The following is an 887,410-nucleotide window of genomic DNA, read 5'->3' as shown; positions in this document are numbered from 1 at the left end:
CAATCTGGAAAACTATCCAGGTATGTCTTCTGTATAAAATTGCAGCAGGTGGTGAGACTAATTCAAATGTAAATGTCAAGCAAGTCTAGTCAGCAAAATAGACTGTTCTATTTATTATAAATTACTATGATTGCACATTGCACATTGCACATTTAGAGAGAGGCGTAACATAAAGATTTTTGCTCCTCATGAAGGATGTAAGAAATAAAGCCAGTTCAATTCAATTCAATAGATAGAGACAAGTTAGGGAATGTGGGAGAAGTATGGCTCCATAACTTTCAAAGTAGAATGTCGCAAGTTAATAGATCTGAGGAAGGCTGATCTCAATAGGGTAAGAGATGATCTGGATAAAGGGAGCTTCAAGAACATTTGTCCACTGTATGTGGCCTATCAGTGGCTATAACCAGAACACCAAGTGTGAGTTAGATAGCAGGGAAGGTTCAGGCATAAAAGAGAGACACTGCCTAGTGGAGCAGTCATCAAAGAAGTGGTCATCGACAGAGTGATCTGAGACAGAGTGGTAGGGCTTTGGCAAGGTAAGTGGGTGAGTGGACTTCATTTTTTTTCTTTCCATTTTTTTCTTAGAAGAATAAAAAGCATGTCAAGGGTTAGTACTTAGCAGAAGAATAAAAAGCATGTCAAGGGTTAGTACTTAGCTCTTGGTGTCAGATGTGGAAATTCTGGGAATCTTCCAGTCTCCCAGATGGCCATATCTGTGGCAGGTACACTGAGGTGCAGTGTCTGAGAGACCGTGTTAGGGATCTGGAGCTGTGGTTTGATGACCTACAGCTTATTAAGGAAAGTGTGCAAAGGACAGATGGGAGCCACAAGGAGTTAGTCACCCCCAGGCTGCAGGAGTTGGATAAGTGGGTAACTGTCAGGGAAGGGATGGGAAGAGCTCAGATAGTAGAGAGCACCCCTGTGGCCATCCCCCTCAGTAATCATTATCTTGTTTTGGATGCTGTTGAGGGGAGTGACTTGACAGAAGACAACCACGGCGATCGGATCTCTAGCACTGAACTTGATTCTGTGGTGCAGAATGGAGAGAAGAAGATGAGGAATGCGGTAGGCATTGTTGCAATCAACGGCTGGAACGGACCCAAGTGCAGGACACAGGCATGGAGAGAGGGTTAGGATTCTTACGCGGACTTGAATGTTGACTTAAGCACCGAGCCAGGACTTGGATTTGACTGGAACACAGAGCCACAAAACCAAACAACGACAGACAATTCTTATCGTGGCTCAGAGCAGTGGCAAACAGCCTGCAATACTCAGCTGGACACAAGACGACAAAAAACAACAACAGTCCATTCGTATCTCAACTCCACGCAGCATGTGAAGTGGCAAATGGTTGGCAAAACTCAGCTGGATGGCAGGCTCTCAACTTGACCCAGGAACTGCAGACGGCAAGCTCTAGACTGGACCCAGGAACTGCAGACAGCAGGCTCTAGACTGGACACAGGGACTGCGGACAACAGGCTCTCGACTCAACCTAGGAACTGCAGATGACAGGCTCTAGACTCGACCCAGGAACTGCGAACGGCAGGTTCTCGACTCGACTCATTCTTGGCGGCACTCTATAGCCGCACTGCTGAGGTGACGAACCAGCAGTGAGAAGGTGTGAGCTAGAAATTTTATGCTGCCAGTTTGAATGAGGATCAGGTGCCCTAATCAAGGAGCCCAGTGGAACATGGGGAACAGGAAATTAACTGAAATGAGGAGACAATGGACCAGACTGTGACAATACCACCCCCCTCAATGGAAGCCTCCAGGCGAATTAACAGGCTTGCCCGGATTATCGACAACCCGGTCAGGTGGGGGGGGGGGGGTGGTTTGGCAGGAGAGTACTCTAGTTAGCGAGAGTTTGTAAGATAGTGTCTGTGTCCGCTGGGTCCGTGTTTGGCTGGTCCGTTCTGTTGCAATCAACGGCTGGAGTGGACCCAAGTGCAGGACACAGGCATGGAGAGAGGGTTAGGATTCTTACACTGGCTTGAACGTTGACTTGGACACGGAGCCTGGACTTGGACTTGACTGGAGCACAGAGCCACAAAACCAAACAATGAATGTCCAAGGATATATGGTGTATCAGAAAGGTAGGTTAGTAGGCAGAGGGGGTGGTGTGGCCCTGTGTATAAGAAATAATATTAAATCATTAGAAAGGGATGACATAGGATCGGAAGGTGTAGGGTGTCTATGGGTTAAGTTAAGAAATGGCAAAGGTAAAAGGACCCTAATGGCAGTTGTATACAGGCCTCCAAACAGCAGCTGGGATGTGGATTACAAATTACAGCAGGAGATCGAAAAGGCATGTCAGAAGGGCAATGTCATGATAATCGTTGAGGATTTTAACATGAAAGTGGATTGGGATAACCAGCCAAATACTGGACCTCAAGAGAGAGAATTTTTAGACTGTCTAAGGGATGGCTTTTTAGAACAGTTTGTTGTTGAGGGGATTGGCTGTGTTAGATTGGGTGTTGTGCAATGATCCGGAGGTGATAAGAGAGCTTAAGGTTAAGGAACCGTTAAGGAACAGTGATCAAAATATGATTTGAGTTCACTTTGAAATTTGAGAAGGAGAAACTAAGTTCCAATGTGTCGGTATTTCAGTAGAATAAAAGAAATTATAATGGCATGAGAGGGGAACTGGCCAAGGTAGACTGGAAAGGTACTAGCAGGAAGGACAACAGAGCAGCAATGGCTGGAGTTTCTGCCAAAAATGAAACTGCAAGACAGATATATTCCAAATAAGAAGAAATTTTCAAATGGAAGGACGCTACCATGGCTGGCAGATGAAGTCAGAGCCAAAGTAAAAGCAAAAGAGAGGGCATACAAGGAAGCCAAAGCTAGTGGGAAGATAGAGGATTGGGAAGCTTTTAAAAACTTGCAGAAGGAAACTAAGAAGGTCATTAGGAAGGAAAAGATGAATTATGGAAGGAAGCTGGTGATTAATATCAAAGAAGATACTAAAAGCCTTTTAAGTATATAAAGGGTAAAAGAGAGTTGAGGGTAGATATAGGACCAATAGAAAATGACGCTGGAGATATTGTAATGAGAAATGTCTAGATGGCAGAGGAACTGAATGCATATTTTGCATCAGTTTTCACAGTGGAAGAATTCTGCAGTATACCGGACATTCAAGAGTTACAGGGAAATAAAGTATGTGTTGTGAAAATTATGACTGAGGACGTGCTCAGGAAGCTTAATGATCTGAGGGTGGATAAACCTCGTGGGCCTGAAGGAATGCACTCTTGTGTTCTGAAGGAAGTAGCTGGAGAGATTGTGGAGGTATTAACAATGATCTTTCAAGAATCAATAGATTCTGGCATTGTACTGGATGACTGGAAAATTGCAAATGTTACTCCATTATGTAAGAAGGGTGGGAGGCAGCAGAAAGGAAACTATAGACCTATTAGCCTGATATCAGTGGTTGGAAAGTCGTTGGAATCGATTGTTAGGGATGAGATTATGGAATACCTGGAGGCATATGACAAGATAGGCCAAAGCCAGCATGATTTCCTGAAAAGAAAATCCTGCCTGACAAACCTACTGCAATTTTTTGAAGAAATTACAAGCAGCGTAAACAAAGGAGATGTAGTAGATGTGGTGTACTTAGATTTTCAGAAGGCCTTTGACAAGGTGCCACACATGAGGCTGCTTAGCAAGATAAGAGCCCATGGAATTACAGGAAAGTTACTAGCATGGGTGGAGCATTGGCTGATCGGCAGAAAACAGAGAGTGGGAATAAAGGGATCTTATTCTGGCTGGCTGCCGGTTACCAGTAGAGTTCCACAGGGGTCAGTGTTGGGACCACTGTTTTTATGATATATGTCTAGGATTTGGACTATGGGATTAATGGATTTGTGGCTAAATTTGATACAAAGATAAGTGGAGGAATGGGTAGTGTTGAGGAAACAGAGAGCCTGCTGAGAGACTTGGATAGTTTAGGGGAATGGGCAAAGAAGTGGCAAATGAAATACAATGTTGGAAAGTGTATGGTCATGCACTTTGGTGGAAGAAATAAACGGGCAGACTATTATTTAGATGTAGAGATGCAAAGGCACTTGGGAGTCTTTGTGCAGGATACCCGAAAGGTTAACCTCCAGGTTGAGTTGGTGGTGAAGAAGGTGAATGCGATGTTGGCATTCGTTTCTAGAGGTATAGAATATAAGAGCAGGGGTGTGATGTTAAGGCTGTATAAGGCACTTGTGAGCCCACACTTGGAGTATAGTGTGCAGTTTTGGGCTCCTTATTTTAGAAAGGATATATTGACATTGGAGAGGGTTCAGAGAAGATTCACGAGAATGATTCCAGGAATGAAAGGGTTACTGTATGAGGAACATCTGGCAGCTCTTGCGTTGTATTCCCTGGAGTTCAGGAGAATGAGGGGGGATCTCATAGAAAGATCTTAAATGTTAAAAGGCCTGAACAGATTATATACGGCTAAGTTATTTCCCATGGTAGGGCAGTCTGGGACAGGAGAACATGACTTCAGGATTGAAGGACGTCCACCTAGAGAAATTACTTTGTCACAGTCCAGTCTATGAAGTCTGCATTCCGGTTCATGGTCTGGTCCGTGGATTACGTACTCCGGTTATTCCATTTTTCCCTTGTTCCGTTGGGTGCCTTAACTGAGGCTCCTGATTCTCGTTTTGGGCTGGCAACATAAATAGCTCTGGGGTCCAGTGATTCCTTGCTGAACCACCCTTATCAGTAGCCTTGTCAGTAACCTCGCCAGAATCCTCGCTGGAATGGGTCCATCAAGTTAATCCGCCGCAGTGAGTCAAGAACCGCTGTCTGTAGTTCTGGGGCCTAGTCGAGAGCTTGCCGCTACTTGGAGCCACTTCATGCTAAGATAAAAGAACCGTCTATCACTGTGTGGTTTTGTCTCATCGTGCCCTCGTCTCCGCTGGGTAGGTCCGGCCATTTTCCGCTACCCTGAGGGGGGAACAGTCTCAGTGTTCTGTGCCCTGTGACTAAGAAGACCCCCAGCTCTATGTCCTGTGTCCAAGGAGGAGCCCCGGCTCAGTGTTCTGTGTCCTGTGTCTAAGTCAATTCTGAGCCTAGTCCAAGTCAAGAGTCAAGTTCCGAGTCCAAGTCAAGAGTCAAGTTCCAAGTCCAAGGTGTGAGCCAAGTTCCAAGTCTCATTCGAGGGTCAATTTCCAATCCAAGATGAGAGTCAAGTTCCAAGTCCAAGGCGTGAGCAAGTTCCAAGTCTCAGTCGAGAGTCAAGTTCCAAGTCCAAGTCGAGAGTCAAGTCTAAGCCAAGCCCGAGTCCAGTCCAAGCCAAGTCTAGACTCAGGTACCGAATCCCGGCCAAGACCCAAGTCCCAAGTCATGACCTGAGATCCCTGTCAAGTTCAAGTCTCAAGTCCAAGTCCAGGTTTTCCGGTTTGTCACTCTTCATCTACCTTTGTGTTATCATTTTGTCCTCGCTCCTTGGCTTCCCTAGCATTCTTAATAAACATAGTCCAGATCCTAGTGCTTCAGTGTCTGTGTCTTGCATTTGGGTCCGCTTCTTTAGTCAGAGGGTGGTAAATCTGTGGAATTTGTTGCCACGAGAGGCTGTGGAGGCCATCATTGGGTGCATTTAAGGTAGAGATAGATAGGTTCTTGATTAGCCAGGTCATCAAAGGGTATGGGGAGAAGGCAGAGGACTGGGGATGACTGGAAGAATTGGATTGAATGGTGGAACAGACTCATTGAGCTGAATGACCTACTTCTGCTCCTATATCTTATGATCTTATGTCTTATGGAACAGATGCTGCAGGTAAAATTACGTCAGACAAGTGAGAGTCTTTAAAAGGTAATTCATAAGAGTTCAGGGCTAGCATGATGGCAAGATTAGGGATCCATGTATGGTAAAGGATATTGAACATTTGATCTAGTGTAAGAAGAGACCATATGGGACTTGAAATAGAGTGAGTCTCCTAAAAAAAATGGAGGCTATAGAAGAAAACTTAGGAAAGAAATTGGGAGGGCAAGAAGAGGACCTGAAATATTCTTGGCAAGTAAGACTTAGGCATTCTCTAAGTACATGCTGCCTGGCCTGCTGCGTTTCCTAGAGATGCTGCCTGGCCTGCTGTGTTCACCAGCAATTTTTATGTGTGTAGCCAGGGAAAGAGTGGGTTTCCTCAGAAATCAGAGGTGTGAGGTATGTGTGGAGGCACAAGGGTCAGTCAGTAAGTGTACTCGGGAGTACCAGCTGTGTGGTACTGTCATCAGCTATTCCAGGGACAGATATCAAAAATCTCTGCCAAATCCCCTGAAGTTTCTGCACAGGGTCTGAAAAACATTTTGTCAGGCCCTGGGGATTTATCCACCTTAATGTGCCTCGACAGCAAACACCTTCTCCTCTGTAGTCTGTATAGGGTCCATAAACTCGATACCTGCTCTACCTCACTTCCATCTCCCAAGTAAATACAGATGCAAAAAATTCATTTAAGATTTCCCCAGTCTCTTCTAGTTCCATGCATGGATTACCACTCTGTTTTTCCAGAGGACCAAATTTTGTCCCTTGTAATACTTTTGCTCTTAACATGTCTGTAGAATCCCTTAGGATTCTCCCTCACCTTGTCTGCTAGTTCAACCTTATGCCTTCTTTTAGCCCTCCTGATTTCTTTCTTAAGCATTCTTTTGCATTCCTTATACTCCATAAGCATCTCCTTTGTTCCTACTTGCCTATAGTGCTATGCACCTTTTTTTTCTTAATCAGGGCCTCAATATTTCTTGAAAACCAAGGTTCCCAAAGCCTGTTATCTTTACCTTTTATTCTGACAGGCACATACAAGCTTTATACTCTCAAAATTTCACTTTTGAAGGCCTCCTACTTACCAAGTACACTTTTGCCAGAAAACAGCCTGTCCCAATCCACACTTGCCAGATACTTTCTGATACCATCAAAATTGGCCTTTCTCTAATTTAGAATCTCAACCTGCAGATCAGACCCATCTTTCTGCATATTTACTTTGAAACTAATGGCAATATGATCACAGCTTCTTGCACTTTGGCTATCATCGCTGTGATATTTCCTCAAGGAGCTTTAGCCTTCACTGGTATTTTAGTATGAATTCAATTGCATATGAAGTCTTGGCTGTTGTGTTACCTCCTTGACACTCCAGCTATCACTAGTTTATACATTTAAACTATGGTGTATCACCTCTTGGATTTCCTTTTTCATATAGCTCTCAGCCTTGCAAGTGCACTGCAGGGCCGTCAGCTGCTGTTCAAAGATTTGATTACATCTGCAGAAAGGAGACAAGGCAAATATTAAACACAGAAAATTGTAATGAAGAGCCATGCACGACGTGGAAGATGGTGTGTGAGAAAGTAAGAGTTAACACTAACTTGCAATTGGATATATGCTTGAGAATTTTATGCCAGCAGCTCACCATCAGCAGGTGTAATCTGAATAATGCTGTCCACTGCAGTTCAAGAGAAGAATCATGTAACACAGAGTGGGCGCGGAAGATGCATTGCTGGCAATGAGCAGCCTCTGTTGAGGAGAGGTTGGGAAAGGTCAGATTGTTCTCTCTACAAGGAGGATCAAGATAATGTTGACAGAGAAAAAGTACTCCCGCTGGAAGTGGGCCAATTGCGAAAGGCCCTGGATTCTTTCCAATATTTTTATTAATTTATATATAAAAATACAGAGTACAGGAAATATATGTATGTCAATACATTAAACTAAATCACATATAAAGACTCCTTACCCTATATTTGTACAAATCAATTAGTTCGTAACATGGAGAAATAATAATTTTTTAATTTAAAAAATGTAACCCATTACCACGACCGAAGCTGCTTAGTAGAAAAAAAGAAAAAAGATTGTTAGTCATCATCTGTGCTTTAACAGCAAATCAAAGGTTTTGAAAATAATTCAGAAAGGGTCCCCACAATGTTTGAAAGTCTTGATTAGATTCAAAGATCGAACATTGAATCTTCTCTAAATTTAAACATGATGTCACATCACGTAACCATTGGGCGTGAATAGGAGGGGCCACATCTTTCCATTTAAGCAAAAGTGTCCTTCTGGACTGCAACTAGAGGGGCACTATCTACGCCACCCCAAGCTACCTGCCAGCCTAGTCATCATACGGGAGCCCAAGCACGCGAGGATGAACCCTGGGCGCCCTCCCAAGACTATGGTCAACACGCTCCTAAAAGACAGCAGTGCAGCTAATTAGATGAACTGAACACACTGATGAGGGAGAGGGAGAAGTGGAGAGTCTGTCATCGTGCCCAATGCCTGCCCCCTAGGCCTGAGTCGATGTAGTAGTAGTAGTAGTAGTAGTAGTAGTCCTTCTGGCCATAAGAGACATAAAAGCCAAAATGTGCAAATCAGATGGCTCCAAAATAATATCCTTTCCTCCAACAATACCAAATAAAGCAGTCAAAGGATCAGGCTTGAAATTTACTTTAAAATGTATTGAAAAGGTTTGAAATACTTCTTTCCAATATTTTCCAAGACTTGGACATGTCCAATACAAGTGAATCTTCCCCATTATTACATTTATCACAATACGGAGATATATCGAAATAAAAACGGGACAACTTACCCTTAGTCATATGGGCCCTATGGGCCACTTTAAATAGGCCTTGGATTCAAAATTATTAGTAATATAACTTAAGGGGAGATTAGAAGATTTCCTTTCACAGTTGGAATTGTTGAGATCTGGAAAAATCCTACCTGAAGAGGTAGTGGAAAATTATTCTTTTAGGTTTTGCCAGGAGCATGGATTGATTCTGTAATGTAAGTTACGTATGTTAAAATTACAGGGGTTGACCAAGAGAATCCTCATCCTGTTAAAGCAGAATGACTTTTGCCAATGCTGTATGATTTTATTATTCCAAAAAGTTTTTAATAAATCAACAATCTTGTTTAAACCTCAGACTTTGCTGAAGTTGCAAGAAAGGACACTCTTATCCACCAGATGGTGATATTGCCTTTTATTGACTCCATCTCTCAACTGGCACCAAATCATAACCACATGATAAGAAACAGGAAAGTTAGGATTTTAACAATGTTTGTCATTTTTCTGCCATGTATGAATCAACGAACAGGAATTTTTTAAAAATCTCATGCAAAACCCAAGCTACTGGCTCATCTGTCTGGCAGTTTCAGTGAAAGGAGCAAAGTCTGGCAAAACAAAATAGAATGCCTTCAGCAGCCTCAGCCCTGAACTCTGGACTTCTCTCTTTTAAAACTTCTCTCCTTAAAGAAGCTCATTAAAATCCACCATCTGTCCGAATACATCTCCGTGCGGCACTCTGAGTTGATTTGATAACATTCCTGCAGAGTGCCTTGGGATGTTAGAAGCTGTTTATAAATAGAGGTTGCTGTTGTGTGTTCTCGTTACAACATTAGAGTACTTTCAAAAGCTGTGGGAAGTTTGTTTGCATTGTTAGTTTCAACACAATGTGCTCTTACTTTCATTGGTGATCGCATTTCTTCGTAAACAGGCAGCATCATTTTCAAACAGAATTTGTCTGTAATTAGTTTGCTCCAGTGGTGACCTGGATATTGAGTGAGAAAAAATTAAAAAGGTTCACATTTGTCTGGTGTCTTCAGTGTGTTGAGTTCATTGAAAAAGCCTTGAAGCCTTTGAACTGTAACTTGAGCAACCTGATTCAGACCATGGAATTTTTTTGTAAATGAGTGTCTTATTTATGAAAACACAAGAGAGGACCCTTCAAAAGCAGTTTTTAAAAGAAATATTTTGGGCATCTATATTCATGCCATCTTGAAAGTACGATAGTCTTAATTTTGCAACAATTAAGGAGAAAATGTTCATTGAGCATAGTGACTAATGTTAATTGAGTTAATGATAGCAATGCATTTGTTGTTTAGTGCATAGTAATGTATGGACATGTGTCTGATTTTACTTCTGTGAGTATTTGTATCTATTCATATAATTGGTCCTTTGTGTTCAATAAGTGTCTGTTTTTATATCTTTAGGTGTTTTCTATTTTTGCCTAACTGAATATTTTTTGCTGTGGTTATACATGTGCTCAAGTTACAGTCCAAAATCAAACTGCTGGAGCAACTCAGCAAGTCAACCAGAACCTGTGAATGGTGGGGGGTGGGGGTGGTGGGGGAGATGGATAGAAAATGTCAAAGTTTTGAGTGGAGGCCCTGCATCAGGATTTGAGATTCTGGAAGGGGAAGGAAGTTGATATAAAGAGAAGAGAAGGAATGAGACAGGGGTTGAAGGGAGGACCATGGAGGAGTTGGGAATGATAGGCAGTCTTCATTCTCAACCTCCACACCAATCTCACACCCAAACCAAAGGTCATTTCACCAGCACAATGGAAAAGCCCATACCTGTTACTCACAATTTCTGAGCTTGCAGGTTCTACTGATTGTCACCACACTATCAGTTATTTCGTTAATTTACTTTACTGTCATATACACTGAGATGTAATGAAATTCCTTGATCAAATGAAACTTACAGAGTAACAGCATACATGATAATAATAAATACAATAATGTGTGTAAAATAAAAGAATGGTACAAATTATAGTGTTGTATTATAGCAGCAAACTGAAATAGGGCATAAGGAAACGTTAAACGAAAGAGGTAGAATCAAGGGTTCAAGAATGTGGCTGCACAGCAGGAAAGGGAATGTGAAACGGGTGATTGGTTCAGAAGTCTGATGGCATTGAGAAAGAAGTTCTTGAGTCTGGTCATCCAGGCTTTCAAGCTCCTCTATCTTCTCCTAGAAGGAAGAAGATAAAAATGGGAATGGCCAGGGTGGTAAGCATCCTTAACTACACTGTTAGCCTTATTGATGTAACACACCATGCACTGGATGGAAGGAAGTGATGAGTCCTTGACAGATTGGGCAAGGTTTACTTCTCTCTTCAGGTTCCAATGAGACAGCAGAGCAGTTGTCAGTCCAAGCCATGATGCAATCCATCAGGATACTCTCTATAGTGCATCTAGAAAGTCCAGATAATCCCTGTGGATGATCTAAATCTTATTATCCCCTTAACAAAGTGTATACCTGATGCACTTCCTTGATCATTCGTTAATATGGTGAGGCCACATCAGGTTTCTGGTGACAAGTATGCCAAGGAAATTGAAGCGGTTAACCATCTCCACAACAGTCCTTTGATGAGAACAGAGTAGGGTTCACCACTCCCAGCTCCCTGCTTCCTTAGGCCAGGAGCCAGCTCAGGTGTGTTGATGACATTAAAGGTTAGGTACCATTTCACAAGATCAAGTTGGCGCTGAATTTGAACCTCTGAGGGAGTAGAACAGAGGAATGAGCATGGCAGCCCTTGGGAGCACCAGTACTGTGAATTAGGATGGATGAAATGTTACCACCATTCCGACCAGCTGAGGCCTGTCGGTCAGAAGGTCAAGAAGCCAGTCGCAGATGGGGTCCCAAGGTCTAGGTTCAAGAGTTTACAATGAGATCATGTATTATGGTGTTGAAAGTTGAGCTGTAATCAATGAATAATATCTTAAGATGTGTATTCTTATTGTCAAGGTGATCCAAAGTTGAATGTAGTGCAAGGGAAATGAATCCTCTGTTGATTTTTTTTTTGCCTGTATGTAAAATTACCTCCAGAAGGATGCAGGTTTGAAAATGATGGAAAAGACCAGATGATCATTCAAACTAGACTCAACCCTAATGTTGGCAGCCACAGTCTATCTCCAAACTGTGCTCTCTGAATCCTTCCATGCACTGTGTAATTGAGAACTGGATTTGTGTGTACACTTAAATTAATTAGGTCAATTAATTAAAATGAATCTCAAGGTTGTATATGGTGACATTTGTGTACTTTGATAATAAATTTACTTTGAAATTCATTGAAGGTTCATTGTTATAGACCTCCACCTCTCACAGTTTTTACTTACTGGTCAAATTACAAGCAAAAAAGAAAAGATACATCTCCTTAATGGTTTGAAACAGCTGTGCATGGAACCTTGAGACAAGCACCCACCCAACCCCATCCCCATCCTCATCTTCCCTCAAGTACTGACACTTCAACAATATAGTAGATATTTGGCATATTTACTACAAGGAGAGCAAATAACAGTATCCCTGCAGGTGCTCAAAGTGCTACACCTGCCTACTTACCTCCTCCCTAACCTCCATTCAGGGCCCCAGGTGAGGCAACACCTCACTTATGAATCTGCTGGGGTCGTCTATTGTGTCCCGGTGCTCTTTTGTGGCCTCCTCTACATCGGTTAGACCAGTCGTAAATTGGGGTACTGCTTCGTTGAGCACCTCTGTCCATTCACCATAAGTGGAACTTCCTGGTGGCCAAACATTTAATTCTGATTCCTGTTCCTGTTCCAATATGTCAATCCATGGTCTCCTCTTGTGCCATGATGAGGCCATACTCAGAGTGGAGAAGCAACATCTGGGTAGCCTCTAACCTGATGGCATAAATATCTATTTCTTCTTCCAGTAAAAAAATTCCCTTCTCCTCTCCTCTTCTATTCCCCACTCTGACCATTCACCTCTTTTCACCTGCCTACCACTTACCCCTGGGTCCCCTCCTCCTTCCCTTTCTCCTATGGTCCGCTCTCCTCTCCTATCAGATTTCTTTCTCTCCAGCACTTTACTTTTCCTACCCACCCTGCAGCAAGAGGCTGCATCACAGGCACTGCCCTCTCCACCATTGAAAGCATCTTCAGATGCTGATTGAAGAAGGTGGCATCCCTCATCAAGGTTTCCCATCACCCAGATTGTGCAGTTTTCTCACTGCTACCTTCAGACAGGAGGTACAGAAACCTGAAATCCCAGAGCACCCGCTTCAGTTACAGTTACAGCACATCCCTACAACGAACCTGCACAATCCCAACTCTACCACAGCAATGGATCACTATGAATCACATTTTCCACTGTAGAATGTCTCTGATTATGACTTTATTTTTGCACTTGGTTTTTACACTGTCTTTTTTTCCTCTCTTAGCTGTCTTGTAGAATTCATGAACAATTCATGTATGATATTTATTTTGCCGGTTGTGTGTTTTCTGTACCTATGTGCCTGTGATGTTTTATTTTGTTCCTGTGCCGTACTTGTACACGTAGCAATAAACTCACTGTGTTTCATCCTTAATCACCTAATCCAGTTCTTTGTGACCACTCTCTCTAAATGAGTACTCTCCTTAGATCTCTCTTTATTCCTCAATAATCCTCACTCATTACCGAATTCTTCCCTCAATTGGGGTGAGAAACTCAAATGTCTCCTATCTTTCCTCTTAATTCAGGTACTTTGCCACAAAGTATCTACCTTATGTATACTTCCTTCCTTGCAGCTGAATAGCTCCATTGTATTCCAGTGACCAAACTCAACACAGTGCTCAAGGTAGAGACACAAGAGACTACAGATGCTGGAACTTGGAGAAGACACAAAACGCTGGAGGAACTCAACGGATTGGGCACCTGTGCAGCATCTAGGGAGGGAAATGGACAGTTGACATTTCGGGTTGAGAACCTTCGTCTGGACCTGAAACATCAACTGTCCATTTCCCTCCATAGATGCTGATTAACAGTGCTCAAGCTGCAGTGTGCACAGAGCTTTGGACAATATTAGCATGACAGCTGTCTTGGTCACAGGAGTTCAACAGTTCATTGGGTTTGTAGACTGTTTTGTGCATCAATCAGATATTTGAGCCTAAACTCTGCAAGGTTTCCTGAATCTTTTTCAGATTCATCTTTGGCTATTTTAGTTGACTCATAGGGTTAAGTAATGCTTAGTTTTCCTTCTTACATGCTTAGTGTCCATTAAATTTAATCTTCCATTGATCTCTACCCTGCATTCAAATTTTGTTCAGTTACTCTGTAATTTCTCAGCTGTATCATTTGATTCCATTGATCATTCCAGTAGATCATCAAAAATCTGAGTTATTTACATAGAGTGCAAGTCATTAATATTAATGAGAAACAGATGTTCTCAGCTCAAAGAGCTGGTGCCTCTCTCGCCTTCTCTCTCAACAGGACTCTTGTAGAAAGTCATAGACACCACTGCCTGTGGGTTCCTCTCCAAGTTGCACACTATTCTTAATCAGAATCAGAATCAGGTTTCATATCACTGGCATATGTCATGAAATTTGTTAACTTTTACCACAACAGCACTGTGCCGGTAATTCATTAACTTTTACCACAACAGCACTGTGCCGGTAATCTCACCAGAAGTACTGCACCAGCACTGTGCCGGTAACCTCACCAGAAGCACTGCAGCAGCACTGTGCCGGTAACCTCACCAGAAGCACTGCAGCAGCACTGTGCCGGTAACTTCACCAGAAGCACTGCAGCAGCACTGTGCCGGTAACCTCACCAGAAGCACTGCAGCAGCACTGTGCCGGTAACCTCACCAGAAGCACTGCAGCAGCACTGTGCCGGTAACCTCACCAGAAGCACTGCAGCAGCACTGTGCCGGTAACTTCACCAGAAGCACTGCAGCAGCACTGTGCCGGTAACCTCACCAGAAGCACTGCAGCAGCAAACAGTTGAGAGATGGACAATAAAGACTGACCTTACCAGCAATGTCCAGATGCTGACAATTAGATTTTAAAACCTACCATTCTATCACTTCACTTTCTCATCCATTCCTTTTCTTCCGAATTGTCACAACTGGAACATATTTACACAGATTCTCTAGCTTAACTTTCTCATCATCCAGATAAACTCTTTGCCCATGTATCGCACCTGAATGAATTGATCTGCTGTTCATCTCTGGTTCACATTGAATCCTCTTTGTGTCATGATGCTGCAAGTTCACCTTTAATTGAAACCTAATAAGCCATAAAGTTAATGCCAAGAAGATGAACAATTGAATGTCTCCCAAAAGAACATTAGGACAAGAATGAAACTGCATTAAATCTCTGCAGATACTGAGTTCAGGTCACACCAGAACAATTCTCTTTTCGCCCATTGTTTCTATCCTGCCCCCAACCACTGACTGATACATACCAAACGGATTTTGCAACTATCATTAAATTTGAGACACTAGAGTCTGCAGATGCTGGAATCCGCAGTGCCAGAAAATCCCAGCCTATTGGAGACACTCTGCAGATCATACAACAACTGTGGGGGAGAAAAGATTATCAGCATTTCTGGTCAACAATACCCTTCTCCCCACAGATGCTGAGTTCCTCCATCAGTTTAAGTTTTCCTCCATCATTCAATCTGATTTTGAACAGAGGCTGCTTCCCCTTACATTTCCATGTCCAAAACGCCTTTGTCACCGCTCTAATACATCCATGTTCCCCATACTTCATCTTGTCAGATGTTGAAACACAATTTTTTTAAACTTTTGATCTGTCTTTCAGGTGTCCCCCTGCCAGCCTAAATCCATGCATTCTGAAAAATTCAGCTCATCTAAAAACCTGCAGTCAATATTAGGTCCTGTTCATTTATCTCCTCTGTGCTCACCAATCCATAGACTGACTCTTGTTTGAACAGGGAGTACCTTGGTTATCAAATTTTCGCAATTTTCAAAATCCTTCATGGCTTCACCCCTCTTGTTCTTGCAATTATCCCCAGCCTATCACAATCTAAGACGTCAGTGTACTTTCCCAATTTTAACTTTTACACCAGTGGCGGCTGTGCCTGAAGCATTTGCAGCCTAAATCTCTGGGATTCCCTCCCAGAATCTCCACACTTCCCAAGTTCTTGCTTTGTGCTTCGCATTATCTGTTTCTTTACCATGTTTTGGTTACCTGTTCAAGAATTTGCCTGTTGGCTGAATATCAGTTCTTGGATGTTTACACTCCTGTGACTTGCCTTTTTATTTAATCAAAAGTGTTAGTTAAATGCAATTTATGCATATGTTTGTGAAAGAGAGAGGGAGAGAGAAAGAGTGTCTCTCTTGTGCAGGCATGTGATGAGTGTGTGTGGCATGTGTTCTACACACAGGCATACGTGCAGGGCATTTCTGTATGTGTGTGTATATTTCTATTATATGCATGCAAGTCTCTCTTTATTCTTTTTATAGCCACACACCCAAATGGGACAGAATCCAACTCCTGAGCAAGAAAACAAGTGCTGCATTGTTCAAATTGAGTAAATAATTTCTCAGTTCAGAAGTTTTACTATGGACTCCCACATACTTATCAAGAATAAAGAGGGAGGAACAGTATCAACACTCAAGACTCCAACACAACAAAGGCCCCTTCATGAATTATTTATTTATTTCATTTATTACTCATCTTCCTGTGAGTAGCAAGCACAGCCCCAGGGCAGGGAGATGTAATTAGCTGCTAAATTTACCTGGAGATGTTGAAAAGAGGGAAGACTGAAGCCAAAAATTCCCCAAACACAGCACACCACAGCAACTTACAGAAAATACATTTCTTTAATTCAGTCTGTGAAAACTGTTCAATTTTGTCATTAGCACAAAGGAAAGGCAAGGTCAATGTCAATTTTCCATCCTCAACTATCGTGGTCTGTCAATTGACAGATCATCTTGAGTGAACTGCAGAGCTGTCTGGAGTCAGGTGTTGACAAGACAGGGAATGGGTGGTAGATTTCCTTCTCAAAAAGGCACACGTGAATCTGATTATTTTAAAAAAGAAAATCAAGTTATTTCATGATCAGCTTTCAGCCTTCACAATTCAGCTTTAATTAATTAATTCTCATGCACCCCACCCCGTGTCTTTGAAGGGATTAGGGCATATTTAAGGTATCATTTTTGAACAATGATTTTCCTAGTTCTAAGAACAAAACTCTCCTATCAGGCTCCATAAAGTCTGAACTGAATCAAGATAAACTCTTATTTATGCATATTTTCAAAAGAAGGCAAGTTACCACATGACAATTAATAACGACACTTGCAGCTCGTAAAGAAAGTCATAATTAACTTATTTCTGTTTATACCTTCTCAGATTTGGCCTAACACAATAAAGAGTACTGCCAAATGTTGTATGTGCAACTTCTGCATTCTTGACTGCTGCATTTGGTACACATTTTTCCCCAAAGTAAAGAATTGCTTTACAGTTTTTTTGCGGCTTGAATTGGAAGAGGGATGGGAGCAGCTACATAGCATGTTGGTGAGTTCACACTTGTAGTACTGCTTCTAGTTTGCTCCTTAAGGAGGAGTGTATACTAGCATTGGAGATCATTTGGAGAAGGTTCACAGGGTTGATTTTTGAGATGAAGGAGATGCTTTATGAGGAAAGGTCGAATAGATTTTTTTCTGTGTTCATCAGAAGAATTGTAAAGGCATTCTCTTGAATATATTCAAAGCCGAGATGGACTGAATTTGGACAACAGAGATGTCCTGCGTTTTGGATACCTGGCAGGATTTGGTTGCATCACAGCCTGGTGCAGAGGCTCTAAAGCTCAAGGTTGCAAAATTAGCCAGCGCCATCACACGCACAACTCTCCCCATCATCAAGGGCATCTTCACAAGGTGATGCCACAGTAAGGTGGCATCCACCATTAGTGACCCTCACCATCTGGGACTTGCTCTCTTCTTGCTACTACCATCAGAGAGGAGCTACAGGAGCTTGAACTCCCATACTCAATGACTTAGAAGCTCCCTCTTCCCCTGCACCAACAGATTTCTGAACAGACCAAGGATGAACCGGAATGCGGACTTCACAGACCAGACCATGACAGTATCACCCCCCCCCTCCCCCATGGGAGTCTCCTGGTGACCCAAAAGGCTTTGCCATACTATGGACTACATGGGTGGGTGGGGGGGGTGCATTCAACAGGAGGGAACCCAGGATGGTGAGAGTAAAGCAACAGTATCTGTGTCGCTGGGTCCATGCTTGACTGGACTGTTCTGTCATAAGGGCGCACTGAAGGCGGACCCAAATGCAAGACACAGACACTGAAGTACTAGGAACAGGACTAGGTTTGTCAAGAAATCAAGGGAAGAATCAACGCTGGACATCGACACAGGCCCTGGATGAGACAAGGACACCGGGCCTGGGCCAGGACTAAGACTAGGAAAGCGGGACCAGGACAAGGAACTTGGAACTAGGAGCCTGGGCTAGAACTCCGGGCCAGAGACTGGACAGGGACCCGGAACCTGGGTCTTGACTCGGTCTTGGACCCTGGATCTAGGTGAGGATGAGACATGGCTACAGGACTGGACGTGGAACTCCTGCACAGGACAAGGCACATGGACAGGATGAGAACACAAAGCCATGACTTAGACAGGACGAGGTTCTTGGACGTGGCTTGGACAGGACGAGAGACTCTAGCACAGGAAGAGGGAACTCCAGCACAGGATGAGGTACTCCCAAGTTGGGCGAGGTACTCCTGGGCTAAGCAAGGAATCTCCAGCACAGAACATGGCTCTTGAATTGGGTTTGGCCCAGCTCTTGGACTCGACTTGGTTAGGCTCTTGGGTACGGAGCTGGGATTCCTCCTTGGAGCGCAGAGCAGGGACCCTTTCTAGGACGCAGGGCCAGGACCCTTTCTTGGACGCAGGGCCAGGATGACTGCTGAGGTAAACTGTCAAGGTAAACTGCCAAGGATTCAGATGGGGACAATCCAGCACAGGATGAGGAATTTCCAGCACCAGGCTGGGCAAGGTACTCCTGGGCTGGGCGAGGACATGAAGCTCAGATTTGGACAGGGCTGGAACATGGCGCCTGGACTTGGTCTTGGAACACAGGAACACAGAGCACAGAGCCGGGACCCCTCCTTGGGGAGCACAGGACATAGGGCCGGGACTCGTACACAGAACACAGACACTAAACACAGGGACATAAAGAGACAGTTCCAAACTCAACGATAGATAGTTCCTTCTCTTGGCGTGGTAGGGCTTCGGTCTCACTCCGGCTGTTGAACTTGATGGGGATACTGATGAGGTTGCAGGCGGAGGTGCAGAAGGGAAGGGAACAATCCCTGGTTTGCAGAGGTATTTATGTACCAGACTGAAATGAGAATCAGGTGCCTCAATTAAGGCACCCAACCGAACAAGGGAGAAAACAGGAAAACCCAGAGCAAGGATCCATTGACCAGAGCGTGAACCGGAATGTGGACTTCACGGACCGGACCATGACGACTACTTTGTTTTTGTTTACCTTATTTATTTACTTCTATTATTTATAGATTTTTGTTTTTGCCCTGTACTATTGGCACAAAATAACAAGTTTCATGTCATTGGACAGTGATAATCGATCTGATCGATTCTGAAGTTGGAGGTGAAGTTGATGATCATGATGAATAGTTCAATGGGCTGCTTGAGCTCCGGTTTCCTTTGTGCTCATGACAAAGTTAAACAGTTTTTATAGGCTTCATGTGGCCCTTTTATTTTACTACACATTTTCATTTTCAAGAAAGTATTGTGCAAAGAACTTGCTGATTTTAGAGATATGCATGGCTTATGTTAACCATGTACACTTTGTACATTGATATGAGTAGAAAGCGCCTTACATTCAAACACACAACATAAGTAGATATATTGAGCATGTGTTTCTTTATTTAGAAATAGTTTCATTTGATAACCAATACATTCTTAGAACTATCAAAAACAGAGAGACTGTTTATTTAAATGAAAATTGATTATTTCCAGATTAAAAGTTATTTTAAGTCACTCTGGAACTTTGTCCAGACACATCCCATCAGGAATCATGCATTCACTGGTGATGTGTTTTTGGCATCAGAAATACCTCAGTCAATGCTGTTCTTTCAGCAACACAATTTTAAGAATTTCCGTTGAATTTGGGTCACAGTCTTCTGAAGCAAGGCAGTCATTGGATGCTCCCGAGACACTTTGTTTCTTTGTTGGGGGTTGGGGTTTGTCTGCACGCCATTAATTGAAGGGACATTTCAACTTTGATCTACAGTATCAACAGTCTGTTGAACACTCTGGAAGCTAATGACTTAATCTGAATCCTACTTCCATTGACCTCGGAGGTTACATTCACATTTCAACACTTCAAATGCAATGGGCCATACACTGGTACTGCTGCTGGTTTCCTCAGAGCTATCAGACGGTCCACAAGCAAGGTCAGAAAACCTGAGGGAGGCGGGATATATACGCTCATTCTCACATACAGCATCCATAAAGAATCTATGAATCTATTCTGATTCTAATTCTGATAAAACCATACACCCACATTCAAGGAAGAGCCATCACAGCCTCAGGTTTATTGAACCAAGCAGATCCAATGATGTGACCTTCTGCAGACCTCCAGGCTCACTCCGGTGCCTGAACTGCTTTGTCAGTCAAGACTGAGGTCATGTTCAGACTTAAATGTTCTTGTTTTTTGTGATTACAGCATTAGGAAGAACACCTGATTTATCTACACAGATCACTCCTAAATACAGAACCTCAGACCTCTCAAAGACTAAAGGCTGGTGAAGGCATCATGGGCAGCATAGTGGTGCAGCAAGCAATGTTGCTTTCTATCAGCTCCAGTGACCCGAGTTATGTTGGGTTCTTGGGTGCTGTGTCTGTGGAGCTTACACATTTTTCTTATCACCATGTGGATTGATGCCAGATGCATCCTAAAGACAAATTGGCCACTGTAAATTACCCCATAGTCCAAATCAATGACAAATTAAAGGATAGGTGATAGACATCTGTGAAAGGATAAACTGCAGCTCTACATGAGAAATGAAGAGGAGGCTGGAAATACGATTCCTCTGCTGGGACACCTAATGGTGTGAATGACCTCCTTCTGTGTCATGGTTTGTAAATTGGGGAATGACTATTAATCAGCAAAGTCAGACTTAAGGTTTCTTTCTCCTTCCTCAATTATAGCTATTTCAATGAATGGTTCTCTCAGATGTTCTCCTGAGATGATGCTTGTACCCTACCCATCTGTGCACTCTGCTCCTTAGACTGTTATCAACAGGGTGATGTATTTAGCGACAGCAGAACTTGCTTTTTCTGCCTTCATCTACCATGGCCCATGACCCCAATAGGCAACACATCACGGTAATCAGATTTCATTTGACCCTCTCGCTGAAAAAGTGGAAAAATATACTTACGTTTAACTACAACATAATTAGGTCATGGGCTGTAAGAGCTTTAATGCATTCATAATACATTTATCTATCATTTGGATGTTTTGTATACACTGACCACATTACTCACTTCAACAGATTTTCTTTGATTCAGGACCCTTCCCCAATGTTCCCTCCAAAGTGTGCTTGTGTGCGTGCAGACACATCTTTTGCTGTTAATACACAAAGGAATTTAAACTGCACAAAAGGTCACCCTCTACCTCATTGGCATGTTAAGTATATTTCACGATAGTGTGCCAGCACATTTCCTTTTCTGGTTTCTGATGCAGACGGTGTTGACGACATGGAGTTTGTGATTTTTTTTCTGCAGGTTTTAGAATTGGCTTATTTATACTGCTTTTATCAAAGAGATTATTGATTCACTATGTCAAATTCCAAAGAAGCAAAGGGTGTGAAGCACAAATGAAATGCTAGTTCATTTAAAATGGAGTGGCTTAATGAAACAGTAGAAACTACTACACTGCAAGCTCATGAGGTCAGGAACATATAGCTACAAGAAATATTTATATGCAATACAAAAATTGGTGTTATCTGCATGTATTGTCATGGTGTAAAAGTTGCTGGAGTATTTACAAGCGGGAAGAAGTGCAGTGATACTTGGAAACTTAACTTTTCAAAGTGTCATTTAGCAAGTAAATCACATATGTACAGTGTGCAAAAGCTCCGGCAAGAAAATCCTTCATTATTCACTACAGCCCTGCTATGTACGTTTTGTGAGAGTGCAAATGAACGAGAGCGAAATCGATCAAACCCACAAGAGATCAAAGTTCTTATTGACAGTGTTTTGCTAGCTGTTAAAATGAATACTACTCTATATAAAATTCAGTGCACACATATTGTTGTCACCGGGCAAAAAATTGCACAGCACAAGATTTTTGCACACATTGGTAATTAAAAATTAGAGGGATCACTGTTTTCCCCTTTCTTTCAGAAATCAACAAACTCATCCGTAAGGCCAGTGATGTTGTGGGGATGGAACTGGACTCTCTCACAGTGGTGTCTGAAAAGAGGATGCTGTCCAAGTTGCATGCCATCTTGGACAATGTCTCCCATCCACTACATAACGTACTGGTTGGGCACAGGAGTACATTCAGACAGAAACTCATTCCACTGAGATGCAGCACAGAGTGTCATAGGAAGTCATTCCTGCCTGTGGCCATCCAACTTTACAACTCCTCCCTTGGAGGGTCAGACACCCTGAGCCAATAGGCTGGTCCTGGACTTATTTCATAATTTACTGGCATAATTTACATATTACTATTTAACTATTTATGGTTCTATTACTATTTATTATTTATGATGCAACTGTAACAAAAAACAATTTCCCCCGGGATCAATAAAGTATGACTATGACTATGACTTTCAGTGTTACCAAGGTTGGTAAAGTGAAAGAATTGCAATGAGAAACAGCAATGTGCAGTAATTACTGCAGTAATTTCTCAAGGACCTAATGATAGAGATGCAATTCATGTGTGTATGCATGCTCAAAGGTCTTTTAGTGTACGTACAATGTAAATTGTGAAATCAAAGGAACTTCTTTTTTGAGACGGTGCTTCACATTTAACACAAGAGATTCTGCAGATTCTGGAAGTCCTGAGTAGGACACACAAAATACTGGAGGAACATATCCATTCAGGCAGCATCTATGGTGAGGAATAAACAGTTGATGTTTATTCAGCCTTGCAGTTCACCACCCTGATCCCCACTGTGCTCACTTTCCATTTGGCTTTATTTGTTCACTACTCTATAATTGTACGCTTCTCATTCCTCCACCCCTGCTACCTTTGCTAGATCTTCATCTCTACCTGCAAGGAGGTTGCTTCCTTTACATTGGTGTGGACAGTGACTGTCCATTGCGGATGCCTAAGCTTTGTTGTGTCTGCACAGTGCCAGGGTGGGTGGGGGCATTTTGGGATAGCTGGTTCTGGATTAGCTGAGAGCTGGTCCTGAATGACGCCACAAAGGAGGACAGCAGTCTCATGCTGGCAATGATGTTGTAATTCTCACATAAGTGAGCAACAGGGTGAGGATCTGGTGTGGCCCAAATCACACAGCTGTGATGGAAAAACCTCCAGATACATACCAATCCTGGCCACCAACTACCACCACAGCTGCGTTTTGACACAGGGTCATTGAGCACCATCGTGGGCATAAGCCTCCCCACTATCAGAACATCTTTAAAAGCCGATGCCTAAAAAAGCTGGCACCCTCACTGCCTGGAACATGCCCACTTCTCATTACTACCATCATGGAGGAAGTACAGGAGCCTGAAGACCCACACTCAAGGTTTTATGAACAGCTACGTCCTTTCTGGCATCAGATTTCTGAATGGTCCATGAAACTATGAACACTAGCTTACTATTCCTCTTTTGCACTATTTATTCATGTGTTTGTTTGTTTATTATTGTAACTTACAGTGATTTTTGTCTTGCACTGTATTTCTGCCAGAAAACATTAAATTTCATGACATGTGTTGGTGATAATACAGTAAAGCTGATTCTGATTCTGATATGAAATATTCACCTTGTTGCTCTTTCCACATGAAACCCCCAGGTTTCCTTGGCTGTGCAAGTCTAGAGAAGACATTCTCAAGTCCCGCCAAACTCATGAGATTGAGACCACTCGATCCCACCCCAAACCCAGGTTTGTGTGGATGCTGTGTCATTTGCTACCCGGTTACAAATTAGTGCACGAAATAACAGGCAGTATATCACATACAATTAAAGGAATTATATTTATGAATCTTAATTAAAGGGTTCATAAAGAATAACAAAAAGAATAGGGCCCATTCTAATTAACCAGTCAAATGTGCACAAGTTGGAGCTCATCTTGAACTTCCCTGTCGCTCAGGCGCTGGGCCCTTGGTCAACGTGAAAGCCCACACCTCCATCCGAACATCACTCGCAATCCATCTCAAACAGACGGGTCTCCCACCGCGTTGTATCCCTCGACCAGTTCTCCCCAGTGTCTTCTCTCTTCATCTCCTCTCAAACAAAAGCTCCAAGCCCAACCCTAGTGTCCCTCACCAGGGAAACCTCCTCTTAATCTGACCATCCGAATTGGATGGCACACATTTCTCCTCATCTCTTATCTTCAACAATAACCCAAACAAGCTGCTCTTCCAGAACTGCCCAAAATGAAATACATACAGCATAACAGTAAAAATATGAACCAGGGCAATACACACAGATGCTGCCTGGCCTGCTGAGTGTTTCCAGTATTTTCTGTTGTTATTCATCTACTATATAGCTCTCCGCCCCCTGATAGTTCTTGTGTTTTATCAGGAAGCTGCTCCCTGATCACAAATTAACATCAACTTGATCCTAGTGGACAGTAAAATGTTCTTGAGTGACAGTTAGTATCATCTGGTAAGATCAGCCTGAGTCCAGAGAGAGGCAAAAAAAATGGTCTGGAAGGTACCTTCATGGAAGTTGAATGATGATATATCAGCTGCAGTGTGGAAGCATTAATGGTGTCCGGCACAGGAATACAGACTGTCCTCCAGTGTGAAGGTGTTGCTGCTTTCTGACTCTGCGTGGCCTTGTACAGAGTTGGAGATGAACAGTTCCCAATTCCTTGCCGTCTGATATATTTGACCTAGCTTGCTCTTCTTTCCAGAGGCAGTTTTGAGGATGAGAGCACAGTAGTCCTGTCTGCTACTACAGCTGTGTGTATGCATGAATCTGACTTGTCAAGGCCAGTACCTATAGCTCAACCTTAAATGCTGCTAAAAAGTCCTGGCAAGCTGTCTCTGTGAACTGCAGCATTCCCTCTAGAGGTGGGAACACCACAATGCTGTTGAGCAGGGAGATACAGAATTTAGACTTGGCAATTATGAAGGAACAGCAAGATTTTCACAAGTCAAAAGTGTGTCTAACTTGACAGGGATCTGCAGGTGGCAGCGATTTTGTCCTTTCTCGTTTTGATGGTAGAGATAATGGATTTGGAACGAGTTACGGCAGTACACTTTGTAGATGACACATATTGCAGCCAAGGTGGTGGAGAGAGAGAGAGAATATTTAATGTGGTAGATGGAATCCAGTTGAGATGTTGAGCTTTCTCAGTGAGTTTGAAGCAGCTTTCATCCAGACATGTGGGGAGAGTATTCAACTACACTCCTGTCTTGTTCAGTGTATATGGTGGAAGGAATTTGGGCTGATAGAATGTGACTGACATGTAGCAGGATTCCCATCCCTGGCAGGCTTCTGTAGCCATATTATTCACTTGGCTGGTCAGAGCTTGAAGTTCAAAGTAAATTTATTATCAAAGTACATGAATATCGTCACATACAACCCTGAGATTTATTTTCTTGTGGATATACTCAATAAGTCCAATAACCATAATACAATCAATTAAAGACAGCACCAACAGACAACAAACTGTACAAATACAGAAAGAAAGAGAAAGAAAGAAATAATAATGAATAAACAATAAATATCAAGAACATGAGATGAAGAGTCCTTGAAAATGAGTGCATAGTGTCACATGACTGGCAACAATGAATATAGAAACGAGTCAGGTTTTATAAACAAATAAAGATTTATTAAATTCTGCTCAAAATTAGTAAAAAGATAAACAAACGAAAACCTTAACTGGAAGTAAACTGCTATGTGGCCATTTAACAAACCACCAAACTCAGTACTAGTTCTTAAAGCGATAAATGCGAACATGGTCTTAAAGTGGTAAATTAGAACACAGTTCTTAGAATGGTAAATTTGTAAATCCAAGAGATTTATACAGTCAATTAGGAGAGACTTTCCTGAAGTAAAGAATTCCTCGAAGACTCGACGTTACTGCCGATCCCAGCCAGAACCTGCCTTGTTCGCAGGACTCACGACGATGGAAATAAAACGGTTTAAAGGCACTGACCTTTTTCCTCCATAGAGTAGATACTGCACAACTTTTTCTGCTGATTTTAGCAGAGGTTATCTCATGCAGATCACTCTTACTTGAACAAATTCAATAATGGCCGATCCTCTCCAAAACTGCTGAACGATCCCTTCAGGTTCCCGTCCTCACTCTCCAATACTACTGAAAAGATACATCAACAAACCTGGCAGCGATTGGTGAAGTTACCGGCCCAACACTTCTGTACCTTACAACAGAAAGTAAAACTCCGTTTTAAAACGAAACTGCATCATAAAAAAATATGCAGCAATACGGAGTAATGGACAAACTAAACTTAAAACTCAACTGGGAAAAACTAACTGCGTCACCAGGGGTTTACCCTTATATATACCTGTTGAGAACAGGTCATCACATGACTTCACATCGGTGTGAAAATTTACACCATGTGACCTCCGCAAGACCATTACATCATCCTCATAAGACAGTCACAAGATATCCATGAGGTATGTAACATTAGGTTATGGGAACAGTTCAGTGATAAGGTAAATGAAGGTGAGTGAAGTTATCCCCACTGATTCAAGAGCCTAATGGTTGAGGGGTAATAACTGTTCCTGAACCTGGTGCTGTGAGTCCTGAGGCTCCTCAGCGAGGAGAGGGCATTACCTGGGTGGTGGGGGCTCCTGATGAAGGATGCTGCTTTCCCTGCAACAGTTCTCCATGTAGATGTGCTGAAAGTGGGAAGAGTTTTACCCATGATAGACTGGGCCACATCCACTACTTTATAAAGGATTTTCCATTCAGGGGCATTGATGTTTCCATACCAGGTTGTGATGCAGCCAGTCACCCATCTATAGAAGCTTGTCAAGGTTTTAGATGTCATGCCAAACCTTAGCAAACTTCTAAGGGAGTTTTTGGTCATTGTTAATTGAAACAGAGCAGTATAAATGTACCTTGCTACAGAGCCTTAATTCTTATTCACACACTTGGTTTTTCATCATTTTAGCAACAATTGCTAAATGACTATAAGTCTTATATCTTGTGGATGAATGTTTACCAACTGAAACACAAGCACGCACATCTGAATTCCCAATTAGTTGCACATGACTGATGAGAAGACTGTGTGAGGCACTAAATGTATTAATGAGGGAGGTGGGTAGAGACAGTACACTCTAATTCTGAATTGTTTTGTTGGTCACCAGGGTCCAGGGAGTTTTTTTTATCTGGAACTCACAAGGAGTCTGACAAGAGTATTTCAAGATAGCATTTCGTTTCTCCCTTCAAAAGGAAACACTTAGGTTCCAGGCAGGAACTCTCTTCAAATCTCTGAATAAAATCAGGAACACTGTCTGGAGACAGATGGCCACAAGTTCTATCGCTTGATCTGTTGTTTAGCGTGGTGGAGACCACTTGTGCAGCACCCCGCAAGTAGGTTTACTCTCAATGAAAGGAAATCAACTAAACAATACACTTAGTGGCTGCCAAAACTCTTAAATGTTACGGTCAAGGCAGTACCTTTTGGAAGCAGTACAATCCATCGCTATTATTGATTCTACTTCTTCCATTTAAATTTCCTCAGGGGTGAAGTTCTAACAAAAAAAGTCACAGATTTAATCATTTAATTGAGCAACATTCCAGAATACTCAGTGACCTTTCTGCCTGCATATTTTACTTATCTTCCATGTTCCCAGCATTAGAACCGCTATGTTCCACACAGCATTAGCCTTTGCATAGCTTTTTGTTGTTTTATTAAAGAGTTATTAATTACCACTTTAACTCTGAGGTTTTCTTGTTTGCTTTTCAGCCCACCCATGATCAAGGACTTACATTGCACAGATCACAAGGAGATAGTGGAGGTGTTAGCCAAGACCAAAACAAAGTAATATCCCAAATATAATAATGTGAAAGTGAGATCTACGTCTATGTTATATTGGGAACATTATTCTTAGAAATGAAGGAACCTCTAATTGAGTAACAACTTGAACTTTTGACATGAACATATGAAGGTTATGCGAAATGCTACCTGCTGAATTGTGATTAAACATCCCCTTAAGCATGGAGAGGTGAGCTGAACAGTTAAAATCCTAAGGCCGATTGAGAGGAAAAATCTTGTACAATTTCTCATTCATGTGAACAAAATTAGTCCTGATCACCAATCTTTCATGAAGAATATAATTGATTCACACAAATTTTCTTGATGTGTTTAATGGCTGGCTTTGCACAGTTTTCCTTTCTAGTTAATTTGTTTCTCCCTTTATAGATTGGTCAAAGTTCCAACAGAAATATTTGGCAAATGATTTGGTTTGTGTCCAGGTCCTGTTTCATAATCTTACAAAGAAGGTCTTTGTGATCCAAATGCATCTTTTGCCTCTAACACTTCAATGGATTATCAAAGAAAAAATCCTTTGACATTAATGAACTAAGAGATAAAACAGGGTCAATTGTTTTAAAAAGAAATGCAGTAAGCTATCAAATAAGACAGTGAGGATGTCGAGATCTCCCATAGAATCACAGAAAGAAACAAAACAGCAGAAGACCATTTGGTTCACTGTGTCTATTCCAACTCTTTGAAATTGTTGTCCAATTTATCCCTTTTTTCCCATTTTGCTGAAAACCCCACTAATGTTTTGAACATTAAAACAATTCTGCTTTGATAATTACTAATTGTTTCCACCTCTCTTAAGGCAGGATATTCCACACCATAATAAAATAATGTGCTATAATCCCTTCATCCATCCTATGCTCCTTTTGGTTAATACAATACACTACCACAGAAATCAGTTTCTCCTTTACCACATTTCAGAAGAACTTCATAATTTTGAACACCTCTATTGAATTTCCTCTCGATTTCCTCTGATGAAAGGAGAACTACTTCTATATCTGATACAAATTAAGGTTTTCAACTGTTGGAAAAATCTCCGATGCACCATCACCAACACCTTGACATCTCTTTGAAATTGTGTTGCCCACTATTGAATTCCACCATTTGTTTGTTTTTAGAATGGCAGCAAGAGAGTCCTTCAGTGACCACTGGCAAAGAATGGAACACAAGATCAAGGAAGATGGAAAAGTAACTCTTAAAGAGGGAAAAAAGATAAGGATATTATTCAGAGGAGTATGTGGAAATATGTCAAATGGAGAAAGATTGCTCTTTCTTTCTAAATTTGTTTATTTTATATAATGAAAAAAGGGAGCCACAAAACTTACTTCCGGTGTGCTCTGTTCACTCTACAGGATGAGGAAAGAACTCAATCATTCATGCACCCTCGACATCAAATTGTAATCTACATGAGCGTTGGTACGGATGAAGAATAACACATGGGAAAATCAACTGAATGGAAGTGCCCATAAGTTGGAAGATGAACAGAAAATCGTAACTTTCCAAGTGTTTCAAGCTCTTAACATTTGGCTCTGATGACAAAGTTGCTGTCAACAATTTCCTGAATTAGGAGAGAAATAAATCTGGCAGAAAGTGTTCTCTTCAAAGACAGCTCTTCATTTAGGGGGAGAGAATGGGAAAGTGACAATGGAAAGATGAAGGAATCAAATTTGTTCTCAGATGGACAGATTTTCCTCCTCACAGGTAGGGCTGCACTCATGATCCTGAGAATTGTAGTTGGTAGTCATGGTTACTTGAGCCTTCTCAGTAAAACAAACATTGAGGAAGAAGACATGAGGTGCAAGCAGCATGGGAACAACTATTATGCCTTAAAAAAGTCATGTAAGCAGCAGCCTTCACTAAGCACCAATCACCCCACACTAACGTCCACATCAAAACTGAGGCAATAAAATCCCAAGATTTCTGAACAACAAATACCACACTTTTAGAGTTTTATTGTATGGTGTGTGCAATTGGCTTTAATTCCTTCTTCATTCAAGCATAATCAAAGGACAATATGTTCATTTATTATCAAAGTATGTATGCATAGTACAAGAGATCTGTCTTCTCCAGATAGCCATAAAACAAAGGAAGTCAGTTCAGAAGGAAACAGCAAACCCACACCTTACCATACTGAAAGGAATGGCAGCACAACTGTCAACCCCCACCACCAAACTCCCTCCTCCAGCATCAAGCACACTAGAATATTGACCTCCAAATATCTCTCTTCCCACACAAAAAACTAACAAAAACGCAACAACAACATTGAACCCCCTGACCCTCTCCCCATGCACAAAACAATCCCGAGAAAGAACGGGCAAAAACACTGAATATAAAAACCATAAAAATGAAAAAGTCCATTGTCCATGATCCAAATGCATAAATGGTAACATCCTCCAACATCATCGAAAGAGAGACAGAGAGGCCTTCTCTCTGGGCACAGCAATAGGCCACACAGGCTCCTTGTTAAAATGGATATCCCTTTCAAAAGGTGTTCTATCCAATCCTCGGGAATTCCTTACAGTGAGGTAGCTTAAAATATGCCTCCTCCATGTCTGAAGTGGTGAAGCTTTTGAAGGCAACTTTTTAAATGCAGTGTTGTTTGTCCCTCAAAATCACATTTGTGGAATTTTGTGTCCTGGTCAATATATTGAGGAGGTCCCTGAAGGGCTTTATCAGAAATGGATGCTTGGAGATGATTTTGGCTTCAGTCATTTTTGCACAACTACTTAGATTTCATTCCACATGATGTACTGTCATTTGAAGGAGGAAGTACCTCACAACCAAAGTTTAAAAGGTAGCACCTAAATCCCACAGTTTGGACTTCCCACTGTTTTAAGTGGAACCTCATTTTTTTCAATCTGCATTGTCCTTCCCCATTTCCCTCCACCTCATTCCCAGTTACACAGCCTCCATCACTGACTCAGGCAGTGCATTCCATGCACCAACCACGCTCTGAGTGAAAAACCTTCCTCTAATATCTCCTTTGAACTTCCCACCCCTTACCTTAAAACCATGTCCACTTGTACTGAGCAGTGGTGCCCTGGGGAAGAGGCGCTGGCTGTCCACTCTATCTATTCCTCTTAATATCTTGTATACTTCTATCATGTCTCCTCTCATCCTCCTTCTCTCCAAAGAGTAAAGCCCTAGCTCCCTTAATCTCTGATCATAATGCCTACTCTCTAAACCAGGCAGCATCATGATAAATCTCCTCTGTACCCTTTCCAATACTTCCACATCCTTCCCATTGTAAAGTGACCGGAACTGAACACAGTACTCCAAGTGTGGCCTAACCAGAGTTTTATAGAGCTGCATCATTACATCGTGACTCTTAAACACTATCCCTCGACTTCTGAAGGCTAACACTCCATAAGCTTTCTTAACTACCATATCTACCTATGAGGCAACTTTCAGGGATCTGTGGACATGTATCCTCAGACCCCTCTGCTCCTCCACACTACCAAGTATCCTGCCATTTACTTTGTACTCTGCCTTGGAGTTTGTCCTTCCAAAGTGTTTCACCTCACACTTCTCCGGATTGAACTCCATCTGCCACTTCTCAGCCCACTTATGCATCCTATCAATGTCTCTCTGCAATCTTTGACAATCCTCTACACTATTCACAACACCACCAACCTTTGTGTCGTCTGCAAACTTGCCAACCCACCCTTCTACCCCCACATCCAGGTCGTTAATAAAAATCACGAAAAATAGAGGTCCCAGAACCGAACATGAGGAAAGCTGGAATTTCAAGCAACACACATAAAAGTTGTTGGTGAGCACAGCAGGCCAGGCAGCATCTCGAGGAAGAGGTACAATCGACATTTCAGACTGAGACCCTTCATCAGGACTAACTGAAAAAAGAGCTAGTAAGAGATTTGAAAGTGGGAGGAGGAGGGGGAGATCCGAAATGATAGGAGAAGACAGGAAGAGGAAGGATGGAGCCAAGAGCTGGACAGTTGATTGGCAAAACGGATATGAGAGGATCATGAGACAGGAGGCCTAGGGAGAAAGAAAAGGGGCGGGGGCCCATAACGTCAACCGATCTTTTCCACAGATGCTGCCCGACCTGCTGAGTTCCTCCAGCATGCTGTGAGTGTTCCAATTCTGAATCCACCTGGCCAAACTTCCCTGGATCCCATGCCTTCTGACTTTCTGAATAAGCCTACTGTGTGTCAAATGCCTTACTAAAATCCATGTAGATCACATCCAGAGCACTACCCTCATCTATATGCCTGGACACCTCCTCAAAGAACTCTATCAGGCTTGTTAGACACAATCTGCCCTTCACAAAGACATGCTGACTGTCCCTGATCAGACCATGATTCTCTAAATGTCCAGAGATCCTTGCTCTAAGAATCTTTTCCAACAGCTTTCCCACCACAGACGTAAGGCTCACTGGTCTATAATTACACGGACTATCCCTACTACCTTTTTTGAACAAGAGGACAACATTCGTCTCCCTCCAATCCTCCGGTACCATTCCTGTGGACAACGAGGACATAAGGGTCCTAGCCAGAGGCTCAGCAATCTCTTCCCTCACCTCGTGGAGCAGCCTGGGGAGTATTCCGTCAGGCCCCGGGGACTTAATCACCCTAGTGTATTTTAACAACTCCAACACCTCATCTCCCTTAATATCAACATGCTCCAGAACATCAACCTCACTCATATTGTCCTCACCATCATCAAGTTCCCTCTCATTGGTGAATACCGAAGAGAAGTATTCATTGAGGACCTCGCTCACTTCCACAGCCTCCAGGCACATCTTCCCACCTTTATCTCTAATCAGTCCTACCTTCACTCCTGTCATCCTTTTTTCCTTCACATAATTGAAGAATGCCTTGGAGTTTTCCTTTACGCTACTCGCCAAGGCCTTCTCATGCCCCCTTCTTCCGCCCTTTCTTGCTTCCCTATATTCCTCAATAGACCCATCTGATCCTTGCTTCCTAAACCTCATGTAAGCTGCCTTCTTCCACCTGACTAGATTCTCCACCTCACTTGTCACCCATGGTTCCTTCACCCTACCATTCTTTATCTTCCTCACTGGGACAAATTTATCCCTAACATCCTGTAAGAGATCCCTGAACATCGACCACATGTCCATAGTACATTTCCCTGCAGAAACATCATCCCAATTCACACCCGCAAGTTCTAGCCTTATAGCCTCATAATTTGCCCTTCCCCAATTAAACATTTTTCTGTCCTCTGATTCTATCCTTTTCCATGATAATGCTGAAGGCCAGGGAGCGATGGTCACTGTCCCCCAGATGCTCACCCACTGAGAGATCTGTGACCTGACCCGGTTCATTACCTAGTACTAGATCTAGTATGGCATTCCCCCTAGTCGGTCTGTCAACATACTCTGACAGGAATCCGTCCTGGACACACTTAACAAACTCTGCCTCATCTAAACCATTGGAACTAATCAGGTGCCAATCAATACTAGGGAAGTTAAAGTCACCCATGATAACAGCCCTGTTATTTTTGCACCTTTCCAAAATCTGCCTCCCAATCTGCTCCTCTGTGTCTCTGCTGCTACCAGGGGTCCTATAGATGATGATGATGTCGACTCTGACCTGAGAGGCCAGCGTCGGGCATTTTCATGCCTTACAAGGCACAGTTTGAAAGGCTGTGTGGGGCGCCACTCCTCGCATAGACATTTCGCAGTATTATTTTTACGAGGCTGATTTGCGAGCTCGACATCTACCCGGTGCGGATGGAGAGCGTGCTCGGGGGTGGTCTGTCACTGGATCGAACTCGGGAACCTCCGTTCTCGAGCCTGGCACTGATCTCACTGTGCCACCAGGATACTCTCAATAGAGTAACTGCTCCCTTCCTGTTCCTGACTTCCACCCATACTGACTCAAAAGAGGATCCTGCAACATTACCCACCCTTTCTGTAGCTGTAATAGTATCCCTGACCAGTAATGCCACCCCTCCTCCCCTTCCCCCCCTCTCTATCCCTTATCATACAGCTTCTTAACTGCCCTAACAGCTTGCACGGCAACTTTGACAGATGTATGGGCTTGGATCCCAAGACCCCTCTGTTCACCCACACTTATACGAATCCAGATTGTCTCACTTCATATCTTTTTTTGGATTGAGCTCCATCTGCCATTTCTCTGCCCAGTTCTGCATCCTGTTGTAACCTTTCTGCAAATTAATTAACCCATCCTTCCAATTCCTCATCTAAGCAAGTTATAAAAAAAACGAGCAGAGTAGGGTATAACAGAACATGTCCCCAAGGGACACCACAGGTTTATTCACGTGGGGAGAGGCCAATATGCCCATTTGATTTATGCTGGCTCTCAGAGCAATTCCATCCATTCTATTTCACTATTTTTAATTTTTCTGTCACCTAATTTCTCGCACGTACATATCAACTCTTGATGTCTTGAAGTGGGAAGGAGAACAGCCAGAAGTTGTGGCTGGTATTGGTACCAACGACATAGGTAGGAAAAGGGAGGAGGTCCTGAAAACAGTTGCGAAGCAGGACCTCAAAGGTAGTAATCTCGGGATGACCGCCTGTGCCATGTGACAGTGAGTAGAGGAATAGAACGAGGTGGAAGATAAATGCATGGCTAAAGGATTGGAGCAGGGGGCAGGGATTCAGATTTCTGGATCATTGGGACCTCCTCTGGGGCAGGTGTGACCTGTACAAAAAGGATGGGTTGCACTTGAATCTGAGAGGGACCAATATCCCGGTGGTGAGGTTTGCAAAAGCAATTGGGGAGAGTTTAAACTAGAATTGTTGGGGGGTGGGAACTGAACTGAAGTGATGGAGGAAAGGGAAGTTGGCTCACAAATAGAGAAAGCTTGGAGACAGTGCGAAAGGGAGGATAGGCAGGTGATAGAGAAGGGGCACATTCAGACCGATGGTTAGAGAGTTGCCTATTTTAATGTGAGGAGTATTATGAATAAAGCAGATGAGCTTAGATCATGGATCAGCACTTGGAGCTATGATGTTGTGGCCATTACAGAGACTTGGATGGTGCAGGAGCAGGAATGGTTACTTCAAGTGCCAGACTTTAGATGTTCCAGAAAGGTCAGGGAGGGAGGCAAAAGAGGTGGGGGCGTGGAACTGTTGATCAGAGATAGTGTCATGGCTGCAAAAAAGGAGGAAGCCATGGAAGGGTTGTCTACAGAGTCTCAGTGGGTGGAAGTTGGGAATAGGAAGGGGTCAATAACTCCACTGGGTGTTTTTTATAGACCACCCAATAGTAACAGGGACATCAAGGAGCAGATTGGGAGACAGATTCTGGAAAGGAGTAATAATAACAGGGTTGTTGTGGTGGGAGATTTTAATTTCCCAAATATTTATTGGCACCTCTGTAGAGTGAGGGGTTTAGATGGGGCAGAGTTTGCTAGGTGTGTTCAGGAAGGTTTCTTGACACAATATGTAGATCAGCCTACAAGAGGAGAGGCTGTACTTGATCTAGTATTGAAAATGAACCTGCTCAGGTGTCAGATCTCTCAATGGGAGAGCATTTTGGAGATAGTGATCACAATTCTATCTCCTTTACCATAGCATTGGAGAGGGATAGGATAGGAACAGACAAGTTATGGAAATGTTTAATTGGAGTAAAGGGAAATACATTCTCAGGGAAACATACAGAAGAAATGTAGCAAATGTTCAAGGGATATTTGTGTGGGGTTCTGCGTAGGTACGTTCCAATGAGACAGGGAATGGATGGTAGGGTACAGGAACCGTGGTGTACAAAGGCTGTTGAAAATCTAGTCAAGAAGAAAAGAAAGACTGACAAAAGGTTCAAAAAACTAGGTAATGATAGGAATCTAGAAGATTATAAGGGAAGTAGGAAGGAGTTTAAGAATGAAATTAGGAGAGCCAGAACGGGCCATGAGAAGGCCTTGGCGGACAGGATTAAGGAAAACCCCAAGGCATTCTACAAGTGTGTGAAGAGTAAGAGGATAAGACGTGAGAGAATAGCACCAATCAAGTGTGACAGTGGAAAAGTGTGTATGGAACCGGAGAAGATGGCAGAGGTGCTTAATGTATACTTTGCTTCAGCATTCACTATGGAAAAGGATCTTGGTGATTGTAGTGATGACTTGCAGTGGACTGAAAAGCTTGTGCATTTAGATATTAAGAAAGAGGAATTGCTGGAGATTTTGGAAAGCATCAAGCTGGATAAGTCACCGAGACCGGACAGGATGTACCCCAGGCTACTGTGGAAAGCGAGGGAGGAGATTGCTGAGCCTCGTGCGATGATCTTTGCATCATCAATGAGGACAGGAGAGGTTCCGGAGGATTGGAGGGTTGTGGATGTTGTTCCCTTATTTGAGAAAGGGAGTAGGGATAGCCCAGGAAATTATAGACCAGTGAGTCTTACTTCAGTGGTTGGTAAATTGATGGAGAAGACCCTGAGAGGCAGGATTTATGAATATTTGGAGAGGCATAATATGATTAGGCATAGTCCACAAGGCTTATTGAGAAAGTAAGGAGGCATGGGATCCAAGGGGACATTGCTTTGTGGATCCAGAACTGGCTTGCACACAGAAGGCAAAGAGTGGTTGTAGACAGGTCATATTCTGCATGGAAGCTGGTGACCAGTGGTGTGCCTCAGGGATCTGTTCTGGGACCCCTACTCTTTGTGATTTTTATAAATGACCTGTAGCAAATTTGCTGATGACACAAAGGTTGTGGGTGTTGTGGATAGTGTGGAGGGCTGTCAGAGGTTACAGCGGGACGTTGATAGGATACAAAACTGGGCCGAGAAGTGGCAGATGTAGTTCAACCCAGGTAAGTGTGAGGTAGTTCATTTTGGTAGGTCAAATATGATGACAGAATGTAGTATTACTATTAAGACTCTTGGCAGTGCGGAGGATCAGAGGGATCTTGGGGTCCAAGTCCATAATCAAAGCTGCTACGCAGGTTGACTCTGTGATTGAGAAGGCATACGGAGCATTGGCCTTCCTCAATCATGGGATTGAGTTTAAGAGTCGAGTGGTAATGTTGTAGCTATATAGGACCCTGGTCAGACCCACTTGGAGTACTGTGCTCAATTCTGGTCACCTCACTACAGAAAGGACGTGGAAACCATAGAAAGGGTGGAGAGGAGATTTACAAGGATGTTGCCTGGATTGGGGAGCATGCCTTATAAGAACAGGTTGAGTGAACTCAGCCTTTTCTCCTTGGAGTGATGGAGGATGAGAGGTGACCTGATAGAGGTGTACTAGATCATGAAAGGCATTGATCATGTGGATCGTCAGAGGTTTTTTCCCAGGGCTGAAATGGCTAGCAAGAGAGGGCAGAGTAGGTACAGAGGAGATGTCAGGGGTAAGGTTTTTTACACAAAGAGTGGTGAGTGCGTGGAATGGGCTGCCAGCGGTGGTGGTGGAGGCAGAAACAATAGGGTCTTTTAAGAGACTCCTGGATGGATACATGGAGCTTAGAAAAATAGAGGGCTATGGGTAAGCCTAGGTAGTTCTAAGGTAAGGACATGTTCGGCAGAGCTTTGTGAGCCGAACGGCTTGTATTGTGCTGCAGGTTTTCTATATTTCTATGTTTCTAACTCCCCTGACTCTCCTGCCACCCACCTACAGTAGGGGTAATTTTCAGTGGCCAGTCAACCTTCCTCCCAACCAGAATGTCTGGGATGTTGGAGGAAAGGTGTGCATTTGGAGGAAAAACATGGTCTAACACAGAACATGCAAACTTCACACGGATAACATCTGGGGACATCTCTGGTTTCTGGAGCTGTGAAAGAGCAGCATTACCCCCTGGGCCAGTGTGTCGCCATTGTTACTATGGAAATCCTGGCTTGGTCTTCAAACCCTCAACGGAGGGTAAGGATGTGACCGCAGATGAACTTCTTCTGCAGCCATGGAATGTAGTGGATAGAAGATAAAAAATATTTTGGAGACAGCAGGTTGTAAACCACGCAAATAAGATTGTAAATTGTCAAAATCAGTGTTAGGATTAAAGAAGAGTTGCATGTACATGATTGACTCTGGATTACCTTTGGGCAGATTGACCAGTCTGCAGTTGAAACAGTCTTCCTTGTGTAACCTTGCTGAGCTCTGAAGTGCAGTGCCAGTAACACTGCTCACTGTTAGGTGACTGGTGCTTCTGTGGCAGGATAACTTTAGGCATGGGTATTGGATGACATCTGAGAGAGGTTTCTAGGTGGTTGCTGTAGTCAGAGACTTCATGAGGGTGAATCAACTGCAGCTCACTCTCAGTCATCAACGTCATGTGGGATGGGTATTGCTTCTAACATATACTGTACCAGCTTCTTTAGGACACTGACCAGCCAAGTAAGCAGTACAGAAGAAAAAAGGCCATTGTTGCCTTTTCATTGGAGTCGCAACAGCTTTGAATATGGTTGTGAGGTTGTACTATTAAGATCATTTTGACGGGTCGAAGGACAGATAATGGCAGCATGCCAGGGCATTGTCAGCAGCTCCTGCACTGGCTGAAGCAGGTGTTCAATGAGGTGTTCAGGGGAGACCAGAGCCGTGGAGTGGTGCTGACAGGTATGCACCTGCTCGGGCTAATCCAGGTGCATGGTCTTCAAGTAGATCTGCTACCAAAATGTAACCTGGTGCAGACGATGCACATGTAGTGATGCTCTAGCCCTTGGTTGAGTTCTTGCGATGGATATGCTGTTCCTCTCCATTAGCTGTATTTATGCATTACCCATAGAAGGACATCCTTCTATTCTGTCAGATAATCGAAAGTGCACTCCAGTAACCTGAGGATGTCAAAAACTGTTCTGCAGCCAATTAAATACTTTTAAAGTGCAATTACTTTGAAGTAAAGCAGGAAGCATGGCTGTCAGCTTGTGTACAACAGGCTTCCACAAACAGCAGTGCGACAGTTACTGGATAACCCCTTTTCTGTGGTGTCAAATTGAAACTGCAATGACACCAGGGATCACTCCTCTGCTTTTCTTTTAAATAATTTAATGAGCTCTTTTATGCCTGTGACAATCTAAATGGAATCTTGGTTTGAAGTCTCATTTCTACCATGTCAGACCAGATTTTGCTTAAATTAATGCAGGAGGACTTGAACCAAAAAGCTTCTGGTTCAGAGGTAAGGGCACTAACAAATGATGCACAATTGACACTAAAACAACATGAAGATATCTACGGCAAAAATATAACTGAGATCAAATACACAGCAAACGATTGTCGGATTTTGCTTACGCTCCTATTGGTTGTAGCTGAAAGGGACAAGCAGTAATGGGCTCAAACAGGTCAGGTGCTGGGCCTGACTGTTCTGAGTATGATTGGACAGTATACTGCGAGTGGCTTGAGTTTAATCTGTTTAGGTCGGAATTAGAATCTATAGGCTCAATATATTTCAATAGGTACATCTTATAGGCATCCGTTAGTTTCATGAGACCATGGATTTGCGCCTTGGAAAGTTTGCAGGGCGCAGATCTGGGCAAGGTTGTATGGAAGACCAGCTGTTGCCCATGCTGCAAGTCTCCCCTCTCCACGCCACTAATGTTGTCCAAGGGAAGGGCATTAGGACCCATACAGCTTGGCACCTGTGTCGTCACAGAGCAATGTGTGGTTAAGTGCCTTGCCCAAGGACACACACGCTGCCTCAGCCAGGGCTCAAACTAGCAACCTTCAAATCAGTAGATGAACGCCTTAACCACTTGGCCACGCACCAACACATTTAATATCAGAGAAATGTAAACAATATACACCCTGAAATTCTTTTTCTTCGCAAACATCCATGAAAACAGAGTACCCCAAAGAATGAATGACAGTTAAACATTAGAACCCCAAAGTTTCCCCCCTACTCCCCCCTCATACACACAAGCAGCAGCAAGGCAATGGCCCCCCAACTCCCACCAGCAAAAAAAAAATCAGCACCCTCCACTGAACACTTAAGCATGCAGCAATCATCAGTAAAGGCACAAACTAGCAGTACCCCAAAGACTATTTGTTCACCCGGTAATTTGACATACCACAGGCTCTCTCTATCTCCCTAATTAAGAAAAAAAAGAGGGGAGACATAACAAACAACTTGCTTAGTTATGATGCTAGAAGTCTGTTGTGTTGCTTTTTCCAAGCTCTGCACCCAAAGAGTCGGCCCCAGAAAGGCGTGGCTCTTCGGACACACAACCCACGGTAGCCAACCCACTGCCCCTGATGTTCCGTGTTCTCCCACAATGCTTCAGTCAGGGGTACTGGCCTGGAATCAGCATGTCTCCAGAGCCATGAAAATCCAGAAACCAAAGGCACGCTCATCTTCCAGGCTGCGCCCTTAGCATATCAAAAAGCAGCCAGTCATGAGTGTTATGTTCTTTATATTAATACGTACTGTGGGTTAACAATAAAGAATCATATTCTGGAAGAATTAGAACTTTTATTTACAGCAATAAAACCAAACCACGTGTATGGGGTGTCTCTTTTTGTTAGAGTTAAAATGGCGACTTTGTTATGTTAATCTGGGGAATGCGGCTTTGTTGTGTTAAACGCTGAAGAGAGTTTGCGCTAGTAGCTTGTTTTACTTTAAAGTGAGATAGCGGGGTTCTATTAGCCAATGGGTGGTTATGTATCGTTTTGTTTTCGAATACCATGCTGTATGATATGACTGTGGACTGAGTTTTGGTGGGGAGTCGGAGAAGAGACGAGGAGGATGGTGGACAGGGTTTTTGGGGGGGAGTCGGAGGAGAGACGGGGAGTCGGAGGAGAGACGGGGGGACGGTGGACGGGGTTTTGGCGGGGAGTCAGAGGAGAGATGAGAAGTCGGAGGAGAGACGGGGAGTCGGAGGAGAGACGGGGAGGACAGTGGAGAGACGGGGAGTCGGAGGAGAGACGAGGAGGACGGCAGACGTGCGGGGGTTTTTGACGGGGAGTCAGAGGAGAGACGGGGAGGATGGTGGACGGGGTTTTTGACGAGGAGTCGGAGGAGAGACGGGGAGTCAGAGGAGAGATGGGGGGTCGGAGAAGAGACGGGGAGTTGGAGGAGAGACGAGAAGTCGGAGGAGAGACGGGGAGGACGGTGGACGGGGGTTTTTGGCGGAGAGTTGGAGGAGAGATGGGGAGTCGGAGGAGAGACGGGGAGTTGGAGGAGAGACGGGGAGGTCGGAGGAGAGACGGGGAAGATGGTGGAGAGACAGGGAGTCGGAGGAGAGACGGGGAGTCGGAGGGGAGATGGGGAGGCGGAGGAGAGATGGGGAGGATGGAGGAGAGACGGGGAGTCGGTGGAGAGACGGGGAGGACGGCGGACTTGCGGAGAGGCTCCGGTCGATCACTCCGGGTGGTCCCGAGCTGTGAGTCGACAGGATCCAGGTGGTCGTCAGGAATCGATTGAGCTCCAACGGTAGAGCGCGAAGAACTTGGACTTTGATAAGTGTTGGTGCTTTTTTTTTCATTACTTTCCTCTCGGTATCAAATTCATATTGATGTCATAGAATTAGTAATATCTATAAAGTGTATTTGTTAAAATTTACCGGGTGTGCTGGCTGATGATTGATGTTTGGGATTGACTTGGGCTGCGACTGACCCTGAAGGGAGTGTTGAAGCAGGTGCTGGGCGGGATTTCCCCTAGACATACACGAGTCAATATAACGGATCGTTACAAGTGGGGGCTCGTCCGGGATTTGGACTTTTTGGGAAAGTTATACTAGTCGTTGCCTTAAGTGGTGTGAAGATGGATCGAGATAAGATTGTAAGTTGGTGTGAAATGGAGGAGGTGCCGGTGAATCATGCGTGTGTGGTAAGCCGGGTCGAATATCGCATTCCGGCAGAGGTACTGGTGCGAGGGTTGAGTTTGATTAAAGGTATCGGGCAGGTAGAACTTGTAGCTAGAAGGTGTGGGAAAGAACTGGAGTCCAGCTGGATGTTGGTGCGGACGAGTGCTGACGTCATGACTTTAGAACTACCAGCGACAGTCCATGCCCCGGGGGAGGCGGGGCCGTGGGGTCTCCACACCCTCCCCGAGGACGCAAGTGAGGAGGTGCCGGAGGAGGAGCTAGATGAGGCCCCCGGGGGGGTGCCAGTAGCAAGGGGTGGAGGTGTGGAGTGGGAAGGTTTGGCCAGGCCCTGCCCCCATGGGCGTGATGAGACTGCCGAGTTAACTGATTTCCCCTAGACATACACGAGTCAATATAACGGATCGTTATACACTTTTTACCAAGTCATGTCCAGATCATTCTAACATTTCTGCGCATGCTCAGAACTCTCTCCAATCACATTCTTACACGTCATATCACCACATCTTCCCTTCCTTAGAAAGAAAAACAATTAGCAACATAGACTATAACAAATGCATAATTTAACATGTCTCTATCAGTCTCTCTGGGGGTTTACAAACACGAGTAGTCTTTCTAAGTGGTTCACACAGTTCTTGTGTTTCATTGTTATTTCCATGTTTTGTCTGGTCTGCATCAGTTAACTGAAACTCTGAAGTTGGCTCTTTCTTAAGGTCTTTGCAATTTCTTCTTAACACTGCTCCTTCTTCTGTTTGGACCATGTATAATCTGGGTTGTACCTCTTCAATACTGTAGCTTTCTTAATCCCTTCCACTTCCATTTGTAATGAAATACAAATCTTCTTTTCTTCATATAATTCATTCATTAACTGCGTAATCTCTTTTTTATGCTGAGACTTCATTATTTCAATAAAACTTCTCAATTCTTTCACTTGTGCTTTCACTTCTTCAATTGGATCCTGGTTCTTGTCACTCTTTGGCTTCATATCAGTATTGTACTGTACCGGCAAGTTTGGCCTCTGTCCTCCTGCAGAGGTGAGATTGTGATGGAATGCATGGCCCGTTGATGCATGTGCGTTACTTCCAGAGGGCAAAATTGCAACTCTTGGTTTTGGTAGTAATGCTTTGTCAGATGCTGGTAACAAAGGGATGGGTCTGGGAGCTTGCTTTATGACTTCTAGCCGTTCCATTCTGTCACTGTGTCCTGACTCTGTGTCACTGTCCAGGACGAAAGCTCTTTTCACCACATTCAGTCTCTTACATGCAGATAAACCCAGTATTGGCTGTACATTCTTTGGCACTACCACATATGAAAGCGTGTGCACAATATTTTTGTGTGATACTTCTGCCACACATGTTTCTTTAACTGGAATGTCTGCACCTGAATACCCAGTCACTTTTATATTTGTCTTATGTAACTTTGGTCTTGGCTTTAATGCATTAAACTCAGATTCTGCAAGAGCATTTACTTGTGCTCCAGTATCAAGTTAAAACAGAATATTGTTTTGGTTCACTCGCAATGGAATAGTCCAGTCATTCTTACTTTGTTTGTTTTCACAAATTACATCTATATAAAATTCCTCAAGTTCATTTTCAAGCACTACCTTTACTTGTTTTATTTTCTTTCAACATCTGCAACAGCATGAGAAATGATTACTCTTACCGCAGTCATTGCACATTTTCCCATACGCCGGACACTGTTTAGGCTGATGCTGCTGCCCACAGCGATCACATAGTTTAATTCTCTCAGATGACATCTTGCTCTCTGTTGGTTTTGTTGTCGTTTTATTATTTTTTCTAATATGTTTGCGCTTTTCCACAGATTCTACGTTGTAGTTTTTAATGAAAAGTTCACTAGCCTGTGACATCACCCTAACCCTAATCCTAACCCTAATGCGAAGCTTTGCAAAGCTCAAAGCTTTTTCCAAATCTAAATCTTGTTCTCGTAACAGTCTTCCTCTCAGACCATTATCCTGAAAGCCACAAACAATTCTGCCTTTAACGAGAGAGTTAGTCAATTCTGCAAATTCGCATGTTTTGCACCGGTGCCTCAATTCAGTAACATATTGATCAATTGTTTTAGCGGCTCTCCGCGCACATGTAAAAAATCTGTGCCTTTCATACGTCAAATTACACTTCAGTATACAAAATGCTTCAAATCTGTCCATTATTCGATTCCAATTTTAAATTATCTCCATCTTCAAAAATAAAATGATTATACAGGTGTCCCCCGCTTTTCGAACGTTCGCTTTACGAAACCTCACTGTTACGAAAGACCTACATTAGTATCCTATTCTCACTTTCAAAAGGTGTTTTCACTGTTACGAAAAAAAATCAGCACGCGATAAAAGGCAGCACGCACCCCCGAGCAGCCGCTCTCCCCGGATTCGGAACTGCATTCTCGCCAGCACTGCTTAAGCACGTCTCTGTGAGCAGCCGTTTGCAAGATGAGTTCTATGGTATCGGAAAAGCCTAAAAAAGCTCGTAAGGGTGTTACACTTAGCGTAAAACTAGACATAATTAAGCTTAGGCGGAAACGGGCGAGGAAGTTTTGGCATTCATTTTCTGTTGTTATTTGAGGAGAGGGGCAGTATGAGTGTGAGGGCAGTTTGCTGTTCTCGGTGTCGGATGTGGGAGGCCCTGGAGTCTCCAAGCCTCCCGGACGTCTACATCTGCGCCAAGTGCATCGAGATGCAGCTCCTAAGGGACGGCGTTACGGAACTGGAGCTGCAGTTCGATGACCTTCGTCTGGTCAGGGAGAGTGAGGAGGTGATAGAGAGGAGTTGCAGGCAGGTGGTCACGCCGGGGCCACGGGAGGCAGACAAGTGGGTCACGGTTAGGAGGGGGAAGGGGAAAGGTCAGGTAATAGGGAGTACCCCGGTGGCTGTGCCCCTTAACAACAGGTACTCCTGTTTGAGTACTGTTGGGGGGGACAGCTTACCCGGGGGAAGCGACAGTGGCCGTGCCTCCGGCACAGAGTCCGGCCCTGTAGCTCAGAAGGGTAGGGCAAGGAAGAGGAGGGCAGTTGTGATAGGGGACTCGATAGTAAGGGGGTCAGATAGGCGATTCTGTGGACGCAGTCCAGAGACCCGGATGGTAGTTTGCCTCCCTGGTGCCAGGGTCCGGGATATTTCTGATCGTGTCCAAGATATCCTGAAGTGGGAGGGTGAGGAGCCAGAGGTCGTGGTACATATAGGTACCAATGAGATAGGTAGGAAAAGGGATGAGGTCCTGAAAGGAGAATATAGGGAGCTAGGAAGGGAGTTGAGAAAAAGGACCGCAAAGGTAGTATTCTCCGGATTACTGCCTGTGCCACGCGACAGTGAGAGTAGGAATGCGATGAGGTGGAGGATAAATGCGTGGCTGAGGGATTGGAGCAGGGGGCAGGGATTCCAGTTTTTGGATCATTGGGACCTCTTTTGTCGCAGGCGTGACCTGTACAAAAAGGACGGGTTGCACTTGAATCCTAGGGGGACCAATATCCTGGCAGGGAGATTAGCGGGGGCTACTGAGGTGACTTTAAACTAGAATGGCTGGGGGGTGGGAATCAAATTAAAGAGGCTAGGCGTGAGGAGGTTAGTTCACTACAGGGGGATGGGAACCAGTGCAGAAAGACAGAGGGGTGTAAAGTGAGGGTAGAAACTAAAAGTACTATGGAGAAAAGTAAAAGTGGCAGGCCGACAAATCCAGGGCAAGCATTAAAAAGGGCCACTTTTCAGCATAATTGTATAAGGGCTAAGAGAGTTGTAAAAGAGCGCCTGAAGGCTTTGTGTGTCAATGCAAGGAGCATTCGTAATAAGGTGGATGAATTGAAAGTGCAGATTGTTATTAATGATTATGATATAGTTGGGATCACAGAGACATGGCTCCAGGGTGACCAGGGATGGGAGCTCAACGTTCAGGGATATTCAATATTCAGGAGGGATAGACATGAAGGAAGGGGAGGTGGGGTGGCGTTGCTGGTTAAAGAAGAGATTAACGCAATAGAAAGGAAGGACATAAGCCGGGAAGATGTGGAATCGATATGGGTAGAGCTGTGTAACACTAAGGGGCAGAAGACGCTGGTGGGAGTTGTGTACAGGCCACCTAACAGTAGTAGTGAGGTCGGAGATGGTATTAAACAGGAAATTAGAAATGTGTGCAATAAAGGAACAGCAGTTATAATGGGTGACTTCAATCTACATGTAGATTGGGTGAACCAAATTGGTAAAGGTGCTGAGGAAGAGGATTTCTTGGAATGTATGCGGGATGGTTTTTTGAACCAACATGTCGAGGAACCAACTAGAGAGCAGGCTATTCTGGACTGGGTTTTGAGCAATGAGGAAGGGTTAATTAGCAATCTTGTCGTGAGAGGCCCCTTGGGTAAGAGTGACCATAATATGGTGGAATTCTTCATTAAGATGGAGAGTGACATAGTTAATTCAGAAACAAAGGTTCTGAACTTAAAGAGGGGTAACTTTGAAGGTATGAGACGTGAATTAGCTAAGATAGACTGGCAAATGACACTTAAAGGATTGACAGTGGATATGCAATGGCAAGCATTTAAAGGTTGCATGGATGAACTACAACAATTGTTCATCTCAGTTTGGCAAAAGAATAAATCAAGGAAGGTAGTGCACCCGTGGCTGACAAGAGAAATTAGGGATAGTATCAATTCCAAAGAAGAAGCATACAAATTAGCCAGAGAAAGTGGCTCACATGAGGACTGGGAGAAATTCAGAGTTCAGCAGAGGAGGGCAAAGGGCTTAATTAGGAAGGGGAAAAAAGATTATGAGAGAAAACTGGCAGGGAACATAAAAACGGACTGTAAAAGCTTTTATAGATATGTAAAAAGGAAAAGACTGGTAAAGACAAATGTAGGTCCCCTGCAGACAGAAACAGGTGAATTGATTATGGGGAGCAAGGACATGGCAGACCAATTGAATAATTACTTTGGTTCTGTCTTCACTAAGGAGGACATAAATAATCTTCCAGAAATAGTAGGGGACAGAGGGTGCAGTGAGATGGAGGAACTGAGCGAAATACATGTTAGTAGGGAAGTGGTGTTAGGTAAATTGAAGGGATTGAAGGCAGATAAATCCCCAGGGCCAGATGGTCTGCATCCCAGGGTGCTTAAGGAAGTAGCCCAAGAAATAGTGGATGCATTAGTGATAATTTTTCAAAACTCGTTAGATTCTGGACTAGTTCCTGAGGATTGGAGGGTGGCTAATGTAACCCCACTTTTTAAAAAAGGAGGGAGAGAGAAACCGGGGAATTATAGACCGGTTAGCCTAACGTCGGTGGTGGGGAAACTGCTGGAGTCAGTTATCAAGGATGTGATAATAGCACATTTGGAAAGCGGTGAAATGATCGGACAAAGTCAGCATGGATTTGTGAAAGGAAAATCATGTCTGACGAATCTCATAGAATTTTTTGAGGATGTAACTAGTAGAGTGGATAGGGGAGAACCAGTGGATGTGGTATATTTGGATTTTCAGAAGGCTTTTGACAAGGTCCCACACAGGAGATTAGTGTGCAAACTTAAAGCACACGGTATTGGGAGTAAGGTATTGGTGTGGGTGGAGAGTTGGTTTGCAGACAGGAAGCAAAGAGTGGGAATAAACGGGACCTTTTCAGAATGGCAGGTGGTGACTACTGGGGTACCGCAAGGCTCAGTGCTGGGACCCCAGTTGTTTACAATATATATTAATGACTTGGATGAGGGAATTAAATGCAGCATCTCCAAGTTTGCGGATGACACGAAGCTGGGTGGCAGTGTTAGCTGTGAGGAGGATGCTAAGAGGATGCAGGGTGACTTGGATAGGTTGGGTGAGTGGGCAAATTCATGGCAGATGCAATTTAATGTGGATAAATGTGAAGTTATCCACTTTGGTGGCAAAAATAGGAAAACGGATTATTATCTGAATGGTGGCCGATTAGGAAAAGGGGAGGTGCAACGAGACCTGGGTGTCATTATACACCAGTCATTGAAAGTGGGCATGCAGGTACAGCAGGCGGTGAAAAAGGCGAATGGTATGCTGGCATTTATAGCGAGAGGATTCAAGTACAGGAGCAGGGAGGTACTACTGCAGTTGTACAAGGCCTTGGTGAGACCACACCTGGAGTATTGTGTGCAGTTTTGGTCCCCTAATCTGAGGAAAGACATCCTTGCCATAGAGGGAGTACAAAGAAGGTTCACCAGTTTGATTCCTGGGATGGCAGGACTTTCATATGAAGAAAGACTGGATGAACTGGGCTTGTACTCGTTGGAATTTAGAAGATTGAGGGGGGATCTGATTGAAACGTATAAGATCCTGAAGGGATTGGACAGGCTAGATGCAGGAAGATTGTTCCCGATGTTGGGGAAGTCCAGAACGAGGGGTCACAGTTTGAGGATAGAGGGGAAGCCTTTTAGGACTGAGATTAGGAAAAACTTCTTCACACAGAGAGTGGTGAATCTGTGGAATTCTCTGCCACAGGAAACAGTTGAGGCCAGTTCATTGGCTATATTTAAGAGGGAGTTAGATATGGCCCTTGTGGCTACGGAGGTCAGGGGGTATGGAGGGAAGGCTGGGGCGAGGTTCTGAGTTGGATGATCAGCCATGATCATAATAAATGGCGGTGCAGGCTTGAAGGGCCGAATGGCCTACTCCTGCACCTATTTTCTATGTTTCTATGTTTTGATCATGGTGAACGAAGCAAGGACAAAGTGAGTTTGGCTTGTGGAAGCTGACGAAGATGATGTTGAAGAGGTTTTGGCATCCTATGACCAAGATCTGATAGATGAAGAGCTGATGCAATTGGAAGAAAAAAGGATAACAATGAAAACCGAATGCAATAGCCAACTGAACATGACGTAACTGCGTGAGATTTTCGCTGCAATGATAAAGTACGACTTTAATTTTGAAAGGGTACGTAGGTTCAAGGGATATTTACAAGATGGCTTGAGTCCTTACAAAGAATTGTGTGATGGAAAAATGCGCGAGGCTCAGCAGTCAAGCAAGACTTCTACATCAGCCACAGCAGACAACGAACCTTGACATTCGACATCGAGGTGGGCAGAGATAGAAGATGACCTGCCTACCCTAATGGAAACAGACGATGATGAGATGACACCCCAGTGTCCCACCTCCCCAACCCCCAGGCCACGGACAGATACTGATTCGTGGAGAATGCAGCGGTAGCCGGGAGGCACACAGCACATCTTTGAGAAAAAAGCCGAAATAAATGTGCTAATTAATTAGGTGCCGCCCGACACGTAATTGTCGGCCCAGATCAGAGACGACGTAATCAGAAATTGGCACTGATCTGGGCCGACAATTACGTGCCGGGCGGCACCTAATTAATTAGCATGCTTGTTTCGGCTTTTTTCTTAAAGATGTGCTGTATGCCTCCTGGCTACCGCTGCACCCCTGTATGCTTCGCGGCAATATATTGCTCGGCGGCCTGGAGGGTGGGGGGCCACTGCATCACCCAACCTGCAACTACTCAGTCTAACACACCATCATCAGTGTGCTCGGCGCTGAACCAATTCTGGTAAGCGATACTACACTGTACATACATTATTTCTACTTTATATAGGCTGTGTATTTTTACGTGTTATTTGGTATGATTTGGCAGCTTCATAGCTTAAAGGCTACCGGAGAGTGCTTGTGCCGCGTTTTTGCCAACAGCGCTTGCGTGAGATTTTCTGCTGATGGCGCTTGCATGAGATTTTCCGCGGACGGCACTTGCATGAGATTTTCGGTACAGAGAACAGTGCAGCAATGATTGTGAAAAAGTATTTCTACTTTATATAGGCTGTGTAGTTATCATATCATTCCTGCTTTTACTATATGTTACTGTTGTTTTAGGTTTTATGTGTTATTTGGCATGATTTGGTAGGTTATTTTTGGGTCTGCGAACGCTCACAAAATTTTCCCATATAAATAAATGGTAATTGCTTCTTCGCTTTACGACATTTTGGCTTACGAACCGTTTCATAGGAACGCTCTACCTTCAGATGGCGGGGGAAACCTGTATACCTCAATTGCGTCATCACCTATTACGTGGAGTAGAAGCGCAGCTTTCGTTTTTTTCCCGTTTTTTATCTGCTCCGATCGCCGATAAATATATTTCAAAATGCTGCTTGAATTTTCTCCAGTTCTCAGTTACGTTCCCAGTCAGCTGAAGCGTCGGTGGAGGTTGCAAACCTTCCATCTGTAAAACTGTTAGCAAACACCAAAACAGTTCAAACTATTTTTTCTTCAATTATCTTCGCTTCTCCCGTGTTAGTGAACGTATTATTCTTCCAGACCGACTTCTGATACCAGGTTGTGTTCTTATTATATTTATACATACTGTGGGTTAACAATAAAGAATCATATTCTGGAAGAATTAGAACTTTTATTTACAGCAACAAGAACAAACCACATTTTACCAAGCCATGTTCTAGATCATTCTAACATTTCTGTGCAAGCTCAGAACTCTCTCCAGTCATGCTCACGTGATATACCCACAATGAGGCCCTGACAGTGGGTCACATTCTGGCGAAGAACTTTAACTCCAGGTCTGGGTTTACCTGAAGTGTAACTCCAGGTCAGGGTCTTCAAAAGAACCTTGAAAAGAAAAAAAAGAGATATCAAAGATAGAAACAGAGCTGTTTCCGAAGATCCAAGTAAAGGAGTTGCTGTTTAGCGCCATCATGGCTTTGCTCTGCCCCTCCGATAGACTCTGACAGAATCAGTTTATTATCACTGACATATCACATGAAATTTGTTGTTTTGCAGCAGCAGTTCAAATTTCTAAGTTTTGAAGTAAATTTATTATCAAAGTACATATATGTCACTATATACAATCCTGAGCTTCATTTTCTTGCAGGAAATCACAGTAAATACGAGAAACAAAACAGAATCAATGAAAGACTGGACCCAACAGGACAGACAAATAACTAATGTGCAAAAGATAACAAACTGTGCAAATACAAAAAGAAAGAGAAAAAAAGATAACAATAATAAATAAACAATAAGTATTGAGAACATGAGATAAAGAGTCCTTGAAAGTGAGTTCATAGGCTGTGGGAACAGTTCAGTGATGGGGCGAGTGAAGTTGAGTGAAGTTATCCCCTCTGGTTCAAGAGCCTGATGGTTGAGGGGTAATAATTGTTCCTGAATTTGGTGATATGGGTCTTTAGGCTCCTATACCTTTTACCTGATGGTAGCAGCAAGAAGAGAGCATGGCCAGGATGTTGAGGGTCCTTGATAATGGATCCTGCTTTTTTGTGACAGCGCTCTGTGTAGATGTTCTAATAGTGGCAAGACAAAAAAATTACCATAAGTTACAAAAATAAAAAAGTCTTTGGTCTTATCGACTTATGGTAATAAAAGAATTCAAGGTATTGTTCGTGGATTTTCAGAAATCTGATGGCAGAGGATTGTTCTAAAGTTTACCGTAAACATGGTTGCATCACAGCCCAGAAGAAACATTGTAAAGGCATTAAATCTAGTTTTAAAATTTCCTTTTCGTGCTTTATTTACTTGTCCTGGAGGAAATGAAGTTACTCAACTGTGAGTCAAAAACCAACTGTGATTAGATAGCTGTGCTTAGAATGATGACTCTAAATCTTCTTCTTGCCTCCATCCACCAAAGTAATGGATGGACAAGAGATGGACTGGGACTAGCAATCAGCCCTGGCCACTGAAAGGTGAGCCATGATATGATAGAACAATATAGTGGCATCATAAAGAAAGCATACAGAAAGTGAATAAAGATTAAGACCAGGTAGTGGACTCAGTTGTCCATATCTGCTGTTGCGTTCAAGATTTTTTCTTGAAGACCATCCACCGACTCTTATGTTGACCATTTTCTGGCGTTTACCAGATGTCTCGCTTGGGCTTGAATGGTCACAATGCAAAGCTTGAGGGTTGTCCTTCACAAGATCCTCAAGCGGCGTATGGCCCATCTTTGGACAATGCGCAAACCAACAAGTGCCTGAGATGTAAATCTCAGGAGTGCAGCCGAGCCTTTCTCGACCAGGTGGGTTACTGACCAGCCAAGTTGGCTACAGAGGCAATTCAGGATCTTCTGGGTGGTGTCCCTACAGGAAATTGCCCAGTTGGCTTCCTGTCCATTCTGGTCCCACTATCAAGATCTGTGTCCTTCCTGGCACACCTGCTTACACACAGTTGCAGCAGTAATGTGTCATGTATAGGGTAGCTGGCATTGTTCTGTTTGCTTGCTCCTCAGCTTCGGATGGTAGGTGGTACTATTCCAGTGAGGAGTGAGGATATACAAGCAACACACACAAAATGCTGAAGGAACTCAGTAGGCCAGGCAGCATCTATGGAAAAGAATACAGTCAACATTTTGGGCTGAGACCCTTCATCATCACTGAAAAGGAAGGGGAAAAGTCAGAGAAAGATGGGAGGGAGGGAAGGAAGTAGTGCAAGGTGGCAGGTGATAGGTGAAACTGGGAGAGGGGACGGGTGAACTAAAGAGCTGGGAAGTTGATTGGTGAAAGAGATAAGGGCTGGAGAAGGGGGAGTCTAATAGGAAAGGACAGAAAATTGTGGAAGAAAGGGCAGGGGGAGGAGCACCAGAGGGAGGTGATAGGCAGGTAAGAAGATAAGGTAAGAGAGGAAAACAGGAATGGGGAATGGTGGGGGGGGGGGGTTGCAAGACAAAGGAGCAGAAGTCGGCCATTCGGCCCGTCAAGTCTGCTCCGCCATTTTATCACGAGCTGATCCATTCTCCCATTTAGTCCCACTCCCCTGCCTTCTCACCATAACCTTTGATGCCCTGGCTACTCAGATACCTATCAATCTCTGCCTTAAATACACCCAATGACTTGGCCTCCACTGCTGCCCATGGCAACAAATTCCATAGATTCACCACCCTCTGACTAAAAAAATTTCTTTGCATTTCTGTTCTGAATGGGCGCCCTTCAATCCTTAAGTCATGTCCTCTCGTACTAGACTCCCCCATCATGGGAAACAACTTTGCCACATCCACTCTGTCCATGCTTTTCAACATTTGAATGTTTCTATGAGGTCTCCCCTCATTCTTCTAAACCTCAAGGAATACAGTCCAAGAGTGGACAAACGTTCCTCATATGTTAATCCTCTCATTCCCGGAATCATTCCAGTGAATCTTCTCCGTACCCTCTCCAACTCAGCACATCCTTTCTTAAATAAGGAGACCAAAACTGTCCACAGTACTCCAAGTGAGGTCTCACCAGCGCCTTATAGAGCTTCAACATCACATCCCTGCTCCTATACTCTATTCTTCTAGAAATGAACGCCAACATTGCATTCGCCTTCTTCACCATCGACTCAACCTGGAGGTTAACCTTAAGGGTATCCTGTACGAGGACTCCCAAGTCCCGTTGCATCTCAACTTCAACTGGAAGTTCGAAAAATTGCTGTTCATGCCGTCAGGTTGGAGGCCACCTAGACGGAGTATAAGGTGTGATTCCTGCAACATGTGTGGCCTCATTGTGGCAGCAGAGGAGGGCATGGATTGACATGTCAGAATGGGAATGTTAAGGCACCGGGAAACCTCGCTTTTTGTAGTGGAGGTGCTCTGTGAAGCAGTCTCCCAATCTACGCCAGGTCTCACTAATATACAGGAGGCCACACCAGGAGCACTGGATACAGAAGATGACCCAACAAGTTCACAGGAGAAGTGTTGCCTCATCTGGAAGGACTGTTTGGTAGCCAAGGAGGAGGTGTCAGGGCAGGTGTGGCACTTGTTTGACTTGCAAGGGTAAGTACCAGAAGGGAGATCAGTGCAGAGGGACGAGTGGAAAAGAGTTGTGCAAGGAGTGATTCCTGCGGAAAGTGGAAAGGTGGGGCGAGGGAAAGATGTGCTTGGTGCAGGAATCCTGTTGGAAATGGTGGAAGTTATGGAGAATTATGTGTTGGATGCGGAGGCTACTAGGGTGGTAGGTGAGGACAAGAGGAACCCTATCCCTGGTGTGGTGGAATGAGGGCAGATGTGCATGAAATAGAAGAGATGTAGGTGAGGGCAACATTGATGGTGGAGAAAGGAAATCCCCTTTCTATGAAGAAGGAGGACATCTCAGTTGTCTGGAATGAAAAGCCTCATCCTGAGAATAAATGCGGTGGAGACAGAGAAACTGAGAGAAGGAGAAGGCACTTTATAAGTAACAGGGTGGGAAGAGGTATAGTCCAGATATCTGTGAGAGTCTGTGGTTTTAGAAACAATGTCAGTAGATATCCTGTCTCCAGAGATGCAGAAAGAGAGAATGAGAAAGGGGAGAGAGGTGTTGGAAATGGACCAAGTAGATTTGAGGGCAGGGTGGAAGTTGGAGGCAAATTTGATTAAATCGATGAGCTCAGCACGGGTGCAGGAAGTAGCACCAATGCAGTCATCGATGCAGCATAGCAAAAGTTGGGGAGTGATACCAGCGTAGGTTTGGAACACGGACTGTTCCACATAGCTGATGAAAAGGCAGGCATATCTCGGACCCATGTGAGCACCCATGGCTACGCCTTTGGTTTGAAGTCAGTGCAAGAGCTGAAGGTGAGGGCTAGTTCTATCAGATGGAGGAGAGTGGTGGTGTAGGGATATTGGTTGGGTCTGTTGTCCAGAAAGAAGCGGAAAGCTTTGCAGAGAAGCAGATGCAGAGGCTGTTGACTTTCATTGGCTTAAGGGTGCCAGTGTTTTTGCCGTATAAATACACTGCCGTTGATTGTAGGTTGTAGTCATAATGGGCAGAACAGTTAGGAGAGCTGCTGCCTCATGTCTCCAGTGATCCAGGCTCAATACTGATCTCCGGTGCTGTCTGTGAGAAATTTGTGCATTCTCCCTGTGACCACACGGGGTTTTCTTGGGTGCTCCTGTTTCCACCCATAGACATTCAAGTTGGTATGTTAGTTGGCCAAAGAAAATTGTTCCTCATGTGTTGACGTGCTGCAGTTGTTGATGGGAATGTGTGAATGTAACAGGGCTCAATGGTCCGAAGTGACTCGCCAGGAAACATGGAAACCTAAATGAGACTATGTGTGTGGGGAAGGATTGTTTTCAGGTGGGTAAAGGAATAGCGTAATCTTACTGGGATACCATCTGTAAGCTGGAATCAAAGATTGAAGAGGTACATTCCTTGGAATTTACTGCACATTGATTGACAATTGAAGAAACCATGATCAGTTTGCACATAGATACTGTTGGAAGCTCATTGTTGTTGGGCAAATGAAAATCAAAAAGATGCAGGTGGTGGAAATCTCAAATAAAATACAAAATTGTAGATTATGTTGGAGACACTCAGCAGGTCAGGAAGAATCAGTGGAAAGAAAAACAGAGTTAAGTTTTCAACTCAAAGACCCTTTCTTAGAACACTTGAGCACTTTTTATTGGGACAGAGTAAACTGACGATAAACAACAATGCAGGAGGGACTCCAGTTTATTGAGGAGAAAGACTGGTGGGTTGTAGGTGAGACAGAAGGGGAGGGTGGTGGATTCAGTTACCCACCATGATGATGGGACAGGGAACTATTCATATAATTATAGGCATCAATTGAGTTAAGTTATTTGAGATGAGGAAGTTTGTGTATCTTTTTTTGAGCAGTAATGAAATCTTGGAGACACGCAAATTAAGGGCTGCACTAACCTCCACCCAAAAACACCACTGGCCTGAAAAGTACCAATAAATCCAGAACATTAAGTATCGCATTGTGGTATGTGCAAGGTGCAATCTGATTGTAGGAGGTTTGCTTTGGTACAATGATTCTGGTGGTGATGGTGTCCCGAGAGAGTGCAGATGCTAGAATCTGAATCAGCACACACAGCACAAGCAAAACTCAGAAAGTCAGACAGCAAATATGGAGGGTAGTGGACAGTAGACATTTTGGGTTGGTTCTTTATCTGGACTGGGTGTGGTTGTGGGTTCTGTGGTCTGGGAGTGAGTGAAGGTTCCGTAAAGGGTAATTCAAACAGGCACAACACACACCCATCAACTTATTCATTATGCATATTGTGCATCCTTATTTAAGATGACGTAGGCTGTAACCGGCAACAATATACCAATTCAACTCAATTATTAACTGAAAATTTTAAAAACTGCTGGTGCTGGAATTCCAAAATAAAAACAGAAAATGCTGGAAATATTTAAGCAGCGTTTTGGTGGAAGGAAAAATAGAGTTAAGGTTTCAGTTTAAAGAACTTGGAAATGAAGAAAACAATTTGGTTTCAAGATGTAGCGAGGTTGCGGGAGGGAGGAAATATGAGGTCAGGTTCAGATGAGTTTATTGTCAAACGTACCAGGGTGTAATGAAATTCCTTGTTTGTGTGACTCACATTGTAAACAGTGTAATAATAAATACAACAATAAATTTAGCAATGGGGCCAAAACAACAAAATGGCACGAAGTATCATGGTGCAAACTAAAGTAGTTCAGAAAAAATGCTAAAGTGACAAAAAGAAAGAGGTGAAGGTAAGGGTTAGGGGAGGAAATTTGAAAGAGGTAATTGGTTTGGAAGTCTGATAACAATGGGGGAAATTGTTTGTGAGTCTGGTCATCTGAGTTTTAAGCTCATGCATCTTTAAGAAGGTGGAAGAGAGACAAGGGAATGACTGGGGCAGGCATTTTTGATATTACAGTTAGCCTTCCTTTGGTGATGCACCACAAAGATGGACTGGGTGGGAGGAAGTAATGAACCCCTGATGGACTACAGTTTTTGCTACGTCTGTGAATTGTGCTGGAATATTAAACAATCAAAGGCTGAATTGCTTCACAGGACAACTCCCTCCCCACTGATGGTAAAGGCCAGCACATGAGGACGAAAGATGAAGCGTTAACAATGAGATAATCCATCTAAGCCTCCACTTGGAGTTCCCCACCACCACAGTCATTGGCAGTTCAATTTACCCTGGACCACAGAAGGAAACAGTTGATGCTCCAAAGCTGACTACATCTTTAGTTGAGAGGTCTTGGCAATGGAAAGCATGGGTATCAACTTGAAAGTGTGAAAAATAGCTTATATTATATATATCCCATCTTCAACAAGTAGAACAAACCCATTTTGACTATTTACCACGTGCTCCTGGTACTCACAGTTGACAGAAAACTGATGATAAATGCCACAAATAAATGGATGTTATTGACCCAAAAAATGACTCACCTTGGGCTTCACCAGAATCACTCATCTTCAGGCATTATTACAGCTCATTCCAAACATGGTCAAGTGAGGTGAGACTGAGTGCTTTTCATGTCAAGCCAGCATTTGATTGAGGCTGGTATGTTTCGGATCAATGGCAATTTGAAGAAATCTCCATCAACAAAGGATTGCTCTTGCAAAGGTAAATGGTTATTGCTGTAGGAAACTGGTCACTTCAACCTCAAGGTTTATATCAGTTTTGTATCCTAGTTTGGACTATCTTCTGTTATTCATTGATGATCTGTCCTCTATCACAAAGTTGGGCAGGCACTTGTTCCATAATAATTGCATTCAATGTTTAATTCCATTCACCCCCTCAGATAATAAAACAAATGAAGCCAGTAAGTAGCCACTTTCAAGAGTAAGTTTACCAATTTCTCATTATAATTCAACAGCATAGTTCTATATCATCAATGCTTTATACGCCACCTTTGGCCAATAGTTTAATCTAGCCATCTATATAAATCATGTGGCTATAAGCACTGCTCAAAGGAGGTTTATCCTGCAGCAGGCCATTCATTTCTGGAAATTGTTCCATCATGTGTAAGGAAGAAATCAGAAATATGTTGGGAATATTTTCCTAGATGGGTCTGGCTCCAGCAAAATGTGGGAAACTTAACAGTGATATGAACAAAGTGGCCTACTCTCCCACCAAATGACCCTGCTGTTAGGGATGGGAACATTTACTCAATAGATTATTAGAGAATTACCAGAGTTATGGTTTCTTGCCTTTGATGAGACTTCCATTTGTTGCAATTGGTTGAAGATTTTCTGCGCAAAAATCTAAATTAGGTTAATATATAACACTGGTGCTGGAGTTTTAGGAGAAAAATCAATAATTGGGAAGTTGTCCTGGAGAGGTGATTGAGGCACAATCTGACCTTTAGAGGAAGGAGTAGCTGTAGCAGTAGTGTGTGGTGAGATCTGGTGGGTGAGAGCATGGGAGATGATATAAGAAGAGGAGAGAATAGATGGAGGGAGATAAGAGGTGGTGATGGAAAGGTGGCTGATGAAGGAGGAAACTGAATTTGAGGGATCAGCAGCAAAGGGAGTAGGGTTGAGTGATGAAGGGGCTGGAGCTGTGAGAAGGTGGTTAATGACGGGAAGGAAGCTGAGGAGGAAAATATTTGAAGGGAGGAAGGAAGATTGAGGAAGACAGGAAAAGGGACCGATTGAGGGATGGGATTGCGTTGGAAGGGTGAAGGAAGGGCCAAGTGAAGAGTTGTGTGGATCTGTTAAGCCCAAGTACAATGTTGGGAAATGTGGCTGGGGTCTCCGAACTCTGGGCGTGACCGTGGCATCCCTGCTTGGGGACGGGGTCGATGGCTCTGGATATGATTGTAGGGCTGTTGCTTTGTGCGATGGCTCTGGGGGCGATTGCGGAGCCTGTTGCCATGGCTCACTGTGTGCAGTAGTTCTGGCGCCGGTATCGGCAGCAGTTCATGTCCTGATCCTGGGTCGATCCGATTGATTTGTTTCCCGTTTGCTCTCTTTTCCCTGCTGCTTTGCCTTGCTTGATAGAAGCGGAAGCTGGGAGCGTCTGCCGAGGCCCCGGGCACTGGTGTGGAAGTGGCCCGGAGCTGGGCTTTCTGTTCGGACGAGCCGGCGCCGGCAGGATTGCAGCCGGCATGGAAGCGCAGGATGGAGCCGGGAGGCTGGACCTGCTGCCGGCTGCCGGGGTGGAGGAGTCCGCGCTGGACCCGGTGGAACGGATTTTACTGGAGTCTGTATGTCAGCAGCAGGGATGGATCAGGGTGTACGGTAAGAGGGGGAGCAGTGCCTGAGGAGTGAGTAGGGGGGCAGTGGACAGTGGATGGGGTGAAGGTTCTTGGCAGGACGATGGATGGGAGTGGCGGGGACAAAGGTCGGGGTAGGGGTTACAGCTAAGTACTGGAGGCACTAGGTATTGGATAGGGTTGGTCGTACAAGTTGCTGGAGATTATAGGGAAAGGTCAGTATTTTGGGTGAAGAACGAGGGCCATTGATCAGGCGGGACTGTGGAGAGGGACGTAGGCCGTTGACTTTATGCCTGATAACTCGTGAGTGATGGTGGGAACCGGACGCTGATGGGCGCCTTTCACAGACGAGCGAGCTGGCAAGACTCAAACTGAGAGACGGTCACTGTGATTGAGGAATGAGTTCGGAAAATACCGCGAAACAGGAGGGGGGAGACGACCACATGAAAGGGATGCGAAGCAATGGGAAGCAAGAACAGGAAATGAACGAGCTAACTTTATAATATTCTATTGAATTCACTTTTTTTTTATGTTTTGCGAAGTGTATTCTGAACGTTAGGATGTCTGAGTGCTGCTTGAGAGAGTGCCTTTCTCACTTGGAGCATACTTCTAGTCAAATTGGCACATCTGAACGTATTAGCAGCAATATTATGTGGGTAAAGTTTTATAAGCTACAAGGCTACAAACTGTGATATTGTTTTTCTGCTGTAATTAGTGACAAGATACCTTTGGTTAACTTGTTTTGTAGATTAAAATTGTTCTTTTATTTAGTGTTCTTTTTACAAAACTAATAAACAATTTTTGATTACAAGAAACAGCAGTGTGTATAAACAAAATATTAATTTTAATCATGGTTATTTCAACTTTGTCTGCAGTCAAGTGTATGAGTAAAAGGACTTTGTATTTCATTTTTCCAATCTGACAATTAATACTTTTGGAATGTAACAAATGAACCTGATTAAAAATGAGCAGTTGCTCAACTCCATTGATGTTTGATCTTATGTTCAAATTGTGCTCATTGTTTCTGTTTCAGCAATTGTATGTTGTATGTTGGATGAAGTATTCCATTTTGTCAATGAAAAAGATGTTTGCTTCATGACGCACCAGTTACAGTTTTGTGTTAAAATTATTTTGTTCATCTTTATATTTAAGGTATAAAGAGTATGAAAAGTGTTCATGTTAGTGAAGGTAATGGAAAAGGGAATCGGGTGCCAGAATGTAAGGTGAATTATGAAGGAAGAATCTTGGAACTGGAGAATTATTTAGCTTCGGATTTGTCCGTGCAGGAACATTGTGCAAGTAGGACATTCAACAAATAGGAATTATTTTCTGATGAGTAGTCGGAACTTATAGCCTTAAATTAAGACTTGTGGAGAGAAAAAGAAATGGCATTGATCAGTTGTCATTTTATGGCCTGGAGTTTTGAGGGGCTTCCCAGTGGTTTTATTAAATGTGTCATTAAGAAGCTGAATTTGTGTATTTAGTAGAAATGTGGACACCAATTAACTATAATGACAGTGGATGAGGGAGAAGAAACTTTGTTAGAAAAACAGTTTTGCATTGCATAGAGAGATCTGCTGTACATGTGAATCGGTAAATGTACCAAGTGAAGCACACACAAAATGCTGGCAGAACTCAACAGGTCAGGCAGCATTTAATAAAATGAATAAATAGTTGATGTTTTGGGCCAAGACTCCTCATCAGGACTGGAAAGGAAAGGGGAAGAAGTGAGAATAAGGAGGAGGGTGAGGGGAAGGAGGACAAGCTAGGCGATTGGTTAAGCCAGGTGGGTGGGGGAGAGGGTATGAAGTGAGAAGCTGGGAGGTAATAAATAGAAAAGGAAAGTGCTGGAGAAGAAGGAATCTGATAGGAGAGTGGATAATGGAAGAAAGGGAAGGAGGAATGGCAATTGGAGGTGAGGAAGAGGGGTAAGAGGGGTGCCAGAGTGGGGAAATGAAGAGGGAAGGGTTGAGGGGGAAAAACTTGCTGTAAGTTGGAGAAATTGATGATTATACCATCTGGTTGGAGGCTACCCAGACGGAATATGAGGTGTTACTTCTCCAACTCATCATGGCAGTAGAAGAGGCCATGGGCTGATATGTCGGAATGGAAATGGGGATTGGAATTAAAATGGTTGGCTACAGACAAATTCCGCTTTTTATCAAGGCATTCAACAAAGTATAACTTTGTGGTTTTTGTAGTTGAATATCTTGCTGATGTACAATGTGTTCTAGCACAAACCAAGGGAGTAAGGCAGTTTGGGAATAAAGTTTGTGTAGAGTGCCAGGGTTCTATCACACCACTGTCCTATGAGGAACCACTCCCTTCAGGAAAAGAATGGGGGAGGGTGAATTAGACATGGGTAGGGCTGGAGTTAGCTGTCCTGTTGAAATTCATCTGAGTAACACTAATGAATGCAGTGTGATTTCATCTTCTGGCAGAATAGTAAATTTGAAGTCATGCTGACTCAATCCCAGCTGACTAAGTTTGACACTTTTTCAACATGTTGTACGTTCCTTAGTTGGCTAGTCCAGGAACAAAAGACTAAAACTGCCTTTTTTGAATTCTTTGTTATTGATTTTTTTCCCCCTTCTGGGTAGCCACTGAGAAACAGAGGGGAACTGAAGTAACCATCCTCATCTGCTTGTCTCTAATAGGCACAAAGGAGTGCTTGCTGGATAAATGCAGACTTATTATTAACTCTGCTTAAGGCGGCACTGTGAAACATCCATATTATTTTGCACAGACTCATGCTGGTTTGCTAGATGCTATCAGAGTAGTAACTTCAGTGAGCAACAGAACCTCTTTGGGATTTATTTACATCATAGTTATTTTGTGTTAACTCTTAAGAGTCTTGCATGTGACTTATTGTTAGTTTGCACTTATAAGTGCAGTCCAATTCTAATCCAGGCAGGTGCCCCCTTACTAGCTGGTCTGTTGTTAAGGGAACAGACTAAAACAGAATAGTTTGTACTAAAAACACAAACAACAGGAATTCTGCAGATGCTGGAAATTCAAGCAACACACATAAAAGTTGCTGGTGAACGCAGCAGGCCGGGCAGCATCTCTAGGAAGAGGTGCAGTCGACGTTTCAGGCCGAGACCCTTCGTCCTGATGAAGGGTCTCGGCCTGAAACGTCGACTGCACCTCTTCCTAGAGATGCTGCCCGGCCTGCTGCGTTCACCAGCAACTTTTATGTGTGTTGCTTGATAGCTGTGCTATCCTATTTGTGTGGAATAAATGAAATTATTCCTCAATTGAATTTGCTAAGTTTAAATCAGCATTGTAACACATTTCAGTGGTGTCACCTTCTGAAGTTGTATATAGTATGCTATATTTCAAGCATTTCAGTTTGTGGGCAGTGTTAGGTGCAAGTAGAAGTGTTTAAGGTCAAGCTTATCTTTTGCTTCACTATCCATGAATTGCTTTTTGTTTAGGTGTGCTGTATTTAACCAAGATTAATGTCTTCAACGGCAAGGAATAGTTAACCAGGCATGCCATACTAATGCTCTGAAGTGCCTCAACTTGCTTGAAATATTGATTTCCTAAATCAGCCATAGAATTGTAACCATCAGTAACTTTTAATCCCAGTCAAAATATTAGAGTCTGAAATTTTTGGGCGTTTTCAGTACTGATGTGAGCCTGCAAGGGATAATCACCTTTATGAATGAAGGACTGCCTTGATATTTTGCAGGACCTGTATGATTCAGCTATTCGTTATATTCATCATATCGATCAACTAGTAGCATTCTACTTTGCTGTTTAAAGTGTAAATATTAAATACTCTTTAAAAACTGGATTATGGACCTAATCTGAATTGAAATGCTGTTTTCATGAATCACTCAGGTTTGCCTGAGGATGTTTGGCACTGGTAGGGAGTGAATATTATTATTTTTTCCCCTCCAACAAGAATGCAGATAGCCCCCAGGAAACGTCATTTAGCACTGGTTTTGCTCAAATGTTATTATTGGAAGATTGTTATAACAAAGGCTTGAATGTAGTGGCTGGAACTATAGTGAATGGGATGAAGTAAAAGGTGAAAATTGAAATTGAAAGATTAGCATAAAATACTGGAAATGATGTGAAAATCTGGGTGTTGCTTGCATGACCTGTGAAATTATAAAAAGATTTTTTTTTAAAAAGAGATTTATTAGAAGTATTGTCATCTGCCACAAAGGCAGATTATCCAAAAGTGTTTATGGGCACAATGATTGCAAGCGGAGTGTTGAGAGTGAAGAAAACTTGTTCAGTACAGTATATGTTACTTAATGAAGCATTTTGAACTTTGGTCCGGAGAGTAGCTTCATCAGAATGTATGGTGAAGTGCTTAATCTTGAGGTTATGCTCATTCGACTGTCCCAGAAATCACATTTTAATTTTATCCTTTGTGCATTATCATTGTGTTATTTTTCAAGAAATTGCCCCATATTCCCTTTAATACACTTAAGCATCATGGTAGGAAGCTGAGAGAATATTGTGAAATGTCTATATTCAGTACATGTAGGGATTTAGGAATCAGGGGTGATTGAACATATATTTTAGAAATCATAGTTCATATTACTTTTTTTCCCTCTTTGGTAGACTACATATGTTATTGATGCTATTTATGTATGTCATTGATTCTGTTTCTATAGAAATGGTTACAAATTCTGATGAGAACTTGAAGTTAGGATGCAGCCAAGTAAGCTGGATGATCTTCTGAAACTTATTTCAGGGCTTGGTAAGGATGGGAATTCATGAGGTCAGAAGGGTGAATCTGTATGCTTGCCTGTCTTTCATAGTTTTCCTCATAGCCGAGAGGCATTTAGTGAAAAGTGCAATGTCCTGCTTGGTATCTTACATAGCTAGTAGAAATTGCAGACATTGAATATCTGACAGACTGAATAAGGCATCAATATTTCTAGATTTGCAAGTTTCTCTGTGGAAATTAGATTTGATGCCCTATTTGTTGCTATACTCATGAGTATTTTTGTTGTTTGTTGTTGAATGCCCATAAAAGGATAACAGGTTCTGTATCAAAGAAGTATGGTAAGAATCAATTGATCGAACCAAAGATTTGATAAAAACAGTAATACACACAAAATTATTTCCAGCATCTGCAGATTTTCTCTTGTTTGTGATTTGATCAAGAAAGTTGGATTTGAGCAGTCATAGAGCTGCAGATGCACAACGATTTGGAAGAATAGAGGTTGCTGAAACAAACTTTCAGTGATTCCAGTGAAAGCAAAAATCCATAGCTATAAAACGAATTGTTTTTGGGACAGTGTGCTTGAAGACTAAGTGATTACTGACTTGTGGGATGTGGCCTTGTGGAGGAATTTGAACAGTAAAATTACATTTTTGTAAATGGATTTTGGAGGATAAATTAATATTAGACTAATGGACAAAAATTATGTAGATTGGATAAGGTAATACAGAAAGCTGATGAGGAGGGCATTGGAATAATTTAGTCTCAAGCTGATGTGGGAGTGAAAGGTTCAGTGAGAGAAGGGGTGATGTTAAATGTACAAAACAAAATGGCAGAGGTAGGCAGTATTCCTGAGGTGAAATATTTTTTTCTGCATTAGTTGGGATTTTTAATTTGAAGTCTGCTGAATCCTGGTCAAAAGTTTGTTAAAGGATAGCATTCATTGCACATGGAGTTAAAATTAATGAAAAAGCTTTATCGTAATGAATTCAGAAGTGCTGGGTGTCTGGTTAGGTTGAAGTAGTTACTGAATTTGTATGTGTTGTGGTCATAGAGTCACTGCTTCCAGTTTGTCAATGACTGTATCAGGAAATGGTTTGGCTGTGTGAACCTCAGCTCAGGCTGACTCTTCAATGATGCTTTTGTTCAGCTAGTTCAATCATTACTTTGGTGTGGCTGGAATTAGTCTTTATGTTGAAAGAAAATGAAGTAGGAATGTCCTGTACAATGAAAGAAATGGACCATTTGAGTACTCTGGGATAGGAATAGGATTCAAATGAATTGAATTTGCCATAGTATGGGGAAGTCAATGGCAGTATGGCAGCAATTAGTGATTGATGTACTTTGGTCTATTTCAAAGCATCATTACAATAGAGCAATTGCAATTGTTATATAGAATTGTTCATCAGATACCCTCCTTGTGAACATATGAACACCCAGAAACATTGAAAACTAACAAGATCTTTCCTGGATATTTTCAGTTCCTGTTTCTCAGGTTTAGTGGATTATTCTGCAAATATAGAATGAAGCGGTTTATATTGAACTGAATCATTGAATTATTTTGGAAATATATGTCTGTATTATGTAAGAACTAATTTTAATCAGAACATGCTTTAATTGTAAAATCATGAGTCTACAAAAGTATAAAATAATTATACTAACTTTGTTTTAACTTTTGTTTATCAGTTTCCATATTCCTAAAGTTCTGTCCCATAAGATCTGCATTAGGTACATCAGATACTTGGTATGTGAAATATATATTCCATTGGTAATTTAAAGGTCTTCATTCTGGGCAGATGGGGGATAATACATGATGGGCGATTTCTCTGAGCAGTTCCAGTATTTTCAAATTTTAATACTGTTTCTTTTGTGTCATGTGTCAGAAATCACTCTTTCAATTTGCTACTTAGTGAATTGTAATTTGGATGAAATGGTAACTGACTTAAGGTCGAGTGCTAAGTTTGTTCCTGTATTTCTCTTAATAGTTTTAATGAGCTTATCATTTAATAAGGTACTATCACAGTGACAATCTACAGAATCATAATCAGCTTTAATATCACTGGCATATGTCGCAAAATTTGTTGTTTTGCAGCAGCAGTACCTTGCAATGCATAATAATAAAAACTATGAATTATATACAGTGCCTTGAAAATCTATTCAGCCCTCACAACTATTTTCACAATTTTACTGTCTCAATTTCTAAATTTAAAATATATTGAAGTAGGATTTTTTGAGCTAATCTACAAAACATTGTGCATTGTGTCAAATCAAAAGAAAAATTCCTAAACCTGCAAAGGGTTTACCAAAAATTAAAAACCAAAATTTTGAGACTGTAAAAGTATTCAGCCCCATTGTAATTACTAACTTTCCTCAGGTGCAATTGGAGGAACACTTACTTTAAATGAGTTAATAAGACTAAATACCTCCTTTCTCTGTAAGGTCTAACAGTATGGTTGATTTTCACCAGACAAAACCAAAATGAAGACAAAAGAGCATTCAAGACAAGTCAGGAAAATAATAATAGAGAAGCTTAACTCTGGGGAAGGGTACAAGACCATCCTAAAGTCACTGAACATACCTCGGAGCTGAGTGCAGTCCATCATGATAAAGTGGAAAAATATGAAACCATAGCCATACTGTCTAGGTCAGGCCACCCTGTTAAACTTAGTCACCAGAGAAGTATGACACTTGTAAGAGAGGCTATTATGATGCCAACAGTCATTCTGAGTGAGTTACAGGAGTCAGTGGCTGCAACTGGAGATGAAGTTCGTGGCTCCACAATCTCTAAGGCCTTGCACAGAAAGGGTACTTATGGAAGAGTGGAAAAGAAGAAGCCCTGGCTTAAAAAAAGGACTATCCTTGCCCATAAACACTTTGCAAAGCTTCATTTAGAAGATACTATAAAGATGTGAAAAATGGTCTCGTGGTTGGATGAAACTAAAATGGAATGGTACGTATGGTGTAAATCTAATACTACGCATCAGTCAGGTAACACCAACCCTACTGTAAAGTATGTTGGAGGTAACATCATGCTACGGAGATGCTTTTCAGCAGCAGGGACTAGAAATTAGTCAGGATTGATGGGGAGATGAATGCTGCTAAACACAGTGAGATCGTGGATAAAAACATGCTAGCTTCTGCCAGAAAGCTTAAACTGGGGAAGAAGTTTGTCTTTCAACAGGACAACGACCAAAAACACACGACCAAAGCAACCATGGAATGGCTTCAAATGAAGAAAATTGACGTCCTTGAGTGCTGAGCCAAAGTACTGACCTTAACCTGATCAAACATCTCTGGCAAGACCTGAAGATTGTCGTCCACTGCTAACTTGGTGCACTTTGAGAAATTTTGCAAAGAGGAATGGGCAAGTCTTGGTCCATCACATTGTGTAAAGCTAATAGAATTTTATCCAAAAAGGCCACTGGTTGTAATAGCTCTGAGAGGTGGTGCAACTAGGTAGTGAGCAAAGGTGGATGAATACTTCTGAATTGTTAACATTTCAGTTTTTGAAGTTTCAGTTTTTCATGCTTTACAATTTTCTCTTTTTGGGTTCTACTGTGAAAAAAGGAGCAAATGATTCACAAATAAAAATGCTCAGTAAAATTGTTAAATAACACTCATTGTAATACATTTGTGAACGAAGGGTTGGTGTCTGAATACTTTTTCAAGGCACAGTATAAAAAATCAAATTAAATAAGTAGTGCAAAAATAGAGAAAAAATAGTGAGGCCCTGTTCATTGATTTATTGTTTATTTGGAAATCTGATGTTGGAGGGCAAGAAGCTCTTTGTGAAACATTGTGTGTGTGTGTATCTTCAGACTCCTTTACCACCTCCTTGATGGTAGCAATAAGAAGATGGCATGTCCTGGATGATGGAGTCCTTAATGATGGCTGCTAGTTTTTTGAGGCATCACCTTTGAAAATGTCCTCAATGCGTGATAGAGCTGGGATAGTTTACAACCTTCTGCAGTTTTTTCTGATCTAGTGCAACGGCTCCTCTATACCAGTCAGTGATGCAACCAGTTAAAATGCTCTCCATGGTACATCTGTAGAAATTTGCAAGTGTTTTTGGTGATACACCAATTCTTCTCAAACTCCTTAAAAAAAATATATATATATAGCTACTGTCATGCCTTCTTTGTAATTGTGTCAATATGTTGGTCCCAGGATAGATCTTCACAGATGTTGACACCCAGGAATTTGAACCTGCCAACCCTTACCGGTGCTTATAATCTTGATGAGGACTAGTGTGTGTTTCCTCAACTTCCCCTTGAAGTCCACAATCAATTCTTTGGTCTTACTGATGTTGAGTGCAAGGTGGTTGTTATTGTTGCGACACCACTCAATGTGCTGATCTACCTTGCTCCTCATCACCATCTGAAATTCTTCCAACAACAGTTGTGTCATCAACAAATTTATAGATGGTGTTTGAGCTGTGCCTAGCCTTACAGTCGTGGGTGTAGAGAGAGTAGAGCAGTAGGATTAGCAAGCATCCTTGAGGTGCACCTGTGTTGATTATCGAGGAAATGTTATTTCTGATCCGCTCATACTTAGGTCTCCTGGTGAGGAAGTCAAGGATCCAGTGACCCAGGATAATGACCCAAGTTTTGGAGCTTGTTGATTAGAACTGAGAGTATGATTGTGTTGAATGCTGAGTTGTAATACATAGACAGCAGTCTAACATACTGTAGATATTGCTATTGTACAGGTATCCAAGTCCGAGTGAAGAGACAGTAAGATTGCATCCATTGACCTATTGTGGCGATAGGCAAATTGCAGTCCATCCAAAGTCCTTGCTTAGGCAAGAGTTGATTCTAGCCATGACCAACCTCTCAAAGCATTTCATCATAGTAGATGTAAGTGCCACTGGATGATAGTCATTGAGCCAGCTCACCCTACTCTTCTTGGGCACTGATATGGTTGTCAGTCTTTTGAAGCATGTTGGAAATTCTGACTGCAGCAAAAGAGATTGAAGATGTCATGAACAGTCCCACCAAGGGTTTGGCACAGGTTTTCAAAACCCTCCGAGGTAAACCATCAGGGTCTGATGCCTTGTGAGGGTTCACCCTCTTGAAAGATATTCTGAGACAGATCACAGAGTTGCTAGAACCTGCAGGGATTCACACAGGTGTAGTTTTATTCTCCCTCTCAAAGTGTGCATAAAAGGCATTGAGTTCATCTTAGAATGAGTGTTTAAAAATAAAATTAAACCTGTGCAATACACATAATAAATCATGCAATACACTATTTATACATTTCTTGATATAATTTAAAAGATCAACAAATTTCTTCAGTAGTGTTTCGTAATTTTAAAAAAAGTTTTTAGTATGTACATTCTGTTGGGAATTGATCAAGCAATGAAAGATTGAAGGTTATAGTGATCAGTTCGTTCTGCCCACCCCTGAATGAGTTTTCTGTCTCTTCTCTTGTAGTAGGAGATAGAAATTTGAGCATCCTCACACCTTGGTAGGGAATGAACATCTCTGTGACTTGTGTTAATACCAAGTTCTTATAATTTAAATACAAGCCCCATTTCCAGAAAAGTTGGGATATTTTCCAAAATGCAATAAAAACAAAAACCTGTGATATGTTAATTCACGTGTGCCTTTATTTAACTGACAAAAGTACGAAGAAAAGATTTTCACTAGTTTTACTGACCAATTTAATTGTATTTTGTAAACAGACACAAATTTAGAATTTGACGGCTGCAACACACTCAACAAAAGTTGGGACAGAGGCATGTTTACCATTGTGTTACATCACCCTTCCTTTTAATAACACTTTTTAATCATTTTGGAACTGAGGATACTAATTGTAGTAGATTTGCAATTGGAAATTTTGTCCATTCTTGCTTGATATAAGACTTCAGCTGCTCAACAGTCCGTGGTCTCCGTTGTCTGATTCTCCTCTTCATGATGCGCCATACATTTTCAATAGGAGGTAGATCTGGACTGGCAGCAGGCCAGTCAAGCACACGCACTCTGTGTCTACAAAGCCATGCTGTTGTAGCCCGTGCAGAATGTGGTCTGGCATTGTCCTGCTGAAATAAGCATGGACGTCCCGGGAAGAGACGTTGCCTTGATGGCAACATATGTCTCTCTAAAATCCTAATATATGGTACCTTCACATACATGCAATCACCCATGCTGTGGGCACTGATGCACCCCCATACCATCACAGATGCTGGCTTTGTGCACCTTTCGCTGATAACAATCTGGATGGTCGTTTTCATCTTTGGCATGGAGAACTCGACGCCTTGTTTTTTCTGAAAGCTAGCTGAAATGTGGACCCATCTGACCACAGCACACGGTTCCACAGTCTTTCGGTCCATCTGAGATGAGCTCGGGCCCAGAGAACTCACCGGCGTTTCTGCATAGAGTTGATGTATGGCTTCCTCCTTGTGTAATACAGTTTCAAGTTGCATTTCTGGATGTAGCGATGGACTGTGTTGAGTGACAATGGTTTTCCGAAATACTCCCGAGCCCAGGTGGCTATAATTGTCACAGTAGCATGACTTTTCTGTGCACTTTTCAATCTTATTTTAACTCTGTCCCAACTTTTGTTGAATGTGTTGCAGCCATCAAAGTCTAAATTTGTGTATATTTGTAAAATACAATTAAGTTGGTCAGTAAAACTAAAATCTTTTCTTTGTACTTTTGTCGGTTAAATAAAGGTTCACGTGAATTAACATATCACAGATTTTTGTTTTTATTGCATTTTGGAAAATATCCCAACTTTTCTGGAAAAGGGGTTTGTAGGTGATTGTGGTAAAACACCTGGAAGTAAATCACAGGTATTATTTTGCTGCTCTGTGGTTAACAATGAATTGAGATATTTGAAAACTAATATTGCATAAATAGTAGAAGATGACAATCAGACCTTTTAGAAGTGATTTTTGAATTGCCACTGTTATACACTTGGCTCATTTTTGTTGTCACTTCATGACTGGAAATTCAGCTATGAATTTCAGCTTGGCAGTTTAAATTTTTCTCATGCCAGACCTTCTATTTGATTTTTCTCAACCTTCACAGGTGTTTTGTACCTTTGACAGCACCATTTGCAGAACAGACTAACGTGGTGCCAAGATCGATAGAGCCCACTGAAACTTCAAGGATACTCTGTATTTGGGCAGGTGGCATTTGAGAAATCTAATATGTAGAGCAATGCAGTTGGTGTCTATAACGGCAGTGTGGTGTTTTCATTACTCATGCTGTGTTGCCTAAATTAACAACTCAGTGGTGTTGGTGTCACTTCAAGAATTTGTTGCCCAAGCATGTTATGCATGTCTCATTATAGATAGTAGATTCAGATTTATGAATTACTTTAATTTTGTAGATATTTGGACATAAATTGGTAAAAAAAAATTAGACCACCTGGTGTTGATAATTCTAATTAGAAGGCTTGTGTTCTTCTGGAATGTGCCTGACCTGGTCTCTTCTACTCCCAACACCCCATTGTTCCCTCTTTCGGAGGAGCATAGAAAAACTCAGCACAGGTATAAAATACAAATCTGATCCAAATCTAAAGATTTCAAAATTTTTTTTTGATATTGGACTCAAACTTGAAATATAGTCGGGTTGTGTCATGTAGTCAGGCTCTTGAACCATGGTTTCAGCTTTTTAGCTGAATTTTAATTCCTTTGCAGACACGAGGAAATCTGCAAATGCTGGAAATTCAAGCAACACACAAAAGATGCTGGTGAACGCAGCAGGTGAGGCAGCATCTGTAGGAAGAGGTACAGTCAACGTTTCAGGCTGGGACCCTTCGTCAGGACTAACTGAAAGAAGAGGATGTGGTAAAAGCATCAATTCCTTTGATGCTTTTACCACATTGTTCAATCATGTTCAACATTGTTTTAAGGTGCTGCTGTTAACACTGGTATTGAAAATAGTTTGGTATGTTCGTGTGTTTGAATACTTGTTACCTGGAAACCACAAGTCACAAATATTTACTTGCTGTTGTGAATGATGTCAGTGTTGCTTTTTAACAGCCACAGATGAGACTTCACTGAACTTGGTGCTCCCATTGAAAGATGAAATTTTCCCTTATATATGTGTTTTTTTGCTATTAATTACAGTGAGAAGCTTTAATTTTCAGAAAGCATCAACAAACTAGATGGGGAAATTATTTATTTTTTTTGGAATTCCCTTTGTTTTGGATGTATTCTATGTAGGGGCTGGGCAATTACTTGGTGTCACTGAGGAAAATGGCAACTTAATGCCCTAGCCAGCTTAATATCAATTTTTTAGGGGGCTGAAAGTGAGTAACTTGGATTCAGTGACAGTTTTAAGCTTGAAAAAATCAAGCATGAAGGAAGTAGCAGTTAATGTTGAAAGAAAAATTTTCCGTATCACATGTTTTCAAGCATAGCAGTTATATTTTTCAAGCAGCTGACCCTCAGCAACAAGGCTGTTGTGTGTATATCCTCAAATGAAGCCTCATTTGAATCATGCTCTGTTACTGCAGTGAGGCATCACTTGTCATTATTTCACAAACTTAGAAAATCCCTGAATGTTCTTGATGAATTGGCTTCATTCTTTGGAAGATCGGAAGATCTGTAAAGGTGGTAGCTTTTAACTATTTCTTATTCCTAATTCTCTGATGCAAAAAAAAACTTTTGACTTACCATTTGCAAAACTTCTGAATTGATTTGATTTCCTTGTGCATGAATTAGCAAACAGTAAATTTGTGATAACTTGCAAACAGTAAATGTGGAGGAAAAAAGTTTAAAAAGAGCACAACCTTTTTGGTCAACAATGCCCCTGTTAATTTACTGTGAGTCTTTAAGCACATGTACTTTTAGATCTATTTTGACTGAGGTACCATTCTTAGATATCACGTTTTATAAGGGTAAAGAATGTTTATGTGCTGTTATTCTTTTGCACCAAAAATTTCATTATTTAGCTTCATAAGCCAACTGCAATGATAATGAAACATTAAAATTAAGCACCAATCCTCATATTTAAGAAGGGGAATAAATCAAACCAAAATTGGTAGACGTTCTGTAAGGTAAATTTTAGATGATGTTCCCCGGAGCACAGGAGAATGAGGGGTGACCTAGATTGTATAAGGATTTATGCATTTCACTTAGGAAAAATTGGCAAGATTTTTGTTTAGAGTTGTAACAATGCTGTCAGAATCTGAGATCTTGCCTCAAATCTGCTTAAATTCTTAGTGAATGGTAACAGCGTTATTAGATGATGTTTGGCAGTTAATGTTGTGTGCTGTCATCAAATTTTTGATCAACTGTGAAACAGGGCTAGTTTAGATTTAATTGTGCAGATTTGTGACTAATGTCCTATGTACTGTGAAAGTTGTCTGATGTTTTATTGGCAGAAAGTTGTCATGAGGAAGAAGGATCTGCTTTGATTCATTGCTGCTTGATTCATTGCTTAATAATTTATTTAGTTTCATTTGTCTGACTATGAAAAAAGCTTGGGGAATGGTTTTGGCTGTGGCAGTTGTCTCTTATTGTGGGGAAAATGCTGTTTTTATACTTGGGTCCAAAAACTCAAGGCCCTTGATCAAAAGAGCGCAAATAACCAGGGGTTTATGGGTGGTATCTTTTCATCTTTGCACACCCACAAGAGCTATCCTGAGAGAATTGTCAAACAAAAAGAAAGTTTTGTACTCCTTGGAGAGACTAATTCATTATTAAGATCACTTATTTGTGTAGTATAGGCTCTCAACTGATGCATTTCTATCCTGATTTGTTCAGTATTTAGGTTCTCTATTGGGTATAAAGGAGAACAGCTGGAAGTTTTGACTCTTTGAACAAGTTTGGTCTGAGTGGTGATTATCAAGTGCATTGGAATACACAAAGACGAAATGCCAAGTATAGAAATGTAGTTGTTGGAAATGTAATGGGTTGCACTTCATTTGGGTTGGGACTGATGTCCTTATGGAAAGGTTGACCATTGTAGCTGAAGATAGTTTAAGCTAAACTGACAAGAGGATTGGCACCAGAATATAAAAAAAGAGGAATAAAGTCAATTAAGAAGTGAGACTGTTGACTAGCACAAGACAGAATGTGGTACCATATTATACCAAGTTTTTGACGCGGGATATAAAGATAGGCCCACAGTCAGATTTATCGTAAACAGGAGAAAATCTGCAGATGCTGGAAATCCAAGCAGCTCACACAAAATGCTGGAGGAACTCAACAAGCCAGGTAGCATCTATGGAAAAGAGTACAGTTGACCTTTCAGGCCGAGATCCTTTAGCAGGATTTCTGAAGATTCTCGGCTAGAAACATCGACTGTACCCTTTTCTATAGATGCTTCTTGGCCTACTGAGTTCCTTGTGCATTTTGTTGTATTGATCAGATTTATTATCACTGTTATTCGGCATGACGTCTAAAGCTTTGGCAAATTTTTATGGATGTGTAGTGGAAAGTGTATTGACTGGTTGCATCACAGCCTGGTATAGAAACACCAATGTCTTTGAACAGAATGTCCTACAAAAGGTAGAGCATATGGCCCAGTCCTTTGTGGGTAAAGCCCTCCCAAACTTTGAGCACATCTATGTGAAATGCTGTTGCAGGAAAGCAGCATCCATGATCAGGGACCCCCAGCACCCAGGACATGCTCTTTTTTTAACTGCTGCCATCAGAAAGAAGGTAGAGGAGCCTCAGTACTTACACCACCAGGCTGAAGAACAGTAGTTACCCCTCAGTCATCAGGCTCTTGAACCTGATAACTTCAGGGGATAACTTCACTCATTTTCACTTGACCTATCATTGCAGTGTTCCACGGTCTAATGGACTCATTTTCAAGTACCCTACATCTCATCTTCTTGATATTTATTGCTGCTTTATTTATTATTATTATTATTATTATTTGCACAGTGCTGTCTTCTGCATTCTGGTTAAACACCCTAGCTGGGTAGTCTTTCATTGATTCTGTTGTGGTTATTATTCTATAGATTTATTGAGTATGCCCAGAAGAAAATGAATCTCAGGGGTGTATATGGTGGCATATAAACAACAGGAATTCTGCAGGTGCTGGAAATTCAAGCAACGCACATCAAAGTTGCTGGTGAACGCAGCAGGCCAGGCAGCATCTCTAGGAAGAGGTACAGTCGACGTTTCAGGCCGAAACCCTTCGTCAGGGCTAACTGAAGGAAGAGTTAGTAAGAGATCCAAATCTCTTCCTAAATCTTCGTTCAGTTAGTCCTGACGAAGGGTCTGGCAACCATTAGGATTTGAGGAGTGCCGGATTAGTGAAAGTGCCGAATTACAGAAGGATCACATTAAACAATAGCTAACCTTCACTAATTCGGCACCATTGGGACCTGAGGAGTGCCGGATTAGTGAAAATGCCGAATTACAGAAGGATCACATTAAGCATAATCAGTGCCGGATTTTCAAAGGAACAAGATTACAGGTAGTTAGATTAGTGAAGGTCGACCTGTATCTGGAAGAATTGGCAAGAGTCTTTGGTGACGTAATAAATCTTGTCAGATTCCTAATGAAGTATAGCCTTCTTCATGATTGCATTAATATATTGGGCCCAGCATATATCTTCCGAGATGTTCATGACCAGGAATTTGAAGCTGCTCACCCTTCCCACCACTGAACCCTTAATGACTGAAAGTTTCTTGATTTTCCTGTCATGAGTTCCACAATCAATTCCTTGATCTTGATGACTTTGAGTGAGGTTGTTGATCTTATTCAAATGATCTGTCTCACTTCTGTACACTACCTCATTGCCAGCTGAGATTCTGGCAACAACAGTGGTGTTATTGGTGAATTTATCATTGGTGTTTCATCAGTGCTTAGCCACACAGTCATGAGTGTAGAGATGTATCCTGTGTTGATTGTCATTAAGGAGGAGATGTTGTTACTGATCAGCACTGATTGCGGTTTCCTGATAAGGAAGTCGAGAATCCAGTTACAGTGGCCTGGGTTTTGAAGTTTGGTGATTAGTACTGAGGGGGATGATGGTGTTAAACACTAGATTTAGGTAAGTTTGTATAATTGCACAGAATATGGTGTTTGTTAGTTATCTGCAAGCACAAATAGCTCTGTGGGAGTATAATGTCCTGCCAATAAAAGAAAAATGATGGTGAGTTGGCACTTAATAGGTACAAACTATAATTTTATTTCTCAATATGGAATTGAATATATTTTAAGTGCACTTAGTTTCAGGGTTATAGGAAAAGGGTGGGGAAATCGAGCTGACTGGATGGGTTGATGAAGATTTGTCGCAGACTCTTGTTTTCTCATCTTGGATGTATTTTTAGGTTCCAGGATTTGGCTCCAATTCAGTACAAGTGTCAGTAGCTGAGAAGATGTGTCTGGGGGTTTGAAAATGAAGAGAATTATTTTTGTCACAGAGTATAATTTACTTGAACTAGATCAGTGGTAGGACAATTTAGGAGTTTAAATTAATCCACATTAATTCAGGGTCAAGTTAGCTGTTGCGAGTTATCATTTCCAGATCATTGTCTTTGGGCAGATGTGAACACTGTAGTTATGATTTTTTTTTCTGTTTTGCTTCAGCTGGGAACTGGATAAGTTCTTGAGAGGGTATGGATTTTTCTGGAACTATGAATATCTGTAGTTTAAAAGAATAATATAAAAATCCTGAAAATAATCATCAGGTCAGGTTACATCTGTGGGACAAGATAAATAAGCTAATGTTTAACATCCAAGACCTTTCTTTTGAACTGTCTGATGAACAGTCTTCAACCTGAAATGTTAACTCTTTTGAGGTCAGGTAAACTGGCTTATAATTTCCTTTCTTCTGCCTCCCTTCCTTCTTGAAGGCCGGAGAACCATTTGCAATTTTCCATTCCTCTGGAATCATGCCAGAATCTAGTGATTCTTGAAAGATTATTACTAATGCCTCCACAATCTCTTCAGCTACCTCTTTCAGAACCCTTGGGTGCAGTTCATCTGGTCCGGGTGACTATCTACCTTCAGACCTTTCAGCTTCTCAAGTAATAACAATTGAGCTTACTTCTGCCCCCCGACACTCTCAAACTTCCGGCAAACTGCTAGTATCTTCAACAGTGTAGATGGATGCAAAATACTTATTTATTTCATCCACCATTTCCTTGGGCCTCATTACTACCTCTGCAGCATCATTTTCCAGTGGTGTGATATCTACTCTTGCCTCTTTACTCTATATAAATATGAAAAAAACTTTCGGCATCCACTTTGATATTACTGGTCATCTTTATGTTTCATCTTTCCTTTCTTTATGACTTTTTCTTACTAGCTCTTCCTTCAGTTAGTCCTGACGAAGGGTCTCAGCCCGAAACGTTGACTGTACCTCTTCCTAGAGATCCTGCCTGGCCTGCTGCATTCACCAGCAACTTTGATGTGTGTTGCTTATGACTTTTTTAGTTGCCTTCTGTTGGTTTTCCCAATCTTGTAACTTCCCACTAATTTTTGTTGTATTATATGCCTTCTCTTTTGTTTTATTGTTTTTGACTTCCCTTGTCAGCTACAGTTGTGTCGTCCCGCCTTTAGAATACTACTTTGGTTTGTATCTATATTGCACATGCTGACTGCCCCTCCGCCCCCAAGAATCTCTAGCCATTACTGTTCTGCCATCATCCCTGTCATCCCTGGTAGTGTCCTCTTGCAGTCAACTTTTGCCAGCTCTTCTCTAACGCCTGTAATTCCCTTTACTCCACTGTAATACTGATACATCTGATTTTATCTTCCCCCTCTCAAGCTGTATGGTGAAGCCTATTGTATTATCACTGCTCCTAAGGGTTCCTTTACCTTAAGTCCCTAATCAAATCTGGTTCATTGCACTACACCTAATCCAGAATTGCCTTTTCCCGAGTGTGCTCAATTACAAGCTACTCTAAAAACCCATCTTACGGGTATTCTACAAATTCTCTGACTTGGAATCCAACACCAACCTGGATTTTCCCAATTTACCAGTATATTGAAGTCCCCCCTATCTATCATAACTTTGCCCTTTGACATGCATTTTCTATCTCCCGTTGTAATATGTACCTTACAGCCTGGGTACTGTTCAGAACCCTGTATATAACTCCTATCAGGGTCTTTCTACCCTTGCAGTTTCTTAACTCTATCCACAAGGATTCTACATTTTCTGATAATATGTCGCCTCTTTCTGAGGATTTGATTACATTTTTTTACTAACAGCCACCCACCCCTTCTGCTGACCTGTCTATCCTTTCGATACAATTTGTATCCTTTGATGTTAAGCTCCCTACTATGATCTTCTTTCAGCCTCAATTCAGTGATGCCCACAATGTCATACCGACCAATCTCTTAAATGCGCTAGAAAGTCATCTACTTTATTTTGTATACTGTATGCATTCAATATAAGATCTTCTGTCCTTATTTGTCACCCTTCTTGATGGATTTTCTAAAACAAATTTTAAAAGATTCAGTGACTCATAATAGAATGACACCAAACTGAAAATGTTATTCTTTCTTTAATCAAGAAAAGGATTTCGCAGTGAATTTACAGCCTGAATAGCTATGCTTAAATTCCAACTGAGGAGTTCAGAGTTTACTGATTGCATAAAATAAATCTGTTTTAGCTGGTCACAGTGTACCTGCAATATAAATGGAAAATTCATTAGAATTTCTTCACTGTGGATTTATCCTATGTTGAAAATGCCCATGTGTTCATGTTAGGCAAGGAGTAAAGAGATATATCGCTGTATCTTCTGTCACTGGTCAGTATAACAGTTAATTTTTAATAATGTCTACTTCAAATGATGTGTCCTGCATCGTCTTACACAAAGCAAATGACAAAACAGGTGTCATTACTTGGTATAGTGCACCATAGTATTAGTGGATACATGTAAGCTTTCATCTTATACACCACATTTGGGGTATTGTTAATCATAGCAAATTGTAAACTTGTTTGGGACTACAAAAAGTTTAAAATTAAAAAAAAAGGCAAATGAGTTATTTAGGAGCACCGATGCTACAAACAGTGAATAAGTACCAGCAGCAGTCCTCAGAACATACTTCACATACTGAAAACAATTTTCTCATTTCAGTAAATACAACATTGTATTTGGTTCTTTTGCATTATACAATTGAATTCCCAATTCCCAGAAGGCATGAATAAGCCTTCTATTTTGTTGCAACAAAAATGCTTATTCTTTATTTTTTTGAGGTTCATTCAAAGCGTTGGCTTTTCGTATCTACAGTTTCTATTCAACAACCATAGGGTGACATCGTTACTATCTCCTCTTGAGGCAAAATTTGCGATTAATTTTGGGAAACTCCTTGTGGCCTCCACATTCCATACCCACTATTTTACATCATATTAAAAGCGATTTATATGTTTCAGAAGAAGACTGAAATTTCACAATTGATGATAAGCCCCATGGTCTGCTCAGATAATCAACTAAGCTGTCCATGGTTAAATTCTTATTGGCTAGAGCCCAGTATTCCAACATTTGGTTTTATCAGCATATTATTAAAGCCATTTCCTCATAAATTCACTTTGACCTGTTAAAGATTAAACATTTACACAAACAAAACATGAAGCATGACTTCACAAATACTTCAGCATTTAATTTAGGGAGGACATCCTGTTTTGTGCCACCAGACATAGTCCATTGCATGAGAATCAGTGCTTGACTTGGTGACAGCGCTTACTTTAATAATAAAAATTTCAAAGGAAAAGAAATAAATGGGAAATGAAAAACAGAACCACAAAAGTAAAATGTCTGTTTCCATGAAGAAATGTGAACTAAAAACTGAAAATGCTTGAAGTATTCAGCAGGCCAGACAATTTCTATGTAGAGTGAAACACTGTTTAGCTGTCATTAGGCAAAAGGAAGATATGCAATTAGAAGGAAGGGAAAACAGATTAAGTAACAAGAAGTGTGATTAATGAAAGGTTATGGAACTGTACTAGATGTAAATGCAAACTAACCATCCAAAGGAAAATGATGGGAATGCCATAACTGTAAAATAAAATTGCCAGAAATTATTTTTACTGGAATTTGCAAAACAAATGCTAGGTCAGGGTTCAGGGGTTTTTCTATCAAAAATTAACAACTGGAGATTTTGGAATAATCAAATGACTTATGACTGTCCTCATGATTCTGTGATGGATCCTGCACACAACAGCCATTAGCAAATATGCTTTATTCTGGAAGCAACACACAAAGCTAATCAGGATTTTAAAAAAATCCAAACTTAGAACAATACCTGACTATAATTCAATTGAGAAATGAACTGACCCTCCTTGCTAATTTCAACACAAAAGTGAAATTGACATAAGATTTCCAAGAAGGTACAACAGGCACGTAAAGGAAAAGGCAAGCAAGCTCTAAGGAAGTCCTCCGTGTTATAACTCTTTAAAACAAGCAACACTTAGTTTCATCAGTGAGCTAAGTCCAAGATCTCATGGCACCAACTCTTGATTCAGTCAGAGGCATGTGTTTGATTACCTCATTGCTGCAAAAGTGTCTACGTCTTCTATGCCTTAATAGGAGATGATGACACCCTAATTCCAGGATGTTAAATCACATGGGATCAAGGGCAAACTAGCCAAATGAATACAAATTAGCTTGTAATAATGTGAGTCAGAGGGTTGTAGAGGAGTCCAGTTTTTCCTGACTGGAAGCCTGTGACCAAATGTGTACCACAGAGACAGGTGCTGTTTATCATTTATATTGAGATTGTAGATACCATGGTAAGTTTGCAGATGACACTAACATTGGTGGTAGAATGAACAGTAAAGGTGGTTATCAAGGACAGGATCTTGATCAATTGGCCTATTTGGTCAAGGAATGGCAGACAGAGTTTTATTAACATAAACGCAATGTGTTTCATTCTGGTCAGTCAAGCCAGAACAGGATGTACCTATTGAATAGTAGGGCGTTGGGAAATGTAGAACAGAGAAATCTGAGGGTGCAGTGACATAGTTCTTTGAAAGTGGTGATACAGGTAGATAGGATGATGGAGTTCTGCATGGAGTTCTGAACAGTCTACTCTACAAAGTTTACTATTTGATTAGGAGAGCCTGCACCAAGGAGGCCTGCATTCTCTGGAGCTTAAGAGAATGGAATTTGATCTCAATGAAAAGTTTTCCCTGTCTGAGAAGTCTAAGACTAGTGGTCACTGTCTCAGAATAAGAGGTAAACCGTTTGGGTTGAAATGAAAATAAATTTCTTCAAGCAGAGAGCACGAATCTTTGGACACCACTTACATAAAGGTCTATGGTCATTAAATTGATTCAAAACTCAGATTGAATAATTTCGAGATATGAAAGAGAAGTTATGCTTCTGGGATGGTGTAGGAAAATAGAACTGTGGTTTGAAGATTCATGATATTGATAAATGACAAAATAGGCTCCAATTGGTTGACTACTGCTCCTTGTTCCTGGGTCATGTCAGGCCATGCCATTCTAGGATAAAGCCAGGTTAGAATGATTTGTTTAGTATTACTGCAAGGGTCCTCTCTTCTTGATCAATATTAGGCAGATCATCCTCACAGATCAATACAAAATCGGAGACATATTTTGTTGGTTGATTTTTGTCATGGGGAATATAATTTCAAACATTTTGGCTCAGGTTGACTTTAGATTGTTTGCTAGTGTATCAGGTTTAAACTTCATATCTGATCAAACTTCCATAACATAAACCAAGATTGTTCTTATCACCACCCCACCCGCCACCATTCCTCTTGCTTCAATGCCTATAGTTATTAATTCTGAAGAGCTTTTGGTTTGTAGTGATTACCATAAATTATGGTGAATAATCAGAGGTACTTGATGTGGGTTAAGTATTTCTCAGTTTCTCTTATCTACAGTATTCACCCTAAATGACTCAAGTGCTTGGAGGGAACCAAAGGATTAGTTACTTGGTTATCACTAAAATATCCAACAGCTTCTAATGATTTTGGAAGGGACAGCTTTCCTGTGAAAACAAATGTATTCTTTTATCATTTATGGGAAATAAACCTTCTGTCTCTAAATAAATAAACAAACCCACAGATCAGGCTTCAATTTTGCATCTGTATGCAAGTATTCATTCGTCAAAAGCAATTAGAAACATAGAAAACCTACACCATCGGATAGAACCATCATTTCAACTTGGCGAAACAACCCTGGAAAACATGGACCACTTTCCGTATCTTGGAAGTCACCTCTTCTCCAGTGTCGACCTTAATGACGAGATCCAACATCGTCTTAAATACGATGGAACAGCTTTTGGATGTCTCCGAACAAGAGCCTTTCATGATCGTGACATCCGAACAGATACCAAAATGTTAGTGTACAAAGCAGTGGTAATCCCACCGCTCCTGTATGCATCAGAAACCTGGACTACATACCGACGACATCTGAAGGCACTTGAAAGGTTCCATCAATGCTGTCTCCGAGACATCTTAAATATCAGCTGGGAAGATAGAAGAACCAACGTCAGTGTGCTAAATGAAGCAAAACCAACAAGCATTGAAGCCTACGTCATCAAGAACCAACTAAGATGGAGCGGTCATGTTGTTCGGATGAAAGACGAACGTCAGCTGAAACAAATCTTCTACTCCCAGCTTAAAGAAGGCAAACGTAAAAGAGGCGGACAACAGAAGGGATTCAAAGACGTCTTAAAGCCAACATGAAGAAATGTAACATTGACATCAACAATTGGGAAACCAATGCCAAGGACAGGAAACTCTGGCAAGCCATCATCCGAGAAGGAACAGCAACTTTTGAAGCCAACGGATGTGCAGAATTAGAAGATAAGAGAAGAAAATGGAAAGAGAGGCAGCAACAACCAAAGCCCGATCTGCCATCTGGAACTACCTGTCCTAAATGCGAAAGAACTTTCAAAGCCAGGATTGGACTCATAAGCCACTTGAGAGCCCATAAGTAGATCAACAGAATCAAGACCATCATCCTCGACCTCGAGGGATAGCCACGACAATGACGACGACACCACTATACAGGCCCTTCGGCCCACAAAGTTGTTCTGAACATGCCCCTCCCTTAGAAATTACTAGGCTTACCCATAGCCCTCTGTTTTTCTAAGCTCCATGTACCTATCCAAAACTCTCTTAAAATACCCTATCGTATCCACCTCCGCCACCGTTGCCAGCAGCCCATTCCACGCACTCACCGCTCTCTGCGTCTTAAAAAAAAACTTACCCCTTGCATCTCCTCTGTACCTACTCCCCAGCACCTCAAACCTGTGTACTCTTGTGGCAACCATTTCAGCCCAGGGAAAAAGCCCCTGGCTATCCACATGATCAATGCTTCTCGTCATCTTATACACCTCAATCAGGTCACCTCTCATCCTCCATTGCTCCAAGGAGAAAAGGTCGAGTTCACTCAACCTGCTTTCATAAGGCATGCTCCCCAATCCAGGCAACATCCTTGTAAATCTCCTCTGCACCCTTTCTATGGTTTCCACATCCTTCCTGTAGTGAGGCAACCAGAACTGAGTACAGTACTCCAAGTGGGGTCTGAGCAGGGTCCTATATAGCTGCAACATTACCTCTCGGCTCCTAAATTCAATTCCACGATTGATGAAGGACAATACACTGTTAGTCTTCTTAACCACTGAGTCAACCTGCGCAGCTGCTTTGAGCTTCCTCTATATAGGGACTCAGACCCCAAGATCCCTTTGATCCTCGACTCTGCCAAGAGTCTTACCATTAATATTATATTCTGCGATCATATTTGACCTACCAAAATGAACCACTTCACACTTATCTGTGTTGAACACCATCTGCCACTTCTCAGCCCAGTTTTGCATCCTATCAATGTCCCGCTGTAACCTTTGACAGCCCTCCACACTATCCGCAACATCTTCAACCTTTGTGTCATCAAATTTCGGTTAAAAATTGTGGAATTCCTTTAATGAACCTGTAAAGCATCTACAATGTTGTGTATTTTTCCCAATTTAGCCACAAAACTCAGTCCGCATTTTCAGCCAACAAAATGTAATCTTCTCAGGATATTGATTACAGATAGGAATGTTTAGGGAAAGGATTGGTACACTAACTACTTTGATCTTAAAGCCTTCTTGCAGATTCAATTCTAGGTTGCATGCTTCAAGAACTTTCTTATCTGCCAGCATTCAATCATATGCAATAAAATATAATTTAAGAATAAAAATTAATGGCCCAATTGCGCTTTGATCAGACTAAACCCCCATCAACCCCTCAATCTGAAGGAAGCAATTCAAAAACCATACTTGAAAGCATGAAGGATGATTACTGAGATTTCATTTCTCCGTGACAAGTAGGACTAGCCACTGCTAAAATACAATGAAGTTCTGTTAATCTGGCACACTTAGTAGTGGTGCCAGACTGGCAAATTTTTCATACTATTTGATGTTATTCCAAATTGCAGAATTTGGAGAATTATTGGTCATAATGTTTCAATGAATTGCCTACAATCTCATGGGGGGAAAAAACTGAGAAACTGCAGCAGTGTTAAATTTCAAGTCTTGCAGATGTTGACCAGCATATTATTTCTTCTTCATTATGTTAAGGATAATCTTAACTGGACCCAGAAACTATAGTATTAACAATTGCCACTATTGGCTTTGTTTCCTGTCAGTCCTGCTCCCCCTGTCTGGAACAGATCTGTGGAATTCATTGCCACATGCATATGTGGGGACCAAGAGCTAGATAGGTTCTTGATTAATCAAGAGCTAGATAGGTTTTTGATTAATCAGGATGTGAAAGGTTTTGAGGAGTGGCAGGAGAATAGAGTTGAGAGGGAAATGGATCAGCCATGATAAATGGTTTAGCATACTAGATGGGCCTAATGGCCTGATTCTGGTCCTATCTCTTATGATCCTATAAAACATCTTTTACTGGATCCTGCTGCTTTTCACAGAAAACTATGAGCTTTTGATCATAAATACATGTGTCAATTGTAATTTCTTATGTAATTTAATTTCATAAGTAAGAAATTACTGTTTACTGTTTGGTGTGATTAAGTGGGATTAATTCTCTGAGTGCAATTATTTAGATTAGATGCAATGTTTCTCTCTGCTTTCTGAGCAACTGTTTGGAAACTTGGCTAAGGTCTGCTGACATTTCCAAACTAATAAAAATGACTCATTTTGCACTTATTATAGGTAATCATTCTCAGAACAGTCATTTGATTTTGCATTGCATTTCTGAGAGACAAATGTGATTAGTATATTTGTGGATGACATAAACTTGATTGTATTGTGATTAGCTAGGTTGTCAAAGGCTACCTCAGGATATGGATGCGATGGAAAGTTGGACAGTGTGTTTGCAGATGGAATTTAATTCCAACAAGTGCAAGGTAATGCGTTTTGTTCAGTCAAATAAGGGTAAGAGGCATTGAGAGAATGGTAAGGTGCTAAGAAAGATTGATAAACAAAGGGAACTTGGGATTCAAGTTCATACTTCTCAGAAAGCGACAGCACAGTAGATAGTGTGGTGAAGAAGGTATATGGCAAGCTTGCTTTCATTGATCAAGTCACAGAATATAAAAGTTGATATTTAATATTGCCACTTTACAAACCATTAATTAGACTGCAGGCAGAGAAGTGTATGCCGTTCTGGCACCATAGTATACAAAGAATGTGGGTTGTGATGGAGAGGATAGAGTCGGATGTTGCCAAGATTGGAGGGCTTTAATTAAAGGAAGCGATTGGATAGGCTAAGCTTGTTTTTGTTGGAGGAAACGAGCTAAGGGGTAAACTGATTGAAGTTTATAAAGTTGTCAGAATAAGGTAGATAATTTTTTTCCATGGTTGGAGTATCATAAACAAGAGGGTACAGATTTATGGTTAGAGGAAGGAGATTCGAAGGGGAATTTTTTAATGTAGTGAGCGGTAGATATTAGAACATGCCACCAGAGTCGGTGGTTAAATCAAATACAATCACTACATTTAAGAGATATTTAGACAGATGGTTGGGTTGAGTTATTTTCTGATCTTGGCAATTTCCTTGCAAATGTTTTGTCACCATGCGAGGAGACGACATCAGTGCATTGTGATGCTCTTCATATGGTGACAAAACGTTTGCAAGTAAATTGCCGAGATCAGAGAGCAACACAACCCAACCATCGACACTTGAGCTACACATTTTCTGAATTTTTTTCCATTTTGGCAGGTATTTGAATTGGCAGTGCAAGGAAGGACATGGACCTAATGTGGGGAACTGGGATTAGTATAGCTGGGCAAAAAGGTTGGCATGAATGTGGTGGAATGAACTACCTATTTCTGTGCTCTTTGATTTGTTGTCTCTGCATGATTTATTTTCTGGATTTTTGAGTGAATGACGCTTGGATGGGTCAGAATTTGTGTGGTGCAAACAAAACAATCTCCTTTTGCTATATACAGAGGAACCAACTGGGGTAGGAATACTGGACCTCTTAGAAATGAGGCAGACTAAGTAATTGAACTGGCAATTGAGGAGCACTTTGGGTTCACAATTCTCTCAATCTTATAATAGGCAACAAAAAAAAGATAGAGCAGGTCCACGTGTTAAAGTCCTGAACTGGAGCAGGCCCAACTTTGATGACACTAAGCAGGATCTTGCTGGGGCCGATTGGTATCTCTATCTAAAGGCAAAGGAACAATTGGCAAGCAGGAGGTTTTTGAAAGGGTCATATCAGAGGTCCAAGGGCAGCATGTATCTTTTAGTGTGAAGGGTAGGAATATGAAGCTCAGGGAGCCCTGGCTGATGAGAGATTTTGAGGCTCTGGTAAGGAAAAAGCAGAAAATGTGGTTCTTCAGTCACATTAACAGTAAACAGGTGATTTGGTCTTCTATAGATTACCAGGGTTGCTTATGTGTAGAGCCATAAGAAATGGCTGAGGTTTTTGTATCTCTATTTCTCTTTGGCATTTACTAAGGAGAACATTATGGATGCCAAAAAAAATGAGGGTAATAAGTAGTGACATCTTGGATCATTGGTATATTAAGATGGAAGAGGTATTTGCTGCCTTGAAGTGCATTGAGATGGTCACATCTTCAGGGCCTGACCAAGTGCATCCCCAGACCTTAAGGGAGACCAAGGAGGAAGTCAGAGGCCCTTGTAGAGATACTTGCTTTGTTGTTAGCCACTGGTGAAGTTCTAGAAGACTGGAGGGTGGCTAATATTGTTTCATTGTTCAAGAAGGGTAGCAAGGACAGGTCAGGGAATTAAAGGCCAGTGAGCCTGACCTGACTTCAGCTGAAGGAAAATTATTGGAGAGAATTCTGTCGGACAAGATCTACCATCAGTGTGTGGGAGGCCTGTCAAATCTTTTGGAGTTTTTCAAAGAGGTAGGTAAGGGGATTGCTGGAGGTAGGACAGTAGATGTCTATTTGGACTTCAGTCAGGCCTTTGACAAAGTCCCACATAGCAAGCTGATTTTAAAGGTCAGATTGTATGGGATTCGGGCGGGTGGGAGCAACTGAGGTAGATTCGGAACTTGCTCTATGTTTGGAATTAGAGGGTGATGGTTGAAGGCTCATTCTCTGAATGGAGGCCAGTGACTAGTGGAGTGCCCCAGGGGTTGATGTTCGGACTTCTGTTATTCATTACTTATGTAAATTGCATGGTAGCATAGTGGTTCGTGTAATGCTTTACAGCACCAGAGAACAAGGTTCAACTTCCATCACTGTAAGGAGTTTAAAAGTTCTCCCTGTGACTGGGTGGGTTTCTTCCATGTGCGCCGGTTTCCTCCCATATTCCAAAGACATACAGGTTAGCATTAGGAGTGGCATGCTATGTTGGCCCCAGAAGCAGTCTACTTGCAGTCCGACCACAGCATATCCTCAATTCTGTTGGTCCTTGATGCAAACAATGCATTTCACTACATGTTTTGATGTAAACAAATAAAACTAATCTTCTAAATCAGTTGGATATGGATGTACATGGCATGAATAGCAAGTTTACTGGATGTGTTGTTGATAGTGAAACAGTTTACAATAACTTACAAACAGATTTTGATCAGTTAGGGCTGAAGAATGACAAATCGATTTCAACTTATCTAAGGGTAAGGTGATGTATTTTGGATAGTCAAAGCAATGGGAGACCTATTCTGTGAATGGCAGGGCACTGACAAATGTTATCTTGCAGAACAGAGGGACCTGGGAGTGCAAATGACACAGTTTACTGAAAGTGACCATACAGGTTGGTAAGATGGTGAAGAAGGCATTTAGCATGCTGGCTTTAATTCAGTCAGACCATAAATTTAGGAGTTAGGACTTTATGATGCAGTTATACAACTTGGAGTATAGTGCTCAGTTTTGGTCACCCTGTTACAGGAAAGACAAGATACAGTAGAGATTTCTGAAGATGCTGCGGGGACAAGAGGGCCTGACATATAGGGAGAAGTTAGCCATGCTGTATTTTTATTCCCTGGAGCGCAGGAGAATGAGGGGTGACCTAGAAGTTTATAAAATTATGAGGAGTAAGGCTTGCAGAGTAATGGGCTGAATGCGGGCAACTTGGACTTGTAGGGAGGGTGCTGTGGTTGCCATGGACTAGCTGGTTTGAAGGGCCCATTTCCCTTCTGGATTATTCCAGAGTAGACTGGGATTCTATGTCAGGATGAAATCTTTTTTTTCATATTGACAGACAGTGAAGCCACTTTTGTAGCTTTCAATGTTGTTAGAATTCATTTGTACCAGGAAGTTGTAATTTTGAAATTTGTCTGAAATTTCTTTCTGCTATTTTGCCTGTTTTATCCATTTATATCTCTTCCCTAAAATTATGCATTGCCTTATCCAGGTCACCACTTAAAATGTGTGACCTTGACCTGACTCCAACAAGGAAAGGAGTTGGGATAGGGAATGCCAATATTGTACCTGGAAACTTCACATCAAATAGCTGTTGTTAGAGGGCAGTTGGTGGAGCTTGACAGCCTGTTTACCTTTTTGAAAGCATAGTGAAACTGGCTCTAGTTTTGTGACTAAAGTTAGTAAAATCAGGACAAATTGTGATTTGAACTTTTGTCCAAGCAATTGATCATTATTGAAACCCATCAAGTCTTTGTCTCCTCTAGTGGCAGTCTTATTCAATGAGTGGCTGAGCCACATGCATCTGAAAGTTGTTGACATCAATTTTTATTTATATTTAAAGGAGAATAAAATTGATCATGTCCCTGACTTGGTGGATGTATAGCTAAAATTCTGGGTGCTCTCATCAGGATTGGACAACATTAGATTGATTTGTGAATTATTATGTGGTTTCATATTATGATATCATCAAGAGGTACAATATGAATAATAACTGTGTGCATGAAACAGGCCTCATAAGAGACTCCAGATCCTGCAATCTGCAAAAAAATTAACAGAATGCTAAAATATCTCTGAGGTAGAAGTGGACGTTTTAGTTGGGACCCTGCATCAGAGTGGAGAGGGAAGATGGAAGATGACCAGTAAACATTTATCTCCAGGTTATGAACACCCAACTTGCCGACATCCATGCATATTAACAAACTCTCATATTTTTAATAAATTTGATAGTTCAATGTACATACGTAGAACTGATTTCCTCTTTCCCTATTTACTTTTAGTAATTGTTCTTTATCAGTTGTTTGTTCTTTGATGCCTTTTCTTGCAATACTCCAGATGCATGGTTATGACATTGAATGGTATTCATATATTTTCTGACTTGGGGACTAAATTGACCCAAGGGTGTCTGTAAAGCGAGAAGGTACTTGTTACCCAGGAACTGTCAATATAACATTATGGGTGGGTTAGAATAGTGGCTGATAGGTTAAAGGTGGAAGCAGATGGAGTGGGGATGTGAGATGAAATTATGTGCAGGAGGGGGTGGAACTAAATGAGGTGATAGGCAGATGGTATCAAGTAGAGGAAAGGGAGAGAAAAAAACACGACAAATGGAATGGAATATAAGGTATTCTTCCAATTTGCATTTGGCCACTCTGCAGCAATGGAGAAAGCCAAGAGCAGACAGGCTAGTGTGGGAGAGAAGGAAAAGTTAGAATAATATATAAGCAGAAGCTTGATCTGGCCATTGCAGACAGACTACATGTTCTGCACAAAACATTTTTCTTGTCTGTTCTTGTCTTCATCCCTTCCTCCACAGTCGGAACAGCAATAGAGTTCCTCATCTTTCACTCCATGAGCCTCTGCATCCAACACATCATTCATTCTCCACCATTTCCACCAGCTCGAACATAATCCTACTACCAGTGATACTTTCTCTTTGTTCCCCTGCGTGCCATGGTAGCATAGAGGTTAGTACGACGTGATTACAACTCAGGGCTTCGGAGTTCAATTGCTGGGTGGTGTGGCTAGAAGGGCCTACACTGCACTGTATCTCAATTTATAAATAAATCTCACTCCCCACCCCCTTTCTGCCAGGACAGCTCTTCTGAGGACTGCTTATCCCACCCTGCCCACCCCTCCCCAACCTCTGACACTTTCACCTATGAAGGTATAACACCTGTCCTCCTGTCCCCTCATCATCTCCCTTACCACCATCCAGGAATCTTAACACCTCCCCAAGATGGACAGACGCTCCCTTGCATATCTCCCAATCTGTCAACTTGCTAGACAGCCTCTTCTACTTTACCCATCCTTTACAGATATAGATTCAGGAATGACTGAGATATCTATCGACTCTTTTAGCCCAGCAGTTTTGAGCACAGTTAGTGCTGTCTGCTCATTGGGCCAATTGAGGGCATAAATGTGTCAATTCAAAATACTTGAAAAAACAAAGACTGGAAATTCTCAATAGCTTTGGTAGTACAAAGAAATAATGTTAATTTTCTCAGCCAGTGATGCTTTCGTAGTTCAGCTGCATTGATCCCTGTTGCCTCTTCCCAGTGGTTTCTGTTTGTATTTCAGATTTTCAGTAACTGAGGATATTTTAGTTTTGAATCTTTGGTGGAAATTGCTATAACTTTTATTAACATCTCCAGAACCACAGTCAATTTTTGTTAAGTATTGGTATTGTGTTGATGAACACTTGAGGTGAATGATTATTCATTGTTAAGTTTGCTTCAATTTATTTAATAATGTAGCTATTTATGACTAAAATAGGTAATTATTTAACTGCTTTTTTTAGTGGCTTTGTGGGCAATATTTTGTACGTGAAATATGCGGAATTAATTTTCTGGAAAGTGGCATGGGTAGAAGATTACAGAGAAAAATTGTGGGCTGTACTATTGTTAATGATCCATGGGGCAGATGAAAGGGTCTGGAAAGAAGTATTTCTTTGGCTTGCTTGAGTCTCTTACCCTTCGGGTGTCTTATGATTATAACTACTTTTACATTGTTGTTTGTGATATTTTATGTGATAACAGGAGATTTACAATCCATGTAAGCATATGGTTCATCAGTATCTTTAACACTACCAAAACACTTTGCTGTTTCTATGGATTTTCACCGAGTATTGTTCATGATTTTTCAAAGAACAGTTGTTGGCCATTTTAGAGTAAAGGATAATTAAATATTTCACTCAGACAGATTTCATGTTGAAACTTGCCACTTGCACTGTTCAATTTCATGTGTCTGCCTTCAACAGGTTCTGAAAACAGCTAGAGCTGCTGATGCAGTTTCCTGCACTGTAGCAACTTTGTTCAAATTGTGCAAGTGCCATTACAAGGCTTTAACACGAGTGCTTAAGATCTTGAGGTATTGGAAGACTGATGTTCAGTCCAGAACTCTCTTAGTTGCTTCATCAACATGCAAGTTTTCCTTTTGGCTTCTTTTTCAAGCGTATTTGGGGTTCAGGCTGCATATCTCACCATCCTCAGTGGCAATTCTTGAGCTCAACCGGAAGTGTAGGTCTGGAAATCAAAGATGTCTATCTCTGAATTAATCAGTGGAAAAACATTATGCAAGTATGCAGGAGGTCCTAAGCCCTGTTTTGTCCCTCTATTACTGGCAGCCAAGCCTTTGGGTGTTTTAGTCCCTGGATTTGGAATTCCCTTTCTTCTCTCAACCTTACTATTTTTTCCATTAAGATTCTGTTTCAGATACACCATGGACCAAATGTTTGATTACTCTTTTCATAATGCTTGCATTTGTTTGATAATATGCCTGTTAATATTTTATTGCACCAAATATGCTAAATTAATGTGTTGTTTTTGTGTACTTTTGTGGTGTTAATTTTATACCCCCAGTGTAACACTTTTCCTATTGTTATTGTCTTTAGTCGTGAAAAGTCTCTGATGTTTAAGTAGATAACTCTTTTGTGTGCTGACTTTGGTGAAAATTTTAAATTAATAAAGGATGTTGATGGCATTGTCAAACGAAAGAAAATCAGCAGATGCTGGAAATCCAAGCAATACACACAAAATGCTGGAGAAACTCAACAGGTCAGGCAGCATCTATGGAAACCAGTACAGTCAACGTTTTGACCCTAGACTTTTCAGCTGCTTAGATGCTTAAGTGCTGCCTGGGAGGAAACTGGAGCACTTGGAGGAAACAGGCGTGGTCACGGAGACAATGTTTAAACTCCTTTCAGATAGCAGTGGAAGTAAACTCTGGTCACTGGCACTGTAAAGTTAAGCTAATTTTTAAGCTACCATGTTGCCCAAGTTAGTGCATAATATTGATAGAGTATTACAGTACAATTAGATGCAGTAAGAGCTGTTTCATTATGGTGGTTTCTGCTGATATGGTGCGTATGATAGTTGGAGCAGAAAATACTGCAGAAACTAGAAACACAAAACCAATGAAGAGAATGGAAAATGCCACTGTTGATGTGTTTGGTCTAAATGCTGTTCTGAGCTATTCGTGGAAGCATCATTAACGGAAGAGCTGGCAAGGTATTGCCAAACAAGACCTAACCTACACTTGTTCATGGGTCCTAGGGTAGTGTTTTCCCCATTGTTGGTTTACCTGGACAATTTCTCAATTGAAAGAGCACTTTTGCACACAAGAAATATGTCACCTCAGGTTGCCCGATTGATGCAACCTATAGTGAATGCAAGGGTATACCATGTTTTGATTTGATATGTAATCTTATTTTCACACCAAGGTTCATTACTTCTACATTTATTGACCATCTCTAAAGTAACCCCTACAAGGCTGATGAACTTCTTGCAATGATCACCTCTGACCCAATGATGGAAGAAAAGTAATGGATGAAAAAGCTGAAGCTAGCTGATCAGGGAAACTGCCCTGAACAACATTTGCAGCAGTATACTTTATACTTTATTGTCACCAAACAATTGATACTAGAACGTACAATCATCACAGCGATATTTGATTCTGCGCTTCCCACTCCCTGGATTACAAATATTAAATATTAAAAATAGTAAAAATCAGTAAATATTAAAAATTTAAATTATAAATCATAAATAGAAAATAGAAAAATGGAAAGTAAGGTATTGCAAAAAAACCGAGAGGCAGGTCCGGATATTTGGAGGGTACGGCCCAGATCTGGGTCAGGATCCATTCAGCAGTCTTATCACAGTTGGAAAGAAGCTGTTCCAAAATCTGACCGTACGAGTCTTCAAGCTCCTGAGCCTTCTCCCGGAGGGAAGAGGGATGAAAAGTGTGTTGGCTGGGTGGGTCGTGTCCTTGATTATCCTGGCAGCACTGCTCGGACAGCATGCGGTGTAAGGTGAGTTCAAGGACGGAAGATTGGTTTGTGTGATGTGCTGTGCCATGTTCACGATCTTCTGCAGCTTCTTTCGGTCTTGGACAGGACAACTTCCATGCCAGGTTGTGATGCACCCTAGAAGAATGCTTTCTACGGTGCATCTATAAAAATTAGTGAGGGTTTTAGGGGACAGGCCAAATTTCTTTAGTTTTCTTAGGAAGTAAAGGCACTGGTGGGCCTTCTTGGCAGTGGACTCTGCTTGGTTGGACCAAGTCAGGTCATTTGTGATGTTGACCCCGAGGAACTTAAGGCTTTTGACCTGTTCCACTTGCGCACCACCGATGTAAATTGGTATTTACATTGGTATTTTGGGATGTTTGCCTCTTAAGTGACAAGTTGTAACTCTAATCATTGAAGTATTTTTCTTTCCCTCTTCATGCCATGCACTGCACTTATCAGATACCTTCTTCTCCAGCCCTTTGCCTTTCACCTCCCAGCTTCTTACTTCATCCCCCCTCCACCACCCACCTGGGTTCACTCATCACCTTCTTGCTAGTCCTCTTTCCTCCCCCCCCCCCCCCCCCCACTGCCCCATGCCTTCCTTTTTAGTCCTGAAGAGTCTTGGCCTGAAACTTCAAATCTTTATTCGTTTCCATAGATGCCTGACCTGCTGAATTCCTCCTCCAGCATTATTTGTGTGTTGCTTAAGATTTTTTGGGTTTATTAGTTGCATATTTGACCATATATTGTGAGGGGCAGTCTCTTTTAACTTCCCTCTAGAATTGAGCTGTTTGATCTTGTTTCAAACAAGGTTGTGATAAGGTCTGGAGCCAGGTGGTCCTGATGAAAACAAACTGTGAATAATTAAGCAGTTTATTGGTATGTCCACATGATAGCACGCTCAATAACGCATTCCATTGCTTTGTGATGGTTGAGAGTAGACTGCAATAGTTAGCAATATCGGATCAATCCCTTCTTTTTGAACAAAACATTGTGCAGTTTTCTACATTATTGGCTAGATGCCAGTGCTTTAACTGTACTGGAGCAGCTTGACAGGAGGTACAATTCCCAAGTACAGCTCATCATTACTCCATCCAGGATGCTGTCTGATCCCATGACATCTGTCAAATGCAGTGTTGTGCAGCCATTTATAAACATGTGAATTAGGAATGGGAATAAGCTACTCAGTTTTTTGAGTTGCTTTGCCATTCAATATGATTTGAGTCTGATCTGATTGCATTCTCAACTCTACATTCCAGTCTGTCTTTCACCCACTTCTTAAAAATAATTTCTTGATGCCATATGAATGAATCAAATTGGCTTCTACGATTATGAGAATTTTGTGAACTGGCTGAGATCATCAATTGGCACATCTGGTTTAACATGGTTGCAAACTCTTCACTGCTGTCTTTTATACATGTATGTTAGGACTTGCCATCACTGAGGGTGAGGATGATTTTGGAGCTACCCCTTTGCCAAGGTATTTAATATCCACGATTTATGATAAGCTATGGCAGGACTACAGAACTTTGTGATCTTCACTCATGATTGTGGGATTGCTTAAATCGGTTCCATTTTGCATTTGCTGCTTAGCACATGTCACCTTGTCTTGCAATATTACCAGGTTGGCCCCTTATTTTTAGGTGTGCCTCGTACTGTTCTGCTCATTGAACCAGGGTTTTCACGGTTGTTCTCCAGGCCTGATTGTGACGATGGAGTGGGTGAGATATGCTGAGCATTGTAGCTAGGGATTGTAATGGTGTAGACTTCTGCTGCTGTTGATACTTCATTGTTGTTCCTCATCACATGTTATGGCACATTGGGCAGCAACCTTGCTGTTTCTTTAATGTTTGTCTGTTTTCTAAGAGGCTAAATTGCTGGCTCAGTGCGCAGTCCTGCACAGATGGAAAGCGTGCAAGGATCTGGCCTGATTTGAACCCGGACCCACTTTCCACGAAGTCCATTGCGGATGCGACTACACCACCAGGTGGCTAGGTTGATATTCCATTGCTTTTTAAACCAATAGCATCTGTTCATCCATCCAGTTTTCATGCACGATGAAATGTTTCCTCATTGAAACGATGGGGCTCTGCAAGTAGGATATGATGGCTGCACCTACTGTGTCTGTTCTGAACAGGTGTATTTGCAGCTGCTGGACTTGTGAGGTGGTGATCAAGTCCTCCTCTAGATCAGGGGCCCTGATGTGTACATGGTATTCAAGATGCAGCCTCACAATGAAATTACAGTTACTTTAAAATGACTTAACAATTATTCTCATCCTCTTGCTACTATTCCAACTTATTGCTTGCTGTATATCTATTAACTGTGCGTAAGGGCATCCAGGTCTCTCTACTTCAGTAGTTTTCAGTTTCTTTGCCTGAATTTCCAAGTGTTGCTCAAGACAGAAGAGCGTTGATTAAAGGAGGTGTAATTGGGAGGTTTCAGTGCCTATTGGTGATTTGATGTCATGAAACTTAACGGTAAAAGCGAGGTGCAACAGTCAGCACCAAGAGGCTGTTGATCTAGTCGGTTAATAGAAGTTCTTTTTAAATGCAAATTTGTTAATGAAGAATCCTCTGGACTGGGATGAAATATGTCACTGATATCCTTAAGGGGATGAAAATTGCCATTTTTACCTGGTCTGGCCATATGTAACTCCAGGTGTTTAGACAAAATGGGAAAACTCAATGGCCATTGGAAAGTTGCTGTGTTAACACAGAAAGACAGTGCAGTCTGCATGTTGAAGGGTAAAATCTTACAGCTGTTTTTTCTAGTGTGGTTCCAAGCATACTGTTTCACAGGGAGGCCAGGTGTGAGCATTTCAGCATAGCAGAATGCAGTACAGAGCTCTCTAAGTGCAGACAGCCAGCTGCACTTAGAGAACTGCTTTGACAGCTGGTGAAGCTCCGCCCCAGTATCTACAGCTGTCGTGGTTATTGCATTTTTGTGCATCTTTGACAGTAAAAAATTCACTAACACTTAGGATCTGCTAAAAGAAAGCAAATTGTTATTTTTGAATCTACTCGATAAAACCAGCCAGAACACTGAAACTAAAATCATAAGTATATCTCTATTTCATCTTTCTCCTTGAAGGCATTATCCTCCATTTATTTTAATAGGGTCAGTTGTGCCTGCATCAGTTTTCATCCCATTCCCCACAATTGATAGAAGTTAATGACGAGACCACTTCTCCGATATTTTGTAATATTCACCATTGTATTCTGTGCAACAGCATAAGCAATGACTGTTTAAAGGAAGAAGTATTTGAAAACCAAGAGCTCTAGGTAGCATTGGTGCCTGTCCTTATCTACACTATGAGATGTGGACTATAGAAAGAGTCACTTTAAGTATATTCCCTGCAGGGAGGCCCAAATTATACTCGCTGTGCTCCACTGGGAAGGACATGATGTATGTTTGCCCTCCACCAGATTCCTAAAATGGCCATTCTGATCTGAGCAGGCAGGAAATGATTCCTGCTATTCAGTGTTGTCTATAATCTTTAGGAGCAGAAATAATTGTAAAATCTTTGCAAATAGGTTAAACTAAATTTGATCTCTTGTATTATTTATTTATTTTGTGGGCGGGGAAACAGATTTGGGAGTTGAACTACAAATGTAAAAAGAAGTGGGATTACAATTAAAAAGTGAATTTTTAAAATTTTTTTTGTGGTTTTGTCACTAGTATGAAACAAAAATGTAGTTTTATCTCATACTCACGTTAAAAAGAAAGATGTTTAACACAAATTTAGTATTCCATCCTCCTAAAATAGAGGGCCTTTCATGGAGTTGTGCGGGGCTGGGGTGACGGTGTAAATTGGTGGTGGTGGTTCATGTAAAAGTTAAAAACCCTTAATCTAGACTTAAAAAAAGTTCATGTATATTATCTGTGTTTTATGGGATAGAATGGGGCAAAAACAATAAGAACCTGAAAAGTCTGAAACAAAACCTGTGTCCTGTTTTATAGTGGTAAATGCTGCTTTGTGCCAGAAGTATCACTTAATCATCAGCTGCTTCACTCCCATTAAAACACTGAGTTTATTATAAAATTATTTAAATTAGTATTATGAATTGATCAGTAAGTACAATACTTTCAGCTGCTATTATTAATTGCACAATTAACTGAACTACACATTATTTCAAAAATCACCTTGAGAAGAGTAGTCAAACCAGTTACATGTTCCACTCGTTTACCATTTTAATTAGCAGACAGGGATCCACATTGCTTTTAATTAGGCGATTGTTTAATATAGATACACACTTCCTTACCATTCCTGGATTTCAAACAAAGCATGACATCCTTTCCCCTCCCTCATTGTGTTTTGAAGAGGCAGAGTTGTCTACCACACGGAAACTCCACTGCATCCCAGAGCTTAGGTTTAATTATGGCCTGCAACCTCTTATTCCGTATCTCAGTCACACTGATTGTTTCCGGAGTCCCACTCTGCTAGTCACTTCAATCATTCCTGCTTCACCCTCATCAGCAGAGGGCTGTCAGCTTATACAGGGGTTAGGAGATACTGCTCAGGTTTGGCTTCAGAGGGCTTGCCGGATCACTACGAATTTGACTGTAAATGTGGCAAATGTATTTGGTTGCCTGTTGCTCATCTCGCAATATAAGAAGCGGTTGCTGAAGTAAGGCATTGGAAGTTGATCTCCAAGAATAAGTCAGTGGTGGGAACGAAGGAAGAACTTTTCCTCCTGTGCCAGAAATCCAAGTTCCTTCACCTGGACTTAATTCTGCAGGAACTGTTTGATTACTTGGCCAAGTTGCCACTTTATGTTTTCGATCAAAGTAACTAACATCAGTAACTTATTTGGCATTAAGCCACAACACTTAGTATCTATAATAACACAGTTCCAATTAGGATAGCTAGATGGGGCTGTGAGTTTCTCCTTCAGCCCCTCTGTCATGATAATATTATTTAAAATAATGATCAGGAACATGCCTGATAAATTATAACAATGATTCATCAAAGCTCTGAAGATGAATTGAACATGAAGCTACAGTACTGCTCTGTGTAGCACAATTTATTAGTGCTGTTGCCAAGCACTGTACTCTGTATCTCAATGTTGATCTTTCATCTCAAGAACCATGTATTGAAAGCATAAAACTGTTCATTTGCATACTAATAATACATGTGGCATTACAGGCAACGAGTACAATGTGGTCTACTCCAAAATAAGATGTCATTAAAGTAATTGGCATATTCTGAAACTCTGAAATAAAAAGAGTGCTGGGGATACACAGCAAGACAGTCAGCATCTGTTGAGAAACAGTTAATATTTTGATTGATGATCTTCAGTAAGATTCTGATGAGTAATCAACTTGAAATGTTGATTGTTTTTTTTCTTTCGAATGATGCTACCTGATCAGCTGAGTATTTACAACAAGCTGCTATAATTAGCACAAAATATTGCTTAAAAAAGAAATCTTCTCCATAGCAGAAAATTCCCTTTGATTTTTAAATGAACACCAAATGACCATGCCAGCAAGAATTCCCTGTCATAAAGATGTGCACAAGCTTTTGTCTGATCATTTCAGTTAAAAATTATATTTAAAATTTTCAAGTTCTTAATTATAGCTTGGTTTATATACCTGTTTTTTGTGCTTGGGTGACTAGTAGTTAGAATGCAGAGATATAGACATATAGAAAATTCTATACAGTAGCTGATTGAGCATCATTTCCCAATGGAACTGAATCCCAGTTTTTAAACGTATTGCTGTTCTGGTATACAGATACTCTTAATGGGGGCTTCATGTCTGTTCCCCATCAGTAGCCAAAGATGGTGCATCTAAATCTGTCATCTCCTTGAGCTATCAACAATGTATTCTGCTCAACAAAATACTCTTTCATTCTAAATATAACATATTCTCAAGCCCATTAGTGATATCATTTCCAGCCCTTTTTGTAACTCACAACGCCACCTTTATGCAGGATGTTAACCTTCCCTTTCCTGTTATCCAGTCAGTTAGTTGTAATACCTATAGGAAATTCCTCGAAACTCTTTTTCCAAACAGGAAAACCACTTCCAGGCTTTGTAAAATAAAACAGAAATAAAGCTCCACAAGATTTGCTTAAAATTAAGAGATTTCAAGTCATTAGCCGTACACTGACAAGAAGGGAATGCCATCACCTTTATACTCCTGTTTATCGTTAACCCAGAACTTAGAAATACAACTATATTTTCATCATAGATTGGCCAGAACCTTGGGATTTCTAATCAAACACTGGAAGTACTTTCACCGCCAATCGTTGAAGACAGCAGTTCACAATCACCTTTATGAGCATTCTCAATTATACTCATATTTCAGGAGTAAATAGAAACATAGAAAACCTACAGCACAATACAGGCCCTTTGGCCCACAATGTTGTGCCGAACATGTCCCTACCTTAGAAATTACTAGGCTTACCTATAGCCCTCTGTTTTTCTGAGCTCCATGTACCTATCCAAAAGTCTCTTAAAAGACCCTATCGTATCCGCCTCCACCACTGTTGCCGGCAGTCCATTCCACGCACTCACCACTCTCTGAGTAAAAAACTTACCCTTGACATCTCCTCTGTACCTACTCCCCAGCACCCTAAACCTGCGTCCTCTTGTGGCAACCATTTCAGCCCTGGGAAAATGCCTCTGACTATCCACACGATCAATGCCTCTCATCATCTTATACACTATCTTATAATAGATCATTTCATTTTCTAAAGAAATTTTGTTTTTTAACCATTTATGTACCCAGGGATATTCTCTGCCATTCATTTGCTTTGGGTAAAGCCAGCTAATGGAATAATTTTGATGCTTTTCTTCTCGCTGGGTCTTTTCTGTCTTTACCTGAAAGTTATTGTAATTAGGAACAGGAATGGCCAAGTTTAATTTTGAACTGTTGTTTTAAGTTGCTGCCCCCCAGTAATCTCCTTATAAGGCAGTGAAATCTCATCATACTAAGCTATCGAAAATTTAAGATAGTTCCTAGAGGTGCACAGAATCTTCATGTCAAAACTTAAGACTATTTTCCCAGCCAAATTGAGAGAGAAGCTCAAAATCACAATGAACTAATAAATTCCATTCCAGGCTGTTGCCAAGTGAAGGAGGTGTCTCTTGTCACATTTGAATCCGTTTGCATGAATATATGGTACCAATGTGCACAAGCCTGTCACCTGCAAGTTAATTAATTCGTATTTTAGCAGTGTACTTACCATATGTACAATTGAAGGAGGAGCAACATACCTTCAACAAGTAGTAAGTAAAACACTTTAGAAGAGAAGGGAAACAAGCAAGGAGAAGTTGGTTGAACAACACAAGGAGTGAAGCTATTTTAGGCTGATGGAAACGTACAGGAATATAAAGGAAAAGCTTATGTCAGCCTATTTAATTGTGCAGTTGCTTAATGATGGGTGATCTGTCTCATCTTTTTTCTGTCCAGATGAACTTATCCTTCTTCTGTTGCTGGGCCAAATCCTGCTAATTGAATCAAATGAGCCCTCCTGCAAGCTATTGTTGCAAATTGTGATTTTTGCTTCTGAAACATCTTGGAAAGTGCTCTAACTAAGTAAGAGATGTTGTTTAGGACACTATCACACCTGCCTTTGCCTTTAGTCAGAAAATCTCACATTTCTACGACAGATTCCCATCCTCACTTTACCACCAACTTCACTGGCAACCCCTTCGTTTTTGCTGCCATCTTGCACAACCCTTGATTTATTGATTTACTTGATGCTTGACTGTGGGAAGATTGAAGACAGTTTTCTCAAAACCTGCCAAATTCATAGCGTCGCTTTGAACTTGAGTTAAATTTTCAAACATGTAGATGTTCCATTGACAGGAGTATTTGCTTCTGGAACTCCACATGCCTGCCCAAGCCTAATTCCATTCCAATACTTCTGAACCCTCACCCAGGCTATTTTTAATATCAATAAGACTCCTGGCCAAATTTCTAACTTCCATTTTGTGTACATTTGAACATCTAAAATTTTTACTACTAATTCTCAAACAGACTGTTTCCCCAGCTTCTATTCATTGTTTTCGTATTCCTCCAAGATTTTGTTCATCCTTTTCTCTGCAACCATTTTTGTAGCCCTGTAACATGTGCAGATCTCTGCTATCTTTCACTTCCTTTTGTTTTGGCATTTCTTGTATTTTCACAGATTACTATTTTAATTGATTCCTTCAGGAATTTTGTTATCCCTGTAAAGATTCCTGACAAACACTTCTACCTCTCTGCCTTGATATATCCCTTAAAATTCACTTCCCTTAATATGTCCCATTTACCTATCAACCTTTGCTACTTTACTTGCACCAGTAGATGAATTGTAAGCCAATGAAGAAGGCACATGCAAATTCCTCTTGGATTCAAACTTATGTAAAATTTCTGAAAAATAAAGATATTTTCTATTAGAATGGCTGAGGTTAACGAATATTAAAGAGGAATTTAAAAAATAGGAAAGAACAGTTTTCAGCACAGCACGGTGAAGAGTACAGGATATAGTTATGCCATTAAGTAAGAGTTATGACAGAGCAGCAGAAATCTGTTTTACGGAAGAGGCTGAGAGAGGCAGCATGTAATTAAACATGTCATGATTTGAGAAGTGGTCATAAAGGAAATTGAAGGTTATGGGATGGGAAACTGGGTGTTGAGTTCTGTTCATTTGGACTATGTAACTATTTATTACATATGCGCACTCTCCCTGTAATGCGTGTGCGTGTGGACGGGGGGGGTGGGGAATGGTGGGATGTAAAGGTGGTGGCCCTTGGGTATTGAACAGAGACATTGAAGGTAAAGTTGTTTAAACAAAAGGAGAACTTGTCCTTGTTTGGGTGTTGATGCTGGGAACAGGGGTAACATCTACATAGAGGTTGAACACTGGTTTGTACCTCTCTTATTTCCTCTCCTTTCGAGATGTTTGAGTGGATAAGCTTTTGGTTATCTTTATTATTCAACTCTGCCCTTAGTGCTGTGGATCAATTACATTCAAGTCTGCAATGGAAGTTTGGACTCTGAGATAAGAGTCTTAATTTTAGTGAATTGCAAAACAGACTGGGGAGCCACTGTTTTGCTCCTATTAAATATTTGTTATATGTCTTTATACAAGCTCTTTTTGTGGTTCAATATATTTTACTTTTTGGATAACACTCAGGTCAAGCACATTTGTGTGTTTCGCTGATCTCCCTGTGTATCGATCGAGGTCATTGGCCATATTGTGATACTGGTTTAATTGGTGACTGTAAGATCAGCATTCATAAAGACATGTAGGGATACCATGTGGACGCTCTATGTGGTCCTTTCGTTGTGTTAAAGTTATCATATAAATGAAAGCTGTTCATTTGATGTGTTGTTCAAACCAGTGCAGCAATTGTTTCAGATTGCTGTTAATCTACAGCTTCATCTCAGCATTAAGAGATCTGAAATCCTTGACACTTGCTGACCTTGAACTCCTAGGCAATGGATTTTGAAGCATTGTTGCAACCATGTGCCAACATATTGTAGAACAATAGTATGTTAAATAACAGAGATGCAAATTTTGAGATACTGTCATTGTTTTAAAAATATAAACAAATCTGCATTCAAGACTATGGGCAGGATCATTTCCTGCTCTCTTGGGAAGTACTAATTTTAAATAAATGGCTTTTGTATATTTTTCCCCTCTATGTCAATATTTAGATATAATGGAGAAAGGAAGAATGCCTATTTTAATAGATGTACATATGTTGATGGAGGATTTTAAAATGATATTTCAAATTTAACTACTTGGTTTTATTTTTCAAAGTTAATCTTACATCCATTTAATTGTCTTTTCCATTATCTTTTAAACTCATTAGAAAGAACCAACAAGAACTCCAATAGTATGTTTCTAGTTGATTTGTGAACTGCAGTTAGCAGAACAAATGAAATTGCAGCTTACGACTTGCAGCTGAAACTCTCAGTTTTATACCTTTGAAATTATCGAATAAATTAGTCAGCTGATTTGCAGTTCTGTTTACCAAGAGAGTTCTCCATGATCCTGACTGCAGTTCACATACCACCATTGGCCAACTGTAATCATCACTTGAGACATCAGCAAACAAGAAACAGTCTACCCTGACGCATTTTAAATCAATCAGGGCCTTCAACCAGGCTTGTCTGAAGAAATCTCTGCCCAATTACCAGAGGTTCCGACGCACTAGACTACTACTATACTACGATAAGGATTGCCTACCATTCCATGTTCAGACTGCATTCTGGGAAATCTAATCACTTGGCTGCCCTACCTGCAGATAGGCAGAGGCTGAAGAGCGAAGCTCCAGAGACAGGGACAATGTGGGAGGCAGAGGTGTGGCTATGGGATTGCTTTGAGTCAGGTCACTAGGCCATGATCAAAGACTCATCAGTGGATCTAATGAATACATCATGGTTGTCACTGACTTAATAAAAACAGTGTGTCCCCACAAAATCATTCAGAATATTCACCAACCAGAAGCCCTGGATGAATCATGGGATTCACGATCTGCTAAGGGCCAGATCAGAGGCCTTTAGGTCTGGCGATCAAAGATGCAAGAGGTCCAGGTACAATCTCTGGAAATTCACCTCATGGGCGAAGTGCAATTCTGGATTAAGCTTGAATCAATGAAGGATGCTCAACAGCTGTGGTATTATCTTGAATGCTAATACCTCTTACAAAGTGAAATCAAGCGACATAGGTGACAACAGGGCTTCACTTCCAGATGAGCTCAGTGCCTTCTACGCTTGCTTTGACCATCAAAACATGGAGGAGCCTTCATAAATTCCCACAGGCCCCGATAACCCTGTCATTTTAGATTCTGGGGATGATGTGAGAACATCTTTCAGAAGGGTGAACTTGCAAAAAGCATCCTGGCTGAGTTCTAAAGTTCTATGCTGATCAGTTGGCTGGAGTATATCATTAACTACTCACTTAGGCAGCCTGAGGTACCCACCTGCTTTAAGCAGGCCTCGATCATACTGGTGCCTAATAAGAATGTGGTAACCTGCCTCAACGACTATCATCTAGTAACACTTATATCAGCAGTGATGAAGTACTTTGAGAGGTTGGTGATGAAGCACACAACTGCCTGAGTAGCAACTTAGATCTGCTCCATTTTGCCTGCCGGCACAACAGGTCCACAACAGATGCTATTTCATTGACTCCTTATTCAATCCTGCAACATCTGGACAGCAACAATGCATACATCAGGATGTTCTTTATCAACTACAGCTCAGCATTCAATACCATCATCCCCTCAGAACTAATAAATAAGCTTCAAGACCTTGGCCACAATACGTCCTTGTGCAATTGAATCCTCAATTTCCTCACTTGCAGATCCCAGTCAGTTCAGATTGGCAACAATATTTTCTCCATGGTCTCCATCAGCACAGGTGCACCACAAGGCTGTGTGCTTAGCCCGCTGCTCTACTCATTTCACACTTATGACTATGTGGCTAAGTACAGCGCTGATGCTATATGCTAATTAGCTGATGATACTCCTGTTCTTGGCCAAATCAAAGGCGGTGATGAATTGCCATATAGATGAGAGGTTGAAAATCTGGTTGAATGGTGCCACAACAATCACCTCTCTCTCAATGTCAGCAAAGTCAATTGATTATTGACTACAAGAGGAGGAGGTTGGAAGTCATTGAGCCAGTACTCATCAGAGGATCAGGATTTGGAGGTGGAGAGGGTCAGTAGCTTTAAATTCCTTGCCATTATTATATCAGAGGATCTGTACTGATACCAGCATGTAAGTGCCATCACAAAGACGGCACGGCAGCACCTCATCTTTCTTAGAAGTCTACACAAATTCGGCAAGTCATCTGAAACTTTGAGAAACTTCTGTAGATGCAAAGTGGAGAGTATCCTGACTACTTGCATCACAGCCTGGTATGGAAACAATGATGCCATGGAATGGAAAACCTTACATGGAGTGGTGGATACAGTCCATTCCACACAGGCAAAACCCTCCCCTTAACTGAGCACATCTGCAAGGAGCACTGCCACAAAAAGCCAGCATTCATCATGAAGAACTCCCACCATCTAAGCCACATTCTCTTCAGTCAAAGCTGGTGACAAGGCAGTATGTAGGCGGTAGATTGAAAATTTGGCTGATTGGTGCCCCAATTACAATCTCTCACTCAGTATCAGCAAGACCAAGGAGCTGATTATTGACTTCAGGAGGAGGAAATCGGATGTCCATGAGTCAGTCCTCGTCAGGTGATCAAAGGTGGACGGGGAAGCAATTTTAAATTCTTCAGTGTAATCATTTCAGAGGACCAGTCTTGGGCTCAGCACATAACTGCAATTATGAAGTGAATACGGCAGCACCTCTACTTCCTTAGTTTGCAGATTTGGCATAGCATTTAAAACTTTGACGTGTCAAGTCACGTTTGTTGTCATTTAACTATATACATGTATGCTGTCAAATGAGACGTTTCTCCAAACCATATAACACAATAACTTATGAAAGTAAGGATAAAATCTACAGATGAATTACTCATAAATTACTCATAAATAGACAAACTAAAGTGCATAAATTAAATATTGTAGGGTACAGAATGTATTAGGCAACGATACTTCGAATGTGATATGACAGGGAGTTCAGAAGCCTAATGGCCTGAGGGAAGAAACAGTTTCCCATCCTGAGCATTCTTGTTTTTATGCATTGGCATCTCCTGCCTAATGGTAGAAAGTCAAAGATGGTGTTGGATAGGTGGGTGGGATCCTTAGTAATACTAAGGGCCCTGCATACACAGTGTGCCTGATAAATGTCCCCGATGGATGTTAGGGAGACCCCTATGATCATCTAGGCTGTTCTCACAGTCCTTTGTAAGGATTTCTGGTCTGATGCTCTGCTGCTCTCATATGAGATGGAGATGAAACTTGTCATGATGCTCTCAGTGGCATTCCTATAAAATTCAGTTAAGATGAGGTGGTGACAGGGGACTGTCAGTTGTCTCAATCTCCTTAGGAAGTGGAGGTGCTGCTGTGCCCTTCTGTTCAAGAAGGTGATATTAAGGGACTAGGTAAGGTCATCCGTGATGTGAACTCCCAGGAATTTAGTGCACTTAACTCTCTATGGAGGAACCATGTTTTCTTAGAGGGGGATGGCTCCTCGGTACCTTCCTGAAGTTCACAATCATTTCCTTGGTCTTCTCCACATTCAAACTTGGGTTGTTCTTCTCACACTAGCCCACCTGCTTTTCCACTTCCTCTCTGTACTCTTTCTCATCATCATTGTTGATGAGGCCAACCACTGATGTGTCATCCACAAACTGATGACACGGTTGAGCTGAATCCTGTGACACAGTCACGTGTCAGCAGTGTGAACAGAAGTGGGCCGAGTACACAGCCCTGGGGAGCGCCGGTGCTCAGTGTAATAGGACTAGAGATGTTGCTGCTCACGTGGACTGACTATGGCCTTTCTGTTAAGAAGTCCAGGATACAGTTGCAGAGGGAGGTGTTGTGACCCAGTAAGGGAAGTTTTCCCACCAGTTTCTGGGGTATGATGATGTTAAATACCAATCTGAAGTCTATAAATAGCAGCCTGGCATACGGGACCCCATTTTCCAGGTGGGACAGGAGAGGGTGGAGGGCAGAGGCTATTGCATCATCAGTGCATTAATTTGAGCAATAAGAAAACTGTAAAGGATCCAACCACAAACACAAGAAAATCTGCAGATGCTGGAAATCCAAAGCAACGCACGGTATGATGGAGGAACTCAGCAGGTCAGGCTGATGTTTCAGCTGAGTCCTTTCATCATGACTGATTAAGGGTCTTGGCCCAAAATGTCAACTATTTACTCTTTTTCATAGATGCTGCCTGACCTGCTGAGTTCCTCCAGCATATTGTGTCTGTTACTTTGAACAGGTTCCAATGTAGTTGAGAGTAAAGCTTTAATGTACTCCATGACCAGCCACTCAAAGCATTTCATAATGGTTGATGATTAATGCCACCAGGTGACAGGTTCCTATAACCTCCTTTGGCACTGGAATGATGGCTGCTGCCTTGAAAAGCAAGGGGATACTAGACTATTCCAGAGAGATGTTGACAAATTTCTGTAGATATGTGGTGAGAATATATTGACTGACGGCATCACAGCCTGATATGGAATCACCAATGCCCTTGAGTGGAAAATCCCAGTCCACCACGGGTAAAGCTTCTCCCACTATTGAGCACATCTATATGAAGCAATGTCACAGGAAAGCAGCATCCCTCATTAGGGACCTCCTACCACCCAGAAGGTGCCTTCTTTTTACTGCCACCGTCAGGAAGAAGGTACAGGAGCCTCAGGACTCTCAGCACCAGGTTCAGGAACAGTTATTACCCCTCAATCACAAGGCTATTGAACCAAAGGGGATAGTTCCACTCAATTTCACTTGTTCCATCATTGAAATATTCCCATGACCTATGACTCACTTTCAAGGACTCTTCATCTATGTTCTTGGTAGTTATTGCTTATTTACTGTATTTATCATTTCTTAACTTCTGTATTTGCAGTTTGTTGTCTTTTGCACATTGGTTGTTTGTCCACATCATTGATCCTCTTATGGTTCTTGGATTTACTGAGTATGCCTGCAAGAAAACAAATCTCAGGGTTGTATGTGGTGACATACATGTACTTTGACAATAAATTTACTTTGAATTTTGAATTAATTAATACAGGTCAACCTTCACTAATCCGACTACCTGTAATCCGGTTCCTTCGATAAACCAGCACTGATTATGCTTAATGTAATCCTTCTGTAATTCAGCATTTTCACTAATCCGGCACTCCTCAGGTCCCAATGGTGCTGGATTAGTGAAGGTCGACCTGTATTATCTATATTGCTTGGACTGTAGTTCAAGCAAAAGTGTTTAAATATTAAGATGTTATAGTTCCATTTCTCATTTGAGTCTTGTGATTAAATCTAGCATTTAAAAATCATGCACAGTTCTGTTTTGAATGAGGAATATAACTGATAATGTCTGCTATTCAATCATGTGCTGCATTGGTTTTGGAGAGAATTTTAATCATGACAGATGGTAAAAGACACGTCTGTCTGACCATGAAATGTGATGGTTAGAATTAACGTGGTTGCTAAAGATGCAGTGAGTATTTTACATCAAATATATATTAGAAGAGGATAAAGGAAGAAGGATAAGTGTGTTCCTGTTGCTGTATTTTGGAAATCCATTTTGAATAAACAGCTGTGTTCACTGATCTTGGTCCATCTGTTCAGTTTGCTACAGAGCATCCATTTGTCCTTCACTTGAAGAAAGGTTTTGGCTGAGGTTTCAAGTGGTATTTTGTTTTTAGTGTACTTGCCTATTTATGAAGCATTAATTATCTCCACTTCCTTTAAACACCACATGGTTTGAAGAATTTTGGTAAGTGTCTTGTGTCCGTTGATTTCAATGGGATATCCTGTTAAGTTGAGGTTATTTGATTAATTTTGTATCATGTATATCACACATTACTCATCTGGTCAGTACTGAAGATTAGTTTGCTGTAAAGTCCGCTACTGATGATTTTTCGCTATCCACAGTTAAATATTTTAATTCTACCCTCTTTTTCTATAATAGTAGTATTTCATTTGCTGTTTTCAATTGATTGGGTTTGTGAAAAATGTCTCAATTTTTGGAAGTGCCTGTTTCTGTCTATAGGTGAAGGCCAGCTTGTCCGGGCCATAACAGCAAGATTGTATTTTTCCAAGGTTTAAATCTGGAGAAGTATGCAGCCTTCAAGACACTGCAGTTTTCAAAACTATGACTCAGTATTTGGACCAAAAGTCAATACCCCAGTATGAGTTTGTTGCTATTTTGCAACAATCTAGTCGTGTAAATCAGATATTAATACATTAAACCATAAGATATAGGAGCAAAATTAGGCCATTTGGTGCATTGAGTCTGCTTTGCCATTTCATCAAAGCTGGATCCATTTCCCTCTCAGCCCCAGTCTCTTGCCTTCTCCCCATATTCCTTCATGCCCAGACTAACGAAGAATCTATCAACCTCTGCCTTAAATATAACCAATGACTTGGCCTCCACAGCTCCCTGTGGCAGTGAATTCTGCAGATTCACCACTGTCTGGCTAAAGAAATTCCTCATCTCCGTACTTTGATGTCCCTGTATTCTGACACTGTTCTTTGGTCTTAGACTCCCCCACCATAGGAAACATCCTCTCCACTCTATTGAGGCCTTTCTTGACATGCCAAGAAGGTTTGCGTGCTCCTCTTTGAAAACTACATTGAAGTTACTTACTTGGTTTGCTTTAGAAAAAGAATTTTATCTTAAGGAAGGCTTATCAGCTGATAAGCTAACAACAGTACGAGTTTTTCACTAATCAGAAACATTCAGTACATGATGGCATACAAATGAGAAGATACTGCAAAAGTGCTTAACTAGGTCTGCCTGCTATGTTCTGAAAATTAAATCTGAAATGCTCCATGTACAGTAGTTTCCATGCAAGTATGTTGTGTGAGTATGTGATAGATTTGAAGATCTATGCGGAGCATTATTCTAGTTCTAAAGAGAAATCAATCTGTTTGCTTAAATTTTATGCTTGGGCTTGCAAAGATTTTGATTGGTGGGAAAATAAACCCGCAGTTGAGGTAGTATGAGGAGTGTGTATAGTAGGACCATGACTTGGTTTCTTGCTCTTAGGATGGTTCTAAATATCACTTTTTGTTGTGTGAGTCATTTGCCAGTGTGAGCTGTTACCTAATGCCAAAACCTATATTTGCTCCAATAAGTGACCAAATGTTGCATCTTTCATCTCTGCTTAATAAAAGTCTGCGTCTGATGACAAAAGGACACTGTTAGTTGTAAGTAATAAATTAAACTTTGTTACCACTGTGCTGCATATGTCTTGGATTTGTACAAATTCATTTGCAACTTTCCTCCTTTTCTCATGAAATACCCTAATTCTTACAGAGAGAAGTTGCTGTGGCTTGTTTTTTTTCCTTGCTGTTTAAATAGATGGTTTACCGAATAAACTAACCTGACTGGACAGGAATTTAAAAGGAGAGATAATTATTGAATGCTTGCACGGTCTATATACTTTTGATTTTACTGTGTAATATTGTGTTTCACACAACTTATTCGTTTTGAGCTCCCTCCTGCTTAGGTTATTCTGTAGTTTCCCATGGCAACTGTTGTCAACATGATTAACAGGCACCTCTTGATGCAGCATTTGTTGACCTGTATAAGAAACTTCGACATGGTTAGTAGGAATGGTATCCACAAGGTCTGTTGACAAATGGCTCTCTGCCAAAGGAGCTCTTAAGTGTTAATTTAGCCTTAATGCAAATGGTGCAGAAATCAGCAAAGCTTCTGTTGACTTTAGCAAGCATATCTCACGCATAGTTCACACAAATATAATTGGATACAGGCAGTCTTCTCTGGCTGATATACAAGAAGTGCGTGCCTCAAGCTCAGATAATGAGGGCTACATTCTTTGACCAACCCAAAAATAGCTATGTTCTGTGAAGGCCAAATCTCTGATATAGTGACAAGGTCAAGCAAAGTCTTAAAAGATCAGAGACAACTTTAAGAGCCTTGTCCACATTTGCACATGCTGGTGAAGTCAGGTCAAAGGTGTTATCACCGTAGAGACCCACCAGTGTACGAGCTGAAGCCCCAGAAAAAGTGGACTTTTGTACCTCCATGTGGTAAGTGTTCTGAAAGTTTGCCATTCATGCATCGGATTCTTCTTCTAAAACATTGTCAACCACATTTGATTAACTATCAAGTCTCATAATTTTTTTTAAGATGTTGGATGACTTTTGGAATATATTTATTCCATAATTATTAATGTTTTTTAATTAATTCTGTTTTATGTTCATTTTACTTATTTTGTTTATATTTAGGTTTGTTTTTTGCAAATAAATCTTTCAAGTTGAACAATCACCACTTTCCTGGTTTTTAAGCCTGTGGGTTCTTGATAGCTCAAAGCATTTGCTTCTTTCCTAGAGATTTTGCTTTCATTTCTTTAGGTCTGCTCTGCAAGGACATCATGTCATTCTGATTGGGTGATTGGTGTAAATGTTTTCTGTCCCAGTATTGTGTCTGATGAAAAGGAACTTATTCCATCATCAATCCTTTAATGCTGTGTTTATTCTTGTGACTTGTTTGTTTCTGTGTCAATTTGGGTAGTGATGGTATTAATCCAGTCCTTTTTATGTCATTTTCAGAGCATTTCAAAGAAATTAATTACCAGTGAAGTAATTATAAGTGCTGATACTCCTTCCTCAGGATCTCAAATAGAAATGTCATACGGTTTGAACAGGGGTTTGTTCTGACGTGGTTCACTGACAGGTTGATTTTCCACTTGAATTTCCCCAATGCTGCTGAGCTGCTTTTGTTACCCTCACGCATTATATTTTCATTATATTAATGGTATGCAATAGCTTTTGCTGTTAAGTACACATGTGTGATGAACGAGTGTATAACAAAGACTGCTTACTGGTAGCACATACATTCAGAGTTGGAAATGATAGCAATCCCAATCTATCTCATTGTATATTCCAAACTCCAAAATGCAAAACTCTTCTGGCCCCAAGTATTTCATATAAAGGATACTCAACCTGTATTGGTAATAAAGTCCAATAAACTATAAGTTTTGTAGAATTTTATTCATGAATCTTTACTTGGTTGAAATTGCATGAATCCAGATTAACAATAGTATAGTTACCTAGAAAGTCACTCAGTTTAAAATTAGTTATGCCTCTTCCTGATTATGCCAGTGATGTCCATATTTGATGAGCGAACAGTAAAAAAAAATGAACTGCATGACAACAGGGTTGGGGGTCATTGACAATTCTGGCTATTGAATAATAATAATTAAAGTTAACTCAACTGCAGGAGTTTCTGAGGGGTTAAAGATAATGAATGAGGAAGGATAGGAGTAAGTGAAAACATGAACATAAAGAAATGGGGCAGAAATAACAGGTGGTGGTTCACAAGGGATAAGAACAGGAGGGTCCTTGAATGGCAAATGCGACAGACAGTTAGTTGAAAGGCATTAGTGGGAATTTGCCTCAGTGCCAGCATGATTTTGTTGTGGTATTCTGTGTTAAAAGTCCTTGTATGAAGTAGGAGGGGGAAAACAATGCTAAATTCAATCCATAGCAGGTGAATGTAATTTAAAAAATTTTAAAATCCTAGCAAGCAATTGCTGGATTTTATATTATTATCTCAAACCGGAGAGACAGAGCAAGCATGTGCTTAATACTTTTATGAACAGCTTTTTGTGTTCAAATTTAAAGTAAATTTATGATCAAAGTATGTGCAGTATATGCCACCATATGTTCTCCTGAAATTGATTTTCTTGCAGACATTCATAGTAGAATGAAAAAATACAATAGAATCAATGAAAAACTAAACACAAAGACTAACAAACAGCCATTGTACAAAATAAGACAAACTGCAAATCAAAAAAAATCACAAATAAATAATTAATGTTGAGAACATGAGTTGTTGAGCCATTGCAAGTGAGTCCGTAGGTTGTGGAATCAGTTCACTGTTGAGGTGAGTGAAATATCCATGCTGGTTCAGGAGCTTGAGGTTGAGGGGTGAACCTGCTGATGTTGGGGCCAAAGGCTTCTGAGCCTCCTGCCCAATGGCAACAGTGAGAAGAGAGCATGGCTTAGGTGATGGAGATTCTTAATGATGGATACTGTTTTCTTGTGGCAGTGCTCCTTCCAGATGTGTTCAATTATGGGGAGGGCTTTGCCCTCCCCATAATTATCTATCACTTTTTGTAGGCTTTTCCGTTCCATGTCATCGGTGTTTCCATACCAAGCCGTGATGCAAGCAGTCAGGATACTCTCTACTTTGCATCTATAGAAATTTGTCAAATTTTCAGATGGCTTGCCAAATTTGTGTAGACTTCTAAGAAAGATGAGGTGCTGCCGTGCCGTCTTCGTGATGGCACTTACATGCTGGTATCAGTACAGATCCTCTGATAAAATGATGTCATTGTGTTGCATTTGTGCTGATGGAGATTGTAGAGGAGATGTTGCCAATCCAAACTGACTGGGTCTGCAAGTGAAGAAGTCGAGTATTTGCACATGGAAGTATCAAGACCAACATTGATGTGAGAGTTGATAGCTTCATATACATTTTGCCTTAAAATTATTTATAAAATATGAAAACAATTGAAATTAAGAGCATTTAGAAGTCATTTTTACTTCTGTTGTGGGTAGAGAAATGTTTATGCTGCATCTGCTAGTTAAACAGATTGTTTGGATGTCTTGAACTTACTGTGGTGTTAGTTTTTTAAAGTTGTTAGAACATTTGTAGAACTCATGATTTAGCTGTTTTTATAGTTTTGCGAGTAATGACATTAACAACAAACTTTGTCGATCTTATTTCATAGCAGTGGCAAGCAGTTTAAAAAGTATTTCGTAATATTGCATGCATATTTTAGCAATCTAAAATTTGAGTTTTTCTGATCCATGTATAAAGTATGATTGGTGTGTAACTAACAGGAATTCTGCAGATGCTGGAAATTCAAGCAACACACATAAAAGTTGCTGGTGAACGCAGCAGGCCAGGCAGCATCTCTAGGAAGAGGTGCAGTCGACGTTTCAGGCCGAGACCCTTCGTCAGGACTAACTGAAGGAAGAGTGAGTAAGGGATTTGAAAGTTGGAGGGGGAGGGGGAGATCCAAAATGATAGGAGAAGACAGGAGGGGGAGGGATGGAGCCAAGAGCTGGACAGGTGATAGGCAAAAGGGATATGAGAGGATCATGGGACAGGAGGTCCGGGAAGAAAGACAAGGCGGGGGGGGGACCCAGAGAATGGGCAAGGGGTATATTCAGAGGGACAGAGGGAGAAAAAGGAGAGTGAGAGAAAGAATGTGTGTATAAAAATAAGTTACAGATGGGGTACGAGGGGGAGGTGGGGCATTAGCGGAAGTTAGAGAAGTCAATGTTCATGTCATCAGGTTGGAGGCTACCCAGACGGAATATAAGGTGTTGTTCCTCCAACCTGAGTGTGGCTTCATCTTTACAGTAGAGGAGGCCGTGGATAGACATGTCAGAATGGGATGTGGAATTAAAATGTGTGGCCACTGGGAGATCCTGCTTTCTCTGGCGGACAGAGCGTAGGTGTTCAGCAGGGCGGTCTCCCAGTCTGTGTCGGGTCTCGCCAATATATAAAAGGCCACATCAGGAGCACCGGACGCAGTATATCACCCCAGTCGACTCACAGGTGAAGTGTTGCCTCACCTGAAAGGACTGTTTGGGGCCCTGAATGGTGGTAAGGGAGGAAGTGTAAGGGCATGTGTAGCACTTGTTCCGCTTACACGGATAAGTGCCAGGAGGGAGATCAGTGGGGAGGGATGGGGGGGACGAATGGACAAGGGAGTTGCGTAGGGAGCGATCCCTGCGGAATGCAGAGAGAGGGGCGGAGGGAAAGATGTGCTTAGTGGTGGGATCCCGTTGGAGGTGGCGGAAGTTACGGAGAATAATATGTTGGACCCGGAGGCTGGTGGGATGGTAGGTGAGGACCAGGGGAACCCTATTCCTAGTGGGGTGGCGGGAGGATGGAGTGAGAGCAGATGTACGTGAAATGGGGGAGATGCGTTTAAGAGCAGAGTTGATAGTGGAGGAAGGGAAGCCTCTTTCTTTAAAAAAGGAAGACATCTCCCTCGTCCTAGAATGAAAAGCCTCATCCTGAGAGCAGATGTGGCGGAGACGGAGGAATTGCGAGAAGGGGATGGCGTTTTTGCAAGAGACAGGGTGAGAAGTCCAGATAGCTGTGAGAGTCAGTAGGCTTATAGTAGACATCAGTGGATAAGCTGTCTCTAGAGACAGAGACAGAAAGATCTAGAAAGGGGATGGAGGTGTCGGAAATGGACCAGGTAAACTTGAGGGCCGGGTGAAAGTTGGAGGCAAAGTTAATAAAGTTAACGAGCTCTGCATGCGTGCAGGAAGCAGCGCCAATGCAGTCGTCGATGTAGCGAAGGAAAAGTGGGGGACAGATACCAGAATAGGCATGGAACATGGATTGTTCCACAAAGCCAACAAAAAGGCAGGCATAGCTAGGGCCCATATGGGTGCCCATAGCTACACCTTTAGTTTGGAGGAAGTGGGAGGAGCCAAAGGAGAAATTATTAAGAGTAAGGACTAATTCCGTTAGACGGAGCAGAGTGGTGGTAGAGGGGAACTGATTAGGTCTGGAATCCACAAAGAAGCGTTGAGCTTTGAGCTTTGGTGTGTAACTATTAAGACATACAAAATGCTGCCTAGACTTCCTCTTGTAGCTGTGTAAATTTGTAATTGGCCCCAATATTTCTGTTTTTCTTTCCAACATGTTCATTGGCAATGAAAGTGTTCTAGGTTCATATCCTGTTATTCTGAACATTTTGGGGATGAAGCTAATCACAGTGGAAGTTGGATTATGTGGATTACGTGTTGATTGGTGGCTGGTAGAATCCTGCATGTTTTAGGTGTGTTTCTTGAGTCAGACAGGCATTCCCTAAGCAATTCTGAAGAAGTGTCTTGGCCTGAAATGTTGACTGTTTACTCTTTTCCATAAATGCTGCCTGACCTGCTGAGTTCCTCCAGCATTTTGTGTGTGTTGCTTTGCCTGACTCAAAGCCAGGAAAAAAACTGTTTTAAGTTGCTAAATATTTGCTTCTCTTCAAACTTCCTCAGGAATTTGCTGGCAAGTTCAGGCCTTACCGAATTGACTCTTGAATCTTATGAAATATTGTGTTTGGATCAGGATTGTGGTTGACTAAGAATCTAATATAAATGTGGTATAAATTTTTGCTCTTGGAAAAGTGTTTGTCATTACTTAATGCAGCAATTCAGACTGAACACAAAACAACAAGTACAGTTTTGCAAAGCTGATGTTCCAGATTTTTTAAGGTTTGGCATAGAAGTGACAATGTTACAATTATTCATTCAGCCAGGGAAGTGACGGGTAGGTAATTGGAAAATTTTTACTCTAAACATGATTTTTGTGGACTGTTCTCCTCAAAGCTCATGTTGTTATTTCATGTAATTCTGTGCTCCAGTTATGATTGAGTGAGGATCAAAATTGTGGTTACATTTCTCATGTCTCAGAGCTGTATATTTTTGACAGTTGATGAACTCCTGTTTATCGTGGGATTGAAATCAGGAGAATTGTTTTATGAGCTGGTCTTTCTTCTATTATTTATCATACTAGTTGGGAACCTTTTTCAGCTCTCTTTAGGCGTAACAATGCAACCTCTCAGAAAACATGCTGGTGTACTGTGGTGTCAGATGAATCAATTTGTTTTGGATTGAAGTACAAGGCTAGCAATCAGGGGGCGTGGTGTAATATGCTAGAGTTCACATTCCATTACATGAGCTGGGTCGTTTACATTCAATTAAATAAATTGTGGAATTAAAAAATTCTCTCCAATAGTTTACCCATCACTGATGTAAGACTCACTGGTCTATAATTCCCAGGGTTATCCCTATTACACTTCTTGAACAAAGGAATAACATTTGCCACCTCCAATCATCTGGATGAGTTCTATGGCTAAAGCCCCAACAACCTCTTCCCTCAGTTCCTGTAGTGTGTAGACAAGTGGAAGAAAATGGTGGGAGTTCATGTGAATATGAGGAGAATGGATACTTGGTGGTTGTTGTGGGCTCACTGGACCCAAGTGTCTGTTTTAGCACCCTATGGATCTATGGATTTCTTACTCAGCACAATCACTAACAAGATATCGAGCCCATCACCACTCCTGATCCAGCATAGTGACGCCGAAACTGCACTTAATGTGAGTTTTTAACTTTTGGGGAAGTGCAGAGAAAGAAGAAAAAATAACAGAGGGGTTTTTGAATGACATTTAGTTTGGTGTGTTGTGAAAGGGTGTGTACACTTTAATTGAAACACTCCTTTCTAAAAGTTGCACTGCTTCTAGTTATGTCACTCATGAAATTTCTGGGGATCTCCAGGTTGGAGTGAGCCTGACATTAATCAAGGTTTTTCTTCCTGTAAATGTATACTTTGGTAATAAATTAATTAAAATGTTTGAATTGACGTACATTAAGCAGTTCTCTGCAAGCAAATTTAAAATTAACCAGCAATTAACTTCTAGCAATTTTGTCTTATTTCTCCTGTTTTCTCATTACCTTTACTTTTTTTTGTAATTTCTATTCAAAATTATAAACTGACTTAAAGCTGCTTGAGTCTCAAATCCAGTTCAGTGGAACTGATTTTGGATCAGTGGTCTCTGAAGGCCCTTTTGTATCAACAATTTGAGGTTGTAAAACCATCAAGACAAGATCCAGATTTTTCCTAGACTAGCTGACTAGGCTTGAAGTGCCTGGAGAGTCAGTGCAGTCCTGAAAAGGTTAAGCAGCGAGCATGAGCTGGATGAACTTGATTTTCACAAGAAACATTCACATTTTTTTCTTAGTCTATGTTCTAATGGTGTGATTTTCCACACTGATGCTTTTAATATATTTCTTAAAGATGACTTTACAGAATGGTTGATTGAACCCTGGTCCATGTCTGTTCTTTTTCCAACACTTTTGCTCTCTGTCTTCCCTCTTCTTAGAACCATAAATGGATTCCTTTTATCCTTCAGTTGAATTTTTCCATCCTCTGCATTCTAAAGATCATTCTCTGTTATTCCCACAACCTTTACGATGATGCTACCTTCAAATACATCTTCTCCCTCTCATTGTTCTAAAGGAAGTATTGCCTTAATGATCTGTTGTTAATTTGTTCCTAATAACTAGTCTGTATCCCATGGAGCAACACCTCAACTTTCAGTTATGCAGATTTTGCACCCGGATGAACTTCAGACTGAGTTCACCAATTTTATGTTACAAGTGTTTTATTGATTGCAGTGATTGAAGTTGTCAGTTATAGGTACTTGTACATCGTATTTTGTTTCTCCTTTTAACCATTAACACCACTTTTTGGTTTGCATCTCTCTTATGTCAATTAATCATTCATATTTGTAATCCTGTTAATAACCTTACTTCAAATTTTTACCTCCCACACATTTTGCAATCACATTATCTATGTATTTGCTTAAAACCAAATGTATTTTAAATTTTGGCAATTGCAGAAAAATAGTCCAAACTGAAAGCTTCACTGATTTCCCTCTACCGACAGTGAACATTTCCAACAGTTTCTGTTTTATATAGACTGCTTTTTTTTAGATTTGTCAAGAAAAAGTGAATCCATACTGATCTGTGATGTGGGCAACTATTTCCTCAAGTGTTGAAAATGTAGTTCAAAACAGATGGAGGATAAATGCCTTTTCAGGGATGTACAGGGAGTTACTTTTCTATGAGTGGAGTTCAGGGAAGTACTAAAAGGAAGTGGTGTGCTGGGGCCACTATGAACAACAAACCTGCATGTGTAGCCACTGAAACTCCCTGTTTCACAACATATGGAGACTGACAATTGGAGAGTTTGTGTTCTCAGTTGGAATCTTCAGTTAAATTCTGCGGTGTCTCGTGATTTCTAAATTCAGACACAGTGGGGATTGAGATTTAATTTAGGACAACATGGCTGTAAAATGTTCCATGTTATTTGAAGCACTTCCTGTATGTGTTTCATGTTTTCACATAACTCCTGTAGCAGGTGTATTTTTAGTAGCTGCTTTATCGGACTGGCTACTGTCACAGGAAATGTTTGAATTGGGAAACAGATGGCAATTGTGATACTGAAGTAAATGATTAAGGCATGTGCTGTCTCTGTTCATCTTTCCCTCGGCATCAATTTATCTATTAATAATTTAAACTTTGTGTTTACTACGACTGTAGTAACATTTGTGTGCACGTAGAAGCTTGAGTCAATGTTTCTGGAAGTTCGGTTCGTGAGTTCGGGCAAATGCAGATGGGCAGACGATGGCTGATCTGACGAGTGGGCAGGTAGGTAGTTTATTGTGTAGTGTATTCTTCCTGCTTTTACACAGGGTTTCATTATGATGCCAGTGCATTCACCCAAGGTTTTTAATACGGTTTGAATGCTCCTTCACTAGACTGTGCAGGCGTGGGTCACAGATCGCTAAGAGTTAGTGGGGAAGGTATATTTTAAAGTTCATGAGTGCTTGCTCAACAGAATTGACTGAGTGTAATTAGAACCTCGATGCTGGGGATGTTGAACTTGGACGCTGTTGTGGGTTTGCTGTGATGTGGCTCCTCAGATAAGAGAAGCAGCTTACATTTTCCATTAGCTTTTATTTTTAGAGGGCAGCAAGGAAAAGTTGGTCAAAGCTGGAGGAAGGCCATTATCTCAGTGGATTAGCTTTATTTATTTGTCACATGTAAGTTGAAACGTACTGTGAAATGTGTCGTTTTTGTCAAATCAAATCAGCGAGGGTTGTGCTTAGTAACCAGCAAGTGTGCCATGCTTCCGGCTCCAACGTAGTATGCCCACAATTCACTAACCCTAAATGTATGCCTTTGGAATGTGGGAGGAAACCGGAGCACCCAGAGGAAACCTATACAGTCACAGGAAGAATGTTCAAGCTCTTTACAAACAGCACGTGGAATCAAATCCTGATCTTGCAGTTGGCGCTGTAAGGCGTTGCACTGAGTGCCTGCCTGCTGGTCAGATCTGGCATCTGCTGCCTATCTATATTTGTGTATGCTCAGAGATCGAGCCAAGCTGCTTTACCTTACAAGTGTTGAGTGTAAAACCCATCCTATCATATGCTTCAAAAAACGAATCAGAAATGGCTTAGACCTTGGGTTCTGAGTGCACAGCAGTGCAGGCATCTCATCTTTCTACATTGGCTTTGCAACTCACAAAACTGGAATGGAAACAAGTGAGGGACTGCTGAAGAAAAAGAGTGCAGCAGGGGAAAGCTCAATTTGAGATTGCAGACCTTAACCTGCAAATTTTTATTAAGGTCACAATTAGCCAGTTATTTGTGTGTGTTAACTGAAGACCTTAAATTCCAAATTCACCCTTTATTGTACCAATGGAGGCAAAAGTGTTTCTTTAAAAAAATCACAATATTACAGCTCAAAAATATTTCTACATGTCAGCAACATAGTTCAATCAAGTTCTTAATTCTACTGTTGGAGGTGTTTAAAGCAGGTGAATTCCACTCAATAGCATCAGGACCTCCTTTTGGAGTTGAGGGGAAAGAGGGTAGAAGAAAAAATATCTAGTGAACATAAAACAACATTAGCATTTTTCCCAAAGGATACCAGTATTCTGTTCCCTTCAGAGTAATTGCATTGTTTGAAAATATTTTCACTCAGTTTCTGAATAGAAATTTGAAGATGCTGTGCCTTAGAAGTCAGATATGGATTTATATTTTGAGTTGCTTGTCATAGTAAACGCGAAGAGTACATGGGAAAGAACAATCAGCTAATGTGATAAGAGTGTAGATAAACAAATTGGTTCCTGCACTGACACATTTACATACTACTAATATAGTTGTTACTTTTGAATGGGAATAAATCTATTAGCTGTGCATTGGGAGAAGTTTCTTGGATATTGTAGTGACTTAAAGTTTAATGACCACTTAGATCAATGTGGCTAGAAAATAAAAATGCCAACATTATTAATCAGCAGTATTGTATTCTAAACATTATCACTATGGCACTGGAGGCAGCTGGCAAAACACAGTTGCAAATTCTGTGGTAATGAGTGCAAGTCTTCCAGGGTTGTGTAAAATGCTTTGTTGCAACATATGTAGAGCATTATATTTTGCACTGTATTTTTAAAATTGATTAGCCTTTTTGGGGTTTAACATTTCTTGCAGAACCAGATTTGTACTAGTTCCGTCAAATTAGTGAGGAATCGGACAGTACTTGAACATTTCTTGCAACATTTACTATGTAGCAAGAAAATCATTTTTCAAGCTGATACATAGGTATCATGGAAGTTCAGTTAAACTGCACGTTTTGATTTCAGCCAGACTCCATAAAGAATTCTGATCTGAAAAACCGAAAGTTGGAACTGTAACAAAATAAATGCAAGTTACATGCTATAGCTGATCTCTTTGAAGTCTTCAAAGTAAATTTGTTATCAAAGTACATATATACAACCCTGAGATTCATTTACTTGCGGACACACTCAGAAAATCCAAGAAGCACAACAGGATCAATGAAGGACCACCCCCAACAGGACGGACAAACAAGCAATATGAAAAAGGCAACAAACTGTGGAAGTACAAAAAGAAATAATAATAATAATAAATAAATAAGCAATAAACACCAAAAACATGAGATGAAAAGTCCTTGAAAGTGAGTCCATAGTTTGTGGAATCAGTTCAGATTTGAGGTAAGCGATGTTATCCATGTTGGGTTCATGAGCCTGATAGCAGCATTGAGAGGAGAGCATGGCCTGGATGGTGGGTGTCCTTCATGTTGGATGCTGCTTTTGTTTCGTTATGCTGCTTGTAAAAGTGCTCAGTGGTAGGGAGGGCTTTGCCTGGATGTTCTGGGCTCCATCCAGCACGTTTGTAGCCTTTTCCATTCCTGGCCATTGGTGTTTTGCATAGTTGATGCAACCAGTTAGGTTACTTTCCACTGTGCATCTATAGAAAGGTTTTATGGGGCATGCTAAATCTGTGTAAACCTCTCCGAAAGTAGAGGTGCAGTCATGCCTTCTTTGTGAATCAGAGCAGCAACCATCTGTATACTGTATCTACAAAAATCACAACCTTTATGACTGAGAGCAAAAGACAATGATTACAAGCATTAAATGACAATGTGAGAAGTTTTGTCTGGACCACTGTTGCTATTATCACTATAAGGGATAAGCTGCATTGGAGCATAAATAAGTTCTTTTCGGCCCAATAATTTGACCTCTTCTATATCTGTTTGCAGCCTTTGTACTTATTTTGCTTGTTTCAATAAATCTGTACAGTTCTTTCTTCTTCAGCCACTTTCTCAAATCACTTTTGGGCTCACTTGCTTCAATTCTGAACTGATTCCACAACCTACAGACTGACTACTCATGTTCTTGGTATTATTTATTTGTCTTTTCATTTATGCAGTTTGTTTTCTTTAGCACATTTGTCCATATTTAGTTATACAGTTTTGTCATAAACTCTATTGTATCTCTTTGATTATGATGTCGGCTGGTGGTGCAGTGAGATCAGCGCCGGGCTCGAGAACGGAGGTTCCCAAGTTCAATCCAGTGACAGACCGCCTCCAAGCGTCCTCTCCAGTCGCGCCGGGTTGATGTCAAGCTCACAATTCGGCCTCGTAAAATAATACAGTGAAATGTCTGTGCGAGGAGTGGCGCCCCACACAGCCTTTTGAACTGTGCCATGAAAATGCCTGATGCTGGCCTCTCAGGTCTGAGTCGAAGTCATCATCATCATATATCTCTTTATTTTTCTGTAAATATCTACAGTAAAATGAATCTTAATGTAGTATATGGTGAAATATGTGTGCTTTGATAGTAAATTTATGTTGACTTTGAGATCATGATTTCTAGTGTATTATGCTTGGACAAGGGAGACTACAACAGGATGAGGGAGGAGTTGACTAAGGTTGATTGGGAGCACAGGCTATTTGGTAGGACAGTTGAGGAACAGTGGAATGCATTTAAAGACATTTTTCACAGTGCTCAACCAAAGTATATTCCAGTCAAAGGTAAGGACAGTAAGTGTGGGGAGAGCCAGCATTGGATAACGAAGGAAATAAAAGATAATATCAAATTAAAAGCTCGTGTACCAATTCGCAAAGAGTAGTGGGAGACTGGAGGATTGGGAAAACTTTAAAAAGCAACAAAGGACAATTAAACAAGAAATAAGAAAAGGGAAGATAGAGTATGAAAGTAAATTAGCACAAAATGTACAAACGGATAGCAAAAGTTTTTATAAATATATAAAGCGGTGGAGAGTGGCTAAAGTCAACGTAGGCCCCTTGGAAGACGAGAAGGAGAAATTGATATTGGGTGATAAAGAAATGGCTGAGGCATTGAATGACTATTTTGTGTCAGTCTTCACGGTGGAGGACACATCTAGTATGCCAAAGAATGATGTTATGGATGAAATGGGAGGTGAGGACCTCGATAAAATCACTGTCACTGAAGAGATAGTGATGAGCAAACTAGAGGGCCTGAAGGTAGATAAGTCCCCTGGTCTTGATGGGGTAAATCCCAGGGTGCTGAGAGAATTGGCAGAGGTTATAGTAGACACGTTGGTAATCATTCATCAAAACTCTCTAGACTCTGGGCAGGTCCCAGCGGATTGGAAGACGGCAAATGTCACACCACTTTTTAAAAAAAGGATATAGGCAAAAGACGTGCAACTATAGGCCAGTTAGCTTAACATCTGTAGTCGGGAAAATGCTTGAAGCTATCATTAAGGAAGAAGTAGCGAAACTTTTAGAAAGGAGGGGTTTCGTTAGATAGATGCTGCATAGATTCAGAAAGGGCAGGTCCTGTTGGACAAACTTAGTGGAGTTCTTTGAGGACATAATGAGTGCAGTGGATAGAGGGGAACAGGTGGATGTTGTATACTTGGATTACCAGAAGGCGTTCGATAAGGTGCTGCACAAGAGACTGATAAATAAGATATGGATTTATGGAGTCAGGGGAAGTGTATTGGTATGGAGAGTGGACTGGTTAACCAATAGAAGACAGAGAGTTGGTATAAATGGGTGTTTCTCTGGTTGGCAGTCAGTGGTGAGTGGGGTGCAGCAGGGGTTGGTGCTGGGCCCGCAGCTGTTTACCATTTACATTGATGATTTGGAAGGGGGGACTGGTGACACTAAAGTGAGTGGAAAAGCAAATTGTACAGAGGATGTGGAGAATCTGCAGAGGGATATAGATAGGTTAAGTGAGTGGGCCAAGGTCTGGAAGATGGAATACAATGTTGGCAAATGCGAGATCATCCACTTTGGAAGGAATAATAGAAGAGCAGATTATTATTTAAATAGTGAAAGATTGCAACATGCTGTTGTGCAGAGGGACTTGGGAGTGCTTGTTCATGAATCGCAAAATGTTGGCTTGCAGATACAACAGGTTATTAAGAAGGCAAATGGAATGTTGGCCTTCATTGCTAGAGGGATTGAATTCAAGAGCAGGGAGGTCATGCTGCAACTATACAGGGTACTGGTGAGGCCACACCTGGAGTACTGTGTGCAATTCTGGTCTCCATACTTGAGGAAGGATATACTGGCTTTGGAGGCAGTGCAGAGGAGGCTCACCAGGTTGATTCCAGAGATGAAGGGGTTAACCTATGAGGAGAGATTGAGTCGCCTGGGACTATACTCTCTGGAATTCAGAAGAATGAGAGGGGATTTTATAGAAGCATACAAAATTTTGAAAGGGATAGATAAGATAGAAGTAGAAAAGTTGTTTCTATTGGTAGGCGAGACTAGAACATTGCCTCAAGATTCAGGGGAGAAGATTTAGGATGGAGATGAGGAGAAACTGTTTTTCTCAGAGAATGGTGAATCTGTGGAATTCTCTGCCTAGGGAAGCAATTGAGACTTCTTCACTAAATATATTTAAGATACAGTTAGATAGATTTTTACATAGTAGGGGAATTAAGGGTTATGGGGAAAAGGCAGGTAGACGGAGCTGAGTTTACGGACAGATCAGCCATGATGTTGTTGAATGGCGGGGCAGGCTCGATGGGCCGGATGGCCTTCTCCTGCTCCTATTCCTTATGTTCTTAAGTTCTTATGACAACCATGACAGCACTTGACATCCAGTAGAGCTGCAGTTTATTCATAAGAATTTCTGAATGACTCTGATGTTAATAGCCCTGTTAAAGATGACAAAATTTAACTGCATTATTAATACAGCTTGAAAATTAAACTTAACTAAAATATCAGTCCTTCTAAGTAATCAAGACCAATAAAACAAAATAATATTTAAAAAGCAACCTTTCCATCCTAATATTTTGCCTTACACTCCCCATTACATCCAAGGTGTGTTGGATCTTTTATCAAGTCTGACTGGCACAACATCTAAGAAATGATTTCACCAGACCTGGGTGAAGGGTACTTCTAGCAGAGTAAGGATCCTCTGTTGGACTTCACATAGAGTCTCGTGATCAAATGACTGGCAGATTTGACCTTCCAAATTTGAAATAAAACACTTATCTTTCAGATTTTGTTTATAAATTACACAAGTGTCAAGTATTTAGTGTTTGTGCAGTTTAATTTCTTGTTTCAATCTGTTATTTCTGATTCTTTTGTGCAAAGCTGAGACGATAATTTGCCACAATTTTATTTTAAGAATACTTTTTTTTTCCCTCATCCTTTGAATAGGTGCAGGACATCCAGAATCTTATAACTACTGAAATATACGTACTTTCTTTTGCTCTCAGAATGCCTTTAGCTGTAGGGTGTTGGGGATAGAAGACCTGTTTCTTAAAAAGTTTCCATTCCCTCAGTTTTCTTCTTCATTCTTTGATTAGATACCAACTGGAATATCACTGTAACTTCGCATACACTTGGGCCACCTGTTCTGCATGACAAACTGCAGCACCAGCCATTACCCATATTCAGTATGTGCAGGTAAAGGGAAAAGTCTTCATAAGCAATACAGTTGAACTATTGCAGCAGATTTCTTCAACAGCAAGAAGATATGTTGAAATAGATCTTATTAGAAATAAAATCTATAAAGTTCCTGCATGCAATCTGTAGCCATTCAATTGGTAGTACTTGAGTACAATGATTGATTAATGCAAAATTTTATTTTTGAACTTATTCAAATATACTCTCTTCTATTAAAAGCACTAGATCCTTTTTCATGCACTCCTAACAGTTTCATGATGTGCATAATTTGGCACTTTTCAGAATATATCTTGTCACAGTATTTGTCTAAAAAATACAGGAGAAATGTTATTTTAAATTTTATGAGATATCTTTCTGTTCTGAAAGTGCTTATTAATTCTCTGGACCACTGATTTTTAGGTCTGAATATGTGATTGATTGTGAAAAATCCAACTTCTGTTCTTTTAAAGAATGCAGCTAAAAAAAAGTTTGATGGGAAGTAGTTGTGACATCTCATTGCAGTCTGCATCTTCACTGACAAATTTTGAAACTGCTATAGTGTGCACTATTGGCTTTCAAATTTGGTGCTCAACATGAAGTGCATAGGTTCAAAATCGGAGAAATGAGATTTTGTGTATTTAGAAGATGAATATGTGAAAACAAAACACATTAAAAACACATTTCCTTTTGGGACAAATTCAGATGATCATTCTAAGAACCAGTTCACAGTGAAAGGAATACAACCAATCTGAATACTGACCAGTTGTGCTGAAAAGGTAAAACAAAATCAAGAATCTTTCAGAATCTGATAAATCAATGAATGCTTACAAGTAACCTACTCTTGAACGCAAACACGAGAAAATCTACAGATGCTGGAATTTCAAGCAGCACGCACAAAATGCTGGTAGAACAGAGCAGGCCAGGCAGCATCTATAGGAGGAGGTACAGTCAATGTTTCAGGCCGAGACCCTTCGTCAGGACTAACTGAAAGAAGAGATAGTAAGAGATTTGAAAGAGGGAGGGGGGAGGGGAAAATGATAAGAAATGATAGAAGAAGACAGGTGGGGGAAGGATGAAGCTAAGAGCTGGGAATTTGATTGGCTAAAGGGAAACAAAGCTGGAGACACAGGAGAAAGAAAGGGGAGGGAAGCACCAGAGGAAGATGGAGAGCAGGCAAGGAGTGATTGTGAGAGGGAAAGAGAGAGAGAGAAAAAAAGGAGGAGGGGAATAATGAATGAATAAAGAAATAAAATAGGGGATGGGGTAAGAAGGGGAGGAGGAGCATTAGCGGAAGTTGGAGAAATCAATGTTCATGCGATCAGGTTGGAGGCTACCCAGACGGAATATAAGGTGTTGTTCCTCCAACCTGAGTGTGGCTTCATCTTGACAGTAGAGGAGGCCATAGATTGACATATCAGAATGGGAATGGGACGTGGAATTACAATGTGTGGCCACTGGGAGATCCTGCTGTATATTGGTGAGAGTGCTCCCGGTGCGGCCTTCTATGTATAGGTGAGACCCGACACAGACTGGGAGTCTGTTTCGCTGAACTTCTACGCTCTGTCCGCCAGAGGAAACAGGATCTCCCAGTGGCCACACATTTTAATTCCATGTCCCATTCTGATTCTGACATGTCTATCCATGGCCTCCTCTGCTGTCGATATGAAGCCACACGAAGGTTGGAGGAACAACACCTTATATTCCATCTGGGTAGCCTCCAACCTGATGGCATGAACATTGATTTCTCCAACTTCTGCTAATGCCCCACCTCCCCTTCTTACCCCATCCTTTATTTATTTTTTTCATTTATTATTCCCCCCTTTTTTTCTCTCTCTCTTTCCCTCTCAAAATCATCCCTTGCCTGCTCTCCATCTTCCTCTGGTGCTCCCCTCCCCATTTCTTTCTTCCATGTCTCCAGCTCTGTATCCCTTTTGCCAATCAACTTCCCAGCTCTTAGCTTCATCCCTCCCCCACCTGTCTTCTCCTATCATTTCTTATCATTTTCCCCTCCTCCTCCCTCTTTCAAATCTCTTACTATCTGTTCTTTCAGTTAGTCCTGACAAAGGGTCTCAGCCCAAAACATTGACTGTACCTCTTCCTATAGGTGTTGCCTGGCCTGCTGTGTTCTACCAGCATTTTGTGTGTGTTGCTTAACCTACTCTTGAAGTTTTGAAAGAAAAATAATTGGAGTATGTTTTTGAACATGGGCCTCAGTGACTCGGATGAGGCACATTTAGCTAAGGACTATCTAAAATGTACCGTGTTTGATATTTTGGAGCAGCATTCAGTTCATGTCTCACAAACCAGTATCAACTGGCTACAGTGCCACACCACCAATCCAACCTTCCATTTGTTTCGTCTTCAGACATTTGTTTTTGTCTTCACTCAATTTTGATCAGATTGGTTTTCAAGCCAGTTGAATCATAAAGAAGAGCCAGATGTGAAATCTGTGTGAGAAAGTAATACCTAGATGATGTGTGGCTGCTTAGCACTTTTATAGGGCCTTGACAGGCACTTGTGCAAGTGAGGTGTTCATGTGGATGGGGAGCTTGCTGAATCTAGATATATCCATGATATAAAGCATTTGGAGAAAGAAAAAATCAGGCTGTTCTGATGCATAGATCTCTCAAAGTAGTTGTATGAGAAAAGTGCATCCTTTTGCTCTTTTGCTTTGTGTTACTTTTTTGGTACCAGGGTTAAAACTTGCACTCAACATTTGTAGAATATTACGTGGGTATGTTCTTTTTAATTCACTTTAAGTGATGTTGTTTCACTGCCAAGGCCAGCATTAATTGTTCATTATTTGATAAGGTGGTGGCGAGGCTCCACCAAGAAGAGCTGCAGAGCATCAGTTGAATGAATTCCTATAGTGTTATTGGACAGAGTGTTTCAGGATTCATGTTCTCTCATAAGAAACTTGGGTCGTGTAATTACTACTCATCTGCCTTAATGAAGGAAGTTGTGGGTTTGAGAGGTACTATCAAAATAGCCTTGGTGAATAATGGCTTTGGACTTTGTGTGGCACACTGCAGACTTAGTGCATCAAAGTGGAGGAGGGGAATATTTTGTGGAGGTGTATGGAGTACCAATCAAGAATATCACTTTGTCGTGGATGGTGTAGGATCCAACTGTTTGCCATTTTCTTTGCAGTTTAACCATTAATTATCTGCTTGCATTTTATAATTTTAAGAATGCTTTTTTTCCCCTCATCCTTTGAATAGGTGCAGGACATCCAGAATCTTATAACTACTGAAATATACGTACTGTTTTATATTTTCTTTTTTTGGAACACTCTGCCACTCTGACTTTGGAATTTTGGAAAGCTTCTTTGTCTTTCATTAAGTAGCTAGTATTTTCTTATTGGTTAACTTTTTAATACAGTATTGGTTAAGTGTGTTGGCGCGTGGCCAAGTGGTTAAGGCGTTCGTCTAGTGATTTGAAGGTCGCTAGTTCGAGCCTTGGCTGAGGCAGCGTGTGTGTCCTTGAGCAAAGCACTTAACCACACATTGTTCTGTGACGACACCGGTGCCAAGCTGTATGGGTCCTAATGCCCTTCCCTTGGAAAACCAGTGGCGTGGAGAGGGGAGACTTGCAGCATGAGCAACTGCTGGTCTTCCATACAACCTTGCCCAGGTCTGCGCCCTGGAAACCTTCCAAGGTGCAAATCCATGGTCTCATGAGACTAACAGATGCCTATAAATTGGTTAAGTATATTCTAATTGTATTATTATCTATAGAATTGAATTTTCCATGATGGTATAAAAGTAGCTGTTTTGTGCTAGGCCCCATCTTTTTCTTCTTTAGATCCTTTCTTCAAGTAATAAGACCCCCCCCCCCAATCATTGTTCCGTTCTTGTTCTCTTTGTTCTATCAACTCCTATTAAAATGATCATGAAGCAACAGATTTTATGCCTCATTCCTGACTTCTAAAAGAACCTTAGATTTAAACACTAGAATCCCAACAAACTGGAGTACTTAGTGATGATATTCCAAAGCTTAAAATTTGTTACACTTGAAGACAAATAGAGAGATTTTTTAGTGTACAACAAAAGGGGTAAACACTTCCTCTGTTCCTCTGCTGTCTGAGAGAAAAGTTCTGGCTTCAAATATCAGATGGATATCAGGATTGAGAACTTCTGTGCTGCTATTTAAAAGAGAAACAGCTGTCGAAGTATTGGTTGCAATCTATTTGGTCCTAACCTATTTGGTTACAATCTATTTTGGTCGCATGACAATCTATTTTGGTATCTGGTGAAAATTGTGGTTGCACAATCTACTTGGTTGTAATCTATTTGGTCATGATCTATTTGCTGGATCTATCTGGTTGTTGGATCAATTTATAGCGACAAAGTGGATTTCTTACAGCTGTAGAAACCTCTGTCAAGAATGAGCAACTACTAAAAGAACTTATGGATGTCATACAGCTGCCATCAGAAGTTGCTGTATTAAAATGTAAAAGCTACTACCGTACAAACAGCAAAAACTTTGATCAAGGGCTATATTCTCAGATTGGGAATGGCCATGTCATATCGATGCTGACCAAGGAGCACATTTCACTGCGAGTGTTCGTCAGGAATTGTGTCAACTGTTGAACATTGAATGGTCTTTTCATTGTCCACATCATCCAGACTCATCCAGATAAGTTGAACGAATGAATGAGACCATTGAGAGATTGACCAAGTATCATAAGGAAAGTATACCATGGCCTATGGTCTTGTGTACCAAGAAAACAAAACTATGTCCATTTGAAGTCGTTACTGGGTGTCCTATGTCACTGCTGGGAGCCCTCAATCTGAGAGAGGCAGACAATTTAGTTAACAATTGTGTGAAATTAATCCAAGCTGTACAGTCAGCTCTCAAAGGGTTTCTGCTGCTTGGGAAGACCTAACAGAAGGAGGACACACCCTGATTCCTGATGAGTGGGTTCTCATTAAGAAACCTCATAAGGAAGTACAGGGAGTTTGATGGAAAGGTCCTTATCAAGGGCTGTAATTACCAACAGTGAAAGTAGAAGATAAAAGTAAGTGGATACATGCCAATCACTGCAAGTGAACGGAAGTGCTGTCTGGCAAAGACAATAAATGCTATGGTTAATGTACTGGTAACCTCTGTCACTGTGGCTATGCTGCTGGGTTACAGTGAGCAAATCACTAACCAGCTGGAAGACTTCAAGCAAGTCACCAACCACTGGATATCGTAAAGTTTATTCCAGTATTATTTGTTGTTGTTATATTTTTGCCAATTTTTCCCTAAAGATGTGCTAGTTTAGATGATTATACAGGTTTCCCCTGCCGTCTGAAGGTAGAGTGTTCCTATGAAATGGTTTGTAAGCGGAAATGTAAAGTGAAGAAGCAATTACCATTTATTTATATAGGAAAAATTTGTGAGCGTTTGCAGACCCAAAGATAACCTACCAAATCATGCCAAATAACACACAAAACCTAAAATAACAGCAACATATAGTAAAAGCAGGAATGATATGATAAATACACAGCCTATATAAAGTAGAAATACAAACGTTTGTACTTTCCCACAATCATTGCCTGCAGTGTTCTCTGTAGCGAAAATCTCATGCAAGCACTCGCGGCAGAAACACAGCACAAGCGCTTTCGACAAAAACAGCGCAAGCGCTTTCGGCAGAAAACCTCATGCAAGTGCTCTCGGTAAAAACACTCTCTCCAGTAACCTTTAAGCTATGAAGCTGCCAAATCACACCAAATAGCACGTAAAAATACACAGCCTATATAAAGTAGAAATAATGTATGTACAGTGTAGTATCACTTTATGGGAATTGGGAAGACAGCGCAGAGCACACTGATGATGATGTGTTAGGCTGAGTCGTTGGAGGCTGGGCTGGTGCAGTGTTTAAGCAATGCTGGATAGAGTGCCGTTCCGAATCCGGGGGAGAGCGGCTGCTCGGGGCGTGCGCTGCTTTTTTTGTTGCACGCTGCCTTTTTTTGCGCATTGCTTTTTTCCATGCGCTGCCTTTTTTCGTAACAGTGAAAACACCTTCTGTTGGCAAAAACAGGGAACTAATGTGGGTCTTTCGTAACAGTGAAGTTTCGTAAAGCGAACGTTCGAAAAGCGGGGGACACCTGTAATGTATACTTGTGTTATTGACAATCAGAAATATTACAATTCTGCAAATCTCTTGTCAAGTCGTAAGAAATGGTCTAAGTTCATGGACCAAGGTGTAGTGTATGTGAGCCCACATCTCACTTCCATGTAATTGGTTAGAATCTTATTTCGGGTATGCTTTAGTCATAGTCATACTTTATTGATCCCGGAGGAAATTGGTTTTCGTTACAGTTGCACCATAAATAATTAAATAGTAATAAAACCATAAATAGTTAAATAGTAATATGTAAATTATGCCAGTAAATTATAAAATAAGTCCAGAACCAGCCTATTGGCTCAGGGTGTCTGACCCTCCAAGGGATGAGTTGTAAAGTTTGATGGCCACAGGCAGGAATGACTTCCTATGACGCTCTGTGTTGCATCTCGGTGGAATGAGTCTCTGGCTGAATGTACTCCTGTGCCCAACCAGTACATTATGTAGTGGATGGGAGACATTGTCCAAGATGGCATGCAACTTGGACAGCATCCTCTTTTCAGACACTGCCGTCAGAGAGTCCAGTTCCATCCCCACATCACTGGCCTTACGAATGAGTTTGTTGATTCTGTTGGTGTCTGCTACCCTCAGCCTGCTGCCCCAGCACACAACAGCAAACATGATCGCACTGGCCACCACAGACTCGTAGAACATCCTCAGCATTATCTGGCAGATGTTAAAGGACCTCAGTCTCCTCAGGAAATAGAGACAGCTCTGGCCCTTCTTGTAGACAGCCTCAGTGTTCTTTGACCAGTCCAGTTTATTGTCAGTTCGTATCCCCAAGTATTTGTAATCCTCCACCATGTCCACACTGACCCCCTGGATGGAAACAGGGGTCACCGGTACCTTAGCTCTCCTCAGGTCTACCACCAGCTCCTTAGTCTTTTTCACATTAAGCTGCAGATAATTCTGCTCACACCACGTGATAAAGTTTTCTACTGTAGCCCTGTACTCAGCTTCCTCTCCCTTGCTGATGCATCCAACTATGGCAGAGTCATCAGAAAACTTTTGAAGATGACAAGACTCTGTGCAGTAATTGAAGTCCGAGGTGTAAATGGTGAAGAGAAAGGGAGACAAGACAGTTCCCTGTGGAGCCCCAGTGCTGCTGATCACTCTATCGGATACAGTGTTGCAAGCACACATGCTGTGGTCTGCCAGTCAGGTAATCAAGAATCCATGACACCAGGAAAGCATCCACCTGCATCACTGTCAGCTTCTCCCCCAGCGGAGCAGGGCGGATGGTGTTGAACACACTGGAGAAGTCAAAAAACATGACCCTCACAGTGCTCACTGGCCTTTTCTGCCATGAGACTTGCACACACCTTATCTTTACCTCCCAAGTCTAGAAGTAAATGTGGCATTTCAGAAAAGATAGTTATGCATTAATTTTATTCCTGTTTTATGGTTTGCAAGGAATATAAAATAGATTAAAAATGTTCCTGCATCCTTGGAAAGAGTAAGCGAAGACACTGCTGAAGCCTTGGGAAAAGTAACAACAGAAATGGTTGCCATGCGTAAGATGGTTCTTCAAAATAGTATGGCATTAGATTTCAGCAGTTAAGGGGGGAATATGTGCAGTTATAGGCAAGGAGCATTTTACTTGTATCTTTGGATTCATCAGGTGTATGACTAATTTGGCATGATCATATTTTTAAAGAAGCATCTAAAATACATTGATGTGATGGATGGGATTTCTTTGATTGGATTCATTAAAGCCTTGGAAGCTGGGGTTACTCAATATTATGAGTCATATTATTCATACTAATATACCTTATCATAACTTACATCTTTTTTACTTGCTTAAAGGCGAACATAAGCAGAATAGTTCAAACTTGCATAATCTGCCTAACCATGATATGATCTTATGAATACTTCAAAGAATATATAGTTTGATACTTTATAACCTAAGTATGTCTTCGATTATTCTACATGTAACATATATAGCACAAGTGTTTTTGCCTCTGAATTTTTAGATGTAATGAGTCTAAACATGTGATTTAGAATCAAAGGGGGAATTGTTGAATCTGACTGTTTAATTGCTATTTTCTTTGCAGTTGAACAATTAATTATCTGCTTGTATTTTAAGTAGCTGTTATACACTTAACAGTTTAATATGCCGCTAGTTTGTATTTCATTAAGTGGCTAGTATTTTCTCTGGTTAACTTTTTACTGCAGTATTGATTAAGTATTTTCTATTGTTATTTATAGCTTAGAATGGAATTTTCTTATCGCTATGGTATAAAAGTAGCTGTTTTGTGCTAAGTGCCATCTTTCTCTTCTTTAGATCCTCTTGTCCTCAAGTAATGAGACCCCTCTGTCACTGTTCTGTTCCTGTTCTTTTTGTTCTATCAACTCTTAATAAAACGATTGTGAAGCAACAAGTTTAATGCCTCATTCCTGACTTCTAAAAGAATCTTGGATTTAAACAGCAATGATGTTGAGTTTATTGAGTTTTGATGGACCTGTATTCATCCAGGGAAATGGGAAATATGCCATCAGACTTGAGTTTTGTGGACAAGAAAAAATCTGCAGATGCTGGAAATCCAAGCAACACCCGTAAAATGCTGGAGGAACTCAGCAGGCCAGGAAGCATGGAAAAGAGTAAACAGTTGACGTTTTGGGCTAAGATCCTTCAAGAAGGGTTTTGTGGAAAAACTTTACTAGCTATGTTTGAAGGCAAGTGGTTTTTTGCTTGAAGAATTTTCAAGTGAAAAGGGTTTCGTGAAAGAGGAAGTGTAAAATTCAGCTTTAGATTAAATTTCCACATTCCAAGGTCTTGCTTCTCAATCTACCTACTTCAAGTCAAGTCAAGTCACTTTTTATTGTCAATTCCACCATAACTGCTGGTACAGTACACAGTAAAAATGAGACAACATTTTTCAGGACCATGGTGCTACATGAACAATACAAAAACTACACTGAACTATGTAAAACAACACAAAACTACACTACAGACATCCCACCCTGAAAAAACTTATTTCAGGGAGGTAGCACCATCAATTTGCGGGAGATTCCCAGAACTTCCGGGAGAGGTGGGATGTCTGCAATAGTTTAGCTCCTTAGCAGCTAGCCAGCTAGTTTAAATAATGTTAGCTATGCTAATGAACGAATGACACCTGTTAAACTCATCTCAACATGTCTTTTACAGTCTTAACCCACCATGGGCAATAGAAAAGTCACTGTTGCAAACAGTGCAGCGAGCAACACTGTCATTATTTTTGACCCCTATTAGGCAGGGGTACACTTTAGTGTAGTTTGGGGTGACGTATGTTTTATATTTTCTTTTTTTGGAACAGTCTGCCACTCTGACTTTTTTTTTGGAACTCTCTTGCTCTTGCTCTCTCTCTCTCGCTCTCTGACGCGTGCTTGCTTTGTCGCTCTTGCTCTCGCTCTCTCTCTTGAGCTCTCTCACCCGTGGTTGCTCTCACTCACGCTCGCTGTCTCGCGCTTGCTTTCTTGCTCTTGCGCTCTCTCTCTCGCTCTTTCTCATGCATTCTCTCACGCTCGCTCTCAAAAAAATCAATTTCCGGGACATTGTATATAATTTGCGGGCATCAGGGAGCCACCATCAATATGCGGGAGACTCCCGGAACTTCCGGGAGAGGTGGGATGTCTGACACAAGACTACAGACCTACCCAGGACTGTATAAAGTGCACAAAACAGTGCAGGCATTACAATAAATAATAAACAAGACAAGTAATTAATCTGTATATGTTGGATGTTGAAAAGTGCAAAGAACTAATGGTGTGATTTAAAAACTAAAATGACAGTGATAAAGAACGCAACATCTGTCTGCTATACCAAATTACATCTTGGTAGGTTTTCAGCCATAAACCAAAACTGTTTTAAATTGTCAAAAGGAAAGGTCTTTACTGTCTACTTCCCTCCAGCAGTCTCTTTGGGAACAAAATAAGCGATGTTGGCAGAAAGTCCACCTTTGTGCACTTTTTTGCAAAGTAGTCAGGATCTAGGAATATGTTCATAATGCATTGCACATTGCTTTTGTAAAATTTAACAATGTGTATCTCTCTTGTATTTTTTAAAAAGCTAAGTTCTTGGAAGAACCTGAATATCTCCCTTTGAATGGAGTGAAGTTCTAGAACAAAAATTTCCATTGCATGTTAAATATGTGAAAAAGCTAATACAGTTGGAATAATAACAGAATTGTGTTTGCTGTGGTGTTGTTACCTTGCTGTGATGCTGCTTCAAAGTGTGTTTTGCTGACAAAGCAACCCGAAAAGCTAAAACCTGCATTTGAAATCTGTTTTTGTTTCTCAAAAGGATTACTAACATCTATCAGTGGTGTGGATCTTAGGTGTATTGTTGCTGAATAGAGCTTTCATCATTAGAGGTGGTGTTGTTATTGAACTAAGGATTCACACAAATTATGGCCTTTTCTAGGATTTTGTTTTTGTTTGGAATTGTAGGTTTTGGAAGGTGACCTCTGATTTTTGTTCCAGGTCAGCAAAGACCTGCACTGGTTTATTTAGACTGATTACTCCCTTTGAACACATCATCTTTTCTTGGAGATACATAAGATCACAGACATTGGAACCTGGAGCAACATGCAATCTACTGGAGGAATTCAGCCGTCATGTGGCATCTTTGGGAGGAAAGAAATTACGAACGTTTCAGGTTGAGATCCAGCATCAGGACTTGGTGTTTAGAGCACTGTAATTTACTGCCAAAGTGGTGACACTGAAATTCTAAATTTTCTTAAGTACTTGGAAGTATTAGAAAGCCACGTAGAGGGAAAGCATATTTGATAGTTGATTCGAGCAACACACACAGAATGCTGGAGGAACACAGCAGGCAGGTGATAGTTGATTTCTAAGTGAAATACAGATAATAAAATATTTGGGTGTATGCTGACTTAACTTTGCCAATCACACCACAAAGCCATTGGTTTATCAAAATTTGTTGGCTGACCTGATGAGGTGAAGCAAGATGTCTGATGAAGGTTCCTGTTTATCTTATAAAAGGTCAAATAAGTTTTTCATGTTGATTTGTTCATGGAAGATCAATGAAGACAACTTAATAAAATTTTTGTATTGATTTCATAGTAAAGCAGGAGATAGATTTTTCATCAATTAAAAAAACTGTTGGTAAGATCCAAGGTGTTACGTTCAGTACATCGCCAAGATTTCAAAGAAAGGAGAAAAGGTAATAAATCTGAGCATGGGTCTTAGTTGAAGTTAAGCTACACTTTTCAATAAAGAATTCTTGCATTTTTTAGAGGAATTTAATTGAAATAATTTAACATCATTGTGCCATTTGCTTGAAATAGTGTTTACTTCTGAGCCATAAATAAAATGTCATTATTCTTTTAACTATATCTCAAATTTATAGTTGGTATGTATAACTGCAGATTTCAAGGATGAGATAACTCTCAGAGGATTATAAAAAAAAACTGACCTACATTGCAATCTGCTAAACGTCAATCTGGAAAGCAGAATTTTTAATTTGGTCACTCTTACGAGTTCATTACTGATCTATTAATGTGCAAACTATATGGGCATTTGTAAATGTTATTCATAAAACTTTGGGCTCAGTTTTTGACAGGATTTGAAATTGAATTTCTGCAGTTTGATATGTGTACATAGCATTTATTTATCACAGAACAAGTTAGTATTCAGAGCTCATCAGGTCCACAATAAAATGAACATTAAATCATGTCAGACTTCAAGCTAATTGTAGCCTTGAGATCACTGAGCCAATAAACAAAGTAGGAGATGGGGGCACTGTCAAATTTAAGTTGAAAGGAATCTGTTTTTATTGCAGTTTAACATAGGGCCAAATAACCGACTTGGTGAAAGTCATAAAGAATTGGATCTACTGGAAATCTGAAATAAAAACAAAAAATGCCAGAATTTCTAGTATTTTCTTTTCTTACTTCTTGCATCTGCATCTCTGACAATTTTCATGTTTGTCTTCTGTGGCCTCGTGACTCTCAATAACTCTTCCGTGTTTTTCATCGTAAATTAATTACAAAAATTGTTTGTTTGATATTCTTGTTATCATAATTTCCTTTAAAATCAAAGAAAGTTATTATTGAGGTCTTTGTATGTCACTATATACTACCTAAGGCTCCTGTATCTTCTGTCTGATGGTAGTAGCAAGAAGAGAGCATGGCCTTGATAGTGGCCATGCTTGATAATGGATGCTGCTTTCTTGTGGCAGTGCTTCTTAGGATTGTGCTCAATAATGGGGAGGGTTTTTCCTGTAATACACTGGGCTGTATCCACCTCTCTCTGGAGACTTTTCCATTCTTGGGCATTGGTAATTCCATACCAGGCTGTGATGCAAGCAGTTAGGCTCCTCTGCACTGTCCATCTCCAGAAGTTTGTCAATTTACGTAAACTTCTCAGAAAGTAGAGAGTAGATTATCACATGTACATTGTTCTTTCCCAGAATTCAATTAATGGTTTGAGCAAAATTTGAGAATAGGAAAACTGGTTGTTAATTACTTCAAGGTTCAAATTTGCAATTAGCAGCAAAGTATTATAACTTGTAAGGAAATGACACTGATGGAAAGGTAAAACTGATCAGGTTTGTGAATCCACTTCAGATTTGAAAGTGCACATTTTCTGTTGCAGTTGTCCAAAAATGAGAATGTTAAGGCAATTCATCTCTGCTACTGTTAGCTAGCTTGGACTCCACTGCTGCTCTCAATTGCTTCCCATTTAATGCTTTTATGGTCAGCCATGTCACATGTCCTGCTGGCTTCTCCTGTAGCTTGCTTACAGTGTTTATCTAATCACACTAATACAGAGTGGGAATAAGGAGTTATTGCTGATTGGAATTCTTGGCAAATTAAAATATGAAATGTGAGCAGAGGATTTTACTTGATGGTTTCAAAGCATGTACTTTGAACTGCGCTGGCCACTCCTTTTCTAAGTCATGATGGCCCATCAGCTGTTGCATATCTCTTGAAATAGATACTTAGTCTGTTTTATGACCTTAACACTTGATGCTTTGAATGTCAAAGCTTCCCTATGAATTGGACTGATGGCATTTCTGTATGCTGGTGCAGCTATATGCATTGCATTCATCGCTCTGGAAAAGACTTTGGAAAGTTCATCAGTGTGAACTCAAGTGAAATTCAATAATTTAACTTTGGTTTGGTGATCAAGTATTATTTAACAGGGACAACAAAATAGGTATAATATAGTGAAGGCCTGAAACAAATTAGATCTTGTTGCAGAACAAATTAGTATACTGTCAGTACTACTACAGTACTGTAAAACTGTATTAGTTCCTAGTAGTTATCGACAGAGGAATTCATCCAGCTTACATTGCCATACTGTTTTGATTGACTGTAAATGAACAAGACCTGCACAGACATCTGGTGCAGATAATGGACTACCTTTATACAATGCTTTCAACAATTGCAACCTCCAAATCTGAATTTTCATTGTAACATTCAAGATTATTATCGATACCTTTGTAGTTCCTAACTTGTTGAAATAGTGAAATTGTTTCATTTTCACTCTTGGCTGTTTGTGGCATCTTCACGCGACTGACTCTAGTCAGAAACTGTTTGGCAACAGTTTCCTGTCCCAATTAAGCAGCATAGTGTCCCAAATAAATGAAGGGAATCCCTGCAATTTTCTTGATTAATTTTTGTTCTTTTTAAGAGTTGTCCCAAATAAGTGGCTGCTCTGATTAACCGATGGTCCATTTAAACGGAATCCACTGTATTTATTTTTCTTATCGACTCAAGGATTTTAGAAACGATCTATCCCTCTGTTTCAGTTCCTTGGAATGATTTTGGTAAATATATTCTGCAGGCTCCCCAAAACCTTTACACCTTTACAAAAATAAGGCACCTAGAACTATGATCAGTCCTCCAGTACTCCAGCTGAGGCCAAGCCTGTGCATTATGAATGTTCATCATGACTTCTTGTATTTTATGCTTCTATTTATAAATTAAAGCTCAGGATACCATATGCTTTATTAACTTCTTTGTTACCCTCTGTAACAGAAATATGATAGCAGAGGGGAAGAAGCTGTTCCTAAAATGTTAAATGTGGGCCTTCAGGCTGCTATTTTATCTACCATTGATACATTCATTTCACCTGCCTGTCCCTGTCTCTGTCTCTGTCTCCTTGAAATATATTGCCCTCGTTCTCACAGGTTACTGGGCTTCCAAGTTTTGTATCATCTGCACATTTGGAAATGGTGCTTTTTATAGCCAAGTCCAAATCATTCATACTGACACCTGGAGTTTCCCCACTGGACACTTCCCTCCAGTTAGTACTGCCCTCTGTGTCTGTTACTCAGTCAATTTCTGTCAATGCTGTCATCTTACACAACATGACTTTCAGTCTAATGGAAAGAATGTTATGTTCCCCCTTCTCAGTGTCTTTTGGAAGTGCATGTAAACCATATTGGCCACATCAACCTTTTTCACCACTTCATCAAAAACTTTGACCAAACTAGTTGAGTATGTTATCTCTTGAACAAACCAATGCTAGTTTTCTCTAATCTATCAACACTTTTTCAAGTGACCACAGATTCTGTTCCTGATTATTGATTCTGAAGCTTGCCCCATTACAATAAAACTGATGAGTCTGTAATTAACTGGAGTTATCCCTGCATCCTCTTTCTTCAAACAGTTGTAACATCCTGACCCTGAGGTACTTCTTGAATGAGTAGATGTTTGGTAGTTTAAACCAGAGCTGTGCTTCCCTCAGCAATTTGGCATGCAGACCATGTAGCCAGATGATTTATTGATGTGAAGCATAACTAGTCCTTATAGTTCCAAATTTTTATCAATATTTTGGACATTCAGAATCTCAATTACATCTTTCTTTGCTGGTGAACACTAACATAAAGTTTCTCATGTCCTCTGCCCTGATGAGTAAATTTATTTTTGCTCTGGTCAGCCCCACCTCCTTTAGTCATTTTCTGTTCACATGGTTATAGTATCCTTTTATGTTTGTTACTAGTCCATTCTCATTTCATTTTTCACTTGCCCTCTGAACCTGATTAACATGTATTAAAATTCAGCATCTGTCAAATGCTTTACTTTGCACCTCCTTTTTTTTTAAACTGTGCTTTTTGCTATCCTGGAGCTCTGGCATTGATATTTTTATCTGCCTCAGGAGAACTTGCCTCAGCTATGGCTGAAACATGCACACTTTAAAACCTCCCTGTTGCTCAATTACGGTATTACCTGCCAAGCCTTTATTTCACTTCACATGGACCAGATGTGTTATTATTCATTAAATCACACCCTTCCCCAACCGACTGCTTTAATCTTGGGGTGGTCTATATCCTACTATTTAACAATTCTATTATTACCATTTCCTATATGTTCCCTCACTGATATTTGCTGACTTGGCGTGGCTCATTTCCCAGGATATCATTCTTTACTGAGATTCTCGCAGTAACATTGTTCTTAATGTTAAAACTTCTCAACACTCAAAAACTTCTATAGTTGTACCGTGGAGAGCATTCTGACAGGCTGCATCACTGTCTGATATGGAGGGGCTACTGCATAGGACTGCAAGAAGCTGCAGAAGGTTGTAAACCTAATCAGCTCCATCTTGGGCACTAGCCTACAAAGTACCCAGGACATCTTTAGAGAAACACACATCAAAGTTGCTGGTGAACGCAGCAGGCCAGGCAGCATCTCTAGGAAGAGGTGCAGTCGACGTTTCAGGCCGAGACCCTTCGTCAGGACTAACTGAAGGAAGAGTGAGTAAGGGATTTGAAAGTTGGAGGGGGAGGGGGAGATCCAAAATGATAGGAGAAGACAGGAGGGGGAGGGATAGAGCCAAGAGCTGGACAGATGATAGGCAAAAGGTGTTGTTCCTTACTTATGTTCCGTCTGGGTAGCCTCCAACCTGATGGCATGAACATCGACTTCTCTAACTTCTGCTAATGCCCCACCTCCCCCTCGTACCCCATCCGTTATTTATTTTTATACACACATTCTTTCTCTCACTCTCCTTTTTCTCCCTCTGTCCCTCTGACTATACCCCTTGCTCATCCTCTGGGTTCCTCCCCCTCCTTGTCTTTCTCCCTGGACCTTCTCCCATGATCCTCTCATATCCCCTTTGCCAATCACCTGTCCAGCTCTTGGCTCCATCCCTCCCCCTCCTGTCTTCTCCTATCATTTTGGATCTCCCCCTCCCCCTCCCACTTTTAAATCCCTTACTCACTCTTCCTTCAGTTAGTCCTGACGAAGGGTCTCAGCCTGAAACATCGACTGCACCTCTTCCTACAGATGCTGCCTGGCCTGCTGCGTTCACCAGCAACTTTGATGTGTGTTAATTAATTTACTTGTTTATTTTTTTTTCCTCTGGTAGATTATGTATTGCATTGAACTGCTGCTGCTAAGTTAACAAATTTCACGTCACATGCCCGTGATAATAAACCTGATTCTGATTCTGAAGACTGATGTGCAGAACCCTAGTACCTCATTTTATTATTTGAGATGTGTTGTAAGGAACAATAACAGTAATGGAAGTCGTCCTAGAAGGGATCATTATTGGAATGTATGCATTTCTAATCATATATGTGTTCAGTAACTGGTGTGAATTTCTTCAACAAAACAACAATTTCACATCATATGTCAGTAATATTAAATCTGATTCTGACAATTTGTTAACAATAGCAATAATCTATGTCAGACGTGTCTTATTTGTTACTTTGATCTATTGCAAAGTTTTAAAGCTTAAGTAGACACTTCATGAAACATTTTGAGAAATTAACAACATAGTATTCAGTTCTATTGAAGTGCAATACAGGTTCCCCCGCCATCCAAAGGAAGAGCGTTCCTATGAAACGGTTCGTAAGCCGAAATGTCGTAAAGCGAAGAAACAATTACCATTTATTTATATGGGAAAATTTTGTGAGCGTTTGCAGACCCAAAAATAACCTACTAAATCATGCCAAATAACACATAAAACCTAAAATAACAGTAACGTATAGTAAAAGCAGTAATGATATGATAAATACACAGCCTAGATAAAGTAGAAATACTTTTCCACAATCATTATTGCACTGTTCTCCGTAGCGAAAATCTCATGCAAGTGCTCTCAGCAAAAACACGGCGCAAGCGCGCTCTGCAGTAACCTTTAAGCTATGAAGCTGCCAAATCATACCAAATAACACGTAAAAATACACAGCCGATATAAAGTAGAAATAATGTATGTACAGTGTAGTATCACTTACCAGAATTGGTTCAGCGCCGAGCATACTGATGATGGTGTGTTAGACTGAGTTGGAGGTTGGTGTGGTGCAGTGGCCCCCACCCTCCAGGCCACCGACCAATATATTGCTGCGAAGCATGCAGGGGTGCAGCGGTAGCCGGGAGGCACACAGCACATCTTTAAGAAAAAAGTCGAAATAAGCATGCTAATAAATTAGGTGCTGGCCTGCACGTAATTGTCGGCCCAGATCAGTGCCGATTTCCGATTGCGTCGTCTCTGATCTGGGCTGACAATTACGCGTCGGGCGGCACCTAATTAATTAGCATGTTTATTTTGGCTTTTTTCTTAAAGATGTGCTGTGTGTCTCCTGGCTACTGCTGCATTCTCCGCGAATCGATACTGTATCTGTCCGCAGCCTGGGATTTGGGGTGGTGGGACACTGGGGTGTTATCTCGTCGTCTATTTCCATTAGAGCAGGCAGCTCATCTTCTCCTATGACTGCCCGCCTCGATGTCAAACGTCGAGGTTCATCGTCTGCTGTGGCTGATGTGGAAGGCTTGCTTGACTGCTGAGCCTCGCGCATTTTTCTATCATACAGTTTTTGTAAGCACTCAAGTCATCCTGCAAATATCCCCTAAACCTATGTATCCTTTCAAAATTAAAGTCGTACTTTATCATTACTCATTCGGTTTCGATTGTTATCCTTTCCTCTTCCAATTGCATCAGCTCTTCATCTATCAGTTCTTGGTCATGGGATGCCAAAACCTCTTCAACATCATCTTCGTCAGCTTCCACAAGCCAAGCTCACTTAGTCCTTGCTTCGTTCACCACGATCGAAATGCTTAATTATGTCTAGTTTTATGCTAAGTGCGACACCCTTACGAGCTCTTTCAGGCTTTTCCGATGCCATAGAACTCATCTCGCTAATGGCTGCTCACAGACACGTATTTAAGCAATGCCAGCGAGAATGCAGTTCCGAATCCGGGGGAGAGCGGCTGCTCGGGGCACGCGCTGCCTTTTATCGCGCTGCTTTTTTTCTGTAACAGTGAAAACACCTTCTGAAAGCGAAAACAGGGAATTAATGTAGTAGGTCTTTCGTAACAGTGAGGTTTCGTAAAGCGAGCGTTCGAAAAGCGGGGGACACCTGTATTTATTTCATGTTCTTCATTCTTTGCATAAGTTGAAGGTTTGTCTGGGCTTTTTAATTCCTGATATCTTGTCAGTAATACCTGAACATTGATCAAAAGAGATTGCTGCCCTCCAATTTGAGCAATGTGGGAAAAAAAAGTGTCTTTTGTGGAGGTTAGCTTTGAATTAGAATGAGGCTGTGTTTTTTTTAAGGAAACCACCAAAACAAATTTTAGGAGATGGCTGTTTAATTAAACAGATGGGGATAAATAAATTTGTATTTGAGTTTACATTGCTGGCAATCAGCTAGAGCTCAAGAAAAGCAGCTATAATCTGCACAAAGCTAACGAGGCTGCGAAACGACAATACAGGGACGAGATTGAGTCAAGATTCACAACAAATAGCACACGTGACTTGTGGCGAGGGCTGCATACCATCGCAGACTTCAAAGCCAAATGGTGCCACCAACATCGTGGCCTCTCTTCCAGATGAGCTCAATCGCTTTTACACTCAGCTCGATGTTGCTAACTCTGAGCCTCCGAGGAAAGCCAGCGCTACAACCTGCAACCTGGTCATCTTTGAGGCTGAGGTATGCAGATGTTTTCAACGAGGGGACAGTCACAAGGCTGAGAGACCGGACGGCATCCCAGGGCGGGTACTCAGGATATGCACAGCTCAACTGATAGGTGTGTTTGCAGACATTTTTAATCTCTCCCTCTCCCAGTGTAGAGTGTCCTCCTGCTTCAAATTATCCACCATTGTCTCTGTACCGAAAAGACCGAGGTAACATGCCTGAATGACTGGTGTCCTGTCACACTTACCTCAATAATAAGTAAATGCTTTGAGAGGCTAGTCAAGGATTACACCTTCAGCTTGCTACCACCCAAACTGGACCCCCTACAATTCGCCTACCGACACAACCGATCGACAGACGACGCAATAGCCACTGCTCTATATACTGTCCTTACACATCTGATGAAGGATGCTTATGTGAGAATGCTGTTTTTGGACCACAGTTTAACATTCAACACTATAGTTCCATCCAGGCTCGACAGGAAGCTCTGAGACCTCGGCCTTGACCCTGCCTTGTGCAGCTGGATCCTGTCAGATCGCCGGCAGTGGTAAGAGTGGGCTCCCTCACCTCTACCCCTCTGACTCTCAATACAGGAGCCCCTCAGGACTGTGTACTGTCCCCTCCTTTACTGCCTGTATACCCATGACTGTGTCGCCACCCACAGCTCTAATCTGCTCATTAAATTTTCCAACGACACTACATTGATTGACCTTATCTCAAACAATAACGAGGTGGCCTGCAGGGAAGAGGTCATCTGTCTGACACAGTGGTATCAAGAAAACAACCCCTCCCTCAATGTCGCAAAAACAAAGGAGCTGGTTGTGGATTACCGGAGGAATGGAAACGAGCTAACCCCTATTGACATCAATGGATCTGGGGTTGAGAGGATGAACAGCTTTAAGTTCCTCGGCATCCACATCACTGAGGACCTCACATGGTCTGTACACACCAGTTGTGCGGTGAAAAGAGCACAACAGCACCCATTTCATCTCAGATAGTTGAGGAAGTTTGGTATGGGCCCCCAAATCCTAAAAACCTTCTTTAGGGGCACAATTGAGAGCACCCTGACTGGCTGCATCACTGCTTGGTATAGGAACTGTACTTTCCTTAATCGCAGGACTCTGCAGAGAGTGGTGCTGATGGCTCAGCGCATCTGTAGTTGTGGACTTCCCATGATTCAGGACATTTACAAAGACAGGTGTGTAAAAAGCACCCGTAGGATCATTGGGGACCCGAGTCACCCTAGCCACAATCTATTCTAGCTGCTACCATCTGGGAAACGGTGCCACAGCATAAAAGCCAGGACCAACAGGCTCCGGGACAGCCTCTTCCACCAGACCATAAGACTGATTAACTCACGTTGATTTGAGTGTATTCTATGTTACATTTACTGTTCTATTTATTATAAATTATTATAGATTATTTGGTGAATGAGATTTGTTGTATTATCTGATGGAATGTGATCATCCAATTCTTATGAAAACGCAAGCAAAACAGCAAGAAAATCAGACTCTATTTTAGTGTTGTGCATGTTGAGTGATGTCTTTGTGCGCTAAATCTCCATCACTACCGGATCAAATGCAACTAGAGCAGGGTAATTCATGTAACCTTGCAAGTAATATCCATATTGTTGCATGAATGAAGTCACTGGAGAAACGTACTGGTAGATACAAAGCAGCTTCTTTATTTGACAAAACAAGGTACATCAGGGCATCATATGGGAGATGCTTTCACTCAAAGGTCTGGCTGGGCCAACGTGGGGCTTATGTGCCAAATATCAAAGGACAATTCCAAATTTACAGTGTATGGACAATGCTTTCTTTGTAACTACATACAACCTTCACAGCTTGTGATTCGCATCCATATCACAGACATCCAAATAAATTTTAATCAGCATTGTCTGGTTTGGAAACTATTGTTCAGAGCTGCGCTCCAAATTAAATCCACAATACATTTTAAGATGTGAAGTCTGGTAAATGTATGTGTTTAGGACACCTACATTGCTAAATGTATGTGTTTAGGACACCTACATTGCTAAATGTATGTGTCTTAAACCCCAAAAATTGCTCTAACAATCCAGTATCTGAGAATTAATATTTATTTCTTAAAAAAAGCTCTGACATGTAATCTCTTAATGCAGTGGTAAGAGATTATCTTACCCATTGAGTCTTTAATGACTTTGTCTCTGATTGATCCCATTCCTCTGTTCTTTTCTTGTAGTTCTAGAAATGATTTACAAATAGTATTCAATTCCCCTTTGAAAGCTGCCTTTGACATTTTCCTTACCACTGGCTTAGACGGTGGATTCCAGTTCATAACTACGTTCGACACAAGTTTTTTTTTGCAGTATTCACCACATCCGTATCTTTTGCTCATCAGTTCCCTTATTTTAAAACCATTTGCCATTAAGCAATATCTTTGTGTTTACTCATAGCAGTTATGATATGCATATATTTTGTGTCTTGGCCCAACTTCCTTCTTTGCTTCAAAGAAATCAAACTCATTTTCTGCAGCTGAAATCAAGTCATTCCAAGAAATATTGTAGGGAAACTTTCCTCCACCACGTCTGTGTACTACTTGTATTTTCATGACTGTCTTTAGAATCAATACTTGAATTGTTGCTAAACCAATGTATTATAGCATTCCAGCTTTTGTGTTCTACTTTTTAAATTGATTGTAAATTACTCTTACAAATGCTGCCACTTTCAAATGTTTCTCAATATATGCATTCAAATTTTCTTTTCTTATAAGCCATTTGTATCTCTGCCATTTGGTTTATGTTGACTCTTGTTCTTTTGTCAAAAATATCACACCTCACTCCATTAAAATTCATTGTTCCTATCTATCAATGACTTGGTGTAGTTTGGTAGTATTCTCTTTGAAGTTTTGTCAAAATGCTGTGCTAACTGCACAAACATTTGCCTTTCCTGCTGCTGTGATATAGACTTGGTTGTGGTTCAGTCCTCCATTAGCATTCCTTCAGCAATGAAACAATTAAAATTATTTCTTTGCTACTTGTCAGTGTGGAGTGAGCCATGTGTAATGGCAGCCTGTGAGGTCTGGGTTTGGGTGGGCTGGAGTACTTAGCATGGCCTCTTAGATTGAAATTCCTCTGTCTGGCTGCACAGCTCTCAACCCAGAGATTTCTGCAACCAGTGTAAGGGTGGTTGCTTGCCAATGTACGCTAATACTATTCACATACTTATAGAAAACCTCTGGATCTCCTTTAATATGAATTGCAATTTAAAAAAAAAATTCCCTTCCTATTTCCCTTCCATGATCTCTTTCGGTCAGGTTCTTACTTGAACTATTCCCCTGATGTGCCTCATAAATCTTGTTTTATTTCATCTTATTCCTTATTTCCTTTATTGTTAAAATTCAAGTTTTGATTCCCTATATTTCCCCTTTTATAAGTGTATATAAATGTGTGTGTGTGTATGTGTGTACGTGTATGTGTGTATATATATATATATATACACACACACACACACACACACACACACACAGGTGTATACCTATATATATAGGTGTCCCCTACTTTTCGAACGTTCGCTTTACAAAACCTGACTGTTACGAAAGACCTACATTAGTTCCCTGTTTTCGCTAACAGAAGGTGTTTTCACTGTTACGAAGAAAAGCAGCAGCGAGAAAAAGGCAGCGCGGGATAAAAGGTAGCGCGCGCCCCAAGCAGCCGCTCTTCCCCGGATTCGGAACTGCATTCTAGCCGGCATTGCTTTAACACATACCTGTGAGCAGCCGTTTACAAAATGGGTTCTAAGGTATCAGAAAAGCCTAAAAGAGCTCGTAAGGGTGTTACACTTAGCATAAAACTAGACATAATTAAGCACTTCGATCGTGGTGAATGAAGTAAGGACAACGTGAGTTTGGCTTGTGGAAGTTGACGAAGGTGATGTTGAAGAGGTTTTGGCATCCCATGACCAAGAACTGATAGATGAAGAGCTGATGCAATTGGAAGAGGAAAGGATAACAATCGAAACCAAATAATTAAAGTACGACTTTAATTTTGAAAGGGTACTTGGGTTTAGAGCGTATTTGCAAGATGGTTTGAGTCCTTACAAAGAACTGTATGATCTAAAAATACGCGAGGCTCAGCAGTCAAGCAAGCCTTCCACATCAGCCACAGCAGACGATGAACCTCGACCTTCGACAACGAGGCAGGCAGAGATAGGAGAAGGTGACCTCCCTGCCCTGATCGATGATGAGATGACACCCCAGTGTCCCACCTCCCCAACCCCTGGGCCGCGGACAGATACCGATTCACGGAGAATGCAGCAGTAGCTGGGAGGCACGCAACGCATCTTTAAGAAAAAAGCCGAAATAAACATGCTAATTAATTAGGTGCCAACCGGCACATAATTGTTGGCCCAGATCAGAGACGATTGCGGATTGCATCGCCTCTGATCTGGGCCGTCATTTATGTGCCGGGCGGCACCTAATTAATTAGCATGTTTGTTTTGGCTTTTTTCTTAAAGATGTGCTGTGTGCCTCCCGGCTACCGCTGTACCCCTGCATGCTTCGCGGATCGGTATCGGTTCGCTGCCTAGAGGGTGGGGGCCACTGCACCACCCAAACTCCGACGACTCAGCCTAACACACCATCATCAGTGTGCTCAGCGCTGTCTTCCTGATTCCCGTAAGTGATACTACACTGTACATACATTATTTCTACTTTATATAGGCTATGTATTTTTACGTGTTATTTGGTATGATTTGGCAGCTTCATAGCTTAAAGGTTACTGCAGAGCGCTTGTGCCATGTTTTTGCCGAGAGCGCTTGCGTGAGATTTTCGCTATGGAGAACAGTGCCGGCAATGATTGCGGAAAAGTATTTCTACTTTATATAGGCTGTGTATTTATCATATCATTTCTGGCTTTACTAAATGTTACTGTTATTTTAGGTTTTGTGTGTTATTTGACATGATTTGGTAGGTTATTTTTGGGTCTGCGAACGCTCACAAGATTTTCCCATATAAATAAATGATAATTGTTTCTTCGCTTTACGACATTTCAGCTTACGAACCGTTTCATAGGAACACTCTACCTTCGGATGGCGGGGCAAACCTGTATTCTACATCTAAAATGTTACTATTTTAATGTGTCACCCATTATCCTCTTTCAATTTTTGTACATGTATTTGGTTCTACTGCATCTTGTCTATATTTTTTCTCCAGTTCAAGGTTTTGCATTACCTGTCATGCTTCTCTCTTACACTGTCCTCTAATGAAGCATTATTTCCAATTCTACTGCTGGTTAACCCTCCCTTATCCCTCCCTGATGATTGTACGTTCTAGTATCAATTGTTCGGCGACAATAAAGTATAAAGTATTCCTTGTTTTTACTGTTATATATATTTGCTTACCCCAATGCCATTTTAGTTCAAACCCTTCCAACTACATGAGTGAACCTTTTCAAAAACTGATTCTTGTCCTGTCAAAATGCAATACACCCATATGGAACTAGTCCCAGTTCCCCATGAAATTAAAGCATCATCTTGAGACAAATGTTAGTCTGCCTTCTAATCCTAATCTCAGAATGTAAAACATAGAACTGGACATTATCCCTTGACCATTTACTTTCAAAATTCTTCAATAGCTCCTGAGAATCTGACTGTAGGATCTTAATCCTATTTCTCCTTATTTGTGTGTGTGTTTGTGTTATGATCAAAGAATGTCGTTTATCCTGGGTCTTCCCCAAACATTGGCAACCTGCTTCTGTTTGAACACTTTACTATATGATCAATTTTTCATTGATTTAGAAATTTGATGAAGACATTTCATGAGAGATTGGATAGGTGGAGAGAAAAAAGAACACCTTTTCATATGATTAACTGTGATTATTGTCAAATTATAGCCAACTTGTGACAGTAATCGATCAGGTAATGAAAACAAAAGGTTATGATTTGGTTGGGTGATGCATGGCTCTTGACTCCACAGTGTATCAATTATATGTGAAGAAATGAAAGTTTGTTGGATTTCTAATTACATGCAGTTTAACATGTAACCACGCTGATTTTTTTGTGTTATGTTCAACACTTCTATACTATTTTTTGCTTTTCCTTGCTAGGTTGGTTTAATGCTTGTAATTCTTTCAAAATAAAATGTATTTACATGCTTCAATGTAATTTCAACAAAAATTGGTGTGTGTGAGTCAAAAATATGAGCAGAATGATGGAAAATAAATTGAAGCAAGCTTGCAATAATGTCATTCACTGTCAAAAGGTAAATATGTAAATTATTTGTGCCTATATTTCACATGCACCCAATCAAAAATATCATTCAAGGTTGACTTACTTTAAGCAGTGGTTCAAACCTTCAAATACTAAAAGCCTACTATATGAGCATTTATTGTTAATATAGTACTGTGCTACCGTTGGCAGACAACCTTTTAAATTGATTAAGGTGTGAATCAAGTTCACAGAAATTGTCTAAGTTGATATAGTTGCCCATTAAACTGATGTTCAGAGCTGTCGGTATAGCTGTCATTTGTGATGAAATGGAAGAATCTTTATAGGGAATAGTTTGGGGTTGGAGTAGTGTGCTTTTGTAGACTCAATGGACAAAATTATCAAAAGTTTCTACACATCTGGTAGCCATATTGTATAATTCTACTTGGCTGATCTTACTTTGCATCTCTTTTCTAAAGCTTCACTGGTTCTGGCATTTAAAGTGCTTATCCAAGTGGTACAAATGTCCAGGATTTTTAAATTATGGCTTTGTTGTGTATTGAGGGTTTCTGCTTAATAGGAAATGGACTCTAGATCCCCACCATTTATTTAAGATAAAGATGGTTTTGATTTAAGATGGTGCTGGTGAAAAACAACAGTGATTTGCTGGTAGCAAACAAAGCTATTACCTACTTTATTAATCACAATTTTTCTTGGAAATGATCACTGCACTCAATATCCCGTAACTTTAGAGTTGAGTTTTTGAACCCGGCATTTTTGCAGTGTGAAGTTTCGAAGGTGTTAGATGGTTGCGGCCTGGTGGGTATGGTCTGAATTGAGCCAATGGAACCCAAGAGCAAGGATTGGTTTGCTGTTTGGCCAATTTAAGCACCAAGCCAGATTGGAAAGGTTGGGTATGGGCTGAATTCAGGCGGTTGGGCCTGGGCCTGGGCCTGAGAGCATATTGATGTGGCAGGACCTGGGTCTGAGAGCGAGGAACGGACCTGAGTTATGGCTGATTTAAGCGTTGAGCCAGATTGAAAAGGTTAAGTTGTCAGGGCCGGAGGAGTGGGATGGGCTGGTGTTCATCTTGCTTCTCCGCAAGGTTTTCTCATTTGTGCGCTGAACTGAGCCGTGGCCTGTAGAGGCTGTAGTGATGACTTGCTTTGTGGCTGTGAACTCCCTTTAGTGAACTTCAGTTCCGAATGTTATTTGTTTTTATTGTTTGCACGATTTGTTTTTTCCCTGAAACGTTGGGTGTTTGATGGTCTTTTTTAATGGAAAAAAAGGAATAAGACCATTCTTTTTTTTTCTATTAGGTTTTGTAGCTGCCTATAAGGAGACGAATCTCTAGGTTGGATACAGTATACATACTTTGATAATAAATGTACTTTTAACTTTAAAAAATTTATCCTCAACTCCCTTCTTATCACTGTCCAAATTCAATTAACTTAAATCTATTGATCTCTCTGCTAAAGTAAACATGTTGTTTTCTGTTTGCCTCTCACAAATTTATATAGTTCAATTAAATCTTGCCTCTTTCTTTCTCAGAAAATTACCCAAGTCTTGATGTCTAATTTTAAAGCTATAATGCCAAAGCTCTAGCAACATCCTCTTAAATCTACTCTGTTATCTTGTGCAATTATCTTTCTCCATGCAGTGCTGCGTAGTCAGAAAAGTATACAGTACAAGGCGGTGGCCCAGTTTCCGTTTACTTGTTGTCTGTTCGTTATATACTACTAAAACTCTTATGCTCTGTTTGTGACCTCCAATTAGCGCAAATGGTGCATTACGGTGGCACTTTTTCTGGCTAAATCGAATTAAAATGCGCTAACTTACAGAATTCAGGCAAAGTTCAGGGTTATATATTCATATAAAATTGCTCATTCGCCAAAAATCAACAGGCTCACTTTCACCCAAGACCCGATTGGCCATCATGGAAATCGGGACGCGACAGCCCGACGCATGCGCATGGCCAGCCTCAGCAGCAACATCTACCGGAGCAAAAGGGCAGGGCAGCTCTATTTCGAGGGGTCATATTCTGCTAATCACCATCAGCATGTGCAGGATTGGGTCAGATCTAACGGCCACCCATCAATAAGAGATAATTAAATTTTATTGTAATGACGTACTTCGAGACACCCATAAAACCCTTTGCTGCATTCAAAGGACAGTAGTGACTATATCCCGTCCATTAAGGAGAGCACCAACCACATCATCAAGAATAATCAACATCCTTTGGTGTTAGTGCTTCATATCTTCTATCCAGCATTAGAGTAAAAAAAATGGTCAGCCTAATTATGCTGTGTGGAAGGGGAAGGGGGACATTATGGTCAAGAAATGACGCCAAACGTCATCGGGAAGCGGCAAGGAAAGGGAGAGAACAAGATCGGATGAGGCCAGGGATGCACGACTCCAGGATCAAAGAGTCAGGACAAAGAAAGATGAAAGAAGAAGAGACAGAGGAGGAGAGGCATGCATGTCTCCAGGATCAGAGCCAAACAACAAACAGCAGAAGAGCTGAAAAGACAATAGACAATAGGTGCAGGAGTAAGCCATTCGGCCCTTCGGGCCAGCACCACCATTCACTGTGATCATGGCTGATTATCTACAATCAGTACCTTATTCCTGCCTTCTCTCCATATCCCTTGACTCCACTATCTTTAAGAGCTCTATCTAACTCTTTCTTGAAAGAATCCAGAGAATGACAAAAACAGGCACAGGAGGAGGAGAGAGGAAGAGACAAAGGATCTGAGAAATGCATGTCTCCAGGATCAGAGACAAAGAGCATACAGCAGAAGAGATGAAGAGACCGGAGGATGAAAGGACTGCACGTCTCCAGAATGACAACGAGAAGCACGAGGGTGGCAGATAAACCAGAAATGATGCCATCAAAAATGTCCTTCGTTAAATGAGAAGGAGCTATATTTGCTTTGCTATGCGTCACTCTTCTTTAATAAACTGAGGTTTTCTACTTCAGTTTCCAAAGCAAAGGGATACCAATAGCATTCAGGAAAATTTAATGTTCATTCTGGTCACATCAGACTGCACTACCCTTCTTAAAGGGTGCCTCAACGGGTCACCCCGTTGTCTAGTGTATTTTATACTTTGGCAAATGAAGATTTTGGAAATAAAGTTTTCAGTATGCCTTTTTGATCTCCACACTTACCTGTCCTGGTATCTTAATGGATTTGTGGACAGAATCCAAGATCGATCTGTTCCTTGACCTTTCTCAGTATCCTACCGTTTATCACGTATGGCTTTGCCTTGTTTGCCCTTCACACTTGTACAGATTGAATTCCACTTGGGCATTTGTGCTATCCTGAACAATCCATTGATATCTTCCCATATTCTTGAGCATACTTCCTCACCATCTGGTACACTGCTACTTTTAAGTGTGCCAGGTGCCTTAATATATTATATTTTGTCATTTCCATTACTTTACATTCTTCAGTGTAAATGCTTATGTCAACTTCCACTTAATACAGATGGATGCAATGTCTTCCTTGAGGATGTTCACAGTTTGTCATTTCAGTCTTTAGTGTGCAGAAGAGCATCTCTAAACATACAGCACGTTGAACTTCGAAGTGGATGGCAACAGCAGCAGAAGGTTCCACTCCTATACCTAATAAAGTGGCTACCGAGTGCCTTCATGAATCCCTGGCGTGTTTTCAAGGTTTTGTCATTGTGTTAAATTGCTTCATTTCATCCTCCTTTCTTCAGAGTCTAGTTGCTGACTTTCTTGTTGCTTCCTGAGAGTGGTGTCCCTTGGGAATTCTCTTTCCTGGAGGGCTGTGGAGTCATAATGATTGATTGCTAGAATTCTGGATACTCGAGGCACCGAGGGGTATGGGGACATAGCAGGCTAATTGTGTTGAAGTAGAAAGTTAGCCAAACTTTCATGGAATGGAGGAGTATATTTGAAGGGCCAAGTGGTCTACTCATGCTTCCATTTCTTATGTTCTTAAGTGCATTGCTGTTTTATCTTGAATGTAGAAATCATTTACATCTGTGTTTTACTGTGGGAAATGAAAATAGATGCAGCTTATTCAATGTTCATGGGTTAACGCCTGGCACTGCAAGAAGAAAATACTGTAAGTATATTTTGAAAATCTAGTGGTTTGAACTCTGGGTGGGAAAACCTAGAGTAAAACTAATTAGAGCATTTATATTTATCATCTCAATTAACCAAATTGATGTGCTTAGGAATATTTTCAGCTCTGTTTTAATCAAGCTTATTGTGTCAATGAGCTGCAAATCAATCAGGCTCATTATTTGAATCAATGAACTTTATTTGTCCAAAGGAAATTGTGTGCAGATGTAACTGAATGTCTATGTGACTATCAAGAGCAAACGTAATTGAACAAAAGCATAATACAGTAGATGCTGAATACAGAAATCCAAAATAAAATTCATAAATTTGGGATTCGGTTGATCAGAGCAGAATTTAAAGCTCATAATAAGGTGAAGCAGCAATATAGGTCCACAAAGCATACAGAGCTGAAATTCTGTGGATGATGGAGAGTCTTTGAACCAAAACATTAATTGTCTTAGCTCTTCCCACAGATTCCCAACAGCTACACATTTTTGATCTTTCTCTGCATTTCATATACAAGCCACTAAAATTCCTCGGTAAACCAACAAATTTTTGTACACAAAAAGGTTTTTTTCCTCCAAGTTCCTCTCATTTTCGTACTTCATGCCCCTTTTGCCATCTTTATATTAATTCTTGTAACTCATCTGCATTCCTTTCCAACTCTGTCGTTCTCGCAGTTTATTTTTCCTTTAAGCTTTTTATCAGCAAGTTTGTATCTTGTATTCCATATTTTCATCAAAATCATTAATACAGATTGTAAATACCCGAATGCTCCATACTAATTCTTGCCAAAAATAACACCTAGCCACCATGAAAGAAAGTTTTGTTGACTTTTCATGTAGTTTGAAAAATTTTCCTGTTGATTGTTTTATTTAAATTGAGCCAAAGGAAGTGTGATGATTGTGGGAATGTGTCTTAAATAATTGATTTATAATGTGTTTTCTCTATTTCCCAAACAAGTTAACTGGAAAAATGAACCAGTTAATAGCATTATATCATAGATTAGCTGATTTCTAATTGTATATTCTGAAGGGTTCTATGCTAATTTAATTTATATGTGCTTGAAGAGAAAGGCAGGTTAATATTTCTTGCTCCATTTGACAGTTCTAATGATCTGCACCCAGTGCTCATGTCAGCACTTCTCTGATAAATATGAAGAACATTTTGATTGAATAATTCTCACTTTTGTGTTAGTGCAAGTCAGTTAGAATAATTAAGCCGCCAGAAACAGTTGTGTTTTCAGTCGTGCCAGCTGATGGGTAATTTGTTATATTTGTTTGACCTTGATTGGATTACTTGCAAAGGTCTGGTATATGAGCTTCAAACTACAGTTGTGTGGTCACAATGTTTTTTTCCCCCCAGCTTCAGTGGCATTTGTGCAGTTGCACTCAGAATCTGAAGTCACCCTTGATTCTGGGGAACTGATGAGAAAGAGTTGTTTGGCCCAGTAAAGAATTATATGTGTATGTATTTTGTCATTGCATTACAATACGGAAAAGTTTACCGCTCAGTTATAGTTGAAATAATTCAGAAACAGTTGGCTGTATGTTTGCAAGGTGCTAACGTGATGGTGGGAAAGGTCTTGTGGGAATGTTGGGGGAGGATGTCTAATGGAGCATTGGTTGTAGCTCTTATTTCTGAATAATTGTCCCTCTTAACCTTTGCTCAACTTCCTGTCAAGAGGCTTTTTCCCAATCTATTCTTATGTGCTTGAATGCATTTAATTTAATTGCATTACTTTTTCATTGGGGACCACATTTTTGAAAATAAAAGAAGAGTATCTAAGCTGCTTAGTGTCACTTGATTCTTAAATTTCCTTCTACTTCCTTAACCAACACTTAACATACAAATACACACAAAACAGGAACTCAGCAAGCCAGGTAGGAGGGAAATGAACGGTCGACATTTGGGCAAAGACCCTTCTTCAGGATTGGAAAGGAAGATATTAGGCTTGTGGTACTGGGCAGCCTGGTGATCGTGAATAACACATGAGAGACAGAGAGGTGAGGAACAAGTGTGCTGCTGTTTATTTTACTTGTAAGTCATCTACCCAGAATGTCCTCTCACATTGCGTTCAATATGTAACTTACAGGAAAGCTTGACGGTAACCCGTTAGGTTCAAGAAATCCATGAATACATAACAGAAGAGGGCAGAAGCCAGAATAAAAAGATAGGGGGAGAGGGAAGAGGACAAGCTGGCAGATAATAGGTGAGTCCAAGTGAGAAGGTCCTGCCAAAGGGTTTCAGTCTGAAATGTCGACTGTACTTTTTTCCCATAGATGCTGCCTGGCCTGTTGTGGGGGTGGAGTGGGTAGGTGAGTTGGAGAGGGGGAATGAAAAGGAATGATAGATGTAAGGAGATGATAGGTGGAAGAGGCAAAGGGCTGAAGAAGGAATCTGATAAGAGAGGACAGTAATTCCATCCGTGGGTGCTACCTGACTGGGGTTCCCAACCTAGGGTTCACGGACCCCTTGATTAGTGGTATTGGACCATGGCATAAAAAGAGGTTGGAAACTTCTACTCAATAGAGACATGAAGTAATAATGCTCTACTTGATGTTGCAATAATGACTGGTGACCAGATGAAGTATCATGTAGTTGGAGAATCTCCTGGCATTTGCTTTCACAACACAACATTTCATCATTGAGGTTGTGCTCCCACTTTGGATTTAGTTTCAGAAAAGTTAAGTTTTACAGAATATTCATTGTATCTGATTTGCTTGTTTTAAATGCATGTTTTTTTGCGTTGCCAGCAAGAGTTGGATTAACTGATCCTTGCTTGAGTCATATTATTGCACTTGATGAGATCATTGACTACTACAGCACTGTGATTAAGTCTTAAGTCCGTATAGAATGAAGGAGCGTGTATTCTCGCAATTACTTTTTATTATAGTTCTTTTGAGACTGATCTTTCGAATGTCATTTGGTATCTCAATTTGGAAACTATATTTATATAGCAACTTTAATGGATGGCACAGTAGCATAGTGGTTAGCACAACACTTCTCAGAACTGGCGACCCAGTTCAATTCCTGCTACTGCCCGTAAGGAGTTTGTACGTTCTTTTTGTGACAGTGTGGGCTTCCTCCCAGTGCTCCAGTTTCCTCATGCAATCTAAAGGCATACTGATTAGTAGCTTAATTGGTTATTGTAAATTGTCCTGTGATTAGGCTTGGAGTAAATCGGGAGATTACCGGGCGGTGTGGCTCATAAGGCCAGAAAGGCTTATTCCACACTGTATCTCAATAAATAAAATGACTCCAGCAGTTTCACATCTATGTTATCAAAGCCATTATGATGCTGATGGAATGAGAATCAGGTAGAGGTAAACAAATGTTGAAGTTCTTTTTCAGGAGAAGATCAGAGTGGGGAGGGAGGTTGATGTAGGGAATTTTGGAGCTGTAAGGCTTTGATGTCTCAATATAAAACAGCCACTTGCTGGAAGAACTAAATATGGGAAGTCAAAATTGGATTTCAGTATGGCCCTCAAAGGGTTTGTGGAGATGATACAGATGGGGAGGGAGGAAACCATAGAAGAGTTTGGAGGCGGGGGATGTGAGTGTCTTGAAGCTGGAACATTTCTGATTAATATGGACTGTTGGCTAAGCATGCCCAAGAATGATAGATTAACAGAATTCGGTGTAAGTCAGAATCGAGCTTCCAGTAAGACTCCGGCATGCTTAGATTCAGCGGCCACTCCGGGTCAAATTAAAGGTGTTTTTGTCTGTTTTGGTCTTTTTATACAATCGCAAGTCACTGCTGGATACTAAGACCATCATGTACTGCATGACTATCCCATCATTGAGTTGTTTGTTAGTAATGAAGCTGGCCATTGCAAGCCATTGTTGTGGTATTGCCTGGATTGTTGTGTACTGTTGTGTTGTGACGGTGTATGATCCAACAAACGGACTGTGTGGTTGTCTTGGACATTTTTATTGTGTTCGCAAGGCCCTGTTGGACGTTGGTAATGCTGCAAGTCTGGTTCTCTGGTGAGTCCGATGGCGGGGGAGCTGCGTTGCCTTGGTTGTGTTGAGGGCTATGTTGAGGCCACAGTATGATTTGTTGCAGGTGCCCAGGGGATAAGAGCCGAGACTGTGTAGGAGAGAGTATGGGCTTCTGTTGGGCATCCTGGAACCTGTCCTGGGTTGGGGGCTGGTGCCTTCAGTTGGTGCTGCTCTTTAGTGTTCACTCAGTGCTGCTCTCCTGCTTGGAACTGGACAAGGACAATCTACAATAATGCCTCTTAGGAACTTGGGCTATAATTATTTTTTCTTTGTGACTGCATGTTTTTCTGAAATTGGAAACCATATGTGTTATTTGTGCTATGTGCAGTGTTCTGTGTGCTATTGGTAATGGGTTTGCACCTTGGCCCTGGAGCAACACTGTTTCATTTGACTATATTCATGTGTGGTTGAATGATAATTGAACTTGAAGTTGAAGCTTGAATGGGTGACTTTTATCCACGGGATTTAAGAGTATAATGAAGGAAGCTAACCTGGCATAGTCAAGACTTGAGTATAAAGCATAGGCTGAGATTTTGGCAGCTTGTTAGTGGAGATGGATGATGTTATGGGGATAGTAATTTCCATAATTCATGGCTGGAATAGATTTTCTGAACCTCATTGCAGTGTCTTGTGACGTCAAAGTTTATGCAGTCTTGTTCAGTTGCAGATATGCCAGAAGAAGAAAAGGATGTAGTTGGGGAAGAAGGTTGTTGATAGCAGGAGAAGGTCATGGCTTTTGCTCTTTTATTTTAAATTAAGAGGGAATATCTATTTATTCAGTGCTGCATTTCAAAAAGGTGTTTGACAACTTAATGACAGCAGGAGATCTCGAAAGGTGGAGTTATCTGTCAGCAGCGTGATGGTGTGTTTTGTTGAACACTGATGTGCCCATATGGAATAGACAAAGATGAGGTTTAAATGCATGAACAATATCAGATGGTGCGAGAAGCATAAAGTCATTCATGATTTTTATTTTATTTTGAGATACAGCACAGAACAGGCCCTTTCAGCTCAATGAACCTTGCCACCCAGCAATTGGCCTATTTAACCCTAGCATAATCACAGGACAATTGACAATGACCAATTAACCTACCAAGGGTACATCTTTTGGACTGTGGTAGGAAACTGGAGCACTGGAATGAGCAGAAGAACATCTAATAAGTTAGGGGTGTTTACAGTGGAGATGCTGGCAGCGTTGGTTGCGTTGCAATGGGTGCAGAAAGCCAGACAAGCCAAAGCATTGATATGTTCAGATTCATCCTCAGTTCTAGCAAGTTTAAGGTCTTTTCACACAAACAGTCGGCAAGATGTACTTTATGAAGTCCTTCAGTTAGTTACAAGAATTGCAAATCAGGGAGGTCAGGTAAAATTTCTATGGGTTCCAGCACATGTGGGGGTGAAGGGGAATGAGAGGGTGGATGAGTTGGCAAAGAGGGCGTTAAAGAAAGAAAATGTGGAAATGCACATTAGTATCAGTAAAGCAGAGGTTAAGTGTGTAATCTGGGAAAAAGTCAACTGAATGTGGCAAGAAAGATGGGACAGGGAGGGGAAAGGGAGGCATTTATATCAAATACAAAAGAGTGTTGCAGTTACTAGGGTAGGTAATGGAAACAGAAGAGAGGAAATTGTGTGGACTAGGTTAAGGCTGGGGCATTGTGCATTAAACAAAACATTGAAAATGATAGGGAAACACCAGACAGGATTGTGTGAGGAATGTCAAGAAGAGGAGTCAGTAGAACATGTAGTTCTGAGTTGCAGGAAGTATGGGATACAGAGAGAGATGATGAGAAATAAATTAAGGGAGTTGGGGATGCAGGAATTCACATTAAAAGAGTTGCTGGGCATGGGTGAGAGAGCACAAGTCCGGGTATTTTTAGCGTTTTGAAGGGATACAGGGGTTTTTTATAGAATATGACGAATAAACAGGAATAGGATGCTAGGATGGTCAAAGATGGGAGGGTGAAGTGTAGGTTTGTATATATATAATATGTGTGTGTGTGTGCGCGTGCGCGCGATTGGGTGAAGGGATTTAGAATGTATGTCTAGTGCACATTCTGGAGCAGAGGGTGGCAGTAATGCACCATTAAGCTGGATGCCAACCGCCGTAAAACAAGATACAGACAGACAGACAGACACTGGAGCACCCAGAGGAAACCCACACATTCACGGGGCAAGTGTACAAACTCCTTACAGATGGTGCCAGAATTGAGCTCCAAAATCTGACACTGAGAGCTGTAATAGTGTTGCGCTAACCAATACGCTACTGCGGTGCCTATCGCCTGTGATTGAGTAGATTATTTGTGGACCATGTAGTGAGGTCCAGCCCTCCAACGTTCCCTAGATCGGAAATTGTAAATATAACACTGCATCTTAAGAAAGGAGGATAAAAGAAAGTAGACCAATTAGCCTACAATTTATTGTTAACAAAACGCTGAATTCCTTGTGCTGGAAGCAATTAGGACACCTAGAAGGTTATAATATGATCAGCTGAGTACAAAACATTTTTATGCAGGGGAGTTGTGTTTCACAAATTTTGCTAAGTTATTTGAGCAAGATGACCTAGGATGGAGGATATTTGGCTGTCTTGTGGAAGGTACAAAAGAACTTATTCATTGAGTTGAGGGCAATGTATTAGCATGGATGAAAGAGGGAAAAACTAAGAATGGAGTCATTTTCAGATTGGCAAATGTATTTGTAAGATATCTTCGATAAATTTGGCATAGCAAGTTGGACATGACCAGTCTGTTCTCTTGATTGCAGAATTTTAATAGAGCTAATAGAAAAGCATTCAAATGTCAGCATTTTCAAAGCCAAGTAATTTGGAGCCCTCATTGATGACAACTGAAACAGTCAGTTGAAGGTGAGAAGCACCAGTGAGTCAGCAATCTTGTAACCAAAATACTGCAATTGTTGGATGTTTAAATGTGTTCAAAGTACAAGATAATATTTAAACTGTGGTATTTTGTCGGACTTACCAGTGTAAATATGGCAGCAGGGTCTACTGCTGAACTGCACAGATTTTTTATTCTGTTGTTGAATATTGCTTGAGTGCTTATAATTTTATTTTGCCACAGTGAGCTTTACCAATTCAGATAGATGCAGTTGTGCATATGCTTGATCACAGAAAGTACTTGCTTACACTTTCAATTTTAGGAGACATGTTCTTTAATTTTATCAGTCATTTTCATGTGATCACCATTCTGTCTCCTGCTGAAAAGCATCTATTTATTGTTACTGCAGAAGTTGGATACATAAAAACCAATGAACACTGAGCAATGAATGTCTTGGCTTTTGCAAACTGCTATTTTCTTTTGTTAAGTATTGTATGCTCCTTCAGAATATGATTAAAGTTATTTTAATATGAAGATTATATATAAGTAGGGATTGAGCAGAAAATGATTTGCTGGCATTGATGGATGAAATTTCAATGTTACTGTGTATTTGCCATTACCAAATAGTTCTTCCCTTTCAAATGCTTTTGGAAATTGTCTTCAGATCAAAATGTTGAAAATAGTTTAAATTTAAAACTGAGGTAAATGTGATTATTTGAAACAGGAATTTTAGAAAGACGGATTTAATTTTCAGCTGAGTGTGTAGGGAACGACATGGAGACGAAAAAGCTGTAAAGATAAATTAAATTAATGGCACAATTTCAAAGCAGATCTTCTTCCATTTTCAAATAAAGTCACTTCATCTTATTTTTTTTCACTGTTGTGTAATCTTGCTCAGGCCACAGTATTGGATGAATTTAGAGGCTATCAAATGCTCCTGATTGAAGGTTTTTGTCCTGATTATGATTGTGTTAGCTGCTTTTTGATTTAGATGTTCTTAATTTCTTGTTCAGGCTTTCATTACAGGGTATTTGACCTGTGCTCAAATTTGCACGTACTGAACAGGGAAAAAGGTACTCTTGAACCTGGACACGATTGTTAATCAGTATGCAGAAGAGTAATCATGAGATAGAACACTGTGTACTATGGTATACTAGTTCTCCATTGTGCTTAATATCCTATTCAAGATATACAGAAGATTGTGAGTAACTGTTCAGTTACATCTGTGATGAGCAGATGGTAGCTGTGTTTGCACTAGAGGGGTATTTTGGCCACAGATTAGCATTTTTCACATGTTGAAGTATCTGAAGCATGAAATTGATCTGTTGAAACTGCATTTGTTGGATAACAAACTGGAAAATGCTCTTCACACACTTGCTAACAAAGGATCAGTGATTAGATATTATTTGAAATCATGATGTTCTCCACAATATTGTGCTGCTAGGGAACTTAAGGTGTTCTTGGTTGATAAGCCAGTTGCATTTACATTGCAGGACTTTTTGCATTATATAACTGATATTTAAGTTTAAATTGTCTGAATGAATTTCCATTATCAGACAAATAGTCATTGCACCTGTCAGCTGCCAATTTAAAACTGAAAATGGGAGGGGACTTTCCTTGGGATGGCATGTGATAATTAATATGGTGGGGTCTGGATACATAATTGCACAGGATTTATTATAGAAATAGAGGTTTAAGTTGACAGCTTTTTTGAAAAGTGTGTATAATCTAAAGTTGATTTTGCTTTAAAAAATGAAACTAGCTTGAGCACTTTGTTTTATTTAGGAGGGAATGCATCAGATTACCATAAATGTGTTTCTTAAGACTATGAATGTTTTTACGCTTGGGTCAAATCATCTGATCTGCTTTTCCTGTCCTGACGAAGGGTCTCGGCCTGAAATGTCGACTGTACCTCTTCCTAGAGATGGGTCCTGACGAAGGGTCTCGGCCTGAAACATCGACTGTACCTCTTCCTAGAGATGCTACCTGGCCTGCTGCGTTCACTGGCAACTTTGATGTGTGCTGCTTTTCCTGTGCTGTTTTCTTGGAAACAAGGGTTTTGCCCTTTGTTGTCCCTGTCCACCTCTAATGCAGGCATCATCAGGTGCTGAAATCTTTGTAACAAACAACACACACAAAATGCTGGAGGAATTCAACAGGCCAGGCAGCATCTATGGAAAGGAGTATACAGTCGATGTTCTGGACTAAGACCCTTCATCAGGACTGGAAAAAAAGGTGTCACAGTAAGAAGTACAAGGTGTTAGGTGAAACAGGAGAGGGGGAGGGGTGAAGTAAAGAACTGGGAAGTTGAATGGTGAAAGAGATGAGGGGGTGGAGAAGGGGGAAGCTGCTAGGAGAGAACAGAATGCCATGGAAGAAAGGGAAGGGGGAGGAGCACCAGAGGGAGGTAATGAGCAGGCAAGGAGATAGCATGATAGAGGGAAATGGCAATGGGGAATGGAAAGGGGGGTGGCAATTACCAGAAGTTCAAGAAATTGATATTCATGCCATGAGGTTGGAGGCTACCCAGATGAATTATAATGCGCCTCCAACCCAAGTGTGGCTTCATTGCAGCAGTAGAGGAGGCTGTGGACTGACATATAGGAATAGGAAGTAGTATTGAAATGGGTGGCCACCGGGAGATCCCGCTGTTTTTTGGTGGATGGCAATGTGGTCTCCCAATCTACGTTAGGTCTCGCCCATATACAGAAAGCCACACCGGGAGCACCGAGTACAGTGGATGACCCCAACAGACTCACAGGTGAAGTGTCACCTCACCTGGAAGGACTGTTCGGAGCCCTGAATGGTAGTGAGGGAGGAGGTGTGGCACTTGTTCCTCTTGCAAGAGTGAGTACCAGGAGGGATGAATGAGCAAGGGAATCGCATAGCGACCGATCTCTGTGGAAAGTCAAAAGTGGAGGGAGAGAAAGATGTTTGGTGGTGCGATCCCGTTAGAGATGGCGGAAGTTACATAGAATTTCGTGCTGGACGTGGAGGCTAATGGGGTGGTGGGCAAGGACAAGAAGATCCAGTTCAAACCTTGCTCCTTCCGAATGTAGTGCCCTCCACTCCCTCCACACCAATCCTAACATCACCATCAATCCTGCAGATAAGGGGGAAACTGTAGCAGTCTGGCGGATTGACCTCTACCTTGCTGAGGCCAGGCGACAACTCTCAGACACCTCCTCTTACTTACCCCTCGAACAGGACTCCACTAAAGAGCACTAGGCCATTTCACCTGCACCATCACTGACTGTATTAACTCTGGGGAATCTCCCATCCACTCCCACGAACCTTATGGTTCCCTTACTCCAAACCTCCCATTTCTATCTCCTTCCAAGATCCACAAATCCATTGTTTCTACTTGTTTTTACCTCACCAAACGTTTATTAACTCTGTTTTATCCCTTTTGATTCAGTCCCTTCCTACCTGTATCTCTGACACTTCACACGCTCTGGATCTTTTCAATGACTTTAAGTTACCTGGCCCTGATCGTTTTATTTTTACCATGGATGTCCAGTCCCTTCTACACCTCCATCCTGCATCAGGAGAGCCTGAAAGCTCTCTGCTTTCTAGACAACAGATCCAACCTGTTCCCCTACACCACCACTCTCCTCTGTCTGGCGGAACTGGTCCTCACTCTCAATAATTTCTCTTTCGACTTCTCCCACTTCCTTCAAATGAAAGGTGTAGCCATGGGAAGACGCATGGGTCCCAGCTATGCCTGCCTTTTGGCCGGCTACGTGAAACAATCAAATTTATCTGGTCCATTTCCGACACCTCCCTCCCCTTTCTCAATCTCTGTATCTCTACCTCTGGAGACAGTTTATCCACTGATATCTTTTATAAACCACTGATTCTCATAGCTACCTGGACTACACCTCTTCCCACACTGTTACTTGTCAAAATGTTATCCCCTTCTCTCAATTCCTTTATCTCTGCTGCATCTGCTCTCAGGATGAGGCTTTTCATTCTAGAATTAATGAGATGCCCTCCTCCTTCAAAGAAAGGGGGTTTTCTTCATCCATCATCAACACCGCCCTCATCTGCATCTCTTCCATTTCACGCACGTCTACTCTCACCCCATCCACCCACCACGTCATCAGGGATAGGGTTATTCTTGTCTTCACCTACCATCCTACTAGTCTCTACATCCAGCGCATAATTCTCCCATGGAATCCCACATCTTGCCCTCCCCCACACACTTTTCACAGGAATTGCTCCCTATGCGACTCCTTTGTCCATTCGTTCCTCCACCACTGATCTCCCTCCTGGTACTTACCCTTGCAAGTGGAACAAGTGCCACACGTGCTCTGACACCTCTTCCCTCACTACCATTCAGGGCCCCAAACAGTCTTTCCAGGTAAGGTGATACTTCAGTAGATGTTGGCCATCTACTGTATCTGGTGCTCCCATTGTGGCTTCCTGTATATCGGTGAGACCTGATGCAGATTGGGAGACCGCTTTGCTGAGTACCTATGCTCCATCCGCCAGAAAGAGCAGGATCTTTCGGTGGCCACCCACTTTAATTCTACTTCTCATTCTCAGTACAATAAGGCATCCATGCCCTCCTCTACTGCTGCGATGAGGCCACACTCAGGTTGGAGGAGCAACACCTTATATTCTGTCTGGGTAGCTTCTAACCTGACGGCATGAATATGGATTTCTTGAACTTCCAGTAATAGCCTCCCCCTCCCCATTCCCCATTCCTGGTTCCCTCTCTTGCCTTATCTCCTTACCTGCCTGTTACCTCCCTGTGATGCTCCTCCCCTTCCCTTTCTTCTATGGTCTTCTACCCTCTCCTGGCATACTCTCCCTTCTCCAGTCCTTTATCTCTTTCACCACTTAACTTCCCAGCTCTTTACTTCATCCCCCCCCCCAGTTTCACCTATCACTTACTACCTTGTACTCCTTCCTCCACTATTCCCACCCTCTTACTCTGACTTCTCATCTTTTTTTCCAGTCCTGATGAAGGGTCCCAGCCTGAAACGCTGACAGTTTACTCTTTTCCATAGATGCAGCCTGGCCTGCTGAGTTCCTCCAGCATTTGGTGTGTGCAGCATCTGCAGATTTTCTCATGTATGCCGAAATATTTATGATATGTCTACAAATAAAGTCAAAGTGTTTTTGTGAGCCCTCATAATTTTACATGCAATGCTGAATCAAGTATTACATATGGAATTACGAGAACTCACACATTTGTTAATAGGAATCATTTTCAAAGTGGTGTTGTGCAGAGCAAAACTGTACTTGTTTCATTTGAGATTTATTTATGTAGATCCCTTCATTAATGGCTTTGTTTGTTTGTTCAATAAAAGCTTAAGACTTTAAAAAGTTTTAAATATGATTTTTAGGTGACCACATGCTATGTGGTTTCTGCTTTGATTGCAGCTGTTCTTGGAGTTCTAAGTCCCAAATGTATCAGTAGCCCTACCTAAATTGTTCTTGGAAATCTGAATGGTCATCGGAATTTTTGAACATAAATCCATACCGAAACCAAGGAAACGTTTATACTGTATAAACAGTCTTTAGTTCTGCAGCTGTAATTCAGGTTGCATCCAGACAAAACCACATTCACACTGACTGGCTTAGATTAACAGTTGCCCAAGGGAGCTATGTGCATAACTTGGTACAAATGAGACCATATCCCTCTGTGAATAAGTTAAATATATTACGCTTTGAGAAGGCAAAATAAGATTCTATGAAATAGGACAAAGCAGATTTACATTGTACCTTTAAGGTTAAATGAGTCCATTGAATACTTTGAAGGCTGCAAGTCGTGTATCATGTCAAGAGAAAATGATGTGAGGCTTCCCCCTCCACGCAGTCATGATGCATTTCAGCTGAAGTCATTGATTTCTGGTTTTGAGTTTAAAAAGAACTCGACATCTGTAAGAAGTCAAAACAATATGCAATAAATGCAGTATTTTTAATATAAATTCATTGTCAGCCAAAACTGGGCAAGTTAATTAGGCTGGCTTTGTATTACTTTCATCTTTTTGATCATTGGTAAATTTACATAACACAGTATTTCAGTAATAATTTCACCTTTTCAGCCCTCTAGATGTTTAACTTTTCTCTAGCTGGCGAAATAATTTGCATTCTCCATAAGGACTTTTTTGTGAGCAAGATTTAGCTCCAATTTGTGACTTTCTGAAAATTAGATCTCTCTGATGCCATGACATTTTTATGGAACACTGTCTACACAATCCATAGAGAAACAACAAAACCACATAGGAATGAATCTCCAAACCCTATTAAAATAGATGTAATGCTGTGCTAATTGGAATAGGCATCTGCTCTTTAAATAATACTTATTTTGTCTTTCAGCAGACTTTACCATGTCTGAAGTTAGGTGGGGAGGAATTAGGGAGCTACCACCCTGTTGGCTGACATTGACAGCTGGGAATATGTTGCATAACAAGATTGGTTGATCACTATATAAAAGAATATGATTGAGCAAAGTCAGTATGGATTAATAAAAAAGGCATCCTGTTTGACTGCTGTTTTAGTTCTTTGAGGTTGTGCATAAAAAAGGTAGAGAAAGGGACCTGTATGTGTCACGTAATTTTCAGGAGGATTTCAATAAGGTTTCATGCAGGAGATTGAGTTAGGAAAATGTGAAATTGTTGTTATATTTTCTCTCTGGATTGATAATTGGTAACACAGAAAACAATGAATAGGAATAAATAGGTCCTCCTCACCTTTGAAGGTTGTGATCTGTAGAGCAATGCAAGAGTCAGAGCTTGTGCTCCAAATATTTACAATCTACGTTAATAATTTGGCTGAGGTGACCATATTTCCAAGTTTGCTGGGAATAGAGTCACAAAGAGATTTTGACAAGATGAGTGAGGAAACAATACCTTGACAGATGGACTACAAAGTGGAAAAACGTGAGATTGTCCATTTTGTTACAAAAATGGAAAAGCAGAATACTTTGTGAATGCAAAGAAATTGGGAAATGTTGATGTTCAAAGAAACCTGAGTGTCTTTGTACATGGGTCACTGAAATCAAAAATGCAGTTGCAGCAGTAATATAGAAAGCAAATGGTAAATTGATATTTATTGCAAGAATATTTAAGTACAAGAAGGATGATTTCTTACCCTGATTTTATAGGGCATTGTTGAGACAGCACCTGGATTATTTTGTCCAATATTGATCTCATTGTTGGAGATGAGTACAGCAGAATAATCACCAGACTGGGAAGGCAGGTTTTGTTTTATGATGAAAGTTGAAGTAGGCTAGGCCACCATTACCAGAGTTTGTAAGAATGAGAGGTGCTTCATTAAAGTGTACAGAATCCTTGGGAGTGATTGGTGGTATTGATGAATGATTAATGTTTTCCCAGAATGAGGAGTCTCAGTCACAAATTAGGCATTGACCATTTAGGATTAAAATGGGGAGAAATGTCTTTTAATGAGAGCATGATGAATCTTTGGAATTTGCCACACTGCAGAGCAATTGAGACATTAATTGCATTTAAAATGTAATTAATCGATAGATTTTTGGATATTGGAAAAATCAGGAATATGGTCAGAAAATGGTGTTGAAATTGAAGCATTGAGATTCAGTGCTTCTTCAGAGTGTTGTAAAGTATGGAGATGTACAGATGCATCAGCATGAGGGAAGAAAGTAGGTAGAAATCAGTAGGATTCTTGCCTACATTTAATCTGATGCTGAGACCTCACAAAATTTGTCAGGTTCATTCCACCTACCTGTATCCCTGTCCGTGGAACAGGAGGTATCCAAGGATTGGCAGAGTCTGCCGTATTCTGTCAAAGATATGATTCTAAGTATAAATGTAATAATCCAGTAGTTTCACAATTGTTTTTATGTTTCGTTTTTAAATTCCAGGTTATTTTTAACTAAATTTAAGTTCCGCAGCTGCCGTTGTGGGATTTGAGCTCATGTCTCTGGATTGTTAATGCTGGCCCCCCCAGTCCAGAAACTTAACCATCATGCCAGCGCTGTTCCTTTCTTTAATTTTTGTGGTCCATTTATGATTAAGGAAGATGATACAGCAATCCATATATATTCCATGTAATCACAGCTGTCAGAAGTATCTTAAAGGGCCACATATAAAATACTTGAGGTTCTCTGAGATGTATTTCTTTAACAAACATAAATTATGCAAGTGGTAAGAGCTCTCAAATGTGAATGAGTTTTTTATTGCATCCTTTACATTTGAATGCTGTCACATTATCGGTCATTTTAGAAGGTAGCTAGACAACATGATAAGTTGTTCCCATCTTCACATACATTTCTTTGTTTTTATTAGATGTTTGGTCAACTTTTTTGCAATGCAAGCAAATTTAAAAATTTCATACAATATTTACAAACATCAACTAAATTGTGTGTGTCTGTGGTGATTTTTCTCCTGCTAGCAAAGATGTAGGTACTTTTTTTATTACATTTAAAAAATTTCCTTCAAGTAAGAGTAAAGTGCTATGCTGCCAAAGAGCAATTTAAATTCAAAATTGGATTTGGACTAGATGTATTAGTGAACAGTTTTCTCTTCAAGGAGTGATTATGTTCTTTAATGTTGGCAGCAGACATATTAAAACTATGATTCATTTACTGAAGCACTGTGAAATGTTTGTATTTGGAAATAGTTTGGAAGCATCTTCAGTTTGTTATTTTTTACTTTCATTTGATAAATCTATCTCATTATATGGTACTTTTACTGTTAAATGGAAGTATGAAACAGCATGGGGACAACTGATTAGCCTTTGCATTCTTAGCCAGTCTATCTTGGGCGACTTTTGTTTATGACATCTCTCTAAGTACGGTGAAATGTGGATTTTAAAGAAGTTTCTTTGAGGAAAAATACTTCGCTAGCTACTAAGTAACTTAAACAACTTCTCAACATTGTTGCTGTCTGGTTATTAGTCAGAACAGCGTCATGTTACAAATAATGTTTTCACAGTGATGTAGTTACTTGCATTGAAGTGAGTTAGACCTCAATTATGTTCCTTATCAGATCTTTTTACCACTCAAACTATAGACATTAAACAAAACAACTTTAAAAGAGGAACAATTCATATGCATGAGAAAGTCTGCAGATATGGAAATCCAATGCAACGCACACAAAGTGGCAGAGGAAGTCATCAGGTCAGGTAGCATCTATGGAAATGAACAAGCAGTCAATGTTGCCGACCGAGACCCTTCTTCAGGACTGTATGGGAAAGTTGAAGGGCCGGAGAGGAAAGAATCTGATAGGAGAGGAGGGTGGACCATAGGAGAAAGGGAAAGAGGAGGGGACCCAAGGGGGGTGTGATAGGCAGGAGAGAAGAGGTAAAAATCCTGATTGGGGGAAAAGAAGTGGGGAGAGGGTGGGATTTTTTTCTACCAGAAGGAGAAATCAATATTCATACCATCAGGTTGGAGGCCACCCAGATGGAATATAAGGTGTTGCTCCTCCACTCTGAGGATGGCCTCATCTCAGCACAAGAGGAGGCTATGGACCATCATATCAGAACAGGAATGAGAACTAAAATATTTGGCCACCAGAAAGTTCCACATTTGGCGGATTGAGCGGGGATGCTCAATGAAGTGGTCCCCCAATTTTTGATGGATCTCACCAATGTAGAGGAGGCCGTGAGGAAAAGAGGCAAATGTTCTTTGAGAGGTGAAATATGAAAGACCTTTCTGGTTTCATGTTACCATCGACTTGCCAAATCAAGTTTAAGTATGAGCTGGAAGTCATTGTCCTTGCTCAGTAATTAAGACGAAATGTTACGTAACACAATCCCAGAAAAATAACTATACCATTGATCATGCCATCTTAATAAAAGTGTTAAATAAAAGATAGGTTGCAAATATTTTAAACACTTGTATAATGGCGATATGCACAGATGAAAAGCTTTGTCATTCTGCAATGAACAATCAATGTAATGCAACGAAGTGGCATTTCAGAACATTTGCATAAATATTTTTAGTTATGGACATCAACTTTTCTGTTAGCATTACGTGCTTGTGTGGAATTTTAATAGTTATGCAATGAGGAAGATGGTAGTTATTGAATCAGCTAGTATATAATGAATTGGTATAATTTCATAGTGAAACTTCTAACAGGATTTCAAGAACATTATTCATTTTTTTCTGCTTGAATCCACAGATTTTGACTTATAGGGGCTAGATACAGTTGAGCTATTTTACTCTGGTTGTGGATGAATGGGTTTTCTGAAATGGGAAAATCTGCTGCATTGAAGCCTGGTACTTGATGTACATTATTTGGATATGGCCTGTTTGACTTGTTTTGTTGGTCAGAAGTGACTTGTAAGGCTGGGCCAAGTAGGTTACAGTGGGATGAAATCAAGCACTCAGTTGTGGTCGGGCAGGCCTTTGAAGTTATCTTTTCAGTGGGTGTTGACTGCCTCCTTATCTTTGTTCATCTTCCCATTGGGTCCTCAAGGTAATTCGGGTCATGGGTGGCATTGACAGTGCCAAAAAACCACACCGAACGTGGCTCTTGGTGAGTTGCTGAGCCTCTGTCCATCAATTGTTAGGTTGAGGATTTTCTTCAGGACTTCATCTTTCAGGTGCTTATATTAATGTTCCTTTTCTCTTGATGAATGGTGGAGCTAACTGGTGGATCTAAAATGGTGGATCTAGATGCACTTTGTTTGTGGTTTACTAGATTCTTGGTCTTATGGTCACTCTCATTGGACCATTCCTTGTACTTCCTCATAGAAGAGGCCAAGAGACTCTACATCAGGGGTTTCCAACCTTTTTTATGCTATGGACCTTTGCATAGGGTTCTGTGGACCCCGGGTTGGAAACCGCTGCTTTACAGTTACTGATTATAGTGAGCTATTTTTTGTGGTTCCAACTCAAATTGTTTCCACAAATACCACATAAGTTGACGAGTTTTCCAGCATTTGTTGCTCTTAGCATCTACAGATATATCTTTGATTTTGATAAGTTGCCTTTGAAACACTGCCTCAGATGAGCTACCTTTTGAGGAGTGCTTGAGAGCTTCAACATTGATTTTCTTGTGCAACACTTCTGTTGGTGTTCATGGTTGAGGACATGGTTGATGGAGATGATAGAGCAGATTAGATTATAAACGGTCTAACTGTTACTGGTTCCTGTCATGGTGCGTGTGATGTCTGGCAGTCCCTCATGTATTGTAATCACTGCCTGTGTCATGATTCTGGTTGTTGCTATGTGGCTTTGCTTTTGTCCCTTCAATGGAATAGAATGTTCATTATGACTGGATTGTTCTTCAAGCAATTTCTCATCCTTAAAAGAAAGGAGACAATTTCCCAAAACAAAAGCAATAAGGAAGTTGAAGTTGACCAGGAGGATCAGTATGTCTTTCTTTTCGATGCTGACCATGTTCCTCTTCAAGTTTGAGGTGAAATTCTGCCTGCCAGGATCAGAGAACAACTCAGCCCAACCATCGACCATCGGAATTACACACTTTCCAAATTATTTCCTACAAATTATATTCTTTGAAACATTTTATTTTAATCATCAGGCTTGATAGATAGGATATTATAAAATCAGGTCAAACAGTATCAGTGGAAAGGGAGACGATAGAGCTTCATGCTGGTGATCTTTCATTGAGTGTTTTCAGGGAGTTCTGTTTTAATTTACATTTCAAGCCACAATGTTATTTTGTTTTTGACTGACCCAATCATCATGAGTGAGAACAGCATTATCACTGAATGCAGTTTTTGTTTGTAAAGGTATGTACCATATGTTAGTCTCTTGATCCACACTTAAGGTGGAACTTACACTCTGATGCTGCTATAGTGATGTTACTCGTTTTTTATATTATATTCATTAAAGGGGTGTGGGCTGAGCCAGCATTTAATGGCGATACAAGAGAGTACATCTTGCAAGGATGGGAGCTGCAATCAGTGTACTGGAGGAACTCAGTGGGTCAAGAACGAGTCCGAATTTAGCCTTATTGCTGGTGGATATATCAGCTCTGGGAAGTTAGGAGATAAGATACTTGCCAAAAAGTTTATATCTGAATGTACTTGACACTTGTTATTTCATGGGGAATCAAACTAGGGATAATTTATATTGTTGCAGGAGAACACCATTCAATTGCTCTCAACTATTCCACCATTTCACTAAATTATACCTGAACTATGGTTTAATCACATATACCAACATTGGTTTCATTTTTCATCTGAATCTTGAAATACGCAATCAAACCAGCTGAAAATTTCATTGGGATAGAGTTTACGATTTCCACTTTGTGTGGAGAAGTGCTTCATGACCCCTGTATTGAACATCCCTTCTCCCATTTCAAGATTATGTCCCTTGTTCTGGACAGCTCAGTTATAAAATCAAACACGGCAATTGTTATAGTAGGTTGCATGGCCCAGAGAATCTTTTGCTGACTCTTTGTGCAGTAATTGAGTTAAGTCCTGTTTCTCTGATGCTTATCTGTAAATATCTAATTCTTTTTCAAAAGGTAGTAATTGAACCACCATCCACCGCACTTTCAGATTGCACCTTTCTGCTTATTCAGCAAGTGTGCATGCACAAATTGAATAAATCTGGAAAATGGATGTTGTTCAACCCCATGCATCATGATTGCTGAATATCTTCAAGCATCCTTTTAAATGTGAAAGGAGCAATTCATAACAATTTTAATTTTGATGTTTTCCTTCATGTAAGATTTGTATCTTTTGCTGATCACTCTAAATCCTTTGGTCCTTGATCGTTTGCTGAATGCTTTAAGTCCAGAGAAACTAAGAACGATATCATCTGAACACCTACAACACATTACTTAGATTCCTCTGCTCCTAGGATAACAATCCATGTTCTCACATCTATCATAAATGAAATCCCTTATCCCAGGAAATATACTTGTAACTCCCCCATAGGGCCTCTTTATCCTCAAGAGTGTTGAGGTGAGCGAATTTGGATGGAATGACTTTAAGGGTGATTTATTTCTTTTCTCCTCATTATATCTGCCAGATATTTTAATCATCTAAAACGGGTCCCTAACCTTTGGCGCACCGCGAACCGGTTTAATATTGCCGATAATCTTGCAGACCGGCCAACGGGGAGGAGGGGGAGGTGTTCAAGTTCAACAGTGTGTGACAGGGAATGAGGAAATGTGCAACTGACTCATATTGTTTCATATCGCCAAATCATATTGTTTCCTCGCGGTCCGGTAGTTGGGGACCACTGATCTAAAACATAATTATGTTAACCCTTATTTATTGTTGCATACTCAGTAGGATGTATACCTATCCTATATAAATTCCATTCACAGTTAACACTTTTAGCCCATGTATTATTGAGAATTTTGTGATTACACACTTTCCAAGATTATGATCCCTTTTCTCAATGAGTGGTATGCAAATAGCCTCTGACAATCAAGTTCAGCTCCTGGCCTTCACGTGTGAACCCAGTGGAGCTATTTCTACTGACAGGCAAAAGGGTGAAGGCGGGTTACCGGCACCTTAAAACCAGTTGCTTTGGGCAGTTGGAGCTCCTCAGCTGTGGGAGGCAGCTCATCTAGGAGAAGAAAGAGTCTGATCTCAAACGCCTGCTGCCTTGTGGCTATGTCCACTGACGATGAAGGCTATGGGAGTAAACCCCGCGGGGAAATAATCCGGAGCTGGAGTCCATATGACAGTCCTGTGTTGAGTTCAACAATGACTGGCAACTCCTGTGACGCCACTGGTTCCAAACTGTGTCGGTCTCTGCAGCTCCTTTGGATTCATCAGCTGCGTGAAGAGGGGAACCTGCTACATGGGCAATAGTTTGCTTTCCATATCGTATTGCTCTGGCTTGCGTGTCATGTTGACAGCTGGGATGCAATATCCATGATTGATCCTGACCAACAAGAGTCTCAATGATGTGCAATATCTCATCCAGGGGGTCAGTGTGGACATGATGGAGGATTACAAATACCTGGGGATATGAATTGACAGTAAACTGGACTGGTCAAAGAACACTGAGGCTGTCTACAAGAAGGGTCAGAGCCATCTCTATTTCCTGAGGAGACTGAGGTCCTTTAACAACTGCTGGACGATGCTGAGGAAGTTCTACGAGTTTGTGGTGGCCAGTGCTATCTTGTTTGCTGTTATGTGCTGGGGCAGCAGGCTGAGGGTAGCAGACACCAACAGAATCAACAAACTCATTGGTAAGGCCAATGATGTTGTGGGGATGGAACTGGACTCTCTGATGTTTGTGTCTGAAAAGAGGATGCTGTCCAAGTTGCATGCCATCTCGGTCAATGTCTCCCATCCACTACATAATGTACTGGGTGGGCACAGGAGTACATTCAGCCAGAGACTCATTCCACCGAGATGCAACGCAGAGCGTCATAGGAAGTCATTCCTGCCTGTGGCCATCAAACTTTACAACTCCTGTCTTGGAGGGTCAGATACCCTGAGCCAATAGGCTGGTCCTGGACTTATTTCCTGGCATAATTTACATATTACTATTTATGGTTCTATTACTATTTATTATTTATGGTGCAACTGTAACGAAAACCAATTTCCCCTGGGATCAATAAAGTATGACTATCACTATGAATGATGTGATAATGCACAATTTAAATTTATTTAGCCTTCAGTATGTAAGTGTGATGATTTAATGTTTCTCTCCATATAGAATTTTCAAAATTAAACTTGTAAACATGATTAATAATAGTGAAAGTGCTAAGTAAATATAGGTTTTGTTTTGCACATTCAAACCAGTGAAGTAATATTAAATTTCTATAACGAAATGGCAGATTCTTAACAGTGTGGAGGAACAGAGGGATCTTGGGGTTTACACCTATAGATCCCTCAAAATTGCAGTGCAAGCGATCGGGAGGTTAAGAAGGTGTATGGTATGTTGGCCTTCATTAGCCAGGGGATTGAGTTCAACAGCCACAAAGTAATGTTGCAGCTGTATAAAACGCTGGTTAGACCCCATTCCGAGTATTGTAATCAGTTCTGGTCTGATTAGTGGGGATTGCACTTCAAATGTGCTCAGAAATCTGTACATCTGCAGCATTTATTCATCTCTTTGCCTTCTAGGTTTCATGGGGAAACATGATACTATATGCCAGTTTTTTTGGCTACCAGTTCAGCTTTTGCCAGTTTCTTTGTTCTTTTATAATTTTCAATTTTGCACTGTTTAGAAGATATTTAAATGGATCTTTTTGAGGTTCAAAATAGATGTGGTTGCATTTTTTCTGCATTGACTTCTCCCATCAATCAACTTGCTTTTGCAGCTTTCTGCGTGCTTCCAAGCAATTTGCAGTACCCCTTAAGTGTTAACAACTTATTTGGATATAGAAGCAGAGTATTCTACCTGAATTATAAAGAAGGCAAGACAGCGGCTATACTTTGAGTTTGAAGAGATTTGGTATGTCAACAAATACACTCAGAAACTTCTATAGATATACCATGGAGAGCATTCTGACAGGCTGCATCACTGTCTGATATTGGGGGGGGGGGGATACTGCACAGGACTGTAAGAAGCTGCAGAGGATTGTAAATTTAGTCAACTCCATCTTGGGTATTAGCCTACGAAGTACCCAGGACATCTTCAAGGAGTGGTGTCTCAGAAAGGCAGCATCCATTATTAAGAACCTCCAGCACCCAGGGCATGCCCTTTTCTCACTGTTACCATCAGATAGGGGGTACAGAAGCCTGAAGGCACACACTCATCGGTTCAGGAACAGCTTCTTCCCCTCTGCCATCTGATTCCTAATGAACATTGAACCTTTGGACACTACCTCACTTTTTTAAAATATATAGTATTTCTGTTTTTGCATGATTTTTAATCTATTCAATATACATATACTGTATAAAGTATACTAAATAAGATTTATTTATTATTATTATTATTTTTCTTCTATATTATGTATTGCATTGAACTGCTGCTACTAAGTTAACAAATTTCCCATCACACGCCAGTGATAATAAACCTGATTCTGATTCTGAGTCTCATGTGAGTTTACCATGCATTGGGATGAAGTCTCTTTGAAAAGTGATCATTGCATTCTTAGCCTCTGATCATTCATTTCTTCATAACTATAATTTTAAAAAATCACTGATTAATTAGCTGGGTTACAGTATGTGCATAATATCCCCATGCAAACATCTCAGAGTGACAGGACGTGCCAGCAAGCCAGGAATTGATGGGCAGAAGCAGTGGCTCAGTTACAGGAGTTGCTGAAGACAACCCCTCAGCGAAGCCCACTGAAGCTGTTGGATTTGATGGGTCCTGAACTGGAGCACTTACTAGCATAACTCATCTACTGTTGGCAAGGCTGTAGTTGCGTATCCAAAAAACTATATTTCCTTGTATTCTCTCTGTGTTCAATTTTGCCATTTTTAGATTGAATATTAGTTTTACATCCTGGTTCCTAAGGCTGGCGAAGTTGGTTGGGGGGGGGGGAGGGGGGGATGGGTGGAGCATGGGGATGAGCTTCCTCTATCTGTTAAATGCTCCTAATGGCGTACACCTCCTGGACAACAGAGTCCATCTCTTGGCTTTCTTTTGTGGCTAAGCCTGGTGGAACTGTTTCTACTGACCGGAGAAGAGGCAAGGCAGGCAACTGGCACCTTAAGCCAGTCACTTTAGGCTGATGGGGCTCCTCAGCTGTGGTGCAGGAGGAAGAAAACTCTAATCTCAAACCTTCACTGCGTTGCGGCTATACCTGCTCATGGGGAAGGCTTCGGAAGTAAAACCCAAGGAAAAATTTGGAGCAGAAGATCCTAAGGCAGTCCTACATTGAGTTCAGCACTGACTGGCAACTTCTGTGATGTCGCTTCTGCCAAACTGTATCGGCCTCTGCCATTCTTTTGGATTCATCAGCTGCTTGGAAAGAAGGAGCCTACTGCATGGGCAACAGTTTTCTTTCCATATTTTACTGCCCTGGCTTGCATATTGATTAGTGTATTGATTTCGAAGCAGTTGGCTAGGATGTAACATTCTTGGTCGACCCTGACCAATGGAGGACCATTTTATATCCTTATAGAGTTCCATGACCTTGCTCTATCTGTGTCATTGTTAAATCTGGTGAAGCGTTGGATCCTTGGGATAGACTTGGATTACTTGGAATGCCACAAATGATATCTTTCCAAATGTCATACACTGTATATATCTGTACTTTAATTTTTTCTACAGTTCTTTAAAGTTACATGTGCTGTGGATAAAGGGGAATTGATGGATGCAATGAACCTAGATTTCCAGAAGACATTCTATAAATATGTTTTCATCAGAGATTGTTCGGAAAGCCAAAGTTCATGCTGTGGGAGGTAAAATATCTATCTGGATAATGAGTAATTGGCAACAGAAAGTTGGTATTTATGGATCTTATTCAGTTGGTGAGCTGCAATGTGACAGATTGATGCCGAGTTGTCAACTTTCAGCAAATTATAATAAAGACTTGGATTAAGCCACTGAAGATATGGTTTCTAAATTTGCTGATGGCACAGAAATAGGAAAGTAATTGTAAAGAAGGCATGAGGAATCTTGAAAGGAGTTTAGATAGATTGAGTGCATGGGCAAAGATTTGACAAATGGAGGATAATGTGGATAAATATAAGATTATTCAGTTTGGCAGTAAAAGGAAAAGTACAAGAAATTCTGCAGATGCTGGAAATTCAAAGCAATACACACAAAATGTTGGAGGAACTCGGTAGGGCAGGCAGCATCTGTAGCAATGAATAAACCATCAACGTTTCAGTTGAGACCTGAAGAAGGTCTCGGCCCGAAATGTCAATTGTTGGTTCATTTCCATAGATGTTGCCTAAGCTACTGAGTTGCTCCAGCATTTGTGAAAATAAAAATGAACATGTTATCTGAATGGTCGTAGATTGTAGAGCTCTGAAATACAGGCATATCTGAATACCCTGGTATATGATTGGCAAACATAAAGTGATTAGGAAAGCTAACAAAATGTTATTGTTTATTGCAGGGGGATTTCATTGCAAAATTTGTGTGTTTATGATGCAGTTATGGGCAATGGTGCAATTCATTCTGGAGTACTGTCAATAGTGTTTCCCTCTTAACCGAAGAATGTCAATGAATTGGAAGCAGAACAAAGAAAGTTTACTGGGCCTCCAGTGGGTGGATTACCTGATCAGATGAGGTTGAATGGGTTAGGCTTGTACTGCTGAATGTTAGTAAAATGAAAGAAAAGAATTGAAGCTCAAAAATCTATGATGGATATGGAGATGATACTTCTTGTGGAAAATTCTTGACCTATTGTGCTTAAAATTAAGGGGTCACGTATTTAAGATGGACAAGGTGAAATCTTTTTTCTCTTTGAGGATCCTGCGTCTTTGAAAAATTCTTCCTCAAAGGGTCGGTGGAAGCAGAGACTTTGAATATTTTTAAGACAGAATTAGATTGATTCATGCTAAGTAAGGGAGTGAATGGGTATTAAGGGTAGGGGGATATGGAGTTGCGATTGCAGCCAGATCAACTGTGGTCTATTGAACGATGGAGCGGTTTGAATGAGCTGAGTGACCATCTCCTATATACTGAAGAATTTCCTATTTACTTGTGTTGAATACTGCATTTGAATTTTTCTTGTTATTTTCCTGTTTGTAGCTTTTTGAAGTATCTTTTGTATGTTTATCTTGGCATCATCTATTGACAACCTTGTACTCGTAAATAGACAGTTTGGTGTGATGTATAAATTTCTGCCATTTTCAATGAAGTGACACCATAAGTTTATTGTGGAAGTCGAATCCTGATAAAGTCACTCATACGGCATAAGTACAAACTCTGTATTCAAAGCATCCGGGGCACTTCAGTTAGTCGCTCAAACAGGAGCAGTCAGTTCCTGCTCGGTCCGCCGACTAACTGGCAGTTTCTCTTGCTGGAGAGATATAGATGTTCAGATACCCCCACACAAGACAGGCTGGAACCAGACTTATCTATGTGCATGACAGTACCAAGGACCTTGAAATACTGTCTAACTCCAAGAAGAAATGTGGCTCAGCATGGCTTAGCACATCTGTTGATCATCAGCAGGTTCTTACAGAAAAACAGGCTGCTATTCTTTAACTGACCGTGTTAACCCTTTACATACTTTATCATTATGGTCCCCTTCTAGTATCCTTAAGAGACTGTTTTTTCCTCAACATATATGCTTATAGGCTTATTTTGTCCAACATCTTGTTGTCTGCCTGCAGGACATACCCATGCAACTGTAGGAGATACAGCACACTAACATGCTGGAGAAACACAGCAGGTCAAGCAGAATCTATGGAGGGTGATAGGAAATGAACAGTCATTGTTTCAGGCCAAGACCCTTCATCGGGAATAGAATAAAAGAACGCAGAAAGAATAAAAGGTTGGGGTGGTGGGAAGCTCCCTAGTGAGGTGGGAGGGTGCAGAAGTGGGAATGATGTCAGAAACTGGGAAATGATGGGTGGAAGAGACAAATGGCTGAACAAAATGGAATCTGATAGGAGAGGACTGCAGACTATGGAATAAAGGGAAGGAGATGGGGAAACAGTGAGAGGAATGTGTGGGTGATGGGCAGGTTGGAAAGGTGGGGGAGGGAAAAGAGAAGGGATTAAAGAGCCAGTGGGATAAGAGAAAACAAAGGGGAAGGTGGAGACAGAGAGGAATGATTATTGTATGTTAGAGAAGTTGGTGTTGATGCCAATAGGTTGGAGACTATGAAGGATGAATATGAGATGTTGTTCTTCTCTCTATGTCTGGCTTTAACTTAACAGTAGAGGAGTTTGTGGACAGACATGTCCGTGTAGGAATGGGAAGTGGAATTAAAATGGTGGGCTAGAGGAAGATTATGGGTGTTAAGATGGGTGGAGCAAAGAAAGCTGAGCATGGTCTACTTTGGGTCTCAATGACGTGGATGGAGGCTGGACTTGGGAGTACTGGAGGGAATAAATGACACTGATATGCAAGAGATGCAACACTAGTTTTTTTTTACCTCTTCCCTTCCCATTGTCCAGGGGTCCAAATAGTTTTCTTTGATAAAATAATGACCAATTTGTACCTCTTCCATTTTGGTAAACTACATTCAGTGCAGTTGTCTCTGTGATAGAGAAATTGGACACTGATAGAGTGACTACTTTGACAAATCATAAATATAAGATTCTGCAGATGCTGGAGATCCAGAGCCACACACACACGCAATACTGTGAAGGAACTCAGCAGGTCAGGCAGCACTTATGGCAAGGAATACACAGTCAATGTTTTGGGCCAAGATCTTAATCAGAAGTGGAAATGAAGGGGGAAGAAATCAGAATGAGCAGTTGGGGAGAGGACAAGGAGTACAAGCTGGAAGGTGATAGGTGGGAAAGGACTGAAAAAGAAGGAATCTGGTAGCAGGGGAGAGTGCACCATGGGGAAAAGAGAAGGAGGAGGCGCACCAGAAAGAGGTGATAGGCATGTAAAGAGTAGGTAAGGGTAAGATGGGTATTAGAATGGGGAATGGAAAAAGAGAGAAAGGAAAAGGGGAGAATAGACTGGCATTTAGAGAAATCAGTGTTAATGCCATCAGGTTGGAGGCTACCATACGGAATATGAGGTGTTGGTCCTCCACCTTAGAGTGGCCTCATTGTGGCAGTAGAGGAGGCCATGGACTGACATGTTGGAATGGAAATAGCAAGTAAAAATAAAATGGGTGGCCATTGGGAAATCCTGCACCTTGTAGCAAATGGAGCGACGGTGTTTGATGAAGTGGACACTCAATCAGGTGTCACTGCAATATAGGAGGCCAGACTGGGAGCACTGGATACAGTAGACTTGCAGGGGGCCTGTTGCCTCACGTGGAAGGACCATTTGGGACCCTGAATAATGGTGAGGGAGGAGGTGAAAGGGTAGGTATAGCACTTATCCGACTGCCAGAAGCAAGATCAGTAGAGAGGAATGAGTGGATAAGGGAGTCACAGAGAGGGTGATCCCTGTGGAAAGCAGAGATGGGGAGAGAAGGAAAGGTATGCTTCGTGGTAGGATCCCATTGAAGATAGTTCACAAGGCGCAAAATAGATATGTCCCACAGAGGAACTAGTTCTCAGTTGGAAGGGGTAGGCAACCGTGGATGACAATGGAAGTCAAGGACTGCATAAAAGCCAAGGAAAGGGTATATAAGGTAGCAAAAGTGAGTGGGAAGTTGAACGATTGGGAAGCTTTTAAAATCCATCAAAAGGCTTCTGAAAAAGCTATAAGAAGGGAAAAGATGAAAGGCAGTCTAGTCAATAATATAAAGCAGGATTCCAGAAGTTTTTTCTGTTATATAAAGGGTAAAAGGGAGGTGAGAGTTGATATTGAACCACTGGTCAGGTTGTAATGGGGACAAAGAAATAGCAGATGAACTTAATGAGTACTTTGCACCTGTCTTCACTGTGGAAGACATTAGCAGTGTGTCAGAGGAATGTGAGTGTCAGGGAGCAGGAGTGAGTGCCTTTGCTATTACAAAGGGGAAAAGTGCCAGGCAAACCGGAAGGTCTTAAGATGGATAAGTCACCTGGGCCAGATGGACTACATCCTAGAGTTCTGACAGAGGTTGCTGAAGAGATAACAGAGGCATTAACCATAATCTTTCAAGAATCACTTGATCCTGGCATAGTGTCAGAGGCTGGTAGATTGCAAATGTCACTCCACTCTAAGAAGAGAGGAAGGCAAAAGAAACGAAGTTATAGGCCAAGCAACACACACATAAATATTGGAGGAACTCAGCAGGCCAAACAGCATTTATGGGAAAAAGTACAGTCGATGTTTCAGCCCAAAATGTCAATTGCACAGTCCTGCCGAAGGTTTCGGCCTGAAACGTTGACTGTACTTTTTCCCATTGATGCTGCCTGGCCTGCTGAGTTACTCCAGCATTTTGTGTGTGTGGCTCAGATTTCCAGCATCTCCAGATTTTCTCTTGAGTGTGAGAGGGGGGAGGTAGGTGGGTAGGAGAGGGGGAATGAAAAGAAATGATATGAGAAGTTAGGAGATGATAAGTGGAAGAGGCAAAGGGCTGTTGTGGAATTATAGGCTAGTTAGTCTAACCTCAGTGGTTGGGAAAGTATTGAAATCTATTACTAAGGATGAGGTTTTGAGGTACTTGGAGACTAACGATGAAGTAAGTCAGCATGGTTTCTGTAAAGGGAAATCTTGCCTGACAAATCTGTTAGAATTATTCAAGGAAGTGACAAGCAGGGTGGACAAAGGAGAGGCAGTGGATGTTACTTGGATTTTCAGAAGATGTCTGTGATAAGATGCCACACTTGAGGCTGCTTAACAAGATAAAATCCTATGGTGTTACAGGAAAGATACTGACATGGATAGAGGAGTGGCTGACAGGCAGGAGAGAGTGAGTGGGAATAAAAGGGGCCTTTTCTGGTTGACTTTTGGTGTTCCTCAGGGTTTGTATTAGGATTGCTGCTTTTCACATTGTTTGTCAGTGATTTAGATAATTGAATTGATGGCTTTGTGGCAAAGTTTGTGAATGACACAGATAGGTGGAGGAGTAGGTAGTGCTAAGGAAGCAATGCGATTGCAGCAGGACTTAGACAAATTGGAAGAATAGGCTTAAAAAGTGGCAGATGGAATACAGTGTTGGGAAATGTATGAGAATACATTTTGATAAAAGGAACAATAGTGCGGACTGTTAGCTCAATCGGGAGAAGGTTCAAACATCAGAGGAGGAAAGGGACTTAGGAGTCCTCATGCAAGACTCCCAGAAGGTTAATTTACAGGTTGAGTCTGAGGTAAAAAAGACAAATGCAATGTTGTCATTTATTTCCAGTGGAATAGAATATAAGATCAAAGAGGTATTGCTGAGCCTTTATAAGACACTAGTCAGGCCGCACTGAAGAGTATTATCAACAGTTTTCGGCCCCATATCAGAAGGAATGTGTTGTCATTGGAGAGAGTCCAGAGGAGGTACATGAGGATGATTCCAGGAATGAAGGGGTTAACATATGAGGAGCGTTTGGCAGCTTTGGGCCTGTATTCACTGGAATTTAGAAGAATGGGTGGGGATCTCATTGAAACCTACCAAATGTTGAAAGGGCTAGGTAGGGTGAATGTGGAGAGGATGTTTCATATGGTGGGGATATTCAGAAATAGAGGCCACATCCTCAAGATTGAGGGGTGACCCTTTGGAACAGAGATAAAGAGGAATCTCTTTAGCCAGAGAGTAGTAAATTTGTGGAATACTCTGCCACAGACTGCAGTGGAGGCCAGGTCCGGCGGAAGTTGATCATTTCCTGATCGGCCAGGGCATCAAAGGATGTGGCGAGAAGGTAGGTGTATGGTGTTGAGTGGGATACAGGATCAGCTGTGATCGAATGGTAGAGCAGACTGAACGGGCTGAATGGTCCTAATTCTGCTCCTGTGTGTTACGGTTTTGTGGTCTTAAGAAGGCAGAAGATACAGAGAATGGTGTGTTCGATGTAAATGCCTCTGGGAGCGATAAGTAAGGACAAGGGAAATCCTGTCTTGTTTTGCACCTGGAAGATGGCGTCAGGGTAGATGTCTGGGAAGTAGAGGAGATGCAGGTGAGGCAGCACCGATGATAGAGGAAGGGAACCTGAGGAATTGAGGATATAAGAAAATCATTTTGAACCTATGTAACCTCTGGCGAAAAGAATAATTGGGACTGAAAAGAAATTTTTGAACTGAAGTAAACTCTGTCTTCAGCAGTTAGCTAAAACCGGCTTATACTAGTTCTCCCTTGGTTTGCAGAGAGACATTGAGAGTTTGATAGCATTGTACATTGTACAGTCGGCGCTCCTTATCCACGAGTTCTGCATGCGCGAATTCAACCAACCGCGAATCGAGAAAACCCAGAAGTGCTTTTCCAACACTTGTTGTTCGAACATGTACAGACTTCTTTTCTTGTCATTATTTCCTAAACAATGCAGTATAACAACTATTTACATAGCATTTACATTGTATTAGGTATTATAAGTAATCTAGAGATGATTTAAAGTATACGGGAGGATGTAAGTAGGTTATCGTGGATCGGGATCGAAAAAAAACCGAAAGTTCTCTTACTAAGTAAGTCAGAACAGGTACATCCAATATTATTTAGTGTCAGTTAGTTAAACGTTTGTCTTAGTATATAGTATATATTTTACCTTTCTTTGCATATAAAACACTTAAGAAACATATGTTTCAGCGGCGGGCTCGGGAACGGAAATTCCCAAGTTCAGGCCAGTGACAGACTGCTTCCGAGCGCGCTCTCCGTCCCTGCCGGGTTGACCTGGAGGATCAAAAACCCAAAATCCCAAAACCCAATAATTAAACCACTGCGTTGCTTAGTAATAATTGTAGCTTTCATCGGGGCAGGGTTTTTCTCACTTTATCCTTTAAAATCGTTCCGACTGTAGCCTAACGCTTTTCCAATGACTGATGGCGTTTCACCTCTTTCCGATCGCTTTATTATTTCCACTTTATTTTAAATTGCAATCGTGATTATTTTCGTGAACAGAAATACTGCGGATTCAGAGCTCCGCCGCTGGGCCCTAATGTCCACCGCACTGAGACGGGTTAAATAAGGTCCGGGGTTCCGCTGGGTCCTAAGGTCCACTGCATTGAGACAGGTTGAATAAGGGACTTGAGCGTTCGCGTTTTTTGGTATCCGCGAGGGGTCCCGGAACCATTCCCTCGCGGATAAGGAGGGCCGACTGTACCCTCGTTTGAGTAGGGGAAGGAGGACTCACCGATAAGGACAGGAATGAACATTCATCTGTTATTAAGTCAGGGCCTAGCAAAGGGAATAACTGATAAGGACTGGACAACACATCCATCTGTAGTTAAGCCTTGATCTAGCAGACTCTCTTATCTGTTACTAAGTTTCTCACCCACGGACTTGGTGGGCGTACCAGTTCAAATGACATCTTGCAATAGTAATGTGTGGGGCTTACTATGTATAAATATAAGGCTGTAACCGGGGAGAGTGGGCCCACTTGTCGGATGGTGGCAGTACTTACTTGCCTTCCCTCTGACAACTGGGTCTGAAACTCTTGAAGGAGGGTGTGCAATAAACTATTGTAACTATAAGAAGTTGGTCTCCCGAGTTTTATTCAGATTCAACTTTAACAAACTCTGTTCTTCGAAGAAAGAGGATGTCTCCAATATTGAAAAAAAGAAATTTGAGGAAAAAGATTTGTTAATGTTGAAGAGGGAAAAAGAGTATTTTCTCTATTTTGGATTCTTTTATTTCATATAGTTGTGTACTTCCAATAATTTATTGTACTTATTTGTTGTTGAGAAATTGATTGCATTCTTTTCCCATGCCACCCCCACCAAAGAAATCTCCTTTATCAGAGGAATTAAGTTGATACTTCTGTTGAAGTTGTCAGTATGAACAGGGGTTGGTAGATTACAAGTAAAGCAAAGTAAAAATTAAAACTTCAGATTTAGCTGAGCTTAAATCTATGAAGTAGAAGACTTCACTAAAGTCCTAAGCATAATTATATTACCCATATTTACTATTAGAAAATGAGAAGAAACATGGTGCATACACGGATATCTACGAATGGGAAGATCATATTTGGTAGTCAACACCACGCGCCAATTACGTACTGCAGTTTCTGGGATGTATTTGATCAGAATATTTATTGTTGCTATCAGGCTGAAGACAGTTTGACTTGTATTTGCAGGGCAAGGATGTTGCAGACTGCAGTTTGTGCATTCCTGTCACACACAAAGTTGGGCGTCTTGTGATTCTGTGATGTAGTGCTTTTAAAAAGAGGAGGGGGTGGTCGCTTTGCTCAGTTCAATGCCAGTAACTGTACTGCAGTATTTCTGATTGCAGAGAAGGGAATGTGTTCACCTAAGCTGAGAAGATATAGAATTTTGTAAAACAAGACTTATGTGATGTGCAAACTGATTTGGTAGCTGTGCATTACATGGAGCAGGGCATTAGTTAGTGTGCTCATCTCTGCAGCAGAGTTGTTCCTTTTTAGAATGAATAAGGACTTCTACTGCTGCAAGTGTCGAACATAGTGACGAATTGGATGCAGCAGTTGGCAATTCCTGATGGATCGAATGGGTCTGAAAAGAAGGTTGTTGTACTTCTGTTCGAAATCGTGTGCATCTGAGATTTCAGGTATAGTGGGTCAGGTTATTGTGCTGGTGTTGCAGCCCTGCTAGCTGGCCTTTTTAAACATCTGATACACAATGAATATACAAAACTAAGAAATTCTAACCTCAGTATTTTGATGGGATAGCACCCATGCAAGCTAAAGTATAAGAGGTGTAGCATGCAAAAGAAAATGTATAGGCTGATAACCACTACAGGAGATTGGCAATGCTGGAACTGGTTTGTTTCACCCAGTTTAGAGAACCAATTAACTTATGAAGTATAAATTAGTTTTTTTTGTATGAGCTGTTGTTATAATGTGGTATATTTGGAGCTTGAATACCAATTTTTGTGATTAGATCTTCAATATTTCCTTTAATCTTTGTTCTGTTAGTGACTGGTTATTCACTTATTATATTTTTGATCAATACCTTTGGTAAGATTGACGAACCTGGGTTCCTTTAATAGATCTCAGTTGAATTGATAATCACATTGACAATAAAGCATGCACATTCTAGGTTACACTGGACTTATTGCACCTCTGTTTTCTTTGACAACTGCTTCATCTGTCTGTATCTTCCTTTTCAATGGATTTCTGAGGTCTGTTGGAACACTTGTTCAACAGTGAAAGCCAGTAACTTAATAGTAGAGCACATGAAGATACATATCAGGTCGTAAAGGGCTCATTGGTCAAGTGCTTATTGTTTTCTATCAGATTTATTTAAAAGATAGAAAACATAGGTGTATCAATTAGTTACGAGCTTTGATGTTTTGTGTTCGAATTTCACTCAGACTTCGTTATTTTTGCTCTTAATATAAGTTTATTCTTAAAAAATTTATTGTGTTGGAAGAAAGTATATCGCAAACTGCTTGACGCCAGTGGCCATAGCGTTGCAGGTATGTCACTGTACTACCAGTTTGCATAGTGTGAGTGAAAACCATATTAGCTTTGGTGCACCTTTCCAACATTGATTTAACTGCACATTGAATCACATTGTATCACATTATATCTTCACAGAGTTTTAAGTGGTGAATGTGAAGACATGCTCATTCACAATGGTCTTTTATCATCATAGTCAATGAAGGAGTAGCAGTCTCAGCTCTCACAGTCTGGGTTGAGCAGGGTTTGAACTTTGTTGATGTTGTAAAATTGTGTTGGTACTGTCAGTGAAAGGAATGGTTCATGAGTGTGGCTCACATGACGTTCACAAAAGTAATTAATAATGAACATTAAAGGAGGGTTTTGCCAGCTGTTCACATAACCCATGGATAAACAATAAAAACTGCAAAGTTTGCCAACTTGTTCTAAACCCCTCCTTCAAGCAGCTTGATTTTATAACTCCTTTCTGCAAGTGTGAATTATTGACTATGATTCTGATATCCTAATCATCATATAGTTTGGTATTAACTTAATAGATAAAAAAGGCTTGGGACAATGGACTTGAGATCTACATTGCCAAGAAGTAGAATTAATCTGGGTGGATAATAAGACATAGCAAAGGCAAAAAACAGTTGTGGAAATGATATATTGGCCCCCAAACAGTAATGGTTCTGTTTTCCCCTTGTGTACAGTGTATCAGGAAATGAGAGGAGCAGATAACAAGGGTAATGCAATAACCATATGGGACTTTGGTCTACATGTAGATTGGTCAAACCAAGCTAACAGCGATGCTGTTGAAGATGAATTTTTATAACTGTATAAGAGATAATTTTAATGATCAGTATGTTAAGTAAGTAATGCAGGTGCTATCTGTCTTTGATCTAATATTCTGTCTTGAGAATGGATAGGTTGAAAATCTGCTTGTTAAGAGCCTTTTGTTCAAAAGAACTTGCAATTTGAAATGGGTCTTTCAAATCAGACTGAAGCAAAATTTGGGGAAACGGGTTGGTTATGGTAGATTGAGAAGCTACATCAAAAGGTCTGATGGTAAACAAGTAATAGTTGACTTTTAAAGAATTGAGATTACATGATTGCTCTTCTGTTTCAAGCATAAAATACATTTGGAAAAGAAGTACAGCTGTTGCTATTGAAGAATGGCAGATAGTATAAAGATTTGGTCTCAGCTGATTATATCTGACAGGGACCACCTGTTTACTACCAGATCCTCAATATCATTCCTCAACCAGGCTCCCCTTGTCCTTTACTCTTACGCTGTCTCACTTCAAAAACCATGCACTTGTCAGAGATTCCTTTTCTCACTGACAACTTTTTCCAATCAACCTTTGTAAGTCCAGTCAAAATCCTGCCATCAAATTAGCCTTCTCCCAATTTTAGACTTCAATTTGTGGATCGTCCATCTCTATTTTGAAACATAAGTCATGGTCACTAGTCCCCAAATGCATCCCCACAGACATGTCTGTCATTTGCTCAGCTGATTTTTGTGCTGGGAGGTTGATTGCTTGCCCCTCTGTCGTTGGACCAACCACAAAATGATTAAGGAAAACTTTCCTGCGCGTACTTAACAATTTCTTTTAGCATATCAATATTAAAATCACCAAGTCATTTTTCGAAAGCTGTCTGTAATCTCCCTATATATTTGCTCCTCTAATTCCTGCTGACTTTTGGAAGGTCTATTATGCAAACACAACAAAGTGATCATTCCCTTCTCATTTATGTTTTAAATTTTATTTAGAGATACAGCATGGAACAATCCTTCTAGCTTAATGAGCCGCACTGCCCAGAAACCCACCTATTTAACAGGACAATTTCCAATGACCAATTAACCTACTAACTGGTATATCTTTGGACTGTGGGAGGAAACTAGAGCGCCCAGAGTCATTGGTAAAACGTACAAACTCCTTACAATGGTGCCAGAATTGAACTCCAAACTCCGGAATGCCCAAGCTGTAATAGCATCGTGCTAACCGCTACATTACTGTGGAGCCCTCTGCATTCCACCTGTGTAGTCTAACTAAAGCTTCTGTCATTCTTAGCAGTGCAAATGTCCCTGAGTAAGTTCAGCTGCTTGTTGCAGTGAGGTAGGAGCCACAGCTGGGTACTCTAATAATTAGAGACAATGGAGGTTTCTGTGATTTTTTCCCATTCATCTGTAGAACACCAGGACTACAGAGGAAAGTAAAAGATCTCACTTTATCTTCCCTTTCCACATGCAGCCTCCTTGACAAAGCCTCTGAAAACAAAGCTCCAGCACTTGCGTCTCAAGTACAACACTTCAGCCTCACTGCAGCCGCTCTCACAATGCAACATTGAAGCTAATGATATAATGGGTGGAGTTCATATGGATTTACGATTGTGATTTACAAACTTATTAGATATTTGTTGAGGTTGGAACAAGCAGACTGCTTGTTGATTTTGGACTTTCAGATGGCCTTCAGTAAGATGTCTTACAATGCCTCTGAACAGAATCAGAGCATATACTTTTGAGGATTTAAGAACTCAAACTGAGGTTTGATTAATCAAAACAAAACAGCTTGGAAATAAGTGGCTCCTGCTCAGCATGGAAGCTCTTCACAAAAATTTTTGTGCTGAAATTTTCATTTGTTGAGAAGTATAAAGAGATCTTCATATCCTTGTAATACATTTCTGGAAATTAAAATGCAGGTTGAGAAAGCTGTTAAGAAGGCAGTCAGTATGTTGCAAAAGTCGACCACAGTAACAGAAATGTGATGCTCCCATTATAATAAAGCTCTAGAGTGTTGTTATAGATCGAATTTTCCAACTTGAGAAAGGATTCCCTGTGATTTTGGGAGTTCTGCAATGTTCATCAATTGATTTCATGGATAACAGACTTGTATGAAAAGAGGAAAGGGCATGGTATATTGGCACTACAATGTGTGGTGACACTTGCAGGCTGCTCCCAGCACATCTTTGCGTGTGCTGGTTGTTAATGCAAATGACTCAATTCACTGCGTTTTGATGTATGTGTGGCAGATAAATCTGAATCTGAGAGCGAGTGAGCTAGTTCTTTCCATATTTTTGAAAATTATGGAACAATCTTAATGAATATGAATCTCTAAGGAGCTGACAGCGTGGATGTGGAATTAACGTTTCTCTTGGCAATATTGTCCAGAAATTGGGATCACAGTTTCAAAGTGATGAGAAGGCGTTCACGTACTGCACTGAATCTTTGGAATTCTCAACCTAAAGCAGTTGTGGAAGCTCACTTGATGAGTCAATTCACAAGAAATTATTTTTGATATTAAAGAGGTGAAGGGATGTAGGGTTGGAATAGGGGAGTAGTACTGTTGCTGAAAATCAGCCGCAATCTTACTAAATGATCATGTACACACAACTGGTGGAATGCCCTACTCTTGTTTCAATCTATTAATGTTCTTTTACTTTGTACTTCTTGACCTCCTACTTTAACAATAGAACTTGACTTCCTCTCAATTCTCATGGGAGTTGTCCATGAATTGTTGAAGGTTGACATTCTGAAGCTCAAACAGAAATGCTTTCAACTGGTGAACAACAGAAGGGAAATAGTTTCCCTAAGTTAGATGCTGGAAATGTAGATTTTGTTTTGACATCTTTTGAAGTTTATAGAGAAAGACATTTAATCTGTTTTGTGTCTCTTTATTTGCAGATGTGAAAGGTCCTCCAACACACAGACTGTCTTGTGGCCAGTCCCCATATGCAGAAACAGCCTGGGATCAGAAATATTGTATGCTAACTGACAGCCAGATGATCCTTCTGAACAGGGAAGAAGAGGTAAAAATCATAATGCCTGTATTGCTAATCAGCAAAATGACCAACATCTATGTGCAATTCTTCCCCAGGTTATGATAGGATTCTGTTGCAATTCTGTGAATTGTTTGTCACCCAGAAGATGGCTGCAGCCCTGCACAACCACAATTCCATCTCGCTGGTCTCCCTAATGCTCATTTGTATGTACAGGGAGTACCTCAGTCAGGCTTTCATAAGCTGCTGAGGTTTGCATGAATAGACTCTATAGCTTTTGACGCTTCTCAGTAGAGACAGAGTATTCCAGAACATGGTCAAATAATTTTTAAATGAATTAAAAGAAATGTTTTGCATCATTTGATCTCCTTGATCACTTTGCTTTTCTAAACCCTTTTTTAAAAAAACAAAAGGCTGAAATGAAAGAGATGGGGGAGATTTTATGCGATTTTTGGGATTATCATGCTTTTTGGCACAAGGAAATCTTATCTGACACTGAAATCACTAGAAAAATAGCATGTCCTGAACCCTACCTGGACAGTTTTCTTCATTGTCAAGTAAATACCAGTTTTGTAATTATATTGGGACAGCTTGTCTTGGGGATATGATTAGTTCTGTAGTACAAGTCTTCAGCACCACACCCGAGATATTGTCTGGTAGATACCCAAGTTGGAATTATACTGGAAAAAATAACTGGAGGTGTGACTAGTACTTTAGCACAAGTCTTGAGTACTATACCTGGTGTGTCGTTGTGTTCCTTTACTTTGTTGCATCAGTACTTTTTACCATTTCTTGATACCATGTACAGTGAATGGACATAGCTGAAGATTGGCTTCTGTGATTTTGTGGATCTCTAGAGGAAGCTAAGGTGGATCATCCTCTCAGTCCCTCTGGCTAAACATGCTTATGAATCCTTAAACCTGCAAGAGTGCACATGCAGGGGCTCTGCCATCATTAAGGTCTTTAGATTGTCCTTTCATAAACTGTTGAATTGTCCATCACAATTTATACTAAGATGTGATTGCAGTTTGGAGTTTTGATCTAATTTACTAGATGTATGTCCCTGTCCATTTCATGCTGTTTTTGTTGTTCACCACTTCTGTCATCCTGTGGTGCTTCAGGTGACCACCATGTTTAATTTGTCTGATCCAGTTCCTTTACTGCACTCCTCACTGTTGATTGCCTCCCCATAATTGATCATCTTATTTTGAATGTAATGGTAGAATGAAGCTTATGTGGTTACACCTTGTGGCTGTATCCTGATCTGTCTATTTATCATCCATGAATTTTCAGATATGAACTGCAGGTTCATTTAGTTTATTTAGTCAGTTATATGGCATCCTCAGACAAAATCAGAGATGGAGGAATCTGCACTCCTCGCGGTGCTCAGACGTGGCAGTTCTGAATAACTCTTGCTCACTCAGTTTTGAATATCTTAACGGTGAAGTGTCACCCATACTACCTGACAAGGGCATTCACTTTAGCTATCCTGATGGCAGTCTCCACCCCACCTCAAACTGACATGCAGCCTGCATTGAGTGATCTATACTCTGTGGTCAGCAGCTTTGAAAAGGGATACCCAGAGGCCTTTTTCATCATTGCCGGTGACTTTAACCAGAACAACTTCAAGAGCATGTCTCCTGACCCATCAGAGGATCAAGCACCCTTGACATTGGTATACACCATCAAAGGTGCCTACTAAGCCATCCTTCATCCATATTTTGGTAAATCAGACCACTAGGCTGTGCTCCTACTTCCTGCATACAAATTGAATCTAGTACAGAAAGTCATACAATGCTGGTCTGGGAAAACAGATGAGATTTTATGCAACTGCTTGAGTCAGTAGACTGGTCCCTGTTCAAAGATTCAGCTGCCAGCCAAGATGAGTATGACAACACCATCAGGGACCTTATCAGCAAGTATGTTGAGGATTTGTACCAAAGAGGACAGTCTGGGTTTTCCCAAACCAGAAACCGTGGATGAACTGAGAGATCAACTCTCTTCTCAAGTTTAGGTCTGCAGCATTCAAATCAGGTGATCCTGAGTTTTATAAGAAAACAAGATATGTACTCTCTAAAGCTATCAGAGATGTTAAGAGACAGTACCAGTCTAAAACTGAGTCCCAGTCCAGCCATCAATTGTGGCAGGGCTTGCATACCTAATGGGCTACCAAAGTTGCATAGCATCGCTGACAGCAGCACAATTCCTTCGTAATGAGCTTCACAATTCTCTGTATGTTTTGAGCAGAAGGGGAATGAGTATGAAACGAGACCATCTACAGTCACTGTCATGGATGTAAAATCAGTCTCTGGAGGGTGATCCTATGGAAAGCATGAGGCCTGAATGGTGTCCCTGCTGCGTCTGTTTACCCTGTACTGATCAGCTCTCAGAGGTAATTCAAGCATTTTTAACCTCTCCCTGCTTCAAGTTGAGGTTCCTCCTGCTTTTAAGGAGAGCACTATCATCCCGGCACCCAAGAAAACCAAGGTAATGTGTCATAATGATTACCACCCAGTGATTCTGACATCCACCATCATAAAGTACTTTGAGAAGCTGGTCATAGTATGTATCAACTCTAACTTCCCAGATAACCTTGACCCAATGCAATTTGCCTACCATTGGAGAAATGGGTCTACACCAAATGGGAGCTCCCTGGCTACGATCATCTCTGGAGCATCTGGACAATAAAGCCACCTACATCAGATTAGTGTTTATTAATTACAGTTCCACCTTCATTACTATTAATCAAAGCAAATTCATCACTGAGCTCTAGATCCTGGGAGTCAATTCCACCCCCTGCAACTAGATCCTTGACTTTGTGATCAACAGACTACAAATCAGGAAGGACAGGAAGCAACACCTCTACCACGATTATTCTAAACAGTGGTGCTTCACAAAGTTGTGTCCTTAGTCTCCTTCTCTACACCTGTACACTCATGACTTGGTCAGGTTCTGTTCTTAACTCCTGCAAGTTTGCAGATGGTACCACTGTTGTGGGCTGTATCTCAAATAACATTGATTTGGAGTACTGGAAGTGATAGTGAGCATGGTGACATGGTGTCATAACAATAACCTTTTCCTCAATGTCAAGAAAACGAGAGCTTATCATTGACTTCAGAAGGGGAGCAGTGCACATGCTCTCGTCTACATCAATAGTGTTGAAGTTCTAGTTCTCGGGTGTGTACATCACCAATAGATGGACCTGGTCCAACCACTTTGATGCCACAGCAAAGAAAGCACACGAACATCTCTACTTCCTCAGGAGGCTATATAAATTCGGCATTTCATTGTTGACCTTTACCAATTTTTATTGATGAATTGCAGAAAGCATGCTGTGAGAATGTTTAGTGGTTTGGTATAGCAAGTGCAAGAAACTGCAGAGAGTTGTGGACTGATTCTGATTCTGACATATACTATACTTCCTGCTGCCTTAGTAAAGCAGCCAGCATAATTAAAGACCTCGCCCTCCCTAGACATTCTCTCCCCGCCCCCCCCCAGCTTTGGGAAGAAGATACAAAAGCCTGAAAGCATGTACTACCAGACTCAAGGACAGTTTCTATCCCGCGGTTATCAGATTCTTGAACGGACCTTGTTAGATAAAAAAAAATTCACAATTTACCTTGATATGATCTTGCACTTTATTGTTTCCCTGCATTGCACTTTCTCTTTAGCTTTTACACTTTATTGTTTTACTTTGTTCTAGCTCATTGCACTGTGTAATGATTTAAATCTGTATGAACAGTATGCAAGACCAGCTTTCACTGTGTCTTGGTGCATCTCACAATAGTAAACCAATACCAATGCATTTAACATAATTATTGTGCCACGCAACACAATGCATGGGTAATATTTTTGGTGTACATGGAATTTAGTCTGCCCATGTTTCTTACAGGCTCACTATTACCAAAAATGTTATGGATGATTGCATCGGCATATTGTGGCTACAGGATTATCCCTCATATGGAAAAGGAGAAACTGCAGATGTTGGAAATCTGAAATAAAAACACAAAATACTGAGAACAGCAGGTTAGACAGAATCCTGGAGAGAGGAATGGTGTTAATATTTCAGGTCCTTGACCTCTATCAGAATAGTTCTTCAACATGAAGGAACGATAATGATTCATGAGCTGAAGAAGGATGGCAGGTGTATTCAAGAGGAGGTTTCCTTGCCTAAGTTTATTTGGTGCCGTGAGGTCTGAGGTCTCCCTTCTGCTACTGCCATCTCTCGCAGATATGTCCTGTTAGTAGAATGATCTGCCAGGGATTGTGATTGAGGACTCTGGCACATCAAGACCATCAAATATAGGCGCACAATTAAGCTATTCAGCCAATCGGATTTACTCCACCATTATGGCTGATTTTTTTGAAAACCCTATTCTCCTACCTTCTTCTCATGATCCTTAACCTCCCTTGCCAATTAGGAACCATCAGTCTCTATCTTGAATGCTCCCTATGACTTGACCTCCACAGCCATCTGTAACAATTAATTCCTCTGGTTCACTTCCCTATGACTGAAGAAAGTCCACTTTATCTTAGTTTTAAAGAGAGGTCTGCATATTCAGAATCTGTGCATCCTCTCCACATCCACTCTTCACTGAGATAAACTATGTCAGCCTCCACTTTGACTCAACTTTGAAACTATTTTTCCAATTTAGATAACATTCCCACACAGGTATTTGTGAGGAGGATATTGGATGGTTGACTGACCTGGCAGTGATATTGCATTGTCTGAAATCAGTGAGTGGGTTATGCTTGGTAGTCCATGTAGTTCATTCTTTTCCTGTTTTCATGTTGCAGTTGGATAAAACAGAGAAGTTTGCTAGTTTATTTAAATAGATAGTTAATGGATAACCTCATTCTTGTATTGGCCAGGCAAAGTTTCTTCCCTAAAGGGGTATTAGTGAAATAGGTTGTTTTTCATTTTACAATCCATTTTTGTTATCATTGTAACAAATGATTTTTTTGTTTTAAAGTTCCAAGTTATTAACTGAGGTTAACTTGTACAACTTCCATGTTGGTTTATTGATTTGTCTGTAGTCTTCTGGTAACTTAACAGCCACTGCCCACCACTGCACCTCTTATGATGGTGATTTACTTTGGTCATCTTCAAGTGGAGGTTTGTATCCATTAATCTCCATTCATGGTGTAAGAAGTTTGTTGATAATTAAAAGGAAACTTAATTGGAATCGTTACAGACTTTATGATGAAATAGACAGGTCATATGTATGGCAGGTGGAGCTCAATACCCTGAAAATATGCAGTTTGGGAGGGCTTGCATGGAAAGGGTACATGATACATTGGATGATCTTTGAGTATAGCTAAGCACTAAGGGATGTCCTTTTACAAAATTCCTTGTAGGTGACAAAAGAAGTGTATGACGATCAAATTTCATAGGCTACTCAGGTTCAAATTCAAATTTATTAAATGAAAGACATCTTTCTGGGACTTTATAAATGATTGTTTCAATCTCAGATCATGTACAATGGACACTTTGTTATGCTATTGTATTTTGCATTTACCTGTACTACACTTTTCAGTAGCTTTTACACTTTGTTCCAGCTCAGTGCACCGTGTAATGATTTGATCTGTATAAACAAGTATACAATACAATCTTTTCGCTATATCTTGGTACATGTGACAATAATAAACCAAACAAGGAATTTCTGGTAGCTACATTTTAACTAGCATGGACCTGATGGACTGAATGGCCTTCCTTGCCATAATGATTGTGTGTAATGAATTAAAGCCTTGGAGTGATAGCATTAATTGTAGCCCTGGATATTATTAAAGATCATTATGGAAAGGACATTGTTAAGATAGAAAGAGTGCAACAAAGATTTCGAAGAATGAAAAGGGACCTGAGGGACATTTTCAGACAGAGGATGATACCTATATGGAAAGAGTTGTCAGGGAAATAGTTGAGACAGATACAATAATAATAATAGCCAAAAGACATTTGGTGAGGTACATGGGTAGGAAAAGTTTAGAGAGATCTGTGCTAAACATTGGCAAATGGGATCAGTTTAGGTGGGAATCCTGGTAGGCATGGACAAATTGGGCTGAAGGGCTTGTTCTGTTACTCTGTTACTATCAGGGACTTTGGCTTTGATAAAGGATTGAAAAAGTTAGAAACATTTCCCTCTGGAACGTGGAAGTTCAAGAGATGACCTGGAGACTTCCAAGATGATAAGTTTGAATGGAATAGAATGCCTTACTGTCTTGCTTGCTTTTCACTTTCTCTGCAACTGTTAACAGTTTACCATTTATCTCCTCCCTCACCTCCATTTGAAGTACCAAACAGTTCTTCCAGGTGAGGCAACTAGGATGAATTTGCTAGGGTTATCCAGTGCTTCTAATGTGGCCTCGTCTACATTTATGGGATGCTTTGTTGAGCACCTCCGCTCCATCTGCCACAAGTAGTAATTCCCGATGGCCAAACATTTGAATTCCATTTCCCCTTCCTGTTCCGACATGTCGGTCCATGGCCTACTCTTTTGCCACGTTGAGGCCGCCTCAGGGTGGAGGAACAACACCTTATATTCCGTCTGGGTGTTCTCCAACCTGATAGCATGAATATCAATTTCAACCATCTGGTAAGGAAAAAATTCCCTCCTCCTCTCCTCTTCTTCCATTCCCCACTCTGGCTTCTTACCTTTTCTCATCTATCTGTCACCTCCCACTGGGTCCCCTCCTCTCCTTCCCTTTCTCCTGTTGTCCAATGTCCTCTTCTGCCAGATTCCTTCCTCGCCAGCCCTTGACCTTTCCTACTCTTCTAGCTTCACCTATCACCCTGCTAGCCTCTTTCTCTTCCCCTCACCTTTTTAATCTGGCATCTTCCTCCTTCCTTTCCAGTTCTGAGGAAGAGTCTCGACCCGAAATGTCAACTGTTTATTCATTTCCATAGATGCTGCCTGATCTGCTGAGTTCATTCAGCATTTTACATGTATTGCTTTAGATTTCAAGCATCTTGTTTATGAACTATCAACAGTTCAGTCTCCATTTGTTACTATTTTTCCCCAAGTACTGTCTCAGTGGCCTGCTGTGATAAATGGCTTGCATGCAGAACAAAAGTTTTCATACTTTCTCAGTATATGTGAATAATAAATCAATTTACCAGTTTAGGTGAAGGAAAGCTATTTCTGGTGCAACATACAGCAACAAGGGTCATAAATTAATAATCAGTAGAGAGGATCATTTGAGGGTGACAGGCTAAAGGGAGAATACGAATCGACCATTCTTTCAAAGGGGCACCAAAATCAAGTTCCTTTGATATATCTTGGCCAATTTCTCTATTTAGCTGCAGAAGTGATTGGACTTCACTGCTGGATGATTCTGACGCCCACTCCTGCTCTGTGCAATAAAATTGAAGACAAGCTTGAAAATTAGAAAGAGCAGCTGCACATGCTGAATGGTTCATTTCTATGTTGGTAAACATTTGACATTGTAGCATGTCCAGGTTAAATTAAACGGAGGTTTGAAAGTTATTTGAGAAACTGCAATTCATTCAGCACATGGTACTGTAACTTGAGACTGAGCTCGATGCGAGTTCAGACAAAGCTAGCATTCTGCGCTCTATGGGATGGTGAGACCAAACGTGAAAGAGTTTAGCACTGTAATTGACCTGGGAGTGCTTGATGTTTCCTGGGTGAAAATGAAAGCTTTATTTGTTCAGCAGTAGTGCATGCTGTTTTAGCAGGATAGGAGAGTTCAAAACTGGAGGGCATGGGTTTAAAATGAGGTTTAAAAGAGACTTGCGGAGCATCTTTTTCAAACAAGCTGCCAGAGAAGTGGTAGAGTTGGGTACAATTATGAATTTTAAAAAAGTTGGACATGCGCATAGATAGAAAAGCTTTAGAGGGAAATGGGATTAGCTTGGTGGGCAAATTAGTTAGCATGGGCAAGTTCTTGGCACCTTTATTGTCAAGGTATGTACACAGATAACAGGCCGTGTCTTCACAGGCTGCCGCTGGAACCCCTGTCTTCCCTTCCCTGACCACCACTCCGCAATCTCATCTCTCTCAGGTCCCACTGCCTGCTCTTGGGCCATCGGAGACTCCATCTTCCTCTAACACCACCACCCCTGAACACTCCAAACCTCCCTTCCCCTCAGTCACACCAATCCCCTTCCTCCACTCCGATCCCAGCTCTCATCCATGCCAGGTTTTCACCATTCCCTCAGACCTTCCCCTCTCTGAGGCAGAATGTTCTGTCCTCAGCAGGGCCTCACTTTTGTTCCCCTGTGCCCACGCACTGAGTTCCGTGCCTGCCACAATGCTGAGCTCTTCTTTGGCCGCCTCTGTTTCTAAGCCTATTTCTTTGGCAAGGACCCCACCCCCCGCACTGATGACCCCCTTCTCCCGTCTTCAACCCTCTTCCGCTTTCTCTTCCTGAACACCCCGCCCTAGTCTTCTGCCTGTTCTGGACCCTTTCATTGCCAACTGCCAATGGGACATTAACAGTCAATAATTTAACACTCCTCTCTCCTATTCCAACCTCATTCCTTCCGAGTGCTCGGCTCGCCACTAGTCCTAACCTCATCTTCAAACCTGCAGATAAGGGAGGTGCCGTAGTAGTCTGGTGAACTGACCTCTACCTTGCTGATGCCCGACACCAACTCTCAGACACTTCCTCTTACTTACCCCTCAAACAGGACTTAAGGAACACCAGGCCATTGTCTCCCACACCATCATCAACCTTATTGACTCTGAGGATCTCACATCCATAGCCACCAACCTTATAGTTTCCGCGCCCCACACCTCATGTTTCTACTTCCTAACCAAAATCCACAAACCCACTTGTCCAGGTAGTACTATTGTTTCAGCTTGTTCCTGCCCCACTGAACACGTCTGCATACCTTGACTCTGTTTTATCCCCCCCGGATCAGTTCCTTCCTACTTACATCTGTGACACACCATGCGCTATTGATCTTTTCAAGGATTTCAGGTTCCCTAGCCCCCATCATCTTATTTTTGCTATGGATGTCCAGTCTCTATATACCTCCATCCCCCACCAGGAAGGCCTCAAAGTTCATCGTTTCTTTCTGGACACCAGACCCAACTAGTTGCCCTCCAGCACCACTTTCCTCCGCCTAGTGGAACTTGTCATCACTATAAATAATTTCTCCTTTGGGTCCTCCTACTTCCTTCAAACAAAAGGGGTAGCCATGGGCACTCGTATGGGTCCCAGCTATGGCTGCCTGTTTTTAGTCTACATAGAAACCATCGAAAAACTACAGCACAGAAACAGGCCTTTTGGCCCTTCTTGTCTGTGTCAAACCATTTTCTGCTTAGTCCCACTGACTTGCACACTGACCATATCCCTCCATTCACCTCCCATCCATGTATCTGTCCAATTTATTCTTAAATGTTAAAAAAGAACCCGCATTTACCACCTCGTCTGGCAGCTCATTCCACGCTCCCACCACTCTCTGTGTGAAGAAGCCCCCCCAATGTTCCCTTTAAACTTTTCCCCCTTCACCCTTAACCCATGTCCTCTGGTTTTTTTCTTCCCTTGCCTCAGTGGAAAAAGCCTGCTTGCATTCACTCTATCTATACCCATCATAATTTTATATACCTCTATCAGATCTCCCCTCATTCTTATAACCATATAACAATTACAGCACGGAAACAGGCCATCTCAGCCCTTCTAGTCCGTGCCGAACTCTTACTCTCACCTAGTCCCACCAACCTGCACTCAGCCCATAACCTTCCATTCCTTTCCTGTCCATATATCTATCCAATTTAACTTTAAACGACAACATTGAACCTGCCTCAGCCTCTTCTGCTGGAAGCTCGTTCCACACAGCTACCACCCTCTGAGTAAAGAAGTTCCCCCTCATGTTACCCCTAAACTTTTGTCCTTTAACTCTCAACTCATGTCCTCTTGTTTGAATCTTTCCCACTCTCAATGGAAAAAGCCTATCCACGTCAACGCTATCAATCCCCTTCATAATTTTAAACACCTCTATCAAGTTCCCCCTCAACCTTCTACGCTCCAAAGAATAAAGATCTAACTTGTTCAACCTTTCTCTGTAACTTAGGAGATGAAACCCAGGCAACATTTTAGTAAACCTTCTCTGTACTCTCTCAATTTTATTGACATCTTTCTCATAATTCGGTGACCAGAACTGTACACAATATTCCAAATTTGGCCTTACCAATGCTCTATACAATTTCAACATTACATCCCAACTCCTATACTCAATGCTCTGATTAATAAAGGCCAGCATACCAAGAGTTTTCTTCACCAACCTATCCACATGAGATTCCACCTTCAGGGAACTATGCACCATTATTCCTTGATCCCTCTGTTCTACAGCATTCTTCAATGCACTACCATTTACCAGGTATGTCCTATTTTGATTAGTCCTACCAAAATGTAGCACCTCACATTTTTCAGCATTAAACTCCATCTGCCATCTTTCAGCCCACTCTTCTAACTGTCTTAAATCTCTCTTCAAGCTTTGGAAACCTACATCATCATCCACAACGCCACCTATCTTAGTATCATCTGCATACTTACTAATCCAACTTACCACCCCATCATCCAGATCATTAATATATATGACAAACAACATTGGTCCCAGTACAGATCCCTGAGACACTCCACTACACACCGTCCTCCAATCTGACACACAGTTATCCACCACTACTCTCTGGCGTCTCCCATCTAGCCACTGCTGAATCCATTTTACTACTTCCATATTAATGCCCAATGGTTGAACCTTCCTAACTAACCTTCCGTGTGAAACCTTGTCAAAGGCCTTACTGAAGTCCATATAGACAACATCCACCACTTTATCCTCGTCAACTTTCTTAGTAACCTCATCAAAAAATTCAGTAAGATTTGTCAAACATGACCTTCCACGCACAAATCCATGTTGACTGTTTCTAATCAGACTCTGTCTATCCAGATAATTACAGTGTATATATACCATCTCTAAGAATACTTTCCATCAATTTACCCACCACTCATGTCAAACTCACAGGCCGATAATTGCCAGGTTTACTCTTAGAACCCTTTTTAAACAATGGAACCACATGAGCAATACGCCAATCCTCCGACACCATCCCCATTTCTAATGACATTTGAAATATTTTTGTCAGAGCCCCTGCTATTTCTACACTAACTTCCCTCAAGGTCCTAGAGAATATCTTGTCCAGACCTGGAGACTTATCCACTTTTATATTCCTTAGAAGCGCCAGTACTTCCTCTTCTTTAATTGTCATACTTTCCATAACTACCCTTCTTGTTTCCTTTGCCTTACACAATTCAATATCCTTCTCCTTAGTGAATACCGAAGTAAAGAAATTGTTCAAAATCTCCCCCATCTCTTTTGGCTCCCCACATAGCTGTCCACTCTGATTCTCCAAAGGACCAATTTTATCCCTCACTATCCTTTTGCCACTAACATAGCTGTAGAAACCCTTTGGGTTGATTTTCACCTTACTTGCCAAAGCAGCCTCGTATCTTCTTTTAGCTTTTCTAATTTCTTTCGTAAGATTCTTTTTACATTATATTCCTCGAGTACCTCATTAACTCCAAGCTGCCTAAATTTATTGAAGATCCCTCTCTTTTTCTGAACCCAGTTTCCAATATCCCTTGAAAACCATGGCTCTCAAACTTTTAACCTTTCCTTTCAACCTAACAGGAACATAAAGATTCTGAACCCCCAAAATTTCACCTTTAAATGACCTCCATTTCTCTATTACATCCTTCCCATAAAACAAATTGTCCCAATCCACTCCTTCTAAATCCTTTCGCATCCAGGGAATAAAGTCCTAACCTATTCAACCTTTCTCTGTAACTGAGTTTCTCAAGTCCCGGCAACATCCTTGTAAACATTTTCTGCACTCTTTCAGCCTTATTAGTATCCTTCCTGTAATTTGGTGACCAAAACTGAACACAATACTCCAGATTCGGCCTCACCAATTCCTTATACAACTTCATCATAACATTCCAGCTCTTATACTCAATACTTTGATTAATAAAGGCCAATGTACCAAAAGCTCTCTTTACAACCCTATCTGCCTGTGATGCCGCTTTTAGGGAATTTTGTATCTGTATTCCCAGACTCCTCTGTTCTACTGCACTCCTCAGTGCCTTACCATTTACCCTGTATGTTCTACCTTGGTTTGTCCTTCCAACGTGCAATACCTCACAGTTGTCTGTATTAAACTCCATCTGCCATTTTTCATCCCATTTTTCCAGCTGATCCAAATCCCTCTGCAAGCTTTGAAAACCTTCCTCACTGTCCCCTACACCTCCAATCTTTGTATCATCAGCAAATTTGCTGATCCAGTTTACCATATTATCATCCAGATCACTGATATAGATGACAAATAACAATGGACCCAGCACTGATCCCTGTGGCATACCACATGGAACAGTCTATGTTCCAAGCCTACACTGGTGATCACCCCGCACTTTTCCTGCGCTACGTCAACAATTGCATTGGTGCTGCTTCCTGCACCCGTGCTGAGCTCGTCAATTTCATCCACTTTGCCTCCAACTTCCACCCTGTCCTCAAGTTCACCTGGTCCATTTCCGACACTTCCCGTCCCTTTCTCGATCTCACTCTCTCTCTCTCTCTCTCTCTCTCTCTCTCTCTGGAGACTGCTTATCTATTGATGTCTATTATAAACTAATGGACTCTCACAGCTACCTGGACTATACTTTGTCCCATCCTGCTATTTGTAGAAATGCCATCCCATTCTCTCAATTCCTCCCTCTGTGCTACATCTGCTCTCAGGTTGAGGCTTTTCATTCTACAATGAAGGAAATGCCCTCCTTTTTTCAAAGAAAGAGGCTTCCTGTCCTCCGCCATCAACGCTGCCCTCAACCGCATCTCTTCCATTTCACGCACATTTGTTCTTACCCCATCCTCCCGCTACGCTATAAGGGATAGGGTTCCTCCTGTCCTCACCTACCACCCCACCACATAATTCTCCGAAACTTCTGCCACCTCCAACTGGATCACACAACCAAACACATCTTTCCCTTCCCCCCCACTTTCTGCTTTCCACAGGGGTCACTCCCTACACGACCCCCTTGTCCATTCATCCTTCCCCACCTGATCTCCCTCCTGGCACTTATCCTTGCAAGCGGAACAAGTGCTATATCTGTCCCTACACCTCCTCCCTCACTACTATTCCGGGCTCTAAAGAGCCCGTCCAGTTGAGGTGACACTTCACCTGTCAGTCTGTTGGGGTAATATACTGTGTTCGGTGCTCTTGGTGTCTCCTGTATATCAGTGACCCAACATAGATTGGGAGATTGCTTCATCAAGCATGTACGTCCCGTCTGCCAGAACAAGCAGGATCTCCCAGTGGCCACCCATTTTAATTCCACTTCCTATTCCCATTCCAATATGACCATCGATGGCTTCCTCCACTGTCGTGATAAGGCCACGTTTAGCTAGGAGGAACAACACCTTGTATTCCGTTTGGGTAGCCTCCAACCTGATGGCATGAACATCAGTTTCTCAAACTTCCAGTAATGCCCCCCTCCTTCACTATTTCCCATCTCCATTTTCCTCTCATGTTATCTCCTTGCCCATCCATCTGGTGCTCCTCCCCCTCCCCCCTCACTTTTTCTTTCTTCCGTGGCCTTCCGTCTCTTTCACCAATCAACTTCCTAGCTCTTTGCTTCATTCGTCCCCAACCAAGTTTTACCTATTGCCTGGCATTTCTCTCTCCCCTCTCCCCACCTTTCAAATCTACTCCTCAGCTTTTTTTTTGTCCAGTCCTGCCGAAGAGTTTCAGCCCAAAACGTCGACTGTACTTTTTTTCCCTAGATGCTGCCTGGCCTGCTGAATTCCTGCAGTATTTTGTATGCATTGCTCGAATTTCCAGCATCTGCAGATTTTCTCTTGTTTGTGCCACAGATTACAACTGTGACCAAGAAGGTTTTAAATGGTCCAAGTACCATCTCCAGAAAGCCAGCTCATGGGTGAAGTGCCAATTCAGGACTAAACTTGGAAATAGCAAAGGATGCTTGACAGTTATAGCAGGGCTCAAATACTATCATCTCTTATAAAGTGAAATCAAGCAACATATATGACGACAAGGCTTGGCTTCCCGATGAGCTTAATGCCTTCTATGCTCACTTTGACTGTCAAAACATGGAGGAACCATCACGGACACCCACAGCCCCTGATAATTCTGTGGTTTTAGTTGCTGAGGCCGATATACGAGCAGCCTTCAGGAGGGTGAACCCATGAAAAGCATCTGGCCCAGACAGGATACCTGGCCAAGTACTAAAAACCTATGCTGATCAACTGGCTGGAGTGTTCACTGAGATCTTTAACCTCTCGCTTTGCCTGACTGAGGTACCCACCTACTTTAAGCAGACTTCAATTATACCAATGCTAAGAAGAACATAGTAATCTGCCTCAATAACTATCGTCCATAACCACTTGCACTCGCAGTGATTAAGTGTTTTGAGAGGTTGGTGATGAAACGTATCAACTCCTGGCTGGGAAGTGATTTAGATCTGCTCCAATTTGCCTGCAAGTTCACAGCCGATGTTATCTCATTGGCTTTTTACTCAACCCTGGAACATCTGCATACATCATGATGCTCTTTCTTGACTACAGCTCAGTATTCAATTCCATCATTCCCTCCGAACTAATCAATAAGCTCCAAGACTTCAATACCTCTTTAGGCAGTTGGATCCTTGATTTCCTCACTTGCAGACCCCAGTCAGTTCAGATTGGCAACAACATCTCCTCCACGGTCTCCATCAGCACAGGTGCACCACAATGCTGTGTGCTTAATCCCCTGCTCTACTTGCTTTATGCCTATGACTGTGTGGCTAAGCACAGCTCCAGTGTCCTGTTCAGTTTGCTGATGACACCCCTGTCAGGCCAAATCGAAGGTGGTGACGAATCATCATATAGGAGGGAGATTGAAAATCTGGCTGAGTGGTGCCATAGCGACAACCTCTTACTCAATGTCTGCATGAGATTATTGGGAGGAGGAGGAAGCCAGTCCTCATCAGAGGATCAGAGGTGGAGAGGGTCAGCAACTTTAAATTCCTCGGTGTTATTATTTTGGAGGACCTTTCCCGCGTCCATCACGAGTGCAATTACAAAAAAAGCATGGCAGCACCTCTACTTCCTTAGGAGTTTGTGAAGATTTGGCACGACTTCTATAACTTTAACTAACTTCTATAGATATGTAATGGTAAGTGTATTGACTGGCTACATCACAGCCTGATATGGAAACACCAATGCCCTTGAATGGAAAATCCTGCAAAAAGTAGTGAATACAGCCCAGTCCAGCATGGGTAAACCCCCTCCCCACCATTGAGCACATCTACATGAAATGCTGTCACTGGAAAGAAGCATCCACCCTCAGGGGCTACCACCACCCTGGACATGCTCTCTTCTTACTGCTTTCATCAGTAAGACAGTGCAGGAGACCCACACCACCAAGTTCAATAATTATTATTATTTCTTTCTTCTACTTGCACAGTGTTTTGTTTATTTCACACTGGATGAATGCCCAAGTTGATGCGTTCTTTCATTGATTCTGTTACGGTTATTATTCTGTTACGGATTTATTAAGGATGTCTCCAAGAAAACGAATCTCAGGGTTGTATATGGTGACGTATGTACTTTGATAATAAATTGACTTTGACTGACTTTGAGATTCATCCTCCCACAGGGAGCCAAAAACAAAGAAGTACCATGGAACACATTCAAGAAAACATCAAATACCCAACGTGTGAGAAAAGAAGGAATTGCACAAATGGCAATGCACAGGCAAACACACATAGAATTTCGAACATCACACCAGAAGTCCAGTAGTAGTTGGGCCTAACTGCCTTTTTTGTGTTGTATAGCTAGGACAATATGACCATAGACAGTGAATTGGATGCATTTGTTTTGATGTGAGCCCCAGAACTACATGGAAGTCACTAGGGATGTCAGTCCATCATTGTTTTGCCCTTTAATGACTTGCTTAAAGTGGAGTTGGTGGAAGATGAGGATTGTGTATATAGCATACTCTCATACACTGTACATTTGACAGTGTGGGCTTGTGTCTTTGTTGTGTTTGGAGGAAAAAATATATAATTCCATTCTATGTAATTCTCCAGGAAACCAAGATAAATTATTTTACAATTTAATAAGCATGCATCTGCTTCAGATTTTATCCCTCGCTGAAACCCCCTTTATGCACTCTCATGACAAACTTTTCCAGCCCTTTTGCTTTTCTAAGCTGTGTTACTTTTTTAATGGCCTCTTGTTCATCTCTAAAGTTAATGAAACCATTTGTAGTTATGGCGATATTACAGCAATGTAGACCTTGAAATCGTGAATTCCTTCTCTTAACCTCTCTGCACTCTTTCCTTCTGTAAGATTCTTCAGGCTTTTATCTCCTCCAATGTGACTTAGAATGTTTGCCGTATGTTGGACACTTACAAAGGAAGGAAACTAGGGAGCCTGAATCTTTCTGTGCTAATGTGGAAATATTGCAGAAGAATTTTGAATGAAGTAAAAAAAAATGTATTATGACAAATACATGTTCCGTACACTTTTGAATATGTGAACATAACATGCCTTTGTTTGTTGGCATTATTATTTGTGGAACCTGTACAGTTAAGTAAGTAACAAATAGGCAAACTTATTGAAGGTAAGCAAACACAGCAGAAAAGACGTTGACGCAATAATAACCAGGTTCTTGTAGGTCTGGATGCATCTTGAATATAGCGCACCCATACCCCTTAAAAAAAACAACCTTAAAAAAAAAATCAAAATTTGTTCATTAGTTGCTTACATTGAATAGAAGTTCAACAGGCAGCTAATTATTTATAAGTACTTAGTCAATAACAAATTAAACATTTATTGTATTGTTATTTCATGTTTCTGACTCAGTGAAAGTTTTTTTTGTTGTTCTCTCTCTGATGTTCCCTTTAGAATGGCAGCAGGTGATTCTGGTGTGACGGTGACTTGAGTTTACTTTGCTTCGAACAAAATTGGTTGAGATATTTTTGATACATGAAACAGATTAATTTGCTGCAGTATCGATGCAGATGTTGATATTTTCAGTCAGTAAGAAAGCTGTTCTCAATAATCTTTCCTGATGACGAACAGTAAATTAATTTGTCATGTAGGACTCCACCTGTTTGTTCTTTAATTCTGTCCCATGGATAGTACCTCAAACTTGCTATTCTGTACATTGTACTTCTGCAGATGAGGTGAACAGGACTCATTTTGCTGATCCCCCTTATGAACCCGTGCACTATGTTCTATTTGGTGGCAGTTAAAATGTAGATGTTCTGAAGCCAGGTGACTTGTATAAAAGCAGAAATGAGACTTCTTGTTTCCAATTTTCTTGGCTGACTTTCCATCTCTGGCAGGACTGTCGTCCATTGTTTTTCATCAATCCAAGTTGCTTGTGCCATCAGTGGGACTCAGCTGACAGTAAGTGCATGATGCCTTTACCAACTTGGGGTTAGCTGCTATCCAATACCTCTTAGTCGTGTCAAGAATGAAATTCAGTGCACTATCCATGCACTTAGCAGTCTTGTGTAATTCCTCTTGTGTCAGATCCATTGCTTGGATTTTCTCATTTGTCAGCCCGCATGCTAAAAGATCCTAAAACACACAATCTAGTAAGGTCTGAAGGGGCAGCATATAATTATTCTCTTCAATCTGACAAATATTCATCAATCATCTCATTAATTTCTAGGTTGTACGAACCAAATGTGTAACTCTTTAAGTTTCTGGGGGTGCTTGATTAAAATGTCACTTCAGGGTTTTAACTATATCTTCAAGAGAGATCTTGGCCGTGGTGTGCGGCACTACTACACTCACTACCAATTTGTATTTTTCAACTGGTGATGATATCACCACCATTTTCACACGTATGTTTGCATTGATCAATTTTGCATCATCTTGGAGACCTCAGCAATATAGACCTCAGCATAATGGAGCATTGACCAGCAGTCAATGCAGATATCAGAAGATTGAGAGGAGTGGATTTCAATCAGGTCCACTGCCCAGGTAGAAAAGGCAGCAGCAAGTGGGATATGGCAGTGTAATAGAGCATTGTAATATTAATGAGGCAGCTTACAGAGAAGAAGTCATCACCCTGACACAGTGGTGTCAAGAAAACAACCTCTCCCTCAACGTCACAAAATCAAAGGAGCTGGTTATGGACTACTGGAGGAATGGAGACAAGCTAGCCCCTATTGACATCAATCACGGGACTCTGTAGAGAGTGGTGTGGACAGCCCAGTGCATCGGTAGATGTAAACTTCCCACTACGGGTGTCCCCTGCTTTTCGAACGTTCGCTTTACGAAACCTCACTGTTACGAAAGACCTACATTAGTTCCCTGTTTTCAGTTACAGAAGGTGTTTTCACTGTTACAAAAAAAGGCAGCGCACGGGAAAAGCAGCGCGCAAAAAAAATCAGCATGCGCCCGAGCAGCCGCTCTCCCCCGGATTCGGAACGGCATTCTAGCCGGCATTGCTTAAACACGTGCCTGTGAATAGCCGTTAGCAAGATGAGCTCTAAGGTATTGGAAAAGCCTGAAAGAGCTCGTAAGGGTGTTGCACTTAGCATAAAACTAGACATAATTAAGTGTTTTGATTGTGGTGAACGAAGTAAAGACAAGGCGAGTTTGGCTTGTGGAAGTTGATGAAGATGATGTTGAAGAGGCTTTGACATCCCATGACCAACAACTGATAGTTGAAGAGCTACTGCAATTGGAAGAGGAAAGGATAACAATCGAAACCGAATGCTGCAGCGAACTGGCCGCGGACAGAGACCGATTCGCGGAGAATGCAGCGGTAGCAGGAATGCACTCAGCATGTCTTTAAGAAAAAGCCGAAATAAACATGCTAATTAATTAGGTGCCGCTCGGCATGTAATTGTCGGCCCAGATCAGAGGCGACGCTTCGTTCACCACAATCAAAACACCATCATCAGTGTGCTCAACAAACCGTCTTCCGGATTCTAGTAAGTGATACTACACTGTACATACATTATTTCTACTTTATATCGGCTGTGTGTTTTTACGTGTTATTTGGTTTGATTTGGCAGCTTCATAGCTTAAAGGTTACTGGAGAGCGCTTGCGCGAGATTTTCGCTACGGTGGACAGTGCAGCAATGATTGTGGAAAAGTATTTCTACTTTATATAGGCTGTGTATTTATCATATCATTCCTGCTTTTGCTATATGTTACTGTTATTTTAGGTTTTATGTGTTATTTGGCATGATTTGGTAGGTTATTTTTGGGTCTGCGAATGCTCACAAATTTTTCCCATATAAGTAAATGGTAATTGCTTCTTCGCTTTACGACATTCCGGCTTACGAACCGTTTCATAGGAACACTCTACCTTTGGATGGCGGGGGAAACCTGTATTCAGGACATTTACAAAGACAGGTGTGTAAAAAGGGCCCGAAGGATCATGGGGGGCCCAAGTCATCCGAACCACAAACTGTTCCAGCTGCTACCATCTGGGAAATAGTACCGCAGCATAAAAACCAGGACCAACAGGCCTCAGGACAGCTTCTTCCACCAGGCCATCAGACTGCTTAACTCATGCTGTAATTCATGCTTAATTCAACTATATTTCTATGTTATATTGACTCCTGTTGTACATAATATTTATTATAAATTGCACATTGCACATTTAGACAGAGATGGAACGTAAAGATTTTTATTCCTCATATATACGAAGGATGTATGTAATAAAATCAATTCAATTCAATTCACTGATTGTGATTGATTAACAAGAGCAAATTAAAGGAAGGCAGGTCAAACGCAGCAGCCGTTGTCTGAGTGGACAGTGTGGTGATCTTGAGGCTTTAGCTCTTCGAGACTTTAGAGAAACAGCAAAAAAAAAAGCACTAGGTTAAGTTTTTTTTTCCTTCCCTTCTTTATATCTGCGTTGTTAGGACAGTAGGGATGCCAGACAGCACAGTGGAATGCTCCTCTTGCAGGCTGTAGAAAGGCAGGGAGACCTCCAGTATTCCTGACAACTGCAAATGCTGTGAGAAAGGCATCCAGCTGTAGCATCTGACAATTTGTGTTAAGGAGTTGGAACTGGAACTGGAACTGGAACTGGATGAACTCTGGATCATTCAGGTGGCTGAAAGGGAGATAGGTAAGACATATGGAGCGGTAGTTACATCCAAGGTGCAGGACACAGGGGTCCAGAAGCGGAAAGGGGTTAAGGAGTACCCCTGAACAAAAGGTATATCACTTTAGGTACTGTTAGGGGAGAGGGAGTGGATGACCAAATGTAGAAAAGACACAGTGGTCAGGTCTCTGGCATTGAGTTTACCTCTGTGACTTAGAAGGGAGTGGGGAGAGGTGGAACGCTGTGGGGATAAGGGATTCATTAGTTTGGGGAATGGACAGGAGATTTTCTGTAAGCGAGAACAATAGTATGTTGCCTCCCAGGTGCTAGGGCCTGGGACATCTTGTAATGAAGTCTTCAGCATTCTTAAGTGGGAGGGTGAACAGCCAGAGCTCATGGTCCACATAGGTACCAACGACCTGGGTAGGATGAGTGACTAGGTTCTGCATTGGAAGTTCAGGGAGTTAGGTGCTAAGTTGAAGGGCAGGACCTCCAGGGTTGTGATCTCAGGATTTCTACCAATGTCACTTGCTAGTGATGCCAGAACTAGGAAGATTATACAGTTGAGCATGTGGCTAAGGCGTTGGTATATTAGGGAGGACATAAGATTTTTGGATCATTGATCTATCTTCCATGGAAGGTGGGACCTGTATAGAACAGAATGTTTGTGCCTGAACTGGAGCGGGACGAGTGGGAAGGTTTGTTAATGCTGCATGGTGGGGTTTAAACTAGGAGTTGCAGGGGAATGGGAAAAGGTTGAGCGTGGTGGGACTAGTAACCTGAGCTGCTTATATTTCAACGCAAGGAGTATATAGGAAAGGCTGCTGAAGATGAGGGAGCTGGTTTACAAACAGGAAATGTGTAGTGAGGAGAGGCTGTTGATGGGGCAAAATTGCAGTCAGCAGGATGAGTTGCAACTTAAAAGACATATAAAATTGAATAAGGTGAATGCAGGACTAAAGGTGTTATATTTGAATGCTCGCAGTATACAGAATAAGGTAGATGAACTTGTAGCACAGTTACAGATTGGCATGTATGATGTAAGCATCACTGAATCATGACTGAAAGAAGATTATAGCTGGGAGCTCAATGTCCAAGGATACACATTGTATCGAATGGGTAGGCAGGAAGGCAGGAACGTTGCTCTTGGTAAAAAATGAAATCAAATCTTTAGCAACAGGTGACAAAGGGTCAGAAGGTGATGAATCATTGTGGATAGAGCTAAGGAACTGCAAGGGTAAAAAGACCCTGATGGGAGTTGTATACAAACCTCCAAACAGTAGTAAGGATGTGGTCTACAAATTACAGTGGGAGATAGAAAATGCGTGCCAAAAGGATAGTGTTAAAATAGTCATGGGGGATTTCAACATGTAAGTAGATTGGAAAAATCAAGTTGGTGCTGGATTCCAAGAGGGGGTATTTCGAGAATGCCTATAAGATGGCTTTTTAGAGCAGCTTGTGGTTGAGCCCACTTAGGGGTTCAGCTATTCTGGATAGGGAGTTGTGCAATGAACTGGAATTGATCAGAGAACTTAAGGTAAAAGAACCCTTAGGGACAAGTGATCATAATATGATCAAATTCACCCTGAAATCTAAGGAGAAGCTAAAGTCAGATGTATCAATATTACAGTGGAGTAAAGGGAATTACAGAGGACATGAGAGAGGAATTGTTTGGAAAAGAACACTGGTAGGGAAGATGGCAGAGCAGCAATGGCTGGAATTTCTGGAAGCAGTTAGAAGGCACAGAATATTTACATCCCATAGAGGGAGAAGTGTTCTAAAGGCAAGAAGACACAACCATGGCTAACAAGGGAAGTCAAAGCCAACATAAATCCAAAAGCGGACATATAATAGGGCAAAAATTAGTGGGAAGTTAGAGGATTGGGAAGCTTTTAAAAACCAATAAAAGGCCACTAAGAAAGTCATTAAGAAAGTAAAAATAGAATGCGAAAATAAGCTAGTCAATAATATTGGAGAGGATACCAAAGGTTTCTTCAGATGCATGAAGTGTAAAAGAGAAGTGAGATTGGATATCAAACTGCTGGAAAATGATCCTGGAGATGGGGGACAAGGTAATGATAGATGAACTGAATAAGTATTTTGCATCAGGCACAAGTAGCATGGTGGAAGTTCCAGTGCTAGGGGTCATGAAGCGTTTGAAATTACCATTTCTTGAGAGTAGGTTCTTGGGAAACTAAAAGATCTGAAAGTAGATAAGTCACCTGGACCAGATGGTGTACACCCCAAGGTTCTGTAAGAGATAGCTGAAGAGATTGTGGAGGCTTTAGTAATAATCTTTCAAGAATCACTAGATTCTGGAATGATTTTAGAAGATTGGGAAATTACAAATGTCACTCCATTCTTCTAGAAGTGAGAAAGGCAGAAGAAAGGAAACTGTAAGCCAGTTAGTCTTACCTCTGTGGTCGGGAAGGTGTTGGTGTTGATTATCACCAAAGTGATTGACATAGCCTTTTCCAAACAAATATTCTTTCTTGAAGAAGAATAACACTCAGCTAAGAGGGTCTGAGGTAATCAAAGCCAAACCAATAGATTCACGGAATTCGTAAACTTTCAAAGTTCAAAGTAAATTTATATTCAGAGTACATATATATACTGAGATTCTTTTTTTTTGTGGGCAATCACAGTCAGTAGAAGAAACAGAATAGAATCAATGGAAGACCACACCCACTATGATGGACGAACAATCAATGTGCTAAAGACAACAAATAGTACAAGTACAAAAAGAAGGAAAACTAATAATAAATAATCAATAATAAGAGAATAATAATAAATAAAAGAAAATTAGATGAAGAGTCCTTGAAAGTGAGTCCATATGTGATGGGGCAAATGAGTGAAGTTGAGTGAAGTTATCCCCTTTGATTCAAGAGCCTGATAGTCGAGGGGTAATAAGTGTTCCTGAACCTGGTAATGTGGGTCCTGAGGCTCCTGTGCCTTCTTTCTTTTGGCAGCGATGAGAAGAGAGCATAACCTTGATGATGAATGCTTTCCTGCGTCAGTGCACCGTGTAGTTGTGCTTAACAGTGGGGAGGCCTTTACCCGTGATGGTATAGCACAAAGGAGCAGATTGCTCAGTTTTGGGGAGTTCTCCATTTTCCCTTCATCAAAATTTGAATGGAAATTTCATTGGTTGCATCTACTGAGCCCATTTGTGTAAGAATGCAGTTCTGGCAAGTTCATGGTAACCAGATTGTTGTAGTTAAAACACTGCTTTAATCTTCATGTCACATGTTTCAGCATAGCAATGTGTCTTGCAATTTGAATAATCCTGCAGTTGGTGCAGTCTTTTGGCAGGCTTGAAGTTGTGGGGTTGACCAATGTCATTCTTGCACAGGTAAACGTCGATATGCTACAAGATCAACAGGTGGAGTTCTCAAAAGGACGAATGCTGCGGCGGACAGTTAGCGTTCCATCCGAGGGACAGTTCCCAGACTATCAACAGGATGGCAACACTAAACTGGGTGAGTTCAGCTGGGCTGCAGTACTGAGTAATGCTTGTTGATTGAATCTCTGGTTTTCACATCTTGATTGCACATTGTCTCTAAGGATGCCCTCTAATGGACAAAATGTGAAATCTAATTTGCAAAGGGAAACTATCTTTCCAGCTCAACAGGTAATGTCGCCATCTCCTGGCTGTTGTGTTAACTACCTACCCAAGTTCAATACAGCTAGCTAGGGTCACTTGTATATTTTTATTCTGCCCCTTTTCTCCCTAAAGCTCTTGTGTCCTGCTTCGTAAAATAAAAAGATTTAAAAATAGATATGTGATATAATGTATTCCCGAATGAGTAGCTTGCATCAGCAGAATCAGTTCTCTGCACTGTTCAAAGATTTCCTTTTTGGGAAATTTGGTGTTTTTTGGAAATGTGATTTTGGAGATACAAAATCAGTTGTGAGGAATGGGATTTGTTTGTCTAAGACACAAACCCTTTCATGAAACAACATTTTGTTTAAAAATGTTCAACATTTTGTTTGTTTTCAATCAAAATATTTTGTCTGATTTTGGTAGAATTTCTAATCAGGCTGGAGAAGTTTCAATGAGTTTTGAAAAGCCTGGAACAAAATTAAAACAAAGCTGCCAATGAATTTCAGTTCTATGAGGTATGATGTGAGAGATTCCAATGAATTTGAGAAGTAGCCTCATGGTAGAGCTTGAACCATTACTGCTCAAAATGTTATTGATCTTGTTTGAGAAGTATGAGATATTGCTGCTTTGACTCAGTTCCTTTTCCCAGTAAGGGAATAAATGCATTCTTTTTATATGCCATCTTTCCAGTAGCATGGTGAAGATTGAGATCATTAAATTGTGACTATTAATAGGTTATGTTTTACGTCACTGTACAAAGCTGCTCGAAAACCTAAGTCATAATTATTTCTGTTTTGTTGGGAAAATTCTCCCTTTTTTTTTCAATTTATCTCTGTAATTTAAGCAGTGTTACTTTTCGACTGGGATCATGCCTCATTTTCTGTCACTTTCATTTGGGAAAAGAAAATTGAACATATCTCTTTGTAGAACTTGTGAACATAAAACACAAAAAATCCAGGAACTATTTTATGTTGACCTTTGTTAATTGTTGGAACTTGTTCAAATTTCACTCCCAGTACTGAATAATGCTGTGTTTTATTTGACATGATATGCAGAAATAAGTTATACCCTAAGATGGCCATTACTGCTGTATTATATTGTTATTCCAAAATTTTCATAACTTCAGAGCAAAAAAACAAATGACTGGAGGAAGTCAACAGGTCAGGCAGTATATGTGGAGGTGAAGGGTAAGTGAACATTCTGGGTTGAGATCTGGGCCATGAACCAATTTTATGTATCTTTCTTCACAATGGAATAATTTTAACGTGCCCAGGCAAATTTGGGGGTTGGGGCTACTTAAGTCTTAACAAGGGTAGAATTGATTTTATGAAATGATAGGACTGAAGGCTGACAAGACTGCAAGTCTAATTGGCTACAGAAATGAGTTCTGTGATATAGCAAAATTCCTTAATTCCATCGAGGCAATGATTTCATGTCCTACATAAGGATGAAGCAAGACAGCAAATGGGAAACTACAAGCCAGTTAGCTTGACCTCTGCTATTAGGAGACTGTTGGAATTCATTATGAATGAAGTAGCTGCAGGATACCCAGAAAATTACAGTATCACCAAACCAAGGTGAACTTAAGGGCAACCATTATGATGAATCAAAGTTTGTTGAGGATGTCCTTGGCACTGTGGGTAAGAGGAATGTCTTTGGATTTTCCAATGGTTGCTGATAAGGCACCACATAAAAGGTAATTTCCCAAGGCAAAAGTCTGTTGAAGTAGGTGTAACATAGTAAGAAGAATAGTTGGATGGGTACCAGAGCAGACAAGATTGTTGAAATAAATGAGTCATTTTCAGGTGATGAAACTGTACTTTCTGGGGTTCCAGAGGGATCACTGTTAATGATTCAACTGTTTACAATCAATGACATGGACCCCAAGAATATAAACAAGAAAGTTCCAAGTAAATTTATTATCAAAGTTCATATAAGTTGCCATATGCTTGAGGTTTACTAATAGGCTCAGGAATAGTCCATTTGAATGCTCATGCCTAGTCTGCTAATCATTCACTTCTTGGGTGATATCATGCAAACACAAGAAAATCTGCATGTGTTGGAATTTCAAGCAACACACACAAAATGCTGGTGGAATGCAGCAGGCCAGGGAGCATCTATAGGAAGAAGTACAGTCAACATTTTGGGTCGAGACCCTTCGTCAGGACTAACTGAAAGATGAGATAGTAAAAGGTTTGCAAGTGGGAGGGGGAGGGGGAGATCTGAAACGATAGGAGAAGACAGGAGGGGGAGGGATGGAGCTAAGAGCTGGGAAGTTGATTGGCAAAAGGGATACAGAGGTGGAGAAAGGGGAGTATCATGGGACGGAAGGCCTTGGAAGAAAGAAAGGGGGAGGGGAGCACCAGAGGAAGATGGAGAACAGCAAGGAGTTATTGTGAGAGAGAAAGAGAGAGAAAATAAATTAAATAGGGATGGGGGTAAGAAGAGGAGGAGGGGCATTAACGGAAGTTAGAGAAATCAATGTTCATGCTATCAGGTTGGAGGCTACCCTGATGGAATATAAGGTGTTATTCCTCCAACCTGAGTGTGGCTTCATCTCGGCAGTAGAGGAGGCCATGGATTGACATATTGGAATGGGAATGGGACGTGGAATTAAAATGTGTGGCCACTGGGAGATCCTTCTTCCTCTGGTGGACAGAGTGTAGGTGTTCAGGGAAGCGGTCTCCCAGTCTGCGTCGGGTCTCACCAATATACAGAAGGCCACACCGGGAGCACCGGACACAATATATCACACCAGCAGACTCACAGGTGAAGTGTCACCTCACCTGGAAGGACTGTCTGGGGCCCTGAATGGTGGTGTGGGAGGAAGTGTAGAGGCATGTGTAGCACTTGTTCTGCTTACAAGGATAAGTGCCAGGAGGGAGATCGGTGGGAAGGGAGGAGGGAGACGACTGGACAGGGAGTCACGTAGGGGTGATCCCTGCGGAAAGCAGGAAGTGGGGGGGGGGAGGGAAAGATGTGCTTAGTGGTGGGATCCCGTTAGAGATGGCGGAAGTTACGGAGTATTATATGTTGGACACGGAGGCTGGTGGGGTGGTAGGTGAGGACAAGGGGAACCCTATCCCTGGTGGGGTGGCGGGAGGATGGGGTGAGAGCAGATGTGTGTGAAATGGGAGAGATACGTTTGAGGGCAGAGTTGATGGTGGAGGAAGGGAAGCCCCGTTCTTTAAAAAAGGAAGAGATCTCCTTCGTCCTGGAATGAAAAGCCTCATTCTGAGAGCAGATGCGGCAGAGACGGAGGAATTGCGAGAAGGGGATGGCATTTTTACAAGTAACAGGGCAGGAAGAGGGATAGTCCAGGTAGCTGTGATTTAGCAATAAAAAGATCCAGAGCAGGCAGGAAACTAGAGCGGGGTGTTCATGAAGAGGAGGAGGGTTGAAGACGGGAGAAGGGGTCATCGGTGGGGGTAGGAGAGTCCTTGCTGAAGAAGTAAGCTCGAAGATGGAGCCGGCAGAAGAAGAGTTCAGCGTCATGGCACACATGCTACACCTGCCCTTACACTTCCTCCCTCACCACCATTCAGGGCCCCAGACAGTCCTTCTAGGTGAGGCGACGGTTCACCTGTGAGTCTGCTGAACACCTACGCTTTGTCCGCCAGAGGAAGCAGGATCTCCCAGTGGCCACACATTTTAATTCCACGTCCCATTCCCATTCTGATATGTCTATCCACGGCCTCCTCTACTGTCAAGATGAAGCCACACACAGGTTAGAGGAACAACACCTTATATTCCGTCAGGGTAGCCTCCAACCTGATGGCATGAATATTGATTTCTCTAACTTCTGTTAATGCCCTTCCTCCCCTTCTTGCCCCACCCCTATTTATTTATTTATTTATTTATTCATTCATTCATTCATTCTCTCTTTTCCTCTCACAATCACTCCTTGCCTGTTCTCCATCTTCCTCTGGTGCTCCTCTCCCCCCTTCTTTCTTCCAAGGCCTTTCGTCTCACAATACTCCCCCTTCTCCAGCCTTGTACCCCTTTTGCCAATCAACTTCCTAACTCTTGGCTTCACCCCTCGCCCTCCTGTCTTCTATCATTCTGGCTCTCCCCTTCCCCCTCCCACTTTCAAATCCCTTACTATCTTGTTTTCTTGTTAGTCCTGATGAAGGGTCTCGACTCGAGACATTGACTGTACTTCTTCCTGTAGATGCTGTCTGGCCTGCTGCGTTCCACCAGCACTTTTTGTGTGTTGCATGATATCATTCCCACTTTCCTGGGCTTCTGTAAATCCCTCTGCAGCTGTATCTTTGACTTCCTTATCAGGAGACCACAATCAGTGTGGATCAGTAAAAACATCTCCTTCTTGTTGATATTCAACAAAGATACACCTCAAGGATGTGTGCTTATCCCACTGTTCCACTTCCTATGTTCGTGACTGTGTGGTGGAGCGCAGTTCAGGCACCATCTATAAGTTCACCATTAAAACCAGTGTTGTTGGTCGAATCTCAACTGCCAACAAAGAGGGAAAGGAATGAGATAAATCAGCTAGTTGAGCAGTGTCACAACAACACTCTTGCACTGTGTCAGCAAGACTAAGGAATTGATTGTAGATTTCAGGAAGAGGAAGTTAGGAAAACATGCAGAGTCTTCATTGAGGTCTCAGCAGTGGAAAGGGTGAGGATGTGTTAATGTCTATCCTGGACCCAACACGTTGATGTAATCAAGAAAAAAGCATGCCAGTGCCTCTATGTTAGGGTTTGAAGAGGTTTGGCATGTCACCAAATACTTAGAAACTTCTATAGATGCACACTGTCCAGTGCGCAAGCTCCAATGCACAGGGTTGCAAAAGGTTGCAGAGTCATCAAGTACATCTTCAAAAGGCGGTGCCTCAGGAAGGCGGCGTCCATCAGTAAGGACCCTCACCACATGGAATATGCTCTCTTCCCTTTAGTGGGGCATTAGGGAAGAGATACAGGAAGCTGAGGACCCACACTTAATGACTCAGAAATGGCTTCTATTCCTCTGCCATCAGATTTCTGATCGATCCATGAGCCTATGAACACCACTTGATTATTCTCTTATCTTAGCAGTATTTATTTTGTAAGTTATAGCAGTTTTATATCTTTGCGCCTCACTTACTTAACAGAAACGTCATTCAAAGGAACACAGACAACAGAAAAAGATCAATTTAAAGAGCATGTGGGAACTGAGCAGTTGAAAGGGAATGGGGGAATAGAGGCCTTGGTAAGTGGAAGGGAGCCAGGCAAGCATTGATTGGGAATAATAGGTCATCTATGTTACCTGTTTGGAAGCATTACTTTGGGTAGCCTCTGTCCATTTGCCTCATTCTTTGTTCTCCCTGGAGCCAAGTGGGGCATCATTAAGATTTCAGATGATGGGCCAGATTTTAAAGAGTGAATTATCAGAGTTTGACCAGTGTTTTCAGTGATTCGTGTCATGAAATTGCTCATGTGCCTCTGAAACCAACATTTTTCAATATCTCACCTTTATTTTCAAAACAGAAAAAGATTTTTACTTTGACGTGGATGATCTTGCAGTTTTTCTCCCATGTATTCCATCTGCCTTATCCTTCCCCATCCTTTTAATTTGTTATTAACTCTTGAACATCCTCTTGTTAACCATTGATACAGTTTTGTATCATTAGCAATATTGCATGTATTACACTTAATACCAAAATCTTGATACAGATTGTCAACACCTAGGGCCCCAGCACCGTTTTGTCTGTCATCCTGCTGTCACAAACTCACAATCTAAAAATGGCCTAGATATTTCTACTCTGTGTTTTCCATTTTGTTGCTAATCCACAATCCATGCATCAGTCATCTGCAAAATGTGTGTTCCAGTCTTTTTTGCTTCTGTCTTGTGTGGCACCTTATTGAAAGCTTTTCCACAGCTCCAATACACTGTCAAATTATGCTCTTATCTGTTCTACTGGTTGCAGTCTCAAAGAAGGGATTGAGGTCTCTAATGTACAGAAGGCAGAATTTAAAAATGGGAAATTCTTGCTGTCACATTTGAAGTGCTCCATACAGTTCTGATCTCCATATTTCGAAGTATATGCTTGGCACTGGGGGCAGTTTATTAGATTTTGTGGGAAGAAAGGTTTGTCTATGCGAAATGATTGAGTATACTGGGAATTTGGAAGAGTGAAAGATAAAACAAGTGAGGTTGCAAGAAAGCTTGATAAAGGAGATATTTTCTTCTTGTGGGAATGTCCTAAACCAGGGAGAATAGTTTGAGAGGACGTTGGTGCTAAGGCAGAATTTCTCCTGAGTGTTATGAACTTCTGCAATTCTGTACCACACAGAGTTGTGCAATCTGAATCACTGAATCTATTCATCACTAAATTGGTCAGGTTTTCAGACTATAATGAAGTTAATAGTTTTTGGGAACTAGCAAAGAAGTAGGGGACGCAACTAAGACTGGATCAGCTAGAACATTATGGATTGGTGAATCTTGTGGGGACTATTCCTTTTGTTCTGGAGTGACGATTTCAACTTTCCAGAGATGCTGCTTATTTGGTTAAGTTCTTCCAGCAGTTCTGTTGTTTGTTTCATATTACAGCATCTGCAGGTGTATTTGCTTTATATCTATGAAATGGGTCTGACTTAACCGACATAATTTCTGAAGAAATTACTTATTGGTTACAAGAAATTAGTGCCATTATTTCCTTCAAAACTGGTATTGTTTCATTTTTCATCTGGAATGACTCCATTAGCAAATATATTTGCATTTGTAGTTTGCTTATGTGTCCTCTCAAGAGAGTAGAGCTGAGACATATAGTTGCTGTGTTTCTTTGTATGATTTAAGTGTAAGCCTAAAACAAAAATTGGCAAGAGTCATTACTGTTCCATTCCTGATTATGCAAATGCAGAGAAAAGTAGCTTTTGTGGTTGCCCAGGTCAGTCATATCATGATGCGTTCTGCCTTTCATATCATCTTGTTATTGTAGATACAGTCTTTCTGCTAATGATGGAGACCATTTTGATTTATTGGGCAACATTTAGTTTTTCCCAAAAACACTTATTGAGAATCTTGGGGTTTGAAGCTGTAGGTATGCTTGGCCTTTGTACAAACTGGTGATAGACAATGTTTGAAACTGAAGAACCAACAATTCTTTTGCTTAAACCCGGAAAAATGGATGCTGTGCAGCTGAAAAAAGTGTAATTTGAGGTAGAGCAATGTGTACCCATTCCCTAATCTCTTTGTACCTGGTGATAAATTTGACCTCTGATTTTCTGGCAAGTATTTCATCTGCTCTGAAAATAAATTCTAATGTTGATCTTCTTAAAGTGACACCAACAATAGTGTAATACTCAACATTCTTTTGTGGTGTGATTTTCAGATGTATAGTCCTGAACATTAAAACTCATTTGATGATTGAATAGTCAGCTTTAACTGATGGCATTTTCTGTGAATTCATACGATTTGAAGTTTTAGTAGTCATGTTGGACTCTCCATCCTCACAGAGTTTGGTAATCACCTCACAGATCAATTATAGTTTCACCAAAATGCTTGGGTTGCTTTGCAGTTGGATGGTAATGTCTCACTTTCTTATCTTCAGGTTTATTCCAGGACGCTGCTGAGATTTCTACCACATCTCATAATTTGCTATTTACCCGCAGTGGCCATTTTATTAGATATCCCCTGTACTTGATAAGGTGTCCACTGGGTTTATATCTGTGGTTTTCTTCTGCTGTATCTCGTTCACGTCAAGGTTCAAAATGTTATGCATTCAGAGATGCTCTTTAACATGTGGTTATTTGAGTTACTGTCTTCCTGTCAACTTGAACCAGTCTGGTCATTCTTCTCTTAACTCTCTCATTAACAAGGCATTTTCGTCTACAGAACTGCTGCTCACTGGATGTTTTTTTGTTTTGTTGCACTATTCTCTGTAAAGAGACTGTTGTGCATGAAAATCCCAAGAGATCAGCAGTTTCTGAGATGCTCAAACCACCCCATCTGGCACTGACAATCATTCTATGGTCAAGGTCACTGAGATCACATTTCCTCCCCCTTCTGATGTTTGGTCTGAACAACAGTTGGACCTCTTGACCATGTTGGCATGCTTTTATGTATTTTGCTGCCACGTGATTGGATTGGCAGATTAGACATTTGCATTCATGAGCAGGTGTACAGATATATCTAATAAAGTGGCCACAGGGGTTGTTGAGGGGAGGTAGAATCACCCAAGCTCCACATAGACACAAGCAGAGAAAGCTTCGTCTACTGTTTTTTCAATATTCTTGAGCAAACATGGGAATTTGTTGGCATTGCCAACTTTCCCAAAACTCATTGATTCTGGTTTTACGTTTATGTTGTATTACTTACAGCAAAGATTTTCCTGAAAGTTTGTTGTCAGGAGTGCTTGGCTGTAGCCTTAGAGGACCTTTGCAGCCCCTTTGCACTAAGAACACGCTTCTTACAAACACTGTCCCTCACCTGTTTTCCTGACCATCTGAGAACACTCTTATGCTTTTCAGCAAAGAGACTCTGAGGCTGCAAATGCTACTGTGTGATTTTATATATAGCATTGATTCTGCCCTCCTCTATTCTTCTGAGACCTGAACTACCTTTATCATCCGTTATCCCCAGACGCTGGAAAAATAACACTCATGTTGTGTCTGTAAAATTGTTCAAATTCACTGGCAGGTTAAACGAACCAATGTTCTCTCTCAGGCCAGTGTCTGCAACATCAAGGCCTTAACTACTCTCCACTGGCTAGGCTGAGCTAGTTAAGTCATTTATATCCCAGACACCAAACTCCAGAAACTATCAATTTTTTCCCTAACTCTCACAGGAGATTACCAGGCAGATAGGAAAAAAAGATCTAAGGTTACGCTTAAAATTTACTGAAAGAGATGTAACATCCCTGTTGATAGCTAGTAACCTGTGGACCATGATTTGGGATGGTATTGAGAACCTCAAGGCAATGCATTGGGAGCTCACAACAGCTCTGGGATGAAAGGATGTTGCTCCCTCACAAAACTAACCAGTTCCCCATAGCAGTTTCCTGTTTCTTATGTGGAAGAGAGAATCACCCACTTTGACTTGGAGGCTATTTCAGAATCCAGAGTGGAAGCAAGTCATTTTATTCCCAAAGGACTGCCCAAGAAGAGGATTTGTATGGTAATATGACCTGGTAAGGGTTGTTGCTGAAGTTGCAAGCTGTGATCTTTCCCGGCAACTTGCATTATCTTGAAATAGATCAGTAGTGGAACTTGCAGTGAAATCAACACAGGAATATCCATTAACACCGTTCTGGGAGACCCATAATTAAAGATCAAGATGTTTGAGACATTTAAAAACAGTGTGCAACAGGCACGCTCACTGTTTTAATAGATAGATGATTGGGTATCTTTTCATGCAACTGAGCAATGCTGCTAGGTGACTAAAACACCCAAGTGGTTTGAACCTGAACTGGTCAGATTTTTTAAAAAGCTATCAGTTGTACTGAAGGATCTTTCAGTTAGCAAGAAAGGCAAATTATCTCAGATACCCAGTCCTTACCATGTGGGCTTTTCTGACACCAAACATTCTTTTGATTGCTGTTTCTTGGCAAATGTGTACTGTTCATGCTGCAAGTAGTTGAGGTTTAATTAAAATTGAAAACTGAGGGGTTATAATTGTGTTCATGATATTGGTGCCATAACAGTTACTCAGAACCTTGAGTAGATAGCAGTAACACAGTTGCATACAATTCTGTACTTGTTTCCTAATGCAAAAACAAGATGTTGGGTTATCATCGAGCAGACTTCAATTTAAAAGCAAAAGTTTTGGATCAGGTTTCTGCTCAACAAAAGGATGCATTGCATGGGATCAGCTTTCTATTGTATATTGAAACTTTGGGATAAATAAGCCCTTTGCAAGTGTGTCTCACAGTAACGAAATAACTGAACAAGTGGGTGACTGGAATTATTGTAAACAGGGCACTATTATTTATGAAATGACCTTTGAAGAATGGAGTTGAAGAATGGAGTGGGTTTTAATTACATTCAACCAAATGTGTGTAGTCGGGACAGCTTGCTGAGGCTGCCGCGAGAGCACAGAATCCAATGATTTTTCTTAAGACAAATCTGAAGTATATTCTTGGCAACCTGACTGGCCACAGAAGGGTCACAACTCCTGCTGGTGTCATGAAAGTTGCAGTTTCCTTCAGTTCTTGATTTATTTGACTGTACAACTTCTGAAGATATCATTGGCCAGCTGTATTAGGATACACTGCTTTCTTTTTGTACACCAACTCACCAGGAGCATCCAAGGAAGATATTATTTACCTTCAGTGGTATTCAGTTTATTGGGGCAAAATGGAGCAGTTAGTTAGGATCATCAATTCTGGTAAGCGTTTTCTGTGCACATTTGTTAAGTCATTTCAGAACATTGCTTTGCTTAAGTACTAACAATGATTCTTTTGCATTTTTGAAGTGAATTCTTGAACCATACCTGTCCTTCCCAAAACACCTCAATCTGTGTCATTTTATGTTTACCAGAAGGGAGGAAGGAAAGTTACACAACATTGGTTTGTAACATCTGCTCAGCAAGAATTTGTGCCATATTGCCATACTTTTCCTTCGCAGGTAATGATCCAAGTTAAGTCTATAAGTTGTTATTACATTGGTTTTCTTCACCTTTTCAGATTCTGCTTTCCAGTTCCTAACCTGCAGCATTAAATAGGTCTTCAGCTCTACCGATTCCCCTACTCCTACCCTTCTTCTCTTTTGCCAGAAGTTTTTACTTATATGAGAAAGGCCTGAAGTTAACAGGTTTATATCTCTTTTGAATAAAGTTGTTTGTAACATTTACAACCCTATAGTTCACTGTTGCTACTCCTGTGTTCAAGATAATTGAAAAATTGCAGCCATAAGTATCGTTATTTTCCTCATTAGCGTGGATACATATGAAGTGAGCCAAATAATATTTCATCTTGAGCAGTACAGGTATGTAAGAACTTCATCTTTATCTCTCCAGCTATTTTCTCTACAACTTCCTCTATTGTGACATTTCCAACAATCTTTGTAAAGATTAAAGCAAAACATTCAATTTGTGCTTTTCAGTATTCTTTGCCTGCATAACAATATTTTTTTGTTTCCACTCTTCGTTTTTATATGTTTAGTGTTAGCTCTTTTTTCATACATTCATTGCCCCTTAATTCTGTTGCCAGGTATATTTTATATTATGCTTCTCTATTATAGACCTGATATGTAATAGATTTTCTGTTTCCATTGTGTCTTAAGATTAATTACTTTTGTCAAAGTGTAGATTCAGTTCTCATTTTTGGTATCCATCAGACCTTACTGCAGAGTTCTTGTAAATCCCGCGCAAAAAAGGCACTATTGAACCAAATGTAAAATCAAAAAGCAATAAGAAAAATTGAAGCTGATAATTGACAGCTAGATATGATTTGTGTGAGGAAGAGAAAAGTGATTTAAAAGTAGCTGGGCAATTCGGGAAAAACAAATCTAGGAAACTCAGACCACCTTGCATAACTGGAATTCAGGATATCACTCTGGTCTGAATAATTCTGTGCAGTACCTATTTTGGGATCACTGTGTAGAAGCAGATTCAAAATTGCTTGAAGTAAAGATGAAACCTTCCTGCAGTCTCATTTCTCTGGGAAATGAACCACTTCTGACATCTAACCTAAAGTTGGCTTTGATAATCTTAAAATTGTCAAAATTGGGTTTATTATCACTGATATATGTCAGTGGCAGTAGTGCAGTGCAAGACAAAAAAATTACTATGTTACAAAAAAAGTAATAGCTAACCAAAGTACTGCAAAAGAGGAATAATGAGGTAGTCTTCATGGACTTTTCAGGAATGATATTGCAGAGGAGAAGAAACTGTTCCTAAAATGTTGAACATAGGTCTTCAGATTCTTGTACTTCCTCCCTGATGGTAGTAATGAAAAGAGAGCATGTCCCAAATGCTGAAGATCCTTAATGATGGGTGCTGCCTTCTCGAGGCACTGCCTTTTGAAGATCAATGGCTTGTATACAGAAAGGTGCCAGAAAAAGGCCAGTGATATTATGAAGGATCCCACCCATCGTTTTCATGGACTGTTTGCCACACTCCTGTCAGTGGGGAGGCAACATAATGTCCATGACAGGACCACTGAAAAGTCACTTTCCTTGAGCCGTAAGGTAGATCAACACCTCCACCCACTAACCTCCCCAAAACTCCCACCATGACTGCTTTATCATTTCCTGTCAGTCACCTTCTGTTCAGACACTTCTGTGCTAAGTGTCACTTTATGTACATTCAATCAGTCTGTACATATTAAACGTCTGTATTAATATTTATTGTCTTTTTTGTTGTTCTCTTTATCTTTTTTTTTGTGCTGCATTGGATCTAGGGTAACAATTATTTCATTCTCCTTTACACTTGTGTCTTAGAAATGACATTAAACAATCTTGAATAACTTGAATGGTGGAGAAATTAGTGTCTGTGATGGAGCTGGCTGAGTCTACAACACTCTACAGCCCCTTTCAATCCTTTAAATTGGAGCCTCTAGATCAGGCGATGGTGTAGCCAGTCAGAATGCATCTAGTCCACCATGCATCTAGAGAAATTTGTTAGAGCTTTTGTGGCATACCAAATCCCTTCAGACTCCTAATGAAGTATAGCTTTCTTTATGGTTTATTAATACATTGTACCCAGGATAGATCACCTGAGGTGTTAGCACTCAGGAACTTGAAGCTGCTCATCCTTTCCACCACTGACTCCTCCATGAGGACTGGTCTGTATTCTCCCCACTTTCCCTTCCTGTAGTCTACAATAAATTTCTTGGTCTTGCTGATGTTGAGTACAGGGTTGGTGCGCACCACTCAAGCAGCCAATCTATCTCACTCTTCTACGTTTCCTCATTGCCTTCTGAGATTTTGCCAACAACAGTGGTGTCATTGGTGAATTTATAGATGGTGTCTGAGCTGTGTCTAGCCACAGAGTCATGAGTGTTGAGAGAGTAGAACAGTGGATTAAGTATGCATCCTTGAGGTGTTCCAGTGTGATTGTCGGCAAGAGGAGTTGCTGTTTCTGATTCACATTGACTGTCAAGAATCTCAGTTGTATGGAGAGGTACATAGGCCCAGGTTTTGAAGTTTGTTGATTAGTGCTGTGGGGATGATGGCATTGAATACTGATAAATGGCAACATGACCTGTACATTGAGGTTCTCCACTTGTTTGTTTGCTTGAATTAAATTTTCCACTCAGAAATAATATTTTCCCTTGATTAATCTTGACAAAATTTAGAAAATACATTCCTTGTCCATTTATCTCTTGAATGAGGAATGCCAGCTTTTATAATCAATCTTCATGAAACATTTAAAACTGAGAATCATCTTGCAACTCTTCTCTTCACCTACTCAATATCATCTTTTTGAACAGATCCAGGTTGGAATCCTTTTTCTAGCTGAGACTTAAAGAATTTATTGTGAAAGGACTGGATAAATAGGATCATCCTTGTGCACCTTTATATTATGTCTCTCGGTTTTTATGTATTCTAAGTGTGGTTTATCCAAAGTTGAATTTATGTTTAACATACTTCCTTGGCTTTTGTAGAAGTTAGCTTTTATACTTCCTGTGTCATTTTTCTAGTTGTGCTACTACTTTTAATGTTTTATGGATCTACAGAATGTCACTTAGTGTCTTGGATTCCAAATGTGGTACTAATGATTGAAGGTGTCAGTGCTGAATTTGAAAACCTTTGGGCAAATTGCAAATGTAAATGTGTTGATTCTAAAGTAGCTTGTTTTAGTAAATGCTTAAATGATTATTCTTACTCTCTGTTGTTTCTGCCTTTCACATTATTGCATATACAGTAATATGCCAAAGTCTTAGGCACATGTATGTAGATGGGATGCCTAAGACTCTTTGCACAGGATTGTAGTAATTTTATGTATTGCACTGTACTGCTGCAGCAAATAGGAAAAACAATTTCATGATATATAAGAACATAGACCATAAGACATAGGAGCAGAATTAGACCACCTGGCCCATCGAGTCTGGTCCACCATTCAATCATAGCTGATCCTTCTTTTCTATCTCCTCCTCAACCCTAGTTTCCGGCCTTCTGTCGTAACCTTTGACGTTGTGTTAATCTCTGCCTGAAGTACACCCAATGACCTGGCCTCCACAGCTGCCCGTGGCAGCAAATCCCACAAATTCACCACCCTTTGGCTAAGAAATTTCTCTGCATCTCTGTTTTGAAAGGGCATCCCTCTATCCTGAAGCTATGCCCTCTTGTCCTAGACTCTCCCACCATGGGAAACATCCTTTCTACATCTACTCTGTCTAGGCCTTTCAACATTCAAAAAATTTAAATGAGATTCCCCCCCGCCCGCAATCCTTCTGAATCCCAGCAAGTACGGACCCAGAGCCACCAAACATTCCTCGTATGACAATCCTTTCATTCCTGAAATCATCCTTGACAAGGTTCCACACAGTACGCTTATTCAGAAAGTCAGAAGGCATGGGATCCAGGGAAGTTTGGCCAGGTGGATTCAGAATTGGCTTGCCTGCAGAAAGCAGAGGGTCGTGGTGGAGGGAGTACATTCAGATTGGAGGATTGTGACTAGTGGTGTCCCACAAGGATCGGTTCTGGGACCTCTACTTTTTGTGATTTTTATTAACAACCTGGATGTGGGAGTAGAAGGGTGGGTTGGCAAGTTTGCAGACGACACAAAGGTTGGTGGTGTTGTGGATAGTGTAGAGGGTTGTCGAAGATTGCAGAGAGACATTAATAAGGTGCAGAAGTGGGCTGAGAAGTGGCAGATGGAGTTCAACACGGAGAAGTGTGAGGTGGTACACTTTGGAAGGACAAACTCCAAGGCAGAGTACAAAGTAAATGGCAGGTTACTTAGAAGTGTGGAGGAGCAGAGGGATCTGAGGGTACATGTCCACAGATCCCTGAAAGTTGCCTCACAAGTAGATAGGGTAGTTAAGAAAGCTTATGGGGTGTTAGCTTTCATAAGTCGAGGGATAGAGTTTAAGAGTTGCGGGGTAATGATGCAGCTCTATAAAACTGGTTAGGCCACACTTGGAGTACTGTGTCCAGTTCTGGTTGCCTCGCTATAGGAAGGATGTGGAAGCACTGGATAGGGTACAGAGGAGATTTACCAGGATGCTGCCTGGTTCAGAGAGTATGGATTATGATCAGAGATTAAGGGAGCTCGGGCTTTACTCTTTGGAGAGAAGGAGGATGAGAGGAGACATGATAGAGGTATACAAGATATTAAGAGGAATAGATAGAGTGGACAGCCAGCGTCTCTCCCCCAGGGCACCACTGCTCAATACAAGAGGACATGACTTTAAGGTAAGGGATGGGAAGTTCAAGGGGGATATTAGAGGAAGATGTTTTACTCAGAGAGTGGTTGGTGCGTGGAATGCACTGCCTGAGTCAGTGGTGGAGGCAGATACACTAGTGAAATTTAAGAGACTACTGGACAGGTATATTGAGGAATTTAAGGTGGGGGGTTATATGGGAGGCAGGGTTTAAGGGTCGGCACAACATTGTGGGCCAAAGGGCCTGTATTGTGCTGTACTGTTCTATGTTCTAACCTCCTCTGGACCCTCTCCAATGCCAGCACGTCTTTTCTAAGATGAGGGGCCCAAAACTGTTCACAATACTAAAGTTGAAACCTCACCAGTGCCTTATAAAGCCTCAGCATCACATCCTTGCTCTTGTATTCTAGACTTCTTGAAATGAATGCTAACATGACATTTGTCTTCCTCACGACCGACTCAAACTGCAAGTTAACCTTCAGGGTGTTCTGCACAAGGACTCACAAGTCCCTCTGCATCTCAGATTGCTGGATTTTCTCCCCAAAGAGAAAATAGACCGCACATTTATTTCTACTACCAAAGTGCATGACCATGCATTTTCCAACATTGTATTTCATTTGCCACTTTATTGCCCATTCTCCTAATCTGTCTAAATCCTTTTCCAGCCTGCCTGTTTCCTGTACACTTCCTGCCCCTCCACCAATCTTCGTATCATCTGCAAACTTGGCAACAAAGCCATCTATTCCATCATCTAAGTCATTTATATACAGCATAAAAAGAAGTGATTCCAACACCGACCCCTGCGGAACACCACTAGTCACTGGCAGCCAACCAGAAAAGGATCCTTTTATTCCAACTCGCTGCCTCCTACCAATCAGCCAATGGCCTAACCATGTTAGCAACTTTCCAGTAATACCATGTGGCCCTTAACTTGGTAAGCAGCCTCATGTGTGACACCCTTGTCAAAGGCCTTCTGAATGTCCGACTATATAACATCCACTGCATCCCCTTTATCTATCGTACTTGTAATCTCGTCAAAGAATTCTAACAAGTTCATCAGGCAGGACTTTCCATGAAGGAAACCATGCTGACTTTGTACTATCTTGTCCTGTGTCACCAAATACTCCATCACCTCATCCTTAACAATTGACTCCAATATCTTCCCAACCATTGCTAACTAGTCTATAATTTCCTTTCTGCTGCCTTCCTCCTTTCTTCAAGAGTGGAGTAAGATTTGCAATTTTCCAGTCCTGTGGCACCATGCTAGAGTTCAATGATCTTTGAAAGATCATTTCTAATGCCACCACAATCTCTAATGCTATCTCTTTCAGAACCCTAGGATGCAGTTCCTCTGGTCTGGGTGACTTGTGTACCTTTAGGTCTTTCAGCTTTTTGAGCACCTTCTGTCTTGTAATAGTAACCACACCCACTTCTCTTCCTTCACACACTACAGCATCAAGCATACTGCTAGTGTCTTCCACAGTGAAGACTGACACCAAATACTTATTTAGTTTATCAGCCATCTCCTTGTCCCCCGTTATTATTTCTCCTGCCTCATTTTCTAGCGGTCATATGTGAGTGATGATAAACCTGATTCTGATATGAGTCTGTATTGTGGACTGAGAGTGGGAAGGGGGCAGGAAGAGGAGAATCATGGTTGGGGAAAGGGGGAGGGAGTGGGAAGCGCCAGAGAGACATTCTGTTATGATCAATAAACTAATTGTTTAGAATCAAATGTTTTGGGGCTGGATGTGTCTGCACCCGCGCCACCCCCTGCTCCTGACACTTCAGGGCCACCTGCCCTACACCGCCCCCACAGCACTCCACCCTCACCATTCCCAATATCCTTTGCCTCTGCCAGATTTACAAACTCGCTCTGCGCTCCATGTTGACAAATACAGTACTGTGCAAAAGTTTTATGCACCCTAGCTATATATATTTGTGCCTAAGGCTTTTTGCACAGTGCATTATTCACATTTTAATACATTATTAGTCCCCTTTTGTGTTGTACTCTCAACTGTAAAACAACTGAAAATGGCAACAACTGAAGAACTTATATTTATGTTTGACCTTAGCAATTTGTCCAGACTGCTTCACTTAATAAATTGCAATGAAATATCAAGGCTCCTCCTGCAACACTAATCGGCTTGTGATGTTTGTTAACGAGGAAATAAGAACTTCTGTATCTTCACTGTGATGGGAATTTGTCTCATATGAACATGATTCAGGCCTGTAGGTGTTACTGATCCAAGCAGACAATGCCAAGTGTTTAAATAAGTTGTGATTGTAAAATTTTGATACCATAATCAACTGAAACTTAAGATTTTGTTAAATGATGAATTGCATGAATTAACTTTTGTTGATTTCAGCACAGAGTATCGGTGAGAAAGGTATCAAGCTCTTGACCAGGATTGAAAATACAGATTTTAGTATTTAGAGACAAGGTCACTTACACTGATGCAAACAACACATATTGCCTAATTATTGAAATATGATGCCAAGCATCTAAGAGTATTTGTTCAGATTAAACATTTAAAATCAGGAAACATTTCTCATTGTCCTCAGATATGACATTCAGAATCAGAATCAGGTTTATTATCACTGGCATATGATGTGAAATTTGTTAACTTAGCAGCAGCAGTTCAATGCAATACATAATCTAGCAGAGAGAAAAAAGTAAAATAAAAAATAATAATAAATAAACAAGTAAATCAATTACGTATATTGAATAGATTAAAAAAATGTGCAAAAACAGAAATACTGTATATTATAAAATAAGTGAGGTAGTGTCCAAAGCTTCAATATCCATTTAGGAATTGGATGGCAGAGGGGAAGAAGCTGTTCCTGAATCACTGAGTGTGTGCTTTCGACTTCTGTATCTCCTACCTGACGGTAAGAGTGAGAAAAGGGCATGCCCTGGGTGCTGGAGGTCCTTAATAATGGATGCTGCCTTGCTGAGACACCACTCCCTAAGGATGTCCTGGGTACTTTGTAGGCTAGTGCCCAAGATGGAGCTGACTAGATTTACAACCTTCTGCAGCTTCTTTTGGTCCTGTGGTCCTGTGCAGTAGCCCCTCCATACCAGACAGTGATGCAGCCTGTCAGAATGCTCTCCACGGTACAAGTATAGAAGTTTTTGAGTTTATTTGTTGACATGCCAAATCTCTTCAAACTTCTAATAAAGTATAGCCACTGTCTTGCCTTCTTTATAACTACATCGATATGCTGGAACCAGGTTAGATCCTCAGAGATCTTGACACCTAGGAACATGAAGCTGCTTACTCTCTCCACTTCTGATCCCTCTGTGAGGATTGGTATGTGACCATTCCACTTGTTGGCATATCTCACTCCTGTACGTCCTCTTGTCACCACCTGAGATTCTGCCTTCTGATGGAGATCTGGGCATTTGTGCTTTTTGCAGATGGCAGAAATGCTACAGCCATAGTGTGTAGTGTCATGGGAATGGTCGGTTGATAAAACAAGTGAAGAGTATTCAATTACACAAAACCTGCTGGTTACATTTTGCAGGTCAGGCAGAATCTGTGAGAAATTGAGCTATAGTCATAGTCATACTTTATTGATCCCGGGGGAAATAGGTTTTCGTTACAGTTGCACCATAAATAATTAAATAGTAATATAACCATAAATAATTAAATAGTAATATGTAAATTATGCCAGGAAATAAGTCCAGGACCAGCCTATTGGCTCAGGGTGTCTGACCCTCCAAGGGAGGAGTTGTAAAGTTTGATGGCCACAGGCAGGAATGACTTCCTATGATGCTCTGTGTTGCATCTCGGTGGAATGAGTCTCTGGCTGAATGTACTCCTGTGCCCAACCAGTACATTATGTAGTGGATGGGAGACATTGTCCAAGATGGCATGCAACTTAGACAGCATCCTCTTTTCAGACACCACCGTGAGAGAGTCCAGTTCCATCCCCACAACATCACTGGCCTTACGAATGAGTTTGTTGATTCTATTGGTGTCTGCTACCCTCAACCTGCTGCCCCAGCACACAACAGCAAACATGATCGCAGTGGCCACCACAGACTCGTAGAACATCCTCAGCGTCATCCGACAGATGTTAAAGGACCTCAGTCTCCTCAGGAAATAGGGACGGCTCTGACCCTTCTTGTAGACAGCCTCAGTGTTCTTTGGCCAGTCCAGTTTATTGTCAGTTTGTATCTCCAAGTATTTGTAATCCTCCACATGTCCACACTGACCCCCTGGATGGAAACAGGGGTCACCGGTGCCTTAGCTCTCCTCAGGTCCACCACCAGCTCCTTAGTCTTTTTCACATTAAGCTGCAGATGATTCTGCTGACAGCATGTGACAAAGTTTCCTACCGTATCCCTGTACTCAGCCTCATCTCCCTTGCTGATGCATCCAACTATGGCAGTCATCGGAAAACTTCTGAAGATGACAAGACTCTGTGCAGTAGTTGAAGTCCGATGTGTAAATGGTGAAGAGAAAGGGGGACAAGACAGTCCCCTGCGGAGCCCCAGTGCTGCTGATCACTCTGTTGGACACACAGTGTTGCAAGCACACATACTGTGGTCTGCCAGTCAGGTAATCAAGAATCCATGACACCAGGAAAGCATCCACTTGCATCGCTGTCAGCTTCTCCCCCAGCAGAGCAGGGCGGATGGTGTTGAACGCACTGGAGAAGTCAAAAAACATGACCCTCACAGTGCTCGCTGGTTTGTCCAGGTGGGTGTAGACATGATTCAGCAGGTAGACGACGGCATCCTCAACTCCTAGTCAGGGCTGGTAGGTGAACTGGAGGGGATCTAAGTGTGGCCTAACCATAGGCTGGAGCAGCTCTAGAACAAGTCAATTTCCAGAACAAGAAAATGTTAATTTAATGTTGCAGACCATAAGGTTTTCTTATCTCTTCTACTGACCTCCCAAGAATTCTCTGGCTCTTTAGCTCTCTCGTGGTACATATCCTGTGGTTTAATCACTTCACCAATGATAGTTGTACCTTTAGCTACCAAAATAATTGCTGTTCTAGTGGCATATAGATAGACCACTGAGTCAATTCCTAGTTGTCATCCTCATTTCTTTGCTCCTTACTCAGCCATACAAATATTTTATCTTAAGTGCCTATGTAATTGTATTTTGAAAAACAACAGATTTCAGTTAATTGAAACACATTGGGACCATTTTGGCCCAACTAACCAGCTGTCACAATTAGCTGAAGTTTCATGGAAATGGTTAAAAAGGTATAAAAAAGACAAATTACTGTTGAACTGAGCAATAAATTATATATTTAAATGAAATACAGAACAAACTGGAACACAAAACCAATGTTACTGCAATACCATAAAACTGTGTATTAGTTCCTAATATTTACTGACAGAGGAATTCATTAAGTATACATTGCTGTGTGTGGAGTGTCCAGGGAAGGGTAGCACCTCTGGTGAAGGGGCTTGTCATGTCCATTCTGGGGTAGCTCCCTTGCCTTTGGTCCCCATCGGACTCTGGGCTCTCACTTATGTTCCAAGTAGCAGTTTGCATGTGACAGAGGCGACACCCCTGTACACCGCTTTGACAGGTGGGTTAAACCAGTTGACGGTGGCTGGTGGGCCTCATACCTCAGTGAAATAGGGAAATGCCCTTTCCTAGCACTTGAAGTCAGTTTGACGGACTGGGCTGGTGAGATCCAATGGCCAAGATGGCGGTTCTGTAGCACTTCATGGAGAGCAAAGAGCATGATAAGGCACAGAAGAAATCATGGTTATCCGCTGAAAACAAGGAAGACCCCAGGTTTAGATGACTACTCAAACCACTGGACCCAGACTTCCAAGGTCAAGAGAGTGGAACTGTCCCAGTGCAATGGCTTTTCCACTTTTAAAACTCTCCCACACAGGTTTCACCGTTACCATTCGGTGTGATGGACAGCCAACACACTGCCGTATTGTTTGATTGACTGAAAGTGAACAAATTTTGAACAGTCACCTAATGCAGATAATGGTCTGCCTACATACAATGCTGTTAATGATTGCATCTTCCAAATCTTAATTTCCATTGGAATATTCAAGATGATTGTCAATAACTTAAAAATTTTTATAATTCCTAACTTGTTGAAGTAGTGAAATCGATTCATTTTCATTCCTGGCCACTTCTGGCATCTCCAAGCCTGAATGCTTGAAACCACAGTGAGCAAAACAATTCCAAATTGTCTTGCGGCTTACTTTGCACCAATTGTCAGTGAGAAAAATCACTGCTTTTTGAACACAAACACGTGCATCTGGTGTGATTTAAAATAACTTCACTCTAAGCACTGTGTGGTGTCCAACAGCCATACGTGTCTGCGACTGATTCTAGTGAGAAGCTGTTCAGCAACAGTGTCCTGTCCCAGTTAAGTGGCATAGTGTCCCAAATAAATGGATGAAGTTGTGGCTATTTTCTTGATTAGTTTTTGTACTTTAAGAATTTTTTCACATAAATATCTGATTTTATACTCAATATCACCTTAATTATGAATTCTTTGTGCTGTGTGAAGCACTCCCTCAAAATAACCTGCAATTTTCAAGAATTTTCAGTGATCTATGTACATATACAGCAAGACCCTATGCGCACTTTATTTGGAACTGTGTTCCTTAGTCTTCATTGTCTCTCCGTTCTTTCTGCTGAATTGTAGCATTTCACACTTTTCTGTTCTGCATGTTTTCAATCACTAGTCTGCCCAGTCTAACCATTCTGTCAACGTCACCTTGAATTTTTTTTGTTCTCCTTCTCACTGTATGCTACATTTCCAAACTCTGTTATCTGTAAATCTGGTCATTTTACCTTACATTGCCTGTGATGGGTATTCACTATCCAGGGTCAGAGGCTTTTTGTTGATCTCTGCTTTTTAGCAGAAGTAACTGTTTAAGTATCAAGATGTTTGTTGTTTTTTTAAAACTTTTATTGTTTAGCAATTCTCTGAAGAAGCAATGCTGTCCAGGCTCAAGACTCTATTTTTGACTGACTGAGATTGCAACCTAATCAGAAGAAACAACATTGTCTGTTAACCTAAACTCCTGCCGTCTGACCTGATCAATGCAGTTGTGAACACATTAACATGCAGATGAGATCATCACAAGATGACTGCGAAAAGATGTAAATACTAGAAGGCAGTTAAGATGCGAGGTGACAGAGGGATCTGGGAATACAGATCCATAATTCATTGAAAGTGGTGTCACGGGTATATAAGGTTGTAAAGAAAGCTTCTATTACATTGGCCTTCGTAAATCAATGTATTGCCTACAGGAGTTGGGATATTATGTTGAAATTCTATAAGGCGTTGGTGAGGCCTAATTTGAAATATTGAGTGCAGTTTCGGTGACCTACCTACAGGAAAGATGTAAATAAGGTTGAAAGAGTGCAGATAAAATTTACAAGGATGTCGCTGGGACTTGAGGACCTGAGTTATAGGGGAATGCTGAATAGATTATTCTTTAGAATGTAGAAGATTGAGGGGAGATTTGATTGAGGTATACAAAGTTATGAAGGGTATAAGTAGGGTTAACGCAAGTAGGCACAGAGGTTGGGTGAGACTAGAACTAGAGGTCATGAGCTGAGGGTGAAAGATGAAATATTTAAAGGGAACATGCGGGGTGGGGGAACTTTATCACTCAGAGAGTACTGAGAGTGTGGAATGATTTGCCAGTGCAAGTGGTGGATGCATTGTCAATTTCAACATTTAAGAGAAATATGTATAGGTACATGGATGGAAGGGATACAGAAGGCTGTGGTGCAGGTGCAGGTGCAGGTCGATGGAACGGGCAGATTAATAGTTTGGCATGGACCAGGTGGGCCGAAGGGCTTGTTTCTGTGTTGTAGTGTTCTGTGACTACGTGAGGTTACTGATAGACATCTATAACAATAAGAATTAAAGTCTTGGCTTAATTTTTACAACTGTAGATATTGATGCACTTAATAACAAGCCATGTCTAAGTCACTGACTTATATCGAATGGAAGCAGTAAGTACCATTGCTGACCCTTTGGGAACAAAACATTCTGGTGTCCTCCATTCTGGGAAAATAACCGTTTCCAGCTTCCCTGATTTCCAACTTTAATATGAAATTCTATCTTTGCTGCTGATGATCCTTTAATGGTACAGTCGGCAAAACTGATGACTAATCTTCTGTGTTGCACTATCAGGATCTGAACCTCTTGTAATTCCTCTTAAATCCTCTCCTCCACACTTTCCAATTCACTCCTTAAATCATACTTTTATGACTCATCCTTGGGCTTTTGGTTTCCTATTAACTTATGTGGTTCAAATTGTGTTAGGACATTGTCGTTCCTGAATAAATTGAACTTGTTCTGAGGTATTGGCTCTGAATTTGAGGTCAGCAATGAATCTCAAATGAAAAATCATTTGTCATAAGGTTCTAACTTTCTTTAAGCAGGCTGGTGGCGTAGTGGCATCAGCGTTGGACTTCGGAGTGAAGGTTCCCGAGTTCGAATCCAGCCGGTTCCCTTGCACGCTTTCCATCCATGCTGGGTTGAGCATCGAGCTAGCAACTCAACCTCATAAAAATAAGAAAGCCTGCTAAAAAAACGCCGTCATGACGGCGTCCCGATGACTCCACTTGGAGTTAAGGGCCTTCTTCTTCTTCTTTTCTTCGTCTTCTTCGTCTTCTTCTTCTTCTTCTTCCAGCTATCTTTGTAACTAAAAACTCCCCTTGACTGAAGCCTGTTTCTTTCAGGCATGAATTCAGGAAACTCATTGAAAGTTGTGATGATGCATCAAGTTGGCTAATATTAAATAGATCTAATTTGGAAACCATGCATCAAACGTTATTAAAATTGCTTTTTAAGTGTCTGCTGGGAATGAAAATGACCAAGGGACTGCACAACAGCACCTTTCTCCATTTAACCAGTGAACCCATTGAACCCATGAACACTATCTCACTACTTCTTAAAAATTTCTGTTTTTGCACTATTTATCTTAATTCAGCTAGTTAATATACACATATATACTTACTGCAATTCAGTTTTTTTCTGTATTTATCATGTATTGCATTGTACTGCTGCCGCTAAGTTCATACATTCCATGACATATGCCGGTGATATTAAACCTGATTCTGATTCAGATTATTTTGATATTTTACAACTAATTTGAAGTTACAGCAGATTTCTTCTGAAGTGCTCATTTTGTCTCCCTTGCTGCCCGTTGTTAGTGCACTAATTTAAATCTAAATCAAATGACTTTAGAAGCATGCAAATGCACGGTATATCAGGGTTCAAATTAAGTTTACAAATGGGAAGGGCTGAGAAGCCTTTGGGCATTCTGCAAATCAAAATGAAACTTGTAAGTATGCAGCTGTCATTGGGTGAAGTGGCAAAGAATCATTGTTGTCTATGTAACGTGCTAATGCTGTTAAGTCTGTGTAATGCTGTACAGTCCGGGGGATATACCCCAGCAGAGTAGAGTACACAAATGAAAGAAAAAGGGTTGGTGGCCTTTATTTATGGACAGGAGCTATAATTCAAACAGAAGCTTGTCTTACACTGGAGAAATTGATACCGAGTTTGAAGGCTCCACTGTGCCCAGATGAACGGTAGTGTTGTTCCTTGAAACCATGTTGAATGTCATTTCGATAGTGAAAGAGGCCACATTCAGAGATGTTGGAGTGGAAATGTGATGGGCAATTGAAGTGGCAGATATCTGGAAGTTCAGGGTTATGCTTGCAGACTGAGCAGTGATTTTCTGTAAAGTGATCACCTAACTTTCTGTATATTTGTTTTTTTCCAACGTGGAGGAGACCATATTGTTGACATTGAATATAATATATGAGATTCGAAATAATTCAAGTGAATTGCTGCATTATGTGGAACGAATGATTGAGTCCCAAGATACTGGGAAGGGAAGAGTTCAAAGGACAGCCATTATATCTCCTGCAGTTGCATGGGAGAGTACCTTTGCATTTGAAGTTGCTTGAGACATTAGTGAGGCTTAATTTAGAGTATTGTGTGTGTGTGCAGTTCTGGTCACCTACCTACAGGAAAGATCTTAATTAAATTGAAACAGTGTGGAGAAAATTGCACAAGGATGTTGCCAGGACTTGAGGACATAAGTTATAGGGAAAGGTTGAATAGATTAAGACCTATTTCTCGTGCAGATTTACCTAGTGCAGTAGAATGAGGGGTAGAGATAAGATGAATGGAAAGAGGTTTTTCTCTCTGAGGTTGGGTGAGGCAACAAGTCATGGGTTAAGGATGAAAGGTGAAATGCTTAAGGGGAACATGAGGAGGGACTACGTCATTCTGAGGGTGGTGAGAATATGGAACGAGCAGAAGTGATGAATGCAGGTAAGAATTCAACATTTAAAATATTTGGATAGGTTCATGAATGGGAGGGCTAAGGTCTAAGTGCAGGTTGATAAGATTAGCCAGATTAATATTTTGGCACAGACTAGATGGGCCAAAGGGCCTGTTTCTGTGCTGTAGTGTTCTATGACTCTATGACAAGTCATTGTTGGTGGGGATGGAACAGGTGACTGAAAGGAGTGGTCCCTTGGAAATGCTAAAATGGGAGGGGAATACACTTGAGTACCTAATAAGGAGATAGTCCTGTGCACCAGATTGTAATGTGTGGTTATTTAAATTACTGTTATGTTACTGACGAAGGGTTGCGGCCCAAAACATTGACTGTTCGTTTCCACGGATGCTGCCCGACCTGCTGAGTTCCTCCAGCGTGTTGTGAGTGTTGCTTTGACCCCAGCATCTGCAGAGTATTTTGTGTTTATTATTCTTCTTTGGCACTGGTAGAATTGTTGCCTTTTTGAAGCAAGTGAGAACTTCTGCCTGTAGCAGTGAGGGGTTGAAAATGTCCTTGAATACTCCTGCTAGCTGGTTGGCACAGGTTTTCAGAGCCTTACCAGGTACTCCATCAGGACCTTCCGCCTTGCAAGGGTTCACCCTCTTTAAAGACAACCTAACATCGGCCTCTGAGACGGAGATCACAGGGTCATCAGGTACAGCAGGGATCTTCACAGCTGTAGTTGTGTTCTCCCTTTCAAAGTGGGCATAGAAGGCGTTGGGTTCATCTGGTCATGAAGTATTGCTGCCATTCATGCTATTGGGTTTTGCTTTGTAGGAAGTAATGTCTTGCAGACCCTGCCAGAAATGCCATGGATCCAATGTCGCCTCCAACCTCATTCGAAATTGTGTCTTCACCCTTGAAATTGCCCTCCGCAAATCATACCTGGTTTTCTGGTACATTCGTGAGCTATTCTGAGCTATTTCGTTTATTTTCTGAAAGCCTTTCAAAGTTCACTGTCATTTCTATACAAATTCTCAGGGAGTGGAGGGAGAGGGTGGAGTCAAACTATTTGTCCCTGATGTTACCAGTATTGTGCTCAGTAAGAACAAGATTATTTTTGAGCTGAGTGTTGGAGACTGACTTTGGTTTGTTACTTTAGAGATATTGTCTGTGAAATCAAAAAAAGGAAGAAATGATTCTGAAACAGGCTTTCCTGCATGCTTTTGTGCATTCCTTTGGGCTGATTGAAAACGAGTAGTTCTTTCTTAGTTTGTTCAGTGCTGAAGAAGCTTGAAAAAGGAGAACTCTGACCATGCAGTCCACAGGTGAGTATCGCAGTGAGTAAATTTTGAGACTTGGATACATTAAACAGGTGATATTTTGATGGCCTGCCTAGTACTTTATCCACAGCTGCAGCTGACAGTATTACTGTTTTGAGTAAAGCAGGCAAAGCTTAGTTTTTATTTCCCCATAAACTATGTTGTCACTATTTTTGTTCAGTGCATTTCAGAATCACTTTGACTTAAGGCTCTTCTTGTAAAAGATCATCAATAATCAATGAAGCTATACTGAATGTGCATGTTATTCTAGTCTGTATGTTGGGAATTCACAATTTAAATAGCAGTAGTTTTATAGAATGAAGTATCTGATGCACGGCTTTGGCAATTTACAGGAGATGGGATGTATTGATATGTGAAAGATGAGAGAGTTGAGGGTCATTAGAAAGGCCAGGAAAAAGTGGCACTGTCTTCCTTTTCTAACAAAAGGAACTCTAATGTGATTGAGACATCACTCAGCTTGGAGCTGAATTATAGGCTGAGCTAAAAATAGTGAACCTTTCAACATGGATCATATCACTGAACTGCGACTACTGGTGATTTTAACTCTCAAGGACAAAGAAGGAATTAGCTCCTTATTGCTGTGTAAATAGATGGAACTGTTGTTCTAATCAGTTCAATTAATTGTAAGCAAAACTTGTTTAAAGTTTTCAAACTTTGGTAAAAAACTTACTCACTTTTTTTTCTCCAACATGCTGATGTTGTTAGTAGTCTATATCAGCCGCTTCTCTCTCCTACCCTCCCTTCTACCCTCCCTTCCACCCTCCCTTCCTTATATATGTGTGTGTGTGTGTGTGTGTGTGTGTGTGTGTATACACATACATACATACATACATATATATATACAAACATATGTGTGTGTGTATATATAAATTAAGATAGGTAGTGCAAAAACAGAAATTTTAGAAAAAGCAGTGAGGTAGTGTTAATGAGTTCAATGTCCATTTAGAAATCGGATGCGGAGGGGAGTCTTCTGTATCTCCTTCCTGATGGTAACAATGAGAAGAGGGTATGTCCTGGGTGGTTGGGGTGCTTGATGATGGAAGCTGCTTTTCTGAGACCCCACTCCTTGAAGATGTCTTGGATACAATGGAGGCTAGTACCCGTGATGGAGCTGACTAATTTTATAACTCCCTGCAGCTGACTTCAATCCTGTGCTGCAGCCACCATCACCCCCGAATCCAGAGAGTGATGCAGCCAGTCTGAATGCTCTCCATCTGTAGAAGTTTTCGAATGTTTTGGGTGACAAACCAAATCTCCTCAAACTCCTGATGAAATATAGCCACTATTTTTTTCTTCATAGCTGCATCGATATATTGGGACCAAGTTAGATCCCCAGAGATATTAATACCTAGAAATGTGAAATTGCTCACTCTTTCCACTTCTGATCCCTCTCTGAGGACTGGTGTGTGTTCCCTTGTCTTACCCTTTCTGAAATCTACAATTATTTGTTTGGCTTTACTGACGTTGAGTGCAAAGTTGTTGTTGTGAGACCACTCAACTACCTGCTATATCTCACTCCTGTATGCCCTCTCGTCACCAGTTTCATATACCTCAATTTAATCTCCCTTCTGCTTCATTTATAGCTAGGTTAACAACCTCAGCTGAACTCAATTCATATGCCATTTTAGTGATTTCCTTGTGAATGTCCTTTGATTCTAAATAATGCTCTTAATGTATCCTTCAACTTGCTGTGTTTACAGTGCCTTATTTGTCCTTCTCAAAAATATTTCAGACTGAACTTCATTTATCACATACCTATCTGAATGTATTGATAATTCCAGAAGGCTAATGCCTTCTTTGTGATTGGGCACACTGCCATTTTTTTGTGTATTGGACATGGTTTGGCTATTTCAATACAAATCATTAATGCAGATTTATCATGCAAATCAACAAATCCTATACTGTTCCCTGAAGAATACCTTTGCCTGTATCCTTTCGTTCATTTAAACTCTTACCCACCCATATTGTGACCTTTTGCAGTCTTGTCACTAAGCAAGTTTTACGTCCATTGGCTTTGATTTTGCTAAATTGCTTCTTTATGTGTCAGATGTGCTGCCCTCCACATCCCTTCATGTTATCTCTTCAAAAATTTGCATCACCCGTGCAAACTTGAATGAAGGCTTGGCAAGACAAAAATATAATTGAACTTGGGAGGAGTTTGAAGTGTAGATGTTCCAGCCATGGTCAAGGTATGCTCCCCTGACAGAAAAGTGTGGAGAAACTAAAACCAGAGTTCTATTGATCTTAATAAAAAAATACTGAAAAGAAGATCAGTTGCCATGTGTTAACACATGAAAGCTAGGCTGATAACAGTAAATTCAGAGGGTAAGCAAAACAAAAACAAAATGAGTAAGGCAAAGAAAACACGAGGAAACCTGGCAATAAAAATATGCCATAGCCAATGAATAGGAAAATGGAAACATAAGACACCGAAGATGCTGGAATCTGGGGCACAAAACAAATTGCTGGAAGAACTTAACTGGTCATCTATGGAGGCAAATGAATGGTTGCCATTTTGGGTCAAGACCCTGCATCAGATGCTAAAAACCCACTGAGTTCCTCCAGCAGTGTTATTTTTTAAACAGGAAAAGGACTGTAAGAGGTGGAATTGACCAATTGATGAAAGCAATGGTCATAGCACAGGTATTAACTGACTATTTTGTATCAGTTTTCAACAAGGAAGAAGAAGCTGCTAAAATATCAACAAAGAAAGATAAAACTGATATTGTTGATAGGATTAAAGTAGGTAAAAAGAGGAGGTACTTCAATCACAAACAAGAGAGAAATCCAAGTAACACACGCAAAATGCTGGAAGAACTCAGCAGGCTCTTACAAGCAGAACAAGTGCTACACCTGCTCCTACACTTCCTCCCTCACTACCATTCAGGGCCACTTGAAGGTGAGGCAACACTTCACCTGTGAGTCTGTTGGGGTCAACGACTGTATCCGGTGCTCCTTGGTGTGATCTCCTGTATATCAGTGAGACCTGACATAGATTGGGAGACTGCTTCGGCAGGCACCTGTTCTCCGTCCACCAGAAAAAGCAGGATCTCCCAGTGGCTACCCATTTTAATTCTACTTTGCATTCCCATTCTGACACGTCAGTGCTTGCCTCTTCTACTGCTGCGATGAAACCACACTCAGGCTGGAGGAGCAACACCTTGTATTTAGTCTGGGTAGCCTCCAAACTGATGGGATGAACATTGATTTCTCAAGTTTCCAATAATGCATCCCCCCACACCTCAACATACCCCATTCCTGTTTCCCATTCTCACCTTATCTCCTTACCTGTCCATCACCCCCCTCCGGTGCTCCTCCCCCTTCCCTTTCTTCCATGTCCTTCGGTCCTCTCCGCTCAGGTTCCCTCTTCTCCAGCCCTTTATCTCTTTCACCAATCGACTTCTCAGCTCTTCACTTCAACCCCTCCCCTTCTCCCAGTTTCACCTATCACCTACTAGGTTATGTGTTTTCTTCCCCCATCCCCACCTTCTTACTCTGACTTCTCATCTTTTTTCTCCAGTCCTGATGAAGCGTCTGGCTTGTAATGTCGACTGTTTATTCTTTTCCATAGATGCTGCCTGGTCTGCTGAGTCCCTCCAGCATTTTGTGTGTGTTGAAGAGGAGGTACTTAATGGTTTAACTCTATTGAGATGATAAAACACATGGTCTAGTCGGTCTGTATCCTAGGTTGTTGAAGGAAGTGAGAGGAGTTAGACATGTTCTGTACATAATCGAATTCAGGGGGTGTGCTTGGGTACTGGAGAATTATTAATGGTACACTTTTATTCAAAACCAGATGTTGGGATGGACCTAGTTATAACAGACCAGTCAGTTTAATTTCAGTGACGCTGAGGCTCTGGAAAGTATCATCAGAAACTGAAATTTACTGTCACTTTAGTGGATTGAATATAGGGAGGCTGCACTGATTTGTTAAAAACAAAACATCTAACTCACTGGGTAATACTTCCTGATCAGTTACTGGAGAGAATTAATGGGGAAGTGTGGTTGATATGCCAGTTATAAACATCCAAATGACATTGGATAAGATGGCATATCATAGGTATTCTATCAAAACTGAAGAAAATAGAATATAGCCACTATTGGTGGAAGGGTCAAGAACCCGGGAACATAAAATAAAAGTAATTGACAAGAGCAAAAAATTAGATGAGGAAATTTAATTTTTGCAACATAGGTTGGAGTATGGAATGCACTGTCAAGGATATTACTGGAGGCAGATTCATATGTAGCATTTGAAAGGGAGTTGGATAAGTATGTAAAATGAAAGATTTTCTCGGGGCCAATAGGGAAAGGGGTAGTGAGTGACATCAGCTGCATTGCTCGTGCATACATTCAGTGTTACTGATGGGCCAAATTGTCTCTTCCTGTGCTGCAATCACTTAGTAGTTTTATAAGTATCAATGATAGACTGTCAGGCTTGGTAATTTGTCAGTGTCTTCTTTTTCTCTCTTTTTAAGAACCTGTACCACCTGACAATTTTATAGTACTTTAGCTCCATGATAATTATCTATAGACAATTAGAAAATGAAAGTCAGTGCATCCACCTTTTCCAAACTGTATCAGATATGAGTTATTTGGACCTGATGATTTATTCACACTTTTGAGCACTGGAACAATCATAGGTATCCTCTCTCTTTTTTTATGCTCATTATTTCTCATATCTTCTTGACTTCATTGTTCAGATCGCCTCCTTTGAGTATAAATTAATAATGGGAGTTTTCAAGGATTATGCTACAGTTGGAAAAGCTCATGCTTTTGGGTATTAAATAGCCATTTTTAATTGGTGAATAACCTCCAGAGAACATGGTGACTTCAGTGAAATGATTAAAACTTGTGAGGGTTCTTGAGGCTTAGCTTAATTACACTGTAGACCAGCATCCTAGAGCGCCATGCTGAACTCTAAATATATCTTCAATGGTCAAGAGCAAATGTGTGGTCTCGACCATTGAAAAGACTTTGGAGACTGTGAGAAGTTGGGAAAAAATATTCAGTAGAAAATGGAACTGATTAACAGAAGGATTATGATTTTTTAAAAAAAGAACAAGACAGTGCCAATTTCTTATACAACTACCTCTTTTTTGAATAGTTATCTATGAGCACATCAGCAAAAAAGTCATCATGTGCTTTTGTGCAGAGCACTGCTGGAGTTATTAAACTTGCAGAGATGGTTAGCTGTACTAGAGTCTGAATTTAATTGTGTTATACAGGCCATTTTTTAATTTCACAATCTGGGAATGAAAAATATTATCCCTTTCCTGGATGGCTAGGTGGTTTAAAGAAAATGACATAACTGTAAGTGCAGAAGAACAAACAAGCTGGCTGTTGCTAGCCTATGTGAGGAATTCAGAATTCAGAATCAGGTTTATTATCACTGGCATGTGACGTGAAATTTGTTAACTTAGCATCAGCAGCAGTACAATGCAGTACATAATATAGAAGGAAAAAACCAAAATAAAATAATAATAAATAAATAAATAAATCAATTACAGTATACGTATATGGAATGGATAAAAAATTATGCAAAATCAGAAATACTATATATTCGAAAAAGTAAGGTAGTTTACAAGGGTTCAATGTCCATTTAGGAATCGGGTGGCAGAGGGGAAGAAGCTGTTCCTGAATTGCTGAGTGTGTGCCTTCAGGCTTCTGTACCTCCTACCCGATGACACCATTGAGAAAAGGGCATGTCCTGGGTGATGAAGGTCCTTAATAATGAATGCTGCCTTTCTGAGACACTGCTCCCTAAAGATGTCCTGGGTACTTTGTAGGCTAGTACCCAAGATGGAGCTGACTAAATTTACAATCCTCTGCAGCTTCTTTCAGTCCTGTGCAGTAACTCCCCCCCATACCATACAGCGATGCAGCCTGTCAGAATGCTCTCCATGGTACATCTATAGAAGTTTTTGAGTGTATTTGTTGACATACCAAATCTCTTCAAGCTCCTAATGAAGTATAGCCGCTGTCTTGCCTTCCTTATAACTGCATCAATATGTTAGGGCCAGGTTAGATCCTCAAAGATCTTGACACCCAGGAACTTGAAACTGTTCACTCTCTCCACTTCTGATCCCTCTATGAGGATTGGTATGTGTTCACAGCATTCACAGCATTCATTAAAGGAGGTTTGCAACAAGAACATTACAATGCAGGTTAAATGGGACTATATCACAAATGCATATGGATATGTGCCTTGCTATTTAAGACAGAAAAATATGCTGTGGCCCACTGTTGTAGTTATCATGTGCTATACAAACACAATTGACTTGTATAAACCTAAACTTTGTGTGGTTGACAAAGAAAATTTTAAAAAGCTTTTTTATTTTTAGTCATAAAAATCTCTTAAATACAGTGGATTGTTTTTCAGCCAGAAGTCACTGTGGTATTTTTAAAGAGTCGGTTGGCATGATTGTTCCTCACATCTGAATGTATGTGCAATGAAAGACACTGCTGGAAAATGTTCGCTTGCTGGTGGATGATGTTTGTCTTGTCAAGTGCCACATCAAAATCATAACAGCAGCTAGGCTCTCTGTTCGAAGTTCAAAGTAAATTTATTATCAACGTACATATATGTCACCATATACAACCCTGAGATTCATCTTCTTGCAGGCATTCACAGCAGATACTTGAAACACAATAGAAGCAATGGAAAGACTACACCCAACAGGACAGACAAATAACCAATGTGCAAAAGAGAATAAAATGTGCAAATACAAAAAGAAAGAAAAGAAGTGTGATGATAATAATAACAAATAAATAGACAATAAATATTGAGAACATAAAATGTAGAGTCTTTGAAAGTGAGTCCTTAGGTTGTGGGAACAGTTTAGTGATGGGGTGAATGAAGTTGAGTGAGTTAGTCTCTCTTGTTCAAGAGCCTGATGGTTGAGGGATTATGACTGTTTTTGAACCTGATGGTGTGAGTCCAGAGGTTCCTCTACCTTTTTCCTGACAGCAGCAGTGAGAAGAGAGCATGACCAGGGTGGAGGAGTACTTAATGTTGGATGCTGCTTTTCTGCACGCACTCCATATAGATGTGCTCAATAGTGGTGAGGGATTTACCCAAGATGCGATCCAGTCTTTGGATCAGGGAAAGATTGCTTGCATTAAAAGGATTATTAATCAAGCCAATCATGCTGTGACACTGATTTATTTTTATGTATCTGCTTCCTGTCCCGTGTTCTCCATATCATATTGAAGGAAAGGATTTTAAAGGTGGTTTCATATGGGCATATTGGCACTGCCACTGTCTGTTCAGATACCCGTGCATTCTTGGGAGTATAGTATTGGGTAGGGAAGAAATCCTGGAAAGGTGGCAGAAAACAAAATGGATACTTTGCATTGTTTCTCCTCTTCCCCATTTGATTATCAAGCCTGATTCTCTTGATGCATGTAACTCAACCACATATCTGCCTCTCTACTCAAGCATGGAAGCTGAGAGTTATTTTAAAGAAAGATTAGTTTTGAAATAAAAAAAAACTGTTGACGGTTCCAAAGAAAGTGGCTTTGGAGTAAGTCCCATTTATATTTATTGATTCAGAATTTTAAAATATATTTAATCATTGTGATCCTGCAATTCCCTTCAAGTCACAGTCCAATTAATCTTCACCAATTCTTTCCATTAAACTTTGATTATTTTCTTCAGCTTTACTTCTGTACTTCATATTTGAAAGCTATTGTTAAATTTGCTCTACCATCCATCCAGATGCGGCTTTCCAGATCAAAGCTCGTTGTGTTTCAGAAAGACTTCACTCCTTTTCCCAGTTCTTTTGCCAGTAACATTCAAAGTGTTCACTTGCCTACCACTCCCCACCTCATTGCCCCAGTCATACAGTGCAAGTGTTTTCTATTACTAATGTTTTAAAATCTATTGTTATTTTTTATTTATATTAATAATCAAATAAGGAGCAATATACCAGATTTTCTAGCTTCTATCATTATGTATTTGCACATGGGCACTTTTGCAGATTGGACTGCATATGGATACCTTAACTGATGGCCAGATAAAATCTGTAATTTAACCAGATGAGCTGAGATCTGATAATCCATTAAAATTGTTTGCAGTTATGTAGCAGCTGTGTGAAACTTCCTTTTTCATAGAACTCATACTTTGGCAGTTACACTGAGATAAAGCAGTATATTTGTGTTCCAATTTTTTTGGTCCTATTTATCTTTATTTTTGTATTACTTTCTTATTATTCTTGAATGCTCTTGCAGTTATGGTAACAGGTTATGCCATTTTTATTCCAGTATTTTGACACCCCCCTATTTCAAATCACCTTATTTGAAAGACCTATTTTTCCTTGGGCAGTCAAACTAAAAACTCAACTTTCTCTATAGAGTTGTGATGTTATTTTTAAAAAAAATGACAGTAGTTTCCCAATTACCCTTCCCTATCAAGACATTATATAATTTATCATGTTACAGGACAGGAATAGGTGTTTTACTCTTCATGCCTGTGCCAATCATGATGCCATATTAAATTAGTCTCATCTGCCCAGAATGATCCTATATCCCTCCATCTTCTGCCTGTTCCTGCACCTGTCCACCTGACTCTTTAACATTGCAGTTGTATCTGCTTTTTTCTGCTCCTCCTTCTGTGCATAGCATGCAACTACTTCTCTCTGTGTAGAAAGAGCTCTAATATTTCAAATATGTCCCCTACCTCTGCTTCTCATAATTTTCCACACTGCACCTCAGCCTCCAAAGCTCCAGAGAAAACAACCTCTTGGAAATGTTGCTGCATGTAATTATTCAAAGATGTGTATGTGCCTTGATAATGCTTTCCAGCTCAGTGGCGGCAAGACATTACGCAGGTCAGCGTAATTGCATGCCCAAAATAAAAATGAGGAAATCTGCAGAATGTGGGAAATGTGAAAAAATGACCAAAAGAAATGCTGGAAGCCCTCAGCAAGTCATTCTAAAGGATTGTTGACCTGAAGCTTTAACTCAGTTTCTCTTTCTGCAGCAGCTGCTTGACTTTGTGTAATCACATACTCTTTATGCTTGGGTTAATCTTCTAGGTCTGAACTGATTTTGGACAATGGTGAAGTTTTGTTCAACCAATACTCTGGCAGGGGTTCCCAACCTAGGATCCACAGAGCCCTTGGTTAATGGTGGAGGTCCATGGCAGTTAAAAAGGTTGGGAGCCCCTGCTTTAGAACATGACTTTTAACTGTTTCCAGGACATGCTGTGTGTAATTGCTTTCAGGGAGAACTGTTAAAAAGATTACTTACGGTAGAGTGAAAGCTTTTGGGATAAATAAATGTGAAGGGTTTCACCTGATATTTTGATTACCTGAATAATAGAACCCATATAATTCCTCTGCTTTTAAGGATTAATCCTCATAATTTGAACCTCTTGATTTGTTATAAGTCATGAATGGAGGATGTTTGAACTGGAAGCACCTTTGTTTTGAGCTGTATTAAATCAGCATAGTCTGGGCCAGACAGCAGATGATTCAGTTAGGCTGAAAAAGAAACCCAATTTCTTCAACCTACCTAATTTTAACACTTCACTCCAGGTTTTATTAACATGAGTTGGAGTAAATATGCCATCTTCCTTGTATGGTTTAGGTGGCTGACGTTCAGTCACTTTGCATGAAATGCAGCCCTACGTGGCCAGATTTTGGTTAGTTATGCCAGGGCAGGACTTGCACAGGGACCTGGACAGTACTGTAGAACAGAGAGACCTAAACATGCAGGTACATTGTTCCCTGGAAGTGTTGACATAGGTAGACAGGTTTTTGAAGGTGGTGTATGACATGTTTGCCTTCATCATAAAGGGCATTGAGTGTAGGTGTTGGGATGTCATGTTACAATTCTATGAGTCATTGGTAAGACCACACTTGAAGTACTGTGTTCAGTACTGCTTGCCAAGCTCAGGGAAGGAGGTCATTAAATTGGAAAGGTTGCAGACAAGCTTGACAATTAATGTTACTAGGACTGGAAGTCTTAAGTTTTTAAGAAGAGACTCACCAGGTTGTGTCACCTTTCTCTGGAGGAATCTGAGGAGTGACCTTGTAGAGATATATAAAAATTGTGAGGGGAGTAGATAAGGTGGTTGATCGCAGCCTGTTTACCAGGACGAGGGAGTCTAAAATTGCAGGGCAGAGATTTAAGGTGAGAGGGGAAAATTTAGAAGAGACCTGAGGAGCAACTTTTTTCACACAATGATTGTGGATATATTGCTAGGGAAAGCTGTAAGGGCAGGTATAATTAAAAAGTTTAAAAGGCATTTGGATGGGTAATGGATAGAAAAGACCAAGCTGGATATGGGCCAAGTGGAGGCAAATGGAACTTTCTCAGATAAGCATCTTGGTCAGCATAGATGTGTTGGGTTGAAGGGGTTGTTTCTGTGCTGTATAACTCAATAACTCATTGCTGCCAGTGAGGGAGTGGGAGCTGAGCAGATAAGGAGCCATTTAAAAGCAGGAAGTATCATTGGGAGTGAGTTTTATTTGAGCCAATAAAAAGAAGTAAGTTAAAAGCAGGGCAGCCAGGGTTAGAGTGGTCAGGCTTTGGTGTAAACCGGGGGAGGCCCTAAGTAAGTAGTGAATTTTTTTTTCTTTCTTTGCCCATTAGTACATAGTTAGTGGGGGGGGGGGGTGAGAATTAGACCAGGTTTAATGATATGTTTTTCGTGTGAAATGTGGGAACTCTGGGAAACTTTCAGTCCCTCTGATAACTATATCTGCATGGAGTGTATCAAGCTATACTCCTCAGAGACTGTGTTCAGAAATTAGAGTTGCAGCTCAGTGATCTTTGTCTCATATGGGAGAGTGAAGATGTGATAGATAGGAGCTACGAGGAGGTATCTGGATGATTGTTAGGAGAGGGAAAGGGAATAGGCAGCCTGTGCAGAGTAGCCAGTGGCCATTCCCCTCAATAATAAGTATACTGTTCTGGATAAGGCTGGGTTGGGTTGACCAACAGGGGGAAGCCACAGCGACTGGTTCTCTGCAACTGAGTCTGACTCTGTTGCTCAATAAGGAAGGGGAGGGGGAAGAGGAATAGAGTCAGGAGCAGGCAGGAGATTCTATGGATATGGAAAAAGACACGTAGATGGTATGTTGCCTCCCAGGTGCAAAGGTCAGGGATGTTTTGGATCCACAGCATTCTAAAGGGGGAAGGTGAACAGCTAGAAGTTGTTGTACATATTGGTACCAACAACATAAGTAGGAAAAGGGATGAGGCCCTGAAGAGAGAATATAGAGAGTTGGGTAGAAAACTGAAAAGCAGGACCTCAAGGGCGGTAATCTCTGGATTGCTGCCTGTGCCATGCACTAATGAGCGTAAAAATAGAATGACTTGGCATATGAATGTGTCGCTGGGGATTGGTGCATGAGGCAGAATTTCAGATCTCTGGATCATTGGGATCTCTTCTGGGGAAGATATGATCTGTACAAAAAGGATGGGTTACACCTAAACCGGGGGTGGGGGGGGTACACGGTGGAACTAATACCTCTGTGGGCAGGTTTGCTAGAGCCATAGGGGAGGGTTTAAACTTATTTGGCAGGTGAATGGGATCTTAAGTGAAAGGGATAAGAATAGGGCAGTTAGTATGCAAGTAGGTGCAGCATGTAGTGAGACTGAGGAAGGACAGGTAGATGATAGGGCTAAATTGCAGTCAGTGGGATGGGTTGAAATGTAAAATGGGGGAAAAATCTAGAAAGATGATTAATATAGAACTGAAAGTGTAATATTTGAATGCACATAGTATACATAATAAGGTAGATGATCTTGTAGGATAGAGAGATTGGCAGCTGTGATGTTGTAGACATCACTGAGTTGTGGCTGAAAGATCATAGTTGGGAGCTTAGCATCCAAGGATACACATTGTATTGAATGGTCAGGCAAGTAGGCGGAGGGGGTGGATGGCTCTGTTGGTAAAAAATGAAATCAAACCATTAGACGTGACATAGAAACATAGAAACATAGGAACATAGAAAATAGGTGCAGGAGTAGGCCATTTGGCCCTTCGAGCCTGCACCGCCATTTATTATGATCATGGCTGATCATCCAACTCAGAACCCTGCCCCAGCCCTCCCTCCATACCCCCTGATCCCCGTAGCCACAAGGGCCATATCTAACTCCCTCTTAAATATAGCCAATGTACTGGCCTCAACTGCTTCCTGTGGCAGAGAATTCCACAGATTCACCACTCTCTGAGTGAAGAAGTTTTTCCTAATCTCGGTCCTAAAAGGCTTCCCCTTTATCCTCAAACTGTGACCCCTTGTTCTGGACTTCCCCAACATCGGGAACAATCTTCCTGCATCTAGCCTGTCCAATCCCTTTAGGATTTTATATGTTTCAATCAGATCACCCCTCAATCTTCTAAATTCCAACGAGTACAAGCCCAGTTCATCTAGTCTTTCTTCATATGAAGGTCCTGCCATCCCAGGAATCAATCTGGTGAACCTTCTTTGTACTCCCTCTATGGCAAGGATGTCTTTCCTCAGATTAGGGGACCAAAACTGCACACAATACTCCAGGTGTGGTCTCACCAAGGCCTTGTACAACTGCAGTAGTACCTCCCTGCTCCTGTACTCCAATCCTCTCGCTATAAATGCCAGCATACCATTCGCCTTTTTCACCGCCCGCTGTACCTGCATGCCCACTTTCAATGACTGGTGTATAATGACACCCAGGTCTCGTTGCACCTCCCCTTTTCCTAATCGGCCACCATTCAGATAATAATCGGTTTTCCTATTTTTGCTACCAAAGTGGATAACTTCACATTTATCCACATTAAATTGCATCTGCCATGAATTTGCCCACTCACCCAACCTATCCAAGTCACTCTGCATCCTCTTAGCATCCTCCTCACAGCTAACACTGCCACCCAGCTTCGTGTCATCCGCAAACTTGGAGATGCTGCATTTAATTCCCTCATCCAAGTCATTAATATATATTGTAAACAACTGGGGTCCCAGCACTGAGCCTTGCGGTACCCCACTAGTCACCGCCTGCCATTCTGAAAAAGTCCTGTTTATTCCGACTCTTTGCTTCCTGTCTGCTAACCAATTCTCTATCCACATCAATACCTTACCCCCAATACCATGTGCTTTAAGTTTGCACACTAATCTCCTGTGTGGGACCTTGTCAAAAGCCTTTTGAAAATCCAAATATACCACATCCACTGGTTCTCCCCTATCCACTCTACTAGTTACATCCTCAAAAAATTCAATGAGATTCGTCAGACATGATTTTCCCTTCACAAATCCATGTTGACTTTGTCCGATGATTTCACCACTTTCCAAGTGTGCTGTTATCACATCTTTGATAACTGACTCCAGCAGTTTCCCCACCACTGACGTTAGGCTAACCGGTCTATAATTCCCCGGTTTCTCTCTCCCTCCTTTTTTAAAAAGTGGAGTTACATTAGCCACCCTCCAATCCTCAGGAACTAGTCCAGAATCTAACGAGTTTTGAAAAATTATCACTAATGCATCGACTATTTCTTGGGCTACTTCCTTAAGCACTCTAGGATGCAGACCATCTGGCCCTGGGGATTTATCTGCCTTCAATCCCTTCAATTTACCTAACACCACTTCCCTACTAACAAGTATTTCGCTCAGTTCCTCCATCTCACTGGACCCTCTGTCCCCTACTATTTCTGGAAGATTATTTATGTCCTCCTCAGTGAAGACAGAACCAAAGTAATTATTCAATTGGTCTGCCATGTCCTTGCTCCCCATAATCAATTCACCTGTTTCTGTCTGTAGGGGACCTACATTTGTCTTTACCAGTCTTTTCCTTTTTACATACCTATAAAAGCTTTTACAGTCACTTTTTATGTTCCCTGCCAGTTTTCTCTCATAATCTTTTTTCCCCTTCCTAATTAAGCCCTTTGTCCTCCTCTGCTGAACTCTGAATTTCTCCCAGTCCTCAGGTGAGCCACTTTCTCTGGCTAATTTGTATGCTGCTTCTTTGGAATTGATACTATCCCTAATTTCTCTTGTCAGCCACAGGTGCACTACCTTCCTTGATTTATTCTTTTGCCAAACTGGGATGAACAATCGTTGCAGTTCATCCATGCAACTTTTAAATGCTTGCCATTGCATGTCCACTGTCAATCCTTTAAGTGTCATTTGCCAGTCTATCTTAGCTAATTCACGTCTCATACCTTCAAAGTTACCCCTCTTTAAGTTCAGAACCTTTGTTTCTGAATTAACTATGTCACTCTCCATCTTAATGAAGAATTCTACCATATTATGGTCACTCTTACCCAAAGGGCCTCTCACGACAAGATTGCTAATTAACCCTTCCTCATTGCTCAAAACCCAGTCCAGAATAGCCTGCTCTCTAGTTGGTTCCTCGACATGTTGGCTCAAAAAACCATCCCGTATACATTCCAAGAAATCCTCTTCCTCAGCACCCTTACCAATTTGGTTCACCCAATCTACATGTAGATTGAAGTCACCCATTATAACTGCTGTTCCTTTATTGCACACATTTCTAATTTCCTGTTTAATACCATCTCCGACCTCACTACTACTGTTAGGTGGCCTGTACACAACTCCCACCAGCGTCTTCTGCCCCTTAGTGTTACGCAGCTCTACCCATATTGATTCCACATCTTCCCGGCTTATGTCCTTCCTTTCTATTGCGTTAATCTCTTCTTTAGCCAGCAACGCCACCTCACCTCCCCTCCCTTCATGTCTATCCCTCCTGAATATTGACTATGCCTGAACATTGAGCTCCCATCCTTGGTCACCCTGGAGCCATGTCTCTGTGATCCCAACTATATCATAATCATTAATAACAATCTGCACTTTCAATTCATCCACCTTATTACGAATGCTCCTTGCATTGACACACAAAGCCTTCAGGCGCTCTTTTACAACTCTCTTAGCCCTTATACAATTATGTTGAAAAGTGGCCTAGAATTGGAAGATGTAGAATCCTTGTGGGTAAAGTTAAGAACTTGTAAGTGTAAAAAGACTGTGATGGGAATTATTTACAGGCTTCTGAACAGTACCTAGGATATGGAGTACATATTACAATGGGAGATAGCTGAGGCATGTAAAAAGGGCAATGTTACGATAGTCATTTGGAGATTTCAATATACAGTTAGATGCGGAAAATCAGGTTGACGTTGGATCCCAAGGGAAGGAATTTGTTGATGGCTTTTTAGAACAGCAAGTGGTTGACCCCACCAGGGGAAAGCAATACTGGATTGGATGTTGTGCAAAGAAACAGATTCAATTAAGGAGATTAAGGTAAATGCACCCTTCGGAAGCAGTGATCATAATATGATATAATTCACCCTGCAGTTTGAGAGGGAGAAGCTAAAGTCAGATGTATCAGTGTTACAATGGAATTAAGGGAATTACAGAAGCACAAGAGGGAGCTGGCTAAAGTTAATTGGAAGGGATGATGGTAGAACAGCATTGGCTCAATTCTCTGGGAGCAATTCAGAAGGTGCAGGATAGACATATCCCAAAGGATTATTCTAAGGGCAGGATGACACAACTGGGCTGACAAAGGAAGTCAAAGACAGCATAAAAGCAAAAGTGAGGGGATATAATATAGCAAAAACTGGTGTGGTTAGAGGATTAGAAGCTTTTTTAAAAAAACAAAAGAAGACAACTAAAAAAGCCATAAGGACAGAAAAGATTAAATATTGAGGTAAGTTAGCCAATAATATAAAAAGGATGCAAAACATTTTTTTCTGATATATAAAGAGTAAAAGAGAGGCAAGAGTGGATATTAGACCACCGGAAACTGACACTGGAGAGAGCAATTGGGGGGACAAAGTAATGCTGCATTGAACTTAATAAGTATTTTGTGTCAGTCTTCACTGTGAAAGTCTCTCACAGTATGCCAGAAAATTGAGTGGGGGCAGAAGTAAATATAGTTGCTATTACAAAGGAGAAGGTGCTTGCAAAGCTGAAAGGTCTGAAGGTAGATAAGCCATGTGGACCCGATGGACTACACCTCAGTGTTCTGAATGAGATAGATGAGGAGATTGTAGAGGCATTAGATAGATAGATAGATACTTCATTGATCCCAAAGGAAATTACAGTGCATTAGTTGCATTACAAGTACACATGTATACATGTATCAGAAGAGAAATAAGAAAGAATAAAACATAAACTACCTCAAACAGTATAACAGGAAGGAGATCATCATTTCTCCAACTACAAGTTGACTCATTATAGAGCCTAATGGCTGAGGGTAAGAATGACCTCATATAGCGCTCTTTGGAGCAGTGCAGTTACCTTAGTCTATTACTAAAAGTGCTTCTCTGTTCAGCCAAGTTGGCATGCAGAGGGTGAGAAACATTGTCCAGAATTGCCAGGATCTTCTGTAGGGTCCTTTGTTCTACCACAGCCTCCAGTGTGTCGAGTTTGACTCCTATAACAGCCTTTCTAATCAGTTTAATAAGCCTGTTGACATCACCCATGTTGAAGCCATTGCCCAAGCACACCACAGCATAAAAGATTGTACTGGTGACAACAGAGTGGTAGAGGATGTGAAGGAGAGGCCTGCATACTCCAAGGACTTCAGTCATCTCAGGAAGTAGGGGCAACCCTGGCCCCTCTTGTACATAGCCTCTGTGTTGGTGCTCCACTCAAGTCTGTCATCTAGGTGCACTGCCAGGTACTTGTAGGTCCTGACCACATCCACATCCTCACCATCAATAGTAACCGGGAGCAGTGCAGGCTTAGTCTTCCTAAAGTCCATCACCATCTCCTTTGCCTTACTCGAACTGCAAATGATTCAGCTTGCACCTTTGACCAAGTCCTCCACCAGGGCCCTGTATTCGTCCTCCTGTCCTCCCTATATACACCCAATTATTGCTGAGTTAATCAGAAAATTTCTGCAGATGAATCAGTGTTGTATCTACAGTCTGAGGTATACAGAGTAAATGGGAAGGGAGCCAATACAGTCCCCATGGGGCTCCAGTGCTGCTTATAGCCATCTCCATCACACAGCTCTGAAGCCATACAAACTGTGGTCTGCATTTTCCAGGATGCAATGGAAGTGCCACCCTGCAATGGATGGAGCTGTTCTCCCAGCAACGAGGGCTGTATGGTATTTGAAGGCAGTTGGGAAATCAAAAAACGTGATTGTCTCAGTGCTGTCCTACTTATCCAAGTGGGAGTGAGCTGTGTTCAGCAGGTGCATGACAGCATCATCAACTCCAATGAGCTGGTAGGCAAACTGCAGGGGATCAAGGGCTGATTTGACCTAGGGTCAGAGGTGAGCGAGGACGAGCCTCTCTAGGGTCTTCAGTAGTGATCTTTCAAGAGTCATTAGATTCTGGAGTGATTCAGAGGATTAGAAAATTGCAGGTGTGACTGCACTCTTTAAGAAGGGAGGGAAGCAGAAGAAAGGAAATTATAGGGACCGCTTCTTTTCACCTTGTATGCCCATGTTTGGATGACAGAATTGATGGCTTTGTGGCCAAGTTTGTGGGCAATATGAATGTAGGTGGAGGGGCAGGAAGTGTTGAAGAAGCAGTGAGTCTGCAGAAGGACTTGGACAGATGAAGAGAATGGGCAAAAAAGTGGCAGATAAAATATAGTTTAGGAAAATGTATGGTCATGCACTTTGGTAGAAGGAATAAAGTTGTTGACTATTTTCTGAACAGGGGGAGAAAACTCAAAAATCAGATGTTTAAATGGACTTGAAAGGCTTTGGTAGAGTTCCCTAAAGATTAACTTGCAGTTTGAATTAGTGGTGATGGAGGCAGATGTAACATTGGCATTTATTTTGAGGGGTTTAGAATATAAAAGCTGGGATGTAATACTAAGGCTTTATAAGGCATTGGTCAGTCCACACTTGCAGAATTGTGAGCAATTTTGGGCCCAATTATCAAAGAAAAGAGTGCTGGCATTGGAGAGAATCCAGAGAAAGTTCATGAGAAAGATTCCTGGAATGTATGATCAGAGTTTGATTACCTTTGGCCTGTACTCACTGGAGTTTAGACGAATGGGAGGGGGGGGGGGAGATCTCATTGAAACTTATTGAATATTGAAAGGCCTAGATAGAGTGGATGTGGAGAGGATGTTTCCTATAGTGGAGGAGTCTATAGAGGGCAAAGGCTCAGAATACAGGGATGCCCATTTCGAACAGTGAGGAGGAATTTCTTTAGGTATAAGGTCGTGAATCTCTGGAATTTATTGCCAGACAGCTAGAAGAGGCCAAGTCATTGGGTATGTTTAAATTGAAGGTTGATAGGTTCTTGATCAGTCAGGTGTTAAGGGTTATGGGGAGAAGGTGGGAGAATCGACTTGAGAGGAATAATAAATCAGTCACGGTGGAATGGTGGAGAAAACACCTCAGGCTGAATGGGCTAATTCTGCTCCTATGTCTTATGGACTCCATAACTTTCTGGCTGCCTTCTCAATTTTCAATGATCCATGCAGTCTCATCTAGGGACTGAAATATTGTTTTCATGTAGCCAAATGGGAGAAATGAATTCAAAATTTACATCGTTTTCTCAAAGCTGGCATTTGAATACATTACAGCATCTTAGTTGAAGGATTATTTATTTTGTTTGATTGCGTGGTGATGGTGTGAATGGAGATGTGCCCAGTAGATATGAGACAAATGGTGATGATATTGATAGTATCAAGTGACCACAGTGCAGCAAATTGAAGCACTTCCTACTGGAGCGTCCAAATTATTATTAAAGAAATGAGAAAGGAGTAATGATCTAAAAAGGAGAAAGTTACTTGGTCACGAGGCAAGGACATTTGTGGTATTGTGTCTGTGTAAACAATTGGTGGTCAAGGCAATATTGGTTGGTGACTTGATTAACCTAGATCTAATGATACGATTAGCTTATTTTCTGCAGTGTGAGTTCAATTGCTACTTTGAAAGAGAATAACATTTTCATCTGTAACAAAAATGACAGGTGCCATGGTAGTATAGTGGTTTGCATAATGTTATTAATCTCAAGCGTCAGAGCTCACTACTGGTAGTATCTGTAAGAAGTTTGTACATCCTCTCTGTGAATGTGTGTGTTTCAGGGTGTCAGTTTCCACCCACATTCCAAGGATGTTCCGATTAGTCATTGTAAATTGTCCTCTGATTAGGCTAAGGTTAAGTAGGTGGGTTGCTGGGTAGTGTGGCTATTTTGGCCAGAAGGGCCTGTTCTACATTGTATCTGTGACAAGAACACACATAGATTAAGATGTTAGCTGTCCTGTGCTGGCACCAGTGGGATCAGCAGTTGGTCTGCCACCTGTCTTCAGGAGAAAGAGAGATAAGGAAAACAATGGAGCAGCATTTGGAGATGTTAATGAAGGGACAGGAGAGTTTAACAGAAGGAAAGCTGTCAAGATCAGCTCCCCCTTTGAACCCTGAACTGTTTGAAGTGATGGACAGGCGATACCCCAGCAGGGGGATAAAAAGGGACAGGTTCGCTAAGGCAAGACACACACGACACCCCGAGGTAACGAGACCCTGGAAGCGGTGTGTCTTCCACAAGTCGGTGGGAAGTTTTGGAGGGCTGGTCGCGGGACCAAGCCATAGACGCACAGGGTGGAAAGGTACGATCGGCGGGAACCTGGTGTGTGTCTACCCTTGCCTGGGTGCCAGGTTCACCGCAAAGAAACGATCGTATCTGGAAACGGAGGGGTCACGGTCGGTGACCTCAGAAGACATCACAAAGGGCTCGCCCGAAAGCTGACTGCGAAGAATATCGAAGGTCTGTGTGGAAGCCATTTGAATATTCATTCGTTTTTGCTCTCTCTCTCCTACCCCCACTGTCCATCTCCCACGGCAGTGATTACTGCGAACTGAACTGAACTAAATTGAACTGAACTTTGCGTCACTTTGAAACTGGTCATTTACCCCTAGACGACGATAGAGCTTGATTGATCCTGTTATCCTAATTCTGTGTACATGTGTGTTTATCATTGCTGAACTGTTGCATTTATTATCCTTTTGTTTAGAGTACTGTGTTGCTTGTTTCTTTAATAAAACTTTCTTAGTTCTAGTAATCCAGACTCCAACTGAGTGACCCATTTCTGCTGGTTTGGCAACCCAGTTACGGGGTACGTAACATATCTCTAATTAAATAAATTATAGTCATGTTGCTTGAGCATGATATACTGGCCGAACAAGAATTAGCAGTGTTCTCAACATTGTGTTCAGCAATAAATTTATTGACCTTGTGTCAAGATGAGTTTTGCTTGCTACTGGTTTACTTTCAATTGAAGTTGCCAAGGACCCAGTTATATGAATTGAGTGTAAAATATCTAAAATTATAATTGCTTTACATCAATCCTAGGCACTAGATTCAAGCAACCCAATCCAATGAACTTTGCAAGAACCTCTTTGTTAATATCTGAGGGCTAGAAAGTTGTGACGGTTGACCACAGATTATTCAATAAAAAGACTGATGTAATTACTGTCTTGGGGCTACTTGAATATTTCAATCATGGTTCAACACCTTTCTATTAGCTTCCTAAAATGTGCCTTGCTTTGTAGCAATAGAGACCCAAAGGTTGTTGAGTGACACTTGACCTTATGTTTTCTTATGGCATTTGCTCACACATAGGGGTAGGAAAACTCTTGCTAATTATCAGCATTCCTCAGTTGATTGTTATCCTGCTCCCTATTGAGCATGACGTTGTAATCCCTGAGGGCAGTATTTATCAGCAATTTTGGCTTGATAGTGTCACTCTGGACGAATCTGGTAAAATATCAGACTAGCCTGTAAAGGCGAGACAACCAAAACCCAATTGACTTCAGCTTTTGCAAACTATCACTTCCTGATGTATCCATTCACAACATTATTAGGATGAAGAACCACCACCATGTCTGCATTTGATGCACTCAAAGTCCCATCTTCACATAGGGGGTATTCTCCTGTGTAGTACAACTATTTTGCAATATGAAATAGAGATAACAAAAATACAAGCAGCCATGAGGTAGTATGGGGCATAATCAGAATTGAATTCCAGCATTTAATGAAGAGTCTAAAACAGCATTCCAGAAACATAGAATATGAAACAGTATAACACAGGAAAAGCCTTTCAGTCCACCATGTTTACACTGACTATTGACAGGTAGTTATGAGGAAGTAGAGAGGCTACAGAACAACTTAGACAGATGAGGAAAATGGGCAAAGAAGTGGCTGATGGAATACAGTGTCGGGAAGTGTATGGTCATGCACTTAGGTAGAAGAAATGTAAGAGCTGACTATTTTCTAAATGTAAAGAAAATACAAAAATCTAAGGCGCAAGGGGACTTGGGAGAGCTTGTGCAAGATTCCCTAAAGGTTAATTTGCAGGTTGAGTCTGTCGTGAAGAAGGCAAATGCGATGTTAGTATTCATTTCAAGACGTCTAGAATATAAAAGCAAGGATAATTGTGAGCAGTTTTGGGCCCCTTATCTTAGAAAAGATGTGCAGAAACTGGAGAGGGTTCAAAAGAGATTCACGAAAACGATTCCTGGATAAACAGCTTGTCATATGAAGGGTGTTTGTTAGCTGCGGGCATGTATTCACAGGAATTCAGAAGAATGAGGGGTGACCTCATTGAGACCTATCGAATGGTGAAAGTTCTTGATAGAGTGGATGTGGAGAGGATGTTTCCAATTGTGGGAGCCTTTAAAACCAGAATACACGCCTCAGAACAGAGGGGTATCCTTTTAGAACAGAGTTGAGGAGGAATTTCTTTAGCTAGAAAGTGATGAACCTGTGGAATTCATTGCCACAGGCAGCTGTAGAGGCTAAGTCTTTATGTATATTTAAAGCAGAGGTTGATAAATTCTTGATTGGTCAAGGCAGGAAGGGATACGAGGGGTGGGGTGGGGAAGGCAGGATATTGGGGCTGAGAGGAAAAATGGATCAGCCATGATGAAATGGTGGAGCAGACTTGATGGGCCAAATGGCCTAATTCTGCTCCTGTATCTTATGGTCATGGTCTACTGAAGGTTTATTTATCTGCCTGCATGTGATCCATATCACTCTATTGCTTACCATATGTCTAAATGACTCATAAACCTTACTATCATTTTGCAACACCCAATTGTTTTGCCTTTTCTCATGAAAGTGGGCAAGGTGCATTTTTTCATAGTGACATGGTTTAATTCAATTATAAGCATGTCAAACAACCTCATCTGATTTAGCTTGTCCCAATGATGACCTTATTTGAATTACTTAGCATAAATCATTCATCTTTGCCACATGAAACAAGATTTATTTGTATTACCAATACTAAAATGTTCCTTAAGGTTGTGTACTGATCCACCCTTTCCTAATTCCCATACATTTTCAACTCTGCACAATTATAAGTGAAACAGACTTTTTCCCCCTACCACTGTACTGAGCAGTATCACATTAACTCTTCCTGAATATCATAAAATACAAGAACATCTGCTATGAATTCACAGTGACAGCAGTGGAAATGCCTGATCAAGTCCATAATTCATTTTAAGAGGAATTCCAAAAATATTTTAATTTTCAGTGCCAATCTTCAATTATATTTGTCAGGACTTATCCTTCAATAAATTTAATTGCAAATCTATAGAACTCCAATGAGAGCAGGTTCTCACTGGGGAGAAAATGACCATATTCTTCCTAATCTCTTAATCCATCTCAGATCTCACACCCCTTTAAGAATTCTGAATTCCTTCAAGTGAGGTCAGACCTGGAGATACCACTTAAGCCACTTTCAGATAGTTGTTAAAATCTACCTATTAAACCAAACTTCTGATTATATATCCTAACATCATTTTTGCCATGAGTCCTTGGGACATTTTCTCTGTTTGATGCCCTATTCTGCACACAAAATTACTCCTTCCACTTCACTGAAACATAATACTGCATTTGCTTTCTTTATTTAGCTGTTTACCAGTAGTTAACTTCTTGCATAATGAACATTTTTAAAACTTGCATGTAATCATGTCTTGGTATTGGCTTACTTGTGTCAGTGCCTGAGGGTTTCTGTGCTTTGCATTGTGTTGTGTTACAAGGAAACATTTTTTACAGTGGAAAAATTCTGTTAAAATAGTTTTGTGTGTAGTAAATACTTCTGTAAAGATGTACATGAATTGTTTTAATTCTTGGCATTGGTGGAAAGTGCAAGTTCAGCATGGATGATTGGAAATTTTTATAGGTTCAAAGTAAGTTCACTTTGTTGTAATTAGTGCCATACTAGCAAGTAGCAGCGTATCTATCTCCAACTTAGTAAAATACTACAAGCAAATGGCGATGGTATACAGCCTAGTAAAATACTACAAGCAAATGGCGATGGTATACAGCGGGGACGTAATGTTTCACTTCTCTGTTTGATTTCTCTCCTGAAGGTAGTTGGTGATGGATAGACCGTTTAGATGTGTCAATAAGGTAGTATGATTGAATTTTTACATCTTGTGAGTTGGAAGTATTTGATTTTCGTATGCAATGAAATGGAGGTCCCCTTTCTCTTCGGTGGACAGTAACTGCAATTACTTGAGGCACTTTTAGAAGATTCAGGAAATTTTTATACTTCTCTGAAGCTGAAGCCTCTTCAGATGTGGTTCATAAATGTGTGTTTTATCTGTTGAAGACTCTAGTTTTTATTATTATTACATCAGACCAACCAATGGAACTCCTAATTCATTATTTACAGTGAGCTACAATGATTGAATAGGAACTTAATGTAAGATAAATCAAAGCAGGTGTTGCCTTGCTCTGCCATCCAGTCTGACCCATTCTGATCTTTTGCATCAGTGTCAGTTCCTTTGATTTCCGTAATATCTGAAAATTGGTTAGATTTCCATTTTGACCTGTACTTTGTGACCGGGTGTTCACAACTTTTTTTGGATTGAGATTTCCTTAGGTTTAGTATAGTCTGGCTGAAGAAATTTAATTTATCTCTATCTTGAATTGTTATTCCTTACTTTGAAATTAAGCCCTTGTTCTAGACATCCAAGCCAGTGAAAATGTAAACTCTACTACACTGCTTAGTCCTTTACAAATTTTATGCAATTGTGAATGCAACTCATTCTTCCAAATTCGAGACTAAACACACTGTGTCTCCTTCATCTCTTGTGCAATGTAACAAAGCCCCATCCCAGGAAACAACCTGGTTATTCTTCTTATGCACAATATTCGTCAACCGCTTTCCCTAGTATTCTATTGCATTAGAGCAAAACCATGTCTGCTGTTGTACTTAAATCCTCTGGCAATTAAGGTGATCAATCTGCTTAATTCCCAGTTGTCTGCTAAACCTATATATTTTATATACAAGGACTGTTCTTCTGGAAACCATCACATTTCAATCTTTCTTGTTGAAAACATCATTGTCTTGCTACATTGTTGATCAAAAGAGATAACTTCATATCTTTTCACGTTCTATCCAACTTGGAGAGTCGTCATCTGTCTACAGTCCCCTGATGTTTCTTTGCATTTTGCTATGTTTCATAAGAAATCTGGATATAATACACTTGATACTACTTCACTGAACTCATTGATACAGATAGTAAATAACTGGAACTCTCATACAGATTTCTGGCACATTTGACTGGTCAAAGCCTCCTTTCCTTAGATGACCTGTTTATTCCTACTCTTTCAGCTATTAGCAAGTCTATTATCCTTAATAATGTGCATCCTTATTTTGTTGGATAATCTCTTTTGTGACATTTTATTCTGAAAGTCAAAATACATCACATCAACTGGCTCATCTGTTTCTTAAAACGTCAATAAATTCCAGTGGATTTGTCAGACACAAATTCATGTTTACTCCAAAACTGTTTTATTTTCCTAATGCTTTATTACCACTTCATTCATAATAGAATCTGGCCATTTACTTTCTGATGATGTCACTCTAACTGGTCTTTAGTTCCTTGATTACACTCTCCCTTCATCCTGAAAGTGTAGTGTTATATTTGCTCTTACAATTCAAAGATTCAAAGTACATTTGTTATCAAAGTATGTATACGGAATACAATTCTAGTATCGATGGAACTTTGGAGGTTATAGAGTCATAGAGTCACAGCCCTTTCACTCACCCATCAAATATCCAATAACCCTAATCCACACTAATCCCATTTTCTTTATTCTCCCCACTAATTCCATTTTTTAAATTCTCCCCATATTCTCATCAACTCTAACCTTTTCACGAGGGAGTAGCTTATGGTGGCAATTAACTACTAAGCAGCACATCTTTGGGACGTGGGAGGAAACTGGAGCACCTGGAGGAAACCTGTTTGATCAGATTGAAGAAAGTGCAAACCACACAGATTGTGCCTGAGATCAGGATTGAACCCAGGTCCCTGGCACAGTGCAGTGTCATCACCTTCAAATTCCTATGATGCATTGTTCAGGTCCTGAAGATCTCTTGGTCCTATTTATTACATGGTTATACATTCTTGAATTGACTGCTCATAATTTGCTGCCATATAAGGTTTTAGGAAATTAATTTGTACATTCTCCTAGTTGTCCAGCAGTTCAATGAGGTGATTCTGCAGTCATTTAATTTGGGAACTTGGCCTTGGAACGCAATCTGCTCTAATGAAAATTATCCACAGTCATTTTTATTTTGGCAGAACAATCTGAAATACTTTAGAAGTGATGAGTTTGAGCTCTGATCCCATTCATGTCTCTACCCATTACTTAAATGCCTGTAATGCAGAATTGTTCTGAGTGGGTATTTTTTAGATTGTCTCAGACATATTCCACATGTTTAATTCCTTGTTTATAGTAAAGTGGAGAAACGAGGAGAAAAGAAGCATTTTAAAGTAAAAAACCAAAAATTAACGATTGAATCATTCAAAAGGGCAGAAGGCAGAATGAAAATTTTGAAGCAGTAATTTTATTATGACTTGTATTGTTAGTCCATGATTTTGACAATCATTTTATGGTTCACCCTGAATTTAATGTTTTAAAGTCTGGGCTGTCTCCAGCTAACAAATAGGTTTCATTTTCATAGAAGTCTAAAAGTCAGTTTTGTCCATAACTCAGAAAATACATGTTTTAAAAAAGTCTCTTGATAGGGTAACTGCACTTCTATAGTATTACAATGAATGAATCAAAGATAATTAAGACTGATAAGAAGTGGAAAGGAGCAAGAGATCTTCAGGACCTGAACAATTACAAGAAATGGAAAGAGAGGAATGAAAGTTTGTATGTAATTTGTACCTTTGAAATTAATAATGCAGGTTCTCATTTGGGGTGTCCATAGTTGGGTGTATGTAACTCTGAGACCACCTGCAATGTGTTTCCACCACTATGATCTTTTGTTTTCAATCTAGATGAGGAGACAATAGGTGTCTTAACATATATTTTTGGGATATATACGTTGATCTGGAAATTTATATTGTCCCTCTTGTGGAGCAGAGAATGGTGCAGAAAAGATTCTGTTAAATATTACACCCCTTCCTAAACCATTGTGCAATTATTGGTACATCTTTTTATTATTTCTTTCAAGTTCAAGTTTAATTCTCATTCAATCATACATGAATACCCATGAATTCAGCCAAACAAAACAGCGTTCCTCCGGGGCCAAGATGCAAAACACGATACCATCAGTCATACACAGCACAAGACACTTAACAGATAGCAGTAAAAGTAGAGTCACACACAAAAATATCATATAGCCCAAATCCCTGAGTCCATGGATGATGTTGGCAAAAACAAGCCTACAGCAGCATGTAATTATAGCGAACCAATATAGTGCTCGTCAGATTCTAACTAAGTTTCTTAGAGAAACTTCAGGTTGTACTTTTGCAAAGCAGATAACATGCTGCCACCCACAGCCAGCACTGCCAAGCAGAAAAGTTGGTCCTATTTTAATAACTGTTGAATATTGAGCAAATATATGCAATGTGAGTTAATTTGTTCCCAGCATTGTCTAGTTTCTGATTGTTGCCTTCATTTTTGTTCACTAAACTGGTTTGTTAAATAGTCTCGATGTTCTAAGTCATATTTAAGGCATGAAACCCAGTGAAAAGTGGGAATCTCATTCCAAGTGAAATTGCAACATGTGCTGTCAAGAGGACATGTAAATAAACAGCTTTGTTTTATTCAATTGATAGCAGCTGGCAAATTGGACCATAAAACCATAAGAAAAATTAAAGTGAAAAGGATTTTATTTTGCACTATGGTTGTCCTTAATAAATACTAGAAAAATTATGATGTAATACCACAAAAATCATAGGACAGTCACCCCTGAACAGCTGAACTGACAAGAGTAGAGGGTTATTTATCTTAAGGACCTTAACTGCAGCGAAGCAGGTGTTTGAGTGATGTCTGAAAAATTTGGGGCCATGTCTTTCAATCACTAGTAGCCAGACCCTTTTATTGTCCATGTTGTGACTAATGCTTATGGCATGCAGAAAGCATACAGGCAGTGTGAGTGACTTCAGGCATCCAGGAACACAGAACAATACAATGGAGCATCTATCTTCTGTCAGTGAGGTACGTGAAGATCTTCAACAGCCCAGTCACTTTCCTTCAATGCACTCTCTATATGATCTGAGAAAAGAAATTGCAAAGCATGGTGAAACCGGTAATGTTCAAGCAGTCATGATAAATTAATTTTGTCAATGCTACAGAGTCCTTCCTACAGAAATGCATATCAGCCACACATTTTAATTCCACACCTCATTCACATTCTGACATGTCTATCCACGGCCTCCTCTACTGTAAAGATGAAGCCACACTCAGGTTATATTCCGTCTGGGTAGCCTCCAACCTGATGGCATGAACATTGACTTCTCTAACTTCTGCTAATGCCCCTCCTCCCCCACCTACCCCATTCCGTTATTTATTTATATACACACATTCTTTTTCTCTCTCTCTCCTTTTTCTCCCTCTGTCCCTCTGACTATACCCCCTGCCCATCCTCTGGGTTTCCCCCCCTCCCCCTTTTCCTTCTCCCTGGGCCTCCTGTCCCATGATCCTCTCATATCGCTTTTGCCAATCACCTGTCCAGCTCTTGGCTCCATCCCTCCCCCTCCTGTCTTCTCCTATCACTTTCGATCTCCCCCTCCCCCTCCCACATTCAAATCTCTTACTCACTCTTCCTTGAGTTAGTCCTGACGAAAGGTCTCGGCCTGAAACATCGACTGCACCTCTTCCTAGAGATGCTGCCTGGCCTGCTGCGTTCACCAGCAACTTTGATGTGTGTTGCATATCAGTACACTGACTTCATGCTGTGAGCAAAGAGAATTGAAGTGAAGCAGTCAAAGATTGCTCATAATGAGAGATAGACAGATGCCTTCTCTATATCTGCCTTCTATTCCAGTCTGTGAGAGCCATGGAATGTCAAGTACATGGCAAAGAAAATGCCCTTTTAGAGATTTTGTAACTCCTTTAAGACTAGTATCCTTCTAACCTTACTGAAGTCAAATAAAATGTGGGGTCTGAAGCAATGTACAGAAAATAGCTTTTGATCAATTTTGAAACACAAGAGACTCTGTAGATGCTGGAAATCCAGAGTAAAGCATAGAAAATGCTGGAAGAACGCAGCAGGTTAGGCAGCATTTATAGAGAGAAATAAACAGTTGACTGTTTATCAGGACTCATTTGTGTATGTTTTGCTCAGTTTCATTTTGTTCTCTTGTGGATTAGACAGCTGATCTGGAATTTACTGATTACAATACAGAAGGTGGTCTTTTGGTTCATTGTGTCCACTCCGAGTCCCAGCAGAGCAGTGTCATCGGTTCCACTCCTGCTCTTATTCCCCTGTTTCTTTTTAAGAGATACAGCGCAGAACAAGCCCTTCCAGCCCAATGAGTTGTAATGCCCAGCAACTCATTAGATTGTCGGAGGCAACTGGAACACCAGAGGAAACCCATGTGGTCACGGGAGGATGTACACATTCCTTATAGAGGACGCTGGACTTAAACTCCAATCTCTGATGCTCCGAGCTATAAGAGCTTTATGTTAACCACTGTGCACAAATCCATCAGTTCCATTTTGATTCTTTTGCAACTCATCGCCTCTGAGGAATATTTAGCCACAGTCAGTTAACTAACCAGCATATCTCTGCCTTGGAAAAGGAAGTTGCGGTACCCATGCTGTGCAAACTCTACATAGCTTGCAAGGTCAGAATCCAGTCCAGATGGCAGGGGAAGTAACGCAGCAGCATTACCTGCTGCAACAAAGCACTCCATTTAGACGCCAGCATTCAAGCACAGTCAGGAATTCACTAGTGGAGCTGTCTGAATTTGTTGAGATCAAGGAGGTGATAGGGATGAAGGATTATTGGTGAAGGTGAGGCAGTTTGGTGTGGTGTGGAAGAGTTGTCACTTCATTACAGAGTTAGAGTTAAGTTGTTCTGGGGTTGGATCGAGGCATATGTTGAGACTGTCTCCATTGGCCTGGCTTTCAGAGGTAGTGAAGTAATCACAACCTGACTGCTGTTCTGTTTACTTTCCAGTCCTTGATGAAGAATGATGTTTGCGGAGGACCTGAAACTGTTTCACCACAGGATCCATAAGATAACCAATTTATATATTTTAAAAATGTGGTTTGAACGCCACAAGTGAAAGTGACTACCAATTTTGGCACATTTCTCTTATCAAAAAACAGTATTACTTTTTCACACTTTTGCTGGTAACATTTACAATTCTTTTGAAAATCATCCACAGTTTGGTTAGACTTCAGTCATCCATGTGCCACAAAAAGAGATGAGGAAGAGAACAGAGTATTTTTTTCATTGGGTTTCATTCTGTCGTCAATTCTATGCTAGTTTGCCGATCAATCCCATTTCCCCTGTTTGTTTCCCTGTATTTTCTCTTATGTAACTATCAACCGCACCTTTATTCTCCTCCCACCCAGAAAATTAGGGATAATTTACAGCAGTCAGTTGAAGTAGCATATTTTTAGAATGTGGGTACAAGCGTGGAGTACAGTGGGGAATCAGCATGTCCACTGGGAGACACTATAAATACCACATGAGCATCACCAGAAGCCAAGATGGAATATTGGGTTTTGGAGCTCTGAGGCAGTAGCACTACCTGCTGCATCCGTTCCTCCCCTAGGATTGGAAAAACAATATTCCATATATCATCAGAAAAGACTGCTGTAGAAATAATCACTTTGGAGGTACAGTACATGTAACGCCGCCTTTTTCACTTTTGTTGTCATAATGCAGTAATTGAGCTACTACTGTACAGCTATGGAAATTTGCAACAGTCTTTGATGATATGCCAGTTCTCCTCAAACCCCTAACAAAGTAGAGCCATTGGTGTGCATTCTTCATTATTGCATCAATATGTTAGTCCCAGTGCACATCCTCTGAGATATCGCCATCCAGGAACTTAAAACTGCTCACTTTTCCACTGCTAATCCCTCAGTGAGGACTGGTGTGTGTTCTTCACAATCAATTTCTTGATCTTGCTAGTGTTGCATGCAAGGTTGTTGTTGCAAACCACTCAACTAGCTGATCAGCCTCACCTCAGTGCACCTTGTCATCATCTGAGATTTTACCAACAGCAGTCTGGTATGGAGGCTCCAATGTACAGGCCTGCAAGAGGCTGTAGAGGGTTGCAGGCTCAGCCAGCTCCATCAGGGGCGCACCCCTCCTTGCCATGGAAGCCATCTTCAAGAGGCTTTTCCTCAGGAAGGTGGCATATATCAGAAAGAACCTTCACCATCAGGGACATACCCTCTTCTCGTTACTACCATCAGGGAGGAGGTGTAGAAGTCTGAAGCCTCATGTTCAATGATTCTTCCATTCTTCCATTAGATTTCTGAACGGTCCATGAATGTTACCTAATTATTTCCATTTTCTTTTATTTATTATAGAATAGAGTAGAACTTGATTGTCATTGCCCTAGACAATAAGATTGCAGTGCTACTCCAGTCTGTGCAAAAACATATTTACAATGCATGTGGTGCAGCTTAATTTTAAAAAAATCCCTTATTTACATGCAACAAGTGACTTTGATAATCCGTAACACTCAAAGACCATTGGCATTATTCAGGTGTAGCATTATTCAGGCTGTAGCATTATTCAGGTGCACAACAGCCCTCAGGAAGAAGCTATTTTTCAGTCTTGCTGTCCTGGCTAAGATGTTTCTGTATCTCCTTCCAAATGGCAGAAAATTGAACAAGCAGTGTCTGGGATAGGACGGGTCTTTAATGATGTTACGAGCGTGCCATAGGCATCGAGAGTTGTAGATTATCTCCAGGTCCGGTAGTTGAGTCCCAATGATGTGCTGAGCTGTCCTACTCTAGCTGTCGTTGGAGTGCTTTGTGATCTGTCTTGCTGCAGCTAGAGCACCACACTGTTATTCCATATGTCAGTATGCTCTCTATCCCACATTGTTAAAAGTTGGCCAGCAATTTTTGGGGCAGATTAGCTCTCCTTAAGCACCCTGGGTAGTATTTTGTAATTTATACTAATTTTATGTTTTTGCTTTGTACTACTCACAAAACCACAAATTTCATGTCAATAAACCAGATTCTGGTTCTAAACTACCAAGGAGCAGTTGTAAGTAATGCTAATTTGGTGAACAGCCAGTAGTAGTGAAAATGCCAGTTATCTCAACCTGTACTGTATTGACAATATACACCAGCTGTCATCAACAGATAATTGCATTTCAACTTGTGATTTATCAATGCTCCAGGGTAGCTTGTATAAGAAAGGATACCTCAAAGAGCTGACTATCCCATGTTGTGATTTTGATGCATTATTATACCAGTCACTGGTGTTTATGTGGGAGCTTGCTGCCCTTAGTGGAGGGTGTCTTATTATTTTTCTTCAGAAGCTGCAGCATTGAAGAGCATTCATGGAGTAATCTACTATTTTGGTAAAGGTTGTTTATTTAAAGAAAACTACTTTTGCACTTGATTTTCAGAGCTTGTTAAAGAAACAGAGAAGCTAGCTCATGGTTGGCTTGAAACTATTGATATTGCCCAGTGCTTTTGATCGATTTTCCTGTTTCTTTCTCCTCTTTTGCTATAAGCCTACAAAATGTGTCAGAAAGCCCAGGCAGTAAAATGCTGCTGTCCATCTTTCACCTGTGTTTCTGTGATGTGATGTCATGTCTGTAAGTGCATGACATCTTTGTACTTGTGTCCAGAGTTGTTCTTTTGGATTCAGTTTGAATTCTTTTTTTGTTTTATCACAGCAGACAAAGCTAGAATCTTCAAAATTTGGTAACGTGGGTGAATAAACTCATTTCCTTACACACTAAGCACCACTTAAATTATAACTTGCCACATTAACTTATTCGTATCTTGGATTGGTTATAGCACCTTGTCAGGCTTTATAGACAAGTGCCAGTAAACCCTGTACTGAAATGTTTTCTAGTTAGTTTCCCCAGTGCTGTTTCTCTATTACGGCTTTTTCATTATTTTTCTGTGGTGATTACATTTATACTTGGACAAATATTCTCTCCATAATTCCTTTGTGATGTCTGCACAGTAATGCAAGTTATAGACTGAGATTCAATTCTATTCGTAGTGCTTAGTAGACTAGGAATTGATTTATGTGCTGCATTGCTGAAAATTGACTACTGAGTAATTTATGCCCTTTTTTTTCACTCCCTGACTCCATCCATGCTTCAACCCAAGAGAAGAGTCATCATATGGGACAAGTGCACAATTTGAGGCTCAGATATTTGTTACATCTCAGAGTATCTTTGTGTGCACTTCAGGACATACCAAGTCTATGTATGTCAGTTGTTATGTATGAATTCTACAGGTAATTCCACTTCTGCATGAAAAAATGAGAAACCTTCACTCTCTGTCTCTTTAGCTCTTTCTACCTTTCTCTTTGGGTTTCTTTTCACCCCTAAATCAAAGTCAAGTTTGTTGTCACTTTATTGGGTAACACTTTACTCAGGATGTGATTTTTAGCATGATTCAGATATAATTTGCAGAGAGGCCAGAATGAGATTGGATAATTCCCTTAAAGATGTGAAAATATTGTTTGGGATAGTTTATGCCTAGGAGTGCTGTGTCCTGTTATAGTATACTTCTCGAGAATTTCCTGCTTTCCTGAATAATAATGGGACACCACGACAACTCAGGGCATTGGAGTTTGGCGTTCAATCCCAGCATCTTCCGTAAGGAGTCTCTGTACGTCCTCCCTGTGGACTGTGTGGGTTTTCTCCAGGTTCTCCCGTTTCCTCCCTTAGTGCAAAGACGTACCAGGTAGGTTAATTGGTCATTGTAAATTGTCCTCTGATTAGGTTAGGGTAAATCGGGGTTGTCAGGGATTGCTGGGCGGGAAGGGCCTACTCTGCACAGCATCTCTAAGTAAATAAATAATGTGGAAATGGGAACTTCTTGTGTTTCTTGAAAATAAAGGCTACGTTAGAAAACAAATTTATTTGCTTTGGTTGTGATAAAAGGACTTCAAAAAGTACTTGGTTTGCTAGATAAAATCAGCTGGTAATCGTTAATGCTGCTGACTGCAGATGCACAGGCACAGAAAATCTTATCCAGGAAATGCACTAAAAGCTTTAATATCTCTCTTGGCAGCTTTTATGCAATCCATTAAAATCCATCAATATGAACCGTGTTGTGCTCCAATGAGAGAGGCCAGTGATCAATAAAACACTTTGCATATCCATTTATTGGCTGGCTGTCTTGTTGTAATATATGAGAAAGGATAACAGAGCTGTATGAAAGGTGTTGGTATATTTTGTGCAGCCTTTGTGGCCAGAGTCCAGATTCTGTGGACAGACAATGAGTTCATTCCTCCATGGTAGAGCAGAGTGGTCAAACTGCGTGGAAGATGAGGAACAGCTTCTTTTGTTGCTCGGTAGAAAGCAGATTTTACCTGACCCCTAAACCCTTGGAAAGGTCTTTTGTCTTGTGTGTATTTGATCAAAGTGCCAGTCGCTAGTGGGTGATGCAAGGCTAATTGGGATGTTGAAGCTTGTTAGGGTGAGATGCGCTGTATCGAGTTGGTGTTTGAGAAGTATACAGAGATTCTGGTGCTGGTGGTAATTGTGAACCTTTGATCTCATGCTTAGCTGATTTGTTCTCTGAAATGCTGCTGCTGGGTGTGTATGTTTGCTTCAAAGGGTTTCTCTTGAAACACAGATAAAGGAATTGAAAATAAAGTTTTGTGATTGCTTGTTGAAAGTGCTAAGTTTCTGCTCAAAAAATGGTGATGTAAAACAGTTGAGAGATTTTGTGCAGTGTCAATGGACTGCAGACAAAGGAATTTCTGATTTTTTAAAATATTCTCTTGAAGTACAGATAAAGGAATTGAAAATAAAAATTTTGTGATTGCCTGTTGAAAGTGCTAAGTTTCTGCTCAAAAACAGTGATGTAGAACAGTTGAGAGTTTTTGTGTAGTGTCAATGGACTGCAGACAAAGGAGTTTCATATTCAAAAAAATTTAAGCATTCTGAATAATTGTGTTTATAACACAAAGGGAGCATTTTAATATTTCCAATTTGCAGCAAGAAAGCTGTAGATGTCAGCACTGGAGTTTATTTCTACAAAGCAGGACTATTAACTTGTAAATTGGAACCCTGCCGGACATCAGTATAGGTTTATTTACTTGATAACTAGAGAATATAAAAACAAAGACATGTTTGTAGAAGTGTTTTGCCTATATGCTGCAGCGGAGTGCATTGTTGCTTACTTTAAGAGGACTTGGGATGGGAGGTGAACACCTGCTATGTTTTCATTTTTATTCATCCTAATGATCACACACTGGAATGCTCACTTTTAATTTGATAATATCAGCTGGGGTATTAGTTCATGGCACGGTATTGTTGTACAGTGATCCTAGGTCTACTATTCTGATCCATTTATAGAGAAAATCTTGAGTAAAAGAGATTTTTATTGGGCCAATCAATTTAAAAAAGAAGCTCTATATAAATATGTGGGTGGATTTTCTGTGTTTCTTTGAAGCTCTGGAAGAAATAGCATCATTTGTTGGAAAAATCAGAGTATATTGCAAATAGTCAATTTTCTAATTAGTTTAACTGATGATGGTCATAATGTTAGTGCAGTTTATTTCTGACTGCACAGGGAGTGGCGTGTAGCTCATGCAGTACTTCGATGAATTTAAATACTTTTTCCACTTAGCTGTAGGTTGATTATGTTTTCCATTTGAAAGACTCTTGCTTCCCATTTTATGTTTTTTTACTATTTGTTCTTCTTTGCAGAGGAGTTTGGGCTATTATTTTCATGTTCACCGCAGTTGATGTTATAAAGTGTTAGAATTACAGCTGCTGCTTCTGCATTGAAACCTATCTCATATTTGTGGATTTTTTCTGTTGAGACAGGAATCCAACACCACCTTCATGTACTTCACTAAACAAGATATTGCAGGAAATGCTCCATTAGGCAGCCAGATCTATTGGGTGAGAGCAAGTGTTTCAGGTAGATGACTAGAGGATGTCTGTCGTGAAAGAATCTTCAAAAGCATGTTGATATTCTTGAATGTTAGATGGTGGTGGCAAAGTGTGTTTTTAAATTTGGTTGTGTAGGAATGGCAAAAAAATTATTCATATTTTGTCTTGGCAAATTGTCACAATTAAGGAAGAGTAATTACTGGCTGTGGGCCTTGAACTTTCATTGATGGTGCCTGTCTTTGATCTTTTAGTGTGTCACAAATTAGGCTGGTAGATGCAATGCCTGGTAGGATAATGAGGCTGTTACTGGAAAATGAAGCAGTGTGAATGTATACCGCATGAGGTCAAGAAGGGGCACTGCAAGATTGAATCGTCTGGCTCACTCTTTAAGCTTTCTGATGGAAAAAATGCTGTTTGGACGAGTTAAAAGGAGCCTTAGCCTTGTGATTAAAATTTGTGTTTTGTTTGAGGCTGTAGTTGTTCGCTTAAAAGAGAGTAGGCAGATCCCCAACTGTCAAAACACCCTGATAGATATTGTGACTAAAGTATGAGGCTAGAAATTTGTTTCTGTCCATCTTTGACTGTGCAGGATCACAAGCGAGTTATCACAGCCTGAAGCAAGAGTCAGCATCTTCAGAAGAGGAGGTATATAAAGAGGAGCAAATGAAAGATTTTTGTTTCACATGTTGTTTTGGACCACCTTCTGTTTTGATTATTCAAATTGTTTGTTTATTAGGCAAGGTGGCTGGTTTAGCTTTGTATTTTCAATGTAGATTTCACACAATCTAAATATTATAATCAGACCTGAGAAGTGGAATGAGTGAGATAGTCTAATTTTTTTCTGTTTCTATGTAATATTTTGAAAGACAATGTATTGTTAACAAAATTTTCAGATCTGCTTAGTATGCATTAGAGTTAGGGTACTGTTCTCAAGGGAACAGATTTTCCGTAATAACAGTTTGGTATTATATGTGTTAAATCATGAATAAGATGATTCATCATCACTTGGAAGAGGAATCTGAATATCACTTGCTTAACACTCTACCACATACTGTACTTCCTTACATCAAGTGGTTTATAACTTGGATTTATTTGCATCACCAGCCACTCTTTCCATCGGCGGGCCAGCCTCATCTTGGTGCCAGCTCGGTGCCAATGCAGTCATGCTCGATAACAACTCCCTTGTCAACGCTGGTGTTTTCATTTTGTCACCACTGTACAGTGCAGGCCTCCGGCGAATATGGCTGTCTCGGAGATCAGCCAAGTCCCAGCTCTCCTTTCAGTGCATGTGGTAAGTTGGTGGAGTTACACGAGTTTTTTTTAAAAGCTTATATGTTCAGTGTACCAAACACATTGCTTGATTAGCAAGATTGGAGCAGTATTACATTTGCTTGCACTGCAGTTTCTCATACATTCAGAAGTGTTTCCTTGCTAGAAAACGCTGGTCATGAAAGATGTTTTGATCACAGCAGGTAATGTGATTATGTAACTAACAATCAGTGAGGAAGTTGATGCTTGTAGAGTGCCAGTTATTTACCTCAGGTAGCATGATAGCAATTGATGGCACAAGCATGTGAAAAGAATTGAGTTGAATTATTGATTGGTCTAATTTTGATGAAAATTTGTTTGAAACGTTAGTTTCACTAATTTTTACACCAAAGCATAGCATCCTAAACCATTTGTGGGGCAATACTAACCTTTGTTTGAACATCTGCATTTATTCCATTTGTATCTGTAGTGCCAATTCAGAAAATTATATTCCCCATATACAACTGAATTATTCTTGGAATTTGTGATGGCTTCTATAAAATGTCCAGAATTCACTCAGAAGTGTGAGTAATGTGTAAATGCCATCACTGAGTCACAGCTTGAGATTGCTTTTAAATCTGTTGATGCTTAATTCCCAGCACAAACCTCCATCCCCATCTCTTCCCCACCAATTCTTGTTCCATTCAGTTTGTACTTTCTCACGGCACATACGGATTATGAGTTGCCCATGTTGTAGTCCATTTAATACAACTTAGTCAGATCCAGTATACCCTGAGGGTAGGTATAAATTTCAGATTTGAAAAATATGTAAAATAGCCATAGTCATAGTCATACTTTATTGATCCCAGGGGGAAATTGGTTTTCGTTACAGTTGCACTATAAATAATAAATAGTCATAGAACCATAAATAGTTAAATAGTAATATGTAAATTATGCCAGTAAATTATGAAATACGTCCAGGACCAGCCTATCGGCACAAGGTGTCTGACCCTCCAAGGGAGGAGTTGTAAAGTTTGATGGCCACAGGCAGGAATGACATCCTATGACACTCTGTGCTGCATGTCGGTGGAATGAGTCTCTGGCTGAATGTACTCCTGTGCCCACCCAGTACATTATGTAGTGCACAGCCATGTGTCCATGGAGAGGTAAAGCCAAACAAATATCAATGGAAGAAGTTCTGCTAATCTAACCATGATCCAAGCATCTTGATTACAATTGACTGTATTGGTTTCTTCCATTTAAAGCCATACAGTATGTTGGACGGTTATTGTCTCACTGCTGGCTAAAGAATGACTGAGAACATGCACTTTTATAAGAGTCTGAATTATAAAAGCTATGAATTTCCAAGCAGAATGCCAAATAATAATTTGAGATCTGCAGCTTGAGCTGCTTACAGATGAATAGAATTGTTGATTTCACCTATTTCTGATATTAGTTGGGTCTTGCTGAATTATAGCTTTTTCTATATTTGTTGCAAAAACACCAGAGCCTGTTTGTGATTCTAATCAAAAAATAATGCAGGACAATGAAATATTTCCTGTAAAATACCTAATATATAATTACTTAAGTCTGCCCATTTCCTGTGATGGTCACTGAACTGTACCAGCAGAGTATGGTGAGGCAGGGAAGGTAATGTTGCTTACTAGTTATAAAAGCACATTTATTAGTTATTTTTGCTTAATGACTTCACGATAACTAAACCTGGTGAAGAGGTTGACCTGAAATATTAATTCTGTTTCTTTCTGCACAAATTTTGCCTGCCTTGTTGAATATTTCTGGCATTTTCTGTTTTTATTTCAGATTTCCAGTATCTGCAATATGATTTTCTCTCGGAGATTGCTTTGATTTGGATTAAAACTATATTAGGTTATTAATTGCAACTGCATTGGTAGTGAGATCTGATTAATCTAATTAACAGTTTCATATGCAAACTATTAATTTTTATGTTGACGGTTACATTAGCTATGTTGTGTTCGTATGCTCAGGCTATAGATGCTCAACGGGGTCAAGAGTGTAACAGAGTTACATGAAATATCCGGGACAGCTGGGTCTGAAGCTGGAATAAACCTAGTGTATTGTGGGCTGCAAGACTAGACTTTGACATACAACTTTCATGCTCAGTATGCCAGCAACTGAACAGTAGAGCTATAATGCAGTAACAGTAAGCCGATCTGGAAACTTAACAGTATGGATTTATTTGTTGATTTGATTTCCATGGATTACTTTTCTTGCGATGAGGTTTGAAAGGGTGGTAATTATCTTGTTTTCTGCTCTATCTCTGAGTTTCCTGTAATTTGTGTCCAGGAAATGAGCGTGTTTTTTTGTTCCACATATAGACCTGTACAGCACAGGAATGGGCCCATTGGCCTTGGATATCTCTGCTGACTGTGATGCAGAATTTAATTGCACATCTGCCTGCATGTGGTCCATATCCCTCAGTTCCTCACCTGTTTGTACACCTATCTAAATGCCTCTTAAATGTTGCTGTTGTATTGGCTTCCACCCCTTCAACATGCAATGGATGTATTTTTGAACATAACCTTGATATGCTGTAAGAGCAACGGTTTTAAAACTTATTCAGAGGATAAAGTTTGCTGTACCAGTCTTCATAAATTAGATATTTGTAAGATACAAAATATAAGAAATACCAGTATTTACAGTGCTGTAGTGGGAGCCCCAGCCAGTTTTGTTTTTATAGCAATCCAGTACCTTGTTCAGTCTCTCAAACATATTGTGGTCATAATCTACATTGAAGCATGGTGTACATAATGCTTAAGGTTTATTTGTAAAGCGTAGTAATTTCTTTCATTGCACCAAATTGATAGAAGGATTTGTTTGAGTCATAGAAAGTGATAAATAACTTAGTGTATTAAGTCTTAATGTATTAAGTGATGTATTAAGTCTTGGCTGGAAAAATATTTCAGTCAGCACTTGTTCCTGAGCCATTTGTCTGACCCATCGACTGCAGGGAATAGTAAGTAATTAATCATTAGTAATCAGCTTTGAATAATGGGGTTCTGTGGGGGAAATGGATCCATTAATTGAATAAACTGGATTCATACATCTCATTCCTCTGGAATTGGTAGCAATAAGCCACTAAACAGAGGAAGCAGTAACACTGATGACTCAGATATTGTTGTTGTCCAGATTTTTTGTTATGCATTTCTGAAACTTGCAGTTATAATGTTGATAACACAACCGACTTTCACTGTATTATGATCAACTGCTAAGACTCTACATCAGTAAAGACTAACGAGTAAATTACAGATAAGATTTTATGTAGATTCATCAAAGCACTTTAAAGAAATGTGATGTGTTCAGTATAATCTAAGTTGTAAAGAGATTAACTCCTTTTTCTGGTGCATAAAACAAAACTGCTGTATGAACTCAATGGGTCGTAATTTATACTAGACTCCAGATGATAGCATCTGCATCTTAAGTGACTGTATTTTTGCAAGTCTATTGGTTTCTTAACCATCTCAGTGTATTCTCTGTTTTGGTGTCTGATGCTAAACCTGAATGTAACACCCTGGGAAAGGTTTCACTGCTAATGTAATGCTTTTTCTGTAGCAGCAGTGTTTGGGTTATGACTAGAGATAATGGGGGCTTTGGAATGTGTGCCATCCAATGAAGGGAGTGTTTTTTCTTGTTGTGTGCCTGAGACCCAGGTGATCTGGGTTCCTTTGTTTGGCGAGAGACGAACAGAGAAGACGCGAGAAAGGAGAGGTCATAGACAGCAGGACAGAGTGGACTTGGAGTGGGGCTGGGAATCAACGAAGCCCGGGGAAATCGATGAAGGACCAACGAAAGGGAAACCATGAGCTCCAACATGCACATTAGACTGTTTCATTAAAATGGGCCCTCTCCTTTTCGTTTTCCTTTCGTTGAATTAAGAATTATAAAGCTAAATCGTTTAGTTGCACATGGTGTACTGTCTGTTACTTCGTGGTACTGATTTGTAACGGGGGAACAGATCACACAGCATCCACACAAACAAGAGATATTGCACCTCAGATTTCACAAGTTTGGCAAGTTTCCCTAGACTAACGCCATCGAACTGGAGGGTTACGTGCAATATAGAGCCATTTACGAAAATAACTCAATGACAGTTGTGACCTCTCAGATTTTATAGTAAGCAGGGGTGACTTTTTTTTTACAGAAGGCCCAGGTAATGTGATGTAAATCCTAATGACTGTGACAGCGTGATCTGGGTAAAGCCCTTTATTTCCCTCTAGCTTCAATCCAAGGAGGCTGTTGCATTGGTTCAAGTTTGCCAATGCTAGACATATGTACTAGACATACATAGATAGACATTGGCATGTGGTATATTAGTAATAATTCAGCACTCAGGTCATTGGGAGTGACAGACTACCAAATTTTCTGGACTGTTGGATATTACTCCTATTAATGTCCAACTATTTTTACATTTTATGCAAAATAAATTTTCAAAATATTAGTGAGTTTAAAGGGAAAAGGATATGTAAAGACCCCGGCTCTTGCTGCAAATCTACCCATGTTTCCGGCCCTAACTCTAGCTCTGGCTGCATACCTTGTCCCTTTGATTCATGTTCCAAGAAGTGGGCGAGAGATGCTATATGTAGGATTTCTGAGTAATCAGAAGTGTTACTATATTTTCTGAATTTGATGTGGAGATGAATACAGCTGTAATTTATGAAGTGTAAACAGGGTATAAAACTTCACAACAATTTTTCAACAAGTATTAGATCCTCACATTTCAAAAGTAATATCAGGGTTGTTGGTTTCTCAACTAATCAAATCTGGTAATCAGTTCATGCAACAGATGGAGATGCAGCTTCGGTTGCTATTCATGAGGCAATAGGAAAGGTATATTGCATCCTTTTTAGTTGACAAAAGGCATCTAATGAAATTCTTCCTGATATTTAATATTGTTATTTTGTCAGAAATGGCAATCAATTGGTGATAAAGAGACATTTCTGTCATTAATGAATATTTTATTGACATCTTTGTATGTTCTATATCCTGAAGGAGTCGTTTATCGTGTAACTCCAGACTTTATCTTCTCTTCTTACCCTGTTTCATTTCAGTAATGCTCGTACCTTTCTTCACTCCCAATTGGACAGATAGTGTTATTCTGAAAGAGTTAATGGCAGCTGTTACATATTCACAGGATAGCACAAACAACTGCTTGACTGATCTGGCCACAATAACTACAGTTAATTTACAGCTATTATACACTTTCCTCATTCTATCCATACTCACAGAACCCCCCCCCCCCCCCCCACACACACACACACACATGTGCACAAGAATATGCTTATAGAGCCATGGACTTGCATACAGGTATGAACACACGGTATCCCCCCCCCCACCCCTTGGGTGCATGCTCTATATGTATGGACCCTCTCCATTTTATTTTCATGGAATGTGGACAATGTGACTGTCCATTTTTATTGCCCTTTTCAAGTTGTCCCTGGGAAGGTGGGAAGCTGCTATCTTGAATTGCTGCTGCCCTTGTGGTCTTGTTAAGAAATTTATTCCAAGATCTTGATGCAATGTTGATGAAGGAAGGGCTAAATAGTTCTCAGTGAGAGATGGTGTCTTGACAGGAAGGGAAAATTTTCCCCATTCATCCACTCTGCTGGCCCATTTTAGAATTTACGGTTCCTGCAATGTGAGTGTTGTCTAAAAGACATCAGTCAGTGGCTACACTGCATCTTGCAGATTGCACATGGCTGAGAGATTATTCTCCACACTCTGATCTTTTCTTAACTACCATCAATTTTCACCGATTGCTGCTTGGTTTTCTTTTTTTTCTCTTTTTTCTGTTTCTTCTTCTCTCTTCCAGGCTGGTCACCAAAGAGAGAACAGAAGCATTGGCGGATTTGACTCATTTTCATTCATCCTTTACTGACCCCAGTTCAGTTGCTTTGACATTTAAAACCAGTGTTCTGGGGCTGTGCTTCAGTATAAAGTTAAGACCTGACCCAACCGCAGGCAAACTTAATCCAGACCAAGTTAGTGAATTTAGATTAATTTTTTTGATACCCAATCCAAATAGAAACATAGAACATAGAAAACCTACAGCAAAATACAGGCCCTTCAGCCCACAATGCTGTGCCAAACATATACTTACTTTAGAAATTACCTAGGGTTACCCATAGCCCTCTATTTTTCTCAGCTCCATGTACCTAGCCAGGAGTCTCTTAAAATTCCCTATTGTATCCAAATCTGGCACACTGACAAGTCGTGGCTGACTTGGGTCAGGTAATCAACCTCTACAGAGTCCTGCTTATCTCCCTCTGGCAGTTGTATCCCACCTTCACACAACCCTCCCACAACCTTGCTCCAACTGTTGATTTTTCGCTTTTGCCTCTATTTCCATTGATCATTCACCTCCCACTGTCTTCGAGTGCCACCCCGCTCACCACCTGTACATGACACTATATGCTTGTCATCATACAACCCTTCTCAGTTCTCCAATTGCCTCTGAATCCTTTCTTGCCCCTCCCCTTCTCCTCTCAATGCCAGCCATCTCACCCTCACCTCTCCACTCTCAGTGCTGACGTATGGTTTCAACCTGAAACTCAACAATTTACTTGCTCCCACCAATGCTGCTTGACCCACTGAGTTCCTCCAGCAGATTGTTTGTTGCTCTTCTGTTCCCCATCAGATGCTGTGATGGTGGCCCATCAATTCAGACTAAATATCCAGGTTTCAGAGGAAAGACAGCAGATCTAGTGTGTCTTCACCTATTTGGCAGCTTTCAATGGCTTCATTGGTACCCAAACAGCAATGGAGTAGCACTCAAAGGAGCTGGAGGAACTCAGTGAGACAGACAATATCTATGGGGAGGTGGGAGTAGAAATTAACAATCGATGTTTTGGGTTAAGACCCTTCATCAGGACCTGAAATGTCAGCTTTTAATTTCACTCTATAGGTGTGGTCTGACTTGCTGAGTTCCTCCAGCTGCTTCAGATTTCCAGCATCTGCAGTTCTTATGTCTCGGGATAGTACTGTATTTTGGATTCCTTTGAATTTCAGACAGTGTGCACATATTTCTTTTCGATAATATGCTTATTTATGAACTATGCTTCCTTTTTGCAGTGCTTCCCATGTTGGCCATTTCGATGTGTTGCCAAAAAAGGTGCAGGATATCACAATGGTGTTAAGGTTTAGGTGGTTCTGGCCGGGTAGGGTAGAATAGAGAGCCAACTTAGAGCCTGGCATCTACACCAAAGCAGTACTATAAGCAAGTGGTGAAACTGATAATTAGCCTGGTCTACTGCCAAGCATTAGCAGCTGACAAAATTGCCCTTGTTTTGGGACAAAAACTTTGTAATATTTTTGGCAGATTTGGATAGCTTGACCTGCCAGACAACTGCATGTGTTGGAAATCTAAAATTAAAAAACAACATTCTGAAACTACTCAGCAGGTCAGCAGCATCTGTGGATAGAGAAAAATAGGTAATACTTCTGATGAAGAGTCTTTGACCTGAATGCTAACTGACTGATATTCAATTTCTACTCATGTTACTTGACCTTCAGGGTGTTTCCAACACTTCCTGTTTGCATTTAAAACGAACTGCCTAGCTTGATCCAATATGAGTCTGAGGACATAAGAAACCAACCCAATTTAATCCAATTTATGCATTCATGTTCCGTCAAGCCGAACACTATACTGTCATCAAATGAGAATGAAGTTGTTCAAAATTTTAATGTGAAGTTTTATTAAATAAATGATTACTACATTATCAACAATTAATTCTGCAAAAAGTTATTTTGGCTGCATTTCCAGCCATTCATTATACATGTATTTATTGAAAGTGGAATTGATTAAAGCTTGCGGATACAATCTTGGTTTAATATAATTAGTAATGTCCTTGCCAAGCACTTTTTAAAATATTGCTTCTGGAGTCTTGGCAATTTCCCCTGTGTTATAGAAATGAAGAAACAATGAGAGTGGCCTCAGTGAAGGATTTTGCTGGAGAGACATTTTTAAAAGCTTAAAACCATCAATTATGAACTAAGAGAATCAGCTGGGTGACCCTGGATGAGAAGATGATCAAAGAAAGGAAGATGTTTCACCAAAAAGTGGAAAAGAATGAAGAAAATGCTGCAGAAGCTGAAATTTAAAACACTTGTAATGGAATTCTCACAAATGCTTCTACTTTCTGGGAACTGTTGGTGATACGATTATTATCTACATGCGTGTAGAAACAATCAAAATTATCTCCAAAAAAATTTATCATTTGGCAGGCTATTTCAACATTGCTGTAATAAGAATAACAGTCAGACAGTTTGAAGTTGAGCGTTTACACTTCCTTTGATTTGATGGGCCTTGCATTTGTGTTGCCCCTTACTATCTGTTCCACATTGCAAATTACTGTCATGGTCTGGTCCATGAAGTCCGCATTCTGGTTCATGGTCCGGTCCATCGACCCTTGCTCCAGGTTTTCCTGTCTACCCTGTTTCTGTTCCTGTTGAGCACTAATTGAGGCAGCTGATTCTCATTGAGGCTGGCTGCATAAATACCTCAAGAGACCAGGGCATGGCTGCTGGATTGTTCTTGTCCTTACTCCTTGTATCCCTTCCCCTGCCTTCTGTTTCCTCGCCTGAAGCCTTGCCTTGCCTTGTCTTGCTGGTAACTCTCGCCTCGTCTCGCCTGAGGTCTTGTCTTGGAGCCACCCTGTACCTAGCCCCCTTCCTGTCCCTTGCCTCTGCCAGGTAAGTCAGGCTGTCTTGCCGTTACCCTGCGGTGGGTTCTGTCCCTTCCTGTCCCTTGCCTCTGTTGGGTAAGCCAGGCCGTCTTGCCGTTACCTACGGTTGGTTCTGTCCCTTCCTGTCCCTTGCCTCTGCCAGGTAAGCCAGGCCATCTTGCTGTTACCTACAGTTGGTTCTGTCCCTTCCTGTCCTTTGCCTCCATCTGGTAAGCCAGGCCGTATTGCCGTTACCCTGCAGTGGGTTCTGTCCCTTCCTGTCCCTTGCCACTGTCAGGTGGAGTACTGCGCCCTGCCCAGGAAGAGCTTCAAGACCCCAAGCCTCTAGCCAAGCCTCGCCTCAAGTCTCTAGCCGACCCTCGCCCCAAGCCAAGCTTCAAGACCCCAAGCCTCAAGCCTCTAGTCTCAAGCCTCGCCTCAAGTCTCTAGTCTCAAGTCTCTGGTCCCCAGCCTCACCTCAAGTCTCTGGTCCCCAGCCTCACCTCAAGTCTCTTGTCCCCAGCCTCGCCTCAAGTCTGAAGACTCCAGCCTCGTCCTGCCTGCTAGCCAAGTCATGTCCTTGCCTAGTTCTGGGGTCCGAGCCAGAGGCAAGACCCAGGTTCTGGGTCTTTGTCCAGTCTCTGGCTCGGAGTCCAAGCCCGGGCTCCTAGCTCTCTTGTCCAGTATTGTTCCAGGTTCCCGGTTTTCATGTCCGTGTCCTAGCTCTCACCCTGTATCCTAGTCCTGTCCCTAGTACTTCAGTGTCTGTGTCTTGCACTTGGGTCTGTTCCCAGCCACCACCTTATGACAATTACATATTCTCTGTCTCCAAGATTACAATGACATCACCCTTCAGCATAGGTCACATTCCAGGTATTTATCAGGAACAGTAAATAATTGTCCATATTACATCCTATCTCTTGTGGAGATCATAAAAGTACAGTTAAATTTTGTTTAAGTCCCTATTATGATAATCTGCAACATGGTAAAATTCCTGATGTTCATAAGGAATATTAAAATAATTTTGTCATCTGACTTAAAATTAGTCTTCTATGGGGGCATCAAAACACAAAAGCTTACCAAATATTGTAAAACTAAACCAATTAAGTTTAAACTCCACATCGTGACTAGATAATGGTCAAGGATAGAACAACATTCTTAGTATCATCTGAGGGGTTTTTTTGGTGGTGTAGAAGGTAGAACAAATAACTTGATTTTCTACTTTCTTTTAGTGATTAAACAGAGAAGTGAAGTGTAAAATTTTTTGTATGGATTATCCTATATTTCCTACCATTATACTGTGATTATGCTTGTGTAATTTGAATTTGGCAGGAGAGAAAGTTGTGAACAGAGTCTGACATATTTTTCACTAAGCAGGTTACATCTATGGTGGAGATCTATGAAGACTTGAGATGCTGAGGTGGTGCTAAATTAACAGATCAGTTCCAATGTAGACTAGATTATGTAGCTAAGGTGTAAAGTCTAGAGTGTCATAAACTCCATTGAAGAAAGAAAGACTGTTCACTGAAAAAAATGTGAGCATATTTATTTATAATGTCAAATTTTGTTAAGTTATGAATTATAGGGAGTAAGAAATTCCGCATGTTTTTCCCTGTGGACTCTCTAGCCTTAGCTGAAAAGGTTTTTGACAGTGGGTATAACAAGAGGGACCATCCTAGCTCCCAAGTTGCGGACTATGACAACTCATTACCCAGTAGCAGCAGAGTACTGTGAAGGCTGCTTTACAATTGTCTTTCTTGGGCAAGTTTGAGAATTCTTAGTCTCCAGTTATTCCATGGCTCATGTCCCTGCCCTTGTCTTGCTGCAATGTAGTCTCATTTACGAAATGAATTTCAAATCATTGAGACTTTTGGTACAAAGAGTTTGATTTACCTGCTGTGTGTGGTACTGTTCATTTCCAGTGAGTATTTGGAGACTTTATTCTGATGAATATTAAGGTTTCAGCAAAAGCAATCCTAAGTCATTTTGTTTCTTCAACAGTACTGTGCTTAAATGAATCAAAAGCTGACTTTAGACATATATATGTTGCAGAGCCACCTGGAGACCGCTCCCCACGTCGTAGGAGTATATCAGGGCCAGGATCATCTGAGAAAGCAAATGGGATGGAGGACTCCACATCCCCATTCAAGGTGGCGTATCCTCAATTGGAATATACATGTTTCTTTTTGTCCCAGTATGTGCTACAATAAACACACAAATTTTTAAGCTATAAGTGATATCTTAATAGATCTATTTAACATGATCAGTTTCAATTATGTCACTAACAGTTCATCAAGTGCAAAATAGTTAAATACTAATTCACGTCGACCAACAATATAACTACATAGTCCCAGAAGGCAGTTGTGGATTTCAATTGCATCAGATGAGCAAACTGTTCTAATATTTCATAATCATCTCTCAGTTTAGCTGACCCTAAGCAGGTGAACTGATCACTGATTGGTCACATAGCAAATCTATGTACTCAAAGTTATCTTAAAGAGATAGATCTTAAAATGTGTCATTCATGAAAGTAGAAGATTAATATTGAAATAATTCAGCTATGATGTTTCAGTCTTGAATATTAGAATTGCTTGTTTCTTTGTCCAGGCAGGAAACGAAACCACTTTGTCATTATTTAGAAGCTGTGATCTTTAAATGTGGTGTACAGAGAAGTACCACTTGAATTCCATGTGTCTTGGCAGGGATATTACAGTGCAGATTATAAAATATTGCAGTGTCATTCAGCATTTATTTCTTATTAAATCACCAACTCTTACTTGACATTTATCTTCTGCAATTCCTTGCTTGATTTTTTGGCAACCAAAACTTGAAAGAATGTTGCTATACATTGATAGCCAATGTTTTCCATGGAACCATCACACTGAGTGACTGTATTGATTTCTTTCTCAGGAGTCACACTTAAAATGTCTGGTCAGAACATACTATGAATTTTTCGACTGTCATGTCCCAAACTTTCTAGCCTAAAACAGAACATTGCATTGGCCACAACTGTGCTTTCTTTTGAAGGGGTTCAAACAAGCTATAGTGTAACACCACATGGAGTTCCAATTTAGTATTGGAAATTGAGTCTATATTTGACTTCAGGGATTCAGAGAACCAAGCAGTAACATTTTTCCCAGCTCCCTTCCCACCCAAATAAGCTTCCACATTACAATTCCAATTGTAAGACAGAATATTGATTTGGGTTCTTTTGAGAGTATCGTTAAGATGACTCATTGACTTCCATAAAGGAATAGAGTAAGGAAATGCCACTCAAAGTTCCTAAGATGATTTGGTGTGCTTGCAAATATTGGTGTTGTTAAGCATGGGTTAAAGAATAGATGGGGAAGCCTGAGAAGCAGGAGTTAACTTTACTGAGTATTTAGTTAACTTTTCATTTTTAATTTTGTGTTGCTCCCCTTGGAGTCAAAGATGCTTGCAGGTTCAATTGTTTAGCCATTGTTTAGCACTAAAATCATTTGTTCTGTAGCTATATTCTCAACCAAATATTAACATGCTATGTGGGAATCCATTGCAACCAAACATAGTAGGCTGGTTGTTACGAGTGTGAAAACATAAGATTCTGATCAGTCACTGAAAATGTGGATGTTTTGTTTATTTCCCTTCATCAAATTGCTAATAATTTTTGAGTGAGATCAACTAAAACAAAGCAGACCAAGACTTATCACTGAATTGTGTTCAGAAGTTATATCTTAAAGCCAGCAGTTAAATATTACATCAGAAATATATAGTGGACTCTATTGTCTGTAATAATCCTCACTTCCCTAAAATAATCAATGTAATGTATTGACAGAATTTCATGCATGACATTGCTAAGGATTTTGTGAAAAAACAAGTTGTGGTTTCAATGGAAAGTCTTTGCATTTGCTCACACTGCTGAAGATCCCTCGCCATTTGTCCTCCACTACCACAAAAATATTCCATGTTTCTGCATTGCATCCACTAATTCCATTCAAAATATTTTGAGTTCTTCAAAATCTCCAGGAATATACAGTACATGTACCTACAACTGATACTCCCTGATTCATGTCAGTGTATTATTTCAATTCAACCTTGTGTCATTCAAAGGAGAGATCAGATTTCATACAATTGTCCTTGGGATATATGATACTTCTACACTTCAATGAAAGCATATCATCTAAATTCTCATGAACTACTTTACAGGTGCTGATGTTTAGTCTGATTGTACCTTACCATTTAATTCCTTTTATGATGCTGAGAAACAATCAGTAAGGATACAGTTATTTTCTGGAGTTTTAGACAAATTAATATCTATATAAAATTGCTGTACCACATATCACAAACTAGTGCAATTAATCTGCTTTATTACATGCAACATGCTGATTTTAAATGCTCTCTATGCTGAATTGCAAATCTAATCTGGGTTATTTGCATCAAACTGGTAATTACTGTTGAACGTTCATGTGTAACCATGTTTTTAATAGGTGAACATTACTTACTGAGCAGTAAAGGTAACAATTGCTGTAAGCTAGTATTGTCAGTTAATGCGATCAATTTAACAGGATTGCAAAGTAACCATTTCCTTGATATTTTATCATAATTCAAACTAGCAGGCTTGTGGATTTACCACAATCCCACACAGCCCTCCTTCCCCACTGTCCCCCTTGATTCCCCCTGCCAAAAAAAAGCATAGAGTGATTGTATGGCTGCAAGCTGAGCTTACATGCCAGGCACTTAATGCCCCTTCATGCTAGACAGTGATGCAACCAGTTAGAATGGTCTTCACTGTACATGTGTAGAAATTTGCGAGTATCTTTGGTTACATACCAAATCTCCTCAAACTCCTAATGAAATAAAGCCGCTTCGTGCCTCCTTCATTATTGCATCAATATTCTGAGCCCAGGATAGATCTTCAGAGATGTTGACACCCAGGAACCTGAAATTGCTCACCCTTTCCTCTACTGATTTCTCGATGAGGACTGGTGGTAAGTGATGTATTGGGAGAAATGGCAGAATTTAATTGTTTATTGCAAACCATATTACATTTTTGAGTCAAAAGGACCCAAGTTGTTGTTATGTAAACTGAGATGTGACCCAGGGTGATTGTTACATGGACAGATGAGTCTTTAAACAAAAGGGATCCTGACTGAAAACAGTAGAAGATAATTAATCCTGGTTATGATTGCTCAGGCACAGCAATGCACACTCCTGCGATCAGTAGAGAACATCATGCACTTCCTTGATAGCTCCTCTCAAAGGTCAGTGGGAATAGCAGATATTGATTTCATCTCTACACTTTTTGGCTGCAAAAATTATTGAAGACCATCCTCAGTCTCAAACATCCAAAGCCTCTTTTGATTTACTGCAACTGGTTGAATTGCTGATATAGTTACAACAAAACATATCATTGTAAATTATGGACTTGAAGAAAAGTTAAGTTCCTTTAAAATTAATTTATTTTCTATGTTTAAAAAATTTAAGAACATAGCAAATAAACTTTGCTTTGGAGCACCCAGAAAACAGCAAACATATGTCTGGCTGCAGTTTATCAATTACAGCTTGGTGTTAAACACCATCTTCCCATCTACTCTCTCTTGACATGACTGTGTGGCTTAGCAGAGCACACCTATAATGCCACCTATAAATTCACCAATGATACCACTGTTGTTGACAGAATTTCGGATGGTGACTGGAGGCATGCAGGAGTGAATTAGGTCAGCTGATTGAGTGGTGTTGCAACAAATAATCTCATACTCAATGTCATCAAGACAAAGGAATTGATTGTGGACTTCAGGAAGGGGAAATCAGGAGAAAGCACACCAGTTCTCATTGAAGGGTCAGCAGTAGAAAGGGTGAACAGCTTCACGTTCCTGGGCATCAACATCTGGGGCTGACATGTTGATGCAGTCATGAAGAAGGCACCCAGGTGGCTTTACTTCATTAGGAGTTTCAGGAAATTTGTTACATCACAAAAACCTCTTGCAAATTTCTCTTGATACTTGGTGGAGAGCATTCTGACTGGTTGCATTGACAACTTGTAAGAAGTCTTCAGTGTGCAGGATTGAAAAAGACTCTGCCAGCTCCAATGGGGCATGGTCCTTCTCACACTGAGAACATCTTCAAGAGGGAGTGCCTCAAGAGGACCCTCACCAACTGAGACATGGCCTATTCTCATTACTAATATTGGAGAGGAGGTAAAGGAGCCTGAAGATCCATATTTATTTCTTTAGGAACAGCTTCTCCCCCTCTAGCTTCACCTCATTTTTACTTTGATTTTGCCAGTTTCAATAGTTTTGTCATAACTTTTCTCATAAGACAAAGTAAAACAGTGCTTGTGAGATGCCTTACCATGTCCCCCCTCTACATTGTTACTATGAGTTCTACTTACCAGACTTCAGATTCAGTCTCTTCTCCTTCCACTTAGCACAAGCAGAGCATTCCCTGGTCCTTGTTGTCTACACTACAACCTTCCATGCTCAATGCATCTTCTGTAATTCCTGCCACCTTCAGTGGGAAACCATTGCCAAGTATAGTGTCACTTTCCCTCTTGGTATTCTCCCATGCTCCCTGTGACTTTCCAGTCCACTCTATCTTTTGCTACACCCACTCTTCTTTTTACTTTTCCAACTATAAGGGATGCCTTGCTGGCTTTCTTTTTACCTCTTCTCTTCCCATCATCCAGGAACTCAAACACTCCTTTCAAGTGAGACAGCAATTTATTTACAATTGCTGGATATTCCCTGCATTTTCTGTTTTATTTCAGTTTCCAGCTTCTGCAGCTTTTTGATTGTTTTTCAGCATTTTATATGTTTCAATAAGATCATCTGTAGAAAATGTAGGACCAGTTCTGTTGAGTATCTTCTCACAGGATATTTTCCCCACAAGATTTGCTGGTGACACTTTATTGTAATCCCTGCATTCATAGCAGGAGTGATACCAGATTTGTACATGTTTTCAGTAAATGAATTTCTAATTCCTGATGATAGGTATTCTTGTCCTTTTTTTAAAAAAAAAATTGGAAGATGTGTCTCTTGAAATTACACAATTAAAATAAACACTTCCATTTGTCTGATGTTCTTTACATTTACAATATTAAATCCTATATCCAGTAGATTGGAGAAGAATCCAAATTATATTTATTATTACTGACACATGTGACATTTTGAGTGAAATTTGTTGTTTTGCAACAGCAGTACAGTGCAAAGGTAAAAAAATTCTGTAAATTACATACAGTAAATAATGAATGCAAAAAAAAACAATGAGGTAGTATTTTTTTTAAAAACGCAAACAACAGGAATTCTGCAGATGCTGGAAATTCAAGCAACACACATCAGAGTTGCTGGTGAACGCAGCAGGCCAGGCAGCATCTCTAGGAAGAGGTACAGTCGACGTTTCAGGCCGAGACCCTTCGTCAGGACTAACTGAAGGAAGAGTTAGTAAGAGATTTGAAAGTGGGAGGGGGAGGGGGAGATCCAAAATGATAGGAGAAGACAGGAGGGGGAGGAATGGAGCCAAGAGCTGGACAGATGATTGGCAAAGGGGATATGAGAGGATCATGGGACAGGAGGTCCGGGGAGAAAGACAAGGGGGGGGACCCAGAGGATGGGCAAGGGGTATAGTCAGCGGGACAGAGGGAGAAAAAGGAGAGTGAGAGAAAGAATGTGTGTATAAAAATAAGTAACGGATGGGGTACGAGGGGGAGGTGGGGCATTAGCGGAAGTTAGAGAAGTCGATGTTCATGCCATCAGGTTGGAGGCTACCCAGACAGAATATAAGGTGTTGTATCAGGTTGGAGGAACAACACCTTATATTCTGTCTGGGTAGCCTCCAACCTGATGGCATGAACATCGACTTCTCTAACTTCCGCTAATGCCCCACCTCCCCTTCGCACCCCATCCATTGTTTATTTTTATACACACATTCTTTCTCTCACTCTCCTTTTTCTCCCTCTGTCCCTCTGACTATACCCCTTGCCCATCCTCTGGGTTCCCCCCCCCCCCTTGTCTTTCTCCCCGGACCTCCTGTCCCATGATCCTCTCATATCCCCTTTGCCAATCACCTGTCCAGCTCTTGGCTCCATCCCTCCCCCTCCTGTCTTCTCCTATCATTTTGGATCTCCCCCTCCCCCTCCCACTTTCAAATCTCTTACTCACTCTTCCTTCAGTTAGTCCTGACGAAGGGTCTCGGCCTGAAACGTCAACTGTACCTCTTCCTAGAAATGAGGTAATATTCATGGATTATTCATATATCTGATGTGGAGGGGAAGAATTATTGAGCTTTGGGTTTTCAGGCTCCTCTACCTCCTCCCTGATGGCAATTACAAGAAGAGGGCATATCTTGGATGGAGAGTTTTATTGTTTGCTGTATTCCTTTCTCTGTCTAATAAATAACACTGAGTACCTCTGGCACTTTGTTTGTGTTGCCCTTATTTGTATATGAAACTTGTTGATTTGTGACAAATACTCAATCTTGGATATTGCGGGAGAGCCCAAACCCATACTCTCCAGGCACTTAGTTGAATGTGTTTGCTGCTGGGATATTGATAAGGGTTTGGAACTTATCTTAATCTTTCAACTCGTGAGTACCATTGGTATTCTGTTAAAGGCAGGCTTGGAAGAGAAATCTGAAGTTTTCATTGTCTTTTAGGTTCACGATTTAATTTTGCCTTATAGTTGTTGCTACCAAAACTAACACATTTATTGGGTTATAGAATGTTGTATTCTTCAAAATTTGAAGTAAATTTATTAACAAAATATGTATACCTTACCATCTAGGCCATGCCCTCTGTTTGCTACTACCATCAGGCAGAAGGTTCAGAAGCTTTAAATCCCACACCACTAGGTTCAGGAACAGTTATTATCCTACAACCATCAGGTTCCTGAACCTGTATGGATTACCAGTGTTGATAACACTAAGCCTAGTGTTCAGGGTCTTGATCATCAGAGAATTTGTTGATCGAGGTCGAATATTTTAGGTCTCAGTCATTGGCGAGACCAGTATTTTGAGGTCTAGTGTTTGGGATCCTCATCCAGGGTCTTCATACATCATCATCAGTTAGTCCTGGGGTTGATACTGAAGATCGAAGCCTGAAAGGTCGATCAGATATCCAGAAGCTGAGGCCCAATGGTCAAAGCTGGGGTCTGCAAGTTTCTGTGAGGCCATTAGGAAAGTTGAAGCCTAATGTATGTAAATCTACGAGTCTGCTGAAAGCCTAAGATGGCCTGTCCTGAGGTTGGGGGGTTGTGTATGTGTCTGTGGGTAGGTGAGAGCATTGGGGCTTATTTTCTGTTGTTCTTTATTGTGTTCTGTGTCATTCTGTTGAACACTGTGAGCATGCAATACTGGCACCGGAATGTGTGGCAACACTTGCAGGCTGCCCCATCATATCGTTAGATTATATTGGTTGTTAACGTAAATGATGCATTTCACTGTATGTTTTGATGTACACATGATACATAAATGAATCTCAAAATCAGGTTGAATATCATTGGCATATGTCGTGAGATTTGTATTTGCAGCAGTAATACATAATAAGAAAACTATAAATTACAATAAGAAAGATATTTAAAAATTTTTAATTAAATAAATAGTGCGTAAAGAGAGCAAAACAGAAAAACTGGTGAGGTAGTGTACTTGGGTTCATTGTCTTCAGAAATCTGATGGCAGAGGGGGAAGAAGTTGTTCCTAAAGCATTGACTTTGTGTCTTCAGCCTCCTGTACCATCTCCTTGATGATAACAGTAAGGAGAGGGCATTCCTGGGTGATAGAGGTCCTTTATGGCAGATCCTTTTGAAGATGGCTTGATGCTGGAGTGGCTAGTGCCCATGATGGAGCTGGCTGAGTTTACACCATTTTGCAGCTTTTTCTGGTCCTATACAGTGGCCCCTCCATACCAGATGTTGATGTAACTGGCTCGAATGCTCTCCACAGTACATTCAAAGAAACTTGTGAGAGTCTTAGGTGACATACCAAGTCTCCTCAAACTCTTAATGAATTATAGCCACTGTTCTGCCATCTTTGTAATTACATCAATATGTTCGACCTAGGATAGACCTTCAGAGACGTTGACATGCAGGAATTTGAAACTGCTGATCCCTCAATGAGGACACTTGTATGTTCCCTGACTTCCCCTTCCAGAAGTCCACAATCAATTCCTTGATCTTACTGACGTTGAATGCAACGTTGTTGTTGTGACACCACTCAAACAGCTGATCTATCTCACCCCTGTACGCCTCCTTGTCACCATCTGAAACTCTGCCAATAATAGTTGTGTCATTGGCAAATTTACAGATGGCATCTGAGATGAGTCTATCCACATAGTCATGGGTGAAGAGAGTAGAGCAGTGGGCGAAGCATGCATCCTTGAGGTACACCAATGCTGATTGTCAGTGAGGAGGAGATTCTGTTAATTATTAATTAATTTTTATTATTTATTTAAAATACAGTGCAGAATAGGACCTTCTGGCCCTTCAAGCTCTGCTGCCGCAGCAACCCCGATTTAACTCTAACCTAATTACAGGACAATTTACAATGACTAGTTAACCTACCCAGTCTGTCTCTGGACTGTGGGAGGAAACCGGAGCACCCAGAGAAAATCCACTCATCTCACAGGGAGGATGCACAGAAACTCCACTGACGTAGATTTCCCAATGAGGAAGTCAAGGATTCTTTTGCAGAAGGAGGTACAGAGGCCCAAGACTTAGATCTTGTTGATTAGCACTGAGGGTTGATGGTACTGAACGCTGAACTGTAATCAACAAATCGCAGCCTAACCTTGGTGTTGCTATTATCCAGGTGATCCAAGGCCAAATGGAGAGCCATTGAGATTATGGCCGCTGTAGACCTATTGTAGCGATAGACAAATTGCAGCAGGTCCAGGTCCCTGCTTAGTCAAGAGTTGATTCTGGTCATAATTCACCTCTCAAAGCTCTTCATCACAGTGGATGTGAGTGCAACTAGGTGATAGTCATTGAGGCAGCTCACCCTGCTCTTGTTGGGCATTGGTATGATTGGTGCCCTTCTGAAGCAGGTGGGAACCCTGCTAGAGCTGTCGTGCATCTGATTCAGTCTCTAACTTAGATCAAAATTGTTCTTAAAAGAGCCTTCCATATGTTGTGTCTGGACTTCAAGGTCACCAGTTTTGAAGGCCACAGATCTAGTCCTCAACAGATTACTAATCTCCTTGTTCATCCACTGTTTTTGGTTTGGGTATGTCTAAATTGTTCTCAAAAGCACACACTCATCCACACAGGTCTTGACAAAATGGATGACAACTGGCATATTAATTTAGTTTCGAGGACGAATTCCTGAATATTGTAGTCCGCCAACTCAATGCAGTCTTGCAATCTGAATCTGAATTTAAATTACAACTACTCTGAACTGATTCTATGACCTACAAATACACTTTGAAGGCTCATGTTCTCATTGCTGTGTAGTCGCGTGCTTCACTTTACTTACTCATGGTGCTGAACCCACATTCTGCGTGAAAAGGACCTGCTATGATTTGAACTTTCCTCGGTCTGTTATGAACTAACTGGTTAACTCAGAAGTATTGGCACTTCCTCCGTGGAACCATTTGTCTGCACAAAAAATTTCTTACAATGGTGTTTGTCATTCGAGCAGGGTTCCACAAGTATTTTTCATTGTGCTCCTCACCTCTCCCTCAACTCAGGCAAAAGAGGACCCCCCTCCCAACAACAACCCACATTCTCCTAGAAATTGGATGCAGCTAATCTCTGTTGAATGTTCTATGGCATTCCATTGGACAGAATGTTATCAAGACAAACCTGATTGGCTGATACAACATTCCTAAACTAATACACTGCCTGGAGGCAGATACACTAGTGAAATTAGGAGAGTACTAGACAGGTATATGGAGGAATTCAAGGTGGGGGGTTATATTGGAAGCAGGGTTTGAGGATCGGCACAACAATGTTGTACAAGAAGGGCCTGTACTGTACTGTACTATTCTATAATCAAATGACTCATTATCTTAACAGAAAACAAAATTCTGAACTGTAAGATTTGATTAAAAGAACCCACAGTGTTTTTCAAAACATCTGTAGAAAATAAAATACCCAATAGCATAACTGTAGTAATACAATGTAGCAAGTACATGTAAGATATCAGTGAAATACAGCCACATAAAATAAGTAGTCCAGATCCTGAGTCCATGATTGCTGCAGAAATCTGCATTCAACCACAATGCAGTTTGTCCTCAGCAGAGCAAACACTGGGGTCGGGGCAAAACCAACGCCAGCCTGGACAGTAGGTCACACCACTCGCGGTGGAGTCCACTGGCTTTGACATCTCTCTCACAGCAACTGTAAACAGGCAACTCCACAGCTTGAGGCCATGTCATCGCTATGACCGAGGTCATGCAGCTCCCCCACTGTCTGCCATTATATCAGTGAATTGGACTTGCAGCATTCCACATTAGCAATTTCCAAAAGGGTCTTGTGATTACAAGGAAATGACTAAGATGGTCACCCGCTGTAAGACTGCATGCCTCCTTCGCACATGGACTCCACCAAAGCCTCTCTGATGCAAGTGCAGCATGATCTGCACCAAGTCCAGCTCCTTCAGCTTCTCTGCCATTGAGCAACTCACTGATGGGGTAGTCCTGCGGTACTTTAAGTTCTTAATCTCCAGCAAGATCTTGCAATCATAAAGAGTGTTCTAAAAGGATATTAGCACCCTCTATTTAAGGAAACAAATTTATGAATAGGGTCTTGTACAATGCATTGTCAAGGGTTGTAAATTAAGGATAATTTCAGGCATTTGAACACTTGGGTGCCACACTAGCATAGCAGTTAGAGCAAATGTATTACAGCTTGGTGTGTTCTTGCATTTGGCATTCATTTCCGGCGCCTTCTATATATCCTCCTGTAGAATGAGTAGGTTTTTTCCTGGCGCTCCAGTTTCCTCCCACAGTCCAAAGATATATTGGGTAGGATGCCTGATCATTAATTAAGGTTAATCGGATTTGTTGTGGTTTGCTGGGTGGCATAGCTCGACGGGTTGGAAAGACCAACTCTGTGCTGTATTGCTAAATAAGTAAATAATTTAGTGACTTTGTACATGGACACAGTGGATTCTGGTTAACTGGATAGTTGGTTAATCGGGGCGGCCACTTATTTGGGACAGCTTTTAAAGAACAAAAACTAAATTGATGAAATAGTCGAGATTCCAGTTGTTTATTTGGGACACTATATCACTTAATTAAGGCAAGAAACTGTTGCCGAGCAGTTTCTAACTAGTGTTAGTCTCATGCATTTGAGTGGATGTTAGACACTACACTGTCCTTAGGGGGAGCAGTTTTTAAATAGTGTCAATTAGGTGTGTTTGTGTTCAAAAAGCAGTGATTTTGTCGCTGATAGTTCGTGCAAAATAGGCTGCAAGATGATTTAGAATTGATTTGCTCAGTGTGGTTTTAAGCATTCAGGTTTGGAGAAGATGCCAGAAATGGCCGGAGTGTAAATGAAACTTCAAGTTAGGAATTATGAAGGTATTGACAATCATCTTGAATGTTACAATGAAAATTAAGATTTGGTTGATGCAATCATCAGTAGCATTGTACGATGGCAGTCCATTATCTGCACTGATTTTGTTCATTTACCATTAATCAAATGAACACAGCAGATGAATTCCTCTGTCAATATACGTTAGGAACTAATACACGGTTTTATAGTACTGTAAAGGTATTGTCAGTGTTACAGTTTATTCGGTATTTCATTTAAGTACATAAATTGTTACTCAGTTAAGCGGTGGTTTGTCTTTCTTATACCATTCTACTATTTCCTTGAAACTTAGGCTAATTGGGGCAGCTGCTTAATTGGGCCAAAATGTACTGATCCTAATGTGTCCCAATTAACCAGAATCCACTGCATGGTGATCCCAAGAGGTTGTCAAGAATTGGTTGTACAATACATCATTTTAAGAACTTTTTTCAAAGTGCCCTGGTATCTCCTTACCAGATTAAATAAATGAGCATCCTGACAATAATTTGGTTTTTTTCATAATGATGTATGAAAATTTAATATGTTGCACTAATAATGCTACATATTTATAAAGTTCAGAGCCAAAAAGATCAAATTGTCTCCTAAAGTTGATTGAAGCTTTTGTAAAGAAGGGAAGGTTTTCCTCAAACGAATATAGTTTTAACTTTTCAGTGCATTCCAGAATACTACAGATGTGAGGGAATTGCAATTCAAGGATGACCAAATTCAAAACAGCCTGCTAATTTCATGTATTTCAATAAGTTGAAAATGAATGAATATTCTTTTTTTGGAAAGCAAATTGTGAGACAACTGCAAGACCAATGCAAAGAAGAGAGATTAATATTTATATAATGCAGTTTATAACATTGGGCATTTTGCAAACAAAGCAGTAATTTGAAAGTGCTGGTATGATTATTATCAAGGATTACAACATCCCTATTTGGTTGGGACAGCCTGGATGATTTAAAAATAAAGAAGATCCCTTGTTCTGATGTTATTGCTATTTCCATTACTGGAGGTGGATGCAATGTGGGAAACAGATTTTGTGTGTGCTGTTGGGTCCCAAAGACAGCAGGAAGAAGAGGACCCTACAGGTATCAGTAGAGATGTCTGTGTTTTTTGTGACTGGAGTCAAATCTCGGAGAGAATAGATCAGCAGTGATACAGGGGCAATGGGGTGAGAGTGGTAGCATATTGTAGGATATGAGCAGTGAGGGGAGAATGATATTAGACTAGACAAGATTGTATTTCTGAGAGTCCCAAAAAGTCTTGGAGGACATTCTCATTTTTGGCAGTCCCCATTTTACAAACTCCTGACTTACGGACATCCCATCTAAACAAACTTCAAGTCACAGGTATTGACATATGTTTGTTTTTACCAATGGCAGAACTCTTTCTTTCTTCTCCCCTCTCCCCCCTCCCCCTCCCCCTCTCCCTCCCCCCTCCCCTTCCCTCTCTCTACCCATCTTCCCTCTCCCCCTCCCCCTCCCCCCATAGTATTTTCTTTCTTATTCGTCTTATGTGCTTTTGATGCTGTTCATAATAAAACAGCAGAGGCATAGTTACCATATCAAGTGATTTTTGTGCATTTTTCAACTAATGGACAATATTGATTTGTGGACAAAATCAGAACCCATTCATTACACAGAAACAACTTGTATTTGCTCAATATTTAGGATGTGGTATGATGCAACTGCATTGGTGCTGCTTCATACACTCATGCTGAGCTTGACAATTTCAGCAACTTTGCCTCCAACTTCTACCCTGCCCTTAAGTTCACTTGGTCCATTTCTGACACTTCTCCCTTGATCTATCTGACTCCATCTCTGGAGACAGGCTGTCTGCTGATATTGTTTATAAATCTACTGACTCTCACAGCTATCTTGACTATACTTCTCACTTATAAAAATGCTGTTCCTTTTTCTTAGTTCCTCCGTCTACGCTGTTTCTGTTCCCAGGATGGGACTTTCCTATTCAGTACACCAGAGATATCCTGCTTCTTCAGAGAATGGGTTTTCTCTTATTCTACCATTTATGCTGTCCTTACCTGTGTCTTCCTCCATTTCCTGGACATCCATGCTCTCCCCATCTTCCCACCACCTTAACAGGGATAGAGTTCCTCTTATCCTTACCTACCACCCCACGAGCCTCCGCGTTCAGCATATCATTCTCTGCAACTTTCACCATCTTCAATGGAATCCTGTGACCAAGCATATCTTAGCTCCACCCCACCCCACACACACCACACTGTTTGCTTTCTGCAAAGATGGCTCTGTCCTTGCTTCCCTTATCTATTCGTGCCTCCCCACTAACCTTGCTGCTGACACTTATCCCTGCAAGTGGAAGAAGTGCTACAGAAGCCTATTCACCTCCTTCCTCACCCCTGAACAGTCCTTCCAGGTGAGGCAACATTTCTCTTGAGTCTCTTTCGAGGTAATCTACTGCATCCGGTGCAGCTTCCCCTATATTGTTGATACCCAAAATTGATTGGGGACCTCTTTGTTAAGCACCTTCGCTCCATCTGCAACAAGTGGGATTTTAATTCCACTGCCTATTCCCATTCCAACATATCAGTCCATGACCTCCTCTACTGCCACGATGAGGCCAGTCTCAGGTTGGAGGAAAACCTCATATTCTGTCTGGATAGCTTCCGATATGATGGGATGAACATTAATTTCTCTAATTTCCAGTAATAGCTCCCCATCCCCTTCCTCTATTTCTCCATTCTGGCTCCCCTTACCCCTTTTTTCTCCTCACATGCCTCTCACCTCCCTCTGGTGCTCCTGCTCTTTCTTTCTGTGCCATGATCACTCTCCTGTCAGCTTCTTTCTTCTTCAGTCCTTTACCTTTTCTACCTCTCACCTCCCAGCTTCTCACTTCATCCCTCCTCCCCATCCACCTATCTTCCTCCTCACCTGGTTTCACCTATCATCCTTTAGCTTCTAGCCCTTCCCCTACCCCCACCTTACTCTGGCATCTTCCCCCTTTCCAGTCCTAGTGGAAATGTCGCTCTTTACTCTTGTGAGCTCCTCCTTTTGTTTTTCGTTTGTTCTCTGTGGATGGTTATGGACTTCATTCTCAACCTAAATACTTGTTTAAGTACACCAAGCAAACTTTTTCATGATTGCTTTCTATTTTCTTGAGGAATGGCATTATGGCTGCTTTGCAATTTAATAGTTGTACTGGATTTGTTTTCATGAGTCACTGCAGAAACTGGTACTGGCTTTATTTTAAAATAGAAGGATACTGGGGTAAATGGTTAACTTGTAATTCAACACTGGTTTTACATGACTGAACTGCTACAGGCTTAAGGTGGATTGCAGTAATTGTATGGTTCACTCCTGTCCTCTTTGATCTCCACAATAATCATTGAAAACGATTGTATTTTTACCAGTGTGTTATTTTATCCAGCTGCCAAGTGTTGAAATAGCAGCTTCTTTGGATTTGGCAAGGGTTGTAAACTGGTTTGAATTTTTTTGAACAAAGAAAATTATTCCTTTCTCCTAATTATGCAATCTGTTGCCATTTACGCCGGGAGTCATTCAGGAGGAACTGAGTACCTGATTCCGCCTTAAAAGAATGCACTGATAGGCTACAGGAGGAAAGTGCCTGTTGCTAGGGAGAGGTCTCCAACCATGGCGACTTCTGGGAAAGAATTTCAGTGTTTCAGTGAGCAGAGTTGTAGACTTGAGTTTAAACTGGGAGTGGCAGAGTGAGGAGATATTTGAGTTGAACTCTGACCTTCCCAAGTGGACACAGTGGAATTCTTGAAGGTGTGGGGTTTTCATTTGGAATGTTCAGCTACTGGCGTGAGTTTGTTAAATATATAATATGGCGGGAAATGGATGCATTTACATGCTGCATTGTTACTGCTAAGCCAAAGACAGTGTTAAATTGTGAATTGCTTAATTGAATGAATCCATACAATATGGATTGGCCGGACTGTTTATCCACTGCAGGTAATGATATACTGATTCCTACCTTTAGCAGATGTAAGCATATATTGTTTCATATTGTTTGTAGCCGACTTTGATGGTGTTTTTTTATTACAGTTTTTCTGGGATGTCATTTGGATCTGTTGAATTTGTTTATTAAAATTGTTTTTGTTGGAGGAAATTTTGAAATATCAGCCTTGTGAACAGGTGGGTGAACTATATTTCTTAGGGTAAAGATTTGATATTGTGAGGTGTCGAGTTATAATTGGGGCAGAAGCAAATGAGAAGGTAAGCTACAGATGAATGTTTAATTTCATTGAGTGGACTATACAACAAAGATAATCAAAGGAAATAGCTTGTTGAGATGAGTAAAATTATTCAGGAACATGGGGCTTTACCATCAATGTTTGCAGCATAAACTGGATGAGCAAACCTGGGCAAGTCAGTCCAGGCAGTCTCTCAAGTTTAAACTGACATATTTGCAGTGCCATTTCAAATTTTGTCATCCCACCTCCTGTGTTTAAATAAACACAAAAAGTTTATTAAAATATGCAAACTGTTCGTTGACCTTCTGGATATCCATATGGGTGTGTTTTCTTGGTCAAATTGGTCCATTGATTACCATTGTATTGGCATGTGGCCAAGTGGTCTAGTAGTCTGAAGGTTGCTAGTTTGAGTTTCAGCTGAGGTAGCGTGTTGTGTCCTTGAGCAAGGCACTTAACCACACATTGCTCTGTAATGACACCTGTACCAAGCTGTATCGGCCCTAGTGCCGTTCCCTTGGACAACATCGGTAGCGTGGAGAGGGGAGACTTGCAGCATGGGCAACTGTCGGTCTTCCATACAACCTTGCCCAGGCCTGCGCTCTGGACATCTTCCAAGGTGCAAATCCATGGTCTCACGAGACTAATGGTGCCTTTTTTTTCACCATTTGTATGTCAACGGCACCTCCACTAAATAGAGTGTTGTTTTCTCTTCTTTTCCCACCCCCTCACCTTCTCCCCCCTTGCACCCCTCTCCCCCACCCCTAACCCTCACACCCCTCATCCCCAGCTCTCTAGCCCCCTACCCCCCCCACTCTCTCCCCCCTCCCATCCAGAAAAGTGAAAATGGCCGCCATGTTATTTCTGATCTCTCTTGTTGGTCCTCCAACATTTTACATCTGTGTACGTGCAGAAAATTAATGTATTTATGAATAATCTCTGTCGACATGGAAATGTATGTGCAGGCTGTGTTTTTAGCTACTGCAGGCCCTTAATGTGTTGGAGCTTTGGGTTAAGTATTCTGTTGTCTCCTTGTTCCACGTGTAGCACTCACAAACATTATCGCTTTAACTCTTTGTTGTGCTTTGCAGTAGAGTGGCTCATACAGAAGGAATTTGAATGCATCATACTTCATTATTTTCATAAGTTCTATTTCCACGACTGTGATTGTTCTTGGTAAATTTTTCTACAGAAGTAATTTGCATTTGCCTTCTTCTTGGCAATGTCTTTACAAGACGAGTGACCCCAGCCATTATCAATTCTCTTCAAGATTGTCTGCCTTCCGTCTGTAGTCACATAACCAGGACATGTGATTTGCACCAGCTGCTCATATGACCATCCACTGCCTCCTCCCTGATCGGGGGGGGGGGGGGCGGTGCTAAGCAAGTGCTGCACCTTGCCCAATTGTGACCCACAGGCTCGTGGAGGGAAGGAGAGCCTTACATCTCCTTTGGTAGAGGTGTATCTCCACCCTGCCATCCAAGGATTAAGGAGGCAAAAAACAAGAGGACATGGTTTTGTCAGAGGTGAAATGCTGGAATAGAACCTGGGAGGCAACTTCCTTACACAGTGGATGGGAGGTATATGGAACTGCTGACAAGATGTGGTTGAGGCAGGTACATTAGATATATTAAAGAAGTATTTAGGCAGATATATTGATGCCAAGAGTTTAGAGCAGGTGTTCTCAACCTGGGTTCCACAGACCCCTCAGTTAATAGTAGGAATCCATGGCATAAAAATGGTTGGGAACCCCTAGTTTAAAGGGACATGGACCAAATTCTGTGAATGACGGTTTCCCATGGTAGTCTCATTCAGAAAATCAGGAGGCATGGGATCCAGGGAAACTTGGCTGTGTAGATTTAGAATTGCCTTGTCCACAGGAGGCAGATGGTGGTAGAGGGTTGTCTGTAATGAATACTTTCAGTATTCACCAGTGAGAGGGGCCTTGACAAATATGAGGACAGCAGAGAACAGGCTGATTGACTGGAACCTGCTGATGTGCTGGTATATTTTCTGCCAGGTGGTCAGTGGCCGATGGTGTTCCACAAGGATCTGTTTTGGGACCTTTGCTTTTTGTGATTTTTGTATGTGACTTGGATGAGGAGTTGGAAGGTGAGTTAGTAAATTTGTCGATAACTCGAAGGTAAGTGGTGTTGTGAATAGTGTAGAAGGTTGTAGGTTACAACGGGACATTGATAGGATGCAGAGCTGGGTTGAAAAGTGACAGTTGGAGTTCAGTCTGGAAAAGTATGTAGTAATATGCTTTCGAAGATCGAACTTGAAGGTGGAGTACAGGGTTAATGGGAAGGTTCTTGGCAGTTTGGACAAACAGAAAGATCTTGTGATCCCTCAAAGTTGGTGCACAAATTGAAAGGGTTGTTAAGAAGGCATATGGTGTGCTGGTCTTCATTAGTCGAGGGGTTGTGGAGGATGACTAGAGTGAGGGCAGGATCGATCAGAGATAAAAGGAAAAGATGTGCTTGGAGTTGGAGGAGGATAGGCATTGTCTGTAATGAATACTCTCAGTATTCACCAGTGAGAGGGACCTTGACAAATGTGAAGACAGCAGAGAGAACAGCGTGTTATACTGGAAGATGTTGTGTTTTGGAACTTTTGAAAAACGTTAGGATAGATAAGGCCCAGGGCCATATGAGATATACCACATGTTACTACAAAAATGGAGGATAGAGATTGCTGCATCTTTAGCAATGACCTTTGCATCCTCACTGACCACAGGAATAGTACCAGAAGACTGGAGGGTGGCAAATGTTAATCCTTTGTTCAAGAAAGGTAATAGTGATAGCCTTGGGAATTATACACCAGTGAGCCTTATGTCAGTGGCAGACAAACTAGTGGAGAGAATTCCTAGAGATACTAGTTATGAACATTTGGAGATGCATAGTCTGATTAGCGATGGTCAGCATGGGCCTTGTAAGAAGCAGGCCATGCCTCACGAGCTTGATTGCATTCTTTGAGTTGGGAGTGAAAACAGGTAGAGCAGTGGATGTGGTGTATCTGGATTTAAGTAAGATGCTTGATAAGGTTCCCTATGGTAGGCTCATTCAGAAAGTCAGGAAGCATGGGATCTGTGTATGCTGAATTGGATTGCCCACAGAAGGCAGAGAATGGTAGTAAATGGAGCGTATTCTTTCTGGAAGTAGGTAACCAGTGGTGTTGTGCAGAGCTCTGTTCTAGGACCCCTGCTCTTTGTGATTTTCATAAATGCTTTGGATAAGGAAGTGGAAGGGTGGGTTAGTAAGTTCATACAGATGACACAAAGATTGGTGGTGGTGTGGATAGTGTAGGTTGTTGTTGTACAGTGGCACATTGACAGAGTGCAGAGCTGGGTTGAGTAGCAGCAGATGGAGTTCAATCCATTAAAGTGAGAAGTGATGCACTTTAGAAGGTTGAACTTGAAAGCAGAGTACAGGGTTTATGATAGAATTCTTGGTGTGGAGGAACAGAGGATCTTGGGGTCCATGTCCATAAATCCATCAAAGTTGCCATGCAAATTGACAGGATTGTTAAGAAGGTGTATGATGTGTTGGCTTTCATTAATCGGGGATTGAGTTCAACAACTATTCAGTAATGTTGCCACTCTATAAAACTGGTTAGAACACAGTTAGAATATTTCTGTTCTGTCTTCCTCATTATAGGGAGGATGTGGAAGCTTTAGAGTGGATGCAGAGGAGATTTACCAGGGAACTGCCCAAATTAGAGAGCATATTTTATGAGGAAAGATTGAACGAGCTCGGGATATCGCTTGAAGTGAAAGAGGATGAGAGGTGACTTGATTGATGTGTACAAGATGGTAAGAGGTCAAGATAGCGTAGAGAACCTGAGACTCTTTCCCAGGGTGGAAATGGCTATATGACAGGCATAACTTTAAGGAGGTTGGAGTAATATATAGGGGGATGTCAGAGGTAAGGTTTTCACACAGTCTGGTTGTTGCGTGGAAAGTGTGGTGGAATTACGGTGGAGGCAGCTACGTTAGGGACATTTAAGAGACTTTTAGATGGGTGCATGGACGAAAGAAAATAGAGGTCTATAGGGGAAGAAAGAGTTACATTGATCTTAGAGTAGATTAGAAGATTGACATAACCTTCAGTGTTGCTCTGCCAAACATTGTTAGAATGCTACAGTATTGAGCAAATGGCTTAGGCCATGTAAAAAGAAAATCTGTAAAGCAAAGATGCTTTCAAAAATAATAAACATAGAAAACCTACAGCACAATACAGGCCCTTCGGCCCACAGAGTTGTGCCGAGCATGTCCCTACCTTAGAAATTACTAGACTTACCTATAGCCTTCTATTTTACTAAGCTCCATGTACCTATCTAAAAGTCTCTTAAAAGACCCTATGGTATCCGCCTCCACCACCGTTGCCGGCAGCCCATTCCATGCACTCACCGCTCTCTGAGTAAAAAACTTACCCCTGACATCTCCTCTGTACCTACTCCCCAGCAACTTAAACCTGTGTCCTCTTGTGGCAACCATTTCAGCCCTGCGAAAAAGTCTCTGACTATCCACACAATCAATGCCTCTCATCATCTTATACACCTCTATCAGGTCACCTCTCATCCTCCATCGCTCCAAGGAGAAAAGGCCGAGTTCACTCAACCTATTCTCATAAGGTAAGCTCCCCAATCCAGGCAACATCCTTGTAAGTCTCCTCTGCACCCTTTCTATGGCTTCCACATCCTTCCTGTAGTGAGGCGACCAGAACTGAGCACAGTACTCCAAGTGGTCTGACTAGGGTCCTATATAGCTGCAACATTACCTCTCGGCTCCTAAATTCAACTCCACGATTGATGAAGGCCAATACACTGTACGCCTTCTTAACCACAGAGTCAACCTGTGCAGCTGCTTTGAGTGTCCTATGGACTCGGACCCCAAGATCCCTCTGATCCTCCACACTGCCAAGAGTCTTACCATTAATACTACATTCTGCCATCATATTTGACCTACCAAAATGAACCACTTCACACTTATCTGGGTTGAACTCCATCTGCCATTTCTCAGCCCAGTTTTGCATCCTATCAATGTCCCGCTGTAACCTCTGACAGCCCTCCACACTATCCACAACACCTCCAACCTTTGTGTTATCAACAAACTTACTAACCCATCCCTCCACTTCCTCATCCAGGTCATTTATAAAAATCACAAAGAGTAGGGGTCCCAGAACAGATCCCTGAGGCACTCCACTGGTGACTGACCTCCATGCAGAATATGACCCATCTACAACCACTCTTTGCCTTCTGTGGGCAAGCCAGTTCTGGATCCACAAAGCAATATCCCCTTGGATTCCATGCCTCCCATGCCTCCTTACTTTCTCAATAAGCCTTGCATGAGGTATCTTATCAAATGCCTTGCTGAAATCCATATACACTACATCTACTGCTCTTCCTTCATCAATGTGTTTAGTCACATCCTCAAAAAATTCAATCAGGCTCATAAGGCATGACCTGCCCTTGACAAAGCCATGCTGTCATAATCATATTATACCTCTCCAAACGCTCATAAATCCTGCCTCTCAGGATCATCTCCATCAACTTACCAACCACTGAGGTAAGACTCACTGGTCTATAATTTCCTAGGCTGTCTCTACTCCCTTTCTTGAATAAAGGAACAACATCCACAACCCTTCAATCCTCCAGAACCTTTTCTGTCCCCATTGGTGATGCAAAGATCATCGCCAGAGGCTCGGCAATCTCCTCCCTTGCCTCGCACAGTAGCCTGGGGTACATCTCATCCGGTCCCAGCGACTTATCCAACTTGGTGCTTTCCAAAAGCTCCAGCATATCCTCTTTCTTAATATCTACATGCTCAAGCTTTTCAGTCTGCTGCAAATCATCACTACAATCACCAAGATATAAATATACAATCACCAAGATGAAATAAAACATTTCTAAATATCAAAAAATATATTAAAGAGCAGTATTCAGTAAAAAAAACAAAATCAAAGCAATATTTGGTGTGACCACCTTTTGCCTTTAAAACTGCATCAATTCTCTTGGGTGCAGTAATGCTGCAGTTTTATAAGAAAATCGGATAGTCGATTGTTCCAAGTATCTTGGAGAACCTGCCACCATTCTGCAAACTTCGACTGTCTCTCTAGGTAATCCCAGAGAGCCGTGATGATGTTGAGATCAGAGTTCTGTGAAGGCCATACCATCTGAATCCATATAAAAGCCCAAGACTTTTGCACAGTTCTGTATGTTAGTGCTGGAATGTAAAGTGACACTTCAAGGCTGCCCCCAGCTCACCCTTTGGTGTGTTGATTGTTGATGCAAATGGCACATTTCACTGTATATTACAATATGCACATGACGAATAAACTTGAATCTTTGATCTTGTACTTTTCTATATTTTATTATCCTTGTAAATGTTCTTTTTGCTCTCTCCAATATCTCGATTTTTTTTTTAAATAATCTAGCAAACTCGTACTGCATTCTGAGTGGCCTAATGGAGGCTCAATAGAGATTCAGCAGAACTTCCCTACTTTTCTATCTGTCCAGAAATAAATCCAAGTGCTTTTTTTTTAAGACCTTGCTGCAGTGATAGGTATGTTACCATTCAATTAGTATTTCAACCATTTGATAATGTGTGGCTTCCCTGTTCTTCCTTCCTTGAGTTTGTCTGTGTTGACCTTTTAGTATGCATTAATTGCCAAGAAAAATTTTATTATTGACCACCTACAATTTGTTACAGTATCATTAGTTATTAATTAAAAAAAAAATCATGTTTTATAATTTTTATTTTATCCATTTGTGCCATTCTCTTTTGAAGAAGCCAACGCAAAGGAAAAGTGGAAATCTGGGCGACTGCCTTTATCTTACTTCTTCCCTGGGTGGCTCTTCTTGTGTCAGTCAGGGCAATGGGATGGAAGCTCTGTTTGATTTATGTGGTGATTCCACTCAAATGCAATTACATATGTTTGTAAAAACACAAATACAGATATAAAAGCAAAATGCAAACATGAGAAAGTCTGCAGGTGCCTGAAATCCAAATCAACACAAAGTGCTGGAGGAATTCGGCAGGTCAGGCAGCATCAAAGGAAATGAGTAAACAGTCAACGTTTTGGGCTGAGGCCCTTCTTTATGACTGAGAAGTAAGGGGAAAATGCAGAATAAAAAGCGGGGAGGGGAAGGAGGCTAGCTGGAAGAGGATAGCTGAAGCTAGGTGGATGGGAAAGGTCAAGGGCTGGAGAAGAAAGAATTTGATACGAGAAGAGAGCGGACATAGGAAAGGAGGGGCGGACCCAGGGGGAAGTAATAGGCAGCTGAGAGGATCTGAACAGTCAAAGTGGGGGATAGGGGAGGGGGGAATTTTTGTTCACCGGAAGGAGAAATCTATATTCATGCCATCAGGTTGGAGGTTACCCAAATGGAATGTAAGGCGTTACTCCTCCACCCTGAGGGTGGCCTCATCTTGGCTGAAGATGAGGCCATAGATAACACGTCAGGACAGGAATGGGAATCGGAATTAAAATGTTTGGCCACCAGGAAGTTCTGCTTGTGGATGGTGTAGAGGTGCTCAATGAAGTGATCCCCCAATTTACGTCGGGTCTTACTAATGTAGAGAAAGCTGTACTGGGAGCACTAGACACAATAGATGACCCCAGCAGATTCACAGGTGAAATGTTGCCTCACTTGGAAGGATTGTTTGGGGCCCTCAATGGAGGTGAGGGAGGAGGTTTATGGGCAGGTGCTTCTGCTTGCAGGAATAAGTGCCTGGAGGGAGATTAGTAGGGAGGGACAAATGGATAAAAGAATCGCAGAGGGAATAAATCCTTGCAGAGAGTTGGGAGGGGTTGGGGGGAAGAGGTAAAGATGTGCTTAGTGGTAGAATCCCTTTGAAGATGGTGGAAGTTAATGTGTTGGATGCAGAGGCTGATGGGGTGGTAGGTAAGGACAAGAGAGGCTGTTGCTATTATGGCAGCGGGATGGGTGAGCGCGGATGTACCGGAAATGGAGGAGATGCAGGTGAGGGCAGTGTCAATAGTAGAGGGAAGGAGCTCCTCCCTTTAAAGAAGGAGGGCAACTGTGATGTTCTGGAATGGAAATCTGTGTCCTGGTAACAGTTGCAGTGGAGGCAAAGAAGCTGAGAAAAGGGAATTGTATTTTTACAGGAGATGGGTGAAGCAAAGTATAATCAGATAACCGTGGGAATCAGTAGGTTTATGAAAGATGTTGGTTGACAGTTTGTCTTCAAAGATGGAGACACAGAGAACATGAAAGGGGAGAGGGGTGTCAGAGATGGACCAAGTGAATTTAAGGGCAGGGTAGAAGTTAAAGGGAAAGTTGATAAAAATTGGTGAGCTCTGCATGGGTGCATGAAGCAGCGTTAATGCAATTGTCAATGTAGCAGAAGAAGAGGGGAAGTATTAAGGGGAAACCTCGAACATAGACTGTTCTATGTAGCCAACGAAGAGACAGGCATTGCTGGGGCCCAGACAAATGCTCTAGGCTATCCCTCGTTTGGAGAAAGTGAGAGGAGCTGAAGGAAGAATTGTTCGGGGTGAAGTCCAGTTCTGACAAACGGAGAGGGATGGTGGTAGAGTGGGATTGCTTGGTTCTTTTGTCAAGAAAGAAGCAGAGAGCTTTGAGGCATTCTTGATGGGAGATAGAATAGAAACGTTTTGAACATCCTTGGTGAAGATGAAGCCGATAGGGACAAGGAATTGAAAGTTACTGAGGAGATTGAGGGCATGAGAAGTCTCACTGATGTAGTTGGGAACAAACTGAACCAAGGGGATAGTTTGGATCTTTGGGTTGTAGAAATTACGAATTAAGTAAAAAATATTGGGAATGTACATCTGTTAAGTCAACATTTATGGAAATTCTGATTTAACATGCCAAGTTAGGTGCTTACAGAAAGCTGCAATTAGTTTGTCATCAAGAGATACAGCATGGAAACCAAGCATCAACCATCTATTTATATAGATCCTGCATTAATCCGGTTGTTTTTAATTCTAGAGATACCTTTACTTCCCAAAAATCTTTGCACATTTTACGATTAAAAGACAAATCAATGATCAGTTGCTTGAACTGCTGAAAATTTGCATCATTTTCTGATGTTATTTTGTGTCTGCACAAATTTGCCTGCATAGTTTCCACTAATGCAGTGGTTCCCTTTGATGTGGGGTGTTGAACCCATTACAGGTTGTACTTGGTCTCTGCTTGGACTACTTGTAAATGCGTCATAAATAAAAGAGTGCAAAGCTAGTTTCAGGATGCTCAAGGTCAGTGGGAACATAAGTGGTAAACAAAACAGAGTTGACATTTCAAATTAGGCACTTGTAATCAGGACTGGAAAAGAAGACAATAAATGTTATTTTTCAACTGCAGTAAAGGAGGTGAGTGGTGAGAACAAAGGGAGCATCTGTGATAGACTGCAGACCAGTTTTTTAAAACGAGGCAGATGGAGATATAAAAGAAAAGTGAAAGAAATTGGACCAGAACATGAAGAGAGAGAAATGATTTTGAACTTAGAATTAGGATCACCTTCAACTTCATGCCTATTTCTGGCGGGAAGTTTTCAACCCTGACTGGCAACACCTCTTTCTTGCAATAAGCAATGGCTGTCAAGAAATCATGCATTGCCTCCCAAGCAGTTCTGATCTCCTTCCTTGAGACACTTCTCTTTATTGACTCTAGCTTGGTGGTGCTGCAATTTCCAAGATCCTACCTTGACTCTGCTTCTTTGTTTTTAGTGTATTGTATTCAGTGCTCACAATATCCTTTGGAGATTGGATAAACCAAATACACATTGTGTGTCCACTTTGCAGAACATCCATCTAATCTACAAGAGTTTCCCTGAGATTTCATCCTCTTGTTATTTCATCTCTCTGGTCCAGTTTCTCCCTGCTCTCTCTACTTCCAGTCTTCTACATTGCTCCAATATTGTCTACCAAAATCTCAAATAAGTTGCACTTCATTTTTTTGTCTGGATATGTTGAAGTTTCTGAATCTACATTGAATTTAACAATTTTGGGTAACATGCTCTTGATATGGCTGTACCTTTAATGTTTCTTCCCATCGCGCCATCCAGTGGTCCAAAGATGTTGCTGACCTGAGTTACAGGGAAATATTGAATAGGTTACGATTTTATTCCTTGGAGCATAGAAGAATGAAGGGAAATTTTATAAGTGGTATACATAGTTATGAATGGAATAGATAGGGTAAATGAAAACAGTTTTTTTCCCCCCACTAGGAATGGGTGAGACTCAAACTAGAGGTCTTGGATTTAGGGTGAAAGATAAAATACTTAAGGGAAGCATGAGGAGGATCTTCTTCACTGAGAGGGTGGTAAGTGTGTGGAACAAGCTGCCAGTGGAAGTGAAGAAAATAGCTTAATTTAGGAAACGGGACCTTTCCATTTCTGCGAGATTATCTCAATAAGTAGCCTTCAATTTTGATGTGAATTAAAATTCTGTGTGATGCTTATTGTAGCTCATGTTATTTTCTAAATTGGTATCAATTGTTTGGTGTTGTCAGCATAGATTCCAATCTGATGTTTTAGTGTAGTACTGAAAGATTGCTGTTCTTCTAGCATTGCCATACTTAGAATGTGATGTTAAGAATTGGTTTTCCATCTCAGCTGGATGTAAATAACACTGCAGTTGTGTTGGAATGCCAGGGAACGTGTTTCCTTTCACCAGAAAAATATTCTTCCCTCAACCAACATAAGATTACGTGATCATTGTCACATAGCTATTACTGGGGTCTTCCTTTTTGCAAACAACTTTTTTCTTTAAGACAATCCACCCAGCTGCAAAAGTTGTTATAGAAGGGCTTCTTTTATTTTTGTTCTATCTTTAACTATTACTTATTCAGTTATGATGTCGCAATGTCCTCTTGAATTAATGGTTGACATACACAGCTCCATTTCTCAATCTCAAACTATTTGCAGTTGCAGCACATTTTGCAATATTATATTCTTGCCCATCAATAATGGAAGACTTATGAATTAATAAGCAGTCCCACTTTGGTCACAGGATGATAGCTGAGATAGGACATGATATTTCTGTAAATCAATAGTTGGATAGTTGGGATATGTATACTCTTGATAAATCTACAGTTGCTAGGATCTGGTGATGTCATTGAGAAAGGCTCTTTTAATTGTATTATATACAGGTGTCCCCAGCTTTTCGAACATTCGCTTTATGACACCTCGCTGTTACGAAAGACCTACATTAGTTAGCTGTTTTCGCTAACAGAAGGTGTTTTCAGTGTTACGAGAAAAGGCAGCGCATGCCCTGAGCAGCCAAGCACCTCCCCCGGAACTGCATTCTAGCCGGCATTCCTTAAACACGTGCCTGTGAGCATCTGTGCTTTATGTCCATTTATTTTGAGCATCCGTTAGCAAGATGAGTTCTAAGGTATCGGAAAAAGCCTAAAAGAGCTCGTAAGGGTGTTACACTTAGCGTAAAACTAGACATAATTAAGCGTTTCAATCGTGGATAACAATCGAAACCGAATGCAGTAGCGAAATGAACGTGAAGCAACTGCGTGAGATTTTTGCTGCAATGATAAAGTACGACTTTAATTTTGAAAGGGTACGTAGCTTTAGGGCATATTTGCAGGATGGTTTGAGTGCTTACAAAGAACTGTATGATAGAAAAATGCACGAGGCTAAACAGTCAAGCATACTGTCGATTTTCAAGCCTTCCACATCAGCCACGGCAGATGATGAACCTCGACCTTCGACATCGAGGCAGGCAGACATAGAAGATGACCTGCCTGCCCTGATGGAAACAGATGACGAAGAGATGACACCCCAGTTTCCCACCACCCCAATCTCCAGGCTGCAGACCGATACATTGCCACAAAGAATGCAGGGGTGCAGCAGTAGCCGGAACGCACGCAGCACATCTTTAAGAAATGTCGTAAAGCGAAGAAGCAATTATCATTTACTTATATGGGAAAATTTTGTGAGCGTTCGCAGACCCAAAAATAACCTACCAAATCATGCCAAGTAACACACAAAACCTAAAATAACAGTAACATATAGTGAAAGCAGGAATGACAAGATAAGTACACAGCCAATATAAAGCAGAAATACTTCTCTACACCGACTGCCTGCACAGATCTCCGTAGCGAAAATCTCATGCAAGCGCTCTCGGCAGAAAATCTCACACAAGTGCTGTTGGCATAAACGCGCTCTCCAGTAACCTTTAAATTATGAAGCTGCCAAATCTACCAAATAACACGTAAAAACGCACAGCTTATATAAAGTAGAAATAATGAATGTACAGTATAGTATCACTTACCGGAATTGGGAAAACAGCGCCGAGCACACTGATGATGGTGTGTTAGACTGAGTCGTCACAGGCTGGGTGGTGCAGTGGCCCCCAACCTCCGGGCCGCTGACTGGGTACGTTGCCGCGAAGAACGCAGCGGTAGCCGGGAGGCACACAGCACATCTTTAAGATAAAAGCCGAAATAAACATGCTAATTAATTAGGTGCTGCCTGGCACGTAAATGTCGGCGCAGATCAGAGGCGATCACCGATTGCATCGCCTCTGATCTGGGCTGACAATTGCGTGCTAGGCGGCACCTAATTAATTAGCATGTTTATTTCGGCTTTTTTCTTAAAGATGTGCTGTGTGCCTCCCGGCTACTGCTGCGTTCTTTGCGAATTGGTACTGTATCTGTCCGGGGCCAGGGTGTTGGGGTGGTGGGACACGGGGGTGTCATCTCATCGTTGATCAGGGCAGGCAGCTCATCTTCTCCAATACTGCCCGCCTCGATGTCGAAGGTCGAGGTTCATCGTCTGCTGTGGCTGATGTGGAAGGCTTGCTTGGCTGCTGATCCTCGTGCATTTTTCTATCATACAGTCGTTTGTAAGCACTCAAACCATCCTGCAAATATCCCCTAAACCTACATACCCTTTCAAAATTAAAGTCGTACTTTATCATTGCAGCGAAAATCTCACGCAGTTGCTTCACTTTCTGCATTCAGTTGCATTTGGTTTCGATTATTATCCTTTCCTCTTCCAATTGCATCAGCTCTTCATCTATCACTTCTTGGTCATGGGATGCCAAAACCTCTTCAACATCATCTTCGTCAACTTCCACAAGCCAAACTCACTTTGTCCTTGCTTTGTTCACCACGATCGAAATGCTTAATTATGTCTAGTTTTACGCTAAGTGTAACACCCTTACTCTTTCAGGCTTTTCCGACACCTTAGAACTCACCTTGCTAACGGCTGCTCAATGCAACGTTTTTAAGCAATGCCGTTCTGAATCCAGGGCAGAGCGGCTGCTCGGGGCGCACGCTGCCTTTTATCGCGCACTGATTTTTTATCGCGTGCTGCCTTTCTTCGTAACAGTGAAAACACCTGCTGAAAGTGAAAACAGGGTACTAATGTAGGTCTTTCGTAACAGTGAGGTTTCGTAAAGCGAATGTTCGAAAAGCGGGGGACACCTGTACAACATTGTATCACAGTGGTTTTAATTTGACTCTTTTGACACTGATCAACAGAAAAAGACTCTTTAGTGAAAACAGATCTCCACAAAGTGATCTAAATTAATTACAAGTATAAAACACAAAATAATTGATCGCATAAGTATACACCTTCTTCAAGTCAGTATTTAGTAGATGCACCTTTGGCAGCAAGTACAGTCTTGAGTCTGTGTGGATAGGTCTCTAACAGCTTTGCACATCTGGACACTGCAATTTTTCCCATTCTCCTTTACAAAACTGCTCAAGCTCTGTCAAATTGCGTGGGGATCGTGAGTGAACAGCTCTTTTCAAGTACAGCCACAAATTCTCAATGGGATTGAGGTCTGGACTCTGGTCTCCAGGACATTAAATTTGTTTTTTTTTAAAAGCCATTCCTGTGTAGCTTTGGCTTTATGCTTGGGGTCATTGTCTTGCTGGAAAACAAATCTTCTCCCAAGCTGCAGTTCTTTTGCAGACTGCATCAGGTTTTCCTCCAGGGTTTCCCTATATTTTGCTGCATTTATTTTACCCTCTACCTTCACAAGCCTTCCAGGGCCTGCTGCAGTGAAGCATCCCCACAGTATGATGCAGCCACCACCGTACTTCATGGTAGGGATGCTGTGTTTTTAATGACGTGCAGTGTTTGGCTTACACCAAACATAGCATTGAGTGATGGCCAAAAAGCTCAATTTTGGTTTCCTCAGACTGCAGAACCTTTTTCCAGCTGACTTCAGACTTTCTCACATACCTTTTGACAAACTCTGGCTGAGATTTCATGTGAGTTTTTTTTTCAACAGTCTTTCTCTTTGCCATAAAGCTGTGACTGGTGAAGCACCTAAGCAACAGTTGCATGCACAGTCTCGCCCATCTCAGCCGTTGTAGCTTGTGACTCCTTGATAGGTCTCTTGGTGGTCTCCCTCACTAGTCTCCTTCTTGCATGGCTGCTCAGTTTTTGAGGACAGCCTGCTCTAGGCAGATTTACAGCTGTGCCATATTCTTTTCATTTCTTGACAATTGAGTTAACTGTACACCAAAGGATATCTGATGACTTGGAAATTTTCTTGTCTCCATCTCCTAACTTGTGCTTTTCAATAACCTTTTCATGGAGTGGCTTGGAATGTTCTCTTGTCTTCATGGTGTAGCTTTTGCCAGGACACTGACTCACCAGCAGTTGGACCTTCCAGATACAGTTATATTTTTACTTAAATCAATTGAAACATCTTGACTGCACACAGGTCTCCAAAAACAAATGTCTATTTAACTAAGTATGAGACTTTTAAAACCAATTGGCTGTGCTAGTGATGATCTGATGTGTCATATTAAGGGGGGGGGGGGTGAATACTTATGTAATTAATTATTTTGTGTTTTATGTTTGTGATTAATTTAGATCACTTTGTAGAGATCTGTTTCTCCTTTGACAATAGCCAATAGGTGCAGGAGTAGGCCATTCGGCAGGTCGAGCCAGCACCACCATTCACTGTGAACATGGCTTTTATTCCACAATCAGTATCCAGTTCCTGCCTTATCCCCATAACCTTTGATTCTGCTATCTTTAAGAGCTCTATCCATCTCTATCTTGAAAGCATCCAGAGACTTGGCCTCCACAGCCTTCTGGGGCAGAGCATTCCATATATCCACCACTCTCTGGGTGAAAAAGTTTTTCCTCAACTCCATTCTAAATGGCCTACCCCTTATTCTTAAACTGTGGCCTCTGGTTCTGGACTCACCCATCAGCGGGAACATGTTTCCTGCCTACAGCGTGTCCAATCCCTTAATAACCTAATATGTTTCAATAAGATCCCTTCTTAGCCTTCTAAATTCCAGAGCATACAAGCCCAGTCGCTCCAATCTTTCAACGTATGACAGTCCCGCCATCCCGGGAATTAACCTTGTGAACCTGAGCTGCACTCCCTCAATAGCAAGAATGTCCTTCCTCAACTTTGGAGACCAAAACTGCACACAGTACTCCAGGTGTGGTCTCACCAGGGCCCTGTACAGCTGCAGAAGGACCTCTTTGCTCTTATACTCAATTCCCCTTGTTATGAAGGCCAGCATGCCATTAGCTTTCTTCACTGCCTGCTGTACTTGCATGCTTGCTTACAGTGACTGATGTACAAGAACACCTAGAACTCGTTGTACTTCCCCTTTTCCTAATTTGACTCCACTTAGATAATAATCTGCCTTCCCGTTCTTACCACCAAAGTGGATAACCGCACATTTATCCACATTAAACTGCATCTGCCATGCATCTGCCCACTCAGCCAGCCTGTCTGGTGTTGGATAGGCTGTTGGGTCTGAAGGCTGATAAGTCCCTGGGACCTGATGGTCTGCATCCCAAAGTACTTAAGGAGGTGGCTTTAGAAATTGTGGACACATTGGTAATCATTTTCCGATGTTCTATAGAGTCAGGATCAGTTCCTGTGGATTGGAGGGTGGCTAATGTTGTCCCTCTCTTCAAGAAGGGAGGAAGAGAGAAAACAGGGAATTATAGACCGGTTAGCCTGACGTCAGTGGTGGGAAAGATGCTGGAGTCAATTATAAAAGATGAAATTACCACACATCTGGATAGTAGTAACAGGATGGTCCGAGTCAGCATGGATTTACGAAGGGGAAATCGTGCTTGACTAATCTTTTGGAATTTTTTGAGGATGTAACTATGAAAATGGATAAGGGAGATCCAGTGGATGTAGTGTACCTGGGCTTTCAGAAAGCCTTTGATAAAGTCCCACATAGGAGATTAGTGGGCAAAATTAGGGCACATGGTATTGGGGGCAGAGTACTGACATGGATTGAAAATTGGCTGGCTGACAGAAAACAAAGAGTAGCGATTAATGGGTCCCTTTCGGAATGGCAGGCGGTGACCAGTGCTGGGACTGCAGCTGTTTACAATATATATTAATGATTTAGATGAGGAAATTAAAAGTAACATTAGCAAATTTGCTGATGACACAAAGCTGGGAGGCAGTGTGAAATGTGAGGAGGATGTTATGAGAATGCAGGGTGACTTGGACAAGCTGGGTAAGTGGGCAGATGCATGGCATATGCAGTTTAATGTGGATAAATGTGAGGTTATCCAATTTGGTGGTAAGAACGGGAAGGCAGATTATTATCTAAATGGAATCAAGTTAGGAAAAGGGGAAGTACAACGAGATCTAGGTGTTCTTGTACATCAGTCACTGAAAGCAAGCATGCAAGTACAGCAGGCAGTGAAGAAAGCTAATGGTATGCTGGCCTTCATAACAAGGGGAATTGAGTATAAGAGCAAGGAGGTCCTTCTGCAGCTGTACAGGGCCCTGGTGAGACCACACCTGGAGTACTGTGTGCAGTTTTGGTCTCCAAAGTTGAGGAAGGACATTCTTGCTATTGAGGGAGTGCAGCGCAGGTTCACAAGGTTAATTCCCGGGATGGTGGGACTGTCATATGTCGAAAGATTGGAGCGACTGGGCTTGTATACTCTGGAATTTAGAAGGCTAAGAGGGGATCTTATTGAAACATATAAGATTATTAAGGGATTGGACACGCTGCAGGCAGGAAGCATGTTCCCGCTGATGGGTGAGTCCAGAACCAGAGGCCACAGTTTAAGAATAAGGGGTAGGCCATTTAGAATGGAGTTGAGGAAAAACTTTTTCACCCAGAGAGTGGTGGATATATGGAATGCTCTGCCCCAGGAGGCTGTGGAGGCCAAGTCTCTGGATGCTTTCAAGAAAGAGATGGATAGAGCTCTTAAAGATAGCAGAATCAAAGGTTATGGGGATAAGGCAGGAACTGGATACTGATAGTGGATGATCAGCCATGATCACAGTGAATGGCGGTGCTGGCTCAAAGGGCCGAATGGCCTACTCCTGCACCTATTGTCTATTGTCTATTGTCCAAGTCACCTTGCATTCTCATAACATCCTCCTCACATTTCACACTGCCATCCAGCTTTGTGTCATCGGCAAATTTGCTAATGTTACTTTTAATTCCCTCATCTAAATCATTAATATGTATTGTAAACAACTGCAGTCCCAGCACTGAACCCTGCGGTACCCCACTGGTCACCGCCTGCCATTCCAAAAGGGACCCGTTAATCACTACTCTTTGTTTTCTGTCAGCCAGCCAATTTTCAATCCATGTCAGTACTCTGCCCCCAATAAAGAGCCTTTTTCTGTTGATCAGCGTCAGAAAAGCCAAATTAAATCCACTGTGATTCAGTGTTGTAGATAGCATGTGTGCTAAGACTTTTGCATAGTACTATATTTGTCAAAGTGGAGTGGAGAGCAAGTTTGTAAATCTGGTGGGAGGAAAGAATGTTGGGAATGGCGAGGGTGGCAGAGGCCACAGGAGGGGAGTGGGATAGGTAGCAGAAAAAGAGTACGAGGCTGGTGTAGCTGCAGACATACTCAGCCCTGAGACACCAGGCAAGGTCATTTGATTCCAAACTATTGGTTTATTGATCATTACAGAATGTCTCCCTTCTCCTTTTCCCAACTATAATTCCCTTCTCTCTACCCCTCCCAGTCTCAGTCCACAAAAGAGACCCATATCAGAATCAGATTTATCATCACTCATTATTATCAGCAGTACATAAGACATAACTACTACAGTACTGTACAAAAGTTTTAGGCACGCTAGTTATATAAATGTGCCCAGTCTTTTGCACAGTACTTACACACACACTATCTCTCTCTTTTATTTATATATACATATATAATATCTGTGAAAGGGTGCAAATGTGCTCTCGTAAGTAATGTAAAGTAAGTAAAGTAGTGATGTAACTTAACAGTCTTGAATCAAATGCAGTCCAATATTGTTTTGCCTTGTTTGCCAGAATGATTGAACATCCACTGACAGCACTTTAGGAGTAACACAATGATTTCAACGTAATAGTGAAATTAATTTAAATTTGGTGTTTAAATTAATATACTTTACCTGTACCCCTATAAGTTTTCTACTTCTGTAGTTTTTTACTTCTGTGTCCACTGAGTGCACAGAAGAGAAGGTCAAAGATAATGCAAAGTAATGGATGTGTAGAACAGTACTTGAAGCACAGCACATCCGCAGGGAAAGGTTCAAGTAAATTGAAGTGCAATGTCTACAGTATGTAAATATTTTTTCTCTCTTTGAACATTTTCATCTTTATGCCATTTCATTTTTCCCACTTTGTCTGTGTATGTTCCCAGCATTAACTTTTTGTCCTTTATCTTATTACCTCATCTGAGACAAACCAAGAAGATTGGATCATCAATCAGTTTGGGGCAGATTATTCATTTAATTGTGGCTCATTAAAAGGGTTGGAAGCAAGTCATAAATAAGATATTTTACACTATTTTCTCATTTATTTCTCTGCTATTCCACCTCTTGCAAGATTTGACTGATACTTGACCCATTTATCCTTCTCTGTTTCAATGCCATGAGTCTGCTTTGCTTTCTGTTGCTGCCATCACATTAGACTGAGGATTTGGATTTAATGCTTTGTCTGTGTATATCTTTGTACCGTATCATAAAGTCTGTGCCTATTCTGCTGGGCTTTCAAGTAAAAAGGAATTTCTCACAGAGAAATAATGGATGAAAACTCACTGTCATGTGTTTTTATTGTGTGTTTTTTTAAATAATAGATTAAATGAAGAGGGCAGTGTTGTATAGAAAGAGTCAATCTTCTAGATAATATATGCTGAAATTACGAAAAGCATATTGTTAACTGTATTGTAAATAGCAATTCATCGGTGTCATCAATAGCAATGGGTATGTTCTCTTCAGCATTGAAAATAACTGGATGGGTAGCAGCCCTATCTCTGTTATTGGGTTCTGAGTGAATTAGGTTATCAATAGCATTATGCTGTTAATTGTCCTTTTTGTCGAGGAAGATAGGTAGTTGTTTCTTTTAGCCTTGTACATTGTCCTTTTATCATGTGAAGTGTTTTACTGTTATTAATGATCTGCCGTTTTGAGCAATGATCCACAATTGTTGATGGTCCACGGTTCTGCACCTCTCCCAAAATGTTCAAGTCAGAGAATAAGGTTCAACTGAATGGAAACAAACACTTTTAGCCCACTGAATCCAAGCACCCATCTACATGAATTCCATTTTTGTTCTCCTCTCGTTTCTATCCACTAACCTACACAAATGGGATCAATTTGCAGTGGCAAATTGCATGTCTTTGGGATATGAGAGGAAACACATAATGTTCACAGGGAGAATGTGCAAACTCCACACAGTCAACACTGAAGATCAGTCATACGTAGGTTGCTAGAACTGTGAGGCAGCAGCTCTACCAGCTATGGCAATATGGGAGGAAACTCAGAACGTTATCGCTAGAATGTACAAATTCTATGCAGACAGCACTGGGGTTCACGATTGCAGGAACAGTGAAGCAACAATTGTGCCACTGCACTTGTAACTTGCTGTTGACTTTACCTACAAATAAATTAGCCAGCCATATCTATCTTAAACGTATAGCCTCAGTATATTTTTTTCTGAACTGCAACTTGAAGTAAGTGACCAACAGATTTAATGCCCATGTCACTGGATGTTATAAAATCTGTTTTTTAACCTCTCAGGTTCAGATCCAGTGATAAACTTGAAAAATTTTTCTGCGCTGCTGAACCTGAAATGAAATGAGTTCAGAACAGTAAGTGTAGTTCATAATGGAAAAACAGAAAAGTAAAGTAAAGCTACCTCGTTACTTAAGAAACACCCAAGGGCTTTGAGAGCTAGTAAAGCACTGTCTTGAATTTGTCCAATTCTCAAAGCTGTAGGAATTCAATTATCTCTGAAATTCTCTGCCACTCACAGGATTTTTTAGAAGTTCTAAGTTCAAAATAAGTTTATTATCAAAGTTTATACATGTCACCATGTACAACCCGAGATTCATTTTCTTGTGGGCATGCTCAATAAATTCATAATAAAATACTAACAGTAATAGAATCAATGAAAGGCTGTACTAACTGGGCATTCAACCAGTATACAAAAGACACAGATCTGTGCAAATACAAAAAGAAAGAAATAATAATAATAAATTAAATAAACAATAAATATTGAGAACATGAAATGAAGAGTCTGTGAAAGTGAGTTCATAGGTTGTGGGAACACTTCAATGGGGCGTGAAGTTTATCCCCTTTGGTTCAGGAGCCTGATGGTTGAGGGGTAATGACTGTTAGGCTCCTGGTGAACCTGGTGGTGTGAGTCCTGAGGCTCTTGTACCACCTTCCTGATGACAGTAGTGAGAAGAGGGCATGTCCTGGTTGGTGGGGGTCCCTGATAATGGATGCTGCTTTCCCGTGACAACATTTCATGTAGATGTGCTCAATGATGGGAAGTGCTTTACCCATGATGGACTGGGCTGAATCCAGTACTTTTTGTCGGATTTTCTGTTCAAGGGCATCAGTGTTTCCATACCAGGCTGTGATGCAGCCAGTTAATATACTGTCCACTACACATCTACAGAAGTTTGTCCAAGCTTTAGATGTCATGCCAAACCTTTGTAAACTCCGAAAGAAATAGGGGTGCTGCCATGCTTAAATACTAAAAGTAAGTAAACAGTTCAAACAATTTGAATTAAGATGAGCTGGAGCACATAGAAATGAAAATAATTTTTAAAACAACTGAAATAGTTTTAGAAAACGATAATTGCCTTCTCCCATTGCTATTGTCTTCCTTTTGTCTATCTACTATGTGGCATGGGTGGGGGGGAGGCCACATGGAGTTCTAATGTGGTGCTAGATATAAATGATAATTTCCTAAGCATAAAACATGGTGAATTTTGGCTGGATTGAGCTCCTCCAGCGAAGTAGCAGGATAAACTAACAGGTTCAGCATTCCAAATATTCATGTAATTTCTGGACTTCTACATTTGAAAACCAATATGTTGAAATCTAGGTTTGTTTCCATTTAAATGGCTAAATGCAGGTGGCCCTAAAAATCTGGGCCAATATCCGTTCTGATAGTTCTTGCCTTCAGGAGTTCTTGAAAATGCATAAGCCTTTCTCCCCTGGGACTGCCTATTGTGATTTGGAGGTATTGAGTATTATTACAGAAATAATTATTTTTAAACATTATTGGCAGCCCAGGAGTCTGAAAGTAATAGAGTTGAGTTTTGAGGCCCAACATTAATTGATGAGGGTCTGAAATTATGCCATCTCTGATAATAGGCCTTGTGGTTCCTGGAACTTGATGGAAGTTCTGTGACTGATGAGATGGCTGTCATTGTCACATCTTTAATTTTAGTTTTTTTCTTTTTGTTCAGGCCTTATTTTGTACGGAAGTTCCAAAAGTTGGTGTGAAAAACCATAATAAATTGGAGCACATTTGTTGCCAAGTGGAGTGGCAGATAGAGCTTGTTTTAAAAACACGTTCTGTATTGGATTTATGTTTAAGGTTCATTAACTTTGATTTAGTCTGCTTTGATTCTTGGGAGAAGTCCTTGCCTTCTGTTTTATCAGAATTGGTTAGTTAAAGATTTGCTTAAATACACAGACTTATATATAGATAAAGCAACGCTAGGTACAGGAATGTCTGCATATAAGGTGATTCCGACCGGAAATGATGAAGTAGTGGTGATGAGGAGTGTGGTGGAGTGGGTTAGTGGGTGGAGGTGTTGATCAGCCTGACAACTTGGGGAAGTAACTTTTTGAGTCTGGTGGTCCAAGCATGGATGCTGCATAGCCTCTTCCATGATCGGAGTGGGACAAACACTTGATCAGCAGAGTGGGTGAGATCCTTCATGATATTGCTGGCCCTTTTCTGCTACCTTTCTGTATATATGTCTTTGATGGTGAGTAGGCTGGTGCACTGGGCAGTTTTAACTATCCGTTGTAGAGCCCTTCTGTCTGTCGCAATGGAGTTTCCATATGGTGCCACTTGTTAAGATGCTCTCAGCTGTCCATTTGTAGGTCATGAGTATTAGCATGCATAGTCCAGCTCTCTTCAGCCACTTCAGAAAGCTGAAGTGTTGGAGACAAAGGAATCTCAGAAAACTACGGCACTGTAGTGTGGTGGTTAGCACAACACTCTATAGTACCAAACGATCCAGGTTCAATTCCTGCCGCTGCCTGTAAGGAGCTTGTATGTTCATCCCATGACCCTACAGGTTTCCTCTGGGTGCTCTGGTTTCCTTTCACAGTCCAAAGATGTACCGGCTGGTAGGTACATTGCAAATTGTCCCATATTTAGGCTAGGATTAAATCAGGCAGCACGGCTCAAAGGGCTGGAAGGGCCTATTCTGTGTTGTATCTCAACAAAAAAAGGGCCACGTTAAATGTTAATGTGGAAATACATTTCTGGCTATTTTAATTTAAATAGTATTATGGGTTTCATATAAAACTCTTAACAATTTGAATGTAGGTTTTAAACAAAATATTCTTCTTGGCAGTGACACAAAAGTTCAATTTTTCCACCGTCTCTGCTAGGTTTGTAGATGAAATATGTGCTTTCTTTTGTTCTTTGAATATATTGTGTGTCACCAATCTGAAAACAAAGGAGCTGCCACTTCATCAGATCTGTCTATTTGTACAACACACATAAAAGTTGCTGGTGAACACAGCTGGCCAGGCAGCACCTCTAGGAAGAGGTACAGTCGACGTTTCGGGCCGAGACCTTTCATCAGGACTAACTGAAAGAAGAGCTAGTAAGAGATTTGAAAGTGGGAGGGGGAGGGGGAGATCCGAAATGATAGGAGAAGACAGGAGGGAGAGGGATGGAGCCAAGAGCTGGACAGTTGATTGTCAAAAGGGATATGAGAGGATCATGGGACAGGAGACCCAGGGAGAAAGAAAAGGAGGAGGGGGTGAAAAGCCCAGAAGATGGGCAAGGGGTATAGTGAGAAGGACAGAGGGAGAAAAAGGAGAGAGAGAGAAAAAGAATGTGTGTATATAAATAAATAAATAACGGATGGGGTACGAGGGGGAGGTGGGGCATTAGCGGAAGTTTGAGAAGTCAGTGTTCATGCCATCAGGTTGGAGGCTATCCAGACGGAATATGTGTTGTTCTTCCAATCTGAGTGTGGCTTCATCTTTACAGTAGAGGAGGCCGTGGATAGACATATCAGAATGGGAATGGGGCGTGGAATTAAAACGTGTGGCCACTGGGAGATCCTGCTTTCTCTGGCGGACAGAACGTAGGTGTTCAGCGAAACAATCTCCCAGTCTGCGTCGGGTCTCGCCAATATATAGAAGGCCGCATCGGGAGCACCGGATGCAATATATCGCCCCAGCCCACTCACAGGTGAAGTGTCACCTCACCTGGAAGGACTGTCTGGGGCCCTGAATGGTAGTGAGGGAGGAAGTGTAAGGGCATGTGTAGCACTTGTTCCACTTCCAAGGATGTGCCAGAAGGGAGATCGGTGGAGAGGGATGGGGGGGACGAATGGACAAGGGAGTCGCGTAGGGAGCGATCCCTGCGGAAAGCAGAGAAGAGGGGAGGGAAAGATGGGCTTAGTGGTGGGATCCCTTTGGAGGTGGTGGAAGTTACAGAGAATTACATGTTGGACCTGGAGGCTGGTGGTGTGGTAGGTGAGGACAAGGGGAACCCTATTCCTAGTTGGGCGGCGGGAGGGTGGAGTGAGAGCAGATGTGCGTGAAATGGGGGAGATGCGTTTGAGAGCAGAGTTGATAGTGGAGGAAGGGAAGCCCCTTTCTTTTTGCTTCGCTGAACACCTACGCTCTGTCCGCCAGAGAAAGCAGGATCTCCCAGTAGCCACACATTTTAATTCCACGTCCCATTCCCATTCTGATATGTCTAGCCATGGCCTCCTCTACTGTAAAGATGAAGCTGCACTCAGGTTGGAGGAACAACACTTTATATTCCGTCTGGGTGGCCTTCAACCTGATGGCATGAACATTGACTTCTCAAACTTCCACTAATGCCCCACCTCCCCCTCGTACCCTATCTGTTATCTATATACACACATTCTTTTTCTCTTTCTTCTTTTTCTCCCTCTGTCCCTCTCACTATACCCCCTGCCCATCCTCTGGGCTTCCCCCCCTCCTTGTCTTTCTCCCTGGGCCTCCTGTCCCATGATCCTCTCATATCCCTTTTGCCAATCAACTGTCCAGCTCTTGGCTCCATCCCTCCCCCTCCTGTCGTCTCCTATCATTTTGGATCTCCCCCTCCCCCTCCCACTTTCAAATCTCTTACTAGCTCTTCCTTCAGCTAGTCCTGACAGAGGGTCTCGGCCCGAAACGTTGACTGTACCTCTTCCTAGAGATGCTGCCTGGCCTGCTGTGTTTACCAGCAACTTTTATGTTTGTTGCTTGAAATTTCAGCATCTGCAGATTTCCTGGTGTTTGCGTGTCTGTTTGTACAAGTTGTTTACGGTGTGACAGAGAATGCCTTAGCTTTCTAATGTCTGCAGAGTATTGCTCTCCCCTAGAGAAATGATGGAATTTCCGATGCAAGAGTACTTTGAATTTATGATTAATTAGAATATGCTATATTTTCTTCTGGATCTCCCGGTTTCCATTGAACTGGTTCTGCAATTTTCCGGAGGAGAAACAGAATTCCTTAACAGCTTATGGAAGAATTTCAGGGCAATCCAACTACAATGACATTTTTCATCTTCTGTTGTTTAGGAGTCATCAGATGGGTTGTGAGCAATGTACTAGAAACACTTTCTTTGTGGGAACCTTGAAACCTAAAACATTAATTTTCTGGAAGTATAGTTTCTGTTCCATCATTTTATTTCGGGCAAAGCTGATAGGGATATAGTGCATGAAGAATGGTTAGTCCAGTAATTAATGATAATTGTCATGATATGGCTATCACCTTCTTCATTGCTGTTTTAGTAGAGTGCCAAGATCGAGGACTTATCACAGATAGTGACACAGTTAATGCCCACTTGAACAGCACTTTGAAGAACTTATTGTCCAAGAGTCTATCTTGGTGCAAGTGCCCTTGACCCTTAATCACTGCACATTTTTCAACACAGTCTAGCTGCCATTCCAGTCAGGTAGTCCAAAGCAGGTAGTATCCCAGCTGAAGTTTTAAAGGTTGATGGAAAAGAACTTCATACATTCATTAATTGACTCATCTCCTGTACCAGTGAAGAGGCATCTCAGCATGGACAAATTGGGCCAATAGGCTGTATTACTCCATGACTCAGACATACGTTGGGAGACTTCAGAAATGTCGTGACTATCTTCAGAAGGGAAGCAAATCAGAATTTAGCAATTACCAAGGGATTACTCTTTTGTCTGCCACCAGGAAGTTCATTGCAAGGGTCTTCTCCACTGCTTGCTTCCAGAAACTAAAAAGTTGCTCCCTGAATACAGTGTGGATTCCATCCACTGCGAGCACAATGAATGCGATCTTCAACATGTGACAACTCCAGGAAAACTGCAAGGAACAATATCAATCAATCTTGATTGGCTCTGATCGTATTAAGTTTTTGATTCTTTCAATCAAGAGGATTGCCAGATAATCCTTTAGTTGCGCTCAGAAACTTGCAGCTTCTGCTTACTACATGATGGCTTCCAAGCTCTGATTCGATTCAAGTCATGTCACGTCACGTCTTATTGTCATTTCAACCAGAACTGCTGGTACAGAACATAGTAAAAATGAGACAACGTTTTCCAGGACCATGGTGCTACATGAAACAATACAAAAACTACACTGAACTACGTAAGAAAAAAACACAAAAACTGCACTAGACTACAGACCTATCCAGGACTGCATAAAGTGCACAAAGCAGTGCAGGCACTACAATAAATAATAATGAATAATAAATAAGACAGTAGGCACAGTAGAGGGTATAGTAGGTTGGTGTCAAGCAAGGCTCTGGGTATTGAGGAGTCTGATGGCTTAGGGAAAGAAACTGTTACATAGTCTGGTCGTGAGAGCCTGAATGCTTTGGTGCCTTTTTCCAGATGGCAGGAGGGAGAAGAGTTTATATGAGGGGTGCGTGGGGTCCTTCATAATGTTGTTTGCTTTGCGGATGCAGTGTGTGGTGTAAATGTCTGTGATGGCGGGAAGAGAGACCCCGATGATCTTCTCAGCTGACCTCACTATCCGCTGCAGGGTCTTGTGATCCGAGATGGTACAATTTCCGAACCAGGCCGTGATGCAGCTGCTCAGGATTCTCTCAATACAACCTCTGTAGAATGTGGTGAGGATGGGAGGTGGGAGATGGACTTTTCTCAGCCTTTGCAGAAAGTAGAGACGCTGCTGGGAGCTTTGACTTTGCTATGGAGCTGGTGTTGAGGGACAAGGTGAGATTCTCTGCCAGGTGAACACCAAGAAATTTGGTGCTCTTAATGATCCACTGGTCCACAAGGTTCCCAATCCCAGTGCAGACTCTGGTCAAGTGAGGCAGTGTCATCATTCTAAATCTTATTTATTTCAAGCTTTCTTGATGCAATATTACTCTGATAAACTTGCTGCTGGTGGTGATTGGGTCACTGTGAACGTACATACTGATCATCAGTAAGACCACGGCTATTCTTGTATTCCATGTTCACGTTACTCAACTAACATAAAATTCCCTCTATTTCCTTTGTATCTAAAAATCTACTTCTGATTGCAGAGATTTCGGAACTGAGTCTCCTCAATCTTCTTAGGTACACCGTTCCAATGATGTATCATGCTTTTGGTGAAGAAAATGCTGTTTGTGTGTGTTTCAAATGGCAAGTCACTTATTTTAGTGCAGTGTCCCTTAGTTTCAGATCCCCACTGGAGGGAAATATCCTTCCTGTATCCATCATGTCAAGCCCTTAAGAGTTTTGTTTTTGGTATTGTCATTCTTTTAAAGTCTGGAGTATTTACCCCATTTTGCCTGATCTCTCCTCACAGGACGCCATCAACCAGCTGATGAAATGTTTGCTGCACTGCCTCTATTGCAGGTGTATCCTTCCTTAGTGATCACATTGTTTCTTGTGCAGTCTCACCACACCCCTTTCAAATTGTCTTCGTACCCACATTATGATACTCTGAGTTTCTATATTTTGTATAAAAATGGATGACCTCACATTTTTCTATATTTAATTTGCTTTGGCCTCACAAATTTGCTTTTGCCTTGTGCACCAATATCTCCTGAGACCTCTCTGCATTCTCTTCACAACACACACAGCTTTAGATCGTCACCCCACATCAAATCATTGATGCAGATTCAGAACAACTGGGATCCAGCATCTATCAGACCCCACAAACCAGCTATTCCCACCTTGAAAATGAGGTTCTGCAAATGCTGGAAGTCCAAAGAAACACATAACTGAAGGCTGGAGGAACTTGGTAGGTCAGGTAGCAACCATGAAAGTGAATAAACATGTTTTGGGCCGGGACCATTTTTCTGGGATGGAACGGAAGGGGGAGGATGACATAATAAAAAGGTTGGTGGGGGAAAGCAGGATTAGCTAGACTGTGATATGTGAAGTCAGGTGGGGGTGGGAAAGGTAGAGGTTTGAGAGGAAGGAATCCGATAGGAGAGAAGAGTTGATCTATGGAAAAAGGGAAGGAGGAGGAGTACTGGGGGGAGGTGAGGAGAATAGGTAAGAGGCTAGAGTTGGAGGGGGGGAGGGGGCAAAATTACCAGAAGGAGAAATCGATGTTTATGCCATCAGGTTTAAGGCTACCAAGGCAGAAAATGAGATATTACTCCTCCACCTGAGAGTGGCCTCATCATGGCAAAAGAAGAGGCCATGGACTGATATGTTGGAACAGGAATGGGGATAGTAGTTAAAATGGTTAGCCATCGGGAAATTCTACTTTTTGTCAATTGCTGGGATATATGCCAGGAGGTACAAATGAACAAGGGAATCACAGAGGGTGCAATCTTTGTGGAAAGTGGAGGAGTTGGGGGGGGGGGATGTTAAAGAGGAGTTTTGTGATAAGATCCAGTTGAAGATGGTGGAAGCTGCAGAGAATGATGTGTTGGATGCAGAGGCTGATGCGGTGCTAGGTGAGGACAAAAGGCAGTAGGAAGATGGGGTGAGCATGAATGTCCGAGAAATGGAGGAGATGCGGGTGAGGGCAACATCAATGATCGAAGAAAGGGGTCTTTGAAGAAGGACAACATCTCTGATGTCTTTGAAAGGAAAATCTTATCCTGGAAATAGATGTGGCAGAGGTAAAAGAACTGAGAAAAGGGAATAGCATTTTTACAGGAGACAGGGTGGGAGGAGATATAATCAAGATAACTGTGGGAAACATTAGGTGTATAAAAGATGTCTAGAAATAGAGGCAGAGAGATCGAGAAAGGGGAAGAGAGATGTCAGAAATGGACCGAGTGAATTTAAGGGTAAGGTGAAAGTTGAAGGCAAAGTTGATGAAATTTTTGAATTTAGCGTGGGTGCATGAAGCAGCACCAATACAGTAGTCAATATAGCACAGGAAGAGTTAGGTAGCATTACCAAGGAAGGCTTGGAACATGAACTTTTCTATGTAGCCAATGAAAAGGCAGGCATAGCTGGGGTCCATTCAGGTGCCTACGGCTACCCCTTGAGTTCCTATGCCTACCTTATTGTTTGTCTATTAACCAATCCTCAATCTATGCCAGTACATTACCACAATCCATTGTGCTTTAAGTTTATTTTGTAACTGCATTGTGTAGGAATTTATTATGGGCTATCTGAAAGGCCAAATACATGGTATCCACTGGGTTCCTTCTGTCTGTTCTGCTTGCTACAATTACAAAAACAGGTTTGTAAAACATGATTTCCCTTTCGTAAATCCCTCCTGGCACTATCCAGTCTGATTATTATTTTCAAAGTGTCCTTTTACCACCTCCTTAATAATAGATTCTAAAATATTCCCTAATTCTTGCATTGAGTGTACGGGGACCTGGTCAGTTTGCATGTGGCTACAATATTATCCACAGGTCTTGTCTCCCTACCTATAGAAATATATACCTGCAGTAGAGGGAGCAAGCAAAGGTTCCCCAGATTGATTCATGGAATATACGGTTTGTCATATGAGGATAGGATAAGTGGGCTAGAGGAGTCAGAGATGATTTCATTGAAATGCACATAGCTCTTCAGGCTGCAAAAAAAAAAGCAGATATATTTACCCTGCTTCACATTGGTGTTCAGGATCAATTTGTTTTAAACGCAGAGAGTGCTGACTGTTAAAGTTCATTGCAACTTTTACTCTCATTTTCCTATATTACACTAATAGTCTTAAGTTCAGAGAGATCAGATTGCATAAAATCTTGAGTGATTTTTAATAAGACATATTATTTAGATTTGACAACTGCTTCACTTCAGTTGGAAGAATTTATACTCCTATTACAAGGATGACGTGATTCTTTTATGAACAAATTAGTTATTTTTGAAACAAGCTTTCTGGTTTTGTGATTAATTAGCCTGCCTATATTCAAACAGAATTTTTGGAGCTCTCAGCAGGTATATGTGAACAAACCTGTTTTGCAGTGTATGGGAAAACACTTAAAATTATGCTTCAAAGATTCCTGTTGATGTTTCTGAGAAAGCGAGTGGTATTAGGGATAAGGTACTACACTACTGTGTTTCAATTCTGAATTACCATTTTGTTTCTTGCTATCATCCATTCCTGCTGGATGAAAGCAGTTGCAGGAGTCTCATATTGTTCTGTAGCTAGCTGTAACTGACATTGGGTTAATAAATCTAATTGGAATTAGAGATTGAATAATCTCTAACTCTGGAAGCATTCAGTCTCTCCTGCATGTGATATGCTCAACAGATAAGCAGTTACTGCAAAAGATTGCAGGTGGTGGAAATCCACAAGAAAATACAGAATACTGGAAACACTTTTCCAGCAGCAGGACAAAAACTATCGGTGGGCAGACAAACAAGAGTCAACTTTTCAGGCCATGAACTCTCCATCAGAACTAAAGAAAGTTTTAAATTGCTTAAGTAGGTGGGCGGTGTAGGGTGTGTGAGATGGTATGGCAGAGGTGAGGGAAAGAACAAAGAGGTGAGAGATGGAGAATGAGGTGGTTCAGGTGCTTTGACAGGCCAGGTGTAAGAATGACGTTTCCTTTGGCTGGCTTGATATGAATCACGTTACAATCTCAAAATAATGAATTGACCATTCATGACTGGGAAGAAATTTCCGCATCTGAAGCATGTTAAATTTTTAAAACTCTCAACCCAAAAGGGCTGTGCCACTCAGTACAGAGTCTCTTCAAGGCAGACGGATGGATAGGATTTTGGGAATGTGGAAAATTGGAGGATATAGGATTTATACAGCAGAGTGGTGCTGAAATGGAATGTTAACCATGATGTCATTGAATGGTGGACAGGTAGAAGAGGTCAAATGTTGACTCCTGCATCTGTTCCTTATGTTATGTAATAGAAGATGATGATTTGAAGTTAAATTTAAGATTTGTCTTATTTCTTCAGTTGGTTATACTTTACTGAAGTTCTGTGGGTTCAGAAGTGACTGAGGAGGGTGCCGTGTGCCATAGGAGGGACTAGGAAGTTTGTGGCAGAATTGGTGGTTGAGCAGTTTGGGAGGTAGTGTGCTGTGTCCCTCATACACTGGGCTGCTGCATGGAATAGTTATTTTGGTGCCATTCTGAATGATTACTCTGTATTTTGAGCAGCTATGTGCCATTGATTCTCAGGTGTTGTTGGGGATGTTGCATTTTGAGAACATCCACAAATCCTCTTTTTTTCTGCCCACTGGTAATCTGACAAGGAGGGTGGATGGTGTTGAAGGTTATGCATACGTATGGAAAGAGGATTGTCAAATAGGCAGGAATCAGGAAATTGGGATAAGAGAGGTGTCCTTAGGTTCACAACCTGTAACCAGTGGAGCAACGTGTGGATTGATACTGGGAACACAGCTATTTACTATATATATTAATGACTTGGAAGAAAGGGGCAAATGTATACTAACTATATTTGCAGACAGATAAAAATACATCCTAACCTGGTTGGTCCTTCCAAAGTGCAACACCTCACACTTGTATGCATTGAATTCCATCTGCCAGTTTTCGGCTCATTTTTCCACCTGGTCTAGATATGCATAGTCTTTGATAGTGTTCTTCGCTGTCTACTACATCTCAGTCTTGGTGCCATCAGTAAATTTGCTGATCTAGTAAACCACATTATCATTCAGATTGTTGATGTAGACGACAAACAACAACAGACTCCACAATGATCCCTGCAGCACACCACTAGTCACAGGCCTCCAGTCTGAGAGACGACCATCTCCTACCACACTCTAACTTTTCCAGTGAAGCCATTGTCTTATTCAGTTTACTCCATCATCTTTAATGCCATACGACTGAACGTCCCATGCGAGGCCTTGTCAAAGGCTGTGCTAAAGACCATGTTAAGAAACATTCACTGCTTTTACCTTCATCCCTTCCTGGTAACTTCCTCAAAAAACTCCATGAGTTTGGCTCAAAATGACCCACCATACAAAAGACCATGTTGACTATTGCTAATTAGTTGCTATCTATCCAAATACTTACAGCACGTAAATAAGAGAAAATCTGTAGATGCTGGAAATCCAAGCAATGCACACAAAATGCTGGAGGAACTCAGCAGGCCAGGCAGCATCTATGGAAAAGCGTACAGTCGACATTTTGGGCTGAGACCTTTCAGTATATATCTTGTTCCTTAGAATGCCTATCAGTGACCTTCCCACTCCTGATGTCAGGCTCACAGGCCTATAATTTCCTGGCTTATTCTTAGAGCCTTTCTTAAACAACAGAACAACATTAGCTGCCTGCCAATCTTCTGGCACCTCACACGTGGCTAAGGACATTTCAAATATCTCTGCTGGGACACTTGCAGTTTCTGCACAAACCTCACACAGGGTCCAAAGGAACACCTTGTCAGGCCCTGGGGATTTATCCACCCTAGTTTTCCTCAAGACAGGAAAACACTTCCTCCTCTGTAATCTGTGCAGTCCATGACCTCACTGCTGTTTTGACTCACTTCTATAGACTGTGTCCATCTCCCAAGTAAATACAGATGCAAAAAAAATTCAATTTAAGATCTCCCCCAGTTCTTTTTACTCCACTCTTGGTTATCCAGAGGACCAATTTTATCCCTTGCTATCCTTTTACTCTTAATATATTTCTAGAGCAACTTCATGCCTTTTTCCAGCTCTCCTGATTTACTGTTTAAGTTATCTTGCACTTATATTTCCTTAAATACCTCATTTGTTCCTTGCTGCCTATACCTGCTATTCACTTCCTCCTTCTTCTTAACCAGGGCCTCAATATCTCTCGAAAACCAAGGTTCCCTAAAAGTGTTATCCATGCCTTCGACAGGATCATACAAACAGTGTGCTCTCAAACTTTCACTTTTGAATACCTCCCAATTACCAAGCACACCTTTGCCAGAAAACAACTTATCCCAATCCATACTTGCCAGATACTATTGTCTGATACTATTAAAATTGGTCTTTCTGCAGTTCTCCAGAGGACCTGACCTATCTTTCTCCATAATTATCTTGAATTATCCTGTTTCATTCTCTAATCGGAGATTAGTATTTCACTCTCTCTTGTGGGAACCTCTACATACTGATAAGGAAACTTTCCTGAACACATTTGGTCTATCCCATCCAGCTGTTACACGGTATGGGAGTCCCAGTCAATAGGTGTAATGGTAAAATCACTTGCTATCACAACCTTGTTTCTTCTAAGCATCTGCAATCTCTCTACGAATTTGCTCCTCCAAATCCCTTGGACTGTTGTGGACTCTATAACATAATCCCATTAATATGGTCATCCCTTTCTTATTCCTCAATTCCACCCATACGACCTCAGTTTACGAGCTTTCAGCCTGTCCCATCTGAGCACTGCCATGACATTTTCCCTGACTAGTAATGCCACCTCTCCCTCTTTAATCCCTCCCACTTTACTGCATCTAATGTAATGAATCTCTGGAACCTTGAGCTGCAGTCCTGCCCCTCCTGCAACCAAGTGTCACTAATGGCTACAGTGTCATAATTCCACATGCTGATCCATGGCCTAAGCTTATCCGCCTTTCCTACAATGCTTCTTGCATTGAAAGGGATGCAACTCAGAACATCGTTTACACCATGCTTAACCTTTTGATTCCTGTTTCTGTATGTGGGCTTAACAACATCTTTCTCCACAACAGCTACACTACTGCACTGGCTCGCTGGCTCCCATCCCCTTGCAACTCTAGTTTAAACCGCCATGCAGCACTAGCAAACCTTCCTGCAAGGATATTCTTCCCCCTCCAGTTCAGATGCAAACATTTTGCCAGTACAGATCCCACCTATCCTGGAAGAGAGCCCAATGATCCAAAAATCTGAAGCCCTCTCTCTTCTGCATTATCTCCGTAACCACGTGTTAAACTGTATGATCTTCCTACCTCTGGCCTCACTAGCATGTGGCATGGGTAGCAATCTTGAGATCACAACCCTGGAGGTTCTGTCCTTTAACTTAGCACCTAAGTCCCTGAACTCACTTTGCAGGACCTTTTCGCCCTTCGTACCCATGTCATTAGTCAACGTGTACCACAAACATTGCTGCTCACCCTGACATTAAGAATGCAGTGGGCGCCACCTGAGATGTCCCTGATGCTGACACCCAGGTGGCAACATATCATCCAGGAATCTCATTCTTGTCCGCAGAACCTCCTTTCTGTGCCCCTCACTTAAGGAATCCCATATCACCAGAGCTCGCCTCTTCAACCCCCTTCACTTCTGAGCCACAGATCTAGACTCAGTGCCTGAAATCCAACTGCTGTGACTTTACTCTGCTTGGTCATCCTCCCTAACTGTGGCAATCCTCCTGTTGTTGAGGGGAACAGCCCTAGGGGTACTCTGCATTGGCTGTCTATCTCCTTACCCCTCTTGATGATCACCCAGTTACCAGGGTCCTGCACCTTGAGTGTAACTACATCCTTGTAAATCCTATCAATCAACCCCCTCAGCCTCCCAAATGATCTGGAGTTCATTCAGCTCCAGTTCCAATTCCTTAACAAGGTCTGAAAGAAGCTACAGCTAGATGCACTTTTTGCAGGTGTTGTTATCAGGGGCACTGGAGGCCTCCTGCCTTATTACACTCCGCAAGAGGAGAATTCCACTGTCCTGCCAGGCATCCCCACTGCTCTAACTATGCAATAAGAAAGAAAGAAAAACAAACACAAAAATATATAAAAATATATATATTAAAAATATACTTCTACCTCTATGAGCCAAAGTATGAACTCACCACTCTAACTCTGGCCTACTCACACAATGGTCACTCCGCTTAAACCTAACTTCTTTTTATTGGCCCTTGCCAGTTGCCTAATTATGCACACTCCAATGTCTTCTTGGGAATCATGGCACACAGAATGTATTGATTGTCCCACTTGTTTCTTTTGAAATCTCTGTTACTTTTTAAAATAGAGTAATTGGTTTATTATTGTCAGGTGTATCGTGATACTGTGAAAAGCTTTCATTTGCATGCCATTGAGACGGATCATTCCATACACATGTCAGGGTAATACGAAAAATTTTTAAAAATGCAAAATATGGTGCTACAGTTACAGAAAATATGCAGGGCAGGTAAACAAGTGCAAGGTCCATGACCAAATAGATTGACAGATTAAGGCATTTATATTTAACATAGAAGAAGGCTGTTCAAAAATTTGATAAACAGCAGGATAGAAGCTGAGCAACACACACAAAACGCTGGAGGAACTCAGCAGGCCAGGCAGCACCTATGGAAGAAAGTACAGTCGGCATTTTGAGCTGAAACCCTTGGCAGCTCTCCCAAAGCAGTGGGAAATGTAGACAGAGTCAATGAAATTGCTGCTTTGCATGAAGGACCGGGCTTATGTTTACAACTCTCTGCAATTTCTTGTTGTCTTGGGCAAAGTAGTTGCCATATCAAGTTGAGATAGATCAAGATGGGTTGCTTTCTGTTGTACATCTGTAAGCATTGGTAAGAATCGTCGATACCATATCGAATTTCCTTAAGTCCATGACTGGCTCTTTTGTTTGACTGACACGGGTAGAAAGTTTGTTCTTTTGACACCACATCAGCGGGCTCTCTATTTCCTTCCTGTACTCCATCTTGTCGTTGTTTGAGATACAGCTTCCTACAGTGGTATCTGCAAGCATGTAGATGGAATTAGAGTTGTATTTGGCCACGCAGTTGTGAGTGCATAACAAGTAGAGTAGGGGGCAAAGAATGCTGTCTTGTGGGGCACTAGGTTGATCGTGTTAAAGTTGTGGTTGTCCGTCCTTACCAACTGTGGTCTATTGGTCAGGAAGTCAAGGATACGTTTGCGGAGGGCAGTATTTATTATGTTCGGGCTTTAATGCAAGTATTATTAATAATTTTTAATTGGAAATATCATGGAATTTTAATTCAGCAGACATAAATTTTTATCATTTGTGGTTTGAATTTGAAAGGGTTGAATGGAGAATGTACTATGTGGAGAACAGAATCAGTATAGTTTGTTTTCATATTTTAACAACTATCCAGCAAGTACATTGCTAGCTTTATTTGTCTTTCATAGATCAACTTAAATGTGACTTACTTGAAATGTTAATTATTTTTTCTTCTCCCTTTGTTGCAGGGATTTTTCAGTAAAAGATTAAAGGGGTCTATCAAACGAACCAAGAGCCAGCCAAAACTTGACCGCAACACCAGCTTCCGTCAGATACTACCATCACTGAGGAACTCTGATAGTGACCGGTAAAACATTATCGTTTTACTCATCTGCATTTTAGAGTATTGAAGGTGGCTAGTTGTAGAAAACTGTACATGTGTTTAAAACTCTGACTCCTTTTTCCTGTTGATGTGAAATATGTCTGTATATCAGTTTGAGGGCTAAACCTGCAGAGATTTTCTGTGTGTGTGTGTGTGTGTGTGTGTGTGTGTGTGTGTGTGTGTGTGTGTGAGAGAGAGAGAGAGAGAACATGCTTTTAGGTGGAGTGGGATTATGTAGAAGTCTGGCCTTTCAGTTGAGCAGAAGTCAGAAGCACAGGATGAAAGGAATGGAGACTGTTATGTCAATCCATGGCCTCCTCTACTGTCAAGATGAAGCCACACTCAGGCTGGAGGAACAACACCTTATATTTTGTCTGGGTAGCCTCCAACCTGATGGCATGAACATTGATTTCTCTAACTTCCGTTAATGCCCCTCCTCCCCTTCTTACCCCATCCCTTATTTTTATTCCCCCTTTTTTTCCTTCTCTCTCTGTCCCTCTCACAATCACTCCTTGCCTGCTCTCCATCTTCCCCTGGGCTGCCCTCCCCCTTTCTTTCTCCCTAGGCCTCCTGTCCCATGATCCTCCCCCTTCTCCAGCTCTGTATCCCTTTTGCCAATCAACTTTCCAGCTGTTAGCTTCATCCCTCCCCCTCCTGTCTTCTCCTATCATTTTGGATCTCTCCCTCCCCCTCCCACTTTCAAATCTCTTACTTTCTCTTCTTTTAAGTTTGTCCTAACAAAGGGTCTCGGCCTGAAACGTCGACTGTACTTCTTCCTGTAGATGCTACTTGGCCTGCTGCGTTCCACCAGCATTTTGTGTGTGAGGCTGTTGATGATTCTTTTATGTTTGATTTAATGATACATCCTGACATGCCCTCATCTGATCCATATACAAAATTTTGTAGGGAATTCTTAATTGCTGTGCATTTAAAGATACAATTCTCTTAAAATACACAACTTGATCTCATCAAATTTGAACAGATGTTAAGCCAACAACAAGAAACTTGGTGAAGAATTTGGAATTTTTTGGCGAATAATGGAATGCAGAATACCAGGGCTTTTTCACTATATTCCACAGAAAAGGCACAGCTTTTTTTTAAGATTTGAGGTGATAAAGCATCTGCTAATCACGAAGCAGCAGAAAAAAATAATTGATGCGTTTAACCAAGATAGTCGCTGAGGAAAATCTAACATGCAGAACAGCAGTATCAGTACATACACGTGATGAGCAAGTGTTAAGACAAAGCCTGAAGTGAGTCAAAAATGATGGCGATCCCAAGCAACCTCATTATAGATTCCAAAATCCGAAAAAAATATCTGAATATCTTCCAGCCCCAACCATTTCGGATAAGGGTATTCAAACTGTACATGATGTGTTTTTATGTAATTGTGTCTGTGGATTATTTAAGGAAGGGCAGTCATCTGTATTACATTATTGTCTTGAATTATGTAAAGGCAGAAATATAATGGCTGTTAATGTATATCTGTCTTCCCCTTTATCCTCTTATAGTTTATTGCTTCTTGTCTAAGTGCCTCCCTGTCTCTGAGAATGTTAATTAGTTCTTCAAATCATTAGCATGCCAAAGAATTAAGTGGAATTCTGGTGGAGGAGTACAGCATTTTCTGCAGTGTTTTATTGAGAAAAAGAAATTGTGAAATTTCATTTCTTTATCACAACTTAGGAGCAAATTTCTAGAAGCACCAATAAAAATTTAGGTTTTGGGCTGTTCCCAGATTTCAACATTCAAAGCATATTTGTTATCAAAATATGGTATATTAACATGTCCATCTTGAGATTAATTTTTTGCAGGCATTTATAGGAAAAGTAAAGAAATACAATAGAATATTTGACAAGCCATACATAAACAACCAAGGTGCAAAAGAAGGCAAACAGCAACTTAAAAAAATACTAAAACCTTAAGTTGTAAGAGTCCTTGAAAGTGAGTCTGTAAGTCACAGAATCAGTTCAGAGTTTTAGTGATTGCAGTTATCCACGCTGGTTCAGGAGCCTGATGGTTGTAGGGTAATAACTATGGTAGTGTGGTAGTGCGCAGCTACAGCAACACTATTACAGCTTGGAGAGTTCCAGAGTTTGGAATTCAATTCAGCGCCGTCTGTAAGGAGTTTGTATATTCTCCTCATGACCATGTGGTTTTCCTCCGTGCGCTCCAATTCCCTCCCACAGTCTGAAGAAGTACTGTTTAGAAGGTCATTGTAAATTGTCCAGTGATTATGCTACTGTTAAATTGGTGGGTTGCTGAGCTGTGCAGCTTGTTGGACTGGAAGGGCCTGTTCCATGCTGCATCTCTAAATAAAACAAAATAAAAACCTATTGGTGTAGAACCTAAGGTTTTTGTACCTCCTACCCAATGGAGTAGCAAGAAGAGAGCATGGCCTATTTGATGATGGATTCTTTTCTCTTGTGTCAGTGCTCATTATAAATGTACTTAGAGTGTTGCCTATGACGCACTGGGCTCTCTCTGCCACTTTCTGTGGCCTTTTCCTTTCCTGGACATTGGTGTTTCCATACCAGGCCATGATGCAGCCAGTTAGGGTACTCTCCATGGTGCACCTATGGAAGTTTGTCAAAGTTTGTGGTGACATGGTGAAGCAACACAAACTTCTAAGAAAGCAGACGTGCTGTGATGATATTTCTGTGCTGGTCTCAAGACAGATCCTCTGATATGTTATTGGCAAGGAATTTAAAGCTACTGGCCCTCTCCACCTCTGATCCCCTAGTGGGTACTCACTCTCTCATGGACCTCCAGTTTCTTTCTCCTATAGTCAATAATCAGCTCTTTGGTTTTGCTGTTATTGAGTGAGAGGTTGTTGTGGTACCACTTGATCAGATTTTCAAATTTCTTTGTTGATTTGCCACTACCTATGATTCAGCCAAAAACAGTGGTTCATCAGCAAATTTAAATACGGCATTGGAGCTGTATTTAGTCGCACAATCATAGGCATGGTGAAAAAATAAGCTCACAGTCTTGTGGTGCACTTGGTTTGATGGTGATTGTGGAGCAGATGTTGCCAATCTGTACCAACAGGGTCTGCCAGTGGGACAATCAGGGATCCAAGTGCACAGGTAGGAACCAAAGCCCAGGTCTTGGAGCTTAATGATGATTTTGAAGGGAATGATAGTGTTGAATGCTGAGCTGCAGTCATCCTGATATATGCATCTTCATTGTCTAGGTGTTCCAGAGCTGAGTGAACAGCGAATGGAATGGCATTTGCTGTTGACCTGTTATGATGGGAAGCAAATTGGAATGAACCCAGTTCGCTCCTCCAGCAGGAGTTGATATGCTTCATGACCAACCTCTTGAAGCACGTCATCACTATGGATGCAAGTGCTACTGGATGATAGTCAATGAGGCAGGTTACCACATTCTTCTTGGGCAATGATTGAAGCCTGCTTGAAGCAGATGGGTACCTCAGACTGTTGAAGCAAGAGGTTGAAGATGTCTGTAAAAATACTCCAGCTGGTTGATTAGCACAGGTCTGGGCCAGATGCTTTCCATGGATTCAATCTCCTGAAGAATGTTCTCATGTCAGCCTCAGAGACTGAACTCACAGGATGGTCAGGAGCTATGGGGATTCTTGAGAATGCCTCCATGCTCTCTCAGTCAAGTGAGCATAAAAGGTGTTGAGCTCATTTGGGAATGAAGCCTTGTTGTCATTTACATATGTTGCTTGGTTTTGCTTGTAGGAGGTGATGGGTTTCAAACTCTGCCACAGTTGTTGAGTTGTTATTCAGTGACAAAAGAGTAGTTGAGAGAAAGGCTTTCCTTCAAAGTTATGTCAAAATTTGGATGACTGCAATTCACCGACACTGATGGAATTGAACTTTTTTATATTCTTTAAGGAATTAAAGCAGAGTTTTCATTGAAGAGAAAAACACAGTGATAGTGAGTAAATCTGAGTGAAGCTGATGACAATTCTATAAACCCTTTACAGTTTTCCAATTCTTGAAGTTCAAGCTTTCTGATATCACGATTCACCAAAAATTTACATGTTATAAAAAAAACTACTATCAACAATTACATCTTATAAAATAACAGTTGAGAAATATGCAAGTGCACCTTTGATTTCTCCAGATTGTAGTACAAGATACAGAATTTGATGGAGTTTAGATGAAGTTATCAATAGGCTTCCACAGCAGATAACAGCTGCTGGAGATACTTTTTGATGCAACACACAATTTATTGGAAGAATTTAGTGGGTTGAGCAGCATTTGTGGAAGGAAAGGAACTGATGATGTTCAACTTAAAAAGAAGGCTAATGGTGCGATAAGAGTCTGAGGTAATTGGTGGACTGGGGTGGGATGAAAGATGATGGGCAAATTGAGCCAGGGAAGGAAAAGGAGGGGAAATTATTTTGGAGGCAATGGCAGATGGGGGTCAACAGAGAGAAAAAATGAGAAACCAATGGAGTGAGGTACAGGGAAGGGAAAGCAGAGATTGGAGACAGCTGCTGGAGAGAGATAAGCAAGAAAATAAGGGGCTACGAATGCTGGAACATGATGAATTAATAAGGTCATAGTGAGAACCATAGGCAGAGAGGTGACTGGTCAATGGGACAGGAACCACACAGGAGATTAGTGTGCAAACTTAAAGCACACGGTATTGGGGGTAAGGTATTGGTGTGGGTGGAGAATTGGTTAGCAGACAGGAGTGGGAATAAACGGAACCTTTTCAGAATGGCAGGCGGTGACTAGTGGGGTACCGCAAGGCTCAGTGCTGGGACCCCAGTTGTTTACAATATATATTAATGACTTGGATGAGGGAATTAAATGCAGCATCTCCAAGCTTGCGGATGACACGAAGCTGAGTGGCAGTGTTAGCTGTGAGGAGGATGCTAAGAGGATTCAGGGTGACTTGGATAGGTTGGGTGAGTGGGCAAATTCATGGTAGATGCAATTTAATGTGGATAAATGTGAAGTTATCCACTTTGGTGGCAAAAATAAGAAAACAGATTATTATCTGAATGGTGGCCGATTAGGAAAAAGGGAGGTGCAACGAGACCTGGGTGTCATTATACACCAGTCATTGAAAGTGGGCATGCAGGTACAGCAGGCGGTGAAAAAGGCGAATGGTATGCTGGCATTTATAGCGAGAGGATTGGAGTACAGGAGCAGGGAGGCACTACTGCAGTTGTACAAGGCCTTGGTGAGACCACACCTGGAGTATTGTGTGCAGTTTTGGTCCCCTAATCTGAGGAAAGACATCCTTGCCATAGAGAGAGTACAAAGAAGGTTCACCAGATTGACTCCTGGGATGGCAGGACTTTCATATGAAGAAAGACTGGATGAACTGGGCTTGTACTCGTTGGAATTTAGAAGATTGAGGGGGGATCTGATTGAAACGTATAAAATCCTAAAGGGATTGGACAGGCTAGACGCAGGAAGATTGTTCCCGATGTTGGGGAAGTCCAGAACGAGGGGCCACAGTTTGAGGATAGAGGGGAAGCCTTTTAGGACCGAGATTAGGAAAAACTTCTTCACACAGAGAGTGGTGAATCTGTGGAATTCTCTGCCACAGGAAACAGTTGAGGCCAGTACATTGGCTATATTTAAGAGGGAGTTAGATATGGCCCTTGTGGCTACGGGGATCAGGGGATATGGAGGGAAGGCTGGGGCGGGGTTCTGAGTTGGATGATCAGCCATGATCATAATAAATGGTGGTGCAGGCTCGAAGGGCCGAATGGCCTACTCCTGCACCTATTTTCTATGTTTCTATGAACCAGATAGGGAGAGGTGGAAACCAGTGGTGAACTGTATATGGTAATTGGTTGGGACCAGGAAGGGAACAAAGATGGCAACGACTCCCATTATGCTCTACTTGAGATTTTATGCAACTTTGTAATAGCATGTCTAACGCTTTAACCTCGAGAACTTTATTTTTACAGTTCACTACTGTCATTTTAATTACGAGATGGTGAGGAGGCCTCTTCTCTGAGGCACCAACTGTTATTTGCAGTTTGTGCAGCTTCAACCAAAATAATAAAGAATCCAACGATCTTGACTTTTTTCACTTTGATTTGTAACCAATACAATAAACAAGCTGTCTGTTGCTAGGCACTACTCATTATTTCCTCCAGTATTTGCTAAGTCAACATGGCAAATTATAGCAACACACACAAAATGCTGGTGAAACTCAGCAGGCCAGGCAGCATTAGGAAAAGAGTAAACAGTTGATGTTTTGGGCTGAAACCCTTAATCAGGACTAGAGAAAAAAGAATGAGGTCAGAGTAAGAAGGTGGGGGGGGGGGAGGGGAGGGAGAAACACAAGGTGATAGATGAAACTAGGAGAGGAGTGACGTGAAGAGCAGGAAGTTGATTGGTGAAAGAGATAAAGGGCTGGAGAAGGGGGAAATCTGATAGAAGAGGACAGAAGGCCATGGAAGAAAGGGGGAGGAGCACTAGAAGGAGGTGATAAGCAGGTAAGGGGATAAGATGAGAGGGAGAAATGGGAATGGGAAATGGTGAAGGGGGAGCAGTTACCAAAAGTTCGTGAAATTGCTGTTTATGCCATGAGGTTGGAGGCAACCCAGACGGAATATAAGCTGTTACTCCAACAACCTGACTGTGGCCTCATCGCGGCAGTAGAGGAGGCCATGGACTGGCATATAGGAAAGGGAATGGGAAATAGAATTAAAGTGGGTGGCCACTGGGAGATCCCTCTTTTTCTGGCGGACAGGGTGGTGGTCTTCCAATCTATGTCGGAGGCCACACTGGGAGCACTGGATACAGTAGATGACTTCAACAGACTCACAGGTGAAGTGTCAGCTCACCTGGAAGGACTGTTTGGAGCCCTGAATGGTAGTGAGAGAGGAGGTGTAGGGGCAGGTGTGGCACTTGTTCCATTTGCAAGGATAAGTGCCAGGAGGGAGATCAGTGGGGAGGAATGAATGGACAAGGGAGTTGTGTAGGGAGCGATCCTTGTGGAAAGTGAGGGAGGGGAGGGAATGATGTGCTTGGAGATGGCAGATGCTTGGTGGTGGAATCCCGTTTGAGGTAGCGGAAGTGACGGAGAATTATGTTCTGGACATAGAGGCTGGTGGAGTAGTAGGTGAGGAGGAGAAAAGGAACCCTATCCCTGATGGGGTGACAGATGGATGGGGTGAGGCAGACATGCGCAAAATGGAAAAATGTGGGTGAGGGCAGCGCTAATGTTGGAGGGAGGGAGGGAAGCCCCTTTCTTTAAAAAAAGAGGGCATCTCCTTAGTTCTGGAATAAAAGGCCTTATCATGAGAGCAGATGCAGTGGAGGAGGAGGAATTGAGTGAAGGGGTGGCATTTTTACAAGTAACAGGGTGGAGAGAGGTATAGTCCAAGTAGTTGAAGAGTCGGTGGGTTGTAACGTCTCTTTTCTTTTTGAATGTATAACTCTTTTGTTCTTGATGACAGATCTCCTTCACTTAGAGTCATGATTCATGTTTGGCTAGGTTAGCAAACTCAAAAGTAGGTTATTATGGACAACTGGAGCACAAATTAAAAACCAGATTAAAAAAAAGTTTTGGTCTCTTGGTTTAGCAGCTGATCCATCTCATGAAAGAATTGTGGAAAATTTGTGATTCGACGCAAGAAGACTTTATAGTATAAGATGAGACTGAATTAGACTGAGCAAGGAGACTGACTTCTGTCAGCATGAAGGAGTTCTAACTATGTGATCAGTATGTTTTGTTAAACAAATTCTGGTCACATCTTTTACCAGCACTGAATACTTTATATGCAGCCAGTATTGACGAATGCAAGATCATATCAGCTTTCTTTTTGAGTGATGTTACATTCAAAATAAAAATATTTTCCTTGTTTCTGGAAAGTGTGGTTGTCTGTTTAGTTCATGTTATGATGTGTTTCTGGGTTCTGGTTGCTCAATTTTTTTGTTGCTATTTTGGGTAATTTTGAATTTGGGCAGGCTGCAGATAAACACTGAGCTGAATTGTATATGCCTTGACTCTTTTGATTTTGTGTTTTATCTTCTGTGTTTTTCACCTGTTTATCTTTTGTTGGCATTTGGGCGACTTGTGCATACTTTGTGCATGTGGGGAGAGGGTGTTTGATGTTTTTCTTTGAAACGGTTCCATGGTTTTTCTTTGTTTTGTGGCTGTCTGTGGGGCAGATGAATCTCAGGGTTGTTTACCGCTTACGTACTTTGATAATAAATGTACTTTGAATCTTTGAGTCTTTAATAAAAAGGACACCATTTATTTTACTTCATTTGACATTGCTTCTCCATTTGCATGGAAGACAGCCTCAGGATTAAAAAAAGTCATGTGGTCAGATGTTGTTTGGTGTTGTTTGATGAAAAAGATAATCTGTATGAGCAGCAGCCATTCAAAGTACACTGCCTTCACTTATCATACAGGAACCATAGTGAAGGTATGTTAACACTGGGGTCTTCCTTTGAGCAGTTTTACTCCCGAAGAAAACATTAGCTCTAATGGATGCCTTCATTAAATAGTCTTATCTATTATAAGCCATCTGCACAAAGCTTCTGGCTTTCTATCTCCAGTGAAGTTGTTTACTTTCACTGAGCTGCAGGCAAGTGACCTATTTCACATTTTGTTCTTGATTCTTCCTAAATAAAATATAATTACAGATTGTTTTTGGAACAGCAGAGTATTAGAATGCCTGTTGTCTCATTCTGTGGTGGTGACAGGAATGCTAGTATTTGTAATTGTTATTGTAATTGTTATTGAAGGTGCCTTATAATTATGATGTGTGAAATTACAATTAGTCTGGATAAAGTGATTGAGAATTACAGTTTCCTATTAGCTTGAGAGATTACTAATGTGGAATTTGAACTTGGTGTGTTGAATGATTATAGTCAAATTTTAAGTAATTTTTTTAATCAGAGCATAAGGGGAGTCTGAAATTCAATATTTAAGTGATGTGCAGAAGTTGAAAACTTCATGTTGAAAAAATGCTTCAATTACAGGTTTCCCCCGCCATCCGAAGGTAGAGCATTCCTATGAAACGGTTCGTAAGCCGAGATGTCGTAAAGCAGAGGCAATTACCATTTATTTATATGGAAAAATTTTATGAGTGTTCACAGACCCAAAAATTACCTACCAAATAATGCTAAATAACACATAAAACCTAAAATAACAGTAACATATAGTAAAAGCAGGAATAATATTATAAATACACAGCCTATATAAAGTAGAAATACTTTTCCACAATCATTGCCGGCACTGTTCACCAAAGTGAAAATCTCACGCAAGTGCTGTTGGCAAAAACACTCTCTCCAGTAACCTTTAAGCTATGAAGCTGCCAAATCATACCAAATAACATGTAAAAATACACAGGCTATATAAAGTAGAAATAATGTATGTACAGTGTAATATCACTTACCGGAATTGGTTCAGCGCAGAGCATACTGATGATGGTGTGTTAGACTGAGTCGTCACAGGCTGGGGTGGTGCAGTGGCCCCCACCCTCCAGGCCACCGACCGATACATTGCTGTGAAGCATGCAGGGGTCCAGCGGTAGCCAGAAGGCACACAGCACATCTGTAAGAAAAGAAGCCGAAATAAACATGCTAATTAATTAGGTGCCGCCCAGCACATAATTGTCGGCCCAGGTCAGTGCCGATTGCAGCGCCTCCGATCTGAGCCGACATTTATGTGTCGGGTGGCACCTAACTAATTAGCATGTTTATTTCGGCTTTTTTCTTAAAGATGTGCTGTGTGCCTCCCGGCTACCGCTGCATTCTCCGCGAATCGGTATCTGTCCGTGGCCCGGGGGTTGGGGTGGTGGGACACTGGGGTGTCATCTCATCGTCTGTATCCATTAGAGCAGGCAGCTCATCTTCTCCTATGGCTTCCCGCCTTGATGTCGAAGGTCGAGGTTCGTCGTCTGCTATGGCTGATGTGGAAGGCTTGCTTACTGCTGAGCCTTGCGCATTTTCCTATCATACAGTTCTTTGTAAGCACTCAAACCATCCTGCAAATATCCCCTAAACCTGCGTACCCTTTCAAAATTAAAGTCGTACTTTATCATTGCAGCAAAAATCTCATGCAGTTGCTTCACGTTCATTTTGCTACTGCATTCGGTTTCGATTGTTATCCTTTCCTCTTGCAATTGCATCTGCTCTTCATCTAGCAGTTCTTGGTCATGGGATGCCAAAACCTCTTCAACATCATCTTCGTCAGCTTCCACAAGCCAAACTCACTTTGTCCTTACTTTATTCACCTCAATCAAAACGCTTAATTATGTCTAGTTTTACGCTAAGTGTAACACCCTTACGAGCACTTTCAGGCTTTTCCAATACCTCAGAACTCATCTTGCTAACGTCTGCTCACAGGCACGTGTGAAAGCAATGCAGCTCCGAATCCGACGCAAAGCGGCTGCTCGGGGCACGCACTGCCTTTTATCGCGTGCTGATTTTTTTCGTAACAGTGAAAACACCTTCTGTTAGCGAAAACAGGGTACTAATGTAGGTCTTTCATAACAGTGAGGTTTCGTAAAGTGAATGTTTGAAAAGTGGGGGACACCTGTATACAGAACTGCTGAAACCTGCTAAACTTAGAAAGCTTACTAGAAATACTGATCTGCCCAGATAACTTTTATCTCGGCAAGTGATCACATTGGGCTAAACGATCACATCCGATGTAGTTTTTTAAAAAACTATCATTCCATGCTATTGACATAAACTACAGAGATAGTTTTCTAGATCAGACTACAGATCATAATTGAATTCAGAATAAGATTGAGTTTTATTATTGCTGACATATGTCATGTTATTTGTTGTTTTGCAGCAGCGGTACATTGCAATACGTTAAAAAGTATTGTAAGTTATGGTAAGAAATATGAAAGATAAGTAGTGCAAAAAGAGAACAAAGTAGTGAGGTAGTGTTCATGTATTCAAGGACCATTCAAAAATCTGATGGTGGAGAGCAAAAAGCAGTTCCCAAAATGTTGAGTCTTGAAACATGGAATCATAGTGTTTTTAGGCTCTTGTACCTCCTCCCTCTTGGTAGTAATGAGGAAAGGGCATTTTCTGGGTAGAGAGGGGGCTTAATGATCGATGCTGCCTTTCAGAGGCATTACCTTTGAAGAGGTCCTTCATGATGGGTAGGCTAGTATTCATATGGAGCTGGCTGAGTTTGCAACCGTCTGCAGCTCCTTTCCAGTCCTTTGCAATGGTGCCTCTATGATGCAACCAGTCAGAATGCTCTCCCAAGTGCATCTGGAGAAGTTTTCCAGAGTTTCCAGAGTTTTTGGTGACATAGCAAATTTCATCAAACTTCTAATGAAATATGATTTAACTGCTTCATAATTGCATCAATATGTTATAATATATTGCAGTTGATATTATAAAGGAAGTTTGTGATGGCTGTTATTGCTCCAGTTAGGATTTCACAACAGGAAGTTTTGTAATGGTATAGCAGTACTGATCAGATATTTTGATATATATCAGTAGGCATTATGAATGGAAAACAATTCTTTCATTGGTAATCAGAGAACGCAATCAGCATACAGTTAAATGTTTTGTTTAAAGGGGGTAAATTGAAGATAATGCAGTAGATAAGGTATAAACTATGTCATTTCAAAGAGCACTTATGATAGGAAATACTTTTATGTGGAAAATAGCTAAAGGGAGCTTCTGCAAGTCATACTTCACTAAAACTATACCAAATAAAGGAACACACATCAAAGTTGCTGGTGAGCGTAGCAGGCCAGGCAGCATCTCTAGGAAGAGGTACAGTCGACGTTTCAGGCCGAGACCCTTCGTCAGGACTAACTGAAGGAAGAGCTAGTAAGAGATTTGAAAGGGGGAGGGGGAGATCCAAAATGATAGGAGAAGACAGGAGGGGGAGGGATGGAGCCAAGAGCTGGACAGGTGATTGGCAAAAGGGATATGAGAGGATCATGGGACAGGAGGCCCAGGGAGAAGGAAAAGGGGGAGGGGGTGATTAAACGCAGAGGATGGGCAAGAGGTATAGTCAGAGGGACAGAGGGAGAAAAAGGAGAGAGAGAGAAAGAAAGAATGTGTGTATATAAATAAATAACGGATGGGGTACGAGGGGGAGGTGGGGCATTAGCGGAAGTTTGAGAAGTCAATGTTCATGCCATCAGGTTGGAGGCTACCCAGACGGAATATAAGGTGTTGCTCCTCCAACCTGAGTGTGGCTTCATCTTGACAGTAGAGGAGGCCGTGGATAGACATATCAGAATGGGACGTGGAATTAAAATGTGTGGCCACTGGGAGATCCTGCTTTCTCTGGCGGACAGAGGGTAGGTGTTCAGCAAAACGATCTCCCAGTCTGCGTCGGGTCTAGCAAATATATAGAAGGCCACATCAGGAGCACCGGACGCAGTATATCACCCCAGCTGACTCACAGGTGAAGTGTCGCCTCACCTGGAAGGACTGTCTGGGGCCCTGAATGGTGATAAGGGAGGAAGTGCAAGGGCATGTGTAGCACATGTTCCGCTTACAAGGATAAGTGCCAAGAGGGAGATCAGTGGGGAGGGATGGGGGGGGGAATGAATGGACAAGGGAGCCACGTAAGGAGCGATCCCTGTGGAAAGCAGAGAGAGAGGGGAGAGGGAAAGATGTGCTTAGTGGTGGGATCCCGTTGGAGGTGGCGGAAGTTACGGAGAATAATATGTTGGACCTGGAGGCTGGTGGGGTGGAAGGTGAGGACCAGGTGAACCCTATACCTAGTGGGATGGCGGGAGGATGGAGTGAGAGCAGATGTGCGTGAAATGGGGGAGATGTGTTTGAGAACAGAGTTGATGGTGGAGGAAGGGAAGCCCGTTTCTTTAAAAAAGGAGGACATCTCCCTCGTCCTGGAATGAAAAGCCTCATCCTGAGAGCAGATGCGGCAGAGACGGAGGAATTGCGAGAAGGGGATGGCATTTTTGCAAGAGACAGGGTGAGAAGAGGAATAGTCCAGATAGCTGTGAGAGTCAGTAGGCTTATAGTAGACATCAGTGGATAAGCTGCCTCCAGAGATAGAGACAGAAAGATCTAGAAAGGGGACAGAGGTGTCGGAAATGGACCAGATAAACTTGAGGGCAGGGTGAAAGTTGGAGGCAAAGCTAATGAAGTCAACGAGCTCAGCATGCGTGCAGGAAGCAGCGTAAATACAGTTGTCGATGTAGCGAGGGAAAAGTGGTGGACAGATACCAGAATAGGTTTGTGACATAGATTTTTCCACAAAGCCAACAAAAAGGCAGGCATAGCTAGGACCCATACGGGTGCCCATAGCTACACCTTTAGTTTGGAGGAAGTGGGAGGAGCCAAAGGAGAAATCATTAAGAGTAAGGACTAATTCCGCTAGACGGATCAGAGTGGTGGTAGAGGGGAACTGATTAGGTCTGGAATCCAAAAAGAAGCGGAGAGCTTTGAGACCTTCCTGATGGGGGATGGAAGTATATCGGGACTGGACATCCATGGTGAAAATAAAGCAGTGGGGGCCAGGGAACTTAAAATCATCGAAAAATTTAAGAGCGTGAGAAGTGTCACGAACATAGGTAGGAAGGGATTGAACAAGGGGGGATAAAACCGTGTCGAGGTATGCAGAAACAAGTTAAGTGGGGACCTCCCTCCCTCCCCTTTCTCGATCTTTCTGTCTCTATCTCTGGAGGCAGCTTATCTACTGATGTCTACTATAAGCCTACTGACTCTCACAGCTATCTGGACTATTCGCCTTCTCACCGTCTCTTCCAAAAATGCCATCCCCTTCTCGCAATTCCTCCGTCTCTGCCGCATCTGCTCTCAGGATGAGGCTTTTCATTCCAGGACGAGGGAGATGTCCTCCTTTTTTAAAGAAAGAGGCTTCCCTTCCTCCACCATCAACTCTGCTCTCAAACACATCCCCCCCATTTCACGCACATCTGCTCTCACTCCATCCTCCCGCCATCCCACTAGGAATAGGGTTCCCCTGGTCCTCACCTACCACCCCACCAGCCTCCGGGTCCAACATATTATTCTCCGTAACTTCTGCCACCTCCAACGGGATCCCACCACTAAGCACATCTTTCCCTCTCCCCCCCCCCCCCGCTTTCCGCAGGGATCGCTCCCTACGCGACTCCCTTGTCCATTCGTCCCCCCCATCCCTCCCCACTGATCTCTCTCCTGGCACTTATCCTTGTAAGCGGAACAAGTGCTACACATGCCCTTATACTTCCTCTCTTATCACCATTCAGGGCCCCAGACAGTCCTTCCAGGTGAGGCGACACTTCACCTGTGAGTCAGCTGGGGTGATATACTGCGTCCGGTGCTCCTGATGTGGCCTTCTATATATTTGCTAGACCCGACGCAGACTGGGAGATCGTTTTGCTGAACACCTACCCTCTGTCCGCCAGAGAAAGCAGGATCTCCCAGTGGCCACACATTTTAATTCCACGTCCCATTCTGATATGTCTATCCACGGCCTCCTCTACTGTCAAGATGAAGCCACACTCAGGTTGGAGGAGCAACATCTTATATTCCGTCTGGGTAGCCTCCAAACTGATGGCATGAACATTGACTTCTCTAACTTCCGCTAATGCCCCACCTCCCCCTCGTACCCCATCCGTTATTTATTTATATACACACATTCTTTCTCTCTCTCTCCTTTTTCTCCCTCTGTCCCTCTGACTATACCCCTTGCCTGTCCTCTGGGTTTAATCTCCCCTCCCCCTTTTCCTTCTCCCTGGGCCTCCTGTCCCATGATCCTCTCATATCCCTTTTGCCAATCATCTGTCCAGCTCTTGGCTCCATCCCTCCCCCTCCTGTCTTCTCCTATCATTTTGGATCTCCCCCTCCCACTTTCAAATCTCTTACTAGCTCTTCCTTCAGTTAGTCCTGATGAAGGGTCTCGGCCCGAAACGTCGACGGTACCTCTTCCTACAGATGCTGCCTGGCCTGCTGCGTTCACCAGCAACTTTGATGTGTGTTGCTTGAATTTCCAGCATCTGCAGAATTCCTCGTGTTTGCCAAAATAACGGAACATTTGCTCTTGTATTATAAATCTGAAATGTGGTTAAAGCTATAATATTGACACTCAGTGGACACTTTATTAGGTACACTTGTACAACTGTTTGTTAGTGCAACTATCTAATCAGCCAATCATGTGGCAGCAACTCAATGCATAAAAGCATGCAAACATAGTCAAGAGGTTAAATTGTTGTTCAGACCAAATATCAGAATGGAGAAGAAATGTGATCAAAGTGACTTTGACAGTGGAATGATTGTTGATGCCAGGCAGGCTGGTTTGACTATCTCAGAAACTGCTGATCTCCTGGGATTTTCACACAGAACACTCTATAGTTCACAGAGAATGGTGCAAAAAAAACCCTGAAAATATCAAGTGAGCAGCAGTTCTGTGGGCAAAAGTGAATTGCTAATGCCAGAGGTCAGAGGAAAATGGCTAGACTAGTTCAAGCTGACAGGAAGGCGACAGTAACTCAATTAACCACCCATTTCAACAGTGGTGTGCATCTCTGATCGCACAACACATCACATCTTGAAGTGGATGGACTGCAGCAGCAAAAGAGCAGGAACATTCAGAAATACACTCAGTAGCTGCTTTACTTGGTACTTCCTGATATCAGTGGTGTGGAAGTTACTGGAGGGGAATCTGAGAGTCAGGGTCCACCTGCATCTTGAAAGGTAATAATGGATAAGTGATTAACATGGCTTTGTGCATGAGAACTCATCTCACACATATTTGCTTGAATTATTTGGAGATGTGACCAAGAGGAATGACAAGGGCAGGGTGGTAATGTTGTCTATATGGAGTTTAGCAAGACCTCTGACAAACTACCAATCTGATAGGCTAGTTCAGAAAGTTAGAGCACATGGGATCCAGGGTGAGTTTGCAAATTGGACATAAAAATTGGCTTAATGGTAGGAGTCAGAAGTAGGTAATGAAACGTCAGGATTGAAGGCCTGTGACCAGCAGTATACCACTGGGATCAGTGCTAGTCCCCTCTTGTTTGTCATCTACTGTGCATCAATAATTTGGAAGAGAGTACCATTGGCATGGTTAATAAAGTTGTGGATGATACCAAAACTTATAGTGAATAAATATTTAACGATGATAGTGTACAGTGAAGAAGGCTACTTAAGATAATAACACAATCTAGAATAACTGAAAAAGTGGGCCAAGGAATGGCAGGTGGAATTTAATTCAGACATGCATTTTGATTTTGTTTAGTTAAATCACGGCAGGACTTGCACAGTAAATTTCAGGGCTGTGGAGTTACTGGAGGGAATCTCCAGTAACAGAGACTAAAGGGTAGTTCATAGTTTCTTGATGGAGGCATTTGGCACATTTGCCTTCATCAGTCTGGACTTTTGAGTAGAAGAGTTGGGACATTGGACTGCAGATGCTGGAACATTTTGTTACAACTGTACCAGTTGTTGATGAGTCCACATTTGGAATATTCTGTACATTTCTGGTCAGTGAATGATAGGAATAATGACATTAAAATGGAAAGGACAAAGAAAAGATTTCTTAAGGATGCTATTGGGATTGAACAGCTTGAGTATAAGGAGAGAATGGATAAGCTGGGGCTTGCTTCCCTCAAATGTAAGAGGCTGAGGGGAAACCTTGTAAAGGTATATGTAACCATGAGGTGCATAGATAAGGTGAAAGGTCACAGTATTTTTGGAGTCTAAAACTGGACGGCATAGATTTAAGATGAGAGGGGAAAGAATTAAAAGGATCCTGAGGCTCAAGGTTTTCCACACACAGGTTAGGTATATGGAATGAGCTGCTGTGTGAAAGCTGTATAGTCATATACAATTACAACTTTTAGAAGGTATTTAAGCTGGTATATGGATTGAAAAAGTTTGGAGGATAATGGCCAAAAACAGGCAATTGAGAGTAGCTCATGTAAGCAACTTGGTCTGCGTTGACGAGTTGGAGCAAAGGACCTGTTTCCATGCTATAGAACTCTATGGCTCAAAATTATCTTCAAATATTTTAATAAGGTTGATAAGTTTTGACCCTAGTTGTTTATAATGTTGTTAACTGTTAACCTTATTCTGTCACATCCAGATGAGACAAAAGTGAAAGGTTACCTTCCTGGATGAGATTAGGGCAATATTTGGTCCTCAATGAGATTCTCTCAAGTTTCATTGTAGCGTGGGTTGTTACTAACCATGCTATTACCAGATTTATTGAATTCAGTTTTCCAACTTACCTTGATGTGATTTCAACTCTCAGCTTTATCCAGGTAACCATTACAATCACTGGACTGCTTTAATGGAATTTGAAATCTCATTTAAGTTCAATAGGATGGTAGCTATGAGAAAATTAGACTAGTCCAGAGCAATTGAAGCTGGCTGATGGAATAAAGCTAAACACAGCTTTTCATTGCCAAAGAGAGCTAGATACAGACATTAGCCTGCAAAAATATATTTTGTTGATATCTTTGATCAACATTGCCTATTTTAATCTCTAGATAAATAATGACAAAAATTTAATTGAATTTTGCTGTCAAAGCGAATAAAATGGAATGGCCTTTGAGGGATCAAAAGGCATTTTAGAATAGAGTTACATTCCTTCTCGAAAGTAGAACAATAACTAGGCAAATTAAATGGCAAAAGGAAGAATAATTCCATGTTACAAAATGCAGCAGTTGGCAAAATTGAACAAAAGCTTTTTTCTGCAATTAGTTTGTATCCTGGGAGACCAGATCATTTCAGGTGCCCCTTACAGGCCTGAATTAAAATAAATGTTTTCTGGAGAGAGCGCTTTAATGGACTTGAGCAAGTTTGTCTAATTAATTATTGTTTGTATTTCTGAATAGGTAGATGATGCCTTAGATGTCTATTAGATCAGATGGCTGGGAATAAAAACTGTATTTATGGTGTCATGCTGGGGGCTTTGCAGCAGTCAAGCATTGCCTATCAAGTCCATATTGTGTTATTCCTCTGAAAAGGAGTACAAAATAGTTCCTTGCAGAAAGTATATCCTCAGTAGTTGATTTGATACCTGCATTGTTGCGTGCAGTTTATAGCTTTTGTGACAAGAATACACATAGATTAAGATGTAGCTGGCCTGGGCTGGCACCAGTGGAATCAGCAGTTGGTCTGCCACCTGTCTTCAGGAGAGAGAGAGATAAGGAAAACAATGGAGCAGCATTTGGAGATGTTAATGAAGGAAGGAGAGCTGTAAAGATCGGCTCCCCCTTTGAACCCTGAACTGTTTGAAGTGATGGACAGGCGATACCCCAGCAGGGGGATAAAAAGAGACAGGTTCGTTAAGGCAGGACACACGCGACACCCGAGGTAACAAGACCCTGGAAGCGGTGCGTCTCTCACAAGTCGGTGGGAAGTACCGGGCCATAAACGCACAGGGTGGAAAGGCACGATCGGCGGGAACCTGGTGTGTGTCCACCCTTGCCTGGGTGCTGGGTTCACCGCAGGGAAGCGATCGTATCTGGAAACGGAGGGGTCACGGTCGGTGACCTCAGATGACATCACAAAGGACTCGCCCGAAAGCTGACTGCGAAGGTCTGTGTGTGGAAGCCGTTTTTGAATATTCATTCATTTTGCCCTCTCTCTCTCCTCCCCCCCACTGTCCATCGCCACGGCAGCGATTACTGCAAACTGAACTGAACTAAATTGAACTGAACTTTGCGTCACTTTGAAACTGGTCATTTACCCCTAGACAACGATAGAGCTTGGTTGATCCTGTTATCTGCATTCTATGTACATGTATGTTTATCATTGCTGAACTGTTGCATTCATTATCCTTTTGATTAGTTTCTTGTTTCTTGTTTGCTTGTTTCTTTAATAAAACTTTCTTAGTTCTAGTAATCCAGACTCCAACTGAGTGATCCATTTCTGCTAGTTTGGCAACCCAGTTACGGGGTACGTAACACTTTCAATGAGCATAGGTGAGACTGCCAATGAATCTGGAGGTTGAAACTGATAAAGTGCTGGGTCTTAGAACTGATGCTAAATGAGCCAAGTATCTATTTTTGTTCCAGTGGAACTTTGAGCTGTGTTTACCATAAGGATCCCAAGTCTGATCCCTGACCTTTGCTGAATTCACCTTGATTGGACAGCGGTGAACTCAGCAGCCTCATAACTAACAAGAGGAAATTATGACAGCTTAATAAGGAAAAGTTCTGGTACCCCTGATTAGTTAGTGATGTTAGAAAGTGTGTTTGTGAACGTGGATTAGCAGTTGAAACCTTTGGGATGCAAAGTGTAACCCAATCGTGATTGTTATTTATCAATTCATGCTAGAAATTGGACAAATAGATTCAACTTAGTTCTTTTGACCTTGAGAGAAATTTTCTGATCTTACTGCACCTACTCTTGTATATCTGGTGGGTCTTCACAAAAGGAGTGTTTCAGTACTAAACAAATTGTCCTCAGTTAAAACAATTGGAGTCATCATATTTGATCATCACCAGTTTTAATTTGCATTTGTTTATCTTGTAATTAAGCTGATTAATTCTGCATGAGGATCAGAGATAGAGCTTCCTTCAGATATTACTGATACCATCTGCTGTCAGTCAGGCTGCTACATTCATTCTTCTCAAATGTATGAGCATAGGGAAGGGTTGAAATATTTAGTATTTAAAGAAATTGATTTAATTGGGCAGTGAAAATGCTGCCATAAAATATGATTTATCTGGCATCAAAGCTGAGAATTTTCTGTGTTGTGGACCCCAATGTGAGCTGTTTTCCTTGCAACTTGTAAACTGCTTTAGCACAGCCACAGCAAGGTGTCCTATGCTGATTTCTTGGTGCTCATTTGTTGTTTTTTTTTGTTGTAGTAAATATCTATAATTTCTCATCCTTGTCTCTGGTGTGTGGATTTCTTTTTGAGCATATCACATCTACAGGATACAAAATAAATATCTTTGACTCCAAGAAGGTTTGCATGATAAAGTTTTCTTTACTATATAGTGATAAATGGCTCCTGGGGTTTCTGCAGGAAATATACATTTTATTAAAATAGGCCAGTGTTTCTGATTTAAACTTTAGATTGAGCATAATTCCATTCGTTCTGGTTATTCCCTGACTGTTCACCCAAGCAACTGCTTTGCTAATAGAACTTTTGAGGTTTTTAACATAATGTTCATCGTGATCTTTTTGCCATGTTTTACTGAAACCAATCAAAAGCAGCACATTTTTTTCTCATGTTCCAGGTCACTGTCATGTAGGTTAATTGTAGATCTTTTATACCACCCTGTGCAGGCCAGAGAACAGAACTGAACCCACATTGGTTTTTATTCCATATTGTGGAATTTCCTGACCAACTTCTGTGTGAATTTAAAAAGCTTACATCCTGTTCAATGTTGTATCACTCCAAAGGAACTCCTTCACAGAATGTTGATAGTCAACAATGCATATTAAGGCCTACCATATATACATGAGTAGTGGACCCATGTGTCAGTACAAAAGACAATTCTGCAGGTATTTCCAGTTGCCTTCAGCCAGAAACACCTTATAGATTATCCACCCAAAGAAGTGTCTCCTTCAAAGATCTAATTTGATTTCCTCCAATTTGACTCAACGTCATTCAGTGCATAGTTACGTGACCTATCATGAACAGATCTAAGTTAGTCAATTCCCTACACAACTTCAAATTAATTCAAAGCTTGTATTTTATTGTCTTTACACAAATATGTTGATCCCAGCTAACAACTTATGTTATGGATCCTACTGTTCCCTGTGTGCCAATACTCACAGACCACTTCTCCAATTTATAACACTGAAATAGGGGAACTCCCATTAGCCAAACAATTGATCCTTCTTCTCCCAGCCCTTGGCATTAGGGTCTTCCTTGCAATAGTTAGCCTCTGGAATTGCATCTGATGCCCCTCATTCTTATTTATTTTCCCTATCAGTTCAATATGCTGTGTTTTGATCTTATTGGCTCTGGCCTGCCTTACTGACGTGTGTCAGCTTTTCATTAGTCCAAGGCAGTGTCATTTTTTGCCCCTCTTACAAGTATCAACTTGTAATTGATATCTCTTTTGTTCTGAATCAGAGCAGATCAGCCAGTTCTAGGCTCAAGTTACTCAGGTCAGACATAAACTACCCTATTGATAAATCTATTCATAAACCTGCAAGTTCCATCTTACCAAAACAAATCTCACAAGTAACTTTTTATTTGGAAATAATCTTTAGTTCAGCAGGTTATCAAGAGCTTTACTGTATCCAATTTTAAGTGCTTTGATACAGCTGTTCTTGAGTATAACCAGTTCACAAAATGGAGATTGCAGAGCAGTTTCATGGAATGGAGACCTCTATTCCTTCAACCACATGGCAAGAACAAAGACATTTGGTTTGCCTACCTCCACTATCTTTGACTCTTTCCAGTTAGATGTTTCCTTCCGTATTTTACATGACTGTACCGTGGCTGAAGACTTGTGTTTCAGAGCCAGCTACAACATGCAATTTTGTCCAGATACAAACTGCCCACAAGAAGCAGAAAACTAACATTTCCCAGACCTTTCCCCTCAGTGCCTTTGCCTCACATACTTTTATCTCCTTTTATCTCTCAGCTGCTCATCAACTCTCCTGCTACTCACACAAACCACAGGCAACTACATGTCAATTAATCTACCAGCACATCTTTAGAATGTGGGAGGAAATCTGAGCACTTGGAAAAATCCCTCACAAAATTCCGCACAAACATGCTAATTCATACAGGAGCTGCTGGAGGTCAGGATCAAGCTATGCAGATGAATCCAATCATATCAATGACAGTCTTTTCTCAATCATCCGTAACAAGTGGAAGGCTATTTTGGTGTTATACACCAAGGCAGCTCTTGTTAAAATCAAGTTAATGAGAATTGAGGGAAAATTCTTTACAATAATTGGATTCATACCAAGAACCAAAGATTGTGGTTGTTGCAGGTCATTCAATGTGGCCACAGGATTTTTTCCTGCAGGAGCTCCTCAGTTCATTGTCCTTTGTTCAGCTATCTCTGTTGGTTTGTCTGAAGTAGGGCACGTTCACATTTTGCAGTTCATTTCCAATACAGAGCAGTCCCTGTTTACATACAGTACGTCAAAGCTTCACCTGTCTGCTAATAAACATCAAATAATTTTGGTGTCAACAAAGCGCTGGGCAATAATCAACTTTGACAAGATCCTTTGAGCTTCACTAGGGTTACTATCATTGTCTTCCTCATCAACATGCTGATGGTCATTGTTGACAGAAGCTTAATTATGCTTGCCACATAATTGCTACAATAATAAGCAAGTCATATGATACAATTGGTAGTAAATGACTTGCCTCTGGATTCCCAAAGGCCAGTCCACTTATGTAATTGAACATTTTTTCATAAGTACAACTGCTTTATTACATCCAAGGCTCAACAAAAGTTAGGAGAGAGCAGTCTGTATGATTGGCTAACTATTTGAACATTCACTCGCATTACTGCTAGATTATTATGTCTACAGTGTGCACAAGTTACAAGCCATACTGCAGCAATTCACAAAGGTTCCTTTGACAACACTGCCCAAATCTGAAACCTATTTCAGTCTGAAGAACAGCAGATGTATAAAAACACCACCACCTGTAACTCCTCCATATCAAACACATTTTGAAATGCAGATCCATTTAACATTGCTGGGTTTAAATCTTGTGTTATTTCATAAAATCATTCAATTCATCATTCTTGCTTAATGCCATTACCCACCTTTGCAAATATAATGTTGATGCTTTAAGGCATTATAATCAGATTTTTTTCCTGCTCAGAGACACAGCTATATTAAATAGAGCAATAATGACTGCAGCTAAGTCTGCTACAATGCACATTACTATAATGAAAATTGGTTATAACAAGATTAGTGGTTTAGGAACATTATTTGCATTACACAGGTTGTATTAGTTATAGTGTGATCACATACAGGAAACATGTTTAAACCTGAGCTTTGTAGGCAACTGTAGCCTGTTCTTCTATGTCAAGACTTTCAATGAGGTTTATGAGGTTTGTAAGAATGTAACCATTGTGTTAAAGCAGAAATACCTGTCTTTCACTTGCTCTGTGAATTTGCGAGTAGTCTGCCCTTAAAATTAATGTAGCTTCTTGAAACCGTATGCATTTGAAAAGGATTGAAATAGTTTGGCTGTTCTTCCTTCCATAAGTTGCAGTTGGAAGGGTTTTAAGGACAATAGACAATAGGTACAGGAGTAGGCCATTCTGCCCCTTGAGCCTGCACTGCCATTCACTGTGATCATGGCTGATCATCCACTATCAGTATCCAGTTCCTGCCTTATCCCCATAACCTTTGATTCTGCTATCTTTAAGAGCTCTGTCCATCTCTTTCTTGAAAGCATCCAGAGACTTGGCCTCCACAGCCTTCTGGGGCAGAGCATTTCATATATCCACCACTCTCTGGGTGAAAAAGTTTTTCCTCAACTCCGTTCTAAATGGCCTAGCCCTAATTCTTAAGCTGTGGCCTCTGGTTCTGGACTCACCCATCAGTGGGAACATTCCTGCCTCCAGCGTGTCCAATCCCTTAATAATCTTATATGTTTCAATAAGATCCCTCTCAGCCTTCTAAATTCCAGAGTATACAAGCCCAGTCGCTCCAATCTTTCAACATATGACAGTCCCGCCATCCTTGGGATCAACGTTGTGAACCTACGCTGCAGTCTCTCAATAGCAAGAATGTCTTTCCTCAAATTTGGAGACCAAAACTGCACACAGTACTCCAGGTGTGGTCTCACCAGGGCCCTGTACAGCTGCAGAAGGACCTCTTTGCTCTTATACTTAATTCCCCTTGTTATGAAGGCCAGCATACCATTAGCTTTCTTCACTGCCTGCTATACTTGCATGCTTACTTTCAGTGACTGATGTACAAGAACACCTAGATCTCATTGTACTTCCCCTTTTCCTAATGACTCCATTTAGCTAATAATCTGCCTTCCTGTTCTTACCACCAAAGTGGATAACCGCACATTTATCCATATTTATCTGCATCTGCCATGCACCTGCCCACTCACTCAGCCTGTCCAAGTCACCCCGCATTCTCATAACATCCTCCTCACATTTCACACTGCCACCCAGCTTTGTGTCATCGGCAAATTTGCTAATGTTACTTTTAATTCCCTCATCTAAATCATTAATATATATTGTAAACAGCTGCAGTCCCAGCACTGAACCTTGCGGTACCCCACTGGTCACCGCCTGCCATTCCGAAAGGGACCCGTTAATCACTACTCTTTGTTTTCTATCAGCCAGCCAATTTTCAATCCATGTCAGTACTCTGCCCCCAATACCATGTGCCCTAATTTTGCCCACTAATCTCCTCTGTGGGACTTTATCAAAGGCTTTCTGAAAGTCCAGGAACACTACATCCACTGGCTCTCCCTTGTCCATTTTCATAGTTACATCCTCAAGAAATTCCAGAAGATCAGTCAAGCACGATTTCCCCTTCGTAAATCCATGCTGACTCGGACCAATCCTGTTACTGCTATCCAGATGTGTCATAATTTCATCTTTTATAATGGACTCCAGCATCTTTCCCACCACCGACGTCAGGCTAACCAGTCTATAGTTCCCTGTTTTCTCTCTTCCTCCCTTCTTGAAAAGAGGGACAATGTTAGCCACCCTCCAATCCACAGGAACTGATCCTGAATCTATAGAACATTGGAAAATGATTACCAATGCACCTACGATTTCTAAAGCCACCTCCTTAAGTATCCTGGGATACAGACCATTAGGTCCCGGGGACTTATCAGCCTTCAGACCCAACAGCCTATCCAACACCACTTCCTGCCTAATATAAATTTCCTTTGATTCATCCATTGCCCTAGTTCCTTTGGCCACTATTATATCTGGAATATTGTTTGTGTCTTCCCTAGTGAAGACAGATCCAAAGTACCTGTTCAACTCGTCTGCCATTTCCTTGTTCCCCATAATAAATTCACCCGTTTCTGTCTTCAAGGACCCAATTTTGGTCTTAACTATTTTTTTTTTCCTTTTCACATACCTAAAGAAGCTTTTACTATCCTCCTTTATATTCTTGGCTAGTTTACCTTCGTACCTCATTTTTTCTCCACATATTGCCTTTTTAGTTACCTTCTGTTGCTCTTTAAAAATTTCCCAATCCTCTGGCTTCCTACTCGTCTTTGCTATGTTATACTTCTTCTCTTTTACTTTTATACTGTCCATTACTTCCCTTGTCAGCCACGGCCTCCCCTTACTCCCCTTAGGATCTCTTTTCCTCTTTGGAATGAACTGATCCTGCACCTTTCGCATTATTCCCAGAAACACTTGCCATTGCTGTTCCACTGTCATCCCTGCTAGGGTATTGTTCCATTGAACTTTGGCCAGCTCCTCCCTCATAGCACCATAGTTCCCTTTGTTCAACTGTAATACTGACACTTCAGAGTTTCCCTTCTCCCTCTCAAATTGTAGATTAAAACTTATCATATTATGGTCACTACCTCCTAATGGCTCCTTTACCTCGAGGTCCCTGATCAAATCCGGTTCATTGCACAGCACTAAATCTAGAATTGCGTTCTCTGTGGTAGGCTCCAGTACAAGCTGTTCTAAGAATCCATCTCGGAGGAACTCCACAAACGCCCTTTCTTGGGGTCCAGTACCAACCTGATTCCTCCAGTCTACCTGCATGTTGAAATCCCCCATAACAACTGTAGCATTACCTTTGCGACATGCCAATTTTAACTCTTGATTCAACTTACACCCTACATCCAGACTACTGTTTGGGGGCCTGTAGATAACTCCCATTAGGGTCTTTCTACCCTTAGAATTTCTCAGTTCTATCCATACTGACTCTACGTCTCCTGATTCTGTGTTCCCCCTCGCAAGGGACTGAATATCATTCCTCAACAACAGAGCCACCCCACCCCCTCTGCCCATCAGTCTGTCCTTTCGATAGGACGTATTACCTTGAATATTCATTTCCCAGGCCCTGTCCACTTGAAGCCATGTCTCTGTTATTCCCACAACATCATAATTACCAATTTCCAACTGTGCCTCAAGCTCATCCACTTTATTTCTTATACTCCGTGCACTCATATACAATACTTTTAATTCATTACTCCCCTCACCTCCCATATCAATTCCTATTTCACTTGGCCATACTGTACGATCCCCTCTTGAGCTTTCTGCTCTGTTGATTCTGCTGTCATTCTTAACTTTTCTTATTCTCACTTTTCGTTTATCTCCATCCTTATATTTCCAGTTCATCCCCTCCCCCCACTACTTAGTCTAAACACACCCATGTTGCAGAGACTGATTGTAGTCAGTAAATCATCATAAACACTCTGGACTGTAATGATATCCCAGCTGAAGCAGAAGTTCTAACTATCAAGGCCTAGTGTTCCAGTAGCTTGAAATGGATGTGCAGAATGGGTGTCGCAATGACCACTTTGATTGAGGCGTCCAATCACTGAAATACCACCAGACATCCCACCTCTCCCGGAAGTTCCGGGAGTCTCCCGCATATTAATAGTGGCTCCCTGATGCCCGCAAATTATATACAATGTCCGGGAAACCAATTTTTTTGAGAGAGAGCGCGGGAGAGCGACCACGAGAGGGGGGGAGGAGAGGGAGAGGGGAGAGGGAGTGTGTGCCATGGCAGAGTGTTCCAAAAAAAAAGAAAATATAAAACATACATCACCCCAGGCTACACTAAAGTGTACCCCTGCCTAATAGGGGTCAAAATTAATGACAGTGTTGCTCGCTGCACTGTTTGCAACAGTGACTTTTCTATTGCCCATGGTGGGTTAAGACTGTAAAGGACATGCTGAGGTGAGTTTAACAGGTGTCATTCATTCATTAGCATAACTAACGTTATTTAAACTAGCTGGCTAGCTGCTAAGGAGCTACTCTATGCAGACATCCCACCTCTCCCGGAAGTTCCGGGAGTTTCCTGCAAATTGATGGTGCTACCTCCCTGAAATGAGTTTTTGCAGGGTGGGATGTTTGTACTACTGATATGCTCAAGTCTTCGGGGATGACTGAATGGTAGCTAAAGGTATTTGCAAGTCAAGAACACAGTGCCTTGTAAAAGTATTCAGCCTTCAACCCTTTGTTCACATAAATGAGTATTACAATTAAGGATTTTGAACAGTTTAACTGAGATATTTATTTGTGAATCACGTGGCCCTTTCTTCACATCAGAGCCCAAAAACAAGAAAAATTGTAAAGCATGAAAAACAAAAAAAATTCAAAAACTGAAATGTCATCAGTTCAAGAAGATTCAACCCTGCCCCCCCCCACCCCACCCCGGGCTTGGTACTTAGTTCAACCACTTTTCGCAGCTATTACAGCCAGTAGTCTTTTTTGATAGGTCTTAGTTAATTTTGCACAACATGATGGAACAAGATTTGCCCAATCAAGCTGTGCCAGTTGAGCTGGGGAGTGGCAGTGGACAATAATCTGAAACTCTTTCCAGAGATAATCGACTGGGTTAAGGTCTGGACACTGACTAGGCCACTCAAGGACATCAATTTTCTTCATTTGAAACCACTCTATGGTTGCTCTGGCACTATGCTTTGGGTCATTGTTCTGCTGAAAGACGAACTTCCTTCCCAGTTTAAGCTTTTTGGCAGAAGCTGGCATGCTTTTATCAAGGATCTCTCTGTATATCTCTTTCCATCAATCCTGATCAGATTTCCATTCCCTGCTGCTGAAAAGCAATCCCATAGCATGATGCTACCTCCACCATACTTTACAGTAGGGAAGGTGTTAACTGGCTGATGCGTAGTATTAGATTTATGCCACACATCCATTCAGTGTTGAGGCCAAAAAATTCAACTTTAGTCTCATCTGACCACAAAACTTTCTTCCACATCTTTACAGTCTCTTTTAAGTGATGTTTTTCAAACCCTTACAGGCAAGAATGTGCTTTTTTGTTTTAGCCAGGGCTTCTTCTTTGCCACTATTTCATAAATACCCTTTTTGTACAAGGCCTTAGAAATTGTGAAATCATGAAATTCATCTCCATTTGCAGCCACAGACATCACAGTACCCTTCCTTTCAAGTGTCATTCTTCTCTGGCGATTAAGTCTAGAGAGGTGGTCTGACCTAGGTAGTGTAGCTGTAGTTTCATATTTTTTCTCCTTTTTTCACAATGGTCTACACTGAGCTCCAAAGGATGTTCATTGTCTTTGAGATGGTCTTGTACCCTTCCCCCTTATCTCTATTATCAATCCCTGACTTGTCTTGAGTGCTCTTTTTTCTTCATTTGATTTAGTCTGTTGAAAATCTACCATGCTATTGGACCTTTCAAAGAGAGGGGTACTTACTCTTATGAATTCATTGAAATTTTTTACATGAACACATTTGGTGAGTTGGTACGACAATACTATATATTGCACCTGAGGAAAGTTGACATAGTAATTACAAAGGGGATGTATACTTTTTCAGCCTCACATTTGACATGATGTTTTGTAGATTCACTCAAAATTCTCCTTCAATATATTTTAAATTTTAGAAAATGAGACAGTAAAATATGAAAGTAGTTGTTGGGGCTGAATACTTTTTCAAAGTTCTGTATAAACAAAATGATGGACAAACTAATGATGGATAGACAAAACAGATCAGGCAGCATCTATGGAGAGAGAATTGCTTTAATATTTCAGATCTGGGATACTTCATCAGAAAGTAGCCTTTAAGGTTCAGAATCAAAACTAAATAACCCTTTTTCTCTGTCTCTATCAGTACCGGCCATTTCTTGCTGTCATCATATTTGCATAGTTTTTCTTTAGTAGCGTCTGGTCTGCTGGGGGTGACCCAGAACCTTACCATTAGCAGCACGTTACATGGACAAAGAAGTTCAATCTGGTTTTAACTGTTCCCTTTGTCCTCCCTACCCTTCCCCCATCTTTTCTACTAACTTGTTTTCTTTGTTCTGATGATGAATCCTGGATCTAAAACGTTAGCCATTTCTTTTTCCATGGATGCTGACTGCCTGTTGAGTGTTTGTGGCATTTTCTGTCTTTATTTCAGACTTTCAGTATCTGCATTTTAAAAAATTCTTAATGAAAATATGATACATATATTCATACATACTGTGTTCACTTTCAATTTTGGATGCCTGTCTTCGTACAAAATTGCTGAATTTTAGTTTGCTAATGAATAACAGCAAGGAATTATCTTAAAATTGAAAATAGCTGTTGTGCAACGAATATTCTTCAAAACAAGGTTGCATGGAGTTTGCAATCTTTGGCATTTTTAAAATTAAATTGTCCAAGGCAATTTAATTAAACAAATGAGTCATTGTGAGGTTTTCATCCTTATTCAAAGGATCTGAGTTCTAGGACAAGCACAAACCAAGGCAAACACTTTGTTAAGTACCATGGGAGTGCTGCTGTTCAACGTGCAGAATGTAATTTTACATGATTTAGAGTATCATTGTGGCCCATGTAACATGAGAGTTTAACTGCATGTGTCAGTTTTACCTCTTCATTTGAATGTAGATGCTAGGCAGTGAAGTGAGATTATATGTTACCTTAATTCTGTTGTAGCTCATCTGTTTCAAAGAATGTTTTTTTATGAATATGCTCATTTCCTTTCCTTAACTGTTCATGTTTTCTTTCATAACCTTACTCTCTGTGAAAGACTTAATGGCCCACAATCCTATATATCTTGTTTGGCATAATACAATTGTGCCTGCTAAATTTGAGATTTATTGATGGAAGGCATTTTCCTTTCTGGGATTGCTTCATGCAGCCGTTATTCTGCCATCCTGTGTGGTTCTAATTAGCATTTATTTTGTTCAGTCGATATTTTACTTTTGCTTTCATCATTCAGTTTCCTGATTTGTTGCATTTAATTAAAACTGTGTGGCTACCTATGCAAGAAATTCATACTTGCTAAATGTCAGCTTTCATATTAATAGAAGGTAAACCAGTTTAAAATATTTTTAAATTTTTTTTTCTCGTTGTTTTAAGGATAAATTATGATGGTGTACATTTTATCCCTTGTTCCTGGCTTTGTACAATTAATAAGCTGTGTTCTGGCTAGTAGGTATCTTTTATTGTACTTCTGACCATCCATCATTCTATATTTAATCCCTGTCACTACAGTTTAACTTGGCCTGAATCCAGATGAAAGCATCTGTATGAGAGCATTTTACGCAGTGGGCTGCTGCACTCGAGCTCATTGCTCAGCTGGAGTTTGCTCAGAGAGGCTGAAGATGTCATGTGATGGACAGTACATCTCGAGGTGAAATTACTATTGTTCATTTTGAGGGTCACATTGATTTCTTCTGCTGTGTTTGTTGTGCTATTAAGCGAGTGCTGCAGTGAAGAAGCAGGATTCAAGTGACTGTGGTGCTCATGGCCCCTGCTGGCTTCAGGCACTAATCTTCTCATAGGTGCATTGCCATAACAACTGCCCCAGGTGGGTCAAAACAATATACGTCAGGCCCATGTTTTGCTGTTTCAGAGGCAGTGATGAATTGTTAGATTTGTTTAAGAAACACTAACAGCCCTTTGAACAGTGTGCTTCCTTGTGTTGAGCAGAGTACTGAAATATGCAAAGAACGAATCACTGCTTCTTGTGCCTGGAAGTGAAGAAAATCATTCGAATCCCATTGTATTCCAGGAAGAAATGAGAGTGCTTTGACCTGGACTATCTGTGTGTTTGAAAGGAGAATTTGAAGACTGGCTGTTTTAATGCCTCTGATGGGTAGAACTTGGAAGAATCTTGCCTTCTTCTGCACAAGGATTGCCGACAAGTGAAGATAATTCACATATTCAGCCAAGTAATTTAACCAAGGGGGGAAAATGCCCCAGCCCTCAAGTGATCAGAAAATGGTGGATACTTGGCTCTGCTCTTTCAGGAGAAAAACTAGTATGTTTCACGGCTTTGACTAAAATGATGAGGACTGCTTTTTTTTTGTCTTATGGGAGAAGGAGTAATAACTGGAGATGACCTGATAACTGGCCTGTAATGGAATACTTCAATTGTTAAAATTGGAGTCTCTTCTGAAAAAGCTTTATTTTGAAACTTTTTTTCCCATGGAGTTTTAAAAGTGTGTAAGCCTGCAATGTGGAGATGACCAGGGTAGTTTGTTTTAACAGACATAATGTTTTCAGGAGCAAAACTATCATTGATGGAATTAACCTCTGAAGATTTGAAGGCCACTTGAGGTCTTGAAAATACTGGAGAACCATCATACTCAAGGTGTGTTTTGAAGATTGTTGTGAGAATTGGCTTTACCTTTGGTCTTGGGAGAAGGGGGAAGGTGAAGTCACTTTTTCCCATAACTGGTAGCACCATCATCATGATCTGGGGATGTTCTGTTAAGTGGCTTCGTTGCTGTCTAATGTAAGTATAATATTATGTCAGTTTGTTTGAGCACTTTCCAGGCTTGACAACAGAATTTTGAAAAATACTATGTGTGCTTGATGCCATTGATGTTTTGACATCGAGATTACATTTTTGGATGCTTTCTTCTGCGCCTCAGTGTCTAGCCTGTGTGTTTCTTATTGCCTGCACGTGTGTGGCCCACTGACTTGTTATCATGTCTTCAGCTGTAGTGTGGCAACCTACCACAAAATGATGAATAGCATGAGTTAATCATTGCTATTGTTTCATTTTTCTTCGAACCTCCTTGCCCAGCTCCAGCTGATTACAAAAGCATGTTCTCCAGGCCTATAATGAAGAGTTGATGATACGAATTTGCAACTATAATTTCCACATGAAGAAAAGTGATTATAGGTGTTACTGCAGTTGCAAGCATTCATGCTATGTTGAAGTCTTTGTAAATTTACTCACTGACTCCCACTAAGTTTCCTTTGCACATGAGAATGTGTTATTGCTATAAAGGCAAATTAGAAGTGACTATTAGCTAAATTTATCTGTGCATAGGAACCCCAAGATATCAGAAGCTAGCCTAAATGTGGTGCATTGAAATGACACTTGGGTCAGCGCTTCTATGATGAGGAATTCAATAGGGTCGGAGATTAACTGATTTCACTACATTTCTTAGAATAAAGATACAGAATAAGATTGTGTACGGTATGCCTTGCCTTGGGTTATATTTCTGAATCGGTCAACTTGTTCCACTGAAACAGTGGAACATTTTTCTGAGCAATTCTATGTGTTTAATGAAAATACCGTACAAGCTTATAAATGTACTTTTTCACTTTACGGATGCAGATTTGCTTTTTAAAGAAAACTGTGACTGGTATGGTTGTTTTGCCCCTGCATGCAGGTTTCTTTGAATTATGGGAAGAGATAAAGTTCTAGAATTCTTTCAAAGAATTTAAGTTGCAAGCATAGAGGTTATGAGACTGCACATGGAGATTTAACCCCCATCAATGTGAGAACATGAAAGAATTACCTTTTGCAGGCTGGTTTGTGGACTATAGTGAAAGGAGGGGGTTTGCTAGTGAGCAAGGAAGTCATCAAGTCACCCTTCCTACCCCTCCGCCTGCAGAGAGCATTAAGATATATCCATTATTGTGCATACATTGTTCTTCTGGGAGGACTTAGTGAGCTATTTTTTTTTATTCATGCTGTCTTTATTCTTAAGTTCTGAATGTTTTTCAAAATAAAAACGGTACAAAAGCAGAACAGCAGTATCCATTCCTACCTCTGAGTCAAATCTATTTTTGGAATCCATGGAAAACCACAATTGTTCCAGACTTTAAATGGAGGATGCTTTAAATGTGCCTTCTTAAATCTAAGCTTGTTTGTTGTTCAGTGCTTTTTCACGCCCCCAAAGCGTTTGTTAATGTACTGGTTGAATTGAATTGTTTAATGGCTTTGCAGTATTTGACATTGCACACAAGCTGCGGTTCCATTTTTTGTTTTGCATATGTGCTGACTTGTCAGTTTCCCAACTAAACTGAAGCATGGCCCTGGCACTCATGGAACCTTACTTTTTCAAGCTTTGTATGTTTTTGAAGATCTGTACTCCGCATCTCTCTCACTGGAGCAGCAATGTTAGGAGGGTTAGGGTAAACATCTATGTTTTTCCTGTTAATCAGAGAACAGACCTTGGAGCTGTACAGGGAACAAATTTCTATTTTCAAATTTGTATTAAGGTGTCCATATTACCTGCAGTGAATGCTGGTAAGTTCCTGGTCTTTGTCTTATTAGAAATTTCCAGGCAAGGTCCAGGCATTTCTCTCTTCATTTGGAAAAAAAATAGAGAGCAGATTTTTGCTCTTGCAGTTCCTTCAAAGTATCCAGCTCATTAGCATTGGTCTGATAGGCATGCATGGCATGGTGCCTGCAGGCTTGTAAAGAGGAAGAACAAACTATAGAAGGTGATTTTTTAAATGTCTTTCTAATTACTAAAATATAAGCAAGTAATTTTAATTGTTCAAGGTTACTATGTTTTAAATATCTTCCGCATTACTTGCCTGAGGTTATAAACCATTGAGTAAGTTTTTCATGGGAGAATGTATTTTTCTATTTAGGAACTGAGAGAATAGTTATGACAGCTAATGACACACCCATCCCCTCAGTAAAATGCAAATATATTCCTCTTCAAAAAAAAATAGCAGATTGTGTGCTGTTGAGCCAAAATAGTTTGGAGCATCCCGAGGTTTAATCACTACTCTTGTGTGGATTTGAGTGATAAAAGAATGAATCCTGGTTTTTGCCAATGATGCCAGTCTAAATTGAAATTACGCTGTGTACATTTTCCAGCAAATATTGAATGTATTGGCTGTGATTTCCCTGCCCTGCCCTTAATGTGAATAACTACCTACATCTTTAGTCAAAGCTGACATACAGTATTACCAGTGGAATGAGGCATTGTGGAGCTCCTGATATCACGTTTGGGTTGGTGCCACTTAAAAAAGGGAGAAAAAAATAAATGGGAGCAAAGCAGTCTGTGATTCCATTTTGTAATTTTTTTTATTTGTCAGCCATTGCTATTAAGTACTTTGTTTGGGGAACTAGTTAATATGTGAAGAGGAGATCAGAGACGTTCATATCTTGATGGAGAATTAGCTTCATATTTTCCTTAACAACTTCATGTTTTCAGTTAACTCTTGGCTGTGTGCAAATTTTTTGCAGAGAGAACTTCAAGGGTATAGTGGTGTCACTGTGAAAAGGCAGGTGCTTTAAGAAGGCAAATACTTTCTGATTCCTAAAAGGATTTACTCTGCAAAGTAAATTAGAATATTGCATTCTAATCAAATTTGAACAAAATGAAAATAAGCTTCTGATTTTTTTCCCATTGTCATTTTGCTGTGTAATCTTGATGTGTGATATTGCATTGTCATTTTGCAATTTTTTTCAATACCTGAGGGTTTCAGCAATGATATGCTGATAAACTATGGACATTGGTCCAGTATAATCACTCATTTGCTGCAAGGTACCACTTTTTTTAGTTTCTATATAAAGAAAGATATATTTATGTTGTGTGTTTTTTTTCTGTGAATTTACCCCTTCCCGCTATTATATTCATGTACAGTGGATTTCAGTTAATTAGGCCAAATGGCCCGTTGAGTCTGACTGCCATTCATCATGGCTGATTTATTTTCCCTCACAACCCTATCCTCTTGTCTTCTCCCCATAACCTTAGATGCCCTGACTAACCAAGAATCTGCTTTAAATATACCCAATGACTTGGCCTCCACAGCGGTATGTGGCAATGAATTCCATAGATTCACCACAATCTGGCTAAAGAAATTCCTTCTCATCTCTGTTCTAAATGGAGATCCCTCTTTTCTGAGGTTCTGTTCTCTGGTCCCAGGCTCACTCACTATAGGAAGCATCCTCTCCACCTCCACTCAGTCTTGCCCTTTCATTATTCAACAGGTTTCAATAAGATCTCTCCTCATGCTTTTAAACTCTAGCAAGTACAGGTACAAAGCCGTCAAATGCTCCTCATTTGTTAACCTTTTCATATCAAGAGTCATTGTTGTGAATCTCCTCTGGGCCCTCTCCAGTACCAGCATATTTTTTCTTTGAAAGGGTCCCAAGATTGCTCACAATGCTCCAAATGTGGTCTGACCAGTGCCTTATAAAGCCTCATATTGCATCTATGTTTTTATATTCTAATCCTCTTGAAATAAATGCGAACAATACATTTCATTTCCTTACTACTGACTTAACCTTGCAAGTTAATCTTTAGAAAATTCTACACAGACTCCCAAGTCCCTATACACCTCTGATTTTTGAATTTCCTCCCTGTTTAGCCTTTATTCCTTCTACCAAAGTACATGACCATACACTTCTCTACATTCTATTCCATCTGCTCTTTCTTTGCCCATTCTCCCAATTTGTTTAAGACCTTCTACATATTCCATGCTTCCTCAACATTACCTGCCCTTCCACCTGCCTTTGTATAGTCCACAAACTTGGCCACAAAGCCATCAATTCTGTCATCCAAATCATTGATATATAACATGAAAAGTGGTCCCAGTACCGACTTCTGTGGAACACCACTTGTCACCAGCAGCAAACGAAAATAGGCCCCCTTTCAGGTCATTGTTTAATTGGGGCAGCCGCTTAATTAGAACAACTCTTAAAATATAAAAACTAATTGAAAAAATAGCTGGGATTTCCTTCATTTATTTGGGACAATATGCTGCTTAATTGGGACAGCAGATTTGCTGAACAATTCCTAACTATCGTCAGTTGCCTGCACATGAGTGGCCATTAGATACTACACTGTGATTAGAGCAAATAATTTGTAACTTCCATTAGTAGCGTGTGTTTGTGTTCAAAAAGCAGTGATTTTTGTCACTGATAGTTGGCAAAGAATAAGCAGTAAGACAATTCAGAACTGTTTAGCTCACTGCAGTTTCAAGCTTCATGCCTGAAAATGCTAGAAATGGCTGTGAGTGAAGTTAACAAGTTAGGAACTACCTAAGCTGGGAAGAATTTGAAGGTACCATCGATCATCTTGAATGTTAGAATAAAGTTGAAGATTTGGAAGATGCAATTGTCAGAAGCATTGTATGAAGGTAGTCCATTATCTGCTAAGTGTTTGCGCTGATTTTGTTCATTTACAGCCTATTCTCCTTTGATAACTAATACACAGCTTTATAGTACAGTAGTAGTATTGGTAACGTTCTAATTTGTTCTGTATTACATTTAAATACATAATTTGTTGCTCAGTTAAATGTAGTTTGTCTTTTTTAATGCATTTTTAACTAATTCAATGTAACTTAGGCTAACTGGGGCAGCCACTTAATTGGACCAAAATGTGCTGGTCTGATGTGTCCTGGTTAACTGGAATCCACTGTATTATTTTCTAACAGACAAGTACAATCATTAATGGTTCTACTCTTCATTATCTCTTAAATCTCTTGTGTTTGTTTATAGAATAGGATTGGTAAAACTGAAGTTTTTATTTGTTCTATGTGATGCATTTTACCATGAATTATTTATTGTTCTTTGCAGGTCTCGTGCTTTACCAAAATTGAAAGAATCTCATTCGCATGAATCCCTGCTGAGCCCTAGCAGTGCAATCGAGACATTGGAATTAAGCATGGAGCAGGATGTCTTTATTAAACCTTTGCACAGTAGTATCCTGGGGCAAGACTTCTGCTTTGAGGTACAGTTTTATCATCTAACTAGGTTTTATCTGGGATCAGAAGTATGGTGCATTTTATAAGGCTACGAATGACTCAGAATTAATTGTGATACAACAGAAGTTAAATGCCTGTTTGTGTCATAGGTGATTTACAAAACACATTATTCACCAGCATAGTTGAGCAGGTAAATTTTGTAGCTCTCATAATTTATGAATTTAATTTAACTTGAATTCTGCAAGTAGTCTTTAAGTATAGATGAAATAACTGAGAATTTCAGTCATCTAGTTCTTTAGTCCCCGTGGTGGAATGGAATGTAATGTGTGACTATCTCTGGGTCAAATTGCATCAATCTGGAAATTTGAGCTGCATTTTCTGAACATGTAGCACCTTTGTTCACCTGGCACACTTTTCATTTCACTTGTGCAAGGAATGACTTAATTTGGAGTGTATCCCAAGAAATTAGGTCACTTTCCCCAGAGTGCCCATTGCTGGCCATTCTGAGAATAATTATGTTTTCAGAGCACTACTGCCTAAGGGGGGTCTCCTGGAGCAGATCCTAGGCAAGTTTCCTCTTGTTTGAAATTTAATTGCTGTCTGAGGCAGTGAGGAACAGCCAGCTGTAGCATTGCTGTCCCTTCCCACATCCTTCATTGTACCAAATACCTCCTCCCCATAAACATGCGTTTCTAATATGCCAGCCTTCTCCCTTACCAAACAATGCACTGTTCCCACACCAATATTTGATATCAAACCTTACCCCCCACCCTTAAACAAGCTCTAACTTCCACCCTCCATTTTCTAACCACTGCCAATTTCTCTCTTTCCCTCTCTTCCCCTCCTGCAATGAATGACCACCAGCAGAGAGACATCCCAAAGAGAGCATGCTCCTGTGTACCACATATGAGATAGATGCTGACTGTGGCATGGCTATGATTTGGGAATTTGCAAACCTTTTATTAAAGCACTTAAGGAGCTTGTGGTTTCCTGTTTCTCAGTCGCAGGCTCCACCATGAGCTGGATAGATTTTTAAGATTTTTCTCCACAATCTGTAATCACTTACCTATTTGGTAGGTATAAGGAACATTTTCTGTGAGCAGGAATCTGTCCCGGAATTTACTGTTGCATACTATTTGGATATACAATGGCTGCACTTTTGGTGCCACTTATAACTATACTTAGGTTATAAACACAAGAGAATCTGCAGATGCTGGAAATCCAGAGCAACAAACTCAAAATGTTGGAGGAACTCAACAGGTCAGGCAGCACCTATAGAGAGGAATAAACTGTTCTGTTGAAATGTCTCGACCGAAACATTGACCGTTTATTCCTCTCCACGGATGCTGCCTTACCTGTTAAGTTCCTTTAACAAGGTAGTTACATTTCAGCTGATGATTCATGTCAAGCAACACAAGCTCATCTATAAATCACTGCCAGTCCTTTATGTTTATTAAAAACAATATTTAAGTTCCTAGTTTTAACATTTGATTTTTCGTGGCATTAAACAGTCATTGAGAATGATGTTAATGATTCATGTTCATTAATTCTGAAATATCTACAATGTTCCTGACTTGGTCACAAGCCTGATAGCTTTCATTGTAAAAGTCTGATGTTTTGAAACTCTGATGAATTGACCAACTTTTAATCTATGGCTGCATTATGAAATGAGATGACATTTTTTGCTGATTATGCATCAAGTGGTGTTACTAATTGTTTTTGAAAGGACAAGGCTTCCCCTCAAGAGAGGGGAAATCTTACTGCCTTTAATTGAAGCCTGGAAACTCAGATGGAGTTATTTGTCCTGAGGAGACCAAAATCAGGTAACTTTTTAAATCAAGTGTGTTAAGTATACAGCTGTCAAGAAGGAAGCACTGTAAATTTTTTGGATAAATATGAACAATTTTAGTTTAACATATTGTCTAGGTCAACTGAAAGACAGACAGGAAGCAGCTACCGGTAAGCAGGAATTAAGTTTTCCTTTTGAGTAAATTCAATTTGATGGGAACAAATTAAATCTGATGAGAAAGAATTGGGTCATTGCCTTCTTTGGAAGTGATCCCTGCTTTAGGAGCTTGTGCCATGTCCTGAAACATGTTAAATCCAAATATTATTGTTGATTGTGTTTAAAATTTCAGTAAAGTTATATATATTACCCAATATTTAAAGGAGATTTGAACTTGGTGAATGATTTCTGAGATTTTTTTTAAGTAGCTATGACTACAATTTCAATATACAAGGAATCTCCGAAATTTTCTTATAGACTAATTGTCATGTCTGCCTCGAGAGACTGGATTTGCAGTATAACTCACAGCATATAACTATTTCAAGCTGTAAGTACAGTCAGTGAGAGTAGGAGCGCACAGAATTCATATGCAATATGTTGGTGGAGCAGGTGATTTTATTAATTTGCAGTTTTACCTCAAAGCCTTTTCCTTTTTAACGTTAATACAATCACCGGCTCCTTACTCCCAATACTTATCTGCAACTAAGCAAGTTGTGGTTATCTGCTAGAGAGTGCAAGCTTTTGGTGAGCTCTCAAGGCAGGTTGTTACCAGACTAACCTACCAGCCTGGTGACCCTGAGTGATGCATTTCTAATCTCTCACAATTGAAATCCCTTATGTATCAAAGGCACAAACTTCAATTCCATTCTTCATTTTGCGGCACCAGATGTCCTGTATCCCCTTTCACTTCTGGTTGGAACTCCACTGTCACATAGAAACTTGGATTTACAAATCGTTTTCAGAGATCATTACAAATGATAATGCAGAAACTGAATTGCATCCTGTGATCCCATGTATCTCAAACTCATAATCTACAGCAGCACGAGTAACTCTATAGCCCCAAATTCTGGTTCAAGATGATGGAGTTTGCTGCTGACCTTAAGGAGGATTGCCAACAGATGAAATCATCTTTTTGATGTGCCATTCCTCCTTCCAACTGGATCTCTGCCATCTAGAACAGTCATATCAACAAGCAGTTTTACTAAAGAATTCCTTATATAAAGCTAACAAGTGAAGAGGACCAAATATTTTACATTTTACAGAAAGAAAGAAAGAATTGGAGACTAGAAATTTCTTAATACCACTGCATAAGGAAAGAGATTGTATAACTGAAAGGAGACATAATCTGGAGGAGAGCAACGTTATGTCTGGGTGGGATTTCTGTTACAGTGAGGTGATCAGTGTTAACTCGAGATCTTTAAAAAAATCAAGGTCTTCATGCAAAGACAAAAGGTTCAAGACAATTGAAAACTAGGGACTGCTACAAGAGTTTAGGACATATTCACACAAGGTGTGCTAATCTACAGTATGTGCAAGGCTTTGATGTTGGTATCCTCTTTCTCAAACCATTCCGTAATCACCCCTCTCTCCTCAGCTGTTCTCCCCCTAACCCACTGGCAGCTGAAGAGTTGGAGAGTAATAGAAGATGGTGGGGTGTGGTGGGAGAGGAAAGATCTACAGTCTGAGATTCATAACCTTCTTATCACTCATGTTATTGCTACTAAATCTCACAGTTCACTGCTGAATGTTGTAATTGGAAGCTTACCCATGTTGCATGCTCAGTGAGGGAAGAATATATGTGCATTTCCTTCAGACCACAAGATTAGGAAGAGAGGATGGGTGGGTTGGAAGGTGGTTGGTGCTTGCAATGTGAATATTCATTGATTTTGCCCCCACTCACCTACCCCAATCGTTGTACTATTCAGTCATTAAGTAGAAGCACACCTCTGAAGCTGGAAGAATGTTGGTTGTAATTTGGTATGTTCCTTAAGAGTAGCTTGCAAAATTGCAGCTGTTCTGCTAGCTATCTGCAGCAGTGAGAATTGTTAATAGATCAATAGAGTAATGCCCACTGAAATGAACACACTACAGTGTTACACTGAGAAACCTGATAATCTTTGCAAGACTTCCACAAATAGTGCTGGAAGGCATGATAGCAATTTCTAGGCTGAAGATTAAAGTCAAAGCTGAAAAAGATATATTAAATTATTTTTAAATATAATTTTGAGAGGATAAACCTGAAAGAATAAGTACTGAACTACAAGACACAGGTTTTTGTTTGACTTGAAGGATAACAGCACAATATGCTGTTTAACAAAGAATGTTTTCAGTATTCATACACAGTTGAAGTTCTTGTCAATACATTGATTCTGCTTATTGTAGAAGATTTCAACTGAGCAATTTCTGGATTCCTGAATTTACTGCTTCACTGTGCATATTTTTTTTCACAATTTCTTCTACTGTTGACTTCACTGTTATTCTCAACACAGATTTTGTGCCCCTTTTTATTCCTGCAGTTTTTGTTTAGTTACCTTTTTGAAGACACTGAATTCTGGGAGAGTGTAATATGGGTGCTTTTTGAAGTTTCTGCTCTTTTTTGTGTGAATTTTTAAATGAAGTTTTAATGCAGTGAAGCTTACAATAGGATCCACTAAATGTACAAGCACTCACTGGACATTAGGGATTCATTTTTTAATTGATCATCAGACTCTGGTACCTCTACTAACAACTTTATGTGAAACGTCAGTCATACTGACTGGACTTGGAGTTCCATATTTATACAAATATTGCATTCACACAGATTAGTGAGATATGAACTTGTATTTCAATGACTTTTGCTCATACGAAGACCATAGAACAGTACAGCACAGAAACAAGGCCTTTGGACCACAGTGCTTTGCTGAACTAATTAATCTAGTAATTATATTAATCCCTTCTACCTAAATGAGGTCCATATCCCTCCATTGCTGCACACACATCGGCCTATCTAAGAGCCTCTTGAGCACCTCTGTCATATTTGCTTCCACTACCACTTCTGGCGACATGTTCCAGGTACCCATCACTCTGTTTAAAAAAACTTTCCCACACATCTTTGAACTTACCCCATCTCACCTTAAATACATGACCTCAGGTATTTAGACATTTTGGCTCTGGGGAAAAAGATACCAGCTGTCTATCTCTACCTCTGATAATCTTATAAACTTCTGTCAGATCTCCCCTCAGCCTGCACTGCTCCAGAGAGAGTAAAGAAGAATCTCTCCTTATGGCATATGCCCTCTAATCCAGGTAGTTCCCTGGTAAAATACTGCATTTATACCATTATTATGTGAGAGAAAATATATTTGATGTTGATAAGCCTGACATCAGCAAGGATCAATATTCAATTTCTAAGTCAGCTGACCTCTTGTGGAAATCCAGTTGAAGTACTTGAATACTTTTTTAAAATCGACTTTTCTGTGCAAAGGAAGAACTGCATTGTTTGAGGTGTGAATCATTGATTGAGACATTCAGTGAAAGCTCCTAGTCAAAGATCCTCATGTAAAAATTCAAAGAACTGGAATGCTGTTCTGGCCACATATACCTTTTGTTCATGCCACTCAAGAAACTACGAAACTGAGTGGTCTGGTTTTTATGGGATTCTGATTGGAAGACATGAGTTGCTATACTGAACATTAAAGGCTAGTAGTAACTTCAAATGTAGAAGTGGCTTGCACTTTGTACTTTGAGAAGCCTCGTTGATATGAAAGCTGTTGCCGACAACAGCCTATATAAATAACTGATCTTTCATGCTAATTGTCCCCATCCCAAATTGTTCAATCTTGTGTGCTATGACTTTACAACCACTGGCTGCTTTTCAGATTGTATGCATATAACCATGGAACATTTGGGGACTTTTTCATCCACTGATTGCAAAAGAACAAATGGAAGTAAACATCTGTGAGCTAATTACCTTTGTAGAAACAAGGCTGCATTGTAACCAAAGCTGGGAACTATATATTTGAATCCAAATATTCTACATTGAAGAAAAGGAGACAAAAAGGAATAGGGATAGTGTAGCATTATTTGTAAGGGAGGAGATCAGTGCACTGACAGAAAATAATCTTAGCTTGACGGATCATGATGTAAAACTGAATCAATTTGCTGTAGGCTAAGACATCCCAAAGGGAGAAAACATGGTAGGACTTATTTAGCAACCACTAAACCTTCATAGAATCATAAAGTTGAGGTTATTGTTAGATGCACATACTTGAATGTACAGGTGCAATGAAAAACTTACAGCAGTATCACAGGCACATAGCATCATATAGGTGGCATTCGCAAGAAAAATATGAATTAAACATAAATTATATACAATTTTTACAAGAAAAAGTACAATTAGGACAAAAGGAAAAAAAACACCCCAGAGTGACTAGAATGCCCATGGTGTTGCTAAACTGTAGTGGTGATTAGCGTTTTTCTAGTTGGATCAAGAACCGAATGATTAAAGGGAAGTAGCTGTTCTTGAACCTGGTACTTCAGACTTCTATACCTTCTACTCAATGGTAGCTGGATAAGATTATAGAGTCATAGAGCAATAAAACATGAATACAGGCCCTTTAGCCAACTATTCCATCTGAGCATGGAATTAATCCTAATTTCCTATGCTCAGCCTGTATCTCTTTAAACCCATCTCTGTGTATACCTATCCAAGTGCTTGTTGAATGATACTTCTTTGGGCAGCTCATTCCACATGCTATAACCTTCTGTGTGAGACGGTTGCCCCTCCATCCCTTTTAAATCTCCCCTCTACCTTATTTTATGCCTTTATAATTTTATAAACCTCTAATAAGATCACCCATCGTTCTACATTCCAACGTTGGCCAACCTCTTCCTACAGCTGAGGCCTTCTAGTCCTGGCAGTGTCCTTGTAAATCTTTAGTGCACCCTTTCCAGTTTAACCATGTTTTTCCTCTAACAAGGTGACCAAAACTGAACATAGTACTGAAAATGTGCCCTCACCCAACAACTTGTACAACTGCAAAATCATGTCTTAACTCCGATACAAAATGCCTTGACTGTTGAAGGCCAGCATGCTAAACTCCTTTTCCACACCCTCTAAATCAAAATTGCTATGATTATGTCAAAGATGAATTCATGGAGTGTATTCACTTTTCCTAATTAATATGTTGAGGAATGACTGAGAGGGAAAAATGTTGGTTTGAATCGTGTTTTGTGCAAGAAGAAATTGATTACAGAATAATTCTGTTGACAAGAGCCTTTGGGGAATTGATAGTAATGGAAAAGAATTGATAATAAATTTGAAAGTTAAACTTGTGCAATTTCAGTGTGAAGCTATGGCAAACTAATGAAGCTTTGAAGGCATAATAGGAGAGTTGGCTGTGGTTGATTGAGAGAATACATTGAATGTTGTGATATCAACTCGGTAGCTCTGGGCATTTAGTTCAAAAATTGCCCAAGAATTGGATGCATTAAGAACTGTGCTGAGGAGGACAATTGGACAAGTGTGAGAAAATAGGTTATAGGAAGTAAATGAGGGAAAGACATTGGTGGAATTGAATTGGGAGATGGCAGAGGCACAATTTGCTGAATAGCCTGCAGGCCATCCCTGGATTAAGATCACTTGATTTAGGGACACCTGACAAACAAACAAACTCCCATAATATTATTAAATTCAGACGCCCAATGTATATGCTCATTCCAACAAATAGCAGAAACAGAAACACTTTCTCTCTCCACTCATAGTTACTGTTCTTTCTTATCAGTCTTTGTGCTTTTGATGCTGTTTATTACTGTACCATGGAGTTCTGGTTACCATATTGAATGACTTTTGTGTACTTTCTTATTTATGGACAAAATTGACTTATTTTGAACAATATTGTAGAAACAGAACCTATTTATTATGTGAAGCCAGCTGTTTTCTCTTCAGATATTGGACTGTTGGAAAATAAGGCTTGAGAGATAGTAATTGGGGGGGGGGACAAAGAAATGGCAGAAGAACTTTAGAAATACTTTGCGTCTGCCTTCTCCATGGAAGACATTCAAGAGTTTCGGGGCAGAAGTAAGTATAGTTGCTACCATTAAAGCGAAGGCGCTTGGAAGCTGAAAGGTGTGAAGTCACCTGGACCAGATAGCCTACATCCCCGAGTTCTGAAAGAGGTAGCTGAAGACATTTTAGATACATTAGTAGTGGTCTTTCAAGCAGCACTAGATCCTGGAATAGTTCCAAAAGACTGGAAAATTGGAAACATCACACCACTCTTCAAGAAGAGAGCAAGGCAGAAGAAAGGAAATTATAGGTAAGTTAGCCTGTGATTGGGAAGATGTTGGAGTCCTTTATTAAGGAAAAGATTTCTGGGTACTTGGAGGCACATGATAAAATAATTAGGTCAAAGTCAGTTTGATTTCCTTCAGGGGAACTTTATATAGTGCAGGGAAGTGTATAGTCATGCACATTGGTAAAAGAGATAAAGGTGTAGACTATTTTCTAAATGAGGAGAAAATTTATAAATCAGAGGTACAAAGGGACTTTGAAGTCGTCGTGCAGGATTGCCTGAAGGTTAACTTGTAGGTTGAATTGCTGGAAAGAAAGGCAAATGCAATGTTAGCATTCATTTCAAGAAGGCTGGAATATAAAAGCAAGAATGTTATGCTGAGGCTTTATAAGGCACTAGCCAGACCACACTTGGAGTGTAGTGAGCAATCTTGACCTCTTATCTAAGAAAATATGTGCTGGTGTTAGAGAGACTCCGGAGGAGGTTCATGAGGATGATTTAGGTGCTGAAAGGGTTAACATATGAGGAGTGCTTGATGGCTCTGCCTTAACTCGCTGGAGTTGAGAAGAATGGGGAGGGGGGAAATCTCACTGAAACCTATCGAATATTGAAAACCCTAGATAGGATGGATATGGAGAGGATGTTTCCTGTAGTGGGGGAACCTGGGAGAAGAGGGCACAACTTTGGAATAGAGGTATGTCCACTTAGATCACGAGGAATTTCTTCAGCCAGAGTGTGGTGAATCTGGGGAATTCATTGCCACAGACAGCTGTGGAGGCCAAGTCATTGGGTATTTTTAAAGTGGAAACGGATAGGTTCTTGATTAATCAGGGCACCAAATGTTACGTGGAGAAGGCAGGAGAATGAGGTTTAGAGGGATAATGGAATGGTGGAGTGGATGCAAATGGCTAAATTCTGCTCCTATGTCTTATGGTCTGATATTCTCATGTCATAAGGAAATATAGAACGTAGATGCAGGCTGGTGAAGAACATTAAAACAACTTTTAAAAACTTCTGTGGGGAAATAGAAAGGAATGCAATCATGCAGGCAAACAAAGCTCCTTTCAGACAAACAAAACCTATAATGAGGAGTAAAGGCAGAGAAATTAAACACTTCCTTTTAGGGAAGTAAATACACAAACCCTGCCAAATACTTTGGACAATGAAGAAGTGAAGGAACAAAGATTTACTCACAAAAAATAGTACTGATGAAGGAGGCATGTTTAAAAACTGATAAATCCCATTGATGTGTATCCCAAAGTTTTAATGGTGATGGCTTTTGATGATGTGAGTGCTCTGGTTATCAGGTCCTGAAGATTCTGTAATTGTCCCAAGGATCAGTGGCTAGCAAATCTGACCCCACATTTTAAGAGAGGAGGGAAAGAGAAAATAGGGAAATCTGGCTTGTTGGACTGACATCGTGGTTAATTAAAATCTGGTATCTGCATTTAAGAATATCAGATGTCCAAAAGTAACCAGCCGAGTATAAACATAAGAAATTCTACAGATGTTGGAACTCTGGAGCAACACACAAAATGCTTGAGTAACTCAGCAGCATCTGTGGATTGGAATGAACAGTTGACATTTAGGGCTGAGGCACATCATCAGGACCATTTTATCAGGTACTTCCTGTACCTAATAAAGTTCATTGGATGTTTTTTGATTTTCGTACTATCCTCTGTAAAGTCCCCAGAAATCAGCAGTTTCTGAAATACTTAAACCACCCCATCTGGCAGCAACCATCATTCCATGGTCAAAGTCACTTAGATCACATTTCTTCCCCATTCTGATGATTGGGCTGAACAACAGCTGAACCTCTTGACCTTGTCTGCATGATTTTATGCACTGAGTTGCTGCCACATGATTGGCTGATGAGATATTTGCATTAACAAGCAGTTAGGTGTACAGAAGTAGCTGATGATGTGGTCTCTGAGTATACATAGGTGTCCATAAATTCAGTGTTCATAACATGGAGATGGCCTATACCTTGTAAAGAATAAGATTTAGCAAAGTCCATGTGGTTAAGCAAGGAACATCCTATTCGACTAATTCTTTCAGGATGTGATAAGTAGAATACATAATAAGCTATATTGGATGAAATATAATTGGAATTTTGGAAGACATTTGATAAGGTCCTACATTGAAAGTTGGTCAACAAGGTTGTAAGGGATGAAGTTGCAGTTCATTTACTAACATGAGCTGATGTGAACTGATAGAAGGAAGACGCTGGAATTAAGAACATTTCAGATTGACAAACTGCCAAGCATGCAAGGTTTGGTTCTTGTTCCCTAGCCTTTCACTGTCCATATCAACAATTTAGCTAAGATTCTTGTTGAGACAAAGCTAATAGAATTGGGAGTACAAAGAAGGTTGTAAAATGCTTGAAGGGGGTGTGGATGAGCTGAGTGAATGAGTACGTTCACTGCAGATGGAATATAATGTGGAGAAACGAGGTCATTCACTTTTGTGCATATAACAGAAAAGCAGAGTACTTGTTAAGTGATGAGAGATTTGATACTCAAATGGATCTGGTGTGCTATTGAAGGCTACCATACAGTGCAGAAAGCAATTAAGAGGCAAATGATAACCTTTAAAATGAGATGGTTTGATTACAGGGGTAAATAGATCTTGTTAATGTTCTTTTGAACTTGGGTCTGAGCTTCCAGGAAACTAAGATTCTAATGCCTTTCACTGAATCCTTAGATATTTAGTAGTCTGGAGGGCGGAGCTGTAGAGGCTCAGATGTTGCGTTCATTCAAATCAGAGGTCAGTCAATATCTGACTAGTAAAGAAATCAAGAGATATGGGAATTGTGATGGTCATGACTCTGAGGCAGGAGGCAAGCCTTGATCTTGATGAATGGTGGAGCAGTCTTCAGGGGCCAGAGGTCTATTCCTGCTTCTATCCTTGTGTTCTTAACTGAGTATCAGGCAAGTGCTGTTGTGAATTCCAAAGCAGGAGCGCTTTCTGAGCCTTGTGTGAAAAGTGCATCAATATACCAAAGAACTGCACAGCTCTGCGCAGTCCTTTTGAATGACCTTGAACAATAAGTGATTAATTATTCTACTCTGCCAGAAATGATTGTGCTACTTGCGCATTGTCTTTCTTGAATGAACTTTCATGCCCTTGTTACCAAGCAGTCTGTAGAGAATACTATGAGTGACAGTGACATGAAACAGCTGCAGATCAAGCCACACTTAGCATATTGAGTCTGTACACCTGTAGTGCATTCTTGCTGGCCTGGTCAAATCAGCAAGGTTGCTAAAAAATTGCATCATCAACCTCCAGAAAACTAACATTCCAACACAGTACTCTGTTTTCCAAAATGCTTAAAATTTGCTAAAATGTGTAGTACATTTAAAGATCAGATTTGAGAAGGAAAACACTTTAGTAATCACTCCCTGTTGCTTTCCCTCATTGGTAGTTGCCATTGGTGCTACTATCCATTGTGAGCTGACAAATACTGCAGCATCTCCTAAGATCCATGAAAGAAATGCATCCTGGCTATCAACGTGAGATATATTGACACATTTATGTTGCTAACTGCAGCACTGGTGATTATACTTTACAAATGGCCCTCTTGTTTCAGAGCAATACTGCCTTTTAGCAATGAATACAAAATATTACTGCTGTGTTGTTTACCCTTATCTCATTCCCTATGCTCTTCAAATGTTTATTTTCTAATTTTCTTTCGCCTTGATTTCATAGGGAAATGGTAAGTTCGATGAATAATACTTCAGTCCTTACAGTAAAAGAAAAGATTAATATACCTGCCATTCTGGGTAAACCAATAATAAATAAAAGGCATAATAAAGGTAAAGGGGACACACAAAAAGCTTAAAGGAAAAATAAAGTGTCTGTGAAGACTTACAGAACCCATGTCCTCTTGGTTTTCATCCCAGCATTTTAAGGAAGATGGTGAAGGATTTACAGATTCTATTGCTTTACGGCTCCAAGCTCTGTCAGTTCTGAAATTGTTCTTTGGCTTGAGGATTTACAGTGAAACAGAAACCATGCAATAATGCTCTGTTAATTAACATTCATCATTTGGGGAGGGGGGGGAACAAGGAATTTATAATGGAGGACAGAATGACAGGGCAGCAGAGCAGAGTTTTGAAGGTGATTAGAGAGAAGCAACGTGCATTTGTTATGGGATGGGCTGTTGAATTTTATTTAAAGAACTAACTAAAATTACAGTGGATTATTTTTCACACACTACTAGAAGATATTGAGGAACTTTCCAAATAAGATACAGTTATCTGCAATTAAAGCTTGAGGGGATCCCAGCAGAAGTTAAAGGATAATGAATAATTTTATTGAAATGCTTGAGGAAGATAGATGCCTTTTAAGGAAATCCTTAATCAGAACCAGGCTGTTTTAGAACAAAGTCAGCAATCAGTTTTAAATACTTGTGCAATGCCTTCCTATAAAGAACAAGCTATACTAGTTCAGTTAATAAATATAAATCTGAGATTTTTGCTGAGCCAAAGCATGTGGGTGAATTCAGAATAGAGATTGGCTATGTTCTCACTGAATAGTGGAGCTGCCTTGAGAGCTGAATGACCAAATCCTGGACATGTAATGTCCACAGTCTTGTTCTTGACTTCTGCCTCAATCTATTTACAATGCAATTGGCCAAATCCTGCATGCAATCTTACAATGCCATAAATTGTAAACACGAAAAAATCTGCAGATGCTGGAAATCCAAGCAACACACACAAAATGCTGGAGGAATTCAGCAGGCCAGGAAGCATCTATGGAAAAAAGTCAACATTTGGGCCCGAGACCCTACATACGAAGGGTGATTGATAAATTCGTGGCCTAAGGTAGAAGGATATGAGTTATTAACTTCAAACTTTCTGCATAATCACTCAAAGTTGAATTGCTTGTGCATTTAATGAGAGCTGTATAACTCACCTCCTTCTATTGTAGGCCACGAACTTATCAATCACCCCTGCTGTGGGCACTTTCTGGAGGTCCAAGATCCATATGCTCCACGGCTGCTGGACTAAGCGCGTAAATGTAGGAGGCGACTATGTTGAAAAATAAATGTGCTAGGTTTTCTAAAATTGACTCCTTCTACCTTAGGCCGCAAACTTATCGATCACCCCTGGTATATATAGTTTTCCAATATTGTCTCCCTTTGCCCAGCAGATAAAATTTAAAATTATTATTCTCCACACACATCATTTCACCCCATCTCTGGAACTTCTCCACTCTTTCTGTACCTTCCCAAATCTTTTTCAGTTTCCCCACCATCCTTCAGCCCAGTGTTGGCTTGAGTCTGTTTATCTCACTTGAGTTCTTTCAATTCAACACTTGAACTAGTGCTGGGTTTTCCTTGTGTTGCTTTGAGACTGAATTAATAATTATACACAGTGGCCACTTTATTAGGTATACCTGTACAACTGCTTGTTAATGCAAATATCTAAACAGCCAATCATGTGGCAGCAATTCAATGCATAAAAGCATGCAGACATGGTCAAAGAGATTCAGTTATTGTTCAGACCAAACATCAGAATGAAGAAGAAATGTGATCAAAGTGACTTTGACTGTGGAATGATTGTGTGTGCCAGACGGACTGGCTTGAATATCTCAGAAACTGCTGATCTCCTGAGATTTGGACTCTCAACAGTCTCTAGAGTTTACAGAGAATGATGTGAAAAACAGAAAAAAACATCTAGTGAGCTGCAGTTCTGTGGGCAAAATTGCCTTGTTAATGACAGGTCAGAGGAGAATGGCCAGATTGGTTCAAACTGACAATAACCACAGATTACAACAGTGATGTGCAGAACAGCATCCTTGAAAGCACGACACGTCAAACCTTGAAGCAGATGAGCTACGGCAGCGGAAGACCACCAACATACACGCCTCCTTTACAGGAGGTGTCTAATAAAGTGACCATTGAATGTATAATTAAATGGCAACAGTGGAAACTGGTATTTCACTAAGTGGTGAAGTAACCTGGCGCGTTCTCTCCTTCCAGTGAGTATAATAATGGAAATAATAAACTCTAATGGTGAAGAGGAGACCATTGTAGAATTAGAGAAATAAAGGATATAGACTCAGATACATGACAAAGTTCAAGCATTAAGTGAGAGAAAGAGAGAGGAATCCTCAAGAAGATGTTGGAAAGGGTGGTATAAGTGATGGACAGACTGCAGCCCGAAAGATTAGCTTAAGTTTAAAATTTGTGCAACGGTGGTATCATCAAAGGTTCATTGAGGACGTCCAGTGGTTTGAAGGCAGAGCCTCCTCATTCATGTGTGAATGAATAATGATATTTAAAGGGACAGTGCATTTGTAATTTCACTTATTAAAACAGCATTTTGTAATAAGAGCTCACAGAACTTTGAGATTTCTCCTTTTCAGTATTTTTACTGGATCTGCTTATTTTAATGTAACGTTATTATCCTCTGTCAATAAGTTCCGTCAATGGCCTTCTTAATAGGAAATGCTCTCCTCAGAAATACCAGATTCACCATGGTAACAGAAGGCTGCAGGCAAAATTTCTTCCAAATTTTAGCACGTGACTATTTCCTCGAATACTCCATATGTAGTTCTATGGACACCTAGGTTGCTAACTTCAGACAGCAAACATTATTTGAATTTGGATCCTGGCACTGACCTCCCATTGCTGGTAAAGGAAATGCCAATGTGCCTCTACTGGCACAGAGATGACTCCTTAACCACAAAGGATATGGTTTCCCAGGTGCTGCTGCTCTAATGCTACCTCTGGGTTAAACAGATACCACTCAATGTTACAGGATGTCCTTTTGTCCTGCCTGAAAGGAGTTTCAAACACTTAGCTAAGAGATGTAAATGGTATTTGAACTTTCCTGACATTGCAGAATGTGAGTGGTGTAGAGCTCCAGTCGTTTTTATTGCACTTTGGCATACTGTGGTAAAGATTAGTGGTTTAAACAAAAGTTTTTTGCAAGTAATAAATGTATAATTCCTGGAAAGGTAGTTCCGCACTGACCTTCCTTGTGAAGGGATGGAGTTAAATGCTGTCAGTCTTATTTGTATTCCTTTGGCTTTGACTGGTGCTACTGTGCTCTGTTTTGTCAGCCTGATAAATTCTTCCTTCTTGACTGGGTTACAGCAAAGTGCAAATGGAACTGAAACATCCATTCTTCTGAGGGATACTTACACAATTTATATGAAACAGTTTTATCTTAGTACACAATACATGACTCCAGCATTCCTGTAAAACCATAAAGTGTCTTCAAGCTGGCTTTTAAGATCCATGATCCAATGGTGCACTCAAATGTTTGATATCAGCATTGAACTGGTATTTTTTTCAATGTTTCATTACATAAGGCCATAAGACACAGGAACAGAATTAGGCCATTCAGCCCATTGAGTCTGTTCAGCCATTCCATCATGGCTGATCCCGGATCCCACTCAACCCCATACATCTGCTTTCCTGCCATATTGTTTGACGCCCTGACCAATCAGGAAATTATCAACTCCCACTTTAAATATACCCATGGACTTGGCCTCCACTGCAGTTTGTGGCAGATCCCACAGATTCACTACTCTCTGGCTAAAAAAATTCCTCCTTACCTCTGTTCTAAAAGGTTGCCCCTCAATTATGAGGCTGTTTCCACCATAGGAAACATCCACTCCACATCCACCTTATCTAGTCCTTTCAACATTTGGTAGATTTCAATGAGATTCCCCCCGCAGTCTTCTAAATTCCAGTGAGTACAGGCCCAAAGCTGCCAAACGCTCCTCATATGTTAAGGCCTTCATTCCTGGAATCATCCAGGTGAACCTCCTTTGGATTCGCATCCTTTCTGAGATATGGAGCCCAAAACTGTTGATAATACTCCATGCGGCCTGACTAGCGTCTTGTAAAGCCTCAGCATTATTTCCTTGCTTTTATATTCTATTCCCCTTGAAATAAATGCCAACATTGAATTTGCCTTCCTTACCACAGACTCAAGCAGTAAATTAACCTTCTGGAAGTCTTGCATGAAGACTCCTAAGTCCCACTGCGCCTCTGATGTTTGAATCTTCTCCCCATTTAGTTAAAAGCCTGCACTATTGTTCCTTTTACTAAAATGCATTATCATACATTTCCAAACACTGTATTCCATCTGCCACTGTTTTGCCCATTCTTCCAATTTGTCTGTCCTGCTGCAATTGCATTGCTTCCTCAGCACAACCTACCCCTCCACCTATCTTTGAGGGCCACAAAGCCATCATTTCCATTATCTAAATCATTGACAATGTGAAAAGCAGTGGTCCCAACTGACCCCTGAGGAACACCACTAGTCATCAGCAGCCAACCAGAAAAGGCCTCCTTTATTCCTACTCGCTCTTTCCTGCCTGTCAGCCATTTCTCTATCCATGCCAGTATCTTTCCGGTAACGCCATAGGATTTTATTTTGTTAAACAGCCTCATGTGTGGCACCTTATCAAATGCCTTCTGAAAATCCAAGTAAATGATACCCACTGCCTCTCCTTTGTCCACCCTGCTTGTTACTTACTCAAAGAACTCTAACAGATTTGTGAAGCAAGATCTCCCTTTACAGAAAACATGCTGACTTTGACTTATTTTAACATTAGTCTCCAAGTACCCTGAAACCTCGGCTTTAATAATAGACTCCAGCACTTTCACAACCACTGAGGTTAGGCTAACTGGCCTACAATTTCCTTCCTTTTTGCCTTCCTCCCTTCTTAAAGACAGGAGTGACATTTGCAATTTTCCAGTCCTTCGGGACCATGCTAGAAACAAGTGATTCTTGAATAAATTATGACTGATGAATCTGTTATCTCTTTGCAACCTCTCTCTGGACTCTGGGATGTAGCCTATCTGGTCTAGATGACCTGTCTACCTTCAGACCTTTCAGTTTGCCTAACACTTTTTCCTTTGTAATAGCAATGGCACTCATTCCTGCTCCCCTACACTCATGGACCTCTGACACACTGCTAGTGTCTTCCACAGTCAGACTGATGCATAGTACCCATTAAGTTCATCTGTCATTTCTTTGTCCCCCATTACTTCCTCACCAGCATCATTTTCCAGTGGTCCAATATCAACTCTCACCTCCCTTTTACTCTTTATATAACTGAGAAAACTTTTAGTATCCTGCTTTATATTATTGGTTTGTTTGCCCTCATATTTAATCTTTTCCCTTCTTATAGCTTTTTTAGTTGCATTTTGTTGGATTTTAAAAGCTTTCCAATCATCCAACTTCCCACTCTCTTTTGCTACTTTATATACCCTTTCCCTGGCTTTCACGCTGTCCTTAACTCCCCTTGTTAGCCATGCCATTGCCTAGCCCTGCCATTTGAGAGCAACTTCTTCTGTGGGACATACCTATCCTGCACCTTGTGAACTACTCCCAGAAACATCAGGCATCTCTGCTCTGTCGTCATCCCCGCCAGTATCCTCTGCCAATTCATCTTGGCAAGCTCCTGTCTTATGCCTCTGTAATTCCTTTTATTCCATTGTGATACTAATACATTTGACTTATGCTTCTACGTCTCAAATTGTAGAATGAATTCAATCATATTATGATCACTGCCTCCTAAGGGATCCTTTGCATTAAACTGCCCAATGAGATCTGGGCTATAACACAACACTCAATCTAAGATAGCCTTTCCCCAAGTAGGCTCAGGCACAAGCTGCTCTAAAAAGCCATCTCACAGGAATTCAACAGATTCCCTCTCTTGCAATCCAATTCCAACCTGATTTTCCCAGACTCTTTGCATATTGAAGTCCCCCATTACAATTGTGTCATTACCCTTATTACATGTCTTTTCCAGCTCCCTTTGCAATCTTGACCCCACATCTTGGCTACTATTTGAAGGCCTATATATGATTTCATAATGGTTTTTTCACCCTTGCAGTTTCTTAACTTCACACACAAAGATTTAACATTCTCTGACTCTGTGTCACCTCTTTCTAAAGATGTAATTCCATCTCTTACCAACAGAGCCACACCACTGCCTATGCCTTCCTATCTGTCCTTTTGATACAAAACATATCCTTTGATGCTAAGCTCCCAACTATGACCTTCTTTCAGCTATGACTCAGTGATGCCCACAACGTCATACCAACCAGTTGCTAACTGTGTCACAAATTCGTCCGCCTTATTCCAAATACTACGCGCATTTAAATACAGCATCTTCAGTCCTGCATTCTTCGCTCTTTTGAATCTTGTCTCTGTGGTACAATTGAATTCTTTGCTTTGTCTCGATACGTAAAGAAGCAGCACTGACTCGGTTTTCACCTTGCACTTGTAGCATGCCCAGGTATAACCTGACATATTTTGTGTTGCAGGTGTCATACACAGGAGGAAGTAAGTGCTTTAGCTGCTCATCTGTGGCAGAGAGAGATAAGTGGATGGAGAACCTTCGGAGAACTGTGCAACCAAACAAGGTAGTTATGTTTTAGTAAAAATGTGTTACTAAATATATTAAAATTGTTTGTTGTACTTTCAAAGTAAAGAAATTTGGCAGCTGGATTATCAAACCTAGCTGATAAAAATGTGTGCTTTAAGCAATCCAATAGACAGTATTAAGATTATTACCAAGAGCAAGTGAATGTCAGGACAGTTTGCTCTTATCTAGTCTTGTTATCTGTAAATGACAATGACATGCTTTTAAATCATTCTGCATTAATGAGGAACTAACTCCGAGGGTGGGATGGATATCCTGCAAAGCCGTGATCCTTTCTTAAATCAAGGGATCCCTTCTTGTCCCTTCATCAAGGGTCTCTCGGGAAAAAGAAAACAAGAGTTATTGAGGTAATTAATACTGTACATGGGTAGTACAGTGGCGTAGCAGTTAACATCATGCTATGACAGCACCAGTGATCCAGGTTCAATACCGTACTGCTGCTGTCTGTAAGGAGCTTGTACGTTCTCCCCTTGACCTTTGGGTTTCCTTTGGGTGCTCCTGGTTTTCTGCCCCATTCCAAAGACATACGGGTTAGAGTTAGTCAATTGTGGGCATGCTGTGCTGGTGTGGAAGCATGGCAACACTTGCAGTCTACTCCCAGCACATCCTCAGTCAGTGTTGGTCATTGACGCAGACAGCACATTTCACTGTATGTTTCAATGTTTGGATGCATATGTGATATATAGCTACTCTTTTAATCTTTTACTCCCGGAATTGCTCAAATCAGATCAATGTCATGATTTTATTGAGCAACGTGTGAGTAATCTACTTGTTTACACACTCATCAGGGTCCAGTAGCTCACCTCTGAAGTTTGTTCCTTGAAGCACACATGCTGCAGGGTGCCTTTCATGTGTGTGCCATTCATCTTAACTTAGCAGTGGGATAAGAGATCCCACTGTTCATTGCAAACGTCAAAGTAAATTTGTTATCAAAGTACATATATGTCACATTTCAGTCACTTTCCACTACCCTGAGATTCTTGTCCTCAAGCAAGCTGACCATTCCAAAACTATTATTTGAACTAAACTTTGCACCAAGTGTTCGTCTTGTGCTTTATTTCAGCTTCCCAGATTTTCAATCTGTTTCCTGCAGCATATAACATTCTTTTTTCTCAGATTCAGTATCCTTTTGGCCTGCAATGACACAATATCATACAAAATTTAACATGCAAGAGGATGTTTTGTATTTCAGAGGTTTGAGGATACGTCATTTTCAATTGATAGCATCCATGGGTGATTCCTTCTCTAAAGAAGAGATCAGATGTTGCAGAGTAGAGGAGTTGGCTTAATAAAGTGACCTCAGGAGTGGAGTCCAATGTGGTCTTTTGCTGCTGCAGCCCATCCACTTCAGTGTTCGATGTGTTGTGCATTCAAAGATGCTCGCCTACACACTATTGTTGTGACACGTGGTTATTTAAGTTACTCTCACCTTTTGTCATCTTGAACCAATCTGGTGATTCTCCTCGAGGTGTTTTCACCTACAGAACTGCCACTCACTGGGTGTTTTGGGGGGGGGGGTTGCACCATTTTTTGTAAGCTCTAAAGATTGTTGTGTGTGAAAGTCCCAGGAGATCATAGTTTCTGAGAAATTCAAACCACTCCATCGGGAACCAACAATTGTTCTACCGTCCAAATCAGTTAGATCACACTTCTTTCCCATTCTGATATTTGCTTGACCATGTCTGCATACTTTTATGCACTGAGTTGCTGCCACATGATTGGCTGATTAAATATTTGTGTTAACGAGCCGGTGTACAGATGTACCTAATGAAGTGGCCACTGAGTGTAGATGCGTGTTCATCCAGCATTTACTACTTCGTGACACTGGTGTCCAGCCAAATTGGATGCGTTTTTCAATTGAGTCAATACATTGCATATAAAGTAATGAAGTAATGCTGACTCTAGCAGTAAGTCACTTTGAATTATCACTTGAAACCTGCCCTAAACCTCATTGATTCATTGGGTCAGTTTTATTCTGCATTGCAGTTAGGTAATAAGGCTTATCTCATCTTGTTTTTGGATTCAGATTACAATAAGGGTGCTGTAAAAGACTCTTCTGAATATCGTTACTTGCTGCATTACTAACGTGGTTCATCAGATGCAGTGGTCAATGATACTTATGCTGTCATACTTAGGAAGTCGTGGCAGATTCAGTGTTCTCAAGGATGTTAATGTTATGCTGATCTTTCTGAACAGAATTAAGCATTTGGAGGGGCCATTATTATTGAACTGCAATGCTCATAACTTCAACTAACCACGTTTACAAAGTTCTGTGTATATTCATCATGATGTGGAAGATGCAGAATGTAATGATGTGCATGCTCATAAGGTCTGAATAATCACGTCTGTCTTGCTGATTTAATCTGCAACTTTCTGCTCCTAACAGTAATGCTGTTATTCACCTCTCAGCCTTATATAATGCTGTTAGGACTCTGCCTTCTGTCTCCAAGGACTGTAAAACCTGGAAACGGTGGGTGCACTCCAATTTTGACAGTGTTCATATCTGTGTCTGACTCTGTGCTTTTATATTTGTGCGCAGTTCACCGTCACATTCTGTTCTTCTTTCAGGTCTTTTCATTGCTGCTTGCCGGCAGCTCAAATGCTGTTGTTTTCTTCAGATAAATAGTAATATGATGTACAGCTTGTGTGGTGTTGTGGGACTGCATGAGGCAAGCATTGCTTTCACGTGAGCAGGGCTTTTTCCAAAACTGCAGCACATTACAGTGTGCTCACCCGTGTGTACGTGACATTGCTCTATCCACAACCTTGTTCATACTGTCAGTCTTGTGAGTAAACTGAATCGGCCCACAAGTCACTCACGTGGCAATGTATGTGAACTATTCGCCCAGTGTAATGTTTCATTCAATTTACCACTTGAACCAATAGTCTGCCCTGCATTAGCCAGCTGCTTTCAAGTGCGCCTGCTGCAAACTTCCACCTAATCAGAATTTGTGTCAATATTATCAATGGGGTGTGCTCAACCTGGTCTGGTTGCATTCTGGGATTGATTATGTCTCTCCTCACGCGTGTGTACTTAGTACTTTCTCGATCACATTTTTCCGTTTTCCATTAGTGTTGATTAATTACTACACTCTTCCACCTGTGACTATTAATTTTCCTCCGTTTCCATCTGCAGCTTTTTATGTTATCTCTAAGTGTATATTAATTTATGCATAGGATGCTTTCAGTACACGGGTCATCAGATCTTTAAATGTTCTCCTTTGCATTGATATTCTTTTTGAAAGCAGGCTAAATTACAGATTGCATTAATAACATGCCGACGAATGTTTTTTGCCTGCCTTCTGTTCAACTTCATGAAAGATAATAATTTGTTGTGATTACAGTTTGAACATTTCAAAAGTATTTTGGAAATATAACAAAACATAACACCAAACGAAATCACACAAGAAGTTCTGATTATGGGGTTTACTGGTGCTCTGTGTTATATATTTTCAAATGTTCTATTCTCAATTGGACATCCTTGAAGCAATGGTAAATTACTTTTGTAAGTGCAAAATCCTCGATTCAACCTCTCCAATCAATTATGTGAGCATACCAAAGAGGGCCAGTGGTTGTCATGCTCTAATGACTGTGCTCAGGAACGTGTACAGGATTGACCCTCATTCAGTTTGGTTCTGCAAATTGTGGGGCTTCCCCTCAGTTTAGCTACAGCCCTACATCTGCTACTGTATCACAGCATCTGAAGAGGGAAATGGGTTTCTCCTCATCATATGCTGGAAGTCAAGTCAAGTCAAGTCAAGTTTATTGTCATTTCGACCATAAGCTGCTGGTACGGCACACAGTAAAAACGAAACAACATTCCTCCAGGACCATGGTGCTACATGAAACAACACAAAACTACACTAGACTATGTGAGATAGCACTAGACTACGTAAAACAACATAAAAACTGCACTGGACTATATAAAGGGCACAAAACAGTGCAGGGCAGTACAATAATTAATAAACAAGACAGTAGGCACAGTAGAGGACAAATTACAACATAATAATAAATGATGTAGATGTTAGTCTAGACTCTGAGTATTGAGGAGCCTGATGGCTTGGGGGAAGAAACTGTTGCATAGTCTGGTAGTGAGAGCCAGAATGTTTCGGTACCTGAGTGGGGGATGCGTGAGGTCCTTCACAATACTGTTAGCTTTGCGGGTGCAGCGTGTGGTGTAAATGCCTGTAATAGCGGGAAGAGAGATGATCTTCTCAACTGACCTCACTATCTGCTGCAGGGTCTTGCGATCCGAGACGGTGCAATTTCCAAACCAGGCAGTGATGCAGCTGCTCAGGATGCTCTCAATACATCCTCTGTAGAACGTGGTGAGGATGGGGGTGTGGGAGATGGACTTTTCTCAGCCTTTGCAGAAAGTAGAGACGCTGCTGGGCTTTCTTGGCTATGGAGCTGGTGTTGAGGGACCAGGTGAGATTCTGCGCCGGGTGAACACCAAGAAATTTGGTGCTTTTAACGATCTCAACAGAGGAGCCGTCAATGTTCAGCGGAGAGTGGTCACTCCGTGCTCTCCTGAAGTCAACAACCATCTCTTGTTCACATTCAGAGGCAGGTTGTTGGCTCTGCACCAGTCTGTTAGCCGCTGCACCTCCTCTCTGTATACTGACTCATTGTTCTTGCTGATGAGACCCACCACGGTCGTGTCATCAGGAAACTTGATGCGTGATTTGAGCTGTGTATTGCTGCACAGGCGTGGGTCAGCAGAGTGAACAGCAGTGGACTGAGCACACAGCCCTGGGGGGCCCCCGTGCTCAGTGTGATGGTGTTGGAGACGCTGCTTCCAATCCGGACGGACTGAGGTCTCCCAGTCAGGAACTCTAGGATCCAGTTGCAGAGGGAGGTGTTCAGGCCCAGCAGTTTCAGCTTTCCAATCAGGTGCCGAGGAATGATTGTGTTGAATGCTGAACTGAAGTCTATGAACAGCATTTTGTCCAGGTGGGTGAGGGCCAGGTGGAAGGTGTTGGCGATGGTGTCGTCTCTTGAGCAGTTGGGATGATACGAGAACTGCAGGGGGTCCAGTGAGGGGGACAGCAGGGTCTTGATGTGCCTCATGACGAGCCTACTAGTCAACCACACAGTGCAGTAGCTCTAGCTCCGTGGCTTATAAGCTCATGTCTCATCAGAAGATTTTTATTTAAGACTATCTATAAACCAATTGAAAAACAATTGCTCATAAAATTTTGCAAATGAGCAAGAAATGTTTGAATCCTTGCCACCAGCCCCCTTCCAATTTCACTGTTACTGAAACTCCATTTCCTCCCAATTTTATTCTTGGTAATCAGTGATTTTAATCAGTTAATGATTCAGACAACAGAGCATCAAGTGAACCCTTATTAAAAGTGCATTTTGACTATTGGAAGTACCCAAAAATTCATGCTGTTAATCCCCAGTTGTCACTTCTCAAGATTTTTTATCAGAAGGCAACTTGATTTGATAATTCCAGATAAGCCATATAAAGTACTGGTAAAGTTAATCATTACAGTTTTATAAATTTACCAGAGGTTGACAGGATGGTCTACTTTGATGGTCAGTTTCCAGCTGTATTATTGGGAATTATTGTTATTGTCACTGTTTACTCTTTAACTTCTGCTGCAAATGCACCTTGTTAATTTATTTGTGGTAATATTACTTTATGTGTTGTGTGCGTGAGTTATATGTACTATGTTGTGCACCTTGGTCCGGAGGAATGTTGTTTCGTTTGGTGATATACATGTGAATGGATGAATGACAGTAAACTTAGCTTCAATTTGGAGTTGACTTGAAAAGCCTTCAAACAAGTCCTAGTCTATCACATATTATAAAAATGTATTATTAGGAAATTAGAGGGGAATGTAACTCATGCTGGGATCAAATATCCAGCCTTTCAGTTCTGCCTATCATCATCATTATTATCAATTACAAAAAACGGCATGCTTTGGACTCAGTAACCTGGGTGGGTTTTTGTGCATATGAAAAATAATCAAGAAGTGATTGGACTAAGAAATACTGATAGATGAACTGTTTTATGTTTGCAGGACAACTGTCGCCGTGCAGAAAATGTACTCCGGCTCTGGATTATTGAAGCAAAAGATTTAGCCCCTAAAAAGAGGTACTTCTGTGAACTGTGCCTGGATGACACACTTTATGCACGAACTACCAGTAAAATGAAAGCAGATAACCTTTTTTGGGGTGAGCACTTTGAATTTTACACTTTGCCAATGGTCAGGAATATTACTGTGCATATTTACAAGGATATGGACAAGAAGAAAAAGAAAGATAAGAATAATTATGTGGGATTAATCAATATTCCAATCACTAGTGTCACTGGACGACAGTTCATAGAGAAATGGTACCCTGTCAGCACACCAAACTCAAACAAGGGCAAAGGAGGAAGCCCTTGTATCCGCATTAAATGCCGCTATCAGACAATTGCCATTCTGCCTATGGAACTATATAAGGAGTTTGCAGAGTTTGTCACCAATAACTATACCATGTTGTGCTCTGTTCTGGAGCCAGTTATCAGTGTGAAGAACAAAGAAGAGATGGCCTGTGCACTTGTTCATATCCTGCAAAGTACTGGTCGTGCAAAGGTAGGCAAAACAATTACTACAGTAATATTGGGACTGCCTTCTATCTTTTGTTGTGATAATAAGCTGAACCAGATAAAAATATTGACACCTTATCAGCAAATTTGAACAATGAAATTCTTCTGTGTTTTATTTTAATGTTTCAACTGTTTATTTCAGTCAATTTAAACTGCTGGGTCTTTCAGCGGCATCTTGTTCTATTCAGACCCCATGAAGTAATTGATATTTTCTAGGTGGTTGTTAATCTGTGTGCATATTTGTCATTTGAAACTCTAAGTTTGGATGTTAAAAACCAGTAGAGTCGTGGATTTTCCTGAGAGATGAACATATTGGTACAAATTTAGCTGATCTCCTGCGACCTGTCTCAGTTGATGGCACTTTTTTATTTGGTCTAGAACTCTGATGCAGTGAGACAACACAATGTGAAAACATATTGGCCTTCTACCATGATACCAGGCAAGGAAACAAACCATTCAGTGATTGCTGCCCAGTCAGCTGACGGTAACTGTTGCGGCTCATTGATGAAGGACAGCTGGGGAGAATGGGGAGAATTCTTACACCATCACCGGTTTGCTCTTCTGGGATTACATTGGAACCATTTCACTGGGGTTTCCACTGAGAACCCACACACATTCAAATCTTTATCAGTCTGCCTAAAGCAGAAAATATTCTATCATTCTATATCTTTCCAAATAGTAATTCTCACATTTCTTGCTGTTGAACATGATATAATTTAGATTAAATTATTAAATATAATCTTTGATGTGGTTTGAATCCATTATAGCTGAAGCCCTTTTATCGATGCTATTTTTGACCCACCAGTAAAATACAGTCATTGATATTGCCTATATCTATTGCAGCAGTGTGTAAATCACAGATCTTGCAATATCAAGCCTTTATCAAAATGGACTGAATTGTCCGCCCTGTCAGTTGTGTATATCCTGTTTCCCTCTCTTACCTTATCTCCATACCTGCCCATCACCTCCCTCTGGCGCTCCTCCATCTTCCCTTTCTTCCATGGTCTTCTATCCTCTTCTGTCAGATTGCCCCTTCTCCATGTATCTCTTTCACCAACCAACTTCCCAGCTCTTTACTTCACCCCCTTCTCTCCTGGTTTCAACTATAACCCACCACCTTGTATTTCTTCCTCCCCTCCCCACACCTTCTCCTATCCTTTCCGGTCCTGAAGAAGGGTCTCAGCCCGAAACATCAACTGTTTATTCTTTTCCATAGATACGGCCTGACCTCCTGAGTCCCTCAGCATTTTGTGTGTCTTACTTCGGATTTCCAGCATCTGCAGATTTTCTTGCAGCTGTGTGTGTCGTTGGCATTCCTACTCCCTGGGTCTTTGAACTTCCCATCTCTGGGTTTTTGCAAATTGATGTCATCAAATGAAAATAAATATTACTTCTCTGCAGCTGTGTCTTGTCTGTAGTTCAGTCACAGTCTTTTGAAGCTTAAACATTTGAAATAATCCCCACTGTGGCAATTTAATCTGTTTTTGTGTTATGTTCTCTGTTTTATATTGGAGTGGTTTATTGTTTATTTGTTTTTTTGGGATATTTATCACTAAGGCTGAGATTTCCGATATTTTCTTGTTCAGTTTTAAATCTCTTCCGTTTCTGTCTCCACTTGCGAGAGAAAGGCATGCCAATCATTCATAATTGTTGCTACAGCTGTCTGCAGGAGAAAATTCTCATTAAAGCTCAGAAGATAAAGAACCTTTGCTAGAATAAGGTCACAGCTACTGTGTTCGTCATTATATTGAATGAGCAATTACAGTGGAAACTCTGTTGCAGCTCGTGTTTCAAAACTGTGCCCCAGGTCAGGTAACTGTCAGGAGGCAATAATGGACCATGTGAACTCGGGCTATATCTCTGATTATTTAGTAACCTTTGTCTGCAAGAGCAACCTTCTGAGCTGCTGCATTGGCTCAGTGGGTTAATGATATTCTGTCTGATAAAAGAGTCCTGAGACCGGGGTGGCGGGGTTGGGGGGGGCTGATCTACACCCTGGAACGTTGTACAAGGCCCTTTCTATCACTAATGTGGATGTAAAACGTACCATGTCACAGTTTACAAGACCTGGGATTCCCCATTCCCTCACTGCAGCTGTCCTTCAACATCATAAAAACAAGTTATCTGACCATTTTCAGATTAATTTATTTGCCACATGTATATCAAACTGTACAGTGAAGGGTCTCGGCCTGAAACGTCGACTGTACCTCTTCCTAGAGACATGAAGGGTCTTGGCCTGAAACGTCGACTGTACCTTTTCCTAGAGATGCTGCCTGGCCTGCTGCGTTCACCAGCAACTTTGACGTGTGTTGCTTCAATTTCCAGCATCTGCAGAATTCCTGTTATATACAGTGAAATGTGTCATTTCCCTTAACAACCAACATTCAGGCGCCGGCATAGTATGCTCACACTGCTTAGCAGAACACAACACAGCAGCAAACAAGCCCCTTTCCTCTCTTCACCCACACACTCCTCCAACCCCAGGATAGACCGCTGAGCCTCCAGCAGAGTTGGGGACAGTAGCCCTCCATCTTTCCCCAGCGCACTTCACATTGATGTTCATGCGGTGTGCTAAAGCTGGCTTCTGCATTTCTCATATCACAGTGTTATGACACTTCAAAGAAGATACTCCTTTAGATCTGCAATTCTTTCAAATTTCTTAGGATTGTGATAGGTACCATAAATATGCAAGTTCAGTATTGACGGAACAGTGTTGGAGAATCCTAAGTTTGACTTTTGTCTCTTTGAGTGTGACAATGAATGAAAGAGATCTTAAATGATTAGCTGGAATGTTATACTTGGCTGTTTTTAAAATTTAGGACATAGAACATAGAGCAGTACAGCACAGTACAGGCCCTTCAGCCCATATTTAATCTTCATACCTCCCCTTGAAAGCAATTTACAGACTTTTAAAACCAAGGTACTCTTGTTTACCGGTGTTATAACAGAAAACAGCGTCCTGAAGAAGGCTTTTGGCCTGGAACGTTGACTGTTTATTCATTTCCATAGATGCTGTTGATCCTGACCTGTTGAGTTCCTCCAGCATTTTATGTGCGTTACTCTAGATTTCCAGCATCTGCAAAGTCTCGTGTTTATAAAACAGTGTAATTTTATGTTTCCTGAAAATTTCACAAACTTGTTTTTGTTTGCTTTATTGTGTGTTGAATTATCTGACCAAAGGGGAACAAGGATGAGATATGTGGGGAGGGGGAATAATTTGCCAACTGGAAACTGCTTGGCTTAGAGTCATTGTCTTTGCCAGTTCACTAATTGTGGCACATTGATTTCGCTAAAACATCATTGTCTGAAATTACAGCATCCCAGGGTTGCATATGGTGGCATATATGTACCTTGATACTTTGAACTTTGTACAAAATTACTGCATTTTCTGCAAATCTGCAGAAAAAATGCTTCTTTTCTTGAATTGTAGAACCTTTAAGATGGAACTGTTGGAAAACGAAGTGCTGTTTCTTTTTCCTAAAGTTCTATGCACTGCACTTGACAGGGCTTTTGATTTGACCATTCCATTTCACTTACTTTGGGTTCTCACCCATTTCCTCATGGGATTACTCCTGAATCCATCTTTTGGCAAACCAGAAGTTCAGTGAGTTGTCATCTGCCATTTCCAACATTCAAACTCACAGCCATCCTCACACCCATCTTTCACTCTCCTTTCTGCATTCATAAAGAAACATTTCCGTCCCAAACCATCTTGCTTTCCAGCCACATAAGATACCATACTTGTTCTTTTGCATCCTTCTGTTCCCACCAACAAAACATCTTTTACAGGTAAAACAACAAAATACTTCTAAAGTGATAAAATGCTTTGAGAGGTTGATCATGACTAGACTGAATTCCTGCCTCAACATGGACCTGGACCCATTGCAATTTGCCTGTCACCACAATAGGTCAACGGCAGATGCAATCTCAATGGCTCTTCACATGGTTTTAGACCACCTGGATGACACAAACACCTATGTCAGGAGGCTGTGCATTGACTATAGGTCAGCATTTACTATCATCATTCCCACAATCCTGATTGAAAAGTTGCAGAACGTGGGTCTCTGCAACCCCCCCTGCAATTGGATCCTTGACTTCCTAACTAGAAGACCACAATCTGTACAGATTGGTGATAACATATCCTCTCGCTCACAATCAATACTGGTGCACCTCAGTGCTGTGTGCTTAACCCACTGCTCTACTCTCTATGTACCCATGACTGTGTGGCTAGGCAAGGCTTAAACACTAAATATGCTGATGATACAACCATTGATGGTAGCATCTCAGATGGTGACGAGAGGGCATACAGGAGTAAGATATGCCAACTAGTAGAGTGGTATCGCCGCAACAACCTGGCACTAAAACATCAGTAAGCCAAAAGAGCTGATTGTGGTCTTCGGGAAGGGTAAGACGAAGGGCCACATAGCAATCCTCAGAGGGATCCAAAGTGGAGAGAGTGAGCAGTTTCAAGTTCCTGGGTGTCAAGACCTCCTGAGGATCTAACCTGGTTCCAACATATTGATGTAGTTATAAAGAAGGCAAGACAGCGGCTATACTTTATTAGGAGTTTGAAGAGATTTGGTATGTCAGGCTGTGTACATACATCTATTGATGCTTCTGGACACATCTTCAGTGATGTTCCTGGAATCATCGGGTGTTTTGGGTCTTTCGACATCATACATCCTCCTCCAGGTGACCCAGCTGGAGCTGATCAGATCTCAGCTTGTGTCCAGATGGCTAGCTACTTATGACTCCATGGCTCCCCTCTTTTGAGCCACAGCCATCTTGAGGCCCCCTCTGCCACATCGGTGGTACTGCGGATGGCTCTCCTCTTCAACAAATATACTCAAAAACTTCTATAGGTGTAACGTGGAGAGCATTCTGACAGGCTGCATCACTGTCTGGTATGTGGGGGGGGGGGGGGCTACACACAGGACCGAAAGAGACTGCAGAGGGTTGTAAATTTAGTCGGCTCCATCTTGGGTGCTAGCATACAAAATACTCAGGACACCTTCAAGGAGCGGTGTCTCAGAAAGGCAGCGTCCATTATTAAGGACCCCCAGCACCCAGAGCATGCTCTTTTCTCACTGATACCATCATGTAGGAGGTACAGAAGCCTGAAGTCAACCAATTTCACGAGTCATGCCGGTGATAGTGGTCGGTAGGACTAGGTGAGAGTAAGAGTTAGGCATGGACTTGAAGGGCTGAGATAGCCTGTTTCTGTGCTGTAATTGTTATATGGTTATGAATATGTATACAACATTAGTTTCTTGTTGGAACTATTACCAACCTGTTGATGAAACTAATAATTGTCACAGTGCTGTAGCTGGTAGAGCTGTTGCCTCGCTGTTCCAGTGACATCTGATTAGTCCTTACCTTGGGTGCTGTGTGTGTGTGGAATCTGCACTTTCTCTCTATGTTTGCATGGGTTTCTTCTGGTTTCCTCCACAGATAGGTTAATTGACCACTGTAGATTGCCTCTTATGTGTAAATATGTGGTAATTGGAGAAAATTGATAAGAATACAAGGAGAATACAGTGGCTTAGAATAAAACTGGTGTCAACATGAGTGCTTGGTGGTCTGCGTTATCTCATTTAGCTGAAGAACCTATTTCCATGCAGAATCTCTTCATGATAATGTGACTGTAACCTATCTAACCCTGCTCCAATGCAACTGAATGGTTTGAAAACTGATTCCACCGAACAGTATTGCATTCAGTTTTGCTTAAATTCTCTCTTGCTAACATTTTGTCTTTTTGTTTAATTAATGCTTTTGAGAAATGTGTGAATCACCACTCATAATTGACGTGTTATTTATAGCACAGCATTCTCAGGTTAACAACTGAATTGCTGTTAATTTGACTGCACCACATTATAAAACTCGGTCAAAGTGGTGCCTGCTATGACACTATCTGCATTGGTTCAAATTATCCTGGACGGTCTGAAAGATAAGGGAGATGTATGTTGATTGTAATTGCTTGGAACCACTTGATTTTTTTTTATTCAGTAAGCGCTTCATGCTGCTGCTCAATCTTTATTATGCTTTTACAGTCTTCAGTATTGTCTGTTTTATGCTCAGCTGCTTTAGAAACAGGTATCATGTCATTTCTTCTTAACAGTCAAATTTTTGGATAATTTTGTGTTGGAATGCCTACATAAGAGGATTTCAATATCAAATGTTCTTTCTTCATTGGCATAAACGTCAAGATCTCAATGTCTCAGAAACAGAAGTTTTTATATTGCTTCTCTTTTCCAATAACTACATTTAAAGAATTAACCTGAAGCTACACCATCTATAAAACAGAGTCACATATTGAATGCCCCGTGTTTGGCTCAGTGCCAGCTCCTGTACACAGTAGGTAATGGGGAATGATCCACTCCCCTGATCCACTCACCTAGATAGGCCTCATTTCCAGTCTCTGTGCTTCCACAAATTGGTCTTAATCTCTTTAGATTGAAACTCTGTGAGTGAGTGCTCATGTTAGTGAAGGTGAAAATTTCATTTTCTCAACACTTTATAGAACATCAGCTGTTGCCCACCATTGAGGCTTTTAATTCATTCTGCATTCAGGATTTCCTGACGGACTTGGTGATGTCTGAGGTGGATCGATGTGGGGAACATGATGTTCTCCTCTTCAGGGAAAATACCTTAGCAACAAAAGCCATAGAAGAATATCTGAAGCTTGTTGGCCAGAAGTACCTCCATGATGCCTTAGGTAAGATACAATGATATATGAATATTCTGGTCTGTCTTCGGTTCACTGATGCTACTGCTATCACACAGGTGCCCTGGAGCAGTTTGGTATAGGAAAATACATGCAACTATATGAGGGAGGATGACAAACATTGTATTTCCCCCCTCCTCTAAATGTAAATAATAATGACCCAAATTTGACTGGATTTACCTGGGATATTATTCGATCTTTTTGCAGTATTGGGAAACTCTGTCCTCTTTCACATTAGTGACAAAATCATGCCATAAGAAAAGTTTACACTTGCTGTAGAAATCAGACTCAGAAGCAAGTGCTGGCCATTGTTGTCCCCAAGGTCAATTGTTGACTTCAAATCTAGAGTTGATTTACACAAAATCATTGAAAGCATAAGAGTATAGGCCAAGACATATTCACCACAGTAGGTGCACGACTGGTTCTGACGCTGCAGTATTGATACCCTGTGACAGTGTGCAGAATGATATTTGCTTCCGAAACTGGTTTCCAGTGGAGAGAGCCAACCAGGGACCTTTCCTGCAATCTGCTGCAGTGCTTACAACACAAACTAGTGGATGCTTTCCTCTCATGAGAATATATATTCAAATAGGGAATGAAGGATATACCATACTCTTTATTTTTATATAATAGCTTCTCACCACCTGCCCTGTGAAACCCTTAAGACCACCTCTAATTCTGCTGATTTCCAGAGAACACTAGCACAGTCTATTGCCTTATTTCAAAGGGCAACTTTACATCCCAGAGTCTGTTGAATATCCTTCTGAAGCAAATAAATCCTTCTTTGGTGAAGGAAACCAAAATTGTGACCTGGGTAGTCTCCCCAAGCCCTGTGTGCATACAGCACCTCCTTACATTTTAACTCCTACCCTCTCGCAATGTACCCTAGAGTAAAAAGTACTTTCCAAATGATTGTTATTCTGAAAGAAGCATTCCCAAGGTTCTCAAATGTCGACATTTACTAAGTTCTCTTTGCATTTGTACCCTTGTAAATAAGTTCACTATACTTCAGTTCAAGTATTATCTCAATGCCCAATCACTTAAATGTAATTTTCCAACTTCCACCCTGCCCTCAAATTCACCTGGTCTATTTCCAACACCTGGCTTCTCTTTCTCAACCTCTCTATTTCAATCTCTGGAGAATGCTCATCCAGCGATGTCTAGTACAAACCAACGGACTTTCACAACTACCTAGACTATACCTTATCCCACCCTACTAGTGAAAACCATATAACTATATAACAATTGCAGCACGGAAACAGGCCATCTCGGCCCTTCTAGTCCATGCCAAACTCTTACTCTCACCTAGTCCCACCAACCTGCACTCAGCCCATAACCCTCTATTCCTTTGCTGTCCATATATCTATCCAATTTAACTTTAAACGACAATATCAAACCTGCCTCATCCACTTCTGCTGAAAGCTCATTCCACACAGCTGCCACTCTCTGAGTAAAGAAGTTCCCCCTCATGTTACCCCTAAACTTTTGCCCTTTAACTCTCAACTCATGTCCAGTTGTTTGAATCTCCCCCATTCTCAATGGGAAAAGCCTATCCATGTTAACTCTTTCAATCCCCCTCATAATTTTAAACACCTCTATCAAGTCCCCCCTCAACCTTCTACGCTCCAAAGAATAAAGACCTAACTTGTTCAACCTTTCTCTGTAACTTAGGAGATGAAACACAGACAACATTTTAGTAAATCTCTTCTGTACTCTCTCAATTTTATTGACATCTTTCCTATAATTCGGTGACCAGAACTGTACCCAATACTCCAAATTTGGCCTTACCAATGCCTTATACAATTTCAACATTACATCCCAACTCCTATACTCAATGCTCTGATTAATAAAGGCCAGCATACCAAAAGCTTTCTTCACCATCTTATCCACATGAGATTCCATCTTCAGGGAACAATGCACCATTATTCCTAGATCCCTCTGTTCTACAGCATTCTTCAATGCCCTACCATTTACCATGTATGTCCTATTTTGATTAGTCCTACCAAAATGTAGCACCTTACATTTTTCAACATTAAACTCCATCTGCCATCTTTCAGCCCACTCTTCTAACTGGCCTAAATCTCTCTGCAAGCTTTGAAAACCTACTTCATTATCCACAACTCCACCTATCTTAGTATCATCTGCATAAAATGCCATCCCCTTTTCTCAATTTTTCTGTCTCTGCCACATATCCTCTCAGGAGGTGGCTTTTCATTCTAGAGCAAAGGAGATGTCCTCCTTTTTCAAAGAAAGGGGCTTCCCTTCCTCCATCGTCAATGCTGCCCTCAACCGCATCTCTTCCGTTTTACACACATCTGCTATTAACCATTCTCCCACTACCCTGCCAGGGATAGGGTTCCTCTTGTCTTCACTTAGCACCCCACTAACCTCATCATTCTCCGAAACTTCTGCCACCTCCAACGGGATACCCCCACCAAGCTCATCTTTCCCTCCTCCCCCCGCCCCACCAAATTTCGGCTTTCCGCAGGGATTACTCCCTACAGGATTCCCTTGTCCATTCATCCCTCCTGGCACTTATCCTTATAAAGGGAATAAGTGCCACGCCTGCCCCTACACCTCCTCCCTCACTACCATCCAGGGCCCTAAACAGTCCTTTCAGGTGAGGCGATACTTCACCTGTGAGTCTGTTGGGGTTATTTACTGTGTCTGGTGTTCCTGGTGTGGTCTCCTGTATATCGGTGAGACCCAATGTAGATTAGGAGACTGCTTCGCCGAGCATCTATGCTCCATCCACCAGAACAAGTGGGATCTCCAGTGTCCACCCATTTAAATTCTACTTTCCATTCCCATTCCTATTCCGATATGTCCATCCATGGCCCCCTGCACTATTGTGATGAGGCCACACTTAGGCTGGAGGAACAAGACCTTATATTACATTTGGGTAGCCTCCAACCTGGTGGCATGAACATCAATTTCTCAAACTTCTGGTAATGCCCCCCAACACCCCCCCCACTTCTCCATTTCCCATCCCCTTTTCCCTCTCTCACCTCATCTCACCAATCAACTTCCCAGCTCTTTACTTCATCCCTCCCCCTCCAGATTTTACCTATCATCTGGTGTTTCTCTGTCCCCTCCCTCCATGTGTTGGGTACGTGGCCAAGTGGTTAAGGTGTCCGTCTAGTTACCTCAAGGTTGCTTGTTCGAGCCTCAGCTGTGACAGCGTGTCTGTGCCCTTGAGCAAGGCACTTAATCACACATTGCTTGAGTCCGTGCGAGGAGTGGCACGCCACACAGACTCCCAATCTGCGCCTTGTAAGGCATGAAAATGCCCGACGCAGGCCTCTCATGGTCTGAGTCAACGTTCCCTCCCTCCCTACCCTCCCCCCACCTTTTACATTTACTCCTAGGCTTCTTTTCTCCAGTCCTGCTGAAGAGTTTTGGCCAAAAATGTCGACTGTACTTTTTTCCATAGATGCTGCCTGGCCTGCTGAGTTCCCCCAGCCTTCTGTGTGTGTTGCTCGGATTTCTAGCATCTGCAGATTTTCTCTTGTTTGTGATGTAATTTTCTGTGTTTACTTGCTACCTGATTTTACAGTGTATCTTAGGAACACTGAGCCCACTGATCAAAGTCGTTAGGTTCCTGAGACTCAAGCACTGATTCTTGTGGAAGGCCACCGGTTACATCTAAAAATGACATCTTTATTCTTGTAACACACACAAAATGCTGGAGGAACTTATCAGGTCAGGCAGCATCTATGGAGGGGAATAAACAATTTTGGACCAAGTCCCTCAGAAGGAAAAAATAATTCATCAGAAGCAACACAGAGAAAGTGTGGCAGGAGCTGAGCAGGTCAGATAGCATTTATGGAAATGAATAAACAGTCGACATTTCAGACTGAGAGCCTTCTTCAGGGCTGGAAAGGAAGGGGTAAAATGCTGGAATAAAAAGTGGGGGAAGGGGAAGGAGGCAAGCTGGAAGGTGAAAGGTGAAACTATATGGGTGGGAAAGGTAAAGGGCTGGAAAAATAAGGAATTTGATGAGAGAGGAGAGTGGACCAAAGGAGAAAGAGAAGAGAGGAGGGGACCCAGCGTGAAGTAATAGGCAGGTGAGAAGAGGTAAACTGTCAGAGTGGGGTATGGGGGGGTGGATTTTTTGTCGGAAGGAGAAATCAATATTCATGCCATCAAGTCGGAGGCTACCAAGATGGAATATAAGGTGTTGCTCCTCCACCCGAGGTGGTCTCATCGTTGCACAAGAGGAGGCCATGGACCGACATGTTGGAATCCAGATTTAAAATGCTTGGCCACTGGGAAGTTCTGCTTGTGCTGAATGGAGCAGTGGTAATCAACCACCCTCAAACCACTTGGGTGCCCTCTCCTTTCTCTTTCTTCAGTGGCTCACTCTCTTCTCCTATCAAATTCCTTGCACTCTAGCCCTTGACCTTTCCCACATCACCTTCCAGCTAGTTTCCTTCTCCTCCCTCAGCTTTTTTATTCTGGCATCTTCCCCTTTCCCTCTCAGTCCTGAAGAAAGGTCTCGGTCCGAAATGCCGACGGTTTATTCATTTCAATAGATGCTGCCCGACCTGCGAGTTTCTCCAGCATTTTGTGTGTGTTTGGATTTCCAGCATCTGCAGACTTTCTCGTGTTCAAGATTCATCAAAAACAACTCTCTTTGAAACCAAATGTGTTGATTTTGATGCTGGACTTGTTTGCTAAATAAAAAGAGCTTTTGTTGCTGCAAATTATCTGTGTACTTTTCCATTTCTTAAGATTGTGCTTAATGATGATCAGTGAGCACAGAGGCAAGAATTTGATCTTTGTTGAACCAATGAGGTGTCACTGTTCTTATGGTTTAGAATGTAGTGGTCCTATTGTTCCAGTAAACAATAATACTAACCTAATTTTACCTGCTTGTATCCTGTTTCAGGAGAGTTCATAAAGGCACTTTATGAATCAGATGAAAATTGTGAGGTGGACCCAAGTAAGTGTTCGTCGAGTGAACTGCCAGAACATCAGAGTAACCTCAAAATGTGTTGTGAATTGGCTTTCTGCAAGATTATCAACTCCTACTGGTAAGGAACTGTCATTTGGGAAGGAAGTGAAGGGAAACTGAATTTAAATCTTTTTTTTCAAAGAAGATGTCAGATTTCTGAATTATCTGGTCTGTTAATAGTACCAGTTAAATTCCAATAATCCACTATTCATCAATTTGAAAATCTACATAGTCTGGCATCTGCTTCACCCAGTGATGTTTTGCACTCCCTTTTACACTCCAGGAGGTCCCTGTTTCTGTAATCTCCATCATTGGGACCCAGGTTTGCATTCTTCTTTTTCCACTCATGGGGCTCTGGTTCCCGTACTCATCAATGCTCATTGAGGCCCCACTTCCCATTTCCCCATTTTACTCTGTAGGGCCCTGGTTTTAAGCCTCCCTTTTACACTCATTGGGACTCCTGTTCCTGTATTTCCTTTGAACCTTTCTGGTTCCCTGAGAAAACTATTGTCACACTGTGTAACATTGAGAAAAATGAATTAATAGGCTGTTGGCATATTATAGAAATAACATCGAACAATCCAGAAAGCCTGCCAGTCTAGCACCACCAAAGTACAAAGTGTGCCAGCTTATCAGTCTTATTGATTTATCTATGCTACAAATTAATGGGACAATAGGGAGGCTATTCAGCAATCCTTGTTCATTCATGTACCTGTCTCTTGAGCTTCCTGTGGCCCTTAATTATTTCTGCCAAATTCAGTCATCTAGAAATCCATTGCACATCTTGTGTGACAAAATCTTCCTTTTTTTCTCTTTAGCAGTTTGAATTTTTATCTGTTATGTTTATGTTTCTACATTCCGTTTTTCCATCAGTGCTGAATTTGTATTTATCTTTCTCTTTCTTGCACCTACTCCGACAGAAATATTTTGTTAGTTAATTATTTTATGGAGAATTTTGGAATGTGAAGGTAGCCAGAAGATAATCTCAAACCCAGTATGAATAAATATAAGCACTATAATTCTGATATAGCATCCGGAAAATTAGGAATATCCATGATGGATGAGAGGAAGCTAAAGTCTGTGCAGGCCAAATACCAGTTCGTCTGCCACATGACTCATCTATTTTTCTTAACTTTGTTTTTTTTTCAGTGTGTTTCCACGGGAACTTAAAGAAGTCTTTGCCTCGTGGAAGCAGCAATGTTTAATCCGTGGGAAGCACGAAACCAGCGAGCGCCTAATCAGTGCCTCACTCTTCCTACGTTTCCTCTGTCCTGCAATCATGTCACCCAGCCTCTTTGGCCTGATGCAGGAGTATCCAGATGATCGAACTTCTCGCACCCTCACCCTCATTGCCAAAGTCATCCAGAATCTTGCCAATTTTACCAAGTATGTTATGCAGTGCCATGTGTGCTGAATTGATCTCATTGCTTGAGTTGTTATGTGAGTCAAGGTTAATTATTTGTTTTGTATTGAAATTTCATCTGTATTATGAGTTCTGATAGCCCTAATTTGTATTTTGTAATTCTTGAAAGTCTAAATTAATATCTGAGAGTGAATAATTTAATCATGGGGATCAGCAGTTTATAGTGAGCTTTAGAGAAAGTAATTCTAAAGACAAGTAAAGAAGTGTGTTGACTATGGTCACGAATCCATTCAGCATTCTGAGTTGCTGAATATGAGGGTGCAGGATGCTAAATCTACAACTTCATGTTTGTCCGGTAGCTAGAGATAGTCTGTTAAGAACTAATTTTAGTTGGAGACAATGTTCTGCAGGCTACACTGATAACAAGTGTTTAACCCATACATCATTTCCCACTGTGACAGTCAGCACTTCATCTTTCAATCACTTCCACTGATTTCCATAGGTTTGGGAACAAAGAAGAATACATGGCGTTTATGAATGATTTTTTGGAACATGAATGGAGTGGGATGAAACGTTTTCTGGTGGAAATCTCAAACCTAGACACAATATCTAACACGCCAGGCTTTGAAGGATATATTGACCTTGGTCGTGAGCTCTCTGTCCTGCACTCATTGCTCTGGGAAGTGGTGTCACAACTTGATAAGGTATTTGAATTGACTATTTAGTATTGTAGTTGAGGCACAATATTAAGCATTTTAATAGTCTGATATTTTTAATCTTATGCATGTTTTATTTTTGCACATTTTAATACTTTACTGCTTTAACATTTTAAACTTCACTTTTCTGATTAATGCTGAAATAATGAGGCTAGCATTTTTATTTCAGAAGGCCAGAAAACATTCTTCATTGATGTTTCTATTTGAGAGACTTGTGTTGTATGGAATAGTGAGGTATAGTTGGAGAAGTGATGCTGTGGAGCTAATATGAGCTGTGATGACTTAGGGGGGCAAACATGAGATGCATCCCAGAGAAATAATGCAAGCTAAGGAGTTTTTCTCTCAACAGGATCTATAAAATCGAGGAGTTGGCATAATGGTTGTTAATTTAGAAGAGAAGTTAGTAATCTTGTAGTTACTGAAAATGGATTATGCTTTTTGTTGGTTAGGAATGATAATGTATTTGGTAATTAAATTGAAACAAATTTTTTTGGTCTGGCTGAACTTCTCTCAAGTTACTTCAGTAAAATTTTAGAAGAAGAATGGTTTTAAAAACTAGCTCTACAATTGATTGAAGGTGCAAAAGACTCCAGGTGCTGTGCCCTAAAGAACAGACCACTGGAGGAGCACAGCAGATCAGGAAGCAATTGATTGTCATCATTGCAGATCAAGACCTTGCATTAGGATTGAGGGTGTAGAGTGGATATAGCCAAGGTAAAGAAGTGAAAGGGAGGAGCTAGGCATGGGCTTATTGATGTAGCTGGATCCAGGTAGGGAGGGGGACAATGGAAAGATAGAGCTAGGTAGGGGAGGAGAAGGGAGGAGTTGGGAGACACTGACTGGTGGTGATAGGCAGAGATAAAGAAAATCGGGCAAGGGAGAACAAAGAGCTGATGGAGCCAGGTGAGAAGAGAGGATGATGGTAGAGACAGAGTTTGGAAGGTAATACACATATACAAGAAACTGTATGTGCTGAGATATGATGGAATCAGTTGAGATTCAATAGATAAAGTGTGTGGGTGACAAGTAGATAGAACCAAATGGGAGAGGAAATCAAAACTGTATGACCAGGAAGGTCACTGGAGAATGTGTGTGGATCAGAAGCAGAGAGAAAGGAGGAGATGGAATGTGGACTTTCTGAAACTGGAAAATTCAATGTACAGTTGAAGTCAGAAGTTTTACATACACCTTAGCCAAATACATTTAAACTCAGTTTTTCACAATTCCTGACACTTAATCCTAGAAAACATTCCCTGTCTTAGGTCAGTTAGGATCACTATTTTAAGAATATGAAATGTCAGAATAATAGTAGAGAGAATGATTTATTTCAGCTTTTATTTCTTTCATCACTTTCCCAGTGGGTCAGAAGTTTACATACACTTTGTTAGTATTTGGTAACATTGCCTTTAAATTGTTTAACTTGGGTCAAATGTATTGGGTAGCCTTCCAAAAGCTTCTCACAATAAGTTGCTGGAAGTTTGTTTCATTCCTCCAGACAGAACTGGTGTAACTGAGTCAGATTTGTAGGCCTCCTCGCTCGTACACGCTTTTTCAGTTCTGCCCACAGATTTTCTATCGGATTGAAGTCAGAAAATGATGTCAAGTCTGGTTCATCCTTGGGAGCAATTTCCAAATGCCTGAAGGTACCACGTTCATCTGTACAAGCAATAGTACACAAGTATAAATGCCATGGGACCACGCAGTCATCATACCGCTCAGGAAGGAGATGTATTCTGTCTCCTAGAGATGAACATTCTTTGGCACGAAAGGTGCAAATCAATCCCAGAACAACAGAAAGGACCTTGTGAAGATGCTGGAGGAAACAGGTAGACAGGTATCTATATCCACAGTAAAACGAGTCCTATATCAACATAACCCGAAATGCTGCTCAGCAAGGAAGCAGCCACTGCTCCAAAACCGCCATAAAAAAGCCAGACTACAGTTTGCAAATTTACATGGGGACAAAGATCTTACTTTTTGGAGAAATGTCCTCTGGTCTGATGAAACAAAAATTAAACTGTTTGGCCAAAATGACCATCGTTATGTTTGGAGGAAAAAGGGTGAGGCTTGCAAGCCGAAGAACACCATTCCAACCGTGAAGCATGGGGTTGGCAGCATCATGTTGTGGGGGTGCTTTGCTGCAGGAGGGACTGGTGCACTTCATAAAATAGATGGCATCATGAGGAAGGAAAATTATGTGGATATATTGAAGCTACATCTCAAGACTTCAGCCAGGAAGTTAAAGCTCAGTCGCAAATGGGTCTTCTAAATGGACAATGACCCCAAGCATACCTCCAAAGTTGTGGCAAAATTGCTTAAGGACAACAAAGTCAAGGTATTGGAGTAGCTTCACAAAGCCCTGACCTCAATCCGATAGAAAATTTGTGGGCAGAACTGAAAAAGCGTGTGCGAGCAAGGAGGCCTACGAACCTGACTCAGTTACACCAGTTCTGTCTGGAGAAATTCCAGCAACTTATTGTGAGAAGTTTGTGGAAGGCTACCCAATACATTTGACCCAAGTTAAACAATTTAAAGGCAATGCTACCAAATACTAACAAAGTGTATGTAAACTTCTGACCCACTGGGAAAGTGATGAAAGAAATAAAAGCTGAAATAAATCATTCTCTCCACTATTATTCTGACATTTCACATTCTTAAAATAAAGTAGTGATCCATACTGACCTAAGACAGGGAATGTTTTCCAGGATTAAATGTCAGGAATTGTGAAAAACTGAGTTTAAATATATCTGGCTAAGGTGTATGTAAACTTCTGACTTTAACTATACGTGCCATTGGGATGCAGACTCCAAGTTGAGTTAGAAACTGCAATTGATTTCCAGTTTTAAGAAGGCCACAGGATAGGACATTTGGTCATTCATCTGTTGTACAGATGCAGTGTCAATTTTATTGCTCCTCATTCTCCTCTCCCACTTCCTTTCCAATTCACTGCTCCTCCCATTAGAGAATTGAAATCCAGTGTTGATGGTGCTCGTGAAACATGCTGCCGGAATTTGAGTCTCATTTTGCAATCACTGATTCCCCTTCGTTGGCTCAAATCAACGTCTGTTTATTTTATCTCTAATGTTTGCAATAAGAATCAGAACTCTTAACCTAGTGTGTGTAATAGATATTAGAGCATCTAGAATCATGTATTGCCATGACAGATTGCTTTTCAATAATAATAATGACTAAGATTGGACTTCAAGTATGACTTATTAGTTGCTGATTAATGTCCAGTTATTGATGTTGCTAGGATCCTTTGACATTATTAATCAGATGTGTGTCATTATCTAAAACAGCTGAATTCAAAATGATCTTCAGGATACCACTTCTGTTAGTGAGCAGAATTGTATAGTGCTTCAGAATACAGGTCTGGAATACATAAGGTGACATTTCACTGTGAGCTCCCAAGACATTACTGAACAGCCCAGAGAATGGCCATCAATCACTGTCGCCGTAAGTGGCCAGTGCACTCTTCTGTGTGAAGGGCAAAATGGAATCAAATAATGTTTGAGCCACAAATAAAATCATGTTGTGCACAGCAGGGGCTCAGAGAAACATGGTTTTTGAGTGAGGGACATGTGTCACGATTATTTGTAATTTCTAATGGTTCTTAATGTGTGGACATTCATAGAGTAATGCATATACAACATGGGAACAGACCCTTCAGCCCAATGCATCCATCCGAACAGTAGTCTTCACCAAATTAGTTAGATTCACCATATCCTCTAAACCCCTCTTCTCCATGTGAAGGTGTTTGGAATTTTGTTATTGTAATTACTTCAACCACTTTCTGTGGAAGCTCATTCCATATATTCACCACCTTCTGTGTGAAGAAATTTCCCCTCAGATCCCTTTTAAATCTTTCACTCTTCACCTTAAACCTATGCACTCTTTAATTCCTCTTCCCAGGTGAAAGACTGTGTGTGTCACCTTATCAATACCCCTTGTGATTTTATACATTACTTTGTTTCTGCAGTGGTCACTGTTACATACCCCGTAACTGGGTTGCCAAACCAGCAGAAATGGATACTTAGTTGGAGTCTGGTTTAACAGAAGCTAATAAAGTTTTATTAAAGAAATAAGTAACACAGTACTCTAATCGTAAGGATATAAATGCAACAGGTTAGCAATGATAAAACACACATGGACACAGAACTAGGGTAATAGGGAACAACCAAGCTCTGTCGCAGTCTAGGGGTAAAATGATCAGACTCAAGTGACGCAGAGTTCAGTTCAGCTTAGTACAGTTCGCAGTAATCGCTGTTGTGCCGTTGGAGAGAGAGAGAGAGAATGCAAATTTTGATTCAGACAGACCTTAGATGTTCTTCGCAGTTAGCTTTCGGGCGGACCCTTTTTTCTGTCTTCTGTGGTCACCGACTGTGACCCCTCCGTTCCGGATACGACTGATCTTCCGCGGCACCCAGGCAAGGGCAGACACACACACCAGGTTCCCGCTGATCGTGCCTTTTCACCCTGTGTGTCAATGGTCGGTTCCCGCGACCAGACCTCCAAACTCCCACCAACTTGTGGGGGCACACCGCTCTTCCAGGGTCTCATTATCTCGTGATCTCGTAGTGTGTGTCGTGCCTTAGCGAACCTGTTCTTTTTATCCCCCTGCTGGGGTATTGCCTGTCCATCAAACTTCAAACAGCTCAGGTTCAAAGCAACTGGTCTGTCAATATTCTGAAATGTGTTTCTTTCTCGTTAATCTCTCTCTTCTCTCTTATTAGCATTTTGAATGTTTCTCCATTGTCTCACTTATCTCTTCTCATCAGCATCAACCTTCTGATAACTTGGTTTGTCGTCACATCACTCACACCAATACTGTTATGACTGATATATTTGCAACAGGAAAATGGGTGGGGATGATGTCCCATCCCTCACATTAAATTGCTTACCATAATCTCTTGCCTGCGTTTGATTTTAACATCCTCATCTATATTTTAAATCTCTCTTTGATTTCACCTCTACCCAACTTGGTAATTTCTGTCATAAGAACACAAGAAAATGGAGGAAGGAGCAGATCTGACCCTTCAAGCCTGCCTTATCATAGGATTGTAAAGCACAGAAATGGGCCCTTCAACCCATCATATTCTTGCCTTTGGCCCCTACATTACTTTTACGTGGCCTTGTTAGGTCTGTATCCTGTCTATCTTGCCTGTTTAAGTGCCTATCTTAATGTCTATTAAACAGAGTGGTTATATCTGATTCTACACCTCCTCTTGCAATGAGTTCCAAATGTCAACCACTCTTTGTGTAAAAAAAGAAACATTCTCACAGATCTCCTCTAAAACCCCTTTCTCTTACCTTAATACATCTACCTTCTTGTTTTTGATACCCCTACCATGGGAAAAAGATTCTGATTATCGACCCGCTCTATTCCTCTTATAATTGTATATATAGAGTCATAGAGAAGCACAGCACAAAAGCAGGCCCTTCCGTCTATCTAGTCCATGCTAAGCAATTATTCTGCCTGGTCTCATCAACTTGCTCCTGGACCATAGCCCTCCATACCCCTCCCTTCCATGTTTTTATCCAGACTTCTCTTCAACTTGAAATCAAACTCGAATCCACCACTTCCACTGGTAGCTCATTCCACACTCTTACCACCTTGAACAAAGACGTTCCATGTCATGTTTCCCTTAAACATTTAAGATTTCATCCTTGGCTCATGACCTCTAGTTTTGGTCTCACCTAACTTCAGTAGAAAAAGCCTGCTTGCATTTACCCTACCTGGACTCAAAAGAAGTTTATACATTCTCCCCATGACTGTGTGGGTTTCCTCCAGGTACTCCAGTTTCCTTGAATGGTCCGGGGACATACTGGTTAAATTGGTCATTGTAAATTGGCCTGTGATAACACCCGCTGATAACAACCAGGACATCTCAGTTCTCAACTCTGCCACAATCTCTTCTACCACTCCTCGGGGCAGGCTACCTGTAGTCACCTCACCGCAGGGGACCACTGCTAAGGACTGTACCCTGCTGACAGGGATCTCCAATGCCTCTGACGCATTCTTCTCCTCTCGTACTTCTCTGATCAGCTCAACAAATGAGGGAGGGGGCGAGTCTTACAAGACAGTCGGAGACCCCAAGCAATCAGATTCTGGGACTGGGCACCTTTCGCTATTTGGTCCAGTCTTAACTGATCAACCTCAGCAGTCTGAATGGCGCCTCTACGCCGCAAGCAATTTAGCTGCCTCTCTAGCCGAAAGATGTAGGCTGAAAGCTTCTACCCCCTTCTCCTGACACGTGTTCTGAAACCCCATCATGAGTTCCATTGGGCTTCCCTTCGCACAAAACACCTTCTCTAGTGCTTGCATGTAGGTCGCAGAAGTGGCAAGGGGGTTCTGTGCCTTTACAGCTCTCACTAAGTCAGCAGCCCGCTCACTCAAACTCTCAACCAGTCGCTGTTGCTTCATGTCATCAGAGCACTGGCGCTCATCTAACAACTGAGAGGTCTGATCCACCCAAGTCTCATTCTCCTCTTCCCTTTTAGGGGTTGGCTTCGTTCCTGAGAATAGGCGGAGCCTATGATAGGTGGGACTTTGAACCTGGCCATTTTCCCATTTATTCGCCAGAGAAGTAAGGGCAGATACTAAATCAGAATTCTCACTCTTCCCTGGAGGAGGGGGACTCATTAGACATTCCAAATCAGACCACTCCTTCCTTTTGCTAAGCAGAAATGAGAGAACCCTGTCTTCGAAGCTCTGCACCCCGCTACAGGAGACTCGACTTGCGATTCGGCCCGCTCACCTACACTCTCCTCCTCCTGGAAAGTATAGACAGTCCATGGCCCCCCCTCTCCTGGAGCCCCAATAGTACCAGGCATTTCCACTGCTGTTACGTCAGTGCTAGTGTGAACTAAAACAAGTTTTTGCCCGTCATTTTATCAATTCTCCATTCCACAATTATAACTTTGCCTACAGCTTTAATGGTACTTAAAACTCGAATTTGCAATTCATCCAGAGTACAAATGTCCACCCCACTCAACACGTATGCATTTGTTACTGACAACCGGGTAGATGCACACCACCACTCAAACCTGGCAGCATCCATACCTACATATTGTAATCGCTTTACCAGACAATAGTTTAGCACAGACTTAAAGACTTAAATGCTCGGGGCAATCACACAGCATCCAATGAAATCACCCCCCATAATTGTAACCCTCAGGTTCAGCTGGCAGCGTTAGTCTAGGGAAGACAGTCTCTGGCCCCATCAAACATGTGAAATCTGAGGTGCAATATCTCTTGTTTGTGTGGATGCTGTGTGATCTGTTCCCCCGTTACAAATCAGTACCACAAAGTAACAGACAGTACGCCATGTACAGCTAAACAATTTAGCTTTATAATTCCTGATTTGACCAAAAGGTTAGTAAAGTAAAACAAAAGAAAAAGGACCCATTTTAATGAAACAGTCTAATGTGCATAAGTTCGAGTTCACGGTTTTCCTTCTGTTGGTCCTCCATCAATTTTCCTGGGCTTTGTCAACTCCCAGCTCCACTCCAAGTCCACTCCTTCCTGGTGTTTGTGGCATCTTGTCTACCCATCTTCCGCAGAACAAAAGACCCGGATCACCTCAGTCTCAGGCACACAAGAAAAAAAAAACACTCCCTTCATTCGACGGCGCACATGCCAAACCCCTGTTATCTCTAGCCATAACCCAAACACTGCTGCTACAGAAAAACCATTACGTTACCAGTGAAACCTTTCCCAGGGTGTACTCATATTTTATGCCCTTTTAACTACCTGCTGCACCTGTCTGCTAACTTTATGTAATTGTTGCATAAGAATGTTTGTGCCTCCATCCATTTGTAATCCCTTGCCATTTTAATTACAACCAACTTTTAGTTCTTCCTAACAAAGTGTGTGGCCACATTGAATTACACTTTATAAGTTTTTGCCCATTCAATCAATCTATTTCTACCCTACACCTGGGTCACAATATTCTCATATTGTTAGAACTCCCTCTTTTGGCAAAATTATGCTTTACCCCCACTACCACGACCCATCCTCACCTTCCAGATTATTCATATAAGTAAATAATCGAAGGCTAAGAACTAATCCCTGGGGTACTCCATTCTCCTACCCCTGAAAAAGCACTAATTCTGTTTTCTCTGTATACTGCTCATTCTAGCACATGTCCTCCAGTGCCATGAGCCCTCAATTTATGTATCAGCCTCTATTAGTGTTTCTATTCAAAGCCTTTTGGAAATCTAAATACTGTAAACCATATCTAAAGGCTCCCCTCTGTCTCCATCAAGACATGTAATTTTCTAAAGATATCTGCATGTTTCCACATGACCTGCTAATTGTCTGTGATTATAGTTGATACACTATTGTTGCTGTGTCCTTAACTGTCCGGGTCATTTGTTCTGAATTCCCTTTGTAAATCTCTGGTTTTGTAACTCTTTTGTCTCCTTTAAGGCATTTCTTAAAATCTTTTGTGAACAAATCTTACAAGCTACTTTCCATTTCTGATTGATAGCACTACTATGAAATGCCTTGGGGAGCTTTTGCTAAGATATAGGAATTACATACATGACTCTGGCTGTTTTAACTGTTGAAGGGGTTTGGTTGGACGGCCAGTTCATTCACTGATGTTCCTGTTCAGAAATTAATTTCTTGTCTCTGCATGTTTCAGCAAAATAAAAGGAGGGCATAAAATACGTTTTAATTTTAATCGTTTTAATTTCACTTTAAGCTTCCATATGAAGATAAATAGCTTTATTTATTTTTGGAATGGCATTAAAGTAGGATTTACTCATTTAGAGTGTTGGTGTATTGTTTTTCTCCACATTTAGGACTTAATTTGCTCCTTGGTTTGTAGTTAGTATTGGTCAAAATTTGGAAAAAGATTGCAAGGGGATTTAGACTCTTTGGGTGAAAGAAGTAAAGATCCTGCTTGATGAGGACAAGAAAATTGAGATGATGGAATCATACCATTGTAGAAGCTAATGGCAGGAAATGGACAGGATTCCCTTGTATCATGCCTGTGAAGGTGGATGACTTTAGTGTGAGAGAAATGGTGAGACAAAGAGTAGTATTTTTGTAGAAAGTCCAATGCAGACTACTTTCTTTCATCACTTGTTTTAAGACTGAATTTATTCTGTATTATTGTACTGTATTTTTTTTGTCTTTCTAATTAGAAGTAACAATTAACATTGTGAACATCAAACTGGCATTTTAATTGTTTGCATGTTTATATAGTTTAGTTTACTCTTTTTGTTATTATCTGTTCTTTTGCCTGACCTTCACTCTGTCTGGATGGATGGAATGTTTTCTTTTAAGTTGCTTCTTTTTTAGTCATTTAAGATATTTATTTTGCATGTTTTCAATGAATGAATGCTGCAAAGTTGTGGAGCAGTTTGAAGCCACATTAAGTAACATTAGTTTTGTTTCTAATTTCTTTATGTCCCCTTTCTCTCTTCTTCCCTTCCATTCATCCCTGCATCATTTTGTTCCCTCCCTCCTTCCCTCAATCATCATGGTTATGTTGTTCGGAACATCTGCATTCTGGTCTGTTCACATCAATCGCCATCCTCCACCAAATAAATTGTGGGCTTTTCCGTGGTACTGTCCAACCAGGGTGAAAATTCATTTCTACAGGCAACAGTAGCGAAGCTCGGTCCTCTCCCACGCATACTCAGCGATATCACCAAATCACTAGCTAGCCCCACACCAATTCAGCAGCAGGTGCGGCGATTTGGGGAGAACCTCAGCTCATCCCCAAATGTGAGTGGCAGTGTATCATCTGGGCTGCAGCGGATATTCGAGGATCCAGCTGACAGGTAGGATATTTTTGCCAAATTTTCTCACATTCACCTCTATGTTGTCTGTTGTGTGGCTGCCCTGGTTGAAAAAGGGTCTTTTATAAACTCTTCATTTCTCTCCTTCCCTTGGACTAGTCCGTGAGTGAACTCATTACTGCTGAAATGGACTGTAGAAGTCTGCTTGCCCTAATTCTGAACACTATTTCAAACTGTGTCAAAATTCAATTGGAGGTTGAGGACCAGAAGCAAGGGGATTTTTAGAATGAAGTTTAGGATTAGTTGTCTAAATCAAGGTATTTTGTCTTCAAAGAAAGGGATTGGAGAGACAGAGAATTTTGGACCTTTTTCTATTTTTTCCTCTCACACCAAAGCTGAGCTGCTGTTAATGAATGTAAATTCACCAGTATGTTGCTTTCAATGGAGGAGAGATTGGGAAGGCTGTGTTTCTCCTCATTGAAACATAAGAAGTTGAGGGTGACCCCATTAAGATTTATAAAATTATGGTGGGCATTGATAGGATAGTTAGTATGAGTCGCTTGAGGTTATATGTTCTAGGTGAAAGGGAAGAAGTTTAAAAGAAATCTCAGAGGCTTTGTAGAATGAGGATGTGATCGAGATGGATACAATTATGGTCTTTAAAAGGCATTAGGATGGAGATGTCGATAGGAAGAGTCGAGAGATATGGGCCTAATGGGAGCAAGTAGGATTAGCATGGATAGGCACTGCAGTCAGCATGGATGAATTGGGCCTAAGGGCCCATTTCTGTACTGAACAACTCAATGATTCCAAATTACTACTTGTTTCTGCTACCTGCTGCAATTGTTGCGCCCAGGTTTGCACAAAGTTTCAACATACTTATATGTTAACATTGCAATTCTCTCTGTGCTGATACATTGCAGCATTTTCTGTTGATGCTTATAGTGAGGTCAGAGCTTTTCAGTCATGAATTTCAGCTCCATGCTACCCTTTGGTTTAAAGAAATCTTCAACATCCTGGTAAGCATTCAATCTGTTGAATTAAATCTCTGGCTCCCAGTGATGGAATATTCTCCTGAGGGTGATGGGTCCTTTCCACAGTGTCCTGGCCCAGGGTACATGGGGGAATGACATTGATAGGATTGCTCTGAGAGCCAGCATACTCCCAGTGAGCCAAATGACCTCTTTCCTTTGTCACAAGGGAAATGAAATATGAAACCTTTCATGAGGGAATCTGTTGTCATCCTCCCCTTTTCCACTTTGACTCATACCTCCTCCTAAATGTGCATTCCTTCAATAGCTGGGATTATGTGTAGGTTGAACATTGTCCTTCTCATATTCTGTGCCTCATCCAATAAAGGCAAATGCAACCTGCGCCATTTTAACCATCTTGCCAAAACTCAGTGGCTATGTTATTAGGAACACCTGTATACCTGTTCATTAATGCAAATATCTAATCAGCCAATCATTTGGCAATAATTCAGTGTATAAAAGCATGCAGGCACAGTCAAGAGGTTCAGCTGTTATTCAGTGATCTGTGATTTTGACCATGGAGTGCTGGTGCCAGATGGGGTGGTTTGGTTATCTCAGAAACTGGTGATCACCTGGGATTTTCACACACAACAGTCTTTAGATTTTACAGAGAATGGTGTGAAAACAAAAAAGAAATCCAGTGAGTGGCAGTTCTGTGAGCAAAAATGCCTTGTTAATGAGAGAGATCGGAGGAGAATGGCTAGACTGGTTCAAGCTGTCAAGCAGGTGACAGTGACTCAGATGACCATCCATTACAACAATGGTCTGCAGAAGAGCATCTCTGAATACATAACACATTGAACCTTGAAATGGAAATGGATGGGCTACAGGAGCAGGAGATCACTCCGGGTTCCACTACTGTACCTAATGAATTGGTCACTGAATATACCTCCATTGGGATCTTTAGTGAGTTTTATTGAGAAGCTGGATAGCTGCAGGAAAGAAACTTCGGAGGTGACGTGTGGTCCTGGTAGTGATGGAATTGTAGCATTGCCCTGATGGCAATTTGGTGAATAGATGACTGCTAGGATGAGTGGAGTCAGCAGTAATTTTACCAGCTCTTTTCTTCATTCTGGCAATGAACAGGTCTTTTAATGTTGGTCGCTGACAGCCAACGAGCTAACCCAGCGAGCTGACAGTATCTGTCAGCAGATTATGAACTTCCTGACAGGAAGGCTGGGCTCCTACTTGTCTGAGTCAATGTCTGTAAGCACTTTATTTCACTTTATACAAATGACTGCCTCCACAGACAAATCCAGATGACATGACTGTAATTGGTCTCATCTCTAATAGTGATGTGACTTGCTATCAAAGAGAGGTAGACCGTCTTGCAGCATGGTGTACTTGTAACAACTTGGAGCTTAATGCTATCAAGACAGTGGAAAAATGGATTGACTTCCGTTGACAACCCTCTACCTGCACCCCCTTCAGAAATTAATGGTTAGGCTGTGTCTGTGGTCGGGTCATTCAAATTCATGTGAAGTACCATTACCAATACATTGAAATGGAACAAGTACATTATGCTCTTCCTACACCACCTTAGAAACTTAACCTCAGGGAATTTTTACTCAGCCATTATGTATTCCTGAAACCAATATTGCCAACCCTCCCTTTTTAAGTCAATAGCTAGCGACATCACACTGCTATCCTGCCTGCTGTAAGGTTCTTTTCAGTGATTGTGGTATCATTATACATTGATTTTGCACGGGGTACTTAGCATCCTGTTTCACTTGTCCTAATTCCTTGAAATACAGAATTGTGAAGCACTCATCTGTTACATTGTTTTCCATTGTTTATTTCCTTTGCAAACTTCTTTTGCTAATTTCTTGTTTTCACAATCAGCTTTGCCTTTTTCGCTCCTGTTTCTCTGTCCACAAGCACCTCCCTCCATGCCAAACTATTTAAATTCTCTCCAATTAGACTCTCAAATCTTCTTGCACTGATGTCAAACCTTCTGGCTAGCACTGGTCGCACCTCCCAGTAAGTTAAACTCCAGGCTTCCCTCCTGCACTATTTATTTGCACACTCTTCATCACATCTCCTTAACAGTTATCTGAGATTCATCTTTTTATGATCTTCCATAATTCTTTATGCTCTGTGAAAGTAGCAGAGCTCAGCAAACTGGTCAACTAGCATGGCACCCTGATCAGTGAATAACCAACACTATATAGTATAAGAGAATTGAAGAGCTGGGAAGAGAATAAATATATTAATAAATGTTAATAAATGTTTGGAGAGAGATTTTTTTAAAGAAGTGTAAATATGCAAGCAACAATACATTTTTATTTCAGTGATGTGCAGCAATTGCAATCTCCAACTCAAGAAAACGTTGAAGTGTTTTTACAGAGCAAGCAGCACTTTCCAGGTCAGCCAGCCTCCACACACAGTATGACGTACTCTGACAGGGATGAAGAAGAGTCCACTCTACATAATGGCAGGAGTGTATCACTCGTGGATCTGCAGAGCACAGCTGTAACTCAAGGGACAAATAGTGTTCCTGTTGTTTCCAGTGTACAGGTCCGGCAACTTGGCAGCCAGGCTTCAATTACACATACAGCAAACATCAAGCAGCTGCGAGAGTTGCAGAGTGGGGCGCAGAGTGCTCCTCAAATCCGTAGGCCTTTGCATCCAGCTCTGAACCAACAGAGCAGCCTTCAACCTCTGTCTTTCCAAAACCCTGTTTACCAACTGAACAACCCTCCAGCAGGAAGCAGTAAAACTGGCATGGACTCCAGTTCTGAAAACCTGAGTTCCACAAGCTCCCGGAGCCATACCAACAGCGAGGAGCTGATCAGCAAACTGAGTGGCCCCAGTAATAGCAGCATCGAGGATTTTGCCAAACGCAGCGCATACAGTGAAGACTACTCCAAACGACACACCATGCCAGACAGGAACAATCTTCCCGTAGCATTGCCACGGCAGAACAGCATTGGGCATTCACAGCTCCGCAGGACAGATTTGTCAGGTTCCAGCAGTCGAGCAAAAGCATCACATTTGTTACCTCTTAGTTTGTCACAGAGAAGCACTGGGAGCATAACAGGATTAGCATCTACATCACCCGAGCCACCACACAATGAAAACCGCTCACGACAACCATCAACTTCTTCAAAAGGAGAAAGTCCGGTGCCCAAAGTCCGGGCAGTACATAGGCAGCAGCAGGCACACCAGGTGAGAAAGCCTCTAAGCTAGGGGTTGCCAACCTAGTGCCCATGGACCCCTTGCTTAATGATATTGGTCCATGGCATAAAAAAGGTTGGGAGCCCCTGCTCTAAGCTATTGACACTGTGTAGCACCTGTTTTTTTTATCAGCTGTTTTGTTTATCGACTTTACTGAGAGCTCCATCCTGATGAATATGTTGGTTTCTGCTGGGGTGCTGTTCTACAGATGCTTCACTTAAACTGCTAGTGTGAAAACTATCAGGCTAGTTCTCAGAAGCAGCTGGTGCTGCACTCAGCACCAGTTGCTTTTGTGTGGTTAAAGTTGATTAGCAGCAGCAAGAAGAAGGAACTTTTGATGGTTTTCATTTCGTATATTTCCTGGTTCTGCTGTTCTCTCATTGATGTGCATCCTCATTCTCTAAAGAAGTGGCATAGTGCCTGGTCTGGGTCTGGAAATTTGACCCAGGTGCAGCAGTGCTGAGCTAAAAATGAAGTTACAGCACTGCTTCTTGTACTTAATTCCCATTACACCTGGTTTGAGAATAGGAAGAGGTTATTCATGCCAAAAACAGCCCTCCAGTATTAGCATTCTTCAGTTGGATGACCATAACAGATTCCCTCTCCTTCACAAACTTCACAATGCATTGAGAAAATTTAATGTTAATATAAATATATAAATCTGGACTTGTAATTTTGTCAACAATAAGCTCCATATTCTAAGGAGAACATTAGCTGTTTCCACGAGAATATTCTGCTTCATTCTTGTGAACATCAATTACCTGAGACAGTGATAATTACAAAATATTTCCTACATTTCTTTGGCATTGGTTTCTTCATTTGCAGCCAGTGTGTAGTCCTGTTACTTGGAGTAACACAGTGAGGACAAGAGCATAACTGCAAGACAATGTCTGATGCTTGAGCCTGTAGATTGTGATTGTGACACTGACAGTGTGCAAGTTTGAGTTAGTCCTCTGACTTTATTTATTGAAGGCTCAGTCACCGGTTGAGACTGCCACAATGTCACCAGTGGAAAGGACCGCTGCCTGGGTTCTAAATAATGGACAGTACTTAGAGGATGACGAGACAGACCAAACTCAGGAGGAGAGCAAACACGCAGAAAAGGTATGATAAAATTTGCTTGCTCAACAAATTAACATTATGGAACAAGGAATCTTGATAAAAATGACTTTTTTTTGCAAATTAGTAGTAGCAAAGGTCACATGAAGAAAGAAAAAAATCAGGCTGTTTCCAGGACACAATATTATGCAGCTTTCAGCTTAAGAAGGAAATTAGGAGAGCCAGAAGGGGCCATGAGAAGGCTTTGGCGGGCAGGATTAAAGGCATTCTACAAGTATGTGTAGAGCAAGAGGATAAGACATGAAAGAATAGGACCTATCAAGTGTGTCAGTGGGAAAGTGTGTATGGAACTGGAGGAAATAGCAGAGGTACTTAATGAATACTTTACTTCAGTATTCGCTGTGGAAAAAGATCTTGGTGATTGTAGTGATGACTTGTAGCAGACTGAAAAGCTTGAGCATGTAGATATTAAGAAAGAGGATGTGCTGAAGCTTTTGGAAAGCATCAAGTTGAATAGGTCGCCGAGACCAGATGAGATGTACCCCAGGCTACTGAGGGAGGAGATTGCTGAGCCTCTGGCGATGATCTTTGCATCATCAATGGGGAGGGGAGAGGTTCCGGAGGATTGGAGGGTTCGGGATGTTGTTCCTTTATTCAAGAAAGGGAGTAGAGATAGCCCAGGAAATTATAGACCAGTGAATCTTACCTCAGTGGTTGGTAAGTTGATGGAGAAGATCCTGAGAGGCAGGGTCTATGAACATTTGGAGAGGTATAATATGATTAGGAATAGTCAGCATGGCTTTGTCGGTAGTAGGTAAGTTATTGGAGGGAGTACTAAGAGACAGAATCAACAAGCATTTGGATAGACAGGGACTTATTAGGGAGAGTCAACATGGCTTTGTGCGTGGTAGGTCATGTTTGACCAATCTATTGGAGTTTTTCGAGGAGGTTACCAGGAAAGTGGATGAAGGGAAGGCAGTGGATATTGTCTACATTGACTTCAGTAAGGCCTTTGACAAGGTCCCACATGGGAGGTTAGTTAGGAAAATTCAGTCGCTAGGTATACATGGAGAGGTGGTAAATTGGATTAGACATTGGCTCAATGGAAGAAGCCAAAGAGTGGTAGTAGAGAATTGCTTCTCCGAGTGGAGGCCTGTGACTAGTGGTGTGCCACAGGGATCAGTGCTGGGTCCATTGTTATTTGTCATCTATATCAATGATCTGGATGATAATGTGGTAAATTGGATCAGCAAGTTTGCTGATGATACAAAGATTGGAGGTGTAGTAGACAGTGAGGAAGGTTTTCAGAGCCTGCAGAGGGACTTGGACCAGCTGTAAAAATGGGCTGAAAAATGGCAGTTGGAGTTTAATACAGACAAGTGTGAGGTATTGCACGTTGGAAGGACAAACCAAGGTAGAACATACAGGGTTAATGGTAAGGCACTGAGGAGTGCAGTGGAACAGAGGGATCTGGGAATACAGATACAAAATTCCCTAAAAGTGTCGTCACAGGTAGATAGGGTCGTAAAGAGAGCTTTTGGTACATTGGCCTTTATTAATCAAAGTATTGAGTATAAGAGCTGGAATGTTATGATGAGGTTGTATAAGGCATTGGTGAGGCCAAATCTGGAGTATTGTGTTCAGTTTTGGTCACCAAATTACAGGAAGGATATAAATAAGGTTGAAAGAGTGCAGAGAAGGTTTACAAGGATGTTGCCGGGACTTGAGAAACTCAGTTACAGAGAAAGGTTGAAAAGGTTAGGACTTTATTCCCTGGAGCGTAGAAGAATGAGGGGAGATTTGATAGAGGTATATAAAATTATGATGGGTATAGATAGAGTGAATGCAAGCAGGTTTTTTCCACCGAGGCAAGGGGAGAAAAATACCAGAGGACATGGGTTAAGGGTGAGGAGGGAAAAGTTTAAAGGGAATATTAGGTGGGGCTTCTTCACACAGAGAGTGGTGGGAGTATGGAATGAGCTGCCAGACGAGGTGGTAAATGCGGGTTCTTTTTTAACATTTAAGAATAAATTGGACAGGTACATGGATGGGAGGTGTATGGAGGGATATGGTCCGTGTGCAGGTCAGTGGGACTAGGCAGAAAATGGTTCGGCACAGCCAAGAAGGGCCAAAAGGCCTGTTTCTATGCTGTAGTTTCTATAGTTTCTATGGAAGGTCATGCCTTATGAGCCTGATTGAACTTTTTGAGGATGTGACTAAACACATCAATGAAGGAAGAGCAGTAGATGTAGAGCATACGGACTTCAGCAAGGCATTTAATAAGGTACCCCATGCAAGGCTTATTGAGAAAGTAAGGAGGCATGGGATCCAAGGGGACATTGCTTTGTGGATCCAGAACTGGCTTGCCCACAGAAGACAAAGAGTGGTTGTAGACGGGTCATATTCTGCATGGAGGTCAGTCATTAGTGGAGTGCCTCAGGGATCTGTTCTGGGACCCTTACTCTTCATGATTTTTATAAATAACCTGGATGAGGAGGTGAAGGGATGGGTTTGTAAGTTTGCTGATGACACAAAGATTGGAGGTGTGGATAATGTGGAGGGCTGTCAGAGTTTACAGCGGGACATTGATAGGACGCAAAACTGGGCTGAGAAGTGGCAGATGGAGTTCAACCTAGATAAGTGTGAAGTGGTTCACTTTGGTAGGTCATATATGATGGCAGAATATAGTATTAATGGTAAGACTCTTGGCAGTGTGGAGGATCAGAGGGGTCTTGGGGTCTGAGTCCATAGGACGCTCAAAGCAGCTATGGTTGACAGAATCAAAGGTTGACTCTGTGGTTAAGAAGGCATACGGTGTACTGGCCTTCATTAATCATGGAATTGAATTTAGGAGCCGAGAGGTAATGTTGCAGCTATATAGGACCCTGATCAGACCCCACTTGGAGTATTGTGCTCAGTTCTGGTCGCCTCACTACAGGAATGATATGGAAGCTATAGAAAGGGTGCAGAGGAGATATACAAGGATGTTTCCTGGATTGGGGAGCATACCTTATGAGAATAGGTTGAGTGAACTCAGCCTTTTCTCCTTGGAGTGATGGAGGATGAGAGGCGACCTGAAAGAGATGTATAAAATGATGAGAGGCATTGATCGTGTGGATCGTCAGAGGCTTTTTCCCAGGGCTGAAATGGTTGCCACAAGAGGATACAGGTTTAAGGTGCTGGGGAGTAGGTACAGAGGAGATGTCAGGGGTAAGTTTTTTACTCAGAGAGTGGTGAGTGCGTGGAATAGGCTGCCGGCTGCGGATATGATAGAGTCTTTTAAAAGACTTTTGGATAGGTATATTTGAAGTCAGAAGTTTACATACACCTTAGCCAAATACATTTAAACTCAGTTTTTCACAATTCCTGACATTTAATCCTAGAAAACATTCCCTGTCTTAGGTCAGTTAGGATCACCTTTTTAAGAATGTGAAATGTCAGAATAATAGTTGCAAGAATGATTTATTTCAGCTTTTATTTCTTCCATCACTTTCCTAGTGGGTCAGAAGTTTACATACACTTTGTTAGTATTTGGTAGCATTGCCTTTAAATTGTTTAACTTGGGTCAAACATTCTGGGTAGCCTTCCACAAGCTTCTCACAATAAGTTGCTGGAATTTTGTTTCATTCCTCCAGACAGAACGGTGTAACTGAGTCAGATTTGTAGGCCTCCTTGCTCACACACGCTTTTTCAGTTCTGCCCACAAATTTTCTTTAGCCAGAGAGTGGTGAATCTCCGAAATTCTTTGCCACAGGCAGCTGTGGAGGCCAAGTCTTTATGTATATTTAAGGCAGAATTTGATAGATTCTTGATTGGTCATGGCTTGAAGGGATGCAGGAGACTGGGAAGGAAAATTGTGTCACCCATGATGTGGAGCAAACGACCAAATGGCCAAATTCTGCTCCTATATTTATGGCCGTATGGTCGTATGATAAGGTGGACTCTTAACTTCACAATACCATGTCATTGCTTTGTACCTTATTGTCTGCCTGCAATGCACCTTCTCTGTAACTAAAGCACTATGTTCTACGTTGTTATTGTTTTTCTCTTGTACTACCTCAATGTACTTGCGTAATGAAATTTTTATGGATAGCATGCAAAACAAAGTTTTTCTTTGTACCTTGGTACTTATGACAATAATCAACCAATTTATTTACTTAAGTGCTGAACTTGAAACCTTTTAGATTTTGTGATCCTAGGAAGTTCATTCATCTTTCTCAGGGGACCATTTCCCCTGCACCCGTGACAAAGCCATAAAAAGCTAACAAACTCCACTGAGTATCACTCTTTAATCATGTCTTATGTTCAAGTTTAATTGTCGTTCAACCATACATGAACTCCATGGATACAGCCAAACGGGACAGCAGTACTCCAGAGACAGGGTTCAAAACGCAGTATCAACAGTCACACACACAACAAGGCACATAAAGCACATATAAAATAGCAAGCCGTATTCGCTATCAGTAAAATACAGTCACAGAAAAAAAAGTCCATGCTCCTGAGACCATGAACATCGGGGCACTCTGTAATCGAACACAATATGGGTGTCTTCTGCTGAGCAAACAATGGGGGCCACATCAACTCCAGCTTGGCTGGCCATCGTGCTGCAGTGACTCTGGCGCTTCTCTCCTGGGCAACTGCAAATAGGCAATATCACACATCCTCACTACGACCTAAGCCATGCAGCTCCCCTCCCATGCCAATAAATCAGTGAATTGAACTTGCAGCATTCCGTATTAACAATGTCCAATGGGGTCTTGCGGCCACAAGAAAAGCGCCTAAGGTGATCATTCATTGTTGACTGCACACTGCCTTCATTCACCGACTGCTTCGATGCCTCTCTGACGCAGGCAGCAGCACAGTCCGTACCATGTGTAATTCTTTCAGTTGCTTTGCCAATGAGCAACTCCTTGAAGGGGTAGACCTGCAGTACTTTAAGTTCTTGATGACCAGCTGGATCTTGAGATCATAAAAAATACATTTAAAAAGGACAGCAACACACACAAAACACTGGAGGAACTTAGCAGCCCAGACAATAACATCTTTTAATTCTCACTGAAAGATTTACCCAAGGAGTCACTGTTCTGATGTCAATGATAGCAGTGGCATTTCCCTTCTTAAAAATGTTGTCGCAAGTCCATCTTTGTCCATCTTAATCAACAAACCAAGAGCTTTTAAAATGAATAGATCGACATATCTAAACTTTAGTTGGACCTCTGACCAGGGCTTTTTTATTGCAGGGTAGCATCTGGAAAGGTTTGTTTAACCCTGCACCCCCAAATTTCTACGGTCTTATCCGTGATTTAACTTGCAGCAGCAAGACTATATTTCTGGGGGTATGTATCAGATCTAGTTAAAATGCATTTAATAACATTTGACTTGGTGAAAGGACTGAAATCTTTAATCCAATCATTGGAGTTAATGTCTTCTTTAAAATAGTTTACCCCAACCCCTTGCTGAGGCAAACACACCCAGTACACAAACTCTTTATCTGTCAGTTAAGTTCCTCGAAACAATGACATTACTCTGAGGTTCCCCAACTTAAACACTCTCTGAATTTGTACCATTATTATCAAGTTGCTTGAATCCCAAGTTCTGTCTAATTTAATCTGATAAATCAGTCCCTGTAAACTTAAACAAAGTTTATGAGTGGCTTTAGTAAATCTTTTCAATATTCTTATTATAGTTCTGGGTATTGGGATTTTCAATTTTAGAATTTCTAGAACAATCCCCTTCATCCCAAACATCACATACTTTTGTTCAGAAGTCCAAAAGTTCCTTATACTGTCAGAGAATGTATACAATATACAACCTAAAATTCTTGTTCTTCGCAGACATCCATGAAATCAGAAGAGTGCTCTAAAGAACGAGTGTCAATAAAAACGTTAGAACCCCAAAGTCCCCCACTTCAGCAAAAAAAAAAGCATCAGCACCCTCCACCAGCCAAGCAAATAATAGTAAAGCCCCTAAGAAAGACCGTGATCTCTAATACAACAAAAACTAATCATTGTTCACCAGACAGTCCAACATACCACAGGCTCATTCTCCCCTTTCATAGTGAGAGAGGAGACAAACAACTTGCTGATTACAGTGTAAAAGTCTACTGCGTCACTTCTTTTTCCCTGAGTTCTCTGACTTGAGAAACTCTCCTCCACCAACAAGAGAAAGGGAGACTGTGCGTGATTCACCAAGTTATATCTCCTGTTTTCTCACACAATGCTTTAGTCGGTGGCATGGGCATAGAATCAGCTCGTCCCTAGGGCCACAAAGCCTTGGAACCCCGAATACCTGCTTGTCTTCTAGGCCACGTCCTTGGGATATCAAAAAATGGCCAATCATGAGTCCCCAGGAGCAGGTCCCCAAAAGCTTATTGTTAACACAGGAAGGTTGATGTGAAAAATAAAATGATGCTCTTCATGTTTCATCTTCCATTTCTTGCTATTGTTTTAAATAAAACTCATATTTTGGACCATCACAGGAAACACTTCTTAGTATTGGCTCTAAGCTTGTCCTACTGCAAACCATTTCCACAATTTTTAAGCTTTATAGCCATGCCCTTAGAATATCCTGTTGCTAATTAATGCACCATTATGAGCAAAGACAAGTGCTGCACATGACATGTCAAAACCATTGAGATAAAAACCATTCCCATTTTGCTGTAACAAGCAATAAAATGTCCATTATGGAATTAAATAAAATGGTTGAAAGCCGATTGTCCTGCTTAATTCCACTTTGATTAAAGTGGGAGCGCTCTCATCGGTCCTTCCTTTGGGAAAAAGAGTGGAACATATGGAATAAAGATCTAAAACTAACCCTATAAAATCCTTGCAGACCCCTAACAGGCATAATGTCTTGCTAATTAGTTTGTGTTAAACCAAGTCAAAGGCTTTTGCCAAGTCAATTAAAAAAAATTAGGATGAGAGGAAACATGATAGAGGTACACAAAATATTAAGAGGAATAGATAGAGTGGACAGCCAACGCCTCTTCCCCAGGGCACCACTGCTCAGTACAAGAGGACGTGGTTTTAAGGTAAGGGGTGGGAAGTTCAAGGGGGATATTAGAGGAGGGTTTTTTTACTCCGAGAGTGGTTGGTGCATGGAATGCACTGCCTGAGTCAGTGGTGGAGGCAGATACACTCGTGAAGTTTAAGAGACTACTAGACAGGCAAATGGAGGAATTTAAGGTGGGGGATTATATGGGAAGCAGGGTTTAAGGGTCGGCACAACATTGTGGGCTGAAGGGCCTGTACTGTGCTGTACTATTCTATGTTTTAAACTGTGGTAATTTTTAAAATTCTTTTTAGACCCGGTTAAAAAATTATTTAAAATAGCAATATCCTGATTGCTGCCAGGGGTTGCCATAAAGAAACTATTTTTGCCGTTCATTAGTTAAGATGATCTTGTCTTCATGTGAGAATTTCAGCCAAAGTTTTCAATGCATTGGACCTAATTGTTATTCAGTAACTCCAAGCAGGAATTTCAGCTTTTAGTATCCCATCTATCCACAAGGTACCTAGTCTTGTTTACTAACTACAACAGACAAATACTAGAAATAGAACCTTAATGTAGTTGAGGTTCTGGTTCCAGTTCTCTGTGTGACTCAACAGTTATTTATCAAACCCGTATGCCTCCTATTAATGTTGGCTATGTGCCTTTTACCTGTAGATTTAGGCTACGTCCACACTACGCTGGATAATTTTGAAAACGAAGCTTTTTCTCTTCGTTTTGACCCTCCATCCACACTAAAGCGGCGTTTTCATTCCCCGAAAACAGAGATTTTCAGAAACGGTCTCCAGAGTGACTAAATCTGAAAACACCTAATATCCGTTGTAGTGTACAGGGTAAACGGAGAGATTTAAAAACACTGTCATGACAACACCACAACAACACTTTTTCTGCTTCTGCTTGGTACTGCGCAAGCACTGCCGTACAGCTGTTATAACACACAGCTGGTGTGAATGGAGTGAGAGTTAAATTGTAAAGTGAGCTTTTTTGACTATTTAAAAACGCTGTCATGACGCGCCGGAACAGATAACGGCAGCGCGGCATTTCATTGTTTTCTTGAACGCAACCCCCCACACAACCTAACAATTTCAGAACAGACGGCAACGAGACTGAAGCCAGAAGAGTTAGAAATGTACTCACCAAATACTTTGACCCATAGCTTACTGAATAAATAAGTATACTCACTTTGCCCTGTTTTCTGTCCTTGCTTGTATGAAGGTGGTTTACCTATTTATGCAAGTACTTCTCTGACAATAGATGTGTAACAGCCTAATGTAACATTGTATGGAAATACAAGATAACACTGATGCAGACATGTTTTATACATTTAACAAAGTGCTTTATTAATGCAACAGAGTTAGTCAGTTTTTCAATGTTCGTCATCAGCCGGGTCATACTGTCCATGAACTCCCTGTTGGTTGCCTCCATACGCACCAGTATTTGTTTTTTTTTTAGTTTTAAATCCTCCTGCGCGAGAGCCAAGAGCAATTCCTTTGAAGTTTTTCTACTCTGTAACTGGACAAATGCGCACTAAGTATACCGTTTCCTCTTCGCTTGTTTTCTGTGGGTCCTGCGTGTGCCCAGTAGAGGAGATTCGCCCAAATATCCATGTTAGTGTGGACAGAGATATTTTGAAAAACGCTTAGTGTGTATGCTTGTCGTTTTTACTCAAAACCGGCGTTTTCAAAATTATCAGGCGTAGTGTGGTCGTAGCCTTAGCTGGCATCTCTCTGGCTACTAACACATTAATATCTTTCCACTTTGCATACTATCCTATTCAGTTCTAATAACTTAACAATTTTCTCTTTAATCCAGACTGACATCAACCAACCATTTTTCTATTAGCTCCATTCTTACTGTCATTCTCACTCAGTGCCTTATCTTCCAGTACTCTTGATAGTACACCACTGGGTGTCTCGTGACGACTGAGACCTCTCAAGAGATGAAAAAAAAACATTACATGTTGCACATTTAAACTCTCCTTAGCTATCTTATCAACAGCAGCCTGCATCAACATGACATTTCATGGAATGACAGACTGTAGTGGAATATTTATCAGACTTCTTTCATCCACTACACTGCATCCACTCTAATATCTGTATTGGGATGATGTTTTTCATTATGCTCACAATAACCACTAAATGCCAAAAATTCTTTTGTTAGAACTTACAGAAGAGTGGGATATTATACTACAATGCTGTCACAGCATTGCCATCTTGCTATCATTGCTCCCATTGTCACCATCACTAGGACAACTAATAGTATTCAAACCCCTTGCATCACTCAGACCAGCGGTCCCCAACCACCAGGCCGCGGACCGGTACTGGTCCACAAAGCATGCGCTACCAGGCCGTGAGGAAATGATATGAGTCAGCTGCACCTTTCCTCATTCCCGTCACCCATGTCAGCGCGGGAAGGAGATCAACTCCTCGAACTTGCAAATGACAGCGGGCTGAAAAATATGTTTGACATAACATCTCTGCCGGCATTCTGGATCAAAGTCAAGGCTAAATATCCTGAGATAGCCATGAAAGCACTTAAAATGTTGCTTCCATTTCCAACATATCTCTGCAATGAATGCAACGAAAACTAAATTGTGGAATAGACTGGACATAAGGAACCCCCTTCGAGTATCGCTGTCTCCCGTCACTCCTCGATGGGACGGTCTTGTTGCATGGAATCAAGCCCAGGGCTCCCACTGATTCAGCGATATTGGTGTGTTGCAATGATTTTATACGTTCATACGGGGAAAATATGTGCTGTGTGTTTAATATCCAAATGTTACTTAAAATGTTATGATGCTATTGACTTCTAAGTGACTTATATAACTATATAACAATTACAGCACGGAAACAGGCGATCTCGGCCCTTCTAGTCTGTGCCAAACGCTACTCTCACCTAGTCCCACTGACCTGCACTCTGCCCATAACCCTCCATTCCTTTCCTGTCCATATACCTATCCAATTTTTCTTTAAATGATAATATCGAACCTGCCTCTACCACTTCTACTGGAAGTTCGTTCAACACTTACTTCAAGCTCCCCTGTCCTCCCCTGATAATTGTCTTATCACTATATTCATGCGAGAAAAATATGCGCTGTGTGTTTAATATTAAATTCGTTAGATAAGCCCTTTTAGAAATGAAATTGAGTGTATTAACCACTTAACCCCTATATTCCGGTCGTGATTAACATAGAACATAGAATAGTACAGCACAGTACAGGCCCTTCGGCCCACAATGTTGTGCCGACCCTCAAACCCTGCCTCTCATATAAGCCCCCACCTTAGATTCCTCCATATACCTGTCTAGTAGTCTCTTAAATTTCACTAGTGTATCTGCCTCCACCACTGACTCAGGCAGTGCATTCCACGCACCAACCACTCTCTGAGTAAGAAACCTTCCTCTAATATCCCCCTTGAACTTCCCACCCCTTACCTTAAACCCATGTCCTCTTGTATTGAGCAGTGGTGCCCTGGGGAAGAGGCGCTGGCTATCCACTCTATCTATTCCTCTTATTATCTTGTACACCTCTATCATGTCTCCTCTCATCCTCCTTCTCTCCAAAGAGTAAAGCCCTAGCTCCCTTAATCTCTGATCATAATACATACTTTCTAAACCAGGCAGCATCCTGGTAAATCTCCTCTGTACCCTTTCCAATGCTTCCACATCCTTCCTATAGTGAGGTGACCAGAACTGGACACAATACTCCAAGTGTGGCCTAACCAGAGTTTTATAGAGGTGCATCATTACATCACGACTCTTAAACTCTATCCCTCGACTTATGAAAGCTAACACCCCATAAGCTTTCTTAACTACCCTATCCACCTGTGAGGCAACTTTCAGGGATTTGTGGACATGTACCCCCAGATCCCTCTGCTCCTCCACACTACCAAGTATCCTGCCATTTACTTTGTACTCTGCCTTGGAGTTTGTCCTTCCAAAGTGTACCACCTCACACTTCTCCGGGTTGAACTCCATCTGCCACTTCTCAGCCAACTTCTGCATCCTATCAATTTCTCTCTGCAATCTTTGACAATTCTCTACACTATCGACAACACCACCAACCTTTGTGTCATCTACAAACTTGCCAACCCACCCTTCTACCCCCCCCCCCACATCCAGGTTGTTAATAAAAATCACGAAAAGTAGAGGTCCCAGAACAGATCCTTGTGGGACACCACTAGTCACAATCCTCCAATCTGAATGTACTCCCTCCACCACCACCCTCTGCCTTTTACAGGCAAGCCAATTCTGAATCCACCTGGCCAAACTTCCCTGGATCCCATGCCTTCTAACTTTCTGAATAAGCCTACCGTGTGAACCTTGTCAAATGCCTTACTAAAATCCATATAGATCACATCCACTGCACTACCCTCATCTATATGCCTGGTCACCTCCTCAAAGAACTCTGTCAGGCTTGTTAGACACGATCTGCCCTTCGCAAAGCCATGCTGACTGTCCCTGATCAGACCATGATTCTCTAAATGCCTATAGGTCCTATCTCTAAGAATCTTTTCCAACAGCTTTCCCACCACAGACATAAGGCTCACTGGTCTATAATTACCCGGACTATCCCTACTACCTTTTTTGAACAGGGGAACAACATTTGCCTCCCTCCAATCCTCCGGTACCATTCCCGTGGACAACGAGGACATAAAGATCCTAGCCAGAGGCTCAGCAATCTCTTCTCTCGCCTTGTGGAGCAGCCTGGGGAATATTCCGTCAGGCCCCGGGGACTTATCTGTCCTAATGTATTTTAGCAACTCCAACACCTCCTCTCCCTTAATATCAGCATGCTCAAGAACATCAACCTGACTCATATTGTCCTCACCATCATCAAGTTCCCTCTCGTTGGTGAATACCGAAGGGAAGTATTCATTGAGGACCTCGCTCACTTCCACAGCCTCCAGGCACATCTTCCCACCTTTATCTCTAATCGGTCCTACCTTCACTCCTGTCATCCTTTTTTTCTTCACATAATTGAAGAATGCCTTGGGGTTTTCCTTTACCCTACTCGCCAAGGCCTTCTCATGCCCCCTTCTTGCTCTTCTCAGCCCTTCTTAAGCTCCTTTCTTGCTTCCCTATATTCCTCAATAGACCCATCTGATCCTTGCTTCCTAAACCTCATGTATGCTGCCTTCTTCCACCTGACTAGATTTTCCACCTCACTTGTCACCCATGGTTCCTTCACCCTACCATTCTTTATCTTCCTCACTGGGACAAATTTATCCCTTACATCCTGCAAGAGATCTCTAAACATCGACCACATGTCCGTAGTACATTTCCCTGCAAAAACATCATCCCAATTCACACCCGCAAGTTCTAGCCTTATAGCCTCATAATTTGCCTTTCCCCAATTAAAAAATTTTCCTGTCCTCTTTGATTCTATCCTTTTCCATGATAATTATAAAGGCCAGGGAGCGGTGGTCACTGTCCCCCAGATGCTCACCCACTGAGAGATCTGTGACCTGACCCGGTTCATTACCTAGTACTAGATCTCGTATGGCATTCCCCCTGGTCTGCCTGTCCACATACTGTGACAGGAATCCATCCTGGACACACATAACAAATTCTGCCCCATCTAAACCCTTGGAACTAATCAGGTGCCAATCAATATTAGGGAAGTTAAAGTCACCCATGATAACAACCGTTATTTTTGCACTTTTCCAAAATCTGCCTCCCAATCTGCTCCTCTGTATCTCTGCTGCTACCAGGGGGCCTATAGAATACCCCCAGTAGAGTAACTGCTCCCTTCCTGTTCCTGACTTCCACCCATATTGACTCAAAAGAGGATCCTGCTACATTACCCACCCTTTCTGTAGCTGTAATAGTATCCCTGACCAGTAATGCCACCCCTCCTCCCCTTTTTCTGCCCTCTCTATCCCTTTTAAAGCACTGAAATCCAGGAATATTGAGAATCCATTCCTGCCCTGGTGCCAGCCAAGTCTCTGTAATGGCCACTACATCATAATTCCATGTATGTATCCAAGCTCTCAGTTCATCATCTTTGTTCCTGATGCTTCTTGCATTGAGGTACACACATTTCAGCCCTTCTACCTTACTGTCTTTACACCGTTTATTCTGCTTCTCTTTCCTCAAAGCCTCTCTATATGTTAGATCTGGCTTTACTCCATGCACTTCTTTCACTGCTCTATCGCTCTGGGTCCCATCCCCCTCGCAAATTAGTTTAAACCCTCCCGAACCATGCTAGCAAACCTACCTGCAAGGATATTGCTCCCCCTCGAGTTCAGGTGCAACCCATCCAATCTGTACAGGTCCCACCTTCCCCAGAAGAAATCTCAATGATCTAAAAATCTAAAACCCTGCTCTCTGCACCAACTCCTCAGCCACGCATTCAACTGCTATCTCCTCCAATTCTTACCATCACTGTCACGTAGCACTGGCAGCAATCCTGAGAACGTCACCCTTGAGGTCCTGTTCTTCAACCTTCTGCCTAATTACGGAAACTCACACTTCAGGACCTCATCCCTCTTCCTGCCTATGTCGTTGGTCCCAACATGTATCACGACTTCTGGTTGCTTTCCCTCTCGTACCAGGATGTCGTGCACCCGGTCAGAGACATCCCGGACCCTGGCACCCGGGAGGCAACAAACCATGTGGGTGTCCTTCTCACGTCCACAAAATCTCCTTTCTGCTCCCCTGACTATAGAGTCTCCAATGATGACAGCTCTCCTCTTCTCCGTCCCACCCTTCTGCACCACAGGTTCAGACTCAGTGCCGAAGGCCCTGCCACCGTGGCTCACACCTGGTCAGTCGTCCCCGCCAACAGTATCCAGGACGTTAAACTTATTATTCAGGGGAATGGCTACAGGGGTGCTCTGCACTACCTGTCTGCTCACCTTCGCTTTCCCCCTTCTGACTGTCACCCAGCAACCTGCTTCCGACAGCCTAGGTGTGACGACCTCCCTGTAGCTCTCATCTATGACTGCCTCATTCTCCCTTATGAGTCGAAGGTCATCCAGCTGCTGCTCCAGATTCCTTACACGGTCTTCCAGATCACCCAGCCGTATGCACTTCTGGCAGATGTGACTCTGCGGGAGAGGGGCATTCCCCCAAGACTGCCACATCTCACATGAGAGGCACATCACCGTCTCAGGGGACATTGTAAAACCTAACTGCGAGCTAGCTTGTCCTCCGCCTCTTCTCGTCGAAGCCTTTCGAGTCAAAGCCTCAAAGCTCCACTCCTTCACTGGCTCACTCACGCTCTGGCCGCTTCGCTTGAGCTATCCCTCTATTTATCTGTTTGAGCTTTTCAAAATGTTTGGTCACCTGACCTCAACTGCCCAATCAGCTGCTTTCTGCTGAGTCTGAGCTTATTCAAATCTTGATTGTCTAATTAATGGCTTACTGCTGATCTATTCAAATCTTGATTGACTTGATTGCACAGACCAACTGCCAAAACTGCCAGAATCTCTCGAGTCAAAGCCTCAAAGCTCCACTTCTTCACTGGCCCACTCACGCTCTGGCCGCTTCCCCTCCCCCCCCGAACAGAATCGTCAAAAACGATTTGTAGATAAAAATCGGCACGTATACTCATGCGCACTGGTGCCCGCGCAAGGCTTCATGGTCATCGTAGTCTTTCTCAGGGTAAACACAAGGTATTTGACTGCTACTCTTGTCCGTTGGCAACCCTACACACTCCCCCCCCCCCAGCCGGGTCGGCCAGTCCGCAAGAATATTGTCAATAATAAACCGGTCCGCAGTGCAAAACAGGTTGGGGACCCCTGACTCAGACCACTGAAACCATCTGAGATCTTAATATTCTCCTCTAAAAGTAAACTTAATCATTGAAACTATCTTTAGGCTGTTTCTCCAAAATATTGTCATTCAAATTCAGAATCAAAACTTAATTCTCAATCTAAAAGCAGTTTTAGTCTTATCTTCAACATAATTATTTCCCTACCACTATCCTTGGTGTTCTTTACAAGGAGAGATAAGTAGTTAGCAGTACCCCACCATTGAGGACATCTTCAAAAGCTGGTGTCTCAAGGAGAGGACAGCCATCATTATTTACCTCACTATCCGAGACATGCCTTCTCATCAGGGAGGAGGTACAAGAGCCTGAAGATCCATAGTTAACATTTTAGGAACAGTTTCTTCCCCTCTACAAGCAGATTTCTGAACAGTCTGTAAACCCAATCACAATATCTCGCTCTTTCTCTTTTGCAGTATTGATTTTAGTTGTGATTTATTTTAATTTAGTATGCCTTCACTGTACTGCTGCCACAAAACAACAAATTTCACGACCAATGTCAGTGACAATAAACCTGATTTTGATTATGATTCTAAAATTCTGTGGGTGAAAACAATGTGATCTTCAGTAGTGTCTGAGGTTCAAATCAGTCCGACATGGGTCTGTCTACAGTTGATACATTTTTTTACATAAATTCTCTATGGAGACTACAACAGGAAAATTGTCTATTTGAAAACATAAACCAGAAATGACTGTCCCACCTAGGGAAACAAAAAGATTTTTTTTTAACATTTTGATCATTCCATGCCCAGCTGCTTTTAAGGTACGTTTCCTTAGCTGACCAGAAGGCTTATGAATGAAGTCTTTTTGGTATGTTAAAAAAAATCTCATCTTGGCTTTGCTGCCAGTGTAGAATATGCAGTAGAGACAAGGAGATTCTCTGGAGAGAAGCAGCCACTTTTACACTGTGTACAGGGACAAGGTCATCCTCTATTTCCCCCAAATCCTACTGCATTTCTGTTGGCTGAGTTAGGATCATTTTGTGCAATTATTAAATATCTTTGCTTTACAGTGGACTAGACCATTCATACAGCTTCATCTTTGTTGACCTGCAACAAATGGGAAAGCAAGCAAACCTCACCTTTGGTGCTTTCTGTTTGGTTGTGTAACACCACCTGATTTCTCTTCCAGTATGAGCAGGAGATCACGAAGCTGAAGGATCGGTTGAAGGTGTCGAGTCGCAGGCTCGAGGAGTATGAGCGGCGCCTGCTTGCCCAGGAGCAACAGATGCAGAAGCTCTTGCTTGAGTACAAGTCTAGGTTGGAGGACAGTGAGGAGAGACTGCGTCGGCAGCAGGAAGAGAAGGACAGCCAGATGAAAACAATCATCAGCAGGTCAGCTACACTGCAGGTTGTCGGAGTAGTGAGTACTTACATCGAACATAGCACAGGGCAATGATATCTATATCAAACACAACGTTAAGTTGAACTAAATCTCTGAAGCATATTTAAAGCTCTTAATTCCCTATCACCTATATTGATCTGCTGTAAGTTAAGGTGCCAGATCAACAGAGAGTATTGTGTAAACAACAAACATCCCACTTTTTTTCATAGGGAAGCACAATAGGATAGCTAGAGGAGCTGCTGCCTCCCAAAATGAGAGGCATAGACTCAATCCTGGCCTTGGGTGCTGTCTGTGGCATTTGTACATTCTCCTTGTGACTGCTCCAGTTTCCTCCCACATCCCAAAGACTTACAGGTTGGTCAGCTAATTGGCCACTCTAGGTTGCCCCTCCCTTGTGGTTGAGTGATAAAATCTAAGGGAGTTCATGGAAATATGGAGAGAATAAAATAGGATTAGTGCAGATGGGAACTTGCTTGATGCCGCAGACTCGGTGGGTTGGAGGACCTATACATAACAAGATTGTTATGTTTTAACAAGAGCACAGCAACTACCAGCAAAATATTAACAATAAGCAAATTGTCTGAAAGTTTAGGAGTTCAGTTATTAGGTCTGTCAGTGCTTGTGTTTGAGTGGCATAATTTCATTCTGAGAGATCCATTCATTACGCTTTCTCACCATTTTCAAGTGAATATTGCCGCAAGTGAAGTTGGAACCTGTTTAAACCATACCAGAATAGGTTACATTTGTGAGCCATATCCTTGGATTGCTAGTAACTTTGGGAAAACTCACCAATCTCTGTTATATATAAGTACACATAAGGATACAAGAAACAGCAGGAATGGGCGTCAGCAATAGATTTTGGCCACTTAGAACCACTTTCCTTCACTAACCTGATATCTTTGATTTCCTTAATATCAAAATCTGTTTTTCTATTTTGAATACGATCAACTACTGAGCCCAACAGACCACTCGGGTAAAAAATTCCAGATTCATATTTTTCTGGGTGGAATATTTTTGTAATCATGTTAGTCCTGAAGAGCCATCTCCCTAAGTTTCCACTGTTACTCTAATTTTAGACACACCAGCAAGTGAAGCACCATCGCTATATCTACACTGTCAAGCCATGTAAGAATGAGATCACCTCTTATTTCCCTAAACTCCGGAGTGTATAAGCCAAATTTTCTTAAGAGCAGTAACATTCAATTTAAGTCTTTAACTGCCACTATGGATTTTAAGAACATAACATAAGAAATAGGAGCAGGAGTAGATCAGGCGGCCCATCGAGCCTGCCCTGCCATTCAATAAGATCATGGCTGATCTGTCTGTAAACTCAGCTCAATCTACTTGCCTTTTCCCCATAACCCTTAATTCCCTTACGATGTAAAAACCTATCTAACTGTTTTTTAAATATATCTAGTGAGGAAGCCTCAACTGCTTCCCTGGGCTAAGAATTCCACAGATTCACCACTCCCTTGGAAAAACATTTTCCCCTCATCTCCACCTAAATCTTCTCCCCTGAAGCTTGAGGCAATGTCCCCTAGTTCTAGTCTCACCTACCAATGGAAAGAACTTTCCTACTTCTATCTTATCTATCCCTTTCAAAATTTTGCATGTTTCTATAAGATCTCTTCTCACTCTTCTGAACTCCAGAGACTATAGTACCAGGCGACGCAATCGCTCCTCATAGGTTAACCCCTTCATCCCTGGAATCAACCTGGTGAACCTCCTCTGCACTGCCTCCAAAGCCAGTATATCCTTCCTCAAGTATGGAGACCAGAACTGCACACAGTACTCCAGGTGCAGCCTCACCAGTATAATTGCAGCATGACCTCCCTGCTCTTGAATTCAATCCCTCTAGCATGAAGGCCAACATTCATTCTTAATAACCTGTTGTACCTGCAAGCCAACTTTTCACGATTCATGAACAAGCACTCCCAAGTCCCTCTGAACAACAGCATGCTGCAATCTTTCACCATTTAAATAATAATTTGCTCTTCTATTATTCCTTCCAAAGTGGATGATCTTGCATTTACCAGCGTTGTATTCCATCTGCCAGACCTTGGCCCACTCACTTAACCTATCTATATACCTCTGCAGACTCTCCACATCCTCTGTACAATTTGCTTTTCCACGCAGTTTAGTATCATCAGCAAATTTTGCTATGCTGCACTCAGTCTCCTCTTCCAAATCATCAATGTAAATGGTAAACAGCTGCGGGCCCAGCACCGACCCCTACAGCACCCCACTCACCACTGACTGCCAACCAGAGAAACACCCATTTATACCAACTCTCTGCCTTCTATTGGTTAACCAGTCCACTATCCATGCCAATACACTTCCTCCGACTCCATGCATCTGTATCTTATTTATAGTCTCTTGTCGAACGCCTTCTGGAAATCCAAGTATACGACATCCATCTGTTCCCCTCTATCCACTGCACTCATTATGTCCTCATTGAACTCCAATAAGTTTGTCAAACAGGACCTGCCCTTTTTGAATCCATGCTGCGTCTGTCTAATGGAACCACTCCTTTCTAAATGTTTCGCTATTTCTTCCTTAATGACAGCTTCAAGCATTTTCCCGACTACAGACGTTAAGCTAACTGGCCTATAGTTGCCCATCTTTTGCCTACAACCTTTTTTAAAAAGTGGCATGACATTTGCTGTCTTCCAATCCGCCGGGACCTGCCCAGAGTCTAGAGAATTTTGAAAAATAATTACCAACGCATCTACTGTAACCTCCGCCAATTCCTTCAGCACCCGGGGATGCATCCCATCGGGACCAGGGGACTTATCTACCTTCGGGCCCTCTAGTTTGCTCATCACTATCTCTTTCATGACAGTGATTCATTCGAGGTCCTCACCTCCCATTTCGTCCATAACATCCTTCTTTGGCATATTAGACGTGTCCTCCACCGTGAAGACCGACACAAAATATTTGTTCAATGCCTCAGCCATTTCCTTATCACCCAATATCAATTTCTTCTTCCTGCCTTCCAAGGGACCTACGTTGACTTTAGCCACCCTCTTCCACTTTACATAAAAGCCTTTGCTATCTGTTTTTATATCTTGTGCTAATTTACTTTCATTCTCTATCTTCCTTTTCTTTATTTCTTGTTTAGTTCTCTGTTGCTTTTTAAGGTTTTCCCAATCCTCCAGTCTCCCACTATTCTTTGCAACTTTGTACACATGAGCTTTTAATTTGATACTATCTTTTATTTCCTTAGTTATCCAAGGCTGGCTCTCCCCACACTTACTGTCCTTACTTTTGACTGGAATATACTTTTGTTGAGCACTGTGAAAAATCTCTTTGAAAGTATTCCACTGTTCCTCAGCTGTTCTACCAAATAGCCTGTGCTCCCAATCCACATTTGCCAACTCCTCCCTCATCCCGTTGTAGTCTCCCTTGTTCATGCATAATACATTAGTTTTACAAATGTAGATCTAACTATTTCATTCTCCATCTGAATGTGAAATTTGATCATACTATGATCACTCCTTCCAAGAGGATCCCTGACTACAAGATCATTAATCTTACCTGTCTCATTGCACAGGACTAGATCTAAAATAGTATTTTCCCTTGTAGGTTCACTGACATGCTGCTCAAGAAAGCCATCACGAATGCATTCTATGAAGTCCTCCTCAAGACTTCCTTGACCAACTTGATTCACCCAATATATGTGGAAGTTAAAATCCCCCATGACAACTGCCGTTCCGCTCTTACAAGCCTCAGTAATTTCTTGGTTAATCGCCACTGCAATATTTTTATTAGGTGGCCTATAGACAACACCCACCAGTGATTTTGTTCCTTTACTATTCTTAACTTCTACCCAGATGGACTCAACATTCTGCTCCGTAGATCTTATATCATCTCTCACAATTGCCCTGATCTCCTCTCTAGTCAAGAGCACCACCCCACCTCCTCTGCCTTCCTGCCTATCTTTCCGTATTACCTGATACCCTTGGATATTTAATTCCCAGTCACCTCCACCTTGCAACCAGGTTTCTGTGTTTACATTTTTCACATTTAAAAATGTGTTTCTATGTCAACAGTCTAGGACTTCAATTACTATACTGTCATAGCCATAAGAGGAAAGGCCGTTCTTATTAGATTACCAGATTTTATTTTGTGTGGTCATAGTGAGGAAAAGACTATGAAATTCTTAAATGCAACTTGGATATGACAATGAGAGCTTTCAAAACCACATAGGTATGTTCCTGCATCTTCTTAAATTCATGGCCCCAGGAGGCTTCAAGGAATGTAAACCAGAAATAGCATCAGAACTATTATAGGTATCCGTGGTTGTGTGAAATGTCCTGATGCCATAAATTTTAAGACTTAAGAAACAACCAGGCTTGAACCAAAGTGGTAACTAATTAATGCATTGTTCTCCCAAACCACAAGAAAGTACCCCTTGATCATTCCAACCCCCATCTACAGGCTCTTAAAATGTCTTTTTTGTCATCTCCCTCGAAATCTTAGCAACTTTTCCTGTTGTAGGCAATCCATGCTCTTCAAGTCCTGCAAAACTTTCTGAATCTGGTCTCTTCTGCATACCAAACCATCCTATATTCGATCCACACAATGACATCATAATTGGTGACATATTTTCTGCTGTAAGCCCCCTTTCTCTGAAATACTGTCATATGGACTGTCTTGGGTCATTTGTTCTACACTTAAAGACATAACATAAATACAAGTTTTGTGAGCATCACTAGATCTAAGGTATACACCAGACTGACCAATTAATTTTGTAATTATTCCTGCTTTATCACTACATGTTTAGGCTGATTGTTGCTGCATGGTAGGTTGTGAAATATTTCTGTTTAGTGTGAAAACTATATAGTGTCCAGTCAGTGCAAAAATGTCGCCCATTGACGTCAGTACCTTGAAAGTTAGAAACTAGCAGCATTATTGATCATAGAGTCATAGAAAAGTACAGCACGGAATCAGCCCTTCGACATACGCTGGTGATATTAAACCTGATTCTGATTGTGACCTGCACTGGGACCACAACCCACAGAGCATAAGCAATAAGCAATAAACTGAAAAATGTGTCAATTAGAAGGACATCAAGTACCTATTCTGCACAGCATTCATTTGCCGCTATTAAATTGTCTTGTGACTGAATGGGAAATAGCACAACAGCTGCATACAACATGGTGTACAAATGTGAATTCCAAATTTTTCATGGGTTAGCCTATCAGTTTAGGCTATTAGATGTTGAAACTAATTTCCAAAATTCAACTACGCTAGATACGAAGTCTGAACCATTACAGTACAGGGAGAAGGAATTAGAGCAATAAATCAATGCTGGGCATCGCACCAACTGCCAGATCAGAGCAGCAGGAATAAGAACTGATGAATGGTGTTTGGTTGCTGGATCTGGATAACCTGCATGAATGAAGGAGCTTAAGGGTAAATTTAAAAAAAAAGATGAACTTGGACTGAAAGAGATTCAGATGTCATCCCTGGTGAAACATAAACTGCTCTTGGTGTCTTATGTGCACTTCTAACAATTATAACACATTGCTTATCTTCTCTGATTTGTAGACTCATGGCAGTGGAAGAAGAACTGAGGAAAGATCACTCAGAAATGCAGGCGGTAATTGATGCCAAACAGAAGATTATTGAAGCCCAAGTGAGTATACTTCAGTGTTCAGTCAAATGCTTTTTATTGTGAACATTGCAATGATCACATTTCATTTTGATTCACGATGTCTACAATATGACCGCTGAATGTACTTATTTTTTTATCAGTTGTGGGAATAATGAGAAGTCTAAAGGGAATGTAGAACGCTTGTTCCTGAAAGTTAATGAATAAGGAATAAAAAGACTACCATGTGAGGGGTAATGCTATGTAGTGCAGAGAGAATCCTAGGGGTGAGATTAAGTTAATTACACAGAGAAGAAAAGTGCTTAATTGAGAATTATAATGAAACCCATGATAACCACACAAGCTTGGAAGCTGCTGGGAGTTGCTGCTGTGAAGTCAGCAGAAGTTGACTACAGGAAGAAACAAAGTACAATTGGGGATAAATTTATCTTGAGTCATTTACACAAAACACGTACTCAATTCTGCAAATTCAGTTCCTTCAGCTGGTATAATATCCCAAGTTACTGATGGCACAAATATGTGGGTGGATGCTCATCTCAAAGTCAGGTATGACACTGAATTAATGAAGTGTCTCTTTCAGCCTCTGTTACTAGGAAGAAAAAATGGAGTTGTAACCTGGATCAATGTCAGTATCCTCAGTCTTCCTTAGGTTTAACCAGATGTCATCATTAAACTTCGACCAGGCAAACCGCAATGTACAATTGCTATCTATGGCTTGTTCTTGGAATGCAGGAGTCCTTCGTTATATTTTGAAAATAAAATAGCCTATAATGAAAGGGGCTCAGAAGATGAGCATTACGAGTAATTCAGAGGTTTACATAAATATACCAGGACAAGAAAAGGCTATGACTTGGTTTCAGCTTAGCTGTTGGACACTGCAGCTCACACCCTCCACACTCCTCATATCAACTAGTTCTGAAATTACTGTGAGATTCTTTTCCAAGCACTTGCAGTAGCTGGCACCGATTATTACTGCTATCTGTCTAGTCATCTTCATCATATAGTCACTTTTCTTTAAGACATTTAGGAGTATTATTTATAACTTTCTTAATTTGTTCTAGTGTTACCTCATTGCAAGATTTTTGTGATTTATTAGTGTCTCAATTTTTGAATGGATTCTCATTTCAATAAGAAGTGTTCAGTGTTAAGCTTGTGCATGTTGATTTTTAGTCAGTATCGTGGTTAAATTGATCTTCATGTGTGTTTTTAATGTGTTTTTTCATTGTTTTGAGAATTGAGTATCACTGGCGAAAGCTAACTTTATTGCTCATTTGTTACATTTTTCAACAACTAGTTTCATATTCATGCTGTGGAAAGAACAAAAAATAACTATAATCCAGGGACACCAGCACCATCTACAAAACAAAAAGAATAGACAAATGGTAACATAGCAACAAATCCAAATTAAACCAAGAACTTCCTTTTCATTGCTTATTTAACTATTCAGTGAAATATTGATTAAGTAAGTCTAATAATTACTGAAATATTTTGCATGTGTTGAACGGTGGATGAGAGCAAAGGAAGGAATATTTTGTGCCATTCACAAACTTTTCCTTCACTGGAAATCGATCTGAGCAGTTGAAATTTCCACATTATTGATTAATGGTTAGCCTTGAATAATATTCCATGATAGCAAGGCAAGAAAGAGGACGATAGTCCAATTGAATGCATGGTTAAGGAACTGCTGCAGAGGAGAGGACTTCAGCTATATGGAATATTGGTTTCTTTTTCGGAGCAGGTGGGACAACAATATCCTTACATGGGGGTTTGTAAATGCTACCCAGAATGGGTTAAACAAGTGTGAAAGAGGTATAGGAACCAGAATCGTAGGTCTGTAGTGGAATGTAGAGGTTAAGTCAAGTAAGTCTGATAGGAAGTACAGGCAGAGCCAGGTTTATGAACTGTGGGGCTGATAGAGCCTAACTGTATTTGTATTAATGCAAGGCAGAGCCAGGATTAATGCATGGAACTACAATGTCGTAGCTATTATAGAGACTTGGCTAAGAGAAAGGCAGGATTGTCAGCACATGATCCAAAGTTGATTCAGATGAGATGTAAATGGATGTATCAGAGGGGGGAGGTTGCAATACTGATCAGGGAGATTGTCATTGGTAGTTAAAGGTATCTGGGAGGGCTCATCCAGTGAGGCTACATGGATAGCGTTTAGGAATAAGAAAGGTGTAATCATCCTGAAGGATTATACTATAGCTCTCCCAGTATTCAGCAGGAGATAGAACAGATATGTAGGCAGATTATGGTAGGAGATTTATTGGAGAAAATTCTTAGGGGATAGGTTTTACTTGCATTTGGAAAGATACAGTCTTAATGGGGACAGTCAGCATGGCTCTGTGCAGGGACGATCATGTCTTAGAAACTTGATTATCAAGTTTTATGAGGAGGTTAGGGCAGTGGATATTCTCTGTCTGGACTTTAGTAAAGCCTTTGACAAGCAGTGAGATCAAGAAGATTATGGCATATGGAATTCATGGTGACTTGGTAGATTGGATTCAAAATTGGGTTGACCATAGAAATCAGAGGATAGTGATGAAGGGTGTTATTCTGACTGAAGGTCTATGACCAGTGATGTTCTGAAGGGATTAGTGCTGGGAACTCTGTTATTTGTGATACAAGTGATTGGGATTAAAATGTAGGTAGGCTATTTGTAGAGGACACAGACATTGATGGGATTGTGGGTTGTGAGGAAGGTTGTCCAAGGACACAAAAAATATCAATCATTAGGAAATGTGGGTGAAGAAATAGCAGATGGAGTTTAATCTGGCCAAGTATGGAATGTTAGAGAAAAGTGTACGAGAAACAACAGGACTTCAGATGCATTGACGTGCAGAGGTTTCTTGGAATGCAAAACATTGCTCCCTAAAGGTGGTGACACAAGTAGCAAGGGTGGTAAAGAAGGTGCTTGTCTTCATCAGTTGGGGCATTGAGTATTACAGTAGGGAAGACACGTTGCAATTGTATAAAACTTGGATTAGGCTATATTTGGCATATTATGTACAGTTCTGGTCACCCCATCACAAAAATGATGTAGGAGGTTTGGCGAGGGTGCAAAAGAGGTTCACTAGGATGTTGCCTGTTTGAGAGTATTAGTAATAAGGACAAGGTGGACAAATTTTTATTGCTTTCACTGGAGCATCAGAGGCTGAGGGGTGACCTGATAAAAATATAGAAGACAGAACTGTGTTTTCCCCAGGATGAAATGGTCAAATATCAGGGAGCATAGCTTTAAGGTGAGACAGAGAAAGTTTACAGGAGATTACAAGGCAAGTTGTTGTTGTTTTTTTTTTTTACACAGAGAGGGGTAGATGCTGGGAATATACCGCCAGGGGAGGTAATGGAAACAGATATGAGAACAATGTTTAAGAAGCATTTAGATAGGCACGTGAACATTCAGGGAATGGGAGTTTAATGGAATGAGTTTAATTTGGCATCATGTCAGCACAGACATCATTTATGTTCTAATTGGATTGGCAAGCTTGTATCTTTCTGCTGTTTTCTTTTATAATAGTCTTTCCTCTGACTACAAGAATACTAGAAAATAGGAGCAAGAGTGGACAATCAGGCCCTTTAAGTGTGTCCCATCATTTAAAATGATCAGGGTTGATCAATGGTGGCCTTCACTCCTCATCTGTATCATTTCTCCACTGCATATATACCTCAACCTATCAAATATTTATTCACTCCCAATTTAAATTTGTCTGATGATTCAACTTCTGCCACCCACCAGGGCAAAGAATTCCAGAAATTAACCACCATCTGAAAGAAGGAATTTCTGTGAACCTCAGTTCTTAATGAGCAACCTTTTATCTTGTAGCTAATTCAAGACTCTCCCGCTAGTGGAAATGTCCCAACATCTGCTCCGTCAAGCCTTCTTAGGATCGTCATATTATATGTTTGAGTCAGGTCATCCCTTATTGTTATGAACTCCAAGGAATACAGACACAATTATTGAGTTTTTCTTGGTAGAACAACCCCCTCATCCCGGTAATTAGCCTTGTGAATCACATTCATATTGTCTCCGATGTTTCTATGTCCTTTTTCAGGTTAGGGGAACAAAACAGTGCACAGTATTCTAGATGATGCCTCACCAACACTGTACAATTACAATACAACCTCACTGTTCTTAAATTCCAACGTCTTTACAACGAAGGACAAAATACCTCCTGCCTTCTTAAACATTGTTGAATCTGTCTAATAGTTTTTTGTGATTCATTTAATATAATATCCAGATCCCTCTGTACTTCACTCACTTTCACCTTCTCTACCTTTAGCTAATAATCTGTGTTGATTTCTCTTACTGAAGTTACTAGTAACCTTAAACTTACCCACATTAAACTCCATTTGCCAGTCATTGGCCAATCACTCCAACTATCTGTTTCTGCTTCTGTCCTGTCTTCGCTCTTGTCATTTTCAGCCCTTATTTATTTATTTTTATTGATCTACAGCGTGGAATAGGCCCTTTCGGCCCTTCAAGCCACACCACCCAGCAACCCCCAATTTAAACCTTTCTAAGTGCAGGACAATTTACAATGACTAATTAACCTACCAACCAGTGTGTCTTTGGACTGTGGGAGAAAACTGGAGCATCTGGAGGAAACCCACACATTCCACAGGGAGGACATGTAGGCTCCTTACAGACAGCGGTGCAAATCGAACCCAGGTCACTGGCACTGTAAAGTGCTGTGCTATCCACAGCGCTAACATAATTATTCCCTGTCCCCTCTAATTTCTCTTACCATTCTATCTTATATTTTGCTTTTGTTCTCTGCTCTTCCACAAATTTTCTTTCTCCCAAAATCTCTTCCAGTTGCTCACCATCCCAATAGATGTTCTTCCCAGTGGCCCAGCTGAGAACTGCAATGTCACTTTTGGTGAGGTCACTGGCTGGGAGGTAATTCGATCAACATTGAAACACTTCCACATTCATCCTGCTTTAATTTTTTGAATAATTATATCTAACTTGACATGACCTTTGGCTAACATCATTGATTGTTTGGTCACCTTGTGTGTAATAATGTGCTTTATTCCCTCATTTGTGTAATCATCACAAAGATGCTGTTTCTTCAGAAAGTAGCTACGCTTGCCAAATATTGCCCATGACATGTTCACTGTATTGATTACAGGTCAATTGTGAGGATGGGATGAGCATAACAGGCAAGTAAGATTCTGTTTTCTAGCAAAGAAGTTCACAGAGATGAGAAAACCCCACTGGTCCTTTCCTTCTCCAGCTACCATTGTATGGACTTGTCATTGCACGTTCTGCCTGTGTATATTATTTTCCTCACTGCATATATCAACACCATATATTCTTTGTTGAAAAAGAGCAATGGCAAGATCAGAGAAATTTCGAAGATGTAAATGAAGCATCACAATGCAAGTATGTGGTTTACTCATGACTACCAAACATGGTGTAACTCCATACAATTATGGTGAACACACAAAGGATATGAAAGGAACACATCCAAATTTTCCATTCTCTTTAACCTGTTTTCCCTCCATCTACAGATACCCTTGGCATTGATAACTCTTTGGTCAAATGGCCATTTGACATGCAGAGCTTGAAATGTGATTGCCACACAGTTCAGTTGTGGGAGATCATGAATGCCAAGGATAATTCTTTCAAGTAGACTCTCTTAATAGCCATGGGAAATGGGCCATGGGTGAGATCAATCAACAAAGGATTAGGCACCAAAGCCAGAATCCTTACAGCCTATATAAATTATTAACAGATAATGAAATGTACTGGGCCACCACACCAGTCAGGAGTCCTCCTAATTTCCAAGAGAATGTTCAAGTTCATAATCGGTTCAACAAAGCATCGTCTAAAAGATTATCATCAGAAAGCTCTAAGTTTCAAACTTTAAGTTGGTTCTTGGTTGATCTCAACTAGAGTGAAGTTAAAACACCATATTCCTCTTTTGTGCCCTTGGTTTGTGGATGTTATAATCAGCCATTGCACTAGCTCCCAGTGGCTATCCAGTGAGAGATACTGGAAATAATTAGCTCTCATTTTCCTTGATCAAATAGCTCATCAGCATTGTCTGCACAATACCTAAAGAGATGAATAATGAAGCTTCAAGTTTACAAGTTGATGTTCTGTCAAATGCATAATTTTATTGGAATGCCAGATATTTCGATGAATTATCTGAAACTCTGACTCTTTTCTAAAAAATATGTAGAGAAGTTCATCATTTGACATAGTGATACCAGCCAAGAACATTTTTTTTCCTCTAGGAAGTGAAAGGAGCACATACTGTATAATGGAGATGAAATATTGAACTAATAGCATGCAATTTACACTCCTCAAGGAGAGCATCACTTTTGTTTTTTTACAACTTTTGCTTCATTCTACTCATCTTCACTTACTGCCTTCGAAATTTGCATCATCTCACTTTCCCTGCCACCCAGTCATCAGAATGCTTGTGAAATCGTAACACCTTCTGTATAAATTCAACTGGTCCCAGAAGTGGAAATTCAGTTCTTCAACGTGCTCCAATGCAAGTAAAAATCTCTGTTAATATAGCCAGATGAATTCAGAGCATAAGAAAAGCACTCACCTTTATTGTGTTTGAGAATTGTGCAACATGTGCATGTTATGGAGGTGATATGTGAAACATCTGTAGGTGACAAAGCCAATGCCTTTACAGTAGATGGTGCTTATGCTGGGGTCTGCATTGCATCTTGTAATAAAGAACTTAAGCAATGGAAGAAAAAATGCCTGAGCCATTGCAGTAGTCTGTACTTTGGAGGGAGTTGGATCAGAGGATTTTCTTCAGGTCTTTGTCCACTTCCTTTCTCCTTTATCTATGTTGTGTCTTTTCTTTGCTGATAATCTCAATGAATGGTATGGATATTTGTTTCATTTTTATACTATTAAAAATCACCCAAACACTGCTGCCAGAGAAATTCAGCTCATTCCCAGCTCTCAGTACTTGACCTGCTTTCGCTTTTCTCTCAGGAGAAACGAATCGTCACCCTGGATTCTGCCAACTCTCGGCTGATGAATGCTCTAACACAGGTCAAGGAACGTTACAGCATGCAAACTCGCAATGGGATCTCTCCCACCAACCCCACCAAGCTGTCAATAACAGAGAACGGGGAGTTCAAGAACAGCAGCTGCTGAGGGAGAATCTAGATGTTTCTCGGCAGACTCACATGGATTTAGCTTTCTGAATTCACTCCTGGTTTATTCACAGGTGCTGCTAAGACTGTTTTATAATGCTTTGGATTGTAAAAGATTATCCATGGGGACAATGCCTAATATCATCATGTGCAGTCTGCGGAAGTCTTACTCCACTGTGGAAACTGTATGAAACCTGTACAGAAATGAAATGTAAGACTGTATTGGGGTAAATAATTTTAGAATTTAAAGTAACTTTTTTTCTAATTATTTCTGTCAGACTTCCTACTCTGCAAGAAGTTCCAAAGAAACAGTAGAGAATGGAACAATTATTTCACAAGCAGTGGAATTTTCAAGTGTTGTGTATTTTCAAGTTTAAATATTCTGGCTTAGAGAGTGTACATATCTAACTAAGAAGCACATAGAAAGAATTTAGTCTGTTTAAAAAAAGAGAGAGATTACAGTATGTGAAGTGTCTGCTTCTTTAATTAACACACTACATTGGTTACTTGCAGGGTAAAATACCCCATGTTAAATATGTTAAAACTAAGATATTTTACGAGTTTTTTGGCAGGAAAATCTGTCATGAACAAAGACAAATTGTATATCACAATACCTTAGAAATAATTCTGTTTTTGAAATCAGACTTTATCACATTGAAAAGTGTTCAAGAATGCAACCATAGGAAGAAATACTTCAAAATTACTTCTTTTAGAAAACTGTATAAAGTAAAATGCTGCCATGTGTGTGCGTATGTGTGTGTGTGTGTGTGTGTGTGTGGAGAGAGAGAGAGATACATGATGATGATAATGACCATTTTCTGTGGTTCTACAAAACAAAGTGATTTGGGGAATGATGGTTCTGCCATAATGGATAAAGGGAACGGTAATAATGCAGAGCATGATTTGCAAGCACGCTTTACTTTCTAAAATCAATTCATTTTCCAAATGAATCTCCTTAGTTTTTTAAACTCAATGCATCTAACTTTATTAGAATAATGTTTTGCCAAATTTGTATCTAACTAACCAATTTGAATGTCTCGTGGAGCTGTTCTGCAAGAATGTTGAAGCTAGAAAGTTTTCCCTTCCCTCCAATCAACTGCTGGTAGATTTCTGGCAGTTACTGCTGCTGTTTTTGTTTATTGAAGATGTGAAGAGTGTGAGTTTAATCTTAAATTGTTGGCTCACTTTTGATGAGAACTGTTGCAATGAGACAAAGAAAATAAAATATTGTTCAAATTTTTTTTCTTTTAATATCTGTAGCTTTTCTACATACAACCTTGCATGCTGATTTGAAAGGAAACAGCATTAAAAGATATGGCAGGGCATCTTTTTATCAGGAAAATTAAACAAAAGCTGGATGAGATCCAAAACACTGATCAGATTATCTTTAACTCAACTTTGATTCTGTCACAGCCAGTCAGTACAAGTATCTCCTGCAACTGTTCTGTGGGTAATGTTTAAGTTGAAATGTTGCACTTGACTACTGGTAGACTTCTTGTAGTTCCTGGGGCTTATTTTAAAGAGTCTAAAAGTACTTGAACTTTGTAGTCACTTTTTAAAATTGGATCTCCCTCCCTCCCTTATGATGGTAAAAGACTCTAGGGAAAAAGAGGGTCCAAGCATAACTGATAAAGAAGTTAATGATGGTGTTAGGGTAAAAAGAAGTCTTTTGTTGTGAAGAATTAGGGGAACTTTAGAGACAAAATATGGCCAAAAAATTGATAAAAAGAGAAAAAGGCTGAGAGTCAATTACCAAGCAATGGACTGTGAGAGCTTTAAATATGTCAAGAAGAAAGGAATAACAGAAGTAAATGTTGGTTCCACTGAAGATGAGACAGGGAAATTATCGAAATGCAAACAGTTTGTATCTGTCTTCACAACTGGAAGAAATTAAAAATAGCAGGAACAAGGGAGGCAAGAACTCGGGATTATTACTATAACAATATATACTCAGTAAATAGATGAGAATAAGTACTTCCGTATCTCCTGAAAAGATGATAATGGATTGGAAACAAAATGTAGCAAGGGAGAGAAGCTTGAGAGCAACAGGCCAAGACAGCTAAATATCTTTTTTAGAAAATGCTCAATTTCCTTATGAAAGGTAGATCACATGATACATTTGGGAATTCTGTAAGTATTTGGATTTTCAGAATGTGTTTGACAAGGTGCCACACAACCAGTTGGTACACAAGATAAACTGCTGATGGTGTTAAGGGAAGTGGATCAGGATGGACTGAAGAATGATTATTGTATAGAAAATAGAGAGGTGGAATAAACAGGTCTTTTTCATCCAGAAATTTGTAACTCGTGGAATATCTCAAGGATCAGTTCTTGGTCCTCAGTGATATATGATTTATTTCAGAGACCTGGATGGAAGAGATGGCAGAGTGCAAAGTGTCCAAGTTTGCTGGACATGGATGGAGGGCATGTTTTATACTCTGCAACTGGACATACTGTAGGTAGGTTAAGTGAGTGATCAATATTGTAGCAAATGGAGTTTAACATAGGAAAATGTGAGATCATGCATTGTGTTAAGAGATATCAAAAGGTAAAGTATTACATACATAGATTTCTACCAGTGGAAGAATGTCAAATGAAGAGACAGTTACAAGATTAGAGGCTGGTCATTTCAAACTGAGGTGTATTGGAACTACTACTCATAGGTGGGAAATGGCCTGAATTCTCTACCCTGGAGGGTTTTGGAAGCTGGATCACTGAAGGTACTTGAAGAGGAGATAGGTATGCTTTTGAAAGATTGGTGAATTGAGGACTGAACTAGCACAGAAGACAAGATGAAGCCATGATCATGTAGAGTGGCGGGAGGACTTTGAGGACCTACTCCTGACCATCCATATAAAATGGTAGGGACATACACCCGCCCTGTTGCCTTATGCACAGAGTTAATATGCAGGTGAAGCAAATAATTTGGCATGTTGACTTTTATTGAAAGAAGAATGGAGTATGAATGAATACTCTTACATCTGCAGGGCTTTGTTGAGACTACATGTAAAGTGCTGGAGTCTTGGTCTTATTTAAGAATATATTTGCTTAAGAAGCAGTGCAGAAAAGGATCACTACATTAATTACTGGGATGAAGAATTCATCTTAATAGGATTAATTAAACCCATCTGCATTGGATTTAGTGGATTAAGAGGTGATTTTATTGATTCCGATGAGGATGTTGGCAGTGGTTGCTGTGTGGCTGCTTCTCCCCTCTCCCTCCCGCCCCATATGGGAGAATGCAGAACTCATGGGCATAGCTTCAGGATATACATACTCAAGACTGAGATGAGAGGGATTTTCTTTTCTCTCTGATGGATATAGATTCTTGAAATGCTCTTCCCCAGGGAACTCTGGATGCTGAGTCATCTGCTGTATTGAAGGATCAGAGGGAGTTTTGGATAGCATCAAATCAAGCATTGTTTGGATTATGGAGAGGAAAGTGAAGTTCACGTGAAGAGATCAATTATGTTTTTGTTTGGGAGAGTAGATTTGAGGGACAATATAGTATATTCTTGTTCCATTTCTTATTTATCAACTACCAGCTGATGCAGGGTTTCAACCTGAAATGTTAGTAATTTATCCCCCCACCCCACCACTAACACCACTTCTCAACTTCTGGACCCACTGAGTTCTTTCAGGAGACTGTTAGTTGCTAGTTGACTCAAATCTGTCATTTGTAATAGCTCAGGAAACCAACTCATTTAGATGCATTTAAGGATGGGTAAAAAATGCTGGCTTGGTAACATGAATGAATTGAAAAATTGGATGCAAGCAATCAGAGATGTTAAAGAGATATCCCAAAGGAACACCTAATTAAAGGCCCATTACAGGAGCTACCTGGCCTCGACTAGCACAGAAGGTAATTTGCATAAACTGCATATGTAGTTAACCACTTGACAAATGTAAAATGAAAGAATTACTCAACCATGAGTGTGCTTTGAACCTGGCAACTGTTGAACAGGAAATACCAGCATCGTCCACCTCACAACAGTCCATGTCAAATTGATTGCCAGTCTCAATGTTCAGTTTAGAACATTTGGTCAGTTGCTTTGCATATGCCATTTGATTAAAGGTCTGCTTTGAGATGATATGATTCTGCTGCTCAGCTGAAGCAGTATTTAAATCAACTGTATCACAGAACAACTTGAGAATTATTGTTCATTTTTTGTCTCTTGAGGAATTCTTGAATGGCAGGAGCTGATGAAATTTTTGGCTATTGTTCGGAAAACACATTAAATTTGTTTGTTTTGTAACATGACACGAAGGTTCAAAGACATTCTCAAATGATTTTGTATCAGTGGAAATTGCATTGTATTGCAATCTGCGTCTTTAACACTCTAACAGAAAAGCACTATTGTTTATGTAGTCAGAGTAAAACACTGAAATAAAGCCTTCAATGCTGGTAATGCAATATTACCTATATTTGTAAAATGTGGCTTAAGTGTTTGCTGTCTGATCTTATGTTTGTTACCCTATTTTTAATAATAAGCTTTTTTTCAGAAAGAGAAGGATGACAAAACGGTTCACATCCTGTTCAGTAAAGTGCATTCAAACAATGCTACTAAGATCAGCACAGCACATAAACCTCAGATTGTAGCAGGTGAAAGACCTTTTGTTTTCAGGATAACATGGCTACTTTCTGAGTCACCAGAGTGAAATTACTTTTGTCTTCATTCTTGTTGCATTGCAGAGCAATAGAATAGTCAGATTTTGTTGAAAGGAGCAGATTGGTAACAACAGGGAGCTCTGCTTGTTGGCTTTCTCTGAACTGAATTGAAGACCAAAGCAACAAAATGAATTTTAACCTAAATGCTAGATCATTGAGGTTATTGGGTTTTTGTAAAACTAAAATTTTCCAAACAAAATAGAAATGAATGTTCCTCACCTTATTCTGCAAAAATATAATTACAAGCCTCTTGATGAAAGAAAAGTAATGTAGGAAGGATATTTCAATAAAAGATAAACCAACTCATTTTCAGAAACATTCTTGAGAATTTTTGTGAAATCTGATCAAACACAATAGTGAAATCCGAAACTGTGCCATGTACATGTAGAATGTAAAAAGAGAAACTGCTGGAAATACTCGATAGGTTAGACTGCATCTGAGAGAAGAAAAATGGAGCTAATGTTTTTTCAGCATTTGCTGTATTTTTAAAATCTAAGAATGAAACAAGTTTCTGTGGGGAGAAATTAATGATCTTGAGGCTGCATAAAATTAGCACAAAGTAAATTTCTGATTATGGCTATTGAATCATATACAAATCAATATTCACCAATCTTCAAAACCTGGGCCTCTGTACCTCCCTCTGCAACTGGATCCTCAACTTCTTTTTCAGGAGACCACAATCAGTGTGGATTGGTAATGATATCTTCTCCTCACTGACTATCAACACAAGAATGGGTGCTTAACCCACTCTCCCTACACTCGTGACTGTATGGCTAAGGGACAGCTGAAACACCATTTATAAATTTACAGATGACACTACTCAAATCTCAGATGGCAATTGGGCAAGTGCACGAGTGAGAGAGTTCTGCTAGTAGAGGGGTGTTGCAACCACAGTTTAGTATCAGCATCAGCAAAACCGAGAAACTTTGGACTTCAAGAAGGGGAATTTGAGACAATGTGCACCAATCTTCACTGCTGGGGTCCTAATGTGAGGCACGATCTACTGTTTGAACAATTTAAATGCCGGCCCAGATAGACTGGAAAGGTATGGTGTCAGGACCGGAGATGAGGGTCGGGCTGATTTTGCTTGCTTTCCTGTGATGTTCACTCCTCTCTCCTTGACACTGAGGATGTGAGACTGGCTGGCTGCTGTGCTTGGTGTCTGCGAGCTTTGCAGCGACTTGCCCTACTAATATGATGAACTGAGACCGAGGTTTGGGCCTACTCCGGGGATTCAGATCTAAGGACTCAGTTTGGTTCAGAATGCTGTTGCTCGCTTCTATTGATTGCATGATTTGTGTTTTTTCACTTTCTGTGCATCAGATGTTGCTCTTTATTTTGTTTTAATTGGGTTCTTTAGAGTTTCTTGCTTTGTGGTTGCTTGTCAGCAGAGAAATCTTAAGGTTGTATAATCTATAGTCTTTGATAATAAACGTACTTTGAATCTTTGAAGCGTCAATGCTGGAAAGGGTGAGCTACCTCAAGTTCCTGGGCCTGGGCACCAACATCTCAGAGGAGCTGTTCTGGCCCCAGCACATCCATGCAATCATAAAGAAGGCATACCACCAGCTTTATTTCACTGGGAGTGTGAGGAGATTGTTATCTCACCAAAGATTCTTGCAAATTTCTAGAGCTGTATGGTGGAGAGCACTCTGATCATCTGGTGTGGAGGCTCCAATGCAGAGGATCACAAGAGGCTGCAGTGGGTTGGAGACTCAGACAGCTCCATTATGGGCACAACCCTCCCCACCATCCAGGACTTGCCTTAAGAGGGAACATCCATTATCAAGGGCCTTCACCATTTGGAACATGTCCTCTTCTCGTTACTACCATTGGAGAGAAGGTATAGGAACCTGAAGATCCACACTCAACACACATTTAGGAAAAGCTTCTTCCTCTCTGCCATCAGATTTCTGAAGTCCACAAATTCATGAACATTATTGTTCCTTTTCTGCCTATTTTTTAAAATGTTGTAATTTATAATTTTTTTTATATCTTCGCACTGTACTGCTGGTGCTAAACAACAAATTTCAAGTCAATGATAATAAACCTGATTCTGATTCTGATTCTGGTCTACTCCAGAGGGAAATGTGAATGTAAATTCTGCACCTATTTGTGCGCAGGAGTAAGCTCACCTGGAGTAATGGCCCATCTGCTAGTGTTCACATGGGAAATGGAAAGAAAGAAAAATAATTAATATTTTAAAAATCTCAAATTCTATGCTGAAATCCCCAACCTGGTGAATTACAGTGAATCAGATCTTTGAAACACTGTACGATTCTGACAATTGGAGATCAATGTGTGAAGCCGTACACTTCCAACCTAAGAAAATGGATAAGTTCACTTTCTAAATGCCAAGAAACTAGGGACAACAAGAAAGCAGTAAGATTCAGAAGTCCACATTATAAAACCCCAAATAAAGCAAGACAGGAACAAATGTCAGCAGAAAAGCTAATGCTAAGTTAGCCTTTATCTCAACAGGCAGAATATGGCTAACTAATGGCATAGAAATTGAAATGCTCTGCCAATGTGTGGCACAATCGCACAACTGGCAGAGCTGCTGCCTCTCAGCTCCAGAGACCTGGCTCAATCGAGTCTATGGAGTCTGCATGTTCTCCCTGTAACCGTATCTGTTTCCTCTGGGTGCTCCAGTTTCTGCCTAGTTGCTGGATTAATAGGCTACTGTAAATTGCCCCAAGTGTGCAGGTAAGTCATAGAATCTGATGGAAATACAGGGATAGATTAGTGTAAATGTGTGTCTGAGGCTTGGCACGGACTTGGTGGTCTAACAGACTTGTTTTCACACTGTATTTGTTCAGTTCTATGCAATGCACTTCAGAAACAATGTACTTTGGAGGTGCTGCACCCCAGATTCAGCAAAATCATTTGAGGATTTAGAGGGTTATTAATAGAAGCAATTGTATTCGCTTAACCTGATTAAGGTGTTTCAGATGGTTAGAAATTTTGCCAGAATAAATGGAAATAATCCCTCTTTAATGATAGACAAAAAACAAGGGGAGATCAATTTCAAGCACCTGCAAGTTTGCAGATGATGCCGGTGTAGTGGACTGTATCACAAAAAATGATGGATCTGAGTACAGGAAGGAGATAGGGCGCTAGTGCTATGCAGAACACCTTTCCCTCAATGTCAATGAAACAAAAGGGCTGATTGTTGACTTCACAAAGGGGGTATTCATTGCACATACTCTTGCTTACATCAATGTTGCTGAGGTTGAGAGAGTTGAAAGTTCGTATGAGTGAACTGCACCAATGGCCTGTACTGGTCCAACTATGTAAATTCCATGGTCAAGAAACCTCACCAGCTGTACTGCTTCTGCAGAAGGCGAAATCAATTTGGCATATCACAATTGACACCCCTAGTTTTTATCAATGCACCACAGAAAGCAACCTTTCTAGATGTATTATGGCTTGGTAGGGCAACTTGTCTGCCATGACCACAAGGAACTGCAGAAGTTGTGTTCATAACTCAGCAGTTCAGAGAAACCAGCCTCCCTCCATGGACTCAATCTACACCTCTTGCTGCCTCAGTAAAGCAGCCACCACAATCAAAGCCCCCACCCATCTTGGACATTCTCTCTTCTATCCCTTGCATCAAGTAGAAGATACAGAAGTCTGAAAGCACATATCACCAAGCTCAAGGACAGATTCTACCCTGCTAGGAGACTACTCAGTGGTTATCTTATACGATAAGACGGACATGACTTCACAAGCTACTTCTTTATGACTTTGTTCTTCATTGTCCTACCTGTGCTGCGCTTTCTCTAGCTGTTACACTTTATTCTGCATTCTGTTATTGTTTTACCTTGTTCAAGGTAAATATATTATCAAAGTACATATATGTCACCATGTATAACTCTGAGATTTATTTTCTTGTGGGCATTCTCAAATCAATAATAGAATAATAACCATAATAGAATTAATGGGCATTCAAGCAAAGTGCAAAAGACAACAACTGCAAATACAAAAAGAAAGGCTTAAGAATAATAATAAATAAACAATAAATACTGAGAAAACATGAGATGAAGAGTCCTTGAAAGTGAGTCCATAGGTTGGGAAGCATTTCAATGATGGGGTAAGTGAAGTTAAACTCCTTTGTTCCTGGATCTTGTGGTGTGAGAATTTCTAACCAACTTCAGTCAATGTATAGCTCTAAAATCACAATCAAAAGTTTTCATGTGGAAGTCTCAATACTTTTCAACTGGGGAGTTAGGCTAGACTGAAGTTACAAACTGTAAACTTCCTTTTATGAGCTACTCTTAAAAAGAAATTCATCAGAAACTCCATTATTATTTTGCCCAAAGGGTTGAAAAGGTTATACTTTGTACAGTTCACATCTGGTTTATGTGGATAAAACCTCTTGTTGACCCAAAACATACTTGCATCTCATTGAAGAGTATAGTGTACATCCCATTTGACATGGAACAGAAGGACTACAAGTTAATATGTTCAACTCTAATGACTGCAGTACAGAGTTAAATCTGTAAAGATCTCTTTATACTGTCATCAAGTTTTCAAAAGACTTTATACACAAAATGCACATTCTGGATCACCCAGGCAGATGTAGTTAGTAATATTGAATCCCTGGAAACTAGTTTACAAATCCAAAAAATGTGGCAGAAGATATATTGAAAGTGCTTTGGAAAAGTATACAAATTCCATCTTGGGTCATTTTACTTGGATGCCTCATAGTCTTGGGAATCCTTTCCATGGACCACAGCCAAATAACAGACAGTTCACAGCTTCAACTCTCTGGACATCGAAGCCCGATAGTCAAAACCCTGAGTCAACAAACTCTTGAGAGTCCACTGGGGGAGTCAGAGGCCCATTGTCTGCAAGTACACTGAAGGCCAAAGGCCTCGAGGCTGTCTTGTGGTTGGAGAACTGTGTATGTGTGTGGGTATATGAATGGATGGGTTTTGCTGGTGGTGTGTTGATTTGTTCTGCCGGCCATTGTGGGCATGTGTTGTTGGTTCAAAGTTTGAAGTACATTTATTATGGAAGTATGTATACTATATACAACCTTGAGATTCATCTCCTTACAGGCAGACAAAAAATTAAAAAACCCAATGGAGCCCATTTTAAAAAAAGACCATCAAACACCCAAAGTGCAGAGAGAAAAAAAATCATGTAAACAACAAAAGCAAGCAAATTTAACTCAGAACTGAAGTTCCTGAAAGTGAGTTCACAGCCATGGAGCCAGTCATCACTGCAGCCGATTCAGGAGTTCATTAGTTGTAGGCCACAGCCTCAGTTCATCGCAGAGACAAATCAGCCCATCCCTCGTCACGCTGACCTTTTCGATTTGGCCCAGTGCTAAGATCGGCCAAATCTTAGTCCATTCCTTGCTCCCGGACCTGGGTCCTGACACCAATACGCTCAGGTACCAGAATGTGTGGCCAAACTTGTGGGCTACCCACAGTATATCCCTAGGTTGCTTACGTTGCAAACGACACATTTGACTGTATGTTTCAATGTACATGTGATAAATAAATGAATCTTCATAATCAGAGAAACAGCAACACAGGGACAAAATCTGGTCACATCTCTCCAACAATGACACACAGCATATGAGAAGGACCGCACACCAGCACAGACTTCCAGAGGAAACGCAACAGTACAGAAAACATTGCCGCCTCACTCCTGGACGAGCTAAGTGTTTTTTATGCTCGATTTCAGGTTGATAGGACTGAACCCCCGAGAACAGCCGCTGACGAGACCTGCACCTTGGTCATCTCTGAGGGTGAGCTACATAGAACATTCCAACATGTTGACAGCCGCAAGGCATCGGAGTCAGATGGCATCCCAGGGCGGGTCCTCAAAGTGTGTGCTGAACAGCTGGCTGGCGTGTTTACGGACATATTTGGTATCTTCCTCTCCCAGTATGTAGTACCCTCCTGTTTGAAATCATCCATCATTGTCCCTGTACCTAAGAAAACCAAGGTAGCATGCCTGCGCGATTGGCGCCCTGTCGCACTCACCTCAATTATAAGCAAATGCTTTGAGAGGCTGGTTAAAGACTACATCTGGAGCATGCTACCACTCACACTGGATCCCCTACAATTTGCCTACTGACGGAACCAGTCTACTGATAATTCCATAGCCACAGCACTACATACTGTCCTCATTCACCTGGAGAAGAAGGATGCATATGTTAGAATGCTGTTCCTAGACTACATTTCGGCATTCAACACCATAATTCCCTCCAGATTTGACAGGAAGCTCAGAGACCTCAGCCTGCACCCCACCTTGTGCAGCTGGATCCTGGACTTCCTATCGGATCGCTGACAGGTGGTAAGGATGGGCTCTCTCACCTCTGACCCTCAACACAGGTGCCCCCCAGGGTTGTGTCCCGAGTCCCCTTCTCTAATCCCTTCACACCCATGAATGTGCTGCCACACATAGATCCAATATGCTGACCAAATTCAGCATTTGATCAGCCTTATTTCTAGCGGTAATGAGACAGACTACAGAGGAGAGGATGACACTCTGACACAGTGGTGCCAGGACAACAACCTCTTCCTCAATATCCAAAAAACAAAAGAGCTGATTGTGGACTACAGGAGGAATGGAGACAAGCTCGGTCCAATCAACATCAATGGCTCCGCTGTTGAGAAGGTAAGTAGTTTCAAGTTCCTTGGTATACACACCACTGATGACCTCACCTGGACTGTACACCAAGGCTTTGTAGCAAACAAAAAAGCACAACAGCATTTCCTCCACCTCAGGAGACTGAAGAAGTTCAGCATAGGCCCCCAAATCCTCAAGACCTTCTACAGGGGCACCATTGAGAACATACTGACTGACTTGTATCACCGCCTGGTACGGGAACTGCACCAACCTCGATCGCTGGGCACTGCAGAGAGTGGTATGGACAGCCTAGCACATCTGTGGATGTGAACTTCTTTCCACTGAGGACATTTATAGCAGCAGGTGTAGAAAGAAGGCCTGGAAGATTATCAAAGACACCAGTCACCCCAACTATAAACTGTTTCAGCTGCTTCCATCTGGCAAATGCTACCACACCATGAAAGCCAGGACCAACAGGCTACAGGACAGCTTCTTTCTACAAGCCATTAGACTTAAATTCACATCTGTACATTTGACTCCCTCACGTTGTGAGATGGATGTAAGTTTAAATAAATTCTGAATTCTAAATTCTAGCACACACAAAATGCTGGAGGAACTCAGCAGGTCAGGCAGCATCTATGGAGAGGAACTAGCAGTCGATGTTTTGAGGTGAGACCCTTCAACAGGCCTGTAAAGGAAGGGAGAAGAAGCCAGAATAAAAAGGTGGTGTACAAGCTGATAGGTGAAGCCAGGTGAGGGGGAAAATAGATGGGTGGGTGGATGAATTGAGAAACTGAGAGTTGATAGGTGGTAAAAGTAAAGGGCCGGAGAAGATAGAATCTGATAGGAAAGGACAGTGGACCATGAGAGAAAGGGAAGGAGAAGGGGTGCTAGAGAGAGATGATAAGCAGGTAAAGTGTAGAGAAAAGTTAAAAGGGGAGCCAGAATGGGGGAAAAGAGAAGGGAGAGGGGGGATGAACTGGTGACCTGCCAGCTTGTACTCCACACCCCTACACCTTCTTATTGTAGCTTCTTCCTTCCTTCCTTTCCAGACTGATGAAGGATCTCAGCCCAAAACCTCTCTACATATGCTTCCTAACCTGCATTTTGTGATCAGCATGGACAAGGTGGGCGAGAAGTGTCTGCTTCTGTGCTATAGTACTCCCAGGCACCTAGGTTCCTCCTGATAACCAACCCTCAGGATCATACATGTTTCAATAAGATCACTGCTCTTTCTTCTGCAGTTTGTAGGTGTTACACATTTCAGCCCCAGCACACTAGGAATTAACCTTACAATACTTGTGAGATTTCCAGAAAAACGGAGAAAGCATTTCTGAAGCCTCCTTGAAAAAGTGGAACATAAAAACTACCTGGCTGGTTGGTGTCCCTACTCCAAAAGACACTCAGTCTGGAGAAGTAAATGGAAAAATGCTGAATGCCTTCAATTTCTCCAAGGAGAGCCTACAGAAACCAGCTTCAAACAACAGAATAAGCAGAAGGTGTGTTCAGCTCAAATTACTGGTCCTGTTTGATACCACTTGTCCCACATTTCGCACAGTCTGCAGATCTGGTACAGAGCTCCCTGATGTCAGTGGACAGCAAAAGCCTGGCTGTGCTGGTATGTTGGAGCTACCCTGGGTGGGAAGGGGGTTGGTTATGGGACATAGAGGGTCAAGATAGAGTTGTGAAATCTTAGATGGGCTTCAGGAGGTACAGTGGGGAGGTGCAAGGGTTGGTGGTACATTTAACCCATCAAGGAGCAAAGTCAAGTGATACTGGGACCCAGTGACTGCAAGGTCAAGTGATACTGGGACCCAGTTGTCAATGCATGAAGTCTTGAGGGATGTCTCAAAAAAAAAACCTAGATGGAGTGGATGTGGAGGAAATATTTCCTATGGTGCGGGAGCCTAGGGCCAGAAGACATAGCCTCAGAATAGAGGGACATATACTTAGAACAGAAATGAGAAGGGATTTTTTTAGCTAGAGGGTGCTGAATCTGTGGAACTCATTGCCACTGGTGACTGTGGAGGCCAGATCGTTGGGTGTGTTTAAAGCAGATTAAATAGGGTGTGAAAGGTTACAGAGAGAAAGCAGAAGAATGGGGGGGGGGCGGGGGAATGAATTAGCCATAATGAATTGGAGAAGTAGATTTGATGGGCCAAAATGGCCTAATTCTGCTGCTATCACTTTTGGTCTTATGGTCTCAGTGGAGGAGAGGTTGTGGGAGGGAAGTTCAGATGGAGGCTAGTGATGGCAGTGTGGTGATCTCGAAGGTGGTCACAGAGACCTTGAGTTATGCAGGGTAAGGGAGCAGGAGGAGGCCAAAGAGGTGGGAAAGTGGAGGGACTGAAGATGGAGAGAGTGAGAGAGCTCTTGAGGTGGGGAAATAACTTGATTTCCCTGTGGCTGGGCAGACTAAAACAAAAGGACATTAGTTAAAATTGAAAGGTTTAGAGATAATCTGCGAGGAATTTTTCCTCACAGAGAACGATTGGAGCCCAAAGTACTCTGTCTGAGGTGGTGGAGGCAGATACTCTCACAACATTTAAGAGGCAACTAAAGAGACACTTGAATTGCTAAATCTCAAGAAAGCACCAATACAGACAAACTGGCAGGCCTCAATTATCTCCAGTAACATTTGGTTGGTTAACTAAACAGGTTTGTAGGTTGGTGCTTAGGATGCACCCGTCTCACAGCCACCCACCCCACCTCTCGTCGATGCAAGATGGATGCTGCACGGAGAAAGGCTCTTTTCTTTCTTTTTCAATCTTTTTATTAATTTCGAAGTATAGAAACAAAACATAGCAATAATACAAATAGTAGGAGAAATATTGTTACACTTAGGAAAAGTAATTGTAAAATCAAATAGTGTAAGTTAACAAAGCTCCCAATCATGTAGAACTGACAACGGATAATACAAATCAAAAAAAAACTGAAAAAAAAATCATGAAAAAGAAAAAAAACAAAACCAAAAAAAAACCCCAGCCCCAAAGAAAAACAGAATTAATCAACTAAACTAAAAGACTTGGGCAAAACTAACAACTTAAAAATGGAAAAGAAGAAAACCTCAGCGTCGACGACTCCAACAACAGTACAGAGAGATAAAACAAGTTTGGAAATGATCAAATTACATCAAGTGAAAATGCTGAATGAATGGCCTCCAAGTTTTTTCAAACTTAATGGAGGGGTCATAAACTGCACTTCTAATTTTCTCCAAATTCAAACACAACATAGTTTGTGAAAACCAATGAAATACCTTAGGAGGGTTAATCTCTTTCCAATTCAACAAAATGGGCCTTCTAGCCATTAAAGTAAGAAATGCAATCATCCTTCGTGATGAAGAGGTTAAATTATTTAAGTCTATCATTGGTAGTCCAAAGATAGCAGTAATTGGATGAGGTTGTAAGTCTATGTTTAGGACCGTTGAAATAATATCAAAAATATCTTTCCAATATTTCTCCAACAAGGGACATGACCAAAACATGTGGGTTAAAGAAGCAATCTCAGACTGGCATCTGTCACATATTGGATGAATATAAGAGTAATAACGAGATAGTTTATCTTTCGACATATGAGCCCTGTGCACTACTTTAAACTGTATCAACCTATGCTTAGCACATACAGAGGATGAATTCACCAACTGAAGAATTTTTTCCCATTTTTCAGTTGGTATATTAATCTCAAATTCTCTTTTCCAGTCAGCTTTAATTTTATTAGAAGCATCAGGACATAAATTCACAATTATATTATATATAATTGCTACTACACTTTTCTGAGAGAGATTTAAATCTAAGATTTTTTCCAAAATGTCCATTGGATGTGGGTGTGGAAAATTAGGGGAAACAGTAATTAAAAAGTTTCTAATCTGTAAATATCTAAAAAAGTGAGATCTGGGTAAATTATATTTATTAGAGAGTTGATCAAAAGACATAAAACAATTATCCAAAAATAAATCACGAAAAGATATTATACCTTTGGTTTACCAATCAAAGTAAGCTTGATCCATCGTGGAAGGTTGAAAAAGAAAATTTAATATAATGGGACTTGCTAGAATAAATTGATTAAACCCAAAAAATCTTCAGAATTGAAACCATATACGTAAAGTATGCTTAACTATTGGGTTATTCATTTGTTTATATAATTTAAAAGAAGTAAAAGGAAGTGAAGTTCCTAAAACCGAACCCAAGGAAAACCCTTGTAATGAATTAGATTCAAGATTTACCCAATGAGGGTTTAAAGATACGTCCAAATCTCATAACCAAAATTTTAAATATCGAATATTAATTGCCCAGTAATAAAATCTAAAATTCGGGAGGGCAAGCCCCCCCTCCTTTTTAGATTTCTGTAGATACCTTTTTCCTAACCTGGGATTTTTATTCTGCCAAATATATGAGGAAAATTTTGAATGTACGTTATCAAAAATAGATTTTGGGATGAAAATTGGAACCGATTGGAATATATACAAAAATTTGGGCAAAATGATCATCTTAATAGCATTAATCCGACCAATCAAAGACAAAGAGATTGGTGACCATTTGGTAAATAAAAGTTTAATCTGATCAATTAAAGGTAAAAAATTAGCTTTAAATAAATCTTTATATTTTTTCGTAATTGTTATCCCTAAATATATAAATGAATCAGTAACCAATTTAAATGGTAAACGTCCATAAGTAGGTACATGCTTATTTAAAGGGAATAATTCACTCTTATTAAGATTCAATTTGTAACCAGAGAAGTTACTAAATTGAGCTAACAGATCTAAGATAGCAGGAATTGACTTCTCCGGGTTAGAGGTGTATAACAACAAATCATCTGCATATAATGATAATTTATGTATTTCGTTTCCACGGGTAATCCCAACAATATTTGGTGAGTCACGAATAGCAATTGCTAAAGGTTCAAGAGCAATATTGAATAGTAAAGGACTAAGAGGGCAACCTTGCCTAGTGCCACGAAAAAGACGAAAAAAAGGAGAACTATAATTATTTGTACAAACCGAGGCTACCAGGGAGTAATATAACAATTTAATCCAAGATATAAATGTCAAATTAAAATTAAATTTCTCAAGAACATTAAATAAATAAGGCCATTCAACTCTGTCAAAGGCTTTCTCAGCATCTAAAGAGATAATACATTCCGGGGTAGTAAATGAGGGGGTATAAACAATATTCATTAACCTCCTAATATTAAAGGATGAATAGCGATTTTTAATAAATCCGGTTTGATCCATAGAAATAATTTGAGGTAACACCTTCTCCAATCTAGTTGCTAGAATTTTTGAAAAAATTTTAGAGTCTACATTCAGAAGAGATATCAGTCTGTATGATGCACCATCAGTAGAATCTTTATTCTTTTTAAGAATTAAGGAAATAGAGGCTTCATAAAACGATTGTGGTAATTTACCTAAACTGATTGCTTCCTTGAATATTCTAGACAACTTAGAAGAAAGAATGGAGGAAAAAAATTTTAAAAATTCCACTGTAAACCCATCCGGACCGGGTGCTTTACCGGAATTCAATGATGAGATTGCAGTTATTATTTCTTCCTCTGAAATGGAAGTTTCTAATGATAGGGACTCTTCGGTTGATAATTTCGGAAAACTCAATTTACCTAAAAAATCATGCATGAAATTAGAATCATGAGGAAAATCAGAGTGATATAGAGAGGTATAAAATTCTTGAAAGGTTTGATTTATCCCAACATGATCAACTGTGAAAGTATCATCCTGTTTGCGAATCTTAGTAATTTGACGTTTAACCGAATCAAATTTCAATTGGTTGGCCAGTAATTTACCCGATTTATCGCTATGAATATAAAAATCACTTCTAGTTCTCATTAATTGATTTTCGTTCGAGGATGTTAATAATAAGCTATGTTCCAATTGGAGTTCAACTATGTGTTTGTACGGCTCCTTACTGAGCGAAATAGCATATTTTTTATTGACTTCTTTAATTTTATCAACCAACAAAAGTATTTCATTGTTAACACGTCTTTTCAAACCGGCTGAATAAGAAATAATCTGACCACGGATATAAGCTTTAAAGGCGTCCCAAACAGTTCCATTGGAAACTTCTTCCGTAGTATTAGTTGAAAAGAAGAAATCAATCTGCTCCTTTATAAATTTGACAAAGTCCTGATCTTGAAGCAAAATAGGGTTAAATCACCATTGTCTGCTAGTACAAGAGGTGTCCATTAACTTGATGGAAAGTTTCATTGGAGCATGTTCTGAAATAACAATACTGTCATAATTACAATCAACTACATATGGAATCAAACGAGAGTCAATCAAGAAATAATCAATTTGAGAAAAAGAACGATGAACATGTGAAAAAAAGGAGAATTCCTTATCATTTGGATGTAGAAATCTCCAAATTTCTGAAATCCCAGAATCCAACATAAAAGAGTTAATAATAGTAGCCGACTTATTCGGTAAAGCCGGACTAGCTATGGATCTGTCCAACATGGGATTCAAACATAAATTAAAATCACCGCCCATTATCAACATATACTCGTTTAAGTTAGGAAAGGAAGTGAATAAGTGTTTAAAAAATTCAGGATAATCCACATTCGGAGCGTAAACATTAACCATAGCGACCTTTTTATTTAAAAAGTACCCCAGTAATTAACAGAAATCTGCCATTAGGATCTGAAATAATGTCTTGATGAATAAATGTAATTGAAGGATCAATAAAAATTGAAACGCCTTTAATTTTGGCCTGAGCATTTGAGTGGTATTGTTGTTCCTTCCAAAACTTAAAGAAGTGTTGATTGTCCTCTTTCCTTACATGAGTCTCTTGTGCAAAAATATATGAGCATTCAGTCTTTGGAACACTTTGAAAACCTTTTTCCATTTTATTGAATGATTTAAACCATTTGTATTCCAAGAGACAAAATTAATAGTATGAGCCATAATTGAAAATTAACCCTTTGGTGAGTAAGGGGTTAACCATAATGTGAGCTCATGAAATCGGAAGAGGAATACATAATTAGAGAGGAACCGGAAATCTCGACACTGCGGACATCTTTGTAGTTCTGAATCAGCCCAATAGAAAAAATTAGAAAAGAAGAAGACTATCCCCTCCCCCAACCCCAAGAACCCCAAACTAAGCCAAAAAAGGCTGAAGAAAGCTCTAACTAAAACTAATTCTAACCCCATTTCTGCAGGGGGCAACTCCAAAAATATATGTTAAATAGGTGACCTCCCAAAGACTAATATATATAAAAAAAACCAGTATAATAATTAGTCTACATAGTAAAAATTACTAAAATATATAAAATAAAAAACTTAGTCAATACGTATAATTAGTTAAAGACGAGTAAATAAAAAATCACTTCCAAAAGGAAAAAAAGGATTATGGGAAGAAGAAGCATAAGAACACGGCATCTCGAAAAAAAACAAAGGAGGTTATACAACAAGTCGCCATTTTAATTATGCAAGAACCAAAAATAGGAAACATATAACTAAAAATGATCGTCAGATCAGATCATTAATGATAACGAAAAAGGAAAAGTAAAAACAAAAGGTTAACTAAAGGAGAATGATGTTATTCACAGGAGATAAGTATTCTATATAAGTTATAGAATAACAACTATAGTAATAAACAAAGAAACAAAATCTTGGGCTTATAAAAAACCTTCATCACATGGTAGTAAAAGGTTTATTTTAAAGAAACACCAGAAAGGAAAAAAAAAATTGGTGCTGGAAGCACCCGACACAGATCAAGAGAGGGTGTCTGTATCCGATGGGAAATTATCATCCAAAAAGCTCCGAGCGGCAGTTGTAGAGTGGAAGACACGACGATTTCCATCGGAAGAGAGATTCTGAGATGTGCAGGATACAATAGTGCCAGTTTGAGATTTTTTTGATAGCATTCCGACATTAGAGGTTTAAAAGTCAGTCGTTCCTTCATCACTTCAGGACTGTAGTCTTGAACTATCCTGAAGGAATGCTGGCGATACTTGATCATCCCTTGTCGACGAGCAGCCTGGAGAAGTTGTTCTTTAACATTGACATAATGGAAACGCAGAATAACTGGTCTGGGTTTGGAAACAGCCGCTGCCGACTTTATCCATGGTATACAATGGGCGCGGTTGAGTAATGGAGAATCGTTGGGAAAAACTGAACCGAACGAATCCTTTAAAAGTTGAGCAAAGAATATTGTGGGGTCTCCAGCCTCAACATCCTCGGGTAAGCCAATTAAACGTAAGTTTTGTCTTCTCGATCGATTCTCAAGATCAATAACTTTGGATTTAAGTTGTTGGAGTTGTTTAGTAGTCAAAGCTAGATTCTTCTCTAAAATCTCAACTTTTGTGTCCGTCTTCTGAGATTTAGTATCCAGTTCAGAAATTTTTGCATCGTGTTTTTAAACATCAGAATCCAGGGATTTCAAAGAATCCATGATTGATTTTAAATCTTCATTGAGGCTTTGACGATGTTGTTCAAATTGAGCAGTTAAACTTTCAGATAGTTTTATCTGATGCTGCTCAAACATTTCCTCCATAACTTCGTAAGTTAATTCCGTTTGTTTGGAATCGCCTTTCTTCTTTCCTCTGTTCCCATTGGCGTCTTTCCCATCTTTAGTTCTAGATCTCGTACTCATTTCTCTAAGCTCGAAAGTTACAGTTGACAAAAGGAAATCAGTTAATCAGTAAATCAAGAAGATAAAGTAAATCTTCTGGTGTACTTAAAGTTGATTAGATCAAGGAGATCATAGGTTAAAAAAAGGATAACGGGAGTGGAGCGAAGCCAAAGAGACAACCTCACTCCATGAGCGCTCCCTGCAGAATCCATGGAGAAAGGCTCTTGTCGTCTCTACTTCCCTTTTGAATGGTGTCGCCGGAACCATTTTAAACGTGGTTATAAATCTGCAGACTTGTTGCTGAACTGCCCCTTTGGCCTATGAAAGTAAACACAAGAAATTCTGCAGATGCTGCACATCCAAAGGAAGTCTTCAGGTCAGGCAGCATCTATGGAAATGAACCACTAGTCGACATTTTGGGCCGAGACCTTTCTTCAGGCCTCGAAAGGAAGGGGGAAGGCGCTGGGATTAAAAGGTGGGCAGAGGACGGGGGGGGGGGGGGTTGCTAGAAACTGAAGCCGGGTGGGTGGGAAAGGTAAAGGGCTGGAGAGGAAGCAATCTGATAGGTGAGGAGAGTGGACCATAGGAGAAAAGGAAGGAGCAGAGAGCCCAGGGCGAGGTGATAGGCAGATGAGAAGTAAGAGGTCAGAGTGGGGAATAGAAGAGGGAAGGGAAAAAAATTACCCAAAGGAGAAATCGATATTCGTGCCATCAGGGTGGAGGTACCCTGGTGGAATATAGGATTTTGCTCGTCCACCCTGAGGGTGGCTTCAGCTTGGCGCAAGAGGATGGCATGGACCGACTGTCGGAATGGGTTACACACACAAAATGCTGGAGGAACTCAGCAGGCCAGGCAGCATTTATTAAAAAGAGTACAGTCGACGTTTCGGGATGAGACCCTTCAGCAGGAACGGGAATCGGAATTAAGTATTCAACCTCCAGGAAGTTCCGCTTTTGGCAGGTGGATGAAAGTTTTGTTTTTCCTTTACATGTTTGTAAGAGTTGTGCAAATCCATGAAACTAGCCCAGTGTAATAGACATTGCACCTGAGGCCAGGGTTTGTTTGCCCCACAGTGCGGTTCACAGGAAGTGCTCTTTGCCCCGCAGTTCGCCTCAACACTAGTCCCTGCAGCGTTCCTACTGGCAAAGTCGTCGGGTTGGCAATTGGCGGTGAATGTCCTCCCATTGCGGTTGTTTGCAGGCGGCTCCAGGCTCGGGAAAAGCGGAGATGAAATGAGTGATTTCTGGAAGGGTTGAGGAAGCTCCTGTTGAAAAATGGACGAATGGAATAGAAGTGAAGGCCGGCAGACGCGAGGTGAGGTGATCTGTGAGTGTTGTGCTGCTTTGAGTGAGTTGTCCAGGAGAAGACAAGTTGGGTTAAGGGAGTTCCCAAGTGTTGGGGAGTTAGTATTGTTAAAATAAATTATGTAGTTATGTTGGAAACCCTGCGGGACGAATTTTTGCATGGGTGTTATTTCAGGTGTGACGGTGAAGGGAAATGAAGTGATCCCCTGTCGGGACCCATAAGTTTCTCAAGAGTTTATAAAGCTCTCAGAGTTGAACAAGTGCCCTCACCGCCCGCTCTACATACCGGCCAAGGTGCCTCCCCGTTACAATGTCCGCAATTTATCGATCGTTACGACTAGTGAAAGTAAAGCGACCTATAATATAAGAAACTGGTAACATTTGTTTTGTACAGTTGGCCTGATTGAATGTGGAAAATAGATGTTTATTGCGGAATTAATGCTTCTGAATGCAGTGGGCTGATTAACTAGTCAGCACAAGCATTTGGTTTGCACATTCCTGTTTTTTTCCTGAATTACGTGGCATGGATGATACATAGTATCCAGTATTAGCTGCCTTATGTAGAAGAGCTACTGCTCTTTTAGCTAAACGTAAACTTATAAATACATACAACATAGAAGAATGCCAGTCACCCATGAGTTTGTTAAAAAAAGTCATGCTCCCACACTATTTATGTTAGTCTGTAAATTCCTCGACCAGAACTACCATTTAATTCACATATTAAATTGACCAATGGATTATTAATCATCACTTTTAAAGGTGGGATGTTCCTGATTATAAGAAACTTGGAGGAGGTGTTTGCAGAAAATCTCTTCATTTACCCTTTTTGACAATGATTTGAAGTTATTGGTTTGCCACAGTTCCCCTGGAGAAATAATTTTTCTCTGTTGGAAAATCTCATAAACTTCTGCCTCAGGACTCTTTTCCATAGATGCTGCCTGGCCTGCTGAGTTCCTCCAGTATTTTGTGTGTGTTGCTTGGATTTACAGCATTGCAGATTTTCTCTCATTGCAGATTTTTTCTGTTTGCCTCAGGACTAGTTGTTCTTACTTTTTAAACTCCTTGTAACAGATGTTCTTCATTCCCAGTGAACTGGCTTTCCAAGTCTGAAGCGTCTTTCTTGGTGTGCTGTCCAGAGGGATTTACAAAGTTCTGACCTGATTGTTGTGTCTTTTATAGTTTATTCCTACATCTATAAATTCAAATTTTCAATTTGTTTTATCACCTTTAAGGATAGATTAATGTACACAATAGGGAAGATCTGAAGTGAGGTGACTGTAAGGACTTGGGTGTCTGACTGAAGCAAATCGGGTAGGCAATACAGTATAAGGTGTATGTACAGAGCCACAACACGTTACTGCAGATTATCAGCAAAATTAGCACAATTTCTACTTCTGTTGTCTCCATTCACCAACAGTTTCTCAGAATTATGTCATTTATAATATACTAACTTTCCATTACTAATTCTCCCAAAGTGCATCGTGCCGCATTACTCTGCATTGAATTGCATCTTTTTTAACTCAGCACCTTGGTGTTGTCAGTATTGCCAGCATTTATATGTCCTTTTCTAATATTTTTAAGAAGCCAGTTGTAGCTGTCTCTTGAAATGCATTAACTTTCCTGGTTAAGACGTGCTCACAGTGTTGGGGAGGAAGTTCTGGGCATTATGCGCAGTGACAAAGAAGGATATTTTAAAGTCAGGGTGGTGAGTGAAATGGAATGGAGCCTGTACGTCATTGAGGAAGCGGCACAAAATGATTTTGGGTTGTGCCCGGGTTACTGCCTTGGAGATCCGTAGCAGTGTTGTCCTCGGACAAGAGTGGCAAGTTTGAGAGCAAATGCCCGAACTGACAATATGCTTTTAAAAATTCTCCTACGTACTTTGATTCTACGTATGTAAATTCTCCTGGTAACTTTGACCAGGGTTATCATTAATTAATGAATTAGTAACAATAATTATGTAACTTTTTAAGAAGAAAGGATGATCCCTGTTACTTATTTGCCTGTATTCATTGTTTTACTATTAATAAAATGTAACAGAGACAGATTAAGTAAATGAAACATTTTAGAAAACCTGTTCAAAGATGAATATCTAGTGTGCACTCACGAACAACAGAAGAAAAAATATAAGCAGAGCGAAGCCAACACCAAGAGGCCCAACCATTTACTGTCCAAATCTTGATGTGTACACCAGGTGTGCAAGGGTTTCAAAGCATATTATCCAATGTCATGTGTTCTCAAGACTGTCTAGCTTGCCTGAGACATTTCCTGTAAAAATTGATTTGTTAGTAAAGATTATTATTATGTATCTTTTTATTCTGGGTGCAGTTATTGAATCAAGGGGTGGCACTGTAAGCCGTGCGCCAACATAATTTTTGTGTGCGCCAGGGGTTCATGGTCCTTAGATGTGATAGTTAAGCTCTAGCAATCACAACCAGCTTCCTCTGTGCAAACATTTGCTCATTTTCTCCTTAAGCCAATAAGAAACTTCTTCTTAATTTCTACCTCTTTGCTAATTTTTCGTATATCATCTGCAATTATTGCACCCACACCAGCTCATTTTTAACAGTTGAAAATACTTACCAAAAATTGACCCTGTGGAAAGCCACTGCCAGTTATGCTCTGGTCTAAACAGAAATCCATCCACAACCATACTATCGCCCGGTAGCACTCACATCGATGGTCATGAGATGCTTTGGGAGGTTGGTCATGACTACAATGAACTCCTGCCTTCGCAAGGACCTTGACCCATTGCAATTTGCCTATTGCCACAATAGGTCTATAGCAGACATAATCTCAATGGCCCTTCATATGGCCTTAGGTCACCTGGACAATACAAACACCTGTGTCAGGATGCTGTTCATTAACTGTAGCTCAGTGTTTAACATCATCATTCCTACAGTCCTGATTGATAAGCTTATAGGACCTGGGCCTCTTGTGCCTCCCTCTGCAATTGGATTCTCAACTTCCTAACCATATGACCACAGTTTGTGCAGATTGATGATGATATCTCTTCCTTGCTGACGATCAACACTGGCGCGCCTCAGGGGTGAGGGCTTAGCCCACTGCTCTACTCTCTCTATACCCATGACTGTGTGGCTCGGTATAGCTCAAATACCATCTATAAATTTGCTGACAATACAATCATTGTTGGTAGATTCTCAGATGGAGACGAGAGGGCGTACAGGAGCGAGATATACCAGCTCGTTGAGTGGTGTCACAGCAACAACCTTGCACTCAGCATCAGTAAGACCAAAGAGATGATTGTGGACCTCTGAAAGACGAAGGAACACATACCAATCTTCATAGTGATCAGAAACGGAGAGAGTGAGCAATTTCAAATTCCTGGGTGTCAGTATCACTGAGGATCTAACCTGGTCCCAACATAGTGATGCAGCTGTAAAGAAGGCAAGATAGCAGTGTGAGGAGATTTGGTTTGTCACCTAAAACACTGAAAAACTTCTATAGATGTACTGTGGAGAGCATTCTGACAGGCTGCATCACTGTCTGGTATGGATGGGTGCTACTGCACAGGACCGAAGGAAGCTACAGAAAGTTATAAAATTAGTCTGCTCCATCTTGGGTAGTAGTATCCAAGACATGGCCAAGGAGTGGTGCCTCAAAAAGGCAAAGTCTATTATTAAGGACCCCCATCACCCAGGGCATGCCCTCTTGTGGTTACAGTCAGGAAGGAGGTACAGAAGCCTGAAGGCACACACTCAGCGGTTCAGGAGCAGCTTCTTCCCCTCTGCCATCCGATTCCTAAATAAACATTGAACCCGTGAACACTACCTGACTTTTGTATAATATATATTACTTCTGTTTTTGCACTATTTAATATACATATATATACTTACTGTAATTTGATTTACTTTTTCTTTCTATATTATCATATATTGCATTGCACTGCTACTGCTACTTTCTATATGTATGTATATATATATATATGTCTGTGTGTGTGTGTGTGTGTGTGTGTGTGTGTGTGTGTGTGTGTGTGTGTGTGTGTATATAGCTAGGGTGCCTGTACTGTATTTGTCAACATGGAATGGATAGCGAGTTTGAGAGTCTGGCGAATGTTGGGAATGCTGAGGGTGGAGTGCCATGGGAAGGGTGTGGAACAGGTGGAAGAGAGGAAGTGCCAGGGGTAGGGGGTGGTGTGGGTGCAGACACACCCAGCCCTAAGACACCAGGCAAAGTCAATTGATTACAGACAATTAGTTTACTGATCATTGCAGAATGTCTCTCTGGTATTTTCCTGCTCTCTCCCCTCTCCCTTCCCCCTTTCCCAACCATGTTTCCCCTCTCCCTGCCCCCTTCCCATTCTCAGACCACAATAAAGACCCACATCAGAATCACGTTTATCATCACTCACATTGGTCATGAAGTTTTTTTTTTGTGGCAGCAGTACAGTGCAATATATAAAATCACTATAGTACCATGCAGCAGTCTCAGGCACCCTGTCTATACATAATGTGTTTTAAGATTTTGGACAGTACTGTATGCTTTTTTTGAAGTGGATGCATATATCCACTGCCTTTTCTTTTCAGTTGCTTCATCATAGAGTTACGTCTCTTGTCAGAAATAGTTTACCTTTGACAAATATTTTCCTAATAACTCATGCTTTTCCAACTACAAAGGTGATTGGCGAAACAAAAAAATAAAGAAGAATGTTCTTACAGTGAATAGTTAAGTCTGCGATTCACTACATGGTGGTAGTGAAGCTGGATTCAATTGTGGTATATTGATAGGAAATATGATGTGGAGCCAAGGGCACTGGGTGGGAGAGTGTGTTAAGATGACTTGTTTTTTGCAAAGAGCTGGTGAGACTCAACAGGCTGAATGGAATCATAGAGAAGTACAGCACAGAAACAGACCCTTCTGCCCATCCAATCCATACTGAACCATTTAAACTGCCTCCTCCCATTGACTTGCACCAGGACCACAGCCCTCCATACCCCTACCATCCATGTACCTACCCAAACTTCCCTTAAGTTTTGAAATCGAGCTCACATGCACCACCTGCATGGCAGCTCGTCCCACACGCTCATGGTCCTTGAGTGAAGAAGTTTGCCCTCATGTGCCCCTTAAACTTTTCACTGTTCACCTTTAACCCATGACTTCTAGTTGTCTTCCCACCCAACATGGAAAAAGCCTGCTTGCATTTACCCTAACTATACCCCACATCATGGGCTAACATTAGCACTTCAATTTTTTAATAGAACAATTGAAGATTTTTGACTCTGAGCCTGCATCGTAGCTATTATAATTCTCTCCTGTACTTTGCTTTCCTGGTCAACAGAACCTTACTTCTGCTATTTATCATAAGATACACTTCACTCATCTACTTATTCCTTGTGTAAGCCAATACTTTTGCTTCTACTTTTATTATTTTTCTTTTACTGTTTTGCCCTTTTCTAAATGACCAAGTCAGCTCCTTTTTCGGTCACCGTGATGAGCTGCTCCTCGGCCGTGTAATTTATCCACCAGTGATTTGGTTCTGATTCCAAAATTAGTTCAAACTGAACATCTATCTTTAGTTTGGGCTTTGCTATTCGTAGGAGGAAATCCCTTCCCAATAATGATTTTATCAATTTGAACTTTGCTTTTTGTCTCACGTATGCTGAACTTGTGATCGGTATTTATTGTAGCTGCCCTCCATTGACTGCTTCCCTTTGAGATTACAGCAACAAGTTTGTCCAGACTGCTCTTGTGGCGTGTAGCAGCCTTGTGACCAAGACTTGAATTTTTGGTCCAAGACCCTTCTTCAGTACTCCGAAGTAAGGGGGAAAGAAACAGATAAAATGGTGGGGGAGGGGAAGGAGGACTAGCCAGAAGGTGATTGGCAAAGCTGGGTGGGTGGGAAAGGTAAAGGGCTGCAGAGGAAGGAATCTGATAGGAGAGGAGAGTGGACCATAGGAGGAAGGAGGGGTACCAGGGGGAGCTGATAGGCAGGTGAAGAGAAGAGATAAGAGGGAATAGAAGAACTGGAAAAGGTGGAGGGAAAAATTACTGGAAGGAGAAATGGATGTTCCTGCCATCAGGATGGAGGCTACCTAGACAGAATCTGAAGAGTTGCTGCTCTACCCCAAGAGTGGCCTCATCATGACAGAAGAGGAGACAATGGACCAACACTTTCAAAACAGGAATTGGAATAGGGATTAAAATAGTTGGCCATCAGAAAATTCGGCTTTTGGCAGACGGAGCTGAGGCGCTGGACAAAGGCATCGCCCAATTATGTTGGGTCTCACCAATGTAGAGGGAGCCACATTGGGAGCACTGGACACAATAGGCGACCCCAGCAGATTCACAGGAGAAGTGTTGCCTCACCTGGAAGGACTGTTTGGGGCCCTGAATAGAGGTGAGGGAGGAGGTGAATGGGCAGGTATAGTATTTCTCTTGCTTTCCATGTCAGGACAGAGATTAGTGGGGAGGGATGAATGACAAAGGAATCACAGAGGGAGCAATACCTGCAGAAAGCAGAGAGTGGAGGGGAGGTTTGATGGTAGCAACCTGCTAAAGATGGCAGGGGTTGCGGAGAATGATGTGTTGGATGCGGAGCCTCACAAAGTAGGTAAGGATGAGAGGAACTGTTAAGGTGGTGGGAAGATGTGGTGAGCGCAGATGTCTGGGAAATGGAGGAGATGCGGGTGAGAGCAGCGTCAACGTGGAGGGAGGTAAACCCCGTTCTTTGAAGAAGGAGGACATCTCTGATGTCCTGGGAGGGAAAGCCCCATCCTGGGAACAGATGCAGCAGAGAAAAAGGAACTGAGAAAAGGGAATAGGATTTTTACAGGAGACAGGGTGGAAAAAGGTATAGTCAAGATAGCTGTGGGAATCGTTAGGGTTATAGAAGATGTCAGTAGACATTTTGTCTCCAGAGATGGAGATGGAGTGATCGAAGAAAGGAGGTGTCAGAAATGGACCAAGTGAATTTCAGGGCAGGGTGGGTGAGAGGCAAAGTTGATGAAATTGATGAGCTCAGCATGGGTGCATGAAGCAGCACCAATGCAGTCATCAACGTCATGGAGTGGGAGGAGCCAAAGGAGAAATTATTGAGCATGAGGACCAGCTGTGGCAGACGGAGGAAGGTGGTGGTGAAGGGGAACTGGTTGGATTCTTTGTTGAGAAAGAAGTGGAGGACTTTAAGGCCTTCCTGATGGGGATTAGAAGTGTATGGGGACTGGATGTCCATGGTGAAAATGAGGCGGTCATGGCCAGGGAATTGAACGTTGTTGAGGAGATTGAGAGTTTGTGAAGTGTTGCGGATGTAGGTGAGATAGAATGAAGTTGGTGCAATTCCAGTGGAGCAGGAGTAGGCAGAGACAATGGGCCTACCTGGTCAGTCAGGCTGTGGATCTTGGGTAGGAGGTAGAAACGAGCAGTGCCGGATAAGGGAATGAGAAGTTTGATGGTAATGGATGGGAGTTCTCCAGAGTTGATGAGCTTAGTGATGGTATTGGAGACAATTTTCTGATGAAAATTGGGGTGGGTCCTTTTCAAGGGGTAAGCAAGAGGAGGTGTCTGAGAGTTACTGCCTGGCCTCAGCAAGGTAGAGGTCAGTCTGCCAGACTACAACGGCACCCCCTTTGTCTGCAGGTTTGATGGAGGGCAGTGTGTTCTGATGGGGAGAGAGGAGTGCTGAAGTCCAGTCGGTTGATGTCGGCAATTCGAGATGAAAAGATCCAGAACAGGGTGTCCAAGAAGGGAAGGAGAATTGAAGATGGGGGAAGGGGTCATCGGTGTGGGGTGGTGAATCCTTGTCAAAGATGTGGGCTCGGAGACAGAGATCGCGGAAGAAGAGCTCGGTGTCGTGGCAGGTGTGGTACTCACTGAGGTGTGGGCGAAGGAGGATGAAGGTAAGACTCTTGCTGAGAACAGAACATTCCACCTCAGAAAGGGGAGGGTCAGAGGGAATGGTGAAGACACGGCAGGTATTAGAGCTGGGATTAAAGGGAGGAGGAGAGTTGGTGGCTTCAGAGGAGGGGGAGGGTTGGGGTGTCCGAGGAAGATGGAGGCTCTGAGAATCTAAGAGGTGACAGGGGAGCCTGAGAGACCCGGGGTTGGAGATTGGTAGTGGGGGAAGGGAAGCCTGGGGCCCAGCAGCAGCAAGGAAGTTCTTGGCCTTGAGCTGGTGGTGGCCGAGGTCCAGACTGGAGCCAGAGGCTAGAGGCCATGTAATTTGTGGTGTGAAGGCATCCAGGGTCGTTGGAACCAGAGCTGACCCATGCAGTCATGGGAAGAATGTGCAAGCTCCACCCAGACAGCAGTGAGCTGCGAGGTTGTGTGTGTGTGTGTCTGTCTGTCTGTCTCTCCCTCCCTCCCTTCCCCCCCAATCATTCGGTCTTGCTCTTGCTGCTTTCACACTGTTTATCATAACAAAGTGTAAAATATCCTCTTAGAGCCAATCAATGAGGCAACATGATCACAAACATCTCATGCATGTAATATTTTTCTGTTAAGAAAACTAGTGTCATTAATTTGGAGTCACTTTTCCAACAGAAGCACATCTTCCCTATTGGAGAGTGTGGAAAAATATATTTTTCCAAGGTCAAAATCAATCCAATTTCAAAAGAGTCCTTCCTCATTCCCAACCTTTACCACCTAAAAGACGAGGTTTGCAATTGCATGGGAGAACCAAATGACAAATTGCTCCAACTTGGAAATAAATCTTAGTTATACCCACTGCAGCGGTTAAAGAAAGGCAGCCCATATCCTGTGAGTAAAACAACATTTAAAGGTACATTGTCCTATCGTAATGAAGAGAATTATTTTGCTTAGTAACTTTTTGTATGAATTAAAGTTAATTAATATTGTCTTTATTTCAGAAAGCCCAAATGAAGAGTGTGGATACAACCAGAGGCCAGGGGAAATCTCGCAGGTGGAGCCCACTTCTGAGAATGGTAAAGTGGTGAGATGTGTGTTTGTGAGGAACACGGTCACAGTTGAACAGAATGGATGTTGGACCTGTCGTGTTTCAAGCTGTAAAGCAAAACTAAACACAAGTACAAAGGCAGTAGTAACTGAAACATTAGAACATGCAGTGATATAAGTGGAGTAGAAGGAATTAAGTAGATTTGAATTGCTAGATAATGGCGTGTATGAATTGTATGTATTATTTTATATACAGTGCCTTGAAAAACTGGTCAGCCCCCAACCCTTTGTTCATGCCATTTTTAAAATTTTATTTTATTTTATTGAGATGCAGCGTGAAGTCAGCCCTTCCGGCCCTTCGAGGCGCACCGCCCAGCAACTCCCAATTTAACCCTCATCTCATCTCGGGACAGTTTACAATCACCAATTCATCGACTAACCTGTTGGCCATGGTGGATTTCTGTGTACATACGTCTATTGATGCTTCTGGACACATCTTCAGTGATGTTCCTGGAATCATCGGGTGTTTCGGGTCTTTCAACATCATACAACCTCCTCCAGGTGACCCAGCCGGGGCTGATCAGACCCCAGCTTGTGTCCAGATGGCTAGCTACTTATGACTCCATGGCTCTCCTCTTTTGAGCCACAGCCATCTTGAGGCCCTCTCTGCCGCATCAGTGGTACTGCGGATGGCTCTCCTCTTCCCCGCTCCCTCGATGCCCAAAATGCTGAAGGCTCTAACTAAAGAACGGGCCACGAATCCCCTACAACCAACCTCCACTGGGAGACACCTCGCTCTCCATCCAGCCTGCTGACAGTTGCTGACCTGTCCTGCATACTTGGAGAGCTTCCTTTCAAAGGCCTCTTCCAAGCTATCTTTCCATGGGACTATCAGCTCCAGCAGCACCACTTGCTTAGTCGACTCAGACACTAGGGCAATGTCTGGTCACAGGGTGGTGGCTGCGATATGGTGGGGGAACTTCAGCTGCTCTTCGAGGTCCACCAACAGCTGCCAGTCCCTTGCAGAGGTCAGAATGCCTGCAGATGTTCTTTTGGCAGGTATTGGCTGCTCCCCAGCTCTGACAAAGACAATGGTCTGCTTGCAGGGTGGGGACCGCTTTGCCCACTCAACGCCTACACTGACGGCTTCAGCGATGGTCTTCAGGACCTGATCATGCCTCCACCTGTACCGTCCCTCACCAAGTGCCCTTGCACAGCCGCTGAGGATGTGCTCCCGGGTTCCTCGCTTGGAGCACAGTGGGCACGCAGATGACTCTGCCTTGCCCCATGTGTGCAGGTTTGATGGGCTTGGAAGCACATTGTACACTACCTGGATGAGGAATTGGATGCGGTGTGGTTCGGCTTTCCAAAGATCAGCCCAGGTCACTTTCCTCTCAACTGCATTCTCCCATCTTCTCCAAGCTCCCTGTTGCTTCATTCCCAACGCCTTGCAGGCTCTCGTCTTCTCTACTACTGCTCTCACCTCCTCCTGATCTAGACGACGCCTTTCCTTCCCTCTGATGTCCATTTGGGGAGTTGGAAAGGATCCTAGCCCAGCTCGGCCTTGTGTGACCACTCCCACCAGCCTCCTGTGACGCAGCCTCGCCTCTGCCTCCTGAACAGCTTCCTCTGCCCTCCACTTCCTGCCAGTAATTACTTGGATCCCTGCTCTAGCCACCTTCGGGTCACTTGAGTCCCTATACTGTAACGCTTCTCTGGCTCTTGTTACCTTGAATTCTTCCTCCAAGGATTTGAAGGGCAGTTGCAGTTTGTTGTGGTGTCCATAGAGTGCGATGCTGCTCAGGCTCTTTGGCAGCCCCAGCCATCTCCTGAGGTGGTTGCTAGCCCTCCTCTCTAAGGTTTCGACTGTCGAGATCGGAACTGCATAGACGAGGAGGGGCCACAGGATTCTGGGAAGAATGCCATGCTGATACACCCAGGCTTTAAACTTCCCAGGTAGGCCAGACTTGTCCACAGATTTCAGCCAGCCATCCAACTCGGTGCAGGTTGCCTGAATGGATAATGTGTCCCTTAAAGAGCTGTCAAAAACTTTGCCTAAGCTCTTGACTGGCTTTTCTGTGATGGTTGGGATGGCTGTGCCTGCGATGCTAAACCGGAACTTGATTTAAAATAGGGAAGACGAATGAAGGACAGTGAAGCAGACAGACCAATTGCCTTTGTTCTTGCCATGAGGGAGAAGATGGAGGCTGCCATTTTATGAAGATACTGTACACCCCATTTTGTGAATCATTCGCTTGGCTTGATCGGTGTTTTAAAGTTGACACAATGGTGCCTCAAGTAATCTGCTGAACGAGGGATCATTTCCAAATAAGAAGTTACTTGTGATGTGTTCTTTGGTTGGATATAACATGCAAGTTTTTGACTGTTAGGGTCTGAACCTGTTTTGTGTGATTCAAGCTGGTTGCTGAGTGAGAACAGAGAGCCATACGTTACCGATTGTCACTTGCTGGGAAGAGGGCAATAGGTGGATGTAGGCTGGGAACAAGAGGCAATAAAAAGGTGTTAAAGGTCAGACATGTGACTTATAGCCAATGACATTGGAATATAACATTTGAATTGGTAAGGAATAATATAGAAGTGGACACTTTGATTGTGCTATCAGCGATAACTCTCTCCAGAGACCCACAATCGTAAGGAAGAACCCCCACGCCAGGGGCTGGGAGAAGAAGGATCGGTCATCTCCTAGTTCTGTGTTGTAAATTGGAGAAGTGCTCTGAGTGAGTATTGGTACAAAGGGCACAGTAGAAGTCATAATCTCAGTTGTGGCCTGGGCTCAACATAGTTACGTTGTTGTTTGTGCAGAGACAATAAAGTGCGAGTTTTGATTAATTACGAGTTATGTAGTGAGTTTCTTAATCTAGTTCTGTCGATGAACAGTCAGCAAACTGGTATGTCTTTGGACTGTGGGAGGAGATCCACGCGGTCATGGGGAGAACGTACGTTCCTTACGGGCAGCGGCGGGAAAGCGTTGTGCTGGCGTCCCACTTGTGTACATACATCTATTGATGCTTCTGGACACTTCTTCAGTGATGTTCCTGGAATCATCGGGAGTTTCGGGTCTTTCAACATCATACAACTTCCTCCAGGTGACCCAGTTGGGGCTGATCAGACCCCAGCTTGTGTCCAGATGGCTAGCTACTTATGACTCCATGGCTCCCCTCTTTTGAGCCACAGCCATCTTGAGGCCCTCTCTGTCACATCAGTGGTACTGCGGATGGCTCTCCTCTTCCTCTCTTCCGCGATGCCCAAAATGCTGAAGGCTCTAACTAAGGAACGGGCTACAAATCCCCTACAACCAACCTCCACTGGGAGACACCTCGCTCTCCATCCAGCCTGCTGACAGTTGCTGACCAGTCCTGCGTACTTGGAGAGCTTCTTTTCAAAGGCCTCCTCCAAGCTATCTTCCCATGGGACTAGGAGTATTTCACCCAAGGATTTTGATCAATTTCACTGTGAATTTTTAACTGTGCATCACATGCTCTTTTTTTCCACAGCAGAGCCCAAAAAATTGGAGAATTGTACAACATGAAAACTAAAAATTCAAAAACTGAAATATTGGCAGTTCAAAGGTATTCACCCCCCTTTGCTCAGTATTTAGTTGAACCACCTCTCACTGCTGTTACAGCCCGTAGTCTTTTGGATCAGTCTCTACCAACTTTGTACAGCGTAATGGAGCAAGATTTGCCCATACCTTCTTCTACCAACTTTGTACAGCGTGATGGAGCAAGATTTGCCCATACCTTCTTGAAAAACTGCCCAGGCTGTGCCAGGTTAGTTAGGGAGTGGCAGTGGACAGCAGTCTTGCGGTCTTGCCAGAGATATTCAATTGGGTTAAAGTCAGGACTCTGACTGGGCCACTCAAGGACATCAATTTTTTTCATTTGAAGCCCTCCATGGTCGCTCTGGCAGTGTGCTTTGGGTCATTGTCCTGCTGAAAGACCAACTTCCTCCCCAGTTTAAGCTTTCTGGCAGCGTTCACCTTCCCATGAATCTTGACCAGATTTCCAATTCCTGCTGCTGTAAAGCATACTTTACAGTAGGGATGGTGTTACCTGGCTGATGCATACTGTTAATTTATGCCACATGTACTGCTTAGTGTTGAGGCCAAAAAATTCCGCTTCGGTCTCATCTGACTACAAGATCTGTTTCCACATCTTTACAGTGTCTTCTAAGTGACACTTTGCAAAGTCTTTAAGGACAAGGATCTGCTCTTTGTTTTTTTTTAAACCAAGGCTTCTTCCTTGCCACTCTTTCATAAATCCCCTTTTTGTGCAAGAGCTTAAAGATTGTGGATCCGTAAACTTCATCTCGAGTTGCCGCTGCTGACTTCCGCAGTTCACTCAGAGTTGGCATCACAGTGGCCCCTGTTCCAGAATCGCTGAGTGTGTGCACCCACCTAGCGCGTGCCCTCTTCTCATTGTTACTGTCAGGAAGGAGGTACAGAAGCCTGAAGGCACACACTCAGCAATTCAGGAACAGCTTCTTCCCCTCTGCCATATGATTCCCAAATGGGTATTGAACCCATTAACACCACATCACTTCTTTATTATTTCTGTTTTGCACTATTTTTAATCTAACTATTTAATATACATACATATTTACATTTATTTTGTTTCTTTCTACATTATCATGCATTGCATTGTCCTGCTGCTGCAATATTAACACATTTCATGACACATGCTGGTGATAATAAACCTGCCTCTGATTCTTTCTTTCCCCCATTAGAACCTATCAATGAGAATGGGAGATTTAACAGTTTGCCAGTGAGGGATGCACAAGACGCGGAGTGTTCCAAACATCCAAAAGAGCTTCAAGTCGGAGCAGATAATGAAGGTAAAATGGAGAGGAGTTGCACGGCATTCCCTGTGTTGGGTCTCTTGTCTATTCAGTTCTCATTTAATCAAAAATACTGCAGTATGGAGTATGTGCTTTCCGATTCCTCACCAGATGCCATGCAGAATTCTCAGCAGAAGAATGGTGCCCTATGTTTAATTCTGAAGTTCATGTCAATCTCATTTGAAACCCAAAGTTTGGGAGAGCAGGGAGAACATTCTCATCCCTTTTTACGTCACCAAGCACAATTCTTTGCAGTATTTATACTTACAGATGCCTGCCTTTACAGTATTACCTCGATAGAAGCACTCAACAATAAAGTTGTAGACCTCATACTTGCTTTAGTGCGATTCTCTGATCCTAGCTGCAAACTGCATCTGCTAAACCATCATAAGTCTAGCCAGCAATTCTGCAAGTGAGATAATGCACATCCTGTTTAATCACTTAATATACAAACTCCAGTCAACATTAAATGACTTTATGATTGTAGATGGTGAAAGCGAGCTTGCTGCTTGTCTGCCTGCCGTCTTTGATTCATTTATCTTTCTGGTTAATCAAATATGAACATCACAGATGCCTGACCCCAGGCAATTTGATTCACTGCATGTGATATCAAGAATCAGCAAGGAGCATGAAGGATAGGGGTTCAGACATCACTCCAGTCTTACCTGTGAAGACCTGTGCCTCTAGAAAGCTGTTCCGGTACGGTTGCAACACTGTCATTGTGGAAAATTGTCTGGTATGTCCTGTTCACAAAGTGCTGGATTTACTCAACTCAGCTAATTACCATTCCTTCGGTCTGTTCTCAAACCCCAGCAGTCTGATGGAAGGTGGTGTTGACAGTGTTTCAAGAGCCAGCTACTCACTAGTAACCTGTTGTAAACCAGGCCTCATCACAGCTTTACCAAGAACACTGTCTTTTTTTTTTAACAAAGATTTCAACTTTCACTAAGCTTTTTCATCATTGCAAGTGTTTTTTTTTCCATCTTTTGAATAAGCCTTCTCTCTATTTGGAATGATCACTGATGATTCTTATCTATATTCCACCAGTTTCCTCAGAACCTCTAAATGGTAAAGAGAGATCTGATGAGAAGCCATTGGTTGATGAACAAGACTCAGAAAGTTCCGAGAATCCAAAGGAATTTGAAGTTGACGAGGATAATGAAGGTAAGATGGAGAGGAGCTGCAGGGCCAGTCTTTGAGCTTTATTCCCTGTGCTCACATCTCCCGTACCCCCATCTCTCGCATACTCAGAAATACACTGGTATGCTTTCTCATTGCTCACCAGGAGTTCCACTTAGAAGAATGTAGACATGTTTGATGCTGAGATCTCTGTCAATCTCATTTTAAGACTGTGGATGGGAAGAGCAGGGAGGATATTCTCACCTTTTTTTTCGCCGCCTTGCATTACCAAGCAATCTGCACACTGCTATCTGGTTGAAAGTTACCTTTGATTAAAGTAATCATAACGTATTACAGATGGGGAAATAATGAGAAAGCTTTAGCTGAAGATGATAGAAATTTTGGTCACGCCCCTGAATGTAAGTAAAGCCAGTTAATTGGTTGATATCTGGTTCAGGACTGTGCTCTGTTATTTTCCATGAAGTTCAGCAATTTGGTAGAACATTTAATTGGCTTCAGAGTAGCATCAATACTCTTTATAGACACTGCTTTTCTGCTGAGTTTTTACAAGATTAACATACAAATTAGTGAAACAGTTTTGAACAGAGGTGGGAACTAATTCATGTTGCTGCTCTTTCTCTCGGTGGATTCCTGTGCTCGAGTTACTACTGTCCAGCTGGTTGCATCTTCCCTATTATACAAGTCAAGCCCTGTTTTGTGTTTATGTCTAGTTGCCAATAAATCTCCAGACAACTTTCTTCTCCATTCCCCATTCTGGCTCCTCTCCTACCCCTTCCTTTCCAGCTGCTCATCACCTCCCCCCCGGTGACACCACTCCTTCCGTTTCTCCCATGGCTTACCCTCCCCTCCTATCACTTTCCATCTTCAGCCCTTCACCTTTCCCACCTCTCACCTCCCAGCTTTTCACTTAACCCACCCACTTTCCCCCTTGGCTGGCTTCACCTATCACCTTCTAGCTTGTACTCCTTTCTCTTCCCCCACCTTCTTATTCTGGCTTCTGTCCCCTTCCTTTCCAGTCCTGATGCAAGGTCTCGGCCGAAACGCCGAATGGTTATTTCCCTCCATGAGTTCTTCCATTATTTTGTGTGGGTTGCTCTGGATTTCCAGCATCTGCAGAATCTTTTGAGTTCTTGAAAGGATCTTGATTAGAGTTCAGTCAGCAATCATGTTTATGCAAAGATTTTATATTTTCAGAGAATGTTCATTGTTATGAGTTGGCACCATTTTGATTAATAACATGTCTGTATTTGGAACTGTGCTAATCATTCTTAGTTTTATTTCTGTTTCCCTAGAACCCATGAATGAAAAATGGAGACAAGATGAGATACCGACAAACGCGCAAGACGTGAATTGCTCCAAGGATCCAAAAGAAATTGACATTGAAGAAGAGAATAAAGGTAAAATGGAAAGAGCAGGATTGCTTAATTGCCTGTGTTGGGCCTGATACACTGCTCCCACCCCACGCACATGCCTATCTGTTGTATAATCAAAAATACTCTATTATGGAGTTTGTACTTTGTCATTCCTTACCAGATGCCTGTTCAGTTCTCAACAAAACCCTGCAGAGACACATTAAACATTGAGAACTCTTTCAATTTAATTTGAAACCCGAGGTTTTGGAGAATAGGAAGGAAATTTTCTCCCTACGCTTTGCCTTCCTACATGACCAAGTATACTTCAAGTTCTGTCTGTTTTTATCCGTGACCAGATTCTATACCATGTTCCCAATATAAATTCCCAATGTGGACACACAGTTTACTGTTAAATCTCTAAAGTACTCATAGTATAGTAAAGAACGGCAAATATTAAATGTGTTTGAGCAGGATAGTGAAAGCCTTTTGTCACTTTGACCTATCTATGGGCTCTAATATTGATTATCGTGCAGTTCTGTGATTAAGAGCAAGTTTCAGAAAGGCATCAGTATTGTTTATGGGATTATATCATCACTGATAAGTGACAGATTTATCATACTCAACTATTTAAAGTATGTTGAATGGAATTCGGATTGATTTCCAATCACCTGCTCTTATTCCAGATAGGTTCCTGGGCCTCTTTCATCAATCTGCTGACAAATTGCATCATCGAAGTTTAAATTTTGCTTCCATGTCCAGGGAACCACAGAACTGTAGACTGCTTTCGATTCAGCTGATAGTTCTGTTTATTTGATAACCAATCAGCTTCAAGATTCCTTCTGTGGTTTCATAGAAAAATGTTCAGGAGCTAAGATCATTCAACGTGTCGTATGTGAATTGGCCACTAGATTCTGTCCCTTTTGTTTAAGACAGTTTTACAGTGAATGCCTCGTAGATGTTGTAATAAGTTGCCAACCAATCTTTTTGTCCTTGCTTCCCAATGTTCCCTCTGTGGATTGTCACAAATTGTGCACGAAAGGAAATGATACAAAAAGACTTTTAACAGCAAAAATAGTGAGAAGATGCAGATTTGTTTTTCATTTACATGTATTTCAGTAACATTCTCTGTGTTCTCTGTTTTGTGATTGGGGGCCTTGCAACATTCCAAATTCAAAAATGTAACTTGGTAAATTTTTTAAAAGTTTCATCAGGATGTGAAAACCTTCAGTTACTTTGCCTGACCTAATCAAAACCTCCTACCCACTGAAATCCTACACGCACATACTACCTTATAGATTACCTCGTAGTTCCAGTTTGGAGAAGAATTCCAATGGCTTGAGAATCGCATTGGTGGGGACCACTGGATGGCTGATCAGTGAAAAAGAAACATGGACAACTACATCAAGTTTTAGTCTATTCTGGATCAATACCAATTCCAGTGCATCAACAGATAATGTCCCTCTTGTGTATTGGTTTGCTGAATACCTTTAAGTTCCAGTCAGCCTTTCAAAGAAATATGAAAGTGAAAGTAAGATTATTATCACACATTAAAGTGAGCTTGCTGTTTGTCTTAGTGCGAGCTAATCTCCCTATTTTATAGACCTTCAACAAGCAAGCCTTCAACCAGGATTCTTCACTGGGCTTCGATTGTATCCTGAAGAGCAGTCTCACTGAACAGGATCATGTTGCATCAGCGTAGACATTGTCATAAATGTCTCTGAAACATTGTGGACACAAATTCCAGTCTAGGCAGTGTACTTTGCATCATTGCTGAATCAATTGCTAAGATGGAGCAACAGAGACAATTACGAAATGACTCCCAAAAGATATGTGTAGCTTGGCAACTTAAACATTATTGTTCTTTTTGGCATTGGCAGGTATGCACTTGAATATTGCCAATTTGTAAGTCAGCAATGACATCACATTCAGAATAATTTATGACTTGTAATAGCAAATTGCATAAATCTTGCCACACTTAGAAGTGCAACGGTTCATATAGCCTTACAAACAAAAAAATCATCCTTTCTGCCTTTAGACCAGGAATTTGAAGCTGCAGACTCTTTGTTTTATTGAAAAATCATGATCATAATCATAAAACTTCTCAATATTTGGAATATTCACTGATTTTTCTTGCCTTTATTTATTCTGGTTCTCTCAGAAGCCACTCCTGAAGACCACAGTGACAAGAAGCCAGTAAGAGATGTGGAAAGTTCACAATGTGCTAAGAAGCCAGACCAAACACAGGATGAAAGGGCAAATACAGGTAAAATAGAGAGAAGTTGCAGAGGCATTCTTCTGTTGAGCCTGTTGTATTCACAACAATTCATTTCTCATTGAATTAAAAATGCTCCATTTTAGATTACACACCATTTGGTAAGCACAGTTCTCACTGGAAGAACTAGACACACATTTGCCATCCCGTGTGAATAAGTAATTAAGGTCAACATATTCTGTTCTTAATCAGATGTCTTTCAGTTTTAACAATGCAAGAATGTGGTATAGAATTTACTGAGAAATCTCCGAGGTCTTTAGAATGATAGGCAAGTTTCAGCAGATAAGAATGAGTCTTCAGTCACAAATTCTAATGCTATCTATGACCTGTTAACCTGTCAATACAAGTGCTGTACACTTGGCTTCAGTTGTCCTTTTGTTTAAGCCAGTCTAAAATTAATACCTTGCAGCAAATACATTCTAAACAATATTAAAGTTTCTCAGCTATCTGCTGCTTTGCTTCTCCAATGTCCTCTGAATGGATTATCACAAATACTGTCAAATTGCCCCAGCTCTGAGCAATGCAGCCTTCTTAAAATTGGAAGAGATCCTCAGAGAAAATCATATCAGTAAAGAGTCAAACAATCTCCCTAAAATCGTAGCACTTATTTGGCAATGAATTAGAACTATCCTAAACAGTCCTGAGGAACAATGCTATCAAGCCACACAAATTCTTTGAATAAAATTAGTGAGCAAGGGTCATAAAATGTGTCCTGGACTTCGTGATTTGATCTACAAGGCTCATACAGCCTCAGAAACTTATCTTTTCAAGTGGCAAGAAGTACGAAGAGTTCAATAATGAAGGATGCTAATTAAAGATGAATAAATAAAGGATAAGTACAAAGGGTGATATAGTGGATGATGGTGGAGGAGGAGGACTGAAAAAAATTGGATGCCAAATGGAGGCAGATTTGTATATTGAAGGTTTGAGTTAGATTGATCTGTGCTGCTATGAAATATCCGGAGCACTTGGAGATTTGTTATAAAAAGAGAACACCACTGTCTCCAAATTATTCCCTCGTCTGCATTGTATATATTGAGTGTGGCCCTGATTGTTACGGAGCAACACCCTAATAAAGCACTAGAGAACTTGTGCTGTATTGATTCTAGTGGTTTCCTATCTCTTCCATGTGGACAATTAGGAACAGACAATAAATGCAAGTTCATGTGAATGTCTAAACAGAAAAATGTGTAACTTATCTGAAAGTAGTTGATCAGATTGCAGCATCAGTTTTTTTATTGTGTGCAGATCTGTACACGAGTTGAGGACCGGAAAACTGCATGGTTAGAATTAACAAGAATTGGGCATTGATTTCTTGAACTTCCAGAAATCGACCCCCCCCAACTCTCCTTCTCTATTCCCCATTCCCATTTCCCTCCCTCAACTTATCCTTTTACCATCCTATCACCTCCCTCTGGTGCCTCTCCTCCCTCGCTTTCTTCCATGGTATTCTGTCCTCTGATATCAGATTCCCCCTTCTCCAGCCCTTTATCTCTTTCACCAGTCGAATTCCAAGCTCTTTATTCCACCCTTCCCCCTCTCCCGGTTTCATCTATCACCCACTACCTTGTACTTCCTCCCTTCCCCCCAACCTCTTACTCTGACTTCTCACCTCTCTTTTTACTAATCACCATGAAGGGTGTTGGCCCAAAAGCTTGACTATTTAGTCTTTTCCATAGATGTTGCCTGGCCTGCTGAGTTCCTCTCGCATTTTGTGTGTATTACTTTGATTAGAATTAACCTTGCCTGGTAATTTTGTTCTTTTCATTCAGAATGGAAACATGCCAAGAGTTCAATAGAAAGTGTGCCAAAGTCACATCTTACTGAAGAAACCAACAAACATCAAAGTGTTGCAGGTAAAAACAATATGGAAATACATCTGTTCTTAAGGATTATTTGGAATTTAGAGAGATTTGATGTCTGATTTACCAAGTTCCAATTAGGAAAAAGTAGCAAAAGCTAAAAGAGAGGGGAGCTGAATCTATCTTCTTAGATCTTTGGCTGGCTTCTGAAATAACTCAGCAATGAGGGATGGGTAATATCTAGATAGAAATGGTTCAATCAGGAGTACTCCCAGAACACACAGTGCAGTAATTCAAGGAGAATGTAATGCCACTTTCTCAAGTAGAGGTGGGATGCCTAATTAATGCTGCCTTGGCCATCACCCTCACTTCCCAAGAACCATGTAGCTCGTCCTTCCTTCTTCCTGTGGTGCACTGTGGCTGTTCTGCACACTATCTACTAAATACACTGTCGTTTCTGTGATACCGCTTCCAAAATTCCCAACCTGGAAAGACGAGCAAAGGCTGCATGGGAATGGCACCGGTCAAAGTCACACGGATTCCAGAATTGAGGAATATATGACTCTTCCTTCATCAGTGGGTCTAAATATCACTATGTGGACTTCGGCCGTAACAGAGAAAGCTTACCGCCATATTTATGAATGCAATTAGAAACGCTAAATAAATTCCAGCCTTGTCCAGAATACCTACATAAAGGATGAGTTTGAATGGCAAATAGAGGGAAAGAACCAACAAGGATTTAAAGGAGAAAGCTATCTACTGCAGTAAGGTGTAATTACTTGCCTAGAATGCTGGAGGTGAATGGGCTGTTTTTAATTTCAGTATTTTTGTAATTGCCTACAGCCTAAATAGACTTTGAAGCCTTGGACACTACCTCATTTCTTTTTAATATACAGTATTTAATTTTTGCATGTTTTTAATCGATTCAATATATGTATACTGTAATTGGTTTATTTATTATTATTTTATTTTAATTATTATTTTTTCTCTCTTCTATATTATGTATTGCATTGAACTGCTACTGCCAAGTTAACAAATTTCATGTCACGTGTCGGTGATAAGAAATAACCATATAACAATTACAGCACGAAACAGGCCATCTCGGCCCTTGTAGTCCGTGCCGAACGCTTACTCTCACCTATTCTCATCTATCTGCACTCAGCCCATAACCCTCCATTCCTTTCCTGTCCATATACTTGTCCAATGTTTTTTTAAATGACAAAATTGAACCTGCCTCTGATTCTGATTCATTAGATGTTACACTCTGGGAATAGTCTTCCAACATACAAATACCCCAATTAAACTCTGCAATATGTTTGCATCTATTGTGTAATGTAGACCTTCTGAACACCTTGATACAATAAAATATTTATTAGTGTTGTTTTTATGTTTGAAATATTTTTGTGCTTGACTATTTAACTTACTGTATATGACAGAACTAGCTCTGTTTTTTTTAGTTTGCAACTTCGCACTACATTTTGAGTTGTTGCTATTGTGTTAATATTATCCCAGGTACCTGCATATCTTCACAATTTCCATCTTTTTAAAGGGAAACAATCCGATTTTGGTTTTGTCTGGATAGGAGTCCTCGTGGTGCCTCTTTTCGCCTACTTTCTGATGAATTTTCAAAGCAGTCAGGAACCTGCAGATGATAAACTACTCCATGTGTTCTTGAATAATTTTGAGCAAGTTCAGAGGGGTTTTCCCAATCAGGAAGAACAGTTATGGAACAGAAGCAGGATAATGTTGCAGAAACAAGTTATCAAGACCGTGCACTCTGAACCATCCATCTTAATGTTTGCAGCTGCCTGGGATGCAGAGGAAACCATGCGGTGCCTCACAAGTCGGATAGCTGGAGCTTACGCCTTGTCCTTCAGTTCCAGGATTCTGGAAATTGATGGAACTGATAAAAAATTTCTAAACAGTGACCAAGCGAAGTTGGATCTTGACAATCAGTTGTCATCGGGCTTCAGAGAAGGCAGAAAGTCAGCCATTATTCATCACTTCCAGGAGCTCCCGCCTGCTTCTACACTTCTGTTTTACAAGTACTGTGATCATGAAAATGCAGCCTTCAAGGATGTCTCGTTACTGATCACAGTTTTAGTCGATAAGCCCAGACTAGATCCACACTTGAGCCTTGATGCTCTTCAAGAGACAGTTCATGATTTCCTCATAATGAAATTCAACGTCTCGAGTGAAAGTGGACAATACGATGTCCTGGATGTTGACAAGTTCAGTGGGTTGTGGAGTCGTATAGCTCACGCCATTTTGCCTGTTCGGCCCGAAAGGGAAATTGAAGAAAACGGCTGTAAGCAAGAATAAAAATGACTTCCAAAAATTTAAATGTTGACTGGGTTTGTGAGAAACTATGTGCACAGGGAACTAATAAGTAAGAAGTTCAGTTTGTATATGAAATATTCAACTTCTGATTTAATGAATTTTGATCAAGTATTTCACCTGAAATTGGTGTATTTTTGCTTAATAAATTGGCTGGATTGCTACATGTTTTAGTAGGCTTTGTGCATAGTTCTCTTTATTTATCATTAATGAACCAATCAACCGCTGAAGAATATTTTTGCAACTGCATGAATGTTTTATGGAATTTTATGACAATTTACATTTTTTTCAAATACCAATTTCCTATGACATTGAGTTAAATCAGAATAAGTTTTTAAAAAATGGAATTAGTGAGTTGTGGCCAAGAAAGGTTCCCTGAGTCGATCTATGGAAGTTCCTACACAGGAGGATGCAATTCTGGATCTCCTCTTGGGGACCGAGTCCGGGCAAGCAACTGTGGTGGCAGTCAGGGAACTTCCTGGCTCCAGTGACCTCGATTCTATTAGTTTTAAGATAGTAATGAAAAAGGACAGGGAAGTTCCACTAGTTAGGGCCCTAAACTGGAGCAGGACAAATTTTGGGAGAAACTAGATAGGATCTAGCATTTTAGATTGGGTGAGCCTATTTGAAGGGAAAGGAATGAATGGCAAGTGAAAAGTGTGATAGCGAGAGTCCAGGAACAGCATTTTCCTGTTAGGGTGAAGGGTAAACCTGGCAAGTTTAGGGAATCCTGGCTGATGAAAGGCATTGAGGCACTGGTCAAGATAAAGGAAGTATACTTTGGGTTTCGGAGTTTGGGATTGAGCAGATCCATGAGACCATAAAAAAAGACGAGCAGTATTAGGCCAATTTGGCCCATTGAGTCTGCTCTGCCATTCCATCAAGGCTGATTTATTATCCCCTTCAATCCCATTCTCCTGCCTTCCCCCCCATAACTTTTGACACCCATAATAATTAAAAACTTATCAACCTCTGCTTTAAATATACCCAATGATTTATCCTCCACAGCTGTATTTGGTAATAAATTCCACAGATTCACCACCCTCTAGCTAAAGAAATTCCTCCTCATCTCTGTTCTAAATAGATGTTGTTCTATTCCAAGGCTGTGTCCCATGGTCCTGGATTTCCCCCACTATAGGAAACACCCTCTCCACGTCCACTCTATCTGAGTCTTTCAATATTCAATAGGTTTCAATGAGATCCACCCTCTTTCTTTTAAACTCATTTCCAAGATTATTCTGGTGGACTGTTTCTAATGCCAGCACATCCTTCCACAGATAAGTGGCATAAAGCTACTCACAATACTCCTAGTGTGATCTGACCAATGCCTTAAAGCACCCTTGCTTTTGAAATCCAACTCCTTCAAAATGAAAGCTAACATTGCATTTTCCTTCCTTACCACCAACTCAACATGCAAGTTAACTTTTAGGGAATCCTGCACAAGGATTCCCAAGTCCTTATGCACCTCTGATTTCTAAATTTTCTTCACGTTTAGAAAATAGTCTACACTTTATTCTTATCACCAAATTGCATGACCATACATTTCCCTGCACGATATTACATCTGCCATTTCTTTGCCCATTCTCCGAAGCTGTCATTCTGCAGGCTCTCTGCTTCCTCAACACTATCTGCCCCTACAGCTGTCTTTGCATCATCCACAACTTGGCCACAGAGCCATCAATTCCATCATCCAAATCATTGACAGATAATGTAAATAGAAGCAGTCCCAACACTGAGCCCTGCGAAATCACTAGTCAACAGCAGCCAACCAAAAAAGCCCCCTTTATTCCTACTTTCTGCCTTCTGCCAGTCAGTCAATCTTCTAACCATGGTAGTATCTTCCTGTAATACCATGGGTTCTAATTTTGTTAAGCAACCCCATGTGCAGCACTTGTCAAAGGCCTTCCTAAACTCCAAGAAAACAACATTCACTGACTCCCTTTCGTCTGGTCTAGGTGTTATTTCCTCAAAACCTTCCAACAGATTTGTCAGGTAAGATTTCCTCTTAAGGAAACCATGCTGAATTTGGCCTATTTTATCGTGTGCCTCCAAATACCTCAAAACTTCATTCTTAATAATGGAATCCAACATCTTCCCACCCACTGAAGTTAGGTTAACTGGCTTATAATTTCCTGCATTTTGCCTCCCTCTCTTCTTAAAGAGTGGAGTGACAATTGCAATTTTCCAGTCTTTTGGAAAACATTCCAGAATCTATTGATTCTTGAAAGATCACCGCTAATGCCTCCATAATCTCTTTAGCTACCTCTTTGTAGCCCATCTGGTCCAGGTGACCAATCAACCTTCAAACCTTTCAGTTTCCCAAGCTCCTTCTCCTTCGTAATAGTGATTACACTCACTTCTGGTATAGAGCTGGTATTTTCCATGGTGAACTTTATCTGCCATTTCTTTGTCCTCTAGTAGCCTGATATCCACTCTTGTCCTTTTTCTTTGTGTATCTCTATATTATGAAGGGTTAACTTACTGGCCAATCAAAAGCTGCTTCCACTGTGCCAGTCGCTGTTAGGCCCATTGGAAGGATGGGCCACCTCTCTGCCATTTGCGGGTCACAGCCCCGGCTTCTGGTTTTGAGCATCCCAGGGGTATGCGAATAGCGTGCACAAGACAGTCTGTCTCTTAGCTAGGGACTCCCTTCAGTCTGGGTCATGACCAGGGTTGAAGAACCATTGGGAAGGTGTGCTACAGATAGGAGGGCTGTGCACACATTTAGCTAAGTACCTCTTTGTTGAAAGTTTAGTGTCATAGGTTTGTAACTTGGGACTTAACAAAGTACCGGTTTGAGTTAGAAGTGTTATTGAATGTTTAGAGTCATAGTTTTCTAACCTTGGGAGGAGGGTGCTTAGATAAGGACTTGTTTCACTTAGGTGCTTGGTTGATGGGGAATTTGGGTGTCTCACCAACCTACTGCTGGACTACAGGACGCCCATAGAGTGGTGAGATAAATGGAACTCGTGTGGGGTGAAAATGGGACACCACATCATGTCTGTACTTGATAAGGCAGGGCTCCCCAAGAGGAAGGGGAGCCAGAGGGATGTTTTCTGACTGCTGGCTGCAGGAGTGAAGCAGCAGCTGGAGATAATCTCAAAAAAGGAGAAAGAGATACATAGTTTGAAGAATAAGATGGAATCGATAAACATAGAAAACCTGCAGCATAACCAGGATCAGATGGATATACGGCAGAGTGGTATAAAGAGTTTAGAAGTGAGTTAATTCCTGTTTTACTCCCCACACTGAACTGGGCTCTAAGAAAGGCGCAAATGCCACCCAGCTGGAAGGAGGCGATAATCTCAGCTATACCGAAAGAAGGCAAGGAAAAAATGGAATGTGGATCATTTAGACCAATATCTGTTCTTAATGTGGATTATAGAATATTTACCTCCATCATGGCCAAACGATTAGAAGAGTTTCTACCCACACTGATACATAATGATGAGACAGGTTTTATACAACAACACCAAACACAAGGCAATATACGAAGGACACTTCACATTATCGATCATATAAAACAAATGAAATTGAAGCAATAATGATAAGCGTGGACGCTGAAAAGGCATTTGATTTGGTTAATTGGAATTTTCTTTACAGAGTTTTACATAGATTTGGTCTACATGACACAATTATTAAAACTATACAGGCACTATATGTCAATCCTACTGCCAGGATTAAAATCAATGGATATTTATCTAATAGTTTTATCCTAGAAAGGGGCACAAGACAGGGTAGTGCATGGTTACCGCTACTCTTCGCATTATATCTGGAACCGTTAGCTCAATACATCAGACAAAATGAAGATATCAGAGGAATTACTATTAAAGGGACAGCATAAATTGGCCTGTTACGCGGATGACATTTTGATCTATCTAGGGCAACCAACATACTCTACCTAAGTTGATGCAATCCTTTGAACAATATGGCCAATTATCAGGACGCAAGATCAACATAGATAAAACACAACTACTTTCATATAACTAGTCCACCAAGAGAAATTGAAAGTAGATATCCCTGGGCATGGCAAACAGAGTCCGTCAAATATTTGGGCATCATTATGCCAAAAGATTTGGCAAAATTATCAGAATGCAATTTTCAGCCTATATATAAAAAAAAAGGAAGATATAACAAGATGGAACCTAATTCCTTTTCTTGGTCTCAGTTCAAGGATTGAATCTATTAAAATGAATATACTGCCCAGACTACTATATCTCTGTTAGACACTACCAATAGAGATTAACCAAAATCAATTCAATGAATGGAACAAGATGCTATCAAGATATATATGGCAAGGTAAAAGGCCTAGGGTTCATCTCAAAACTTTGCAATTAGCCAAAGAAAAGGGGGGATGGGGCCTACCTTCTCTTAGAGATTACTATTTTTCAGCACAGTTGAGAGCCGTGATATGCTGGTGCAACCCATCATATGACGCTCAATGGAAAAACATTGAGGAGAGGATACTTTCCATCCCCATACAGGCAATTTTGGCTGATAATAACCTACAAAGTTACATAAATAATATTGACAGCCCGTGGGTGAAATGGACTCTTAAAACATGGAAACTATTATAAAAGAATATAAACTAGAGAGAGACATCGCAATTCTTAAATGGTGTACATATGACTCAGATTTTACGCCGAATAAACTGGATGCTAGATTTAAGGACTGGACAACTAAAGGAATAACAGTTATTTGCAATATAACGAAAGGAACACTGTTCAGTTTTGAAATGCTCAAAGAGAAACACTTATTAGAAAAAGAAGACTTTTACCAGTATTTACAGATGGGACAGTATGTTAATAGGACTGTTAAAAATGTAACGAAGGCAAGTACATGTCTGATAGAGCTATTTAGAAAAGCATATAATTTAGACAACGGTAGTAGAATAATTTCAAAGATTCAAAGATTCAAAAAACTTTATTGTTATTCTAACCATACATCAGCTCTGCAGGGCAGAATGAGACAGCATTTCTAAGGAGCAGTGCAATCATAACATAACAAAGGCAACACTGAATAATAAACATAACAATAAATAGTAAAACACAACAGCCACATGTCAGTTAAAATCAAGTTATTAGTGTCCAGTGCAAGTTAAAAGTGTCCAAAGCAGAGTCAGGTGGAGCAGCTATTTAGCAGTCTGACTGCCTATGGGAGGAAGCTGTTTAGTAGCCTTGTGGTTTTAGTTTTGATGCTCCTGTAATGCTTGCCTGATGACAGAAGAACAACAGTTCATGGAGAGGGTGTGAGGGCTCTTTAATGATGTACCGTGTCTTCTGGAGGCATCGACTCTGAAAGAGATCTTGGATAGAAGGCAGGGAGACCCTAATAACCTTCTCTGCTCCCCTAACCACCCTCTGCAAGGCTTTTTTGTCGACAGCACTGCAGCTGGAGTACCAGGTTGTGATGCAAAAGGTCAGCACACTCTCAACCATGCCTCTGTAGAATGTAGTTAAGATGTTAGTGGGGAGTGATGCTTGTTTAAGCTTCCTCAGAAAGTGCAATCTCTGCTGGGCCCGTTTCACAATCCCAGTGGTGTTCCTGGACCAGGTGAGATTGTCCGACATCTGCAAGGAACTTGGTGTTTTCCACTCTCTCCACTGTGGAGCCGCTGATGCTGAGGGGTGTGTGCTCAGGCTGAGACCGTCTGAAATCAACGATCATCTCCTTGGTTTTGGTGACATTAAGCATCAAGTTGTTATCCCTGCACCAGCTCTCTAGGTGTTTGACCTCCTCCCTGTACATTGTCTCATCATTTTTGCTGATGAGCCCCACCACTGTGGTATCATCTGCAAATTTAATGATCACGTTCTCCTTGAATCTGGCTGCACAGTCATGTGTTAGCAGTGTAAACAGCAATGGGCTAAGCACACAGCCTTGTGGGGATCCAGTGCTCAGTGTGATGGAGTCAGAGATGTTCTTGCCAACACGGACTGACTGTGGTCTCTCTGTCAAGAAGTCAAGAAATCCAGAATCCAGCGACACATGGCAGTGCTAAGGCCAAGCAGCGACAGTTTCTCCACTAGTCTCTGCAGGATGATGGTATTGAACTCTGAACTGAAATCAATGTACAGGATTCTGGCATAAGTGCCTTTGTTGTCCAAGTGAGAGAGGACTGTGTGCAGTGTGGTGGATATTGCCTCCTCCGTAGAGAGATTTGGACGATAAGCAAACTGCAGAGGACCCAGTGAGGAGGGGAAGCTGGCTGTGATCTGAGGCTCGACAAGCCGTTCAAAACATTTCATCACTATGGGGGTCAGGGCCACGGGACGGTAATCATTCACAGGCTACAACTGATTTCTTTGCTACAGGGATGATTGTGGAGGTTTTGAAGCATCTGGGGACAATAGCTTGACTAGGGGAGATGTTGAAAGTGTCTGTCAGGACATTTGCTAATACATCAGCACATTCCTTGAGCACACCTCCAGGGATGTTGTCGGGACTTCCGGCTTTTCGTGGGTTGACCCTGGCAAGGGTGCTCCGTGTTTGCTCTGGATCAATGATTGGAGCCGGCTGGTCAGGTGGTAAAAAGGACTGGCTCTCCCCCTTGCTGTAGTGTTTGATGCTTCGAAATGGGCAAAGAAATTATTAAGCCTGTCTGGTAGAGAGGCGTTGCTGTCATCAGTTTTCTGCCTGATCTTGTAGTCTGCAGAGCTTTAATTCCCTGCCACATCCGTCTGGTGTCACTTGTGTCACAGAAGTGTCCATGTATTTTGCCCGCGTAGGCCCTTTTCGCTTTCCTGATCCCTAGTGAAAGCGCAGACCTGGCTGAGCGAAGCGCACTCCTGTCCCCCGATCTGTAGGCTGTGTCACGGGCCTTCAGTAGTGAACGCACCGCTGTTGTCAGCCATGGCTTTTTATAACCACGTGCGGTGAAGGTTTTCATCACAGTGACATCCTCCGTGCATTTGGCTATGCAGCTGATTACTGCCTCCGCATACTCCTCAATGTCTGTATGGTCATCATAGGAGGCTGCTGGTTTGAATATGTCCCAGTCTGTGTGCAGAAAACAGTCTTGTAGTGCTGAGGCTGCTCCTTTTGGCCAGACCCTTATCTCTCTTTTCTCTGCTCTCACACGTTTAAGCAGTGGTTTATATGCTGGTGTTAACATGACAGATATGTGGTCAGAGTGGCTAAGATGGGGGCGGGGGGCTGCTTTGTATGTCTGTGGTGTGTTGGTATAAACCAAGTGCACTGTGTTGTCTCCCCTGGTTTTGAAATCCACATATTGCCAGAATTTGGGGAACACAGTCTTTAAGCTGGTGTGGTTAAAGTCCCCAGCAATCACCACAAAGCTGTCAGGATGTGTAGTCAGTAGCTCACTGATGGTTTCATGTAGGCCTCCCAGTGCTTCGTTAGCATTAGCCTTAGCATTGGCACTGGGAGCTACGTAAACAGCTGTCACAAGCATGATGGTGAATTCCCTCGGCAGATAGAATGGCCGGCATTTCACAATGAGAAATTCAGCTAGTGGTGGGCAGTGTTTAGCAGCTACTGTAGCGTTCACACACCAGTCTTTGTTTATATAAATACACAGACCTCCTCCTCGGCTCTTAACGGAGCTAGCTGCCTCTGTTTCTGCATGAAACGATGTCATTCCCTCTAGCTGTATCGCCGCGTCCGGTATGTTGTCATGGAGCCAGGATTCCATTAAGACATACACACAGCAGTCTCTAAATTCCTTGCGTGTTTCTCTCAGCAGACGCAGCTCATCCAACTTGTTGTCGATGGAGCGGACATTTGAGAGCAGGAGGGACAGTACCGCTGGCCTGGTGGGGTTAGCTTTTAGCCGAGCATGGATGCCGGCCCTCTTACCCCTCCTCTGTCTTCTCTCACAGCACTTTCGCTTCCTCCTGCCTTGGGAAGCAGCCGGCTTGGTAGCGGATAGTAGTCCATAGCAGCGTAAACTGTCCATGTCACACCAGAACTCGTCAGTTTTTCCAACATAGTATGCCCTGATGTTAACGAGCATATTCCGACTGTATGTTATGCGTCCAGGACAAACAGAACAAACACTAGATAGCATGTATAAGGGTTTGTCAAATCTTAAAACATATTTGACTTCATACATTAAAACAAAATGGAAGAAGGAAGGAGGGATAATTATATCTGAGGAAGACTGGACAATAATATGGAGGTATCAATGTAAGTATACCAGTTCACAGAAATGGAGGGAGTTCAGGTGGAAAACCTTGATAAAATATTTTTATTACACCCTCCCAGAAATCCCATTATGATAGTAACCCCCCTGTTTGCTGGAGAAATTGTGGAAATCAAAATGCAAACCATTATCATATTTTCTGGGAATGCCCCATTATCAAAGACTATTGGAGTGGGATACATAATGCCCTACAAGACATCTTTAAATGTGAAATACCCTTAGGGAGTAAGACTATATATTTTGGGTATATACCTCAAGAACGGTTAAAAAGAGATAAATATTTAATGAATGTACTGCTGGTGGCTGGTAAAAAGACCCTTACCAGGAAATGGTTATCACAGGGGAGCCCAACTTTAAATGTATGGATGGAAATTACAACGGAGATTTACAAAATGGAGAAGATAACAGCATCTGTTAATCATAAGTTGGAACAATTTTATTCATACTGGAAAAAAATGGTTTAACTACATAACACCTCATAGGCCTGATTTTATTCTCACAAGTCAATGAATATGTTGTAAAAAAAAATCACTCCCTACTTTGTACATAGTTTTCTTCTTTCGATTGTCCTTCCTTTCCTCTCCTTTCTATAAGTGTGTACCTCAGATAAATATTATGTGGAGATTTGTGACAATATATGTACAGTATCTGAAATACATCTTATGGAAATGTTCGATGATGAAATTCAATTAAAAAAAATAAATTACAAAAAAAAAGAAAACCTGCAGCATAATACAGGCCCTTGGGCCACAAATCTGTGCCGAACATGTCTTTACCTTAGAAATCACCTAGGCTTACCTATAGCCCTCTATTTTTCTAAGCTCCATGTACCTATCTAGGGGTCTCTTAAAAGACCCTATTGTATCTGCCTCTACCACTGCCGCCAGCAATCCATTCCATGCATTCACCTCACTCTGCGTGAAAAAACTTACCTGACATCTCCTCTGTTCCTGCTTCCAAGCACTTAAAACTGAGCCCTCTTGCGCTACCCCCTTTCAGCCCTGGGGAAAAAGCCTCTGACTATCCACACTATCAATGCCTCTCATCATCTTATACACCTCTATCAGGTCACCTCTCATCCTCTGTCACTCCAAGGAGAAAAGGCCGAGTTCACTCAACCTATTCTCATAAACCAGCTGCATCTTACCATGGCAGAGGTTGCACAGACAGCACAGACCTGGGCCAGAGAGTTAGAGGATAAGATCTCAGAGATAGCCTGTTGTTTAGTGAGGTGCAGGGCTGACTGCAGGGCTAATTGGCCACTGGACCTCATTTAAGTCTGAGCCCTGATGTTGTGGGGCGGTGACCCCGACACGTGGAGTGGGATGGGGAACTTTGGTTCAATAGTAAGGCTGGGGGAAGAGAAGTTAGAAGAGAGCCTTGGGGTTTCCCCTCTGAGTGAGTGCCTTTCCCCCTCTGCAGCTGCACCACAACAGGCCAGAATGGTGGCCAGGCGGTCCCAGACCCGGCAAGGGGGCTGTCTGCCCATTGCCCCTCCAGCCTCCATGGAATGGCAGAAGCTAGGGGAGCCTCTGCCCATGTGGTTGCTGAGGATCTGGGACGCTGGGTTGCTGGAGTGAATCTATCCAACAGGGAGATGGGTGTCCCAGGGAGCCCGTCACTCTAACACCACACCCTTAGGCAGTGCGCTCTGGTCATAGGGACCTATCATGGCAGCGACAAACCACCAGAGGGCAGTAAGTTAACCTCGACCCTGGTGGGGTGGTTAAGGCAGCAGCTCCAGGTTTAATGGGGGTGGTGCTGTCCTTATGTGGACAGAGATAGGAGGCACCATAGACGCTGCATCAGATTATTGGTGGGATTAGAGTACACTGGGGGGAGTCTCCCTGTAGCTGAGTGTGCAAATTAGACAAGCGGCCTGGGGGGAATGGTGAATGGTGTGAGTTATTAAAAATGTTGCATGAGGTGAGGTCACACGAGTTCGCTTGTGTGCGAGTGCAAACTCTCTCGTGTTTGATATCTGTATCGATAGGGTGTCTGAATAATCCTGTGCTTCAACGGAAAATGTAACGGACTGAAGTATTTCACTTCTCAGTGAAGTGAATTTGTAGGAGCTGTTTACCCTTCAAGAGGGCGGTGCCTTTAAACTGCTGTGTCAGTGTGTCGGGGGCGCCCACCCAATCGTTCTTTTTCTTTCCCTTTGTTCTTTGGAAAATGCATTAAAGTTTTCCACTGTGGAAATTGATTGTTTGTTCTAAATTTTGCAGTTACTTAGGACGGATTAAATTTGTTTTGGGGGGGAGACGAGTCCGGCATTATGTGGGACTAAAGTTCTTTAGGACGGATTAAATTTGTTTTGGGGGGGAGACGAGTCCGGCATTATGTGGGTGTTCCACATCACCTGGTACCCACAGGCGGCTGGGCAAATCGAGTGCATGAACTGGCTGTTGAAACAGCAGATGAAGTTATTGCCCCCCCCACCCACAGCTTTCCAGGGTGGCTGAGTGTGCAGCAGCAGGTAGGGGACAACCCTGAACTCCCGGCCATAGGGAGTCCTCGATGTCCCTGCACTTGGCAGCGTTGGACCATCCCAATGTGGAAGAAGTGGAACTGGAGGAGAAGCTCGGGAAAGGTTTGGGTGCAGCACCCACAGGAGCCACCGTGGCGCGTGGGTACAGGATGGGTGGTGTTACCGAGGCAACACGGAATGGTCTATCTAAATACCCAGTGACTAACCAGGATAGAGTGAGTTCATCTCTCCCTACATTACAGATGGCAAAGTAGTGGATGGTGATAGCAGTGGCGATGATGGTGGTCGGTGTGAGATCCAACGATGGTGTACGAATCTGCGAACCACGCCAACGCTTTACATTGTCGGGTCTGCATAAAGGTGCCATCATATGCTGCCGCTGATGTCAAACCCCTTTAAAGATGAAGAACAAGACTGTTGGAGGAACTTGTCCAGCTTCTCGGGTTTCGCCATTCTGGGAGGGAGTAGTTGATTCCAGCCAAACTCACCCCACAGTATGGGAATGGCCTTATAGAAGTTCAGTAACCCCCGGTGGAGTGAGCATTTTAAGGGCTGGTACAATTTGTCTGATCCTAAGGTCCTGACTTGGAGAGTAATTCCTCTGCCAAGAGGGTAGGGGAAGGAGTGTTGCTGCAGGCAGTACCATGAGCACAGGTCCAGCCAGTCAGTGAGGCACAGCGAGTTTGAGCGGGCATGCTCTGGGAAGCTAAATGGTACATACTGGATATTCGGCGCCTGGGCCTACCTGTGGCTTCCCACAGGCTGTTGTTACCTGAGTACGTGGTACCGTACATATACCGCCTGGTTGGCGTAGTAAGAGGTGTATCACAGAAGCATAGCCTTTCCCCTGTATGGCCCTCAGACTACCTGCTCACCTCACAGAGGCATAGCCTTTCCCCTGTATGGCCCTCGGACTACCTGCTCACCTCACAGAGAAAGCTGCTACTGTGCTTGTGCTGCGATCATCAATATTGCTACGCCTACATTCTTGACGATTCGGGGATCATCACCCATCTGGCTGATCAATCCGACAGGTGGAGGATAAGATTAAGAAAGTGGAGGGGGGGTGTGACATTTCCATAGCTATTACACTCCAAGGGGAAGCTGGTGGCCTTTTGGGGTGCTAGGAGGTTGGTGGACAACCATAGCACATTGGGTAGTGACTCTTAGTCTTGTAGTACTGGGTATTGTAGTCTTGCATTCTATATGTAGTTTACAGGGGTTACACTAGCCCGAGGGTGGAATTATCATGAAATCTTGACTTTCGAGGGGTGGCTGTAAAGTGAACGGTTAACTTACCTGCTGGTCTAAAGCTGCTTCCTCTGTGCCAGTCACTGACTGTGCAATTCGAAGGATAGTTCTCCACCACTGGTGAGTTTTCACACCATGGCACCAACTTCCGGTTTTGGGCACCCCAGGGTATAAGAATAGTGTATGCGAGATGGTCTGTTTCTTAGCTCGGGGCTCTCTTCAGAGTGGCTTGAACCCAGGGCATCGGGAAAGGGTGCTACACGTTGGAGGGCCCACACACATGCTTCGATAACTACCTGTTTGTTCAATGCTTGGTGTTGTAGTTGTGTAACTTGGGACTTAAGGTACCTGTTTGAATTATAAGTGTTATTAAATGTTTAGTTTCATAGTTTTGTAACTTAGGGGGCTTAGGTAAGGACATTTGACTTAGATGCGTGGCTGAACGTTTCATTATTTTAAATAGTTAACATGCTTACTGGCAATCAGTGTCTTCTATCCCACTTACTGAATCCGTGAATCTGCTTCCGCAAAACAGTAACTGAAAAAATCTTTTGATATCCTTTTATGTTATTGGCTACCTTACCTTCATATTTCATCTTTCTCACATTGTTTTTTTAGAGTTGTTTCTATGTATTTAAAGTAAAAGGATAGCTAGGGGAGAATAGGTCCACAAGACCACAAGCCCATAAGATATCAGAGCAGAATTAGGCCATTCAGCCCATCGAGTCTGCTCTACCATTCCATCATGGCTAATCCTGGATCCCACTCAACCCCATACACCTGCCATCTCACCATATCCTTTGATGCCCTGACCGATCAGGAAATGATCAGCTTCCACCTTAAATATGTCCACGGACTTGGCCTCTACTGCAGAGCATCCCACAGATTGTCCGCTCTCTGGCTAAAAAAGTTCCTCCTTACCTCTGTACTAAAGGGTCACCGCTCAACTTTGAGGCTGTGCCCTCTAGATCTGGATACCCCCACCATAGGAAACACTCTCTCTTCGTCCTCCCTATCCAGTCCTTTCAACATTCGGTGGGTTTGAATGAGATCCCCGTGCATTCTTCTAAATTCCAGTGAGTACAGACCAAAGCTGTCAAACACTAACACCATAACCCCTTCATTCCCACAATCGTCCTCGTGTACTTCCCCGACTCTTTCCAATGACAACACATCCCTTCTGATACGGGGCCAAAAACGGTTGATAATACTCTTCAGTGCGGTCTGACTAGTGTCTTATAAAGGCTCAGCAATACCTCCTTGATTTTATATTCTATTCCACTGGAAATAAATGCCAACATTACATTTGCCTTTTTTACCTCAGACTCAACCTGTAAATTAACCTTCTGGGAGTTTTGCACGAGGACACCTAAGCCCCTCTCCTCCTCTGATGATTATATCTTTTCTCCACTTAGATAATAGTCCACACTATTGTTCCTTTTACCAAAATGCATTATCATACATTTCCCAACACTATATTCCATCTGCCACTTTCTTGCCCATTCTTCCAATTTGTGTAAGTCCTGTTGCAAATGTACTGCTTCCTCACCACTACCTACCCCTGCACCTATCTTCCACAAACTTTGCCACAAAGCCATCAATTTCATTATCGAAATCATTGACCAACAATGCAAAAAAACAGAGGTCCCAACTGACTCCTGAGGAACACCACTAGTCACCGGCAGCCAATCAGAAAAGGCCCCCTTTATTCCCACATGCTGCCTCCTGCCTGTCAGCCATTCTGCAATCCATGCCAGTATCTTTCCAGTAACGCCATAGGGTTTGATCTTGTTAAGCAGCCTCATGTGTGGCACCTTATCAAATGTCTTTTGAAAATCCAGGGAAATGACATTCACTGCCTCTCCTTTGTCCATCTGGCTTGTCACTTCCTCGAAGACCTCTAATAGATTTGTCAGGTAAGATTTCCCTTTACAGAAACCACACTGACTTTGACTTATTTTATCATTAGTCTCCAGGTACCTTGAAACCTCATCCTTAATAGACTCCAACATTTTCCCAACCACTGAGGTTGGGCTATCTGGCCTATAATTTCTTTTCTTTTGCCTTCCTCCCTTTCTCAAAGAGTGGAGAGACATTTGCAATCTTCCAGTCCTCCGGGACCATGCCAGCATCAAGTGATTCTTGAAAGATCGTGACTAATGCATCCGTTATCTCTTCTGCAATCTCTCCCAGGACTCCGGGATGTAATCCATCTGGCCCAGGTGACTTATCCAGGTCAAGACCTTTCAGTTTGCCTCGCAGTTTTTCCTTTGCAATAGCAATGGCACTCACTCCTGCTCCCTGATGCTCACAAACCTCTGGCACACTGCTAGTGTTATCCACAGTGAACACTGATACAAAGTACCCATTAAGTTCATCTGCCATTTCTTTGTCCCCCATTACTACCTCACCAGCGTCGTTTTCCAGTGGTCCAATATCAACTATCACCTCCCTTTTACCCTTTACATAACTGAAAAACTTTTGGTATCCTGCTTTATATAATTGGCTAGTCTGTTCACATACTTAATCTTTTCCATTCTTATAGCTTTTTTAGTTGCCTTTTGTTGGATTTTAAAACCTTCCCAATCATCCAACTTCTCACTCACTTTTGCTACATTATATGCCCTTTCCAGTCCTTAACTTTCTTTGTCAGCCACGGTTGTCTACCCCTGCCATTTGAGAACAACTATGGGACATATTTATCCTGCACCTTATGAACTATTCCCAGAAACTTTAGCCATCTCTGCTCTGCCGTCATCCCCGCCAGTATCCTCCTCTAATCCACCTGGGCAAACCCCTCTCTTATGTCTCTGTAATTCCCTTTATTCCATTGTGATACTGACACGTGCTTCCCCCTCTTAAATTACAGCATGAATTCAATCATATTATGATCATTGCCTCCTAAGGGTTCCTTTACATTAAGTTCCTTAATAAGATCTGGGTTATAACACAAAACCCAATCTAAGATGGCCTTTCCCTGAGTAGGATCAAGCACAAGCTGCTCTAAAAAGCCATCTCAGAGGCATTCAACAAATTCCCTCTCTTGTGATCTGACAGCAACCTGATTTTCCCAATCCCCTTGCATATTTAAGTCCCCCATTACAATTGTGTCATAACCCTTATTACATGCCTTTTCCAGCTCCCTTTGCAATCTCAACCCCACATCTTGGCTATGATTTGGAGGCCTATATATGACTCCCATGATTTTTTTACCCTTGCACTTTCTTAACTCCACCCACAAAAAATTAACATTCTCTGACCTTATACCACCTCTTTCTAAAGGTGTAATTCCATCTCTTACCAGCAAAGACACACCACCGCCTATGCCTTCTTTCTTTCAACCATGACTCAGTGATGCCCACAATGTCATACCGACCGATCTCTAATTACACGATGAGTTTGTCCACCTTATTCCGAATGCTGCACACATTTAAATACAGCACTTTCAGTCCTGCGTTCTTTGCCTTTTTGAATTTTGTCTCTGTGGTACAATTTAACTCTTTGTTCTATCTGCATTTGTACCCAATCATTGGCTTGTCCTTCCTTACATTCATGTTACACCAATCGTCTACTCGTCCCTTTGGTGGAGAATAGCAGGGTTGCCTACGTCTTGAGCTGCAAGAGATGGTGGGATTTTTAATGAATTTTGTTCCTCCGAGTTTACTGTGGAGAGTATCATAATTGCTCAAAATGTAATGAATATTCACTTTCCAGATTCTGAGAAGCTTATTGCTAAACCCAGCTTTCTCGCACAGCGGTAAGACTTTTCCAAAGGGTCAGATTTCTTTGTTGAACTTTTAACAAATATTCTTTGCTCAGTGTTTTTGTTGTATACAAGAACCAATCTCCAGATCTTAATGTAAATTGCAAGCAGCAATCGGTTAGAAGTTGGAGATACAGCTTTTCAAAGTGAAGTGACTTCTCATCTGCATTAGCCAATGCAATATGGGTTATATCACTTTGCAGATCAAACATAGTTATAGGTTAGGATGTTTGTGTACTCAGTAGCGTTAATTATGGATGTTTGGGATCTCTGTCACCAGAAGCTTTTAAGGCCGTCCCAGCAAAGGCATATGGAAAACATCACATGCAGATGATGTGATCTAGTAGAAAACAGAATAAATATCAGAAGCATTGGGTTGTTAGGAATGACAAGGCGAATGACAGAAAGATGGGGTTACAGAAAAGAACTAGAATTCATTCCTCAACCATTGGTTTCTGTGACGGATGACTGGTTTGTCTGCAACTCATTCGTATATTTTCCTAGTTTGTAAAGATTGTACCTGTGTTGGGAAATACTTTGTAGTTTGTAAAGCTTTAATAAATTTGAAGTCTCCTGTGAGTGTTCAATGTGTGTTAAGAACTATTAAGTTTAATTGTGCGTCATTAAAAATAAAATAAACTGTTTAAACTACTTTGTTAGCTGGATATATCTCCTCTTTGGTAGAGAGAGGAACCTACCACTCAAGCAGTGGGCATTGGCAGCTAGACCTTGCCCCAGAGACTAGACAGGGTAGTATGTTAGTTCTCAAGAGCAGGTTGATACAGTATAACCTCTCTACAGTAAGGGTATCCATAGATACTGTCTGCATATTGGATAGGGCTTAAAGTCTTTGTTTAATTTTAGGGCTTTGTGACAGGGAACCAATACCATCACAATGGGATAAAGGAAACAACTGGAGATATTCATATTACCAGGGAGGAGGGAGAAGCCCAACGGCATATTAGGGTGGACTAACCCCCAGGGTCTGACAAAGTGCATACTCTGAATTTGTGGGAGGCCAGAAAGGAAATTGAGGAGGCCCTTGCAGGTATTTTCGTTATTGTTACTCACTGGTACAGTTGTAGAACAGTGAAAGGTGGCCAAGTTGTTCTATTGTTTAAAATGTCTAGCAAGGACAAGCCAGGGAACGACAAGTAGGTCAACCTGACATGAACAATGGTGAAGTTAATGGAGGCTGATTCTGGGGGACAGGATCTACCAGCATTTGGATAGATAAACCATGCTGAGAGCTCCTGGTCAGAGTCTATGTGTGGGAAGTCATACCAGATGAACCTTAGAGCTTCTGAAGAGGTAACCAGAAAGGTGGTTGAAGGTAGAATAATGAATGTCATCTAGACTTGAGAAAGGCCTTCGACAAGATCCCCTCACGTTGGCTGGTCTGGAAGGTTACATCCCATGGAAATCCAGGAAGTGTTAGCTAGGTGGATTTAAAATTGGCTTGGAGGTGGAAGGCAGAGGGTGGTGGTTGGACATTGTTTCTCAAATTGGAGGCCAGTGGCTAGTGGCGTGCCGCAGGGATCAGTGTATGGAACCTTGTTATTCATTATTTATGTAATAATTTGGATGTGAATGCACAAGGCTTGATCAGTAAGTTTGTGGGTGACATGAATTTACAAGGCATTGTGAAGGATGTTATTGTAGATTACTTTTTTTTTATTAATTCAAAGGAATTTTTATTTGATTGTGACTTCTTACAGTTAGAAAGCAGCTTTGTGTGTGATTTATCTGGTTGCCTTCAATTGCTCACACCTCAACCTTACTTCCAATAAAGTAACATTATGTCCTCCCCATAGAACATATGAAAAATATAATTTAGAGCGCACTTTACAGACTTGACGATACAATTTGCTATACACAACAAAGTAACCCCATCAATATATGTTTCTTAATACTGCCACAAGGTAGAAGTAAATACTTGTAGAAAGTAATTATTGGAATTATTAAGCAAGAATTTACATGCATTGATGACAAGTTTATGAGTATTTTGACATCCAAAATGCTGTTTCCATTTTTATTTGAGCAGTACCAAGAAGGTCACACACTATTATGATCTCCTGTCAATAAGCCAACGAGACTAGAAAGGTCCAAATTTTATCCTTGCTCTGTGAGCCAAACACTTCACCATCTGTAAGGCTGGAAAGGTATTGTAGATTACAAGGGGATCCGGATCAGTTAGAGAAGTGGGCTGAGGAGCAGCAAATGGATTTCAACTCAGCTATGTGTGAGGGCTTCCATTCTGGAAGGTCAAACCAGCATAAGTCATACTATATAATAAAAATTGCTGGTGAACGCAGCAGGCCAGGCACTCTTATAGATGCTGCCTGGCCTACTGTGTTCACCAGCAACTTTTATGTGTGTTGCTTGAAATTCCAGTATCTGTAGAATTCCTCGTGTTTAAGTCATACTATGAATGGTAGTAATCCAGGGAGTGCAATAGAACAGAGGGGAATTAGGGATACAAGTGCACAGTTTATTCAAAGTGGCATCACAGGTAGGCAATGTGGTGAAAAGGAATTTAGCAGTCTGTCAAGGCACTGAGTTTAGTGTTGCAGATGTATAAGTCGTTGGTGATGCTGCATTTGGAGTACCATGGTCACACTGTTAGTGGAAAGATGTGGTAAGCTGGAAAGAGTGCAGGAAAAAAATTATCAGGATGTCGCCAGGATTAGAGGGCCTGAGTCATAGGGTAAGACTGGCCAGGCTAAGTATTCCTGAGAACATAGGAGGATGAGGGGTGACCTTATAAAAGTTAAAATTATGAGAGCAATTGAGGTCCTAAACTGGAAAAAAGGCCAAATTTGAAGAAATGAGAAAGGATCTAAAAAACATGGATTGGAACAGGTTGTTCTCTGGTAAGGATGTGATTGGTAAGTGGGAGGCCTTCAAAGGAGAAATTTTGAGAGTGCAGAGTTTGTGTGTTCCTGTCAGGATTAAAGGCAAAGTGAATAAGAATAAGGAACCTTGGTTCTCAAGGGATATTGGAACTCTGATAAAGAAGAAGAGAGAGATGTATAACATGTATAGGAAACAGGGAGCAAATAAGGTGCTTGAGGAGTATAAAAAGTGCAAAAAAAACTTAAGAAAGAAATCAGGAGGGCTAAGAGAAGACATGAGGTTGCTTTGGCAGTCAAGGTGAAGGATAATCCAAAGAGCTTCTACAGGTATATTAAGAGCAAAAGGATAGTAAGGGATAAATTTGGTCCTCTTGAATTTCAGAGTGGTTGGCTATGTATGGAACCAAAAGAAATGAGGGAGATCTTAAATGGGTTTTTTGCATCTGTATTTACTAAGGAAGCTGGCATGGAGTTTATGGAAATAAGGCAAACAAGTAGTGAGGTCATGGAACCTATACAGATTGAGTAGGAGGAGGTGCTTGCTATCTTGAGGCAAATCAGAGAAGATAAATCCCCAGGACCTGAAAGGATATTCCATCGGACCTTGAAGGAGACTAGTGTTGAAATTGCAGGGGCCCTGGCAGATATATTTAAAATGCCGATATCTACGGGTGAGGTGCCGGAGGATTGGAGAGTGGCTCATGTTGTTCCGTTATTTAAAAAAGGCTCTAAAAGTAATCCGGGAAATTATAGGCTGGTAAATTTGACGTCGGTAGTAGGTCAATTATTGGAAGGAGTATGAAGAGATGGGATCTACAAGCATTTGGATATACAGGGACTTATTAGGGAGAGTCAACATGGCTTTGTGCGTAGTAGGTCATGTTTAACCAATCTATTAGAGTTTTTCGAGGAGGTTACCAGAAAAGTGGATGAAGGGAAGGCAGTGGATGTTGTCTACATGGACTTCAGTAAGGCTTTTGACAAGGTCCCACTTGGGAGGTTAGTTAGGAAGATTCAGTCGCTAGGTATACGTGGAGAGGTAGTAAATTGGATTAGACATTGGCTCAATGGAAGAAGCCAGAGAGTGGTAATGGAGGATTGCTTCTCTGAGTGGAGGCCTGTGACTAGTGGTGTGCCACAGGGATCAGTGCTGGGTCCATTGTTATTTGTCATCTATATCAATGATCTGGATGATAATGTGGTAAATTGGATCAGAAAATTTGCTGATCATACAAAGATTGGAGGTGTAGTGGACAGTGAGGAAGGTTTTCAAAGCTTGCAGAGGGATTTGGACCATCTGGAAAAATGGGCTAAAAAATGGCAGATGGAGTTTAATACAGACAAGTGTGAGGTATTGCACTTTGGAAGGACAAACCAAGGTAGAACATATAAGGTAAATGGTAGGGCACTGAGGAGTGCAGTGGAACAGAAGGATCTGGGAATACAGATACAAAATTCCCTAAAAGTGGCGTCACAGGTAGATCGGGTCATTGGTACATTGGCCTTTATTAATCAAGGTATTGTGTATAAGAGCTGGAATGTTATGATGAGGTTTTATAAGGCATTGGTGAGGCCGAATCTGGAGTATTGTGTTCAGTTTTGGTCACCAAATTACAAGAAGGATATAAATAAGGTTGAAAGAGTGCAGAGAAGGTTTACAAGGATGTTGCTGGGACTTGAGAAACTGAGTTACAGAGAAAGGTTGAATAGGTTAGGACTTTATTCCCTGGAGCGTAGAAGAATGAGGGGAGAGTTGATAGAGATATATTAAATTATGGTGGGTATAGATAGAGTGAATGCAAGCAGGCTTTTTCCACTGAGGCTAGGGGAAAAAAAAACAGAGAATATGGGTTAAGGGTGAAGGGGGAAAAGTTTAAAGGGAACATTAGTGGGGGCTTCTTCACACAGAGAGTGGTGGGAGTGTGGAATGAGCTGCCAGACGAGGTGGTAAATGTGGGCTCACTTTTAACATTTAAGAAAAACTTGGACAGGTACATGGATGAGAGGTGTATGGAGGGATATGGTCCAGGTGCAGGTCAGTGGGACTAGGCAGAAAAATGGTTCGGCACAGCCAAGAAGGGCCAAAAGGCCTGTTTCTGTGCTGTAATGTTCTATGAATGGATAAGATGGATGGTAACAGTCTTTTCTCCAAGGCTGGGGAATCCAAAACTAGGGTCATTAATTCAGGGTGAGTGGGGAAAGATTTAAAAGGGACTTTAGGGGCTACTTTACATGCTGAGGGTGATGATGATATGGAATGAACTGCCAGAGGAAGTGGGTGAGTCAGGTACAATAGAATCATTCAAGAAGGAATTGGATAGCTACATGGAGGGGTAGGGTAAACTGCAGGAGATTGGGATTAGCTGTGTCACATGGACTCACTGGGCTAAAGTGCCTTTATCCAGAATTAGAATCGGGTTTATTATCACCGGCATGTGACATGATATTTATTAACTTAGCAGCAGCAGTTTAGCATCAATACATAATATAGAAGGGAAAAAAATAAATAAAATAAAAATAACAATAAATTAGTAAATCAATTACACTATATGTATATTGAATAGATTTAAAACATGCAAAAAACAGAAATAGTGTATATTAATAAAAGTGAGGTAGTGTCCAAGGATTCAATGTCCATTTAGGATTCGGATGGCAGAAGGGAAGAAACTTCCTGAATCGCTGAGTGTGTGCCTTCAGGCTTCTGTACCTCCTACCTGTTGGTAACAGTGACAAAAGGGCATGGCCTGGGTGCTGGATGTCCTTAATAACAGATGCTGCCTTTCTGAGACACCACTCCCTGAAGATATCCTTGGTACTTTGTAGGCTAGTACCCAAGATGGAGCTGCCGAGATTTACAACCCTCTGCAGTAGCACCCCCGCCCCCCCACCAACCATACCAGACAGTGACGCAGCCTATCAGAATGCTCTCCACGGTACATCTATAGAAGTTTTTGAGTGTACTTGTTGACAGGCCAAATCTCTTCAAACTCTAAATGAAGTATAGTGGCTGTCTTGCCTTCCTTATAACTGCATCGATATGTTGGGACCAGGTCAGATCCTCAGAGATCTTGACACCCAGGAACTTGAAACTGCTCACTCTCTCCACTTCTGATCCCTCTATGAGGATTGGTATGTGTTCCTTTGACTTGCCCTTCCTGAAGTCCACAATCAGCTCTTTCGTCTTACTGACGTTGAGTGCCAGGTTGTTGCTGTGGCACCACTCCACTGGTTGGCATATCTCACTCCTGTACACCCTCTTGTCACTACCTGAGATTCTACCAACAATGGTTGTATCGTCCGCAGATTTATAGATGGTGTTTGAGCTATGCCTAGCCACCTAGTTATGTGCATATAGAGAGTAGAGCAGTGGGCTAAGCACACACCCCTGGGATGTGCCAGTGTTGATCATCAGCGAGGAGGCTACGTTATCACCAATCCTCAGAGATTGTGGTCTTCCGGTTAGGAAGTCGAAGATCCATTTGCTGAGGGAGGTACAGAGGCCCAGGTTCTGAAACTTCTCAATCAGGATTGTGGGAATGATGGTATTAAATGCTGAGCTATAGTGGATGAACAGCATCCTGATGTAGGTGTTTGTGTTGTCCAGGTGGTCTAAAACCATGTAGAGAGCCGTTGAGGTTGTTTCTGCCGTTGACCTATTGTGGCAATAGGCAAATTGCAATGGGTCCAGGTCCTTGCTGAGGCAGGAGTTCAGTCTAGTCATAACCAACCTCTCAAAGCATTTCATTACTGTAGATGTGAATGCTACTGGGCGATAGTCATTAAAGCAGCTCTACTGAAGAAGAATTATTCTTCTTAGGCACTGGTATAATTGTTACCTTTTTGAAGCAAGTGGGAACTTCTGCCTGTAGCAGTGAGAGGTTGAAAATATTGTTGAATACTCCAGCTAGTTGTGGCACAGGTTTTCAGAGCCTTATCAGGTACTCCATCTGGACCTTCTGCCTTGCGAGGGTTCACTCTCTTTAAATACAACTGAACAATGACCTCTGAGACGGAGATCACAGGGTTATCAGGAGCAGCAGGGATCTTCACAGCTGTAGTTGTGTTCTCCCTTTCAAAGTGGGCATAGAAGGCGTTGGGTTCATCTGGTAGTGCTGCCATTCATACTATTGGGTTTTGCTTTGTAGGAAGTGCATTGCTCTATGACTCAAGAGGACTTGAGTTATAAGGAGAAACTCAATAAAGTGGGACTCTTTTCCTTACTGTGTAGGAGGTATAGATATTTAAAATTCTTATAAACTGTTATATTTTTCCACAAAACCTTATGGAGTTTTATAAAATTGTTAGGTATGTCCATGAAGGATTCCTGACACAATATGTAACAGCCCATTCTGGATCTGGTAGTAGACAATGAGCCTAGTCAGGTGACATATCTCTCTGTGATTGAGAATTTGAACCACAATTCCCCGATCTTTACCATAACCTTGGACAGGGATAGGAACAGATGGTATGGGAAAGTATATTTAATTGGGAGGAGGGCAAATTATGATGCTGTAACACAGGAATTTGGGTGTGTAAACTGGGAACAGATGTACTCCAGGATATGCACAATAGAATTAAGGAGATTGTTTCAGCAGATTCAGGAAGTCAGGAGGTGTGTAATTCGGGAAAACCTGGCTGCGTAGATTCAGAATTGGCTTGCCCACAGAAGTCAGAGGGTGGTATTAGATGGGTGGAGTGTATTCTGCCTGGAGTTCGGTGACCAGTGATGTTCCACATGCATTCCTGCTCTTTGAAATTTTTATAAATGATTTGGAAGAGGAAGTAGAAGGGTGGATTAGTAAGTTTTCGGATGACACCAAGGTTGGTGGTGCTGTGGATAGTGTAGGAAGTTGTCACAGGTTACAATGGGACATTGATAGGATGCGGAGCTGGGCTGAGAGTTCAATCCAGGAAAGTGTCAAGTGATTCTCTTTGGAAGGTCGTACTTGGAGGCAGAATCCAGGGTTGATGGCTGGATTCTTAATTGTGTGGGGGAACAGAAGGATCTTGGGGTCCATGTCCGTAGATCCCTCAAAGTTACAGCACAAGTTGATAGGGTGGTTAAGGAGGCTAATGGTGTGTAGGCCCTCAATAGTCAGGGGATTAAGTTCAAGAGCCGCAGGCTAATGTTACATCTCTAACTACTGCACCTGGGAGTATTGTATTCAGTTCTGATCAACTCATTATAGGAAGGATTTGGAACCTCTAGAGTGAAGAGGAAATTTACCAGGATGCTGCCTGGATTAGAGACAGTATTTTATGAGTATAGTTGAGTGTGCTAGAGCTTTTCTCTTTGGAGCAAAGGAGGATCAGAGGTGACTTGATAGAGATGTACAAGATTAGTGGAGGCATAGATTAAGTGGATAGTCAGAGATTTTCTCCCAGGGTGGAAATGGCTAATAGGAGGGGGCATAACTCTAAGATGTTGGGAGGAAAACATAAGGGGGATGTCAGAAGTAGGTTTTTTACATAAAGTGCAATAGTTGCATGGAACATGCCGCAAGGGGCGGAGGTAGAGGCAGAAATATTGGGGGCATTTAAGAGTCTTATATAGCCACATAGATGAGTGAAAAATGGAGGGCTATGTGGGAGGGAAGGATTAAATTGATCTTACAGTAATTTAAAGAGAGGCACAATGTCCTGAGCCAAAGTACTGTTCCATGATCTACTGTAAGTCTTGAGAGGTGTAGGAAATGTGGAAGTTCATGGTCTTTTTTTTTCCATAGAGGATGATGAGTATTTGGAATAAGCTGCCAGGGAAAAGGTATAAGTGTGTATATGTACAATGCTTAAAAGACATTTGGACTGTTACTTGGGTAGAAAAGATATAGAGGATATAGGTCAAATGCAAAGTAATAGGATTAGCTCACTTACGCATCTTGGTTGGCGAGGACAAGATGGACCAAACGGTCTGATCCAGTTCTCTAAACTCTAAGAGATCAAGGAAAACTAGTGGAAGTGTTGCAAGGATTACCCCTTAGTAATAATAATGGGTCAGGCACGGAGAGAATCTGCATTTACTGACCCTTTATTGGCTCAGTTGACAAGTGCGTGAATTTACACAACCTGTGTGCACACTACTAAGTCCCTGACCCTCGTGAACAGTAAAAGAATAGAATATGTAATGCCTGGGAAAGGAGTCTGCATGACCCTCATGGTTCCGATCTAATCTCCACATGTCCAACATGGGCTCCTCCATATCTGCGATGGTTGGTCTCCAGAAAGTTATTGCTGCTTGAGGCCCCAAAGTAATCTATTTTTATACTTTTTCTTATCAGGTAAATCTATGATAATAGATTTGACTGCCTGATTCCTGCCAGATCTAGCCCAGGGCTACAGACAGTATTGTTCAATGGCCTTCACCTTCAAATTTGTGCCTTAGGTGACTTCCTTTGTCCTATTCAACTCTAACTGGTTCAAACCAATCAAACCAGCTCACCCCGACAATGGGCCCAGATGTCAAAGTTACTTTGAAAATCCGCCATCTTACTCAATAAACAGCTGCTGAATTAGAATAGTCTCAGGTTTACCAGATTATTAGCAGAAACTTTTGTGCCCACGTTCAATTGCTCTGATTACGTTATCCCAGAGCAAGAATCAGTTAAATAGTTCACAAAATGGCAACTGCAAGGACAGTGTCACAAAATGGCTGCCTCCATTCCTGTTCACTGATTGCCATTGTTTCTGGCCAATGTCTCCCTCCTCCTTGATCCAAAGATAATTATATTAGGATCATTATCCTTCTCTTATTCTGTTGACTGCCCATAGAACTGTCATGGTCCCCAATAGGCCCCAATTATATAAAGATAGTGGTAACATTTACCAACAAGAGAAAATCAGCAGATGCTGGAAATTCAAGCACACACACAAAATGCTGGAGGAACTCAGCAGGCCAGGCAGCATCTATGGAAAAGCTTTGGCTGAGACCCTTCAGCAGGACTGGAGGAAAAAAGATGAGGAGTAGAGTTAAAAGGTGGGGGGTGGGGAGAGAGAAACAAGGTGATGTGAAACCAGGAGAGGGGGAGGAGTGAAGTAAAGAGCTGGGAAGTTGATTGGTGAAAGAGATACAGGGCTGGAGAAGGGGGAGTCTGATAGCAGAGGACAGAAGGCCATGGAAGAAAGAAAAGGAGGGAGGCGCACCAGAGGGAGGTGATGGCGGGCAAGTAGATAAAGTTGAGAGAGGAAAAAAGAGGATAGGGAATTCTGAAGGGGGGGCATTACCAGGAGTTCGAGAAATCATTCATGCCATCAGGTTGGAGGTTACTCAGATAGAATATAAGGTGTCATTCCTCCAACCTGTGTGTGGCCTCATCATGACAGTGGGGGAGGCCATGGATAGACATATCAGAATGGGAATGGGAGGTGGAATTAAAATGGGTGGCCACTGGGAGATCCTGCTTTTTCCAGCAGATGGAGCATAGGTGCTCGGCGAAGTGGTCTCCCAATCTACATCGGGTCTCACCGATATACAGGAGGCTGCACTAGGCACAGTATATAACCCCAACAGACTCACAAGTGAAGTGTCGCCTCATCTGGAAGGGCTGCTTGGGGCCTTGAATAGTAGTGAGGGAGAAGGTATAAGGGCAGGTGTAGCACTTGTCCCGTTTGTAAGGATAAGTGCCGGCAGGGAGATCAATGGGGAAGGACAAATGGAGAAGAGAGTTGTGTAGGGAGCGATCCCTGCAGAACTTACTTACAAGATATTTTTTTCCTTTATCGTGGGTTAAGTGAACTATTGTGTTTAAAGGTTTACATTTTGTTTATCCTCTCCCAGAGCATTTTCAGCTACCTGGTAACTCCATAGGTCATGGAACTAGTGGGTCATTTGGTTTCATTCCCTCCTAGAGCAGCAAATTTCACATAAGAATGCTCAGTCTTTAGTAAGCACTCCATTGTGCTCCTTGTACTGTTCTGAGCCTATTTCTTCTATCAGTCATTGTAATTTCACCTTTCTCCTCGTAAATCCATAACCTTAACCTGTAGCTCAATTCCACGTTATCACAGCTGAAACACAAATTTGAGCACTGTACCGGGATGTTTGCCCCCAACAACAGCTTCACTTGATTGGGTGAAGGTGCACTCCAGTGCTGTGTTACTTCTCTGCAATCTCTCTGCTGGCTTTGACCCTGGCCTGCATTTCTCCACACAATCCCCATGTAGTTACATGAGAGGAAATTACTTCAGCTGCCTCTGAAGTATTTCTAAAGTTAAAATCTAGCTCCTGCACTTCCTCTCCCATGATTTAATCATTTTCCTAAGCACCCATGCCTCAGTATGTATAGGGTCACTGGGATCAAACAGTTTTAACATCTTTCTAGATTTCTTGGTGCTACAAGATACTAATCATCTCTTTGCAGGTTCTGGTTCTAAATGATCTTGATCTAATGTTAATCCATATACCCCTTGAAACACCATCCATAGATGGGATACAAATGTAGGAAGATGTTCTCCTTTCCTCTGGTGACATTTACTTAACTCATTTATTGGATCGCTGCTGTTACAGTATTACATGTAACAGTATCACATTCCTTAACTCCTCATTTGTGCCCCAGCACATCTCTGTGCTTCTGTCAAAGTGGAGTGCATGTTCAGATGCAAGCACTTTATAATCAGTCTCCTTTCCTCGGCATCATCCAGATCGTGTATTGCTCTCTGGTAATTAATTGCCTGGTACAGCTCCCTATGATTAATCCCAGGCAGATGTACTGTATCCCAATATCTTTAGCAATATCCCTCAGCTACTGTACCCTGAACAGGATAGTGGATGTTATATTTTGGTTTTGATTACTTGCCCTGGCTCCTCCCTCTCTGATAATTGTGTGTGTGTGTGTGTGTGTGTGTGTGTGTGTGTGTATGGGGGGGGAGCGGTGAGATTGTGCAGGCATTGACACGGGCTCCTTTTGGTTTTGCATCAGTGGGGGCATCAGCAGTGAGCTGCAACTGGAAATATGTCCATGGCTCCACAATCTCTAAGGCTTTGCACAGAAAGGGTATTTATGGAGAATGGCAAGGAAGAAGCCCTGGCTAAAAAAAAAATGCTAACCTTGTCCATTAAGACTTTGCAAAGTGTTACTTAGAAGATATTGTAAAGATGTGGAAGGGATCGTGGTTAGATGAGACTAAAGTGCAACTTTTTGGTGTCAACAGTAATGCAGTATGTGTGGCATAAATTTAATACTGCGCATCAGTCAGGTAATACCATCCCTACTATAAAGTATGGTGGAGGTAGCATCATGCTATGGCCATATTTTTCAGCAGCAGGGACAGGAAATCTGATCAGGATTGATGTCAAGTCGAATGCTGCTAAATCCTGGATAAAAACCTGTTAGTCTCTGCCAGAGAAACCATGGGGTGGCTTCAAGTGAAGAAAATTGACGTCCTTGAGTGGCCCAGTCAGAGTCCTGCCATTAAATCGATCGAACATCCCTAGCAAGACCTCAAGATTGCTGTCAACCACCACTCCCCAGCTAACCTGGCATGGCTTGAGCAATTTTGCAAGGAGGAATGGGCAAATCTTGCTCCATCATGTTGTACAAAGCTAATAGAGACTTATTCAAAAAGACTACTGGCTGCAATAGCTGCGAGAGATGGTTCAACTAAGTACTAGGCAAAGGGGGATGAATACCTTGAACTGCTAACATTTCGTTATGGGGACCCTTTGAGTTATTTTCATAATCTCTGAACTGTGATTAAAGTATGGATCTGAGCCATTATTATAATAATATTATATGCTAAGGCATTTTTCTTCTTTTTTTTTTAACCAATCAGCTCATTTTGGTAGTGGGGGTAGATTTTTTTTAATAAGATAAAATTATTTTATTTCATTTCATAATTCAATTTTTTTCCCTACATGATTGATTTGGAATATGGGATACTGTGATTTAAATGTAATGTAATTCGTATTTCTTACTTGTATCCTTATGAATTTTGTATTTGTATTCATGCAATTTATATAATAATAAAAATATTGAAAGAGAACTGCTAACATTTCAGTTTTTGAATTCTTAATTTTTCACGCTTTCCTGTTTTTTTGGGCTCTACTGTGAAGCAGGTGATTCATAAATAAAAACTTTGAGTTAAATTATCAAAATTCCCAGTTAGGTGGCTGAATACCAGTACAAGGTGCTGTAATTCTCCAATTGTAGCCTGAAAAATTAAATTATTTTAAAATTTGTTCCTTGTTCTTTCCTGATTCAGCAGCAAGAAGTATTTGCAAACAAAGAGGTCACTATACATGTATTGAAAATTTTAAATCTACTTTATTAGGATTAAATAAAGATTGCTTATTAACCAGTCAATTAAAATACATAAAAAATTACTTATCAACCAATCAATGAATGAACGGATACAGCGTTGGAGGGAGCCCCAGGTGTCCAAAAGCATCTTTTCAGTTTTCTCTCCCTTCCTCTCTCTGCTCGATGACAGTCTGGTATGACTCCAGCCTAAAGTGAGATTCCGATTTGCACACAGAAGTAGCCCCTTTTTAAACTCAACATTACAATGAGCAGTGTAAAGCAGATTCTAAAAATACCAGGTCCTTGGCTTTCTAGATCACCACATCTGGTAACGTATGGGACCTCTGATTAACATCACTCAACAGTTAACCTGAAGCTTAAAGGCCCCAAGTTCCGGAATTCTGCTCTGAACCTTTCTGGACTCATCTTGTTTTCAATAAAAACAAAGTGTTGGGAGATATTCCACATGTTCAACGCAAAGGGAAACAAACAATGTGTCGGGTGTGAAATTCCAACGCAACCTCTTCCTTCCTTTAGGAACATTCTTTGAAACTTACTTTGTTGATGGCTGGTGCATATTTATCAATGGCTCGGGAACCGGCTCACGGCAGTCATGCCACTTATCAACCAGGGCACACATTTCATTCACAGCCATGCAAGGCTCACCGTTCTCTAATCGATCGGGGCGAGTGGCCGGGTGCACAATTCATTAATGGATCGGGAACAAGGAGTGGGTGAGCACAGGATGCATTAACAGTCCATGAAGCATGAGTGCCCCAGCATTTGCTTTGTTAACTGTCCGGACACACGTTAACAGTTCAGGAACCACCAGCCATCAGGAACATTGTTCAGTAACGGCACAGCAACTGGGATCACACAGACACAGCTTATTATAAACAATTCTGTTGTGACTGATCACAACATGGTTAGTAAGTTTGGGAATGATACTAAAATAGAGCAACACACACAAAATGCTGGAGGAGCACAGCGGGCCAGGCATCTGTAGAAATTAATATACTGTACAGTCAACCTTTCAGGACAAAACCCTTTTACAGGACAGGAAAGGGAGGGGAAAGACACCAGAATAAAATGGTGGGGAGGACAGGAAGGAACACTAGCTAGAAGGTGATAGGTGGGAAAAGTAAATAAATTACAATACCCATATATTGAATAGATTAAATATCGTGGAAAAACAGAAATATATACTTAAAAAGTGAGGTAGTGTTCATGTGAGGTAGTATCCATTTAGGAATCAGATGGCAGAGGGGAAAAATCTGGTCCTTAATCACTGAGTGTGTGTCTTCAGGCTTCTGTACCACCTACCTGATGGTAACAGTGAGAAAAGGGCATGCCCTGGGTGCTGGTAGTCCCTAATAATGGATGCTGCCTTTCTGAGACACCGCTCCCTGAAGATCGAGTCATAGTCAGAGTAATACAACACAGAAACAGGCCATTCATCCCAACCCGTCCATGCCAACCCAAGCTAATCCTACTTGCCCATATCCCTCTATCCATACACTTACCTTTCCTATCCATACACTATCCAAATGTTCAAAGTTCAAAGTAAATTTATTATGAAAGATTCAAGATTTAAAGCACATATATTATCAAAAATTTATAAATCATAGACTTTGAGATTTGTCTGCTTACAGGCAGCCAGAAAGCAAGAAACCCGAACAATCCAATTTAAAAAAAAGACCAAACACCACTGCACAGAGAAAGAGGGGAAAGAAAAACACGAATCACACAAACAATAGAAGCAAGCCAACAGCATTCTGAACCAGACTGAGCCCCCAGATCTGCTCCTGGGGTAGCCAGAGTAGGCTCAAGCCTCAGTCCCAGTTCATCACAGTACTTTGTAGGCTAGTACCCAAGATGGAGCTGACTAGATTTACAACCCTCTGCAGCTTCTTTCAGTCCTGTGCAGTAGCCTCACCACCCCCCCCCCCCCACCCCTGCCATACCAGCATACCAGACAGTGATGCAGCCTGTCAGAATGCTCTCCACGGTACATCTATAGAAGTTTTTGAGTGTATTTGTTGACATGCCAAATCTCTTCAAACTCCATTGAAGAGTATATTCAAAGTATAGCCGCTGTCTTGCCTTCTTTATAACAATATCAATGTGTTGGGACCAGGTTAGCTCCTCACAGATCTTGACACCCAGGAACTTGAAACTGCTCACTCTCTCCACTTCTGATCCCTCTATATGTTCCTTCGTTTTACCTTTTCTGAAGTCCACCATCAGCTCTTCCGTCTTACTGACGCTGAGTTCAAGGTTGTTGCTGTGACACCACTCCACTAGTTGGTATATCTCGCTTCTATATGCCCTCTCATCTCCATCAGAGATTCTACTAACAATGGCTGTATCATCAGCAAATTGGGCAAGAGGTAATGTGCAACACACATCAAAGTTGCTGGTGAACGCAGCAGGCCAAGCAGCATCTGTAGGAAGAGGTGCAGTCGACGTTTCAGGCCGAGACCCTTCGTCAGGACTAACTGAAGGAAGAGTGAGCAAGGGATTCGAAAGTTGGAGGAGGAGGGGGAGATCCAAAATGATAGGAGAAGACAGGAGGGGGAGGGATGGAGCCAAGAGCTGGACAGGTGATAGGCAAAAGGGATACGAGAGGATCATGGGACAGGAGGTCTGGGAAGAAAGACAGGGGGGGGGGACCCAGAAGATGGGCAAGAGGTATATTCAGAGGGACAGAGGGAGAAAAAGGAGAGTGAGAGAAAGAATGTGTGCATAAAAATAAGTAACAGATGGGGTACGAGGGGAAGGTGGGGCCTAGCGGAAGTTAGAGAAGTTGATGTTCATGCCATCAGGTTGAAGGCTACCCAGACGGAATATAAGGTGTTGTTCCTCCAACCTGAGTGTGGCTTCATCTTTACAGTAGAGGAGGCCGTGGATAGACATGTCAGAATGGGAATGGGATGTGGAATTAAAATGTGTGGCCACTGGGAGATCCTGCTTTCTCTGGCGGACAGAGCGTAGATGTTCAGCAAAGCGGTCTCCCAGTCTGCGTCGGGTCTTGCCAATATATAAAAGGCCACATTGGGAGCACCGGACGCAGTATATCACCCCAGTCGACTCACAGGTGAAGTGTTGCTTCACCTGGAAGGACTGTTTGGGGCCCTGAATGGTGGTAAGGGAGGAAGTGTAAGGGCATGTGTAGCACTTGTTCCGCTTACACGGATAAGTGCCAGGAGGGAGATCAGTGGGGAGGGATGGGGGGGACGAATGGACAAGGGAGTTGTGTAGGGAGCAATCCCTGCGGAATGCAGAGGGGGGGAGGGAAAGATGTGCTTAGTGGTGGGATCCCGTTGGAGGTGGCGGAAGTTACGGAGAATAATATGTTGGACCCGGAGGCTGGTGGGGTGGTAGGTGAGGACCAGGGGAACCCTATTCCTAGTGGGGTGGCGGGAGGATGGAGTGAGAGCAGATGTACGTGAAATGGGGGAGATGCGTTTAAGAGCAGAGTTGATAGTGGAGGAAGGGAAGCCCCTTTCTTTAAAAAATGAAGTCATCTCCCTCGTCCTAGAATGAAAAGCCTCATCCTGAGAGCAGATGCGGCGGAGACGGAGGAATTGCCAGAAGGGGATGGCGTTTTTGCAAGAGACAGAGTGAGAAGAGGAATAGTCCAGATAGCTGTGAGAGTCAGTAGGCTTATAGTAGACATCAGTGGATAAGCTGTCTCCAGAGACAGAGACAGAAAGATCTAGAAAGGGGAGGGAGGTGTCGGAAATGGACCAGGTAAACTTGAGGGCAGGGTGAAAGTTGGACCCCACTAGGAATAGGGTTCCCCTGGTCCTCACCTACCACCCCACCAGCCTCCGGGTCCAACATATTATTCTCCGTAACTTCCGCCACCTCCAACGGGATCCCACCACGAAACACATCTTTCCCTCCCCCCCTCTCTCTGCATTCCGCAGGGATCGCTCCCTACACAACTCCCTTGTCCATTCGTCCCCCCCATCCCTCCCCACTGATCTCCCTCCTGGCACTTATCCGTGTTAAGCGGAACAAGTGCTACACATGCCCTTACACTTCCTCCCTTACCACCATTCAGGGCCCCAAACAGTCCTTCCAGGTGAGGCAACACTTCAACTGTGAGTCGGCTGGGGTGATATACTGTGTCCGGTGCTCCCGATGTGGCCTTTTATATATTGGCGAGACCCGACGCAGACTGGGAGACCGCTTTGCTGAACATCTACGCTCTGTCCGCCAGAGAAAGCAGGATCTCCCAGTGGCCACACATTTTAATTCCACATCCCATTCCCATTCTGACATGTCTATCCACGGCCTCCTCTACTGTAAAGATGAAGCCACACTCAGGTTGGAGGAACAACACCTTATATTCCGTCTGGGTAGCCTTCAACCTGATGGCATGAACATCGACTTCTCTAACTTCCGCTAGGCCCCACCTCCCCCTCGTACTCCATCTGTTACTTATTTTTATACACACATTCTTTCTCTCACTCTCCTTTGCCCCTCTGAATATACCTCTTGTCCATCTTCTGGGTCCCCCCCCCCCGTCTTTCTTCCCAGACCTCCTGTCCCATGATCCTCTCGTATCCCTTTTGCCTATCACCTGTCCAGCTCTTGGCTCCATCCCTCCCCCTCCTGTCTTCTCCTGTCATTTTGGATCTCCCCCTCCCCCTCCAACTTTCCAATCCCTTGCTCACTCTTCCTTCAGTTAGTCCTGACGAAGGGTCTCGGCCTGAAACGTCGAGTGCACCTCTTCCTACAGATGCTGCCTGGCCTGCTGCGTTCACCAGCAACTTTGATGTGTGTTGCTTGAATTTCCAGCATCTGCAGAATTCCTGTTGTTTGCGTTTAAAGAGGTAATGTGCACCTGCTTAGCCCCCCATTAGCTTCACGGGAATCCATGGGAGCAGGTAGTGGATGGTCGTGTGAGCAGCTGGTGCATATCACAAGTCCTGGTTATTCAACTACTGGCGCAAGGCAGACAATTTCTGAAGAGTATTGATAATGGCTGGGGTCACCCATCTTGTAAAGACACTGCCCAGCCGAAGAGAATGGCAAACCACTTCTGTAGAAAAACTTGCCAAAAGACAATCTTTATCATTGTAAGACCATGATCGCCCACGTCATATGACATGCACATAATGAATTAATTGTGCAGCACTTTATTAAAGGCTATTTGAAATTCTAAATCCATGGCATCCACTGGTTCCCTCTGTTCTGTTAGCTACTAGAAAAAGTTCAAACAAATCGTTAAGCATGATTTCCCTTTCATAAATACCTCTAGACACTATCCAGACGATTATAATTTATAATAAGAACATGACAGTGTGTTGTAGAAAGTGTAGACGGTTGTGGAACAAGTGCAGGGGAAATTTGATCAGCTACGCCAGTGGGCTGAGGACCGGCATACGGCTTTAGATTCAGATAAATGCGAAATATTATATTTCGGAAAATCACCTCAGGTAGGACATACAATGAATGGTCGGGCCCTGAGGAGTGTTATGGAACAGAGGGACCTTGGAGGGCGAGTGCACAGTTCGTTCAAAGCGGTATCTCGGTGATCAAGCAGCTATGTGGCATCAGCCTTCATCAGTCACTGAGTATAAGGGCAATAAACAATCCACAGAAGGGTCTGTGGGTAAAAATGCCGAAGAGAGAGACTGCCCCGGCGTTCGGTGGTGTCTGGGCAGAAAACAGCGGCCGCGATCCTAAAGGGTGTCCTTCACTGGTACAAAGTACGTCCTGCCACCCTCCCAGATTCCTGACCTGTTCATGCTGTCTGTTCCCACTCGGCACGGAAAAATGACCCACAAACGTGCCAGGAAGCGGAAGTTGCAGCAAGCTGTTCCACCGCCCCGTCCGGAGGGAAACCGGGGCCTATCAGAGAGTCCGTGGGGATACGTTCCATCGGGGGAAGGGAGGAAAGCGGACCGGCGACAAGATGAAGCGGAGGTCAAATAGAAATAAAAGTGCGTAACCAAGATCAGATTAACAAAAGTATTCCTATTATGTAGTTCGGGTTTTAAGAGAAAATGAACGATTTTAATTGTTTATTTGTTTACGGTGCGATTCGAAACTGAATTCTCTCCCATGAGGATGCGAACTGGAGCGGTTTTCCTTTTGTGCAGACTACATGCTGAGGGATTTATTGTCTTATCGACAGACTAGGAAAAATTGCAGCTAGTTTTCTCCGTGTGAACTGAGATCGCTGTGGAAGTGACATTGTACTTCCTATTTTATCTCATCGTGCAATTCTCGGCTCCCTGTTGAGAGTCTGTCGTTACATGAACTGCTCTGACGTTTATTTTAGAGAAACTGGCTGCAGTGTTGTGGATTATGTTGCTAACGAGTAGTATCTGTGCAGAACAGTCATGGCATAGAGATCAGAGCACACAATTGTCTCCAATAGAGCACACAACTCATGGCATGGGCATCAGAACACACAATTTAACGTTTCCGAAATGCGCTAATCATCTGAACCTTTAGTTAAAATCGCTGTTTTGCCTTAACTAATTAAACATTGAAAGCTCGTTCGACACCTTTTTATAATCCTGGACAGAGTACAAGAATAAGATGTAACTATTTTGTTTCTCTTTGTCTTCCATCTTCCTTCCCCGTTGCGGTTTTTTTTAGCTGCATTATACTAATATTTTTATGACTCATTTTCGCTCCATATGTGCCTTCACGTTCTATGCAACTATTTTTTAAATTAAAATGTTGCTGTTTGTCAAACTTTGGATCTAGAACCTTCCAATTACCTGTTAGAAGTTTATAAAATTATCAGAGGCGGAATCTTATTTGTTTACTTTTATTGTTCGCTCGATTTATTCCCCCTCCCCCTCACTTTGGGTATTTTTGATGGTCTTTTTTAATGGGTTCGATTGGGTTTCTTTGTTCTGTGGCTGCCCATAAGGAAACGAATCTCAAGGTTATATATAGTATACAAATTTTGATAATAAATGTACTTTGACTCTTTTCGGGCAGAGAATGTCAAATTCAAGGGAAATACTTTTAAGATGAGATGGGGAAAGTGATAGGCTGCTGCGGGAGTGATGAAAGCAGATACGTGAGTGGGGTTTTAAAGACTTAGACACATGGATATGCAGGTAATGAAGAGAATATGGTTTATATGTCGGCAAAAAATATTTACAAAACGCTAGAGGAACTCAGTAGGTCAGGCAGCATCCAGTAAACAGTGTGTGTGTTGGACCAAGACCCTTCATCAGGACTGGAAAGAAAGAGGAGAAGTCAGAGTAGGAAGGTGGAGGGAGGGAGGAGGAAGTACAAGGTAGCAGGTGATAGGTGTAACGGGGGGGGTGAAGTAAAGAGCTGGGAAGTTGATTGGTGAAGGGGATAAAGGGTAGAGAAAGGAGAATCTGATAGACCATGGAAGAAAGGGGAGGAGCAGCACTAGAGGGAGGTGACTGGCAAGTAAGGAGATATGGTGAGAGGGGGAAACAGGAATGGAGAATGGTGAAGGAGTCAGTTGGGGGGGCAGTTACTGGAAGTTGGAGAAATTGATGTTCATGCCTTCAGGTTGGAGGCTGCCCAGACAACATATAAGGTGTTGCTCTTCCAACCTGAGTGTGGCCTCATCGTGGCAGTAGAGGAAGCCATGATCCTTTCAATTACTTCAAACTCCCTGGCCCCAATCATCGCATTTTCACTATGGATGTCCAGACCCTATACACCCTCATCACTGATAGGAGGGCCTTACAGCTCTCTGCTTCCTTCTGGACCACAGAGCTAACCAGTACCCCTCCACCACCACCACTCTCCTCTGCCCTCTGCCTGGCAAATCTGGTCGTCACCCTCAATAAATTCTCCTTTAGCTCCTCCCATTTCCTTCAAGCAAAAGGTGTGGCCATGGGCACTCGCATGGGTCCCAGCTAAGCCTGCCTGATTGTCGACTATGTGGAACAGTCTATGTTCTAAGCCTACACTGATATCGTTTCCCAACTCTTCCTACATTATATTGATGACTGCATTGGTGCTGCTTCCTGCACCCGTGCGGAACTCATTGACTTCATCCAGTTTGCCTCCAACTTCCACCCTGTCCTCAAATTTACCTGATCCATTCCTGACACCTCCCTCCCCTTTCTCGATCTCTCTGTCTCTGTCTCTGAAGACAGCTTATCTACTGATGTCTTTTATAAACCGACTGATTCTCACCGCTACCTGGACTATACCTCTCCCCACCCTGTTACTTGTAAAAATCCCATCCCCTTCTCTCAGTCCCTCCATCTCTGCCGCATCTGCTCTCAGGATGAGGCTTTTCATTCTAGAACTACTGAGATGTCCTCCTTCTTCAAAGAAAGGGGCTTCCCTTCCTCCACTATCAGCACTGTTCTCAACTGCATCTCTTCCATTTTGCACTCACTCCATCCACCTGCCACCCACTAGGGATAGGGTTCCTCTTGTCCTATCTACCACCCCACCGGCCTCTGCATCCAGCACAAAATCCTCCATAACTTCCACCATCTCCAAAGAGATCCCACTTCCCCCAACCCCCCTGCTTTCTACAGGGATCGCTCCCTATGTGACTCCCTTTTTCACTCGTCCCTCCTCACTGATCTCCATACCTGCCCCATATGTCCTCCCTCAGTACCATTCAGAGCCCCAAACAGTTCTCCCAGGTGAGGGGACACTTCACCTGTGAGTCTGTTGGGGTCATCTACTCAATCTGGTGCTCCCGGTGTGTCTTCCGTTATATCGGTGAGACCCGACATAGATCGGGAAACCACTTTACCGAGCACCTACACTCCATCTGCCAGAAAAGGGTGGGATCTCTTGGTAGCCACCCATTTCAATTCTACTTCCCATTCCCATTACGACATGTCAATCCATGGCCTCCTCTACTGTCGTGATGAGGCCGCATTCAGGTTGGAGGAACAACACCTATTTTCTGTCTGAGTAGCCTCCAACCTGATGGTATGTACATTGATTTTTCAAACTTTCAGTAATGGTACCCCCCCTCCCCAACTTCACCATTCCCCATTCTCATTTCCCTGTCTCACCGTATCTCCTTTCCTGCCCATCACCTCCCTCTGGTATTCCTCCCCCTTTTTCTTCCATGGTCTTCTGCCCTCTCCTGTCAGTTTCCCCCTTCCCCAGCCCTTTATCTCTTTCACCAATCAACTGCCCAGCTCTTTACTTCACCCCTCCCCCTCTCCTGGTTTCACCTATCACCTGCCACCTTGTACTTCTTCCACCCTCCCCCCACCCTCTACTCTAACTCCTTTCCTTCCAGTCACGATGAAGGGTCTCGTCCTGAAACGTCGACTGTTACTCTCTTCCATAGATGCTGCCTGGCCTGCTGCATTCCTCGAGCAGTTTGTGTGTATTTCATTGGATTTCCAGCACCTGCAGATATTCTCATATCTCAAAAAATATTTAGTTTAATTCGCCATCAATTTCATTGTTTGAGAATATTTTGTTTTTCAGTTGTTTTGATATATAAATTAGTTTTACAGTGTTGGAAGGCTTTTGAAGACATACGAAATCCCTGACAGCTGATGAAGCCAGTGAGCGTGGCTTAATTGGCCCTGAGTTTTCACTCAGGTGGATTTGTGGGCATTTTTCATTTTGGCTACCCCACAATATGACATTTATACCTGAAGGCCCTGCTGCCAGGTAGAGCCACATGGAAACTGGATGAAGTGCTCTTTGTGTACTGCCGTAGATGTTTCTACTGTTATGTAATTCCGTGTTTAAGCTTCACCAGTGTGTACCTTATTTTTTGGTATTCTGTGCAATCTTCGGCACTCATCGTTGGAGCTACACTTGTTAGCAGTTGATTTCCCATATAAACTGATGTGGAAGTTAGTCATTTATCTGCTGGCTCTTAATCACTTCCATTCTTGACACCTTTACATGTTTACTTTGTCCAGTGCAGTTGTGTTTTTCTCAGAGTCATTAATACTACTGAAACAGCTCCATTGACCCATCCAGTCAGATTTCAAAGTGAAGTTATCATCAACGTACATATATAACCGTGAGGCTCATTTTCTTGCGGGCATACTCAATAGTCCATCATAGAATCAATGAAAGGCTGCTCAACGTTGCACATTCAACCAGTGTGCAAAAAAACCAGAATGTGCAAATACCAAAAGAAATAAATAATGATATAAATAAATAAGCAATAAATATCAAGAACATGAGATGAAGTCGTTGAAAGTGAGTCCATAGGTTGTGAGAACCCTTCACTGATGGGCAGGGGAAGCTGAGTGAAGTCTATGCCAAACTATTATCCTGCCTAGTCTCATCGACCTTCACCCGGACCTTGGCCCTTCTTCCTCCTCCCATCCAAGTACTTATCCAATTTTCTCTTACGTGTGGAAAATGAACCTGCATCGACCACTTCTGCTGTCAGCTTGTTCCATATTGTCACCACCCTCTGAGTGAAGAAATTCCCCCTAAACATTTCACCTTTTACCCTTAACCCATGACCTCTAGTTCTAATCTTACCCAACCTCAGTGGAAAATCCTGTTTGCATTTACCCTATCAATACCCCTCATAATTTTGTATACCTCTATCAAATCTCCTTGTGGGATGTTAAAGAATTTCTTTTATTATTACTTTATTTCTGTTGTCTACAACTTTTCCTCATTTCTATCAAGTTTCTTCTAATCTCTGCCTGCTGTTTACCTCTGCCTCTTATTGCTTTAAGACTGCTGCTGGACTGTCTGTGTTTCTCACAGGTACAAGGAAGGGTAATGCAGGTGAAAATTCAATTATTTGAAAGTCAGTTTTGCTGTGTTTATAATTCTTCTCATTTCTTTCTTAGATCAAGAACATTCAAGTTCCTCGGAAAACCCTAAGAAGTCTCACAAAGGTACCTTTTTTGTCTTTTGCTGATTATGGCATGGAAACCATATGAGCATTGACCAAGCTAAAAAAACTTACAGTTGATGGCATTCCTTCCTCCAAGAAGACCACAACCCTGTTGTAGTTTGGGGTCTTGCGTGTTTTAATGACCTGGAGGGCTATGTTGGCTTGTGTCAGGTCTTTATGCTTTGGCTCTTCATAGGGTTACCATGCCAAACAGCCAGAGGAGAGAGGCCAGACTAAGAGTGGTCCACTGGTCCTCCAGATTCAGGGGTTCAGCTCAGGCCCAGTCAACTACCCTAACAGATAAAACAAAATTGTGACAGAAACAGCAATGAAGAATTCTACACCTAAGTTTGACGGTATCCCTGAGTCTCCACCCAGGATTCGCAGGACTAACAGTGGTGAAAATCAAGAGGAAGCCACTGGTACGATGAAGGAAGCTCTGAACACCACGGAAGGTGGAGGACCTTCATTGCTGCCCTAAACGTCAGTTGCATAACAGGCAAAAGAGAAAGAAAGAGTGGCATTCCTCAGTTCGTGACCCACCTAATTCCCTTAAAACCGAATTTCAACTATTTTTGATGTACCAATTGGATACCACAATTGCCCCTCCCACATGTAAAACCTGGATCACCAAATATTGTGACATATTCTCTTTAAGAAATCACTTTTGTGGTTCACTGCTCTTAAGGAAAGTGGAAATCCAACACATTTTGAGCCTGTAGTTGCAATTTTGTTTACCTACCACCCTCTAGGAAACAGACAGTGCTGCTGTTGGAATTTTTTCTTCATGGTCACATGAGGAGGAAAAAAACTGGGCCAGTGATTGATGAGGATCCCGAGGTGTGGAGCAGATCTACCTGGTTCCATTGTGGCACTCTGTCCGATCCAGATCAACCACGACGAGCACAGTGCTACTTTGCTGCAAAAGAGAGATCGAGGGAGGAAGTAGAGTTGGAGGGACGAGGAAGTGTCAGCACATGGGTCTCCAGATGGAAAAGGCCCACCTTTAATTCCCCCCATCCCATCCTCGCCCATGACAGCACCCGAACTCACCAACTGCACCTGTGCTGAGGCTGACCTCAGACCAATGAGGGCAACAGTTGTGTTGTGACTATAGATTAAGATCTGAAGATAATGGAGGGTTGCTTGTGTGATTTCCTTTTTTAATACACTATAAAATCTACAGTGGTATGCAAAAGTTTGGGCACCCCGGTCAAAATTTCTGTTACTGTGAATAACTGAGTAAAAGATGAACTGATTTCCAAAAGGCATAAAGTTAAAGATGACACATTTCTTTAATATTTTAAGCAAGAAAACTTATTTATTTCTATCTTTTACAGTTTCAAAATAACAAAAAAGGAAAAGGGCCTGAAGCAAAAGTTTGGGCACCCTGCATGGCAGTACTTAGTAACACCCCCTTTGGCAAGTATCACATACCTTTGCTCATTGCGGCCAAAATGTTCTATTCAAAAGGTTCAAAGGAACATCTAAACAAGCCTGATGCATTTTGGAAATAAGTCCTGTGGACTGATAAAGTTAAAATAGAACTTTTGGCCGCAATGAGCAAAGGTATGTTTGGAGAAGAAAGGGTGCAGAATTTCATGAAAACAACACCTCTCCAACTGTTAAGCACAAGGGTGGAACAATCATGCTTTGGGCTTGTGTTGCAGCCAGTGGCATGGGGAACACTTACTGGTAGAGGGAAGAATGAATTCAATTATATACCAGCAAATTCTGGAAGCAAACTGTCTGTAGAAAAGCTGAAGATGAAAAGAGGATGGCTTCTATAACAGGATAATGAACCTAAACACACCTCAAAATCCACAATGGACTACCTCAAGAGGCGCAAGCTGTAGGTTTTGCCATGGCCCTCACAGTCCCCTGACCTAAACATCATCAAAAATCTGTGGATAGATCTCAAAAGAGCAGTGCATGCAAGATGGCCGAAGAATCTCACAGAACTAGAAGCCTTTTGCAAGGAGGAATGGGTGAAAATCCCCCAAACAAGAATTGAAAGACTCTTAGCTGGCTACAAAAATCATTTACGAGCTGTGATACTTTCCAAAGGGGGTGTTACTAAGTACTGCCATGCTGGGTGCCCAATCTTTTGCTTCGGGCCCTTTTTAGTCATAGTCATAGTCGTACTTTATGAATCCCGGGGGAAATTGGTTTTCGTTACAGTTGCTCCATAAATAATAAATAGTAATAGAACCATAAATAGTTAAATAGTAATATGTAAATTATGAAATAAGTCCAAGACTATTGGACCAGCCTATTGGCTCAGGATGTCTGACCCTCCAAGGGAGGAGTTGTAATGTTTGATGGCCACAGGCAGGAATGACTTCCTGTGACGCTCAGTGCTGCATCTCGGTGGAATGAGTCTCTGGCTGAATGTACTCCTGTGCCCACCCAGTACATTATGGAGTGGATGGGAGACATTGACCAAGATGGCATGCAACTTAGACAGCATCCTCTTTTCAGACACCAACGTCAGAGAGTCCAGTTCCATCCCCACAACATCACTGGCCTTACGAATGAGTTTGTTGATTCTGTTGGTGTCTGCCACCCTCAGCCTGCTGCCCCAGCACACAACAGCAAACATGATAGCACTGGCCACCACAGACTCGTAGAACATCCTCAGCATCGTCCGGCAGATGTTAAAGGACCTCAGTCTCCTCAGGAAATAGAGACGGCTCTGACCCTTCTTGTAGACAGCCTCAGTGTTCTTTGACCAGTCCAGTTTATTGTCAATTGGTATCCCCAGGTATTTGTAATCCTCCACCATGTCCACACTGACCCCCTGGATGGAAACAGGGGTCACCGGTACCTTAGCTCTCCTCAGGTCTACCACCAGCTCCTTAGTCTTTTTCACATTAAGCTGCAGATAATTCTACTCACACCATGTGACAGAGTTGCCTACTTTTCTTTTTTGTTATTTTGAAATTGTAAAAGATGGGAATAAAGAAAAGTTTTCTTGCTTAAAATATTAAAGAAATGTGTCATCTTTACCTTTATGCCTTTTGGAAATCAGTTCATCTTTTACTCGCTTAGCTATTCACTAACAGAAATTTTGACCGGGGTGCCCAAACTTTTGCATGCCACTGTATGTCCCACTGAGTACATTTTAACTGATTGTCAGCATGAACTGAACAATTGTGTACATTGCAAACTTCAGTCTGACTTCTGCTTGGTGGCCAAACTATTTCACCGTCAAGAGAAATTTCTTATTTTTCCAGCCACTGCTCTCCCCCACCACCCCCACCCAGCTACTTCTGCTAATTTGTTTTTCTTTCTAGAATCATAGAGAAGTACAGCACAGAATCAGGCCCTTTGGCCCATCTAAGTCCGTGCTGAACCTTTTAAACTGACTACTCCCATTGGACTGCACTGAGACTATAGCCCTTAATATCCCTACCATCCATGTACCTATCCAAACTTCGATTAAACATTGAAATAGAGTTTGAATGCACCACTTTTCTCGGTTCTGATGAAGGGTTTCGTTTTTCTTTCCACAAGCATTGCCTAACCTTCTGAGTTTTCTAGCATTTTCTGTTTTTATTGAAGGTTTCCAGCATCTGCATTAAAAAGTATATATATTTAGAGCTCTGAAACATTTTTCATTCTCCTTCTTCCCCATTTGTTCCCCTACATGGCGGGAAAGCAACTTCCAAATTGCAGTTCTGTCAGGCTAAAGAACTAGATCAATGCCTCTTCCACTAATCTTATGTTTTTAACTTGTTAGTCCTACAGAACAATATCTTTGTATCTAAGAAAATATTATGTTAGCAAAGCAACTTAATTGATTAAGATATATAAAGTTAATTAAAAAAAAGTTCATTTTTCCTACAGAAATGAGTCAAAGCTCATCAAGAAGGGCTAGGTCCACTGAAGGCCAAAGCACTGACCAGCTCAGGATACCGACAATCATTAGTAAGTGACAATGAGTCGCCTTAAGGTTTAGTATTTCTTGCTGCAAGTTTCTAATTTGTAGAATGAGGTTGTGATGTGTCCCATGGATTTCTATTTTCAGAGTGGTAGATAATTAAATTAAGTTTGTTTCCTCTGAGGGAGTGTAGGGCAGATGCAAGCACATTATCCACAGGGTAACGATGGCACTGGATGCAATGTTCTCTCAAACCACTGTCTCTCCTGAATCTTCCTCTTTGATCCTACCTCTTTCAATGCTTTTCCCACTCGTGTCGAGGAGTTGTCTGCTGGCACTTCTTTGAAAATACTTAAACCTGTCAATATTAGAAACTAAGTATATTTGGAGCCTCACAACCCAAATCAGGCTAAAATAATATTGCAGCTTTATTACCTGATTAATAATTAAACAAAATGAAATGAAGCAAAAAAGGTGACAATATAATTATTGGGTACTTGAGAGGGAACATTGAAATAACTTTTGTACACCTCATGTGCTATAGTTTCCTCAAGTCCAAATTAAGTGTCTATTATTTTGATTTACAAATGACCCTTCACGGTGTCTGCTGACTTTATATTTAGAGCTATTTTCCAGCTGTTATTTCTAACCTTTAGTCACAAGTTTTGCCAGTGAAATTGCAGAATATCTTACAATTCTTATCCTTGGGGAAATTATAGGTATCATCAAAAATACATGATCTATGACTTCTAAATCAGGCATTTACCCCAAGCCATTTGAGAACAGTAAAGTACTTTAGAAAACTTGCTTTCTTGATAGATAGCCCTTGGCATTATCACTGTGGGACCAGCTAGTTGCTCTCAACGATTCTGGAGAGCCATGGTAAACAGCAAGAAGGAGAGATTAATTCATTAGTCTTGACAACAATGGATCTAACGTAAGCCTCTTTACCAATGTGACACAGTACATTTTTTAAATTCCCTTACTCCTAAGACTACCTTACCTCCCACTTTTGCCATCTGTGCCACCCAGGTCTTTCGTCTAATAGCTTCCAAACTGCTTGAATTGTATTTTAGTGTTTAACATTTCCAAAAGATCTCCACTTCTTAGCTTACCCACACCTTCTTCACACCTCCATAAAGTGTAATTGTTTCAGTTACCTGTACTGTTCAAAATTCAAACACATATCTGCCAAGTGTGATGCACCATTGAAGCCTGGTAGCTCTCTTGGGCATCTGTATTCCAGGATGTTTCTTTATATGTCGAGGCTGAGAAATTTCTGTTACAAAAATTGATTATCCTAGAGTCGAGTAATATTTTCTATTTGTTGGGAAATTCACCTCTTGATTTTGCAGAAATTTTTGTTTCAGAAGTGAAACATACACAGGTTCTTTGCCATGTGAATTGCCCTGCCAAATAGTGACATATCTTGTTTATTCATCGACCCAGGTCCTTTCTCCTGATAGTTTCAGATTGTTTCTCCTGAAACACTGCATTTCAAAGAGTCTGCTTACTGTATTTCTTGTCTACCTCCGGCATCGGCCCCCACCTTGAGCCTCACTAATGTCCTTGGATTGTTTCGTGCAGGGAGGTCATGGTACTAGAGGTTCACAGCTTTGAGATTGTTCTGTATTTTTGCATACTGTAGTATTTAGGAGGTCACTCAGCTTCATTACTCAAAGGATTGAGAACACTTCATGTAGCGCATACACAATACATGGGCAGGGAGAGGGCTCGTCTGCTGTCATTCATGGATTGCAATTGTTTAGTAATACTTTATGGAGTAACTCCCAACACCACTTGTTTGTACCCCTGGAGGATCTCTGTAATCTGTGCACAAAGAACGTGCTTTTGTTTGTGCTCTATTCTCGTCAGTCTGCCCAGATCCTTCCAACACTCTGGCAGCACTCTGCTCTCAACTTCTTGTCTCTATTGCAAATGTTCTTTAAATAGCCTAAATGCAAGCAGCTGTGAGGAGTTGCAAATGAGAAGTAGAATAGACAGCTGGAAATGACACAATATAACTTTACCCAGCATTGCTGTCCTACGAATCTCAAGTTCAAGTTTATTGTCATTCAACCCCACACGTATACCACCAAACGAAACAATGTTCCTCTGGGCCAAGGTGCACAACACAGTACATAGACTTGCACACAACATATAAAGTAATATTACCACAAGATGCATTTAGGACACAAGTGAAAATGTAAACAGTGTGATGCAACTGGCAGTTCATACACGATGAGACCTGGGAGGTGGCAGGGAGTTCAGCAGTCTCACCGCCTGGGGTAGCAAGATGTTTCGCTTCCTTGTCCTTGTCCTAATGCTATGGTAGTTCATGCCTGATGGTAGGGGGTCAAAGAGATTGTTGGACGGTTGGGAGGGATGGTAAATAATACCAAGAGCACTGTGTATGCAGCACTCCTGATAAATATCTCTGATGGGTGGAAAACAGACCTCAGTGATCCTCTCAACAGTCCTTGCAATCATTTGTAGGGCCTTGTGGTCATATGCCTTGTGATTCCCACACCAGATAGTGATGCAGCTGGTCAGGACGCTCCTAGTGGTGCTCCTGCAAAAAATAATTGAAATGAGGGGTTGGGGGAACCTCGCTCGCCTCAATCCCCTCTGGAAGTGGAGATGCTGCTGTGTTTTCTTGACCAAAGAGGTGGTGTAGGGGACCAGGTGAGATTGTCTATTATGTGATCACAAACAAGAGAAAACCTGCAGATGCTGCAAATTGAAGCAACACACACAAAATGCTCAAGGAACTCAGCAGACCAGGCAGCATCTATGGAAAAGAGTACAGTCGACATTTTGGGCAGAAAAATAAGTTCCTCCAGTATATTGTGTGTGTTGTCCGTTATGTACACTCTCAGAAACTTGGTACTCCTAACTCTCTCCCCAAAGGAGCCGATATATGCACTGAGGAGTAATGAACCTGCACTTTCCTAAAGTCCACAAGCATCTCTTTGGTCTTGTCCACTATGAGATTCAAGTTGTTATGCTCGCACCATGCTACAAGCCGCTCAAACTCCCTTCTGTGTAGTCGTCATTGCTGATGAGACCAACCATTGTTGTGTCATCAGCAAACATGATGATTGGGTTTGAACTGGATCGAGCAGTACAGTCACGTGTCAGCAATGTGAACAGCAGCGGGTTGAGCACACAACCTCAGAGGTGCCGGTGCTCAGTGTGACAGAGCTGAAGATGTTACTGCCAACATGGACTGACTGTGGCCTTTCTCTCAAGAAGTCCAAGATCCAGTTACAGAGAGAAGTGTTGAGACCCAACGAGGACAGCTTACTCCTCAGCTTTTAAGGGGTGATTGTATTAAACACCAAGCTAAAATCGATAACCAGCAGCCTGGCATATGAGGCACCATTTTCCACGTGGAATAGGATGAGTGGAGTACAGAGTGCTTGGCATTATCAGTGGACTTACTTGAGCGATAGAGGAGATTGAAAGTGTCCAATGTAGCAGGAAGATAGGATTTACTATGATCCATAAACAGCCATTCAAAGCTCTTCATTACTGTTGAGGTCAGTGCCACTGGCCAGTAGTCATTGAGGGAGGTTACTGTCACCCTCTTGGGCACTGGGATGATGGTGGCCACCTTGAAGCCTGCGGGGACAGTGGACTGTTCCAGAGAGACCTGAAGATGTCTGTTAGAGCCTCTGTCAACTAGGCTGCACAATCCCTCAGCACTCGGCCAGGTACGTTATCAGGCCCCACAGCTCTATGTGGGTTGACCCTGGCTAGGGTCTTCCTCACATCAGCTGCAGCCACACAGAGTGCCTGCTCCTCGGGGAGCAATTCAATTTGAATCTTTAATTTGCAGTAAAAGGTTGTGATTGTTATGGGATTTTTCCCAAGGTGATTGACAATGCTGTTTCATTGCCATAAAAATAAAATGTATCTATTTTCTGAGCTTATGTATGAAGTATGTTGTGTCCAAAGTTGTTTGGTGGAATGATTATATGATTCGTAACAACAGGTCTGGATGTAAAAAGGTAAAAAGCTAATATACAACATCATAATTTCTAGCTTCAATTCTCTAGTTCACACTAAAAATCCAAGGGAAAAGAGAACTCGAGTCTTTAATGTCTGTGTTGAAGCAATCTGTTTCATTGATATCATTGGAGACATATGGTGTCCCCTGGTCTGTCTCCTTTGTCCATCCTGCTAAGGATTGTATCAGGATGCAAAGTAAATGTCCGATTCAAATAACTTCAGAGTAAACTGGTTTATGGTCTAGTCTTTTCGTAATTTGATGTTTTTGTTCAAAAATTTCTTTCTACTATTTTCTTCCTTTAAGACGTTGAAACCAATGTCACTAGTGGACCTCATGTTGCACTAAATCTTGAGAAATGCAAGTCACATCAAGCTGGACATAGTACTTATTAATGTAAAGTGAATGTTCGTAATTTATTGTCTTTTAGTCATAGACATACCTTATTGATCCCGGGGGAAATTAGTTTTCGTTACAGTTGCACCATAAATAATAAATAGTAATAAAACCATAAATAGTTAAATAGTAATATGTAAATTATGCCAGGAAGTAAGTCCAGGATCAGCCTATTGGCTCAGGGTGTCTGACCCTCCAAGGGAGGAGTTGTAAAGTTTGATGGCCACAGGCAGGAATGACTTCCTATGACGCTCTGTGTTGCATCTCGGTGGAATGAGTCTCTGGCTGAATGTACTCCTGTGCATTTGCCACTGACAGTAATAATTAAAGTTAAAATGGCACTATATTTTGGATTCAGCATTTCAGAGCAGTGGCTCTGTATGCTGAAATGCAAATGTCTAGCTGATGAAGAAACTGATTGCTCTCAGAGGTCATAATTGGTAACTCCGGCTGTTTTTGTCTTTAACAACCATAACTTTTCTCACTGAACTTGTGACTTTTACCTTGTGTATCATGGTGCTGTCCTTGCCCTCTGGCCCTGGAACTTCAGAACAATTCTGGAATTATTTCACAATTAAAATACTTATTTCTAACTGTTTTTAATGGAAATTTTAATGAGCTGGTTACTGCACTGAATGGAAAAAAATGGAAGTTTTATTTTTTAATCCTGTCCACACAAAGTTAGTCACTGTAATTATGCAACCTACACTGCTGGTATTAATCTGAAGTCCAGTGCAGGCAATTCATATTAGAACTTGTTCCAGTCTTTAAACAACAAAGAATGTCATGTATAATTAAAAAAGTGGCTCTGTCACTGTTGCACCCATGGCAATTGTGCAGTTATTAATGGATACTCTGGTACACACAGGTTCCTTCATAACAAATGAGACTGACAAGATAGTAACACCACGTCCTTCGATAAGGAATGCAAGGAAAAGAAATGCTGGTAAGCTGTGCTAATCACCTCATTCTGTTGACACTTCAAAGCAGTTTATGAACTAGTCTGCAAGACATTTGATCTTAATACTTTAGGACTGGATGTGCTTTTTCAAAGGGTTCAAAGGTACATTTAATGTCAAAGATATGTATACAATATACATCCTGAAATGTTTTTTCTTCGCAACCATCCACGAAAACAGAGGAGCCCCCCCCAAAGAATGAATGACAGTTAAATGTTAGAACCCCAAAGCCCCCCCCAGTTCCCCCCTTCCCGCGCATAGGCAGCAGCAAAGCAACAATCACAACCTCCCACCACCAGCAAAAATAAAAAGCATTGGCACCCGCCACCGAGTACTCAAGCGTGCAGCAAAGCAACAGCAAAGACACAGACTTGCAGTACCCCAAAGGCTACTGGTTCACCCAGTATTCGACATACCACAGGCTCCCTAATAAGGGAGAAAGAGGTGTCTCCATTTCACAGTGAGAGGGGAGACGTAACAAACAACCTGCTGGTTTACGATGTTAGAAGTCCATTGCGTTGCTTTTTCTGAGCTCTGTATCCAAAGAGCTCGGGTCTCTGGGCACATAGCCAGAGATCTTCCGTCTCCCAATATATCGATTTTCTGCTGGGACACCGACCTTCAGTATGCCGTCTCCAGAGCCACAAGATCCCCAAACTCCGAGGGCAAGCTAATCTCTTAGGCCACATCCTTGGCATATTGAATAACAGCCAGTCACGAAACCCCGACTGTGGTTCCCATTCCCGCAAAGAATGGAAGTCAGCGTGTAACTCCAGGTCAGGGTCTTCAAAAGAACCCTGAAAGGGAAAACTAGAGATATTAAAGATGGAGATAGAGCTGTTTCCGAAGATGCAAGCAAAGGAGTCGCCGTTAGGCGCCATTGTCCTCCTAAGCTCCTCCTCCTTGTATTCATCCTTCAATTGTTCATTTCATTGTGTGCAAAAGTTCTTTGTAGAAAAAAGTGAGAAGGTTTCACTGCTTTCTGTGTGAGAGAAACTGGGAAATTTAAGAATTGGAACTGTTTTAAATTCATTAATCTGGAACATTATGGAAGATAATAAATTTCTGAATTTATTCTGGCTGAACTCAAAGAGGGTTCCATGTTAATAGTATTAGAAAGTTGTCTCTTCAGTAAAATTGAAACCGTTAAGGTGAAAATGTCAGGTATTTAAAAGGGCTTTTAAAAAATCTTCATTTTAATTCATGCAGGGGATTTTTTTTTGTTTTTGACATATTTGTGTATTTACACTTATTTGGAAAACATGAGTCATCCATTGTATTATTAACTTCCACTACATGAGAGGTAACATAACCATCTGGAGGTATTGAAGAAATCATGTAAACAACAAGCGAACAACAATTCAAATTAAGTTTACCATCAGTAGCATGTCATCACTATAATGTGTACTTAACAAAGCAATTGATCAGCAGTTTGTATGGGCATTTGATTATTTGCAACATGTTATTTTGTTTCTCAGATCATGGACCTGGTTCAGAATCTTCAGAGCCTCAAAAGAAGTCTTGTAAAGGTACATTCTTACCATTTGCTGTTAAATTCATTTCTAACTACAGAGGTTTGTTCATGAAGTGCAAACAAGTGAACAGTGATTCAAGCTCAAAAAGTAATGCAGTTGGTGCCCACTCAGATAATTGGTTGGTGAGAAACAGATCCGCACAGTTAAAGTGACCTTTCACGGCATCTCCTCAGGTTGTCATGGAGGTGAGGAGAACTGGGATAGGGGTTATCAGGAGCCCCCGTGTCACCTTGCAGTCTGAGTAGGTTATATCACAGAATTATCAAAAATCCATAAAAATAATTTAATTCACAACACTGCAGGGGAGTAAGGGAGTAGATAAGTGGGAGAGTGAGAGAGGTAAACGTGTATGAGCTCCAAATAGAAAATCTCCAAAATGTGTTACTGCCAATTGCATTGTTTTGCATGACTGCCCTAAACGAGAAAGGTGGTGGTGCAGTGAAGGCTGTAGCCTGAAACATTTATGTGACAGTGCAGACATGCTTTAATCTGTGTAATTTTTTAAATAAAATTGCATTACAAATACAAAGTTCCATCAGGACCACTTTAATTCAGACATGATTCACAACTTTCAGCATCTGACCTTGCTGAACTGACTTTATAACAAATTTCATCATCTTTGTCAATGAGCCAAACACTGCACAACATTAAAAACACTCCATCCCTATCATGAAGCATGGTGGTGGCTGCATCATGTTGTGGGGATGCTTCACTGCAACAGGCCCTGGAAGGCTTGTGAAGGTAGAGGGTAAGATGAATGCGGCAAAATACAGGGAAATCCTGGAGGAACACCTGATGCAGTCTACAAGAGAACTGCAACTTGGGAGAAGATCTGTTTTCCAGCAAGACAATGACCCCAAGCGTAAAGCCAAATCTACACAGGAATGGCTTAATGACAACAAAGTTAATGTCCTGGAGTGGCCAAGTCGGAGTCCAGACCTCAATCCAATTGAGAATTTGTGGCTACACTTGAAAAAGACTGTTCACTCATGATCCCCATGCAATCTGACAGAGCTTGAGCAGTTTTGTAAAGAAGAAAGAAGAAATATTGCAGTGTCCAGATGTGCAAATCTGATAGAGACCTATCCACACAGACTCAAGCTGTAATTGCTACCAAAGCTGCATCTACTAAATACTGACTTGAAGGGGGTAAATACTTATGCAATCAATTATTTTGTGTTTTATTTTTGTAACTAATTTAGATCACTTTATAGAGAGTTATTTTCACTTTGACACGAAAGAGTCTCTTCTGTTGATCAGTGTCAAAAAAGCCAAATTAAAGCCACTGGGATTCAATGTTGTAAAACAATAAGACATGAAAACTTCCATGGGGGGGGTGAATAGTTTTTATAGGCACTATACGTTCCTATTATGGGTATGAACAAGTGAAAATGAAGGAGAATGAAGTGTATTTGAGGACTGGACTCTCAAACGAGTCCCCACTCTGTAGAGTGCTGTACTACACCAATGTGTGCCTTTGTTCTCAACTTAGAAGCCATATATAGCTCACGTACAATGTGGTCTGCAGTGCCTCCAAGGACATAGTAGTAATGTAGAAATAGCTTTATGGTGTGGCAAGAATTTGGAAGGTGAGCTACCCTTGTGATAGTGAAAAATTTGACTGTCACAGATGTTTCTGCATGACATGTTGGGTATTTTGCATGAAACATGATGCAACTATGGTTCTTTTTGCTATCAGGATGTTCGTGAGTATTTTATTCAGAAGTTACCTTCCCTTTGACAAGGACACATTGTCTGTCTTGAATGCTATTTGAAGCATGAATGCTGTATTCCACTTATTTGACAATGCCTGAATGTCATCCATGTATTGCTCGAGGCAGGCATGGATTACACCATTAACTGATGAGTTTTCAAATGCATCTGGGAACTATGAATGCACAGGATCGCAAGAGGCTACAGAGTTGTAGGCTCAGCTGGCTGTAACAAGGGCACTTCCCTGTCCCACCGTTGAGAACATCTTCAGGAGATGGTGCCTCAAGGAGGGAGTAGCATTCCTAAGGACCCTCTTCCTTTCTCATTACCATCAGGGAAGAGGTACGGGAGCCTGAAGATGCACACTCAATGTTTTAGGAACAGCTTCTTCCCTTCTGCCATTCTGAAAGGTCCATGAACCCGTGAGCACTACCTTGTTACTCCTTTCTCGTACTAGTCATAGTCATACTTTATTGATCCCGGGGAAAATTGGTTACTATGTTATTTATTTATGTAATTTGTAGTAACTTTATGTGTTTGCATTGTATTACTGCCACAGAACAACAAATTTCATGTCATATATGCCAGTGATAGTAAACCTGATTCTGACCACGTGCTGGAAAGTGGGTCATTAGCAGAACAATTGAAGCTTGATGGCTCCAGGATACTGGGTTGAACTTGTGCAGCAAAGTCCTAGAATAGCTATGAACTTTATCTATTATTCTGAGCCAATTGACTATGAATGAGAAATGACAGGAAATGTAATTTTCCTGTTGATTCTCATTTGCTTCAATTTTACGAGGCCCTTGAATTCACAAAGCTGCCTAGAGATGAAAGATAGTAGCTTTCATCTAACCTCAGTAATTAAGCATTTTTGTGCGGGTAAATTCTGGAGCATAGGCTTTCAGTCCTGTGGATTTTGTTCTGTGCTGGGGATTTCTTAATGTCAAGTTGAATCAAAGCAGTTAAATTATAATTCACCCAAGCTTGGTGAATTAATCATGTTTCTTAATGCTTCAGGTTTACCCTTTGAATTTTTGTGTTGAAATCTATCATCTTTAAGAAGAGGGATGCTGGTGGGTTCTGGTTCATTATGAAATCACTAATTGGTCTGTATCATGCTGACTTTAACTGCATTCTGCAAACTTGTATTTTAACTTCACCATTCTCGTCTTTTAAATTAGTTATGTCTGAAGTTGCTCCTATCACGGCCTATCCAATCCTCATTAAATCTCCATTCTAACAGTTAACATTCACACTAATTATTTACATAGAACATAGAATAGTACAGCACAGTACAGGCCCTTCGGCCCACAATGTTGTGCTGGCCCTTAAACCCTGCCTCCCATATAATCTCCCAATTTAAATTCCTCCATATATTCCTGTCTAGTAGTCTCTTAAATTTCACTAGTGTATTTGCCTCCACCACTGGCTCAGGCAGTGCATTCCACGCACCAACCACTCTCTGAGTAAAAAACCTTCCTCTAATATCCCCTTTGAACTTCCCACCCCTTACCTTAAATCCATGTCCTTTTGTATTGAGCAGTGGTGCCCTAGGGAAGAGGCGCTGGCTGTCCACTCTATCTATTCCTCTTAATATCTTGTTTACCTCTATAATGTCTCCTCTCATCCTCCTTCTCTCCAAAGAGTAAAGCCCTAGCTCCCTTAATCTCTGATCATAATGCATACTCTCTAAACCAGGCAACATGCTGGCAAATCTCCTCTGTACCCTTTCCAATGCTTCCACATCCTTCCTATAGTGAGGTGACCAGAACTGGACACAGTACTCCAAGTGTGGCCTCACCGTAGTTTTATAGAGCTGCATCATTACCTCACGACTCTTAAACTCTATCCCTTGACTTATGAAAGCTGACACCCCATAAGCTTTCTTAACTACCCTATCTAGCTGTGAGGCAACTTTCAGGGATCTGTGGACATGTACCCCCAGGTCCCTCTACTCCTCCACACTACCAAGAATCCTGCCATTTACTTTGTACTCTGCCTTGGAGTTTGTTCTTCCAAAGTGTACGGCCTCACACTTCTCCGGGTTGAACTCCATCTGTCACTTCTCAGCCCACTTCTGCATCCTATCAATGTCTCTCTGCAATCTTCGACAATCCTCTGCACTATCCACAACACCACCAACCTTTGTGTCGTCTGCAAGCTTGCCAACCCACCCTTCTACCCCCACATCCAGGTTGTTAATAAAAATCACGAAAAGTAGGGGTCCCAGAACCGATCCTTGCGGGACAACACTAGACACAACCCTCCAATCTGAATGTACTCGCTCCACCACGACCCTCTGCCTTCTGCAGGCAAGCCAATTCTGAATCCACCTGGTCAAACTTCCCTGGTTCCCATGCTTTCTGACTTTCTGAATAAGCCTACCATGTGGAACCTTGTCAAATGCCTTACTAAAATCCATGTAGATCACATCTACTGCACTACCCTCATCTATATGCCTGGTCACCTCCTCAAAGAACTCTATCAGGCTTGTTAGACACGATCTGCCCTTCACAAAGCCATGCTGACTGTCCCTGATCAGGCCATGATTCTCTAAATGCCCATAGATCCTATCTCTAAGAATCTTTTCCAACAGCTTTCCCACCACAGACGTAAGGCTCACTGGTCTATAATTACCCAGACTATCCCTACTACCTTTTTTGAACAAGGGGACAACATTCGCCTCCCTCCAATCCTCTGGTACCATTCCCGTGGACAACGAGGACATAAAGATCCTAGCCAGAGGCTCGGCAATCCCTTACCTCGCCTTGTGGAGCAGCCTGGGGAATACTCTGTCTGGCCCCGGGGAATTATCCGTCCTAATGTATTTTAACAACTCCCAACACCTCCTCTCCCTTAATATCAACATGCTCCAGAACATCAACCTCACTCATATTGTTCTCACAGTCATTACGTTCCCTCTCATTGGTGAATACCGAAGAGAAGTATTTGTTGAGGACCTTGCTCACTTCCACAGCCTCCAGGCACATCTTCCCACCTTTATCTCTAATTGGTCCTACCTTCACTCCTGTCATCCTTTTGTTCTTCACATAATTAAAGAATGCCTTGGGGTTTTCCTTTACCCTATTCACTAAGGCCTTCTCATGCCCCCTTCTTTCTCTTCTCAGCCCTTCTTAAGCTCCTTTCTTGCTTCCCTATATTCCTCAATGGACCGATCTGATCCTTGCTTCCTAAACCTCATGTATGCTGCCTTCTTCCACCTGACTAGATTTTCCACCTCACTTGTCACCCATGGTTCCTTCACCCTACCATTCTTTATCTTCCTCACCGGGACAACTTTATCCCTAACATCCTGTAAGAGATCCCTAAGCATTGACCGCATGTCCATAGTACATTTCCCTGCAAAAACATCATCCCAATTCACACCTGCAAGTTCTAGCCTTATAGCCTCATAATTTTTCCTTCCCCAATTAAAAATTTTCCTGTCCTCTCTGATTCTGTTCTTTTCCATGATAATGTTAAAGGCCAGGGAGCGGTGGTCACTGTCCCCCAGATGCTCACCCACCGAGAGATCTGTGACCTGACCCAGTTCGTTACCTAATACTAGATCTAGTATGGCATTCCCCCTAGTCGACCTGTCAACATACTGTGACAGGAATCCATCCTGGACGCACTTAACAAACTCTGCTCCATCTGAACCCTTGGAACTAATCAGATGCCAATCAATATTAGGGAAGTTAAAATCACCCATGATAACAACCTTGTTATTTTTGCACCTTTCCAAAATCTGCCTCCCAATCTGCTCCTCTGTATCTCTGCTGCTACAGGGGGCCTATAGAATACACCCAACAGAGTAACTGCTCCGTTCCTGTTTCTGACTTCTATCCATACTGACTCAAGAGAGGATCCTGCTATATTACCCACCCTTTCTGTAGCTGTAATAGTATCCCTGACCAGTAATGCCACCCTTTTTCCCCCCTCTCTATCTCTTTTAAAACACTTGGTTGGTGCAACTGTAACGAAACCCAATTTCCCTCGGGATCAATAAAGTATGTCTGTCTATCTATGAAATCCAGGAATATTGAGAATCCATTTCTGCCCTGGTGCCAGCCAAGTCTCTGTAATGGCCACTACATCATAATTCCATGTATGTATCCAAGCTCTCAGTTCATCACCTTTGTTCCTGATGCTTCTTGCATTGAAGTACATGCACTTAAGCCCTTCTACCTTACTACCTTTACACCCTTTATTCTGCTTCTCTTTCCTCAAAGCCTCTTTATATGTTAGATCTAGCTTTACTCCATGCACTATACTTGGCAGTTGTCGCATGATCTTTGTCCTCCTCCACCTCACTATCTGCTCTAACACTCTGGTTCTCCTCCCCCTGCAAATCTAGTTTAAACCCCCTGGAGCAGCACTAGCAAACCTTCCCGCAAGGATGTTAGTCCCCTTCCAGTTCAGGTGCAACCTGTCCCGTCGAAACAGATCCCACCTTCCCTGGAACAAGGCCCAATTGTCCAGAAACATGAAGCCCTCCCTCCTGCACCAACTCCTTAGCCATGTATTTAGCTGCAGTATCTTCCTATTTCTAGCCTTACTAGCACGTGGCATGGATAGCAATCCTGAGATTGCAACCCTGAAGGTTCTGTCCTTCAACTTTGCACCTAACTCCCTAAACTCTCTTTGCAGGACCTCCTCCTCCTTCCTATCCTCGTCATTGGTCCCTACATGGACCACAACATCTGGCTGTTATCTGGTTGATATTATTAGACCAATAGTTTCTAAATTATCTGCTTAACTTTTGTCTCTTGAATTCTTTCCATCTTCCTTTCACTCTTGTGTTTGCTTTTTCCCCTGTGCTTTTTGTACATTCACATCAAAAACACAGGGAGATGAGAAATAGAATTAGGAATCAGTCTTTTGTGCCTACTCTGCCATTCAGTAAGATCAAAAATGAACTTTTACTGCACTATCCTGTATCCTTCGATTCTGAATCCTTTATATCCAAAAGTCTATTTTTCTTGGCTGTGAATGTACTTGGTGACTTTAAGGCAGAGGATTCCAAGGATTTGCTGAAGTTTCCCTTTATCACAGTCCTGTGTGGCTGATTCCTTCTTCTGAGACTTCCCCCTGATTCTTAACACCCCACCAAGAGCAACATGTCTACATTTGCACTATTAGACATTCTCAGAAATCTGTTTTGATGAACTGGTTTTCTAAACTAAAGAGAGTTTGGGGCCAGTCTGTTGAATCTCTCCATGGGGCAATTCCCTCACACAATAAATCATTTTATTTGCCAGCTGTTGAAAGATTTTCTTTGATCATTGCTATTACTGATTATCTGGACCTTGCTCCCTTTTCCACTGGGATTCTCCTTTCTCAGCCTGTTATCTGTCTTCTGTTCCTTGTCTTTGATTGTTATTCCTGCTCTTGTACACACTTATATCTGTATCTTTATCCCCTTTTAAAAGATGGAGCTGCAACTGAGATGTATCTCCATATCAGCATGGAACAACATCCTCCCACTATTCCTGAAGGTCTGGAATCACAAGGTATTCGTATATCCAACTTCCAGTGAAACATTAATTTTCAATTATTTGCACACTTATGGCAAGTTGAAAATTGTGAATGTTTGTATGTTCTGACCCGGTGTCTACCCCATGTCCTAGTTCTTTTTGCCAGTTGAAAAAGCGCTATTGACATCTTCAGCTTGTCAGCTACCGTACCTGAACAATGTCCATAGAACATAGTACAGTATAGCCAATACAGGCCCTTCCACCCACAATGTTGTGCCGACCCATAAACCCTGCCTCCCATATAAACCCCCACCTTAGATTCCTCCATATACCTGTCTAGTAGTCTCTTAAATTTCACTAGTGTATCTGCCTCCACCACTGACTCAGGAAGTGCATTCCATGCGCCAACCACTCTCTGAGTAAAAAACCTTCCTCTAATATCCCCCTTGAACTTCCCACCCCTTACCTTAAAGACGTGTCCTCTTGTACTAAGCAGTGGTGCCCTGGGGAAGAGGCGCTGGCTGTCCACTCTATCTATTCCTTTTAATATCTTGTATACCTCTATCATGTCTCCTCTCATCCTCCTTCTCTCCAAAGAGTAAAGCCCTAGCTCCCTTAATCTCTGATCATAATGCATACTCTCTAAACCAGGCAGCATCCTGGTAAATCCCCTCTGTACCCTTTCCAATGCTTCCACATCCTTCCTATAGTGAGCCGACCAGAACTGGACACAGTACTCCATGTGTGGCCTCACCGTAGTTTTATAGAGCTGCATCATTACCTCACGACTCTTAAACTCTATCCCTCGACTTATGAAAGCTGACACCCCATAAGCTTTCTAAACTACCCTATCTACCTGTAAGGCAATTTTCAGGGATCTGTGGACATGTACCCCCAGATCCCTCTGCTCCTCCACACTACCAAGTATCCTGCCATTTACTTTGTGCACTGCCTTGGAGTTTGTCTTTCCAAAGTGTACCACCTCACACTTCTCCAGGTTGAACTCCATCTGCCACTTCTCAGCCCACTTCTTCATCCTATCAATGTTTCACTGCAATCTTCGACAATCCTCTATACTATCCACAACACCACCAATCTTTGTGTCGTCTGCAAGCTTGCCAACCCATCCTTCTACCCCCACATCCAGGTCATTAATAAAAATCACGAAAAGTAGGGGTCCCAGAACCGATCCTTGTGGTACACCACTAGTCACAATCCTCCAATCTGAATGTACTCCCTCCACCATGACCCTCTGCTTTCTGCAGGCAAGCCAATTCTGAATCCACCTGGCCAAACTTCCCTGGATCCCATGCCTTCTGACTTTCTGAATAAGCCTACCATGTGGAACCTTGTCAAATGCCTTGCTAAAATCCATGTAGATCACAGCTACTGCACTACCCTCATCTATATGCCTGGTCACCTCCTCAAAGAACTCTATCAGGCTTGTTAGGCACAATCTGCCCTTCACAAAGCCATGCTGACTGTCCCTGATCAGACCATGATTCTCTAAATGCCCATAGATCCTATCTCTAAGAATCCATGATGCCACATGCCTGGAATTGAGTGAAGTAACTATCTTGATGTTCTTTATGTGTGCTTAGATTGCCTTCTAGTAGAAGTCGCAAAAGTATTACAATGAACTTAGATTTTTTTCCTTGAGGAGAAGCGAGATCCAACCAGGATCCCTTCATGGGGTATTGCTGAAAGAATGGCTATAGCGGGTTTGAAAAAAAAGAAGAAAAGAAAAAAGACAAAGAAGGAGATCAATTTTTTCCCTAACTTTAAATAAAATTAATTCTGATAGTGTGTGCAGAGCAGCTGGGATAGACTTCATTCATTTGGGCAATGGAAGTTGAAGGTGGTTTGCAAAAGGAACAGAAAGCTTTGGCAAGCAGAGTTTTGAAGAAGCAATCTGATCCTACACATGACCTACGGATTCCCTTAAAAGCTGTGTCTCTGCTGTGGGTGGGGGCAAATGGATCACAAGGAGAAGTGGAACCCTAAAACCCAGCATATAATGTAACCAAATGACAGAAAGCAGAACACTCACAACAGATGTCATACCATTTAGTAAGTATGGAAATTAACTAACAAAACCACAGTACTGTGCAAAAGTCTTTGGCACATATATATAGATAGGTTGCGTAAGACTTTTCCACAGTACTGCAGTAGTTTTATGTATTGCACTGTACTGCTACCACAAAAAGAAAGAAATTTTATGACACATGTGAGTGATGATAAACCTGATTCTCATATTTTCTCTATTGTGAGTGAGAGTGGGAAGTGGGCAGGAAAGGGAAACGGGAGGGGAGGGAAGCACCAGAGAGACATTCTGTAATGATCAATAAACCAATTGTTTTGAATTAAATGACCTTGCCTGGTGTCTCAGGGTTGGGCATGGCTACACCCCCACCACCCCCTGACCCTGGCACGCCTTCTCTGCCACCTGTCCCCCACCCCTCCCGTGACAATTTGCCCTTGTTATTCCCAATGTCCTTTGTTCCCGCCTGATTTACAAACTCATTATCTGCTCCAAGTTGAAAATACAGTCCTGTGCAAAACTTGTAGGCGCCCTAGCTATATATATGTGCCTCAGGATTTTGCACAGTACTGTAAAAAGAACATTTGTTTGTTGTGTTTGAATTAGTTAACTCACTTGGGCAACCCAGTAGCATAGCAGATAGTGTGATGCTATTTCAGCTCAGTATATTCTGAAGTTCAGAGTTCTATTCCGGCGCCATTCTGTAAGGAGTCTCTGTACGTCCTCCCTGTGGAATGTGTAGGTTTTCCCCAGCTGCTTCAGTTTCCTCCCACAGTCCAAAGACATACTGGTAGGTTAATGGTCATTGTAAACTGTCCTGTTGGGGTCACTGGGGTTGTGGGCTTGCTGAGGCAACATGGCTCAAAGGGCCATAAGGCCGACTCCTCATTGTATCACCAAATTAATCTCACCTAATAATATTTGATAAGAGTTTTCTACCGCCAGGTGTACACATAATTTTACTCTGAGTGGATGTCAAATGCATCCTTTTCTTAGTGTGTTCTTGTTCTGCTTTTATTGTTTTAAGTTTTTTAAAGAAAATTTGGCTTAAGTAAATTACTCTGTTTGAAACCTGCACCTCTCATTATATCATCCATGTTTTCACCCAGAGACATATCATCTCTAACAAGACATTTCACTTTAAATGTGTGTACGGTTGATAACTGGGAAAGCAAACATTCAGTAGTCGGGCAGCTTCTGATATCTTTCACATAAAGCACTAACTTTCTATTTTTCCCACAGTTGCTGCCCAACGTGGTGAATGTTAGTATGGTTCACTAATATATCAGTGGCATCATCACAAGCAATGTCCCAAAGATTTACTAGTGCACTTGTGTATTGTATCCATTAATTAACATATAGTTTCTTCAATATTCGGAAAAACTTTCATATTTCCTCACAGATCAATGCTTTATGGAAGCTCAACAATTCCATTCCCACCCCTAATTCATTTCCTTGTCGTCAGTTCTCTTTCACATACGCGGCTGCTGTGCCATGTATTTGGGTTTTAATAATAATACAAATATACAGTACAGGTGTATTGTACTGGACAATTCAAAGAATGAGGGATAAAAATTAGATGAAAACAGGCATCAGCTAAACCCTCAGCCCAGAAATCGGCCCTTTCAGCCCACCTCATCCACACTGACTGAGATGCTTATCTACAGTAATTCCATTTGCACATCATTGGCTGGTCCCCCTGTACAGGCTTGCTTTCCAAGTATCTGTCCATATGCTTTCTAAATGTTGTAATTTTATCTGATTCCACTGCCTTTTTGTTGTATGTCATTGGTCTGTCTTCACTTGTGTAACTTGATCTAATGGGTACATCTTGTAACCTGGCAATTCCCAGATTTTATGTGCTTTGGGAGTGCTTTCATTCTTTAACTGTCTCATTTCATTGTTTTCCTTCTTATTTTTCTCTTTCATCCTCACGGCCCCAGTGAACCATTTGGCCTGATCACCTCTACAATTTATCACCATTGCAACCCTGGCCTATCAGCGATATTCCCTCTGTCCTGTCCTCCTTGTCACACATTTTCTGCAACTTAAAATTAACCTATTCCCTCTCTTCACACAGTTCTGACACATAAACTCTTTTTCTCTTTCCACAGGTGCTGCCTGAACTGCTGTGTATTTTCTATTTATAGATTGGGTCCCAGGCAGCTGAAAGCTTGACTAATGAATGTAGGACAACTGTGGAGGGAATCCATAAAAGAACAAAACATCAAGGAATATAGGATTCCCAGAGTGATGCAAGGCTGGAGGAGGTTACAGGGAGAGGAAAGTGCGAGGCTCACGGGATAGATTTAAAATAAAAATAAGATTTTTAGGGTAACACTTCAATATAGCCATAACCTTGGTGCTTACACTGGAAGATGGCTTGCAAGACTGCTTGGGTAACCTGTTTCTTGAGTAGCTGCATTGATTTGGCTTGTTGGTTAAAGTGTGGATAATGTACCAATCATTCACAACACACTGGAAATTTCCATGCAGTTTTGTATGAGTTTGCAAATGTATCAGTATATTTAAAGGTTCTATTTCCTTTTCTTGCAGAACCAGAGAAGACAGACTGTTCAGATGATGTTGGCTTTGATACAGTGCTCACTGCAGGTTTACTATTTCTGAATTATCAGTATTCTGAAGCTTGTTCACTTTACATTTCTGTATCAGTAACCTAGCTCTTGCAACTTTAAAGGTGTACCTTTGGCATGAAGATCAGGCAAACTGATTCATACGGCTAGGATTCAGTGCCCAACTGATGTTGGACAGAGTAGTCTATAAAAAAAATCCCTCTCTTGAGTTAACTTTCATCTTTCTTTGGGTTAACTATTAAGATACATATTGCTATTACACTTTATTATTGTGAAGATGTGTCCAAAGCTCCCTTGAGTGGGAAAATTAAATGTCCCCACTGATTCTTGGGAATTCCTGGCCTATGACTTTTCAAAATGGAGGAGGAACACTTGGGATGACATTATCCATGCATCAAGCGTATACAGAGCTTCTGTGTAAAAGCTGGAAGAAGTGCAACCACCTCAAAATGTACTCATACACCACTCAGGAGATGCTAATTGGGCAGCTGTAGGGTAGCCATGAGTAGAGTCTGTGGAAGAGTCAGCAATTCCCACAGTGGCCTCATCAGTCACCTCAGAAACCACAAATCAGGAGTCAAGCAAATCATCCTTGATCTTAAAGGTCTGCCTTTAAAAACATAAATTATTGATAAACTAGCAGTTGAATATTTCTGTATTATTGGCATTAACTGATATGATTTGTCTTAACTTGGTTATTAAGTAACTCCTCATCCAATAAATCATACAGCTAGTAGTTTCATGAAAATGAGTTTTTCTGAAAAGGTGAGTGACTCTTGTGACATAGTTCATGTTCAGGAACTAAAGAGGTTTCAGATAAATGGTTCTTCATGAGAACAACTTCTGGAATTATATGTTTGCAATCTGCTTTCAGATGGGAACCAGGCTGAGGATGACAAAGAACTTGTGGCATCACTTGAGAGTCCTGCAGACGAAGGTAGTATTCCTAAAAGTTAACCTGTACACAACATCCCAGTTGACCATTACCAAGATTTGCCCCACCATCCCAAGGACAAAGGACAAAGCACAGCCATTGTTGTGACTTCTAGTTTTTCTCAAACTATTTCAGGTCTTCCAATGTAAGCATTTTTTTTTTGTTTCCCTATTTCTCTCAATAAAATTCTGTGAATGAGTGCAACCAGTTCAAGAAGGTGCCATGTCCTCAATCACTTTTAATGTCAAAAATAACCATTGTTGTGTACAGATCGACTTGAATTAATAAATTGTGGTGTCATTCTTTCTAATCCAGTTGCAGAGAAATTAAGATAGTGTAAACCAAGATTTGTGAATACTTTATTGTTGATCCTCTGCTAGTTAAGCTCCCTTATGTTGTATAACCTATGTCTTCTTAATAAAGCCTGTGCTTTGTCCTTTCTCCTTTGGGATGGTGGGGTGGTGGTGGGAGATTAAATCTGAGATCCTGGAAAACATTGCAGATCAAAGGTTTGAGAAGGTGTTGCCAGACAAATGTGTGGTATAGTGGATCCCCTATTTTTTTTGATAACTACCCATGTGTTCTTTTTCCATCAACACATGTAATTAATGCATTAAGAATAGTCGGATTCATTTGTAATTAGATTTCCTTTGGAAGTTTAAACTGATTAGTTGACAGGTCTAGTTTCCATGCACTTTCCAGATCTGTGGTCCAGTTATCTACCTGATCCTGAGCCGAGAAAGTAGCATCTGAATGGTTCTCCACTTACGGTTAATAAATACTTTTCCTGAGAGGGTTAATGAGTTTAATTCAAAGGTAAATCTATACTACCTGGCAACACACATGAAATGCTGGGGGAGCTCAGCAGGCCAGACAGCATCTGTAGAAGAAAGTACAGTCAATGTTTCAGGCCAAGACCCTTTGGTAGGACTGGAGAAAAAAAGCTGAGGAGTAGATTTAAAAGGTGGGGAGAGGGGAGAGAGAAACACCAGGTGATAGGTGAAACCTGAAGGGGGAGGGCTGAAGTAAAGAGCTGGGAAGATGATTGGTGAAAGAGGTACAGGGCTGGAGAAGGGGGAGTCGGATAGGAGAGGACAGAAGGCCATGGAAGAAAGAAAAGGGGGGAGCAGCACTAGAGGGAGGTGGAAGGAGATAAGGTAAGAGAGGGAAAATGGGATGGGAAATGGAGAAGGGGGGGGTTGGGGGAATTACCAGAAGTTCGAGAAATCGATGTTCATACCAGGTTGGAGGCTACCCAGACAGAATATAAGGTGTTGTTCCTTTAACCTGAGTGTGGCCTCATCACGACAGTGGAGGAGACCATGGATAGACATATCGGAATGGGAATGTGAAGTGGAATTAAAATGGGTGGCTGCTGGGAGATCCTGCTTTTTCTGGTGGATGGAGCATAGGAGTTTGGTGAGGTGGTCTTCCTAAACTTGTTGGGTCTTACCGATATACAGGAGGCCACACTGGGAGCACCGGACACAGTCGATGTCCCCAACAGACTCACAGGTGAAGTGTAACTTCACCTAGAAAGTCTGTTTGGGGCCCTGAATGGTAGTGAGGGAGGAGGTGTAGGGGCAGGTGTTGCATTTGTTCCGCTTGCAAGAATAAGTGCCATGAGGGAGATCAGTGGGGAGGGACAAATGGGGAGGGAGTCGCGTAGGGAGCGATCCCTGTGGAAAGCAGAAAGTGGGGGGGAGGGAAGGATGTGCTTGGTGGTGGGATTCCATTGGAGGTGGCGGAAGTTGCGGAGAATTATGTGCTGGATGTGGAGGCTGGTAGGGTGGTAGGTTCCTGTTAGAAATGGTGGAAGTTGCGGAGAATTATGTGCTGGATGTGGAGGCTGGTAGGGTGGTAGGTTCCTGTTAGAAATGGCGGAAGTCGCGGAGAATTATGTGCTGGATGTGGAGGCTGTTTCCCCATTGGGAACTATACTACTTGGATTACTTTTTAAGAGCTTTTTAAAATTTAAGCTGGTTATAGTAGGGGAGCTCAGTGCCAGGTGTTGTTCAGCCTGCAGTAATGTGGGAATTAAAAGATACTGCTGATAGTATCTTTGCGGGGGGCTTTATTAGAACATTAGCGTGTGTTTAAACTAATTTAACAGGGAAACGAGACATAAAAGAGAGGTACAGTAGCAGATGAGAAATATACAACTACAGAAGGAAAATGATGTCTATAGACATATGGAAGAAATGCAGGATTGGGTTGGATCTATTTTCAGTCAAAGGAGTCTGTTGAGTATGGCTGGAGAATGAAGTAGTGATTAACATCTGAAAATATGGTATTGCTGTCAGACATGATTGAAAGAAGGACAGGTCAGGCAACACAACGTTCCACAACTAGAAACTTTAGGTCTGACATAGGGATGGCAAATGAGGGAGTGAAATTGCATTATTAATCAACCATTCAATATTGTTGTAAAGAGGGAAGATATCCAAGTTTAGAAATGAAAAGTAGGTGATCACTTTACTGTGAGTGTAAAACAATCTCCAAATCGTCAACAGGAAAAGGAAGTATAGGCAAATTATATAGAAGTGGAAAACTAATAACGTAATAGGAATAGATAGTTTCAACTTTCTGCAGTAGTGATTTGAGGTGCTTTAATGTGAAATGCTTAAAGAAGCAGTAATTTTTACAATACAGCCAGGAGAACCTTTTGAGCCAGTACGTGGATACTCCAATGAGAAAAGGGGCAAAAATAGATTTAAAAAATCTTAGGGAATGTAGCAGAGCATATGGAGGGAGTGAAAATAGTTTTTTTTAAAACTGTAGGTACTGGAAATATAAACCATAAAGAAAATGGTGGAAATATTCTGCGGGTCAGCCTGCATCTTTGGCAAGAGTAACAGAATAAATGTTTGGGGTCAGACTCTTTGTTAGAACTGAAAAAAGGAGACAAAAGCAGCTGAGAGAGGGGTTGGAGCGTGTTGGGGAGTGAACAGGAGCCGTTAAAGAATGAGAACAGAGACAAAAGAACATAGACTCTTGCGGGAGTTATGGAATGCAGAGGAGGAGGACAGGACAGGCAGATCAGGCTGGGCATGTCCTCTATTCTGAGAAAGCAAGGGAGGGGCAAAAATAAACCAGAGTGATAAAATATCACAGTTGTGGTAAGGGTAGAGAATGGATAGTGGTGATCCCTGTAATGCAGGCCTTCACAACTGGGGTCTGCAGACCCTTCGGTCATGGCATAAAAAAACTTTGGGAACCCCTGCTGTAATGAGAAGTGAAGTACTTAATTTAATTTAGAAGTCAAAAGCGGGGACACAACATGGTAATGGCATGTACAATTAAAGATTCTAAGAGCACGAGGGTATCCTGAGAAATTAAAAGGGTAATTAGGGAGAAAAGAGGCAAATTGTGATTGAAGCCTGAAGCAATGGTTAACATCTTAAGTAGTGTTAATCTGTGTTCAATCTAGAGAATGACATTGTAGTTGGAGATTCAGGAAGAGTGGTGAATTTTTTTTACTCTGAATTTTGTTGATAAAGATGATGTTTTAGCTCACTTAAAAGTGATAAATTCTTGGGGCCTAGCATGGGGTGACAAGGGAGGAAAAATGCCAAATGATTGGAAGATAGTGAATATGATACCTTTATTCGAGCAGGGCATTAGGGAAAAGCCAGCTGGCTCTGGCCTGTAAATCTAACGTTGGTAATGAAATTATAGGAAGAATTCTGAGGGGCTGGTTTATTCTGCACTAGGAATCAGTAATTGATCTGGGATAGTCAGCATGGCTTTTAGGGGAGATGCTGTGTGATTAGTTTGATTGATGCACTTAGTCACTTCCTTGAAAAATTCACAGAAGATAGTGAGGTTGATGAAGTTTACATGGAACTCAACAAGGCCTTTGAGAAAGTCCCACGTAGCATACTGGTCCAAAAGGTAAGAGTCAATGGGACACAGGGCACTTTGATAAAACGGATCTAAAATTGGTTTGGCAAGGAGAGACCAGAGGTAATGGTAGAGGTTTACTTTTGCAATTGTAAGTTTGTGATCCTTAATGTTTGATCTATATACTAATGATCTAGATATACAGGAGATATGATCAACTTGTTCACAGGTGAAATTGGTGATGATGTGATGATGGATACGGTGGTCTTCAGTCACAGAATGATATTCATGAGTTGGTTAGATGGGTAAAGAAATGGCAGGTGGAATTTAATTTTGAAAAGTGTATGATAGGCATTTGGGAGGATTAGTTATCTCGAAAATGATCCTTGAAATGCTAAGGGACAGTTTATTTATTTATTTATTTTTATTTATTGAGATAGAGCGTGGAATAGGCCATTCCAGCCTTTGAGCTGCACTGCCCAGCAATCCTGGGGTTTAATCTTCGCCTAATCACGGGACAATCTTCAGTGACCAATTAACCTACCACAGTCTTTGGACTGTGGGGGGAAACCTGAGCACCAGAAGAAACTCACGCATTCACGGGGAGAATATACAGATTCCATGGGAATTGCCCTGGGTCTCTGGTACTGTAAAGCGCTGTGCTAACTACTACGCCACCATGCTGCTGACCATAGGATCACTGAATGCAGCAGCACAGATAAGATAGTTATAAAGTAACATGGGTTGGCGCGTGGCCAAGTGGTTAAGGCGTTGGTCTAGTGATCTGAAGGTCGCTAGTTCGAGCCTCTGCTGAGGCAGCATGTTGTGTCCTTGAGCAAGGCACTTAACCACACATTGCTCTGCAACGATACCGGTGCCAAGCTGTATCGGCCCTAGTGCCCTTCCCTTGGACAACATTGGTGGTGTGGAGAGGGGAGACTTGCAGCATGGGCAACTGCCGGTCTTCCATACAACCTTGCCCAGGTCTGTGCCCTGGAAACCTTCCAAGGCGCAAATCCATGGTCTCACAAGACTAACGGATGCCTATAAAAGTAACATGGGACATTCGTCTTCATTAGGCAAGGCATGGAATACAGGAGTGGGAAGCTTATGGTCCAGTTATATAAAACATTATTTTGGGCATAACCAGTCAGTATGTTGTAGGGAGCATGTGATTGACCATTGTTGCCTGGAATAGAATGTTTTAATTACGAGGAGACATTGGATATTCTGGGTTTGTTTTCCCTGGCATTGAGAAGGTTAAAGGAGCTGATTGAGACGCACAAAATTATGAATGGCATTGATAAGCTTGATGGTCAGAAACTTTGCCCCTTAGCTGTGGTATTTATAACCAGCGCGCAACGGTTTAGGGTCGGGGATAGGAGATTCAGATGGAAATTGACAAAGAATTTTGTTTTTACCCAGGGGATCATTGAAACCAAGAATTAATTAATGGAGGCAGGTTCCTTCACAACATTTAAGAAATGTCAAGTCATGCACTTGAAATGTCTATGCACAGAAGGGGACCGAGTGCTGAGAAATGGGTTATACGATAGATCCTTTGATTCACGATGTCTGTATCTGTTTCAATGCTTTATGACTATGATTCTAATTGTGGTCCCTTTCCAGATGCTGTTGCAGAATCTGAGATGGAGTTTGACAGAGTACAGGATTTTTCCGGGCCAACTATGTTTTCTGGTATTAAATGCTTTACTTTTTTTGTGTGAGATAACAATGTTCTATTTTACTGTTACTAGGTCGATGCGTAAAGTCAGATAGTTGGGAACGGACATCAGATAATTGCTGCACAGTCTTGGGAGTTATTTATTTTCAAATGTGCATATTGAAAGTGGTCCAAGTCTATGATCTTTTTGGTTGGTGGTGGGGGAATGTGGTGGAGAAATGGGTGAAAAGGACTTTTTATGTTTGTGTGAGAGAGAAGGATTTCCTCGCACTCAACTCAAGTATGAGTTCTGTCTCAGTTCTGTGCTGAAGCATACAACCTTGTTCTGTTCTATATTCGGCCTAAAATAGTACTGATTATCATTAATCTACAGCATGGGTTGTGCCATCAATTTAGTTAGAATATTTCTCATTTTATTCTGTCTTTATATTCAAGGGATTTCTTGCTCTTGTCCTTCAGCTCTCATGCCAAGGTTACTTGCATTCAGGATCTGTCGAATTATGTGTAGAATGATTTAACAAGCGTGGAGCAATTCAAAAAACCCTACAATTAGCAGGAAAGATGTTATTACTCGAATACTTCCATAATCCATATGTTATTTTGTCCCTAAGAATGAGGGGAAGCTGTGTGAGAGGCTACACAAGTTGATGATTTAATTGTGTAGGTTGCCTGATCAGATGGGTTTTGTCATTTACTTCTAATAAATTAATAAAAAAATACTTGTACTGTACTTTGGGAAATGTAGAAGCTGCTGATTAATTTGTTGGGAAATAATATATTAAACCAGAGAGCTTCAATTGTGTGTCACCTTCTCTATGGTAATATGCTAGAAATATATTTGTTTCATAGAAATGCTTCTCTTTTTCTGTGTTCAGATACTGCTACAGTGAGGAGTCTATGTTAGCTACACAGCAGTTTGAGAATTTAGCACAATGTACACCATAATACACTAGGTACACTGCGCTGCTCCATTCACTGACTGAGTGCAGATATCATTTAATATTCTCTAAAATAGAAACAAAGGAATGTAACATTTTGTGCATCGTGGAGATGTGGCTGATGGATGACATAGCAGATCACGCCATCGAGCCCTCTGGATTCTCCCTGTTCCAGATGGACACATCAAAAAACCTCTCTGAGAAGAGTAAAGGAGGTGGGGGTATGCTTCATGATCAATAATGCCTGGTGCGACCCCTGGAATGTGCATGCTCTCAAATCCTTTTGTTCCCTGGGTCTGGAGTACCTGGTGCTGCTGTCTAGACCTTTCTGGCTGCCTAGGGAGTTCACAGCTGTCATTATCACAGTTGTGTATATTCTGCTGCAGGCTGATACTGACCTGGCCCTCAAGGAACTGTATGAGACCATCAGCACCCTGGAATCTGCACACCCAGAGGCTGCCTTCATCGTTTCCAGTGACTTTAATAGAGCATTGCTGACTAAAGTCTCTCTGAAGTTTTGTCAACACATTCAGGTGAGCACATGGGGAGACAGCATACTCGACCACTGCTACTCTCCCTTCTGCAACACTTACAAAGCGCTCCTTCACCCCATTTGGAAAATCAGATCACGCCTCCATTTTGCGGCCAAAGTACAGGCGGAAACGGAAACGAAGCAGCCATAGTTAAAGCCATCCACTGTTGGTCCAACCAATCGGCCTCTATGCTACAGGACTGCTTTGATGACATCGACTGGAATGTCTTCCATAATGAGGATGTCTCAGAATTCATGGATGGGGTCACGCGTTTCATCCAGAAGTGCATTGGGGATGTTGTCCCCCAGAAATTGGTCAGGGTCTATTCAAACCAGGAACCCTGGATCAACAGTTCTGTGTGAGCAGCACTTACCGTGCGACAGAGAGCTTACATTGCCGGTAATCAGCAGGAACTCAAGAAATGCAGCTACAATCTGTGCAAAGTCATCAAGGCAGCAAAACAGCGATACAAAGATAAGATTCAGACTCAACTCTCTATCAACAACACATGTAGTTTATGGCAAGGCCTGCAAACCATCACAGACTTCAAAGCTAAATGCAGTGGAGTTTCCAACATCGCTGCCTCTCTCTGAAGCAAGCTAAATCTTTTTTACGCTCGATTCGATGTTGCCAATTGTGAGCCCTTGAGAAGACTTATAGCTGATGTGACCTGCACCTCGGTCATCTCTGAGGCTGAAGTATGCAGGTGTTTTTAACAAGTGGACAGTCGCATGGTTGTGGGACCAGACGGCATCCCAGGGCGAGTACTCAGGATGTGTGCGGTACAACTTGCAGGTGTGTTTACAGAAATTTTTAATCTCTCCCTCTCCCAGTGCCCTCCTGCTTGAAAACATTCACCATTGTACCTGTACCTAAAAAGACCAAGGTAACATGTCTGAATGACTGGTGTCCTGTCACACTTACCTCAATAATAAGTAAATGCTTTGAGAGGCTAGTCAAGGACTACATCTGCAGCATGCTGCCACCCACACTGGACCCCCTACAATTTGCCTACTGACACAACCGATCGACAGATGATGCAATAGCCACAGCTCTTCAAACCCCGCCTTGCACGTCTAGAGAAGAGGGATGCTTATGTGAGAATGCTGTTCTTGGACTACAGTTCAGCATTCAACACCGTAATTCCCTCCAGGCTTGACAAGAAGGCTTTGACCCCGCCTTGTGTTGCTGGATCCTGGACTTCCTGTCAGATCGCTGGCATGTGGTAAGAGTGGGCTCCCTCACCTCTGACCCTCAACACAGGTGCCCCTCAGGGTTGTGTACTAAGCCCCCACCTTTACGCTCTGTATACCCATGACTGCGGTCGCCACCCACAGCTCCAATTTGCTGATGACACTATACTGATTGGCCTAATCTCAAATAATAATGAGGCAGCCTACAGAGAAGAAGTCATCACCCTGACACAGTGGTATCAAAAAAACAACCTTTCCCTCAATGTCGCGAAAATGAGCTGATTGTGGACTACAGGAGGAACGGAGACAGGCTAGCTCCGATTGACATCAATGATCTAGGGTTGAGAGGGTGAACAACTGTAAATTCCTCAGCATAAACATCGAGGATTTCACATGGTTTGTACATACTGGCTGTTTGGTGAAAAAGGTGCAACAGCGCCTCTTTCACCTCAGACTGTTGAGGAAGTTTGGTATGGGCCCTCAAATCCTTAAGAACTTTCTACAGGGGCACAGTTGAGAGCATCCTATTTGGCTGCATCACTGCCTGGTATGGGAACTGTACTTCTTTCATTTTCAGGACTCTACAGAGTGGTGCGGACAGCCCAGCGCATCTGTAGATGTGAACTTTGCACTATTCAGGACCTTTACAGAGACAGGTGCGTAAAAAGGGCCCGAAGGATCATTGGGGACCTGAGTCACCCCAACCACAAACTGTTCCAGCTGCTACCATCCAGGAAACAGTACCGCAGCATAAAAGCCAGGACCAATAGGCTCCGGGACAGCTTCTTCCACCAGGCCATCAGACTGATTAATTCACGCTGATACAATTGTATTTCTATGTTATATTGACTATCCTGTTGTACATACTATTTATTATAAATTACTATAAATTGCACATAGCACATTTAGACAGAGATATAACGTAAAGATTTTTAATCCTCATGTATATGAAGGATGTAAGCAAGAAAATCAATTCAATTCAATTGTTCCATGCATTAGCTACACTAAAACAAGTGTATTTAATATTGTTTAGAATCAGATTTATTGTCATTGTCTTTGATGATGTGATATTTCTAGTCTTGTGAGAACACTACATGCAAGGACATAAAATTACTGTAAATTGCAAAACAAATAGTGCAAAAAAAAGGAACAACAAGGTAATATTCATGTTTTGCTGTGCTCTAACTTCTATTTCTGTTTATTTTTTCCTTGTAGATGCTGATTGCCATCACTTGAACAAAAGAGAGACACAAGACTATGTTGATGCAAAACAAGGTTCACAGTTTAGTGGGCTAAATACTTTTGGTAAGTTTGACAAGTTAAAATTAGTTTGCACGCCTATACTTTGCACCTTTCAGATGTTTTGAGATCATTGCTGTATTTATTATTACCATGGGTGTAATTTTATCTATGAGCTTCACTTATGCATGGAATTTTATTGCAACCTGGTGTATATGACAATAAACTAATCTGAGTTTGACTTGAACTTACAATTTTGAGAGTTGTACAATTTGTTACTATCTTGTACTTGGATTCTTATTTGATTTAGCAATGTTACTTGTAGATTTGGTTTGCAAAATACACTACAGTTCTCAAGCGTCTGAAGACGTCATCTTTGATATTGCCAGACTGGAATTAATGGAGAGAGGGGACCCCTTACTGATCACCCTTTGACAACTCACTGAGTAGCAAGAGCATACAGGCCATTGCTGTGGCTTCTGCTCACTCACATTGGGGTCAAAACACGTGCTGGCACTTGCTATCAAGGCTGCCTTGTAAGTTACCACACTGGAGGTAAATTTTTTAAGGAAAATCATTTACAAGTTTGTGCTGCTGCCGAAAAGCAATGTGGATTTGATCCTGGCATCTTGTGTAGTTTGCCTACTTCCACGTGTCTGTATGGTTTCCACCTGGAGCTCTGGTTTTCTACTACACATCAAAGATGTGTTCCTAGATTAACTGGCTCCTGTAAATTACTCCCAGTATAGGAAGGTGAAAGAAAAATCAGGTGCATCGATGAGTATGTGAGGATAGGTGGAAGGGAATAAATGGAGGAATGGCACTGACGGGTGTGCTCTCGGAGCTGGCATTAACTCAGTGGACCAAATGGTGTCTGAGTCATGAGTAGTTGTGAGAAAGTTGATCTTGCAAGAGCTAACTCATCTGGTTTAGGGTAGCTACAAGGAGATTAGTCTCAGCGTCCCTGGTTATTAAAGTTCAGGGTCATACAGGGAGTATTGTGAATATCAGGTGTGTATATGATTCGATGCATCCTCGATCTGTGGAGTCAAAAGAGCATATTGGTACTTTAAGATTATCTTGCAAAGATAACTGGAGGTGTTGAAAGTGAGCCATCGGAATATACTCTATTAAAGACAGCTGCAGGAAAAAGGATTCCATCCGATGTTAATAACAACCTGCAAATGAGCTCATTTTGGCCAAATTAAGAATAATTCTGTGCTTCAGTTATTCCAAAAACAGGGAGATGATATTACAGTCACAGACTGTAATAGTTATCAGTCTTCCAGATGGTCGCCTTTTAAGAGCACAGAGTGATTTCAAAAGCCAAATGGAATTTTTAGGTTGTTGAATATTTGAAGAAGTCCCTTTAAAATTCAATGTGTTGCAGTCTTTAATTTCTTCTTTCTATTTTTTCCCTTGTGTAGCTGATGCTCTCCCACACTCAAGCAAAAGGGAGCCCTGGGGTTTCACTGATGCAAAGCATAGTTCACAGTTAACTAGGCCAAATGCTTCTGGTAAGTGGTTGAAGCAAATACAATTGCATTGTGTTTAACAGTTACAGGAGCAGGCTGGGAATGGAGGGAAATAGAACATACGCCAGCATGTGATTAGTTAGATTGGCATTGTGGTCAGCAGAGACATTATGGGACAAAGGGCCTGTTCCTGAGCTGTAATGTTCTTGGAGCAGTTGTGATCCGCTGTGTTACAGGTTGCCAGACGACTCGGACACTATAATATTATTAAATATATTGGGAAATTTCCATGTTTCGCAGTACCCCCCAATCTAATTTTCTGTTTATTTTTTCCATTTTTGTAGTTGGTGCCCACCAGCGCACAAGATACAGGGAGCACTGGAGTTTCACTGATACTAAACAAAGTTCACAGTTTAACAGGCCGAATGCTACTGGTAAGTTATAAGTATCTATTAAGCAGTGGTGCATTTGCATGGATTCTTCAGTGCTGGTATTCAAATTCTGGCTTGGTTACTTTTTGCTTTTGTATTTGGATTGCGAAATACTTCACAGTGCACAAGTATCTGGTGAATGCTATCTTTGGGCGGAGTGTAGTCAGTCAAAATCAGAGTTGATTGTTTTCAATGGACACAGTTTGGATTCTCTCACACACTGACATTTCCCAGAGTGTTTTTAGCACAACGGTAAGAAGAAACATGCTCTAGCCTTGACTTCTGGTCTGTCTCTCGACTTCAAAGTTGACAGTGGTCAACTAGCACTTAAATTCCCTGCGTTGTCCAGACTTATGTCCTCTGGAGTTTCAGCAGGTTGTGGAAGCTTAAATGAGTTTGGAATTGCTGTGTCACCTGCTGTTCCAGCAGAGGTTCAACGTACCATAAGACATAGGAACAGAATTAGACCATTTGCCCCACCAGGTCTGTCCCACTGTTCAATCATGGCTGATTTATTTTCCCATTGTACATGGTCTGACAACACATGAAAAGTTTCAAGAGGGACAATCATACAACATAGTACCTGTCCTGTCCTTTTTGGAAACTATTCATTGTAGAATTTTCCAACCTTGTTTCAGTTAAACATGACAAATTAACTTTCTCAAATGCCCCTGCAAACCACCAAACCTGTATCTACTGACAATTCAATAACCAATTACACATCACCCGCAAATGGAAAAGTTGTTCAAACCTGGCAAAGTAAATCCACAATTTAATTGTTTGGAATTCTCAAGTGGCTTGGCATCTAGATCATGGTCTCTTACAATTCATTGGATTCAGTGGAAAATTATACTCTTGTAACATCACAGTCTCAGGTAATCTGGGAGTAATATCCAAGTCTAGAAAATCTGCCAACCTAGCAAAGTCCTCAGTATGCTGGATTACTGGACTTTTACTGAGTGTCCCCTTAAAATTGTTCAGTGGACTGAGACAGGAGGGTGAAACAATGGTGCAGCCAGCAGAGCTGCTGCCTTACAGCTCCAGTGACCACACTCAGTCCTGATCTCCTGTGCTGTCTGAATCTGTGGTTCCCTTCAGCATTCTGAAGATTGGTTCATTCATTAGATGATAAGGATAAATTTCTTTTCTCTGCTGCTACTTCATTAATCATTTGTTTTCCTTTTGATATTGGGTTTTATATAACTCTGATAAAGTGATTTCTTTGTCATTTAACTTGAGAATAGTGACTCCTTTGTTTCCCAATACATATGTGAATACCCTTAGTTGAATCAGAATGGAACTCAGAATGGATTTTAAAATATTTTTTGTTACAGAAGGCTCATTAGGATGTTATAGGATATGACTGGATATCCTCTGAGGAAATGTTGTGAAGGTTATAACTCTTTGGAATTGACAAGAATGTGGGAATGTCTTCTGCTGGTTTCTTAAGGGGCAAAATGAGGGAGACGCTGAAAGGATGTTTCCCACATGGGAAAGTCCAAAACCAGCATTTGGGCTCTCAGAATAAAGAGGATCCCTATTAAAGGCAGAGATCAGGAAGAATTCCTACTTTGAGGATTGAGAGTCTTTGGAACAACTTGCACAAGAGAGTCACAGAGCCAGAATGTGTGTACGGTATATTCAAAGCTGTGATAGACAGATTTCTTGTGATTCAGGGAATTGGTGGTCACAGGAAAAGAGACAAGGCATGAAGAGTTTCCAGTTAGCTATGACCAGGTGGATGACAAGTTGGACCTCTTGGCCTCACAGTCTTATCCCGGCCTTGCACTGTATTTTGTCTTTAATTGTAACACTCGTTTTTGGGATTCTGTTATTGTATATTTTCTTGTACTGCCCTGATGCCCCAATGTGATGAAATGATCTACATGGGATAGCATGCAGAACAAAAGTTTTCACTGCTTTTTGGTACATGTGAGGATAATAAACCAATTGCCAAATTCATATAGGTGGCAGAGCAGGTTCAACAGGCTGAATGGCCTACTCCCGTTTTCACTTCTTGTGTCTTATAGATAGTGAGTTATTTGTGGAGGATGCTTTGCTATCCCTTAATTACTTTACCGTTTCCTTTTTGAAGTGGTTAGTCATCAACGCTTCAGTTACACGAAGCCCCAGATTTACACTGACAGAAAGCAAAGTTCACAGTCTATCGGACCAAATGTTTCAGGTAAGTAACAAACTGTGAAAGTGCCAAGGTTGCATTGCTAATTCACAAAGGCTTTTAAAATCTGAATTTATTAGATCTTCCTGAGTTTCCATTCACTTAGAAAAATGGATTACAAACACTATCTGCTGATGGAATGCAGCCTTGAATGGGCAGTGTTGGTCTCCTTCATACACTTCAGTTACAACAGAAAGACATTTCACAGATTTCACATATTCCCTCCACTCCATAGTGAGAGTTTGAAGGTTGTTGTTGTGCAGGGGATATGTGTATTCCTGTCAACAAACACTAAAAATTAATATGAAGATACAGCAAGGAAATGATGTCTTAGCCTGTTCTGCAAGAGGAGTTGAATATGACTGACAACTTGCTCGAGTTATTTTGGGTCCTATATATGACACTGCATCTGGAATATTGTCTACCGGTCTGGTCTCCTAACAGGAGATAATATTTGCAGTGTTGGGAGCACAAGAGTTCATGAAACTGATTTCTGAGATGGCAGATTTTTTGTGTGAGAAGGGATTAAATAGACTGTATCTAAACTTATAACAATATAAAAAAATAGGAACAGGAGACTAAAATCAGGAAGATCCTCTTCCTCCAAACACTTTTTATTTCCCTTCCCTATCCCCTGACAAGTAGATCCTCTCCCAAGTCAAGAATCTGTTCAAAAAGGCAGCACTTGAGCAAGTAATAGCACTGTATTGTTATGGTGAGGTGTAATGCACATTAGGCTCATATACTGTATCTTAGCGATGTCACATTATCACATTAGCTATTTAATCTTTGAAGAAATGCCTTTGTGATATATTTAATGTTTGTCCTTAAATCTGTAATCCCTTCTCTCTTATAGATGAGGGAGTCAAACATTCAGCACACAAGAATAAACTGAGTTAGAGTTCCATTATAACAGAAAATACTAATGCATTAATAAAAGGCAGTGTGTTTTTCTCATGATTCAATTATATTTTAATTTCTTTTTCTTTGAGATGTGTGGATTTTTTTTCTTTTATGATGCATGAGGAACTATGGGCTTAAAGGAAGCTGTTTCTGCTAAGTGAGGATTCGCAATGTGAATATACCAGATACCAGTGAGCAAATATAGTCTCAGTTCTACATTTTACTTGGAGGAGTTGCAGTGCAATTGATAAGTTAACACAAGAGATTCTACAGATGCTGAAAGAGCATAAAAGTGGGGGATGATGCACAGATGGAACCAGGTGAGGGAGGGGATAGAAAGGTGAAACAAGAGAGAAGAAAGAAGAAACCCAGAGGAATAGGAATGTTGGTGTCGAACAGATGGAAACCAGGTTTGAGGAAGGTGAAGAGAAAGTGAGACTTCAAAATGCTCTGCCTGTTAGATAGACAGATAAAAAGTTTGTTTAAAGAGAACTACTGTGCATGTAATTTAGGCCAACCTTAACATATTTGGGGATCTAGACATCACTGAGAAAGTCCATCCCTAATTACCCTTTAGAAGGAGTTGATGAGTCATCTCCTGTAACTATTCTTCCAGTGAATGTGATACCATAATGTTTCTGGGTGAGAGTTCCTGGATTTAGACCCATCAATGGTGAAGGAATTTCAGTACAATTCCATGTTGCATTGAGAAGGCAGCTTAGATGGTTGTCCTACTGTTGTTGATCTACTCAAGCCACCCACAGGTTTGGGAAATGCTCTTTGAATAGATGAGGGAAACAATTAGAGTTCATGATGAAGATGGTACATATTGGACCCATTGCATTGGCAGTGGAGGGAATGAATGTTTTGGATCATGATAGGGTATTAATTCAACAGGATGTTTTGTCCTGGATGATCTTACGCTTCTTAAATGTTGTTAGAAAAGTAATTTATCATGCTCCTGACTTGCGCATTATAAATGGTGGAAAGGCATTGAGGTATGAGAAAGTGACCTTGGAAAACATACATATTTTCAGAATTATATTTGCACATGGAAAATTAAATTCTGAGATGAGATTACATTGACTAGACTTGCATTTATTAAATATAGAAGATTAATTGATGATTTACCTGAGTTTGCTTAAGATACCTCATGTACTTCATCCTCCTACGTTGTGGGCAGTCCCTCAGAATCAAAAATAATGTGTGTTCACTCAGATTTTGAAGGTTTTGAGGTGGCTTATGAGGCCCATATGGAAACAGCAGATAGTAAATAGGATGGGGCAGTTGATAGCCAACCGCGTTAGGGAAAAGGTAGTTTGCAAGTTGGTGCACTCCTTCTGCACATACACACAACTTGATTATTCTCATAGTATATGATGTCGAGATTAAGACCATAAGAGATAGAAGCAGAATTAAGCTATTTGGCCCATCGAGTCTGCTCTGCCATTCCATTATGGCTGATCTATAATCCCTTTCAACCCCATTCTCCTGCCTTCTCCCCGTATCCTTTCACACCCTGACATCAAAAACTTATCAGCCTCTGCCTTAAATGTACTCAATGATTTGGCCTCCACAGCCACCGATGGCAATGAATTCCACAGATTCACCACCCTCCGGCTAAGGAAATTCCTCTTAATCTCTGTTCTAAATGGATGTTCCTCTATTCTGAGGCTATGCCCTCTGGTCTTAAGCTTCTCTCAATATAGGAAACATCTTCTCCACATCCACTCTATCTAGGCCTTTCAACATTTGATAGATATCAATGAAATCCTCACTCATTCTTCTAAATTCCGGTACTCACTGGTCGAGAGCCATCAAACGCTCCTCATATGATATCCTTTCATTCCCAGAACCATTCTCATGAACCTGCTCTGAAATCTCTCTAATGTCAGCACATCCTTTCTTAGATAAGGGTCCAGAGCTGCTCACAATACTCCAAGTGAGGCCTCACCAGTGCCTTATAACACCTTAACATTATGTCCTTGCTTTTATATTCTAGTCCTCTTGAAATGAATGCTAGCATTGCATTTGTCCTTCTCAGCACTGACTCAACCTGAAATTAACCTTTAGGGAATCCTGCATGAGGACTCCCAAGTCCCCTTGTACCTCTGATTTCTGAATTTTTCCCGTTTAGACAATAGTCTATGCCTTTATTCTTTTTACCAAAGTGCGTGACCATACAGTCCTTACACTACATTCCATTTCCACTTCTTTGCCCATTCTCCTAATCTGTCTAAGTCCTTCTGCAGGCTCTCTGCGTCCTCAGCACTACCTGCCCCTCTACCTATCTTTGTATCATCCACAAACTTAGCCACAAAGCCATTAATTCCATCATCCAGATCATTGAAATATAACGTAAAAAGCAGTCCCAACACTGACCCCTTTGGAGCACCATTAATCACTGGCAGCCAACAAGAAAAAGCTCCCTTTGTTCTCATTCTTTGCCTCCTGCCAGTCAGCCAAGCTTCTATCCATGCTAGTATCTTTCCTGTAATACCATGGGCTCTTATCTTGTTTAGCTGTCTTACATGGGGCACCTTGTCAAAGGCCTTCTGAAAATCCAAGTACCTAGCATCCACTGATTCTATCTGCTCATTATTTCCTCAAAGATTTGTCAGGGAAGACTTTCCCTTAATTAAACCATGTTGACTTTGGCCTATTTTATTATGTGCCTTCAAGTATCTTGAGACCTCATCTTTAACAATCAGTTCTGACATCTTCCTAATCACTGAGGTCAGGCTAACTTCCCTATAATTTCCTTCCTTCTGCCTCTCTCCCTTCTTGAAGAGTGGAGTGACATTTTCAATTTTCTCGTCCTCTGGAACCATGCCAGAATCTAGTGATTCTTGAACGATCATTAGTAATGCCTTCACAATCTCTTCAGCTACCTCTTTCAGAATCCTGGATGTAGTCCATTTGATCCAGGTGATTTAACTGCCTTCAGACCTTTCAGCTTCCCAAACACTTTCTCCCTAGCAATTTCACTCAATTCTGCACCCTGACACTATCAAACTCCAGCATACTGTTAGTGTCTTCTAACAGTGAAAACTGGCACAAAATACTTATTTAGGTTGTCCACTGTTTCCTTGCCCCCATTACTACCTCCATGGTGTATTTTTCCAGCAGTCTGATATATACTCTCTCTCTCTCTCTTTTACTCTTTATTTATCTGGAAAAAAGTATTTCTTCTTTGATAGTATTGGCTAGCTTACCTTCATGTTTCATCTTTTCTCTCCATATGGCTTTTTCAGTGGAGTTACAAGAATCACCCCTTGTTATAATGATTAGTGAGGCACAGTGAATCTGTATTTACCGACAAGTAACTTTTATTGTCTCAACTAAAAAGCATGTGGGTTCACAAACTGGATCCCATTGGAATTCCCTGACCCTCCATGAGCAGTTAATGAAGAGAAAAGGTATTACCCAGGAAAGGAGTCTATGCTGACCAGGCGTTCCTCGTGGTACCGATCTCCATGAGTTCATGGGGTCCTCTTTATCCACGATGGTTGGTCTCTAGTTGCTGGAGAGTTATTGCCCCTATGTATTTGGAGCTCCTGACTCTTCTCGTGTTCCTTAGCAGTTGAACTGGTGGATCTCCATCCCATTGGCTCAAGGTCACCTGACCTACTTGGGTTACCCTCTTACTGGTTCTTGTCCAGGGCTACAACTGACATTGTTCCATTGTCCTGTCCACCCCAGCCTTGTGTATTTGCATCATCCAACTCTGACTGCTTCAAACCAGTTAGGCTATGTCCACACTAGACCGGATAATTTTGAAAACAAAGCTTTTTCTTTTCGTTTGGACCCTCCGTCCACATTGAAACGGTGTTTTCATCCCCCAAAAACGGAGCTTTTCTAAAACACTCTCCAGAGTGTGTAAATTTGAAAACGATTGTTGCACATTGTAGTGTGGACGGGGTAAACGGAGATATTTTAAAACATTGTCATGACAACACCACAACAACAATGCTTTTTCTGCTTCTGCTTGGTACTGCGCAAGCACTGCGGGACAGCTGTTATATCGCGCAGTCGGTGTGAACGGCATGAGAGTTAAATTGTAAAGTGAGCTTATTTGACTAGATACCCTAAATTGATTTGATTGAGTCTATCTTTAAAAATACTAATGTCAGAAATACTGTGCAGGTCTGGCGGCAGAAGATTCCACTCTCTTGTTGATCTTGGGTAGAGGACGGCTTCATGCGTGTGTTGTTTACTTTATTGTCTACGTTAATAGCTTGTTTGGAGTTAAACATCTCCACTTTCTCCACTGTTTTGCTTGACTTCATTGTCTGTCTAAACGAAGAAGTCCAGTCTGCTTCTTCCAGCTGAGGTTTTCGTTGTATTCCTCGAAGACATTGTTGAAAACTTTCTTTCGCTGTTGTTGTTGGTACTCTAGTTTTTGACCAATAGAAATAGCACAACGCTGCCACAGAAACGTAAATAGTATACCGTTTCCTCTCCGCTTGTTTTCTGTAGATGTGTCTGCGCATGCCCAGTAGGAGTAGATTTGCCCAAATATCCGTTTTTATATGGACAGAGATATTTTGAAAAATGCCTAGTGTGGACGCCTGTCGTTTTTACTCGAAACCGGCGTTTTCAAAATTATCCGGTCTAATGTAGACGTAGCCTTAAATGAAGTGGCCCCGACAGAGACTAACGAGATTACAGACTGCTTCTTTGGTAGGTCTGGAACTTTACATAATAAATAGCTACTCATCTGAGAATGGTCTCAGGTTTAGCTGGCCGTTACCTGAAGCTCCTTGTGTCCACATTCAATTGCTCTGTTTAGATTATCCAAGAGCAAGAGTCAGTTCAGAGCCCACAAAATGGGAGTGGGGGGCCGTGGGGGAACAAAGACAACTGGTTTGTCTGCTTCCCTTGTCCTTGATTCATCAAATCCACTCATTGTAAAGTGTAGTTTCTTCTGGCCAGCAGTTGCCTTCTGTTAGTTTTTCAAAACAACCCAAATCTCTAATTACCCACTAATTTTTGCTATATTAGATGCTTTTATGGTTTTTTTGACTTCCCTTTTCAGGCATGGCTGTGTCATCCTGCCTGTATATCAGTGAGGCCCGACGTAGCTTGAGAGACCTCTTCACTAAGCAGCTATGCTCCACCCTCAGAAAAAGTGGGATCTCCCAGTGGTCACACATTTTAATTCCACTTCTTATTCTCACTCTGATATGTCTATCCATGACCTCCTTCTCTGCCATGACAAGACCACACTCAGGTTGGAGGAATAACACTTTGTATTCTGTTTGGGTAACCTCTAACATTGATTTCTCGACCTTCTGGTAATGTTCCCCCCCCCCCCCCACCTTATCTCCTTGTCTGCCCATCGCTTTCCTCTGGTGCTCCTGCCCCCTTTTCTTCCATGGGCTTCTGTCCTCTCCTATTAGTCTCCTCCTTTTTCAGCCCTGTGTCTCATACCAATCAGCTTCCCAGCTCTTTACTTCACCCTTCCCCCTCCCAGTTTCACCTAACACCTTGTGTTTCTCCCTCCCCACCCCCCACCTTTAACTCTACTCCTCATCTTTTTTCCTCCAGTTCTGCTGAAGGTTCTTGGCCCAAAACGTCGACTTTATTCTTTTCCATAGATGCTGCCTGGCCTGCTGAGTTCCTCCAGCATTTGTGTGTGTTGTTTAGAATACTTCTTCTTCTTTGGGATGTATCTATCCTGCACCTTTTCAATTTCTCCCAGAAATTCCAGCTTTTGCTACTCTGCCATCAACCCTGCTAGTGTCCCCTTCCAATCAATTTTGGCTAGCTCATCTCTCATGTCTGTGTAATTCCCTTTACTCCACTGTAGTACTAATAGATCTGACTTTAGCTTTTCCCTCTCAAATTTCAGGGTGCAATCTATCATATTATGATCACTGCTTCCAAAGAGTTCTTTTACCTTAAGTTCCCTAATCAAATCCAGATCATAAAACAACACCCAATCCAGAACAGCCTTTCCCCTAGTGGGCACAACCACAAGCTGTTCTAAATAGCATCTCATGGGCATTCTACAAATTCTGTCTCTCAAGATCCAACAACAATCTGATTTTCCCAAACTACCTGCATATTGAAATCCTCCATGATTAACATAACATTGCCCTTTTGACATGTGTTTTCTATCTCCCATTGTAATATGTAGTCCACGTCCAGTCTACCTGTTCTGATGACTCTGTACAACTCCCATCAAGGTCTTTCTACCCTTGCAGTTTCTTAACTCTACCCAAAAGGATTCTATATCTTCCAGTCCCGTGTCACCTCTTTCTAAGGATTTCAATTCATTTTTTTACCAACAGTGGCACCCCACCCCATCTGTCTACCTGTCTGCCCTTTTGATACAATATGGATCCTTGGTTGATCTTCTTTCAACCACGACTCAGTGATGCCCACAATGTCAAACCTACTGTACCAATATCTAACTGTGCTACAAGATCATCTACCTTATTTTGTATACTGTGTGCTTTTAAATATAACACCTTCAATCCTGTATTAATCACCCTTTTTGATTTTTGTCCCCATGTTACACTGCAACTCATCCCACTGACTGCAATTTTATCCCATCATCTGCCTGTACTTCCTGACGAGTCTCACTGCTCACTGCACGTAGTTATATACCAACTGCCAAATTAGTTTAAACCTTCCCCAATAGTTCTAGCAAACCAGCCCACAAGGATATTGGTCTCCCTTCAGTTCAGGTGTAGCCCGTCCCTTTTGTACAGGTCATGCCTTCCCTAGAAGAATTCCCAATGATCCAGAGATCTGAAGCCCTCCCCCGGCACCAGTTCCTCAGCCACGCATTCATCTGCCAAATTATCCTGTTCTTACCTTCACTGGCACATGGCACAGGCAGCAGTCTAGGAGGTTCTGTTTTTCAGCTTTCTACCTTGCTTCCTAAATTCTCTGTTCAGGACCTCCTCCCTTTTCCTACGTATGCCATCGGTGCCAATATGTACCAAGACTTCTGGCTGGTCACCCTCCCCTTTTAGAAATTTTCATATCATATATCAGTGAAAATCTAATTCTGATATGATTGAATGGTGATACTCAGCAACTTTCAGTGAACTGTGGACTTGGACAAGACTTCGCAGTACCTCAGTGTTATTAAGGAGTATACAATGAATTACATATTTTTTCTTTCATTCGATTTCCAAAGTGCAACACTTTACACTTAGCTAGATTAAGCATCATGTGCCATGTGTGTCCACATTTGCAATAATTGATCCGTAGCTTTTTGTATTCTTTGATAATCCTTTACAATGTCTACATATCCACCAATATTTGTTTCATCTGTAAACTTGCTGATTCATCCATCTATATTTTCCTCCAGATCACTGATGTGTATTACTAACAAGGGTCCCAGCACGGATCCTTACAGACCACCACCAATCACGGACGTCCATTGGAATAACAGCCACCTGCCCGTACACTATTTCTCTTCTGCAGACAAGGACATTTTGAATCCAAATTTTGCAATTCACCTTGTATTCCATGCAGCTTTATCTTGGAATCAAACTACCAAGAGGGAATTTATCAAGTGGCTTACTGAAGTCCATTAAGATAATATCCACTGCCTTACCCTCATCAAGTGCCTTTGTCACTCCTCAAAATCTGGATCAAGTTTGTAGGAAATGACTTTGGCTGCGCAAAGCCATGCTGACTTCCCGAAGTAGGTCATGCCTTACAAAGTGTGCATTAATCCTATCCTTCAGTATTCTCTCCAAGGGCTTCCCTACCACTGCTATGAGGCTCACTGGCCTATAATTACCCCTATTTCCCTTCTTGAACAAGGGCACAGCACTTCCTACACTGCAGTCTCCCGAGTTCTCACTTGCTGCTAGTGAAGTCACAAAGATCCTTGTCAAAACCCCTGCAATCTCCTCACTTGCTTCTTTCGATATTCTGTAATGTATTGGAATCATTAAGGCATAAATTTTCGAGCAACATAAACAAGATTTTTTTACACAGTGAGTGGTAGATGCTTGGAATGGGTTACCAGGGTAATAGTGGAATAGGCACTTTAAGGAGCTTTTAGATACATGAACATGAAGGGAATGGATGAATATGGATGATAAACAGCAGGAGAGTATGCAGTATAAATCAGCATTAAGATCAGCACGACACCAGTCTTAAATGGCCTGTCAATATTGTACTGCTGTATCTTCTTTGAATTCCAGAGGTGAGAGCCTAGACTGCTGAAGTTCCTAGAATATCATAAGTGTGAAGACATGTACAGGACCAAGAACTCCAAAGTGCCATAAAACAGCTTTGCGTAGAAGTAATTCTAATTGTTTTCTTTTAAATATGTTATTTAATTTTGCCTATTGTATCCAAGACTGAGAATCTTCACTGCTGATCTATAAAAACATGTTTTGATGTGGTGTGAGGCATTGCAATCTATTTTTCCAGGAAGTACACACAAAGGGACTTATTTCACTCCTATCTTTCCTCAGGATCCAGGCTGCTTTTCTGGAAGTTTGCAATTACGCTAATTGGACTGATTGTAATTTTGAGCATCTTTGCATACTGGCATTGGACATCTGAAAGTACTGCTCATCAGTTGATAAAAGAGAGAGAGGTTTGCTTCCTCAAGAATTGGAACAAGATCCAGAACAGGTTCCCAAATCAACGTGAGGAACTATGGATACGCAGTGAGATTTTATTGAAGAATCATGCAGCCAAAGCAACACCCACTGGGCCTGCTGTACTAATGTTTGCTGCCACTCAGGATGCACAGAAAACCTTGCATTGTCTTGCACGTGAGATCGCGGGGGCCTATGCCTCAGCCTTCAACTCTGGTGTGGTAGAAATTGATGGATCTGTACAGTACCTCAACAGCGATGAAATGAAGTTGGCCATGGACAGCCAGTTAATGTCTGAGTTTAATAAGGGAAGAAAGGCAGCAGTTATTTATCACTTTCAGGATCTGCCACTAGATTCTTCCCTTCTGTTCTACAAATACTGTGACCATGAAAATGCAGCCTTCAAGGACATCTCCATGTTGATCACAGTGACACTGGATAATTCAACACTGAAACCAGATTTGTCTCTTAAAACCATAGAAGAAATAGTGCACAACTTCCTCAAGAAGAAAGTTTGCTCTGACACCCAGGCTGCACACCGTGAGGTGGCTGTAGACAAACTGAGTGGCCTGTGGAGCCGCATTGCCCATGTGGTGCTCCCAGTCAGGCCCGAAAATGAAATTGAAGCTAAGGGCTGTCCAGAGATTTAAAGAAATACACTTTTAGCACTGCATTGCTAAAAATGTCTGGTTAGGTCAATTGTGGAGAATATTTTATAAATATTATCATAGTTAGAATCTGGATCTTGTATTTTCTAGGGGTGGTGCAGAAAAATAATATATTTTGAAGCTCTGCTTATAAGAATTTGTATTATTATTACTACTGGTTTTTCTGTGTCCTCTTCAGCATATTGTTGTCACCTTTAACCCGAACTTGCGCAGCCAGTTTATAGTGGCATGCAAAAGTTTGGGCACCCCGGTCAAAATTTCTGTTACTGTGAATAGTTAAGTGAGTAGAAGATGAACTGATCTCCAAAAGTCATAAAGTTAAAGATGAAACATTCTTTTCAACATTTTAAGCAAGATTAATGTATTATTTTTGTTCTGTACAATTTTAGAGTGAGAAAAAGGAAAGGAGCACCATGCAAAAGTTTGGGCACCCCAAGAGATTTGAGCTCTCAGATAACTTTTACCAAGGTCTCAGACCTTAAGTAGCTTGTTAGGGCTATGGCTTGTTCACAATCATCATTAGGAAAGGCCAGGTAATGCAAATTTCAAAGCTTTATAAATACCCTGATTCCTCTAACCTTGTCCCAACAATCGGCAGCCATGGGCTCCTCTAAGCAGCTCCCTAGCAGTCTGAAAATTAAAATAAATGATGCCCACAAAGCAGGAGAAGGCTATAAGAAGATAGCAAAGCGTTTTCGGGTAGCCGTTTCCTCAGTTCATAATGTAATTAAGAAATGGCAGTTAACAGGAACGGTGGAGGTCTGGAAGACCAAGAAAACTTTCCGAGAGAACTGCTTGAAAGAGAGCTGCTAGAAAGGCAAATCAAAACCCCTGTTTGACTGCAAAAGACCTTCAGGAAGATTTAGCAGACTCTGGAGTGGCGGTGCACTTTCTACTGTGCAGCGACACCTGCACAAATATGACCTTCATGGAGGAGTCATCAGAAGAAAAAGTTCCTGCGTCCTCACCACAAGATCTAGCGTCAGAAGTTTGCAAAGGAACGTCTAAACAAGCCTGATGCATTTTGGAAACAAGTCCTGTGGACTGATGAAGTTAAAATAAAACTTTTTGGCCGCAATGAGCAAAGGTATGTTTGGAGAAAAAAGGGTGTAGAATTTCATGAAAAGAACACCTCTCCAACTGTTAAGCACGGGGGTGAATCGATCATGCTTTGGGCTTGTGTTGCAGCCAGTGGCATGGGGAACATTTCACTGGTAGAGGGAAGAATGAATTCAATTAAATACCAGCAAATTCTGGAAGCAAACATCACACTGTCTGTAAAAAAGCTGAAGATGAAAAAAGGATGGCTTCTACAACAGGATAATGATCCTAAACACACCTCAAAATCCACAATGGACTACCTCAAGAGGCGCAAGCTGAAGGTTTTGCCATGGGCCTCACAGTACCCCGACCTAAACATCATTGAAAATCTGTGGATAGACCTCAAAAGAGCAGTGCATGCAAGACAGCCCAAGAATCTCACAGAACTAGAAGCCTTTTGCAAGGAAGAATGGGCAAATATCCCCCAAACAAGAATTGAAAGACTCTTAGCCAACTACAGAAAGCATTTACAAGCTGTGATACTTGCCAAAGGGGGTGTTACTAAGTACTGACCATGCAGGGTGCCCAAACTTTTGCTTCGGGCCCTTTTCCTTTTTTGCTATTTTGAAACTGTACAAGTTGGAAATAAAAAAGTAACCTAGCTTAAAATATTAAAGGATTGTGTCATCTTTAACTTCATGCCTTTTGGAAATCAGTTCATCTTTTACTCGCTTAGCTATTCACAGTAACAGAAATTTTGACCAGGGGTGCCCAAACTTTTGCATGCCACTGTATATGAAAGATGCAATTTGAATGGTGGCCATTGCACAACACTGTGTTATGCTGTGCGTTGCATAAAAGGAGAATCTGGCTGGATGGATTCCTGGAGCTTTCATTACTCTCACTGTTTGCTCCAACTGCCTCACCTCCAGCTATCGAACCATTAAAGTGTCTATTGTTACCGGTGGGAAAGTGAATTTTCATTCAGAGATGCATTTTCTTCAGAGCTTCAACATCTTTGTAATGAATAAACGAGTGTTTTGAGAGAATACTTTTAAAACCCTTTAGCTTTCTTTCTCTTTCATTCTAAGTGGTTAATAACTCACCAGAGATCAGTTATTAATCCAAACTATGCGCATAGCACCACTAATGTCCATACTTTAGTGAGAATAATCTGGGAGTGGAGGGTTGAGTTAATCAGCACCATAGTAGTATCCTGGACAAGACTGAAAAGCAAACCTATTTGTGTAACCTCTTCACTGTAGTAATTCCATGTTCCACGGTAAAATTGGAGAGAAGATACCAGAAGAAGCTTGTTCACAGATAAATATTTGTGGGTTTGCTGGACCCAAATCTAATAAAAATCCAATTCAATTATTCCTGGTGCTATCTTGCATACTTCGATATTGTCATTGATAACCCATTCCATCAAAAGCAGCATCAACATTTTCTCAGCAAGCCGTTGATGCTTTTATTCTGAAACCTATAACAATGCTTTGAGTTGGGATTGTATATATTTTTATAAAGCTATTTTATGTATTTGTTACCCTGAGGAAGGTCCAAGATTTTCATCAAGTTGCATTTGATTAGAATTCATAATAAAAGCTTGTAGGAAACTTATGATTGACATTTTGTTCCTCTTTTGAAAATAAGTTTGTTGAAAACACTACTTTTTTCCAATTTTTGTAGTGGAAATTTAAGTTCACACAGTGCCCTTGATTGAAGGCTGGGAAATGAAAGGAAGTTGTAGCAGCATGGAGATAAAGTTGGCTAAGCAGCAAGAAACAGTGAATGGTTGTATATTAGATGGCGGAGAATTTGTACAGTGCAATTCTCTGCTCTCGCTCTCTCTTTCCATCTACTTATCTATATGTATCTATATCTCCAATAGGACTAGTGGATTAGCAAATTTCTGCACAACTGTATATTATTTGAATAATGCTAAACAAATTTTAGTTTTCTTTTTAAGCTGTTGCACAGTATTATAATAAATTTCCTCGATAAGTTTAAAGGGAATATGGGAAATGGGATGCTGGTCAGTTTAAAGACAGACACAAGCAAGACCCCTTAAAAGTTGGAAGGAGCATGGGGACTTGGGCCCCTGTGAGCTGGAAAAGGACACATCAATCATTAACTAAGCCAGATACAGAACCATCAGGTTTTCTGAATTGTTGGATCAAGGACACCCATACACCTGCGCATTAATGCAAATATATAATCGGCCAATCAAGTGGCAGCAACTCAATGAATAAAAACATACAAACATGATCAAGAGGTTCAGTTGTTGTTCACACCAAACATCAGAAAGACCATGGAATGATCGTTGGTGCCAGATGGGGTGGTTTCTCAGAAACCTCTGATCTCCTAAGATTTTCTCTAGAGTTTACAGAGACTGGAGCGAATAACCAAAAAAAAAAATCCAGTGAATGGAGTTATGCTGGAAAAAATGCCTTGTTAACGAGTGAGGTCAGAGAATGACCAGACTGGTTCAAGCTGACAGGAAGGTGATGTTAACCAAAATAACCACACATTACAACAGTGGTAAGCAAGCAGTAGAGCATCTCTGAATGCACCTTGAAGTGAGCTACAACAGCAGAAGGCTACAAACATAACCACTTTATTAGGTACGGGAGGTATTTCCTCTAATGAAAGATCTTTCTGCACCTTTCTCATTTTTCAAGGTTTAGCTTTAGTGTATGATTATTTCTGGAAAACCCTAAAATGTGTGAAGAGTGTCTGCAATATTCACATCCCAACCAATGTATACACTTGGAACACAACTTCTAAAGGTAGGTTGTCATTTCTTTTCTAAATTATCTGGCTCTATGTATCAACCTGCTTTGCCATGTACTAGTTTTGATCTCTACTTGTCTCGGTCAGCTACAATGTAACATGATGAAGTTGTTAGCTATTGAATGCAGATTTCAATCTGACTAATAGCTACTATTCAATTTACTTCTGTAAATGAAACATTGGAGTTATTACTAAATTGACATTCAAACAATTATTAGCCCACTCTTTTAAGTTGAAATTCTCACTTTTACTGTTTTTTTTCTATATGAGGACTGTCTTTATTAATTGTTGGGAATATTGTTTTCCATTCAGGTGCAAAAGAGAATTAGGATCAGGTTTATTACCATTGTCTTATATGAAGTGAAACTTGTTTTTGGCAGTGGTACAAAGCAAGTACAAAATTAAAATAAACTACTAAATAAATAGTGCAAAAAATGAATGAGCTAGTGTTTATGTGTTCATGGACTGTTTGGAAATCTGATGACAGAGGGGAGGAAGATGTTTCTGAATTGTTGGGTGGGGTCTTCAGGCTCCCCTACCTCCTCACTGGTAGTAATGAGGAGAGGACACGTCCCAGATGGTGAAGGTCCTTAGTCATGGTGTCACCTTCTTGAGGCACCACTTCTTGAAGGTATCCGTGATAGTAGTGAGGGTTGTAGCTGTGATGGATCTTGCTAAGTTTCTGACCCTTTGCAACCAGTTAGAAAGCTCACCACTGTACACATGCATAAAATTGGAAAGAATCTCCTATCAGCATTATTGTTATCCTTGTTGAACTATCTTCTCGTTTAATATTCTGATCACCTAAATCTTTAGTCACGTTCATTTTTAAAAACTATTCTTAATTTTTTTTAATATATGTATCTGGTTTGAAGTGGCAGCTCCCTATACGATAATTTTAGCTGTTGGGATCTGAGGGTGGAACAGAAGGCAGAAATCAGAGATAGGATTCAGGCGAGGCAGTATTTAGGAAAGCATTTAAGGGTGCAAGTCTAAAACCAGTGTCCTAATCTTAAATAATGGGAAAGACGATAGGGGGACAAAGCAGGCAAAAATGGACTTGCGAAACTAATTTACAGGAGTAAAGCAGAGGACTTCTATTGCAATATTTCTTGGATCTATGCATAGGTATATTCCAATGAGAAAGAAGGGAGAAATCTGAAATGACCTTTACACTAAGGATTAAAAAAACAGTCCCAGGCAAAATAAAATGGTGAAAGAGGGCCAGGCCCTGGACTCTTAATAGATTGTATTCAATCCTGCAGATATACTAAATAGAATGGTTGTAGTTCACCAACAGTCCCCCTTCTGGAAAAGTCCTGGAGGATAGGAAATCAACGAATATAACTTGTGTAACAAAGAGAAGGGAGATAGAAAGCGGGATATTTTCACCTACCACCCCACTAGCCTCTGTGTCCAGCACATAATTCTCCATAACCTGCCATCTCCAAAGGGATCCCACCATGAAGCACGTCTTTTCAATGCCCCTCCACTTTCTGCTTTCCACAGGGATCAGTTCCAATGCAACTCCCTCGTCCATTCGTCCCTCCCCACTGATCTCCCTCCTGGTACTTACCCTTGCAAGCAGAACAAGTGTCACACCTGCCCCTACACCTCCTCCTTCACTACCATTCAGGGCCTGAAACAGTCCTTCCAGGTGAGGTGACACCTTCACCTGTGAATCCATTGGGGTCATCAACTGTATCCAGGGATCCTGGTGTGGCCTCCATATATCCGTGAGACCCGATGTAGATTGGGAGATCGCTTCGTCGACCACCTACACTCTGTTGCCAGAAAAAGTGGGATCTCCCAGTGGCCACTCATTTCAATTCTACTTCCCATTCCCATTCCAACATGTCAGCCGATGACTACCGTGATGAGGCCCCAGTCAGGTTGGAAGAGTATCACCTTATATTCCATCTGGGTAGCCTCCAACCTGATGGCATGAACAGTGGTTTCTCGAACTTCTGGTAATTGCATCACCCTCCTCTCCTTCACCATTCCCATTTCCCTCTCTGATCTCATCTCCTTACCTGCCCATCACCTCTCTCTGGTACTCCTCCCCCTTCCCTTTCTTCCATGGTTATCTCCCCTCTCTATTAGATTCCCTTTCTCCACCTCTTTCAACTTCCCAGCTCTTTCCTTCCCCACCCCTCCCCCTTTCTCAGCTTCACCTATCACTTGCCACCTTCTAACACTATTGTGCCAGAAATCCCAAACTTCTGTTGGCACTCTTCATTAGTCCCTTGTGCTGTACACTTATTTTGTAATTTATACAGTAGTAATATTATGTCTTTGTATTGTTTCTACCAAACAACACACTTCATGTCATATAAGATAATGATAATAAACCTGATTGTGATTGCTCATGGAGTAGCACATACAGTTTGCACTTCTTATTTAAAATGTCCTGCCATTGAGGGTGTACAGAAGAAGTTCACAAGGCTGATACCGAGAATGCAGGGGTTAAGACTATAAGACATAGGAGCAAAATTAGGCCATTTGGCCCATTTCATCATGGCTGATTCGTTTCCCTCACAACCCCATTCTCCTGTCTTACACCCATAACCTTTCATGTACTGACTAATCAAGAACCTATCAACCTCTGCCTTAAATACACTCAATGACTAGGCCTCCATAACAGCCTGTGGCAACAAATTCCACTGATTTACCACCCTCTGGTGAAAGAATTACCTCAACTCTGTTGTAAATGGGCATCCCTCTATTTTGAGGCTGTGGCCCTCTGTCCTAGGCTTCGCCATCAACGAAATAATCCTATTCACATCCACTCTAGGCCTTTCAAGATCCGATAGGTTTCAATGAGATTCCCCCTCATTCTTCTAAATTCTAGTGAGTACAGGCCCAAAGCCATCAATAGCTGCTCATATAATAACCCTTTCATTTCTGTGAATTATTCTTATGTACCTCCTCTGAACCTTCTCCAATATCAGCACATCCTTTCTTAAATAGGGTTCCCAAAACTGCTCACGATACTCCAAGTGAGGGCTCACCAGTGCCTTGCACAGCTTCAGCATTACATCTTTGCTTTTATATTCTAGTCCTCTTGAAATGAATGCTAACATAGCATTCGCCTTCCTCACCACCAATTCAACCTGCTAACTAACTTTTAGGGAATCCTGCACAAGGGCCCCAAAATCCCTTTGCACTTCGGAATTTTGAATTTTCTCCCAATTTAGAAAATAGTCTATGCTTTTCTTTCTTCTGTCAAAGTGCATGCCCATACACTTCCCAAGACTATATTCCATCTGCTACCTCTAGCCATTCTCCTGCTCCATCTAATTCCTTCTGCAGATTCCCTGCTTCCTTAACCTTATCTGCCCCCCACCTAGTTTTGTATCATTTGCAATCTTGGCCACAAAGCCATCAAATCCATCATCCAAATTGTTAACATACAACGACAAAGAAGCGGTCCCAACACAAACCCCTGATGGAATGCAACCCAGGGTACTGAAAGAAATAGCAGAGGTTATAGTCGGGGCTTTGGTGATAATTTACCAAAATTTTCTGGACCCTAGGCAGGTCCTGGCAGATTGGATGATGGTGAATGTCACGCCACTGTTCAAAAAATGATGTAGGCAAAAGGCAGGTTACTATAGGCCAGTTAGTTTAACATCTGTAGTTGGGAAACTGCTTGAAGCTATCATTAAAGAACTAGCAAGGCATCTAGAAAGAAATGGATCCACCAGGCAGACGCAGCATGGATTCAACAAAGGCAGGTCCTGTTTGACAAACTTACTGGAGTTCTTTGAGGATGTAACAAGTGCAGTGGATGGAGGGGAACAGATGGATGTCATTTACTTGGATTTGCAGAAGGCTATTGATAAGATGCCACATAAAAGACTTATCCATAAGTTGGGCATAGAGTTGGGGGTGATCTACTAATGTTGATAAAGAATTGGTTAACTAATAGAAAGCAGAGTTGGGATACATGGGTGTTACTCTGGTTGGCAATCAGTGGTGAGCGATATGCCACAGGGGTCGGTGCTGGACCTGCAACTGTTCACGATATACATTAACGATCTGGAAGAGGAGACCGAGTGTAGTGCATCTAAGTTTGCTGATGATACTAAATTGAGTGGAAAAGCAAATTGTGTAGAGGATACAGAGAGTCTGCAGAGAGATATAGATAGGTTAAGTGAGTGGGCAAGGGTCTGGCAGATGGAGTACAATGATAGTAAATGCGAGGTCATCCATTTTGGAAGGAAAAATGGAAGAGCAGATTATTATTTAAATGGTAAAAGATTGCAGCATGCTGCTGTGCAGAAGGACTTGGGAGTGTTCGCTCATGAATTGCAAAAGGTTGGTTTGCAGGTGCAGCAGGCCATCAAGAAGGTAAATGGAATGTTGGCCTTCAGTGCTAGAAGGATTGAGCAGGAAGATTATGCTACAACTGTATAGGGTACTGGTGAGGCCACATATGGAGTACTGCATGCACTTTTAGTCTCCTTATTTGAGGAAGGATATACTGGCTTTGGAGGCAGTGCAGAGGAGGTTAACTAGGTTGATTCCAGAGCTGAGGGGGTTAGACTATGAGGAGAGATTCAGTCACCTGGGACCATACTCAGTGGAATTCAGAAGGATGAGAGGAGATCTTATAGAAGCATATAAAATTATGAATGGGATAGATAAGATAGAGGCAAGAAAGTTGTTTGCACTGCTAGGTGAGACTAGAATGAGGGGACATAGCCTCAAGATTTGGGGGAGTAAATTTAGGATGGAGATGAGGAGAAACTGCTTTTCCCAAAGAGTGGTGAATCTGTGGAATTCTCTGCCCAATGAAGCAGTGGAGGCTACCTCAGTAAATATATTTAAGACAAGGTTGGGTAGATTTTTGCACAGTAGGGGAATTAATGGTGGAGATGAGTCTATTGTCAGATCAGCTACGATCTTATTGAATGGTGGAGCAGGCTCGACAGGCCAGATGGCCTACTCCTGCTCCTATTTTAATGTTCCTATGGAACACCACTAGTTACTGGCAGCTAATCCAAAAAGGATCCCTTTACTCCCACTCTTTGCCTGCTACCAATCAGTCAATCCTCTATCCATGCTAGTATCGTTCCTGTAATGCCCTGAGCTCTTGTTTAGAAGCCTCATGTGGCACCTTGTCAAAAGCTTTCTGAAAATCCAAGTATACAACATCCATTGATTCTCCTTTGTCTGTCATAGAAACATAGAAAACCTACAGCACAATACAGGCCCTTCGGCTCACAAAGTTGTGCCAAACATGTCCCTACCCTAGAAATTACTAGGCTTACCCATAGCCCTCTATTTTTCTAAGCTCCATGTACCTATCCAAAAGTCTCTTAAAAGACCCTATCATGTCCGCCTCTGCCACCGTTGCCGGCAGCCCATTCCACGCACTAACCACTGAGTAAAAAACTTACCCCTGACATCTCCTCTGTACCTACTCCCCAGCACCTTAAACCCATGTCCTCTTATGGCAACCATTTCAGCCCAGGGAAAAAGCCTCTGACTATTCACATAATCAATGCCTCTCATCATCTTATACACCTCTCATCCTCCGTCACTCCAAGGAGAAAAGACCGAGTTCACTCAACCTATTCTCATAAGGCATGCTCCCCAATCCAGGCAACATCCTTGTAAATCTCCTCTGCACCCTTTCTATGGCTTCCACATTCTTTCTGTGGTGAGGCAACCAGAACTGAGCACAGTACTCCAAATGGGGTCTGACCAGGGTCCTATATAGCTGCAACATCACCTCTCGGGTCCTAAATTCAATTCCACGATTGATGAAGGCCAACACACAGTACGGCTTCTTAACCACAGAGTGAACCTGTGCAGCTGCTTTGAGCATCCTATGGACTTGGACCCCAAGATCCCTCTGATCCTCAACACTGCCAAGAGTCTTACCATTAATACTATATTCTGCCATCATATTTGATCTACCAAAATGAACCACTTCACACTTATCTGGGTTGAACTCCATCTGCCACTTCTCAGCCCAGTTTTGCATCCTATCAATGTCCCGCTGTAACCTCTGACAGCCCTCCACACTATCTACAACACCTCCAACCTTTGTGTCATCAGCAAACTTACTAACCCATCCCTCCACTTCCTCGTACAGGTCATTTATAAAAATCACGAAGAATAAGGGTCCCAGAACAGATCCCTGATGCACTCCACTGGTGACCAACCTCCATGCAGAATATGACCCGTCTACAACCACTCTTTGCCTTCTGTGGGCAAGCCAGTTCTGGATTCACAAAGCATTGTCCCTTGGATACCATGCCTCCTTACTTTCTCAATAAGCCTTGCATGGGGTACCTTATCAAATGCCTTGCTGAAATCCATATACACTACATCTGCTCTTCCTTCATCAACGTGTTTAGTCACATCCTCAAAAAATTCAATCAAGCTCGTAAAGCATGACCTGCCCTTGACAAAACCATGCTGACTATTCCTAATCATATTATACCTCTCCAAATGTTCATAAATCCTGCCTCTCAGGATCTTCTCCATCAACTTACCAACCACTCCCACTTGTTACTTCTTCACAGGATTCCAACAGATTTGTCAGTCAAGGTTTTCCCTGAAGGAAACCATGCAGACTTCCACCTATTTTGTCATGTACCTCCAAGTACCCCAAAACCACATACTTTGCAATCAACTCCAACATCATTCCAACCAGTGAGGTCAGGCTAACTGGCTTATAATTTTGTTTTTTTTTCCCTGCCTCCGTTGTTAAAGTCGAATCTGAATAAAACTCAGGAGACCAGCTTCTTATAGTTACAACAGTTTATTGCTCACCCTCTTGCAGGAGTTTGAGACCCAGTTGTCAAAGGGAAGGCAAGTAAGTACTGCCACCATCCGACAAGTGGGCCCGTTCCCTCAGGTTAAAGCCATATATTCATATATAGTAGGCCCCATACATTACTGTTGCAAGATGTTATTTGAACTGGTACACCCACCAAGTCCGTTGGTGCAAAACTTAGTTACAGATAAGACAGTCTGCTAGATCAAGGCTTAATTACAAATGTATGTGCTGTCCAGTCCTTATCAATTATTCCCTTTGCTAGGCCCTGACTTAGCTATAGATGGATGTTCCTTCCTGTCCTTACTGGTGAGCCCTCCTTCCCCTACTCAAACGAGGGTACAATGTACAATGTTATCAAACTCTCAATGTCTCACTGCAAACCAGGGAGAACTATAATGTGTCTGTCTTAGCTGGCTGCTGAAGACAGAATTTACTTCAGTTCAAAAGTTCCTATTCAGTCCCAATTATTCTTTTAGCCAGAGATTACATAGGTTCAAAATAATTTTTATCTATCCTCAATTCCTCACCCTCCCTTTTTGAAGAGTGGAGTAACACTGCATTTTCCCGTCTTCTGGACCCATGGCAGAATCTATTGATTCTTTAAAAAATCATTACTAATGCCTCTACAATCCCTTTAGCTAACTCTTTTAGAACCCTGGGGTATAGTTCATCAGGTCGTAACTACTTTCCGACATTTCAGTTTCCCAAGCACTATCTCCCTAGTAATAGCAAACTTCTGGCGTATTACTAGTGCATTCCACAGTGAAGACTGATGCAAAATACTTATTCAGTTCATCTGCCATTTCTGTGTCCCCTGTTACTACTCTCTAGTGTCATGTACCCCGAGATGGGTTAAAGAACCAGCAGAAATGGAAAACACTGTGGAGTCCGGTATTGCTATTAACTAATAATATTTATTAGTAACTACACAATACAGTAATATAAATGTAGATAAATCAAATGATTTATATAAGTAAGCAATGATTATATATAAGTAAGTGTGGAATATATATGAAAACCAAGCTTCTTCAACTCTAGGGGTAAATAGATGGTCTTATGACAATGAGTAAAGTTCAGTTCAATTCATGATAATGTGGTGGAATCATCAACCCAGGCAAAGGTGGACACATGGACAACTCCCCATCGGTCAATCCCTTTTCTCACTGCAAGAGCCACTGATCAATCCTCCAAAAACCCACTTTTTCTGCGGGCACAACAAAGCTCATTCAGTGTCCAAAAACATGTGCCTGAGGTCTATTATCTGACCTCCTATTTATCTCACCGTACTGGGTATCAACTGACTCTCAAATAACTCCTCCTATCTCTGTCTGTGTAAGAATGTACTAGCAGGCAAATGTCCTTGGAGAAGGTATAAACACGCTCCACCAGAGAAACTATAACATCGATTGTCCATCAAATAACACCGCCCTCGGTCACCATAGCGACTTACGAACTGCTCGGTGCTCTCTCTCTCCAACTCAGCAAAAAAGTTAGTCTCAGTTTCTCCTCGTGCCTTAAAGTGACAATCCAAAAGTTATTCGTCTCTCTCTTTTCAAAACAAGATGTCGGTGTCAAATACCTCTCTCTCTCTCTTTTCAAAAGCACAGTTCATTGGGGTAATTCAGGACCCCGTCACACTAGTGTCATTTTCCAGTGGTCCAATATCTGCTCTCACTTCTTTTACCCTCTATATAAGACCATAAGACAAAGGAGCCTCATGTGTGGATATATATCCAAATATATCTGAAAAAAACTTTTCATATCTTTTTTGATATTATTGGCTAACTTGCTTTCATATCTCATCTTTTACCCCCTTATGGTTTTTTAAAATTTCCTAATCCTCTAACTTCCCACCAACTTTTGCTCAATTATATGCCTTCTCTTTTGCTTTTATGCTTGCTTTCACTTACCTTGTTGGCCACAGTTATGTCATCCTGCCTTCAGAGTACTTTCTCTTTCTTTGGGATATAACTATCCTGCGCCATCTGAATTGCTCCCAGAGACCCCAGCCATTGCTGCTGTGCCGTCATCCCTGTTAGTGTACCCTGACAATCAACTTTGGCCAGCTCCTCTCTCATGCCTCTGTAATTTCCTTTCCTCCACTGCAATACTGAATCTTCTGACTTTGGCTTCTCCCCCTAAAATTGCAAGGTGAATTCTATCATATTATGATCACTGCTTCCAAAGAGTTCCTTTACCTTAAGCTCCCTCATCCAATCCGATTCATTACACAACACCCAATCCACAATTGATGATCTCCTAGTGGGCTCAACCACAAGCAGTTCCAAAAAAGCTATCTTGGAGGTATTACACAAATTCTCTCTCTTGGAATCTAGCATCAACTCAGTTTTCCCAATCTATCTACATACTGAAATCCCCCATGACTAATGTAACATTGCCTTTTTGACTGCTTTCTCTATCTCCCACTGTAATTTGTAGACAACACCCTGGCTACTGTTCAGAGGTCTGTAAATAATTCCACCAGGGTCTTCTTGTCCTTGCAGTTTGTTAACTCTACTCACAAGGATTCACCTTCCAATCCAATGTCACCTCTTACTTGGGATTTGATTTCATTTTTTACTGGCAGAGCTACTCCACCTTCTGTACCTACCTGCCTGTCCTTTCAATAGATTGTGTATCCTTGAATATTAATTTCCCAACTACAATTGTATTTCAGCCATGGCTCCATGATACTATAACATCATACCTGCCAATCTCCAAGTGCACTACAAGATCATCTACCTTATTTCATATACTGCATGCAGTCAAATGTAGACCTTCAGGTGGAGGCGGAGTTATGATGGCACTCAATGGCGACTTCTTGGAGTTCAAATGCAAAAATAGCTTAATTTCTTCCTCTGATATCTCTCCTTTTCCTGTTCAGGATGGATGGGGTTCTGTTGAAGACCCTGACTTGTTACACCCAGACTTCGGCTCTTTGGACCAACCGCTTTTTGAAATCCCAAGGACGCGGCCGAGAAGACAAGCGCACCTTCCGTATTCCGAGGCTTCACAGCCCCGTGGACAGGCTGGTGCCGTTGACTGAAGTGACACGGGAGAAAACGGAACATTGGATCAGCTGTTGGGGGCTCTGTACTTGGTGAATTATGCTCTCTCTCTGGTGGGGAAGTTTGCTGTTGATTCTCTAGTCGGAGAAAAAAAGCCAGCACGACAGACTTTATCATCGTAAGTCAGTGAGTTGTTTTGTTAGATCTCCCTTATCGCTGTGAAAGGTGTCGGGTGAAGATTAGTTTGTTGTACTACAGATTATGGTCTGTCTTCGGGGCTTTGCTATTGCTTGCTTGGTGGGGTGGAGGGTACTGATGTTTTTTACGTATGTGGGTGGGGGTGGGGGAAGGTCATTGCTTTGCTGCTGCTTGTACATGGGAGGGGGGAGCAGGAGGGCTTTGGGTTCTAAAGTTTTTACCCTCACTCATTCTTTAGGGCACTCTTCTGTTTTCGTGGATGTCTGCAAAGAATAAGGATTTCAGGTTATATATTGTATACATTTCTCTGATAGTAAATGAAATTATTGAAACTTCAGTCCCATATTTGTTACCCTTTTCAATTTTGTCCCCCTTTTACACAATAAGAAAGTTTGTGTAGTTGGGAAGATTCTCCTTTAATTCTAGAAGAATAAGAGGTGATCTTATTGATTCTCAGGGCATTGAGTCATACAGCGCCACAGCACAGAATGGGAGGATGGATTCCAAAAAGGTACATTGGGGTTGGCAGGATGGATGACGAGAGTAAATATGTTTTATTATTGCCCCAATTTTTCAAACATCTCAATAAGAGCTACTTCAATGCCTTTGAATTATCAGATCCCAGTTTTGTAAGGTAAAGGACAGTAGTCTAAACCATGCTGTGCTTCTTGCTGAAATAACAAATGACAACAATATTATCAAAACTAGTGCACTAATTTTGCATGTGGGTCATCAGTAATCTTGTTATGATTTCAGTACATTTTCTGCAATGTAGCATAAAATCTGATGATAACTTTGAGGTAAATACTTTCCGATAGAGAAACAGCAGTACACCATGATGTATCAGGTAAAAGAGAACAAGCTGGGCTATTGCACAATATTATAATGTGAGTGTAATTATATTAGGAAATGCTATGAATGTGCCACGGAAGCATAGAGGTTAGCGCAACGCTATTACAGCTCAGGCCATTGGAATGCAGAGTTCAATTCCGGCGTCCTGTGTAAAGAGTCACTGTGCATCCCTCTTGAGGGATGTGGGGGTTTTCCTTGGGTGCTCCAGTTTCCTCCCACAGTCCAACGATGTACCTAGTATGTTGACTGGTCATTGTAAATTGTCCTTGGATTTGGTTGGAGTTAAGTTGGGGTTGTCGGTGGTTGCTGTGGTGCCGCAGCTCAAAGAGCTGGGAGGGCCTACTCCCCACTATATCTCTAAATATAAAAAAATTATTAGGATGCCACGGTAGCGAGTTGTTAGTGCAGCGCTAATACAGCTTAAAGTGTCAGAGCTTGGAGTTCAATTCCAGTATCTGCTGTAGGTAAGTTTGGACATTCCTTCCTGTATACATGTGGGTTTCCTCCTGGAGTCCAAAGACATCATTGGTTAATTGGCCCGAAACGTCAACTGTACCTCTTCCTAGAGATGCTGCCTGGCCTGCTGCGTTCACCAGCAACTTTGATGTGTGTTGCTTGAAATTCCAGCACCTGCAGAATTCCTCGTGTTTAGGTATCTCATTTGCTTCTTTGTCTATCACTCCTTATTTATACTTGTCTTGTTATAAATTGAATTAAGGATAGACATTGAGCACTGTCTAGCAAATGTTAGACAGATAGGAGTTGGGGTAGAATTGCGACGCATGATAAGAGTTCATTGGTAGTGTACTAAGAGCCTTGGCAACTTTTTTTCATCTAAAAAATCTATCTTATCACAGAGAGCTGTGAATCTCTTTCCTAGTGGTTATGGAGGTAAGATTACTACAGCTGCTTCAGAAACAATTTTCAAAGAATTACAGTATCAGGAAATTGAGGGCCATGGGAAACTGGTACAGAAGTTGAGGCCAGCATAGATCAGCCATGATCACATTGAATGGTGGGGCAGGCTTAGGAGCTAAGTCGCCTAGTTTTGCTGTTGCTCCAGGTTCCAGTATCTGCAGTCTCTTATAGCTCGAGATTTACCCTTAGTCTTTAAGATAAAAGAAAACCTGTGGTTAACCGAACCTTAAAGGAAGATTATGCTGGTAACAGTCAGTCAGTTGAAAGAGACACAGAATTGTATCTCTCGCCACAGATGCTGCCTGAGCATTGTTACATTTTCTGTATTGTTATTGCCGGGGGCTCATCTATTCCATCCTCGCACTACCCTTTCCATGGCCCGAGAAAGGCGCACAGAACGCGTGAGGGGGCTGTCCAGGCTGAGTTACCCTGGCCATTCGGTTCGCACTGGGAGAGCCAGAACACCATGGGTGCCGTTGAAGTAAAGCGGACAGGAACCGAAGCAAGCGGCACCACCACGCCGGCCTCCCCGGTTGACTGAGCGACACTTCCGGTCGCTGGCGTCACTACCGGAAAGGGTTTCTCTTTCCCTCCGGCTGTTCGGTCCCTGCAACTGGCTGAGCCGGCAAGATGAAGCCCGGCTCCCCGACCCAGGCGCGCAGAGGTGAGGACGGGCTGGAGGGTCACCGTCGGTGCCCGGGGCTGCCGTGACGTGACGTTAAGTGGAGGTGGATATGGAGTGGGTCGTGGGGGGAGAATGCAAATCAAACGCGGAAGTGGGCCTGCCGGCGAGACAGAGGGAGGGAGGGAGTGAGAGAAAAAGTAACTTGTTCGGTTGTTCCAGTGTACGTACATTGGATTAAGAGAGTTTGGTCTTATGCTCAAGTAGGGAGCTCCTAAAGTGGGGACAGCCAGAATGCTGAAATCTGTTTGTGGGAAAGCAAGCCCGTGTACTTTGTTCCATTCCACTCATCTCCTGACTCCCAACTTTTAAGATTACAAGCCCAATATGGGGACTTTTGCTCACTACCTGAGCTTAATGGTTGTGCTTGAACTGCACGAACAAAATCTCATTGCACAGTTAAGGAATACAACAGATGGATGGCGCAAAAACAAAATAGACAAGGATATAAGGAAGAGAGATGAGGCTATGCAGTCTCTTCAGAAGTGTTATTCAATAAAATGGTAGCTAATGTGATCTTAGCTCAACACGTTCCTGCCTGGTTCACCTAACCTTCGACAGTTGTGTTGTTCAAGCAACTTTTTATCTCATGCTTGAATATATTTAGAGATTTAGCTCTCTGGGTAGAAAATCCCAACGGTTAATGATTATCTGAGAAAAAGGTCCTTCTCATCCTTGTTTCACAGCCTGATAGCAAAACACCAATGCTCTTAAATGGAAAATCCTCCAAAAAGTAGTTACGGCCCAGTCTATCATGGGTAAAGCCCTCCCCACTGTTGCTCACATCTACACAAAGTGTTATCGCGAGAAAGCAGTATCCATCATCAGGGACCATCACCACCCAGGACAAGTTCTCATTGCATATAAATTCCCTTTCCTTGGAGCCTAAACCGATGTATTATCAGAAAATCTAGTATCAGTCTGTTCTACAGCTAGAGAGATTCAGTGTACAAGTAATGCGGGGGATCATCAGGAGTACAAGAGGTTTCTCTTTTAATGTTAACCTTTTGAAACTAATCAGCAAAACAAGATTTAAATCAGAACTGTGGCATTGGGACCAAGTCCAAGCCTTTGAAGTTTACAACAAGGTATTCTGTCATCCACGGTATCTGGAGATATTTATTTGGTGCAGTAATGTTACAACCACACCTCAACAGATCAGCAAAACAGTGTCAATACATTTTTACATAGGAAGAGGAATCTATGTCCAAAGTCCTTGAGCTAAAGTTATAACTGCTGCAGCAGGAATTGATTTAAAAACCAGAATTAAAAGAAAAAAAACTGGAAAGAGAGAAAGAATTTGTGTTTGTGGCAAAGCTAGTTTTTAGAAGGAAGTAGCAATGGTGAGCTGTGTACTTTTTGTGTGAGTGCCTTTCTATAAAACAGCTTGAAAGCCACCTTTCAGAGCTGAATGTCGACTATTTTACTGAAAAGCAAAACCTCCAGATTCAGGAAACCTGAAATAAAACAGAACATGCTGGGTGTACTCAACTGGCCAGATGGCATCTGCACTTCCACACTGGTATGGAAACACCAATGCCCTTGAACGGAAAATTTTACAAGAAGTAGTAAATAGAGCCTGGTCCTTCACGGGTAAAGCACTCCCCACCACTGTACATCTACACAGAGCGTCGTTGCATGAAAGCAGCATTCATCATCGGCGACCCCCACCACCCAGGTCATGCTCTCTTCTCACTGCTGCCATCAGGAAGAAGGTACAGGAGACTCAGAACTCAGCCACCAGGCTCTTGAACCAAAGTTGAACTCAACTTTACTTGTCCCATCATTGAAATGTTCTCACAACCTATGGACTTACTTTTAAGGACTGTTCATCTCATATTTTCAATATTTATTGGTTATTTATTTATTCTTTCTTTCTTTTTGTATTTGCACCGTTTGTTACCTTTTGGTTGAACAGCCAAGTTGGTGCGGTCTGTCATTGATGCTTTTATGGTTATTATTCTATTATGAGTTTATTGAGTATGCCCACAAGAAAATGAACCTCAGGGTTGTATCTGGTGACGTATATGTACTTTGATAATACATTTTCAGTGAAGTGTGTCGCTTGTGGCTATGGCAAACACAGTCCAAGGATGTGCTAGGGGCAGCCTAAAAGTGTCACTATGTTTCCAGTGCCAACATGGCGTGTCCACAATTTGCTAACCCTAATCTGTGCATTTTTTGGAATGTAGGAAGAAACTGGAGTGCCCAGAAGAAAGCCACAGGGAGAGTGTACAAATTCCTTACAGACAGTGGCTGGAATTACCGGGTCTTCACTATTCCCTCTGACCTGCCCCTCTCTGAGGCAGAATGTTCTGCCCTCAGTAAGACCTCACCTTTGTACCCCTGCACCCACAAAAAAGGCCTCCCCCCCCCAGCTTGCTCTAACTTGTCATCTTTTTTTCCGGTCCTGATGAAGGGTCTCGGCCCAAAACGTCGACTGTTTACTCTTTTCCATTGATGCTGCCTGGCCTGCTGAGTTCATCCAGCATTTTGTGTGTGAGGCTTGGAATCCCAGCATCTGCAGATCTTCTTGTTTTATTCGCACAATGTGGTTAGCCAGGAGGTCTCTGCCTGTTGCAAAATAGATCATGTTGTTGGTTTAAGTATTAATATTGGCCAGTGCAGAGAGTAGCCTTGTTTCTCTTCACATTAGTGGTGCTGATCATTTACAACACTATCCAGAATGCATGCTGTTGCTGTTTTTCTCATTCTTCCTGGAAACGGCTATTATGTGTCAATGTGAAGGCTTTTGCAAAAAGAATTTGGTTCGGTATACTTCTGAGTTGTGAGATTAAGAACTTAACTCCCGCTGAGATTTGAACAAATAGTGAAGTATAATATAATGGAGGTCGTACAGAGGTGGAGGTGGTACTTCTCAGATCAGAAATTGGACTGTCCATCAACTCCCACAAGAACCCGATAGATACTATAACAATTTGTCACGGGTAGATACTATACAATTTTAGGAATTCTGGGTTTGTAAGTGGAGGCATAGAATACAAAAAAACTAGGAATTTACAACCAGTTATGATCACAGTTGGGAAAAAAAGTGTGAAGACAGTGGAGAGGGCTCAGTAAAGGTTTCCTTGAAATTTCCTAAGGAAGAGAGAATTCAGTTAAAACTTTATACTAGCCTAGAGGTTTATAAAAATGTGAGGTGCATAGACGGTCTTTTTCTCAGGGTTCGGACAGTCTAAAAGTAGGGTGAAAAGGGAAAGGCTGAAGGGGATCTGAGGAGCAAGTTTTCCACACAGAGGATGTGAATGGAATGATCTATCACAGGAGGTAGTAGAAACAGCTACAGTTTGGGCAGGTGTAAGGATAGGAAGGGTTTTGAGGGCAAAACACAGGCAAGTGGGACTAGTTTAATTAGCATGGCAAGTTGAGCTGAAGGGCCTGTTTTTGTGCTGTAGAACTTCGACAGTACAACTCCAAAAGTATAGATCAGAGAATAGGAGGTTTTGGTTTATGAAGCAGAGAGGACTTAGAAGAAATTTATACTGGTGTGCAAATTTTTACCAATATTTCATTTTACATTATTGACATTAGCAGAGGAGTAAAACACCAGAAAACACATTTGAAATCAAGGGAAAATAAGCCCTGGTTATTATGAATGTGAAGTTTAGTGTGAAGAAATGTGGTGTCTTGTTTAGATAGAAAGCTAAAGCAAAATAATGTAGAATAAAAGGTACCTCTTAAAAGAAGAACTGAAAAAAATGTAGGGACTTTGAAAGCTCAATGTAAATTTATTATCAAAATACATATATATCACCATATACAACCCTGAGATTCATTTTCTTGTGGGCATACTCAGTAGATCCAAGAAACATAGTAAAATCAATGAAGGACTGTACCAACAAGGCAGATAAACAACCAATGTCCAGAAGACAACAAACTAAAGAAAATAATAATAAATAAGCAATAATTATTGAACTGTCCATAAATCAATTTCTCAGTAAGTCAGAAACTTGCACCTTCTATTTCTCCCTATATCGTATCATTTTACATTTGCGAACTATCATTTTTTTTTTAGTTCCAATGAACCTTAACTATCCATAATTAAAGTAATGAAATGTCTGCTGTATCCAGTCATAAATGAAAACCTTGAAACATGTTCGTTCATTCATAATCTGGATTCCCCTTATATATTTATTTTTGTTAACAGTTTAATCTGCTCATTTTGTTCAACTTTATTTTGTTGTTGTGGGTCGGAGGAGAAATTCAGTTCTCTATGACTCCATTTCTCTGCAGGCTATTAACAGCCTTTAGATTTTAATGAATTTGTGTTTGTTCCCATGCTCTCTGTCAAAAGAAAGGTAATTTCTGAGCACTTCCTATGTCTTTCAGTAGTAATGTCTCCTTGAAGTCAGTTACAGCCATATCATTCCCTAGGGGGAAAAGATTCCCCCAAGTCTCTTGCCGTAGCACCTTCAGTCTCCAAAATATCAAATGATTGGCCTTCCATTCCTCATAGCACTTTTGGAGCTACCAAATTGTTTGATGATACACTTCAGACTGTCTTTGATGTTCATGGCTCCAGTAAAACTTTTCTTAATTTGGTCATTCTTCCTTCAGTTCAAGGAATATAGATTTGAATGATGGTGCCAAGAAGCTTGTTGGATTACAGAAATCTACCCCAGTTCTCCCCTATTTCCTCTGTCTCTGTTTCTAAGCCATAGAAAGACTTTGAGGACATATTCATCATTGAAATTGAAACCACATGTTCAGTTGTCTCTTTTGCTCAACTCCCTGATCTTGTATACAAAGCCAAGTGTGGCCAAAGGTTCTTATTGCTCTCATCTGACTATAGCTTTAAGTTATCTCTTATCTGCCTTCATGCCCTCAACTGATTGTCCTTCCTTGTTAGGTTAATTTTCTGCTCTCTCAACCAACTTGTCATTAAATGTCCTTCTGTTACCATCACCAACCTCACTTCTACCCAATAAAACACCCTTTATTTCAGATGTTATTCACTCAACTCAAATACGTGGTCCTTATTCTTGCAAACCTTTGTCACGTTACCCATTCATGTTTTTTCTCATTGGCAAAGAAATGGGCTGTTCAGCCCACTGAATTCCAACTGACCATCAGCTACCTATTTATCTGAAATTTATATTAATCACATTTTCTATTCTCCCCACATTCTCCTCGACCCCGCTCGGGTTCTTGTTCTCACCAACTCACATGGAGTCACAGAATACTACAGCACAGAAGTAAGCCCTCCAGTCCACCTAGAGTGTGCCGAACTATTTGTCTGCCTAGTCCTGTTGTCCTGCACATGGTCCATAGCCCTCTCATCCATCTACTTATCCAAATTTGTCTTAACTGTTGAAATTGACCCCACATCCACCACTTCCTCTGGCAGCTGGTTCCACACTCTCACCACCTTCTAAGTAAAGAAGTTCCCTCTCATGTTTCCTTAAAACATTTCACCTTTCACCTTTAACCCATGACTTCTTGTTGTAGTCCCATTCAACCGCAGTGGAAAAAGCCTGGTTGTATTTATCTTATCTATACCCCTCATCATTTTGTATATGTTTTTCAAATCTCCCCTCAATCAGAATCAGGTTTATTATCACCGGCTTGTGTCGTGAAATTTGTTAACTTAGCAGCAGCAGTTCAATGCAATATATAATATAGAAGAAGAAGAAAAGAAAATAAATTTATTACAGTATACATTGAATAGATTAAAAATCATAAAAAGCAGAAAGAATATGTATTTTAAAAAAGTGAGGTAGTGTTCACTGGTTCAATGTTCATTTAGGAATCGGATGGCAGAGGGAAAGAAGTTGTTCCTGAATTGCTGAGTGTGTGCTTTCAGGCTTCTGTGCCTCCTACCTGATGATAACAGTGAGAAAAGAGTATGCCCTGGTTGCTGGGAGTCCTTAATAATGGACGCTGCCTTCCTGAGACATCTCTACTTGAAGATGTCCTGGGTACTTTGTAGGCTAGTACCCAAGATGGAGCCGACTAAGTTTACAACTCACTGTAGCTTTCAGTCCTGTGCAGTAGCCCCCCCCCCCCCCCAATTCCAGACAGTGATGCAGCCTGTCCAAATGCTCTCCACGGTACAGTACATCTATAGAAGTTTTTGAGTGTACTTGTTGACATGCCAAATCTCTTCAAATTCCTAACGAAGTATAGATGCTGTCTTGCCTTCTTTATAACCGCATTGATATGTTGGGACCAGGTTAGGTCCTCAGAGACCTTGACACCCAGGAACTTGAAACTGCTCACTCTCTCCAATTCTGATCCCTTTATGAGGATTGGTTCATGTTCCTTCGTCTTACCCTTCCTGAAGTCCACAATCAGCTCTTTTGTCTTACTGACGTTGAGTGCCAGGTTGTTACTGTGGCACCACTCCACTAGTTGGCATATCTCACTCCTCTATGCCCTCTCATCACCACCTGAGATTCAACCAACAATGGTTGTACCATCCCCAAATTTATAGATGGTATTTGAGCTATGCTTAGCCACACAGTTATGGGTATATAGAGAGTAGAGCAGTGGGCTAAGCACACACCGCTGAGGTGCACCAGTGTTGGTCATCAGTGAGGAGGAGATGTTATCACCAGTCTGCACAGATTGTGGTCTTCCCATTTGGAAGTCGAGGATCCAATTGCAGAGGGAGGTACAGAGGTCCAAGTTCTTCAAACTCTCAATCAGGATTGTGGGTTAGCTGGTGTTAAATGCTGAGCTATAGTTGATGAGCAGCTTCCTGACATAGGTGTTTGTATTGTCCAGGTGATCTAAGGCTGTGTGAAAAGCCTTTGAGATTACATCTGCCATTGACCTATTGTGGCGATAGGCAAATTGCATTGGGTCGAGGTTCTGTGTTCTATGTTCCAATGAATAAAGTCCAAACTTGTTCAACCTTTTGCTATAACTCAAGTCATCAAGTCCTGGCAACATACTTGTAAATTTTCTGTGCACTCCTTCAATCTTACATTTCTCCTGTAGGTCAGTGACCAAAACTGCACACAATACTCCAGATTAGGCCTCACCAGTGTCTTATACAATTTCAACATAACATCCCAACTCCTGACTTCAATACTTTGATTTATGAAGGCCAATATGCCAGTAGCTTTCTGAAATTGAAATGAACCCGCATAGTAAATGATATTTTAAAAAACATCCAAAGAACAGAAAATGATGTTCATACAAAGTGAATTGTGCCTTGAGAGACAGAACACTCCCTACCTGACATCCATCAGATGTCAAACATAACTAGTGAAACTAAGTCAAGTTATCATTTCGTTACGTCTTTGGCAAAAAAAAAGGACAGTCTTAGAGACATGTCTTGAAATAGTTTTACTGCACAGTCTTTAACCACTCTTGCTTCAAAAATGTCAGCCTTGATGATATACTTGCTTGTGCTAATGTCTGATAAGCAGAGTGGTGACACAGTGCTCACCCAGATTGACGATTGGGTGAGTTGCTTCTGAAGTGAGTTTGCTCTCTTAATACATCCTCCAACTCGCAGCAGTTCATCAGAGTCAAGAAAGGGACAGAGTTTAGTAGGGTAACGTTAGATTGTGAGAGGCTCCTGCTTGGTGCTGCCATGTACTTCCTCTGCATATACCTGCCTTTGAACAACGAGGATTCTAACCTTTGCCTGATTCAGTCGCTCCGCTCTGAGAGGTTGCTTACCTCCTTGTTGTTTCGGTCCCTGAATGTTGGTTAGAGAGGAATTGTTGGGGCAGGTGCAACACTTGTCACACTTGCAGGAATTGATTTAACAAGCAAGTCACACAGAGTGCGATCCCTACAGAAAGGAGAATGGGAGAGGAGAGGTAAGATGTGATCGGATCTTATTAGACATGGCAAAAGTTACAGAGAAAGATGTGTTCGATACAAAGGCTCATGGGGTGGTAGGTACGGGCAAGGGGAACACTGTTATGTTGGTGGGTGATTGTGTAAGGGCAGATGTGGGAAATGAAGGATATGCGGACAAGGGCTGTGCTGAGGGCAGAAACCCCTATTCTTTCAAAAAGAGGAGATTTTAGATAGAGCATGGAACATAGCGCAGTACAGGCCCTTCGGCCCATAATTTTGTGATGAAATTTGGACCTATTCTAAGATCCATTGTAGCTTTCCCTCAGTCCTAGCCCTCCATTTTTCTTTCATCCATGTGCCTTTCTCAAAGTCTTTTAAATATCCCTAATGTATCTCCCTTTACCACCAGCCCTGCAGCGCATTCCACCCACCACCACTCTTCATGTAAAAAGAAAAGCTACTTCTGACATCCCTTCTCCCTTATATATTTCTATAATCACTTTAAAATTATGCCTCTCTCGGATTAGCCATTTCTTCCCTGGGAAAAGTCTCTGGCTATCCACTCGATCTATGCCTCATATCATCTTGTATACCTCTATCAAGTTAACTCTCATCCTGCTCCACTCCAAAGAGGAAAGCCATAGCTCACTCAGTCTGCCCTCGTAAGATATAGTCATAGTCATATTTTATTAATCCCGGGGGAAATTGGTTTTCGTTACAGTTGCTCCATAAATAATAAATAGTAGTAGAACCTTAAATAGTTAAATAGTAATATGTAAATTATGCCAGTAAATTATGAAATAAGTCCAGGACCAGCCTTTGGCTCAGGATGTCTGACCCTCCAAGGGAGGAGTTGTAACGTTTGATGGCCACAGGCAGGAATGACTTCCTATGATGCTCTGTGTTGCATCTCGGTGGAATGAGTCTCTGGCTGAATGTACTCCTGTGCCCACCCAGTACATTATGTAGTGGATGGGAGACATTGACCAAGATGACATGCAACTTAGACAGCATCCTCTTTTCAGACACCACCATGAGAGAGTCCAGTTCCATCCCCACAACATCACTGGCCTTACGAATGGGTCTGTTGATTCTGTTGGTGTCTGCTACCCTCAACCTGCTGCCCCAGCACACAACAGCAAACATGATCGCACTGGCCACCACAGACTCGTAGAACATCCTTAGCATCGTCTGGCAGATGATAAAGGACCTCAGTCTCCTCAGGAAATAGAGACAGCTCTGGCCCTTCTTGTAGACAGCCTCAGTGTTCTTTGACCAGTCCAGTTTATTGTCAATTCGTATCCCCAGGTATTTGTAATCCTCCACCATGTCCACACTGACCCCCTGGATGGAAACAGGGGTCACCGGTACCTTAGCTCTCCTCAGGGCTACCACCAGCTCCTTAGTCTTTTTCACAGTAAGCTGCAGATAATTCTGCTCACACCATGTGACAAAGTTTCCTACTGTAGCCCTGTACTCAGCCTCATCTCCCTTGCTGATGCATCCAACTATGGCAGAGTCATCAGAAAACTTCTGAAGATGACAAGACTCTGTGCAGTAGTTGAAGTCCGAAGTGTAAATGGTGAAGAGAAAGGGAGACCAGACAGTCCCCTGTGGAGCCCCAGTGCTGCTGATCACTCTGTTGGACACACAGTGTTGCAAGCACACATGCTGTGGTCTGCCAGTCAGGTAATCAAGAATCCATGATACCAGGGAAGCATCCACCTGCATCGCTGTCAGCTTCTCCCCCAGCAGAGCAGGGCGGATGGTGTTGAACGCACTGGAGAAGTCAAAAAAACATGACCCTCAGTGCTCGCTGGCTTGTCCAGGTGGGCATAGACACGGTTCAGCAGGAAGACGATGGCATCCTCAACTCCTGGTCGGGGCTGGTAGGCGAACTGGAGGGGATCTAAGTGTGGCCTGACCATAGGCCGGAGCAGCTCCAGAACAAGTCTCTCCAGGGTCTTCATGATGTGGGAGATCAATGCCACTGGTCTGTAGTCATTGAGGCCGCTGGGGCGCGGCGTCTTCGGCACAGGGACGGGGCAGGACATCTTCCACAGTACAGGAACCCTCCGGAGTCTCAGGCTCAGGTTGAATACATGGTGAAGTACTCCACATATGCTGTGTAGTCCAGGCAGCATCCTGGTCAATTCCCTTTGCACCCTCTCTAAAGCTTCCAAATCTCCTTCCTATAATAAGATGACCAGAACTAAACACAATATTCCAAGTGTGGTCAAACTACAGTTTGATAGAGCTGCAACATTAGCTGGCAGCTATTGAATTCAGTGTCCCAACTCATAAAGGCTAACATACCGTATGCCTTCTTAACCACCCTATCAACTTGTGCAGTAACTTTGAGAGATCTATGGACATGGACCCCAAGATCCCTCTCTTCATCCAAACTGCTAAGAATTCTCCCAATAATGAGCTACTCTGCCTTCAAGTTCAAACTTTTCAAAGTGTATCACCTCACACTTCTCCAGACTGAACTCCATCTACCACTTCTCAGAGTTTAGCGTCACTAGCATATGTCGTGAAATTTGTAGTTTTGCAACAGCAATGCATTGCAATACACAATAAAAGTGAAAATGAAATTAGCTCTGGTGCCACCTCCTTGATGGTAGCAATGGGAAAAGCCCATGTCCTGGGTGATATAAGTCCTTAATGATGGGTGCCCCCCTTTTGAGGTACCACCGCCTTGAAGGTGTCCTTGATGTTGGTGCAAGTGCCCATGGTGGAGCTAGTTGAGTTTACAACTTTCTGCAGTGGCCCCTCCATACCAGACATTGATGCAACCAGTTAGAATGCTCTCCACGCTACATCTGCAGAAATTTGGAAGTGTCTTCAGAGATTAAGGGAGCTAGGGCTTTACTCTTTGGAGAGGAGGAGGATGAGAGGAGACATGATAGAGGTGTACAAGATAATAAGAGGAATAGATAGAGTGGATAGCCAGCACGTCTTCCCCGGGGCACCACTGCTCAATACAAGAGGACATGGCTTTAAGGTAAGGGGTGGGAAGTTCAAGGGGGATATTAGAGGAAGGTTTTTTACTCAGAGAGTGGTTGGTGCATGGAATGCACTGCCTGAGTCAGTGGTGGAGGCAGATACACTAGTGAAGTTTAAGAGACTACTAGATAGGTATATGGAGGAATCTAAGGTGGGGGCTTATATGGGAGGCAGGGTTTGAGGGTCGGCACAACATTGTGGGCCGAAGGGCCTGTACTGTGCTGTACTATTCTATGTTCTATGTATCTATTCCCCTCAAACTCCTAATGAAATATAGCAGCTGTCATGCCTTCTTTGTAGTTGCATCAATATGTTCAGCCCAGGATAGGTCCTCAGACATGTTGACACCTAGGAACTTGAAACTGCTCACCCTTTCCACTTCTGATCTCTCGATTAGCACTTGTATGTGTTCCCTCAGATTCCCCTTCCTGAAGTCTACAATCAATTCCTTTGTCTTACTGATGTTGAGTGCAATGTTATTGTTGTGACACCACTCAACCAGCTCATCTATCCTGCTACTGCACACCACCTGAAGCTCAGCTCAGCTCTGCATCCTGTGAATGCTGATATATTCTACAACAACCTTCTACACTATCCACAGCACCACCAATCTTTGTGTTATTACAACTTACTAAGCGACTTCTTCATCCAAATCATTTATAAAAAACACAGTGTAGAGGTCTCAGCACATATCCCTGTGGAACATCATTGGTCACTGATCTCCAGGCAAGATATGCTCTGTCTACAACCATGCTCTGCCTTTTGTGGGCAAGCCAATTCTGAATCCATGCAGCCAAGTTTCCCTGGATCCCATGCCTCCTAACTTTCTGAAAAAACCTATTCTAGGAAACCTTGTTACTTGCTTTACTAAAATCCATATACACTACATCCACTGCTCTATCTGAATCAATTTGTTTGATGACTTCTCAAAGAACTCAGGCTCATGAGGAACAACCTACCCCTCAAAAAGCCATGCTGACGATTCCTAATCAAGTTATGCTTTTCCAAATGCTCCTAAATCCTGTCTTCAAAAATTCTCTCCAATAGTTTGCCCACTACTCACTGGTCTATAATTCCCAGGATTATCCCTAAAACCTTACTTGAAGAAAGGAGTAACATTTTCCATCATCAATCTTTTGGTAATACTCATATGGCCACCAAGGATACAAAGATTATCACCATTGTTACAGCAATCTGTTCACTTGCTTCCCATAGTAACCTTTTGGTATATCATGTCCAACCGTGGGACTTGTATATTGTAATGATTTTCGGAGTTTCAGCATATCCTCCTTTTTTCACATCGAAGTGTTCCAGCGTATCATTCTGTTTTATGATTTTATCACATTTAACGAGTTTCTCTCACTAGTGAATACTGAAGCAAATGTCATTAAGGACCTCCTCTAACTTAAGGCACATTTCCTCTTTTATCCCTGATTGGTCCTACACTCACTCTAGTTATCCTTGTACTCTTCACGACTTGTGGAACACCTTAAGGTTTTCCTTAATCCTATTTGCCTTCTCATGTCCCCTTGAAGCTCTCCCTAAGTCCTCTCTTAAGCTTCTTCCTGGCTACTTTGTAATTCTCAAGAACCTTGTCTGATCCTTGCTTCTTAAACTTTAAGTAAGATTCTTTCTTCCTCTTGACAAGATGTTCCATCTTTCTTGTCAACCATGGTTCCTTCACCCTGCCATCCTTTCCCTGCCTCAATGAGTCAAACCTTTGCAGAACTCCATGCAAGTGCTTCCTAAGCATATTTCCTTTGTATATTTCCCTGAGTATATCTGTTCTCAATTTATGCTCCCAAATTCATTATAATTCCCTCTATTCCAATTAAATACTTTACCATACCATCTGCTCCTGACCCTTCCCAAGTCTATGGTAAAGATCAGGGAGTTGTGATTACTATCTCTGAAATGCTCACCCATCAAGAGATCTATTAATTGACCAGGTTCATTGCTTAGTACCAGATCCAGTATAGCTCTGCATTAATCGGCCTGTCTGCATATTGTATAAGGAATCCTTTCTGGGCACAGCAAACAAATTCTGTCCCATCTAAACCTTTTGCATCAAGTAGGTGCCAATCAATATCAGGGAACGTGAAGTCACTGAATACAACAACCCTGTAATTTTTTTGCACCTTTCCGAAAATTTGCCTCCTGATCTGTTCCTCAGTGACTCTGTTTCTGTTGAGGTATCTATAGATACTCCCAGTAGAGTGATTACACCTTTCCTGTTCCTGACTTTCACCCACATTGGATCAGTAGACAGCCCTTTCATATTGTCCTCCCTTCCTGCAGTTGTGATACCACCCCCTGGTAATCAATGCTGCCTCCCCAGATCTTTTAAGACCATAAGACAGTGGGGCAGAAGTAGGCCATTCGACAATTGATTCTGTTCTGACATTTGATTGTAGCTGATCCATTTCCCGCTCAACTATAATCTTCTGCCTTCTCCCCCTACCTTTCACGCCCTGAATAATCAGGAACCTATCAATCTCTGTGGTAAATTATCACAATGACCTGGCCACAGCTGCCTAAGGCAACAAATTCCACGGATTCACGGCCCTCTGGATAAAGAAATTCCTCTTCATCTCCATTCTGAATGGATGTTCCCCCTATTCCGAAGTTTGCCCTCTGGTCCTGGATGCCCCCACTAATGGAAACACCCTCTCCACATCCACTCTATCTAGGTCCTTCAATATTTGATAGGTTTCAATGAGATTCCCCCTCCCCCCCATTCTTCTAAATTCTGACGAGTACAGGCGCAGAACCAAAAACGTTCGTCATTGGGTAAACCTTTCAATCCCAGAATCATTTTTGTGAACCTCCTTTGAACCCTTTCCAATGTCAGCACATCCTGTACCATTTGACCTTTTTTGTTTCCAAGGCCGAGTAACTAGCTCAATGGTCAACCCAGCACAATAGAGAGCATGCAAGGAGCCAGCCAGATTCAACCTTGGGACCATTTGTCTCAAAGTCCATTGCTGATGCCACTACACAACCAGCCGGCTATAGTAATTCTCTTTACTCAACTGTAAACTGACACATCTGACTTTATCTTCGCCTCTCAAATTGCAGGGTGAATTTTATCATATTACAATCATGCTTCCAAAGGGCTCTTAATCAAATCTGGTTCATTATGCAACATCCAATCCAGAATAGCTCATCTTCTAGTGAGCTCAACCATAACTGCTCTAAAAAGCTATTTTATAGGCATTCTACAAATTCGCTCTCTTGGGATCCAAAATCAGCACAAACCTGATTTTTCCAATCTACTGAAATATCCCATGACTGTTGTAACATTGCCCTTTTGACATCACTTTTCTGCTTTCTATTGTAATTTGTAGCCCACATCCTGGCTACTGTATGGAGGCCTATATAACCATATAACAATTACAGCACAGAAACAGGCCATCTCGGCCCTTCTAGTCCGTGCCAAACTCTTACTCTCACCTAATCCCACCGACCTGCACTCAGCCCATAACCCTCCATTCCTTTCCTATCCATATATCTATCCAATTTAATTTTAAACAACAACATCGAACCTGCCCCAACCACTTCTGCTGGAAGCTTGTTCCACACAGCTACCACTCTCTGAGTAAAGAAGTTCCCCCTCATGTTACCCCTAAACTTTTGCCCTTTAACTCTCAACTCATGTCCTCTTGTTTGAATCTCCCCCATTCTCAATGGAAAAAGCCTATACACGTCAACTCTGTCAATCCCCTTCATAATTTTAAACACCTTTATCAAGTCCCCCCTCAACCTTCTACGCTCCAAAGAATAAAGACCTAACTTATTCAACGTTTCTCTGTAACTTAGAAGATGAAACCCAGGCAACATTTTAGTAAATCTCCTCTGTACTCTCTCAATTTTATTGACATCTTTCCTGTAATTCGGTGACCAGAACTATACACAATACTCCAAGTTTGGCCTTACCAATGCCTTATACAATTTCAACATTACATCCCAACTCCTATACTCAATGCTCTGATTAATAAAGGCCAGCATACCAAAAGCTTTCTTCACCACCCTATCCACATGAGATTCCACCTTCAGAGAACTATGCACCATTATTCCTAGATCCCTGTGTTCTACTGCATTCTTCAATGCCCTACCATTTACCATGTATGTCCTATTTTGATTAGTCCTATCAAAATGTAGCATCTCACATTTTTCAGCATTAAACTCCATCTGCCATCTTTCAGCCCACTCTTCTAACTGGCCTAAATCTCTCTGCAAGCTTTGAAAACCTACTTCATTATCCACAACTCCACCTATCTTAGTATCATCTGCATACTTACTACTCCAATTTATCACCCCATCATCCAGATCATTAATATATATGACAAACAACATTAGACCCAGTACAGATCCCTGAGGCACACCGCTACACACCGTCCTCCAATCTGACACACTGTTATCCACCACTACTCTCTGGCATCTCCCATCCAGCCACTGCTGAATCCATTTTACTACTTCGATATTAATGCCTAATGATTGAACCTTCCTAACTAACCTTCCGTGTGGGACCTTGTCAGAGGCCTTACTGAAGTCCATATAGACAACATCCACCACTTTATCCTCGTCAACTTTCCTAATAACCTCATCAAAAAATTCATTAAGATTTGTCAAACATGACCTTCCACGCACAAATCCATGTTGACTGTTCCTAATCAGACCCTGTCTATCCAGATAATTATATATACCATCACTAAGAATACTTTCCATCAATTTACCCACCACTGACATCAAACTCACAAGCCGGTAATTGCTAGGTTTACTCTTAGAACCCTTTTTAAACAACGGAACCACGTGAGCAATACGCCAGTCCTCCGGCACCATCCCCGTTTCTAATGACATTTGAAATATTCCACACTAACTTTCCTCAAGGTCCTAGGGAATATCTTGTCCGGACCCGGAGACTTACCCACTTTTATATTCCTTAAAAGTGCCAGTACTTCCTCTTCTTTAATAATCATACTTATATAACTCCAATGATGATCTTTTCACCTTTGTAGTTCCTTAACTCTGCCCACAATCATCCCACATTTTCTGAGCCTATGTCAGTTCTTTATAAGGATTTCATTTTTTACCAACAGAGCCACACCATCCCCTCTGCCTACCTGCCTGTGTTTTTGATACAATATGTAACATTGGATGTTAAGCTCCCAACTATAATCTTCTTTTAGCATGACTAAGTGTTGTCCACAACATTGTACCTGTGCTACAAGATTATCTACCTTATTTTGTACAGTATGTGTATTCGGATATACACCTTCAGCCTTGTATTTGTCACCCTTTTCAATTTTGACCCCTATTACACTGCATTTCATCCCACCCACTGCAATTTTGCTCTGTCATCTGCCTGTCCTCCCTGACCGTCTCACTACAGACGGACTCTGCTTGTATACCAACTATCCCATCCTTAGTCCTATCACTCTGGTTCCCATCCCCCACCAAATCAGTTTAAACTCTCTAGTAAACTCCCTCTCGGGTTCAAGTATAACCTGTCCCTTTTGTACAAGTCATTCCTTCCCCAGAAGATATCCCAATGATCCAGGAATCTGAAACCTTGCCCCTACAATAGTTCCTCAGCCACGCATTCATCTGCCAAATCAAGATTGCTACCATGAGGTCCTGCTTTTCAGCTTTCTACCTTGCTTCATAAATTTGCTCTCCTCCCTTTTCCTACCTATGTCATTGGTGCCAATATGTATTAAGACTTCTAGCTGCTCGCCCTCCCCCTTTAGAATGCTGTGGACCCTGGCACCTGGGAGGCAACATGCCATCCAGGTGTCTCTAGCACATCCATAGAAGGTTATGTCTACTCCTTTAACTATGGAATCTCCTATCACTACTGCTGTCATCTTCTCCCCCCTTCCTTTCTGAGCCACAGCACCAGACTTTGTGCCTCCCTCCTTCCCTGTCCCTTTTGAAACATCTAAACCCTGGAACATCCAGCACCATTCCTGCCCTTGTGACAGACAAGTCTCTGTAATGGTCACAACATCATAATTCCATGCTCTAAAATCATCACCCTTGTTCCTAATACTTCTTGCATCAGAATTGACACATTTCAACCCATCCAACAATTTGTGCCCAGTCTACTGCCTCACAGTCAGTCTACAAGCTGCATCTACCTTTCAACTAACAGCACCATTGCTCTGGCTCCCATCTCCTTTCCCAAAAAAAGCCTCATCCTTTGAACAGATGAGGTAGGAACTGCTAGAAAGCAATAGCATTTTCACAAGTGACAGGGTAGGAAGAAGTATGGTCAAGGTAACTGAGAATCAATACTTTGGTAAAAGATGTCAGTGGATAGTCTGCCTCCAGAGATGGAGACAGAGACTAGCAAATAGGTGGTTTAATATGTCACTTGTTGAAGCATGGTAGAAGATACAAAATTATTCTGTCTGTAGTGTGACCTTTAATGCTGAAATCAAATTTGTTGCGCTTAATACTTTTACAGAGATGCGCAGATGTTCGCCAAACACAAAAGTGACAGATGAAGTTGATTGTAATCCAGTGAAGAGTATGTATTGAACATTTCAATTTGTTATACACTGTAAAGTTTATAAATTATACATGTTTTAATTGCTTGTTAATGCATTATGATCCTGTTATTTGGCTAGGTTGAAACATGTAGAGTAAATGTAAAATGCTATTGATAATTTTGATATACCAAAAGCATAAGACAGGTAACGAAGGACTGCTGTGATGTGTAATGAAGGACTGCATTTGCTGTGATGTGGAAATGTGGCAGTCATTTGGGGAAAGGACAAGCTCTGGAAAATTATGAAAGATTTGATTTGTTAAGTTTAATTAATTGGACTCTGGGTGCTTCTAGCAACGCTGGCATTTACTGCTCCATCCTAATGGCCTTTGAGCTGACTGCCTTTTTGATGAAGGGAAACATTTACATTGCGTTGGTTATTGAGTTAGATTTGGAATCAGCAATGTCAGAGGATTGGTGGGTAGTACTGGCCTCCTCATCAATAGTTGTGCTCCCACTGCTATTTTAAAGATGTGTGTCTGTAAAAGCACGTTTTGGGTTTTCTTAGAAACTGGTATTTTTGCACAAACTGACAAACCTACAACTTCTTTTAACCCACAGTTTTTCACCATTCTCACATTTCTGATGTGGCTAGTTTTCTCCATCAATTTCTTCAGATTTTACCATCTCATGGTTGCAAAATGTGATTGGAATTGATTTGTTATTGTGACATGCACTGACATAAAGTGAAAAGCTTGCTTTGCATTCAATGCACAGTATGCTGAAGTAGTAACTGTTAAAACAATAGCAATATAAGTTACACAGAAAGTGTAATGCAGGTAAACTATTAAGTGCAAGATCATAGCAAGGTAGATTGTGAGGTCAAGGATCCAACTTATGATATTCTATAACCATTTAGTAGACATATTAACAGGGTAGAAGGTCTCCTTGAGCCGGGTGGTATGAGTTTTCTGGCTTTTGTGTCATTTGCCTGACGACAGAGATGTGGGTGAGGTCTTTGATTACGCTGGCTGCTTTACTGGGGCAGCAAGAAATACAGGCAGGATCCATGGAAGGGAGACTTGTCTCAGTGATGTACTAAGCTGTGTCCACAGTTCTTTTCAATTTCTGATGATCCCAAGCAGCGTCATTGTCAAATCAAAGACAGATAGGATGCTTTTTATGGTGCACCTGGAAGGGGACACACCAAAATTCTTTATCTTCCTGATGAAATATAGATGTTGGTGGGTTTTCTGGGCTGTGGCATTAATGTTATATGACCAGGAAAGGCTATTGGTGATGTTCACCCCCAGGAACTTGGAAGTTCTCAACTCTTTCGGCCGCAACTGTGGGTTGAGTAATTTGTGATGATCGGATGGAGAGAAAAATATGTAGAACAAATGATTGGTCAATTATTGAGTATTTTGCATAATCATTAAAATTAACATAAGGTACAGTTTGATACTTAAGGTACATTGGTAAATTAATGAGTGGATTAGATTATCTCTTTTTCACTAGAGTTGGTTCTTCTGAGCTCACAAAATTAAATCTGACATGGAGAAACCTTAAAGAGAGAACAAAGGTTTGGCAGCTCTGACGTTCATGGTGGGATTCTATCATAAAGTCACAGATTTAAATTTGTCTCTTTTTATGTGAGTTTTGGTATATCATTCGCTCACTGCACAGCAGAATAACTCCTGACATCTGGAACAAAACATTGGTAAGATGTCAAGACTAAGAGAGTTATAATTGGCCTGCAATTTGTTTTTTTTGTTTGGAGCTTAGGAATTTTGTGTGTGGTGAAAAGGATACTTAAAAGATTCTTAGTTCTAGTGATTTGAATCAGTTTCCTCAAGATGGACCTTGGCCAATTAACAATAGCAGTTGGAGTTGATAGATTCTGCAGACTGCCTGTAAATCTGCTATTCAAACTGGGATATTGATTTAGTTTTTTTTGTTAAAAAGGTAGACATCAACACGAGCTAAAAATGAATCATTAATGGTGGTTAAGATGGAATGTTCTACAGTACTATTAATAAGTGTGTGTATGTCACACACACAAAATGCTGGAAGAACTCAGGCGGTCAGGCAGCATCCACGGAAATGAACAGTTAATCTTTTCAGCAAAGGCCTTTCTTCATGACTGAAAAAGAAGGGGGAAGATACCAGAATACCTTTCTATTCTGTTCATCTCCATGGTTGCTGCCTGACCTGCTGATTTCCTTCATCATTTTCTGTATGTTGCTTTAAATTTCCAGCATCAGCAGAATTTCTTATGTTTATTTTGTGTGTGTGTGTGTTTGTTTTTATATATTAAAATAATGACACTTGTTGAAGCATGGTAGAAGATATGAAGTCATTCTATCTGTAGTGTGACCTTTTGTGCTGTGATCGAATTGTTGCTCTTAACACTAATAAATATATATTTGTTTGCTAGTTAAGGATCAGTGTTGGAGCTGTTATTTGTCTTGCATATTAACAATGTGAATATGAATGTAGTGAGTACAGTTAGTAATTTCATAGTTGACATGAAAATTATGGGTATTGTGCAGGGGATATTCTAAGGTACAGGATGATATTCTTCAGTTGATGAAATGGGTGAGGAATATGAGGTTTGGAGGGTATTTGAAGGTTTTTTTTATCCACAGGACAGACGGAATATCACATGTGCCTGGGGGGATGGTGAAAGTAGAGACGCATGGATGACTAGAATTGCAAGCCATTAGAGGTTATGGACTAAGTGCTGGAAATTGAGATTAGTATTGATTGAGTGTTTCAAGACTAGCATGGACAAGATGGCTGAGGTGCCAGTTTCTGTGTTGTATGAATCTGACTTTGACTCAAACTCCCAGAGGGATGAAGGAATAACATCTGATAAACAGAATGACTATGTTTGGAGTTGTGTTCAGTAATATTCTAGATTTTAAAAAATGCAGGAGGAAATTTTGCAGATGATCGATTGTATACTCTTCAAGTTACTGATGCTGAACCAAGTAGTAGAATCGTGAGCTTCTTCCAAAAGTGATCTTTTATAGATCAAAGTATCAACAATAAATGGTAACTACATTAAAGACAGTTATGTTCTGATCTGTTTCCTCTTCTCCCCTTTTGCAATTCTATCTCAAATTAAGTAGTTGCCTTGTTTGGAAAGTTAGGTGAATTCTTCTACATCATCTTGTCATTGGGTAAAAGTTTTATATATGTATAATTCTGTATTTCTGATGATTCCTTGGTATGTGCTTCAGCATCTGAAGTATGTTTCTTTTCTTTTAGACATGAGTCCTGAAAGTGAACCTGACTCTAACCAGTCAGATGAAGGTAAGCGCATGTGCATAAAATGTTTGTCTTTTTTAATCTGATGTTCACCTTTAGTTATTGGCAAAATCTGGCTTTGAGGAAGTCAGTGGCTTTCTAATTTCCAGTAGAGATCCATCAATACTGATGCTTTTGATTTTTTTTTCTCTTTTTGTAGAAACCACTGACTCACCTTTGGATCTGGGAGCAGCTGGGGATTCACCAATATTTAGCAGGACTCGCTCTCGCACTTCAGGGATAGAATTCTCAGAGAGTGAGCACACTTAGCCTCACTCCAGAAAATTGGGTTTTTCATTTCAAGTGTCGATGCTAGCATGTATATAGTAGAATTATTGGTGATTGTGTGGTAACTTATCATTGGCTCAATACATTAGTGATTTTCCTCCCTAATCAGATTGATGGACAATCAGCTTCACTGCTTGAGGAATGTGCAGCTGATTTTGGACTTTTTTATCCATTCCATCCCTCTAATTCCTATTTCCCCTCCCTTACTCTTTCGGGTAGATGGAGCTCGTCAGCCTGGGAAGGCAGTCCATCTAAGAGAGGGAAAACTTAGATTTCAAAGCTCCGCTGCCTTGCAGCCATACCCGCTAATGGGAAATGCTTCGGGAGTAAACTCTGAGGACAAATCCGGAGCTGGAGTCCCTAAGGCAGTCTGACGTTACCTTCAACCTCGTTCTGGCAACTCCTGCGATGACACTGGTGCCAAGCTGTATCGGCCCTTGCCTTTCCCTTGGACAACATCGGTGTCGTGGAGAGGGGAGACTTGCAGCATGGGCAACTGCCAGTCTTCCATACAACCTTGCCCAGGCCTGTGCCTGGAGAGGACACTCCAGCGTCGCCTCACCGCGACAGCACAACATGGAAAAGACTTTCCAGGCGCAGATCCTGGCGAGTGGACAAGATGCCACCACTCTTGTCCAATTTTTCGTAACAGATGACCACAGAGTTAGATTTTCTAAAAGGAGCTGCCAGATAGCTATTGGGTATTAGATTCTTGACCAATGTTTTTCTTTTTCTTTTTTGACTTTTTGAAGGCTAATATTAGATCATGAGGACACGCAGTCCTCTTTTATTGTCATTTAGTAATGCATGCATTAAGAAATGATACAATGTTCCTCCAGAATGATATCACAGAAACACAAGACAAACCAAGATTTAAAAAAACTGGAAAAAACCACATAATTATAACACATAGTTACAACAGTGCAAAGCAATACCGTAATTTGATGAAGAACAGACCATGGGCACAGTAAAAAAAAAAAGTATCAAAGTCTCTCGAAAGTCCTATCATCTCACGCAGACGGTAGAAGGGAGAAACTTTCCCTGCCATGAGCTTCCAGCGCCGCAAACTTGCCGATGCAGCACCCTGGAAGCACCCGGCCATAGCCGACTCTTGAGTCCATCTGAAAACTTTCAGCCTCCAACCAGCCCTCCGACACCGAGCACCGAGCACCACCTCTGCCGAGTGCTTCGACCCGGGCCCCGGCAACCGGCAACAGGCAATAGGCAAAGCCGAGGATTTGGGGCCTTCCCCTCCAGAGATTCTCGATCGCACAGTAGCAGCGGCAGTGAAGCAGGCATTTCAGAAGTTTCTCCAGATGTTCCTCTGTGCTTCTCACGTCTGTCTTCATCAAATCAGGATTGTGCACAGCCCCTATTTAACAAATACAATATCATTTCGGAGCGGCCACGCACGCTGTGTCGCGCTGCCATTTTCTCTTCCCTTCCCCGGTTCTATCAGTTTTAATGTCCTTGAAGGCAGATCTCGAAATATGCTTTTATTCAGTTTTCTGTGGATTGCTATTGAGAAAACTCAGTAACAAATGCCTGTGTACATGTACAGGAATTTGAATTAAACAGTTGAGCTTAACTTGCTGATGAACTTGTATCCATATATTTGCAGATCAAAATCTCCAACAGCCTAACTTAAGCAGAAGACCGCTTCGTTCAACTCGAGGTTGGTGTCTTGTTATTTGAGTGTGGTAAAGTGATAGTTGTATAGAGAGGATGTCACTGAGTGTTGAAATGGCCGAGCAAATCTCATTCAAGTGCTCTTTACTTATCAGATTACTAACCACTGTTTAACCTGTTCAGTTTGCAAAGTTATAAAATCATATAGAACAAGAGAGAGAGAGGTATTTGACATACTATGCACATGCTGGCCCTTTGAGAGATCTATTCAGATCGCAAATATTACTGAACTTACCAATCAAATTGGGGCCTAGAATTGGAAGAACACAGAATTCTTGGAGGGTTGAAGTAGGGCCAGAGAAAAAAGAAGGTATAAGTATCTCCATGTGATTTCATTTTCATCTTCTTATCCAAGCGAATTGTCACATTTCCCAATTCTAGTGTATGGAGCCTTGTGCCAGATTTTATCAGCTAAATTGACAATGATGTGCCTTGGAATATCATAAAACTTTAAAGGCTCTCTCTCAATAATTTATATAGTAAGTTTTTGTAGGGAAAGAGTCTGAAAGCCAAATATGGAAACTAGAATGTTTAAGTTGCAGAAGTGTATTTGCAGAGTTGTGTTAAGTGTCATTATAATGAATGCACTGTCAAGGGCGAGTTAAATTTCTGCGATCAGGCAAAGGTAGGTGAACTAAATAGGAAAGTACTATCTTTGTTTGTGATTGGCAATAATGCCTTTCCATATTCTATAAAATAAATTCTGTTGAAATTTGTCAATATTGAGTTTTGAAATCTGGGTAAAATTGTGTTTGAGAATATTTTCAAGCAGGAATGATTGAATGAATGATGTATGCAGTGGATTGTGTTCCTGAGATGCTGGAACTTTGGCTATTTCATGGTAACCAGATTGATGAACTCTAAATTGCAAGCATCAGAATAACTTTCATTTGCCTTTGGAATACGAAGGGGAGGGAGGGGGATCTTTTATCTTTTTTCAATGAAAGATGGCATAGTTGGATAGAATTGGGCTCTTCATCTTAAGCATAAAATTGCACATAAAATAAGTTAAGATAATGCTGAAGTCCCACATTCACATGTTAAGACAAAAAACCCTTGATCTGTTTCAAGAGTCAAAATGCTTTCTTTTCTAGGAACATTTCTGGCTGTCTTTTAGTTTAATCTTTCAAACGTTTGAACACATTGCAAATGAGAATGAGCACAGCGGTGAAGAAGCAGCAGGGATGTCCTGTCCGAAACGTCTATGCTTTTTTCTTCCCTCAGATGTGGCCTGACTTGCTGACCATTTCCAGCATTTTCTGTTTTAGATTTCCAGCATCGGCACTTCTTTAAATTTTCAGTTGAGTTAGCTTGTGACTAGTTTTAAAAATTAAGCTAATCTATAATGTGTAATAAATTGAATCTAGCTTTCTGCTTGAAATTGCCCAGGAGGAGTTTTGGTACTCAAAGTTTAAAATCTTTGAACTATCTCAATCACTTCATTATATACATGTACTTGCAAATATTGTTAACCCATTTAATTTTTTCCTGTAGGTCAAAAGGATGATGTAACTCCATCAAACAAAGTTAATACTAAGCGTGTACCTCCAGGTAAAGCAAAACAGTATTTTGTTGTGATTTTTTTCTTCTATTTTGTTCATGTTGAGTTTTGAGGAGAATTTTTTTAAAGTACAGGACACTGCACAGGTTAGTGAGTGTTTTGTTTCTGAGAACTGTCAGTTATCTGAAGTTTTAGGAAGTTGGAAAGCTGTTGTCTGAGATTCCTAAAGTTACACTCATGAATTAATTAGGAACAGATTAGTTTAGATCATTATTATATCTTAGTTAGAATTAGTTTAATTAGTACAGATCTGTACTGCAGATTTATTGTATGCTGGACCAGAGAGTTCCAACCAATATTAAGTGATTAAAATAAGTAATTTGGGTTTACATTCTAATTTTAGAATTGTACTCCATTGGGTGTTTAGCATTTGGGGTATCATAAAAATCTGAGAGTTGCTCTACAGTTTCATGTTCTTCTTTAATTGTCTATCTCTGTCTCCTATTGTGATAAGTTTACTATTCAGCACTCCAACGGGTTAAAGGAGTTCTTATTACAACAAGAGGAAATCATGCCAGGTTTATTTCATCATAGAGCATTTCCTGATTTTCAAGACATTCGGCAAATGATTTACACTTGTCTAATATATGTTGTGTTTTTGACTTTTAAGTGCGACTGAGAATTATTGCAGACAAGGGAATAATTGATTTGGTGATCTGGGTTTATCTTGCATTATAATTGGGTTTACTGTCTGGATGTATGCCTGTGTTGATGTTGTAATGGTATTTGTGATATCACAGAGAATGCAGTGGTTTGTTGCTTTCAGCAGCCTCATGTTTACTTTTGGTTGTTTATTTCTACAGTACTGCCTTGCACTGAGCCTTCCCCAAAGAACGATGAAAGAAGCAGAGGACTTGCACAGGAAGGTATTGGATTAATCAAATTATTCGATATTGAGTTTATGCCAGGAGTAGAAGATATGTAAAAAGTTTCCTGGGCTTCACTGACAAGAATTTAAAGTCTGGATTGGAGTGTTTAAAATTTAGGGTAATAATGCAGTTTGTAAGTAATTGTTGAAAGAAGCAGCCAATAGTTAATGTGAAATTTTGCAGCTGTAGAAAGTTCACCAACTGACTGATCTGTTTGTTTATGTCAAGTCACTTATGCTCCTTTTTAAAACCCAGAATAACGTGATCATATGTGAATGTTGTAAATTGTAAAACTTTTAATATTTTGCCTCCTTCAAATGTTGATTCGACCCAAACAAATTTTTGGAAATAATAGCAGGAAACTGTTTGCATTGACAATCAAGCAGCATCAGTGTGGAGTGAAACAGTCAACATTTTAGGTCAAAAGCTCTTCATCAGATGTAGAAAAATGAAGAGAGTGAGTTGTAGAGAGAAGGAGGGATGGTGGGAAGTTCTGAGGTGGAGTGCAGACCAAAGATGGCAAGCCATCAAACATTTTAAATGCTGGCACTGTCTTCAGGTTAAAACTTTGTCCATTTCTCTTTGTACAGCCGCTGCCTGACCTGCATCTGCAGATTCTTGATCTGGGGTGGGGAATAAGCAATTGAAAACGGGAAAATTAAGAAATTAAATTGTGAAATTCAAGATTTGATCCCCAGGGCTGCATTGCATCCTCTTGTGAACCTGTTGTGCTTTCCCTCATGCCTATATTCAGTAATGCAAGATAAAATATACATGGGACAGAAAATTAAAGTGGCAGGCAGTGGAAGCTCAGGTTTGTAAAATAGTTACCCGAATCTGTGGTTAGAGTTTCTGATGTGGACATGATCACATTATGAGGACTTGATCTAATACAGTGAATTGGAAAAAGTGCATGTGAATTGCTACTTCATCTGGAAGCTCAGTTTGGGTCTGCAAGAGGTAGGCAGGGAAGACATAAAAGATCAATGTTGAACGTCCTTAAGTTGTGTGGAAAAGTGCTTTGAGCAGGAGATGACTTAGTAGGGATGGAGGAGTTAAATGGAGAGTTGTGGATAGAAAGGTCCCTTTGTAACACTGAGCGGTCTCACTTGCACATTGGCTCTGTGTGTACTATGACCTAATCACTTGGATAAGGTGAAAATAGTCCATTCATAATATGAAAGTTATTTGTCAAGGCACAGGGTTTTCTGTTTTTCAAAGCTGTCAATTTCTTTTTCATGTTTTTGAATGTCCTTGTTAAGTATTTGAAACCTACTACAGGTTAATAATGCATAGTTAAACTGGGACAGATAGGTTGGGTTTCAACTTGAAACATCAACAATACCTTTCCTCCCTGCAGATGATGCTTGACTCACTAAGTTCTTCAAGCAGATTGTATGTTAGTCCAGATTCCAGCATTTGCCTTCTCTTTGTCTGCACTTAAGTTGGCAGCTGCTGGCTGAGCTGACAGAATCCTGCAGAATTTGGCTGCCAGTTTGAGTCTATGGCAACTAACATCAAATTCAAGTTTATTGTTGTCATTGGCATACATGCAGCAACAGCACAGGATGAGGACAAACATGAGTTAACATAAACTTAAACTAATATAAGTTATGCATGTGTGGAAAATAAACAACAAAATAAATAATGACACCAGTGCAAAATTGAGAGACAGAAAAGTAATAGTCCAAGATAGTGTTAAGGTTTCTCAGACTATTCAAGAACCTGATGGCAGTGGGGAAGCTGTAGAAACTTGGACTGAGTCTCTAGGCTCTTGCACCTACCTACTGGTAGTATTGAGAAGATGGCATGGCCTGGATGATGAGGGTCCCTGAAGATGGATGTTGCCTGTTATAGATGTCCTCAGTGGTTGACAAGCCCACTGTTCTCTAGCCTTTTACATTCCTGTGCAGTTAAGTTTCCATACCAGACAGTGATGCAACCAAAGTTCCTTCACAGTACATTTGAGTGTAATATCTTGTCTTATCCTTAAATATTTACATGTAGGGAGTGCATCAGTCCAAGATGGTCGTAGTAACTGCCACACATTGCTTGTGGCCCCTTCTTAATGTTGACCAGCATTACCCCAATGCTAAACTGAAAAGATGGAGAGCAGACCGAGCAATTCAAAACAAACATCTCCGAACTGTTGTGGTCCATTAGTAGTGTATTTGTTTATCAACAGTGTGTAACCTCATTCCCCAGCATAGCTGTTACTCTCAAGAGAGGGGACCGATGCAGGTTTAATAAAAAAGTTAATAAATGTTAGTAGATGGATCATAAGTCATACTGTAGGACCAGAAATAGGCCACTTGACCCATTGAGTCTGCTCCACCAATCAACCATGGCTGATTCATTTTCACTCTTGTCCTTCCTTTTCCCAATACCACTGGTGCTCTTAGCAATCAAGAACCTCCACTTTAAATACTGTATACCCAGTAACCTGGCCTCCACAACCATCTGTGGCAATGAATTCCGCAGATTCACTACCCTCTGGCAAAAGAAATTCTTCCTCGTAACCAGGTAAGTTTAAACTTGAAACAACAGCTGAATGCTACAGTTTAGAATTATGTCTATGCTAAACAGTGAATTCCTTCACAATGACTACAGTAATGTAAAAATCAGCTCACTGAAGGTGATTATGGATCTCAGTGATGCCCATGTACCTGAATGAGGAAAAAGTAAACTGATACAGAGTGGGAATATCTTTGAGGAGGTTAGGAACTCATACTGCATTTACTCTATGTGTGGTCTCTGGCTGAGTATTGGGAGTAAGTCTCATCTTGCATTGAGAGGTACCGGTTTTGTCTCAGTATTCTAACATCCCATATAGTCTGGTACAGATGTCCTAGTGGCCACATGCGTTCAGGCAGGTATAATCTTAGTATGCTAACATACACAGTTTCAGTTGCCAGTGTGGTACTATTAACTGTGAGGTCCTGTGCAGTAAGGTGCAGGTGACTGGCTATTTAAACATTCATTGATTTTTCTGTCTCTTTCATTCCTCTTTAGGGAGTGCCGATACCTCAAACAGGAATGTGATCTTCATTCTAATGATTGTAGTGGTGGTTTTCTCTGTGTTGTTCCTGATGAGTAAGCCCCAGTCTGTTACTTTGGTGAAAAGAACAAAGCTAACTGTATTTTTAGACAAGTTTGAGCAGGTTCAGGCCCTGTTCTACGGGCAGCAGTCAGCACTGTGGAAGAGAAGCAGGATCACACTGTGCAACCACATTAATCTGACCCGGCATGAGAAACCTGCCATCCTGATGTTTGTAGCTGCATCAGATGGGCAGAAGACCATGAGGTGCCTCACTCGTCGGATTGCAGATGCTTACTCCGCAGCCCTCAATGCTACTGCAGCGGTGGAAGTCAACGCAACTGTTAGTAGTGGCCAAAACAGTGATGGTGTGAAACTGGAGGTGGATACCCAGCTGTCATCTGGGTTTGACAAAGGCAGCAAGGTAGCAGTCATTCACCACTTCCAGGATCTTCCCCCATTGTCCACCCTGATCTTCTACAAGTACTGTGACCATGAGAACGCAGCCTATAAGGCAGTTGCCCTGCTGATCACTATTCTCCTGGATGAGGAGAAATTGGCACCAGACATTAGCCTGAAAGTCTTGGAAATGAAGGTCCGTGACTTTCTGATAAGGAGGTTTTCTGCTTCTGAAGGTAGTCAAGGCATGGACACTGACAAACTGAGCGGCCTGTGGAGTCGCATTGCCCATGTCGTGCTTCCAGTGGCACCAGTTCGTGAGATAGAGGAAGGAGGTTGTGTTTTGAAAGGGCACTGAAAGTGATCCATGGGAAGTGAAGTCAAAGGGAAGTTTAAACACTTGCATTTGGTTGCCTTTTCCTCATCCGTAATCTCCCTCCTCCTGGTTCCTCTCCACCTGTTTCTGTCAGGTGTACAAGTACAGAAATCTCAAATGATGAGTCATGGGTGAGGGAGGCTGATCCCAGTCAGAAATGTATCACTTAACAGGAATGCAGACACCGAAGTAGAAACCTCTCGCCAACAAGAATAGATATCGCCTTCTGTTTTTACTGGAAAGGACAGTTTACAAATCTTAAGTTAGAAACAAATTAAAATTGTGACATTATGTGTTAAGATATTAATTGGCTACTTTGTGTTGTAACAAAAAAGGAGGTTCTATATGCACAGACCCTCCCACTTTCCTAATTCCTAATGCACTATTTCACCCGATGTACCATGAGCTGAGTCTTGCATTAGACAGTTTGATTGGGGCCCTCATGCCGGTGATGAGCATCCATTTAATGCCAAGTTTTACTTGTGCGGTGATGTATCACAGCGTTAAAGACCATCTCAACTAATATGCAGTGATTTAAAATAGAAATATGGATATAGGTGATATTGGACACACTAGCAGCTGATGTGAATGATTTTGGTGGGTCAGATAGCTTTTCATTCGGGTTGGATGCATGAAATAGATTAAGGAACAGATTTAAAAAAAAGGGCAAGATGGATAGACCTTTCCCCCACTTTGATCCCAGAAATAACCATTGGCAGGAAGTAGATCAACAGAGTTACTAGTTGTCAGTCATACTAACATATGCAAAAAGAGTTATCTCACTGATTGAATACAATACTCAATCAACCACTTCCAATTCTTCTTGAACTGGAGTTGAGCAGAGTGGAGTGCAGATCAAACAGACTGTAATAAGTAGACCACTGTTCATTGATAAGTCTTAATTCTACTTAGAGAATTAGGAATCCTCCTAAAGCCTCAACTTCATGTTGTGACTTACGAACTCTGCCAATAATTATATAATCCAGAGGTAATGTGTGAACTGTTAGTTCCCATCTCCTTTCCCACCACACCAACCACTCTCCTCTCCCACTTCTAAACCCCCAGGAAAAGTCAATAGCTTAATGGTTTTATTTTTGCAGCACTATGAATGTAACCCTTTGCTTGATCATGTTTTATGTCATGTCTGCACGTGCCTTAAGTTGAATGGGAATTGGTGGCAATGGTTGGTTAGACAGGGTGGAGTTGCCAGCAATATTGAACTACATGTTAATTTTTCATACAAGCTAAATATTTTGAATCACATTCATGCTGTTTTATTGAATCCTGTTTAAACTTTCTCTACTACATGGTAGTATGATTTCTGTAACAGCCTCTACAAAATTAAGAGTAATTTGTATTTTTTTTAAAAATCCAAAAGCTGGAATTTTAATTGCAAATATTACTAATCTGTTTAACTTGAGCGGGCTTAATTTTCTTTCCCCAAGAAAAAAACAGAAAAAAGATTTAAAGCAAATGTAGTAAAATAACACTCAAAGGAACAGTCCTATTTAGGCACTGGCTGCTTTGTTAAACCCAGCAAATGTATGGAGCAAAATATTGACCTGAAGACCATCGCTATAAATCTTTTGTTCGTGGAAGTTCCCTGTCTTTCAATTTCTTAGGACTTCTCAAAATGCCTTGTACTAGATTCATTGTTGAAAGACAGTCAATAAATACACTAGAAAGTTTCACAGCATGTGATTTTGCTCCTTTTTATTCAAACGTAGAAATAAGAATTCTAGTCTTATGATACCTTACCTCTAAATGTGACATCTACTTTTACAATGGCTGCATTTTTGTGTAGTAAGAATTTGTGTTAACAAAAATAAAAGTTGTATTTTTTAAAAATTATGTTTATCTTAGTCTATGAGCATGAGTCCATCTGCTGGTTTCTAAAGTGTTGGTTCCTTCATGTTGAATTGCACAGCTTTCATCAGTTTCAGATGCATTGTAGCCAGCTGCAGTAGCAGGAGCTTCATACTGATTTTAAGGGGGATCTTGAGAGACTGGAGGAGAAATGGAACAATCATGTGATATCAGAGGAATCAATGAAAAACATTGCTTCCAAGACCTATGTTATCCTGACTTGAGATCCTGCTGTTCCGCTGTTGTCACTGTGCCACATTCTTGGAATTACAGTACTTAAAAGCTTTGCAGGAATACCTTGGCCGTATGAGCTACGTTGCCTTAAAGATACTCACTACCACCACCTCAAGAGCAGCTGAGTTATGGCCAATAGATGGTGACCTTTGCCAGTGATATTTGTCTCAGTGACTGAGGTTTAAAGGTGATTTGAACAGAAAGTCCTTCAATTGAGCAAGGGGATATTCAGGAGGATGTCTTTGAGTTCCCAGCCAGGAATCATTCCTTCTATGTTTGCTGTCTAAAGTTGAACAAGTCCAGTTCAGAATCTGCATCCTAATGACTATCAACACAATTTTGGATAGAGGAAACATGATGAGCTGGATGTTTAATGGCCTAAACAAACAAATGGGTTTCACCTTGTGATTATTACTGAGATGTGGTGGCAGTGTGATCATTGCTTTAATTTATATATTCCATGGTTCTTGACTTCGACATTTACAGATAATCAAGAATAACATGGAATTGACTTCCTTGCTGTGTGTAAGAAGTTGGATTATTCTGCTTTCCCATTCTGTTTCCCCGGAATATAATGGTTAAATAAATTAGTATCTTCTCAGCCATACAATATGCACTCCTGCACTCCATACCCATTTTCCCTCAAATCTAAATGTATTTGCTCTGCAACTGGTCAAAACCTTTTGCACCTGACTTCCTCCTTTAAGTCACTCCTTAAAAAGTATCTCTATTCAAGCATTTGGTTACCTGTTTTAATATTTCCTGCTGACATCGCCATCAATTTTTAAACAATAGTATTTCTGTATGATTTTGCTGCATTAAAGGGCTGTGTAAATCGTTTCTGATGCAGCATGATCTGGTACTGGTGATATACATGAAAACAACCACAAGGGGGCACAATTGAGTTATGTGAGGAAGACCCCAGATTCCAGCATCCACTCATACTTTGCTTCAGAATGGCATGTTGCCTTACTTTGAATCTTCTGTTAGTACACTATCAAATTGAATGTTTATTTAGTCCTGCCACTTAGTTAGACAGACTTGCGTATGAACTTCGTGGTCCATGCAAACACTTGGTGTTTGAAGAATAAGCCTATTTTATCAAACTTCCAGATTTTTATTTTTATATATATATATACACATACACATTATATAGCTGACACATTTAAAGTTAGTTTGAATTCAAGATGAACAGTAATTCAGAATGAAAAACTAATACCCATGATGTGCTTTATTTAATATGCAGAATGATTATTGCTTCCCCAGCTGAAAAATGATGGCTTCGACTTAACACAAGATATACTGTTATTGGATGATATGTGTGTGTGCTGATATACACATATTATGCAAGTGACAACAGTTTGTCACTCTCTCTGTCACTAAAGATGAACAATTGTGAAGCCAATTTCATATGAGCTGCAGTATAGTAGCTTGTATCTCATATACTGCAAATAGTCCAATTTACCAAAACTAATCTGATCTGGTGTTTATATTCTTACTTTCAGTATCTGATCTTAAACTTGCAACATACTTCTTTACTCCTCATCTGCAGTCGCTTCACTTCCTTTGAAAAGCAGTGCCATGAAAATGTATTCAGCTTCCACAACTATTTTCATGTTAATGTCTCAATTTCTAAATGTAAAGTATATTGAAGTAGGATTTTTGAGGTAACCTACAAAACATTGTGCATCATATCAAATCAAAAGAAAGATTACAAAACCAAAATTGTGAGGCTAAAAAAAGTTTGTCCCTTTTGGAATTACTATGCTAACTTTCCTCAGGTGCAGTACTGTGTACTTCCTTACCAACTCACCTAATTTGTTGATTTAGAAAATCAGAGGATCACCTAAATAAATACCCTCTCTCTAAGGTCCAACTGCATGGTAGATTTTCAACAACCAAACCAAAATGAAGACAAAATCAAGGCAAGCCAGAGAAGTAGTAATGGAGGAGCAGAAATCTGGGAAGAGTACAAGACCAGTTCAAGGGCACAGAGCATACCTCACAGCTCATCGTAGTCCATTGTGAAAAAGGTGGGAAAAGTAAGAACCACGGCCACACTGCCAAGATCAGCTGTCCCTCTAAATTTGGTGACCAAAGAAGAATAGCTGTTCCTCTAAGTTTAGTGACCAGAGAGGCTACTGTGATGGAAACAGTCACTCTGAGTGACCTGTAGAGGTCAGTGGCTGCAACTGGAGATGAACTTCACAGCTCCACAATCTCTAAAGCCTTGCACAAAAAGGGTATTTATGGAAGAATGGCAAGGAAGAAGACCTGGCTGAAAAAAAAGCATAACCTTGCCCATAAAGACTTTGGAAAGCATCATTTGAGAGGTTGTTCATGACTAGACTGAGCTCCTGCCTCAGCAAGGACCTGGACCCATTGCAATTTGCCTATTGCCACAATAGGTCAACGGCAGATGCAATCTCAATGGCTCTTCATATGACTTTAGACCACCTGGACAACACAAACACCTATGCTGTTCATCGACTATAGCTCAGCATTTAGTGCCAACATTCCCACACGATCCCGATTGAGAAGTTGCAGAACCTAGGCCTCTGTACCTCGCTCTGCAATTGGATCCTTGACTTCCTAACCGGAAGACCACAATCTGTGCGGATTGGTGATAATATATCCTCACTGACGATCAACACTGGCGCACCTCAGGGGTGTGTGCTTAACCCACTGCTCTACTCTCTATATACCTATGACTGTGTGGCTAGGCATAGCTCAAATACTGTCTCTAATTTGTTGGCAATACAGCCATTGTTGGTAGAATCTCAGGTGGTGACGAGAGGGCGTACAGGAGTGAGATGACAAACAGTGGAGTGGTGTCGCAGAAGCAACTTGGCACTCAATGTCAGTAAGACAAAAGAGCTGATTGTGGACTTCAGGAAAGGTAAGATGAAGGAACACATACCAATCCTCATAGAGGGATCAGAAGTGGAGAGATTGAGCAGTTTCCAGTTCCTGGGTGTCAAGGTCTCTGAGGATCTAATCTGGTCCCAATATATCGATGCAGTTATAAAGAAGGCAAGACAGCAGCTATACTTCATTAGGAGTTTGAAGAGATTTGGCATGTCAACAAATACACTCATAAACTTCTGTAGATATAATGTGGAGAGCATTCTGACAGGCTGCATCACTGGTGGGCGGGGGGGGGGGGGGTGCTACTGCACAGGACCGAAAGAAGCTACAGAAGGTTGTAAATTTAGTCAGCTCCTTCTTGGTGTTAGCCTACAAAGTACCCAGGACATCTTCAAGGAGTGGTGTCTCAGAAAGGCAGTATCCGTTATTAAGGCCGTCCAGCACCCAGGGCATGCCCTTTTCTCACTGTTACCATCAGGTAGGAGGTACAGAAGCCTGAAGGCATACATTCAGCGATTCAAGAACAGCTTCTTCCCCTCTGCCATCCAATTCCTAAATAGATACTGAACCCTTGGACATTACCTCACTTTTTAAATATATAATATTTCTGTTTTTGCACGATTTTTAATTTATTCAACTGTAATTGATTTACTTATTAATTAGTATTATTTTATTTTGTTTTCTTCTATATTATGTATTGCATTGAAATGCTGCTGCTAAGTTAACAAATTTCACGTCACATGCTGGTGATAATAAACCTGATTCTGATCCTGACTTACAAGATCTGGAAGGAAGTCTTGTGGTCTTGGATGAGACTGAAGTGGAACTTTTTGACCCCAACACTAAGCAGTATGTGTGGCATAAATCTAATACTGTGCATCAGCCAGATAACTTCGTCCCTGTTAAGTATCATGCTATGGAGATGCTTTTCAGCAGCAGGGGCTGGAAATCTGGTCCAGATTGATGTGTTGGGCATTGAATACCTTACAAGGCACTGTATATAAACCACTTGCCTCAGTTGTTGCATTTGACCTGTCTTTTCAAAGGGCAGTCAAACTTCTTCAGTATGGCGTTATTTGCGAGCTGCCCCAGCACATCTTCAGACATCTTCAGTTGTTCACGCAAACTTCATATTTCACTGTATGTTTTGATGTACATGTGACTATTAAGTCTAATCTTGACTCCTTCATTTCCAGAAACATCTTTGTAAAGATCCCTACATGTTCATGACATGAGTTTATATTGGATGTATTTTTGGACATCATGTTCAACTGGGATTACCTAACGTAATTTGTTGCTCTGAAGTGGTTATATTCTGATTTCCTTATAGCACCAAGTGAACCACTAGATGATGTGATCTTGACACAGATATGTGACATACGGAGATGTGGATCAGACCCAGAATGATTATGAATGTTGCCCTCTTGAGGCAGCACTGGATGTAGATACTACGAATGGTGAGGAGAGACGTGCCTGTGATGTGTTGATCTGTGAACTTTGCTAGTCCATTCAATGATGCAGTTTAAAATTTTAGTCATTTAAAAAAGCATTCACTGAAAATGCAGAAAAGAGTAACTTTTCAAAAAGTGTGACTAACATGGTAGTGTTAAAGATGTCAGAAGCAGAAGACACTGAGAGCAGTCCCTGTTACCATTTTACATTTGAAACCTGCTTTGCTGTGGCTGGTGACCTATCATAGCAGTTCCTTTGGACAAAATCCAAAGGAAAGAGAAGCAGAATAAAGATAGAAGGTGTACTTCAATGCAAGAGGCATCAGGAACAAAGGTGATTAACTGAGAGCTTGGATACATACATGGAATTATGATGTAGTGGCCATTACAGAGACTTGGCTGGCACCAGGGCAGGAATGGATTCTCAATATTCCTGGATTTCAGTGCTTTAAAAGGGGTGGTGGGGCGGAAGGGGAGGAGGGGTGGCATTACTGGTCAGGGATACTATTACAGCTACAGAAAGGGTGGGTAATGTAGCAGGATCCTCTTTTGAGTCAGCATGGGTGGAAGTCAGGAACAGGAAGGGAGCAGTTACTCTACTGGGGGTATTCTATAGGCCCCCAGTAGCAGCAGAGATACAGAGGAGCAGATTGGGAGGCAGATTTTGGAAAGATGCAAAAATAACAGGGTTGTTATCATGGGTGACTTTAACTTCCCTGATATTGATTGGCACCTGTGTAAGGGGTTTCCTTTTTTTACGTCGCTGTGTAGTCTAATTAAAACGGCTTCTTTGTTATGTTATAATTGAAAGGGCTTCTTTGTTATGTTAACTGCTGAGAAAGTCCTTCCTGCTAGCAGTTTGTTTGAATCACATTACTGATAAGAAGATGTTATGAACCAATTGCAATAGTTATTATGTTTTTGGTGTATCTGTAAGATATTGTATGCATGGGGTTTTGGGGCAGAAGGCGGGAGAGAGAGAGACAGAGGATACACCAGGTGCTGTGAGTCCGCTAACAGGGTCGGACCCCGAGCGGGGTGTTTGGCAAGGAGAGGAGACGGAGCGTCTGGTCGACCATCGTTGTTGGTCCCAGGTGGCCGGTCGAGGTGGTCTGAGGGGTCGCAGGGTGAAGAGGAACGGTCCTGAGCTCCAATTGTTTGTGCATGAAGAGATTGAACTTTGATAAGTGTGGCACCTTTGATTTTCCTTTTATATTTTATTCTCTATTAATTATATAGTTCCAGTAATAGCTATAAACTGTAAATCATTTAATCATATCTGGTGTATTGTCTGTTATTTGGGTGGGATGGGGTACATCACACAGCATCCACACAAACTGATTACCCAGTTTGGCAGGGCTGAGGGCTGTTTCCCTAGACGACAGCGAGCCGAGTGACCCTGAGGCTGGCCGGGGGGGCTACACCTGATTAGTTCCAAGAGTTTGGATGGGGCAGAGTTTGTTAAGTGTGTCCAGGACGGATTCCTGTCACAGTATGTTGACAAGCCGACTAGGGGGAATGCCATACTAGATCCAGTATTAGGTAACAAACTGGGTCAGGTCACAGATCTCTCAGTGGGTGAGCATCTGGGGGACAGTGACGACTGCTCCCTGGCCTTTAGTATTATCATGGAAAAGAATAGAATCAGAGAGGACAGGAAAAATTTTAATTAGGGAAGGGCAAATTATGAGACTACAAGGCTAGAACTTACAGGTGTGAATTGGGATGATGTTTTTGCAGGAAAATGTACTATGGATATGTGGTGGATGTTTAGGGATCTCTTGCAGGATGTTAGGGATAAATTTGTCCCAGTGAGGAAGATAAAGAATGGTAGGGTGAAGGAACCATGGGTGATGAGTGAGGTGGAAAATCTAGTCAGGTGGAAGAAGGCAGCATACATGAGGTTTAGGAAGCAAGGATCAGATGGGTCTATTGAGGAATATAGGGAAGCAAGAAAGGACCTTAAGAAGGGGCTGAGAAGATCAAGAAGGGGGCATGAGAAGGCCTTGGTGAGTAGTGTAAAGGAAAACCCTAAGGCATTCTTCAATTATGTGAAGAACAAAAGTATGACCGGAGTGAAGGTAGGACCGATTAGAGGTAAAAGTGGGAAGATGTGCCTGGAGGCTGTGGAAGTGACCGAGGTCCTCAATGAATACTCCTCTTCGGTATTCTCCGAGAGGGAACTTGATGACGGTGGGGACAATATGAGTGAGGTTGATATTTTGGAGCATGTTGATATTAAGGGAGAGGAGTTGTTGGAGTTGTTAAAATATATTAGGACTGATAAGTCCCCGGGGCCTGACGGAATATTCCCCAGGATGCTCCACGAGGCAAGGAAAGAGATTGCTGAGCCTCTGGCTAGGATCTTTATGTCCTCGTTGTCCACGGGAATGGTACCGGAGGATTGGAGGGAGGTGAATGTTGTCCCCTTGTTCAAAGAAGGTAGTAGGAATCGTCTGGGTAATTATAGACCAGTGAGCCTTACATACGTGGTGGGAAAGCTGTTGGAAAAGATTCTTAGAGATAGGATCTATGGGCATTTAGAGAATCATGGCCTGATCAGGGACAGTCAGCATGGCTTTGTGAAGGGCAGGTCGTGTCTAACAAGCCTGATAGAGTTCTTTGAGGAGGTGACCAGGCATTTAGATGAGGGTAGTGCAGTGGATGTGATCTATATGGATTTTTGTAAGGCATTTGACAAGGTTCCACATGGTAGGCTTATTCAGAAAGTCAGAAGGCATGGGATCCAGGTAAATTTGGCCAGGTGGATTCAGAATTGGCTTGCCTACAGAAAGCAGAGGGTCGTGGTGGAGGGAGTACATTCAGATTGGAGGGTTGTGACTAGTGGTGTCCCATAAGGAACTGTTCTGGGACCTCTACTTTTCGTGATTTTTATTAACGACCTGGATGTGGGGGTAGAAGGGTGGATTGGCAAGTTTGCAGATGACACAAAGTTTGGTGGTGTTGTGGATAGTGTAGAGCATTGTCGAAGATTGCAGAGGGACATTGATAGGATGCAGAAGTGGCAGATGGAGTTCAACCTGGAGAAGTGTGAGGTGGTACACTTTGGAAGGACAAACTCCAAGGCAGAGTACAAAGTGAATGGCAGGATACTTGGTAGTGTGGAGGAACAGAGAGATCTGGGGGTACATGTCCACAGATCCCTGAAAGTTGCCTCAGAAGTAGATAGGGTAGTTAAGAAAGCTTATGGGGTGTTAGCTTTCATAAGTCGAGGGATAGAGTTTAAGAGTCGCGAGGTAATGATGCAGCTCTATAAAACTCCGGTTAGGCCACACTTGGAGTACTGTGTCCAGTTCTGGTCGCCTCACTATAGGAAGGATGTGGAAGCATTGGAAAGGGTACAGAGGAGATTTGCCAGGATGCTGCCTGGTTTAGAGAATATGGATTATGATCAGCAATTAAGGGAGCTAGGGCTTTACTAAGAGGAATAGATAGAGTAGACAGCCAGCGCCTCTTCCCCAGGGCACCACTGCTCAATTCAAGAGGACATGGTTTTAAGGTAAGGGGTGGGAAGTTTAAGGGGGATATTAGAGGAAGGTTTTTTACTCAGAGAGTGGTTGGTGCGTGGAATGCACTGCCTGAGTCGGTGGTGGAGGCAGATACACCAGTGAAATTTAAGAGACTACTAGACTACTATGGAGGAATTTAAGGTGGGGGCTTATATGGGAGGCAGGGTTTGAGGGTCAGCACAACCTTGTGGGCCGAAGGGCCTGTATTGTGCTGTACTATTCTATGTTCTATGTTCTATTGTGCTGGGAGGAAATTGGTGATAGTGTCAAACAGGTGGCAGAGCAAACAATTTCATAAGCTTGCTGGTGACTGAGGGATAACATGATTGGTAGTTCCATTCTCTGGAGTTCACATTGACTTCAAATGAGCAATAGTGATTGTCTGTTTCTAGCTTGTTGGCCCTTCTTCAGCCACATGGACTCATAAAAAAATACAACCAGATGGTTCTTTCAGGTCTTTTGAGATTCTGGATGAACGTCATTGGCACTTAAAAGACATTTGGCTTTTGGTCTCCAATAGTATAACATTGGCCTTTTTAGATGATGTAGAGGAGAGTGGAGATTCCTCTTTCCTTTCCTTTCCTGTAGTTTCAGAAGAGTTCCTGCTCAACCTGTTGGGGAATGTTATCCGTAAGGCCTTTCTACTGGACAGAAGATGAGAGATGACTGCATTGTGCTCACCTTCGCCCGTGGATCATTTAGCATGCAGGGTCTGCCTGGGGCTGACGCTATGCAGGTGGATTGTGTGAAATCAATGTTTTCAAATGTTTGTTTCCACTTTTCTAAACTGAATATTTCGTGTTCTCAAGTCCTTGAAACTTATTGCTTATTTATTTATTGTTATTGTTTCTTTTTTCTTTGGTATTTGTTCACTGTCTTTGGCTCTATACACTGGTTGGTTGCTCCTTTGGTGCAGTCTTTCACTGATTCTATTAGGTTGTTGTTCTTTCGTTTTGCACCTCGTGGTGCATCAAGTGCCAACCTTGCCAATTCTTTAGCAGTCTTGTCTTTGTTTTTTTACGAGGCTGAGTTGCTAGCTCGACGCTCAACCCGGCATGGATGGAAAGCGTGCAGTTGGTGGCCGGATTCGAACCCAGGACACTCGCCTTGAAGTCCAGTGCGGATACCACTATTCCGCTGGCCTGCTGATTCTATTGTGGTTGTTGGATTTATTGAGTATGCCCACAAGAAAATGAATCTCAGGGTTGTATATGATGACATATATGTACTTTGAACAAGAGAAAATCTGCAGATGCTGGAAATCCAAGCAACACACTCAAAATGCTGGAGGAACTCAGCAGGCCAGGCAGCATCTGTGGTTAAAAGCACAGTTGATGTTATGGGCCAAAACCCTTTGGCAGGACTGGGGGAAAAAAGCCGAGGAGTAGATTTAAAAGGTGTGGAGGGAGGGGAGAGAGAACCGCCAGGTGATTGGTGAAACCTGGAGGGGACGGAGTGAAGTAAAGAGCTGAGAAGTTGATTGGTGAGGTGAGGGAGGGAAGGGGGCGGAGGGAAATGGAGAAGGGAGAGAGGGGTTGGGGGCATTACCGGAAGTTTGAGAAATCGAATGTTCCTGCCATCAGGTTGAAGGCTACCCAAAGGGAATACATGGTATTGTTCCTTCAACTTAAGTGTGGCCTCATCAGGACAGTGGAGGAGGCCATGGGTGGACGTATTGAAATGGGAAAGGGAAGTGGAATTAAAATTGGAGGCCACTGGGAGATCCCGATTGTTCTGGTGAAGTGGTCTCCCAATCTATGTCACGTCTCACCGATATACAGGAGACCACACCAGGAGCACCGGACACGGTAAATGACCCCAAAAGACTCACAGGTGAAGTGTCGCCTCACCTGAAAGGACTGTTTAGAGCCCTGGATGGTAGCGAGGGAGGAGGTATATAACGTGTAGCACAGAGTGGTGGGTGCCAGGGGAGGTGGCAGAAGCAGATATGGTAACAATGTTTAAGATGTTTAATTGGATGTGTGAGCAGCCCAGGAATGTAGGGATATGAGTGGTGTATAGGCAGATAGAATTAGTTTAAATTGACAGCATGTTTGTATTTTTATTAAAGATTCAGTACAAACAGGTCTTTCCAGCTCAATTAGCTGTGCCACGCAGCAACCCTAGCCTAATAGGACAATGTACAATGACCAATCAACCTGCTATCTTCTATCAGTTAAAAGTTCTGACAAGCTTCTGTCGATGTGTGGTGGAAAGTATATTGACTGGCTGCATCATAGCCTGGTGTGGAATGCCCTTGAATGGAAAATCCCACAAAAGTAGTGGATGTGGCCCAGTCCATCACAGATAAAGCCTTCCCAACCAATGAGCACACCGACACAGAGTGTTGGTGCAGGAAAGCAGCATCCTTCATTAGAGACCCCTACCACCCAGGTCACACACATTAAAAATGCTGGTGAACGCAGCAGGCCAGGCAGCATCGATAGGAAGAGGTACAGTCGACATTTCGGGCTAAGCCCCTTCATCAGGACTAACTGAAAGAAGAGCTAGTAAGAGATTTGAAAGTGGGAGGGGGAGGGGGAGATCTGAAATGATAGGAGAAGACAGGAGGGGGAGGAATGAAGCCAAGAGCTGGACAGGTGATTGGCAAAAGGGATACGAGAGGATCATGGGACGGGAGGCCTAGGGAGAAAGAAAGGGGGAGGGAAGCCCAGAGGATGGGCAAGGAGTATAGTGAGAGGGACAGAGGGAGAAAAAAGAGAGAGAAAAAAAATAATTTAAAAAAATTAATAATAAAAAGATAAATAACGGATGGGGTACGAGGGGGAGGTGGGGCCTAGCGGAAGTTTGAGAAGTCAATGTTCATACCATCAGGTTGGAGGCTACCCAGACGGAACATAAGGTGTTGTTCCTCCAACCTGAGTGTGGCTTCATCTTTACAGTAGAGGAGGCCGTGGATAGACATGTCAGAATGGGAATGGGATGTGGAATTAAAATGTCTGGCCACTGGGAGATCCCGCTTTCTCTGGCGGACAGAGCGTAGATGTTCAGCAAAGCGGTCTCCCAGTCTGCGTCGAGTCTCGCCAATATATAAAAGGCCACATCGGGAGCACCGGGCGCAGTATATCACCCCAGCCGACTCACAGGTGAAGTGTTGCCTCACCTGGAAGGACTGTCTGTGGCCCTGAATGGTGGTGAGGGAGGAAGTGTAAGGGCATGTGTAACACTTGTTCTGCTTACAAGGATAAGTGCCAGGAGGGAGATCGGTGGGAAGGGATGGGGGGGACGAATGGACAAGGGAGTTGCGTAGGGAGCGATCCCTGTGGAAAGTTGGGGGGGGAGATGTGCTTAGTGGTGAGATCCCGTTGGAGGTGGCAGAAGTTATGGAGAATTATGTGTTGGAACCTGAGGCTGGTGGGGTGGTAGGTGAGGACAAGGGGAACCCTATTCCTAGTGGAGTGGCGGGAGGATGGGATGAGAGCAGATGTGCATGAAATGGGAGAGATGCGCTTGAGAGCAGAGTTGATGGTGGAGGAAGGGAAGTCCCTTTCTTTAAAAATGGAAGACATCTCCCTTGTCCTGGAATTAAAAGCCTCATCCTGAGAGCAGATGCGGCGGAGACAGAGGAATTGCGAGAAGGGGATAGCGTTTTTGCAAGAGACAGGGTGAGAAGAGGAGTAGTCCAGATAGCTGTGAGAGTCAGTAGGCTTATAGTAGACATCAGTAGATAAGCTGTCTCCAGAGACAGAGACAGAAAGATCAAGAAAGGGGAGGGAGGTGTCGGAAATGGACCAGGTAAACTTGAGGGCAGGGTGGAAGTTGGAGGCAAAGTTAATAAAGTCAACGAGCTCAGCATGCGTGCAGGAAGCAGCGCCAATGCAGTCGTCGATGTAGCGAAGGAAAAAGGGGGACAGATACCAGTATAGTCCTGGAACATAGATTGTTCCACAAAGCCTTTTGCTTTTTTATCTCTCCTCCAGTGGTGAAGCACGCATGGAATAGTGGTGTCATGTTTTACAGGATAGAAATTCAGAGACATCTGTCATGGTGGAAGATTTAGTATCCATGCCTTTGATTGGTTTAGCAACACCACTACATGCTTAGCTATCTGCTTCCTGAAGGGTACAGCGGATCTCCTGGTTCGCATTCGATGGTGACTGGGCAGATATGAACAATAAACACATTGCACATTGTCCTCAAAAATCCATTTGCTGCAGATAGTACTATCCAGTGAGTACCTCTGGGCAGTCAACACGGAGATAAACGTTTACTTTCACAACAAGATCTCCCGCTGTGGTGATGTGTGGCCCTACCATAGCACTGAATCAAGTAACTTCTGTACAGGTATGATGTCTCAAACTGAGCTTCCATGGAATGTTGTGATCTATCAGCAGGAGAATCACAATGCACTGTCTACTGGCTAGGATATAAACTCCAAACCTCTCTTTACTCGTCCTTTACTGTCACATTAATTGATCGATCCTGATTCAATGTGAAGTGCAAAAGGATCTGAGGAAGGTGATGTTCGGCAATCATAAACTTCATGCCAGTCTGACAAAAGTGGCAGCTTAGCAGTATACAAATGTCTCATCGAGAGCGGATCAGATCAAAGCTCTGCAGCCTTGTCACACCTAGTTGTAAATGTTTGGAGAACCTAGAGAGCAACTGAGAGTAAAAAGCTTCATGAATATTCTCAACCCATACATCCCCCTATTTCTTCACTACCACACAGTCTAAATTGTTTTATGTGAATAAGATAACTGCTGCACAAGAATAGTGGCCCTACTTCTAGACATTAACTTAATTCGTTTTTTTATTGGCCTTTGGACAGCTCCAGTTTAGACTATCTCATCACAAACCTTTGTAATCACCAGCCTCCTGTTATTTAAGACATTGAACCAGAGTCAGAATCAGGTTTAATTTCATTGGCATATGTCGTGAAATTTGTTGTTTTGCGGCAACAGTATATTGCAATATATACAAACGTAGTAATAAAAATGATAGATCAATACATTACAATGAGAAGAATATATACTTAATTAATTAAGTTGTGCAAAATGAGAGGGGAGAATATAGAATACTGCGGAAGGTTTTGTGGGTTCATTGTCCATTCAGAAATCTGATGGCGGAAGGGAAGAAGCTGTTCCTGAAATGTTGAGTCTGTGTCTTCAGGCTCCACTACCACCAACTTGATGGCAGCAATAGTCCTGGTTGTTAGGGTCCTTAATGATGGATACCAGCTTTCTGAGCCATTGCCTTTTAAGGGTGTCCTGGACACTGGGGAGGCTGTGCTCATGATGGAGCTGGCTGAGTATCCAGCTTTCTGCATCTCTTTTAGATCCTGTGAGATGGCATTTCCATACCAGGCGGTGATGCAACCAGTTAGAATGCTCTCCACGGTACACCTGTAGAAATTTGAGAGTGTTTTTGGTGACGTGCCAATTCTCCTCAAACTCCTGAAATATAGCCACCATTGTGCCCTTTTTGTAATTGTATTAATATTTTTGGCCGAGGATAGATCTTCAGGGATGTTGACATCCAGTAAGTTGGAACTGCTCACTCTTTCCACTTCTGATCCCTCAATGAGGACTGGCGTGTGTTCCTTCAGCTTCCCTTCCTGAAGTCCACAATCAGTTCTTCGGTCTTATTGAACATTGAGTGCACGAACGTTGCTGCAACACCACTCAACCAGCTGATCTATCTGGCTCCTGTATGCCTTCTCATCACCATCTGAAATTATGCCAACAATCGTTACGTCATCAGCAAAATTTATACATGCTGCTTGAGATGTACCTAGCCACGCATTTGTGGGTGTAGAGAGTAGAACAGTGGGCTAAGCAGGCACCCTTGAGGTGCACGAGTATAGACTATCAGCAAGGAGATGTTATTTCTGATCTACACGGACTGTGATCTTCTGGTGAGGAAGGTAAGGATCCAGTTCCAGAGGGAGGTACAGATGCCCAAGTCTTGGAGCTTTTTGATTAGAACTGAGGGTATGATTGTGTTGAATGCTGTAGCTGTACCTAAGTTTCTATATTTATTTCAAGCATTGCCAATTTTTATTCCAAAATCCTTTTTTGATAATGTTGATTCAAAAATTTCCTCATACCTATGGCAGAATAAAAATCCTAGATTAGGTAAAAGACACTTACAGAAGCCCAAAAAGGAGGGTGGCTTAGCATTGCCGAACTTTAGATTCTACTATTGGGCGATTAATATTCATTATTTAAAATTTTGGACATGGAATTGGGATACAGTTTCAAGTCCACTATGGGTTAATCTTGAATGTAATTCTGTTTCAGGATTTTTATTGGGTTCTATTTTAGGGACCCCACTTCCTTTTGACTTTTCTAAACTGGACAAACAAATGGATAACCCAATAGTTAAATATACTCTTCAAATATGGTTTCAGTTTTGAAAATTTTTTGGACTGAATTAATTCATTTTAACTAGCCCTATTATATCTAATTTTCTTTTTCAACCTTCCTTTTTGGATCAAGCATATTTGGTTTGAAAAACAAAGGGTATAATACGTTTTTCTGATTTATTTTCAGATAATTGTTTTCTGTCTTTTGAACAATTATCTAATAAATATAATTTACCTAGATCACCTTTTTTTTTAGCTATCTACAGATCAGAAACTTTTTAAATACTGTTCTTACTACCTTTCCGATTTCATATTCTCTTGATATATTGGAAAAAATATTGGATTTAAACCTTTTTCAGAAAGGTTCAATAGCAATTATTTATAATATGATAAGGAAAATAAATCCAGATGTTTCCAATACAATTAAGAATGACAGGGAAAGGGAACTTAAGCTTACCTTACCTACTGAGAAATGGCAAAAAATTTTTCAATTAGTTAATTCTTCCTCTATTTGTGCTAAACATGCATTGGTACCGTTTAAAGTTGTACATGGGACTTATATGTCTAAGGATAAATTAGCTTGTTCTTACTCTCATATAAACCCTGTATGTGATAGATGTCATTCAGAGATAGCCTCATTAACTCATATGTTTTGGTCTTGTCCTTTATTGAAGAAATATTGGGACGATATTTTTGATATTATTTCCACTGTTTTGAACATTGATTTACAACCTCATCCTTTTACTGCTGTTTTTGGTTTACCAATGATTGAAAAACATCTCTTGACCCCTTCAGTTTGTCAGATGATCGCTTTTGTTACTTTAATGGCTAGAAGATCTATACTATTGAATTGAAAAGAGATTAATCCTCCTACAACATTTCATTGGTTTTCTCAAGCTATATCTTGTTTAAATCTAGAAAAACTTAGAAGTGTTATTTTTGACCCATCTATTAAATTTGATGAGACTTGGAGACCATTTATTCAATACTTCCACATGATGTAATCTGTCCCTTGCCAATCTATCTTGTGATTTCAATATATGGGGAGAGGAGCAGAAGTGGTGACACTATTGGTTCTATCTGAGATATCATAATAGCCCTTTCTTTTCTTTTTTTCCATAGTTTTTTTTAGTTTGGGTATTTTTTTAGGGGTTTTTTTCCTCTTTTTCTTTTTTTACGATATTTTATATTTTATGTATACTCTTTCTATTTTTTTGTTAATCTGTCTGATTTTGGGATGTTTCTAACTATTTGCTACCTGACTGTAAACTTTAATAATTATTATCAATTAACACAATCCCAGTTATTATGTACTTTTTTGTAACGTGTTTGTTCTTGAAACTAATAAAAAGATTGAAAAAGAAAAGAATGCTGTAGCTGTATTCAATGAACAGCAGCCTGACATGAGCATTACTACTGTTCAGGTGATCCAAGGTCAAGTGAAGAGCCAGTGATACTGCAATGCTATAGAGCACTGTAGCATTAAGCAAACTGCAGTGGGTCCAGTTCCTTGCTTCTGGCCATTGTTCAGGCATCTTCGGGAGTTAAGGTATACAGCAAATATTAATTTCACCAGCAACCAATCTTCAGATTTCAATGTGGATTGCAGATTAGATTCAAAACACAGCTCAGAACAATTAGACCTCAAACGCCTGCACATGCGGCCCGGTGTCAGTGGAGGTTAACAGTCACTTTGGGTGTCTGGAGTGTGGGTGCAAAGAAGGTGGTGTGTGATATCCATATGTAATTCAAAGGAAGCATTGCAGATACATTGTAACCAGAGAATTATCCTGCTGTTACTTTTGATCTTTAACATATAAGAATATCACGTAATATTGGGTTGAGAGGCCTCTCCTTATGATTCTGTGGTTGTGTTGGAAGCTCTGTGGAGTGGGTGATTACAGTGGCAATTCCACGTGCTGCAGGTGATGAAGGAGCAAAATTTCTCATTAAGCCATATTTAAGCCTCATGCTAATGGTACATATGCAAACCAAATCTCATTCATCCACACAAGGCAGTTTTGCATACAATCTACCTCAATGTTTTATACCCACATCTATTTATTCTTTTCCCTGTCCCATATATTTTAGATTTCTGCATCTTTATGCCAGCACTCTGCTTCTCTCTCTTGCTATCTACTCAAAAAGACACAAAAATATATGCAACACACACACACACACACAATGCTGGTGGACGCAGCAGGCCAGGCAGCATCTATAGGAAGAGGTACAGTCGACGTTTCGGGCCGAGAACTTTTATCAGGACTAACTGAGAGAAGAGATGGTAAGAGATTTGAAAGTGGGAGGGGGAGGGGGAGATCCAAAATGATTGCCAGTTTTATAGTAAGGTTAGGATTGGTGCGGAGGGAGTGGAGAACAGAGCGTTTGGAAGGAGTGAGGTTGGAATTGGAACAAGGTGTGGTGAAGTTGAGACGTTTGATGTCCTGTCGGCAGTTAGCAATAAACAGATCCAGAGCAGGCAGAAGACCAGAGTGGGGTGTCCTTGAAGGTGGGAGAAGGGGTCATCGGTGGGGGTGGAAGAGTCCTTGCCGAAGAAGTAGGCTCGAAGACGGAGCCGGCGGAAGAAGAGTTCAGTGTCATGGCGTACGCGGAACTCACTGAGATGTGGGCGAAGGGGGACAAAAGTAAGGCCCTTACTGAGGACAGAGCATTCTGCCCCAGAGAGTGGAAGGTTGGAGAGGATGGTAAAGACCCAGCACGGATGAGAGCTGGGATCAGAGGGGGGATGCGGAGGGAGGCTGGTGGTGTCAGTGGAGAGGGGAGAGGAAGATGGAGCCTCTGAGGGCCCAGGAGCTGACGGTGGGATCTGAGGGAGACAGGGTTGCAGAGTAGTGGTGGGGGAAGGGGAGACGGGAGTCACAGTAGCAGCACATAAAGACCCGGCCTGGAGTTCAAGGCTGGAGTCGCAGTTGGTGGTTGCGCAATGGCTTTGGAGGTGTCCATGGTTGTTGCTGGAGTCCGGGTTTTGAATATGCCCTGAGGTGTTGGAGCCACTGAGATTGATTTCATCAGAGCTGGCAGGCTCTGGGGCCTGTGGATGTAAGATCTTGCGATCCTTGCCTAACATGACAAAAATATATGTACAGAATATGTAAATGCTGTACAGTAAAGAGCTTTTGTACTTTATATTCAGGCATTTGTATATTGTTCCCATTGAGTCGTTAGTTAGTGAGTTATCCAGCTTAGAATGAGGCCATTTGGCCTGTTTGGCTTATGCCAGCTATTTGAATGTGTTATTCGATTAGTCTCATTCCCCTCTGTTTCCCCGTATCCTTGTAGAATTCTCCATTATTTGTGTAATTCTGCTTTGAAAGTTGGTATTAAATCTGCTTTTGCCCATCTTTAAGGCCCTGGAGAGGATGCAAAGAAAATCTGCAAATCTGATTTTAAAAGTGTGAATTGATATATCACAGGTCTGGTTTAAGTAGGGAACAGCAAAACAACAAAAATTGTGTCCTGACGAAGTGTCTCGGCCTGAAACGTCGACTGCACCGCTTCCTAGAGATGCTGCCTGGCCTGCTGCGTTCACCAGCAACTTTGATGTGTGTTGCTTGAATTTCCAGCATCTGCAGAATTCCGGTTGTTTGCGAACAAAAATTGTAGTTACCTTAAATCTGAATTTGAATTTAAATCTGTGGTTCTATTTGTGTCAGATAGTGTCTGTGGAGAGAAGCACAGAGTTAATGAGATCAGTAACCCTTTGTCAGAAGTGCACTCAGTGGCCACTTTATTAGATACCTCTTGTACCTTTTGCTTCTATAGCCCGGGGTCCCCAACCTTTTTTGCACTGCGGACTGGTTTCATATTGACAATATTCTTGCGGACCGGCCGACCGGTGGGGGGAGGTGGTGGTGGAGGGTAGGGTTGCCAACGGACAAGAGTAGCAGTCAAATACGTTGGGTTTACCCAGAGAAAGACTACAATGACCATGAAGCCTTGCGCGGGCACAAGTGCGCATGCGTGACTTGTACATTCGTGTACGTGCTGATCTTTTTCTACAAATCGCTTTTGCCGATTCTGTTCGGGGGGGGGGTGTTAATCACGACCGGAATATAGGTGATAAGTGGCTAATACACTCACTTTCGTTTCTAAAAGGGTTTATCTAACAAATTTAATATTAAACACACAGCGCATATTTTCCTCGCATGAATATAGTGATAAGTCAATTACCAGAGGAGGACAGGGGAGCTTGAAGTAAGTGTTAAAAGAACTTCCAGTAGAAGTGGTAGAGGCAGGTTCGATATTATCACTTAAAGAAAAATTGGATAGGTATATGGACAGGAAAGGAATGGAGGGTAATGGGCTGAATGCAGATGGGTGGGACTAGGTGAGAGTAGCGTTCAGCACAGACTAGAAGGGCAGAGATCGCCTGTTTCCGTGCTGTAATTGTTATATGGTGATATGGTTATATAAGTCAATAGCATCATAACATTTTAAGTAATGTTTGGATATTAAACACATAGCACGTATTTTCCCCGTATGAAAATATAAAATCATTGCAACACACCAGTATCGCTGAATCAGTGCGAGCGCTGGGCTTGTTTCCCTGCAACAAGGCGGTGCCATCGAGGGGTGACGGGAGACAGCGATACTCGAAGGAGGTTCCTTATGTCCGGTCTATTCCGCAATTTAGTTTTCGTTGCATTCATGGCAGAGATATGTTGGAAATGGAAGCAACGTTTTCAGTGCTTTTGTGGCTATCTCAGGATATTTAGCCTTGACTTTGATACAGAATGCCGGAAGAGATGTTATGTCAAACATACTTTTCAGCCCGCCGTCATTTGCAAGCTCGAGGAGTTGATCTCCTTCCCGCGCTGAAGTGGATGATGCGCAGGTAATGATCTCGCGTGTGTTCAAGCTCAACAGTGGGCGTGACAGGGAATGAGGAAAGGTGCAGCTGACTCATATCGTCAAATCATATCGTTTCCTCACGGCCCGGTAGCACATGCTCTGCGGCCCGGTGGTTGGGGACCGCTGCTATAGCCCATAAACTTCAACGACCGACGTGTGTGTTCAGAGATGCTCTTCTGCACACCACTGTTGTTACGCATGGTTACTTGATCTACTGTTGCCTTCCTGTTAGCTTGAACTAGTCTGGCCATTGACCTCTGTCATTAACAAGGCACTTTCACACACACTGCTCACTAGATGTTTTTTTATTTGTTTCTCTTACCATTCTTTGGAGACTGTTGTGCGTGAAAATTACATGAGATTGGTAGTTTCTGAGATACTCAAACCACCCCATCTGGCACCAACAATCATTCCAATGTCAAAGTCACTTAGATCATATTTCTTCCCCATTCTGATGCTTGGTTTGAACAACAACTGAACCTCTTGGCCATGTCTACATGCTTTTAAGCATTGAGTTGCTGCCACATGATTAGCTGATTAAATATTTGCATTAACAAGCAGATGTACTGGAGTGCCTAATAAACCTCACTCATATCTCCTCCATTTCCTACACATCTGCCATTACCCCATCCTCCCATGATCATAACAGGGATAGGGTTCCCTTTATCCTTAGCAACCACCCCCCAAGTCTCTGTATGCAGTGCATCATATACAGTGAGGAGGAGGAGATGACGGCGCAATGGCAGTGTGCGCGGCCACTTCGGTGATGAATATCTGTTATCTGTCAAGTAGGGGACTGTGCACAATTCTGATTTGATGGAGACAGATGTGAGAGTACAGAGGAACATCTGGAAAACTTCTGAAATGCCCGCTTCGCTGCCACTGCTATTGTGTGGTAACCGGAATCTCCAGAGTAGAAGGCCTTGAATCCTCGGCTTTGGGTGTTTCAGTGGCCGGGCTAGGTCGAAGGCGCTCGGCAGAGGATGGCGCTCGGGAGGCTGTATCGGAGAGGCTGGTCGGAGGCTCTAAGTTTTCGGACAGATGGACTCAGCGTCGGCTGTGGTCGGCTGCTTCCAAGGCATCGGCAAGTTGACGGTGCTTGGAGGTTTATGGCAGGGAGTTTCTCTCTTTTGCTGCCTGCTATCGGGGACTCGGGAGACGATCGACTTGGGGACTTTTGAGACTTTTTTTTACTGTGTCCATGGTTCGTTCTGCATCAAATTATGGAATTCCTTTGCACTGCTGTAACTATATGTTATAATTATGTGGTTCTGTCAGTGTTAGTCTTTGGTTTGTCCTGTTTTCTGTGATATCACTCCAGAGAAACATTGTATCATTTCTTAATGCATGTATGCATTTCTAAATGACAATAAAAGAGGACTGAGTGTTCTCATAATCTAATCTAATCATTCTCCATAACTCCTGTCATCCCCAACGGGATCCTATCACTAAACATATCTTTCCCCCTCCTTGCCCCTCCTCCTGCTTTCAGTCGGGATTGCTCTCTATGTGACTCCCTTGTGCACCAGTTCCTTTCCTCTGATCTCCCTCTTGGCACTTATCCCTGCAAGTGGGACAGATGCTACATGTTCTCCTACCCTCCTCCCTCACCACCATTCAGAGCCGCAAACAGTTCTTCCAGGTAAGGTGACACTTCACCTGGATGTCTGTTGGGGACATCGGTTGTATCCATTGTTCCCAGTGTCGCCTCCTCTATAGACCCGACATAGATCAGGGGACTACTTTGTCAAGCAACTTTGCTCTGTCCATCGCCAAGAGCAGGATATATTGGTGGCTACTGATTTCAATTCGATTTCTCATTCCCTTTCTGATATGTCTACCCATGGCCTCCTCTACTGACGTAATGAGGCCTCTCTCAGGCTGGAGAAGCAACACCTCACATTCTGTTCTGGGCAGCCTCCAACTTGGATGGCATGAACATCGCTTTCTCCAACTTCTGTTAATTTCTTCTCCCCTCCTCCCTTCTCTCTTTTTGCCATTCCCCATTCTGGTTACCCTCTCTATCCCTTCTCTTCTCCTCAGCTTCGTATCACCTCCCTCTGGTTCCCCTCCTCCCCTTTCTTCCACAATGCACTGTGCTCTCCTTTAGCCCTTTATCTCTTCCATTTATCAGCCCCCTCCCCAGCTCCTTACTTCATCACTTTTCCCCACACACCCACCTTTCTCCTCACCTGGTCTGGTACATCACCTGCCAGCTTCTACTCTTCCTCTCCCTCCCCCCCTCAGCTTCGTATTCTGGTTTCCAGTCCCGATGAAGGGCCTCAGCTCGAAACATCGCCTGTTTATTCCCCTCCGTAGATGCTGCCTGACGTACTGAGTTCCTCCAGCATTTTATATGTGTGTTTGATTTCCAGAAAGAGGAATGGTTGAGATACCGAAGGGGATGTGTACAATGTAGCTGAGACTGAGAGGGAATGGAAATTCAGATGGTGGGGGTTCCGCCTGAGCAAGGTGGTGAAGGCTTGTCAACTGTTGTCGATGAGCCTAGAGGAAGTTCTAAGAGAATGGGATGAATGAAGACAGAGAGAAGTTAAAATAAAGAAAGCTAGAACAATGCAGGACTAAACACAGTTTCTGGAAATCTAAATGAAAGAGAACGTTAAGAGGAAGGCAGGTAGCATTTCTGCATAGAAAATCTGATTGATATTGGTGACTTTTCATCAGTGTTGGGGTGCATGCCGGAGTTAGGGTATCTAACAAGTATTAATTTCACCAGCAACCAATCTTCAAATTTGGATGTGGATTGCAGACTGGATTTAAAACACAGCTCAGATTAATTAGACCTCAGACGCTAGGCTATATGTGAAGATTATCCATGCCATGTTAATCAGTGGAGATTAACATTCGTATTGGGTGTCTGGAGTGTGGGAGCGAAGAAGGAGGTGTGAAAACGATATGTAATTCAAAGGAAGCATTGTACGTAGATACGTTGTAATGACAGAATTTCCCTGCATTAGGGCGTTAGCCTTTGATCTCAAGCATATAAAAATGTCATGTAATACTGAGCTGGAAGGCCTTTGCTTACAAAAGATTCTCAAGTAGCTGCCTGTTGTGCTGAATAAACTTCTAAATCCACTACCTTCAGTGTCTGACCAGTGACTTTGTTCACAATACAATAATCAGAACAGACCAGTTTTCACAAGAACAAATTGGAAAGGCTGGCTACCTGTCTTGCTGTTCCAGGATTTGACCAGGCAGCAAGATGGAACTGGACTCTCTGACGGTGGTGTCTGAAAAGAGGATGCTGTCCAAGTTGCATGCCATCTTGGACAATGTCTCCCATCCACTACATAATGTACTGGGTGGGCACAGGAGTACATTCAGCCAGAGACTCATTCTACCGAGATGCAGCACTGAGCGTCAGAGGAAGTCATTCCTGCCTGTGGCCATCAAACTTTACAACTCCTCCCCTGGAGGGTCAGACACCCTGAGCCAACAGGCTGGTCCTGGACTTATTTCCTGACATAATTTACATATTACTATTTAACTATTTACGGTTTTATTACTATTTAATTATTTATGGTGCAACTGTAACGAAAACCAATTTCCCCCGGGATCAATAAAGTATGACTCAAAGGCGAGGTTTGATTTCGAGGTGATGTTGGTAGAGAACCAATGTAATTGCTGCAAAATTATCAGGTGTGTGAAGTTGGTGACAATGGGGTATGAAACATCATTGAATTCCCAGTTAACGTTCCTGACTTCATCATCCCTGAGGCCTGACATGATCATTCTGTCAGAAACCTTGAAGCAACTGACAGTGCCTTGGGAAGACCAGATTGAGGAGGCGTTTGAGTATAAGAAAGCCAAATCCCAGGAGCAGGTAGGGCAGTGCCAGAGACCGGGGTGGAGGGCATGATGTGAGCATGTAGAGGTGGGGTGGGGTGTAGATGTTTTGCTGGCTGCTCGCTCTGGAATTATGGGGTTGCAAAGAAAGGAACCTTCAGGACCGTCACAGGGGCTGCTGAACGAGCCTCCAGATGGCCATGGATCAAGAGGTGTGACCCATGGACCAATGCTGCTGGGGTCTGATCAACCTGGGCGAAGGTATCTGATGTTGAAACACCCAATGACCCCAGGTCACATCGGTAATGATGTGTCCCAGAGTATCCTAGGATGTAGCTCAGTGTCGTTAATTCCCATAATGCTAGCACACAGGCACAAGCATTTAAGTGCTCTGGTAAACTAATTTACATTTCATACAAAGAGAATTTCATTGGCATAAAGAAAGCTGCATTCCTTTGTATTTTGGATACTGTTCATGACAGTGTGCATGTAAAGAGTAAGTAAACTATCACAGGTGAGAGGAATAACAGATTTCTCTTGAATTATTACAGGGATGAAACTTAAAGCTGCAATTTTTACCAGTAATTCATCAGAGGAAGCTTGATTCTCTTTGGATGGACCCTTAAGTATTAATGGCCTTGGCTGTAAAAATTGCAAACATCTGGCGCACTAATGAATTCATCACTCACTGCAAGAACCTCCGTGAAGAAAATTTTCTTATTCTCTTTCTGTACATGGTGAAGGAGCTGCCTGCCGGGGCGAGAGAGGCCGAAACATTCCTTTCAAACCCGTCTGAATAAAGCCAAGGAATTCTTGGGGAAAGTCAAGTTTAGGGGAGGCAGGATGGTGGAAATGTGATGCTTTGGCTCCGGTAAACTAAATCTTACAGGCCAGACATATTTGGTATCATAGTATGCGCCGGACTACAGGGGCTCAGTATTTTTGCCTTGTCACTATTCAGACGAGGTCAGTATTTGAGATGAGATTCAATCCTTTCAGGGGGCTGTAATGCGAGGGGTTAGCTTACTTGCCAGTCAAAAGCCACTTTTCCTGTGGTGGGTGCCGATTGACCTGTTCTGCTGTATGCAGCTGCTGTCTCCCTTTGGCTGGCTTTTGCACCACTGCATCAGCTTCTGGTTTCGGGCATGCCAGGGGTATTAGAGCAGTGTGCACAAGACAGTCTGTCTCTTAGCTAGGGGCTCCCTTCAGGCTGGGCCTGAAGAACCATTGGGAAAGTGTGTTGTCGAAGGAGGGCCCATGTACACACTTAGCTGAGTACCTGTTTGTTGAAAGTTTAGCGTCGTAGGTTTGTAACTTGGCACTTAAGGAAGTACCTTTTTGAGTTAGAAATGTTATTGAATGTTTAGTGCTATAGTTTTGTGACCTGGAGGGTGGGCCTAGATAAGAACTTGTTTGACTTGGCTGCTCGGTTGTGTTTCACAGTTTGCCTGTAAGTGAACAGTTAATGTGCTTACTCACAGTAGGTGTCTTCTCTTCCGCTTACCTAATCTGTGAATATGCTTTTGCATAACATATGGCATAGTTGACAGGGTTCGGTGAGTGTAACAGGAATTTAAAATGTTCAGGGGTAAGAGCGAATGAGGTACCCCCTTGTATGAGGAGTGCCAAGTCCTGGGCTTGGCGGTCTCAACAATCTACTGGCAAGTCACGGCACGCCGGTACTGGGATTGGACGACAAGTTGGACTCCCACGGGGAGAAGATCAGACACCATATTGTGTCTGTGTTAAATGAAGTAGGGGTCACAGACAAGAAGGGGAGCTAGAGGGGTGCCTTTAGGCTGCTGGCAGCCATCATAAAGCACTAACACCAGGTGACCACACAGAGAGAGCTGGAAATAGCAGGGTGGGAGATGGGGATATCTGGCTGCATGGTGAGGATGGGGAGGAAAGAGTAGAGCAGGTTCCTATGAACCTCCCTCAAAATGATCGACCTACCCCCGCCCCCCCACGCACCCGAGGAAATAAAGGCCAGAACGGTGACCACGTGGTCCCATACCTGGCGTGAGAGGCTTCAGCCCATGACCTCTCTTGACCCTCATGGGACAGGAGGTGAATGAGGAATGTGGGGGGGTAGTACAACGGACCCCTCCGATACGACAGAGATCAAGGAATTCTCCGCCAAAGAACTGGCAGGATTCGGAGGAGTAAATACTGGCAGAAGCTGAGAGAACCTCCGGCCATATGGTTGTTGAGGATATGGGATGGAGTGGTACTGGAGTGAGTTTATCAAATAGAGAGATGGCACCCTATCATGGCTGTCAGCCCAACAAGCGGTCAATAGCGCCCTGAGGGTGCTGCCCGCTGCCATGAGGGGAATAAATTCTTCTGGGATCGGGTGGCAGTGGTGGTCAAGGCCGGGTACTCTTCCGTTCTTGTGGGATAAAGCCCCAGGCAGAGTAAAGCACAGTAGAGGAAGGGACCAGAGACCTTGCCAGTGGGCTCCAATTACAGGTGTATACAGTGATAGACCACCAGAGGATTCTGAACTAACCCCTGCCATGGTAGGGCACTTGGTTAATACAGCAGCTCCCCACTTGAAAGGGGTAGTGCTGCCTTTGATGGGGCTGGCATTCAGGGGTACTGTAAGTGCACCGATTTGGTTGGAGTACATGGGAGAAGGCATGCCCATCTGGGTCTAGAAGCCGGATAAACAGATCAGGAGCATGGGATGCTGTGTGACTGCTTTGGGCAGGTCGATGGGATTCCCACTCTTATCCTCTATGTGATATGGAGAGAGCAGTGTGAGGAGACATTTGGCAAGGGAGGGAGCTGTTAAGTGGGGGGTTGGGTGGTGGGATCATCTTCTAAGCCCTACCTGAATGAGGGTTTGTTTTATCCCTCGCTAAATTCCTTGTCTTGGAATTAGGGTTCCCTATATCCCTCACTGGAGGCCCTACGAGGGGCAATGGTGGCCCTCCAGTGGCTGCAGGGGTCCAACGTTGGGTGGCACCTTCCCAACCCCCTCACCTAGCGGTGAGGTTGAGGGTCCCTACGGATATGCTTGGTAACTGGGGGAGCCAGAGGCTTTGTGTACACATTGAGGTACATTGGAGGAAAGGAAAGGTACAGCGATGAATGAACACCGTGAGCGAGCATAAAATCATTCCAGGTAACTCCGATATGGTGGGGTCCTGGCTTACAATTGGGGATTTAGGGGGTTCCCTTCTTCCCAGCTGGGAGGTTACCCTGCAGGTGACCATTGGACTAGGCCAGCCAGTACCCATGAATGTCTTGGTGGCGGCATCCCCTGTGCACTCTGGGTATGAATATGCTGAGGAGTAGATCCTGCAAACAAGTAAAGTTTTTTTTTAACCTTTGGGGTAGGCCAGGCGAAGGTACTGGTGGGTTTGGCCAAATGTGAGCGTTTGGTGTTTCCACTCCCCTCGAGGCTGGTCAGCACTGAACAGTACTGCACCACAGAGACTGGGGAGATTGTAGATGCCCTTTTGTGGGAGGGAGTAACTTGCCCTGCCACCTCCTTCTCTAGCTAGTGCGGAAGGGGGATGGAACATGGTGCATGATGGTCAATTATTGACGGATCCACGGCCTCTCACAGCTGTGTCTCAGATGTGGTGACCATTATTGAGGAACTAGGGAGGATGGAGGAGGAAGCATTGGCATGTGATAGTGCACCTTGGCAGTGTCTTTTTCTCCGTTCTCTGAGTCCAGTTCACCTTCATGTGGGACAGTCGGTGAGGAGGTACTGTAGCCTTTCTGGGAATCGGCGGGCTACAATCCTGGTGGGGCAATGTGAGGTTTAAAAAGAGCTTGGGGCGTTTTGGAACTTTTTGATGGGCTGCAATCATAATGATCTTTTAGGCACTCAGCAGGGGCAGATAAAAAGTGAGGTGTAAGCTGAGAGGCCATTGTTGGAGTGAACAGTGTTAGAGTGGCCAGGCTTTGGTTCAACAGGCTTGGGTGAGAACAGGCACAGGCTCGAACTTAAGCTTGAGAAGTTAGAGATATAACAAGTGTAGGCAGAATGATGGTTAGGTCAGTGGAATGTTCCTCCTGTGAGATGTGGGATTTCAGGGTACCTTACAATCTCCCTGATGACTACATCTGAAGGAAATACATCCAACTGCAGCTCCTGACTGACGAGGTCAAGGAACCTGGGCTGGAGCTGGGTGCACTCACGATCATCTGGGAGCTGAAAACCTCATAGATGAGACTTCTACTGAGGTGGTCACACCCAGATCGCAGGCTACAGATAGTGGATGTGTAACCACCAGGGAACGTAAGGGGAGTAAGCAGTCAGTGCAGGGTCCCCCTGTGGATATTGCAAACGGCAACGGGTATCCCCTTTGGGTACAGTTGGGGGGAGGGAAATGGCCTCTCAGGGCTCAGGGCACAGCAGCAGCAGCCAGGCCAGTGGCATCATGGTTGGCACTGAGGCTCAGCAGGGAAGGGTAAAGTCAGGCAGAGCAGTATTGATAGGAGACTCAATCGTTAGGGTGAGGTACAGGAGACTCTGGCTGGGAAAGAGAAGCCAGGTTGATGTGTTGCCTCCCAGCTGTAGTGTCCAGGATGTCTCAGAGCAGCTGCAGAACCTTCTCAAAAGGAAGGGTGAGCAGCCAGAGGCCATGGTGCACATTGGCACCAATGTCACAGGAGGGGGGAACAGGTTCTGAGTAGTTTGTACAGGGAGCTAGGGAAGAGGCTGAAGAGCTGGACTTCCAAGGCAGTGATCTCTGGATTACTCCCAGTGTCACAAGCTAGTCAGGCCAGGAACAGAATGATAGTACAGGTGAATGAGAAGCTAAGGAAGTGGTGCAAAGGACAGAGTTTCAGTTTCCTGGATCATTGGGATCACTTCAGGGGAGATATAACCTGTAGAAAAAGAATGGGTTACATCGAAACCGAGGGGGACCAACATCCTTGTGGGCAGGTTTGCTCGAGCTTTTGGGGAGGATTTAATCTAATTTGACAGTGGGATGGGGCAGATGGTATACAACTCGATACAGTGTGTAGTGAGACTGTGAGGAAGGACAGGCAGATGATAGGGCAAAATTGCAGTCAGTGGGATGAGTTGAGGTGTAACATGGGGGCAAAATCAAAAGGATGATGAATACAGGATTGAAGATGTTATATTTAAACACGCACAGTATACAGAATAAGGTCGATGATTAAAAATGATTAGAGAAATTAGAGATTGGCAGATATTACACTGTGAGCATCACTGAGTTGTGGCTGAAAGAAGGTCATATTTGGGAGCTTAATGTCCAAGGATACACACTGTATCAAAAGATCAGGCGGGTCAGCAGAGGGGTTGAAGTGACTATGTTGGTAAAAATAATGAAATCAACTCCTTACAAAGAGGTGACATAGGTTTGGAAGCTGTAGAATCCTTGTGGGTAGAGTTAAGAAAATGCAAGGGTAAAAAGACCCTGATGGGAATTATATACAGGTCTCCAAACAGTAGTCAGGATGTTGGATATAAATTACATTGGGAGGTAGAAGAGGCATGTAAAAAGGGCAATGTTACAATAGTCATGGGGGATTTCAATATGCAGGGAGATTTGTGAAAATTAGGTTAGTGATGGATCCCAAGAGAGGAAATTTGTAAAGTGCCTGCAAGATGGATTTTTAGAGCAGCTTGTGGTTGATCCCACTAGGGGAGAGGGAATTCTGGATTGGGAGTTGTGTAATGAACCAGATTTGATTAAGGAGTTTAAGGTAAAGGAACCCTTAGGAGACAGTGATCATAATATTAAAGAATTCACCCAGTTTGAGAAGGAAAAGATAAAATCAGATTAACAATGTCAGTATTATAGTGGAGTAAAGGGAATTACAGAGGCATGAGAGAGAGCTGGCCAAAGTTGTTTGGAAAGGGACACCAGCAGGAATGACAGCAGAGGAGCAATGGCTGGAGTTTGTGTGGGCAATTCAGAAGGCACAGGCTAGATTCATCCAAAAGATGAAGAAATATTCTAAAGGAAGGATGAGGCAACCAGGATGATAAGAGAAGTCAAAGACAGCATAAAAGCAAAGAAGAGGGCATACAATATAGCAAACATTAGTGGGGAGTTAGAGGATTGGGAAGCTTTTAAAAACCAACAGAAGACAACTAAGAAAAGCTACAAGGAGAGAAAGAATGAAATATGAAGGTAAGTTGGCCAATAATATAAAAGAGGATACCAAAAGATTTTTTAGATATGCAGTATAAAGAGTAAAAGAGAGGTGTAAGTGGATATTGGACCACTGGAAAACGACTTGGGAGTCCTTGTGTAGGATTCCCTGAAGGTTAACTTGCAGGTTGAGTCAGTGGTATGGAAGGCATTCATTTTGAGAGGACTAGAATGTAAAAGCATGTAATACAAAGGCTTTGTAAGGCATTGGTCAGACCACACTTGGGAGTATTTTGAGCAGTTTTGGGCCTATTATCTAAGAAAAGATGTGCAGGCATTGGAGAGGGTCCAGAGGATGTTCATGAGAATGATTCTGGGAGTTAAGTGCTCAGTGAATGAAAAGCATTTGATTGCTCTGGGCCTGCACTCGCTGGAGTTTAGAGGAACGAGTGGAGATTTCATTGGAACCTGTCAACTATTGAAAGACTTAGATTGAGTGGATGTGGAAAGGATGTTTGCTGTAGTGGGTAGTCTAGACACAGCCTCAAAATAGAGGGATGTCCATTTAGAACAAAGATAAGGAGGAATTTCTTTAGGCAGAGAGTGGTGAATCTGTGGAATTCAATGCCACAGACGGCTGTGGAGGCCAAGCCATTGAAAATATTTAAAGTGGAGGTTGATAGGTTCTTGATTAGTCAGGGTTACAGGGAGAAGGTAGGAGAATAGGGTTGTGAAAGATAATAAATCAGCTATGATGGAATGGTGGCACAGACTCAATGGGCCAAATGGCCTAATTCTGCTCCTATCCATGTCTTGAGGTCTAAAAACAGTATGTAAGAATGACATCCTTGGAGGATTGTCCAGTGAGGCCATATGGGTTGAACTTGGAGTTTATAGTTTATACTGATGAATATGAGACCAAGTATAGTTCCAATGCTATATTTAAGTTTGCTGATGACACCACTGTTGTTGGCAGAATCGAAGGTGGTGATAAATCAACATATAGGAGGGAGATTGAAAACCTGGTTGAATGGTGCCACAGCAAGAGCTTCTAACTCAACGTCAGCAAAACCAAAGGGCTGACTATTGACTTTAGGAAGAGGAAACCAGAAGTCCATAAGCCAGTCCTCATAAGGGGATTGGAGGTGTGGAGAGTGTCAGTAACTTTAAAATCCTTGGCGTTATCATTTTAGAGGATCTGTCTTGGGAAATGCATGGAATTGCCTTTACAAACAAAGCACGGCAGAACCTTTAATGTTCATAGAAATTTGTGCAGATTTAACATGTCATCTAAAACTTTGACAAACTTCTATAGATGCACAATGGAGAGTATACAGCTTGCATCATGGCCTGGTATGGAAACACCAATCCTCATGAATGGAAAAGCCTACAAAAAGTGGTGGACTTAGCCCAGTCCATCGCAGCAAAGCCCTCCCCGATATTAAGCACATCTACAAGGAGCACTGCCCAGAACAGCAGCATCCATCATCAAGGACCCCACCATCAAGATCATGCTCCTTTCTCACTGCTGCCATTGGGAAGGAGGTGCAGGAGCCTTAGGTCCCACACCATGAGGTTCAGGAACACTTATTAATCTTTAACTTTCAAGCTCCTGAGCCAACACGCATAATTTCACTCACCTCAATACTAAAGTGATTCCACAACCTATACACTCAGTTTCAAGAAATCTGCTACTCATGTTTTCAATATTTATTTATTTATTTATTTATTATTTGTTTCTTTTTCTATTTGCACAAATTGTCTTCTTTTGCACATTGGTTGTTTGTCTGTTTTAATTTGTGTGTCACTTTTCATTGATTCCATTATATTTCTTTGTATCTACAGTGAATGCCCACAAGAAAATAAATCTCAGGGTAGTATATGCTGATGCATACGTACTTTGAAAATAATTTTACTTTGAATTTTGAACTTTGAAGTCCGATTTGAATTTGAGGAGCAGGTGTGTAGCGAAATTGTTCATAGTGGTAAGACTTGTATTAGTGGGAGATTTCAATTTCCCTCGCATTGACTGGGACACGGTGTGTTAAGGGATTGAGTGGAAATGAATTTGTGAAATGTGTAAGAGATCAATTCCTGAGTCAATCTATTGAGGCTTTCCTCAGGGCAAGTAAATGAGGTGGTAGTCAGGGAGCACTTAGGTCTAGTGACCACAATTCTGTTGGTTTTAAGACAGTGATGAAAAACAGTAGAACAGGTCCACAGCTTAGGGTCCTAAACTCTAGCCGGGGTAATTTTTGGGGAGTTAGCCAGGATCTGGCAGAGGTTAAGAAATTGGAGCTGGAACCAGATGAACTCCAGATCAATTTGGAGGCGGGGGGGCGGTGGGTGGTGATAAATAGGACATATTGAGAAGGAGTTACACCCAAGGTGCAGGACACAGGAAACTGGGTGACTGTCAGGAAGTGGAAAGGGGTTCAGGAGCCAGTGCAGAGTTACCCCTGTGTCCATCCCCCTCAACAACAGGCATATCACTTTGGATACTGTTGGGGGGAGTGGTGGGGAAGGAATGACCTAGCAGAGGAAAGTCACAGCGGCAGGTCTCTGGCACTGAGTCTGGCTCTATAACTCAGGAGGGAAGAGGGGAGAAAGGAGAGCTATGGTGATAGGGAATTCATTAGTTAGGGGAACAGAAAGGAGGTTCTGTGGATGAGAACGAGATTCCCAGATGGTATGTTGCTTCCTGGGCGCCGGGGTCTGGGATATCCCAAAATGAGTCCTCAGCATTCTTAAGTGGGAGGAGAGCAGTGAGAGCTCATGGTCCATGTAGGTACCAATGACATAAGTAGGAAGAGTAATGAAGTTCTGCAAAGTGAGTTCAGGGAGTTGGGTGCTAAGTTAAAGGGCAGGACCTCCAGGGTTGTGATCTCAGGATTGCTACACCTGCCATTTGCTAGTGAGGCCAGAAATAGGAAGATCATCCAGTTTAACATGTGGCTAAGGAGTTGGTGTAGGAGACTTTTGGATAATTGTGCTCTCTTCCAGGGAAGGTGGTACCTGTACAGAAGAGATGGTTTGCATCTGAACTGGAAGGCAACTAATATCCAAATGGGAAAGTTTGCTAGTGCTGCACAGTGGGGTTTAAACTGGTGTCGCAGGATCCCAGAGCTGTGGCCTCCATCACACCACTCCCACAGAACAATGACTGAAACTGTGAGCACACACATGCACACACAAGGATTCAAATACTTGCACTAATGGCACTTTGTGCATTACTGTGACATTCTGGTCTGGTGCTGCTGCAACCTATTTTCTGCTACTTATCTATTTCATACTGTTTTTCAATTACTGTCTTGTTTTTATCTACCGGTTTAGTTAATTGCCTGAGAGGAAGCCAAACAGAATTTCATTGTACCTATGTATAATGACAATAAAGATCATTCAATTCAATTCAATGGGAACCAGAGTGCCAGAACAGATAGTGGAGAGATTGTAGAGACAGATGTTGTTAAGACCTCAGACAAAATCAGGAATCAAAAGTTGAGCATGGATAGACTAATGTTCTGAGCTGTGTATATTTCAACGCATGAAATGTCGTAGGAAAAGCACATGAGCTCAGGGCATGGATCCGCACATGGAAGTATGATATTGTAGCCATTAGTGAGACTTGGTTGCAGGAGGGCCAGGACTGGCAGCTCAGTATCCTGGCGTTCCATTTAGACACGACAGAGTGAGAGGGATTAAAGGAGGAGGAGTGGCTTTACTAGCCAGGGAAAATATCATGGCAGAGTCCACTCAGGACCAACTGGAGAACTCATTTAGTGAGGCATTATGGGTGGAACCGAAGAATGAGAAAGGTAATGGGGCTATATCACACACCGCCAAACACTCCGTGGGATTGACAGGAACAAATTTGCAGAGATCGCAGACTGTTGCAAGAAACATAAGGTTGTTATAGTAGGTGATTTTAACTTTCCGCATATTGACTGGGACTCCCATACTGCAAAAAGGATTAGATGGGATAGAGTTTGTCAAATCTGTTCAGGAAAGTTTCCTTAATCAGTACATCAAATTCCCAACAAGAGAGTGTGTGATACTGGATCTGCTATTAAGGAATGAGGCAGGGTAGGTGACAGAAGTTTCTGTAGGAGAACACTTTATATCTAGCAATCATAATTCCATTAGTTTCAAAGTAAATGTGCAAAAAAAAATAGGTCTGGCCTGTGGCTCAGATTCTAAATTTGAGAAAGGCTAATTTTGAGGGTACCAGAAAGGGTCTGGCAAGTGTGGATTGGAACAGGCTGTTTTTGGTGTACTTGGTCAGTGGGACGCCTTCAAAAGTGAAAAATGTAAGAGTACAGAGCCTGTATTAGCCTGTCAGAATAAAAGGTAAAGATAACAGGTGTAGGGAGCCATGGTTTTCAAGAGATATTGAGGCCCTGATTGAGAAACAAAGGAGATGCATGTATAGATGCAGGTATAGGCAGGCCAGAATAAAGGAGATGTTTATGGACTATAAGAAATGCAAGAGAACACTTAAGAAAGAAATCATAAGGGCTAAAAGAAGAGATCAGGTTGCCCTAGCAGACAAGGGGAAGGAGAATCCTTATACATCCGACAGATCTGTTAAGAGAGAAAGGATTGCAAAGGACAAAATTGGTCCTCTGGAAGATCAGAATGGTAACTCATGCGTGGAGCAAAAAGAGATGTGGGAGATCTTAAATGAAATTTTTGCATCTGTATTTACCCAGGAAATGGACAAAAAGTTTATAGAAGTGAGGCAGAGTGGCATCAACTTCATGGACCCTATACAGAGGAGGAGGTGTTTGTTGTTTTGAGGCAAGTTAAATACCCAGGGCTTGACAAGGTGTTCCCTCAGACCCTGTGGGAGGCAAGTGCAGAAGCTGCAGGGGCGCTAACAGAGGTATTTAAATCATCCTTAGCAACTGGTGAGGTACCAGAGGATTGGAGGATGGCCAGTGTTGCTGTTTAAGAAAGGCTCTAAAAATAAACCAGGAAATTATAGGCCGGTGAGCCTGACATCAACAGTGGGAAGATTATTGGAAAGTATTTTAAAGGACTGCATATATGAGTTTTTGGATAGACATAGACTGATTAGAGATTGTCAGCATGGTTTCGTGCATGGTAGGTCATATCTAACCAATCATGTAGAGTTTTTCGAGGAATTTTCAAGGAAAGTTGATGAAAGCAAGACAGTGGGTGTTGTCTACGTGGGCTTTAGCAAGACATTTGAAGGTCCTGCATGGGAGGTTGGTCAAGAAAGTTCAGTCACTCAGCATTCAAGATAAGGTAGTAAATTGGATTAGCACTGGCTTTGTGGGAGAAGCCAGAAGGTGTTAGTAGATGGTTGTCTCTCTGTGGAGGCCTGTCACTAGTGGAGTGCTGCAGGAATCGGTGCTGGCTTTATTGTTGTTTGTCATCAATGTCAATGATATGGATGATAGTGTGGTTAACTAGATCCAAGATTGGGTGTGTAGTGGACAGCGAGAAAGATGATCATGGCTTATAGCGGGATCTGGACCAGTTGGAAAAACGGTCTGAAAAACGGCAGAGGGGAATTTAATGCAGACAAGTGTGAGGTGTTGTACCTTGGTAGGACCAACCAGGATAGGTCTTACACAGTGAATGTAAGGGCACTGAGAAGTGCTGTCGAACAAAGGGATCTGGGAATACTGGTCTATAGCGTATTGAAAGTGCTGTCACAGGTAGATAGGGTCTTAAAGAAAGCTTTTGGTGCATTGGCCTTCATAAATGAAAGTATTGACTACAGGAGATGGGATGTTATGTTGAAATTGCTTAAGACGTTGGTGAGGGTTAATTTGAATGCATGCAGTTTTGGGCATCTACCTACAGGAAAGATGTAAACAAAAATGAAAGAGTACAGAGGAAATTTACAAGGATGTTGCCAGGACTGTAGGATCTGAGGTATAAAGAAAGATGGAATAGGTTAGAACTTTATTTCCTAGAATGTAGAAGATTAAGAGGAGATTTAATTGAGGTATACAAAATTAACAGAGTTATGGATAGGGTAAGTGCAGGCAGGCTGTTTCCACTGAGAATGGGTGGAACTACAACTAGAGGTCATGGGTTAAGGGAGAAAGGTGAAAAGTTTAAGGGGAACATGAGGGGAAACTTCACTCAGATGGTGGTGAGAGTGTGAAATGAGCTTTTAGCACAAGTGGTGATTGCGAGCTCAATTTCAATGTTTGAGAGAAGTTTCGATAGGTAAATGGATGGTAGGGTTATGGAGAGCTATGGTCCTGGTGCAGGTTGATGGGAGTAGGGAGTTTAAATTGTTGTCACGGACTAGATGGGCCAAAGGGCCTGTTTCTCTGCTGTACTTTTCTATGACTCTATGACTGAGTGAGCCCATGTGAAAGATTGGAATGAATAGCATGTGGGAAGCTTTTGAGAGTGTGATATCAAGTGTCCAGGAGCAGCATGTTCCTGTTAGGGTGAAGGGTAAACCTGGCAAGTTTAGGGAGCCTTAACTGATGAGAAATATTGAAGTTCTAGTCAAGAAAAAGAAGAAAGCACACATTGGATTTAGGAGGTCAGAATCAAGTCAATTCCTTGACAGCAAAATCAAGATTAAGAAAATTCTTAATTGGAAAATTAGGTGAGCCAAGGGATGCTATGAGATGGATATGGCAGGTAAGGTTACGGAAAATCCCGAGGTCATATTGCTGTATTTAAAATAAAAGGGTTCCTAGCAAGAGAGCAGGTCCCCTTAGAGATCAGCAGAGCTGGTTCTGCCTCGAGCCAGGGTGGGGGTGGGGGCAAAATTTTAACATATTTCTCCCCGCCCTTTACTGATAAGAAAATTATGGTTGCTCAAGATATAAAGAAAACAAGTGGAGATATTTTGAGGAACATTCATATCATCTGGAAGGAGGTATTTTCAGTCTGACAGCATGGGTAGTGGTCCAGGGCCTGACAGAAGTCCTTGTGGGAAACTAGAGAGGAAATTGTGGACGCATAAAAATTGCTGGTGAACGCAGCAATTTTTATGTGTGTTGCTTGAAATTCCAGCATCTGCAGATTTCCTCGTGTTTGAGGAAATTGTGGAGGCCTTTGCAGAGACATTTGTTTCATCATTAACTACTGGTGAAGTTCCTGAAGACTGGAGGTGGCGAGTTTTGTTCTGTTGGTTCAGAAGGGTAGCAAGGATTGGCCAGGGAACTATAGTCCAACTATAGTCCAATGGGTAATGGTGGAGCTACTGAAGGGAGTTCTGAGGGGTAGAATATACAAGCAATTGTTAGACAGAGTCTGACTAGAATAAGTTTGAAAGATTATAGAGAAAAATTGGCCTGAGTTATAAGAAAAGATTAAGCATGTTAAGACTTTATTCCTTGCAATGTCGAAGATTGAGAAGAGATTTGATAGAGCTATGAGATGTATAGATAGGGTAAATGCAAGAATGCTTTTTCCACTGAAGTTGGGTAGGACTATAACCAGGGTTCATGGGTTAAGGGAGAAAGGTGAAAAGTTTAAGGGGAACATGAGGGGAAACTTCTTCACTCAGAGGATGGTGACAGTACAGAACGAGCTGCCTGTGCAAGTGGTGCATGCAAGCACAATTTCGTATCTAAGAGAAGTTTGGTTAGATACCTGGATGGTAGAGTTATGGAGGGCTGTGGTCCTGGTGCAGATCGATGGGAGGAGGCAGTTTAATGGTTCGGCATGGATTAGATGGGCCAAAGGGTTTGTTTCTGTGCTGTAGTTTTCTATGACTCTATGACTCTAAGTGTTTAAAATGATGAGAGGCATAGATAAGCTGGGTGTTAACAGTCTACCCTCTGGGTAGAGGAGCCCAAAACTGTGAGGCATGGAATTAGGGTGAGAGGGAAAATATTTAAAAGGGATCTAAGGGGAAACCTTTTAACGCAGAGGGTAGTGAGGGTATGGAACAAGCTGCCAGAAGAAGTGGTTGAGGCATATACAATAGTATCATTTATAAGTATGTGGAGGGGCAGGACGTAGAGGGATATGGGCCGAATGCAGGAAACTGGGACGAGCTGGAGAGCCTGTACCAGTGCTGTACTACCATCTTGGGATTTGTACACTGTCAATTCTGACAGGTGACAATCAATTTCCTTGTTCATCAATTTCTAGGCGAGCATGTAAACTGCAAGGTAAGTAATAATGAACGTAATGCAAGAAGATTTCTCTTGATTAATGGCCCTCCCACCTCCATTGTTGTTAATGCCCTTGGACATTCTGTATTCAATCCTTTCCCTTAAGATTAAGATTTGGCAAGCATTTGAACCAAGACATTAAGTCACTCTGGTTGTTGTCTCTAAAATTTGTAAATTAGTTTATTATTGTCACATGTACCAAGATACAGGATAAAACTTTGTTTTACATGCCACCCACACAGATCATTTCATTACAACAGTGAATTAAGTTAGTGTAAGTGAAACAATGATACAATGCAGAGTAAAGTGTTACACTTACAGAGAAATGCATTGCAGGCAGATAATAAGGTGCAAAGCCACACTGAGGTATATTGTGCAGTTAAGAGTCCATCTTATTTTACCAGGGAACTATTCAGTAGTCTTACGACAGTGGAATAGAAGCTGACCTTGACCATGATGGCACGTTTTCAGGCTGTTGCATCTTCTGCCTGATGGAATGGGGAAGAAGAGGAAATGTCTGGAGAGAATGTGGTCTTTGATTACATTGGCTGCTTTACCCAGGCAACAAAATGTAGACAGCGTCTTTGGAGGGGAGGCGAGTTTCCATGATGTCCTCAGAAAGTTTTATTGGCTGTGATGTCAATGTGGTTGGACCAGTCAGGTTATTGGCATACATCCCTCTGCATTAAATCTCTGAGAAATTTTGCTCAGTTTGACAGATGAAGCAGAACATTTTTTTGAGTCTTAAGGAAATCCAAACAACCATTGAGTTCCTGTAACATCAATTAAGATCTGCATCTCTAAAGTGCTTTACCTCTGTTGGTAGCTAAGTCAAGTCCAATTTTTCCATTCCAAAGACTCCACCAAATTTGATGTTTTATTTTGAAATTTAATTTTGTCAGTGCTGTATGGGCAAAAGAAGGCTTGTTAGTAATAATTCTGGTCTTGGATGGTTACTTTAAATGTTTCTTCAAAGCAAATAAAAAATGTCTCCTCTCTTCCTTGTTCTCACCAGCTTAAGTTGGAAAACATATAACAGCAAACTGATCACGAATGAGATGCTTCCAAAAAGATCCACCTAAAAGCTATATGAAGTACTGTAACATGCTGTACAACAAGTGTGATCAAGACCCCTTTTGTATACCGAGGTACATGAAGACTTAAACCCTATTCATCCATGGTTAGCATTTTCATTTGTAAGTCTTTGGGACTGAAGAAGCCATGTTCTGTTTTGGCATGACTATCATTCAGCTGATAGATTGAGTCAGCCTGGTTGTTGAGAAGATGTGTTTCACATCATTCAGAGTTTCCTTCAGATTATTCACCAAAGCAACTGGTGTGGCAATATGGGCATGTTAGACCAGATCTATTGTAATGTTGGACTCTGGAGTCCTTCTGAGATTCCTACTATCACAGAACCCAATCTTCAGTTAATTCAATTCACAAGAAATGGCTGAGAGAATTAGACACGGGGGAAATGGCAGCACCAGGCAATATCCCAGCTGTAATACTGAACACCTGCACTATAAAACTTGTTGCACCATTCAGCCAAATCTTTTCTGTGTTTATCTGACAACTTGGGCAACTGCTTGGCTATGTTCTGTTTGCCAACGAACAGGAAATATCCAATCCAGTATTTACCACCCAATCACCCTACTCATCTTGCTTGTGACAATGTGACCGAAGCGTCATCCTAGTGCTATCAAGTGACACCAATAACCTACTCACTGACGTCAGTTTTTCTGTCTCAGGTCCTGTCCTCATTATTGACCTGGTTGAAATATGGACCAAAGAGCTGACTGTCAGTGGTAAAGTGAGGGTGACTTCCCATGATACAAAATGACTTCAGGAATCATTGTAAAACCGATGGTTAGAGTCATGCCTTACACAAAGCACCATCATGATGGTTGCCAGAGATTGGTCATCTCATCCCCTTGACACCTAATGCAGGAGTTCTTCCGGGAGGAATCCTAATCCTAACTGCCATCAGTAGTTATTTCAATGCCATCACAAGCGGAAATGTTCGCAGATGGTTTCAGAAAGTTCATTTCTATTTACAACTCTTGAGCAAATGAAACAGTCTTTGCTGGCACCAGCTGGCTCTAATCAGCATTAAGGGATGGACTAAAAGTGGCAAAAAGAGTACTCACTCTACAAAAATGCCAGACACTGACCACCTCCAACAAGCAAGAATCTAATCATTCGTCCTTGTCATCATCAGGTTCCCTGGGGATGATGGGGAGTGGGGATTCATCTGAACCAACTCCGGAAATACAAGAGCAGATCAGAGTAAGTGACTCTGTTACTGATGTCCAAAGCTTTATCACCGTCTACAAGGTGTGGAATGCTCTCTACTTGCCGGGCTGGGTGCAGATCCAACAACATTGAACAAGCTCAATGCCATCTAGCATAAAATAGTTTGCTTGGTTGGCATCCCATCAACCACACTAAATATTAGTTCTCTCTACCACCGACTCTCAGTGATAGTAGTGAGCACCATTTACAACATGCACTGCTATATTCACCAAGGCTACTCTGACAGCTCCTCCCAAACTCATAAGTTCTAGGACAAAGGACGAGGATAGCAGAACACCTTCACCTGCAAGTTCCTTTCCAAGTTGTACACCATCCTGATTTAGAAATATATTGCTTGTCTTTCATCATTATTGGGTCTTAATTCTGGAACTTCTAACCCACCCAAGCTGGTGGCCTACCACCATGTATTCAAGGGTATTTAGGGTCAGGCGGTAAAAGCTGGCAATTCTGTGATGTCCCCATTCTAAACAAAGAATCTATCAAGCAAACCTATATACTGATTACATATCTCATTCTTGAAAATTTCTGTTCATCCACGTATCTCTGGATAGTGATCAGGAGAGACTGTTTTACTCTTACCCAGTCACCATTAAAAGGGTCACTTGTACTATTATGATATCCCTCCTTTCCTCCCCTTTGTGTGTCCTGTATGAAACTGGGACTTTAGCATATATGTGATTTGTATATTGCCATTCAAGTTCAGGTTCAAGTTTATTGTCATCTAACCGTACTTATATATTGTAGAACTGAACAAAACAATGTTCCTCTGGACGATGGTGCACCCACATGACATACATCGTACACAGCACATAATCCAAAAATATCATACTATCAATAAGTTAATAAAAATAATTCTAAATGCATGTAGTAAAGCGCAGCACAAGTAAACAGAAAACAGCTTGCTCTACTAGTGGCGAGACCTCGATGGTGCTGGGGTATTCATTAATCTCACTGCCTAAGGGAAGAAGATACTAGCCAGTCCGGCACTCCTAGTCCTAATGCTTCCATACCTCCTTCCTGATGGTAGTGGGTCAAAGAGATTGTGGAATGGATGATGGGGATCTTCAATAATGCTTTCAGCCCTTCATCTGCAACGCTCCTGATAAATGTCACAAATAACGGGGAAGGAGACCCCATTGATTCTTTTGGCAGCTGTAGGGTTTTTCAGTCTGACGCCCTTAGTACCACACCATGATGCAGCTAAACAGGACACTGTCCTTAGTGCTCCTGTAGAAAGTTGTTAGAATGGGACAGAGAGCCTTGCACACCCTCATTGTCTCCTCAGAAAGTGTAGATGCTGCTGTGCCTTCTTACTAGTGAGGAAGTGGTGTGAGTCTAGGTTAGATCAACTGTTATGTGCACACCAAAGAACTTTGTGCTCTTGACTCTCACCGTGGCAAAGATGTTGATGTGCAATGGAGAGAAGTTGACGCATGCCAATCGTCTCTTTTGTCTTTTTCATGTTGAGACCCAGGTTGTTGTTCTTGCACCATTTTGATAAGCCTCTCTACTTCCTCTCTGTATCCTGACTCATTGTTGTTGATGAGGCTAACCTTTGTTGCATCATCAGTGAACTTGATGATGTGGTTTGAGCTGGATCTGGCTGTGCAGTCATAAGTCAGCAGCGTGAAAGGCAGTGGACTGAGAACACAACCCTGGAGGACATCAGTGCTCAGCATGACGCTGGCTGCCAACTTGGACTGACTGGGGTCTTTCCACTGTAGACAAACTGGAAGGAGTCCAATGTAGCTGGAAGATTGGAATTTATGCAATCCATCTACCAGACGTTCAAAGCACTTTATGATTGTTGAAGTCAGTGCCACTGGCTGATAATCATTTAGGCCATTTAATGTTGCCCTCTTGGGCACTGGAATGATGGTGGCTGCCTTGAAGCCTGCAGGGACATTGGACTTTTTTAGAGAGATATTAAAGATGTCTGTAAAGCCTTCTGTTAGCTGGGCTGCACTGCCCCTCAGCACCTGACCAGGTATGTTGTCTAGCCCTGTAGCTTTACATAGGTTTACCCTGGCTGCGGTCCCCCTCAACTTGGCTGCAGCTAAACAGGCTGCCTGTTCCTCAGGAAGAGAAGGGGCTTTCCTCAAAGTCACACTATTTAGTTAGTCAAATTGTGTATAGAAAGCATTCAGCCTATCAGGAAGGGAGACATTACTGTCATTGACATGCGGGTGGACGTATACCTTACCACGTGCGCTGTGTCCCTGGTGTTACAAAGGTGACTGTGGGTTTTTTTGTGCATACTAATGTTTTGCCTTCCTGATGGCATGGGAGACCATGGCTCTTGCTGATCTTAGAGCTGTCCTGTCCCCTGATCTGAAAACAGCGTTCTGATCTCTAAACAGTGCGCATTCCTCTGCAGTCAGCCATGGTTTGCCCTGACAGTGAAGTGCTCAATCACAGTAATGTCCTCAATGTACTTTCTAATATAGCCAGTCACTGATCCCAATGGTCATCAATATTGATGTGATAATCATAGGTAGCTGCCTCCCTGAATATGCCCCAGTCTGTGTTTTCGAAGCAGTCCTGCCACGCTGATGTGGCACCTTCTGGCCAGATCATGATCTCCTTGTGAATTGGTTTGACTTGTTTAACCGATGCTCTGTGTGCAGGAATCAGCAAAATGGATATTTGGTCTAAGTATTCGAGTTGAGTGTGGGTGATAGTCTTGTAGGCTCCATGAAAGTTGGTATGAACTCTGTCTAATATAGTTTCCCCTCCGGTTGAGAAGTTGACATGTTGGTAGAACTTTGGCAGGACTGATTTTAAGTTGGCATGATTGAAGTCACCAGTAACAATGAAGAAACTGTCAGGGTGAGCAGCTTTGAGGTTGCAGATTGTGCCATCGAGTTCCTGCCGTGCCTCCCCAGCACTAGCATGTGGGGTACGTGAACAGCAATAATCACAATGCTAGTGAACTCCCTCGGTACGTCGGTGGGCCTGCACTTCACCATTAAAAACTCTATCTGCGGGGAGCAGTGGGCGGTTATTACCTAGCCATTCACCGCACCAGTTCTTATTGATGTAGACGCACAGACCTCCTCCACGGGTCTTGCCGGGTTGCAGCAATCCTGCCCCCCTGAAAGGAGGTTAGCCCATCTAGTTGGATGGCCAAGTCTGGAATGGCGTCTTGAAACCAGGTTTCTGTCAGGATGAGTAGGCAACAGCCCCTCCTCTCGCACTGGTTCAGACACAGACAAAAGCAAAGCAATGTGTTTTGCTTGTTGACAAACTACTAGATGATGCCATCTCCTTTTTCAATTAAAAACAACAATGGGCTTCACGATCTGGAATTTCACTTCCTCCTGTGTTCTCTTGGGTGTTTAGAATTGGCTCTCCAGCCTTGGGACTGTTACTCTGGGTTACCTGACATGAAACAGGGGCTCGACACAAGTGTTTTGGAGGCCGCTTAAACAGGCCAGTCTTTGACCTTGTGGCCAAATTTCAGCTTCCTCCTGACTACTTGGATGTAGCTATGTAGTTAGGCAGGAGTTTTGCAGGAAAAGAGAACACATTCCAGATGCTTTTGCACTATAAAACAGCACAGCACTTAATAAACCTTGTTTCAATTATAATCTTTGGCTGGACTAAATGGGGGCATGATATACACTTGAAAAATGGGTCAGACTTCAGCAGGGTATGGAACCCTTTTGAGGAGTGTTTGGATTAACCCGGTACTCTGCTTGTTAAACAAATCAAGTGTGACTGAGTATAGATTTTATTGTTCTTTAATCACTCATTAATGGTTGATTCCTTACAGCTATATAAAATTCAAAAGATCTTAAATTTAAATTAATTTTTTTAGCATTATTCAATCTCAAATAGAAAGGCTTGTATTTCTATAACACGTCCGTGTTAGTGACATATACCAAAAGCTTTACAGCTAATTAAGTACTTTGAAATGAAATCTCAATTGTAATGTGAGGGAAATGAGGTCATTTTGAACAGAGCAATGTTCACAAATAGTGAAGTGGTAAATATCCCAAGACTCTACTTTGGGAATGTTGGTTGAGAGTTAAATATTACCTTGGGTTCTGGGGATAACTATTTCGGTAGACCTCCGTAGTATCTTAGACATCTTCAAGGAGTGGTGCCTCAAAAAGGTGGCCTCCATCATTAAGGACCCCCACCACCCAGGACGTGCCCTCTTCTCACTGTCACCACCCTAAAGGAGATACAAAAGCCGAAGGCAGACATTCAGTGATTCAGGAACAGCTTCTTTCTCTCTGTCATCTGATTTCTGAATGGACTTTTGAAACCATGAACACTAACTCACCTACCTTTTGTTTAATTTCTATTTTTGCACTTCTTATTTAATTTAACAATTTGATATACATATACTATATATACTTACTGTAATTCAGTTTTTTTTCTCATTAACACATTGCATTTGTACTGCTGTTGCAAAGTTAGCAAATCTCACAACATATGCAGGTGATATTAAAAAGATCTCTGAAATGCACCCAAGAGAGCAGATTGTTGAAAATTGAAATTCAATTTAATTGAATTTGAAACCAATTTCAAATTGGTTTAACATTCCATTTTGAAAGAAGGCACTTTCAGTCAGTGCAGTACTCCCTCAGTGCTGCACAAAACTATCACTAAGATTTTGGTGTTGATGACTTTGGAGCGGGGCTTAAATCCACACCTTTTTGACTCAGAGCTGGAAGAGCTACCCACTGACCTGGAAGTGGTTCAGTGCCTGACTCACATTTGATTTTGAGGCATTTCTGGTCTTTGTTCACGTCAACTGGCGAGGCAATGTCATTGGTTGACACACTGCTCTGTTACTGCACTGCCCTAGAGCCTTTTGCATGCATTTCAAAAGCTGCTCATATTTGCAACACATTCATGAATCCTCATGAATTTATTAACCAACGAAATGCCAATGAGGAGAACAAGGAATGGGAATAACCTATCATGTTGCATTAGGTTTTGCATACAAAAGTGGGATCAAGGGACTGCTGGAGTAAGTTAAGATACGAAAGACCATCTGCTAGAAATAGTCCTAGAGTAATGCATGCTTTTTGTTTCTTAGAAGCTCCTTATCTGCTCAAATTTCTTGCTGCCTGCTTTTAGCTTCTTAGAAGCTCCTTATCTGCTCAAATTTCTTGCTACACAATGTCTTTGTCATGTTTGAGCAGAATAATCAAAATTTTCAGCTTGTAACAGAGCATGACAAAAAGTGATGGCCAGTTCACCTTGTACACCACCGGCTGCCTTATGTGGTATTTGATATCACGGTTTTGGATATAGTCTTGTGTGCCATGTCATGTTGCTATTCCTGCTTATTACAATACACTTTGCCACCTTCAGGGAAGGCAAGAAAATTGTCATAGACAGGCTACTGCCTTGCCTACTTTGCTTGTATTGCTGATTTCATGCAAATCCATTGCTCCTGGGTGATCTTAGGTTATTTTCTCAAATCTATTAGACAATAGACAATAGGTGCAGGAGTAGGCCATTCGGCCCTTCGAGCCAGCACCGCTATTCACTGTGATCATGGCTGATCATCCACAATCAGTATCCAGTTCCTGCCTTATCCCCATAACCTTTGATTCTGCTATCTTTAAGAGCTCTATCCATCTCTTTCTTGAAAGCTTCCAGAGACTTGGCCTCCATAGCCTTCTGGGGCAGAGCATTCCATACATCCACCACTCTCTGGGTGAAAAAGTTTTTCCTCAACTCCGTTCTAAATGGCCTACCCCTTATTCTTAAACTCTGGCCAGAACAGGGTCCTGTTCTGGACTCACCCATCAGCGGGAACATGCTTCCTGCCTCCAGCGTGTCCAATCCCTTAATAACCTTATATGTTTCAATAAGATCCCCTCTCAGCCTTCTAAATTCCAGAGTATACAAGCCCAGTCGCTCCAATCTTTTGACATATGACAGTCCCGCCATCCCAGGAATTAACCTTGTGAACCTACGCTGCACTCCCTCAATAGCAAGAATGTCCTTCCTCAAATTTGGAGACCAAAACTGCACATAGTACTCCGGGTGTGGTCTCACCAGGGTCCTGTACAGCTGCAGAAGGACCTCTTTGCTCCTATACTCAATTCCCCTTGTTATGAAGGCCAGCATGCCATTAGTTTTCTTCACTGCCTGCTGTACTTGCATGCTTGCTTTCAGTGACTGATGTACAAGAACACCTAGATCTCGTTGTACTTCCCCTTTTCCTAACTTGACTCCATTTAGATAATAATCTGCCTTCCTGTTCTTGCCACCAAATTGGATAACCTCACATTTATCCACATTAAACTGCATCTGCCATGCATCTGCCCACTCACCCAGCCTGTCCAAGTCACCCTGCATTCTCATAACATCCTCCTCACATTTCACACTGCCACCCAGCTTTGTGTCATTGGCAAATTTGCTAATGTTACCTTTAATTCCCTCATCTAAATCATTAATATATATTGTAAACAGCTGCGGTCCCAGCACTGAACCCTGCGATACCCCACTGGTCACTGCCTGCCATTCCGAAAGGGACCCATTAATCGCTACTCTTTGTTTTCTGTCTGCCAGCCAATTTTCAATCCATGTCAGTACTCTGCCCCCAACACCATGTGCCCTAATTTTGCCCACTAATCTCCTATGTGGGACTTTATCAAAGGCTTTCTGAAAGTCCAGGTACACTACATCCACTGGATCTCCCTTGTCCATTTTCATAGTTACATCCTCAAAAAATTCCAGAAGATTAGTCAAGCACGATTTCCCCTTCGTAAATCCATGCTGACTCGGACCACTGCTATCCAGATGTGTCATAATTTCATCTTTTATAATTGACTCCAGCATCTTTCCCACCACTGACATCAGGCTAACCGGTCTATAATTCCCTGTTTTCTCTCTTCCTCCCTTCTTGAAGAGAGGGACAACATTAGCCACCCTCCAATCCACAGGAACTGATCCTGAATCTATAGAACATTGGAAAATGATTACCAATGCGTCCACGATTTCTAAAGCCACCTCCTTAAGTACCCTGGGATGCAGACCATCAAGTCCCGGGGACTTATCAGCCTTCAGACCCAACAGTCTATCCAATACCATTTTCTGCCTAATATAAATTTCCTTCAGTTCATCCATTACCCTAGGTCCTTTGGCCACCATTATATCTGGGAGATTGTTTGTGTCTTCCCTAGTGAAGACAGGTCCAAGGTACCTGTTCAACTCATCTGCCATTTCCTTGTTCCCCATAATAAATTCACCTGTTTCTGTCTTCAAGGGCCCAATTTTGGTCTTAACTATTTTTTTCCTTTTCACATACCTAAAGAAGCTCTTACAATCCTCCTTTATATTCTTCACTAGTTTCCTTCGTACCTCATTTTTTCTCAGCGTATTGCCTTTTTAGTTACCTTCTGTTGCTCTTTAAAAGTTTCCCAATCCTCTGGCTTCCCATTCGTCTTTGCTATGTTATACTTCTTCTCTTTTATTTTTATACTATCCATTACTTCCTTTGTCAGCCACGGCCTCCCCTTACTCCCCTTAGGATCTTTCTTCCTCTTTGGAATGAACTGATCCTGCACCTTCTGCATTATTCCCAGAAACACTTGCCATTAGTGTATTTGATCTAAGTTGAAAATTGAACATTTTGAGGGTAAAGTTCATCTGACAGTGTTTGGCTTTTCTTATCCTTGTCAAACCCAGAGGGTGTTTATATCCTCATTTTATTTGTAGTAAAATGTGAGTTCTTAGTTTTCCTTTGACCAACTGTCAAAATAATTAAGTTGTTGATGCTTCAAGATGAAACCCTACATTATTTTAATCTGAAATATTGACAATTCCTGTCTTCCCACAGATGCTGCATGACTCAATGAGTTCTTCCAGCAAATAATTTGTTGCCACACATATCAAAGTTGCTGATGAATGCAGCAGCTATGCAGCATCTCTAGGAAGAGGTACAGTCGACGTTTCGGGCTGAGACCCTTCATCAGGACTAACTGAAAGAAGAGCTAGTAAGAGATTTGAAAGTGGGAGGGGGAGGGGGAGATCCAAAATGATAGGAGAAGACAGGAGGGGGAGGGATGGAGCCAAGAGCTGGACAGGTGATTGGCAAAAGGGATATGAGAGGATCATGGGACAGGAGGCCTAGGGAGAAAGAAAAGGGGGAGGGGGAAAACCCGGAGGATGAGCAAGGGGTATAGTGAGAGGGACAGAGGGAGAAAAAGGAGAGAGAGAAAAAGAATGTGTGTATATAAATAAATAACAGATAGGATACGAGGGGGAGGTGGGGCATTAGCGGAAGTTTGATAAGTCAATATTCATGCCATCGGGTTGGAGGTTACCCAGACGGAATATAAGGTGTTGTTCTTCCAACCTGAGTGTGGCTTCATCTTTACAGTACAGGAGACCGTGGATAGACATATCAGAATGGGAATGGGACTTGGAATTAAAATGTGTGGCCAGTGGGAGATCCTGCTTTCTCTGGCGGACAAAGCCGCACATTTTAATTCCATGTCCCATTCCCATTCTGATATGTCTATCCACGGCGTCCTCTAACGTAAAGATGAAGCCACACTCAGGTTGGAGGAACAACACCTTATATTCCGTCTGGGTAGCCTCCAACCTGATGGCATGAACATCGACTTCTCAAACTTCCGCTAATGCCCCACCTCCCCCTCGTACCCCATCCGTTATTTATTTATATACACACATTCTTTTTCTCTCTTTCCTTTTTCTCCCTCTGTCCCTCTCACTATACCCCTTTCCCATCCTCTGGGTTTTCTCCCCTCCCCCCTTTCTTTCTCCCTGGGTCTCCTGTCCCATGATCCTCTCATATCCCTTTTGCCAATCAACTGTCCAGCTCTTGGCTCCATCCCTCCCCCTCCTGTCTTCTCCTGTCATTTTGGATCTCCCCCTCCCCCTCCCACTTTCAAATCTCTTATTAGCTCTTCTTTCTGTTAGTCCTGATGAAGGGTCTTGGCCCAAAACGTCGACTGTACCTCTTCCTAGAGATGCTGCCTGGCCTACTACGTTCACCAGCAACTTTGATGTGTGTGGCTTGAATTTCCAGCATCTGCAGATTTCCTCGTGTTTGCGTTTTTAAATAATTTGTTGCCCCAGATTCCAGCAGATATAGTCTCTTGCCTCTCAGCAAGTATTTGTATTTCTTAAATGCCTTTTAAATTGGAAGGTATGCCAATCAAATTCACAGGGCCCTTACCAAACAATGTTTGATAAATAGTACCAAGATATTGGGACAGGAACCAAAAGAAGGTGGGAGGAGAGGGTTGGTGGGGATGGGGAAGCATCTTCAGAGGAAAGGCTAATAGCACCAGCACTTGCCTTAGAGTTGACAGAGGTTGTAAGGTTGAAGGCCGTCCAGAAAGTTATTGAGGAAAGTAGATTCGAGACATTGGAAAGCCGTGCGATAACACTGGGCTACAATCTTAGGGTTTAGGAGAGAGCCTACAGCAAGGGTTTCCAACTTGGGGTCCACAGATCCCTCGGTCAATGGTAGGGGTCCATGGCGTAAACAACGTTGGGAATCCCTAGTCTCCAGGGTGAAGTTACAAAGCACTTAGTGAAAGAAAAGTTTGCAGAAATTTGGAACTCTTTCCTTAAAACTAGGGGATGCTGACTTACTTAAAACTTTCAGTGACATGTTATTTCTATGCAAATTTATAAAATGGATAGAATGAACTGCACCATAAATTTAGATTAGTTAATAGAATGGTAGATAATGTTTGGGCAGGGGGTGGGAGTTAGTGAGGAGGATAGTGAATGCTTTCTTCCTGTATAACTCCTCCTGTAACTCTTCCGATTTCTGTACCATCCCTCTATCTTCAATAATGGATGACTCAGGCATCCAAACTCATTGCAGTGGAGCTACTTCATTATAGTAAAATCTAACTGAAAAATGTACGGAAATATGACTTCCTGAGAGGGGAAATGAATCACTGAACTAACCCCAGAAGTATTGAGAGAAGTACCAAAGAAATCCCAGGCATCCATATGGAACTGAAGCTGGAAGAAAAATATAGAAAATCCAAGATGGGAAGAATTCTGGGAAGTAGGTGGTGAAAAGCTGTTGGAGGTGAAAAGAAAGCATGCTGTAGTGTTAATTATATAATCATGAACTTAGTTTTACAAAGTAAATTGTACCTTCAGGTCGAGAGGTAAGAAAGGCTGTTGAATTTCCTGTTTCACAGTTGACGTGTGGTACCCTCAGATGAAGAACAGCACAGAGGGAGACCCAACAATAGGCCTTAGCCCCAACTTCAAAGCATGTGCTACAGGACCACTGTCAAAGCAGCTAGCTTGTGACCTCCCGGGGTGAACCAAGGATGACACTCTCTTTCCATGGATTTCTTCCCCAAATGGGAAGTGGATTCGGTCTTCACAGACTACTTAGAGCAAGTAGGTATTATTCCAGCAATTAGTATTTCTACCACCATTGGCGGAGTAACTCACTGACAAATTTCACTCTCAGAGCATCCCCAGTTTGTCTCCAGTCAAAGTTTAAGATGAAAATGAACTGCAGACCTGTGAGGAACCAGGACAAATGCAGTGATTTCCACTAATATGAACAAGATGCAAAACAAAAGAGTTGCAAGGTACAACATTATTATAGTTTGACCACCTGGGACTTAACTATTTCAGTAGGAGCAAAGAAAGAAAGTTAGAATTGCACTTATACTGTATAGTTTATCTTTCACACCCCTAGAACACCCTGAAGAGGCGGAGGGCAATGAATTATTTTTGAAATGTAGCCTTAATCATACTGAAGATGTGCTAAGGACCAAACCAACTAGTAGAGTTGACTAAGAGATAATCATTGTTTGGGATTTCAAGAGAGCTCCCCATTCCTTGAAATGGTGAATAGTACTATTTGGTAAATAGTACTATTTACTATATGGTCTATGGGGCAGCATAATGGTTAATGCTGCTACCTCACAGCTTCAGAGATCCTGACCTTGGCTGCTATGAGGAGTTTGCATGTTTTCTCTGTGACCTCATGAGTTTCCTCTTGGTGCTCATGTGCCAAGGACACACCGATTAGCTTGTTAATTGGCAGGTGCAGATCATCCCTTTGCTGAGTGGGAAGTTGCTGTGGATTAATGGGTACAATGAAATTAGTGGAGTCAAGTCTTTGATGGTCAGCATGGATGAGGTGAGCTGAAGGACTTGTCTCTGTGTTGTGAAAATCAAAGAAAACTGCAGACGCTGAAAATCTAAAACAAAAACGGAACATGCTGGCAACACTCAGCGGGGCAGGCTTCAGCTGCGGGAATAGCAAGAGTCGACGTTTCAGTTAAAAGACCCTTTGAGAGACTGAAAAGGAGACAAGAGAAGCTGGTAAAGCTGCAGGGAGGGTGAGTGAGAGCGTATGTCCTATTGTCTATGTCTGACTCTGTAACAGCTCCCATTCACTCATTGACCAGATAACTTTGCTTATCCCTGTGGCCACCTTGGTTTTACACGATCCCACCCTCTACCCTTCCTATGGTTAGCACAACGCTTTACAGTAACAGCAACCCAGGTTCAATTCCCGTTGCTGCCTGTAAGGAATTTGTACGTACTCTCCATGACCCCATGGAGTTTCCTCCGGATGCTTCAGTTTCCTCCCACAGTCCAAAGATATACTGGTTAGTAGGTTAATTGGTCATTTGTAAATTGTCCCATGATTAGGCTGGGAATAGGTTGGAGGAATGCTGGGTGACCTGGCTCAAAGGGCTGGAAGAGCCTATTCTGTGTTGTATCTCAATAGATAAGTAACTTCATTTGCCTCATTTTGAAAAAGGATCTCTAACCTGAAAAGTTAACCCTGTTCCTCTTCCCACAGATGTAGACTGACCTGCTGGTATTTCCAGTGTTTTTTTTCGGCTTTAGTTTTTGCTTTTGTGTTCTCTGGCTCTGTGACTGTAACTCGTTGGTTTGGTTTAACACTTCATCTGACCCACCGCACCCTCAATGCAATACTCCCCACACACTGAATTAGATGCCTGCCCCAAGAACACTCTCCGGTCTCTGGAATGATTTTCAGGCACCTGATCTCCTGATTAACAACTGGACAATGGTGTATTACCTCCTCTTATTGGAACTCTAATCTGGTTTGAGCAAAATCATTCCCTGTTGGGATCCTGGAACCTCTGCTGGAAAGTTGTATGGGTGGATACATATTGGAAATAGCACTGGGATTGGACTGCCATTTCCAGTTTGTGCAAGGCTCAGGACTGAACACTGGTTACTTACAGAGACAGCAGTAATCACCCTATCAGGCTTAGCTTGGAATTGTTGGGGGCAGGGGAGGAAGGGTGGGGTGGGTGTCACCTGCTTTAGAATATTTCTGCTTGTGGAGACTTCCATTTAAAAAAAAAAGAAAATAAAATGGGTAACATCATTGGAATTACAACCAACCGGGAGAGTCTGCACCGGGTTCACTTACCACATGCTTAGAGGATTGACAGGAAAGTGTAATAAGGGAATGATTGTGTGGTTTTAAAGCAAGACCATTGAGGGCCTGGTATGGTTTATATTAAATAGCTGTTATCACACAGTCTGCTGTCCAGACATGTTGTACAAAACCTACTCCAGCAGGAAACATGTCTGAGTGGCTGTTACTGCTGGGAATGCAGCCAATCCCTGTCCAATCAGTAACCCATTCACCACAGTACTTCTCCACTTCAGGAGTTTAACACATCAAGTCTCTTACTGCTGCAGTCCTGTTGTATCATTTTAATTTGGATTGTCAATGTTATGAATGCAGACATAGGTATTATATGCTTTTTTATGGTGTCTGGGGAAGATGGTGTTCAACCATAAGTGGTCAGCTGTGGGTCAGTAAGTATTACTTTTATCTCTGCGTGATTCCTGCCTTACTACAGTACAAAAGGTAGGCTGAGATCGCAATGCAGAATCCAGGGATTCCTCTGTTACTGACAGATAGGATACTCAATTGACCTCTCATGAAGCACAAAAGATAACTCAAGCTGTGGAGTATTCCATGATGTTACGGCCAATATTTATCCACCATCAACATTACTTTGGGCAAGAGATTTAAGGGGAATCTGAGAGAGATCACACAGAGTATTGAGTACCTGGAACATGCTTCAGGAGAGAGTGGTGGAAGCAGAGGTGATGACAGTATTTAAGAAACTTCTAGACGGGCATTTATATCACCTAGGCATAGAAGCCTGAAGACCAAATGCTGGAATGTGGGATTAATATGGACAGATGCGCGTGATGGGCCAAATGGCTTGTTTCCATTCTGTAGAGTGATCAGTTGAGTCGAGTATGATGTTCTCCTAAGGGGCTGTCTCTTCAGGTGGCTGTAGAGTCCAGTCTGGGATCCACATATTCTAAACCCTGCCCCTTCCCAATTGCTGATTGCCATGGGACCTACCCAGGACATTGTTGTGGATTCCATGAATGGAGAACGCCTGTGTGTGACTTTGCCTAACGAGGGGAGGCTGGTGCACAGGCAACCACCACGTGCTCCTTGACAGGTCGTGGTCGGGGTGCAGAGGAAGTCTGGGGACTGGAGACCCTTCACTGCTGTAGCCTTCCTCTGCCTTCGCTGTTGTGATGTGTCATTATCATCTGCCAGCTCCACTGTTGAGGTCTTTGTCTGGAACTTTTTCCATGACCTTAACTGCCTTGGTGCCAGGGGTTTTTGTGGACTTGGGTGACTTCTTCAAGCTCATCCGTGAAATGGTTTAAATCTGTTCCCATGTCTTTTTTTTTCCTTTTCAAGGTGGCTGGGGTCCTGTTGGAGTCCATGATCTACAGATTTACATTCTTCATGGATGGTGGGTACTTGCTGTTCAGAACTCACCAAGCGGCCTGCATTTTGGATCTCAGGAGCAGCTTGAAAGACAAGTGCCTTCGGGGTGTGGCCTCGTAGATGACCCGATTCCTCACTGATGTTGCTGACTGAAGCATCGCAGTCAGCAAAACATCAAAACAGCAGATGTGGCTGCTGGAGGCCTTTATACTCAAGTGATTTTTTATTTTTATTTTTTTATTTTCTCTTTTTCTCTCTCTCTCTCTCTCTCATCTTCTGATTCTTGTGTTGGGGGAGCTCGAAATAAGCGACACCGTAACATTGAAACAGCGAGCTGCTGCCACCCCTCTCGCTGTGGCAGGAGCGATATTTCACTCTCCCTCGTTAGTGAGAGAGGGGGCCTGTTGAGACGTTGAAGAGTGGGATGGACAGTAGTTTGTGATGGTCCCCAGATCGTGGTCTCTGGGGGCTTGCTATTGCTTGGCGGGTGGTGGGGAGGTACTGATGCTTTTTGCTGGAACAAGTGGGGGGAGGATTGATGTTTTGCAGCTGTTTGTGCATGGGAGGGGGCAGAGACTTTGGGGTTCTAACATTTTTCTGTCATTCATTCTTTGGAGTTTTTTTCTCTCTGTTTCGTGGATGTCTGCGAAGAGTAAGGATTTCAGGTTATCTACTGTGCTATTAAATTGAACCATTGAACCATTTGGTGACCCTACCAGGAACTAAGTGCCGGATGGCTAAACTCCAGATGGCATCACTCTGGGGATCTCAGACACTCACAAGGCTCTCCACCATGATGATAAGGTGGCAATCTTCAGAGAAGCCATGTGGCATGACCGAAACGTAACTTGGCATTCTCTTCTTGCGATGCTTGACAGCTTGCTGCTTTTGTGATGTTACAACCATGAGTTCACATCAAAACGACATCATTGAGAATTTTAATAAAAACCCACCTGTGGAAGATGCCAAAAAGTTCGGGCTTCGCTTTGATGATCATGATTGTGCGCTCACTGGGTGCAGAAGGCTGAGACATTTTTCTGTAGGAACACACAAAAATGCTGGCGGAACCTAGCAAGTCAGGCAGCATCTATGGAAATGACTAAACAGTCGACGTTTCAGGTTGAGATCCTTCATCAGCACTGAGAAGGAAGGGGAGGACACTAGAATAGAAAGGTTGCGGGAGGGGAGAGGGGAAGGAGGCTAGCTGGAAAGTGAAAGGTGAAGCCAGGTGGGTGGGAAAGGTGAAAGGCTAGAGAAGAAGGAATCTGATCGGAGAGAAGAGTGGACTGTGGGAGAAAAGCAAGGAGGAGGGGACCCAGGCGGAAGTGATAGGCAGGTGAGATGAGGTAGAGTGGGGAATAGTAGAAGATGAGGGGAAGGGGAGGAAAACAATTTTTTTTTTACCCTGAAGAAGAAATTGATATTCATGCCATCAGGTTGGAGGCTACCCAGACGGAATATAAGGTGTTGCTCCTCCACTCCGCGGGTGGCCTTTTCTCGGCACAAGAGGAGGCCATGGACTGACACGTGAATGAGAATTGGAATTAAAATGCTTAGCCACCAGGAAGTTACACTTGTGGCGGATGGAGCAGAGGTGCTCGATAAAGTGGTCCCCTAATCTATGACAAGCCTCACCAATGTAGAGGAGGCCGCATCGGGAGCACTGGACACGATAGACGGCCCCAGCAGATTTGCAGGTGAAGTTTTGCCTCACATGAAAGAACTGTCTGGGGCCCTGAATGGAGGTGAGGGAGGATGTGAATGGGCAGGTGTAACACATAGGCCACTTGCAGGGATAAGTGCTGGCAGGGAGATTAGAGGGAGACTATCTGTCTTTATGGTAGACAGAATAAAAAGCATTCCAACTTGTGCAGGGGACCAAAGAGCTTATCAGAGTGAAGAATGTAGAGTACTTAATTTTAGTATAAAAAGTACTTAGGAAACTAATTAGATTAAAAGTTGGCAAATGCCCTGTTGGCTACATAGCGTTTTAAAAGAGCTTGTTTCAGATATAATGGAGGGATTGATGTAAGATCATAAAATTCCTGATGAATTTGGAAGTAGCAAATGGAACACTACTATTCAAGGAAGGAAAAACCTGAAAATACAGGCCTGTTCGTCTCATGTCTGTTGCCAGAAAGTTCTGGAATCTATTACCTGAATAAATAGGTCAACAGGAAACGTTTAGAAGAGGGATATGGATGAAATGTGAGCAAGTGGGATTAGCTCATTTGACAAGCTGGCCCTGTTGCCCTGCTGTATTATTCTAGGACGCTATGACCATAAGGCAGATGAGCAGAATTGGGCCATTGGGCCTATTGAGTTGCTCCACCATTTCATCATGGCTGATCCATTTCCGTCTCAGCCCCAATCTCCCTGTAACCTTTCACACCCTGAAAGGTGAAGAATCTATCAGCCTCTGCCTTAAATACACCTAATGACCTGGACTGCGCAGCTGCCTAAGGCAACGAATTCCACAGATTCACCATCTTTTGGTTAAAGAAATTCCTCCTCAACTCTGTTCTAAATGGATGTGCCTATATTTAGAGGCTCTGCTATGGTCCCCACCATAGGAAGTATCTTCTTAATTCCAGCAAGTACAGGCCCAGAGCCTTTAATCACTGCTTTTATGATAATTCTTCATTCCTGGAATCATTCTCATGAATCTCCTCTGAAATCTCTCCAATGTCAGCACATCCTTTCTTAGATAAGAGGCCCAAACTGCTCACAATACTCCAAGTGAGGTCTTATCAGTGCCTTACAAAGCCTCAGCATTACCTCCTTGTTTTTTATTCTTGTCCCCTCAAAATGAATGCTAACATCACATTTGCCTTCCTTACCACTGACTCAATCTGCAAACTAACCTTTAGGGAATCCTTAAACAACAGGAATTCTGCAAATGCTGGAAATTCAAGCAACACACATCAAAGTTGCTGGTGAACGCAGCAGGCCAGGCTGCATCTCTAGGAAGAGGTACAGTCGACGTTTCAGGCCGAGACCCTTCGTCAGGACTAACTGAAGGAAGAGTGAGTAAGGGATTTGAAAGTTGGAGGGGGGGGGGAGATCCAAAATGATAGGAGAAGACAGGAGGGGGAGAGATGGAGCCAAGAGCTGGACAGGTGATTGGCAAAAGGGGATACGAGAGGATCATGGGACAGGAGGTCCGGGAAGAAAGACAAGGGGGGTGGACCCAGAGAATGGGCAAGAGGTATATTCAGAGGGACAGAGGGAGAAAAAGGAGAGTGAGAGAAAGAATGTGTGCATAAAAATAAGTAACAGATGGGGTACAAGGGGGAGGTGGGGCCTAGTGGAAGTTAGAGAAGTCGATGTTCATGCCATCAGGTTGGAGGCTACCCAGACGGAATATAAGGTGTTGTTCCTCCAACCTGAGTGTGGCTTCATCTTTACAGTAGAGGAGGCCATGGATAGACATGTCAGAATGGGAATGGGATGTGGAATTAAAATGTGTGGCCACTGGGAGATCCTGTTTCTCTGGCGGACAGAGCGTAGATGTTCAGCAAAGCGGTCTCCCAGGATCCTTCATGAGGACTCCCAGGTCCATTTGCAGCTTGGACTTTTGAATTTTCTCTCCATTTAGAGAATAGTCCATCCTTTTATTCCTTCTACCAAAATGCATGACCACACACTTCCCAACACTGTATTCCATTTGCCACTTCTTTTCCTATTCTCCCAATTTGTCCAAGTCCTCCTGCAGCCTTCCTGCTTCCTCAACACTACCTGTCCTTCCACTCATCTTCATATCACCTGCAAACTTCCCCACAAAGCCATCAATTCCATCATCCAAATCATTGACATATGATGTAAAAAGAAGCAGTCCCAACACTGACACCTGTGGAACATCTCAAATCACCAGTAGTCAACCAGAGAAGGTTACCTTCATTCCCTTGAACACTTGAGGTAAGCAGAGTACCATTATTCATCAGAAAAAAATATATTTGATAAAGCTATAAGAAGTTTGTAAGGATGAGTCTTGAAACTCTATAAATGAATGCCTGTGAACATGATATATTTAGATTTTCAAAGGCTTTTTGACAAGTTGTCACATAAAACGTTACTCAAGATAAAGACTCATGGTATGGAGGGTAATGAATGAGTGTGAAAAGAGGTTGATTCACTAAGAAAACAGAATAATGCATCAATTTTAAATTAGGCACTTACAATGGAATGTTTCAAGAATTAGTGCATGGATCCCATCTATTTCTGAACTACGTAGGGTCATAGAGAAGTACAGCACAGAAACAGGCCCTTTGGCCCACCTCCCATTGACCTGCACCGGAAGTAACCCTCCATACCCTTTCCATCCATGTACCTATTCCAACTCCTCTTAGATGTTGAACCAAGCTCACATGCACCACTTCTGTTGGTAGCTCATTCCACACTCTTATGATCCTTTGAGTGAAGAAGCTTCCCCTCATGTTCCACTCAAACTTTTCACCTTTCACCCTTAACCCACGACCTCTGATTGTAGTCCCTCCCGACCTCAGTGGAAAAAGCCTGCTTGCATTACCCTATCTATGATTTTGTATAGCTCTATCAAATCTTTTCTCAGTCTACTATGTTATAAGGAATACAGTCCAAACCTATTCAATCTTTCCTCGTAACCTAAGTCCTCCAGACCTGGCAACGTCCTTGTAAATTTTCTCTTCACTCTTTCAACCTTATTTACATCATTTCTGTAGACATGTGACCAAAACTGTACACAATACTGCAAATTAGGCCTTACCAATGTCTTGTACAACTTCAAGATAACATCCCATCTTCTGCACTCAATACATTGATACATTGATTTACAAAGGCCAGTGTGCCAAAAGCTTTCTTTACAAATTACCTGTGACACCACTTTCAACAAACTATGGGCCTGTATTCCCAGGTCCCTTTGTTCTACTGCACTCCTCAGTGCCCTGCTATTCACTGTGTAAGTCCTACCTATAACTTAAAGTGAAGAGACTGATTATACGGCATTTTAACTTGGGATTGATATTGTGTTCCTGTGCTGTTTTGTTTTCTGTCTAAGTATCTGATATTTCAAAGCATGGGAATTGAGCCAGTTAGTAAAATCAATGTAAGGTGGGGGATATGCAGCATGCTTGAAAAGGAAAGAAGCTTTGAAGGTTGTATAGCTAAAATAGGCAATGGAGATGAGGGGAGGGGAGCTGAAGGCAATGGGGAGCATTTTAAATGGGAGCAGATCAACAAATACATTGTAAGTCCATCAGATATTGGATCACTGGGTAGGTCACTCAGTTCTGGCTCTCCTCTTCTTCCTAAGTGCCACCATTAAACCACTGACCTCTCCTTATCTCCCTGGTAACCCCAGTTTCACCCTACCGCAGATACTCCCTTTATTCCACCTACTCCTCTCCCCAACTCCGCAATTTAAAGATGACTTTCTTCTTTCTCTCTTTTCCAGTTCTGAATGTGTGCCTGAAATATTAACCCACTTTCTCTTTCCACACATGCATTCTGACCTGCTGCATTTTTCAAGCAGTTTTAATTTTCATTTATGATTTCCAGCATCTGCAGTAACAATGAAATAGGAAGGCCAGTGGTCACAAAAAATTAACACAATTACTGTGATCGGCTTGGGAGAGGGATTGCATGAATTTGTGTAGAATGGGACAATATTTTCTCAAGTTTAATTGAATGAATGCTGATTATTGAAGTGTACACAATAACCTGGTAGTGTGATCTTCTCTGTGGATTGTCACCTTGTCATGGTGGAGAAGCTTGTGTGGTCCTGTGATCCCGAGAGCAATGCCGTCTGGAGCTATGCTCCAGGTAGGGTTACCCATGGCGATAAGGTCAAGGGTGAGGTCCCTGACAAAGAACAATCCAACCGAGACCTCAGCAGTGGAATAGGTGGATGAAATTACTTTGAACTCAACGGCTGTGAAGGCAGATGAAGGCTGCAACAAATCCATCAGCTTCAATCGTCGTGGTTTCCATGCCATTGGAATCAGTTGGTTGATTTGTGAAGTATTGCGTGCTTCTTGGAGTGCAACATCAAGTACATGTTAAACAAATACATGCACAGGCGTCTTCACTGTGTGGGCCACTTCTTCAGATCGAAGACCATCATCCTCAACCTCGAGGGATAGCTACGATGACGATGGTAGGGTGATGTTAACAAATAGGTTCACAAACAAGAGAAAATCTGCAGATGCTGGAAATCCAAAGCAACACACACAAAATGCCGGAAGAACTCAGCAGGTCAGGCAGCATATGAAAAAGAGTAAATAACCGACTTTTTGGGCTGAGACCCTTCATCAGGACGTTTTGTGTGTGTATTGTTAACAAATAGGTTCACTTAGGTGAAATGTCTTGAACTCTGGTTGTGTTGTCTAATGATCAGCAGTTACACATTTAGTTTTAGATACAAGGAAACTCTTAACACTTCAGAGGTTTCTACTGCAGAAGGCTGTGAGGCTTAGATGTTGATAATATTCAAGACCGAGAGCAATAGAGTTTTGGAATGAAAGCATGTGGGGATTGAGCAATGAAGTGGAATGGAGGTAGTTCTGAACTTCTTGAATAATGGAGCAGACTTCATAGCCTATTGCACCTACATTTTAATGTTCACTGTTTTTCTCAAAAGTTTACTGAAGAAATTTACTGCTGGAAATTGGACTACATGATCAACTGTCTCATTGATTGGATTTGCTGGTCATCCTTGGATTTATACCTGTAACCATTTGGGTTTCTTCCACGTGCACTGAATGCCTCTCACACTTGAAAGGTGTCTGAGCTGGGGTCAGTGAATTGCAGGTCTGCTACGTTGGCTCTGGAAGTGTGGTGACACTTGCTGGCAGCCCCAGTACTCACTTGGACTGCGTTGGTCATTGAGCCAAATGATGCTTTCACAGTATGTTTCAATGTGACAAATAAAACTTCCCACTCCCAAATCTTTACATCTTGATATTCAGATGTTGTCCTTTGGCAATGTCCTGTGGAGCAGAGTAGCTACACAACACACATCTATGACATCTCCCCTGGCCCCTCTGATGTCATGATATTGTCACAATTCAGACACCCAAGTCAGGATAAATAGAAATTTGGGCCAAAAAAACGAGAAAGCCAAAGCCACAAATTCTGTTCCCTAGTCACCTACTCTGCCTGTCTCCTTGGCAACGGTCTGAGACTGTTTGCAACCTCGCACTATACTTGACTCTGAGGTGTGTTTACATCTGTATATCCACAATGTCAATAAAATTGTTTACTTCCACCTCTGTGGTATTATCCAACTCTACAATGACTTAGCTCAACTGTCAGTGAAACCCTCATTCAGGTTGTTCTTAATTCCAGACCTGCCTGTTCCAGTAAACTGAAGGCTGTGATCCCATCTTCCACGCTCCAAAAATATAAGACTATTCACAACTCTCTTGTGCATGTCCTAGCTTGTAATATACCGTCATGATTTCTGAACAGTTGGATAATGAATGTTCACTGTACCTCAGCATGTAACAAACTAGTTTACCAATTTATTAGAATCTTATTGTAGTTAGCATTGGAAGTCAACTTAAGTGAAAGTGTTATTTTTGGATTAGATTAACTATTATCCAATCATGTTGATCCTATGGCTCCCACGTCAATTGTCAAAGTCAAAGTCATACTGTCATATGCACAAGTGCATATACAAAAAGGTGTAATGAAGTAATTAACTTGCTGCAGCATCACAAAGTATCATATAAGCAGTATTCACACAAAAACATAAATTATACAGAATTTTTACAAGAAAGAACAAAATTAGACCAAAAGAAAGCATAGCCCATTGCAGTGCAAGGAGATTCAAGTGGTCATAGTGTTGTTATACTGGGGCAGTGACCAGGGTTGTGCTGGTTGGTTCAAGAGCTGAATGGTTCTTGGAGATTCATACTGTTAGAAATCCAGAAGTATCACACAGAGGTAGACTTCCATGACCGATGCTGCCTGGAATTAGAGCACAGCATTAACACACTGCAGTGATTCCCCATCAATGCTCCATGATGTTGAGTCAAAGTAAGATTACAACTAAGAAGTGCTTAGATATTATGTTTATAATTTGATATATCTTGCATTGCATCAGGGAAAACAAAATAGCAGCTGACTCCTCACCTCCTGCCACTGCACGTATAGTAGTGGTTAGTTTGGATGTGGCATTTTGACGAATGAATTATTAGCATTGCAACAGGGTAGAGGGCTAGAGGTAAGGGTAGGCCCTGGCTGGGATAGCCTGTTACGTACCCCGTAACTGGGTTGCCAAACCAGCAGAAATGGATCACTCAGTTGGAGTCTGGATTACTAGAACTAAGGAAGTTTTATTAAAGAAACAAGCAACACAGTACTCTAATCAAAAGGATAATGAATGCAACAGTTCAGCAATGATAAACATACATGTACACAGAATTAAGATAACAGGATCAATCAAGGTCTATCGTTGTCTAGGAGTAAATGACCAGTTTCAAAGTAACGCAAAGTTCAGTTCAGTTCGCAGTAATTGCTGCTGTGGCAATGGACAGTGGGGGGGAGGAGGAGAGAGAGAGCAAAAACGAATGAATATTCAAGGCTTCCACACACAGACCTTCGCAGTCAGCTTTCGGGCAAGTCCTTTGTGATGTCATCTGAGGTCACCGACCGTGACCCCTCCGTTTCCAGACACGATCGTTTCCGAACCTGGCACCCAGGCAAGGGTGGACACACACCAGGTTCCCGCCGATCGTACCTTTCCACCCTGTGCGTTTATGGCCCGGTACTTCCCACCGACTTGTGAGAGACGCACCGCTTCCAGGGTCTTGTTACCTCGGGTGCTGTGTGTGTCCTGCCTTAGTGAACCTGTCCCTTTTTATCCCCCTGCTGGGGTATCGCCTGTCCATCACTTCAAACAGTTCATGGTTCAAAGGGGGAGCCGCTCTAGACAGCTCTCTCTCCCGTCCCTTCATTACACATCTGCAAATGCTGCTCCATTGTTTTCCTTATCTCTCTCTCTCTCCTGAAGACAGGTGGCAGACCAACTGCTGATTCCACAGGACAGCTAACATCTTAATCTATGTGTATTCCTGTCACACTTCCCCCCTTTAAGGATTTTTACTGGGGGGTAAAAATTACAAACATGAATACATTATTTGATACACACACAAATATACATCGTTATCAGCTATTTGGCTAATACAGCGAATTTGAAGTTGTCAACACCTGACAGACAGTCAGCCATCACATTTTCTGTTCCTTTTATATGTGTTGTTAATAATCCCTTAGACCAGGCTCCAATTTAGCAAACTTCATAGTGGCCAGAAACATTGATGAATTGCGATCAATGTAACCTCTCATTTGGTTTTTGTCCCGGACCACAATAACAAGGGTCGTCCCATTCCGACTTAGTTTTCTCTCGCAAGGGCTTAGTAGGAGGGGGAGGGGTAGTGACCGCAGAGTTATTGCAAAACTTCCTACAGTACCCCACCATCTCCAAGAGCCTTCTGAGGGCCCGCTTGTCTGTCGGGGTTGGGAGGTCAGCGATAGCCTGCACTGTAGCTTGCATTGCTGCCAGCTGCCCCTGTGTCACCACAATTCCCAAGTAAGTGACCTTCGCATGGCCGAACTCATTTTTTTCAAGGTTCACTATCAAGCTGGCTTCAGACAGCCGTATTAAATTGCCAATACACACCTCTGTGTTCGTCAGCCCTTTAGTCACTGAATTACTCATTCTATATGGATGTTGCTTGCTAGGCTGACCTATTGAGATGACACCACCCAGCGTCCCAGTTCTTTGCATCACCTCGGGACAATCAAACACATGGGTGCGAGTCGTTTAATTACTTCTCCTAAAGAGTTGCTTTGTTCGGGGATTAAGGGAGAGACCTTATCAGCAGACCTGGCCAAAACAATAGCCTTCTCCCATCTGATCGATACCATACTAATCTTTTCAAAATGTTTTTTTTCTCTTATCAGGGGGCCTCTAGCTTCATTGATTTCCGTGCTAACCCCGACTAGGTTTGTTAGCATATCAAAAGCCTGTGACCATCCCAGTTCGCGTCGGCCATAATCAATAACATCCTTCCCCTTGGGCAGCCGGTAAACCTCTTTCATGATTCCACCAACTGTTTCCTCCAGCACTGCAAAATGTCCACCAGGGGGTACCTTGTGGGCCAGGTAAAAAACCTCATCCCTATAACTCTTTTGCACCACCCCCCATTCCTCATCTGCGGGTACTGTACTGGGTTTCCCTTTCTTCCTTAGCCCTTCCTCCTCCACACAATAGCCTACTAGCTCCGTTGTCAAGTCTGTGTCAGAGAGAGCTGTCTCTGCCAAAACCATCAGCCCCTCGTCTTGCTCCTGCGTCTGCACAAATTCTTTCCTGGCTACTGCTAAGTCTGTCTCAGCTCCCTCACTACCTCTTGTCTCACTACACTCCTCCTTTTCATTTTCTACCCCCGTCTCGTACAAGGTTGGCAGAAACGTTTCAGCTAAATTCACTACCGCAGCCCCATGATGAACCTGTGAGTCCATGGGCGGGGCCTCAATGGTGGCAGGCTGACCTGTCAATCTCACGACTGGGAACACGATTCCCCCGGCGATGTCATTACCGAGCAAGACTTCCACGCCTTTCATTGGTAATTCGGACCTCACCCCGATCGTGACTAGTCCAGAGACCAGGTTGCTTTGTAAGTGTATCTGGTGCAAAGGGACTGACTCTGTCCCTTCCCCAACACCTTTGACTTTTACCTCCCCAGTTTGGGTCTCTGAGCTAAACTCTAATACACTCTTCAGTATTAGTGACTGACACGCTCCCATGTCTCTCCAGATCCGCACTGAAACTGGTTTTAACCCCTCCTTCACTGACACCAATCCGGCCGAGATAAACCTCTCGCGCCCTTCCTGAACTTTGGCAGACCTGTCCTTCCCTAGCGGTTCGCTTAACAGCTCGATACAGCCAGTCAAAATCACTGTTTTCCCTTTTCCCGTCTCCTTCTTTGGGGCAAAGCACCTGGACGCAAAGTGTCCGACTTTCCCACAATTATAACAGACGACCCCAGGACACTTCCTACCAGACTGCTCCCGGTCTACCTTATCCTTCTCACTAGTCCCCGGCTTACTTCCTGACTTTTCCGGCGGACTCTCCCTGCCATCCTGACTACCCTTCTGGTAGCCTTTACTCGGGGCAAACTTCATTTTATGCGTCAACGCATACTCATCCGCTAACTTAGCAGTTGTGGCTAACGTGGCTGCCTCTTTCTCATCGAGGTAGGGTCTCATACCCTCAGGGACACAACCTTTAAACTGCTCAATCAGGATCAGCTGTAGCAGTCTGTCATAATCCCCCTCTACCCCCTTCGAGGCGCACCAACGCTCACAATATGTCTGCATCTCACGGGCAAACTCTAAATACGTGCGGTCCCACTGCTTCCTCGCATTCCGGAACCTCTGCCGGTATGCCTCCGGGACCAACTCATAAATCCTGAGGATGGCCTCTTTCACCACCTCTGGGCATCTTCCGCGGACAAAGCGGAGTAAGCTTCTTGGGCTTTCCCTTTCAGTACACTCTGAAGTAACACAGCCCACTTATCCCTCGGCCAGTCCTGACTTATAGCCACTTTTTCGAAATGGAGAAAGTACCGATCCACGTCGGTATCGTCAAATGGGGGAACCAGCCTAACCTCCTGGGTCGCCCGGAACCCTCCACCTTGGTTCGGCACGAGCCCCTGCTCTGCCCTTATCTTTAACTTCTCAAGCTCGAATTCCCTTTCCCTCCGTTTCTCCTCTCGCTCCAGCTGTCTCTCTCTCTCTCTCTCCTGCCTTTCTAACTCTCTCTCCTGCCTTTCTAACTCTCTCTCTTTCTCCCGCCTTTCTAACTCTCTCTCCTGCCTTTCTAACTGCTTCTCTTCGTGTTCTAACTGCCGTACCCGGAACTCGTGCTCGAGTCTCAGTTTTTCAAGCTGTACCTGTACCGTGTCTCCAGCAGGTTTTTCAATAGACACCACCCCCAGCTCACCTTGGGGAAACACACCTTTAGATGCATAGTGCTCTACGATAGCTCTGTGTATCTCCTCTCTCCTCATTGTCGACTTCCCCTTAGCAAGATTCAACAGTTTGGCCACAGCTACCAATTCCGATTTCCTGGCATCCTCTAATGCCTCCAAGGTCGGTGCCTTTATAAATTCCTCAGCCTCCATTTCTGCTGTTTGTCTTTTCTTTCTTTCGGGAATTTTGACCCAATCAATTTACTCCGTCCCAAATTTAGCGTTCAAAATCGCGGACGAGAACCCCACTTATGTTACGTACCCCATAACTGGATTGCCAAACCAGCAGAAATGGATCACTCAGTTGGAGTCTGGATTACTAGAACTAAGTAAGTTTTATTAAAGAAACAAGCAACACAGTACTCTAATCAAAAGGATAATGAATGCAACAGTTCAGCAATGATAAACATACATGTACACAGAATTAAGATAGCAGGATCAATCAAGGTCTATCGTTGTCTAGGGGTAAATGACCAGTTTCAAAATGACGCAACGTTCAGTTCAGTTCGCAGTAATCGCTGCCGTGGCGATGGACAGTGGGGGGGGGGAGGAGAGAGAGAGCAAAAACGAATGAATATTCAAGGCTTCCACACACAGACCTTCGCAGTCAGCTTTCGGGCGAGTCCTTTGTGATGTCATCTGAGGTCACTGACCGTGACCCCTCCGTTTCCAGATACGATCGTTTCCCTGTGCTGAACCTGGCACCCAGGCAAGGGTGGACACACACCAGGTTCCCGCCGATCGTACCTTTCCACCCTGTGCGTTTATGGCCTGGTACTTCCCACCGACTTGTGAGAGATGCACCGCTTCCAGGGTCTTGTTACCTCGGGTGTCATGTGTGTCCTGCCTTAACGAACCTGTCTCTTTTTATCCCCCTGCTGGGGTATCGCCTGTCCATCACTTCAAACAGTTCAGGGTTCAAAGGGGGAGCCGATCTTGACAGCTCTCCTTCCTTCATTAACATCTCCAAATGCTGCTTCATTGTTTTCCTTATCTCTCTCTCTCTCCTGAAGACAGGTGGCAGACCAACTGCTGATTCCACAGGACAGCTAACATCTTAATCTATGTGTATTCCTGTCACAAGCCATACACAGTTTCAGCTCCAGACAATTCAGAAAAGCACTATGATAGGACAAAGGTGGTTTGGCATAAACAACAAACTGTGTAGGTCCTCCCCTAATGGTCTGAGCAAAGAAGTTAGGAGACAAAGAAGCTCATAGAGTTGTAGCATTGGATAGCATGGAATTAGGCCCTTCAGCCAACTATATCTTTGCTGATCATTATGACTATCTACAGTATATTAATCCTACTGGCATTCATTCTCTATTTCCTCTAGGCCCTATCCATTCAAGTTCCTATCAAGATGTCTCTTATGGTGGTCCTGGTCCTATCTCCACCACTTCCACTGGCTGCTCATTCCAGATGCCAAATGCTTTTCATGTGAAAGATTTCCCTCTTGGATCCCCTTTCAACCTCCTCCTTAAAATGATGTCTGAGTTTTAGACATGCCTGACATAGGAAACAGACTCTTTCTGCCTTTCTATGTCTCTCAAAATGTTATATAACTTCCTTCATTCGGTGGTGGGGGACGAAAAGGGCAAGCCTTATCCAATTCTCAGCTCTTCAGTCTTACACGCATCAGCAGAGAGCCTAGCTTGTAAGTGATGGGAATTACATTTATAGACCCAGTCTAATGGACAATTTCTCATTTTTTATTGCAACCAAGTCAAAAACTATCCATGGTAAACATGGAAACAAAGTGGAAATTCAGACTTATGGCATGCAAGTTTAGGTCATGATGTTGAGTACCACAGTTCAAAGCATTATTCAAAGTTATTCCAACAATTTACAAGGATTAATGCCCTGGGGGAATAATAGTGGCTCCTCAGAACAGGATTGCCTATCTTTGCTGAAAATGATGGCTTTCTGATCACATCACTGGTACTCTTCTAGTCTCATTGCCTGTCAGTCAAATCATCCAAATGACTGACACAATCATGTGTTCTGAGGCTAGGCCACATGAGCTCACAGGTCTGTGACTTTTTTCAATCCTTCAATAAGCTTTAGTGCAGCTATTACAGAACCTTGTAGGTGTCGGAGAGGGATATCTAAACTAGAGGTAGGAAATAATAGTATGTGGAGCTGACAGTCATATTTTATGGCCTGGTGTATATGATTTGGAAAGATAATTTGATTTTCCATTGAAAATGAAGATCAGTAGTAGAATGAGAAACATGGTGAAGGGTGCCACAGTAGCACAACGGTTAGCAAAATGCTTCACAGCACCAGGGATGCAGGTTCAATTCCCATCACTGTCTGTAATTCCCACAGTAAGTTGTGAGCCTGGTATGCTGGTGCCAGAAACGTGGCTCCACCCGCAGGCTGCTCCCAGCATGCCCTCAGACAGCACGTTTCACTATCTTTCAATGCCTCAATGGACATGTGACAAACAAAGGTAATCTTTATGGAATTAGGAGAAATTTATTTATTTTTATTTGCTAATCATATGTGGACCATTGCAGGTCAACATTCAATGATAATCCCAAGGAGGTGACAGTGAGCCACCTCCTAGTCTGACTCTTTGTCTGTTGCAGTGAAGGTTCTCTCATGATTCTGTAAAGCAGAGATTTTGGAATTTGACCTGGGGAACAGAGAGATAGGTGTAAAATTCATTTCCAAGTCAGGCTGGCATTTCCCTTGGAGGTGAACTTGTGGATGCTGGTGTGCCGACACAACTGTTCCCTTTATCCTTTAGGGGTGTGAATCTTGCCGTCATAGAATGATAGAGGGTTTATGACACAGAAGGATTGATTATCTTCTCTGAAACATCAGAGATAAAGTGGAAACCTAATAGAAGTTTATAAAATTATGAAGACATTGATAAGGGAGACGGTCAGAATCTTTATTCCAGGACTGAAATATCTAATACTAGATGGCATAGAGTTAAGGCAAGAGAGGGAAGCTCTTTTACACAGAGAGTGGTGGGTTTCTGGAACACACTGCCGGGGTGGTGGTGGAGAAAGAGACAATAGTGGCTTTTAGATAGGTGCAGAAGCACGAGGGAATGGAGGAAAATCGATCATGTGCAGTGTTCCATACCTCGTGGGTATCTTGTGACTGTCTTATGAGCATGATGTAATGGTCTTGTGGAGGTCACATGATGTAATTTTCCCACCAGTGTGAGGTCACATGATGACCTGTTCTCAACAGGTATATAAAGGGAAACCCTGTTGTGATGCAGTTAGTTTGTTTAGTTTTGTGTTAGTTTGTCAGTTACTCCATTATGCTGCGTATTTGTCTCAAGACGCAGTTTCGTTTTAAAACGGAGTTTTCTTTTCTATTTTAAGATGCAAAGATTGGTGCTGGCAGTTTTGCCAATTGCTGCCAGTTTTGTGTGTCGCATCTATAATTTTTACTTTACAGTCCAGGATTGGAGAGTGAAGAAAGAAGTTAATAAAGTTGGAGTCGTTTGGAGGTTTTATAGAGGATCGACCTTATTGAGTCTTCGTTCAGAAATAGTGACATGTATCTGAGATAACTCCTGCAAGAGCAGGGAAGTTTGTGCAGTGTTCACTCACCAGAAAAAAGGTCAGTTCCTTTAAGCCGTTTTATTTCCTTGGTCGTGAATCCTTTGGAGAATCAGCAGTAACGTCATGTCTTCAAAGAAATCCGTTTTCAGAGAAGTCTCTCCGTATTGACGGTGTAAATCACTTGGACTTTCAAATTTACCACTTTAAGAACTGTTCCAGAGCTGCCGTGTAGCTGTTAACTTCTGGTTAAGCTAGTCCTTTAAATATTTTTCTGCTATTGTTGAGCAGAGTTTATTAAATGTTCATTTGTTTATAAAACCTGACTCAATTATATATTCACTGTTGCTGATTATGTAACAGCAGGCAGAAGGGACTAGCTTAAGTTGGCATCAGACTTTCTACCTGTAACATGGGTGGGAGTGTCTGTTCTAGTGCTGTACAACTTTATGTTCTAAAGAGAACATACCACCCATGAGGTCTGTGTGCCCCTTGAGAAAGAGCTAGTCAGCATAATGCCCCTTACAGTGTAAGTACTTTGGCCTGCAGGGCATGGCTCTTCAGTAACGCCTGTTGGAGATTCTCTGACAGCTAATAACTGTTGATTGGTCTAACTGCACAGGATGGTGGAGGGAGCGAAGGTTTATGGTGGTTGACCAGATGTGAGCTAATTTGTTCTGCATAGTGTGGGGCTTCTTGAGTTTTGTTAAATCTGAATTTATCCAGGAAAATGAAGATCACAGTTTTAGACTATGGGAGTAGGTCTCATGGAAAGTTAAAAGAATCTGAAAGGGTTGGATGCAGAAAGGATATTTCCCCTATATAGACCAATTATAGCTGCCTCTTTGGGGGTCCCAACCTAGGATCCACGGACCTCTCAGTTAATAGTAAGGGCCTATGGGATTAAAAAGTTTAGAAACCCCTGTTCTAGGTAATAGACTAAGCTTCATTCTGTCATGGTCTGGTCTGTGAAATCCGCATTCCAGTTCACAGTCCATTCCCTGGACTCAGGACTCCGGGTCTTCCAGCTGTCCCTTGTTTTGATGGAGTTAAGCATAGGCACCTGATTCTCATCTTGGGGCTTGGAATATAAGTAGCCTTGGGGTTGAGTGTGAGCTGCTGGTTTGTCTTGTCAGTCCTCCTTGGAGCAACCTGCTGATGGAAGGCTAGTGAAACCATTTGTGATCTCCAGGACTGATTGGAGGTCCACTGCTTCATGGAGCCTTGTTGCCACTCGTCAGTGGTATAGATTCGGCTGTTTCTGTAGCCAGCCAAGGTTGCTGGCTGCCCCGAGACTCAGAGCCACCCTGGATTGAGCTCCTTTCCTGTCCCTTGCATCCATTGGGTAAGCCAGGCTGATTGCTGTTACCCTGTGGTTGGTTCTGTCCTTTCCTGTCCCTTGCCTCCATCAGGTAAGCAGGGCTGTTTGCAGTTACCCTGCTGTTGGGTCCGTCCCTCCCCGTCCTTGCTTCCATGGGGTGAAGTTCTGCGTCCTGCCCAGGAGCTCTGCATGCTGCCCAGGAGAAGCTCCAAGAACCCAAACCTCGAAGATCCCAAGCCAATCTCCAAGAACACAAACCTCGAAGATCCCAAGCCAAGCTCCAAGAGCACAAGCCTTGAAGATCCCAAGCCAAGCTCCAAGAGCACAAGCCTCGAAGATCCCAAGCCAAGCTCCAAGAGCACAAGCCTCGAAGATCCCAAGCCAAGCTCCAAGAGCACAAGCCTCGAAGATCCCAAGCCAAGGTCTAAGAACACAAGCCTGAAGTCCCCAGCCTGTAGCCAAGCTCAGGCCTCTAGACCCCAGCCATGTCCTGTCTGAAGCCATGTCATGTCTTTGCCTGGTTCTGGGGTCCAAGCCCATGGCAAGACCCAGGTTCTGGGTCCTTGTCCAGTCTTGGGCTTGGGCTCGGAGTTGAAGCCTTGTTTCCTAGTCCATGGTTTCTTGTCCTGGTCCCACCTTCCCTAGCCCAAGCCTGCGTTCTTGTCCCTGCTCCTTGCCTGTATCCTGTCACATCCCTACTCTGGTCAAGTCCTGTTCCTTGTACTTCAGTGTCTGTGTCTCGCATTTGGGTCTGTTCCCAGCACCTCATTGTGACACATTCTTGAGCATTCATGAACAGGATCATACTCCACACATCTTATATTTCCCCACAGAACTTCAAGTTACTAAATCTTCCCTTTCCTGGTATAGTTGGAATGAATCCCTATTGCCACCATCTTCCATTCTCTCCCTCACCCTCTACTTATTCTGCAGCTGCAGAGGAGGGCAAGGTTCAATGTGGCCAAAGATTTTGAAGCAATATATTCACAGGTCTGCCCTGTACTAGAGTGCACCTCCAGGGTGGTTCAGAAAGCAGAATTGTGTGTGCTAACTTTGTATGTGAAAATGTTCTGCTTTTACATGCTGAATCAATATGCAAATCAGCAACTTGCTGTAAAAGGAGACACTGGTGACTGTAGACCTTGGGATCTGGAGTAAAACCCAAACTGCAGTGGGGTCAGCATCTATGGAGACAACAGGATAGACAATGTTTCAGAAGGAGATTCTGCATTAGAGTCAACTCTGCATCTTGACCTCACTATTGACTGTCCATTTGATCCTAATCCTTTGACCATTACCATATAACAATTACAGCAAGGAAACAGGCCATCTCTGCCCTTCTAGTCTGTGCCAAACACTTACCCTATCCTAGTCCCATTGACCTGCACTCAGCCTATAACCCTCCATTCCTTTCCTGTCCATATGTCTATCCAATTTAACCTTAAATGACAACATAGAACCTGCCTCAACCACTTCTGCTGGAAGCTCATTCCACACAGCTACCACTCTCTGAGTAAAGAAGTTCCCCCTCATGTTACCCCTAAATTTATGTCCTCTAACTCTCAACCCATGTCCTCTTGTTTGAATCTTCCCCACTCTCAATGGAAAAAGTCTAACCACGTCAATTCTATCAATCCTCCTCATAATTTTAAACGCCTCTATCAAGTCCCCCCTCAACCTTCTACGCTCCAAAGAATAAAGACCTAACTTGTTCAACTCCGTAAATTAGGAGATGAAACCCAGGCAACATTTTAGTAAACCTCCTCTGTACTCTCTCAATTTTATTGACATCTTTCTCATAATTCGGTGACCAGAACTGTACACAATACTCCAGATTTGGCCTTACCAATGCCTTATACAAATTCAACATTACATCCCAATTCCTATACTTAATGCTCTGATTAATAAAGACCAGCAAACTAAAAGCTTTCTTCACCACCCTATCCACATGAGATACCACCTTCAGGGAACTATGCACAATTATTCCTAGATCCCTCTGTTCTACAGCACTCTTCAATGCCCTACCATTTACCATGTATGTCCTATTTTGATTAGTTCTACCAAAATGTAGCACCTCACATTTTTCAGCATTAAACTCCATCTGCCATCTTTCAGCCCACTCTTCTAACTGGCCTAAATCTCTCTGCAACCTTTGAAAACCTACCTCATCATCCACAACACCACCTATCTTAGTATCATCTGCATACTTACTACTCCAATTTACTACCCCATCATCCAGATCATTAATATATATGACAAACAACATTGGACGCAGTACAGATCCCTGAGGCACACCGCTAGTCACTGGCCTCCAATCTGACACACAGTTATCCACCACTACTCTCTGGCGTCTCCCATCTAGCCACTGCTGAATCCATTTTACTACTTCAATATTAATGCCTAATGATTGAACCTTCCTAACTAACCTTCCGTGTGGAACCTTGTCAGAGGCCTTACTGAAGTCCATATAGACAACATCCACCGTTTTACCCTTGTCAACTTTCTTAGTAACCTCATCAAAAAATTCAATAAGATTTGTCAAACATGACCTTCCACGCACAAATCCATGTTGACTGTTCCTAATCAGACCCTGTCTATCCAGATAATTAAAGTGTATATATACCATCTCTAAGAATACTTTCCATCAATTTACCCACCACTGACGTCAAACTCACAGGCCGATAATTGTTGGGTTTACTCTTAGAACCCTTTTTATACGATGGAACCACATGAGCAATACGCCAATCCTCCGGCACCATCCCCGTTTCTAATGACATTTGAAATATTTCTGTCAGAGCCCCTGCTATTTCCACACTAACTTCCCTCAAGGTCCTAGGGAATATCTTGTCCGGACCTGGAGAATTATCCACTTTTACATTCCTTAAAAGCACCAGTACTTCCTCTTCTTTAATTGTCATACTTTCCATAACTACCCTTCTTGTTTCCTTTACCTTACACAATTCAATATCCTTCTCCTTAGTGAATACTGAAGAAAAGAAATTGTTCAAAATCTCCCCCATCTCTTTTGGCTCCGCACATAGCCATCCACTCTGATTCTCCAAGGGACAAATTTTATCCCTCACTATCCTTTTGGCACTAACATAACTGTAGAAACCCTTTGGATTTATTTTCACCTTACTTGCCAAAGCAGCCTCATATCTTCATTTAGCTTTTCTAATTTCTTTCTTAAGATTCTTTTTACATTCTTTATATTCCTCGAGTACCTCGTTAACTCCAAGCTGCCTATATTTATTAAAGATCCCTCTCTTTTTCTGAATCAAGTTTCTAATATCTCTTGAAAACCATGGCTCTCTCAAACTTTTAACCTTTCCTTTCAACCTAACAGGAACATAAAGATTCTGAACCCTGAAAATTTTATCTTTAAATGACCTCCATTTCTCTGTAACATCCTTCCCATAAAACAAATTTTCCCAATCCACTCCTTCTAAATCCTTTCACATCTCCTCAAAGTTAGCCTTTCTCCAATCAAAAATCTCAATCCTAGGTCCAGTCCTATCCTTCTCTATAATTACACTGAAACTATTTGTATTGTGATCACTGGACCCGAAGTGCTCCCCAACAAATACCTCCGTCACCTGCCCTGTCTCATTTCCTAACAGGAGATCCAACACTGCCCCTTCTCTAGTTGGTACCTCTATGTATTGCTGCAAAAAACTATCCTGCACACATTTTAAAAACTCCAAACCATCCAGCCCTTTTACAGAATGGGCTTCCCAGTCTATGTGTGGAAAATTAAAATCTCCCACAATCACAACCTTGTGCTTACTACAAATATCTGCTATCTCCTTACAAATTTGCTCCTCCAGTTCTCGATCCCCATTAGGTGGTCTATAATACACCCCTATAAGCGTCACAACACCTTTCTTATTCCTCAATTCCACCCAAATAGCCTCCCTAGACGAGTCCACTACTCTATCCTGCCAGAGCACCGCTGTTATATAATCTCTGACAAGCAATGCAACACCTCCCCCTCTTACCCCTCCTATTCTATCACATCTGAAGCAATGAAATCCTGGAATATTTACTTGCCAATCACACCCCTCCTGCAACCACGATTCACTAATAGCTGCAACGTCATCTTTCCAGGTATCAATCCATGCTTTAAGCTCATCCACTTTCTTACAATGCTCCTAGCATTAAAATAAATGCATTTAAGAAACTCTCCACCTCCCACTCTCTGTTTATCCTTAATTGAGCAAAAACCTTGTTATCTTTTTCTTATTTTTCCCCTACACCAACCTCCTCTCTCTTAGTCTCCTTAATTTGATTCCCTCACCCCAACCATTCTAGTTTAAAGTCACCCCAGTAGCCCTCGCAAATCTCCCCGCCAGGATACTGGACACCCCAGGATTCAAGTGCAACCCGTCCCCCCGTACAGGTCACACCTGCACCAATAGTGGTCCCAATCACCCAAAAACCCGAATCCCTTCCCCTTGCTCCAATCTCTCAGCCATGCATCTATCCTACATCTCATTGCATTCCTACTCTCACTGTCGCGTAGCACAGGCAGTAACCCCGAGATTACTACCTTTGTTGTCCTTTTTCTCAACTCCCTATATTCTTCTTTCAAGACCTCTCCCCTTTTCCAACCTATGTCATTGGTACCTATATGTACCACGACCTCTGGCTCCTCTCCCTCCCACTTCAGGATCTCTTGGACGCGATCAGAAACATCCTGGACCCTGGTACCAGGGAGGCAAACTACCATCCGGGTCTCTGGACTTCGTCCACAGAATCGTCTATCTGACTCCCTAACTATTGAGTCCCCTCCTCTTCCGTTCCCTATCCTTCTTAGCTACAGGGCCGGACTCTGTGCCAGAGGCACGGCCGGTGTTGCTTCCCCCGGGTATGCTTTCCCCCCCAACAGTACTCGAACAGGAGTACTTATTGTCAAGGGGCACAGCCACAGGGGTACTCTGTATTACCTGATTCTTCCTATACCCCCTCCTAACCTTGACCCACTTGTCTGCCTCCCATGGCCCCAGTGTGACCACCTGCCTGTAACTTCTCTCTATCAACTCCTCACTCTCCCTGATAAGACGAAGGTCATCGAGCTGCAGCTCCAGTTTCCTAACATGGTCTCTTAGGAGCTGCATCTCTACACACCTGGTGCAGATGTGGATGTCCGGGAGGCTGAGAGACTCCATGACCTCCCACATCCGGCACTGAGAACAACAAGCTGCCCTCACACTCATACTTCCCCCTCTCCTCAAATAACAGTGAAAAAAAAATGAAAAACCAAACCCTCTTCGCCTCGCCCGTTTCCGCCTAAGCCCGTTTAGCCGAAGCCCTTAAGCCTTCACTCTGCTCCTGGCTCACTCCGCAGCCCACAAACTACGCTGCCCGCTATATAAGGCTGTGTTCCTTTCACTTTTCCTTTAACCTTCACTAATGCTGCCTTAACTTCTGAGTTCCTTCAGTAGGAACTCAGCAGGTCAGGCAGCATCTATGGAAAGGCAGACATCCCACCCTGCAAAAAACTGATTTCAGGGAGACTTCTGGGAGAGGTGGGATGTCTGCAATAGAGTGGCTCCTTAGCAGCTAGCCAGCTAGTTTAAATAACGTTAGTTATGCTAATGAACGAATAACACTTGTTAAACTCACCTCTACATGTCTTTTACAGTCTTAACCCACCATGGCCAATAGAAAAGTCACTGTTGCAAACAGCACAGCGAGAAACACTGTCATTATTTTTGACCCCTATTAGGCAGGGGTACACTTTAGTGTAGTCTGGGGTGATGTACATTTTATATTTTTTTTTTGGAACACTACTGCCATGGCGCGCTCTTGCTCTCTCTCTCTCGCGCTCACTCTCGTGGTTGCTCTCACGCTCTCGCTTGCTTTCTGTCTCGCTTGCTTGCTCTTGCGCTCTCACTTGCTTTCTCAAGCTCGTTCGCTCTCAAAAAAATTGATTTCCGTGGTATTGTATATAATTTGCGGGCATCAGGGAGCCACTATTAATATGCGGGAGATTCCCGGAACTTCCGGGAGAGGTGGGATGTCTGGAAAGGAATGAAGAGTTGATGTTTTGGGCCAAGACCCTTCATATGGAAAGGAATAAAGGAATGATGTTTCAGGCCGAAATTTTTCAACAGTACTTATGAAGAATCTCAGCCAGAACCATCGATTCTTTATTCCTCTCCACAGATGTTGCCTGACCTGCTGAATTCCTGTAGCATTTTGTGTGTTTCTCTGGATTTCCAGCATCTGTAGAATCTCTTATGTTTGAGTTCCTCCAGCATCATCTTCTTTCATTAGTGATATGAGGGTGGGCTTTTAATCTGTCTTGGTGGCTGCAAGATCAGATACATCACTATTGTGCATGAGGTGTTTGACAGTGTGTTGTCCTTAAGGCATTTATTTGACTTTGTTGAGTCTGTGCTTTAAATAATTTGTTTGTAACTATTTTCGAGTTAAAGTTAAAAGTTGATAATTATGTTACAGTTTAACGAAGGTAAATTCATAGTCTATGGTATATGGCGGCATGTGATGACGTCACCTCCGGTTTCGCCGCGTCTTGCGTGTAACTGCGGTTCGGAGAAGGTGTGAAGGTGGGTGCCACGCGTGTAGCGTGAGCGTGAAGAGCTCCGTTTCTGCCCACAAAGAAACATTATAGAGGCAACGCCGTAAGTTCATAAGAATGTATTTGAAGTAAAAATATTAACGCGGTTCTGTTAAGGATGCGGCTGTTGGGGCGGCTTTTCAATTTCAGAGGCGGGGTTTGACGCGACCCCCTCGCCCGCTACTCGGAGCGGCTGGAGACTCTCGCTAAAAGCAGAGAGCGCGCCTGGTTTCCAGAATGAAACAGACGCTGCATATGTTTGTATTTTTTTATCAACAGTTTTCACCATACGATGTTAATGTGGAAGAGTGCACAGTAAATGGTTAACCTTACTACGACTCTGCCTTCATTGGCTCCTGTTTAACTTGGTGTTTAGTCAGAGTTTCAACACACTGCATGAGAACACTACTGACAGTGTTAATGAAGATTTTCTGCTTGTGGTTGCAGATACTTGGACGTATTGAACGAACGTTCACCAGCAACTTTGATGTGTGTTGCTTGAATTTCCAGCATCTGCAGAATTCCTGGTGTTTGAATGAAACCCCTTGCTCTGGTGGGGCAGGCTCTTATGATGATGTGAATGTGGTCAATCATCTCCTGAACCATTAGTGACCCTGCAGCACTTGTAAGTGCCCATGGCTACCTGATACTCTCTACCTATGAAGGGTGAGTTCCCTGATGCATTGGTGAAGAGCGTACTGGCAAATATTGCTGAGAGTCTCAGTCCCATTGTGGAATAACTCTAGAGTGAAAAGACCTTCTATCTAAGGGTGGATCAGGCCATGCTCAGCTATGGGAAGTCAGTCACCATTATCGGAAGTTTGAGAAATTGCTTCTCACCTCCCCCTTTCACCTTTTCCCACCCCCTTTTCTCTCCCTCACCGTATTTCCTTGCCCGCCCATCACCTCCCTCTGGTGTTCCCCCTGTCCCCACCCCTCCCAATTTTATTTCTTCCATGGCCTTCTGTCTCTTTCACCAATCAACTTCCCAGCTCTTTTCTATCCCTCCCCTTCCAAGCTTCACCTATCACCTGGTGTTTCCCTCTCCCTTCCCCCCCACCTTTTAAATTTACTCAACTTTATTTTCTCCAGCCCTGCTGAAGAGTGGGCCCGAAACGTTGACTGTACTCTTTTCCGTAGATGCTGCCTGGCCTGCTGAGTCCCTGCAGCATTTTGTGTGTGTTGCTCAGATTTCCAGCATCTGCAGATTTTCTCTTGTTTTTTTTAAACTTAAGTAAACATTTTTTTCACTGTCCCTGTTCTGATGAAAGGTCACCATCTAGAAACATCTGTTTCTTTTCGCAGATGCTGCCCAACACACTAAGTATTTGCAGTATTTTCTGTTTTGATTTTAGATTACCGGTGCCTACAATTTTTTTGATCTTCTATTGCAGTTGAAGGCTCCAATAATCTGCACACCAACATACTCAGCAATCCATTTCAAAGAGATAATATTAACTTGATCAAGCCCAAGGAGCCAACTGCTGCATTGTTGACATGATTGACGTTATTTCCCCAGTAGCACCTACAATGTAGGTGATGACTGAAATTTCAAAGAAAAAGTCTTTTGGATGCTTCTGCCAACCAGCCAGTGGGGTTTAAAGAAGTAAATGTTAAGTGTGTTTCCAAACAGTTGCCTTTAATGGAAATGCATCCTATATATGATTTGGTAAATTATAATGCTGCATTGTCAGTGCTGTTGTCCAAAAGAATAATAACACAAGACAGTAATCCGAGCCCACCCTTTTATATGGAAGTGAAAGATCCCAAAACATTATTCTATGAGAACCCTGGGGCTATCCTTCAAACAGCGAATAGACTGGACATGTATTTATCTGTATTTTTTTAGTATTGCACTGAGTGAAAATGGCCTGTAGAATTTTTAATATTATGACATTTCTTAAATTATCTCAGCCATTGTGGGAGCATCGTGTGAGTGGGCTAGTGGAGGAGCCTGAGGTCTAAGGGTTTGGCTGAAGAGGCTGCAGCAAGGAGGACAGGTGAATGGCAAATAGAAGGGTAAGTTTTTTAAAAGTAATTTAAAATATATCAAATTATATCTAATTAAACAAAGCCAAGATGCAGGATCAGTTGATATGTTGTAGCTGCATGATGTGGGAGCAGGTGGACCCCATTGTGGTTCCTGGTGAGCATGTCTGCTGCATGTTTAGTGGCTTGAGGAACTCAGACTGGAATCTGAGCTTTGAACTTTGTGATGCATCAGGGAGGGGAAGAGATACATGGACACTGTGTTTCAGGGAGCTGGGCAGTCACACCCATTAGATTAACTACTTTAAATTTGGTTTTCTGGCCCGGGACATGAGGGTGTGACTGCAAGTGAGGCGGGTAAGGGGTTCCAACAGGTAGTGCTGGAGGAGCCTCAGCCCTTAAACTTGCCCGAAAGATCTGAAATTGTCACTCCCTGTGAGGGTAAGAGTGGGCTGTATGAAATAAGAGGAATTGAATTGTGACGCCGTGATTCAGGGAGCTGTTCTAGAAGGGGAGAGAAGAGAAATGTAGTTGTAATCGGGGATAGTATAGTCAGGGGAATAGACACAATTCTTTTTTGCAGGGATTGAGAATCCTGAAGGCTGTGCTATTTGCCTGATGCCCATCCATCTGCATATTGAAAATGCTAGGACTATCACCTCAACTGACCTGCAGAGGAATTTAGAATGGGAGGGGAAAGATCCAGTTGATCTGTCCATGTGAATAACAATGTAGAAAGCACAAGGCAAGAGATTCCGCTGAGGGAATTTGAGCAGCTAGGGATTAAGTTAAAGTGCAGAATCAAAAAGAAAATAATCTCTGGTTGGGAGCTCAATATCCAAGGATATACTTTGTATCAAAAGGACAGGCGGATAGGCAGAGGAAGTTGAGTGGCTCTGTTGGTAAAAAATGAAATCCTTAGAAAGAGATGACATGGGATCAGAAGGTGTAGAATCCTTGTGGGTAGCGTTAAGAAACTGAAGACTGATGAAAGTTATATGTGGGCCTCTGGACAATATCCAGGATGTGGTTTACAAATAACAACAGGAGATTAAAAAAAAGCATGTAAAATGGGCAATGTTATGATAGCCCTAGCATTTTCAATATGCAGATGGATTGGGAAAATCAGGTTGGTGCCAGATCTCAAGGGAAGAAATTTGTAGTATGCCTACAAGATGCTTTTTCGCACAGCTTGTAGTTGACCCCATTGGGGAAAAGCCAATTTTTGATTGTGTGTTATGTAATGAACCAGATTTGATGAGGGAGTGGGTGTTTTAAACCAGATTTGATGAGGGAGCTTAAGGTAAAGGAAACCTTAGGAGACAGTGATCATAATATGGTAGAAATTACCCTGCAGTTTGAGAGAGGGAAGCTAAAATCAGGCATATTGGTATTACTGTTGAATAAACCTAGCTACAGAGGCATGAGGGAGGAGCTGGCCAAGGTTGATTGGAAGAGGGCGCTAGCAGAGAAGATGGTAAAGCAGCAACAGCTGGAATTTCTGGGAGTAACTTGGAAGATGCTGGATTGATTAATTCTAAAGAAGAAGAAGCATTCTGAAGTGAATATACAGCAACTGAGACCGATAGAGAAGTCAAAGACAGCGTAGAAGTCCACACGGAAGGCAAAGCAGCATAAAAGCAAAAGTGGGGGTGTACAATCTAGCAAAATTAGTAGGAAGCTAGAGGATTGGTAAGTTTTTAAACACCAACAGAAGGTAACTAAAAAGGCAATAAGGAGAGAAAAGATGTAATGTGCATGTAAGGTAGTCCAAACAGGGAAATCAAAATTTCTTTCAGATATATAAAGTGTAAAGAGAGACAAGAATGGACATTGGTCTGCAGGAAAAGGACACTGGAAAGGTAGTAATGGGGAGAAGAACTGAAAAATAGCGTATGAACTGAATAAGTATTTTATGTCAGTCTTCACAGTAGAACACACCAGGAGTATGACAGACTTTTGAAAGTGTCTGGGGCCAGAAGTGATTGTAGTTGCTAAAGATGAGGAGAACGTGCTTGGAGTCATCTGGACCAGGTGGACTAGACCCCAGAGTTCTGAAAGAGGTAGCTGAAGAAACTGTGAAGTCATTGGTAATGATCTTTCAAGAATCACTAGACACTGAATGGTCCCGAGGACTGGAAGATTGCCAATGTCACTCCTCCCTTTAAGAAGGGAAGGAGGCAAAAGACCAGAAATTATAGGTCAGTTAGTCTGACTTCAGTGGTTGGCACATGTTAATGTCCTTTATTAAGGATGAGATTTTGGGGTACTTGGACGCACATGATAAAATAGGCCAAAGTCATCATGGTTTCTTTAAGGGAAAATCATGCCTGACAAATCTGTTGGATCCATTGACGAAATAACAGGCTGAATAGACAGAGGAGAGCTAGTGGGTGTTGTTTACTTGGATTTTCAGAAGGCCCTTGACAAGTTGCTGGAAGCTGTTGAACATGATAAGAGGCAGTGATATTACAGGAAAGGTACTAGCATGGACTGAAGATTGGATGACTGGCAGAAGGTGAAAATGGTAATAAAAGAGGCCTTTTCTGGTCGGCTGCTGGTGACTAGTGCTGTTCCGCAGGGGCAGTGCTGTGTCCGCTACTTTCCACGACATGTGTGAATGATCCAGATGATGGAATTGATTGTTTTGTGGCCAAGTTTGCGGATAAGTGGAGGGACAGGTAGTGTTGAGGAAGCAGGATCGCTGAAAGATTTGGACAGATTAGGAGAATGGGCAAAGAAGTGGCATATAGAGTATAGTGTAGGGAAGTTTATTGTTAAGCACTTTGATAGTAGGAATAAAGATGTAGACTATTTTCTAAATGGAAGCAAATTCCGAAACCAGAGGTGCAAAGGGACTTGGGAGTCCTCGTGTATGATTCCCAAAAAGTTAAGTGCAGGTTGATTCAGTAATGATTAAATATTAGCTTTATTTGTCACATGTACATTGAAATATCAAAGCATACAGTGAAATGTGTCATTTGCATCAAAGACCAACACAGCCCAGGGATGTGCAGTAGCAGACTACAAGTGTCAAAGTAGCATGCCTGCGCCTTAGTAAACCCAACGCTAGCCCATAAGGTTTTGGATTGTGGGAGGAAACTGGAGCACCAGGAGGAAACCCATGCTGTCATGGGTAATGTACAAACACCTTAGAGACAATGGTGGGAACTGATCGCTGATCATCGGTACTGTAAAGAGTTGCGCTAAAGTTGTTTGGCGTTGCTGTCCAGGATGTCAAAGGAGCCAGTGGTTGGGTCGGAGAAAGAGGAGCCAGTGGTCGGGTTGGAGAAAGATGAGCCAGCGGTCGGGTCGGAGAAAGATAAGTCAGCGGATGGGTGGCGCCTGTGCTCGGTTGGGGGCAGCCCTCCAGTGTTCGACCGGTAGAATGACAGACTGAATTGCCAGGAGCTGTATCATCAGTTTGCATGTTGCTCAGGGTCTTGGACTATCTGTGTGTTTTTCTGTGTAACGACGTGTGTGTGTTTTTTTCTCCGCTGTTTTCAATGGATGTTTTGCACCTTGGCCCCAGAGGAAAGTTGTCTCATTCAACTATATCCCTATATGGTTTGAATGATAATTAAACTTGATTTGATTTGATAACCACTATACTACCATGCGGTACTGTAAGGATGACAAATGCAATGTTAGCACTTATTTCAAGAGGACTCAAATATAAGAGCAAGGATGTAATTCTGAGGCTTTATGAGGCATTGGTCCGACCATATTTAGAGTATTATGAACAGTTTTGGGCCCATTTTTAAGAAAGGATGTGCTGGCACTGGAGAAGGTCCAGAGAAGGTTTATGAAATAGATCCTGGGAAAGAAAGGGTTCATGTAGGAGAAGCATTTAAGACCATAAGACATAGAAGCAGAATTAGGCCATTCAGCCCATCAAGTCTGCTCTGCCATTCCATCATGGCTGATCCTGGATCTCACTCAACCCCATACACCTGCCTTCTCGGCATATTCTTTGAAACTATCAGGAAACTATCAACTTCTGCTTTAGATATATCCATGGACTTAACCTCCACCACAGTCTGTGGCAGAGCATTCTACGGATTCACAACTCTCTGACAAAAAAAAAAATTCCTCCTTACCTCTGTTCTAAAAGGTCGCCCCTCAATTTTGAGGCTGTGCCCTCTAGTTCCGGATACTCTCACCATAGGAAACATCCTCTCTAGTCCTTTCAACATTCGGTAGGTTTCAAAGAGATCTCCTGCATTCTTCTAAATTCCAGTGAGTACAGACCAAAGCTGTTAAACGCTCCTCAGACATGAACCCCTTCATTCCCAGAATAAACCTTGTGAACCACCTCTGGACTCTTTCCAATGATAACATATCCTTTCTGAGATATGGGTCCCAAAATTGTTGATATCTTATAAAGGCTCAGCATTATCTACTTGCTTTTATATTCTATTGCATTTGCCTTCCTTACCACTGACTCAACCTGTAAATTAACCTTCTGGGAGTCTTGCACGAGGACTCCTGAGTCGCTCTACACCTCTGATGTTTGGACCTTCTCCCCATTTAGATAATAGTCTGCACTACTGTTCCTTTTACCAAAATACATTATCGTACATTTCCCAACACTGTATTCCATCTGCCACTTTTTTGTTCATTCTTCCAATTTGTCTAAGTCCTGCTGCAATCGCATGACTTCCTCAGCACTACCTACCCCTCCACCTATCTTCATATCATCTGCAAACTGTACCGCAAAGCCATCAATTCCATATCTAAATCATTGACAAACAATGTGAAAAGTAGCAGTCCCAATACTAACCCCTGAGGAACACCACACGTCACTGATAGCCAACCAGAAAAGGTCCTGTTTGTTCCCACTTGCTGCCTCCTGCCTGTGAGTTATTTCTCTATCCATGCCAGTATCTTTGCTGTAATGCCGTAGGATTTTATCTTGTTAAGCAGCTTCATGTGTGGCACCTTATCAAACACCTTCTGAAAATCCAAGTAAGTAAAGTTTACTGCCTCTCCTTTGTCCACTCTGCTTGTTACTTCCTCAAAGAACTCTAACAGATTTGTCAGGAAAGATTTGCTTTCATAGAAACCATGCTGACTTTGACTTATTTTATCATTAGTCTCCGAGTACCCTGAAACCTCATTCTTAATAACAGAGTCCAACACTTTCCCTACCACTGAGCTTAGGCTAGCTGGCCTATAATTTTCTTTATTTTGCCTTCCTCCCTTCTTTAAAGAGTGGAGTGACATTTGCAATCTTCCAGTTGTCTGGGACCATGTCAGAATCGAGTGATTCTTGAAAGATCATGACCAGTACATCAGTTATCTCTTCGGCAACCTCTCTCAGGACTCTGGGATGTAGTCCATCTGGTCCAGGTGACTTATCCACCTTTGAGCTTACCTAGCACTTTTTCCTTTATAATAACAATGGCATTTACCCCTGCTCCCCGACACTCATGGACCTCTGTCACACTGATGCAAAGTACTTATCTGTCATTTCTTTGTCCTCCATTACTACTTCACCAACGTCATTTTTCAGTGGACAATATCAACTCTCACCGCCCTTTTACTCTTTATATAACTGAAAAAATTTCTTGTATCCTGCTTCATATTATTGACTAGTTTGCCCTCATATGCCGTCTTTTCCATTCTTATAGCTTTTTTAGTTGCCTTTTGTTGGATTTTTAAAACTTTCCAATCATCCATCTCAGACTGCTGAAACGAGAGGTTAAAGATGTCAATAAACATTCCTGCCAGTAGATTAGCACAAGTCTTCAGTACTCATCCAGTTACACCATCTAGCCCAGATGCTTTCCAGGGGTTTACCCTTCCGAAGATGTGTTGACGTCGGCCTCAGAGACTGAGATCATTGGATTATTAGATGCCCCCATGATCTGTTGGTCAAAGTGAACATAAAAGGTTTTGCTGATGGTTTTATACTGAAATGCGAGTAAGGCTGTCCAGCTCTCTAAGACGTCCTGTAGTTATAAGAGGTGCGGAGAAATGCAACTTCCAATTTTCTTCTTGTTGCATTAATCAGTTGCACATACTTCAGTAATCTAATCACTCACTCTGTTTGGTTTATTTGTCATTAACATCCTACTAAAAGATACTGAATACAAGTAGGAATACCAAGTTGATCAGATGTATCCTTTGAATTCAGGGGTATTTGTCAGATTAATACCTGAAAATAAAGTCAGAAGTCCATGCCTTTCCCTTTTCTTGGATTTACAAAGAATCTGAACACAGTAATTTGATTGAAACTTCCATGTAGAGATTAGTATTTGTTGGTATGCCGAAGTTCCAGCTCATTTAGAAGCACAGATGGGAATCCTGTGTAGTTACAAGGAATTCCAGGAAGTATTCCCAGAAAACGTGGTGAAGAGAGATTTGCAGACTTCTAAGATTTTGTGGGAGGTTTATGAGTGTTATTCTTTACATGCTACTTTATTGTCCAAGACTATAATTATATATTAAACTGCAGCCTAACAAGCTGTGGAGTCCACTTAGCCTTCAAGCAAGACACTTTTAGAATGCAAAATATCACACCAGTGTTTATATATTGAGAAATTAAGTGGGTAGATGGCAAGCATATTAACATTGAATATTATGTTGAACGACAACATACGTCAAATATGAATTGTATTTTCCCAATTCTTATTGTTTGTCATGGTTATGACTAAAGTTCAGGAAGATGCATCAGTCATCAATGGCCCTCCAGGACTTTGCTGTAGTTGTCATAGTAGAAAGGATTTAGGGTGCCTCCCAAAAACCCAAGATATCCTTATTAATATTTTGAACCTTGTCTTCCCTACAGAAGAGCTAATAAAGAGCAGAAGTGTAGCAGAGCCAGTGATCCAGGAATGGGGAGGAAATTGAGAGTAATTCCCATTATTAAAAAGAAAGTGAAAAGGGAAGTGAAATCAGATAAACCCATAGACTTAATAGCTGGCATTCCAGGATTGCATGAGAAGTGACAGCACAGTTGGCAGAGTCCATTGGTTATGAATTTTGGTCTTCCAAAATTCCTTGATTCTGGAATAGTTCCAGCACACTGGAAGGTGGCAAATATAATATAAAATCTAACCACAAATAGAGATGGAGGTGAAATAAAGGATCTTAAGAACAGTTTTTCCTCACCAGACGTCAGTGAAGGAAGGTGCCGGTGAAGGAAGAAAATTTGCTGAGAAAATCAGAATGTGATTAGACAGAGTGAACACTGCTTAATGAAAGGGATATGGCATTTGAAAATTCTGAGTTTTCTGAAAGTGTAAGGTAAGGTTGTGAGGATGAGGGCAAAGCAATTGTTATAGTATATCTGGATTTACAAAGGCATTTGAAAAAATAGCATGACGTAAGGTTTCACAAGTTTGATGATAACATATCAACATCATATAAGGATAAGAATATCCTCGATTAAGAATCAACTAGGCTCTTTCAGGTTGAAATTCGGTTACTAGTTGGGTGCGTCAGATATCCTCAGATATCCATGTTCCATTTATATCCCTTGTAGAATGAAATATGACTCACTGAGTGGTACTTCTGCCTCTTGGTCAACATGTTCTGGTCCAGCCTCACACCGGACTCCAATCTCAACGTTGATCTTCAGTGTGGTAGGGGAGCGGAGTTGACGACATTAATGATTGTATTCAATGTAATATATTAGCCCAGCCTTGTTTTGTTCTGTTTCGATCAGATTTTGGTTCGGTTTAGTTTAGTTTTTTTTTTGTCACTTTGGGGGTTTTTCTTTCTTGTGATTTTTTAAAAAAAGTTTTTCCTTTTATCATGATTAACTATATCGAGAGTTTGGGAGGTCTAGTATACTTGTATTATTTATAGTTTTACTTGCATATGTCTATTATCAATAATGTAATTCCAATCTCTTTGTATTACTATTGTTACTGTGTTCTTGAACTTGAAAATCAATAAAAAGATTATAAAAGAAAGAAAGATCTTCGGTGTGGTGCTGAGCAAGTGTGTACTGTTAGTTTCTAGCTTTTAACCAAACAGGGGCACTGCTTCTCCCTAGAGGTACACTTAAAAGTTGCAAAAAAAGAGTCCAGCATTCATTAATTGTGTCCTCAATCATCCTCAATAAGCATTTCAAAAGGTGTATTTAATGTCAGAGAAATGTATACAATATACAACCTGAAATTCTTTTCTATTCACTTCTGTCATCTTATCATTTAGTCATTATAACATGTGGGGGGGGGGTTAACAATGTGCAAATTGGTCGCTGTGTTTTGTATGTTACCACAGTGATGCCTGAGCATTAATATATCTGGAAAAAAGATGTCTAAGTTGCTATCTGACTACAAATTCATTTTTATTTTATAACAGCCCTGATTTTTCTGTTTAATTCTTGGGGTAGATTTTATACCAAGAATGTCAGACCTAAGGGTCAAAAGTGGTACCCACAGAATTACAGATGAGAGCACATTAATCATCTTTGAGCCTTAACTAGGTGTCAATTGACTGTTCCAACATTAGGGCAAAGCCCTGACTTTTTTATATAGGTGCATACAATACACATATTCAAGGTGCTGTTAAATGCGAAGGAGACCATGATGCTTTGGCAAGAATGGAGATTCCTCTCCTGCTTATCAATGTACAGGCTTATCAATGGGACGTCTATGTGGCCTGTTGTGAATACTGCTAGGTCTTTTCCTTTTCCAAGACTAAACAAAGCCTGGGAACTGTCCTGGTCTTCTACAAATACACCATGGAGAGCATTCTGACTGGCTGCATCACCATTTGGAATGCAGGTGCTAATGCACAGGATAGAAAAGAGGTTGTAGACTCAGCCAGTTCCATCACAGCTCATCATGGAGAACATCTTCAAAAGGCAGTGTATCAAAAAGGAAACATCCATTTTAAAGGCCTACACCATCTAGGATGGGGTGGCCAACCTTTTACATTCCATACATCAATTTTTTTCATTCACGAGTTCAGATGCGCCATACAACTCTTGTACCCCCCCCCATTCAATTCTTGTAAAAAGATGTTAATATAGAACTCGTGCATGAAAAAGTTGACACATGGAATGTAAAAGGTTGGCCACCCCGATCTAGGACATGCCCTATTCTCATTACTACCATCAAGGAGGAGGTACAGGAGTCTGAAGACCCACACCCAACATTTTAGGAACAATTTCTTTCCCTTTGCTATCAGATTTCTCAACAGTCCATCAACAATTATACCAGCTAAGAAGAATAATGTGACCTACCTTAATGACTATCACCCAGTAGCACTCACATCTACAGTGATGAAATGCTTTGAGATGTTGATCATGACTGGGCTGAACTCGTGCCTCAGCAAGGACCTGGACCCATTGCAATTTGTCTATCGCCACAAAAGGTCAACGGCAGATGCAATCTCAATGGCTCTTCACACGGCTTCAGACCACCTGGACGACACAAACACCTATGTCAGGATGCTGTTCATTGCCTATAGATCAGCTTTTACTACCATCATTCCCACAATCCTGATTGAGAAGTTGCAGAACCTGGGCCTCTGTACCTCCCCCTGCAATTGGATCGTCAATTTCCTAACTGGAAGACCACAATCTGTGTGGATTGATAATAACATCTCCTCCTCACTGACGATCAACACTGGTGCACCTCTGGTGTGTATTTAGCCCACTGCTCTACTGTCCATATACCCATGACTGTGTGGCTAGGCATAGCTCAAATACTGTCTATAAATTTGCTGATGGTACAACCATTGTTGGTAGAATCTCAGATGATGATGAGAAAGCATTTAGGAGCAAGATATGCCAACTAGTGGAGTGGTGTCACAGCAATAACATGGCACTCAATGTCAGTAAGATGAAAGAGCTGATTGTGGACTTTAGGAAGGGTAAGACGAAGGAACACATGCCAATCCTCATGGAAGGATCAGAAGTGGTGAGAGTGAGCAGTTTCAAGTTCCTGGGTGTCAAGATCTCTGAGGATCTAACCTGGTCCCAAAATATCAATGGAGCTATAAAGAAGGCAAGACAGCAGCTATACTTCCTTAGGAGTTTGAAGAGGTTTGGTACAGTCGAAGTCAGAAGTTTACATACACCTCAGCCAAATACATTTATACTCAATTTTTCACAATTCCTGACATTTAATCCTAGAAAGCACTCTCTGTCTTAGATCAGTTAGGATCACTACTTTATTTTAAGAATGTGAAATGTCAGAATAATAGTAGAGAGAATGATTTATTTCAGCTTTTATTTCTTTCATCACGTTCCCAGTGGGTCAGAAGTTTACATACACTTTGTTAGTATTCGGTAGCATTGCCTTTAAATTGTTTAACTTAGGTCAAATGTTTTGGTAGCCTTCCACAAGCTTTTCACAGTAAGTTGCTGGAATTTTGTTCCATCCTTCCAGACAGAACTGGTGTAACTGAGTCAGGTTTGTAGGCCTCCTTGCTTGCACATGCTTTTTCAGTTCTGCCCAGAAATTTTCTATTGGATTAAGGTCAGGGCTTTGTGATGGCCACTGAAGTACCTTGACTTTGTTGTCCTTGAGCAATTTTGCCACAACTTTGAAGGTATGCTTGGGGTCATTGTCCATTTGGAAGACCCATTTGTGACCGAGCTTTAATTTCCTGGCTGATGTCTTGAGATGTTGCTTCAATATATCCACATAATTTTCCTTCCTCATGATGCCATCTATTTTGTGAACTGCGCCAGTCCCTCCTGCAGCAAAGCACCCCCACAACATGATGCTGCCACCCCCATGCTTCATGGTTGGGATGGTGTTCTTCGGTTTGCAAGCCTCACCCTTTTTCCTCCAAACATAACGATGGTCATTATGGCCAAACGGTTCAATTTTTGCAACACACACAAAATGCTGGTGGAACGCAGCAGGCCAGGCAGCATCTATAGGAGGAGGTACAGTTGACGTTTCAGGCCGAGACACTTTGTCAGGACTAACTGAAAGAAGAGATAGTAAGAGATTTGAAAGTGGGAGGGGGAGATCCGAAATGATAGGAGAAGACAGGAGGGGGGAGGGAAGAGCTAAGAGCTGGAAAGTTGATTGGCAAAAGGGATACAAGGCTACAGAAGGGAAAGGATCATGGGATGGGAGGCCTAGGGAGATAAAAAGGGGGAGGGGAGCACCAGAAGGTGTAGTGAGAGGGATAGAGAGAAAAAAGAGGGGGGGGGGAACTATAAATAATAAATAAATAAGGGATGGGGTAAGAAGGGGAGGAGGGGCATTAACGGAAGTTAGAGTAGTCAATGTTCATGCCATCAGGTTGGAGGCTACCCAGACGGAATATAAGGTGTTGTTCCTCCAACCTGAGTGTGGCTTCATCTTGACAGTAGAGGAGGCCGTGGATAGACATATCAGAATGGGAATGGGACGTGGAATTAAAATGTGTGGCCACTGGGAGATCCTGCTTCATCTGGCGGACAGAGCGTAGGTGTTCAGCGAAACGGTTTCCCAGTCTGCGTCGGGTCTCGCCAATATATAGAAGGCCGCACCAGGAGCACCGGACGCAGTATATCACACCAGTCGGCTCACAGATGAAGTGTCAAGTCAAGTCAAGTCACTTTTTATTGTCATTTCGACCATAATTGCTGGTACAGTACACAGTAAAAACGAGACAACGTTTTTCAGGACCATGGTGCTCCATGAACAATACAAAACTACATTGAACTACGTAAAACAACACAAAACTACACTAGACTACAGACCTAACTAGAACTGCATAAAGTGCACAAAACAGTGCAGGCATTACAATAAATAATAAACAAGACAATTTGCACAGTAGAGGGCAGTAGGTTTATAATTATAAATAAATAGAGGTGTCAGACCAGGCTGTGGGTATTGAGGAGTCTGATGACTTTGGGGAAGAAACTGTTACATAGTCTTCTCGTGAGAGCCCAAATGCTTTGGTGCCTTTTGCCGGGGCGGGGGGAGGGAAAGATGTGCTTGGCGGGGGGATCCCCTCCGCCACATCCAACGGGATCCCACCACCAAGCACATCTTTCCCTTCCTCCCCCCCCGCTTTCCGCAGGGATCGCTCTCTACGCGACTCCCTTGCCCATTCGTCCCCTCCATCCCTTCCCACCGATCTCCCTCCTGGCACTTAACCCTTGTAAGCGGAACAAGTGCTACACATGCCCTTACACTTCCACCCTCACCACCATTCAGGGCCCCAGACAGTCCTTCCAGGTGTGGCGACACTTCACCTGTGAGTTGGCTGGTGTGATATACTGCGTCTGGTGCTCCCGGTGCGGCCTTCTATATATTGGCGAGACCCGACACAGACTGAGAAACCGTTTCGCTGAACACCTATGCTCTGTCCGCCAGAGAAAGCATTATCTCCCAGTGGCCACACATTTTAATTCCACGTCCCATTCCCATTCTGATATGTCCATCCATGGCCTCCTCTATTGTCAAGATGAAGCCCAACTCAGGTTGGAGGAACAACACCTTATATTCTATCTGGGTAGCCTCCAACCTGATAGCATGAACATTGACTTCTCTAACTTCTGTTAATGCCCCTCCTCCCCTTCTTACCCCACCCTTTATTTATTTATTTATAGTTTTTCCCCCTTTCTTTCTCTCTCTTGTCTCCCTCTGTCCCTCTCACTATATCTTCCTCTGGTGCTTCCCTCCCCCTTTCTTTCTCCCTAGGCCTCCTGTCCCATGATCCTCTCCCTTTTCCAGCCTTGTATCCCTTTTGCCAATCAACTTTATCTCTTAGCTCCATCCCTCCCCCTCCTGTCTTCTCCTATCATTTCGGATCTCCCCCTCCCCCTCCCACTTTCAAATCTCTTACTATCTCTTCTTTCAGTTAGTCCTGACAAAGGGTCTCAGCCCAAAACGTCTACTGTACCTCTTCCTATAGATGCTGCCTGGCCTGCTGCATTCCACCAGCATTCTGTGTGTGTTGCTTGAATTTCCAGCATCTGCAGATTTCCTCGTGCTTGTGAGTTCAATTTTTGCTTCATCAGAGCAGAGGACATTTCTCCAGAAAGTAAGATCTTTGTCCCCATGTTCACTTGCAAACCGTAGTCTGGTTTTTTTATGTCGGTTTTGGAGCAGTGGCTTCCTCCTTGCTGAGCGGCCTTTCAGGTTATGTGGATATAGGACTCGTTTTACTGTGGATATAGATACTTGTTTCCTCCAGCATCTTCACAAGGTCCTTTGCTGTTTCTGGGATTAATTTGCACTTTTTGCGCCAAAGTACGTTCACCTCTAGACAGAATGCATCTCCTTCCTGAGCGGTATGATGGCTGCGTGGCCCCATGGTGTTTATACTTGCGTGCTATTGTTTGTACAGATGAACGTGGTACCTTCAGGCGTTTGGAAATTGCTCCCAAGGATGAACGAGACTTGACATCATTTTCTGACCTCAATCCAATAGAAAATTTCTGGGCAGAACTGGAAAAGCATGTGCGAGCAGGGAGGCCTACAAATTTGACTCAGTTACACCAGTTCTGTATGGAGGAATGAAACAAAATTTCAGCAACTTATTGTGAGAAGCTTGTGGAAGGCTATCCGAAATGTTTGACCCGATTTAAACAAGTTAAAGGCAATGCTACCAAATACTAACAAAGTGTATGTAAACATCTGACCCACTGGGAAAGTGATGAAAGAAATAAAAGCTGAAATAAATCATTCCCTCTACAATTATTCTGACATTTCACATTCTTAAAATAGTGATCCTAACTGACCTAAGACAGGGAATGTTTTCTAGGATTAAATGTCAGGAATTGTGAAAAACTGAGTTTAAATGTATTTGGCTGAGCAGTATGTAAACTTCTGACTTCAACTGTATGTCAACAAATACACTCCAAAACTTCTATAGTTGTACCGTGGAGAGCATTCTGACAGGCTGCATCACTGTCTGGTATGAGGGGGGTGGGGCTACTGCACAGGACCGAAAGAAGCTGCAGATTTAGTTGGCTGAATCTTAGCCTACAAAGTACCCAGGACATCTTCAAAGAGTGATGTCTCAGAAAGGCAGCGTCCATTATTGAAGACCCCCAGCACCCAGGGTATGCCCTTTTCTCACTGTTACCATCAGGTAGGAGATACAGAAGTCTGAAGGCACACACTCAGCGATTCAGGAACAGCTTCTTCCCTCTTCCATCTGATTTCTAAATGGACATTGAACCCTTGGACACTACCTCATTTATTATATATATATTCTGTTTTTTGCACAATTTTTAATCTATTCAATATACATATAACATATACTGTAATTGATTTACTTATTTATTTATTATTATTGTTTTTTTTCTTCTATGTTATGTATTGCATTGAACTGCTGCTGCTATGTGAACAAATTTCACGCCACATGCCGGTGATAATAAACCTGATTCTGATTCTGAACACGACTTCACTTCTCCTTTTTTGTACTCTTTATTTATAACTCAGTAATTAGTTATGCCTGCATTCCACTGCTGCCAGAAATCAACATGTTTCATTTCTTATGTCAGTGACAATAACCCTCATTCTCAGGCCACAGTGTGCAGATGTGCTTGTTCCAAACACTGCTGCCACTTGCAAAACTCAATTAAAATTTTAAGGAAGATATTTTACAAACTTCACTAACCAATTAAGAGGTGCACAACTGAAAGCAAAGCCGGGTGATTCAACCGGTTTTTTCAGGACTCTTTGTCCTTCTCATCCACCTGTTACAGATGGAATGCCTGTATGATACACTTCACTATAAAAGAGGGATGTTAACAGAAACAGGGTGGGCAGTTAGCACTGATCTAACATTTAGAAATGGATCACCAAGGAATACAGTGTATAATATAAACTATAAATATATTTGGTGTGGATTCCTTCTCTACTTATGTCCTTGGAGATCTCCAGCTGTTTTGTGAAGAGGTGAGTGTGAAGAGACATGAGTGAGCAAAATCAAAGCATATATGTAATAATGGTGAATAATCTTGTGATGCTTCGATGTAATGTTGTGAAATCATTATCATTGTACATTATATCGAGAGATCCTAACACTGAGGATCAGTGGGTCCACATCCGAAGGGTGATTGGAGATGTAGTTGTCCATTGTATATACTAAGCACTTTGGATAGGGGTAATTTAGTATTAGTGAGGAATGGGATAGCTTTCTCACAGCTTAACTTCTGGGGCAGCTGGACCACCCTTAGCAGCTCTCGCTCTCTGATCCTCCTCAAATCAGCCCTATTTTAGCAGAAACTGCATATTGAACCCTCTGGCTCATCTGATATTTCAATTCGTGGTTCAAGCACATTTCAAGAACATCCCACTGATTCTTTGCGAAGCAACGACCAGGAAGAGCACCAGATCATTCTAGCTGTCTTCCTGCAGTTAGTGCATTGGCCCCAGCTGTTGTGAGGACCACCTTCTCTTCCTTCGCCCTGCCCTGGATGGTGATGCATCCCAGCAGCAATGGCTTGAGCTTCACAGGAGATTGCAGATGCTGGAGTTTGGAGCAGAGAACGAGCTGCTGGAGGAACTCAGCAGGTCAAGCATCACCCGTGGAGGGAAATAGATAGCCAATATTTGGGGTCAAGAGCCTTTTTCTCAACTTAAAGAGCAAAGAAGTAAGGAAAACCAGTACAGTATAAAGAGGTGAAGGGGAGGAGTGGGATTAGAGCTGGTGAAAAGGTGGATCCAGCTGAGGAGGATTGATAGGCAGATAATGGGGAAAAGAAGGATCGAGATGGGAAGCGGAGGTAACAAAGGGTTGAAGATAGTGGAATCTGATAAGAAAGGAACCAGATCATGGAGAGATGATAGGCAGTTGGGAACATCTGGGGAGAGGATGGGATCAGAGTGTGTGGGTGATGGAGTAGGTGAGGCAGGGGAAAGAAATGGGTGATAAGGGACCAGGGAGGGGTCGGGGTTCGAAAAGAAGAGTGTGTCTGGCAGGACCTGAGTACATCAGTAGGGGGTGAAAGCGCAGGGTATCCGAAAGTAAAAAATTCAATATTCATGCTGTCAGGTTGTAGACTGAAAACACTTTGTGAACTTGGTTTGTAGGCAGCTTGAGTGTGCAGGACTTTCACACTGCAGCTGATGGCTTCGGAACTACAGACCTGGCACACTGCTTAGCTTGAATGCATATGATGCAGCCTCCCAAGTTAAAGGCGGGAAAGAGGGTGAGAAACCTCTGACAGGCATGTGCTGCTTACATTAGAGTGATGTCGAATTAGGAGAAGAGAAATGGATGATTTATCCAAATGGGCTGGTCTTTAAGTTCCACAGGGGTCTCCTCAACATATTCTCCTGACAGATTAATAGATCAATGTATTCAATAAAACAAACAATTTTATTGCACCAGAATAATTTTGATCCATTTAAGGTGTGCAGCAGGCCCAGCATGGAAACAAAGGCTTATTTGGTCATTTCACTTCAACATAAAAACCTTCAGTCATGAGGAGAGCTAGGGCTGGGATAAAATGTGATTTCTTATTTTCTGTGCAGTGCTGTGTTGGAGATCAGCCAGCTTGAAGTGGTGTGGTTTTTCAAGTAGCTTGGCCCATGTTTGATGGGAGGCCATTCACTTATCCCAAAACACCGAGGGGAATTCCTGGAACCTGTCCCACGGGTATCCATGGCCCACGTTGATTTTATTAACATTCTGTTCAGAATTTACTTGCCCCTTAGACTGCACTAATACCTTTGGAGCATTGAACCTCTGACAAGGAATTGGGAAAGGTGATTGTGTGGCTGAAGTTATTGAATATCTGCTTTCATTTCTTTTATAGCTTACAGAACTATAGGCTCTCTTATGTGGTTACAATATCCTTCAGGCAGGACAGCTGGTACATTATAGATGATTAATGTTTTGTGAGAGGGACTGAAACTTTTAGTCTGTTGTTGTTATTTCAATCATGTAGTTGTTACGTGGAACAGTTGTTACATACAGTGAATGGATTGCATGGGGTGGTGACAAGCCAGAATTCAAAGTTCAAAATAAATTTATTATCAAAGTACATATATGTTACCATATACAACCTTGAGATTCATTTACTTGTTGGCATTCACAGTAAATACAAGAAACACAATAGAATCAATGAAAGACCGCACCTAACCAATGTGCAAAAAAACCCCCAACAAACTGCAAATATGAAAGAAAGAGAAAAAAGAAATAATAGTGATAATTATAAATAAATATTGAGAACATGAGCTGAGGAGTCCTTGAAAGTGGGTGTGTAGTTTGTGGGAACTGTTCAGTCAAGCTTGAAGTTATTTCCCCTGGTTCAGGCCCCTGATGGTTGAGGAGTAATAATTGTTCCTGAACCTGGTGGGGTGGGTCCTGACGATCTTGTACATCCTTTCTGATGGCAGCAGTGAGAAGAGAGCATGGTCTGGATGGTGGAGGTCCGTGTTGATGAATGCTGATTTCCTATGACAGCACTCCGCGTAGATGTGCTGAATGGTGGAACGGCTTTACCTGTGATGGACTGGGCCAATTCCACTACTATTTGTAGGATTCTCTGTTCAAGGGCATTGGTGTTTCCATACCAGGCTGTGATGCAACCAGTCAATTTATTGTCCACCGCACATCTGTCGAAGGTTGTCAAAGTTTAAGATGACATGTCAAATCTTTGCAAACTCTTAAGAAAGTAGAAGTGCTGTTGTGCTTTCTTCATAATAGCACTTACGTGCTGGGCCCCAGGACAGATCCTCTGAAATGCTAACACTGAGGAACTTAAAGTTGCAGACTTGCTCCACATCTGATCCTCCAATGAAAATTTAGTTCATGGACCTCTGATAGCTAATAAGATGCTGGGTAGAGGAAGTCTCATTCCCTGGCATTTCAGTCTGGCTTGGAGTCCTCTCCTCTTCCCTCTCTTTCAGCATGGTGATGCACCTTCTTCTGCTCTACTTGCATGCTCGAGAGTTAAGTCCGTCAAGTCCTTCAGAAGATCTCTAAATCATTAGTTCATTCAGAAAGTTCAAAAGTATATTGCTTAAAGGGAAATTACAAGTGCAGATTGCAGTGAGTGTAATTCAGAAGAAGTATATTTAGAAGTTTTGTAAGTAGCCCGCAACACGTTGCAGTGGTTCACCAGCAGCATCCAGGAGAGAGTGACCAAAGAGTCCCAATGGTTTTAATGAAGTTGTTACTGACTTCATTAAAACCTGTGTGGATGAGTGTGTGCCTACAAGGACTTACTGTACATTCCCAAACTGAAAGCTGTGGATGAACCAGGAGGTACGTCATTTGCTGAAGGCTAGATCTGTGGCATTCAAGTCTGGCAACCCAGGCCTGTACCAGAAAACCAGGTATGATTTGCAGAGGGTTACTTCAAGGGCGAAGGGACAATTTCGAATGGGGTTGGAGGTGATATCAGAAGCACAGCACCTCTGGCAGAGACTGCAAGACATTACTTTCTACAAAGCGAAACCCAGTAGTATGAATGGCAGCAATGCTTCACTACCAGATAAACTCAACGCCTTCTATGCACGCTTTGAAAGAGAGAACACAACTACAGCTGTGAAGATCCCTGCTGCTCCTGATGACCCTGTGATCTCTGTCTCAGAGGCCGATGCTAAGACTGTCTTTAAAGAGAGTGAACCCTCGCAAGGTAGAAGGTCCCGATGGAGTACCTGGTAAGGCTCTGAAACCTGTGCCAACCAACTAGCGGGAGTATTCAAACATTTTCAACCTCTCACTGCTACAGGGAGAAGTTCCCACTTGTTTCAAAAAGGCAACAATTATACCAGTGCCAAAGAAGAATAATGTGAGCTGCCTTAACGATATCACCTGGTAGCACTCACATCGACAGTGATGAAATGCTTTGAGAGGTTGGTTATGACTAGACTGAACTCCTGCCTCAGCAAGGACCTGGACCCATTGCAATTTGCCTATAGTCACAATAGGTCAACGGCAGATGCAATCTCCATGGCTCTTCACATGGCTTCAGACCACCTAGGCAACACAAACACCTATGTCAGGATGCTGTTCATTGACTAGAGCTCAGTATTTAATACCATCATTCCCACAATCCTGTTTGAGAAGTTGCAGAACCTGGGCCTCTGTACCTCTCTCTATAATTGGATCCTCAACTTCCTAACCACAGTCTGTGCGGGTTGGTGATAACATATCCTCTTCACTGACGATCAACACTGGCACACCTTAGGGGTGTGTGCTTAGCCCACTGCTCTACTCTCTGTATACACATGACTGTGTGGCTAGGCACAGCTCAAATACCATCTACAAATTTGCTGATGATACAACCATTGTTGGTAGAATCTCAGGTGGTGATGAGATGTGTACAGGAGTGAGATATGTAAACTAGTGGAGTGGTGCTGCAGCAACAACCTGGAGCTCAGTGTCAGTAAGACAAAAGAGCTAATTGTGGACTTCAGGAAGGGTAAGACGAGGGAACACATGCCAATCCTCATAGAGGGATCAGAAGTGGAGAGAGTGAGCAGCTTCAAGTTCTTGGGTGTCAAGATCTCTGAGGATCTAACCTGGTCCCAACACATTGATGTAGTCATAAAGAAGGCAAGACAGCGGCTATACTTTATTAGGAGTTTGAAGCAATGTGTCATGTCAACAAATACACTCACAAACTTCTATAGTTGTATGGTGGAGAGCATTCTGACAGGCTGCATCACTGTCTGGTATGGAGGGGCTACTGTACAGGACCGAAAGAAGCTGCAGAAGGTTGTAAATCTAGTCAGCTCCATCTTGGGTACTAGCCTACAAAGTACCCAGGACATCTTTAGGGAGCAGTGTCTCAGAAAGGCAGAGTCCATTACTAACGACCTCCAGCACCCAGGGCATGCTCTTTTCTCACTGTTACCATCAGGTAGGAGATACTGAAGCCTGAAGGCACACACTCAGTGATTCAGGAACAGCTTCTTCTCCTCTGCTGTCCAATTCCTACATGGACTTTGAAGCTTAGGACACTACCTCATTTTTAAAAATTTTCTGCTTATGCACATCTTATAATAATCTATTCAATATATGTAATTGATTTACTTGTTTATTTATTATTTTTTTCTCTCTCTGCTAGATTATGTATTGCTTTGAACTGTTGCTGCTAAGTTAACAAATTTCACGTCACATGCCGGTGATAATAAACCAGATTCTGATTCTGATTCATTGGGTTACTTGATAATAGGCAGGAAGTAATAAAGAAAAAAAATACTGTACTTACTTCAGTTGCATAGCATTATTTGTGACCTTGGTATGTGAAAGTCGGACACTATTGTTTTGGTGGAAATGGAGCTGCCAATTTATTTACACAAAGATTAATTAAAAGCAGTGAAATAAATTAAACATTGGTTAGACCATTCATAAACTGGGGGACCGCTTCGTTGAGCACCTCCGCTCCATCTGCCAAAAGTGGAACTTCCCAGTGGCCAAATGTTTTAATTCTGATTCCCATTCCCATTCCAACATGTTGGTCCATGGCCTCCTTTTGTCCCAAGATGAGGCCACCCTCAGAGAGCAGGAGCAATACTTCATATTCTGTCTGGGTAGCATGAATATCAGTTTCTCCTTCTGGTAAAATGTTTGTCCTCCCCTGTCCCCTCTTCTTCTGTTCCCTACTCAGGCTTCTTACCTCTTCTCACCTGCCTGTCTGCTCCCCCCTGGGTTCCCTCCTCCTTTCCTTTCTCCAATGGTCCACTCTCCTCTTCTATCAGAGTCCTTCCTCTCCATCCCTTTACCTTTCCCACCCACCTGACTTCACCTATCACCTTCTAGCTATCCTCCTTCCCCTTCCCCACCTTTTTATTCTGGCATCTTCCCCCTTCCTTTCCAGTCATGAAGAAAGGTCTCCAGCATTTTGTGTGTTGCTTAAAATAAATATCCGGATAGTTCTGTTGTTGGGTCTTGTCCCAAAATGTCAACAATTACTTTATAATGACAGTGCTGCTCAGTCTGAATTCTTCCAGCAGTTTGATTTCTGAGCCAGAGAACTCTGTTTAAATGATGTTGGTGGAGGGATGGGTATTGCATGGGATACCAGGAGTATTTTTTGTTTCTGACACAACCTACAAGGGGCTAAGCATAATTTCAGCTTCATGCCTTACCTGAAGAACTACATTTGCAGCAATGCAGCAGCCTCTCAGTACTGTACGGACTGTTTTCCTTTCAAGCTCAAGACCTGTTTGCTTTGGTGAATATAGTATCCAGTGGGTAAGGACTGACACAGTATCATGGGATAGATATATATGAGGAAATTCATTCAGTAAACTTCAGACCCTGCTTTAGGAAACCAACACTGTTCCTTCAACCCACCAACAGTATATTGCCTCATTACATTCAGATATTGCTTAAATTATTTTGGAGTTGTTCCACCTCTGTACCTGGAATTCCATGCATTAGTCACTCTGTGTTAAGAACCTCCTTTGTGGTCCCATGTGGTCTTGTTCAGTGGTCATTTGTTTAATCACACATTTATACTGGAAGCTTACCCAGATGGCCTTTTTCCAAGTATATGCTTGATCAACAAAGCTCTGTAATTCCACAGAACTTCCATTTTCTTGCTCCAATACTGGCAGGCTGGCCTGACAGCACACATCTCCAACAACCTCCAGCATGTAATGGGCAGACACCTGATGTCATCTGATTTGACATTCTGAGTATGGATTGCATAGAGAATGTAGGAGAGTTTGGCAGCTAAAGTTTACATGCCCTATTACAGTCAGGCTTACCACATCTTCCCTTACATTATGATGAGATATGAGGTTCACTTCCTTGAAGAAGCCAGGAGCTAAACTTGATGCCTTTGTACTCTGTAGCCTCAACAACACGATATTCAAACCACAGCGTGTATGGCATCAAGGTCATTGCCCTAGTTTCCTTAGAAAAACATGAGACTATAGATGCTGAAATCTGGCGCAACACACAAAATACTGGAGGAACTCAGTGACTCAGGTAGCATCTATGGAGAGGGAATGGGTAGCAGATGTTTTGGGTCAAGACCATTTCCTCCATTGATGGTGTCTGACCTGCCAAGGCTTTCCAGCATGCAATGTGTTCCTACAACTCCCTCGCAAATTTTGAGAAATGAGACCAGGTTTTGGCTCTAAGATGCAACAACTCTCAGGGTCATATTAATACTATAACGATGCTGAAATACAAGTTTTAGAACTTTCAATTTTCTCTAGCAATCCTGAATAAAATGTTTTTCAGCACTCTGTGATCCAACAAAGCACAGCACAGGACTCTGTGTTCCAACAAAGCACAGCACAGGAAAAACCCATTCTCCGCTTTGGGAAATTGATCCTCTTTGATGCCTCATTTAGGCAAATTGTCCAATTAAAGTTATGCTACTCTATGGGAATATGTAGATACTTGAAAGAGATTTAATTTGTAACCACAAACTGCCTCCAGGTATTCTTAAAACTAATAAAATACTTTCTAAAGCATAGACATTTACAATAGGGCAACACACCAAGCTCCCACAACGAGCAATAAGATAATGTGTGTTTTTTTAGTGATGTGGGTTGACTGGTAATTATTGGGCGGGATACCAGATTTCTCTTCAATATGTGAGGGACTTTCACATCTGTATTACTTGGGAGAAAATAGTTTAACATTTTTCACACAAACAGAACTGATGCCACAGAAAGAGGCCAAATCTATACCAGCAAGACAGCACCACTGACAAGGCAGACAGAGCTTCTTCGGTGCTGGGATGACCTAGAATTTGTGCTCAGATCTCGGACTAAAGGGGAATTACGCCCAGCGGCGGTCTCACTGGAAATAAAAGGATGGTTTAAAAAGAACACTTGCCATGTTATTTTAGATAATACTTCTACCAGAAAGAGTGGCCTGGTTTTACTTTTAGACTGCTTGACAACCTGTATTTTTCGAGTTTAGTTTAAAGAAGATGCATTAAGGATCCCTCTGTGTGTGTTGTTGGGGGGGGGAGGGTTTGGAGTACTGGAGGAGGGGCGGGCAGTTTAAGAGGTGCCATGTGGCTTTCATTTCTGCTCGCTTTGATTTACCAGGTTGTCTCCTAACATGAAAAGAGATTTGTCTATTCTTTTTAACGTATCATATTAAAGAGGAAACGCTTCCTCTTTTAACCTGCTGCGCAAACTTCAAAGGCAGTCAGCCTGGAGGTGGCTGCTGGTCCCAACCCCTTGTGACTTGCCGAGAGAGTGAGTGACTTGCCGCCACTGGCGAGAAACCGGCAGGATGATTGCTCGCTCGGGTCGACTGCTCTCTTCCTGACCGCCAGTCTGCCCTCCTCTCTTATGTCGCTTTGGGGGTAAGAGAGAAGGGGTGGGGGCGAAAATAAACGTTCACAAGAATACGCAGTGATACAAAGCTTGCTTGGAGCCCTGAGAGGAGAAGGATGGGTATCTTTCCCTTTCAGCTGGGGTCTTACACTTACACTGTTTGTCTAGCTTGTCAATCAGGGTAAATGGAACGATCTGCTCTCCTCGCTTGCACCCACAGGTTGTAAAGTCATTAATTGCTCTCCATCCAGGTTTCATCAAGCTCTCCCTTCATGTGTTCCTCCTGCAGTTCTGTTGGAGAATGGCTGCCAGGGTTTGGACTCATAGCTACAGGTCTGCAGCGCTTTTCACCTATTCCGTGTTTTTCCTTCTGTGGCGTGCCGAAACTCATGGCAATCTGGTAAGTTTGAGCTCTCCTTATTCCTAGACACTCTTGAGCTTTGGTGTATTTTTTTTAAATCCCTTCTCCCGCTGCAACATTATTAAGTCTTATTTCACAGGAGGACAGCACGCAGACAGAAGCTGTTCTCACGTGTGTATGAGCGAAGTGGTGAGAAATAATTTGTATCTTGGTTTGCATCTCGCAGTTCTTTTTAAGTTTCAAAAATATTTTTAAAGGAAATTTTCCAAATCAGTTTGTTCTGCGCCTGGTTTTATTTTTAAACGGCATTCATTGTTTTATGTTGTTCAGATTTGCACAGAGTGAAAGAGAGCACTTTTTGGCAAAAACTATTTGAAACATTTTAGTAAGCTTATAAATCTAACTATCCACTCTAAACTGTTGGATATATATATTGTGTTTTTTTGGACAGTAGAGTTGTTCTATATTGTTGCCCAGTTAAACTGAACCTCCCCTATCCTTATGCATCCTCACACCGAAGTTGGTAAATGTAGGTTTCTTATTTAACCTTGCTGTTTCCAAATGCAGACTCTCATCACACACAGCTGTAGCTTTCCGACTTTAAAAAAAAATTCCCCCCCCCCTTTTAGTCGCTCAATTTTATTTTCCCTCAAGTCTTGCATCAATCAATGATACTGGGGCTCGCACTTTAAATGGTGTTTGCACGAGCTGAGAACCTGAATTTAAGAGATGGTAGAGAAAATTAAATGATTGGGATGAAGATATTTTAAATTTAAATCTGAAGAAAAGACAACATTGAATTTTTAACGTTAGGAGGAGCTGATGAGGTGAAAGGCTTTACTTCGTTAAAGGTCAGATGAAAGAGAAATGAACGCAGTCGTGGCTGGGAGCAGGGCAGTGCATTGAGAGGCTGGGGAGGGCACTCTGCAGCCACCTTCATGCTTGTCTAGACGAGCAGAGCCGCGTTAAAGTTGCCTCAAACGTGAGGCCTTTCATGTACCCCCGGTTCGGCTGTGTGTTAAAACTCTGGCACATCACGTGGGTTTTGTTTTGTCTCTCTCCTTCTCCCACCCCCACCACCCCCCGCTCTTTAGTTCCAACCCCGAGGGTAGAAGGGAGAAGCTATTAAGGGAAGGGGGTGGGGAAGGAGTGTGTGTGTGTGCTCGATGCAATCGATTGTAGCGAAAGGGCGCATTTTAAACAAAAAGAACTTAGAGACTGTACTGAAACTGCAAGACTAAATTGCTGACGGTTTGCAGAAACAAAATTGGATGTCATTAACTCCACCGATTAGCTGTTTCCCCAAGGAAAGAAAAACAAGAGATTATTTGCTGTGGTTTATTTTGATATTCTGAGGGTTGTTCTCCCAAACACAGCTGCACGGGGTCCGGAACACTTTGTTTCACCATCACCACCCCACCTCCCCCGACTAAGGAGTCCCGATATAAATATGCGATGAAGAGCAGCGGGATACTGCTGCTACAATTACTCACCCCTGTGAGCGGGACACAAGCGGACTGGCGCATGCTCCTGAGAGAGGCACCTGAATTTACATGGCGCCTTTCTTCGACATTCCCCCCCCATGACACAGTATATTTTTGTAAAAAAAAGTGTTGTTGTGCACTTTTAGAAACGTGGCAGCCCATTTTGCACGGAACAGATGTGAAAGTGACCGATTCATCTGTCGCTGCTGGAGAGGGCAGATGTATTCTGGAGGTCGGGAGCTGCCGTACTCTGAGAACTGCCTGCTCCTTCACGTCACCTGAAGGGGCAGACAGGGCCTCTGTTACATTTCCTCCGACAGAAGACGCCTTCCACCGTGCAACCGCCCCTCCCAGTTCTAACCTGGACTGAGTGCCAGCCGAGTATCTGTGCCGGGAGTTGGGCGTGAATCCAAAATCCGCTGTCTCAAAGGTGAGAGTGCTGAGCCACAAGTGAAATCCGAGCAATTAACAGGGTAGACCTTTTTCACAAATAATAACTGCAGTGATTTCCCCTTCTCCTGCCCTCACACGTGGTGTCTGGGTATGGGAGGCACAAGCATCTTGGAAGCGTCTTAATGCAGCCAGCCAGTTTTACTGCTAATAGCACAGACCATGATTCACATTGGCCTGAGATTATTGTTTTTGCAAGGTAGAACTGAGGGAAGAAAATAAATAAACTCTTAACTCAAAAGGTGCATTAGAGCAAGTGCATGACTGCCCAAAGGAATTTAGACACAAGAAACTGCAGATGCTAGAATCTGAAGCAACAAATAATCTGAAGCCTTGTACCACAGCAAGATGCCCATAAAGGAATGCTGCTGACTGCACATTCTAGGTTGCAGGAATATGTGCTGAAACTTGGTGCAGCTGATGTAAAACTTGTTGGGGAAAGACTACAGTGCAGTCTCTTTCTGCTTTTGCACACGGGCAAGCCCCTGAAACATTGACCTATCCAGATGGATCCGTTCATACACAAGTACCTCAAGGAAGTTCAAAAAGAAAACAAAACAATGCAGAATATACTGTTGGCCCTCCGTTGGTCGGGATCTACAATGAATGTTGCGACCTAGCTATTGAAGTTGCTATGCAAGTCAGTACGCAAGCCGGGGCAGTACGATATGGAGAGCAAGATGTTGCCCATGTAGCAGATTTGCCCTCTCCACGCAGCTGATGAAATCAAAGGAATAGCAGAGACTGCTACAGTTTTGCACCAGCAGTGTCGTAGGAGTTGCTGGTCAGTGTTGAACTCAACACAGGACTGCCTTAGGTCTGTATTTTTCCTCTGGGTTTACCTCCATAGCATTCCCCATGAGTGGGTATAGCTGCAAGGCAGCAGAGGTTTGAAATCCGAGTTTCCCTTCTAGATGAGCTGCCAACTATGGCTGTCGAGCTCCATCTGCCCAGACAATATGGTTACAGTTAGAGAATAAGTGTAGGTAGACAAATTGCAAGGGCTAAAGATGAGGTAGACTGAGAAATCAAGAGTTCATTTTTATGATTCAAAAAGTCAGTTTAAGAGTCTTATAACGATGACGTAGAAGCTGTCCTTAAGCCTCGTGGTTCATATTTTTGAATTTCTGTATCTTCTGCCCAACGTTAGAGGGGCAAAGACTGGAGTGGGAGGGGTCTCTGTTGGCTGTTTTCATGAGGCAAAGTTGGGAAGTGTAGACAGTTAATGGAGGAGAGACTGTGTGATGGACTAGGCGACATTTACATCCCTCTCCAATTTCTTGTGATCTTATGCCGGTTAGTTGCCAAACCAAGCTGTGATGGACCTGGATTGGGTGCTTTCCATGTTGCTTCTGTAAAGTTTGGTGAGGGTATAACTACTTAGAACGGATATAGGGGTGCGGGCTCAAAGATGGTCATGAAAGAAACTTCGTCTAGGGATAGGATGATTCATTTGATTTGCCAGGTAAGCAAATGTAGCTCAGCAGAGGCAGGTTATTGTGTGCATGCTGCCGAGCTCATGTCTATGTCCTTACCAAAGTTGCGCTATTGCAAATGGGATTATTTTCCCTTTCTCCAGCCCTTGGGTAATGACAGCAATGATTGATGGGGTTCTCAGCACAACTCGTAGTGGAAGAAGTCAGTGAAGTGCTCGGGCATTGCCTTCAATTGTTTGTTTAGAAGATGACCACACAAAAAATATAGTAAAGATGCTTCATATAATCTCGCTTGCAATCCATAGATAGTAATACAGGTTGATGTCCTTTTCCCACTCATCTCCATTTGCATTAATAGATTTCTTGCAGGAATTGTCTATACTTTTGCATGGGAAAGAATTCCTCTGAGTCTTGTTTCCCACCCCTAACAATTGTTAATTACTTTGCATGTACTAATATATCGATTTTTATTAAACAAAGAAAAAAACAATTCTGGTGTAACTTGGCAGCTTAAGCAGCATTTGTGGAGGCAAAGCAAGTAAGTTGATGTGGGTTGAGACCTGGGATCAGGATCGATAGAGAAGAGGAAACATTGCCAGCAAGTTGCAGTACACACAAGGGTTGGAAACAGGAAAAAAAGGTCAGGAACTAGACAAAGAGGAGATGAAGGGCAGATGGAACCAGCTGGGGGAGGGGATGACAAGGATGATCAAAGAGAAATGATGATTAGATGGACAGGTGAATGTGTGGGAGGGAAACACTGGGGTGTAGATTATCTGAAATTGGAAAGTTCAAAGAAAATTTATTCACGAAGTACATGTAGGCATGTTACCATATAATACCTTGAGGTTAATTTCCTTGCGGTCATTTACAAGAAAAACAAAATAGAATAGAATTTTATAGAAAATTATTCATAAACACTGATAAAACAAGCAATGCACAAAAGAAGAGAAATTGTGCAAATAAAAATAATACTGACAACATGAGTTCTTGAAAGGACTCTCAATGTTCACACTATTGGGTTGTATGAAACTGAAGGAGAATATGAAATATTGCTCTTCCAAATTGTACTTGGCCTCTCCTTAGCAAAGAAGAAGGCCGAGGGCAAACAGATCGGTGTGCAAATGGGAGGAAGCTTGAGATACCTGCTGCAGACAGAGCACGGGTGCTCCACAAAGCAGTCACCTGGTTTGCAGTTGGTTTCACCAATTTAGAGAAAACCTCATTGTGAACACCAAACATTGAGATCAGGTTGGAGGAAGTGCATGTAATCCTCTGTGGTGAGTCTGTGGTGACCAGTGCTATCATGTTTGCTGTTGTGTGCTGGGGCAGCAGGCTGAGGGTAGTCATACTTTATTGATCCCGGGGGAAATTGGTTTTTGTTACAGTTGCACCATAAATAATAAATAGTAATAGTATTATTACTATTAGTAAATAGTAATAGTCATAGAAATAATAAATAGTAGTAGAAAATAGTAATAAATAGTTAAATAGTAATATGTAAATTATGCCAGTAAATAATGAAATAAGTCCAGGACCAGCCTATCGGCTCAGGGTGTCTGACCCTCCAAGGGAGGAGTTGTAAAGTTTGATGGCCACAGGCAGGAATGACTTCCTATGATGCTCTGTGCTGCAACTCGGAGAAATGAGGCTCTGGCTGAATGTACTCCTGTGCACACCCAATACATTATGTAGTGGATGGGAGACATTGTCCAAGATGGCATGCAACTTAGACAGCATCCTCTTTTCAGACACCACTGTCAGAGAGTCCAGTTCCATCCCCACAACATCACTGGCCTTACGAATGCGTTTGTTGATTCTATTGGTGTCTGCTACCCTCAGCCTGCTGCCCCAGCACATAACAGCAAACATGATAGCACTGGCCACCACAGACTCGTAGAACATCCTCAGCATTGTCCGGCAGATGTTCAAGGACCTCAGTCTCCTCAGGAAATAGAGATGGCTCTGACCCTTCTTGTAGACAGCCTCAGTGTTCTTAGACCAGTCCAGTTTATTTTCAATTCGTATCCCCAGGTATTTGTAATCCTCCACCATGTCCACACTGACCCCCTGGATGGAAACAAGGGGTCCCCAACAGAATCAACAAACTCATTCTTAAGGCCAGTGATGTTGTGGGGATGGAACTGGACTCTCTGACGGTGGTGTCTGAAAAGAGGATGCTGTCTAAGTTGCATGCCATCTTGGTCAATGTCTCCCATCCACTACATAATGTACTGGTTGGGCACAGGAGTACATTCAGCCAGAGACTCATTCCACGGAGATGCAACACTGAGCATCATAGGAATTCATTCCTGCCTGTGGCCATCAAACTTTACAACTCCTCCCTTGGAGGGTCAGGCACCCTGCGCCAATAGGCTGGTCCTGGACTTATTTCCTGGCATAATTTACATATTACTATTTAACTATTTATGGTTTCATTACTATTTATTATTTATGGTGCAACTGTAACAAAAAACCAACTTCCCTCGGGATCAATAAAGTATGACTGTGACTATGACTACGTCTTTCAAAAGGGGCTGTTTACAATGCTGCTGAGATTACCTATCTTGCCTGTGTTTTCCACAGGATGCCTGGTATCTATCCTGTGCCATGGATGGTTAAGTTATAAGCTTGTTGAGGGAAGGACCAACGCCTTTTTGTAGGTCAATGTCTGTCTTGCTCTCCCACTCCTCCTGGAACCTGGTTTTGGATGCTGTCTTGATGGTTAGAGGACCTGCAGTATGGTTCTGTTGCATGGGTAGTCAGTGTTTACCAATTGGATTGGCAAACATATCTTTTCGTGTTGGTGGGCTTGAATAAGGGTGGTAGGGGCAGTATTCTTACAAGTGCAGAATGAAAATGTGTTCCTGTCTGGCCAGACTTATCAGTTGCACTCACAGAAGGCAAACACACTGATTGCTCCTGGGGTCAAACCAAGGCATTCTACAATCTAGAACTTGTGTTGAGAAAGTTATTCTCATGAATCATTGGTGTTTGGAACTCTGTTCCTCAAATGGCAGTATAAACACAGTCTTTGAATATTGTTAATACATGGTTAGATGGATCATTGAAAAGTAAAGGAGGGTGAAAGGGTATTGTGAATAGAGGAAGAGGTTACAATCAAATCCACCATGATCTCATTAGGTATGGTGCAGGTTCGAGAGGCAGAGTGGCCTACTACTGATTTAGATGTTTATAAGATTTTTTTCATAACCTTGCACTTCCTTGAAACATTTGAGGTTGTCTCATTACGGACTCTGCCTCTATCTCTAATATTCAGAATCAAGGCATTTATTAATTGGTCTTGAAAGCTCTAAGTACTTCCACAGTCTTTTGGGGTAAGTGCCATTAAATTATGCTCCCTTGTGTTGGATTGGTCTATTAGAGAAAATAGTCTCAGTCTATCTTGGCAATAGCAGCAGGTGCAGAAAGAAGGCCAGGAAGATCAATGGGGACACCAGTCACCTCAACCGTAAACTGCTTCAGCTGCTTCCATCTGGCAAATGCTACTGTAGCATTAAGCCAGGACCAACAGGCTATGGGACAATTTCTTTCTACAAACTGTTAGTCTTTTGAATTGCAACGGAGACATAATACCAAGATTTTTACTCCCTCACGTTGTAGGATGGATGTAAGATTTAAATAAATTCTGAACAAAGTAAACATCAAATTTGAAGTGCACATGAATCTTTCATCCACTCTTTCAATGATTGGAAAGACTCTATGTAAATTTCCCTGGATTCTTCTCACGGTGGTGAATGTGCTTTATGCCACTTGTTTTGATTAGGTGCTCTGAAGGATGAGAAATGGTGGTCAGTCTCTGGTAATCTTGCCTGCCATTCACAATACACAAAATCTGTTGTAATCTGAAGAAAGATTTTATGACATTTTCTTCTCCTGACTGCAGGCTTGCTGGAAGCCACCATGAAAGATGGACTGCTTGGTGGGGGTGGGGGGAGAGGGAGGGAAGCGATTTTAAAAACTGGAGTGGAATTGCTTTAAATGACAAATTCAGCAGCTTCAGTACCAAGCATGGGCATTTGATTTATTCATAACACTCTAATCTGGATATCATTTAGAATTTTGGGCTATTAACATTGAGGCCAAGGATTAGCAGAATTGTATTATTAGTTTGCATTGTAAATCCCAAAAGTTTGCTTCATTGTGGTGTGGTAAACAAGTGAGAATTTATGCTATAAGACTCAGTTCTGCTGGTGATTTTTGTCTTATGATCTTTTACCCCCAGCTTCCTTTATAAAACCATGGCCAATATTTTTTATAACTCAGTAAAATCTTATGTTCAAGGTAAAGGAGTTGGGGTACTGTGAATACAGTTGATATCTGTACAGTACTGTATTTTCCTCAGGATTTGCTTTCAGTGTTGAATCCTTAATTCATAGAACCATATCCAGGAGGATTTTCTGCAGAATTCCACGACAGAAGCAGGCCATTCAACCCAACAATTCTATGTGTATTCATGGACCACTTGGCTTTTTTCCTAATCCCCACATAACTTGAAGTACTTAAATAGCTTCTCCTTCAATATGTCTTTGCATTGTGCTTTATTAAACCCCTGTGGTAGTAAATTTCACACTTCAACTACATGGATTCATTCACCTGGTATAATACCTCATATGCGTAAACTGCCCGGTGGTGTATTTTTGGACTGGATTAGTAATTGAAGAGCTTTCTCCTTTGTTCGGGTTTCATGAATAAAATTGTTTGTCCAAAGCACTGTGGTCTTCCTTGCTAAGGCCAAGTCTGCTTCTGGGATTAGATATTTTCTGTTCATGAGATCTTCCCTGATACATGGTTCCCACCTAAAATCTCAATGGTTCCTTTCCCTCTCACTGCTGAGTTCCTCCAGCAGGTTGTTTCTTGCTTCAGATTCTAGCTCCTGATGTTTCTTATGTCTCTGTGCTGTTTCTCTATGACTCTGTGATTCCCTACCCCAAAATATTTTGGGGAATGTACACAACTTGCAGTAAGCACCTTGAAGTGTTGGTGGAACTTCTCCAGTGCCATCCTTGGAGAAGTTCCTCTGGGAGATGAACAACTGTCCTCTATTAGGCCATTATGTTTGTATGCCTGACACAACGTCCTGAGACAAGGTCTCTGTTTCAGAAATCTGGTTTGGCAAGCGATGAGAGAGGGAGCAGAAACACAGAGCGAATGCTTCAAGGACATTCTCAAAGTGTCCTTGAACTTCCAGGGAGGGTCAAGCTAAAAGAGAAGTTGTGCACTTAGATTTAGAGCATGCCCAAAGGCAAGCAGATACCAATTGTGCAAAATGAAAGGTATACAGCAGTTCAAATCACCTGTGATGGAGGCTGTTGACTTCACAGCAGACTCAACAGCCACTCCAGTTCTGATGGAAATCAAGTATCTACCCCTTCATTCTCTCTTTTCCCACCGCACACACGCTGGGCAGAAGATACAAAAGCTTGAGACAAGTATCGGCAGGCTCAAGAATGGATCCTGTTGTGTTGTTTTCAGACTTGTGAATGGACCTCTTGTATGGTAAAGAGGAACTCCTGATCTCTTGTCTACTTTATCATGGTCCTTTAGACCTTATTTGACTAAGTTCACTAAGCTTTCTGTATAAAATGCAAAAATATTTTGCAACCTGTTATGGTTTTCCTTCTGTACTACCTGGATGTGCTTATGTGTGGAATGATTGGTACGGACAGCATTGGTATGGATTGCTTTTTGCTGTATCTCATTACCTGAGACAATATTAAACCTATTACCAATTATCTCGAACTTGGAAGGACCAGCAAAGAAACATGACCAATCTTAGTCAATGTAATTCATCTTGCATACTAAGGATCATCCCAAGCCTTTAATTTGTTTTGTTCCATTTGGATGGTAACTAGGGCACTGTGCTATCTATAAAACTACTGTAGACTTTCAACTTCAGCAAAACAAGTAGCACAAACAAGTGCAGAAGTTTAAGTTTAATTGGTTTTGGACAGACATGTTTTGATGCCTGTGTTTTAACCTTGATCCAATACAGGCAGTCCCTAGGTTACTCTAGGCTTGCATTCCTGCGAGCAGTTCTTAAGTTGAAGAACAAAAGCTGTGTCGAGGAGGATCACAGAAACATTTGTGATGGGAAGAGCAAACAGGAGAAGGAAGTGTGGCTCCCAGCTGGTCTCACTGGCTCCCGGATCTGCTCGGCTCAATGCAGCCCTTGATCGTTGTAGCTTGGGGTGTTTGTGGAGGGGGGTGGGGGAAGTAGAGTGGGAGAAAATTCACACACAAATGCCTCTTTCCCACCTGACAGAAGAAGACTGCAGCCCTGTAGCCAGTAGCCATCAGCAAATTCAACCCAATTCATCCTAGTGGTGTTGCAAATGCATGTTCATATGTACAGTTGTCCAGAAGTCAGATATTCATGACCTGGGAAGGGCCTGAATGCTTATGCCTAACAAAGGTTTACCATGTCTCTGCTCCCCTACTCACTTTGTGAAGCCGCATTTCTCAGTTCGATGGGTGAGTGATTTTTATGCACTGGCTGAATGCCCAGTTGGTGTGGTCTTTCATTGATTCTATTATGGTTATTGAATTTATTGAGTATGCTTGCAAGAAAATGAATCTCAGGGTGACAAACAGTGCCTATAAAGAGTATTCACCCCCCCCCCCCGAAGCTTTCATGTTTTGTTTTGCATTGAATCATAGTGAATATCATATGGCCTTTGTGACACTGATCAACAGAAAAAGACTTTTTCATGTCAAAGTAAAAACAGATCTCTACAAAGTGATCTAAGTTAATTAAAAATATGAAACACAAAATAATTGATTGCATAAGTATTCATCCCCTTCAAGTCAGTATTTAGTAGATGCAGCTTTGGCAGCAATTACAGCTCGAGTCTGTGTGGATAGGTCTCTATCAGCTTTGCACATCTGAACACTGCAATTTTTCTCCTCCTTCTTTACAAAACTACTCTAGCTATATCAGATTGCATGGACCTCGTGAGAGAACAGCCCTTTTCAAGTCCAGCCACAAATTCTCAATTGGATTGAGGCCTGGACTCTGACTTGGCCATTCCAGGACATTAACTTTGCAGTTTTTAAGCTATTCCTGTGTAGCTTTGGCTTTATGCTTGGGGTCATTGTCTTGCTGGAAAACAAATCTTCTCCCAAGTAGCAGTTCTCTTGTAGACTGCATCAGGTATTCCTCCAGGATTTCCCTGTATTTTGCTGCATTCATTTTGCCCTCTACCTTCACAAGCCTTTCAGGGCCTGCTGCAGTGAAGCACCTTCACAGCACGATGCAGCCACCACCATGCTTCACGGTAGGGATTATGTGTTTTTGTTGATGTGCAGTATTTGGCTTACACCAAAAATAGCATTTAGTCTGATGGGGGGGGGGGGGGGGAAGCCCAATTTTGGTTTCATCAGACCATAGAACCTTCCAGCTGACTTCAGAGTCTCCCACATGCCTTCTGGCAAATTCTAGCTGAGATTTCATGTGAGTTGTTTTCAACAATGGCTTTCTGTTTGCCACTCTCCCATAGAGCTAGACCTGGTGAAGTACCCAGTCAACAGTTGTTGTAGGTGCAGACTTTCTCATCTCGGCCACTGAAGCTTGTAACTCCTCCAGAGCTGTCACAGGTCTCTTGGCGGCCTCCCTCATTAGTCCCCTTATGCAGTCACTCAGTTTTTGAGGGTGGTTTGTTCTAGGCAATTTACAGCTGTGCCATATTTTTTCCATTTCTTGATGATTGACTTAACTGTACTATAAGGGATATTCAGTGACTTGGAAATTTTCTTGTATCCATTTCTTGACTTGTGCTTTTCAATAACCTTTTTGAGGAGTTGCTTGGAGTGGTTGTTTTTTTTTTGGTTTTCATGGTGTAGTTTTTGCCAGGATACTGACTCGCCAGCAGCTGGATCTTCTCCCTCCTCCCCCTTCAAGGTGCATTGCCGCCACCAACCGGACTGGAGTGTGGTGTAGTGAGTTGGGAAATAAAACCCCTGCTAGTTCTCTATCAACTGAATACTAAATTACCCCAAAAAGCCCTACAGATTTTAAATAATGAAAGGTAATATTGTAAATTAAATTAAAGTAACTTCCATAACTTAGTTTTTAAATGAAAACTGTCAACCCCCAAAGCTGGTAGTGTAGCTTGTATTTGCTTTCATTCAACCTTGTATGTTTCACAATGTAAAATAATGTGTTCAATTATTTCATAATGTTGACAATAGCTACATACCCCAGAGTGATGTTTTCCAACAAGATACAGGAATAATTAAACATAGTATGTCCAATTCAGTTCAAGTCAATATAATCCCTTCTCCCATCAATCCAACAGTTTTGTATTTTGTCAAGGGGTCGCCCCTCATGCCCATTATTCCACAAGTCTTGCCATAATCCCCGAATTCTTAGACTCACCAACCCCTTAGCTTCTGATTTGTTAAGTGGAAGGTCTATATCCATAGTTGGACTTTAACAGCCTTTTTGGCCAAAAATCTACCACTCATTCCCCTCAACACCTCTGTGTGCAGGGACCCATAAGAAGACATGTAGACCAATACTTTGAATATGAAATAAAGTTTGAAGAGCTTCCAGCAGTAAATCAGACCTATTGCTAGAACGACCTGTTTTAAGACTAGTCAAAACTGAGAAAGAATCTCAACAAATTATAACTTTGCAGGGACAGAGTTCCTCCACCCACTGTGAGCCCAAAACGATGGCAACCAGTTCTTCAGTATACACTGATAAATAGTAAGACATTTCTTTATTGTTACCTGTAATTCAGACACAAAAACATCCACATTGACATTCCTCATTAAATTATCTGTAGATTCATCAGTAAAAATTGTTAACATATCACAATAATTTTCCTTAACATACTGATAACCAACAGACTCAGGCATTTTGGAGCAGTTGGACCTTCCAGATACAGGTGTGTTTTTACTACAATCATTTGAAACCTCTAGACTGCACCCAGGTGATCTCCATTTAATTAATGTGACTTCTGAAACCAGTTGGCTGCATCAGTGATGATTTGGTGTGTCATATTAAAGGGGATGAGAAAACATTCAATTACTTAATGTTTTATATTCGTAATTAATTTAGATCACTTTGTAGAGATCTGTTTTCACTTTAACACGAAAGAATCTTTTTCTGTTGATCGGTGTCAAAAAAAGTCAAATTAAATCTACCGTGACTCAATGTTGTAAAACAATAAAACATGAAAACTTCCAAGAGGGGGTTGAATATCTTTATAGGCACTGTATATACTTTGATAATGAATTTACTTTGAACTTTACTTTGAATTTACTTTAAATTTACTTTGAATTCCATCATCTGGGTGTGAATAATTTCCTTTTGTATATGAGTGTGAGGGTGTATAAGCTTCTCCGATTCCTTGCATCTTTTGACTTTTGAAAGAGTAGCATCACGAGATAACAGTCAGTCTTTCTGCTTTGCTGGGTATAGTGATGTACTTGTTTCTCCTTCCACTTTGGTCATAGATTTGCTTTGCCACTTAGTGTCCCAGCAAGATGACGACTCAGTTGAGTTCTGAGCTGCAGGTGACTCAATCTCAGATAGCTGCTTCAGTTTACTTAGACTGAATTTGAGAATCTGTCTCAATAACCTCAGTGTGGTAATGCTTTGCAAGGTGGCAACTATTTCAGGAACATTTCAGTTTCTGCTGATGATTATGTGCTCAAAAGATGAAGCACAAAGTCTTTAGGAAAAGGAACTTTTCATCCTCATTGTAATTATTTTGGAAACAATTTTTATAACTAATATTTTGCTTTAGGTAACTGACCTCTCATTTGCAAAATATCATGTAGATGACTATCTGACATGTAACATACCTCATATTTTTATGTTCTTTCAATTTGTGCAAAGTTTTGGCTGAACAATTTCATTACGTGTATCGTGCTGTGTCTGCTAATTATTTGCCAGACCTGTCTTTATTCACAAGTAGTGTGAATTGATGTTATATGAATGCATGGAAAATTCATTTTGAAATAGACTCTCAGTGGCCACTTAATTAGGTACACAACTGTACATCTGGTTAATGCAAATATCTAATCAGCCAATCATGTGACAGCAACTCAATGCATGTAATCATACAGCCAGGGTGAAGAAGTTCATTTGTTCAGACCGAACATCAGAATGTGGAAGAAATGTAATCTAAGTGACTTTGATCGTGGAAGGATTGTTGGTGCCAGATGGGGCAGTTTGAGCAGCTCAGAAACTACCGATCTCCTGGGATTTTCATGCATAATAGTGTCTAGAGTTTATAGAATAGCGCAAAAAAACCAAAGCAAAAACAACCAGCAAGTGTCAGTTCTGTGGACAGAAATGCCTTGTTAATGAGAGGGGTCAGAGGAGAAAGGCCAGACTGGTTCAAGCTGACAGGAAGGCAACAGTGACCCAAATAACCACTACAACAGTGGTGTGCAAAAGAGCATCTCTGAACGCACAACATGTCGAACCTTGAAGTAGATGGTTTACAGAAGTAGAAGATTATGAACATACATTCATTGACTACTTTATTAGGTACAGGAGGTTCCTCGTAAAGTGACCACTGAATGTATGGACAGGTCATCCTTGGGTTACAAGCACTGAACTTATGGGCACCCCTGCATACGAATAATAATAATAAATTCAAATGTCTTGCATATATATGTGTTTGTTCCAATAAACAGCAGAACTAGCTTTTTTTTTGCTTTCCACTTTTATTAACTGTTCTTTCTTATCATTCTAATGTGCTTTTGATGCCACTGTGGAGGTGTGGTTACCATATTGCATGATATTATTTTTGTGCACTGCCCAACGTACAGACAATATCAATCTGTAAAAACCTAATCTGTTAATGGGTGAAAGCGTGTACGTTGTATCGTGAAACAACATCGTTGACATCTGACTATAATGCTAATATATCGGTTGCAGTTAATTGGGACACATTGGGATCAGAACATTTTGTCCCAATTTAATGGCTGCTCCATTTAGCTGAAGTTTCATTGAAATAGTTTAAAAAAAAATATTAAAAAAAGGCAAACAATCATTTACACCAGAAAATCTGCAGATGCTGGAAATCCAAAGCAACACACAAAATGCTGGAGGAATTCAACAGGTCAGGCAGCATCTACGGAAAAAAGTACAGTCGATGATTCGGGAATTCATCTGTTGTGCTTTGACTGACTGTAAATAAACAAAATCAGTGTCGACACCTATTGCAGATAATAGATTGCCTTTATACAATGCTTATAACGATTGCACCTTCCAAATCTTCATAACTCCTGACTTGTTGAAGTAGTGATGAATGTGGTGAGCAAAACAGATACGAATTGTCCTGCTGCTTATTTCTCACCAAATATCAGTGACAAAAATCACTGCTTTTTGAACAGAAACACACACAACTGATGCTATTTCAAAACTGATTGCTCTAAGTGCAGAGTAGTGTCTAATGGCTATGCAGGTGTACCTGACAAAGGCTAGTTAGAAAATGTCCAGCAACAGTCTCCTGCCCCAATTAAGTGTCACAGTGTCCCAAATAAACAAAAGGAATCCTGGCAATTTGCTCGATTTTTAGCTTTTGTTTAAGAGTTGTCCTAAATACATGGCAACCCCAATCAACTGATGACTCAGTTAAGTGGAATCCACTGTATTTGTTTTGTGTTTAATAATCTTTATTTACTGTGTTACACAGTGCTTTTCCCACACATCCTTTTATAACTTGTTTGTATGTATGTGTTTTTCTTGTACTTTGCAAGCTCAGTTTTGGGTTTCTGTTTAATTTGTGCACTTTGTTCATTTTGTGAATGATAGATGTCTACTCTTTGTTCCTTTCCTGCTTGTTTAGTATGATCAACTCACTTTTAAGTGCACTTCTATCTTTTCACTCCACTTTCACCAACTCTTGCAGAGCTGCCTTGTTGAAGTTGTCACTCTGAACTATTTTTCATTGCTAATTGATTCTCTAGCCAGATTTTTAGAGTCTGCAAAAGGTGTAAGGATCATATGACTCATTGGGAGCTTCAAAATTGGATGACTGTTGCAGAGAATTTGTATCTCTATTGGCCAAATATGAATCCAGATAAATATTCAAACAACAGGAATTCTGCAGATGCTGGAAATTCAAGCAACACACATCAAAGTTGCTGGTGAACGCAGCAGACCAGGCAGCATCTCCAGGAAGAGGTACAGTCGACGTTTCAGGCCGAGACCCTTCGTCAGGACTGCATTGGCGCTGCTTCCTGCACGCATGCTGAGCTCGTTGACTGCATTGGCGCTGCTTCCTGCACGCATGCTGAGCTTGTTGACTTTATTAACTTTGCCTCCAACTTTTACCCTGCCCTCAAGTTTACCTGGTCCATTTCTGGCACCTCCGTCCCCTTCCTAGATCTTTCTGTCTCTGTCTCTGGAGACAGCTTATGTACTATAAGCCTACTGACTCTCACAGCTATCTGGACTATTCCTCTTCTCACCCTGTTTCTTGCAAAAATGCCATCCCCTTCTCGCAATTCCTCCGTCTCTGCCGCATCTAGAGCAGTATGAGGCTTTTCATTCCAGGACGAGGGAGATGTCCTTTTTTTAAAGAAAGGGGCTTCCCTTCCTTCACTATCAACTCTGCTCTCAAACGCATCTCCCCCATTTCACGTACATCTGCTCTCTCTCTCCATCCTCCCGCCACCCCACAAGGAATAGGGTTCCCCTGGTCCTCACCTACCACCCCACCAGCCTCCGGGTCCAACATATTATTCTCCGTAACTTCCGCCACCTCCAACGGGATCCCACCACTAAGCACATCTTTCCCTCCTCCCCCCCCGCCTGCTTTCCGCAGGGATCGCTCCCTACGTGACTCCCTTGTCCATTCGTCCCCCCCATCCCTCCCTGCTGATCTCCCTCCTGACACTTATCCTTGTAAGCGGAGCAAGTGCTACACATGCCCTTACACTTCCTCCCTTATCACCATTCAGGGCCCCAGACAGTCCTTCCAGGTGAGGCAACACTTCACCTGTGAGTCAGCTGGGGTGATATACTGCGTCCGGTGCTCCCGATGTGGCCTTCTATATATAGGCAAGACCCAGTGCAGACGGGGAGACCGCTTTGCTGAATACCTACGCTCCGTCCGCCAGAGAAAGCAGGATCTCCCAGTGGCCACACATTTTATTTCCACATCCCATTCCCATTCTGACATGTCTATCCACGGTCTCCTGTACTGTAAAGATGAAGCCACACTCAGGTTGGAGGAACAACACCTTATATTCCGTCTGGGTAGCCTCCAACCTGATGGCATGAACATCGACTTCTCTAACTTCCGCTAATGCCCGACCTCCCCCTTGTACCCCATCTGTTATTTATTTTTATACACACATTCTTTCTCTCACTCTCCTTTTTCTCCCTCTGTCCCTCTGACTATACCCCTTGCCCATCCTCTGGGTTCCCCCCCACCTTTGTCTTTCTCCCTGGGCCTCCTGTCCCATGATCCTCTGGTATCCCCTTTTGCCTATCACCTGTCCAGCTCTTGGCTCTATCCCTCCCCCTCCTGTCTTCTCCTATCATTTTGGATCTTCCCCTCCCCCTCCAACTTTCAAATCCCTTACTCACTCTTCCTTCAGTTAGTCCTGACGAAGGGTCTCGGCCTGAAATGTCGACTGTACCTCTTCCTAGAGATGCTGCCTGGCCTGCTGCGTTCGCCAGCAACTTTGATGTGTGTTGCCAGATAAATGTTGATCTGTTTAACAACATTTTAACAAAACCAGTTTCACTTCACTTGCTTCAGATGCTACATTAACTTGATTTTTCTTTTGATGGTCTTCCAGTTTTAAGGCCCTGGTGAAAGCAATGCAACAGCGGCTATGCATTTTCCTGTGTGCATTGAGTATCAGACCAAATTGAGGAAATATAAGAAGACTTGCATAACAAACATGGGAAAATCTGCAGATGCTGGAAATCTGAGCAACAGACAAAAGATGCTGGAGGAACTCCGCAGGCCAGGCAGCATCTATGAAAAGAGTACAGTCACTGTTTCGGGCCAAGACCCTTCATCAGGTCTTCAATGTCTTCAAGCTCTTGTTGCTTTGAAGGAGGCAAAAAAGATAGGTTTATGGATGCTTCCTCTGGAGCAGGGTTTCCCAACTTACTTTATACTGTGGGCCAATACCATTAAGCAAGGGGCCGTGTCTAGAGACGGGAAAGGTGATTATTTTGGTAGGTAATGTAGACTGTCTCTAGTCATATCTGCTTTAGCCTTGAATTGAAGATCTTGAGTTGTGAGACATTGAGGAATATTGTTCATAAATTGTCTGCAGTATTTTTTGAATTTATAGCATTGGTTGAAAGTGCTCACAAGCACAAGAGCATAAGACCACGTCAAGCCGTTGAATTTTCTAAAAGCCAAACAAAAACCTGTGGATCTTAGAAATCAAAGTTGAGTTTATTGTCAAATGCACAAGCATGTGTACGCATAGGTGCATTTGAAACTTTTGCAGCAGCATCAAGGCACAGAATCAGAAACGCAGCATTGTCAAGAAAAACATAAATTATAGAATATCTGAAGCAAAAGCAGAAAATGCTGGAAATAATCATCAGACCAGGCAATTTCGGGTCAGTGAAATGTCATACACTTAACACTTTCTCTTTCCATGAATACTGCCTGACCTTCCAGGTATTTCCAAATCTTCTAAAACATGGAGAGCCCAAATCTAGTTGGTATATTCATGACTCAGAATTTAATTCATGGAAGGGAGGTAACATTCTGGTAAATTTCCATTATACTTTGTCCCAAACATCCTTGCTATGCTGAAGTTTGTGATGCTGAATTAAGGAATGGTAGTGGATGTTTATGTGGTTTTCAAGGAGGCATTCATTATATTCCCTTGGAGCAGGGGTTCGCAGCCTGGGGTCCATGGACCTCTCGGTTAATGGGAGGGGTCCATGCATTAAAAAAAGATTGGGAACCTCTGCCTTGGAGATTGTGAATGACCAACTGTGAAACTGCTATCATGGAGTTCAATTTTTTTTTCATCTGGTTTGGAGACTAGCTGCCTGCAGGCAACAGAGTTGGGATAATGCACAACCTGTTTCTATAAGTGTTTATCAAGGGCTTGAGTGAAAAGGTAAAAATGTGTTTGTGTGATTTAGGATTACATTTATGTTCAATACTTAAATTACCATGGGCTCCTTAATCAGAAATAATAAAGCATTATGAAATTATATTAATTGCACTGGAATTCAAAGGGTTGTGGTGCAGTTAAACAAAGCTTTCCATAAATCACACCTGGGATACTTAAGACAACCCTAAGCATCTTAGCATTGTGAGGAAGAACTAGACCATGGACCATAAGATGTGGGAGCCAAACTAGGCCATTTGCCCCCTCGAGCTGTCTTTGGAATGGGTGTTGTGCATATTTATGAGAATGGTAACTGGGTCTCCAGAAATTACATTCTGAGTACTGATTGCATAGGCTTGGACCTGAAATTTAGAAGATGAAAAGTGGGGATTTGATCAAAGTTTCTATTTATTATGGGTGGAGGCAACACTGTGTTGCAGTTAGTAGAACTGCTGCCTCAGTGTAAGCAACCTAGTTCGATCCTGATTTCTGATACTGTCTGTGTGGAGGTTGCAAGTTCTTTGTGTGGGTTTCCTCTGGATGTATAGGATTCTTCTAATATGAAGATATGCAGGTTAGTAAATTAATTGGCACCTGTGAATTACTCCTAGTGTGTAGGTGGGTGGTAGGATCTGTGGGAAGTATAAAAATGTAACTAGTGTAAGATTGGAGTGGATGCTCAGTGCAGATTTGATTCTCTAACAAATAGAGTAGTTGGAAGCGAGTTTCTAAGTCTGGTGGGAGCAAAGGCTGTTAAGGCTGTTGAGAATGGTGAGGGTGGAGCATCGTGGGAGGGTTGTGGGACAGGCGGCAGAGGAGGAGAGCCGGGGCGGGTGTTGGGAGCAGACATGCCCAGCTCTGAGACACCAGGCAAGGTAATTTGATTTCAAACAATTGGTTAATTGGTTATTACAGAATGTTTCTCTGCTTCCTCTGCCTTCCCCTTTTGCAACCATGATTCCCCTCTCCCTATCCCCTTCCCACTCTCAGTCCACAATATAGAGCCATATCAGAATCAGGTTTATCACCTACAAGTCATGAAATTACTTTTTTAGTGGCAGCAGTACAGTGTAATACATAAAATTACTACAGTACTGTGCAAAAGTCTTAAGCAGCCTAGCCATATATATATCTAAGACTTTTGCACAGGACTGTACGCTAACACAATTATTAATTCTCCCCACTTCATCATTGACTTCCTCTAGATCCTGCTATGTATGCACACAACAAGAATTTATATTGGTCAATTAATCTGTCAGCACATCTTTTGGAGGGTACCCATGTGGTGAGAGAGAATGTCTAAACTCCACACAGAGAGCACCCTGGATTAGGATTGAATCTTGGTCTTTGGCACTCCAGCCTAATGCAGCAACTCTGCCCGCTGTGCCTCTGTATCACTACTGGCTGGGAAAAAGTCTGGAACTCGCCTCTGAAAAATGTAGCAAGTGTTGAAATGTTTATAATTATACATGTGGGATGTTAATAACTAAGGTTGTAAGGCAAAGATCCATCTGTGCACTTGAGTCACAGATTATCCATGATTTCCCTGACTGGTGGAAACAATTTAGGACTAAATGTTCTTGTGTTCCTAAAATAGTTCTTTGCCTCTTTGCTTCACGTTTACCAATTTTACTGCATGCTCCTTGGGTAAGTAGCCAATCCATTTAATGGCTGATGAATATAAATGGATTTTTATTTTTTATTTTTGTCAGGACAGTAGTGAAGTCATGGAAAGGGACCAAAGCAAAGAGGAGGATGTGGCCCATTGGTGGGGAGAGTGGAGCTCCTGGTCCACCTGTAGTCGGAGCTGTGGGGGAGGAGTTATGTCCCAGGAGAGGCACTGTTTACAACAAAGGTAAGTGGCGTTATTCTCCATTGGTTTTCAGTGAGGATGCACAGTTTCCCAATGAATTACTTCCTACTTCTAGGCAAAAAAAGGATTGCCTGCTCTTCTTGCCCATCTTGGCAGGTCCTTGAAGAGGCCATTTCCAGGAAGTTTGGTGACGCTCCTCCCTAGCTCCACCGCCCCTCTTCTCCCCCCAGCCATCAGGTCAAAAGGCATAAACCTAGATTTGGTGTGTTGGATGAATCTATTTATTGAGATACAGTGCAGAATAGGCCTTTCTGGCCCTATGATCTGCACCGCCCACTGAACCCCGATTTAATCCTAGCCTAACCACAATTTACAATGGCCGGTTAACCTACCAACTGGCACATCTTTGGATTGTGGGAGAAAACCAGATCACCCAGAGGAAGCCCACGTGGTCACGGGAAGAACATAAAACTCCTTACAGGCAGCGGTAGGATTATTTCAGATGGTAACGATAGTTTTACCCCTCTTTGGCACAAGGTGACCCTGGTATAACAAAAAATATTGTTTCTTGGGTTGATTGATTGGCAACACCATTTCCTCTTTGGGGTCACTGAGTGGAAAATTATAAATTAGTTCTTTATTGTCACCTGAATTGAGATCTGGTGACAAACTTTGCTCTGCATGCCATCCATGCAGATTTCATCACATCAAAACATCAAGTAGTGCAAGCGGAAGCAGTAACAGAATGCAGAATAAAGTGTTATAAGATGCATGACCATGACGGGGTAAACTGTGACATCAAGAATCCATCTTATCATACAAGGTGCTCAGGAGGCACTTCACTGTCATGCTGATTTATTCGATTGTGTAGTTGTGGTTCTGTGGACCATCTCTGCTCAAAGCTTTATATTTAGCATTGTAGCTGTATGTAAATCAATCTTCATGATTTATGACAAATAGCATGAAAAGCTGTTCCCAGTAGCTGCAGTTGTTGCAAAGATGGCTCATGCAACAATGTTGTGTTGTGAAGACCACGGCATAAGTCAGTGTTTTGACTGCCTCGTTGATATTCTCTTCCTTCTTCCCCAATCTGGCAGGAAGATTTGGGGATGAAGTTACTTTATTCTGTCCCCTTACCATTGATGTATCAGTGCAGTTTAGCACACTGACACTTGTTGAATTTATCTGAAGCCTCTTTCTCACTTGGTGATTAACAGGTGTAAAAGAAAGACAAGAAGATATTTACACAATTATCCATGATTTAACTGTGGACTCTTTGGCTAAATAGAGTGTCTCCCATTTGAGGTCCTATAGGATTTGTAACCTTTTCCAGTGGCTCTACAATTAAAATAGTTTGACTGTAATGGCAACACAAGTGAAAACAACTTTATATAAAAAAAACAAAAAAAAAACTAGAACTTGAAACGGTAGTGATATGTGTGTGTGTGTGTGTGTGTATATATATATATATATATATATATATATATATATATATAATGTGTGTATGTATGTGTGTGTATATATATATATATATTATGTATATATGTGTGTGTGCGTGTATATATAGTTTTTTTTAAATTGCAAATTTTTGTGCTCCTGAATTGAGTAAGTTAATTGCAGAAATGGGACAATTTAACTCATTGTCTTGCCAGAATGCCGGAAACTCTGACTCTGTGCTGGGGCATCATTAGTTGTTCTTCACTAGGCGGCCTTTGAGGCACGTACAAGCAATCGGAGCAGCCATAACAAGCTAGAGATGTCATGTTTTGTTTCCTAGTCACTGAGAGTGACCCTGTGTCTTTGTGTCTCCATTCACTTCGTAACGACTGATCAAGGTACAAGTTGGCCACTGGTCAGTTACCACTGTGGCTTTGAAATTCAATTACATAGCAATGCATTTTAATCAGAAATCTGAATTGCTGTGTAAAAACAATATGTAGGTTGAATAGAGAGCAGCATGCACATTTTGAAAGACTTGATTGCAATTTTGAGCCTCATTCTGAGTTGATGTCAGTTGTGCGATGCATGTTTATCATTTTTACTTTCAGTTTGGTTTGCATGGGTGAAGTTAATGTACAGTGACACCCAAACACACATTCTGAACAGAACTGGGAAGTTCTTTACCTACATAAAGGAACATCCACTACTTGCAGGTTTGTTGAAGTTGGCTAGGGTCAGCCATACTGAACTTTGGAAGCTGCATTGATTGTGGACGTTACTGCTTATCACTAACACAAAATAATCTGCAGATGCTGGGGTCAAAGCAACACTCCTGATGAAGGGTTCCAGCCCGAAACATCGACTGATCTTTTCCACTGATGCTGCCCGACCTGCTGAGGACTGCTTATCACTTGCGTGAAGGCTAATGGTGTTGGTGCAAATCCTTGAGCAGGAGGGATAAGACTGAGGGCATGGTCTCCTGAGGAAGGAAGGAAAAAGGAAAAATGGCTATTACTTGAGATTCTTCTTGGATCATCATTCCTTTTTTTTTCTCTGTTCCAAGGCAATGGTGACAGCGATCTATTGTTATCTGTGGCTGGAGCTTGTGCATAGACTGCTTTGCAGCTGAAGGTACTCATTCACCTGGTGATATGTCACATGTTATACCTGACAGGAAATTGGCTCATGTATCACACTTGCTGTTTCTCTGACAAGAGAGCAGTCCATCTCTGTAGGACGGTTGGTGATAAAGAGTGGAGTTCTGTACTAGGCAAAAAGGCATCAGCCTTTGAACAGCAGATCCTGTGTGACTACACACAGTGCTGCGCAGCTGAGAAGCTTGCAGTGCTGGTCTCCCCTGAGATATTCAGTTGTTCCCGAGACAGCAAGCCTCGGGCTAGAATGTTTTGGTGACTGGGTATAACCTGACCTGGCAAGCTCGAAGAAGAAAGACCACACACAGCCACAGAGAAATGAAAATTAGTGTAGATAAAAATAATAGCAATAGCTCATTGCAAAGATAAGCACTATTTAAAACTGGTGATGAAGAAACTAGAAAATATCGCACACTTTGTTAGTACCCACAGCAACCATCACAAAAGATTGCTCAACCATTCTTGCTGCTTTAGTCCTGGCAACATCCTCTTCAGTATTTCTTGTGCTATTGCGATCTTTCTGTAGTGTGACCAGGAGTTTATTCTGTATGTTATTTTTTTGTGCTATCCCAATCCTTCTGTAGTGTGACTCGAGCTCTATCCTATACTCTGAATGTGGTTTAAGTAATTTCTTAATTATTATACAGTTATTGGATGGGGCAAGTGTTGTATATCTTCTCAACCATTGCATCCATCTGCCTTGCTACCTGAGCTCTGTGGTCATGGGCTCATTGGTTCTTCATGTCTCAGCATTCTGTACAGGTTCTTCCTGTTTACTGTCTTCAAATGGTCTCCCTTACACTCAGTTCAATTCCATTTACACTTTTCTGTCCATTTGGTGAAATAAAGTTTGTAGTATTGTATGATTTAATCAGCACTGTTTGCAATGTTCTGAGAAGGTGAATTTGTCATTTTTTTCTTGTGCCTTGATAAAAGGAAGTAGAGCTATAGTTGGATGTGCTCAGGATCTTCTGGGATTCCAAGGATGATATAGATGACAGTTTTGGTGGTGTAGTCACACCTTGGGTGTGAGTTACTGATAGTTGGGTGAGATAGATGGGGAGTAGATAGACAGTTGAATTCCCCTGTGGCCAATCCTCGCAGTAACAGGCAAACCCCTTTAGGTATTTTTGGAGGGTCACCTCTTAGAGGTCAGCAACAGTAGCTGGGTCTCTAAGGTAAAGAAGTGAAAGTGAAGTCAGGCAGTGCGATAGGCAAGGGGGACTTAGTAAGGGTGCAAGGAGGTTTTTCTTTTACCACATTCAGGATGGTGTGTTGCCTTCCTGGTGCCAGGGTCAAAGATGTCTCGCAGTGGGTTCAGGACAATCTGAGAGGGGAGTGTGAACGTGGTCTATATACTGTAGGTACCGTACCAATGGTGTAGGCAGGAGTAAGGATGAGGTCTTGCAAAGGGATTTCAGGAAATAAGGTACAAAGTTCAAACTCTGGAGTTCAATGGTTGCAATTTTAGGATTACTACCTATGCCACGTTCTCACAAGATGAGAAATAGATGCAAGTTCAGTCAGTATGTGGCTAAGGAACTGTTGTGGGAAGGAGGACTTCAGGTTTATGGATCATTGGGCGCTCTACCAGGGAGGGTGGGGATCTGTACAAACAAAGTGGTTTGCATCTGAACTGTAGGGGAATTGATATCCTTGCTGGGAGGTTTGTCGGTGCTACTTGGGAGTGTTTAAACTAGAGTGGCAGAGGAACGGGAACCACAGCAGCAGGACTGTTTGTAGGGTTACAGGTAAGAAAGATGGTTTGCCAAGTCAGATTGAAAGCAAGGACACCAAGGAACAGGCTAATAAATGTGGTGGGTGGGATGGTCTAAGAAATGTTTATTTCAAAGCTAGGAGTACTATAGCCAAGAAGGATAAAGTTGGTGCTTGGATCTGTATATGGAATTGCGTTGTTGCTGATGTGGAGACCTGGGTGCGAGAGAGACAGGACTGGCAGCTCAGTGTTCCTGGGTTTCATTCTCTTGCTTATGATAGAGAGGGGATAATAAAGGTGTCAGGGTTGTACTGCTGATAAAGGAGAGTGTCACAGCAGTACCCAGAGAAGGCACATTGGAGAACTCATCTGCATAGGCAGGTTGGTGGAATTCAGAAATGGGACAGATGAAATCTTGCTGAATAGACTTTGACCATAGACTACTGATAGAGAGGGGAACAGATATGTGGACAGATTATGGAATTTTTTTTGTATTGGGGGAGGGTCTTCAACTTCCCCGGTATTAATTAGAACTTTATTGCAAGAAGCTTAGATGTGGTGGGATTTCTTCAGTATGTCCAAGATGGTTTCTTGAAGCAGCATGTGGAAAATCTATCTAGAAGAAAGAATGTAACGGGACTAGTTTTGGGAAATGAACCAGACCTGATAGTGGGTGAATATTATGGGTATCTTGAAATTGGAGGATCATGGAAATAGTGTGAGACCTGCTAATGTGCTGGAATATTTTGTGATTAAGAGGAGATGATGCTGGATTTTCTGCATCAGGTGTATAAAAACCTAGTGCCTGCTGTCATGTTTGTATATCAGAATATTGAAATAAGCAAGTGAGGAGATCGCTTAGGTTTGACAAGGATCTTTATGTCCCCACTGGAAACAGGTGAGGTCCCAGAGGATTAGAGATTGCCAAATGTGGTTCCGTTGTTCAAGAAGTTAAATGGAATTAAACCAAGTAATTATAGGCTAGTGTCAGTGGTAGGAAAGCTCTTGGAGAGGATACTGAAGGGTGCCTTGGGACAGTCAGCATCGCTTTGTGCAGTCTAAGTCATGTCTCAAAATTTAATTGAGATTTTGAGGAGTCACGAAGGTGCTTGGTGAGAGTAAGGCAGTGGACATTATCTACATGGACTTTAATAAGGCATTCAATAAGGTAACTCATGGTAGGTTGATTCGGAAGATGCTTGGGATTCAGGGTGGATTGCAATTTGGCTTTGGAATTGGATTGCCTATGGAAGATAAATATGGGGTGGAAGGATGTTATTCTGCCTGGAGGTCTGTGACAAGTGGTATTCGGCAAGGGTCAGTGTTGGGTCCCCTGTTGTTTGTGATATACTTTATACTTTATTGTCGCCAAACAATTTATACTAGAACGTACAATCATCACAGCGATATTTGATTCTGTGCTTCCCGCTCCCTGGAGTACAAATTGATAGTAAATATTAAAAATTTAAATTATAAATCATAAATAGAAAATAGGAAATGGAAAGTAAGGTAGTGTAAAAACCAGAGAGGCAGGTCCGGATATTTGGAGGATATGGCCCAGATCCGAGTCAGGATCCGTTCAGCAGTCTTATCACAGTTGGAAAGAAACTGTTCCCAAATTTGGCTGTAAAAGTCTTCAAGCTCCTGAGCCTTCTCCCAGAGGGAAGAGGGACGAAAAGTGTGTTGGCTGGATGGGTCGTGTCCCTGATTATCCTGGCAGCACTGCTCCGACAGCGTGAGGTGTAAAGTGAGTCCAAGGATGGAAGATTGGTTTGTGTGATGTGCTGCGCCGTGTTCACAGTCTTCTGCAGCTTCTTCCGGTCTTGGACAGAACAACTTTCATACCAGGTTGTGATGCACCCGAGAAGAATGCTTTCTACAGTGTATCTATAGAAATTAGTGAGGGTTTTAGGGGACAGGCCAAATTCCTTTAGTTTTCTCAGGAAGTAAAGGTGCTGGTGGGCCTTCTTGGCAGTGGACTCTGCTTGGTTGGACCAAGTCAGGTCATTTATGATATTGACCTCGAGAAACTTAAAGCTTTTGACCTGTTCCACTTGCGCACCACCAATGTAAATTGGGTTGTGCAGTACGCAACTCCTTCTGAAGTCAACAACCAATTCCTTCGTCTTGCTGACGTTGAGGGATAAGTTATTGTCTTCGCACCATGCCACCATTGTTCTTAATTTCCTCTCTGTACTCAAAGTCATCATTACCCGAGATATGGCCTACAATTGTTGTGTCATCAGCAAACTTATGGAAACTTGGCTACACAATCATGGGTGTACAGTGAGTACAGCAGGGGGCTGAGTACACAGCCTTGTGGGGCACCGGTGCTCAGAGTGATTGTAGAGGAGAGCTTGTCCCCTATTTTTACAGCCTGGGTTCTGTCTGTGAGGAAGTTGAAGATCCAGCTGCAGATCTGAGTGCTAAGGCCCAGGTTCCAGAGCTTAGAAATCAGTTTATTTGGAATGATGGTATTGAAAGGCAGCTGTAGTCAATGAAAAGGAGCCTTACGTATGCGTCTTTATTCTCTAGGTGTTCTAAGGAGGAATGTAGGGCCAGAGAGATGGCATCTGCAGTTGACCTATTGCTGCGGTAGGTGAATTGCAAAGCGTCAAGGTATATAGCAGATGGAGTTTGGGAAGTCAAGTGGAAGGAGAAAGTGTACAAGTAATAATAGGTGCTTTAATTGCATTGAGATACAGAATGATTTTTCAAGTCCAGTTCCATAGTTTGTGTAAGTTGCGACATAAAGGGAGAAGGTGGTCAAGAAGGGTTTAGGCCCAAAATGTTGACAGTTTATTCTCCATAGATGCTGACTGACCTGCTGAGGTCCTGCAGCATTTTAAGACACGAGCAGAAATAAGACACTCGGCTCATCAAATCTGCTCTGCCATTGCTACTTGATTGTGGCTGATTTATTATTCCTCTCAACCCCATTCTCCTGCCTTCTCCCCATAATTTTGTGTTGTGCTCTGGTAAAGAAGTCATATGGAATGCTTGCCTTCATTGGTAGAGGGTGTTGAGTTTAAGAGTAAGGAAATTATGCTGCAGCTACAATACACAAAACTTTTGTCAGACATACTTAGAGTATTGTGTGCATTTCTGGTTGCTCATTACATGTGGATGTGGAGATTGTGGGAAAGGTACAGAAGATGTTTATTAGGATGCTGCCTGGATTCAAGGATGTGAACTAAAAAGAAAAGATTGGATTGTTTTCTTTCGAGTGGCAGACCGCTGAGGAGAGATCTGATAGAGATTTGTAAAATTATGAAAAGTAGATGGGGTAGACAGTTCGAATCTGTTCCCTATTTTAGAAATGTCAGAAGACATATTTAAGGCTGGGGTGGTGTGGTTAAAGGTGGCATTAGGGGCAAATATTTGACAGAGAGAGTGGTAGGTGCCTGGAGTAGCTTGTTACACAGGGAGAGGGTTTGGATTGCTTATTTTTCCAATGAAGTTGGAGGATTTTGCAGAGACATTTATTTAGGGATATTTATTTACTTAGAGATACAGCATGGAATAGGCCCTTTGAACTGCGCGGCCTTGGAATTCATCAATCTAACTGTAGCCAAATGATGGGACAATTTATAATGGCCAATTAACAGACTAACTGGTACACATCTTTGTACTGTGGGTGGAAACTGGGGCACCCAAAACAAACCCATGGGCACATGGGAAGGAACGTACAAGCTTGCAGAGGATGCCAGAATTGAACTCTGAACTCCGCCACAAGGTGTAATAGCATTGTGTAACTGCTACATTATCGTAGCGCCCCAATGCCTGTTTCAGAAAACCTATGACTCAAGTCGCCCATGACCCATTACTGTTCAAACTGGAGGAGGATCAAGTAGTGTGAAACAGGAATCACTACCGACCAGCAGACAGTTTTATGCCAGGTCTGAGGCATTGATCTTCAAGTATCTTTTCCTGCAATTTACCAGTGGCTGTGTTGGCACATTGAAGGTGAAGATTAATTAGATCATTGACCACTGGTGGACCCTGGAATGAGAAGTGGTTTATGTTTCCCTTGGTCTTGAGAGTAGTGTTGTGTGCAGAGGGCAGGATGGTATAGGAACCTCTGTTAAACCAATGTCAACTGTTAAGATCCAACTGGATGTCCAATTAAGGAATGAGACAGAAAAGGTGACAGAAGTGTCTGTAGGGGATCACTTTGGATCTAGTGATCATAATTCCATTAGTTTGAAGATAATTATGGAGAAAGATAGGATTAGAACTCGGGTTGAAATTCTAAATTGGAGACAGGACAATTCTGATGGTATCAGAAAAGATCTAGCAGGTGTGGATTGGGATAGGTTGCTTACTGGTAAAGTGATGTAATTAGGAGGCGTTCAGAAATGAATTTTGAGAGTACGGAGTTTGTATGTTCCCTTTGGAATAAAAGGCAACACTAACAGTCTCCGTCTCCGAGCCTGCCATGATGCGGAACTCTTCTTCCGCCGTCTCCGTCTCCGAGCCTACTTCTTCGGCAGGGACTCTTCCACCCCCACCGATGACCCCTTTTCCCATCTTCAACCCTCTTCTTCTTCATGGACACCCTGCTCTGGGCTTCTGCCTGCTCTGGATCTCTTTATTGCTAACTGTTGACGGGACATCAATGGTCTCGACTTCACCGCATCTTGTTCCCATTCCAACCTCACTCTTTCTGAACGCTCTGCTCACCACTCCCTCTGCACTAATCCTAACCTTACTATTAAACCCGCCGGTAAGGGGGTTGCTGTTATAGTCTGGCGTACTGACCTCTACCTTGCCGAGGCACAGTGACAGGCGCGGATACCTCCTTTTATTTACCCCTCGATCGTGACCCCACTAAGGAGCACCAGGCCATTGTCTCCCACACCATCACCGACTTTATCCGCTCAGGGGATCTCCTATCCACTGCTACCAACCTTATAGTTCCCACACCTTGCACTTCCCGTTTCTACCTCCTACCCAAGATCCACAAACCTGCCTGTCCTGGCAGACCCATTGTCTCAGCTTGCTCCTGCCCCACCGAACTCGTTTCTGCATACCTCGACACGGTTTTATCCCCCCTTGTTCAATCCCTTCCTACCTATGTTTGTGACACTTCTCACGCTCTTAAACTTTTCAATGATTTTAAGTTCCCTGGCCCCCACTGCTTTATTTTCACCATGGATGTCCAGTCCCTATATACTTCCATCCCCCATCAGGAAGGTCTCAAAGCTCTCCACTTCTTTTTGGATTCCAGACCTAATCAGTTCCCCTCTACCACCACTCTGCTCCGTCTAGCGGAATTAGTCCTTACTCTTAATAATTTCTCCTTTGGCTCCTCCCACTTCCTCCAAACTAAAGGTGTAGCTATGGGCACCCGTATGGGTCCTAGCTATGCCTGCCTTTTTGTTGGCTTTGTGGAACAATCTATGTTCTGTACCTATTCTGGTATCTGTCCCCCACTTTTCCTTCGCTACATCGACGACTGCATTGGCGCTGCTTCCTGCACGCATGCTGAGTTCATTGACTTTATTAACTTTGCCTCTAACTTTTACCCTGCCGTCAAGTTTACCTGGTACATATCCGACACCTCCCTCCCCTTTCTCGATCTTTCTGTCTGTGTCTCTGGAGACAGCTTATCCACTGATGTCTACTATAAGCCTACTGACTCTCACAGCTATCTGGACTATTCCTCTTCTCACCCTGTCTCTTGCAAAAATGCCATCCCCTTCTCGCAATTCCTCCGTCTCCGCTGCATCTGCTCTCAGGATGAGGCTTTTCATTCTAGGACGAGGGAGATGTCCTTTTTTAAAGAAAGGGGCTTCCCTTCCTCCACCATCAACTCTACTCTCAAATGCATCTCCCCCATTCCACGCACATCTGCTCTCACTCCATCCTCCCGCCACCCCACTAGGAATAGGGTTCCCCTGGTCCTCACCTACCACCCCACCAGCCTCCAAGTCCAATATATTATACTCCGTAAATTCCGCCACCTCCAACGGGATCCCACCACTAAGCACATCTTCTCCCCCCCCCCCCCGCTTTCCGCAGGGATCGCTCCCTACGTGACTCCCTTGTCCATTCATCTCCCCCATCTCTCCCCACTGATCTCCCTCCTGGCACTGTAAGCGGAACAAGTGCTACACATGCCCTTTGCACTTCCTCCCTTACCACCATTCAGGGCCCCAGACAGTCCTTCCAGGTGAGGCGACACTTCACCTGTGAGTCGGCTGGGGTGATATACTGTGTCCGGTGCTCCCGATGTGGCCTTCTATATATTGGCGAGACCCGACACAGACTGGGAGACCGCTTTGCTGAACACCTACGCTCTGTCCGCCAGAGAATGCAGGATCTCCCAGTGGCCACACATTTTAATTCCACATCCCATTCCCATTCTGACATGTCTATCCACGGCCTCCTCTACTGTGAAGATGAAGCCACACTCAGGTTGGAGGAATGACACCTTATATTCTGTCTGGGTAGCCTCCAACCTGATGGCATGAACATTGACTTCTCTAACTTCCGTTAATGTCCCACCTCCCCCTCGTACCCCATCCGTTATTATTTTTATACACAAATTCTTTCTCTCACTCTTTTTTTCTTCTTCTGTCCCTCTGACTATACCCCTTGCCCATTCTCTGGGTTCTCCCCCCCCCCCCCCCCACCCTTGTCTTTCTCCCCGGGCCTCCTGCCCCATGATCCTCTCATATCCCCTTTGCCTATCACCTGTCCAGCTCTTGGCTCCATTCCTCCCCCTCCTGTCTTCTCCTATCATTTTGGGTCTCCCCCTCCCCCTCCCACTTTCAAATCTCTTACTAACTCTAACTTCAGTTAGTCCTGACGAAGGGTCTCGGCCTGAAATGTTGACTGTACCTCTTCCTAGAGATGCTGCCTGGCCTGCTGCGTTCACCAGCAACTTTGATGTGTGTTACTAACAGGTTTAGGGTACCTTGGTTTTCAACAGATATTGAGGCCCTGGTTAAGAAGAAGAAGGATGTGCGTAGCTGGTACAGGCATCAAGGAGCAAATGGTGTACGTGATTATATGAAATGCAGGAGGACACTTTAGAAGGAATTCAGGAGGACTAAAATAAGGCATGAGTTTGCTTGGCAGTCAGGGTGAAGGAGAATGTCATGGGCTTGAGAGATATTAAGAGCAAAAGGATAGCATAGGACAAAATTGGTCTACTTGAAGATTAATGTGGTCATCTATGCATGGAGCCAAAAGTGATGGTGGAAATCTTGAATGTTATTGTTTTTTTTTTTTTTTTTTTTTTTTTGCATCTGTATTTACCTGGGTGATGGACACAGTCTATAGAACTGAGGCAAAAGAACGATGAGCTTATGGGCCGTGTCTGCATTACAGAAGATAAAGATTCTTGCTGTCTTGAGGAAAAATAGGGTGGATAAATCCCCAGGGCCTGACGAGGTGTTCCCTTGGACCTTGTGGGAGATGAGTGCAGAAATTGCAGGTGCCCTGGCAGAGATATTTAAAGTGTCCTTAACTATGGATGAGGTGCTGGAGGTCTGGAGGATGGCTAATGTTGTTTAAGAAAGGCTCGAAGAATATTGTGAGGTGGTGAGTCTGATGTTAGTAGTGGGTAAGCTTTTGGAAGATACTCCACGGGACTGGATATATAAGTATTTCGATAGGCAAGGACTGGTTAGGATAGTCAACATGGCTTTGTGCGTGGTAGATCATGTCTAACCATTGTTAGTTTCTCAAGGAAGTTATCAGGAAACTTGAAGATAATGCAGTGGATGGTGTCTACATGGACTTTAACAAGGCTTTTGACAAGGTTGGTCAAGAAGGTTCAGTCACCTGGCATTCAGGATGAGGTAGCAAATTGGATTGGGCATTAGCTTTGTAGGAGAAGTCAGACAGTGGTAGTAGATGGTTGCCTCTCTGACTGAAGGTCTGTGACTAGTGGTGTGCTGCAGGGATCAGTGTTGTGCCCATTGTCGTTTGTCATCTATAGCAAGAATCTGAATGATAATGTGGTAAACTGGATCAGCAGATTTGTGGATGACACCAATATTGGGGGTCTAGTATGCAGCAAGAGAGGCCATCTAAGCTTGAAGTAGGATCTGGACCTACTGGAAAAATGAGCTGAAAAATGGCAGATGGAATTTAATGCAAAAGAGGTGTGAGTTGTGACACTTTAGGAGGACCAAACAAAGTTGGTCTTGCACAGTGAATGCTAGGGACTGAGGAGGACAGTATAACAGAGGGATCTCAGAATGCAGATCCATAATACCTTCAAAGTGGATAGATAGGGTTGTAAAGAGATTTTAGCACATTGTATTGAGTACAGGAGTTATGTTGAAGTTGTAAAAGAAGCTAAAGAGGCTAAATTTGGAGTATTATGTATAGTTCTAGTCACCTGCCTATAGGAAAGATGTAAATAAGATTGAAAAAGTACAAAGAAGATTTACAAGGATGTTCCAGGACTTGTCGATCTGAGCTACAGGGAAAGGTTGAAAAGGAATAGGACTTTATTCCCTTGAGTGTAGGTGATGAGGGGAGCTTTGATTGAGGTATATAAAATTATGAGATGTATAGGTAATGTAAATGCCCTATAGATTGGGTGGTGAGGTGGAGATCTGTCTCTACCAAAGGAGCTATAAGGCACTCCTTCCCTCCTCTGGCCTGCAAATCACCCTTGTGCAAGATGTAGCACCTTCTTAGCCCCCTGATCAGGGTCACGAGAAGCCATGGGAACAAGTGTTGGATGGTCGTACGAACAGTTGGTGCACATCACAAGTCCTGGTTATGTGACCATGGATGTCAGGCAGACAGTCCCTGAAGAGTGTTGATAATGGCTGTGGTCACCTGTCTTGTAAAGACACTGCCCAGAAGAAGGCAATGGCAAAACACTTCTGAAGAAAAAATTTACCAAGAACAATCGTGGTCACGGAGAACATGATTGCCCATGTCATACAACATGGCATGTAATGATGCTGATGAAAAAGCAAGCAGGCTTTTTGCATTGAGGTTGGATGAGACTAGAACTAGAAGCTGTGGGTTAAGTGTGAAAGGTGAAATGTTTTAAGGGGAACATGAGGGGGAGCTTGTTCACTTAGCGTGCTGAGAGTGTGGAATGAACTGCCAGTGGTCGTGGCAGATGTAAGTTTAATCTCAACATTTGAGACGTTTGGATTGGTATATGGATGGGAGTTGTATAGAGGACTGTGGTCCATGTGCAGGTTCATGGGACAAGACAATAATAGTTCAGCACGGACTAGATGGGCTGAAGAGCCTGTTTCTATGCTGTAGTGCTCTACCCTCTTACAGGATACAGGCCAAATGTGAGCAAATGGAACTAGCATAGACGGACGTCATTGTTGGCATGGGTGAGTTGAGCCGAGGGCAAGGTTAGAGACCTTTACAAGTCAGTGCTACTTCATTGAACGCCAGCACAGACTCACAGGGGATAGCTGACAGCAAAATATAGAATATTTCATTGGTATCTTGCTTTAAAATAACCCCTGGAATTTGTTCATGTCTACTTCATTATTCATTAAAGAAGGCTGGCTGTTCCACTAAAACAGGTCGATTACATTTAAAAGACACTTGGGCAAGGGATACAAAAAGTTATGAAGGGTGTGAGTCAAATGCAGACAAATGGGACTAACTTAGCATGTTTGCTTGGCGTGGAGCAGTTGGGCTGAAGGATCTGTGTCTGTGTTGTATGACTCCCAGGTGAGGGATGACATTGTGATTTATCCCTTGTGACTAACATGAACACGCCCTCAGTGGAAATTACAGTAAACATGATTACTACACTATTAGTCTTCATCTATCAAACAATTTTGCCATTTAATTTTACATGAAATCTTTACTGGTTCAGGTATGTAAAATTATGATGGTTATAGATATGTTAGATGTCAGGAGCATTTTCCCTCTTATCAGAGGTAGCTAAAACTGGAGGACATAGATTTAGGGTAAAGCACAAGAAATTTGGAGGGGAACTGAGGGGATATTTTCAGCCAGACAGTTGAGTCCAGGAGGCTGCTGGAGAGAGTGGGTGAAGTGGACTCACTAGTAGCTTATAAAAACTATCAAGACAGCTCTTGAATTGCCTAGGCATAGGGAGCTATGGGCTAAATTCTGGAAGATAACTAATATGGGTTTGATATGGATGAGTGCCTGCTGGTCAGTGTGGATGTGGAGAGCTTGAATAGCTTGTTTCCATGCTGTATGACTTGAGGTCAAAGGAAAGGTCTTTCAGCTGATGAGCACCAAAGATTTTGTCTTAAATGGAGGTTCATGGGTATCAGAAATTAGGGAGAGCAGGTAACATGACAGTATGAGTAACCATCAATGGTAAACCCTCCTGGACCTGATCATATACCTGCTGGAAATTTCATTTCACTACTGAAGGAGATTGCTGAGGCTCAGTGTGATAACTTTCACATTGTGCACACATTGATGAAAGGTGAAGGGTTGGACAGATATGGACCTTTCATATCCAGATGGAGAAGGACCTCCTCATCACAACTCTGCATCTGTCATTGAAGTGCTCAGGCAGGATTGATCCAAAGATTTTAATTTATATAAATTTCAGGATTTAGTGGTTAAAAACAAAGAACTGTCCATGCACTTTTGAGCGTATAGTATGTGGTTCCCTCTGATGTTGCAGTCCACTACAGTAGTGGCTCAATAGTACACAAGCCAACCCATTCATATGCGTCTGGATATCGAATTCCAACCTTCTTCACCAAAGGCAGACCTGTTTAGATACAGAATATAGGCTGTCCCCAGGCTATGTACACTATGTACAAACACCCTTAAATGCAAAGAAACCCCCATAATATTCGTTCAAATGCCTGATGTGCATACATCTGTCTTAATGGCTAAACTAGTTCCCTTTCTTTCCCTTTCCATTTTTATTAATTTTTTTTCTCACATGCAATACTGTGCTGTTACTATATTGAGTGATTTTTGTGCATTTTCCAATTTGTGGACAAAATCAGCTGATGGTCGTAAAATCCAGTTTGTAACTCAGGCGTGGCCTATATAGAGGAGGGGGTGTACTGTCCACCTCACCGATAGACCTTGATATGCAGATGGAGGATGTAGCTCTGGACTGGAGAAAAACCACCTTGTTGCAACTGTCAACCAGGATGGAGGAGAGAATCCTTATGGGCGCCATTAATATGGGCTGATGCTTTTGCTCTGAGAATGTCAAGCAGTAAGTTCTGATATTTCAGACTTTCTGTCCATTGTAATTTATTGTAATTTAACTTGTGTCAGCTCCACAGGCAGCTGTCTGCATTTAGCAACTAATTGTTGGGAGATAAATATTGGTTTCTTCTGAGAATTCCCCTGCTCTCCCTTGAAAACAAAGGGTGTGGACTTCCAACTGAAGGGCTTGCAGTCACAACTGGAAGAGCTTGATTCTATTTCTGAAGGACCTTTCTTCTCCAGGTTATGGCAGGGTAACATTCCTGTGAACTGCCCATAACCCAAATGGAATGCACGTTAAAAATGTACCCACGAGCTGAGATCCCACCCAGCCCACAATGTCTGCAGCCCCAGTGAATCCATCCCTCTGGACTCAAACTCTTCATTCATGCATACAGGCTGTGTAGGTAAGGTGCGTGTTCGTAACCTGGTAAGGACCTGCATGTGGAGAGTGATATAAATTGTGAACCACAGGAACTGAAATAATTCAAACATAATTCTGATTCTGAAGAATTTGTGGTTTGTGCTGTGGCCCTGTGTTAAATTGACCACAAAATCATTTGCTGCTGTTTCAGCATTGAAAAACAAAATTGAAATGACTTCCAGGTCCAAGTGAGATGTATTTTCCATTCTGAGTGTAAACTTTACTGAACTGCTCTGCCTTCACAACTGTTCCCTGTCTGCCCTTGTGTGAGACTTGAAAGGCTTCTCATGATGTGATTATTCATCATAGTGATTAGTGCCTTGACATGTTTCGCTTTCTACTGACCCGCCAACTCTCTTATCGCCCAACAGAACATGCCCCAAACCAGCCAGCAACCCTGGTCTGTAACCTGATGCTTGAAAGTTGCTGCTTGAATAACTTCTGTGCTTTGAAGAGCAGCAGAAAGAGATTATAGCCTGAGCCAGCTCTGGTTTTAATTTACCAACCCGGCTTCTACAAGGTTTGGAATTCTTGGTAATACTGCCGTGCTACATTTTTTTAACTGATAAATGGAAGGACTGCAAATCACTTTTCTGAGAAATTATTTTCTTTTTACCCACTCACCACTAGCAATGAACTTTGAATCTGTGCTGGCCACTGCAGACCACAAATTTGCAGTAAGCTCTGTGTATTGATAAAAGACAGCTTGACATTGATGGGTTTTTGAACAAACAGCCCAGAGAGCAGAAGTTCAAATCCTGTTGTTTTGTGTCGTGAAATTGAATGCAGACTTAATTAGTGAGCGGGCACCAGGTGAAATGCCTCTGTCAGAAACATGTAGAATTCTAACTAGTCCAGTGTCTAGTCTTTCAGGAACCTGAATAAATCAAAGTTCAAAGTAAATTTATTATCAGAGTACATGTATGTCACCATGTACAACCCTGAGATTCATTTTCTTATAGGCATACTCAATAAATCTATAAGAGAATCAGTGAAAGACTGCACCAGCTGGGCATTCAATCAGTGTGTAAAAGACAACCAACTATGCAAATGCAAAAAGAAATAATAAATAAATAGTATTGAGAACATCAGATGGCGTCCTTGAAAGAGAGTCCATAGGTTGTGGGGACACTTCAATGATGTGACAACTGAAATTGAGTGAATTTATCCCCTTTGGTTCAAGAGCCTGATGGTTGAGAAGTATTAACTGTTCCTGAACTTCAGTGGTGTGAGTCTTCTGTAGTGAGAAGGGAACATTACTTGCTTCAGCCTTCACTGTGGAAGACGCTAGCTGTGTGCCAGAGGTCTGTGAGTGTTGGGGAGCAGGAGTGAGTGCCATTGCTATTACAGGGGAAAAAGTGCTAGGCAAACTGAAAGGTCTTAAGGTGGATAAGTCACCTGGACCAGATGGACCACATCCCAGAGGACTGAGAGAGGTTGCTGAAATGATAATGAAGACATTGGTCATGATCTTTCAAGAATCGCTTGACTGGCATGGTCCCGGAGGACTGGAAAGTTGCAAATGTCACTCCACTCTTTATAAAGGGAGGGAGACAAAAGGGAGGAAATTATAGGCCATTTGGCCTAACCTCAGTGGTTGGGGAAAGTGTTGGAGTCCATTACTAAGGATGAGGTTTCAGGGTACTTGAAGACAAATGATAAAATAAGTCAAAGTTGGCATGGTTTCTGTAAAGGGAAATCTTGCCTGACAAATCTGTTAGAGCTTTTCGAGGAAGTAACAAGCATGGTGGACAAAGGAGAGGCAGTGGATGTCATTTAATTAGATTGCCAGAAGGCATTTGATAAGATACTTAATAAGATACTTTCCTTTGGCGTTACAGGAAAGATACTGGCATGAATAGCAAAATGGCTGACAGGCAGGAGGCAATGAGTGGGAATAAAGGAGGTCTTTTCTAGTTGGCTGCCAGTGACTAGTGGTGTTCCTTGGGTGTCAGTATTGGGACCGCTACTTGTCACAATGTGATTGCAGCAGGAAATTGGAAGAATGGGCAAAAAATGGCAGATGGAATACAGTGTTGGGAAATGTATAATAATGCATTTTGGTAAAAGGAACAAAAGTGTAGACTATTATCTAAATGGAGAGAAAATTCAAACATCAGAGGTGCAAAGGGACTTCGGAGTCCACGTGCAAGACTCCCAGAAGGTTAATTCACAAGTTGTCTTTGATAAAGAAGGCAACTGCAATGTTGGCATTTATTGAAAAGGGAATAGAATATAAAAGGAAGGAGATAATGCTGAGGCTTTATAAGGATCCTTGGAGTATTGTCAACGGTTTTGGGCCCCTTATCTCAGAAAGGATATGTTGTCATTGGAGAGAGTCCAGAGGAGGTCCATGAGGATGATTCTGGGAATGAAGAGGTTAACATATGAGGAGTATTTGGCAAGTTTGTGCCTGTACTCAATGGAATTTAAAAGAATATGGGGGATCTCATTGAAACCTACCGAAGGTTGAAAGGACTAGATGAGGTGGATATGGAGAGGATGTTTCCTCTGATAGGGGTATCCAGAATTGAAGGGCACAGCCTCCAAATTGAGGGGTGGCCTTTGTTCTAAGGAGGCATTTTTTTTTTGGCCGAAGAGTGGTGAATCTGTGGAATGCTGTTGATAGATTCTTGGTAGGTTGGGGCATCAAAGTATATGGTGAAGGCAGGTGTATGGGGCTGAATGTGATTTGGAATCAGCCATGATAAAATGGTGGTGCGGATTTGATGGGCTGAATGGCCTAATTCTGCTCCTATGTCTTATGGTCTTAAGTTCTTATGGACCTGGATGGTGGATTTCCCTGATGATGGATGCTTATTTCCTGCCACAGCGCTCTGTCTAGATGTGCTCAATGGTAGGGATGGCTTTACTGTGATGACTGCACCATATCCACTTTTTGTAGGATTTTCCGATCAAGGGCATTTGTGTTTCCATACCAGGTTGTGATGTAGCCAGTCAATATACTATCCACCAGATATTTACAGAAGTTTGTCCAAGGTTTAGATGTCATGCCGAATGTTTGTGAACTCCTAAGGAAGCAGAGCCACTGCCGTGCTTTCTTCATAATTGCACTTCCGTGCTGGGCCCAGAACAGGTCCTCTGAAATGAAATCACTGACACCTGACTATAAATATGTACCAAATGGTTGGCCCCAAGTTACTTTTGGATAAATGTATATGGGCAACTAACTGGTGGGGTGATGTCTCAAGACTTAATAATTTAGGCGTGTAGGATATCCCAGTGAAGATTTGCAGTGGGAGTGGTAGGTAACAGGAAGACAATCATTTGGTCACAAGAACCTGAGCTTCCATATTGGAATGGGGTAATAGTGTAATTTGTAGTCGCGCTGATACGCAATGTGTGAAAGCAACACTGAGTCGAGCAGGATTTGGTTGACCTGTTTACTGTTTCAAACCACGCGTGCTAAAGTGCCCGCTCCCAGCATCCCCTGCTGTTTATGGGGCGGAAGTGACGTCGGCTTCCGGGCTGAGGTCTGCCCTGCACTTGGAGTCCTCTCCATTGCTGCTGGCTGTGGACTCACCCGCGACTGCTGGAGCCGGTTCGCTTGCCACGTGGACGGGTCGCCACAAATTAACAAATTTCACGTCACATGCTGGTGATAATAAACCTGATTCTGAAATGAATGGGATCTATAATACATCAGACCAGGGCCCATTAAAAGAACCATAGCATACATCATGATGCTGAAGCACTGAAAAAAATATTATGCTATACCATTTGTGTATTGTCTGTTAGTTTATGCTGCAAACAACCCTTCTCCCTCTCATTTTCATACTCTTCCAGCATATTCTTCTTTCATTTCTTTTCATATCATATTCCTACAGCTTTGCCGTAAATGCAGGTAGGCTATTTGTCAAACCTTTATGTAGTTTGTAGTGCAATCCTCATTGTTACCACTCCTCTAGCAAAGAAATTTGTACAGAATTTCTAAAATGATTAATTAGCAATTATATCAATGGCCTGTAGTCTTAGATTTCTCCAAAAAGTGAATGATCTTTCAACATATGGTCTCTAAAACACTTCCTTAATATTAAAGCTCTCCATTATAATCACTTATGACATTCTAAATCTTGAAGTCACAGTTTCATTGCAGTATAAAGAATCTTTAAAAATACAAAAATACATCCCAAGGTAATTACAGAAATCTAATTGGACAGAGTGGATTTGTGTTAGGCAAAGGAGGAACTGCAGGGTTGGGATGATCAAACACTCAATGAAAGGGAAAGACGATAAGATGGTTCTTTGAGGAATGGATTGGGAGAATTGTAAGGATGGAGTTCCAGAATGTAATTGTAGTCATGGCTGTGACTGGTGGGACAAAAAGAAGAGGGGTGCAGATCATGTTGGAATGAGGGGAAGAATGTGTTGTGGAATTGGAGACCAAGCAATTAGAATTGCGGCATGAGCAGGGGACAAAGGCAAGTATGATTAGAAAGAGCAAGGGTAGTGCAACTGGGCTTGGTAGTACAGAAGGGCATTGGAGGATTGTCTAATTGACTATACCGAAAACAGAGGAGAGTTTGCAGGTTCCGATGTTCACAAGCACACAGGTGACAACCTGTATCCTTAGAGCTGTAGCAGGACCCAGAACAGGGTAGGCAATATTGAGCTTATTTTGTAGAAAAAGTCAGTGCAGATCTGGGATTGACAGAACCGAGATGTTCCAGAGAAGAAGTCAGGTAAGGAGCAGTAAGTTGCAAGGGTGGAATTCTCAGGGAGGTGCTGACTGTGCCTTTGGAAATGCTTGGGAACAGTTTGAAGAAACGAGCCATTTGTGGTCCAGTCAAATGTCGTCATGACATCTGCTGTATAAGATGACCTGTAAAACATGATATGAAGGTCAATAGACTGGCTAATCTTGAGGAGCTACCTGCAATAGTGTCTTGATAATGGAAGCAAATAAAAGCAATTTATTGTGTGTCTGGACTTTATTTTTTTGGAATTTAAATAGTGCTTTCTGCAGCACTAGTGCTCAAAGTTCATACAAAAATATGTCATGAAACTTGTTGAAAAGAGGTTAAAACAGTGCCATGGTGGTTTGTGTGCAGAATTTTCACCTTCAGTTCATGTATAGTTGCAGATAGAGCTGCATGAAAAAACTTGCACCTGCTGTCTTTTTGCAGGACTGAACATTGGGGGGGAAGGGCATCAAATCTCGAAGGAATTCTTCTTTCCCCAGCCCCCTTCTTCCCCTCCCCCCCCCCCCAAAAAAAAATGAAGGAGGATGGACTGGGTGATTGAGTCATGTGTCATGGAGGGTTGTAAGCTCATTAAGTGTTGATGGATGACTGAAGGAGACTGGAGTGTGGGGTGTGCAGTGTGGCACTCTGATTTGCTCAGTACAAAAAAGGGTGCAATCACCCTGGAACAGTAGGGAATGAGGCATTTGAAAACCAGCAGATACCGTATGCAAGACACAGATACCAGAATCGAGCCTTTTTAATGGCATCATGGCAGCCCAATGTGCTCCTAGGCTTTTGTGAATGTTCAACCAAGCCTGTAAGACATTCAAAGGATGCAGTTTCTGCAGGTGCGGGCAGAAACGATGGTGTACAACTTGCAACGTCATCAGATGCACAATTGATATTGGGGAAATGCATCTGTACTCTGAATTGAACTCTATCTAATGAGTCAGTTTTACAAATGTCAAAGTTTAAAGTAAATATTATTGAAGTACATATATGTCACTATATAGTATTCAAAGATTCACTTTTTTTCAGGCACTCACAGAACAAAGAAATGCAGTAGAATCAATGAAAAACTACACAAAGACTGATAAACATCCAATTTGCAAAAGAAGACCAGGTGTACAAAAACAAATAATAATAAATATGAAAATCTGCCCTGGAAATCTAAAGCAACACACACAAAATGCTGGAGGAACTCAGCAGGCCAGGTAGCATCTATGGAAAAGAGTAAACAGTTGAGTTTGGGTTGAGACTTTCTTCAGGACTGAGAAGGAAGGGGAAATAAACAAATAATACTGAGAATCCTTGAAAGTGAGTCCATAGTTTGTGTAATCAGTTCAGAGTTGAGGTGAGTGAAGTTACCCACGATGGTTCAGGAACCCAGTGGTTGAAGAGTAATCACTGTTCTGGAACCTGGTTGGCAATTCAACTTAAAGCAACTGCTAGTGTGATCTGAACTGGGTTAAACTGCCTCCATGCAGGGTTTGTACGTGTGTGGGGGGGGGGGGGGGGGAGAGAGCAGGTGCTAAAGGATCCATTTTTTTGAACTGGTTGTCAATGATGTGCCTATGTTGCTTACTTGTTCTTGCCCGTAAGTTCACTGTTAGGCCATTATACCACTGAAATACTATACAACTTTGGTTAATTCTATTTTAAGCAAGTATCAGGCTCCCATTTGAAGAGCAGCTGCTGAAGTTCTGTATTGTTTTGAGCCTGCATGTAGTAAATCACTTGTAAGTCTAACAAGTCATGCCCTTGACCCAAGAAAGTCCTTTCATGTCTTAGTTGTAACAAACCACCTGACCTGTTTGAAGGCTTTGGTAACGCTTTGGAGACAGTAGAAGGTAGTTCATACATAGAACATAGAATAGTACAGCACATTATAGGCCCTTCGGCCCACAATGTGCCGACCCTCAAACCCTGCCTCCCGTATAAACCTCCACCTTAAATTCCTCCATATACCTGTCTAGTAGTCTCTTAAATTTCACTAGTGTATCTGCCTCCACCACTGACTCAGACAGTGCATTCCACGCACCAACCACTCCCTGAGTAAAAAAACCTTCCTCTAATATCCCCCTTGAACTTCCCACCCCTTAGCTTAAAGCCATGTCCTCTTGTATTGATCAGTGGTGCCCTGGGGAAGAGGTGCTGGCTATTCACTCTATCTATTCCTCTTAATATCTTGGGTACCTCTATCATGTCTCCTCTCATCCTCCTCCTCTCCAAAGAGTAAAGCCCTAGCTCCCTTAATCTCTGATCATAATGCATACTCTCTTAACCCGGCAGCATCCTGGTAAATCTCCTCTGTACCCTTTCCAATGCTTCCACATCCTTCTTATAGTGAGGCGACCAGAACTGGACACAGTACTCCAAGTGTGGCCTAACCAGAGTTTTATAGAGCTGCATCATTACATCGCGACTCTTAAGTTCTATCCCTCGACTTATGAAAGCTAACACCCCATAATCTTTCTTAACTACCCTATCTACCTGTGAGGCAACTTTCAGGGATCTGTGGGCATGTACCCCCAGATCCCTCTGCTCCTCCACACTACCAAGTATCCTGCCATTTACTTTGTACTCTGCCTTGGAGTTTGTCTTTCCAAAGTGTACCACCTCACACTTCTCCGGGTTGAACTCCATCTGCCACTTCTCAGCCCACTTCTGCATCCTATCAATGTCTCTCTGCAATCTTTGACAATCCTCTACACTGTCTATAACACCACCAACCTTTAAGTTGTCTGCAAACTTGCCAACCCACCCTTCTACCCCCACATCCAGGTTGTTAATAAAAATCATGAAAAGCAGAGGTCCCAGAACAGAACCTTGTGGGACACCACTAGTCACAATCCTCCAATCTGAATGTACTCCCTCCACCATGACCCTCTGCCTTCTGCAGGCAAGCCAATTCTGAATCCACCTGGCCAAACTTCCCTAGATCCCATGCCTTCTGACTTTCTGAATAAGCCTACCATGTGGAACCTTGTCAAATGCCTTACAAAAATCCATATAGATCACATCCACTGCACTACCCTCATCTATATGCCTGGTCACCTCCTCAAAGAACTCTGTCATGCTTGTTAAATACGATCTGCCCTTCACAAAGCCATGCTGACTGTCCCTGATCAGACCATGATTCTCTAAATGCCCGTAGATCCTATCTCTAAGAATCTTTTCCAACAGCTTTCCCACCACAGACGTAAGGCTCACTGCTCTATAATTACCCAGTCTATCCATACTACCTTTTTTGAACAAGGAGACAACATTCGCCTCTCTCCAATTCTCGGGTACCATTCCCGTGGACAACGAGGACATAAAGATCCTAGCCAGAGACTCAGCAATCTCTTCCCTCGCCTCGTGGAGCAGCCTGGGGAATATTCTGTCAGGCCCTAGGGACTTATGCAGGAACCATATGTACTTGTATATATGTCCCTAATGTATCTTAACAACTTCAACACCTCCTCTCCCTTAATATCAACATGCCCCAGAAGATCAGCCTCACTCATATTGTCCTCACCATCATCAAGTTCCGTCTCATTGGTGAATACCGAAGAGAGGTATTCATTGAGGACCTTGCTCACTTCCACAGCCTCCAGGCACATCTTCCTACCTTTATCTCTAATCGGTCCTACCTTCACTCCTGTCATTCTTTTTTTTCCTTCACATAATTGAAGAATGCCTTGGGGTTTTCCTTTACCCTACTCACCAAGGCCTTCTCATGCCCCCTTCTTGCTCTTCTCAGCCCTCCTTAAGCTCCTTTCTTGCTTCCCTATATTCCTCAATAGACCCATCTGATCCTTGCTTCCTAAACCTCAAGTATGCTGCCTTCTTCCACCTGACTAGATTTTCCACCTCACTTGTCACCCATGGTTCCTCAACATTTGATGTTTCTGTTGGTAAGAATTATAGGAGCATTATACTGTATTGTTTCTATGTCAGTAGCACAATGTGAGACCTGTGGAAACTACAGGCCGTAGTTTCACTTATAAGGAAGTAGTAGTTTACTTAGTCCTAAAGTGTGCCGTGTCAGTCCATATTTTTTGTCACCATACCATTCCATCTTATTTTGGCTTCTGCTCCCTTCCTTTCCAGTCCTGATGAAGGGTCTCAACCTGAAATGTTGAATGTTTATTCCCCTCCATAGATGCTGCCTGACTTGCTGAGTTCCTCTTGCATCTTGTGTGTTACTCAAGATTTCCACCATCTGCAGAATCTCTTATGTCCGTATTATTGCGAATTCAAATCTCAAGTTATTCCACTTTCCTTGGTTCTAGACAAGCATCAATTTTGAACATATCAATTGCCTAACATGTATACTGTAGCTTCTCATGTGGAGAGTTAATATTTAATGACCCCACTGTGTAGTGAAGGTACCATCTAGATGAGGATGTAGGTTTACTAATGTACACATTAGAAGCCAGACTTTGGAATCTGCTCATCAACAACTGAATTATGTGTAATTGCCTTCAAAGCTTATGACGGAGCTTCCTTTACATCGATGTGCAGTAAATTCTTGGTGTTAGCATTGCAGAATAGGGTTTGTGATTTTTTTTTTTAAATGCTTCAGTGCAAGGAGAATATTAGTTCTTACTGTCTTTTGTACTGAGATGCATTGAAAACTTTGTTATGCATGCTATCCATACAGATTGTTTCAAAATGTAAGTATATCAAAGCGAGTACAAAAGGGAAAGCAGTAACAGTGGAGAAAAGAGTATTACAGTTACAAAGCAAGTGCAGTGTTGGCAGACAGACATCGTGTAAGGGACATGATGCTGTAGAATGAGAGATCAAGAGTTTGTGTGCATGTACCATTGATGCTTTCAATGGTGCATGCACACTAACACACCAGAGTGAGGTAGAGTGCAACAGAATCTCAACTCTCTCTGGCATCAGTTGATGGTTATCATGGACTGTGCTTGCAGTTCTACTTCAGCAGGAAATGGTGTGTAATGGGTGAGCAAAGAAGACTGAAGAGAAAATAGGTAGCATGATGGGGTAGTGGATCTTTCCCTGTTAGGGACCTATTGAGACCAGGAGGACACCTCTATTTCCCTCAGTCTCTGTTTTGAATTTGGGGGGGGGGGGTGGGAGGGTAGGTTCAAAGGGGATGTGAGGGGTCGGTTTTTTATTTAGTGGTGGATGGCTGGTATGGTGGCAGATGCAAATCCATTAGAGGCTTTTAAGAGATGTTTAGATAGGCATATGAATGTGCAGAAGATGGAGGGGTATGAACCTTGTGCAGGTAGGAGGGATTGGTTTTTGGGGGTTTTAGATTTGAGTTTTTAGTTGGTTCGGCACAACATTGTGAGCCGAGGGGCCAGTTCCTGACCTGTACTGTTCTATGTTCTATGAGTAGGCAGTGAGGAACCTGGAGCAAGGTGATGGTTGCCCTGTTGCCGCAAAACTGGAGCCAGATTTCCTTCATATTCTCAGTATTTACTGCTTGCAGAGAGCAGCTGGATGCAGGGTGGGCCTTGGAACTGATGGTAATGCTCCCCAATGTTGAATATTTAAGCTCACTTGTTGGCCAAAAAAAATACTCTGGGATAAAACTGACAGAGACTGAAAACTAAAAACATTTTTTTCAGTGGAGGGGTAAGGGGAAAGATGAAGAAAGTATTCAATCTTACTTTTTGGTTGGGGGAAAAAAAAGTAGTTTAGAGCTGCAAATATACTGTCTCCCAATTTAAATGATTTATGCTGATTGTTTTCTTTTGTCCCCAGGATGGGCATGGTGTTGAAGCTGATGAGATTGTTTTTAATTTTGGAAAGAAGGCACAAAATGGAAATCAACAGCAGAGATCGCTGAACATTGTTAGAAGCTTTATGAAAACTTCCCTCAGTGTTTCAGGTTAAAGGTTACACTCTCATGTCTCAGTCTTCTTCCTGGTAGACAGCACGCACCTCATTATGTTTAGAGAGTGTGTAGAAATGAAAAAAAAAATTGAATCAGATAGGGTTGGACACAAACAATTTTTGGCATATCATAAAAAGTGAGAATTATTCTGAGGTTTACAGGAAGGAAACTTTGTGTGAATTGTAACCTTTGGGATCATTAGTGCAGCCTCAAAGTGAAAAGCTCTTGACGCAGGGAGACTTGCTCACAGCTTGTGGCCCAGTTTGAACTTTTAACAATAAAGATCTCCCTCTGATGATTTTCATATGCAAGAGAAAGGGTGAAAGTTCATTTCCTCCCTTGCCATTGTGGTGTGACTCTCAACCTCCCAGGCTTTTTTGAATCCATCTGTTAGGGAGGTGAGAGGCTTCCTCCCAGTAAGAGCCATTCGTACATATAATTCAGTTGTTGGTGAGCAGGTTCCAAGCTCTGGCTTCTAGTATGTACAACAATAAACCTACATCCTCTTCTAGAATAGAAATGGTAAGTACTAGAAAGCAGAGTTTAAGATGAAGGGGGCAAGTTGAAGGGAGTTTTTAGGAGACAAATTTTTTAAAAATAGGTAAGGGTCAGTGCCTGGAATGTACTGCCAGAGAAAGTGGTAGCAGTAGGTACAATAGCAAACTTAAAAACTATTATGACAGACGGAATAGAGGGATATGGACTTGGTGCAGGTAAAGGAGATTAGTTTCAATTTGTGTCACAGTCAGGCTTGTTCCTGTGCTATACCCTGAATACTTTGAGCTTTGCCCACACCATCACCTCTTCAGGCAGCATATTTATGTACTTTTTTAAAAAAATTAAGATATATCTTGGAATAGGCTCTTCCAGCCATAATCACAGACATTTTGCAGTGACCAATTAACCTACCAGCCAGTGCGTCTTTGGAAGGAAACCCATGTGGTCACTGGGAGGACGTACAGATTCTTTACAGGCAGCAGTGAGAATTGAACCCAGATCGCTGGTACTGTAAAGTGTTGTGCTAGCCACTATGCTACTGTGCTGCCCCACAATATTTTAGACTCAAACCACCCTCTGTCTTAAAAATTCCTCCTCAATCTCTACTTCAATTCTCTTGCCTTGAACCTATGCTGTCCTTCCAGAGAGAAACAGATTTTTACCTTCTGTCCACTGGGTAATGAGAAGAAAGTCGAGATCAGTTTCAAAAACTGAAAGGAGTGTGTATTTGTCTTTCCTTAAGGAGCACTATTGAAAGGATGCTTCCAACAAACAACAGGACATTATCATAGTACTGTATAATTTTGTGTAAATCTCTAACTGTTTGTGTTCACGAGACCAGTCCCAAAGTTACCACACCTTGCTGTCCACAAAGTCGTCTTCATCACTCATTTCCAAGGCAGTATGATTGAGGAGTCAGATCTGGCCTGATAACTCCAAATGCCACAGCTCCTTGCGTGTGAAATGTATGTGGCCCACTTAACACCTCCTTGCAGTTCATCTCATATGGCCTTTATTGTGGCACAGTTTGCTCACACTGTAAAAAGAAAATTAACACAACATGCTGGTTTTAAAAGGTTCAAGAAGGATCAGGAACCATGTAAGTGCAGGGCAACAGATTGCATGCTGCCTTTATGGTCTGAATCAGCAATCAAAGCAGAATGCACACAATATAATTCAGCTTCTTGGCCTGTGCACCATTGTTAAGTACAGTTAGAATTTTTGACAGCTCTTGCTCATTCCTGATACATTTTAGGCACTTTGTCAGCTTTGACATTGCATACATAGACTAAGTGCTGGGTGACCATCCAACACTCCCCTTCAATGATTTGGTCCTCAAACCAGCAATCTCTACTTCAATATGCCAACACTATAACCATTTTGATAAAGTTGCACTGAAATGGACTTAAATTATGCACAAATTTTATAAGATAGAAAAAAAATTGTTTAATTGATGCTTTCTTCTGAATGATGCTTTTATATTGTTAAGTACCTGTGATGCCTCTACAAGTAAGATATTCATTGCATCTGTACATGGTTGAGTTGAGGCCTCTGTCAGTCAGTTTTGACCATGGATATTGCATCCTAGCTGTCTACATATGCAAGCCTGGGCAGTATGATATGAAGAGCAAGCTGTTGCTCATGTAGCAAGCTTCTTATCACAGCTTATCTGATGAACCCAAAGGAGCAGTAGAGACCGATTATAGTTTGGCATCAGCAGTGTCACAGGAGCTGCCATTCAGCATTGAACTCAATGTAGGACTGCTTTGGGGACTCCAGCTCCAGACTTTTCCCTCGGGGGGTGGGGGGCGAGGAGTTGGGGTTTACGCTCGACGCCTTCCCCATGAGTGGGTATAGCTTCAAGGCAGCAGAGGTTTGAGATCAGAGTTTTCCTTCTAGATGAGCTGCTGACCATGGCTGACGAGCCCCACCTGCCCAAAGTGACTGGTTTTAAGGTGCTAATAACCTGCCTTTGCCCCTTCGGTCAGTAGAAACGGTTCTGCTGGATTTAGTGGCTAAGCCATATGTGAAGACTGGGAGCTAGACTTCGTTGTCAGAGGCTATTTGAGGCCCATGCCATTGGGAGCATTTAATAGGTAGTGGGAATTTGTCCCCATTACCACCCCCAGCTATAACAACCTTAAGGAATCAACTGTACATATATGTACTTGTATATATGAGAATAAACTCTAATTGGAGTTTGACTTTGTAGAACATGCCATTTGTGGCTCCGGGTCTTCTCTCTGATGGCCAGGAGCTTGTAGATTCAAATTTTCCTTTAGAGAATTGAAAACTTGAAGGACAGCATCTCTGACGGTACCAGCACTTCCTCAAAGTGTCTATCTGTGCATTATGCTGGTGTATTTGGGTTGCAGATTCAAACTTGAGATCTTCGAATGTGCAAACCATTACAGCTGTGATGATCTCTCACTCACAAGTGGTATGACATTGGGACTGGCATTGCCATTGCATTAAATACCACTATACTCCACTCTGTATCTCCACGCCTACTAATTTTTGCCATGATCTGGCTGGAATTAGATTAATTATGCATGGAATTTGTGTCAGGAAACCCAGTGCTTTGACTGAACCTACACTATTCTAACTCACTGTAATGCAACCAGTAAAGTTTTAGGCACTAACATAGTTCCTTTTTTCTATATATTCCCTTCCACCCAACTATTAATTGTCAGTTACTACTCGAGTTGTGCATTGTGAAGGCAGACTGGGTGTCAGGTGCTGATGTCACTGATGAGAAGTCTCTCTGGCAAGCCTTTTTCTTGAAGTCTGAACCATCTTTATGAATGCTATTCTTCAAAATATTTATTATGGGGAAATTATGACAAAGATTTTTGATTAGGGGAGAGGTCATACTGGATCTCGTACTAGTCAGTGAACCTGGTCAGGTGATAGATCTCTTGGTGTGCGAGTATTTCAGAGATGGTGACCACAGCTCCCTAACTTTTAGCACTGCTGTAGACAAGGATAGGTATGGAAACAGAAGAGATTCTGTAGGTGCTGGAAATCTAGAGTAATGCACACAATGTGCTTGAGGAACTCAGCAGGTTAGGCAGCATGGAGGGGAATAAACAGTCGATGTTTTGAGTGTGGGATGTATGTAATTGGGGGAGGGCAAATTAGGATTGTGTTGGGCAGAAATGTGGAACTGTAAATCTAAAACTTTTCAAGGAAATTCACAGTGGAAATGTGAAGTTTATTTATGGAGCACTTCCATGGGATTCTGTATAGCTTTGTCCCACTTCCTTTCTTCCTATCTTCCTAGCGCGTCGCACCAGACAGTCAGCCATTCTTGTCTGGAGAGTAGTGTCAGGAGTCGTCTCCTTTCGGACTAACTGGGTCATGGTATGAACGTTCCTGACTCGACCCTTGTTTTTTTCGAGGCCGAGTGGCTAGCTCAACGCTCAACCCGGTACGGATGGAAAGTGTGCTCGGGGGGTGGCCTGACTTGGATTCGAACTTGGGAGCCTTTGCTCTGAAGTCCGGCGCTAATGCCACTGCGCCACCAGCCGGCCACGTTTGTCCCACTGATACAGGGAAAGGATGGTAGGGTGAAGGAACCATGATTGATAAGAGAGGTGGCAAAATTTAGTCAAGTGGAAGAAGAAAGTGTACTTAAGATTTAGGAAGTAAAACTAAGAATGGATTCTTGAGAGTTTTGGGTTTGCAGGAAGGAGCTTAAGAAAGTAGAGCTAGGAGGGGACATGAGAAGGCCTTGGCATGTAGGATTAGGGAAAATCCCATGGAAGGGTGTTTTACATGTACTTGAACAGAAGAATGACTAGAGTGGGTGTAGGACTGTTCAGAGATAAAGTAGGAATCGGAATAGGTCGGGGAGGTCCTTAACAAATATTTTGCTTCAATGCTCACCTATGAGATGGGTCTTGAGGAATGTGAGGTCAGCGTAAAACAGGCTAATCTGCTGGAGCACATTGAGGTTAAGAAAGGCAGTTTTGGAGCTTTTGGAAAATATTAGGATAGATAAGTGCTTGGGGCTGGATGGAATATACTCCAGCTTGCTATGGGAAGCAAGGGAGAAGATTGTTAGGGAGTTGGTAATTATCTTTGTATCCCCAGTGGTCAAAGAGGATTTCTTCATTCAGGAAAGCTAATAGGGATATTCCTGGGAATTATGGACCAGTGAGTGTTATGTTAGTGGAGAGCAAGCTTATAGAGGGTAGGATTTATGAGCATTTGGAAAATCATAGTCTTATTAGGGATGATCATCTCGGCTTGTTAGGGAAAGTGAGGAGGTGATAGACAGGAGCTAAAGAGAGGTAGTCACCCCCAGGCTACAGCAGACAGATAAATGGGTGACTGTAAAGAGAGGGAGGGGAAAATGTCAGATAGTGGAGAACCCTGTGGCCAACCCCCTCAACAATAACTACTCCATTTAGAGTACTGTTGGGGGTGACGCCTACTTGTGGGAAGCAGCAGTGGCTGTGCCTCTGGGCCCTGTGGCTCAGAACGGTAGGGAACTGAAGAGGATGGCAGCAGTAACAGGGGACACTGTAGTAAGGGGGAACAAACAGGCAGTTCTGTGGATGCATAAAGGAAATGGGGATGATAATTTGCCTCCCAGGTGCCAGGGTCGGCGATGTTTCTGAATTGCTCCACAATATCCTGAAAAGGGAGGGTGAGCAGCCAGAAGTCATGGTACATATTGGTAACTACAACATAGGTAGAAAAAGGGAGGAGGTCCTGAAAGTAGCGTACAGGGAGTGAGGAAGGAAATTGAGGTGGAACCTCTCTGGTAGTACCTTTGGGATTGCTGCCTGTGCCATGTGACAGGGAGGATAGGCATAGAACGAGGTTGCAGGAATTCAGATTTCTGGATTATTGGGACCTCTTCTGGGCCTGTGACCTGTACAAAAGGGACAGGTTGCACTTGAATCTGAGGGGGACCAATATCCTTGCGGGCAGGTTTGCTAGAGCTGTTGGGAGTGGTTTAAGCTAATATGGCAGGGGTATAAGAACTAGTATGATAGAGCTGAGGGTGAACCAGCAGGTTTACAGGTAGGTGATGGATGTAATATGAATGTAAGGACGGACAAGGCAATGATTGGGTACACATAAAGACAGTGTAAAGAGTTAAATTGTACAGAGACGACGTTCAAAGGGGCAAAGGATGTAGGACTGAAGATGCTGTATTTAAATGCACGTAGTATTCGGAATAAGGTGGATGAACTTGTGGTACAATTAGAGATTGGTCGGCATGACGTTGTGGGCATCACTGAGTCGCGACTGAAGGGAGGTCATAGTTGGGAGCTTAACATCAAAGGATATATTTTGTATTGAAAGGACAGGCAGGAAGGTGTAGGCATTGGTAAGAGGTGAAATTGTCATTTTTTAGAAGGAGGTGACATAAGGTCTGAGAATGTTGAATCTTTGTGGGTGGAGTTAAGAAACTGCCCCTGTTTCAAAACAAAACATTATGGGAATCTTGTATAGGCTTCCAGATAGTAGCCAAGATGTGGGGTTGAGATTGCAAAGGGAGCTGGAAAACGCACGTAGTAAGGGTAATGTCACAATTGTAATGGGGACTTCAATATGCAAAGGATTGGGGAAATCAGGTTGGTGTTGGATCACAAGAGAGGGAATTTGGTGAATGCCTACAAGATGGCTTTTTAGAGCAGCTTGTGCTTGAGCTTACTAGGGGAAAGGCTATCCTAGATTGGGTGTTGTGTAACATTCCAGATTTTATCAGGAAGCTTAAGGTAAAGGAACCCTGAAGAGGTGCAATAATCATAATATGATTGAATTTGTACTGCAATTTGAGAGGGAGAAACATAAGTCACATGTATTAGTATCGCAGTGGAATAAAGGGAATTACAGGGGCATGAGAGAGGCGCTTGCCCAGGTGGTTTGGAGGAGGATACTGGTGGGGATGATGGCAGAGCAGAGGTAGCTGAAGTTTCTGGGAATAGTTCACAAGGTAAAGGATAAATATGCCCCACAGAGGAAGATGTTCTCAAATGGCAGGGGTAGGCAACTGTGGCTGACAAGGGAAGTTGAGGACTGCAGAAAAGCCAAGGAAAGAGCATATAATGTAGCAAAGTGAGTGGGAAGTTGGAAAATTGTTGGATAAGTTTTTAAAATCCAATGAAAGGCAACTAAAAAAGCCATAAGAGAGGAGAAAATGAAATATGAGGGCAAACTAACCAATAATGTGAAGCAGGATACCAAAAGTTTTTTCAGTTGTATAAAGAGTAAAAGGGAGGCGAGAGTTGATATTGGACCACTGGACAATGATGCTGGTGAGGTAGTAATGGGGGACAAAGAAATCACGGATGAACTTAATAAGTACGTTGCATCAGTCTTCGCTGTGGAAGACACTAGCAGTGTGCCAGAGGTCCGTGAGTATTTGGGAGCAGGAGTGAGTGCCATTGTTATTACAAAGAAAAATGTGCTAGGCAAACTGGAAGGCCTTAAGGTGGTAAGTCACCTGGACCAGATGAACTATATCCCAAAATCCTGAGAGAGGTTGCTAGAGAGATAACGGATGCATTGATCATGATCTTTCAAGAATCAATTGATTCTGACATGGTTCCGGAGGACTGAGGCCTTTTTTTGGTTGGCTGCCAGTAACTAGTGTTCCTCAGGGGTCAGTGTTAGGACTGCTACTTTTCATATTGTTTATCAATGATTTAGATAATGGAATTGATGGCTTTGTGGCAAAGTTTGCGGATGATATGAAGATAGTTGGAAGGGTAGGTGTGCTGAGGACGCATTGCGATTGCAGAAGGACTTGGACAAATTGGAAGAATGGGCAAAGTAGTGGCAGATGTTGGGAAATATATGATAGTGCATTTTGGTAAAAGAAGCAGTAGTGCAGACTATTACCTAAATGGGGAGAAAATTCAAACATCAGAGGTGCAAAGGGATTTAGGAGTCCTTGTGTAAGACTCCCAGAAGGTTAATTCACAGATTGAGTCTGTGGTAACAAAGGCAAGTGCCATGTTGGCATTTATTTCAAAGGAAATAGAATATAAAAGCAAGGAGATAATGCTGAGGCTTTATAAGACACTAGTCAGGCTCACCTGCTGTATTGTCAACAGTTTTGGGCCCCATATCTCAGAAAGGATGTGTTGTCATTGGAGACGGTCCAGAGGAAATTCATGAGGATGATTCTGGGAATGAAGGGGTTAAGATATGAGGAGTGTTTGGCAGGTTTGTACCTGTACTCACTAGAATTTCGAAGAATGTATGGGGATCTTATTGAAACCTGCCATATGTTCAAAGGACTAGATAAGGTGGATGTGGAGAGGATGTTTCTTATCATGGGGATGTCCAGAATTAGAAGGCAGAGGGCGACCTTTTAGAACAGAGTAAAGGAGGAATTTTTTTAGCTAGAGAGTAATGAACCTGGAATGCTTTGCCACAGACATCTGTGGATGCCAAGACCGAAAGTATAATTAAAGTGAAAATTCATAGCTTCCTGATTGGTCGGAGCATCAAGTGATGTAGTGAGAGGGCAGGTGTATGGGGTTGAGTGGGATTTGGGATCAGCCATGATGATATGGCAGAGCAGACTCAATGGGCTGAATGGCTTAATTCTGCTCCTATGTCTTATGGTCTGATTGACCTTTGGAGGAAGTGAATAAGCAAAGGGAATGTAGAATTAATGGGTGTGGCTTTTAGTAAAGTGTTTAACAAAGTTCCTTGAGGAAGTTATGAAACATGGGATCCATGGAAACTTGACTGCATGGATTTGGAAGTGGCTTGCCACGGGGGCAGAGGCTGGAAGATCGGTGACCAGTGGTGTTCTGCAGGGATCTGTTCTGAGACTCCTGCTCTTTGATTTTTATGATTGACTTGGATGAGGAAATGGAAGGACAGGTTAGTAATTTTGCAGATAACACGAAGTTTAGTGGTGTCGAGGATAGTGTAGATGATTGTCATAATTTACTTTGTAACACAGGATGCAGTGCTGGACTGAGAAGTGGCAGTGGTAATCCAGAAAAGTGTGATATTGGTGCAATTTGGAAGATTGAACTTGAAAGCAGAGTACAAGGTTAATAGTAGAATCCTTAGCAGTGTTGAGGAATGGGGATCTTGGGGTGACTATAAGATATAGGAGCAGAAGCAGGCCATTCGGCCCATCGAGTCTGTTCCGCTATTCAATCATGGGCTGATCCAATTCTTCCAGTCATCCCCACTCCCCTGCCTTCACCCTGTACCCTGGCTAATCAAGAACCTGTCTATCTCTGCCTTAAATACACCCAGTGACTTGGCGTCCACAGCCGCTCGTGGCAATAAATTCCACAGATTTACCACCCTCTGACTAAAGTAATTTCTCTGCACCTCAGTTCTAAAAGGACGTCCTTCAATCCTGAAGTCATGCCCTCTTGTCCTAGAATCCCCTACCATGGGAAATAACTTTGCCATATCTAATCTGTTCAGGCCTTCTAACATTTGGAATGTTTCTATGAGATTCCCCCTGCCCCCCCCCCCCCCCCCACCATTCTCCTATTCTCCTGAACTCCAGGGAATACAGCCCAAGAGCTGCCAGACGTTCCTTATACAGTAACCCCTTTGATTCCTGGAATCATTCTTGTGAGTCTTCTCTGAACCCTCTCCAATGTCAGTATATCCTTTCTAAAATAAGGAGCCCAAAACTGCACACATTACTCCACGTGGTCTCATGAGTGCCTTATAGAGCCTCAACATCATATCCCTGCTCTAGAAGTGAATGCCAACTTTGCGTTTGCCTTCCTCACAACCGCGCCGGCTGGTGGCGTAATGGCATCAGCGCCGGACTTTAGAGCAAAGGCTCCCGAGTTTGAATCCAGCCAGCTCCCTTGCATGCTTTCCATCCGTGCTGGGTTGAGTGTCGAGCTAGCAACTGGGCCTTGTATAAATAAGAAAGCCTGCTTATTAAAAAAAAAAAAAAATGCCGTCATGACGACGTTCCAATGACTCCACTTGGGAGGGCTTTCTTCTTCTTCACAACTGACTCGACCTGGAGGTTAACCTTTAGGGTATCTTGCACAAGGGCTCCCAAGTCCCTCGGCATCTCTGCATTTTGAATTTTTGAATTCTTTCCTCATCTAAATAATAGTCTGCCTGTTTATTTCTTCCCCCAAAGTGCATGACCATATACTTTCCAACACTATATTTCATTTGCTACTTCTTTGCCCATTTCCCTACACTGTCTGTCTGAAGGCTTTCTGTTTCCTCAACACTACCCGCTCCTTCACCTATCTTTGTATCATCGGCAAATTAAGCCACAAATCCATTAATACCATAGTCCAAATCATTGACATACATTGTAAAAAGTAGCAGTCCCAACACCGACCCCTGTGGAACTCCACTGGTAACTGGTAGCCAGCCAGAATAGGATCCCTTTATTCCCACTCTGTTTCTGTCAACCAGCCAATGCTCCACCCACGCTAGTAATTCCATGGGCTTTTATCTTGCTAAGCAGCCTCATGTGCAGCACCTTGTCAAAGGCGTTCTGATAATCCAAGTACTCCGCGTCTTTTGGATCTCCATTGTCTACCCTGCTTGTAACTTCCTCAAAGAATTGCAGTAGGTTTGTCAGGCAGGATTTTCCTTTCAGGAAACCATGCTGGCTTTGGCCTATCTTGTCATGTGCCTCCAGGTATTCCGTAATCTCATCCCTAACAATTGATTCCAACAGCTTACCAACCACTGATGTCAGGCTAATAGGTCTATAGTTTCCTTTCTGCTGCCTCCCACCCTTCTTAAATAGCGGAGTAACATTTGCAATTTTCCAGTCATCCGGTACAATGCCAGAATCTATCAATTCTTGAAAGATCATCATTAATGCCTCCGCAATCTCTCCAACTACTTCCTTCAGAACTCGAGGATACATTCTTTGATATTAGTCACCAGCTTCCTCTTCATAATTCATCCTTTCCTTCTGAATGACCTTCCGCAAGTTTTTAAAAGCTTTCCAATCCTCATCTTCCCACTAGCTCTGGCTTCCTTGTATGCCCTTTCATTTGCTTTAATTTGGCTCTGATTTCACTTGTCAGCCACGGTAGTGTCCTTCTTCCCTTTGAAAATTTGTTCGTATTTGGGAATATATCTGTCTTGCACTTTCCACATTTTTCACAGAAACTCTGCTGTCCTTCCTGCAAATGTCCATTTCCAGTCATTTTCGGCCAATTCCCCTCTCATGTCATTGTAATTTCTTTTATTCCACTGAAGTGCAGACACATTGGATTTTATTTTTTCCCTCTCAAATTTCAATGTGAACTCGATCATATTGTGATCACTGATCCCTAAGGGTTCCTTAACCTTAAGCTCTCTTATCACCTCCTGATCATTGCACAACACCCAATCCAGCACAGCTGATCCCCTAGTGGGCTCAACAACAAGTTGTTCTAAAAAGCCATCCCTTAGACATTCTATGAATTCTCTCTCGAGGTCCAGTACTGACCTGGTTTTCCCAATCCACTTTTATGTTGAAATCCCCAATGATTATCATGACATTGCTCTTCTGACATGCCTGTAATTTGTAATCTACATCCCAACTGCTATTTGGAGGCCTGTATACAACTGCCATTAAGGTCCTTTTACCCTTGCCATTTCTTAACTCAATCCAATTCTGTGTCATCTCTTTCCAATGATTTAATATTATTTCTTATACACCACCCCCTCTGCCATCTAACCTATCTTTCCAATATACTGTATATCCTTGGATGTTCAGCTCCCAATTGCAGCCATCCTTTCGCCAAGTTTCAGAGATGGCCACAACATCATATTTGCCAATCTGTAGCTGAATTTCAAGATCGTCCATTTTATTCCTTGTGCTGCGTGCATTCAAATACAACACTCTCAGTCCAGTATTTGTTGCCTTCTATTTTAACTGCATCATGCCTCTATTGCCCTGTAACTCATGCCACTGCCTTTGATTAAGCCTCACCTCCTGCCTTTTCTTTCTGTAATCTCTGTTGCACACTATCTTTGATTTATTTCTCTTTTTCCCTTCCTCAGCTCTATCACTCTGGTTTCCATCCCCCTGCCAAATTAGTTTAAACCCTCCCTAACAGCTCTATTAAATGTGCCCACAATGATACTGGACCCCTTTGGGTTAAGGTGTAACCCGTCCTTTTTGTACAGGTCATACCCCCCCCAGAAGAAGCCCCAGTGATCCAGGAATCGGAATCCCTGCCCCCTACACCAGTCTCTCAGCCACACCTTAATACACCTGATCATGATATTCTTGCACTCGCTAGCACCTGGCACAGGTGGCAATCCTGACATTACTACCTTTCAGCTTCCTACCTAACTTCCTGAATTCTCTCTTCAGGACCTCCTCCCTTTTTCTACTATGGTGAAAGTCCATCGTTCTCTCAAGTTAGCTGCCCAATTGATCGGGTTGTTAAAAAGGCATATCGTGTTTCTGTCTTCATTAGTTGGGGGATTGTGTTCAAGAGCTGAGAGTTAATATTGCAGCTCTATAAAACCCTGCCTAGATCACGCTTGGAGAATTGTGTTCGGTTCTGGTCAGTCATTATAGGAATGATAAGGAAGCTTTAGAGTGGTGCAGAGGTGATCTACCAGGATGCTGCATGGATTAGAGAGTGTGTATTATCAGGAAAGGTTGAGCAAGCTAAGGCTTTTTTTCTTTGGAGTGAAGGAGGATGAGAGGCAACTTGGTAGAGGTGTATAAGATTATAAGAGGCATAGATAGAGTAGGCAGCCGGTGTTATTTTTTTCCCCATAGTGGCAATGGCCAATACCGGAGAGCATCGTTTTAGGGTGTGTGAAGGAAAGTTTAGGGGAGATGTCAGAAGTAGGTTTTTAACACAGAGAAAGGTTGGTGTGTGGAACGTGTTGCCAGGGGTGATGGTAAAGGCTGATACATTAGGAACATTTAAGAGACTCTATAATAGGCATAGGGATGGAAAAAAAATGGAAGGTTATTGGCTATGTAGGAGAGAAGGGCTAGATTGACTGTAGGGTAAGTTAAAAGGTTGGCACAATATCATGGGCCAGAGGACCCACACTGTGTTGTACTGTTGCATCCTGTCTGGGTCCATTATAAAAATGACGGTCTTCTACACTATTCACAACACCACCGAACTTTGTGTCATCTGCAAACTTACTGGGGAGAATGAATAGTACCTACATTTGTATTCAAGTTTCAGTAATAGTTCAAGCAACATCTTTAGATTGCCTCCAGGATTGTTTGGTTAGTAGTTTATGGATTAGTTCAATTTCTTTTTGTCTTCCATTTTACTTGAGTCTTGTAACAATAGCCAATTAAATCATTGGTGGTTTATTTAGTTTGTGGACCTTTGCACGCAAGTTGAATTCTTATCTCTGCTACTGAAGTGCTTTTTCTGTCTAAGGTGAATAATAAATCATCTTTCGTATCTTCAGTATATCCCAAAGATATTACCCCTGGTCTCTCTTCATGCAGCAGTATTTGGTGGTAAGTTTGTTTGTTATGTGTCATGTCATATGGCATGGGCGATCATGGTCTTTCCATGACCATGATTGTTCTTGGCGAATTTTTCTACAGAAGTCGTTTGCCATTGTCGTCTTCTGGGCAGTGTCTTTACAAGACTGGTGACTCCAGCCATTATCAATACTCTTCAGAGATAGCCTGCCTGGCGTCCGTAGTCGCATAACTAGGACTTGTGATATGCACCAGCTACTCATTCAACCATCCACCTGCTCCTATGGTTTCATGTGATCCTGATCAGGGGTGGGGGGAGGTGGGATGAGCAGGTGCTACACCTTGCCCAAGGGTGACCTGCAGGCTAGTGGAGGGAATGAGAGCCTTACACCTCCTTTTGTAGGGACGTATGTCCAGTCCGTTACCCCTCTGTGGTAAGTACAGCTGATTAAACCAAGATGATGTGTTTGAAGTGAAGGATCTTTCCAGGTTGGGTTTCTGAAAGGGCATGAGATTGATATCAAAGACCAGATAGACGTAGACATGGTGGACCAACTGGGAGTGCCCAGAGATCCCGTCTGTTTGGGTCTCAGAAGTGAATGTGAAGAATTGCATGACTTAGGACCAGACGTGGACTTAGGTTAGAGTTGCTGGTATAGGGATGCCTGAAACAGAAGGAGGTGGGTTGTTGGTGGCACAATTGTTAAAAATAATGTGGGATGCTGATTGGTGCTAAAGTATTGGTTTATTGATGTCACATGTATCTGGATACAGTGAAAAGTTTTCATATACATACCATCGTTCAGATTATGCTTTACAGAAATACATTGTGGTAATGAGAAAAACAGGATGCAGAATATAGTGTTAAAGTGCATGAGAAAGAACAGTACAGATAGACAATAAGGTGCAAAGCCATGATGAGGTAGATTGTGAAGTCAAGAATTCATATTTTTGTTGATGAAAGATCCATTCAGGAGTCTGATAATAATGGGGTAGAAGTTGTACTTGAGCCTGCTTGTGTGTGTTCTCAAGCTTTTGTACCTTCTGCTTGATGGGAGAGGGGAAAAGTGGGATTGACTGGGGGGAGCAGGGATCTTTGATCATGTTGCCTGCTTTCCTAAAGCAGCAGGAAGGGAGCCTGGTTTGTGTGATGGACTGTGCTGTGTTCAGCAATTTCTTGCAGTCTTATTATGAAGAGTGCGGGGAAATCGCAGTATTAAAGGTCATGAGGAGATCTGGTTGGGGGCAGTGGTTGTGAAAACAGGAGGAACTGATTGGATGGGAGGGTGGTGTCAAGGCAGCACTGGGAGGTGGAGGGAGAGGTTTGAAGGTGGCACAGAGAGGTGTGAGCGGGTGGCTTTGACGGTAGCACAAAGTGGTGGCGAGTTGTCAGATTGGCCTCAAATACAACTGGGTGATTTTGCTTGGGTGTTGGGAATGATGTAAAAATCTTTTACACCCTCCTGTAAACTGGGAAGATGTTGAGAGTAATGTAGGTGCTGGATGACTGTTGGTGGGGGAATGCATGGTGGTGCTGCTCAAGGTAGCACAAAGCTGATTGACTTGTGATGTGATTAAAGGCAGCATGAGGAGTGGTTGGGAGTGGGGTTAAAAGCAGCAAGTGGAGCCAGTTGAATTGGTTCTCCACAATATAATGTGGTCATTTGAGAGAAACCAAGGCACAAACTGTAAACAGAACAAAGTTTAAGTGTGTTGTTCACATTCCAGTCGGGTGCTCCACGTTCCTGACACAAGATTAGGCTTTTCTAAGAAAATATACTTAAGGAATTTGCAACACAATGAATACAATTGTCCCTAGAAGAATTAATGTTTTTGTTCCAAATTGCATGATGTACGCAGTGGATTTCCTATATTATAAATTTTGTTCCTATTGTATAATTGGGTAGTTTTCAAAAATTTGAGTTTGCCAGTCAAACCAATTTAACAAAATTTCCAGATTCTCTGTTTCATGCCTTTCAGTAGGCTGTATATGTTGAGGTTTTCTGCAGCTTAGTCGCTTTCTGTTGTAATTCTTTCAAGCACACTTGATCATTTGGATTTATGGTGTTTAACAGATGAGATGATTGCAAATAGACCTGTTTATTTTGGACAATTGTTAATTTTCAGCATGTGGCCTTTCAACACCCTAAGGTGGTCTTGTACTGTTGTGGTGTGGGCCAGAAAACTTGAGGGATTAATTAACACAAAATAATAGAGGAAATATTGCATTAAGAAGGTTGGAGCGTAGAAAATGGACTCTTGACCCACTTAATCTGTGCCAGGTATTGGCAGGACCACTTGGTTCCAAACCACAGTATTAGTTCTGCAGAGTGAGTTGAACTCCAGCATTGATGAGAGTGATTCTACTTGATGTCATGACAGTGTTAGGATGTACTTAGCAATGAGCAGACCTATTCAAAATAGTTACCAGGAATCAGGAGGAATATTCTTCACTGGCTGGAGTTGCGCTATGTCCAAGGGGAAATGCTTGTGGTTGTTGGGGACTGGCCACCTCAGTCCCAGGATATCTGTATGGGAGTTTATCAGGGCACTGTGCTGGGTTCAAGCATTTTCTCCTGCTATATTAATGACTCTATCTCCATGGTAAAGTGAACATGCATTGGTTGCACAGTATTCAGTTTCCTTCAAGGCTCTTCAGAAAATATAATCTGTGATCTCATGCAGAAAGACTTAGGGATTCGGGTGAGTTGTGTTAATATCCTCTGAGTACCAGGTTAGGGTTACCTGCAATGAGGCAACTTAACTACATCGGGGCAATTTAATAGCATTTACCATTGCCGGCGAGCTCACCGAGACTCCTGGGGTAGCTGGTGGCTCAACCATAACGGTACCTCTGTTGATTGATTACTGCTACAGGTACTGAAGTACAGTGAAAAGTCTTTGTGTGTCTTTCATACAGATCCTGCCATACACAAGTACATCGAGGTTGTAAAAAGCAAATGGAATCAGAATAGAGTTTAATATCACTGGCGTATGTCATGAAATTTGTTATGTGCCAGCAGTACATTGCAATATATAATTGTAAATCACTGTCAAAAGTGTATATTAAAAAAGTTAAATTAACAGTTCAATAGTTCATTGAATATCAGGTAATGTATACAAATTACAACCAGAAATTCTTGCTCCTTGCAGACGAAAACAGAAGAGTACCCCAATGAATGAGTGACAGTAAAAATGTTAGAACCCCAAAGCCCCCTTCTCCTCTCCCACCCTCCCCAGGCACAAGCAGCCGCAAAGCATCCAACCCTCCCCTCCTCCACATTTAGGTGCCAATCACCCACAAAACAAGCAATAGCAAAGCCCCCGAGAGAGACTGTGATCTGCAGAACAGAAAAACTAATCATTTATCTGTCCAATTCGACATGCCACAGGCTCAATCTCTCCCTAATAAAGGGGCAGAGTGGTGTCACACAGTGAGAGGGGAGGCCATCAAAATCAAAACAACTCGCTGATTTATGGTGTTAAAATCTGCACAGTTTTTTTGAGTTCTACAACTTGAGGATTAGCAGCAAACTCAACCCCCCACCCCCACCCCCCCCGGCCACCAACAAGAGCAAGTGTTTTGCCAAGTACAGAGACCTCAGGCAGCTGATCAGCTGTTTCCGATATTCCGTTTTCTTCAGTTGGCGGCACAGCCATAGAATCAGCTCATCCACAGGAACTTCGAAGGCATGCTAGTCTTCTAGCCTTGCCCTTGGGATATTGAAAAACGGCTGGTCTGTGAGCCCCGAGAGCAAGAATCATTGCCCTAAAGACCCAAAGTTTGAGTGCAGATGCAGGTCAAGGGCACTGACAGAACCCTATCCACCTTGAAAAAGAAAAAAGGAGACGTTAAAGGTAGAATTAAGTTGTTTCCACAGATGAGCTTGAAGAAGCTGCTCTCTCGCACCATCCTAGCTCCGCCCAGTGAGTAACTAGAATAAAAACAAATAAAAATGCAGTGAGGTAATGTTCATGGTTCAATGTCCATTCAGAAATCTGATAGCAGAGAGGAAGAAACTATTCCTGAATTGTTGAATGTATGCCTTTAGGCTCCTGTAGCTCATCCCTGATAGCAGCAATGAGATGAGGGCATGTCTTGGGTAATTGGAAGAGAGGTGGTGATGACTAACATGGGCTAGAAGGGCACACAACTTACTGCAGCTTATTTTGATCCAGTGCTGTGCCCTCTCCATATGCTGAATGACAGAGAAAGACCATAAGAAGCTCTGTATTCTACGCTGATTGCTTTACCACACCATTCCAGGGAACCATTTTATGATCTATGAGACACAATGCAAGAATGTGATGAAATAATCTCCATTTCTGTTTATCAGAGCAGTTTATCCATGGTAAAGCAACCTGCCTAATGACTGCTGCTTCCCTCTACCTCTTGGGCAGCATGGGTGCAGTTTTTACCAAGAACAAGATCCATAGTAGCAGCTCACCAAGGTTCCTTTGTAATACCTTTGTGATTGGTTACATCCATTGACCAGAACCAGGTGCAGGGAAGCCAACACCACCACCCCACCCCCACCTCATTCCCTCTGAGAATCTTCCTCTTCAATTTGGACAATTTCCTGATTGGATACATACAGGCAGTCCTTGGGGCAAAGTTTCAGAACTGTTTAACAATGCTTGACAAATACCTTCAGTATGGTGACTGTACTAGTTCAGGAGGTGCCACACCAATACAACATTAAGGGAAATAGGAATGAGCAGTCACTATGAATCATTTGCTGTTTTAGTGGGACATTATCAACTAGGGAGACTTGTTTCGTTGGATGAATAGAAACCTCTTTTGTATTAATGCAGCTTGTTGCATGAACTGGTCTGTGAGATGCTGAAGCACTTAGTCCATTCAATATCCAATATCGTTGAAATGCAAAGCTACTTTACAGTTTGTCAAAATGTTTTTTTTTTTGTAGGCTTATAATTTCACAAAGTAAAAATGGCACTTTTTGCACTGGATCGCCAAGACGCTATCACTTATGTCAAATCCAGGTAAGAGTCGCCAGTCCTGACTTTTTGACTTCTCTGTCATTTTTCTCTTCACCACCCTCTTCTTCCTTGGGGACAGGCCCCCTGACACACAGTGTCTGCACTGAGGCTGTAGAATTTGGCCTGGTCACAGAGATACTGATGTTGTGTCCCCCAGGAGATCAAATGTACCTTTGCTTGCCTATTGTCTCTGTAAACAAGGAGATTCACAATGAATCCCTTGTCATTGTTCACTCTGGAATGACTTGTGTTTTGTGCTGCTCCTCACCTCAGAACGTAGTACTTTTGATTTCAAGTCATAAGGTTCTGGTATAGGAACAGCTCCAGACAGTGGTGCAGAGCACTGGGTTATCAGGAAGCGGTGTGCAAGACCAGAGGATAGCATTTAAAACAGAGGTATCAGTTTAGAGATTCAGAGGGAATATAATGAAGAATTCTTTCACCCAGGGAGCGGCTGGAGTCTGGAATCCAGGCAGATCTCTTTTAGTGCTTTTGAATTGCCATGGTTAAGAAAGCTCCGGATGAAGTGCAGGGAAATAGGATTAGTGTAGATCAGTACTTGATGGACGTGGTGGGCAAAGGTCCTTTTTTCATGTTATATATGACTGGTAAATTGTGCATGCTCTTTAGATGAACATTCTATCTAAGTGCATTATTTTGGATAAATATGTGGGGTTCTCTGTGATTCTGGTCTCAGTGTAATCAACTACCAACTTTGGTGGATGATCACATTGCTTGCATGGCTTTGTGGCAAAGTTTGTGGATGATATGAAGATGGGTGGAGGGGTAGGTAGTGCTGAGGAAACAATGCGATTGCAGCAGGCAAAAAAAGTGGCAGATGGAACACAGTGCTGGGAAATATATGATAATGCATTTTGGTGAAAGGAACAATGGTGCGGACTGTTATCTAAATGGGGAGAAGGTTCAAACATCAGAGGTGCAGAGAGACTTGGGCGTCCTCGTGCAAGAGTCCTAGAAGGTTAATTTACAGGTTGAGTCAGTGGTAAAGAAGGCAAATGCAATGTTGGCATTTATTTCAAGGGGAATAGAATATAAAAGCAAGGAGATAATGCTGAGCCTTTATAAGGTATTTGTCAGACTGCACATGGCGTATTGTCAACTGTTTTGGGCTCCTTATCTCAGAAAGGATGTGTTGTCATTGGAGACAGTCCAGAGGAAGTTCATGAGGATTCTGGGAATGAAGGGGTTAAGATAGGCAGATTCGGGCTTGTACTCACTGGAATTTAGAAAAATGCCAGGGTTGGGGGGAAGAACAGTTCATTGAAACCTACCAGATGTTGGAAAGACTAGGTAGGGTGGATGTGGAGAGGATGTTTCTTGTGGTGGGGGTATCCAGAACTAGAGGCCACAGCCTCAGAGTTGAGGAGGAGTTTTTTTTAGCCAGAGAGTAGTGAGTCTGTGGAATGCTCTGCCACAGACTGTGGTGGGGACTACATCTGTCAAAATATTTAAGGTGAAAGTTGATTGTTTCCTGATCGGTCAAGGCATCAAAGGATTTGGCGAGAAGGCAGGTGTATGGGGTTGAGTGGGATCCGGGATCAGCCATGATGGAATGGTGGAGCAGACTTGATGGGCTGAATGGCCTAATTCTGCCCTTTTGGCATTGTCTTATTATGGGATCTTGCTGTGTGCAACTTAGCCACTGTGTTTTCTATATTACAAAATTCCCTACGTTTCAAGGTGTACTTAGTTGTAAAGTATTCCAGGGTCCTGTGAAAGGTGCTAAATAAATGTGGTACTTTTGTTTCTTGGTGTTCATTATATTTTTTCTGTTTATGCACAGCCTTGTCCAAATAATGTTGCAAGTTTCAAACAACAGCAATGTTCAGCTTTCAATGCCAAAGCATTTAGTGGCCGATATTATCACTGGGTTCCATTGTATCCAGGTAAGGTTTGATAAACTTACTACAATTATCATAGCAAACAGAGCTCTAGTTGCATTTTGCAAAGGCACTTGCAGGTAATTTATAAATTCCACCACTATAAACTCCTCCAGACCAGCATTGCTTTGTGATCTTTGCATTCTTCTGATAGTAATTTGCTTTTCTTTAATAGATAAGCCTTTAGCTATTTAGATCCTGAATTCCTTTCTAAAGGCTCTTGCCACTCTTTCTTACTCAAGGTGCTTCTTGAAGCCCAATTGCCTATGGATCACCAGTTATATTGAAGGTGGTACATAATTGACAGTTAGGGTGGCAAATATACCATTCTGTCACAGTTATAGAGTTGCTCAGTATTGAAGCTGGTCCTTCAACACAACTCATTCATATTAGCTAAGATTTTTATCTGAGCTAGTCATATCTGCCTGCATTTAGCATATATCCCCCTAGACCGGGGGTTCTCAACCATTTTAATACCATGGACCAATACCATTAAGCAAGGGGTTCATGGACCCGAGGTTAGGAAACCCTTCTCTAGAACTTATCTATCCATGTACCTGTCCAAATGACTTTTAAACATTGCATTTTTTACTTGCCTCTGCATCTTCTGCTGGCAGCTTTTTCCTCATACTTACTACCCTCTGTGTGGAGAAAATTACCTGTTGGGTCCCATTTAAATCTTTCCCAACTCGCCTTAATTCTATGCCCTCCAGACTTCCTATCCTGGGGATAAAAAGACCCTGACCATCCAACTTATCCACCATCCCCTCATGACTTTATATCCCTCCAAGTAATTCTGATGCGAAACCAAGAACACACATGCACTGGTAATCTCACATCACGTTTTGCCATAACATCTAATTGCTATAAACTGACACACTGTGAGGTCTACTGTGGGCAACTTGCAATGTGTGGTCAGTTAAACGTTACTTTGCACAATAAGCAGTTGTATTATTGACTTCACAATGTGCCCATTTATAACAATTATCGCAAGGTGAGTGCACGTGCGCACGGGTGTGCGTGTATGTTGTTGGCCCCGCATCGGAATTATTTTGAGCGATGGAATGAGATTTTGCTGTTCGGTTGCTGTTTATAAATTCCTGGCTCTTTGTCAAAGTCAGAAATCTAGATATCAAAAGCTCTCCCAACTTGGGCAGATTGTAAATTGTTTTTCATGATGTGGAATGTCTGGACTGTGATTACACCACTCTATTTTGTTGTCAAACAGATGACTACATTAATATTTCAAACAAGCCGTGTGACCTGCAGTGCACTACTACTGACGGAGAACGGCAGTTAATGGTTACTGCTCAAGATGGGACATCTTGCCGAGACAGAACATATCAGGGTGTCTGTATCACTGGCCAATGTGAGGTGAGGCAGTATATTCTATTCAGCTCAAAGAAGCTCTGACAATGGAGGTGAGGAGAGAGAGGAATAGAAGGGATTGAAGGTTTTTTTTCCCCCCACAGAGGGTGATTAGAGTCTGGAATATTCTGCCTGAAATAGAAATGGTGGCCTATACTCCCACTACATTAAGAACCATCTTGACAAGGAGAATGGCGTAGAAAACTACAGATCAAATGTGGTTAAGTGGGATTAATATGGATGGGTACAGCAGCTAGCATGAGCATTGTGGGCTGAAGGGCCTGTTTCTGTGCTGTATGATTATAATATCTTGTGGTGCGATTCTCTCACTAGATATCTTGCTTCAGGTTGAATAACTTGTGGTTTCAGCTTGTGTAGAATTGGTTTATTGTAAGAGGACAGAGCAGTTCACCACTTGAGTTTTCTCTGCCAAACACTGAAGATTATTTTTAGATAAAAAGGATAAAATAATTGAAAATTTGAAGGTTTGAATGATGAATGGAAGATTGAGCAATAAGGGGATATTAGAAAAGAATGATGCCCCAGAAAACTGACAACTCCTCACTCCAACGACTAATATTTCAGACTTTTAAAGGGGAATAGATAAGACAATTGCAGATATCTTGACTAGAATCTACCATGTTTCCCTTCATTCAAGAATTACCTGTTAGATTGGAAGACTTCCAATGTAATTACATTACATAAGAAATTTGTCAATTATGAACATATTAGTTTCTTATGGGAAGCTAGTAAAATACATAAAATGAAGCCGTGGCTGGTTGCTCCAAGAAATCCAATCTGATTTGACAGAGCCAGTATGGATTTGTTAATGGATATTTCCAACAAGTTGAATTGATTGTTTTGAGGAATTACAGATATGATAAACAGAAGAAACTTATGGACATGGTTTGTATTGGCTTACACCAGCTGGGGATTTGAGATCCAAGTATGTACCATATGTGCACAGCACGGCAGTAATTTTATGTATTGCACTGTACTACTGCAAAAACGAAATAAATTTCATGACGTGTGAGTGATGATAAACTTGATTCTGATCTGGGTCTCTATTGTGGACTGAGAGTGGGAAAGGGTCAGGGAGAGGAGAATCATGGCTGAGAAAAGGGGAAGGGAGAGGGAGTGGGAACCACCAGAGAGACATTCAATAAATAATTGTTTGGTATCAATTGACCTAGCCTGGTGTCTCAGCGATGGGTGTGTCTGCACTCACACCACCCCCCTGCCCCTGGCATTCCTCTGCCATTTCTCCACATCCCTCCTGCAGTGCTCTACCCTCGCCATTTCCAACATCTTTTTTCCTGCCAGATTTGCAAACTTGCTCTCTACTCGATGTAAGTGGAAGAAAACTGGGGGGAGTTAATGGTAGGTTGGGGAGTATAAAGCAGAGGTTCCCAACCTTTTTTTTTAAAAGGCCATGGACCCCTACCATTAACTGAGGGGTCTGTGGACCCCAGCTTGGGATCCCCTGGTGTAAATGGTTGTTTGATGGTCATCGGGGGCTGAAGAATCTGTTTCTGCACTACACAACTACCACTGTCTGTCATGGTGGTGGAAGCAGATGTAAAAGGGATTTGAATGGGCACTTTGCAGGATTTCAGGGTGAGGGAGGTTGATTGATATTCAATAGATCACTGGCTTGTCAAGTCATCAGGATGGTAACAGTGTTTTCTCTGCAGCCCATCGGATGCGACGGCCTCCTTTATTCCTCCAAAAGGCTGGATAAATGTGGACTGTGTGGCGGCGATGGCAGCACCTGTTTCCGGATCTCAGGCACCTATCGACGAGGCATCACACACTTAGGTTAGAATGCAGTTCGGTTTTGTGTTTGTCTCTCAGATTAACAGTGGATATTCATGGGGGTGAAAGGCATCCTGACATTGTGAGAGGTAATAGTAACTGGTTTATCATTGTCATATGTACTGAGAGACAGTGAGAAGTTTTTTGTGTGCCATCCAGATAGGTCATGCCATTTGTGATTACAATGAGATAACAAACACAAAGAAATGCAAAGTACAGTGTAATTATAGAGAAGGTGCAGTGCAGGTGCACAGTAAGGGTCGGGGCTACGACAAGGTGGATTAGGGGGCCAAGAGTTCATCTGATAACGGTAGGATTGAAGTAGCCCTCAAGTCTGGTGGTGCGTGCTCTCGGGCTTCTGATGGGTTGGGGGTGGGGGGGAGAGAGGACGGTGAGAATGACTGGGGTGGGAGTGGGTCCTTGATCATGTTAGCTGCTTTCCTGAGTTGTTTTAATATCAATCCTGTGGAGTCTCTTGTTCTCACTTATCATTTTGGATCACTGTGGATTAACCATTTTCCTCCGGGATCAATAAAGTATGACTATGACTATAACGTTGAATGGAAGCCATGGATTGACTGAGCCATCAGATCATGCGAACAGTGGCTTGACTTTGTAAAGTGCCTCAGACATCACAAAATCTAACCTAATATTTCACAGGCTTGTCTTCAGATAAAAATTGAACAGAACAACAGAAAGATATTTTCCCCGCAAGAAGGACACATTAGAATTGGTGACCAGAAGCTGTGTCAAGGAAGGAGGTTATAAGAGATCTACTGAAAAGATGTAGGAAGGTTTGAGGAGGGAATTCCTAAGCTTTCTTCTTAAACGGCTGTAGGCACCGATGTCAAGTTTGAGGTGAAGGGAGTGAGGACTGTTTGGAAAGCCAGTGTAATATGAATGTGGTATTTGGTATTTACCAACCAGTCACGCAAAATGTGACTAAAACTTGTCTGCAACCCCTGGAGAAGTTTTTCTGCGATTGAAGGTCAGAAATCCATGTTAGGCTAGGGTTTAATTGCACCAGACACTTCTTAATGGTTGCATTCAGAGGTAGTGGAAGTGATTGGGGTTTGATGTCCTCATCTTCTTTGTACTGCAGGTTACCTCTTTATTACAAACATTCCTGTTGGTGCTTCTGACATCCAAATAATTGAACGGAGAAAAACAGAAAATATTCTAGGTAATTCTGCTAAATCGTTTCATACTTTTTAATCCCTTTTCCCCTCACCTCTTCCTTCCTCACGAACAACACAATATATATTATTGCTTTCCTTTTCTCTCGCCCCCCCCCCCCCCCCAAAGCTCTTGCAGATGAAGGTGGCTACTTTTTCTTTAATGGGAACACAGCGATTGACAATCCTCGGAATTTTCGAGTGGCCGGTACAGTGTTCAAGTACAGACGACCTGCGAATCCGCTGTCTGATGGCTTTGAATACATTATTGCCCAAGGACCAACCAACCAAGGACTCAATGTGATGGTACGTAACACAGATAACACCCAGAGCAGGCGCTATACCTTTTGCTCACAAGTTTATACCCTATGTGTGCTCAATGCCAGTCACCTGAACCCATAGGTTAATTGTATGTCCTATCAACAAGTACTTAGTATAAGAGCCAGAAATAGATGGGAATGTACAAGAAAAGGACAATAGACTTTGCATGGAAAGAGGGTAACCTCTAATCTCAGGAGAAGCAGGATCACTGCCTTGAAATATTGTTCCTTGTCATCTTTTAATTTGAAAAATTTTTAAATTTCCACATAAATTAGGCCTGTTGCTATGGTTCTGTTCCAGCTGTTGGTTATTTCCTGGACTTAATTGAGTACTTAACTGGAACACAACAAATCTATCCTTTCTGTGTGTGCAATGCTATTGGGCATCGATGTGCACCAGCCTCACTGACTTTTTTTTTCTCTCCATTAGTCTCTCTGTACCTTAGGACACATAACTGTTTGTACAGCTCAAGCTGTCCTAAATCTGCCTGAGGCAGACCAGGTATTGACGAATGGAATTGGAGAATGATGCAGCACATACCTGTATGTGTAGCTCTCAGCTCATTGTGATGAAACTGGATCATTTAAAGATGTGCATTTGCTTGTTCTATATTAAAAACAATAGTGTGCAATGCTTTCTCTTCAAATACTGCATTTATATTGCTATTGAAAACTTCCACCACCCTTTCAGATAACTCCATCTTACCCCTGGTTTTTAATTCCAAGTATTTTGAAGCCACATGAATTCACATCTCCCTGCATTGTCTTCCCAAAAAAAAGCACAAATCTAGCTATTTCAGTCTGACCATACAGTTGACCTCCAGTACACGATGAACTGTGCAATCAGTCATATGTGCTAGCGGTTAAGGGGTTAGTTGGTGTGAAGCTGCCATTTGTAGGATTGGGGGTTGAATTCTTCAGTCAAAATCCAGCCTAAACTCACCAGTACTCCCTTAAAGCCTGCCCAGAATTAGACCCAGTTCTCTAATGATTTAGAAAGGAGTCTCATAATTCCAAGCATGGCACACATAAATTACATAAGCTTAAATAACCTTAATTATGCATAACTTGCATGACAAAATAAACAAAAATAAATAATGACATCAGTGCAAATTGAGGGAAATCTAGTCTAAGGTACAATTAGGGTTTTCAGCTCAGTTCACCAAGGTTCTCTCATCTTCCTGCTATTGTGACCTTAAATTCAAAATCTCGCAACACTTCACCCCCCCCCCCCCCCTTTTGTCAAGAATTGTTCCATATTTTCCTTCAAAATATTTAAAGACATCAGTTTTGGGCAAGAGTTTTCCTAAGACCATGATGATGAGGGGAAAATATCTTTTCATCTCTGTTAAAATAGTAGCCTTTTTGTCTTTTAAACAGCGAGTCCTATTTCTACATTTACAGGAGAGGAAACAACCTCTTCATGTCCACCATGCAAAGATACATCAAGATTTTAATTCTTTAATCAATCTCCTCTGAGTGTTGTAAAATCTGGTAGTTACAGATTTTCTAATAGAATAACTGACCATTCCTGGTATTAGTTCTGTGGGCTTCCCACACATTTTGTTCCATAAAAGTCAGCAATTGCGATCCCAAGAGAAAACCACAGCATGCTTCCCTCCGCTCTGATAAACATTATTCAGCTCCAGTCTCTGAATTTTGTCTCTGCCAGTTTTATATCTATGTTGGTAATGCTTTACTCCCAGATATCAACTTTCTTAACTCTAATAATGTGGTAAATTACTGTGGAAAATGTATTGTACAGATAAGAAGTCTGAAGGCATGTAAGCCCTTGCCGTTATTTAGACTTGTAGGGTAGTACAGTGTAGAAATGGACCTTCTGCCCAGCTTACCCATACTAACCAAAATTTCTATCTAAGCTAGACCCATTCGTTCACATAAGCAAATAATTGTAATGAGTTAAAAATCCAATTTGCCTTCCTTGTATGGATTGGCTAGTCAGCATCTTTAGCTGCCAATTCTCATGAAAGTTATGTAGCTGAGAGGTAATAGATTGAAGATGGTTTTTCAAACTAAATGCATATTAAATTACTGACCACTACATACCCATAGTATGCTGCATATCTCTATCTCGTGTATGTGAGATTATCTGACTCATTGCTATAGTTGTCTCCTTTGATAATTTTCAAAGCATTTGCTAAAAAAAATAGCAGATTTTGGAGCTCCAAATTTGAAGTATTTTGGGAGATGCATTATTTTAAGATTGTGGTTGATGAGGTAAAACTGGCTGAATGAAATGGAGAGATCTAAAACTCTCCCTCCCCAGCTCTTTTAGGAATTTATTAATGTCAGTTCATCTGCCAGAAACTGCATCTTACAATGGTAATCAATATTTCATTGTTCAGTAAAGAAACAAACACTCTGTAGGACACACAGACTAAGCTTTCACTGGTTCTTGGGTTTCATTTTTGCTGACCTTTCTTGAGAACAGAAGATGAGGGCTAGACATATACCCAGGGTGAGTTTGGGAAGTGCTGTCTATGTCAGGACTTCCTGCCTTCAATTCCCACCCCCACACTCCTGCCATTGGTTGCCCATCAGAAGATGACCTGCTGTAGCAGGAAGTGAATAGATTCTCCTTTCCAAGTTTGGATATTTTGACCATCAAACAAGCTGAGTATTTTCTCCACAACTAATATCTTTACAATTGACAAAATGGTTTATTGTTGTCACACATGTCTGGTGAAAAACTTGTTTTGCATAGTGTTCATACAGATCAGTTAATTTCAACGGTGCATTGAGATAGTACAAGGGAAAGCAATAACTGATGCAGAATAAAGTGTTACAATTACAGAGAAAGTGCAATATGGGCAGGCAATAAGGTGCAAGGTTATAATGAGGCTGATTGTTTAAATAAAATTTATAGAAGTGGTTTTTTGATATTGCTTTTACTGTTAGTGCCCTTGAGATAGGCTGTAGTTCCTGAAGACTCTGGGGTCATCTTACAAAATTGTGAATTCTGTCTTGAGCCAATGGCCATTTCACTCTGCAGAATGACATCTTAGTAACATTCCCACCTCTAAACCAGAAAGTTGCTGGTTCAACTCCTCCTTGATTTGATCAGACACACATAACAGATATTGATGTAGTTATATGTCTTGGGTGAGAATTATCTTGTAGATGAGCATTAAACCAAAAACCTACTTATCTGCCTGTTTTGATTATATGAAACATGTGATACTGGCACAGAACAGCAAGGGTGCCTTTCAGTCTCTTGAGCAACATTTATTCGGTAAACAAGTCAATTGGAGTTTTGCTTAATTGTCATTTCTGAGACCTCGCTCTGCTTAAATCGCTGCTCTCTTTGCTTGTGTTTTTAAAAAAAACCTGAGGTAATTGTTAGGTTCCAAAATATTCTCAGATCCTGTCAGGTCATAATGGAACATTGAAATCCTGGTTCTTTCAAGCAATTTTTTCCATTACAGCTTTGTTTTCTCCATTCAGCTACATAATAAGGGAAATTGGGAATCTGTGCACTTGACTGCATGATGTAAAGCAAAGGCAACAAGGCACAGACCTATCCATTATTATCAGTGGATTCTGGGCAAAATGGAACATTCAAAACTTTGCATTACTTTTGCAAACACTGTGAAGGAATGTCAGCACTAGATCTCACCTGGTGCCAAATGATTCCCCAAGCTGTCACTGTTCTTCAGAACAATTTTCCAATCAATGAGTTCCAAACATTCAATAAGCTGAGACTGTTGAATTTACACATCATAAATGTTGCTGCCAAATTCATGTTGCTTTCTCCCCATTCCCACCCTGTCAAGTGAACTGCTGCACTGGGTTGTTGATCCATAGCGTCAGAGGCTGAAGAGATCATTTGAGAGGAGCACGGCTGAAACTGAGGTGGTAGCTGAGAGGGCCACTGAGTTATTGACCAGGTCAAAGAGGACCAGGTATAAGACAGTGAAATGCTTTAGTTGCAGGCTTTCCATGACTTGGCTGCTCTTTTCTCTCTGATTTGGATTCATTGTCCTGATCTCTCCTGAGAAGAAGGCAGCTGATGTCAGCCTGCTGTTTAAAATTAACACAATTGCTCATCCATGCACCCTTCATGTGTGTCTGCCAGAATCTTGGAACACATCATTTTAGCAGTTTTATGAGCGCTCTTTCATTGCATGGACTTCATTGGTTTAAGAAGGTGGCACGCCAACAGCATTTTTTTTTGAAAAATGACAAGATGCAGGCGATAAATGCAGATCTTACCAGCAAGGCCTGAACCTCAGCAGTTGAATATAAAGGAAATGCGTAAAGCTGCCATGCGCTTTCTCAGTGAAGCCTCAGTCCTGTAAACAGCCCTAGTCAGAAACAATAGTAGGCCGAACCATGAAGCTGGAATGAAATGGGAGGAATTTCTTGTTGGTGGAGGACACCACCTCCATGAAGTCTGGAGCAGTTGTCTCTGATGTAGGCACTGAGAAATTAAGTCAGAGAAATCTTTTGAAGTGTTTTTTTAAAAAAAACAATGAGCAAACAAAATCTGTTAAGGCAGTAATTCCTCATGTAGGTTCTTGTCCCCTTAGACTGGCTTCCTCATTTCAAATGTAGCTTTTGGAAAGTTTTGAATGTTGCCTTTGCTACTGAAGAGCTAACATGCAATGTGAATCCAGCATTAACTCTTGGATTGTGCTTCTGACAACAATCTCTTCATCTTATGATGTTATAGGTCAGCAGTCCTGAGGAGCAGTTCATTTGACAGGAGGGGAGCAACATCTGTTTTGGCAATAAAATTTAAGGTATATATTGAGGATTTTGCATCTGTAAATTTGTGATTATGACATGTCTTTCATCGACTTAACTTACCGCTCCCTGTCCTTGGTTTTTGTGAATTATTTTTTAAAATCAATTTTCTTGATATTGTGTTGAGTGAACTCGTTTCCCATCAGGTAAAATTAGCCAGTGCTCAGATAGGGAATGCGTTAATAAAATATGATGCTTTTTAACATAAATTTGCTGTGATGTTAAAAGGATTTGTTGTTCTTATTTACACATTGTGGTGACAATATCCTGTCTAACTGCATTAGTCCAAAATGCCAAGAGTGCATGTCTGACTTTATAAATAGATGACATGTTGTGCAAAAACAAAGTCAGTTAAACCTTTCACAAGATATTGTTTTGTCCTTGGCTCGAGTATTTGATCTAATTCCAAATGGCACTGTGAATGGAGAAGTAGGAGGGGAAATTCATTGACGTGTAGATGAGAGAGCTCAGTGATTTGAGGGAGTGGCATTACTGGAATCTTTCTCCTCGGAGCAGAGGAGATTTAGAGGATTTGAAGAGAGGTAACATCAGACAGGTGCTTTTTTAATTGGCAGGGTAGTGAGAGATGAGGTGGAACAGTTTTATGAAATGCAATGTGATCCAGAATGTACTGCCTAAAATGATTGAAGAAAGGGATTCAATAATGGTTGAAAGGGAATGTGATAACTGTATGATAAGGAAGAAGTTGCAGGGGTATGGGGGGGAAGAGAGAGAGATTGTAACTGGAAACATTCAGATAGTTCCTTTGGTGAACCAGCACAGTCATGATGGTGGGGTGGGGAGTGGGGGTGTGGGGAGGCATCTTTACCAGAAACATTCAGGTAGTTCCTTCAGTGATGTCATGATGGACCAAGTACTCCTTTGGTGCCACATTATTCATCAGTATTTCTGTAGGAGCCTATGGAAATTGGAATTGAAGCACATTTTGTGGTTTCAGTTTATGTTAAAATGATTCATTGAGTGCACATTAAAGATGCTACTGCTTTAAACCTGGAATAAGGTCAGATAAGGTATGTATTGCTGCTAGACTTGTTTCGGCCTTGGTTCTAATCTCAGAGCAGCACTTCCCCACTGTGCCAGACAGTCATATCTTTATCTCACTTCTCATTTTCATTGTTTTCCCACCTGATGTATTCCAAAGTACTGGCAGTTCAGGCTGACCCAACTTGCACAGCTCACAGGAGCGCATCCATCTCATTTGCACTTGAGTAGAACTCCGAAAGCTGAAAGGACAGAGTGCCACCCATTGACGTCTAGAGTGCAGTTTACAGATGCGGGCCCCATAACCCTCCCCGTTATCCCTTTTTGATCTGTCTCCAGTCATTATAGATGATGCAGGTTTCTCTAGCTGACTTTTATAATCTGTAAACTTTCTTGAGTTACCTGCCACCTGGTTCAGAGCAAAGAGCTTCCTGCTCTGCTTTCCCCAGTCTATGGCACAACCTAACCCCAGCCGAGCATCCTGAAGACAGTCATGTGGTATTTGCAATTCCCCAAACTCCCATTGCTTTGACCTCTTAAGTTCGTAGGTACCTTCCCAACAAGACTGACTGTTGAGTTCCTGAAGGAACTACATACAGGGTGCCCAGGCATATTCCATAAGCAGAATTGTGGCAATGATCAACTACATTTTTGTGAGGTGGGTTAGAAGGATATTGAAGTGTATTTTAAATTTTCCTTATCTAGCCCAGTCTGTTTGTAGAGTCTGACACTTTTCTTAATGGGCTATAGTTGGCACAGACTGCAAGGTTGATATTTTGCAGACAGGTTTACAGATGGAAGAGATGCCAAGGGATCTTTAAGATTGATCTGCTTTACGCATCACGTCTGGAATTCTCTCCCAATTGCAGTTTAGACTGGAGACTGTTTCCAGCTCTCTGGGATGTGGTGCAAATCTGCAACCTCAGCCATGGAGAGGAGACTGCTAAAATTAGTTCACAGATAACACAATGAAATTAATTTTGTGTTTGAAGCATTTCTCCAAACAGGGTGTTATAAGGCAAAAAAAAAAAAGTTTGTCAGGCAGGCAGTAAGCACAAAGGTGGGGAAGTATTTTGCAATATTCAGACCTCTCATCCCCAATGAGTGGGATGAGGAGATTGTGAAAACACATGTTTAGACAGGGGAAGTGACAACAGAGGAAAATTGAGAATGGCAGGACCCTCTTGCTATTGGGAAAGCAGCAAACCACAAGAAAGATCACGTTAGGAATTTGTTAGGGAATACAAGTGAAAAACACTTGAACCCTCCATCTGTTCAGTCTTAATCACGGAAATCTAGAGCTCATTCCAATAATCAACTAACAATCTCTCCATTTTCCTTCTTCACAATCTTAACCCTATTTAATCTTCTTGGTGCCAAATGTCATTGGATATCTTCTCCTCTGCTTAGCTTGAGATCAGTGCTAGTATTCTCGTAGCAAGGGTAGAGTTATTCCAAGGTGACTTTGTGCCTCTCCAGTTATAATTCTTTCTCTTTCTGCTAAACCAGTACTACAACTTGAACGGGAAGATGCCACACGTAACGTATGAGTACACGATCCCGCGGCCACCTGTGTTGAAGTCTGCACCGCCCGATCAGAGTCCTTTCTACTTCAGTGTTCCTGAGTCTAAGTATGAAGATGGTGACAACAACTGGCATCAAGTCAAGCTCCACTCAGGCCCTAATGGTGAGGCATTGCTTCTCAATGACGCTGTTTATGGTAGCTTAAGTGAGATCACAGTGATAAAGCATGACAATAACTTCTGTCCCAACCTGTACTGAAGCACAGTACCTCTCTCTCAATGAATCAAAGTGCCTGACATCCTATTGCTCAGCTTACAAATCAGAAAATGAATTCTGTGCAAAATGAATTCCATGTGAACTGAACTTTGGAACAGTTCAGGAAGGAAGATTCAAACTTCAATTTCTCAAAAAAAAGTCATAGTAACACATAAATTTGGCTCTTTATAATATTTACTTGTCTTTGTGATATAAAATCATGTCTCCTCCAGCTTTAGTACCAGGGATTCCCAGAATATCTATTGTTTTCAGATTAAGGTGAAGATTTTGAGCCTGACCCACATTTCAGTCAGTTTGTGGCAAATCTTATCACAAGCCCATCAAATGATTCTGCTTCAGTCGCTTGATACACTTACCCAGAACATAATTGGTGTCAGGGATGAGAATGCTATTGTCTTGTGAAATGTGAGGAGGATGTTATGAGAATGCAGGGTGACTTGGACAGGTTGGGTGAGTGGGCAGATGCATGGCAGATGCAGTTTAATGTGGATAAATGAGGTTATCCACTTTGGTGGCAAGAACAGGAAGGCAGATTACTATCTGAATGGTGTCAAGTTAGGAAAAGGGGAAGTACAACAAGATCTGGGTGTCCTTGTTCATCAGTCACTGAAAGTCAGCATACAGGTACAGCAGGCAGTGAAGAAAGCTAATGGCATGTTAACCTTCATAATAAGGGGAGTTGAGTATAGGAGCAAAGAGGTCCTTCTGCAGTTGCACAAGGCCCTGGTGAGACCCCACCTGGAGTATTGTGTGCAGTTTTGTTCTCCAAATTTGAGGAAGGACATTCTTGCTATGGAGGGAGTGCAGCGTAGGTTCACTGGGTTAATTCCAGGGATGGCGGGAATGTCATATGTTGAAAGATTGGAGTGATTGGGCTTGTATACACTGGAGTTTAGAAGGATGAGAGGGGATCTGATGGAAACATATAAGATTATTAAGGGATTGGACATGCTAGAGGGAGGAAACATGTTCCCAATGTTGGGAGTCCAGAACCAGAGGCCACAGTTTAAGAATAAGGGGTAGACAATTTAGAATGGAGTTGAGGAAAAACTTTTTCACACAGAGGGTTGTGGATCTGTGGAATGCTCTGCCTCAGAAGGCAGTGGAGGCCAATTCTCTGGATTCTTTCAAAAAGAGTTAGATAGAGCTCTTAAAGATAGTGGAGCCAAGGGATATGGGGAGAAGGCGGGAACAAGGTACTGATTGTGGATGATCAGCCATGATCACAGTGAATGGCGGTGCTGGCTCGAAGGGCCGAATGGCCTACTCCTGCACCTATTGTCTATTGTCTTACATTTACATCTACCCACTATTCCCCACCTTCTTGTCAGTCACTTACTGATTATCTTCCAAGTGTTACCATCACCTCCTGTCATTATTGTGGCATCTTCTCTATTCCAGTTTTTCCACACATACTACTTTGGCATCTGTCCTCTCTAGTCTCTTTTGAAACTACATTTTCCCTTTGCACCTTAACCCTTTTTTTATTCATCCATGGAATCACATTTGGCATTAAACCGCCTATACTTGGGTCCACTGACCAAAACATTACACTCTGCACTTCTTCCAGTAACCTAAGATCCATTACTATATGCATATTCCAGTTCTTTTAACGCATCTCCTCAGCCTTCCTCTCTTTACCAGGATTAAAAAAAAAAGGAACTATCTAAAATTTTCACAATCCTGGCGCATTGAAACTCTTCAGAGTTATTGGAGCATTTTTGAAATGTTGTCATCGGTATGTTGTAGGAAAACATGGTACTGTGCTAGCTCCCCCAGAGAGCAGTGTGATTCATGGCCAGGTAATGGAAAGTCCCAAATTTCATAAAATCACAAATAGACCTTTATGCTTGTGTTGGCTCCCGACAAAGGGGTCTCCTGCTTGATCCCACACCTGTGCTTTTCATCTAAATTCCTGTGGGTTTCCCAGCCTTGAGGACTGCTTTCCAGCAAAGAGATCTCCAGCATAGCATAGAAGGTAATGGGCTGAATGCTGTATGTATGTATGTATGTATGATCGTATAGTCATCAAAGATCTCACCGTTAAAGGAGTGGACATCGTCATCAGATTTCGATGGACAACTGAAGAAGAGTGTGAGTGTATGTTTTTATATAATATTTTATATAATATATATATTATAATTTCAGTGAGATATGACTATGACTAAATATATTTGGTGACTTGGCCTTCTGCAGTAGAGACTTCCACAGTATTACTACCTCTGAGTGCAGACATTTCTCCTCACCTCAGTTGTAAATCCTCTGAATCCTAAAACCCTGAACCCTGATTGCTGATGATCTCCCAGTCCAGGGAAATATCCTGTCCACATCCTGCTCTGTCAGAATTTCATATACTTCAATGAGACCTCTCTAATGAATACAAGCTCAGTCTGTCTTCATATGACAGTCCCACCATTAATGGATTGAAAATCTTTGTTGTGCTCTCTCTCTGTAGAGCAAGTAAATCCTTTCTTTGGTAAGGAGATTAAAAGAGTAATGCGGATGTGGCCTTGCATATTTGCAATGATGGCCAACATACTTTTGAAATTGGTGGCTTTACCTGCATGCTTGTTTACAGTGACACTAGATCTCATCAAGCAAAATGGGAGAGAAACAAGACCTTCAGTGACTGAGCCCATGCCAACCATCAAGCACCCTATCCTAGAGGAAACCAGGGCACACAGGGGAAATAAAAACACAGGAGTCATGGAGAACATGCAAACTTCACTCAGACAGCACCTGAGGTCAGGATGGAACTGGGGTTCTGGTGTTGTGAGGCTCTACTAGCTGCCTCTCGAGCTTCAACATTTCTGTCTTCCATCATTTAAATAATGCATTGACTGCCACTTAAATAAAATACTGTTATAATAATCATATTACAATAACCACAATAAGATAATCATAGTGGTAGATTGATTAAAATATTGTTCAGTTGTTGGCATAAATCAGGGGTTCTGGGTGCATAACAGGAGAGAGTGAGAACAGAAGCAGAGGTTCTCGGGCACGTGAAGCACTTAGTAAGGGATGGAAGTTAGTGCGAGTTAGCTGATGGTAAATTGGGATTTTCCATTTGAAGCGGGATTGAACAGTGAAAAAGTGCAGGTGGGAGGTGGTGTTTGATTTGGTGTGCTGTAGGGTTTCACCAAGCACTGCCGGTGCATTTGATATTGCAGCCAGATTGCCCAGTAGGAGTGTTCTGATGAAGGATTGACATGTATCAATTTAAACAAACACTTGTATTATAACAGAATCATTGCAAACAATTATAATTTTCTTGTGGTCTGCTGAATGTGTGTAAAGTTCTATTCTTCTGTTGGTTTCTCCCTCTAAATGCCCTGTGTCTGTTTGCACCCATGTGTGGTATCATGGAGTGGTGGGTTATCTGTCCATTGTGTCCTCTATCTCCATGTGGAAATGAGAGATCAGTGCCTTTTGATAGATGCAAAAATCCTTTATCTTCAATGCCCTTGAAACACTTGTTTCAGAGTGGCAGAGTCTGGTGTACCTATGGTTTGTTTCTGGTGCTGCAATTAAGTAGATATTTTTCACCACTAAAATTTACAAAAGCAAGTACATGAGTTGATATTTGCCACATAGTAAGAAAATGATGGGTGTGGGTTCAAAGGCTGGATGACCTAAGCGTACACCTACCTTCTTATCATTAATCAGTTTGAATTGTATAAGAGTGCAGGTGTTTGCTTATCCAGCCACTTGAGGGATAAAATTCTAACACCATGTTCCCTCCTTAGCTCTGCAGTCCAACGTGATCAGCCTAAGCCCGACACCCTGGAATACAACAAGTACGTTGCACCACCCCCATTTCCACAGTAGCTTTAGAAGCCCTTCCCAGCAGAACAGTCTGCGAGCGATGTGTGGGAACAGTTCTCTGAATACTGCTCTGCCCATCCTCTGTACAGAACTTCAGGCCAACCTGTCAACGAGACTCGGATCTGAAAATTTCACCAGCCACTCCAGAATTGGACCCAGCGGCCAGCAACTTGAGGAACCAAAGCAGGAGCGCATACTTGAACGACTTCATACGGACTCGGAGCCGGGTATCAACACTGGAACTGAGGAGAGATTTAGCTACAGCCTATTAACTGATTCACTTTACCCGCTTTCCAATTCCACCTCATTCCACCTCTTGAATTTAGTTAATAACCACAGGGCAGAGCCTGTGCAGTCACCAGACACTGAAAGGTAAGATTCAATTTTGAAGTCTTTCTTCATTCGGGCAATCCACCAACTCGTATGTAAGCATTAGATTCTGAAATGAATTGTAGGCCTTGTAATCCTCCTGCCTCACTGCAAGGTCACGTTTTTCGAGAACAGTCAGCCTGATGGTTAACAGCGGAAACATAGGCACACGAGAGGCTGCAGATACTTGAAACATGGAATGGATTGGTAATTTTAAAAATCTGTTATTTATAATGAGACATAATTTTGACCTTCACTTCAGTGAGCCAAATAATTAGGATTTTTTTTTTTTACCTTCCTTATAAATATGATAAATGAGGGGCATACTTTTTGTTAGGCTGGCTGGCATGAATATAACTAGAGGTGAAATGTGGCACCTTTGTTTTGCAAATGTTTCTTTTGTGTTTTGCCTGTCACTTATGTGAAGCTGCAAATCTTTCTCTAGTAAATGTGTAGCATTTTATATCTATGGATTGACATGGACTGGTGCATTCTCTCTGGGAAGCATCTGTGCCAGTTAACAGGAATTCCTTAGGTGATATCAATTTAGTAATCCCAACTTCTGGAATGACCTGGATCAGCATACACCTGGAGCAATACCAGTTATGCTGGAGGCAATGCGACAGCATTGTTCCAAGTTCAAAGTAAATTTATTATCAAAGTACATATATGTCACCATATACAACCCCGAGGTTCATTTTTTTTTTATGGGCATACTCAATAAATCCTCAATAACCATAATAAAATTAATGAAAGACTGCACCTTGAGGATAGAACCAGTGCGGAAAAGGTGACAAACTGTGCACATATGAAAAGAAATAAATAATAAGTAAACAGATATTGAAGATGAATAGTTCTTGAAAATAAGTCCATAGTTTGTGGGAACATTTCAATGATGGGATGAGTGAAGTTATCCCCTTTGGTTCAAGAGCCTGATGGTTGAGGGGTAGTAACTGTTCCTGAACCTGGTGGTGTGAGTCAAGAGGCTCCTGTACCTCTTTCCTGATGGCAGCAACGAGAAGAGAGCGTGACCTGGATGGTGGTGGAGGTCACTGATGATGGATGCTTGTGGCAGTGCTTTGTGTAGATGTGCTCATTGGTGGGGAGGGCTCTACCCATGATGGACAAGGCCGTATCCACTACTTTTTGTTGTTTCAACCCTGTTGGCTGTACCCGACTGTCATATAGCCACTGCCCTCACTTTCTTCCTCGTGATTCTCATCCATTCTCGTGTATGAAAGAATCGTACTAGAAGAAGGTTGGGAGTGTATTCACAGCCTAGATTTTGCTGGATATAGGCCACATACTGGAGTTAGGGACAAGCAAGTTACGGTTGTGTATTGTTGGGACGTTTGTTGGAACAATAGCCTGTTGCTGACAATGGTGACATTGTTCGCCTTGCAGACACAGCTTGAGTGTCACAAAAACATTAGCAATATTTAACACAACTCAACATCACAGGGAGAAATTTATAGCTGAGTGAGAGATGATCACATATAGTGCAATGGTTGTAACCTTGACATCAACATGTTGCTGATTCAGTTATGCTTCCCCTCTCATCCTGTAATATAGAAATCGGAATCAATTTTGCTCAATTCTCATTAACAACTCCTCGTTAAACACGTGAGTAATGTCAGATCATTCAGTATCTTGGAAAGAAATCTAAACTGAAGAGAGGATAAATTTTAAGAAACAGGTTTTGGATAAAGGGAACACTGATTTAGATGGTAATCTTGCCCACGGCACCCCTTCTTCCTTCTCCCTTCAGCTAATGACTCCAATTCCTCCCACTTGGCTTCCTGAAAGGGATTCTTTCCTTCCTCCTCATTTCTCCATCTCTCTCACATCCTGTGGGTTCCATCTGCTAGTTTTGTTGATCCTACTTCCTCATGGACAGGATGCTCAACCATGTTTATTTCCTTCCCAGCGCTTTCTGCCCTTGCCCCCTCTCCTCCCATATAGAACCAGAAAAGCCTTCCTCTCGTTCTCCTCTTCCACTCCACCAGCCTCCTCATTCAACTCTCAATCATTTCTCAACATCGTTGAGGCTGCGTTTGGAACATTGTCTTCAGTTTGCTCTTGGAAAGTTGCCATTGAGCTCGAAGGAATGCATAAAAAATTTACAAGGATGTTGCTGGGACTCGAGGGGCTGAGCTAGAGAGGTTGAGCAGCCTGTGACATTCATTCCCCCCCAGTGATCTCAGAAGTGCAGAAAATCATGAGAGGTAATCTCCCATAAAATCATGAGGGGCAGAGAGAGGGGAATGTTCTCAGTCTTTTTAGCAGAGTTGGGGAATCAAAAACTGGAGGTTTAAGGTGAGAAGGGAGAGATTTAATAAAACTTATGGGACAAAATTTTCACGCTGAGGTTGGCCACTATATGGAATGAGCTGCCAGAGAAATTGGTTGAGGCCAGTATGTTAACAACATTTAAAAGACACTTTGAAAAATATATGGATAGGAAGAGTTTATTGAGAATATGGTTGAAATGCAGGTAGGTAGGATTGGCTTAGATGGGCACCTTGGTCACCCTAGGCTGAATGTTCTGATTCCTTACCACGTGACTCTGTCCACTCCTATTCCCATTGTCCCTTGCTGTTCAATAGCTTGAGATGCGGGGGGGCGTCACGTGATGACGTGGGATTGAGACGTGTAGATCCAGCTCTCCCGCAACAAATCAGTAAAGTACCGTTTAAACAAAACAAAGTTAGTAAATATTTTCTGAAAACTATTTATAAACTTTGTAAGACTACTTTACGATATGCCTCCTAAACCGCAACAAAAGAAGTCTGCTGTTGCGAAGCAGCTGCGAGACGGGAAGAAAAAAGGGCCTACTGCAACGATGGAGCCTCGGACTCAGGTTGGATCTCTTTCGGTAGAACAGGGAGCAATGGCGGTGGTAACGGCTTCTTCGAAGAAGACACCGGAAATGCGCATGCGCAAAGAAGAGCGCATGCGCAAATCGACACAACGCAAACTACAAGAACCGACAGCCACTGCAATTGAAAATGACTGAGTCAGAATTGGATTCTGCAGAGAACACAGATGAAGAAGAGGAGGAAGAATTGGAAGCGATTGGAAGTAAAGGAGATGATAGAGATATGAGAGAGGCTATATTGCAGTTAACAGCTGAATTAAGAAAAGTAAGAGGAGAGCTTAGAGATACGAAGATATGCTATGATAAAGTTATGGCAAGACAGGACAAAATGGATAAGAAGCTTCAGAAGATGGAAAGAGCAATGGGGCATATGAATGATAGAGTGGAAAAAACAGAAAATGATCTGCTTGTCTGGAATTCGGAAAGAAACCGACTCTTGGAGAAAGTTGACATGTTGGAAAATTTTAGTAGGCGTAATAATATTAAAATTGTTGGTCTTAAAGAAGGTACGGAGGGAGATAAACCAATAGAATTTTTTCAAAGATGGATCCCAGATGTTTTGCAAATGGAAGAGGAGGTTTGACCAATTGAAATTGAGCGGGCACATAGAGCTTTAAGACCAAAACCAAAAGATGACCAATATCCACGATCGATTTTAATAAAATTCTTAAGATTTCAAGACAAGGAAAGGATTCTACAGGCAGCTGCTCGAGCTGCCAAAGATAGAAAAGGGCCATTGAAAATGGCAGGGAACAAAGTTTTTTTCTACCCGGATATAAGTTACGAACTTTTGAAAAGAAGGAAGAAATTTAACCCAGTGAAAAAAACCCTATGGGATCATGGTTATCAATTTACATTGCGTCATCCTGCAACCTTAAAGATTTTTTTGTCTGGTGGAGAAAAAAGATTTTTTAATGACTACCAGAAAGCAGAGCAGTTTGTGCGAGATTCTCTGAATATTCACCAGATACAAGAACAAACCCAGGAGAGCGAGATAGATTGAAGATGAAGATTGGGTTAAAGAATGGACTTGTTGGATTTTTGAAGCTGGATGAATGTATAAATATATTATTAATTATACGAGGGGGGTAAGAAAGGTAAGAAACTGGAGGAATATTAGTTGGGAATAGTAATACTAATTTTGTCTATATATACCTATAATGTTTTTTGTTGCGGGGGAGCTGGAAGAACCACTGATCGATTGCTACGCTAGTCATGTGTGCAAGCGTGGCTTTTGCCACGACCCGTAAAATGGAGGGGGCTAGTGTTGTGTATCCTTTCATTCACAACATTAGTGGGGGGGTAATTTTGTTTTTTCTTTTTTTTTCTATCTTCTTTTTTCTTTCTGCCTGGAAGGTTGGGAGGGAGACGCATAGCAACATGGTGAAGTTTAAAGAGATTCCCCAAGGAACTATGAGAGTTGAGAAGATAAATAATGTTTTAGATTGGAGTAACTTTGTTAAGAATAATGACTATAATTTATTGAATTTTTTGAGTTTTAATGTTAACGGGCTTAATGGACCAGTGAAAAAAAAAAGAATCTTAACACATATTAAAAAAATGAAGATAGATTTAGCTTTTTTTTTACAGGAAACGCACCTAACGGAAACAGAACATCAGAAACTAAAGAGAGATTGGGTGGGTAGTGTTGTTGCGGCTTCATTTAATTCAAAAGCGAGGGGAGTAGCAATTTTGATCAATAAAACGTTACCAATTAGAATACAAAATGTAATAACTGATTCTGCGGGGAGATATGTGATTATACATTGTCAACTTTTTTCTGAACTATGGACTTTTATGAATATTTATGCACCAAATGAAAATGATGCAAAATTCATACAAGAAGCTTTTCTGAATTTGGCGGATGCGCATGAAAAACTATTAATTGGAGGAGATTTTAATTTTTGCTTAGACTCAGTCTTAGATAGATCAACCAAGGCTGTTATAAAATCGAAGGTAGTAAATTTAACTTTATCATTGATGAAGGATTTAAATCTGATTGATATATGGAGAAGAATCAATCCTAAAGAAAGAGACTATTCGTTCTACTCCTATAGACATAAAACTTTTTCAAGGATAGATTTGTTTCTATTATCAATGCATATTCAACACAGAGTGAAAAATATGGAATATAAAGCAAGAATATTATCAGATCATTCCCCTTTATTAATGACAATAATAATGGCTGATAAGGAAGAAGTGGCTTATAGATGGAGATTTAATTCAACATTATTAAAACGTCAAGATTTTTGTGATTTTATGAAAAAACAGATTCAATTTTTTTGGATACAAATTTTCATTCAGTGGATGATAAATTTATATTATGGGATGCGATGAAAGCATATCTTAGGGGCCAGATAATAAGTTATACGTCTAAAATTAAGAAAGAATATATGGCAGAACTAGATCAATTGGGAAAAAGAGATTACAAAATTAGAAAAAGAATCTCAAAGATATATGTCAGAAGAAAAACGAAAACAACTTGTCAATAAGAAGTTACAATATAATACGCTTCAGACATATAGAACGGAAAAAGCAATTATAAGAACTAAACAAAGGTATTATGAGTTAAGTGAGAGAGCACATAAAATTCTTGCCTGGCAGTTGAAAACAGAACAAGCTTCCAAAACAATAAATGCAATTAGAACAAGGGCAAATAAAATATCTTATAAACCTCTTGAAATAAATGAAACCTTTAAAAATTTCTATTTTGAATTATATCAGTCAGAATCCCAAAATGATGTTAACGAGATAGAAAGGTTTTTATCACAAGTTTCTCTTCCAAAATTGAATTTGGAAGAACAGAAGGGATTAGATATGCCTTTGACATTAAAAGAAGTTGAAGAAGCTTTAGGATCACTCCAAAGTAATAAATCTCCAGGAGAAGACGGTTTTCCACCTGAATTTTATAAAAAAATTTAAAGATTTATTATTTCCTCTTTTTATGGATCTAATACGTCAAGCAGAAAAAATACATAAACTTCCAGAATCTTTTTCAACAGCAATTGTAATAGTATTGCCAAAAAAAGACAGAGGTCCTATGAAACCAACATCATACAGGCCCATTTCTTTATTGAATACGGATTATAAAATAATAGCAAAGATGTTATGGAGTAGATTATCTAAATATTTACCAAAATTAATACATATGGATCAAACAGAATTTATTAAAAATAGACAATTGGCAGATAATGTAACCCGGCTACTCAGTATAATTCATTTGGCACAAAAAAGGGATGAGAAGAGTATAGTAGTAGCTTTGGATGCAGAAAAAGCACTTGATAGATCCTCCCCCTCCAACTTTCAAATCCCTTACTCACTCTTCCTTCAGTTAGTCCTGACGAAGGGTCTCGGCCTGAAACGTCGACTGCACCTCTTCCTACAGATGCTGCCTGGCCTGCTGCGTTCAGCAGCAACTTTGATGTGTGTTGCTTGATAGATTAGAATGGGATTTTTTATTTAAAGTACTAGAAAAATATGAGTTAGGAACATCTTTTATAAATTGGATTAAAACTTTGAATTCTAACCCTAAAGCTAAAGTAGTGACAAACTCTCAAATTTCAACACCATTCCAGTTAAAAAGGTCAACTAGACAAGGTTGTCCACTATCACCTGCTTTATTTGTATTGGCGATAGAGCCATTAGCAGAACTAATTAGAATTGATCCAGATATTATGGGTTTTAGAGTTAATCAGGAGGAATATAAAATTAATCTTTTTGCCGATGATGTTTTGATCTATTTAACAAACCCACAACATTCGTTACATAAATTATCTTCTAGATTGGATGAATAGGGGAAGGTATCAGGTTACAAAATAAATTGGGATAAAAGTGAAATTTTACCTCTTACTAAAGGAGACTATAGTCAATGTCTATTAGTAACCCAATTTAGATGGCCGGTAAATGGTATAAAGTATTTAGGTATAAGACTTGATAATGATGTAAAGAATTTATATAAATTTAATTATTTACCACTATTGAAAAAAATTCAAGAAGATCTTGACAAATGGATGATATTACCAATAACATTAGTAGGTAGAGTCAATGTTATAAAAATGAATATATTTCCTAGATTACAGTATTTGTTTCAAACATTACCAATACAATTGCCACAGAAATTTTTTCAAGAGTTAAATAAATGTGTGAGAAAATTTCTTTGGAAAGGTAAAATGTCAAGAATATCATTGGAAAAATTGACATGTAAATTTGGGTTAGGAGGGTTACAACTTCCAACTTTAAAAACTATTATAAAGCAAATCAACTTAGATTTATTGCATCTTTCTTCGATGATCGAAAACCAGCATGGATTAAAATAGAACTAGACAAGATAGGAGAAAATAGACCTGAAGATTTTATATATAAATGGGAATCTAAATTGATACGGGAAAAGAAAGAATCTCCTATATTAACGCATTTGATTGATCTATGGAATAAGATAAATGTTGATAATGAAACACAGAAATCTCTATTAGCAAGGAGGCCTTTGTTCCAAAACAGACTTTTACAATGGACAATCAACTTTTATATAATTGGTACCAAAAAGGGATTAAATTTATAGGAGATTGTTTTGAACGAGGTATATTGATGTCATTTGAACAATTAAAGGATAAATATAAAATATCTAATAATTCTTTCTTCTGTTACTTTCAATTAAGGGCTTACTTAAAAGGTAAGCTGGGTCAAACAGTGTTTTTGCCAAAACCTAATGAAATTGAAATTTTAATACAAAAAGGGAAAATTAAAAAATTTATTTCTTGTATGTATAATTTGATTCAAGAACAGACAATTAAACAAGGAACCCATAAGTCAAAGCAAAAATGGGAAACAGATCTGAATATTAATATTGATGAAACAAATTGGTCAAGACTTTGTCTTGACAGTATGACAAATACAATAAATGTTCGACTTAGATTAGTACAATATAATTTTTTACACCAATTATATATTACACCGCAAAAAATAAATAGATTAAATTCAAATCTATCTGATAAATGTTTTCGGTGTAATCAAGAAATTGGTACTTTTTTACATTCTACTTGGTCTTGTTTTAAAATTCAACCCTTTTGGATAAATTTAAGAATCTTATTGGAACAAATTACTGGAACTCAACTTCCACATAACCCTGTATTATTTCTATTAGGTGATATTGAAGGGATAAAACCAAAACTTAAATTGAATAAATATTAGAAAGAATTTATAAAAATTGCATTGGCAGTAGCTAAGAGGACTATAGCAGTTACTTGGAAATCTGATTCGTATTTAAGTATGGATCGTTGGAATAATGAAATGGCTAGTTCTATTCCACTTGAAAAAATTACTTATAATTTAAGAGACAAATATGTAACATTTTTGAATATTTGGCGCCCTTATTTACAAAAGATAGGATGGCATATTTAAGTGCTCCGATAAAGACTTTGGTCACTTGGGGAAAGTAACGAATAATTATACCAAATTTATTTTGAATCCCATGGAGCATGTGGAAACTTTCCAATACCCAGGCGGTTCTTTTCTTCCTTTCTTTCTTTTTTCTTTCTTTCTTTTTAGGTAGGACTTTATATGGGGGGGGGAGGGTAGATTCTTTTTTTCATGTATTCCTTTTGAAAATTCAATAAAAATTATATTACAAAAAAAAATAGCTTGAGATGCAGCACCTGCCTATTTACAAGGGGACCAAACACAGCTTTCACATGAAGCGGTGATTTACTTGTATGACTTCCAATTTAGCAGAATGTATTCAGTGCTCTCTGTGTGGTCTCCTCTCTCAGAGAAACCAAGTGCTGAATGTGTGACCTACATTCAGTCTGCAAGGGTGTCCCTGACATTCTGATCATTCCTAACCCTGCACTCCCAGTCTGCCACCCCAGCCTGTGAACTCCCAGACTGTTTCAATGAAATTTAATATCAACTATAAGGATGACCATAAGACAAAGGAGCAGAAGTCAGCCATTTGGCCCATCGAGTCTGCTCCGTCATTTTATCATGAGCTGATCCATTCTCCCGTTTAGTCCCACTCCCCCGCCTTCTCACCATAACCTTTGATGCCCTGGCTACTCAGATACCTATCAATCTGTGCCTTAAATACACCCAATGACTTGGCCTCTGCTGCTGCCCATGGCAACAAATTCCATAGATTCACCACCCTCTGACTAAAAAAATTTCTTTGCTTTCTGTTCTGAATGGGTGCCCTTCAATCCTTAAGTCATGCCCTCTCGTACTAGACTCCCCCATCATGGGAAACAACTTCGCCACATCCACTCTGTCCATGCCTTTCAACATTCAAAATATTTCTATAAGGTCTCCCCTCATTCTTCTAAACTCCAAGGAATACAGGCCAAGAATGGACAAACGTTCCTCATATGTTAACCTTCTCATTCCCGGAATCATTCTAGTGAATCTTCTCTGTACCCTCTCCAACGTCAGCACATCCTTTCATAAATAAGGAGACCAAAACTGCCCACAGAACTCCAAGTGAGGTCTCACCAGCGCCTTATAGAGCCTCAATATCACATCCCTGCTCCTATACTCTATTCCTCTAGAAATGAATGCCAACATTGCATTTGCCGTCTTCACCATCGACTCAACCTGGAGGTTAACTTTAAGGGTATCCTGTACGAGGACTCCCAAGTCCCGTTGCATCTCCGAACTTTGAATTCTTTCCCCATTTAAATAATAGTCTGCCCGTTTATTTTTTCTGCCAAAGTGCATAACCATACACTTTCCAGCATTGTACTTCATTTGCCACTTCTCTGCCCATTCTTCCAATCTATCCAAGTCTCTCTGTAGACTCTCCGTTTCCTCAGCACTACCGGCCCCTCCACCTATCTTCGTATCGTCAGCAAACTTAGCCACAAAGCCATCTATTCCATGATCCAAATCGTTGATGTACAATCTAAAAAGAAGCGGCCCCAACACGGACCCCTGTGGAACACCCCTGGTAACCGGCAGTCAGCCAGAATAGGATCCCTTTATTCCCACTCTCTGTTTCCTGCCAATCAGCCAATGCTGTGTCCACGTATGTTACTTCCCCGTAATTCCATGGGCTCTTATCTTGTTAAGTAGTCTCATGTGTGGCACCTTGTCAAAGGCCTTCTGAAAATCCAAATATACAACATCCACTGCATCTCCCTTGTCTAGCCTACTGGTAATTTCCTCAAAAAATTGTAAAGGTTTGTCAGGCAGGATAACATCATATCTTCCAACTTCACACATTCTGCTTTTGTATTTAAATACTTACAGCATCCAGAAAGGATTTTTCTGTAAGTTTCAGCAACGATTCTTCTTCTCCCATTCACATCTCTGTGAGACTGACCCTAACATTCATTCACACTTCCTTGGCCCCATTTCACCCTTAATCTCATTGGATTTTTACAACTTCACTTAACTTCCTCTTGTGTTCTCTCCTACCCTCTCCACATCTTAAAACTTGACTTATCAGCTTCATGAAGGATCATTAAACTCTAAGTGTTTCCCTTCTTAGATATTACCCGATCTACTGAGTACATCGAACCGTACAGCACAGGAACAGGCTCTTCAGCGCACAATGTTGTACCAAACCAATTAAACTAGTAATCAAATGGCCAACCAAACAAATCCCCTCTGCCTACACAATGTCCATATCCCTCCATTTTCCCCACATTCACATCTCTTAAAAGATCTCTAATGTATCTGCCTCCACCATCACCCCAGGCATCTACCATTCTAGGGGGTGGGGCTGGGGAACAGGAAATAATAAAAATAAAAACTTGCCCCTTGCATCTCCTTTGAACTTGCCTACTCTTTCCTTAAATACGTGCCTTCTGGTATTAGACATTTTGACCCTGGGGAGAAAAAGATAACTGACTTTCTAGTCTATTTATGCTCTCATAATTTTAATGACCTCTATCAGATCTCTCCTTGGCCTCTGGCGCTATGGAGAAATCACTAAAGTGTGTCCAAACCTCTCGTTACAGCACATGTCCTCTAATCTAGGCAGCATCCCGGTAAACCTCTTGTGCACCCTCGCAACATCCTTCTTATAAGAGGGTGATCAGAACTGTATGCAATACTTCAGATGCTGCCGAAGAGCTTTATAAAGCTGCAACATAGTTTCCTGACTTTTAAAATCAGTGACTCAACTAATAAAGGCAAGCATGACATATGCATCCTAAACTACCCTTTCAACCTGTGTAGCCACTTTTAGAGGGCTATGAACTTGGAACCCAAGATCCTGCTGCTCTTCAACATTGTTAAGGGTCTTACCCTTGATAGTGTCTCTCTTTAAATTTGACCTTTTCAAGGTGCAAAACTTTACAATTGGCTGTGTTAAACTCCATCTGCCATTCCTTGGCCCATATCTGCAACTGATCTATATCCCATTGTATTCTTTGCTAGTCTTCTATAACACCATCAATTTTTGTATCATCTACAAGCTTACTAACCCATGCATCTACATTTTCACTGAGGTCATTTATATACATCACAAACAGCAGTGGTCCCAGTATAAGTCCCTGTGGAACACCACTAATCACAGACCACCATCTAAATGGCCAATTCACCATTGAAACACCAAAATGCTGGAGGAACGCAACAGTCTGCGTCGGGTCTCACCAATATATAGAAGGCCACATCGGGAGCACCGGATGCAGTATATCACCCCAGCCGACTCACAGGTGAAGTGCCGCCTCACCTGGAAGGACTGCCTGGGGCCCTGAATGGTGGTAAGGGAGGAAGTGTAAGGGCATGTGCAGCACTTGTTCCGCTTACAAGGATAAGTGCCAGGAGGGAGATCAGTGGGGAGGGATTGGGGGGACGAATGGACAAGGAAGTTGCGTAGGGAGCGATCCCTGAGGAAAGCGGGGGGGGGGGGGGGGAGGGAAAGATGTGCTTAGAGGTGGGATCCCGTTGGAGGTGGCGGAAGTTACAGAGAATAATACGTTGGACCCAGAGGCTGGTGGGGTGGTTTTGATCTCCCAGTGGCCACACATTTTAATTCCACATCCCATTCCCATTCTGACATGTCTATCCACGGCCTCCTCTACTGTAAAGATGGAGCCACACTCAGGTTGGAGGAACAACGCCTTATATTCTGTCTGGGTAGCCTCCAACCTGATGTCATGAACATTGACTTCTCAAACTTCCACTAATGCCCCACCTCCCCCTCGTACCCTATCTGTTATTTATATACACACATTCTTTTTCTCTTTCTCCTTTTTCTCCCTCTGTCCTCTCACTATACCCCTTGCCCAGCCTCCGAGTCCCCCCCCCCACCCCCCTTGTCTTTCTCCCTGGGCCTCCTGTCCCATGATCCTCTCACATCCCCTTTGCCAATCACCTGTCCAGCTCCTGGCTCCATCCCTCCCCCTCCTGTCTTCTCCTATCATTTTGGATCTCCCCCTCCCCCTCCTACTTTCAAATCTCTTACTAACTCTACCTTCAGTTAGTCCTGACGAAGGGTCTCGGCCTGAAACGTCGACTGTACCTCTTCCTAGAGATGCTGCCTGGCCTGCTGCGTTCACCAGCAACTTTGATGTGTGTTGCAATAATTAAATAGTAATATGTAAATTATGCCAGCAAATAAGTCCAGGACCAGCCTATTGGCTCAGGGTGTCTGACCCTCCGAGGAAGGAGTTGTAAAGTTTGATGGCCACAGGCAGGAATGATTTCCTGTGGCACTGTGTGTTGAATCTCAGTGGAATGAGTCTCTGGCTGAATGTACTCCTGTGCCCAACTAGTATATTATGTAGTGGATGGGAGACATTGTCCAAGATGGCATGCAACTTGGACAGCATCCTCTTTTCAGACACCACCGTCCAGTTCCATCCCCACAACATCACTGGCCTTACGAATGAGTTTGTTGATTCTGTTGGTGTCTGCTACCCTCAGCCTGCTGCCCCAGCACTCAACAGCAAACATGATCGCACTGGCCACCACAGACTTGTAGAACTTCCTCAGCATCGTCCGACAGATGTTAAAGGACCTCAGTTCTCCTCAGGAAATAGAGATGGCTCTGACCCTTCTTGTAGACAGCCCCAGTGTTCTTTGACCAGTCCAGGTATTGTCAATTCGTATCCCCAGGTATTTGTAATCCACCACCGTGTCCACACTGACCCCCTGGATGGAAACAGGGGTCACTGGTGCCTTAGCTTTCAGTCAATGTATTGGGCCAAGATCCTTTATCAGAACTGGAAGAGAAGGGGGAATATGCTAGATTAAAAAGGTGAGAAGGAGGAGGACAAGCTAGAAAGTGATGGGTGATACTAGATGGGTGGAAAAGGTAAAGGGCTGGAGAAAAAGGAATCTGGTAGGAGAGAAGAGCGGACCATGGGAGAAAGGGAAGAAGGATTGGTACAGGGTTGGGGCAGGGGGGAGGTGATAGGCAGATGAGGAGAAGAAGAAAGAGGCCAGTGGGGAACAGAAGAAGAGGGAAAGGATGGGGGGGGGGGGGAATAAAAGGAAGGTGTAATTAATGTTCATGCCATCAGTTTGGAGACTACCTAGACAGACTATGAGGTATTGTTTCTCCACCCGGAGAGTGCCCACATCTTAGCACAAGAGGAGTGGTGTGTTGGGACGGCAATGAGAATTGGAATTAAAATGGTTGGACACTGGGAAAGTTTGCTTTTGGCAGAAGGAGCCGAAGTGTTCGACAAAACGGTTCCCTCAACTTAAATCAGATCTCACCAATGCAGAGGAGGCCAGATCAGGAGCAATGTATAAATAAATGACCCCAGTAGATTTACAGGTGAAGTGTTCCCTCACCTGGAAGGACTGCTTGGGGTTCTGAATGGAGGTGAGGGAGGAGGTGAATGGACAGGTGTAGAACTTCTGTTGCATGTAGGGATGTGTCAGGAGTGAGATTAGTGGACAAGGGAATCAGAGGGTGTGATCCCTGTGGAAAGCGAAGAGTTTGGGTGGGGGGGTGGTGAGGTAAAGATGTTTATCCTTGAGTGGTCCCACCCTCTCCCGAGTTATACTCTTGCTCCTGATGTATGTATACAATGCTTTGGGATTCTCTTTAATCCTAGTTGCCAAAGGACTTCTCATGGCCCCTCCTGACTTTTCTAATTCCCTTGAGTTCTCTTCTGGCTTCTTTGTAATCCTCAAGGACTCTTGTTTGATTCTAGCTTCCTAAGATTTGTATACTTTTTTTAATCTTCTTGACTAAATTCATCACTCCCCTCGACATACAAGGTTCTCTTACCTTATCTTGTCACCACTGTCCTTCCCTCTGACTTGAATATACCTGTACCGTACTATGTGCGGTTGGTCTTTAAGCACACTCCACATGGCAAATGTGGACTTGCCCAAAAACAGCTGTTCCCAGTTAACTCTCCCTAGTTTCTGCTTCCTCTGGTTTTCCCCCACCTTTCAAACACATGCTGGTTTGATAGGTTAATTGGCCACTGCAAATTGTTATCGTAGATGGAGTAACAGAATTGGGAGTGGGCAGCGGGGATGAACTAATGGAAATATTGTGAGAATATTATTAAAAATTGGGGGCAGCTGCTGAGTGGAAGATTGCTTGGGTTATTGGTAACTTAGTAAGGGACATTAAAAAGAAATCAGGTGTAACTTGAATGGCCATTGTTGGAGTGGGCCATTGTTAGAGTAGCCAGGACTTGGCTCAACAGGCTTCGCTGAGAACGGTACTGAGTCATTTGGAATCGTTTAGTTGATTGTAGAACTTTCTGTAAGCTTAAGAAGTTAGAGGCAAAGGTGTAACAAACATAGTGAAGATGGAAGTAAATTCAGTCGAATGCTTCTCCCGTGAGATTGAGATTTCAAAGTACCTATCAGTTGCCCTGATGACTACATCTGCAGCACATTCACCCAACCTGAGCTCCCAATTAACAAGATTAAGGAACTGGATCTGGATGTATCCAGGACCACATGGGAGGCTGAAATCCTCCACAGGTGAGGCTTCTAATGGGGAGGTCACACCCATAGTGCAGACTTCAGATGGTAGATGGGTGAAGTAAGGCAGGGTTCCCCTGTGGCCATTCCTCTCAGCAGCAAGTACCCTTTGGGTATTGCTGGGAGTGGAATGCCCATCAGGGCAGGGCAGCAGCCAGGTCAGTGGCACTGTGACCGGCTCTGAGGCTCACTGGGGAAGGGTAAAGTCAGGTAGAGTGATAGTGATGGCAGATTTGAAAGTTTGGGGTGGGGGCCTGCAAGAGGTTCTGTGGCCTCAAAAGAGAGACCAAGATGGCGTGTTGCCTATCAAGTGCCAGGCTCAAGGATGTCTTAGTGCAGCTGCAGAACATTCCCCAGGGGAAGGGTGAGCAGCCAGAAGTCATGGTGCCCATTGGCTCCAATGACCTAGGTAGAAAAAGGGAAGAGGAGTATAAGGAGTTGGAGAAGAGGCTGAAGAGCAGGATCTCCAAGGTAGTAATCTCTGGATTACTCCCAGTGCTAAGTGCTGGTCAGGAATAGCATGATGGTACAGATGATTGAGTGGCTAAGAAACTGGTGGAAGGGGCAGGGTTTCGGATTTAGAAACATAGAAAACCTACAGCACAATACAGGCCCTTTGGCCCACAAAGCTGTGCCGAACATGTCCTTACCTTAGAACTACCTAGGCTTACCCATAGCCCTCTATTTTTCTAAGCTCCATGTATCCATCCAGAAGTCTCTTAAAAGACCCTATTGTTTCCACATTTCTCGATCATTGGGATCTCTTCTGGAGAAGGTATGCCTTGTACAAAAAGGACCGGTTACACCTGAACCAAGGAGGACTAATATCCTTTTGGGCAGTTTTGCTAGAGCTGTTGGGAAGGGTTTAAACTAATTTGGTAGGGCGATGGGAACCAGAGTGATAGGGCTGAGCTTCCGATGCACTTTGGAAGGTGTGGGATAGATACATCCCAGAGATGAAATGTCCTAAAGGGAGGATGAGGCAACCGTGGCTGATGAGGGAAGTCAAAGCCAGCATATAAACAAAGGAGAGGGCATATAATATAGCAAAATTTAGTTGTGCTAAAAGATTGGGAAGATTTAAAAAAAAAGCAGGCAACTGAACAAGCCATACATAGAGCAAAGATGAAACATGAAGATAAGCTAGTCAGTAATATAAAAGAGGATACCAAAAGTTTTTTTTCCCAGATACATTAAAAGAAAGGCAATAGTGGATATTAGACCACTGGAAAATGAAACTGGAGAGTTAGTAATGGGGAACAAAGAAATGGGGGACAAACTTAATAAATATTTTGCATCAGTTTTCACTGTGGAAGACACTAGCAGTTTGCCAGAAATTTGAGAGGGGGCAGAAGTTGCTATTACAAAAGGAAAAGTTGCCTGAGAAGCTGAAAGGTCTGAAGGTAGATGGGTCACCTGGAGTAGATTGACTACACCCTGGGTACTGAAAGAGATAGCTGAAGAGATTGTGGAGGCATTAATAATGACCTTTCTAGAATCAATGGATTCTGGAATGGTTCCAAAGGATTGGAAAATTGCTAATGTCACTCCACTCTTTAAGAAGAAAGGGAGGCAAAAGAAATGAAGTTACAGGACAGTTAGCTTGACTTCAGTGGTTGGAAAGATGTTGGGAGTCTATTATTAAGGATGAGATTTTGGGGTACTTGGAGGCACGTGATAAAATAGGTCAAAGTCAGCATGGTTTCTCTGAGGGGAATTCATCCCTGACAAATCTGTTGACATGCAGGATAGACAAAGGAGAGTCAGTGGATGTTGTTTACTTGGATTTTCAGAAGGCCTTTGACAAGGAGCCGGACGTGAGGCTGCTTAACAAGATAAAAGCTCACAGTATTACAGAAAAGATACCAGCATCAATAGAAGATTGGCTGACTGGCAAGAGGCAAAGAGTGGGAATAAAGGGGGCTTTTCTGATTGGCTGCTGGTGACTAGTGGTGTTCTGCAGGATACAATCTTGGGACCGGTTCTTTTCATATGAAATGTCCATGATTTAGATGATGAATTGATGGCTTTGTGGCTAAGTTTACGGATGATAATGAAGATAGGTGCAAGGGCAGGGAGACTGCAGAAGGACTTAGACAGATTGGGACAATGGGCAAAGTGGCAGATGGAGCATAGTTTAAGGAAGCGTATGGTCATGCACATTGGTAGAAGGAATAAAGGCGTAGACTAATTTCTAAATGGGGAGAAAATTCAAAAATCAGAAGTGCAATGGGATTTGGGAGTCCTTGTGCAGGTTGAGTCAGTGGTGTATGTAATAGAAAAACATAGAAACATAGAAAACCTACAGCACAATACAGGCCCTTCGGCCCACAAAGCGGTGTCGAACATGTTCTTACCTTAGAAATTACTTTGGGTTACCCATAGCCCTCTATTTTTCTGAGCTCCATGTAGCTGTCCAGGTGTCTCTTAAAATACCCTATCATATTCGCCTCCACCACGGTCACTGGCAGCCCATTCCACTCACCACTCTGCGTTTTTAAAAGAAAAACGACTTACCCCTGATATCTCCTCTGTACCTACTTCCAAGCACCTTAAAACTGTGCCCTGTCATGCTAGCCATTCCAGCACTGGGGAAAAGGCCTCTGAGTATCCACATGATCAATGCCTCTCTCCATTTTATCAGGTCACTTCTAATCCTCTGTTGCTCCAAGGAAAAAATGGCCGAGTTCATTCAACCTATTCTCATAAGGCATGTTCACCAATCCAGGCAACGTCTTTGTAAATCTCCTCTGCACCCTTTCTATGATTTCCACATCCTTCTTATAGTGAGGCGACCAGAACTGAGCACAGTACTCCAAGTGGGGTCTGACCAGGGTCCTATATAGCTGCAACATTACCTCTCAGCTCCTAAACTCAGACCCACGATTGATGAAGGCCAATGCACCATATACTTTCTTAACCACAGAGTCAACCTGCGCAGCAGCTTTGAGTGTTCTATGGATTCAGACCCCAAGATCCCTCTGATCCTCCACACTGCCAAGAGTCTTACCATTAATACTATATTTTGCCATCATATTTGACCTACCAAAATGAACTACCTCACACTTGTCTGGGTTGAACGCCATCTGCCACTTCTCAGCCCAGTTTTGCATCCTGTCAATGTCCCGCTGTAACCTCTGACAGCCATCCACACTATCCACAACACACCCAACCTTTGTGTCATCAGCAAATTTGCTAACCCTTCCCTCCACTTCTTCATTCAGGTCATTTATAAAAATCACAAAGGACTAGAATATAAGAGCAAGGATGTAATGCTGTAGCTTTATAAAGCATTTGTCAGTCTGTATTGGAATATTGTAAACAGACTTGGGCCTTTAATATCAGAAAAGATGTGCAGGCATTGGATGGACTCCAGAGGAGGTTCATGAGAATGATCCTGGGAATGAAAGTGTTAGCTTATGAAGAGTGCTTGATGACTCTGGGCCAGTACTTGCTGGAGTTTAGAAGAATGAGCGGGATCTCATTGAAACCTATTGAATATTGAAAGGCCTAGACAGAGTGGATGTGGAGAGGATTTTTCCTATAGTGGGTGAGTCCAGGACCATAGTCATAGTCATACTTTATTGATCCTGGGGGAAATTGGAAATTGACCAGAGGGCATATCCACAGAACAGAGGGACTTTCGATTAAACAGAGATGAGGAATTTCATTAGCCAGAGTGGTGAATATATGGAATTCGTTGCCACAGACGGCTGTGGTGGTCAAATCACAGAATATACTTAAAGCCAAGGTCGATAGGTTCCTCATCAATCAGGGCCTAAAAGGTTACAGGGAGAAAGCATGGGGTTGAGAGGGATAATAAACTGGCTACGATGGAATGGTGGAGGAGGCTCGATGGGCTGAATGGCCTATTTCTGCTCCTTTGTCTTATGGTTGTAATAAGTAACAGGAAAAATTAGTGGAGGAATGTGATTGCTCCCTGAGCCAGTGTACATTTAATGGGCCGAATTGCCAGTTACCACTGCTAAAAGGCTGGTACAAACTTTCCTAGGCAAACTATAGAAGGGGGAAGAAAACACGGGTGCCATGTCAAGGGGTTGGTGGAGAGGGTGACCTCTGATAGTTGTGGTTTCAGCTGTGGTAGAGGCAGGTGGAGTGGAGTGGAGTGAGACTGGGGCCTCGCATAGGCCACTGTATTGTCCCACAGAATTCTTTATTTTCAATTTTAAGCAAGACGCTTCAGGGCATGATATTGTGATAGGAGCAAGATACTTAATTACAAAGTAAAGATGATATGTGCTCAGATTTGCAAAGACAAGTACGTGGAACTGGAGAGTGAGATGTTTCCATCGCCAAACATCTTAATGTCATGAATAAGTAGCAGGATTGAAAACTGCGAGAAGGTGATTGGATGTAGACGTAAAATTTCTATTTCCATCCCACTGGGTCATCAAGAACATAGTTTGTGAAGTACAACTGGTGAAGATTGATAAACACATTGATTTCCAAGGCAGAACTGAGCAGTTTCATGGAGTTGGGGAATCGTGCTTTTTCACAAACCTGGAATAGTTCCTAGTGCTGAACAGCTAGTGAAATGAGTGCAGATGCCACTGTTGAAATTAAGTCAAATACATTGAGTGATTTGGGCACAGTAAGCTGCCATACATAGCAGTATGATGAGCTTGAAGTGAACTGTTGGTTGGTGAAAATGCCCTTAATATTAGTGTCAATAATTAATGTCTACCTAACAGCATTATGCTCCCTCCATAATGCTCTCAGTTGAAAACTCAAGATTATGCGTCAACTTTTAAATACTTTTAATTTTGGATAACTAACTGTGCAGGACCAAAAAACAGGGTAGAGTCTGCAGCCGATGCACCTGCTGGTCCGAAGCGACCATGTAGGGTACACTTGAGCTTGAATCAAGTATTGCTTTGCTATTCAAGTGAGCATAGTTATAAATTATACCCATGTACAGGACCTGCCTATTCATCTAGAGTAGTATGAGGAGATCTTTTGGGGAAAGATGAATTGTTTTGCTTACTTTAAGAGGTTTACTCCTTTTAAGTCATTAATAAGCGGAATAGAAAAATCTGGAACTTTTCAATAGGCCTGACAACTTCATTAGAGGGAGAAAAATGAGAGTAGTTTTAGGCAAATAAACATTTTTTACTTTTCAAAATCTTAAAAAAAAAATCAGTCACTCCTTGATATTCCTTATTTCAGGCAATGCACGGTGAATAAATCTTTTTTTAAATCCAATTCTTTGAATCTGACTCAATCCAGTGAACCTGCACCTCACTCATTCTAAACCAGTATAATTTTTCTGAGCTGAGCCCAGAACTGTGCATAAACTCCATGGGTGATGGAACTAGATCTTTGCATGGTTAGAACAAACTTCCTCCACTTTCCATTCTAGCCTCCGAATTATATAAAATATATTTCATTTGCTGTTTAATTAGATTTTGGATCTAACTACAACTTTTAAGTGATCGGCATTCATGAAAACCCCTGTCACTCTTTACAATTCTAGAATTCCAGAATTCCTGGTGTATGATCGTATCAAAAGATGTTGACAAATGCCTTTAGTTTGAGAAGGGATATCTTCACGTTTAATGATATTGTGAATTGTGTGGCAATTTTTCCATTCAATTTATTAACAAAATTGTAGAATTTTATACTTGTTTAATTTTACAACTATACTTTATGCTTCCTCTTGCACTATGCAACTAAATTTTCATTATTTACTTATTGATTACACCATATAAGGAGACCATTCATACTTGAAGCAGTGTCACAGCTACATTGTAGCAAATACAATATTCACAGGATAAACATGAACAGATGGCTTCAAGAGTGAAATTACTGACAGGAAGTTGGGTATATAGCCCTGTTATCTAAAGTAATGCAAATACTTAAGGTTATAGCACAGATCTTTACAGGATAACATGAATCTTTTTCTGGTTCTACTTTCTACAGCTTGAATTTCTTCCACAGTACATTAATTTAGATATTTTTGATGTGATCTAGCAGATATAAATCCTTGCTAGCTCACTATAATCAGCTCAAACTTCTCATAATTACTGACGTATACCAATCTTAACTATAAGTTCTAATTATTTCCCTTATTACAGATATTTAAATTGTTGGTTACAGCAGGAATTAAAAAAACAAGCTCTATATCTTGATTTTTCTCTCTCGCTTTTCTTAAGTAATTTTCCACTCTTATGGCCCGCTTTGTAAATTGAGTGTACTTTGGCAGATGAGGACTAATGCATGTTTAATTTCCTCAAAAATCTTGAGACAGATACCATTCAGTCAAATTTTTTCTTGCGTCAACCCTTGAGTGTCCCTTTGTTGACCCTGAGCCAGTCCTCCAGCCTCCCATTAATCCATGACAATTTGAGCTGCGCTAACCTTTGTGGCCTCTTTGGTCCATTTCACTGGCAGCCTCACTGCGGTCAACAATCTGGGGTCTTGATAGAGGGAGCTGATTGGGTGTTCTGGGGAATAGCAGAAGGAGAGGACGGGAAATAGTTGAGAGGAGGGTAGGATTGGCAGCTCAATATTCCAGGATACAGATGGTGCAATGGTGCAAGTAAGGAAGGAGGTGGGGGGTTGTTGTCTTGAGGAAAGATGACATAACAGATGATCTTTATAGAGGGTGTTCTTGGGAGTCATCCATTGAAGCCATATGGGAAAAAGAAGTGGGGTGGCCACTCTGATTGGATTGTATTATACGCATCCTAGAAGGACCAAATGTGCAAAGCGATTACAGCTGGTTGTAAACGTAACAGGATAGTATTAGTGGGCAGATTCTAATTCTCCTAATATTGACTGGGTCATTTATACTGCGAAAACCTTGGAGTGAAATTTGAGAAATACGTCCAAGGAAACTTTCTTGATCAGTATATAGAGAGACTTACTAGAGACAATGCAACAGTAGGTCTTCTCCAGCAGGATTGGATAGGGCAAGTGGTGAAAGTGCTTTGGGCGAGCACTTGGATCCAGTGACCATGATTCTTTTAGTTTTAAAATCATTATGGAGAGGGACATGGTTGATTCACAGTTTAGGATCCTGAACTGGGGAAGAACAAATTTTAGAGCCCATTGGCATTGTCTAGCAGAGATTGATTGTTTGCAGGGAAAGGAGTACCTGGCAGGAGAGAGGCCTTTTAAAAGTGTGATGTCCAGGGATCACAGCCTGCATGTTCCTTTCAGGGTGGCTAGGGAGAAAATAGCTTCTCTTAAAGATCATCGTGGCCATCTGTGTGTGGGTGAGATTTTTAATCAACATTTCTCTTCAATTTTTACCTCAGATAAAATGACAGAAGTCAAGGAAATTATGGGAATGAGTGTTGTTGTCTTGGAATACATACAATTAGCAGTGAGGAGGTACTAGAGGCCTTAAAGTATATCAAAGGTGGATAAATCCCCAGGGCCTGACTTTATAGAAAGCTAGAGAAGAAATTACAGAGGCGCTTGCAGATATTTGCTTCATCATTGGTGACAGGTGTGATTCAGGAGGACTGGATGTTGTACCATTATTTTAAAAAGAGCAGCAAAGCAAGCCAGAAAACTACAGGCCCATGAGTCTAACATCAGTTGTGTGTAAATTGCTGAAGGGGATTATGAGAGACCGGATCTACCAACATTTGGAGAGACAGGATCTGGTTTGGGCCAATCACCATTGCTTTGTGTGTGGAAAGTTGTATCTGATAAACCTCTTGGAGTTCTTTGAGGAGGTACCCAAGAGGATGAATGAGGTTAGGGCAGTGGATGTTGTCTATCTGGAGTTTAACAAGGCCTTTGATGTTCCCTTATGAGAAACTAGTCTGGAAGGATAGAACGTAGAAAATCTACAGCACATTAAAGACCCTTCTGACCACAATATTGTGCAGACCATGTAACCTACTCTAGAAGCTGCCTAGAATTACTCTACCGCGTAGCCCGCTGTTTTACTAAGCATGTACCTACCAAAGAGTCTCTTGAAAGACCCTATGGTATCTGCCTCTACCTCCTTTACTGGCAGTGCATTCCACGCACCCAGCGCACTCTGTATGAAAAAACTTACCTCTAACATCCCCCTTGTGCCTACTTCCAAGCACAAAACTATGCCCCCTCGTGTTAGCCATTTCAGCCCTGGGGAAAAGGCCTCTGGCTATCCACACAATCAATGCCTCTCATCATTTTATACACCTAAAGATCGCGGATTAGATTCATAATGTGCTCGGTGGTAGGAAACAATGGCTGATGGTTATAGTTTGTTCCTCAGACTGGAGGCCTGTGTTTAGTGGTGTTTCACAGGTGTTGGTGTAGGACCTTTTTATTTGTAATTAATGTGAATGTACAAGACAGTATGCTTGGAGATGATACAAAAATAGGTGGTGTAGATTGTGTATAACGTTATGAACAGGGGGAGGGGTGCTATTGATCATCTAGGAGTGAGAGCTGAGAGTTACTAGATAGCTTTCAATCCGGATAACTCTGAGGTATTTCATTTTGGGAGATGAAAGCACGGTTGGACTGATGGAGTGAATGGTAGGGTCCTGGGACAGGAGGAACAGCTGAAAGTGGCATCACAGGTAGATAGGGTAGTAAAGGCATTTGGCATGCTGGCCTTCATCAAGCTGGGCTTTGAGTATAAAATTTGGGAAGTGTTAAATCTGGAGATCATGTTGCCGAGATTGAGGAACATATCTATTTTATTAGATGTGTAGGAAAGTGAATGGTCATGCACTTTGGTAGAAGGAATAAAGGCACAGACTACAGTGCTGTGCAAAAGTCTGAGGCACATATACAACGCCTATAAAAAGTATTCACCCCCCCCCCCCTGGAAATTTTTATGTTTTATTATTTTACAACTTTGTATCAGTGGAATTATTTTGAGTGTTTTTGACACTGATCAGCAGAAAAAGGCTCTTTCATGCCAAAGTGAAAAGAGATCTCTGCAAAGTGATCTAACTACAAATATAAAATTGTAGTTGTAAAACAATAAATTACAAATATAAAACACAAAATACTTGATTGTATAAGTATTCACTCCCTTTAACATGACACACCAAATCATCACTGGTGTGGCCAATTACTTCTAGAAGTCACATAATTAGTTAAATAGAGATCTGTTTTTGGAGACCTGTGTGCAGCAAGGTGATTCAATTGATTGTAGTAAAAATACACCTGTATCTGGAAGGTCCAACTGCTGGTGAGTCAGAATTCTGGCAGAAACTACACCATGAAGACAAAAGAAGACTCTGAACAACAGGTTATTGAAAAGCACAAGTCAGGAGATAGATACAAACAAATTTCCAAGTCACTGAATATCCCTTGGTCAATCATCAAGAAATGGAAAAAATATGGCACACCTGTAAATCGGCCTAGAGCAGACCATCCTCAAAAACTGAACGACTGTGTAAGAAGGGGTCCAGTGAGGAAGGTCATCAAGAGACCCAAGACAACTCTGGAGGAGTTACAAGCTTCAGTAGCTGAGATGGGAGAGACTGCGCATACACACCTGTTGCCCGGGTGCTTCACCAGTCACAGCTTTATGGGAGAGTGGCAGAGAAAAGACGCTGTTGAAAAGAAAACTCAATGAAATCTTGGCAAGAGTTTGCCAGAAGCCATGTGGGAGACTCTAAAGTCAGCTGGAAGAAGGTTCTATGGTTTGATGAAACAAAAATCGAGCTTTTTGGCCATCAGACTAAATCCTATGTTTGGTGTAAGCCAAACACTGCACATCATCAAAAACATGACATCCTTACCATGAGCATGATGCTAGCTAGATCATGCTATGGGGTTGCTTTACTGCAAAAGGCTCTGGAAGGCTTGTGAAGCTAGAGGGTAAAATTAATGCAGCAAATACAGGGAACTTCTGGAGGAAAGTCTGATGCAGTATGTGTCTTGGGAGAAGATTTGTTTTCCAGCAAGACAATGACCCCAAGCATAAAGCCAAAGCTACACAGGAATGGCTTAAAAACAAAGTTGATGTTCTGGAGTGGCAAAATCAGAGTCCAAATCGCAATCCAATTAAGCACCTGGCTGGACTTGAAAAGGGTTGTTCACTCACGATCCCCATGCAATCTGACGGAGCTTGAGCAGTTTTGTAAAGAAGAATGTGGAAAAATTGCTGTGTCCAGATGTGCAAAGCTGATAGAGACCTATCCACACAGTATTAACGCTGTAATTGCTGCCAAAGGTACATCTACTAAATACTGATTTGAAGGGGGTGAAAACTTGTGCAATCAATTATTTTAGGTCACTTTATAGACATCTGTTTTCACTTTGACACGAAGGAATCTTTTTCTGTTGATCAGTGTGTTTAAAAAAAAAAAAAAGCCAAATTAAATTAAAAAAACATGAAAACTATTGGGGGGGGGTGTTATACTTTTTATAGGCACTGTACATAGCTAGGCTGCCTAAGACTTTTGCACAGTACTGTGTACTTTTCAATGTGGGACGGGGAGCGAGTTTGTAAATCTGACAGAGCAAAGGATATTGGAATGGCAAGGGTGTGGAACAAGTGGCAGAGAAGAGGTGGGAGGGGTGGGGATAACTGAATGCAGCCCTGAGACACTATGCAAGGTCATTTGGTTCCAAGGAATTGGTTTATTAATCATTTTAGAATGTCTTGTACTTCCTGCTCCCTCCCCTCTCCCTTCCCTTTTCCCAGATGTGATTCCCCACTCCCAAATGTCTCTGATGTCCCTTTAAGCAAGGTAGTCAGGAGTATGGGGTTGAGGGGGCAAATAAGTCAGCTGTGATTGAATATCGGGGCGAACAAAATGTCAGAGTGATGGGCTGAATTGCCTAATTCTGCACCTGTGTCTTATGGTCCTGTGTTCATCATAGTACTTGTCAGTCTAGTCCTTTAAGCAAGTTGAGATAAGAAGTAACAGAGGACCTTGAGCACGTATTGTAAACAGATCTGAACTGGTTTAGGTAAGAGACCTGTGAACAGGTACTGACTGAGTCACATTTCAGCCTTGCAGACAAAGAAACAGTACAAGTATAGAAATGAATATACAAGTTACAAAATGTTCACACATGAGCGGGTAATTATCCAAACATATCAGCTAGCATAAAGTAAATTAAAACTACAAGGGAAAACTATCGAAACAATAATCTGGACATGTATCTAGCAGTCCTTCCTTTGATTCTAAATACAAAATTTTTAATCAGTACATCATAAAAATCAGAGGTCAAAAATGTGTGGTACCAGTGTCAAGTTAAAGTCTAATTCTGTCCAGTGGGTTAATGACTTTGCAGAGCATCTTCTGGCTGGCTGGTGATAAATTCACTGGAGCCCAGCAGCATAGACAGTAAGTGAGATGTTACTAGCACATTAGCTGTAGTGATTGCTGTCTCCGGCTTCACTTCCTGGTGTCACTCACAATAGCTGGTGTGTATCTACTTCCTTTTTCCTTCAACCTTTACTGCTGACTTAGTGATCAACAGTAGGGTCCTTCCCACCAAGCGCCCTGTGGCTCCTTATGTGATTTCTCGAACAGAACCCACTCTGCAGGAATCAAGCTGTTGTCCCATCTCCCGGATTGCAACAGAAGCCTGTATAGAAACAGACTGAACAGTTTGGGTTAGATTCACACAAATGTCAACTGTGCTGCCTGTCATAATGTGTATATCAGCCTTCTGAGGTCAACAGCTCTGGGTAATGATATAGATTGTCCTGTCACCATCTCAAAAGGGTTTGACCTGGTCTTGTAGTTTGGGGTTGCTCTGATGCACAGCGAGATTGTATAACCTCCTCACAGTACCTTGTCAGTCTTTTGTTTTGAGTGTTCTACTCATTTATTCCGCCTGTTCTGATAACTGGGCAATGTGGGCAGAGGAAAGACCATTCAACGTTCATTAGTCAAATATCTGCAGTGAAGTGTGTCCCTTGGTCAGAGACAATGCAACACGGCAATCCCTATCTAGGGATGTAGTCCTTGATCAGAATTTTGTTCTGTGTGGCAGTGGCTTTCCTTGCTTGAACAGCCTCCACACTGCCAAGAATCTTAGCATTAATATTATATTCTGTCTTCAAATTGGATCTACCGAAATGAACCACTTCATACTTATCTGGGTTGAACTCCATCTGCCACTTATTCATTCCAATTTGGGGTTGTTAATCTGATCTTCTGGCAACATTTGACTTCAGATCATCCATAAAGGTCGACTTCAGTGGACCATTGTGTGGTGCTTCAATGCTATCTTTATTGACATTTGGAACTCCTGAGTGGTTCAACCATATTGTTCTAAAGTCTTTCAAACATTCAGGGATGTCCTCAGAATTCCTCTGCTTGCAGCTGACACCCTTCCCCAGTCTGTTGGTGTTGGGGTTTGTTAATGTAACCATATCTTACTGGCATTTCAACTACCTGGTAGATTTTGCTTATCCTCTCCTATGTCAGTATTAACTTTACACATCAACTGTCTGACTTGATGATATAACATAATGGCCACATTTGGGTGCCGTCATATGGATGCCAGTCATAGGTATTCTTCATATGCAGAAATTTAGACCAGGGTTTGAGAATTTTTAGGATATGGAACCTCTTTAGGCCACGTATCAAACTTCTCAGGTTCAGCAGATTTGTGAGAAAACACTTGTATGTGATAGGATCTGTCTTCATGCTTGTGCAATCTCACTTGCTTTGTTGTTAATGGAGTCTGCTAGTCCTATTTTTTTTCATCATTGTCATCATCACTTGAACCAATAGAGGTGTCTGTTATATCCATTTCATGTCCATTCTACAATACTCTAAATTCGGGCAGAGGCGCTGTTTTGGATTATTGTCTGATGTAGGGTGTGTATCATAATGGGGAGGATCAGTGACCAGACTGCCCTCTGAGGACCTTGCTGTGCTTCTTCACACTCTGTATCTGAGCTTTGATGTTATCACCCTTCTGTTTGTGTTTTCTCACTTGTTCAGTTAATATACTGACATCTGAACCAATTTAGATAAGAGACCTATGAACAGATACAGATTGATTCTTCAGCTTTGCAAAGTATTGAACTGAATATGCTACTAGTTTACAGACAGACAGGTGATTTAATGAACAGATGAGTGTAAAGGAAGCTAAAAATGTAATAAAACAACAGTCTGGATCCTAATCTATCAGAAGTTCTAACGCAGTTCTATAAATGGTGTACAATTGTGTACAGTTTGGTCACCCTATTATAGGAAAGATGTTATCGTGCGAGAGAGAGTGAATAAAAGACTTACAAGGATGTTACCTGAACTTGTGGGCCTGAATTACAAGGGAAAGTTGTGTAGACTGTGATTTTATTCCCTGGAATGTAGGAGATTGAGGGATGAACCAATAGAGGTATGTAAGATCGTGAGGGGCACAGACAAGGTGAAAGCACATAGTCCTTTCCCCAGGGAGGGGGTGCTAAAAATAAGAAGGTATAGGTTTAAGAGGTCTTTTTTTAAAAAAAAAAACTCTGGTTAGACCACGCTTAGAAGATTGTGTTCAATTCTGGTTGCCTAATTATGGGAAGGATGTAGAAGCTTTGAGAGGGTGCAGAGGAGATTTACCAGGATACTATCTGGAGAGAGAGCATGTCTTATGAGGATAGCTTGAGCGAGCTTGGGCTATTCTCTTTGGAGCGAAGGGTGATGAGAAGTGAATTGATAGAGGTGTGTAAGGTGTTGAGAGGCATAGCTGGGGTGGATAGCTAGAGACATTTTCCCGGGGTGGAAATGCCTAATATGAGGGGGCATAATTTTAAGATGATGAGAGGAAGGTGTAGGGTGTCAGATGTGTATTTTTTTTTTTTTTTTTTTTTTACACAGAATGATGCACTGAATACATGGAATGCACCGCTGGGAGTGGTGACTGAGGCAGATATATTAGGGACATTTGAGAGACTTCTAGAAGGGCACATGAATGAAAGAAAAATGGAGAGTTATGTGAGAGGGAAGGGTTAGATTGATCTTGGAGTTTGTTAAAAAGGTTGGCACAACGTCGTGTGCTGTGCTGTTCTATGTTCCAAGTCTAGCACAGAGTATTCTGTTAACTTGTTTTAACTGTGTAGGGTTATAAAAGCCCAATATAGCCCTGATTATTTTGCTTTTGTATTAGATAACAAATCTGATTGGACCTGTTTTCTGTGTAAACCACACACAAGAAAGTGCTCATGTTTTCCCGTATTACAGCTCAATTTCCCATGATGCCCTTCCAAATGGATGGGGAATTTTGAAAGAGCACTTTGTGACAACATTCGCCTTTGTGCGAGCATCATTCCCCAGTTTAGTGATGTCATCCACAGTACATGTGCAGTTTGCGTTGCCGAATAACCAATAGAAATTGGATCGGAAGATTATGACCTAGGTACTTCATAGTTTAAACACAGTGGAATGAGAAGGTCGAAGGCCATTCACAGATGCTGTGACCTGTGAGCAGATAGTAGGCGCGACCTGCGAAGGCTTTTAAATGATTTAAAAACCACAATGGCATTTAAGAAATCAAACAATTTAGAAATTAACTTAACAGCAGATTGTAGTCTTTTTCACTTTGTTCTTCTGTGCCCTTAATTGGCGCTGTTCTTTGCACGTTACTGCACTCCAACCTTCACCTTCATGTTATCCCTTTTCTCCTTTGACGGCAGCTCTTCAGTTGGTGAAAAGACCTTCTGCTTTTGATGTATGCTGGTATATTTTATTGAGTTAAATTCCTTTTTAAACACCTTCCACTGTTCATTTATTGTCACATTAAGTAATAGCTTTGACCACCCTGTTGTCCGTCTCTGATTCAGCCTTGCCAAGTTGTAGAATTTAACTGTCTGCATTGTTATTTATTTGGAGATATAGTGCTGAGTAGGCCCTCCTGGCCCTTCAAGGAATGCAACCCCTGAAAGCCCCAGTTTAACCTTAACACGAGGAAATCTGCAGATGCTGGAATTTCGAGCAACACACATAAACAACACTCACAACACGCTGGAGGAACTCAGCAGGTCGGGCAGCATCCGTGGAAACGATCAGTCGACGTTTTGGGCCGGAACCCTTCGTCAGGACATACATAAAAATTGCTGGTGAACGCAGCAGGCCAGGCAGCATCTATAGGAAGAGGTACAGTCGACGTTTTGGGCTGAGACCCTTAACCCTAACCTAGTCATGGACTGTTTACAATGACCAGTTAACCTCCCCGGTATGTCTTTGGACTGTAGGGGTGAGTAGTTTCAAATCCCTCGGTGTACACATCACCGAAGATCTCACCTGGACTGTACATGCAAGCTTTGTGGCAAAAATAGAGCAGCAAGTGTTTCTTCCACCTGAGGTGACTGAAGAAGTTCAGCACGGCCCCTAAATCCTCAAGACCTTCTATAGGGGCACCCATGAGAGCATCCTCACTGGCTGTGTCACCACCTGGTGTGAGAACTGCACCAGTCTTGACCGCTGGGCACTTCAGAGAGTGGTTCGGACAGCCTAGCGCATCTGTGGATGTGAACTTCCCTCCATTGAGGACAGTTATAGCAGCAGGTGCAGAAAGAAGGCCTGGAAGATCATCGGGGACACCATTCACCACAACCATAAACTGTTTCAGCTGCTTCCGTTTGGCAAATAGTACCACAGCATTAGAGTCAGGACCAACAGGCTTCTTTCAACGGGACAGCTTCTTTCTATCAACCATGAGGCTTTTAAATTTGCATGTCTGTGAAATGGAGATACTTCTTTCTCCCTTATTAGGGGGAGGGGGAGGAGAGAGAGCCGGTGGTATGTTGAATACCGGGTGAACGAGTAGTCTTTGGGGTACTGCAAGTCTGTGTCTTTGCTGATGCTTTGCTGCACGCTTGAGTGCTCAGTGGTGGTGCTGATGCTTTTATTTTGTTGGTGGGGGAGGGGGATCGTTGCTCTGCTGCTGCTTATGCATGGGAGGGGGAACTTGGGGCATTGGGGTTCTAACGTTTAACTCATTCTTTGGGGGCACTCCTCTGTTTTCGTGGATGGTTACGAAGAAAAAGTATTTCGGGATGTATATTGTATACAGTTCTCTGACATTAGATGTACCTTTGAATTGCAATGGAGACATAACGCAAAGAATTTTACTCCCTCACTTTGTGGGGTTGATGTAAGAATTAGATAAGTTCTAAGTAAAAGGAAAGCAGAGCGCCCAGGGAAAATCCAAGCATTCCACGAGGAGGGCCACCTTGCCTCCTTACAGATGGCACTGGAATTGAACTTTGAACTCTGAATCCCCAAGCTGTAATGTTGCGCTAACCACTACCGTGGTGCCCAAACCAAAAAGTTCTTTGCTTTTCAAAACTAACATTAAATTGTTCACAGTTTGTGTAGTCTCCAAAAAATGCTCCCTTGTTCTTCTTTTAAGTGGAGCATTAAATATCTTTTAAGTCATTTATCAGTCTGTATCTGAAGAAAAATAAGCTAACAAAACACAGCCAGTAAGATCAGCTTGTTACTGCAGTCTTTAAAGGAACTCGTTCTTTCGTGTGGTTTCTTTGATCCGAGCACATTTCACAGGCTGATATGTACAAAGGATATTAGCAGTGACCCTCAAACTGCTGTGTAGTTTGACCTCATTGCTAGCAGCTCATGATGTTTGTTACCGGTCTCTTTGGGTGGGGGGGTGTGGGAGAGGCATAGATTTGTTTCGTTGGTGACGCTCCTTGCTGTCTCACCCTTCCCACCCGCTCATGTTCCCAGAGTTGCCTGCCACGTGCTTCCAGCCTTCCTCTCTTACTCCCCCCAATAATTACTCTTCCTCCTGCCTCACTCCCTCCATAGATCACTTACTCTTTTCTCACTCCATTTCTCTCCCATCTCATTCCTTATGGATCATTCTTCCTCACTGCTTCATTCTCCTATAAATCGCCCTCAGTCGCCCTCTCCCAGTGATCACACTGTCTCACTCTCTGTCCCCCTTGTTGTCTCATTCCCTTAATAGCCACTCCGCAGTGACCCTTATTGGTTCCTTGAAGGTGGGATTCGGCTTGGGCTGAGTTCTCTACCTGTGCATGTCTGACAACTTGCCAGGCTGGAATAACATCAGGGATGACATAGGAGAGGTGCTGGACAATTGCCAAGGATTCTAATTCAAAGAAAAAGCCAATTCCTTGAGGAAAAGGGAATTTGAGGCTGTGGGGGAAGTAGCAAATAGCCAGTTGATCTCCTAGAATGGATGTGCAGCTACAAGGGAATGAGACAGTAATGTAGTTGAAGCTCCCCTTGGAGGGGGGTGGAGGAATGTAATCACTCGTATCCTTTCTTTGTTTCCATCCAGTACAAGGTTGCAATTTTGTTGTTTTTAATGCTTCATGGACCTGTGCCAGTTAGAAAGGTTAACAAATAAAGAATGGTCTAAAAGCCCAGCCCACTCACCAGAAAAGCATTTTTCCCAGTCAGTTTGATTGTTGAGGTGTCAACCACATAGAAGGGTTACAGATGAACTGGGAGCCAGAGTAGGCCACCAGGTTCTTCAGGCCTGTGCTGTTGGATTCTTTTGATGCTCGGCACGGTGAAGAGGGAATGATGCCTGACCTGGGGTGGTGTCTACCTATCACCTGGAGGTGACTGGTTAACTTGGGGCTGTGACTACTTGACCTGAGGAATTGCCTACCTGACCTACCATGGGGCAGTGACTACCTGCAGGGAACCTGGTCTGGGACATGGGTTAAGTCGAGCAATGACTGGAGTTAGAGGTTGAGAAGATGAGTCATTGAAAATTGCAATTAGCTCAGGTTTGTGAATTAAATGGCTAAAGGTTACGATTGCTGTAAGTTATCATTGGTTCATAAAATCTGATCGATCGCTCATCCATTTGTTCAGAAAGTTGCCGCAGTTTTCCCTGGATTTTCGTTTCTGTGCTGTAATTAAATTCCACCCCTTGTTCTTTCCTTGTTGCAGCATTGAGTTTGAAGGTGGGGAGATTGACCATGACATCAGTCTGGCTGACATGTACAGATGGAAGGTATCAGCGTACGCACCCTGCAGTTCCACATGTACCACAGGTGCCTTTGGAAACCCTACAGCCCTTCACTTACACAAGTACAGGGCCTTTAATTGTTCAACCATTTGGAGGGCGGGATTTGGGGCTGATTAGGGTGGATGTATGGATTATTATGTTGTTATCGTGCAATGGACAGGCCTTTAATCCCACAGCCAACTGAGCAGGTCAAAGATCAGCAGTTCTGCCATATCTAGGCATCAGCAGTGATGAAAATTTAAAAAGGAACATAGATGCTGGAAATCTGAAATAAAGTCAGAAAATGACAAACATTCAGCACGTTAGACAACATCGGTGTAAGGAGAAATGTGATTCATGTTTCAGGCCCATGGCCTCTTGGCAGAACTGTAAAAGAAAGATAGAAATTATTTTAAGTTGCAAGGAGGGTGAGGGGTGGATGGGACAAAGGGAATATCTGTGATACGCTGACACTAGGCCCGACAGGTTAATGGGGCAGTTGGTGGATGATTGTGCTTTATGTGCTGCTACGGGACATGGGCGACAAGCCAGGCTGTACCAAGGGAGAAGAGAGAAAATCTGCAGATGCTGGAAATCCGAGCAACACCCACAAGATGCTGGAGGAACTCGGCAGGCCAGACAGCACCAATGGTTGGGGGGGGGGGGGGGGGGAAGGAGGGGGAGAAAGTACAGTCAATGTCCCGCCAAAGGGTTTTGGCCCGAAATGTCGACTGTACTTTTTTTCCATAGATGCTGCCTGGCCTGCTGAGTTTCTCCAGCATTTTGTGTGTGTTGTACCAATGGAGAGGCTGCTTTAATTCTCCATCCCACTCCCACTCCATCTTTTCACTATTTCAAGAAGCTCGAGGAACTGCAACTTATCTGCTGTCTGGCAGCCTTCTCAACTCAATCTCAAATTCTCCAATGTTGGTAAGCCACTGTATGCATCAGATCTGCCTATTTTTGCTGGAAGTTGTCTATCTTTTGGCTTTTTTTTTCTCTCTCTCTCCTTTCCATAAGTATAGCCTGATTCAGGCATGTTCCACGTCACTGCCATCAAGAATAGATAGACAATGGAGACTAATCACACCCTGAGTGCCTCATGATTCACTGACATAGCCTCACCCTCTCAGAGCTGTTATTCTTGTCCTTTCCATCCCTCACAGCCCTTCCTCTGCAGTTTAAAATTAACTAGTGGTCAGGTAAACAGCTAACAGGCTCTAACAATGTCTGGGGCCCAGTATGGAGTGTTAACCGCATTCAGCTGAATGGATGATTTACCCCACTTCTTCCGGAAATTCCCACCATCACAGTCTTCAACCTATTGGATTCACTTCACATTTTGTCTGGAAATAGTTGAAAGCACTGGATACTGCATAGTCTATAGGAGTAGACAACATCCTTGTGCTCTGGTATTAGCTGTGCATCTATGGTAGTAACATTGTTATTAATGTGGAAAATTGCCCAGCAGTGAGACACGTACCACCCAGTCCATCTGTTTGTAGTCACAAATGAGTAATGGAAAGTGTCGCAAACAGTGCTAACAAATAGCATGAACTTTCAGGGCAGAGCCTGAGCAAGTAAAGGATTCCTTTGTGGGTGATCTTCCCACTGGCCCCCTGCTAAGGTTCCAACCTAATGCCATCTCCTGATGCTGTGCTCCCCTTCCACATGTAATAATCTGGATCTCTAAAGTGTAGGTGGGTGTAATGAGGTGGCTGTAGAAAGACGATACTGAGTTCACTGTTCAGAAGCACCACATTTACTGTTTCATTGTTGTTTGAATCTTAGATTGCCGATTCTGCAGGGCTGCAGTGAAAGGATTATTTGCATATATATATTCAGCCATTTAGATGACCCACAATACTTCAAAGAAATGAAGTACTTCAGAAATTCAGACAGTGTAAAATTATAGAATATGTAGTGACTAGTTTATAAGGAGTAAGCTCCCTCAAATGGGAATTGGATGATGTAATATTTCAGTGATGTGATTCTGAGGGATATACAACCAATGCCTTGACAACTCCCAAGCTCCAGGCAAGGTCCCAGGTGATTGGAAGGTTGCTAGTTAAAAAGGGAGGCACTGTAGGCATAAATCAAAGGGTTACAGGGTAGTTACTTTTATCTGTAGGCAAATTATTGGAATATATCGTAATAGACTGTATAAATCATTAAATGGAAAGGTTGAGATAAATTTGGGGGCAATTAGTCAAGACTAGTTAAGGGAAGGCAGTGTTTGATTCTTTGAGGAGGGAGTAAGAGTTGATGAGGTTGGTAGCTTTGAGGTAGTCTACGTAGATTTTAGCTAAACTCTGGACGATAACCCACATGATAGGCTAGTCAAAAGATTGAAAGCGCATTGGATAAAAGGGAGAGTGACTGGAATCAAAACTGATATGGTGGCAGGAAGCAAAGGTAATGGTGTTTTTGTGACAGGAAATCTTTAGCCATCTAGGTTCACAGCCCTTTGCTTAGAGTAAATATTAATAATTTGGAATTAAATGTAAAGGCATGATGAAGAAATTTGTAGATGATACAAATATTGATGGGAAAGTCTACAGGAAGAAAAAGGGTTTTGTCAGTTGGGCAGAAATATGCTAGATGCAGTTGAATTCAGACGTTTGGTATGTCTGAATATCAACCTTAAATATGATACTTAAATGCCCTGTGTGTGCACACATCGTGGGGGGGGGGGGGCGGGGGGGGGGCGGGGTAGGAGAGAATGTGGGACTCAATGTATTGGATGCCAGGGAAAATTGTCTTGAGCTTTTAAGAAATATTATCATGGGATCTCTGCTCACCTCAGAAGGCAGACAAAGTCTGAATTTAACACCATATCTAGGTGGTACCTGGAAGGGGAAGTATCATGGATAGTCTATCAGTACTGATGTGTGGTGTCAGTCTAGTTTTGATGATCAGGTCTCAAAACCATAAAAGTGACCTCTAGCTGATGTCAGAACGAAGTGTCTAAATGCAACTGATTTGAAGCTGATGGAGCGATGTTGAATGAACTGTAATCCTCTTCTCATTGCAGGGATTACCACTTCTTATGCTATGTGTGTCAGGTATGATGGAGTGGAGGTGGACGAGTCTCATTGTGATGCTGTTACCAGGCCCGAGCCAACACACGAGTTTTGTTTAGGAAGGGAATGCCCTCCCAGGTAAGCGATCTGGGTAACTACTCAAATGCAGGTGGATGTTACTTTCCTGTGTGCTGTGGCTTTGTCATACTAAATGTGGAGATGAAGCTGACTCGGGGCCACTTCTGATGAGAGTCAATCATGTTATTGAGAAACTGGATCACACCACGGCCAGATCAGGCTGTGCTTGCTTTCGGAAGACAGCTAGCTTCATGGTTACAGAGGCATGGAGAGGTACAGCACAGAAGCAACATCTTCGGCCCAACAGTTCTGTGATAAATGCTCCCATTTTACATTAATCCTTTTGTAACCCATTTTATCCTCTCTGCTAAAGTTGGTTTCCATCTTTTTGGGGGAAAAAATGCAAACATTTGAATCATAGTGGGATTCAGGGTCGCAGCCTTTAGATTATTAGTCTAATTACCTAACACAGGGGTCCCCAACCTTTTTTGCACCGTGGACTGGTTTAATATTGACAATATTCTTGCCGACTGTGCGGGGTGGGGGCGTGGTGTTCAAGTAGGGTTAAACTCACCTCAACATGTCTTTTACAGTTAGGGTTGCCAACTTTCTCACTCCCAAATAAGGGACAAAAGTAGCAGTCAAATATAGGACACTTGTATTTACTCCGAGAAAGACTACCATGACCATGAAGCCTTGTGTGGGCACCTGTGTGCGCATGCGTGACGTGTGCATATGTGATGTGCGTATGTGCGTGCGTGCCGATTTTTTTCCCCACAAATCGGTTTTGGCTTAATCTTCCCGACTATTTTGTACATACATTATTTCTACTCTATATAGGCTTTGTATTTATCATATCATTCCTACTTTTATTATATGTTAGTGTTATTTGGTATGACTTGTTATGTTATTTTTTTGGGACTGGGAACGCTCAGAAAATTTTCCTATATAAATTAATGGTAATCGCTTCTTCGCTTTATGCCATTTCAGCACGGAAGGTTTCATAGGAACGCTCTACCTTAGCGGGGGAAATACGGGACAAGGGTGGTCCCATATGGGACAAAGTAATTTAGCCTAATATATGGGGTGTCCTGGCTAATACGGGACAGTTGGCAGCCCTATGTTCAAGTTCAACAGTGCGTGACAGGGAATGAGGAAAGATGCAGCTGACTTGTATCGTTTCTTTAAGAAAAAAGCCGAAATAAACAAGCTAATTAATTAGGTGCCGCCCGGCACGTAAATGTCGGCCCAGATCAGAGACGATTGCCGATTATGTCGCCTCTCATCTGGGCCGACATTTACGTGCTGGGCGGCACCTAATTAATTAGCTTGTTTATTTCGGCTTTTTTCTTAAAGATGTGTTGGGTGCTTCCCGGCTACCACTGCATTCTCTGCGGATTGGTATCTGTCCGTAGTTTGGGGTGGTGGGACACTGGGGTGTCATCTCGTAGTCTGTTTCCATGAGGGTAGGCAGGTCATCTTCTATGTCTGCCTGCCTCGATGTTGAAGGTCGGGGTTCGTCGTCTGCTGAAGGCTTGCTTGACTGCTTAGCCTCGCACATTTTTAGATCATACAGTTCTTTGTAAGCACTCAAACCATCCTGCAAATATGCCCTAAACCGACATACCCTTTCAAAATTAAAGTCGTACTTTATCATTGCAGCGAAAATCTCACGTAGTTGCCTCACGTTCAGTTCCTGGACAACTTCACTTCGCTAGTGCATTCAGTTTTGATTGTTATCCTTCCCTCTTCCAATTGCATCAGCTCTTCATCTATCAGTTCTTGGTCATGGGATGCCAAAACCTCTTCAACATCATCTTTGTCAACTTCCACAAGCCAAAGTCACTTTGTCCTTACTTCGTTCACCACGATCGAAACGCTTAATTATGTCTAGTTTTACGCTAAGTGTAACACCCTTACGAGCTCTTTCAGGCTTTTCCAATACCTAAGAACTCATCTTGCAAACAGCTGCTCACAGGCACGTGTTTAAGCAAGGCTGGCTAGAATGCCGTTCCAAATCCGGGGGAGGAGTGGCTGCTCGGGACGCGCGCTGCTTTCTTTCGTATCAGTGAAAACACCTTCTGTTAGTGAAAACAGGGAACTAATGTAGGTCTTTCATAACAGTGAGTTTTCGTAAAGCGAACGTTTGGAAAGAGGGGGACACCTGTAGTTGGTGTGCAAAAGTTAAAATTCTTTTAATTGATGGGGTGATACTGGCCTAATTTGGGACAAGGTTGCAGAATGTGAAGCCACAGTGATATTCCAGAGGGGATGGAAACCTTGGACTGTTACTGCATGACGAATGGAAAGAAATGGTTTGGAAGAACCACCAATGCAGCTAAATGGTGCCACATGCAGACTGCAGATGCTGGAGCCTGAAGCAAAAAAAAACAAACTGCTGGAGGAACTCATCAGTTTGAGCAGCATCTATGGAGGGGAATTCCACAGATGTTCCTCCAGCAGTTTGATGGAACTGTTGATGCTTTCAATTGAGAACCTGGATCAGGACTGAGTGTCGAGTAGGGGCTCCCAACCATTTTTATGCCATGGACCAATACCATTAAGCAAGGGGCCCGTGGATCCCAGGTTGGGAGCCCCTGGTGTAGCCCCTAGGACTTGGTGGTATGAAGTCGAGGGGTAGAGAAAATCACCCTTGTGTCACCCTCTCCTTTTGATTACCAGCTGCCTTTCCTCTCCACTGCTCAACTTGCTGAGTTTTTCCAGCAGTTTGTTATTCAGTGAGTATTGGTGTAATGACATTGATTTGGCTGCCTGGGTTTTGATGAGCTAACAAGCCATTATTTCCCCTTTTGAGTTTTTGAAACAGTCAAGGCCTTTCTGCCTATCAGTGAGTTCGAGATGTGCCTGCAGCACAACTACACCTGACTGATTTCTGCAACCGCTGGTTTCACTCTGCCTCTCTTTGTTCTGGATGTTATGCAGGTGGGAGACTAGCAGATGGAGTGAGTGTTCGCGGACCTGCGGGGAAGGCTATCAGTTCAGGACAGTACGGTGCTGGAAGATGATTGCTCCTGGTTTTGACAGCTCCGTTTATGACGAGTTGTGTGAAGGTGCCGAGCTGACCAGGCCCGTGGAGCGTAAACTCTGCAAAAACAAGGGGTGTGGGCCCCAGTGGGAGGTGTCGGAATGGTCAGAGGTAATCTAGCTTTGGAACGTTATATGAAAAGCGTTTCACAACTTACCATTGTTTATGTCTCACATTCGTCTCTTCTCATACCTGTTCCTGTAATGCTATCAGGATAGTCTTTGTGTTCTCTCATGTTTATTTTTCTTTTCATTAACTTTATCTGCACTATAACTAACTGGTGGTGAATTTCACATTCTTGCCATTCTTTGTACAAAGATGATCTTTCTGAATTTCTTGCAAGGTTTGCTGGCATGTAAGCTATATTTACAGCCTCTAGTTCTAGTAATACCTGTTCCCACAGATGAATTGTATCCTTTCATTAGAAATAATTTGGAAGAAGTGTAAATCGGGTGGTTGATGGTTGCGTTGAGTTGTGGGGCGATCTGGGCAATTTGCTTGCAGATGTTTCATCAGCAAGTGAGGAGATATCATCAGTGCGCTGCTGAGAGGGGCAGAGATTCGCCCGGGCACAAACGAACACGGGGCATGCAAGAGAACTTCTAGAAGCGTGGTTTTCGCAAACAATCTGTAAACAAACACATAGACTTTGATCCTATTTATGACCTGATGCAGGCAAAATACCAGACACAATGCACAAAGTTTGCCACACAAGCAATTGGCGACGAGATTTCCTCCTCACATCATAATTGAAATTCTGAAATGATGACCAATCAGCTGATTGAAAGATATATAAAAGAGGGCACAATTACCAGCGCACTGACGATCTCTCCCTGCATGGTGGCAAAACGTTTGCAAGTAAATTGCCAAGATTGGAGAACAACTCAACCCATACACGTGAACATGTATCCTTTTGTAATTTTTAAGACTTTTTGTTTATAGATGGGAGCTCCCACCTAACATTCTCTTAGTTTTGGTATCATCTCTTTTGGGCTTTCCTCAGTGTCTGTCTGTTCCTCCCTTTGGAACTGCTTAAAAAAAAAAGTTGCTGTCCATTGCAATGAGGAAGAAGGAATATTTGCAGTTTTATTTATCAAATATTGAAACAATTTGTGAAGCATTTTGGACCTCAAAGAGATCTACAATGTTGTTCAGGTTTTTGTTTATCATTCTTGGAGCTAATGGACAAGGGACATTGTGGCCCAACGTGAGATGTCATTTTTTGTTTTTTGCATAGTAAGTATTAAATTTTAATTGCATTTTCCATTTTCTAATTTTTTTAAGCTATCACACCTTTGTGAGTCTGACCTGCTGAGGATGGTTTTCTTATATTTAAAATATCTACAGTCCCCACACAGATATTTTGTACGTGAATTCACACTGCACAGATCAAATGGCTGTCACTCTTAAACAAATAAGAGCTTTCTATCTCCCTGCACCCAACCCTCTTTCCCTATCACACCTGCTGAAACAGGTTCCACAACCTACACAATAGCACACTCCCAACATAATTACAAAAGACCTCGTAGCTTAATGTGCTGGTCCCCTTTTGGCTCATCCTATAACAGACATTCCCATTGTTCTGTGCATCCCTCCTACATGCTGATGGCTAATGTGCATCTCTGTCTTATCCAATTCTGCTGAAGGGTTGTAAACCTGAGACACTGATTGCTCAGCTTCTCTCTGATATAGCCTGACCTGCTGAGATTTTCTGATGGTATTTTTTTTTAACTTAAAATTATTGTTCATCTCTAGTAGTTCAATGAATGTGGATGTGATCACTTTGAAGCTGGTACTGTTGACGGTGTAGTTTTGTGTGATTGTTTTGTATATCAGTGACCTTGGAAATCTCAGTCTAGAGCAGGGTTTCCCGACATGGGGTCCATGGACCCATTTGTTAATGGTAGAGGGTTCATGGCATAAAAAAGGTTGGACACTTGGTCTAGAGGTTATTCTTGTTTGGCCCTTCCACGCTGTATGTGATGCTCCCCGTTGGTCAATTTAGAACTTTATATAGTCGGGGAAACCTACAGGGTTACCGAACAAAGGCTAGGCAATAAATTTGAAGTGATTTGATCTCCTGCTGGTGTTTTTTCAGTTATTGGATTTGACCCTCAACCCTGAATTACTGCCCCACTTTCCGGCCGCTCACACAAGGTTGGTTGGGGTGAGAAGGTCAGCGAAACTGACCCTTTGTTACCCGATTAGCAGCTCTTGAGGCAGAGTAGTGACTGGGGAGTGAGGGTGTGGGGACAGATCCCGAGGCTCTAGATCTGGGACCCACTGATGATCTTCTGACAGCTGGGCATTGCCAGATGTCTCCAAACAGGTTTTGAACATTTCTCATCATCGGGGACAATTCATAGGGGTTGAAATAATACATAAAATAAGACTATTATAAAAATAAGTTTAATTGCTAACACCTTAAAGCCTGGGATGTTAATTACAAACAAAGACAAAGAAAATATAAACAGACTGTTTATCTTTCTGTTTAGGGTTATCTGCCCCATTCAGATGAAAGTAATACATAAGCTGGGTGTAAAGGGAATGGTCAGTGGTGAGCTCACCCACTAGGTCATTGATGGGGAGGGTAGTCCAAGCCACTGGCTCCACCCCTCACTTTGTGGCCTTTAGTGGTGAGAAAGCTCAAAGCTATTCTCCCTATGGTTTCCCGCTGCTTTTCTGGTTGAGGGATCTCTAACTTGTGCATTTAGTTTCTGATGTAATGAGTTCTCAGCAATTGCTGGCCGAACGCAAGCAGTGTGGAGCTGGTAACTGTCCTTCTACCCTCAGTGTTCAGCCCGGTGTGGAAGCAGAGGAGTGATGAGACGGGAAGTGCGCTGCTCGGTGGAGCCTCGCCTGTGCAATGAGTACACCAAGCCAAGCAACAAGAAAGAGTGCGCGGGCCCTCCGTGTGACCGGCGCTGGACTGCATCGGACTGGGGGCCGGTAAGGGCCGTCTCTGATCTACGTAACCCAGGGGAGGTTAACCTTGTTCACTCCAAAACAATCTCCACATTAGTACTGTGTCACCCTGCACTGGAGCTGACATGCATTCACCTTGACGCTGTCAATATCAGGAACGAGCTGGAGGTAGAAACGATTGCAATATTTTAAAGGTATTTGATTGGTACAGGGACAAGAGAGGAGTAGAGGGTTACAGGCAAATGGGATTAGTTCAGATAAGTATCATTGTTGGCATGGTGGATATGGGTCAACTGGCTGTTTCTATGCTGCAGAGTCTTAATACCCCAAGCCTCATACTTACACCACAGGAACGGAAATTAGGGCAGGCACACTAATGTTGAGAAGGGATGGCTGACATTTTCAATGCCTGCTGCTTCTCGATGTTTTATTAAGGAGAATATGATGAATGCCATTGAAATGAGGGTAATAAGTAGCGAGGTCTTGGAACATATGCATACTATGAGGAGTATTTGCAGCTAATATGGGAACATCCCTATGGCCTCACAAGGTGGACTGCCAGACCTCATGGGAGGCCAGGGTTGAAAATGCAGAGGTCCTTCAGCGATACTTGCTTCATTGTTAGCCACTGACCGAGTTCCAGAAGATTGGAGGGTGGCTGATGTCCTTCCATTGTTGAAGAAGGATACAACTACAGGCCAGCGAACCTGACTGCAGTTGTAGGGAAGGTATTGGATAGAATTCTGAGGGATAAGATCTCCCATCACTTGGATAGTCAAGGCCTGATCCAGAATAGTCAGCATTGGGAGTTCATGTCTGACGAATCTCTTTAAGTTCTTTTGAGAGTGTAGCTAAGAGGATAAATGAAGTTAAGGCAGTGGATGTTGTTCTTATGGACCATAATAAGGCCTTTGTCAAGGTCCGCTGTGACAGACTGATCTGGAATGTTAAGTTGCATGGGATTTGGGGGGTGCCAGTGAGGTGGGTTCGGAATTGACTGGATGATAGGAAGCAGAGGATGATGGTTGAAGATCGCTTCTCCGACTAGAGGTCCGTGACTGTTGAACCTGTGTTATTCATTATTTATGGGAATAATTTGGATGTCAATGTACAGGGCACAATGAGCAATGACCAATGATACTAAATTAGGGGATCTTGTTGAAGCAGGCTTCAATGAATTACAGTGAAATCTTGATCTGTGAAGGAGGTGAGCTGAGGAATGGCAAATGGATTTCAAACTGTGTTTTGGACTGCATTTCGGACTTTCTAACCAGGGTAGGACTTGTAGAGTGCATTGCAAGGCCCTCATGAGTGTTAGGGTATGGAGGTAACTGGGAGGACAAGTGAACATGTTGCTGAACGTGGCTGCACCAGTGGACAGTGTGGTGAGAAAGATGTTTAACATGCAGATCTTCATCAGTCAGGGCATCGAGTTTAGAAAATGGGACATTACGTTGCAGTTACATGTCATTGGTGAGACACACTTGCGGTGTTGTGGAGTGTTGTTTACAGTTTTGTTATAACAAAGACATTGTCGAGCTGGAGAGGATGCGGAAGAGATTTACAGGGTTGTTGCCTGTACTGGAGTTGTTGGTTACACAGGATCTTCATTCCCTGGAGTGCAGGAGAATGAGTGGTGCCTTTATAGAAGTTTATAAAATCATGAGGGGTATGGATAAGGGCTTTTCCCCAGGGTTGGGGAGTCCAAAACTAGAGGGCACAGACACAAGACAGGAGAGATTTAAGAGACCTAAGAAGTAATTTATTTACACAGCGGGTAGTATCAACTGCTACTGATTTATGATTTGGACAAATTTGTGATGAAAATTGTTTACTGTATTTGCCATATTATGTTGAGTGTCGTGGGAAAGATGCTTTGCAAAAATATCCTCACCTCATCCCCATGTTCATCAACATGTTCTGCATGTTCAGCTGTCTTGCACCTCCAGCTAGTCTGGTTTAGAATGGCTCTAAATGGTGTCCCACTTCCTTTTTCTGAAATAGACAATACCTTCAAAAGGTAAAGGGAGCCTGATGAAGATGCAACCTACAAATTATTTCTGTTGAGCCAAATATCTTGTGGTTAAGTAATTCCAAATCCACTGCCGCTGCCTTTCACTATCAATTCAGTTCCTTACCCAGGCATTTTCTCAGGCTGATCACCGTTCCAGCCTCTTTAAACTCCTAACCCAACGCTATCTCAATGATAGCAAAGGCTTAGCTTGATCTCACCACTACTGCCTCACTGTGCTCTCCCTTCAGTTCATCATCTGCTGCAAACCTCTTCTGTGTCTTTGGACTTTGTCACATTTGTTTTCAATTGTTCCAGACCTCTCCTTGTCTGCCTCCCATGCTCAATGTTGCATCTTCAGGCCATCAAAGGCTCCGCCCTTTTCCATCAGAAGGTGGCATCCATTATTAAAGACTCCCGCCATCCAGGCCAGGCCCTCCTCTCCTTGTTACAGTCAGGCAGGAGCCTGAAGACCCACACTTCAAGATTCTATAGCAGATTCTTCCCCACTGTCAGCAGGCTCTTGAACCAACTAAACAACACTTGAACTATATTTCCCTCAACTTGCAGTAATGTGATATGAACATTTTTTATTTTGTGGTGTAATTTATGTACAATTTATGTTAATTCACATTCATGCAATTTATGTTTGTCATGTTTGCAATATACTGTGCTGCTGTTGAATGCCCATAGAGGTGAATGGATAAAAGGTATTGTAGGCTAAACATGGACAAATGGGATTAACTTAGATAGAACCTTTGTCAGCATGAGCCTGTTTAGCTGAAGGATTTGTTTTGTACTGTGTGACTATACGCCTTGGGCACTTTGCTGGGCCTCCATCTGCCTGTGTTGACATCTGAGCCTTTCTTTCCCCCCATTCCACTGCAGTGTTCGGGAGCTTGTGGTGAGGGTCGGATGATGCGGTATGTGGTTTGCAGAAACAACGAGGGGAAGGTCTTGCCAGATTCACAGTGTGATGCGACAGTGAAGCCCTTGGTGGTACACCCCTGTGGAGATAAAGACTGCCCGCCTCACTGGGTGTCACAGGAGTGGGAGCAGGTAGGTGTTCAGAAAGATGTATGTGAATGGCAGGCACTGGTGCACCAGCTGGACCAGTATCAGTGTAGCCTTTGGTGAGTGGCAACCCCTTCCTGGGCTCTTGGCCTCTTGCTGTCACTCTGGGACCCCCACCAGAGTCTGAGCTGCACGTGGTGTACAGGCTAGAAAAATGAAAGGAGAATGAGACTGGGATCTGTTGGAGGATCTTAATGTGTGATTCACCCCCACACATTGTTTCTGAAGCCAGTAGCTTTCCAAAGTTGTCCTGCCTGCTAACTTCCAAAGTTCAAAGTACATATGTTACCATATACAACACTGAGATTCATTTTCTTGTGGACGTACTGGATTTATAAATCTATAAAATAATAACTATAACAGAATCAATGAAAGACCATCCAACTAAGGTGTTCAACCAGAATGCAGAAGACAACAAACTGCGCAAGTACAAAAAGTAGTATTTATAATAAATAAGCAATAAATTTGGAGAACATGAGATGAAGAGTCCTTGCAAGTGAGTCCATTGGTTGTGGGAACATTTCAATGATGGGGCAAGTGAAGTTGAATGAATTTATTCCTGCTGGTTCAAGAGCCTGATGGTTGAGGGGCATAATTGATGGGTAGAGTAGCATTAGCCTGCACGCTTCAGCAGGAGACATGCCATGTGTGGCTTGGATCACTCAAAGATGGCCTGCACTTTTTTTTTTTTTGGAAGGGATCAGCACTGTGGAGAAAGTTATTGTATAGCCGCAGGGCTCCGTGGTGTACAGGGGCCATTTCCCTAACCAGAGGTTGGGTGAATAGATGGATATGCCCCTGGTAAGGACCTGCCTATGGTAATCGACCATTAGCTAAGTTTGAACGGGGGGTGTGGGCATTCTGAGATTTGGTGACAGCTAGTTGGGATGTGGCTGAAGCCTCAGTCCATAGATTTTGCCTCATGGTTGTGTTCAACAATGTGGTAATGGTCCACCTCACCCGTACCGGAGGGCGTAATACAACTAGCATTCAATTCCCAATGTCTTCTCTGGGCTTTGTTGAGGCTCGAATGTGAGTCCTGTTGACTAGAATTTGCGAGACCTCAACACTGGCTACAGAGATCTGGCCTCTGGTGTCCCTGCCCTGGCAGTGGGCCATGTGCTCTTTGAGTTACGGGCATGAATTCAGTCAGCAGCGGCTGCCTGACCTGATGTTTACCACTCACCGCTGGTCTAGGGAACAGTACAGTTGCTGAAATAATGGCAAAGCCCTCACAGCATGAATTTTGTATGCATCCTACAGTGGGTCAAGCAGCTATATCTCAACCCAGGGGAGGTCTTCCAGCAGTTGATTAGTCACTGAGAGTCTGGGAGAAGTGATGTCTAGGACCATGGCGAGGAATGGGTGGATACGGTGCTGCAGATCTGAGATGGGTTTAATGGGTTGGTCGATGGAAGCAGCCTTATCCCTGTAGCCTAACAATTGAGCACACTCTCATAGTCTCCCAGTCTTATACTTTGAAATGCTTTTCCCTAGACAGTTAAAGTTGAGTTTATTTTCAAATACACAAGTATATTTGTGCACAGATGCAGAGAAAATCTTACTTGCAGCAGTATCATAGGCATGTAGAATCAGAAACATAACATTCACAAGTAAAACATAAACTACAACCAATTTTACAAGGAAGAACACAATTAGAACAGGAAAAAAGTCCACTTTAATGCAAAGTGATCAAAATGGTCAGAGTTTGAAGTTAGTGTTCAGGGTTGTGCTGGTTGGTTCAAGAACTGAATGGTTGAAAGGAAGTAGCTGTTCCTGAACCTCGCGGTGTGAAACTTTAGGCTTCTGTACCTCCTGCCTTATGGTAGCTGCAGGAGCTACAGAAGCCTGAAGTTTCACACCGCGAGGTTCCTGAGCAGATGGCAGAGCCAGCTGGTGGGGATCATTGGTGATGGATGGATATTTGGACCCACCACAAAGCAATTTTTGTTTTGTTTTAGGATCTCACCAGTAAGCCAGCCATATTGGAATTATGCAGCATACAACTCTAATCCTTCCACACAAATCATCAACCACCCATTTACAATAATTATATACTTCTATCAGATTCTACTGTTCACCTGCCTACTGGCACATTTTTGGGATGTGGGAGGATGCAAGAGCACCTGAAAACCCAAGTGTAGACTGCGCACAGGTGTCTCCCAGTATCAGGATTGAACCCAGGTCTGAGGCGATCTGAAGTAGCAGATCTACTAGCTGCACTACCTGCCACCCCGTAAGATTACAGAGCTGTGTTTGGAGATTGGGTTACAAAAGGTGTTAATGATAACTCTGATATTCTGATGGGGTTGCTGGAGTGTTCTGATGGGGGTTGCTATAGTATTCTGACGGGGGTGCTGTGTGAGTGCTGTTTTGACTTTGAAAGAGATATGTATAACTCAGTTGATGGCTCTCGGGCTCCCTCTGGTGTTGTCGGGATCAACTGACTTCAATAAATGGCTGACCTCCTGTTTCAGTGCAATGCCACTTGTGGTCGAGGTAGGAAGACCCGAAGGATTCTGTGTGCCGGTTTGGAAAATGGAATTTACAAGGAGTATGAGGAGAGACAATGCAGACACACCAAGAAGCCTGATGAGGAGGCTGCCTGTTTTGAGAGGCCCTGCTCAAAGTGGTTCAAAACCTCCTGGTCGCAGGTGAGCAAACTCAGTGGTTAAAAGGCTGATTCAGACATCTCTCTGAGAAATGGTGAAAGGGTTCAGAGGCAAAGAAACTGTTCCCACCAACAGGGGACAATCAAAGACTATGAGGAGTTTGGGTTAAACCTTAAAGCTAGAACTTGGCTGTTCAGGAGTGAAATCGGCAAAACACCTAGTCTGTTGTGGATTCTGCCTGATTGGATGAAGCTGATATTTCAAGGGTGGATTCTGTAGATTTTTGTTGGGTCAGTATTTCAAGGTTACAGAGTACAGGCCGATGACTTTTTGCAGTACGGATTAGCGATCATTCATTTGGGTGGTGGGACAGTCTCAAGAAGCTTATTTGCCCTCTCTTGTTTCCCACCCTCATCATCCTGCACACCAGGTCTTCAGCAACCCCCCTCCCCCCCCCATGGGTATTATGTGAATCTCAGATCACTGACCATTTCAGCCCCTGGTACATGAAAACACACGCTCACATACCACACCATTGCTGCTTATTCTGGCCAGCTTTTTAAACTGAGGTTATTAATGGAGACAGAACAAGGAGTGGGTTGAGGGGATGGATGGAAGATTAGGGTGTACCTGGGCATGTTGTGAAGTGGGTCACTGATCTGCTGCTGCTGCTTGAGATTTCTTTCTACCCCTTCACTGCTGGTCAGTATGGACAGTTGGGCTGAAGGGGTTTTGTGCTGTGCAGCTCTTCAACCGTGCAGGATAGCTTCAGATGTGGGGTTCTCAATCGGCCGCTAGTCCTCCCTCTCCTTTGGAAAACCCAGGATGCAATGCTGCTGCTGCTGTCCTCTGGCAGACATTAACATTGCCACTGGCTGCCTTCACTTGCTGTGTGCTGATGCTGACAGGAAGGATCAGCCTGCATTGTCACTCCATAATGTTCACCTTGCCATTGTTTGCTCCCAGCGTCAGTACCTTCCCAGCCAAGTGTGAATAGAATTATGATGTCAACTGTATGCCTGATTCAAATTGAAGTAAAAAAATTAACAGCAATCAGTATCAGGCAGTGTTGTAGGGTATGCATACTCCACATCTTGACCTTGCTGTAAGAGTTGTCTCATAGTTTGGATTAGAACCCCCTGTTAGAACCATGAGCTTCTATTTCCACCCTGGTAATGTCCTTCACTCACCTTTTTACCTCCGTTGAATAATCCTTGCTTACTACAACACAAAGTGATTTAGCCTATTGGGCCCATGCAGTCAATCAATGCCATCAATCCCATTTCCCACCTCCCCTCCTCTCTCTTTTACCCCTGCAACTTGTTCTCTCTCACATGCCCAGCAACTCCCTTCTGACACTTAGGCCATTCACCACAACACCATAAGACGTAGGAGCAAAATTTGGCCATTTGGCTCATTGAGTCTGCTCTGCCATTCAATCATAGCTGATACTTTTCTCTCCCTCCTCAGTCCCATTCCCCATCCTTCTCCCCGTAACCTTTGATGCTGTGGCCAATCAAGAACCTATCAATTTCTGCCTTAAATACATAAAATGACCAGTTGCCTGTGGTAACAAATTTCACAAATTCACCACCCTTTTCTAAAGAAATTTTTCCACATATCTGTTTTAAAAGGACGCCCCTCTATCCTGAGGCTGTGCCCTTTTGTCCTGGATACCACCCCCCCCCCCCCCCCCAGCATGGGAAACATCCTTTCCACATCTACACTGCCTAGGCTTTTCAAAATTTGAAAGGTTTCAATGAGATCTCCCCTCATTCTTCTAAATTCCCTCAAGTACAGAGCCATCAAATGTTCCTCCTATGATAACCCTTTCATTCCTGAAATCATCCTTGTGAACCTTCTGAATCCTCTCCAATCCCAGCACATCTTTTCACAGATAAGGAGCCCAAAACTGTTGACAATACTCAAGGTGAGGCCTCACCAGTGCCTTATAAAGCCTCAGCACCACATCTGCTCTTATATTCTAGTCCTCTTGAAAAGAATGCTAACGTTACATTTGCCTTCTTCACCACCGACTATACCTTCAAGTTAACCTTTAGGGTGTTCTGCACAAGGACTCCCAAGTTCGTTTGCATCTCAGATTTTTGAATTTTCTCCCCATTTAGAAAATAATCTGCACATTTATTTCTTGTACTAAAGTGCATGAGCATGCATTTTCCAACATTGTATTTCATTGCCACTTTCTTGCCCATTCTCCTAATCTGTCTAAGTCCTTCTGCATCCTACCTGTTTCCTCAACACTACCTGCCCCTCCACCAATCTTCGTATCATTTGCAAACTTGGTAACAAAGCCACCTATTCCATCATCTAAATCTTTTATATACTGCATAAAAAGAAGCGGTCCCAACACCGACCCCTGTGGAACATCACTAGCCAACCAGAAAAGCATCCATTTACCCCACTAAAGATCACCACGCCATTGTCTCCCACACCATCACCGAATTTATCCGCTCAGGGGATCTCCCATCCACTGCTACCAACGTTATAGTTCCCACACCTCGCACTTCCTGTTTCTACCTCCTACCCAAGATCCACAAACCTGCCTGTCCTGGCAGACCAATTGTCTCAGCTTGCTCCTGCCCCACCGAACTCGTTTCTGCATACCTCGACACAGTTTTATCCCCCCTTGTTCAATCCCTTCCTACCTATGTTCGTGACACTTCTCACACTCTTAATCTTTCGATGATTTTAAGTTCCCTGGCCCCCACTGATTTATTTTCACCATGGATGTCCAGTCCCTATATACTTCCATCCCCCATCAGGAAGGTCTCAAAGCTCTCCACTTCTTTTTGGATTCCAAACCTAATCAGTTCCCCTCTACCACCACTCTGCTCCGTCTAACGGAATTAGTCCTTACTCTTAATAATTTCTCCTTTGGCTCCTCCCACTTCCTCCAAACTAAAGGTGTAGCTATGGGCACCCGTGTGGGTCCTAGCTATGCCTATCTTTTTGTTGGCTTTGTGGAACGATCTATGTTCCAAACCTATTCTGGTATCTATCCCCCACTTTTCCTTCGCTACATTGATGACTGCATTGGCACTGCTTCCTGCACGCATGCTGAGCTCGTTGACTTCATTAACTTTGCCTCCAACTTTCACCCTGCCCTGAAGTTTACCTGGTCCATTTCCGACACCTCCCTCCCCTTTCTAGATCTTTCTGTCTGTGTCTCTGGAGACAGCTTATCTACTGATGTCTACTATAAGCCAACTGACTCTCACAGCTATCTGGACTATTCCCCTTCTCACCCTGTCTCTTGCAAAAATGCTATCCCCTTCTTGCAATTCCTCTGTCTCCACCGCATCTGCTCTCAGGATGAGGCTTTTCATTCCAGGACGAGGGAGATGTCCTCCTTTTCAACTCTGCTCTCAAACGCATCTCCCCCATTTCACGCACATCTGCTCTCACTCCATCCTCCCATCACCCCACTAGGAATAGGGTTCCCCTGGTCCTCACCTACCACCCCACCAGCCTCCGGGTCCAACATGTTATTCTCCGTAACTTCTGCCACCTCCAACGGGATCCCACCACTAAGCACATCTTTCCCTCCCCCCATCTCTCTGCTTTCTGCAGGGATCACTCCCTACGTGACTCCCTTGTCCATTCGTGCCCCCCGTACCCCCCATCCCTCCCCACTGAGCTCCCTCCTGGCACTTATCCTTGTAAGCGGAACAAGTGCTACACATGCCCTTACACTTCCTCCCTTGCCGCCATTCAGGGCCCCGGACAGTCTTTCCAGGTGAGGCGACACTTCACCTGTGAGTCGGCTGGGGTGATATACTGTGTCCGGTGCTCCCGACGTGGCCTTCTATATATTGGCGAGACCTGACGCCGAGTGGGAGATTGTTTTGCTGAACGCTCTGTCCACCAGAGAAAGCAGGATCTCCCAGTGGCCACACATTTTAATTCCACATCCCATTCCATTCTGATATGTCTATCCATGGCCTCCTCTACTGTAAAGATGAAGCCACACTCAGGTTGGAGGAACAACACCTTGTATTCCGTTTGGGTAGCCTCCAACCTGATGGAAAGAACATTGACTTCTCTAACTTCTGCTAATGCCCCACCTCCCCCTTGTACCCCATCCATTATTTATTTATTTATACACACATTCTTTTTCTCTCACTCCTTTTTCTCCCTCTGTCCCTCTGACTATACCCCTTGCCCATACTCTGGATGTTTTTCCCCCCTCCCCCTTTTCCTTCTCCCTGGGCCTCCTGTCCCATGATCCTCTCATATCACTTTTGCCAATCACCTGTCCAGCTCTTGGTTCCATCCCTCCCCCTCCTGTCTTCTATCATTTTGGGTCTCCCCCTCCCCCTCCCACTTTCAAATCTCTTACTAACTCTTCCTTCAGTTAGTCCTGACGAAGGGTCTCTGCCCGAAACGTTAACTGTACCGCCTCCTAGAGATACTGCCTGGCCTGCTGCGTTCACCAGCAACTTTGATGTGTGTTGCAAGCATCCATTTATTCCTGCTTGCTGCCTCCTACCAATCAGCCAATGTTCTAACCATGCAAGTACCTTTTCTCTTAACTTACTAAGCAGCCTCACGTGTGGCACCTTGTCAAAGGCCTTCTGAAAATCTAAATATACAACATCTACTGCATCCCCTTTATGTATCCTACTTGTAATCTCCTCAAAGAATTCCAACAGGTTCATTAGGCAAGATTTCCTTAAGGAAACCATACTGACTTTGTCCTATCTTGTCTTGTGTCGCTAAGTACATCGTAACCTCATCCTTAACAATTGACTCCGACATCCTCCCAACCATTGAGGTCAGGCTAACTGGTCTTAAATTTCCTTTCTGCTGCCTCCCTCCTTTCTTAAAGAGCGGAGAGACATTTGCAATTTTCCTGTCCTCTGGAGCCATGCCAGAGTTCAATGGTTCTTGAAAGATCATTGTTAATGCCTCCGCTATCTCTACCGCTACCTCTTTCAAAACCCTAGGGTGCAGTTCATCTGATCCAGATGACTTTTGTACCTTTTAGGTCTTTCCGCTTTTTGAGCACCTTCTCCCTTGTAGTAGTAACTACACTCACTTCTCTTCCATCACACCCTTCAACACCTGGCACACTGCTAGTGTCTTCCACAGTGAAGACTGATGCAATTACTCATTTAATTCATCTGCCATCTCCTTGTCTCCTGTTACTATTTCTCTGACCTCATTTTCTAGCAGTCCTATATCCACTCATCTCTCTTTTATTTTTTATATACTTGAAAAAGCTTTTATTATCCACTTTGATATTATTTGCTAGCTTGGTTTCATTTTTTCATCTTTTCTATCCTCAGGATTATTTTAGTTGCTTTCTGTATGTTTTTAAAAGCTTCCCAATTCTGTCTTCCTGTTAATTTTTGCTTTGTTGCATGCCCTCTCTTTTGCTTTTACATTAGCTTCGACTTCGCTTGTCAGCCACGGTTGTACTAGATTGCCATTTGAGTATTTCTTCGTTTTTGGATTACATCTATGCTGCACCTTCTTCATTTTCCCCAGAAACTCAAGCCATTGCTGCTCAGCTGTCATCCCTGCCTGCATCTCCTTCCAATTTACTTTGGCCAACTCCTCTCTCATACCACTGTAATTTCCCTTACTCCGCTAAAATACTGCTATGTCAGACTTTACTTTTTTCCTATCAAATTTCAAGTTAAACTCAATCATATTGAAATCACCACCTCCTTTGAGTTCTTTTACCTTAAACTCCCTAATTGCCTCTGCTTCATTAAATAATCAGTATAGCTGATCCCCTAGTAGGTTCAATGACAAACTTCTCTAAAAAGCCATCTTGCAGGCATTCAACAAAGTCACTCTTGAGATCCATTACCAACCTGATTTTCCCAATCAACCTGTATTTTAAAATTTCCCATGACTATCATAACATTCCCCTTTTGACACTCCTTTTCTATTTCCTGTTGTAATCTGTACTCCACATCTCAGCTACTGTTTGGAGTCTGTATATAACTGCCATCAGGGTCCTTTTACTCTTGCATTTTCTTAACTTAACCCACAAAGATTCAGCATCTTCCGATCGTATGTCACATCTTTCTAATGATTTGATGCCATTCTTTACCAGCAGAACCATACCACCCCCCCCCCCCCCCCGCCAACCTTTCAATCCGTCCAATACAATGTGTAACCTTGGACATTCAGTTCCCACCTACAACCAGTCATGGCCACAACATCATATCTGACAATATGTAAAAGTGCAGCAAGATCACCACCTTATTTCTTATACTCCGTGCACTTTGAGTACTATATTTGCAACCCTTTTTGATTCTGCATCCCTAATGCACTGATATTCTCCTTGCTAGCTGCAATTTTGTCCTTTCATTTGCCTGCCCTTTCTGACTGCATGCTACTTTTGCTGCTTTTTTTTTAACCATCCATCCCATCTTGAGTCCCTTCACTCCGGTTTCCACCCCCCTGCCAAATTACCTGCACTTGGATATAGTTGGCAGTAACCAAATTTGGAGTGCCCAGAGGAAATCTGTGGTCACAGGGCTAAATCGTAAAATCCAGCTAGATAGCACCCAAGTTTCTGTCAGAGCTGGGGGAAATCTCCCAGATAGCACTACTTGCTGCACCAACATACCTTCTCTCCCCTCCCCCCACCCCCATCTGCACCACCCACCAAGTTCTCTGTACTCTTGGGCAATCTTTCCCCTGTCTAGAGAACTCTGGCCATTCCCTAACCCAACTATATGTTTCCTATCCATCAGTGCTCACTCACCTTGGCTGTTGCTGGTGCTCAATTTTAAAGTGCTTATCATCCGTTCAGATTCACAGTCAGAATCAATTTGCATTGAAACAGGCCCTTCAGCTCATTCTCTCCATGCTGACCATCTATACTAATCCCATTCAGAATAGGGCCATTGCAGTCTGTACCTTGGCAAATCAAAGGTTCATCCTAAAATATTGAGAGTCCATGCCTCCAACACCCTCTCAAATGTTCCAGATCCTAACAACATGCACTAATTGGCACCATCTTGCTTCCAGTGAGATGGCACTGATAAGCGATAATTCTTTGCGTGCAGCTCTGATGGAAATCATGAAATATTCCCACAGGACTACTATAGCTGAAATCCACAGTCACTCTCATGGGTTCTTCAGTAAACCGTATAAATTTAAGACGTTTAAAAAAATCTGTTGATACTCAAAATTGACAAAACTCTGGCATTCTCTGGTCGCGAATGCAGCTCCCCTTCCAGAAAATGGAGCTAATGGCACGCTAACTACGAGTATGATTGAAATGCTGAGGTCTTAGAGCCCCAATCCCAACAATCCTGGGGAATGTACAGTCTCTGGAACATGAAACTGAAGACCTCAGAGCAAGATTGCAGTACCAGAGGGACATCAGGGACTGCTATGTACTTTGCTTCACCGAAACATGGCTATCACCCGCCATTCCTGATGCAGCACTGCAACCTGACAGCTTTGCTATTTTTTGCAAAGACAGGACTGCTCAGTCTTTTAAAAGTAGAGGAGGGGGAGTATGCTTCATAATTTACTCATCATGGTGCACCAACATGATGGTTCTGTCTCAGTCTTGCTTATCTGACCTGGAGCATCTAGCAAAGGGAGTTTTTTGATGTCATCCCAGTACTGGTGTCCATTCCTCCTCAGGCCAACTTCAGGCTGGCACTGGAGGAGCTGAGCAGGCACAAAACAGTGCATCCTGATGCTTTCTCTATCCTTGTGGGGGGGGGGGGGGTTGGATTTCAACCAGGTCAGCTTGAAGAAGTCTCTGAACTACTACCACCAACATATCACCTATGGAACTGGAAGAGCCAGCACACTTCACTGCTGTTATACCACCATCAAGAATGCTTATTGTGCTATCCCACACACACACTTTGGAAAGTTCGATCAGCTGGCTGTACTCCTATTCCTGGCATATAGGCAAACACTAAAGACCACAGCACCAGTAGTGAGGACCAAGAAGATATGGTCAGAGGAGGAGGAGGAGTGCTTACAGGACTGCTTTGAGTCTGTGGACTGGACAATATTCAGGAGTTCATCTATGAATCTGAATGAATATGCCACATTTGTCACTGACTTCACCAAGACCTGCGAATGACTGTGTACCTTTGAGAACATACTGGACACACCCAAACCAAAAGCTGTGGATGAACCAGGAGATTTATCGTGGGCTGAGAGCTAAATCTCTTGCATTCAAGACTGGTGATCTAGAATTGTACAAGAAGCCCAGGTATGACCTACAGAAGGCCATTTTAAGAGTGAAAAAACAATTCCAATGGAGGTTAGAGACAGAATCAGACCCACGTCCTGCAAACTGTGCCAGACTGGGCATTACTTCCTACAAAATGGAACCTAATATCATGATTGGCTGTGATGCTTCACTCCCAGATGAACTCGGTGCCTTTTATGCATGCTTTGGAAGGGAGAATAAAACAAGATGTATGTGAATCCCTGCAGCATTTGGTGACTCTGTGATCTGTCTCAAAGGCCGATGTCAGAACATCTTTCAAGAGGGTGAACCCATGCAAGAGATTGTACCCGATGGTGTACGTGGTAGGGCTCTGAAAACCGGTGCTAATCAACTGGCGGGAGTGTTCGAGGACATCCTTAACCTCTTACTGCTGCAGTCAGAGGTTCCTAGCTTGCTTGAAAAGGGCGACAATTATACCAGTGCCCAGGAAGAGCAGGGTGAGTTGCCTCAATGACTATCGCCCAGGTGCACTCACTTCTACTGTGATGAAGTACTTTGAGAGGTTGGCCATGGCTGGAATCACCTCCTGCCTAAGCAGGGACCGGGACCCACTACAATTTGCCCTTTGCCACAACAGGTCTATAGCAAGTGCAATATCACTGGCTCTCCACTTGGACTTGGATCATATGGACAGTAGTAATATCTATGTCAGGCTGCTGTTTATTGATTACAAATCAGCGTTCATCACAATTATACCCTCAGTTCTGATCAACAAGCTTCAAATCCGGAGCCTCTACTTCCCACTTCAGCTGGATCCTTGACTTCCTCAATGGGATTCTACGGTCTGTGTGGATCAGAATTAACCTGTTCCTTGATAACAGTCACCACTGGCACATCTCAAGGATGCATGCTTAGCCCACTACTCTGCTGTACACCCATAATTCTGTGGCTAGGCACAGCCCAAACGCCATGTATAAAGTTTGCTGACGACAGAACGGTTGTTGGCAGAACTTCAAATGGTGACAAGGAAACCTACAGGAATGAGATAGATCAGCTGGTTGAGTGGTGTTGCACCAACAACCTTGCACTCAACATCAGTAAGACCAAGGAATTGATTGTGGACTTCAGGAAGGATAAGTTGAGGGAATTACACCAGTCCTCGTTGAGGGATCAGCAGTGGAAAGGGTGAGCAGCTTCAAGTTCCTGGTATCAACATCTCTAACGGTCTATCCTGGGTCCAACATATTGATGCAATTACAAGGAAGACACAACAGTGGATATATTTTATTGAGCTTGAGGAGATTTGGTATGTGACTAAAGGTGCTTGCAAATTTCTACAGATGTACTATGGACAGCATTCTAACTGGTTGCATCATCATCTGGCATGGAGGGGCCACTGCATAAGATTGGAAAAAGCCGCAGAAAGTTGTAAATTCAGCGGGCTCCATCATGGGCACCAGCCTCCCCAGCACCAATGCCATCTTCAAGGGGTGAGACCTCAAAAGGCAGCATCCATCATTAAGGATCCCGATCACCCAGACCGAGTCCCTTCTCATTGCTGCCATCAAGAAGGAGGTTCAGGGGCCTGAAGACACACATTCAAAGTTTCAGGCACAGCTTCTTCCCCCTGTGTCAGATATCCGAATGGAAGTGAATCCATGAACACAACCTCAGTTCTTTTTCCCCTCTCTTGTGCTACTTATTTAATTTTTCGTATATATTTTAATTTATAGTTTAAAAAATTATTATGGATTGCACTGCAGTACTTCCAGAAAACAACAAATTTCATGACACATGTCAGTAATATTAAATCTGATTCTGAAAAAGAAATCTATATATTAAAGTTTCTTCCAGGTATAAAATACAAATCTTCCTTGTATCCCTCTAACATTGAGGACTGTTACTGGGTTCTGGCAAACTAGCAACAGAGGAGCTGAAGGCAGTGTGGACAGGGCTAACGAACTTAATCTGTTCGTTAACAGATTTGACATTGTGGCCCCTGCCTGTCCCCCACATGATTCATCTGTTGTTGGCCCCCAACCAACACATATTCCACTCTCCCCTCCTACCCCTCCTCACAGTCCCCCACCCTGCTATCATGACTATACCCCTTCCTGACACAAAGCCACCACGGTGGGCTTCACAGCTGAACAGGTGAGAAGACAGCTGAGTATCTCAACCCAAGCAAAGCTGCAGGACCGGATGGTGTCAGTACCAGGGTGCTCAAAGCCTGTGCCCCTCAGCTATGTGGAGTACTTCACCCTGTATTCAGCCTGAGCCTGAGTCTCCAGAGGGTTCCTGTTCTGTGGAAGTCATCCTGCCTCGTCCCTGTGCCGAAGACGCCGCGACCCAGTGGCCTCAATGACTACAGGCCGGTGGCTTTGACCTCCCACATCATTAAGACCCTGGAGAGACTTGTTCTGGAGCTGCTCCGGCCTATGGTTAGGCCACACTTAGATCCCCTCCAGTTCGCCTACCAGTCCCGACTAGGAGTTGAGGATGCCATCGTCTTCCTGCTGAACCGTGTCTACGCCCACCTGGACAAGCCAGCGAGCACTGTGAGGGTCATGTTTTTTGACTTCTCCAGTGCGTTCAACACTATCCGCCCTGCTCTGCTGGAGGAGAAGCTGACAGCGATGCAGGTGGATGCTTTCCTGGTGTCATGGATTCTTGATTACTTGACTGGCAGACCACAGTACGTGTGCTTGCAACACTGTGTGTCCGACAGAGTGATCGGCAGCACTGGGGCTCCACAGGGGACTGTCTTGTCTCCCTTTCTCTTCACCATTTACACCTCGGACTTCAACTACTGTACAGAGTCTTGTCATTTTCAGAAGTTTTCTGATGACTCTGCCATAGTTGGATGCATCAGCAAGGGAGATGAGGCTGAGTACAGGGCTACGGTAGGAAACTTTGTCACATGGTGTGAGCAGAATTATCTGCAGCTTAATGTGAAAAAGACTAAGGAGCTGGTGGTGGACCTGAGGAGGGCTAAGGCACGGGTGACCCCTGTTTCCATCCAGGGGGTCAGTGTGGACATGGTGGAGGATTACAAATACCTGGTGATACGAATTAACAATAAACTGGACTGGTCAAAGAACACTGAGACTGGCTACAAGAAGGGTCAGAGCCGTCTCTATTTCCTGAGGAGACTGAGGTCCTTGAACATCTGCCGGATGATGCTGAGGATGTTCTACGAGTCTGTGGTGGCCAGTGCTATCTTGTGTGCTGGGGCAGCAGGCTGAGGGTAGCAGACACCAACAGAATGAACAAACTCATTTGTAAGATCAGTGATGTTGTGGGGATGGAACTGGACTCTCTGACGTTGGTGTCTGAAAAGAGGATGCTGTCTAAGTTGCATGCCACCTTGGACAATGTCTCCCATCCACTACATAATGTACTGGTTGGGCACAGGAGTACATTCAGCCAGAGACTCATTCCACCGAGATGCAACACTGAGCATCATAGGAAGTCATTCCTGCCTGTGGCCATCAAACTTTACAACTCCTCCCTTGGAGGGTCAGACACCCTGAGCCAATAGGCTGGTCCTGGACTTATTCCCTGGCATAATTTACATATTACTATTTAATTATTTATGGTTTTATATTGATATATTTATACTCTATTCTTGTTTGGGACAACTGTAACGAAAACCAATTTCCCTCGGGATCAATAAAGTATGACTATGACTAACTTATCTTAAAACCATTTTCCTGTTATAGGTAGTTTTACATTTGTGCCCCTCAGGAATTTGAAGTTGCCCTTCAGCCTTCTGTACTATTCTTGTCCGACCTTTTGTCCTGGTGCAACTTGTTTAATATTGTTGCTTAGAAAAGACATGGAGTGAATAGGTGAGGGGGAAAATTAGTGGGAAATCAGATTGTTCTGTGAGTTGGCATGGACCCCATGGGCTGGAATGTTCTCCTCTATGTATCAGAGAAATGTGAAAAATAAGAAATATGACATTTTTATTATGTTAAAGATTTAAATGTTGTAAATCTGAATTCCGCATTTAATACGCATTTAATATATTCTCTGGATAGTGTGAAAGTGTGTTAGGTGGTAAGAATCTTAAAATCTTCAATGTGTGTGGTGGAAATAGACCAGTATTGGAAGATTTTAAGTGTCTTGATAGAAGCTGATACCAGACCAAAGGTCTCTTCTTGGCATTTCCACCCTTTATTCTGATGGCATATTTAAGTACAGGATCATTGGCACACCATTTGCTTAAGGAGATTCAGCTGGGGCTATTGGAAAATGAAATGGCTACAGTTTGCATTTACAGAAGGCAACCTGCAGATGGCAGTGTACTATGACTAACATTGATCTCATTCTGGCACAGTGTAGTAAGACCTGTGGCAGTGGTGTCAAAGTTCGGGAGGTGAAATGCTACCAAGGCGATGAGATTGGACAAGGTTGTGATCCATCCACAAAACCAGAGACAAAAGAGACCTGTGAAGTTCAGCCCTGTCCTACAGATGCACCAGGTAAGAGCACAGCAGCTGAAGTTCTGCAACATCAATCCAGTTCATGCTCAGACATCAAATGCCAATTCAATTCACACCATAACTTGAGTTGCCAAACCAGTTTACACTCCGACCTGAATTCAATTCACTAATGCTTCACAAGGATCTGAAACATCAATTAAGTTCATAACTGGCCTGAATCACCAATCTACTTCACTACCAGTAGCTTAATCACCAACACATTTTACGGCTTTTGTGAATCAACAGACCAATCCAAGTTTAAGTTCAAACTTATTGTTATTCAAATGTACACATGTATAGTGCCCAATGAAACAATGTTCCCCCAGACCAAGGTGCACAATACAGTACATATAACTCACACGCAACACAAAGTAATATTACCACAAATAAGTTAACAATAATAAAATGTATTTCAGAAGATTGACATTTGGCATAAGCTGCATTTATGACTCAAGTTAAAAAGTAAATAGTAAGCTACTAGGGCTCCATAAGTGATGAGAACTGAGTGGTGGCAGGGAGTTCAGTAGTCTCGTGGCCTGGGGGAAGAAGTTGTTTCCCATGTGAGCAGTGCTTGTCATAATGCTACAGTACCTTCTGCTTGATGGTAGGGGGTCAAGAGATTGTGGCATGGAAGGGAGGGATTACTGACAATGCTAAAGGCCCTGCATATGCAGCACTCCTAATAAATATCTCTGTTGGGTGGAAGAAGGACCTCGATGATCCTATCAACAGTCCTCCCCATCCTTTGTAGGATCTTGCAGTCAGATGCTTTGCAATTCCTGTACTAGACAGTGATGTAGCTGGTTAGGACATTAGCAATGGTATTCTTGTATAAAAAATTAAATTTGTTAGAATGGGGTGGGTGTAGGGGGGAGCCTCGCTCACCTCAATCTCCTCAGGAAGTGGAGATGCTGCTGTGCTTTCTTGAGTGCAGATGTGGTGTTGAGGGATCAGGTGAGATTGTCCATTATGTGCACTTCCAGAAACTTGGTGCTCCTCATGGGTACCTTAATCACCAATCTGATGCACACGTAGATGTGAATCACTGATCAAATTTACAATAAGACCTGAATTACCAATCCAATTCACAGTCCTGTATTAAATCGTCATTTCCTTATTGAATCCTGCTGATAGCATTCAGGCCTGGTGTCTTGCACCTTCGATCACCTCAGTGCTTTTGTCTGCCTCAGCAAATGTTTCTCGCTTTATTTTATTAATGCATTGTTTCCAATCCCAAGGAACACTCTAGCATTGATCAGGATGATGTAATGCCAACTGTGTAACTAACATTACAGGAAATGCTTACCTTTTCTGCAGCTGCCCTTTGAGTGCCTCATTGTCAAGCCCTAAAGTGTGTCTTGGCCAATCTGCTGTTGTTGAGACAGTGGTTGCTGATGACATAGGGCAGCTAAAATTCAATACCTGGAGCATATTTCCACATCAAAAGATATGTAAAGCGACACTATTACTACTTAAAAATCCAATTCCCATTGAAGCTGCTGAACAGGCTATTTAACTACAACACTGGATTGAGTTCTTACTGCAGAGTTTATTTTGATAGGGTTACTGTTCCCAAGAATACACAGAGGTTATTTGTGCTCTCTGGAGTATGCACTCTCTGTGTGGCAAGTATAAAGCTGGCATTATACCATCTGATTATGTACTAGGTTGTTCTGTGGGATAATTTAAAAATGAAAAATGTTGTTTAGTCTAGTGCTAAAATATGTACTTAGCCTGCATTCTGTGGACCTGGTAAAGGAAGGTGATTGGGTGGTTTGGGAATAACAGAGGGAGAGGAAGGGATAATAGTAGATTTGCAAGAAAAGAGGTAAACGAGGGGCATGGTGGCACAGATAGCAGAACCACTGCATCACAATACCAGAGATCCAGGCTCAGTTCTGATCTCGTGCTGTCTTTGTGAAGTTTGCACGCTCTCCCTGTGGCTGGGTGGGTTTCTTCCGGGTGCTCCACTATCCCCCATCCCAAAAATGTGGGGCTCAGAAAGTTAATCAGCCACCGTAAATTGACACTAGTGGTAGAATCCGGGGGTAGTTGGTGGGAATGCGTGGAGAATAAAATCTGGGACTAATACAGGATTGGTGTAAATGGGTGGTTGATAGTTGGTGCAGACTCAATGGGCCAAAGGGCAGGGTTTCTATGCTGTACATTTCATTGACTTCATGGCACGATCAGTGGATAGCAAATCAACCTCTGATTTCCGATGTGAAATCTCCACCTCATTTGTTTACCCCACAGATGACAACTGTCAGGATAAAGTGACGGCCAACTGTGCTCTGGTGCTGAAGGTGAAGCTGTGCACACACTGGTACTACAGGAAAGCCTGCTGCAGATCTTGTAAGAACAGGGCATAGATCCACTGACAACTCAGTCCTGCAGGGAAGCTATAGAAAATTGGTTGGGAGGCAAGGTAAACCAGAAACAGTCCTCTGAACCAAGCTCAAAACAAAATCATAGCACACCCACCATAACTTATTGGAGTCACAAACTTTTACCACTCATCCTCTTTTCTTCTTAGTTCCCAAGGTTGGCAGTGTGTCCTGCCTTATTTCCCAATCCCAGATCCACTAGTTCCTCATTCTGCCCCAGTTCTGAGGTCTGCCCTCCTCAGACAACGGGCCTCGGACATGGACATGGACATGGACACATTCAAGTGTCGTCTTCACTCATCAGGGCCGTGGGCTTTAATCCAGAGCTCTCCCGTGACCCATCTTCCAAAACAGCCAGCACTCCTGCTGTCCCACTGCCAGCTCACTGTGTAACGCTGTGGAGCAGTCAGTGTTGTCTGAGTGAGAGATGTGGAGTCTGGGTTGAAAGGATTAGCTGCTATTTGACTATTTCTAGTGATCTTTTAACAACAGTAATTCCATGATATTCACAGGCAGTAAAATATCATAAGGAGTCTTTGGCCTTTGTGATGACAGGTTTGTAAATAATAAAAGTTAAATGTTTAAAAGCTGACCTGGTACTAATTTGAATACCTTGACATCTCCCACCATTTGCAAGTACTGTATTAGATATTGTTTACAAGCATACCTAGAGCCAGAGAATTAATATTGTACCAAGGTTTCTTCAGTCTCTCTGCTCTTCCACATACCTACTTCCCTCTCCAGCCCTCAGAAGAACTTGAGAATGCGACAAGTCTGCATTTCCTCTCCACTGCTCTGCAACCCAGGAGTGTGAAAGAGATGCAGCCTCTCATTTTTGACTCCTTCACTCTCCATCCTGTCCATTTAGCCTTGTAGTTTCCCACAGCAGCATGCCTGAGTTTGGGAATTTGTGGTTGAGGCTGCACCCTAGCACTGAAGGTGCCACAATGCACGACACTGCTGACATACTTGCTCCCTAAAGATAATACACAGCAGGTGTAAATAGCAGGAGGGATTGTTGGGGGGAGGTCTGCTTCTGTGTTCAGTGTACTCTTCCCAGTTAATGACTTGACAATCACCTTGGACTGGAGGAGGAGGAATGAATGAGTGAATAGACACACACATGCAGGACAGTGTTTTATTGTAGGCAAGCAGGCCCTGCCCAGTGGCACATCTGGCAAGTGACAATGTGACTCCCTTTTGCATGCATTTTGGTTGCAAGTTTGCTTGCAGTCGGACTGTGAATGATGTGAAAATTTTCTACAGTTTAAGCTGCTCCTGTTTCTGCTTTGGAAGGTGAAATTAACATTCCTTTTAAATCTAAGTTTGTGTTGTGGCACCTTCAATGCTAGGTTGTATTTTGGTTAAATCAACGAAGCTTTAATATCTGACGACAGTGAATGGATGCTTCCGAGTGCTAATTGTACAGCAACCCTTTAGAATAATTTTACAATGACAGATCATTGATGTACTGTAGCTATATTATTAGAAACAGCTGTACAGCAATAAATGACACCTGACTTCTGGAGCAGTTGATGTTTTGTGTTTGCTTGGATGGAATGGGACAGTCTGGATCTCTCCCGGAGGGAGTCTCCATTTCATGTCGGACACATCGGGGTGATCCGAGGTGCGTTTGCTGGTCAACAGGAGTGCCAAAACTTGCTTCGTCTTCTGCCCAGAGAGTGGAGAAGAGATGTGAAACCGTCTCTTCTGTAATTGCTGGTGTGTGACGAGTTCAGCCTGGTCTCAAGTTTAGACTGGTTCTGACATTGGCAGAAGCATTTCTGGGCATGATTTTCCCACTGTTGTCTTTCCAGAGCTGAGCACCTTGCTTAGGTGACCAATCAGGATGATGTCCCAATTATTCTTTTAACGTGGTCATTTCCAAAATTTAATACCAAGAGAGATCTGAGTGTAGAAACAAACCCTTTGATTCACTGAAGGGAAAGCAAGGGATCTGGATGCTGGACAGGTGAAGAGAACTGAATGCTGAGTTTTGGGACATGGGGACTGGGAACAGTGGGGAATAGGTGGGTGAGAGTGGGGAATAGTAAAGTGTGGAGGGTGACTGGGTGGTGGTGTGG

At 41.9% G+C, this 887,410-nt stretch overlaps 4 protein-coding genes and 1 long non-coding RNA gene across 10 annotated transcripts; 4 read left to right on the top strand and 1 right to left on the bottom strand.

Annotated features, from left to right (window-relative positions):
- The first annotated feature begins 57,882 nt into the window (after positions 1 to 57,882).
- On the top strand, positions 57,883 to 464,502 carry rasal2 (RAS protein activator like 2). Of its 4 annotated transcripts, none has more exons than XM_072274307.1 (18): positions 57,883 to 58,266; positions 191,390 to 191,514; positions 214,933 to 215,059; positions 289,285 to 289,382; positions 340,804 to 340,922; positions 377,209 to 377,362; positions 395,692 to 395,790; positions 401,843 to 402,397; positions 408,982 to 409,126; positions 414,027 to 414,171; positions 415,242 to 415,478; positions 415,958 to 416,159; positions 425,785 to 425,966; positions 429,247 to 430,123; positions 431,105 to 431,236; positions 447,102 to 447,304; positions 452,868 to 452,955; positions 459,905 to 464,502. In XM_072274307.1, the coding sequence occupies exons 1-18, from the start codon at positions 58,134 to 58,136 to the stop codon at positions 460,067 to 460,069; spliced, it is 3,786 nt and encodes a 1,261-aa protein (XP_072130408.1). In that variant the 5' UTR covers positions 57,883 to 58,133; the 3' UTR covers positions 460,070 to 464,502. The 4 variants fall into 4 exon arrangements, with proteins under 4 accessions (XP_072130408.1, XP_072130407.1, XP_072130410.1 ...); XM_072274306.1 differs by having other exon boundaries at positions 425,764 to 425,966; XM_072274309.1 differs by lacking the exon at positions 57,883 to 58,266 and adding an exon at positions 118,027 to 118,226 and having other exon boundaries at positions 425,764 to 425,966.
- A 16,516-nt stretch (positions 464,503 to 481,018) lies between these two features.
- Positions 481,019 to 593,589, top strand: LOC140206120 (uncharacterized). The gene is made up of 20 exons (XM_072274305.1): positions 481,019 to 481,219; positions 490,035 to 490,109; positions 494,827 to 494,934; positions 495,985 to 496,101; positions 497,370 to 497,474; positions 499,588 to 499,692; positions 501,474 to 501,557; positions 543,375 to 543,422; positions 547,271 to 547,351; positions 552,581 to 552,658; positions 554,150 to 554,200; positions 561,355 to 561,435; positions 565,997 to 566,053; positions 566,909 to 566,971; positions 572,441 to 572,509; positions 576,375 to 576,464; positions 577,826 to 577,915; positions 578,218 to 578,307; positions 580,400 to 580,489; positions 589,837 to 593,589. Exons 1-20 carry the CDS (start codon positions 481,180 to 481,182, stop codon positions 590,613 to 590,615), a joined length of 2,301 nt encoding a protein of 766 aa, XP_072130406.1. The 5' UTR covers positions 481,019 to 481,179; the 3' UTR covers positions 590,616 to 593,589.
- Positions 593,590 to 606,804: 13,215 nt separating this feature from the next.
- On the top strand, positions 606,805 to 637,555 carry LOC140206118 (torsin-1A-interacting protein 2-like). Of its 2 annotated transcripts, none has more exons than XM_072274303.1 (8): positions 606,805 to 606,903; positions 624,179 to 624,241; positions 627,476 to 627,520; positions 627,675 to 627,770; positions 629,424 to 629,477; positions 630,986 to 631,042; positions 631,856 to 631,918; positions 634,934 to 637,554. In XM_072274303.1, exons 1-8 carry the CDS (start codon positions 606,870 to 606,872, stop codon positions 635,713 to 635,715), a joined length of 1,194 nt encoding a protein of 397 aa, XP_072130404.1. In that variant the 5' UTR covers positions 606,805 to 606,869; the 3' UTR covers positions 635,716 to 637,554. The 2 variants fall into 2 exon arrangements, with proteins under 2 accessions (XP_072130404.1, XP_072130405.1); XM_072274304.1 differs by having other exon boundaries at positions 606,888 to 606,967; positions 634,934 to 637,555.
- A 13,781-nt stretch (positions 637,556 to 651,336) lies between these two features.
- On the bottom strand, positions 651,337 to 656,592 carry LOC140206392 (uncharacterized). Its single transcript, XR_011888135.1, has 3 exons — positions 656,539 to 656,592; positions 655,639 to 655,691; positions 651,337 to 651,373 (listed from the first exon to the last, which is right to left on the bottom strand). It is a non-coding gene; the product is annotated as an uncharacterized lncRNA (long non-coding RNA).
- Positions 656,593 to 739,514: 82,922 nt separating this feature from the next.
- On the top strand, positions 739,515 to 886,215 carry LOC140206391 (ADAMTS-like protein 2). 2 transcript variants are annotated; one of them, XM_072274756.1, is made up of 19 exons: positions 739,515 to 739,544; positions 739,805 to 739,915; positions 760,043 to 760,185; positions 804,425 to 804,500; positions 806,302 to 806,404; positions 807,627 to 807,772; positions 809,461 to 809,584; positions 810,684 to 810,764; positions 810,887 to 811,062; positions 818,355 to 818,532; positions 822,395 to 822,845; positions 855,441 to 855,544; positions 858,533 to 858,659; positions 861,543 to 861,756; positions 864,439 to 864,594; positions 867,470 to 867,640; positions 870,133 to 870,309; positions 882,795 to 882,939; positions 885,196 to 886,215. In XM_072274756.1, the coding sequence occupies exons 2-19, from the start codon at positions 739,817 to 739,819 to the stop codon at positions 885,309 to 885,311; spliced, it is 2,787 nt and encodes a 928-aa protein (XP_072130857.1). In that variant the 5' UTR covers positions 739,515 to 739,544; positions 739,805 to 739,816; the 3' UTR covers positions 885,312 to 886,215. The 2 variants fall into 2 exon arrangements, with proteins under 2 accessions (XP_072130857.1, XP_072130858.1); XM_072274757.1 differs by lacking the exons at positions 822,395 to 822,845; positions 855,441 to 855,544.
- Positions 886,216 to 887,410: the final 1,195 nt, after the last annotated feature.

Source organism: Mobula birostris, chromosome 12 (assembly GCF_030028105.1).
Source record: "Mobula birostris isolate sMobBir1 chromosome 12, sMobBir1.hap1, whole genome shotgun sequence".
In the NCBI taxonomy this organism is placed as follows: Eukaryota; Metazoa; Chordata; class Chondrichthyes; order Myliobatiformes; family Myliobatidae; genus Mobula; species Mobula birostris.
The sequence above is the reverse complement of the archived record's forward strand: the minus strand, read 5'-3'. Positions and strand labels throughout refer to the sequence as shown.

What these genes read in the sequence shown, in the direction of transcription:
- LOC140206118 (XM_072274303.1), top strand. Translation starts at nt 606,870, where the DNA reads ATGAAGCCCGGCTCCCCGACCCAGGCGCGCAGAG. An exon ending in AGGGATAGAATTCTCAGAGA is followed by an intron (nt 627,771 to 629,423) that starts GTGAGCACACTT and finishes ATATATTTGCAG; the next exon opens with ATCAAAATCTCCAACAGCCT. An exon ending in TACTAAGCGTGTACCTCCAG is followed by an intron (nt 631,043 to 631,855) that starts GTAAAGCAAAAC and finishes TTATTTCTACAG; the next exon opens with TACTGCCTTGCACTGAGCCT.
- rasal2 (XM_072274306.1), top strand. Translation starts at nt 58,134, where the DNA reads ATGGAAGCGCAGGATGGAGCCGGGAGGCTGGACCTGCTGCCGGCTGCC. An exon ending in GGGATGGATCAGGGTGTACG is followed by an intron (nt 58,267 to 191,389) that starts GTAAGAGGGGGA and finishes CTTTATTTGCAG; the next exon opens with ATGTGAAAGGTCCTCCAACA. An exon ending in AAAGTACTGGTCGTGCAAAG is followed by an intron (nt 402,398 to 408,981) that starts GTAGGCAAAACA and finishes TTCTGCATTCAG; the next exon opens with GATTTCCTGACGGACTTGGT.
- LOC140206391 (XM_072274756.1), top strand. Translation starts at nt 739,817, where the DNA reads ATGGCTGCCAGGGTTTGGACTCATAGCTACAGGTCTGCAGCGCTTTTC. An exon ending in ACCAAGGACTCAATGTGATG is followed by an intron (nt 811,063 to 818,354) that starts GTACGTAACACA and finishes CTGCTAAACCAG; the next exon opens with TACTACAACTTGAACGGGAA. An exon ending in CAGTCACCAGACACTGAAAG is followed by an intron (nt 822,846 to 855,440) that starts GTAAGATTCAAT and finishes TCCTTGTTGCAG; the next exon opens with CATTGAGTTTGAAGGTGGGG.
- LOC140206120 (XM_072274305.1), top strand. Translation starts at nt 481,180, where the DNA reads ATGGACGAATGGAATAGAAGTGAAGGCCGGCAGACGCGAG. An exon ending in GGATGAAAGGGCAAATACAG is followed by an intron (nt 499,693 to 501,473) that starts GTAAAATAGAGA and finishes CTTTTCATTCAG; the next exon opens with AATGGAAACATGCCAAGAGT. An exon ending in CCCTAAGAAGTCTCACAAAG is followed by an intron (nt 543,423 to 547,270) that starts GTACCTTTTTTG and finishes TTTTTCCTACAG; the next exon opens with AAATGAGTCAAAGCTCATCA.